The sequence below is a fragment of the Mustela lutreola genome, chromosome 4 (assembly GCF_030435805.1).
Source record: "Mustela lutreola isolate mMusLut2 chromosome 4, mMusLut2.pri, whole genome shotgun sequence".
Taxonomy (NCBI): Eukaryota; Metazoa; Chordata; class Mammalia; order Carnivora; family Mustelidae; genus Mustela; species Mustela lutreola.
In genome coordinates this window covers 201,221,500-202,334,787 of record NC_081293.1, presented here as the reverse complement: position 1 = coordinate 202,334,787, position 1,113,288 = coordinate 201,221,500, and the positions used below count along the sequence as shown (strand labels likewise).

Sequence of the window (1,113,288 nt, the reverse complement as noted above, 5' to 3'; positions counted from 1 at the left end):
AGGAGACAGAGGACTATGTCCCAAATGAATGAGCAAAACAAAATCATAGCAAGGAATCTAAATGAAATGGAGAGGAGTAATACATCTGGTAACGAGTTTAAAGCAATGCTCATAAAGGTACTCACTAGAATTGAGAAAGGAGTGTAGGACTTCCCTGATACCCTTCATAAAGGGATAGAAGACCTTAAAAAGAACCAATTAGAGAAAATGAACTCACTTAATGAAAATGAAAACAGACCACCTGGAATAAGTAACAAACAAGAGGAAGTAGAAGGATGGATCAGGAACCTGGAGGACAGTGTCACGGAAAGTGATCAAGGTGAGCAGATAAGGGGGCAGGGGATACACAGAATGAGAAGAGTGCCAGGGAACATAGCAACACAGTCAAGCATAACAGTTGCATCATAGGGATCCCAGAATGAGAAGAGCAAGGAAAGGTGGCAAAGGTTTATTTGAAGAAATAATAGCTGTGGGACACCTGGGTGGCTCAGTTGGTTAAGCAGATGCCTTTGGCTCAGGTCATGATCCCAGCGTCCTGGGATCGAGTCCCACATCGGGCTCCTTGCTCGGCAGGGAGCCTGCTTCTCCCTCTGCCTCTGCCTGCCATTCTGTCTGCCTGTGCTTGCTCTCTCTCCCTCTCTCTGACAAATAAATAAAATCTTTAAAAAAAAAAAAAGAAAGAAAGAAAGAATAGCTGAAAACTTCCTGAATCTGGGGAAGGAAAGAGAAATCCAGATACAGGAGGCACAGAGAGCCCCCAACAAAACCAATCCAAAGAGGTCTGCACCAAGATACAAAGTAAATAAGAATGGCCAAAAGCAGTGGTAAAGAGAATTTTAAAAGCAGCAAGAGAAAGGAAAACAGGTACATACATGGGAAACCCCATAAGACTATAAGTAGATTTTTCAGCAGAAACTTTACAGTCCAGAAGGGAGCAGCATGACATACTCAAAGTGCTAAAAGGAAAATATCTGCAACCAAGAACAATCTATCCAGCAAGGCTTTCATTTAGAATAGAAGGAGAGATAAAGTTTCCCAGAAGAACAAAAGTTAAAGGAATTCAAGACCAGGAGCAAAACCAGCCATGTTCCCATCACAATGATGCCATCAGCCTGTGAGTCTGAAATCTAGAGTCCAGCCTCCCTCCTCCCCAAGTCACATGCACAGCCTGCTCAATGCCAAATCAACATGCCTTCACCACAGATTGAGGACTGAAACTGACACCCTTCCCCTCAAATTGCAGCCCCTGTGCTAAAGTTTGTGCACAAAAGTGGACATAATTATAACTGCAGAATGAAGCAATCCAAATAGTGACACCAATTCTATGGACTATATCATGGATAAAAGGAGTGTGCTAGGCTAAGAATATCTCCAACATGCACATCAAAGATACACACAGCACAATTCTGGTTACTAAAAGAAACAAACCCGGCAAGAATAAAAGAAGATGAAATCACAGAGGGAGACAAACCATACGAGACTCTTGGGCATAGGAAACAAACTGAGGGTTGTTGAAGGGAAGGGGTTAACTGGTGAAGCCACAAAGGGGAGCACACGATGGGATGAGCACTGGACGTTCTATAAGACTGATGAATCCCTGAACTCTACCTCTGAAGCTAATAATACATTATATGTTAATTAATTAAATTTAAATTTTAAAAAAGAAACCCCAAAATATATGTAAGAGCAAGCTGAAAAAATTGCTTGATTTATAAAATGAACTGGAGAAGCAAAGCATTTGACTCTTAGTTCACCTGAATAAAGTTTCTGAGAATTCATCCAAGCCCCAGTCCCCTCTCCTTCCCTCTGGATGGGGCAAGGGTCCAGGCCCAGGAAGACATTCACTGCCCCCATTCCAGCATGTGGCCTCAGCATCAGGAGCTGTTGGTGCTGCCTTATGGAGGCACATTCTCTTGTGGGGTTGGGCACACCTATCCTACAGCTCCCTCTGTCCTTCCAACCCTTCCAGAAATGCCCTCAAGCAGTCTGTTTCAGCCAAATGAACCTTGCAGGATATGCACTCCAGAGAACAGGAGTCATTCTGAAGCAGAAAGGAAATGGTTTGACTGGGAGATCTGGGATTTTCTCAGGTGGGCTCCACGCACAGCTAATCCCTCAAATGAATGGGAATCTAATAGGTTCCTGAAGCCTAGTATCAGAGAAGCTCCAGAAGCCTCCCTGACTCTCAGCCCTCCCCAAGGTCCACCCCCCTCCAAAGGCAGCTGATCAGAGAGGGCCTTAATGACTTTCCAGCAGACACTATTGCTAGATGTCCCAGCAGTCCCCACAAGGGATGAACAGGCCCTACAAGTGTGCCCTGTGAGCAGACAGCTTGGGTCCAGAGCATCGAGATGTGAACCCCAAACCCCCTCCCAACTGCCAAACCTGTGAGCAGCTCGTGACTTCTGAGAAGATGGGCTTGTTAACTGCAGGAAGCTCTGGAATCAGGCCCAACCCTTAGTAAGGGCTAACTGAGGGTTAGCAGTTTCTCATTTCATAATTGAAGGGATGTCGATCTTCCCATGAGGAGCTTATAATTAAACAAAAAAGTCCAACACTTAGAAAACTGACTAACAGAAACAACACAGATAATCAAAGAACAAAAAATTATAAAAACAGTAATAAGGAAAAAGTTATACACCCCCATAAGTAAAATAAAAAACTGGATACCTTAATTTCCCAAAATGGCACTATTCAGTGATGATGATGCAAGGTTAGAATTATACTATGTAGTATAGTGTTATATATTTCATATTTGGGGGGTTTATTATCTATCATAGTTTTACCACAAGGCAATATACCTATTATACCATATAAGCATAGTATTATCCTATATTTATTTCCTCTATAAACATTAAACCTGTTAGAACTTTATCTTTTTTTTTTAAAGATATTTATTTATTTATTTATTTGACAGAGGCAGAACAAGAGAGGAAACGTAAGCAGGGAGAGTGGGAGAGGGAGAAGCAGGCTTCCCGCTGAGTAGGGAGCCGGATGCGGGGCTCAGTCCCAGGACCCTGAGATCTCGACCTCAGCCAAAGGCAGATGCTTAGCTACTGAACCATCCAGGTGCCCTATAAACCTGTTATAACTTTAAAATGTTCATTCCAGTTAGTATGTTTATCTCTAGGGGTTTTCCCTAATTAAATATTCAGAGTTGTGCACAATGATTCATGTACAAAAATGGTCATTATGATGTTATTTATAATATCGATGTCAGAGAACTGAAAACAATAAAAATGTTGGGTCACTTAAGGATGATTAAATAACCTGTGATTTAGACTACTGGATGAAGACTCTGACATGGAAGGTCCACACTGGGCAAGGGTACCATGAGGAAAGTGGGGCCATGTGCCAATCCATCTTTTGCAAAGTCACTGAGTCAGCCACATACAGGCTGAACATTCTCGAACAAGCTCAAAATTACAGGAAAGAGTCACCATAAGTAAGCAGGAGGAACAAGTCGCTGCCCTGTGTAATCTGAGAGGCATTTACTGCCTGAGACAGCTCTCTTGGGTGGTTCAACCGGAAACACTCACCATTGTGCCTCCCTGTAATGATTAACTCTACCAAGCAAACCATTAAGAGTGCAACGCAAATTATCTGATCCAAATGCTCACCTGCCAAGAATATTCAAGGATGAAATTTAGACAACCACCTTTGATCAAATGGACTGGAAAAGGAAAAGCCAGCTCATCTAACCCAGGGTCTCGATTACGACAAGGATGGAACCCATCTTCATACACAGCTCGGTGTCTCTTCCTGAGGTCCCAACTCATATCTCCACTTGTACATCAGATACCCTCCCTGATAGCTCATCCCACATTCAGCATCTTCTTCCCGTTTCACAATGATGAAGAGTTGATTTGTCAAGAAGATATAAACAACCCTAAATGTGCAGGCAGCTAATGACCATCAAGATGCACAAAGCAGAATGGACAACATTTTTTAAAAATAAAAAATAAAAAGAACAGGGACGCCTGGGTGGCTCAGTTGGTTGAGCAGCTGCCTTCGGCTCAGGTCATCATCCCGGCGTCATGGGAGCTTCTCCCTCTGACTCTGCCTGTGCTCACTCTCGCTCGCTCTCTCTCTGACAGATAAATAAATAAAATATTTTTTAAAAATAAATAAATAAATAAATTAAAATAAAATAAAATAAGAACAGACAAATCCACACACATAATGGAGATTTTAACCACTTCTCTAAAAATCAATAAGGATATAGAAAATTTGAACAGTATCAACCAACTTTGCCTAGTGAACACAGGCAGAGGACTTCACCCAACAACTGCAGAATGTGTGTCTTTCCAAGATCACACGGATACTTGACCATGTGTTAAGCCATGAAGCAAGTCTCAATAGATTTCAAATGAACAAAACCATACACAGTAGATTCTCTGATCACAATGGAATTAAACTAGAAATCAGTAACAAAAACAAGTAGAAAACACTGAACATGAAGTTAAGCAACACATCTGTCTAAATAAATGAAAGAAGAAATCACAAGGAAAGTTATAAAATATTTTGAACTGAATGAAAACAAAAATGCAATGTATCAAAATTTGTTGAATGCAACTAAAGAAATCCTCGATGGAAATTTTAAAACTTAAAATATAGATATAGTGAGTGCTGTGAAGTATAAACCTGGCGATTCACAGACTTCCTATACCCCTGGGGCTAATAATACATTACATGTGAATTTAAAAATTTAAAAATTTTTAAAATAAAAAAATATAGATATTAGCAAAGAAAATGAGAAAAATCAATGATCTTGCTTCCACTTCATGAGAAGAACAAATCAAGGGGCGCCTGGATGGCTCAGTGGGTTAAAGCCTCTGCCTCAGGCTCGGGTCATGATCCGAGGGTCCTGGGATGGAGCCCCGCATCGGGCTCTCTGCTCAGCAGGGAGCCTGCTTCCCTTCCTCTCTCTCTGCCTGCCTCTCTGCCTACTTGTGATCTCTCTCTCTCTCTGTCAAATAAATAAATAAAACCTTAAAAGAAGAAGAAGAAGAAGAAGAAGAAGAAGAAGAAGAAGAAGAAGAAGAAGAAGAAGAAGAAGAAGAAGAAGAAATCAACAGCTTCTTTCCCAGTCTGTTCTTTCTCTTGTTCTGTCGAGCCGGAAGCCTTGGAGGCACCCAAAATTCTTCCTCATCCAGCCGGTACACCCAAGGGTCTTGCCATCACTACCCCACCACTGTCTCCCTGTTGGCTCTTCAGTGTGGTTCCCCATTCCCCTCTTTGTAGCCTCACTATTTTGCAAGGGGCTAAACCAGCAGTCTCCTAAGTGGTCTCAGCCAAACTTGACCACCCCAGCCCTTCCCCAAATCAGCCACAGAAATTGCTGTCCAGCATGTCATTGACATCATGCTATCCCTCCAGCAACACGTACCTTGGAGTTCTTGTCACCTTCAGTAGCCCTCCACCACTATAAACGTGGGAGTCTTGCAAATGACTCACACGGGTCCTTGGCTCCCACCACCCCAACCAGCTGATGCTCCCCATGTCCTCACAGCTGGTGTGGCCCCCACCAGCACACCCTCCTCTGCCGGCTGCACAAGGAGATACCAGGTATTCCTTCCTGGGAAGTCTTTCTTCACATCTCCCGGCTTGGTAGCCCCATTCTGCGCCTCTCTTGTTCCTAATGTCCCCTGTGTACCTCCTTCATACTTAATGATAAGTTTCCCTGTGAATGTTCTAGTCTCCCTTTTCCCCTATACTCTTGAGTTCTTAAGACAGGAACGACATTTCGGTCACCTCTGCCTACCCACCCTGAGAAGCCACTGCAGAAAGCAAGTCCCTGCTAACTTGCCCCATCATGATTCGCAGGTGAGTGTTGAGGTCAGCGAGCGGGCTCCAGCAGGGTGCAGGGATCTGGCCCAAGTTGGAAGGTAGCGGCTGTCGGCCGCGCTCCCCTGGGAGCTTAAACTTACTTCAGAATACATAAAAACCGACTGCCTATGGGTCTCCGACTCTGTTCTTTCCGAGGAAGTGCAGTAGGGATGACACTTTCCTCTACTCAGAGAGAGAAAACCTTTACCTGGTAATAGGGTTCCTAAAGACTAACCCATGAGAGCTTTCCCGAGAATCCTTCCCAGTGAATTTTGAGCCAGTTCTTCAAGAATGTTTTGAGTCTCGGCGTGCACTGGTCCTGCTGGTCTGCACCTGCTCGTCTGGTGGTGAGCAGCGGATGCACCTGTCCCTGAAGGCGAGTCTGCCAAGCTGCCCCCAGGGCTGTGGGATGAGGTTCAGCACCTGCAACTCCACCGGCTGTGCCACTGCGCCTGGCAGAAGGACAGACGTCCTCCTCGGGAGCTCAGACTGTCGGAGAGGCCAGCAGCGCCCCTGTCCAAGCCCGGGGGGGGGGGGGGGGGGGGACCCGTGTCGCTAGCCATTCTTCCTCAAGGCAGCGAGGCGAACGAGCTGCAGAGCAAGGGCATGGCGACCTCCGGCCCCCGCTGCTCAGGAACGGTGACCGCAGTCAGTAACCTTCACATCCGCCCTTGGATCCCGAGGGGGTTACGGTCTCCAGGGAAGTGTCCCCTCCGGGCGGTTCCACCCCAGGCAGGCGCGGTCCAGCTCTTGATTAGGTCACGACTACGGGAGCCTGGGGCCTATTTTCTTGGAAATACGTTTGAAAATATTTAATTCTATGAAGGGAGAAAAGGCCCAATTTAAAATCCAGTGACTCATTCTCTTCAAGCGGGTCGCTTTGGCTCCTTCCCTCTGCCTCAGCGCAAGACACCCGTTGCCATAGCAACCTGCACAGAATGGAAAATGGTCCAGAAATTTCAGAGGAAGAGTTTCTGGGTTTGTTTTGATGGGACCATCCGGATCGTTCCGTTCTCGAAGCGCAGACGACGTGGTTCGCGCCGGGGCAGGCAGGGCGCACGCTGGGCCGCGCTGTCCGGCCAGAAGGTCCCTCTGCGGGGCTCGCTGGCCTCAGGGTCAGAGCCTCGGGGCCGCGCGCCGGCCGGTCCATCCCTGCAGACGACCCTCCCCGGGCGCGCGGCCCTGCTCCCGCCAGGCCCCTTCGTGCCTGCTGGAGCCCCGTCACGAGGCCATTCCCCAGGCAGGTGCGGATGCTCGTTTCACCAGGGGGCTCTTGCGGGCCCTTTCCGGGAAATCAAAATCAGAGTTCAGACTTCACTTTTAAAACCAAAAAGGAAAACTGAACATGGGCTAGAGCTTCACACTGTGGATAAATAGGAATCCCAGGTGGAGGAAAGGGTTAATGTGCTAAAAATGAAAACCAAAAAGTGCTAAAAGAATTTATAGGTGAATTTCTCCACCATTGGTTAAGAAAGTTCTTCCTAATATCAAAGAAAATTCCTGCATTTTACTGCACAAAAGTTCTTATGTTGTGCCACATTTTAAAGTTCTCCTTACCAAATAACACCAATGCACTGAATTAAAAGGCAAGTAATAATATAGAAAAATATTTGCAAGAGTTATGAAAAGGAGTCAATATTCCTAAGGCTCAGTCAGTAAGCAAACTGCCAAGACTCCATGAGTAAGTGGGCAAATCACTTAAAAAGCTAAGTCACAGAGTATAAATAAAAATACCTCATAAATACATGAAAATTGTTCAATGTCACAAAAAAGTAAAGTGATGCATTTTTATTTCCCAATACTTAAAATAATTTGTAAAGTTAAATAAGTAATGTTCCACAGAGACTGTTACTAATAGAACTAAACTGGTCCAAATTTTCACCAAAAAAAGCATTCCAGCAAATACAGCATTAACTTAAAAATATTTGTGAACTTCAATGAAATAATTTCACTTCTTATCCTAGGAAAACAAATCCGATTCTAGGCAAATATCTATGTATAAAGATGCACACAGAGCGAAAACTGGGAAAACAGGCCGGAACTGGGCAGAAAAGCTAGATCCCAGTGTGCCCGTTTACTGGGGTATCCTGTGACCAAGCACATCCATGAAATTTTAATGATAAAAAATAATGTTTAGGAAGCTAAGTGGAAAAGAAAACCAGCACTTAAATTGTATATAGAATCTTTCATTCATATAAAAACACACTAAAAATACTAAAAAACAAATACATAAGATATTAAGGTGGCTACTCTTGGAGACACTATGCATTCAGTTTCAGAAATTCATGCTTCCTTACTTTCAGCTAACACATGCACAGTGCCTTCTATTTACCGGGCAGAGTTCTTAGGGCACTGGGAGCTCAGATGTGTACAGAACAAAGCACCCACATTCCATTTGGGGAAGACAGCAGCCAAGAGGCAGGTCAGAACAGACCACAGCAGATACAGTCCACATCTGCTCTACAAATCAGGGGCACAAGAAGTTGAGGTCCCTTAGCACTGATACTGTGATGACAAGGCGAAAATACAATGAACACAATGGAAATAAAGCTTCTAAAATCTGGCTTACAGGCAATTCCTTATCGTGTAATGTACACACTGTCCAGAAGTGATTGTCCTTGCCATTTGCAATGGAATAATGTTGCCACGAATCACCACCTACCTCGTCTGGCATATGGCTTTGATGATTAGAGACAATGAATGTAAAATACTGAAGACAATTTATTAACCAAAATGTACGCTTGGTAAGTTACAGTCATCATCATACTTTTTTATTTTATTGTGTTATGTCAGTCACCACACAGTATGCACTAGTTTGGGATGCAGTGTTCCACGATTCATTGTTTGCATGTAAGACCCAGGGCTCCGTGCAATCTGTGCCATCATCAATTTTTAAGTGGAAATGAAATCTTTTCATTTCGTTCAAAATAATTTGTTTTGAAGTTACTCCCAACCAAAAGCCTAATTTCAGACATTTGCCTTCAAGTACAAGTGTATGCTTGCTCTCATGGCAATTCGTCTTTCCTTTCCTCTCCTGGAATGAGTGTCTACCAGGAGATGGCCGTCCATGTAGGACTCTGCTTGGCTTCTGGACACTCCCTTCCTCCCATCACAGAATGCGAGATCCACTCCTCGGCATGAAGGGAGCTACAGACAGTGAAGGATCACTGGGGAAGCAAAGGGCAAGCTCTTGCAGACTTTAGTAAGAAACAAATAAGGTATTTACTTTGGCTCTTTATTTATGTTTTCACATTAAATTTCATGTAATAATTTATGAACGTGGCTTTAAATAAAGAAAAAAGCTTCTTTAATTAAGTAATAATGGATATGAATATACTAATTTTGGAAAGAAAAAAAAACAAGTGCCAAATCTATAAATCATGTATTTTGTTATGATTAAATTTCCTTCATGCAATTCAGGCTACAACGATTGGATTTAGTGATAATTCAGAACAAAAGTATAGGGAAAGTATGTCCAGCGGTAGTAATTAGACTTCAAATTACTCCTCTAAACCCCCTGAATCTTTTTTTGAATTAAAAAAAAACTTATAAAAACATTGAAACAAATTACATATAAATGTTAAAAACCAAGCCACCCTCAAATTTCTTTGCAAAACTCTATGTCAGATTTATAACCAGCCAAAGCCTTTTCATATGTGAACTGGACAACATGAATATTCAGAAAATACAAACACGGATGTCACCTGGGGAATGTAACTTACTTTTTTACGAAGACACATGCCAAATATTGGACAAAGGAAGAAAATGGAAAATTTCAAGAATGAGAAAGTGACGGTGTTAAAAAAAAAAAAAACTGTCAGTAACCAATCATTTGAAATAGAGACGATCTAAATAATCACACTGTGCTTTTGAAGTTAAATGCAGATGTAAGAAAACCCTTAATATTGAATCGTATCACATAAGAGTCTATGAGACAGCACCAGTAATCATTGAAGCAGTAGATGTGACCACACATGCTGAGCTGTAGGCATAAAGACAGCACGTGCACCAAGATGAGAAAGAACGTTCTAAAATCACACCTTCTACAGAAGGGGATTCAAGACACCATTTCACTATTGACTCTACTATTTAGGAAATACAGGCTAAAGAAAGCCTTTAAAAACTAAAAGTAATCCCTGGTTAACATTGAATATAGTAAATATTGCTTCTAAGACAGAGGAATTAAAGGAAAGAACACATGATTCATACACTGAACGAAGGAAGCAGTGTGCAAGTCTTTGTTAAAATGATGGAACACTGTTTAAGTCAGATCTAATTCTGGATGATTTACAGGGTGATTTCTCTGTTGGAAGATAAAATTCAGATTGTACCTAAAACCAAATTCCAACCATCTGCTACTTTTAAAAGTTACACCTAAAATAAACAAATGACACTAAAAAATCTCCATATTTATATATTGGCAAAGAACACAGGCAAAAACAATGAAAAGTAATGCAGGGAGGATGACCAGTGGAAGCAGGAGGACGGCGGGCAGAGCAGGGAGGACAGTGGGCGGAGCGGGAGCAGGGTGGGTGGTGCAGGGAGACAGTTGGCAGAACAGGGAAGAAGGTGGGCAGAGTAGGGAGGAGAGTGGGTGGAGCAGGGAGGAGAGTGGGTGGAGCAGGGAGGAAGGTGGGCGGAGCAGGAAGGACGGTGGGCGGAGCAGGAGGGCAGCGGGCGGAGCAGAGAAGAAGGTGGGCGGAGCAGGAGGATGGGATTGGAAGCCAGAGGACGACTAACGTGATGGACAGCTAACCCGCGCGCTCTTATGCTAATGAGGCAACTTTCTGGTTGCCCGGCGGCTGGACTAAGAAGAGCCCATTTGTGACAAGACGAATCACTAATGCGGGACGTTGCAGCCCCTCCCACCAACCATGCAGGCCCTGCCCGGCGGGAGTCCAGGCCGGTCCAACACTCCCCTGGGCGGCAGAGGAAGACGAAGGCCAGAGCAGAAGCGAAGCAGACACGCAAAGATGCAGCCCTGCTGGGAGAACGGGGAGGAGGCAGGGTCAGGGTGAAGGAGCAGCCGGCAGGGAGGGAGGCGCTGGGAGTTCGCGCGAGGGGAGAGGACCGAACGCACAAGGACATTTGCTGGAGCCTTGGGCCCGGGAAGGAACTGGTCCTTCGGGGAAGAAGGCATTTACCCTGTTTCTGTGCCTGGCTGGAGGCACCTCTCAGACATGCCCCCCCCCCCCCGCACACTCCTGGATGTGAAGGGGCCTGGGGCTGAAGCAGGACTGACCTCTGAGCCTCTGAGGGAGTCCCCCACGGTGGGCGCCTGAGGGCCTCTTCCTTGCAGGCGCAAACTGGGGTTCCAGTGCCCCCTCCCCGTCCTCCCCAGCTCCAGCATCAAAAAGTCTTCGCAGAAGGGATGTCCAAGCACATTCCCCTTCTGTCCAGTGGTCCTAGGGGCCTCTCTCTCTTTCCCTGGGGAGTCACTCTCTCCCATGCCTTGTGAAGCAAATCTGAGGCTGGTGGTTAGGGGGACTGAGAACAGTAGAGGGGGTGGGTTGGCACCAGCAGCACCAAACTCTTTGGTTTTAGGCAGTGCCTGACCTACTTGTCTCCCGAGTGTGAGTGCGGCCAACTTCTCACCGATGGGAAAGGCTGGGAAAATATTTCTAAGTGGAGACTTAATTAATTGCTACTTGATTGTTCTATTTGAGCCTCTGCTTTTTTTTTTTTTTTTTTTTTTTAAGAGAAGGAGGCAGGGGACGCCTGGGTGGCTCAGTCGATGAAGCCACTGCCTTCAGCTCGGGTCATGCATGGTCCCAGGGTCCTGGGATCGAGCCCCACATCAGGCTCTCTGCTCAGCAGGGAGCCTGCTTCCTTCTCTCTCTCGGCCTGCCTCGGATCTCTGTCTGTCACATAAAAAAAGAGAGAGAGAGGGAGGGGGGGAGGGGCAGAGGAAGACAGAGAGGGAATCCCAAGCCGACTGCACTCTGAATACAGAGCCCAACACAGGGCTTGACCTTAGGACCCTGAGATCATGACCTGAGCCGGACTCAGGAGTCGGAGGCCCAGCCGACTAAGCCGCCCAGGCGCCCCAAGCATCTAAGGGTTATAAATCTTTGTTGAACAAATGTAAATTCTCTGTAGAGCAGGAGAGAGGATGGTTTTGGCTCCCGTGCCGCTTCCCCAGAAAGCGGAGAGCAGCAGGCAGAAGAGCGAGATGGTGCTGTGAGCGGCTGTGCCCAAGTCAGGCTCCAGGCGCTGCTCCAGGACGGACCCAGACAGAAGGAGTCAGTCCCACGCAGGGCTGGGGCTCCCCTGCTCTGAGCCGCTCCAGACTCTGCAATGGCAGCAGGAGCAGAAATCTGACTTTGAGGGCACTGTCGGTGCTGGAGGCCCGGCACCCACCGCGGCCGCTGGTGGCCGTCCGCACCAGTCTGTGCACCAAGACTTAAGCCTTTCTCCGGGAAACATAGCTCTGCTGGGGCTGCCTGAACCCGGGCTTTGTCTGCCTTGGTTTGTGTTTTCAAAGACCCCTCAAAACCGAACGAGGAGCGGGTCTTGAGGACGCAGGTCCCTCCAGATCACTCCAGAATGAAATGCAGCTCCTGAGTGTCTGGCCCACCACCAGCACCCCCGGTCCCCAGGGCCTGCTCCCTGGCCTGTTCCTTTCCCAGGACAGCGTGACCCCCTCCCTGGACTGGAGCGCGGCCACCAGAGTCCTGAAACTTTAAGACGATTCAAAAACTCCTCAGCTTTGGTGAAGAAATAGAGCTAGACAATGCTTTTTCAAGTTTCTTCATAGATTTCAAGGCGGATCCTCTCCCTTTCATCAGTTTCTAAAAGAAGAGAAGAGGAGAACGGGAATGAAAAAAGAAAGAAACAAGGAAAGAAGAAAGTCTGTCACCTTCATATAAAAAAAAACTTATTCTGGGGTGCCTGGGTGGCTCAGTGGGCTAAAGCCTCTGCCTTCAGCTCAGGTCATGATCTCAGGGTCCTGGGATCGAGCCCCGCATCGGGCTCTCTGCTCAGCAGGGAGCCTGCTTCCTCCTCTCTCTCTGCCTGTCTCTCTGCCTACTTGTGATCTCTCTGTCAAATAAATAAATAAAATCTTAAAAAAAAAAAAAACTTATTCATTACTTGGCTACTCATCAAATAATGGTGATTTTTTGGTAAAGCCACCCAAATCTGAGTTCCGTGAGAGCAGGGACTTGGTTCTTTACCCGGCATTTGTAAGAGAGCCGGACACGCAGTGGACACTCTGTTAGTATTTGTTGAACTAATTATACATTTAAATATTTGAAGCAAAAGAAACAGTTGAAGATTTGGGTGGAAAAGATTTTTCCCTAAGTTTCGAGAGTTCTTCCTGAGGAAGAAGAGAAATGATTTTTCTGAAGTTTCCTGATGTTCTCTCTGCCCTGCCTTCCCACGCACCCTTGCCCCCGCTCGGAAGGGATCACCACCCTTCGGATCCATGCTCCCTTTCTAAGGTCATGGGCAGGACGTTTCCAACAGATCCTGCCATTTGAAGACACAGAAATCCCTGAAGAAGACAAGGAAGGCACAACCCATGCGCGGCACCCCCGGAAAACGGATACGTAGGTGGGTACAGCTTAAGAGACGTGGATCCCCTAAAGCCCGTTCATGGAAACAAGGGTAGGAATCCACACCCCAGTGTAGTGACCTCCGAGCCGGCACCTTCAAACCCTGGGCCCCAGCGACGCCCGGACTGGCCCTGCCTTGGCTCATTTTCCTGAGTCTTCAGAATTTGACAGGCTGGCAGAGGCTGTATTTGGCAGGAGAGTTAGGAAGGTTTCTGCAGCAAACAGGGGCGATGCCTCCGGGCAGTTTTCAGAGGAAAGGCCCCAAACGATCCTATGTAAGGATGAGACGGCGTGATGGCCAAGACTGCACGGGTCAGCCCAGTCCGGGTTAACCTCCACCTACTGGCAGAGACACGACTCTTCTAAGCAGAATTTTAATGAATTTTAATGAAAATTTCAGAGGACGCATTGAGAAATACTGCTCAGATTCTATTATCTAAAAGTAAATACCTTTCCCTAACTTACTTTTCATTTTTAATTATTACATTCTCAGGCCAAAAACCATTTATCACTTACCAGTGTAAACCTGGGTATATCCACAGTAACGCCAACAGGGATACAGCAGCAAGAAAGCGATGTTCTGGGAGTAGAAAGGAGCTTACCTTGATTCTACCATGGAGGGTGCTGAGGGACATCAAGTGTACCCCTTACTCCCCCCGGAGATCTAGACAGAGAGGCTTGTCCACCAGCCTGAGGACTCACAGCAGAGCACAGCCCCCCTCTCACCTACTGAGTGCAGCCAGCGGAGGAGACAAGAGGCAGTGACCTGTGGCCTTAGCACACTCCACTGGTCCAGGCGGTCAGGCTGAGGTTCAGCGCGGGCCTCAGAGTTCCCAAAAGCTCCCCAGGGACTTCCGAGTGCTTCCAGGATTGGGAGCCTTGGTTGCAAGGGTGCCTTGCACACGGGTCATTAGGGTTACCTGCGAGCTTCCTCCCTGCCTGTGCCCTCTCCCCTGGGAGATGCAGACTCTTCCCGAGAGGGCATCTCAATGCCGATGTGCGTGGACCTTCTGGGAACCATACAAAGTCCAGAGGAAAGAGGTTAAGTTACTTTGTTGCTCACAATCTGGGGAACAGAGTCCACCCAACCCACCGCAATCTATCATCTCTCCGTGCAAACCCATATGCTTCTTATCTCAGGAAAGCTTGGCCCTAGAAGTAGGTGATTTCTATTCTGTTCAAGTATTATTTAAGTACTTTTCCTAGGATTGTGTGGTTTGATTTTAGGATTAGTGTGCCCTATTCTAATCATTATAAATCATTTTTTGATCACACAGAATTAACTAATTATAAAATAATTTGCTAAAGTGGGTTTTGGCCTGCACTGATAGTTATGAGATCACTCAACACAGGCCTTACAGAAGACTTTCTGGGACAGCTCGTTTCATAACGTTGATGCCAAAAGCCCGGCTCTTCCCCCACAGGTCTGACCTCTTTGGGTCCACAGAGGGCAGTTTACCAGAAAGGGCAGCCGGTCTTGCTTCCAAGGAGCGGTAGCTATTTCTACAGCCCTCAATGTGTGTCATTTTGCTCCATCCAAGGCCCCTTAAACACATGATGGGGGCTGGAGGCTCGGAGGTGGCCTCGCCTGAAGCGGAGTCTTGGGATTTCCAGGTGGATCACTATGGGAGGTGGCTCTGGGCCATTTAAATCAGGGCAAAACAATCAGAAACATGTGACTCTTCTGGTCGTAGCTGCAGAACACCAACCAGCCAGGAGAGAGAACCCTGTCCGTTTACTACCTACAGTGACAGCGGGAGGAGTTCAAGGAATCGGCTCATGCAACAACGGGACCCAAAACCCAAAACCCACAGGCCAGGCCGGCAGACAGCCCACACAATCAAGACATCTGTGCGACCGTCCGGAGGAAGATCTTCTTCAAGGAAACCTCAGTGTTTGCTTTTAGGTCTTTCCACGGACTGGAGGAGGCCCACCCACACTGCTGAGAATAATTTCCTTCTCATCTGCTGGTGGGACATGTTGAGCCAGTCTACAAAATACTCTCCTGAACCTGCCTCTTCCCGCCTACACCACGTGTGTGAAAACCGGGACCATCACATGTGGTGCATGGGGAACCGTGAAAACCTGACGGGGATTTGGCCCTGGTATCATTCAGTTGCTGAGCTAGGGGCCTGCGGTCACCTTCTCCCGGACTTCTTTCCATGTGGGTAAGGGCTCCTCCCTCGGTAAGGAAGCCAGCGCGATTCCAGGCATGAGAGCCTGTCCTTGGGGCCGAAGCATTTCTAAGAGATGCAGCGGCTCTGACGGAGAGACTCAGTCTGGTTCGGAGCTCGGAGTGACCTCAGTGTCAAGGAACAAACACCTACTCAGGGCCGAATTAGGAGGTTTGTTGAAAGGACAAGGAGGTTGAGGGCAAAAGCCACCTCGGCAGCCACCAGCCAGGTGCGACAGGAGCTCAAACCTGCCTCGTAGACCGTCCAGCCCCGAGGAGGGCCTGGGAGCCACAGCAGCCGTGGGGGCCGACAGGTAAGACCAGAACTCGGCCACGGTGCGGCCTCATCATCTCTGCTTCCCTTCCTCCCATTCAGTGCCTGCCCTGCGGCCGGACGGGCTGCTGCACTTCGTCTACGCAGTGGGCCACATCTACATCTTGCTCCCGGCTCGGCTCCGGCGCTCTGCTGCCTGCAGACTCCATGGGTGACGAGCTCCGTCGGGGTTGCCAGTCATCATCAGATACATTAGTATCGGTCAGAAGAAGAACCACTGCGGCCTGTGAGAGCACTGTGGGTTCCTGGGACCTATCCCAGAAGGACTTTATCACAGAGGAGGGACAGAGATGGGGTCTGCCTCACGAGCAGCCCACCCAAGGCTTCCTCGTGCCCTCAGGAGGAGCACACTGACTTCTAAGATGTGCCTGCCTTCTGCGGGATAGGCCAGAGGCCGCTGACCCGTGGCAGAGTCCTAAACCTCACCCAGAGACAAGGCTTCCCTCTGAGAGCCATAACCCACGTATCTGGTGGAATATTCCAAAATGGGGGAGATTCAGAACGGAGACGTGTTCTCATATTCTTAGATGAAGAAGTACCTAGGAGAAAGCAAAAGCTCTTTACAGAAGTGCAAAGGTTCAATATGGGAAGAGATGACAAAATAACCAAGAGGGCTTATTTACCCTTGAAATTTTCTTGTTTTCCCACAGCAACCGAATGAGTCATGGGATTTGCTAGCCGAGGGTTGGGGGATGGGGCGCTCGCATAAAGCTGAGAACCAAAGCTGCTAGGTTTCTAAATCAGTTTTTTAAATCTTCTCTCAGACTTTTGGTCATGAAATCCAAGGCTTCTATGGAAAGAGCAGGTTTCTTAAGAGAGAACAGCTTTCTTGAGCTGCGCAGAGAGACTAGATGATCTCAAGCTTTGGGCTTGTGCCATAAATCATAGTGTGAAGAAAAATAGAGAATGGCATGAAACAATTTTCCATCCCAAAACAAGATGAAAGTCTGTTGTGGGAAGAGGTAAGCTGCTGCTAGGGTCTCAGCACAGCCCTAGAAGACCTTAGTTCAGAAGCTGAGACCCAGAGCAGAAGCAAGGCCAGGGACCTAGCAAGCAACATTTGTACATAGAACCAGGGGCACGTCCACACTGCACCCCTCCCGGCGGCCGCAGGGCTCTCCCAGGCAAAGCCTGGGCATCCCCAGCTTGCCCGCCCTCTCTGGCGCTCTGTACTCCAGGAGAGCTCTGCAAACAGAAGGCTTCTGCGCGAAGTGGGGGGATGGGTAAGGGAACAAACCGCAGATCAGTAGCCCGTGGATTGTTCCTCCCTGGTCCTGGACGGTATGAAGCCCCAGGGCCTGCAGGCTCCTTGGGAATGGGAGCCACATGCACGCCAGCCACTATTCGCAGGGTTCCACTAGAATGACAACCTCAATAGTGACACTCACCAAGGGCATCTACACACCAGGAAAGACATCCATCATCCCGTCACTTGTGCTCTAGGTGCTGTTATTACCCCACTGTACAAAGCTCGGTGAGGGCAGGCAACTCACCCAAGAGCGTCCGGTCAGCAAGTGGCACTCCAGTCCCCGGAGTAGACACTGGCAAGCCTCGTCTGGGATCCTAGGGCTCCACGTTTCTGGGTGATGGTCTAATTTTTTTATCATGTTGTGTTAGTCACCATCAAATACATCATTAGTTTTTGATGCCATGTTCCAAGATTCATTGTCTGTGTACAACACCCACTGCTCCTTAAAATGGGCCTTCTTGGGCTTTCATACACCTCCTACTGCTGTTAAATCGTGACTTTAATGAAGGCGATCAGAGTCGATGCTCCAAGAATGCAATGGTCGTTACAGAGCTGAGCAGTTAGGGTTTGTCTCCAAGGCTGGTTGCCTTTCTCTCTGTTGCTCTGTCCACGCCTGTGTCTTAGTTCTCTCTGCAAACTCCACTACGCTGAGCATTCCAATAAGGCTGGGGGCTTTTTCTCCTCCCCAAGGTGCCCCTGCAGACCCTCCATGTCCTGGGACCTCCGAGGGCCATCAGGCCTGTCTCCAGGGCTGGATATTTCACATCTTCTTTCCTTTGGATTTTCTACCTTGTTTTCTTTGGTTACACCCTCAAGTGGCTTTCTCAAAAAGAATACATCACCTGAGACTGCGACCACGTAAAACTTCTGCTATTTTATCTTATCGGTGATTTGCCTTGGTTCCAGGTGGAAGCCATTCCTGCTAGAACTAGCAAAGCCTTGTCCCAGCGACATCCTGGGCTGAGAAGTCTGTTACAGACTCAGTTCTCACCTCCTTGGAGCTTTCCCGCCACCCTCCACTCCCTGGAACACGTTAGGGTCTTCTCTTGACTCTTGGAGCTCTGAAACATAATGATGCTGGATCTCTGCCTGGGTTGGGGGGTTTTTTGTTGTTTTGGTTTGGTTTTGCTTTGGATTTGGGGCTTGGGGCTCTCTTCATTCATTCAGAGAGCCCAGTTAATCTGGAGACCTGTGTCCTTTAACTCTGGGACATCATTCTTACGTTTCTTTGATATTTTTCCTCTTCATTTTCTCCATTCGTTTTTCCATAATCCCTACTAATCAGGTATTCTTCGTTTACGTGTCTTGTCATTTTGCTGTGCTTTCTGGCTGTCTCCTTACTTTATCTCCCGACACTTCTACTGAATTTTTCATTCTGTAAATCATGTTTCTGATTTCCAGGAGCCTTTCTTAATCCCCCGATGATTTTCCGTGCGGCGTGGCGTTCGTGTTTATCAGTACGCTCTTAAAACTTCTGAGCAATCGATCTGTTCTCAGACTTGTCTTTGCTTTCCAGAGGATCATTTTTAGTTGTTTTATTTCCGTCTATTTCCTATCAAAGACTTCAGTGTTTACCTACCTGTTTCCAGCACGCAGATACCTCCTTCTGTGGTTTTGTTTTCTCTAGGGAAGAACCCCCCGTGCTCCTGATGGAGGACAGAGACTGACAGATCTCACACAGAACATGGTGAGCTCCTGGGACAGTAGCTCCTAGACACCTAGCTCCTGAGTTGAGAAAAGCAGAAAGCTTTGGGGAGGAAGACAGCCTCTCAGCTTTCTGCAGTGATAAACTTATGGTTTGCCCTTCACGGCCCGCACTTCTGATCTAGAGGGAAGCTTGGATCCCAACCAGCCCTTCCTGTTTCTTTGCCCGGGGAGGAGGGGCCCCCTCTCCATGGCCACATGGCAGGCCAGCTGCCCAGCCCGGCCTGGCCTCGGTAGGACATTTAGATCACCCTGCTTCTCTAGGCTGTAGAGCCTTAACTTCGAAGGGTCTCCCCGTCTAGGCCACATGTACCCTCTCTCTCACTGGAGCTGCCGGGCTGGCTTCTCCCCCCGTCCACCCCCCGTCCACCTCGCCCTCATTCTGATCCTCTACCTTCGTGGCCTGTCCTCCCAAAGCCCGTCCTCTTCTGCCCAGACCCGGACTCCAGGGTCAGGGCGGGGTCAGCCTGATGCTGTCGTCAGGGGACGCCTGTCAACACGTCTCTTTGGCATATGACGGATCATGGTGCCTTGATCACTTCCAGGGCTTGGGGAAGAATCAGGGAAGAACTGACAAGTAAGCACCTGCCTCAACTCCAAAAGAGCATTAAATAAATGGGTCGTAAAATTTTACTTTGTCCACAGGAAACTCAAACGTACCACCTTTGCCATTGAAACCAGGCTGTGCCCCCTTGCAGAGCACACATCCCCAGCCCGAGAGGGTTCCACGTCGGCTTCCGGTTGCAGAGCAGGTGAGGCTGGGCAGGGGCACTGAGCGGTGCATCTTGTCCCTCATCTGCCTCCGAGCGCCAGTGAGGGAGTCATGGTCTGCCCTCTCCGTGTGGCCAGCGTGCGGCCCGCGGCCTGTTTACCGATGCTATCGCCGTTTGGATGCCTCATCTGTAAGCGTCCGGCCCAGAACCGCGGGACCGAGCGCGCTGCACACCTGCCGGTCACCTGCCGCCCTCCCCACCTCTTGCCGGTTCCCGCGGGGCGGGAGTTTGGGGTGAAGCTTCTCCTTAAGTTTCTAAAATGGAAGCGTCTCTAATTGAATCAAAAAGGCAGTTCTTCACTCAGCAGACGTGAGCACTAGAAATCCTGGAGCCGCAATTTGCAACTATAAAATCATTCCAAATAAAACCAAGGAAAACCGTCCTGGTGACATTTCAGACACAAGGGGCAGGAGGGGAGAAGTAGACTCTGCCGCTCTGCAGCTCTGCCGCCATGCTCAGAGGTTTCTGCCGGTCTCACAAGAGACCATGACACTCTCCACGTAAGAGGCAGGCCCTCCGGGACGGAAGTGCGGAGGCTTCGCTAAACCCAAGGACTCCTCACCGTCATCCCTGTGAGCTCCTCAGCAGGAGGGAGTGCTCGCAGGGGGAGGAGGGGGAGCCGAGCGAGTCACAGAGCCCAGAGAGAGGCCAGAACTGAAAGGGAATGTCCTCTTCCTCATCAGTTAGAAGGTGAAATAATGTCCCATCTGTGTGGCAGGAAGAGAGGCAGGTGGCCAGGAAGTCCCAGGAGAAACTGCCACTGTGACCACCCCGGGGAAGGGAGAGTGGGTACAAACCCCAAACCAACATCCCCGTTGGATCTTCTCAGAAAGACAGCCTGGCACCGCCGCCTGGTCACCCTGATGTGCCACTGTCCCCTCCACAGGAAGCTGAGGCCTCCCCGGGTTAGGCTCCCGCCTTGCACACTCTGGAGTGGGCCGGGAATGGGCTTGGCAGAACACAGGACTCTGACCGCTGTTGTCATTAAGGTGAGTCAGGAAAGTCATAACCAAGTGAGGTTTCATTCGTAAACACAACGAACTTTTTCAATAAGCAGAGAACAGGAAAACGTGTTTCCTTCAGACCAAGTTTCCCTCCTTTGGCTGGGAAACTCGGTCAGTACAGCTAAAGCTCTGGACTTGCCCTTGACCTCATGTGCGACCCCAGCAAATCATCGAAGCCTGGCCTGGCTTACCGACCCATTAAACAGGAACACTAGCAACTTCCCCATCCACCTGCTCAGACCGGAACACGCCAGCAGGCACTCTGAAGCACAGAAGGTTCTGCAAACCCAGCTTTTCGTCCGTGCGGTTCCCGACAGGGTAGCAAGGCACCGAATCAAGGGAATTACATCATTTTAACAGACGGCCACTTCTTGAGAGCCTCAGAGAGGCCTCCCGGGAGAGGGATCCCTGGTCTGCAGAGGGACTGGCTAAGGGCTTCTGAGCCCCAGGGGGCCAGGCCCGTTCTCAGCCCCGGAAGCACCAGGCAGGACCTGGTCGTGGGCCACCCCCCGCCCCGTCTCCACCCATCACCCTGGTCCTCCTCAGAGCCACAGTCCCTGGGCAGATGGAGGGCATGAGGTCATCATCCCTTAACATACTGTTTGGGTGAAGAAATTTGAAATGGAGCATTTTCAAGAGCTATTCTTTTTAAAATAAACCTTAAGGTCTTAAACTGGCTCAGCCTGTCAGACACCTTCTCTCAGAGCATGTTGGCCCCACAGGCATCTGGCCTTCCAGACGGGTCCACAAGGGTCCACGAACCTTCCAAGGGCTGCTCACCCCCCCCCAGGAGTTCGGGTTCCCACTGCCACCGACACCTTTCTGAGGCCTGCAGACTCTCTGAAGGACACTGGCATTGCCTCCTTCAGGCGCAGACTGGCCGTCTGCTTCCACCACTCCCACCGCGAGACGCTGGCAGTTGCGTGCTGTCTGCTGTCCCACCGAGTTTTTAGTCAGAAAGCTGGTGGGCAAAGGCTCAGTCAGCCCCGTAGGCAGCTCCTAAGCCTCCTGCTGCCATTGGAACAGGTAGACTGACACTCCAGACCCCGCGTCTGCATGTTCTGTGTGGTGGGCTCGGGCTTGGCTGCATGCGAACGGTCAACAGGTTTACTCAGGCAAACACACGGTGCTTGGCACAGATGTCCCCAGCCGCGTCTCGCTCTGAGGGACCCAGCTTGGGGACTGGACCGTGGAGGCCCGCCCTGGGCCTGGGTCCAGCCTACTAGTTCCAGACCTCGAGAGACATCCAAGCGCTGCCCATTTTAAATAGTGGCCAGTAAGGACTCAATATTGAAAGGACCATCTTTCATCATTAATATTTCAAAGGATTTAAAATTTAAAAAGTAAAGGACACTCTGTTAAAGACATTTCTGCTCATCAGTCAGAGCACGTCTGGTGAACCAGCTCCCCCGAGAGAAGCACTCCCGGGCAGAAACACAGACAAACGTCGCGTCAGAAGGTCTGCTCTGCCCACCCCAGAGGCAACACGGACAAGTCAGCCCCTACTGGGGCCACAGGACCAGACAAGCCTGCAGTGAGCCTGGTGCCGGCCCCCATTGTCTCAGCTGCTTGAAACCAGGGGGCACAGCGCAGTGAAAACGCCCTCACGGCTGTATCACACCCCCCAGGGTCCCTGGCTCACAGCCCCAGGTCCTGAGTCCACAAATCAAAGACCAATCTAGACAGTGGCAGCTGTGACCCAAAGCTGGTAGGCCTCTAAAATTGATCAGAAGTTGAGAGAGGCCTGTGTGGTACTACATCCTACAGACAGATGCAGACAGCAGAATGTTCTAGAATGGTCTTCATCACTGAGAATTTGGAAGCCCTTACCCTCGTAGAGAAGACATCCCAGTATGGGATCTCATCAATCATCGGGCGTCCCCTTTCCTCTCTCTGTCCACATTAGTCCCGGTGAATTCTCTTCCAGAACACGGAGGCCCCAGGAGCTTTAGTTATAGGCAGGAATGACTAATTCTGACCCCAAACCTCCTAGAGCCACGAGCCCAGAGGAGATCAGAGGCGGAGCCACAGGTGCCATCTGGATGCAGGTGACATGCGGTGGGGCCTGTGGACAGCGAGGCTTGCTCAGGGCACTCCGGCTGCCTTTGCGGGAGGACTAGGACTGTCCTCCGCCAGCATCTAACTGCGGGCGGCCTGAAGAACACAGTGTGGTCAGAGTCTTTCCCCTAAGCTCCGGCTACAAAGGAGAGACTTGGTCAACACGCGCTCCTGTCCTTCACCCATTGCGGGACGTGGTGGCAGCTCACGGACATGTAAACTCTCAGAAATCCAGAAGATTAGCTGTTCCGAGTCGAGTGTTGGGAAGATTGGGTCACGCAGGCAATGGTGCGGCCGTCGCGCTGCACACAGCGGTAGCCGCCAGCTGCTTCCCAGCGACGCTCCCCCGGTTAACGGGCCCGCCCCAGCAGCTGTGCGACGTAGTTTGAAATCTCGTGTGCAGTGCCTCCCACCGCGTTCTCCTTTCTCAAGGTTGTAGCTATTCGAGTCCTTCCTGGGTCCATGTGAAGTTTAGGAGTTTTTTTTCTATTTCTAATAAAGATGTTGGTTCCTAAGTATTTTATTATTTTGGATGCTAGCGTAAATGAGATTTCCTTAATCTCCTTGTCAGGTGGTTCTTTGCTGGTGCTGGTGCCCGACCACTGCACTGAATTCATGTACTCGTTCTGACAGCTTTTGGGGCTGTCCTCGGGGTTTTCTACGTATAGAATTATGTCATCTGCAAACAGAGACAAGTTTACTTTTCTTTTCCAGTTTGGACCCTCCTGTGTCTTTGCCATGAGTGCTTGTCCTGCTTGGGCTCCCAGCTCTGGAGCCGGCGGTGAGTGTGGGCGCCCGGCTCCCTCCAGGTCCTGATGCCCGAGCTTCAGTGTGGTCTTAGCTGTGGGCTTGCCATTGACGGTCTTTATTAGCCCAGTTTCTTCTACACCTAGTTCATTGATCATTCCTACCATGAAAGAATATTCTATCTGGTCAAATACTTTTTCTGGGAAACATTCCTGGCCTTTTGGGACTTCTTTCTTATGGTCCTATGAAGCCTCAGCTTTCCGGCAGAGGGAGGAAAGTCCTGAGGCATCTGGTGCACCGCACCGTGACGCACCTTCGCTGTCAGCTTTCAGAGCTGACATCTTCTGAGTTTGCCTGATTTCTGAAGACAGAGCAAAAACATGGACCCATCAAAGACTCTTGTCACCTGTGAACAAAACAGCAAACAGTGCAATCTTGGCCTGACTCTCTCGACGGGGACGCGGGATTTCAATCCGACCACGGAGGTGGTGACCGAGAAGAGGCCGCAGGGCAGAGACAGGAGCAGACGCCCTGGGAGACTCGCTCGGGGGCCTGAGGAAGAGAAGCCCCAAGGGGAGGACGAGGGGCAGGAAGCGCTCTGCCGTGGGAGGCCAGGAGGCCGAGCGGTCCTGTCCCCACGTCGGTCTCCAGCGAGCGCGGGGGCACAGCCAACTCCTTTTTCAAACCCGCAGATTCCATCACAGTGAGAAAACAATGTTCATTTTTTGAAGACATTAAACAAGTAGTTCACCACTAACTCACTCGCGGTTAACCGACCGCAGTCTAGAAGGAGGAACTCACTCGGACCATCTTGTGCTCACCCTTCACGCAGAGGGCCTGTCTCCCCGAAAACGACTGTTCCCTTCCCCGTGACCCACAGACTTTCCTTCGCCAGGTGGACTGCTCTCCTGCCAGAAGCTGCGACTGCGTGCCTGACCCTGCATCCTAAAATCCTCACAGGGCCCCTTGGTGAGCAGCCTGAGCCAGGCTTTGGCTCCAGAACGGCCATGCCCGCCCGCCCTTCCCAGTCCCCAGCCCTGCCTCCACCTCTCCACCCTTCGTGTCCCCAGAGGGGCGGTCCCTGCACGCATCCACACTGGGCATCTCAGTGATGCTTTCTGTGCTGCGGGGCCGGCCGCTGTGAGAGGGCGTGTCTCAAGAGTCAGAGATCAGTTCTGTAAATCCGAAGTGTCTGGGGATGGGGAGACAGCCGGGCCTTCTGAGCGCTCCTCCAGTCATACGCTCGTGGGTCTCTCTGCAGCTGGGGCAGAGCGAGCTCCTTCCCAGATGTCAGGCGGCAGGCGCCCACACTGGAGCATCTGCCATGTCCCAAAGCCTTCATCGTGCCCGTAATGTCACCTTCTCCTTTCCTCCAAGCCCTTCTCAGGGTCCCCGGAGGACTGTCTGTGTTGTCCTTCAGGCCCCTGCCCCCACGACCTGGGCATCTAGGAGACCCATGAAAAGCTACGTCAAGGCAGAAGCTGAGCAGCCAAAGCAGGAAGAAGAGGCACCATAAACCGAACGCATCCTGTGCTTCCGATGCACACGAAGCTCAGAGTTGGGTGGGCCCTTAGCGACCTCCCCAGTGGTTTCCATCTGGTGGGACGTTTTGGTCAATAAAATGGAATACAGAATCCCAATATATAAAATGGGTCTGTTGCTCTGGTTGATGGAGGCATGTGTAGCCCAGCAGCCCGTGAGCCAGAAGCCTGGACTGTCCCAGACCCTTCCAGCAGAGGGGCTCAAAAACAATTCAAAACGGAACACCTGTTCTCTGCCCTTTCTGCATCAGGGGCACAGCCCTGGGAGGGTAAGCAACCTGGAAAAGCCAGGCCCTGAGCCTAGGGAGGACCAGGTCAAGGCCTAGGGGCTACCGTCTCCCTAACGTGTGGGAGCCGCTGCGAAGACGGGAGTCCAGCTGGTCCGACCCAGCACAGGCGAGGAACCTGGTGTTGAGGAGCACGGCCCCCGGGGCTCTGGGGGTGACTCTGCAATCAGAAAGCTGCCGGCTTGCTCCACGGGAGAGCCACGCTGCCGATCAGTGGGAATACTGACGGCAATGCCAGGTTTTGAAAATACACTGGGAAGTACTTTCTTTAAGATTTATCGACTTACTTTAGGAGAGAAAGAGACAGAGCACAAGTGGAAGGGGCAGAGCTGAGGGAGCAAGAAGATCCAGCAGGACCCGCAGCAGAACGGAGCCTGACCCAGCGCTGGACCTCACGCCCTGAGATCATGACCTGAGCCAAAACCAGGAGTCAGATGCTCAGCTGACTGAGCCGCCCCGCCACCCCACATTGGAAATCACTTTTAAAAGGAGGATGAACAGTGTGCTTGCAAAAAACCGTAAGTAGAAACTCTTGACAGTATCAGGTTTCTAGCAAACAGAGTCACAGGTAAGAAGTCAGGAATTTATAAAATGTGCCCATTTTTAACTGTCACAGAAAACAGTCCTAGGTCTTCAGCTGCCGCCCTTCCTCAGAATCCGGCCCTAAGAGCACAGACCCAGATTCCACAGACACTCGGGCAAGACCCACTCCAGGGGCACAGTGTTCCAGGCTTGGAGCCACGTGACCAGCTCTGGCCAGTGGCTGTGGGCGCAGTGGCCTGTGTCCCACTCTGCCCACTCTCTTCCTTGCAAGCCACATGTTGCAGTGCAGTGTTTGGACATGGAGGACACCTGGAGCTCTGAGTCACTGCGAGGAGGGAGCCCTGCCGACCCAGGACATGGCGAGGGGAAGGACCACGCTGCCTGCTGGGGCTTCGAGTTTGGCTGATGAGTGCAACCCTGACTACAGCTATTCTTTTAGATACTTTGCTTAAAAGTACTTACAGAGCCTCTCCTCCAGATCCTAATTGCTGGGAACACGGGCACACACACACACACACACACATAACATATACAGAGCGTGTGAGTTCCTAGAATTCTGATCCATAGGACTATGCATTCTGCAATTTTATATCAACTTCAGAATTTAAGTTCTTTCAGGGTGAGTTGGGGTTTACTTCCTTCCCACTAAAATTATTAAGGGTTCATTTTCCTATTATAAATAATGGCTCAATAGGCTAATTAGGCTTGATATTAATATAAAAACTTCTAGAACATTAAGGGAACTTGGTTTCTGGGCCAAAAGCCAGTCCACAGAAATCTTACCATCTCCATCTGGGGCTCGAAGTTATGACCCGCCCCAGTGCATGTGGGCTGCTAGCTAAGGATGAAACTTTTGGAAGCTACCAGTCATGGGCTTGGACTCCCTCTCCAGGTAGTCATGTAACAGCTGTGCAGGTGTTGCCCCCATGCTTTACGAAGATCAACATGGCCCCATATCTAAGGGCCTTTGAAAGGTCGGTGAGAGCTCTGTGAGGGTTGCACCCCCCTGTCCTTTCTCTCTGCGGGTCTCACTTCTCCTCTCTTTCCCATCTTTCTCTCTTTGCAATAAAAAGACAGTCTCTTCGGTAAATGGTGCTGGGAAAACTGGACAGCTATAGGTAGAAGAATGAAACTCGACCATTCTCTTACACCGTACACAAAGATAAACTCAAAACGGGTAAAAGACCTCAATGTGAGGCAGGAATCTATCAAAGTCCTTGAGGAGAACATAGACAGTAACCTCTTCGACATCAGCCACAGCAACTTCTTTCAAGACATATCTCCAAAGGCAAAGAAAACAAAAGCAAAAATGAACTTCTGGGACTTCATCAAGATCAAAAACTTCTGCACAGCAAAGGAAGCAGTCAACAAAACAAAGAGGCAACCCACGGAATGGGAGAAGATATTCACAAATGACAATACAGACAAAGGGCTGATATCTGAGATCTATAAAGAACTCCTCAAACTCAACACACACAAAACAGATAATCACATCCAAAAATGTGCAGAAGACATGAACAGACACTTCTCCAAAGAAGACATACAAATAGCTAACAGACACATGAAAAAATGTTCATCATCACTAGCCATCAGGGAGATTCAAATCAAAACCACATTGAGATACCACCTTACACCAGTTAGAATGGCCAAAATCAACAAGACAGGAACCGTGTTTGGAGAGGATGTGGAGAAAGGGGAACCCTCTCGTGCTGTTGGTGGGAATGCAAGTTGGTGCAGCCACTTAGGAAAACAGTGTGGAGATTCCTTAAGAAATTAAAAATAGAGCTTCCTTATGCAATTGCACTACTGGGTACTTATCACAAAGATGCAGATGGAGTGAAAAGAAGGGCCATCTGTACCCCAATGTTCATAGCAGCAATGGCCACAGTCTGTGGAAACAACCAAGATGCCCTTCAGTGGACGAATGGATAAGGAAGATGTGGTCCATATACACTATGGAGTATGATGCCTCCATCAGAAAGGATGAACACCCATCTTTTGTAGCAACATGGATGGGACTGGAAGAGATTCTGCTGAGTGAAATAAGTCAAGCAGAGAGAGTCAATTATCATATGGTTTCACTTACTTATGGAGCATAAGGAATAACACAGAGGACATTGGGAGATGGAGAGGAGAAGGGATTTGGGAGAAATTGGGAGGGGGAGACGAACCATGAGAGATTGTGGACTCCGAGAAACAATCTGAGGGTTTTAGAGGGGAGGGGTGTTGAGGGGTTGGGAGGGCCTGGTGGTGGGTATTATGGAGGGCACGTATTGCGTGGAGCACTGGGTGTGGTACATAAACAATGAATTCTGGAACACTGAAAAGAAATTTTAAAAATAAAAATTTTTTAAAAAGAAAGCATAGTTTTTATTATTTATTCTATTTTCCAGAAAGAGCTTCCAGTGTTTCCAATTTTAAATACAAATAACATTTTTCTGGTTAAAATGTTTAAATTTCATTGTTTTTAGCTTACACCAACCACAGTTTATTTGCCTCTGTGGTCAGGGTCATTCCAAGCAATGCAGCCTCTCCTGTTGTAAACGAAGAGCCTACAGACAGAGTATGCACGGACCGGGCCCCTGTGCCCACCCCGAGCACCTGCTGAGTAGGCACCTGGGCAAGCCTGATGCGTGAGAGTCTGACCCAGACTCCCTCTGACCCAGACCCGCAGGCCCAGATATGCAAGCTTGAGGCTCCCTTGCACAATGTGTTTAACTCAGATTTCCCATTTCTCCCTAGAAAAACGAGGACAGAAATGATCGCTGCCAGCCTCCCCCCTTGTGAAGGACGGCTATCAGAGATTACTGTGATAACATTCAAGGACACCTTAAGAACTTGGAGCAGAAGCAGGCAGTACACAGAAAAATCCATAATCATATCTCAAAGTCTGGCTGGTAGATGGTGTCAGAGTCTACCTTTCGCAAATGCTAGCTTTCTTCATTACTGGCATTCAGGGACCAAATATGACTGTAATTGTTTGTTTGGGTTCAGCTGAGAAGGAGAATGCATACAGAGAAACGTGCAGCTCTCCCCTGACACGGGCCCTCCATGTCCCTCCACACAGATGTTTTCCACGGCCGAAGGGGACGGCTGGCAGACTTCTGTCCTTCACCTGCCCCCCAGGGAGCCAGCACAGACTCTTCCCCGAATCCTTGCTCTTGATACTAATTGTAGTTTTCAGAAGAGAACTGAGATATTTGAGATATTTGAGGACAGAAACAGAATCACCTGCAGGAACCTTCCCATTTAAAAGCCCAGATGGTCGCACTTAGCAAAACACAGGTGCCAGGACCAAGCAGCTCCAGCTTTGGCCGCATTGTCTCGTGGCCTCTTCCACAGCCTCGTGTGTCCTGAACCGCAGCCAGACCCTTTGCTTCCCCACAGGTGGCAACAACAAGAGACTTGCGTGGGCTCCCACAAACCCGCCGCACACAAGCGGTGAGAATGTCTTCGACTCAAGGCTCAGAGCCAGCTGGTCGATGGGCAACCCCATCTCCCACGGTGACGTGGCCTCAGGAGCTCCTGCTCCGGCATGAGTCCTTGCTCGGTTTCGCAGTTTCCTTGCAGCACATTTTTAATTCAAACCATATAAAAAAGACTTAAAATAGCAAGTTGAGTCCTTCCTGAGCCGTCCTCGGAGAGAAGCAAACGTCGTTACCAGCTGGTTCATACTCAGATACTCATGCCCAGGGTCGGGTATACTGCTGAGAGTTTAACAACAATTCCATTAATAGGCAGTTCTGAAAATTAATATTTTGAATAATTGCTAAACAGTCATATGGTAAAATGGACTTTTTGGTGTACCACTTGACAAATTTTAGCAAATCCTATTTTAATAAATGGAAAATCGAGAGCATTATTTCTGAAAAGCTGCCGTTTGCCTCACAGGGCTCAGACGGCCTGATTCTCGCCCAGGCCTCACGGATTCCCCGCCTGAATGTACCACCCCACTTAGTCAGATCTTTCTTCAGGACACTTCTGTCTGGCATCCTCAGAGCAAAGGCCGACACCCTCTTCTGTCTTTGCTCCTGGAAGGGTGAAAGGGAATTCATGCCCCAAGGTAACATGCAGACTGACTAAGTGCGAAGCTCTCTTCCAAACCTGGCATTCCATCCTTTAAACTCTCATTTCTTCCCAGGACCTAATAGAGCTTTATCTGGCCGTTCAAAAAAGTGCCACATAACTTATTGGACGATTTTGACTTCCTGTGACTACCGCCATTTGCAGCATATTCTATCTTGAACACAGACCTCAGTTCTGTAAAAATTCATCTCTTAAAACAGGGAAGCGATGCCTACAATCTCCACTACCAGTCAACATCTTGCTAGAGATATTACTCAATGCAATTAGATAAGAGAAATAAATTGGAGGCATAAAAATGAGTCAAGAAGCAAAGTTATTCCAAGATCCACAAGGAATCTTGGAACACTGAAAAAAAACTTAAATTAAGAAATTTTAAAAATCCAAAAAATGAAATAAAATAAAATAATGAACCCCCCCCCAAAAGAGAAGCAAAATTAGCCCTATTGGCTGAGGTAATGGTAAACCGGACTACATAGAAAGATAACCCCATTCTTGCATGGATGATTCAAAATTATAAATTTAATGCAGTTCCAACAAAAATACTGACTTACAGAATTGGACAAGTTGTTACTAAACAAGCATGTAAAAACAGCCAAGAAAACGCTGAGAGAGATACAGCTCTAAGTGAGAACCGGCCCGGCAGACGTTAAGACGTGCTTCAAAGAGCTACTGGAATGTAAACAGACAGATCAGGAGATGGACACAGAGAGATCCCAGAAACCACCCAAGCACACATGGAAATTCACCAAACGGCACGAGTGACCCCTGGGACAACGACTGCTCATAAAACGTGCTGGAACGGCTGCTTCGCCCATGTGGAAAACAAACTAGATCCAAACCTCACACCAGACACAAGAACAAACTCCTAATCGGACTGGAGACCAAACGCAAACAATGAAATCATACGAGGCCCAGAAGAAACGTCACTAAGTTCCTCTTCAACCATAGGAGAAGAATTTCTAATTGTGACTCAAAATCCAAAGGCAATGCAAAAAAAAGGATCTATAAATTTGACTACAAGAAAAAAATTTTTATTAAATGTTAAAAACACTATAAGCAAAATTAAAGGCAGCTGATACCCCAGGAGAAAATATTCACTGCACATACCACAGATAAAGGGCTGATGTACAACACATATAAAGAACTCTTAACCATAAGGGATCAGAGGACAAAAAGTCCAATAGAAACATGGGAAAGGGCAAGAAACAATTCAGGGGGAAAGACATAAAAATGGCTCTCAGGCATATATTTTGAAGTGACGACACATTCCTTGGGTGAGGCCGTGGGGAGACAGGCTCTCTCCTACGCTGCTGGCAGGAATGCACACCGGTACAACCCTCCGTGAGGAAGATAAGGCAATTCTCACAGAGCACATGCCCACTTCCCTTCGACCGACCCCGCAAACCCGCTTGTAGGAACCCACCCCAGAACATCTCACCCCCAATACAAAAGTGCCGCAACGTGGAGTGTCTGCGGAAGTGCTGTTTGCAGTTGCAGAATACTGGAAACCACCTGCAGACCCACAGGAACCACATAATCCACTCAATAGAGTCCCCGATGGGACGTCAAGAGACGGGGCCATCGCCTCTGTGACATTCTTCAAAGACGCCAAGTTAGACTAATCGTGGGGTGATGTCAGACACATCCGAATCGAAGGATGTTCTACGAGGCCTGGAGCAGCCCTTCAAAGAGCCTCGGGGCCCTTGAAGACAAGGGGGGTAAGGAGGGCCACAGCCTGAAGGAACGGGAAGCAGCAGGACGGCTGCGTGGTGGGGAGTCCTGGGTGAGACCCTCGCACGGCAGGGACCTCACTAACCAAACGGCCCAAGTCCAGAGAACATCAAGGCCCAGCCACCAGCACTGCACCGACAGGATGTCCTGCTTTGACAACTGTGTGATGTCAGTGCCAGATGTCGGCATCAGAGGAAGCTATGCGCAGATGACGCCGCATTTTGGGACAACTTTTCTGTAAATCTAGTATTATTTCAAACGTTTTTAAAACTCGCAACTCTATAGACACTGCCCCCCCCCCGCCATAAAGAACAACAACAAAAAAAAACACAGAAAAAGAGAAAGCCAGAGAGAGCCTGGTTTCTTTGGCTCGCCTGTGTCCGCTCAGTTTACCCTTATCAGCTGGTATTATTGGCCTTCGGGAGCTCCAGCCTCAAGGTCATCCCAAGCCTCTGATCCCCTGAGAGGTCCCCGTTTGGCAAGGGTGGGGAGAGCTTCCTGTATTTGCTTTAAACTTTGTTTAAAGATTCAAATCCCTTAAAAACAGGACGGGAGGTTTTTAAGTTCTAGAACTGATGCATATGAAGGGGACGGGTAAGTGAAGAGAACACCGGCGCCTCCCACCCACCCAGAATGCCGCCCCACCAAGCTCACCTCTGTGAACAGCAGGAGGGTGTTAATGTTTAAACACACGAGGTCGTGTTGTACTTCTGCAACTAACCTGCTGGTTCCCACTCAGCTCGTTCCTGGTAAGTGGTTCCCACTGGCTCCACCGCGCTGTTTCATGGTCATGATGAGCGCGGGACTGGTTTCCCTCCTGACAGACACCGCAGCTGCTGTCACACAGATGCCACCGGGAAGAGAGGTGTGTGTGTGTGTGTGTGCATTTGTGCAGCCCTGGAACCCAACCCAGCAGGGGAGTGGCACCTTGAAGCCAGGATGCCTTGTCCATTCAAGAGCAGGACCCGTCAGCCCCCTCCCCTGGCTTACTGGAGAGCTTGCTTCCCAGGGACGTTCCGGCACTGGGTTGAAGGAAGGCTTAGCATTTTTGCCAGTCAGATGGAGGAAAGCAGTACACAGTTGTCCTTTTGAAAACTTCCTTGAGTTACGAGCTACACTGTGAATTCGGTCCTGCTGACTGGTCATCAGATGGGTCCGCCCTAACCGTCTTTTCTGTGTCGGCTGACGTCAGACTGGGCTGTTATCTTTTCTTATACATCTGAGCTGTCTTTACATTTAAGGAAAATACACTTTTGTGCGTTGCAAAGGTTTTTCATGTTATACTTTGCCTTTTGGTTTTATTTGGCATTTGTGTTGTAGTTTTCTTCTTTCATCAAATTTATGTACTCCTCTCTTTCATGAGCTTCACAGATTTTGTCGTTCTTAGAAATGATTTTACTGCGTACAAAAAAATGTTTTCTCTAGTAATTGTTTGGTTTCACTTTTTATATTGAAATCTTTGGTCAACATTGAATTTATTTTGACCTACATATGGAGGTAAGACCATGTTTGAATTCAAATCACAAAACTCTAAGCAAGTCCACGGGAAATTGGTGCGTTGGCTCTAAGTCAGCGTATTAGGGCCTTTCTCAAACACTCAGGAGTAATGAAATGTGAACTTTCTGCTCTGGGACCCAGAACTGCGGACAGTAAGTACTGAAGTGGCGGGGATGCATGGACTGAATGTTTATGTCTCCCCCAGATTCATGTGTTGAAACCCTAATCCCAAGGTGATGGTGTAAGTGTCACAGGACTTTTTGTTCCCTCACGACCCGGGGTCCTCGGTCGCGCTGATGGAAGGATGCAGAGGTAGACCAGGCAGAGTGCTGGGCAGCCAAGCAGTGTTTATCAGGCGATCACACAAAGCCTCTGGAGAGGGAGGGGGCCGGAGAGAGCTGCCCTTCTGGAATTTAAATCCAGGGGGTTTATAAGTTCTTTTGTAGAACTGTGTTGAGCGTCCTGGCCACTGACTTGGGTCGGCTCTGGTCACGCACCCATCTACCCAAACGTGGTTGTTCACGTGTTGATGGTCTCTTGGGCTGACCTGTGTAGCCCAACTGCGTCCCCCTGTGATGGCGACCCCTGTTTCATGGTGGACTGTTCTGTTTCAGGACGTTTTGCAAAAGCGACTCCTGCCAGGGCTGCTGGACAGGATGCCCCGGTGCTCTGGTCTGGGCCGTCCGACACGGTGGGGGCCTGGTTTTGTCTCAGCGGCCCCAGCTCTCTTGCCTTCTTGTTGGGGACCCTGGCCCTGACCACCCAAGTGTCCAGTTAACTCCGACTACGGGGTGGTGCCCAGGACATGGGGGCCCCGTGGACGGGATCCGGGCCTGGGAGAAGGGCCCGACGGCCGGGCCGCTCCCCTTCCACCGGTGAGCGCCGGGCGCGCGGGCGGCTGTCTGCGGCGCGGACGCGGGGGGAGCCTCACTGCCCGGCGGCCTCCAGACCCGGGAGCCTCCAGGACCCGGAGCCGCGCACGTCCGTCGCCCACGAGCCCCCGGTGGCGGCGTCCCGCAACGGCCCCGCGCGCGTGTGGTGCCAGGACGGCCGCGCGGCCGCAGCGCCCAGGGGGGGCCGGGGCCGGGTTCCCGCCGACCTTCCGCGTGCGCCGGCCACGGGGGACGGGCCACGGGGGACGGGCCACGGACGCCTCCTTCCCTACACGCGCGGCCTCTGCCCGCGCCTGGCCTCGAGCCGCGTGAGGGACCCGCCGGGCGCTGTCCCCGCTGTCCCCGCCGGCCCCGCCCTAACCCGGCTCACGGCCCGGCGCCCCCGCAAGCTCGGAACAGGCTCTGCGCGTCCGCGGACCCCGACGCGCACGGGCCACGCGGGACCCAAGGGGGACCCGGGGAGGGGGCGGGGCCCGGACGGGGGCGGGGGCGGGGCCGGCAGGAAGGGCGCGGGGCAGGTGGCCCCTGCGCTCCAGCCGCAGAGGCGACAAGGAAACCGGCTTGGGCATTTGCCACCTCAGGCACGTGCCGTACGTGACGCGACCCCTAACGTCTGCTGCCTCCAGGCTCTCGGCGCGCTCGGTGATAATGGTTCCTGGGTCCCCCGCAGCCCAAGGCCACCCTGAGTCCCTTGATGCAAGCCCGAGCGCACCGGTGCTGCCCGTCCTAACCTCTGCTGGACTGCAGGGACCTCGGGGGAAACCGCGAGGACCACCTGCCCCTAAACTGCCTTCAAATGCAAAACGGCAGAGGGCGATTTCAGCTTCCAGACCCCGCATCACCTCCCAGACCCCGCATCACCTCCCTGCACGACTGTTTATGGCCGGAACTCCCCTTGTGCTGATTTTGCTCCAGATTTCTAAAGTTCCGTTCCTGACAAGAAGTACCCGTAGGCAGAAGCAGAAGATGCAACAACCAAAATCCACTTTGAAACACAGGCAGGGAGCGGTCAGCCCTTCCAACTCCATCCGTCCGCGCTGGAACAGGGAGCAGGCAGAAAAGCTCCCTGAGCAGGAGAGAGCCGGGCGGGACGCTGGGCTTTTCTTGAAGAGAAGACAGCTTCCTCAGCTCCCCGTGGTCTCTGCCGCCAGCTTGCTGGGAGTAGGGAAGCCGCGTTCAGCCCGCCTTCGTCCCCAGCGCCGTGAGCAGGAAACATGCCCACCACAGGGCCGCACTGAGAGGCCCTTCTCTGAAGACAGCTTGCAATCACCGATCAAGGACCGAAAGGTCCTGGGGGCTTTCTCCCCGCCCGCCGGGCCTCAAAGCAAGCAGGACTTGTCCCTATCTCTCGGGTGAATCTCGGGGTGCTGAGCGGCAGAAGCACAGTGCTACAGGGCAAGGAAAAGGGAGGACCTGAAGGGCAGGCTCTTTGCAGACTGCCCATGAGAAACCGTTCCTGCCACATCAGAAGGCATGCTGTTACTTTCCGGGTTCTGTTTTTGGTTTTGGAGCATTAGAATAACAGTCTACACATGGACCCACCACCTCCCCGGAGCCCTCACCTGCGGGGGAGGATTCCCAGGGATTTCCATGGATGCTCCCGGCCTGGGAAGGTCAGAGTGGGGCAGCTCCGCACTTCGGAGACAGGGCCCTGCTGTGCTCTCTCAGCCCTGTGCCGGGTGGCTCTTCTGGCAACTTCTTCCATCTCTAAAAACGGGCTCTCTCGGGAAGCTCTGTCCAGAAGATCTCGGGGAGCGAGCGGTCACGTGCACAGACCTTGCTACCAACTCTTGGCTGAGCCAGTGGCTTGAGTGAACGCACACGGCCCCTCGGAGAGAGTGTCTGGCCAGACAGATGCACTGGGAATCCCACTTTTCAGCTCCTGCCTGCGGGAGGGAATCAGGGCCCTCCTCCACGATGAAGAATCCATGTGGGTGACTGGTGTCAAATTCACGCCACTTTGGAGAATGAAGCAAGCCTGAAATAATGTACCCCGACTATCAGAGCAGACAGGGCCAGGGCTACGTTCTCTCCCTGCCCATGCTTCTGGCCCAAACACTCGAGCTCATCCTCAGAAAGGCAGAGTTCTGTCACCTGCATTCCCATGGAAGAGTTCCAGGGAAGACGCACCCAGAAGAGGGGCGTAGAGGAAAGTGCAGCCCTTTGCATGTCTGGCAGTTGTCATTTACACATGCAAAGTCTATACCCATTCCGTGCTAATACCCACCCGGGGACAACCCCATACGTTATCGTTACATACCGTTAAGTTATCAAAAATAGCTGGTTTGGGGTGCCTGCCTGTCTCAGGGCCGTGAGTTCAAGCCCCATGTTTGATGTAAAGATTACTGGGGAGAAAAAAAAGAAAGAAAGCTGGTTTAACTAATAATCTGTCTGATTTGGCAATTTCTGGAGGAAAGCTTACAATCTACACGCTAATTATAATCCTTAAATATCCATGGAAATCTTTGACTCATGGTGCCGTAGAGAAGGGAACTCTGAGTCAGAATTCAGAAGGTCAGCAGATGACATCATGGGGCCATCAACCACCTTCCCTGGAAATGATGTAGGATGTCCTGGCTCAGCCTCTCCTTGCAAGGGGGAGGGAGAGTGCCCCCACCACACAGGGACAGGGCCTCTTCCACAGGCTCCTCTACAGTGGGAGCAGGAGAGAGGCAGAGGGGCCCTGGGGTCACTATGCATGAAGTCACTTCAGTAAGCCAACCCCAGGATCTGTGCTCTGAGGACAGGGCATTACCTGGAGAAGTTAATTCTGATACTATTCCAGCCATCATGAAACGCCCAGGGGAAATGATGGGGAGAAACTACCTGTCAAGCCTCAAATGTGGGATGTGGTGTCCAGCAGGCCCTCGTAGAGACATCACTTCGATGTCTCCACGAGGAAGGCGTTATCAGTCACTGCCAGGCAGGCTAAGCCCAGAACAGACGGCACAAACACCTGTCATCATCATGCCAAAAATCTGCTCCAGAATGGAAAAGTGACATTTTCAGAGGTGGAGCAGTCGTGTTTGGAAAGAAGGGCAGTGCTCTGGCTTGGCTGTGAGAAGAGGCACAGCCTTTCCGAAGCAGGGGAGGAGGGTCTGAACGGGAAGCAGGACAGGGGGCTTTGATGAGTGCCCGACGTTCACGAGAGTTATGAAGACAGCATGTCCTCTGCTCTCAGAACAGGCCTGTGCGTGAGTGACCCTCTCGTACAGATTAGGATCCGCCGCAGCTCGGAGCAGCAGACCCAGAGATCTGAACCCAGCCCTTCCCCATCCGGGCTCAGAATTATGGGACCAGGGGAATCTGGGGGCTGTAGGGCACCCTAAAGCTTGGATCTTGTTTCTTTACATGAATGGCTAATAGAAAACTTCTAACAGCTTGTTTTTAATCTTTAACCTTTTGCACCAAATTATCTGGTAACACTTTGAAAGCAGCTCCCTGCATGTCCACTCTGAACCCAGTACCGCAACGATGTGAAAGATCAGAGGCCACGGGGGCCAAGCATCCCCCCGTGCTCCTTCACCCACACTGGTCACGCGACAGCCAACCACCCTGTGCAGCCAGTCTTAGAGAACGCATCTGCACCACACCCGCACCACTGAGGGCCTTGGCCTGGGGTCCGCAGGCTCAAAGAGCCCTTCCAGAGCCCTTTCTGAGAAGACCAAGCCACCGATGGGTGCCGTGACCCCCACTGTGTACTCGCGCCTCCAGGCATCAGGTGTTCCATCCTGCTACCCTATTTCCAAGACGGTGTCTAACGCAGTGTTGGTCACAAATATCTGTAAAACCGAAGGATAAAGAATATGAAGGGAAAGTCAGAAAACGGTGCCTCTAAAATCAGAAATCTAAACTCAAAAGAGTCCAGATCCGAGGTCAGCAAGCAGCAACCTCCCAAGGGTTGTGTCCTCTGGGGACCATTTGAAAATGTGACCCGTGGGGTGGCCAGGTAGAGGGAGGAACGTCTCTTCAGTGTTATCCAGTCCCCCGAAATAACCGGAAACCTGCACCCACGAGCCCACTTGGGGCTGCATCGGCCACGGGTGGTTTCAGGGGTCGGGAGAGCTGGCTAGACTAGAACTTGCCCGTCGCTGGTTTTCCGGCGTCATGGAAGCCAGTGCTTGTGATCCTGTTTGTCATCCTCCCGTCACCCCCACCTCGTGGTGAGGGGCACGGCAGTGCCAAAGACTTCCAAGGCAGGCTGTCTACGCTGGGGCAGGCATCCGGAGACCCACACGGATGAGACAGAGCCGGGCCCAAGCAGACACCAAGCAGCTCTCACACTTGACCTGCTGCCCACTGCCAGCGAGCTTACTTGCTCTGAGGATGTAAGTCAAGGGAAAGCTCCCTTTCCACATTTATATTTCTGAACAATTTCAGGTTAGCAAGCAGCAAGCAAGTTTGACTGTGCCTAAAAACACCTGGGGAATATATTCTTTCTGTTATTAGCAGAAAACCAAGTTTTAGGGCTTACATTTTTCAGGAGAACTCAAGAAAAATGTAAGGAAACAATGATCTCCGATGGTGAGGGAAACATGGACAGTCTTGCACATGAGGAGGCTCCAGCGGCCACAGGAGAGAGACTGACATCAAAGACCCAAGACAGGGCCCTACCGGACTGTCCCGGGCAGAGGGAGCTCGGTGCACACTACAGACGACAGGGAAGCTGTCAGATGCTGTAATTACATGGAGAAAATTCTAAGCACGTGGGTAAGCCTTGGGAAAACGTGGACCCTGGGTGAATAATCGCCTTCTTCTCTGATACCTCTCCCTGCAGGATGTTCTCCCTGAACAGAGCAAGACCCTGCGAAGACAGGCACGTAGACGCAGGTGAGTATACGGGTGAACAGCTCCCAAACTGAGAGCTTCTGATGGCATCTCATAGTCCAAGTTTACCCTCTGGCTTTGCCCTCCTTCCAGAGTTGCCAAATGAGATTCCCAAGAGACTTATATACACAAACTAGCTTGCCATGGAACTAATTCACGGTCAGAATGGGAGCAGAGCCGTGATACATTCTCTAGGCTAACCCGCAGGAAGGCAGACTGAGGTGGGACGGGGGATCCATAGCCAAGGACCTAAGCCAGGAGTCTGCAGGGAACTGGGGTGGCAAATGCCAGCAGAGCCCAGCCCTTTCCCGGGACATACTGGGTCCAAGAGCCAGGCACTGCCTTAGTGATCTCGGCCCCTCTCCACGGACAACACACTCCCTTCGGGCTCTTCTCTTTACATGGTTTTCTTAGTCACCATCTTTCCCCCTCTTTGGTTATACTCACCTTGAATCCAGTTCCACACAAATCTCTGCCTGGGACATTTTGTCTATAAGGTCACTCTACATCTCTTGGCTCTGATCCACACTAAGTTAATTCTCAGAAGGCCACCAAGTTCCCACTTGGGAGAAGATTTCAATGTGACATAATGAACCTGCAAAACCAATATTTCCCACGTATGTCCTGTGGGACATGGAGGTGCCTGTGGCTGCAGGAGACCAGAGGAACTGCAGGTGTGAGGGCGGAGGTCCTGGGCGACCTCCTGAGACGACTTGTAACACAAGAAGGGGCCGTCCAGAGGGAGGAAGTGGAGGAGGGTCCCACGAGCACTTGCAGGCTGATGTTGCAGGAGAAGATTTCAAGGCGTCCACAAAGGCTCGACCTCTAAACTACAATGACTTGAAGGGCAGTGACTGTCTCGTTCAGTCCTGTCCATTGTAGAGAACCTCACTTACAGCAGACGCTCAAAACTTACTCTCGAGTATTGAATGAATGGGTCATAGGAGGCATGCGGCAGATGGTGAAAAATGCAGCTATAACATATGCATAGGACACGTTCATGAGGCCACTTGCTTTACAAGCCAAGCAATCTGGATTTTAGGCTGAAAACCATCAGAGATTTTAAGCAAGGAAAGTAAAATCATCTGATGTTCCTATGGGAATCTGTAGGACCAATGAGAAGGGACCCAGGTGGGTTGGAGGAGAAGAGACAGATTCAAAGAGTGAGAAGGTGGAATCAGCAGGACTTGTGTGTAGGCTAACGGAAGAAGCCCGAGATGATTCCTTGATCTTGAGTTTGGACAGCTGGGTGGATAGGGTGTCGTTCATTGAGACAAGGGATTTTAGAGCAAGAATCCGTTACCGAGCAAGATAAAGGATTCAAACAGGAGAAAATGTAGGTATGGAGCTTAGGTGAGGAAACTGGGGAGGGGACGGTATGAATGGATAGATGAAAGATAGGTGATAGATTGATGGAATGATAGATCCAACGGAATGATAAGATCGACAGAATGATAGATCGATGGAATGATAGATCGATGCAATGATAGATCGATGGAATGATAGATCAATGGAATGATTGATAGATCGATGGAATGATTGATAGATCGATGGAATGATTGATAGATCGACGCAATGATATATCGACGGAATGATAGATCGATGCAATGATAGATCGATGGAATAATAGATCAATGGAATGATATATCGATGGAATGATTGATAGATCGATGGAATGATTGATAGATCGACGGAATGATAGATCGATGGAATGATTGATAGATCGATGGAATGATAGATCGATGCAATGATAGATCGATGGAATGATAGATCCGATGGAATGATAGATCGATGGAATGATTGATAGATCGATGGAATGATAGATTGATGGAATGATAGATCCAACAGAATGATAGATCGATGCAATGATAGATCGATGCAATGATAGATCGACAGAATGATAGATCGACAGAATGATAGATCGACGGAATGATAGATCGATGCAATGATAGATTGATGCAATGATAGATCGATGGAATAATAGATCAATGGAATGATATATCGATGGAATGATTGATAGATCGATGGAATGATAGATCGATGCAATGATAGATCCGACGGAATGATAGATCAATGGAATGATAGATCGACGGAATGATAGATCGATGGAATGATAGATCCGATGGAATGATAGATCGATGGAATGATAGATCGATGGAATGATAGATCCGATGGAATGATAGATCGATGCAATGATAGATTGATGCAATGATAGATCGATGCAATGATAGATCGATGGAATGATAGATCTGATGGAATGATAGATCGATGGAATGATAGATCCGATGGAATGATAGATCTATGGAATGATTGATAGATCGATGGAATGATAGATCGATGGAATGATAGATCCGATGGAATGATAGATCTATGGAATGATTGATAGATCGATGGAATGATAGATCGATGGAATGATAGATCCGACGGAATGATAGATCGATGGAATGATTGATAGATCGATGGAATGATAGATCGATGGAATGATAGATCCGACGGAATGATAGATCGATGGAATGATAGATCGATGGAATGATTGAAAGATGCAATGATAGATTGATGGAATGATAGATCGACGGAATGATTGATCGATGCAATGATAGATCAATGCAATGATAGATCGATGCAATGATAGATCCGACGGAATGATAGATCGATGGAATAATAGATCGATGGTATGATAGATCGATGGAATGATAGATCCGATGGAATGATAGATCGACGGAATGATAGATCGACGGAATGATAGATCGACGGCGCATGGATGACTGATGTGTAGTGATGGATGGACAGAGTAACCCTCCTCTTCCTCCCTCCACAAAAACCAACATGTACATTTTTAAGCTTCCTTTTGCACCAAAGGTAAAGTCTCTTTCCCAAATCACAATCCAAGTAATTACATAGAATATTTCTTGCAGTCAGTTCTGACCTGTCATCTACTGAACTTAAGCCTAGTTAAACCACTTAACAAAGACCATAATTCAAGTATCATTAGATTTCTTCTTGAGAAAACTCAATAAATATTGGCTTTGGATTTTTATTCCAATATATTGGATTTCAGAAAATGTCATTTCTGAAGCAACTAGAGCGGTTGGGTTCCCCACAGAAAAATGTTACACATGGCCCTAAACTCTGGGTCACTTGCTTTACATCTTCCAGAGAGAAAGTGAAGGTACCAGAGCAGGGAATTTTGAGCCATAAGTCCCTAAATGCTCCAGGAGATTTTCTAATTACATATTCATTATGAACATTCATTAATGAACACTACACTATGAACATTATGTAACAATTACATATTCATTATGAACATTATGTAATATGAATTACATATTCATTATGAACACTTGATGTTGTAACATCAATTTTTTAAAGACACACATTAAAGTTTCAGCTCCGTGGGCATGTGTGTGGACACAGTCCCTGAGTGACTGCAGTCTGGGCTGCAGTTATGACGACAGGCAATCTGAGCTCCGTCTTCACGGGATAGGGCAGCGCAATCCTGGGAGTGATGCCAGCTTGCAGGGAACCAAGAACCTTTCTAGAAGTATCTAGCCAGACCTGCTTTCTGCCCCGCACCTCAGGGATAGCTCCCAGTGGGCCGGCCCATTACCCTTCTCTAATGAGCCTGTCTTCTCTCTGGGGCTGACCTCTGTGCTCTTGCCTTCTGCTTCCAACATTAGCATCTTAATGAAATTGAGTTGCCATCAAAGAGCTGCCACACGGAGGAAAATACATTGCAGATGATGCCCAAGCAGTCCAGGGCAGGCATGGAGAGGGAAATGCTGTTGGTCATGCTGACCAGTGAGCCTGGGGGTGGGAGTGGGTGCAGAGAAGACATTGACTGCAGCCGAAGGCACACTGTATGCTCCAGCAGCCTGAACCCCTGGGGAGACCGGCAGATCTGGACCCTGCAGCCACGGGGCCCCGTGTGCTCTGAAGTGGGTGTGGGTCCGTTGTATGGCCTGGGAGCAGCTCAGATGCTAAAGGGACAAGCGTGGTGAGGAAACAATCTCTTCCCATGGGGACGTGCACTCCAGGTCCTTTCCTCTCCCTTCCAGCTTCTCCTGGCTCCCTCTAGGAGGGCAGTGATGGTTTGGGAACTGGGGCTAAGACACCTGGGTGGGGCTGCGGCCCAGCCCATGTCACCTGTTCCATTTGCCACTTCAAGCCGTGGGTTCTTGCAAAGATCTTCCACGCAGACTCCATCCCAGCATCATCTGGAGTAAGGAAGCGGTGTGGTGGCGCCCAGCGCCAGAAGGCCTCCGGTGCAGCTGGGGCCTGCCTCGAGGTGCCCAGTCTGGCTTTAGCACCCTCAGCTAGAAGAATCAGCAAGTGAGACCGAACCGCTGAACGGCCTCGGGCTGGCGGTCTGGGGTCAGGACTCTGCCGCGCCTTTTCTAATTAATTAGAAAATTAATTTTCCTCAAAATTTCCACAAAGTCTGGGGAACTTGTGGAAAAATCCACATTTCCTCATTTCTTTTTTTTTTTTTTTAATTTATCAGAGAGAGAGAGAGAGTGAGAGCGAGCACAGGCAGAGAGGCAGGCAGAGGCAGAGGGAGAAGCAGGCTCCCTGCCGAGCAAGGAGCCCGATGTGGGACTCGATCCCAGGACGCTGGGATCATGACCTGAGCCGAAGGCAGCTGCTTAACCCACTGAGCCACCCAGGCATCCCCACATTTCCTCATTTCTTAAGGAAAATTACTTTTCCTCAAAATTTCCACAGAATCTGGGTGCCTGGGTGGCTCAGTGGGTTGGGCTGCTGCCTTCGGCTCGGGTCATGATCTCGGGGTCCTGGGATCGAGTCCCGAGTCGGGCTCTCTGCTCAGTGGGGATCCTGCTTCCTCCTCTCTCTCTCTCTGCCTGCCTCTCCATCTATTTGTGATCTCTCTCTGTCAAATAAATAAATAAAATCTTTAAAAAAAAAAAAAAACTTCCACAAAATCTGGGGCTGATGGTCTGGGAAAGGGTTTTCGTGGATAGGGTGTATGCACCCTTAGATCTGCCAGACAGACTTTGCAGGGAATTTCTTGCAGAAAGTTCATGATCCAGTTGGCTGGCTCAGAACATCCACACACAGACTCCCTCTGAACAGAGGGCTCGCCCTTCAGGTCCTGAGGGCTGTCCCCGGGTCACCCTTCAGGTCCTGAGAGCAGTGGGACCACACAGAGCTTCGGCTGCATACCAAGAAGACCAGCCTGGTCGGGCAAACACAGAGCCAGCCCCTTCCCTCTAAATGCCAGCCGTGGCCCCATGACTTCCCCACAGAACCCAGACCCCAGGGCACAGCCAGCACAGCCAGACCCTCTTGTCAGGTGATCACTGGCATGCCAGCTGAGCATCTCCCCGTGTTGGTCTGGGGGCGGGGGGGCAGTAGATGGGGGACACAGGTGTCAGCCTACAGCTTTCTCCTCAGAGCAAACCTCACAACCTTCTCCCCAGGGCTTTCCACTGGGACGGGGTGGGCCTGGGCTGCGTCCACCTCTAGAAAGCTTGGGAAATCCTCATCTCCCACAGCCTCACCGTTAGCTACCCCTGAGGCTCCTGTCATCAGCGGGGTGACACCAGGCCCTCAGGCCTGCACACAGGTCCTCCTGTCTGCCCCTGCCCCCTCTCCTGTCCCCACAGCTCATGGTTCCTCACACTCCGGCTGTGGCTCACTCACCTGCCCTCATCCTGGGCACCGTCTCAGAAGTTCCCACCAGCAGGAACAGGCTCCTGACCCCAAGACAGAGCCCCCCACAGGCCCTCTGCACCCCCGTGCCCGAGACTGGCTTCCCCACGGCAGGATGGCAGCATCCGCACTTCCCGGAAGCGCGTCTCATCCTTGTGATGATAAAACCCGCAGAGTGAACGCCCCGGCTTAGGCATCGCAGTCTGAGGCTCCATAGGCCACCACCCCAGGACTTACCCGGACACCTGGGCCACCTGGTGGGAAAGCAGCTAATGCTTCTGGGGTCTGTGGCCAGGTGACCCGAAGAGAGCTTCAGGATCGGCCAACAGAGCACACAGCTTACTCCTTACAGGTTTCCGTCCTGCGGCCGGGGGCCTAGCACAGCGCCCGGCACACGTCCATACACCTTTGCTTGTAAAAGAACAGGATATTGTGTGGCAGGTCCGGTGGGTCCCCTGTCTCTGTGGGAATGGTCCCCTTTGAATCAGTCTTACAAACGCAGCACCGCAGTCTACTTCCAGGTCCCACCGCAGCCCCCCCCCCCCGTCTCCTCGGCAAGCCCACCTCACCCTCCCCAGCAGCCCTGCTGGGCCTGACTCTATGCCCCCCGCACACAGGGGCGGAGGGCCTGGATCTCCCTGTCACACGACGGGGACTCACTTGTTTCCCAGTTTGGTTCATGCTTGGTTCAGAATTGGGATGAGGAGGCTGCAAGGAAGGTCTTGGCAAAACACTTGCTTATAGTTTCTGTTTGGATTTTTAAAATTAATTTATTTATTTTCAGCATAACAGTATTCATTATTTTTGCACCACACCCAGTGCTCCATGCCCTCTCTAATACCCACCACCTGGTACCCCGACCTCTCACCCCCAACCCCTTCAAACCCCTCAGGTTGTTTCTCAGAGTCCATAGTCTCTCATGGTTCATCTCCCCTTCCAATTTCCCCCAACAACCTTCTCCTCTCCATCTCCCCTTGTCCTCCATGCTATTTGTTGTGCTCCACAAATAAGTGAAACCATATGATGATTGACTCTCTCTGCTTGACTTATTTCACTCAGCATCATCTCTTCCAGTCCCGTCCATGAATTTACACAAACCTCGGGTGCCTGGCTGGCTCAGTCAGTCAAGTGTCTGGCTATTGATCTCAGCTCAGGTCTTGATCTTGGGGTTGTGGAATCAAGCCCTGCACTGGGTTCCATGCTGGGTGCACAGCCTACTTAAAACAATGGTAATAATAATGCTAATAATTTACACAAACCTCTGTGGGTCATCCCAGGGCAGTGCTCAGACGAGAACGTTAGAGATATCGGACTAACTGTAAATGCACCTCTTGTCCTCGGGCATCCAGCAGCCATCTGTAGAAAACTCAGGCAAAGTTTGGTCTACAAGAACCTCAGGGTGGATCACAGGAAGAAAGTGACCAGGGAACCCTCCTCTCATAAGTGAATGTTTCAAAATCTTCAAGAACCACTCAAGGCTCAACAGGGGTGTTTCTGAATCACTATCTAGAGCCTCCTCCTCTGCCTCAGTCCTGGAGCATTTGATAAGCTCTTGAGAAGGGACATTGGCTCTGGCGTCTGACTGCACGATTTTGGCATCTGACTGCGCGATTTGCCCTCAGCGCCACACGGAACTTGATTTCCCCACCGATTTCAGGGCAGGTGGCCTCCTCCGTTCCCTCGGTGCTCTGGTGGTCTTTGCAAGCCCACTGTCCCCAGAGCGGGTCCAAACATCAGCCCCTTTGCTAGCACTGCCTTACTCTCCAGTAAACAGCTGTGGGTTTGGGGAGTATCAGCTGATCTTACTGTGAGTTTCTCCTGGTTTCTAGCAAACCTTCTTCTGATTTATCAAGTACACGATACAATGTTGCCATTTATGAACAATGTTGCCATTTACGAAGCTACTCCTCTGCACGTGCCTGGGATCCAGCCTTTGAGTAGTGACCTCTGCATATCCAGGGATCTCTCACTGTGCTCTAACACTTTACTCCAGGGTAAGGCCCTGGACACATGAAAGCCAGAGAGTACATTGGTTTTTTTTAACCTTCTGTTATAAAAAGAAAAATAAAATTTCTGTCATTTAAAAAGATGAACTCAGTTAATGACTCTAGAAACACTGGCCAAGTCATCAAATGGGGACATGCTTTACCCGTGCCAGTTACTATGACCAAATACAATGGTAGCATCTGGTCATACAGCACCCAACACTGAAATTACTGGACCATAAAAATAAGCTTTTGGGGCGCCCAGGTGGCTCAGCTGGTTAAGCATTAACCATTAAGTTAAGTTGAACTCTTGATTTCAGCTCAGGTCAGGATCTCAGGGCTGTGAGATAGAGCCCCGCATCGGAGTCTGGGCTCAGCAGAGTGTGCTTGTCCCTCTCCCTCTGACCCACCCCCACCCCCATTAGCTTGCTGTTGCTCTCTCTCATTCTCTGTCTCTAAAATAAATAAAATCTTTAAACAATAACAAGATTTCAACAATATATAAGGAACTCCTACAATTCAACAACAATTTTTATATGGCTTATTCTATAAGGAACTTCTCTAAACTTACAGTAACATAAGGATGGCCTGGAGAACGGGCAGGCACTAACCTCTCCCAGGTCCTCCATCTGCCCCTCCAGGCCTGCCCAGACCTCCCCACCTGCCCTCTGCTTGGGGCAACCAGTGTGAGCTCCTGGACCCCTGCCTGTGGTAAATTCAGGGGAGGGAAAGAGAGGCGGGGTGTCAGGTCCCGGCAAAACGGCCTTAGGCTGACTGTGCCCCTCACACAAGAGCCTCTGTACTCAGAAGTGACCCCTTCTCAAATGCCCCAGTGGAGGGTACCAACTGTCCCTGCTGGGAACCCAACCTGTTAAAGAATGTGACCCATTCACGTAAGGGTTGCATTTTATAAACAAATTACTAGGCATAGAATTACATGCATTAGCTAAGGGTTTGAGGAGAGACATTTAGAGAAGATACCATTTCCAGTGAAAGTCTCCTCAACACACCCTCCACACTCCCTGCAGCTGACGCATCTTCTTGAACTGTGATGCTGACCCTCTCTGTCCTACAGACCAGAGCCGAGAACATAAGAGCTGGGTGAGCCACAGTAGCTTCTCAGAGATTTGGGTGAGAGCCTGTGCACTGCTCCTAGAGGCTCCCTTTGCCTGCCAGTCAGACCTTGCCCCCCAAAGGACATGGGGACCAGAATGGAGGGCAGGGGGAAGGATGGAGGCGAGCCGGCACACGCCCAGTGCCCGCTGCCCCGCCTCATCTGGATCCTCACTGGGCCCCTATTCAGAATCTTCTCGTCTCCACAAAACTACCATTCACAGAAAACCACGACACGCAGCCCAGAAGTTTTTGGCAATTCCATAGGTGAGTTGGAGGCATTCAAGAGACCTGAGTCGTGGACACAGAAGAGTCATTTGGGGCCCAGTGGCCAAGGGTGGAGCAAAATGGGGGAGGACAGTCCCTCCTTTGCCTGCCACCAGGCCACACAGCTTTGGGTTACAGGCGTTTGCGGGGTTCTCAGCAGGGAGCTGAGCGAGGTGAAGCCTCAGTGGGAGTGGGGTGCGCGGTAGGCAGCCAGGCCCCCAAGCAGCTGGGAAGGTTAGGGAAACAGGGCATTCGGGTAAAACGGACAAAATCCGCGAGTGAATAGTAAATTGCTGTGGCAATCATGTGTGACCTAGAGCAAACCAGAGGCCAGGAAAAACGGTCTTATTCCCAAAATAAACTTCTCTTTTCCCCTCAAGGACTAAAACACGCAAGGGCCAGTCAGTAATCAAATGAGTGTCAGCGGCCGCTCCGGCCTGGGCTCCGGACGCAGGGCGGTCTCAGGTCACTGAACCTCCACTTCCAGAGGACTCGCATGCCCGGCTCAGAAGGCCTTAGGAAACTTCAAACTCCCGACTCCAGATCCCACGGTGTCCTTGGCGAGTGGCCCCTCAGACTCACCCGGCCACGCCTAATTTCCCATGAAGGGAGTTTTGAAGGACACAGACGTGAAGAGACACTTACATGAGGAAGATCACATTCCTCTGTAAAGGGTCGCTGGCATCCAGCCTCCCGGGACCGTCACCAGAAGCTCTAAATGGAGTGACTGGCCCTGCTCCGCAGGTCGCAGCCCTGTCCAGGGGCCAAGTCCACACCGCAGGCAAGGGGTGGGGGGCTGAGGCAACTGCCTTTGAGCTGTCCTGGGACCCCCACTAGGTGAGACAGCAGCAGGTGCTCACAGGGCGGGACGTTCCCTTGCTGGCCTCGCCGGGTGCCTGCTGCGGGCCTATGGGGACCGACTGGGGCAGACACCGTTCGCGTGGTGGGGGTTGCCGACCACACTGCCCCTGCCCTGCTCACCACCCTGTGCGGGGGAACCGGGGAGAAACTAAGCCTGAAGGGGCCAGGAGGGTAAGAGCCAGGAGGGTGGGCAAGGGAAGCCCCCAGAGCAGGTGACAGCCGAGAGCAGACACCGGGCCAGCAGAGGTGCACATGCAGGGGTCACATGCGTGTGTGCATGAGAACATGTGAGTGCTTGTGCATGTGTGTGTGTGCTTGTGCGTGTGTGTGCTTGTGCGTGTGCACAACACACCTGTGTGTGCTTGTGTGTGTGCACACACGGATGTGTGTGTGCTTGTGCGTATGTGTGTGCTTGTGTGTGTGTTTGTGCATGTGCACACACGGATGTGTGTGTGCTTGTGCATGTTTGTGCGTGTGCACACACGGATGTGTGTGTGCTTGTGCATGTGTTTGTGCGTGCGCACATACGGATGTGTGTGGAAGGGCGCTGCAGGCAGAGGGAGGGGACAGCACATGCGGGATGAGCTCGGGATGTCCCCGAAATGACAAGAACGAGCTTCCTCGAAGGCCCGGGAAGCGGGTCCCGACGAGGAAGCCTTGAGAACCGCAGAGGCTGAACACAGTCCCTCAGGACACGTCTGGGTCCCCATTGCCCCCACCCTGTGCTGACCCCAAGCACAGCTTCTCGGAGCCGTGTCCATGTAAGCAGGGAAGGCACAGGGTGCGGAGAGCCCATCTGAGGGCAGGAATGAACCCACAGTCCCCCTCTTGCCCTGGGACAGCCCCGTGCGTGCCCCCCCCCCACCGTTGCCCAGAATGGGTGCAGGTCAGCCTCCCGCCTCCATCAGTGCCGCGACCGCAGACCTGGCTTCACCAGAGACACGTCTCCAGAGGAGGCCACAGACAGATGGACCGCAGGAGGCCCCCCACCGCCTCGGGGGCACAGAGACTCATCGGCAGCAGCAGGGTCCAGGGGCCAGGGTGACAGCGGGGCAAGCCTCCCCACACCTGAGCAAAGCCGGCCTGCACTGCATGTTTGTCGGTACTGGGGCGGGGGGCCAGGTGGGCGCAGCCCCAAAGGACAAGCCTTCGGGCGGAGGCACCCTGGGCCAAAGGGGTCAGTCACCCCCAGCATCTCTGCCCTCTGCCCCTGGATGCCAGTGCTCTTAGGAGAGCTTGGCAAGGGGTTCCCTAAGGCAAAGGGTGTGAGTGCCTGGCACTTCGTGATCCCCAAGACAGGCTGCCACTGGGTGAGAAGCTGCAGAAAGCCCCTGGCCAGCCCCAAACCCAGCTGTGACCAAGCGCCTGCCGCGCGAACCCAGGGCAGGAGGAGAGCTTGGCAAGGGGTTCCCTAAGGCAAAGGGTGTGAGTGCCTGGCACTTCGTGATCCCCAAGACAGGCTGCCACTGGGTGAGAAGCTGCAGAAAGCCCCTGGCCAGCCCCAAACCCAGCTGTGACCAAGCGCCTGCCGCGCGAACCCAGGGCAGGAGGCCAGCACCCTCCTGGCGATTCCCCTCCACCGGGCCTGGCCGTCCTCCTGCCGTTCCCAATGTCTCCTTCCTGAACATTCCTTGAGTTCTCTGGAGTAGCACGGTCCCCGCTCTCTGCATCCGGCCCTGGGGTTCCCACGATAGCGGGAACCCGCTGCTGGGAGAGTGTCCACCGCGTGTGCTCCCTCCGGACAAGGACAGCAAATGTCCCCGAAGCAGGAGAAGGGGATGGAATGGACAAGCGGGAGAGCCCCATCCGCTGTCATGCTCACGCATGACGGATCCGCTCCACAGCACTTGGTCCCGTGACCCCGTGGCACCCCAGGCTCGCTGTGCCCCATGAAGACAGAATGGAGCTCACCCCAGGGCAGACAGACTCAGAGAGCCTCTGCCAGGAGACCCAGCGTCCCCGGGACTCAATGCCTGTCCCCCCTGTGCCAGCGGCTGGGCCAGGAGGAGGGTCAGCTTGCGAGGAGCGCCCTGCGGACCCCGGACACCCGGCAAGGGAGCAGCCCCTGCTCCCGGGGGCAGCACAGCACGCCCATCCTCGGCGGCGGCCTCCCGGCAGACCCCAGCCCTTTATTTACCGTGGCCCCTCCAGGTTCCCGGTGGAAACGGCCCCTCTCCATGCCGGGAAGCCCCTCCCTTGGCCTGCACCCTCCCTCCGCTCCACAGCGAGGCATGGGAAGGAAGCGTTTGGAGGCTCAGCGGCTCCCGGCCAACAGAGATGCTCCGCTCCTCGAGGTTCACCTGCAGGAAGGCGCGTGTGCGGCCGCCGGCCTCTGTGCCCGGGAGTCCGCAGACGCGAGCTGGGCTCCTCAGGTCAGGGAGCAGCCCCGAGCACCTCTCAGAGGAGAGTCTCAGAAACAGGTCCCAGAGAGCAGCGTCCTCTAACAGCTGCTGCCCAGCCGTCGCCGGGGCGCGCCTGGATAACGGGCATAACTGAAACCCTGACAGTCTGGGGGTTTCGAGCACGGCAGCAGCCCACCATTACCCTCGATGGAACCCCCGGGCCCTCCAGGGCAGAGGCCTGGCCCAGACCCCTGCCCTAGGCTCTCCCTTCTCCCCGAGACCACTCTCCTGAGGAGAGAGGAAGGGCCCCAAAGCCACTTCCAGCTGCTTCCCCGCCCCGTCTTACAACGCTTGCCTCTCGCCCTCGGCCCCAGCTGCCCCGGGGACTTTTCCTGTGAGCTGTCTAACGCCATTCCAGCCATGGCAGGGACCCAGGCCCCCAGGAATGCTGCCCAGCCCCCGCCCCCAGAGCCCTGCCTCCCAGATGCGAGGTTCCTTGTTTCAAATGTGTCTGCCCAACCCTTCCACAGAGAGGAGGCAGCCCCTCCCCTTTCCAAAGCTGAACATTTCATGGTTGAGAACGTGGTGGCAGACTTCGAGGTTCTAGCTGCTCTAACCCTCTTTCCTTCTTGTAGAAAGGAGGTAATAATCACTCTCTCCGGGTGCCTGGGTGGCTCAGTGGGTTAAGCCTCTGCTTTCAGCTCAGGTCATGATCTCAGGGTCCTGGGATCAAGCCCCATGTCGGGCTCTCTGCTCAGCGGGGAGCCTGCTTCCCTTCCTCTCTCTCTGTCTCTCTGCCTACCTGTGATCTCTGTCTGGCAAATGAAAAATGAAATCTTAAAAAAAATAATAATAATAATCACTCTCTCCCATGAGTTGTAGGGTCACAGGAGAGAATGCATGTAAATGGGAGAACGTAGCCTCAGACACAGTTCCCACTGCGTTTCACCGTTAACATCAGTTCCTCTGCCCCCCAAGCCTGCTCAGACCTCTGGCCTGCCAGCTTCCTGCCACCTCTGGCTGGCCTCTGCCATGACCATCTTGTGCGCGGCCGGGGGCTTGCCTGCCTGTCTCTGGACACCACCCCTCCCCCCACTAACCTTCTCATTGCTAAATGCAGCAACTGCCCTTCAGCACCCCCCCCCCAAGGCTTTCTAAGCTACTGGGATGGTGACTCCTTGTGTTCACAGGGCTGGTCCCAATACAGGGTCCAACACTATTCTGAAGGTGTTTTTTGGATGGGATTAACCTTTAAATCAGTGGACTTTGGGTCCACTGATTTAGGCAGATCGCCCTCCCTAATGTGAGCAGTCCTCCCCTGCAAGTCTAAGATCTTCATGAAGACAAACAGACTGAGGTCCCGGGAAGACAGGGTTCAGGCAGCTGATGGCCTTCGACCTCGGACTGCAGCACTGGCTCCCCGTTGGAATGCACACTGCCCGCTGCCCTGCTGCCTGGCAGATCTTCCGTAGTCCACAAATGACTGTCATGCAAGGAGCACATTCCCAGGAACACAGAGGGTGTCTAACTCCCCCAACAAGTGCTTGTGGAGGGCCCACCACGAACGGAGAGCTGTGAAGGCGTGAAGGCAGGCACTTTGCGGAGCTCAGGAGGGGAAAGCAGGGCCAGGAAGACGAGCTCTCAGCCACAGCCACAGAGCGGGGAGACAGAGGGGCCTGCAGAGCCCCCCCAAGAGGACCAGACTGCGCTGTGGTAGACCGAGAAGGAACTCTGAATCCAGACAGATCTAGACGGGAACCCTGGCCTGCGGCTCGTAGGACTTCTCACTCTGGGCACACGCTTCCCCTTCGGAGCTCCAGTGAAGGAGTGACCCTAGCCCGTAGGAACAGCAGGGATCAAGCAGAGGCACCCCTGCACGGCCTGTGGAGCCTGAGTACAGAGAAGATACAGAGGAAAAGACAAAGCTGCTTCAGTGATGAAAGTCCAGTTCCAGACTCGTGAGAGAACTATGACCATCTCCGTTAAACGTGTACAAAATGAATGTCTTGTGGCTTAAAGGAAATGATCAGCCTGTCTAGGACTGACCTGCAGATGTCCAAAATACCTAGAAACCCACCTGCCCCAGCCTCCTCGGGCGGCTGAGACAGAGCACCAAAGTGGTGGGCAGACACCAGAGGGGCTTGTGAACAACAGAAACATGTTTCCCACAGATCCGAGGCAGGAAGGCCCAGATCCAGGTGCTGGCGGACTGGGTGTCTGGTGAGAACCTGCCTCCTGGGTTCATGGACGGTACCTTCTTGCTGTGTCTGTACAAGGAGCGTGACGGGGCTCTCTGGGGCCTGTTTTATAAGGCACTAATTCCATCACAAGAGCTCCGCCTTCATGACCTGATCCGCTCCCAAGGGCTCCACCTCCTGCCTTGGGGGTCAGGGTGTCAGCATAAGCACATGAAGTTTTGGCAGGAGTACACAAGCATTCAGTCTGTAGCACCATCAGGCGTGTGGAGCCAGCCTGCGTGAACAGGGATCGTTTAAGCTGTGCCACTAAGTGTAGAGACACATCAGTACACGTCATGCACACTGAGTGTGACCCTCAGATGCCCAGGGCAACTGTAGAAACAGCCAGCGGCCAACCACACACCAAACTGTGGACACGAACACTGTCAGGAAGTCAGTCCAAGTGCAGCACGATCCCTTCTCAGCTGTTCTAAACCTCCCATATTTCATGACCCTGGACTATTTTATATGGAAGGACAAATAGTAAACCACTCAAAAACAAGTGGCAATTATAAAGAAAACAATCAAGGGAATAAAGAAGTCTCATTATATAATGAAATGGTGGGTTTCTCATCCCGGAGGGTTCAAGGGAGAGCGAGTTGGGGATTTTATAGAAGACATCCACCAGCCGGCTGGCAGGGTGCCTTCCAGTGCTAATATTCTGAAATTTTAATATACTTTATTTTCCACTTTCAGAAGAATCTTCAATGCTTAAAATAATACTACTGTCTGAATTAGAAATACCATTTGTGGGCCATGAAAAAATTAATTAGGGACATGGTTTTTAATATTATGTTGTTAAGGGCGCCTGGGTGGCTCAGTGGTTAAGCCGCTGCCTTCGGCTCAGGTCATGATCTCAGGGTCCTGGGATCGAGTCCCGCATCGGGCTCTCTGCTCAGCAGGGAGCCTGCTTCCTCCTCTCTCTCTCTCTGCCTGCCTCTCTACCTACTTGTGATTTCTCTCTGTCAAATAAATAAATAAAGTCTTTAAAAAAAAAATATTATGTTGTTAAGCTTCCATTAATATAAGAAATAAATGCCTGGGCGCCTGGGTGGCTCAGTGGGTTAAGCCGCTGCCTTCGGCTCAGGTCATGATCTCAGGGTCCTGGGATCGAGTCCCGCATCGGGCTCTCTGCTCAGCAGGGAGCCTGCTTCCTCCTCTCTCTCTCTCTGCCTGCCTCTCTACCTACCTGTGATCTCTCTCTGTCAAATGAATAAATAAAATCTTTAAAAAAATAAAAAAAAAATAATAATAAAAAAAAAAAAGAAATAAATGCCTTTACTTTGCAATATTTCTTCCAGAAGCTAATTTTACTTTCCTCCTACTGTGAAAGTAAGCATTTGCCTGTGGACAGAGCTTACATCTGTTACCAATGGACAAGAAAGACTTCATCTCAGAAATGTGATGAGCCCAAGATAACTTAAGAGTTTGGGTGCCATTTTTAAAAAAGAATTTTCAATTATTGTTAGCAGGAGAAAACACATTTAAAGACATTAGCCACAAAATTACCAGCCTTTTGCATTTCGTCTTTCGGGGCTGTACATTGTTGTCTTTGGTCTACACAGGCCGCTACCTCCCGCCCCAAACTCCCCTGTGTCGCTGTCCGGCTCTGTCTTCAGAATACGTGCTCCTGCCTTTCAGGCTGAAAGTGAAGAAATCGTGTAGGAGTTGGACTTGAGAAGAGGGACGTTAGATCCCAGCTGCCTGAACGAGGTTCCAGGAAACATCACCGTCTCTGATAGGTTCAAATTATGCTCCAACGAAACAGGGTGGTTCACCCCCAAGTCAGTGTCCCCAGCTCAACCTCCTGCTACGGGGAAGGACCACCCGCACCGCAGGACGCCCCACCCAGGGAAGCGGGGACGGTGGCGGGGAGTCACTGACACACGGCCACCTCCGGGTGGCGCTGTCACACGCACGGAGGCTTCCTGGCCACCCGGCGTCCTGTGCTCCAGGAACTGCGCAATTGTGCCCAAAATTAAACGGCAATTTTTGGCAGAGTCATTCCGCTAGGAATCTGAGACGAAGTCACCTAGAAACTCGAGCTTTCCTCTCAGAAATAACAGCTCCATTTTTAATCCCGAAGTATTTTGTTATTTTAACTTAGGGAAAAAATCTGGATTCCGTACAAAATGCTGATTCTTAGACCAGATGCGGACGTGCTTCCAGACGCCGGGAGAAGTTTGTTACAAAATGTCCGCTCACACGTCACACTGAGGTGACACGGCATCCTCTCCTTCCTAATTTTCCCTTCCGTTTTCTTCTCGTAACGCTTGGGGACAGGGTGTCTGAGGAAAGTCGCTGTCCGCTGGGCCTTGGAAGGACCTGTGCCACAGGCCAACAGCCAGCCCCACTGAGCTCTGGCCATTCGCTCACCGCACGCCTGTCCTGGGCCTGACCCTGTCCCAGGGGTGCGCGGAGCTGGACGAGACCCCGAGGACAGCCAGGCCGAGGCGGCCGGACGGGCACTCTGGGGCCGGGGAGGCTGCGTGAGGAGCGCTGGGGCGCCGAGGGACAGGCCGGCCGGCAGAGTGCACCGGGGGAACGGCCCGGGCTCCCTGCCCCAGCTCGAGGCGATCAGAGAGGCCTTTAAAGGACAACTTATTTCTGACTTTTCCCCTATTTCTGGGTCAGCGCTTGTTGTTCTGTTGCTGTAGAAACAGGGAAACTCTGGATTCCTTCCCCACTACTCAGTAGGTCCCGTCTGCATGACACGGGCAGGACACACTCACAGATTTGGTCTTTCATGTTTTCAAGCCGAACAGCCACGCTCGTCCGTAATTTAAGCATTTAACGCTGGCGCAGCACTGATGCAGAGGAAGGCTTACACTCAGCTCTGATCGTGCCCCAGGAATCGTCCAAACATGTCACAGGGCCATATTTCACTTAACCTGCACCCCGATTCCACGAGGGATGCCGGTTGCCAACAGGGACGCGGAGCTCGGGAGGCTGAGGCCTCGCCCACCCTGCACAGCCAGACTCAGGCAGAACGTGGCCGGAACAAGCCGTGCCTGACTGCAGACCACACTCTCATCCGCGTGCAGACTGGACGCTGTCCCGTGCCCTTCGTCTTCAGAGCAGGGATGCCGGAGCAAGAAAGAAGTCAGGCAGAAACTACGGACGCTCCCAAAGCCCTAAGTGCAGTTTCCCACACAGCATCCCACAGAAGCAAGTGTCAGTCACATCTGAGGAAGCATTTCATCCACGGACATCAGGAAGAAAGCAGCACGGTGGGTGGGGTGGGCTGGGCGCTCGCTGCAGACCCTGGGTGGGAGGCCCTGTGACAAGGAGCTCTTGGCAGGACCCACAACAAACCCCCAACCCTGGGCCCTTCCCGACAGGCAGCCTTGAGAAGGATGCACACACAGCGCCTGCCTGCGTCCGCCCATACAGGAGGATGCGGCACAGGTAGTTGAGCCTCGGCCTTTGGCTCAGGTCACGATCTCAGGGTCCTGGGATCGAGTCCCATGTGGGGCTTCCTGCTCAGCGTGGGGTCTGCCTCTCCCTCTGCTGCTGGTCCCTATGCTCGCTCTCTCTGTCTGGCAATGAATCAATAAATAAATCTGTATGAGGGGCGCCTGGGTGGCTCAGTGGGTGAAGCCTCTGCCTTCGGCTCAGGTCATGGTCTCAGGGTTCTGGGATCGAGTCCCACATCGGGCTCTCTGCTCAGCAGGGAGCCTGCTTCCTCCTCTCTCTCTGCCTGCCTCTCTGCCTGCTTGTGATCTCTGTCAAATAAATAAATAAATAAAATCTTTTAAATAAATAAATAAATAAATAAATCTGTATGAAAGCAGACCCCGGGCAGGCCGCCAGGACCAGGCAGGGTGCCCGTGCGCACAACCGTCGCTCCCCAGGGTGGGGCCAGCCAGACTGTGCGGGGCCATGGGCGCTGTGGGGCAGGTCTGGCCTGGGCGGGCCACATGGGATTGCCCAGAGGCCTGCAGATACCGGCTTCGCTGTTCCCTCGGGCAGCTCACAGTCGGATGCGAGGACACAGAGTGTCCAAGACATGAGACTTGGCCGGGAAAGGACTCGAGGGGCCGACTCGGCCAGACGCGTTCCCAGGGCTGAGTGCAAACGCGAGTCTCGCCCCTCCCGGCCCCTGTTCACTCCCCAAGTCCCAGCCGATCCTACTCTATTGTAAACAAACCTTCTCCTGGAGAAACTGCTCGTTTACCAGGACGAAGCCTGCCTGCCTTTATTTTAAGGCCCATCAGATACGCAGACACCGGCGTGCAGGCGGGCACCTGTCTGGTTGTTTAGCAGAAAAAGTGAACTGGGGAGAGCCAGTCCCGCAAGCCTTCCGCGAGGAAGCCATCAGGGCTGATGTCACAAAGACACAGTTCAGGTCTTTCCTGTGTGCTTTGGAGCCAAAACCCTGACGTAGGAATAGGGGAAAACCTCTCCTTTCCAGCTTTCACGCTCAGTCTAATCAGATAAGGTTGGGTGATCCTTTGAATGTGGTGTGAAGAAAAAGAGGGAACGGTCTATTTTTCTGAGCGGTCTCTGGCTGGTGACAGAAAGGATACGCCCCACGATAAAGGAACCCGGAGAAGCAGCAGCGTTTCCTTTAAAAACCGCAGCTGGAGCGCAGGAAGTCCGAAACCCGCCCCGCGCGCTCCCAGGGACCTGGCAGTGGGTTATAGCACAGAGATAAGGAGGGTGGGAAAGCGCGTCTGCTCCCAAGGGCAGGCAAGTTAACACCCCCACAGGTGGGAAGGAGCAGCCTAGCCACACCGCACCATGTGCACAGGAAAGGCCAGAGTCCAAGGTCTCGGCACTTGAGGACAGAATGCTCGCTTGTAACCTCTCATCCCTACAGAGACCGCCACGCAACCTCGCCCTTCGTGTCTGAAGGTCAGCTGTCCCCAGCTGCGAGGACCCAGAGGACCCCAGGTCTGGGACGTGCCCGCAGACCACACGTTGACCTTGCCATGAGGTCACACCCCTGCCCCCCACTTCCAACCCAAAAGGGAGGTCCTTGCACCAGAAGAGCCGGACAGACTCTAGCAGGGAGGCTCGTGGGGGTCATGTGGCCGGCCAGGAGAGGCGCAGGACAGAGGACAGTGGGAGACGGGAGATGGGGTCTTAGCCCTCACACTCAGCTCTGCCCGGCTGCTCTCAGGCTAGAGGAGGAAACCTGGAGCCCAGGCTGACCGCGTGACACACCACCAGCCAAGCCCACCGTGGGCAAACCCGAACTCTGGTGGAGGAGGAGCCTCTGCTGGGCAGGGAGACCACATGGAGACGGGTGGGGTGAGGGCACACGTCCGGCTCAGGGGACCGTGCACAGGAGCGTTCATGAAGGAGAGGGACAGAGATGCAGTGACCCAGCCTCCTTGGGACATGAGGGCACTGCTCGGGGAACAGAGCTCCCCAGATCTTTCCCAGCCTGGGTCCTGGAAGAACCAGAATCCCGGAAGAGGAGGACGGAAGAGAGGAAGGACAGATCCGCACCCACGTCCCCACCACAGACTCGCAGACCTGCGTGGGTCTGAGCTGGAGGAAACCAAGGGCTTGCCGTGGTTGGAGATGAAACCACTTGGCGATTCCACCAGACGACTCAGCCAGTCTGGAGCCTGGAGTCCCTGAAAGCCAGTAGGATCTGCCACAGGCATCTTCCAGGCTGGGGGCTGGGGGCCAGAAACACAAGGTGATTTCCCTTAAGGGACCTGCTGTCACAAGTGAGCCCTGGAACATTTCAGACTGTTTTGAAACTGCTTCCAGAGTCCATTTGTCTGTCTTCCAAGAATATGAGCCTCGTGGTTTGAAGTCCCATTGCCTGAAGGAAGACATGAATACCACGCCCGAAAACGCAGACTAGACGCCAGATGCACCGGACGAGCTTCAACGGCCGTGGAGCGGTGGAAAGGGTCGGTGCTGGAACCCAGGGGACAGGGGCTTCGGGGAACCCGCAGGCAGGAGGAAAGCAGGGAAGGCCATGTCAGCTCGCCTCCGTCCCCACACCTTCATTTCTGCAAATGAATTCTCCACGTCCGTCCCGCATGGGCATCTCCTCGTGGAGCCTTCTCCTTCCCAAATAACACAGGAGAAGCTGGTGGGGTCCTCCGTCCTCTCACACAGGACAACGGAGAGGGGCTGAGCTGAAAACAGATGGTCCCCACGGACCGTGTGGAGGACATGGGTTTGAAATCCCAGAGACGTCTTTAAGACGGTTACAGTAACAGCCCTTCATAAAGCCAGGATCATTTGCATATAAATGAATCACAATTAATTCCAAAGAAAGGAGGCTCTATCCGCAATAGGTTGTAAGAAAACCTAACCAGTTGAACCTCGAGCCATCCCGGTATTTGGTACTGGGCAGGCAGAATAAAAGAACGTTTTAAAAGACACAAAACAATGAGTCTGGCTCCTTGTTTAGGATCTGCAGTTCACGGCCCCCAGACACACACAGAACCGGAGAAGGTTGTCGGCCCGACGCCAGGAGCATCGTTCTTACGGTGGGCCTTCCACGCAGAGGCCGTCCGTGGAGCTCTGGGAATGGCCACTGCAGCCCTCCAAGGACCCACAACCCGGAGATCGATCCGGGCCTCAGTGAACTCCGCAGGGAAAAAGAGTCCATTTTCCTGGACGTTTTAGTACAAAATAGCTGGTGACGCCGAGAAATCACGACGACACACAGAGACGTCGGCCGATCGCCGACTCTCCTTGCTGGCTCCCAAACCCTCGCCATGTCCTTCCCACACTCCCGGAGCATCACGTTCAGGACCCGCGACTAGAGGTCCTTCTAGAGATCCCACTCGAATACGACCGCCAGCGCTGCCACACTGGCTGCTTTGCGGGACAAATAAAGTGGTGCCCCCTGCTCTGATGCTGGGGGCTGGGGCCGGTGTCCACCACGGATTCTTCTTGTGGCTCTTCTCCAGGCCCCCTTCTTCCTCTAGGCCGCAGCCGCCCAGGGTGACCCAGACAGGTGACCCCTGAGAAACGCCCTCACCCAGCAGAGCAGGCCCGTGGGGACCCCGCTCCTGCCGACCGGAGCCCCGCCTGGGAAAGCAGGAAGCGGCTCGGGCACCGAGGAGGCAGGTCCTGGCGGGAGTCCGCGTCAGTCACGTATGCACGAACGGGAAGACGGGTCCTGGCGACGCCAGCACAAGAGGGATGATCTTCCGGAGAGGGGGACTGCGGTCCGTCCTCAGTCGTCCGCTGGGGAAGCTGCAGAGAACACAGCGGTGCACCGGCCCCTCCCGGCTTGGCCTGCTGCGGGGTCAAAGCCCTGTAAGCCGCCAGAAGACGTGCAACCATCGCAGCGCTCTTATCCACGCGAACGGGTGGCCGGCAGAGGGTCTGTGAGTCTCTGACCTGCTCCGAGGCCTCACGTGCCTCTCATCGGGCACTTACTGAAGGTTGGGCCCAGGACCAAGGGCGCGGCTGCCCGTAGCACCCAGCAGGCTGGCACAGAGGCCCCGACCTCCAGCGCAATCAAGCCAAAGGAGTGGCCGGAATGGCGGCAAGAATCCAGTTCCAAGCAGGGTCACGGACGAGCTGTGTTTGCAAACATGTATGGGAGAGGCCAGGGCGTCCGGGGCCGAGTCAGAGCCCTCTCGGGCTGATCACCGCGGGTTTCAGCGCTGGTTGCCATGAGGTTAAGCCCACCTCTGGGTGCTGCTGAGGCTCCTGGGTACGTGAGGCCAAGACCCAGCGGGCGCAGAGCCGGTCGGAAGGCAAGGACAGACGCACTGGGGTCCCTGCTCCCGTGGATGCCGGCTGCCAGCCGAGGCACAGACCAGGCCTGGGGCCCAGGGGCCTCGGGGCCTGCCAACAGCCACCGTAGGAAAGCGTCTGGGATCCTGGCCAGGTGGTGGCTGGAAGCCAAGGGGTCAGGTGGAGTGAGACAGAGAGAGAAGCCAGAGACCCAGCAGGAGTTTGTGGACGTGCGAGCCGCGGCCTCACTGTGTTTCCAGCCCCGAGAGGCCGTGCGTGCCGATGCCAACACGAGTCCAGCAGGGCCGTGCCAGCACCCAGCTGCCCAGGACCCCTGGCCGCGGCCCGTTGGGGTGCTAGGACCCTTCGCACCTGTAGAATTGTAATTTCAGTATCAAGGCCTAGTCACAATTTTAAATAGTTTCAGAACATCTTGGTTCTGACGCAGGAAAATAAAAAGTGGCTGCATATGCAGCTGACGACCTGTCATGTGCAGACGATAATGCAAACAGAATATCTCAGAATATGTCACAAAATTTCCAAAATTCAGAGGGTTGCTGTGACAAATTCTTGTGACACAGAGACCACCTTCCAACCACTGAGCAGCTGTCAGAGCTCGTGGCTGACGTGGACTACAGCCGTTCAGTGGTCCACGGCGACGTGCGGGGCCACAGCAGAGACCGGCGGGGGTGCCCGGTGCTGAGCGACCCCTCCCAGCAGGAGGCCAGGGAGGCCGCAGAGGCCGCAGCTTTCAGGCTTTCAGGAGGGCGAGAGGAGCCAAGGGAGGTTCAGGGACACAAGAGCCAGTTGGGCTCCATCTTGGCAGGACCCCAAGAAGAGCATCCCCGAGGACTGTGCCTCAGTGCCCTCCTGGGGGGGACACTGGATTTGTCTAGAAGGAACACCTGCCTGCTGTCGCAGACCGTGCTGTCACAGACCCTGCTGGAGACCTCCACATCCTGGGCGGCACGGGGATTGGGGGATAGGCTGGGCGCAGTCCCTCCCAGGGGCCCCTCAGCAGACTGTGACGTCAGTAGAAGCACACAGGGCCTAATGTTGTGGGTTCAGGCGCAGCTGGGGTGAGAACCGTCTCTCGGCCAGCCTCCCCAGTACATGAAGGCACAGGGGTCTCGTGGACACCCGGGAACTGAGAGCAGTGGCCAGCAGCCCTGGGAGGAGGGGGTTGAGTCCAGCTGCTGAGAAGCCCGGAGCCAGGGAGGCATGCCTTGCAGCTGAGTTGGCACACACAGGCAGACAGACAGCAATGTCCACTAAAAAAGTGTACGCTGTGGGGTCTGGTTTCCTTTTTCCCCGGAGGAGCCAGCAGGAACGTGTTGTGAGCCTTACACACTGTAGGGGAACAGAGGGACTGTCAGCACCCAGGACTGCTGGGCAGTGAGACAAACCCAGGCGCCGGCACTTGCAATGACAGACTCAGGCCTGGGTCAGGGCCCGTCCGAGGCACGGAGATTACACAGGGGCCTCGGCTGCTGGGTTTGGAACCTGCTTGCCATGGAACATGCTTCAGCAGATACACAGATCAGGTGTGTGCTGGGCTGGCTGCAGGCCCTAGCGACAGCTGAGACAGTTGCCCACACCCACGGGAGGGTCCCCCAACACCAGGAGCTGCAGCCGCACACCAACCATCGAAGACGGAATCTAAAACCTTGTGTAACAGACGTTTGGCTGATGTGAGGAGGAGCATGGTGATACTACTCTCTGCGCCTGCTTCACAAAAGCACAGATTTAGACAAGATAGCCAAGTGTGCGGCAAAGATCAGGTCTGGGAGAGGCAGGTGCTCCAGGTCAGCCACGGGACAGCCAGCAGGACGTGAGGACACCGGCATCCACACTGCAATAAACAAGTAGCCTAGGGTCTGGACATGGACAGAGAACCCAGCACACGGAAGACGCCCCACTCCAGGAAGAGGCGGTCAGGTGAGCCTGTCCTGCCCCCTCCAACCCCAAGCAAGCTTGATCTTGGGCAGGAGTCGCGAGCCCCTGATTGAGCCCAGCCAGTCTCCAGTGCCAGCAGAATGAGGAACCGGGTAGCTACCCACCAACATACTCTGACCTTCACTCCCCCTGCAGGTCGTGCAGGGGGGGCCCCCACCTACGGTAGCTCCCGTTGGCCCACAGCAACCTGTAAGATGAGTGTCCCGAGTGGACAGAGACCACTGTCCCCGTTCCACAGGTGGGGAGGGGTTTGAAGGGAAGACAGGGAAGCTCCTGACTCCTGACCCACACACACAGGCATCACACACACTCGCACGCACACACACCTGCACACACGTGTCCCCCGACCACCCCAGGGCCTGTCCTGTCCCAGAAGCACCACACGGCCCGCCCAGAGCCACCCCTATAAGGAGGTCACTGGGACACTGGCTACAGCTCTGAGGGTAAAGAGCCAAGGCTGCCCCAGCACGTGACCCAGGGAAAGACACAGGAAGACGGACGCCCAGCCTTCACTTTGCCGAGCAGTGCAGCCAAACGTGGGGGAAGCAGAATGTTCAGAAAATCTAATATTCTTCTTAATTCAATCTCCCGGATGCCACAGAATTAAAGGGAGAATTAAATGTTTTTAAAGCTTTTAAAATAAATCAGAGGCCTTAAGAAATAATCCTTCAGGGGCGCCTGGGTGGCTCAGTGGGTTAAGCCTCTGCCTTATGCTCAGGTCATGATCTCAGGGTCCTGGGATCGAGCCCCACATCGGGCTCTCTGCTCATTAGGGAGCCTGCTTTCCCCTCTCTCTCTCTGCCTGCTTCTCTGTCTACTTGTGATCTCTGTCAAATAAATAACTAAAATCTTTAAAAAAAAAAAAAAAAGAAGAAGAAAGAAAGAAAAGAAAAGAAAGAAAGTAAAGAATCCTTCAAAAGCAGTTTGAGTTTCTACAATGAGCAAACAGTGGGGGGCGGAGGTAGGGGTGCTTCAAAGAGTAACACACCCCAGCCACGAGGGACTCACAGCCTAACAGGAGAGCCCCCCCACACAACTGGCTCCGTTTGGGCAGAATTAAGTAAACACCAGGCGGAAGGCTGGGGTGGTGGTGGCCTTGATGGGCCCCAGGGAAGGAGAGGAGCCTCACAAACAGAGAGCTGCCCTGGGGGGTCTGCAGCATGGGAGTACCTCGGCCCCCTCTCTGATGGGCCTTGGGGTCTAAAGGGTCCCGTCCCAAAGCTGCTCCTTCGCAGACCGGACGGGAAAGAAGGCAGGGCTCTACTCATCCACGATGCCCTTTAGAAATGACAACACGAGACTGCTTCTGTTACGTGGGAAAAATAGAAGGTTAAAGAATGACAGATCACGACTAGTTGGATATTGAAGCCAGACTGTGTGCAGGTGCCAGAGCCCGTTAAGTGAGCCCACGAGAAGGGATGAAGATGTCTGTGGGACTGTCAGGGAAGCAACACAGACTCACACGGACCGTTTAAAGGTCACCAGCAGTTCCTAGGAGCTCGTGCTGAGACCAAAACATAGGAATGTCTCAGATAGATCGATAGATGATTGGTAAGACATGCATAGACAAGACTGACAGGTGACTAATAGACGACAAATTGATAGATTATCGATGATAGATCAAAAGACAGATGGTGGTTCCCGGCCATGCTGCTAACTGGTACCCGGCGGACCCTGAAAACAATTCTGCCCAGAGACTCTGAGTCCAGCCGTCTGGGGGAAGCTTGTGTTTGCTCCCAGCCTGAGGCTGGACTCAAGCTCTAAGCATGCGTGTGACATTAATACACACACGTGTGTCCAATGTCTCATCCCTGAGGGTGTGTGTGGGTGAGTAGATCACAGTGTCTGATCTGAACGTCGCTGGGCCCCAGCTGGCTGGGACCCGTGTGCCTAGGGCATTAGAGGGAGCAGTGGACAGGCCATGCCCTCCTGTCCCCACGGCAGAGGCCCCTGTGAGCAGAGCGCATGCCTTCCGGCGCTCTCTGCTGGGCACGGGCGCCCACTCTGAGACACGCTGGTGTTGTCCAGGCATCTTCCCAATTCTGGGCACACGTGCCAGCAAGCCCAGGGGCCACAGTCAAAAGCCACACGTCTGGTGTGTTTTCACCCAGTCAAGTCCGAACATCAGCAGGGAAGGAAAGGGGTTTCTAGTCCCTAAAACAACTGTCAGGTGAACACGATGATTCCTTCCTATTTGACAGGAGGGTAGACTGAAGTAGGTGACGCCCGGGTCACACACTGTTTAGACTCAGACCTTGGCAACTGTCTGTCTGATGTGCCCTCACCGAACCACGTTTTACCAAGTGCCTGTCCGAGCTGGGCATCGAGGAAACCGTCTATTGGTCATGACCGCAGTCAGCTGTGTCAGGAAGAACGGAGCAGCCCGGTCTCTGGGGTGGGGGGCGCTCATCCTGTCCCTCCCAAACCCCCAGGCCTGGGTGGCCTTCCTCAAGCAGAAGTAGGTGCACAGCAACGTGCAAAACCCAGACACTCGGCCGTCCCTGGCGCCTGCCCCCCAGAGGCCACGTGTGTCTCCTCTGGTTTCACCCGACTCGGCAGAGTCCGGCTGTTCTGCTCAAATGGGTCCTGAGACGGGCCCCCGGACGGCAAGGACAGGACAGGCGGCCGGGCCACAGGCTCTCCCAGGGTCCCGGAAGGCCCCTGCTAGGACGCTCCGGACAACCCGCCCCTTTGCCGTGCAGCCTGCTGCCCTGTGGGGCGGAGCGGGAAGGGTGTACGCGGGGCCATCTTCCTGCCTCTGCACCCGGTTAGGGGTGCGCAGGCTCGAACCGTCCAGTGAAGAGATTTCCCGGCCGCACACAAGAACCACTGTACTGTCCTAGTCTGATCTGGGTTCAGCCTTGCGAGTTTGAGTGTAAAAGATAATGAACAAAAGTTAAAAAAAAAAAAAGATGCCATTAAAGTAGAAGCCTTGACTCTGTGATCACCAGATGGTGTATTCCAGTACTCGGGGGAGAATTTTGTTCTCACAGATTTATAAAGGTAATAATTACAGCTTGAAGCTGAACCATGGAAAGTCCAAACTCCCTCTGATGGCAGCTGTTCAGTTGCCCAGGGTTGTTTTCCTGTTCTTGTGGCATATTTCCACATAAACTCTGCACAGATGGCACCGATCCCCTCTGCAGGGCAGGACACCTGCTCCCCCAAGCCACACTCCCCCTCCTCACAGCTCCAAAGGAAGACCAGCAGTCTCTCCCCAGCTGCACCCCCTCAACACCACAGAATTACCTCTGCAGATGGTCCAAAGCTTTGGCTGCAGGGGCAGAACAGTCCTCGGGCTAGAAAGGAGGAATGGCCCATCGTGGCCAGAGAAAGGACGCTGCTGACTCAAAGAGGGTCTGTTTTGAGCAGCGCAGGTCACCCCGTGAGTGGTAGTTCTGACTGCAGAGCTGGCTCACTTTTTGAGGGAAAAGCCCCGGCAGAACCAAGGACTTCGGGGCCTGGGGTGGGGGGCAGCTGCACGTGCACGGTCAGGGCTCACCCTCCACCCACCCCGCTCGGAGGCCTCTGGGAGCATCTCCTGAGTCAGGGCGAGGGCCCAAGTGTGGTGGGAAAAGGTAAGAACTATAAGGACGGGGCTTCCCTGTAGAAAAGCTTTTACCTAACTGGGTTTTTTTTAAAGTATTTCGGATTAGTGCTTACCAAAAATAGATCTTCAAAAAATAAGTGATAATCCCCCTTGATAGCACCCTGAAAAGACTGGATTCTGGTGGATATTTTTTAAACAACATTTCTTAGAGGAAAGCTCTTAGCTGTTTGGAAGTCTGAATGCAAGCGCCTGGCCCAGAGAAGGGGAGAGGGATGGCTGGATGTCTGCTGCCCCCTATGGCTCACACTCTCACAGTTCATGTGCCTTTGCAAATCCTGGAGCCCAGAGCATCCTTGAGGGAGGGCAGCCTTGTTCCAGGGTGCACCAAGGGGCACCAATAAGCCCTGAGGATGCGTGAGCTGCGCCCTCAGCACATGCGGGGGAGCTACGGGCGCCGAAAGTTCCGAGCCAGCCATGGGCTGGGAGACCCAGGAGTGGACGGGGGAGGGTCAGTGACGGAGGCGGGGGGAACTCTCCCGCTTCTTCCTGACCCTGCCCCAGGCACTGTCAGAAGCATGGCCCTGAGAGCATCCTCCTGGTGCAAAGCCCCCACCTTGGGGCCAAGACCTTTTACCCTGTCTATTGACAGAACAAGGCTTACCTGTCAGAAGGCATGTTCGTTGTCAGAATGGCTAAAATCAACAACACGGGAAACAACAGATATTGGGAAAGACGTGGAGAAAGGGGAACCCTCGTGCACTGTTGGTGGGAATGCAAGCTGGTGCAGCCACTCTGGAAAACAGTGTGGAGGTTCCTCAGAATGTTAAAAATAGAGCTACCCTATGACTGAGCAATTATACAACTGGGTATCTATCCGAAGAGTACAAGAACACTAATTCAAAGGGCTACATATACTCCAATGTTGATAGCGGCATTAATAGCCAAATAATGGAAGCAGCCCAAGTGTCCATGGATTGATGAATAGGTAAAGAAGCTGTATGTATACATAATGCAATATTACTTGGCAATCAAAAAGAATGAACTCTTGCCATTTGCAACAACAAAGATTGAACTAGAGCATCTTATGTTAAGTGAAATAAGTCAGTCAAAGAAAGACAAATGCCATAGGATCTCACTCATATGTGGAATTTAAGAAAGAAAACAGATGAACATTCATGAAGGAGGAAATGAGAAAAGGAGAGAAGGAAACAAGCCTAAGAGACTCTTAATGACAGAGAACAAAGTGAGGGTTTCTGCAGGGAGGCAGCTGGGGGATGGGCTAGACGGCTGATGGAGATTAAGGAGGGCACCTGTTAGGACGAGCACTGGGTGTTATATGTAGGTGATCAATTACTGAGTTCTACTCCAGAAGCTAATATTGCATTGTATGTTAACTACCCAAAACTCAAAAAAAGGAAAAAGGTACACTCTTGTCAACCTTACAACATAAGTGATGACCATGTAGCTAGGAGGGAAAGAAAAAAACTGGGGTCCCTAGTGGGGACAGGGCAAAAACAGGTGCTAAGCTCAGGGCTTGGCCAAGAAAGCAGCAGGAACACCCCTGAGACATGGTGCTGGGGCCTGCTGAGACCAGGCTCCATCGAAACAGAAACCCAAAGTCCACTCCCCAGCAGGCCAATGAGAAATGCTGAGGGAGCCCCAAAACTGAGGAAGGAGCAGACAATGAAGATGAGCACCACGGCCGCCCCCCCACAAAGACCCAAAGGATCAGTGAGAGAAATCTGGAGCAACAGCAAATCTCAAACACACCCCAAGCCCTGATAGAGTGACTCAAGCCCTTCATGAAAGGCCTGGTAGGAGGCGGCCAGTCATTTCCAGGTCTGAGTCTCCACTGCCCTATACCAGATAAGCAACTTTCAACAAAAAACAAGAAGCCTACACAAAAGTAAGAAAAAATGCAACATACTCCTAAAAGATGAAACCACCATCAGAACCATGGATACCATAGCGAGGGGAGCCTCGGGGGCTCAGCTGGTTAAGCATTTGCCTTCAGCTCAGGTCATGATCACAGGATGCTGGGATGGAGCCTCTCATCAGGTTTTCTGCTCAGTGAGGAACCTGCTTCTTCCTCTCCCTCTGCCCCTCTTCTTTCAAATTTAAAAAAAAAAAAAAAAAACAAATAAATAAAAATAAAAAATCTTAAAAAAAAAAAAACATAGGACAGTGATGTTGAACTAACTGGATAATTTGCAGGGAACCTAAAATAATATGGTTAACACATTAAAGGGTATAGTGGAAGAGGCAGACAGCATACAGGATTAGGTGGGTAATTTCAGCAGAGAAATGAATACTATGAAGAATTAACTAAATGTAAATGCTAGAAAAGAAAAACATAATAGCAGAAAAAGAATGCCTTCAGTAGGCTCATCCTTAGATTCAACACAGGAAGGAAAGAATAAATGAACCTGAAGACAGGTCAAGAGAAATTACCCAAACTGAAACAGAAACAGAAAGAGGAAAGAAAGGCAGAACACATTATCCAGGAGCCTTGAGATAATATCAAACAGTCTAATGTACACATCACCGGACTCTGAAGGAAGCAGAGAATAGGGAAAGAAATACTTGAGGAAATAACGGCTGAGAATTTTCCAAAATTAATGACAGAAACCAACAGAAGATCCAAGAAGATCCAAGAAGTTCAGAGAACACCAAGTAAGATAACTTTTTTAAAGCAGGGGAGGGGAACAAGAAACCCACATATCATAATCAAATTGTTGGTAAAAAGTCCAAGAGAAAAGCCTAAATAAAACAAGCCAGGGAAGAGACATATATATTGTACACAGGGGCGAAGATGAAAATCTAGGCACCTTCTCTTCAGAAACCTGGCTGACAATGGAAGGACATCTTTGATGTGCTGAAGGAAAACTCTCAGCCCAGAATGCTATACTGAGTTAAGATGCATTTCTTAAGAGGAGAGGGGTGCCTGGGTGGTTCAATCGGTGCATTCAACTCTTGGTTTCCACTTGGGTAATGATTTCAGGGTCATGAGATTGAGCCCTGCATCCGGCTCCTCTGCTTGAGATGTTCACGCGCGCTCGCTCTCTCATGTGTGAACATCAGCACATGGGAAGAGACACACAAGCAGATGCACACAGGAGGAGAGGAGGGAGGGAAGTCCGTCAACTTACACCGTGCACGGGGGGTACGAGACCATCCGGAGACAGACTCTGGCTCAACGGAGACTTCTGCTGTCAGCCCCAGGGCAATCACCAACAACTTTTTGAAAGAGGTGTTTGAGTGCTAAGTCAGCAGACGTGAAATGGAATCATACAAAATGCTCAGTTAACTAGAGAGAAGGGAAAACAAGAGGAAAAACAGAAACGTTTACGTGACTCTGAAAGCACACTGACGTCTTAGGCAAAGCTCACCTTGTTGCGTCTGTGGACGGCCTCCCGGTGAGCCTTCCCACACGCACACCCGCTCTTTTATCGCCTCGGGAAGCTCTCCCACAACTGTCCGGGCTCCTCCTCTCCGTTGCTCATCCGTGGAAACACTGTGACCCCCACTTCGGACCGCCGGTGTTTCACTATTTTCATCAATTTTTCCCTCTGCATCCTGAGAAACCCCTCAAGTCTGGACATCGCTGACCCATTCTCCCTTACGGAAAAGACCCATTTGTCACCTTCAGTGTGGATTTTAACTCTTATTTTACACATTTTCTCTAGTATTTAATGTTGAACCTGTTTTCTCCTTGGCTTTCTATTCCTTTCCAGGGAAGCCATTTCTCATCATAGCCGACCGTTTTGTTGTTGTTTGCTGCTGCTGTTTTTCTTCCTCTGGCCAAGTGTCTCCAGATGTCTATTCCCTTTCTGGGTCCTCAGGATCATCTTTCATCTGCCAAATAATACATTTCATGGCACTACATTCATCACTCTTGGTCTACTCCTCCTTCAAAGAGCACCAATGTCCATACTCTGGTTGCCAATGAGCAGAGTTCAGTGAGACCTTCTCCTTCTAGACGCTGGGGTAAGAGCTGTGCACACCTCTAGCCCAAAGCAGACTCTTTCTGGTGCAGACCCCAGACTCAGATGGGAACTCCTCTTCTGTTCTTGGTGTCTGCTAGACACTCTAAACAAGCTCTTCAAAGAGCAAAACCCCCAAAATTGGCTTCCCCAGTAAGGACTGCCAGCAGGACCTTCTATTCCCCACATGTCCTCAAAGATAATTTTGGCAAAACTATATTTTGGCACTTCTCTCCCTCTTGGTATTTCCCGGTATTGGGGTCTTGAAGTGGATGGCAGGAAGGAGGTGCTGATGGTGGGCATGAGGGAGCTTTGTCTGAAAGCAGCAATGTCCACCGAAGGGAGAAGCAGTGCCCGCGGAGCATGGGGCAGTGGGGATTGCAGTCAAGTCTTGTGTCCAAGACACAGGTCCAGTGGGAGGACCTCAATCTCTAGGTATTACTGGCACTCTTCAGCAGAGTCCAACGATCTCACATCTAGAAGTTGCTCCTAATCAGTGGGTGAGATTTTGGTGGCCAGGCCTTGCTCCTCCTGTGTCTTCCTGAGCCTCTATGGGGTTTAGAAGAGCCAGTATGGCTGCTAGCTTGATGCCGTCTTATCCTGCACGTTGCTGGAGGTCACTCCCCTCAATTCCAGTTTAGGACAAACTTCACACCTAAGGGCTGGGGGCAGTAGATGAGGGGCCGAGGAGATTAGCCTGTTTCCAGAATTACAGTCCCCACAACCAGTCACGAAATGCAGCGTTCTGACAGGACCTGGCTCTGTGTTAGTGACAGCCACACAGCCAACTCACTCAGCGGCCACACATTCCTTTCTTCCTTCTTTCACCATTGGTTGAGCACCTACTGTGTGCGAGGCAGACACACAGCCCTCAGAGACGATGTTGAGAAAAGAGACACATCTCTGCCCACAGAGCTCCTGGTCCAGTGAAGGAGGCAGACACCAGCTGAACAAGTCAGACACACACAGTTCACACAGGTGACACGCTCCGGAATGTTCCTTTTTACCTTCCATGTAAAAGATGCTCTGCTTCTGCAGTGACATCTCCCTGTTGCTAAGTGTGGCCCAAGAGACCGAAGCTCCCCCAGGCCCTCGCTGACCATCCTCAGCCATCACTGTCCAGGGGACACGGAGCTGGCCAGAAGGCCATCCCGGGCTTTCTTGTTATAACTGAGTGCAAAACTCAAGAGCATTTATTTACTTGGGTTATTTTTATACAGACATTTTTAAATTCTAAAGCATAATGTAAAATGTGTCTGACATTCAAATAATGCCAAAAGAAGCCCAAGAAAGTTTTAAGAAAACAGTTGGCAGAGGTCATTTCAATGACATAACTCCATTTAATTTATGCCTGAGTATGTCCTTTCCTGCAGGACTAAGAAAATTGTTCATTAAAGAACATTTTCATGGTAGAGTGTTTAAAATACAAATGTGCTAATATTTTAAAGCTCTTCTAAAAAGTAGAAATATTCTCAGAGAAGAACATAACCGACTTGACCATTTCCAGTTCAGCATATACTCAAGTGTTTGTTGTTTCCATTCAGAAAATAGTGATTTATTTACTGGGAACACAGAGGTGACATTCGTGTAAATAAGTTACGTACAGAATACATGTCCTCTCTCTACATCAATGTACATACACACGGGAGTCACCGTGTCTCCCATGGGGGTCACACCCAGCCCTCGCCACTGCCCCCAGGACCACACCGCGCCCTCCTGCAGACCCCCTACAAGGCTTCCCGCAGGAGCAGCTGCAGCTTCCTCAGCTCGTCTGCCACGGGGGCTGCCCACGTCCTCTTCAGGTACTGGACGTCCACGCGGCCAGAGGCTCTGGCCAGCACCAGGGCCAGGAAGCAGCCGTTGGCTTTCTCGGCTTCACCCACGACTGTCATGGCCGCCAGCCTGAAAGGAAGAAGCACGTGCTGTGTGACCATGAGTCCCCGGATTATCTATCCTCCAAGGAACGAGGAAAGAGCATTTACTAAATGCTAAATTCTAAAAATTTCAGTAATAGTCAGAAGAAAGGTTAGGCCAGAAATAAACATAAAAGATCTATAGAAACCGCTTAGAAAATGCATTTCTACATTTCTGCAGACTGAGTGCTTACGAGGGTCACAGGTCGCAACGGTCCAGGCCCTGAGCGGAGACCCTCCCGGCCAGCCTGTTCCTCTTTTCCACAAGGCACTAAGGAAACAGTCTGCGGTGAGCTTTGGTACGACTCAGCCCCATCATGACTCACAGGAGGAGGAGGAAGGGTTTTAAAGGCAGACAATGTCAGACCATTCGGACAGGTAGGGTTACAAGGAGATAAACACGGTCTCATCAACTGAGGAGAGATCTGCTGCAGCAAACAGGGTGAGGGACATAGTTTGTGGGATGCAAGCCAGGAAAGCAAGTATCCTTAGACACTGAGAGGAGCCAGAAAGATCATGCGGCCTTTCTCCAAGTACACGGCCACCAAGTAGGAATGGTTGGTGACCAGACAGAAGGCTAAAAAAGGCTAAATTCTGTGTACCTGACAATTAGAATAAAGGATCAAAATTGAAGGCAGGCTATAACAATATCAAGAAATTCTTAAAAACAAAAGTGATTTGGAAGCATAAAACTTAGTTAATGCTACCCAATATCATGATGGATCAAGAACATTGTGGCTTCCTAAGTTGGAAAATGCCATATACCAAAATTTTAAATGGAACATAGTACTTTTTTCCAATCAATCCCATCTCTGAAAAACAAAGCAACACACACACACACACACACACACACACACACACACACACACACACGAAACAGGAAAAAAAGCAACTATTTTTCTCCAGGGAAAGGAAGAACATGGGCGTGGTTGGGAACGGCAGTAGTTACGTTGGGAGGACTTTAAGATAGACTTTGTATTTAAACTTGGTAAAAGAGGGGTGCCTGGGTGGCTCAGCCGTTAGACATCTGCTGTAAGCTCAGGTCAGGATCCCAGCGTCCTGGGATGGAGCCCCGCATCCGGCTCCCTGCTCAGCGGGAAGCCTGCTTCTCCCTCTCCCACTCCCCTGCTTGTGGTCCCTCTCTCGCGGTCTCTCTGTCAAATAAAATTTTTTTCTAATCTTAAAAAAATAATAAAATAAAAATAAACTTGGTAAAAGCCCATTAGCTGCCTAGAGGGACTAAGGAATAAATTTCCTTATTAGTAAGGAATAAATTTCCGGGATGCCAGTGGTCCCCGAGTACCCAGCAAGGAACCCAGAGCCAGCCCAACAGCCCCGACCTTGCCTCCCCAGTCCCTTCACTGACCAGTTTCTCTGACCGGGTCCGGCCTCTCACCTCTCCCTCACAGGCTGCTGCCAGATGCTCAGCAACATGCGGCCCACGTCTGCTCGCGGCCCACGCAGCTCCCGGCTCCCACGGCACCCGCAGGGCCAGCCTCTCGGGGGGGCCTCCTGTCTTCCTCTGTTCACTCCCACTTATCCTTTGAGACCTGCCTCAGTGGCGTCGCCTCCAGGGATCTCCCGCAGCCCGACTAGATCCCCTGACTATGCCTGGTTTGGTCAGGGGTCCCCAGCACCCTCAAAGTGCCTCTGGCACCCACTCATCCCACCTTTACTCACCAAGAAGGCTGATACACGCCTGCCTCATACCGACCTCAATGCTCCTGCCCCTCCTGTCTCCTCCAGGGCCACCAGCACCAGCCCCCACAGGGGCCACGATTCAGTGGGGTCCACGACAGACACAGGACGGGAGCACTGAGCCCCTCCAGGGGACGCCAGCAGTCGCAGGTGGCAGAGAAACCCCACAGTGGCCCCAGAGGGCCTGAGTGCCACCCTCCCATAAGCACACTGGATGCCCAGCTCCCAGGCCGCTGTGACACAAGCACAGCCACCCTGACAGGGACCAGACTGAGCCCCTGCGGCTAGTCAGTCTACACCCACCCACGTCCCACATGTTGGAGTGCCACGGCACCGCTCACGGCCCGCGAACCATGACAAATTACAGTCGTAGAGGAAGGCACAGCCTGAGAGACTCCAGGGAGCAGAGGGCTGCTGGAAGGGGGCATGGGGGGAGCTGGGCTCACCTGGGACGGGCGCGGCAGAGGGCACGGGACATGATGACCGCTGGCTGTTACACACCCCTGAGAAGCACTAATACTACACCGTGTGCTGACCCAGTACTCAGTGCTGCCCGGTGCTCCAACACTGCCGTTCCGTGACTAGCGTAAAACACAGCCCAAGCGGAGTTGCCACAAGCTTGGAAGCATGAGTAGCAGGTGACCAAGGCAGAGGCTTCCATGGCACAGCTACTGTGACTCCCGCAGGTGCCACACGGCATGCTCCGTGGGCCACCGCCAAGCTGGGGCTCCATGAAAAGCACGAGGACAGAGGTCAAAGCCCCAGTGCGTGTGGGACGGTGCAGGTACTATGTCTTGGGGATTGAGAGCCCGATGGAACCCAAGCTGAGGGCGGAGAAAAGGCCCCGTCCAGGCTCCGTGGGCAGCTGCCCCCACCTCCACGCTGGCCCAGAGCCCCTCCTGCTCCCCACACACGCGCCCCCCCGCCTGCTTCTGCTCCCAGACCACGAGCCTGCAGGTTCAAAATCCACCCAAAATGTGGCCAGTTCCTCCTTCTACCTCAACTCATGCCTTTTAGACTCTCTTAGTTTCTTGCTCTGTTGTTCTCTGCGGCCAGAGAAACACTGGGCCCTTTCTAGGAATACGACTCCTTCACCTAACACTGCCGCTACCCAGACGGGAGGCGTCGGGGAAGGAACGTTCCACGTCCTTCTCTGCTCTGCCTCGGCAGCTCCCCTGCCCTCTCCCGAGATCCGGACACGGGCACCGACGGCATGGGGCAGGAGCACTGTCCTCGGTAAGACCTTCCTTCCCTGCCCCACTGAAAATCCACACTCGAGCCCGCCCTGTTTACTTCTCCCGTCACAAGCTGTGGGACGGCTCGTTTATTTTGCTTACGACCCACCCGGCCTCGAGCCAGCAGCCGGTTCCCCGCCGCCCCACTGCACGCAGTGTGCCCGGCGCACGGCAGGTGCGCCCACGCACTTGTTTTATTCAGTAGCGGACAAGCTCTGGAGAGTAAACTGTGTGCATTCTGTGTTCCTATGTGAACCACAGTCTGGATTTTGAGGATATATTTTTTAATAATTGGAATAATGTAAGTGGGTCCATTTCTGGAGACTACTCTGTTCCCTCGGTCTGCTGTGTTTTTGTGCCAGGACCATGCTGCTTGGTGATCGCAGCTTTGTAACAGGGCTTGAAATCAGGCAACGTGAAGCCCCAGCTTTGGTTTTCTTGTTCAACCTTACCCTGGTGATTCGGGGTCTTTTCTGGTTCCATACAAATTTTAGGATTGTTTGTTCCAGCTCTGTCAAAAATGCCGTTGGTATTTTGATTGGGATGGCGTTCGAAGTATAGACTGCTCTGGGCAGTGTGGACATTTTAACAATGTTTATTCTTTCGATTCATGAGCAAGGAGTGTTTTCCATCTCTTTGTGTCTTCTTCGATTTCTTTCATGAGCGTTCTGTAGTTCCTCGAGTACAGGTCTTACCTCTCTGGTTAAGTTTATTCCCAGGTTCTTGTGATTTTTGGTGCTACTGTGAATGGAATCAATTCTCTAGTTTCTCTTTCTACAGTTACATGTTAGTGTATAAGAAAGCAACTGACCACTACCACTGTGTACTGATTTTGTATCCTGCCACATCGCTGAACTGCTGTATGATGTGGTCCCTATACACAACGGAGTAGCGCGCGGCCATCGGAAAGGATGAACACCCACCACGTGCATCGACACGGACGGGACGGGACGAGACGATGCTGAGTGCAGTAAGTCAGACAGGAAGAGGACTTTCATGTGGTCTCACTCCACGTGGAGCATAAGGATCGCTCGGACAACATCGGGAGAAGGGGAGGCAACTGGAGGGGGAGATGAACCATGAGAGACTGTGGATCCGGGGAACAAACGGGGGGTTTCAGAGGGGAGGGGGTGGGGGATGGGCTGGCCCGGTGGTGGGTACTCAGGAGGGCACGGACTGCACGGAGCTCTGGGTGTTATACGCAAACAATGAATCCTGGAACACGACATCAAACAGTAATGACGGACTATACGGTGACTAACGTAACAAAATAATAATTTTTAAAAAGGAATAATGTAAGTGAACCTAGTGCTTGCGGTAGATACATGCAGGTCTTAATTTTTTCAGGTATTTTTTTTCTTAGAAAGAGAGAGAGGTAGTGTGAGAGCACAAGCAGGGCAGAGGGAGAAGCAGACTCCACGCCGAGCAGGGAGCCCGATGTGGGCTCGATCCCAGGACCCTGGGATCATGACCTGAGCCGAAGGCAGAGGCTTAACCCACTGAGCCCCCCAGGCGCCCCTTTCCAGGTCTTACTGCTGTGTCCTCGTGGTCTGTCAAACCATACCCTGGTTTTGAGCACCGCTTGTCCTTCTCTTTCCTCTACAAAGGGGTGTGGGATACAGCTGAGTGGCCCCCGGCCCCCAAGGTCGCTGGGAGACTTCATTTCACAGCAGGAGAATGTACTGACAAGAAATAGAAAATCTCAAGAAAGAAAACAAGTAAAGAGAGAAAGCAGGGCCAAAGAGAGCCCTTCACAGTGAAAACTTGATACATATTTCAACTTTCAATTAAACAAAACAACAAAAACGGGATGATTGAAAGCACATCCACACGCGCATGAATGGGTTTCGCCACACTCAGTGCCGAGGCACATGGGGCTGGTTTGAAGGGACATCAGTTTGGGCAGAGGACTGACACTGCTGTGAAATGCTGTGAATCACTGACTCCCACGTGGCACCCTCTTTCAGAAACTAAAAGGAAGACTCTGCACATCACTCAGACAAATACTGAATTTAAAAGACTAGTAACGGAATGCGACTAAGGACCTCACAAAAAGCTTCTTTCATTTACAGGAAGATAATCATGGGAGGGGGGCGCCTGGGTGGCTCCGTCATGAAGCCTCTGCCTTCGGCTCAGGTCATGATCTCAGGGTCCTGGGATCGAGCCCCACAGCTTCTCCCTCCGCCTGCTGCTCCCCCGGCCGCCTGTGCGCTCTTTCTCGTTCTCACTCTATCTCAGATAAGTGCAAAAATGAATAAGAACGATAATCACAGGGAAAAGCACAGTGTGAACTCTTTAGTCCACAGAGTATTCTGGACTAAATATGAAATAGCATATTCCAAAGTGGTTTTCAAAATATTACTTATATATGTAAACATAAAAATGTTTAAATTTAAACATGAACCACCACAGTTTAAACTGTAGCAACCTTACCCGTAAGCCCCCAAGGACGCTTCTAGAAAGTAGTACCCATGAGGAGGCACCATCAGACTCACCTGTCTGGGGAGATGCGCTGTTTGGCTACAGGACCCAGGTCGCTTTCCAGCAGATCCCAGACATAAATACAGGACGTGTCATCCTGGGCCAGGAACACGGCAGGTCTGGTCAAGGACCAGTGGAGGCCTGTGACCGCGTGGCCATCGGTGCCGCAGTCCCACTGAAGGAGAGGGCGCTCGGAGGTCAGCTGGTGCAACCGGAGGCTTCCGTCTGAGCAGCCGGCCTGGGGACAGGGTGGACACTGCTGGTCTCCGTTCTGTCTTCCTTTCACTCAGTCTCACCAGAGAGGGACATCGTCAGAGCATTGGCTCTGTCCTCCCAAATCACCGAGCTGAGCATTCACCCTGGAGATCCTGATACACTTTGAACCCCCTTCCCCCTCCCCAAACGGCCAATAATAAATTCAGCAAATATATAAATCGAGGTTTATCCTTAACCAAATGGAATATTGCTAAGTCGACCACAGGCCGTGACGATCGGTTCCACAGAAATCAATAACCCACTTCCTTAGAAAGATTATATAAACCTGAACCAATAATACGGTTATATATCCCCCTTGAATTGAGATTTTTATAAAACAAAACTTGGCTGGCTTACTATTTATTTAGTAATTTATTTTATTTGACAGAGAGAAAGAGCACAGGCAGGCAGAGTGGCAGGCCCAGGCAGAGAGAGAACCAGACGCCCCACAGAGCAGGGAGCCCAGTGCAGGGCTCCATCCCAGGACCCTGGGTTCATGACCAAAGCCGAAGGCGGTCACCCAACTGAGCCACCCAGGCACCCTTGCCTGGTTTAGTAAAAGCCCCAATTTTTAGCTTAGAGAAGCCTAACTCCTTTCTAACTCGATATATGTGATCCTTCACATGGTTCCTCCAAAAGAGCAGAGGCCTGAGTTAGCACCACAAACACTCTGTGCACTCTGGGGTGAGCACAGAAGCGAACATCACGGGTCAGAGAAGCCAGGTCTCTTCCCGCCGGCAGGTGCAGGGAAGCAGGGTCACCCTGGCATGAAGGATGTGGGCCAGTACAGGGTTACGATAAGCAGACAGAGCTCAAAGTGGGGATCGAGGCTGTGTCCTGCCCAGCAAGCACTTCCCACTGCCCAGATCTTAGTTTCTCAGGACTCTTCTCCCGACTACAGCCGTGACTCCTTGGAGAAAAGGCTGATGCTGGAGTTTACTGTCCTAGGAAACAAAGAAGGGCCCGTGGAATGAGGCTGGAAAACCCCAGAGCCAGCCTGAAGGGTGACCCCAGGACAGGCTGAGCAGCAGAGGCAGTAAGGCAGCCCCAGAGGGTGTGACCCAATGAGGACAGTCAATGGCTATGTGTCCACTTGAGGTCCTAAATGCACAGACACACGCCTGCCCAGAAGCATGGACATCCGCAGACAGCCTGGGAGAGAGGATGGAGCCACGGAAGTAAGAGAAGAGACAGGCAGGTTCCTGTAACGTTCCTGTAAGCCAAAGTACGCGAAGATAAAGCCTTCCAGATCCATTCCACAGCGGCGTGGAACGCTCTGCAGGGGCTGTACACAGGACCTTCCCTGCAGGCAGCCCGCTGGCACTGAAGTGAGCTGGTAAGTGCCCCCACTTTAAAGGAATCCTCAAGGTCACTGCTGGTGTTTTGCTGCCCAAACAGAAATGGTGCTTTAACAACCAACTTTCTTACCAAGAATACTGGTTCTCCAAATGGTGAAAAATCAATCACATTCACTTTGACTGGTCTCATACCAGGTTGCTGGGGTTTGTACAATTTGGGAGATACTTTCAAATCTTGTCTGGTGCCATGACTTATAAGACCCTGGTAATAAGAAGACCAATGGTGATAAAAAGGATCAGGCATCAGGTTGGATTAAGCAGTTATTCTTGAAACAATTACACAGCATCATTAAAAAAAATAAGTTAATCTTTAATGAAGATATCTGCCAAGGAACCAGGAAAGGAGAATGAATTACAGAATTAGATTTAAACCCCTACTTACCACGTCTGTGCCAACAATGAAGTGACTAGGGTCTGAAGGAAGAAACTTCATGTTCAGGGTTTGCGTGGCCCCCCAGAATTCAAAGCACGTATGGGAAAGGCTGAAAGAAACCGTGAAGATGAATGGATGAGCTGTTTGACGCCATTGGGCTGACAGCACATCACACACTCCCCCTCGCCCGAGTCCCTGGACAGCAGAGCTCTTCGCTGCTTTATGCCCGTTTCTTCTCCTGTTCCCTAAGCTCTGGGCAGGCCTCCAGCTCTGGTCTCCTGTTCACTAACTCTTTCTTCAGCTACGTCTCATCTATCTAACCACCCACAGACTGTAAATTTGAAAGATGATAGTTTCTTTCCAGAAATGTCTTTTAGACTGTCCCATTATCCCAAGTTCTTGTTGTGCTGAACCCATTCGTTGTGCCGTGGTAGATGCTGCTTCAGGCTTGGAGTTTTTATCATTTTTCTTTCTGAACTGCTTCCCCTAAGAGTGCTGGGAGCCCATCTCGTGGGAGCATCCCCCCCACCCCCGTTGGAGTGCTGGCAATACTGACGCCATCTGGTGTGTGTCCTCTCTTGGAGAAACGTGTTTTGGGACCCTTGGGGAGTAATATACACACCTAAGAAAGGACCACTGAGGCCAGGATGGGGGAGGCTTGCTTTGGCCGTCCATCAATTTGTTAAAGACAACATAGGGGGGCCACTGCGTGGCTCAGTGGGTTAAGCTTCTGTCTTAGGCTCAGGTCATGGTCTCAGTGTCCTGGGATCGAGTCCCACATCAGACTCTCTGCTCAGCGGGGAGCCTGCTTCCCCCTCTCTGCCTGCTTGAGATCTCTGTCAAATAAATAAAATCTTTGGAAAAAAAAAGACAATGTAGGGTCTCCCCTTCCTGAGGCCCAGATGGCACCATGAGATCTACCTAGGGGTTAGCTTGCGGGAGGGGCCCACAAACCCTCAGACCTTACCACAAGGCCTCTCTGCACACCCCTCACTCTATAAAATCTGTGCACTGCAGTGTGAACCCTCAGGGACGAGCTGCACGACTCTGGTGGTCGCCTGCTCATCCCTCCCCGTCCGCAGGTTACCCTGAACAACATGCGAAGCAGAGTGGACGGAGTCGCCCGCTTGGCTTCCCAGCCTCACACCCCTTCGCCGCGGGAAGGATGGGCCTCCTCCAGCCTTGAGCACCGCCTAGCGGGAAACTGTCCTGGGGTCCACCAGTGGGCCGCCTCCTCAGCTTGGGGGTCCCCTGGGGTTCCAAGTCTCCTGTCCCCATGTCTCTCCTGGGTTGGGGTGGGGCTTCCTGGGTCTCTTCCTCACTGAAGCGGCCGTGAACTCAGGAACCCACACGGCGCTCTCATTTCGAGCCCTCAGCGTCCCGCAAGCCTGATGCGCGCTGGTCGCATGGCCTGAGCCCTGCACGGCCACACCGACAGCCGAGCCCCCACACGACGGAGGCCTGCGAGCTAACTGCAAGCTCTGCTCCCAGCAGGGGCTGTCCTCGTCTTTGCTGGGAAAACTGTTTAGTTTATGGTTAGTTTTTCTGTTATAAGCATATGTTACAAGTACAGGAAAGGGCCCACGGCTGCTCCTTCTGCCAGAAGCTGGGAATCTGGCCTCTCTACCTCATACCACATTCAGGACCACAAATGTCCCCGGTCAGCTGAGGACTCCCCAGTCTGAGATCCCTGCCATGGAGCTGGCGGCCTCCTGGTCATGGCCACACGCAGCACAGCCCAGCCCCCTCCCACCGGGCTCCCGGTCCTCACCTTGTGTGCGGGACAGCTGGCCGCGGAGCCGGACACCCGGGGCAGGGCAGCTCCCCGAGCTCCACCCTCTGAGGCCAACCCCTCCATAAGCAAGAGGGCCGCCGTGCTTCACACCACAGCCCTGTACCCACCCTGCAACAGCTCCTGTCTCCCTTCCTCCGTCCAGCCTCACAGTGGTGCCAAGTTGATCCTTTTACACCACAAATGAGACTTGCCACTCCCTGCCTTAAACTCCTGTCCTGGCTCCGTCCCTCCTGCAAGAGAGCCGTCTGCACCCTCCAGCACAGCGAACACTTGAGCCTGGCCAGTGACTTGCGCCCACCTCTCTCAACAGCAAACCTGCGGGCAGTATCCTAGGTGGGTCGGGGGCTCGTGCCCCTCCCTCTGGCTGAGCACACTCCTCGTCCACCTCCCATCAGCTGTCACCCCCCAACCCACGGGGAAATCCAGGGAGGGCCAGGGGTCACCTGCGGCTGGTTCTACAGTATAGCAGCTGACTTTTTCAAACATAAAAGAGTCCCTGTAGTAATTATATTTGAACCAACTAAAGCTGATTTACAATCTCAAAACAGGTACAAATTCATTACTATCACCCAGAGGCATTCTAAGAAGAATCACGCTAATATAAAAAACTTTTCCAGGGCAAATCGCATGCTGATAGCCCCCAACTACAATAAGTGACCAAGAAAAGATGTTTCAGGAATAAATTTACATATATAAGTCCCACAGACAATATTTGTGCATTTAATAAAGTCTTTATGTCACATTAAGTTATAGGAGTAAAAGCGGAAATTGAAGCTTCTAAATAACACTTTCATATCGGAGCTTCTGAACCTGAAATCCACTTAACTTCAGTTCTATTAAAACTGGTGGAAGAACAGTCAAAAAAATTTTTTAAAGATTTTATTCACCCATTTGACAGAGATCACAAGTAGGTGGAGAGAGAGGAGGAAGCAGGCTCCCCGCTGAGCAGAGAGCCTGACGCGGGGCTCGATCCCAGGACCCTGGGATCATGACCTGAGCCGAAGGCAGAGGCTTTAACCCACTGAGCCACCCCAGCGCCCCAAAACAGTCAAGTTTTTGTAGTGCCGATGTATAAGATAGAAATTATCGAGAAAGAGATGTTCGCTGTACACCTGGTAACTGCATTTATTACGCGAACTCATTAATACTAAACTAACTCGGCAAAACGCCAAGTTTGAGAAGTTGGATTTTCCCTGCACACCTGACCACGCACGTTCTGTATGCGCGACTCCCGGACGCTGGGAAAGGAGGGAAGGTTCTGACTCAGAGGGGCACAGACTTACCGGTCGCTCAGCCGAACCACAGCACTGTGCACCAGCTTTACCCTCCCTCCAGGGATCAAACCTGAAAACAGGGCAATCGTAAATAAATGCACCTCTTAATACGAGTTAAACCAAAATCCAATTACAGTTGCCCGAAATCATTTTTCATTGTCCAAAGAACTGTGTTACGAAATGACACCAAAACGTGGGCCCAGAGTGTTCCCTCCTTAATGCAGGCGAGGTTCCCGCAAACTGCCTTACGAGAAAAGGACTGTGGAACCAATCAAGAAGCCTTTACGTTTCTAGATTTGATAAAATAAAAAAATGGTGGTGCACTAAGCAAAACAAAAACAAAAACAAAAAAGAAACCTTAAGTTTCCAAGAGGAATACTTTGCCGTAAATGCCCACTGGTGGTCTTGCGTGCATCAGAAACCCCAGGACCTCTCTCCCCACATACGCGGAGGCATGCCTGGCGGTCACACGCTCGCCGCAGAGCGCACAGGTGCCCCCACTCCTCAGCGCTGGTACCCCCTTCCCTGGACCAAGAGCTGCTCCCTCCCTGGACTCCCAAAGCATTTATGGCCACAACCCTGACCCCTCAGCCATTCGCTGGCTTTGCCTCCTCGTCTGTTCCCGGTACCCTCCTTTTTCTGTAATTACTGCAAAGGAGGGAATTAAAAATGTATCTATACTGAAACCCAAATTCTGGGCAAGGTAAGCCTAGAACCTTGGGAGTGTGTCAGTGTAGCCACGTAGATAAAGTCGACTTGTGACAGGAAGGGTGACTGTAACTATGTGCCAGGCTCTGTCACAGTTACTGATGGGACCATGTTCGCTGTTGCTGTCACACACATGAAACTGCCCTCCGTTTTCCGCATGCACGGTCCTCCTGCAGGAGCTCCGGCACCGGCCATCTCGGCCGGACTGTTACGACCTCCCCTGGGAAGTCTTCCTGCCCCAGGTGCTCAACCTTTAATAAGCGCTTCTAACACAGCGGTCACAGCCGCGATGGCCACGGCTGGTGTGCCGGCCTCCCCCAAGACAGCACCCCAGGGGCACAGCCAGTGTCCCGTCACCATGCTCCCCGGGCACCGAGAGAGGGCCAGTCCTTTGCCGATGGCAAGTGGCCCCCGTCAGCGGTGACCTGCGTCAGCTTCTTGTGAGACACACACGCCTCGGACCCTCCCCAGGGCGCTTCGGACCCTCCCCAGGGCGCTTCGTGGCCAGAGCCCCTCCAGCACGGACTACGGGTAGGAAAGTCTTCCCTTCTTTTCCCAGAAGCAAAGCTGAAACAGGGCCAGAGCTTGGGTACAAGGTTCTACAGATAAAAGGAGTTTCTAGATAACGACCTCTAATGATGGGACACACCCTGCCCGGCCCTGACCCCGGGCGACGACATGCAACAGGACTTCACCTCCACAGGTGACTGTGAGCCGTGCGCAGAGACTGAGCCCTCGCCCCCATCCAAAATTCCGAAAACATGTCCTGGTCACGCTTCAGGTGAGGGACACAGGCAGCCTCACGGTGCGCTCGAAGGCTACAACCCCCATGGGCCTGGAGCCCCAGCCAGGGTGAGGGCAGGTCAGCCCCAGCCCGACTCCGAGTCTGGCCCCACCATCAGGCCACAGAGGAGGGGGTGAGCCCCTCGCAGACGCTGTCCTGCTCTGACGTCCGGGAGTCTCCGAGCCCCCCAGAGGCTCCACACAGACTCAGCATGACGACATGGCAGGAAGCAGAGAGGATGCTGCAGGAAAACAGTGAGAAAACGGCTACTCTGCCTCAAAAGTGTCTCTGAGTGAAATCCCTGAATGATTCAGCCTCGTTTCGTTGCAGTTCGAGCGCACACCGCCTCGGACGCAGGGCACCGAGCACCCCAGCTCTCGCGCGCTCGCTTCCACACGGCGGGCGTGCTCCTCGCTGGCGGGGGCAGGGCCAATCCCCAGAAGCTGAGCCACTGACCGAATGATGTGAGGACAGTCAGGGAGCGCCAGACCCGAGGGACAGACGCATGATCCTGTGCCCAAGCCTTGGGGGGCCAGAGAACTGGATGGCGCAGCGGCGGCGGTGGTAGCTCAGTGCCCCAGCTGACTCATGGCTGACACAGAGCAGGGAGGGGACCCCGGTCCCTCATCCAGGAACCCCTCAGCCACCACGGTCACCCAGTTCTCTGGCCCTGCTGGCAGGTGCCACTTGCTGCCAGAAACTAGGCCAGACTCCACAAGCCACAAGCTCTGAGCAAGGCCCCGGACCCAGTTTCTGACGGGCTCAGCCCCGCTCAGACACGCGCTGACCCAGCAGCACACGGCGGGGAGGCCAGGTCATGGGGACCAGCCGGAGCTCAGCACCGACCCTTCACCAGCTTCCCCTCGTTATGACACTAAACTCACACCCGGGCTGGGGGCTTACCACGCGAACCGGACACGCAGCCTAGGAAGGAGCACAAAGAACCAGGACCGCCAAGTGTGCGCCCAGAACACCCCTGCCCTGCCGTCCAGACGGCCCCCTCTCTCCCCGTCTGCTTAAAGTCTCGCCGACCCCTCCCGGGGAGCCAGCCGAGCCCCCTTCGCGGCGCCTCCCCCAGCGCTGGAGCTCGAGCCCCAGCAAAGCGTGGCCAGGAAGCCCCTTCGGGCCTCTTGCCAATCGCTACTGCCTGGGGAGCCCCGGGCCGCTCGGCGACGGTGAGGGGGCCCCACCGGGGGAGACAGACTCCTGAGTATGCGGGGGGAGCATAGAGAATGACGCACGGAAATGGAACGGGTCACCCTACCCAAGGTGGAAACACCGCCAGCCAGAAGGACATCAGCGGCTGGCTAGTGGCACCTGCTCCGCGGCCGGTTACGGCTCTGCACCACTCGGACCGCGGCCTCCAGATCGCCGGTGTCGTCTGCGACAGCCGCTTGCTTCAGAGCGGTTGTTGGTATCTTTAATCTCTATTCACTCTAGAAAACACTGACCAAAATTAATCTTTTTTATTGAATAGTTACCTAAGTCACTTACTGAGCCTGCAATGTCTGCCTTCGGTAATTCAACCACCACCTAAAAACAGAATATTGAAATGAGCGTTAATGCGTGTCAGGGCCGTACCAGGACACGATCTACGCGAAGCGCGTTCTCATTAGGACAGCACTGCACGCTCGGTACTAAAACCATAACTGCTCCAGAAGAAAGACCGATCGCTGACTTCAAAGCATTCCAAGTGTTATGAATCCCTTTCCTTGACCTCTTCTCAAACCCCTTCATTCTGACTGGCCAGTGGCCAGAGCCTCAGTGCGACCTCCAAGAGACCCCCCCGAAGGCACCCCAGCCCCACCCCCACCCCCCAGCAAGGCCTGCAGCAGCCTCTGGGTCAGGGCAGTCTCGCCCTCGCCGCTCCCGTCTTAGCCAAGGACGCCCTCGTCCGACTCTTAGCGGCGCCGGGACGACCGCGGACCCGGCAGGTCAGAGGGCCTGAGCTCCGAGTCAGCGCTGCCCCGTGTGTGAGCGCCTGGGCGTGTCCTACTCACCCACACATTGAGAATCCCACTTTCATCCAGGGAAGCGACGTGGAATGACAAACCTGACATCTCTAGTGGCAACAGAAACAGGAAAAGGCTTGTGAACAAGGAAACCCCGTTGGATAACTGGTTAGAAGGACCTGACAGAGGTGAGAGGTCACATACCTTCTTGAGTAGAAAAGGGAGAAAGCACGAAACTCTGTTTCCTGTAGACAGACGTGGAGACAGGTTCCACCGCCTGAACGGGACTGCAGTGGTTTACGGAAGTCAGGATGCCGTCTAGGGTTTAAAGCACACAGGACCACATGTGAAGGAGTCACAGAAGCGCAACCAATGTCATGTGGGTTCCAGGCCCCCCAAACACCAAAAACCAATATGGGCCTCAACTAAAATGAGGCATGATCACAGCTTCCAGCATTACCGTGACATAGAGACCGTGGACCTCAAAACACCTGTAAGGAGAGACGAGTTCTCACTCCCCAAGTGTACAAGGCACCGCGGGCAGGCGTGAGGGGAGGACACTTCACGCACAAGGGAGTGAAGGTGGAACAGAAACCAGGCAAAAGCGCCCTCAGAGAGCAAACCCAGCTTCCAGGGCAAGACCCGGGGGGCGGCTCACAGGGACAGACAGGCCGGAAAGTGAGGTGCAACAGAAGGGCAGGGCCCAGCGACGCACGGAGCAGACACCTGCCTGCACCCAGTAAAGAAACGACATCTCACAAACTAACAGAATAAAGCTCCTTTGACCTAGAACAGCCATCGACAAAAGGTCCAAGAGCAGAAAAAAAAGCAGACAAACTCCATACAAAACTGCTGTAAGAAGAAAAGACAAAATGCCAATCACAGCGCTTGAGAGGACAGTCCTGCCCAAACGAGCACTTCACAGACGCCCAGAACCACCCCACATCATTCAAAAAGCACTTGGAAGTGGACTTCGAGCAAGCAACCGCCCAAGAAATCAGGAACCCAGGACAGGTGTGGGGAGCAGGAGCCGACCCTGGGAAAGCCGGTGAAGAGCAGACAAGACTCCAGTTCCCGGGGCCCGAGGTACGAGCCCTCAGGGCAGCCCACATACGGGGCGGGGGGAGGGGGGCATCCTGGGAGGGGGCTGGGCAAGGATGGGGGAGAGCGGGTGCCGTGCACTGCAGGGGGGTTGCGAACGGGTGAGCCAACCTGGGGGGCACACAATGGGGGCCACACTGGGGGTGGCCTGCAGGGGGACAGCACTGGGGGGTCCACTGGAGGGGGCGCTGTAGGGGGGTGACACTGGTTGGGGGCTGTGCAGGGCCTGGGTCGGAAGCTCCCCAGCTCTCTCACCACTGGGAGCTTAGTGACCCGTGACTGGTCCCGGTGGCAACATTCATTTGGCAAAAGAAAATGAAGGAGATGTTTGAATGGAGTCACTTATCCGTATGTGCGGTTCAAAAACTTACTGTTCTAGTGTTTTGAACATGGTCATGAATTCGAATGTTAATTAGTACCTCTGGAGCAGTCAGAAAACGCACATATTTAAAAGCGGTCTTTGGGGAGGTGCCTGGGTGACTCAGGCGGTAAAGTGTCTGCCTTCTGCTCAGGTCAGGATCTCAGGGTCCCTGCCCAGCGGGGAGCCTGCTTCTCCCTCTCCCTCTGTGATCTCTCTCTTTCTCTCTCAAATAAATAAATAAAATCACTTTAAACAAACAAAAAAAAAGCTATCTTTTGTAATATACAGCATTAAACCCATAAGTTACCTATAAACTCTCACAGTCTCAACAGTAGCAACACTGCCCCCATGGAGGCAAAGGTCGTTTGCTAGGGGAGAAAAAAACCTTTGTTTATATGTTGTGAAAATTAATAAAGGGAAACCTCACTCCAGTGGAGTCGGGAGGCTAGCTTGGGGGCCCAGCCCTCAGTGCTGGTCACAAGAAGAACCGTCCGTGAGAGATGCCAACATCAGAACCCTCCACAAGAACAAAATCACTGGGAAAGATGTCCACTGCATCCCGTGCAGCTCAGCTGGTGAGAAATCCCATCACCCGGAACCCCTGCTTCCCACCAGGGACCCTCCTTCCTAACAACCCTCCCGACTTTGTCCTTCTCCAAGAAAGAACGTGCTTGTCCTGTGTTTCTCGCACTTGCCTGTAGATCTGCCATAGCACGCTGGTCTGGTTTACAGCCCTCCTCCGTGCCCAAATAAACCCATCTTTTGCTGGTAAAATAACTGGCAGCTTTACGGCTCCCGGTATAACACAGGGCCACACATACAGCACACAGACACGCACCATATGTGAGGTATCAGACTCTCGTGGAGGGAGACTGGGGACAGAAAGTTCAAACGGCCACCGGGTTAAGAAATTCTCGAGAAGATGAGTCACAGCCTGGGAGAAAATACTGGCAAAAAACACATTTGGTAAAGGACTGTCATCCAAAATAAAAAAATAACCTCTTATAACTCAACAAGGCGGCAACCAATCACTTGTAGAAATGTGCTGAAGACCTGAGCAGACGCCTCTGGGAAGAAGACACACAGCGACTAAAGCAAGCCCATGGGACGCGCGGGCGGAGCCGTCCATTGACCACCGACTCTTGGTTTCGGCTCGGGTCGTGATCCCAGCCGTGAGGTCGAGCCCAGCGTCAGGCTCCGCACTCAGCACCGAGTCTGCTTGACATCCTCTCTCCCACACCTCGTGCGTGCTCTCTCTCAAATAAATAAATAAATCTTTTGTTAAAAAGCTTCTGAAAAGGTTCTGCACATCCTATGTGGTCAGGAAATGCAGACTAAAACCACAGTGAGACACGAGTACACACCTATCAAAGTGGTTCAAAGGCCAGTGGTCCCAAGCGCTGGCAAGGAGCAGAGCAGCAGGAGCTCATGTTTGCTGCGGCTGAGACAGGCTCTCGTCTCAGCCGCCCACAGCACCGCTTAACCACATGCTCTCCGCCTGGCGGGCGGGTAACGAGACGGAGGACACAGAGCACACGGGGCACACGGGGCACACGGGGCACATGGGGCAGGCACGAGCTGCTGGTGCACGCACCCGCACAAAGACCCGTAAAGGCAAAATGTAAGTGAAAGAGGCCAGGCTCCAGGGTCCACATGCTGGAGGATCCCATTCACTGGACGTCAGGAGAAAAACAAACCGTGGACAGAAAACGGATTAGTGGCTGGGGCACTGATCAGACACAGGAAACCAGGAGATCCTGGGCAGGAACAGAGAGAAAGATTGAAGACGATGGGGTCTGCGCGCGGGCCCTGCCTCGACACCAGTGGGAGCAGAGACAAGCTTCTCCTCTCCCTGAGCTGGAGGGAAGGAGCCCAAGACAGGCATCAGACAACCTGCGTCTACACAGCACTGAGGACACCCCAGGACACGAGGGCCCACCAGCAAGGTGGGGGCTGTGGCCGCAGCTGTGGTTGTGTGGGTGTGGCTGCTGCGGTCTGTGTTTGCGTGGGTGCCGTGACTGTGGTTCCAGCGGCACGGCGGGAAGCTCCTGGCAGGCTCAGGTGGGCAGGGTCCCTTCACCTCCAGGAGGGGAGGCATTTTCTGTCTATTTCAAGCATCAGTGGGGTTAACTAAGCCGCGGAACGCACACGTACCAATATGCCTTGTGCTAACTTAAAACTAGAAGTTATTTCACTGAGGATTCGGAATCCAGAAATTTAACAAAAAAGAGCATTCTAATCATTGTTTGCCGTGAGCTGAGCCCTGCGGGTAGATTTTTGTTTTTGCTGTGCACCAAATGCTTCTTTTGCTCATAGGTCAGACCCCGTCCTCTGTGGTAATCTGAAGGAAGGCTGTTCCTCAACACTATCCTGACTTTTCTAGAAGATACCGGATGGGCAGGTGGGTGTCACTGACCAGTAGAAAACGTTGCCGTCCTGAACGTCCAGAAGCAATCACCCAGCTTCACATAACGATGTATTCTGGAATCTTCTCGTAGGTCCCACACGACCACCGAGCCGTGCACTGTCCCAGCAAACAGTAAAAAGGCTTTAAAAGGGCTAAAGCAGCAACAGGTGACCTGGAATGACACACAGGAAGCTGGAGACTAAAAATGTGAGGCCATGGTCAGGGGAGCGCCAACCCCCCCGCCACGTCCCACACTGTCCCCGGGAACCCCGACCCAGAGCTAAGCATGTGCAAGTCCGCGCCGGCAACGGTGAAAAGCAGGAGGATGAGCTCCCCTGAGGACTGGCGGTCACAGACATGGCGCCTCGCACACACCTGGGCACACAGAGTGTGCACCCCGACCCCTCCGTTCAACCCAAGTCACCGGGCCCAGAACGGCAACGCCGTGCTTTGTCATTTTATTGACATCCTGTAGAAGTTACTCTTCTCAACTACTTTGGTGAATATCGGTGACTCTGAGATCAAAGAGCACATGAACAGGAAAATACAAGTACGTGTTTCCCCAACACACACGGAAGCAACACAAACGTGTTTTCCCAACACAACATAAAAGGGCAGCTCTCCCGGCGTATCTGTTAACGAGGGGCTGGGAGGCGCGCGCAAGGGCTCTGCCTCCCGTCAGCCCACAAAGAAACTCCTGAAATACCCATGACTCAAATCCTGCGAGCCAAAAAGGACACTTCTGGGGGCCAGAGCCGTGCCGAGGGTGACCAACATCTTCACGAAGTCCGTAGCTACACTGGTACCTACTAATCCCAGTGGACCCACAAGGCTGTGATGACCCCACATTTCTTCAGTCTGAGTTGACCTATGAACTAAGAATTTCTAGCGTCAAAGCAGACACATGCCTGTGTCCCCTCACACCTGCACACAGCTGAGGACAGCCAGGGAGAGCAAGAAATGACCCCTGAGTCCCCGTGGGCCCATGCTGCCCTGCACCGGACACCACCCCCCCCTCCCACGGCCGGGCCTTCCTGTCCGTAAACCTACGACTCTCCCGGGGCCGTACCTTCGACTCGCATATCAGCACCTTCTGGGGCCCCGAAGGCTGCCAGATATCCCACACACACAGTACGTATCTGCTGTCCAGAGCAGGGGCGAACGGAGCTCCAGGAAGCCCGTGCACAGACACCACCGTCTGTCTCTGCCCCCGAGAGGCACATAAGCACAACACTGTCCGATCTGGGGGTAAAAATGAGAGAAGCGTGTCGGCACGTTGGTGTTTGCCGGAATCCACGTTAAATGAACACACAAGAATATCCAGATAAGGGCACCTGCGTGGCTCAGGCAGTTGAGCGTCTGCCTTCAGTTCGAGCCGTGACCCCAGAGTCCTGGGATCGAGGCCCACATCTGGCTCCCAGCTCAGTGGGGAGTCTCTTCCCTCTCCCTTCCCCCATTCATTCTCTCTCAAAGTAATACTTTGCAAAAGGAATATTCAAAGTTCCCCGGAATGAACAAAGCCCTTTCATAGCTGCCTGGGCCTGAGGTCTGGGTTTCGGCAAGCGGCCCCTGCTCTCCCTGAGAAAGGCCTGGTCGGCCTCAAGGTCTCCTGATACTCGGCGCAGGCCCCTTCATCCGCCAGCTCTCCCAGGGAACCAAGTCGCCTGCACATGATCTGGAGTCAGGCCGTGCAGGGGACCCATTCGTGCCTGGCTCAAGCCCCCTCAAAGGCTGTGGTTTTCACTCAGCGAGGCCTTCTCCCTCAGGACCCTAGAGCACCGGGCCTGTCACTTCCTGTCCTCAGAACTCACCCCTCAGGCACACGGCACATTCACCCCTCCAGTCACCTGGAGGCCAGGGTTCCTGCCCCCTGACCCAAAGAGACAGCAGCCAGCGTTGGCCGCATCATTCGGTGGGCCGTGTCTCAACAGCAAGGACGGGGCTGCCCAGATCCGTGAGAAGCTCGGGCTGGGGCGTACTGAGACCAAGTCCCAGGCTCACAGGTGAGACCCACTTCTCTGTTAGAAAACCTACCATCTAACTAACCTCTTTTTCCTTCCGTCACCTCAAAATTCATGTCACTGAAGGGGCACCAGGTGGCTCTCTGGGCTGAGCAGCCAACTTGGTTTTGGCTCAGGTGGTGATCTCGGGGCCTTGAGCTGGTGCCCCACGCTGGGCTCTGCACCGGGCGTGGAGTCTGCTTCAGGTTTTCTCTCTTCCTCTGCCCTCCCCAGCCACCCCGCACATTCTTTCTCTCTCTTTCTCAAAAAATACGTTCATGTTATGAAATACAAAACGAACAAGAGAAACCTGCACACCATTTGCTGGGGGAAGCCGTGGCCCACCACACCCAGGGCCCCGTCCTACGAGAACATACATGCGTCCCATGTCCCTCACAAAGGATCCTAGATGCGTGTGTCTGGCCCAAGCGCCCTCGGCTTTCGTGAACCACTGTCACCGTCCTGACCCGGACGAAGGCACATCTTCAACTCCCATGCCTTGGGGTGTGGTGGGGGTAGGAGTGTGACATGTGTTCTGAGCTCTACAGAGACAATGATCAACTATTTTTCTTATAGGGTAACTCTTACCTTTTTAAAAATGAAAAATTCTCACAGAACGTGAGATCTTTTAAACTAATATTGCCATTTTTGGACCTAGTTAATGCGCAGGAACACAAGAAAGTCTAAATCTCTAGACAGCGGACAGGCCAGAAGAAACGCCTCCAGCGAGCGGCACCAACGCCCGCTCCCCGGGGGCCCCGGACGCCAGGCGAGCAGGCCGCTGGGCACCCGGTAGGTCGTGGCAGCTGCAGAAGCTTGTCTTGCCGGCATCGCACTGTGCCTTTCCCGGCGCAACCCCAATACTGCCCGACCACGGGCTCTCCCTGCCGGCTCTCTCTGGCTTCGGGTAAAGCCTGAGGACATCCGTTCTCTCCCGACAGGCGCGCCATCTGTGCCCTCTGCGTGCAGCACGAGACACGAGTTACTGAGGAGACGCACACACTCCTCTGCCCTCCTTCAGAGCGCAGACCGGGACCAGGCTGCGGCCACGACCTCAGCGGCTGGGACGAGGCAGAGGTGACCGGCTCCAGCGACATCAGCTTGAGCACGTGAGCACGCTGGGCTCCGGGCAGCCGCAACAGTCACACGCACACGCAGCCACTCGGCCTGTGGCGCTCGGGCACTGCTCAGGGACCGCCGAGATCCGGGGACGGCCCCGCGGGAAGCCCCGAGCCGTCAGGGACAGCCCCTCGCGCGGCTCCCGGGGCTGCCCTGCAAGGGGCCCAGGGAAACCACAGAAGGGACTGGAAGAAACAGGATCTAACCCAAACCCACAGACCCTCAGCTCCCTGAGGAGGATCTCCCTGAGATCACAGCGCGCCCGGCTGTCCCGTCGGAGGCATGTTCACTTGACTCTAAGGCGGCTTCCTTTTTAGAAGGAGACCCACCTTGCCCTTCAGAGGGCCGCGGAGGCTGGGTTGGGTCGGGAAGCCCCGCGACAGGGACACGGGAGGCAACAGTAAAGAGTGCTCTGTCCGCACCAACGCACCCACAGAGCAGCCCTTACTCTGAAGGAACGGCAGGCCGGTGTTCAGCTGCGAGGACCTGTCACTGATGGGCAGGGTGCCGTCCTGCGTCCCAGGGCTCCAGCCGGGCTCGGGTCCCAAACGGTCTTCTTCAAGCAGAACCGCAATCACCTTTCAAAGACAGTGAGCGGTCCTTCGTAAGCAAACATATGCACTTTCGTAAGAACAACACAGAACGCACAAGTCATGACCTATGCATCTATCACATTTCCGAAAACAACTGCTTAAATTCCAGACATCACAGAAACGAACAGAACAAAATTACGTTGTTCTTTGTGCACAATAACAGAAACGAAGAGGTAAAGTGACATTAACATAAACCCCGCAGGAGAACCCTTACTTAAATGCTTTTGCTAAAAATAACAGGAGAAGGAAAACAGTGGACCACCCCAGCCTTCTTGACTAAAGAAGGGGCACAAACGTGGCACGGACACACCACCACCGTCTTTCTCATGGGGACGCGGCGAGGACAGAATGAGCCGTGCGTCTCTGGCATGGTTCTAACAGGGTCATGTCTAGTTAGGGTGATGACGGGGCAGGGGTACACGCGGCAGAGCCAGGAGACACGGGAGGCCGGGCTGCAGAAGGTGAAGGAGAGCCGGCAGGTCAGGGTCAGCCCCGACCCGACCTGGCCCGCTCTGGCCTCGTTCATTCCTGCTCCACCCCAACCTCCTCCACCTCACCCTGTACCCAAGGGCTCTCTCCTCGTAGATCCCCATTAATGGACCCTAGAAGAGAGGCCCATTAAATTTAAAATTACGTGAAAGTGTCATCTATCTGAGGAAGCACAGACCCTCTCCCTAACACACGCGGGGGGGAGAAGGGACCACATGTGTCCAGAACACAGATGGAGAAACAGGCTGGCTCCAAACCCACCGTCAGGGTCTGTGCTCACCACGCGTGCCGCTCCACAAAGACACAGGAGACAACGGAGGGCATGTGAGCGACTCGTCTCTTGATCGACTCAAGGAGTATTGCTAATGTTGAGCCTTCGGAGAGACTCATGCGGAAACGCGGAGGGGCCGAGTGTCTGCTCAGAAATAGCTGGGGGTGGGGGTGGGGGAGTGAGGGGCACGGATGAGCCCATCGGCCAGGAGTGGACAACCCGCAGTGTGCATGGGGTTCAACAGGCTGTTCCCATCATCTTTGGAGGCATTTTGTAAATTTCCACAATCAGTTAAAAGTCATGAATTTACTAATTTTGAAGACTGTAGTGAACAGCTGCCTTCACAACTGAGCAAGTCTGGCTTTCCGTCTCTATTTATGCTAAACCTAAGCCATCGGCATGCCAGTACGGAATCCCCACACACACACGCCTCGTGCTGACACAAGTCCCATGGGGGCGGTCGCACGCGTACCTGGCAGGCCGCCCGGAGGAAGCTGGACAGCCGCGGCGTGTCGACCTTCGGTGCGGTGGCCACATCACAGAGCTCTCCGCTCCCGCTCCCTAAGGAGAGCAGGCTGCGCTGAACCAACGAAGTCGACCCTAAACTTCACGTTTTACACACCTTAGGGCTCAAAGAGTTGTTACAAACTTTTCCCTGGAAGGAAAAGTCAGAGAATTTTACACTGTTCTCTAGATCCATCACGATTTTTTTCAAAAACAGCTGCACCTCGTTTTACAGAAAGTCTGTACACAGGACCCTACTGACATGCTTCGGGGAAATAGTTAAAGGCATCAGTTTATTCACTTTGTGTCAGGGTTGGGCATCTTCTTCTCTTAGTGGGGGCTTCCCTGAGAAAAGAGAGCAATAGGCCCCACACAGGCTACTTCCCGTGAGGAACAATCCATTAGGAAGGCCACCGGTGCAGAGCACGGCCCCAGGCGCTCCCCGGGCCCTCCCCCGGAGCAACAGTGTGTCTGGAAACAATCGCATCAGGAAGTTCTCTATTAGTGAGAACAGGCCCATCGGAAAGCACCTGTGTGAATGTGGCCTCCCTCTGCTTAGGAACCAAAGAGTCACCAGCCCCCGTCAAGGCCCACTGGGCCCCTAGCTCAGGGCTCATGTCAGTGAGTCCCAAGAGCTAGCTTGCTCTTGGGAAGAACAGAGTGTCTCCCTAGTCACACACTAACAACCACACCTGGAAAACAGCACAAGAAAGGACAGGAAAGGTCACAAACACCACATCGTGACACGACATCGCGACACCGCAGGCGGCACTCAAGAGCAAAGACCTCTCACCGCCTGACGCAGCGGCGCCCTCGGCAGGGTGCTGCGTCCACACCCCTCGGGTCTCTGTCTCCTCAGTCTGGATGTCTCTGTCCACAGCATCCTCGTTGTACTGGACGTAGGCCTTGAAAACGAGAGAGACGCTGGAATTAGTGCTCGGTGTCACCTTCCGAGCTCCTTCCCACCCCCCCAAAAAGGAAAAAACAAGTTTTAAAGTTAATCATGAGTCTTCCTGTTTTTGTCAAAGGTGTTGGTTGGAATAACAACCCTGCAGAGACCACTGGGTCTCACATGTTGATACATACAGGCCTAATTTTTGAAGGTGAAATAATCACATTCAACTGTTGAGTAAAAATTGGACCGAAGCAGAAGGAGCTCCCTGAGCCGGAGCCCCCAGTCCCAGAGCGACCGAGTCAGCAGCTCAGGGGACGGAAGCAGCTACACATCAAAAGCCTGAGGCTCAGCACCCCGACCTCGAGGCTTCCAAGACCTTGGGGCTGAGGACCCAGAGCGCCCGCCTCCACCTCTGCCGTAGGGCAAGCCCTGGGCTCCACAGGGCACACGTGCATCAAGGGTAGGACCCGACCCGACCCAACCCGAGGAGAAAGGCCCCCAGAAGGTTCCAGCAAAACCTCGCAGGGGCAAAAACTCCCCACCCAACCTGCAGGAGGAGGTTCCCCCAGGACGGAAGCACCTCCGTGAGACACAGCTCCTGCCAGCCCAGAGAGCCAAGAGCATCCAACCCCAAAACCAATGCCCCCCCCCCAGTTTCAGAGAGCACGTCCGCTTTACACACAGCTCACTGCTCTCCTTCTGGCCGTCTGTTCAAACACGGCCCCAAACTAGCGTTCTCATGGGGAGCCCAAAACCTCCGTTCACACAGCACAGACACTCCCTCATTCCGGACAAAACAAGTCAGCTTTGGTTTGACGATACTGCCGCCCAGCTCACCAACTTCCTGTCTTCTCAGAACATTCTCTGGCTTTGTAAAACCAAACGCAACTTGTTTTATTTTGCAAAGGCACATGCTTCAGTAAAGATCAATGTGTCGCGAATAGCTTTGAGGTGAGCAGGTCAACTGCTCAAGGACGGAGGGAGTCAGCCTCGAAGCCAAGACTGAGGTGGCAGCTCGCCGAGGTTTGCCCTGTGACCTTCTCTCTGTGGAAAGAGTCGTACAGATGGAGCAACCCCAAGTGCTTGCCGACCGCTGACAGCATCAGGGACAGAAGAAGAATGTAAGAGACGCTGCCCGACTTTACACCCTTGCTGGGAAGCTGGGCAGTCACAGAACTAACACCGAGAGTCCAGCAGGGGAGTACAGCGTGTGTCGCGCGGATGTGGCAAGTCTGGAAGAGGAGAGAGAATTCGGAGCAAGCCACGAGGGAGGGCTTCACCTGAAGGACGGACGTGCACTGGGGACTCGCCGGGGAGGGGAGGGAGGAAAGCAAGGGAACAGAGCGAGGCGGGCAGGGGCGGCGGGGCGGGCACTCTGAGACCCGGGGGAGAAGGCAGGCACGGGCAAGGGATCCAAACGCAACTCTCTGCTTGACTTTTAACAAAACATCTGCACGTCTGGGAGCGTACCCCATTCCACGCGGGCCATCCGTTCCCGCCTGGGAGCCCGTGGAGCCCGGGGGGACGTCTGCCCAATCTTCCCAGGTTCATGTGCACCACATGATGGAGGCGCTCCCTCTCCTCAGGCCTGCACCCTCACCAGTCCCAGGCCCTCATGTTCCGGAACGGCACACGGCACAGTACGAGAGTCCCTCATGGGGCTGCACTTGCATTCTGCCACTTAGTTAACACATCTTTGCTCACCTGCTTGGTATTTCTTTTCCCGAAGTTTCTGATATACATGTCATATTCATTCACTGGAGGCAGATCCAAGAGAGAGAAAGTGAAGGAAAAATCCAAGTCCAAGAGCCGAAGCAGCCTCGTACTGCGCATCCTTTAAAACAAATGGAGGCAAGAGAAGGTCAAATTGATGATGCACAAAGGGAATCACGGGGGAGCATGAGGAAGCTTATGATCAGATCAGGTCATTGCCGAGGACCCAATTTTCCTGTGTGTGTGAGTCTGAGGTACTCAACAGTTGTTAATAACAAGTCATGCACCAGCAATGCAAAGAGAGAATGAACCAAATTTTTGGTTCTGATTCCGTGCGCCAGACGTGAACACAAAATAAAGTTAGAATATGCGCTTGCCTAGAACTTCCACGGAAAGCAAGGACGTCACTTCATGAACTGATGCCTTGATCCGAAGGGTTACATCCTGTGAGGTCACCCGGGCTGTGGTCAGGTACACGCCATCCTTTAGGCCACCCTTCCGAGATGCTCAGACAGGAGGTGGCCAAGCAGCACACGACACCGCCCGTTGCCCCTCCTGCCCAAGGAGGCCGCCAGGTGCTTCCTGTTTGTGGGTTCCCCTGGCCTCACGCACTGTCCTTCTCCACTCACCTGAGCTGGTCTCTCTTTCCTGCTGGGCCCCTCCTGTGGCCTGCCCAGGACCAAGCCCTGAATTCACAGCTCATCAGCCACACTGGATACAAGCTCTGCCTGGCCGGAGCGTTTGTTTTCTCCCATTTACTAGGATTTCCACACGGCTGGTGCTCAGACTGCGTGTGGGGAATGGTCTCCACCACCGGGCAGCTTGCAAAAGAGATCCGCCCCGTCCCCCCTTACATGGCCGTCCTCAGACATCCCACTAACGGCCACCTTTCCATGACCTTACGCTCTGGCCACTGTCACACCTTCCCGAATTAGCACCTCCACAGTCCTCCATGTTCAGCGTCATTTCTGACCCGAAGTAATTCAAATAATACATACACTTATGTACCATAATACGGTAACATCCCAGGACCTGAAACCGTGGGATGACCTGTGCCCAGCAAGGGCCCCCCATTGCCTGCCACAACCAGTACACAGAACTTGCAACGATCATCTTCTTGCTTTGTAGAACGTAATTCCAGCTGACGTTTATCTATGCCCACACATGACACTGCGTGGTTCTGATTCTCTCCGAGTTTCTAAAAATTACACTAAACCACATGTAGTTTCCAAGACTTGAATGAGGTTAAAGCAAAAACAAAACCTAGCCATAGCGGCAAAAACTGATATTACTATTGTGAAGGCCCAAAATATAAGGACAACAAAAATGATATGAAAACTGATTCTTATTAATCATGATTTATTAGTTTATTAAGCAAAGTTCCCTAAGCACCCACTAAAGTCGCGCACGAGCTAGATGGAGTGATGAGTTTTAAACACGGTTTCCTAAAAACGTATCGTTTTTACGTTTACTCCTAAATCATACTGGAGCCTAATATGATAAACCCTTCACTTGAGACTATACACCTTGACTTTCATAAATTTCTAATTTTATGAATTCTTAAATTGTAAGCATGGGCTGTGCCATCTGGGGGCCCTGGGTTCCCCGCTCAGCTCCGCCGTCCAGACGCCGACCCTTAGCCTCATGTCCTCATCGGTAACGCGGAGCCGCAGGGCCGAGCGACATGGTTAGCACACGGCGGCACAGGGCTTGGGACAAAGAGGGGAGCTCGCGCCACGTGTCACCAAGCACTAGTACTACGGACCCTGACAACTCAGCCTCCCCGTCTGAGACAGGGACCTGGGAACACTGAGGCCACCAGCGTGTGGGCACTAGGTGGTGCCAGCTGCACCCCAAGGGGGAGCCCGGCGCCCACACAGGGGAGGGCCCAGCTCAGGCAGGTCAGGGAGTGCATGGGTGTGATCCCTTCAGCCAAGACAGGCTCCGACTCCCAGGGTGACTCCAGGATCTGGACGCTGGACACCGAGCGGAGGGGAGAGCGGGCCACACACAGACACTATTAACACGACAGCAGAACACAGAAAAGCGCGGCACAAATTTAAAAATGTACCTAACGTCTGCAGTGAAAATGAAAAGAAAAGCTCCATTTTTTTAAAGCATGTCGAAGTATATTAAAATCCCCTCACAAACTCCCAACACACCTACTTTTGCTTAAGGGCCTGAGTCCGACTCTTCTCACGGCGTGAGGCTGTGGCAAAATCAACGAAAATTCCACAAACTGGGGTTCTGGCGGGGGAACCGAGTGCACCTGCACAAAGAAAGAATGCTGCGTCGTGACACTGAAGCATCTCTCCCGTGGGACCACTCGCTGGCTCCCGAGACGCTGGTTCGCCAAAGCTCAGAGAACCTTCGGCGGGTCAGCACTCGCCAGCTCGGCTCGGCCCCCTCTGCGGCCGGCACAGAACACGAGGGGACTAGGGGCGCTTGGCCGGCTCGGTCAGAACAGGAGACTCTGGATCCCCGTCATGAGTCTGAGCCCACGTGGACTGCAGAAGTTACTTCAATACATAAAACTTAAAAAAAATGAGGATAGTAATCATTCTGCCTACGTGGGTTTGCATTGTTGTATCATATTAATTATTAACCACAGTTCGTTGTATTAACTGCTAATTGTTTGACCAGATAATTTAAAGTAGTATATCACCCGGCAATATTTTTAACATTGTCCTATTTGATTTGGTGCTATGTTCAACGCTAGTTTTTTATTAGAACGTCACAGCTTTCCCTTTAAGCGACTTGAAAATATTTAGTTCTCCTCTTACAAGTGACTTTATCATAGCACAGTGCCATTTCTAACTTTGTAGAGGAAACCCCCTGGAGAGAAGGGCTCCCTCAGGAGTGCTCGTCAGACACATCCGGCGGCCCAGGTTCCCGACCCCATCTCCTCACACCGGGCCTCAGCCCCGCGGCCGCCGCCCGCATAGGCTCTCATTGGCTCTGAGCCTCTCTCCGAACCTGGTCACTTTCCTGTGTGAAACTCAAAGGCGGTGGCATCCGAAAACAGGACGTGCTACATACGGGCCGACTGACACCACGGGAAAGGTGAACAGGGCCGCCCCAGGACTGGTGGCTCCTGCGTGAGCACCCCAGAGCGACCTGTGCTCACAGCCGCCCGCAGGCTGCAGGCCGCCCCCAGGGAGGCCACGCGCAGCTCTCCCCCTCGGACGGTCCCTGACGCACAGGACGAGTATCTTCTGAGTGTCCCACATGGCACCCTTGCGGGAGCACAGACACTCACACGTCTGCCACCTAATTAGAAGGATTCTGCCCCCAAGGACCGTGCGGGCGTGGGTGCCCGCTGTCCTGAGAGACGGACGCGTGTACCTGTCTTCGAGTCCCTCTCACCCTCCGGCGGACCCTGCTTCTGAGCCAGTCTGCAGGACAATTCGCTGACCCTTTCGTTCTCGGCATTAATGGCTTTCTGAACTTCTTGTATCTCCTTTTTTCGGGCCAGAGGAAGCTCTTCGATCTTCTCTCTTGCTTCCAGCTCCTCAGAGCTGTCATCTCCGTCACAAACCTCAAAGTCATCTTCATAGTCCTACAAACAAAAATCCCAGCTTTGGACCTTGGAAGACAACCTGACTTTAAAGAACACACATGGAATAAACGCACCGTCTAGAATTAAAATAGACAAAATGCTCATTACAGGTAAGAAAAATTTTTACAGTTAACGGATGTCAGTGTCACTGAGTTAAAAATCTGTATAAACTGCCGCCTTTTTCTCTGAAAATGAACCCCACTGTACAGATTTACATACACTGACACCTGTTAGTAACACTGACACCTGTTAGTAACACTGACGTGCTAACGTTCTGTGCTGAGAACGTGACGGGGTGTTGGGGGGGGTGTCCTCCGCACACACAGATGTTTGTTCCAATATGCGCACTCACATCTGGGTGCAGTGCACTTGATATGTGCAATTGTAAAATCATTGAATTACATCGGATTGGTAAGCATTGAAAGAAGTATAGCACTTTTTATTGGTAACAAGCCTAAATCACCCAGATATAGAGTATTAAGGGTAACGAAAAGAGAGAAATAAGGCTATTAAGTTAAGAAAGCAGATTTTAGGGCATCTGGGGGGCTCAGTTGGTTAAGCGACTGCCTTTGTCTCAGGTCATGATCCCGGAGTCCCGGAATCAAGTCCCGCATCAGGCTCCCAGCATCACAAGGAGTCTGCTTCTCCCTCTGACCATCTCCTCTCATGCTCTCCCCCACTGTCTCCCTCTCAAATAAATAAATAAAATATTTAAAAAAAAAAAAAAAAAGCAAGCATATTTTAGAACACATTATTTTTAAGCTACAAAAAATTTTAACTTTATACAAACTTCAAAATCATCCTCAAAACAAGCTGTATATTCATCTGCTCCAGCACTTTCTGAATCAAAGTCTTCCTTTTCCACTTCCTAGATGTAAAAACAAACACACAAAAAATTTAATCAATCACAAATTTGAATGTTGCAAATACATTGGGAAAATGTTTCCTAAGATATGATGTTGCTAATTTTAAAATGTATTTATAAAACTAACATAACCCAACAACAAATTCTCTAAGAAACACCTTGCTAATAGTAAATATGACCATAAAGAGAAAAAAGTTAAAGAACTTATCCTTTATGAGAAACCACTAAACTCTGATGAGACCAGTAGCACAAGGTACTTAGTGTGGCCCTCTCCTCACGGAGCAGCAGACAAGCTACACAAATCCTCGCGCCTCTGAATCAGAGCACACCTGGCCCGTGGCTCCCTCACTCCAGGCCGGAGAATAAACAGGGGAAGGACTAAGTCCCACAGTGGGAGGGGTGCTCTGTCAGGCTCTGCATGTGTAGGGAGACTGCACCTGTCACCCTAAAGCCATCTTGGTCCAGGTACCAGGAAAACCAAGTAGAAACACATTCCAGGTTTCCAGGATAAGACAGTAGCAGAAATGAAACAGATGTTTGGAAAACTTGTATCTTCCCTCCCAAAGCTGTTTCTCTTCTTATCCACATCTGCTCCTCCATGTCGCAGGAGCCCCTCAGGCCCCAACCCTCCCCCGCCATCATCCTCAGCCCAGCACCCCCATCCCTGCCAGGTCCCCGTCCTTCTCAGGAAAGACACGTGATGACACCACACCCGCTTTCACACCGGGTACTCCTCAGCCCCACTGCATGGGCCCACACACCAGACATGCCCCAGAAGGGCTCTGGTTCCTGTGCTGGAGGGAAACAAGCATACCAGCAAGGGGGCACCTCTGGCACATGGGCAGCACGGGCTCGGGGTGCAAAGGGTTAGGGGGACAGGGCCTGGCTTCAGAGGTAAGAAAGAAATGACCCCAATTTTCAGTGGTGAAACCTGGATGGATGTCAGCACCTCACCCAAAACAGACACAGAGGAGAGAGAGGGAGCCTACGGGAAGCGTGGCCAGACCATGGTGAGTGTGCACAGAAGACAGGGATGTGCAGGGGCGGACGGAGCTCGGGGAGCACCCAGGGACACGGTCGGCCAGCGGGGAGCGCGTCCGTCATCGCTAGAGCCCGGGCCAGCGCTGTGCAGTCAAGTACGGCCCAAACCGGTGCTCGATGCCATAGAGACATCCAGCTGCCCCGTGTCTGACTTTCCAAAGACGCACATTCTCGTACGCCCACAGGACTGAGAGGGTTATTAAGGGCACCTCATCGCCTGGGGGTGGGAGAGTTATCTTATGCAGAGATTTCGTAGGAAAAACTGTTCCCTAAAAGTGTTCCTTTTGGCACACCGGCACACAGGGTCACTGGACATTAGCGTGAACGACGCCCATCCCCTGTACTGCAGCAGTAGACGCGGCTCCTGCTAATCGATAATCAATGACAGAAACACACACACATGCTGAGCAGGAGCCTTAGGCAAAACTTGCAGCCTCGTGCTGCTGAACGCTGTTCCCGGGCACCGGAGCCCTGACACACACCCGCAGGGACTCCGTGACACACACTCACAGGGACTCTGCAACACTCCCAAGGCGATCCCGCCACTTGGCAAACACAGCACCCCAGGGCATGCCACGCGCTCTGCCAGGGGACCGCAGGGCCGACACGCCACCCCTCTGTAGAGCTCGAACCCGCTGAGAACCAGGTTCCACTAGCAGCTGCTCAAGCACCAACCGCCCCCCCGCCCCGGGACCCTGAGAGTACCCTCGCGCCATACGGACCAGTCTTGGGAAGAACTACTCGGTTATCCCTGACCTCCCCTGACCTCCCCTTATAAAAAGATGGTGCCAGGACACCTGGGTGCTGCAGTCCATTATCGGCTGCCTTCGGCTCAGGGCATGACCCCAGGCTTCTGGGATCGAGTCCCACACTGGCCTCCTTGCTCAGCGGGGAGCCTGCTTCTCCCTCTGCCTGCCGTTCCCCCTGCTTGTCCTCTCTCTCTCTCCCTCCCGCTCCCTCTCTCTCTGATAAATAAATACATAAAATCTTTATTAAAAAATTTAAAAATTAAGGAAAGAGTGCCATTTCCTTGATCTCCCTGGTTTGGCATTTATTTCTGAAAATTATTAGTTACCCTGACTCTGTCTCACTGATAATGAATTACATCTTCTGAGAGGTCTCTAGTTGGTTTCTTCAATTCCCCTCAACCCTCTTGCATTTAAATACAGAGCAATGATGACAAGGCTGACTCTTTACTTAGCTAGAACCTCTGCCCAGCCTGCTCTTTTCAAAACCTCCCCCATCCCGCAGAGGAAGGCTGTGGCGTCCGCGCACGCGCAGTGAGCCATACCTCTCCCAGCCCTGACACCGGGACGCCTTCAATGCAACCTGGCATCTCCAACAAGAGCAACAGAAATGCCGGCAGAAGTCTGTTCCTCCAGCTATATGCAGAAGAATGAAACCCGACCATTCTCTTACACCGTACACAAAGATAAACTCGAAATGGATAAAAGACCTCAATGTGAGACAGGAACCCACCAGAATCCTAGAGAAGAACACAGGCAGTAACCTCTTCAATATCAGCCACAGCAACTTCTTTCAAGACACGTCTCCAAAGGCAAAGAAAACAAAAGCGAAAATGAACTTTGGGGACTTCATCAAGATCAAAAGCTTCTGCACAGCAAAGGAAACAGTCAAGAAAACAAAGAGGCAACCCAAGGAATGGGAGAAGATATTTGCAAATGACAGTACAGACAAAAGGCTAATATCCAGGATCTATGAAGAACTCCTCAAACTCGACACACACAAAACAGATAATCATGTCAAAAAATGGGCAGAAGATATGAACAGAGACTTCTCCAATGAAGACATACAAATGGCTATCAGACACATGAAAAAATGTTCATCATCACGAGCCATCAGGGAGATTCAAATTAAAACCACATTGAGGGGCGCCTGGGTGGCTCAGTGGGTTAAGCCGCTGCCTTCAGCTCAGGTCATGATCTCAGGGTCCTGGGATCGAGTCCCGCATCGGGCTCTCTGCTCAGCAGGGAGCCTGCTTCCTCCTCTCTCTCTGCCTGCCTCTCTGCCTACTTGTGATCTCTCTCTGTCAAAAAAAAAAAAAAAAAAAAACACCACATTGAGATACCAGCTTACATCAGTTAGAATGGCCAAAATTAGCAAGACAGGAAAGAACGTGTGTTGGAGAGGATGTGGAGAAAGGGGAACCCTCTTACACTGTTGGTGGGAATGCAAGTTGGTGCAGCCTCTTTGGAGAACAGTGTGGAGATTCCTCAAGAAATTAAAAATAGAGCTTCCCTATAACCCTGCAATTGCACTCCTGGGTATTTACCCCAAAGATACAGATGTCATGAAAAGAAGGGCCATCTGTACCCCAATGTTTATAGCAGCAATGTCCACGGTCGCCAAACTGTGGAAAGAACCAAGATGCCCTTCAACGGACGAATGGACAAGGAAGATGTGGTCCATATACACTATGGAGTATGATGCCTCCATCAGAAAGGACGAATACCCAACTTTTGTAGCAACATGGACGGGACTGGAGGAGATTATGCTGAGTGAAATAAGTCAAGCAGAGAGAGTCAATTATCATATGGTCTCACTTATGTGTGGAGCATAACAAATAGCATGGAGGACAAGGGGAGATGGAGAGGAGAAGGGAATTGGGGGAAATTGGAAGGGGAGATGAACCATGAGAGACTGTGGACTCTGAAAAACAACCCGAGGGTTTTGAAGGGGTGGGGGTGGGCGGTTGGGGAGCCAGGTGGTGGGTATTATGGAGAGCACGGATTGCATGGAGCACTGGGTGTGGTGCATAACCAATGAATTCTGTTACACTGAAAAGAAAAAAAAAAAACAGAAGTCTGTTCCTCCCCTTCACACCCATGTTCTGCTGTCTAAAAGGAGTAATAATCACCCTAATAAAAAGGGGCTATGAAAGCAAAGGCGCACCATTTGCAATGACATGAGTGGAACCAGAGGGTATTATGCTGAGTGAAATACGTCCATCAGAGAAAGACAGTTACATACAATCTGACGGATATGAGGACTTTGAAGACAGGATCATAGGGGAAGGGAGGGAAAAATGAAAGAGGAAACCAGAGAGGGAGACAAACCATAAGAGACTCTTAGTCTCAGGAAACAAACTGAGAGTTGCTGGGCAGGGGGGGGCGCTGGGGGACGGACACCGGGGAGGGCACGTGCTGTGGTGAATGCTGTGGACTGTGTAAGACTGATAAGCCACAGCACCCCTGAAACAAGTAATACATTAGATGTTAATGTTTAAAAAAAAAGCAAACAGCCCCAAGTAAAAGCACATCTTCGGACGGGAGGACCGAATACGGAAGGACGGGCTCCCCTTACCGCCGTTTCTTCCCTCCCGTGCCTCGGCGCCAGCTTCCACACCAAGGCACCCTCTTCGCGGCTGTGCTGGAAGTCAGTGCCGAGGTCAGCCAACACGGAGAGAGTCTCCAGGACAGCCCCAGAGCCCACCCGGGCCCCCCAGGGAGGCTGCCCTCAGTGGCTGAGGACTGGGGTTCTGGCCCCAAGGTAAAAATACAAGATTACCCAGGGCGAATAAGCTCTGTGCCTTGGGTTTCTCCTCTGAGAAGTGGGGATAAGAACAGGACAGTGGCTCCCTGCTCCCGCAAGGATGCGTGCCAGCAATGCCTAAAATGTGGATGGTACCAAATCCTATACATACCATGTTTTCTCTTGTACATACATACCTACGACAAAGTTTGATTTAAGAGATGAACAGCGATAACTGAGAATAAAGTAGAACAATTATAACAAGACACCAATACACTGAGACCTCTCAGTGTATCTTACTGTCCTGCACCTGCCCTTCCCGTGAGAACGTGAGATGACGAAATACCCCGTGAAGACATGAAGGGAGAGCAGTGACACGGGTGTAGGACGCAGCATAGGGAGCTGACACGTCGGGGGAGGGCCATCTGCCCCCAGACCACTGTTGACCACGGGTATCTGAAACCATGCATAAGGGGGCAGCAGCAGACCCACCTCCTAGTAACTGGGACAGATAAAGTGACCCTGTGCCGGCAAGGGAAACACCGATTTCCACCCCTGCTGTGGTCACCAGCACGAGGAAGGCACAAGTCCTAGACATCACTACCCACAACTATTCGGTGCATAAGACTGCAGACAGAATGATGTGTTACCATGAAGAGAGTATGGAGCTTTCCATGTATCCAGAGAATTATTCTGGCACATTGTAGGCTTTTCATGAGGCTCAAGAATTAAAGAAAGATAAACTTGGTGTTAATGCTGTGAAACATATGACCTAATCATGGGCCAAAATGAGCTGTGAAATCCCTTCAAGAATCCTTCTGGAGGTCTACGGCCATACCAGCCTGAACGCGCCCGATCTCGTCTGATCTCGGAAGCTAAGCAGGGTCGGAAAAGATTGTAAAACATCTTATTGATAATTTTCACATTGATTACATGTTGAATAATAATATTCCAGAAGTAGTGGATTATATAGCATGTTCTTAAAATGAATTTTGTTTCTTTTTGTGTTTTAATGTGACTACCAGAGAATCTATTATTATAAATGCGGCTCACATTATACTCTGGTGAATAGTGCTGATCTACAGCTCCTTAGAAGAATTGGAAGATATAAGGAAAACACTATAAAATCTGTAAATTTTCATCTAACTCCAGTTTCAGAATTTATCCACAAAAAGTGTGAGGCAGAGCTGGTCACTAGAACAATGACTTGGTAAGAACAGGGCGCTGCGTGGGCGTGGGCGTGCGTGTGCAAGACAGAAAAAGGCAACCCTAACTCCCAAATACACACGTTCATGCACAAGGGTCAAAGCCTGTACAGCGAAAAGGTTACCTGGGAAGAAGTCGTTGAAAGGCTTTAGCTAGATGGTGAGTGACCCAACCACCCCCAAAACCAAATGAATAAAACACACCCGCATCAAAGTAACAAAAATTCCATGTGTTTCTGGGTATGCATATGGGATAAAGAGATACATAAAAATATGGCACAAGACATTAGAGATGATTATCTCAGGGTCGCTCAGGTTTCAGACAGCTACCAAGGAAAGTGACAGGAAAAATTTCCTTGGGATACGATACCCCCATCTGCTCACCACATCTCCTGCAACACCAACAACCGACTAGGAAAACAGCCGGACAGTAACGAGAACCCCAGCGCCCGCCACCTCACCGTCACTACAGCTTCACCATGAAGACGATTCTGATGGTAATCACAACGGTGGGAAGGAAGTAAAGACCGGGCATCGCCCTCCACGCACAGGGACAGTCACGCGAGGGCAGGACCACGGTGGTGTGCCCGTGAGGTCGTCGGAGCCTGGGCCTCCCTGCGGGAAGACTTCAACACTGAGGCGGTTTGCTCACTTACCAGACGTCTGCCCTCTGTGGGGACAGCATGGGGACTCCTGTCTCCAGGAGCTGTCCCTTCCCCTGCGGGGCCTAACATGCGGCCAGCCGGGAAATGCTGTCGCTCTGTGCCCTAGTGAAAGGAGGCGCCTGAGGCCCCATTCTCCTGGAACCCTCCACGTCTCCCTCTAATTCTGTATTTTGAGGCTCTCTTACCAAGGATGTGTTCGTTTACAACGGTGACATCTTCCTGCGAGCTCGTGATTCTGTCACTACAGAAGGTCCCCCCACAGGCACCAGGCTCGTCTCAGAGTCGGGCCCACTGCCCTGGGTGCAGCCTCTCTAGCTGTGACACAGGGCCACGTGGAGCAGCCTCTCTAGCTGCGACACGGGGCCACGTGGAGCTCCCTCTCTAGCTGCGACACGGGTCCACATGGAGCTCCCTCTCGTCCGTTTTCCTACTTCCGAGCTCTTCGTATCTTTTCATCTAAACACGTCCGCAGTGTCCTCCTGGAATTACCACTCAAACCCCCGTCTGCCGGCAAGGGCTGCCGCAGGCTCTGCGCTCCGAGCCAAACGCAGACTCGGGGCTACTCTTGCCGCATAATAAAGTCAACATTAATGTCTTACCTTCCCTCTCGAGTCTTTATCTTTTCCATTATTTCTTACTAAATTCTCTGCATACCTAGGAAATAAGGTCAAATTCAAAAATTAACTTTCAACAAAGACTTGAAACATAAAGCATTTTACATCTCAGCGAAGGCTCTTCTATCTGATCTAAGCTGCTAGGACGGGCAGACCTCCAGAGCCCGTCTCACTACAGCTGTGGGCACCAGGGTCTCCCTACATTGCTTGTAGGTCAGCAGCAAACCAAGAAAGAGCCTCAGCAGAGAGAAAAAACTACGTGTTTTAACAAAGTTGTGCATGTGTATGACTCTATCCCTACGAGAGTTCTAGAACACTCTGTAATTTTATTAGTCACTCCCAGAAAAAGCATGAGATCCTCCATCTGTAAGATCATGGACGGAGCAAGAGAATATTCTTCTAAGTGAAATAAGTCAGAGAAAGACAAACACCATATGACCTCACCCATATGTGGAATTTAAGAATCGAAAGAAATGAGCAAAGGGGGAAAAGGAGAAGCAAACCAAGAAACAGACTCTTCCCTCTGGAGAACACACGGCAGGTCCCCGGAGGGGAGGGCGGTGGGGAACAGGTGAAGAGGGAATGAGGCTAGCACCGGGCGGTGTGCAGACGGGCTCAATCACTGCACTGTACACGGACACTAACATTATACTGCACGGTAGCTACACTGGAATGTAAATAAAAACATTTAGAAAATCTAGAGCTTATGTACAAAATGAGAATGTACACACCAACTCTAACCTGCAACCTTCACCAAACCCACACAAAAGAGGTGCTGTTGTTAGACTGACCCACGAACCAACAGCTCTGGAGGGTCACTCAACAGGCCCCACAGACGCAGACGTGCCACCCCAGCAGGCTGCTGCCCGAGCCCTGGCTGTGGCCAGACAGTCTCTGCGCTCCGACTAACAAACACTGGTCGGGGGCCCTGGCAGTGCAGATGGGAGCCAGGAGCCTGCCCGCAGACACTCCACCCTCCCCAGGCTCCACAGGCTGCAGGCCAGGAGCCCGCCTGCACACCCTCACCCCCCAAAGTAAGTGCTCCTCTCCAAGTTCACAGGAGCACATATGGAAAAGGACAGAATCAAGGGGCGCATGGGTGGCTCCGTCATTAAGCGCCTGCCTTCAGCTCAGGTCATGATCCCAGAATCCTGGGATCGAGCCCCACACCAGGCACCCTGTGTGGCAAGGAGCTGCTTCTCCCTCTGCTCCTCCCCGGCTGATGCTCTTTATGACAAATAAATAAATAAAACCTGGGAGAAAAAAAAAAAAGGCAAAATGGAACTAGTAATTTATAACAAGCTCCAAGCTCTTCCAGTGCACCCAGACTGTAATTTGGAGGGGCTGCACCAGGGGAAGTGAAGTGCATCTATCGTTCACTCTCATTTACTGACTCTAATCAGGCCCCGTAAGAAACACGGTCTGCGGAAGCACAGCGCGCCCGACAGTCACCAGAGAGCGCACGGTCCTTCCCGGCTGCCGGTGGGATCTCGTCGTGAACTTGCGCCCCGACGTCGGTGCTCACTGCCCTAGGAAACAAAAATTCCACGACACTCATCAGCACAGCATAGTGAAGTCACCGTAACTGTACGTTCTGTACAACAAGCGTGAACTCCGGATTTAACAAAAGCATCTCCACCACCGGTCTCTCCTGAAAGACTGTTTCTACCCGCTGTCTTCAATCACATAATTAACGTAAGGAAGAGGAGTAAAGGTGTACTAAAAGATGATCATACACTACCTCAGTAAGTAAAAGACATTTTTACTCATCAATTTCACATTACTTTCAGATAAATCTGACTAGTTCCTTACACGACTTAAAATTATAAACTTTCAAACATGATGTGGCTATCACATGGATTCATCCACCTATAAAAAGAAAATGTGAACAACTGATCTATAAATTCTACTTCTGTAATTCTCTTGAATTAAGTGAATCTGTGAAAATGAAATTAAAACCATTAGATTGCAAGCCAACAAATCCAGATAGGTGCTTTAAAGAGAGAGGCACACATTGAAATGGCCCGGAGGGAGGGGTATGAGGCAGGAATGGGACAGGTAAAGACCCAGGGGACCAGGGCCAGGGCATCCCTGGGGCAGAGAAAGCTCACAGCCCTGGGGACCGACCCATGAAGTGTGCAGAGCAGCAGGAGGCAGGAATGAATCACCCACCAAGAAAGGCAGCCTGGAGTGCAGTACACAATGTATACAAAAGCCTTGAAAACAGTTAAAGATATTCAAACACTTTCTTGCATCTATAAATACTTCCAGGAAATTATTCCTAGAAAACAATTCCTAGAATACAAACATGTATTAAGGTTTTCAATCTATTCATCAATAATTTACGAAATAAAAAATAATTAGTAACCCGAATGTCCCACATTAGGTTGCCTGTGAAATAAGTAAGGTTATGGCCACATGAAAGCGTACACCCACCATAAAAGACTATTTCCCAGAATAAAGTGGAAAAATAGCAGGATTCCAACGTTGCCTTCATTTACATATAGGAAAAAGAATTATAAGTACATACATACTTATTACAAAATGGATTACCTCTTGAGTCTGGGATCATAGATAAATTTGGGGTTTTTTTATTCTTTCTGTAAAATTTTTTCCAAAATTAACTGGAGGAAAGTATAATTACATGTTTAACAGGAAGAGCAGTCTGGCATCAGTCTATTAAGTAGATTGGAATAGGAAAAAAAAAATGAAATCAGTCATGCCAGGTAGGAAAAAATATGACTTAATGGCTGTCTAGGTATAAAGAAGAAGAAGAAAAAGTAGCTATGAGCAGCTCAGTGCTTTGTTCCCAAGCCGTGTGGGTGTTCCCAGCTGGCGGAGTGCTGGGCTGGAAAAAGATGCCCACAAGGGCCTGGGCAGTCACTGCCCCAGAAGCAGAAAGGAGCAGGGTCCATATTCAGCAGCAGTAAGAGAGGCATAATCACGCTGGATTCTTCTAATAAACAACTCATTATTCTAATAAACAAATCATTATAGTTATTATGCTTAATCCGGACTTCTCCATCCCGAATGGGAGACCAGAGGAGGAGGCACCTGGCTGGCGCAGGCAGTAGAGCACTCCACCCCCAATCTCAGGGTTGTGAGCTTAAGCCCCACGCTGGGTACGAAACCAACTTAAAAAACAAACAAACAAAAAAACAAAACAAAAAAAAAAGCCAGAAAGAAAAGAGAAGAGAAAAGTAAAGAAATGAAACGAAACGAAACTGGAGGAGGTACACAATTAAAATAACGGATCAAAAATCATACAGGGGGCGCCTGGACAGCTCAGTCAGTTAAGTGTCTGCCTTCGGCTCAGGTCATGATCTCAGGGTCCTGGGATCAAACCCACATCAAGCTCTCTGCTCGGTGGGGCGCCTGCTTCCCCCTCTCTCTCTGCCTGTCACTCCCGCTGCCTGTGATCTCTCTCTGTCAAATAAATAAATAAAATATTTAAAAAACAAGAAAGAAAGAAATGGTACCTTGGACTCCCTTTTCTTAACATCTTCTCTCGACAGCCTCTCTTTCTTATCTGTGTTACTGGGGCGCCTCCCCTCGTCGAAATGAAAGCCTTCCTTGTGTCGCTTTTCCTTGTGTCTTTCTTCCCCTTCCTTGTCAGAGAAGGAACTAATCTTTTCTTTTGGATACTTTTCTCTTCTTTCCCTTGTGCTGCTTTTTTCTCCATGTTTCCTCTCTCGATCTGGCTCCTTCTGCTTCCTGGGTCTCCTTTCACCTTCCTCTTTATACAGCCAGTACTTCAGAGGATTGTCTTTGCTGTCGCCGTACTGCAGCTTTGAATGGGACAGATGGAAAACGCGTGAGCACACGAAACATGGGCTGCCAAGCTTCACACACGGGGTGGTAAAGGTGGCGAAGCCGCTTTGCCCTCACTCTTCCTTCCCAACTCTAGAAAGGAGCTTCTGGAAAGAAAAACCCAGCGCTGGTTACACAGCCCACAGGATAGTGGCGACACCACACTCCAGCCTTCACCCTGCTATGGAAAGCCACGTCCAAACCCCTCAGCACGGCAAGTACGCCCCCTCCTCCTCAGCTCCATCCTTGTCAGCCTTGCCACCTTCTCTCCGACTGTGAACGCACCTGACACTCCATCAACCCCAGTCCCTCCTGTCACTTCTGGGAGCAGAGCATCACACGCCCTGCCGACCTCTGTCCTTGGCAGTTCACATGTCTGCTCCCCAATAAGGGAGATTCTTAAAACTGGACACTACTAGGGGCGCCTGGGTGGCTCAGTGGGTTAAGCCGCTGCCTTCGGCTCGGGTCATGATCTCAGGGTCCTGGGATCGAGGCCCGCATCGGGCTCTCTGCTCAGCGGGGAGCCTGCTTCCTTCTCTCTCTCTCTCTGCCTGCCTCTCAGTGTACTTGTGATTTCTCTCTGTCAAATAAATAAATAAAATCTTTAAAAAAAAAAAAAAAAACTGGACACTACTGTTAAGTCATCACAGGTTCCCCAAGACCACCGTGGGTGCTCAGTGTAACTGCTGGCTTCTGTCACACGGCGACGCACAGCTCTGCGCAGAACACGCTGCCCAGCACGTCAGACCTCTGGCCCAGACTCCCAGTTTCGGAAGCGTCATCAGTGTCTCAGCTGGCTCCTCTCCTCAGCCCAACAGTGGGTCGCTGCTCACTCTCCAGCCACAGGGCGCTTACCCTCTTCTCGGCTCAGTCCCCGTGATCCCCGCTCCCGCCCCCCCTTCTAGGGCCACCCAGCAGCCTCCTGACCTCTCTCCTTCACCTGATTCCCACCAACTCCACCCGTCTCTGCCAGCACCACCTTCCTAAAGAAAAACATGCTGGCCAGCTCCACGAGCAGCTCCTTGGTCGGAAAGTCAGATTGCTACCACACATTTATCACCGAAATCAATCCTATGGGGATTAAAAGATTTAAGTGCTAAAAAAAATTATAAGGATCCAAAACAAAATACAGGCAACTACTTACATAATCCTGTGTGGGTGGAAAAGGCTCTGTGAGCCTTACATCAACAACCAACAATGAAAGACCCGATACTTCATAACTGTAAACTTACTCATAAAAACAAAGTCCCACAAACAAAATTCGAAACAGAAGCGGGAACAGAAGTAACTAGCAGGGAGTTCATCTTTAAAGTACTCTTAGAATAAAATGCCCCATTAGGAAATAAGTAAACATACACAGGGAATGACTAACAGCGGGGCAGTGAGCCCTCGCATAAAACGCTCAGGAGTGCTTCTCTGTTCTGAGTCAGATTAGCAAAGATTAAAAATTACGATCATGTCCAGTTGCTGCTTTGGACACGGGCAATTATACTCTGATGATATAAATAATTACAGCTTTTCTGTAGAGCAGTAAGTTTACATTTACTTTCATCTAGCAAGTTCATGTCCAAAATTCATCAGAGGAAAATAACTATGAATAAATGTAAAAACTTTACCTCATGGATGTCTTTATCATTAAAAAAAATTCAGAAGCAACCTAAGTGTCCAAAAAAACCCAGATCAATACAACTATGACATACCAATAGTATACTGAGCAGCCATTAATATTATAGAGAAACAGGACTCAGAAAAATGTTCAAGTGTATCCAGTTTAAGGTTTATAAAAGAGTAAAAATCCAATTTAAGAAAACAGATATATAGGCACATACATACGAATGCATATGTAAACCTACTCTGTTAGCGTGTATACTTAAATATTATCAGTAAGTATCTTGGGGTAGATTTGTTTTTATTTTCTTCTTATGGTTTATTTGAATTTTCTCAATTTTTCAAAAGCACCATTTATTTCTCTTGGAAAGAGAACAACACGTCTGTGCAAGGAAAGGTGAGACCTTCCTCAGACCTTGAATCCTGTGTGACAACCCTTTCCAAAAATGCTTCTAACAATGCGTGAACAGACTTGAGGGAGCCCTTCTGGGGGAGCCCGCATACCTTTCTTTCTCTGTAGCGTCTCTCTCTCTCTTCGTCCCCCCTCTCAGCGTCTTCGTCTCTCCTCTCCTTCTCCTCCGTCCTCACTTTGCTTACTACAAAACAGAGTGTGTTTTTAACATCCCCAAACATCAGCACGTAGGAATGACCTTCTAACATCTTGCTGCCCGCTCTACCATACGTACGTAGTGCACCACTGTGGAGTAGACGCTAACACATATGGAAACATATTCACCAATTAAAACACATCCTTCAATATCAAGCATGAAAAGTTCTAGAATCTAAACTTAAAATGGGCGAAAGAGGGAGATCACAACGGCAGCTGTCACTGAAGCAGCCTGGGAAAGATCAGACTGAGCCCTGGAAACTCGAGAGGGGCACCAGCCCACACACACATGCCAGCTGAGCACCTGGTCACTGACAGAGAGGCTCAGGAAGACAGAGCCCCATCCACTATGAAAAACTGGCCCAGTCACCAAGTGTTCGGAGGCCAAGAAAGAAATGCCTGCCTTGGGGGACAACAGGGGAACTGCACCAGCCCCACAGCCTCTAAGTGCCCACTGCTGAGGGCACCAGGCAGGGAGAAGGCCCTTGTGAGAAGCAGGCAGTCTGCAGCCCACCTGCCGGCAGCCTCCCCTACCCACAATGTGAGATCTCTCCCTGATAGTGGAATTAGAGATTCGCTTTTGAACATGCACAGACCAAAAAAAAAAAAAAGTCATAAGGTTTAAAATTAAGAGAATCAATAAATTAAGAGAGGAGGACAAAACTAAATAGAAATCACTGAAACAAAGCGCATTCATTCAAAAAGTGCTTGTGGAGCACAGTCAGTGGGAGCCTGGGATATGAGAGACCCCAAACAGCAGGGGAGACAGGAGCAGCGGGGAGCGAAGGGCCAGGCCCCGGGAGACTGCAGGAGAAAGACGGGGTCCAAGGGACTCCCAGGTCCTCTGACCAAAGGAAGGGAAGGATACAGCTGCCATCAACTGAAGTGGGGAAGGCCTTGGGGAAGCAGGATTTGCAGGGATTTCAGAAGCCCAGTTCAAGTTTGCAACATCTATCAGACATCAAAGGACAAGAGGGTATGCAAGCCTAGAGTTCAGAGATGAAACCCAGCTGGGAACCAAAACTTAGGAATCAAGAACAGATGACCAGGGTTTCTATCATGAGAAAGGACGCAGTCACTGACAGAGACAGAACAGCTACACTAGTCCAAAGACCACGGCCACACTTCACAGAAGGGAGGCTCAGACGACACAGGGCAGAGCCACATAAACGGCCAAAGAAAGGGGAAGGAAGGTCAAACTATTCATATCAATAACGCACTGAGAAGACAAGATCCGGTAGCAACCAAAAAAGATCTGAGAACAAAAATGATGTTATTAAAAATGCATACCAAGAACATAAAAAAAAAATCACCCTAAAAAGAGGCAACGGGAGTAAGAGAGTTGCTGGTAAACATGCTGAGTGGTGACCCCGTTAACTCATAGTCCCTCCACCAAGGACGCCTCACCTAACACAAATGCACGCCCACGCTCCGGAGTGCACGGCTGCTGGGCTCTGCAGACCCGGGCAGCGGCCCGGGGAGCAGAAAGCAACAGTACCTAACACAGAACATGAACGAGGGGACTCGGTTTCCGTCCGGTTCATAACTAGGACCTCAAGCCTTTCTGACGAGTCTAAGAATTACTGTGTAATCTCTAAACATATTCCTTTTTGGTTACGTTAGCCAGTTAGAAGTTTTTAGAAGAACATATACTATTTGTATAGTACAAAAATGACAATACTTACATGGGGAGGGCAGTATGCACATTTACCTTAGAATTCCTGGGAATCAGATAAAAGCATTTAAATCTTGTTCAGAATAAGACTGACAATTTTGAGGAATTCCTATTAAAGAGCACTATTTGTTTATTTACAATGTCGGCTGAACTTTAGGTAGGTAATCTAAAATGTGTTTCAATAGTAAACCTCTAGCAAGTAATGAGAACATTGTTACTCTTTTCACTCACTGAAATGAGTTTTAAAAATGCCAAAAAGAAAGTTGAAAAGTGTACACACACACACACACACCCCGAGGCCTGTACCTTCAAGGTCAAGCTAAGCCACTTCTGCAAACCATGAAAGAAACACAGGATGAGCAGCGCGGGGAAAGAGGGCAAGGACCTGAGCACGAAGCTACGAAGCTACGAAGCTACGAAGGTCCTTCAGCGAGACGGACAGGCTGCGGCCGTGGCTAAGCAGTGCCGCAGGAGGGACTCCAGAGCCGTGCAGCGGCCGCGGCTCCGCGCGGGGACACGCACCTGCTCCCATCCTGTGCTCTGCCCTGTCCAGGGGCTGCCGGCCCAGCAGGTCAGGGTGGGCCGCCGTCTGCCTGGGCTCCTCCCGTCTGGCTCTGCGGTCTCTGTCCTTGTCTCCCCTGTCTTTTCCTTTACTGTGAGGCTTCTCGGTGTCCCGTTCTCGGGGTTTCTCTTTATGCCTTTCCTTGTCCCGGTCTCTGGAGTCCTTTTTCCTCTCCCTTTGCTTTTCTCTGTCTCTGTCCCCATGAGGGTTGTCCCTGGAGGGGTGGCCGTCTCTCTCGCCAGGCCTCTCTCTGTACTTGGTGTCTCGGTCTGGGTCCCTGTGCTTGGGCTCTTTGTTTTCAGGGAGGTCCATTTCTGATTCCTTATGCAGCTTCTTTTCTCTGTGTTTCTTATCTTCCTTGGGAATACCTGATTGTGCAGCCTAAACCAGGAGAAAAAAAGCAAAATTTGGAATCTGGGTCACACTCAGTGAGAGGTCTTAACACTGGCTTCCACTGCTCTCCAGCCTAGCAAGTGGGGCCTGGAAGAAGGCTCTGAATCAGTCAGGGGAACAGACTGAGCTCGCCTACGACGGGCGACGGGTGCCCGTTTATTAGAGACATTCACGTTTGCTGGCAAGTCACAGCTGAGATACTACAGGGAACAGGAAGAAAAAGAACTGGACGTTGAGGCTTTGACTTACAGTCTCTGAGACACCACACTTGGGTCCAACTCAGAGAACAAGGACTGACCGCCACCCTCTTACAAAATTCTCAGGTCTTGATCTCAACCGGTTAACCTTAGAAATAAAGCTGCCAGTCACGCTACCAGCAGAAATGGGTTTCTTCGGGAACGGAGAGAACTGCATTCTGGGACAGTTAAGCTGTGGCAGAACCGTGGGGGATTCTGTGGAGCAAAGGAGAGGAGGCCCCTTCACAGAGGAGGGGGCGCCGGGCGGAGCGGCTGCTGTGAGCGCAAAGTCTGCCGGCGTGAACTGGGAGCTGGGACGTGGAATGGCTTCTCGTTGGCCGAGCTGGTGCCAGGCCAGGAGGAAACCGTCCCTCCTCCTGCCGGGACAGTAAAACAGCATCCACCGGGAGATGCCTCTCTTCCCGCCGGGTCTGCAGTGGATGCTGGAGGGCTGGAGCCCGCGCGCTGCCCCTGCCGGAGTCCCCACTCCGTTCCGGAGCAGGCTTGTTTGTACTCGCTTTCACAGCCCAAATCTCCCTCCACATAAACGACACAGAGACATATACCCACATACATGAACACAGGCACAAACACACATGCAAACGTGTCACACAGAGAAGCCACATGTCTGTGCACACACCACACACATGCATGTGCACACACACCGCACATGTGCCCTCAGTGCACACCACACACAGAGAGACACACACATACATGAACACAGGTACAAACACACAGACATGCAAACATGCCACATAGAAAAGCCAAGTGTGTGTGCACATACCACACATACACATGTACTTAATGTGCACCAGACACACACAGACACACATGCACATGTATTGCACAGAGAAACCATAAACGTGTGCACACATCATAGACATACATGTGTGTGCACACCACATGTACCCAGTGCACACCAAACACACACACACACACAGCCCAAGCCCTGACCCATAACAGAACCCGACGCAGCTACTGGGATGCCGGGCTGAATGGGGCAACCCTGTCCCACCAGATTCCAGACCTATTAACCATACGGCTTTATCTCTCGGTCAAAAACAGTTCTGAAATGAGCCACACAGAAGCCAGGTTGAGAAGCAGGTGAAACCGTCCAAGCTCCAAAAGGACCCCAACTCAAATCTTTCAGAGACAGTACCAAAAGATGCTTTCTGAGGTCATCTGCTTTCCAAGTATCATCTTTTGTTCTTCTCTAAAAAGAAAAGTATAAAGTTAGAATTTTTAAAGTTTAAAAAACTAATTTTTACACTCTAGTGAGCTGCTTTTTCATTAGGCCATTTAAGTCAATGGCAATGAGTCCTTCACATGCAACAAATTACTACCTACTAGAAGAAAAGGTAATAGTAATACACATTTTTAAAAATTATTCCCTAGTCTAAAATTACCTATAAACAATTACAGAATGTGTTCCTCTGGCTACTTTGTAAGTGCAGGTAAAACACCCCCCCCACCTTCCCCACGTCACCCAATGCCTGTCAATGCCCGGTCCCACTGTCCAGCAGTATTTCGGTCTGCCAACAGAGCAGATGCCCCTGGAGTGTCCCTGCCCACCAGGCAGCACCCCCTCCCACCCCCCAGGGACTGAGCATCCAGAACACGACCCCTCCATAAGCACACACACAGTTCACCTGCCACAGGGAAGACACACTTAGATAATGAAGGAATTCAATACATAAATTAATCAAGGATGTTTCCTACAGACAAAAAGGCAGATTTACCCAGATTATCTCATTTTTCCTTTGAGAAAATGTATTTTTTTACAGATTCATTGATTTAACAAAAGGTGTCCTTGGTAAGATATGGTGTAAGATGGTCAGCAACAATTAGCATAGCTGTGACCTGGAGTTCCTGAACCTTAAAACTCTTTCTGTCTCAAGTTCACTGCTCTGTGTAGAGGTTTAACATGGGCCCTTCTCCAAACAAATGGTCCAAACTCAACAGAGAGCTTGTGTGCCCCTGGGAGAGGACAAGGGCTAGAGACCCCGAGAGTGGAAGAGCGCCGGCCAGAGCCCGTGGACCGGACCCCCTCCTGGCAGTGATTACATGAGTTACGCTGATCGGCAAAAGCCCTGAGGGCAACAGCTCCCCACGATCTTCCTTCTGCCTCTTTTACCAGCCCAAGCTCAGGCACTTAAAAATCAGGCAAATGGTCTTGCTCACCCCTAAAGATTTTTCTTCCTTGTTTTCTCTTTTAAATGTCTTATGTTATGAAAAAAAAAAAATTAAAGGTCTATTTTATAAAATAACCCACGGTTCCTTCATGCCCTATCCCAGCCCCTACATGTCACACGTATTTTTAGGAACTCTGCGTAGTTATGTGAGGACAGAGTGCTTCAGACCAGGAGTCTTTTGTCTTTTTTACCCTCTACTCAGCCAAGGCCTCTTAAAGACCAAATCCACCAGCATTTCAGTCCCTGCCCAGTGGAACAGAGACACCAGTTAAACTCTGGTCTCTCCAAGTACAGAACAGGAAAGGCAGCGCTTTCCCCTACAATGGGAATAAACTCCACCCTGAAACCAAAACAAAAAGAAGGGAGCTGCCTACAGAGCAAACCCTTCAAGCTCCAGGATTACTCAGTCCAGACACAGGCAAACCTGAGAGTTCAACTCCATGAGGTCAATGTCCACGCCGGGTGACCCTGGGCTGTGGATCCACTGCACGTAAAACGAGCAGTGACTGCAGAAAGAGCCCCGTGTACCAACCAGCATCTCACCCGAACCCCACGGCAAACTGGCTGACTGATGCCCGTTTACCACGAGGCTCTCCGGAGCACTGTGCAGGGAGCGCCTCAGACAGCCCTCATGGTGCGGTCCGTCTGCCCCTGCTGTACAGCAGGACTTCTGCGGACTTCTCGGCGCTTCTCTTCCACCTCACGCTGACACCCCAGGAAACCCCAGAGGGAGTGGGAGCACGGGCACCTCACCTGCCATCCTTTCGGGACGCAGAGGCTGCAGAATATCTCCTCCTGGGTCACCTTCCTTTTCCCACAGCACACCATTTACTGTTTGCTCTCGAGCAAGACTCAGAGGCAGGAAAGCCAGAGTCTGCCTCTTGGGGTCACGCCCCAGGCCCATTACCTTCAGTCATCCCTCTACCCCACTTCCCTATTCCCAAAAAGCAGTTTCCCCAAAGCATACTGATGCCAGGACATTTCGCTCCTACTAAAGAGCTCAGCAACCTGGACCTGCCTCCAAACCCCTCAGGGGATATGATATAATTTCCACCAGTCACACCACGCAAGCCAGGGACTGCCAGGACGTCCTGGACTGGCAACGCCACCGCTGCGCAGCCACCCGATGTCTTCACAACCCAGCACCTTCTCAGCTGGGCAAACACTCACTTGCTTGCCAAACGTTAAAGCTAAATGTCAGTTGAACTGGTTAGCTGCATGTTAATAAAGGCTTAAAAGTCTTAGGTTGTCTTGTTTTCCACAAATTGTTTGAAATAAGTTCCTGCAGCTCCTGACACCTGGAGGCTAAGCACCCTTGCCCTCAGCATACTGGTTGTTGGTCACCGTGGCTGAGCTGCACACCAAGACTGGCCTCGTGGACAGGGCACCGACATTCCGTTCTCAGATGAGATGCAACCCATCATCGAGTCCTACTACTTTTTCTTGTAACATGTTTCCTAAAATGAAAGAAATCCACTCTTCCTACCCAGTTCAACTGCCCCAAACCCAGCCCAGCCTTTCATACTGTGGCAGTCACGTGGTCTGTATCTACAGCACCACTGGTCCAACCCAGGGGATCTAGTTCATAGCACCCAGGGACACTGGAGGCCACAGAAGGGTGGCCTATCAAGCCCACAGAGCAACAGACTAACTAGTGCATTTACCTAAAGATGCAAAGAGGGGAGGCTGGCTCATACACAGCTCTCAGACTCAGACATAATTTACCTTTAGCTGTCTTTTTAAAAATTACCCCTTAGGGGCGCCTGGGTGGCTCAGTGGGTTAAAGCCTCTGCCTTAGCTCAGGTCATGATCCCAGGGTCCTGGGATGGAGCCCCACATTGGGCTCTCTGCTCAGCAGGGAGCCTGCTTCCTCCTCTCTCTCTGCCTGCCTCTCTGCCTACTACTCTTTCAATAAATAAAATCTTTTTTTAAAAAATTACCCCTTAATGCTAGAAAATGTTTTATATTATTGAATTCGATTACTTAGAAACAAATTATTGGCTGCTGAAGTAATAAAGTGACCTGGATTACTGACTGCTCCTCTGCTCTGCCCTATAATCCCTCCTTGGTAGCACACCAACAGGCACACCGGCTGCCTGAGGCCGTGCCCCTACCCCACTCTGAGCACATGCTGTCTTTCTCTCTCAGATAAATGAATAAATCTTCAAAGTCCTGGAGAAATTAATTCTGATCCTAGAATTCTTTTTTTTTTTTTAGATTTTTATTTATTTATTGGACAGACAGAGATCAAAAGAAGGCAGAGAGGCAGGTAGAGAGAGAGAGGAGGAAGCAGGCTCCCCGCTGAGCAGGGAGCCCGATGTGGGACTCGATCCCAGGACCCTGGGATCATGACCTGAGCCGAAGGCAGAGGCTTTAACGCACTGAGCCACCCAGGCGCCCTGATCCTAGAATTCTGTGCTAAGCCAAAGTCTCAAACAAGTGTATCAATATAATAAACACTTTCTTAGAGTATAGCTTCCTTCCTATATAACCTTATTTAAAAAGGTACTTGAGGATTTACTCCAGAGAAAAAAGGGGGGATTTCAGGAATGCTGATGAGACTGGATTCAAAAAAACAGTAGATCCAACTCAGAAGTACAAAGAAGAGAAATTCCTGGATGATTGCTCTGAGGTTTGGGGGTAAACAAAACAAAACAAACAAACAAAAAACAAAGCAAAAAAACCTAGTCCTGATTAGAACAGAAAGTCTGCAAACTTGAAATAACTTTTTTAAAGTACATTTAGTAAACAGATATGACTGATTAATAGGTTAAAGTATCTTAAGTGATAAGGTTAGAAAAAAGGCATTTGTTTTGCCAAAGAGAAGGCAAACACAAAGCACAGGAAAATCAAAGGACCATTTCAGAAGAGCAGGGTCCGACTGTGACGCAAGGGCACAACTAACTGAAGGGACGAAAGCTTCGTCCAGACACAGTTCTTGAGCAGTACAAGTTGCGGGACTGCATTTTCTCTATCGGTGGCTCCGCTCTGCAGTGAACGCTGCTTGCAGAGCGTGCACTGGTTTCGACTTCAAAATTCCACCTATTTTTTTAAAATCACAGAAAACCCAAGTTAAAAATGACTTATGAAAACAGAATGGGGGCGCCTGGGGGGCTCAGTGGGTGAAGCCGCTGCCTTCAGCTCGGGTCATGATCTCAGGGCCCTGGGATCGAGCCCCGCATGGGGCTCTCTGCTCGGTTAGGAGCCTGCTTCCCCCTCCCTCTGCCTGCCTGCGATCTGTCTGTCAGAAAGGAAAGAAGGAAAGGAGGGAGGAAGAGAAGATGGAAGAGGAACCCTAAGGGCCGGCTACGGAAGCGGGCCGGGCGGGGCCGGGCGGGGCCGGGACGCTGGGGACCCGCGGCACCGCGGCACAGACTCACTCCCAAACCCGCCCGCGGGAAGGTGAGCGGAGCGTCCTGGAGCCCCGTAGCACGCCCGCAGCACGCCCCGCAGCACGCCCGCAGCACGCCCGCAGCACCCCCCGCAGCACCCCCCGCAGCACGCCCGCAGCACCCCCGCAGCACCCCCCGCAGCACCCCCCGCAGCACGCCCGCAGCACCCCCCGCAGCACGCCCGCAGCACGCCCCGCAGCACGCCCGCAGCACGCCCGCAGCACCCCCCGCAGCACCCCCCGCAGCACGCCCGCAGCACCCCCGCAGCACCCCCCGCAGCACCCCCCGCAGCACGCCCGCAGCACCCCCCGCAGCACGCCCGCAGCACCCCCCGCAGCACGCCCGCAGCACCCCCCGCAGCACGCCCGCAGCACGCCCGCAGCACCCCCCGCAGCACGCCCGCAGCACGCCCGCAGCACCCCCGCAGCACCCCCTGCAGCACGCCCGCAGCACCCCCCGCAGCACGCCCGCAGCACGCCCGCAGCACCCCCCGCAGCACGCCCGCAGCACCCCCCGCAGCACGCCCGCAGCACCCCCCGCAGCACGCCCGCAGCACCCCCCGCAGCACCCCCCGCAGCACGCCCGCAGCACGCCCGCAGCACCCCCCGCAGCACCCCCCGCAGCACCCCCCGCAGCACGCCCGCAGCACCCCCGCAGCACGCCCGCAGCACGCCCCGCAGCACCCCCGCAGCACGCCCGCGGCACCCCAGGAACAAAGGACGTTCTCGGACGCGTTACGAGTGAACGAGGCGAGAAAACACGAGAAGGCGGGAAGGAAAGTCGCGCCGACCGCGGCCCCCGCCCTCCGCGCGCACGAGCCGCCCGGGAAGCGACGGGGACGCCCGACGGTCGGGGACGCCGTCCTCACGCCCCTGGCGCCCGCACGCGACCCGGCCCCGGCCCCTCCGCGAGGCCCGAGCAGCGGCTCCCGCCCGGCTCGACGGCAGCAGCCGGCACAGCGCAGGCCCGTGTCCCCGACGCGCCGCGGGCCCCCGCAGAGGCCGCGATCCGGCCCCCACCGTGCTCACGCGGCCCGGACGGGGCGGAGGGGGCGGAGGGGGCGGAGGGGGCGGAGGGGGCGGCCCCGCCCGGCCACACCCGCCGTCGGGGGAGCCGCGGCCCGGCCGACCGCGACGCGCGCACCTGCCGCCCGCCTCCCGGGACGCACCGCGAGACCGCCCGGCGCGCGACCCGACCCGCCCCGACCACGGCGGGAGGGAGGGCGGCACGCCGGCAGCCGTGCGCTCCGGGCCCACGGGCGACCCCCAGACCGGCCCCGCGCGCCGCCCGCTCGCACCCACCTTCCCGGGCTCCATCGCGGCTCGCAGGCCCGACCGCCGGCGTCCCCGGCTCCTAGCAACGGGCAGGCGTGCGCAGCGGAGCGCCGAGCGACGCCGTCCCGGCATGCCGCGCGGCTGCCCTCCCTGCTCCAAGCAATGGGCGGGCAGGAGCCGAAGAGCGCCCAGCCCCGCGGTCCCAAGTGCGCCGCGGCCGTCCCCAGCGCGCCTGCGCTGCCGCGGCTCCTAGCAACCCGCAGGCAGCAGCAACGGAGCGCCGAGCGATCGCTGGGCCCGCTGAGCTGCACCGAGAAGCTGAGGCGTGCTCCGGAGCGACTTCTACTTAAGCAGCTAAACTCCAGCTCCTCGTGCCCGCATCCTCAGAGCCCACCGACCAGGGACTGGTCCTGAAGCATCTCATGCCCCCCTCTTAAAAGCAAGAAAATTAAGCATCCCCAAACTCGACTTAGCAAATATACAGTAGATTAGGAAAAGAGCTTTCCACCTGTGTACGGCTTTGCACCTTAGAAACTGCTTCCCTCTGTATGTACCGGATAGCACACACCCGGAGCGAGACTGGGAATAGGGGCGCCTGGGGTCTCAGTGGGTTCAGCCTCTGCCTTGGGCTTGCATCGTGATCCCAGGGTCCTGGGATGGAGCCCACGTGCCGCCCTCTGCTCAGCGGGGAGCCTGCTCCCTCCTCTCTCTGCCTGCTTGTGACACCTCTCTCTCTCCCCCTCTGAAATAAATAAAATCTTAAAAGAGAGACAGACTGTGAATAACGGGTTTGAAAATGTAATTGTTGAGGGACGCTTCGGTGGCTCAGTGGGTTAAAGCCTCTGCCTTCGGATCGGGTCGTGATCCACAGGTTCTGGGATCCAGCCCCGCGTCCCTCTCTGCTTGGCGGGGAGCCTGCTTCTCTCTCTCTGCCTACTTGTGATCTCTGTCAAATAAATAAAATATTTCCTAAAAAATGTAATTGTTGGAAGAATGATTTTTTATATAAGACAAAAGAGCTGAAACGCTAAGATATTCTGCATCTCAGATTTATCAGAATTATTTTATTTGAAGCTTAATATAGAAGTCCATCTTAAGCATGCCAGACTGAACAGGGCTGGTCCTAACCCAGTGATGCACATTATAATAACTAAATGTTTAGCTGTTTCCACAAATTCTTCTGCATGTTTAGTATGCAAATGTTACTAAGGAAAGATTCCCCTTAATATTTCATGCACACAAAAAGAGTAGACTCTCAAATCAGGTATTAGGGAGTACATCCGTGAGCATGTTATTAGTAGTCTGTGCTTTTGATAACATTTTCCTGGAAATACAAAATTTATTTAGCAGATGTCGTGTTTTTGAATCATATACGATTATGAACCAGTTTACAGTTTTACAGGATCTGTCTACTTTGTTTCAAAGGCCATTTACCTAGCTTCTTGCCTTAGAGAAATTAATAGATCTAAAAAGCCTTTTATATTTCATTGTACTCTGGTCCTGGGCATATCACTTTCTTTTCTCACTCATTAACCCTTTAGGAAGAGCTCATTAACGTCACTCATTAACCCTTTAGGAAGAACATAACAGAAAAGGAAAGGTAGTTTCAGTGAGAGCTGTGATATTTGAGGAATTGCTCTAAGTGAGGCACCAAACTCAAACCGGATCCATTGGGCCATTTGCTTCATTCCCATGGCATCCCTGTGAGGTAGACATGCTGTTTTCCAGATGAGGAGACTGAAGGCCAGAAAGGTTAATTCACTTGCCTAAACTCACAAAGTCAAGCTGGTGAATGGGCTGATGCCGGAGTCCATGCTTTTAAGCACTTTGTCAACCGAGAAAACAGCTGATTCTGGAAAAGCGTCGGACTCTGTTGACTATGAGGATAAAGTCATGCACACCATGTGACAGACATGGGTCTCAAGTGCAACCAGACGCCTTTCAAGATAATCGTGTGTGGACTCTGCCCCCTTAGTTCCACTGCAGCCCACTCCCTGCTTGCATCCTTCTTCAGCAAATGGCATGACTTCAAGCTCCTCAGATGCACCCTATTCACGGGCTTGGTGAAGGCAGTCTCCTCTTGCTCACTCTCCCCAGCACAGCTGCTGAATAAATGCCTATGGAGAGAGCATTTCTTTAACAGCGTTTCTCTCCTCAGACTTCTTAAAACAACTATTTTCTAAATAACTCATTTGATCAGCAGTTCCATTTTATCTTGTATTACTTCTTTTATTGTGTTCATTTACTCAGTAGATGCCTTCCGAAGTTCATCTGATGACCTGGGAAATGACAGAGGGCTAGAGACAGAAAGCTACATAAACACTCTTTGGACCTCTAGTAGCTCGTGATTGCTAGGACAGAGAAATAGGCAAACGCTGCTAAATAATGTGAACATGTAAGAGCAGTGAGTGAGGAGGTGACAGACAGCTGTCCAGAAAAAATAACTGAGTTTGGAAAGGACACATAATTTCTCAGAGAGGCTGGGAAAGAACATCTTGAGAGGAAAACAAATATGGGTACAAGCACACAGAGAGGAAGGCTTTGGAGGGTTCCAGAAAATATGATTGTTCCTTTAAGTGTGCTGTAGAAGAAAGCATATAGAAAAAAAATCCAAGCCACATAGGCCATTATTAATTATCTAGTAGCCACACCTTAAAAAGTAAAAAGAAACAGATGAAATCAAATTTAATAATGTAGCCACATATAAAATGTTATTTTATCATATTACATTTAATATGTTGAGTTATTTTACATTTTTCTTACACAATCTTCAAAATCCAGTGTGTATTTTATACTTACAGCACACCTGAGTTCAGACCAGCCACATTTCACGTGCTCAAAGCCCCATATGACAAGTGACCTCTGGAGCAGAGCAGGTGTCCAGCACATAGTACGTGAGTGAAGGTGGTGGGGGCATGGAGTGGCATGAGATGGTCAGAGAGGAAGCCGGAGAGAGGACATGGCCAGTTGGTGAAGGGCCTCAAAATGGCACGATGTGAAGCTTTAAAGCGTTGTTGGGCAATTGTAAGTCATTAAAACCAGAAAAGAATGCTGTGTTTGCAGGCTGAGGGACAGGGGTTCGAGACAAGAGGGAGCTAGCAGTGAGGGCTTCGGGGGCTTTGCTGCCATTGTGCAGCCTGCTTCTCGGCCCTTTCTCCCCCACCAGAGATTTAGCTGCAGCACCTCTGCACAGACCCTCCTCTGCTCACATCTGGTCCCACTGCTTTGTTAAAGTTCTCCTACATCCTCTTTTCTAGAATTTAAACACATCTATCCATCTCTGGACTCACTGGACTGTTAACCAGCTTATAATTCCAGGTTATGATAAAAACAGAAATGTTTTTCACAGTAACAAGCAAATTTGTCACGAAAATCAAGAACCTTCCTATCCCAGCCTCTTTCGTTTTCAAGGTCAGGTAATTTTGGTGTCACTGATGTCTGTGTACACGGATATGGTAGAAAACCTGCCTGTGGGTTAAACTAATGAACTAACATGCTAGTGAGACATTTGACCAGCCTCTCACTGGCTGTGTGAACCCAGGCACTTTGTCTTACTCCCTTGTGCCTCAGTTCGCTCTTCAGTAAAATGGAAATTACAAGGTACCTATTCTGTACAGCAGCTGTGAGGGTTAGATGAATAATTATGTAAAGTCCCCAGAACAGTGCCTACCGCAAACTACACACATAGTGAATTAACAAGTTTATTATTATTATTATTATAGATTAGCACCTAAGTTATAACCTAAGTTATAAACATCTACGGCAGATTAAAATAGGTGGAAAAACAAAATTAGAGCCTCCCTTTATCAATTTATGAGTTCTCTGCTACTGTATGAAACCACAATTGGAGCACTTCCATCAGTGAAGAGACTGTGGTCGGCAGAACTCTGGCCCAAAGAGTCCTGCCCCTGCCATCCACTCTTGTTTCACACTCTCTCCTTTAGTGTGAGCAAAACCTGTAAATGTGATGGGATCTACTCCCGTGGTCAGGTTACTAAGCAGTGGACTAAATTGGCCAAAAAGGAGATAATCCTGAGTGGGCCTGACTTTCAAAGGCAATACATCTGAGAGGCACTCCTGTCCTGGAAAACGATGAAGCAAACTGCCATGCCAGGAAAGGCCAAAGAAGGGGGCGCATGGAAGAACCAGACTGTGACCCCTGAATGCCATCCTGCAGAAATTAGGGATTTAAGCCCTACAGCTGCAGTGAACTGAATTCTGCCAACACCTTGACTGAACTTGGGAGGAGTCTCAGATGAAGGTCTCCAGGAGAGACCACAGCTCAGGCAACAAGGCAACACTTGGTTTCACCTAATGAGACCTGAGCAGAGGACTTAATGAACCCATACAAATATTGTATTCAATAACAATAAAAACTGGAATGGGGGCTTATAACTTGACAGATGGCTTCAGTTGGGTGCTCTAAAATGTACCATCTCATTCAGACTTTCCACCAAGAATATTAGGGCTCCCCCTCACATGCGCAGAGTTGCCTTGGGGCTCCTGAGAGCTGAGCTATATTCAGCAGATAAATGTAGTCATGGAGATAAGCATAAAGTATAGACAGCATTAACTCAAGGAAGGAAATCTCACAAAAGGCTTCGCAGAAGCATAGATATACAAATTGTTTTGGAAAGAAGAATAGGAGTTTTGCATAAGGATCAGGGAGAAGGGTAGTCCAGACACAGAGAACAGCAGGTGCAAAGGCACAGACAGGTAGCAGCAGAGTTTGGGAGGGATGAGCAGCAGTGCAGACCGTAGGTTGGGAAGTGAGGTGAGAAGTAGGATCAAATGTGGATAAGCTCTGTGTGTCACGCAGAGGAGCTGGAACTTCACATTAGAAGCAAACAGTATGTAAGCAGGGAAGAGATTCAATCAGATCTGCATTTTGAATTGGCCATTTGATAGAAATATGACTTTTAAAAATGACTTTTGGATTAACTTCAAACTTGGAAAATACGCAAGTACAAAGCATTCCCTGCCTCCATTGCCAAGATTCCCACCATGCACCTCCCAGCACACATGCTCCCCTCGTCTGTCATCTAGCGTTCATCTGTCTACACATATGCTTACCCATTATTATTAGACTTGTTCTGAGTCATTTGACAAAGAACTTCAGATAGGGTTACTCATCACTCCAAAATACTCGTGTTTGTTTTCCCAAAACAAGGACAGCCTCTGCCCCACAGCCTGACAGTCAGGAAGTCAACATGGTTCCAGGTCTGCTGTCCAAACCACGGACCCCCTTTTTCCACCAACTGTCCCCAAAACACTTCTTTTCCTTCACAGCTCAGATCCCACAGAGGAACACACGCTGGATATAGTTGTGTCTTTTCAGTCTTGTGACCTGGAATATTTAATTCCTAAGTAAGAACAGAGGGAGACCCTACATTACATTGCCCCAAGGCCACACTCGAGTCAAGTTTTCTCAAGCTCTCTGGCAGAATGCCCCAGGAATGCTGCTGTGCTCCTCTTTCTCTGTGTAATTGGTAAGTGTCTTGTAGTTAGTATTCCAGTGTTATTCCTCATCAAACTTCCACTTGCTGCCCTTAGCCTCCCTTGATAACTCACTCTTGCACTACAGGGACTGCTAAATGGTGAATTTTCCATCTGCGTGATTCCAACAGTCTATTTTCGGTGCACTCCTCACTCGCTCATTCAGCTACATCAGAATGGACTCATGGGTTCCTGTTTCACTCCCTGGTTTATAATCTGCCAATGTCATCCTTGATTCTGGGGCTCAGATTGTCCCAGACTTAATCAGCAGGACCCCTTCAAGTCATGTCAAGGACATGCCCCCCCATGTCCTTTGACAGCACATGATTCTCTAAGCATTTTCTTACCTCCTGGCACAACAAAATATTCCAGGCTCATCTTGTACTTTCACTGCTCCTGAAGTCAACTGTTTCTCCAGAGATCTCTGGTTCCATTTATTGGAAAAATGGTATCTAGACACCAAAATCTGGAAGTTACTTGTGCTTATTGGATGGGGGTACCATTGCTTCTGGAAACTCTCAGCAGACAGAAATACAAAATACGTAAAAATGACACAGACACACTAATACAGACGTAACTATTTTGGGTCTCTGTACATGTCAAAACGCATGAGTTCATACCTCCTCCAAGTCCAGTCCAACACAAGGGTTCTTTCTGGATTCTCCCTTTCCATGTTTGTAATATATTCCCCAACAGCAAGAAACCTGGCTTTCATTATCCTCAGTGTGCGTTTATTTGCTAATAGAACCAGGCTGGCAAGTCAGCCTTCCACCTCAGGCCGGCCTGCCACTGCCTCCTCTAGGGTGGGGAGGGATGGTCTCTGTGCCACTTTGAAAGAGCAGGATTAAAGGGTTACCAGTCAAGTCCGAGATTTCTGTAATGATCTGAGCAAGCAAGGAAGGAACAAGCCTTTTCTGAGTCTCTTGGTTGCATAGCACAGAAACCTCTCAGGTGGCTCAGGTAAAAACGTGGTTGGGTCACCAAAGGAGTATCTCAGAAAAGACAGGAGCCTTGGTGAGTTTGGGCAAAAAGAGTCTTGGTTATTCGTAGGAAAGGAAGAGAGGCAGACTGTGCTCCCATGGTAGAGGTGATAGGAAGAAGCTCGAACAAGAGGGAGAAGAGCTGGACAAGATAAAGGCCTAGACTTGGTGAGACGGGTCGTGAAACAAAGCAGAAGGGATTCACCTTAAACAGCAGGCGGCTCTTCTCTCTGAGACTTGGAATGCTACGGGCACGGTCCGGAACTTCAGAGCTATTTACTAGATCACTCACAATGATCTTCTTCCCTCTGAAAGCAGCGGCTTTCGTTAAGTGCCGGCACGCGAGCAAGGAGGTAACATGAAGGGCGTCCAGGAGACCGAGGAGTCTGAAAACACCGGAAAAGCCCAACTGAGCTGGGCCTGTTACTAGACTGTTCCGGATGAGATGTGCTCTGTCTTGCTGGTGTGATCAAGCACAGGGAAGTGGCCCGGAGTGTGAGGGCAGCGGAGGCCGGGAGGTTGACTGGTGTCGGGCAGGGACACTGCTCTTCGGTGTGTTTTCCGCGGTAGGCCGCTCAGGCTCTACACCTGCCCATGTACAGGGCGTCTTAGGCGGCTGGTGGTCATTCATAGACCCTTACAGGATCTGACTCTGGGGCTCCCCAGAGGAAAGTCCGCAGGACCGAAAGGCTCGTGCCCACTCCTGCGTTCACAAGTCAGTCCTTGTCTGGCACCTGTAGCGTGGTCTTGACGAGGACTTGGCATTAGCCCAGTGAGCTGTTGCTGAGGGAAAGGTCGGGACGGCCCTGCTACGTACTCACAACTAAATGTACCACGGGAAAGAGCCCGAAAAGGAAAACCTCTGCCCTCGCTTGGGGCTGAGGGTCCTTGCCCAAAACTGTGTTCTGGCCCCTCGAGCAACGCTTCTGAGACGCGTGGAGAAACCCCGTGCCATGCACACATACACGCAAACCCAACTGGGACAGACCCGAAGAGGAGCAGGGCGCCCTCGGCCATCCATTCGGCCCGGACGCGGCGACAAACAGGGACGGCCACTGCTCACGGGACAGAGCCGGCGGACCTACTGAGACGTGGGCGATGCGGTCAGCACCTGCTCCCGCCTCCCGCGCCCGGAGAACTCCTGGAGCGCCGCGTGCTCCACCTGTTCCGCGGCCGTCGCCGGCGGGGCTTCCCTCCGCGCGGCCAAGCAGCCTGCGCAGCGTCACGGTTTCGTCCTGACGACGCCGGTGCGCCATCCTAGTTAGCGGGTCGTCACTCCGGGACGCCCGCCGTGGGGGAGGAGCTCGTGGCAACAGGAGGTACCCCAGGAGGTCCCAACTGCGGGCGCGGGGAGCTCGGGGGACACGAGGCACACCGTGAGATGTCACTCGGGGGGCAAACTCGGGGGACACGAGGTGACAGCGCCGGTCAACGGCCGCCACCGCGCGCGCCCCCAGCCCCGCCCTTCGGAAGGACGGTGCTCAGGTCGCCGGGAACGAAGACCGGAGGAGGGGGGAGGGAGACCCGCTCGGCCGCCCGCCCGCGGCACGCAGCGTGGGCTCCACAGCGCTTCACCGGGGCCGGCCCTGACGGAGCGTCCGGACCGTGAGGTGACCACCGGCGGGGACCAGACACCGGAGCTCCTCACGCTCCCCGCGCGCTCCGCGGACCGACCGGTCTCCCCCGAAGGCCGAGAGACCCGCAGACACCGAGCGTCCTCCCGCCGCACCCGCCGCACCATCGCACCCACGCGGGGGTGCGCGGATCCGGCCGGAACGTCCCGGAGGCCGGCCAGCGGACACCCGCGCCGGAACGCGCACCGCCGGCCCCCCGCCGGCCGCAGCAGCCGGAGACCCCGCACAGGACCCCGCAGCCGGAGCCCGCCCCGCGCGCTGACGTCACACGCGGACGACCTCACGCGTCGCCCCCGCCCGCCCCCGCCCCCCCCCCGCCCCCGACGGCGGCCACCCGCCCTGCGGAAGCGTGGGGACGTCCGCTACGTGCGCTCGTCTCCGGCCGCGTCCGGCCGCCGCGGAGGCCCCGCCCCGCCTGCCCCACGTGACCACGCGCCCGACGGCCGGAACGGCCCCACCCACTCCTGTTTCCGCGGGCGCCCGCCCGCCCCCGCAGTGAGGGAGCCGCGCGGCCTCGCCCACCCGTCGTGAATACGTGGCGGGGGTCCAGGGCCGCGCTGGGCCGCCTCCGGGGCGCCCCACCCCGCGCGCTGACGTTCTGTCGACCCCGCGCTTACTCCGCCTCGCGTGGCGCGCGCACGGCGGCGTCCCCAGCCGTCCCCGCCCACCCCTCGCGGGCCCCGCGGCTCCGGGCCGCGCCCGGCCGCCGCCCCGCCCACCCTGCGTGCTGACGTCGCACGCCGCTCGCGGGCGGAAGCGCGGGCGGGAGGTGGCGCCGGCGCGGTCCCCGCGGAGGGGCGCTGGTGCGCGGGCAGAGGCTCGGCGTCCGGCTGCGGACGCGAACGCTGCGCCATGAGCGGCGCGGGGAGCCGCGGCGCCGAGGCCGGCGCTGCCCAGGCCGAGCCCGCGGGCGCGGCGCTGAGCGTGGACGTGGCGGGGCTGCTGGCGCAGCTGGCGCGCAGCTTCGCGCTGCTGCTGCCGGTGTACGCGCTCGGCTACCTGGGCCTGAGCTTCAGCTGGGTGCTGCTGGCGCTCGGGCTGCTCGTGTGGTGCCGGCGCAGCCGCGGCCTCAAGGCCACCCGCCTGTGCCGCGCCCTGGCGCTGCTGGAGGACGAGGAGCGCGCCGTGCGCCTGGGCGTGCGCGCCTGCGACCTGCCGGCCTGGGTGAGTGCGGCTCCGCGGGCCCGGGATCCGCCCCGCCGCCCCGGGACGCCGGGCCGCACGCGGGAGGGCGCGGGGCGGCGGCAGCGGCGCTGACTCGCGCCTCTGGAACGCGGGGCGGCGGCGGCTGGGCTCGCGGCACCGCCCGGAGCCGCCGCGCTGGCTGCGGGTCCCGGAGACCGGCGGCGCCCGCCCGTTCGCGGGGACGGCGGGGGCGGGGGCGGGGGCCGCTGTCCGGGCGGCTGTGGCGCCGCTCCGCGGGGTCGGGACGCGGGTTGTCCTCGGCCGGCCGGGGCTCCGGGCAGGCCTGGGCTGCAGGGCGCGTTCCGGGGGCCGGGCTGCGGGTGCGCTGACGGCGGGGTCCGCACCGCGAGCCGTCTGCGGGGTCGCGTCGCGTCGCACTGAGGCGGGGAGCGCCGTCGGGGCCGCCTCCTCGTGCGCTCCGACGCGGAGTCCCCGTCCCGCGTGCGGCAGGCGCTCTGCGACGACGGGCGTTCCCGCGGGCTCGCTGCGGGCTCGTGCGGACACGGCCGCAGGGAGGACCCGAGAGCGGTCGCGGCTTCCCGTGCCGAGACGCGTGCGGGGGGCACAGGGGCGGCGGGCAGAGGGCGGGGCGCGGGGCGCGGGTGGGCCGTCATCCCCGTGGCCGCGGTGCGGGACTTGGAGAACGCGCTGCTGCGGCGGTTGCGACCTCGGGGTGGGCCGTGCGGAGCAGGAGGTGCGTGTGCGCCTGCCGTCGCCGACGCGGGCGGGCTCAGCGCGGTGGGAGCGGCGGCCCGACGGGCTCGCGGCCTGCGGGAACCGGGCCTGCCCAGGACGCGGCCGCGTGAAGCCCCCGGCCCCGCTCGGGACGGAGGGGGACGCGCGCTCAGGCCGGCGGGTGGGGAAGGCCGTTCCCGGCGCGCCCGGTGCGTTCTGCGGACCCGGCCTGCGGCTTCTCGTACCCCGCACTGCCGTCGTCGCGGCTCGCCGTCCGGTGCACCGGGAAGACGCGGGCGGGTGGACGGGCGGCCTGGAGGGAGGCCGCGGGTGGAGGGACGTGCTGGACGAGGGTCCCGGAGAAGAGCGGGGCGGCGGCCGTCGCCGTCGGTGCCGGCGGGAAGCTCCGAACCGGGCGCGGCGACGTCGGCGCCGGCCCTGCCCGTGTGACCGCCAGGACACGTGGATTCCGCGCTGCGCGTCGGGGACCCCGCAGACTCGCGCTCGGGCCGCTGGTGTCGAGTCGGCCCCGCGCTCGGGGGGTCGGTGGTCGGGCCGGGGCCGCCGGCTGCCGCGGGGCTGTCCGCGCTCGGGCCGGGGAGCGCCGTCCCGCGCCGTCGCCGGAGGCGGGAACCGCAGGCGCGCGGGCAGAGAACCCGGCGCGCGAGACCCCAGACGGCGCCGGGGTCGCGAGCGGAGGAAGAGCGAGTGTCTGGCCGGCCTCCCGGGGCTCGTCCCCGGCGTGTCCCCAGCGGATCGGACCGCCGGCTCGCGTGTCCGCCGCGCCAGCGCGTGGGCCCTGGAGGGACCCCTCGGGCCGCGAAGGGGCTGCGGGCGCTGCCTGTGGTTGTGCGCAGAGCGGCGGACGCTGCAGGGCCCTGGCTTCGGCCGTCGGCACCAGGGCAGGTCGCTGGAGCCGGGGCAGTGAGGGCTGCGTCTCTTAGCCTGAATGGTGACCCCGGGTCGGGGTGTATGCGTCCGTCAGCTGACCCCGGGTTCTGAGCACGGCTGTCGTAGCTTAGTGTCCGTTGGGCTTGGCGTTCAGACCGGACACTGGAGACGAAGGCGTGAGCTGGAGCCGCAGTGCAGGGTTAGAATTAGGTCAGGTTAGGGTTACAGTGAACGTACAGTGCAGGGGCGCCTGGGGGCTCCGCGGGTCAAGCCTCTGCCTTCGGCTCCGCTCGTGATCTCAGGGTCCTGGGATCAAGCCCCACACCGGGCTCTCTGCTCGGCGGGGAGCCTGCTTCCCCCTCTCTCTCCCTCTCTCTCTGCCTGCCTCTCTGCCTGCTTGTGATCTCTGTCTGTCCAATAAATACATAAAAAATCTATACTGTAGCTTTCGATCCTGGAAGAACCGATTCTGAAAAACCGACTAGTAATGCTGCTTTTGTTGGACCTGGTGAATCTTTTCTGTAGGTTTTCATAATCTCTGCTGCTAACAGTTCACAACGTTTAACTTAGAATAATATCCCAGATACTGTGAATATGCTGAAAACCATTGACTTGTACATTTTAAATGAGCAAACTGCTATGTGCATTATATCTCAATGGTGCTATTTAAAGGTATATATATTGAATTTCTTTTAAAAAGAAATGAAAAGGTTACTTACAATACTTAGAAAACTGCATGACCTTGCTTCTGGAATTCCAGCTAAAACTCTTACAATTCTGGTTTTTTAAATTGTATTAAGCTTTTTATTTTAATTCCAGTATAGTTAATATATAGTGTTGTATTAGTATCAAGTGTACAAGATAGTGTGAAACTTCTACAACTTTTAAAAATTATTGTTTCAACTTAAATTCTAAGGCATTTACATTTCAGAGAATATTTAATGAAAAGTGTGGGCTTATGAATGAAAACTGACAAGGTAAATATTTTTACCTTGATCTTAATGTTACTATAAACATGGACACCATCATGGCTAAACAAATTCTAATAAATGAGGTAGAAATTATGCCTCAAAGATACAAATAGCTTACATGTGTTTTTCTGTGAGTTATTAGAAACTCTTTCTTTTGATTCAAAGTAGTAACACATAATTATGTATGTTAAGAAATTTAGGGTATAGATTGGTTTTATATTAGACTCATTGATCGTAGCATGATTTTTGAATGTATTGTGGTCTTTATGGTTTTTTAATCTTACTTAAATTCAGTTAACATATAGTATCATTAGTTTCAGATTGTTAATGGTCTTTGGATTTCATTAGGATTTGCTAAGTCATCAGTTTTGGTTTCCATGACACAATGCTGTCTCCGATGAATTTTCTTTCTCCATTTAGAGATCTGAGGATCTACTATATGCAGAAGTAGAAGCGGTCACCATGCCCTCATGGGTGTGCTGTCTTTCAGGTAGACACAAGGCAAGATGTGATGGCCCCAGTGCCATGGTGGTCAGAACAGAGGATGGGAGGTGGTTAGTGGCGAGGGGAAGCAGATAGACACGTTTATGGACATTGCAGAATAGAAGGACATGGCATTATACTCTATGGGGACAGTAGGATAAACATGCGGGAGCGGGAAATCAGGCAGAGTCCTTGGTGGGAACATCAAAGCACACCTGGACTGCTGTCCCAGCAGGAGGAAGCTGTGTGGAACGGGGTGAACTGAGGCTCAGGAGTGAGGAGTAGATGTGCTCCATGCAGCGTGGGCCCGGGTTCTCAGGCAGCTCTCCCAGTTCACAGGGACCTGAGCTGAGCATAAATATAAATACTACTCTTAAGACTCACAGTATTGGGGCACCTGGGTGGCTCGGCGGGTTAAGCCTCTGCTTTCGACTCGGGTCATGATCTCAAGGTTCTGGGATTGAGTCCGGCATGGGGTTCTCTGCTCATCCGGGAGCCTGCCTCCTGCTCTCTCTGTCTGCCTCTGCCTACTTGTGATCTCTGTCAAATAAATAAATAAAATATTTTTTAAAAAGACTCTTTTGGCAAGGGAGGAAGGGGAGATAGTGATGTATGTGAAATTAAGCTTCTGAAATCAGAAAGTGGAAGCGCCCGTGCAATGGAGCAGAGTTCTCTTCTTGCTTGGGCTGTCAGAAAACAAGCCAAGATTCTTGGGGATTGTTACTCTTTGTACTGTGGAGGTAGCTGAAGTACCCACCCACCTTCCCTCAAATAGACCAATCTCCCTCACCCTTAATAACCTTATTGTGGTGAAGTACTGAGTCACCTAGTGTTCTTCTGGAGTTGGGTGGGGCACAGTTCTTACATAAACAATATCAGTGGTTTCTTTTGTACAGTCATTTTTCCATTAAACATCTTTTATTTGAGTTTTCTTGTGATCTTTCTCTTTATCACTGGCTTTTCTTCATTTATTTTTCTTACCTGTTATGAAAGTCCTATTTTTTAAGGAAATCATTTAATTTTTCCTAGAGTAGATCCCATTTTTAAGGAGGTAGCTCAACTTACATGTAGGGATTAGAAATGCGCTTTTATGGATTCATTTATTTACTCCCACATTTATTATCATTGCTATGTCTCAGGTCTCCTGCTAGGTACTAGAGACGACTGTGGATAAGATAAGGCCTTAAACCTCAAGAATTTACCAGCTGCTAAGAGCACAGAGATCTATGTGTAAATCTTAGTTTAATCATAGTATGCATTTGCAGTCATTTTGTTTTGTTTTTGTTTTTGTTTTTAATAAAATAAGATTCACTTTTTTAATCCAGGGGAAAAAATGCATTAAAAACATCATTCATAGAGATGCCTGGGTGGCTTAGTCGGTTAAGCCGCTGCCTTTAGTTCAGGTCCTGATCCCAGGGTTCTGGGATTGAGTCCCACATCAGGCTCCTTGCTCAGAGGGAAGCCTGCTTCTCTCTGCCTCTGCCTGCCACTCTGCCTGCTTGTGTTCTCTCTCTCTCTCTCTCTGACAAACAAGTAAATAAAGTCTCGGGGTGGGGGGACATCATTCATCATTACAAACCACCCATGATAGTAGTTGGTGGAAAATTACAACCGTGAATGGGATTGTCATTGTGAATTTTTCTGTTTGTGATGAACCATACTAAAAATCATTTGTTCAGGAAAATGTGGTTTAAAATTTAGTTTTCTTGATGCTTAACTATGTATGGAGAAAGGAAAGGCAGATCTTTCTTAGGTCTTTCTGTTGGTGAAGTGGTATATGTTCATTTTCTTAAAAAAATATGCCATTTAGAACATTTCGTACATTTGTACCTTGTCGGTTCATCCAGATCCCCTCTTACATGAATAACCTTGAGAAGGAAAGCATTCCCCCCATGAGGAGTCACAACTTTTAAGTACTAAGGTAACATCTTAAGTCTTTAAATCGATCTGTTTGGAAACAAAAATTGTATTGATGAGGATTAAAACTTTATTCTAGGGTTTGTTGATCTAGCTATGCATAGAAGTCCAGTTTTATGCTCTTCTGTCCTTGCCTGCTTTGTGAAAGGCAGTTTCAGGGTTACTCATGGTGAACATCTCGGGGACGCCCAGTTCAGCACCTGTCAGATGACAGCAGGGTGTGCAGATGGAAGTACCAGCGCTGAAGAACCTCGTCTTGAGTGCGCTCCCGTGTCAGGAGTCGGGCTCTCCTGAGGAGCACGTGCAGGAGTTGGTGACAGCCACACCAGTAACCTGACAGTTCACACTGTGCTTTCCTTCTTACCATTTACAGAATTGTCATTGAAGTTGAGTTTGAAGTTCTTTTGTTTACGCACTTAGTGAAGTTCCTCTTAACCTATTTTTAAGGGACACGCAGTTGAGTTTTTCTTTATTTCCCAAAAACAGATAATCGTTCTAGTGTGAAAAGAATGCAGCCTTGCTGTGAGTCATTTCAAGCTTTGGAGAAGAGTAATGAGGAAAAAGTCACCTGCATTCTGCTAACTAGTTATGACCATGATTTTTTGATGATTTTCTGAATCTTTAATGCATATGGCTATACGTGTGTGTGTGTGTGTGTGTGTTGTATCCTCCATTAAGCATTATATTGTGAACATACATCATTATTCAGAAATACGACTTTGGTTATTGTAATATTATCTTTTATGGGGCTGCTGTGTTTTATTTAAATGATGTCTGATAGATTTCAAAAATAAGATTGTTAGATATTATGTGGTAAGAAAGATAAAACTAGAGTTTGAGATTTATTTAATATTCTGCTCTTTTCAAGTTATAAAGGTGATTTGTTTGAGCTATCTATCTGATCTGTTCCAGGATACATGAACTATTTTTGAACCTCCGAGAGTAGCATGATAATTTTATAGGCAAAAGTCTCACTTTGGAGGGCAGTGTTTCTTTTTGTGTGGTGTTAATGTTCAAATGCCCCGTCACCCAGATCCCTCTTTCTTAAGTAACCTTGAGAAGGAAAGCATTCCCCCCACGAGGAGTCACAGTTTTTAAGTAGCTTTCCTTCCTCTGCTGCGTTGGGATATTCAAGTTTGTTATCAGGAGGAATGTTCCAGTCTGAAGTTGTGGCTTCGTGTAGACAGTGTCGTAATGCTTCCTTAGAGATGGCTGAGAAGACTGGCTGGATGGTCACTGACTTTGTGTTCCTGCCATGTGACCAGTTCTGTCCTCGGGCAGCCCTCAGTCACTGCATGGTGTGTGGCCCGAGCGGATGAATGGCCTGCCCTCCTGCTCCCAGTCTCCCATGTGATGGCATCGCTGCTTTGGTGCACACTCAAGAAGCCGGCTCCAGACCTGGTAACTGTGCGTTCCCGCTCGAGTCCAGTCCCTTCCTAACTCTGTGCACTTGGGCACATCAGTCATACCCTTTAGACCCTCCGTTTCCTCATCATCAGGTAAGCATTAAAATGAGCCATGAAGTGAACATGGTGTGGTCATGAGGCCGGAATGAGGACAGGCCAGGGACGTGCCGGGCCTGGGAGGGAGCGGCTAGTGCTGCCCTCGAGTTCGCGATCAAGGTGGCTCATGCTCCCTTTCAGTTTCCTTGGTGTTGCTGCCCGAGTCATTTCTGTTCCCCCCTTACCTCTCCTCCCCACTTCGACCAAAAGACGGCAGATGAGACCTGGGGTTTCTCTCTGTTTCTGTTTCACTGTGGTTTATTTCGTTGCTAAGAGTTTATCTGCCTTAATGCTTTGTTATTGTTCACACTTAAAAGTACTACTAATAATTTCTCTCTCTTTTCTCTGTATATCCCTAAACTGATAGCCAAGGAACCTGCGTTATAAACCTTCATCCTCGCCGCTGCTACTCCCTTAAACGCTACCCTGGGGACGTGGTTAATTTTCCCTGTCCTGCTTGAAGCAGCTGGCCCCATGCAGTAGATAACCATAGTTACATTCCAACAATATCATGTTGTAAAATTTTTTCATTCATTTTCATTTGAAAATGCGCTCCTATTTCGGGGTCCATTGTAATAGTTTAACCTGTATTATCTGTGGAGGCATTTCCTTCTGTTGGCATCGAGGGCTGATACATTTTAGGTTCCCCCAGAATAAAGGTAGAACTATAGATGAATCCAGTGATGTGGGAAGAGAACCTTGTCCAGCTTGCTTCATGCGGCAAATACCACACTGGAGTACCTGTTCAAATTGGTACAGTTATTGATCTGAGCAATACTTTTTTTTTTTTTTTTTTTTGACAGGCAGAGATCACAAGGAGGCAGAGAGGCAGGCACGAGAGAGAGGAGGAAGCAGGCTCCCTGCTGAGCAGAGAGCCCGATGTGGGACTCGATCCCAGGACCCTGAGATCATGACCTGAGCCAAAGGCAGCGGCTTAACCCACTGAGCCACCCAGGCGCCCCTGAGCAATACTTTTATTTTCTGTTTTCTTACTGAACTCGGCTTGCATATTTGTTCAAGCATTTAGTCAAATCTGCTTTGTCCTGTACTTGTGTGTAGGACTAGGAGTTTGAAACAAGAACTTTTTTTTTAACATTCTTAGTTTATTAATCCTCGCCTGAAAAACCTGCACAGTCCCCACAGATGGAGCCACTGGAGTGTCTTTGCTCCTTCTGTCGTCCGGTCTCCAGCTCACTTCCTGCCGGCACCGGCGTTGGCTTCTGCAGCCCCGATGTCTTCATTGTGCTCTTGCGTTCTTTCCGCTGTTTTCTCGAGGTCGTTTCTTCTCATACAGACCGTGTCTTCAAGTCTATGTTTGGGTCATTTTTCTTTGCATAATCCAAGGAATCCTAAATCATGCCAAAGCCAGTTGTCCTGCCACCACCAAAATGGGTTCTGAACCCAAATACAAATATGACATCTGGTACAGTCTTGTACATTTTGGCTACTTTTCCCCAAATTTCTGTCTTCGGTACTGTTGCCTTTCTGGCGTGAAGGACATCAGTAACCATTTGTTTGTGCTGAAGTAGTCCGTTGGTCGTGAATTTCCTGGTCTGGAGAGTTACCATGTCGTTGATGATGGCGGCCGAGCTTCCAGCAGCCGGAGACGAAAAGAGACCCACTGTCCGCCGGCCAGTCATATCAGTGGAGTAAGGACTTTTAATATCCATTTTATCGGCTAGCAGAATGCACCTAAATAGTTTACTCGGTAGACCTCGTGAATTTTTGGAACAGTGAACTATGTACACCCCCTTGTTTTATTTGGACTTCCTACACCCAGTTTGTAAATTGTTATGTAATGCCCGTGTTGCCATTACTGTACATATTTGAGGTGCACTGTCTCTTGGGTTCACTAATTTATTTCATTCATGCTATAAATACTTAAATGCCTAGCAAGTGAATACACAAGATCTCTTAATACTTTCTAAGTTAATGTCTGAGTATTGGGTTACTGAAAGCAAAAGTCCAAATGTAATTCAAACCATAAATGAAATATAATTTCTACTTACTTTTTCACATGCATAAAGATCTTGAAATCTACCCAGTATCTAATACAAAGTGTTGCTTTTATGTAATAGCGAGCTAACTTGTGGTTCACATTGGTGGAAATAGAGGCTTGAACGTTGCTGTGCTCATGAAGTAGTTTAAAAGGAATGAGCAGGAAGGAAAGGTTACAGCTGATCTTTGCTTGCTGCCTGCCTGGGATCAGTGTAACAAAATACTGCAGACGTGGTGGTTTAAAACAACAGATTTACTTTTCATAAGTCTGAAGGCCAGAAGTCTAAAATCAGTTCCTGTGGGCTGAAACCAAGGGGGCCATCAGGTCTGTGCTCCCTCCGGAGGCTCTTCCCAGCTTCTCGAGTTCCATTCTGGAGTTCCTGGTGCCTCTCCGTCTTCAAAGCCTGTAGCTGTTTCCATCATCATGTTCCTTTCTCTTTTGTATTTCTCATATGTGTAGCCCCCTCCCATAGAGATGCTGTGATTGCATTATGGCCACGTGGTGTATCCGGGATCATCTCCCTAACTCAAGATTCCTAATTTGTCATATCTGAAAGCCCTTTTTTTGCAATGTAAGGTAACATTCACCAGATCTAGGGATTAGGACATAAACATCTTTTGGGGAGCCATTACTGTGCTGCCCTGTGTCTTGGAATACTTGGGAGCCAGGATGGCTGAACAGCGGTAGTTACGGTTCAGCCATATTTCATCAGTTCTGAAAGACACTCCCACCCCCCACCCCGCCCCTTTGTATCTGTGGACTCGATTCATCTCCCAGCCATGTGTCATGGTCGAGTTAGCAGGCTCTTCTGGTGGCACAGAAAGTCATGGTCTGTTTTAAATTGATCTCATCTTGTGGCTGCTCCCCTTTCCCTCTTTGACCCTAATGGGTGGTGTTGAAGAGATGAAATACACAGAAACCAATGGGAGAGAGAGGAGCTAAGCCTTTGGAAGATGGGCGGCTTACAGTCGGCAGCGTTTTTGCATTGTAGGTGAGGAGATGAGCACATGAAGCAGGGCCGTGCCCTGTGTAAGTGTAGGAGTTTGGGCTTGATCTGTTAGGTCAAGCATTAAGGGAGCATCGAAACATTTAAAATTAGAGTGGTATGTCTCACGTTTAAAAAGTCATAGTGGTGATGTATGCAAGTGTTGAGTTACTGTATTGTACTCCTGAAATTATAACACTGCATGTTAACTAATTAGAATTAAAACCTTTTAAAAAATAGGAAAAAACAAAAATTGAAAGGGCGTGTATAACAAGATAAATTTTGGAGTGCTATCGAGACAGACCAAGGGGACAAAGACTGTGGCCAGTCCGAGCAGAAGGAGGGAGTGCCTCGGTCTCCTGGAACCACCCTGGGAAGGACGGCAGAAGAAGAGGAGATGGAAAGGTAGACGATGACTCCGGGTTACTGGCCTGGGCTCCTGGGTGCAGAAGTGATGGTGCCGTAGACCGAGTGGGTACACAGGAGCCGCCGTAGGGATGGGGTTGCAGAAGCCTAGGGAGGTTCCGAGAAGTATTATCCAAATAGCAGCCAGTAACACACATCGGTGTGTGTTCAGTTCGGAGGCGATGGGTGGTTGAACTCACGCTTGGAATGGGAAGGGAGGAAGCGTGTGTCGATGGTGTCACAAGAGCCGGTGGCCTACGCAGACCCTTCGTGTTTCTGGAGGACATTGGGTTGGGAAAGGAAGGAAGATGGAGAGTGCGTCTCGTGCTTCTGTGTGCCGCTCACTCTCTACATCAAACTCGTGTAGACCCCACAGACATGTGACCCTCTGTTCACAGATGAACCATGCTAACTCGTGAAATGTTCTGTCATTTGCCTTTTGTCCCAGAATCAGAAGTGCCGGGCAGAATTTGAACTGGGAAGTTGTCTAGCTGTTGTGCCATTGTTTCTCTGCTCACCACCTTCTCCTGACGGTCGTGAAGAAGGAACTGGGCATTAGACATTGTTCTGTCTAGTCATTTTGATAATTGCCACTTTTCAGAGGAGGCAGGTAAAGCCCTAGGGCTTCAGCAGTTACCCACAGTCACACAAATACCGGAGGCGATGCTGGGTTGAGGTCCCGTGTCCCTGCCTGCCATGTTCTTGGCACTGCTTCTCAGTGCCTGGAGAACTGGGTCGGCCACGGCACCTGCAGGCGTGGAGGGGGTACACACTGACACAAACTCGTGGCCCATCCCCTCAGCCAGATAGCTCTTCAGTTCATACAGCGCTAGGAGTCTTAGTATGTTAGGGGTAACAACTGGACAGTGGCATAGATTTCAAATGTTTGTGATCTCTGTGAGTATTTGGGACAAGTAATAGAAATGTTCTTTCTTGGTTGTTTACTACTTATATTTCCAAGGTTTTGTATGGGATCATTTGCCTACTGCCTGAAGAATTCACTTTAATATTTCTTTCAGTGCAAGTCAGCCAGCAGTGAATTTTCTGTTTGTGTTTGTTTACAGAAAAAATGAGCAAATAATGCAGAATTCTTATATTCCAACCTAATATGACTTCTTATATTAACATACTGGATTGGTACGTCGCATGTGTCACAGTTATTGAAACAGTGTTGATTCATTTAGCTAAAAAGTCCCCAGTTTACATTAGGAGTCTCTCTCTCTCTTTTTTTTTTTTTTTTTAAGATTTGCTATTTATATATTTATTTTCATTTTGAGAGAGAGTGTGTGTGTGAGTGGGAAGGAGGAGAGAGAGGGACAGACAGACTCCTGCTGGGTGCAGGGTCAGATGCCAGGCTCAGTCCAGGATTCAGATCCCAACCCCAGCCGAAACCAAGAGTCGCTCACTCAACCTGCTCAGCCGCCCAGGCGCCCCAAGAGTCTCTCCTCATTTTGTGGGGTAGTATCACTGCCCTAAAAATCCTCTTCATCTCTCCCTCTCCCAAACCCCGGGGTTGTTACTGAGCTTTTTGTTGGCCATAGTTTTGCCTTCTTCAGAATGTCAAATACTTAGAATTATGTAGTATGTGACCTTTCATGTTGGCTTCTTTAACTGTAGCAGTATGTATGTACGGTTCCTCATTTTTCCTGGCTTGATAGTTCATATCTTTCTTTGATTTTTATTGCAGTAAAATTCAAATAACAAAGTAACTTTTTAGAAGTCATTTAGTTCCTTCACAGTGTTGTGCCGCTATAACCTCCAACTGGTTCCTAAACATTTTCATCACCCCAGAAGAAACCCTGCCCCTTGAGCAGTCCCTCCCCACTTCACTGTTCCCGGCTGGCACTAATGTGCTTTCTGTCTGTGATTTTCCTGAATATTTCCTGTAAATGGGATCATATAACATGTGAGCTTTTGTGTCTGGCTTGTTTCACTTTGCATGATATTTTCAAGATTTTACCCTGGGATAGACGCCGTTTCTTTTTATGGTGAATAATATTCTATTACATGGATATACCACAGTCTGTTTATCCGTTCATTTATCTTTCCGTCCATTGATGAACATTTTGGTTGTTTCTTTTGGATAATGTAAATAGTCCTGTGAATTTTGTGTACAGATTTTTATTTGAATACCCGTTTTCAATTTGAGGGGTTTATATACCTAGAAGTGGAACTGCTGGGCATAAGTTTTTAAGGAACTGCCGTATTATTCTCCACAATAATGGGACTTTTACATCCTCACCAACAATGTGAAAAAGTTCCAAATCCTCTACATGCCTGCCGACACTTTTTAATCTTTATTTAACTTTTAACCATCACCAGTGGGCACTAGCAAAGCTTTTTTTTTTTTTTTTTTTAAAGTAATCTCTGTGCCCAAGATGGGGCTCAATATCAAGATCCCAAGATCAAGAGTTGCTTGCTCTGCTGACTAAGCCAGCCAGACCCCCTGAACACTTGTTATTTGTTGTCTTCTTGATTATAGCCATCCTGGTAGATGTGAAGTGGCATCTCACTGTGGGTTTATTTGCATTTACATAGTAACTAATATCCCCTTCATAGGAAGATGTGTATTTCTTCCCAACTCCGCTTTTAGTTGAGTTTTGGTAGCTTCAATTTGGCTGTGGTGGGAATATTTGTGTCTCGGAGTTGGCAGTCTCAAAACTGGTTGTAAATGTGTACCAGCATCTCACTGCTCCGAATCACGTTCCCCTCCTGCACAGAGGGTTCACCCTGTCCTCTACGGCAGAATGAGAAAAGATCACCTTAATCTAGTGAGGTTCTGAGTTAGCACTAGAGCACGTTGCAGGGAAAAGCTCTGTCTAGTCTAGTCTCCCCCACTTTCAGGCACAGCCCTCCAAATGTAGCTGAAGACATGCGGTGATGACTAAATCCCCCTTCAGTCAACCTCAGGCACTGGGTTATGCTTTCTTGGTACAAGGAGCCTGTCAGAAGCTCTTTTTCTTGTTAGAGGCTACTTCCTGGTCCTGAGTAGCTTAAGAATTTGGCAGATACCTCAAGGGTAACACTGTAAGAGTAGGTTCACTTCTTTCCCCCAGGGATCTTGGACCCTGGAGTCCTGTTACTCAGCTGACCCCGACTCCCAGTGCTTTTCTCCCTGGTCTTGTGAGATTCCCCTTAATTCTGTGGCTTCTTTGCCTCCTAGCTACTTTCTCAACCTTTTCTACACATCCCTGGGAGGACAGCCTCAGAATGTCACCTCACCATTGTAGTGTCCTCTCCGGCCTTCATTCCTTGGCAGATTTCCGGCGTCTTCAAGTGTGTATATGCACATGTGAGAGTGTGAGCACGTGTGAATGAGCGTGTTTCGTCTGGCTTCTCTGGTTCTCTGCAGAATCGGTCTGTTGCAAGGTTCTCCTGTGCTTATAGCTTGAAGCCAATGTTATTTTTAGGGAAAAAATAGATTTGTGAACTCCTAGTATAGTGCCCTGTGGAAGTTAGAAGAAAAAGTTTTTTGTTGACTGTTGGATTTGGTAGGGGATGGGAATATAGGTTCAGGAGAAAGGGATTAGGTGTCAAGTTTTATTTGTGTAATTTTATTTCAAAATGTTTCCCTGAGTAAGTATTTTACATTATGTACTTCCTCCTCCAGGGTTTTGTTTAAATCCCAGTTAGGTAACATACAGCGTAATACTGGCGTCAGGTGCCCATCACCACCAGTACCCTCTTGCATCCCTGTCCCGTTTAACCCATGACCCCACCCACGTCCCCTCTGCTATTGTCAGTTTGTTCGCTGTAGTTAAGAGGCTGTTTCTTGGTTTTCCTCTCTTCACCCCGCCATGTTCATTTGTTTTGTTTCTTAAATTCCACATGAGTGAGATCATACAGCATTTGTCTTCCTCTAACTGATTTATTTCACTCAGCGTAATACTCTCTAGCCCCATCCACATCATTGCAAATGACAGGGTTTTGTCCTTTTTATGGCTGCGTAATATTAGTAGTTTATGTGCACCTTTCTCCATTCAGTCGATGGACACTTGGACTCTCTCCATAACTGGGCTGTTGTTGAGAATGCCGCTGTAAACATCGGGTGCAGGTATCCCTTTGAATTACTGTTTTTGTATACTTTGGGTAAATACCCAGTAGTGCAATTGCTGGGTAGCTCTATTCTTAACTTTGAGGAACCTCCATACTATCCACCAGAGTGTCTGCACCAGCTTGCATTCCCACCAACAGTGTAGGAGGGTTCCCCTTTCTCCACATCCTCGACAACATCTGTTTTCTCCTGTGTTGTTGATTTTAGTTATTCTGACAGGTGTGAGGTGATAGTTCGTTGTTGTTTTGATTTGTGTTTCCCTGATGATGTGATGTTGAGCATCTTTTCATGTGTCTGTTGGCCATCTGAATGTCTTCTTTGGAAAAATATCTATTCCTGTCTTCTGCCCATGTTTTAATTGGATTATATGGTTTTGGGGTGTTATATCAGATTTTTTTATTCTCTCCGCATTTCTCACGCTAGCCCTAGGCAACCACTGAGCCTTTTCCTGTCTCTGTAGACTTACCTGTCCTGGACAGCCTATGTAAATAGAGCCAGAGAGTGTGTGCTTTTTGTGACTTCGACTACCTGTGTGATATAGAGGTAGATAGATGATAGATAGATGATGAGAGGGGATAAGTCCTTGATAACGGGTGGACACCATAGCCACCTCCTAGGTTTGAGCGGGCATTGTAGTTATAAGACCCATTGCGGAAACCGGGCAAAGTGCACGTAGGGACTTTCAGTGCTTTTTGCAATGCATGTAATTACTTCAAAAGAAAAGATTAGAAATTCTTTTTAAATTTTTTTTAATTCTTTTTTTTTAAGATTTTATTTACTTGACAGAGAGATCATAAGTAGGCAGAAAGGCAGGCAGAGAGAGAGAGAGAGGGGAGGAAGCAGGCTCCCTGCAGAGCAGAGAGCCTGATGCGGGGCGCGATCCCTGGACCCTGGGATCATGACCCGAACCGAAGGCAGAGGCTTTAACCCACTGAGCCACCCAGGCGCCCCAAGATTAGAAATTCTTGAAGATGATCTTGGGATCTAGTTATTGTTTCTGTATTTAGTTATACATAAATAGTGAATAAACTAGTGATCTAATTGTCATCTCTGTATGTAGTGATGCACTTAGAGTAGATAAGCAAGTGGGTTTTCTGGGAAGAATTGGGGAGGGTCGAGGATTTGATCAAGAGATGTACAAAAACCTTTAAGATTTTATTTCCTTATTGGAGAGAGAGGGAAGGAGAGAGGGAGTGCAAGCAGGAAGGAGAGGGAGAGGCAGGCTCTCCGCTGAGCAAGGAGCCCAGTTCGGGGCTTGACTCCAGGACCCTGGGATCATGACCAGAGCCAAAGGCAGACATTTAACAACCGAGCCATCCAGACACTCCAGGAGATACATCCAAGTTTTTGTGACTTTTTTTTTCCCTGAGATTCCCTGTCCTTAAGTCTCGTATGGAAAAGAAAGGATGATAGAGGAGCCAGATCACTGGAACACCAGAACTGAGGGTTTGGATTTTTTGGTTTTTTATTTTAGGTATTTCTAGATTCCATGTTCACAGTTGATGACAAGCAAAGTGGGGGATTTATCAGACTCTTGGTTTCAAACATCCAGTAAAAACATTATATTTAGGAAAAAGTCCTAATGTTTTCAAGTGCCTGATTATCTGTTCTTCGTTGCCTACCATTAAAGGAATAAAAAGAGTAAACAGGTAGAGTGCGGCTTTGTAAATGTCTTTGACTTCATTCTCGTAATGCTTCGAATCTATACTGCCTGTGAAAGAGAGTAAAATTAAGCTCCTAGAAATATGTAAACTTATTTCTCGAAAATGAAAAACTCACAGTACAATTTCAAACGTGAAGTGACTTCTGAGTCCATGTAGATGTTTGCTGTTCCTCTCAGTTCTGTGCCTCGGGGGGATTTTGACCCTGACTCCGATGGTGGTTGCTGCTGCTGCCTTCAGCAGTAGAACAAAGCTGGATGGATTCCACATGGGGTGTAGAACACGTGTGTATAAGTCAGCGCTGCAATTACATATCTGTCTTCTGGTCCATTTCAGTCAAAACATAAGCATTTAAGTTAGAATAGTAGCATTTGATTTGAATTTAAGACCAGAAACAACCAGAATGTCTTTAATGTTTTAGCGAAAGAGATGAGAAGACATGTTTGCTATTCTTGGACTCATTTTAATTTGCAAGATTGATGTAATTTAAGCCAGAACCTCACCTCTAAATCAAGGTTTGTCACATAACATGTATGACTTCCCTTTAGCGGTTGCAGAAGGAATGTCTAAATGACTTTAGAATTCTTTTAAAATATGCTTTAAGTCTTTGAAAAATATCCATGGATTTGCTTTTATATGTAAAACATTAAATGAATCTCTTGACATCAGGGTTTTGATGAAGGGCTGTCTCATTGTTCTCCTGCGTAGAAGGTAGGAAGTAACCCTGCCCGGCCTCTGGCACTGAGATCAGCCCCAGCTTAAATTCTCCATCATTCCATGCGGGCGCTGGGACTTCAGCCTCCCTCCCCCTCCCAGAATAACCAGATCAACAAATGGCAGGTCTAGCGTGGCAGATACACTGTGGGACATTACGGAAGGTCTCATGGTAAAATGATTCAGACAACTTGGTTTGTTACAAAAGATGTGCTGGGATAATCCTAGCTTTTTAGTTTTTATTTACTCTTTCCTGGTGTGCAGAAATAGGTAATGGTCACTCATACAACAGGAGCAACGAATTATTGAAGGTGGACATGCTTTAAACATCTGTGAGCAGCGTCTGTAAACCCTCCCCTGCTGCTGCTGCTTGAGCCAGAGTCTCAAGACCATGGAGCTGGGGTCTGCCATGCATGTGGCTTTCCCGTCAGCAGCCAGTTCTTATTTCAAACTGTTAGAGTCTGAGACCACAGAAGAAAGCAGCAAATTTACCCTGTTAGGTCTGTGGTCAGCATATAAAGAAGTGATCGTGGTCACTACCTTTGGTCTAAGGTAAACACTGGAGGAATATTAGTGCTTCTCAAATTCCCAGGTGAAACTTCTTGTTAATGTAAAAAGCACTTATGAGAGAATTTTGAAAATGTTTCCCAGTAGAAGACCTTTAAACAGGTGGGTTGTCCAGCATTGTCATCGTATTTTAATGTCTTCGTGTTCTTTTTGGTCTATCACATCACACGGATATAAGTAGTCAAAGTCCACATGAAGCGGACACAAACTCCGTAGAATGGTACAGCTGTGTGGATTTTGAAGAAAGTTAATTACTTTATTTACTGCATGAATTAGTTGATTGCCTACTTTTGTGTAGCCTAAAAATAGGTAGACCCAGTTATTTTGTGCGATTTCTTTTTACCCTCCAAGTGACTAACCTCCCCACACTGTGAACATGGTATTAGAGGATTGGCGGGTTCTGAGAGAAACAGCTTTCTCTCATGTTTTCAACCTTGAATACTTCCTTTGTAAAAATAGCTTTTAGGAGAAAGCATTCCAGTATCTTAGAAGAAATTACTGTATTAAGATTTCTTGACTCCCATTTTTTCCAGTTGGCACACGTACTGGGCCTCTAGGGAGGGTGGGAGCAGGACCGACTGAAATTGGGCATTGTGAAGACAGACGGGTGGTTTACAGTAACCCTTCTGCGAAATAAATCAAAAAGTTTAAATATAGAAAGATTGGAGGGCAGAAATTTATGTTGCTACCAATTTTCATCTACATCATTTTCTCGCTGATATGTTCAACAGCCAACCTGTCGGAATGCCCAGAGCTCCTCACCGGTAGTTTACCAGGAGGTAACATACACTACAAGATACTGATGACTTAGGTAGAATCTTTCTAAACCCTTTCATTTGGAAGTTTGTCCAATGTCAGTATCTAATACTTCCCCTAATGCCTTTTTCCCGTCCTAATCACGTGGATGAAGAAATGTGATTTTTTTTTTCCTCCAGGTCCCCTCCACGTGATCTCAGCAGGCCGTACATACGTGGTTATCTTTGTCGGGATTGGAAAGCACGGGCATGGAGAATTTTAGGTGTCCGCTTGATCCAAGATCAGGGGAGAGAGAACAGTTTCTGACACGCGTGCACTGGTGTCCTACACTTCCACCGCAGTAGCGGTTCCAAATCCTGGGTTCTCCACAGTCCTTCTGTACACCGGAACCTTGGACTCCCTTTGGTTGATTTGTGAATTAACCAAAATTTTTCTGGGTAATTTTAACTTGCAAGTTTTTTTCCATTTGCATTGATTTTAAAATTAATCAGTATGCAGACAAGACAATATTAAACATTTGATTTTTAAAGATTTTAATTATTTATTTGACGGAGATCACAAGTAGGCAGAGAGGTAGGCAGAGAAAGGAGGGAAGCAGGCTGCCGGCTGAGCAGAGAGCCCGATGCGGGACTCGATCCCAGGACCCTGAGATCATGACCTGAGCTGAAGGCAGCGGCTTAACACACTGAGCCATCCAGGCGCCCCATCATTTATCTTTTTAATTTTACTTAAAAATATTACATCAGTCATGCTTCAGGTGCCATAGATTATGTTTCTTCGTGTTTTCCCAGGCAGTGATTACCGTATTCTAGATTTTTTTACAAAGATGCTGTGTCGTCTTCCTTGTTTATTTGACCGAGTGTGAGCGAGGGGACCTGTAGGGGGAGGGGCAGGCAGAAGGAGGAGGAGCAGACTCGCCACTGAGCAGGCCCCTGGGATCTTCATGACCTGAGCTGAGTGAGCCACCCAGGCGTCCCTTGTTTTTAGTTATTTTCTGTTGGTTTGTTTGTTTTTAAATAAAGGAAGGACGGCGCAGCCCAGTGCTGCTGCTGCGGTGGACTGGAAACGGGCTCCCCACACTCCGTGCACTCCTGTGGGTGGCGGGTGCTCCCTGGGGCCCGCACAAGTGCCGAGTGTTCACGTTGCCTTCAGGGGGTGCTGCTGGAAGGAGAAACACAGCTCTTTTATTTCACTTCAGTTTTAGCATTAGCCCATATTACTTTTAATGTTCAGAAATGGGGGAAATGATTAGAAAAGTTTGGCTGTGCTCCAACTTGCAGAACCCCTGCGTGTCAGCAGGTGTACGGGGGGTGGGGGGGCGTCGGAGCCCTCGGGTCTGCGCCGCCTCCCTCCAGCTTGCTCCCTCGTGTCCTTGCTCTGCGCGTCTGCTTCATGACCCGTCAGAGGGGGCCACTCGTCGTTCAAAGTGTTCTGAGGATTAAACAAGAGACTGTGTGTTCCCGGCATACAATTAATGTTCTGTCTTCGTGTATTTAGTTTAATTTTTTTTAAACAAAATAACTTCAATAATAATATCAACATCATATCAGAATCCGAAATATGCCTTTGTTCTTTCTTAAAGATAAGATTAAAAAAGAGATTTCTTGGGTAGTGTCGACTTTCAAATATAATGAAAATGTAAGTAATCATACAATGGTTCTTTTTAGTTGGTAGAGAAAATATAAATAATAAATATGAAAACTTGTTTTTTAATTGGACTTATAAAGAATATTTAAGTGGTTTTATGCTTTTTTTTTTTTTTTTTTTTAAGTTCAAAGATAAGATTTGAAACCAAATGATACGTGTTCGTGGACTCTTCTGTGATTTAGGAATGTGTTTTCTATTTTCTCTGTATATCCCAGTTTTTATGTTCGATGTTTTTGCTACTTTAAATTCTGTTTGGTGGAACATAAGCAAATGTTTATGAATATGTATTAGTGAGAAGCAGATTTTTTGACTTAGTAAACAGAATTAAAATTTGGTAACAGATTTCCTTCTTTGATTTTGATACATTTTTCTCTGGCACCTTGAAATAACCCCTTACACATCAGAACCCTTGGAACTGCTGAGTGCCGTGACGTTCTGCTGCGAGGACAAGGCTTGACCTTCAGCACCAGCCAGTTCACTGGTGTTGCCGGTCTATGGTGCAGAGGCGGTTTTTCCGCCTTCCTGTTTCTGGTTGTTTCAGAGTAGGTCGGGGGTACTGCGGAAGGTTTTCCCGGAGTGCTGATCTTCCGTCGTTTTTTAACCGAACACCCCAGCATTGGACCCGTTGCCTGTAGAATAAAGTCAGCGCTCCTTTGCATGGCGTAGAAGACACTTCAGGCTGGTCTTGACCTCATTTTTCCGTTTCAGCACTCACTGTTCCCCCAGATCCAGCCGGCATAGATTGCGCATGCCGTTAGTTCTGCTTGGAATAGTCTCTTCCTTGCATAGCAAACCCCAACTAATTTTTCCAAACCCATCTCACACACTGTGTTCTTCCCCAGTTTCTTACGGACTCTTCCAGGCAACATCAGATCCTCCCCAGGGTCCCCGGTCTTCCTTCATAGACCCGTGGTCACACCTTTCGCACAGTCCACTCCACCAGCTCTGATCGTCCCAAGGCGCGTGTCTGAGTCTGTGTCTGGGGACAGAGCCAGTGTCCGGGGACACTTGTTCACAAAATGGCTGCTTCGGTCTGTTCTTCCACAAGAACAATCTCCACCTGTGCAGTAGATTAAGGAGTAGCGCGGTGACAGAAATACAGTCACAAAACCAGAACTCACACCATTCAAACTGTGTTTCTGTTCTGCTGCATGACAGTGCATAGAGAAGCCTTAGTATTACATAAATGTAAATTCTGTAGGCGATTTGTGGGACTAGTATGTGTTTTGTAGGACAGAAACAATAGCTTTATAGGGTTTCTCTGTCTTTATGACAGGATGAGTAGGAATTTGCTAGCATACTGGCAGACCTAATTTGGAAAATACCAGGGAACTTGGAGAAACCAGATAAAGTTAGAGAAGGCACATGTTTTCATTTTGGAACATTTTTTTTTGCAGAATTCACTTTATTATATTTAATCAGTTAGTTAGAAATGGGATTGCTGGGTCACCAGGTGAATATATGTGGAATTTTATCATTACTACTTAAATATCATAGCCTTTTCCTGCATATGTTAAGTAAAACCAGTCTTCAAATTGCGTTCTTCTTAGTCTTGGGTGAAATGCTGGGTTTGGCAGTTGTGCTTTATTGTGAGTTGCTGTCATGCTTGCTGAATTTGCTATGAGCTGTTTCAGGACTTGTACTTTATTTGACCTCGAGTCTAGATAAATAGATCACCATTAAGTGCAAAATTTTCCACTTCTGACTTAGAGCTTCATATAATCGGAGGCGTATCACCTAAGTTGTGAACTTTACTCTCTCATGGGAGTCTGTCCTACTGAGAACTTGACGGGTTCCGTGGATCAGCTGTCTCCACAGCACTTCTCTCGTCCCTCAGTAGCAGAGTGGCCAACGGCAGGGGCAGACAAACCTGATTTTTCCTCCCCACTCTGTCACTTAGTAGCTATCCTGTAAATTCGGGACATTAATGGTTCCTGTTTGTAGATCTGTTGTTGAGAATTAGCTCAGATAGAGATTTAGAAGGAAGAGCTGACTAGGGTTGGGGAGTGAAGGAGAGGCGTGGTCCTGGTGTCTCTGAGATTTCGGGTTTGATCGAAAGGGTGGGTAGTTTGAAATAGTTCAGGTGTGGTGCAGGAGAGAAAATGAACGCAGGGTCCATATTTGTGACTTGGGAGATGGAAAGTTTCATGGCCTCACAGATAATTCCTTTCTGCTTTGAAGATGAAGATGAGGAGGAGGAAAAAATATGATTTACAAAGTTGTGTTGACATACGTGCACCTCTGCACCAAATGCCTGGGTACAGAGGGCGTGTGGGTCGTTGTCCTGGGGTGTGCACACTGTTGTCTCCCTTATTAAAAGTCAAGGTCTTTTATCCACACCAAGAAAGAAATGAGCTCAGATAATGTATGTTGATAGCTTACCACAGGACCTGCCACGCAGAAAGCGGGACATAATCCCACCCGGCAGTTACCAGTTACTTTTTTATGTCGACGGAGGTACCCGTGGGTTTGGAGACTCACTCACCTTTCAGGAACCCAGCTGCAGGGAGATTTGTTACCTGTTCCTCAGCCATCCAAGGACGGGGTCTTCAGCATCTGCCTTCCCTCACCTTCTGCTCCTCTGACTCTTTCGTATGAAAGGCTTTGAAAGGGACTCAGCCTTATCGATCACGTCATTATGTGATCTTAACCTTCTTGGTTTTGTGGACTTTGTGAAAAATCTGATGATTTGTCTCGGAGTTTGTATACATACAACTTTGTGTGTATGGACTCCCAGGGAGTATCCTAATCTTTGAGAAGGCCTTAAATTTGAAGTGGGTAGAAAATCTAGATTAGTCAAAGCTGTTTCTCTGTGAGGCACCATACTTAGGTTGCCTGGCTATGGCTTTTAAAATTTAGCAAAAATTCAGCTCTTCAAAGGAACTAAAGAATCTGGAGGAAAAAATAAGTGAAAACTGCTATCGACACATTTTACCCCTCAGTAGTAGAAGGAAAACCTTTTGCACATAAACTACAGAGAAGCACTTTCTCTGAAGTATTTGGTGTTAATAGATGACTCTCTACCAGTTATTGAAAGGGAACAGACCGCTTACCCCCTGCTCCCTGGAGAAGTACGCAGCCCTTCTGTCGGTCCCTGGGGAACGTGAGATAGCCGTCTGTAGCGGTGCTGGTGCCTGCCGGACCCCCCAGAGCCTACCATGTTCTCAGGAGGGCGGGCGTTCTGATGCCCGTGCGCCTCGTGTGAGGATTCGCGGTACCACAGACCGACAGCACAGCCAGTAAAGTCTTTGATTCCTCAGACGGCGCTGCAGTTGTTTGCTGGGGATAAGGGTTACATGAACATACACTGTCGCTTCGTAATATTTGGGAGCAAAGGAAAGATCTGAAAACAAGTTAAACTCATCTTGCTGGAATTTTATTAAAGGACACTTGGCATAAGGTTATTTCTTTTTGAAGCAGAGCAGCGGTTTAAGATTGCTAGAACTCAAGCCATGGGCCACCGGTGGGGGGCCCCTCTCGCTGACATCTGGCATCATTTGTGTGTTCTTGCTGTCGTCTGGAACCCCACGTGAGCCTAAGGATTATCTTGATGTGGGTAGTTGCTATTTTTATTCAGCGTGGAATGATACAGAATTTTCATCTAAGTCCAATACTGTATTAAGGTTTCACGCTTCACATGCCATCTTACATTGGAGTAGATCCCGAACAGTTCACGGTAATTGCAGTAATAGTCTAAGTAGTCACAAACCCAGGTGTCTCTGAGAAAGCGGAGCGCACGAAGGCTCGGGCATCCCGTTACGAGGCTGGGTGTTGAGCGTTCTGTCTGCTCCGAGTCGCGTGTCTTTAGAGCATGTCTCTAGGGACAGTTCATTCCGCCGCACAAGTGTGTAGTGCGCTGGGCGAGAGGGAGCCGCTGGGGAGCCTCAGCAGAGTGGTGTGTGACAGATGCAGGTTTCTGGAGAGAACCTGAGTGTGACAGCCGTGTGGCTGAGGAGGGACCGTCATGGCGGGAGGTTCGGGCAGTGGTGGTCTGTGGTGGAGGTGAGCTGACTGTAAGGGAGAACTGGCCGAGAGCGGAGGTTAAGAAAAAGGTAACCAGTAAGTCAAGACTGCATTTCTGTGCAAAGGAAACCATTATTTGGTTGAATTCCACAGGACCGTGGTAAAGACAAGATTTGGGGGTGGTGAGTCAGAGAAAATATGATTGAGGCAGGTCTTTGATCTCCCGTTTGAGACCCGCATAGGAGTTTATGGCCCTGAGTGAGGTAATGGAGTGTGGCTCCTGTGTCCTCGCGTTCTAGAGCTAGGGAGTGTCTGCGGTCATGGCATCAGCAGAAAAGGCAAGCCTGCGAGAGAGTCCTCGACCCCGTTGCTGACTCTGAAATGACAGCAGAGACACACCTACGGTGCCGTTCTGACTTGTCTCCAGATAGGTGCTCGTCTTGGGCTTTTGGTCCTTCCTTGGCCACCGGGGCTGGTCGGATACAGAGGGGCCCGGCAGCGGGGAGACAGCCTCACGATCACTTGCTGCCGGGAGCACAGCCGAGCCCCTGCTTTCGAAGACCTGGTACCCGGGGGCGGCCCCCGCCCCATTCCTGGAGGGACGTGGGGCACTGGCTGCTTCACTGCAGCGGGAAGGACCAGCAGGACCCGGGCCACAGGGCCGCTGCGCGCGCTTCGTTCCGCGACCTCGTCCGGCCAGTCTCACGGGCCCCAGATGTCTCGAGTTCTTGGCTGGAAGTCCAGTGCCAGTCGGGCCCAGCAGGCCTCTCCACAGCAGCAAGCCCTCTGAACTTCAGCGGTGTCTGCTAGCCGTTCTCGTCCCCAAGTCTGCCTTCTGGAGTAGTATCCTGCCCAGCTCTTACGCCTTTTCCTTAATTCTGGAAGGTTGCCGTCCCCTTGCTTTTGTCCAAGAATGCATCCGAGCCGGCTGACTCAGAAAACATTCCGGTTCCCTCCAGCCCACGCTCAGGGTTCAGGCATATCGCCCCGGTGATGTGAAGGGTGGGCCGGCCAGGTCACAGAGCGCAGGAGGGACCCGCGGCGGCCCCTGTCCTGGAGCGGTGGGACTGAGACAGGTTGCGGGGACAGGGCCTCCGGCCGGGAACCGACGGCTGCTGCCCGTGTGTTCCTCAGGGCCAAGCTTGAGAGGTGGACTTGGTTCTTAGTGAACCATCTTCTCGGGAGCTCCCCTGCGCCCCCGCCACCGTGATATCCCCCGACCAACTCCTCTCAGCCAGAACGTGGGGCCAGGGGCTTGTCTCTCACTGGCTGCTGTCCCTGTGTTACTGAGGAAAGTGGGGGTGGCAGTTCCGGAAATTAGAACAGTTCCCAGACCCCATCTCAGTCGCCCTTAAGAAGCTGACTGTGACCTGTTGTACATGTAAACCAAGAACGTGCTTTTCAGAACATCAGTGTGGCCGGCCGTTGAGGGAGTACCTAGCATTCCTCAGAGAACTCCCCACCCGAAACAGCTTTAGCCTTCCTCTCTCAAAAAGGAGGAGCTCACAGCGGAGTACTCTTCCCCAAATCCCCGATGCCAGCGAGCGTCCCTCCGGACCTGAGAGGTCCAGAGAAGGGACTGTCTTGTTGGTTGTCACTAGGCTTTCCTGCCTCAGAGTGTTGTTGGGACCTAAAGAGCCGGAGGGCACGTTTCAGTCTCCTCAGAAGCCCTCGTGCAAAGCTTCAGAGCCAGTGTTGTCAGGAAGCGTTTAGGGAAACAGTATGCGTACGATAGTGTATTAAACAGCCTGTGTGACATTTCGTGTACAGTTGCTGGGGGTCCGTCAGTCATGTGTATGTTTTTCTCTTAGGTTCATTTTCCAGACACTGAACGAGCAGAATGGCTAAATAAGGTAAGAGTAGAATATACTAAATACCACATTATCAGTGGGGATGAGGGAGCGAGATGCCATCTCTCCATTTTGGGGAATTTGCGTGTTGACAGTGTGTGAACTCATTTGGACTTAGTGGACTGGCTCCTGCTATCAAAAAAACAGTCATAACTGATCTGTTACTTTTCAGATAGTGAAAACTGTGTCTTTAACATGAAGAAATTAATGATATTTTCATAGTTGTGTATTTGGGCCTGTGTCTACTTCACTCATTGGCTAGTGCGCAAGTCTATTTTATAATTATAAGCAGAATTTTTGAAAATGTTAGGAAAAGGGAGATAATTCCCAAGAAACCTAGTACTAGGTGAATAATCCTTTTTAAGGTTATTTATTTTTTAAGATCATATACTTTAAGATCATATATTTTATATATCCTTATAGATTCATGATTGCCTTACAGCACCAGAAGTTAGTCCATCATTAAAGAAATCTCATTAATGTTTATTAAGATCTAGACAGTTTTAGGTTTTTAGAAACAAACTGAAACCACAGGGTTTTCTGATTTTTTTCCCCTAAGCAACTTTCAATGAGAGGACAGGCTTAAATGGAATGCTTAACCAGAATAATTTCTGCAGCATATTAGTTAATCTGTAGTATATTCTTGTAGCACATCCTTGAAATTCAGATCGTGTCATTCTGCATAACAAATGAGACACATGTCCCCCTTTAATTTTCCAAAATTCTGGTAGACTATAGAGGTGTGATGTTCCATGATGACCTAAGTACATTATGACATGTCGGTACATAGTACCTTACTGTGTATTAGAGCATTTTGTTTGACATGAGCTCTTTCTTCTTTACAGACTGTAAAACACATGTGGCCTTTCATTTGCCAGTTTATAGAGAAGTTGTTTCGAGAAACTATAGAGCCAGCTGTGCGGGGAGCAAACACCCACCTTAGCACTTTCAGTTTCACTAAAGTTGACGTGGGTCAACAGGTCAGTTTCTTCTTCAGCATCATTTGTGTACATGGTAAAATTGGAGTGAAGACTTTAAAAAATATATGAAACGACTTCACGTTACTTTCTAGAGAAAAAATTGCTGCTGGGGAAGGTCTAGCAGGCTGTCTCTGCAACTGGTCCCAGTTCTGCCTCCTGGGGCTCGCCCTCCCCTTGTCTGTCCCCTTGTGTGTTACACTCACTCTTCCCCTGGGGTCTTCGGCCCATTCGGTTTCTGGGTTGGTTTCTTTCAGTTCCCAGCCTGTCTTTCTACCCCTGCATCCTTCTGTCAGAATTTTCCTTTGTACAGTTTTTCACAGTCTGTCTAGTTGGGGTTTGATATGTGAGTTCATACTGAAAGTTTAATGACTGACAACAAGCTTAAAGGCATTTACCCTTAAGATGTGTAAATGCAGTAACTCAGGATTCCAGTGCTGGGCTTACAGAATTATATTAATTATGTAAATGAAGGGAAAGATAGATTTTGTTATTAGAATCATACACAAATACATCTAATTCCTAATATTCCTTCTAGTGAAAGCCTCAAGACAGCATGTAAATTAGTCGATCATGGCTAGCTTCTTTTTCTAAGTCCCTGTTTACAGTGATTAGCAACAGTTCGGGGTAACATTGTTTTTAATTGAGGTATAATTGGCATAGAACACTGTGTTACTTTCCAGGGTAACATTGTTTTGTCTGCCTAATGAAAATTAAGAATTCAGTAGTAAGTTAAATACACCTACACAGTTGACACACATTTTGTGCGCACGCACAGTAGGGCGACGCAGCACACCTTCACCAGCTGCTGCAGTTCACATGTCCTTGCCTCAGACCAGCAGGGTTTTCATAATGCGGCCACGGGGCGTCTGACTCGGTTTTCATAATGCGGCCACGGGGCGTCTGACTCAGTCGCTGTTGGGTTTGCGCCCGCAGGCTCATTCCCACCATGTGCTCCCAGAGCGCGCCATCTTACCTGCGGGGTCTCCACTGCAGGCACATATGTTGTACTTAGTCATTTTTCCTCTTGGCTGTGAGGTTTCCAGATACGTTAGGAGCCTGGGGTCTGATCATCCTGCTGTTCAAGCACATACAGGCCTGCACAGGACGCCTGGGTCCACTTTCCTTTCAGGTGTACTTGACCTTCTCTGACCTAAATGATAACAAATAGGAAAACACAATCACTAGGTAGAACGCTGTGTGAGCATGAAGCAGAGGTTAGAAAGTCAGGTGCTACATATTTCAGTCCTTGACAGCCCATAAAGTCTTTGAGGCTTATTCTTCTCTGCCCCACCCCCATTTCTTTTATAATCATTTAAAAATGTAAAAACCTTTCTTAGCCAAAGGCCAAGTTGAACCTGCAGGCCATGGTTTGTGGTCCCTGAATGTAAGGTGATATGCTTGTGTTTGTGGAGATTAGAATTCTAACCCCAGCTAGATTTGTTTTAGGGGGAATTATGTTCACTTGGTATTACACGCTCTTTAAGTTTGATACTAAGATTATCCTTGGAGAACAGGAAGAATATTAAGAGTAGTGCTGACTCGGTAAAGGTGGCTTGACATCATCAACTGCACTGCTGTCTTATAAGTACAGGCGATCTCGGGCTACCTGAGGAAGGAACAGCCTAGAAGGACATGCAGAGCCCCAAGCACAGTTCTTTGTACACACCTGATGTGCTGGCTGAGTCAGCCAGCTGAGTTCTCTTGCCTTTAAGTGTTTGTCCTGTGTTGGGTAAGGCTTAGTCACCTGGAGTGGGCTTGGCCTTGCTCCTTCTCCTAACATCAGAGGTCATGTTCAGTGGAGGAAGGGAATATTGTCTAATGCAGACATTTAAGCTAAAGGTCCTAAGCTACCTGTCTCCCATTTTCAGTCATCAACATAGTGATTTGAACTGTATTCTCTGTGATTCATAGTCTGGGCATGTCTGAGCCAGTAACATCAGGGAAAGCGCCGGGAACCTTATTTGTAAGAGAGAGCACAAGCAGGGGGAGCAGTAGGCAGAGGGAGAAGCAGGCTCCCTGCTGAGCAAGGAGCCAGGTAGGGCTGGATTCCAAGACCCCAGGATCATGACCTGACCTAAAAGCAGACACTTAACCAACTGAGCCACCCAGGCACGCCCCCCCGCCGCCACAAAGACTTAGAGTTTAATCCTACAGCCAGTTGAGGGGTAAGATGTTGGGGCACCTAAGATGTCACAGTAAGCTGTAGTACTCCAAAGGTCAGGAATCCCTTCCACTTGAGTGAGTGATGCTCAGAGGGGAGGTTGAGAACTTCCCTAGAAGCAGTCTCAAGGTGATAAAATGGGAGGTTTTGAAATAGTTAACAGCAGGGCCCTTGAGACATGACCGTTACTATGATCTGCCTGTTCTTTTTACAATCATGTCTCTGTCATGTATCAGGTTAAATTAAGATTAGATTAGAATTATACCTACAGCCAGTATTTTTCAATCACTGAAAAGCCCCATTTTTGTGAAAATTTTAAGAAATGAAAAGTTACAAGTCATGAAGGAAAAAAAAGGAAGTTGTGTTTCAAACCATGTAATGAGTTACGAGGGAAGGATCAAAGTAAATTGGAAGAAACAGGGCCACCGGGTTGGGCCTTGAAGCACTCTCTGCGCATCAGACATGCTCCTCCTGTCCTTTGATTTCATAGTAACCTCGTTAGATGGATGCTACTTAGTATCCACACTTCACAGATAGAGGACACTGGAGAGTGGAGGCCTACGGACTTGCCCAAAGCAAAACAGCTACTGCACTGAAAGCAGAAGTTTCGTTCCTGTAGCCTCGTGCTAGACTTGTTCTCATCTCTGTGCTGCATTGTAAGGGTGGGTTTTATTTTTTAAATAAGCATTTTAAAATAAGCTGCCTCTTGTTTCAGCCCCTCAGGATCAATGGTGTTAAGGTATACACTGAAAATGTGGACAAAAGGCAAATAATTTTAGACCTTCAGATTAGGTAAGTTTGTGTGTGTGTGTGTGTGTGTTGTATTTATGTCCTAGTTAATGGCCTATAATGTCATTCAGCTGTACCCATAAAGTGGAAGACAGAAGGAGCATACTTCTTACCTGATGTGTGGTAGAATTTGACTGAATTGTTGAAGACCTAAATTTATTGATTTTCTGTGTCTTATTTCCTGATAGCCTAGATAATTGCCAGTCATAAGCATGTAAAATTAAAAATACCGAAACCCTACAAGAAAACTGCAGACCCAGACCCTTTATGAACACTAATGCCAAACCCCTTATCAAAATAGTAGCAAACTGAATTCCGCAACATATTAAAAGAACTATACACCATGACCAAGTGCGATTTACTCCTAGAATGCAAGGATCCTTCAACATATACAAATGAATCCTCACCACGTTAACAGAACAGAAGGGGGAAAAAAACACATGATCATTTCAGTTGATGTAGAAAATGCATTTGTCAGAATTAATTATTTTTCCATGTTAAAAACCATCAACAAACTGGGAACAGAAGAAAACTACTTCAGCATAATAAAAGGCATATGTGAGGGCGCCTGGCGGGCTCAGAGGAGTGTGCGACTCTTGATCTCAGGGTCATGAGTTGAAGCCCCACATTGGGTGTAGTGATTACTTAAATAAATGAAAAAAATTAAAAGGTGTATGTGAGAAGCCCCCAGTAGACATCATACTCAGTGGTGCGAGACTAAGCTCTTGTTCCAAGATTAGGAGCAAGCATGTCCACGTTGACCATTTCCATTTAACATGGCATTGGAAGTCCTAGCCCGAGCCACTCAGTAGGAATAAAAAGATAAGGCATCCAGGTTGAAAGGAGGAGGTAGAATTGTCTGTTTACATGTGGTATGATTTTATATGTATAAAACCTTAAGGATTCCACAGAAAAACCTCATAGAACTAACAAGTTCGGCAAAGCCGCAGAATATAAAGTCAGCACCCACAAGATCAGTTATGTTCTATGCGCTAACTGTGCATATTCCAGAAATGAAATCAAGAAAATCTCATTTACAATAGAATCAGAAAGATTAAAACTCTTAGGAATTAGCCAAGAAGGTGAAAGACGTGTACAAAGAAACTATGAAACACTGCTGAGAGAAATGCAGGAGATGGAAGGCATCCCGTGTTCTTCATTTGGAAGACTTAATGTTACTGCATGTCAGCAATCCAGGTAATCTGTGGAAGCAGCTCAGTCTGTGTAATCACATGTCCAGCTAGCGCTTAATATCTGAAAGTGTAAGAAACCCCTAAAACTCAACAAGAACATACAGCCCAGTTCAGAAATCAACAAAAGGTCCTGAATAGACATTTTTCCAAAGAAGATGTGCAAATGTACAGCAAGCACACGAGAGGGTGCTCCCTCATTGATGCTCAGGGAGACGCAGATCACAACAGTGAGCTACCACCTGGCCCCAGGAGGATGGCTGCTGTCAGACAGTAGAAGGCAGCAGGTGTTGGCATGGACGTGGAGAAACTGGACCCTCGTGCACTGTTGATGAGAGTGTGCAACGGTGCGGTTGCTGGTGTTCCTCAAAAAATTAAACAACTAATAAAGACCCAGCAATTCCACTTCTGGGTCCATAACCAAAAGAACTGAAAATAAAGTTTCAAAGAGTTACCGTACACCTACACTCATAGCAGTTCACAGTAGCTGAAATGTGGAAGCAGCCCCGATGTTCGGCGGCAGAGAACGGGTAAGGAGAATGTGTCCCGGACATGCCGTGGAATGTTAGTCACCTTTAAAAAAAAAACAAAAAGGAAATTCTGACCCATGACACAACGTGGATAAACCATGAGGATGTTATGCGGAGGGAGGTGAGCCTGTCACAACACGACAAACACTGTGTGACCCCACTTACACGAGGTCCTTCGAGTGCTCAGACGCCTGGAGAAAGAAACTGGGATGCTGGGCTCCAGGGCCTGGGGGAGGGGAATGGTAAGTGGTTCCCTGGGGACAGAGTTTCAGCTTGGTAAGATGGACGAGTCCTGCAGATGGCGGTGGCGCTGGTCACACAAGGTGAATGTGCTTGAGGCTACCGAACTACACACTTAGAGATAAGCCAGATGGTCCACTTTTCGTTCTTTGTATTTTACCACAAGAAAACATAATTGGGAAAAAGATGAGCTGACGATCTGCCCGGTACCACACCTGGCAGATAAAGGTGGTTCTGTGAGCCTGCTCACGGCTTCCTGCGTCCCTGTGAGGCCTCGCCGCACAGCTGTGGAAGGGCAGCCGCTAACGTGCGTCCACTGACACCCAGTCCCTAGTTTTGTTTCTTACCTTGACGAAGGATCGTTGTGTTTTGGAGTGTTGTCTTTGAGTTTCTGAAGGGTGTGAATGTGGTCCTTGTGCAGGGTTGGCGCTGATCACCTTTACTTTCGAAAGAAGCATTGAGTGCCTCCGAGCATCTGCTGGGAAAAGCTGCGTCTCTAAAACACCAGGCCCGACTGTGAGCACTGTTGTCATCAGTGGGATAGAAGGAAGCCCGACTGTGTCTTCCTCAGCTGTACCCTGGGACGGTCCCCGGGTCTGATAACGAGCTTCCTGAGGGTAGAAACTGTGTTCTCTTGTTCCGGCACCGAGGGAGGAGTTCATACACATTCATTAAATAAACCTGTGAGTGAATCAGTTAACGGATGCCATGGTGAAGACGCAGTCTGGCTTTCAACAACCTACGCAGATTATGCTGCTCAGATATTTATGTCTCTAAAGAAAACCTGCATTCTCCTTTCTGTGTGCTCTAGACTGGGACTTTAGGTTATTGGTGGTAGAGACGAGGAAGGCAGATATTAGGAAATACAATCATCAGGTCTTAGGGTGAAGAAGAGGAAAGTTTTGAGATGGTTTTTTTTTTTTTTAAAGATTTTATTTATTTATTTGACAGACAGAGATCACAGGTAGGCAGAGAGGCAGGCAGAGAGAGGAGGAAGCAGGCTCCTTGCCGAGCAGAGAGCCCGATGCGGGGCTCGATCCCAGGACCCTGAGATCGTGACCTGAGCCGAAGGCAGTGGCTTAATCCACTGAGCCACCCAGGTGCCCCTTGAGATGGTTTTTTAAAAGGTGATTTTACCAGCTAGATCCAGCATTATGCACAGTGAGAAGAATCTACAGGTGCTGACTTAACACCAGGACATAAATATTGGAAGAATTTATCCCAGATGCCTTTCATTAGTGTCGTACTTGTGTGCTTTCCAGCATCCGTCACACCGGCCCCAGATGTGCTCAGGGTGGAGCATGACATGCTGCTTCCGAGGGTGGAAGTCGGATTGCAGAGATCCTGCACAGAACATAGATGATGCTTCAAGCTCACCTTTCGATGCAAGCCTGACGTTCCGCGTCGTACTAATTCTTATTTCCTTTGTTCGTTTCGTACTAATGATTGAAATGACTTAGTCACTGAGTAAAATTCGTGCCCCGAAGAGACGCTTCACTTCTAACCTTTGATGTCACAGAGCCCTGGAGAACTGCTGTTCGTTTTCTCATGACCGGAGCATGGGTGCGAAATTTACTTCTGGCGAGACATAATCTAAGCTTTTTTTTTTTTAAATGTTTTAAACAAACACAGTTGTTTGAGAAACAGATGAAAACTGTAGTCCAGCAGGAGACTGATCCAGAAGATGCAGGTTGGGAAGTGACCTGTGTAATTGGTGTGGCCGTGTCAACTCTACTAGCAGGGACATCTGTGATCTGGGCAGTAAACACTCAGACATGGGTCTCACGTTACAGTGCAGGCTGGTTTTCGTTGTTTTGCTGTCATTTTACTCAGATTATATGCCTTGCAGGTCTGTGGTGATTAAGAGACAGTAATACAGAACTTTGTCTGCTAGTTTTGTAGGGAACTGTGAGATTGACTTGGAGATCAAGCGGTATTTTTGTAGAGCTGGTGTGCAAAGTATACAGGTAAGGTTTTAAAAGTTTCATAGTCTTCTAAAATTCTCTATGCTCCATTCAAAAAAAAAGTCAAGTTTTTATTAACTCAGAATTTCTTTGAAGTTAAGTTTTCTGTTTGTAGGTTATACTTGAGAGAAACATGAAGTCATGCTGAGAAGTCACTAAGATGATCTTGCGTCAGTAAATGGCCTGTGGAATTGTCTTCTGTGACATGTTTTGGTTTCCCGTTTGAATTTAGATTCATGGTACAATGCGGGTGATCCTGGAACCGCTGATTGGAGACATGCCCCTAGTGGGAGCCTTGTCTATCTTCTTCCTTAGGAAACCAGTAAGTCAACATTAATCTCATGTTCTCATTAACTGACAAAGATAGGTAGAGAAGCGTCTTCCTCTCACAGTTCCCTTTTCTGATACATGAATCCTTGGAGTGTTTTTACACTTCTTTATGCTCTCAGCGGAGGGCTTTTTCTCTGATCTGTGCAAGTCACAGAACCAGTCAGTCAGGGAGCCCATGCTGACAAAGTTGCTGTCGTAAATCTCACAACCCCGCCAGCAAAGGTTGCCAGCGTTGACAAGCAGAGCCTTTCTGGCGTGGTATGTTTAATGAACTACACAGTAGATGATTTTTAAGGCATTAAGGTTTTTGGTTTGGTTTGGTTTGGATTGAACTATGGGTTTATTCGGGGATGTTTGTTTGTTTGTTTTTTCTTCACCAAATGCGGAACCCAGTGTGGGGCTCGACTCAAGACTGACTGCCCCACCCAGGCACACCTACTGACATTGGATAAACCGTAGTAATCATAGTAATCATCACTTCACGTTGTTGGCGTGTATACCCCACACGCACATATGTGGAAGAGATACATGTATATCCCACATTTTATTACAAGTAGCCAGTACTTACTAGTCATTATTAGCTTAAAATAAGACAGCAAAAATGTCGTTCCTGCCTAAGTGACCCCTCCCCTCAGCCCCTCCCCTCCCTTTGACTCTTCCTGAGGCTCCTTCCCTACAAGGATCCTCCTCATGTGGACTCCTGCAGCCTCTGACCGGCTTCCTGCCTTGGCTCTGTCATCAGTGCACTTGACCACCAGAGTCAGCTTCCCAAGGTGTGAACTGACCCACTCGGGAGCATCTCTCCCTGGCAGACAGTCCTCATGGTCTAGGTGGGGTCTCTCTCCAGCCTCGGTTCCTGGCACTGCCCCTGGGGAGCGTCCCCCTTTCCAGCCCCAGGGAGGAAGCATAACCCAGGGACGGTCCAGCCCCATCGTCTCGCCTCGCCTCTCTTTGTCGCTCCCTACTCCCAGAGCACTGTTTCCGTCCCATTGTGTAATCCCTTCCAAAGACCCAGGCCGTCCGCTTTCGCCCTTGTCCCCCTGCTGCCCTCCTGTCCTGTGCGCTCTGGCGCATTGCTCATGAGCTCCTTGAAAGCCACAGCCATGTCCGTCTCTGTACAGTTCGGTGAGTGTCCGACGGAGGAATTGACCGGTTTCTCGGTTACCTTTCCGTGATTCACCATTTTTATAACTTCGGTGAGTCTTTTCTGGAGTTGTCATTAACAGGATGTATCGTTCAAACAGGAATATTAATTTTTATAGTTTTGTAAAGAACTTAATGCAAACTATTATTGTTGGGTTTTTTTTTAAATATATGTTTATTTTAGACCAAAGTACAAATGGCATTTCTTCTGTGTAAAAACACAAGAATTTAAGTGTCCCCACTTCCTTACCACCAGAAGTACTACTGATTTGCTTCTTATTGCTTAAATAACAGGCTAATTTTGAATGTGTTTTGACTACATAATACACTAAAATTAAAGGAATTAAGGAATCTCTGTGTTAAAATTTAATTCATTAAAATTTTGAGAAATGAAGAGTTCCATAAATGATATAAAATTCAGGGATGCCTGGGTGGCTCAGTTGGTTAAGCCGCTGCCTTCAGCTCAGGTCATGATCCCAGCGTCCTGGGATCGAGTCCCACATCGGGCTCCTTGCTCCGCAGGGAGCCTGCTTCTCCCTCTGCCTCTGCCTGCCACTCTGTCTGCCTGTGCTTGCTCTGGCTTCTCTCTCTCTGACAAATAAATAAATAAAATATTAAAAAAAAAAAAAAAGATATAAAATTCAGGGGCGCCTGGGTGGCTCAGTGGGTTAAGCCTCTGCCTTCAGCTCCGGACATGATCCCGGGGTCCTGGGATCGAGCCCTGCATCGGGTTCCCTGCTCAGCGGAGAGCCTGCTTCCCCTCCTCTCTCTCTGCCTGCCTCTCCGCCTACTTGTGATCTCTGTCTGTCAAATAAATAAAATCTTAAAAAAAAAATCTTCTCTTTAAAAATAAAGATATAAAATCCATGTTTCTTTTTCCACATACCAACTGTTTAAAAGCCATCGTATGGTTAAGAAACTTCCTTCATTAATGAGTATAAAAAACTAATCTTTAGTAGATGGCTATGTATTTTTGATTTACAGGAATTTTTAACAACTAAAGACCTTTTTTCAGTTCAGAAAATAATGAAATCCAAATCTTTAAATCTCCGTCAGTACTTAGTAGAACTCTTCCTTAGGTTGGATCTTCCACAGGTATATTCACTTTAAAAATAATGGGCGCCTGGGTGACTCAGTTGGTAGGCATCTCCCTTCAGCTCAGGTCATGATCTCAGGGTCCTGGGATCAAGCCCCCGCATCACGCTCCCTGCCCAGTGGGAAACCTGCTTCTCCCTCTCCCCGCACCCTCCCCCCACTTGTGTTCCCTCTCTCGTGTCTCTGTCAAATAAATAAATAAAATCTTTTTTTTTTTTAAATTGTAATGTAACTTCCAAACAAAATCTTAGTGTCAGAAATGGATGAGGCTGTGAAAAGTTCAGCATCATTCATTTCCTTATATGGTGAGAAAAGTTGCCAAACATACACTTTGGAGAGAAGGGAATTTTTTTTTTCCCCAGTTATTTTTTGACTGGAAAATATGAGAACAGAACTCGCTTCTGGCTGCCAAGTAATTCTTCCTCACCCTAAGGAAAAGTACAGCTACAAAGATTTGGGGGGTTTGGCTATCCAGATGATTTAGGAGAATACTGCCAGAGACTCTTTTGAAACCTTTGCACATTTTTATTCTTGTTCGTTTGTTTCAGTTATTTTTGATAATGTGCTACTTGTTTAAAAAAACAACAACAACTAAGAATTTCTAAAGTGACAGACTTTCAGAGTATAGTGAAAGCGGTGTATATAATGGTTAAGTGACAGACTTGGGTTTTCCAGCCTGGTCTTCCACTCCTGGTTTTTCTCTTCTGACCGTATGCCTTGAACAGCTTGTTCAATCCTCCTAAGCCCAGGTCTCCCCATCTGTGACACGGGGACTACTGCCTCACAACAGTAAATGTCAATAGGTATGAAACGGTAGATTCCTAGTTCATGGTAAGTCCTCAGATTGTAAAGAAATTAAGTATTTTCCTGTACCTAGGTTTAGCATTCTGGTGGGTCTTAATACCAGAAGTCAAGTTTTGGTAAACACGAAAACTTGGGTGAAGGTTCTGGTAGGAGCCAGAAAAGACAGTGTCTCCCTTTGGCCATGTCACAGGGAACTGGCCGTTCACTTACGCTAACGTGACTGTTACTGAAACTGCCTCTGGCATGCACTCAGAGGTGTTTGAGAATCCCCAGTTCTTTGTTGGACGATTCCAAGAGCACAGATTAGCCTCAAATAAATCCATCTTCCAGAACTTACTCCGGAGATGATCTTGGGTGTGCCCACAGTCTGTTTATCCTAAGAGGGTCCTCCCAGCTAGCAGTCTTTGAACCACAGATTGCATTTTTACAGATGGAGAAAGGCAAGTATCTTCCTTTTACAGTGACTGAGAAGAGCTTGAGTCCTATTAGCTACAAGTCCAGCAACTGAGACACCTTAATCAAAGGAAGGGAAAAGGAAAGGCTTCAGCTAAATGCAAACAGCATGTATTGTTCTCTCATAAAACCACTGGAATGCAGAACTTGAAGCCTTTGTGACTGTCACCCATGCCTGATTGCTCCGTTCTGTGTTCCCTGTGAGACCAGCTTCCTCTGGTCGTCTAGTCCACATGCCAGAAACAGGGCTGCCAGTGCACTCCAGAGGCAGTGCGCCTTCCTGCTTTCCCTTCTTCCTGCAGTGTCGGATCCAGGCGCTTAGACCAGCAGGAGGGAGGAAGGTTGCCATGTTTGGATCGGGCTCCTGGGAGCCAATTCCTACAACCCTGTGTAGATGGCAGGAGCGAGGTGGAGAGGCTAGGCTGGGCAGACGGGTCCACCAGAGTCTACCGGACTGCAGAGGGTCCCAGACTTAAACGACACCTCAGGTCAACCCGGGAGCTTGGAGGGTATTTATCCTTCTAGGTGCCCTCAGAGTGTCCTGGATCTGTGGTTTGATATCTTTCATTCTTCTGGATCGTCTTGCCCTTCCCCCAGTAGTTGAAACAGGGGAGCTCCCTACTGCTCTGGCTTGTGCTGGGTTTCAGAGCTAGTGCCTTTTTTTTTTTTTTTAAGATGTTATTTAGCTATTTGACAGAGACAGGGAGAGAGGGGACTTGACAAGCAGGGGGAGTGGGAGAAGCAGGCTTCTAGCTGAGCAGGGAAGCCTGATTCGGGGCTCGATCCTAGGACCGTGGGATCATGACCTGAGCCGAAGGCAGACGCTTAACAACTGAGCTACCCAGGGTCCCCATGGTTAGCACCCTTTCTAGTGACCTTGCCTTCTCCTTGTGCTTGTGTTTTTGGTAGGTCTTAATGCAGGAGTTAGTCTGCACACTCCCTCCTGTAACTGCAGGATCTCTAACAGTCAGGGCTGGGATGGTGTCATACTCTCCCCAGACAGGGTATTTTCTTCTCTCCCCATCCGCAAGGAGCCTTACCTATATGTCCCTTTTCATAGTGGCTTCTCTTCCTTACTGTGGAAGGTGGAGTTTGGGTCTTTCTAGCGGCAGCTGCTCCGTCCCTCACCTCACCCTGCAGAAGGGTTTTCCCTTGTCTCTATAGCACACCCACACTCTTGAGCCCACGTAGCGGGTTGCAGATGGCCTGTGTCGGGATTTCAAAGGGCTTTCTCTGTCTCACCGGCTCCTGGCCTTTAGCAGTTAGGATTTAGCTGGAACCTGTCAGTTGCCCTGAGAGCTGCTCTGAGTAAGCGTTTCAGGCCGGTAGCCCTGTCACCTCAGCTCTTCCTCTGCATTGGTGATGCTCTTTCCAGTTTTCTGCATCCCAGGTGGAAGTTGGAAATCCTAAGAGTTTCTTGACGGCTACCACCAGGGAAAACTGACTAAATGAAAAACTCTGGAGAAGGGTGGGAGCCAAAGTAACTTTAGGTTAGTTTGTTGTTCTTTTGTTTTGTTTTGTTTTGTTTTAATTTTATTTATTTATTTGATAGAGAAAGAACAGAACCAGGCAGAGCAGCAAGCAGGAGGAGAGGGAGAAGCAGGTTCCCTGCTATGCAAGGAGCCCAACATGGGGCTTGATCCCAGGCCCCTGGGATCATGACCTGAGCCAAAGGCAGTCACCTACCCAACTGAGCCACCCAGGCGCCCCTCCACTGGTCTGTATTTTTACAGACCTCCCAGGTGACTCATGGTCTGTACTGTACAGTTCAGCGCACCCAGAACACCTGGCACGGAGTGAGCACTGAAGTAAACAGCTGAGCACACATTTCACTGCACCCATCAGACCGTGTGTTCATGGACCGGCAGAGAGAGGAGCAAGGCATGTCCGCGGTTTTCATGAAATACACAGATGCATGGTGTTCCAGTGGAAGTGGAACCACACTGCTGGTTCCATTTCTCCTAGGAGAGCTGCAGCAGCCCAGAGAGGGGTTGGGAAACGTCTGTCTCTTCAGTTTTTCCCAGAGATCTCAGTGGTCCCAGTGCATAGTGGGGGTGGTGACGGGACACTAATTTTAGTTGCTTTTCTCAAGCACTGCCTTGCTCCCAGCCCTCTTGTGGCTTCCCCCTCTGTGTGCTCACTTTCTAAGCCTCTCACAGGCGCTCGTTCTCACGTGTGCTTTCACACTCACAGTTGTTCCCAGGTGTACGCATTCTCACGTGTGCTGACACTCCACAGTCATTTTCCCGCGTTCATTCTCACATATCCTCCTCTTCCACACTCGTTTCCTGGTTCACTCATTCTCACACGTGCTCACTTTCTCACGCGTGCCCTCACACATACTGCCACACACACTGGTCCCCACATGGGTCTCTGTCCCTGTTCTCACCCCTCCGTGGCTCTGGACTCTTTCTGTTCCTGCCTCCCCTTGCTCAGGGACAGGCCAGGTCCTTCAGGGCTTCCAACACGTCCCTTCCCTGGGAGCTGCTTTTTTGCATTCACATCGCTTCTCAAACCCAGCTGAACCCTGGTCCTGCCTCCCTGGTGTTTGGTTTCTCTGAACTTGAGTAGCCTTTAACTGTGTCTCCTCACTTTGACCAGGGTCATGAGAATAAGCTGATCACCCCTAGTTCAAGTCCTTTCCGGGGGACCCACCTTGATAGGACCTCTCATTCATCTCCGTGTTTCCCAAGCTTTCTGACTCAGTAAGATCCCCCAGGCTATCTTAACAGTTTTTGCCCCAGTCCTGGAATATCTGTTTCTTGACAGTCCCTTGGAAGATGTGTTCAGAGATCATGGTCAGCATGCTGGCCGGCATTGGTTGCCCCAGATTGCCGTTGCTTCTACACCTGTTGGCCGGGGGGCTGGAGGGTGGGTTACAAGGGCACCAGTAGGAGTTTGTCCTGAGATTTGCAATAACCTTCTATTTCCTTTCTCTTTTTCTGAAAAATCTTAGTCTTTTAGGACTTCCTTAAAAAAATTTTTTTTCAGTTTTGGCCTATCCAAAAGAATCTTAACTTTCCAGTTTGTGTTTATTCATAACTATACACTTCCCAGGGGATTTGAGCAGTTTCATTCCTGCGACTGTGTGGGTGATTGAGATCATGCAGTCTCACGCGGCATTTCTTCTACAAATATAAAACACAGATAATTTTATTATGTATAGTATGCACTTTGACAAGAAAGCAGTTTTTCTAATCAAGCTTTTTTTTTTTTAACCTGTCTGCATCCACTAAATGGAATCTTTTATTAGCCAACTATGTAGGAATTATTCTAAGTAAATACCCAAATACCCACTAGAAAATTGAGCAAATAAAATACAGATGTTGACTGAGTAGATAGAACATGTTCCCCTGATGCCAGGAAAAGATACATTGAGACAGGGATAGAGTCCCATTTTTAACCTGCCAGACTGATTTTCACTCTGTGTTGCTGGGGAGAAGGTTAAAGGACATTTCATGTATTTAGGGTGGGACCGTATGTAAATCCGTGCAGGAGATGATTTTGGGGGCAGTTGGGTAGCATCTGTGAACATAAAAAATAAACATACAAGGGGTGCCTGGCTGGCTCCTTCAGTGGAGCATGCGACTCTTGATCTCATAGCTGTGGGTTCGAGCCCCATGTCGGGTGTAGAGATTACTTAAAAAAAATTAAAATCTTTAGGGGCACCTGGGTGGCTCAGTCAGTTTAACATCTTACTCTTGATTTCAGCTCAGGTCATAATATCAGGGTCGTGGGATCGGATTGAGCCCCACATTGGGCTCTGGGCTCAGCCCAGGGTCTGCTTTAGATTCATTCTCTCCCTCTCCCCCCTCACACACAGAGGCATGCACTCTCTCAAATAGATTAACTCTTTAAAAAATATTATAAAGAACTTTTTTTACTTTTAAAGGTTTTTATTTATTTGAGAGAGAGAGGAGCACCTGGGTAGCTCAAATGGTAAGGTGTCTACCTTTGGCTCGGGTCATGATCCCAGCGTCCTGGGATCGAGCCCCATGTCAGACTCCTGATTCAGCGGGGAGTCTGCTTTTCCCTCTGCCTCTGGGGCAGAGGGAGAGGGACAAGCAGACCAGCCACTGAGCAGGGACACCTCCCCCAGCCAACACAGGGTTTGGTCCCAGGACTCTGAGATCATGACCTGAGCCAAAGTAAGACACTCACCTGACTGAGCCACCCAGGCACCCCCAAAGTAAGAATCTGTGGGCGGGGGGGAGAAACATCTTTGACCAAAACTTTCACTTTTGAATGCTGCTTTGCATTCAGTTAATCTAAGTGTCCATCAATAGGAAAGGTATATAAATTATTTTATTTTACCAGAGGAAATGGATACTATCAAAAACAACACAAAAAAAGAGGTAGTTCCCCATTTATGAACAAAGGACAATGATTTTGATATTTTACAGTGAAAAGCAAGACAATATTATGAACAAATGCATTTTGCTTATAAAGAAATATGTATGATTTGATTTCATAATTGGAAATAGTTTGGAAACTTAATATTTTTGCCCTTTTTTTAAAACAGCTTATAGAAATTAACTGGACAGGACTGACTAATCTTCTCGATATCCCTGGATTAAAGTAAGTATGTTGCCATGTCCTGTGGTTAGCTTGTTGACGGTGGAGAGTGCATTTCTAGTGTCGTGGGAACAACTCAGAATGGGTAAGGCCAGTGTGTCCGGGTAGAATCCCTGCCTCAGCGGGCTCTCACCTGTAGCTCAGGTGGGGAGCCTGGCTGGGCTCCGTTTTCTTAACTGCATCTGAGATCCTGGGACCAAGTGAGCAGAAGTAGAGAGGGTGAGGGTATCAGGCGGGTCACTTACCCTTCATTTTACTTTTCATTCATCATGAAGCATTTTTCCAGCTTTGGTGTTTTCTTTCTAACTTTTTAATTTTTTTTTTTAAAGATTTTATTTATTTATTTGACAGAGAGAAATCACAAGTAGGCAGAGGCAGGCAGAGAGAGAGAGAGAGGAGGAAACAGGCTCCCCGCTGAGCAGAGAGCCCGATGCGGAACTCGATCCCAGGACCCTGAGATCATGACCTGAGCCGAAGGCAGCGGCTTAACCCACTGAGCCACCCAGGCGCCCCTTTAATTTTTTTTAATAGGCTTTTTTTTAAGTAGGCTCCATGCCCAGTGTGGTGCTTGAACTCATGACCCTGAAATCAAGAGTCACATGCTCTACCAATGAGCCAGTCAGTTGCCTCAAGCTTTGGTGTTTTAGAAAAGTAGCAGCCTTTCAATATTCTGCAAGTTAATTTTTAAGTTTGGTTTTTCTTATTTTCTCAGAAAAATTGAACTTTAAAAAATGAATATATATTTCAGAACTAGCCCTTTGGGGGCACCTGGGTGGCTCAGTGGGTTAAGCCTCTGCCTTCAGCTCAGGTCATGGTCCCAGGGTCCTGGGATCGAGCCCCGCATCGGGCTCTCTGCTCAGCGGGGAGCCTGCTTCCCCCTCCCCCTGCCTACTTGTGATCTCTATCAAATAAATAAAATCTTAAAAAAAAAAAAAAGTAAATGAGTAAGTAAGTACTATCTTTAAGACAATTTATTCATTTATCCAACAAATCAGTATAGTGCCTGCTATGAGCCAGCCCACCACTGTTCTTAGTGCCATGGCGTAGATGCGAGCCGAGCTCCCATTCCTGTGGCTCGTTCCCAGAGCCCTCTGGGGCACTGTCGGGGTGCAGTCAGGCCCAGGCAGGTGTTGGTGTTCAGTTGATGGCCTGAGGGCTCGCACTCTCACTCTAGATCCTACTTTTCCCTGTGTGCATTTGTTGTCAGGCCTGGCCCTGGCGTAGCAGCTTCCGTCTGAAAAGAACCTTCTTCTTCTTCTTCTTTTCTTGTTTTTTGAAAGAACCTTCTTCTGCTAGTTCCAGCCGAAGTTGCAGGGCTGGCTTCTGTTTGTCCACCCATCCGGGACGGTCCAGTGATCTCATGATCATGCTTGGATCTACTGCCCACCCCTAGAGGAGGAACCGGGGGGACCAGGACAGGGGTGTGGGAGAACCGAAGGAAGAACTTCCACCAGTTCGTCGGTCTGTGGGAGCAGATGCTGGTTAGCCGGCAGAACAACAGATTCCTGTTGCCATTTGGGGTAGAGAATGTGTGGGGGACACCTGGGTGGCTCAGTTAGGCGGCCGACTCTTGACTTCAGCTTGGGGCATGATCTTGGGGTCCTGGGATTGAGCCCTGCATCAGGCTCCGTGCTCAGTGGGGAGCCTGCTGGAGGACTCTCTCTCCCTCTCCCCGCCACAATCTCTAAAATAAATGAATCTTTTTTTTTTTTTAATGTGTTCTACTTTCCTCCTTTTATATAATGGGAGGACTAAAATAAACACAGGCTTGTCAAGCAGCTACCCTGTAAATAGTATTGCATTAGTTCCCTTACAGGGTGAGCCCAAGGGCATCTGCTGCCTTTGGCAAGCCTCCTGCTGGGGGAGTTGGTTGCAGATCATTCATTCAAAAGAGACATAAGGGGGGTGCCTGGGTGGCTCAGCCAGTAGAGCACGCAACTTTTGATCTAGGGTTGTTGTTTCAAGCCCCATGTTGGGCATAGAGCCTATTAAAAAATAAAAATACAAAAGATAGTAAAAGGGGAGTATACGTACTTACGTACACGTCTGTGCACACAGAGATCCGTAAAACTCTATTCTATCTAATGGTTAATGAGAATGACAGGTTCTTTTATATAGTAATAGCTCTAAGCTATTTTATATATAGATTTCTGTACATGCAGTATATAAGATACATTTAGTAGAGAATTAAATGTATCATTAAAAATACATACTCATGTATATTAGAAATACACACCCGTCGGAAACAAAGCTGTGGTGTAAAAGGCTTATATATAAACATCCCTTTTAAATAAAATTATATGTTTGTATAGGATATAAATAATTTATACAGAATTATGTAGAACTTATATAACATTTTATATGAATGTGAGTTTCATGTAATAAACTATATAATGTAAAACTTTAGCTGTGCTTTCCCACTCACAGACTTCTATCAGATCCCAGCTGTGGCAGGTCTTACCTTATAAAAGTGAGTGTTCAGTAACTGTGAACCTAGCAAGTCTTGCCTCAGGCATTACAAAGTGAACCTGTACGTGCTGTACCCACTGGGGAAGTGTGACGAAGTAACAGTAATACCCAGATTACTGCCCTTGACGTCCTGTTTCAGTGAAGAACCGTGACCTGAGTGGCGCAAGTACAAGAAGGGACAGGAATTATGGTAGAAACACAAGTACGGTGATAAGCAGGCAGTGCCAAAGGACAAAAAGGACTAGACCCAGGGCCATTTAGACCCTGGCAGCAGCCAGGGTTGCCCCAGGGAACGATTAGGGGCAGCACTGCAGCTCCGGTAACTCGGGGGGAGGCTGGGCATGGACACAGTAGGTTCGAAAGGTGAGCAGCGATGAGGCACCAGGGTGGGCCTTCTGCTGCTTTCCTGCGTGTCGCGCCTCTCCGTCTGCTTGGCTGGGTGGGTGGTGAGGTGGTCGGCCTACCAACACAGCAGGGAAGGAATTCTTGAAAGCATATCGTCACCAAAGTGCTTTCTGTTCCAGCAGATTTTTTTTGGTATAAACAAAACCAGTATTTGTGGGTGACGGGGAATGGCAGAGTGAGAATATGCTTGCTCTTAAAACCGAAGCACCAGCTCACGTCACTCTTCATGAACATTCTCTTCAGCGTCTGGCAGCTGGAACCCTCTCTGTCTCTAGAGTGTTAGTGTCCAAGTCACTGACATACTCATAAATAGGGCTTTATTGTTTGTGGGGTTGTGGGGTTTTGGGGTTTTGGGTGTTTTTTTCATCTTGGACTAGAAAGTCCTAAGGTAAGACCCCTTCTCTTGTCGTCACATTTGGGTACCCGGCTTAGAGTGAGTGTTCAGCTGTACTGAATGATGGTGACTTTTCACTCTGTCCTGGTGGGTATTTTTATACATAAAATTACTTTACATATATCTGTTCACAGTTTTAACATCTGAGAAATAACTGGCAAGAAGTAAGATTCTCTTAAAACTTCTCAGTTCCAGTTAAAACTGTTCTTCCACAGCAGTGAAATTTCATTTATGCCTTCAGAAATGTCCCATACATGTTACTTAGTTCTCACATTTACCTCACAGAACAGGCAAAAATGTATTAAAAGTACATTTGTGTCTTTATCCTCCACAATTTTATTCATATTACGGAGTTCTCTGTGAGTGCTACATAGAATTTCAGAATTATTACAGTATCGAGTACGTAAATACGATGTGAAGAGAGAATGAACTAAAATCTTCTACTCGACCGGAAGCTGTGCAAAAAATGAGAGAAATTTAATGTAAGAAACATGGAATGGGTGCTGGGCGTTTGTATAGTATTCTTTGCACTTTTGTGACTGTTTGAAGTATGCTAAAAGAGGAACATGTAACGTGTCTGGGTTGATACTAAGTCAGTGGTGAAGTCACACAGGAGCGTATGAAACGTTAGTTAGAATAGTGTTGAGATGTAACCCGAGTATTACCCTGTGTCTGCAGCTGCACACCGCAGCCCTCTCTGTATATCCCGCGTAATAGTCAGCACGGCCGTGTTGCCGCGCAGGCACTGAACTGCTGTTCTAGATACTGTCTGTGAGAAGACAGACACTTGTGGCCCTGTAAGTGGGGTGCTGTGTCATGTTTAGGGTAAGTTTGCTGTTAAAGCAGTAATGAGCGTTGATAGGCCTGATCATTGGTTTGTTCTTTTTCCTGCCCCCCTGACAGTGGTCTGTCGGATACAATCATCCTGGACATAATATCAAACTACCTGGTGCTTCCCAATCGGATCACCGTTCCTCTCGTCAGTGAAGTCCAGATAGCTCAGCTGCGGTTTCCTATACCAAAGGTAAGTGCGCCTGAGCACGTCGGCACTCAGATGCAGAGACGCGTCTCACGTCCTTGGATGTTGTGACTTCTCACGGTTCTCTGAACGGTGACCTCGCCACATGGATCTCGATGTGGTTGTTTGTCCTGTCACACTCCCTAGGACATTGGCCCGTGTGCATCACAGAGGCTTCGGGGCCGTTCTTAAAGCTCAGCCATGAGCGTCCAAGGTGCTTACAGCAGATCGGACTGCACGTCCTGAAGGACGACCGTGCCGGGGAGTTCTCTCAGGAGGCATGTGCTGCTCGCACGCCCAGAATGTAACAGCTGAGTCTAAGTGGCGGGCAGTTTGAGTCCTGACTGGCACAGGCTTCCTCTCAGCAGTGAGTGTGGTTACCTCTCGAGTCACGTCGTAAGCACCACGGCAGAAGCAGTACTGGTGTTAAACCTGCCGCGGACAGGATGGGAAGGGTAGGGCCTGGACCTCCGTCACAGCCCTGGAGTCCAACAACAGCTTTGCTTTGGGGCTATTTCTTGTCATTAGTGGACCTCAGTTTCTTCATCTGTAAATTGGGGATGATGCCTAGCACACAGAGTTAGGTCACAGATACTGGAGTCCCCTTCACTTGAGTAAACCATATACCGTCAACCAAAGACTGAGAATCTGCTGGGCAAGGATGTAGAACTGCCTCCACTGGTCAGAGAAGAGGTGCTTGGACTGGACGGGCCCTCACGGTTAGGGAGAGCTCTTAACCTTAAAACCCCCAGGAGTCCCTGGGTGGCTCAGTACATGAAGCGTCCGACTCTCAATTACACCTTAGGTCATGATCCTCCGGCTCGTGGGGTTGAAGCCCACGTACAGGCTCCTCACTGGGTGGGCAGCCGGCTTAAGAGTCTCCCCTCGGCCCCACCTACCTCCCTCTGTGTCTCTTCCCCTCACTCCTTCACTCCCTCCCTAGGAAAGTAAAAACATAAAGCTGCCAGTCACGCTACCAGCAGAAATGGGTTTCTTCGGGAACGGAGAGAATTGCATTCTGGGACAGTTAAGCTGTGGCAGAACCGTGGGGGATTCTGTGGAGCAAAGGAGAGGAGGCCCCTTCACAGAGGAGGGGGCGCCGGGCGGAGCGGCTGCTGTGAGCGCAAAGTCTGCCGGCGTGAACTGGGAGCTGGGACGTGGAGTGGCTTCTCGTTGGCCGAGCTGGTGCCAGGCCAGGAGGAAACCGTCCCTCCTCCTGCCGGGACAGTAAAACAGCATCCACCGGGAGATGCCTCTCTTCCCGCCGGGTCTGCAGTGGACGCTGGAGGGCTGGAGCCCGTGCGCTGCCCCTGCTGGAGTCCCCACTCCGTTCCGGAGCAGGCCTGCTTGTACTCGCTTTCACAGAGCTTTCCCCGGGTCCTTCCTCCCACTGAACCTGTGCTCTCGGGGGGTGGAGCAGCCACCCCGCAGTGTGGCATCTGCAAATGGGTGCAGGGCACAGCGGCCTTCACCAAGCGGAAGATGTTGAGTTGGTCCGGTCTCACTGGGCGTGGTGCAGGTGGTTCGCTGTAGTGAAGTAGACCGCTTTCCCTGAGGCTTGTTACTCGTCTGTGGTTGAGCTAGATCTCCGTGCACAAATCAAAGATGTCTGCACTTTCTTAAATTTTTTTAGAAGTACCAACACCCCGGCTAATTGACGCCCGAATTAGTTATATTGTTGGCATTCAGATTTAGTGGGACAGTGCGCATGAGAAAGGCATGTCTTTGCTCCTGAACTTAATGATTTTCATCTCTGAAAACACAAGAATTCTCTTCCACGTGGAAAACCTCATGCACCTTTGCCATGTGCACTTCTCACTCTCTGAGCGTGGGGAGCACGTGAGCCTGCCCAAATCCAACCTTCTTAACCTCGTGGGCTTTAAAAGCCAGCGCTCCTTAAATGTTGCCAGATTACCTAAACTTTAGACACATTTCCTGTAAACAGGAAATGCTCTATGTTTTTAAAGTGTTTATATCTGTAAAAATGCCTATCTTCCTAGCCAGTTGGGTCAAGACTATTGCCTAGTGATTTTTAAAGGGTTTGTAGAGCTGCTGCCCAGTGCTAACTTGAGCGCCATTGTTCACCTTAGAAGAAGTGTGAGTGAACTTTTTTTATTTTATCAGTTAAACAACATTTTAGGAGAAGGAAACTATGTTTAAAGTCTCTGAGTAGAACGTATTGCGAAGTTCCGGTTTCCTGTCCATAAAGTAAATTTAATGACACCACAGTTGACCACACACATTGGGCCGCCGACCCCTGTACGTTAGGAAATCTGCGTATTAGCTTTCGATTCCCCCAGAACTTCAGTACTGACAGCATACTGTTGACCAGATGCCACACCGGTGACGTAAACCAGTAACATATATTTTCGATGTTATGTGCTATAGTTTGTATTCTATAAGTTAGAGGGGGAAAAAATGTTACTGAGAACATTATAAGGAAGAGAAAATACATTTACAGTACTGTTCTGTATCGGAAAAAATCTGTATGTAAGTGGAGCCATGCCGTTCAAACCTGTTTTGTTCCAAGGTCACTCGTATTTCATAGGATTATTCTAGAAATTGGAGTAATGAGTGCCTGTCAAGGGCTTGTTGGTGACACGTCTGGACCATTCTGTAATGGTGGTCTCCCGTCCTGCCATACGGAACCGAGCCTCCTTAGGGTCCTGGAGCACACTGTCACTCTGGGCGTCACCCCTCACCCTCCTCCCGGGGGTGGTCTCCTGAGGAGGACTGTGGTGCTTGGACACGGTCGTCCTGCCCTGCTTTGGTTTGCCCTCTGCTCTGCTGCCAACAGTCCATGTTTACGTCCTTTCTTGCTGCACAAGAAGAGGGTCTCCCCTCCCTCTTGAGGTTGTTGTGTGTCCGCCCTGTTCTTAGGACAGTGAGCACAGCGCGTGGTTCCACGTGTGTCAGAGGAACCAGTGAACAGTCCGTGTGTGCTCCTTCTTTCCAGGGTGTCCTAAGGATACATTTTATTGAAGCTCAGGATCTTCAGGGGAAAGATACTTACCTTAAGGGACTCGTCAAGGGAAAATCTGACCCGTATGGAGTTATTCGAGTCGGCAACCAGATCTTCCAAAGCAAGGTCATCAAAGAGAGCCTGAGTCCGAAGTGGAATGAGGTGTACGAGGTAAGCTGTGTCCAGGGCGTCAGTTGGCTTCTCCTCAGATTCTCTTCCACTGCCGGGACACAGGTGCTCGTTGGGTTAGAGGGCCATGTGAGTCATTTTTCTTTAATTTTCCTTCTTTAAAAGTATTGTACCTTCGGTCCGTACCTCACAACTTCCTGTCATGCCGACACATGAAGAACACATAAATGTTAAACTTGAATTACGTGAAACTGTCACAGTAAATAATTGACAAAGTGATTTCTGTGGTTAACATACGTGAGTACTTACAGACATGAGATGAATTATGTGCTGTTTTATAAATTCTTGTTTAACGCGTCTAACATCGCTCTGTCCGTCCCCGTGGACCTGACTTGTACTTGCCGTTCACTGCTGAGAGGCCATCATTTCTTTACCCAGAGAGACACTGGCTGTTCGTTTCAGCGTTGGAACCGCTGCTGTTAACTGTGATGTGAATGTGTCTTTCTTCCCTTGATCCAGGTTTTCTCCAGACGAGCTCCTCGGGGTGGAATTGCCGCATCATAGATCCCGCTGGGAGGAATGATAGGTTTCTGCAGAACGGTCGTGCAGTTAAGCTGCGCTGGCGCCCCACCCTCCCATTCCGGCCTGTTGCCCGCTGGCTTCTCTCGGTGCTGGCGAATGGGTCACTTGTCCGTATCCCAGCGGTAGCACTTGGAGCCCCTTCAGGACTGGAAAGATGTCCCAAGCCTGTCCTAGTTTGTGGGAGCAGTGGGACTTGACCCAGCGAGTCTGCTCTCAGATAACTGGAAACACAGTAGACTGTCACCGTGAGGGCAGATGTTTCAGAATGGTCTGCCGTGGCGAAGCGTGTGGTTTGACAGTGACATGATGTACGTGCGTTCCGGCTCCTTGCCACGGGAGAGCAGGGGGCTGTTTGCTCCAGCCGCGTTCGGTAACCGTGTGAGATAACCACTCGTTGTTTTTTCAGGCTCTAGTCTATGAACATCCTGGACAGGAATTAGAGATTGAGCTCTTCGATGAAGACCCAGACAAGGATGACTTCCTAGGAAGGTAAACCTCCGGGGAAGGACAGCACTGGGTGCTCTCTATCTTTGGAGTAGTGACACTTAGAACTAATGTAGTTTCAAGAAATGGGCTGTGTATGTGTTACGTGTATTTTTAAGTGGCTCTTAGATACAATGTTTTTTTTTTTTTTTTTTTTTTTTAAAGATTTTATTTATTTATTTGACAGAGAGAGATCACAAGTAGGCAGAGAGGCAGGCAGAGAGAGAGAGGAGGAAGCAGGTTCCCTGCTGAGCAGAGAGCCCGATGCGGGACTCGATCCCAGGACCCTGAGATCATGACCTGAGCCGAAGGCAGCGGCTTAACCCACTGAGCCACCCAGGCGCCCTTAGATACAATGTTTAGTTCACCCTAGACTCAGTAAAAGTAGGTTTTATTCCTATAAAGTTTCACATTTAAGTACAAGAAGGAAAACTTCTAGATCTGTGTCTGTCCCAGCAGCCACTGGCCTCATGTAGCTATTTTAATTAATTGATTAAAACTAAACAGTTTTAAATTCACTTTGATAGTTGTACCTGCCCCCATGTAAGTGCTTGTCAGCTCCATGTGGACTGTGGCCCCAGAACGGGTGCCGCTGGCTGCTTTCCTACCAGGCAGGCTTTGCTCTAGATTGGGAAAAGGAGTTTTTAAGCTCTCTCGGTTTGTTTGTGTTATTTAGGGAGCAGGGAGGGTAGTAATTTACATTGTGCCTACACATCGGAAAACAAATATTGACTTGTTCACTTAAGTTGAACAACCACTACAGCCGAAAAACATGAGCTTTTTAAAAATACATCTAACCCTAGTCTTGATTATTTAATTGAATTTCTTGTGGCAAAAAAGATACAGGGATAAATTATGTTGGACAGATTTGGCCTCATGAAGAACGACTTGTGTATTAATGCTGTGACTTCAGAATCCATCCTGAATGGTTTCTTAACAAGGAGTGACCGAAGAATATAAGCAGGGCAGTGATGATCCGATCTGCGTTCCAGTAAAACCACTGTGTGGCTCAGAGTAGCGGAGACGGAGACTGGGGGCTGTGGTGATCGACCAGGAAGGAGCTGTGAGGGCCTCACCTGGAGCAGAGGCAGCCGCGAGGGAGAACGGAGTGCGGCCACCCGTTCTCGCTGTCCCTGGCGTCTGCGGGAGGGAATTCCGTGCTTTGCAGTAGGGCAGGATTTTTAGGGGGAAATGGAAGGGGCTGTCAGATAGCCAAAGCAGAAACGTCTGTGGGGGTGGTCCAGAGCTGTGGAGTGAGCACGGGAAGGGCACAACAATGACTGAGCTGTGGTGACGGGACGGCCGCGCTGAGGGGGAGCGTGTTGGACAAGAGGGCTGAGTATTTTCAGATGTTTTCAGCACTTTATAAATAGCTGCATTGTGGGGGAAAACCACATTTTTTACAACTTTGATCCTGGCTTTGCCAAAGAGAGCTCCTGACCTCCCAGAGACTCACTCCTGCTTGTTTCCTTACTTCCTTTCATAGTTTTGGGATAAGCCTGAGGAATGTTCTGGAAGAAGTCTGTTTCTTGATAAACTGTAGCATTTTGATACATTTCCAGAGTACTTTTTTGTAGACTAATGTTTAAGGTTATTTCAGTTGTAAGAAGTGTGTTTCTATGTTCTAAAGTTGTTGTGTTGTTATTTCTATAGTCTTATGATTGATCTTATTGAAGTTGAAAAGGAGCGCCTTTTAGATGAAGTAAGTTTTCTTTGAGTATTACTCTATTTCCTGAGCCCCGACACACCTACTGGTCCCCCCACATGACGTTCCGAAAACTCAGGCCTTTCAGTAATAGCAAAGTGAACAGGAATGAGTGTAACAGCCCGATCAGATAGTAGGTATTACGTGCCCACCGCATGCTAGAAATTCCTGAGAGTACGAACACAAACCCATTATTTCGGGCCGGTGTGCGGGGCACGCGCTCTCCTTCGGGAGTCCAGGCACAGGCCTGTGAGAAGCTCCCGAAAGGTGGACTCTTTAAAGACAAAGTCGATACCAGAGCCGGCACAGTGCGGTCGTTGGGAAGCTGTCACGTGAAGCCGCCTGTGTGCGCAGTGCGAGCTGACAGCAGACAGACACCGCTTCGAGCAGGGTATTGCTATTGGAGTGGAGAGTATTGAGAAAAGATTTTGAGGTGGCTTCTAAAAGATGGGTGTAATTGGGATAAGTAGGGCAGAAGTAACCAAGGAACTGCTGATCCCTTGCCTTCAAAGTAACACATTTTCCTTCTCACACACTCCTCTCAGGGCAGTGTCTTCACACTGTTTGGGGATGATCTTCGATGAATCGCTTTGTGGTTTTCAAGCTGAAACACCTGTATGCTGTTTTCTTAAGTAGTATGGAGTGGTGAATAAAGCCAAGCTTGTTAACTTTTTTGATAATGAAATTCAGTATTTAAGATCAATGTTCTATCATCTCCTGGCCCCTAAGTTCTGTGAAAGTCCATACACAGAACCCTGACAGTACTGGACAGTTCTGGAAGACATTCGAATCCTTGTGTGTAAGGTAGGGGTGAGGATGGAATTGACTCCACCGTGGTGGGGTCCACACGAGGGAAGCACTCCGCCGGCCCCTGTCGTGCTCTGCGGCTGTCCGCTCCTTGGAAGGGCGGAGCGAGACACGGCAGGACTCGGTCCTCCAGCATTAGTCAGGAGCTGTTGGTGCCTCACCGTGGGCAACTTGTGACATTTGGGGAAACTGCTTGACTGGAAAGGTTGGCTCAGGAGAACTTTTGTGAACATTCACATTCTCTCTTCAGTGGTTCACCCTGGACGAGGTCCCCAGAGGAAAGCTGCACTTGAAACTGGAGTGGCTCACGTTAATGCCAAATGCTTCAAACCTCGACAAGGTGCTGTGAAGTGTTTCCCGGGACGACAGCCACCCTCGTAACTAAGCAAGATTAGTGTCCTCAGGTTGCATTGCTACTTAGCTTAGAAAAAGGACAGCAGTAATTTTCATTCTTGTGCTGTAACTCACTGCAGTCACATCAGGGGTGAATTAAAGATAATGGAATTTTTTTAGAAGAAAGATTTACAGGTCATTCCCGCCTGTTTTATGAGCTCTTCATATTTTGTGTTCGATACAGTATGGGGCTTTGGGGAGCCACCAATCACCTATGCTTTATTTAATTGATTCATACCGATTCTTGTCATTAAAATCCATGTACTGTCTTCATTCTCTCTGTGTTGCACGTGTGGATGGATAATTTCCCCACTTTCCTTGTCGTGAGCATCACAGACCTAATCAGGTAGAGATAGTCTGAACTCTTGTGGAAATACACCTGCTGAGGCATTTTGTCCTGTCCTCACAGGTGCTAACAGATATCAGGGCTGACAGAGACGAAGCCAATGATGGTCTTTCTTCCTCGTTGCTGATCTTGTATTTGGATTCAGCAAGGAACCTTCCGGTAGGTAATGCCATGGGTGCTCCCTTAGGTGCTCCTTTCCTGGCAACAGATCTTGCTGCATTCAGCCACCCTGTCACCTGTTACCGTTCCTCTGTTTTCACTTCACTCGCACCAGGAGAGCAGCACAGGGGAGGGAGGGACCAGTGTGGATTTGCTTCATGACTACAGTTTGTATTTATACATCTTATGGGTTTATTCGGGGTGTTCAGAATTACTTTTACTCTGACCTGTTTTATGAAGTCTCCATTACATAGGAAAAGAATGTGCCTGGTAGTTAGGGAAGGGGATACTCAGTAGAAAATCACTAATTATTGAAGCAGAGTTACCTAAGATTGAAAGTACCTCTGTTTGGCGTGGAATAAAATGAAGCAGCTCTCCCGGCAAGCCCACAGTCCTTCCTGGCTGTAGCACGGCAGGACAGAAGGACAGCCTAGGAGAGCACCGCGGAGCGGAGCCTCCAGTGACCCCACCCGGGGTAATCAGTCACATCGGCTCCGACAGCCCGGAGCATGGGCTTCTCCACGGGCTTGCTCTTGGAAAAAAATGGAAGGACAGCTTTTATAGGTAACGACTCTGACTGTGGGGAGGAGAAATCGTGCTATTTCCTTTCACATGAAGCCTGATGTGACCTTCCACCACCATACTTTAAACCCACTGTAATGTGATCCTTAGAGACACACAGATTGTTTTGATCTCTTTTTTTCTTTTTTTCTTCTTTTTTTTTTTAGTGCCAGTTTACTTACCCAAGAGATGGCCATTCTTTATTTCATTTGGGGGAAGACTGACTAGAGATACAGGCTGTTTTCCTCCCAGAATTATAATAGATGCGCATCCATCCGAGTGCATTTGCGTGTGGTCTCCCTGTGTCCTCCCCTGTTGGCATCTGCCTGTTGGAGGCCCACAAGGAAGCCAAGTGTCCCTGCCCTTCACAGTTGGCATCTGAGTGTCTCACGTTGGACTGTGCCTAGCCGCGCCTCACCACAGCGAGACCGTTCCCTTTATCCCATGAAGTACACACCCTAGTTTGCCTAGTGCCTTTCAGGGTTTTGTAATGCTGCTTTATTGCACTTAGCGCAAAAGCAAATAAAGGTACTTTGTGCATCTCTATCATTTAAAGCCTTTAACAAAAGGGAATTGATCATTTTTTTAATGCTGGGAAGATAAAGTTGAACACTATGTTAAATTACATATAATTGAAAAGAAATCACATGTAATTGTGCTCTTTCTTTCAGTGAAGGTTTCTGGACTGACTTTAACTTCGTAAATTTTTATTTTTTCTTAAAGTGTTACCTTAACCTTTTGGCCAGTCTTCCAGTAAGAACTCTGTGACTTTTTCTGATAAAATTTCAACTTGGGGAAAGTTGTTCTGTTATTTAACCTTCCTACAGAATTTCTCATACAGTAGAATTTTTTTTTTCAGCCACAGTAATGTTTGTTATATAACAAGCCTTATATCATCCCTGATGGAAGTGAATTTGTTGTATATTTTAGGATCAAAGAATAGCATTAGTGAATTGGCCAGAAGGAACCGGGCCTCTTTCGTACTGTATATTTTGTCATGTTAAACTGAATTTAGATGACACCACATAAGCCAAACAAAAGCAGAAGTGAATTTCTCACTCTATTAAGACGGCACTTCGTGCGTGAAGTGTGCTCTGACTGTCAGAGGCAAAGGATCTTTGCAGAATCGCTGCTGGTTGGGGTTTATTGGAGACGGGAGCGCTTGCCCGCCAGCCCCCGTGGCTCTGAGGGGCGCTGGGACTCTGCCTCTGCGCCCTGTGTACTCGTGCTGCCCATTGACTGCAACCCGCCCTTCTCTGCTTTCTCCTCCTGTTTCCACTTTCCCAAGAGTATCTACGAGGGAAACTTTGGGTGTGGATACTTAAAAGAGAGGCGAGCGTCGGGACTAGTGTTTTGTGAAAATACTACCTCAGTCTATAGAGCACTATTTGTGAGTTCTCCGGTGTTCTTTCTTCTTATGTTTTAATGGAGACTGCTAGAATGTGGGCTGAACTTCTAATGCCATCGACTGGGTGGCATGGTGTGGCATGCGTGTTTAACTTTCTTGCATGATTTCAGTTACCGTGTGTGTGTTTCTTTTGTGCTTGTTTTGTAAAAGTCACACTGCTGTAACCACCTTTGGTGACTACATCTGATGATGAGATGAACAGACCTGGTGAGTCATGAAGAAGCCTTATGTTCCTAAGCTGCTTCCAGCCCGTAAAAAAATAAAGACAAAAATTCTTCTGAGGAAAAGATGAAGCCATAATGATTAAAACAGATTTTCTTGCAGTTCATCTCAATGTGAGATGTAAATACTTACTTGCAAGCTTTCAAAAAACTTCCTTGAATCTACTTTTTCCTCCTGACAAAACACAGAAGTGTTAGAACATGGCTTTCCTGGCGGTGCCAGCTGTGCCGTAGGGACGGTCAGTGAAGACAGTCCGCCTGTGACCCTGGAATCTTACTTCTTCCTCACATTTTCACCAGAGCTGCTAAGGGAGGAAAAAACAGATGGACTTTGTGATTCAGCTTCTGTTAAAGAACTTCAAGAATTTCCAGGCATGGATAATTGAGCATTTCTAACCCTTATTTGGGAAGTTGATTCTGATCTCATTATGTCTGTGTCCCAGGGTCTTGCTCTGGGGCCTTGATTCTTGGTGCTTTTAGCGGGTGATTTTTACCTGCTTTGAGGTCAGAGAAGGTCACCAGTGGCTTATTCATTTGTCTAGAAAGTTACTCTTTCTAGACTGATTTAATTCAGTAACTAGTGAGATCCTTAAAGTTCTTTGGCCTTTGAATCCAACGGTAGTGCTTTGCATTTTTGAAGAATTTCCATTTCTATTTCCACATACATTTTCAGATTATTCTTATTTAAAAAAGAAGAGTGGGGCAAAACTTGAAAAATATGTATTTTGTCCCATTTTATAGCTGAGGGAAATCAAGACCCTGAAGGGTTTGGTGAGCTATTGAGAGTCACGTAGTTAGGAAAGGGTAACCGTGGTCTCTATGGGTAACCATGGTGTTCCTGTTAAAGGCATTTTAAAAGTCAAAATGAGGTCAAAACGGTTGCCTATTAGCAACCATTCTCTGTCACTTTTTCATAAAATGATCTTCTGTTTGCAGTATTTCGTCGTGGTGGGCAGTACTGTAAGCCGCTGTCTGTAGACGGCAGTGTGCTTCTGCTGCTTAAACCCTGTTAGTGTACAGTAGCTTCCCTGAGTTACTTTTTCTCATTCTGTGACTGCTTTTTAAAGGAAATATTTCTGACCTCATGTCAGGATTTTTTAATTGCTTTGTAATATTTAGCTAAGACATTGCTGGGTTTTCAAAACCAGCTTTCTTCCCGCATTATCAAAATCACATACTAGTACTGCTTAATGATTCAAATACAGGCATCAACAAAATGTTTTATGAAATAAATGTGAACAGATTTGATTGCCTGTTTTCTTTTTTGAACCCATTGGTTTTCAGTATGAAGTTAAATGTGTTTTCAGTTTTCTTCAAAGTCTGAGACCACTGGTATTTCTAATAAGTGCCAGTCACCATAGTCTCTTAGCTTCTGCCTACTCAGAACACTGAATTTCCAACCCTGTGCGTGCATGACCACCAGTGAGGCCATCTGCAGACCCTAGCATTGCAGGACTCTCTCCCATACTAGAAAGGCTTGCACAACAGCATCCATGTGCTGAGTACCTTCCAAGGGCTCTACCTGGGTGCCTCATTTCGGTCTCAGGCTGTCAGGACCACTTTTCAGGTAAGGAGACCGAGACTGTGAAGGACGGAGGTTAGAGACCCAAGACCGCAGCTAGTCCGTAGTAGAGCTGGAATTTGAACTCAGCTGTCTAGTCCATCTTAGTTTAAAGTGAATTCGTTATCACTTCAAGTTTATAAGTTCATAGATCTCTCCGTGAAGTGTATCTGAGCTGAGTGTTCACACTGTCATCTACTTTATAGATAAAAATGCTAACTATATAATGTGAAGAGCAGTGGGTTTGATGCTGCTGGTGCCATGTCACTTTTTAAAAGTACAGGTGGCATCGCTTAGTTGGGAGTGCATTTGAGTGCTGGTCTCAGAACTGTGAGGTAAAGTCCCACACTGGGTGTGGAGACTACTGAGAAATAGAAGTCTCAAAAAAGCACAGGGAGCTGTCACTGCTTCCGGTCACAGTGGACAGACCCGGGGCTCACGGTGGGCTCCTGGTGCACCGCGTGACCTGGCCTGCATCTCCTCCTGGTACACCGCGTGACCTGGGCTGTGTCTCCTGCAAGCCCGGGCGGCTTCCCACGTCCCACGGTGCTTGTCTGGCACGCTGACCCTCCCCGCAGCCTCTCTCTCCATGTTGCTTTCACTGATGCATGTCAGAGTTATATGTGCACTTAGCCTAGATCACATCTATCCAAAGTGAGCTTCAGGAAGGCTTCTTACGACACCTGAAGATTATCAGGCCTCACACCTCAGGGCCGTGGTTCCCAGCCTCAGCTGTCCAGGCTCCTACTAGAGGCTGATCTGGTGGGTCCCGTGTTTGTAAAGCTCCACGGGCTGCCTCAATGATCTGACCTTTAGGTAACACTAATTCCTTTTGGCCAAACATTTTCATCTTCTCATGTGGCCCACCCTGCCATGACCACAGGAGCCAGGGAAGCTAGTTACCCATCTTTGTTCATTATGAATCTGCTGTTTAATGAAAACATAATAAAAAGCAGTTTGTCATATAAAGGTAATTACAACTAGCATGATAAAATCTTTACCCTTAAATGTTAGTCCTTGAAGGAGCTTGTGAAACAACTCCGTCTTGCCCTCTTGAAGGCAAGAAAGTAATGATTTTTTTTTTTAAATCAATAAAAGTAGGACATAAAACCCATAATAATAGAACTTTAAAGCCAGGACAGACTCTTGAAATGATGTGATCACTTCTGCATGGGGTGCTTGAGAGAGTAGGAGTAACGTGGAAAAGGCCCCCGTGCTCTGGTTTTGCACAGAAGGTGAATTCCAGACGAAAGTAAAGTAGCGTCTGCTTGGCTGGTGTGTGATCTTGATCGGAGAGCGATTTGGGCATGTACAGCCTATTCCTTTGTAGTTTAGATACAACCTGTAGTGTATTTATGGTTGATATTTGAGGGGGGGGGGGTTCGTTCAAGTAAAAGATAGCGAATACTTAAGGTGTCACTCCTGGGTCTTTCAAATCCCAAAGACAAGAGGGCTGGGAGTATAACAAGAACAGTACAGGATCGTAGTCATCACAGAAGAAATGTGTTTGGGTATTTATAAAGGCTTATTCTAAGGTAGAATCTTGGAAATAAAGAATTCTATGTGCTAAAAATGAGTTTTACTGGTTTTTTGTGTCATTCTTGTTGGTGGTTTTCATTTAAAGATTTTTTGTTGTTCTCATACATTTTTGGTCATTAACCTTACATAAACTCCTCGTTGCATGTTTTATTAACCCTTGGTATATTCATTTTCTTCTGACTTGAAAGAGTAACCCATTAGAATTTAACCCTGATGTCTTGAAGAAGTCTGCAGTTCAGAAAGCTTTAAAGGTAAACTAATAGCTTCCCTTTGAAAAGTTAATTGAAACATATTGAAAGAGATGATGCTTTTTAACTCTCATGAGTCTGTTGACAAATTGCCCCCCTACTAATGTAGTAATTAGTTGTCTAGTTAGAGCTTTTTTTGTTACCCAAGAATCAGTAGTTAGAAGAATATGTTAACTTTGAAGATAAAATTTATGAAGTACCAACATGATACATTAAGCCGTCTGTCCTGTTGGCCTTTGGCAGCAGTGTCTAAGATGGTTTTAAGTCATCTGCATTTTAATTGGACTTGAATTTGTGAACACAGTGAAATAGAAGATCTGTTTAAAAACTCGTGATTTCTACATATTCTTCCCTTGTGCACTGTGACTCTCCGTTTGGAAATCACCTCTTCCAATATGCTGAGTTAGGGCCGTTTCTGAGTCGGTGACCTCATGGCTTCTGGTGCTGCTGGGTTTGGGTGACAGGTCTTTCGAGAAGCTTTAAATTTCATCAAATGAGGTATATTGAAAACTAAGCTCCACTCCCTAAAACAACACGAATGTGTATTTTCTGGCTAAATTGTGAGCTTTTCGATGAGTTACAGTGTTCTATTATTTTTCCTCTGATTTCTTTGAACATTTAGGCTTAAATATTTGGGGGAGGGGGGTGGATTAAATGTAATTGTTTTAAGAAAACTCTATCCGAAGGAATCAGGAGTGGTTTTAATCCGCTTCATGTAGGAAAATAAGTTCAATTTTACAAGCGAGGAGGACAAAGCGTGTCTGCTTCCTGACTAGTAATTTAGCCCTTAACCTCCCCTGAGGTGAAGTGTAGCCTAGCGCGGAATTACTCTCTTGCAGTACTAGTTAGCACAGAAGTTGAAGTAACTACTCCCAGAACACTGGAAGGAACTAGATCAGCAGTCTCTCCTCACTGTTTCTGTGGTATCTAAGGGTCACTGACCAGCAAGACATCATGGCTAGAGTGAAGGCTCTAAGCCAGACTGTCTGGGTTTGAACTGCAACCTGGCCCAGCCTGGCCCACTCCCCAGTGTGACCTAGAGTGAGATGTTCAGTCCTCTGTTACTTACAGACTGGACGTGACAGGATCTTTTTTGGAGTATCGACTTAATAAGATCATGTGTGTAAAAGAGCTCAGTGTAACGATTAATTATTATGACATTTAACTTAAACCTAACAACAAGGCTTTTTGGTATCGTGTCCATTTTTTAGACATGAAAACCAAGGTTCAAATAGATGAAATTTGTAGGTCTCAGTAATCAGTTGCAAACAGCTGAAATTTAATTCAAGATAGTCTAACTTAAAAACTCCTATTCTGGGGGTGCCTGGCTGGCTTAGTCAGTAGAGCATGTGACTTAATCACAGGGTCCTGAGTTCGAGCCCCACGGGGCATGCAGCCTACTTAAAATATAAAAAAACTAAATGTTAAAAAAATTTTTTTAACTCATTATTTTCATTATACCTGTATATCTGACTTGTGCTCCTGCGTTTTGAATATTGCATCATGGTAGAAGACTTAGTGATTTTATCTTAATTTCATGAAATCTCAAACATCATTTATTTAAAAATAGACCATTATTTTATGTACTAAGAAAGAAAAAAGTTCCAATTAGGGCTTGATAGTGTTTGTGTTTATTGGAAGGATTTTTATGCTTAGGATAAATACAGATTTTTATTATATCACACACAACAAAAGGAAAATGGAAGCAAAATAAATCAGTTAAATAAAGAACAGCTGTCTTACCATTGGGACCTGCCTACAAACAGGTACATAAAGTTACCAAGTGTAAGTTTCATTCTGTTTCCAAGAGATGTTAGAAAGTTTAAAAAAAAAAAAAAAAAAAGTGTGTCTCAGAACTGATAAGGTATACAGTAACTTTAGGAATGAAAGCCTACTTTTCCAAGATGCAGTAAGCCCAGAAGCAGTTTCTGTATCAACGCAGTTGCTGTATCAGCAGCCGCTAGAGCTGAAGATAACTTTATTTCCCTGAAATGTAACGGAATCTTGGCCCATGGCACTGCGTGGCACTGTGAAGGGGGGACGCCCTTCCTTGAAGGCCAGACTATTACCCAGCCACACCCAACTGCATTGGAAGTTCAGAAATAGAATTTTCACGTACGTACAGAGGACTTGCGCTCAGCTGGAACTCCAGGCTTCCAGAGTGAAAGGAAGGATTTCGGGGAAAAGTTAGTATTCTCTGCCACAGTAGTCTATAGCCTTGGATATTTTTTTTAACAATATTTATTTCATTTTGCAGAATTTATTCTCATCAAAAAGATGAACCAGAAAATAAATTATCACAGTATGTTTGAGCTAGTAACATTTTATTCCAATAATCATAAATTTGATGCCTGTTTCTGTCATTGCTACGGTGTTGAGGATTGACTCTGAAATTGTTCAACTAAAAAACACTTTTGTGACCTTCTAATTAATTCCCACTAACATATATTTAACTGCATCTTCTTGTGGGGCTAAGTTATAAATAAACCTCATGTCCCATATATGTTGTGTTTTACTATGTTCTATCACCTGTCTGCTAAAGTATGCTTACCATTTTTTTTATTACTCCTGAATTTTTCTCATATTTATATCTGCTTAATTTAATGCAATTCTAGATTGATATTTGTTCTTCCAGTCAGAATTACTTAGGAGCTGGTAAGCAAGATTTGTTATCTGATAGCTACATGTTTGCACAGAAGATACTAAGTTAAAAATGAGAAGACTCTGATACTTTGTAGTATTTTTATTATTTCAGCCAGGGGGCTGTTTTCTGAATTGTACACTCCTACCTTTGCCTTCTTTGTGTTTTTGTTTCCATTGGCTGCACTTACTCATCTTCTTATACCAGTAAGATAAGTTTTAAGAGCTGGAATTAGTGTTAAAGATTTTTGGAAGATTCCATTTTTCCAAAGTAACTTGCTTTAAAAATAAAAGACCTTAGCATTTAAAAATCATAAGCAAACAGGAATTTTCTTAATTTATCTCATGGTAGTTAAAATTTTGCTTTGGGATATGCTCAGCAATTATTTTCCGATTAAATTTTTCCCAGATATTCCTTGTAACTGAAGTATCAGAAATAAGTAGAAATGACTATTGATATGAGCCAATAATCTCATTTTTAGTAAGCCCCATTTCAAGACGTATGCTTGCTTATTTTGTCTGTTTTTTGTTTTTGGATAGTCAGGGAAGAAAATAAACAGCAATCCAAACCCTCTTGTCCAGATGTCAGTTGGACACAAGGCCCAGGAGAGCAAGGTAAGATTCTGACTAGTTTCCTGTGATGTCACTGTTGCTGCTCTAAGATGAGAACTGGCAGCTGGCTAATGGTGTAGGCATGAGATCGTTGATTTCCATATCTTTCTCTTGTTTTCTCAAATCAGTCAACTCATAGATAACCATACTTCTTTATTGGGTAACAAATATATTGTTTGTTTCCTAAAATGGCATTAAAAAATTATAGTAGCCTTTGCTTGATTTCATGGATGAATGATGTGGGATAAAGTTCTAAGTTTTCTTTGAATGCTCTGTAAATATTTTGTTTGAAAGATAACCAACAGTCCTTAAAATTCAACAAACACAATTCTATTCAAGAATCAAGGGCAGTGCTGTTGCTATAATGTCTTCCACTTTCTACACTTTCTTAATGTAAGAAAAGCATTTCAGGAATTATTTAAAGCTATAGGCCATTGTTCGCTTTTAAAATGTTTACAGCAAATAAAATCTTAAATAATAAAATAAAATGTTCACAGTTTCAGAAGCTTCCTGAGTTACCAGCGTTATATAGAAGAAGAGGTAGAACAGAGCAGACGAGGTCTTGTCTTTGGGATGGGCACACAGTTGGGATTCCCTAACAGTTAACTTCCCCGACCCACTCTAAAAGCTTTGGACGATCTCTGTCTTTGAACACTTTTCACAATTAATACATAATAGCACATGCTCAGCAAATAAGTGCCTTGGAATTTAATTAAAGTCATCCTGAGCTTCCAAACACAGTAAATGAATGAACCCACAGTCTCGGCAGCCCTTTTCCACAGAAAGTATCACAGAGCTGATATTTGGTGATTTCTTTCAGATTCGGTACAAAACCAACGAACCTGTGTGGGAGGAAAACTTCACCTTCTTCATTCACAATCCCAAGCGCCAGGACCTCGAAGTCGAGGTATTTTATTTGCATTTTTTAGTAGAATTATAGAAATGCAACCAACGTACAAATCACTGCACGGATTTGAAGAGTACAGTTTATGGACCCATCGTAATCGGTATATTTTTGTCAGACTTAAAACGTCACACTTTTTGATATGTAATTTTTTTTCAATTTTCAACTTTGGATGCTTGTTTCTAGTATCTAGAAATGCGACTGACTTTTGTATGTTGATACATTATTGTACTTGGTTACTCTTCGCCGTTTATGGCTCTTTTAGGATTGCCTTCTATATGGCAGTCACATTTTCTGTTAATGATGTCACTTCTACTTCTGTGTTTACAGTCTGGGTGCCTTTTACTTCCTTTTCTTGCCTTGTTACCCTGCCGTGGCCCTCCCACTTCTGGACTGAGTAGACATCTCTGTCTCCTTCCCGATCTTGTGGGGAGAGAGGCTCGAGGTTTCACTGTTAAGTCTGATACTTTTTCAGAAGTTTCCTTCTCCAGCTGCTCACTAGTTTGCTCAGCGTTTTTTCATGAATGGATATTGAATTTTCTCAGAGGCTTTTCGACAACTATTGAGATGGCCATATGGTTTTTTCTTTTATGTTTGTAAATGTGGTAAAATACATTGTTGATTTTCAGATGTTAAACCTTGCGAACCTTTATTTGGGGATAAACGCCACGTGGTCGTGATGCAGTATCCTTTTTATGTATTCAGTTCAACTTTCTAAAATTTTGTGACGAATTTTTGTACCTTAGTCCTGAAGAATACTAATCTATAAGTTTGTGTTCTTATGACACTAGTTTTTGTATCAGGATAATGCTGTCCTCATAGAATGTGTTGGGGAGTGTTCTTTCCTGGCATTTTTCTAGAAGAGTTTATGTAGAATTGGGTTTTTTCCTTACATGCTTGGAGAATTCCACCAGTGAATCCATATTGACCTGTAGTTTTGTAAGAAGGAGCTTGAATACAAACTAATTTCCATTATAGATACAAATCTATCTAGGTTGTCTCTTTTTTCTTGATGATTTTTTATATTTATGCCTTTCAAGGAATTCATCCGTTTCATCTAAATTGTTGAATTTCTTGGCACAACATTATTCAGAATATCCCTTTAATGTCCTTTTAGTATCCTAGAAAGATGTTCCCTTTCTTGCTCCTGATACTGGTAATTTTCTTGTTCCCTCTCTTTTCTGGGATCAGTTTGGCAAGAGGTTTATCAGTTTTATCTTCTTCAAGGAGCATCTTGCACTGTTTCTATGTGAAAAGTCTGCTGCTGTTAAAGTTTAGAAAATTTTTGATCAGATCTTCACATTTTTCCCTGCCCGGGTGTCTCTGGTGTTGTCAGTCCCATCCTGTTTGTTTCCATCTCAGACATACTTTCCATCTTAGATTTTCCATTTACAAAACATTTGGATCTTTTTTTCTTCCATGTCTTTCTTGTACATTCTCATGTTTAGTGTGAGAGTTTTTGATGCCTTGTTACTCATTCTGTCATCTGTATAATTGTGGCGTCTGCTTCTGTGAGTTATTTTCCTTCATTATGGCTCATATATTCCTGCTGCTTCGGTTGCCTGGTCATTTTCGTTGTGAATTTTACATTCTTGAGTGCTGAGGTTTTGTGTTCCTTAAGTATTTTGGAACTTTGTTCTCATTTGCAAGTAAGTAACTTGGACACTGAGGCTGTCAAGGTTTGATTTAGTTCTGTTAGGCAGGCCCAACAGCCTTTTAATCTTGGGATCATGTGGCCTTGCTAATTGGATGCCCTGGTGTTGGGATTTCTCATCTCTGTTTGGAGTGGATACTGTCTGCAGCCCTCTGTGCTCTGGGAATTGCCCTGCGCCTCCTGGGGCATCTTTCCTGGCCTCGGGTAGTTTGCTCGCTCATGTGCTGATTGGCTGAAGATGAGGGATCTTCAGAGGCCTCTAGCTCTCTTGGAACCTCGTGCTCCCTGATTTCTTCACCCCTCCTCCTTCCGGGCAACGACTCACATCTCTCTGGCGTCCTCGGGCCGGAGTCAGGGCCTGGACACTGTCTAGGCGGGGCGTCGTTGTCAGGCTCACATCACTTAGTGTCCATGTTCTCAGGGCACTGCTGTGTCCAGTGTTCCATGTTGTGCAGCCCAGAACCCATCATCCCGCACGTTTTGTCTGGTTCTTAAGCTAACATGGGACGCTAAGTTTAGGTCTGGCTGCGCTGTCATGGCCAGAAGTACAAGTCCTCCGCGTGTTTGAACATACGTAATGTATAGAAGTAGATACTTGGGAGTGTCCGAGCTCCTGAGCGCACACCGGTTCCTCTCGGTAGTCGCGCGTTCTGTCCTTCGCTCATACTAGCTTAGCCGCCAGGGAAGTGCCAAGTGGATCACACAGCTCGTGTCACATTCCCATTGCTGACGTGCTAAACATGCCAGTCTAAAGAATCCTGGCTCCCTCTCTTTTTTTGGTTAGGTCCTATTTCCCAACATTCAGTCTTTGAGAAGTTTAAGGGTCTCCATTTTCTGTTTGGCTTGTAGAACTCTGACTTTGTTCCTCAGCCCCTGGAGGTCATGAGGTCTGAGAGGGGGCGTCTTGCAGTGGGTTAGCCCAGCTCCTGGACTGTCAGTCATGCCCAGCCTGGTCTGCTTTTCTGTGTTTGCTCTTTTATATTTCTGCTTTCTGTTTCATACAAAATGTGTATGCTTAGCTAATTGTTTATTTTGTATTTGTCTAGCTGATTTTTTCTTCATAAATTGTACTATTTTTCAAATAATCTGTACTTAAAGGATCTTTAATTTTTTTTTTTTTAATTTTATTTATTTAAGGGACACCTGGTGGCTCAGTTGGTTAAGTGTCTTGCCTTCAGCTCAGGTCACGATCTCAGGGTCCTAGGATGGAGCCCCATGGCAGGCTCCCTGCTCAGCTAGGGGGTCTGCTTGTTCCTCTATCCCTCCCCCTGCTTGTGAATGTGCACACCCACTCTCTCTCAAACAAATAAAATCTTTTTAAAAATGCTTTTATGATTACAATTTAAAAAGAAATAAGCAACCAGGCTTTTAAATGTTCACGTTTAGTTAGCATCTTTGACTACTTACTTTCATATAGCCCATGAAATCTCCAGAGTTCTTACTCTGTTTGGTTAAACTGTTCTGTATTACTGGGACGCCTGGATGGTTCAGTAGGTAGAGCATGGAGATCTTGATCTCAGGATCATGAGTTCAGGCCCCACTTTGGGCATGGGGCCCACTTTAAAAAAAGAATATATTTAAAAAACAAAGCTATTTTGTATTACAACACTCTAACAGGAATAACACCGGTTACAGAAGTAATGCTAAAGGCTCTTACTCAGGAGACAGAAATTGCCTTGCCCTTAAAGTGTATACCACAAATTTTCAGAACAACCAGGTAGATTTTAAATAGGAAGTGTTTAAAAGGCACTTAGAAGGGGCACTTGGGTGGCTCCGTCGGTTACATATTTGCCTTTGGCTCAGGTCATGATCCCAGGGTCCGGGGATCGAGTCCCGCATCGGGCTTCCTGCTCAGTGGGGAGCCTGCTTCTCCCTCTCCATCTGCTGCTCCCCCTACTTGTACTTTTTCTCAGTAAAATAAAATCTTTTTAAAAAATAAAAGACACTTGGGGCGCCTGGGTGGCTCAGTGGGTTAAGCCGCTGCCTTCGGCTCGGGTCATGATCTCGGAGTCCTGGGATCGAGTCCCATATCGAGCTCTCTGCTCAGCAGGGAGCCTGCTTCCCTCTCTCTCTGCCTGCCTCTCTGCCTACTTGTGATCTCTCTCTCTCTCTTTCTCTCTCTCTCTCTCTCAAATAAATAAATAAATAAATCTTTAGAAAAAAATAAATAAATAAAAAATAAAAGACACTTAGAAATGTTTTTCTCTGTAAACAAGTATCACCAGTAGAAACTTGATAAGACATATCACCATGAATGTGTGTTATCACTGTTTTCACAGAATTTAAGACATTTCTTCCTAATCTTCGGATTTGTGTAGACTGCTGCCTCTTTTTTTTTTTTATATGTTTTTTTTGTTTGTTTGTTTTTTAAAAAATTTTACTTATTTATTTGACAGAGAAATCACAAGTAGATGGAGAGGCAGGCAGAGAGAGAGGAGGAAGCAGGCTCCCCGCTGAGCAGAGAGCCTGATGCGGGACTCGATCCCAGGACCCTGAGATCATGACCTGAGCCAAAGGCAGCAGCTTAACCCACTGAGCCACCCAGGCGCCCCTAGACTGCTGCCTCTTAACTCACGGTTCTTACGGATTCTTGAAACACAGTGCTCCATCTGTGCTCGTTGTAACTGTGATGAGGAGGTGACCTGCACATGGGGCTTGGGCACAATGTAACCTCACTCATCACAGCATTCTGAGCGCATCCATTGTGTGAGTCATTTACGAGAGCCCTACCTTAGAGATGGCAGAAGTGTTTTTTAAAGACTGGATTTGGGACACTTCTATGCTTTCTGGTCTTTACCTTCCCAGCTGAGTGTGTTCTGTCATGTGTCCCTCAGGTCAAAGATGAACAGCATCAGTGTTCTCTGGGGCATCTGAAGATCCCTCTCAGTCAGCTGCTCACCAGTGACGACATGACCATGAACCAGCGCTTCCAGCTCAGTAATTCAGGGCCCAACAGCACTCTGAAGATGAAGATCGCCCTCAGGGTACTGTAGTCTTCGGCAGCATGTGGGAGAGTGCACGGGGTGGCGAGCAGCACTGCTCACGTTCATGGGCCCTGCTCCAGAGTAGGGCAGAGGGCCTGGGGCACTCATGTGCGGAGCAGAGACTACTGCTGACCGTTTCCAGATGCCCAAGGGAGAGAGAATTGAGGCTTGGACTCAGACATCTGCCCAAGTTGGTGTTTTTGATTGCTTGAAGCAGGCCAAGTTAAATTTTCAAAAGTCATTCAAGAGGGAAAAATTAATAAAATTCTACAAGGTGGTAGACATTACAAACAAAAAAGTTTGTGTCTAAAACAGATAGTGATCCTTAGGAGTGCCTAAGGAAATGTTCAAAATTAATGAAGTTGGCAAACAGATGAAAAATGCTATAACTCACTAATTTTTAAAATGCAAATTAAAAAGAACCCACTTTTTTAAAAAATTAGAGCAAACTTAGTGGAGGATGCAGCATACATGGGCTCTTTGCACTTGGTCCCGACTCTGGGGACCAGCATAGTTTCTGCAGGAAGGCCTGCGATGTCTCCCGGCCATGAACGATAGAGCCCCTTGAACCAAGAACGCTTTCCCTGCAAATCTTTCAGCAAGAAGGTAGAATGCAGAGAGACCTTGAACAGAAAGATGTTTGCTGCAGCTTTGTAACAGAGGCAGGGAAAGGCGGCGTCATCCCAGTGACCCCAGGTGCGGGGCTGTGAGCACAGGCTCTGCTCAGCAAAGTGCTGCACACCCGGCCACTACGGACGAATGCCAGCAAAGCACAGGGTCCACATCCTCACACGAGCTGAGGAGCGTGAGGCCTACCCCGCATCAATGCTGCTGTGTGTAGTGGCCGCTGGGCAGGGTCTCCTTGCTGCCCATCCCTTCTTGGGGGCATGCAGCCCGTGTTCACCCAGCAGTGAGGTCACCCGCAACTGTGTGGGAATGTGTGCAGATGGAAGAGGCTGAAGAGAAACACCCAGAAGTGACACTGACGGCACAGAAGTGATACTCTGATTTGTCAGGCTTTACTTTTTCTAAGCTGTCACATGGCATTACTCTAATAGTAGAGTGAGTGAACATATAGACTAGACTGCTCAGAAGGTTTTGTGCCAGCTTTTAAAGAAACGTTTGCAAATGACTGTATCTGAAGTCATTCAGGTATCAGGCTGTTCTAGTGTCACTGACTTTTTTTTTTAAGATTGTATTTTTTTATTTATTTACTTGACAGGAAGAGAGACACAGCGAGAGAGGGAACACAAGCAGGGGGAGTGGGAGACAGAGAAGCAGGCTTCCCGCTGAGCAGGGAGCCTGATGCAGGGCTCTGTCCCATGACCCTGATATAGTGACCCGAGCCGAAGGCAGATACTCAATGTTTGAGCCACCCAGGCGGCCCTAGTGTCACTGACTTTAATTTTATGTTTATTTTCACTTCTAGGTACTCCACCTCGAAAAGCAAGAAAGGTCTCCAGACCACCAACACTCAGCTCAAGTAAAGCGACCCTCTGTTGCTAAAGAGGGGAGGAAGATATCTGTGAGATCTCAGAAGTCTGCATCACCAGGCTCTGGTGACAGCAGCACAGCCCCGTGCACTCCAGTCATGGGGAGCAGCAGTAAGCCTGGCATGGAAGAGAGAACCCAGCCTGTGGAGGCCAGCCCCCAGGGGCCGCGAGACCTGGGCAGGAGCTCTTCCAGCCTCCAGACCGGTGCCACCTGCTCCCCCAGCCATGTCTCCGTTAAGGAGCCCACCCCAAGCATAGCCTCAGACATATCACTGCCCATCGCCACCCAGGAGCTTCGTCAGAGACTTCGGCAGCTGGAGAAGTAATTAGACACCTCCTTTGTTCTTTCCTGCTGCAGAGGGAACATCATCTTCAGTTAGTTAGAAGAACTCGAGGTGGCTTTGGCCTTTGGCTCACTGAGTCCTTGACTTTGAAAATAAGCCTCCTGTTTTCTTGGACCTAATATTTGGCTCATTTAAGGATCGGGAAGCAGTGGGTAGCAGGTTCCATGAATAGAAAAGGTCTGAAGTTGTGGTGTGCCTGTCCTCAGACCAGGAAGACGGGATCTAGAGCTGATGTGAGCTCTAAGCACGGCGACTGTGTCTGTGCTATAACAACAGGTCCTGTGTGCTTAGCGTTCTGACCTCTGGCTGTTGTTGTCTAGTGTTTGGATTCATAAATGTGCCCCTGCGTTCTTAAGAGGAGGCATACAGCTTCCAGTTATCACAAGCTTCAGACCTTAGCCTTTTCCTCTCAGCGGAAGGAATAAACTTGCCCTTTGAAGCCGTTCTTCCTGTGTGTCGTTCTCAGGGGTGCGTTGAGGAGTAGGAAGGGAGGCAGAGCTGAAGTGAGTGCTCCTGCGGGGAGAGGAGGGACGCAGGTCTGTGACCCCCACAGCACACTTCTCTCCGTCCTTTCGCACTTCCCCTGTTGTGGAAAAAAGAAACCAGTCCATTCCTCTCTTGCTTTAAAAGCAACACTAGAATTTTAAATAAGAAAGCACCTTCTCTCAGGAACCAAGTTTGGGGAGTAGCCGGCACGGTCTTGGGTGCGTCGCACCAGAGCCGCCGTCCGCGGTCTCGGGAGTCTGTGCCTTAGCCCTGAGTGAGAAAGCCAAGGGGTCCTCTTCTGTCCGAGAGTCTGCCGGACGGAGCACGCAACGCGTGTGGGGCCTTGAGCAAGCGTCTGTCGTTTGGGGAGTCACACAACCTCAGAGTCTCATTTTTACCATGCATCCTAACTGAACAAGCTAAGTTACGTGGAACCCTTACTTGAATTGTGAGTTCAGCTGGTTGGTTGAGAGTCCAAAGTTCAGATTTTGTTCCGTCCACGGGCAGTGTGGTTCCTTCCCGTGCCAGGGTCGGACGGCCTTCAGTTCTGAGGAGAGCGTTAACCTTCTGCTTTGCTTCCCCAGTGGGACGACCCTGGGCCAGTCGCCTCTGGGGCAGATCCAGCTGACCATCCGGCACAGCTCCCAGAGGAACAAACTTGTGGTGGTCGTGCACTCCTGCAGGTGAGCTGGGCCCCCGGGCAGCCGTTACATGGGGAGCAGAGCACTGAGTTCTGGCCTCACCAAGGTCACAAGATTGTACCCTAACCCTAGTATTCAATGTTATGTCCTTGCTTTGGTCTCGTCGCTATTTCGTAGGTGAATATCTTCTATTCAAAGCCATTTGGGCTGCTTTGTAATAGACTCTTCAGTTGTCATCCTGGATATTTAGTATTACATGTAACATGGTAACAAAAATATTTTTTTTTCAAATGTCTCTTTGGGGTTAAATTTCCAGGAGTAAGTTTATATCAATTCGAAAGATCCAGAAAAGTTTATGGGCTCATGATGGCATTGCCAGTCGTCTCTCAGGACTGTTTCTGTGGCATACCAGTTCACACTGGCACCTTGAGGGTACAGGTGTGCCTTCCCCCCGACCCCCAATCAGAAACAGTGTATCGTACAGTACACTAATGTAGTAAGTGTCACATGAGATGCCAGTGTTGCTATAATTTTATAATTTGATTAGTGATGACAGTGTGCAGCCAACTAATTATTTCCTTTTTAGGTAACTTGTCATACATTTACGATATAAATGTATGACATAAATATTTGGATCTTGCGAAAGACTTCTAGAAACATAGGAAGTTGAAATTAGTGACATTTAGAAAAACTGTAAGTGTAGGGTTCCGTTTGCGCCTGTTTGTTGAGCACCTTATGTACTCTCGCGGTGAGAGAATTCCCGTCTCCCAAATAATCGCCGGCTAGATCTTCAAGTTGATCAGTAAGCAAATAATTTGAAGTGGTTGCATGTAATGAAGTGCTGGACTGTGTCTGCTCTTAGGCCACTTGTCCTAAGAGCAGAGCAGCGAGGGCCGCACAGAGGAGGTGAAAGGTTCTGGTGAGCGAAGGGTGGAGAGGAGTGAGCCGCTGAGCCGGCCCCGAGGAGGGGATGGCCTCGCTGGGGTCTGCCAAGGGCTGCTGCCCCCAGCCGGAAGGAAGGCTTCTCCCTCCGTGGGAGAAGACACACGTTGTAAGTACGTTAAAGTACTTTAAAGTAGAGCAGGGTACCAGAATGTCCCCCAAATACTGGGCTCAGGAGATGGAGGCAGAAGTCGCCTCCGCCAGCGAGTGAGCACAGGGTGAAGACAGAAGTGCACTTTGTTCCGTCGTGCTTCTCAGTGTTTGAGTAAATGGGAAATCAGAACTGTGAACTTGAGCATGACGCTTACTGTCACTTTCCCGGATTCTAATATCTAGTGTTCTCTGGTTTGTGTCGTAAGAAATCTCATTGCCTTCTCTGAAGATGGCTCTGACCCCTATGTCCGCATGTATTTGTTGCCAGACAAGAGGAGATCAGGAAGGAGAAAAACACACGTGTCAAAGAAAACACTGAACCCCGTGTTTGACCAGAGGTATGACGCTTCCTCGGGGTGGGGTGGGGCACAGCCTCTTGATGCCTCAGATACGGAAGGCTTGATCAATACCTTTGAATGATTGGTGCATTCAGACCAACACCGTGTTGCAAAGTGTCTGTGAAGAACTCCACATTAGCGCCCACAGACTTGCCAGACTTATTGCATAAATAAACATGTTGAACTTCATCTAGAAGCACCATACCTAGGAAGTCCAAGTTGTGGACACTGTGGAAGAGAGACTCATGATTGAGGACCTTAAGAACTTTATTTTGTGGGGTTGTATCTTTTGGTTTTTAAGTTATAAATAAAAACTGAGAATTAAAAACTTTTTCCTTCACATTTTTATTTAAATTCTAATTAGTGAACATATAGTGTAATTACAGTTTCAGGAGTAGAATTGAGTAGTTCATCACTTACCTACAAGACCCAATGCTTGATTTTAAATTTTATTTTAAAAAACAATAGTAAACCTATAACATCGTAAAATGTTTTCTGAAAAACAACTAGTTTCCAAAGCAATAAAAAAAAATGTATATAAATAAATGTCATTATTGTTTAACATTTTTGCAGATCTCTTTAAAGGTTTGTCTTAATAAATGTCGTACTGCTTCTGCTGTCAGTCTGATGTGCTCATCTCCAGAGAGGGTCTGGGGAGGGGGGCCTCTAGGGTCCTCAGGCCACCTTTACGTAAACCTCAGTCTGTGCAGACTGGGTGTCACACGTTACAGCTCTGTAGCCAAAAATCCACCAGCGTTTTGGGAAATAAAGTCAGATGGTGTCAAAGTATCTGTCACTTCTGTTTACATTTATCTTTAAAGGCACTGGCCGTAGCTTCACGCCAACAACTCTGTTTAACCACGGTCGTAAACGGGCAGGTGCGCCAGATCCTGGTGCGGGCATGTTTTGACCGTGCTCTCACTTACCTCGAAGCATGTAAGGATTCTCTACCTGCAAGCCTGGGTTTCTGGCTGCTCCTGCCCCATGCAAAGGCCAGCTGCATTCCAACCACGGCCCTGCAGGGCCTCAGGCTCTCTGTCTTCTGCTTTACCAGAGACCCTGCCTCACAACAGCCAGGCGCCAGCCAGCTTTGAAGACTTAGTGCCCTGGAAGCATTTTAGTTCGTGGCACCTGACTTCAGCCATTAAACAGTGCACTGCAGATCTGTTCCCTTCCATGTGCGTGTCACTTAGTTCGCTCACCCAGCGGTGGTAGTTCGTGCTCTGTAGTCTTTAGGCCTGGATGATGAACTTGTGAGGACCCCCGATGTGTCCTGTAAACATCCCCAGTGTGCCCCGCCTCCCCACCACGTTGCTGTAACTATTACAAACACAGCATCCCTCCCTCACATGAGGGGGCCACAGGCACGAGGGCCTTTCCCCTACTTAACGCTGCAATAGTCCCCACATATGTTTGGAAAATAATGGGAAAAATTTGTTTTTGAGTTTTTAGGAAATGCCAGATCCAAACACTGAACAGAGCTCAATTGTGTAAATAAAAATCAACATAACATTTGGAACTGTCTCATCAGCAGAAATGTCATTTTTTAGTTATAATAAAATACCGTAAAGTTACTGGGGAAATTTAAGGAAGGTCCTCTCTTCTCCACGTCAGCTTTGATTTCAGTGTCTCGCTACCAGAAGTGCGGAGGAGAACACTGGACGTGGCGGTGAAGAACAGCGGCGGTTTCCTGTCCAAAGACAAAGGGCTTCTTGGCAAAGTAAGCACGGGAATAGCCTTGGTCAGTTCCTGTATTTTATGAACATTAAACTCTTACCCAGAATGCATGTTTTTAGACCATACTTAAATAAGTAGAAAAGGGTAAACTTCCTTTGTAATTATGCTTCTTTATAAAATAGTAGCCTGTGAAAGACCGTGCTGTTTAAAACCTGAGTACGCCCTGAAGGTTATTTGTACGTACTCATATAGTTAGCATATTACTCATCTAACAGATTAGTGGCTTTATTTTCTGAATTTATTCTAGTCTTTGTCTAAATTCACATGTAACTCCTGCATAAGATTATATGTTCTTTAATATTAAATACAGAGGTCAGGTTAGGGAAGAGGGAGTTTTCGGTTAGAGCTCCCGGTGACGGTGATCTGTACCGGCCGTGCTGCTGTTAGTGGCACATGCGCCGGATTTCTGTGACTCATCAGCACTGAGTCTTAGCAGAACTTTGAGACTGCTAGGTACAGGGTGGAGCTCTTGGATGTGACCCGCCGTATCATTCACAGGGGTCCTAGCGCCCAGAACACCGACCGGGAAAACCTCAAGCTAACAGAGAGAGGATTCCGTGCTGAGGCAGGGGCAGGCTGGGAGGATTTGGGGGCATGTGCGCAGGGGCTGCTCCTCCCACTGTGACCAGTGTCGTCCCGCCCACAGGTGTTGGTCGGTCTGGCGTCCGAAGAACTAGCCAGGGGTTGGACCCAGTGGTGAGTGTCCCACCACAGATGAGCCTGTGTGTTTCCTTCAGAGCGCTGTCCCCAGCTGACCTCAGGTCTGTCCTCCTCTCCCTGTGACCCCTAGGTACGACCTCACAGAAGATGGCACGAGACCACACGTGGTGACGTAGTCCATCTGGCGCGAGGAGCCCGCCCCGGTGTCCCCACCCACGCTGTGTGCTCAGAGCGCACCCTCCCGCTCCTGTACCAATACTGGTTTTATAATTTCACTGTATTTAGTTATATAAATCTTCATAGTTTTATAAACCATGTTGACATTGTAGGCATATTTGGCCAATATTATCATTAGCTTTTATATGTTTAATTTTCTCTAGTATTTCACCCGTTACAGTAGTGTGTAATAGGGTAGCAGTTAGTTACTGTGTCACATAAAGAGGTTTGTCCGTTTTCTGTGCCAGGAACCAGATGTATGTATGTGCTTTACTGTTGCCTTGTTTTGTACACACTGGGGTACACTATGCCGTGTAAATAGACTATTTTTTATAATCTCTACATGCTGGTTTGAATTCCGAAGAAGATGGATTAATGAAATATATTTTTTTTCTTCTAAAATGTATTAAATTCTTATGACAGATAATCACTTTGTCTTCGCAGGGTAAAGTTCTCAGTGACCAGTTTTATGGTGTTTCTTATTAAAAAGGCTGAAAGTTTAGATATTAGTATACTGCCCATCATGAATGATGAAAGTATTCAAAATACTACCAGTTTCTTAAAGATGTATCGTTGAGAGTTGAGTGCATATAAGGAAAAGTGTAGCTGAGCAACGCAGAATACGAAGAGGTTGCCATGATCCATGAATCATGGGGCGCTAGTTTGAAATTTCTTACGTAAAATGAAATGTCTTAAGTTTATTTTTAATTACTTGATACAAGTTATTCATGAAGTAGTACACAGATACACAGTTCCACTTCCTAAAATAGAACACAAGTTTTCAGTGTTTTCCCAGCCTGTGAAGACAGGCTCACGTGGTCACCATGAAGTGTGTGGGGTGGGTCTTAAGTAGGCGGGAAGTCGGTTTGAAAACCGACAGCTCATCCATCCGGCCATCGGTGCCACATCGTCCATCGGATTCCCTGCGTGAGGCCGCCGGCTGCTGGGCCGAGGACTCCGGCTTCGCGGCTGGTGATTGCAAATAACCATTTCCTGAGTCTCCTCACTTTATGCCATGACTGACCTCAGTACTGGGATATTGTTATACAGCTTTTGTTTGGGTTATTTGTTTCCTTTTGGGTTAGTATAGCATGTTCACATGCCCGAGGCTCTGCAGTCGTGTCGTTGGCTGAGCGCGTCTCTGAGAAGCGTCTGATGCAAAGGACTTCCTTCGCCATGAGAACATTCTGGAGTCGTGTACTTGGAGACCGAGGGAGTGGAACTTGGTGACCGGACCTGGAGAGCTCGTGGACTCACGGACTGCTCGTGTGACCAAAATACCAAAGTGCCTGTGGTGGGTGCTGGTGTGACTTCTGCACACTCCTGCCTCCCGGCGATTTCACGTTGGTTTTAACTGACGCGTGGAACCATGGGTTTGTTCATAATGGAGTCTGTAGTTCACGACACTTTTCACGTCATCATAAAGACTGCATAACCTCACCGTTTCCTAGTTAGTGAAACCTCACTGTCAGCCGTGTCCAATGTTCATGTACAGGAGGGAGTTTATTAATGTTTCAGTGCACACACCATCCAGGAGCACACAAATTAGCTGTGGTGATTTAGTAGCGTGGTGCAGGCAGGGAACTACTTACTAAATCTGGTTGCCTGTCCATGGTATTAGATTTGTTTTCTTCATTCAGTCTGTTGAAGGGCTTCTGGCATGATCTGTAAAAGAGAACTGCTCACTGAAATGCTTCATACCAATGCTTTTTACCAACACCCTAAACACTGGGGTTTTGCAGTCATGTGCTCACCTGTTTGGTACATATTCACCTTATGGATTTATTTTATTTAACAAAGGAGACAAAGTAAATACAATGAAAGGTGGAAAGCCAGTTAGCAGCATGACACAGGCTTGTGACCCAGGGGCTGGGGAGCCTGGACACCCTTCTGCAGGTTCCGAGGCCTCTGGCAGCAAACTGTTCTGTTCTGCTTGAAAGGAAAGGGACTATTCTAAAGACATAAAACGCTTCCCGAGGTGATTCCATCCTGTGGCAACGTGAGCATTTACCGAGAAGCTCTTCTGTCCTGTGGGGAGGGGCGAGAATGACCGTGGAGGCCAGACTCGGCACTCCAGGATCCTGGAGTGGAGAACACTGGAGTCCTCGAAATGTTCATCCCTGGTTCTTAATAATCAATTCGTCCAGGAAAAGGGAACGTTAACTTTTCTATATTGAGCCAAGCCAATGGGAGGAAAATTAAACGGATTTGAATTCTGTTAGTTTGTACATGTGGGTTGCTTATCCTGTGCCTTAAAGTATGGGAGTGTGGCAGTGGTGTTTTCAGGTTTCAGATCACAGCTGTACGCACCGCAAAGGACATTCGGCCCTAGGAGAGTTCGTGTCGCTGACACGCTTCAGCAGGAGGTCAGCCCTTCAGGAACCGTGCGACCAGCGTGTGTGTATTTACACTCTGGTCACTGCCCGCTGCGAGTGGGAAACAGAGGGGGTTTTTTAATTATTATTATAGAATGTCCTTTTTGATCAACTAATTTTACATGACAATGCATGTATTTATTCAATAAACTTTTATGTTACCTAACTTGTGATTTTTCTTTTGTCTTTTGAAGTTTTCAGTGTGGGATCAAATATTTTAAAAAGTAGGTACAGTACATTATTTATACGTTCTGTGTTTGAATTCTTTAATTTCCAAAAGAACATGAGGTCACCGATAGTAGGCCTCCTGTTCCATCTTCACTACCAAGGTGGGGCTCGACCCCACAACGCTGAGATCGAGAGTCAGAGGCGCCACCAGCCAGGCCGGCCAGGCACCCCTCTCTTGTTCCCATCTTTTGTTTTCTTTTTTCTTTTTTTAAGATTTTATTTATTTGCCAGAGACAGAGGGATCACAAATAGGCAGAGAGGCAGGCAGAGGGGGTGGGGGGAACAGGCTCCCTGCTGAACAGAGAACCCGACACGGGACTCGATCCCAGGACCCTGAGATCATGACCTGAGCCGAAGGCAGAGGCTTTAAACCCACGGAGCCCCCCAGGCGCCCATTTTGTTCCCATCTTAATTTGACTCTCCTCTGCCTGCCTTAGACTAGGGTTTTAAAAACAGCTCTTACGAAGGACAGTCACAAGTAGGAAAAATAGTCTTTGAGGGTCTTCTCAGAGCCCTTGCGAAGTGATGACACGGAGGCTGGCTGGACCAGGTGGGGAAGCACTAGGCCGGGCCCTGCCAGTGCCCGTGGCTGCTGACACCCGGCCCTTCCGTGCTGCCGGCCACTCATCAGGCACTTTTACCACAGACTGAGAATGTGGACAGGCACGGGTTTTAGGGCCAGTGCCTGTCTTAATATTTACCCTGCCTTCTGCTCGATACCGGTGACTCACCATAGTTTCCCAGTTTGTATGTGCAGTGCAGACTGCTGCTGGGCCAAGGCCCGGTGATCCAGCGTCTCTTCGTTAGCCCTCCACACCGAGAGGCCTCACGGTGTTTCTGCCCGTCTGCCGAGGAACTTGAGATGGAGACCTAGGCGGTCCCTCTGCTTCCGTCTGCCTTGCCCCCTCCCGTGCAGTCACAGGTCCCTTAGTTCTACCCTGGAATACATCTACTGCGCTGTTGTCTCGAGGCCAAGCCGCTGCCTGTCAGCTCCCTGTTGGTGCCTTGGCCTCCTGCCCCTGTCTTCTCTGAAACAGCCAAAGGGGTCTTGGAAAACACCTGTAACTCTCCTGCTGTGCGTGCTCCTAGAAGAGAAACCGAGAGCACACTAAGCTGGGAGACCCTTCCAAGCGAATTTCCTTCTACGGTGCCACTCATCCGTTCCGGAAACTTCCCCACCCCTCCTGCCCAACCCAGTGCCCCAACCTGCTCTTCGGCCGACACTGGACTGGCTACCCCCACTGCCCCTCGCTTCTCCACTTCCTCAGTGCACTTCCTCAGCCGCCCCAGACCAGTTCTCTCCCCATCGCCTCCCAGCTACACTGGAAGCTCCCGAGGGTAGAGACCACACAACTGTTCAGATCTCATTCCGCAGGCTCTGCACTGCTCTGGGCACGCGGTGAGCGGGTTGGTGCTGGCTGAGTTAGTCTCCAGCTGGACAGACCCTAGCGTTAACTTGTCTCAAGTTTCTGTCGGAGGAAAGGCACCTATCCACCGTTCTCTAAAAGAGAAAGGTACTAATGAGCATAACGAATGCCATTGCAACGAAAAGCCGACCGTGTAATTAAGAAACGTGGAGCGCAGATGTGGGAAAGGAGCCAGGAAGTCTGCCCTTTTTTGGTGTTATTCTGGAAACCCTGGGCAATACGATATGAAAAGAAAAACGGTAAGTTTTGTATGGGAGACGTCGGTTTCAAGATGTGAGATTGTCTACCTGTAAAACCTAAAGAAAGTGGGGCGCCTGGGGGGCTCCGTCGGTGAAACGTCCGCCTTTGGCTTGGGTCATGGTCCTGGGCTCCTGGGATCAAGTCCTGCATTGGGCTCTGCTCAGCGGAGGCCTGCTTCCCCCTCCCTCAGCCCCTCCCCCTGCTTGTGTGTGTGCTCGCTCGCTCCTCAAATCTTAAAAAAAAAAAAAAAAAAAAAACTAAGAAAGTAATCTGAAAACTTACTAACAAGTGTTTAACAAGGGGCCAGTTATAAAAACGTACAAATCTCTGTGTCTCATATACCGTTACTAGCTATTAGAAAACATAACGGGGGGCACCTGCCTTGCTCAGTTGGTAGAGTGTGCGACTCCTGATCTGGGGGTTGTGATTTCGAGCCCCACGTTGGGTGTGGAGATTAGGAAAGAGAAAATATACCGGGGAAGTCACTCGGTAGCCTTGCGACTCTGACAGCAGTGACAGCAGCTGAGCAGGAGAGCCTGCAGAATGGTTGTAGAGCTCCGCCAGAGGCCACATCATCAGGGAACCGTGCAACAGGAGAATCCTGTGCAACATGGCAGCTGCTTGGGCAGTGAGACCAGCCGGGGCCAAGGAGGCTGACCAAAAGGACTTGAAGGGAAGTCTGGGAAACCAGGTGCCCGTTGAGGCTGGCTTGCAGGGCAGAGCAGGCTGGGTGCTGATGACTGGCCATCCGCGTGCGAGGAAACCCGTCCAGCCCTTGGCTGGCTGGAACCGCCGGCCGGGCAGAGGCTTCAGAGGGAGCACGAGACAAAGAAGGCAGCTCCCAGAGAACAAGCCCGAGAAAGTCGCTAAACCAGAAACCGCACAATCAAGGGGCGAGGACTCGCAGTTGCCGTCTGTTATTTTCAGTGTCCAGTTCTCAACAAAAAGCCGTAAGACGTGCAGAGCAGCCGTGAAGGGGCTTCGCCGCGGGACGTGTCCCTGAGAAGACCCAGAGGCTGGACACACGTGCGCGAAGACCTCGAGTCTGCTGTTGCCACACATTCAGAGAAGTGAAGAGTCGAGGCGAGTGAGAAGAATAGAGCGCGTCCGTAGGAGAAACGGTGGAAAGGATGAACCAGCAGTTGAGTTCGTGATGAGTGAAATACAAGATCTCCCGAAGGCGTGCGACAGACCTGAGCTGCCAGAAGAAAGAACACCCTGGAGGCGGGTCAGTGCGATGTCAGGACCAGACACGGCCACGCTCACGTGACAGCGCCCCGGAGGGAGGCGGTGCAGGGCCCGAAGGACGGGACAGCCCAGCGCCTGCCAGGGAGGGACCGACCACACAGGGAGTCGGCCCCAGGCACATCGTGCTTGAGCTGGTAAGAGTCGAGGACCGTCCGAAAGCCGCCAGACAGACCGTCTCACCCGGGGCTCCTGGGTAAGGCAGCCGCTGCCTCTCCCCCGAAGCCGGAGGGTGACCGATTCAGACGCTGGAAGAAAGACTGTCAGCCAAACGTCCTGTGTCCAGCAAAAATGATGGAGAAACAGCCATTCCCAGATTAAAAAAAGAGACAAAACCTCACAAGCCCACCTACCTCCAAGAAACACTGAAGGAGTTAACGTCACTGCTCTGTGTTTGCTTTCGCTTCCTCACGATTTCTCGGCAATTTCATGTGTCTCTTGGTACGGGGGTGCTGCAGTCTGCGAGGGAGTGTGGCCAGGGATTAAGAGCGCGGCTCAGAGTCCGCCTGCCGTGTGCAGACCCCACGCCGGGGCCTGTGTGACCGAGAGCAAGTCGCAGACCGTCTCTGAGCCTCCGGCATCGGCTCCTTAGGACTCGGGTGCAGGGTGGTCTGGAAGAGAGCAGGAGACCGCAGGCGCCGAGCGCGCAGGCCAGCGCCGGGCAGGCCACCTGAGAAGCCGCCCCGAGCCCTACCCCCCTTCCAGCCAGGGCAGGGCGGCCCCTCCATGCGTCACCCCCAGGTCAGGCCTGCCCCAGCCTCGTGTGGCTCCTGCGCGCAGGACACCAACCGCGCACCTCCCAGGGCCCGGCTGCCCCCCGCCCTGCGCCACCCCGGCCTGCTGCTTCTGGCGTCTGTCGTGCGTCCGAGAGCGGGAGCCCACACCTTCCGCACGCCTTGGCCGTGGCCTCCGCAGCCCCGTGTCTGTCAGGCCTTCCCGTGAGGGCGGCTTCCAGCGGGCTCCTCCTGGCCGCGGCGAGGAGGTGCGGCCTCCTTTCTCCTCCACGGTGGGCTCGGTGTGCCGCCCCCTGCGTTCGCTGGGGTATCAACCACACGCAAACGTGTACAGACCCTAGCTGTTCCGCCCAGAATGTTCCCAGATGTTCCCAAGCGCCGCGTGCGACCAGCACTGGCGCAAAGAGTGAGCCCTCGAGCCGGCCCCGCACAGGGCTGCTCCCAGCCCGAAGCCCAGCGCGCTGACCGGCCTCAGCGACCCTGAGCTGGGCCGAGCCGAGTCCTCGCGCGGTGCGTGCTGGTGTCCCGCTTCTTCCACTTGGGGTTCTGTTGGCGAGGGGTGGGCCGGGAAGCCTTGGGGACCCGAGAACCACACACACACGGGGCGCCAGCCCGCGGTCAGCGGGGAGCCAGGCCACAGCCCGACACACAGGTGTCCTGAGGGTCCAGGCCCGTAGCACCGAGGGAGGCGCTTCTAGGACCAAGGAGGCCTCCGTCCGAGAGCCGGCGCGCTGCTCCCCAGAGCCCGCCCGGCTGCGCGGGAAAGGACTGTGTGAAGACGGACCGACGGACCAGCCCGGGGACACGGCGGCCCTCCCAGCCCACGCTCTCCTCCAACACGAGGACGGACGGGGTCGGCGGCAGGGCCACGCCTTGCAGGGGGCAGACCGCAGGCTGGCCTCGGTTTCCAGTCTTGTGAGGTCACGACACACAGCACACACTTTCCTAGAATGCACAGCCAACTGGATAAAACAGGGAAGGTCAAGCCTCCCGTGTTTTGGATCGCTTCACGGCCCCGATCTGCCGAAGTTGGATTCATCTCCGTAATGAAAGGCGAGCTGTGTTCGGCAGTTTTCTCACTAAAACGGTTCTAAAGCTGCAGCTCCCCGTTCCTTGTGTAACCTCACCTCCATGTGCTAGAGACTCGGTTCTCTCGTTGAATTCCCTTTTCCCTTTCTTACTAATATTTAATATCAAATCACCTCTCTGTCTCGGCCAAGAGGCCCTGTTACTTGCCTGTGGTTTTGCAAGCCGCCTCCTCTCACAGCTCCCACATCCGCAAAACAGAACACCAGAAGTTTCTTGGGTCTCTTTTTAATGCAACAGTTCTAACAGCACCTTGCCCAGAGAGAGAGGTGAAAGCCTCCGTCACGCGTCTCCTGCGTGTGAATGCTGGTGTCACAACCCAGCTCCACACACGGGAGAGAACAAGCAGGAAGACGCGTTCCTGCCAGGCTTTCGGGCTGCGGGCTGGAGCCCCCGCGGCTGCAGGAGGCGGGTTCAGCGCTGCTCAGACTTCGGGGTCTTTGCCTGGTGAACGCACCCAAGAGATGGTGTTTTCAGCAGACCCGTAGCCTCGTGGTCTTCGTTCTTACTTGTATCGGGGAAGCTGAGTCGGGGGGCGAGGAAGCCCAGACCTGGGGAGAACCGGCTGGTGCCTTCTGATTTCTGAGAAGAGCTGTGAAGTCCTATAAGGGGAAGTGTCCTTTCTGTGGGTGTGCTGACCATCTCCGTTTCGTCCCTGACGTGAGTGACCCCATTTTAGTTTGGTTCTACACCCTGAGCATGAGGGACTGGGCCTGGCAAAGCAGCTTTCAGGGCAGAACAGCTGGGAAGTCTGTTCATTCTTTCTGGTCAAGTGTACGACGTGGCTTTGGGGAATGTTTGTTACACACTCACATATTCCTCTTCTTTGAAAATGTAAACCTATGAAGCATCTCGTTGACTTTTTCAAAATACAAACTGAGAGCCGAAGCCTGGGAGTGCTCTGCATTCAGTGATGTTCAAACCACACACGTGCTGTGTACAAGTTAGGTGCAGGGGCGTGGGGGGGGGCAGCGTCTGTCTCCAGGGACCAAGTGTGTATGTATGTGTGTGCATGTGTGTGTGTGCACTAGTGTGTGTGTGCATATGCAAAGTGTGTGACACAGCTGTGCGTTGTGAACGCATGGCATGTGTGTTGTGTGTGCAAGTGTGTATAGTACTTGTACATGTGAGTGCACACATGTATGCCAACGTGTGTGCGTGTGAGTGCATCCACACGTGTGCAGGTGCATGAGTGTGTGTGTGTTGCGTAGGCACTTATGCACACAAGTGGCTGTACCTGTATGTGTGTGATTGTGAGTGAATGTGTGTGCATGCATGTGCAGTGCCGACATGGATGTTTGTGTGTGCTTGCTGTGTGCCTGTGTGTACATGTGTTTGCACATGTGTGTGGGTATGCGTGTGTGCGTATGTTCAGATCTTCCAGGATCATCTTCTCCAGGTGAGTCTGAGCTCAGGTTCCACTGAGAGCAGAGTCTGAGGCAAGGGTTACATGCATGTGATTTATTTGGGGAATACAGTCCTAGGGAGGGGATTGTTTTTCTTCTTTCATTCTCTGAAACAATTTGTATGAGATGGTGATCATCTGTTTCTTGAAAATCTGGTGGAACTTGCCTATAAAGTTTTCTGAGCCATTATCTTTGAATAGGGAGATCTCAATTACCCATTTGTTTTATTAAAATTTTGTATTTATGTGTCTTCAATTTCTCATCAATTTTGAAGGTTATCCATTTTATGTTTTCAAATTTATTGGGAAAATATTTCTTTTTTTTTAAGATTTTGTTTATTTATTTGACAGGGAGAAATCACAAGTAGGCAGAGGCAGGCAGAGAGAGGAAAAAGCAGACTCCCCGCTGAGCAGAGAGCCCGATGCGGGGCTCGATCCCAGGACCCTGAGATCACGACCTGAGCCGAAGGCAGAGACTTAACCCGCTGAGCTACCCAGGCGCCCGGCACCTCTATTTTTTAAGATTGTATTTACTTGAGACAGAGCGAGAGAGAGAGAGTGGGGGAGGAGAGGGTGAGGGACACACAGACTCTGTGCAGAGCAGGGAGCCCAATGCAGGCCTCGACTCATGTCCCCAGGATCATGACCTGAGCTAAAATCAAGAGCTGGACATTTGACCCTCTGAATCACCCGGGCACTTTTAATTTTTATTAAAATTTTATCAATTGTTTCTCATTTTTGTATTAATATCTGCTTGTTTCCTTTTACTCTGTTGCTCTTCTTCTAGCTTCTAGAGTTAGCATCAAACTTGTTTTCAATATTTCTTTTTTTTGTTACAGATTTTATTTACTCATTTGACACAGAGAGAGATCACAAGCAGGCAGAGAGAGGAGAGGAAGCAGGCTCCCTGCTGAGCAGAGAGCCCGCCGCCCCGGGGGGCTTGATCCCAGGATCCTGTGATCATGACCTGAACTGAAGGCAGAGACTTAACCCACTGAGCCCTCCAGACGCCCCCAATATTTCTTTTAAAAAACTAAAATGAGGGACGCCTGGGTGGCTCAGTTGGTTAAGCAGCTGCCTTGGGCTCAGGTCATGATCCCAGCGTCCTGGGATCGAGTCCCGCATCGGGCTCCTTGCTCGGCAGGGAGCCTGCTTCTCCCTCTGCCTCTGCTGCCATTCTGTCTGCCTGTGCTCGCTCTCTCTCCCTCTCTCTCTGATAAATAAATAAAATCTTTTTAAAAAATTAAAAAAAAAAACAAAAAACTAAAATGATTGGGGCACCAGGGTGTCTCAGGGGGTTAAGGGTCTGCCTTCAGCTTAGTCATAGCCCCAAGTTCCTGGGACGGAGCCCGCACCGGGCTCCCTGCTCCATGGAGAGCCTGCTTCCTCTCCCTCCGCCTCTGCCCCTGGCTTGAGCTCTCTCCCCACTCGCTCTCTCTCTCTCGCTTTGTATCTCCTCTCTTGGTCTCTCTCTCAAATATGTAAATAAAATCTTTAAAAGAAATTAAACTTATTCATGGCTACACATTTTATGCTACACTCTGTGTAGCTTTGCCTCGCAGGTTTGGGTAAGTGCTTCCATTGCCGCTCAGATCTAAGTATGTCCAAATCCACCCTGGCCTTACTCTACTCCATGGGTTACTCAGAACATTTTTCAGTGTCAAAGAATGTTTTGCCCTACATTTTCTTTTCTTTTTTTTTTTTTTAACTATATAATCCTGTCTCTCTCTGCCTGCCTCTCTGCCTACTTGTGATCTCTCTCTGTCAAATAAATAAATAAAATCTTTAAAAAAAAAAGAGAGAGAGAGAGAGAGAGAGTTGGACGGTTAATCAACTGAGCCACCGAGGAGCCAAGAACAGGTCTTAAAGGACACGAGACCCTTCTCCTTGGTGATATTGGAGATTTTTGGGACAATAGCTCCTACAACCAGGTGAGAAAGGACTTCACGCACTTGCCAGTCCTAAGGTTATGTCTTGGCAGTGGCTCCCTACAAACTGGGCCATGGGCACTGGGTTCACGAGTCTTCAGCTTGTTTTCCTGGGCACACAGTCCCTCTGACCTGTGGCAGCCAGCAGTGAGCGCGGACCTGGTTTCTGTTCTGGATGGAGCCTGCGCAGCCCTTCTGCATTCAGGACTCACTCACCTGCCCGTCCGCTGCCAGCAAACCACTGACCTCAGGACCTGCGCTCTGTGCTCCTGTTCTGTGGGGCACAGCCCGCGTGTTTTGTTTTCTCCGTTCAGTCTCACCTTTTACAGCCTTTCGGAGCAGAGGAAGTGAGTGGAACCATGCGTTCCCTACACACCATAACGTAAAGTGGCCTTTCCGTGTGTGTCTGCATGTGAGACAGCAGGTGGGCTGATGCCTTGTGCCCCCTCCGGGGCCTCGGCCCACCAGACGGCACTGTGGTCACTGCCACACACTTCAAGGACGCTTTAAAGGTTTGATGTCACACCGTTTCATGCGTCCTACAAATTTTGGAGTCGGTGGGACCTGCTAGCCATCTTAGCTCTATTTCTCGGGCCCATGAGAAGAGCTCCAGCCCTCGAATCAGGGATGTGCCCAAGGTCTCAGGGCTGGCCATGAGCCCAACGTGGCGAGAGTACAGGCAAGTCCCCACGTGCTCACAGATGCTGACGCAGGATGACGAAATCACGCAGGACGTTTCTACCCGCATGGCTATGTCGAAGTTCAGCAGAATAATTGCATTTAAACCATTCTTCTGAAGGGGCACGTCTGAGGCTTGGCTTCAGCTCAGGTCATGACCTAGGATCAAGCCCTGGTCAGCCTCTGCGTTTGGGTGGGGGAGGGGCAGAGTCTGCCCCTCCCCCCACAAGCGCACTCTCTTTCTATGAAATAATGGACAAATAAATCTTTCAAAGAAATAAATAAATCATTCTTATTAAGACGAAACGTGCTGACGACCCTTTCCTTCTGTTACTGTTTTACTAAACCGTCCGACGATCACGGGACTCTTTGGACCATCCTTTGAATTTAATTATTCAGGAACAGCCAGTAAGATAACAGTTTTGGTTTTTTTTAAAGATTTTATTTATTTATTTGACAGACAGAGAGCACAAGTCAGCAGAGAGAGGAGGAAGCAGGCTCCCCGCTGAGCAGAGAGCCCGATGTGGGACTTGATCCCAGGACCCTGAGATCATGACCTGAGCCAAAGGCAGAGGCTTAACCCACTGAGCCACCCAGGCGCCCCTACAGTTTCTTTTCTAGCTCACAAACGGACTTACAGGAAATTTTCCAAAAGAATCTGGGACAGAATATATGACATCAAGTGATTTAACAAACTAGCATTTATTTGGATAAAACCAGACTAATCTCTGAGCCTCACACAAGTGCTCTGAAAATTCGTGCTCTTGGAAAGGTGAGGAAAGGCAAGTCTCGCTGCGCGTCCAGAAAAGCAGTGACTCCTGACAGAGGGGCCAGGGCACGGCATGTTTAGTAGCCGTTGCTGGGAGATCAGACAAGCGTACATGGCAACCCCGGGACGCTCGCGGCAGCACCTTTCCCCCTGTGAACCGCACACCCTGCCTGTCTGCTTCCTCCTTCAGCCCCACAGGGACACTCACTAGGGTCATAGCTAAGCCCCGGGGACACTCATTCTTTTTTTTTTTTTTAATTTTATTTATTTATTTGACAGACAGAGATCACAAGTAGGCAGAGAGGCAGGCAGAGGGAGAGAAAGGGGAGGAAGCAGGCTCCCTGCCGAGCAGAGAGCCTGATGCGGGGCTCGATCCCAGGACCCTGAGATCATGACCTGCACCGAAGGCAGAGGCTTAACCCACTGAGCCACCCAGGTGCCCCGGGGACACTCATTCTTGATGCATTCAGTGAGTGCCTTCTGTGACTGCACGCTGTGGTGGACTCTTGTGTGGGCGCCAGCCCGGGCAGAGTTGCCCAACAATCAAACAGTACCATGGGCTCATCAATCATCAGGAATCTAATTAAAGTGCTTGATGGGATCCAGGGTGCTCTTGGTGGGGTGTGGGGGTGGGGGTGGGCAGGAGCTCTGTGTCTGGGGATCCAGCACCTGGACGGGACTTCTAAGGCAGCTCCGCAGGGTGGGGGAGGTGTATGTGCTGAGGCCGGAGGAAAGGGTTCAGGTAGGAGGAGCGAAGGGAGGGAGCTCAGACGAGTCAGAAGGGACGCAGCCCAGCCTGCGACTGGACGGGACTGGACGGGACTGGGCGCCATCCTGAGGCAAGGAGAGCTCCAAAAGCTGAGCAAAGTTTGGTGACGGTCAGGTTCTGCGGAGGAGCAAACCCTTCCAGGGACATCATTGAAAAGGAGAAGGAAGAGAGGAATTTATAGACATTTTATGGTTTTAGATTTAATGATGGTCTCTGATCCACTTTGAGTTAATTTTTCTGAATGGTGTGAGGTAGGGGTTCCTACTTTTTTCCCTTATGTGTACCCAGGAGACTCCAGCAGGTGCACATAGCAGCTGAGGTGTGGGCAGACAAAGCACAGTGCACCAGCTCTCCCCCTCCCAGGGCTTCCCGAGGCCTCACTCAGTCTGGGCGGCAGGTGTCCTGCGTGGCCCGTTGGCCCGGTTCTCAGAGGGTAGAGGGCAAGGGAGGGCCTTGAGCTTCCAATTACTTCTGCTTTTCCTTTAATTGTTCAAATACATCCACATCCCACATTCCCCAAGTTCCACTTTTACTTTTAGAGATGCTACAGTAAAAACCACAAAAAGGAAGGAAAGTGTCTGCAGCAGCCTCTTGATTAGTCATGGCCCCTCCCTCTTTCTCGGAACTGGTGACTCAGGCACTGGGTGGCGGCCTTGTCCCCTCGACCCCCAGCCCTGCACTCTGCCCCACCCTGTCCTGCAAAATGCTCCCAGCCCTCAGCACCATGTTAAAGCTCCCAGCCGGTGAGCTCCTCTTTTTAAACTAATTTTCCCAGTTTAAATATTATGATGAAAAGACAATTTTGTGTTTTCTTGTTAGAGAATATTTCTGGAAGGGTAGTCAGGAAACTGGGAACAGTGTTTTCCTTTGAATTTCAGCAACGTAACTTGTGTTATTTGCCCAACACAAAATACATTTTTAAAAAACCCGAGTCTTGCAGCTGGTCCTTTTTCAAAGACACTATTTTAGCGTCTCTTGTTTTAGCTGTCCCGAACCCCTCTGCCTTGTTAATACTGCCTGCCATGGGGTCCACTTTTAATTCTGTCAACCTTTTCTCATTACCCCATGGTAAGGTTCTAAGAAGAGAGGTCACCTCAAACCTCAAACCTCATTCATTCATTTCTTCAGAAAACATTTTCTTCAAGCATCTAACATGTTGCGGGGGGAGGGGGTTCCGGCTGGATCAGCAGAGCGTGAGACGCCTAGTCTTGGGGTGGTGAGTTCAATCCCCAGGTTGGGCATGGGCTTACGGTTTGGATAAGGGAGGGAGGGAAGCGTGCCAGACTTACAGGGAGGCTGTGGGGCTGGGTAGGGCACAGTGTTGACATGGAGGCACAGGTAGGGCTGAGGAGGGACGTGCTCAGAGGCTGCGTTGAAGACACACTGCACTTATACAGGATTTCGAGGAGGCCTGGGGGTCATTCTTGAGGGAAGCCTTGTTCTCGCCTGGAGGGCCTGGCTTCACTGGCTGGGAGAGTTCTGCCCGCGGGGCCGGGATGAGGAAGCTGAGATGCAGTCACTGCCTGGCCTGTCCCATGTCACACAGATGGCTGGCAAGTGGCAGAGCCCAACGCCCAGACAGTGCGGGTCCAGAACCCACTCTGTTTTGTCAGGAGGCGCAGAATGGTAACGGGGACAGAGTGAGGACAGGATAAGTGTTTGGAGGACGGGAGAGGCAGCTGGGTTTCTGCTCGGGAAGTGTGGGCGGGTAGCCGCGGCCCGTGCCCAGAGCTGGGAGAGGGCCCGGGATGGGGTCACAGCTCTCAGGAAGGAGTCCAGAGCGATGGAAGCCAAATGGGGTCCTGTCACGCAGTGGCAGCAGTGGGCAGAGGAGCTGGGGCCCCAGGGAGGTGGGTCCATGGAATTGTCCCAAGCTGTCACGGAGCCCCCTCGGCCTGCCTCTTGTAGCCACTACTTCCTAACACATCCGTGCCCTGCCCCCACAGGCTATAATTTTACCTTGCTTGCTGCAATGATAATGTTTTTGATTTACTGGGTTTAAAAAAGCACATGATTAAAATTCGCTTCACTATGTTTATTCTTTCTAGCGTGCAAACTAGAGGTCCGTGTGGCTCACGTGGGGTTTCTGCCTAACGGCACTGGGTCAGGATGGCGGCGACGCTCTGCCTCCAAGTGACTTCCAGCTGGCGTGGGAGCCATCAGGAGAGCAGAGTCCACTCTGGACCGTCAGGCAGGAAGGGCTGTGGCTGCAGGGGCCGTGTCCTCACTGTTGTGTGGACAGCAGGGGTGGCTGCCGCGACCTGAGCACAGTGGGAGGGTTTCCAGAGAGCAGGGGCCCTGGGAGAAGGGAAGAATGAGGGATGTGGCAGAGCCTGGTGGGGTCTGGAGCACAGAGATGAGCCGCGTATGCTGCCCGCATGAACAGGGCCCAGGCGCGCTGCCCGGACGGGGATGCGGGTTTCTGGGGCTCCCCAACCCCCGCATGAAGAAAGCCAGCGGGTGGTGAGACGGGCCCACAGCCTGGCGCGCTGGTTCCCGCGGGACTCCTCTGCCACAGCCTTTCCGGAGCCTGACTCCCGCAGCGGGGAAGGAGGAGCACGGACTGGGCTTTTGTTCTGAGGGGCCGCGGGTCCAGATCTCAGGAGAGCCGCGCACTACACACTCCTCCAGACGCTCGGACCACGCATCCTGGCTCGGCCGCCTGGTTTGGCCGCGAGGCCTGACTTACGTTTGGATGGTCTGGAAGACGCTTGCCATGTATTCACGGAGTAGAACCTGCAGCACCCCAAGGTGTGGGAAAAGCATGCAAATCCAGAGATAAACGCTTTTACTATTTTTCATTTAAAAAATATTTAATTTATTTATTGGAGAGAGAGAGAGAAAGAGCACAAGCCAGGGAGGGAGGGAGAGCGGGTCCTCGCTGAGCTGGGAGCCGGCTCCCCCGGCCGGCCGTAGCTCCGTCCCGGGACTCAGAGATCCTGACCCGAGCCAGAGGCTAACGCTTCACTGCCAAGCCATCGAGCTCCCCCAAACTTTTATTTTTATTAAAAAATGGCATAGACAAAAGTGCCTAAAATGAGAGTGAACAATGTACAGTAATTAATAGTAATCGGTGCCTCTGGACAGAGGGTTCGGTAAACTTCCGAGGGGCTGCGACAGCGAAAGACTGCAAGTGACCGGTACAAAACCTCAGTGAAACTCGGGGGTTTCCAACTTGCGCTTTGGGTAGCGACGGCAGGAACGTCAGTGCGGTTGTCGGGGGACACAGACTACGTGAACCGAACGGACGGCGAGCTCCGGGTCCGTGCCCAGGGCCGATCGGGCTGCGGGAGTGGACACTGGGGCACGCGGGAGGGAAGCGTCTTGGGTCCGGCGGGCGGTGGACAGGAGGGCGGACAGGGCGGCGACTGCGCGCGGCGCCGACCCCCGGGGCAGCTGCGGGCCGGCAGCGGACCGGACCCGCGTCGGCTACGGGGCAAGGAGGGGCGTGGACCTCCGGGACCCCCGGGACCCCCGCGCCTCCCCAGGGACCCCCGCTCCGGAGGAGGCCGCTGCGTCCTTCCGCAGGGACCCGCCGTCGGCGCGGGGGTCCGCAGGGCGCGTGTCTGCCTTCCGCTCCCGCGAGCGCCGACCCCGAGGGCAGGCGCGACCGCAGCACCGCGCAGGTCCAGCCCCGCCCGACGGGCCCGATGTCCCGGCGGCGACGACGCCCACCACGAGCCCACGACGCCCCGCGAGCCCGTCTCGGCAGCCACACCCGCGTCGCCCCCGCGCCGGCCGCCGGAAGCCCCGCACGACCGCACGGCGGCTCTGCGGGGCGTGGGAGGGGCGTGGCCGGCGGGGCCGGGGGGCGGGGCGCGGCCCGCGGGGCGGGGCCGGGGCTCAGAGCGCGGCGGAGGCGCGGGGCGGGGCGTGGAGCGCCTTCTCCGGCGGACCCCGCCCAGCGCGCTGGGCTCTCGCGAGAGCGGCGCGTGATGACGCCCTGGCGGCGGAGCGCGGCGCGGCGCGCGCGGGCGGGTTTGAATCTGCTGCGAGCGCGGGAAGCCGCGGGCTTGCGGGACGAGGTGAGCGCCGCGGTGCGGGGCGGCGGGGCGGCTCCGGCCGGGGGCGGCGGGCGGGGCGCGGCGGGGGCCGGGCGGGGGGCGCCCGCGGTCCCGCAGCGACGCCGGAGGCTCGGAGCCGCCCCGGGGCCTGAGCCGAGTCCGCGGCCCGACCGTGAGGGGCGCTCCCCGTCCGCGGCCCCCGGCGCCCGACCCGCGGCCCCGACCCGCGGACCGGCGCTGTCCCTCGCGGCGCTCGGCGTCCCGAGAACGCGGCCCCGGGGGCGCGGCCGCCCCGTCCGCAGGAGCTGCCCCGCGCCGGGCGTCCCCGCCAGCGCTCGCGGCCCCGTGTGCCCCGCGGACCCGCCCCGCGAGCTGACACGACGCCGCAGCCGGAGCCCCGCGTCGGGCGGGACGCCGAGGGCCGGGCGCCCGGAGTCGCAGACGGGCCGCGGGGCCAGGCCGGGGCGCGAGGCCGAGAGGCGGGGGCCCGGGTGGCGCGCGGGGAGGCCGTGCTCGGGCGGAGTCCGCGGGCGGGGCGGGGCGCGGGCGGCCGGGGGCGAGTTCCCGGACGCGCGTGGGAGGCGCGGGGTGCCGAGGGCTCCGGGCGCGGAGCGCGGGCGGAACCGGTCATCGCGCTCGCGGCGTCCCCTCCCTGCGCGCGGCCGGCCGGGGGTCGTGCGCCCGCAGCTCCGCAGAGCCCTGGGCCGTGAGTTCCCGCCGGGCCGGGGACGTTCCGCTGCGCTCCCTACGGGGACGGCGCGGGGGTCCGCGCGGGTCCGCGCTCCGCCCTCCGGCCGTGCCTCCGTCGGGGGCTGGACGGCTCCGCCCCGCCGGCCCCGGGCGCCGAGCGGGAGGCCCGGGCGCGGCGGGGGTTTGCGCGCGGTCCCCGAGCTCCGGCTCCCGCGGGGCTGGGTCGGAGCCGCGGCGGCGCCCCCGCACCTGCGCCCGCTAACGAGCTCCCGGGTGGCCCGAGCGCTGAAGCGCCGGCGAGGCCCCCGGGACCGTGGGGAGAGCGGAGCGGCCGCGGGGAAGGGCGGCCTGCGGGAGGCACCGCCGCGGTCAGCCTCTCCGCCCCTGTGGGCTTTTCTCTTTCAGCGCTTCCTGCGCCCTCCGAGCGCCGCCGAGACCCTGGCGCGCCGCGCTGGACCCGGCTTCCGTGGACGACTCCGCGCGGGCGCGGACCGGCCTGCAGGTGCGCCGCCGTCGGCGTTCTCCGTCCACCGCTGACCGCAGCACAGCTGGTCCTAAGGCTGTGCACGTCGGGACGGACCTGGTAAAGACGGTGCGCGCTCTCTGCGGATGTGCTCGCGGGTGGCTCTCGGCGAGTCCAGCAGTGTCTGCGGTTGGTCGTTTGCGGGCTGCAGTGCGGGGTGTTAGTTCCGAACGACATCTTGTAGGAAAAGGTATATTTGCAAATTCAAGTTGGAGGAAGACTGTTTTCTGCTAGGGTCACAGGATAAATGCCGTATGAAAACCACCTTCCTCTGCCATGGAGAAACGGGAGACCTTCGTGCAAGCCGTGTCCAAGGAGCTGGTTGGAGAATTTTTGCAGTTTGTTCAACTTGATGTAAGTTTTATATTCAGCGCTTGGTTACGGTTTGACCGTTAATTACTTCCGCAAACGGAATATACTTATCTGCGTGAATCTTCCAGACCAACGTTTATTAAAAAAAAAACCAAAAAACCTGTTCTCAAATACACCTGCTGATGGGCAACGATTCACAAATTGTATTTCCTGCTTCCCTTTACGGGAATGTTAGAGTGCGAAGTGATGTCACGCTGTGTGCTTCTAGTTACTTCGGGAGTTCCCGACCCCTTGTTTGTGCGTCACCTAGTGAGGAGGACGTGCGCTCTTGGTCCTCGGGTCGTTCCCAGTGCTGTGGTAGGTGCAGGTGTGAAAATCCACCGGAGTAAAAAGGCTAAGCTAGGGTATGGGAGGGGCCCAAATCCAGCCGTGGACTGTGTCCCGTCCCCATGGCAAGGGTGTGCAGGCTGTGATACAGAGAGGAGACCCGTCAGCCAGTCAGACATGGGTGTACGGAAGGACCTCTCCGAGTAGAGGGGATGGCTTTGAAGACCGGAGAAGGCAGATGCTGCTTGAACATGAGGACATGCGGTGGGGTTAGGGTGTAGAAATGCTGGGTCAGAAAGAGGCAGGGGCTGAGATTCAGATGACGTGAGTCCTTCCTGCCACTTGAGTGAGCTGAGACGTACTGCCGAGAGCCGTGGAGGCTGTACGTGCACACACTGAAGAGGGCAACTCGAGAACCCAGAGAGGCGTGAGCGGGCCGTGCCCTGCGTGACGGTGGCCGCATGAGTGGTTGGGCCTGGGAGATGTGGGTGCTTTTGTGAGCTGCCCGGTTGTGAGGTGTTGGTGCTGTTGACTGGACGCAGGCCGGGCACAGGGCGGAGGCAGGTTCCAGGGTCTGAGTTGTGGTGCCTTTCAGTGAGATCATGGACATGGGGGCATGGCAGGCTCAGTGTGGGGTGTTCTAGATGACTGCCAGGAGACGTACACAAACAACATTGTCCGCTGGGTGTGAGGATAGCTGTATCTGAGGCCCGGGAAAGAGGCCTGGGGAGAGACAGATTTGGGTGTCCTCAGGGGCACTGGGAAGCTCCAGTCATGGGAACGCCCGGGATCGGCTATAGTGCAGGAAGAGAAGTGAAGCCTAGGGCAGAACTCTGAGGAGCCCTGACTCTAAGGAGCCAGCTCGAAAGCACTGCGACTTTGGGGCAGGAGTCGGACACCTCGCTTGTTCTGCTCATGCACTGGAAATTAAATAGTAGTAATTAAGAGGTAGAGGGTATCCTAATAGGAAATTTGTTGCTAGAAACATTTATGAAGTCATTTTTCTTTTTAAGAGGAAATGAGCTTCTAGTACAATCTTGCATTGTAAAGTGGTTCTCTGTAAACTTGAAAATGACCGGCATGAACACACATCAGCCCGTCGCAGGAGCGTCTGTCGGAGCGGACTGTCTAGATGCTACCTGACGCCTGTTTTAGGGGTGTTGCTGATTCGCATTGTATTAGATGTGCGACGCACACGTGGTTTGCAGTCTGTAAGCTTGCCGTTGCACACTGGTGTCGCGGCGTCAGTACCACAGGCTGAACTGATGATGGTGAAGCGGAGGTGATATTAATTTAAATTCAGAAGACCAAAGCAGCGGCGTTTGGTTAGCACAGTCCTTGCAAGATGACACTGCTGCTGTGGTGACAGAGCGCCCTGTGAGGTGCTTGCCCCCGACTTCCCGGGTCACGTGCTCCAGAGCCTCCGACGGTTGCTCGGCAACGGATGTCTGGGGAGGATGCTGAGCTCGTCCTCATATTCTTGGGCATTCGTTTTAGTTCACGAGTGCCAAGCCTTATTAACACTTCGTAATTTAGTATCTCAATCACCGTGTAGCTCTCAATTAACATGAAAACGAGAAGATGTAGAATTGTGCAGCACTTGTTTTCTTTGAGTTGAAAGATATGAAATGACATTTTGTAGGTTTGGGTAGTCGAATAATGGCAGTTTTACGTGGTCAGCCAGATAATGGAGTCAGTTTAAGGCCTACTAAGTGGACCTGCCTACGTACAGTCAGTTCTGCTATAAGGCAGCATACACAATGCCGGAAATTGCCAAAAATCACTATACTCTGCAGAACAGCAGTGAAAACCAGGATTATGTGACAAGAGGTTAAGGGCATGACACTCAAACACCTCACCAGTGACACATTAAAAAAAGATGGTGACCTAATAAGAAGTAGTTTTATACAAGGTAACTCACTAAGGAGTTCATAAATACTGTAGTAAACATGACATTTTTTTTTTAAAAGATTTTATTTATTTGACAGAGACTCAGAGATCACAAGTAGGCAGAGAGAGGGGAGGAAGCAGGCTCCCTTCTGAGCAGAGAGCCCGATGCGGGGCTCGATCCCAGAACCGTGGGATCATGACCTGAGCCGAAGGCAGAGGCTTAACCCACTGAGCCACCCAGGCGCCCGGTCGACTAATGATTCTTGCCCGAATCAATTCTTACTATAATGGCTCTGAAATTGTGATTTTCTAACCACACGTTCCTTCCGTGTTTACTCGTCGGTGTTCTGTAGCATGGCGATGCTGTCTGTTATTTTTTTACTTACTGTCAGTATAGTTTCGCTGGTTCTTACTTTACTCGTTGGGTCATGAGACTGTTTTGTGTTCACATTAGCTGCCGGTGTTCCCTTTGTAATGGACCCTCTATCCTTTCGAGGGTTTCCGTTTGCTGTGTCAGAGTAAGTGAGGTCACCTGCTCAGAGTGAGAGGAAATGCTTGGGTCAGGGGTTGTAGGATAGTTGAGTGGGTCTGATGTAGTCTCGTAGGCTAATGGGAGAGAATGATGTCTAGGTACGACGAGTGAGAGGTGGGTGTTGGGGGCCCACTTTGGGCAGGAGATCAGAAGCTGCAAATACTCAGTTGGCTTTGCTGTGTTGGGGGCTGGAGCTAGACTGTGCCGGTTGTGTAGCTCCAGCACACTTTCGTGCCCTCATGACAGGCCTGGAGTTGGTAGACGTCTGGACAGACTGATTGTAGAGAAGGTCTTTTTAAGCAGGTGAAATTTTAAACTCCAAAGACCAGGTTACTATTGCTGATTCGGTAGAGGAGGGAACTGCTACTCTCTGTTTTATTATTTTATCTTAATCTTACTTTTAAAATTTATTTATTTGAGAGAGAGCACACAAGCTGGCAGAGGGGTCCGAGGGAGAAACAGACTCCCCGCTGAGTAGGGAGCCCAGTGTGGGTTGGAGCTCAGGGCCCCGGGATCACGACCTGAGCCGAAGGCAGACATGTAACCAATATAGCCACGCAGGCGTCCTGGAATCTGCTTTCTGTCTTGTAATTCCTGTACTTTTCCCTGTAGGAAAAGTATTTCAAAACTACAGCTCGGCTCTTGAGATGATAATTAACTTAGCACTTAGACTTTTGATGCCATTAAAAAAGGGATAGAATAAATTTTTGTATCTAAAATATAACAATTGCTATTTACTTTGCAGAAAGATGCTTCTGACCTTTTCAGCCTAAACGAATTACTAGATGAATTATCAAGGAAACAGAAAGAAGAGCTATGGCAGAGGCTCAAGAATTTGTTAACGGATGTGTTGTTAGAAAGCCCGGTGGCTGGGTGGCAGATGGTGGAAGTCCAGGGCGAAGACGATATGGAAACAGAGCATGATTCAAAAATGGTAGGAGTCGTGCTTCAGATGTGAAACTTGTTACCTTTTCTCTGTTAAAAATTAGTTAATGTGTAGAATTGAATTTCAAGTTAAGAAGAAACTTAAAGTTGGAAGTTAAGAATATTAGAAATCTCTTTATTTGAGTTTTACTTTTCCTAATCCTGCCATTATTAGTCTTCTGTTCAGTGTTGCTGTTCTTTGTGCACAAATGACCTGTATTCAAATTTTAATTCACTTTTTAGAATAAGCTAGAAGTGTGCCTTCATTTTTATAAATTTAGTAACATTCAGATTTCTTTTAAAAATTGTATTTTAAGTTGATCTTAAATCACTTGAACTTTGATTTTTTTTTTTTTCATTTGTAGAAAAAACACATAGAAATAATTCATGCAGTTACAGCTGTGGTTCTTGCTTCTGTACCTGTAATAAATGAGAGTGAGGACTATGAAGACTTACTGGAATGTGCGGTTATGTTGAATGGTGAGTTCAGTTCTGATGGCGTGACGAGTTCAGAAGTGGGCATCTAGCGATTCTCTGTCCAAGGAAACGGTCGTTCACATGGAAGTGGAGGTAGTAAGGCATGACTGTGCATATAAGCTCTTTTACTTCACCTAGAAAAGGAGCAAAGAAGTAGTCTTTTAAGAACAGTCCTGATGAGCTCATTTAATTTAAGCCATGTAGAACTGTTTCAGGTGCTGAAAATTGTGCATTTCTGAATAAGGACTGCTCGTTGTTTTCAGATTTTCCAGAATGTCTTATTTGACCTGCAGGACCCTGTAGCTCTTAAGTGGTAAGAGCTTATTAAGGGAACGTGGTCTGACCATGAACTCCTCAACTGGTGATTACAGCCAGAAAGGTTCAGCTCAACCAAGCATGTGTGACATTGCATTTTTTTTCTTGCAATGTGTTATGAACGTGACCTGAGGAATAATTATTGACTCTTAGGGGAGCTTTACTATTAAAATTTATCTCACCGTGCTTTTCAGGTTTTAACTAAACTGTGAAACTGTAGTTATTAATTGAGGAGGAACGCTATGAATTAGTGAGCATCTCTGATTATAAAATGTTTTCATAAAACGATTTTATAGGTAAAAAAGATGCAAAAGAAGTTTTAATGAGTTTTAAGAAAAATCATCTAAGTGTCTTCACCTTCACCTTATGAATTAATCAGCTCCGTGTGACGAACTCTTCCGTCAGACTTTTCATTCTTGGTGCCACTTCGATTTATGTATCTGTTTTATTCAGAATTCTTGTATTGAAATACAAAGTCCTATTAAGAAGTTATGTCTTATGCAGAAGTATGTCAGTAGTTCCGGTGCTTTGTGAACGTCTCTGCAGTTGGTTCTCACCATCTGCAGACACTGCTCTGTGAGATGATCAGCGCCAGCCTCCGTCGTTCCTTCTCGCCATCGGCTCGGGAACTTCACGGGCATGTAACGGCGACGGAAGTCTGTGCGCAACAGTTAGGAGCATATTACCAGTATTTTCATTTCATTTCTTGAGCTTTTCTGTTAATAAAAGCACTGTAGTTTTTGTACTCATTGCAATTACTGCTTTTACTGTTTGTCCCGGTGAGCCGGGACGTGAGGCCAGCCTGGGAAGGACAGGTGCAGGGCATTAGTGCCGCCCGCACCGGGCCGGTGGGGGTCCGTGGTACCGTGGGTGTACTTACAGCGGGCTAGTCTGAATCCCGGCCTCTCCTGAGTGAGGGGTTGGGGCAGTGTGAGCCCTCTGAGTCTTCCAGTCCTAAAATTCTGTCTTCTGTTGGGTCTGCTTTTATAACAATAGTTAATGGTTTTCTTTTTAAGGTACATCGTTTATATTCTATAAATAATGTATATAAATTTCTGGCAAGTTAAACATAAACTGATGTTTTTGCTTAGCAAACCTGTGTGAGTTGTAGTACTTTACACCATTAAATTTCAACTAATATTGGTTTACTTTACTAGCGGGACAATTACTGTGCTCTGTTTTAGGTATTTTATATGCATTACCTGAATCTGAAAGAAAGCTGCAGAGCTCCATTCAGGATTTATGTGTCCTATGGTGGGAGAAAGGCCTGCCTGCCAAGGAAGATATGGGGAAGACTGCTTTCATCATGCTCTTACGGAAGAGTCTGGAGACTAAAACAGTATGTGTGCTCTTTAAAATACGTCCCTTCCTATGATAGTGCGCCTGTTCATGCAGTTAGGAATTACGTTCGCTCGTAAGTGGCCTAACTGCAGCCGCTTCCCCAGTTAGGGTCTTTTGAACCCAAGATGTTGAGGGGTGGACAGCGGGTGCTAGCTCCACATTGCGGTCTTTTAATTTTTTTTTTTAAGATTTCATTTATTTGTCAGAGAGAGGGATACAGGAGGGCAGACAGAGAAACAGACGCCCCGCCGAGCAGGGAGCCCGATGCAGGACCACATCCCAGGACCCTGGGATCATAACCTGAGCCGAAGGCAGACACTTAACCGACTGAGCCCCCTAGCATCCTGTCCACACTGCAGTTGATGCGGGTTTTCTCCTCTGTCCTCCGAACTGTGTGGTCCTTGTCCTCCGTCTTGTCATTTCCTGGTACAAGGAGCGGCTCCCCCTTCCCTTGCGTGGAGTTCCAGGCAGGCAGCAGGTGCCAGGCCTCAGACGTTCTCCATGTGTATCTGTCATCCAGAACCGGGTCGCATGGCTGCATCTTTTTGCTGCAAATGCGGTTTTTAAAGGGATACATTGCCACTGTTAGCAAAAGTGGGTATTAGTGGTAAAGAAGGGATGGGCTCACGGGGCGGGTGAGTGGGAGTCGCTGCCTGGGTTAGTGTGGTCCTCTGAGAGGCAGACCCCACCTGGGCTGCACGGGAGTGGACATGCGCGGTCCAGGGAAAAGGGGCCGGAGTGGGGGGAAGGCCTCAGGCCCACATGCGGGGGCTGTCCCTGTAGGAGGTGTGGTTGTGTCAGACGGCAGTCTAGGCCTGATGAAGTTTTGGAGAGCAGATTTGAGGATTGGATTTAACTTGGTCCGTGGCTCAGCCTTTCATCTTTGGTGTCTAGTTAAGCATTTCAGAAAAAGGGGGCGCCTGGGGGCCTCAGTCATTAAGTGCCTGCCTTCGGCTCAGGTCGTGATCCCAGTGTCCTGGGATGGAGCCCCGCATCGGGCTCCCTGCTCAGCGGGAGGCCGTCTTTCCCTCTCCGAGCCCCCCTGCTTGTGTTCCTTCTCTCTGTCAAATAAACAAATAAAATCTTTAAAAAGAAAAAAAGAATTCCAAAAAAAGAACAGTTTGATCCTCTGATCAAGAGAACAACAGATACTTAGGTTCATCTTAGAAAATCGGGCAAATGGAGAGAAGGGAAAATGAGGAAGGTAGAAGCTCTCCGTAATCCCACGTCCTAAGGAGACCGCTCCCCATTTAGGGATGGTTAGGAATTTCTCTGTCTTCTCCCCTCACACCCTTACTTCCTTATGACGGATTCCTAGCAATGAACTTCCTAGGCCAGTGGGTTTGAGCTTGGTGCGCATTTGGAGCTCCTGATACACATTGCCAGAGCTTTCTAGCAGGCTTGGCCTTCAGCACGTGCCCACCGTCTGGGTCTGCCTCACCGTGGCCGCCAAGGGACCGGTGCTTTGATGACGGAAGAGACTGCTACTTCCTCACTCGCCCTGGGATTGTCAGGGTTTATCCTGAAGCCATTGTTTGTTCATCTTTTTAAACTCTGTTTAAAACAAATCCATGTTCTCTGCCTTTTTGTTTCGTTTTTAAATCCAGACTTTATTCAGTGTCTCTAGTGTTTTATACCCGTGCCTTCGGTGTACAGGCACCCCTTGCAGCATGGGGTATTTAAGTTTCACTTCTAGCGAAGACTACTGAGCGCGGGGTTCCTCATGCACGGGTCACGCTTCCGTGCTCTGTAGCCGGACGGGCTGGTGGCTGCCGCACTGGGCGGTGCAGGCTTGGGCTCCACATGTGGAAACCAGACCGTGGTGCCTGTGGGTGCTTCTGTGTGCCTTTGCCGTGGTTTCTTCCTTTTTGAGGAATGATCCAGAGTTTAATTATTTACTATATAAAACATTCTGATCGTAAATTTGAAATGTGACCTTAATCATTTATTAAAAAAACTAACATCTTTCCTTTTTGTGTCGTTCCCAGGGCGCAGACATATGTCGGCTCTGGCGTATTCACCAGGCTTTGTATTGCTTTGATTATGACTTAGAGGAAAGTAAAGACATTAAAGATATGCTGCTTGAGTGTTTCATAAGTGTGAAATACATCAAGAAAGAAGAGGTAACTAGGTTTTTCTGTTTTGGTATTTTTGTCTGCTGCTTTTTAATGGACGTTTTTTCTGAGTTACTATGGTCACTCTTGTGCTGCGCGCACACCGCTGTCAAGAGTTGTTACATTTATTGCACATTTTTGCCACGTAGCGGTATTCACACATTTTACAAATAGTGAATTTGCAAACGTATTTCATCATTAGATCAGACGGTAAGAGGTGGCTGTGAATCCGGGGCACCTGTGATTGCGCTTGGAGAACGATTGGGTGGGGGGTGGGCTACCTGGGGCGTGACGTTAAGGAGGGCATGTGATGTAATGAGCACGGGGTGTCCAGGTAAGTGACGGATCACGGCACTCTGCTCCAGAAACCAGTGGTACGCTGTATGTTCACTAACAAAATTAAAAAAAAAAATCATTTCTTCAATGAAAGGAAAAATAAGAATAATTAAGAATAAGGTTGAGAAAGCATTTCCTAGTAGATCAGACCTGACCCTCTGCCCTAATTTGAGGCTAAGTGGCATTTACTCAGAACCATCATCACGCAGTATTCTTGACTTCTTTTCCTGCGATCTAGTCAATGCAGAGAGAAGCTTCTGGGTACTGCTGCACTGTCCCATTTTGGGTGGTCATTCCCACATGTAGCTACGGAGCACATGGACTACGGCCAGTCGAGTTGTGGCCTTCAGCTAAATACATGGATTCAAAACTCACTGTGAAAAGAGCATGTAGAATGTTCACTAACAATTTTTATATACTTAATACATATTTCAATGATAATATTTTAGATATGTTGTTTTACATAAATATATTATTAAAGTTAACTTAATCTGTTTTACTTCTATTAATGTGGTTTTTAGAAAACAAAATACAGAGTAGCTTGCATAGTTCTCTTGGGCACGTCTGAATTGTTCTCGTGGGATTCTTACGCAGTCCTTTACTGAGCACGGACTGTATTCCCATGCTAGGGATGCAGAGACAGTCATTGTTTGTATTACAGAAAGAGCCTTTCTTTCTGATTGCTCGTGGCGTCACAGATCCACATGAGGCCAGAGGGGGCAGTCGTCACTCTTCCCCAAAGTAGATGGGGAAAGACTTCTCCGAGGAGGAGGAGGAGGAGGACTGGTTTGGAGGCTCATGAATGAGGTTTGTTCAGGGTCCTGTGGCTGGTCAGGGGCGAAGACGTGGTCATGCTTTGCCCACTCCCATGCACCATCTCCAACCAGCTAGCGTAAAGGGCCGCATATGGGTCCTGACCATGGTGACCAAAGCCTTCAGCTCCCAGGCCAGAAGGGCTGTTTTTAGATCTCTGTTTGTTCACTTACTGGGTGGTAGCTTTGATCAGACTACGTTGAACCTCATGTTTTCTTCTGTAAGATAGGAACCACAGTGCATCTTTCTTAGGACTCCCGAGGCGCGCGCGAAGTGACGTGTGTAGAATGTTGGGCCACAGTGCCTGGCAGGGACCGGGCACGTGGGACGCTCTCACTGCATCATCGTTGTGGGGAAAGAGGCCGCACCTGAGGCCTGTGCCCTCGGCGTCTCCAGGACTGTGGTTGAGTGTAAGGAGAGAAAAGTAGCCAAAGGGAATTCAGACAAGTCAGCTGTGTTTATAGTGACTTGTCCATAGGGCACGGTGACCTGCACATCACCGTGTAAGTGCTAGTCGTTGTAAAGTTGTAAATGTATGTCTGTGTTAACATCCCCCCGTTTTTTTTGGATTGGTGTCTTTTGATTTTATGGTATTTAAACTCAGTTTCCTAATGAGTCCTTACTTTCGTTAGTGCGGTTTCCTATTATTCTGGCAAAGGACAAACACCTTGTGCTGTAACGGCAAGTTACTTGCAATAAATACTCGTTTTGAACTTGCCTCTTGCCAGCCTGGTGCCCTGCTGTCTGTACCAGAGTGTGTTGCATTCCTGTGGATCGCAGAGACAGTAGTGCTGGACGGGTGAGCAGGGAGGAGATGATGGTGGTGCTGGTGAGGGACTGCGTGGTGGACGTGTTTTATGTGCTGTTTCGAGTGTCAGCAGGTAGTACTGCTTCTTAGGGTCATGTGTCATCTGCTGGCGCGCGTGAGGACTAACATGGGGAGTTTGTTTATTTGAACATTCTAGTGTGGCAGACGCAGAGTCTCTTCACAAATCCTGTTTTCTCATCTATGAAAGATGAAATCAAGGGATGTTTGGTTCCGTTCCACCCCAAAATGCTAAGTTTTAAGCATTCTTTGATTTTAGGTTATGTAGATAGAGCTGGAATGAAATGTTTGTGGACTGTTTAATTGAGCTGCTGGGCGGCATGGTACACGTCTGTGTATCCCTGCGGTTGAGCATGGTAGGAGATCAGGGGTGTCTGCTGCTGGGCCTCTACGGGGAGGGTCTTCTGGCCGATGCCCTGCTGCCCCGCTCTGCCACTCCAAGGCCCAGAAGGCCGTCCCGAGTTACAATTATGTATGCTTCCTTCACTGGGAATAACAGACTTTCGTGTTACTGAACATCCAAAGAATTGTTTGTTTTTTAGTTATCAGGAACTTTTTATTTGGTTGCAATTTCAACATATCTTTTTTTTTTTTTTTAATTTATAGGGAAGAAGATTTCTTAGTTCTCTCTTCAATTGGAATATAAATTTTATTAAAATGATCCATGAGACCATTAAAAACCAGTTACAGGGATTACAAAAGTAAGTATTAAAGGCAGTTAATATTTTGTGGTGTCTTAACTTGATTATGAAATATTCTATTTGACCTGACTTTTCAAAATTATATTAATCTGTTGGAAGCTTTAAAAATTCTCTCTTAAGATTATATTATTTGTTATGTACTGTTTATTGTGTGCTGTTGTTTTTACTGTGTATTTATCATGTACTGTTTAGTCGCTGGAGAGTGTTTTTCCCTGCTTTCGGAAATCATTCTTTCTCAGTAATGACACTGAAATTGAGATTGTTAATTTGTGATCATTCTTTAAATAGTCAAATTACTCACCAGTCAAACCTTAGCCTCGGTCGCTGTAAATTCCACGTCACCAGCACTTCCGATACTGTGTGACTATAACGTACACTTTCCAGTTCCCTGTGGACGGAGCGCTGTGGGGTGGTGGGAAGAGTCCCACAGGGCAGAAGTCCAGGGATGCACTCTCGGACTGAGCTCCCGGCCTTGGGAAGCCCCCGCGCCCAGTGAGTGCTGCTTATCAGGTGCAGCGGAGCCCTCTGCTCTGGAGGTGCGCTTGGTGGCAGAGTTTCTCTGTCCGGAGGCGGGCTCCGCTGTGCGGGCTCCGCTGTGCGTCCGTGCAGAGCCCTGCAGCCCCGAGCGCGGTTCCTAGTCCCCGCGGCACAGCCGCCCTGTTCGCTGGAGCGCTTCCTCCCCTTTCCTCACGGGCAGAGTATTTGGGTTGAAACAGTTGATTTCTAAACTGATTGAAAAATCAACTCTGGTATTTTAGGGAATCAATCATCTGGGAAGTAAAAAATGGACTCCCAAGTCAAAATTGTATTTATAAGATTAAACATGTTTTTTTTAACTGAAGAATCTGGCTCTCATTATGTTCTCAGAATTTCACAGAAAATATTAAAGTTCTGGGGAAACCTTGACTGAGAAGGGAGAAGACTGTTTGATATTTCAGTTTCCCTTCTCAAAATTCCTTCCTTTTTCTCCTTCCTGCTACAGGTAGATAACCTGTCTCTGTGGGTACTTGGCAGACAGCGAGTCTGTAATGGCATTTCTCCTTCTTTGGGGAAGGAGGGAGCCTGGACTGACATACACTGAGAGTATGATCACTTGGGGTCCCCAGCTGGCTCAGTTGGAAGAGTGTGCCCTCCTGATCTTGGGATCATGAGTCTGAGTCCCATCTTGGGTGCAGAGATTACTAAAAATATATAAACTTGAAAAAAAAGTCTAATGGTTTGAACTTGCATTGACTTTTCTCCCCCCATAGATCTTTGATGGTACACATCGCAGAAGTTTATTTCAGAGCTTGGAAAAAGGCCTCAGGGAAAATATTGGAGGTATTTTCTTTTCATTTTATTAAATGTTAATATTTATTTTTGTTGTATTCTAGTTACTAAGTAAGTCATCATGGATAGTCATTTAAAATCTGTGTTGAAGGGGCGCCCGGCTGGCTCAGTGGAAAGAGTGTGCGACTCTTGATCTCAGGGTTGTTTGGGCCCCCTGGTGGGTACAGGGATTACTTAAAGGAAAAAAGAAAACTTTAAAAAAATTTAAAAAATCTGTTGATGCTTTTTCTGAAAATAAAGCCAGATAATGAGACTTCATGGGACTGAGATTTCACTGTCATTCCCATGTATTTTCACGCTCAGTCACGGACCCAGTCATACTCCTTGAGATGTCCCTTGTCATTTGGGTAGCTTTATTAGACCTGTGCTGTCCGGCCGTGCCCTGGGAATGTGTCCAGTGTGCGCTGAAATGTGCTGTATGAGAAACACACCAGGTTATGAAGATACAGTAGAGAGAAGAATGTAAAATATCTATGAATGTGTTTTTAGAATACTGCTTGCATGTTGAAATGATAATGCTTTGGCTATATTGGGCTGAACACGATGTATTACTAAAGTAATTTTACCTATTTCTTATTTTTCTTAATGTTGCTACTAGAAAACTTAAAATTGCGATTGCGGTTAGGATTCTGTTTCTGTTGAGCTGCCTTGCTCTGGGACCTCAGACTACCCGTTACGTTTTAGTTACATTGTTTTTGAGACTGTAAAGACATTCCTCTTGAATATGGCTAATGTTGAATGGCCTGTAATGTCTGCCTTAGGAAGATGTGGCTGTGTAATTCACAGTTACAGTAAGACTTAGGCCTTTTCGGAAAAATATCAGAAGAAAGTTTTTTTGTCTAATATCCTTTATGTTTTTCTCATACTAAATTCTCAAACATATTTTCTTTCCAAGAGTAAAATTTTTACTCTAAGTCAAAAAGGAGTCTTCGCTCTTCAGGGAGCAGGTGCTGACCTGGCAGGTGGGAGAGGGCTTGCCTGCTGTCTGGAGCTCCCTTCCGTCCACTCTGCTCCTGTGCAGCTCCAGCTTGGTTTATCACTGACTTCCACTTCTAGAGAGAAAACTGATCGCTCGTATCCCTACTGACAGTATCTACGATCATTTTGCAGTGTGAAATATTGTCGAGGAAAGGGCAAAACCAGGACATTGCTGTACGTTTCTTCACTGTTTTATTGCTGCACGATACTTGTTTATGGGAAGAACATTTGTCCCCCTTTTCTCCAATAGAGGTTTTATTTATTTATTTATTTATTTATTTTAAGATTTTATTTATTTATTGGACAGACAGAGATCACAAGTAGGCAGAGAGGCAGGCAGAGAGAGGAGGAGGCAGGCTCCCCGCTGAGCAGAGAGCCCGATGTGTGGCTCGATCCCAGGACCCTGGGATCATGACCTGAGCCAAAGGCAGAGACTTTAACCCACTGAGCCAGCCAGGCGCCTTCCAATAGTGGTTTTAAAAATAGATATTTGTAGGGGTGCCTGGCTGGCTCTGTCGGTGGTGTGTACTTTTTTTTTTTTTTTTTTTAAAGATTTTATTTATTTATTTGACAGAGAGAAATCACAAGTAGATGGAGAGGCAGGCAGAGAGAGAGAGAGAGGGAAGCAGGCTCCCTGCTGAGCAGAGAGCCCGATGCGGGCCTCGATCCCAGGACCCTGAGATCATGACCTGAGCTGAAGGCAGCGGCTTAACCCACTGAGCCACCCAGGCGCCCTGGTGTGTACTTTTGATGTCTGCTGTTTGAGCCCCACTTAGGGTGTAGAAATCACTAGAAATGAATAAAGCTCAATATTTAAAAATAATGGGTGTTAGTCGTTAAAAACAACTGTTGGAGTCTGTACCGAATATGAAATTGCATATCTGTGTACTTCAGTCTGCGTCTCTAAGGAGTTTGGTTATCCAATGCCATTAACATACTTAACAAAATTAACAATTTCTGGGTATTTTTGAAAATATTTAAATTTCTCTGCTTTGTTTCAAAGGTGTCTTTTTTTGTTTTTTTTTTGGGTTTTTTTTGGCATCAGGATCCCATAAGTCTCCTATGGCGTTTGCTTGTTATGTCATTTAACTCTCTCAGAGCATTCCTCCCCCCTCGTGTTCTGTTTTTAAAACTTGTGCCATTCATGGGTATGTTGAAGTAACTGGGTCTGTTGTCCTGTAGAACGTCCGTATTCTGGGAGGTAACTCTAAAGGTTCGACTTCTGTGGCACAAACACTCAAGAGGTCGTGCCGCACACCCCGCTTCGTCACGAGTCAGCGTGGTTCCCTGTGTGTGGTGATTCTAAGGTTATTATTATCTTCGGGTGAAGGGAGTATTTCAGAGATGATGAAGGCGGCTGGTCGTAGTAGTAGGCTTTCCTTGTGTCCGTCCCTAAAGCCATGGGACCCCAGGAGTGGGGCAGAGTGTAGGGTAACAGGCCGGAAGGTCCACTGGGCTGCTCCCAGCGGTTGGCTCTGCCTCCTTGCCCAGCTCTGGAAGGATGTAGGTGTTGTGGTCTAACCGAAGAGCCACCCACATCCACCCCCCAGCCCTGCCCCTCCCCAGGGTGGCCCTGAAAGAGCTTGTTTCAGTCACTTGGAGTCCTGGCCTCCACCTTAAATGTAGTTCAGCATCAGCCCTGGGGAGGCTCTTGGACAGATCCAGTCTCTGAGGTCTTCTAGGTCAGCATGGCTTCCAGGAGAGGCCCTCAGGCCACACTGAGTCCCTGAGCGTCTGGCTTGAACAAGCCTCAAGGGGTAGGGGGAAGCTTGCCTGCTCTCTAGCACAGACTTGATGTTTCATCAAAGATAGAGGAAGCTAAAGGAGTATCAAACGTAAAGGGGTTCTAAGAGGGGTAGATTTAAAGCAGGAGAGCTCTGAGCAGCGGATTCTGGTGCTTTCCTCCTGGAACAGAGGATGAGCAGGGCCGACTCCAGCGGCGGCGCCGCCCGTCCCGTCCTCTGTCGGAGCTCACGCTGTGCTTGCCCTTGCAGACCATCGAGAACGACTGCATCCAGGACTTCATGCACCACGGCGTCCACCTTCCGCGCCGCTCTCCGGTGCACTCCCGAGTGCGCGAGGTGAGCACAGCCCTTGCCCCACCAGTCTTGTGTTTTTCAGATAACGTCTCATCTTCTCTGTTTTTAGATTATTGTGTATGTTAATTTAAAAAATTAATTTAGCCCCTCACAGGCATCAGCTTGAAAGGGCTTTCTTAGAATCTTGGTATTTGGCGGCTGGCAGTTTTAACTAGAAGTGTGTTGTTAAGAAAGTCAGAACTTCAAATAATCTTTAAATTCTTTGACATAAAAATATCCAGAATCATTACTAACTGCCACTACCAGTTTTTCAAAACAGAATATTGAAATTATTTTATTTTTATTTTTTTTTTAAGATTTTATTTATTTATTTGACAGAGATCACAGGTAGGCAGAGAGGCAGGCAGAGAGAGAGGAGGAAGCAGGCTCCCTGCCGAGCAGAGAGCCCGATGCGGGACTCGATCCCAGGACCCTGAGATCATGACCTAAGCCGAAGGCAGAGGCTTTAACCCACTGAGCCCCCCAGATGCCCCCAAACAACATTACCTTTCTTTTCTTCTCTTTGCTCTTAGGTGCTGAGTTATTTTCATCATCAAAAGAAAGTTCGTCAGGGAGTGGAAGAGATGCTTTACAGGTTGTACAAACCCATCCTCTGGAGAGGACTAAAGGTACAGCTATTCGACATCCGTCTGTTGAGAGCACGCTAACTGGGTTTTGGATTTTTGTGCTCTAATTCAGGATTGTGATAAGGCAGTGTAAATAAGACTGGAAGCTGGGGGCGTTGTGAAATTTGGGGATAAATGTCTTTTTCTTTTATTAAAAACATTTTTAGGCCTGTTAGACTGGGACTCTGAATTGGTTTCGGCTGACTCCACAGCCTAAACAGTGGGCAGGGGGTCTGTCATGCCACGCAAGCCAGTGGAAACGCTGGGGGTCTGCGTAGTTGAGGTGGGCCGTCCTGGCCCTCGGGACCTTCTGCTGACGACTGACACACAGGATGACAACCTTCCAGGGAGTGCCGGAGTGAACATGAGTGACTTTCACCATGGTAAATCTAGTGTTGGGAGAGAGAGAGTCACCGTTTCTTAGTGACAGAAGGTGGACTTTGAGGCGAGGAATTGGGTCTTTTTTTTTTTTAAGATTTATTTGTTTTAGAGGGAGAATATATGGGGGAAAAGTCAGGGGAGAGAATCTCAAGTGGACACCCCACTGACTGGGGAGCCCAGTGTGGGCTCATTCTCGTGACCCATGAGATCATGACCTCAGCGGAAAGCAAGAGTTGGAAGCTTAACCAACTGTGCCCTGCAGGTGCCCCCAAAACATATGGTTTGTACTCACTCTCTCTCGTTTTTAAGTAGGCTCCGTGTATGGAGCCCAGTGTGGGGCTTGAACTAAAGACCCCGAGATCCAGACCTGAGCTGAGATCAAGGGTCACATGCTAACCAGCTGAGCCACTCGGGTGCCCCTGGGTCTTGGAATATCTGTCATTACTGAGCCAAGAGTTTGGTTTAGTTCATGGAAGGTCTATGTTGGTCAGTTGAAAGACTGTGGTTGTCTTTAATTTGTAAGTCTGTATTGAGATACTTTAGAAGCATTATTTAGAAAATCTGTCTGGAAGCTTCTGAATGTTTGCTCCTTCGACCCTGAAACACTCTTTCCTTATTCTAGGCCCGAAACTCTGAAGTCCGGGCGAATGCTGCCCTGTTGTTCATTGAAGCATTTCCTGTTAGAGATCCAAGTTTCAGTGCTGTCGAAATGGACAGTGAAATTCAGAAACAGTTTGAAGAGCTCTATGTATGTATTGCATGTGGCTGGTCCCCTGTGATGTCCCCTCCCTCTGGGCCTGGGGTGGGTGCTGGCCTCCCCTGTAACTACCCTGTGTGCTGCCGTCAGACGGCAGGCTTTCTAGATCGTGACATTCTTCACAGAAATCCACGCCCCGCCGGTGCCTCCGGTGACCGCGTGGACCCAAGAGTGTTTTATTCTCTTTCTCTTTGTCACCTGTGGAACATCTCGTTATTTATTACTCTATATGGTTTTAAATGTTTATGCATATTCTTATCTCCCCAGCACAGGTCGGCAGTGTGACCTGTGGTTATAGTAGGTCCCATGCAGATTTGATTCCACTTCTTGATAGTTGTGTAACTTTGGGCAAGTCACTCACTTTTCTGGGTCTCTCTCTGCACTTCGATCATGTAGGTGTTGCCCGTGGAGCAGTGCGGATAGACACACTGTGGTGTCTTCAGGCGAGCCTGCGAGCGCCTGTCACAGTAACTTGTCAAATGAGACTTGAGAACGTTTGGGTGCCGCAGTTGCTCCCAAGGGTGCTGTGGGGTTCCCCCGGCTGGAAAGTGCTAGCCTCTGCTTGTTTTCTACGTTCCCTTACATTTTCGGGGCTTCCTAACACAAGCTAAAATACACTATTTATTGTTGTAATTAGTAGAATAAAATTTTAGGAAGTGATAACAAAAATGCCATGATAGAGTTGGTTATCCATGACATTCCTAACAGCACTTCCTTTTGTTTGTTTGTTTTAAGTTTCAGGTTTTTTTTTTTTTTTTTTAGAGAGAGAGCGCAGGGAAGCAGACTCCCTGCTGAGTGCGGAGCCCAGTGTGGGGCTCGGCTCCAGGACCCCGAGATCACGACCCAAGCCAAAGTCAGACACTTTACGGACTGAGCCACCCCGGTGCCCCTGTTTGTTTGTTTGTTGAATGAAAAATCTCACGCGCGCAGCAAGTTGAAATAATAGTGTAACTAGTGTGTGTAGACTGAGCCCTTTGCAGGTACATACATGTGTGCACACAGGTGTGCACAGCGCACCTACATACCCACACACCTGCCTATAGATGCACGTGCACCTAGAATGACAGCCATTCGTGTTTTGCTGTAAGTGCCTTAGTCACATGCATATTTACTTAGAATTCCCCTTGAGAATCATTAATGTTGTGGGGCTAGATTTTGATAGTTTTGAGCCAAAAAACGATGAAAAATGTTTCCTCTTTTTTTTAAATGAAGATTTTATTTATTTATTTGAGAGAGAGAGAGAGAGAGAGAGAGCCTGAGCTGGGGGAGGGGCAGAGGGAGAAGGAGAAGCAGACCCCCTTGCTGAGCAGGGAGCCTGACTTGGGGTTTGATCCCAGGACCCCTAGATTGCAACCTGATCCAAAGTCCGACACTTCACCGACTGAGCCACCCAAGTGCCCCAGCGTTTGCTTTTTAACCCAGGTGTCCAAATCCAAGACACTGACATTTTCAAAGGTCTAAGTGTCTGCCTGGGGTGTGGTGACGGAGTGTGTGCCGCCTGTCCAGCCGGCATGCGGGTCCTACATTGCACCTGCCGTTTCTCAGACTCCCAGGATGTGTGCGGAGGCCCTCCTGCCCGAGTGGAGCACATGAGCAGTCCTCCGTGGGCGTCCGGCCAGGGCTCCTGAGCCCTTGTGCTGGGCAGCAGCACACAGAGTGACTGAGAGAGCATGGGGTCGCACATCTTGTTTCGTAGCCGCTCCTCACCGTTTCTTCATTTTTAAATTTTTTTTATTTTTTAAAGATTTTATTTATTTACTTGACAGAGCTCACAAGTAGGCAGATGGGCAGAGAGAGAGAGAGAGGGAGAAGCAGGCTTCCCGCTGAGCAGAGAGCCTGACACGGGGCTTGATCCCAGGACCCTGAGATCATGACCTGAGCCGAAGGCAGACGCTTGACCTGCTGAGCCACCCAGGCATCCCCACAGTTTCTTCTTTATCTTTTTTTTTTTTTTTTTTTTTTAAGATTTTATTTATTTGACAGAGAGAAATCACAAGTAGACGGAGAGGCAGGCAGAGAGAGAGAGGGAAGCAGGCTCCCTGCTGAGCAAAGACCCCCGATGCGGGACTTGATCCCAGGACCCTGAGATCATGACCTGAGCTGAAGGCAGCGGCTTAACCCACTGAGCCACCCAGGCGCCCTCAGTTTCTTCTTTAAACCTGGAAATAATATTCTGTTGGATTGTGATAAGGTCTCAATGAAAAGTTAAATATAAAACATTTAGCTCAGTCCCTAACATTAAGATGACAGTGGTTACAGGCAAAGGGGGTTATGAATGCACTTGTCTTTGTAAGTACTGACTAATTGGGCACCTGGGTGGCTCAGTGGGTTGAGTGTCTACCTTTGGCTCAGGTCAGGTCATGATCCCAGGACCCTGGGATCGAGCCCCACATCAGGCTTCCTGTTCCACGGGGGCTGCTTGTCCCTCTTCCGCTCCCCCTGCTTGTGTTCCTCTCTCACTGTGTCTCTCTCTGTCAAATACATAAAATCTTAAAAAGAAAAAAAATAATTACTGAGTAATATGTAGAATTGTTGAATCACTATATTGTATACCTGAAGTAAATGCAACACTATGTTAACTACACTGGAATTAAAATAAAAAATACTGTGTACAAAAAATGACAGTGGTTATTACTGTCCATAGGAACATTAAAAATATGTAAGGTGATGCGATTATGTAACAGAATATTAGGAACATTTGGTGAATCCTGTGTCTCTTGTACTAGAAACCAGAATGAAGTTCTGGAGGGGAGTCTGATACTGATGTGGCAGACGAAAGGTGTGGAGGGAGCTGCTGGTCTCTCCGAGATGTAGATACTGTCAAATGCTTGGCAGTTTGGATACTAGAATATTGGCTAATGAATAGTGTGACTATATTTCTTTTTATTCTATTAAAAATCACTGGTATTGTAAATGGTGGAAATCTTACTATCAGGACATCACTTGGTAAAAGTATTGTACGAGTAAAAATGTTTCTGTGCTACGAAGCCTGATGTAATTTTAGCAAATGTGTAATATGTACATGTTAATTAGTTTAAGAGGCAGGACCTATTAATGTTTTACTGTGAAAAATAAAATGTGCATAGGAGTGGAAAATTCTTCTTAGAGAAAACACCTAAAAGAGATGCTGAGTCTTTGTTAGAGTCTAAGGAATAGACCATGTTAGGACTGGTAAGTGGCTTGTGGTTCTGCATAGGGGGACAGGGCTTCTCAGCAGATGGGGTTCCCCTCGGGTTCTGTGGCTGAGGGACAGGCAAGCCAGTGACCCCAAGGTGACCAGATAGGGAGGGGACTCCCCTCCTGGTGGCTTTCTCTCCTTTCTTCTTTCCTCTGTGGAGCTGTTTGAGTTATTGCTGGCTTTTCTAAGCTCCTCTGTTCCCCTCAGGCCTTTTTTGCGAGCTCTTCCCTGGCAGGTGGTTTACGGTGGGGGCCAATGCAGGGAGCTCTCAGGAGCCCTTGCACTGTCTGTGTTTATGACACCAGGTTTGGGCAAGTCTGAGCTCTGGAAGAGCGTAGGAATGTCTGGGTCACAACCGTTTCTGCTCTTCCTTCCATGAAATCTGTTTTTACCTTCCTTCCTGTAGAAATCCCTCATTGTAGGGGCGTCTGGGTGGGTCAGTGGGTTGAGCCTCTGTCTTCGTCGCGAGCATGATCTCGGTCCTGGGATTGAGCCCCATGTCAGGCTCTCTGCTCAGCGGGGAGTCCGCCTCGCACTCTCCCTCTCCCTCTCTCTCTTCAATAAATGAATAAAAAATATATATTTTAAAGATACTATTTATTTATTTAACAGACAGAGACCACAAGTAGACTGAGAGGCAGGCAGAGAGAGAGGAGGAAGCAGGCTCCCCGCTGAGCAGAGAGCCTGACGCGGGACTTGATCCCAGGACCCTGAGATCATGACCTGAGCCGAAGGCAGAGGCTTTAACCCACTGAGCCACCCAGGTGCCCCATAAATGAATAAAATACTAAAAAACAATCCCTCATTTCCAGTGTTGCTATTTCTACGACCTTGTCATTTTGGTCAGATTTTGGGGAGATGAAGTAAGTGCTTATCCTAACGTGAAGACTTTATTTCCCCTCATTACAGAGTACGAATTATTTGTGCTTTTAAACTTTTGTAATAGAAAAGTCTGTACATGATCACAGAGAGTCTAGTGTACTGAATGCCTGTGTACCCGCATGCAGGTTCAGTACTGACTGTCTCAGTGTCCGTGTTTACTGACCCGAGCTTTACCTATTTCTTCTGATTTCAAAGCAGATCTGAGGTGTCATCATTTTAACTCTTAAATGTTTCATAGGAGTCGCTAAAACATGGGGCTTTTTAAAAAAGCACAATTGGGGGCACCTGGGTGGCTCAGTGGGTTGAGCCGCTGCCTTCGGCTCAGGTCATGATCTCAGGGTCCTGGGATCGAGCCTCGCATCGGGCTCTCTGCTCAGCGGGGAGCCTGCTTCCCCCTCTCTTTCTCTGCCTGCCTCTCTGCCTACTTGTGATCTCTGTCAAATAAATAAATAAAATCTTTAAAAAAGAAAAGCATAATCGTACCATCATTACAACTAAAGAAAGATGAAAAATAATTCCTGAATGCTGTCAAATATTGGATGCTTATTTTTTTTAAACACACAAAAAATTTTAATTCTTATTTTAAGTAAATTCTACACCACATGGGGTTTGAACTCATGGCCCTGAGATCAAGAGTCACACGGTCCCCTGACTGAGCCAGCCAGGCATCCCTGTGTCATTGCTTTTGAGTGATACTTCAATGACACTTCTCCCTGTTTTGAGTCTGTGTCTAAGTAAGAACCGTGCAGGTGATCAGCCAGTATATTAATAAGACCCAGTACCGATAAGTCCAGTAGCCTCAATGTCTCTCTCTCTTTGCCTTACTATTTTTTTTGTTCAAGAAGCCAAATTATTATTTTGTTTCTTGCATTTAAAAAAAATATTTATCTCCTTAAGAGAGAGCATGAATGTGAGAGAAAGAGCAGGGGGCAGGGAGGCTGAGGGAGAAGCAGCTCCTCGCTGATCTGGGAGCCCGATGCGGGACTCGAGCCCAGGACTCCAGGATCATGACCTGAGCCAAAGGCAGAGGCTCACCTGACTGAGCCCCCCCAGTCGCCCCGCATTCGGGAACATATCCCTGTGGTGGTGGTATGATTTTCTTCTGCCTTTTGTCTTTCCTGAATGTCAGTAGCTTAGAGTTGATCAGTTATTTTTGTGGGGATTTTGTTGTGTCAGATTCTTCATGGAGCTGTTGTGTACTTCCATCCGAGATATACGCTTTCTTTTTTTTTTTCTTTAATATTTTATTTATTTGACAGACAGAGATCACAAGTAGGCAGAGAGGCAGGTAGAGAGGGGGAGGCAGGCTCCCCGCTGAGCAGAGAGCTTGACACGGGGCTCGATCCCAGGACCCCGGGACCACGACCTGAGCCGAAGGCAGAGGCTTTAACCCACTGAGCCACCCAGGTGCCCCGAGATCTATAGTATCTTGTTTCTTGTATTTTTAAAGAGGGTGGAAGGGGGGAGGAGGGGAGGCCCGTAGGGGAGGGTGGGCAGAGAGGATCTTAAGCCGGCTCTGCACTCAGTGTAGAGCCTGACATGGGGCTCGATCTCACAACCCTACGATCATGACCTGAGCTGAAATAAGAAACAGACACTTAATCGATCAAGCTACCCAGGTGCCCCCCCTTCTTTTTTTTTTTTTTAATAATTTAAAAAAGATTTTATTTATTTATTTGACAGAGAGAGGGAGAGATCACAAGTAGGCAGAGAGGTAGGCTGAGAGAGGAAGGGAAGCGGGCTCCCCGCCGACTAGAGAGCTGATGTGGGGCTCGATCCCAGAACCTTGAGATCACGACCTGAGCTGAAGGCAGAGCCCTAACCCACTGAACCCCCAAAGCTCCCATCTTTTTGTATTGTTAACAACCACTGGTCACCATTTCCTGGTTTAATTCATTAAGTGGATTTACCTTATTCTGGGCTTAGTGCATTACAGCATTTTTAGAAATTCAAGAAAGTGGTTTACATAGGCTGTGTCTGTAGGATCGTTGTCTATACCTCACTGAATGTGGGGATGGTATTTGAGACTCTGCTGTTGGCAAAGTCCTGTAGATGGAATTGACAGGTAAGATTCCACACATGTCTGGATTCTCCTCTTGAAGTGCTCAGCTATAGAGATGGTAAATAAGAGATATGTGAGTCTGACTAGGACCCGTGTTTCTGTGACTTGAAATGTCTGCTATATTGTAAATGCATAGAGTACTAATGTGCAGAGCAAATACTGATATAAAGGAGCTGATTTAAGATTTTTAAGTCTTTTCCCCCTCCAACTTACAGAGCCTGTTAGAAGATCCTTATCCAATGGTCCGTTCTACAGGGATCCTTGGTGTGTGTAAAATAACTTCCAAATACTGGGAAATGATGCCTCCAACCATTCTTATTGATCTCCTCAAGAAAGTAACTGGGGAGCTGGCGTTTGACACGAGCTCAGCTGACGTGCGCTGTTCCGTCTTTAAGGTAGTATTTAAAATTACATAGGCAGTATTTATTTATCCTAGAATAATTAGAAAATACAGAGAAAGAACGATTTTTAAATTACCCATGATTCTACTCTATAGGTATGCTACTATGGGCATTTTTGTTGTACATCCAAAGTAACAGTTTTTTAAAAACCAAACTGAAAGTGTGGGCTACGAAAAAGGCCTACTTGAAAAATACCGGCTTTTGGTGTATTGCCTGGGTGGGTGGTGCACAGTGTTTTGTTGTGTGTAGTACTTAAAATTTTTAAGTTATACACTAAAATTGACTGTTTAGGTATACCATATGTTCTTTTAACAAGAACCTACGGGACTGTCCTTTGTCCCATCATCTGGTGTCAGCGCTTATCAGGGACACATCTGGTCTGGCTTCGTCTTTAGCCAGTCTATTGTCTCCCACTGTTGATTACTTCGAAACTGTATCAGCTTGTCTATAAATAATTCAGTATGATGGTTAAAGTATAAGGTCTTGTCCTATTTAATGATAATATCATAGTAATGTTGTGTGGTGGTAGGTGGTGACGACACCGTCATGAACACAGCATGACGTGCAGAATTGTCGAGCCACCGTGCTGTGCATCTGAAATGAGTGTCACATTGTGTGTCCACTGTAATTCCTATAAAAAAGAAGTCTCTTTAAAAAATCCTTTTTCCTAATAAGTGGAAAGCAAAGGTGGAGTGTATCAGATCTTCCAGTTGGTGACTGGTCTGAGCACGGGCCGGTCACGCGACCACCTGTCTGAGGTGCATGTGGCTGTGTCCCCACGATAAGGGAGGCTCTGTGCCCTCTGACTTTCATGCAGGATGGAGTCAAGAAATAAGAGAATTCATGGGCCACCAAAAAAATGTGAAAGGATTGTTGGATCCGACACAAATTGGCTTTGGAGCCCTCTCCACCAGTAGTTGTTCTGTCTTTCATCTCTGAAACTCCCGTAACATGTGGCTAAGCGAAAGCATTGCAGGGTTATTTTGTAACTGCTTTAATTTTGTTTGGACAGAACAATGGGTAAACTGATTATCAGTGTTGAAACTTTACTAATTCTTTAAAAATATGTGAACCTTTTAGAAAAGTGTTACTTTCTGGGGTGCCTGGGTGACTCAGTGGATTGAGCCGCTGCCTTCGGCTCGGGTCATGGTCTCCGTGTCCTGGGATCGAGCCCCACATCGGGCTCTCTGCTCAGCGGGGAGCCTGCTTCCCCCTCTCTCTCTCTGCCTGCCTCTCTGCCTACTTGTGATCTCTGTCTGTCAGATAAATAAACAAAATCTTTAAAAAAAAAAAAGTGTTACTTTCTGTAGGTATATTTATTTGTTTCACTAATAGTTCACTAATAAGGATGAAACGGAATTATTTTAACTTTTTATTGTTTATGTTCTAAATTTGAATTGTTTATATTTCTCCTTTTTGGTAGTGTCTGCCGATAATTTTGGATAACAAATTAAGCCACCCGTTATTAGAGCAGCTTCTGCCGGCGCTGAAATACAGTCTGCACGACAACTCCGAGAAAGTGAGAGTGGCGTTTGTTGACATGCTGCTGAAAGTCAAGGCCGTGCGGGCTGCTAAGGTAGGACAGGCAGGACTTTATCACTGAAGACAAAGTAATTTTAATTCAAGAGTCTTAGTAATCACACTTAAACTAGTCGTTGTCTGGTCTCTTCTGCCAATTTATTATATCATAAAATTTTACTTTGTGATTTTCATTGAAGTTTCTGGAAATCTCATCAATGTGTGTTTTCTTTTTGAAAGACAATGTAAGCAGCCCCCACCTTAAATTATATTTTTATCATGTCCGTGAAAGCTTTTATTCAAATATACTTTTATATTTTATATTTTATTCAAATATACTTGGCACTCAGTAACTACTTAAATATTGCTGGGAGAACATCCTTTACCTTTTACAGAAGAAAGCAAGGAGATAATTGTGTTGTGATGGACATTTTAACATGGTGTAAACTTTTGAAGTGAGGTCTACTCTTTTAGCTTCAATCCTATCAGTTTTTGGCAAAAAACGTTAGTTAGAAGGTTTTTAACTTCACTTGATAACACTCTGTCTTTTCTTCTTCCATGCGGTATTTTTCTGAAATTTACTTTAAAAGGCTGGTTTGTTCCAGCATAGAATGTGGGAGCTACCTGACATGTCCATTAATGTAGGGTTGGCCACACAGACCTGTGGTCTGTTCATGCAATGGAAGAATGCTGTGTGGCCGTGAAAAGGAATTAGCTCACACGGAAATTCCACGGGGATAAGAGTAAAAGCAGGTGTAGATGTGTGTATAGTGGGCCACCACTACATGCATATGTATGTGCTCTGATGGTGTAAAATATTCCTAGAAGGAAATGAGAAATTAGTAACAGTTGCCTGAGGTGAGGGGGATGGAGAATGGGGGACAGGATATATATTTTTTGTTTTTTTATGGTTTTTATGAATTTTGAACTGTGAGTTTTTATTAAAAACTAAAAACTATTTTACATGACCTCCACAGCACACATGCCCCAAGTCACACCCAAGTGCCCATCCGTGGTCACTTTGTTGGAAGTCGTTGGACCGCGTGCGGTCTGTCTCTGGGTTTCGCTGTGGCCCTTCCACGTGTTTGTGGGTCCTCAGGCCCTGGGCTGCGCTGCTGCAGGCCCCCATGAGGTCCCGGAGCACGCGTGCCCCAGCAGCGCTGTTGGGCTGCCCTAGGTCTTCTGTGTCTCCTCATGTATTTTAGAATCAGCGTGTCCATTTTAACAAACAAGCCCACTGCAATTTTTTTCCCATTTGCTATTAACAGCTTATTAAAACTGAGTAGTTCTGAATCTGAGACGGGACTTTTGGCTTAGTGTGTTGTTTGCAGTGCAGGTTTGTTTGCAGAAGACTGTTGTGATGACTGACAAGGAACAGAGAGGAGCGTTTTCTCTTTACTTATGGGTCTACTCAAGACAGTTGGGGGAGACCAGGTAAGACAAGGACAGAAGTTCTTTGACCGGGAAGTTTGGATTGTAGGAGAGTAGCAAGAAAGAAAGCATAATGTTGTACTGGGGTGCTTCTTTCATCTTCAGTCTTACCTGTTCAAAAGCCAGGCCGAGAGTGATTCAGCTGTGAGATCTCGGAAGGGTCTAGAGGCAGCTAACTGGAAGTGGGAGTGGCTCATCGTCCACGGTGTCGGAATGACTGGGTCCCCTGCTGCGCCGTCAGACGCCGCTCATGTTTGTGTTAGTGACGCACACACAACATTGGAGCCAAAGACCAGCTACCGATTTGCTCTGGTTTTATCTGTCGGAGAAACCAACCTGCTGGTGATATGTTTGGGTAAAGTAAAACCTTGGGTAATTGAAACAAATAACAGAAATCTGCGCCAATCAGAATTGTTCTGCATTATTTAAGAAAAGTGAATCAAAGAAAAACAAGCTAATACGGGGAGTTTCTGGAAAGGAAGATGTGCACCAAATGTTAGTTGTAAGAATCAACCCGGAACCTTGGCATTTGGTAATAGTGCCGATGGCTAGTTCGCATTCGAGATGGTGTAGTCTCCATGAAGGCTCAGGAGTCGGCCATTTCACTATGACTGGGGACAGACCGTGGAGAGCCTCTCAGGCTGGCTCTGTGACTGGGGCTGTTGTGCTGGGACCTGGGATGTTTCTTGGTTCTCTCCTGCAGCCAGGTTGGAGCTCTGAGGTCTCAAGTCTTGAAGAGACTTGCTTCCCAGAGTTCTCAAGTGGAGGCTTTCCCTTTTCGCTGGGATGTTTCCTTCTTTGGCTGTGCATGTTCTGAAGTTGGCATTTACTAACGGCAGAACTGACCCGAGTCCTCGCGTGGAGACGGTGTGATGCTCCTGTCGAGGGCGCTGTCGGCCAGAGGGGCTCAGCACTCTGGAGCCGTCTGCTTCTGTTCTGTGTCAGCGCGTGGCTGCACACCGTTGTCACCCATCTTTCCGTGATGTTGCAGGCAGCCCCGCGCAGCAGGTGAATGGCGAGCCCATTCATTGGCCCTTTTGGTCTTGGGTTGAATCTGCTTTTGCAGGGGTTGTGAAATCTCACTGCAAAGCTAGGTGTGCTTGAGTGTTTTGGCAAGTGGTTTTTTTTTTTTTTTTTTCTAAAGATTTTATTTATTTGACAGACAGACATCACAGTAGGCAGAGAGGCAGGCAGAGAGAAAGGGAGGAAGCAGGCTCCCTGCCGAGCAGAGAGCCCATGCGGGGCTCGATCCCAGGACCTGAGATCATGACCCGAGCCGAAGGCAGAGGCTTAACCCACTGAGCCACCCAGGCGCCCCTTGGCAAGTGTTTTTTGCTGGCTTTGTTGTCAGCCACAGGTGTGGTGTTCAGGATTACACCTTAGGGCACTCACATCAACAGCCACACAACCAGTCGCCCATCAGCTGACACGCGGGCGGGAAGGGAGCAGGGGAGGTGAGGGGCGAGGGACGGCGCTCGATCTGCCGGCGGATCACTCTCAGCACTGCCCTCTCCTGAACCTTGCAAGTGCCACCTCTCACCCTTGAGTAGAAGTCTCCCGTCGCCTGCCTGCCAGCTCGCTTAGTTTTGTACTTAGCTGGCCGTGGGCTCTCTCCTCTGAAGCCTCCCGCCTCTGGTGGGGCAAGAGCTGAGAGCGGGCCTCCGTTCTGTCCTGTCTGCCTGACTCAAGGCCGGCAGCACGGGGGTGCCTTTGCCTCCCCAGTACCACTGGGAGTACAAGTGTTGGGTGTCTTTGCTCTGGTCACTTTTTCTGAAATACTAAGAGGTATCTAAGTGGAAGTGTCCCCGCCCTGTCAGATGCTCAGGGATTTCCTGCAAGGGGAGGTGTGAACGTGTTCTCCGGGATTTTCAGTAGAAGGTCATTATGACCTTGGCGTGAGCAAGTTCATTGGGGTGGGGCTGTAGGTGGCTGAGGAGGTGGAGGTGGGGGCAGAGACAGGCCTCGGGGCAGGAGGGAAGGTGAGCTTCGAGGAGACGACGGAAAACTCCAGCAGAGTTTTGTGGGGGAGGCTTTTGTTTTATGAGTTGGAGAGACTCGAAAATACTTAAGTGCTGATGGCAAACGTGCCGTAGACAATACTGGAAAGGGGACAGACTGTTAGAGCCAGGTCCTTGAGGAGAATGCACGTCTGCGGTATTTCCCTCATTGTGCAGAGGGGACTGCCGCGGGTCGGTGTTTGCACAGGATCGCCAGCGAAGGGCCGAGAACAGGATTGGAACACTTCACCACTGGAATCGGTTTTCTTTCTGCTACCACGTTTCTCTGGTCTGGAACATCTTGCTTGGAAGCCTGCAGCCGCTCTTCTGCAGGTGGTAGACCACTTTGAGGCTCTTGAGAAGAGGGGCTCTGGGACAGCTGTGGTCGCACAGCAGCTGTAAGGTGGGCAGGAGGAGGCCGGCGTGGTCGTCCAGGCAAGCTGGCCCCGGGGAGGGGAGGCAGCGATGCGCCCGAGGGGGCTGCCTGCTCTGGGCCTTGGGCCAGGTCAGGTGCCCCCAGGGTTCAGGAGTGATGTCTCTGTGTCTCTGACATAGGGAATGGTGTATCTGCGTTAGCTTTCTGTGTCAAAACTGTTGTCAATTTTTCTCTTGACTTTTCACATTAATGCACCAAAAGTTATGGTGTTTTAGGAAGTTTTTGAATTATGAGACTGGTAATCATAGTTATCATTTGAGAGTTTACACCAAGCATGATACTAATTAGTTGTAATTAACCCTCCCAATAGTGTTATACTTTGTTTCCTTATGTCAGTGCTTTTTAAAATATGGATTTATTCTAACTTCTCTACGGAAGAGTCACGGTTTCTGGTACAGTCTTTTAAAATGAGTTTTCTTGAGTATAAAGATTAGTTCCTTTTTGATTTTTCTCAGGAAATTTTGCTTAAAGTATTTGCAAGATTATAGAGGCAGTTGACTATTTCCTGTGTGTGTGCCGTACACAGTTTTGGAAAATATGCCCCATGGAGCACATTTTGGTTCGTCTGGAATCAGATTCCCGGCCTGTGTCTCGGCGCCTGGTGAGCCTCCTCTTCAACTCTTTCCTGCCCGTGAACCAGCCCGAGGAGGTGTGGTGTGAGCGCTGTGTCGCGCTGCTGCAGATGAACCACGCGGCCGCCAGGAAGTTCTACCAGCACGCCCACGAGCACACCGCGTGCGCCAACATAGGTGCGGGACGCCTGCGGCTCAGCACAGCACAGTCGCCTCCCCAGCGCGTAATTAATGTCGCGTGGCCTCCACGTGGCTCGTATTAATAAGCTTCACGCTTTTAGTGCATTTCTTAATGATTTCCTTTAAAATAATACTTCTAATTGTTTGGGATTCTGATTTTACTATTAAATATTTCTGTTGAAGAAACATGTATATTAATTACCGATTTGTTTTAACGTTTTAGCAAAGCTGATTCATGTGATTCGCCATTGCTTAAATGCCTGCATCCGGAGGGCTGTGCGCGAGGGCCACGAGGGCCACGAGGAGCGGGAGAAGGAGAACGTGAGTGTGGTCAGGCTTGGCCTGGCTGAGCTGCGCCTGCGGCCATGTTACCTCAAGGAAGAAAGGCCCCCGTGCCCCGTGGCTAGAGAGGGGCAGAGCACGGGCATTTCCATAGACTGTTACATTGGTAATATTTTGATTTCCCGTTTATTTCTTCAGTATTGATAGATAACTCAGTGGATTATTGTAGGGGATCATAAATAATGTTTTTGAAAGAATTGCTCTATATTCTTTGTAGTTCATTGTGGAGTTTGGGTAGGATTTAATACAGAGGAAAATTTATTGCTGGTAGCACCCTGTCCCAAATTTTCTCGGCCTTAGGCTTCTCTGTATATTTCAGTTCGGCCTGGGTGGAGCGTACACCTGGATTGGATTCTGGATGCTACCATACTTTGTAATTAATGGGTGTTAGTGTTAAGGATTTACTCATAGCCAGTGCTGTGAGATTCCACTAGAAATATCTGGGGGTTGAATTTCTGGGAATGAGGGTACTGAGAATTGGCTTTTCTCCCTCCCGCCTCCGTACTTCCTTCTTCCTTCCTTCTCTCCTGCGCTGTCAGAGAGAGCACAAGCAGGAGGAGAGGCAGGGGGAGTGTAGGGAGAGGCAGAAGCAGGGAGAAGCAGACTCCCTAGAGAGTATGGAGCCCGATGTGGGGCTGGATCCCAGGATCCCAGGATCGTGACCTGAGCGAAAGGCACTTACCCAACTGAGCCACCCAAATGCCCCTAGAATTGTCTCTTAAAAGGTAATTAAATTGGGGCACCTGGTGGCTCAGTGTGGTTGAGCCTCCAACTTCTGATTCTGGGTCAGGTGATGACCTTGGTCATGGGACGGAACGTGAGTCTGCTCTGCTCTCAGCTGGGAGGTCTGTTTGAGATTCTCTCTCTCCCTCTCCCACTGCCCCTTCCTCTGCCCGTGTGTGTACTTGCACATACACTCCCTCTCAAATAGATAAATCTTTTTAAAAAAATTGAAAATTTTTTTAAAAAGGAGTTAAAGGGACTGGTCAGCTGGTATTTCTTCAGAATCCAGAGTGACCACTTACAAGAAATTGAAGACTCAGACACATTATTTATAAGCAGTATCTTAAGTTTTTAAACAAGCTCTCACTCTCATGTACATCTAAACTAAAACTTGGGAGTAGTTTTGTAGTACACAAATAGATTAGGTAACTAGCCTTTCAAAGAAGTTGCAAGAGACAGTCTGTCCTTTTGCTGAGACCTAGTCCTGCATGTAGGCCCCAAGGTGAGGTCTTTCATCAGCCTGACCCTGCCTCAGTCCCAGCCTGCGTCCGCCGCCTCTGACACAGGCTTCTTCTAGGAGAGACCACCTGGTTGGCTCACATGTCTCACGCTGGCCTCATGACTCCTGCACACATCCCAGGGACACTTGTGCCCGTGGGCTCACAGCTGGAAGGCCACCACTCCACCAGCCTAGACCCTGTTAAAACAAGTGCTTGTCTCTAGCCCAGTCAGCGACACAGGTGTGGAATCAAGGAGCACAGAGCACAGAGAGAGAGAGTGGAACTGGGTTTCATCCTGACTGTGGACCTCGGCTAGTAGTTACCGCCACTCACAGACCTCAGCCTAGATTTGGAGAGCCTTCTACCCAGGGCATTTGGAGTTGGTTCTCCTTTTATTTTGGGTGAAATTTAAGTTCATCTCTTCAGGGTTTTCCCCTCAGTATGCAGATTGTACGGGCAGAGAATTTCAGGACGGTGACTGCATTGCCCTATATCGTCAGAAACCTCCGATGGAGAGGCCGGCATGGTGGCCTCACTCCATGGTTCTGGAGTGTCCAGTCTCGGTGTGGGAGACGGTGGGAGTGAAACACGGGAGCGAGCACCGCTTCTCTCAGGGTCACCACTGTGAGCTCAGAGTGACGGTGAGATCAGTTTTGCAGAAGAGCAGAGACGTAGTTTGTGATGTACTCATTGAGAGGCTGTTACATTTTGTAAATTTTGAAGGAACCCTCCACCCCATTATTAAAAACTTAGGTGTTATTGGGAATGCTTGCATCGTATAACACTTTGGGTCAGTTTCTGTACCATTTGAAAACACAAGAGTTTAGAAATATGTAGGTCCGTTATAGTTTATGCTAGATAAGAAATACACTTTGTCATGTGGACATTCTCCAATTCTCCAAAAGCAAAATTTTTAAAGTTGTTCTTTTACTTTTTCTAATTGCTAACTACTAAACATCAAAGATGTTCTCTGCTAAAATAAAAAGTTGGCTTCCAGCTTAGAAACTTAGCACATTTTTGTAAGGAAGTAGTGGTGGCTTTTTCATGAGACTTTCATGATAAGGCTACTGTGCTAAACATTGGAATGGGAGAAAGTGAAGTTAATTGCAGAATGGAATTTCATCAATCTGTTACTTATATTGTTCTTTCAGTAGTTTCTAAGCCTTTAGTAGTTTTAATTCTTTTTAAATTTGTCCATAGCTCGTTCAGAATATTAAGTGCATAATGAAAAATCTAGCTTTGGGGCGCCTGGGTGGCTCAGTGGGGTAAGCCTTTGGCTTACTTCTGCCTTCGGCTCAGGTCATGATCTCAGGGTCCTGGGATCGAGCCCCGCATCGGGCTCTCTGCTCAGCAGGGAGCCTGCTTCCCCTCTCTCTCTGCCTGCCTCTCTGCCTACTTGTGATCTGTCTCTGTCAAATAAATAAATAAAATCTTAAAAGGAAAAGTAAAATCTAGCTTTATGTATAAAATACCTTTGCTTTTTCTGTGTATTCCTTAAATTTCTTCTATTTTTTTAAAAATTTATTTATTTAGGTAAACTTTGCAGCCAATGTGGGGTTTGGACTCACAACCCCGAGATCACTACTCACATGCTTTACTGACAGCCATTTGGGAGCCCCAAGTTTGTTTTCTTTTAAACTATCTTTTTCCATTGTGTTTGAGTAGATAGCATAACAGTACCGGTGCCCGAAATGAATCTTCTTTTGCATTTTAACGTGGTCGATTTTTAGGAAATTGTCTGTAGTGGCTCTTTGCAGGCTCCAGACTGTCTTTGGTCCTGTCCTGTCGTAGGGTTGGCTAGCAGGCTCCCATCAGCATGTGTGTGAGCTGGTTGTGTTCTGTGCAGAAGACTTGCCCGAGTGCGTTTGTGGCTTCGCTGGAGCCCTCAGAACGCAGCAGCGAATATTGCTCACGGCCAGAAGCTCAGAAGATGTAACGATGTGTTATTTTAGAGCAAACTGAGGAAGCCAGTGATTGAGTGGGAGTCGGTCATCATCAGCCCTCACCAGGCCTGCAGGTGGAGAGGCTAGAAGACAGCCTGGGGTGGTGATGGGCCGAGTTTGTACTGAGTTTCAGTAGCGATCACATCTCGGGAAATCCCTCCCTCCTCACCCCCAGTGTGTTCACATCAAAGTTTATGGCACGAAGTGACATCTTGCCTGGCGAGGACGCGGAGAAAGGGGAGCCTCCTGCACTGTTGGTGGGAATGCGAGCTGGTGCAGCCGCTCTGGAAAACAGCAGGAGGTTCCTCAAAAAGTGGAAAATAGAGCTACCCTATGACCCAGCAGTCACACTACTGGGTATTTACCCTAAAGATACACATGTAGTGAACAGAAGGGGCATGTGCACCCGAATGTTTCTAGCAGCGATGTCCACAGTAGCCAAACTATGGAAAGAACCAGGATGTCCATCAACGGATGGATGGATAAAGAAGATGTGGTATGTGTATGTATATACACGTGTATATATACACATACCACATCTTCTCCATATATATATATATATATATATATATATATAAATATATATATAAATACTACACAGCCATCAAAGAGAACTCCCTAAAATCTTGCCATTTGCTATGATATGGATGGAACTAGAGGGTATTACTCTGAGCGAAAGAAGTCTATCAGTGAAAGAATTATCATACGATCTCCCTGACATGAGGAATTTGAGAGGCAGAGTGCGGGGTTGTGGGGGTAGGGAAGGGAAAAAATGAAACAAGATGGGATCGGCAGGGAGACGAACATGAAACTCTTAATCTCATGAAACAGACTGAGAGTTGCTGGGAGGTGTGGGGGGAGGGACAGGGTAGCTGGATTATGGACACTGGGGAGGGTGTGCGCTATGGTGAGTGCTGGGAGGTGTGTAAGTCTGATGATTCACAGACCAGTACCCCTGGGACTAATAATACATTATATGTTAATAAAAATAATTAATTAAAAAAAGTGACATCTTACAGCAATTCAGAAGATATAGTAGAAATATGCTCTTTACTTGCATATTGTGTCCCTAAAGACAATAGTTTATACATTTTGATCTTTAGACGGTTTTTAATTCATATAAAGTGTTGATTGAAAGGATATAGGGTTCATTTAGCATTTATTTCTGGAGTGGGCTTTTAAAGGCATTTACCTCTACTAGAGATTTTCAAATAGAAGATCAAATCATTCTCATGAAATGAAAGTAGACTTGATGCGCTTTACGTTTCTGCTGCAGGTTTGGAATTCTGAAATGCACTTTTATTTTTTATTTTTTTTTTTTTTTAAGATTTTATTTATTTATTTGACAGACAGAGATCACAAGTAGGCAGAGAGGCCGGTAGAAAGAGAGAGAGGAGGAAGCAGGCTCTCCGCAGAGCGGACAGCCCGATGCGGGGCTCGATCCCAGCGTCCTGGGATCATGACCTGAGCCAAAGGCAGAGGCTTTAACCCACTGAGCCACCCAGGCGCCCCTGAAATGCACTTTTAAAGTTAGAGTTGTTACAGTACTTGTTATGGCTTGATTCACAATCAGATTATTCATATCTTAGGTTCTGGATAAAACACTGTCTGTAAGTGACGTCGCATCCATGGCGGGTTTGTTAGAGATCGTCGTGATTCTCTGGAAGAGTATTCACAGAAGTATGGAGAAGAATCAGGAGGCCAGAGTCTACACCATGAACAAGTTCGCTTCCGTGCTCCCTGAGTACCTGAAAGTCTTCACGGTGAGACGCTCACCATCGCACGCCGCGTAAGATTGCTTTTGTGCAAAATTAGCCGAGGTGCCCCACACGCTCACCTAGCAGGACCTGCTTGGTCCTCTGGAAGGGGGGGATGCTAAGCCAGTGCTCACCTGGCAGGGCGGGTAGCCTCCAGCCTTTCCAGAGGGTGGAGACCATGTCTTCCCCCCTCATATCCCCAGCACTCAGGGAAATGTGTGGGTAAGTGCTCGGTTTTCCTGTCTTCAGTGGTCTGTGACACCATTTGAGAATTTAGTTTGATCAGCTGGAAATTGAGAAGGAAGAGTGGGCAAACACGATACCACAGCGGCTGGGTTTTGTGGACGCTCTGAGGCATTTGATGGCGCACCGCACGCACGTGGGTTTCTGAGGGGTGTGCGGTGTGTCTGCGGGCAGAACCATGCATGGAGCTTCTAACTGGGTGACGGAAACCTGTTTCTTGACTTTTTACTTTGGAGGGAAGTTCATTTTTCCAAAGCAAGTAGAAATAAGACTGAGCTAGAGATGAAAATGTACTCCCAACTACAGAGAAAGTGTGGTTTGAGTACAGATTGGTCATAGGTTTCGTGAACCGTCCTTCTCAATGAATTTTACTTCTGGGCTCTTCCAAAACCGCTTGTATGACCTCGATCCCTTAGCTGTTTGAGCCCCATTTCCGTGACTGTCAAGTCTCTGAGCTTCACTGTGTTCCTGAAACGCACCTGTTCAGGGAGGTAAATGATCTGACTTGCCAAAGTCGTTAGTACAGTGCAAAGCTCAAATAGTTGCACTGGACTGAGAAGCCAGCGTTATCTCAGAATTCTCAGACAACAACACAGAAGCCCACGGAATACTGGGTGAGAAGAGAGATGAGCAGCGCGGCCTGCAGGTGTCCGGGGACCCAAGGAAGGCAGTTAATTAATTCAGTTAATTTCAAACGATTCTGGCAAGAGAGCTGCTCTGTACTCAGTTGCTCCGAGAACATTGTGGTCTTCTCTGTAAATGAATGAACGGTCTGTAATCCAGACAGGGCGGAATTCGTGGTAATTATCAGTCTACTTTTGAAACAGTAAGAGCACAATTTTTGTGTTGGGAGTTGGGGGAGGGATGGGCCCACGCCGACTGAATGCAGAGAAAGTACAGATCAGATTTCAGTGTTGTCCCTGGTTCTGTCTCATGTATGGTTTGGGGGAAATTGTTAATTTTTTCTCTTAGGGTCCACCATCTCTTACTCTTCCAGTCAACCAAGGATATTTTCTACTAAGTGTTTTTGGTGGAGCCTGGTCTGCCGTTTGTGTTGTGGTGTGGCTCTGGCTCCTTCAGTGCCACCGTGGATGGGGTGCTGTCGTGTGCCTCATGCGGTCCTTCCAACGGTGCCCTCCCCTCTTGCAGAGGAGGAAACGGACCTCTGTCCTGCCTCCTTGCTCTCTGCTGGCCCAGCTGGTAAGACTGGAGTCTGGTTGGACCAAGATTTGGCTTGGTGGCTTCTAAGCCTGTACATTTTCCATAAACTGTATTGTCTTCCCAAAGATTTTCTTATTATTTTATGGAAAAGGTTTTCTCTATTTCATTCTCTTGACATTTATTTAGGATACCAAGTGTACAGAGTTAACTTTTTTCTCCTTTAATCAGTATTTTAAAAATTTTTTTTAAAAATATTTAATTTATTTATTTGTCAGAGAGAGCGAGCACACAAGCAGGGGGAGTGGCAGGCAGAGGGAGAGAGAGATGCAGGTTCCCTGCTCAGTAAGGAGCCCGATGTGGGACTCGATTCCAGGACCCTGGGACCACTGAGTCCCCCAGGCTCCCCTCAGTATTGTTTGTAAAATAGAAGTCAGTGCCTTGAAAGCCAAGAATTTCTTGTCCACTCTGCATACTGGTGCACCCTCAGGATCTAGCTGTGCAATTCATACACAGTAGGGGCTTAATAAATATTTGCATCAATTAATACATCGCACAAAGTGGTAAAATGTCATTTAAAATTTTGAAACTGCTTCTCAAACATAAGGCTTAGCAGTAGGTTCAACTGAACACTGAAAGGAGTGCTCTAGTTCCCACTGAGCAGCTCTGAAGATGGGTTATTAGGAAGTTGTGTGGACAGCCTTTCAAAATGTCATTGCGTTTAAATACTCTTTTTTCCCTCTTTTTGTGCTTTCAGGATGACCGCTGCAAGGTCCCTTTGTTCATGCTCATGTCCTTTATGCCAGCCTCTGCTGTGCCCACATTCAGGTATCTCCTCTCTCTCTCTCTCTCTCTCTCTCTCTCTCTCTCGGAGGGGTGGTGAGTGGGAACCCTGCCGTCGTCGTGCTCACTTATTAACGGGACATTCGGCAGACTGTCACGCTTCTGCTTTAAGGTCGCAGTGGTGGCGGGGACGAGCAGGATGCGGTTCCCAGTGGGCGCCGGAGTTGCTAAGGAATATAGGAAGAGCCTACGTGAGCTAAAATTTGTCCCTTTAAAATCTGGGGTGTTAAGGCCAGCATGAAGGGACTTCAGAAGCATGCTGCCTGCGTGTGCCTGGCACGGGGCCTCCTGGGCTGAGGCGTGCTGAGGTGCAGGGTGCCCTCGGAGGGTGCAGAGCAGGCGCGAGCCCGGCGTGGAGGGAGAGGCGTGAGGAGCTGGTGGTTTTCTGCTGTTCTGCCTGCAGACAACGCTTTGGGGACAATGGGTTGGATAAGACACAATATTGAAATTAATTGTACCTATTTTTCTTTCCTTTTTTAAAGGTAACTACTAGAAAATTTTAAATGACCTAAGTAGCTTGTTTTTGTGCTCATGTTGTATTTTTCACTGCATGGTGTTGTTCTAGAGTGTTGGTTATTATCTCAGTAAAAAAGTCTCATTTTTAATTCATATTTATGAAAAAAATTAATGTTTTGAGGTTAAGCAAAAATTATTTCCAAAAAGTGAGGCATCTTTGCTCTAGAGTCCGATGGAGATGACAGAGAACAGAAAAGCAGGGGGTTTACGGACCTGGCGTGTCCTTGGTAACTTAGTAACTCGTGTCAGGCTGCCGTGACTTCCGTGTTCTCAGGCCGCGGGCAGACTTACCGTTTTGGGTTGGAATTTACCCTGTGCGGTCATCGCGGGGACTGTGTTCCTGCGGCGGAGAGTGTCCAAGAGTTCCTACAATAAGAGGGCCTTATGTACCCTCAGTGTTTAGCTTCCTTATTTTTTTTTTCAACTTTTTGAGGAATGGGAAGCTGTTACTGAAATGATAGATCTCATTTTATGTATTTGACATTTTCAGTTGTGGTGTGATTTCCACATTAAGAAACCAAGAGGAAGGAGAAGCGGACAAGCGCTATAGTACTTTGCTGGACTGTCTCTGCTCCTGGGGACACGTGGGACACATTCTGGAACTCATCTGTGACTGGCTGCCGGAGGAACAGCCCCAGAGCAAGGTGCATTTCTGTCATGTTTCTTTAAAATTGCTGAATGATGATATATGTGTGTTAGAGATCGTATGCTTTCCTGAGAACATGTTGTTGTTGTTTTTTTAAGATTTTATTTATTCATTTGCAAGACCAAGAGAGAGTAAGTGGGGTGAAGGGCAGAGGGAGAAGCAGGCTCCCCACTGAGCAGGGACCCCCCCCCCCAACCCAACCCCCGATGCGGGGCTCGATCCTGGGACACCGGGATCACGACCTGAGCCGAAGGCAGACGCTCAATGACTGAGCCACCTGGGCGCCCAGAGCATGTGTTTTAATCGTCAATTTATGGCTCTGTTCTTTCAGAGTAACTCAGCATCTAAACGGAAAGTGCAAATCCATGACACACGCCCGGTAAAACCGGAGCTGGCCCTGGTTTACCTAGAGTATTTGCTGACGCACCCGAAGAACCGACAGTGCCTGCTCTCTGCTCCCCAGAAGAAGCTCAACCACCTTCTGAGAGCGCTCGAACTGTGCAAGGTAACTTTGTAGAGAGACACGGACACCACACAAGTGAGTCCGTGTAAGTAACGTGTGCGAGAGACAAAGTAAGATTTAAGTTTTTCATACTTGGAGTATAAAGTTTTTCCCGCTGGAAAGGAGTTTAGAGCCAAATAAGTCACTTCCTGTTTGCAGACCAGGACAGGACACGCAGGTGACTCACTGGCAGGGCGAGAGGGGCACCGGTTGCGGCTTCCGGGCCCGTGAGCAGCCCTCCTCAGAGCGCACCCACTCGTGTGTAGGATGACTTCTCCCCACGCTTCTCTCGCGTGGAGAAGGGAACACTAGCTTCCCCTCACAGTCCTTGGCAGGCATTTTTAGGAATCTTTGGAGGGTGTTTCCTGTGAATTCGGCATTTCCTTTTTCTTTCCTGGCTCTCTGGCTATCTCTAGGGCCAGCCCTCAGAGACCGCCTCTCTGACCGTCGCTGGGGTGGGTCACGCCAGGGCCAGAGCTGCCAGCGCTTCGCAGCTGGGTCAGGTCGGGAAGGGGAGGGGAAGGTCTGACGGAGGGGAAGGAGGCGCCGGCTGTCCAGGGGAGGAAGTGGGCCACGCCTGGCGGCCAGGCCTGGATAGGAGGTGCTGGGATTTTGCCCCTGGACTAACATGGGGCACTGGTTGTGCTGCTGTCCCACGTAGGGCTACCTGTGGGCTCTGGGAAAGATGGGCGGGTGCATTCCCCTTCCGACTTCCCGAGGAGGGGCGCAGACGATAGCCCCACCGACTAATGCTGATGGGACCTCCTCCTCTCCATGTGACAGCCAGACACAGGCTCCCAGCCGTTTCCCAGCACAAAGGGACTCCTTTTAGGGTATGGGGTTAGGGAGCTATGGGCAGGCTGGGGCTCTGGCCCTGCCTGGGTGTGAGAGCATTGTTATTGGGTGGACCTGCCTGCCTTGCTCTTTCCTGGGACCGTCTGTGCTCCTAGCCCCCTGGCTCGGAGCAGGTCACAGTTTGCTCCAGGGGTAAATGCTTGCGTTCTTAATCCTGATAGTTCCTTGAGCAGTAACTGTGGGGAGTTTTTTCGTTTTTGTTTTTGTTTTTGAAAGATTTTATTTATTTATTTGACAGACAGAGATCACACGTAGGCAGAGAGACAGGCAGAGAGAGGGGATAGCAGCTCCCCGCTGAGCAGAGAGCCCGATGTGGGGCTCGATCCCAGGACCCTGGGATCATGACCCGAGCCGAAGGCAGAGGCTTTAACCCACTGAGCCCCCCAGGCGCCCCTTGGGGAGTTTTTATCTTGTCCCTTAGAAGGGAGGATCTGCTCCTGAACAAATATTATGCTGTATGTTAGCTAACTAGAATTAAAATTAAAATTAAAATTAAATTTAAATTAAAAACTAAAAATAGTAAATTACATGAATAGCGTAGAACGGAGCATCTCTGGGGGAGAGCAGGGGAGAACTACGTTTCTCGGACGTTTTGTGGTGTCACTAAAGCCCCTCCGCCGTCCCAGCGTGACCTTCCAGCGGTCGCTGTGCACAGCCGCTACAGCTTGTGCTCACGGTGCGGCGGCCACACGTGGGTGGTGACTGAGAAGCTGGAACACGACCACAGACTTTTTGTACTTTGCAGACGGACCTGGAATCCATTTTACAGTTGCCAGGTGGGAAACATCCCAACTTCAGTGAAGCGGTGGCCCTGCGGGCCTTCAGCCTGCACTGCCGGCTCAGCATTCACCTGCAGCACCAGGTGAGTCTGGCCCTGCTGCACGATGACGTGGAGCCCCTTGGCAAAGCCGGTCCCGTTACTGATTTGTCGTCTTCTTGTTGGACAGTTCTGCTCAGAAGGGAAGGTTTACCTGTCCGTTTTGGAAGACACTGGGTTTTGGTTAGAAAACAAAGTTCTGTCTTTTATCCAAGATCAAGAAGAAGAATATCTCAAGCTTCACAGGGTCGTTTATCAGCAGATCATCCAGGTCAGAAGCCCTACAACATGGAACCCTTCTCTTCCCCAAGTGTGTGCTTCCACATTCTCTGTTTCAAAGCTGTGACTTTGGACTTGGTGTCGCTCTTCTGCGGGGTGGTATCCGTTCAACATCCAGAGTCTGTCCTTTCCCAGCACATACACCACCTAATTCTCACGGAGTTCTACAGCTTGCATGTAATAGGTTTTCATTAATGTTTGTGGAGTGACATAAAATGGGTTTTCATATTTCTTATGGAAATAAAAATGAGAACCAATGTAGCTTTATGATAATTCCCTTGTAAAACAGCTTTATAAATACTTGCTGTGGGAGCTAACTAGTAGTCCAGCCAGATGTTAGAAGCTTTACCAGACTGGATTTATTCCCCTTTTGTGGCTCTCAGTTTCTTGGTAAGTCACACCAGCGTGTCTGTGTCTCTTGCAGACCTACCTGACAGTCTGTAAGGATGTCGTGATGGTTGGCCTTGGTGATGATAAGTTTCAGATACAGCTTCTACAGTGGAGTCTCCGAATCATGCAAACAGGTACCCTGCCTCTATTAAAGGACTCGTTTAGAGCAACGGATGGTCAAACCACGTTGCTGATTGGGACTCTTGCATTCAGGTGGCAGATACGTAACACAAACTGGCTCACTCCGAAACAGGGATTTAGGGGCTGACGCAGCTGGGCAGTTCAGAGGTGGTTCTGGTGTCCGACGCGCCTGAGCCCACAGTTTCTTTCACGGATTCTCCCAGTGGTTTGCCTGGTTGTCAGGTGACTTTGCCGTGTGGTGGACTCGTGCCGTGGCAGCCCCGGGCCTGTCTGCTCACCACATGGGAAGTATAAGGAGGGTTGTTTAAACTCTCCTGAGGACTGCTGGGAAGGTGCTTTTATCCCGAGGACAGGGTGACAGTGGAACCCGCAGTAACCAAAACCGTGGGGTATGTGCTTGCTGCGTACTGGGTACTGTGTTCAGTGTGTTTAGTGAGTGAGCGCGAGGTCAGCCTCCTTCCAGGTGGTCTGGGGGAGAGCTGGGCTGCGCGATTACCTGGAGCGGCCTGACCACGGGACCCAGGGCCAGATTCTCACAGCCGTGACGGCGTGAGAAGTGGAGAAGTGATCCAGGCTTTCTCTGTTGCCTCTCCTGGCAGGTGCTGCTGGCCTGTGACCCCCTCCCCCTTGCCCACCACCCACTGGGTGCAGAACTGTTTCTGAACTGCTCCTGCTGTGTGTCCTGACGCTACATCTGGTTGTTTCCCCAAACTATATCAGAAACTTGAAAATTCAGTATTTAAATTTCTTTAAGCCTATATATCTGCCGGAAGACATTGAAAATGACTTTATCATTTGTAGATTCAATGTTAAGATTTGGACATAGAGTCAGGGAGTCCCTAGTTCAGTTTGCCGTTGGTCCCTGGTGGCACTGAACATTGTCGCGCAGGCCGACTCTGATCTGCCCGTGGGGTCAGAGTTCAGGGCTCAGGGCCAGCCACCCTGCTCTGCCTTTCCAGTGTGTGCTTCTTGAAAGTAACTTGTGCTATCCGTTAGGTTGTGTAGGAGTTGTTTTAAATACCCACAGTAACGACTGAATGTTGACTCGAATAAATACTATTTATTTCAGAATCTGGTTTTTTTTTTTTTGTTAAATCGTTTATCACTTTTACTTTCTGGAGTGAAAACATTTTTAACTTAAGTTTAATGATTGAAACAAGGAAAAATGACTTGCATTTTTTAAAACTTCATTTATCATTTAGGAATTTTTTCTCCTAAGAACCGACTGACTCTACAGTGAGTATGAAATTTACGTTTCCAAGGAGTTAACTGGAATTTTAGATCTCTGATGTCCCTAGTTTCATGACACGGAGGTATCTGTTCTCCAAAAATAAGGCCTTAAGCTGCTGACTTTACCTGAACAAAACTGAAATGATCTTTGCATTTATATATTCCAACAATTAGAGGCTCACAGGGGAGAATCAACTGTGGCCATATTTTATAATCCTGTCACAAATAGGATTGTACTTAGCAAGTTAGCAAGATATACCCAGAGTCTTTTGTTCACAGGGCTTTCTGCTCTACTTGAAAGAGTGCTAATAAAACTTTCTAATTATAAACGCAATCAGGGCACCTGGGTGGCTCAGTGGGCTAAAGCCTCTGCCTTCGGCTCAGGTCATGATCTTGGGGTCCTGGGATCGAGTCCCGCGTCGGGCTCTCTGCTCAGCGGGAAGCCTGCTTCCTTCTCTCTCTCTGCCTGCCTCTCTGCCTGCTTGTGATCTCTCTGTCAAATAAATAAATAAAATCTTAAAAAAATAATAAAATAAACGCAATCACATTTATGTTACTAATGTTATAATATGGCTTTCTCCATGCTGAGGTGCACATGCTACAGGAGGTCTCCGTGAGTAGAGCCGAGTCCCCACACGTAACCCAAATGTAGGGGCACCTGTGGGGCTCAGTGGGTTAAAGCCTCTGCCTTTAGCTCAGGTCATGATTTCAGGGTCCTGGGATCGAGCTCCACATCGGGCTCTCTGCTTAGTGGGGAGCCTGCTTCCCCCTCTCTTCCTGTTTCTCTGCCTGCTTGTGATCTATGTCTGTCAAATAAATAAATAAAATATATATTTTTAAATTACTTTAAAAAAACCCCCAAATATAAAAATCTAAGCTCACACAATTGCAGGTGTTTCAGCTATAATGCCGTATGTAAAAAAAAAAAAGACCATGTGTTCTGCAAAATCCGGGGCTAAAAAGTAACAGGGCCTGTGGGAAAAGATAGTCTGGGGCAGGTGGTTAAGATAGTGCTGTGTGCTGGACCACTAAGGAGATGGTGATCCTCCAAGAAGTCATTTAGAAAAGCAGGTTAACATTTCTAGTAAAGAAAGTGTGAGTACAGGGGTGCCTGGGTGGCTCAGGTTAGGCCTCTGCCTTCAGCTCGGGTCATGATGTCAGGGTCCTGGGATCAAGCCCTGCATCGGGCTCTCTGCTCAGCGGGGAGCCTGCTTCCCCCCTCTCTCTGCCTACTTGTGATTTCTGTCTGTCAAATAAATAAATAAAATCTTTAAAAATAAGAAAAACAGATAAAGAATGAGTACTGTTAAGCCTAGGGGTTTGTCTTATTTGGAAGGTGGATGGGCCACAGGCATAGGGCCTGGGAGAGCTGGGCCAGAGGGACTTCCAGGGAGGAACACATGCCAGGCTGAGCCAGAGCCAGAGGACAGGGTCCACGGACCGCCATGCTGTGTCTGCTGCGTGGGGTGGGGTAGCGTGCGTCTGCTTCTTCGACAGTGCCTTCAGTGGCAGACTGACGTCACTCCCAGCAGTCGCTTTGGACCAGTTCCCTCTAGAGAAGCAAGAACTTCCAAAGTCAGGGTCATCTGTTCTGTGGAGCTATGAATTCTGACTTCTCTTTAATAATGTGTTGTATTTTACTTAACCACTGTCTATGTATTTGGTTATAAGACACATACTGCTTGAATATAATGAAATAGCTTTGAATTAGTTTTTATAGCTTTTCTGGGTTTTGTCAGAATTAAAGATCCCATTTAAATGTGTGATTCCCCCATGCCCCTGTGACCTTGAGGATGGATGAAAAAGGGCAGCTCTCTCATTTGCTGGGTCTTTGCTCTTCAGAACATCGGCCTCCCCTCCGCTGTCCGTACTTGGTCTCAGAGCCTGGCTTTCTTTACCGTCCGTTCCAAGGAAGTGACTCGCATGTGTGAGAGCCTGTGTCCCTGTGCCTTGTAAATAAAAGAGACTCATTTGTTGAAAGTTTCTTTTATGTTTGCAGTGATTTTAGAAACTGTTGGTTCTGGTAGTGCCACAGGCCTCTTGAGGGGTAAGCGCAGCTGGCACATGACCAGTGATTCTGCTTACTCTGGCAGGCAAATTTGGGTTTGGGCTTTGCGTCTTATCTCTGTCTCAAGCTGAGCTTACTGTATCTTAGTAATTTGTTTTCTAAATGGAGGTTCCTTGCGGGCTATGCCCAGGTCCATGTCCTGTGGGAAGTCATGATTCCTAGGTAAAGTCAAAGAGGCCATACCTCTTTGTCACCTGGATAATAGTCTGATAATGAGAAACGTTATTTCCGTGCTTTCCCACATGACAAGTTTTAAAAATACAGGTGCACAGTTTATGTAGTTTATATACGTGTTTATGTATGTAGTATGTAGTTTGCATGTTTATGTAGCATATACTCGTTATGTAAACAAGAAAGAGTCGTGCAGCGTGACTCCAGCCCCGGGAGAGCACGTGGTGTAAACGGGGAGGTGCTCACGCACACGGACCTCAGAAAGGCCAGACAGGGAGTGTCAGGCGTCGTGAGGTCCAGAGAGAAGTGAGAAACAGGATGCTCGAGAAGCTTCCCAGGGGGTGAGACCCCTGGCTCTGGGGTTTTGGTTTGTTTTTGATTTGTTTTAAGAGTTATGTATTTATTTGAGGGAGAGAGTGTGTGAGCAGGGGGGAGGGGGTGGGGGGAAAGGAGAGGGAATCCCAAGCAGGCTTCACACCCTCAGCACGGAGCCTGACGTGGGCCTGGATCTCATGACACGGAGGTTATGACCTGAGCCTAAATTAAAAGTCGGATGCTACCCGACTGAGCCACCCAGGTGCCCCGCACATACTCACCCCTCCCCAGGTCTATTCTTACAACTCAACTTAAAATCCAGATAGGATAAAAACTGAAATGAAAATTCAAGATCTCTAGAATAAACTGTAGGATTAGGCTCACATGTAGAAAATGCTTTACCAAATTATTATTATTGTTTTTTAAAAGATTTTATTCATTTGAGACAGGAAGATACACAGAGCATGAGCAGGGGGAGAGGCAGGCAGAGGGAGAAGCGGACTCCTTGCAGAGCCAGGAGCCAAACGTGAGGCTGGATCTCAGGACCTGGAAATCATGACCTGAGCTGAAGGCAGATGCTCAACCATCCGAGCCCCTCAAGCGCCCCAGCACTTCACCAAATTAATGCAACACTGTAAAGGGAGTGAATCGGAAGAGAAAGACGGTGGCAAACTATAAAATGTTGGAAATTGAGCAGAGTTGGCCTGTGACATTTGTAAATCACATTTCGAAAGCTTTGGGGCCATCCTTCTCGGACTTGTGACAGTAGAGCTGGTGCTAATGTTGCCATCACATGAGAAAATGATACACGTTCTCTGATCAGCATATTCATGGTGTGTGTAGTGAGCCCAGTTCTCAGTGACCAAGTTAAATACACTGTTACTGTTGAAGCTCCTTGTGTTACATTTAAAAAGAGCAAGTTTTAAAATCTTATTTATTTTAAAACTTACGTGTGTTAAAATTTAGGTTAATCTCATCAACCTGGAATTGGCTTGCCAGTAACAATTTCTTTCCAGTTACCATAATATACATGTGTTGTGTGAAAAATGTAATAATTTCAGCTAAATTTTGTGGTTGGATAACTTTTTTCTAATATTCTTTCTAGTGAAGGGCTTCTTTTACGTGTCATTACTTCTGGGCATTCTGAAAGAGATAACGGGAAGTTCCTTGATGCAGAGACCAGACTCAGACGAAGAGGTTGCAACGCTGTTTGATATGGTCCAGAAAGTATTTCAGAAACTGCTGGAATGTATGGCCCGGAGCTTCAGGAAACAGCCAGAAGAAGGCCTGCGGGTACTCGCACCTTTCCGGGACGGGCTGTGGGGGCTGCAGACAGGGGCGCTTGGGGGTGGCATCACCTCACACGCAGGCTCAGCTTGTGCTCGCTTGTGCCCTTGGGTGGGGTGTACTTCCGTGTGGGGGACAGTTAGGTGCCGTCCTTCACGTCCTGCTCGCTGACCCTCAGAGCATGGGCGGGCAGAGAGGTGGTGCTGTCTGCAGCAGGGGCGGGGGGGCCGAGAGCCCACCCTTCACACTTAGCCTTGGAGCGGGTTCTAAGCAGCCCGGGTCAGCTGGCTGCAGCGGAGCCTTCCGCCCGCCAGGACCGGGAGCTCGTATCTGACGGTGGTGCCCGGTTGTTGTGTCGGACTTTCCACCGGGAGCACACTTCTGAGAGTGTGGGTTCTGATTATTTCTAGATGATAAGGGGAAGTAATAATTTCCACCCAAGGCTACCCTCTTGGCACATGTCAGCGTCCCTCCCCCCCCTCCCCCCCCCCCCCCCCCCCCGGCTGGGAGTGAGAGTCACAGAGCTGGAGGGGCTGTGGTTCCCCCGTTGGCAAAAGCTCTTGTGAAGTAGGACTTGGAGTAGCCAGTTGGTGTGCGAAGAACCCGTGGGCCGCACAGGCTTCGCTCCGAGAATCATACTGTCATCAGAGGGGGGCCGCTCTTTTTTTTTCTAGGTAGTGGTTTAAAAAATGCAAGTTAGCTGTGTTTTTTTTAAATAAAGCTTTAAAAAATGCTAAAGTGGGAGATGTTTATGAAACACTGAAGACTCGTTTTTTCCCTGTTCTTAGTTGATAGAAGGCAATCGAAGGCTGTTGGCTGTGCTTTCCCTAGCTCACTCCTTCATCTCAGAGTTCATCTGAAATGTTTCTGCTTTTGATGAGTTGGTTCCAGTGTGTGATCTGTTTGTATAATTCAGTTTGTGCCAGAATCTTCTATTTTCTCACCAAGTCTTTTAACATTGGCTGTGTGACTTCTTTCTTTCTTTCATTTTTCTTTTTTTAAATATTTTATTTATTTATTTGACAGAGATCACAAGTAGGCAGAGAAGCAGCCAGAGCGAGAGGGAGGAAGCAGGCTCCCTGCTGAGCAGAGAGCCAAACTCGGGGCTGGATCCCAGAACCCTGAGATCATGACCTGAGCTGAAGGCAGAGACTTTAACCCACTGAGCCACCCAGGCGCCCCTGTGTGAATTCTTTCAAAACTCACGGCCTCTTGGTCTTTTACTATCAGTGGTATTTCTTTGTCTTTTCTATATTTATAGTATCGAGACTGTCGTGAAAGTAGTTCCAGTGGACTTCGGTCCTGTCTGTCCTTTTGTAGCTGTGGTGCCTGAGAGACTGGAGTCAGCAGTGGGAAGGGAAGGGTCGGGCGCAGATAAGACTGGGATTCCTGATACCCTGGGGAGGACAGCAGGAATACTTCTCCCGTAACGTGACTTTTTATAACCACTAAAAAATGACTGTGTTTTCTTGTAGCTTCTGTATTCCATCCAGAGTTCTCTCCACGAACTGCTAATGACGGTTCAGTCTTGGCACCTGGACACGCCCGTGCACCGCGGCGTGCTCTCCACGGTCATCGCTGCGTCTGTGGTGGAGATCGGCCACCAGCTACGGAAGGTGAAGTGTGGCCCTCCCAAAACCACTGTGTCTGCTTTTGACTGTCCAACTCGCTCTTCTCCACTAGTATTTCGTTGTCATGTTTTCCCAAGTATTTTTTTAAGGACTCAGTTTAGTAGGTATCTGCTTCTCCAGCCACTGCCCCTCAGAGACGTAGGTGGCTGTGACTTGAGTCCTGACCACTGGCAGATTTCGTTACGGGTGTTGTCGTTTTGATTAAGGCCCAGCAAGTCCTTCCATCGTGAACTTTTTTTTCCTTCTTGCATCGTAGATATCTGCATGAGTTGATATTTTTCCTCTTCTGACGAGGCGAAAGCAGCTGTGGTCAGCGGGAAACAGGGTGCAGGTGCGGCAGGCTGTGCACCTGGGGATATTGGCGTCTGACGGCCTTGCTGGAGCCGCAGGCCTCATGTTTCTCTTGTGGGTCTAAGCATAAAGAATTTGACCTTCGGATACAGTTTAAACAGCGTATTCACTCCTACTCTGTAAAGGACATTCATAGTTTTTTTTTTTTTTTTTTTAAATGTTTTAATTTATTTATTTGACAGAGATCACAAGTAGGCAGAGAGGCGGGTGGGCAGGGGAGCAGTCTTCCCGCTGAGCAGAGAGCCTGATGCGGGGCTCGATCCCAGGACCCTGAGATCATAACCTGAACTGAAGGCAGAGGCTTTAACCCACTGAGCCACCCAGGTGCCCCAGTGCACAGTTTTTACAGTTTGCCTCCCTGGGTAAGGATGGACATAACCAGGGTGGTGATTCAGGTCTGAACAGAAAGCTATTTCTGCAGTGAGGTCCTTGAGACACGGAGGGAGGATACAGTCAGGAGCTGTGACTCAGAGGATAGAAAGATGCTGATTGGTTCTCTTGGGACGAAAATGTGGAGTCTGACAGTCAGTGGCATTGCGTCATATAGATTCTGTACTGTAAGACCAGCAGTACAGACACAGCCAACTAAACTCCTAAAACACTAACAGAATTTAAGGCCCTCCTTAAAGCTTAAGCTTGGGTTAGGAAACTAGCAACTAGATTGTACATAGAATAAGACCTAGAATTTACTCCAGTGAGCTTTGTAGCTAACAACTATAACTAGATCAGTTAGCGGCCTGTGTGGCAAACCAGACTCACGGTCTGTTTTTGTGAAGGAACTTCTGTTGGACATAGGCACACTGATCGTTCACACGCTCTCTGCGGCTGCAGAGTTGAGTCAACCTCACAGAGGCTGTTTTGCCCACAGAGTTGATATATTTTACTACTTTATACAACACGTTTGCTGACCTCTCTTCTGTCTCCTTACTGATTTGTCTGCTTGTTCCATTAATAAGAGTTGAGCGCCATGGTGGGCTTGTGTCTCTCCGTTGGTTTGCATGTGTGCAACTTCTGTTGTTAGGTCGTGCACTCAGGACTGCTGTGTCTTTCTGCAGCATTGGTTGTTCGATCGTCCAAGAGATGGATTTTACTTTCAACATGTTTTTCTAGGTGTTCAAAGTGTTTTTTATAATCACCACGTGGGCAGGCCTTTTTTGGTGGGGGAGAGTCTAGTCTTAGAGTCTCTGCCTTTTACCCGGGGTATTTAACCTATTGGATTTTAATGAAATCGTTGATATGTTTGGGTTTAATTTGACCATTTTGATGTTTGTTTTCTAATAGTCCCCCTATTTTTCTTCTCCTGCCATTTCTGGACGAATCAGGTGTTTGTACTGTTGCATTTTATCTTCTCCATTGACTTCATATTGTCCCCTGTGTGATCATTTAGTGGTTTCTCTGGAGACTTTAGTGTGTGTATTTAGCTCATCAGTCTCCCTAAGAAATCACCATGTGCCTGTGCATCCGAAGAGCCTTCAAACACACTCTTCTGATTCGCATTCCCCTACTCCGTGCTGCTCTGTATCTTCATTGCTACATATGCTGAAAATCTCAAGATGCATTTTTTATTTATTTATTTATTTATTTTTATTTTTATTTTTTTTAAAGATTTTATTTATTTGTCAGAGAGAGTGAGTGAGAGCGAGCACAGGCAGACAGAGTGGAAGGCAGAGTCAGACGGAGAAGCAGGCTCCCTGCGGAGCAAGGAGCCCGATATGGGACTCGATCCCAGGACGCTGGGATCATGACCTGAGCCAAAGGCAGCTGCTTAACTAACTGAGCCACCCAGGCGTCCCATCAAGATGCATTTTTTAAAAGATTTTTTATTCATTTGAGAGAGAGAGAATAAGCAGGGGGGAGGGAGAGAGAGAATCTGAAGCCGTCTCCTCCTGAGCTCAGAGCTGACGTGGGGCCGCATTGACGACCGTGAGGTCAGCACCTGAGCCGAAGCCAAGAGTCAGACCCTTAACTGACTGAGCCACCCAGGCGCCCCAAGATACATTATTATTTTAACCAGTCCATAATCATTTGTCTGTAGCAGAAATGCATTCACAACATTCAAGAGGTAAAGCACTTTAATGAGAAACAGCGCTATTTCAGACATAATGATGACTGGACTTGAACATCCACCTTAGTGTTATGAATCCTCCAGAGGGCATGTGGAAAGGCCGTCTGGAAGTACTGTGCGGTCGGGTCCCCTGACGGCCGAGAAGTAGGCGAGGCAGTGTGGGGTGTATGAAGGTGGGTTGGGGCGGGGAGGAGATGGGCCGTGAGATCAGGACAGAAAGTGATAACCTGCCCCGCCCCCCAGGCCCCGCCCCTTCCAGAGCAGGGTTCTGGGTTTAGACTTTCCAAGGAGCCATTTGCCTCGAATGGCTGACTGTAGCACTGCAAGGTCAGTGATGAGGGCGTAAATCCAGGCAGAGCCCCTTACGTGAGTGCAGACCAATGTTACTGCACTGTGGGTGGCTCTCCAGAGGACGCTGGCAGTGCTGGGGAGGGGGCGCTCCTGGGATCCGCTGGGTGGAGGCCAAGGGTGCTGCTAGCCACCCCGCAGTGCCGAGGATGGCCCACGGCAAGGAGTTACTCCGTCCCGGACGTTGGTCCTCCTGAGATTGAGAAAGCCCAGTCCTAGATGACCAGGAACAGCTGGCTGGATGGGCATAAAAACACGCTGTTTTCAGAAAGTGCTACCGTGGTAAAGGCGATCTGACAAAGGTTTGTTGAGTGTGTGTATCTTTTTACTTCTGTCTTCAATAATAATCATAATCGTAGACATTTCAGCAGCTAATAGGAACTATTCTTTTGAGTTTGTGGTTGAAAACCCGCAGTAGTATAAAACAAGTCATTAGCCCCATCTCAGTCTCCACTTAGGAAATACTGATTTGGAACTTCTTTTTAGGTGTCTAATACAGAAGAGCTCACTCCTCCCGAGGTTCTTGCAGACCTCCCACCGTTTTCAAGGTGTTTAGTAGGAATAATAATGAAGTCTCCGGATGTGACCAGGTAACTGTGTTCTCTTGACTCTCCTGACCTTCTCCTTGTGTCTGGAAGCTCACAGTAGATTCTGCTGTGTTCAGCTCTCAAAATTTCTCAAAAGTGCTTTTTTCCATGAGAAAAATGTTTCACAGAATTTGCTCTCATTAGCAATTAAAAATAGTTGCATTATTTTAAAATTTTGCATTATACTTCTACAAAGAGAAATCCTGACTTTCTGTCAGATACATCCCTGGTTATAACTAAAATCGAGCTAGAGGGAAACACTTAAAATGTCACTGTGTGGTGGGACACTTTTCACGAAGTCTACTCCCAACACCTGCCTGGGTTCAATGCCAGTGTGGTTTTTTGGGGCACGCTGCTGTCCCTTGTCCTTGGCTGAAGCCCAGGGTTTGTTGTGGCACAAGAGGACTGAGAGAGGAGAGAGGGAGAGGTTTCTCAGTTGTCTGATAACCTGAGGAGCCTCGGTAGCAGACACAGTTGATGAAGGCGTTAAAACCATCATATTTGGCAGCCTGAGTTATCTTTCAGTGATATGAAACCTTTTTTGTGTGCATTGTGGGTATGCAGAGTAGCTGTTCTTTCAATTACCAGAATGTCCCTGTCCTTCTAGCAGCGGCGTCTGGTGCTAATACCTCACTGACGTTCGTATGTGATTATTAGTTAGTTAGTATGACGTTAGTACGTGCTTACAGTGAAAGTGAGAAGAATTTAATCTGCTTCCCGTTACCCGAAAGCTAGAATTCACGGCGGTGGGTGATCTTGGTTACTTAGTCTTTCTGTAAAGTCTCAGGACATGCTCTGTAGAATAATGCCAGATGTTGGTTATTGTTTCTTGCAGGTCATTTTTAGATGAACTAAAGGCGTGTGTTACATCTGATGATATTGAAGGCATTGTGTGTCTCACAGCTGTTACGCATATTATTTTGGTTATTAATAAAGGTTGGTTAAACTTTCTCTTCTACGGTCTGGGACATTGCTGGGTGTGATCTCATGCAGAACTGTTGCGGGATGTTCGGGGACCCCGTTCCACGCTGTGGCTCCCCCAGTTCTCACAGCCGCTGTCCCGTTCTCTGAGCGCACGCCATCTGCTGGGCTTCCTCTGCCCTGCGGACCCTGCGCTGGCCCAGAAACCAGTCCTGTCCACCTGTCGCCTACCCCCACTGGACCCGTTATGTGTCCCTCTCTGGGCTTCAGAACTGAATTTCTATTGATTTGTCATGTGTTACTTGTGCTTAAAGATCTGAATTTATTTTTGCTAATGGTGGTATGTTTTTTGTTTTAATACTTAATATTATCTGCTTTTCTATTTAAGCTTATACTTGTGTGTTTTGAATATTCCAGCCAGTTGAAATAGTACTGGAAAAATAGTTGGAGAGATCTATAAAATGCTCACCTTGGTATAAAATGCAGTCATGTCCCTGCATATTACTGTTAAGTTTCTATGTTTTTAACTCAATTTCACAAGTGTTGAAATTGTTTTCTAAGATGTGATGTATTATAGACCAAGAGTGTGCCCGTACGCCCTGACGCGTGGCGTGTCTGCAGGTTTAGGGTAACACTTTGTGACTGGTGTTAGGGCGGACATCGGAAAAGACTTGTCTAAGGGATTGTCCCTGAGCGGAGGTGTGGAGAACGAGGGGTCAGGGTGAGAGGTCGGGAGCTGATGAGCTCCTGGCACTTAGCAGGGACCTCAGCTTGTGCCGTGTGGCGATGCCGCCGAGACGTGGCCGTTGTCACTTGTGACGGAGGGACAGCTGAGGAGCGGGTCTCTGACACAGACTCAGCTGGGACCGTGTCCAGAGCCGTCCCTTCGGGCTCATGAGGTGCTTCCGAAAACGTCTGCTTGATCTTGTCCCACCCGGTCAGGGCCCGGTTACGGCGGCACGGGTCAGTGGGTAGGTTGACCGGCAGGGTGAGGAGGCTCGGCCTTCCTGAACCTGAACCCGTGCTGGGAGCAGAGTATGCTTGCTTGAGCGCCGCAGTCGGGGTGAAATCTTTCCTCTTCTTCACTCACTCCACGCAGGCAAACACAGGAGCTCAAAAGTAAAGGAAGTCGCGGCCAGCGTTCACAGAAAACTGAAGACCTTCATGGAGATCACCCTGGACGAGGACAGCACGGAGAGGTAAGCGCTGGACGTGCTCTGCTTGGGCTTCGCTGCTCCGCAGGTACCCGTTAGAGCCCGTTCCCACCGCCGCCACACGCAGCCCGGTGGTGAGCACAGAGACGTCTCTGGTGGAAAACGCCTCGAGCATATGTTTAATTTACTCCCTAATTTGTCTTCAGAAACAAAAACAAGATTGTCATCTGGTAACTTCTACACCAGAAAAGTAAAGGCGTAAAAACTTATTTATATAGTTTTAAGACTAGGCAGGTTGTTCTGAGTGGTTTGCTGTTTTTGAAATCAGAGGCTTCAAATTTCTAAGACATACTTGCCCGGTCCCCAGGCGTCCACAACGAGGATGGGAGAGGTTCCTCCAAACCTCGGAAGAAACACCGGTCGTGTCTGGCTTCCTGGTGGCCGGTCGCCCCCACTGGGATGGCTCTGAGGAGGGCATTTGCTGGGCTCCAACCGAGCGCCTTTGTGGTTAGGTTTTGCGTGTCACACGCCGTGCCGCTTCCTGCAGACTGTCCGCTGTTTGATTCTCAGTCAAGAGCAAAACCTGTTTCTCTTGCTGTTTTGTGAACTTCGGAAGGCCGAGTGTTGCAGAGCTCGGAACTAGTGGCGGTTTCGTGTGCGCCTGGGAAAGTCGCTACTTTCTCCTTTGCAAAAAGGCCCTGCAAACCCCAAGTTGCTAATTTATGAACAAAGACTGTTCTCTTTCGTCCTGTTTACCTTTTTTTCCCCTTTCTCATTGCTTTAGCCGGGACTTGCGGTGCTGTGCTGACATCCTTGCCTTACTCCTGATCTTAGTGGGAAAATTCTAGTTTCTCACCATTAACGTGAGCTGCCTGTGTCTTGTGGAGGGTCGCGGGCAGTTGAAGGAGCCCCTTCTATTCCTCGTTTGCCGAGACTTTTATCATGAGTGGATGTTGGATTCAGTCGAAGACTTTCCCTCATCCACTGATGTGATCATACGCTGTTTCTCGTCCAGCCTGTTGGTGTGATGGGTTACACTGGTTTTGAGTGTCAAACCCAGGAAGAAACCTGGAAGAAACCCAGCCGCTCATGGTAGACATCTCGTGCACTGTTAGCAATTGCGGGCAGCCCGTGGATGGTGCTGTTGGGTCCAGCTGTGTTCTTAATGTTCCTCTGCCTGCTGGGTGCGTGCATTTCTGATAAGAGGGTCTGGCTGCATCTTTTGTGGCCTTGGTATCAGGTGCGTTTGAATTTAGGGTTCCTGTATCTTCTGGGTGAGTTGACCCTTTTATTTGTACAAAGGGTCTCTCTTTGTCTCTTGTAAGTCCACGTGTCGATATTAAGACAACTGTTCTGACCTCCTTCAGCAGGTGTTTCCTGGGTGTGCGTGGCATTCCGGTTAGGAGGCAGAAACCATGCAGTCACCAGGACAGGAAAATCACAGTGTCAGAAAGTTCTCGTCCGGGCGCTGGGGTAATGAGTGTCGGCCTGTGAGGGTTACAGCGGACTCCAGGAGAGCCTCCAGGCAGATGCGAGGAACAGCCCTGCCCCTCGGGAGAATGTGCGCCCCAGGGCTGAGACCGCTCTGTAGACAGAGCAGTCCTGAGGCCTTCTGACAGCATTGCTGGCTATCCAGTGTCCAGGGGGCAGGGGAGGTGCGGGGGGAGCTGCTGGAGCCCCCCCGCCAATCCTGTGAGCTTCCGCGTGCTGTTCTGGTCAGGGAGCTGCCGGCTGGACAGCCGCCCCGGCTTGGTGGGGACTGTGGCCTGAGGCGCTGCTTTTACTGTCGGCGGCTCCCAGAGAAGGCTGGGCTGGTGGGAACCTGCCCCACAAAGTCTGAGGTCTCTGCAGCGATCAGAACCGGGAGGGGAGAGCCCCCACGGACCAGGGCATCGACTCGGGTGCTGGAGTAGGTAGGGGTTTGTGTGACCGCGGCTGTGAGCAAAGGGAGTGCACTCGGTTACACACTTCAGCCTAGGAACGGTGGAGCGTTTACCAGGCGACTTTAATGAAGCTGGTTTTGCAGCTGTGCGTGTGACGGAGAAACCCGGCAGACTCTTGCGCTGTATGAGCTCGTTCACGTCTAGATGCTTGTGGGGAAGAGGGCGGTGATCGTCTGAGTTGGAGGAAATAGTGTTTGCAGTTCAGAAGGCACATGGCAGTGTACTTATTTCCACCAGGCACATCAGAGTTACCACCTGTACAAATAATATGTCATTTCACAAGATGTGACAACCTCACAAGTCCAGGCATTTAAAAAAATATTTTGTTTATTTATTTGTTTGTTTGCTTAGAGAGGGTGAGCTGGGGGAGGGGCAGAGGCAGATGGAAAATCCTGAGCAGACTCCATGCCCAGCCGGGAGCCCAAGGTGGGGCTTGATCCCGTGACCCTGAGACCATGACCCGAGCTGCCGTCAGGAGTCGGACGGAGCCAGACAGGTGCCCCAGAAGTTCAAGCGTTTTAACGGGATTTCTTTGTTCTTAGAAATAACATTTGCAAGGATAAGTTTTGGAGGCATAGAATGGCACGCATGTACTAATGTGAAGTTGTAAGGGAACGGGGACGTTGGCTCCTTCTTAGAAATTTCTTTTATTCCCATTTGCACAGAGTTTTAAGGTGAGTACTTGAATTGTGTTAGTTATATTGAGAGGGAAAAAAGGCCTTAGGAGTTCAAAACCAGGGGCCCCTGGGTGGAGACGTAGGTTAAGCGTTCGACTCTTGATTTTGGCTCAGGTCACAGTCTCAGGGTTGTGGGATCAAGCCCCGTTTCGGGCTCTGTGTGCTATTAATAGCTGATACACGGACGGCACAGAGTTCTTTCATTTAAGGAGGAAACATCTTAGGACCTAGGACTGGATCATGAAACTCACGCTCCCTAAATGTGCATGAAACACATTGTAGAAAACCGGCGCCTAAAACAAAATCAGCCTAATGGAAAGTAGACGAGATTTAAGACTAAATTAGAAAATAATACCGATTTGACATTGGGGTAGAGGCATTAAAGCAAGTTAATATCTTTAAGCCTCTGGGAACCTTTTAATCCAGTTAACATTTGGGCAGTGGGGCATTAATTCAGAAGCGAATGTTTTCTTAGCGAATACACTACTTTTCTGTCCAGCAGTGTTAGTATTCTGTTAGCTGGTCTGTTGGGTGCGAAATAAGAATGCTTCTCACTGCTCTTTTCCTCGCCTCCCTGGGACTGTAGATCGAAGCTGTTTTCCCAGGAGGAACGGCATACATTTGCCGGCACCCTAGTGCATTGAAATGCCAAGTATGTTATATTTGTTACTTTTATAAATAGTATGAAAATAGCAATAAATTCATAACGAGAAATTTTAGCAGTATAAATATTTCTTATAGTTGAGGTTATATCATGAATTGTTCCCACTGAGTAAGTGGATTCTAATCATAAGCAGGGTACTTGCCGATACTAATTATGCCTACGTGTAGACAACTTCGATGCCCCCAGCACTAACCTTGCTTTTAGACCTTGAAGGAAAGGACTTCTCCCTGACAGAATCACCTCTCTTTGGTTATCAAGCATGGACGAATAATACCATTTTATTCTGCTGCATGAAATTTTAGTCGTCTTTTTAAAATGATTTTGGGACTGGATGATTTTTGTAGCTCATTTGGAAGCTTGCTTCTATCATCATCAATGCCAGTGGACCTTGGTGTAGATGAATTAAAACTAGATGTAAATAAAAACAGGCATTGTTTATCTTATTAATGTTTTCCCCAGAAAATTGATTTTGTCTGCCCCTCCCGTGGCTGTGGGCACGTCGCACGGTCTTCAGCACGTGGGCACAGCCTGCTGGAGGCTTGGGCCCTGATGGTGGACGGGATGAACACTCAGCTTCTGACCATGATTTACAGGCTTTGAGAGCTCCGGTGGGTGAGCGCCTCACTTGGTTCAAACCAAGCCACACTCAAGAACCCTGGCCCAGAGAGGTCATCGGGCTGCGGCCTGGACCATCTCTTCCGGCTCGCTGCTGTGATGGTGGCCCCGACAGGCCTGTGCCTTCCGCCACTCACCGTCCCACCTCTGTCTGAAGGGCCCGTCGGGCACAGACACAAGAGCCATACACGTCGGGAGCCCGGCAGTTAGAGCAGAACAGCTGTTGCTCGAGTAACAGTGGTGGGCCAGTCAGATAATCAGTAATAAGTGTCTTCAAAGAAAAATCAGTTATGCCCCAAAAAGGTGATGTAGAATGAGAAACGCTAAATTAAAATGTCCGTGATGCACTGGAGAGATGTCAGTCTTGAGAGTCAGGTTCCAGGTGGTCTGAGAGGTCATGTTGGGGGAGGACCTCAGAGCCTATGTGACGAGGGCTCGCCAGGTACGGACAGATGGGAAATGGGCCCAGGAGAAGCAGTTGCCTGACACATAAGAGGAGAAAACTTCTCAGAACTGAAGAAATGCACAATTCTTTTTTTTTTTTTTTTAAGGTTTTATTTATTTATTTGACAGAGAGAGATCACAAGCAGGCAGAGAGGCAGGCGGAGAGAGAGGAGGAAGCAGGCTCCCCCGTGAGCAGAGAGCCCGATGCGGGGCTCGATCCCAGGATCCTGAGATCATGACCCGAGCCAAAGGCAGCGGCTTAACCCACTGAGCCACCCAGGTGCCCCAGAAATACGGAATTCTAAAGATTCTTTCTTTTGTTTCTTTCACTAAATTCTGAATGGAATTAATTGCAAAGAAATCACACCTAAGTAAGTTTGTGGATAAAATTATGGAATTCCAGGGGTAAAGAAAAAAATCTCCAGATCTTCCTGGCTCTGTCCTGGCCCTGTCCTGGCCCAGCAGTGGCCACTTTGTCTCATGTGGAAACTGAGCCCCTGAAACGTGGAGAGTCCGGCCGAGCTGCGCGCCGGGTCTGGGAGCGCGCGTGGAAGGGAAGTGCGGAAGAGAGCCTGCGGAGCACGCCAGGGCTCCCTCGAGGCCGGCCATGGGCAGACGTGGTTTGGGGACGCCGAGTAGAATAGAATGTATTGGGAAGAACTTCCCCTTGTTCCTGTCATCTTGTCTCTTTTAATGAGGCTGGTAGAGAGTTTACTTCCATGCCCGTTTGTCCTGATGCGAGACGGGCTGTTAGAGACTGCGCGGCGTGAGTCTCCACGAAGAGCGGGACACGGCCCGACACTCGCTGGCCCTCGCTGGGATGGAGACTGGTGTTTGAGTCTGGGGCCCGCAGCCCTCGGGGGCAGTGCTGGGGTGCAGGCGGGGACAGGAAGGGAGTGCACGCTTGTAGATGCGTGTGTGAGGATGGCCCCGGGACGGCTCCTCGCAGGTTTTGGGGGCACGTCTGGAGCAGCTCAGCTCGAACCTGGCTCCGTGGGGCAGGGAGGAGCAAGGCTGTCCTGGGACAGGTGCGTTGAGGGGGACGGAGGGAGGCGAAGTGAGTCCGGAAGTCACTGAAGTAAGTGTCATTGTAACAGTGTGTCTTGGGGTAAATAGTTTTCATTTATCTTGGGTTTTTGTGGAGAGAAATGAAGCCCAGGATTGTAAAACGTACTTGTCATGTTTGTGAGTCTGACCTGTGTCCGAGTCCTGGTTCAGATGCTGACAAATGAGAGTCCTTCTGAGCAAATACGGTCGCACCCGTAGGAGACCTGGCCTGCCGTTCTGCCTGTGTGGGGAGCGCGCTGGGGCCTCCGCGAAGCGCTGCTGGCCGCAGGGGCGGGACGACTGGCCGGTGCAAGCGCCGTCGCCCAGCGGTGGGGGGTTACTGATGACGTCAGCGTTCCGAGTGTGTGTTCAGCTGCACAGCAGGCCTCGGGCCATTTTGTGAAAATGGGCATCTGGGTGTTTGGTCACTGATTTCTGTTTTAATCATCTTTCTTCACGTTTCAGGTTTCTCTATGAATCGTCATCGAGGACTCTGGGAGCACTTCTGAATTCATGACTAAGCCGGCATCTTCGGTCACAAGACAGGAAAAGGACTCAGTGAAAGTGAAATGAATGTGTGTTTTCCTAGGGTTTTTAATGTTAATAACTGGTGTCACAGGGGTGGGATTTGTTTGGGGAGTTACAAGTAGGAAACTCAAAGGTTCTTAAGCTTTTGCCTGATGCCTGCATAAATACTATATTTACTGTAAAGGACTCTGGCTATCAGTGGTGCAAAGGAAAAAAAGACACTTTTCTAGCAAACGTGGTTGTTTTAAAAAGGAATTTATATATATGTACGTATATGTATAAAAGTGTTGCTTAAACTCTGAATAATAAAAGCGCTGCCGACATGTTTGTGTGAGTCTTCCCCTCGAGAGAGAAGGGTTGAATTCTGCCGAGTGGAAGGTGCTAAAGCCCAGGGAGGGGCCGCGTACGGGGTCCTGGTGTGGCCTCCTCTCCTGGTCCTGCTGCTGCTTGACTGGGTGTCCGGTTGGGTCTGGTGGCTCTAGTATGAGTGGCAGAGCTGAGTCCTTCAGCCGGAAGGCGTCTGTGATTTCATCTTTTCTTTCTGAGAGCTGACCTGGTGCCCGTGGAGCGCCAGCCCTGGGCTTCCTCGCCGTGTCGCCCAAGACCCCAGCCTGTCTGCTGTAGGTGACCAGGTCCGTGTGTCCCTGTCAGCCTCAGGCCCTGCGTCGTGGCAGAGTGGCCGCTTGTGACCGATGGGACACGCTCATTCTGACCTCTGACCCAGCAAAGCGGTAAAGAAACACCAATTTCACTGTTTCTCTAAGAAGGTACAGAAATGGACTGCTTACCACGGGGGCAGTTAGGGTAAAGTGTTTCTGAGATAGCTTCGAAATGGGAGGTGGGGGTTGTTATTTTAGCTAATTTTGAACGGGACCTTTTATTTTTATTTATTTATTTATTTTTTAAAAAGATTTATTTATTTATTTATTTGACAGAGAGAAATCACAAGTAGATGGAGAGGCAGGCAGAGAGAGAGAGAGAGGGAAGCAGGCTCCCTGCTGAGCAGAGAGCCCGATACGGGACTCGATCCCAGGACCCTGAGATCATGACCCGAGCCGAAGGCAGCGGCTTAACCCACTGAGCCACCCAGGCGCCCTTGAACGGGACCTTTTTAGACATCTTCGCCAAGATGTATTCCGTGTTGGCAAATGTAATTTTTCCTTTCTTTGTTTGTCCTTGCTGGTGTTAGTTTTAGTATTAAATGCACGGAGGGGCGTCTGGCAGCAGAGGCCAGGCAGCAAGAGGGAACAGAAGTGGCGGTGCCACGTTTTAGCCACCAACAGAAAGGCCCGTGCCGCCCATTTACACACAACGGGAGGGCTACGCACCACAGCCCGGGAGCGAAGCAGCCTCCGGGAGTGAGGCAGCAAACAACGGACCTGACCAGACGGTCAGTGAGCCCCCTCACCCGTCAGACACCCAGGACTAGCTTGGTGGCATGAAAACGAGCCTCGGGGCGGGGGCTCGCTCCCACTCCGTGAGGCCTGTGCCGCACCACCCAGTGGCCCTTATTATGGTCCCTCGTTGTGGGACTGGCTCTCGGCAGAGTAGTCAGGCCTTTGCTGACTGCAGATGTACGAGGAAAGGTGACTGTCCTCTAAAAACTGCCCTGACCCCACGTTTCCACTGCCTGCCGTCCCTAAGGTGAGAACGGTTTCTCGAGGTGCCCTCAGAACGGGAGAGCGCAAACTAGGAAGGTGGAGCTGTAGCGCCTCGCTGGTTTTGACATTATTCTACGTAAAATATAGTGATGCCACTCTTAGGACCACTGATGTCTAACTCTCGGGTCTCTGTCCTTTGAAAAAGAGCTGGTGACTGTGCGCGTGGCCCAGACCTGGACAGTGGGTCGTGCTGGGTGTCAGCGGGTAAAGGCCTCGTTCCCTGTGCTCCGGAGCAGAGCGCTGGGCTGAGCTCGCTGGCACAGGTGTCCACGGCACGGCGCTCGGAGGCTCGGTCGGTCGAGCGTACGAACCTTGATCTCAGCTTAGATCTCGATCTCAGGGCTGCGAGTTCAAGCCTTACGCTGGACTCTGTCCTGGACATGGAGGATGTGTTCAAGAAAGTGTCCGGGAGCACACGCTTCCTGACGGCTCCGTGGCCGTCCCGCTCAGGCCCACGTTCTCATGGGCATGCTGGCTCTTTCATAGCTAACTCGTGACTGAACCCCACTTTCTCTAAAATAAAGGACATTTCTGGAGGGTTAATTTCAGCAGAGATGTCTTATATGGCAGCCATTTCTTGGTGTTTTTTTTCCAGGAAGGGGAAATTTCCTGATCCACATTTCTCTAGATTCCTGGCACCAGCCTCCAGCAGGGGGTCCTGTGCCCCTCGGGGACATCTGTTCAGCCTCCGGCACTCATGGCATAAGCAGCTCCTCCCACTGGTGACAGCGAACAGAACAAATGTGAGTCAGCAGCCCGAGTGTTCCGGATGCTCACGGTGACCAGTCTCACAAGGGCTCTGGCTCGCGCACAGATGGACGGGAAAGCGTGTACCAAGGGCAGACGTGAGTCAGGCTGATAGATCAGCACAGTAGAATGGCTCTGGCACCGTGACCTCTCCATGCTCAGCTAAGACAGTCTGTACCCCAGCTCCACGGTTGCCCCCACTGGGTATCAGAGACCCCAGGGCGTGCTGACCCCCTGTGTGACGGCTGCCAGAAAGAGCCTCCATAACTCTCCCCTCTCCCCTCTGCCAGCCCTCCCCCTGCTTGGACGGGACCCACAGCATGAGGAGTTTCTTCTAGTTCCCAGTTTGGCCCCATCCTGAATCTGGCAGACGGTGTCTGGTCTCGTCTGGCTGTGGGTTGATGGTCGTGCACCAAACCCACTTACTGGCACAATAGCCCACGCTGACCACCTCCGTATGAGCTTACACGCAGGAGGTGGTAGGTCTGGCTTTCCTTGTCAGAAGAAGAGTTGTCAGGAGTAATAGCTCCCATTCAGGTACATCTCCTCTGTCTTGCGGGAAGACCGTTGTTGGTGAGTTTCTAGGGTAGACCGTCTTACGAAAGTAAAGTGCGCTTCCGGGATAAGCACAGCACGTGGGGTCACGCTCCCTGAGCGGCCCTGTGGTGGGGTCTGGGTAAGGGCTCCCAAAATTATCTGTTACAGTCCACAACCTGTCAGTGTTCCCTTACATGGCAAAGTAGACTTCGCAGATGTGATGAAGGCTATCCTGGTTTACCCAGCGGGCCCTGACCTCCTGGAGGTCCTCGTGGGGGAGCCTGGGCGACGTGTCCCATGCACAGACGGCACAGTGACCACAGCGGTGGCGACTAGAGGGATGTGGCCACAAGCCAAGAGCGGCAGGCAGCCCCAGAAGCTGGCAAAGGCACATGAAGCCTCCCACCGGGGCCTCAGAGGCAGCGCGGCCCCACAAGACCTGGATGCGGGCCCGTGAGACCGTGCACCGCTGGCCGCTGGGACTGTCAAAGCCGCCACAGGCAACTCTCACTGACCTCATCTCCCACCAAAGCTCCCACACGGGGAGGAAATTCAGATGTTGGGCAGCTCATCCCCAAAGGATCCCATGTCCATCCTGGTGCTCCGTGTTCTTGCCGTTTCTGTTCGGTAGGAGGGTCTCCTGGCCAACACGGGGAGGCGTCCTGCAGCCGAACTGCCATTTCCAGTGGGCAGACCCTCCTGGAGGGAGTTTCTGGTCCTCCGCTAGGCCTGCCTAGATGCCGTTGGTGATCCGCAGGCCCAGGGGCACTCATGTCGTTAAATAGCATAACCTGTGTCCAGTAGCAGGTGACGGAATGAGGAAGGTAAAATGCACACGACAGAGGCCGGAAAGGAGCGTGAGGGGAGGCGGCCTGGGACCACCACTCGGGGGCGGGGGCTCTGTGACACCCCGTCTTGCCGCCCATTCCACACTCTCCTGAAAGTCTGGCGAGGTCTCCTGCTGGGATGACCACGTGCTCATTTCTGAGGGCCCGCAGCAAGCCGAGATCTCTTCCTGCAGAGGAAAGTAGGGGCTCGAGTGCCTGTGGTGCTACGAACCCAGGAGCTCCGCTGCCGTTCTCTGTGGCGGCACACGGCCCGTCTGCACGGAAACCTGCTGCTTGGCTCAAGGCCAACGGCAAAGCAGTTTGCTCTGCTGTTGGAAAACCTTTCGATTGGGGTTTCGCAGAATTGGCAGCTTTTAGGTGTATCCAGGAAATGGTAAGAATGTGCACCTATCCATCTGGAGAGTTCTCGAGGACGGTTCTTCCTTAGTGGTGGGGCTGTGCTAGCTCCCCTGTGCCCACAGAGCTTGGCGCGCACACACAGCCCTCCCACGAGGTCGCGCTTGCCTGCTTCCCTGGCTGGCCACGTGCTGTCGTATGCAGCGGGAGTTGCCGAGTTCAAGCCCGGGCCTGGCGTCCTCTCGCGTTTTTGCTGGGGTCACGAGGACGTTCTCCGAGATTCCAAGATGCTTCTGCCTTCCCACGCAGGCTGTGCTGGGGCGAAAGTCGTGTGATGAGGGCCACCAGCTGGCGTCATTCAAACCTTTGACCCGAGTACAGATCTCTGGCCTTCAGAAATTGCCATTACTTTTTAAAAAACTGAAAACTTACACGTAAACCTCACCTGTCGTAAATTTACAGTTTGATGAGTTGTAAAAAGTATGTTCAAGCACATAACCGTGCCCCAGTCGAGACGAGGACATTCCCAGCACCCCGGAAAGCTCCCTCCTGCCCTCACCCCCGAGAAGCAGCCTCGGCTCCGATGGCCGTTGCCCCGGGGGTGTGGCCGGCTCTCGAGCTTCATGAGATGCTCGTCTACGTCGGACACCTCCCGTGTCTGCGTGTCCCTGCGGTTCATGCTCCGGTGGTGGTGGTGTCCGTCTTCCCAGTGCGCCCCATGGCGTGTCCGTGGTGCTGGTGTGAACACCCCGCGGGGGCGCTCAGACCCACTCTGCGCTCCCACATGTCGGCACCTCATTCCACAGCTGGGGGTACCCCGTAGCTCCCGCCGCTGAGGCTAACACCACGGGGGGACACTCAGTCCCAGGGGAATGGCAAGGGGTGTGTTGGGGGGCCCACGGGGGCAGGCCAGAGTGACATCCTGGCTTGTCAAGGGTGTGCATCAGCCCACCACCACTGCCCTGCGGTCCCCGGCCCAGCACCGGTGACAGCCACAGCTGTGCGAAGGAGGAGGGAGAGTTCAGAGCGCCCAAAGCTCCAGGCTTGGAGAGTCTGCTGATGCCCTGGGCCTGGGGGAGAGGCTTTGACATCATGGTGAAGTTCCAAGTCACCTTTTTTTGCTAGACTTAGAGGTATTTTGCTTAAATAAAGCAAGTCAGAATGTGGTCAGTTTGGTTTGTCTAGTTTGGCTCTAGCTTCCCAGGGATCACCTGGGAACCCCAAGGCCTGCGAGGATGTCCGGCTTCTGCAGACCGTCTCTGTGCATGTGGCTGCCGCGCAGGCGCTCTCTGGAGAAGGCACTGGAGCGCGGTGTGGCCGAGCGAGGCCAAGCGCCTTTCGCTTTCTCTGGGAGAGTGTGGAACCCTCCGGTGTGTGCGGTTCCTCCTGGTCCCGCGGTCCTGGCCAGAAGCTCACTCCCTCCTGCGAGGCGCGCACAGGGAGCTGGTCGCGGGGTTGGGGAGTGTGTGGGGGACACCTGTGGGCCATGTGCGGGGTCCCCACCTGCCCCAGGCCATAAGGCTATCTGCAGTCTTCTATGGCGGCGAGAGGGAAATGCATTCCGCACCCCTGCGGACGCTGGAGGTTCAGGCTCTCTCTGCCCCGACCCTGCAGGAGAAGTGAGGGACCCAGTAGGACTCTCTGGCCCTGAGAGGTGCTGCCTTGGGGGAGGCGGGACACAAAACCGTCTTCTCTCCCCCGGGCATCTGATCGCGGCTGAGAACAATCCTTGGTATTGCTCTTACCTCGTGCTCCGACGACACGCTGATGTCTCCCGGAGACCCCGGGCGTCCAAAAAGGCTGTCTCTCCTGTGGCTGATGTCAAGGCCGGTTCCTCCAGGGTTTGGCCCTGGAAAACTCTTCTTCTGCCATGTGGATGATGTCCTGCCCCATGGGTTGAAGTTTTTTACTTTGACTCCAGAGTAGTTGGCATCCTGTCGGTACACTGGTTTCCGGTGCGACCCAGTGAGTGACTGACTCAACAGTTGTGCCCTTGACCGAGTCCGTTTTAGTCCCCGGCCGCTGTGTCATGCATCCCCCTGCCCCACACTTCAGTCACCATCCGTGTGCTCTCCGTTCTATGTATGGCTGAGTAACGTCCCACGGTGCGTGCGACCCCATGGTCTCTATCCGTCCTCTCCCGACGGGCACTTGAGCCGCTGCCATCATCTGAGCACGGGGTGGGGGGGGGGGCGTCCTTCGGATCCCGCTTCCGCCGCGTTCCGGGGCAGCAGGCCATGGCGCGTCACTGGCTCTTAGAGCAGCTCGACGTTTCCCTTCCCGAGACCCCCCACGCTGTTGTCCACGGCGTCCGCCAGCTCGTCCCGCCAACAGCGCGCGAGGGAGCCTTTCTCCCTCGTCGTCCCAACACCTGCTGTTCTCGTGGGTCGATTTTAGCCGTTCCCACAGGTGTGAGGTGGTGCCTGGTTGTGGTTTTGATCCGCGTTTCGCTGATGATGCGATGCTGAAGGTCTTTTCATGTGTCTCTTGGCCATCGGATGTCTCCCTTGGAGATATGTCTGTTCCTACGTTCTGCCCATTTTTTACAAAGATTTATTTATTTATTTATTAGAGAGCATGTGCACAAATGGGGGGAGGGGCAGAGGGAGAGTCTTCAAGCAGACGCCCACCAAGCGGGGAGCCCGACGTGGGGCTCGGTCCTGGGGCCCTGGGATCGTGACCTGAGCCGAAGGCAGACGTGTAGCCGGCTGAGCCCGTGGGGGCCCTGGACATAGCCCTTTATCAGACACGTCATTTACAAATATCTTGCTAATTCTGAGGGTTGCCCTTTAGTTCTGTGGACTGCTGGCTGCACTCTGCAGAAGCACTTGATGAAGCCCCAGTGGTTCATTTTTTCTTTTGTTTCTCTCGCCTCAGGAGATATTTCTAGAAATATTTCTAGATTTCTAAATATTTCTATTTCTAGAAAAATGGTGCTAGGACCAATGTCAGAAGTCAGTGCTGGTCTCTCTTCTAGGACGTTCATGGTTTCAGGCCTCACGTTCAGGTCTGGAATCCATTTTGAGTTTATTCTCGTGCAGGGCGAGAGGAGGTGGGCCAGCGTCATTCTCCTGCACGTAGCTGTCCAGTTTTCCCAGCACCGTTTTTGAAGAGACGGTCTTTTTCCCATTTATTTCTTGCCTCCTTTGTCGAAGACTAATTGTGTAATTGGGGGTGTATTTCCGGCTTTTCAATTCTGTTCCTTTAATCTGTGTGTCTGTTTTTGTGCCAGTACCATATTGTTTTTATCACTACAGCTTTGCATTTTTTTTTTTTTGAAGTAACGTCCCACGTTACTTTTTTATTTGACAGAAGATTACAAGCAGGCAGAGAGGCAGGCAGAGAGAGGGGGCAGCAGGCTCCCCACCGAGCGGAGAGCCCGATGCGGGGCTCCATGCAGGGCTCAATCCCAGGACCCTGGGATCATGACCTGAGCCAAAGGCAGAGGCTTGACCCACGGAGCCCCCCAGGCGCCCCCCACACTGGGTAACCTAACTTGGAGTCAGAATTATGATCCTCCCTTCAGTTTCTTCTTTTTCAAGATTGCTTTAGCTACGCACGGTGTCTTGTGGTCCCCACACATCTTAGGATTGTTCCAGTTCTGTGAGAATGATGTCGGGGTTTGATGGTGGTTGCATGACATCTGTAGACTGTTCTGGGTGGTTGAGACACATTAACATTTGTTCTTCCAACCCATGAACATGGGATGTCTTTCCATCCGTGTCATCTTCAGTTTCCCTCGTCCGTGGTCTCTGGTTTTCAGGGTGCAGGTCTTTTGCCTCCTTGTTCCAGTGTATTCCTGGACATTTCTGTTATTTTTGATGCAATTGTACATGGGATTGCTTTTAAATCGATCTTTCTTCTGTTGTATTATTAGTGGTTGGAAACGCAACAGATTGCCGTGTGTTGATTTTGTATCTTGTGACTTTCAGAATTCACTTATCAGTCCTAGTAGGTTTTCTTGGTATTTCTTTCTTTCTTTCTTTTTTCTTTAAAGATTTTATTTATTTATTTGTCAGAGAGAGAGAGTGCGCCAGCAGGGAGGGTGGCAGGCAGGGGGAGAAGCAGGCTTCCTGCTCGGGGGGTGAGGGACTCGATCCCAGGACCCCGGCATCATGACCTGAGCTGGAGACAGATGCTTAATGACTGAGCCCCCCAGACGCCCCTATCTAGGATTTTCTAGTATAGTATCATGTCCTCTGCAAATAGTGAAAGTTTTACTTATTCCTTACTAATTTGGATGCCTTTTATTTCTTTTCGTTGTGTGATTGCTGTGGCCAGGGGCTCCAGTCCTGTGTTGAATAAAAGTGGGGAGAGTGGACCTCCTCGTCTTGTTCCTGACCGTAGGGGGATCATTCTCCGTTTTCCCCACCGAGGCTGACGTTGGCTCTGGGTTCGTCATGGATGGCCTGTGTGAAGCTGAGGTGTGTTCCCTCTGGACCTGCTCCATTAAGGGATTTTACCAGGAATAGATGTTGTACTTTGTCAAATGTTTGTTCTGCATCTATTTTAATGATCATATGGGGACACTTGGGGGGCTCAGTCGATTGAGTGTCTGCCTTCGGTTCAGGTCATGATCCCGGGGTCCAGGGATCGAGTTCTGCGTCGGGCCCCCTGCTTAGCAGGGAGCTTGGGTCTCCCTCTGCCTGCCACCCCCTGCTCGTGTGCTTTCTATTTCTCTCTTTCTCTTTCTCTCTAAATACAATCTTTTTTAAAAAATGATCACGTGACTTTTGTCCTTTCTCTTGTTGCTGTGGTGTTTCCACAGATTGATTAACGAGCATCGAATCTTCCTTGTATCTGGAGAGTAAACTCCAGTTGATTTTGGTGAATGATTTTTTTTTTTTTAACATTGCTGGATTTGGTTGGCTAGTATTTTGTTGAAGATTTTTGCATCTATGTTCCTCAGAGATACTGGCCTATAATTCTCTCTGTGGTGTCTTTATCGGGTTTTGTTACAGGATAATGCTCATCTCATAGAATGAATTTTTAAAGTTTCCATTCCTCTTATAATTTTTGGAATAGTCTGAGAAGAACAGATATCAATTCTTTCAATGTTGGGTAGAATTCTGGGGCACCTGGGTGGCTCAGTCAGTTGGGCGTCTGACTTCTGCTTGGGTCATGACCTTGGGGCCCTTGATTGACCCCATGTTAGGATTCCACTACGTGGCAAGTCTGCTTATCCCTCTCCCTCTACTCCTCCCTCTGCTTGTGCTCTGTCTCTCTCTCGGACGAGGAATAAATAAAACATCTGAAAAAATAAAAACAAATGTCTGATAGAATTTGCCCATGAAGCCATCAGGTCTTGGGCCTGTACTTGTTGGGAATTTTATGCTGATTGAATTTCATTGCTGGTAATCCTGTCTGTCCCAATTTTTATTTCTTCCTGCTTCAATTTTGGTAGGTTGTGTTTCTAGGGATTTATCCATTTCTCCTAGGTTGTTCAGTATGTCAGTGTGTAATTTTCTCGATAATCTTAACAGTGGTTGGTTTCTCTGCGGTGTTGGTTGTTATTTCTCCTTTTCCGTTTGTGATTTTGTTTACTTAAATTCTCTCTCTTTCTGTTTTGAGTCTGGCTAGGGGTTTATTAATTTTCTTCATCTTTTCAAAGGACCAGCTCTTGGTTTCACTGATGTGTTCTATTGTTTTGTAGTTTTGTATTTTGTTTATTTCTGCAGTCATCTTCATTATTTCTTCCCTTCTGCTGGTTTTGGTTTTCATTTATTCTTTCTGTAGCTCCTTCAGGTGTAAAGTTAGGTTGTTTACTTGAAATTTTTCTTGCTTCTTGAGGTGGGCCGGCGCTGCTCTACACTTTCTGCTTAGAAAGGCCTGGGCTGCATCGCGGAGATTTGGGACCGTTGTGTTTTCATTTGTCTCCATGTATATCTTCGTTTTCTACTTGATTTCTTGGTTGGCCCATTCACCGCTTAGTAGGTATTATTTAACCTCCACGGACTTGTGGTCTTTCCAGATTTTGTCTTGTGGTTGATCTCACTTTCATGGTGGTCTGGTCAGAAAAGATGCGTGGTAGGACTTTGGTCTTTTTGGATTTGTTGACACTTATTTTGTGGCCTAATATGTGGTCTGTTCTGGATGGGGTCCATGTGCACTTGGAAAGAATGTGTGTTCTGTGTTTGAGGCTGGAATGCTCTGAATGTATCTGTTAGACCCATCCTGTCCTGCCCCGCTTTTAGTTACCAACATTTGGTTATTGTTATCTTCATCCATTATTTCACTGGGAGTTGCAAAATGGTGATTTTCTAAATATGTCATTCCTTTGTACTGGTCACCTTGTTTTTCTGAAAAGAAGAATTTTACTCCAAAAATCATTTAGCTACTCTGAAACATTATTCATGCAGAGAAATCAGGCCAAATGCTTCGGTTTCTTTATTTTCCAATTTTTAGAAGAATGAGTTGGTGCCCTGGCAGCTCCTGAAGGTTATTAACACATTCTTGGTATCATTAGCAACAGTGCATTCCTGTAAGTCTGCTGAATTTGGCCGGCAGCAGCCTTTTACTAGCTTGTTGTGCCCTTTTGACAAGTTTCCACATGGTAGCATCTCAGTTCTGGATTTCCGTGAGACACCCTTTGGGCCATTCTGATATGGCTTTGAGATTAAATCTGGCTTTACATTTTGGATTAGCCTTTTATTATTTGTGAGGTTTGGGCAAGTTATGAAGCTCTCTGAGCCTCACTTTACCTCTATAATCTGGACGATGCCGCTCATCTCACATCAGTGAGGTATCAGACATGAAACGCTTCGGAAATATGTCCCCTTTCTTCTTTCAGAGTACGATTCTTGACAACCCTCCTGGGCGCTGCAGAGTCTGTAGCTGGAAATGAGGCTAACCCCCTGAGATTTACACAGGGTGAGGCCACTACGGCGGTGCCCGGGAGGGCATTGTTAACGTCTTCAAGTGTTGCGTGAGGGCATGGCGGTCACTGGGATTTCCTGTCTACCTCCTCCCCACAGCTACATGGTCTTCAGATGTTACCTGTTGGGAACTAGAGTCCGAATCTGATGGAAGGCTGTGTCGGTTTGGCTCTGCCAGTGAACCTCATTTGAATTCTGATTTGGGACTAACCCATCAGTCCATGCGGTCTTACCTCATCCCCGTCAGAGACTGCAGATTCATTAGTTGGGGCGTGTAGGGTCTTCTGTCGTCTTCAGGCTGAAACACACAGTGTAAATGAGGCGGCTCTCTCGTTGCAAGTGAACCAGTGGAATCTTGCTTTGTGGGAACCCGAGTTCTGAAATCCAAATGGCACCACTCAGAGTCACTCTAATTGAAAGTGGCCCGAGGACACTCAAGTGGGCACATTTAAGACATACCGGGTTGCAGACGCTTGGCTTCCAACCCGGCCTGGAGCGGAGCTGGCCAGAGAACTGACAGGACGCCCAGGCTGTCTGTGGCCCTGGTCTGAAGGACTTGGTTCTGGGCAGGTTAGACTTTCTCTTTGCCACAGTGGTCCCTGTGGGTCCAGGGGCCTGAATGCTGGCTGGTAGCCTGGGGAAAGCTGGTGGTGGGAGAAGGTGAGGCGGTGTCCAAGGCTGGCTTCATCTTCTCCTGCTTTACTAGGAGACTTTTTTTCCAGCCAGGTCCTTGTGTCACTTGTCCATCTAGAACACTCTGGGAAAGCACCATAGGCTAGGGACGTCTTCCAGAAATGGACTGATGAGCCAGCCTGTGGGGAGAATGTGACTTTCGACAAAGCTTAACTTTCGGTCAAGTTGGCTAAAGGCATGTTTTTCCTTCTGACTCGAAGTGGAAGAAACAACACTGACTTAAACATGGGGGCCCCTTGTGATGTCTCCGGCGGCACCACCACCCCACACAGCACCCAGTCCGTGTCCTGTGGGGCAGGCTGAACCCTCCTCTGGAGAGGCCCAGATGCTGTCACAAGGACTGGCTTCCAGAGCTTTCTCAGCAAACCGTCAGATGGTGAACCAGGCAGGGCTGAGGTGGGGTGTTGGACTACACGAGATTCATGGCTTTTAACTCTGATCGTGCTGCTTGACCTGGCTGTAGGATCTTGGGAAGATGGTTCACATCACCTCAGCTTGGTCCTGTACAGTGGGGGTGACCCCATCGGCCCCTGTCCTTGCCAGAGCTTTATAAAGTTGGACGTTTCTCTCGTTACTAACACTCGTGACTGCTTCTGAGTAATAAAGAACCTGAGGCCACAGTTGCAAGCCTGTGAGCAGAGCACCGGAGAGCCATGCAGCAAACCCGGCAAAGCCCAGGGATGCACAGGAGGCCAGGAGCCTGCAGAGCCAAGGAAGACAGATGCAGGCCAGGGGTGACCCAGGGCTTCAGGAACCAACACGCAGTCCCCAGAGGCCAGCTCTGAACACATCCGGCCTATGGCACTCTGATGACTCACAGTCCAGGACAGAGCATCTGCCTGGGCTTGTACAAGCCGAGGATACGCTGGTGCACATCTTGATGGACACGTGTTTGCTGGGAGGTCACGATGGCAGACGGGAGAGCTGCCGGCCACAGGGAAGCCTGCGGACACCACCAGCTCCCCCCATATGCAGGGTCAGCTGTACCTCCTGACCCTTTGGTCTCTGCTGACTGGCAAAAGGCCAATAACACAGCGTCCAACAGGCTCAGCCTGATTCTTCCGAGTTTGGGGGTCTAGGAGCAATATGGGGGCTGTAGCCTCCCTCTTCCTGCTGGGACTGTCCCTGTTTGGGGCCAGAGAGCTGTGCTGCGGACGTGAGAGGACGCAGGTGTCCTTGGAACAAGACCTCAGCAGGGGCAGGTGGCCTCTCGGTGACTGAAGGCTGCGGGTGCCTCATCGGCAGCAGTGGGGGCAGCCAGGGTTCACTGCCGGCCCACAGAGCCTCCTCTCGGGGGCCAGGCAGCTGCTCTCCCCCTCGGGGGCAAGCGGACCAGCGGATGACTCCCACCTGAGTAGACCCCCGGGCAGCGAGCTGTGTTTAAATGGCGACAACGAGCCGTTGAAAGTGGCCGCCCTGGCAGGTCTGACGTTTGAGTCAGTAATTCCATCACACCACACCACAGTAGGGTGCCGCTCAGCGAGGGCCACACTGTTTGTCTAGTAATTGGAGGACGCTCGTGACCACATATCCATGTGCCTTTGTTCACACAGAATGTGCAAAAGCTGTCTGTGCTCACCCTGAATCTCGCCGCAAATCTCTCCTCCCTGAGAACGCGATCCCTCATCGCGTGGGCACTGGTGGGCATGCCCAGCCTGGCCCACGGAACACCTGGCGTCCCCTGAAGGACGGGGCCAGACCAGGCAAGGGAGCTGCGAGCCCTGCGGACTGGTGACCGAGCCACGTCCTCTGGTGCTCGCCATCCCCTACTCCCCCACAGCAGGCCACCTCACCGGGGTACTTCCCGGTCCCAACAGGCGTCACAGCTCTTCTGCCACGTCAACTCTGATATTTCCCAGAGCATGGGCCAGTGCGTCGGAACTATCAGGTTGGTCGATAGTTTGATCTGTCACTGCTCGGTGACATTCAAGGCCATGCAGCTGACACGCGCTACGTCGGAACCGAGCCCTGTGTCCTCCCTGGGACTTCCACCCCACTCACCTCAGACTCATGGGAAGTTCTTGGAGAAAGACGAGGATGGAGAGCTGCGTCTGACCTTGAAAGTCTCCTTGGATGAGCTTGACCTATGAAGGCAAACATGTTCTTACATGAACTGTAAGACTGCTTCGTGTACAGAGCCCACCTTAGCACGTGAGGGACGCATGCCATTGAGAAGTGTGACAACAACTTACGTGATTTCATAGCAAAGCCACAGAGGGACACCCACCGTCTAAAGGACTCGGAGAAGCACATGTTGGAATGTTAGATGCTGTACCTGTGGCAGACGGGTGCATACAGGTGCCGTGTACAGCCTCCAGACCTACCCTCGCCCCACACACAGGCTCATGCACACACAGCATACACAAGTGCACGTGTCCACACACAGGCAATACACCCAAACACAAGGACACACACGTGCATGTCTCCTGGTGCGTCTGGGTCATGCCCTGGGGATTCCTCTCTGCCTGGCCCGACCTCCAGAAAGAGCCATGCACAGCCTTCTTAGACATCAGAAAGCTGAGTTACCTCACACTGAGCCCTGGAACCCGGCCCTGCTCTTGCTAAACCATACTTTGCTGCCTTCCTCCGTCCGTCCCGTGTGTCCGTCTTCTCTGCCTCTAGCGGCTCCCGCCATCGCAGCAGAGCCGAGATCTCGCGGTGCAGCAGAGTCCAGTGTGGTGATACCGTCCGCATCTTTGTGGGGTTTGTACTTCTTCCCAGTATTTCTACTTTTTAAAATTTTTTAAAAAAAATTTATGTGTTTTATAAGGAGAGCTTGGGTGTGTGCCTTGGGGGAGGGATGGGGAGAGAGACTCTGGAGGGTCTCTCCGCTGAGCATGGAGCCCCCCCTTGGGGCTGGATCTTGTGGCCCCGAGGTCATGAGCTGAGCCCAGATCAGAAGTCAGACACTAAACTAAGCCACCCAGGTCCCTCAGTATTGCTGGTACGGGGATTTCCGTTTCCCTTTTCTCAGGGCAGTTTTCCACTTCCCCTTTCTTGGGGCATTTTACCTCCAGTTTCCCTGTGACTCTGCCAGGGCCCTGAGGCTAGAGCCCTTGGGGTGAAGCAGGCCCAGACCCAGGAGCCACAGAACAAGAACAACCCATGCCCTTCCTGGGATCCCTGTCTCATAACCCAAAACGAAACAGTCCTCCGGGATGCCGGTCAGGAAGGGTTCAAAACTCCTGCAGGTCCTTCCTGAGGGACCTTGCCCACAGGGAGTGTCCCAGTGACCTCCACATCCTGTCCTCAGGCAGCCAGCTCCCTCGGCGGCCAGAGTGCAGTGACCCTCATCTACAACACAGAAATGGAGTTAGACGTCTGGTGACAGGTCCTTGGGCATCGCACAGGGACGTCCCTGACCAGTTACCTGTGATGCCCTCCTGCTTCTGGGCCACCTTGTGGGCCTGTCATGAACAAGCTTCACCTTCTCGCCCATCTAGATCCTGTTTCCTTGATTTATCTCCAGCTTTCTCTTCCTGGTGCAGCGGCCGCCCCGCTGGGAGCCCAGCCCGGGAGCAGTCTCGCTCTGGGAGTGTCAGGCCTGCACTTCCACAGGTAGACCGCTCACACCTGGGAGCCCAGGTTCGAGGTATGTCCTGCGTGCACCCTGGGCTTAGCAGGTGCTGTGACGGAGCTGAGGGACGAGTGTCCTCTAGCCTTCCCCGGAGCGTCGGTGAGTCTCTCACTGGTGAACTCACTGGTGGATTCTACTGGAGGAGGCTCGTTTGCTCTGAGGCGGGGGCACCGTGCTAGCCCAGAGACCTGACGTCCTAAGTGCTCAGCATACACCGAGAGCAAAGCCACCCCAGTCCACTGAAAAGCCCGCTCAGCATCGTTGTCCCCAACAGGTTGGCACTCCTGCTCTGTGGGATCGCAGGTTACAAAACACAGACTTGTGGGCAAACCTGGAGCAGGAGGACGATGGTTGCTGGACAGGTCCCTGGGCCTTTGAGCGACATCAGACAGAGACCGAGAAGGAGGAACTGCTTTCCTGGGCACAGGGACAGAGAACATTGAGCAGGACGGCGAGGGAGGGACCGGCGGGGAGGACAGGCGCCAGCAAGGAGGTGGACGCTGAGGCCTCAGGGCCCATATTTAGTCCCAGCTGTAGATGGGCTGGGTTGAGCCGTAACCCCCTCACCTGTGCACGGGAAGTCTGCACAGGCCAGCCTTACGGGGATGGTGACCGGCAAGGAGGGCGAGGACACGGGAAGGCCGGCTGATGAGGGCAGCAGAGAGAGGCCTCCAAGGTGACGCCGCAGGAAGGAGCGCTGACCTAGGCCACTGGACCCATATGGGCGGGGAGGGGGGTCCAGGCCACTGCCGGGTGCTGAAGGAAGCAGGCGGGGACTGGGGCACCCGGGCAGGGGCACCCGGGAGGACGGTGATGACGGAGGCGATCGGGCCGCCAAGGCGCGGGCACAGTACAGCCACCCCCCCCCCCCCAGGTCACTCACAGCTCACAGCGGACACCCCACCTCTCCGCACTCAGCACCGAGCACTCACGTTCTCTCTTCGCGCACACGGCCCCTCTGAGGCCTCCAGCGCGCCGCCCCCAGGACCCCTGAAGCCCTGCCGGGTCTCTGGGAAGCAGGGGTCTCCCCGGGAGGTCCGCAAAGTCGCCAGCGCCCCTCAAGGACCCCGGGACGTGCCAGGGAGGGACCCCATGCCAGGGAGGGACCCCCGGGACCGCGGCCCTGCCGTGGACCCTGATCTCGCCGAGCGGAGCCCCGAGCTCGGAGGGACGGATCCCCTGGCCCGAGGCCCACCGCCTCCTCCTGAGGTCGGGGACCCCACACCCCCGGACCCCGCTCCGGGCCGCTTTTCCGTGGGCCACGCACGGACCGCGGCGCGCGACAGCGCTCCGGTCGCCCGAGAAGCGGCGTCTGGCCCCGCGCCGCAGCCCCACGTCCAGGCCCCGCACCTGCCCACGGGCCGAGCCGAGAAGGGCTGGGCCTTCCCAACGCCGCCGCGCGTCCCGCACGGGTGGAGGTGGAGGGAGCAGGGCGCGCGGGGGGCGGGCGGGGGGAGCCTGCGCGGCCGCGGGCGGGGCGGGCCGAGCCGTGGGCGGGGCGCCGTGGGCGGGGCCGGCGGGCGCTCGGCGGCGGGGCGGGGCGGGGCCCGGGCGGGGCGGGGCCTGGCGGGGGCGGGGCCGGCGGCGCTGTCCGGTGCTGAAGCGGCGGCGGCGCGGGCTGCGCGGGGAGGAGCGGCGCTCGCGAGTCGGTCCCGCCGCCCCCGCCGCCCGCCAGGCCCTGAGCGCCGCCCGCCCGCCCGCCGACATGGGGCCGCTGCCCGCGCTCCTGCTGCTGCTGCTGCTGCTGCCGCCGCGCGCCGCGCCCGCGCCCCGCGCCCGGCCGCTTCCGGGGCTTCTCGGTGAGTGGGGGTGGGGGAGGGGGAGGGGGCGCGGGCGTCGGGGGTGAGCTGCGAAGGCGGGGAAGGGGCGTCTCGGCGAGGGAGGGGGTCTGGGAGTGGGGGAGGAGGCGCCTGAGGTGGGGGCGAGGGTGGGGGCTGCTCGGCGAGTCGCGGGGCCGGGGGGAGGGGGCTTGTCGGCGGGGGGTCGGGGGAGGGGCTTCTCGCGGGGGGTTCCGGGGAAAGGGTCCTGTCGGCGAGTGGGGGTGTCTGGGGAGGGGGCCTGGCGGTTGAGGAGGCGGGGGAGGGGGGCTGCTCGGCCAGCAAGGGGCGGGGGAAGGGGGCTTCTCGGCGAAGGAAGGGGTGGGGGAGGAGGTTCTCTAGTGAGTGAGGGGCGGGGTGGGGGCTTCTTAGCGGGGGAGGGAACGGGGGGGCTCCCTCGGCGGGGGGAGGGGGCTTCTCACTGGGGGAGGAGGAAGAGGAGGGGCGGGGGCGGGGAGGAGGTTCCTGGGCGCGCGGGGGCGGGGGGGTGGGGCGCCCGGTGCGCGAGGGGGCGGGGGTCGGGGCGCGGTGGGCGGCGCTCGCTGGGGCCGCGGGGGGCTTCGCGGGGTCTCTGCCCTGCCCGGGGCGCCGCCGCGACCTCGCCGCCGCGCCCTGCCTCAGTTTCCTCCCGGGCGCCCCTCCCCGCGAGGACTTCCGCCCGCGTCGGCCCCGGCGGCCTGGGGAGGGCGCGCCCCGCGCGTGCGTGTGGCCGCGGGGCAGGGTCCCGGGGGCGCTGGACCCGGTCGGCGGCGACGGGGGAAGCGGCGGCCGTGGCCCCCCCGCTCCGCGCCGCGGACTCCTGCCTGCGTGGCCCGCCGTGGCCTCCGCCTCCCCCGGCCTCGCCCGCAGACGGACATTTTCCTTCGGCGACTGAGGCGGAGGGACGCGGGGCCGAGCCGAACCCGCCCCCGAGCGGCCCGGCGGGTCGCGGGCGTTCTGCGGCGCTCGGCTCGGAGGCCGGAATTGCGGGGCAGACGCGTGAGAACGGTGCTGACCGCGGTGGAAAGTGAGGGCCGCGGGCGGCCCGGGTCGAGGAGAGGGGCGGCGCGTGGCCCCCGGCCGCCTCCCGGCCCGGCTGCCCCTGGGCTCCGTGGTCCCGAACAAAGAGACCGCGAGGCCAGCGGCGTCGTGCGGACCCGTCGCCCCGAATTCCTTCCTCGCATGTGCCTGCGGCCTGGTGGGCAGCGCGGCCGGGTTGGGGGACAGCTGGTGAGAGGCCCGCTGGGGGAGGGGTGCGGCCCCCCCACTCCGGGGCTGAGGGCCACGCATAGGTCGTCCTGGTCAGGGGAGCCTTGCTCGGCGCGGGCCGGGCCGGGGTCCCTGTGGGGTCTCTGGGGCCTCCCCGGACCGCCGAGAGCGACTGTGCGTCTGGCCTCGACGCCTCAGTGAGGGCCGCTCGCTCGTCGGCCCGAGGCGACCCCCCAGGTCAGGGAGACCCGGCGCTGCTGGCGGGGCTCTAGGGAGGGCAGTTCTACGGATGAGGTGGGACGTTGGTCCTTGGCTACTCTTTCCCCACTCGAATTCCCAGTTCCAGCGCCCGCTGTAATCCCGGACAGGCAGCAGGGCGCGAGCGGAGGAACGCCCCGAACTGGAGAGGTAGGACTCGCTACCCGACACAGCAGTGGTATTTTGGCTAGGGTTAGGGTTAAGGTGCATATTTCTCCTCTGCTTCCTGTGTGCCTCCGTGGAGTCTCCTGGGTACCATCTTTATGTGGGACACTGGGGGTCCAGACATCATTCACACTGTCTCAAGGACTCGGTTGGGAGGGTTAAGCTGCGCCATTCCCCACGTGATTGGAAATTGCGTGGCAGTGTATACAGACAACGCAATGTAAGTGTGGTCTTCTCATTTTGGAGTAGCGTGTGGCTTTGTCTACCTGTGAGGTCCCTCCATCTTGTCCACTCAGCCTTCTGTCCCCAGCGTCCTCACCAAGAATGCTGCTGCCAGGTTCTCAAAATTCATATCCCTGGTCTTCAGAAAGCTCGGGGAGAACCACAGTCACCTCTGAAAGGTATATGCGACCGTGTTTCTCTTTCTCTGCTGTCCGGATCTTGCTTGGTCATGGTCACACCAAGTACCGTGTTCCAAATAACGATGCAACGCACAGCGAAGATCCCCTGGAGACCTTAGTTGTGGCCCATCCTTGCCACTTGTTCTCTTTTTATTTGTATAATTCAGGTTGGCACCTAAAGGTCACACACAGCTCAAGGAAATCTGAGGTTTTGCTCCTTGCTAGCATCATAAAATTGTCGGGTAGAATGAGGAGTCTCCTTTTCCCAGTTAAGACCCAAGACCAGGTCTTTCTGTACAGGTTGCCTTGGCCTGAGTCACAGTTCTCTTCAGATTGAGACAGTGAAGGATTTGTTAATGAAAACCAGGGTCAACAAAGGTACTGGGATCTGCACGTATGCTCCTTGTTCCGAGCCACGTTCTGTGATGCTGCCATATTTCCACAGCAGCTATGGGCGGGATCCCCGTGGCAGTGGGTGTCTCACCTTTCCCTTTCTTCACCCGCACCCTCCCCATCGGTCACTTGAGCTTCATGCCCCGCTCCACCTTCGTGTCCGTGTCTTTTTGGTGCAAAAAGCTGTTTTATGGCACATAGTTTTTCATTATCTTTGACACTGTTATCAGAGCTGAACACGGTGGGAATTATGGCACCCCCATCCATGAGACGATTCAGCTTTGCTTCTAGTCAAAGTACCGTTAGTGCATCAGGCAGCCTTGTCCCAGGTAGCTGAGCGGTTTGGTTCTCTTCCATATGGCTCCATCTTTGGGTTCCTCCCTCTGCTTTTCTCTGTGATTTCAGGACCTCCTTTTGTTCAGGGGGTGCCACCAAGGTCTGCTGTGAGTGAAAGATGTTTGTCTTATGCCATTTTTTAGTTATAGAGAAGCCAGCTTGGGAACCTGCTCGAACAGCCCCCACATTTAAGAGCATTCCTATAAAAGGACCTTCTCTTGCTAAAGAGATGAAAATCTCATTTTCCAAAGCACACGGTCAGCCTCTCATGAAAATGTTCCTTGGAGAATCCAGAGTCAAAGCTAGCCTCTGCCTCTAGCTTTGAGATGGGTGAGTGTCTCTCCTTCTCCCTTGTCCCGTCTTCTGCTTCGCCTGCGCATACCCTTCATTCACCAGGGAGCCCGCTCGGAGCTGAGGAGAGAGCAGCTGGGGCAGGAGCCGGCTGCTTTGTCACCTCAGTAGCCTGATTGTTTATTTTTTAATCAAAGCATCCTTCCCGCCACGAAAGCACACATCCTTCTTCGCTCTTCTGTCCATAGCTCTTGGTTCTGTGGGGCGTGCGGTGGTGAGCAGCCTGCCTCTCCCCGACTGCACAAAGCCTGCTCCGTCCTTTCTTCCGGCTGAGGCTTTGCCAGTCTCCTCCCTCCGCCCCGGCTCCCCCAGCGTCCGGTGCCGATGGCCCCGTGCAGAAGGACGGGGCACGTGGAAGGCCGTGGGCTTCTGTGCAAGGGCGGGGACGGGCGGCGGGCTCACCCACGGAGCTGGATGCGTTGGGTGCAACTGTGATGCCGCCGTCTCTGGACACAGGAGATGTGTGTCAGACTCGGAAGGAGCGTGTGCGGAGTAAAAGGTTTTGAGACGGCTTCCTCTCGGGGCTAAGCTTCGCCGTGCGTCTCTGCGTCTCGCAGCTCTTCTTTTTAAAGACCGATCTGGTTTTGTACCTGGTGACCAAGATCGTCCTCGGTAGCGCCCACTCGTCGGTGTGGGAGGCGTGCTCCGTTTTCCGGACTCGGCTTTCTGCTTTGCTCCGTGGCATGCTGGGTCCCATCGTGGCCCGCGTGCAGGCATTTCTGTGGGCCCTGAAGTGCGCAGACGTGCAGAGTCCCTGGCTTTCCACGCAGAAGGCGAGAGCAGAGTGGGACATCCGCAGTTAGGTGGGGACGTGGGGCCAGGGGCTCACCCGGGGTGACGTTCTGGAGAGCTCTAGAGCAGTGATTTTCCCTTTTCCGTGATGATAACGGCTGCGCTCTGAGCTGGTGTCGCTCTTGGCCTCCCGCCCCAGGCAGGCGATGTTACCCAGTTTGTGAATGCGGTTACTCACCCTTCTTATTTTGGAAAGTGGGGAACATGGGCGAAGAGGAGAAGCTTGACAGAGGCCTGGCGTTAGCTGAGCCGTCCTCATACATGCTGTCGTCAGAAAGGGTTCTGTCACCACGATCTCTTGGAGACTTACCTTAGAACTTAAAAATTCCCTATGAAATGGTGTTTGTAGCTAAACGTAACTCAATGTGACTCACATGAAAAATAAGCCTTTGGCCGGGTGCCTGGGGGGCTCAGTGGGCCTCTGAAGGCTCTGCCTTCGGCTCAGGTCATGATTGCAGGGTCCTGGGATCGAGTCCCGCATCAGGCTCTCTGCTCGGCAGGGAGCCTGCTTCCTCCTCTCTCTCTGCCTGCCTCTCTGCCTGCTTGTGATCTCTGTCTGTCAAATAAATAAATAAAATCTTTAAAAAAAAAATAAGCCTTTGGCTTTGGGTGGCATGTATTTGAGATATGCCTGGCTATGTGTGACTACTGCTGCTCTAAGAGTCTTTATGTGTGAAGAGGCAGAAAACAAAACAAAACAAAAAACCTTAAGAAATGGGCAGAAAGAATTTGAATCCAGATGTGTTCCCGTAGACGCAGGCCCAGGGAGGCTCAGTGAACCAAGAGCCTGTCTTATCTCTACTGACAAGATGTTCCATTTCCTGAGAAAGCAAACAGCTGAATTCGCGGCAGATAACTCTCGGCTCCGCAGAAAAGCACCCGGCAGCTGTTTCTACATTACTCGAAACTGACCTTCATGAATGTGGGTCCGGCTGGACTTCGTTTTGATCTTGGTTGGTAGGAGGACAGAAAATGAAGAAGCAGAAACAATCCGTGCACTTTTCTGCCGGCTGGAAACAGTTTGTCGAAGGAAGAAGGAAGTTTTTTCTTTTAATTCTCGCTCTCTCCAACATGTCTGCCACAAGCACTATTTAAATATTTGGGCAGGAAGTGAAAAGGGGTGCGGTTCTCATGGAAACACTCCTGTTCACATGTTAAATGACTTTTTTGTTTGTTCTTGGCTTCTGCAGCTGGTAAGCAGGTGACTCCCCTGTAGGTGTGAGGCCCTGAGCTGTGGACGAGGCGCAGGTGTGTGAAACGTCAGGGTCAGTCTGTCTTTCCAGTGGTCTGTGTGTGTGTGGTGTGAAGAAATAAGGAAGCTGGTCAGGGTCTCGTGACGTTCACTTGCTGCTGGCTGTCCAGTGCGGGGGCGCCTGTTAACTGGGCGTTTTGTTTCTTTCATTTTCATCTGTTCGCTCGGTCCTATGATTATGGTTCAGAAAATGCAAGATTACTCCCTCTCTACATGGGACTAGTATTGGTTTCCACGTGGGCAGTTGAACGGGCAGGTGGGGAATGTTTATAAAACAGATCGGGGTGCTTTCTCTTTTCTAATTTAATGAAAAACGATTATACAGTGAAATGGAGTTTTTGTTTTGATGTATCAGTCTAGGTTTGGGTTCTGATGACAGCTCATAGAACAGTTCCTTCCCCCCAACACTGCCCTGTGCTCCCCCTTTGTACCGACAGCCTACTTTGAGCCCCTGGCAACCTCTGGAACCCTCTCCGTGCAGTTACATGTACTCCCTGGAAATCGCCGACTCCTTGGTAGGCAAGCCTTTGTACCTCCCATCTCACAGACGGAAAGACTGAGGCTTAGAGGGCTTAGGAAGAGTACGGTAAGATGCTTGGTGCTGGGATTGGGTCCTAGTTCTCTGACCTTCACGTTTCATTTTCTTTCCAGCGGGCGACCCCAGGATGAGGCCCCGGGGGTGGCTCCTTAGGATGTAGGTCCCAGCAGAAGGGATCTGCTGGGCAGACACCCAGAACAGGGGTATCTGCCTCTTATTTTGACGGGGACAGAGGGGATTTTCACTTGTCTGATTGTCTTTCCTAAGGAGCTTCCGAACCACTAGGCTTGAAGGGCCTGTTTGGGACAGAATTGGAAAATGCCCTTTGGTCTGGGGGTGTGGGGAGTGTTGGTTTTCTGCCCCGGGTTTTGTTCTGCGTGTCAGAGTCAATGATCTGGTTAGTCTCCCTGAGTGAATCTTCATGTATGGAAATGGATAACGTGTTTTTGGACACCTTGAGCCTTTCCTCATGGCAGGAATGCAAGTGACACTGTAGGGCTCACGGCTTACTGTGCCCCTAACCACGGTCCAGAATGCCCAGTGCTTACCCCAGCCTCTTTGAATGCGGTGCTGCAGACCTCGAGGACTAGCTCTCGTGGCGGCCGTGCCGGGAACACTGCTCCAGAGCAAGGGAGGACCAAGGAGGGTTATTCTCCTAAGAAGGTCTTCAGAGGAGATCCCATCTAGAGTTGATGTTTAGAACGGCGAACGAGCAAAGGGATGGCTCTTTTACTCTCCCGTTGTTTTCCGAGGCATCTGGTAGGGGAGACAATGAAACGTTCCCTCCCATGACAGGGCCGTTCTGTGTCGCTGTGTGTTCTGAAGGCCCATTTTGAGCTCTGATGCAATGTCCTACATAAAGTACAAAAGATATTTGGGAATGGTTTGTTTGGTGGAAGGAATTTTCAGGAGAAAAGCTGACCTGGCTTCCAAAGGGAAAAGGACTTTAATTAATGAGTTAATTAATTTAAAGGTTTTATTTATTTATTTGAGAGAGAGAGATAGAGCATGAACAAGCAGAGGGACAGAGGGAGAGGGAGAATCAGATGTCCTGCTGAGCAGGGAGCCTGACCTTGGGCTTGATTCTGGACCCTAAGATCATGACTTGACCCTTAACCGACTGAGGCCCCAGGCATCCCAGGAAAAGGACTTTATATTAATGGTGCAAGTTCTGATTCCAGCAGTGAAATATGGTCAATTTGTAAACGGACAGAGCAGCCAATCACACGGGCCATGGGAGGCGGATGCTTTTTCCATTTGGGCCCGTGGCTTTAATCCAGGTTAAAGCAGTAATTAACCTGTGGTGGGGCTCGAAGCCAATCAGGTGATTTGCACGTCCTCTGAAATCGCTGGTGTTTTAATGGCAGCAGGCGAGGCATACTAGCGAGAGCTCCCTTCTCCGTGGGGCTGGGCACGGGAAACGGAGTGAGGAAGCAGCTTGGGCCACCACCTGTCTGCCCGCCTTCTCACCTCAAGGCATGTCCTGTCCTACAAAGGCACATCTGCTTTTACCAAAATATCACTCAGGACTTCTTGAATCTCTTTCTCTGCTTTTGCCTGAAATAAGGTCTCGGTTCTGGTCCCTCGTCTTCCGTCCCATGTCAGTGTTGTGTGAGCAGCACCGCTGTGATGGTAAGCCCGCGTGGGGAATGGCGGCTTCCGTCCCAAGGGGTGGGGGTCCGTCCCCGTGACCGTCTCCCCAGGTTCTCAGCCTGCTTCACCAGCGTGTTCTGGTCCTTGATTCCACGAGATAATACACGAAAAGCCACGAATACTCCAAGTGATTTCTGACAGCGTGGTGGGGAATGGCAGGGTGTGGGTCCAGAGCACAAGTCAAATGACAAATGCAGCGTTTGGTGTCGCACGTTGACACGCAGAGACATGGCCGGCCGTCCCCATCTGGTGATCTTCGCGGTCGCACTTACATTAGAAGTCAGGGGGGAAAGTCAGAGGAAGCGACAGGACTTCACTTGTCATTTCTCTGAACTCATACCTCGAGCGAAGTACCAAATTCTTCTTGTTTTTGAGAGGATTATATGAGGTGGCGGAGAGTCCTTGGTACCAGCCGTCCGAGATGTCACTGTTCCTGGAAACTCCATTTTATTCCAGTTAATGTTGGAGTTTGGTGGCCAGAGAGCTTGTTATTGTCGAAAATACCAGTTCCTTGGTGAGTCCGGGTCTCAGCTGACTGACTACTGAGGGTGTGAAAGCATCACCAGTGCGTTTTATCTTTCAAAAAAGATTTATTTATTTATTTTAGAGAGAGAGCCTGTGTGTGCTTGCGCATGGGGCGAGGGGCGGGGAGAGGCGGAGGGACAGGGAGAAAATCTGGAGCCCCCCCCCCCCCCGCCCTGGACGCGGGGCTTGATCTCACACCCCCCGCGCAGACGTCGAGAGTGGGACGCTTAACCGACTGAGCCCTCGGGTGTCCCACCGTTGCATTTTAAATAGTAACGTCACTTACGTTTTTTGATAAACGTATTTAAAAATATAGTTACACACAGTTAGGATGGAAACCGAATTATGTCTTAGCGAGAATGACTAGTGGTGTTGAGCATCGTCTGAGTTTATTTCACATCAGCCCTTCAAAGAGTTTAAAGCCCTTGAATAAGAGAAATTGGGCTTAAGTAATAGTTATATACATTTCTTACATGTTTGAGTGGAAAGTATAAGAAAAATACATACTCTTTTCGGGTACACTAAACATTTTCTTTTAAAATATTATATAATGTTTGATGAATGCAAAAATCAGAACCCTTTTTAGTACATTTGACAAGTCTTGGCTGCGTTGTTCTTAGGTGTCTGCCATCCTCTCTTGTCACAGAGACATGACAGCTGTCCAGTGCTGGAGCCCGGAGGACGCACAGACTCTTGTAAGAGCAGCGAGGGTCCCACAGAGTGGGGGCTGCACCGAGAGTCCCACGGAGCCCTGCCCGCCTGCCTTCCACAGCCTCATGCGGGGACAGCACACCACAGTGAGGGCGTGACACAGGCAGCCTCCCTGCACCCTGAGGCCTCTATTTGAGCAGAGTGAGGGCTGAGCGAGTCTCCAACCCCTGAGTCCTCCACGTTGTGTGCCGCTTCCCCGAGGACTTTGGGTGTGAGGACATGCATGTGTGGTGCCACCGTGCTCTTTCAGCAAAGACTGCAGTGGCCACCAGGAGCGTCGGGGTGGGGGGTGGTCAGGAGGCCTGGCTCTGTGAGCATCTCTCTCGGAGGACACTGAGCTGAGACTTTCTGATCTGGGGCTCAGGGTGTGTGGGCCTGACAGACCAAGTCCCCCTCTGGAGGGGGGGCCCTGAGCTCTAGACCCTGCCTTGTTGGTGTCCAGCAGTCACCACAGTTTGTCCCTTTCGGCTTGTATGTGGGCCACTCGTGCGCTCTGCCAAAGCCTGGTCTCGCGCTCTGTGGCCTGCGTCTGAGTTGCAGCTGGACGGGGGCTTCTTGTGGGCCCGGCGTCCATCTGGCCTGGGGGCCTGGCAGGGAGAGATGGGCAGCCTGGCAGTTCGGGTGTGTCAGGTCGTGTGCCCTGCAGGGGGCTGGGTCAGGTTCCTTACGGAGGGGCAGTGGCTCCGGGCCTGGGCCCCGTCGTGTTGTCAGCCTCGCGGTGTCCTCTCTCTCCCCAGTAGCTGTCCCTCAGAGAAGACGGGACAGGTTCTCCCTTTGCTCTTCCGGAGGCCGTGGGGCTCCCTGGGTTCTGCAGGTGCCCCGACTGTTTGTGGGGTGGCGGGAGGGGTAGGAGCTGAGCCCCTTGCGCCTTCCACCTTGGCCCGACCCTGTGTCTGTCCTGACAGTCGGCTTCTATGCCCGTGCGTCAGGGATGGTGCCCTTGTGTTTGGTCCCTGGTGGTGAACTACCGTCGTGTGCGGCCGCGTCCATAGCACCTGACTCCCCTGAGAAAACCTCGCGGAGATGCCCGTGGGGTGAGGTGGGCAGAGGTGCTGGTGGGTGCCGTGTGGGGTGGCGCGTGGGGGCGAGGGGTCCCCACTTGAAGCCCTTGCGCTGTGGGGGGCATGCGTGGGGCTTGCCCGGCAAGGAGGCCCCCGTTCTGAGCCCCCGTGGCCGTCAGTATCTCTTCCTGTTCCTGCGGCCTCGAATGCGCCTGCACTAAGGCCCTGTGGCCGCGTCCGGCTGGGACAGAGACTCCGACGTCAGACGTGAGACTGGGCCGACGGTCATTTCTTGCCGAGCCAGGTCTGGGCGAAGGGCCTCTTCCGGCCGGAGCCAGGCCGTGTGCTCGGGCGCCATGGTGCTGTGCCCAGGCGGTGCCCAACCCGCCGGTTGCTCCACACGGTCGCTGGGCCGGTCTCCTTGGGAGCGGCCGCACCAGGCCGTGGGGTTTGCTTCCGTTTCGTCTGCGGCGAGAGGCAGGTGCTTCGAGAGGCCGCGTTAGGTGTGGGCGTTCCAGACCCAGAGAAAACGCGCATGAATTTTTAATTGCTGGGAGCCTAAGCATTTTGACGGTTGAATAAAGAAACCTTTTCATTTTTTTTTAAAGATTTATGTATTTTAGAGAGAGAGAAAGAGAGAGATTGCAGGCGCATGAGCGGGAGGAGCAGAGGCAGAGCAAGAGCCTCAGCTGATCTGCCGGAGTGAAGGGCCTGACTCGCTCCCATGAGCCCGAGATCACGACCTCGGCCCTGACCGAGTCAGGCCTCCCCCGACTGTGCCGCCCAGGCACGCCAAGAAATCATTTTATTCATTTATTTAAAAAAATTTTTTTAAAGATTTTATTTATTTGACAGAGATCACAAGCAGGCAGAGAGGCAGGCAGAGAGAGAGGGGGAAGCAGGCTCCCCGCTGAGCAGAGAGCCCAACGCGGGGCTCGATCCCAGGACCCTGAGACCATGACCCGAGCAAAAATCAGAGGCATAACCCTTGGAGCCATCCAGGCAACCCCCCCCCATGACAATTTCTGATAATCGCTTCTTCCTCACATACAGTGAGCCTTGGTTTTAATTTACTGCTGTCCCAGAGGATGGGCGCGTCCGTGCGGGTCAGGCAGCCTGACAGGTGGAAACTGCGGCGCTGGTCGCTGAAACCATCTTGTGAAACTCACACAAGGAAGGCCAGTGTCCGGCCAAGGCAACGTCAGAACAGTCTGGGGATGAGGAATGACTAGAGAAAAGCATTGGGGCACCTGGGGGCTCAGCAGGTTATACCTCTGCCTTCGGCTCAGGTCATGGTCTCCGGGTCCTGGGATCCAGCCCCACGTCAGGCTCTCTGCTCAGCCGGGAGCCTGCTTCCTCCTCTCTCTCTGCCTGCCTCTCTGCCTACTTGTGATCTCTGTCTGTCAAATAAATGAATAAATAAATCTTAAAAAAAAAAAAAAGAAAGAACAAAAAGAAAAGCATGAGCAGTTCCTGAGGGACAGAAAGACCACATGTTAGCGACGAAACGAGGTTTTGCTTGGTCGTGTGTATTTTGTCTCTTGGGGAAGTAAGATGTAGTTCTGAAAGAGCAGCTGATTTAGTGCTATTCTGAGAAGATAAAAATGTGCATCAAGCTGAAAATTTGGATATTTATATAGATACGCCTGTTCTTATTTTTCAAAGGTTTCGAGGGATTGAAATATAGATTTTAAACCCACTTTAGGATCATATCAGTTCATTAATGATAAAGTCTATTAGTGATGCTAAAAAGTTGATATTTTTGGTCTAAATGCTGTTAAAGAATATATAGCATTTGTTTAATGATTAAATGTTTTTCATAGGTATTCTGGAAAACACCGGATATCCAGGGTAAATTTAAAGTCAAGCACTATGGAAAAAAGAATGTTCCAGACTGTTAGAGGTGGTCTTACATAAAATAACACGTCTCACGAAGATTGTAATTAAATGGGTACTAACTAAAATCAAAACCTTGTTTTGAAAGATTCTACCAGGTCTGGATTTATTGTTACCGTGTTCCTCATGTAGTGTTTCCTCCGGAATATCGAAAGATGCCGCTTTGCTGTGTGGGATACACGAGCAGCGGAAGGAAGAACGCAGTCTCGTGGGACAGACAGTTGTTGGAACCTGCGGCCTGGAGAAGCGGGGGGTCGGGCCCTTCCTGGAACCCAGTGGCTCCCGCTGTGGTCTCCACGGTCTTCTGGTTCACCCAGCAGGGGTGGGAGGTATGTTCTGGGCCCTCCAGCGCGGACGCAGGGAGACTGCTGAGATGCCCCCAGCCCACAGAGCTGACGGCGGCCACGCCACGCGCGAAGGCCGGATGTGAAGGCAGATGGGCCGCGGCTGCTGGCCCCACGCTCCTGTGTGGCCCAGCGAGAGCTTGGCTAAAATGTGGCAGGACGAACTGTAGAACACGTCTTGCCTCCTCCAAGCCCTTCTCCAGTTCAGGCAGTGACCACCAGGAAGATCTGACCCTGTCGTTCTCCTGTTGGAAACCTCCCCAGACGCCCCGGAGGAGGCCCACGCCCCCCACTTCACACCCGTCCCCCAGGCCCACGCTCCTCGCCGCCGCCTCTCCCCAGGGATGCCCTCCAACCCGTCTGTGTCCCCACACACACTTGTTTACAAGTTATGCGTGTGCTGTGTTGAGCTAATGCTTGTTATAAGTCAAGTTAAAAAACAAATTTAAAAGAATGAGGGATTAATAATCATTGAAGTAATTATTGATTAGTCATTAAGACACAGTTTCAGGTATGAAAACTCCTCCATAGGGGTGTCTGGGCGGCTTAGTCCGTTAAGCATCTCTTTCCTGCTCTGCGTGGAATCCACATGAGGGTCCTCTCCCTCTGCCCTCCCCTGCTCGTACACACCCTCTCTCTCTCTCTCTCAAATGAATACATCTTGGGGGCCTGGGTAGCTCAGTGGGTTAAGCCTCTGCCTTCAGCTCAGGTCATGATCTCGGGGTCCTGGGATCAAGCCCCGCATTGGGCTCTCTGCTCGGCAGGGAGTCTGCTTCCTCCTCTCTCTCTGCCTGCCTCTCTGCCTGCTTGTGATCTCTCTTTGTCAAATAAATAAATAAAATCTTTAAAAATATCTTAAAAAGAGAGTATGACAAAATTAAAAAAACTTCCCCATACTCACCAAAATTACTATTGATAATGTTTCAGATGCTTAATTTTTTTTTTTAAGATTTTTTAAAAATTTATTTATTTGACAGACAGAGATCACAAGCAGGCAGAAAGGCAGGCAGGAGAGAGAGAGAGAGGAGGAAGCAGGCTCCCCGCTGAGCAGAGAGCCCGATGCGGGACCCGATCCCAGGACCCTGAGATCATGACCTGAGCCGAAGGCAGAGGCTTAACCCACTGAGCCCCCCAGGCGCCCCCTCAGATGCTTAATTTTTCAGTATCTTTGATTTTAATGTCTTTAAGCTGGTTGTCTACTATCTCAGGTCACAAGACGCAGTTAGAACAATGTCCACTTTTGATGATAATATATGTAAACCCATATTTGGATGAGTCTAAAGGATGAGTTATGGTCTTTTTAGCCACTTTCTTGTTGGGTCTGGTTAAATCGCTGTGCCTTTGACCTCAGAATGTGTCCAAAGGACAGTTCCCACTAAGAGAAGTGTAAGTACTCACCCCCATTTTCTGTGTTTTTGTGGTTGTTAACAAACATGATTCCTTTGCAAGACTCCCTTCAAGTCTCTGGCTCGTGCTATGTTGGTTAGAGCGGGTCTTCTGGTCCACAAGTCACATCACCAGGCGCAGTGCTTTCCCGGTGAGCTGCAGGGTGTCGAGAGAACCGTGGGAGGGTCATCCATGCTTCCTCCCCCAGAACCCAGTGGGCGGTTGGCCAGGGCCTCCTGAGGCTGCAGAATCAGCCCGTGTGTCAGATAGGCTTCATCGTGAATGGACATGGGGGCGTGTTCCAGCATACACACTCAGTGATTTTTGCTGAATAAATAAAAGAGTTACAGACTTACAGAGCTGGAAGAGTTTCCCTGGTCTGGTTGCAGCAGTGTATAAATATTAGGTGAGGAGCTTCAGATCTACGACGTTGAGGTTGCACGGCCTCCCAGAAGGACCCCGACAGGGAACCTGAGGAGGGCTGTGGGGCGGGCAGTGTCTCGGTCCGAAAGTCTTCAAGGGAGGAATGGGCATGAGAGTGTGGCGAGCCCTTCCTAGAGTCGGGGACGGCCGCTTATTCCTCCAGTCCCTTCTGTTTGCTTTAGGGCTAGACTGTTTTCGAAAGTGAATCTGAAAATTGACTGTGATCACAAGTAACAGAGTCTCATCCTGAAAATGTCTTAACTGGATCTGCCTTCATGAGAAGTAAAAGCTGATTTATTTTCTTTCTTTTTTAAAAAAGATGTTACTTATTTATTTGAGAGTGAGTGCATGAGTGGGAGGAAGAGAGAGAGGGACAGGCTGGCTCCCCGCTGAGCATGGAGCCCTGACATGGGCTCGATCCTGGGGCCCAGAGATCAGGACCTGAGCTGAAGTCAGGTGCTTCACCCACTGAGCCACTCAGGCTCCTGAAAGATGTTTTCTGTATTTCTAGAGCACAGATTCCCTGTCTCACCCCCTAGCCCATTTCTCTGGTTGTCAGTATGAAACGTTAATAAAGCACAAAGGAATGTTGGGGAGCAGTGGGGGTATCTGTACCAGGGACAGTGTTCGTTCCTACTGTGTGGTTTTATAGCAGTAAGGTGACGGCAGGAAGTGCATTTCTGCGCCATAATCCTCAGGTTTTCCTGCCACTGTTCATGGAGTGTCAGTCTAACCTCTAGAACAACCTTTAAAGTTCAGATTCCTCATCTGAGAATGTTTGCAAATGAGCTAATGAGAGTTCTTCAGCCCAGACAGTGTTGGGGTGAGATTTACTTACTCGGTTGGAATAAAATGTACATCATTCAGAAAATACAAAAATTCATATTTGAGAGCTTCCTGAAGCAGCCACGGCCAGGGAGCGGAAGAACACACACCATGCTCTCACTTTCACTTAGAAACTGCCATTTCGGTATCAGCTTCAGCTTTGCTGAAGGACAAGTTCTAAAGCCATATCAGTGCCAAAGATCCCGGATAAATGTTTGTGTCCAGGAGTGGGGGACCGAGTCGTTGGATTAACCCCCTGAGAACACAAGAGAGCCTGGACAAAAGCAGGAAGTACAAGAAGGACCAGAGTGAAGAGGTGGGGGTTTGAGACCCAAGAGTGTCCGCCGGTTCTGGGGAGGGGCTGCCAGGGACCCTGGTGTGCTTTCCAGCGAGTGGGGCCCCAGTGGGCTGCACGCTGGGAGAAGTGCTTCAGCAGAGACAGGACAGCTCTCCCGTGGGAATAGAGACCCAGCCATGAATCATCTCAGTTTCTGCTTAGACAAGGCTGTCAGGGTCTTTGGATCTTAAGCCACCAGACGGAAGCAGGATTCGGTCTTCTCTGGAAGAAGGTGGCATCATTCGAGTTTGAGGAAGCTTCACAGCCCCCCCCCCCCCCCCATTGATGTCAGGACCAAACAAAAATGACATCGGGAGGGAAATTCAGACACTTATCCTTTGCCGGTTCTTCATTTTCACTGTGAATAATGAGTGCTGGTTTCCCACTGACCTATAACGTCAGGCAGGCAGGGAAACCTCTGGTCAGTAGCGTGGATTGAGTCCCTCCTATGTACCGGGCACTGTGCTAGACACTGGATATGCAAACATGAACAAGACGCAGTTGCTGCCTTCCAGAACCTTCCCTGCCGTGTTTCCTCCCTCCAGCACTTTCTGTGCCTCCAGAAAAATTTCAGTCTTCTAGCATCTCCCTGCCCTCCAGAACATTTTTGTCTTCCAGAACATTCTCTGCCTTCCCAAACCTTCCCTGACTTCCAGAACCTTCCTTGCTCAGCATTTTCTCACAAGGCCGAGGCATGAAGCGGCAGGATAGGGGTTGGAAGTTGGACTGACCATGTGTCCTGCTGCTCGCGTCTCTAGATGCTCAGCAGAACGAGGGAGGAATGCAGGGTCCACGGTGGCGGTTCCAACCGCGGCATAGGGTAGCTCTGCTGTTGGTGAGCGAGGACAGTGGTGCCCTGAGAGGCTTTGGAAAAGGTGAGGAGCCCTGTCCGCTGTGTGTGCTGAGTGTGCGCGTCCCGCAGGGAGGGTGACAGATGGCTTTGCACTGCATGAGCCTTGACTGCTCCTCTGTCTCTGGGACACGGTGACGGACTGCATTTCTCCTTTCTGCCGTGAGCAGCCAGGCGGCGTCTTTGTGGGAAGCGGGGTTCGGTGGGCGTGCACAGTCCGAGCCCCCAGGCTGTGTCTGGCTCTGACCCAGCTCGCCGTGAGGAACGTCGCATCAGGTCCTCGAACGCAGGGAGCAGAGCACAGTGTGTCTGCAGTCACCCCGCGTGTCGTGGAGGCTTGATTTCCTTGTGGGACACTCAGCGGTGCTCTGGCTCTGGGTGTTCAAGGCACACTCCCTTGGAAAGCCAGATCTGGGCCCCGGAGGTCAGTGTAGCCCCTTTGGCCTGTGTGGCCGTGTGGGCTGTTGGCACGGAGCTGCCTGGAGGCCCAAACTTGGTCGTCCGGGGAGACGGGGGCAGGCGTGGTGGCCCTGATGCTGCAGGGCGGCCACCTTCCCAGAAGTTCCGATTTACCCACTTTCAGATACTTCCTAAAATTCTGGGATTTTACTTATTTATTAGTTTGTGATTGTTTTGTTTTTCTTTTTTAAAGACTTTAATTTTCAGTAATTTCTATACCCAGTGGAGGGCTTGAACACAGCCCCGAGGTCAGGAGTTGCGCGCTCTAGCGACTGAGCTGGCCAGGAGCCCCCATCAGTGACTGCTGATAGCAGGTGGTAGTGGTGTTTTTTTTTTTTTAAGTATTTTAAGTTGGAAACCTAAAGATTTGGCAACTTTCTGGAGGTTCCCCTGAGATTAAAAACAATCAAACAAACATGGTTACTTGTCTATGAAATAAAAAAAAAATAGAAACCATTACTTTATGGAATATTTTTTTTCTCTCAGTTTTATTGAGATGCAGTTAACATATAGTACTGGATAAGCAAAGCTCTTGTAGAGCGTAACGACTTAAAAACATTGTGAAGTGATGTTTAGTTAACATTGGTAATCTCGTCAGATACAAAAAAAGGAAGAAGAAAAATGAATGGTTTTTTCTCTTGTTGAGAACTTTTAGGATTTACTGTCTTAGCAGCTTTTCACTATATCATGCAGGGGAGGCCTGGGTAAATCAGTCAGTTCAGCATCTGCGTTTGGCTCATGTCATAATCCCAGGGTCCCGAGATCAAGTCCTACAGTGGGCTCCCTCAGTGGGGAGTCTGCTGCTCCCTCTGCCGCTCCCTTGGTTCATGGTCTCTCTCTCTCTCTCTTTTTTCTCATAAATAAGTAAAATCTTAAAAAAAAAAAAAAAAAGGTGGAGGTGGCGCCTGGGTGGCTCAGTGGGTTAAAGCCTCTGCCTTCGGCTCAGGTCATGATCTCAGGGTCCTGGGATCGAGCCCTGCATCGGGCTCTCTGCTCGGCAGAGACCTGCTTCCCTTCCTCTCTCTGCCTGCCTCTCTGCCTACTTGTGATCTCTGTCAAATAAGTAAATAAAATCTTAAAAAAAATCTTAAACAAAAGATCTTTTTCTCCGTCTCCCACCCCTTGTGCCCTGTGTACGTGCTGGCGCGTGCTCTCTCTCCAAAACCCACACGTTACACGTCAGTTTTAAGTGTAGTCCTCGTGTTTCTGTGACGTGTGACGGGTGCTGACCCCCCCTCCAGGAACATGTCTAGAGTATTTGTGGTAAATACCACAGTTTTGTGCAATATAAACCGGGTGTGTGACCAACACCAGTGTTTGAAGAACTTGTTTCCCTGCGCGTCTCCTCGGTGTGCTGGAAGAAGAAAATGCAGTTAAAAGTTGGTTTTTCTCCCAAATCAGCACCCCCAGATGGAATCATTCAATGTTTCCGCCTTCCCTGGGAGTAAATAAAGGTCATCATATTGTGAATGACCAGGTCATCTGCTGTCTGTGCACCTCCTCTCCTCCACCTACGGAATAAGGAGGCGGAACTAAATATACTGGTAAGTGTGCGGGTTATAAATACTAGCTGTTAATAAATGAGCGTCTCCTTTTTCCGTGCATGCCTTAGTAGCGGGAATGGACGTTGCTAGCAGCGGGCTGGTCATTTCTTCCTCCAGGATGAGCTGCCCCTCTGTCCTGCATCTCTGGGGTAGGGCACGGTGCCTGAGCCCTGGGCCAGGACACTGTCCAGAGTCTGTCTCCCCCGAGAGCACCTGACACTGCCCTGTTCCCCCCATTTCACTGCTTTCGGCATGATGTCCTGCCTCTTGCCCGTGTCCTGGTCACAGCACCCCACCTCTTGCCCTGTCCTGGAGGGCTATGGCCGTGTCTGAGGCCTCCTTCCTCTGGCATTTTCCATGGGTTGATGAACTTAGATGTTGGGTTGCTCCTTCGAGGGGGGGCCAGCTCACTCGTCACACGGCAGGAACGTGTGCGTTTGTCAGGTAATGAGGGAGCCTGCGGGTCTGGGGAGAGCCCGCTGAGTCTCAGCCTTGACATTTTCCAGCGCCATAATGAAAAGCCTTCCGAGAATAATGCTGCCTGCATAACGTCTAATGTATTCTGTGTGGAGGGTGCAGACTGCGATCGCAGGCACAGCCTGTTTGTCATGGTGACAGGACGGCCTGTCGTGAGCTCGGGAAATTTCTGGCCTAGAAAAGACTGGAATAAACACCATAAATATCCGGGGACGCTCTCTGCAAGATACATTTCCTGCACTCAGTTGGATGAGAGCCATTTAGCTTCCTTCAATTTTTTATCATTTCCGTGGTTTTACCATTTGCCATGGGACCTGCCGTGGTGACAAGATCGTCAGGCAACCTGTGCAATCGGGATAGTGGAATGGAGGAGGTGTGACACCCCCTGCAGGGCTATTCCCGCCCCTTCCCCCGGATGAAATGATGAAGACGATGAAAATCTTCTTTGTTGGAGACGCTGAAAGGAAGGGAGTGAGGCAGCCCAGACAGGAGCCTGCTGTCCGCAGTCCGGGCTGCCTCGCCCGGGGCGTCTGTCCGCAGTCCGGGCTGCCTCACCCGGGACATGGGCCATCAGGTCCCTTGGGGTCACTGTCCGAGCTCGCTCGCGTGCAGGGAGAGCAGGGCTGGGAGTCGTGCTGCTGGCCTGGAAAGGGGTCCGCAGTGACCCTCTGGCCGCAGCTCTCCGTGCTCCGGAGCTGAAAGGGGCTTCTGATGCTCGCGGACAGAGCAAATTGCTGATCCCCGGGGTCATCCAAACCCATCAGGATCCAGGGAGAGGTTTTCTAAGGGTGTGGGGGGCAGTGGCTGAGACGAAGGGGCTTGCTGGAGAGGACGGAGCTGTGGTCAGTGAGCGTCCAGAGTCTGGTGACGTGGGAAGCCCCTCAGGAGCTTCCTGTCACAGCCTCCTCCCGTGTGAGGGGGACCGCTGTCATGGGGCTGGAGTCAGAGCGTTTGGTTCATTATGTGAGGAGTGACGTGACGGGGGTGTCCGGGTCCTCAGTACCTGCATGTCCGCTCCCAGTGGGCTCCCATGTCTCCGGAGGCAGCGTTTCCTGCAGGCCAGTTTGGTGTCCACTGGGGCGTCCTCACCACCCTGGGATTCCAAGGAAAGCCGCACTTGTGCCATCGTGGCCGCCGAGTATGGGAACAGGTGGGGCCCAGTGGCCTGTGCTGTCGGGGCGGGGCGGCCCCTCGGGATGGGTCTTGGCCGTCGGTAACACTCCCGCCGCGTGGGGCTTATTGAAGGCTGCTTGCCGAGCTCCGTCCTGACAGGCGGCGGCAGGAGCCGCAGCGGTTGTCCTGTGTCCTGCGGCGTGTCCTGTGGCTCTGCCGCAAATGCAGCTGGATCCGGTGCTCAGACGCAGACGCACCGGGCTCTCTCCGGTCGTGGGGACCTCACGGTTTTATAAAGGAGAAACCTCTCGCTCGTTCATGCTGTCCGAGCCCCTCTCCCCACAACTCAGTGTTCCAAGCCACCTTGGCATTCTCGGAGCTGTGTGTGACCTGCAGGCGGGCGGCTGCGGGCAGGCGGGCGGCCGGCGGTCCCCGTGGTGGCTCACGGCGGGCCCCGCTCAGGACAAGGCCGTCCACACACGGCCACCTGCGGTGTGTGTGTGCCGCGGCCTTGTCCTTGGTGGGCACACGCCTCTCTTCGCCCTAGCAAGGCCTTCCCCCGCCTCCACGCTACTGACTGGTTCCTGCCGGAGCCTTTCCTAGGCCTGAAACTCCTTGTGGTGGAGCCAGGCTCCCCTCTAGGCCTTCATGTCCGTCGCCCGCCTGCCCTGTGAACAGACGCGGCTGGAGCTCCAGCAGGACGGGCCCAGACAGCTGGGGGCTCGGTGAGAGACGGAGTCGAGCAGGCGTTCCTGGGGGCACTCGGGGACCGCTGGGATCGGCGGGGATGGGAGACGGGCGGCCCCCACCCCCTGGCTCCCTGGGTGTTCATGGGTGGCCTCCAGGCCTCACAGAGCACAGGGGTGGAGGGCGAGGGCGTGGGGCAGCCTCACTCTCGTGTCCTCCTGGTGGCCGTGGAGTCCCCTCAGCCCCCAACGGGTGACTGATGGCTCTCGTCGCCGCGCGCTCCGCCGTCCGACCGGCAGGTCCACTTCCCGGAGTCTGTCCCGCGGCCTGCGTGCCTGTGCCGGTGCCGGGACGCCAGCGCTGCCGCTGCGGTCGTCAGCGAGGAGCCGTGTCGTTCCGAACGAGGCTGGGGAGGCGGGTCGTGCTCCTCCTGCAGAACTCGCAGAGATGTGCTCGGTCACACTTGCGGCGACGGGGCCCCCGTCCAGAGCCTGCTCTGTGCCCGGAACTCGCGTGGGCCCTTTGCTCGCTTTGCCCCCTTGAGCCCTCACGGGGCCTGTGACAGAGGAGCCCCTGTGGCGCGCATCTCAGACACGCTCTGACGGAGGAGCCCCTGTGGCGCGCATCTCAGACACGCTCAGGCGCTGGCCTCGCGGCCCGAGCTCTCCCTCTTCAGTTAGTGAGGGGGTCAGACGAAGGGGGGGGGGGATTGGGCCGCTGGAGCCCTGTCGCCTCCGGCACCACAGCGCTCACCTGGCCCAGACCTCGGGCCTCGCGGAGGTGTGGCCTGAGCCCACAGGGATGCCCAGATGTCGGGATCAGGAGCGTCCCTGGGGTTCTTAGTCGAGCTGCCGCGAGCTGCCGGATGCTGTGTCGTTAGCTCTGCCTGGGGAAGCGCTTGCTGGAGTCAGGCTGGGTTCCCGGGGCTCTGCGGCCCTCGTGTTCTCTTGGCTCACGCCGGCTGGGGTCGGCACAGCCTCACCCGGACCTCAGGTCATGGAGCATCCCGGTCGGTTTGTGAACTGCCGTGCGGTCGGACGTCGCGTTGTGTTTCGGCTCTTCCCGACCCCACTCGTGTCCGTTCCATTTTGGCCTTTCCTCTGTCTGGCATCAGGAAAGGCCGTTGGTGGGTTAGTCAGCGCTCGATGGTCAGTCACAGAGATTTCTGCTTTGGCCGCGAAGCCTTTCGAGGCAGGGTCCTCCCTCCCCTCCGGGGCTTTCGCGCGAGTTCGCAGTCCCCCTCTGGTGACAGGCCTTGCCCTGGAGGCCGGGTCCCTTCCAGCTGGGGGGCGCCTTCCTGCCCACGCAGGGCCACATGGGCTCTCTGTGCTCGTAGGTCTGGCCGGGGTGGGCCGTTGCTCTGCAGCCAGGAGGACCCCTCTTTTCCCTGCTCTTGATGTGGGCAAGACGGAGCTTCCAGCCTCTGCCGGCAGCGGGTGCCGGGAAGGATCAGGGAGTGTCTTTGTGGAGGACCCGTACTCAGTGCGAAGAAGGCTGCTGATGTCTCTCACTTGATGATGAGTTAATCCACTTCCATCCGCATTTGGGGTTTTAAACCGGAGCCATTCAGTCTCGGCTCGGACTCCAGGCAGTGCTCACCCGTCCCTGATCCCGAGTGGCTGCTGCGAGCCTTCCAGCTCCGCGGGCCCCGTGGGGTCGCCGGTATGACAGAAGACGCACGTCGTGAACTATCAAGGCCCGTGGCATGGTCTCGTGGTCTATGACTCGACACATCTTCTGCCTCCAGAGCAAGTGTGCCAGGCGTCTGCCTGAGGGTCTGCGGTGCTGCTTCTAAGGGCCGAATGGACTATTAATCAGGAGCTCTAACGTGTCGCTGACTTTATTCGTGGGGCACAGAGGGGGTCGAAGTGCGGACTGGCCCTGGGTGTCACCGCACCCACTTGCATCTCGTCTGCTGCTGTGGTCACTGCTGGTTTCACGGTCGCTTCTCAAGCAAAGGGACGGTGGATTGAGGGCTCTGCGCCCATCTCCCCAGCTCGGAAGACGCGTTCGTACTGGGGTTACGGAGTCTCTGAGGACACATGTCCTTCGACCTGTTTGGTTATCCACCTGGCACCAGGGAGAGGGAGAGCCGAGGTCCAGGCCTTGCCCCTGTGGGGACGTATCCAAACGGTGTTTGGTCTGTGAGCTCCCTTCAGGCTCCTCTCGTGTGGCCATGCTCCCCCGCGCATGGGGTTCAGCTGAGCCGCGGCGGGAGGGACACCCCTAATTTCAGGTGCATCTGTCCGCCTCTGAGAGTGCTTTGTCTTGCGCAGCGATTCTCAAGCGGAGAGGGATTGAGTTGGGGGCAGCATGTTAAAATGCAGCTTCTGATTTTTGTTTGGACCCTCAAGGCTGGCGTTTCTGGGGACACACTTAGAAAGTGAGGTCTGAGTCCGGGTCAGAACTGAGAAACAGCAATTAAACCGTTGCTATTTGGGAATCAGGAAGAAGTTTCAGCTTTAAGAGGAAAAATGAAATAACACTAAAACCTGCTGGTGTGTGTGTAAGACCTCTGGGGCTTTTCTTTAAAAAGTTGATCGTATGGGTTTTGGAGGCTGTCCACAGTCCTGCAGAAACATGTTTCCTGTGTTACAGAAGAAGGCTCCCCGGCTGCCGGGGACCAGATTCCCAGGCGGGTCTTTCTGTCTTAGACGTGAGGCCTTTGCTTTTCTATGGCAATAGGTGCTGTGGGTTTGTATTTGGAAGATACCCTGAAATGTTAATCAGAATGGCCGGGTTTGTAACTTTGAGAACTGTTCAGATATTCCAACTTCAAGGAACTACAGGAATTATTACACGCCGCATTCTCCAATCTTTCTGGATTTTGAGATTTATTGGCTTACCAAGTTTGCAAGGGTGGGGGAATTTAAAATTAGAACCCAGGCCTCCAGACTTCCAGACCCAGCGGAAAACAGAGCTTCTCTTTCTGGAATGCCTACTGTGTGCCCCGTCGGTGAGCCTTCTTGACGTGGAAGAGTTAATCAATCAAAGCCTGGTCACAGCTGAGAGAGCACAGGCGGCAAGATTTCTCCTGTAACGCAAGCCGACTTACTGTGGTGGTTGTTTGCCCCTTGGAAGGCAAATGTTAGGGCAGCCGACTTCTCGTAGGGACGTCGGTGCCGCGTTCGGTCATGCTTTGGCGAGCCGGATAGTTTTAGCTCTGCCTTCAGGGTTGACGTGGTTCATGCCCGTCAATTCCGTTCTCACAGGGTGACTGGTGGGTTCCCAGGAAGAGCTCTGTCCTCTCTGCTGCACGGGGTCGGTGTCCTCGCATGAAAGCCGGGCCGGGGGCCGGCGATGCCTGCATCAGAGGACTCTCGGAGGCTCGGATGAAATGTCCCTTCCCTAGCACGCTGCGAGCAGGGCCGGCCACGCTCGTCTGTTGAGCTGAGCTCCACTGTCTGGTGGTTCAGTTCCACTTTCATCTAACAATTAATTAGGGGGAAAAAACCACCTTTATTGTGTCCCCGGCTAGGTCACAACATTTACTTGTTACTCTGAGTGTCTCACACATCATCAGACACTGCACCGTGGAAAAGTCCATGTGTACCCACTCCTGGGTCTGTGCCCTGAGGAGCTGAAGGCAGAGTGTCCAGTGCCCGTACTCACGGCAGCCTCGTTCACACGGCTGAGGCGCGATGCAGCCACACATCCGTGGTGCAGGGACTGATAATTCCCTGCACGCGCGGAGTATCGCCCGCTGTAAAAGGGAAGGGGGTTCTCACGTTTGCTGTAACATCGATGAATCTTGAGGACATTCTTTTTTTTTTTTTAAAATATTTTATTTATTTATTTGACAGAGAGAGGGAGAGAGAGATCCCAAGTAGGCAGAGAGGCAGGCAGAGAGAGAGGGGGAAGCAGGCTGAGGACATTGTACTAAGCGAGGTAAACCAGCTCCAGAAGGATAAATATGAGATGATTCTACTTATTATGAGGTCGCCGGAATTGTCGGATTCATGGAGACACAGTAGAGGGTGGGCACCGGGAGGTAAGCGCGGGGGATGGGGCGTTGGTGTTTAATGGGGCCGAGTTTCCTGTCTGCAGGATGAAAACTGCGGGAGGTGTGTCACACAGCAACGTGCGTGTCGTGGTCACGGCCGAACGAGCTCTACACTTAAAAATGGCTAAGATGGAAAGTTTTACGTTTTTTGCTCTTTAACACAATAAAAAATCAAAACATGTAAGTGGAAAGAAAGCAGAAGGAGAATTTAGTTTTATGACGTATCTCCATCTTTACTTCCAGGCCTGTGGAGCTCTGGGGACCCAGCCTCCTAGCTGGGGGTTAGCCAGCTCGTCCAGACTCTCTGTTGGCGTTCCCAAGCGGAAGGAGGGCACAGGGGTGTGGCTGACCAGACCCTGCTGCGGGTGCTGAGGGAGGTCTTGGTGGCGCGGGTCTGACGGGGCGTGTCGCGAGGGGCCAGCGTTCCCCTAGTTCCCTACTGGCCCATATTCCTAAGATGATTTCCAGTAGGCGCGAAGCCCACAAGACTTTTCCTTTCCGTGCTATGCGCTGTGCAGTGGTTTGCTTCCCTTCGTATGCTAGAACGGTCCTCCTTTTCACTGGAAACGAATGTTCAGGAAGAGTCGGTACATAAGTGGAAATACCTACACCGTGGGGTCCTCTGTGGCCGTGGCACGGCCTGAGTGGTGGGATTATGTAATTCTGGAGAGGGAACACATCAGGCCTCAGAAAAATACTTCTGACCCAATTCTGGGCTAAAAAAATTATATACAGTCATGGTGTTAGATGTATCTGTACAGAGCGGGACTTGGGGGTGTGTTTTTTTTCTTTTTATTTCTTACTTTTTTTACTTATTCAAATTCTTTATTTATTTTAAGTAAACTCTACCCCCAGCGTAGGGTTCGAACTCGTGACCCTGAAATTAAGAGCTGCAGTGCTTTACCAACGGGGCCAGCCAGGGGCTCCCACTCATTATTTTAAGAAAACACTGTGTAATGAGAACAATAAAAATTAGTTTTTCAAAAAGAGTTTATTATCTATGTATTAGAGAGAGTGCACGCGCACGAGGCAGAGCGGCAGGCAGAGGGGAAGCAGGCTCCCCGCCGCACAGGAAGCCTGACGTGGGGCTCGATCCCAGGCCCCCGGGGTCAGGACCTAAGCAGATGCTTAGCCGACTATGCCACCCAGGCGCCTCTAAAAACTAGTTTTTAATGTAGAATGTATAACATTTCTTTGTAAATGGGTTAGTGGAGGACAAAGACACCGTGAGAGAAAAATCTTCTCTCAGAACTAGAGCTGCTCTCATAAATGGTTATAGGGGAGCCGGACCCTCGGCCCTCAGGGACCTCCGCCCTGCTGGGTGGCGTCGGGGCCCGGGGGGAGCTACCCTGGGCTGCTCCCATCTGTTGGCTGATCTCAGCACGAGCTTCCCCACGCGAAGACAGGGTGACGACTGGCGGGAGACGCCGGCTTATCAGAAGGTAGGCGAGCAGTGCGGGAGGGGGTGCCCTCATCCTTCTCCTGGGCCTGGTGTCTTTGCTTCTCTGAGACCCCGTCGTAGGTTTCCAGAATTGCTTTTTTCTCGTCTGGTCCCGGTGTGTCAGAGGGTGGAGAACCGCTCTGGACCCGCCCGGGGGAGGAGAGGGGCCTGCTCCTGTCTGCAGGACGTGGACAGGGCTCCCCCGGCCGCCAAGGCTTTTTTGGGCAGCTCTGCTTGGTCAGACCCTTGGTCAGACCCACCGACTTATTTTTGGTCCCTGACGTGGATGGCGGTTTGCTGCTCAGACGCGCTCTAGGGCAGTCCCCCGAGCAAAGGCTGCGGCTGGAAGGCTGTGCCCTTGGGCTTCAGCGTCTGCAGGTGAGGTGCCGGGCTGGGTGGCGTGTCTCGGTTCAGGGGATCACACATGCCAGCCCGGAGTCAGAAATGCGGCGTCAGCGCCGGCTGAGGGTGGCCGTCCCGTGGGAGTTAGTTCAGAGGGGTTGGCCAGGTGACGGTCGTGAGGCTGGGGTGGCGGTGGGGTGGGGGTGAGGTGGGCGATTAGTCCCTCAGCAAGAGGACAAACTGATGAGGTTCTCATCCGTGGAACGCGTGGGAAAAGCTGCCCAGCCCTGTTGTCTTCTTTGACGTGATTTGCCTGATGGGACAGCTTGCGGGCTCCCGGAACGCTCGCACCGGTCCACAGGGTGTGGTGGTCTCTGGGGCTCTCGGACCGAGTCGCTTCCCACAGAGCCAGAAGAGAACATGCGGAGGGAGAAGTAGGGCCAAAGGGTTCTGCTTTCCAGGGAAGGACTCGGTTTCGCCCCATCCTAAGTTCTTTGGGAGAGAATAAAAACAAGGAAAGGAAAACTGGAATTATCTTTGAACGACTCATGTCTGTGGACCCAGTCCTGCGCTCCGGGCTCGCTGGGCGTTCGGACAGCAAGAGCAGCAGAGGCAGCCCCTCCCCTCAAGAAGCCTGGTTTCCCTGCCCCTGCTGGATTTTATTGCTCCGCGTCTCGTCTGTCCTAAAGTCACCCCTCCCAGATTCGGGGGGTGGCCTCTGCTCACCAGGCTTTCCTGTTGTCTCTGGTTTCAGTTGCTCTGGAGTGAAGAGTTATTCCATTGACTTCTATCAAGCGCCCCCCCCCCCCAAGTTCTCTTTTACTTTATTCAACTTTTATTGAGGCGGATTCTGATTTCTGTGTCCTGAGGGCTCAGTGTGGGGGCGGGCAGGGCTCTCTGGCTGAGTCTGACTTTTCTTACTCTGCAGCATAATCGTGGATTACCTGGGATTTTATTTCCCTGGTAGAGGGGCTGTTTGCTAAAGTAAGGGGCAGGCTTCCCTTCAGGCTCAGAAACAGCCCATATTCAGAGATGCTGTGTCTGGTGTCCATCAGGAGCTCCCAGCAGGAGCGGCGCCCACTTGGAGTCCTCGGCACGCCGGGGTCTGGCTGGCTGCAGCGCCGAGGGCCTTGGGGACACAGGGGACCCCAGAGGAAGGCCTGGGAGTGGGAGGTGATCCTAGAACCCGCTGGCTCTCAGCCTTCTCCGTGGAGCTGGCGTGCCGGAGCTCCCGGAGTGAGGGCAGGCAGTGGAGGGAAGTCGCAGCCTTCTCCGTTGGGCAGGGAGGCCTTCCCTCTGGACCCGAGAGGGAAGGACCGCAGAGTGTTAGGTGCTCAGTTCGGGCTTGAATCAGCCCCCGTGACATCAGGTTAGAATTAAGAGAAAGGATTAAATCTCTCTCTCTCTCAAAGATCTATTTATTTACTTGAGAGAGAGAGTGTGTGTGCACGCGAGTAGGAGAGGGAGAGACTCTGAAATCTGTCCTGTGCTGACGCAGGACTTGATCTCATGACCCCAAACTTGCCGGGACCTGAGTTGGACCAAGCGTCAGGTGCTTACCTGGCTGTGCCATCCAGGGCCCCCCAAAGGGTTAAATCTCTTACAACAAGCACAGAGTCCAACCAACACAGCTACTTAGTTAAGGCAAGTTGTAGAAGTACTTTAAAATCCACACAATGATGGTGACTCATTGCAATCTTAAAAACTCCACAGGCATTTTCTTTTTTATTTTTCCAATAAACTCATTTTCACAGATGCGGGAACACACCAGCACAGCGGGGACTCAGTCCGGGTCTGCCAGGGCCCACGTCCGCGCCGATCCCACTCGCACCTCCCGCCGCCCGTGCAGCCTCAGCAGCGGGGCTGGGGGTCTGGGGGGCCTCTGGGGGTCTGTGGTGCGGAGTGGCAGGAGAAAGGAGTGTGATGACTCAGCCTCCTGGGGCTGAGGGGCACGAGCAGGAGCTGTATTTATGGATTTATTTTCAAAACTTATTAGAGAGAGCGTGGGCGCTTGCGCACAAGCAGCCGGGAATCTCAAGCAGATTCCGCTGAGCATGGGGCCCGACATGGGGCTCGATCTCACAACCCTGAGATCAGGGCCCTGAGATCACAGCCTGAGCCAGAACCAAGAGTGAGAAGCTCAACGGGCTGTCTCCCCAGCACCCCGTCCTGCTCACTTCTCCTCACAGCCTTATGCGCGTGCTCTCATCAGACGCTGTGATGGACGGGAGCTCCGAGGCGGTTTGGAGGCGTAGTAGCCGAACTTCTGGCCTGCGCAGCTGGCGCCCTGGGTCGGGGGCTTGACGGTGGGGACCAGAGCTGGAAGTGGCTGTCTAGGCCCCATTCCCAGTGGCCTGGTCCTTGTTGGTCTTAGATTTGGTTCAGTGCTGTCATTTCGCTGAGACCAGGCCCATGTTTTGTGCCTGAGTTTCCTTCCCTCGGAGTCTTACAGATCTGTTGGCCTTTCGTGAATCTACTGCCCTTGCATTATTTACAGAGGAACTGGATCTACAGAGAGAAATCTCCTGGAGGAGGAGGGGCAAGCGTTCCGTTTGTGTTTCTGCCTTCCTAGTGCACACGTGACTTAAGAATAGATTTTTCTAAAGGTTTTGTGTGTTTGACAGAGAGTGTGCACGAGGGAGAGAGAGTGCGCACGAGCTAGGGGAGTGGAGGTGGAGGGAGAAGCAGGCTCCCTGGGGGCTCGACCCCGGGACCCTGAGATCATGACCTGAGCCGAAGGCAGAGGCTTCACCCACTGAGCCCCCCAGGCGCCCCCAGAAATAAATTTTTATGCAGGGGCGAGAACACCCACTCCATAGGCCCCTCAGCAGGGCGGGGCCGGGCAGGGCGTCCGGGATCGGTGCCGGCTGCTGTTGCTGGATGCTGAGGACACGGAGGTGACACTAAAGCAGACACGGGTTGGCACAGCACCCTCCTTGGCTCTGTGCCAGCTGGGCACCGGATCGGGCTGCCCTCTCGGGCTGAATGGGACAGGTCTCCAGTTGACATCAGGGAGTTCAATTGCTGCCAAACTGTGGTGGGAGAAATCTCCCCGCTGTGACTCACTGTGGGAGGTTCATGTCAGCTTCGGTTCCAGAAATAAGGTTCTGTCTTTCATTAAAAAAAGCCTGAATCATTCATGCGAACAGTGTTTACCCAGTGCTCCCTTCTCTGCCGCGGTGTCCCAGGCCCTGCTCGCGCCTGCCTGTCCTTGCGAGGGACGAAGAGAACGTACAGGTCAGCCTCAGACTCCGTCCCAGGCCTCTGTCCTGGGCACCAGCTTCCTGGTGCACCTGCATCAGAGGTGGCTCGATGGCAGAGGGGGCTGGTCCTTCTCTGAGGGAAGGAGGCTTTGCTGCCTTGAGGAGGATCAGGACAGAGGGTCCTGCAAGGCTTTTCCTGGAAGATGCTCTTAGTCTAGACCTCAGGTGCTGGTGTTGGCGGAGTTTTGTCGTGCCCTGTACAGTCTCTCCACTTCTCGTCCTGGTTCCGCCCCTTCACTTCTGTTGCCTCCTAGGTGGTGGCCAGGGCAGCGACCACCTTCTCTTGGTCTGGGAGTTAGAGAGGCCTCCGCCTGGGGGCATTTGGGTTCCTGCCACCTCCTTGCTGGGCCTGTCTCCCTCTCCTGGGTACCCGGTGCTGTCGGTGGGTGGGGGTATGTTTTGGGTGGGCAAGGTCACGTCTAGGAGTCTTGGCTTTTCCAGGGGATTTTGCTGAGTCTTGTATAGTCCTTACAAAATGTCTACAGAATGCTGCGGGTGAAGCCGGGTGACGCACGGAGGCGGCTTCAGAAGCCACACGGTGAGTGTTGGCGCACAGCCGTGAACTCAACTTTCCTGGGAGTACACGTCATTAAAGGGTCTTTGTATCCCCAACACGAACCAGCTGTCTGCCTGGCCTACTAGAAGATTGCAGGAGTGATTCTAAGGGGTGCTGATCTCCGAGAAGAGTAAACAATAATTAATCAAGCAATAGAAAGGAAGTTGACTTCTCTGCACAGAACTAAGTATCATGGGATTGACTCCCATGCCAGTGTGTGGTGTATAAAAGGAAGAAACCTTTGGGGACGGCGACTGTGGGGTCTGCAGATGGGAAAGGCAAGCACGAGGGTAGCAACATGAATTTCTGGGGGCTGCTTAGCTGCGTGCCCTCCCACGCTTGCTCTGGATTCTGTCACCTGTGAAGTGAGGGCACTGGAGACACCTGGTCTACTTTCCTGCCCAGCCAGTAACCCACTGCAGACACCGCCCTGGGTCTGGTTGTGTCCTTGTGTCATGATGGTGACCCCAACCTTAGAAGACAGATGTGAGCCCTCCTGCCTGCTGGTGGCTGGCATAGAGGGCAGCTGGGCCTCCGGGTAGGGCCAATGGCTGGGGTTTCTATCCAGGGTCAGTATCCAGGCAGTCGCTTTCCTCTCTTGTTGGCCTTCTAAGTCCCTTGGTGATAATGCATTTATTATTACTCAGGGGGCGGAGGCTGGGTCTGTCCAGTGATCGCTGCTTGCAGAGAGTGGCACGTGGGAGGCAGCTGGAGTCACCTGCCGGGCATTTATGTGTTGCTGGCAATGGTTTATTACAGGGTCAGAGACCGAGTTCATGCTACAGGGACCTCCCATCTCTGGGCAGGTGGAAATCTCAGAAAGCCAGAAGTCTCACTCTGCGCCGAACTGAAGCCAGTCCTCCATACCTTTCACCGCAGAGGGTGAATTAGATGACCGTGACCCCTTCTTTCTTTCTCCCGGAGGGACACAGCCAGTGTCCAGGTCCTTCCTTGTCCGTGTGCTTCTTTGCCAGCTGAAAGCCGAAGAGCACGAGGCAGGTCGGGTGTCAGTCTCCAGCCCTGTTGCCGTCCACGGTTAGAGGGATTCTCCCAGGCTGGCGGTGAGCGGCTCTGGGTGTCGTGCCCTTGAGGTCTGCGGGGTGTTAGGGTAGGACCTGGAATCCCTCCTGGAGGCTGTGGTTCACATGCCCCCTTTTAAGGTGACTTTACGAGTCTCCGTTTACTTGGAAGGAGAGGGACTGCGGGGCCTGTCCGGCAGGGAAGAGTAGAGAAGTAACGGAGGGCAGGCTGCAGACGGGACCTAGTCCGTGACCCGAAGGACCGCTGTCAGCAGGCCGGTCGTCCGGAGCTCGGCTGCCGGCGGCTCACGGTTGCACGTTCTGGCCAAGGCCTGGAGTGTGGACGCTTCAGTGACAGCGGAAACGCTCTCCTGACGGTGGTGACACGGTGCGTCTTGATGTCTGATCTTCCTGGCAGCCGAAGCAAAAAACAAAAGCCCCACCTCAGCAGACCGCGTGGTTTGTGCGGGCTGATCCGAGGAAGCGTTGCGAAGGCACTGGACATGCACCGCTGTTTGGGCAAAGTCCCCGCCCCTGGACACGGGAATAACCTTTGAGATGGTAGGAAGAATTCGCTGACTCGGCCTCAGGTCAGAACTGAGCCCTACACGGCACCAGAAGGGTGAATGTTCCCCACAGTGCGGGCGTGGACGGCAAGGCCCAGCCTCAAAGTCCTGCTCCTTTGCCCGGCGGGTCCCAGCCCTCCTGGCTTGGGCGTCTGTGGGCTTCTCACCAAGTCTGGTCTGGAGCCCCTGCAGGAAGTTCCCGCTCAGTTACGTCCTGTGACATCGGACGGTCTGAAAGGAAAAAGGAGCGTAACCAGATGCCAGTGCCCCAGTGGCTCCCGAGCAGCAGAGGGTTCGCTGGTGGCTCCTCCCTCGTGGGCCTCTCCTCCCCCACTCAGGGCCTCCTGGAGCCGCAGCTCTGCGTTCCCTGGCACCGAGGGTCAGTAAGCAGGTCCACGGACGGTATTTTGGACGACCCCACAGGTGCCGGTCTGGGATGGAAGAGTCACCCTGTCCGTCCTGGGAAGGGTGTAGAGAAGAGAAAGAAATGACCCCGTGACGTTTTACTTGAACGAACGGTTTTGTAGGGGATGAGAAATCCTACTGGAGTTTACACGTGTTCCGACAAATTATTGGGGAGTAGATGAAGTGTTGGGTCAAAAGTGGACCTAGAATTAGCCAGTGGCTGTGCCTCCTCCTTGGACCAGCACCGGCTCCAGCTGAGTGTTGACTCAGTGGTGGGGGCGTGAGCTTGGATGGGGGAACCACACGTGTCACCTGCTTGTCATGCCCCTGGAAGGGTCCTCTTGGTGGTGTGCGTGTGATGTGATGGAAACCAGATGGAAGCAAGACGGCGGTTCCCCAGAAAGCCGGCCGACTTCATGTTTTTTTACGTTTTTACTTGTCTAACTGTCCTGTGGTGTTACTCAGCTGGACAGGGAGTTAAGTACTGAGATTTGGGAGGTTAAACTATCCCTGTTTAATTCTTTATTTTTAAAAAAATTTGTTTATTTATTTGACAGAGAGAGCTTGCACACACAAGTACGGGGAGGGGCAGAGGGAGAGGGAGAAGCAGGCCCCTCGCTGAGCAGGGAGCTCGGTGCAGGGCTCGATCCTAGGACCCTGAGATCCTGACCTGAGCCGAAGGCAGATGCTTAACCCACAGAGCCACCCCGTTGTCCCCTGTTTAATTCTTTAAAAGGATGGTGGTAAGACAAATTTAAAAAGATTAAGTAAAAGCTCGAAGTGCGGACCCATCACTGCCCAGCAGAGCTGACCGGAGAATGAGCGGCTCCTGGCTCCAGTGGCGTCTGGCAACGGCCCAGCGTTTGTGGAGGTGGGCTTTCTGACCAGGGGCAAAGCAGGCTTCACGGGAGACAAGGGAGACTCTGCGCATCCGGATGGGCTGCGGCGGCGGCAGTAGGGCGGCCCTCCTCCGGGCTTCCTATTCTGGGCAGGTTCTGGGGGAGTGGGGAGCTCCACGGTGAAATCTGTGCAGCTCGCTCTGTACACTCCGGGTTCATGGCAGACCCTCCGGTCTACCCTTGCCTGCATTTCCGCCTGAGGAAGACCGTGTGCCTGAGCCCCAGGCCCTTCCGCGGAGTCTGGGAACTCGGAGTTCCTCTGGGAAAGGCGCGCACCGAGTTGGGTACTCATGGGTTCTGGTGTGCAGCGATGGACACCGTGTGTGCGTGGAGGACTGCACTCCTCTTTTAGGGACATTCGGAGGCTGTCGGGGAGGGTCCAGATAAGTCAGCCCTGCCTGGGACAGTTGCACACTTGATTGTGCTTTTGGCGAAGGATGGGTAAGTTATTAGGTAGGCAGTAAAGCTGGCTCTTCAAGTTAAGGATTGGGTGAAGGACATCAAAGTCTTCCTCTGGGGGGTATCTCAGTGCTTTCCTCTGATGAACTCGCCGAGGTCACCTACAGAGCCAACACACGAAGGCTTTGTCCCTCCCTCTAACGTGCACTGGGCACCCTGCGTGGGGCTTGGTGCAGCCTGTGAGCAGGGCTCCGAGTATTTGTATTAAATACTTCCTGGCGCTCACGGCCTGTGCTCTCGGGCCTCGTGCACAGATAAAATGTGGTTCGGACAGCGCAGCCCTTGATGTAAGCTCGTGTTTACACCCGCATGTCTCATTTTCTCATTACATCTCAGGGTGTTTTCAAAGACCATAAACAGGGAAAAAGCAAACAAAAAAATTGTACCGTTTGTCGCGTGCCGGACCTTCTGGAGGGTGTTTTGTTATCCCACTGGTGATGTGCGTTTGAGCGGCGGCGGGGTGGGGGATGCTGCGCTGAGGACAGCCTTCCCCTCGCTCTGGCCGTCCGATTCCTTCACCCGCTTTCCCCAGCGGCCTCACGGACGTGGGGTGGGAGGCTTGTGCCTGGTGAGCACGGTCACCGAGGAAGCGTCGGTCGGGGGCCTCAGCTAGAAGGTAGACTAGAGCTAGACTCTGGGTCTCTCCCTTTCCTTGTTTGAAAAGTGCATGGATTGAACAGACCGCTTTAAAAAAAAATTTAAATTCAATTAATTAGCATGTGATGTATTATTGCTTTCCGAGGTAGAGGCCAGCGACTCATCCTTGTACGCGACACCCAGGGCTCATCAGTCATGTGCCCCCTCCATGCCCGTCCCCCCGTGACCCCAGCCCCCCGTGACCCCAGCCCCCAGCTCCCTCCCTTTCAGGAACCCTCAGCTTGTTTCCTGTGGTTGAGAGTCTCTCATGGGTTGTCTCCTCTGATTTCGTCTTGTTTGATCTTTGCCTTCCTTCCCTCTGGTCCTTTGTTCTGTTTCTTCAGTTCCACAGGAAGCAGAAGAACATCTTCTTCCTCCAAATGAGCAGTTTGAAAATGTGGCTTTATGGTGTTTCCTCCAGCCCACAGGGCTCCTAGTCGGGGGGAGGGGCACGGAGGGGAGGACCCCCTACCCACTGCGGTCTCCCCTGGGCAGTGCCCTGCAGACCTCAGGGATCGAGAAGCTTTGATTTCCTTTTTCTTTCTCTTTCTTCCTCTCCTCCCTTCTCTTCCTCCCCACGTCTCCCTCCCTCCCTGTTAATATTATTTTTTAAGATTTTATTTATCTGCTTGACACAGAGAGAAGGAGCACAAGTGGGGGGAGCAGCGGCAGAGGGAGAAGAGACCCCCCCTGAGCAGGGACCCCGAAGTGGGGCTCGATCCCAGGACCCTGGGACCATGACCCGAGCCGCAGGCAGTCACTTAACCCACTGAGCCACCCAGGTGTCCCTAAGTTTTAACTTTCAACAATGGTCTGGCTCTTCTTTCTGAGAGACTTCAGGAATCCCACAACAAAACCTTGATAAATGGAACAGGAGCCCTTCTCATGAATAGAACCGAAAAGCACAGATTTGATATCAGCATGTATTAAATTATGTAAAACTCAATTTTGAAGTTTTTCATTGTTAACACTTGACCATTCGAGAACAAAATTATTAGAAGAAGAGAAACAAGGTAGCAGGCTATCCCCCGGCCAGAGGTCGTCGGGCCGAGCACGGCACCGGGGCGCAGCGGGGTGAGCAGCCTTCCTGGTCAGCCAGAGGAGAGCAGCCGCCGGCATGTCCCTGCCTGGGCTTCGGTTCACCCTCAGCCACGGTGACACACGGCAGAGCCGTAAGACCACGTGCCCCGCTGGTGTGTGTGGAGCTCTGTGACGTCCCTGGATCAAAGCGAGACATTGATAAGAAATACAACGGGCGCTGCTTTGGGAAATGAGGAAAAATCTAGAAAATGTATTGTTTAATTTCGAAGAATGTAAGTAAAGCCAGAGCGACATCTTTTTGTGTTTTGGTCTCCTTTCTCGGAGCCTTATCTGCAGTACGTGTGGATGTCAGTCTTCAGCACGCGGGGCGGTGGCCTCCAGGCGGACTCTGGGACCAGAGCGTGTCCGTGAGCAGGGGTGGGCCAGACTGTTTGCTTCGTGGCAACCGGCGGCCCTGGGCGGTGTCGGGCCCCGTGTGTGGCGTCCGGCACAGGAGTGCGGCTTGGCAGTCGGGGAGTTCCCCGAAGCTGGAGGCCCGGCCGCCCTCGAGCGCTCTCCTGGGATGTGCACTGCGGCTTCCTTGGCGTCTCAGCGGCGGCGAGCTCCGGCGAGTAGTTTGATTCTCTTCAGCTCACTTAGCTAAGCCTTGAAAGAATCAACTACCGTTGGCGACGTGGTAGAATTATAGCCAGAATCGTCGAGAGCTGACGAGTGGCCACCGGATGGCCCCGGAGTCGGAGACTCACTCCTGGGAGCCGAAGCAGGTTTCCCGTTCACCTCGCCTGGGGGCCCAGCGCCCGTCCCTGGAAGCGCCCAGCGCCCCGGCCTGAGCGGTCCCGGAGAGAGGCCACGCTGGCCCCGGGGCTGCTGTGCTGTCGCGGGACTGGCCGCTGTCCGGCGGTGACTCAGTTCGCTGCCGTTTGGGATTTGGTACTAGACGACGAGGCATGTCTGTGGGGCTTCTGGGCAGGTTGGCCCCAAAGGGTCCCGCCGCGACCTGGAGTTCTCCGAGTAGCAGAGGCCGCACAGGCCCCACGCCCGCCGGAGAGCACGGGGTGAGAAGAAGCCAAATAGTGTTCCTGGGGCGTGCTTGACCCGAAAGTTACTCTTTGTCTTCGGAAGGAGAGGCCGGGAAGCTGATTTGTGAAGGACCCGAGTGCCACGTGCTGTGAGGGTCTCTTCCCTGAGGTGTTCTGTGGCCGCAGGTCCGCTCTTAGACCTGCGCGGGGACCCCAGCCCGCTGCCGGCTGTGCAGCCGCACACAGACCCTTCCCCGCCCATGACCTTGGCAGCCTCACCACACAGCGAGGTTTCTGTCTTGCAGGGGTCGTGAGGGTTACATAAGGTCATTCGTGGGACTGGGCGGTAATACTGGGTCAGGGTGCGTATTGTCACCAGATGTCAGGTGCCCAGAACTGAGGCCGTGACCCTAGAGGGAAGCACAGAACATGTGTTCAGTTCTTCCCGACTGCAGGGAAAGCTCCTGCGGTGTTGAGGGGGGACAAGGTGTCAGCGGTGGTGGGTGTGTGAGTGCCCCCTGTGTCCACCAGGAGGCAGGAGTGGCCGTGTCCCCGCCCTGAAGTCCGCCCTGAAGTCCCAGGGTTTGTGGGCTGCTTCGGTCCTGGTGAGGGGTGGTCACGACCCCCAGTGCCGCCAGTGCCCTGCTTGCCGGCCCCCCGCCGAGGGTGTGCATGGCGGGGCGTGGGGAGGAGGAACGCTCTTCTCAGAAGTCCTGCCTCACTGCTCCCTGTGGATGACGGAGGGTCCTGGGGGGGGGGGGGGGTTCAGTGCTGCCCCCGAGGCCCAGCTTGTAACCTGCGCGGCGACCCAGCAGCTGGGGAGCCGAGCTTGCCTGGAAGCAGCCGTGAGCCTAAGCCCTGCCCAGCCTGTCTTCTGTTGAAAGGGAAGGCCAGTGGTTGGGGGGCAGGAGGCCCTCCGCAGGGGGAGGGCGGAGACGCTGCACAGAGAGGCAGGGGGCAGCCCTGGGCAGGGGAGGTGGTTCCGGAGGAGGAGAGGCGGGGGCGGGCACCGGGCAGGGGCTGGAGGAGAAGGTGCAGCCCTGGCCCCTGAGGGTCACCAGGCTGAGAGGGGGGCCAGTGGCCGCAGAGCCACGGCTGTGCCTGGGCATGGTCCCAGCCGCAGACTGAGGTCTGGATGCTCTCCAAGCTGACGAGGGCTCAGCAGTGAGAGTCCCAGGTGTCTGGGGCCGAGGAGGCAGACAGAGGTGGGCTCTGAGCAGACACGTGGGGATTCTCCCGCGCAGAGACGGCGCTGTGCTCCCCGCGAGCTGTCCGTCTGCCGCCCTCACCCTCCGTGGAGGGTGCACCCGGAGATGCCTTCTTGCCTCTACTTGGAGGTGGACCACGGTCAGGGCACAGGCTGTAGGGCTCAAGGTGGGGTGGAGGCCGTGGGGAGACCGTGGGGGGACCGGATCGGGTGCCTGGCCGGGCTCCGTGCTCCAGCTGCTCCCCATTCCTTATCTGTGGGAATGAAGTGCTTCCTTTTGAAGGGTCAACCCCAAGGTTGTTTAAAAGGCACCAGCCCTGGCGATCTGCAGGGTGAATCTATGTTCGTTAAATGCACATAACAGATACTATTATTACTTGCAGTGAAAGGTACTTAAAATGTGCATAAGATAAATAGTAAATCCACACCTTGTGCATTTGAATGTAAATCTTAAAAGATTCTCTGGCTCATTTGAATCCATAGTCATATTTTTAGGTGAAATTTGGAGAAATGGTTTGTGGGAAGTGCACCCGTTGTTCACGACCAGTGTGGTTCTCGCCGTCTCTAACTGTGGGAGATCACAGCGGACGCGTAGAGCCTCGTTCTCCTTGGAACATTTTTGAATCTGTAGTTTAGTTGTGTCGAGAACTTTGAGAGAGAAGCAGTGATCATCCCCAAGCTGAGTCTGAGGACACTGACCTGCAGGCCCGAGGTTCCTTCCCCTCCAGCAGGTGACCAGACCCTGGCTTGGGAGTAAGACATCAGGGGTCGGGCCACTGGGCCGACCAGTGGTGTGAGTTGGCTGAGTTGCTTCAAATCTGTTTGCTCATCTGTAAAATGGGAGTAAGATGCCGAGTTCATGTGATCATTGTTTTGTTTATGAGCGAAGCTATTGAGCTCCGAGCGCAGGGCTCAGCACAAGGTCAGCATTCAGTAAACGTTAGCAGGCCCAGCTGGTACCTTTTCTCTCTGCAGCCTCCTTTCTGGACCATGCAGCGGACACAGGCATGTCGGGAAGGGTGCAGGACAGCAGCCGGCTAGGTGCGGCCTGTTGCGGAGGTAGGACGCCGGCCTCTGTCCTCCCTGCTTGGGGAGCGGTGAGGCATGTCTGCACCGCGGAGCCCATGACGCCGCCGCACGTGGGTCGATCCCGTCTGCTAACGGAAGCAGATACGGTGGGTTACGCTGGACACCGGGAGAGTATCGGAATCATGAAACACGGAGCATTGTTCTTCTCCGGAACCTCGCGGTTGCACCCGGGTTAGCGACGCGAGCGCAGGAGACAATCAGGCATGGGTCTGAGCTGGGCCATGAATGGGTTTCCGCAGAGCGGCCTGCGCACAGCAGCGGCTGCGAGGGAAGCTGAGGAAAATAAATGTTTGTGACTGTGCTCATCACTTCCTTGGTAAACAAAAGAAGAGTCTTGAAAAGTTTCAGAACGAGATGTTCTTCCCAGCCCCAGGTGTGTGCTTTGTGAGGCGTGGAAAGGAAGCAGCTCCCACGAGCTCCCTGGAAACCTGCTAGTGGTTCTGGCGCGGCCCGGGCTGTCGTGCGCAGCCTCGGTCCAAGTCCGCTTGCTCCCTGCGGCAGGAGCCGTGGAGTCGCCGGGGGTTTCACTCCTTCAGCCTGGGAAGCCAGAGATTTGCTTCCAAAGCTGGGAGAAATAAACCTGGAGCAAAGCCACTATTTTCTCTTGCTAGCTCTAAAATGACTTTTTCAGCATTGTGAGAAAGCTATTCTGCTGCTAGAACTTGAAGCCACGAAGTGTGCGAGGTCAAGGTGAGACTCACAGGTGCTACAAGGAAAGGAGCATTTGTAAGTAAGATCGAAGAGACAGTCACGCATCAGCTAAATAAGAAACAAGCTGACAGTTCCAGCAGGGAGACCAGTGAGACAGTCATACAGTCCAATAATTCAGATTTCTATGCGACAAACAGTCTGGCAGAAGAGCCCAGAGTCGCTGGCTGCTTCGTTGGTAGGTGGGACGTGGCCTCATGTCCTCCATCTGTCCCCCAGGGCACCGTCCGTCCTGCCTTGCTCTGCTCACGCTTGCAGCACTTCTCTGTGTCCTGTGGCCGCTGGCTTGTGGTCTGTGGCCGGGTCTGCTGGCCGTGGGAGCCCAGCAGGCACGAGGGGAGGAAGGAGGCCGGAGGCTTCTTCCTCTGGCTCCCTCCCAGTGGCGACATCCCCGGCAGACGCTGTCCTCCGGCTCCAGCTCAGTGCCCCCGTGGGGTCTCGTGCTGTGCTCATTCCTCCATCTTCGAGGGCCCCAGAAAAGCCCGTTTACCACCAGCCTGGAAGCCCCTGTGGTCTGTGTGGTTCCTAACACCCTCCACACCGCCTTGTAAGTGGTCCCTCTACTCAACACCTTCCAAATGGTCTTAACTTCACGGAGCCTCTGTCTTAGTACGTTTGGTCTATGTAGCAAAAATACCGCAGACTTGGAGGCTTAAACAGCAAACATTCATTTCTCACCATTCTGGGCACTGTGAGGTCCAGGATCAAGGTGGCCACGGACTGGGTGTCTGGTGAGTGTCTTCCCGACTTGTAGAAGCTGCCGCAGGGCCCGGTGTGCTCACTGGGCAGAGAGGGGGGTGGGCTCTGGTCTCGTGCTTTTACAAGGGCACTGATTCCATCATGGGCTTCCCCCCTCTTGGTCCAGCCCCCTCCCAGGTGCCCCACCTTCTGGGACCGTGACCTGGAACGTGGGTGCCGGGTCAGCAGAGGACTTTTGGGAGGACATGACATGCTGTCCACAGCACCGTCTGTCCCCGCCTGCGTTCCTGATGGCCTCAGTGCGCGCTTGTCTCTCTCTAGTTCCAGAGAGACTGACCGTGGACCTGGAGGTCCGTCACAAGGCGACTGCCTGGTGGTTTCCCGTGCCCCTGGGGCAGCACAGACGCGGCCACGCAGACTCACTCATTCACTTTTTCTCTTCTTTGCTCATTTTCTTGAAAACGACACTGACGTGATTCCAGTCAACGTCTCCAGTCCGAACTCCTGTATTTCATTCAGACATTTGGATTTACATTTTCATGTTGTCAAGATGATGATGATGATGACGGTTAATTTTAAGATTATAGTTGTAATCGACGAGGTCAGTTTAATTTGGGATCTTACATCAACAACCACCACCACAAAACTCGTCTGGGGGCTGGGTGTGTAGATGTTTCAGAACATCCTCATCGGGGCGTCTGCCTTGGCTCGGGTCATGGTCCTGCGTCTCAGGATCGAGTCCCCGTCAGGCTCCCTGCTCGGTGGGGAGTCGCTTCTCCCTCTCGGGCGGGCCCTCTCTTTCACTCTCAAATAAGTCAATCTTCAAGAAAAGAAGGTCCTGACCTTTTGGGTGTGAGCTAAATCTAATTTTACTTGTTCCTCTTACCTGGTGTGGAGCTACCCTTTGACATTATTCACGCGTGAAGTATTTTTCCTGATTTAAGATAACAGAGGCTCATGGTAGAAAACGTAGACATTCTCCAAAGGATGGAGAAGAGAAAACCAATACCAAGTGTCGCTGCTGTATCAAGGTTGACTGTATTTGTTTCCTGTCCTTTTTTTTAATGCATGGTTAAAAAAAATGGCACGGTTGAGGACACACTCTACGTACAATCTGTGTTCTGCTTTTCCCCTTTGCATTCTGTGAGCAGTTTATCAAGTGGTGGAAAACTTCATCGCCTCAGTGCTGGTGTTTGCCTAATGACTGTCTTCATCCGTCTTGAGTAACTAAGCCTGTGCCACGGAAAGAGCTGTCCCTGCCACGACCTGACCCCCCAGACGTCCGCGTCCCTCCTCTGGCTCTCTCGCTCTTCACGGCGCTCGGCGAGCGGTCCAGCCGCAGGAGGCTTCCGAGGCAGCCGAGCGCTGGGAGAAGGTCGGGAGCCTGTGGGAAAGCGGTGCCGGCTCCAGGCCCCGCGTTACTCGGCGCCGCAGGCCCTCCCAACGACCCTCCCGATCTGTTTTGCAGAAAGTGAAACAGGCTCAAGACCGAGGGCGTCACTGGCCCAGGGTCGTGCAGCTGGAAGGGGTGGCGCAGGGTCCCGGGCCGGCTGCACAGCCGTGGTTTCCCACCGCGCCTTTGCCGAGAGGATCAGAGACCGGTGCTGCTGTTTTCTCGGACGTGCCGTGGAAGGAGGGTGCGACGCGTCTGCCGCGGGGTAACTTGGAGCTGGAACGCGTCCTTAGGTTCCATGAGTAAGAGCCACGGGGAAGGCACCCGTGGGAACCTGACCCTGCCGTGTAGTGACATCGTTCGGGTGATCCCACAGGGACGTCGGGGCCTGGCCGGTCTCTCCGCGGGGCTGTGTTCCCGCTCGCTAACCATGCTCATGCGCCGGCCCTCGCGCGTGAGACCTGCAGTGTGTGCTGTCCCTCCCTGACCGTGGAGTCGGAGACGGAGGTGGTATCTCGGCCCCGCAGCGCATCTTTGTTGGTACGTGTCTGCGGTTGTGCAGCGTGTGAAGAACGTCTTGTCTTCAGAGAGCTTGGGGCACGTTGGACAGCGACCGTGACGTTGGGAAGGCAACCCGGGGTGTTAAGCAGTGACCCAGCTTTGGCTGGGGTGGGGAGGGTCAACTTGGCAGAGAGGCATGTCCTGAGAAGGGCTTGTGGGGGCCCGAGTGGCCCCTGTCCTGCAGGTCGGCTGGGTCAGCTCTCAGGAATGTGAGGGAGCAAGGCTGGGCAAGGCTGGGCAAGGCTGAGCAAGGCTGCCCTTCAAAAGCCCAGTGGTGAGTTCTGGCGCCCAGTCGGCGGGCAGTGTGACCCCACGCCAGGCACTGGACCCCTGAGGGATGGGCAGGACCTCTTGAGGCATCCCTGGGCGGCCTGTCCGTCCGCCAGGCTGTCAGCTGGACCGGAGAGTTCACCCAGGTTCCACACAGCCGGGGCTCCTTAGAGCTAGGATGTAGGCGGAGGGCTAGCGTTCCCCTGTTGCTTGTGTTTCTGGCGGGGGTCCTCAGTGTCCATATCCTGAGAATCTCTGCAGAGATTCTCATCAGGGGGCCTCATGGAGCCTGGAGCGTGTCTTGTGGGGGAGCAGCGGGGCTCCCGGGTCAGCTGGCTGCTGTGCTCCTCGTCATGCGTGTCCCTGCGAGCCCCGTGCTGTCCTCGCGGCCGCTCAGGGCGCTGGGACGGGGGCACCTCAGGAGGCATCCCTCGGGCCCTGCACGTCTTCTAGGAGCTCTCCCAAACGTGGGGTTCTAGTGTGGGGAGGAACTACGTTGTAGCTTTTAATGCCGTGTAAATGGGCTCTAAGACCGGAGTAAGCATGTTTCTGGGATCTGTGGAGGCACTCGGGCTCTTTGGCTTGTCTTTCCTGCTCCTGTAAGAGAATAACAACCTGGCACGTGGGCTTCTCAGGCCCATGGGTTTGTGAGGGTGAGTTCGAGCTTCTAGATGATTCTGGAAGAGGAGGGGCGGATGGCGCCGTTTGCCTCCGGCATTAGTTGCCAACACATGTGTGAGTCGGTGCATGATCGTATGCAAACGAGCTAAGACGTGCTCCTGCGGAAGCGTCACCTTTTCCGGTCTGAGGCCGGTGGGGCGGCTCTGTGGTGGGGTGGAGGCTGGTGTTGATGGTTGGTTTCATGTGATACAAATTTCTTTAGCTACTTTTCCTAAGATGATATGTTAACGGCTCATTGGCTTTGCATTTTCTTGAATTCTCCGAGGGCAGTGCGCCTCACGCCAGGACTGGTTTTCCCCACTGCTCTCCGGGAGGGAGTTGGTGACACGTAGGTTTCCGCTCACCCGCAGCAGCCCCACTGCCTTGGCAGGGTTTACCGACCTCGTACTCCATCCCTCTGTGAGTGTGAGGGCCGGGCCTGGCTCCCGGCTTTGAACGTGGCTCCCAGACTCGGGTCGGGGTGTGAGGGCTCTCTCCTGTCCTCATTACTGCTCCGGGGCAGCTGCCGCCAGCGGGCGTGGTGACACTGGTGAGAGTCGGGGGTGACTCGGTAGGACCGACGTCCGGAGGAGCACTCCCCAGGGTGTACTGAGATGGCCGCGGGACAGAGCGAAGTCACGGTGTGTGGCCCCGTGGCTACTCCCCCGAGCTCCCCATGTGAGGGCAGCATGTGGTTCTCTGCCACCCGCAAGCTTCTGGAGAGCCACCGGGCCGGCTGTGGCTGGGGACGTTAAATTCCGTGCAGACCTGAGCTTCACTGGCCACAGAACTGCTTAGGGTTTTTCGTTTCAAACAGTCTTGTTTTTGGTGTTTGTTGGTTGGTTGGTAGGCTTTTGGCACAAGCTATAATCAGTGTTTTGCCCGTTGATCCGCTCACACGCTTATCGGTGTGAGAGCCGCTGTGACAGGGAGGGCTGACTGTTCACTGCCATTCTTTGGGCAAAGAAGAGAGAAATGAGTTCCATTTGCAACTAAAAAGTTTCTTATTGTTTCATCGTTTAAAATCTTGGAGCATTGGAGCCGTCGAGCAGCTACAGCTTCTTTGACTTGCGGGTCCAGTTGTGTTGGTGGAGGAGGTCGCGCTGCTTGCTGTGAATAGCCGCGTGCACACAAGCTGGCTGTTCTCCGTGCTTTTCCTGCCCCCCAGCGAACGCTCTCCCACGTGTGCTCAGACACGTACGTTCTAAGGGGACTTGGCCACTTGGTTACCGCACAGCCACCATCAGACCTGAGCTGTTAAGAATGAACGTTGCCATTCAAAGGAACCACAGGACTCTGGATCTTTCTCCTTTTCCCCTGAGGAGGGGAACGATGGGGATCTGGGTGGTCGAGTCTGTCTCAGGAGCATGTGTCCTCCTGTCCCTGTGCTAGCAGCTCTGGGTGCTGATGCCAGCCGCGGTGCTCTCCTTCTCAGTCCGGCGGTCATCACATACCTTGTTCACACGCTGGTCTGCTTCCTCCTGGGGCCGGCCCAGGCGTGCCAGACAGCAGCCCCCTGCAGACTTCGGCTACGGAAGTCACGGCGTGTCTCTCTGTCGGGAACTCACACGTTCCAAGAAGCTGTGGTCTCCTCAGGAGCTCAGGGGCGGTTATTTCCACAAGGGGCCTTTGGGGAAGCCTGATGCGAGCGGGAGGCTTGAGCGGAGCCTGGGGTCCTCGGGCAGCCATGTAAGGAGGGGAGTTTGTTGGCCGGGCCCTGAGGAGCCTCGGCTTTCAAGCCGCAGAGATGTGGGTCCTACAGCTTCATACTCTGGGCACTGGGATGGTGGGTTTGGGTGATGTAGCCCACGCCGTCTCCAGGAGGCCTTCTGTGAGCCTGGCCCCTGGCTGTTGGACAGTGGGGATGGCTGGAGGCTGGAGCTCTGGGTTTGGGAGGGAGTGACCAGCAGAGGTGTCTGTGTAGGACTCGGAAGGAGAGGAAGGCCAGTCTGCCTCCCGAGTGGGGTGCTCTGGGCTAATCAGTACTCACTGTGCGTAAGAAGATCTTTAATTCCCCAGAATACATTTAATTATACTAAATAGTAATTAAGCATAGCATCTATTAATGTTCACATCCCCAAGAACTTACAGCTAAGGCTCCTCTCGGGGGGAAGGAGACTAGAACGTGTTGCTTCCTGGCCGCAGACAGCCGTGTGAGGACGCTGCGGAGGAGCGGCAGGAGGACACCGTTCCCGTCTCCGCAGAGACCTGCAGACGGCGGTGGGGCAAGAGGAAGGTGAGCTTGGCCTCGAGGGAGTTTAGTCTCTGTGTCTGAGCGGGGCCGGCAGGGCCAGCAGGCTGGGAGTCGGCCCGGCACTGGGCTCCTTGAATGCGTCCTGCAGGACTGAGTCTCTTGTCCCTGGTGCTGATTCCTGCTGCCACTGTGTCCCTGGGCTGGCCTCCTCCTTGGCGGGGACTCTTGGGTTTGCGATTTGGGGCTGTGCTGGACATTCTGACATTTTACTTTAAAGTCCTTGCTCATTGCGAGCCACGGTCCAGAGAGGGCTGTCCTTTAGGAGACCAGGTGACCGGCATCGGGCTTCCTTTGCAAGGCAGCTGGGTCCTTGCCTCAGTCCTGCAAATGTCTGTTTCCAGCTTGCTCAGCCTCTCACCTTCTCTGGCTCCTCCCTCGTGGCCCGCATCCTGCCTCTCTCTTCCCAGCTGGGGGCCGGTCCTCAGTCCCCTGTGGCCGCTGCTCTCCTTCTTGGTGGTGGAACTTGCTGGAAAGCTCTCTCCCTGTGACCTTGTGTCGGTTTCCAAGGCTGGAGCAACAGAGCCCCTCAGACTGAGTGGTTTGAACTGTGTCGCCTCCTAGCCTGGAGGCTGGAGGTCCGGGGTCAAGGTGTTGGCCAGCTCTCTCCCTCGGAGCCTCGGAGGGGTCTCTCCAGGCTCTCGCCTACCTTCTGGTGCTCGCGCTGATCTCGCCGGTCCTTGGCTCGTAGACATGTCACACCAAGTCTCCGCCTTCCTTTCCACGTGGCATTCTCCGTGTGTGTGTCCAAATTTCCCTTGTGTAAGAACACAGTCTCACTGGGGTGGTGACCCCTAGTGACCCCATTCACCCTAACAGATTACCTCTGGAGTGACCCAGTTTCCACATCAGGTCATGCTCTGAGCCATAGGGGGTTGGGACATCAACCTGTGAATTTTAGGAAACACAGTTCCGCCTGTGACACCCCAACTTTCCTCTTACTCCGCAGGGATGTGGTTTGAGTTCTCGCCTCTCCATGGACATTCGCATTGAAAGACTGTGGCTACGTCTCTGTGGCCAGCCTCTTAGTCTCCCTGCGGCCGTGTCCCTGGCCTTCTGCTGCCACCCCCTGCTCCCACCTCCTGCTTCTAACTCTGGACACCCCACTCGGCAGCTCTTGGAGTTGCCTGGTCTTTTCTCGTTTGATCTCACCTGCAGTGCCGCCTCCTGGCTCCCTCCATGCACACGTTGACCCTTCATTCTTGTCTCACTCTCCTGAGGCCTCATCCTTCAGCTTCTCAGATGCTGGAAAGTCCCAAATCTGAGTGTCGTCCTGTCCTCTCATCGAAGTCCTTGGATACTGGTGGTTTTCATGATCATCTCAAACCCAGCACATTCGAGGGGAGCCTGCCATTCACTCCCACTCAGCAGCATCTCCGCTCTCTTACTCTCCCTACCCACTGCTGTCTTTGCGAGGAAGGTCTTGAGTGACGTGCGTGTCACAGACGAGGAGCGTGCACATGCGCATGGTAAACCGGGAGGGACACTGGATTCTGCAGACAGAGCTAACCTGCTGGGGGCTCTGTTGGACCCGAGCCCCAGGCCAATTTGCCAGGGCCTGTCCCTCCCAGGCACCGCTCAGTCCACACAGCTCACGTCCACGACTGTATTACCCCTGGCTCGGCCCAGCTCATCAACGTGCTCTTGGTGACGGGGACTAGCGGAGAAAGCTCCATCCAGATGCAGCGGGGCGTGCACGCCCTCCCAGACAGCAGGGGACTCTGCTGCGGACCGTCTTTTCTAAGCTGTTGCCCATCACGGTCTTCTTGACAATTGTCTGCAGATTGATTTAGGGATGTTATTGCTTTGGTATTTTGCTGGGTACAAATAGGTTTCAGTGTTAGATTCAGAAGTGGAGAGGAAAACTGTTTAGTAGAAGTGAGTTGGCTGGCTAGAAGCAGGAGGCCTGATTCTATATCTGCCTTAGCCCCCAACTGTGGGGTCTTGGGCAAGTCACCCAACCACAGAATTGGTCCAGGTGTGTTCTCAGGACCTTTTGGGCAAGACAGTTGGACATTATTTATTATTAGTATAGTGGTCATGGCATCAGGCATGTTTTTGTTTTGGTCACAACCACAGTGGATTTAGTTAATTCCCAAGAATCTGTGCTTTCCAGGGTGAGGGCCTTGCCTGCCTTCTTCCCCAGTACCCTAGTACAGTGCTTGGGTCAGGGCAGATGCGCAGCAGAAACCTGCTGTAGGAAGAAATGAGGCAGATTTTTGTATTCCCTCTTTGAAGGAAACAGGGGAAAATGTTGATCTGTTTCTCCTGAGGTCAGCGTGGTGGAGTCCAACAGGACTCAGCACCACCGAGAGTGAGAAGCCTGTGGTTGCCCTTGCAGAGGGGCGCCCGTGGCGCGCGTGGCAAGAACTCCGTGCGCGGCTCGCGTGTCGCTGGAGCCTGCACCTGGACTTGAGGCCCAGCTCGTGTGGGCAGCCCCAGCATCTCTGGCCGTCCGCAGGAGGACAGAACCGGCAGCCTCCGGTTGGAAGGTGTGGAGCCGGTGGGGGGGTCGTGCTCTGCCCCAGAGAATCTTTGCCTGATGCTGATACTTCGCTCACATGGAGACTCCCACATGCTGGGCTGTGGAGGACACACGTCGGTTCAGGGCAGGTTTCGTCTGGGGTCGAGAGAGTCAGAAACCCGTGGAGTTTTGTAACTGGCTGTGCCGTCAGGAGTTCCGTACCGTTTGCAGGTGGGCAGTGACTCATTCAGTTCATGTAGTTGTAAGGAACCGCCGGGGTCAGAGCCGAGAGTCCGGGGGCACCGGCCACCCCCCACCCCCCATCTGTGCCTCCCAGTGGTGCCCACAGAGCGAGACCGTGGGATCGGGTCCCGGATGGGGCACCGGACGTCCGTTCCGGGAGGGACGAGAGCAGTGTGGTCGGGTGCTCCCTCTCTGTCAAGCTCGGTGCAGTCTTTGATGTCACCGTGGACTGTGTGGCAGCTTCTGGCTCCACTTGTCCAGGGAGAGTCTCGTCCGTTGCTCCGCAGCCTTCTCACACCGCCTCCCCCGGCGGGGAGACAGGAGAGCCCGGCAGGGCCTGGCTGGTCGGTGGCTGAGGAAGGGACCGGGAGTTTCTGACAGTGGGCCATGCTCTGCTTCTTTGTCTTTTTGTTTCTGTTGGTCACACATTTTTAGTTTTTTAAAATGATTTTATTTATTTGAGAGAGAGAGCAAGAGAGAGCATGAGAGGGGAGGGGTCAGCAGGAGAAACAGGCTCCCCGCTGAGCAGTGACCCCCGATGTGGGGCTCGATCCCAGGACCCCAGGATCATGACCTGAGCCGAAGGCAGTCACTTAACCCACTGCGCCATCCAGGCGCCCCAGTTACACATTTTTTAAAATAAGGAGCTATAGCTTTTCAGAAAGAAAAACAAAACAAAAAAACCCACAAAAAACAAACCATCAATGCTGCTCTCAGTGTTGTCTCCGTCACCCAGATCGACAAGGGGCTGTTCTCGGTTTGGGGCGGTGGGAAGTCAGGGCTAGAACTGCTGCTCCGGGCAGGGCCCTGTCCCTTCGGCCGGTGCCAGCGACTTCTGCCTGCGGGAGCCTCTGGCTGAAGGTCAGGAGCTGCTGCAGATGTCGGGGAGAGATGGCTTCGCAGTCGCCCGCCGGGAGCATGAGCACCAACTATTTCAAACTGCACCAGTAACACAGATGGAGAAAAAGTCCACCTGATCTGACACAAACAATATGTTTTGTGAAGGAGTAGATTGTTAGGTTCTTTAAAGATATTTCATGATGATTTGACCCACACTTCTCCCTGGCTGCCCTCTATCTCACCCCGTTCCATGAAGGGCTGGCTGGGTCTTGTCTAATGCCCAGACTGCACTTTCCTTAAGGAGCTGGAGTCCTTTGACCTCTGTACATCGTGTCCCCGTGGCGGGACAGGGGAAAGGTCAGCCACACAGCTGGAAATGTGTTCCCTTCTTGGCTGCGTTGTTTTGTAAGAAGAAGTGTCCCTGTGGGGCTGGGGGCAGCCCAGTCTGTTCCAGTGCCTTCCCAAGCACACATCCTGCCTGGGGCTTATGCGTCCCGCTGAGGGGCCGGGATGCCGGCGGGGGGCTCGTGCGTCCGGCGGAGGGGCCAGGAAGCTGGCGCAGAGCTGGATGCAGTCTAATGGGAAGCAGAGTTGGAAGACAGGGCAACGGCAGGTGGTTTAGTCTGAGGGTCACTACTACACTGGCCTTGCACGGAACTGGCAAGAGGAGGCCTGAAGGTGTCTTCTCCTCAGGCAAGTGACTTTCACACGTGGCAGCTGGGACCAGGAGGAGGTCCTCACGTTTACGGGGAAACACATCAGTAGCCTTGGGGAAGGAGCCCCCTCTTCTCCTTTGGGGACACTGTGTGGTCACTGGATTCTTGAATGCTTTTAGAACTAAGTTTCAGAATCATGCAGACCAGTTGAGGGACTGGTCCATCTAAGACCCTCAAAGTCACCCTCATAACACAAAGACAGTGCGTGGCACAGTGCAGTGGTGAGCGAAAGCCACGCTGGGAGCCGGCCCCAGGCTTGTCCACCTGGGTCTGGAGTCACCGTCCATGAGGCCAGCTCCTGACTCTCTCCTCGGGGCGACCAGAATCCACTGACGGTATCCAGCTTGAGAAGAGACAATCCTGTTTACATTTTATTTATTTATTTAAGGATTATTTATTGACGCATGAACGGGGGCGGGGGAGGTGCAGAGAGAGAGGGAGAAGCAGGCTCCCCGCTGAGCAGAGAGCCTAACGTGGGGCTCGATTTTCGATTCCAGGACTCTGAGATCATGACCTGAGCTGAAGGCAGAGGCTTAATTAACTGAGCCCCGCGGGCACCCCGACTTCTGCATTTTATAAAGATGATCCCGGCCGCTGAGTGGGCAGTGAGTGGAGTCGGGAATCAGAGCTACGAGGAGACGGGAGACGGTGGTGGAGAGGCAGAGAGCAAGGAGCGTTGAAGAGATACCCAGAAAAAGGAGGAGCTGGGACTTGGTGGTTGGAGGCAGTTAAGTGGAGAGTTGTCGTCTGGACTCTGCTGTGTGCGGCTGTGTTCTGCGAAGCAGGTGTTGCCGCCTGCTCTGTTTTCTCTGACTGTGGAGACTGCGCAGCACAAATCTAGGAGATAGGCAGGTAGAATTAATCGATGTTACCCGAAAAGCTGGGTGAGTGTGTGTGTATCGGCTCAAACGGGAGGTGCCGGCCGGGTTAGTCGGGTCCTGTTGGGCGACGTCTATGGGCCGTCTTGTGCAGGTCACGCTGCTGGTGGGCTTGTCCTTGTTGGTGCTGTGCAGGCCACCTTCGGGGGAGATGGCCAGTTCAGGGACCTGCTTTTATGGGGGTCACCGAGGACAGTGAGGTGCTGGGAAGTACAGAAGCCGTTCCTCTGGGAGAACCTGGCAGGGAATAGTGGGTGCGGGTCCCAGGAGGGGGAGCCAGACAGTGGAGAGAGAGGCGCATTCACAAGCTCAGAGACCACTGGGGCTCAGAGGGAAGAGCTGTTGTTTCTGACAACAGAACTACAAGACGCCCCAAGATCAAGGAGGGCAAGCATCCCAGGAATGAGAGCCTTTAAACTTCGAACCAGCTACCACCAAGAGGAAGTGTCCCTTTCACTGGAAATCTTAAACACAGGCCCGAGGGCTGCTGGCCAGGCCCTTCTGGAGGGCACGTGTGTGGCCTCCACCCATCACCCTCTCGTTCACACGTCTGTTCCCACACCACATACTTTCTCCTGGCCCTTGCTGTGTGCCATGCCCCGTGCTGGGGGCCTCCTGGTCCTTGGGAGTCTTCTGAACCGACGGGGGAGCCGCCTCACCCCATCGTCCCAGTGCGGTGTGATGCCTGCGTGGGCAGGAGCAGGTGGGAGAGTCGGTGGTATGGACACGGGAGTGGCTGCGTTTGGGAGCTAGGAGAGGGTTGGGGACATTTTGCACCCAGGACTGGGGTCCAGTGGGGCGGAGAGTGCTGCCGAGCCTGGGAATTCTGTGAGCCCAAGCTGGGGGTAGGCAGCTGTGCCCGCTGGAGAGCAGGGCAGGCTAGGGAAGAAGGTGGGAGTGGGTGGTGGCATCGGCGTCAAATGGAAGGGCCCTGTGGCGTTTCCAGAAGGGCCTGGTAGGGCTTCTGAGGGCTCTCTGCATGGGAGGCTGTTCATTTCATGTTGGAGAACGTTTTTGTGGCCCCAGAGAGAACAGCTGGCAGGGAAGGGGACAGGTTACAGCCCAGGACTGGTTAGGAGGCCGTGCAGGCATGAGCGTAGGGGTGGACGTGAGACCGAAGACAGGCTTTCCGAGGAGCCGCGGATGGGGGCAGAGCTGTGGCCGTGGGCAGGCGTGGACCGCTGGGGACGCACTCGCTCCGACTGGCCGGACTCTTGATCCAGCTGGAAATGCGTGTAGGGGTCATCAGAGATGAGGGCGGTGGGGGGAGAGAGAGGACGGGCGAGCAGGAGAGAATCCCCAGGACAGTCGGGTCGGTGCCGGCGCGTGCGCATGAACAAAGGCGGGAGGAAAGGGGTTGAGGACTGAGTGAGGGCGAGCGGAGGCGTCAGAGGTGGCGCCGAGTGGTCAGGCCAGCGGAGGATGGACGACAGCCGGGGCTGGCGTGCGGGCGGTGGGGGCGCCGACAGCTGCGGAGTCGCGTGCAAAGTGGTTCTTCCGGCGTCGGGCGGTCCCCGGGGAGCCCCGATTCCCCGGCGGGGCTAATGCTTCCCTGTGAAGTCGGAGTCGCCTTCTGCCCGCGCCCACTCACGCCTCCGGGACGCTCTGCGGTTTCCATGGTTCCTGGGCAGCTCTGCGCTCCTGTGTCCTCGTGCGGGCGCGACCCGCTACGGCAGATGCTGGGGTCCGCGCGGTCCGGCGCGATCCAGTATGATCTGATGCAGTCCGGCGAGGTCCAGTGCGATACACTATGATGCGGTGCAGTCCGGCGCGATCCAGTACAATCTGGTACGGTCTGGCACGGTCTGGCGTGATCCAGTGCGGTCCTGCGCGATCCAGTACGATCTGGTGCAGTCCGGCGCGGTCTGGCACGATCCGGCGCGATCCAGTGTGGTTGGGCGCGATCCAGTACGATCTGGTGCTGTCCAGCGCGGTCCAGTGTGATACAGTATGATGCGGCGCGGTCCGGTGAGGTCCAGTACAATCTGGTGCGGTCTGGCGCAGTCTGGCACGATCCAGTGCGGTCCTGCGCGATCCAGTACGATCTGGTGCTGTCCGGCATGGTCCCGTGCGATACACTATGATGTGGCGCGGTCTGGCGCGATCCAGTACAATCTGGTGCGGTCTGGCGCGATCCAGTGCGGTTCGGCGCGATCCAGTACGATCTGGCGCGGTCCAGCGCGCCGGGCCCTCTGAGCAGGTCGGGGTCCCCAGACCACAGGCGCGGGAGCAGCGCAGGCGGGGGAGGGGCGGTTTCTGCGGAGCGGCCGACCCGAGCGGTCATCTCTGCTCCTCCTTCCTTTCTCCTCATTCTCAAGGAAGAGTAAGTTTTGGGGCCGCCTGGGGGCTCCGGGGGGGAAGCCTCTGCCTTCGGCTCCGGTCTGGCCTCAGGGCGCCGGATCGAGCCCCGCGTCGGGCTCTCTGCGCCGCGGGGAGCCGCCCCCACTTGGGATCTGTCGGATACACGACAAAGATAAAATCGTTTAACAAGTGCGTTTCGAAGGTCAGTTTTTAGGGCGGCGAGTCTTTGCCAGCTTGAGAGTCTCCGGAAACTTGTATTTCGGTTCAGGGGAACCGCGGGGGCAGGTCCGGGCTTTTGTCCCGCGGTTCCAGGTCGTTTCCGCCGTCGGCCGCGAGGGGCGCGCGAGTGCGCGGAGCCACGGCCGGTCCCACTGGGCGGGGGCGGCTCTGCGGGGCGGGGCGGGGCCAAGCGGGGCGGGGCGGGGCGGGGCGGGGCGGGGCGGGGCGGGGCTGGGCTCTGCGGGGTTGCGCGGGGACGAGCCGACCTTGGCGGCGTCCTGGGCCCGCGGCAGAGCCCGGGGCCGCCCCGAACTCCGGGCTCGGGGTCGCGCGGGCTCCGGAAGCTCCTTGCCGGGACCGGCGCAAACCCAGGAACGGGGACGTGGAGCTCTTGGTGTTTCAGGTCCGGGAACTTGTTGGGGGAAAGTCCGACCCCGGACAAGCGACGAGAGTGACGCGCCCCTGTAGCCCCAGGGCCCTAGACGGCCGCCGGCAGGTGCTGGCTTTGACCCCGTGTTTGTAGAACACGCACTTGGGAGAGTGTCACAAATTCTGCCGTGTCCACACTATATACACAATCGTTTATTTCTTTTCTTTTTTTTTTTTTTAAGATTTTTATTTATTTATTTGATATAGAGAGATCACAAGCAGGCAGAGAGGCAGGCTCCCCGCTGAGCAGAGAGCCCGATGTGGGGCTCGATCCCAGGACCCTGAGATCATGACCTGAGCCGAAGGCAGAGGCTTAAACCACTGAGCCACCCAGGTGCCCCAATCGTTTATTTCTTTAGCAGCTTTTTGTTTGTTTGTTTCAAATTTATCTAAATTCTAGGTAGTTCACATACAATGTGGTATTAGTTTCAGGAGTGAGGTTTGTTGATTCAGCACTTTCGTAGGATGCCAGTCCTGGTCCCAACAGCGCCCTCCTGAACACCACCACCCGTCCGGCCCATCCCCACACCTCCCTCCATCACACCTTTCTTTCTTCTTTTTGTTTTTTTTCTAAAGATTTTATTTATTTATTTGACAGAGAGAGACCACAAGTGGGCAGAGAGGCAGGCAGAGAGAGAGGGGGAAGCAGGCTCCCCGCTGAGCAGAGAGCTGGACGCAGGACTGGATCCCAGACCCCAGGATCATGACCTGAGCCGAAGGCAGAGGCTTTAACCCACTGAGCCCCCCAGGCGCCCCACCACGAGACCCATGAGACCTAAGAACAGTTCAAGATTTACAAAAAAGAACAGTGAAGACTGTGTGGGATTCCTGAATACCCCACACCCCGTTTCCCTTCTTATTAAGATCTTACGTTGGCACCATTTATTTGTTATAATTAACGAAGCAATATTGATACATACCATGAGTTAAATTCTGTGTTTCATCCACATTTCCTTGGTTCTGACATAGTGTCTGTTCCTGCCCTGGGAGCCCGAGTAGGACGCTGTGTTCCGTCATGTTCCTTAGGGTCGTCTTCATCCTGACACTTCTCAGATTTTCCTTGTTTTTCGTAACCTTATAGTTTGAAGAGCGCTGGTCAGGGACTTTGCAGAACGTCCCACAATTTGCATTTGTCTGATTCTTTTCTCATGACTAGACCGGGTTTCGGGCTTTAGGGGGGAAGACCGCAAAAGTAACTACCCTTCTCATCATATCACATCAAGGTGACGTACTGCTAACCTGACTGCAGTCGTGCCACTCAGGGGAGAGTCTTTGCAGACCCCGTGCGGCCTCACGCACGGGACGGGAAGGCTTGTGGTGGGGGGCGCTGTGAGGCCGTCGCCGTGTCTTGGTTCTTCTCGTTGTCTCCACAGATCTGCTCACAGGTGCGTCCCGTGTCTCCTCGCTCACGGGGGAATGGTCTCTGGAAAGAATCCTGGCCCGTTCCGTCAGCGTGTGCTCGTGTCCTGACTGTGCTTTCTTCCCACATCTGATCTGCTCCTTCTGCCCCTTCTCCTTCCTGTTTTAGAGACCGGGTTTCTTTCTTGTTCATTCCGGGGTTCTGGTATGTGTCATCAAGTGGTAGAATTTCTGGTGCCTGCGAGATATTTGACCATCTCAGAACAAAACAAGAAGAACAAGAAGAAAACTGGTGGGCCAGTGTGAGTTCGAATGGACGGCAAGGACAGGAAGAACCATTTTTAATGGAATTTTGCAAAAAATAATACAGCCTTTTCCCGAATTTGTGAGAATCGGAGAGAAAGAGAGAGGAGGGAAGGAGCTTCGGGTGAATAAGGCTTTTACGGGGTGAGTTTGAGAACGTATCAGCTTACACGCGCGCACACTCTGTGGAGCGCCTGCCGTGGGCGGAGGAAGTGAAACAAAATTCCCTCAGAGCACCCCAGGCATCCTTCTTTGTCATCGGGCTGCAGGAAACCCTCGAGGAAAAGCTAAAAAGGCAGAGTTCGAAAACTGATAATACATCAGGTGTTCCCTCAGAGAACCAGGCCCAGAGATGTGTCCCCTAGCGCGCACAAAACAAGGCAAGTTTACCAGCATGTTCTTGAAATTTGGGAAATCAAGATATTGCCAGTAGGTTGTTGCTAATCTAAGTTTTCTCTCCGTGGGGACTTCTGGGAAATGACATACCGTGTTTCATCGTGTTTGTCTGTGAAGGACCGTGAGTAAATGCTTGCGAGTGGAAGTCCAATTTAAGGTGCATGTAATTGCCCGGAGCACCCCCAGGCGTGGAGCCAAGAGCGTGGCACGTCACCTGGGTTTCTCCCGGGCAAGCCTGTGGACGCCTCAGCTGGTGTGCCACCTTCGGGTCTCTGCTGGCTGGGGCCCTGGGGCCTCAGGCCAGCCTGCCACCCCCAGACCGAGGAAGGGGCTCATCACAGTGTCTTTGCCGCCTGCTGGGTACAGGCTGGAGTGTCCCCTCTTCCCGGAGGGTGTTGCCCGCACGACCCATGATACAGACGTGAACGGACCTGTGGAGGCTGGAAAGGGGGAGGTAAGTGTGTCAGAGTGTGGACATTCCCGCGGGCGTGCAGGCGTGTTCCTGCCCCCTGCGGCTGCACCGGACGCTGGCCCTGCCTCGGGGTTTGAACTCTGGTCAATAGAAAGGGGAAACGGGCTTGGATGTGACGTTCCACCCGAGCCTGAGGTGACTCGCAGAACCGACTCCCAGCCTTGTGGTTGTGCCTCCAGGGGTTGTGCAAGCTCCCATGGGAGAGTCGGGACGCACACGTGGCTCAGTCCTGTTTCTGCGCCTGGAGGAGGAGTCCGTGTGCCCGCATCCCAGGATCGAGCCACTCGGACAGGAAGGTCGTGACGGCTGCAGGCTTTCCCCCGGATCCCGGTAACCAGCCCTGGGCGAGCTCCCGGGAGGAAAGGCCGTCTCTGGCCCTTTGCTTGCGGCTTCTGTGGTGGGAGGTGCTTGGGACCGCCTGGCTGACCGTCACTCGCTCTCCCGGCCCCTGGCTCCCTGCTTCCCCTCCCCCTTCACCCACGCCCACCCCAGCCCCCGTTCTGGCCTCTCCCACCTCTCCTGGGGCTCACGTTTTCCCCGTGTCCTTGGCGTCGCCTCCTCAGTGACCTGGTCCTTCACCCCCCAGCGAACGGAGCCAGGCCCTCACCGCCTCCTCCTCTGGGCGCTCCTCTTTCCCTCCACCTCCTGCGTCGTCCTGTTGCTGAGTCAGAACCCCACCGTCACCTTGACCCCCAACGTCTTCCTCCTTCCTCGGGGCCCAGACCGGCCTCTCCTCTGCACCTCCTTCCCACGGCCCCGCGGCCCCGCCGCGCACCAGCCGAGTCTTCCCGGACGGCGAGGAGGCGCTTTCCCTCCCTCCAGAGCTTGGGAAAGGTGCTGCGGCCCCGGCTTCCTGCTTCTGCCCATTGTGGGTGTCGCCAGGAGGGTCCTGAGCCCCCCACATGCCCAACCGCTTCCCACAGAGTGCCGTCTGCCGTGTGGGGTCTCGCTGGAGCGCCCGTCCCTCTCCGGGGCTGGTCCCCACCTTCTCGCTGCCTCCCCATGCCTCCTCCTTCCAGGTCACTTCGTGGCGTCCCTCAGCCGGATACACTAGCGTTTTCTGCTCTGCCCGCCCGTGAGAGTGGGAGTCCCCGCGTCGGTCAGTGAGCCGTACGGAGCCCCCGAGACTTAACGCAGAGCCCTTCATTATTTCTTTGGGGTCTCAGCTGCTTTGTGTCTGCCTCGGGGGTCTGCCCACGTGTCACCCTCTCCGTCCCGGCACCCGCAGGCCGGAGCAGGCGTCCTTCCCGTGGTGATGGTGGGAAGAAGGCCTTCTGAGAGTGCGCAGGCCTTCTGTGGCCTGGACCCAGACGTGGCATTACCCCAGTCCACCCCGTTGTGGTGCCAAAGCAGGTCAGCTAGTGGGGCCTGTGGGCTGTGCGAGGGGTGTCAGGAGGTGTGCCTGGAAGCTGGTCACGAAGCAGGTCCTTCTCAGCGCCTGCTGCGGCCATTGTCCTCACTACCATCCTCGGGGCGTCCTGTCCCGCTTGTCACGTACAGGGTGAGCTCTTGCAGGGTGTCCAGCTTCCACAGAGTTCCAGAGTGGGGGGGAGGCAGCACGCCGGACGGAGTGCTGCCGTCGGACCCAGTAACCGCCGCGAAAGGGCACGGAGCTGGGTCAGGGACCCAACGGCCGTGACTTTCTTCTGGTCGGTGTTGACCTCATAGTTCCTTTATTTCTTTTTTTTTTAAACTTAAATTCTCCAGCTTATAGAGTATCGTTAGTTCCAGATGTAGTGCTCAGTCACGTATCCGCTCTGCATAGCGCCCAGTGCCCATCACAGCAGGGGTCCTCCTCCATGGCCGTCCCCAGTGACCTCAGCCCCCCGCAACCCTATTAGTTTCCCAGAGTCCAGAGTCTCTCGTGGTTCGACTCCCGCTCTGATTTCTTCCCTTTTAGTGTTCCCTTCCCCTAGGATCATCTGCTCCGTTTCTGACGGAGTGAAACCGTGTAACTGTCTTGCTCTGCCCAACTTCTTTCACTCGGCATAAACCCCTCCAGCCCCGTCCGTGTCAGTGTAAACGGTGGGTGTTCACCCTTTCTGATGGCTGCGTGTCATCCTGTTGTGTATATGAACCACATCGTCTCTATCCATGTGTCTTTTGAGGGACATCTCCTAACAGCCCATCTCTAACCCTGCTGGCCGTCTGCAGGCCCTGCCTGGCCCCTCGTCCCCGCGAGTGGGGATGCACCTGTTGCACCCGAGGCAGCATAGGACACATGGGACAGTTGGAGCTGCTGCTTCTTGGGTGCCGGCGTGTGCCAGTGTCTTTCGGCTCCACCGTTATGTCCCCGATGCCCCCGGACCCTGCTCTAGTTTGTCCACATTTACAGGTGAAATCACTGATGCCCGGAGGCTGGGGAGGGTTTCGGGGTCGCCGGGGGCACCCCCTGCTGTCCCTGCTTCTCCCTCCCTTTCCAGTCTGTTCTCTGGCTCTTCCTCATCTCACTGCCCAGCTTGGCAGCGACATGGTCCAAGCAGAGGCAGGTGCAGGAAGACGTGCTCTCAGGTGGAGAGTGCACGTCTGCTCTTCTGGGCTTTACCTCCTGATGGTTGTTGTGGCCTCATGAGACCAGCACCGCCTCTGTAGCAAGCAGGACGACTGGGACATCCCCGCAGTGTCCCCTGCAGATTGACAGGCATCAACGTTAGCCAGAGAACGTTAGGAACCAGTCAGCAGAGAGAATTCTGCAGAGTGCACAGGGCCAAGCCTTCAACCTGTCTCGGCAGTTCAGGATGTGCGTTAAGTTGGGTTAAGACCCTAGAACGTGCTTTCATTCTGCCCGGACTGCCTTTTGAGCTTATTTTCTATTATTTACATTTTTTGACTGCTGATGTTTCAGATTCATGCCCCCATGATGGAGGAGGGACAGAACAGGAGGGCAGTGTCCCAGAGGGCCGTGGGACTAACAGTCCTCCTGCATGCCTCCTTTTGTAAGATGTTTCAACCCCTGCTATGTCTCTGGGTTCTCCCAGCGTCCCTATGACATAAGGACGGGCGATATTTAACCCTTTCACAGACCCAGAAGCTGAGGTTCCAAGGCACATGCATGTTGGTGAGAGGCAATTTGTAAACACTTTCCTAAAATCTTAACACAGAACACCTGAAAAAATCTGGAGTCTTTTTTTTTTTTTTAGATTTTATTTTTAAGTAACCTCTACGCCCAGTGTGCGGCTTGAACCCACAACCCTGAGGTCAAGAGTCACGTGTTCTACCCATGGAGCCGGCCTGGTGCCCCTGGAGCTCACTTTGTAAGGATTTATCCTGGGACAGAACCGGAGATCTCTCTGAGGCCCGACACCCAGGATCGCTGATTGTAGCATGATTTGTAAAGGGGAAAGATTGGAAACCATGTAAGGTTACTTCAAGAGGGAATCGGTTAAATATCGATGGATGTTTGTAAAATTAATTATTTTGTAGTGATTGAAATTTACGATGGTGAGAAATGACAAGTCTGGAATTGTTTACAATACAGGGAAGTGACTGAGAGGCAGTCCTGAGAGGAAAATATATAGCGGGACAGCCTTTCTCAAGAAACAAGAAAGGTCTCAGGTACACAACCTAACCCTACACCTAAAAGAGCTGGAGAAAGAACAAGAAAGAAACCCTAAGCCCAGCAGGAGAAGAGAAATCATAAAGATCAGAGCAGAAATCAATGAAATAGAAACCAAAAAAACAATAGAGCAAATCAACGAAACTAGGAGCTGGTTCTTTGAAAGAATTAATAAGATTGATAAGCCCCTGGCCAGACTTATCAAAAAGAAAAGAGAAAGGACCCAAATAAATAAAATCATGAATGAAAGAGGAGAGATCACAACTAACACCAAAGAAATACAAACTATTATAAGAACATACTATGAGCAACTCTATGCCAACAAATTTGACAATCTGGAAGAAATGGATGCATTCCTAGAGACATACAAACTACCACAACTGAACCAGGAAGAAATAGAAAGCCTGAACAGACCATAACCAGTAAGGAGATTGAAACAGTCATTAAAAATCTCCAAACAAACAAAAGAGTCCAGGGCCAGACGGCTTCCCGGGGGAATTCTACCAAACATTTAAAGAAGAACTAATTCCTATTCTCCTGAAACTGTTCCAAAAAATAGAAATGGAAGGAAAACTTCCAAACTCATTTTATGAGGCCAGCATCACCTTGATCCCCAAACCAGACAAGGATCCCATCAAAAAAGAGAGCTATAGACCAATATCCTTGATGAATACAGATGCGAAAATTCTCACCAAAATACTAGCCAATAGGATTCAACAGTACATTAAAAGGATTATTCACCACGACCAAGTGGGATTTATTCCAGGGCTGCAAGGTTGGTTCAACATCCGCAAATCAGTCAATGTGATACAACACATCAATAAAAGAAAGAACAAGAATCATATGATACTCTCAATAGATGCTGAAAAAGCATTTGACAAAGTACAGCATCCCTTCCTGATCAAAACTCTTCAAAGTGTAGGGATAGAGGGCACATACCTCAATATCATCAAAGCCATCTATGAAAAACCCACCACAAATATCATTCTCAATGGAGAACAACTGAAAGCTTTTCTGCTAAGGTCAGGAACACGGCAGGGATGTCCATTATCACTACTGCTATTCAACATAGTACTAGAAGTCCTAGCCTCAGCAATCAGACAACAAAAGGAAATCAAAGGCATCCAAATCGGCAAAGAAGAAGTCAAATTATCACTCTTCGCAGATGATATGATACTATTTGTGGAAAACCCAAAAGACTCCACTCCAAAACTGCTAGAACTTGTACAGGAATTCAGTAAAGAGTCAGGATATAAAATCAATGCACAGAAATCAGTTGCATTTCTCTACACCAACAAGACAGAAGAAAGAGAAATTATGGAGTCAATCCCATTTACAATTGTACCCCAAACCATAAGATACCTAGGAATAAACCTAACCAAAGAGGCACAGAATCTATACTCAGAAAACTATAAAGTACTCATGAAAGAAATTGAGGAAGACACAAAGAAATGGAAAAATGTTCCATGCTCCTGGATTGGAAGAATAAATATTGTGAAAATGTCTATGCTACCTAAAGCAATCTACACATTTAATGCAATTCCTATCAAAGTACCATCCATCTTTTTCAAAGAAATGAAACAAATAATCCTAAAATTTATATGGAACCAGAAAAGACCTCAAATAGCCAAAGGAATATTGAAAAAGAAAGCCAAAGTTGGTGGCATCACAATTCCGGACTTCAAGCTCTATTACAAAGCTGTCATCATCAAGACAGCATGGTATTGGCACAAAAACAGACACATAGATCAATGGAACAGAATAGAAAGCCCAGAAATAGACCCTCAACTCTATGGTCAACTAATCTTCGACAAAGCAGGAAAGAATGTCCAATGGAAAAAAGACAGCCTCTTCAATAAATGGTGCTGGGAAAATTGGACAGCCACATGCAGAAAAATGAAATTGGACCATTTCCTTACACCACACACGAAAATAGATGGATGGATGAAGGACCTCAATGTGTGAAAGGAATCCATCAAAATCCTTGAGGAGAACACAAGCAGCAACCTCTTCGACCTCAGCCGCAGCAACATCTTCCTAGGAACATCGCCAAAGCAAGGGAAGCAAGGGCAAAAGTGAACTATTGGGATTTCATCAAGATCAAAAGCTTTTGCACAGAAAAGGAAACAGTTAACAAAATCAAAAGACAACTGACAGAATGGGAGAAGATATTTGCAAACGACATATCAGATAAAGGACTGGTGTCCAGAATCTATAAAGAACTTAGCAAACTCAACACCCAAAGAACAAATAATCCAATCAAGAAATGGGCAGAGGACATGAACAGACATTTCTGCAAAGAAGACATCCAGATGGCCAACAGACACATGAAAAAGTGCTCCATATCACTCGGCATCAGGGAAATACAAATCAAAACCACAATGAGATATCACCTCACACCAGTCAGAATGGCTAAAATTAACAAGTCAGGAAATGACAGATGCTGGCGAGGATGCGGAGAAAGGGGAACCCTCCTACACTGTTGGTGGGAATGCAAGCTGGTGCAGCCACTCTGGAAAACAGCATGGAGGTTCCTCAAAATGTTGAAAATAGAACTGCCCTATGACCCAGCAATTGCACTACTGGGTATTTACCCTAAAGATACAAACGTGATCCAAAGGGGCACGTGCACCCGACTGTTTATAGCAGCAATGTCCATGATAGCCAAACTGTGGAAAGAACCTAGATGTCCATCAACAGATGAATGGATCAAGAAGATGTGGTATATATACACAATGGAATACTATGCAGCCATCAAAAGAAATGAAATCTTGCCATTTGCGACAACGTGGATGGAACTAGAGCGTATCATGCTTAGTGAAATAAGTCAAGCAGAGAAAGACAACTATCATATGATCTCCCTGATATGAGGAAGTGGAGATGCAACATGGGGGGGGGTGGTTAAGGGGGTAGGAGAAGAATCAATGAAACAAGATGGGATTGGGAGGGAGACAAACCATAAGTGACTCTTAATGTCACAAAACAAACTGAGGGTTGCTGGGGGGAGGGGGTAGGGAGAGGGGGGTGGGTTTATGGACATTGGGGAGGGTATTGCTATGGTGAGTGCTGTGAAGTGTGTAAACCTGGCGATTCACAGACCTGTACCCCTGGGGATAAAAATATATGTTTATAAAAAATAAAAAAATTTAAAAAAAAAGTAAAAAAAATAGGGAAGTTAGCTTTGGATGAAGAGGTAACGAGTATTATTTTCTTCTTGTGATTTTCTGCATTTTCTTAATTTTCTAGGCATTTATGATGTGAGAAATTCCCAACCATAGTCTTGCTCCAAGTAAACCGGTGCAGAGAGAACGCGTGCTTTGTCCACGGGCACGTGACTGGCCTCTGTTCTGTTTCTGAGCGAGAGCTCTGCCAGCGCTTCAGGGTGGGTTTTGGGGTTCGGTGCCGTCATGTCTGTTTTCTTATCACCCCAGTGCCCTGCTCGCTCCTCTTCAGAGGAATGCAGGGAAGGGACGCTTCCGTTTAGGACAAGGCCGACGTGGTGGGGGCAGCGAGCTCTGTCCTGCACCCCCCCCTCCTCTCCAGACTTCCTTTTCTCCCTCTTCGCGCCGCTCTCAGCCAGCCTTGCTGCTCTCCAGCACCCTGCAGGGAGGTAGCCGCGACTCAGATGCAGACGGGAAGAGCTGGTTGTTGAATCTGCGCGGGCGGCACAGCTGGGACTCCAGAAACATGTAGGCTAGAAGTGGGTCAAGAGGAATGTGTGCCTGCAAGAGAACGAGGCAGAGTCCAGATCTTGGGGTCGGGCGGCTGGCGATGCAGTGGTCCAGGACGGTCCGGGCTGTGGGAGGAGGCTCCGCTGTGATCTGAGAAGAAACAGCTTGTGTTCTCCTGTGAAGTCAGAGCCCGTGGTGTGATGGGGCCCTGGAGAGGCTCAACACTCTTCAGGGGTGAAGCGCAGGTTTGGGGTGCGTGGCTGCCCCTGGAGCCCCGTGCTGTGGCCGAGGCCGGTCTCATGCTCCACTGACACTCTGAGCCAGAGCCGCGAGGACAGACTCAGGAGCATGGTGGTGGATGGTGGTGGACCTGGCGGCTGCCGAGCCACGGAAGGCAGCTGTGTCCTGGGGCTGTGGTGGTGGTGGCCCTTTTCTGGTGGGATCTTATTTTAGATCCTGCCCATTTCTCCAAGCCCAGTTTCTAACCCCCTCTTGTGCCTGTGAGCAACTGCTCTCCTCCTATCAAGCCGGGCAGCTGCGTTTTTCTATAAATAGACCGCGTTCTTCAGGCTCCTCCGCTCTGCGGTGGCAGGACAGAAGCCGCCGTACACGAGATGTACGCAGGTGGGTGGGCTGTGTTCCAGGAACTCTTCATTTACAAGGACGTAAGGCCATGGTTTGCGCACCAGAATCGGCTGGACTTGAGTCCTCTCGCTGACCTCCGGGCAGCCCGATGGACTCCGGCTCCCGTGGTACGAGGGAGAGTCCAGACAAGGGAGAAGAATGTCTGTCACGCAGGTGGCCGTGCCCCCCACCCCCGTTTAATTCTGCCATGTGCCTCCCATCTAAGTGCGGATCCGCAAGAGCCTGGTGGTGTTGAGAGCAGGGAGCTCAGACGGGCAGAGGGTCTGAAACCGTATCGTGGGAAAGAGCTGCGGCATTGAGGCAAAGAGCAAGTCTGAACGTTCGAGAGTCTGTCCTGCGGGAGGCGGGGACGGCGCAGGAGCAGGCGTTCACCGAGCGATCACGTGGGCTCATCGCTTTGTGGGGCAGTTTGTTGCCTCACTTCAAGAGGGAGAAGCTTTGCTCTATGAAATGCCAAGTACCGTAAGGGTCTGTGACGGGAGCTTCTAGGAGACAAACTTCTGCTCAGTGGACTAAAACCTCAGAATATTCAGAGCTGCCCCAACACGAGTTGCCTCCTTGGTCATGAGTGATGTTTCTGGCTGCGCCGGTGCGTCCACTGGTGGGTGGCTGACCACAGATGGGGTCCCTTTGGGAGGCAGGTGTAGCTTCTTCAGCCATGGAACCTTCTCCTTGGGCATCTGTCCAGAGCTCGCAGCTGTGCCGTGTCCCACAAACCAAGAGGGGCTGGTGTGCCCCTGCTGGAGGTAGAGGGGAACCCCACAGTTTGAAGCAAATCTGATCTCTTCCAGGACTCCTGCCTCCTAGACCTGGGATGTGGGAGACTTGAAAGAACAAAACCTTGACCTTGGGTTGTTTGGGGTTAGCAGCAGGGATACCAACGTTTTACTTCTAACTAGCAGTGCTGGGAATGGGGTCCAGCATTCCCAGAAACTTGTTAGCATTGAAGAGTGTCAGGCCTTACCCTGCGTCTACTAAGTCATAAACCAGGAGTGGGCCCAGCAGCCGCGTTAACAAGTCCTCTGGTGCTCGAGTCCGAGAATCCCTGAGGCAGGATGATTTCTACCTCTTTATTGTCATTCTGTGGTCTAGTTTCCTCTGTCCCACTGGGTACCGGGTGGTGAAGGGTTGCTTTGCAAGTACTTTGGCAGACATCACCTGTAGGACCTTCTTTTATTTATTTATTATTTTTAATTAACGTACAATGTATTATTTGTTTCAAGGGTACAGGTCTGTGATTCATCAGTCTTACACACTTCACAGCACTGGCCACAGCACATGCCCTCCCCAGTGTCCGTTCCCCAGCCACCCCATCCCTGCCTCCCCACAGTCCCCCCCAGCAACCCTCAGTTTGTTTCCTGAGACTAAGAGTCTCCTGTGGTTTGTCTCCCTTGCTGGGTTCATCTGGTTTCATTTTTCCCTCCCTTCCTCTATGCTCTTCTGTCTTCTCACCTTCCTCATATCAGGGAGATCATATGATAGTTGTCTTTCTCTGAATGACTTATTTTGCTCAACATGATACCCTCTAGTTCCATCCACGTTGTCGCAAATGGCAAGATTTCATTTCTTTTGATGGCTGCATAGTATTCCATTGTGTACATATGAACCACATCTTCTTTATCCATTCATCTGTTGATGGACATCTAGGTTCTTTCCATAGTTTGGCTACTGTGGACGTTGCTGCTATGAACATTCGGGTGCACGTGCCCCTTTGGATCACTACATTTGTATCTTTAGGATAAATACCCAGTAGTGCGATTTCTGGGTCATAGGGCAGCTCTAGTTTCAGCTTTTTGAGGAACCTCCATGCTGTTTTGCAGAGGGGCTGCACCAGCTTGCATTCCCACCAACAGTGCAGGAGGGTTCCCCTTTCTTAGAAGAGAGAACGACCTTTTGCAGCATTGAAGTTCTGAGAAGTCCTGCAGAGGAAAATCCTGTTAAATTTCAACTCACATTTTTTCCAAACGTGTCTGATGTCCCCCCGTTTCTGGACCATACTTGTCAACGCACTAGGGCGTGTGTCCTACAGGATATTATTGCCAGTTGGGTCGCTAATTGCTGAGGTGACTTTTACTATGACACAATTTTAAATCCCTTTCCTTGGTTCTGTCATTTAATCGTCATCCACAGTGTATATATAGTGAGATGCAGGAGCACATGGCACTGAAAGGTAACAAGTTAAAGACTACAAAAAAGGGTATGTTTGAATCACCTCAGATTTTTCCTAACACCAGTCTTTCTTATTCTCTGACAAAATTCTTATGCGGGACTTCCAGGGAAGGTGATGGAGTCGGAGGGCCCTAGGCTCACCTCACCTTGTCCCCACATATGATTAAATAACACCCACGCAGTGTAACCAACCCAGAAAATGACTGGCAGAACAGACTTCCGCTTTCCCCAGAGAAGAGGCCCCACTGAAGAGGGTAGGAAGGACGGCGTTGAGGTGGGAGCCAGACGGACCCTGGGCTGTGTGTGGAAGGGAGAAACCCTGTGGGCGCCGAGAGGGAGAGCAGGCGCTCGGCACCAGGCCCTCCAGGCATGGGCGCCCACACGAGAAGGACAAATCCCCGCAACATTTGGCTTTGAAAATCAGGCTGGACAGTCCACACCTGGAACTTTGAAAGCGAGCAGGCTCCACGCTGGGGGAGCAGGGCTAGAGGAAGCAGAGTTCCCGTCCCTAAGACCCCCACAAACAGCCCCGCTGAGATGCGACACAGAAGCGACAGTTTGCGCGACCCCCGGGCCTGCGGGAGGGAGATTGACTCTCCAGTCTCAGAGCATGTGTGGAGGGGTGGGGGTCTTTGGGAGGCTTCTCCAAGAACCAAAGGGCTGGTTCCCTTCCCCAGCCCCCAGCCCGGATGACACGGACACCAGCTGGAACCAGTACAGCACCAACGCTCTCCACTCAGCGGGCTGCCGGTGAGCCCCACTCCCACGTGCTGCTCTCAGAGTGCCCCCTCCGTCCTGGCCGGGGCCGGGGTTTTCTCAGGTGGCGGCAGATGTCCTCCCCACAGCGGACAGGTGCAGACCTCACTGTACCCCATGGCCTGCCCCTGCTCTCTCCCGCGGGCCTGCCCCTGCAGGACACTCTCATCCACAGTGGTCAGGACACTCTCATCCCACTGGTAGCATGTGGGCAGCCCCACTGGGGGCCAGCACTGCTCGGGAGTGAGTCCTGCCCCCCTCGGACGACCACACGCATGGGTCTGACTGCGGCCTCAGGGCTGGGCTGGGGCAGGCAGCGGGTCTGACTCTTCTCAGGGACCACACGGGGAAGTGCCACAGTTCGGTGCTACTGCATCTCTGGCAAATGCCAGGTCTGACCCAGCCCAAGCCCAAGACTAGCAGAGGGAGGGAAAGAACAAAGAGTAGAGGAGAAATAAATGGAATAGAAACCAAAAACCAATAGAACAGATCAATGAAACCAGGAGCTGGTTCTCTGAAAATTGATAAACCTCTAGCCAGACTCAGGTAAGTAAATAAATGAGCGAGGACTCAGAATCAGAAATGAGAGAGGAGTAGCGACAGATATCGCAGAGGCACAGAGGCTTGTAGGAGAATATTGGAAGAACGACACACCAACAAACTGCACAACCCGGAAGAAATGGGTAGATCCCCAGAATCATATAATCTACCAAAACTGAAGCAGGAGACATAAAAAATTTGGACAGACCAATTACCATCAATGAAATTGAATCAGTAATTAAAAACTCCTCCAAAATAAAAGTCCAAGACCAGATGGCCTCACAGGCGAATTCTGTTGAACAATTAAAGAAGAGGTAATACCTGTTCTTCCTAAATGATTCCAAAACTACAAGAGGAAGGAAAACTTCCAGAATCATTTTATGAAGCCAGCATTACCCTAATACCAAAACCAGATGAAGACACCACAAAAAAGCAAACTATAGGCCAGTATGTCTGACAAACATAAATGCAAAAATTCTCAATAAAATATTAGCAAACCCGATCTAGCAGTACAGTAATAGCATCATTCATCACGACCCGGTGGGGTCTGGTTCTGGGTTGCAGGGGAGGTTCTAATGCTTGCCAAACAGTCAACATGATACTTCCCGTCAGTAGGAAAAAGGATCAAAATCATATGATCATCTAAAATGTAAATGTAAATGTAAAATCAGTATAAAAAATGCACTGGACAAAGTACAACATCTATTCCTGGTAAAATCCCTTAATGAAGCAGGTTCAGAGGGAACACACCTCAGCATCACACAGGCCATCCATGACGAACCCAGAGCCAACGTCAGCCTCAGTAGGGAAAACGGAGAACGTTCCCCCTACGGTCAGGAACAAGACGAGGAGGTCCGCTCTCCCCACTTTTATTCAACACAGGACTGGAGCCCCTGGCCTCAGCCATCAGACATCAGGAAGACACAAAAGGCACCTGGATCGGTGAGGAAGGAGTAAAACTTCCAGCATTTGCAGATGACATGATACTACGAATAGAAAACCAAAGATTCCTCTGAGAAACCACTAGAACTCATAAGTGAATTCAGTAAGTCTTCAGAAACGAAATCGGTTGGTAGCTTTTCTAGACGCTGATAATTGAACAGCAGAAGGAGAAATTAAGGAGACCCAGCCACGGCGGAGCCTGGAGCCAACAGACTGAGGAGCGTTTGCTGCGTGCTCGGCTCTTGGTCGCTCCTGGGTGGCTGCCATGCGGCCCTCGTGCCCTGAGTAGCGCACACCAGTCTTGACAGCCGGGGCTCAGACACCCCTGTGCTCCCAGGGCTGTCTTCTTCCTCTTGCAGATGACTGGGGTCCTGCATTGCGGTTTCCGCCCTGCGAGAGCAGGGGTCACTGCTGCGGGTGGGGTTTCTGTCCCACTGGATGAACATGATGGGTAGGAGCCCTCCTGCTGGGAAAGCACAAACCTCCAGATGCTCTCCGTGCCCTTCTGGTGCCCTCTCTCCGCCCTCTCTTCTTCTCTTCCTCCTCTCTTTTGCCCTTTTGTCTGGGAAATCAGGATCACAGCTTTAACCCGGGATCTTGGCCCCGCCGGGCAGTTCATCCCCACAACTGCTGAGTGTGGGGAGCTGACCCCACTCGCGGAGGAGAGGACGGAGCCAAAGCGGGGCTTGGGCAAGGCTGTGCACCCTCCAGGAGGCGGAGCCAGGCCGCCACGTCCGCACTCTGGATGGACGCTAAGATGCAGCACTGGTCCGCCATCCTCGTCCGGGAAGAGCCAGGCAGCGGGAGGGGGATCCTCGGACAGGGAAGAGCAGGGCTTTCAGATTCGGCTTCAGTTTGGAGGGCCTTGTTTTGTCAGTGTGTCACTGTTCGGAGGTCTTTGATGCTGGTGTTGTTTATTCATTCTTTTCATTTCTGTACAGTTAACTAAAGAGCCTTTTCTAGCACCCGTGTCTGTAAAAAAATTTTTTTAAATAAAGTTCTTTTGTTGTAGCAAGAGAAAATGAAGGTGACTTTTTAAAAAATATCTCTTCAAAGCTCACACCTTCTGTTTCTTTGCTAATGCAGTGCCTGGAAGGAAATAATTTAATGTAATTCCCAAACCTCAGGTTTTTATAGCCCTTTGTGCTGTACACTAGGGGAGCCTGGTCAGCGGCTTTGCTGGCCGTCACTGTTTGGTAAACTCTGGCATTGGAGCTATGTTGATAAAAACTCGCCATTGGCTGTCGGGATCCGATGCGGGAGCTGGACCTGGGGCCTGTGGGCTGAGGCACAGGGGCTCTGTCTAAAGCGTGGACAAGCGGGGACAGAGCCAGTCAGTACCACGGACAGCAGAGCATGTGCCGTCGGCCTGGATGTGGGCAGGGGTGTCTAGGTTGTCCCGGGAAGGCTCCCGTGGAAGTCAGCAGGGCACGGCGGGGAAGGAAGGCTCCTATTATCTAACTTTGCTGTGTGTGCGTATTTTCTAAGTGAACCCCAAGCCTAATGCGGGGCCCGAGTGTGTGAGACCGAGTCGTGTGCCCCGCTGCCCGAGCCAGCCAGCCGGCTGCCATATGTTCTCTGATCTACGCAGCCCATGTAGGTCCCTCGCAGCAGGGTGGCATTGGGGCAGGAAGCCCCTGCAGAGGCAGCTGTGAGGACTGGAGTGTCCTTCCTGACCCGCTTCGCGCTCACGTGACTCTGGTTGTGGCTCTGCCCGCTGGGGTGTGGGTGGGGAGTCTGGGGACGGACGTTACTCCTGGTGCCTCGCTTGCTGCTGGCCCCAGTGATTAGCTGGTCACGGCAAGTGTGGGCTGTCACTGGCCAGCGGGCCTCAAGGTGGATGCGCGCTTGGTGGAGATGGCAGGAGACAGCCCGGGTGCACGTGTCCGGGTGACAGCTTTCTTGGACTTTGCCCAGCCCCGGCTGATAGTCTGGTTCCCTCCGTCACATGCCAGCTCAGGTCACCTGGGGCTTACAGGCCTCTGTCACATGGGTCTAGTGCCTCATTTAGAACTTCCTTCTGCTCCTATAGCTGGCAGGGGCAGGGGTGAGGTAGCCATCAGTTCACAGGGCCATGTGTTCTCCCTGCCCCGGCAGAGACGAGCCCAGCAGCTGCTCCTCTGGCACTGGAGGGGCTGCCCTCCTGAACCGGAGACCCCGGAGGTCGCGGTGGCAGGTCTGACCCAGAGACCCTGGAGGTCGCATTGCAGGAGGAAGAACATGCACCCGGCGGCCGCCCCTAGACCTCTGCCTACTTGCAGGAGGGCTTCTGCTGCTGCTTAGCATGTGGGCCAGGTCCACCAGGTTCCAGTCCGGTCAGGGCACGGGGCCTCCCTGCATACTCGCAGGGCGTTTTGCCCCACGGGAGGCGAGGCTTCACAGAATGAGGGTGAACATGTTGATGACCGATATCTTGTAGCCGTTAGCTGTTTTGATGTCACTTTTCCAGTGAAAGGAGTAGCTGAACCGAGAGAATGTGATTGCTGCGGTGTGGACCCTCACATTTGGGAGCTGGGGCCTCGGAGAGTTCTTACTCAGCTTCTTATCCCGACAAGCAGAGAAGGGATTCCTCGCACAGTACGTGCCCGGTGTACTGAGTGCCTCCTGTGCCGCAGGGACTCTTAGAGGAGCCGGGACATCCTGGCAGAGGAAGGACAGGCACGTGAAGGTGTGCGGAAACTGCGAAGGTTCACCTGGGAGTAGTTACATGGAGCTGACTGGGGTTTGTGCCCAGCTGCAGGCCTGCGCTGTTACTGGGGAGCCCTGCAAACCAGGAGCTGTCCTTGCTGGCTGGGCATCTGCCAGCTGTGTGGACCCGCCGCGGACGGCCCCCCAGGGCCTGTAGGTCTGCACCTGTGCGGGGGGTTGTGCTATGCTGAGCAGTCTGGTCCGCTCACTGCTTGTTCCTGATACTCATGACTGGGCTCCACCACGGGCCTTCAGAGTAAAGCCCTGCACACGTGCGCCCTCCTGAAGCTTCCAGGCTGTTGCTGTTCAGATGTCTGATCCAAGAGTCAGCTCCCAGGAGAAGAGAAGTGGTCTGGGTTAGCGGAGAACAAAGATTTTAGCAAATCAAGACCCAAATGAAAAACTAACAAGAAAATGATGTCTGCCTGCTCTGGGTCCCCTGTGGTGCAGCCAGCGGGGCCTTCCTGCCCCTCCTGGGCCTGTTTGCCATTGTTGGTTTCGTTTTCTCCACTGTCTGCTCCGAGATGTGCCTTGGGTCAGCTGTCCTGGGGTCTGCTCCTGGTTGCTGTCGGCGGGATGGGCCTTGGGGCAGAAATGCTCGGCCCAGGCCTTTAGTGCGTGCTTATGGCTGAAGCCACCCGAGTCCAGGCATCGCCAGCTGCCAGCTCTGCATGGCCCCCGTCTCTTCCTGCTGGGGTGGGGGCTGCTCTGTGAGGCCCCTGGGAGCTGAGGAAGGGCATGGAGGCCAGGAACAGAGCCACAGGCAGGCCAGGGCCCAGTGGTACTGTCTCAGCGGGAGTTTTGTGGTGAAGGGAGTAGCGGTGGGAGGGCACCTGGCCGGTGAGGTCCGTTAAGCATCTGCCTCTTGGTTTCAGCTCAGGTAGCAGTGTGCAGGGGTGGGGGCTCTCCTTCCCTCCAGGCGTGTGTGCCTGTGCAGTCGCTGGGTCTGTTCCAGGCCCCCAGAGGAGAGCGAGCTGTGGGCAGAGGTGGGTGGAAGGGCGGAGAGCTGCAGGCCGAGTGTCTGGACACGGAGCTCCACCATGTAAAGTCCTTGTGCTGGCCCGGCCATGCGGCCTCTGTCTGCCCGGGTGAACTCCTGTGTGGACACACAACGCCCTTCTTCCTGCGGCAGCTTGCGGTGGTGCAGAAGGTGTGTGTCGGGGGAGAGACAGACCGGCTTTGGGTCAAGCTGTGGGCACCTCCCTAGCCTCCTCACAGGTTTCCTCTTCTGCAACCTGGGAGCAGGCTGTGGGGGGTCGTTAGGCTGTGCTGTCGTTTACTTTTGGGGGTGCCCAGTGAGAAGAGGGGACGATGGAGGGCGCTGTTACTTGTGCGGAATTGCCTTTGGGAAAGATAAGCCACTCCTGATACACGTGCGTCTGGGTAGAATCCAAGAGCAAGTCGGACCCGTCATCGTGGTTTCTGGCTGCAAACTGAGCTGCTTTGGGGTTAGTAGCGTTTTCGCTCTCAATTTTAAGACCATTTCCGTAGAGTCCGTGGGTTCTGAGAATCCCCCACTGGCTGGACAGGAAGGACAGTCCCTGCTCCTGCTCCCGAGGCCGGCCTGGAGGGAACCCGTTTGATTACGGGAGAGAATTCACTTTGCTTCCGTCCTTCTCTCCCGCTATTCCGTCTCGGAACCTCTGGGGCCGTCTCGCTGCTTCTGCGGACGCTGCGGCCGGGAGCCGACCCCGGGGGGCGAGGAGTCCCCTGCGGTGGGGGGACAGCGGTGCCGGCGGTTGCTGGGCTGCGGCCCTTGAGGTTCAGACCACTCTCCCCTCTGCGCAGCGGCGCAGCCTCGGGGACACCCCGGGGGTGGGGGGGCTGTGGCGGGGCCGGTTCCGGTCGGCGGGGGGCAGGGGTCCCGCGCGCGCCGCCCGTTTCCACCGCAGAACCCCGACGCTTGCTGAGTGGCTGGGAGCGGTGGCGGCGGGAGCTGGTCGGGCTCCTGCGGGACTGCGGGTCCTCGTTCGCGTCGGGTGGGGCGAGAGGAGCGACGCGTCCAGACGGTGACGCCGGCTCCGTCGAATTCTGAGAACGCGGGGAGGGAGGGGACGCGTGTCTGCACGCGCGTGGCCGTCGGAGTGCGCGCGTGTGGCCGTCGGAGTGAGCGCGCGGCCGTCGGAGTGCGCGCGTGGCCGTCCGAGTGCACGTGTGGCCGTCCGAGCGCGCGCGGCCGTCGGGGTGAGCGCGCGGCCGTCCGAGTGCGCGCGCGGCCCTCCGAGTGCGCGCGGCCGTCGGGGTGAGCGCGCGGCCGTCCGAGTGCACGTGTGGCCCTCCGAGTGCGCGCGGCCGTCGGGGTGAGCGCGCGGCCGTCCGAGTGCGCGCGCGGCCGTCGGAGGGCGCGTGCGCTCTGAGGCCCGCGGCACGCGTGTGGCTGTGCGGAGCCCGGCGCTCCCGCCCCGCAGCCGCCCTCCGGGCGCTCAGTCAGGCGCAGGGTGAGCACGTGCAGGCGCGGCCCTGGTCTTCCCGGCCAGGGTGGATCGCGCCGTCCGAACGGAGGCTTCGCGGCTGCGAGCTCGGGGCCCCCGATGGGCCGCCTCACGGGCTCGCTCTGTGGAGGCCACCGCGCGGCGGCGGGGGCGGCGGGTCTGGAGGCCGAGGGGGGAGGGGCGTGAGACCGCGGGGGGAGGGGCCGACTCCGGCGCCGGCGGGGGGCGCGGAGCCCGGGCCGGGCCGGGCCGGGCCGAGTCTCGCACGCGCGTCTCGTTGTGTCCGTGACGCGGGGTCGCGAGCGGCGTCCCCCGCTCCGGAGCGAGCAGCACGCATTCGTCGGGTCGGCCGAGCGCGGGCGGCCGCCCCGGGGTCGGGGTGAGGCCCCGCCGCGCCGCACGTGTCGCTCCGCGTGTCCCGCCGCTGTGGTCCGGGCGCCGCTGTGGGGCTGCCCGGCCCGGTCCCCGGGGCAGCCGTCGTCCGCGGTGTCCGCGCGCCCTGGACACGCACGGGCGGAGGCCGGGGCTCGGGCTCCTCGCGCGGCGCCGGCCGTCCGCGTCTGGTCTCCCACCGGACACGGCCTCCCGGGCGGCCGCAGCGGAGCCCTGAGGGCCGGCCGGGTCCCCCGAGCGCTCAGGCCCATCCTGGCCTTTCCCGGGTCCCTGCTTCTGGCGACCGAGCGCGTTGCGGTCCCGCCCCCGGCCGCGCCCGCAGGGCTTCTGCGGGTTTCCTGCGGGTTTCCTGCGGCCGTCGCTGCGCTTCCGCCCCGCGCGCCTGCCTCGGGGCTGGGGGCGAAGGAGGCGAGCGCGCGGCTCTGGGAGCGGGGCTGGGGGCGCGGGCCGGGGTCGGGGGCGTGGGCCGGGGCCGGCCGCTGAGGGGAGCCGCGCGCGGGTGCTCCAGCCGGACCGAGCCGTTGCCCGAGTCTGCCGGGGGCGCCGCTCCGGGGACGGAGACCCTTTGAGGCCCGGGCGGTCCGCGGGAGCCGCTCCCCGGGTTCGCGCCCTGGGCCTGCCTTTAGGGCCTCTCCTGGGGGGCGTGGACCCGTCCCGGCCCGGCCCGCACCTGCCGTAGGGCAGGCCGCGCCGACGTGTCCCAGAGACTGGCGTGACGCCGGCCGGCTCTGCTGCCCGGGGTGCGCGACGACCCCCGTAGCCTCTGCGGGTCCGTCGTGTAATGTCTTCCTCCGGCCACGTCCGCGCCGGGGACGCTTCCCGCTCCACCGTTCAGCGCGGTCCCTAGTGCGCCTGGTCATCGGGGCCTTGACGGGGCGCTGGGGAGGATTCCTTCCTGATGAGCCGGTCCGAGCCCGTCCGAGCCCGTCCGAGCCCCCTGCGAGCCCGTCCGAGCCCGTCCGAGCGCCCTCGGAGCTGCCCCTGCCCTGCTGCTCCCGAGCCCCCGCTGGCGCCGCACCGGGCCACGGAGGGGAGACGCGGGATGGCGGTGGGCGCGTGTGGTTCCCGATCCCGATTGTCCTGTCAGGTTGTGCCCTGAAGGGGACAAGCGCGGCACATGTGGCGAGTCCGGCCGTGGGCGCCTGAGCAGTCCCAGCCTGCCATCTCGGGGTCCCGTGGGCGACTTTCGAGTGGGGTCTTGGTGGACGGACAGGCGTTTGTCCGTTGGGAACAGGACAAGAACATGCTCTCCGTGTGGCCGGAGGGCTCCTGTGTTAGTACATCAGGCTTTGGTGGCCGCTGGCCTTCTCTGTGGGGGGCGGGCTGCCCGTAGCATCAGGGAGCCTGGCGGGGAGCCGTCACCTGGGTCTCCATCTCCCCCTCCCTCGCAGTGCCGTCCGCTGACTGGCTCACCCTGTGGGAGGTGGACGTCTCTCTCCGTGTCCTTTGTCCACCTTCTCTGACCTCCCGCTGCTCCTCTGTGGAGGGTAACTGCGTCTGGGGTCACACCACTTCACATCCGGTCTGTGTCTCTTCTGGAGGACGAGATCTGCTTCCCTGCGCCTTCTTCCCGTGCTCCTGGCCGCACATGCGGGCCGTCTCTCCACTCTGGGGCTCGCGGCGTGGGTGTTAGACACGATGTGTGACGGAAGGACCCAGAGATCCTGGGTTAGTGGTGGTGCTGACAGAGCCCCGTGGGGCTAGGGAGGTGCCCACGGGGATGGCTCACCCCCACGCTCCCTCCGCTGCTCTGGAGGGTGTCCTTGGGCAGGCAGCCCTGCCCTGCTGCCGGAAGGGACGGGGTGTACTCGAGGGTCCTCCCGATGGGGAGCCAGTCCACACACACGTCCGTCCTCTCACTGACTCGAGCCAGGCTCGCAGGTTCAGCTGCTCTCGAAGATGCCGCGTCGCATGAGCCTGTTGGGGGGGGCGGCTGCCTCGTTTCTGGGACACCCAGGAGTCCGCAGGTGCCGCGGCCGTGGAGAGCTGCCCCGTGCTTCGTAGCACTGAGTCCTTTTTTCTCTCTTGTCTTCCTCCGCAGGCTGCCTGTTCGAGGATGGCCTCTGCAGACCGTCTGAGACCTGCGTCAACGGTAAGTGTGCGGCGCGGCCGACCCTGCAGCGGGGCTGGGCTTGCCGGGGCCGACGCCATGTGCTGGGTGCGCCTCACTCTCTCCAGCACCCTGCAGAGGGCCGAGGGGAGGAAACCCCCCAGGGCGGGAGTGAGAACTCAGTGGACACTGGGCACAGGCGGGACACGTCGTTCATATGCACGGCTTTGGTCCGTGTTTCTGTCTCGTCGTACCCCGGGACGGACAGGCACTCACGGCAGCTCTCTGACCCCGGGGCTGGACACGCGGCCCTGACCCCGGTGGGACCTTCCACCCCCCTCCGCGGGCTCTTGCTCCTTCGGCGGGCGACCGTTTGTCCTTCGGCCTGCCAGGTCTTCTCTCGTGGGGCCAAGGAGTGTCCAGTGGGGGCCGCCAGTGCCGAGGGTGCAGGGAGAAGCCCCACCGGACGGGGCGGGCGCAGCTGCCCGGCTTCTGAGGGATGCATCTCAGCAGAGACCCGGCATCCTGTTTGAGGGCAGCCGGTCGGGGGCAGCTGTGGCCCCTGGTAGTGGCCCTCCGGTGAGGAGGGCAGAGGGAGGGCGCAGTGCCAGCGTGGGGGGCTCGCCCGGCGTGGCTTCTGGAGGAAAGGCCTCACGTGGGGCATTGGGTCTGCGGGGGGTGCGGGTCGCTCCGGAAGACCGGACTGCGGGGCAGGGACCCGCCTGTTTCCCCAGGTCCGTGGGCAGAGTTAGGGGCGATGCTGACACGGGCATGTCGCTCCCCCAGTGCCCGGCGCCAGCAGGGGTGTGTGTGGAGGGGCTCCTTCTACAGAGGCTGTTGGGGAGGGAGAGGCGCCTTCTGCCCGAGGTTGCTGCGGCTCCGCTGGCCCTTGTGGGGGCAGCGTGGCCACCACGGGGCTCAGACAGAATCCAGGTGCTTGGTGCGTCCTGCCGAGACAGCGGCCCCGTGTCCCGGACCGGGGGCTTCGGGGCTGGGAACAGTGGTGCCCGTGTCCCTGGTGGCTCATGTGCCCTGGAGACAAACTGCCACAGCTCTGGGTCGCTCGGTTTTGTGGGTGCTCATCTGTCTTATTTTGGCCGTGGCAGGGGTTTGGGGAAAGCGTTGTGTGCAGCCTGAGGAAACCCTGACTGGGGTCGGAGGGACAGTCTGTTAGGACGCCCTTGCGGGGAGGATGTGGAGCTCAGGCTGCCCTCCCAGCCCGGGGTGTCTGCTGGCTCCTCCACACACGCAGGCCTGACCCTCGGCCTCCCCCCCGCAGGCCACTTGTGACTGTACCTTGTGTAGCTTCTATCGGGAGGCGGCTTTTAAAAAATAATCCTGTTTTAAAATCATGCCCCCTGCCCGCAGTGAAGTAGGGTTAGAGAGGAAACGTGTGTGTTTAATCAGCACAGTAACAACCAGCGTCCTTCCCTCTTCTTTGTCCTTGATGAAACCAGGCCTGAAGTCCGGGCCACTCTGGAGGTTTCCTTCCCCGGCCTCAGCTTGCCTCTCCGGCACACGCAGTCGCATCAGCGTTCTGTACGACAGAATAGTTCTTTGGAACAAGAAAGTTATTCATTCATTTATTTATTTATTTATTTTAAAAGATTTTATTTATTTATTTGACAGACAGAGATCACAAGCAGGCAGAGAGGCAGGCAGAGAGAGAGGGAAGCAGGCTCCCTGCCGAGCAGAGAGCCCGATGTGGGGCTCGATCCCAGGACCCTGGGATCATGACCTGAGCCGAAGGCAGAGGCTTTAACCCACTGAGCCACCCAGGTGCCCCCATGAAAGTCATTTAAATGTGAATATACGTGTGCAGGCTTTGACGTCTGGAGACACAATATTTCGTATTTTCCATACAGTTAAGGTGTAGGAAGCAGCAAAGCGGCACCATCCAGTCTCACAAAATCCTGTCCTGTGAGTAGCAGACAGAGAGTGACCAGGACAGTGTGCCTTGTGGGTCTGGCTCACCATGATGTCTTTCAGCCTGACAGCTGGCTGGGCAGGGAGGTGTGGCCCAGCAGCTTCGCAGGGACGCACAGGGCGAGCCGCCATGTGGAGTCCAGCACATTCTGTGGTCACACACAGGTTCCTTTTCTTCCCCTCCCACTCCCCTTCCTTTGCTTGGGGTACAGACGGAAATGTGCAAGCCTCTTAACCTTCTCCGTGTTCTCAAACTGCCCAACAGAACTTTTAAATCATAGTTAAAATTAAAATGTTTCCGTGAAACAAGATACTTCATAAAGAAAGTCAAAAGATAAACATATTTGCCAGCTCACATCTGTCAGGACGGCTACTGTAAAAAACGAAAACCGAAAACAGGAAGTGCTGGTGAGGATGTGGCGGGATCTGACCCCTCGCCCTGAGTTGGCGGGAGCGTAAGGCCGCACAGCCCCCTAGGAAAGGAGGGGGTGGGTCCGCAAAACACCGAATTAGCATGTCATCAGCATCCTCGAAACAGCGCCCGAGGCCTGGGAAGCTGGGACCCAGGCTGCTCTCGGCACCTGTGTCCACAGCAGCATCGTGCACGACAGCCAGGAGGGAGACACGACACGAACCTGCACTGACAGGTGAGTCGCAGGAAGGCGCACACATGGACCGTGGGGTACCGCCAGCCTCGGCAGGGAGGGATTTCCAACACCCGCCGCGCCATGCGTGAACCTGGAGGGCATCGTGCTCAGGGAGGTTAAATTGTCACGAAACGGCAGGTGCTCAGAGGTGCCATTCAGCGTCCGACTCCTGGATTCGACTCGGGCCGTGATCTCGATCGTGAGATCCAGCCCGGTGTGGGGCTCTGTGCCCGGCGGGGAGCCTGCGCCGTCTTCCTGCCTCCCATGCTTGCTCTCTCTGCCTCTCTCTCCAATAAAGAAAAATCGTAAAGAAAAGGGGGCGGGGCGTATGCTCTGGGATTTGACCTCTGAAGTCCCAGGAGCCATCAGATTCGTAGAGACCGGTGGGCACGGGGGCTGGGGCGGGGGACGGAGTTCATGTCTAGCAGGACAGAGTTTCAGCTTGGGAAGATAGCAGGTTCTGGGGACGACGGCGCTGGTGGTGCACGCGCTCAGTGCCGACGAACGGTACACCTGGGGATGCCTCAGACGCCACATGCACGTCAGGAACGCTGTCTGATTTAATGTCACACTTGAAAAGAGAGACGACACCCCGACTGGGAGGACCCGTAGCAACATGGTGGGCCAGAGCTGCTTCTGCAGTGCGGAGAGCTGCTGTGCCAGGTCAGAACGGCACTGACTAGGACACGGCGCAAAGACGTAAATAAATGGTCCCCGTGTTATATGAAAACACGTTTGTCCTTACTGCGAACCAGGGAAATGTAAACATAAACCATGCTCAGAAGATTGCCAAAAATTGAAGAGTAACAACACATCCGGTGCTGGCGGGAGCTCAGGGAGGCGGGCATAGACCTGCTCTGCGGGCAAGCGTGTGAGCCGGTCACAGTCTTTGGGAATGTAATCTGACATTGTCTGTTAAAGGACCAGTACACTGGTGATTTGATTGGTTTTGGGGACTCACATATATAAAAACAAAGGTCTGCAGCAGTATTTTTATTGGCAAAACCTGTAACACCTGTCAATCCGTGGACAGGGGAACGGCTCCAGAAATGACGGCGTATCCGTGGTATGGCGGTTACGCAGGGACGGACAATGACTCACATGTTTCCTGACCAGGAAAATGTCCCTTGTATGGTAAGTAGGAAAAGTAAGTTGCAGAGCAGTGGTTCTCATCTGATCCTAGTTTCTGGGAAAGCCTGTGTATATGACCCCACTCCCACGGCCAGCGGGTGACCAGGAGGGAGAATGTGACAAGCACCGCTTGTGTTTTGGGGGGAACTGGGCAGTGTGGAGAGGGAATAGATGGGGGGTAACGTGTGATCAAAGATCTGTTTATTAAAGGAGTCCTGTGTTACTCTGGTAGTAACACTTACCTAGTAAAGACATTTCGGAGTCTGCTGAACTTGGAAAGGCAGACCAACCGCGTTTAGGCCTGCTGACCCAGGAGCTGCTCCGTACCAGCCAGGACTCCAGCCATGCTCTCAGCACCCCCAGGGGTGGCCCTGAGGAGCCAGGAGACCCCTGTTCTGGATTCCGATGGAAGCTTTGTGGTGGAAATGTCTTCAGTGTCTCAGAGGGGTGGTCAGGCAGATAGCTGGTGCCTAGAAGGTGGTCTGCCGGGTGGGGTAGTGTTGAGCGGGGAGCTATACAAGAACCTGTGCACAGTGTGGCCCCAGAAGTCCAGGGATGGACGCTTGAGGGGGCCTTGAAGGCAGGGACTAGAGGCTGAGCTGGGGGAGGGGCAAAACCCTGTCCCTCCTGGACGGCCTTGCTCTCCAGGAAACAGCATTGGTCCATGAGGATGAGCCCTGGGGTCCGAGCTGTGGGGTGGGGGGTGCGGCCAGGGCTGCACCTGGACGGAGGGCCAGCTGGGGTCAGGTCTGAAGCCACGTCCTGCTGCCTCATTCTTGCGTTGGCCCTTTCTGGGGAGCTGCTGGCCCTCGGTTGGCACAGGCTCTGAGCGCGCAGACACGAAGGCACGTCCCTCCTCTCCCCCTTCTTCCTTCTGGTCCTTCCGAAGCCTTCTCGAGGTGGGAGCCGGCCAAATCAATGTTTTTGTTGGCCGTGCTCTGAGCAGTTTTTTACTTTCATTTTCGTGTTCAGTGATCACGGTGGGTCTTGTCAACGGCAGGTCGCGATCTGCTGGGGTACCCTGCGCACTGCGGGAAATTTGATAGAGCTCCTCTGTTGGATCGCTCTGAAAAAATAGAATGATACGCAGCTGTAATTTGACGCCTGGGGGACCATGAAAAAGTAGAGTTGGTCTGGAAAGAGATCAAGGAGTAGCAGTGAAACCTCAGCCGTATGAGTTGTGGCCACCTGGAGAGCCTGAGGAAGCCTGCGGGGTCTGGACAGGCCCAGGCCTCTCTGGCCTCTGCAGGGTCTGGACAGGCCCGGGCCCCTCTGGCCCCCGGGAGGTGGGCTCTGCTTCTCCAGGAAGCCAGGCTTGGTGTTCGGGACCAGCTAAGGCTCATTTCAGGGAGCTTAGCAGTGGGTTCCCACAGAACAGACTTTACAAATCAGCTTTATGGTGACCATTTTCAGTTCTTGTTTGGAAGGTGCTGCTGTTTGGACTGTGCTGTTCAGGGAGTGAAGCAGTTGTGGGATCGGTGATGGTCCGGTTCTGTCCTGATTTCTGGACGCCAGGGACGCAGAGTTCATAGTAGTTTTGTCTTGGTAAACCACAAGTTCATGGTGTCATAAATTCTGGATAAAGATGTTGAGGCAACATCTTCATTTTGTTTTATCTTTTTAAAAAAGATTTTATTTATTTATTTGATAGAGACACAGCGAGAGAGGGAACACAAGCAGAGGGAGTGGTAGAGGGAGAAGCAGGCTTCCCATTGAGCAGGGAGCCCGATGTGGGAATCTGTCACCGGACCCTGGGACCATGACCTGAGCCGAAGGCAGACGCTTAATGAACGAGTCAGCCACCCAGGCACCCTGAGGCAACATCATTTCATCAGCAAGTTGTAGAGGCCGAATCTGTGGGTTTGATCTTCACCAATGACGTCGTTCCCTTGGGCAGTTCCTGAAGCAAGCTTTTGGGAGCTAGCGTGAAATTGCATGCCAGCCCTAACGTTCAAGGCTATGGCAATGTCTCCTGCGAAGACCTCTGGACGCTGTGGAAATGATGACGAGTGGCCATTCGTTTTTTCTTTTATCCGGTCTCTCAGCCAGTACTTGTCCGTGGAAGGCCCGCCCTGAGCATGCTTTGGTAGGGGAATGCAATTGAGACTAATCTTGAGGCTTCAAGAAATTAGTAAGAGATTTAGGATTTGACTACTCTATAGTCCTTCACTTTTGGGGCAGCTCGCACGTTTTCAGTGATCTATGTTGCACTGGACCGCTGGGAAGCAGTTGTTTCCTTGACCAACTCCTGAGTCTTGGGAGGAAAGTGGTGTGGATTTAGTGTGTATCCAGATGGTGGGGCATTTGTAACCTGTGCTGGTTCTTTTTAAGTGTCCTGGGAGTCCATGTGCCTAGGGTCAGAGCAGTAATTTCTTTAAGGAATCATGGTTCCTTATTTCTGTGCTCATGTCTGAATGATGATCTGCCCCTTCCGTGGAGAAGAGACAGAGGGAAGATGGGGTGTCTGGGCCCCGGGGCGGGGGGAGCCCCGCTCCGTGGCCTTCTCTGGGGAGTGACCAGTAGTGCGGCCCCTCCCCGGCTAGCTGTTGCTTTTGCCACGAGCTGTGCTGTCCCAAGCGCTTCCTCTCACCAAGTCCCAGGGGAAGTCCCGGTCCCTTGCAGTGGACCTGCAGACCTGCAGAAAAGTCCCATGTCGGCCAGTCACTGTGCTTTCCTCACGGCGTGGCTTAGCCTTGAGCCAGCTGTCAGGAGAGCAGATGGGCAGAGCGGCTCCGCGCCGTTTCACCGTCTCTTGATATCTGCGTCCCTTCTCCACACAGAGGATGTGAACTTGCGCTTCTCAGCCCCCGTGGGCTCACGCTGGCTGCTGGGCTCCGGTCTGGACAGGCACGGTCTCCAGCGGCTCTCCTGAGGCTCACCACACACTTGTGTGCCTCTCCTGGACTTGGGTCCTCCTCTTCCTCCTTTCTGGCTTCGGTACCTCCTCTGACGTCTCATCTTTACGGCGATGTGCTCACAGTAGAAGCTTGGAGACGTGGAAAACAGCAGGGAAATCAAAGGTGCTACCCCGAGAGTCTCTGTTAACAGGTTAGCGCGGTGGCCTTTGCCGTCCCTTCTTTGTGCCCGTCTTCCTGTTACACTGCCGCGCTGGCTCGCGAGTTTTAGTTGGCTGTCTCCCAGCAGCTCCCCGATGCCGCGTCTCCCACCGGCATCCGCGGTGCTGGCAACGACGGTCTGCAAACTTCTCTTTGATTTCTGCCTCGGCCTTGAAGTGCGGTAGTAGAGCATAACCTTAAAAAGCACTTTCAATTCTTTAAATAGTGAAGGTGTGTTCACTAATGTTTACATTAATGTAAATATCATAGCAGAAAAGAGCTTTGTGCTTGAAGTTTTCTTTTGGTATTTTGGTCATTTTCTTGTCAGATGATCTTAGAAATCAGATTAGTGGATTGTGGGGGTTTTGAGGCACAGAACATGCTGGCAAACCGATTTCTACAGTTTGGGCTTAATTTGTGTCCCACGGCTTACGTGAAAACGAACATCTCACTTCCCAGCCCAAGCATGACCTTTAAAGAAATCTTTGCCGTTTTGCTTCCCTTTATTTCTGGATGCAGCAGGCGGTGACTATGCCTTTGGGATCTGTTTTTAGGACATAGCATCTGTTTTTGGTTGTTTCCCATGTAGGGTTAGGGGCCATGGGCTCAAATCCACTGAAAAAGGAACTTGGAAACCTGTTTTCCTAGTAGTTCGGTTCCTTGTACGACAGCACGGAAGCTTCTCCGTGACCTGGTCTGGACGGTCGTGATCATCTTTCTCCTAAGATGGCGCTTCGGGAGCTCTACGAGTTCTGTCTCTGGCGGCCGGAACTACTTGGGTTTGCTTCTGTAAGTTGTCCTTGTTTCTCTCCGGTCTTGGGGTCTCTCGCACACAGTAACCCCGGTTCCTGCCGGCCCTTCTCTACAGGGTCTTCTGTTCCTCTGGCTTGCGTCCGTGCGTTGTGCTCCCCTCCCGGCGGGCTGCTGCCGCACTGTCCTCTCGGCCCCTCTTGCCGTGCAGCGCTGCCTCTCCTGGTCCGAGGCCTTCGGCTGTCCCTGTTCCCATGGGGTTAGACTCCCGAGGCCAGTGTGAGCATTTGAGGTCGCGTACAGGTGGTTCCAACCTCAGGAGTACGTTAAGGTGACCTCCCTTTGGTCAATCTCTCTGTGGTCTCCACACTGTTCCGTTGCTGTCCGTTCTGCCCACGTCCCCTCCACTTGGGCCCCGGCCTTGCCTGCTCCACCAAGAACACGCACGGGCTCTAAGTGCTGACGTTGTAACTTCCCTTCCGGATCGAAGATTTTCGAGAAATCCTGAAGTATGCCTTCCTTCTGCTCGTAGTAATGTGCACGTGGGAAGCACTTCCTGATTCCCCGACAGTCTGCGTCCTGACCTGGAGGTGACAACCGACTGCGCGTCGTGAGACGGAGGTGACAACTGACCAGGAGCCCCTCCCTGCGGTTCCCTGGGCCTTTCCCTCTGTCAGGGCCGCGCATTCTCTTCAGGAAAGTGCCCTGAACGCGTGAGAGCATCGCTGGTGGAAGCGGGACCGTTGGTGGAATTGGTGCGCACCCCCTCCGCCCATTCCCCCTCCGCCCATCCCCCCTCTGCCCCTCCCCCTCCGCCCATCCCCTCCGCCCATCCCCCTCCGCCCATCCCCTCCGCCCATCCCCCCTCCGCCCTGCCTGCTACATTCGCTTCCTACCCTCGTGTGTCTCCTGCCGGTCACCTGCCTCGTCCCCTGGCCGCCTGGCCTCTCTCACTCTCTGTCTTCTGCCAAGGACTGGCACACGGCTGTGTTGTGAACCCTCACTCGCACTCCCCGCCTGTGGGTCGGGGCCGGGGGTGACCTGGCAGGACTTGGAATTGACTGCTTTTCTCAGAAGAGCATTTCTGTAACCAGCGGGGGGGCCCTCCCGACATCTTGAGACCGGACTGCCAGACGGGCGAGAGCGTGGCTTCTGACGGTTGCAGTGTGGGGGATCAGGGAGGGGGACGCCCGAGAAGTGTCACGACGGTGTGGTCACGTGCGGGGCGTGGGAGCAGCCTGTGAAGAGACAGAGAGGACTTGTCGTAACCTTGCGGGGTCAGCCGGTGGCTCCTGGCAGCCTTCCCACGGCCTGCTCCCGAGCGGGGGTCTGCTCTGCGCGTCCGGTGAGCCGTAAGGAGTGGAGGCAGAAGGAGGGGGGGCAGGGCTGCCTGGGCAAGCTCATGTGTTTTTCCTGGAGGGTTTTCATCTGGTGTGTGACCCAAAGGCCAGTCTTTGTGCAAAGCAGTTTCTGGGCAGCCACTGTGGTCCCATGGAGCCCTGGTTTCTGGGGGTCAAGGTGCTGCAGGTCTGGGCTCTGTGCGGGGTCCGACGGGCAGTGACACCGACTCTGCCCTCTCCTCCTCATGTACTTTCCGGGCTTGTTTGTGGGGACATTTGGGCCCTTCTCCGCAGCTCACAGAGCCAGAGCTGTTGGATCTGTCTAGATTTTGAGAAATGTATAGAAAGGACACATTACTGAGATTGCAAAGACTTTTGTTTTATTTTTATTTGTTTTTGTTTTATTTACTTTAATAGAGAATTTGGCACATTTAAAAAAAACAACAACTCAGATACTTCTGTGTGTTGGTTTGAAGCTGAAAGGCTGTTTGGAGAGTAGAAAATTAGGACCAAACGTTTTAGGAGCCACCACACCCGTATTGTCCATCAAGTGTAGAGCAGAATTCTCTCTCATAGTGGTGAGAGGTTTCCAGAACTTTCTAGTGCTCCAGTTCTCCAGAGACATGCCTGCCGGGTTGAATAACGCACTCGTGGGGGCTTGAGAAGGAGGTCGTGTTGTGAAGTTCATTTAAAAACAAAACTTCCTAGAAATAATGATGTGTCCTCTGTCATTTTGTGGTGACACATACCATTCCATGAACGTTACACTGGTGGCACCCAAGTCTCCTCCGTCAGAAGTCCTCCTGGTTGGGTTAGAATCTCCTCTCTTCTCAGAAGGCAGCCTGTGCTCCCGGGTGCTTGCCCACCCCTCACGGGCTCCTGAGTTTGGGGAATATCTTTGTATTCTGGGGGCTGGAATGTCACCTGATGTGCAGAAACCACCAACAGAGGCTGACAGAATGAAGGAGATTGTTAGAGATCGAGAAAGGAACAAGAAGGTGTAGTTTGGCTCTAAGCGATAGTGTATGAGTTCTCACTGCGTGTAGTCACATCTGTTAAATGGATTTTTAAAATAAAAAGTTTTATTTGCCTTTATATAGCGTAGAAAATCTGGAAATAAAGAGTAAGTGACACAAGGTGTTACCCCGCACGTAACCCTGTAGCTCATGCTGACGCTTCCACTCGAGCGCATCGTCTTTCTCGCTGTCACGTGTGTGCGCAGCGTTCGTCGTGCTCGGATAGCGCGTGTGAGCGCAGCCCGCGCACCCCTGAGGGCAGCACCGGGTGTGAGAGACAGACCCTGTCCGTTCCTCGAGCCGCTTGGGAGGTCTTTGGATGATAGAGGACGGCGGCAGCATCTTAGTAAAAAGATGTGTCGGTCCCGGGGGGCATCCCTTGCTCTTCTCTTCTAGGTTTGCCACGTGTTGCTTCGAAAATAAATCGTACAGTAGTGGATGGGCCTCGTCTTACGAAAATTGAACGCGGGCGACATGCAGTGTCGAAGGCAAAGAACTTCCTCCGTGTCCCTCCCACTGCCCCCCCCCCCCAGGAAGTGGTAGCTGCGTGGCTGCCAGACCTGTGTCCATGCCTAGTGCCCTACACTGTGCCAGGCAATTCCTCCTGAAAAAGACCAGCAACCAGTGCACTCACTGGTCTCGTGCCCTTTGACTCAGCAGTGGGTATTGTCTGGGCTGCCCTGTGGGCAGGATCACGCCCCTCGACCCCACAGAGGGGTGGCGGGCATCTTGCACGCAGGCCCAGAGCCCAGGGATGTGGGACTGTACCACCTGGCAGGGCTAGGAGGCTTGTTGCCCTCCCAAATTCCAATTAATCAAACTTAAAAGGAATGGAAGTTAATTACCGAGTGAAACAGCATGAAGCAAAGTTTAATTTGGCTTATTAACAGGAAAGATGCCGTTTTGAGCCTTTGCATTTGTGACTTGAGTTAAAATCGATTGCACTCCGTGTGTGCCCATGTGCACACTCGTGGGCCTGCACGAACACGGCACGCACACCCACTTACCGCACCCCTGATGCAGTCCTGACTTACGGGGGTCGCATGGGGCTGTCTTTGTAGCTAAGATAATCATCGATGGGGACGTAAAGTGAGTATCTGTCATTCCTGATCCACAGAGTAACGCAGACCCCGGTGCACGGTGAGCTCCGGAGCCCCGGTGCGCCGCCTGGAACCGTCCCTCAAGTTAAGGAGACGAGTGCTGGGGGACTGCATTTCTGCACGTGACGGTTCCAAGGACTCTGATCCCCAGACCTCTTCCCCATCAGATGCCTCCTGACCCTCACCTAGACCGTATCATGGTTCATGCTGCTGGAGCCACTCAGCAGGCCCTGCAGGGCACACTTGGAATGTCACCTGACCCGTGGAATGTCACCTGACCCGTGGACAGGCTCCTTGGCCCCGTTTCCCAGGGTGCAGAAGTGGCCCGCTGTGGTTCTGTGGGGCCCTTGTCACTGCCGGGCTGGGATCCCTGAGGACGCTGCTGTCCACAGGGTGCAGTTAGAGCGTCCCCCCAGGGGCCTTGGCCTCCCCTAGCCTCTCTCCAGGACTGTGCTCGGACAGGACACTTCCTTCAGCCAAGTGGCTTGTTTCCCCGGAGCCCGGGCAGCCTGCTTTCCCGGCCGTCCTCAGAGGTCATAGCCATCCTCAGGGGTCATCCTGCCCGGGGGGTTTGCCTTCGGCCCCTGCCTTGTGAAGGCCCAGCCCCCCTCCCCCCAACAGAGGAAGTGGAATCACCCCAATTCCCAGCTGCGTGGCTGACTTGGAGGACAGTGGACATGTGCATTTGTTAAGACATTCTTGAAATACTGGTTTTTCCTTTTATCTCCAGTTTCTCGAGTGATGTTATCACTCGTCGAATTAACTCCCAAGTGTCCAGGTTTGAAGTTGGGTTGGGACAGTCGTCCAGTAGAAGAGACTCATCTGTAAACATGTTTTCTGCAGCATGTCCCAACCCAGAGCCACTGGGAGCGCTTCTCGAGGGGACGCGAACCCAGCGCTGCAGTGACGGGGCCACGGCCTTCCCAGCGCTGCTCTGACGGTTTGATCTGCTTTCCAGTGAATGAGCAGGTTCCATGCACGGACCCTTCCAGCTGGCCCAGGGTTTGCCTGACGAGTGTTCCGCTGTCAGCGGGTGGCTCCGTCGGTGCTATGTGGACGGTGACTGTGGAGTGGGGCCCACTGCCCGCACCCACACTTCCCACACTTCTGGCTGGCCCTTCTGGCCCAAGTCATGGCTGATTAGTCTGTGCTGACGTCACTTTGGTGTTTCATGGTCTGATCTCAGTGTCTAAGAACACCACCAGCCCGGAAGGAGGGAGCTGTGCCGTCGTACGGGACCGTCCAGTGTTCCGGTGAGACAACCGAGCTGACTTGAGCATGTCAGAGACAAGAATTGTCGGTGGCTAGGATTAGGGTGCAGTAATTTTTGCATTGCAAATTTTTCCTTTTTCTTCCAAATGCTTCAGACTGTTTTTACGATACTGGCAGGCCAACCTGATTTGTAAAATTGGCGTTCGAAGGAACAGCTGATTCTTTCCCACACGGTCGCCGTCAGCTGTTAGAGGGGCGCTCAAAGCCGAGATGGCAGTTTCATCAGCACCTTTCAAGCTGCCCCAGGTTTTCTGGGTGGACGGCTGTGCTCTGCACGGGAACCCGTGTCTGGGGAAGGCACCGTGCAGTTTTTGAGCTTCCTTTTCCTCTTTCCCCAGAGTCCAGCTGCCATGGTGACGAGTGGGGGCGGGCCCCAGAGTCCAGCCTTTTCCCAGTCGGCAGCGGCCCGCCAGGGAGCAGAGGTGACAGGGGCACGTGCCTCTGTGTGGGACTGCGGGCCCCCGTGGGCTCTCCTGTGGGCCGGCCCAGGTCCAGGCTGCCATGCCAGCTGTGGGGACGCTTGCACACGAAGCCGCTTGTTCCGGGGACAGTTTATTTGGAGAGTGGACTTGGTTGGTAGCAGGAGTAGTTTGTTTTGGCATATTTTCATAGCTGTTCTTTCTCCCTTTCTAGGACTCCGAATCTAGAACCGCTGCTGCAGTAGGAGAATCTGTTAAATCCCGGTTAAGTTTTCTGGGAAGCACTGGAGGAGACAGAAGCAGGCACTGGGGGTCGGAAGCTGCTAGGGTGCCTGGGGCTCAGCCAGTGAGTGTCCGACTCTTGGTTTTGGCTCAGGTCAGGGTCTCGGGGTCGTGGGGTTGAGCTCCGTGTTCAGGGGAGTCTGCTTGAGATTCTCTCTCTCTCCCCTCCTGCTCCTGCTTCTGTCTTTTTCTCTCTCTCAAATAAATACATCTTAAAAAAAAAAAAAAAAGCTGTTGATATTTTTAGCTCAAGCCAAGAGGCTGGAGGGACAGTGTCTGTCAGGGGCTTTGCTGCTTTGAATAGCACAAAGACTATCATTAAAGCAAAATTTTATATGAACTTCGGTCCTAAAGATCACACTTAAAAAAAACTTTGGGGTGCCTGGGTGGCTCAGTGGGTTGAGTGTCTGCCTTTGGCTCAGGTCATATCTCAGGGTCCTGGGATGGAGCCCCGCATCGGGCTCCCTTCTCAGCAGGAAGCCTGCTTCTCTCTCAGACTCTGCCTGCCTCCCCTCTGCTCGCACATGCTCTCTCTCTCTCTGACAAATAAATAAATAAATGAATAAATAAAATCTTAAACAGGGGCGCCTGGGTGGCTCAGTGGTTTAAAGCCTCTGCCTTCGTCTCACGTCATGATCTCAGGGTCCTGGGATCGAGGCCCGCATCGGGCTCTCTGCTCTGCAGGGAGCCTGCTTCCTCCTCTCTCTCTGCCTCTCTACCTACTTGTGATCTCTCTCTGTCAAATAAGTAAATAAAATTAAATTAAAAAACATAAACAAACAAACCTTACGTTTTGCCGAGAGGGAGACTGTGAGGCCTCATTGCAGCGGCGGAGCCCACGGCAGGTGCTCAGAGGGCGCCGGGAGGCTGCGTGCGGCCCTCGGGAGGTGCGGCTTACCCTGCGGGGGTCCGTGGCAGCATCTGGAAGGGCGGGTGGCCCGCGGCCTCAGTGACGCTCGCGCAGGAGGTTCTCACCGCTGCGGGGCTCACTGGCACGGTTCGGGTGGTTTCGGAAGCCGCGGTGCTCGCTGCGGGCTCCGGCGGGGGAGCTGTTGTGCCGCGCGCACCCCAGGGCCCCTCCTGCGCCGGGCCGGGTGGTGAGCGGTCAGAGCGCGTCCGCGCGGCTTCTCTGTCGCGGCGGGTCTCACGTATGTCCTCTCCTTAGATTTCTGCAATGTCCCTGAGCCATTCGTTTCCTCCCTGAGGTACTTTTGTTCTCACTGAACAGATGGCAAACTCGGGCTCTTCAATGTTAAATCCAGAACGCGGGGACAGAGTACCCCTAGGGCCCATGGGGGACCCGGCCCACTTCTCTGACGGACTCACCCTTTGTGTCTCAAAGCTGCCTGGGGTCACGGTGGCTCACGGTCACCTAACTCCTCCGCGCACGTTCTAGGTTCGCCTTGAGGCTCTTGTGAAGTCTTCACCGCATCCAGACGCCTCTGCGGGACCGTGTCACCCCGTAGCCTCTGCAGGCTCGCTTGTAGCGAGTGTGTTTGCCTGGAAATGAGGCAGGCGTCTCGGGCATCCCTACGCCTGGGAGAAGTCCCGTGGCCAAGGTACCCGCCAGTTTAGGGAGCTTCTTGGTTCCTTTTACGTTAAGAAATAAAGAAAGGAAAACACTTGAGGGTCTCCTGCCCGTTCCTTCATTTGATCTGGAATCTGTGTTGTTAGTGGGGTTTTGTTCTCAGGATGGGAAGGAATCTCAGAGACTGGAGAGTGGGAGACCCTGTTGCGTTCGCATGGCTGGCAGAACCGGGGGCTTTGTGGCGGGGGCTGGGGAGCGACGGGGGCTCGGGGCGGCGCAGGCCTCCTGCACCGGCCAGGACAAGGCCCGCCCCACCGTCAGGCCTTCAGCAGTGTCTGTCGACGTGGGGAAGAGCTGTTCTGGGCTCCTCTCTAAGTTGCCCTGTGAGATGTGACGGGACAGTTTGCTTTCCTGTTCTTGCCTTTGTTTTGGGAAACAGACAAACTCTCAGATTTTTGCTTAGAATAAAGCTGATCTCCGGAAAGAAGAGGAGAGAGCGAGGTGGGAAGCGCTGTGGTCCGAGGGGCTCGCAGCGCGAGCAGCTCGTCGGGACAGACCGCTGCGCACCTGGCGGGCAGTCTGGTCGTGCTAGGGCCACGCGTTCAGTGCTGGAGCAGTGGGGCGTGATGAGGAGATTAGAGCTAGCACGAGACGAATGGAGGCGTTCAGAGAGGGATCCCTGAAAGCCATGGTCCCGACGAGCACTGGTCTTCTCAGAACTGAAGACAAGTGGGGGTTCAAGTCCTTCGGGGTTCATTCCAGCAGAGACGAACAAGGATGGGAGATGGGGATGCTCCGGTGCCGGGTCGGTCCTGCGGCCAGTGGTGTTCCACCCTGAAGAAGTCCCCGGGGGTGGGGCGGTACTTACCTGGGGAAGGAGCGGATGGTCCCTCGCCTCCTGTGACTCACGCCTTCTCTGCTGCCCCACCGAGACGCATCTCACCTCCTTCCTTGTATTCCCCAGGACGCACACTCACGGTCGTGTGTCTCCGTGTGCGCGGCAGGGCCGGGGTGCGGCCAGGGCAGGACAGGGCTCTCTGTCTCAGTGACCGGCGTCACCCTTTCCCGCGGGCTTCTCTTGCCTTTGTCTCCCGCTGCTTGTGCTGCTTTGTCTCCTCCTGTGGACTCGGTGCAGGAACGGGCTGGGTTGAGGGTGCCCCCGGGGTGTGGTTGTTGTAAGGAAGGCTGCTAGGAGCACCCCATGTGGGCGTTGGGGGACCTTGGTGACTCCCTCGTGCAGTGGACAGTGGGGTTTGTCTCGGGGACCCAGCTGGAAAGTTTCCTTCAGTACCTGGGAGTCTGGAAGGATGCAGAAATGCAAGAAATAAAAGTACATACGTAAAAAGTAGATTATCTCGTAAGCCACGAGAGAAACACGTAGTCGTCTTTCTAAGTGGTCTGGTCCCCTTGGTCAGACTTCGTATTCGGACGAAACAGAATGCATTCGCTTTGTTTTCCCAGTGGTTGAGTTAAATACTGTAACCGTATTTGACTTTAACCTATGTCCAAATTAGAACTGTTCCAGCTCTACTTGATTATTTTCCAGTAAGTCAGATTCCATTACGCTGTTGGAAAAATCACCATTCCCTGTGTTTTCCTTTGGCTAGGTTTCTCTCTCACTTGCTGTGTGGCACGAACAAATGTACTTTGGCTACACTGACGACCCAGCTAGGATTCTGTTTTTCTTATTTGTTTCAGGGAAGAGAAATTCCCTCCGGCCTTACTAAGACCCCTGGGACCACCGCGAGTGATGGGTGGGGGCGGGCCTCTTGCCTTCTCGCATGTGCAGCGCCCGAGTCATCGACGTCGTCCGATGGGCTCAGGCCAGTCTTCGGACTCAACCCACTGAGTCACGTGTTTCCTTCTGGCCCAGGAGAGTCCGCACTGGGGGCTCATGGGTTGCCCCCCCGCCCGTGTCAGAGCACTGCTGGGCTCCTCCTTATCACAAACAAACATGTATTAGCAGTGTGTATTTTATCTCTTTATTCTCCGAAAAGAAACACAAAACATGAGACCCAGACTTTATACACTTTTGAGTGGGTATATTGTGGGGTAGTGTTTTAATTTTCTTAATCTGAAAACCTGATGCCAGCGATTCATTGTAGTCGCGTGCGTGCCTGTGTGCGTGTGAACGCACATGTGTGTATGTGTACCTTTGTGTGTACACCGTGCTCAGGATCTCTGGTATAGACGTATTGGACCGGGAGTCAGGAAGCTGGGGCCAGCCTGGGACGCCAGCCCTTTTGCTCGGCCTTCTCTGTTCAAGCCGCTTCTCCACTGAAGGTGCCAATCTCTGGCCTGCGAGGTGAGTGGTTTGGCTGTGTGGGTGGCTGTCGAGCTCGGTCGGCCATTAGAAACACCTGGGAGCTCTCAGACGGTGCTGGTGCTCAGACATTGCCTGGCGGCCTTGACCCAGGCTCTCTGGGGAGTGGGGCGCTGGCGTCATCTTGCTTTGTTTTCCTCCTTCCTGATTTTTGTAAGCTCCCTGAAGTGACTCCGTTACGCAGTTGGACTTGAGAAGCACTGGGCCACGTGACCTTTAAGAACCCTTCCAGCCCTAAAATTTCCGTGATCTCTGCACTGAAATGCCAGCTGTGCTTTGTGCAATGAAGTCAAAGATATGGAGGGGGAGTTCAGTCTCCTCATTATTTCTGCGGGTTGTTAGCAGGAATGTCATTAGCGTAAACAGTAGCTCTCGGTGGGCACACAAATCAGTGCCGATGACTACCTCACTGTTCAACAACCTGCCGATGACAGTGCGGAACTGTCTCAGGTAAACGAATAGCCTGGTCCATTTGAGTGATCGTATTCTGATTTTAGTCATTAAGGATATTAGCCCGAGACCCAGGAAGACTGAGAAAGCTCGTGATTGCTGCTGATGCCTGCTTGGTGTTTGACGACTCACCGGAGGTCTCGTCTGTGCCGATTTGCCATAAAATTCCAGTTGCATCTTGGACCGGCTGCTCGATGCCCGCTGCTTGGTCAGCTAGAAGGAGAGGAGGCTCGTGGGGAAAGCAAGGGTGCAAACACTTGGTCACAACATGATCTCATACAGCACAACTGGAAGGCCCGATCTGGGGCTGACAGGGTTCTTGCCGGCAGCATTTCCTAAGTTCTGGAGGCCGGTGACTTAAACATATGCCAGGTGACATGAGGAGATGAGCTCTGGGCTTGCCGTGTGGGCATCTTTTCCATCACTGTCTGGACGCACCACGGACGGGAAGACCGCTGCGCTGCAAGGGAGAGGGTCCGACTGCGCATTTCCAGGCTGCGCGGCCGAGCACACGTGACCCGGGGCTCGCTATGCTGTACACTCCGGTGTCGGAGATCAGCCCGAGTCTGGCACCTGCCTGGCATGTAGCCAGCTCCTGAGCATGTTCTGGAGGCGGTTGGACACGTATGTTCAGGGTGTCTGGGACAGAGACTTGTCAGGGACGTGGTGATGAGCGTGTGCCGTGGGAGCGAGTGAAACAACCCTGAGAACGGAGCCTGCTGGGGCTCCCAAGCACCCAGTCTGTGTTTGCTTGTCTGCAGGGTGCAGTCGTGTCTTCTTCGTCTAAAAGCAAAGTGGGGTACTGCGGACAATGTGCCGGACCCTGGACGGTCAGTGGAGGGAAGGTCAGACTGTTGTGACAAGAGGCCTACAGTGGGGGTCCCTCTGACAGAGGGAGAAGCAGTGCACGAAGGACTCGTACGTGAGCTGGAGGGAGGGAAGCTACATGAGCGAAGGCCAAGAAGCGATACAGAGTAAGGACGGGGCGGCTGGAAATGGCGTCCGTGAGAGTCAAGACAGGCTCGGGGAAGAGGAGGACATTGTGAGGGCTGGAGAGAGGCCACCATTTCTCCTCATAAAAGGTTTTTAAGGTGGGCTCTTAGTGTCACCCCACGACAGGGGGGGAGGCCCGTAATCACAGTACTGATTGGGGCTGGAGTCAGGGTCTGTACCTGTCTGTGATCTGGGCTCTTCTACAGCCTTTCTGAGGGGCTGTGTTGTTCTACGCAAATTATTTGGCCTCTCAGAACTTCAGCTTCCTTAGATCGAAAATGGGGAATGATACTCTTTATCTGAAGGTTAAGGGTTGATGAACGTTAGCGGTCGAACAAAGAACCTAGCATGCAGGTGATATTTAATCAATGGCATAGTAACTCTGCTGCTGCTGGTGACAGTGGTGACGATGGTGATGGCCACGACGGTGACAGGGTTGTTGTTGATGATGATAAGGATGGTGTTGGTGATGGTGATGATGGTAGTGGCTGATGGTGACAGTGGTGATGACGGTGACAATGACGACAGTGAAGATGAATGATGGCCATGATGGTGACAGTGATGGTGATGACGATGATGGCCATGATGATGGTGACACTGTTGATGGCCATGATGACGGTGATGATGCTGATGACGGTGATGACGAAGATGGTGATGGCACGTGGCCTCTTGGACTTCTAGCTGTCTGCGTGTGGAGTGAGGGGCATGGTCTGGCAGTGCCTGTTGCGAGGTCTCGGGACAGGTTCTGGTCAAGAGCACTGGCTGCCCTGCGTGCAGGTCTGCATCACTTGTGACAGGCGAAAAAGAAGCTCATCCAAGTACCTTCAAAAACAGCCTAACAGTTTGCTTCGTGTGTGGAGGAATACGGGCAGGGGGTGTGTGTGGTTTAGGCCTGGGGGAAGGTGGTCCTGGTCAGGGCCTGCTCTGTGGAAAGGGGAGGAGCAAGGGGTGTGAACGAGGCAAGCAGGGAAGCACAGATGAATGACGTCCCTGAGCAGAAACGCACCTTGGAACGCTGGAGCTGTTCTACCAGGTTTGAAAGATTTTCACTCCGATGCGCGGTATTGTAGTAGCCAGACGGCTCATGCCGCTACGGAGAGAGTTGGTGGTCTTCTTGAAAGTCCTAGATATGCTACTACTTTTTAGACTCAGTGACTCAGATTGGAGTAATCCATTCAAATGTGGAGACGGGTGCTAATGTGTGGACGTGTAACAGCTTTCCTCAGAATGTGGAAAACCTGAAACCACTTACGTGACCAGGAGGAAAAGAGATTGGTCACACCCGCGTGGTGCCGGCAGCCTCCAAGGATGGTCCTGAGGAACTTTTAGCGGCCCAGGAGGAGTTCCCAGTGCAATGCCATGTCTGCTAGGAAAGGCCGGGGGGAGGGGACGGGGGCTACAGCGTGAGCTCAGCTCTGTCTAGAATTAAGTAATTATGCAGAGAAAAACATCAAAAGAAAATGCGTCTATAATGATTTTTTGTTCATGCTTCTCAGTGTATTCTAATTTTATGCCATAAGATTTTATCGTTCATATTACCAGGAAAAAAGTTACCAAAAACTGGGAATTTGGAAATTTGTGGTTTCCTCTATGCATTTTTACAAGGTGATCTTCTGACCGCAAGTGACGCTGCACGACCTGGGGTACACTTCTTGTGCGAAATACTGCTGTTGCTCGGCAGTGTGTCTGGCTGCGGGGAAGTCCGTGTGTGGCCTCCCAGGGAGTGTCCTCCTGGCTGGCACTGTGGGGGGCAGTGGGCTTGCTCTCCCCTCTCTGCTGGCCTCCCCGGGGAGCCTGCCCTCTCTCTGACGGGCTCTGAGGTCCTCTGCCCTCAGGAGTGCCGCAGGCGCTGCTGAGCTCTGTATCCATGACCAACCTTCGGGACCGGAGCGGGGGTCCCGAAGCACCACTCGGGAGGGAGCTGGAGCGGTGCCTTGACGTTCCAGGGACCTTCCAGGGCCAGCGCCCTCGGACCGCACGGCTCCTGTCCGTCCTGGCGAGCTCTCGTGTGTAGACGGGTGGGTGTGAGGACATCTTCTCATGCTCTTCTGTGAGGGGAAGGGCTCGGATTGGTGACCTAGGATGAGTCTGACCTGGTTTGTTAGGGGAGGCCCCAGGCCCCTGGAGTTCAGTTGCCTCTGGGTTTTCTATGAAGGAGCAGTGGTGGGAGACCCAGGACCACGGCAGGGACAGCCGCCGGGCAGCTGGTCTCCATTTACCGCAGGGGCCGTGGGGTCCCCAGCCATAGGGTTTCTGTGGGTCCCATGTGTGTGGACAGTGGGAGCAAGAGAAAGAGCCGTCTGTGGTCTTCGTGGGATTGTGTGGACCAGGCGGGTGGGGCCAGCTCAGAACCAGGCTCCCAGGGCTGCGGGGCTCCGGGTTCCCTCCTGTGTGCTGTGTGCCCACGGGCACCCAGGCAAGCCATCGCCCCTTGTCCAGTGTTCGCCCTGGAAGTTGGAGATGTTGGAAAGTGTGGTCTCCAGGGCCCTCATCACCTCACATGTGCAGGGTGTCCTGACCTGGGCAGCCAGGCAGAGGCCCTGGTGTCGCCGGGTGATGGCCTTGCTCTGTGGCCCCGGGGCTGGGAGTGCACAGATGGACAGACCTCTGGAGGCTTTGCTGGAAGGGTGGGCACCAAGGTTTGCTTCCTTCCGTGTTTAGAGCTAAACGCAAGTGCCTGGGAGAGGGTCAGCCTTCCCTCAGAGCCCGTTCACCCCTTGCCAGCCACTTCTTCGAACTCCCGATTTCTACAACTAAAGGCAAGATGTAAAATCCGTCCACACAGACCTGGAGGAGAATTGGAATATTTCCGAAGGGAAGAAATTTAGCCATAGATGGGCAGCTTTGACCTTGCTGAGAGAAGTCGGGATGTGAGTAATATCCTCCCCAGGATTTAAACTGTGATCATGTCTTCCTCATGCTTTCCGGGAAGCCCCGGAGTGGCTGTCTGTCCGGACATGCCAGCTGCCCTACTGCGTGTGGGCCATCTTTGTTTTTAGGGCCAGCGACATTTGTCTGGGCTGATGTGGGGGGGGGCTCTCCCGGAGGAGGGGTCCGGCAGGATCACGCGGCGGGGCTACATGACAGGGCTTCCTCTCGCTGGTGATTGCAGAGCTGCTGTGCCAGACAGATGTGGGAAGCAGAATTAGGAAGAAATGACAGAGCCTAGACTTTCTGCGGTCAGGTAAGGAGGGCTTTACGAGGTAAAGATTCTGAGGAAGGACTCAGAAAACTCCTCACCAACCGGCTACGCTTCCTCTGGCTCGCATGGATACGATGACTGTTACCGAGTCCTCCAGAATACAGAATGTACCGCCCGTGTTTGGTTCTTGAGTCGGATAGTTCAACCACAAGATGACCTTTTATTCTTTTAATCTTTCATAGTTTTTTTAACTTTTAAAAAGATTTTATTTATTTATATATACATAGAGAGAGTGTGCTCGTGCAGGTGAAGCAGGGAGGGGCAGAGGGTGAGAGAACCCAAGCGGACTCGCTGCCGGGTGCAGAACCTGAGGCTGGGCCACCGTCGCACGGCCTTGAGATCGCGACCTGAGCCGAAATCCAGAGTTGAACCCTTTACTCGCTAAGTCAACCAGCTGCCCCAAGATGACATTTAAAAAAGTCAGTTGGGGAAATTTTTAAAAAAAGATTTTATTTACTCATTTGAGAGAGAGAGACAGTGAGAGCACAAACGGGGAGAGGCAGAGGGCGAGGGAGAAGCAGACTCCCTGCTGTGCAGGGAGCTGGACACGGGGCTCGATCCCAGGACCCGAGATCGTGATCCAAGCTGAAGGCAGATGCTTAACCATCTGAGCCACCCAGGCGCCCCAAGTTTGGGAAAATTTAACAGTCATTGGGTAATAGAAATTTACGTGTAAGGAATTGTTTATTTTGCTGGATGTGATAGTAGGTTTGAGATTTTATCCTTTAAAAGTCCTCATCTGGGCGCCTGGGTGGCTCAGTGGGTGAAGCCGCTGCCTTCGGCTCAGGTCATGATCTCAGGATCCTGGGATCGAGCCCCGCATCGGGCTCTCTGCTCAGCGAGGAGCCTGCTTCCTTCCCTCTCTCTCTCTCTGCCTGCCTGCTTGTGATCTCTCTCTGTCAAATAAGTAAATAAAATCTTTAAAAAAAAATAAATAAAAGTCCTCATCTGGAGTGCCTGGGTGGCTCAGTCAGTTAAGTGTCTGCGTCTGGCTCAGGTCATGATCCCAGCGTCCTGGACTTCGAGCTCCACATCAGGGCCCCTGCTCTGCATGGAGACCTGCGTCTCCCTCTCCCTCCTCCTCTCCCCCTGCTTGTGTTCTCTCTCTCGCTGTCTGTCTCTGTCAAATAGATCAAATCTTAAAAAGAGCCCTCATCTGTTGGGTCACGTACAATACGGTGTGAAGCTTCTCTTTAATGTAGTCTGACTCCGCCCGGAAGCAGGGTAGGGGCAGGAGGAGGATTAGTGCACTTGGTCAGGGGATGCAGGAATAGTCCCCTCTACTTTGCGTGTGTAGGAGAATTTTCACAGTAAAAACTTAAAATTTGCTGTGCATGCCACGGTGCTGGTTGGCCTAGCCATAGTGGAGTGTGTTTTGTTTTTCCAGAATGTTGTGGATCTTTCCAAGCAGCTGCTTGGGGTGGCAGGGAGGGGGACCTAGAAGGGCATGGAGGTTAACAAGGCGTCTTCTGTGTTTTCCCAAAGTGGGCTCTGCACACAGCAGCTCCTAGAGGGAGTGGGACTCCTTGCCCTCTGCAGACAGGGCTAGGTTAGGGTGACACGATGAAATAGTGGAAGGGTTAGTCACCGTGTGGGATGGCCTCATGTAATCTATCCATGCACAGAGCAGCTATGCTTTTTTTTTTTTTTTTTTAAAGATTTTATTTATTTATTTGACAGAGAGAAATCACAAGTAGATGGAGAGGCAGGCAGAGAGAGAGAGGGAAGCAGGCTCCCTGCTGAGCAGAGAGCCCAATGCAGGGCTTGAACCCAGGACCCTGAGATCATGACCTGAGCTGAAGGCAGCGGCTTAACCCACTGAGCCACCCAGGCGCCCCTGCTTTTTGGTTTTTAATGCATCGACCGTATGGGGTCTGTTCATGCATTCGTTAGGATGATCGGACATCGCCGTTCTTCTCCTGTGGCTAAAGATAAAGAGAATTGTCATCTCTGATGTTCGATTCATTCATTTCCCCTGCTTATTTGCTACTCACTGAGAACTTTCTGAGCGAACAGTCGTCCAGGTGTAAATAAGAAGTAAGAAATAAGTACCGTGCCTGCTGTGCGTTGCTGGGGTAAGCGAGGGTGGCGGGGTGCCACAGGGTGGCCTCTGGAGTGGGCTGCCCTGGTCTGCAGGCCAGAGGATGGCCGTATTTAACAGTATTTGGTGGGGTGACTGGTTACACATTTACTGTAGAGATGAAGAGCTTTCCTGTGTACCAGCAACCACAGAAAATGCAATGAGGGATGCTTCAATCCTCCAGAAGCAATCTGAAGAAAGTGAAGGTCCTGTATGGGAACCCTCTCTAACTCTGCCGAGGGCTCTCTGCTTCTGAGTGTGGTGACCAGCTTGCAACAGACCAGTTTTACCCGAAAGCTTATAGAAAAACTGGGTAAACAGCAGAAAGTTACCTGTGGGATATACCAGAGGGACAGAGAGCCAAGGCTGCAGAAAGGGGAACCAGTTCAGGGGACCCAGCATCATTGCACTTGCCGATCAGTCATCACTGCCGGCAGGGGGAAGGGGAGAGAGAAAGTAGCTGTTGGGGTTTCAGAGTGGTCATTCAGGGCCTTTCAAGGAGTGAAAACTCTGGGGGACAGCCTAGGCTTTTAGTCAGGGCCTCTGGAAGGCTGGGACTAGCTATAGCAGGAGAAAGGATGGGTAAGAATAACCCCATGTCCAGCCTGGCCACAGCGGGCTCAGGTAATCTGCCCTGCACTGCTGACTGCCAGAAGTTGAAGAAAAACTCTTTATGGGGTGAGGTCTCAGCTTGAGCCTCTTCCATTTTTCACACGCAGTATCAGCATGTGGTCAAAATTGCCGTGTCTGTTAAGTGACAGGACCAAGAAGGCACAGGTGGACGGAGACAGATGTGCAGTGATTCAGGTATTGAAGTCATCAGGCTTTGGCTCTGAAATAATGGTGATTAATATGTTCAGAACAACAGCTGGTAAGTGGGGGATTTCGAAGGAGCATAATACATAGAAAAGAACCACATGGAAATTCTAGTCCTGAGAAAGGTACCACCTGGATCTAGGAGTGCAGCCCGTGGGTTTAGTAGCAGATCGGACAGAGGGGAGGGAATGTGAAGTAGGCCAGAAGACCACATCCTGTGAGAGGAAAGGATGGAAAAATACAGAGAGAGACATACAGACATTGTAAGGAGGAAGACAAATGGACATCGTAACCTTCTGTGGACTGAGGTTCGCAGGGGAGGAGACAGAGACTGGGGAGAAGCAAGTTTGAAGGCTAATTGATTTCTAAGATGTGTGAGAAACATAAAGCAAGAATTCAAGCATTATGGACCCTAAGAAGAACACACACACACACACACGGGAATGTTACAGAAAAATTGTGGAAAATGAAAATTTAAAAATAAGACCTGAAATCAGAAGTGGCACATAACTGCCTACTTGAGAAGACTGCGTGGGAGATTGCATTACTTCCCACACCTTCCTCTTCACCTGTACGCACGCCTATTGTCAAGTAGCCTTGTGCGACGATGCCGTTCCTTGCTCACTCTCTTGTTCTGGGCTCACCAGCTGGCTCGCCTGCGCCCGTCTGGTGAGGAGGGAATAACAGAGCTGCTGGCCTGACAGCAGGGACCTCTTTGGTTCATGGCGTGGCTGCTGGACATCATGGGGTTTGGGGGTGATTCTTCCTGCAGTTGAGTCCTGACTTCGACGGGTAGGGGCAGCCAGAAGATAATGGAATGGTGTCTTTCAAGAACTGAAAGAAAGTAACTGTCAACATAAAATACTATACCCAGAGAAACTATCTTTAAAAAGAAGGTGAAGTAAGTGGTAGCAAGTCTGCGTCCCTGGAGAAGGGGTGAAGAGCCACATGGAGGAGGTAGACTCATGAACAATTCCAGAATCTCCTCTGAGAAGCACAGGGACAGCTGGATAATCGGCAAGATGGTGTTTCTGGGTCAGAAGGGTTAATATTGTATCATGTCAGTCCTCTCTGAATTATTTTTATGTTTAAGCAATTATAATAAAACATTAAAAAAATTCTGTTGGAATTAAGCAAACTAGTTTTAAAGTTCATGTTGAGAGGTACATATGAGGCTGAACAGGAAGTGATGAAACAGCGAAGTTGTTTGTTGGGTGTGGACTGTCCGTCCCACTGTGCTGGGCTTTGTGATGCTGGGGTATTCAGACCTGAGTGGTTGTGGTTGCAGATAGGCAGACAGATTGAAGGAAGAGAATAGAAAGTCTAGAAATAGACCTGAATGCATATGGGTATTTAGTATATGATAATGATGACATTTTAAATCAGTGGGGGAAATGATGTATTATTCAGTAATGATTTGGGGACAACTGGCCAGACATTTGGAAAATACAGAGCTGAGTCCCTCCCAAACTTCTTACCCCGAAATAAAATCCAGATGGTTCCAAGATTTAAAGTATAATGGGATTTTATAAGTACTAGAAGAGAACCCGGGGGGATTTTTAATAATTTTGAGAAGGAATAAATCTTTTAAGCAAGGCAGAAAACCCATTATCCATGAAAATTTAAAATACACATACTTTTAATTCGCCAGCCCACTCCTGTGAAATTAATGATGAATGTGCGTGTGTGTGTGTGAAGAATCCAACGTAAAATGGTTCTCTGGAACATTCTAATAGGAGAACCATGAGTATCTTAAATATCCTTCAGATGATGGTTCAACCCAAAGGTGGAACTGTGTATGTGCTGATTCAGAAAGACCTCAAGATATTTTGAATGAAAAATGGAGATGCAGAACAGCTGGGATTCATATCAGAAAAATATGAAATTGGACCCGATTTCTTCTAGAAAAGTCAAGTCCTATACTCTTAAGTGCAAAAGGCAAAACAATAAAGATTTTTTGATGCAAATGCAATGATTTTGTGACCTCAGCAGATAAAGATTTTGAAATAGGACATTAAAAAAGCACTGACCAGAAAGGAAAGGATGGATAATTTCAAGTACGTTAAAATCAAGAACATCTCTTAATTAAAGAGACACTAAAAAGAGAGTTCGACAACAGGGAACAGAATGGGAGAAGACATTTTAAAAATTAATCAACTAATTGTTTTAGAGAGAAAGAGAGACAGAGCGGGGGTGGGGCAGAGGGGGAGGGAGAGAGAGAATCTGAAGCAGGTGCCTCCCTCAGCATGGAGTCCTACTGGGGCTCGATCTCACGACCCTGAGATCATGACCTGAGCTGAAATCAAGAGTTGGACCTTAACCCACTGAGCCACCCTGATGCCCCAGGAGAAGACATTTTTAACACTTATTACCAACAGAACGCTCATACTCAAAATATATAAAGAATCCGAACAAACCAGTAGAAAAGACAGAGACAAACCAGAAAACTTGGCATAATGGTTTCACAGGATAGTCTAAGGAGAAAATCCTGATGATTGAGAAATATACAAGACCGGGTTCTCCCTAATTATTAAATCGGAGAAATGAAATTAAAGCCACATGAAATATGGTAGATCAGCTACTCAACTGGCAAAAACTGAAGAGTTTACAAAGTTTGGATGTTGCTGCGAACCGGGAGCGTGAGAAATCTGGTCGGTGGTGGAATGACCAAGGAGCACGAAGCAGCAAGGTGAGCCCCCGCGTGTGACCAGCGCTTGTGGCCTTGTCGATCTTCTGCAGGACGCCAAGCACCAGCGGGCGGCGGTCTATAGATCGGGTGAGTGGCATAGGAGAAAAATTTGTATTTCATCATAAATTCTTTTTCTTTTTTTTGCCGTTTTTTCAGTGGGAAAAGGAGTCATCTTTCAGATGATTTTAGATGTAGATTTTAGACATCTACAATCCATGTTAAGACCATGTAATTTCGAATGTTTAAATGACGTGCAGCCTTCCCAGCACGTATCTCATGGGTACGGTGTTGTGTTTTGCCTTCCTGTACGGGGGTGAGGGAGTGGAGGGGACGTTTCTCCACGGCGAGGCAGGGTCTGCTTGGCGGGACAGTTCCGCAGCACCCTTAGGCGCGCTGCTGCGACTGAGCCCGGACAGGAAGCGTTCTGGACCCCCAGCCGAGCTTGCTCGTGGTGTCTCTCTTAGCAAGTGTCCTTTCCCAGGAAGTGCTCCACGAGTGTGACAAGACAGACACAGACCGGAGTGCGTGCTCGGGGTACCTGCACGTTCCTGCTCCGGACCGCAGCCCCTGCGTCCCGGGAGGGAGGAAGCTCCCGTCAGGTGTCTGCTTTCCGGGTTCGTCTCGGTGTTCGGCGCTGCTGAGTGCCTCCGTCTGCTCCCGGAGCTCTGCAGTGACCTCGAGGGGTCGCTTCTCCTTACCTTAAGCAAATGAAATGATTCATTGAATGAGCGAATTATTTCCTGCATGTTCAGCAGACCATAATGAATATTTTTACAACTAGGAAATAGTTTATACTTGTTTCCCTTTTAAGGGGGAAAAATAAAATTCAAAGATAAGCTTGTGATTTCGTCGTGAGTTCACACGGGAGCCGTATTTTCTTCTGCGGGTCAGACGCGGCACGACTGAGAACGTGGGTTCTCCGGAACCAGCCTCTCGCTTCCTTCCCGCCTCTCCGCAGCCTTCGGGGACGCGAGAGGACCGCCGCCGGTTCGCTGACGTGGCACGTGGCTGCTGCGCTCCTGTGGCCCCGGCGTTTCGTAGGCGCTTGAATTTTAATGTAAGCTGTGGGCTGGCCTCTCTCTGTCACCGCAGCCCTGGAAAGGAGCAGAGAAGAAGCACGGCACCCGTCTGTCTCCTGCCTCCTCCCCCACCGTCTGCAGTGCTTGGGCCGTGGCCGGAGGCCAGCTGCGTGCTCTGGAGTCCGGGCAGTGACCCAGGCACGGGCCGGCGGCCAGGGAGGTCCTCACAGCCAGAGTGACCGCTGTGCACACCACCGGGAGCAGCTGTCCCCAGCTGACTTTTCAACACGTTTCACTCCTGCGGTCGCCTCTCTCACCTCCAGCCGTCCTCTGAGTCACACGCACCTGAGTTTTCGTTGTAGAGAATTTTAAAGCTGGAGACCAGGGCATGGGAGGACCCACCATTTGGTCACGACGTTTTGGTCACTGCTGCAGTAAGACCTGTGGGTCCCCTGGGTGCTAGAGGGCTAAGCCGTGGCCGGGACATGACGCGGACCGGCCCGCGGGGCGCGCTCTTTCTCACGCAGGGCCCTCCCTGCTGCGGGACCAGGGCCTTCGCCAGGTCCGACTTGTAGCCTTTCAAAGCGAGCCGAGTGAGGATGGTCGGTGGGTGTGGGTGAGGGGAGAGAGGGCGGCGGATACAGCTGCCCGCGCCGGAAGGCTACTAGAAGCCGGGCCTTGCTGGTCGCATGTCTGGAGCGTACACGGGAGGGACGCGTGTGGCAGTCACAGCGAGTACTTTCCCTGCGCTGTCGTCACTTTCGTCTGTCTCCACCGACACAGGGTTTCAGGCTGGCCGAGCTCGGCCGTCTTCACTTTAATACCAACTGTAATACAACCTTGAAAACCTAGTAATTTGGGAACCAAAGGAGGTTTTAGTATTTCTCTTTGCTGGGAAGAATCACAAAATGAATAGTTTGTTTATTTACTGAGGCACGGAGCCTAATGCAGGGCTTGAACTCATGGCCCTAAGATCACGACTGAGCTGAGATCAACAGATGCTTACCTGATGGAGCCACCCACGTGTCCCCTGATCACAGACTCACAGGACCACCGGAGAGAGCGGGTCTCGCTAATAGTGTCCTGGAGGCGCTGCAGGTTCCGAATCGCTCAGTCTGCCAGCCTGCGGGGGGTCTCCGTCGTCACTGGTCCGCGTCCCCGCAGCACGCACAGGGCTGAGTTAGAGCCGGCCGAGCAAGCGGGAGTGTGGATGCCCTGATCCTGTAGGCGGAGAGCGAGCTGGTTCAGGTTCCTCTCGCTGCGTGGACTCAGGCCGAGCCCGCGCGTGTGTCTCTCTGCTCATGGGGACCAGCCCTGTGTCTCGTGGCCCTCTGTTCCCGCAGGGACGTGTGTAAGCCCAGGGACGGGGCAGAGTATGAAGGCGGTTTGTTTCCTGTACCCTGGGTGCTGGGACGTGCTGGGTGCCATTTTCTCCGGAGCTCTGTTCTTTCAGGAACCCAGACCCAGGATGCGGGGCTGTTCTGCGGCTGCCGTCAGAGTGCCACAGCTCCTCACGCCTCTGTTCTGGTGCGGGCGAGGGCGGGAGGTCACGCCACGGTGCTGTTCCCGGGGTGGGCGACGGGGAGGGCGGAGTCAGATGGCCGTGCTGTTCCCTTCTGGCCACTCCAGCAACTTCACAGGGGCGCCTTTTCCACCCAACTCGATTTTGGCATCACACGTTCGTTGTGAGCTAATTGAGTGTATCACGAGTTGGCATCTAGTCCTGTCGTGCACACTGAGCCCAGCCGGAAGCTCACCACTCATCTGGGAGATTCCTGAGAAGTGAGTGTGTGAGCTTAGCACATGCACCGCACAGCGGGGCTGGGTGGTCTCTTACTGGAAACATGCCCCACCCCAGTGACCTGGCGAAAACACGTGCACGCCTTTGTTGCCCTGCGGTGGTTAGTCGGGGGAAGAAAAGGCACAGAAATTGGTTTTGTTTTTCCTCTAGTTCATGGCACCTTGACATGCAGGCAGATGGTGGAACTCTGAGGGAAACCAGCCCGACTGGACGGTGTGGGCTGCTGTGAGACTGAGATCTTAGCCGGAGCGCAGAGGCCAGTGGTTGCCTTCTCTCGGGGCATCTCCCTCGATGCTCCGCAGCACCTGGGAAGCTCGGGTTAGCATGAGCTCAGACCTGCTTCTGGGCACCAGACCAGGGAAGGGGACTGAAGAGAGAAAGGGTCACCAGGGGGGAATGATCACCGGGGGGAGGGGTGGGTCCTGCGGGGTGGAGGGTCACCTGAGGGGTATGGGTCACCTGGGGGGGACGGGAGGGTCACGCACGGGGGTCGCTCCGAGGAGAGGGCTGTAGGTGAGGAGCTGGGAAGCAGGTCAGATCATACCTTCGTCCCTTTGTCTGGTCCCGCAGAAAAGACCCAGAAGCAGGGACCTTCTGAGACGTTCCGTTGGCAGGCACCCTGATTATCATGTGAGGTTGTTCGTCTTTCCATTTTAGGTTTTGCCTGGATCCGGACAGACACTGGTATTCTTACCTAAGCAGTTCTTACCAGGCAGGGTCTTGGCCTGGAAATCACACCTGCCTCAGAGGCTTGTACCCTCCCTGGGGCGGGAGGGCGGCCACCAGCACTCAGAAGACGACCGGGTTCAAGGGCGCTGGGCTTGCCGATGGGTGTCGGGTCAGGTTTCAGAGGAAAGGCAGATGTAGGCATCGGGTGGGTGCCTGTCCCCTGCAGGAAGGGCCTGGTCTAGTCGTTGAAGTACCGTCTGGGCTGGAGGCAGGGAGGTCAGTGACCAAGTGTCCACGCGCTTCTACCCCCACCGGCAGCTGGCTTGTCCTGCAAGGCCAGGGCAGAGTGGACAGAGGCTGCCGCTGGGTCCATCCCCATCTCAGGGTCCGGAGCCCGTGGGAGAAGGGTGGTGGCACTGCCGTTCCCAGCAGACCCCACTCTTGGCTGGCGGTGACCATGCCGGTGGGAGCGGGGTCTGTGTGCAGAGTGGGGCACTCTAAGAGTAATGTGGTGAGGTGCTCTGGGACGTCCCCCACCCAGGGGCGATTGTGGCCTCCACCTCCCCGTCAGCCGCCCAGGCTGCCCTCTGCCCAGTCACCTGGGCGGTGACCCGTGGTGGGTGGTGACCCGTGGGGCCTCACACCCGCAGGATGTTGTGCTGCAGTCCCAGAGTGATTTGGGACGAGTGGCGTCCTTCCTGCTGAGTTTTACTGTTAGGAAGGAACCTGGCAGGGGGGCTGCGGGGAGAGGACAGCTTGCCCAGGTGCGGGCCAGTGGCTACTGCTGCCCAGGGACGAAGGACTTGCCGGAGCATGGCCCTTCCACACTTGACACCTGCTTTCCTCTAGGGACCTCCTGGCAGCTCAGGTACATGATGAATTTTTACAGGCTCCCACAGGGGGGTTGACCCGTGGGCAGGGGCAAGTCCACAGATCCTAAAGATTTGTGGGAAAAATCTCTTTAATTCTCCCTCAGTTCATTTGCTCCTTTCCCAAGAAATGCAGTTGGTCTGTTTGCTACAAACCTGTCCCTGGATTTATGAGTAACGCAGGCAAGACAAGGTGACGGTGAAGCCATGTGCGCCCCGTGTGGTGATTTCGCTTTGCTGCCATCAGTGCAGATGTGGTGCTGGAGACGGGGCACTCGTGCTGCACCCATACCTACATGTCCTTGCTGGCAGGGACCCACTCACCCAGTGATCTGCATCGTCCAGTGGGAGACAGTGGTTTGTTAGACGCTTGTTGAGGAGGGTTGAACGGAACAACTCTCTCGCCATCCTCAAAGGGCTCTGTCCTGCTTTAGTACTTACGTTATAGATTTCTGGGCCAATCCCTTTGATACTTTGTGTTTTTTCTTTCTTCTTTTTTTTTTTAAAGCAGGCTCCATGCCCAGTGTGGAGCCCAGTATGGGGCTTGAACTCATGACTCTGAGATCAAGACCAGAGCTGAGATCAAGAGTTAGATGATTGACTGACTGAGCCCCCAGGTGCCTGGGGACACTTTGTATTTTTAGAAATTTCTTTTAACCGACCAGTGTGGGAAGTCTGTCTTCAGACACGGTCCTCTTCTTGTCTCCCCTAAGGTGAGAACAATGGAAGTAGATGAAATCTGTTTTAATTTTTTCAACAACGGGAATGTATTATTTTACTTTCAGATAAAAAAGGAAACACAGATTCGTTTCCTTCCATGCCTTTTCCATGTGCAGGTCTCTTGTAAGTAAAGCATTGTACCCAATAAAGAAAGGAACATGCTGAATGGGACTATCTGGGCAGTACAGAAGTGTATAAAGAATAAGATCAAAATCACCCACTTTCTCCTAAAACCCCAAAATAATCGTTTTGAAGGACATTTGAGTGAATACCCTTCCAGATGCTTATCTGGGAACAAAAATGGAATCCTAGAACTCTCCAGATTCTTCTCATCACTTGTAAAAGTGCAGACCCCTTTGCCATGTTTTGCTGAGTAGTGTTCCACGGGTGGGCACTGACAGGGCACATCATAAGGAAATACAGTTCTGTACTGAGCCAGTCCCCTAATGATGAAAACCAAGGTTTCAGGGTTTTTCCATTATACAGATCCTAGCCCTTAATGACAGTCTTTTCTAAGTCCTGTGTATTCGTGTGTGGAAAGGAAGCGTGGAGAACACTGTGGGCTTCAGTGTTCTGTTTCCGCCCCTTTAAGTGGCATATGACCAGGGTCTTCACTTATGCTTGGGGAAACCATCACTTTCAGGTTTTTAACTATGTCAGATGGTCAGAGAATGGTCTTCTGACCATCACTGTCAGTGCTGAGTACGTGCTGGTGCTGGGCTCGACCCTCATATACTTGTGTCAAGTCTGTGACCCTTCACAGACACCAAGGTCTCCAATTTGGGGCCTTTGTGGAAAGCATCTCGCTCTTGGGAGCAGGACCTGGAGGTGCTTGGTGCCTGACTGTCAAGCCCTTGGAACTTGTGTTTGAGGTGGTGTCTTCACCTACAAGAAGACAGTTTCCTGGTACGGTTCTCCAACTTTGTGGGCTGTGGCCACCCAAGCTGTCTTGGTGGGTTTAATACACGTTCTTTGTTCTTACAACGGAGTCTGGGGAGAAGGTCAGCGCAGAATTGAGATGTGTTTGAGTGAGGGCAGGAAGCTGCAGGACCCAGTAGGATCCGTGTGAGTTCATGGAAATAAAGCTCTTTCCTAAGTGATTTAGTGCATTATGTGTAGGAACCACAGAATCTGAAACTGCCTTTCCCATGATCAATCCTTGTCCCTCCCAAGACTCAGTATTTCCACTTTGCAAAACGGGCTCCAAAAGATCTAGCCTCCCTGGGAGGGTTGTAAGATATACCACTTCAGATAAGCCCAGAGGGCTTTGCATATTGGATAGTTCTGTGGTTAGTCTTGCAAAACACATCTTGCGATTAATATAAAATTATTTCTATATTCTATACTCTCTATATTTATTTAACAGATATTTAATATTTAGTATCTGTATCAATACACACCAAGAATTGATATTTAAAAGAATGAGAGATGGCCTAGAATGAGGGTGGGCGAATTTTCCTGTAAAGGGGCAGGTGATAAATATTTTTTACTTTGAAGGCCACATGAGGTCAGTGTCTCTTTTTCCTCCTCTTTCCCCCTTCTTCAACCCTTTGAAAAGGCCCTGTAAGAAGAGACCGAGGGCAGGTGTGGGTCTGAGGGCTGTAGTTTGCTGACCTGTGGTCAGAGTTCCTCCTACAGAGTTGCTGGCAGTAATTCTGCTGAGCCCTGTGTGTTGCAGCTGAACATCCAGCCTAACCAGCTTTTAAAGGGTGTTTTCACACAGTGTGATTCATATTTGGCAATTTCTAAGAACATTTATGGTCATAAGGATTGAACTACAGACTTCCTCTCTCTTGGCTATGATGGCCTAGTTTGCAGCAGAGCAGATTTCCTGCAAAGAACAACTAGAAAACCTGGATAGAAGACACGAGACGTATATTTGAAGGCATTGGGCAGCTGCTAACGCAACCGGGAGTGGCCCAGATCCAACAGAGATGGGGCAGTGGAGAGCTGGCATCTGCAAGCTGCTCTTTCCCTCTGGGCATTTGCAGTTCTTGGAATAAGAGGCCGAGAAACTGGGGAGGAGTTGCCGGAGAAAGGCAAGGAAAAGACAGAGAAAGCAGCGGTGCTCTTTGTCATCCCGCACAAATGTACAGTCCTCCAGATCCTGAAGAGACGTAGGCACAGGAGGAGGGTCCCACGCCTGTGGTTCTCCCCTGAGGCATTTGCCCGATTCTTGGGTTGCACAGCTAAAGGCTAATCTGAAGGATACAGAAAGGAAAGAAGAATTTTTGGTTTCATGATGCGAAAGAGACAGAACTGGAACTCCAGACTTTCTCAGAAAAAAGGGTCAGAGCCCAGGTGTTCGCTGAGAGACCTGACGAGTTACTCTCCAAAGTGTGTGGATAAACCAGAGGTAGAATTGTCCTTACAACAATGGTGAGGGTTAGGCCTTGATTGGATTAAGTGACCTGGCCCTACTCGCTGCCGAGCTGTGAGGAACGTAAGACGATCAGGCACCCAGGGCCTCTGCAGTTTCCTAGCTGATGTCTGGCATTCAGTTGTTGAGGCTGAGTGGCCAAGACCAAGACACAAAGACAGATAATGAAAAATGCTTATAATTATTGTACTTACCATACTTAAATTTTAAGATAACTGTGATTGCTATGTCAAAGCAAATAGATGACTAGATTATTTTATGAGGGAAATGTATTCTTATTTTAAAAATTTTTAGAGACAGAGCAAGCGAGTGAGCACGTGTTTGGGGGGGGGGTAGAGTGGAGGGGCAGCGGGAGAGGGTGAGAGGGAATCTTAAGCAGGTTCCATGCCCAGTGCAGAGCCCAAGGTGGGGCTTGATCTCACAACCCTGAGGTCATGACCTGAGCTGAAATCAACAGTCACTTAACCCACTGAGTCATCCAGGTGTCCCCAGGGAAATGGATTCTATGAATAAAATAATCAGATGAAAATACTAGCACCGAATTTAAAGACTTAGTGACTTTGGAAGAGTAGACATGGCAGAAGAGCAGATGAGTGAAGTGGAAGTAGGTCAATAGGAAATGAGCAGGCAGAACAGCAGAGCAGGAAGCCTGGCTGTCTCAGTCAGAGGAGCACATGGCTCGTGATCTCAGGCTTGAGTCTGAGCCCCACATTGGTGGAGAGATTATTCAAATGAATAAATAAAAACTTAAAAAAAGAATAACAGCACAAAGCTGATTAAAAACTCTTGAAAATAGTATATGAATGTGGGACATGCCATCTCGTCGGTGAGTCCTGGAACAGGAGAGAAGACAGTACAGAGGCAGTATTTGAGGAGATAACATCTGAGATTTCTTTTTAAAACTGAAGAAAGTTTACCAAACCTTGGATATTAAAAGATCTGCTAAGTAGCCATTTTGTAGCTGCATATTGGCAGTTTCATACGGTTCAACATTATAGAATGAATTCAAATCAACCCATGCCTCTGAGTATCATAGTAAAATCAGTAAAAACTGTAGTTGAAGAGAAAACCAGGAAAGTAACCAGAGAAAATACCCGTCAACCCAGAAATATAAGGCTCACTGAATTACTTTTCAAATGTAAAGATGAAATAAAGACATGCCGAGACAAAACTCGAGAGAGTCCAGCAAGAGGAGACCCTCACTGAAATATCCAGGGGAGTCCTTTGTCAGAAGGAGTCGTCCTAGGAGCGGGAGATGCAGGAGGACATGGAGAGCAGTGAGAGGGGCAAGCAGGTGGTGAACTCACCCGAGTACTGTGTGCGTGGGGGCACATGCGTCCTTCAGTTCCAGCACCACGCTGGGTGCAGTGACCAGGCTAATGCTGTGATGAGTCAGGGACCCTGTTAGGAGTTCTAGGACAGCCGCAGAGAGAACAGCTAGCAAGGGAGAAGCAACAAGGAGGTAATAAAAATAGTAAGGAAGAAGGCTAAGGGAGAGAAATGATAAGATGGTAGTTGGAAACCCCAATACACCAGCGACAGTGTTGAAAAGAAGTTGGTGGGGGACGCCTGCATGCCTGTGTAGGCTGAGCACCTTGATCTTGGCTCAGGTCCTGATCTCGGGGTTGTGAGATCGAGCCCTGTGTGGTGGGGTGTGCTTCTGGATTGAGGTCTGTGTTTCGGTGGGTGTGTGCACTCTGAGAATTCTTCAGGCTGGATCCCTCTCACAAAATACAATACCATAAACTTTGTGAGATGCAGCTAAAGCTATGGTTGGAAGAAAATAATGATTTTTAGTGCTTTGTCAGAGAAGAAGAGAAATTGAAAATAATCTGCATATCTACTGCAAGAATTTAGAAAAAGATAGGAAATGGAACTTGAAGAAAATAATAAAGAACAAAGAATAATGTAGCAGAAAACAAATGTACAGCAGAGAATGAACAAAGCCCATCACTGGCTCCTTAAAAAGATTTTTTAAAATATAAATTCACGACAAGATTGATTAATAAAAAAGAGAAGGACCCCTTACTAATACCACGGATGAAGCGTGGACATCACTATAGACCCTGTAGATGTTAACAAGACAATAAAGCAATATCGTGAACGATTCTGCCGTAAACTCAGATGTGATGGCAAACTTAGGAATACATACAGTTCTTACTGTGCGATTCAGCAGTTTCGCTCCTAGGTGTGTGTTCCGAACAGAAAGGCATGCTGAGGTGTACAAAGGGTGTGTGCACGAATGCTCCCGGCAGCTTCACCCCTGACGGCCCCAGACTGCAGCACTGTCTATCGTGTCTGTCGCGCGTGTACAGAGGCACGTGCACGTGAACGTGTTCATACGACGGAGTCCTACGGAGAAATGACAAAACACCAGCAGTGTCACGCAGACCGGTGCTGGTGAATTTCGCAAACACGACACTGAGAAAGGAGGCAGGTGGGAAAGTGCACACAGAGTGCGACTGTGTTTCTGGGAAGTTGTGGGAATCGGGGAGCAGCGCCGCTGCGGTCCCTGGGGGCGTGGGGGGCCGCGCGGGGCGGGCGTGCTTCTGGGTTGGGGTCTGTGTTTCGGTGGGTGTGTGCACTCTGAGAATTCTTCAGGCTGGATCCCTCTCACGTGTGCAGAAGGCATGTCGTATTTTACTAAAATGTCCGCGAAAATGTTTCTCTAGCCGTGGTAACTTTCGTAATTCTTTAAGCAGATGGCAGGGGCCATAACAAACATTTCCATCACCAGTCTCCCGGAGAACCTTTGCAGAGGGAGACCATGAGCTTGAAGGGGTCTTCTCCCTCCGGTCAGGGACGGGGCCTGAGCCGGATCTGGCACCCAGGGCCAACTCAGCATGTGCCGTGCACCCCTGCTCCCGTCTGCAGTGGCTTGCGTAGCTGGATCCGTGTAGATGCTCGTTGGCCGAACCCAAGTACGCTTTCTGCGCCCTGTCCCGCGTCATGGGTTGGGCCCCGTGCAGGCACGTCTACACGTCACGGCTTTTAGTCTACAGGATGCACACTGACCATCTACCTGGAGCGGACTCTTCTTCCCGTCGCGTGAATGTCACACGCGGTCTGGGGGATCTGGAGAACGCATCTCGGTCGAGTCAGGGAGAGCACTCGAAGGCCCTGACCTCAACAGCTGGGTCAGGAGAGGTCATGTGACCCATGCCAATCCGCTCAGAGTGATTCGTAGGACTTAGAGACTTCTGGGCAAAGATCCCTTTTCCTCCTCCGGTGGGCGGGAAGGCAGGGGACCCGTGGGAGGGGGCCAGCAGGTGACTTCCCAGACACAGCGGGTGCGGAGCCGTCCTGAGGCAGCCGAGCCCGTGTGGAGCCCTGCAGGGACGGACATGTCACGAGTGTTCTTGTGAGGTGGTTCTCGTTCTCACTTAAGCGCACGTTAAACAGATTCACACCATCGAGGCCCCGGGTGGTACAGATCCCTCTGCTCAGTAGCAAGGGCCAGGGGGCAGCCTTTGCTGTGTTCCTTCTGCGGTTCCCACTCAGTGTGATTCTCTTGTCTGCCGGACTCCTTACAAAGCATTTTAGTTTAAGCAGATCCCACGTTGTGCAAGAAAGCTTTGTTACCTCGTGTTGTCTTAGGGAGTTGTCTCGGTCTGGGGAGCGTCCTTATGCTTTTGGCCTCTGCAGATCCTTCCTATTCCACCCCCGGCTCGTTTCCCTCTAATGATTGCTTTTCTTCGGCGATCTGGGCTTGACATTTCAGACCCCATTTGTTCACGTCCACGCCGTATTACGGGAATCTGCTCCTGCGTCTGTTTAAATTCAAACTACATCTAAGTGGAAAGCCTGTGCATTTAGTGAAAAATCAGAAAACCAGCCTACTTCCATCATTCTGGACATTTGCAGGCTTTCAGTTCTGACTGGAGCATTTTCCACTAAGACAGGACTCTGCTGTTTGGAACGGCAGCCTGAGCACAGCTGAGCCCTGGGCAATCTGGGAAGAGGTAGCCAGGACAGGGCTGCAGGCGGGAATGGGGTGAGACCAGTGGGAGCCGAGGTGCCTCCGAAGTCTGTGGAAGTGGAGGGTCAGGACCGAGGGCCGGAGCTGATGGACAGCGACAGGAGGTGAAGCTCATTGTGGAGCTCAATAGCGAGGGGGAGCCTGAGGCCCGAAGCCAGGAGAGCAGGTGAGTGCTGGCTCGCGTCAGCCCTTGACCCCTGAGCAGCACCCGGACTGTGGCAGGAACAGCCCTAACGCAGGACTGCGCTCACTGGCCTCCCCTGAGGCTTCTGGTGCCCGGCCGTCTTCGTGGATCTGCTAGAATGAGCCGCTGGGTCTCATAGAAATCCGTTCTTTCTGGAGACACTGAGCAGCCTGTCCTGTTGAGAGACGAAACCGTGTTCCAGGATGTCTTGCCATTGGAAAGCCTGTCCTCAGGGCAGTCACTGCCCAGGGCACAGGGATGGCCGGTCACTGACTTGTCCTTCTCATGACCCATGTTACCCCCTGAAGAGCATCAGAAAGCGGATTCTTCAGTGGCACCAAGTGTATGACAGGACAGTGCGTTAATAACAGAAGGAGCCAGAACCTGGGGTTGGAGCCTTGGGGAAGTCCAGGCTTTGCGGCCACACAGTCCTGTCACCCAGAATGGTTCCCCGGATGGGGCTGGGCTTCTCCGCCCCCTCGCTCTTTCCTGTGGCACACGTGCTGGCTCTAGGCGGCAGAGCAAGGGTTTGGGGCGCGAGCGCGTAACGTTCCCGTCTCACTGTGGTCCTTTGATGGCTGTGAACTCCTACTGCTACGGAAGACGGTTGTTTTTATCCGAAAAGACGCTGAGAGAAGTGAGTGAAATGCTGACACAGACCGACTGAATCCCCCATGAAATCAGGAATGGAAGTTGTCACGGAGCCATGGCTCCCTTCCCTGTGGGTTCGGGCTTCCAGGCTCTCCAGACCTGCCACGGTCCACCTGGGTTCCTGACTGGAAGAGCCCCACCCTGGCAAGCCGCGAACAGGGCTGGATGCTGTGCACCATTATAAGGACTTTTGGGTCATTTTAAAAGTTCTGTTTAAGTTCCAGCTGCAGAACATCTGGTGCAGTGTTCGGTCTGGGTTTATGAAGCAGTCTCTGTAGTTTCCTAAGGACCGAAGGGGACTCTCACGAAATGACGTTAAGCGAGAAAGGGAGCTAAGTTACGGAAGTCACAGGATCCCAAGCAGGAAAGGAAAGAAGGAAAGCAGCCTGAATGTCAAGGCAGTTCCTCCGGTTGGCGGTTGGGAGCGTCGCTTCCTTCTCTGTTGGCCACGGGTCCAGACGCCCTCGGGGAACAGCCTTCGGGACTCTCGGGAAGGGCCTCTCGGGAAGGGCCTCTCGGAGGGTCTCCCCGTTGCGCTCTTCCTGCGTGTGGAGAGCAGACGCGCTCTTCCGGGCTCTGAATCACACCGTCCCGGGATATGTTCAGTGCCTCATGCTTCCCTACTTGAAAAATTACTTTAAATTTTTGCCTGAAGTAAAATGTTAAGTTTGCATGTCTGTCCTGTGGGAGCCAGGTTCCCACGGGGCTCCTGCTCACAGGTCCCCGTGGGGTTTTGGGTCCTCAACCCCCTGTTTATGCCGTGATTGGAGGAACCCCTGATTGGAAGAGCCCCTGAAACTTGGAAACCGAGCAGAATGTATCTGAAGTAGGCAGTTTAGATACTGAGGCATCAGCTCAGCCGTCAGCTGAGGAGTTGGATTTTAGCCCCTTTTCTGCTGGCAAATCAGACAGGACTTTCTCAGTGTGTAATTCTGGTCTCAGCTGCAGCCCATAGGCCCTCCCCGGTCTCTCCTTTGTCCGCAGTACCCGCTTCCCCAGCAGCCCATGCAGGACGGGAAGCTCTTGTCTTGTCCAGCCCAGCTAGCTTCCTTCTAACAGGGTCCAGCTCAGGCCCCGCTGCTGCCTCCGTGTGGGTCCGCACCGTCCCGACACATCTGCTTGGCCACCTGGTTCGGCCAGCCAGTGCGCCCGAGTGGGGCTGTCGGATCCGCCGTCCCAGATCCGTGCCGATGGAGCTCGGTGCCCCCCCTCTGTGCCCCCCGGTGTGCTTGATGGCCCTCTAGGTCAGCGTGGGTCTCCTGTGGCACTCTGTCGTAACAATGGATCTCTGCATCTGTCTCTCTACCACTGTGTCGGTCAGGGTTTCCAGAAACAGTCAGAGTCCAGGCGCTTCTGTGTGTCTGTGGAGAAGTTTATTTTAAGGAATTGGCTCATGTGACTGTAGGGGCGTGAGTCTAAAGTCTGCAGGGCACGTCTGCGTCTGCGAACTCAGGCAGGAGTCTGTGCTGTGGTCATGGGGCCGACTTCTTCCAGACACCCAGCCTCTGCTCTCCAGACCTTCCACTCATGGGATGGCGTCCCACATGATGGAGGTCACGCCCTTCAAGTCGGTGGAGGTGGCTGGCAGTCACACTTACAAGACAGCGTCACAGCTACATGCCTATGTCAGTGTTCATCTAAATAGCCAGGTGTGACCGCTTCGCCAAGCCCGCTTATGTGACTGACCAAGCAGGACCAGCTGGGGACCCCTCCAGCTGTATGTGCCTCAGACTCACTGAGGAGAACCCGAGAGGGTCAGGTCTGTAGTTCCCGTCTTTGTCTCCAGCAGTTAGGGCCCATCTCTCTGCCATTGCACGGAGCAAGGTGCCCTTGGGCAGTCAAAGCCCGTGTGCTCTTATTACAGACTTTCGCAGTGGGAAAGTGTTGCTGGGCAGAGTTTCTGAAAATCAGGTCCTTCTTTGCTCCTTGAGTGAATTCTATTATAGCTCAGCAGGAATCAGTGTGGCTTCTTGTTTTATCTGTGTGTTGCTTCCGCTCAGGTGGCAGCTTAATGAGGTCAAGCGGAGAATGGACTGCCCAGTGACCAGACCAGCGAGACCACTCAGCCCGCTGCCCGGGTCTCTTTCCACATGGGGACACGCTGCGTGAGGTGCTCCTGGGCCCTGCGTCCTCCTGTGAAAACCACTCGGCGGCTTTGGGGTGGGAGACCCTGGGCCGCCACGGTCAGACTGGAGTGGGCCTGGCAGGTGCTTCCCGGGGCAGGCATGCCATGTCGAAGCTCCCAGACTTTTCGCGTGCTCTCTATGCCCTCCAGTTTCGTGTTCTTCATCTGTAAAGTGCGAATAAGCAGTTACTGCTTCAGAGAGGAGTGTGAAGATTGAGTCAAATAAAACTATTGAGCACAGACACGCAGCCCGTCCTAGCTGCGTGTGTGACGGAGTTCTGGTGCCGTCTCGGTTCTCCGGGCCTAGCAGGGCTGTCACGTCTCTGCTCCCGGATCGCCTCCTGGCGCAGGAGGGAGCCAGACTCACCGCCAGGATCGCCTCCCGGAGGAGTGTCCGGGCCGAGCTGAGCGCTTGGGAAGAGACCGTCTGGGACTCGCTGTCGCACCGCGGAGGTCGCCTCCAGGAGGATCCAGGGAGAGCCTCACGGACTTCACCCCCCGCCGCTTGTGTTCCAGAGGACTCTCGGCTCACACACCCCTGCAGCCCTCGGGCAGGTGTGGCCCCCAGTGTCACCTGCTCCAGGTGCTGCCGAGGCCCCGCGCGCACAGCTGGCGCCCGGGAGATGTGGTTTCGCGCGTTCTCCCCCTCCTCCCCAGCGGGTCTCCTGTTGCTCCTCCCGGCTGACTCCCTGCACAGGCCGCTCCTTTGTTATCTTAAAAAGTGAAGTAAGTCAGAGAAAGACATTACCCTGTGACTTTCCTCACCTGTGGAAGTCCAGAAACAAGACAGAGGATCACAGGGGAAGGGAGAGAATAAAAATCAGAGAAGATTCGAGAGGAAGGGGCGCCTGGGTGGCTCAGTTAGTTGAGCCTCTGCCTTTAGCTCAGGTCATGGTCTCAGGGTCCTGGGATGGAGCCTGCATCGGGCTCTCTGCTCAGGGGGAGTCACTTCTCCCTCTCCCCCTGCCCCTTCCCCCGACTTGTGCTCTGTCTCTCAAATAAATAAATAAAATCTTTAAAAAAAAAAAAAAGAAGTGTTGGGGCCAATTCCACATTAAAACCTGTAGAACCTCTAGGGCCTACCTGAGCCTACTCAGCCATAGTGACTCCATGTTGCCTAGGTAGACATTTTGTTATTGAATAAATGCCTTAGCAGTTACTGATATCAATTCCAGGTAACTGTTGCTAAAACACACACCTAAAAGAAGGCCATTTTGTTTAATAAACGCCTCAACAGTTACTAATATCGGTTCCAGGTAACCGTTAATAAAACACACACCTAAAACAAGGCCAGACAGGTGGAAACATCCAGTCAGCCACGCCACGTATGTAGAGGTCTGCGGTTGTGCCCTCTAAAACTAGCCTGTAGGACCAAGGGATGGTCGCTCTCTTCGGAGGCGGCCCTGGCCGGTCAGTCTGACTTCTAATGCTTCGCATAGAGTAAGGCTTTGCATAACTTGCACTTTGTCTCAGCCTCGTTCCTTTGGTAATGGGCCCAACAGAAGAAAATCAGAGAGGCAGACGCGTGAGACTCCTACCTGCAGGGCCCAATCTGAGGGCTGCCGGAGGGGATGGGGGTGGGTAGGGTAACTGGGTGATGGGCATGAAGGGGGCATGTGATGTGCTGAGCACTGGGGGGCTTTATTTTTTTAAAGATTTTATTTATTTGACAGAAAGAGTGAGAGAGGGAACACAAGCAGGGAAATAGCAGAGGCAGAGGGAGAAGCGGGTTTCTTGGCTGAGCAGGGAGCCCCACAGGGGACTCGATCCCAGAACCCTGGGATCATGACCTGAGCTGAAGGCAGATGCCTGACCGACTGAGCCCCCCTGGGTGCCCCTGCGAGCACTGGGTGTTGTATGCAGTCATTGAATGGAATCATTCAATTCTAACCCTGAGACAGAAAAAGGAAAAAACAGTGATGGTGGTTGAGGTAAGCTTCCATGCAGCCGCTCTCCTCAGGTGTTCTTGCTTTGGGCAACCTCGCAGAGAACAAGGCCCCATTGTGTGGGACTGGAGTTCCCGTCCAGGAAGCTGGCCTGTGCCCCGCCGGCACCATCCCCCCTTGTCACTTTGTCTACGGAGAGCAGCCTGGAGCGCACAGGGCCTGTTAGTCGGGTCTTCTGGCCCCTCCCGTGCAGGTGACCTCCAGATACACCACCCCGAGCGTGGTCAGGCTGGCTGGGCTCGGCCGAGTCACCGGGACGGGGTCTGCCAGGCGGTCCCCAGGAAGCCTGTGCTTCTCCCCTCAGGCCGCGCTCGGTGCAGCAGGCCACGGGGTTTCAAGCGGCGTTTGCTGCTTCAGGTGGAGGAGCAGGTCTCTTCCTTGTCTTGTTTCTCATTTCCTCCTTTTATTTGACTCTCTGGGAGACACGCAGGAGTCTGGGTTTGCATCTGAAAGGAGGATCTGGCAGGTTTCAGAATCTTCCAGCTCCCGTCATGCCTGGATTGGTAATTTGAGACCTTGGACGGTGTTCTGGAGCCGCCCTCGAGGGGCTTTGCTGATGCCCCCCGTGGGCATGTTCCGGTTCTCCCAATCCAGAGCAGCCCGTGTCTCCCTCCCCGCCGTGTGGGTGTCGGCTTTGCAGATGGGAAGCCCACGTCGAGTCTGCGGTGCTGGGGGTCGCTCTCGGGTGCAGCGGAATTTCCTTGCGGGCCGGTGAGCACAGCGCTGGCGATCTCTGAGGCGGGGTTCCGCAGGCTGGTGAAATTAATGAATTCCAGCAGGATGGCATGTTTTAATGGCACGTTTTTGGTAGGTCCCCTTAGAATGGTGGATTTTGCTGGGGTGTTCCGGTGCTGAGTCTTGGTTTCTAGGGGGCCCCCCGACTGGCCTCTCGGTGCTCACCGGTCTCCAGTCTCAGCACCTGTGCCGCAGGCCCTTCTCGCCCTGGTGGTGAAGGAAGACCTGACCGCGATGGTGAAGACGGCTTCCCGGCTGTGCTCCAGACCTCACGGAGGGTAGAGATGCCTGTTTTCTGCACCGCTACTGACGAGCACGTGGCAGGGGGTGTTTGATCCCTGCTTCTGCGGGAGCCTTTAGATTTCGGTTCCACCCTGCTTGCATCCAACAGGACATACGGCTCTCAGGGCAGCACAGAACGTACTGGAGAGAAAAACCCAGCAATTGGCTGCACTATTCAGCTTCATCTTTTTTTTTTTTTTCCCACTTTCATGGAAACCATAAGATTGTTTTTGTGTTTCAGATCAAACATGTTTCTGAGCAAAGAGTACATTACCCAGCTGTCCTCAAAGCCATTACTTATCTCTGTTCAGACTTAATCCCAGCCATCTGTTCATTTCTTTCTTTCCATCTCTGTTTGGGCACGTCACAGGAAGGCTGCTTCTTGACATATCTCACTTGGAGAAACTACAAAAAGGAAAATATGTCAGAAACATTGGATAACATTTTGTCGGTGCATTCTGCATAAAGAATTAAAAGTTATATTCCACTTTGGATTCAGTAACTCTGCCCTTACCCCAACCTAAAACAAATCAGAAGACTCTAAGAAGCAAAATGAATCTTCTATTAATATTTCTTCCTGGGGGTGGTCTCAGTACTGGGTCCCAGGTAAAATTCTTCCTTTTAATTGTGGTTCAGTTGGAGGATTTATCTGAAGACCGAGACTAAATTACAGTACGCGGGGTATACACTACTGTATTACTAATTGCAGTGCACCTGATAAATGTGTATAACGGGCTTATTTTTATCCCGAGCCTGGATCAGAATGTGAGCCCCACAGGGTTGAGGCTGTAGGACAGTTGTCACTCCAGAAATGAACTGGAATTTGCTGAATTTTGTCAGAGAGGGACCTTGGCAGAATGGGGCATGTGGTTGCTTTCTGAAAGCTGCACAGGCTTTGGAAAGGTCAAGAAGATAACCGGTGGCATTTCTCCGCTGAGAAATTTTCTCTTGGAACCTCAGGTGCTTTATTCCTGAGGACTGTGGCCCCTTGGGGCATGACGCACCTGTGACGCGGCCGTGCTGGGACCGTGGACACATCTCTCTACAAAGAGTTGGGCTGAGGCTGCCTCGCACCGTCCGCAGACACCCTGTGGGACACGTTTCACACACGGACTGCAGGTGCAGGGAGACGGGAGTGGGCAGCTGGGGGGATTCTTCTGGAAGCCCATGTGGCTGAGAATGATGGTACTGTTTTCGTGATTCACGTTAGCCCCTGTCTCTGGGAAGGGAAAAGAACTCAGAAATCATGCCTCCATGTGTAAACTAATTAGCCGTAATATTCGAGAAGCCTTCCCTTCTCGGAAACGTCTCTTGAGTTGAAAGCACGAGACAGCTCTGCAGATAGGCTGATCTCGTTTGCATTTGGTGAAGAGGGAGGAGCACATGCCCACCCTCTGCGTAAAGCAGGCCCAGACGCCCCCATCCTCAAAAGACAAACCGAGATTTGGTTCTGAAAAGAGCCCCCAGGAGACCAAGCTGTGCAGGTCAAAGGGCACGTGTGGCGGGTGGGACCCATGACAGGAGGGTGATCTCCCTGCCAGAGGTCTGTCCCGAGCTTCTCTTTACTGACCGCCCCCCCCCCCCCCGCCCCGTGCCCCGGGCCAGGTACTTTTGGCTTTGGGAAGAAAGACAAACAGTGGCCGTTGGGGAGAGAGACTGTCTCTCCGTCCTGGCTCACTCACCGAAGTGCTCGTCCGCGCATCGGACAGAAAGCGATCATGATACGGCGCAACCCTACTTCCTTTTGGAGACTTTTTCCATAAAGTTTTTAAATGTTGATTCCAGTACAGTCAGCACAGTGTCGTCCGAGCTTCTGCGGTGGGATGTGGTGACTCAGCGGCTCTGCATGACTCTGTGCTCTCCTCCGCGTAAGGGTCCGCGTTGCTCCCGTCCCCGTCCCTCCGCCCCACCCTCCGGTCACCGTCCCTGTGCTCCGTAGGTAAGGTCCATTTCTGGTTTGTCCCTCTCTTTTCCCTTTGTGCCTTTGTTTCATTTCTTAAATGCCGCATACGAGTGAGCTCACCCGGCTTTGTCTCTCCGACTGGCCTCGCTCAGCGCAGCACTCTCCAGCTCCATCCCTGTGGCTGCAAACGGCAAGACTTCATCCTTTTCATGGCTGAGTAACGTCCCACGGTGCGTGCGACCCCATGGTCTCTATCCGTCCTCTCCCGACGGGCACTTGAGCCGCTGCCATCATCTGAGCACGGGGTGGGGGTGGGGGGCGTCCTTCGGATCCCGCTTCCGCCGCGTCCCGGGGCAGCAGGCCGTGGCGCGTCACTGGCTCTTAGAGCAGCTCGACGTTTCCCTTCCCGAGACCCCCCACGCTGTTGTCCACGGCGTCCGCCAGCTCGTCCCGCCAACAGCGCGCGAGGGAGCCTTTCTCCCTCGTCGTCCCAACACCTGCTGTTCTCGTGGGTCGATTTTAGCCGTTCCCACAGGTGTGAGGTGGTGCCTGGTTGTGGATTTGATCCGCGTTTCGCTGATGATGCGATGCTGAAGGTCTTTTCATGTGTCTCTTGGCCATCGGATGTCTTATTCTTTAGAGAAATGTCTGTTCATGTCTTCTGCACATTTTTATTTATTTATTTATTTTTATTTAAAACAAAATTTTTTATTTCTTTTCAGTGTAACAGAATTCATTGTTTTTGCACCACACCCAGTGCTCCATGCCATACGTGCCCTCCATAATACACACCACCTGGTACCCCAACCTCCCACCCCCAGCCCCTTCAGACCCCTCAGATTGTTTTCCAGAGTCCATAGTCTCTCATGGTTCACCTCCCCTTCCAATTTCCCTCAACTCCCTTCTCCCCATTTTAAAATTGGATTTTTTGTTTTTTTGGGTGTTGAGTTGTATTGGATTTTTTTTTTTTTAAAGATTTCATTTACTTATTTTTTTTTAAAGATTTTATTTATTTATTTGACAGACAGAGATCACAAGTAGGCAGAGAGGCAGGCAGAGAGAGAGGAGGAAGCAGGCTCCCTGCTGAGCAGAGAGCCCGATGCGGGACTCGATCCCAGGACTCTGGGATTGTGACCTGAGCCGAAGGCAGAGGCTTTAGGCCACAGAGCCACCCAGGCACCCCAGTTGTATCGGATTTTTTAAAAAAGATTTTATTTATCTATTTTGACAGAGAGAGAGAGCACAAACGGGGAGTGGCAGAAGGAGAGGGAGAAGCAGGCTCCCTGCTGGGCAGAGGGCCAAAAGCAGGGCTTGATCCAGGACCCTGGGATCACGACCTAAGCCGAAGGCAGTTGCCTAACTCACTGAGCCACCCGGGTACCCCAAGCTGTATCAGATTTTGTGTATTTTGGATATTAACCCTTTATCAGACACGTCATTTACAAATATTTCCTCTAATTCTGTAGGTCGTTTTTGGTTCTGCGGACTGTCACCTCCATGGCGCGGAAGCTTTGTTCCTTGATGATGTCCCAGAAGTTCATTTTTGCTTTTGTCTCCCTCGCCGCAGGAGACCTGTCTAGGAAAACGTTGCTCCAGCCGATGTCCGAGAAGTCAGTGCTGGTCTCTCTTCTAGGACGTTCATGGTTTCAGGCCTCACGTTCAGGTCTGGAATCCATTTTGAGTTTATTCTCGTGCAGGGCGAGAGGAGGTGGGCCAGCGTCATTCTCCTGCACGTAGCTGTCCAGTTTTCCCAGCACCGTTTTTGAAGAGACGGTCTTTTTCCCATTTATTTCTTGCCTCCTTTGTCGAAGACTAATTGACCGTGTGATTGTGGGTTTGTTCCTGGGCTCTCTACTCTGTTCCACTGATCTGTGTGTCTGTTTGTGCCAGAACCATGCTGTCTTGGTGACCATGGCTCTGCAGTGTCCGTACCTGTAATACCTCCAGGTTGGTTTTATTTTTTCAAGATTGCTTTAGCTACGCACGGTGTCTTGTGGTCCCCACACATCTTAGGTTTGTTCCAGTTCTGTGAGAATGATGTCGGGGTTTGATGGTGGTTGCATGACATCTGTAGACTGTTCTGGGTGGTTGAGACACATTAACATTTGTTCTTCCAACCCATGAACATGGGATGTCTTTCCATCCGTGTCATCTTCAGTTTCTCTCATCCGTGGTCTCTGGTTTTCAGGGTGCAGGTCTTTGCCTCCTTGTTCAAGTTTATTTCTGGATATTTTTATTATATTTGATGCAATTGTAGATGGGATTGTTTTCTTAATTTCTCTTTCTGTTACATTATTAGTGTATAGAAATGTAAGAGATTTCTGTACATTGATTTTGTATCTTTCAACCTTACTGAATTGATTTATCCGTTGTAGTGGACTTTTGGTGGAATCTTTAGGGTTTTCTAGGTATAGTATCATGTCATCTGCAAATAGTGAGAGTTTTACTTCTTCATTATCAATGTGGGTGCCTCTTAATTCTTTCTGTTGTCTGATTGCTGTGGCCAGGACTTTCAGTCCTGTGTTGAGTAAGAGTGATGAATGTGGATGTCCCTTTCTTGTTCCTGACTTTAGGGGAAAAGCTCTCAGTTTTCCCCACTAAGTATGAATGTTCACTGTGGGTTTTTCATAGATGACCTTTATTATGTTGAGGTATGTTCCCTCTAGACCTATTTTGTCGAAAGCTTTTATCATGAATGGTTTTTGTGCCTTGTCCAATGGTTCTCTGCGTTTATTTAAACGATCATATGGTTCTCATCCTTCCTCTTATTATGGCGTGTCACGCGGACTGATTTGATCGCCCCACCTTGCATGCTGGAAATAAAGCCCACTTGATCATGGTGAAAGATTTTAAAAAGTTCATAGTTGGATTTGGTTTGCTTCTATTTTGTTGAATATCTTTGCACCTATGTTTGTCAGAGATCGTGGCCTGTGGTTTTCATTTTTTTGGTGTCTTAATCTGGTTTCAGTGTCAGGATCATGCTGGTCTCATAGGATGAATTTGGAAGTTTTCCTTCCTCTTGTGATTTTTGGACTAGTTTGAGAAGAATAGGTATTACCTTTTCTTTAAGTGTTTGGTAGAATTTGCCCGTGAAGCCGTCTGGTCTGGGACGTTTGTTCGTGGGGAGTGTTTCCATTACTGATTCGATTTCACTGTTGGTTATCAGTCTGTCAAATTTTTTGTTTCTTCCTGCTTCAGGGTTGGTAGGTTGTGTTTCTGGGAATTTATCTATTTTTTCTAGGTTGTGCGATTTGTTGGCGTCTAATTTTTCATACTTGTTAGTTATTTGCATTTCTGTGGTTGTGCTGGTCATGATTTCTCCTTTTCCATCTGTGAGTTTGTTTATTTGAGTCCTTCATCTCTCTCTCCTCGCCATTGCTTTCGTTTGGTTTGTTGTTGTTGTTTTGAGTCTGGCTGGAGCTTCATCGATTTCCTGATCTTTCAGAGAACCAGCTCCTGCGTTCATTGATCTGTCCTACTGTTTTTTTGGTTTCCATTCCATTTATTCTGCTCTGCTCTTTATTATTTTCTTCCTTCTGTTGGGTTTTTTGTTTTTGTTTTGGGCTTTTTTTTTTTTTTTTTCCTAGCTCCTTCAGGTGTAAAGTTAGGTTGTTTACTTGAAATTTTTCTTGCTTCTTGAGGTGGGCCGGCGCTGCTCTACACTTTCTGCTTAGAACGGCCTGGGCTGCATCGCAGAGATTTGGGACCGTTGTGTTTTCATTTGTCTCCATGTATATCTTCGTTTTCTACTTGATTTCTTGGTTGGCCCATTCACCGCTTAGTAGGTATTATTTAACCTCCACGGACTTGTGGTCTTTCCAGATTTTGTCTTGTGGTTGATCTCACTTTCATGGTGGTCTGGTCAGAAAAGATGCGTGGTAGGACTTTGGTCTTTTTGGATTTGTTGACACTTGCTTTGTGGCCTAATATGCAGTCTGTTCTGGATGGGGTCCATGTGCACTTGGAAAGAATGTATGTTCTGTGTTTTAGGATGGAATGTTCTGAACGTCTGTGTTAAGTCCATCTGGTCCAGTGTGCCATTCAAAGGTACTGTCTCCTTGCCGATTTTCTGTTTGGATGATCGTTCCATTTATCTAAGTGAGGCATTAGACTTCTCTGCTCTTGTATTACTACGAATTGCTCCCTTTGTATCTGTTATTAACTGTTTATACATTGGAGGGCTCCCTGTTGGCTGCATAAATATTTATAATTGTTGTATCTTCTTGTTGGATTGTCCCCTTCATTGTGGTCTAGTGCCCTTCTTTGTGGAGAGCTTTTGGATGAAATCATGTGCTTGAGAGCATAACAATTAACAACGTACTAGGCTTCCAGTGAACGTCTGTGAGTAAATAACAGGTAGGAAAAGTCTGTACCTGAGGTCGATTTTCTGTCTGTCTGCACTGCTTGTAAAGGTTTTCTCTTTTGGGAGTAGGCTTTGAAACAGAGACACCCCTTGCTTCTAGATTGTAGATGGTAAAATAATGAAATGCTAAACTTCCAAAGACTTCAAAACATTATTTGCAGTCTTAGAAATCTCTTGTTGGTGATTACTGGCAAAGTAAAGTGATAGTAGGCTTGTTAATTGTGCTGTTTACTTGGAGCGCTCGAGGCACATACATCATTCTAATTCTGGTTGGCCACGATGCTGACTGTCCTCCTGGCACGAAGCGGAAGACGAAGGTCTGTGCGAATCAGTATCAATTCTTCAGGAGTAACGAGGGAAAGAAAGAGCTGACGCTCATTTGACTTTCCACTTTAACAATGTTTCTGTGAAACTGTGCATTTTTTCTGAGCCCTAAGGGCTCCCCAGTGCCCTTGATACAGACTTCCTGCATCTGTGATGCATAATTAAGGCAGAGAAGGGATGTGGGCTTGTTACAGTGTGCGTAATGTTTGCAAAACAGCCATTTCCTGAAATGGGCTTCACGTGGAGAAGGCTCCCCCGGCTTGCGCTGACCTCCCAGTAGTCTGTCCGAGCAGCGGAGGCTCACATAGATACTGTCGGTCGGTCACAGGAACCACACTGCCCAAGCCACATGCTTTTACTTCGGACCGTCTTTCCCTCAAAGTGCAGCCATGCTGTGGGTGTGCCTAGATGCATGTTCACACAGAATGCTGCACGGGATGGCCAGAGGAGCAGAGGCACTCCCAAGACCAGTTCCGGCCCTCCCCACTCTGCACGGAGATGTGGGACCTTAACAAGGACCAGCACGCTGACACTGGGCACAGTGGCTGCTGCTGGCCTGTGGGGGAAATTACAGTGACTCTGTGACATTTGCATTTTTCTGTAAAAACATAGACTCTCTCACTGCTGGTTATCCACGTATAGGGCAGTGAAACACACTAACATTGGGCTAGGACCGTGTAACTTGCAGCCTCAAAAACACGGAGAGTGAACGTGTCCCAAATCCGGTTTGAACTGCACTCGCTTTCTTGCATTCTAACTTAAAGATCTAAAGACAACGTCCTTCCTGGGACGTGATAAACCGCCACGCACCTTTCTAAGTTTGGATCAGCCTCCAGAGATTACCCCTGCATATTCAGGGCTCTGCGCTATGTCCGAGGGGCCCTCGAGTGTCTCCGGCTGGCTCCGCCTCTGTCCCTGCCTCCTTTCCCCAAAGCCACAGCCCATCCGTGCCGAGGAGCTGCCGTCCTTCGTTCCTGCGGCGGCACATCTGGAGGCTCCCAGACAAGGCTGTGTCCACATCCAGCAGCAGCTGCCTCCTCTGCAGTCCCGTCGGCATCGGATTCAAATCCCACGTCCTGCACCGCCGGCTCTCACTCCTTTTCTTCACGTTCCCCTTCCTTGGTCAGTTCCCTCTTTCCGAGTGTCCATTCCTGTGGTCTATCCCCCAAAGATGAGGAGCCGGCCCCTGAGGTGGCTTGCTGTCTGTGTGTGAGCAGCAGGACGCCCACACCGTGGCCTGTCCCCGACGACCTTTGGAAGACCTGCAGTGGCAGGTGTGTCACACGGCTGGTGCAGGCGCGGTGATGTGTTCACAGAGGACCTGGCAGTGAACTCTGTCCTGTAGGTGGTCTCCATGGCCGCTGTACCGTGAAGACTGAAGTGCGGACCCCACTGTTGGGTGCCGGGGCCCGGCACGACAAGCGGCCGAGTGAAGCCTCCTGCTCTCCCATCCCAGACGTGGTCCCAAGTCTGGCTGAGTGCCGCCAAGCTGTGTACGCGTGTAGACCGTCTCGGAGGTCAGCGGTCAGGTCGGGGAGACGTTCACGTGTAGGACTTACTGTTCCGGAAACCCCTGGCGAAGTCAACATGGGAGAGAAGAAAGCTGGGACTCCGTGGTCGCCACCAGCGGCGTCAGAGACGGAGATGACGGGGACGCTGGCGCCGGGGCCGGGACCCAGAGTTCCGCAGGTGCGGGGAGCTCCCGCACGCAAGGCTGCAGCATCGTGGTGGTGACCGCCTGCCCTGTGGGTCACGTTCTCTCCTTGAAGCTCCTTGTACACGCCATTTCATAAACTGCTCTGAAGTCTTGGTGACTTGCTAAGTCTAGGCTGAATCACCCGAATTAGTGTAATTTCCCTTTAGACCTTTCTCATTGATCAGGGAAGGAGCCTGGTTGAGGGTCTCTGATGCGGGGTCTCCTCCTGTGAGGGGTGCTGGTGAGTCACCGGAGGGCGGGGGAGGAGGTCGGTGGGAACTGGTGTGCAGGTTTGTGTTGGCAGAACGGCTGTGGTGTCCTCTGTCTTTACCACTTGTAGAGTCGCTCGGGGAGATTCTTACAAAGCCGACGCCGAGGCGGCCCCAGACCAGTCACACGAGCAGCTGTGGAGGGCTGGGACCCGGGCGTCGGCATCTTTCAGGGTCTCTGGGACTTCCGAGCGCAGCCCGGCTTGAGGGGCCAGAGGGCGGGGCCAGGGTGATCCCCAGACCCTGTGGCAAAGCCTCTGGTCTTAGCCCGGCCACAGCGGGCGGGTTTCTTGGGGTGATCTGCTGGAGACCTCGTTCATTGGGTTCCCAGCTACTTACCAAGCAGCTGTGAGCGGCGCGAGTGGTCATTAGAGAGAAAAGTGGATTTGGGGAGGTGCAGTTTAGGCCACACGGTCTGTCCGGAAAGCGAACCGAACTGCTCGGCTCCAGTAAACAGAATTGTGCCAGGAGCGGTCCCGCTCGTTTCAGTGCCCGTCTCCAGGCTGGCTGAGACGGTCGCTTTCTTGTACCTCAAACGCTGGGGGCTGCGAACGGGCTGCTCCGACACTGGTGGTCACCCCGCAGTGGGACGGCTGTGGAAGGCTGGAGAGTGCCCTGGAGAGCTGCTTCGGAGGACGCCCCTCCTTCTCCGCGCATCCTGCTTTCCACGGCCCTTCGGGTGTTAGCGGGAGCCCTGAAGGCCGAGCGGTGCTGCTGTGGACGGCGTGAGAGCAGTGCAGTGTGGACGAGCGTGCTGGTACTGGGGCCTCGGGTGATGGCGTTGCGGGTCTGAGGGAGCAGGCGGCCGTCCCGATGGGTTGCTTCCCGCTGAGCCCGAGGACGCCTCACTTCTTTGCCGTTGCCTCGCTCACGGACGCAGTTACCGTAGTGAAATTCGGTGCAGGAGGACGTGATGAGATTCTGTTTTAAGGCTCTTTCTTCTCTCTGTGGTGAAATTGTTCACGCCCTGCTCCGTCCTGGAGCATCCTGGGCTCGACCTGTCAGCCTGTTCACTCCCGAATGTCCCCCCCCGCAGAGCCCTCCGGGTCAGCTGCCTGGTGTCCCGCTTGGGGCTTCTGCCGTGCGGCAGATCCACTCCCTGCCCGGGGGCTGGTGGGGAGTTGTTCCGTTTGGCCTCGCTTGGGTCTGTGGAGTACGTGTCCCCGCTTCCCCGTCGCGTGAGAGCACCGTGGCCCTCCACGCCCTGTCAGGTGTGCGGGAACCGCGGCTCGCACCCCTGCTCGCACCTGGGTGGTGGTGGTGGTCGGGGGACCCTGACTGCACCGCGGGGAGCAGCGCGGCCGGGAAGGGGAGGCTGAGTCAGGAGCAGCAGGGCCTCACGGGCCTAGTGCATGGGCCGCGCCGCGCAGGTGAACTCCAGGTGCTCAGGCCACCCCGTCACTTGGGGCTCAGGGACCATTAGCGGGCTAGGAGCTCCTCTCTGACCCACGGAGGTCCCCCGGCAGTGCTTCTCCGGGAGAAAACCCGGCAGCTTGTTGCTGAGGTGAGCAGGGAGCCGTCCAGCCGTGGCTCTTGCTTTGGCTGGGCTCTAGGCGGGCAGGTTGGAAAACGCGCGGGGTGGGGTGTTACCCCTCTGTTAGCTTCCGGTCCGCAGCGGGCCGCGGGAAGAGGAGGCAGCGAACGGGGCGCACCTGCACAGTGTTTGCTGGAAGGTGTTTTGCTCCGTGTGGGTGTGGACTTCGTTCAGACGCGAGGTGAGCTGTGCAGAGACTCCCGGCTCCTAGCCCTTGGCTCCTCTTCCTTCGTCTCACACCCTGCAGCTTATTGCAGACAAGGTACGAGGACTGTTTCAATCCCGAGCCAAACCTGAGTCCAGACTTGGTCTCTTGCTGTAGCTTACCTACTAGGTCTTTAAGCAGCTCTTGCTCTGTTAGGCCGGAATAAGGAAACAAGGGTGTGCTCTATGGACAGTGGAGAAGGACTAGCCTTTGAGGGAAAGGCCTGGGCGGGGTTGCTGACTGGGGCTCCCCCAGGTCCAGACACACGGGAGCCCATGTCATGTGCACAGCACCGTCGGGGCGTGGGGGCCGCAGACTGCCTTACCTGGGTTACACAGATTCTATACCCAGACAGAACAGGGTGCTTACCTGGCTGGGTGCCGCCCAGGGTCTCTGCGCTGACCTCCAGGGCTGCAGGGGAATCTGTCCTCTGTGGGATGGGGGTTGGGTAGGCCCTGACCTGGGGGGGGGGACAGCTGGAACTCCAAGGGGGTCCTGACTTCTGTGCATGAGGCTGGAACTTTGGGGTGGCCCTGACCTCTAGAAGAGAACCCAACTTGCAAGGGAGCCCTGGCTCCAGAGCGCTCCTGACCTCTGGGGTAGCTTCTTGCCTTGGGCTCCTGAGGTGGGCAGCATAGGCCTGGGAGGTGGTTTTCCGATCCCCTTGACTGTAGAGGATTGACGGTTGGCTGAGTTTCCCAATGTGAAGTACAGAGTGCTTTCAGCAGGGAGAGTACATCCGTGTTGATCTCTGACAGCAGCCCTTGTTCCTGGCACGTGGGGGTCGGTGGGCAGGTGATCGCCTGTTGGGAATCAGAAGGGGCTTTCCTCAGGCACAGCTGGCCCTTTGCTTGGAATAGAATTGAGGGTGGTGGTGGGTCTCCAGGCGGCCTTGCTGCCCCGGTGAGAACAGTGAGTGCATTGGGTTGAAGCTGCCACGCCGCTGGGGACATCTGGGAGCTTTCCCTGGTCCCCGCGCTCTCGGCAGTCCGGAGATCTGCCTGCGGCGGGCAGAGCACGTCTCTAAGGTGTGGAGTGACCGCCACATCTTCTTTGTGATCTTACGGTGCTATGGTCCTCTAGAGGAGAACACCCAGCATCCGCCAGCCTTGCGCAATAAGCAGACTCTGTATTTTTAAAAATAACGAGCTTCCTGGTACTGGATAGGACATTTTATTAACAGACAATACACTAATGAGTGCTGGTCTCTTGGCCTGAAAATAGCTGTTTTCAGATGCTAATTAGAGTTGATTACAAACGTGAGGTTCCTAGCAGCTGCTAAGGCAGGACATCGCGTAGGTCCCTGAGATGACAAGTGTGAGCCCTCGTATTTGTAGCTGCCTTTGCAGACCCAGTGGCTGCAAACCGCCGTGGCTGTTGGTCCTTCCTCACAGCTCAGGTGAGCTTCCGAGACATCTCACGGGCGCAGATCCAGCAGGAAGCTGCCCTGCCACTGGCCTTGTGGTTCCAGGCCCTCAGCCTGGTCCCAGAGACACCCGGAGCTGGGCGTGGACGGTGAGGGGTCTGGGGAGCAAGTTCCTGAACTGCCTCCACCCAGCTCTGGATGAGACAGGAAGAAGGGGGACCTGTAAACCCAGCCTTTGAGCGATGACTTGGCCAGTTCGAAGTGGTTTCTGCAGGAGCCCAGGACTGGTGCCTCACTGGTGAGGTCTGACCCCAGGCCTGGCAGGCTGCTCGAGGGTGGCCCTGACCCCCTGAGCCGATTGGGGCAGGTGTGCCTTCTTCTTCTTTCCGTGCTGCTGGGGAGAGTGATGACAAGCGGGGCCTAGAAAGACATGGAAACCTCGCTGGGAAGAGCTCATGTGGAGGAAGGAGCCACGAGAGACCCGTAGCCAAGAGAAGCAGGGCTCTGATTTCAGGCTTACCCTGGAATTTCAGGGTAAAAACCTTGGGCCTTCATACATCCTCATGCAGGTATAGGAAAAAACACCCCCCACCACCAACAGAAAAAGCTCAAAGAAATGTGGGACACGAGAATAGAGTCAAGTTGTTATCGCGGTGTACATGCTGAGTTCGTTTGCTGGCTTACCCCCAAATCCGCAAATTACTGTTTGCTCTACAAGAAGATCATGCTGGATGCTGGGGAGATAACGGAGAACAATGGGGTCCTGGGGGAGCCTGCAGCAGTGCGGAGGAAATTGCCCAAAGAGAAAGGAGTCCCGTTTGTTTTAGGACAGCCCAGGCTGTCAAGTTGCTGAGGCAGAATGCCATGGAAGTGGCCTCTCACAGGGTGAGTTCCGTGTCTTCATGGGACGTTTGTCCCACACCGTCACATGGGGACCTAATGGCCTTGGGTGGTCATATGCCTTCTCTTCTGTGCTCTGTGTGTCTCTTCTTAGAAGGACACCAGTCCTTGCATTTTGGACCTGCCCTAAACCCAGGATGATTTTGTCTCAGGATGCTTGACTAATAACCCCTGCAAACACCCTGTTTACATGTAAGGTCACATTCTGAGGTTCTGATTGGACATAAATCTTGTGGGGACAGTGTTCAACCCATTGCAGAACCCTATTCCCAAAGGACTACAGAGCCACTGGTCTTGTTCTCACTTCAGGTGTGAGGAAACGATGCTTGGAGAGGTTGGTCTTGCTCAAAGCCTTTGGCCTGTTTGGGACGCTCTGGGAGGCTCTGCCATTTGTTGGCCACCGTGCTCCCCAGAGCCCTAGAGCCATAGCCGGAGGGATCCTAGAGCTGTAGCCGGAGGGATCCTAGAGCCGTAGCCAGAGGGGTCTGTAGCCTGGGGGATCCGTAGCCAGTACTGGGGTCCACATCTTCTCTACCACTCTCATTCTGTGGCAGTAGAGAGACTTGTCTGTGTACAGTTCCCTGGCAGGAGGCTGATGCCGTCTGGTGTCCTGGCCTCTGGGTCTCCTCCTCCTGCCCCTCCCACCCCAGGGGACAGCATACACGTTCTCATTATCTGCGGAGGTTGATGCTCTGATGGTGCGGAGAGGACGACGGAAGAGGATGGTGGACTTGGTGGGAGAGCCTGCCCAGCACGTGCCTGAGGGCGAGCGGCCGTCGGCGGAGGTGCTCAGAAGAGACCGTGTTTTTCTTAAATGGTGCCAGAGAGGGAAGGTGTTCAAAGACCCTGGTGGTCATCAGCCAACGCACTCAGGTTCATGTTTGCTGCCACTGGCGGAAGTCCTGGGCGAAATTCAGACCCTGGACCGAGTCAGAGCACAGCTCAGATGAGCGTCTGGAGTGGGTGACGCCACGTGGGCAGGCTCCCTATCCTCTGCGGTTTTCAGGAAACGTTGGAGAGCAAGTGCATGGCATCCACTCAGAGAGGCAACAGCTTTCTTTCTTCTTAAAACTGGATTTTTTGACAGGCGACGTCAACACATTTTTCTCAGCTCCTCACTTCATTTCTTAAAATATTTCTCAGATCCTGCGGGAAATGTTGGGAGGGTCTGCACATCTGCAAGGGCCCCTCTTCGTCCAGAGCTCTGGGTTTGCAGGAGCCCTGGGCTGGCCACTGGCCACACCCCCGTCCTTGGGCAGGTGAGGGAAAAAGCCAGCCAGATGTTTGCTGCTCTCCAGACCTCCAGGGGCGTTCTTGACCTTGAGAGGGTTACTTTGTGATGCCTCCTAAATTCCCGTGTGCAGCCCGGTCTTAGCAGCTTGCACCTCTGTTCTCTCTGGGCACTTCTGTCAGCGTGGAGATGGCAGCAGCAGCGGCTGCGGAAGAACCTGCCTGACTCTGGCTGGTGGCGGCAGCGGTTTTCACGCGACGTACTTAGTAATAAACATCATTTTGCAGAAATAAGTAACGAATACCTACTCTCTCCGGTTTCACTCCGAAGGAGTATGAGAGCTTCCTGTGGGATTCGAGCGAACAGTTTTCCCAGGAGAGAGGCCCGTGGGCTCGTGCCCTTGGGGACAGATCTTCTTCTTCCTAAAATTCCATTTGAAACGTTCTGCTGTGGAATGCCCACTGCAACATAAGCTGCTTTAACAAGCTTTGGCCTAGGAAGAAGAGAATCATGCTTTATTCTTTTGGTTTACTAAAATTAAAAATATGCTTAAATGTATTCTTATTAATTTTTTTATTATTTTATTAATATTTTCTGCTGCCTCTGGTGGTGTTTGGTTTCAATCCCAAAGAAACTGTGAAGACATGTTCTGATTACAGAACCAGGAGGCATTTCCTCTCTGACACAAAGACCACCAGATGTCAGTGTGACTTAATGAATAAAATTGCACCATGTTGGTGCCTTTGTCATTCTGTCTGCGCATGTCCCTTTCCTGTTGGACTTTGGAAATAGGGAAGAGCCTAACGGGGCCTGCACACTTGTCCTTCCAGGCCGCTGGTGGTAACCCTTGTGGGAGGCATCTTGCTTTCACGCTCTTGAAGGTTTGTTTGCAAATAAATGTGTTGCGAATTCATTCTCCATCCTACTCAGCAACATGACGTTTCAGGGTCAAGGTTTTGGAACCATGAGCACAGGCTTCCAGGTCAGGGTCATGGTGGCACTGTGCCGGGGCTCTCGGGGTTCTTTGGCCTTACGGTGGGCCCAGGACCCCAGGGCTGAGCTTGCCTAATGTCTGAGTTCCAGGGCGGGCGGCCAGGGAGGTTTCCTGCCACTCCTCCTTCCGGGGCCCCTTACTCTGCGGCGGGAGTGTCCCTGCTGGGGAAAGTACGAGCTGTGCAGCCGGCAGCTGCACAGTTCTAACTGCGGGCCAGGACCCGGGCTGTCCATTCTGTGCCTGCGGCATTTTCTTCACTGGACAGCTGAGGAAGCCACACGGTTTGCGTAAAGTCACTTGTCTGTGTGCTTCTGAAGCTTTGTTGTCCAGGCTGTTCGGTACCGGGTGAAGACCGCCAGCCGGAAAAGCAAGCAGCGACGGGAGGAACGAGGTTTGAGAGCAGGAGGCGCGCGTGCGGGGCCTGAGCTTAGCAAGCAGACGCTGTTGGTTCAGCAGCGACCTTTTAAAGGTGTGTGGACAGCGCAGCCCTGGAAGAGGGAACCCGTGTCCACAAGGTCACCGGAGCGGTCACACAGCCGGGGCGTCACGGAGCTGCCGTTGGGGTCGCCGCTGGAGGTAGTGGTCGCTCAGGGGTGCCCCAGCTATGTGCAGGCCTTCCTTCACGTGAAAAACGGGGCTCGGGTCCCATGTGACGGGGTGGGTGGTGTCCCATCATTTCTGCGCCTTGCACAGCGTTTCTGCCTCACAGTTGGGAAGGTTCCGGGTTTCCTGAGCAGAGCCTCTGCAGTCAGGTGGGTCTGGCTTTTTTTTGAAGATCGTGAAGAACACGAATTTGGTTCTGAGTACTTTCAGAAGCTAGCGGCTACTGTAAACCAGATAAACCCTGTTTTGCCACAGGGAGGGTTGTGTCGATACAACACCGTTTGTTGGAAAAATTCTTGAAAACCTGTTGTTTCTCCTGCCAGTTAGGGGTAGGCTCACAGCTCCATTTGGGTATCAGGGAGTCAGAATGTGGGAGAAGCCGTGTCCTTCAGAGGCCGGTTCTGTAGAGCTTTTCAGGTGTCCTTAATAAGGAGACCTCGTCCTCCAGGCCAAGCCCAGCTCGCAGTGTAAGGGAAGGATTTGGAGCGGGCTCTGAGGCCACGTCTAGCCTGAGCTCCCACATCTGCCTCGCGGGGAAGGGGATGTGGGATGCATGTGCCCCCAGCTGAGAGGGTCCACCGTGCCCTCTTCTGGGCAGAGAAAGGCCCCAGCACAGCTTCCTGGGGGTGGGAGTGCGGTGCCGACGGCTTGCTTGAGACCGGCCTCTGTGGATGTGTCTGCGCAGCAGCGGGCTGTCGAAGGCCCACACGGAAGCGCGAGTCAGGGAACGCAGACAAGCAGGTGTCCTTGCTGGGGTCCCCTGGGAGGGCCTGTCCTTGCGTGGGCTTGGAGATGTCTGCGTCCACACCTCAGGCCCATGTCCCGTTCCAGAGACAACTGGCCAAGGCACGCCGCATCCCTGCAGGGGCAGGAGGGGGCCCTCTTCCTCGTGAAACAAGGTGATGGGTTGTGACCTGTCCTCAGGCCTGCTGTTGGACGGTCGTCACGGTAATGGGCTGAGTTTCCTCTGCATGGCGACTCCTGCCGGTGCCTCTGGTCACCGCGCTCCTCGTCGGGAACCTGCTTCGCTGATTTGTCTGGCGCCGCCTCGTGTCGACTCCTGTTTTCTCTCTCGTGTTGTCACATGTCTGCTGCTCTTCTTGCCCTGGCATCGGGACATCACGCTGTAGCGAGAGAATCCACATTCAAAATCTTTGGGGGAAGTATACTCTAATTAAGTGGCTTTCGTAAAACTAATTTTTCTTACCGTCACGGCGGTGTCTGTCTGTTGTGGAGGATTTAGAGGACTCACAGCATCTGCAAGGGTTAGTCACGGTGGGCGCTCCACCCGAGTGTTGCGTTCCCGTTTTCACGTGTGTCTCGTCAGCTTTTCTCTTTTTGGGTGGATGCACGAGCATTCACACACGTGAAGTCCCAGAGAACTTGTGACTTTTCACCTGCCTTTCAAACTGTATTACACTGATTGGTTGAATTTTTATTTGATGTAAGAGGTGAGGCGGATGTGCCCGTGCTCCCGTTCAGTTGTCGTCGGTTTTTCCCAAAGTGCCTTGTCCGGGAGTCAGACCCGCGGAGCTCTGGGGAACGCGAAAGCCCTGTCGGTCCTGCGGCTTCCCTGGGTGTGACTCCCGAGCCACTCACATCGCCACTGCTCTCGCCCCAGTTCACCCTTCTAAGTGCATCTCTCCGTGGTGAAAAAATTCTCACTCTCAGGAGTCTGGGTTTAACAGGGGCGTCCTCTGGCCACAGGTACTCAAAACTGCTGCCCGGGAGAATGGAATCACTCTGCACGTGGCTGTCCAGGAAGGAGAGCCAGGAAGGAGTAGTACTGTTCTTGGTCCTATCCTAAAACTACTGTTCTTAAAATTTGTACATAAAAGGAAATTCCCCCACAGGCATTTTGGTGTAATTTGTGTCTTTAGCAGTGAAGGCTGCGTCATTTGCTTTGCTTGGGAGGCCCTGTCCAAGGTTCTGACGCGTGAAGCTTTGCTGTGGCAGGTCTGTCCCCGTTGCGCGCCTGGATGTGCATTTGGCCCCGCTTTGCCTCCCACATGCACATCAAGAAGGCGTCACAGGCTTTAATGGGAAAGGTGCTGAGCAGGGAGAGGTTTCTGAACAGAAACAGGCAGAAGGCCCATGCTGGCTGCCTTGGGAAGGGCTCATGTAGAGCATTCTGGGACATGGCAAACCTGTGGGGGGACAGGGTAGCAGGAAATCTTGAGGGCCCCGCATATTTGACGGAGATGCGTGATATCGGGAGTGGTGTGGACGGAACAAATGTGTAGTAAGGAACTTTGCTCTTCACCTTTTCTGAGTCATGCGCTATTGTGGGCTAAGTTGTGTCTCCCCCAAAGTTTACATATTAAAATCTTAATCCCCGGTACCTCAGAACATGACCTTATCTGGAAATAGGGTCGGTGCAAATGTCGCTGGTTGCAGTGAGGTCAATAGGTGGACCCTAACCCAAATCTGACTGACACCCTTCTGGAAGGGGAAGTTTGGACCCAGGCAGACACGGTGGGTAGTGACGCGAGGATACCCGTGGAGACGGGTGACTGTACAAGGAGCGGGGCCTCACCAGAAAGCAGCCCTGCCGACCCCTTGAGAAGTGGATGTGTGGGGTCCTCAGCCCTCGCACCTGGCACTTGCTGTGGCACCCAGCAGACGAACACAGGCCCCATCTCCTGAGCTAAGATCCAGCTCCTGGTTTCTTCTGGGAAGTCCGTGTACCTTCTGGCTTCTCCCCCAGCTGCCTTTGGATCTCTGACCTCCAACTCACACCTTTCCTCAGGCGCTCGCTCTTTGCCTTCCTGCCCTGCCCCAGAAAAGCTCAGCTTTCCGTTTGAGTGGGGAAAAGTGTTTCTGGAAGGCTCTGCCCTTACCCTTAAGGGACAGGAACAGGAAAAACCAGTGAAGTTCTCTGGGGAGCAGAATACTGTCCTGACCAGGTTGCCGCAGCCGCCCTGTTGTAGTGGGAGCTGATCTCTGAGAGCATTTTAAAGCAGACACACGCGGAGTCCTGTGCTCTGGAAGGAAAGAGAAGTTGCAGATGAGCCGGCTGGGCCAGGCCTGGAGTCTCCCTGGCACCCTTCGACACTGAATAGGAGTCCATGCGGGCCTTGGAAAGGTAGGAATGGGGAAGTCTGCCTTTTCTTTCAAGTCACAAGCTCTGTTCTGTCACCAGAAAGAGGCAGCAACCACTTGATCTTAACACACCCTCACATCTGGCTGGTGACGACTGAAGCCCCTGTTCTGGGACCCAGAGGGGAGAACCATGGATAATCCACTTACATGTTAGGTCTCGAGAAAACTCTCAAGTTCGTTTTTTATTTGGTACGGGACTCCCAGTTCTGTCTTCTCTTCAATTACTGCAAACCCTGAAATTCACCTAGACTCTGCAGCCATCAAGAGAAGGTACTAGTGACACACGGTTACTGGATGGAAAGGAACCTTTCCCCTTGCATACACTTTTACAAATGGAATGTGGACATGTCCTGTATTTCATCTCTCCAGCGGCCCATGCGTGATGCGTGTAACCTCTGGGTAACGTCCACATGTGTGCACGTCTGCTTGTTGGCAGAGATGTGGGGCGGAAAGGGTGAGTCCCCCTTTCCCTGCAGTTACCATTCTGCTTCAGATGGCACCTTGGCGCTTGTGCTGCACATGCTGAATGCACTTGGAGGGTCAAGGTGGATTGAAATGAAAAAGGCACCTGCTGTGGTAGCCTCCCGGGGCGCCCAATGGGACGGAGACCAGAGCAAGGTAACTGGGTTGCAGGAGGAGCGTCTGGTTTTCTGCCTGTCCGCCCTGGCTGTAAAGATGTCAGACGGGAAGGGAGTTTGGAGGTGGATAAACGGCCTGCACTCTGAATCACTCTCTCGATCATAACCTGGAATGCACAGGAGGCAGGATGGAGACTCTAACATGTCTGCCCCGTGCAAAGTCTGGGACACAAGCAGCCACACTGCGGGCTGACCGTCGGGCTGGAGTCGGGCCATCAATCCACTGTGCATGGAGCCTTAGAAAGGAATTGTATCTTTTGTTTTGCACAGTTTTCAGCCAACCTGAATTCGGCCATGGGGTAGGAAGATGTGTCCTAGGAAATGGCACTAATGGCAGACAGGCACCTGAGGGCCCTATTTCAGTTCTGTTGTGAAGGATAATTACTATTTCAGGGAAGACCCTGTACTGTAACTGTAACTACAAGATGTGAAAATTCCAACTAATTTTCCAACAGTCCTACTTGCAAAGTGTCGTTGCAGAGATGGCAGTACCTGGGAAGTTCAGGCCTGTTGGTATTCTCTGTTGGCCCCCGTAGCCCTGCAGAGGGAGTGGTAGTTCAGGCCAAATCAAGGGAGATTATAGTTATTTGCAAGAGTGACTAGGGATCACTTATGTCTGTCCACAAATGCAAAAATTGTCTAGTGCTATTGAGTAGTAACTCAAGTCTGAGAATCCTTGGAGGAGTCTAAGTTTCAGTTGAGGGGATAAGTTTTATTAAAAAAAAACAAAAACAGGAGGATTCTAGGAAGATGACAGAGCAGGAAGCATGAGGAAACTCTCCCACCTCGACAGTAGTTACACTGGTCATAATCCGTCTGAGTGACTATTTCAGAGCTCTGGAGTCTGTTGAAGGCTAAAACTTCCAGGGGAAGGCTTGGAGAGTAAATTGGGATTAATCTTGGTCAGTTTCAGCTAAATTTCAATTTAGCCCTGGAGCAGCTACCTGTCTCCTGCCTTCAGTCCCTGGCAGGCAGGGACATCCAGGGACTTTCCAGACTATGTTCTGGAAATATTTGCGTATGGCTTGTGCAGGCCAGCGTGGATAAAAACGGCCCTGTCTTTCAAATCCTGGGGCTATGAGTTCTAATGCCTGATTGCTTTTTCTGATTACAATCATACAGACAAATGGGTGGGTGGCCATTGATGTTGCACCTCCCCCTCTGGCTTAAGTGACTTACATGGGATTTAAAGGGTCAGTACCCTACCTTTACTCCCTTCATTTGTCACCTTTCACCTTTTGGGAGACAGGTATTAAAGACTAGAAAATTCAAAAACAACTAGTTATATGAGGAAAATATATTATACCTCAGGGTGATCCTTGGTGCAGAGACAGTCTACCACAGTTAAAAAAACCAAAAACTATAACCAAAAAAAATTACAAGACCCAGGAAATTAGGGGAAAGGAGAATATGATTTTTAGAATTACCACATTATTAGATTCATATGTCCAGTGTACAACAACAACAAAAATCACAAGACATACAAAGAAACAGGAGAGTATCGGCCATTCAAAGGAAAATAAGAAGATAAGTCAACAGAAAGAATCCTTGAAAAAGACCCAATGGTAGATCTATTAGCTAAAGAATTTAAAGCAACTTTCTTTAAAATGCTTAAAGAATTAAAGGAAGATGAGGAAAAAAGTCAGGAAAATGATGTGTGAACAAAGTGAAACTTTCAATAAAGAGAAAACTTAAAAAGAAATTCTGGAGCTGAAAAGTACAATAACTGCAACAAATAGTTTTACTATAGGGATTCAAAGGCAGATCTGAGCAGTCAAAAGAACAAATCAGTGAGCCTGAAGATAGGACAATGGAAATTATTGAATCTGAGGAACAGAAGGGAAAGCACTTGAGAAAGAGTGAACAGAGGCCAAGGGATGTGTAGGACACCATTAAGCAGACCAAAATACGCATTGTGGGAATCTCAGTAGAAGACAGAAAGGGGCAAAGAAAATATCTGAAGAAATAAATAATGGCTTAACACTCCCTAAATTTGATGAAAGACACAAAAATAAATATAAAAGAAGGCCAATAAAGTCCTAAGTAAGATGAACCTAAAGAATACACGTCAAGAAACACTATAATCTAACTTTCATAAGCCAAACCCAAAGAGTGAATCTTGAAAGCAGCAAGAAAGACGCAAATTGTTGCATGCAAGGGATCCCCAGTAAGAACATTAGCAGATTTCTCATCAGAAACTTTAGGGGCCAGAAGATCCTGGGTCCCTGTATTCAAAGTACTGAATGAAAACAACTGTCAACCAAGAATTCCATCTGCAAAATTGTTCTTCAAAAGTGAGGGAGAGATCAGGACATTCCCAGATAAACAAAGGCTGAGGGGTTCATAACCTGTAGCTGTGCTAAAGGGAACCCTACAAGGTAAAATGAGAGTAGACAGAAGACACTAGACAGTAACCCAAAGCTGTATGGAGAAGTAAAGATCTCAGAAAAGGTAACACATGGGCAATGTAAAAGCTAGTATTCTTGTAACAATGGTTTATAACCATACTTTTTGTTTTCTACTTTATATAGGAGACTAATACCTTTAAAGCAAAAACCCCAGTTACTAGTGTAAAAGCTAGTATTAGTAAAAAGCAGTCATTGGTATTACTATAACTTTGGTTTGTAACTCCAAATCTTCTTTTCTACTTAATTTAGGCAACTAATGCATTTAAAAATATTAATTTATTTTTTGGAGCATGTAATGTATAAAGATTTAATTTTGTGACATCAGCAACTGAAAGGGGTGGGAACAGAGCTATAAAGGAGCGGAGTTTTTATATGCTGCTGATACTAAGCTACTATAAATTTAATTAGAATGCTGTAATTTTAGGATGTTAAAAGTAATCTCCATGGTACCACAAAAAAAGCTATACAATATGCACAAAAGGAAATGGAGAAATTTAAGTTTTTCACTATAAAAAATCAACTAAATTGAAAAGAAGACAGGAATGTGAGAAATGAAAAAAAAGCTATAGGTCATATAGGAGACAAATAGCATAATGACAGAAGGATGTTCCTCCTTATCGGCAATTGCTTTAAAAGTAAATGTATTAAACTCTCCAATCGAAAGGCAGAGAATAGCAGAATGGATAAAACACATGTTCCGACTATATGATGTTTGCAAGAGACTCCCTTGAATCCAAAGATACAAACAGGTTGAAAGAGAAAAGGTGCAAAGTGATATTCCATGCATGTAGTAAACGAAAGAGAGTAAAGGTGCCTATGTTAGTTTCAGAAAAATAGCCTCTAAATAAAAAATTTACAAGAGACAAGGAAGAACATTGTATATTCATAAAAGGTTCAATAAAACAAGAAGATACAGCAATTATAAACATGCACCTCATGACAGACCATCAAAATACATGAAGCAAAGCCTGACAGAATTGAAGGGAGAAACGATTCAACAATAATTGTTGGAGACTTGAATACTGCACTCAAAATAATGGCTAGAACAACCACACAGAAGGTTAAGTAAGGAAACAGGGGACTTAAACACATTGTAAACCAACTAGCTCTAACAGACATTCACTGAACACTTAACAGCAGCACACACATTCTTCTTAAGTGTACCTGGGACGTTTTCCAGGATAGGCCATATGTTTGACCACGAGTTAAGTCTCAATAGATTTTAAAAGGTTGGGATTAGACAGAGTAGCTTCTCCAATGAAGCCAATCAATAGCAAAATCAGGAAAATTCACAATATTGTGGGAATTAAACAATACATTTTAAACAACCAATAGACCAAAGAACAAATCACAAGGGAAATCAGAAAATACTTAGAGATGAATGAAAACAAAACCGCAACTTACTAAAACTTATGGTACACAGTGAAAGTAGTGTAAAGGGGAAATTTGTAGCTATAAATTGCAACATTAAAAAAAGGGAAAAATCTCAAATCAACAAGCTAACTTTATAACTTAGGGAACTAGATAAAAGACAGCAAACTAAACTTAAAGCTAGCAGAAAAAAAGGAAATTGCAAAGATTTGAGCAGAGGTAAGTGAAACAGAATAGAAAAACAATAGAGAAGATCAGTGAAACCAAAAGTTTGTTGTTTAAAAAGATCATCAAAATTGACAGACCTCTTGCCAGATAGACCAAGGAAAGAGAGAAGACTCAAATTATCAGAGTCAGAAATGAAGATGAGTTTCTGATTCTTCAGAAGTGAAAAAAATCAAGACAATAATATGAAGAACTACATGCCAAGATACTGGGTAACCTAGATGAAATGGACAAATTCCTATAAACACAAAACATACCATGGTTAAATTTCAAAGAAATAGAAAATCTGAATAGACTTTTAAGTACTAAGGAGTTTGAATCAGTAAAAATCCCCCACTAAAGAAAAGCCCTCAACCTGACAACTTCAGTGGTAAGTCTGCCAAGAATTTAAAAAAACACTAATGCTAGTCCTTCTCAAACTTTCCCCCAAAAAATTGAAGAGGAGGGAATACTTCCTAACTTATTCTGTGAGGCCGTCATAATCCTAATACCAGAGCCAAACCTACTACAGGGAAAGAACGCTATAAACCAGTACCCCTTATGAACCCTGATGCAAAAATGCTCGACACAATGCTGGCAAACTGAGTTCTACAGCATGTACTGGGATCTACTCCTGGAAGGCAAGGATGGTTCAACATAGGAAACTGGAGCAGTGTGTCGTAGCTCATCAACAGAATGATGGGGAAAAAATCACAAGGTCATCTCAATTGATGCAGAAAAAGCATTTGACAAAATTCAACACCATTTCATGATAAAAACACTCAACAGAATACAGCTGACTCTTGAACAACACAGGTTTGAGCTGCCTGGGTCCACATATATGCAGGTATTTGGACAAGTACAGTATAATACTGTTAATGTAGTTCTCTTCCTTGTGATTTTCTTAATGACACTTTCTTTTCTCTAGCTTACTTCATTTTAAAAATACAGGGTGAAATATACAAGCTGTGTGTTGATTGACTGTTGATGTTATTAGTAAGGTTTTGGGTCAACAATAGGCCATTAGTGAAGTTTTTGGCTGAGTCAGTAGTTCTTAGATTTTCAGCTGTGGGGTTGGTGCCCCAGCCCCCATGTTTTTCAAGAGTCATCTGCCTATACACAATAATGAAGTGGAGAAGTCCACAGCAAACATGGTACTCAATGGTGAAAAGCTGAAAGATTTTCCTTTAAGATCAGGAGCAAGGCAGGGATGCCCATTTCTATCACTTCTGTCTGCTATCGCACTAGAGCAGTTAAGCAAAAAGGGAGATAAAATGCGTCCAAATTGAAAAAGAAGTTAAATTATCTGGTTTGCAGAGGATATGATCTTATCTGTAGCAGATCCCTCTCTCACACAATAAAAGGCTGTTAGATCTAATAAATGAGTTCAACAAAGTAGTTGGATATAAAAAACATACAAAATTTAGTTTCATTTCTATACATAAGCAATGAACAATCTGAAAAGGAAGTTTAAAAAGCAATCCCATTTACAGTAGCATCGGAAAGAAGGAATACTTAGGAATCAGCTTAATCAAGGAGGTGAAGACTTGTGCAATGAAAACTACAAAACATTGCTGCGCGAAATCAAAGGAGACTTGAATGAGCGCCCGCGTACCCACATTCCTGAATCGGAGACAGTATTAGAATGCCGGTTACCCAAAGTGATCTACAGATTCAGTCTAATTCCTATCAATCCCAATGATATTTTTTGCAGATATAGAAAAATTTAGCCTAAAATTCATATGAAATCTCAAGGTACTCTGAGTAACTAAACAGTCCTAAAGAAGAGGACTGAGACTTGAGGACTCCTGCTTGCTGATTTCAAACGTTTGCATTAATCGAGACAGTTGTAATATTGGCATAAAGATAGACGTATCACAGAGACCAATGGAACAGAGTAGGGAGCCCCAAAGTACACCTTCACATGTATGGTGAAATAATTTTGGACAAGGGTGCCGAGAACATTCAATAGGGGAAAGGGCAGACTTTTCAACAAATGAAATCTGACAACTCCCCACATGCAGAAGAATGGAGCCACAGCTTTATTTCGTGCCAAGCGAGAATCAGACTGACTGGTCACCAGGGCCGTCTCTTGCAAAGAGGCGACCCTTCCCGGCCTCAGGTAGTTTAGTGGGGCTCTACACAGGTGGCCAATGAGATTCGGTACACAGAGATTAAAAGATTTTATTCATTTATTTGACAGAGATCACAAGCAGGCAGGGAGGCAGGCAGAGACGGGGGGGGGGGGGAGGCAGGCTCCCCACCGAGCAGAAAACCCGATGCAGGGCTCAATCCCAGGACCCTGAGATCATGACCTGAGCCGAGGGCAGAGGCTTCACCCACTGAGTCCCCCAGGCGCGCCGACCATTTTGCAGTTTTGAAAGAAAATATATACTGTAACCTTATCTCAACACACTTTTGTTCTTTGTTAAGCTGCTTTTCTGAAAATGCTCAAAGTGCCTTCGCCACTGACGGTGGGAGAACCAGCGCGGTGGGGACCAGAGTCTTTCCCGCAGGACGGGCCCTCAGCCCTGTGGGCCCTGGTGACTTGCCACAAGTCCTGAAGCAGGACAGGGCTGTCCCTGGAGCGGTGCTCCCGGGCTGTCCCCAGGCTGTCTAGGCTCATCACTCAGCCTCCTATTCTGACTGAGAACTTGGGGGCCCTTTGGTCCCGTGTGTGGAGGTCACAGCCAGCCTGAGCGTGACGGGGGTCTGGGAGGGAGTTGCCTGCCATGGGGCTCACCTTGGACTTGCAGGAACCACCTGGGTAGCTTGAGACTGTCCCCTCCCAGGGCCTTCAGCAGAGGGTCTCTGCGGGTCTGGGAGGGCCAGGGATGGGCACCTTCCCTCCCGCTCATCACTCCCACCCCGCGCCCCGTGGAGGGCAAGAGAGGAGCTGCGTTCTTTTCGGCCTGTAGCCCTGTGGCTGGGCCCTGTGGTCCCACAACCTCTGTCCCTCCCCGCTCCCAGGGAGAGGGGACCCGTGGGAGTGGGCCCAAACCTGGGGTTTGGGGCAAAGGCCTCTCCATGGTGCCATCTTGTGGCAACTCTCTGGTATTGCGACCTCCGGCCAGTCGTGCCTCCCAGAGTGGTGGGGAGAACTAATTCTACCTGAGCTGTGGGACCACGGGGTAGAAATAGAAGGGGACAGGAGCTCCTGTGCTGGCTGAGGCGGGCAGGAGGGATGCTTCATGGCGGCAAAGGGGAGGCGCCGTGGGCCTGGTGGGGGTGGCTGGCAAACCCGGAGCAGCGGCCTGGGTGATGGGTTAGGGCAGCACCAGATCCTGCCTTGGAAGAAGGACGTGACTTAGGAAGCGTCCGTCCACGAGCAGGTCTGGCCGCTCGGAGCGGGTGGCCTGCGTGCCACGCTCAGCACGGTCGGTCAGCGGGCCTGCCGCACGGGCTGCTGTGCAGGCCTGTGCTGGATGCTGCGGCTTTAGGAGGTCTCGGCGAGAGCTGCCCGCAGCCTGCCCACCGCAGTGCCTGTGTGTCCTCTGCAGGCTGGGCTGCCCTTTCTGGGAAGTTAGAAGCTTGGACGCTTACTCTGCATTCCCCGTAGGAAAAGTTGCTCTCTTCCCCCTGCTCGGCCTGGGTCGTGTTCCTCCCTGCGCTGTGGTTGGGGGGCACGTGGGGGGCCTCGGCCGTGTGTGGGGGGAGGCCCGGCACGGTGGCTGCCGTGGGGTGGAGAGCCCAGGGTCGCTCACCCACCTGGGGGAGAGCCCGGCACGGCCTCTCTCACCTGCCTCGGGGTGGGGGTGACCGTCACACCTGGTGCCACCCTGCGCGCAGGGTTCGGTTCTGTCTGGAACAATGGGCCTTGTCTTCAGGTCCCCTCTGAAATGCTTCCTCCCTCAGAAACCCTCTCCCTCTTCTCTGGACTTGGGGGTCTTGTGTTCCCAGACTAAACTGGAGCTTGTGCCCGGTAGGCTGGGAACCCAGCAGGCGGCCAGGTCCAGGAGCCACTGGAGGGGCTGACAGTGGGGAAGGGCTTCAGAGGGAGATGGATGGGGAAGAGCACTCCCAGACCTGTCGGAACCCCTGGTTTGAACTGGGGTTCAGCGGGAGGGGCACTGTGAGCTGAGCCCACACTGCCTCACGCGGCTGGAGATGCCAGGAAACGGTGTCCTGCCACGAGGGGCCACAGCGTCCCGTCTCCGCACGGCTGTCAGGCTACGATTCCGGCTTCACAAGCTCCGAGTGACTGGGTATTATGAACACCGTTGTGGCAGTCATAGGGTTTGGAGGAATCACCCAGCAAGCCATGATGTTTGTTGCTTCGAGACACAAGAAACTGTATCTGATGAAAATTACACTTGAATTTTAGTTCCAAGGTCCTGATCCACCAGAGTGAGAAAAGCACAGCCTGCGTCTAACTCTTTGCAGGCACCCATACCAGGAGCTGGGGTGTTGGGGCCTCAGGGACATACCTCAGTGCCCCGGATTTTGTGACCCGTGTCCCCTGTTCTGCTGGGACCCGCTTCTGCCTCACTGTAGAGGAGGGTGGCTCCCCTGGGCAGCCCTGGGCGGTTCTGCTGGAGATGCTGGGCCAAGCTTTCTGGGAGTGCGTGGGGGAGAGGACAGCAGGTGCCCTGGGCCTTCCTCAGCTGATGGCCACAGCCTCTGGGCTCTGGGATGTCTGCGGGAGTTTCAGACTCCGGATTGGGGGCGGAAGGAGCCTCGGGGTGAGGGAGGGACTGAGAGCTGTGGGGGGTTTCTGAGCGGTCTCTGCTCCTCCGTCCAAACCAGGGGGCATAACCAGGGCTCCTCTTAGGGACACCATCGCCTGTCCTTCCCAGGGGCCCGGTGGGGGTGGGCAGACAGAAGTAGCATGGTTCGGTGGCTCTAGGTGACTTTCTCCTGCCTGGTGCCTGGCGGGGCAGGGTTTCTGTGCCATTACAGAGGGAGGACGGAAGGTAGAGACAGGTCGAGTGTTTAGCCCGAGGCCACACACCTGGGAAGTCACAGAAAGAGTGTCCAGATCTGTGCCCAGATCCCAGTCACTCTTTCTGCCTTAATGGAAAAAAGCCACTCTCTAAATTCCGCGCAGGGGGTCGCACTGGCTGGTGGGGCAGGGTGGAGAGAGAGACGGGTCCCGGGGCGTCTGAGGCGGCTTGGGAGCGTGGAGAGGAGGCGGGGCAGAGGTCCCTTTCGCAGGGTCCCTGGGCTGGAGGAGGGACTCGGGAAGCCCGTGGGACGGAGGCTGGTAAGGGAAGCACCGGCGGGTTCTCGGGCTCAGCTCCCTTCGTGGCAGTTTCCAGAGCGTATCAGTCTGTGTTTCTGTGGCGTCTCCCGTGATGGGGTCCGACTGAGCGGAGTCCCATCGGCCGCAGGACGGGTGCGCCTCGGCTGCCGGGTGGGTGCTGGGGCTGTTCTCGTCCCCACACGGGTGCTTCCTGGGACTCTACCGGGTGTGTGTCCCTGACCTGGCAGCAGCAGCAGGAGTGGTGTCGGTACAGCTGACCCTCCCCGCGCGGTGCCCGACACGTGGCGGCGCCGCGCTTCCCTCCCGTCCCGCGGGCTGACGTGCCGCCCGGCGAGTTGGCTTTGCCGTTTTCTTCAGCCGCGGATTCCAGGGTGAGGCTGGCCTTGTTTTGTGGAGCGTAGGTCCTCCTTCTGCTTCCCCTTCCCCAGCCCTCCGTGGTGCTGGGATGGGCCCTGAGGAGCTTGTGGCCCCCAGATGGCCCCCCCCGTGACCCCTCCAGGGTCTGCCTCCCCCTTCCCTCCCCGTGGGGTACCCCAGCCCCTTAGTCAAAGGTCAGCCTGGTCCGCACAGCCTCCCCTTCTAGGGTGTGGTCCCTGGCCGCCTGCCAGCCCGGTGTGGCATTGCTCCTGTGAGGCCTCCCCAGCCCTGCCCCGGCCCTGGTGGTCCCCGTTAGCCTCCGCGACGCCTGAGCGGCGGGCGTCTTTCTCCCCTGCCCGTCCCGCGGGGCTGTGAAGGGCGGGAGCCCTGCCCTGGGCCTGGCGCCTGAGTCCGCTCCTGCCCCCAGCCCATTCCTGGGGCCCGGCTCGGAGCGGCATTGGCCTCCGCAGTGTGTGTCCCAGTGGGAAGTGTCAGAAGGTCCCTTGTCCTTCGGCGGGATCGGCTGTGTATCCCCATTACAGTGATTTTAAGCTCGAGGAAGAGCTGGAGGGGGGTGTCCCGTGGGGCTCCCTTCCCAGAGCCAGACCACCTTCCCGCGGGGCCCCCACAGTCAGGGGCCCAGGAGAGCGAGGCCGGCCCAGAGATCAGAGCCAGGAGGGCTTTCCAGACCCGGATTTCAGGCCTGGCTGAAGCACGAGTTTGAGGATCAGCCAGAAGAGCGAGCGTTTCTCCAGAAACCGGAAGTGCGGCCGCAGGAGGGACGGGGCGGAGGGGCCCTGCCAGGAGCTGTTCTCCGCGGCCAGAAGTTAGGGTAGCAGCCGACGGATTGGGACACTTGGAATAAGTATTGTTTCTGCGTCTTTTGCCTTATAGTTGGCACTTTCCCGTCTGAGTTCGGGAGTGTGACAGCTGCGTGGAAACTCACAAGAGGAGGGAACAGCTCGTCCGTAGTTAGAAGAGGTTCGAACGCACCCGATGGGTGTTCCTCGAAGGGAGGGGGCAGGCCGATGGCACAGACGGGTGAGGGGACCGTGCATCGCGCCGGCAGTTTTCCAGCTGCCTTTCCTCCTCTCCTTTCTCCCCCTCCTTTGGCTGGGACGTTATCACACGCGCCTCGCATGTGGTCCTGGTGTCACATCTGGGGAGAACGTCTGTAACAGGGCCGGTGTCGGGCAGGGGCGGGGGTGAGGCGGATAGGCGAGGCCGGGGGCCCGTCCGCTCTCGTGTGTGTGGGCTGTCCCTGGGGAGAAGGGCAGGTCACCTGGCCTGTGGAAGCAGCGATGCGCCGAGACCTGGGGGTGTCCTCTGGGACCTGCAGGGGCCACTCCTCTTGGACGAGGGCTGCTGTGGGGCCTGGAGTGCCGTGGAGCCCCGGCTCCCAGTTTCGGGTGATTTAAGTCAAATCACAAGGCTGTGGTGAGGGGCTCCTCCCATCCCACTGTCCCCTCCACGTGCCCCCCCCCACCCCTGAGAGGTCAGTTTCCTTCGTGTCGACTTGGAAAGCTCGTGTGCTTCCACCAGGTAAGTCGGCGGGACCCGGCTCCTCCCCGGCTCACCACCTGGGAACACCTTCTCGGAGACGTTTCCAGCGGCTCGGGGCTGAGGACGCTTGGGGGCCACAGAGCTGACCTGCAGGCTCTGCCCGAGCGGGGCCGCCGGGGGGGGGGCGGGCAGAGCACGCTCACAGGCCTTGGCCGCCGGCCGGTCGGTGGGAGGGAGGCCCGGCTGGGACCAGGAGCAGCAGGGCTGAAGGAAGGTGGCTGAAAGCCGAGTGGCCTTGCCGAGTCTCGGTCCCGCGGGCTTCCGGCCCCTCACACAGGGATCGGGCACGCCTTTCCCAGAGGCCTTCCAGTGGGAGAGGCAGGAGGCCTGCCTCTGCGGGAGAAACGCCCGGCCCTCAGGAGGGGCCCCTTGTGGGCATCCCAGACACACCCAGTCCCTCCTCCCGTTGCGGATGTAACTGCAGGAATCCCAGTTCGCCGAAGATCGCTGGTTCCTAGGTGCGTTCCCTCCAGTGCCCCTCCCCCCCGTGAGAACTAAGAAGAGGTGGCGGGAGGGAACGTGGGAAGGCCTGGTTCTCCCCGAGCCCAGCCTCTCTCCATCTGGGAACTCTGAGGCCTGGTGCATCCAGACCACGGGCCGCACGCAAGTCATGGACGTGTCCTCCGCCGCGGCGGAGACGCAGATGCCCGGCCCTGGGAGCCAGAGCCAGAGCGGACGAGTGACCGCCTTCTCCCTATCGCGCGTTTATTTGTCGCTCTCCCAGAGACGGTTATTTTTAATGTGCTGTAGAAAAGGGCTGGGTGTTCTCATGACTCAGAGTGATCTGGGGTGGTTCACGTGGGCCCCGTACCGTGGAGGGGACCTGTGGGTTGGCGTTTGCCGTGGTTCAAAGACCAGAGCAGCAGCTGGGACACCGCCGCGAACAGGAGCCACAGACCGTCTCGCCTCTGCTGAGCCGCTTCAGGCCTCGGTCGCAGACGGGCGCACCCGGGGCCGGCTCGGGGCCGGCTCGGGGCCGGGTGCGCTTGACTTCACCGGGTCAGCAAATACGGAGCCCTCGGCTCTGTGTTCTCTGGCACGTGGGTCAACTCTGAGCATGACGCTACAAAACACGGGTGTGCTGCCTGTGACTTGTTCAGGGCCTACTCGGGCGGGAAAGCCTTGGCTGTCGGCGGGAGGTCCCTGTCCCCGCCTGCCCTTCAGTCACCCCGCGTCCCCGCGTCTCCTCTCTGAAAGCGTCGTGTCCCTCGGGCTGCCGGCCCATGGAGGGGAAGCTGACCTCATCACTGTTTCTTCCCCGTGTTGGGTTTAAGTCCACTCCTTGCCGGCGACAGTCACCCGTGCGGGGAGCCCGTTCCTTCAGATCCATCACGGTGGGCTCAGTGCCAAGGGCACAGGGTGAGACACGGTTAACGGGACCTGTGTGCAGCGCCATCAGAAGAAAGAGATTTGGTCTTTCTTTTTGAGGAACAGACTTCAGTGTTTCGAGCAGGTTTAGGTTCACGGCAAAACCAAACAGACGGTGCCCGGTTCTCAGTGCGCCTCCCACAACGCTCACCCGTGTGGACACACGTCACGAGGCATTTGTTGAAAACCCCAGAACGAACAAGCAGTGATCCGGATGTCGTCCCGGGGCTTGTGCCTTCGGTCTTTGTTCCAGCTCCTGGGATCCTGGGGATCTCTGAGGGTTCGGTGTCTCTTGCATGCCAGTGCGATGGCCTGGGGGGGTCAGATGGCTTCAGGATGGGGCTGTCCCCAGAGCGACCAGGGATGGTTAGAGGACAGGGGCTCCGAGCACCACCCTGGCCTGCAGGAAGGCGGGGGCCTGGAGGTTGAATCAATTACCAGTAGCTCATGACTGACTCATTCAGGCGGTTGTCAGTGGAGCCTCTGAAAACCCTTCAGGAACCCCTGAACGGGGGGTTCAGAGAGCTTTCAGGTGCAAGCTCACGGGGTGCCGGGAGGCTGGTGCACCTGGAGAGAGCACAGGAGTTCTGAGGGCACCCCCTTCCCTGGCTCTGTGCGTCTCCTCCCTCTGGGGTTCCTGAGGTGCAGCCTCTGTAGTAAACAGGTCATCGTGTAAGGAAACCGTGTCCCGGGCTCCCAGGAGCTGCTCCGGCACATCGCGGAACCGGAAGATGTGGTGGGAACCCCTGAGCTAGATAGAGCTGGTTGTCAGACGTGTGGGGGCCGTGGGCCTTGGGACCGGTGTCTGAAGTTGGGGGTGGGCTTGCGGGACTGAGCCTGTGAACTCTGACCCCAAGGCCTTCCCGGGCGCCCCACTTTAAAGCCTCTGATTGGAATATCCGAGTGTACGAGTGACAGCAGTTTCCGGGCTGGGTAAGGTCGAGGAGGCAGGCCAGGGAACGGCCTCAGAACGGAGCGCCCTGTTCACCCGGAGCCCTGGCGCTGCTTTGGAGGAGAGGGAGGGGGCGGCTGGTGGGAGAGCACGGGGTGGCCCACACCCGCTGAGTCTTCCGGACTCACGGGCGCACAGCCGAAGGGGGTTTGGCCGGGTGAAGGTGCTTTAGCGACGTTTCCCTGAGCCCTGGAGAAGGGGCTTTGCTCACGAGACCTGAGGAGCAGCGGCGAGACACTGCGTTCCCTGGAGGGAAAGCGGATGGCAGAGAGGCTTCCGCAGAGAAAGGATTTATTAAGTCCAGTAACGGCCCCCGGAAGGCGGGTGGGCTCTGGGCCTCCTCCTGGTCGACCCCTGCGAGATGCGCCCTCATGACGCCTGTGAGGTCTCGGTCCTTCTGGACTGGGGCTCGCGCGGCTGCTGGCAGCGTGTGCGGCGGGGCGAGCCCCAGCTGCGGCGGCGGCCGGAGGCGGAGGGGTGAGGGCAGAGGAGAAGGCGGCCGTGTCCTCGCGACGCACACGGAGTCTGGGTACGGCTGGCCGCTCTCAAGGGCACGTTCTTTACTTGTAGGAGTACTTCTCATCCCCTTTCCTTGGTTTGGGGAGTACTCCAGACAAGCGGGAAAACACGTTCCCGGCTTACAGCCGGTCTGCCATGGGTCTGCGCCAACTGCCAGCAAGAAGGGCAGGGTGGGGGCGGCCGGCGGTCCCGGAGAACCCTTCAGCCGGGCGTTGGTGAGAAGTCAGTAATAGGTGTTGCCAGAGGAAGGGAAACACTCGTACAACCGTAACGAGGCACCACCAACTGTGGAAGTAGGATCAGCTGAGAGGGCTCCGAGTCACGTGCGAGGGGTGCTTCGGGTCCCCCAAGTCTCATCTAATTACCCTGAAGTACTCCCACTCTAGAAACAGGAGGAACAAGGAAACACAACGGTAAGCAGTTGCTCGTGGGACAGTCTTTGTCCCAGACAGGAGCTGTGGCTGTGGACGTGGCGGTCGGCACGGAGAGGCAGGACCAGAGCAGGGCTGGCGCTCGTCTCTCCCCTCCCTGTGACCATCTTCAGGTTGTGAGTTTGCATTTGGGGGTGCGGTTGTTTCTCTTCGAGGTCAGCTGGGGGCTTGAGGGGTTGTTTAAATCAAGGGCCAGGGCGGGATTGCTTCTCCTAAGACCTCCCTGAGCAGGTTCTCGGGAGCCAATGCCTTCTGGAGCATCGGTCGGCCGTGGGTCTCTCAGAGGAGAAGGATGAGAGGAATGCAGGGCCGCCCCTACAAAACTGGGGGGTCACCATGTCCTGACGGAGCTCTGGGGAGGACCAGCCACCCCTCTGCCCCCATCCTCAGCCCAGCAGGTGCACACCAAAGGGAGAGATGGAAATTTGTCCATCACATTTGGAGGAGGAAATCCGTTTTATGGATACTTGGAAGCACACTTAATTTGGGGAGAAGACTTTGGTAAGAAATGGGAGATCTCAGTTTTTAGGAGAATGGCCTCAAGTTTCTATTCCCTTCAGGTGGTGCTTTCATTCTGGTCCGTCCCGTCCTACGTGTGTGCCGATGAAGTGGGGGACGGAGTTCTCTCGGGTCCGATGGTCCGAGGTCTCTGGGGCCTCAGGAGTGGGGGTGCCTCTAGACCCCACCACTAACCAGTATGGTAGGGTTCGTCACTTTGGGCCACTGTTAGCTGGAAAAGGTCATTTTCTGAAACTAGAAATTAAAGAAGGAATGATTTGGCCTTCTCATCACCGACTGTTAATGTTATCTTGACAGGAGCGACTCCGGTGTTTTGCTGGCGAGGGTGTTCTGTGCTTGGCTAGGCAGAGTAGGATTTTCCCTCGGATTACCCGCCAGCCGTGGTCTGTGGTTGCCGCACAAAGAGGTGTTGCCATGGAAATAAAAATAGAAGTTGACTCTGTTTTGATGGTTTTGTGTTTATTTTAGTGTTTTTACAAATCTCTGGAAAGCTGAAATTTCATCAGAGTAAATTTTCATGGGTGCAATTAAAACAACTTCTCTGTGATGCTTTGCTTTAGCCAATGGGGCAAAGCCTGGTCCCTGGAGCTGCCCCCAGGACTTTATATTAAAGCGACTTTTTGTTATTGTGGGACTCGGACAGCATTGGCCTACGTGCAGAAAGTTCAGGTTCTTCTTGTGACGTCAGAAGAGAACATATGGTCTAATCATCACCATTCAGCATTTTGGAGGCATTACGGGAGCAGGAACAGAAAACCCCGAATTGAGAAATCCCCATTCGAGAACATGAGTCCGGAGTGGGGCTGCTCCAGTGAACCCCACGATGTTAAAGACGTGGAGGTGATACGTTCGAGAAGCCAGACCCACCGGTGCTGAGGTTGCGACCATCCGCCGTGCTGGGCCGGGCTCGGACTCCTGAATGTGCCTTCTGGGCATTTGTCCACCAGGGTCCGCACTTTGGTTGCTTTTACAATGAAGGCAGATTCAAGACTTAAATACAATCGTTGGTGGTAGGTTAAAGTTCTTCAAACATACAGATGGGCCTTCCTTGTGAGTATAGAGCTTGTGATTTTTGGTAAAAGGAAGGTTCATTGTGTCCCACAAATAGGCCTCCGGCTGGCTCTTTCCTCCGAAGTGGGCTTTGCTCCCAGTGCTCCGCGTCCACTCAAGCTGTGCTTTCCGTGCGGCTTTTGTTCTGTGCTTTGCTTTGTGTTGTGGACATCCTGGTCAGGAGACCCTCTCCCTTCACTGTAGGGAACACGCCAGCTTTGACTCCTCTTGGTAGGAAAACCCCTTGGCCTGGGGATCATCACTTCTGTGGTCCTGAACTAATGGAAGTTACGGCCCGTGGTCCCAGCGACTTGGGTTCTTGCTCCCACTGCTGTTTGTCTCATGGCGCGGAGAGACCTGTGAGGGCTGGTCTCTAGTGGTCCCTCGTAGCTGCATCTTCCTCCGCTCCGAGCGTTTGGGACAGTGCAGACTCTTGGCCAGAACTTTGTCCTCCACGGTGACTTTCAAATGCGGGTGATGTCCGCAGATACACACATCAAGCAGCATCGGCTGCATACGGCAGAAGGCATGGCGGCAGGTGCGCCTAGCCTGGTATAGGTGGTGTGCACCGTCGGCGATAGAGAAGGGGGTCCTTGGAGTGGTTCCAGCAGAATTTAGCGTTTGCTGTGATCTCTTATCTGTAAAACCGCTTATGTTCTTAATTTAAAGTGTTCCTTATTCAGAAAATGTTTGGGGCCAGAGTTCTCAACAGAAGTGATGATGCATACTGGGGGCATTTCAGACCAAGGGTTTGGGTGGAGAGGACGCCCTCGGTGCACTCAGACTTCTGGATGACAGGAAGTCCTGCACATCAGGACTGAGAAATACTCCTGACCACTGCATGTTGGTGTGTGGGCGTCTCGTAGGGGCTCCCGCGGGACAGGAAAGAAGGTTTTCCTCGAGAGAGCGCCATGCTGCTACCGCCCACCCGGTCCACGTTGGTGACTTCGTAAATTCTTGTGCTCCTGGCGTGGATCAGCGATGCCTTTCTTCGTTCACCGTCTACAGTTCTTCCTGTCCCTTCTGTATTGACGACACCATGTAGAGCGTTGCCTTGACTCTTGAACTTCAAACTGAATTTTTGACACTGGCTGCTTCGCTTTCAAAAATCATTTCCGGGATTCCCCAAGGATGTTTAGCTTTCGATGCCGTGTAATTAATAAGAAACGAGGGTGTGCTGCCAAGAGCTGTGCCTCAAACGGGCCACCCCAGGGGCCCGTCTTCAGAATTTCAAGTACATGGTCCTTTCTGGGCCGATGGCAGCGATACTATTTACGTCATTGCCATGTCCTGAAGCAAATTCTGGCTCCGCAGATCAAATCAAAAAGATCCACTAACAGAGGGGCGCCTGGGTGGCTCAGTGGGTTAAGCCGCTGCCTTCGGCTCAGGTCATGATCTCAGGGTCCTAGGATCGAGTCCCACATCGGGCTCTCTGCTCAGCAGGGAGCCTGCTTCCCACTCTCTCTCTCTCTGCCTGCCTCTCCATCTACTTGTGATTTCTCGCTGTCAAATGAATAAATAAAATCTTTAAAAAAAACAAGATCCACTAACAGAAAAGAAATACCTTAATCCTTCTGGCACTTTGCCTGTGATCTCTTCTTTTGAATGAGTTACCACGGTAGTTCTTCAGAGCTGTTTAGTAAGAATTTGACGTTAGGTCTGTCTTTCAGCTGGATGTTGGGTCAGTGCGTGTGTCCTCCAGAGTGGCCTGATCTGGTCACAGGCATGTCACGGCTCCACCTAGTGCGTCTTGGTGAACACCGATACACGTGAGGACATTCACCGGAGCATGCACCATTGGTTACCGTACTGTAAGAGGACAGAACGAGAGAGAAAAAAGTTGTTCTCTAGGTAGAAAAGAAGGTGTAAGCATTTCTTCTCTTCCGTCGTGATCTCCTGGGGAGACAGGAAGAGAGTGGACTGGGTGCAGAAGACCAGCATTTGCAGAGACTCTGTGGCTCTCTGGGGTCCCATCAACTTGCTATTAACATTGGGTCCGGTGAGGAGGCTTGCCCAGGGCTCTGACTCCTGGGAGCAGGGGAGCTGGTTTTCACCCACGGGTGTCTGTGATCATAGCGGGGCACTATCAACCCTGGGGGACAATCCCGAGCCCTTGCCCTCCTCTGTGTGCCCCTCACGCCTGCTCTTAGTGGGGACTCTGGAGGCGTGAGGCCGTGTCCCACTGTCTACAAACGTTCCCTCCCAGGGGCCAGAGATTGGGCTCAGCCCACTGTTCCTCCTCTGGGGGCTCCGTAGGGCATCTTGTGAGGGGCAGAGTTGGCGTCCCTCAAAGTCAGCATCTGTCCCCACACGATCCATGTTCCCTGGTGACCCTGCTGTGAATATGTTAATTTTGTTACTGAAACCTGTGTTGGAAGCCATTTTTCTCTCCGGGCCATTTCTCGTGACTCCGTCCCCATTGTCGCAGTGGCTTTCAGTCTAGACCGGCTTTCCCTTTCGAAACATCAGCTTCTCTCAGAGGCTGCAGTGCACAAAGCTGCTGTTTCTCCTGGGTAAACCGCTCAGGGTGCTGTTGCTGTCACGTGGAGAGAGAGCCGGCTTCGGCGTGTCCCAGCGCAGCTCTGCCATTCGGTGTCCCCAGCAGTCCGGGGGAGAATACCGACTGCCGTAACCCCGCACACCGTACTGAGCTTTCTGTGCCACGCTGGCGGTCCTAGCAGTGTCCCGTGGCAGTGCTGGCTTTCTTGCGAGTAATGGCACTGACCGTCCTTTCTGGGGCTTATCGGTCTTCCCTGTCCCTTCTTTGGTGAAGGCCAAGGCATTTTAAATTTCACTATTTCCCTATGTTGCATTTGAGAACACGTGCCTGTTTTTAACACGGATGACCCTAATTGTTGTCGGATTCATGATACTTTTCTGAGGGAAAATTGTAGTTTTTAGTGGATTTGATGTTTGTGGGATTTAGGAACACAAGAGATTGTGTCTGATCCCTGATACTGTTGGGTCTGACTTCCCGCTGGTTTGTGCCTGGCTGCTGCCCACCTTCTGCTGGAATGTCTGCCGTGAGTGTGGAGACGGGGCCCACACTCACCTGCCTGCCTCCCAGATGCTCCGTACGAGTTGAGTGAAGGGACAAACCAGCAGAGTCCGTCCCAGGAGCAAGACCCCCGCTGGAATGCTGGCCCCCGAGGGCGCCTGCCGGGAGCAAGGGGGTCCTGAGGTGCCACCGCAGGGGCATCGTGGAAGCTGGTGTGGGTCTCGTGGGTCAGGAGGACAAGGGAGTCCCATGTCGCAACCCCTGGTGCCTCTCTGGGTGTCTGCTGCTTTTCTGACCTGTGTGCCTTGACTGTCGCATAGCCTCACTGCCGGAGGGATCTCACCGTACTCACCCGCTTCAGCCTGGAGGGCGAGTTCTTATGCAGCAGCGGGGCTCTGCTGGGAGCCTGGTCCGTCCACGCCACTGAGGTTTCCTGTCCTGCCGTTCTTGTGCGTCTGGGTGCTGCCAGGCACTGGCTGTTGGCACCCTCGTTTTTAAGCTGGAAGGGCAGACTCTTCTCCCTACCCTGTAGTTTATTATTTGTTGTTTACATTTTTCCAGTTAAAATTTTCACATAGTAGAATCCTACCACCTTCAGGCAGATAGTCCTGTGAATTTTTGCAAATACACGCACCACATTGTCCCCTCAACTATGAAGCCACAGAACACTTACATCATCTGGAAGATTCCTTGTCCCTCTTTCCTGTCAGCACCACAACCAGGCAACGGCTCCTCTGATCTGTTCTGCCGCACACTTAGTTGTGCCACTGCTACCACTGCTACCACATCCTGCAGGTCGCTTCTTCTGTGTGCACATTTCCAGCCCAGGGAGCTGTGCCGCCGTGTGCCGCCCTGGCCTGTTCACGGCTGAGTGGCACTGCATTGTGATTTAGGAACCCATTTTCCTGTTGGACATTTTCTTTTTTTCCGTTTGGCTCTTGTGGGTAAAGTTCCTCTGAAGGTTCTCACACCGTTCTCTTTGTGGACACGTTTCATTTCTCCCGGGCAGATATCTAGGAGTGGAATTGCTGGGTCACTGAGCAGGTGTATATGTCTGTGTTAGGAATGGCAGACCATTCCCCGGGGCGGGAGCTCTCTGCTTTTGTCAGGAATGCGTGTAGGTCAGCTGCTCCTCCCCACTGGCAAGCTCGTCTGTCTTCGTAGTTTTTGCCGCTCTGGCTGGTAGCAGTGGGATCACGCTGTGGTAGTCATTTCCATTCCCAATGGTCTGTTGCAGGTGTGGCCCCTTTTGTCAGCCAAGGAGCTTGGGAATCAGGTAGATCAGCCTTTGAAACCCAGACACCTGGGGCCTTGAGTGAATAGCTCAGGTTCAGCCTCCATTTTCCCCTCTGTGAGGCAGGGACAGGGATGGGGCCAGCTCCGAGATGGAAGGATGAGCGGCGGGCGTGGCCGTGTGCATGAATGTGGGTGTTGACCTCCCTCTCTCCTGGGGTGTAGCCAGCTGTGTACTGCTGGTTTGCTCAGTGTCCAGCTCTGCACCACGTTCTTGTTCTTCCTCGCTTGCTCCTGATGACTGCATGCCACCCGGGGCAAGACAGAAGGTCAGCTTGCTTGAGCCGTGAGCCCCAGAACGGTGGGTATGTTCCTCCCCATGCTCTGGATTCTGCGGGACCTGGCCTATACCTAGTAGGCAGGGCCAGCCGAGTCTCTGCTCCTCGGGTGTCTGGTCTGGGACGTGACTGTGTCCGAATCCTGTTTCTTCTGCTGCTCTCCTTTGCTGGAAGTTGGCTACACACAGTCTGCTTCTCTGTTTCCAAGATGGAGGAATCACATTAATTCAGGAGGAAATAACAATCTCCAAACCAAAAAACAACCAAGTATCTGGGCCATAAGAGAGAGACTTTGTTCGATGAGGGGGTGGCTGGTGTATTTTTTACTCTGAAGAGATTAAGGAACTCTCAGTGAATATGTGGTTGTTGCAGAAACAGTCTCGCAGCCTTCGGGTCAACTAGTTTACTAAAAAGAAATATATTTTTCTTTAAATCAATATAACTTTACTTGCTGAAGATAAATGTATTTAAGAATATGGCGGGTAATGCTGTGAAATTAATGTTATTCATACTCAGTTGGAATAGAAATGCCTTCAACCTTTTAGCAAAAGCAAGAGCAAATTATAGCAAAAATTTCATTTCAGAAGTCATCTTCATCTAGAATAGGCTGGGCCCCGAGGTCAAGTCATCAATTTCGGGATTCTGTTTCCATAATGCAGTTCTGCAGTGCACATGCCTCACGATGGAAGCCACATTTGCTTCCACATTAGCTTTATAAATGGCTGTGTTAATAGTCTCTTACAGACAAAGCTGCCTTTGGTTCACATCAGCAGAAGTTTCTCCTGCGTGAAAATACTTGCTTTAAGATGCCACTGGGTCTGACTCTTGGAGGCTCTGCCTTTGTCAAATGCTGGGCCCTGACTGCCCGCCTGTCTGTGGTCTTGGTCCAGCTCTTGCTTTGATTTCAGTGGGGCTGCCTGTACTGGCCATGGGTGTCCTGAGCCAACAGAAAGGTACTCAGACACCATCATGCTCAGGGACTTGGGGCAGCTCCCACCACCTGACCATTGACTGAGCACTTGAAGGGGTTATTTTTGGACACGTTGTGTCATAATTCAGCTGTTCCTGCATCTAAATAGTCGGCAAGTCTCCCAGATTGGTTCCTGTCTCTTCATCCTTTGTACACAGAGTTCTTGTCCTGAGATTATTGTTTCTCCAGGAACAACAGAGAGGACTGAGGGACCAAGCACCGGGAACAACCCCAGCCACTCAGTTTGGGTCGTGCGGCCTCTGGGGGAGGCTGAACCCTGTCTTCCTCCTCCTGGGGAAGCTGTGCCTCGCTGCTTCTCTGGGCTTAGCTCGCGGGACAGGCTTCCCGGCTCCCAGGGTTGCCATCCCTCTCGGGTCCTGAGCGAGGAAGGGGGAGTCAGGAGCCTTTCCAGGTGGTGCCTACCGCCTGACCTCTGCCTTGGACAGAATTTTGCCAACGTGACAATAATTACATGATAATTTATCAGCCCAAGGCATAATACTGGCAGGAATAACACGTTTTTCTCAAGAGGGTTTGAGACAAAACAAGAGCTGTGATGTTTCTAGTAAAAATCAAGATCTGCTCATTTAAAGTCCGCTCGTCAGTGGGTGCCGCCTGGGGAAGCTGCCGTGGCAGTTGAGGGCCCACGGTCTGTCTCCGCCAGAGACTGAGACGGTCTCAGAGACCGGGTATCAGGGAGGTCAGTGACGCCCCGGCCTCTTGAATCAACATCCCCACTGGAAGCGTGTCCCGTTACGATGACGGATACATTGTGTTCCCCAGACAAGGAGCAATCCTGACCGTGGGTTTTCCCACACCCGCGCCCGCCGACATCTGGCAGTCCTGTTTGCCCCTCGGTGCGCCGTCTTCGTGTCCGTTCCCCGGGGCACCCGTAGGAGGGAAAGTCTGACTAAGGCCTTCAGCTTCGGACGACGAGAAGACGGTCCTGAGTCAAGGTTCAGCCAGGTGGCCGTTTGGCTTGTGCTAATGCCGTGGTTGAAATTTTAATCGTTCTGGAGAAGTTGTTCATGGAACTGAGCCTTTTCCCGATGGATTCCAGCTGTGGGAAGCTGCATTTCCGGTGGGTACCCGAGTATCCAGAGGGCTCCTGCGTGGAAGGGAGCCTGTTCCGATCCCCATGAACGTGCTGATGAGGCTGTTTTCCACTCTCTGGACGAATCCTTCGTAGACTCCCCTCCGACTCTGTGGTGCTGTGGTCACGCAAACCGCGTTCCCCCGTCCTCACGCGGGGCAGCTGTGATGCCATGGTGGGCGCTGGGGCTGCCTGCCGAGGCCTCCGCAGAACGAGCTGACAAGCAAGCGTGCAGACCGCAAGTTTGAGGTCCTAACCCGTCAGCCTCTCGTTGTCGACAGTGTTGCTGCTGGGTGCCCCTGAAGGCCCCGGCGGCCTCCGCTTCTGGCCTTGGAGCCCCTGTGCAGGCCCAGCCCCGCGGATGCGCGGGGAGCGTCATCAGTGCAGCCATCGTTTTCTGAGTGTCTGGGGCTCGCCGGTGGCTGCCTGCGCAGCCACGCCTGGGCCTGGACCGGAGCCCTGACCCGGAGCCCTGACCCAGAGCCCTGACCCGGAGCCCTGACCCGGAGCCCTGACCCGCTTCTCGCGTCCTCGCCCCCTGTGTGTGCCCAGCTCAGCTGCCGGCATGTGCAGGCGGGGATTTGCCTGCGGTGTCAGCCCCGGAGCGCCAGGGCCGCCTTCCATGAGAGAAGTTGGATCTCGGTTCCCTGCTCCTGGCAGGAGCTCGTCTCCCTGACGCCCAGCGAGCTGGCCTCTCGTGGTGGCCTACCAGGACAGTCCCTTTTCCCTGAAGCTTTCGGAGCTGCCCTTTCCTGCCCTGAGTGGAGGAAGACAACATCCCAGCAGCGCTGTGCTCCCGGCTGGAGAGACCCCCACCAGACATCACTCGGGCCGCTTCCACTCTTCGCTCTCCTGTGACACTTCTGGTCACTGTGCAGGTTTACTCCCACTTGCAAAGCCCCTGGGAATGGGGTCTGCGGAAGGGCGACCAGCGGCTGAGAGGTGCAGCTGCATGAGCCGTGGCTGCAAACGATGACTGATTCTAAAGGGAAAGTGTCCTTGAGAGCAGTCCCCCCAAACGTGGCAGAAGAAACCCTCCGGGGTGGCGTGGCCTCCCGTCCATCACACCGCGTGTGGCGGGCAGTGGAGACGCTGCCCTGGCGCCGTGTGCGGAGAGACGAGCGAGCACTCGCTGCAGGGTCACCGTGGGTCTCCTCGTTGCTGCCACGTGGCCACGTCTCGCGTGAGTCTTGTCGCCTCCCCCGGCAGTGAGGGCGCGTGTGATGTGCACTGGGCAAGGCCACATGCGCTCCCACCTGTGCTTCGTTCGTCAAGGACATGGTCCGCACGTGCCGCCTGTGACGGCTGCTGGCCACAGGCGCTCCGCCGAGGCTGGCCGCAGCTGCCAGAGCGGGCGAGCTCCTGCCGTTGGCTGATCAGAACCCCGATCGGAGCCCCGGATGCCAGGGAGTAGAGCAACCGCGGTTCCTGACGTCAGAGACAGGGAAGGAGGGGAGGAGAGAAACGGGAAGTCGGGCTCTTTCGGTTAGAAGGAGCTTAAGACGTCTCACGTTTCAGGCATGCTGACTCTGTCTGCTTGTAGCTGGTTGGCCTCGTGGCGCCCTGACACATTCCCAGTGATGGTCCCGGCAGCGGGACACTTCTCCTTCTGGCCACGTGTCTCACGGTGCCACCAGTTGCTGTTCTGCACGGACATGCTCTCCAGTGCCTTCTCTTTGCTGCTACCTGACCTCAGACCTGCAGTGTGTAGGCGGTGTCACAGGACGGAGGAAGGGGCTCCTGGGAGGAGATCCCCCTGGGCTCCTGTTACTGTCTGATTCGTGCAGAGAAGCACGGGCTCCGCGATTCCTGTCCCGAACCTCAGCTGGGACTCCTTTCCTCTCCTTCATCGATGTCAGACCCGTGAATCTTCAGACAGGAGCTCGTGGCCACGGTGTGTGCCACTACATCTACCCACGTCGTGTGGCCTGTGTGTGTGGAAAACACAGACTGCGGGTGTTGGAGGCGGCCCGCGTATGTCACACAGCAAAGCTTGCGTGACTGGATGCCGGAGCAGAGAATTCTGCACGGTGAGCCTTACGCACCGGCTTTCGGTGTGAAGTTTGATGTTTAGTGGAACCTCTACCGCTTTAATATGAGCTTCTTCATCGGACTCACACGTGAGTCTCTGCCGCTTCACTTCTATTCTCAGATCTTGGGCAATATTTAAAAGTTGATTTACCACAACCCGGAAGAATGGATAAATTTCTAGAAACACGCAACCTTCTAAGAGTGAACTGTGAAGAAATAGAAAATCTGAATGGACTGATTGTAAGTAATGACATTGAAGCATTGATTTAAAAACTCCGCAAAATAAAAGTCCAGGACCAGAGTGAATTCTATCAAATGTTTAAAGAAATGTTAGTACCTTCTCGTCTCAAATTTTTCTGAAAAGCTGAAGGGGAAGGAAGACTTCCAAACTCATTGTTTGAGGCCAGCATTGCTCTAATTATGAAAGTAGACAAAGGTAACACGAAAATTGAGAAGCACAGGCCAATATCTCCGATGAACATCAGAGGTAAAAATCCTGAACAAAATATCACCAAACTGAACTCAACAATAAATCTCTTACACAATCAGTGGAATTTATTGCAAGAATGCAGGCATGGCTCAACGCCCATCAAGATGATGTGCCACGCTGGTAAAATGAAGGGTAAAAATCCTTTGATCATCTCAACAGACACAGAAAAAGCATGGACAAAATTCAATATCCATTAATGATTAAAAACTCTTAACAAAGAGGGTTTAAAGGAGCATATTTAAGTATAACAGAGTCCACATACGACCATCCACAGCTAACATCAAACTCGATGGAAAGCCCGTGGCTTCCCTGTAAGATCGGAGACAAGACAGGGATGCCCACTCTTGCCACTGTTATTCGACATAGCGTGGGAAGGCCCAGCCACAGCAATTAGGAAAGAAGAAGAAATCCAAGGCTTCCACATTGGAAAAGGAGAAGTAAAACCATCAGTCTTTGCAGACGGTGTGATTCTGTATACGCCCCACCAGAGAAAGGAAAAACAACTATTAGAATGAGTATGTGAATTCAGTAAAGTTGCAGGATACGAAATTAAGGCAGAGAAATTGGTTGTGTTTCTACACATGATAGTGAGCTATCAGAAAGAGGAATTAAGAAAACAGTCGCATTTATGATTGTACCAAGAATAGCAAAACACCCAGGAATGAGCGTCAGTGAGGAAGTGAAAGCCCCACATTCTGAGAACTGCGGGACGCTGAAGAAAGAAGACAGAAATAACGGGACGATACTCTGCTCTCACAGGTTGGAATAATTAACCTTAAGTCTCAAATCTTATATCATGACAGTAAAACTGAAATGAGTAACCACTACATAAAGAGATGCTCACCTTCATTAGTAGCCATCGCAAATCCATAGCCAGTGCAGATTAGAATGAGTTATCAGCTCACACACATCCGTTCGGAAGAAGGAGGACATCTGACCACAGGACGGCGGCAGGGACGTGGGAAGGGGAGTGTGTCCGGCTACTGCTGGGCGGAGCAGGTGCTCCCTCCCAGGCAGCACCCCAGCCGTGCTCGGGGGCTTTCTGAATGTGCTGGTGGTGCCGCAGCCGTCCTCCAGCAGGACACGCGCCTGAGAGCTTGTGCTCAAGGGGTACCAGCTCTTGGGGCTCTCTTAAGCCCTCGCTGTGCATAGGACGTGTTCTCACAGCACTGTGGTAGCGGAGAGAAGGGACAGTCCACAGCTCTTCTAATGAAGCATCAAGCCGGCCGGCCCCCGAGTGTGACGAGACCTGCCTCTCCTCTCCACCAGCCTTCCGAACAGCGCGCTCCCCGGCCCCGTCCACGCTGCAGCGTGCCTGCAACCCGGAGCACAGAGCGAAAACATTGCCTCACACTTGCAAGTGGGCATGATTTTCCTGCAGATTTAAAAGCGATTTTTCTTAAACAACTGGATACTTTCTACAAACCCAGACACTAAATATCTGTCTTTATATTATTATTTGGATGTGATAGCAATGTACTTTGAAACATTATTTAAGAAGTTTAGAATAATTTGTTCAAACCACAAACCTCAGCCTGTTATTGTAGCTCGATGTGATGACCGCAGGACGACAGGGAGCTTTCCCCTCGGCTGTATGTGTCCTTTGGGGACGGTTAACCACTGAACCCTGCCGTTGCCGCCTCACACTGCCCCGATACGTGAGTCACTGGCTCCCCAGACTCTGAGCACGTAAATGCCCTAAGTTCAACCAGGTAGGACGCTCTGCGAACTCGAAGCGCCTTCAAGAAAGGTTTGAATGTTGTAAAACTTTCTGGCAATGATGTGGACGTGGCTTTCAGAAGGGTGTGTCTCATCGGCACACCTTCCCACAGTAACTGTTCGGTTTTAAAGTGGACGAGCCTGTCGTGCTCACTACACAGCAGCTGCCCAGATCGTTGTCTGAGGTGCAAAATGCCGCGTTGCTCTGGTTGGCAGCTCTGTAGCGACAGACAGAGTCAGAGCGTCGCTCCCCGTGTGCAGACGCCGAGGCCTTTTCTCCGCGTGCGTACGGAGCAGCGTCACACCAGGAGCGTCTGCGGCAGGGGTCTTTGCCCCGTCTGTTTTCCAGTTCCGTGGAACACACTGGCGTTTAGGAAGGGCTGGGTGGCTCTCAGCGGCCTGGGCATCTGGGTGTCACTGGCAGGTCCATAGAGCTCCAGGCCACAGTGGGGCCCAGGAGAGGCTGCTCACGCTGGGCTGTGGCGTTCAGCCCTCTCCTGTCTGCAGCTGGACCATGCTTTGATCCGGAGCTTGGTGGTGTTGCAGACGAAGGGGGGCCCCCACACAGCGAGGAGGGAGGGGAACCGAACCCTGGTGAGAGGGGAGGAGCCCGAGCGTCCAGCCGTGACGTGCGGACAGAGCTGGGATCACTGGGAGGAGGTCGGGTGGGCTCGGCACAGGAGGGACGTGTTCTGTGTTGTTACACGGTGAGCACGGGACAGAGCCGGCTAGAGAGGCCCAGGAGGGCCTGAGCCTGTCCCTGACTCCGGCAGCAAACACAGAGCGACCTCCCCCATCTGAGGGAGCCACCTCCTGAAGGCCCTTGTGGGTCATCTTTGGGCTTGTGGGGACACCGGGTCCAGGTTCTTGGTGCCATGCCCTCCACATCTGCCTCTGGACCTGCCCGGAGGGCAGCCTGCTCCGACCGTCCTTGGGAGGGGTCGAGGTGGGGGGCGCTGTGTCTGCATGAACAAAAGGCGAGCTCCAGATTGGACCCGTCTCGCGAGAAGCTGCTCCTCCGTGTGGCTGCTTTGGTCCCAGAGTCTGAAATTAGACCCCAGACCTTGGAGAATCCTACTGGAGGCCTCCCTGGCATCCTGGCAATGAGCGAACACTTGGCACCCACATTGCCAGCTGTAGTTCATGGCCCCCGGGACAGGGACGCTTGGGGAGGGCTATGTTGGCGAGCCTCCCCGTGCACGGGGCTGCCCTCGGAGGCCCTGCTTCTGAGAGGATGTACCCATCCGTTAGCGAAGTCACTTTATGTTAAAGACTGTCAGAGAAGGGAAAACAATTCCTCCAGGCTCCTTTGGGTCACGAGAGCTGGTGGCGCATCAGGCACTTTCCTTAGACATCTGGGCTCCTCCACGGGCCGTCATTCTTAATCATATTTTAATTTTCAAATAAATTGCTTTCATTATCCTTCCATTTACGATGCTGTGTGTGCGTCATTGCTCGTTAATGTGTGTCAGCACTTGGCCGTGGCTGGTTTTCACACAGCCGTGACGGCGGAGTGGTAATTAAGGGCGATCCGTGTTGATTTACAGGAATTATTTTTCGTAGTCTTTGAGAAAACAACCTGAGAAGGTTGCTGAATTGGACCTTTCAATGGACACCCTTGAAGGCCGTGTGAGGACTAGGACTGTCCTTGACGGTGATCTGGAGAAGGTTCCCGTGGCCCAGCCGGCCCCTTTGTCAGAGTTCATCTGGCGCGTCTGACAGGGGCGGAAGGCGTCCTCTGCGTCCGGCTTGTTAGGCCGAAGATTTCTTTGCCAGCAGGAAACCAAATTGGGTTGTTCTCGTGGCCCATTATTCACTCATATGCCCCCAAGCGCTGATCTGTCCGGATTGGAAGCCAAGATGCTTTCAAAGTGAAGTGAAGAGCTCTTCGAACAGACATGCTCGTTTCTAATGACGTTTTGGGAATCGATAATGTATTTCAACCTGTGCTTGGGTCCCTTTGGCTTGTTGGGGTTCTGCAGCGCAGAGAGAACCTTCCTCTCACGCCCCCTGAAGTGGGGAACACGTCTCTTCCTTTCAGTTTCCCATTCATTCACTAATTTCTTTGTCATTTTAAAGAACTCCGATCAAGTGTACATAGTGCAGTTTACCCCCTAACCACTTCTGAGCACATGGTTCAGGGCACGACGCACATGCGCGTCCTCGCGTGGCCGTCACCGCCTCCGCGTCCTCGCGTGGCCGTCACCGCCTCTGCGTCCTCGCGTGGCCGTCACCGCCTCCGTCTCCGTCTCCGTCTCGTCCTTCCCCGCTGAGTCCCTCTCCCCGGATCCCGGGCACACCGTCTGCTCGCTGTCCCTGTGGATCTGACGGCTCCGGGGACCCCCGATGCTGGGCTCACGCGGCATTTGTCCTTCCGTGACGGGCTGCTTCCACGGAGCACGGTGTCCTCGGGGTTCAGCCAGGCCGTGGCCGGGGCAGGACTGCCCTCCTTTGCGAGGCCTAAGGACACTGTCGTACGTCTTGGCCACACGTCGCTTCTGCATCCGGCCGCTGACGGCCGCTTGCTTGTTTCCGGGCCGCTGTGAACGCCGCGGTGGTGAGCATGGGTTGTAAGCATTTCTTCCCACTCCTGCTTTTGATTTGGTGAGTTCCTGTTCAGTCATTTCCACTGGCCAGTCATTGTGGTGCGTGGGACCCACCCTTCCCTACGGGGGAGGACAGCTGGGTGATTCCAGGACGCAGGGCTCACCGGGCGCAGGGAGAGCAGGTGATGCTGAGGTCCGGTGACCGGAGAGTGAGTCTTGTGAGAGGGCCGTGCAGAGCCCACCGCGTTCCCGGCCGGCACAGACTGAGAGGGATGGCTCGGGGCCCCGGGTGTGGTGGTCATCCCAGGGGCAGCTGAAAACCACGTAGATGCCAGAGAGCGGTATCTTTCCCTCGTAGTTAAAATTTATTTTAAATGCAGAAATGTACTTTGTACAGAATGGACTTTCCTATTAAATAAGTTACTGTTTTGAATACTAAAACTTCTAACTTCCCACCTCTGGACGATCTCTCTGCGATTTCCATTTTCCCAACAAATAACCTTGTGACAGGGGAAGGAGAGCAGGGCTGCCTAGATGGCATCCCGGGGAAGGACAGCAGAAGTGCTGGCCATGGAGCTGGTGGGGACGTGGAGGAGGTTCAGGGGTGTGGTGGGGTCTTCCACACACCCGCTGCCCTCTCTGCCCCCGGGGGGTTCATGCGGCGCCGAGGAGATGGGGGAGCTCCAGGCCCCGCGTGTTAGTGGTCAGGGGAGTGCTCCCGCGTCTCCTGGACTCAGTGGGCTGTGTTTCCTTGGTGCTGGCAGGCACACAGGGGTCTCTGGGTCACAGAGGCCGTTCCAAGCATGTGTGGCGGCTGCTGACCCCTGAGAGCACGTGGCTCTCAGGCCACGATGGGTTTGGGGGGACAGGGGTGGCCCGCGCGTGCATCCCCGCCCTCTGACCAGCACTGGCAGAAGACCAGGCTCCCTGTGGGCCCGACGGCAGGTCTCTGATGCGGGGTTCAGGCCAGGGGCTGCTCCGTTGGGCAGGCTGGTGGCCGCCTCGGCCGTGTTGAGGGAAGAGGCACCTCTACTTTCCCCCAGGACCTGAGCTGCTTCTTGCACTTCACCAGCCCTCTCAGGCCCTGGGGCTTCTCTTCCTGCCAGCTTGAGAACAGAGCTGGGCATGAGGGGGCGGGAGGGTGTTGGGTTTGTTGACGAGCGGTTGGGGACATTCTTCAGAGGCTCATGCTGGGAGCAGGCCCTGCAGGTCACGGAGCCTCCCGGCTCTGGGTGTGCCCAGCCTGCTGTGGACTCCGCCGTGTCCGCCCTGGGCTGGGGTCGCAGGTTTGGATAATTCAGAAGGTGGGGCCTTCATTCCGAGGAGCCCCTCAAGCTTGTGGGGGTGGAGGGGCTGGGGCAGGGGCAGGGGCAGAGCAGAAGGGGGAGGACGGGTCCCGCACCGGCAGGCGGGCTGATGAGCAGGTGCCCCGGCTCTCTCTCTCCCGCCCGCCTCTCGTCCCCCCACCCGCCCCCCCCCCCCCGCGGCGGGACGTGGGCAGCAGCTCTCCAGTTGCCGGAGTAAGAATGGGTGCAGAGGCGCGTGATGGACAGCGGTTTGAGTAACTGTCACCGCCCAGATAAGACGAGGGCTAACACATTCCCTTTTTCCTCATCCCACATAATGTGCCATTTTCGTTCGGAGCTGCTTACGGCTCTCACTGCCAGGCCTTTCTGTTCTCGTCTGAATAGTCCGTGGAACGTTCCGGGCTGATAAGAGGAGCGGCCTCGGTTACTCGGCAACGGGCTGGAGCAGAGGCTGCTGATGGGGAGATTAGCTGCCGCAGATAAACCGCCTTTTCCCTTGCGCGCGGCTTATCTTTGGACCCACAGCAGGCCGCAGGAACACGACAGCCCTGGAGATTTGGGTGGGACCTGAGCTCTCGACAGTGAGGGCCGCCGAGCACCCTTGGGCCAGCCTCGGTGGGGTGGGGGTGGGGGGTCTCCCGCCCCAGCCAGGGCCCTGCCCGGGTGAGCCTGGACCTCCTGGGGACGCTCGGGTGTGGCTAGCACCTGGAGGTCAGGGCCGGCCATCCCTCCCCTGAATGGAGCAAGGAGCTCACTCAGCTCATTCACGGTGGCCGGGTCCCCCCCCCCCCCCCCCCCGGTCGCCTCCAGGAGAAGAACACGGCTGATGTTGTGGGAGCCGAGCTACTGTGTCCATCCAGCTTGGATCCCGGGCAGGAAACCAGAACGGGCTCTTGTTGCCACGGCAGAGTCACCCAAGTGGGAACACTGCCCGCTGGCAGCAAAGGCCTGCAAACGGGGTTCACCTCGGTGGTTTGGGGTTTGCTTTGTCCGTCTTTCCCCAAGTCCGGCTCTCAGTAAACACCCATTCGTGTCGATGAAACTCCTCACGGCCCCGCAGCTTGGGGAGTGCGTCTCCCTACCAGCTGGACGAGGTGTTCAGATCATTCCCGTCTGTTCTTTTCAGACATAAGCAAACAAAACAACGCCAACCCCCAAAGATCAGAGAGGCTCGGTCCAGGCTCCGGAAGGCACTCGGGGCTGTGGGAGTGAGCTCCGGAGTGACGGGCCCAGACGGTCTGCGCTGTGGCTGCAGCACGGTGCTGACCGCCGGCCCTGGGGAGCACAGCAGCTGCCTCTGCTTAGCTCTGCGTGGGCACGAGGGGACGGACAGGCACCGTGTAGGCAGCGGGGCCTTGCCTGGCATGAGGTGAACACTGGCCGTTGCTTTGGATCTGGCCAGTCCTGCTTGTGCCCGGCGTGTTTTCTACAGAGAGAGCATTTGAGCTAGAAGAAAGGATCTTAGAAAAGATCTCATTCGACTGCTGCCTTGGAGGGACCTGGGGCCAGGGAGAAAAGCAGTTCGCTGGAGGTGGCCCAGCAGACGGGTGACAAGGCCGGCCCGCCTCAGTGTCCCTGCTGTTACTCACGGTGCTCAGAGGGCCTCCGGGGACAGCGGGGCTAGTAGGTGCGGCAAGCATGTCCTCTAGGTAGAACCTGTGGTTCAGCTCGTACTCCACACGGGTAGGACGTCACCCATGTCTTCAAGACCGTTTGCACGGCCCAGCGTATGTGTTATCTTCCGACTCTGACCTTACATTTCCTTTATTTGAGTTTTCCTGCCGAAGGAAGACTGTGGCTGCTCAAGTGTCTGAGCAGGGCCAGGGTGAGGAGGGGGGCTGCTGGCGGAGTCTTGGGGGAGTGGAGGGACCGGGGTGACCCCTGGCAGCCCCCGTCCCTCAGGTCCTCCGTTTTCTTGTCCCTAAGGCACAAGGGCCTGACTAAAATACACACCTCCATTTTCGTCAGCTCTCAGCAAACCCCCTGCTTTTTTCTAAAATTGCGCAGCAAGATGTTGACCTGCTCTCGGGGGCTGTGGGATGAGTGCCGGGAGGGTCGGTCTGTTTAGGAGCAGAGCAGGCGACGGCAGAGCCGCGCTGGTCGCGCAGGTCGGCGGCTATTCCGGGACGTGTGCCTGCGCGCTCCTTCCTGCCGATGACGTTCCGGGGTGGGTTTTCTTTGCAGGAGGGCCGAGCCTCACAAGGCCGCATGGGACTCCTTTCTGCGGATCGGATCGACGTTGTGCTTGGCGTTACCAGCCCCATCCCGCCGCCACCCCTCCCTGGAGCGTTCTGAGGCCCAGAACTTTCTATTCCAGACCTTCCGGCCCTGCAGGGCCAGACCTCCTCTTCCGGGGTCAGAGGTCAGCGAGACGGGAACAGGCCGCGGTGCGGATGGCGGCGTGGCGTAGACCTCATCCTGTCCCGGTTTTCCGTAATCACCTGCGGGAGCAGAAGGTTCTGGGGCTGCGTAGGCGGCTCCGGAAGTCAGCACCGCGACGCCGGCTGTGGGGTCCGGGGAGACGCGCTCTGCCACACGGGTGCGGGGGGAGCAGCCCCGGGGGGAAGCCGCGCACCTGCTCTAACCCGCACGGGGCCTTCCGCCCGGGCCGTCCGCGGGCCTCCCGGGCCTGACTGTGAAGCGCTGGAAACGGACGTGGTTGGGTCGTGCGCGCCCCTCCCCGAGATCCACGTCGCTCTGGAAGCTGGTTCCCCGGTGACCTGGTGGTTCTCGGAGCGGTTTGCAGGACCACGTCCCGCCGTTCGCACCGGCGACAGGCACCGGCGGCCTCGTGGCCAGGAAGAGGCCGCAGGTAGACGCACCGTGTGGAGCTGAGAGAAGTCTGCGTCTGCCGTCGGCCTCCCTGCGTCCGGGCTGTCCCGGGAGCCGCACCGTTCTGGCACCGGCAGGGAGGCCCAGGACACCGGCTCCTTGGTGGACAGGGTCCGGGGCTTTCCCGTGACCTTCGGCAGCGGACGGGAGCGGGTGAGGCACAGCCCGCCCGAGGCCTGAGAGCTGAGCCCCCCGGCCTGGGAGACGGCGTGTCCCGTGGGCGCCTCGCGGCCGGCGTCTGGCTGCCCAGAGACGGCGAACGGAGAGGGCGCGCGGGGCACGAGCCCGGCGAGACCCTGGCACGGAGCGGGCCTGGGACGTCTGGTCAGAGGAGGCCGGGTCGCTGGCGTTTCACACTCTCCGGCCTTCCCGATGCCGCCGGCGTCTGCTCCGTGCGCGTCGCGGCCCTGAAGCTGCGGGAGGAGGGAGACGCCGCAGCCTCCGCCCCGCTCTGGGGGCCGGTCCCCCCGGGGCCTCTCCGGTCTTTACCTCGGCTTGTCCTGGAGCCACGCCGGTCCGGTTTCCCACGTGTGGATGCGCTTCTGGTCCTGGCGTGACCTTGCCACCAGCTCTCTGAGGAGCTTCTCGCCTCGGGTTGCACGTGTGTAATTCGTGCTCAGACCCCAGATGCAAAGCGTCGGCTCTTTGACAACGTGACGGGTGACCATTTTGACGAGGGAGGGCCTTGCCACAGGGTGCACAGGAAGCGGCCTTCCCTCACCGTGACTGGGGCCATGGCTCCCCTGCTGAGTTCCCAGTCCCTGTAGCCAAGCGGCACCCCCAGGCTCTCGGGGACTTGAGGCGTTCGGACGGTCTTGTGGCTGCCAGATGCCAGCCCCGTCCCGGCGGGAGGCGTCTCCCACGCCGTGCGGAGGAGCAGTCAGGAGATCAAGGCCTGTCCACCACCCCCGGGGGGCGGCAGTCCTCCAGCCCTCTGGCCTCGCCTCTTCCAGAAAGCCCTCCCTGATCGGCCCTGACTTTCCCCAGCAAACCAGGCCCGTCTCTGGACCTTGGCTTCCAGGCACGCAGGTCCTGGTGTCATCTCGAGGCTCACACGTGTCTCATCAGATGCGAGGGGCTGGTGTTTCTGAACTCAAAAGGCTGGACCTCGCTTCTGGACAAGGTAGGCGCCAAATGTGTGCTCGCCGGTCTGAGCTGATCAAAGTGTGAGCTCATCCTGGCGACTGGAAGTGCACGTGTGTCCGTGAAAACCTGTCGGCCGGCCCCGCTTGTGGCTGGGCCCACAGCCGCCGTGGCTGGTCCTGGACTGCACACGTCTCCTCGCCCGCTCCCAGCGGGGGTGGCCCTGGCGGCGGACACAGTGACGTCTATTAAGCACATGCTCCGTCCTCTCCAAGAGGAGGCTGCTTTGTTCTACTCTTTTATTCTGATTGGCTTTTTGTTAAATTTTTAAATTGTGCGGAAATACTTGTAACTTAAATTTACGACGTTACCCCTTTTTAAAGGCACGATTCTGCGTCGCTAAGGTCATTCCCACCACGTGTAGCCGTCACCCCCCTTCCTCGGCAGACCCCCTTCCCCCCACAAAGCTGACACTCGGTCCTCATTGAACACGAACCCCCTCCCCCTCCCCAGGTCTCTCCACTCTCCGTCTGTGAGTCTCACTCCTCCAGGCCCCTCGTGGCCGCGCTCACACAGCACCCCTCCTCTTGGGCCGGCCTGTCTCACCCCGCGCGACGCGCTCCACGCTCATGAGGAGCAGGTGCCAGGATTTCCTCCTCTCGCAGCCCGAGGAACAACACTCCCTTTTGTGGATGTACCACGTTTGGTTTTTCTTTCGTCTGTTGGTGGGACATTTGGGTTGTCTCCAGCTCTTGGCGGCTCTGAATCGTGCTGTGGTGGGAGGAACTCAGTCCCTGCTCTTACTTCTGAGCGTGAACTCGGTGGCGGAGCCGCCAGTTCGTGTGGTCGTTCTGGGTTTCTTCTGTTAGGAGCTGCTGTCCTTTCCCACCACAGTGCACAACAGACGCCGGTTCTTTAATGTTGTTTTTACTTTTATTTTTTTAAGATTCATTCATGTATTTTGGAGGGAAGACACACACGTGTGCGAGTTGGGGGAGGGGCAGAGGGAGAGGGTCCCACTGACTCTCCGCTGAGCAGGAGCCCGTAACCCACGAGATCATGACCCGACCCGAAACCAGGAGTCGGACGGTCAGCCGATGGGGCCACCCAGGCGCCCCGTGTTTGCTTTTTAAAGGAAAGTCACGTCTATCTGGGTATTTGGCCTAGATGGTTCGTTTCTTAAACTCTGGGGTCCCTCATAGCTCTTGGTTCTCACTGAGGGGTTAGGGTTAGGGTTAGGTTTGTGACGCGTGGCCGCCGTCCGGAGGGGATCTCACTGGGAAAGCTGAAGGCAGCGGAGCACGCAGAGTGCCCATCCCTCGCCTGTTCTCAGCCTGGAGCGCAGCTGGGCGTGTCCAGGCCGTGCATGGGTTGGCCCAGCTGTCTGAGCAAGCAGGCCCGGCCTGACTTCTGCAGGGCCGGCCCCCGTGTGGGCTGTGGGTCACCGTTTCATCAGGGGGCTCACAGCTGCCACAGCAGCTCGGGGTCTCCTGCTCATACCCAGCCCCGTCGTGCGTGTGGGCTCCAGGTGCCAGAAGGAGCTCTGGGGGGCACGTGGGCGCCAACCTCGGGCCCACTGCAGGGGTGGGATGATCTTGGGAAGGGCCCTGGCCCACCTGGTCACGGGTGACTTGTCGCGTGCAGAAGTCCACTCAAAACTGTTGCTGGTATCAGTTGGCTCAAGACAGCCACGTACTGGTCCTTCTCCTCCTCACGTCGTCCGTGGTTTATCTTTTCCTGATGTGGGCTTCGGTGATCAAGATGACGAGGTATCCTGTCTTGCTTCCCACCCTGGCCAGGAGCCGGCTGTCGCAGCAGCACCAGAGAGACGTCGTGTTAGCAATATTGAGTGTGCGCCAGCCTGCCTCCTATGTGTGCCCTTAGCCAGTCCCTCAGGCTCTCTGGGCCCTAGTGTTCCCAATGGGGAGAGGAGACCATGACCGTTCGGACCCCCAAGAATTGTGCCAGGCTCGACTGAGCCCACAGTGTCGGAATGGTGCGGGCGCGGGGTAGCTGTATGTAAACACATCGGCTCTTGTTCTGGGAGTGGACAGACACGAGGCCAAGGGGATTGTGTAATTGGTTTTGGAACAAGACATCCCCTTGCTGTGGCTTGACGAGGATGGCCACGTTTTCTGTGTCAAACGTGGGGACACGTGTTTGGAAAGGAAGGCTGATGCTCAGGGTGATCGTGGCCAGGGCTGAAGTGGACGGTTCCGGAAGGTCCTGGGCAGGGGTCCCGGGCATCTCCACACACGGTGGTGAGTTGGAGACCTTGGGCAAGCCCCTGACCCTCTCTGTGCCTCGGTTTCCGGGTGGTGTAAACGGGAAGGGGCTCTCCCTGCTAACAGCTTCGTGGGAGTGGGACATGGCTTAGAGTCAGTGTGTGGAGGAGACTTAGAGAAGTGGCCAGAGTGTGAGCCCTCAGTGAGCAAGGACGGACTTCCTGCCGCCTGCGCCTTTGCCCTGCATGGCAGCACCTGACGCCCACTCTCCAGCCTGATGCCTGGCCTGGGGCTTAGGAGCCACATTTACCTTCCCAGACCTCCTCGTGCCCCTTGGGGGATGGGAGACGTCGATCCCCAGTATCACACAAGGGGCGGCAGGACATCATTGACTCCTGAGCCCGAGGACCGAAGCGAACTTGCCGCTTCTGGACAGCTTGCATCTGTGCCGGCCCCTGGCCACGCTCTGCACAGAGGTGCCCCGGGGTCTCCTGAAGTGGGTCTTTCCTAGGTGGCCATAGTGTGCGAGGCCTTGTGGGTGCCCTGGGCAGCACAGTGGGGAAGGCAGCTTCCCCGCCGGAGAGGGGAGAAGGACCGGAGGAACAGCAGGACATTGGTGACGGGTCTTCCAGCTGGTCTGAAGCTGGCCTGCAGGTTGGGCTCGGGTGTCTGTCTGCAGATGAGGGGGTCCCTCGGCCTGGTGGCGAACCCTGCATGCGTGTACATAGATGGGAATAGGAGTGTGTGCACCTTGTGAGTGTGCAAGCACGTGAGCCTCTGTGGGTGTGTGCACGTGTGTGTACACACGTATGAGCTTGTGTGCACCCATGCACGTGTGCGTGTCCTGTACTCTGCCTGCCTCGCAGGGAGAACCACCAGCATCTCTCAGCTAGGGTCCAGCCAGCGCATGGGGCCACCCGGCTGGTCGGTGCTGTGTCTGGCCCGCCCGGCTTCCCTGGAGCCCTGGCCGCCTGTCCCCGAGGAGGATCCAGTGATGCAGGGAGGCGGCCACGAGGGGTCGCTGTTGCCCTCCAGCCTCGCGGCCGCTGAGGTTCCAAGCTGAATGTGGACGGGGTGGGGCCGCGAGTGCTTCCTGGAGGGCGGCTGACGCGAGCTCAGACCACAGGTGCAGCCACGGGGTCAAGTGATTCCTTTCTCTCAGCCCGTGTGCTGTTTCTGAGCCCGGAGTTAGATTCCTGGGATGTCCCCAGAGGCCCCGTGGGCAGACCCCTTCTTACTTCCCGGGCTGCCCCGTGCGCTCCCAGAGCTGTTTCCGACGGACGCTGTTCCTTTTGTCCCACGGGGTGGCTGGCCGCTTCCCCAGGGGAATGACTGCATCTGGTGTCTACGGGATGCAGGATTTTGAGAACTTTCATGCACGACGCAGGCCTTTGTTTCTGCGAAGCAAGGCCAGTCCCTGCATTAGGCCTCGCGAGAGGTCTTGTCTTTACTTCTGCAAGGAATTCTGCGGACGGGAGACGGGGGTTCCGTTTCTCTCCCCCCAGTCTCAGTTCTTTCCGGCAGCTGCACACCCAGCGTGGAGCCCAACAGGGGGCTTGACCGCAGGATCCTGAGGTAAGACCCGAGCGGAGACCAGGAGCCGGAAGCCACCCCGGCGCCCTTGCCCCGTAATTACTTGAAAACCATCCCTGGTTCACCCTCGTTTGCAAAGACTTTATGATCGTGACACCTTTTCTGCCTGTCCCTTCTTATTCCAAAATCCAGTCATCGTTCTGAAGGTTTCCAGAGAGCAAGTTAATACGTTTACAAGTTAATACGTTTATTGCTTGTTACTTACACGGATAAACTACGTCTGCACGTTATAGAACAGGTACCTACGCTGCAGTCATTTCTAAATGTGCCCTAAACTAATCATCCCGCCCCGAACACCTAAGTAGTGTGATTACATTGTGTTTGTGAATTACCTGGTCTCATTATTTCTTCCTGAAGAAACACTGAAGAAATGTATGAGAAATCGAAACCAACAGGCTCAGTGAGTTAAGCGTCTGCCTTTGGCTTGGGTTGTGATCCCAGGGTCCCTGGGTCGAGCCCAGCTTTGGGCTCCCTGCTCGGTGGGAGCTGCTTCTCCCTCCCTCTGCTGTGCCCCTGCTTGTGCTCTCTTGTTGTCTGTCAAATACATAAATAAAATCTTAAAAAAAAAAAAAAGCAAAGACATTAGAAAAAGAAGGAGAGAGAAGTAAAATGGGTGCAAAGAACGTGGTTAATTCCTTGAAAAAAATATCACCCGAGCCGCACAACAAAGATGCGTCGTGTGATGACGGCTGCCCCGTGACCCGCAGAGAGGGCGCTGGAAGGTAGAAGGTGGTCGGTCCTGGCCCCGGGGTCTGGGGGTCCCTCCCCTGGGTGGTCTTTTTGGGAGAGATGCTGATGACACTGCAGGGTGTTGCTCAGTAGGTGAACAGTTTGCCTCCATAGGCTTTTCCTTTCTTTTTTTTTGGAAACAACTGGGCCACCCAGGCCGTCCCCACCCCCCCACCCCCCCGCAAAGGATGTCCTTTAATGCAGGTCTGAGGCGAGTTGCATGAGGTAGACTGAACAGAAATGGTTTCTCCTGGAGAGACTTAAACCAACCTCTTAAGGCCCGTGGCTGCCTGGTAGTCTGACCCGCTGGTTCGGGCCGTCCCCCGGGAGGCCTGGCACTCAGCAGTCCCCGAAACAACAGCATCCCACGAAGGAAGGCTGGTGTCTCCGAGCACAGAGTCCCTTTCCCAGAGCAGGGGTCCACTCGGGCCTCTTCCTGCACGTGTGAGGCCGAGAGCGGCCCCTCCTTCGCCGGCCCTGCCACGAGCCCCGTGGGTTTGGTCTCGGCGATCCCTGGGCCTTCAGCGAGGTCGTTTGCTGGGAGTCGAAGACTTCCAAACCGTGTGATGCTAGCTAACGGTGTTAGAAGTTTCTGTGGGCATCACAGCTTTTCTTCAGGCAAATGGAAAAACGCCGGTGAGTCACAAGTATTTACTGAGCCACGATGGGTGCCGAGTGGGTGTCGACGTGGGGGTCTAAGAGGCGGAGCCGACACCTGCCGTCCAGGAGCCCGCGGGGCCCTGAGGTGAGAGGACCATGTCTGTGCCAGAGGGACGTGGAGAGGCGTGTGCGCTCACGTGTATGCCGCGCAGCCTGGGGCCACGCACGGCCCCACAGAGCTAGGGAGAAGGGGTCCAGGAGGAGGGCATTGCTGCTGGCCTCCAGCAGTCATGAAGGGACAGTGACGTTTATGAGTCAAAATGACTTCTGCCTGCGGGAGTAACGCTTCAGGGATCGCTGGTTACAGCCAACACACAGACAATAAACAGGCTCTTTCTCACGTTCTTCTGGAAATCCAGCAAAAAAAATTATCCAGGCTTCTCTTTCTAATGGAAGAAACCAGCTGCCGGCTAGTGGTGATTGCCCGGTGAGGCTCCGGTGGAGATCGTCTTTCTCAGGACCACAAACATCCCTCCGTTTTCTGTGTTTAAAGCCGTGTGCTCTCTGGTTTCCAGGAGCCATGGGGGCCCGGTCTTCTGCTCTGCTTCTGCAGTACCGATCCAGAAATTCGGGATTTGGGGACAGCCTAAGAATCCCACCGAGGTCAGCACACTTGGGAACGTACGGTCTGTGCCGTGATGCTGGGGTCGCTGGGGTCGCTGCCCGTGGATGCCTGCGAGGCGACCTCCCTGAGGAGGGCGCGGTCCCCCCCAGGGCCCTTGGGTCATCCTTTTCTCACCTCCCAGCCGGCGGCAAGGCGGCTGCGTCACTGCCTCGGAAAGCCACACGTTCTCTGGGCCATCTCTCTGAATATGCCCTCCAACCCCAGAACCTCTGTGTGCCGGGGGACTCCTGAGGGGCTCCTGGCACTGGGCAGCGGGGGCGTCCAGGGGTTCCCCTCTGGAAAGGCCGCAGACCCGTTCTGCTCTCGTTTCCAGGGTGGCCGTCCTTCCGGACCATCCTCCCCTGGACACGGAGCCCTTTCAGCTCGTGGCTCCTGGCCGGATGCAGAACAGCTGGTAAGGGCCTGGCGGCCCCTGGGAAGAAGGCTGACACCCCCTACACCCTTGGGTTTTGCCTGGCATGCTTCACGTCCTGGCACTCAGTCCCTAGGCCCCCGAGCTCTGGGGATGGGGTGCTTCCTGCCCTCCGCAGAGCCCGCTCCCCTGCCTGGATGTGCTTCTAGCCCCGTGTAGGCAGCCCCATTCGTACGTGTCGGAGCCCAAGTGGATGCCACTTTCCTGATGCATTTGTGGGCCGAGGCCGGTGCTCCTCCTTCCCGCCGCCCGTGGGGTGTCCCTCTGCGGCCCGCATCACAGCGCTGCGTGGTCAGTGAACGTGTCCTCCTGTGGCCCAGATGTGTGTCCTGTGGCTCTTCCATCTGTCCAGCCGGCGGGACCTAAGGGCAGGGCCATGCCTTTCCTGAGGTTGGGGTGCAAGGCAGAGCCCTGGGGGCAGGGATGGAGTCAGACACACAGCGGGTGTGGGACGGGAAGTAGTGAGCAGTGAGCTGTGAGCGCGCACACCGTCCTCCAGAGACACACAGAGAAAGCTCGAGCAGCTGACATGCAGCAGGAGTCCGGAAGTCGGGCTTCTGCGGTGCTGGTGCCGCGTGTTTCCTGGACGGATGCTCCACGTTGGAAGAGTGGTACCCTTGGGTTCTCGCATGAGTTTGGTGGTTAAACAGTGGTCGGGGCTGTCAGTGCGTGTCCACACACATGCAGACATGCACGTCACCTGTGCACAGCACAAACATGCTGCACTTATGTAGAGACACGTGTGCACACACCAGACACGTGGACACAAACACATGCATTTGTGAAAACGGTGCACACAGGCGCGCCTACACACGTGCGTCTGCACAGTCCTCTCCTGTAAAGAATCTGTGTGTAAAAGTGGACCCAGAGAGTTCCAGGACTTTCTGGAGAAGACACAGCTGTGGAGAACAGAGAGGGGCCGGTGGTCACAGGGTGGGGTACTCGGATGGATGGGGGAGCACAGAGGGTTTTCAGGACAGGGAAGCTGCTCTGCACGTCACCCTGCGGGCGGACACAGGCCCGGCCCCGAGCGGCTGCGGACTTCGGGCGACACGATGTACTGGCGTGGGCTTGACACTTGTGGCAAAGGTGCCCCCTGCGGGTCTGCGGGCCGTGGGGTGGGCCGTGGGGCGGGTCTGCGGGCCGTGGGGTGGGCCCTGGGGCGGGTCTGCATGTGGGAGGGTAAGCTCCGCACCCTCCCTCCAGTTTTGCTGTGAATCTAAAACTGCTTTAAAAAAGAAAAAAGTTGATTTGGGCACCGGGGGTCTCCATCGGTGGAGCGTCCGACTCCTGCTACTGGCTCAGGTTGTGATCTCAGGGTCATGAGTTCGAGGTCCACGTCAGGCTCCCTGTCCCTCTGCCCTCCCTGTGCTCACTCACGCACGCACTCTCTCTCTCTAATAAATTAATTAAAAAGTTTATTTAAAAATAAAGGTTAAAAGAGCTGGGGAAAGTATGTGGCACCTCATCGGCAAGGCGGTAGTCTGGGGGCGGAGAGAATCAGGGTAGTTTAGTCTCGACTTTCAAATCATTAAAACCAAGTTATCAACTAAAACTAATTTTAAAAGCACAAGTATTATGTTGTATATGTGTGTTTTAAATGCATGTTTAAGAGAGGGATTTCAAGAAAATGCCATAAATATTTTTCCGAAAGTGTATTCACGACAGTGTGCCCCATAAACCAGATTTGAAGAGGGACGCCGCTGCGCTTCAGGAGGGAAGAGCTCACTCGGGGTGTTCCAACGTACGTCGGCTGTTCTCTGGTGAGGGCTCCAGCGGGAGTCGGGAACCTGGCTTCTCCTCCTCCTGTGGCCTTGGTCTCGAAGCTCGTCCGTAAAATGTGGGGTCGGACCGACTTAATGCTCCTTCTAGTCCCTGCGTGGTGAGAGTTTGCTTTCGAGATACGCCATTTGTGAGGAGAGTGGACGTTCTAGGACACTCTAAAGAGTTCTCGGTTTTTCTCTTGGCCCCTCCCCCCGCCCCTGCCACAAAACACCCCGTGCACAGGCACGGAGTTCTTTGCACAAAATAAAAAGACCAGGGACGCTTACTGTCCGTGTTTGTGGAGCAGATTGCCTGTCTCCTGGCGGCAGGGGGACGGGCCCCTCCCTCCAGGAGCACTGCCGCCGGGAATCCCTCTGGACCAGTGTGGTGGAGGTGGCCTGCAGAGGGCTTGACTTCTCCCCATGGCCATTGTCTGCAGCACTGAGCAGCTGTGCAGGTCGCCTACCCGGGTTCTGGGACCTTTGCAGAGGCCCATACAAATTCACGGTGTGCTTTCGACACTTAAGATGATTTTCTGCTGATCACACAGCACCGTCCGTCTTAAGCCCATATGTAGTATCAGACCAGTAATTACTGAGTTAGCCTGGCATCGGGCAAATGTGTTTCTGCTAATTAAACTTGTTGCATTTGAATGGCTTTCTTCAGCGACACTTCGTGCGGTGAGACCGTCGTGGACAATGAAGAAGCGTCTCCCCTGATCCGGGCCTGAAACTGCAGATGGCCGCCCCGGGGACGACGCACTGGCCCTTGAATTAGTCTTTTGTGTGCACAAAAGACAGTAATTTGGGTGTTTGAACCCCCTACAGGAAGCTTATTTCAAAGTGAACAGTTTGCCAGATAAAGACTAATTGGGGCCTAAATTAATTAGAAGGTGTGGTTGAAAACATGAGCAGAGCCCATCATTTTAGACAAACGGGCAACAGAGCTGGACGACGGGCGCCCGCCACTGTCCCCCGCTCTGGGAACCCCTCTCCTCGGCCACGCTGCAGAAAGCTCCCCTCGAAACTGGCCGCGTCGCCGTCCCCGGGGCTGCCCGGTCCCCCCACACGGCACCCCTGCGGCAGACGCGGCCACTGTCCTCATGGCTTCTGCAAATTAGTATTTATATTTCCTGGGTGTTCTGTTTCTCATCTGGAAAACTGGCCCTGAACGATATTGATTTTTTGGTCACGGGACTGTCAGAAGCAAAGCTTCGCGTCAGAGGTGAAGGCCTGCGGCAGGAATCAGGAGAAGTGAGAGCCGGGGAGGGGAGGAAGGAGCGCGGGGCAGAGTAGAAAGTGCGAACGACTCTGCCTTCACGGCGCTTCTCCAGACCTTTGCAGCTGTGTTTTCCGTGATGTTCTTTGGTTTAAATAAACTGTGACTTTCCAACTGCTCTGAATTCTGAGAGCGTTGTGATGACTTTCTACAGCCGCGTTCCAAAGCCTCCGCGTGCGGCGTAGTTAGAGTGTCTCGCGAGGGTGGGTCTAATACCTTCTCCCTGAAAATGAACGTCCCATTCTCTCTCTTCCCTGTCCCCTCTTCTGCAGACGGAGTGTTTGGAAGGTGCCAGAAGGTTCCAGCGATGGACACACACCGCTACGAGGTGTCGCCAGGAGCTCTGCAGCACCTGACGGCCACCTTGCAGAAGCTGTCGCGGACAGGTAGGCTGTCGCGGACAGGTAGGCGGGCGCGGGCCCCACCGTGTCCTGGGCCTGGGCACACTTGTGGGGGCCGTGAGGCACGGAGTGCTGGGGCCTCGCAGGTCGTGAGGACGTAGCACAGGATGGCGTTTGCCAGGGTTGCCAGAGAGAGGAGCAGGCTGGGCACAGGCGGGCTAGCTTCTGGAAGGTCCTGGCGGGAGTCTCCTTCGTGCGTTGGACGTGGCCGTGGATTGCTGCTGCGTGTGCAGGAGCACAGCCACGTCCGGGCTTCAGGGAGTCCGGCAGGGTGCAGCGTGGCCGACGGGCCCCAGGCGGCTGTGGGGCCTGAGCACATGTAGCCCAGTGGCCGGTCAGCCTCCAGGCCATCAGCTGGCCTCCAGATACTGTCATTGTGCAAGTTCCTGTCCCATGGTTTGGCCACAGGAGTCGGTTGTAACCTGTTTACTTCACACGGTTGCTGAGATGATAACTAAAAATTACCATAATTTAGACATCATCATATATGGGATTCATCGTGTGTGTAGACATCATCATATATGGGATTCATCGTGTGTGTCTACTTTTTAAATGGAGGGGAAGCTTCCCGAGTGTTCATCTGGTTCATCCTGCCGGGGTGGGGGGGCTGCTTCCTGTGCTCGGAGCCTGGACTGAGGCCGATCCGCACACACGGTGCCCTGGTGTCGGGGAGGGTCGGGGTGATGTTCCTGGAGTGAACCTGCAGGCCTTGGGGTCAACACCTGAGTGGCCCCGCTGGGGGCCCAGCCCGGGAGGGAGGGGCCAGGAGAGCCCCGACATTCTTTCTCCATCAGATCCTACAGGGCTTCTCCGTGGTTCCGTAAGGAGCGTCTGTGGCCCTGTCAGTTTGGGAAACGCTTCTCGCTCTGTTCCTCCTTCAGAACGCTCATAGTGTGCACTGCTGCGCGGGACACCGGGAAGCTCTACAGGAAGGGGTTGGGCTGATTCAGGGGCATCTGGGGGCTCAGTTGGCTTCAGCTCAGGTCGTGGTCCTGGGGTCCTGGGGTCGAGCCCCGCATCGGGCTTCCTGCTCAGTGGGAAGCCTGCTTCTCCTCTGCACCCACACCCCGCCTGTGTTCCATCTCTGTCTTTCTCTGTCCCTCTCAAATAAAATGGTTTTAAAGACAGAATTAATTCACTCATTCACCTGCAGTCACTTGTGGTGGCACCCTTTCTCCCTGGGACTCCAGCCGTGCCAGGGTTCAGTCAGGGAAGCGGGGGGACTACGTACACGGTCCGTTGCAGGGGCTCGGCCGCGCACAGCTGGGGGAGATGACAGAGCGTCTCGGCCAGGCTGCTGCTCTCAGTCTGGGGCCTGGGTCTGCACGTGGGCCGTGGGGAGGGACTGTGGCTGTGAGGTAAGAGGTCAAGGACAGGGTTGGACAGGAGTCCGTGACTGTTCCTGTGGCCTTGACCTTGGTGATGAGGTGTCCTGCAGAAGGTGGCCCCTCACCAGGGAGCTGAACGCACAGTCCCCAGAGGCAGGGGAGGCTGGGCGGGGCCCCGGGGAGCAGGGCAGCTGCCGCAGAGGCAGTGAGTGGGCAGAGGGGCAGTGACGTGTGCTCTGCCACATGCCCGTGGCCCTCCGGCATCTGGCTCACAGCAGCCACGCCACGGGTACCTCGCAGGACCAGGGTTGGGGGCTGCGTTTTTCACTAAGGATTCATGGCCCAGAGCAGTTTCTTAAAAGGAGAGTCGTTACCTGCAGAGGATGTCACGTGTTTGCTCCAAGATCCCGAGGGTCTGCTTGCCCATTGGGGCCTTTGGGAGTCTGCAGCCGGCATCCGTGGCCGCCACTGACTGCCCTTGGTGTGCAAACGTCCTACTCATACATGTGGCTGGGCACGACGTCCTGCTCTTTGGGTCCAACAGGATGAGCACAGCGGGTCCCCTTCTGACGGGCGGGGCACAGTGAGGCTCCGGGTGCCCCGGTACTGGGGTCCGTCGTAGTCCGTGTTTGATAAGCCCTGGAGGAGTCCTCATTCCTTGTTCCCTGGCACACAGTCGCCCCAGCAGAGGCCGCAGGTCTGCGTGCGGACGGCCAGAAGAGAGAGTAACTGCGTAAATTTCTGGCTTCTGTGGCCTGCAGGGGACCTGCTGCCACCCTCTGCTTTTGTTCCTGGGGCTCTGCTGCATGAGGCAGGAACGGCCGAGTCTGGGGATGGTTTGCCGAGCTGTAACTCTGTTTTGGTGATTCAAGCCAGTCCTCAATTCGGTAGATCTCAAACTTCCCTGCGTACGCGGGTCCCTGAGACTCTGGGAGGCTTTCTGTGCAGCCCTGTGGGAGGGGCGCTCTGGGCATCTAATCACTAACCAAGTTCTCCGTGGCCAGAAGCTTCTGGTTTCTGCTTCCTGGTAACCACACCCACCAGGTGCCAAGACGTGAAGTGCCACGTCTTGGCCGCTGCTGCCCCAGACGCCGGCCTCTCCGCTGCACTTGGCGAGCAGGCTGGCGGCTGTGCTCCCTCTGTGGTTTCGGACCTGCCGGGGGCTTCCCCACCGAGCTCCTTTGGAATCCTGGGGCACTCTGGTGAGCTCACGTCTCACAGTCGAGGGGAAACACGTGTCGTCTGGACCCCCCTGAGGTCATTAGCAGGTCTCACATTTTGACCCGCTCCTGTGTCCCCGTCCCCTAAACCTTTGGACGCTTGTCTCTGTGACAGAGCGAGAAGTTCTGGCGTGTCCACCTCATTTCGTGGAGACGCCCTCTTCGGGAACCGGGTCATGTCAACTGCTGGTGGCACCGTCCATGCTCTTCCCAGCCCTTCGATGTAAGGCGTGGCTGGGAGCATCGGTGCTCCGTGGCCGCATCTGTGTCCAGCCTTGGTCATTTCCTTTCATTCCGGCTTGACCTCGTCTCCTTAAGAAGGGTTCCTGTGCGTGTTCCCCAAGTTTCTGGCCGGGTCCTGCTGCTCCTCGAGGGCGTTGCACTCTCTCTTTCTGTGTCTCCCCACCCCCGGGCCTGCTGGGACTTGAGTCCAGAAGCAGCTCGAGATGCAGTGAGAGGTGGCAAAGCGGGGGTGGTCCTAGAGGGTCCGCGGGGCCACGGAGGGCAACCGCCTGGTGGCCGTACATGCTTTTCAGACGGGGTTAGTCTCTTCAGCAAGGAAGGTTGTGAAATGTAGGGGTTCGGTGTCTCCTCCCTTTTAGGCAACGCATGAAGGACCCCGCGGAGCTTGGGACCTGGTGGGCGGCGCAGCTCAGTCACACGCGGGCTAGATGGTGGCTCTGGTGTGCTCACTGGGTGTGGGACACACAGACGGCACTTGGTGGAGGGGGTCCTACGTAAGGCCAATAAGGTTTTTAATTAATAGGTTTTGTTTCTTAGAGCAGTTTCAGATTCGCAGAAAGGCCGAGCGGCTGTGTGGCGTCAGAGTCTACTCCGTCACTCCCCATCTCTGCAGAGATGGCCCCGTCGCTGACCCTCCCGCTGACACGGTGATTCCGTCAGTGAGTTGGTGCTGCCGCCGTACCCTTGAGTGGGGTCTGTCGCTTACGTCAACGTCCGCTTTTGTTTCTAACCCTGCGTGTCTGCACAGACCCACATGGACACGGGTCCCTCACGAAAGGGTCACACGGAGGAGTTCCACTGCTCTGACAGGCCCCGGAGCCTCCCCTCACCCCTCCCGCAGGCCTCCGGCCCGGTCTTCTCACCGTCTGTGGTCCTGCTCTCCCCGAGCGTCGTAACGGGGTCCGGCAGCGGACGGCGGCTGCTCTCCCTGAGGCCGTCAAGACCCTCCGCATACCGCCCTGTCCGTGGCTTCAAGCGCATTTCTTTTTAGGACCGAACACTCTTCCAGGTCTGGGGCCACCCTCCGCGTCCACGTTCGCCGGCTGGACGGCGTCTTCTTGCTCCCGAGATCTGGCAGTTACGAGCAAAGCTGCGGCCAACATCTCAGTGACTGCTCCTGTTTTTAGCTCCTGTGGGTAAACACAAAGAGCACACTTGTGGTTCAGATGATAAGAGCAGCTTTACTTTCGTAAGAAACCTCCAAACCGTCTTCCAGAGATGGGTGTGGAGGGGAAGGGGTCACTACCATCTTTGAGACTCTATTTCTTCCTTCAGTAGATGTGGACAGACTTGGTCCCCCGGCCCCGCCAGTGACATCTGACTTGCCCTAGAACTTCAGCCTGCCCTTTCCCCAGTTCTAAGTTGACTCCCTCTCTCTGGTCCTGATGCAGACCACACGGGTCTCTTGGGAGCCCCCCGGCACGTCCCACAGAAGGTGGGAGATGTCTGGCGCGTGTGGGGTTCTGTCTCGGAGATGGTGGTTGCTTCTGCTGCTGTTGGCTGTTTGCTGCTTCGTTACCGATGGCACGTCACAGTGACGAATTAGCACTTGTGACGGCAAATTGCATTTCTTTCTTTCTGTTAGTGGCTCGGAAGTCACGCCCCAGGAAGGCTGGAGGTGGTAGGAAGTGGGTTTTATCGTCTAGTTTGACAAGAAACTTCCTGGGGAGAATTGTGCTTTTCTGAACAACACTGTTCTGAAGGTTTCTGCAAATGATTTTTGGACTTTCCCTCAGGCCCTCTCGATGGCTCGTGCCGGCCAGTTCCCCGCTGCTCGGCCTCCAGGCAGCCGAGGCTGGGGCGTCTCTGCTTCCCGCCTCCACCCGTCAGTGTGCTGGGGATGCATGGGCCACCGGGCTTAGGGGTGGACTCGCCTCCAGACATCCCACGGTCTGTGCAAGGGTCCAGTTCTTGGGGCCAGGCCTGCGGGCATTACACAGTCGCGTGCTTCTTCTCTGGGAAGTGATCTTCTGGCTCCAGAACGTGAAGTGTGGGCATCCGTCTGGCTCCTCGCGAGGGGCTGGGCCCTGCTCGGAGCGGGACAGGGCAGGGACTGTGGCCGTGCTTGCCCTCAGCCCTGCAGACGGACTCTCGCAGGGGCCTGCCACCCCCGCCCCACCCCTTACACCGAGTCCTGGTCTTTCTTTCAGGGGATCTGGGGGAGAGAGAAACAGAGGAAGAGTTTCCAGGTGGCAAAACAATGACTATTTTTGACTTTGATGTTGCCCCGTGCTGAGTCCCCTTCTGGGCCGTGTGCCCAGGCGTTCCTGGCTCCGTCTGGGCCCCATCCCGGCTGTGGCCGGACTCTGGAAGGACAAGGGCAGCAGCCCCGAGAGGCAGAGATGGCCCGTTCTCTGGACTGAGGTGCACCTCGCAGACCATCGGATCTTCCCGCTGGCTTCTAAACCTTGAGATTTGCTTTTGCCGCTCCTGTGTTTCTGGTGCTCTTGGAGCTGGGAAGTCCCCGTAGCCAAACGGTGTGCAGAGCTTCCCCTTGCTGAGTCCCCAGGCACCTGCCGGCTTTGGCTGAAGGGCTCTGTGCACCCCAGACGATGGGACACACGTGCCGTGGCTGCACAGCTCAGCCTTCTAGCTGGACTCTGCCCTTGGCCTGCATTCCCACTGCCATCTGCCTCCTGACGCGTTACCTCTCCTTCCTGGGGCCACAGGTTTCCTCAGATTGGGAGAACCCCGCCTGCAGCTTGGAAAATGCAGACCCATGGCCACCCTCGTGGCTCTGACAAGGGCCGTGGAGCAGGGCCTGGCGTCTGTGTCTTCAGTAAGCGTGGGAGACAACCCAGGCCTAGAGGGGCTGGTCCTCTTTGGCCCTCTGCGGTGTCCCTGCCCTCCTCCCCGTAAGTGTGTCCGAGGGCTCCCGCGGCTGGCCCGCGCCCGTGTGTGGGGAGAGTCTGGGTAGAAATCTGAAGGTGGGTGATTTTGATTCTGGACCGCCTCGCCCCGTGTTTGTCCTGCAGCAAGCCTTAGGGTGGATGCGTGTGACTGCCACTCACGTCCACTCCCATCAACACACGCACACCCCCATGCACACCTCCGTGTACACACACGTGGGCACACACAGACCCACACATCTGCGTGCACACACACCACACAGAACACCAGCATGTGCACGCTTGGCCACATACGTGTGCACACATGCACAACACGCGCACTCACGCATGGGCCTGCATCCCTTGGGAGTCCCTCATCTAACGCTTGTCTCCAACAGCGCCGTGTAATCCGCAGCTCTTCCTCTGATTTTTGTCCAATCGGTGCTATCTATCCTATTTCTCGAGTTTTGTTTGGGTGTGTTAGGTTTTTCCCTCTGGTCACGAAAAGCTCAGTACTGAAGAACACCCTGGAGGGTTGGGGAGTTTGTGTCTTACCCTAAGGAAGCAGCCCCTAACCCTGCTGTTTCCCTGGACTTGGTTGTCCTGATAGGAGATGGATTTTGGGAAGGGGGCTTATTCCGAATTCCTTAAAATCATCCCAGCTCGGTAGGCACACTGGGAGTGGAGTGGGTCGCGTGCGTATCCGTGAACACCGCCGTCTGGCTGTGCGGCTGCGGGCCTCACTGTCGGCTGCTTCACGGCCGTTGGGGAGCCTTCCTCATGAAGAAGGAAAGGAAAATGGGGTTTAATTGTGCAATTTTCTCTTTTGATGTAAATATATACATCAAGGAGAAAATATGTTCCGTTCTGTTCACCACTCTTGTGTCCTACAAGAAGAAGTCTTCTCATTGTTCGCTCATGGATTAAATGTTTTAAAAATACATTTCACTTCTTCTGACAAGCCATTAAATTCAGCATTTAAATGTCACTCGTTGGCACGTAATTTGCTGTCATGAAAACAACTATGGATTTGTTTCCTGGCAGGAATCTCCAGGATTGAGCTATATGTCAAAACCAAAAGGGAAAAAGGAAAATTAAAGAAAAAATCTAACAGTTTTATAATTCCTTAAAAGAGAAGGAAAAGAAATCATCTAATAGTCTGGAATACGGGGACCGCCAGGGTAGTCTCCAGGCACAATGGCCCGGAGAGGGGCCAGCTGCTGGCTAAGCGTTCTGGGCACATTTTGGCACGTTCTGGCACGTTCTGGCACATTCTGACACACTCTGGGCAGATTCTAGTACATTCTAGCACATTCTGGCACGTTCTACACGGAGTCGATTGGTATAGCAGGTTGGGCTGAGCTTCGGCCTTCTTCCTTTTCCTGCCGCTTCGGTCTCTCTGCTCGCATTCAGCCTCCGCCCACTAAGCTGCCCTCTCTTGTCCGCCATCCCGCGCTGTGCTGGGAAGCTGGAGTCATTCCTTTCTGAGGCCCCGCCGCGGCCCAGCCCCGAGGTGCAGGCAGACGCACGCTGGGGGTGGGGAGACGGGGGCGTGGGCGCGCAGAGCGCGGAGACTCAGAGTGGAGACTCGTCTTTGCAGGGATTTCATGACGGTGCGTCGGACACTCGCATGTGGTGGGAGCCAGTGGAGCGGGCTCTGAGAGTGAGCAATGTTGGGGGTGTGGAGAGGCTGTGAGGGGCCCGTGGGACCAGGTGGCTGCGGGGGCACGAGGCCCAGAACGGAGAGAGAACTCGTAGATCAGCAGAAATCAAGTCAGGAAAGTGGAAGTTAATACCGTAAGAGATTACTTCGTTAATGATAAGATGGCAAAACCGAAAGACTCTGACAATCGCACGTACTGGCTAGAACCTAGGGCGAGCTGGACATTCTCAGACACAGCGGATGCAGCCATTTTTGAAGCTGTTTTGGCGACAAACGTAATTAAGTGAACGTCGAACGTCGCAGCTCTGACTTCGAGGTCCGTCCTCCGGCTTCTCTGGGCTCCGGGCGTCCGAGCTCCGTCGGTAGCAGCCGTCGCCGCCTCTGCGGCCTTGGAAACCAGCGGGAATGACGTCCGCGTGTGTCGGGCAGGACGCAGGCGGCATTTGTGTCACCAGGGCTAGCTGACGGGCGGCGTGGGCCAGCGCGTCTGCCTCTTGCGCGTGTCGAGCAAACACGGTGAGGTCCCGGCGCGCGCGTGGGCTCTGAGGCCGGGAGGGGGCGACGGGACAGCAGCACCGCGGCTGCGGGGGAGCCCGCACAGTCCGCGTGGGGGGCGCGGGCGCGGCGTGAGGACACTGTGTCCTCTGGGCCGAGGCGGGGAGAGACGCGGCAGGAGCGTCCCCGAGGCCACCGTTTGCGTCTCCACACAGCGTGGCCGAGCGCGGTGTGGATGGGGCGGGTTCGTTCCCGTGTGCGGAGCACGTCCAGGCCTGGGAATGGAGGGAGGGCTGATGGCCCAGCGGGACTCACGGAGGAGCGAGGGGCAGACACGCAGGTAGAGACGAACGAAGACCGTGACGGAGCAGGAGGCCGGTCCCGGGGAGGCCCGTCGCGCAGGCCTGCTGCTGACCACGGCCGGAGGTGTGGCCGTGTGGCGGGGAAGGAGGCCCGCGGGCAGGTGAGCGCGTGGGCCGCTGCGCTGGGAGGAGCGCGGAAGGGTGACCGTGGGGCGTGTGGCGCACACAGGGGACTCCGGACGGTGCGGGCCACGCGGATGAGCCTCCTCACGTAACGAGTCATGTACCTGCGTTTCCAGAGATCGGCTTTGTGCATGCGGGGGCAGGCGTGACGTCCCAGCGGGGAGTCCCCGCTGTCCACACACTGGCCCCGAGACGCTGCCCTGGACAGGGAAGCAGCCCCCGAGCGGGTGAGTCACCGCCCTCCTCAGCCCTGCAAACGCACGGTCCTGGGGCGCCGGTTGCCTCCTGCGCTGGCGTGGCTGCTGCGTTTACACGGCCGCCCGACTCTGCAACGCCCGTGTGGCTCAGCGTTGACCATCGTCTCCTCTTTGGTAAGAACCTTCCGGAACCACACTTTCTTGCAAGTCCGTGTTTGCCTGCAACCCCGCCTGGCGCTCGAGCCCCCGCCTCCCTGAACGGTTCTGGCGTCGACGCGAAACGAGTCCCGGATTAAGTGAAAACCTCTCCCGCGACCAGCATTTCCTCAGAAGGGGTAGGAAGAGCATCCGCGGGGCTGCGGGCTGCAGGCTGCCCAGCCAAGGGCGCTGCCGTGTCTAGCCGCTGGCCTGGTGCCGTCCTCTCCTGCAGGGGCCACGCTGCCCCCTGAGGCGTCCTTCGGGCTCCCTTTGAACACCCGGTTCCCGGCACGGTTCGGAGCTGGTTTCCAGACGGTCGACAGCAGGACACATGGGGAAAGACGAAGTGTGAGCGGCTGCTGCTGACTGTTGGTCAGTCTTCGAGGAAGACACAACAGTCCTGCGGTTAGCGGAGTACATACGATCGATTCTTAAAGCTTAATTTTTCCTTAGCCCTTCAGGGCTGTGGTACCAGAAACTGCTGAGTTCGTGCCTGTCCCTCTAAGAGCTCGGTTCTGAGAGAACCCGTCTCCCTGCGGGCTGGAGCTCGCCGTCGCCTCTGAGGGGCACAGTAGCTAGGAAATACACGTCTTCGGGGTGAAGAGCTCCTATTTTCTGGGATTTTCCAGGACTTCTGGAACATTGCTCCTGGCCACACGCAAGGGCCCTCCTGCTGTCCCCCTGCCCATGCCTCCTGCTCAGTGTTGTGTCCAGGAAGCTGCCAGTCCTCTGTTCTGGTTCCTGAGCTGGCCACTTGTGTCATCTCGACACCAGAATATCTTCCCACGTAAGCGTTTATCTCAGCTTTACCCACATGGCCAGCGGGCCTTGGGACGTCGTCATCCTACACTGCCCAAAGCTTTTGTCTCTATTCCCTGAGATTTTGTGCTCTCTCAAAAGCCCCGTGTTGTAAACTCAAAGATTCTGCTTCACCCCGGATTTCAAACACAAAATGTACCTTTTTCCTCTTACTTTAGGCAAGCAAGTCACTTTTCCCAAGACATTAGAAAAAGATTCCTCTGGTTTTAGGATTATGTGCTTAGGATGGTGGGTGCGGATTTGTTTAGAAATATCAGAAAATGGATCCTAAAGCTTTCTTGGGGGGATGTCTGATTTCTTCTGTTTCACGCTCTGAACAATGATGGAGCCTGTCCTGAGGGCAGTTGGTTTGTTAATGGTGAGGACCCTAGCCACAGGCTCAACCAGACCTTACTCACAGCTTCTCAGGGAAGAATCCTGACGCCTCCCTAATCAAAGGCCAGAGCTACTTCTTAGAACGCAGCCCCCCCCCCTTAGCCTCATCCACAGAGGAAACCGTCACCCTAGACAGGTTTCTTACAAGAGGGGCGTTTGCACGAGGCCACAGAATCTGGGTGACGGGGGCTGGGTTTTGACCTGGGAGCGCCCGTGTCCCGTTCTCCTCCTAACAGGGATCAGGGCTGCCTGAGACCTTTAAAGTCCCAAGAGAAGTAGGGTTTATCTGGTTTTATATGTCACTGATTCAAAGTCTTTATGGAGAACCACCGTTGTCGGAGCCTCATCTGGGGACATGGCCCCCGACGGACACGCTGCCGGATGCAGGTCATTTTGGTGTCCGTGTTCTTCAGGGGCATGTGGTGGAATGAAGGGCCAGCCCTGCCAGGTCAGGGCTCCGTGAGGCCCTTCACTCCCCGGGCCCCCTCCCCAGTCTGGATCTGCTCCTTCCTCTGTCCAATCAGGAGAACTGAAAATCAAGCTTTCGTGGTTGCTGGGAGGGCTGTGGGAGTTGGGGCGCTGTTTCTGGTGCATGTGGCTCTGCCCCACCACCAGGATCCCGGTGGCTCCGTTCTCAGGGGAAGAGCCTCAGGCATGTTCTCCAGTCTTCCGCCCGGACGCCCGTGCTCAGGCGCGTGAACCACTAGCGGTCCGTGTGCTTCCGAAGCAGACACATGTCCACGCAAGACCGGAGGAGCACGTGTCCTTCCACTTGCGTGTGCCGGGCGCAGGGCAGCCCTCGGGGGTCGGGCAGGGACTCCCCGTGGGGCGGCCGGGACGGCGGCTAATCCCGGCTTGCGGTCTGCCCGCTTCCCCTCTCGCCCCCGGGAGAATTCTAGTTCTCTGCTTTGAACTCGGGAGTTAAACCTCTCTGCAAAGAACACGTCTTCCGTTGCTCAGCGTCTAGGGACGTCTGAGGTTTGATGAGATGGTCCTCGGGAAGGAAGAGGTTTGTGATTCTTCTCTTGTGCAGGGAACGACCCGGCTCGGGGAGTCGAGCGGGTGCAGAAAGCCAAGGCCCGGCTCCCCTCCGCCGCCGCCCGTGCCCCTCATCTCCTGCTTCCCTTCCCGTGCTCTTTGTTCTCGCCGAAAACCTGCTCTTTCTCCCTTTATCTCGATACCGTAGTGAAAGGCCTTCAGAGACCGAGTTTCAAAAAACATCCCCCAGAGAGGGCCAGTTACACACGTGGAGATGGTTTGTGTGCAAAGACTGGGTGTTCGGGGCGACGAGATTATCTTGAATTTCCAGGTGGAGGGCGGAAGCTGGGGCTGCCGCTCCCTCTTGCCCTCTCCTTCCTGTCTCGTGCCCAACCGCTTGTCAGCACGGGGAGGGCCCGTGGGGTCCCTACTCCACGTGAGGCAGGGACAGCGGTGCTCTTCAGCTGTCCCTCGGCAAACCGTGGGGTCGCACGGCCTCCCTGAGCTTGGGCGTCTGCGTGCGGGGTGCTCGGCCGCGGGCTGGGTCCCTGCGCCGGAAACGAATCCGTGCGGTTAGGGTTAAGGGTCTGTGGTGTCCGGCTGTGGAACGGCACGTGCATGTTCAGCAGAGAAGGGACCGGACAGCAGAGCCTTGCACACGTCTGGCTGTCAGGAATGGCCGGGGAGCAGCCAGGTTACACGCAGGTCTGCACAACGGGTGTGCTCGCAAGGTCCTGTTGGCCTGGCCGTGTGGCTCGGGAAGTGGGTGACAGGGGTTATTGGTCACACTGGTTATTTTTCGGGGCTGTGACTTGACCTTCACAGCCTCTCTTCAAGGGAGATCACCCTGTAGGAGGCAAGTGGTTCCTGCATTCAGTTTCCAGGTTTATTTGTGAGAAATGGCATTCTGGAAGGACACTCCCGTGTCCTGCTGGAATTGTCAGCTGGGGAGGTCAGAGGGCAGTTCCCTCCCAAGGCAGCACCACTGGGGAGAGGCTTCTGAGTCCGGCGCGCGTCTCTCTCCCGGGAACAGCCAGGATAAGACGCTGACCTCCTTTCAGTGTGCTGAGCCTTTACGGAAAGCACAAGAGCGAAACCTGTTCCCCTCACGCGGGGGATTCTCCCTCCGTGGGAACCTGTCCCGGGCCTGCTCTGTGCTGCAGGTCAGAGACTGGAGGGGAGGGGAGGTGACAGCACTTCTTTCCAGCCCGCTCCGCAGGGCACAGTCACGGTGCTCCTGGGACGTGCGTGCCCCTTGTTAGGGCCTGAACGGGATGCGTGGTGGCCGTGGACGGGCCTTTCCCCACAGGCCAGTGAGGAGAGGACGTATGGGTGCCAGGAAAGTCAAGACTTTGAGAAGGGGATGGAGGAGGGAACATTTTTTTCTTTTTTTCCAATTCGGCTTCAGAGACAGGACATTGGGACAGTTGGGGCTGTTGGAATACTGCATGGGGACAGGGCTGTTTGCCAGGGTGCCTCTGGCTTCGGTGCTGGCCATCTCCATCACGACAGGTGACCACAGGGCAGTGGTTTGACCCGTCCATGGGCCTGCTCTGTTGAGGTGGGACCCGGGACAGCCCATATCACATCCCTGTCACGCTCTCCCCCGCACTCCTCTTGCTGGTGTCCTGGGTGATATTTGCCAGAACGACCCCCTCAGATAGCGGGTGCACGGCCTGCAGATCCCAGACCCCCTCAGATAGCGGGTGCACGGCCTGCAGATCCCAGACCCCCTCAGATAGCGGGTGCACGGCCTGCAGATCCCAGACCCCCTCAGATAGCGGGTGCACGGCCTGCAGATCCCAGACCCCCTCAGATAGCGGGTGCACGGCCTGCAGATCCCGGACCCCCTCAGATAGCGGGTGCACGGCCTGCAGATTCCGGGTGCTCCTGGAGGACAGAATGCAAGTCCAGCCCAGCTGTGTCTCTCGACCCAGGACATGGTCACTGTGAGGTGTGAGAGCTCTGGCTTCTCACCGCTCCGGGCTCTCCCTGCACAGCTGAGGTCCCCAGGAGCCCAGTGGGGCCCCGAGGTGGGGAGTGGGGCACTTTTCCTCCTTGACACTTTGTCTTTAAAGTGAACAGATCAGATCACCGCGTGCAGAGATGCACCTTCCCCGTCCCCCAGTGCCTGTAGGGGGTTTCGGTTTGGGACCGGAGAGTGTCTTCCTGGGTCATGTGTGCGTCCACGAGGAGGAGGGAGCCAGCAGACGGGTCTGCATGGAGCCGGGCTTTGATACTCACTTGTGGGGACCCTGAAGGGTCGAGCTGGGCAGCAGGCAGGGGGAGGCTCCCAGTGCCAGTGCTCCACGCAGTCCCTGGTCTCGCGGAAAGACTCTGTGGCCAAGGGCATCTCAACTCCCAGACCAAAACATTTCATGCAGCAGGTCCCTGCAGCTCTGGATGTGGCCTTGTGGGGGACTCTGGAAGCTTCCCTGTGGCCAGAGGGGCCACGGCACTACGGAGGACAGGTCCTGGAATGGCTGTGCAGTTGCGGCCAGCATGGAAGGGACACGGGCCTCGGGCAGAGTCTCCTGGGGCCCGTCAGTCAGGGAGGCATTAGAGGGAGCTGTGCCTTCGAGGAAGCCGAGGGAAGGCAGAAAGCCCTGGATGGAGAGGGAAGAGGGGAGGTGCCTGGGGGACAGGCCATCGGCACCCACTGGACTTGGCCGAAGTGGCAGCAGGTACAGTGGGAGGAAGACGAGACCTGAAGGCGGTGCTAGGGTTAAAGGGAGGGAGGCTGGCGGCAGGGTAGGGTCTTCTGGATTTCACTGAAAACCCAGATTTACTCCTCTCTAGCAGCAGATGGACCTGCGCCCTGTGCCCTCTTCTGCATGGAAGGTCCTGTCTCTCAGGGCAGCGTGAGGCTGTCCCTCCACCTGCCGAGCCCAGGGCTGTCTCCTCTCCTGGGTGGTCTAGCCTGGAGGCTGTGCACAGGGCATGGCTGAGGCCTGGGACCAGCCCTGGCAAAGCAGCACCTTGCCTCTCACCAAAGAACCAAAATTACTCACAATTACATGCAATTAGCAATTTTAAATTATTAATGGTGGTGAAAGAATGTGTCTATTCAACAAGTAATTTGTCGTAATTTTTAGTAATTGAAAGTAATTTCTAGCAATTAAACCCTAATTTAGTGCATTTTCTGGGTGACGCCCTTATTCAAGGGGTGCCTCTGATCGACTCTCGGTGCTTTTCCTGGGCACTTTGTTCAGTAAAATTTGCGGGGTGGGGTATCGGGGGAGCAAAAGAGAATGCAGGGAGAAAGAGGAGCTGATCCAGGCTGACCCCACAGAGCTGGGATTCAGCCGAGGGGTGGGCGGCGCTGGCCTTCCCCGCAGAGACCCCTGGGCTCGCTCGGAGTCACATGCAGGAGCTGGTCTTGTGAGAGGCCGGCGTCCAGGAAGGGCGTCCGGCCGTGCCCCTGCGCTGGGTCGCTGGGTCGCAGGGTCGCAGTAGGCTGGCCGAGGTGGCAGGTGGCCCCCGCTGGCGGCCGGGCCTGGAGCGGCCGTGGGAGGGGTGGACAGTGGCTAGACAGCGGTGCTGTGGGGAGATCTGATTCTCCTCGGTGACTTCCTTCCTGAGCTTTCCGAAGCCCCTCCCCGGGGGAGGTGTGCGGGTGGCACGACGGAGGGGGACTCTGGAGGCTCTGAGGAGTTAACCTAATCACGGCGGATTTGCATGTGAAAAGCAGCCTGGAGCGGGTCTTTGTCTATGGAGGAGGGATCTCACCCCTGATGAAATCTGTCATCTCTTTTGTCAAGTAGCAAATAAATATTCTGACTAAATTCTTCAGAAATGAAATGACTTGGTATATCTGGGAATGTGCTTTATTCCCCTTGCAAATTAGTCATTTTGACTATGCATGACTTCCTCCTGGAGCCTGGGTAGTCGCAGAACTCGAGTGGTCCCTGCCTTTCCGTGGGTGTTTTCTGTGGCAACCGCGGATCCCAGCAGACCCAGAGGTGTCTGTGACGCAGAGACGAAGGGCTGGCCGTGGTTACACATGTTTCTGGCTTTCTTGGGGGGCCGATTCGGCAGCCCCCTTGTCTTTGTGGACGGGGTCTGAGCCCTGCCCTCCCAGTGGTGCAGGCCAGTGTGGGCGGAGTCTGGGCCCCTGGCGGTTGGTGTCCCGTGGATCTCAGGGCATCTTGCTCCATCGTCCTTCTGTTGCCTGATCCGAGGGTCCCACCTTGCCCCTCGGCCTGGGCTCTCCGAGGCTCAGGCCCACAGCTGCTTTGGTGTCGCTGACCCTGTCGCCTGGGCTCCTGCGGGGAGCCTCTACCTTCTCCGACCTTGGATCCTGTTCCAGGCAAACATTTAGTCATGCTTCCTCCTACGACACTAAGAACGTAATCCCCAACACGTGAGAATTTTAAACAAATGAATGTAGCGCTGTGATATACAGACAGACGGAGGAAAATGGATAAACCAGCATTTGTGGCATGTCCGTGCCCTGTCCAGGCTCAGCCGAGGGCCAGAGGAGCTGCCTGGAGTCGGATCTCAGGGAACCATGAAACCGAAGTCGGGACAGTTCCTCCACAAGCTGCGGGGCCCGGCACCATGTCCGAGTGGTGATATGTGCTCAGTAGATGATGGGAAGAAGGGGGGACTGCCTTCCGGAGGTTGCCCTTCTGCCCTGAGCCTCCAAACAAGGCCTGGGGCTCTGGAGTGCACGCTTCTTTGGGTCTGTTTGTGTCTTTCTGGGCCCCTGCGACGACCAGAGACAGGACAGCGTGACGCTTTATGCTTCCTTCTGCTCACTAGTCTAATGCCAGGAGCCCTTGCTTGGTTGACTTCTCCGGCTCCGGGCAGTGCTGGTGAGGCCACGAGGGCACAGGGAAGCTGGGCCTGGGTTTACAGAGCAGCTCCGTGTGGGCGGTGACACCAGCAAGCGGGTGCTCCCCTCACGGAGAAGCCGAGGTGCCGGCGCCCTTTCCCGGGTCGTGTGTTAAGGGCAGTTCTGCATGGCAGCCCGGGGGCTCTGGCGAGCTCTGACCTTTTCAGCGTATGTTGATCTGGTCTTTCTGAGCGGATACAGCAGTTGTACCTGCCGGCAGCTCTTCGGGCAGAATCGTTAGGAGGACGGGACGGAAGCCAAGGGCAGTGGGTCCCCTTCTTCAGATTTAACCAGAGAACGCAGAGGTAAAGCTTGAAGGTCGTGGACCCTCTGTGCTCCAAATGTGAAAAAGAAGAAAGAAGAGGTGAGTGAACCTTGGAAGAGCTCACGATTCCGTGACCAGCTCCACGAAGGCCACGCGGGCCGTTGGATCTCTCATTTTCCTAGGTCACGTTTACTCACTGCCACGGTGTGCCCGACTCCTGTCCCCAGCTTCTTGCAACGGGCCAGCGCTGACAGCGGGCTGAGGGAACGGGACCTCCTGATCACAGGGCGTCTGTTGGTCTGACCTGTGGCCTGGGCCGGAGCACGGGAAGCCCTCGCCTTGGCTGGCTGTGGGAGGTGCGCAGGAAGCTGGGGGAGCTGAGCTGGCACCGCGGGGACAGAGGCGTCGTGGGAGTCCCCTGACGCAGACGGACGGGCTTGGCGGAGACGTAAAGCTCTGCTGTGTTAGACCGCGGAAGTGCTGGGGTGACTTGGTTGCTGTAGGGCCCCCACAGCCTCCACAGTCTTGGGGAGGCCGATGCTGAACCAGACGTGTGGCTGCGGCAGGATGACTGGAACAGAAGCCTGGCATTCTTGGGGAGGTACAACTTTTGTGAATGCCAAAATTTATTAATTAATTCTAAAACAGCATGTAATCTGTTCCTTAAAATGGTTATAATATGACTTAAGGAGTTAAGGAGCGTTTGGGATGATTTGTCGATCCCGTACGAACAGGATGACGGAAGTTCATAAAGACACTGAAACACAGCTCACCGCTAAGACAGACTGCAGGGCTCCGGCCACATCGTCAGTGGAGCCGAGGGAGTGGTCGGCTACGCTGAGCCGGTGAAGGGGCTGTCCAGCTTGCTCCCCGGGTGAGGGCGGAGAAGAGACGACCTGACCTGCGCTGTGCCTGGCTCCGCCCGCAGCCCCAGGAGGCAGGGCAGCAGGCAGGGGGTGAGGAGCAGGCAGCAGAGGTGGGTCAGGAAGAGGCATCCTCTCCAGTTGCTTCCCCGTCTGAACCTGCGGGGCTTCTCCTGGGGGTGCTTCCCGACGGGGTGGGGCCGGGGGATCGGTACGTGATGCTGGTGGGGCGTGGGCTGTGGGGTCCCTCACAGTTCCTGCCCCTGCCGTCCGCCCCGCCGGCCCTCCTGCTGTCCCTCTGGCTGGCTCCTCATCCATGTGTCCCTCCCCAGGCACCGTGGGCCGAAGTCCCATTTTTATTCCATGAAGAAAACCCCACGAAAGTGGGATTCTCTGTCAAGGGCTCTCGGACCCACGGACCCCTCCATCCTGCACTCGGAGATTTTTACAGTTTGTCATGTTGGCTCAAGTCTAGACTCGGGTTGCGCTGGTGGTGTTACCGTGTCCGCTGCACGTGGGCCTGTGGCATCCCGGCGGTGGGACCACACGCCGGTGGAGAGTGAGAAGGAACCCAGTGGGAGTGGGGAACCACATCGGGACCTTAGAAGGCACAAATCACGGGTTTTCTGAGCAACTCTGTTCAGTGTCTTTGGTAAGCAAAGCCGAAAATCCGTGATTCTGACTCGAGGCATTTCTCTACTTGTGACCAAAGTCACTTACGAAATCAGTCTGAAGAATTGCACAGTGACCCGGCCACTGAGCATGGACCGGCCGTTCTTCCCAACCTTGATGCCACAGGGTTTGCAAAACGTGGAGTTTGCCCTTGTGTGAAGATGGCCAGGGCCAGAGAAGCGGCCCCAGAGACCCGGGCAGGCTCATTCCCGCGACAGTGACATCCTCAGGGCTCTGGCTGTGCTGACGACATGCCCGCCCGGCCGGAGTGGCACCTCAGCCCTGACGCCACCTCTCTCCGAGCTCCTCCAGCCCCCCACCCCGCTTACCTCGGGTTCCTTTATGCTCCGCCAGGACCCAGCAAATGGTGGAGTCGGTCGGATAGTCCATTCCTAAGGACCGGCTGTAGAAAACCGGGTGGACCACGCCGGGTGTCACGTGGGAACCGCAGCACAGCTGCCGGAGGTCGCAGTGTCGTGCTTCAGGCACATGAGAAGGCGGACGTGGAGAGACTCATCCCCAGAGCTCGAGTCGGCATCAGGGACACCTCTGAAGGGTGAGGAGGGGTAGCCGTGGCAGGTGTCGGTATTGGGTCAGACCTTCCACCGCAGTCTGTCTGGGGACAGTGAGGGGCTTCTGGGGCCGAGGCTGTGTCAAAGGTTCTCTTTCCCCTCCTGGCCTGCGTCTGGAAGCCACAGATGGGGCTGAGCAGAGCCCGTCGGACGGGAACCCGCGAGAGCGTTTGGAAAGAACATTCTGCGCTTGGGCTGTGACAGTCCACTCGGTGGATGTCAGGGTCGTGACCCGTGGAGAACTTCCGATGCCTCGTGGGGCGCGTCATCAGAACGGACTTGTTGGTCTGTCGGTGAGTTCCCACAGTCTAGGGAAGCTTGTGTGTCTGCAGAGGGGCCAGGCCTCCAGCTTGGCCGTGCCACAGGGTCCCCTGCCCCCCCCCCCCCCCCCCGCCAACCGCCCGCCGAGATGGCCGCCAAGGGACGTGGAGGAACCGTGGCCGCTCAGGTGTGGGGCCACATCCTTCCAGGCTTTTCAGGCTGCGTCTGTTCTCGTCACTGCCCGACTCTGTCGGTGCCGACCGCGGCTGCCGGTTGCTGGGGGCCAGCCGTGCTGGATGCGGAGGACCAGGCTGAGGCCAGAAGCGTGGTCTGCAGCTCCCAGTGCTTGTTCCCAGGCCTGGGCACTGCTGGCTCAGAGCAGACTCTCCTCCACTCACAGCACAGAGGACCACCTGCCGGCTGTCGTCTGTGAAGCTGAACTTCTCTCTCTCCACGACGTCCGTCCCCCGGGAGCTCTCCAGGATGCTGGGTGGCCTGGACACGTTAGCCCTTCTTCAGCCAATTATGGCCCAAACTTCCAGCGTCATTGCCCTCACCTGACTCGGTTTCCTCCAGCGTTCAGCCCGCCGAGTGGGGGTGCGCCTCGGTCAGGAGCACCCATGTCCCCACAGGGTGCAGCTGTGACCGCCGGCTCCGGGGAGTCCGGGGGTGGGGCTCTCCTCCGCCTCTCGCTCTGGGCCCTCTGCCTCCAGCCTGCGGGGTCTGCCCCTGCAGCACACAGGGCCGGCTGCCGGCGGCTTCCCATCACAGGTCCTTGCAAGACCCTCTCCCACGCGCTGGCCGGCGTCTTCTGCGTTGGCTCCGGCTCGCCCTCTCTGTGTCCTGGGAGTTCAGCGCCTTACCCTGCACTCATTCTCCCGGAGTGGGCTGCTCTGAGACCACCGGTCTCTGTCTGGGGCCGGACCAGCCGGGCTGACGGGCCCATCAGAGCACATGCAGGCCCGCAGGCCTTGGCACTGCTGCTCCGGGCTTCTATCTCACGTTAGAGCAGAGGAAGGGCCACAGCCTTGTCTCTGGGAGGCCCAGGTCCGCTCTCCAAACCTCCTGTTCTCTGAGCTTTCCTGCTTGAGATCTTCAAGTTCACTGTGTGTCTTTCCAAATAGTGCTTCATCTCTTCCAAGCTGAGAGCCTCGAACGCACCACCCAGGGGGCCGGTGTCCAGACTGACTTCCTTCTTCTCTGAAGTCCCGAGAAAGCGGGCGCGGGTTTCTCGCCGGCACGGCTGCTCCGACATGCCGCCGCTGCGTGGCATTCTCCCACAGAACGTTCTCTCCTTCCGGCATCCACTTCTCCCATTCCGTTCCACAGCGTTCTCCTCACAGAGCACCGTCGTGCTGGACGCCGTGCTAGCAGGGCCATCGTAGAGGAGTGTGCTGACACTTGGATTACGTTAAAGCCACAGCTCGTGTTCATCCAAAGATGCCGCTGAGAGAGAGAGAGAGACAAGTCACAGGCTGGGGGACGTGTGGCCATGCACACGTCCCATAAAGGACATGGGTGTTCCCAGCTCAGGAGGAAGAGGCGGACGCCTAACAGGGACGGACAGAGGACAGGCATTCGGAGGGGACGTGCGTCTGGCCGATGGGCGTGAGGAAGCGTCCGGTTAGTTACAGAGAAGCACGAGTCAGGTCCGCACGTGATGCTGCCCGGCGCCCCGTGAGCGCCCAGAGGGGACTGTGTCTGTGCTCCCCCCGCCCCCTCCGCCACTCACACTGTCACCGTGAGTTTTTCTCATGGAAAACAGCGGGGGCGGGCGCCACCATTAAGGTCCAGGTGGAGGACGGCAGCCTCCCGCTCTTTCCTGGCCGCAAGGAGGATCGGGGCGAAGATTCGCCTTGTCCAGCCTGCAGGGCCCTTCCTGCCCCTGCCGGGTGTGGGGCCTGAGGACTGGCCGGCTTGCCTGCTCCGTGAGGGCCCGCTGCTCTTGGCGGCTCCTCTCGTCGCCTGTGTCCCCGGGAACGGGCCTTCAGGGCATTGTGCCCAGAGAAGCACAGTGGGTGTGGGGGCGCAGATGGTCGGGGATGGTGACGATGCCCTGAGCGCTCCCCGATTCCACGGCTGAATGCTGGGAGGCCGCCACCATGACCTTCCTTGAGGACATCCTGGAGAGGCACAGAATGCACTTGGGAAGAGCGGCGCGTTTCAGGCCTGGCAACGCCGTCCGAAGTGGGGTCGCCGGGACTCTGCTCAGCCCCATGTGTCTGCAGGGGCAGCCCCATGCACTCGGGCCGGCTTGCATGGCTGAGCCCCGAAGCTTCCCTACGCAGCTGTCCCACCAGGGCCGTGGCTGCTGACCCATGGCCTGCTCCCAGACCCCTGCTGCCGACCCCTACCTGCTCCCGAGTCAAGAGTGCGGCACAGTGAAGGTGACACGGACCGTGGCCTGTGCGTCCCCAGAGGCCGCCAGTGGGCGAGCGTAAGACCTGTGTCACAGAGCGCCTGGTGATGTGCACAGGACTGGCCAGTGGGGGCCTCTGGCCGGCTTCCTCGAGGCTCCCGGGGCAGAACTGGGGCGGGGGCTGGTGTGGGGGCAGGAGGCACTGTTTCTAGCATCGTAGGCACAGCCCGTCGTGTAAAGAAATGCTCCAGGTCCTTGCAGTAAGGTGGCCCAAGGAGGACAGCTGTGGAGGCTGGTTGGTCTGTGGCCCGTGGTCTGTCCCTGGACCTGAGCCCGGGGGAGCGGGTGTGCCCCAAGCTCTTGAGAAGAGGGTTCTAAGGTGGATCTCCTCCCGTTCCAAAAGCAGGAGAGATGTGGAGCCCAGGGCTCAGACCTTGTCCAGAGACGGTCGTCAGGGACCTCCAGTCGAGCCCCGAGGTGCAGTCCCACGGCCACGGCCCATGGCTCACCGGCTCGGCCGCCCTCCGCAGGAGGGGCCCCAGGGGTGCGGCTCCCACGCATGCTCCGCCCAGAAGCCCCACAGCTCCGGGGTGGGGACCCCAGCGGGAGCCCGGCATGTGGCTCCGTGCTGCCCCCTCTGCCTTGGGCAGCAAAGAGAAGGGGGAGCAGCAGCGTGTCCGGGGTGCAGGGGAGCCGGCGTCCGGGCAGAGGCCTTGGTGCTCAGCGGGGATTCCGCGGCCGCCCTGCGTGTGCCTTGTGCCTTGTCAGCTCCCGCGTTAACAGACACTGTGGTAGCGTCGCCGCTCCTCCCACCGGCTGGCCTGTCGGTGGTTTTTCCCGTTTGGCGTATTTGAGTTCCATCTGGAAGCGGTCGGTCCTTAAACCGACTGAACTCAGTCCTCGAGTACCGGAGCCTCCCCGCCGTCCGAGGGAAACTGACCTGTGGGGCCGCCCCCACACCGAGGCCCCGCCGGCTGGGCCCCTCCTTCCAAACCTCTCCTTCCCGGGGTCGGGTTAGGCACGGCCAGATGCCACCTTGCAAGGGCGACTCTCCAGAGTCCTCGGGACGGGCCAGCCCTGGGCCCTGCCTCCCCCAGGCTGGCCGTTGATCCGACGGAATGTTCTGGCTCTTCCCCCAGCTCACCTCCTGCTCCCGCCCCGGGGTCTGGCTTGCGCCGCTCCCCTCAGAGGTGTGGGGGATGCTGGAGAGGCAGCGGGCCTGCTGCACAGGCCTCTGGGTCTGTTGCCACGGTGTCCAGGCCCCGGGAGAGCTGACTGGCCCTGGTGACCCCGGGGAGCCGCCCTGGCCTCTTGGTCGTGCCCTGTGACTCCCACACATGGAGCCGTGGCTGCTCCATGGACCGGAGGGCCCAGGACCTCCATGTCCTCATGGCAACTCCTTGCCGCTCGGAAAGGGCTGCAGTGTGGGAAGCCCGTTTCGCCATGTGGTCTCTGACTTCCAGAGTGTCCTGTAAAGCCAAAGACGAATTCAGTGTGGGGTGTTCCTGGATACCAAGAAAGGCCCCGTTTAAAGGAAGAGTTTCATCTAGCTGCTTATTTTCTTTCTTTATTTTTTAACTCATTTTGGCGTCTGAGGCTAAGTGCTGCCAGGGCTCCCCCAGAGGACCCGGCTCTCGGAGCCACTGTAGAGAAGAGTGGATGGGCTGTGTCCACGGGGCCGGGGAGGAGCGGGCGGGCCATGTCCGCGGGGCCGGGGCCTTCATCTGGGCAGTCGGCATCAGCACCCCCCCATGTCGGGCAGAGCTAACAGGAAGGGGCGTGGACGGCTCAGTCCCCCTGAGGGCGTCTCACACCCCTGTTCCACTCAGGACCCTGGGTCTGTGCGGTAGGACGTGGAGACGTGCTGTGCTGAGGGCACTGTGCCGCCTGGCCCGGCTGTCCGAACCGCACACTCTGCCCGGCCCTCTGACTCGGCCTCTCTGCAGGGGTCGGGAGCCCCAGGGGGGCGAGCCGCCTGCCTGCTCCCAGAGGCCAGCACCGCCGTGTGTCTCCCGTGGGAGCACCGAGCTGTGCGCGCTCTGGCTGGGGCCACAGGCTTGGCCGGGCCCACCTTGCACCTGCGCAGGACACTGCTGCCTGGTCCCGGGACGTGTCTCACCGTCCGCACCTTGCAGCAGGGGAGGCAGCAGGCAGGAGGGCGAGCTTTCCGCCATCTTCCCACCAGGACCATTTCCCGGGTCCCTACCAAGAGAGGCGACTGGCAGCAAGGGAACCTGTCTCACTCAGGCTCGGAAAGCACACGCAGCATCGGGAGAAGCTTCGCCCTCCAGCGGCTCACTGAGCCCTTGATTTTCCTCTTCCCAGACACGCCGGGGCTCTCAGGAGACGTCTGTCCTTTCTCGCTGGTGGTTGGAGCTTTCATGGCAAAGAGGCTCGGATCATTTGGAGAAGCCTAAGGAGACGGCCAAGCCTTCTGGGCTTCTGCCACCGTGGAAGGTGGTGCCATCAGACACCTGTTAGGGTTGAAGCCAGCAGCGCTTGGCTCTGAGCCTGTCTCTGGCTGGCAGCCTGAGGGACACCAGTGCTCGGAGGGTACCCTGGCCCGTGTCCCCGCATCCTCTCCGGGCCCTGCCAGGGCTCTGAATTTGAGCACCGTGTGCACTCACAGCAAGTTTAACAGTAAGAGGGCCCGCTCCCTGTCCTCAGAGCCCACCGAGGAGCAAGGAGCAGGGAAACACGCCTGCCTGCTGCTGTCTACTGTGGGGTCTTGGGTGGGTCCTGGGGAAGCAGCTTGAGGTCCCAGGAAGGATGGGCTGAAGTGCTTCAGAAAGCGCGAGAGTGGGGCAGACGTGCGGTATCGTCGGGTCCCCACCGAACCGGCCGTGAACACTGAAGGAACGCACTCGAGGGCCTGGCCTGGGCTCGGCGGGGGGGCGTCCTCAAAGGGTGGGCAGGCTGCGTGCTGTGTGTTCAGCCCGCGGGCGGGGTCCCCGCCCATCACTCTGTCCCCTGAATCTGCCCCTGGGGAGCGAAACCGGGGGAACAGGCCCCATAGGGCAGACTCCAGTTCTGGTTCTGTGGCGTGGGCTTCTGTCCCTGAAGGAGTGGGTCGCCCCTGCCGGAGACTTTCCGAGATGTGTGCGCGGCCCTCTTCCCGCCGGTCCCTTCCTTCCTTCCTTTCCAGCGGTGTCTGTGGACCACACGGCGCCGGGTTTGGCTTTCATGGGAAACGTGTGCCTCCGCGTGACCTCCGACTGCCAGGCCGCCTGCTTCAGGAGCACGTGTGAGGGGGTGACGAGAGCTCTGGGGTCCCCTCCGCCCACCACGGGGGAAGAAGGCCACCCCGGCGAGAGGATGCCCTGGCCCAAACCAGATCCCGTGCGGAAGGTGGTCTGGCAGAGGGAGCAGAGGGGAGGGGGCCCAGCTCTGCCAGCACAGACAGGACTCCGTGGGACCGGTGGCGCCGGCCCCCATGGCCTGAGGAGCTCATGGGGTTATGGGGGCGCCGGGCTTGGAGGAACGTCTCAGAGCCACATTGGGAAGTCCTCGCGACACACTGTGTGTGGGGTGTGCCTGGTGACGCCCTGTGCCACCCCTCCCCGTGAGACGTGGACGTGAGCAGCCACAGAGACGTCTTTAGCTCTGGTGTCCCGTCTCCTCTCCCGAATCAGCGGGCTTCACTGCAGCTCGACCCACTTAGGAGGTCCTGCCCACTCTCAACAGCTTGTTATCCGGGGCTCAGCTGCTGATTCTGGGGCTGTGATGCCCACGAGCTCCAGAAGCGGGAGACTTACACCCGAACCCCGTGGCCTCCTCCTGAACGGCCCTTGCCAGAGGGTGAAATGAGGTGTCCACATGTAAGAGGGGTCAGGCGGAGGCCTGACTGCCTTGGAGGGACGGCAGTTACTGGGGAGGTCCAGCCCTGGTCAGCAGAGCGTGTGAAGGCAGAGAGGCTGGTGACTCACCGGTCCGGATCGGCCGTCCTTTGGCTTTCCGGTCAGTTTCCACACGTCTTTGAACCTGGGCAGGAGAGGCTGTTCTCGCCTCATGCTCTTTGGGACCCCAGGGCACCTCAGCGACAAACACTCAGTGAAGCCCCGCTCGGCTTCCTGAAGTCCGGGCCTAGGACGGGGACGGGGACCCAGGGCCACCCACAGACCCGAGTCGGGACCCCACGGGGCACGAGTCTTTGCCTCCTAGCTGCCGGGGGACTGGAGCCCTTGGGAGCAGAGCCTGGCCGTGGCCCAGGGCCCTGCTCTCCGCTGGAGGCTGGGGGAGGCACAGACAGCCGCAGAGGAGAGCTTGACGGAGGGAGTGGGACCCGCAAGCCTGGGCCGCATGGTTTACTCAGAAGCTGTTCTGCTGGAGAGCAGGGTCCTTCATGACCGCAGCTCTGAGAGCCCAGGGCCACGGTCGTTCAGCTCAGAGGTGCAGGAGACCCACACTGTCTCGCCGGACGGCCTGCCTCCCCACCCAGAGGACGCACCGGCGGCCGCCGGACAGCCCTTCCCTCAGCCACAGGGGAGCAGGAGGGTGGGCAGAGGGCAGCGCTGTGCACATGTGCGTTTCTGTGTGAATAGACTCGTGGATCTGCGTGTCCGTGTGTGTAACAGTACATTTGCATGGGTGCATGAGTGTGTCACGCGTGTGCATCTGTGGTTTGTGTGTGTGCATGCCTCCCAGACCTCAGTGACCCCATGCCTTGGTGACCCCGTGTCTTGGTGACCCTGTGCCTCGGTGACCCTGTGCCTTGGTGATCTCGTGTCTCGGTGCCCCCGTGCCTCGGTGCCCCTGTGCCTCGGTGATCTCGTGTCTCAGTGATCCTGTGCCTCGGTGCCCCTGTGCCTCGGTGATCTCGTGTCTCAGTGATCCTGTGCCTCGGTGCCCCTGTGCCTCGGTGATCTCGTGTCTCGGTGACCCTGTGTCTCGGGGACCCTCATCCCAAACCTTCTCTGCACCCTCATCAGTCTCAGCTCAGTGCTGCTAGAATTTGGACAGGCTTCCCGCCAGCAACCACACAGGATGCTTCGAGGAAGGAGGAACCCCCACAATCTCACACACTGGGATTCTCTTCCAGGCAATCTTGTCTCAATTTCACGATGTCCCTGTCCTCGGTGCCCTCCCGGGAGGCCTCCTCTGCCTGTGGACCCACTCTCTGCTCGCTCACTAACCCTGCCTCTCCCACTCGCCCCCCCGCCATCCTGCTGGCCTGTGGTGTGCCTTGGGCATAGCCTTCCCACTGCCGCTGTGTCTTCTGGGCCGTTGGGGTCAGCACCTGACAGATGTCAGCAGTCCAAGTCGGGCTGCTGTCCACTCAGGTTGGGCAGCCAGGTTCCCTTTAGAATGGCAGCTTCTCAGAGCCACTGATGGTCCTGGTGCTCCCACAATAGGGGCTCTGGGGCGTGGAGCTGACCCTGGGCTGCGGTCTTCCTGTCGTGTTCCCTCTGCCGCCCTCCGGCTCTGCTGTCTCTTGGTCTCTCATGGCGGCAGTAGTGGGTGTCCTTGGCCTTCTGGTGGCCTGCCAGCGCTGCTGATTGGCTTTTGGGACTGGCTTAGTGTTGTAGGTTTTCCAGACTCGTCTTTTTACCGTGCTAAGGATGATAAGCCCTGTGGGCCAGTGCCCCGTTCTGGGAGGGGCTGAGTGGCCGCACCGGGCTTTCCCGCGGACGCGGTCCCCAGGCAGGTGGGGACATAGATCTCTCTGTGCTCGAACCCACAAAGCTCCCGTGGCCCAGCCAATATGTATTTGTTCGTGAGTGTGTGTTAGGTGTGCAAGGACTTTAACCTTATTGTATGTGCTTGAATGTCTGTGAGAGAGAACGCTACGCCCGTTGTTTTTGGAGACTGTGGGTGAACGCTCTTCAGTTTCATAGTCCTTCTGGGCTTTATTCCAACACACTGTTTTTCCAGGTTTTCAGGAAAAGTCGTACCTGCCAGATGCATGGCTCCCACCAACTGTGATTTATGAATGCTCACACGGCTCCGCGTTACAGACAGATTAGTGATAAAGCAAAGTGTCGTATGTAAGAGCTCATTTCCCCATGGAATTATTTAATAGAATTTGAGCCGGGTACCGAGAAGGCCGTCTTGCAGGAACTGGTAGGGAACTCGCGCCAAGCCGGCAGCCACCGCGGGAAGGCAGCTCACGGCAGCGCCTCGCCACGAGCCCTCCCTGCTGGGGATTCGCTCGGCGTTGCCATGCTTGAACGCCTGGTGACTGAGGTGCTTGGTGCCTCCAGAAGTCCCGTGGGCAGAAGAGAGGGCCTTTGTCGGTTAGACACGTAGACGTTCTCAGTCTCGTGTGTGAGGTACAGTCTCCTACACACGTGTGCCCGTGCACACTTGTACACACGCAAACACGAAGACACAAGACACAGGCATGCACACACTCGCACACCCACAAACACACACTCGCACACAAGCACACACAAAGACACACACATGCCCACGCTCATGCAGTGTGAACACACACGTGTGTGACACGTGAACGCTCACCTGTACTCACACACAGTCGTGCACACACACATGCAGACAACATGCACAGATGCACACAGAGGCTCACACAGGACCACAGGCATATGGCAGGGACACACACATGTACGCACGCACATACACACACAAAACAGGTGTGCACACACGTGTACAGATGCGCTCACACGCTCGGTTGCGTCTCCTCCCTGTGGACGTGGAGGGTGTTCGTCACTCTCGTCCCAGCCGGGGGGACGTGGGGGCCACAGGAAGGGGTTGCTCCTCCTCTTACAGACCCCATCAGGGCCTTTTCCAAGTGCAAGGTGTGCCCCGAGGCGCGGTTTTCAAGGTCGTAGACATAAGGGCTCCTGTCTCGCCCTTGGTGAGGTCAGCCTGAGACAGATGTTAGCTGTGGCTTTGGTTCTCCCTCTGGCCTCCGGTGGGGCCTCACGACCTTCACACCGGTCCTGTGGCAGGGGTGGGGGTGGGGAGGTGGGGGCTGCGGGAGCCGAGCCAGGGCACGGCTGAGCAGATGGCCCTTCTCCCCGCATCAACCCCACCTGCCTCGGTGGCGTGTCCGCGGGTGCCCTCGCCCTCCGCGTCCGCCTCGAGCAATCCTGGGCTCCGCACGCGGCTCTGGGAGGCTGCACCTGCCCGGCCGAGTTTGTGACTGTGGCAAGTGTCCTGCGTTGGAGGCAAGAGGCATGTGGGAGGGCCTTTCAGAGTGACGTGTGAGTGGCGCTGCTGCGTGGAGGTCTTCCGGGGGCCTCCCGACCCCGCCGTGTCCTGCTCACCACGTCGCAGTGGTTCACCCCACGTTGACCCGCTCCGCGCCGCCTCCTTTCCCGCCTTCTGTGCCCAAGCGGGTGGTCGCCATGGGCCCATCGGTGTCCCTGCAGAAAGTACCCTGGATGGCGGCTGTCTGGTGGCCAGTTGTCAGGGGCCACGACGCAGTGGACAGCAGAAGGCATAGCGAGCTCCCTGGAGGTGTGACCCCTGCTTCCTCTCTTGTGGCACCTGTCTGCACCCGTCTCCCAGCTCCCTGTCTGCACACGACCAGCAGGAGTGCGCCTCTCCCCCTGCCCACACTGCGTGCACGCTGTGTCCTGGATGCCGCTGAGCTCTAATCATGTCCTGCTCCTGTCTCTCGCCAAGAGCTGTGGCCGTGGTGCTTCATGCTGTCTCTGCCGACGTGTCTCCCCACTGGGCCGAGGTGTTCGACCTCCAGTGGGACACAGTGGGGGTGGAGCACGGCCAGGGGGTTAAGCGCTGTCGGATCAGGAGACGAGGCTCAGACCCTGACCCGGAGCACACGCAGCTTCCCAGGAGAGGCCGAAAGACGGAGGGATGAGCACGCGTGCTCACGTGTATGTGTGTGCACGTGTGTGCATATGTGCGTGGATACACATGGGTTTGTATGCCAGAAAGGGAGAGCAGCCTGTTCCTATGGCTGCTTGGGGTTTTGACCCATGTAAGGAAGGACGACTGGACCCCGTGACACGGGACGAGTGGCGGTGAGCTGTCCACGTGGGGACAGTTTTCCCCCGGAGAAGGAGGGAGGTGGGAGAGACGTCCCGGCGTGGGTGGAGAGGGCGCGGCTCACGTGCCACGGTCTCCGCAGGCAGCGCTTCCTGGGCCGGAGCAGGAGGGCAGCACGGGGCGGCGGGGGCGTGCGGTTCTGGTGCGCCTGTTTCTGTGGCAGGGACCGCGGTCCCGGGGAGGGCACGGGTCGGGGATGGCTGTGCGGAGCGGGACCCTGAGGCTGGAGGCGGCTGTGACGGCAAAGGGCGCGCAGGACGCGAGGGAGGCGGGGACACGCGGGACGTCGGCGTCAGGCTGTGACCCGAGCGTTTCCGGGCCGACGGGAAGGGGAGGATCGGCCCACATGCCGACATGCAGGCGGACGGGAGATTGCTGGTTGCTGGCTGTGACCCGGGGGGTCGTGGTTACCAGTCCTTCCGTTGAAATGTGGCCGGAAGGCTGGTGTCTCCCTTCAGGTTCTCCTATCCGGGCTCCTAGAGCTTCACGAGGTTGGTCACCCCGCTTTCCGTTGCGCCACCTCTGAGAGCCACACGCACCAGGAGGCCTGTGGGTCGAGGCGGCAGGCTGTCCGCGGAGACGGGTGCTCGCGGGTGAGGCTGCGGCCTCCCAGAGGCTCCGGGTGACGCCTGGTAATGGCTTTTGCCCCGTGGTCCCCAGGTCCACGGGGGGCATCTTGGGGCAGTGACACCAGCAAGAAGCGCTTCCCCACCTGTTTCAGAAACAAAAGCCCGGCGGGTCCTTCCTGCCTCCTTGCCTGCAGTGTGGGTGTGGGAGAAGCACCAGCACACGTGGGGACGTAGGCAGCCATGTTGCGAGAACTGGTCCTTTGGCTGCCGACGGCCGTGTGCAGGGAGTGATGTGTAGCCTCTGATGTCACGGAGAACAGATTTGTCGGAGACCCTGGGCCGCCGGGTGCGGCAGAGCAGAAGCTGTCATGGCAGTGTGACAGGGTAGGGTTAGGGCTGGGGTGGATGCGCCCCGCACATCCCAGCACAGGCCATGCGGATCCCCGGAGCTCAGCAAGGCTGTCCTCGAGGGTACCGTGTGGTGGAGACACTCATTTGTGGCAGCAGGTGCTGTGCCGCAGGCTTCCGGAAGCCGGTGCTCCTTTCTGTTGGACATTTCCTTTCTCCCACGTGGCCAGCAAAGCCAAGGTTGCGACCGAGGCAAGACCGCTGGGTTGTGGGCCAGTTATTTCAGTCTTATTGAGAGAGTCCTAGGGCATCTCGTAAGACAGGAGGACGCCGAGGTGCTCTGAGGTGAGGCGAGCTCCCAGACCAGAGCCCAGCCACGCTCTGGTGATGGGAGGCTGTCCTCGCCCCGAGCAGGGGACTGAGCGCAGGCTTGTGCAGACCCGCGCTCCTGCCGTGACCCTGCAGGGCTGCCGTGTGCGGTCTTTACTGAGCCGCGCGGGGGGAGGCAGGGACAGGGATGCTCAGCGACCTCGGGAAGCCGGACCGAGCGCGGCACTGGGGTCGCGAACCATCGGCCGTCATCAGAGGGAGGGCCTTGCCGTGGAGCGTGCTGCTGTCACACAGCAGACCTCACAGCCATGGCTCTGAGCCCTGGCTGTGCATCGAACCCACGGTTCCGTGGGTCGGTGGGTGACCTTTCTGCTCTGGGACTTGGCCAGTGGCCGTGTGAGCTGGCTTAGCCCACAGTCGAGGAGGGCAGTGGGGCCACTGTCCCCATCTTGCGGACTCACTGAGGCACTTGCATGACCGTCTCCAGGTTCCCCAAAGCAGCAGGAAGGCCAGTTCTAGGGCGTGATTCTTCATTAAACCTTTGCTTACATTACTTCTAAAGAGTCTCCTGCAAAACCGTGGTGCATTACGGGAACTGAGAGGCGGTTTGCATCCAGTCTTCTGGCTGCTGGGCGGCAGGGAGGGCCGTGTTCACTTGTCTCCGCACCGCCGGTCTTCCTTCGCAGCGTGGTTCTGTCCTGCGTCCCACAGACACAGAGTCCCCGTCCCCCGTGAACCCGAGCTGGGCTGTGGCGGACTTCGGCGCGTGGCACGGGCAGGAGTGACGTTGTCTGGGCTCTGGTCCGGCCTCCTTTGCCTCCTGCCCCTGGAGGAGCCTGTGGAGCCGGTGCAGGGCCAGAGCTCCGTGGGAGCAGCCAGGGTGTCTCCGCAACGCACGTGCAAGCTGCAGAGCCCGGACAGCGCGGACACCGGCTCTGGGACGGGGAGGGAAGAGCCCCATTGTTCACCGGGCAAAGGAGGTGCCGCGGGCGCTCGCCCACCGCAGAGTGCGAGCCCGCGAGCAGCGGCTGGGTTAGGGTGAGGGCCGGGATCTGGCCGTCTTGGACAAGAGTCGTGTCCTTGCCGCCAGCCGGGGCGGGGCCGGGCTCCTGCGGTGGAAGCCCGAGGGAGGAGGGAGCTGCGCGGGACCCGGAGAAACGACTTCAAAATAGAGATTTGCTGAAGCACTCGTGCGGCCATTTTGATTTTTCTTCAATTTTATGCCTTTTTTGGGGAAGCTTTTTATTTTACTTATTTTATTTTATCCTCTCACTGACTGACTGACTGCTTACGTTCGGGTGGCCAGCGTACGGTACACCATTAGTTTTTGACGTAGTGTTCAGTGATTCGTGGCTGTGTAGCTCCCAGTGCTCATCACACCCGTTCCTCCCTCGTGCCCGTCGCCCTGTTACCCCGCCCCCCCCTCTGAAACCCTGTTTGGTTCCCAGAGTCCAGACTCTCTCATGGTTTGTCCCCCCTGATTCCCCGCCCTGTCCCTGTGATCCTTCGTGCTGCTCCTTACGGTCCACGTGGGAGCGAGACTGCACGATGGCGTCCTTCTCTGTCCGACTGACGTCACTCAGCATAGCCCTCTCCAGGCCCGTCCGTGTCGATGCCGAAGGTGGGTGTCCGTCCTTCCTGACGGCCGCGCTACTGCACTGTATGTAGGACCACATCTTCGTGATCCCTTCGTCTGTTGAAGGGCATCTCGGCTCCCCCCACAGTTGGGCGATCGTGGACGTCGCTGCCAGGTTTTTAGAGCTCACACAGCACTTCAGCGACGTGGCAGGATACAAAATCAATGCCCAGAAATCAGTAGCTTTCTTATGCACTAACCGTGTTACTATGGAGAGAGAAATTAGGGAATCAGTTCCATTTACAATAGCTCCAAAAACCTTAAAATACCTAGCAATAAGCCTAACCAGAGGGGTAAAGGATCTGTACTCGAGGAACTACAGAACACTCATGAAAGAAATTGAGGAAAACACAAAGAAATGGAAAAACACTCCTTGCTCGTGGATCGGAAAAACAAATATCGTCATAATGGCTATGCTGCGCTTTCAGTGTCATCCCAATCGAAACACCACGGACAATTTTCATGGAATAAGAACTAAGAATCCTAAAATTTGTATGGAACCAGAAAAGACCCCGAATTGCCAGGGCTGAGGACATCACAGTGCCTAACTTCAAGCTGTATTATAAAGCCATAGTCATCAAGACAGCATGGCACTGGCACAAAAATGGACACGAGATCAGTGGAACAGAATAGAGAGCCCAGATATGGACCCTTAAGTCCATGGTCAGCGAATCTTCGACAAAGCAGGAAAGAATGTCCAATGGAAAAAAGACAGTCCCTTCAACAAATGGTGCTGGGAACATGGGACAGCCACATGCAGAAGAATGAAACGACCATTTCCTCACACCACACACGAAAATAGACTCAAAATGGATGAAGGACCTCAACGTGAGGCAGGAATCCGTCAGAATCCGTCAGAATCCGTCAGAATCCGTCAGAATCCTTGAGAAAAACACAGGCAGCAACCTCTTCGACCTCAGCCGCAGCAACATCTTCCTAGGAACAACGCCAAAGGCAAGGGAAGCAAGGGCGAAAATGAACTATTGGGACTTCATCAAGATCAAAAGCTTCTGCACAGCAAAGGAAACAGTCAACAAAACCAAAAAACAACCGACAGAATGGGAGAAGATATTTGCAAACGACATATAAGATAAAGAGCTAGTATCCAAAATCTATAAAGAATTTATCAAACTCAACACCTGAAAACCAAATAATCCAATCAAGAAAGGGGCAGAAGTCATGAACAGACACTTCCAAGAAGACATGGAAATGGCCAACTTTATGCTTTTACATGGTTTCACAAGCTCCCCAGGTGAAAGGCAGCATGAGCCTCTGAATTTGGGAAGGAGGTCACCATGGACCCTTCAGCTCCGGTGAGCCATCCGCTGGCCGAGGCCACATGAGGGGAGACCCAAGGGACGGACAGAACCACTTAGCTGCTGGCTCACCCAACAGTGACGAAGAGTGAACTGTGGTGTGTTAGCCCTCATGGCGGGGGTCGGTCACCGGGCATGAGGTCCGCGAGGCATTGTTGGAAGCAGGGCCGCGCCCTCTCTCTGGCAGACACGGGCTTCTCTCTGGTGTGGAATCCCAGGCCAGGTGGGCTCTTCCTAAGGCTGATGGTTTATACAATGAAACCCAAGACTTCTCCCTGAGAGAGAATCTGTGTTTTGGGGAACATTTAAAGGGCCGGTGTTACGGGGTAGTTGGCATCACCCGGTGACCTTGGTGGAACCCTTCTTGAGGCGCTGGTTCCTACTCGGGGCCCCGGTCCCTACTCAGGGCCCCAGCAGTGCTCACTGTGAAACAGTCTGTGCCCAGAAGCTGCTTCAAGCTGTTCTTTTGCATTTGGAAACTATATTCCAGGAAAATTGTTTTAGTTTCAGGTCCTGCATCGATCAGGAGCGTTCCTTCCTAGAAGCAGGGCCAGCATATGTGTCTGCTTCTCAGGACCTAGAGGTTTGGGTTGGTAAGATGGTGCCTCCCGGGAAGAGAGGCCACTGCCTGTCCTCATGCATCGAGGGAGGGTGTCACGTGTCCATCCAGCCTATCGGAAGGCGGAGCAGGTGACTTACAGTCCTGTCCAGAAAGCAGATGCCTTCGGGATCCCCCGCCCCGTTTTACCCTCTTGTAAACCGGGCTTTCCGCGCGGCCCATGGTGTCTGTGTGCACAGTCCCCAGGGGGGTGGGGAACAGGCTTCAGACACACGTGTCAGGGCCTCCGGGGACAGCAGCGTCTGTGGCTGTGGTCTTGGACGGGCTGTCGAGACTGTGGCTGTCCTCAACGAGAAGTCAGAAGCAGCTGCCAGTGGAAGGGGCTTTCACTAGAGGTGACCTCAGGGAGGGCTGTGTCCCGGGTTACCAGCAGCCCAGGGACTGCCGTGATGCTGCCGAAGGTGAGGACGGTGCCAGCAGGCAGGGGAGGGCACTGGCTGCTCTGAACACTGACTCCCCAGCCTGAGGCAGGCTTCTCTGGTGAGCGGGGCGAGTCCCCACGAGGGGACTGAGGCTGATCTGTGGGGGCTGGTTAGCAGCCCAGCTCACCTGTGTGCCGGGAAGTACCTGGGTACCTCCCAGGTAGGGTTTTGGCAGTATCTCCTGGGTTCTGCTGAGGTCTGACGTGTGTGGCCCGCCCTGCACCACACAGGACGCATTTGTCCCCTGGGTCCTGGCGACAGAGCTGAGCCCTGTGGGATGAGATTTCCGGGGCTGTTTCTCGTGGCTGGAGTCAGTAACAACGTAGAATCCCCGTGTTGTGGGCGTTCCTGTGGCCGGGGCGTGAGGACGCCTGTCTCAGGGCCTGGCTGTGCCGGCTCTTTTGCTTGTGTCTCTCCATCGTGTTCCCAGGTTGAGCTGGCAGGCGGCCGTGGGACAACCCTCTGGCATCAGTTTGGACCCGAGATCGTGGGAGCAGAGTGAACCCCTGATTCTCGGGATCAAGGAGCCCAGTGCCCTCCGGGAAGTACAGCCTCCTGGGTACGGGTTGCTGCCGCTGCTGCGGGTCTTCTCGGCGGTGGCTCCGGCAGCAAGAGCCGGCTTCGTGGGGTCACGGGTGCTGGTCACAGAGTTCAAGTGACCCTCTTTGGATCTGAAATGGCGCTTGCTGCTGGCCCACGACACACACACAGGGCTCCGCACCCCGGCTCTTGCTGCTGGGGCGTTGTCCCCGGCGCCGCCAACAAGATGCCTCGATTTCCTGCCTCCTAGCGTCTCCCACTGGAAAGCGAAGCTAGACCCTGGGGAGGGTTTTCAAGTTCCTGTTCTGTGAGCCCCTGAGCCACTGGACACACCGTGCTGCCCACGTGTGGCTCCCGTGAGCTCTCTTGCTGTGGTTTTCTGGATTGCTCTGTGACATCAGGCATGGACGATGATCTGTGAATGACTAGTGGCCTCACTCGGGGCATGTTATGAGAGTGATGGGGAGCGTGGGTGCCATCCTGTCCTGTCTGCTGGTGAAGCTACTGAGTGAAGGCTGCCAGTCCTTCCCTCGGTCAGTGTGTGTTAGACTCTGTCCCAAGAGGGCAGGTCGTTTGTCGAGGGGCGAGTTCGGTCGCCTGTGGGTGACCCATGAGGACGGTGGAGGCATCAGCATGGACCTGCCCTGCCGTGTCGTCTTTCCGTGGAGATCCTGAGCACTGGCGTCTGACCTAGAAACACTTCAGTCTGAGAAGAAACACCGCTGACCCACGCGGGGTCACGACGGCAGCCCCCGATGACGCCTGAGAAGGGAGTGGGCGTGGGTCTGACGTGCGTCTTAATCTGATGACTTAGTCGTGAGGCTGGAAGGTCCGAGAGTTGCCTGCTGGCGGGAGGCCGCCCTTGCCAGAGATGGTGAGGAGGTCGGCAGGGAAGGTGGCGAAGAGACAGGAAGGAAAGGGCGTCCTGACCGTAGGGTCTGCCCCTGGTGAGCGGAGCCACGACACAGGGGCACAGACACGAGCTGGGCTTTCCAGACGGAGAACCCGACACCCGGCTCCACGCATTCCCTCTGCTGCCCGCAGCCCAGCTCTGGCTCGGACCCCCGCGGCTGTGGCGCGAGACAAGTTCATCTTCGTTGCCAACAAGTCAGCTCTGCTGTGGCTTTTTGATGGGGAAAACTCACGGGAAGTGATCCACATGTCCCTGTGAGGGAGAAGGTGTCCCTTCTCCGAGGTCCCAGTGGGGTCTGCTCTTGAGGCTGCCCACCCAGCCCCGGGTGACCCCTTCTTCACGAGCTGGGCCTTGAGCGAGGCTGGCCGGGGCTCGCACAGACAGGCGTGGGAAGTCAGACCTGCACCCCCATCTCCCCGAATCTGCTCGAGTGAGACCCACTGTTGCTGTCCTTCTGTCGGCGGAACCTCGCGTTGAGCAGCTCCCGTCCGTCCGCGCGTGTCACGGCAGGCCCTGTCCCACCTGACGTCCCCCTGGAACTTGGTCATCCACAGCACCTGTCCTTAGGCCTCTTTGCTGTCTGGAGCCCACGTGTCCCGGAAGTGTCGCTGCGATGGAAAAGCTGGCTCTCCGGGAGCAGCCCGAGGACGGCAGTCCCTCCCTGTCCCGGGGGTGGGGTAAAGGTCACACCTCTCCTTCCCAAGTGTGGGGTCATCGGCAGTGATGCTGTCGTGAGGCGAGGCTCCTCGTGGCCGCCGAGGGATGCGTGGGGACTGCGCGGGTGTGGGTGACTGTGTGGGGCACGGCGTTGCTCTCCTGCCACTAGGTCTGCGGCTTCCGCAGCGTCACTTTCCAAGTTACTCCACCTTCTTTGAATGCTTTTTCTCAGTGTCTCCTCTTTTCTGGAGGTTTTCTTTCTTTCTTTTTCTTTTTCCTTTCATTTTAGAGTGAACGAGGTGAGGGGCTGAGAGAGAGGGAGACAGAGCATCTCCTGCGGACTCTGCACTGGGCAGGGAGCCCGACTGGGGTTCGACCTCAAGACCCCGAGACCATGATCTGCACTGACACCCAGAGTCTGTCGCTCACCTGACGCACCCTGAGGATCTCCTTTTTCAGAATTTTTTTTTAAGATTTTATTTATTTATTTGACAGACAGAGATCACAAGTAGGCAGAGAGGCAGGCAGAGAGAGAGGAGGAAGCAGGCTCCCTGCTGAGCAGAGAGCCCGATGCGGGGCTCGATCCCAGGACCCTGAGATCATGACCTGAGCCGAAGGCAGACTTAACCCTCTGAACCACCCAGGCACTTCTGAACTTTCCTGTTAAAGATTATTTTTTCCATAAGATTCTTTCTTTGGTTTTCTCATTCTGTGCAGATGCATATGTGTTGTGTGTGTGTATGCATGTGTGAACTCTGTGTGTGCGTGTGTGAGCTGCGTATCTGTGCATGTGTGAGCTGTTGTGTGCATGTGTGAGCTGCGTGTGTGCGAGCTGTGTGTGTGCGTGTGTGAGCTGCGTGTGTGCATGTGTGACCTGTGTGTGTGCATGTGGGAGCTGTGTGTGTGTGTGTGAGTAAGCTGCATGTGTGTGAGCTGTGTGTGTGTGCATGTGTGTGTATGTGAGCTGTATGTGTGCGTGCGTGAGCTGTGTGTGTGCGTGTGAACTATGTGTGTGAGCTGCATGTGTGTGTGCATGTGTGAGCTGCATGTGCCTGTGTATATGTGAGCTGTGTGTGTGCCTGTGGGAGCTGTGTGTGTGCGTGTGTGAGCTGCATGTGTGAGCTGCATGTGTGTGTGCGTGTGTGAGCTGCATGTGCCTGTGTATGTGAGCTGTATGTGTGCATGTGTGAGCTGTGTGTGTGCATGTGTGAGCTGTGTGTGTGCATGTGGGAGCTGCATGTGTGTGCATGTGTGAGCTGTGTGTGCGTAAGCTGCGTCTGTGTGTGCATGTGTGAGCTGTGTGTGTGTGCGTGAGTGAGCTGCATGTGTGTGAGCTGTGTGTGTGTGCATGTGTGTGTATGTGAGCTGTATGTGCGCGTGTGTGAGCTGTGTGTGTGCGTGTGAACTATGTGTGTGAACTGCATGTGTGTGTGCGTGTGTGAGCTGCATGTGCCTGTGTATGTGAGCTGTATGTGTGCGTGTGTGAGCTGTGTGTGTGCATGTGGGAGCTGCATGTGTGTGTGTGTGAGCTGCATGTGTGTGCGTGTGTGAGCTGTGTGTGTGCATGTGTGTGTGTGAGCTGTATGTGTGCGTGTGTGAGCTCTGTGGTGCGTGTGAGCTGTGTGTGTGCGTGTGTGAGCTGCATGTGTGTGAGCTGTGTGTGTGCGTGTGTGAGCTGCATGTGTGTGAGCTGTGTGTGTGCATGTGTGAGCTGCATGTGTGTGTGCGTATGTGAGCTGTATGTGTGCATGTGTGAGCTGTGTGTGTGCCTGTGGGAGCTGTGTGTGTGTGTGTGTGTGCCTGTGGGAGCTGCGTGTACAGGGAAAACGGAACCTTGACTCTAGGCTGAGAGCACACTGCGAGGGGCGGGGGAAGGCTGGTCCCCTCTTTCTGCTTGCTCAGAGTCCTGCATTGTTTTGGTTGGACGCGTGCATCATGATTTCAACTCCGGGAAATAAGGACAAATAATAAATGTTCATTAGAAAATACGGAGAAATGGAAATCCGAGCACGCCCACTTTCACCTCTCCCAGCCATAGAGACTGGGGTGCCTGGCCCTGCCTGTGCCTTGATGCAGAGGTGCGGCCACCTGTGTGGCCAGCTGTGGCTCTACGTCCCCTTGGACAGCGCGAGCATTTTCCTTGTGATTACAGTGTTTCATGACTCCCTTAATGGCTGCGAGGCCGTTGGAACGGACATCGCGTAATGGTGCATTGTCCAAGAAAAAATGTACTTTTATAAATCATATTCAGTGCGCACGTCAGGAGTAAGTGTAAGGAATGTGTGTGTGCACGCATATGCGTGTGTCACACACACACACACACACACACCTGGGTGGGTCGGTCTTGGCCCATCTTGTCAACTTACGGTAAAGCTGCTCACAGCTCGGTGACGAGTCACTGCTGACGATCGCACGTCGATTAGCCGCTGACCCGCTGCTTGGTCAGGGCATCCCAGAGGGCCCGCGACTGGCCGTGCTGTGGCCCCTTCCAACCCCGAGGAGGGACAGCTATGGTCCTAAAGCACAGCCAAACCGGCCAAAGAAAGCCCTCTTCCCATTTTGGGGTGTGGAGAAGTCACAAACTGGAGGCTGGCCAGCCGCCCCAAGTCACAGGCGGTGGTGTGCACGTACGTGTGTGAGCATGTGTGTGTGTGTGCATGTGTGTGTTTTGTCTTATTTTGTTCATTTTATCTCACATAGTGTTGTAAGATTTTGGATTCATTGCCAACACTTGAAAAGCAGCGTGCTAGTGGAGAGCTGTTCTGGGGAAGCTTCCAGAGCCTGTGCTCCTCCACAAGCGGGTGGCGTCCCCAGTCCGGCCCGTCCTCACCGCTGCTCGGTGACTTCCGTCTCTGAGGCACGTGCGTGTCGGCTCCCAGCTGTGGGGGAGCCCGTGGCCCTGCTCTTTTCTCAGAGAGCTAGGAAAGTGAACTGTGTCTTCAACCTTTGTTCTTCCTTAGCAAGACGGCTCGAGTCCCGAGACCACAGAAGGTGGGTGCACGTGTTGGGGGACGTGTAGTCAAGCCCACTTTTACGTGCAAACCGAGTGCCTCTGTCCGGGTGGAAGCGTGCGTCCTGCCCTGCGCTCCTCTGTGCCTGTTGGCTTCGCAGGCACTGGAATTGGGCTCTTGGTTCAGGGTTTTATCTTAAAAGCATGTTAAGGCATCGACCCTTTTCTCCCCTTGCAATGGAATCTCTAATTCCTTACCCTTTGGAATAATGTGTTGTCAGTTTATTAAGTAAAATGTTATTATTTCCCTGATACTGGTAATTGTGGTGGTAGAACTCTTTCTCTCGCCTTTACCCTGACCTCTGGGGCTGGGCTGGGCGTCTCAAGCAAGTGTCGTTAAGAACACAAACGTCAGAGCCGACCTGTTGGGCGACACCAGAGTTCTGCCAGTCCCGGCTGTGCGCCTTTGAGCAAGGTGCTTAGTGGGTGTGCGCCTTGGTTTTCCCGTCTGCGCAGCCCGTGTCCACCCACGTGAACTGCTGAGAGCGATGCCCAAGGGGAGTGAGGTGTTCAGACGTGTGTGAGCTGTCGGTGCCGGGCATCGTGCGCGGTTGGGACGCGCGTGTCCTGGGCCGTTGGGACGCGCGTGTCCTGGGCCGTTGGGACGCGTGTGTCCTGGGCCGTGGGCCAGTCTTCTGCCTTTCGCCTTTGGGCTTCCCTTGCATTTCCCTAGAGAGGCTTCCAGGGGTCCAGAGCGCCGTTCTCTACCGTTTCCTCCTGCCCCAGAGCCCTCCCCAGACATGCGGGGACACCTCCCTCCGGACCAGCCCACTTGTGCTTCTTCCCGACTCAGCCCCAAAGGCCAGCATTTGCCTCGGAGCCACCTGCGTGTTCCGGTGTTGCACTGCGGGTGTTTCTCTTCGTCGGTCACGTGCTCCCTGCACACTGAGGCAGGGGCGCGGTGTGGTGTCCGCACTGGTGACTGCAGGGAGATGCCCTCGCCGTGTCCTCGCACACCGGGCACCGTTGCCCGACCTTCCTTAAGCCGTGCCGCGGGCCTTCCTGGCTCGGGCATGGCCCTGACACTCAGTCCTCTTGTTCCTTCTCGGAGGTGACCCCTGCAGTCCCTGGAAGCATATGCCTTTTGGAACAGCCGTGTTAGATCTGTGGTTTCCTGCCATTTTATTAGGACCCACCCGCCCACGGGGTTGCCATGCCTGTTAGCTCTGTGGGGCTGAATTACTAACAACACATGGAATTTCGGTTGCCACTTTCCATGTAAGTCCTTCAAAAGATCAAAGGAAAAAAGCAAATGCTTCAGAATGTGGGTTGTACTTTGAAAAGTCTGGTGAACACGGTGACCCAAGGTGACCTGGGACGTGGTCACGCGTTCAAATTCAGCTTCTGAAACCCAGTGACCCCTACTGGCCCCTCCCAAAGGAGATGCCGTTTTCTTTGAGGGTCCGAGTTGGAAACAGCCTTAGCTGTCTTCCACATGTGTAGGTGGAGTCCTGGACCCTGAAGGGGAAAGGGCTTGCCCAGGGTCACACCGCGTGGTAACGGCAGCATCGCGGCTCCAAATCTTGAAGCTATCTATCTCAGTCCTCTTGGGCTGTGTGACAAAATACCACCGATTTACTTCTCACACGGGGGAGGCTGTGTGTGTGCATAACGGTCCGCAGCCTTGGTGTCTGGTCAGGGCCCCCGTGACACAGCTGTGTGCTCAGGAGAGAGAGAGGGCTCTGTCCCCAGCTTTTCTTGTAAGGGCACCTCTGCCACAGCAGGGCTCCGTCCTCATGGCCTCAACTGTACGTCGTCACTCTGCAAGGCCCCACCTCCCGACCCTCCCCCTAGCTGGCATTTAGCCTGTGGGTCTGGGGACACAGCATGCCGCCTGCCGTGTGTCTGGGGCACCAGGGGACCCCCCCAGCTTCACAGTGGCATTCTCATGACGACAGTGCCTCATCCCCTTCCTTTAAGGGCTGACTTTAACGTATGTGAAGTGTGTGTATTTTGGTGCACATCACCAGGAGCTTAGAGAAATGTGTATTTTAAATAAGTCTAATAAATCAGTCAGTCAACCGGCAAAGGCAGGCTAGCCTGGAGTGCCCATTTTTAATGAGTTTTGGTGCCGCGCTATTTTGTGTCTTTCCTGGAGGGTGACGTTGTGCAGTGGTCACTGCTGCAGGTGGACAGGGCCTGTCGGAGAATCTGACTGCTGCCAGTCATGCCCCGAGTGACGCCTGGCGAAATGGGGGATCTGTGACGCAGAGCCGAGGCTTCTCACGGTCTGAGACGGTGGGGATCTGGGCGGGTGCCATGCGGAGGGCTGTCGTGCTGCCCAGTGGGGGACGAGAAGGACAGAGCGCCGGGGACCCACTGTGCGTGACGCCACGCCCCTGGGCTCCTGTTCCGTCTTGTCGGTCCTCAGCAGCCAGCACGCGGCAGAGCGTGTGCGGGACGGCTCTCGTGGTCTGAGTCCGGGTGGGCAGAGTTCCATTGGTGTCCGCCCAGATTGGCCGGTCAGGAGTCTGACAGCCCCGTTGGCTGAGCAGGTGGGTTAGGCCCCGTCTTTCTGAGGAGGTTATGTTCTAGGTCAGGAGACCCTGATGTCTCTGCTGTGACTCACATGCCCTCGGACAGCGTGAGGAAGCGGCCTCTGGTGTCCAGTCGGGAAGACCCAGCAGAACCCGGGTTCCTGGTCAGATGAGTGCGGTTCAGTCCCATTTAACCAAGCTTGGGAGTGAGTACTCAGTACTCACCAGTGCTCTGTGCTAAGGCAGGACAGTGTCCTGGGAGGTACTTCTGACTCAGTACTGCTTAGTACGACGGGCTGCATGGGGGTGCTCAGTACTCAGAAGTGCTTCTCGTGGAGAACCAAGTGAGGGGACCGGCCTGTGGGGTGTTTGTACTCTCCACACGGCCCTCCTGGGTCTCCTCAGCAGAGACCCCAAGGCCTCCACAGCGGGGTATGGCCGGGGTGGTGTCCTGGGCCTGCAGAATGACCCTGAAACACGGGAAACGATCTCTGTACTGAGCTTTTCTTCTCTCGAAGCCAGAGAAATGCCTATAATTCTTTGTTCTCTCACTACTGTGGCTTTAAACCAGACTGTGCAGGTTTTGGACCCGTAAGGGAACCCTTTTTACAGAGATGAGCCAGAAAGCACGTTGAGATGGGCTCAGGTGAGCAGTGAGAACATTTGCCCTTCATGCTGTAATTTCGAGAAGGAGAAGACTATCTTTGCTGCTTCGAATCAGATCTGAAAGCCCAGAGCTTGGCTGATGTGCTCAGTTCTAATTAGAGGCCGGGTCCGGTTAGAGCTGTCCGTGGTTTGCAACCAGAACGTCTAGAACGTCCATCACTGGCCTCCTGGGCCAGCGTGTTTCGTTTCCTAGAAGGAGTTGAACTCTGCATTTCTCCCTTGCTCCTGGCCATTGCGCTGAGCATGTCAATGAGACTGTCACCTGCCGACTCTCCATTCCCGGTGTCTGGGTCTGTGATCGAGCCGGAGGGACCCTGGGCTGAGGGGGGTCAGTCTGTGCACTGGTGGACAGAGGCCGGGGCTCTGCGCAGCAGCTGGAAATCTGTGTGTGAAACAGATACGGAGCGAGGCCAGGAGAGGTAGGCAGGGCATCTGGGCAGAGGCTCTGTGGGCAGCCCTGCCCTTCACCGGCTGCATGGTTACAGGCCGGGGGATCCCCTAGGCTGGTCAGGAGCCATGAGGATGCGATCTTGGTCAAATCAGATTCAATGAAGATTTGCAAACAAACAGCAGCAAAAGCAGCTCTCTTCGCGAGAACGTGGATGTCGTGTGGAGGCCTCTGGTGCCAAACCCGGGCTGAGACACGTGAGGTTTCAGCATGGCTAGAGCTCCGCGGCCTCCTCTTTCTCAGCTCAATGTGCGCTTTTAGGAACCCTGAAGCCATATGCATTATTCCCTTGACTTTAAAAAAATGTCCCCCGTTATTTCCTGACTCAATAAGCTTTAGGGGAGGAGCTCGGCAGGGTGACGTGTCATCAGGAGAGCCACAGGCTGTGGGAGGTTAATTTAAAGTCAGTTGCAAGATTGGGGTAGGATGTGAGAGACGGAGGCGGACCAAAGCCAGAGGGAGTCCGCACGTCAGGAGGCGAGTTCGTTACGGCTGAGTGCGGGCGGGGTGATTTATACTCGGAAGTCTGTATCAGGGGAAGTGGAACATTTTAATTTAAAGGTAAAGTTTGGGGCGCCTGGGTGGCTCAGTGGGTTAAAGCCTCTGCCTTCGGCTCAGGTCATGATCTCAGGGTTCTGGGATCGAGCCCCGCATTCGGCTGTCTGCTCAGCGGGGAGCCTGCTTCCCCCTCTCTCTCTCTGCCTGCCTCTCTGCCGACTTGTGATCTCTGTCAAATGAATGAAAAAAAAAAAACTTAAAAAAAAATAAAGGTAAAGTGTATCAACAAATCCATTACGGGGAATTATGACTAAAGCTGGTTCTGGGGGGTAGACCCGGCCTTGGAAGGATTTAGACAAGGTCACAGTTGGGGAAGCTTTGAATGCTGTCCCGGGGCGCTTGCCGGTGCTCAGCCTGGAGGCCTGGGTCCCCTGGGGTCTCTGGGCACAAAGGGCGCCTGCTCTGAGGCTGTGCCCTGCCAGCAGCATGGTGTGCTTGGGTCCCAACGTGCTTCCTGGGGTCCGGCCAGGCCTCTGCCGGGACGCACGCCTCAGCCTGCCCTCCGCTCTCCCGATGACGAGCGTCGGAGAGTAAGGAGAAATGTCCGGAATTATGGGCTCTTTCTCCTTTGCTGTAGGATGGCTGTGCCCCTGGCTGGGTGGGCGCTGGCAGAGCAAGGACCCAGGGTGCAGAGTCGGAGGAGACGGGTGCCTGCCCTCGGTGGCGGCTGCTGTTCCCACGTGGTGGCCCTGTGCCTCTGCTTGGAGTCTGTTTAGTCACATTGAACCCCTTTCCTTTTCCCGCTTTCTCTCCTTATCCTCGTTAAAGGACCGATCCACTGGTGTTGTGTGCTTTCCCCCGTCTCTTATGTTCTGCAGCATCTGACCGTGGCCTGCGGCTAGGAGAGGCCGGCCTCCGCTGGAGACGGACACGGCCTTCTTACAACAGGATGACGCTGTTCTGGCCGCCAGAGGTCTGTGGCTCCTGTCGGGCCCTGTGTTTGCAGCGGGTGGTTTCTCTCTCGCCTTGAACCAGGAGCGATCGCCGTGCTTCCTTCTCGGGGCGCCGGGGACTGTGGCGGCCTCAGTGGCCCCGGGGCCCCCGACTCTGCCCACACCGCTCAGGGCCTGTCCCCGCCGCCTCGAGGCCCGCAGCCCCCGTGGCCGCAGCATCTATACGTGACTCTGACTGCACGGACAGCTCAGGCAGGGCTGCGCCGTCACTAGCAGAAGCGCGTGAAATGATGCGGACACCGTCGACGTGCCTCGAGCTCCGGAGATGGCGCTGGGAGACGGAGCGAGTGTGCGGCAGGCGACGGCAGCAGCCCCTGAAAGACGGTCATGCCCCGGTGTGGACCTGGGGCTGAGCTCGGGGCAGAAGGCCCATCGCACGCCCTCCGACCCGTCCTGACGGTGAAGGGAGGCGTCAGCGATGTGTGGCGCAGGTGTGAGGGCCGGGGTGCTGCTCTGTGAGGGGCTCCCGGCTTCTGGCCTGAAGTACAGCCCCGGGCACTGAGAGGGGGGAAGAGTCCCCCAGCTCCCGAGAGTTGGGAGAACAGGTCGCCCTGTGTCCTTCCAGGACAGCAGACTCGCCCACGCTTCTCTGGTCAGGCATCTGGCAAGTCCAGGGGGACTGGGCTGTGCGTTTTTCCATCAGGCCACAACGCAGGAGGACCCTCGCTTTGTGACAGAGCCTGGAGAAGGTCCTGAGTCCTGTGACACGGTGTCAGCGCGGACGGTGGCTCGGCGTGCGTAAGCGGAGCCCACCCAGGCCGACCGAGGCCTCGAGGGCTAGCCCAGCCTGGGACGTCAGCCTGGCACCCGTCCCTGCTCCCTCGAAGCCGCCCACGGTCTCTGAGCTCATGCGCACCTCCTGCCACCTCTCCTTCCGGAGAGACCCGTCAGCAGAAGGTGCTGCTTCTGGTGTCCCATCTGGCCCCTGACTTTGTCCTGCAGCCGTGGCCCTGGCTCCTGGATTCTGTCGCTCCTCAGACGACCTTCCTTACTAAGACCTGCATGTCCTCTTTCTGGACACGCCAGGCCCGCTGAGCCCACGCCTGTCACTAGACCGCGGGCTCAGCCTCCCTTGCTTCCACCTCGCAGTGGAGTCCTGGGCAGGTTCTCAGTTAGGAGCTGAAAGAAGAGGTCTTGGGGTGCTGACGAAGACCTGGGCTGTAAAATAAAACAGGTTCCGGCCAGCAGGCCTTCCTAGGGCGCAGAAACTGAGTGGGTCAGGCCAAGAGGGACAGGGCCTGGGGCAGAGAGAAAGCATGCCGGGTGGGTGGTCGGGGCGTGCGGGCTCCAGGGGCCGCGACCTTCTTACTGCGGCCGCATGCCGCCTCGCCTAGAAGATGCCCGAGGCCCCTCCCTGCCCGTCTCTCCGCTCCTGGGCCTGGGATCACCAGACCCTCTGCTGCTCAGCCCCAACCCTGGCAGCTGCCCGGGCTCTGGCTGCCGCTGGGTCTCCCTCCTCACGCTCACCACTGGTCCCCTGACTGCGGGGTCCAGCTTCTCCCAGCCCACCCCTGGTAGCAGCCACGTCTCTCACTGTCTCCTCCGGCCACCCCTGCTGACCTCCCTCCCCTCCATGGGTCCCGGAGTGTTGCCACAGGACCCACATTTCCAGCCTGAAAGGTCAACCCCTTCCCATGCACTAGGCCTGCCCCCGGCCCCCCTCTGCTTGAGTGCCTGGCCCGGCTCCCTTCTGCCTCGAAGCCCTGCCCGGGCTGCTCTCTCCCCTGCACACGTCCAGCCTTTCCTGCTCTTCTTCATGAGTCCTGTCCGCCGCATTTACCTGGCCGCCACGTTTCGCCCGTCCACCGCGCTCTCCTGTCCGCCGCACTCCTGTCTGCTGCTGCCCGTCTCTCTTCGCCATCACAGGTTTGCTTTCCTCACAGCACGTACCGCAGACCAGCGTTTGCTTACTTAATTGTGAATTCGTACTTACCGTGGCCCCATCTGCGGGAAGCAGGGCGTCCTGTGCCCTTAGCGGGAGCAGGAACACATCTTCCTCCCTCACGTCTTCACAGGTCGGGTCGCGGAACAGCAGGCGTGTTCCCGACTCCCACTTTATCGCTTTTTTCCCAAATATTCAGCGAATCCCGATCATACAGAGTTCTGTGTTTGTACACCCCGGGGGTGGCCACATCCCTCGCAGCAGAACGTGGTGCGTGGCAAGCGTAGAGTCTCCCTCGCACATGTGCGTGCAGGACACTCGCGCACAAGACGGAGCTGGGGTCAGAGGCTCTGTGCTCTGGCCCGGTTTTCCCTTGTTAGTGAAGCTTCTGCGCCAGCACCGGCTGGGACGCGGTCGGCATCTGCTCCACGGCCGGAAGGCAGCACCACGTTCTGCGTTGTTGGTGTTCTCTCTGCATCTTAAGCCAAGCGGCGGCCGGCGGAAGTGTTCCAGTGGCGTCCCCTCTGCAGTGACGAACGGGCTCCCTTTGTGCTCCATTAATGGTCAGGCTGGCGCAGGGTGAAGCGTCTGTAATCGGCAAGTCGCGCGTTGGGCGGGTCGGTGGCGACCTCCTGTCTGTGGCCGAGTCGACTCACTCCGGGTGTGGCCGCAGCTGTTGTGGTCTTGCTTTCTGCCAAGTGCACCTTAGAGCAGCGTGGGCACACAGGACATGGAATCCATCGATTAATTAATTTTTAAAAAGATTTTATTTATTAGTGAGCTATCACAAGTGGGGGGAGGGCAGAGCGAGAGGGACACGCAGAGCCCCTGCCGAGCAGGGACCTGAGCGAGGCTCGATCCCAGGACAGCGTGACCTGAGCTGAAGGCAGGCGCCCAACGTGCTTAGCCCACAGGCGGCCCCTCCCCGGACACTTTAAACAAACACACCAGCATGTGAAATGTATCCATGTAAAATACTTCACTTTCCGAAGAATTTGCCCCGGAAAGAGGCCTCTTCCTGCGGAGAACACTCACAGTCCTTCCTCGGGCTCTTCTCCCCGCGAGCGGGCGTCCGAGCGCTGCCGGTGCCGGGGTCCTTGGCCGGCAGGTCTGTGGGGGCGTAAAGTTACTCGGTGCCAAGTGGGACCAAAGTTGGTCACGACCAAGTCAGCAAATTAAGTTGACGGTCACACTGCTTTCAGCTGGAAAATCCCTGGGGAAATGTGCAAACTGGACTGATTGCTTGCACGGTTTGCAGACCGTCTCTGAGAAGGTTTCCCGGAGAGACAGAGAGAACCGTCCTGGACAGTGACACCGTCGTTGAAAGTCTTGGATGTAGAGGTTCCTGTGTGACTTTCAGACAGACTTCCTACCTCCTAGTGAGGTGCCTCAGGCTGTGAACACCCGAGTAGACCCGCCTCTGACCCAGCCTGGCACTGGCGCTCCCTGGTCTCACGCCAGGCTCACGGGCTGGACCGCACGGCCACCTTCCTGCTCGGGAGGCGCAGCCTGCTGACCGCCCCGGTCCCCACCTCACACCGTCCTGTTGCGAAGATGTTCTCTTTCTACCTGGGGTCCTCCTTGGTGCTGCTCACCGGGTCCCTCCTTGCCGGAGGTGAGAGAAGGCACTGGCTTACCGGTGTCGCTCTGTGATTTTAAGTCGTGTCTTCCCTGGACCCTGCAAACAGGTTAGGCCTGCATCTGCCCCATCTCGTCCTTCAACCTGGCCGCTCACACTCTGCTGATGGACCCCACGGCTGTGTCCGCATGAAATAAAACGCCAGCTGATTTCATCTCTGATTCCGGGCACTCTGATTTCTCTCTGGATGTTACCCAGTTTGAAACAACTCCTCTCCCTCATGCCTGGGGACCGTCTCCTCCTGGCTGTCTCCACCCTGCACGGCTTTCCTCCCCTGGCAGAGCCCTCGGGATCCTTCTCCCCAAACCGACAGAGGAACGTCCATGCCTCTTTCCTTGGGCGGATTCTCCCCTCTCCATCCCATTCCCTGCGGGCTGCTCTCCCAGACTCCCGTGTCTCTACATGCCACGCGCAGTGGGAGGGATACTTGGGGCGGCTGCCGCTGGGGCCGGCTTTCTGGCACTTGCTCAGGGCAGGGGACGCCTCCTGGAAGTTCTTAGCAGAACGGAGCAGAGCTACAAAAACCCTTCCAGAGGCGGCGTCCGCCCGCTCTGCTCCTCTGCTCCTCGGCCTGGCACGGTCCCTCCAAACAGGCCGGCCACTGGCGGGAGTATGTTTGGCCACGAGAGTCCGAGGGTGTCACGGGACGTCATCAGAAGTGGAGTGGCACAGAGGGAGAGGAAAAGGTGGGACAGGCCGCCTGTGGAGTGCGAGCATACGGCGGGGGTGAGTGCTATTTTGTCTCCCCGCCAGCTGCGTGCCTTCTCTGGACACAGCGGGGCCCAGGGACCGCAGGCGGCTGTCTTGCTTTCTCCTTGTATCTTGAACTTCCTTGTTTTGGACTTGGTTTGTTGTTGGCTGACTCATTGCTGGGAAGTAGGGTCTGCGGCGCCTTCTACCATCTCCTCCTCCACCTGCTGTGTTCCGGCTCCGCGCCCAGCCCCGTCTGTGCACCAGCCGCCTTCTCTGTGTCGGTTGCCCCCATCCCCAGACTCATCCTGTGGGAAAACACGGGCCCTGCCCCCCAGGCTGGTGTGCTCCCTGCGCCCCCCTCCTTTGGGATCGCCTGTTTCCAGCGGGCCGGCCAGTATACCTGGCTGCCAACCTTGACCATGACCCCTGCACCACGACCCCCCAGGAATTCCTGATAATCCTGCTTCCGGCCCCGCTTCTGAAAACTCGTGAGGCGTCCCATTACCAGCGTCTGCACTGTGGCCTCGATTCCCCTGGGTGGGCTGTGTGTACACCTGTCGCCTTCAGTCGGCTGCTCTCCGTTCGTGTTCACAGAGCAGGAGGATTGAAACAGGAAGCACTGAGAACAGCGCCTGGTCTGGCCCATGGTTAAGGCTCGGTAGGTAGATATTGTTAATTTTATAATTTTTGTTATGTTCATCTTGTTATTTTTGTCATATTTGCAAGACACAGTTGGATGTTTATGTTGAAAGCTTTTATGGCTCCACAGTGAATGCAAAACACCAGCCCTTCTGAGCTGGGATCCAGGGGGTCCTGGGACCGCGCGCTGTCCCCTGACTCCTCTCCTGCCCCTTCATGACTCACAAGCCTTCCCGGGCCGTGAACTGGCCTTGGGGGGCAGCACATGACTGCACCACCTTCAGGTCTTTCTCACTCTCTCCTGCCCTCTGTTAGACTCCTAGCTGTCCTTCCTGCCCTGGTTCAGAGACTTTTCCCTTCGAAGCTTTTCCTAGTTCTCCACCCCAAATGAACCTCTTACCTTCTCTATTCCTGTAACCGTTTGCTTATAACTTTATAATGTAGTCATCACACCCTGACTTGGATCTTAGCTGACTATGTGCCCATCCGGGTCAGCACCAGCCTGTGACTGGTAACGGTCATGGGTCGTGTCCGTTCTCAGGTGTCCCGTGCCTGACTGAGAACAGCAGAGTAGGTGATGTATGAGGGAAGTCGCGCGGCATGGGACCTCTTTGGACTGGCTCTTCTCACTCAGCGCAGTGTTCTGGGGATCCACCCGGGTTGTGGCGGCATCGGTAGCTCAGCCCTCGGTCTTGCTGCCAAGGACCCCTGCACAGGGGGCTGGGCCGTAGTCTGTTGGACAGGTGCCCCCAGAAGGACCTCTGGCCTTGCTTCTAACATTTGTGTGCAAGTGTTTCTGTGAACATTTCTCTGGGATAAATGGTGAACGGTCAGGTGTTGGTCTGTATGAAGCGTGTTTGTTTAGTTTTTAGGAAACTGCCCCGGTCTTCCAGAACGGCTGTGTCGTTTCAGTCGCCTGCAAATGCAGAAGTGAGCCAGATGCTCACGCGCTTGCCGGAACTCGGGGTTGTGGTGTTTCTCGCTTAGCGCTCCTGGGGGGTGGTGCGGCGTCTCCCTGCGGGTTTCGACTTGCGTTTCCCTGACGGCTGACCACGCTGGACAACCTTCCATGAGCTTGTTTGTCATCTGTACACCCTGTTTGAGGGAATGTCCCTCTGTCTTTGAGCCTTTCTCTAACTGGACGTTTTTAATCTTTACGTTTGAGAGTTCCACTTCCAGGCACTGGTCCCTTCTTGGCTGCGTGGCCTTTCCTTGTCTTCCCTGAGAGTGTCGGCGAGGTCCAGGCGGCCATCCCTCTGCGGGGTGTTTGGTGCTGAGTCCAAGGTGTTTTGCGTAGCCCTAGGTCCCATAGATTGTCTTTTGTTTTTGTTTCCAAAATGTTTGTTGTTTTGCATTTTACATTTAGATCCACGATCTACTTGGTTGTTTCTGCGTGTAGATCACGAGACGGACGGTGAAGGCTCTGGTTGTGCTTCTGGCTGTCCAGTACCTCCTGCACGTTTGGTGAAAGGCAGGTTTTCAGGCATTAAGCTGCTTCTGCACCTTTGTCAAAACCCACCGGGCACATTTGTATGGGTCTATTTCTGGGGTCTCTTCTGTTTTATTGACCTGTTTGCTCTGCAGATACTACGCAGTCTTGATTACGGTGCTCACGTCCTCAGACTCGGAATTCGTAGCCTGGTGTCTCCCGCTTTCTTCCTCTTTCCCCAGTCGTCCCAGCTCCTGCGACTCTACCGTGTGAACGCTTGTCTGTATCTGCACAGCATCTTGCCGGGATTCGGACAGGATTGTGTGGGACCCGTACACCCATCTTCACTGTGGCGTTCAGACCTCTGACACGAGAACGTGGCACGACCGTCGTTCTTTCGGACTTTGATTTCTCTCATCCACACTGTGTGGTTTTCAGCACGCAGGCCTGGCGCATGTCACATTTGCACCTGAGCATCTAATGTCTTGAGGGGCTGTAGATAGTCTTTCATTTTAAGACTATCAGTGTGTTCATAGCTGGCTTATAGAAAAACAACTTATTAATTCTAGAAGTATGTTGAAGATTCATCAGGGTTTTCCACGTAGAGATCACCTCACCTGGAAATAGAGAATTTTGTTTCTTCCTTTCTGATCTGCTTGCCTTTTCCCCTTCATCTTGTCCTATTGCACCGGATAGAGCTCCGAGCTCTGCTGTACAAGAGTGGCGAAGGGGCAGCATCCTTGCCTTTTCCAGATGGTAAATGGAAAGCCAGTTTCTCACCATTAGCTACGATGTCAAGTGTAGGCTTTCATGGATGTTCGCTATCAAGCTGATGAATTTCCCCTCAAGTCCCATTCTTCTCAGATGTTTTCATCATGAATGGGTGCTGAACGTTTTCAAATACTTTTTCTGTATTGATAAGATCATGTGATTTTTTTCTAGCTTATTACTGTGTTGGATAACATTGATTTATTTTGGAATTTTGAACCAGCTTTGCTTATCTGGAATAAACCCATGATTGTTTTTACGTATGGCTGGCTATTATGTACTGATATCTTTTCTTAAGAATTTTTATGTCTATATTCATGAGGGATATTATCCTATAGGTTTCTCTCTCTTTGGTCTTTGTTTTTGGTATTAATTAGGTTAATCTTAGCTGCATAAAATTAATTGGGAATATTTCCTCTTCCATATTCTGGAAGGGATTGCCTACAATTCATGCTAATTCTTCCTTAAATATTTGGTAAAATTCTCCAGTGACATCATCTGGATCTGTGCATTTCTTTTTGGGAAGGTATTAAATTATGAATTCAGTTTCCTTAATAGTGATAGGGCCGTGGAATGATCTATTTTATATTGGGTGAGATGTGGTAGTTTCTGTTTTTTGGGGACTTGGTCCAATTCATGGAAGTTGCCACGTTTATGCATGTAGACCTGTTTTTTCTCTTATGAGGTCTTGCAGGGTCTGTACTGATATCATCTGTTTTGCTGCCGATACTGGTAATTCGTGACTGCTTTCTTTTTTCCTGTGTCAGTCCTAGAAGTTCGTCAATTTTGCTGATCTTTTTGGGGAACTAGCTTTTGTTTTCACTGACTTCTGTTTTTCTTTTTCTGATTTCAGTGATACCGATTTCCAGTCTTTATTATTGCTTTCCTTCCACTTTCTTTTGAGTGTATTTTGCTCTCCTTTTTCTAGATTCTTGATATGTACATTTACATGATTGATTTGAGACTTAATAAAAAAATGTGAACATTTAGTGCAAAAACTTTCACTCTTAGCACAGCTTTAACTGTGTCTCACAAAATTTTCTTGTTGCATTTTCCTTTTCATTCAGTATTTTTCCCTTGGATTTTCTTTGACCCATGGATTATTGAGAAGCTTGTTTAATTTCTAAGTGTTTGGAGGTTTTCTTACTATAGATGCATTATTAGTTTCTAATTTGACTCCATTGTGACTGAAGAATTCACTTCAGATGATTCTGATTCTTTTAATTTTAGTGTGATTTGTTTCTTTGTCCAGGCTGTCATCTCAGTCCATGTTTGTGGGTGCTTGAGAACAGTGTGTGCTCTGCTCTTCTTGGGAGGAGTGTTCTATAAATGCTGATTAGAACTGCTGATGGATGACCGTTTTCTTCCCCAGCTTTGCTGATTTTCTCTTTATTTGTTCAGTTGCTAAAAAAGTGATGTTGAAGTCTCCGACTATAATGGTGGGTTTGTTTGTGTCTCCTTTCAGTTCTGCCAGTTTGTGCTTCACGTATTTGCAGCTCTGTTGTTTGGTGCATATATATTTAGGATTCCTAGGTCTTCTTGGGGATTTGCTCTTTTATCATTATACAGTATCTCTCTGTCCCTGGTAATTTTGTTTGTTTTAATGAGTAATTTATCTGTTATTGCTGTAACCACCCCTACTTCCTTTGATGCTTGCATGATAATCTCTTTCTGTAGCATTATATTTGAACTGAGTCTCGTATAAGCAACGTATAGTTGGATCATGCTCTTTTAATCCACTTAGTCAGTGTCTTTTCACTGAGATATTTGGCCCTTTTACATTTAATGTAATTATTGATATATTAATTTTACCATTTTACTATTTATTTTCTGATCTTTTTTCCCCCCTCTCTTCTTTTTTCTGCATTCCTTTAGGGTTATGTAAACAATTTTTTAGAAATCCCTATTAATTTGTCTTATAGGGTTTTGAGTGTATCTCTTTATAGTCTTTTTTAGTGGTTGGTCAAGATATCACATTACATTAGGTTAATCTTAGCTACATAAAATTAATTGGCTACATAAAATTAATGTGGTCGTTATTTTACCAGTTAGAGTAGGATGTAGACAACTTACCTCCCTTTATGGCTCTTCCCCTCTCTTTATTGTAATTATCTTGAATGTTTCCTCTACACACATTTAGAAGTACAACAGACAGTGTTGCCATGTCTGCCTCAACAGTCAAACATAATTGACAAGAGTCCAGAGAAGGAAAACTAGTCACCTTTACTTTCCACATTCTTTTCTCCTTCCTGATCTTTCAAAGTTCCTTCTTCCGTCTTTGCCTTCTGTTTAAATAAATTTGTTTAGCAATTGTTTTAGGGCACGTTTGCTGTAAGCAGTAGTCTCATTTTTCTGTTTTTGAAAATGTCCTAATTTCCCTGTCATTCTTGAAGGATTTTTTTTATTAAAGATTTTTATTTCTGTATTTGTCAGTGGGAATGCACAAGCAAGGGGAGTGGCAGGCAGAGGGAGAAACAGGCTTCTCGCTGAGCAAAGAACCCGATGTGGGACTCGATCCCAGGACCCTGGGATCATGACCTGAGCCAAAGGCAGATGCTTAACTGACTGAGCCCCCTAGGAGTCCCCTTGAAGGTTATTTTTGATGAGTATCTGGATTGGTAGATATTCAGGATTCAGGGCTGATTCAGGATGGTTCCTTTCTTCCAGCACTTGAAAAATGTTCTGTGATTTCCTTGGTTTCTGTTGGAAAATCCTTTGTCATTGGGTTGTGATTCCCTCATAGGTAAGGTGTCATTTTTCTCTGGCTGCTGTCAAGATTTTTTCTTTGCATTTAGTTTTAAGAAGTTTAAGTGTGAGTCTTGGAGGAGATTGGGTTTACCCTGTGCAGGTGCTCAGCTTTGTGAATCTTTAGGATTCTGTCTCTTGCCAAAGTTGAGTTTTCAGCCATCATGTTTCCAAATGCCCTTTCAGCCCTGCCTTCCTCGTCTCCCCTTCTGATGATATGGGTGTTAGATCTTTTATCATAGTCCCACACTCCCTGAGGCTCTGTCCATGCTTTCCCCCACCCCCCCCCCCCCAGACTGTTTTCTCTCTGATGTTGGAATTGGGTAATTTCTGTTTTTTTCCTGGTTTATGAGTTTTTCCATCCCTCATCCTCCCATTTAGTGTGGCTACTTGAGCTGCTTATTTTGGTTACGGTCTTTTTCATTTGTAGTATTTACATTTCGCTCTTTCTCTATTTATTTGCTGAGACTTCCTACTCCTTTGCTAAGCCTTCTAGTTTTTCATTTCTTTCAAGTATACTCATAGCCGTTCACTGAAACATTTTTATTCAGGCAGCCGTACAACCCTTGGCAGGCAATGCTGGCATCGTCCAGTCTTGGTGTTCATGGCTGTGGACCGAGATCGTCCCAGTTCTGGTGTGACAACTGATTTTCTGTTGAAACCTGAACATTTTAGCTTTCTATTCTGTGACTCTGGATCTCATTTAAGCCTTGTGGTTCACAGCTTTTTCGGACACTATACCAGCCACTCTGGCAGACTGGAGTTAGAACAAATTCTCGAGATGTGGTGGTGAACAGGTAGGCTGGCGGCCGAGTGGTGGGGAAATGTGTGTACGGGGGTGTCTCTCTTACTAACATGGAGGTGGAAATCCAGGTTCCCCACTAGATTTCTGCTGACATCTGAGGGAAGGGGTCTTGGCCAAATGCTGGGTAGAGTGGATGGGGGAGTTTGAACTCCCCATGTGTTCTCCATGTGGGGTCTGACATGGGGGGTGGGTGTGCCACCCCCTCCCTAGTTGACTGCTCCACTGACCCTCGCAGGGTCAGGGGAGGTCAGGGGCCTCATTCTGGCTTCATAAGAGAGGATTCAGGGTCCCCCTTGGTCTTTGTTAGCATGGGCATGGGTGGGCTCTGCTGTTTTTGGTGGCATTTGACGGGAGGAAAGCTGTTACTGCCTGAAATGTGCTGAGTCAGTCCTTTCCAGGACCTCTGGCTGGGGACAGGTGACCTCAGGGTTTCACCTGCCCTTGGTGCTCCCAGGTCCCTGCCTCCATTCCAGTGTGAGGTGCACAGGCCAGAGGACAGCCCCGGGAACCCCGCATGTGTGACTCCTCTGATTCCCTGGGAGTACAGCAGCCTGTGCCCTGTCCTCCCTTCACGGCCTCCCGTGCACGTCATCTCCAGGGTTTCCTTGTGCCTGGTGGGAAGGGCAGGGGAGAGCACCTCTTCTCCATCTTCCTGGAAGCACGTCTTCTCTTCCCGGGGCTTAGCTTCTCCGGGAGGCCTCTGAGAGGCATTCAGAGAGGACATCTGACCCCAAGTGTATGCGTTGCTTTGGTTTCTATATCCAAGAGCCCAGTTTCTTCCTATTCCCAGGAAACCTTCGAAGCCGGTCTAAGGGTTCAGGGCCCCTCCCAGATGGCCTGTATATGGCACCTTTGTCAGTTGGCCAACTGTTGTGACTGTGTCTTCACAGACCCCAGAATCGACAAAGCTCAGACTTTTCTGCTCTTTAGGGAAAAAATACCATTGATGTCTTATTATTTTAAATTTTATAGATGAAAGCTCTTTTTACTAGGAACTTCCTTTTGTGCTCTTGATTTTTCTGTTTCCTTATAGGTATTAAGACACCCCCCCCCCCCCCCCGCCTTCTGGAATGGCATGTTTAAACTGTGCTTATTTCCAAAATCCGCAGAGCTAGGTATTAGGCTAACACTGCGACTGTGCTTTTGGCTGAAAAGACTCCTGGGTCTTCAACCAGAGGTTGACACTCACACAAGCAAACACTTCATATGGGTGTTTTTTTTAGTTGCTTTTGGCAAATGGAAGATTTGTGCTGATTACGAGTACAGTTGATCCTAAGTGAGGGTAACAGTGACCGTAGTGACCGTGGGGCGCGCCTCCCTGCCGCGACCCATTCTCTAGATGTTATATTCAAGCAGAGCAGCTAGAACAAATTGCCGCGGGAGGCCAGCCTGTTTGGTGAGTTTTCCCGTCAGCTTCCCTTTGGGGTAGTGCCTTTCGAGTTTTAGAAATGTTCCAACTGTTTGAATTTTGCCATTTGTAAGTGTGAAAAAAAAAGTTAGATTTGCATTTGAAGAAAGAATTCACATGTGTTCACGAAGACAGCTTATATCAGCTGAGCTCTTCTTTAAATTCCCCAGAACATATGGTTCCCGCAGCAAGTTCTGGACCCCTCTCCCACACGCACACACGCACACAAACAGGCACGGAGCCGTCCTGATTTGAAGATTTTGGTAATGTGTTTTTGAACAGGGCATAAAAATATATCTCTGTAATTACATGATATTTAGTGATTAGATAATTATGGATAATTGCATGGGGTAGTTCTAAGTGCTAAAGTGTTACCATAAGATCTAAAATGTACAAATTGCATAATAATTATTCTTGGGAGTTATTTGGTAATTCTGAGCATAATTATCATGTGATCTGCAGTGCATGTAATTAATGCATAATCGCATGGATTTTGCCTTCATAACTACTTCGCTCTTGTTATAAAGCTCTTTGTCATAACATTTGAGGATAAATATAATGTAATTGGCTCCCAGATACAGCACATTAAGCCCTGTGATAATTGCCTTCACAGTAACAATACCCTTATTTCATTACAACTGTGTGGCTCTCCGGCAGGCTGTGGCTAGCGTGGATTCCCGAGACGTGGTGGGGTGCAGGCAGGCTGGGGCCCAGCGGTGGGGGAATGAGCACACACGTGGGTCAGGTGACCAGAGCCTTTCTGCGAGAACGTTTGCATCCCTCACGGGGACACCTCCCTCTTACGAGTGAAACGTGCCCCGGGCGACACCTCCTAGCGTCCGGCCACGGCACCCCGCGCCTCGTGCTTCTCATCTGGCAAATTGCCCCTCCTAGTTTTGGTCTTGTTTTCTCGGAAGACGGCGACTTGTGTAAAGAGAAACCTTAGTAACACCGCCGTGGTGGAGACGTGGGTGGCTGACGGCGTTGAGGGCAGACTTTGAAATGGCCGCAGTGTATCCTGAGACAGAAACACGGGCTTTAGCTCAGTTTCTGGGTTGATAATGCAGCTCTCGACCTCCCCCAGGCTTCACGTGGCAGGACGACTACACCCAGCGTGTGATGGCCCAGGAGCTCTCGGACCTGCCCCACGCCTACCCGCGACATCTGGATGCCTCCGACACAGCCAGGTAAGCAGACGGCTCTCTGGCCGCAGCCCGGACCCATCGAGCGGTGTCTGTCTGGACCTGTTGTCCTTGTGGCGTAGATGGTCCGGGGGGTGGGACAGTGCAGGAGGGGCGGGCGGTGCTGCCCCCTCCCCGGGCCTGGCCCAGGTGCACAAGACACACTGGCGGGACCCTCGAGCAGGGTGCGGTCCTCATGCCCGCCGCCTTCCCCTCCCTTTCCCAAGAGCACTGGGCAGCCCTGCCTCTTCAGAGCCTTGGCCGGAAGCAGAAAAGTCAAGACTTCTCATTTCCCAGTAAGAATTTATGTTCACTTTAGTGCAAAAATCAGAGTTCAGTTATGGCGGTTTTCCTGTTGCCAGTACATAGCAACCTGTACTGAGCTGCGACACCTCATTTCATCCCCACCGCGCCCTCTGAGGGGTCCCTGCTGCCTGTCCTGGCCTTGGAGGGAAGGGAATGGAGATGCAGGAAGGTAAAAACGTAGTCCGAAGACAGACCACGGGGAGCCCCAGGGTCGTGTGGCACCTCAGCCATGGTGCTAGATTCTTCAAGGTCGCAGACTGTGGAAAGGGCCTTCGGCAAAGGCTTCGGGAAGTTCGGAAGGTCTGGTTTCCCCCCGAGAGAGACTGTTCTGAAACTTGGGCTAGAAAAACCTCAGTAACACGAAAACGCGAGTATCTCCCTGAAGCCGGTGTTCCTCCACCAAGGGAAGCAGCTAAGCCACCGAGAGGCTCATTGCCAAGTGCAGGGCCAGCGAGTGACCCCACCCGAGGGATGTGGACACACTCAGAGCACAGTGTCCGCACCAAGTTTTCAGGGGGCCCGAGACGCGCTGCCGCTCCACACGCCCGGCCTGTCTCGGTCCGGGGCCTCCTGCGGCCGAGGACGTCCGTGCTAGCCGCGCGCGAGTGCGAGACTGTGAGGAGCGACGACCCAGACCAGAGTCCGGCCGCCTCGCATTTCCGCTTTGGCTCGCACGATTGCGCGCTCCTGGTACTGGTCTTTCCCCCCGGGCGTTTCCGGGCTGCCCGTGGCTCCCTCCGACTGAGGAAGATGTATCGTCACTGCCCGTGAGCCGGGGTGGGCACAGAACGGCTCCTCGTGTGGCCTGGAGGGGACACCGGAGCGTGGTGGCCCCCAGGACCAGCCTTTGCAGGCGAGGGCAGGCCGTTGAACAGACCCCCAGACCACTACCTTCTCACCAGCATCAATACTGTCATTTCTAAAAGTTGCCAGTTTTATTATGAAAAATGATACCTTATCTTTGCTGTTTTTTAAATAAGTGAGATTAAAAGTTTAAAAATATTTCTATTTTAGATTGGAATTTTCTTCATATTTTAGATATGAATTTTTTATGCATGATCTTTGTTCACGTGAAAAGTTTTTTTTGTATTTTTCTGTTTTATTTCAGTTTAGAGCCTTTATATTTAAGGCAAGTAAATTTTCATTTATCCCGTCTTGTAGAGAGGTTTTCCCGGTCTGTAGCATGGAAGACAGTTGCTGACGGAGACAGTTCTCATAGCCGTCTCTAGGCTGGAATTCTAATTCATGTCTTTGACAGGGTTGAGCCTAAGTAAACCAGCCATCCGAGCTCTGAAAGCAGAGCCCGTTTGGGGAAGACTTGCTGGGGTATCCCCAGATTCCTGTCCATCCTGCTCCTGGCTCTGCCCCTGAGGGACGGGTGTTCCTCAGCTGCATGAGTAGGTCCCTACTCATGAGTAGGTCGTAGGGTAGCTCAGCTTCAGGCTGAGGCTGGCGTTGTCCAGTGGGATTCACCCCACCTTAGAGGGCAGGGCGGAGGGGTTATGTTGGCAGTGGGACCTGGGCAGAGGGTCTGATCCCACAACCCCCTCTCTGCTCCGTCCTGTTGCTCTGGTGGCTCTCCACGGTTACCCCTGTCGCTCCTCTCAGTCCTGTGTGCCTCTGTCAATGGTGTCCTGTCCCATACTCAGACCTCCAGATTTCAGGTGTTTCCTGTTGGCACTCTGCCTGATGGACCATCTTGGCAGCCAGGACAGGGGCACTTGACCTTGCTGTCTTCCTGGCTTGTCCCTCCCTGCGGCTCTGGTCACGGTTACACTGTCATCATGGTACAGATAGTGGTTTTCCCTCTTTTCACAAAATTTCTGCAAAACCTTTAGCACTGAAATTATCTGTTTCCTGGTGTACGTATCTTCTATACTCCTCCTTTGAGACATGTCTCCTAACACTCTCATTGGTTCCAAGGCTGTTGGCAAAACGTTTTTACTGCGTGAAATGGAGGCATTTATTTTTGCAGAGGACGATCATCCTTTTCATAGGGATCTCCAAATTTATTGTCTTGGTATGACATTTAGAATTGTATTATAATTTAAAAAACCATTCAATGTACATATGTTTATCACCTTTGTCTTTTTTATTATTCTTTTTTATTAATTTTTTTTGCTTTTTAAAAAAATTTATTTTTATTAACATATAATGTATTATTATCCCCAGGGGTACAGGTCTGTGAATCGCCAGGTTTACACATTTCACAGCACTCACCATAGCAATACCCTCCCCAATGTCCATAACCCAACACCCTCTCCCTACACCCCTTCCCCCGGCAACCCTCAGTTTGTTTTGTGAGATTAGGAGTCTCTTATGTTTTGTTTCCCTCCTGATCCCATCTTGTTTGATTTATTCCTTTCCTGCCCCCCAGGACCCCTACCTCAACTTCCTCGTATCAGAGAGAGCATATGATAGTTGTCTTTCTCTGCTTGACTTATTTCGCTAAGCATGATACCCTCTAGTTCCATCCACATCATCGCAAATGTTAAGATTTCATTTCTTTTGATGGCTGCATAGTATTCCATTGTGTATATATACCACATCTTCTGTATCCATTCATCTGTTGATGGACATCTAGGTTCTTTCCATAGTTTGGCTATTGTGGACATTGCTGCTATAAACATTCGGGTGCACGTGCCCCTTCGGATCACTACGTTTGTATCTTTAGGGTAAATACCCAGTAGTGTGATTGCTGAGTCATAGGGTAGCTCTATTTTCAGCTTTTTGAGGAAATTCCATGCTGTTTTCCAGAGTGGCTGCACCAGCTTGCATTCCCACCACAGTATAGGAGGGTTCCCCTTTCTCCACATCCTCACCAGCATCTGTCATTTCCTGACTTGTTGATTTTAGCCATTCTGACTAGTGTGAGGTGATATCTCATTGTGGTTTTGATTTGTATTTCCCTGATGCCGAGTGATATGGAGCACTTTTTCATATGTCTGTTGGCCATCTGGATGTCTTCTCTGAGAAATGTCTGTCCATGTCTTCTGCCCATTTCTTGATTGGATTATTTGTTGTTTGGGTGTTGAGTTTACTAAGTTCTTTATAGATTTTGGATACTAGCCCTTCATCTTATATGTCATTTGCGAATATCTTCTCCCATTCTGTTGGTTGTCATTTGGTTTTGTTAACTGTTTCCTTTGCTGTGCAAAAGCTTTTGATGTCAATGAAGTCCCAATAGTTCATTTTTGCCCTTGCTTCCCTTGCCTTTGGTGATGCTTATAGGAAGAAGTTGCTGCGGCCGAGGTCAAAGAGGTTGCTGCCTGTGTTCTCCTCAAGGATTCTGATCGATTCCTGTCTCACACAGAGGTCTTGCACCCATTTTGAGTCTATTCTTGTGTGTGGTATAAGGAAGTGTTCCAGTTTTGTTCTTCTGCATGTGGCTGTCCCATGTTCCCAACACCATTTGTTGAAGAGACTGTCTTTTTTCCATTGAACATTCTTTCCTGCTTTGTTGAAGATCAGTTGACCGTGGAGTTGAGGGTGCATTTCTGGGCTCTCTATTCTGTTCTATTGATCTGTGTGTCTGTTTTTCTGCCAGTACCATACTGTCTTGATGATTACAGCTTTGTAGTAGAGGTTGAAGTCTGGAATTGTGATGGCACTAACTTTGGCTTTTGTTTTTCAACCTCCCCCTGGCAATTTCTGCTTCCATATAAATTTTAGGATTATTTGTTCCATTTCTTTGAAAAAATTCATGGTATTTTGATAGGAATTGCATTAAATGTGTAGATTGCTTTAGGTAGCATAGACATTTTCATGATATTTGTTCTTCCAATCCAAGAGCATGGGACAATTTTCCATTTCTTTGTGTCTTCCTCAATTTCTTTCATGAGTACTTTTTAGTTTTCTGAGTATAGATTCTTTGCCTCTTTGGTTAGGTTTATTCCTGGGTATCTTTATGGTTGTAGGTGCAATTATAAATGGGATTGACTCCTTAATTTCTCTTTCTTCTGTCTTGTTGTTGGTGTATAGAAATGTTACTGATTTCTGTGCATTGATTTTATATCCTGACACTTTACTGAATTCCTGTACAAGTTCTAGCAGATTTGGAGTGGAGTCTTTGGGTTTTCCACATAAAGTATCATATCATCTGCGAAGAGTGAGAGTTTGACTTCTTTGCAAATTTGGATGCCTTTAATTTACTTTTGTTTTCTGATTGCTGAGGCTAGGACTTCTAGTACTATGTTGAAAGCAGTGCTGATGGTGGACAGCCCTGCTGTCTTCCTGATCCCAGCGGAAAAGCTCTAGTTTTTCTCCATTGAGAATGATATTTGTGGTGGGTTTTTCATAGATGGCTTTGATGATATTGAGGTGTGTACCCACTATCCCTGCAATTTGAAGAGTTTTGATTAAGAAAGGATGCTGTACTTTGTCAAATGCTTTTTCAGCATCTATTGAGAGTATCATATGGTTCTTATTCTTTCTTTTATTAATGTGTCACATTGTCACATTGATTGATTTGCAGATGTTGAACCAACCTTGCAGCCCAGGTTTTGGGATCAAGGTAATGGTGGCTTCATAAAATGAGTTTGGAAGTTTTCTTTCCATTTCTATTTTTTGGAACAGTTTCAGGAGAATAGGGGTTAATTCTTTAAATGTTTAGTAGAATTCCTCTGGGAAGCCATCTGGTCCTGAGCTCTTGTTTTTTGGAAGGTTTCTGAGGACTGCTTCAATCTCCATATTGGTTATGGGTCTGTTCATGTTTTCTATTTCTTCCTGGTTCAGTTTTGGTAGTTTATGTGTCTCTAAGAATGCATCCATTTCTTCCAGATTGTCAAATTGGCTGGCGTATAGTTGCTCATAATATGTTCTTATAAGTGTTTGTATTTCTTTGGTGTTGGTCATGATCTCTCCTCTTTTGCTCATTATTTTATTTATTTGGGTCCTTTCTCTTTTCTTTTTGATAAGTCTGGCCAGGGGTTTATCAATCTTATTACTTCTTTCAAAGAACCTGCTCCTGGTTTTGTTGATTTGTTCTACTGTTCTTTTGGTTTCTATTTCATTGATTTCTGCTCTGATCTTTATGACTTCTCTTCTCCTGCTGGGTTTAGGCTTTATTGCTGTTCTTTCTCCAGCTCCTTTAGGTGTAGGGTTAGGTTGTGTACTTGAGACCTTTCTTGTTTCTTGAGAAAGGTTTGTATGGCTATATACTTTCCTCCCAGGACCGACTTTGCTGCGTTCCACAGATTTTGAACCATTGTTTTTTCCTTTTAATTTGTTTCCATGAATTTTTTCAATTTTTCTTTAATTTCCTGGTTGACCCATTCATTCTTTAGTAGGATGCTATTTAGCCTCCATGTATTTGAGTTCTTTCCAACTTTCCTCTTGTGATTGAGTTTTAGCTTCAGAGCATTGTGGTCTGAAAATATTCAGGGAATGATCCCAATCTTTTGGTACTGGTTGAGACCTGCTTTGTGACCCAGGATGTGATCTATTCTGGAGAATGTTCCATGGGCACTAGAGAAGAATGTGTATTCTGCTGCTTTGGGATGGAATGTTCTAAATGTATCTGTGATGTCCATCTGGTCCAGTGTGTCATTTAAGGCCTTTATTTTCTTGTTGATTTTTGCTTGGATGATCTGTCCATTTCAGTGAGGGGAGGGTTAAAGTCCCCTACTATTATTATATTATTGTCGATGTGTTTCTTGATTTTGTTATTAATTGGTTTATATAGTTGGCTGCTCACATGTTAGGGGCATAGATACTTAAAATTGTTAGATCTTGTTGGACAGACCCTTTGAGTCTTGACCCTTGAGTCCTTCCTCATCTCTTATTATAGTCTTTGGCTTAAAATCTAATTTGTCTGATATAAGGATTGCCACCCCTGCTTTCTTCTGATGTCCATTAGCGTGGTAAATTGTTTTCCACCCAGTCATTTTAAATCTGGAGGTGTCTTTAGGTCTAAAATGAGCTTCTTGTAGACAGCATATGGATAGGTTTTTTTTTTTTTTTTAATCCATTCTGATACCCTGTGTCTTTTGATTGGGGCATTTAGCCCATTTACATTCAGGGTAACTATTGAAAGATATGAATTTAGTGCCATTGTATTGCCTGTAAGGTGACTATTACTGTATATTGTCTCTGTTCCTTTCTGGTCTAGTACTTTCAGGCTCTCTCTTTGCTTAGAGGACCCCTTTCAATATTTCCTGTAGAGCTGGTTTGGTGTTTGCAAATTCTTTTAATTTTTGTTTGTCCTGGAAGCTTTTCATCTCTCCTTGAATTTTCAGTGATAGCGTATCTGGATATAGTATTCTTGGCTGCATATTTTTTTCATTTAGTGCTCTGAATATGTCATGCCAGTTCTTTCTGGCCTGCCAGGTCTCTGTGGATAGGTCTGCTGCCAGTCTAATATTTCTACCATTGTATGTTACAGACTAACTGCCCTGAACTGCTTTCAGGATTTTGTCTGTCACTAAGACTGGTAAGTTTTACTATTAGATGACAGGGTGTGGACCTATTTTTATTGATTTTAAGGGGGGGTTCTCTGTGCCTCCTGGATTTTGACACTTGTTCCCTTTGCCATACTAAGGAAATTCTCTATTATAATTTGCTTCAATATACCTTCTGCCTCTTTCTCTCTTTCTTCTTCTTCTGGAATCCAAATTATTTCAGTATTGTTTAGTCTTATGGTTTCACTTATCTCTCAATTCTCCCCTCATGGCCCAGTAGTTGTTTGTCTTTTGCTCAGCTTCTTTATTCTCCATCATTTGGACTTCTATATCACTGATTCTCTCTTCTGTCTCATTTATCCTAGCAGTAAGAGCCTCCATTCTTGATTGCACCTCATTTATACCTTTTTTGATTTCAGCTTGGTTAGATTTTAGTTCTTTTATTTCTCCAGGAAGGAATTTTATTTCTCCAGACAATGTTTCTTCAATATCTCCCATGCCTTTTTCAAGCCCAGCTAGCACCTTGAGAATCATCGTTCTAAACTCTAGATCTGACATATTACCAAAGTCTGTATTGATTAGATCCCTGGCCATTGGTACTGCCTCTTGTTCTTTTTGTGTGTGTGTGTGTGTGGTGAGTTTTTCCGCCTTGCCATCTTATCCAGATAAGAACATATGAACAACAATAAAATACTAAAATGGTGCAAAGACTCTTTGGGTGTATTTTAGTTTCTTAGAAGAAACTACCTCCCAAAATTTTAAAGAAAGAAAAATATATATCTAGAAAAATAAGGGTAAACACAAGAAAGGGATTGAATATGACTGCAAAAATGAAAATTAAGAAAAATTCCAAAAAAGAAATTGATAAGTTGGTTGGAAAAAGAAAGAATAAAAAAAAAAAAAAAAAAAAAAAAGAGGAGAGAATGTGCTCAGGCTGGATACCAGATCAAAGCTCTGTGCTAGATTTAGGGTATATTTTGATCTATTAGAAGAAATTCTATCCTAAAAAATTTTAGAAAAAAAAAACCCCTATATGAATACAAAAAAATAAGGTTAAATACAACGAAGGATAGAATATGACTATAATAATGATTGTTTAAGAAGATTTTTTTTAGAAAGGCATCGTTAAGATAAACTAGTTAAACGTTAAAAGAGGAAAGAGGACAAGTTAAAAAAATTAGAATAAAAGAAAATAAAATTAAAAAATTTAATTTAACTTTGCAAAATTAAAGGATCATAGGGGGAAAGCCATGAATTCCACGCATTGTTTTCCCTTGGCTCTGGAGTTCTGCAGTTCTCTTTGATCGGTGACTTGGTCTTGGCTGGATGTTCTTGATGATCTTCTGGGGGAGGGGCCTCCTGTGGTGATTTTCAGATGTCTTTGTCAGAGGTGGAACTCCATCGGGGTCGGGCTAAGCAATCTGCTCGGGTTAGCTCTGGGGGGTTTTTGTGCTCTCCGTAGAGCTGTTTCAGAAAGTGGTTGATTTTCGGTTCCCAGAGTTGCTGCTCTTCTCCCCGATCCCCTCCTGAGTTTGTAGGTGTTTTGAGCGGTTTGATAACTCGCTGACCTCCTGAGACCTGATGTCATCTCAGTCCGCTACTCCTCCGTTATCTTGCCTCTCTCCACCTTTGTCATTTCCAATGTCTGTATTTATTTTTAAGTGAGGCACTACTCACTTTTATTTTTAAGCTTTAAGTGGAATTTAGTGATTCATGAGTTGCACACAACCCCCAGGGCTCATTCCTCACGTGCCCTCGCTCATGCCCATCACCCAGTTTCCCCATCCCCCACCCAGCTTCCCTCCAGCGACCATCAGTTTGTGTCCCCTACTTTTACCATGATTTTTTAAATTAATTATCTTTGGACTTCTTACTTCTACTATCCTTATACCTGTTGTTTTTTAGTTTTTTTTAGACCAATTGTTTCTTTAAAGATTTCACGTATTTATTTGAGAGAGAAACACAGAGCATGCAGGAGGAGGGGGGAGGGGCAGAGGCAGATTCAGGCACCCCGCTGAGCAGGGAGTCCAATGCAGAACTCGGTCCCAGGTCCCCGAGATCATGACCTGAGCTGAAGGCAGACACTTCACGGACTGAGCCACCCAGCACCTTGGACCTGTTGTTTTTTAGATAAAGCTTGAACATTTTGTTCACCTTTTTATTTATTCATTTTTTATAATAATACATTTTGACTTACTGAAATTTCTCAGACAGAAACTGTTTCTGTAAATTTTCCTTTTGTTGTGAATATATTTTGCCTTAAACCCTTGAAGGCTCAGACATGGAGCATGTAAGTTTTGCTGGGCCACATCGTCCTTGGTTTCGGCTTTATCCATGGTCAGCTCCGGAGGGTGCCTTGGTTGCCTTAATGCTTTTTGTCTTGGATTCCATTTTTCTAAAATTAGTACTGCCATTCCCATTTTCTCTCTTAATTTTTTGCCTAATGAATCTGGTCATTCTTTACAATTTACTTCTTGGACTCTCTCTATTTTCTGTGCCGCTTTCCTGAGCCATGTCTACACAGCTTTCCTGAGTCATGTCTACACAGCTTTCCTGAGCAGGCCCAGGTCACTCAGTGAGGCCCGGGTGTCTCTGGCCCCTGGAATGTGACTGACGTTTTGACGCTTCTGCCTTCTGTCCCCCGGTGCTGGTCCAGGTGCTGCTTCTGGCCCGGAGAACGCCAGCACCTAGCACATGCCTTTCACGAGGTTGACATTGTGGAGTCAGTGAAGGAAGGACAGAATGAATGACCTGCTGTTGCTTTGAATTATTACATGGGCAGCCACACCAGCCGAGAACCGTTCCTTGGCTCTGTCAGTCCACAGGGAATGCATTCTGCATACTGGTCTCTAGAGCATTCTGTTCTTGATGGACTCGTGCTATCCCACACCTGGCCAGAGATACACTTGGCGTGCTTCACGCAGGACAGTTGACCTGTACAGAAATTACTGGCCCGGATGAGGTTAGGATTGTGCGGGATGCCCGGCCCCACTCTTCTCCTGACCAGAGTGAGCACCGTATGTGAAAGCAGCAGGGTGGCCCAGCACTAATCACAGATCCCAAATGTGAGGAACAGAGGGAAGCGGAAGGGGTCCCTGAGAGCCGAAGCCTGCCGTTTGCCGAGGCTCTGAGAACAGGAGGCCAGCAGTGTGTCGGGGGCTCCCGCCAGTTCACAGGGGACTGTGCCCGGGAGCATCGCATCAGGTGTCTTTGAAGGGTGTGTGTGAAGAGTCAACTGTTGTCCAGGGTGGTTCCTGTTCCTGGGAGAGGAGTGAGACCCGGTTCACTGTGCGCTCTCTAAAGATGGTCTTCCTCATCTGGGTTGTTTTCTTTAGCAAACTGAGGCCTCTCGTGTTGTGTGGAGCCAGAAGATCAGTCACGCAACTGAAAGAGGGAGCAGTGAAGTCTGACACGTAAAACAGTTTTGGTGTTTTTGAGGTGGAAAATACGTACTTACCAGGTTTTGACCTAGTTTAAGCAGAACTACAGGTGAAAGCCCATTTGCAAGTTACCTGGTCCAGGACCGCCCCGTGAAGTGAGAGCCGCGCCCTTCCCCCGACACCTTACAGCGTCGCAAACAGACCCTTCATACACCCACTGGGAAAGGAACGACAGTTCAGAGGCACTTTTATGAGCTTAGCAATTAGTCCTGAGAAAAGACAGACTACCAGAGTCCTAAACCGACCTCAGTGAAGATACACCCCAACCCCACACAGCACGGGGTTCCATCCATTCAGTGATGGTCCCGGAAACTCTAGCCGCGATTTGAGATCAAGGAACCGTGAAGCCCTTGTCATTGGCTCACGTGTGGGGTCCGATTCTGTACAGCCTGAAAAGCCGGGCAGCTTTATCCATGAGATGAACAAACACAAGAAGAAGATTTTCTGTAAGTCCCAGCTTTTATGAAACATGTTCAAACACCACACCTAACAGTAGTGATCCGTTCCTGAAATCAGACTTCCTACGTGCGGAAGCTAGTTGGGATCCTGGTCCCATTACTGTAATTGGGAAATCTGTGATGAGTTACAGACCCACCTAACCCTCAGGAATGTCCTGAAGGGGTCAGAACCACGCTAGAGACCCCCGTGTAAGCCACAAACTACCGTGCTTGTAGGAAGAACGGGATATACTGTTTCCTGGGCCCTAAAAGTGGAAATGGTTATTAGCAAATTGGGCATTTTATTTGCAGTACCACAACCTAACTCAGAGTATAAGACATGTACACAGACCAAACACAAATGCAGACACACACGCACAGACATACCCAGAAACACGCATACACATATGGACACGCACACACAGACAAGCAGACACTTATGTAGACACACACATGGGACTGTGAGTGGGGAAACTCCATGTCCCCACTCTTCCTGCATTTATGGCTTTTTTTAAGGCTTCCCGCTCTGCTTGGGGTACCGAGAGCCCTCCTGTCAGCACATCAAAACACCCTACTTCTAGAATTCTCATGAGACTTTATCATAGTTGGTATACTTATAAGTAAAAGTGAAAATCGAATGATTGCTTAAAAATAAAATCCCTCCAAATGCAAAGGTCAGGTCAGAAAGGACGGGAAGAGATGAAAACAGCAGATGCGCCCCCGACCCCTGTGTGCGCCGTTTTCCTAGATCTCATTCTGACATCGGGTGAGCCGTGCCATGTTTCTAACAGTCTGGGGTATTTTTGTTCAACGTCAAGGGCACTTCTGGCAGATAATTAAAAAAATAAAAATTTTGAAACTGAGTATTTACTTACATGAAGGTCAAATGCATTTAGTATGCGAAAAAAACCACTTACATATATTGCTATGTAAATGTCAGAGCTATAATCGCTACAATTATTTATTATTCAGAAATCAGCCGCCGCAGTGATGATCACCCACTCCGGAGAGCACCGTCCGAGGTTAGACAGAGTCGCTGTAGGAACACACGTCCCGTTCTCTCTGCACAAGCAGTATTTGTGGCTGTCACAGAGGCCAGACAGAGACGGGGAGAATCATGTTTTATATAACTTAAAAACTCATTTTCCTTTAAAAAAAAAAAAAAAGGGAAATAAGACATTTTTCTTTCAAATTAGGCCATAATTTGATCCCCCACCACACCACAATGATCAGTTTCGGACCCTGAATTCCCTTTCATGGGTAACAGCCCCAAACACTAGCGTTTCACATCACATGTGAAGTGACACTTAGAACCTGCATTAACTCGGGATGTCGTGGGTGTGCGAGTTCACTCTCTCAGCCCACACGTCTGCCTTCAGCGGCGGCTGGGCGTCCCGGGGCTGGCGCAGGGCAGAGGAACGGAGAGGAGCGTGAGCCCTTCCCTGGGGCGGCTTACGTGCCCCCGAGAGGAGAGCTGGCAACAGACGCGCGTGGTCAAGAAGGCGGTTTCTGGTCGGAGCGAGCGCTGGGGGCCCGCGTTCCGGGGCGCTCTAGTGAGCGGTGACGAGGGCCTACCCCCGGCCGGATGCTGGGGAAGCGTCCCTGAGCACGAGGTGACCGAACGGTCAGGGAAGTGGGACGTGACTGGAGCTGTTGCCCGAGAGTGATGGGGCCTGGGGCCTTTCCCCAGAGGCCCCCGTGGTTCCGAGCAGCAGAGGCGACAGGCAGAGGCTCAGGCTCCTGCCACCGCGGCTGCTCGGGCCTGACCGCATGCGCCCCAGACAAGCCGTGGTGCGGGGGAGACGTGGATGGGTGGGGGCGTAGTTCTGGGTCGGCCGGAGGGAGCGCATGGACGCGCGGCTGAGAAAAGACGGGACAGCGGCAAAGCCTGTGGTCTGCGGCCAGAGTGGCGTTGTCACCTGCCGAGATGGCTGGTCAGTGGGCATAGCAGGGCCAGCCGTGGGCAGCACAGTGAAGGAGAGAAACGAGACGGGGCGAAGAACTTGGGAGGAGATGGTCTGGGGAGCTGCCGGCCGCTCCGGATTGCACGGGTGTCAGGACCAGGAATTCGCTGTCAGGCTGCCCTTCTTGGGGACCCGAGGTCAGAGTGTGTGACAGAGGCTCTCTGCACAGAGCATCTACCTGTGTGGTTTCCTGCCCCATTTAGGATGCATTTTGGCCCTTGGGGACAGGTGACATGCACACAGCAGAAGTGTTCGTGGACAGGGATGCTCTGGCCACTGCGTCTGGGCTGCGAGAGGGGTGGCCCCAGAGGTCAGCTCTTCCCAGTCAGGGCCATGGGGGAGGGGAGCTGATAGGACAGGAGGCCGCTGAGGGGCAGTGTGAGTTCCCATGTCCGTGTCCTGGCACCTGTTCGGACCGGGGCCCTGCCCGTCTGCAGGTGGCAGGCCACCAGCTGCCCCGTCTGTGTCCCTAGTTAGGGCCAAACATGTGGCTTCAGAGTCACGTCCATCTCGCCACCATTTGAAAAGCAAACAGCAGGCATCCCGCGTGTCACCAGCCTCTGCCCGTCTGCCCAGCATGGCCCGTGTGCACACGTGGCTTTTTGGTGGCGACAGTTCCACAACCGGAAACATCTAGCCCCGCCTTTGTCTCCCGCTGTGACCCCGCACAGACTCAGCAGCGTCCGCGGCTCTGTGGGTCAGATGCTCTGCCGGGGTCCCAGTGAGCTGAAGCCCGGGCACGGCGGGGCCCTTCTCTCGGGCCAGGCTGGGTGTGTGTCCCCCTTCTGCGTTCTCTGTCTGGTGGCCCAGCCGCCCTCGGGCTGTTGTCTTCCTCCGCGACATCGCTCTGACACCACCTTCCACCTCCTCGCCCTCTTTTAAGGACCTGTGATCACGCTGGGCCCCGGGGGGACGTGGGGTCATCTCCCTGCCTTCGGTTCGGCTGAGTGTGGACCTCCTTCCCCCGCGGCCCCCGTGCCCAGGAACCCAGCACATTCACAAACCGTGAGGGTCAGGAGTAGCATCTCAGGGTCACTGTAAACCTCCCACAGGACTCTTTCTGCTTCCTTGTTCTGCTGCCTCTGGGCAGCTGTGCGTGTGCAGTGTCTAGAGGTTTTGGAATGTGGAGGGATGCGGGAGGGCCTGGTTTTCTTCTGCCTCCTGGGCACTGGGCCTCTGTGACCGGGAGACGTGCCCCTGCCCGGCTCAGTTCTGCAGCCTCCCATCTGTGCCCCGGCCGCGAGGTTCAGGGCGGGCCCGCCCTCGCTCAGACCTCACACCTGCTCTCAGCTCTTTGTTTCGCTTTTGTCTCCTCTGCTGTCCCCGACCCCTGCCCCAGCCAGTCCGCGTCCCTAGACCTCAGACCCCCTTTTGCGTAGACCCCCGGCCCCCGGGCCGCTGCATAGGTCGCTTTCTGCTTCTCAGGTGCTGGCGGACTTGCAGAAGGTGTGTCTGTCGCTGGTCTCCCGTCCCTGGGGCTCAGAGCGGCCAGGCTGCGAGCACACTCCAAGCCTGACCCTCTCCGGGTCACTTGTCAAGTCCCCACCTTGGCTCCAGGGTGCGTCAGAGCACCAGGCTCCGGGGGGCGCATGCGAGACTCAAGCCCGTGGCTGACGTGTGCTGGGGGCAGGACCTCACCGTCTGGCCACGAGGCCCGCGTCCTCGCTTGGCACCGAGGCTGTCCCGTGTGCGTTCGTCTCGTGTGAAGCAGATGCCTGGACGGCTAAGCCATGTGGACAAACGTGTGACTGGCTCATGGTTCTCTTGGCTTTTCAGGAGCTTGGAGCGGAGTGCAGAGAAGGAGCGGAGGTCCAGTCTGCAGGAGGCCGGTGCCCTGGCCAGGGCTGTCCAGCGCTACTTGCCATACCTAGAGGCCCTGTCACAGGCTGCAGCTCCAAACGCTCATCCCGTGACCAGGCTGGACAGACCAGCAGCTCAGGTGACCGCCATCACTCGCCCTGTGGCCGGGCACGTCTCCTACCTGCCACGGGCTGTTTTCTCTGTGTGCACACCAGGCCCGACCTCAAGTCCTGGGTGTTCACTGGTTTCTCTCCTGTACCGTGCGGGTCGGGGCACATGCAGAAAATGGCCCTGGACCCTATTACAGTCGCACACGCGTGCTCACGAGTCCAGCAGTGGCGGTCCACCCACCGTCTGCGCTGAGCCACTCAGTGGTCGGGGTCGCTTAGGGGTGAGGGTCTTTGGGGCGTCTTCCCTGGACGGGAGCCCTAGAAAGCTCAGCATCAAACACAGATGTGACATCTGGAGGCAGCAGAGAGCGTGTGGAAGGGCCCACCCTCACCCCCGGGACCCAGGACAGCAGTGGGCACACGCTGGGAAGGAGCACAAGGGGACCCCGAATTTGGCTGGAATTTGGTGGACACAGGGTGGCCGGCCATCCCGGTGGGCTGGGACGTGCTGGGGTCCTGCTGCTAGTCCCGCCTCTCAGGAAGCCTGTCTGTGCCGGGTGCACCTTCCCGGGCAGGCATCCCACATGCGCCGTGTCTGGGGAGGAGGTCATTTACACCAGCGCCGCCAGGGCCGTGCAGCGATCACAGGTTGTTCAAGAGAACGTTGTAGAGAAACAACTACAAATCTCCGTTAGCCTCTGAGACGGAAGAGAACGGCTGCTTGTTAAACGGGAGTTGCCAGGTTTCGACTCCCCTAAAAGGAGCAGGCCTAGTGACCGTCAGAGCCGCGGCCCTCACCATCCCAAGAACGGCGTTTGGACGAAGCGTTGAAGTCCAGGGTGACCGTGGGCGTGTTGGCTACTTGGCGGCGGGGGACACGCGTCTTTCTTAGTCGTGCCCCCTGGGATTGGCCGTAGGTTTCCCTCCACGACAGAGGCGAGGCTGACAGAGGTCCTCATGCCTGGAGCCCTGCTGGGGCTTCGTCGGAGGATGGCCGTGGCTCCGGAAGATGTAGGGGAAGCAACGCAGGTACCTTTTTGGATTATTTTCCTGTCGAGAAGCCGCTGAGGACCTTGAAGCCTGCTCTGGGCTGGGGGTCTGGTTGCGTCCCCCACGCTCCTTTGGAGGGCTCGCTGCTGGGGGTTCTCGGAGTGGCCTTCACCCAGGCCTGACCTCTGAGGAGGTGCAGAGCCAGGCATGTTCCCGGGTGCTGCGACCCTGTGCGGGAGGGGTGGTGAGGTTAGCGGGGCCGGGGAGCTCCCCACAAGCACGTGTCCGCCCTGGGTCATGGAATGTGTCTGCCTGGCTCGTGGTGTCCACCTGACGGCGCAGCTCTTCCTTCTGGCCTCACAGGACAGCCTGGCGGGAGGGAGTCTGGGCACGCCAGGAGGTCCCACACCACACGCTGCGCTCCGCCCAAGCCCGCTCTGGCCTGGACCCTTGGCCAGCTTCTCAGTGCGGACCCTGCCCGGGTGGAGCTGGGTCCGCTTCACACTAGTTTCTCCGTGTGAAGATGTTTTACTCACTCGCTGATTCTGACTGAGCACTTCCTACGAGCCAGACGCTCGGCGGGCCCCGCGGGGCCGGAGACGGGATTGGCGCGGAGGCTGGGGGGGGAGCTGGCAGTGGGCAGAGGTGGTGGGCGCGATGCTGGACACCCTGGAGCGGGTTCAGAACCCATCCCCTCAGTGCTGTGTGGCCTGGGGCAGATGCTCAGCTTCTTCGGCCCGGGCGCTGGCCAGGAAGGTGCGCATAATGGCCCTATGGCCATTGTGAGGCTCCGGGAAGGCAGTGCACGTCCAGCTTTCGGGGAAGGCCTCACTTAACAGTCGTCATTACTCCTCGTCACGAACAGTCTTCAGAAACGCAGCGAGAGTAGGTCAGGAGTCTGGAAACCAGCTGCTGGTCCTTGCTGGTGTCCCCGTCTCCTGAGCAGGACCGAGGACGCGGCTGTGCTGGACGACGTGGGTTCCATCCGACGGTTCCATCCGACGTGGGTTCCATCCGGTCCCACGGCTGTGCCTGCCGCCCAGCACACCAGAACACCAGCACCTCTCGCAGTCCTGAAGACGGGCGACTGACGCGCACGCAAGCCTAACCGCGTCGTGTCGTCTGCCTCCTTTGTCTGCTCGTGTGTCCTTATCACACAACGCTTCATGCGCAGCTTTGGCTTTGGCTGTGGGTTTTGGGGCATCTGTAGGGGAGACTGCCTCGTGACGCTGCGTGATGGACCCAGCGATGGTTGTGGAGGAGGGAGGGGCAAGAGAGTCGCTAAAAGTTCTGCAGACTTGGAAGACCCAGAAGATGCCCGAGGGAAGGAACCAGCTGAAATTTCTCGGTGGAGTGGCTCACCCCTAAGTCTGGGGTCTTCTCTGTGGGCTGCACAAACTGAAGGGAGATGGCGGGCTCCAGGGCTGCAGCTCGCCTCCATCCCACAGGCTGCTTGCGACCTTCGAGAGCCTGTGTCTGAGAGGTGGGGCCGCTGCCTCTGACTCCACGCTGCGGCCACTGGAGGCACAGGGAGAGGGGGCGTCCGTCCCTGCCTGCACTCCGTGCCAGCAGAGAGAGAGCGGGGCCGGTGCTGGTCTCACCGCGCAAGCCGTCCATCGACACGGCCAGGGTTGGCTTCTGTAGTCCTTAAACATCCGGCGGGAGGGCCATCCACCGCAGTCTGTCAGGGCACTTTTCCTCACAGATGTCCCCGTGCAGTCATGGACTCTGCGGTCATCCTGCCACATGGCCGTTTTAGCGCCACGTCACGAGGGTTATTCAGAAGATGAGCACGCGGAGGAGAGCAAGTGAGCACGTGGTGGCGCTTCTGGCTTAGGCGTTTTCTTCTGTGTTGAGACGGATGCTTTTCAGTGTTAAAAAATGCATGAAAACCTAGAACTTATTTTCTCTGTCCAGTGTCATCTCTCTGATGAACAAAGACTGGACAGAGCAGAAGTCCATGACCAGACGTTACCAAAGCCGCCCAGCATACTTCTTTGCCACAGAAGTACAGCCGGGCAGGGCTGGGAGCAGGGTTTTCTCATCTCCGGCCCCTCGAGTGATGAAAGTCTACATTGGAAATTTAAGCTTTATACATCCATGATCTTTCAAGGCGCAACCAATTTCCAGTGAATTATTTTATAAATAATCTTTTTCTATGTATCTTCAAAAATCTAACTCTAGCATAGGGTCAGAGAAACATTGTGAAGTTATTACCTTCCAAGGCTTTAATACGAATTATGTCCTAACCAAAGCCCGAGGGGGTCAGAGGGCACTGCTGTCCTCACACACCGTGCATTGTCGGGGCTGGAGGCAGCTCTGCTTGTGCTTACCTCGGCAGCACTGGCTGAGTGTCCTTGTCGTCCCTACGGAGGACACAGTCATTTTCAACTTACAGTACACTGTTGGGAACTTTAAAACCCAAATTCATCACTCGGAAATGCTGCGAACTAACTGATTTATTTTGGAAACATTGTCTCGGCACGAGCATTCTCATGTTTTACAGGCTGCGCTATGTGCCGGGTGAGACGGGGAAACCCTAGTCCTGCTCTGGGACCTCACAAGTACTCCCCGGGGGGAAGACGTGCGCACACAATCAGGGATAGAGCGGCTCTGTGGGGAAGGCTCCAAATAAAGGAGGCCTGTGAACCAGACGGCGAGTGGGCCCGTGAGGGCTCCGCGGGGTGGGTGCTGGGAGCAGCAAGAGATCAGCAGGTGGACTCAAGTGCAGAATGTTGGGAGACCACCCCAGTCCCATCCGAACAGTATGGACAGGCCAGGTGAGCTACCAGTCCTAGCTTTTAGAAAGCCCTTGGATTGCTGATGATACAAAGAAACTCAAATGGATAGAATTCCAAAAACGAATGAGGTCATTCTAGGGGAGAAGAGGCCCCACTCCTTTCACACGGGCTGCGGCAGCAGGAGAGGAGCCCGCTGTAGGAGGAAGGGAAGAGCGCGGCCCCAACCTTAAGGAACCGTGGACAGTGCATGGGGGCTGCTGTGGGGACAGGGGCCCCGGCCGCAGCGGCACAGAGCACCGAGTGTGTGAGAAGGCAGTATGCCATGGGGGGAGGCGGGGGCGCCCGACCCTCTGAGCACTCCTCAGCAGCCCTCCGGAGGCCTGGGACAAGGCAGAGCGGTGGGAGAAGTTCTACCCTGTGGGGAGCAGAGAAGTGGGGCCACACACTGGTCCTGGCTGTAAATCAGAGACAGCTCCCGGGCTCCGAGGAGTGGCAGCTGTCTGCAGAGCATGAAGCCATCCTCAGGGTCACACCAGGGCTTCGATCTTAGCACTGCTGAAGAAAAGACTTGATCCCACCCTCAATATCCCTATAGCGGGAGTTACTGACTCTGAGTCTGCAACAAAACCAAAGCCCATTTCCCGCAGAGCTCACAATAGCAGACTGACAGAGAAGGACTTGCCGTGTCCCAGGCATAAATATTACTTCCATCTCTACTGTTCTTCATGCAAAACCTAGTTCACCATCAAGAACCGGGAGACACGTGACGCACAAGAAGAGGTGACTCATGGTCGAGAGGAAAGAGGTAGTAGAAGAATAAGGATGCCCAGCTGTGCCTCCGGCGGTGTCACGATGAGGAAGGGACACGTTAAGCAGGAAATCCATTCAAGGGTCGGGTGGGACAGGTGAGACACACACGAACGAATAGAAAGCTGCAGCCAAGAGACAGAGACAATAAAGGAACACCAAACGGAAATACTAGAATTGAAAGCGGTAAGATCAGAAATAAAGCATCATTTGATGAGTTTGGTAACAGACCAGACACAGCAGAGGAAAGAGTCTGAATTTCAAGTCAGGTCAATAGGAATGATTAAAAAAATGAAGCCTAAAGAACATAAAAGAAGTACAAAAAATGAACAAAACGTCCGGGATACATGAGGCACTATCAAATGCTCCAAAATACGTGTAAATGTCATCCCAGAAGGGAATGTGAGAAAGAGATGGGGTAGAAGACGCATTTGAAGAAACAATGCCTGGGGTTTGCCCAGAATTGATAAAAGACATCAACACATAGATGCAAGAAGCTTAATGAACCACAAGGAGGATAAATAGAAAACAAAATCTAGGCATGTCATAATCAAACCAAGGAAAACCCAAGACAAAGAGAAAATCTTAGAGGTGTACTGAGGAGAAGAAAGACATCGTGTCTTGGGGAATAATTGTGAGAAGGAGTCTTACTTCTCATTAGGAGACTAGAAGACTGCAGGACATAGAGTACTGAGAGAAAAGAAAAAAAGCCCCTCAATTTAGAATTATGTGTTATTCAAAACTGTAGAAGAAACAGGGAAAAATCCGTGTCTGGAAGACCCCCCGCTACAGAAATCATAAACAAAGTGCTTTGGCTTAAAGAAAAATGACGCCATAGAGAAACCCATATCTAAAAACCAGAATGAAAATGACTGGGAGTGGTAAATTTGCAAGTAAATATAAAAGATACATACACTTAGGAGGTCTAAGATTTTGATGAAGACTATTGCATATTTAAAAGAAAAAAATAAAAATGTATTTTGGGGTTTGGGGCGTGTGGGTGGCTCAGTCGTTTAAGCATTTGCCTTTGGCACACGCAGGTTGTGACCCCGGGGTCCTGGGCTGGAGTCCGGCGTCGGGCTCCCTGCTGGCGGGGAGTGTGCTTGTCCCTCTCCCTCTGCTGCTCCTGGCTGCTTGTGTGTGCTCTGGCGCACATGCACTCTCTCAAATGTGTGAATAAAACCTTTTTTTAAACAGGGTATTGTGGGGGTTATAGCTTATGTGGAAGAAGAGTAACTGGCAACAGGAGCACAAGAGTGATTTTGATGTTTTGTAATATTACATGAAAGTGCACTGTAATAAATTAAATATAAACATTTTAACTTACACAGGATCCATCTTAATAGGTCAGCAAAAATAGGTATAACTAAAAGTCAATTCAGGGATAAAATGAAATGCTGAAAACGCATTATTTATCCATGTGAAGGAAAGAAAGCAGGAGGTCAGGGAGGAATAAAGACCTCGTGGGCTGAGTGTAAAACAGGCATCAAGAAAGCAGATGTCAGTCCTCCTGTGTGGGTGACTGTGTCATACAGATGGGCTGAGCCCTCCACCTGAAAAGCAGGGATGTTCAAGTTTAATAAAAGCAGAGAACAATTAACTATATTCTACTAAAGCCAAATCACATGAAATTAGAAAGACCTATGTCAGTTGAAAGTGGAAGTGTGGAAAATATGCACAAAGGAAACTGTGGATAGAGCCGCTGCGGCTCTGTTGTTGCTGAGGGGCACGTCAGGCCACGGCGCTGCGAGACACTTGCGTGTAAGAACCACCCAATGACCACTTCGTTACAGGACGCGGATCTGTTTTATGAACCTAATGTCAGCACTTCAAATACATAAACAAAAACTATGAGAATACTAAGAGAAACAAGTCCACAGTCATTTTTAGATATTTTAACTCTCCTTTCTCAAGAACTTCTTACACAAATAGATAAAATATCATTAAGGATATAGAAGATTTGAATAATACCATCAGAATCTTAATCTAATGGATATTAATAGAATGGTAATATCCATAAAAACTGCTGAATGCACATTATTTTTAAGTGTACACAGAGTATCTCCCAATATAGATCATGCCCTGGGCCATAAAATAAGCCAATAAATATCAGATGATTAAAATAATATAGGAAAAGAAAACTTCAGATCATTATCCCTCAGAATATAGAAGCAAAAATTGTAAATAAATTTTAGCAGATCAAATACAATTATGTAAAAAAGGATAATATGTGATGATACAGAGAAATTGTCTATATTTTAAAATAATTGAGTATAATTCACCACATTAACAAGAAAATGAAAAACTATACTATAGTCGTAAAAGATGTAAGAAAAAGTAGTTGACAAAAGTCATCAGCAATTCAGGATAGAAATCCACAACTAGCATAGAACTGAATGAAGACTGAATGTTTTCTGCTTGAAATCTGGAATTAGAGTAGGAGGGTTGCTCATGCCTCTGCTGCGCTGGAGCGTTTAGTCAGTGCAGTAAAGCAAGAGGAGAAATAAATGACATCCAGATTACATGACCAGCTTTGTGGAAAATTCGGTGGAATCTACAAAAAAACACTACTAAAACTAATAAGTGAGCATGGTACTGCCACAGAATGCCAAGTAAATGTGCAGAAATCAGTTATATTTCTATACACTAACTGCAAACAGAAGAAGTCATTTACAGTAGCATCAAGACTATGAAACAAGAAAAAGATAACAGAATGTGTAATGCTTTCTACACTGAGAATTAAAAGAAAAACCATGAGAGTGACTAGAGAAAGTGCAAATTAGTGGAGATACGATCACGTGTCACATGTCTTAGGTGTTGAGGTTCCCCAGACTGACGTACAAATGTGACAGCCAGTGAAGTCCAGGAGAGGAGAACGCGTAGGCTAGTTCTGTGAAAGGTCCTGATAAGAGAATGAAAAGACAAGTCACAGGCTGGGAAACAAAATTTGCAAATAATACACCTGAGAAAGTACTTTTCTCTATGTTGTATAAAGAGCTCTCAAAACTCATTAAAACAGAAAAAGATGAGTGAGTAAAGAATGGAGCACAGGGTCTGAAGACACTTCACCGAAGAAAGCAAATGGTAGCAAATAGTCAGGTGCGATGGTCTGTGTGGCTCGTCGGGGAAATAAAACGCATAGGCAGGGGCTGCCGTCTTGCGCCTACGAGCGCGGCTGAAACTTCAGAGACTGCCCACGTGTTGGCAAAGCGGTGGGGAACGACCTGTCCCCGCTGCGGGTGGGAACACGCCCACCGGTGATCCAGCTGGCACGCTCCTGTCTGCGACCCTGCAGACCTCAGTCCGCTCGAAGACTGTCCACGAATGTTCCTGGCAGCTGTCGTCATTCCCACCAAACCAGAAAAACTCCACGCCTGTCAACAATTGACGAGACAAGGGGCAGCTGCTCGGCGACAGAGCAATGGCTTCTTGACGCGCGCCGTATCTTGATGCCTTTCCACGTCATCATGCTGATGGACGGATGGACAGTGCGTGCCGATAGGGTTTTACTTACACGAAGTATGAGACAATACAAAGCTGTGCATGAGTGGCGGAGGGAAATGAGTGCTTGCCTGAGGGTGTGGGAGTGGGAAGCTGTGGCACGGGAGCGTTGAGGAGGACAGACAAGCACACTTTCGGGGTGAGAGTTCCATCCGCTGCTTTAACTCCAGCGATGCGGCTCATAGGTGCGCGGTTGTGTCAGAACAAGGGTGTGCTCTTTGTTGTGTGTCAAGTACACCTTAATAACGACGAACAGGAAAGACAGCTGAGTGAGCCGACACAAAACGTGTGAGCGGTTTGAACAGGCGCTTTATAAGGAAAAGAGCTATAAACAACCAATTGGGGCCTTAGAGGTGCCGAACATCATGATTCACCGGGGAGATGCGGCGTAGCTCCGCAAGGGACCAGTACTTCCCGTCCACCAGATCGACCAGAACAGAAATGAGGTGGCTGTGGTGCCGACTCGCTGCGGAGGGGCCAAGGACTTGGTGGGACCTAAACGTACAGCCGTGGGGCTGGCGGCTCCTTGTAGTCGACCCTTCATCTGTCTGCTGACACGCTCGAGACGGCACTGTGCGTCCACAAGAAGACCTCACTGGGTGGCCGTGGCGGCCGTCTCCTCACAGCCGCAGGCTGGAAACCAGCCGGGCGTCCTCCACTTCTGAAAAGGTGCTGCCTTAGGGAATCCAGTCTGGGGGCTCAGGGTTCTTTCTGGCCCCTACTTAGCGGCGCCGCTGGGAGGAGGGTGTGCCCAGGTGCGTCTGTGAGACCAGGGCCACGATGTGGTGTCTGAGCCACAGCCGTGACGGTCATTTGACTTAGATCTGCTTTCTCAGGCTGTTACTTCTACTGACCTGCAGGGGAAGCTGGGGTCTCGCGGTAGATCTGTTCTCGGGTTGTGTCTAATATGTAAGAAGGGATTAGTCGTAGTTACTCCAAGTACCGTCCCCCATTCCCTGGTCGGTCAAGTCCTCCCTGCAGAGGCAGGCCACCCCCTTCCAGAAAGCCCAAGGTTCCAGTCGGCTCGGAACAGAGCCCTGTGGGCAAACATTTACGTGTTCATCTGCTTCCCCCGCAGGTGGAGGGTCTGAGGTGTGACAGTCGTGGGGGCTGGGGGCAGTGTGTGACCTCACATGGTGGGGTCTCACATGCAGTATCTCTCCCAAGCCCTGCCCCTTCTCCTCCTGGCTCATGTTTCCACCTTCCTCCCGCTGCGCCCCGGTCCTGCGGCTGCAGAGCAAGGCGGCCGGCCCTGCTCTCCGACAGATGACTTGCTGGGGGGAGAGAGTGTGGAACAAACACACAGGAAGCCACAGAGAAGCTTTGTGAGAAGTCTTTATTTCTTGTTTTTTGTTTTTTAATTTAAATTCAATTAGCCAAGGGATCACACATCGTTGGTTTTTAATGTAATGTTCAGTGTAACACCCAGAGCTCATCACATCGCGTCTCGTGTTGGATCTGTGCAGGCAGACGACAGCCTCTGTTTCTGATCTAGCGTCTCACGTGTGAGCAGCTCCGTGGGGATTCCTCGACAGTTGGACACTTCTCCCTTTTGGACTCCTCCGAGCCGATCGGACAGGGAGAGAGAAAGCCACAGCCTTGTCCTTTCTGTGGCTTCCTGCTCTACAAGGACGGGAAGTTCCCCGAGACCGTCAGTGGTCTACGGAGAGGGACAGAGGCTGAGTAGGTGGAGTGAGGTGTCCGCTTTCGGACCGGGGACTCCGCCACCAGCTGAGTCAGAACCCTGAGTTCTTGTCCAGTGTCTTCATGTTTATTTTTTAAGCCAAAAACGAGGTCAGCAAGTTTCTGCCTCCGAACTGTGCCACTCTCCTCCAGACAGACCGCAGGGCGAGCCTGCTTCCTTCTGCAACGCAGCCTGAGGCCAGACGCGCAGGGCCTGGTCCTCACTTGCTGGTGGACGCCACAGTTGTGTCTACACCGTGGGGTTGTTGAAAGGGTCAGAAAGAATCAAACACAGAAACCCAAAGAAGAGCCTGTCACCAGCACTCAGAAAGCAGTTCCCATCTGAGGTGGGTGTCGTGGTCCCTGGCCTGCAGCTCCGAGCTTCGTGCTGATCCCAGGTGGGCGGAAGGCAGACTCTGCGGCGGTGGTTCCGTTGAACCGGTTCCCTGCTGAGTCTGAGGCTGTGGGTGCCGGTGCCGGGAAGGACGAGCTGCGGAGCAGGACAGCCGATGAAGCAGAAGTGGCAGGAGGGCGGGTCATGTGGGTGTGTAGAGAGGAGGAGCCGGGGCTGCTGGCTTCGCGCCGCAGGCCCTCCCTGGATCCATTCCCAGCGACCGTAAGGCAGCATCGTGTGGACATCCATCATGTAAAATCCACAGCGCGCATTACGGTCAGCTTTCTGAAAAATTCATTGATGCCGAGTTTCGAACTTAACATTTCTTCAACCATGTAGATTTTGTGAACTCTGTAAAAAGTGTTTGGAGACTCATTTTTCTAACCGAAAGCTGCCTCTGCTGCAGAGAAAGGCAGCCCAGTGTGAGGCTCCCCTAAAGGCGGATGTGTCTTTTGTCCTGGCAGCAGTGCTGTCGTAGGAACGACCCTTCCGACCCTCCCGGTGTGTTCCCTGCGCACGGGAGGGCTGGCTGCGCCGGGCCTGACCACCGTCGGCAGGGTGGCCTTCTCTCTGCATGGGAGGGAGTGCAGGAAGGTGGGGGAGAGTTCACAACGCGCCGGAGTCCTCCTCTGTGTCCTGAACTCAGAAAGGCACAGCAGAGACACCCCTGCTGCACATTAGTGACTTGCAGGTGGAGGCTTCCCGAGGCCCCGTACGGGGAGCCCAGTCTTGCCACGTCCAGCGGCACCACGGGGCCACTCGTCAGGAGGCCCGTGGACTGTGTGACTGCTGTGCAGCGTCTCCGACAGCCCGCGTGTCTGGAGCGACGTGCTTGTCCAGGTTGCCTTCAGGCCATGAGGCGAACAGGAGAAGATGTTCTGTGTTCAAAAGATGGCCTGGTGTGAGTCTCCTAATTTGTTTTGGGTCCCTGGCATCACAGGACACCTGAAGAGCTTTGGTGGCCCATGTGTAGACCTAGGTGTCACCACTCAGTGCTCGCAGGGCCCTCCCGGCAGCCTGATGTCCTAACCGCACCTGGGACTGGAGTGGGCGGATTCTCACGAGAGGAAGGAAACCTGACTTCAGCTCTGGGCCCCGGGTCGGGGTGAGGCCGGCGGGAAGGGGGGAGTCCTCGCCAGACTCGCGGTCGGGCGGACAGGCTGCGGCTCTAGGAGGGTGTCAGCCGGCTGCCGGCAGTGAGCTGACGGTCCCTTCCCTCCACATCAGTCACTGAACACTGTCCGTGTAAACACTTTCATGAAGAGTCCCGGGGGCCATGAGCTAACTCCTGGTTTCACCGGCGCTGTGCCGCAGCCTCGTGTCAGAGACCGTCTTCCCACAGAACGTCGGCCAGAGTGCGGCACGCCCGCCTCCAGCACGCGTGATGGTGCTGCGGCGCTCGCGGTGGTGAGGAAGCTGCTGGTGGTGGCTGGTGCTGCTGCTGGGGGGCGGTCAGCGCGGGTCATGGTCACAGAGGTGGTGATCATGCCCCCCGTTTATCCAACACCTCCTCTGAGCTGTGTGCTGTGTCTTGGAACCAATTTTTTCATTCTCTCCTGGCCTTACCCTTGTTAAGGAAAAAGGAGGCATTTTCCTAATTTTGAAGGCCATGAAGAGGGAAGCTCGACGTCCTTCAGGTGCCCCGGAGCTGCGCTGGCGGGATCAGGCCTGCCTCCCACAGAGCCGTCTTCCGCTGCTTTGTTCAACAGCGTGGACGGTGGGGGCTGGTGGGGTCCACTCCTTCGCATGTGGCCGCCTCGTGGGAAAGGACCTCAGCGTCAAGTTCAGCAACCTTTGGGGGCTGTTCCCAGACGTGCTGTACAAACTACCGTGTCAAGGATGTGCCAGCCAGAGTCCTCTGACGAACGGTGCAGAGAATGAGCGTGCCAGGCGCGGCCATGCCATGTGCGGGGAATTGGCTGGTTTGGGTACTCTCAGGTGTTAACCGTGGTTGCCCAGGTCGGTCCCAGCAGTCGTTCAGCGTTATTTTAGGGAACCTGACGTCATTGGTTTGTTGAATTCAGGCTTAAAACCTTCAGAGTGGGGAGTGGCTTCTGCGCAGTTCGTCTGGGGACGTCCCACCGCGTCGAGGACAGGGAGTGTCCAAGAAGGCCAAGTGAGTGACCGCCGTGGGAGCGGCGGGAGCCCCAGCCAGGAGTGCCCGTGCCAGCCTGCTCACCGTTCCCAGTGGACGGCTTAGAGGCTACACACCTCCTCAGTGCGACGCTCATGGGGACTGTGAGGTCGGAGTTTGGATTCAGACCCAGGCAGCCTTGCCCAGAATCCAGCCTTGTTGCGGCACCACAAACAGGAAGCCGCCGCTAGATCCGCGTGTCGCTGGTCTCCAGCGGCCTGGCTCTGAGTCGCTGGCTGGCCCTTTTCCCCAGTGAGCTCCCCGGAGGCCCCATCGTGCTGGCCGTCATTTACAGAGGACCTGGTGTGACTTGTCAAAAACGATGTTTTCTATTATTTCTCCATTTGCCTGCTGAAATGCTATTTTTCCCCCTTCACCTTGATTTGGTTCACAGGAGAAACAGACCCCAAAGAGACCGTTGATCGCCGTCCTCATGCAGGTGACATTCAGCGGGGATGTCCTGCGCGTGTGTTCAGCTGGGTTTGTCCCGGAGCTCTCCAGTTCAGCCGCAACTAAAGCCCGTTGAGGAGAAGCTCTGTTAGGCTGAATTCGTAGCCACGAGAGGAGAGATGCTGCTGGGCATGTGGCTGAGGCACGGGGACGCTCGCTGCCGCCTCTGCACTGGGACCTGACCGGGTGTTCGGGGACGGTCTTTCCGAGCCGGAGTTCAGGCTGAGCTTAACCTTGACCCTTTGGCCCAGTTTGTGGGAAACCACTGGGGGCTCTTTGCCGGTAGCATTGTATTTCTCTGCCCCTGTGTCTAATGAATCTTACTTTTTTCTAAAGGAGAAGCCGTTGATTTCAGCTAGTACTTGGACAGCATGACACAAGCATGATGACAGCTAAAATGACACCATTTTAGAAATAAAGGCAATCGTAGAGACAATGTCCCGTGTCCTCCTTTGACAGAAAATTGAGTCTCAAAACGCCAACAGATTTGCCCAAGTTCATGTGTGAGAACAATAACTAGAACCCATACTAGCCCCAGTTTTCTCACGTCTAACTCGCCACACCAAAGTCTATCCTGGAAGGCTGCACCCTCCAAGCTTGGGAGTCTGAGCCAGTCGTCTTCCGTTCAGGGACGCTCACATCTTACCTAGATCCCAAGGTCTGCTCCCCACTGAGTCAACACTGACCCCGTGCCCCAAGCGAGATGCATTTAGAAAACATGATGGGCAAGATTTGGAGAATCTACGGTCCACGCGCCCGTTCCATACCATGAAGGCAGCTCTGAATGAGCCTCCAGGACAGCTGAAGTTTTCTGGGCACCTCCATGTTGGAAATTTCCGTGGAAGTTTGATGGTTCCACAGTCAGGAGTAGAACATTGAACTTCTCAGCCTTTTTGTAACTGTTCCGGGTGGAGGACAGCTGGGCCTTGACTTGACCAGAGGCAGAACGGTCTGGTGAGAGCGCACGCTCCTGGGAACGTGGACCGAGAGAGTGCAGAGGACCCGCGGGAGGGGGCTCAGGGACCTGGTGCGACCTAGAAGGGTTAGAAGAGTGACCCCGGCAGCTCTGCTGTGGCAGAATGTTGCCGTTAGAGTAGGAGAGAAGGGGGGGGGTCTCCGCGGTCGGTAGAGGAGCCGCAGTGAAATGACCATGAGACGGGGCGGGAGGGGCTTCTGCTGGCCGGAGTGCGGAGGCCGCAGAGCGTTCTCGCGCGCCGATAAGCTCCAGTGCGGGTGACGGAGCGGAGAGACGGTTCTCCGCGTCGTTGACCTGCAGGGAAGTGCATGTTGTGGCCTCAGCGAGCGGCCGCAGGCCCGGTGGCTGGAGGGAAACAGCCGGCGAAGAGGAGGAAGAGATTCGGGGTCCTCTCCCCAGCGGGGGGCGCGTGAGCAGTGCGGCCGCGTCGGACAGCAAGTCCCGAGCGCGGGTCCCCACCCCTGGCGCTGTCCTGGACGGCGCCCGAGGGAACTGGAAACGCGGCCCCAAGAAACTTGCCCACGACTGTTCCTCACGGCGTAACGGCCCCACGAGGTCCACCGACCGACGAACCCAGTGTGGGCGCTCGTCAGGGCGAGGTGTTTGGCGGCGGGAGGGAAGCAGCCCTGGGGGTCCGTGGCCGAGCTCCTCGAGCACAGGGCGCTCTGGGCAGGAGGCACAAGGCCGTGTGCTCAACGAGTCCCCGATGGGACCCGTCCCAGACGGGCAACTCCGCAGAGAGGGGAGTGGACCTGCGGCGGCGAGGGCAGGGGGTGGGCTGAGTGCGAGCTTTGTTGTGGGGGGGACCCGGCGTGCTGGAAGGAAGGACCGTGGGGACGTTCACGTGGCTCTGGACGTGCGGGAACCGCGAGCTGGGTGTTCGGGCTGTGCGACTCCCATCCGGAAAGCGGCAGCTTGAGCGCGGGGCGCCCGCGGACCAAGTGTGGTCTGTCGGTGCCGGGAAATCTGGGCGCCTGTGGGATTTGGCGGGCGCTGCGGTCCTTGAGCGCTGGGAGCCGGTGCTCTTCCGAGGGGCTGACGTGGACGCTCACCTGCTGTGTTTGCTCCCGGCCCCTGCAGGGTGAGGACCCCCGCGCCGACGGCGTGTTGACCTTCACTGCGCAGACGGCCGCTCTGACCTATGCTCCTGGGCCCTGGGCCGAGCACCCCGGGAGCCGCCCTTTGGGGACCCGCGGCCGGCTGCAGCCTGACGAGCTCAGCCCCAAGGTGGATGGCGGTGCTGAAAGGCAGAGCCCGGTCGCCGCGCTGGTCACTGCTGTGGCTCGGAAGCCCCCTGCACTCCACAGAGAGGACGACCCAGGGCCTCGACACCGGCTGCGCGGACCTTGGAAAACAGCGCGGGTCCTCTCGGCCCCAGCAGCCCTCCGGAAATGGTCTCTGCCTCCAGGAGACCCCGAGGACCCCCCAGCCTTGGGCGATGGTAAGTCAGCACCCCCGACAGTCCCCTGGGGTCTTGTTGCTTCTTTCTGGCTCCTGCCCAGGGCCAACCCCTTGTACTCTGCCCATCCTGAGTGATTGGTGGCCGGTAGCGCTGCCCCAGGTCAAGGCTGCACGGTGCGGCATGAGGAACGGCCTCCAACACCCTCCTGGCCCCCGCCGCTGTGGGAGAGAAGCAGGTCATCGTCCGGCCCCGCAGCAAAGGGCTCTTCTGGGGGTGGTGAGAGCTGAGGGTGTGTGGGCCCTGTCCACAGCGTCTGTCATGTTATGTCACTGATGAAGGTGCTGAACCAGGCTGGGGACGTTAGCAGATCTGGCCCCAAACCGTGCTGGCCACAGAACATTTGGAAAATGGAACATGAAGTCTTTTGCTTTCAGTGTATGTCACCCCTCAGCACTCCAAACCCGGGGCCACCTCGTGGAGTTACGGTGGTTGGCCTCTCCCCCAAATCCCAGTGACACTAACGTCACACAGTGCCGAGAGGTGCCTGTGTGCCTCAAAGTGACCGGCTCTCACACTGCTCCTCCGGGGTCTCCCGCGGGTCGCGGCCCTGCTGAGGCCACCCCAGGGAGACGGGGTACGGACGGCCCCTCCTCTGCTGGGTGCAGGGGGCTCTGGGGTGTCTGTCTTCTAAGACATCGAATATCAAGGGAGACTGATAAAATGTGACTTCTTCTTTGAAGATATACAAATAATAAAATTGAGCAGACAGCGGGTTTCTACAAAAACGGAGCAGGAATCACATTAACATCACCGTCTTTCTGTGAGTGACGCCTTAATTGGATTTGCTCTGACATTCTTCTTTCCCTGGTGCTGCTGCTTTTCAGCTAAGTAGGTCTCTGTTCTCCCTCTCTCGGCCCACGAAGCCATCACGGCTCCTTCTAAATGGAAGGAAGAGACGTCGTAATTAGCGGGAGGCCCGGTGCTTTCTTCTCCGTCCTGGCGCGGAGGCAGGGCTGGGAGAGAGCAGACTGTGTACGTGCCCACGGACTGTTTGCCTGTAAATACAGCATTGTGCGGCGGCCCTCCCCACGAGCGCTACCGTGGCAGCAGCGCCGCGCCCTCCTCTGGGGGCCGCCTCTCCCCCTTCGGACCGCGCGGCGCTCTCAGACCCTCTTGCTGGCCCGTAATTGCAGACTCCGTCGGAGGCCTTTGTCTGCTGCTGGCACTTTCCCATCGTCCTTCCGCTCCCCGTCTCCCGTGGCTCCGTGTCCCCCACACCTGGGCAGGAAACGCACCGCAGACGGCCGCGCCCGCCATCCAGCCCCGGGGCAGGGCCTCTGCTCGCTCCGCCGGCCCCTCTCCGTGGCCCTGAGCGCCCACAGCGTGTGCTCCGGTCACGCCGTGGCCGGTGTCCCCGCTCTGTAACACGGCTGCCCTGCCGCTGTTCTCATCTCCCCCAACTTCAAAAATCCCGCCGGTCAACATCTGTCAACGGCTTCTGCCCTAGTCACTGGTCATAGGAAGCCCGTACCGGAGGGCCTTGACAGCCATCCGAGAGCCAGCGTTGTTCGCAGAACCTGACGCACTCGGGGGTCCGTTCCCGCTCGGAAGGGCTTCCCGCCTCCCTCTCCCCGGGGACCAGCCCTTCGTCCCGACACCCCAAGGTGCAGATGCCCGGGAACGTCCTCTTGGAAGAAGCTCTTCCGTCCCCAACGACCCTTATCAGCCGTGCACTCTGTCTGGCGTTTTCTCCTGGGCTAACTGCCATGTCGGTGGTTCTCACACACGCAGGCTTCCCAGCTGCACGGAACGCTTAAAAAGAAGCCCGTGAGACGTCAGCCACACAACAGACCAAGTGCCGTAGGGGACCTTTGTGCGCTGCGTCACGGGCTTCGGCGGAAGGCGGCTCCGGGTCTCCCGCTGCTTCCTGCACCTGCTCCTCCCGTCCTCGGAGAGGGGGGCTCACCCGTGGGAGGATTAATGTGATGTCTCGATACGGCGGTCGGATCAGCGTGCACCTCTCCTAGTGGTCGCAGACTTTCCTTACGGTTGCTTTTCCTTTAAGCAGGATCAAAGAAGAGCCCTTAAAGGGGCGGCTCTGTGTAAACTCGCACAGCGCTTTCCCTTCTTCTTCCGTTTCTCAGAACATTTTAGAAAACGAATTCACTTGTCATGGTTTTTGCTGATTGTGTCCCGAAGATAACATGTAACTTGTTCCTTTGCTTCGTACTTTCTGTAAACCTGGAGCTATAGGACCTGGATTAAGACTGGACTGTGCGGCTCATGCTCAGAAAGGAGGGTTCCGTCACCGAGACAGTTGGGTCACCCCACAGTCAGGTCAGTGAGGACAGAGTCGGGTCACCCCACAGTCAGGTCAGCAAGACAGTCGGGTCACCCCACAGTCAGGTCAGTGAGGACAGAGTCGGGTCACCCCACAGTCAGGTCAGCGAGACAGAGTCAGGTCACCCCACAGGTCAGGTCACTGAGAACAGAGTCAGGTCACCCCACAGTCAGGTCAGTGAGGCAGAGTCGGGTCACCCCACAGTCAGGTCAGCGAGACAGAGTCAGGTCACCCCACAGGTCAGGTCACTGAGAACAGAGTCGGGTCACCCCACAGTCAGGTCAGTGAGGCAGAGTCGGGTCACCCCACAGTCAGGTCAGCGAGACAGAGTCAGGTCACCCCACAGGTCAGGTCACTGAGAACAGAGTCGGGTCACCCCACAGGTCAGTAAGACAAAGACTGGTCACCCCACAGTCAGGTCAGTGAGACAGAGTCGGGTCACCCCACAGTCAGGTCACCAAGGACAGAGTCCGGTCAGCCCCACAGTCGGGTCACTGAGACAGTTTTTGGGTCACCGTAGCGTCAGGGCTGAAGACAGAGTGGGGGCTCCTGGAGGCACATGTATGACGTGTAGATGGGAGGGAACTTACTTCGTTCCTCTGGTGGCTCCTGGACTCGGAAGACTTGACAGTCTCTCAGCTGCAAAGTGTCGCTTTCTCTCTTCATTGTGTGCAGAAGTGCGTGCCCAGTCTCAAGGGCACAGAGCAGCCAAGGTCACTGGGGGGCAGGGGTGTCAGGCAGAGTAGAACGGGTAAAGATTTCTCTTCTTACATTTTAATAAAAAAGAATGAGACGGACGCCTGGGTGGCTCAGTGGGTTAAGCCGCTGCCTTCCGCTCAGGTCATGATCTCAGGGTCCTGGGATTGAGTCCCGCATCGGGCTCTCTGCTCAGCGGGGAGCCTGCTTCCTCCTCTCTCTCTGCCTGCCTCTCTGCCTACTTGTGATCTCTCTCTGTCAAATAAATAAATAAAATCTTTAAAAAAAAAAAAAAAGAATGACAGAAGACCAACTTTCCTCTAAATTTGCAGGCCGGGGCTTCCTGAAAATAACTTTTAGACTCTGCACTCCTGGGGTTCAATTAGAGCTTGTTAACCGCCGACACCAGGTGGGCCATTTCCAGCCCTGCCGGAGAGCTGCCCGTGGCATTGGCCTCGCCCCGCCGTCCTGTGAGACAGGTGCAGCGCGCCGTGAGCACGGAGTCTCTGGGCCGTGGTCCGCATAAACCAGGCTCATCATGGAGGCCACAGGACCCAAGCCCAGGGGAGGTGCCCGAAGTTTTCAGGGTGGTGCAGCCTGGACCCCAGGGATCTCGTGGGCCCGGTGCGCTGCTGCCGGGAAGGGGGCCCTGGGGTCCTGCAGAGCACCCGGGCCTCCTGTGTGACTCAGCGCGGGAGCTGCCCTTGTGCAGCACGGGCAAGTGCGAAGTGGACGCCGTGTTCCGGTTTCACGCACAACTGAGACTTGTGAGGAAGTCGACCTAACAGGTCCGGCAGGCGTGCATTTGGCGAAAACTGGTCATCGCAAAGAGCCCTTCTTCCGTTCTCACTGATCGACAGCGACTCCCTGCAGCGCGCTCTGAGGCCGTGTGTGAGGGCGGCTCGCAGGGAGGCCTGTGCTCGGCAGCCCGTTGGCGGGAAGTTCAAGCGTTGCCGTCCAGCTCTCCGGCTCAGGGACCGTGGCTGCTGGCTGCCCACGCAGGACCTCCTCTGGCAGCGGTCGCTCTGTACTTTCTGGCTTGGTCTGTGTGCTGTGGGAATCGGTCCGTGGACGATTGCTTTTTATCAGTTATGGGAAAAGCAATGGTCACTGCAAAGCTCGAACGTTAGGTGCGGAGAAAGAAGACCTAAGTCAGGTCGGGCTTCCGTCCTGAGCGACGCACGTGCGCGCCCTCTCGGCCCTGGAGGCCTCGGCCCACCAGGCCTCTGACGCTGTAGCGCTGCTTGTCCTTCAGTGCACTCGCCAGGCCTCGTGCTTCCTCTCGCCGGAGACCCGACCGCGGGCAAGTCCTGGGAGCGCTGGCGTTCTGCGTAATAGAGTTCCAGGTCTGCTTTTTACATTTAAATTTTTAGAAGTTGTGGTAAGATACGCATGACCCAAAACTGACCACCTTCAGCACTTGAAGAGCATGGTTCAGCGGCTTTAATTGACATTGTTGTACACTGTCACCACCCTCTGACCCCAGGACGTTTTCCTCACCCCAGACTGCGACTCTGTCCCCATGACACACGAGTCCCTGTGTCCCTCCCCCGCCGCGGCCTGCAGCCTCTCTTTTCTGTTTCTGTGGGATGGACGGCTCCAGGGACCTCTCAGGAGTGGAACCACACAGCACGTGTTCTCTGTGACCACCGTTTCTCGCTCGGCGTCATGTCGCCAGGTTCCTCTGTGCTGTAGCGGGCGTGAGCCTTGCCTCTGTTTTCAGGGCTGAGTGAAACGCTTTCGCACAGATAACACCACAGTTTTTCCGTCTGAGGACAGACGTTTCAGCTAGTGTGGATGCTGCTGCTATGATATATTTAAAAGTCTAAGCTAACTTTTGCATTATCCAGCTATGAAATGCATGTTTCAGAAAGATCTGAATAGTCAGCGTGTGCCAAGGGAAAGGCCAGCACTACTCCATCGGTGACGGCTGCGCGTGTGGATGTGAGCGGCCTCGCGTCCGTGTGTCCTTCAGATCTCCCGGCCACAACCAGTGATCCACACACCCAGACATCCTGTTCTCACAGATGGACCCGGGGTGCAAAGATGCTGGCGCTTTCCCGTTGAGCTTCGGGGAGTCTGGGGGTCCCTCTGTGTCCGTGCCTCTGCACCTGCGTCCTTGCTGGAAGACCCAGTGTCCTTCTCGCCACTGCCCCATCGTCCAGTTAATGAGCCTGGAGCTTGTCTCGTGGCGCATGTTGTTAGCCCTTTGCCGCGTCATTCAATGCATTTCCGTTACATTTTTGTGGGGGCGTGATCGTCTGTATCTGTGCGGACCGTTACACACTCGAGTCAGTTCTCTGCCTGTGCAGTAGATCAGTGTGGACACTTGGGTGCCAGCCCTCCGAGGGGCTGAAAATCCTTACATAACTTTTGACTCCCCAAAGCTTCACTGCTGCTAAGAGCTTTCTGTCGCCCAGAAGCCTTACTGCCAGCATAAACAGCTCACGTACTCTGTATGTTCTGTGCATCACATACTTATCTTTACAATCAAGTTTTTCCATTTTGCAGCAGGATAAAGGAAATGTGCTTAAAGAACACCGTGAGAGAAGACATATGCACAGCACCTGTGCTAGAAACAGCCCGCGGGCGGCGGTCTGCCCTGTCCCCAGCTGTGCGGGTCGCGGGTCGTCCGCGCGCCGGTTCAGTCTCCACTGCTCGCTCAGTGTTGCTCTTCCCAGACGACCGTGACTGACATCCTCATGCATGAATCTTTCCAGACCGTAGAACCTTGACCGTAGTTTTCCCCAGGCTCAGTGGCCACAGAGCTTTAACCACACCTAAAGTCACTCTTTCTTCTTCTTTTTTTTTTTTTTTTTTAAATAAACCAACTTTTAGAATGGTTTTAAACTCATAGGAAAATTAAGATGTGTAGAGATTTCCCAGATACTTTCTGCCCTCACGCGTGCAATGCCTCCCCCGTAAACAGCATCCCCACCGACGTGTCACGCTCGTTCCGGCTGAAGAGCCGGCCTTGGCACATCATTATCACCACAATTCAGGGTTTAGTTGGGGTTCATTCTTGGTGTTTTACGTTCTGTGGGTTTACACAGACATACACGGACTGTGTGTCTATCATGATAGGATTGCACAAAATAACTTCACTGCTCTGAAAGTCCTTCATGCTCCCCCGTTCATCCCTACCCCCCGACCCTCCAACCACCGATCTCCATGGTTTTGCCTTTTCCAGAATGTCTTAGAGTTGGAATCGCACAGTGTGTATTTTCATACTGGTCTCTTTCACTTAGCCGTATGCATTTAAGGTGCTTCCATGTCTTTTCATGGCTTGACAGCTCATTTCTTTTTTGCACTGAATAATGTTCCACACCTGCATGTACAAGAGTTTAATCTATCCATTCACCTGCTGAAGGACATCTTGGTTGCCTCTGAGTTTTGGCAGTTATGAATTAAGCTGCTAGAATATAAACATCCACATTCAAGGGTTTGTGTGGACATATGTCTTCAGCTCCTTTGGGTAAATGCAGAAGAGTGTGGTTGCTGCAATTAGGAGTTTGATGTTTGTGTTATACAGTCAGGCTTGTGATACATTTTGAGTTAATTTTTGTGAAGCATGAAGGTCTGTGTCTAGATTTACTTTTTTGCATGTGGATGTCCTGTTGTTCCAACATTTGCTGAAAAGACTGTCTTTGCTCTGTTCTATTGCTTTTCCACCTTTGCAAAAGGTCAGTCGACTATTCTTATGGTGGGTCCAGATCTATATGTCTGTCCGTTTACCGGTACCATACTGTCTTGATTTCTGTAGCTTTATAGTAATTCTTGAAATTGAGTAATGTCTGTCCTCCAAACTTTCTCTTCTCCTTCAATACTGGGTTGGCTCTTCTGGGTCTTTTTCTTCTCCATATAAACTTTAGAATCAGCTTGTCAATATCCACAGAATAACTTGCTGGGATTTTGATTGGGATTGTGTTCAGTTATAGATCTCAAGTTGGGAAGGAGTGATGTCTTAACAATACTGAGTTTTCCTATCCATGAACATGGACTATCTTTCCATTTATTTAGTTCTTTGATTTCTATTGTTAGAGTTTTATACTTTTCTTCATATAGATATTGTAAATATTTTGGCTAAAGTCATTCTTTAAAATCAAGTCTCAGTGATGACAAGTAAATCATATGGAAGCACCTGAGAGGATGGTCCCTCATGCACAGTTTTCTAAACGGTTACCCAGAACTAATGGCAAATAACCTGCAGTGTGTCCACCGGTAGAAGCTTCCAGTCTAATTCTTACTCACTGATAACACTCAAGACCAAACCAGACAGGAAACAAAACCTCTAACCAGTGTATTGGAACTCCTTTTTTATCATTTTGATTTCATACCTTGTGGAGTCTGGACTAGGAAGTAGGAGAACTTAATTCATATTATTGCTCTGCTAACTTTTGGCCTAGATATTCCATATGCCAGCTTCCCCACCACAACTTGTTGTTTTTCCTATTCAGATATCTTGCTATTTTATAGGTTGAATGGCCGAGGTGATGAGTGTTCTCCACACACCCGTCCCCCCACCCTGTACGAAAATGGATTCTGTTGTACTGATACGGAATGTTTCCTGGGGTGGGAGTCTAGGCACTTTCTTTACTAGCTGAGCCATTTTCTGTGTGACTCTTAGCAAGTTTACTCATGAATTCACTCATTTATAGAACACCTGCTGAGCACCAGCTTGTCGAGAGCCTTTCTTACTCTCTTTCCTCAATCAAGATAAGAGTGTCGTGATAAGTGTGTTTGGGGCCTCTTCCTGTTTGAACTTCCCGTGATTATGAAGTCCTGCCTTTGCCAACTGTGTTGTTTACTTTCCTATTTATATTGTGGTGGGAGTCCCAGCCTGGAAATTCATATGGAGCCAAGAGTATACCCTGCAACCCCAATCTCAGGAGGGCACCAAACCAGGACTTTTCATTGTCACAGTGGTAGATTTTAATATTGAAAAACCAGATTCAGATGCTTCTGTCATCCTGGAGAATATATGCCCACATTTGGGGGTCATATTCACTTGAAAGGAAGCACTTACTGCTTTTTTTGTTTTTGAAAATAATCCATTCACATTTGAGTGAAGGCCAGTGTTGCTCTAAACCCTTCGGTTAAACAAACAAACAGGACCAAATCGACCACGTAGTCACTGGAGTAAAGAGGCTCCCTCTCAGAGCTGGCCCCATGAGGAGCTGTCGATAAATTCTTCATCCTGACTTTATGCCCTTCCCTGGGTTTTATGAGCACCTTCTAGAACACAAGGAAGAAGGCAGCCATGTTATCAAAGTACCTCTTCTTTCAGTGAAATTTAGTCTCACATTTGATGTAAAATGCCTAAAACCTTTTATTGTAGCTCATCACATACTGTGGGGTCAGCAAGTAGTCTACTCTTTCCCAAGGTAGAGGAGAGGCAGGAGCCGGACACGGGAATCTCTGGGTATCAGTCTGTGACTTCACACAGCAGGAAGATGGCTCCTCTTGTCTTGCCTTCTGATCTTACCCCACCTGTCCAGCATCCTTGAAGTGGACACACCTGAGTGGGTTGCTCAGCTGTGCGGAGAGAGCAGCTATATGTGACCAGGATCCTGACTCTGCATTGCCCCAGTCCCATGCCTTCCTCCTTGCCTTAGAGATGGCTGTCCTTGGCTTCTGCACCAGCAAAAAGTCACTGATCAGATTTCAAAGGAACCTGCAGAGTCTTCCACTCTGCCCCCACATGACAAGTATGTTAATCGGCATCTTGGGCAGATGAACTTTCAGCCTTCCCTTAAGTACCTGTGACCTCATTGCTTCCCTGGGAAGTCCATTCCACAAGAAGCTTCATGTGTTTTCTAGAAAGTTCTTTATATATAGAGTAGTAATGAGTTGAAATCTGTCTCTTTTAGATGGATGGGTGGGTAGGGCACCTAAAGATAACTTACTGCGACCATCATTCCTGTCACTTTCCACCAGGAAGGTCTCCTGGAAGAACACAGAACAAGTGCACTCTCTTTGCCGCCTGCCACCCTCACATACAATGTCATCTTCCTGCCTGCCACGTTTCCAACCCCAAAACTCTGGGTTAATGGAGACCACTGAATCTGGTAATTTGTGTCTTCCAAAGGCATAGAGTGGGGTCTTGGGAAAGAGCTGAAGGGTCAGAGGCTCCTTTCCCTGTGAGATGTGAGGATGTCGGTGGCCCCCACACCATGGAGCTGGGATCTTGAGTCCCCAGGGCTCTGTGGGCAGTGATTGGTTTGCACGTGAGCTCTTAGCTGCAGCTAAGTATTAACCATGCACACCTGGTCCTCCACCAGATAGAACTTGGCTGCTAAGAGGGAGTTCAAAAGCTCTTGCCATTCAGAGAGGATTTCTATGACTGGGATCCAAATGCTCCACTGGTTTAGCCTATTTGGCTGATGTAGAAAAAAATTCAGTTAATACTCTTGGCCATTCCTGGAAAGTTTTATGTTCTAGGCTGGTATTTGCCCTCAAGCACATGCCCAGGCCACCTCCCCTTGCCACAAGTTGGTCAGTTAACATTATGAGTGTGAGGATTCATATTAATGGGAATTTCAATGAAACATCCTTTAGAAAGCAGTTTGTCAACCCTGCCACCAACTGAAGTGACAGAATTAATGCCAAACCTAACTTGACTTTTTTGTTGTTGTTCTTTGTCTCAGTGTTACATGTACTAGAGAGACTGGGTGAAGATGATGTGATGACAATGATGATGGTGATTGTGATGATAGTGGTGGTGGTGATGATGATGATGATGGTGGTGGTGGTGATGGTGATTGTGACAATGGTGATGGTAATGCTGGTGATGGTGATGATGGTGATTGTGATGATGGTGATGGTGATGGTGATGTGATGTGTGATGGTAATGATGGTGATGGTGATGATGGTTGTGGTCATGATGATGGTGTTGAGGTGATGATGGTGATGATATGTATTTCGACATGACTAAATTGTGTACTTTCATACACTCATGGTGATAAAGACATTTAAGAACAAGAGCTGTTACACGTGAACCACATCTTCCTTGTTAAAGCAGTTTCATAGTGAGGTTATCTGTACAACACTGCTTGTCCTCTAAAGCTTAGAACGTTTTGTCTGGGGGACCCTAGTAAGACATATAATTTTGGTCGGTCATTTGCAGCAGTCATGCTTGCGAGTTGATCTCCTACTCCAGGCCTTACATATTTGACGTCCTGACATTTGTGTAATTGCTCTGCTAGAGTCCACTTAGAGCACTGAAAGCTGCTTAAAATGTCATTATAAGCTGCCCGGGTCTCAGAATTATATGGTGCTGTTGATGGAACAAAAGAATGTTCCACTTTGATGCACGTGGTATTTGATTGTGCTCTGAGCTGTGGTCCCTCTTCAACCCACCAGGGCTAGCTGGGCTTTTTAAAAAGGATCTTTTGATTCATGTTCATCTTCACATGATTGACAGTGGGTGCCTTTGAGATAACTCGGTGTGGTTTACGGTGGTGGCATGGAAGATGATTTCTGACATGTGTTAATTGTTCTCATTGTCAGCGGGGCAGTCACTTTGAATCTGCCATTGCGTGCTGAAGGTTTGTTGTTGTGGTGGTGAGAATAATAATTTTTTTTTTTTTAGTTATTTTTTTACTAATGAAACCTGAAAAGTTTCTTTTTTGGATGAAAGGAGATAATTCTAGGAATCATATTTTATCATTCTGTTGTGAAGGTATTTCTCATTAGAGGCATTTTAAGAGACCCAAGGGAAGTCTCTCCTGATCTTTTTCTTAAAGGACTTGAGTTTTATCATGTGGTGATCTGCTCCTATTCTTCTCCAGATAATGAGAACAGACTGAAGGAAGCTGAAGAAAAAAGATATATGGTAACAATAAGAATTTAAATGTTGGAACAGATTATTGGAAGAGGGGCACAATTTTGCTCTCACTGTATTGATTATTAGAAATATGGTCGAACATCTGCACACTATTTTGTTATCATAGTAAACCCTTCAAGTGGGAATTATTGGGTTCCCACCTCCCCCATCTTCCATACCCTGGATTGTTTATCTGTCGCCCTATCAGCACCAGACATTCTATGTGTTTTCAGTCGCTTATTTTCTTTCTCTTCCGATACGGATGAATGCTTCCTGAAAGCCAGGGCTTTGTTAACGGCATTAGTGCTGCACCTGGAAAGTAACTATGCCTAGAAAGTGTGCAGGGAAGCAAGGAAAGAATGGCGGGAGGTGGGCGGGAGGCAAGGGGGCGTCTCCTGAACACTTCTGTTCAAGCTCAAGGGCCTCTGGGAGGCATGAATCACTCACTGATCGTCAGTCACCTTAATGAGACCTGGAATGAGTCTCCCATACTGTGAACAGCACAGAGAGGCTGCCTGAAGAGCAACCTGGGGGGCAGGGGTAATGTAGGGACCAAAGGGAGGGGGCATTTGGACATAGGGGGACGGGACTAAACCCCGGACTCCTACACAGAGGACAGCACAAGGGAGTGAGGGATACAAACATGCCGTACATGAGAATCTAGCCTGCCCCATAGCTTCATCCGAGGCCAATTTGCTGCGAACCAGGACCTGAATAACCACCGTGATAGTTCTTGTGGCCCCTTTGCATGGCTGTTCCAGCAAAATAATCCCATCGGGCTGCAGTCCTATATCTGGAGACAGTGGGAGGCTGGAGCCTGGGGCTCCAAGAGGAAACTTGCTGGTGGGGTAGGCAGTCAGCCTTGACTCAAGGGCTTAACTTACGATGAATGTCACAGGGGAGTAAGTGACATCCTCTGCCCACTGAGTGGTGTAGGGCAGGGACTCCAGCTTGTGAAGCCCGTTAGGATGGACGCCTCCGCTCTGCAAGACGGGCCTGGGTGCAAAGCCTTGGTGAGCCCAGGTGCTTAGGAATGCAGCGTTTCTGTCCAGAGATTTTTCTGGTGAAGTTTGCGTCCACCGGAAATACATTTTTGATTCAACACTCGTTAAACGTTTCTCATAAATGTCTCAATACACTCTCTGCCTTGGTGAATGTCTGGGGGCATCGTGACCCCCCAAAAGGACCATGCATTTAGGGTGCAGCACCGTGCTGTGACGGGCCTTGGCCAGCTGCAGCAGGACTTCGACTTTTAGGTGCCTTTTTCCACGTTCTGTGCCATCGTTGGAGTGATGCAGGACACTGAAGTGTGTGTGTTTATTTATACGGCTAGACATGAAAGACATGAGATGTATTTTATTGATTTTTCTATTTGAAATATATTCTTGAAATTTTTAATGAAAAATTTTGGTCAGGGTAATTCAGAACCCAGAATTACATGGTAAGATTTTTTGAAAGACATAATTTGGGTTTATCTTTCTAAAAAAATCAGTAAGGCCATAAATTAATTGGGTCGCCTTCATTAGAAATTATAAACAAGGAGAATTTTTAGATCATCTTTAGCAAAAGTTAAGCTTTATATTTTTATATTTTAAAAGTTTTATAAGTGACATTTGTCAGATCTAAGTTTGTCAATGTAATTGTTGATTTCTGAGGGTAGAATGTAGGGAGTAATTTACAAGTAGATTTTTTTTAATGGTATGAGTATCATTTATTTGCAAGTAGATTCAAATTTTGGAGGCTGGTTGAATTGCAGGAAAACATTTGCCTAAGATAGGGTAATAAGTGACAGTTTGAAAAGCATGTCAGCTCAAATACTTGCCTGTTTCTGGAAGAAAATGAAGTGGCTTCTTGAGTCATGCTGTCATTTGATGCTCTTGCAGGGTCTCTATGGTTGGTCTGTCCCAGATGTTGAGTTTGCTTAATATACTATCCAGTGGTCTCTGGCTTCTAAAACATTTTGATATGTTTGTATCAGTCCTGTTGTAGCTCTGCAGCCCCCATGCCGTCAATTCTGTATCCTTGTAGCAGCTAGTGAAGCGAACGGATGGACGGGTGAATGGGAGAGTGGACGGATGGATGGGTGGGTGGAAGCTTGGATGATTGACGGGTAGTGGGGGGAGGGGTGGATGGATGGATAGTGGGTGGGTAGGTGGGTGGGTGGCGTCCGAGGTCAGCCTTTAGTGACTGAGGTTAACGTTTTTTAAAATGAGCCTTAATACTTTGTCAAGGAACCATCTCAGAAAGCAAATGTTGAGCAAACTGGGAGGCAGTAGTCACCTTGAACCACCAAGCGTGCTGATGGGCAGGCGGCGTGTTCTCTACTCTTCGCTTACAAATTATGCGGAACCGTAGCCAGAGCTCACCATGGAAATGTAAGCCCGTGTATCTACGGGGGATTGTAAGGGATAAAAAACAAGGGAGGGTAAATGATTCGTGACCATCACCTCACCCTCGTGACAATAGGTACAGTTGTTAAGCCCTTCGTGTGCGCCCGCCACTGGACAAGTGATGCACATGCCTGTCTCCCTTGTCCCCATAACACAGGAGGGATTGAGCACCGGGGAGATTAAATGACTTGCCCAAGGCCACACGCAGGGAATACTAGCAGGGAGACGCGTCCATACCCCTGTGGCCCAGCTGTGTGCCTGCAGCCCCGTCGGCTCTCAGCTTCCTGAAGCGCATCTGGGAGGCGCCGTAGTGCGCTTTCTCCTCCGTGACAGCAGCGCACGCCCCACTGGGGAGAAGTCCATATTCCTTCATGGGAATTTGGCCTCACAGCTCAAGTGACATAGTGACTGATGAGAATTTTAAATGTGTCTTTGGAAACAAAAGTCTCAGCCACAGTTTTAGCCAGTAAAGGAGAAACCTCTCTGGATTCTAGAATTATGTGGCCTGAGAAAGTGGATGAGAAGCCACTGCCCACAGCCGTGGGGTTCGTGGCTGACGCCAGGCAGCTCCTGGGCTAACGGGTCCGCACAGAGAGCAGACACGGCCGGGCCCCGTCCTCCAGCTGCCTCAGCCGGCGAAGTCTCTGCTCGCTGTCTCCTCCCTTCTGGGCCAGCCGCTGTGCCCCTCGGTCCCACAGAACCCTCCCATGTGTTCCCCGTGTCCTTCTGTCCCTGTGTCCCCCGAAGGGTCAGGTCTGTGTGCCGTGAGTGAGTGGGTGTGAGTGACACCATTTCTGTTGGGATTGGTCCTCATGGTCACTGTGGTGAGGGAAGGTTGCTGGGGCGGGTTTGGTGAGTGTGGGTCCCTGCAGACCTTCTCCTTTGAGAAAGTTCGGAGCACTCGCTCCGCGTATGCTGCTGCAAGGGCAGGTGAGCCCTGCTTTATCGCCAGGCGGGAGGCTCTGCCTCTGCACGTTTCCTGTGCATCTTCTGGGTACAGCGGCCGCTCTGAACCCAACGCCCCCACGCCCATGGGGTCTGTTTCCAGCGCCAAGTGAGAGCTCTGTGGCCGGCGGGCGGGCCGTGGGAAGGGGTGGTGACGTGAGACTTGCTGAGATTCGGGCCAAAGAGAAGAGGGGCCTGGAGGGGAGGCACCGGCAGGAATCCAACCCGGAACGTCGTGCTCACGTGCTGCCTGCTGACCAGCTGCGGCTGGGGAGAGCCCCTGCCCATTCTGAAAGCTGCGGCGACGGTACGTTTGTTCAGGACAGCCGCGAGGGCCGGGCCGCGCGTGCACCTTCCATCCCGGGCGCAGCTCGGTCTTCCCCGTGGAACAGCACGCGCCTTACGTCCGCCGGCGTCTGATGCTGTTTGTGTGGGATCGCGCCGATCTCCAGCCTCCTGTCCCTTCTGCGTCCGGCAAGCCTTTCTGCATTCTTAGGTATGTTTTGTTTATGGGGAAGTGAAATCAGTGCAGGAAGTTACTTCTGAATCAAGCATTCAGTCGCTGACCATCTGGGACTGTGCGAGGCTCTGGGACGCAGGGGAGCAGGACGCCTTCTGTCTGCCTTCCCTTTGACCGCGAGCGGTTTCTGTTAGTCGGGTCAACGAGGCCGCAGACATCAGAGCATGAGGAACCTGTGGCTGATGCCGGAGCTGAGGCCGGGGAGGTGCAGAGATGTCCTGGCCTGTGTTCGTGCCGCCCTGCTTCTGTGTGGGCCTCACAGGGCCCCGCCCCTGCTGTGGGAGCAGTTAGTCTGGTCGCCGACTGCCAGGGTGGACAGCGTGCACGACGCGCTTAGTGCTCTCCCAATTTCAGGCCCCCATTCTGACTGCGGGGCCAACCGCGCCTGCAGCCCCATCTCAGAAACAATGACCGTGGAGACCGTAGCCCCGTCGACCCAGAAGGGATCCGAGGTGCCCAGGGAAGTCTGGAGTGGACATGGACAGAAAATGTCTTTGAAGAGCAAAACCAAAATGATGGCGGTGACGCTTGCCTGGCAAGAAGGAGACTGGGGGGGAACGTGGGGCGCCACACGGGACGTTCGGAAACAGTCGCTTCCTTAGGGCCATGGGGCAGGAGTCCCCTGGAAAAGCGAGGCTGGTTGGAGGTGAGCGCGACTGTACGTTTTCTCCCATGGTAGGCTCGACCTGCTTATCTGGAAAAGCCGGTGGTCTGGGGCTCGAGACCCTCCTATCATTCCTTTGTCATGGACAAGCTGGCTGGGACCGGGCGAGGCAGTCTCCTCCATTGGCACGACTCCGAGGTGGAACCCGGGGGGCGGCGGGGGCTGGCACAGCGTTCTGGGAGCTTCTGCACGCAGCTCAGACTTCACAACCACGGCTAGGTGGCCTGGATGTCAGCACCTCAGGCGAGTGGCGGGTTTGGTGGGGCTGCTGTGCAGCCGGGCTGGGGTGGTCTGCCTTCTCCTGCTGGCTCCTTGCTCATTGCACGGAGCAGCCGTGACCCACTCTCTCTGGACAGGCGCCAGCGCGAAGCACTGCCGGCTGGGCCTGCTGAGCCGTGGGTGCTGAGAACTTCTCGTGTCTGTTGGCGGGCAGGAGCTCTCAAAGGTGGATGCATTAAAAAACCTGAAAAGCCTCAATTTCTTAATTTACAAGAAGCAGAAAAGAGCCCACAGCCCACTCAGTTCAGAGCACGGCCTCCATGAGGCCATGGAGAGAGTGAACTCTCCCTGTGCCTGCGACCTCGGGGAGCAAAGCCACGACAATGACCGTCATGCCTAAACCTGCACTTGGGAACTGGACGCATCACCACTGGATACTCAAGAAGCAGCAGTCAGGGCTCCCCAGGTCAGAGGCAGGACTCCATCGGACGGTGCTGTTGCTGAGGGACACCTTGCCATCAGGCACTGGATGCCGAGCACCCAGACGAGCGAGAGTGGACGTGTGGCACCCGTGACAACCACGCCAGCAGCGCCCCTCACCCTGGGCAGGGACACGGCAGCAAGTGTGCTCACAGGGGTCAGCACAGCTCCAGGAAAATGCACGTAAAACATAGCAGCAACCCGTTCTGGTGACTCTGGGGTGCTGCGCGGTTGACCCCGACGTCCGTTAACGCGCTTACATCCCCCGTCAGCGGTCATGGCCCCGTAGTGCTGTTAAGAGGAGGACCAGGACCTTCGTCCCGGGACACCCACAGAGTTGCCCCTCGGAAGCTTTTCGGCGCTCCCACGGGCCTGCGTTTCCCGCCGCCGTCACTCGGGGGTATGTGTCTACAGTCTGTTGGCGGCCGGTGGGCTTAGCTCCTCGGGTGACCCGACATGTCTCTCCCTCACCCTCCGGCCTGGAGGGTCTTTCCACTGGACATAGACGTCTGAATGAAAGGTTTTTCTTTTAACTCTTCAGATACGTCATTGGATGTGTGTGATCAAATCTACAATTACCAGTTGAGTCAAAAACCTCATTGTCACCAGGCACGTGGTGTCACTCAGGTCCTCTTCTGCCTGAGGTCCGCCACGGCTGCATCCCGCCACGTCATGCCTCACGCGTGTCCTTGCCCGTGGCTGTGGCGAGGGGCCTCACCTTCTCTTCTCAAGAGGTGCCACTGTGGGGCTCTGTGTCCACTCTTCTTGGGGTCTGTTTGGTGTCTTGGCTTTCGAAGTTAATGCAGTCTGGGGGAATTGCTGGAGGTTTTTCCCGGTTAGTGTTTTGGTCCCTCTCCTCCTCGCTTCCACTTGGAGTCTCTTGTGCCTGAGGTGGTGCTGCAGGTTGCCCCGTTTCCACTCAGTCTTTCTCAATTCTTTTTTTAATTTTAAAATAAAAATTTCATTTATTTATTTGAGAGACAGAGCAAGAAGGTACGAGCAGAGGAGCAGCAGAGGGAGCAGACCCTGCCGAGCAGGGAGCCTGACGCGGGGCTCGGTCCCAGGACCCTGAGATCATGACCTCACCAGTCGGGACACCAGGCGCCCCCTTTTACCTGTCATTGAGAGGATAATAGTTTCTGTTACGTATCTGGAAATTCACTAACCCGTTGCTCTCCGTTGCCCAATCTGCGGCTCGACCTGTGACTTTGTAAATCGTGAGTGCTGTGCTCCCCACGCACCGAACTTCCGCTGCTCCTGTTCAATCCCAGGTCTCCGCTGAGCTTGCAGGGGCCCGCGCTGCCCCGTTGGGTCACTGCCACCTCGTTCTGGTGGTGACTGCCTCTCCTTGCGTCATCTGTGCTTGCCTTTGTGTGTGTCCCCCAGAAACACTCATCCGGAGCCTCTTGAAGGACCTGGGAAGGCAGCCGGCGCCGGCGGAGGGCCTGAGCCCCCTGGAGCTCAGCGAGATGGCCCACATGGTTGCTGCCGCCGTGCAGGGAGCAGGTGCCGACGGGGAGCTGCGAGGAGCCGAGAAAGGAGCTGCAGGAAAGCCGAGAGAGGCCAGCGTCCGCGAGCAGGCCGGGGACAGTGGGGCAGGTGAGCCTCCCCGCCCCGGGGCCACGGACGCCTGCGGGTTCGCGGCGCGACGAGGCTGCAGAGGCCCAGCTCGCCAGGCTGGTCAGCCTGCCTCTGCGGGGGAGACGCCGACTTGGAGGAACGGGTTTTATCTGTTTGAACTTTGCCTCTGAAAGCTTTCTGAGCAGCCTCAGCCTAGCCAAGCAATTGTGTGGAAAGGCAAATTGCTCTCAGTGCTGAGGCTCGGAGTTAGAAAAAACCAGGAGTGATAGTGTTTCTGTTTGGATTCTGCCCGTGAATAGAGTCAAATATTTGAATAACACAGTGAAAAGGCTTCATCCTGCTTGAGGCTCACATCCGCCCTCCCAGGCTGCTCCAGGGAGAGCCGAGAGCTCCCCCCGACTCTCCAGTGTGTGTGTGTGTGCATGCACACAGACACACATACAGACACACACACGGAAACAGACACACACACACAGACACATACAGACAGACACATACACGGATACACACAGATACACACACACATGCAGACACACAGACACACACACGGACACAGACACATACAGACAGACACACATACACACGGACAGACACACACAGATATACAGACACACATGGACACACACAGAAACAGACACATAGAGACACACACACAGACATACAGACACACATGGACACACAGACACACATATGGACACACACGGACACATACAGACACACACACAGAAACAGACACATAGAGACACACATAGACATACAGATACACACGGACACACACACACAGACACACATACAGGCATACACAGGCACAGACACACACACATACGCACACACATACAGACACACAGACATACAGCACACACACATGGACACAGACAGACACACACTGACACACACACACAGACGCACACATGGACACAGACACACACACACAGACACATACAGACAGACACATACACGGATACACACAGATACACACACAGATGCAGACACACACACGGACACAGACACACACACAGACACATACAGACAGACACACATACACACGGACAGACACACACAGACATACAGACACATATGGACACACACAGAAACAGACACATAGAGACACACACACAGACATACAGACACACATGGACACACATACAGACACACACAGACACATACAGACACACACACAGAAACAGACACATAGAGACACACACAGACATACAGACACACATGGACACACAGACACACATATGGACACACATACGGACACACACGGACACATACAGCCACACACACAGAAACAGACACATAGAGACACACATAGACATACAGACACACATGGACACACACACACAGACACACATACAGGCATACACAGACACAGAGACACAGACACACACAGAATACAGACACACAGATACACACAGACACACATACGGACACACACAGACACACACACACATACGCACACACATACAGACACACAGACATACACACACAGACACACACATGGACACAGACACACACACACAGACACGGGCACACACACGGACACACAGACACACACATATACACATAGTCACACATATGGACACGGAGACAGACATACACAGATACACACAGACACACACACACATACAGACACACGCGGTCACACACAGACACACACACAGACACACACACACAGCAGCTCCCCTGGTGACTGGACGTACCCGTATGTGCTTCTCAGGGTCACTGGAACCACACGGAAGCCTCTGATTCCATGCCTTGGACACAGCCGACACACAAAACACATGTGCCAGAAACACGCATAAGGAGATGGTGTCTCGTCTTCTGTGGGCTGGGACCCAGGCTGGCTCGGAAGCTGGCATCAGGGCGCCCAGAGCCAAGGGAACCGGTGCTCCGCGGGACAGGGTTCTGTGTTAGGCGGTTTTGAATAAGCAGTGGGTGCCTCTCGGCGGGGGGGCGGGGGTCTCGAAGAGGCCTGGGCACCAGGCTTCGTGAGTTCACGAGTTTGGGGCTTTTGGTAGGATGTTTAGGAAAGTCATGAGCTCTGGGGACAGCTTACTGTGAGGTGGTCGGCGTAGGCGCCTTCCTCTGCTTTTCTGTCGCTGGTAACTGCTTCTGGCACTGTGGGATCTTTTTGCTGTGCTAGACTCTGAGGATGACACACAGATCCCTGGGGCTGGGGACACAGTTCATGACCGAATTCACGCCCATCTCTTAGCTAACCCTTCCACGTTCCACGGAGCTTACGGAACACCGATACCATCCTCCGAACAGGAAAGGGTCACCTTCTAGGCGAAACCAGGCTGATGTCATCCTGCCTGACCCCCTGTGACGGACGCTCTGTGTCTGACGGGGTCCGGACGAGGGTTCTGATGATGCTTGTGTCTTCCACAGATGACCGCGGGCCGGACGGCGGAGGTGGAGCTGACGAGGAGGTACGGTGAGGCGTCTCTACCTGTTCGGTTCACCTTAGCTCTAGAGCTGCGCTGGGCGTCTTTCTGGTCATGGTTTGAGAACGCAGACAAAACACAAAGTTTTGTTGTTCTGTTTGTTAAAAGTCTGCTAATCCCAAAATTGGGAGAAAGTATAAAGAGGGCATAAAAAATTGTGGATATTTTGGTACATACTAATGCCTACTTTCAGATCATACAGTAACATTTTCCCATCGTAGAAATCTGGAAAATACGGTTAATACAAACTAAGGAATGAATATTCCTTAGAATTTTCCTACCTGGGGCTACGGACTGGATCCTTGCGGTCATCCCACGTGTGGTTCCCGGGCTTCATTCAGCGCGGACCCCCACAGGCCCTGGGCCTCAGCCCTGCCCGCCCGATACGGGAGCCGCTGGCCCGGTGTCCTTTACATTGAAGCTCGTTAAGCCGAAGCAGATCAAAATGCCGTCCCTCAGTTGCGCTGGCCCCAGCGCCCGTGTTCCATTGTGAACCGTGGGCCGGGTGGTTCGCAGAATGTGCGGGTCGTGGCTGGAGGGTCTCTCGACCGCGCGGGTGGGAAGGGCCGTCTGAGAAGGGCTCAGTCACGGGTGATGTGCCCTCACGGTGGTTTGCCGGCCTTTCCGGCTGAAGAACCTTCGCTCATTAGTGCAAGTCTTATGGATGCAGAAAATCAGTGTGGAAACCATGACAATGGCTTTAGGTGGTTCTACGGAACCCTTTTCTGTAGAGTGGAAAAAATCATTTTGGTTAGTACTTCTGTTTCCATTTTATTTTCGTGGCTTTTGGTTCAATGCCTGTTAGCAAGTAGCAAAAGAAAACATCCACAGTTCTCTTAAATGTCCGTCAGAAACGCGGTTGGCGGGGTGCGGGGAGTCGTGGCTCTAAGAATGCATCTTGTCAGTGGAGGGGCGTGGACAGGGGGACGAGTGCAGCCAGAGCCGGGCTGCGGGGTCCGGACCGTGCACACCTCAGCCCCTGTGGGTCCTCTCAAGACCCCAGTGTTCGCAGGCTCCTACCTTTCCTTCCTGATCAAGTCGAATTTTGATTCATTTCTCTGTTACTGGGGGTACATCTTCAAGCAATTTTTTATTTTCTTTTTTAAGATTTATTTGAGAGAGAGAGCACAGATGGAGAGGGGGAAGCGCAGGACTTGATCTTAGGACCACAGGATCATGATCTGAGTGGAAGGCAGACGCCCAAGGCCTGAGCCCCCCCAGCGCCCCTCAAGCAGTTTTTTTCCCAACAGGCATCTGAGTGTTGTGTTCTCTGAGCTCTCACTCGGAGCATCTTCTGTTTCCTCCTCTCACGGAGCGTAGTCCAGCTGAGAACACCATTCTTTTTCTTCCGAAAGCTGGGGGACAGGGCTCCAAGCCCTCCATGGTCACTGAAATGCTGTGTACTGTCACCATTCAGGATCCAAACTTGAGCAGATGTTTTTTAACAAAATACTATTTTTTGTAGCTATTTCAGAACACAAAGGAAAACTTCTATACAATTTCTAGTCAACATTGGAATAAGTATTTTCCTTTATAATTCTTGCTTAGTTTCCTGAAAAGCTTGAGTTTCATACATGTGAAGGAAACCCACTTTTTGTCCTGTCTGGTACAACGCTGGAGCTTTCACGGTGATTTCACAGGAAGCAGGAAATCCCTTGCCCGCCAGGAGGTGCCCTGGGGTGTGCCCTCCCTTCTTGGGCGCCAGCAGAAGCGCCAGGAGGGACCACCGGCTTCTGTGGGAAGCCGGACTGGGGTCCCAGAAGGCTGTGTGGCCCAGTGGCGGCATCTCCGACGCCAGCGGGAGCGACACTCAAATTCTGGACCAGCCAATCCCCGCCTTGCAGGCATCGGGCACGTGATTAACCTCTGTAAACCCCAGAGTCCACCGACCGGAGATGAAACTAGGGCCGCGCTCCCGGGTTGAGGTGGTGATGAGGGACAGCGTGCACCGAGACTGAGCACAGCGCCGGGCGCATACTCAGGGCTGAGCGTGTCAGATGACATCTGTCTGTCGGGACGGCACTTAAGTGGCTCTTGCTCAGGAAATGGGGTCAGGATGAGCACGCCTCGGCGCTGAGGACCCAGGGTCCCCCAGGAGCTTTGAGGCTGCGGGGCATGTCCCGATGAGGCTTGCGCCTGATGTCTCCTCTTCCCTGTGAAAGTGGGGCACGCGACACCCCTGCACTGGCATCGCGAGGACCCGGGAGTCCACGTGGGTCAGGGTCCGGGACAGGGATCAGTCAATGCAGCAGCACAGCCATCGCCAGGCGCCGACTGCTCCAGAGCAGGGGGGCTCAGAAACCCACGCGCGGTCGTGGAGGTTTTGTTTTTGTTTTGTTCGTTTTAAAGATGTTATTTATTTATCGGAGAGAGCGCGCACACGGGAGCGGCAGAGGGACTGAGAGAGCGTCTCCCGCTGACTCCCCCGAGCACAGAACCTGACACGACGCTCGTCTCACCACCCGGAGACCGTGACCTGAGCTGAAATCAAGAGTCAGGCTCCCAGCGGACGGAGCACCCCCGGTGCCCCCGATGTTGGCTCTTTTTAAAAAGACCCCAAACATGCACACTGATGCTGTAAAATCGGGCTCTTTAGGATGGTGTCTGTATGTGAGAGAGAGACCGACGGACAGGTGTGTGGCTGCGTGAGGCTGGTGGGTGAGGCCCTTGTCCTCCCCGGTCTGAACGTGTCCCATCTAGACGGGATCCTGAACGTGGCCAGGAGGGCGCCACTCCGTCCCCGCCTGGTCCTACCTGCTGGTTCTCCTGAATGTCATCTCACGGAGCCTTCTTTCCACCAGGTCAGTCATCTGGGCCTCAGACTTGGGGACCACCTCCAGCATCCTAGGCCCCAACTCTTTCCTGCCGCCCCCGTTCTCATGGAGCCCTTCAAAACGGAGATGAAGAAATCGGAGACCCCCAAGGTGCCCCTGACGTTGGAGGAGGAGAGTGCGGGGGTGGAGGACGTCAGGAGTCAGACCTACTCCAAGGACCGGCTGCACAGGCCGCGTCCCGCACAGCCCCAGGGGCGTGGCTCTGGCGAGCTCCAGGCCTGGGTGCCGGGGCCCTCGCAGGAAGATGCCGGCCTTGAAGCCAGAGCCCGGGGACGCCCCAGTGAGAGCCTGTGGCTGGCGGCCCGGCCTTCGCAGGAGGAAGAAGGCTACATTGTGACCGGGAATGAGTGAGTAGAGGCTCTGGTTTTTCCTCCTGGCGCCCAGCGCATGGGTGGAGGGGAGCACGTTCATTCTTGCCCATCTTTACTCAGAGGCACAGGAGGAGGTGGGCTTCCTGGTGTCACGGGGGCAGGAGGGCAGCTGGGAGCCTCCTCGTCCGTCACACGGTGCTGTGACCTGTGACCAAGGAGCCCGAGCTTCAGGGGGATTCTCCACAGAACAGAGCCCCTCCTGGCTCTTGGTTCCAGCCTCATACCTGCGGTGCAGCCCGTGGGGCCCATGGACGCAGCAGCCCCGGGGCATGGGGGGCTGGGGTCTGCCCGGGGTTGCCTCCCTGCTGGCTGAGACTCCAGCCATTTAAGGTATTGGGACCCGAGTCATCCTTCAGAGGGAGACATGTTCATGGTAACAGGACGCTCTTCTCGCTCTGATCTGCACGAGTCACGGGGCCTCGTTCCCACAGTGTGTGCCCAGCTGGTGATGGGGTCGGCTCCAAGCTCCGGTGCTCAGCCTAGTGACTCTGGCTTTGGACACGAGGCTGTAGATATGTTCTTTCCTCACAGTCTGTAAGCAGGGTTTCAGCGGGGAGAGCACAGCCAGCCAGCCGCATGTGTGTGTGCACGTGTGCAGGTGTGCAAGTGCACGTGCGTGTGCGGATGTGCATGTGCGCGCACAGGTGTGGATACGTGTGTGCATGGGCATGTGTGCAGCCATAGGTGTGTGCAGATGTGCATGTGTGAGTGCACGTGTGCGGATTGCGTGTGCGTAGGCGTGTGCGTGTGCAGAGGTGCGAGCGTGTGTGCGAGTGTGTGCAGCTGTGTGGACAGGCCCACACCAGGTTCCGCCGTCGCCGGCATGCTCGTGCTCCCCGTCTGGGCGGTCCCTCAGGTAGGTCAGAAGCTGCCTGGCTTTGCTGACGACACGCCGTGTGGGAGGGGCTGTGCCGTTTCTCACGCCGGGCGCGCTCGCCTTCTTCCTGCGCAGCCCCCGGGCTCATGCTCGGCCAGCGGGCCGTTGTCGCTGGTGCAGACGGCACGTCACCGCAGCCGGCAGCAGCCGGCACCACGGCGGGACAGGCGGCGTCGTGTTCTGAGCCCACGCGCTGACCGCCATTGGAGCCCGCTTGAGCGTAAGAGTCTCGCCACTGTTGGTGGTGTTTTCCCTCGTGCCTTTAGAGAAGTGTCAGTGCTGATGCTTCAAGCTCGCACGGAAACACCGACTCCGTCTGCTCAAGTGCTTCTCACTGAGCCGCGTCCTCCCGTGTCGGGCCTTTGCCCAGGTGCGGAGCTCCCAGACCCACCGGTGCCGTCAGGCTCCGGTTCTGAGGTTGGGGACCCCCCGGGTGAGTGTCTTCAGAGTCGTGCCCTACAGAGCAGTGCAAACGGGGGTGTGACAACACAGGTGCGGAGGGCACAGTTCTGCACCCTCGGGGCGAAGGCGGGACGCGGACTCCGCTGCTGCGGACGCGGCTGTTCCCACAGCGCTCCTCCTCCGAGTTGTCGAAAGCCTGTGTGTGGATTTTCACTGCCTTAGGAAATACGGCTGCGTCATGCATGCACACGTGTGCCTCTGTGTGTGCCCGTGTCCGTATGTGTTGTGTGCATGCATCTGTGTGTGGCACATGTGTATACATGCATGTACACGTGTGTGCACTGTGTATCCGTGTATGCACACTGCATGCATCTGTGTGGTGCTTGTGTGCACCTGTGTATGCGTGTGCACACATGTGTTCATGTGTCTGTGTGAATCATGTAAGCGTGCTCTCTGTTTGCACGTGTGCACATGTCTGCACACGTGTGCTCATGTGCATGTGTGTGCACACACATGTTCGTGTGTGCCCATGCGTGCATGTGCACACATGTACATGCACGTTTGCACATGTGTGTTGCTGCACAGCTGCTCTGGGAGCCTTCTTTCTTGCCACCAGGACGTCAACGGTGCACAGCCCCGACACACAAGGGCTCGTCCCCAGAGTGCGGGGAGGGTCCACTGTCGCTCTTCCTTCTGGGGTCCGGGGTCTCGGCAACAGCATGAGGCAGGGGGTGGGTGCCCCACAACAGGGCCGGGAAAGGGGTTCCCATTGTTTGAAAGGCTCTTCCAAGTAGCAGCTTTGCATCACCATGAACAATAGGGCATGGCGCCTTTAGAGCAGGACAGTCCATGGGACATCCTCCGCATTGGGGTGACTCTTGGAGGGGAATGACAAGGTTGTGGGAGAGGCCTGTCCTATCGGGCATTTCCGCTGACTTCCCGGGAGAAAGTGAGGCTCCTGTTGGGGTCGGACTTCTCTTCGCCTTCAGAGTTTATTTTCCTGTAGTGTTCTCCGGGGCCAGAGCTTTGGGACTCGAATATCTGCGACAAGCATGGGTCGGAGGAAAAAAATCATTACTGTGGCTCATTCCCCTTTCCTTCTGCTGCCTGAACTGGATGAATTTTACACGATACAGATGATAGGGCCTCGTGTCGGGAATTCTTATCTTTGTCGCCACGAGACGAGGCCTCCTTCCTCTTAGAGAGCCTGCTGTCAGATTCCGCGGGAACTTGGGATTCTCTAGGGCAAGTCTTCACCAGATCTCAGCTGCAGCCTTAGCAGATCAGCTATTGGCAAGAATTTGGTGCCATTCTTTAAAAAAACCATCTGGGTCCCTGCTTGTCCCCTAAGAAGGGGAAGCAGTGGGACCTGTGCCCTGTGTGGTCTGCTCGCTGACACACATCCTCCCCGTGGGGCTCAGCTTCGCACGCATCTGCCTCGTGCTGACGGACGGGGCGCTGCCTCGGGCTCCGTTTACGCTCTCCCGCTTTCAACCCCGTATGGACCCTCCGAGGCCGGCAGCAGGTCAGGACGGCCGTCCCTGTCCCCCAAGGGTGATTTTAGAAGTGTTTTGGGTTCAGGAGAGACAGCCCAGGAAGGGGAATTTGAATCCAAGGGAGCCGTTTGCATTTTGGCAAAGGAGAAACTGCATCTTACGTCTGACGAAGAAATGCGGAAGAGCCGGGGCTCTCCAGGCGCCTCCAACGGACGCTGTTGCGTTTGGGGTGTCTTCCTGGGGAAGGACGTGTGCATGATGAGAAGGGGCAGAAGAGCGGCTACCAGGCTGACGTGGGAGACGGGGAGGCCACTGTCCCCACGGGCCGTGGGCAGCTTGTGCGTAGGCCGTTGAGAGCTCCACCATCCCACACGGAGGCCCTGGAAGGCCAGCTTCTGTGCCAAAGCTTTGGTGCCCTGTGTTCTCGGCCCTAGAGGGGCAAAGGTGGCCGCGGCCCGGGCTGTCGGGGGCGGGATGCTGCACACCAGCGGCAGCAGGGAGGCTCACTCCCCTCTCAGGCGGCTCCCCCAAGGGCAGCGGAAGAGTGGCCCTGCGACAGAGCAGGTGGGGGTGACAGCCCGGGAGCTGTGAACGGAGCCGTGGAAACCGGGAATGGGAGTCAAGGGAGAAGCTTCCAGGGCTGGGGCACCGAGACCTCGCCGGGGCGGGGGGGACATGCGGCAAAGAGAGTGGGCCTCCCGCGGCCTCTGTGTTCTCAGACGGACAGGTTGGCCCTGAGTTTTCTCCAGTGTTTTCTTCCCGTAAAGCTCTTGCCTGGGACATGCCCACCAGTGATGTCACAGACGGGTCTCTGCTGACCGATGTGTCTCCTCTCTCACGGCCTAAGTCACGGGCAGCTCAGCGTGGCTGCCGCTCCCAGGCACGGCCCTCATGCGGACTCAGCCCGACGGCTGCCAAGGGGAGGGTCCCGCACGGCAGGCGTGGTCCTGCCGTCTCCTCACTGGCGAGCCGTTAGGGTTTAGGGAATCCAAGTCTGGAAGAAGTTTCTGCTGTCCGTCTTCTGAAGCTGCTCCGGCTCCCGGGGGTCGCGCGTGAGCAAAGGGAAGCCTCACGCGTGGACAGACGATTGTCCCTTCTGTCACACTCGTCTCTCCCAGTCAGTCTCCGAAGCGAGAACCAGGTGCTTTCAGAGCCGCCGGGGCGAGGAGACTGCTTTTCCCATCACGAACTTGAAAACGTACAAACCCACGTGCTCAGGAGTGACGTGCTGTTCCCCGGAGGTCAGCGTGCTGGGAGGGAAGCGTCACCGCTGAGCCACAGGGATAGTCCCGTCATCCTCCCCCACCTGCACACAGACCCCTGGCTGCCCGCAGAGCCCCTCAGAGCTGCGCCGGGGCCACGGGGCCCATGCTGGTCGCCAGGAAGACGGACAGGACGCGGGGCCGGAGCGGGGCCGGAGCGGGGCCCGAGTCATTGCCGGTTTTCCCTTCCTTGTGGGAGCAAAGGAATCGCAGCGGGCTCGCGGTCTGTGGTCGTGGCGTCTGCAGGTTTACTCTGGCTGACTCTCAGACCATGTCTGGGATGACGTGGTCGAACTTCCTGTCAGAAAGCGGAGCTGTGGTCTTCTGGGGGTCTTCCTGAATGCGACAAGTCGCTGCGACGTCACCACTCATCTCCTCCGTTTGGGTCAAGAGACACCGTGCGGTGTGCGGGTTCTTTGTCGTCTGAGAGTCAGGTGTGGGGCCACAGCCAGTGAGGAAAGAGTCACAACTGCTCATGTGGCCCAGAAGACGAAGGAAAACCACGTATTTCCAAATCTGAAGTCCTGCCCACAGAGCTGGGAGCTGTGGGGCTTGTCCGTGACGGGAATGGTGAACCGTGGCCCCAGCCGCCGCCAAGCTCTGGCCGGTCTGCGGGCGCCCCTGCCTGGGACCTCAGCTCGTACTCGCTAGGCCCTGCCCTGTGGCCCCCGAAGAAGGAAGATCCCAGACCCGCCCCGTGTGGTCCCCATGGAAGTCGCGCACGGTCAGTTTCACGTGCGCATTGTTTGCAGACGAGGGACACGCGGCTCGGCGCGCGGCCAGACTCCCGGAGCCGCAGGCCCTGCTCCGGCCGGAGGGAGCGCAAACAGCGTTAACCGAGTGGGTCTCCGAGCCCGTGAGCTCAGACTCTCAGAGCATCATGACCCGAACGAGGCTTTTCCTGTAAACGTCCCCTCCTGACTCCGCGCTCACTGCCTCCTCCTGGGAGCCACAAAATTCCATCCTCCCAGACTCGGCAGCTCCTGGCCACCCGCCCTCCCTCCCGGAGCTCTGCCCGGCGCTGCTCCACCTTCCCCGTCCAGCGGCTGCAGCGGTGGCCTGAGGCCACTCCGTTCTCCCAGGGCACTCCCAGGCGTCTGGTCCTCCACGACGCCGCCCTGCCTGCCCTCCGGGGCCACCTCCCCGCCGCCCATCACCTTGGGTATGGGAAGGAGGCCTGGAGCTCTGCCGGCGGCTTTGCCGTCTCCGGGGGCCCCAGGACCCCGCTTCCTCCTCCAGGGCTCATGCCCGGGGGCGTACCAGACCAGACCACCTTCCCCACCTCCTCCAGCTGGGAGCCCTCCCGACCTGGCCAGTCCTCACGGCTGCCCCCGTCCTGCTCGTGGCAGTCGACGGTGCGGGTAGCTGCTGGGACCTCTCTCGCCGGAGGCCCTGCACCCCTCCGCTCTTCCCCGGTCTGTTACGCATGCGGAACCCCAGCAGACTCCTCCGCCACCTCACTCTTCTCTGCAGACCTGGCGGTTTCATTGTCCTTGGGGTGGAGGCCCCAGCTGTGGGCTCTGCAGACTCGCCCTCTCCCTGCCCCCGCAGGCTGGTGCCCTGCCCCGCCTGCTCCTTCCGGCTCCTGCCACACGCGCGGGGCTGTCACGGCCTCGGGAGTGTTCATCCCACTCAGGAGTGCTGCCCCACACGCACTGGCAACTCCTCCTCCTCCCCGTCTGTGGGGAGCCCCCGCTGCCCCAGGCTGCGTCAGGGCCCCTCGAAAGTGCAGCCCTGCCCCTCCTTCCTAAGCCTTCTCTCTGGCCTCCGGGAAACCACTGAGGTCGCAGGGTCACACCCCCTCCCGCACGCAATGGACGCTCCTCACGGGAGGCCTGCTCGGGTCCTGGGCCCCCCACTTCCAGGGCTGCCAGAGGACGTCCAGGACCTGAGAGCAAGGGAGACGGGTTCTGGGACCGTCACGACATCAGCGAGTTGAAGGAGCGCCACGAAGCGGCTTTTGGTAAATTCTAAGAAACTGGATATGCTTGAAGTGAACGTTGTTCCCAGGCAGTTTTCAGAAGTTCTGACAACACGGCTCCTCCCACATCGGTGTCGGGGGCACCGTCACCCCCAGAAGGAAGCACCGGTATGAAGTCCTTCTGGCTCCCAGGCCCCTGTCCTGGGACCTGCCCCCCATGTCCCCGAGGCCTTGGGCTCACAGCCGGCTTATCCCCAGGTTCCTGGTCCAACGGGCTTCCCTGGTTGTTCTGTCTCATCTTCTCCGCGAGGCAGCGGCTGGTTTGCAGCAGGTACAAGGTAGTGGCCAGGCCCGGCCTTGCCCCCCCCCCACCTGCTCCCACCTCTCCTGCTGCTTTCGGAAGCCGCGCTGTCTCGGGACCGTGTTGTGAAATGCAAGGGTCCTCCTTTCTCACAGCACCCGAGCGGCACCAGGAGCCGAGCCTGCATCAGCTCCGCCATCGCACACCAGGGCTGCGTTCGCAGATGTCGTCTCGGGACCCACACAAGGCACACCCAGCGCTGGCTGCCGGCCTTCGATGCCTGACTCCGCAGGCCCCCTTCTGTCTCCTCGGTTGGGTTTCGAGTGAGGGGTTGGATTGTGATGTCTGTTACTGGCTGGGATTCATCTTGTCTGATCTCTGACTCTGGTGGTGGACAGCGTGGAAGACACCGTGGTAGAGCGGGGGTGTGGTCCTGCCGTCCTTCCGGGGCCTCCTTGACGAGCCGGCGTGGCCACGTCCAGCCAGTCGGCAGATGCCGGGAGAGATGATGCCAGGGAGGGGCTCTTCTGTGGTCCCGGACGGTGGTGAGCCCCTTGCCTGCATCTGATGCTCTCTGTTGTGACGAGGGTGAAATTGGTGGGGCCCAGGCAGGGAGGAAACGGGGATGTTGAACAGCCCCGCGCATCGGACCGAGGCCGGCGCCTGGGCTTCTAACACCGCCTGCCCCATGCGCGCTTGCCGTGCAGGTCGCTTCTGCGGCTCAGCCTGGACGCCTGAGATGCACGAGGGTCCCAGAAGGTTCTGACAGTGGTGGGACTCGGCAGGCCACAGCGACCTCTGAGGGCAGCCAGGGGTCACCATCCGTGCCCGTCTCTACGTCTGTGTCTACGCCTGCATCTCCCCATGCACACGTGCCTCTCCATATACACGGTCTACCATGTCTGTGCAGGCTCTGTCTCCATAAGCATCCGTGCGTCTACACCGGCCTCGACGTGTCTGCCTGTGCCTCTGCGGTGCATTTGCTCGTCTGCCGGGGTCTGTGTCCGCCTGCGTCGGTCGTAGCAGTGTTCACATATCTGTGCCGTGTCACCGCTGGGTCGGCACTGGTGCACCCGCATGTGCACCTCACCTGCTACGTGCTCGCTCACCACGCACGTCTGTCTACACGACATGCGCACGTGTCTCCACGTCCGCACCTGTGTCTGCCCTGATCCGCGCTCAGCCTTCACGCCTGTCTGTTGGTTTCTGCCGTGCGCTCTCTGTCTCCGTCTGTGCCCACGTGTCTGCTTCCTCACCTTCTGTGTCCCTCACGTCCATACATCTCCGTCGTCGTGGCTGCCAGCCCGGTTTGGTGTCGGACTTCTGTAGTTGTTGGGAAGCTTTGCTTTTCTTCTTCGGGAGAAAAGTCCAGAGCAGAGCTCTCCAGGGACCTCCAGAGCCTGCCCATGGCAACTGATTTTTGAAGAGTGTCATCTGCTTTGTAAGTCGATCTCCAATTAAATCTGTCTGAGTTAAGCCGTTTAAATATCACCGCTACATGCCAGGGAGGAGGAAGAACAAAGGAGAAACGTGTGAGAAGAAGAGCCTTGCTAGACTGTCAGCGCAGAAGTCAACTGTGGATGACGAGTGAAGGCAGAAGGAAAGGGAAGAATGGGGGAAGGTGGTGCCCTGACAGCGCAGCTGTGGAATACTGGGGACGGTGACATGGAAAAAAAGAAGGTCTTACTAGAAGAGCTGGCCACAGGCTACTCCAGCACAGCCTCCTGGATTCTGGTGATGCAGACGTCCCTTGTAAGCTTCAGATCAACTTTGCGGCCGTTACTTCGAGCTCTGAGTGGGCTGGTGGGTGGAAAGGAAATCACGTTCCAAAGAGAACCGCGTTTGCGCGGGGCCTTGCTCAGGAGGAGCACGGACATTTGAGAAGCTGAAATAAGGCCGGGGGAAGCTGGGGGCAGTCAGCGTGGGAGAGGCTGGTGAGGCCTCAGGGCCCAGCAAGCATCGGGGTCCTTGTCCCTAGCAGACATGGGACAGCATTAGGGGACAAGCCGGCACAAGTGGTGTGGCCGGAGTCCCACTCTCTGAGATCTCTCTGCTGTGGAGTGGAGGAGGGCTGATGGAAGGTGTGTACAGTGACGGGACGGACACCGGTCAGCAGGTGTGCCGGTCACTGAGGCATTTCCTCAGCTCTCTTACCCGCTTGCTGTCTCTGCCCTGTGAGGCTGACCTGCAGAATGTCATCTGGGCTATGAACTGGCCTGGACAGTCACTACAGTTCCGGACTGTTCTACCCATGGGCCTTCCGACAAGTTCCAGTGGGCTGCCCTGCCGTTCCCACTCTGCGTACTCTGTGGTCTTTTTATCATGAGTGGATGTTGAGCTTCATCATGTGCTTTTCCTGCCTCTGCTGGGGTGATCAAGGTTCTTATCGTGCGCCGTGTGAATGCGGCGCGGCGCACGGATCGATCCACGGATGCGGAACCGGCCTTGCAGCGTTGGGATAAATCCCACTTGATTGTGGTGTGTGATCCTCGGTGGGTGGGTGTTTCCAGGAACTTACTCTTCCTTCTCGGTAGTTGGTTTGACAGCGTGTAATTGCTCGTGGCTGTTTTTATGACCTGTTGTAGTTCTGCGACATCAGAAATACTTCATTTCCGATTTTATTTATTTGAGTTCTTCTTTTCCTTGGTAAGCCTAGCCAAAGGTTTATTTATTTTATTCATGTTTTCAAAAAAACAAACCAAAAAACACCAGTTCTTAGCTTCATTTATCTTTTCTATTGTCTTCTATTTCAGTCTCTGTTTCATCTGTTTCTGTTCTGATCTTTATTATTTCCTTCCTTCTGCTGACTTTGGCCTTCATTTATGCCTCTTTTTCTAGTTTCTTGAGCTGTAAAGTCAGACTGGTCATCAAGGTCTTTCCTCTTCCTCGCTGTGGGCAGCCATCACCGTGAGTCTTCCTCTTAGAGCTCTGCTCTGCATCCCACACACTTTGGTGTGTTACGTTGCCAGTTTCACTTGTCTCAGGTATTTTTTATTTCTTCTTTGACCCACTGGTTGTTCAGGAGTATATCATTTAATCTCCATATATCTGTGAATGTTCCAGTTTTCTTCTCGTAATTGATTTCTGGTTTCATACCATTGTGATCAGAAAAGATGCATGATATGACCTCAAACTTCTTATATTGGTTAAGACTTGCATGTGGCCTGTCATGTGGTCCATCCTGGAGAATGTTCCACGTGCACTTGAGAAAAACCTATGTCCTGCTGCTGCTGGGTGGGAAGTCCTTCACGTCCCTGTTGGGTCCTCCTGGTCCCTGCTATTACCGTACTGCCTCTCGTCCCCCTCAGACACTTGTTTATGTATTCAGGGGCTGCGACGTTGGATGCATAAACAGCTACAAATGTATCTTCTTGATGAACTGACTTCTTCATTATTGTATAATAATTTTTTTCTCTCATTAACAATCTTTGGCTTAAAGTCTACTTTGCCTAACGTAAGGTTTCTACCCTGCTCTCCTCTGGTTTCCCTTTTTATGGACTTTCTCCATCACTTCATTTCAAGTCTGTTGGTGTCCTCAGTGCTGAAGTGAGTCTCTGGTAGGCTTCATGGAGCTGGGCTTTGTTGGGGTTTTGTCCTATCCATTCAGCCGCCTGTGCCTTGTGATTGGAGATTTTAGTCCATTTATATTTAAAGTAGTTACTGGTAAGTATGGGCTGCATTTTCCCATTTAGTAAATCATTTTCTGGCCGTTTGGCAATTCCTTTGCTCCTTTCCCTTTCTTTCCTCCTCTGTGATGTGATGATTTTCCATCGTGGTGCGCCTACCTTCCTTTCTCTTTCACTTTTGTGTATGCATTATAGGTTTTTGCTTGGTGGTTACCGTTAGGCTTACGTGGGGTCCCATATGTTACCATATGTTTGGAACAGCCTGTTTCAAGCTGATAACTTTGAATGTGTACGAATGCTTTACATTTTTGTATTGTCTTCCTTATTTTATCTTTTTGATGTCAATACACTTTCCGTAAAACTAACGCTAAGACATTGTGTACTTAGATTTGTATTAAGCTGTTGGCAAATATTTTTTCCAAAATTTAGAGAAATAAATACACTTCCAGTGTGAAGTATAGTCTCACCTTGGGGTTGTTGGCATATAGCAGTTTTTCACCCATCGATTTCTTACCTGTGAAAAGTTGGTGGCTGTCAACAGCTTTAGTAGCCAGTGTAATTCAGGGTTGCTGGGAACTCCAGATGAGTTTGCATGGGCTCCAGAAGCCTGTGGCCTCGGCAGGCGGAAGAATCAGTTTGGTTGCACAAAGTACCATGAGCTCACTCTCCCGTTCTGCAGAAAACTGGGTTGTATTTCCATGCAGGAGAGAAAGGTGACTCTGAATCAAAGTTGGGATTTGAATCGTGGCAGCTCCTCTGTCCTTCCCCTCATCAGAAATGTCTTTTCTCTGCATTGGGGAGAGTCCCTGGGGTTAACGAAAGTATGACTCATTCATAAGATTATTTAAATAGAATAAGTGTCATTATTTGTTAAAAAACAGTATATGGGGACAGCTAGCATGATTGAGGAATCCCGTGAGAACCTCATTTTATTCATTGGTTTGAAATATCTCATCAAAAAAGTATGTATTAGATTTGACGGATACTGTTTTGCAATCCGTAAATCACTGAGTGCCTGACTTTTGGTGAATTTCTGAATGAATAACAAAATATCCAAAATCAGAAAATGAAACCGAAGAATCACAAATGGTCAGCTCTTGAACCTGGTGTCCTAGTCGTGGGTGTCTGGTCGACAGGACCACGTAGGCCCCTGAGGAAGCGACAGGAGCCCTGGAGGGGTGGTGGGCGCAGACACGCCTCCGCTTAGTTGGAGTAAAACCCAGGGCAGGACACAGCCGCGACCCAGTCTGGAAGCCTGGAAGCCTGCGTTACACTCTCACAGACGAGGAATGTTTAGGTTTTGGGACTTACTGAAGGCTTGTCCTGGGGCTTGAATATTTTCTCTAATCTCAGTTTCCAGTCCTTTAAAATGAGGTTCGCGACAGTACCTTGCTCCCAGATTCGTGGTGAGCATTCCGTGAGGCCGTCATGTGTGGGCTCAGCTCCTGGCGAGCTGAGGGAGCAAGGGGGAACTTCAAGGGCTTCCGCGGCCCCTAGCATTTCTCATGCGTGGCTTATTGCCACTCCTCCTTGGTCGGGGTGGCTCTCCACAGCTCCATCACCAGCTAACAACCGGTTTTCTACCTTTTCATCTCTGTCATTCCCATGAGGACTTCACGGCACCGTGAAAGCCCGCATGGCTGTGTGCAGCCTTGGAAAGCTGCACGTTGTGGAAAGCGGGTACGGTCGCTCGTCCTGTGAGCTTCCCGCCGAGCGAGTGTGTGAGTGCTTTGGACTTTCTCCAGTGGGTCCCGAGGGGCCCCTGACTTCACAGCGGTTCCACAGACGGAGTCACATTTTGCCGAGGCTCAGCGTGAAAACGCGTGAGAGCAGGTGGCCCAGAGCTTTGGCGAAGCCTCTTGGCCACTAGGTGTCGAGGCAGGCAGTGGGACCGAGCCACAGGCACACTTGTGTCCCTCCCGCCACGGCAGCACCAGGCGTGCAGGCAATCAAGGGGACAGCTGTCACAGCCCCACAGATGCAATTGCATGTGCCATATCCGTCCATTGATTTTTGAGATTAACTCCAACGGCTCTCTGAGGAAGTTCAGACCATGAAATGACAGATGATGGCCATGTGTTGTAGAATGAGATAGAAATGGCTGCGCGCTCATTTTGAGCACGATCGGTACCGTCTTACCAGTCTGACTGCTGACCGGACCTGCTGCTGTCGGGAGGCACCTCCGCTTCACGCTGCCGCCCGGACAGCCAGCTGTGGTGGCCGCGGGACGGGCTAGGGGGCTCGCCAGGCGGCTGGTGTGGTCAGGGCTCTCCTTGCGAGGGCAGGCGGGGTCACACACATATTCTGGGGATTCCATCGTTATCTTAAGGCCGTTATAAATAATGTCATTACGGATACAAGTGTTAATGGTGCGCGTTACAGGCTGAACGAATGCAGGGTCAGTCGACACTCCAGAGGCTCAGGTGGGGCTGGGACTAACGAGAAAGCCCCGAGGTCACCCTTTGGTCTAAAACAGGCTCAAGCACAGGATCTTGGAATCTGGAAGCAGACATGGTTGGGAAGCTGGTTTATGTTCAGCGCGGGGCAGTGGGCTCTGCAGGTACCAAGGGGAAGACGTGTTTGCGCCGTCGCTGAGTCTGCCGTGGAGCCTGGAATTGGGTTAAAACCTGTGAAGTAGTTAAGAGACCTTCTGTAACAGGGGGTGGCCTGAGGGCTTCTGCCTCAAAGCACAGGGAGTTTTAGGAAAAGGAGGGAGCCTCACGGGCCAGCTGGTGAGAATGGGTGAGGCCCGGCCTGTGGTCCGCACGACGGGAGGAAGTGCTTCCTGGCATCATGGCTGTGGGGTGTAGAACGGGGGTGGCTGGGCCGGCTGGAGCCGAGGGTCCCTGGGAGGAGGGGGCGTCACGGCGCAGGCAGGGCCCCATAGTGTCGGTCCAGGAGCGCATGTCACCGCCACAGCCATCACGGGTTCCTGGGCCTGTGCTCCTCTCAGTGCTTGTCCGCGCGGGAATGTGTGCCTGCTCTCTTCCCCCGAGCACACGCGGGTGTGTGCACGCCGGAGTGGGTGGTGCGTGTGCAGACCCGGGCAGCCCTCGGTGTCCCCGGAGTCTCCTCTCCCAGGCCACGTGCGGGCACCTCCAGGACTCCGGCTCCCGAGTCTCTTCCGGAGCACAGGCTTGGGAAGCAGGCCGTCAGTGTCGTGGCCCCACGGTCGCAGGAGGTCCCTGCGCGTCTCCCACTGGCAGCGTCCTCGCAGGACACAGACACATTTGCAGGCCAAGCAGGTCCTGAGTGACGACAGGCTCCGACCATCCAGCCTGGCCTGCCGACCCTCACGTGGGCGGCATGTCATGAGGGAGCAGGATGGCGAGCTGGCGGGGCCACGGGCGCCACTGTCACGGCAGGTGCTTCAGACCGAACTTCCTGTCTCCTCCTCTCCAAGTGCTGTCACCTGGTGGCCCATTTTCCTGGATTCAACCGTCACTGCACTCTGGGCTGCGGGGCTGCAGCCACCCTTGAAATGAAGCCCCTCTCCCGGCCACACGCGTGCACTCCTATCACCTGATCTAATTTCGGAGGGAGCGGGGTGCAGCGTTGAGGCCTGGTGGTCTGACCGTGCTCAGATGTGGAAAGGGGTCTTGCTTCACTTCCGTCCCGAGGATTTGCAGGGACGCTCTGGGGTCACACGGAGACGTTCAAGGCCGGGGTGGGAACGGGGTAAGTGGAGTGCAGGCAGTCACCTGTTGCCGGGGTCAGGACCCAAGTGCATTTCCAGAGTGTCTGCCCAGTGCCCTGGGACCCCCACGCAAGGACAGGCTCTCTCCGGGCGGCCCCTTGAGCTGCTCCATCAGGCGTGTTTGCTTGCTCAGCCCCGGGTGGACGCTGCCAGCTCCTCTCCTCACGGGAAAGCAGCCCAGTGGCTCTTGGCTTCCCCTCCGGGGGGGCTACTGTCTGGTGGGTTAGACGTGCACGCTCTGTCCCGCTCCCTGGGGTTCTTCTGGTCTGCGTCTGTGGCTCTGTGAGTCATATTCACCCCACGAGTCCTCCGACGGGGAGGAGGTGGCTTCCTTGGTCCCACCTTGGAGAGACCGGGTGTACCCGCTCGTCGTCTGCGTGGGCTGAGCCACTCCGGCTCTGGGCTCTCGCTGTGGGGTCCCCCCGGCTCCCGTGAGTGACCCGAGCACGGCCTCACGCATCTCTGTTGGTGACTGGGGGGTGGCACCCCAAATGCAGCACCTCAGGCCCTGTTCGCTCTCGGGCGCTCACCAAGGCAGCACCTGTGGGCCTTCCCTCGACGCTGCCTCTCGGGCCCCTGCCCTCCCCGGCGCCCACGGCAGGCTGCAGCCTGGGTGCGAAATAGGCCCCTTCTTGGGGAATAGGCGGTGGGAATGGGCGGGAAAGAAAGGCAGCAGGTCCTCCTGGTTCAAGGGCAAGAGAGTGTTTCTTGATCATGAACTCACACGGAAGACGGCCTTGAGAAGCCAGTGAACGGCGCACAGCTGGCCCCTCCCTTGAGAGAGGGGTGAAGACGGCGTGTTCTTGAGGGCTTGGGGAGGAGCCCAGAGCAGGTGCCCCGGCAGCCCCGGCCGGAGAGGTGCTGCCGACGGCGGGACTCAGGCTGGTAGTCGCACGGAGTCGGGGCTGGAGAGCCGGTTAGGTTTCGAGGCTTTTGTACCCACTCCCTTGATTTACACGGCGTCTCTTGTCAGCCAGGTGGGGCTCCTTCGGTAATGTACATTCCAGTGATTTCCAGCGTTTGACGTTTTGAAATTTTCCTGTGTTTTCGCACATTTGTGCCGCCAACCCTGCATCACACTGACTCGTGTCCAAGCGCAGGGAGGTGTCGTGCCGGGAATGCAGCCCAGACCCCACGCGCCGGGAGCCTGCCGCCTGGATGCTGTTGGCGCTGGCGGGGGCGGCCGGGCTCCCACGTCGGGGCCTCACGGGGCCGCATTCATCGGCCTGGCCTGGGAGGTCGGTAGGGAGGCACCGAGTGGGTGCCGTGGCGGTCGGTGGGCACAGGCGACGGGCTCCGCTGGCCCAAGGAGGCTGGGGTCTGGCCCGGGGTATGTGGGCTCCGTACGTCAGGGCGGCTCTGGTACGCTGTAGGCCTCATCACAGCTCATCATTCGCTTCTGCAGACGCTGGTGGTCCACCCGCCCTGCACTGGGTCTAGGGGAGCCTGGCTCCTGGAGCATTGGCCCTCCGGGAGTCACGGTGAGCAGGGGCACCAGAGCTGTGCCACGAGGGCCTCGCCAGCAGCCTCCAAGCACTGCCGTGAGGCTGGGGCCCACGTCACAGACCAGGGCTTGCTGCGGCTCTGGTTCTCTCTCCAGATCTGACGTGTCAGGAACACACCTTTCTGGCATCACTGCCTTCCTGTTCCTGAGTCTGCACACCCCACCGTGGCCTCTCCCCAGTGTGGCTCAAGGTCCCCACAGACTTTGTTTGCATGTAGGCTTCCTTGGGGCTCTGGGCCAGCCGAGGAAGGGCGGGCTGCAGCCTGCAGTTCTGAGTGGACAGGCAGGGAGAAATGATGAAGACACAAATGTTCCGGGTGGACCCCTTCCCCTGTCGGTGTCTGACCTCCTGGGCCCATGAGTGTGAACTCTGCATGATGGCCAGAGGGTTTCTAAGTTGGGTCAGAAGACATGGTCAAAGGGTATACTTCCACACCACGTGCCCATGCTCACCTGAAAGTATCCTCTCATGTTCCAATGTGATGTGGAAAGCCCCTGTGTTAGGAGGCTTGGAGGACTTGTCTGTCCTTCTTGGAAGGGTCCTGACCCTGGGGATCCTGCTCTTTCCTGGGAAGTGGATGGAGGGGCAGAGGCTCTGATCACAGACCTGCATCGGGTCTCTCCTTTCTCACTTAGGGCAGAACAGCACCCCGCGGGTTGGCAGGAGATCTAGAACAAGCCCATGGGGTGTGGGGAGCAGGTCGGGCTGCAGGTAAATAGCCTCCTGCAGAAACCAGCGTCCCCAGGCAGAAGTCCGGTCCTGTCCCCATTGAGAGAAGGCGGTGGGGGTGGCTTGGTGCTGGGGCTCATTACCAGCCTCTCCTTGGAGGACGGGAGTGTCCGTCCCGCTGTGGGGAGTGTCCCTCCCCACCGGAGGGTGGCAGGGCAGGCCAGCAGCTCCCGACCCCAGCCCATGTCTCCGTCTCTTCCTGGGGCCCCCAAGGGCCCTCGGCTCCTCCTTGAGGGCTCTGTCCCAGGGACTCCTACTGCGGCCGTCCCCTGCGGCCGCCCCCCAGCTCCTCCCAGCTCAGGTGCTCTGGCGGGCTCCGTCCGTTAGGGTGTGTCCACAGGAGAAGTCCCGACTTTTCCTTCCTGTGGCATCTCTGTCTCGTAGGCTCCCGGAGCACCTCCTGGGGCCATCACACACCCGTCACTTCTCCCAAGCCCACAGGCCCCGCCTGGTCGGCTCCTCGCACCCTGTACCCCAGTGGTTCTTGGAGCCGCAGTGACCCTGGACCCTTCCCAACTCACGCCGTGCGTGTCCTCCTCTGAGGACTCCGCGACACTGGATTAGGATCTCATCTCCCTCATGATCTCATCGTAGCATGATGGTCCACAGAGGCCTCTCTGCCCATGAGCTCACATTCTGAGTCTTAAACACGTGGCGCTTGGGCGACCCGGTTAAATCCACAGCCACATGTGGCTTTGCTGCCCGGGTACGGCTGGCGCGCAGGCCCAGGGAGGCCCGGTTTGCGGCTGCACCGAGCTCGTCCCCTCGCACGCCGGCCGAGAGCGGGAGGCCCGCTGGGAGGACGGTGGCGGCCGCGCCAGGTTGTCTATGACGACAAACCGGAATGTTCCCCGAAAAGGGAGGTATGGTGTACACAGCCGTGTGCTGCGACTTGAGACTTGTCCCTGGAACTCGGGTCTGCACAGAGACTGTGGGGCCGTCCCCCCCGCGGGCCTCGGGCTCGTCGCTCCTGAGCACCGCGGCCCTCCCAGGGGGTTGCTGCAGATCTGGGCTCCGCGCTGACCTTCTGACGTGTCCCGCTCACCTCTCTCACCCGGACGGCACTCATTTTAGAAACAAACCCATTTAAAAACCCTTTCCCTTTGTGCATTCGACGCCCATCCTGAAGCTCGATAGTCAGCATCTGCTTCCCCTCGGTCCCCATCTCCACCCCCCGCGGCCCTCCCCGCCCACCTCCTTATTCTGTTTTTTATTGAAGGCTGAGCCGAGCCGTCGCTGCATCACGGGCCCATTATGCTTCTAACAATTCCATTTGCACCGTATTGTTTGTCTCATTGCTGGGAAATTCAGGTGATTCATCATGCCCGAAGAAGCACCTGATCCCCGCTGCCCCGGGAGCCTGGTCACTATGTGACAGGAATGCCACAGGCGCCGTGGGGGGGCGCGGGGGGACGCGCGGCTTCTCAAGTGTTGATGAGTTCCATTTGGTAACGCTGCCCCCACCCCCACTCTCCTCAACAGCCCCCTGAGTCCAGAGAAGGGGAAGGAGCTGATGGAGAGCGTCGCGCGTCTCCTGGAGGTGCCGATGAGTGTCTTCGCGGAGATCGCGTGAGTGCCGGTGCGGGGTCTCGGGGTCGGCGTCTCTGCTCACATCAGGTTCCATGTCATAAATTGGTCTGCGAGGAACAGAACTGTGTGCCTGGGGTTCTCGTTAATTAGATCAGAGAAACCATTCAGGAGGGAACGGGAGAATTCCGGGTGGGCTTGGGGCGGTGTGGACGTGCGGATGAAACGGGGTGGAACTGTAAGAACCCTGATCTCCTGGAAGGACGGGGCCCGCTGCGGCCGCGGCGCTCAGCCCTGTGCACTCCAGAACCTTCTGGTGCCGGGGCCCCACCTGCCGCAGACGAGCGCGAGCCCGGGGACGGCGCGGGTCCGTGAGAAGTCAGCGCTTCCCTCACTGGTGACCCCAAGGCCCCTGCCACGCTCACGTCAGGCACCCAGCCCAGGGCCTGCGCCAACGTGACGACCCCCCCCCCCCCCCGCAGCCACGGCGAGGCGGTCCTCACCCCTCCGCCCACAAGCAGGAGACGCTGGATCTGGCCCCTGAGACTCAGCGGCTCGTGCCGCGGACACATCACTGCGGGGACAGTGGCTGAACGAGTCCCCCTTCCTTCACTAGAGGCGAGAGCATCCCGGAGTGACTGGAAGTAATAAGACTTTGCATTTCCGGGAGGTGCTGCAGGTGTGGCCGGGGTGGACTGAGTCTTTGGAGAACGTCACCACAGCTCAGGCCCCTTATCGAGAGCATCAGACAGCAGAGAAACCCCACGGACCGGCTTCGAGGAGAAACTGGGCCTGGCCCCACTGCAGCCTATGTTTATTGCGTGTTCATGATTTCCCTTTGAGCTCTGGTGAGTGTGCACCAGGCAGAAGGCAGAGGTCCCCGCCAGGGGGGAGACTGGGGCCCCCGCCCGTGCTTGCTGGTCGGGAGTGGAGGTGTGTGTGCCTCACGGGCTGGGCCCCAGCTGCCGAGAGAGCGCGGTCTGGGAAGAGGGCCGTCCTCAGGACAGGTGGGAGCTCGGGGGCTGGGAGCGTCAGCAGCAGCCGTGGCGCCTTCCGGCCGGAGGTGGCTCACATGGCTGTGACCCGGAGCCCGCTACCAAGGAGGGCAGCCGTTCTTGGGCCAGGCCGGAAGCCCCCCCCCCCCCCCCCCCCCGGGGCAGGCCCCGCAGACCAGCCTGCCAAACGCAGTGGGACTGAGCCGTCCACATGGCAGGTGACCGCCGAGCACCTGGCCACAGCTTTTCTAGCAGCGAGAGTGTGTCCTTCCTGCCGAAGGAAGGTGTTGCCCAGAGAGAACGTGAGCTGAGTGTCCAAGGTCAACACGCATGTCTGGCTGGTCCTCTGCCGTGCCCTTCCTGTGCTGCCCTCCTGGCACCTCCCTTTCTCCACAGCCTCAACCAGGCTCACAGGCCCCTAACAGAGTCTCAGGGCCCCGGCAGGAGGGCCAGAGGCCAGCGTGAGGCGTGACAAGCTTTGGGACTGAGGGGCTTCTGGTGCGGGCTGGGGGTGGGGATCTCAGGACTGCAGGGGCTTTTGGTCTGGGGTGGGTCCTCTTCTGGGGAGGGTGTCCAGTTGGGGGACATCTGGTGGGGGAGGGGTGTCCAGTGAAGGAGGTGTCCAGTGGGGGACATCTGGTGGGAGGTGTCCAGCGGGAGGGGAGCCTGTAGTATCTGAGGATAACTAGGGCACAGGGGTTTCCAGGGAGCACTTTCTGGCTGAGCTGTGGCCATACCAAAGCTTTTGTGAATGACTTTTGCCACAGTTTCTTCCCTGGTCAGAAAACTGGGGGCTTCCAATGTCCCGTGGAGCCAAACGTGACACCGCCACCGTGTCTTGAAGCCGGCAAGAGGCTGGTCCTCCCGTAGCACTCCTTGGGGCCCAGCACTCCAGAGGGTCCTCCTGGCTGCGGTGCCCGGCCGGAGGTGTCCCCAGTCTCCCCTACTCTGAGTATGGCTCCTGCTTCCAGTCTAAGGCTGGTCCTCCCGGTGCCACAGTTAGTGTCGGCCCCACACGTTGGGGTCCTTGGTTACTGCACGTGTGCCGGAGCGTGTGCTGCGTGTGCTGTGGTGTACACGGGTGCACTCGCTGTCGCTCCCAGGGCCCAGCATGATGCTGAGCTCAGGCACGCGCCGGACTGACAGACATGGGCAGTGGAGGCCGCAGCAGGGGGCGGCTGGGGAGCAGCTCCTGGCACCTAGGAGCACGTTCTCAGGGTTGCGCACTGTTGGAAGAGAGGAGGGAGGCGGCCGCACAGGCCGGAGCTGCCAGAAATTTTGTACTTAATATGTTTTGTTAATGGTTATGTAGCTGTCGAGTAAATTCCATTATTTCTTATTACATCATTAGAGACCATTAAAACAGCATTAGCATGCTGATGAATTACGGCAGCAGACACACCGCAGCCTGGTGAGGGCTTTGTAATCTAATCACGGCTGTTCACAGCAGCACTGACGGAGGTGCAGGCAGCTCCCTCCGGGGCCATCAGGGGCGCGGTGCTGCGGGGACCGTGGTCCGGTGGGGGCCGGTGTCCACGCTGCTCCCGAGGGCTGCGGTGGAGGCTTTCGCTCAGCCCCGAGGACGCCGCGGGAGGACAGCCTCGTTCTGTGATCAATCTCGCCGCCTTCTCCTGATGCAAGAGGCAGTTTAGTTTCCCATCTGTGTGATTCACGGAATTGATGAAAACACAGCGTTCTTGATTTTCGAAACGGGTGCTGAAGGTGCGGTGGTGGGAACTCGCAGCCCAGACACATCCCTTTAGGGTTTTCGTGCCGGGGCCCGGGGTGGTGGTGCCCAGCCCAGACAGTGCTTGAGTCCCAGGGATGGGACGCCCATGTCGGCCCCCTTCCCACGCCCCACACCCCCGCCCACCCCCGCCCCTCCCTTCACAGTGGAAGAGTCCATGGGAGTTTCTGTTTCCTAGGGCGGAACTGTGGTTATTTGGCTCCTGTCCTGTCTCTCTGATTCACGAGGACAGGAAAGAGGAGGTTGAAGAGGGACACAGGGTCGGAACCTGGTCATGACAAGCTGTGGATGATCTGGGGAACGTGCCAGGAGGTTGCAGATCAGTGGTGACAGACACTGTGCTGGGGACATACGGCATGACTCAGCCAGGAGCCCTCCACAGTGAGACCCGGAGCCTGTGAGGGCCCGGGAGATGGTGACTGTACCCCAGCCTGGGTGTCCTCGGCCCACGAGCTCTGGGGTTCACAGGCGGATGCCGTCCCGTTGCTGCACCTGGGCCCAGGATGCCTCCCTGAAGGACGGAGCAGGAAGGGGCCCCGTCCTCCTGTGGCCTGGGTACAGCTGCCAGGTTGCCGGCTCTCCCGGGGCGGAAGCACTGGCCGGGGCCTGGGTACAGCTGCCAGGTTGCCGGCTCCCCCGGGGCGGAAGCACTGGCCGGGGCCTGGGTACAGCTGCCAGGTTGCCGGCTCCCCCGGGGCGGAAGCACTGGCCGTGGCCTGGGTACAGCTGCCAGGTTGCCGGCTCCCCCGGGGCGGAAGCACTGGCCGTGGCCTGGGTACAGCTGCCAGGTTGCCGGCTCTCCCGGGGCGGAAGCACTGGCCGTGGCCTGGGTACAGCTGCCAGGTTGCCGGCTCCCCCGGGGTGGCTGGATACAGTGAACGGTGCCTTCAGGGAGACATCGCCATGTGACGACGGCCCCAGCCCTGCATTCAGACGGACGAGGAGCCCGCAGGGGGCACGCTGGGGGTGTGCTAGCGAGGGGCATTTCTGCGTGGGTGGCAGACGGCCCTTTCTCATTCGGGCAAGTCCCTGTGTGGTGGGTGAAGAGATTCATCCTTCAAGTACCGGCTTGGCCCCTCCCTACTGAGAAATGGCGTCAGAGCTTATGGGCAGAGTGAAAATAAAGCCTTTCTCGGCTTCAGTCTCCCCACCTGTAAAATGTGGGTGGTCGGGAGTGCTGTGGGCTGTGCCGCGGGATCCTGCTCTGAGGAGGCCCCACACATTGCGTAACTGGCCCCAAGGCTGAGGGGCTCTCCGTGAAGCTCCGTTGCCTGTGCACCGTGTCCGCATCCAGCCCGGCCAGCCTGTACCGCGAGGCCGTTACTTCTGTTGTCGCTAATCTGCTCTAGCACCGAACCACAGGTCAGTTCACAGTCAAGAGTGATGCACTCGGTTCCTCTGCCCAGGCTTGCATGGACCCTGTGAGTGCCGGGCGTTGGGGAGACTGTAGGACTGCGTGTTGGACTGGACGCCTCTGTATTTAGGGCTTCGTTGGAGAGTCTGGTTCCTGTACTGATTCTTTGATCGGGAAGAGCAGCGCCTTCCTCTCTCCCAGGAGACGACGCCCTCCTTGGCGGCAGAGCTCAGGCTTCTTTCCCCGTGATGTGTCTTAGTGCCTAGGACGGTGTCAGGCATGTGGCCAGAGCCTGGTGTGTGCTCAATGGCGGGGTGGGTGAGGGAGTGAGCGAATCGATCCACATGGCTTGGGTTTGTGGTGCCTTTTCGAGACCCTCAACGTCGGGCAGACTGCTGAAGCTCGCCTCGCCTCACCTGTGCACGCTCCGGTGGGCGTCCGGTACCAGTGCCAGAGACCTTGCAGGCGCCCAGTGCTAAGTGTGCAACTACTCAGCTCTCCGTGGGGTCCCTACGTGATATGCTATGAAAATACTAAAATGTTATGTAAAGTAAGAAATACCTAAACACGTGAATGAAGTCACACTGAACTAAAACTGCACGGGTGGGGAAGCACACGTCGTATCTCTCGCCCGTGAAGACCGCCGGTCTCTGCTCAGCGCCATCCTGATCCTCCCAGGAGAGCCGAGCAAGGCTCATTTCACTCTCCAGACACTCTCTGCGTCAGAGGCTGCGTGCGCTCACGTCCGCGGGACTGTGGTGTAGACAAGCCGGGACACCTCACCCAGGAGCCGTCCCTACGAGAAAGCTGGGAGCCCCGGAGGGAGGACGTCCCCCCTCGCACGTGGGCACTACAATCCGTAAGGAAGGGCAGGGGACGAATAACGTGGCCACAACAGAGGGTGCCGTGGAAACCAGCCCCCATGTGTCGTGGTGGCTCGTTGTGGGCTATGACACGCGGTGCTGTGATGTCCAGAGAAACCAAACGGAGTGAGCCTTTGCGTCAGGAGACTAAGGGCCAGGCTGGAGCGCAACCGGCGGGAAACTCAGCCGGGAGGCTCCTGTCAGCACTCCAGGCACTGAAAAGCCGTCGGCCTGGTTCTCTGAGGCTTCAGAACGGAGCCTTCGTCCAGAATTCCAGGGGCTGCTTTGTTTCTCTGTTTGTCACCAGCAACTCAGTCATTCCACTGTTGCGTTCCGGAGTCCTTCAGCCCTGTGGGAGGCCGGCTGCAGCGGCGGATGCGCCTCCGGTGGTCCCTCCGGGCAGCTCTGGTCCCTACGGTGGTCCCCATGGCCCCGTCTGCACCCCGGGCATCCCTGCTGGTGGGGCACAGGCCTCCTGTGACCAAACACATCATCTCTTGGTTCCAAATGGAAAACAGTAAGTTGTCACGGGAGCTCTTCACTAGCAGATGCTTTAAACGTGCAAAGTCAAGACATAAATACGGAATCACCGGTTTTCTTCCAAATGCTCCATGGAAGAGGAGGAAGGCATCCCCTAACGAGAGAGGAATTCCCGAACGGCACATGGCCACGTGGTAACCGCAAGAAAGAGACGATCCGTACAGTAGAGTAGTTGCCCAGCCCTTTACGAAAAGAGAGCATCGGGGCACCTGGGTGGCTCACAGGGTTAATCCTCTGCCTTTGGCTCAGGTCATGATCTCAGGGTCCTGGGATCGAGCCCCGCATCGGGCTCTCTGCTCCACGGGGAGCCTGCATCTCTGTCTCTCTCTCTGCTCCACTTGTGTTCCCTCTCTCGCTGTGTTTCTCTGTCAGATAAATAAATAAAATCTTAAAAAGAAAAAAAAAAAAAGAGGCGCATCGTCTATGTTGTGTCTCGGTGAAGGCTTCTGCTACCTCACCAGCTCGGCAAGCCTCTGTGTTCTCACCCAGAAGTGAAGTGACGCCTCCTCTCGGTCCTTCTCCTCGGCCGCCTCCGATCAGGTATTGTGGAACGTTGCGGCCTGACGCTTGGGAGGCAGGAATATACGTTTGCAGAAAACGTAGTAATGGAAAGTAAGCCTTAGGAAGGCGCGTGTGTGTGATTTTGCTGTTTCACGGAGTTCTAGGATTTGGTGATTTGACACAGACGGGATGGGGCACGCAGAGGTGCTTCTGTAGCACCCGGACTAGACTCGCTTCCCTGCGGCGTTCTCGTGGCGGCTTGGCTGAGTCCATTACCGAACTGCACGTGTCCCAGGGTGAGGGGCAGCTTAGGAAGACGGCCAGCAGGGAGCCGGGGGTCCTCAGAAACGGGGGGCGGGGGTCGCCATTCTCGGGAAAGACGGCATGCACATGTGGTCCGGGCCCCGTGGCCGGGCGGGGACGCCGATGGAAGCAGCCTGCGGGTGGCCTGCTTGTCGGTGGCGCTCTGCATGCTGTCCTGGAACGCCCCGGGGTCCCTTTTCCAGTCGCGGCCTCCTTATCAAAGCTGGACCTCTGGGGCTGGTCCTTAAAACTCCGCGGGTCTCTCCTATCCATCTGTGGAAGGCAGGCACTGCCAGAGGAGCAGCTGTGGCGTTCAGCTCTGCGCTAGCTCGCCGTCTGCGTCTGCGCTCCTGGGGCCGGCCGGGGCACGCGGGTGTCTGTCCAGTGCCTCAGCCAGGGGCCAGCTGGGCGGTCAGCTTCAAAAGCGAAGAAAAAAGTCTTGCTCTCACCTGGCCTCAGCGTGTTCAGACACAGCAAGTCTCCAGAACAGTGGATTTTGTTGGGCAACTTTGGGCCCATTATTAGCATTTTAGTTTTTTTTTAATTAATAATGAGTAAAGTACAGAACGAGCAGTTCACCAAATGCATAGCCCATAGGTGAGAAAAGTTAATGTAGAAAGATGCTTAAGCCGTAGTTAGGATTTTCATTTTTTTTTTTTTTAAAGATTTTTTCTTTATTTATCTGACAGAGATCACAAGTAGGCAGAGGCAGGCAGAGAGAGAGGAGGAAGCAGGCTACCTGCAGAGCAGAGAGCCCGATGTGGGGCTCGATCCCAGGACCCTGAGATCATGACCTGAGCCGAAGGCAGAGGCTTAACCCACTGAGCCACCCAGGTGCCCCCGTAGTTAGGATTTTGAGAAAAAGTCTTAGTGTTTGCATTGACACAGGCTCTTTCTGTACGACCCCCGTCACCTGTATGTCGTCCATTGTCTATGACGCATCGTCTCTGCGTCCCCCATCCTCCACTCTGTCCTTCCGTGGTGCGGGTTTTACCCCGATCCAGGATCAAAGAGACAGAGCGCAGGTCACCGCGTTAAGCCCAGACAAGCCCGTGCTAGTAGAAAACATTTGATTAAATATTCTATCAGAAGTATTTTATTTTAACTTTCTAAACAACTCTCGGGAGCGTGAGTCATTTGAAAGTGCAGTGTTCACGTCTGTGTTAGTTGTAAAAGCCCCAACACTAACTTTACAGCTGTCTGTTGCTGCCAAATGTGCTTGCTTTTTTTAAAAAAAAAAAGATTTTATTAGAGAGAGAGAGACAGCGACAGAGAGAGCAGGAGAGCACAAGCCGGGGCAGGGGAGCCTAGGGCGAGGGGGAAGCAGGCTCCCCAGAGAGCAGGGAGCCCGACGCGGGACTCGATCCAGGACTCTGGGATCCTGACCTGAGCCGAAGGCAGACACACAACGACTGAGCCACCCAGGTCCCCACTTTGTGATCTTATTATCCCCCAGAGTCGAGAGATCTAGTCCCTGAGGCTTGTATCTGTTTAAGGACAACGGGCTGCTTGGCCGGGGTTTATACAGAGAATCACAGTCGTGTCTGCTGTTTTCTCTGCGGGCTGTCCGGGCTGGCCCCATAGACGCACTCCTGTGTCTTGTGTGATCTCTTAGGAAGCAGGAGAGATGCCACCCAGATCATGTTGGCCAAGCGGCATGGTCCGTTGACTGGACTTTTCCTGTTCTGTGCTTTGGGCCCGGTGCTAGATGATAAGAGAGACAGGATCTAATGACGGAGTCTCTTCCTTCCTCATCCTTCCCGCGGGGCCGGGCTGAGCGGGCAGAGTTCCCTGTCTTGTAACGGGTGGAATTAGAGAGCCAGGCGAGGGCAGTTACCGAGCAGAAGGTCGCCTTGAGTCACGTGACAGTGTCACCGCCTCGTCTGTCCCTCCCCGATGTCACGGAGGCGGAACGACTTTCTCGAGGGACGTGGGCAGACATCTCGTCCCCAGCAGGTTAGGGACCGTGGGGCTGCGTTCCGCCAGCTGCAGGTGATGGGTGGGGAGAGTCCAGCAAACCAGCAAGATGTCGGCATAAATGCGAGAAGTTCCCTTTGTTCTCTGTTAGCCTGTCCTGGGACTGAAAAGGAACGAGGAATCGTCAGTAGAGTGAGTGATTATCACATATGTCATGAGCACATACGCGCTTGTTACTTTATAAATACACCGACATCACCTAGAATCAGATGGAACTAATAGTAATTGCCAAGTAGAAACATTTTACGGGGCCCAGGACCGCTTGGACTTGTCTTTAAAACGGAGACGACCCGGCTGGAACAGTGGTGCTGAGACACCCCGTCCATCTGTGGGCACACATACGGTTTGCTGCAAGGTCTCAGGGTAGCCTCTTTTTGTATTATTTCTGGCCCAATAGGGAATCGACCCCCAATGATGGTGTGTGGTTTCATTCTCCTAAGACGGTGTCCAGGAGGGGCCCCTGGAGCATTTCTCGTGGGACGGGTGTGCCCACGGGGCTTTCCCCGGCTGAGACCCTGGGGACAGTCTCTGCTGGAGTAGGAAGGGTTTGCCTCTGGGCCGGTGGGTTCCACCTAGTGGCCTTTCTTCCACCGCAGGCGGACTGGGCTGCCAGGAACACTGTGGTCCTCCAGGAACATTGAGTCACGTGACATCGGGCCTCTCAGAGCAGAGCGTCTCGCAGCAGGCAGGCTGTGGGGCTCTGGCCGGGTCTTCCCGGGACGACCCCTGCGTAGGCGATCGTGAGCTCGCCATCCTAGAGCCGTGCAGGCAGGACAGAAGCCGCCGGTCTTGCCCCTTGTATCCACCACGTTGTTGCAGACCGAGGACAGCGCCTCCGTGACGAGGCAGTGTGGCATGCAGAAGCCATGGGTGCCCACGGAGTCCTGGGAGTGTGGACCTCACGGCAGAGACCGGAGGGGCATCAGGCCGCTCTGGATGGATGGGGCAGAAGCCGATGGGATCCGTGTAGAGGACACCCACCCCTTCCCCGATCGCCATCATCATCCCCACTTCGCAGGCGCAGGAGCGTCGTGCGCTGAAAGCACACAGCTGGGAAGGACGGGCGCGCGCAGCACAAGCCCCTTCCACTCCGGGCCAGGCTCTCCCGACGGTTTTAGGTTCGAGAACGTGACAAAAGCAGTAAGGTCATCGATGTGTGTGAACATGCGTCCCACAGACTCTAGGAAATACAGTAGACTCTCACTGTATTTGCAAGTTCATTTGCAAGCCAGAAATGAGTCGGGCACCTCTGCGATCGCTTGAAGACCGATGCAGAGGGAGAAGAACAGTGTATCTCACGCTCGTGTTCCCAGCTGAGCCTGAGCAACACTCCAGCTGCGTTCTTCTCTCGGCCCCCACGTCAGCACGTGCTTGTCACTGTTTCTGGCTACGTTCTCCACGTCTTTGGGCTTTCGCTGTTGGAAACGGCCCCCACGCACACGTAGAGTCTGGTGTTCCCACGTGCAAGAAGTGAAGATGTGAGCGGAGGCTGGCAGAGCCCAGGCCTGCGCTCCCCCGGGAGCCAGCGTCCAGCGTCCCCGAATCCACAGGAGCATTGACCTTACATCAGTCGGCAAATAGCAAAAATGTACCGTAGCGTGTTTCCAACGATTACTGGTGGAATCTGGATGAGAACCTGAAAGCCAAAGAATAGAATTTTTCTGTCTCGTGGTGAAACACGGGTGTTCCCTTGTAATGCGAGGCTCCTCTGTGTCAGTTCCAGTGATTTTTTCCTAATCTAAACACTAGTCTTTGTATCGATGAAGTTGGAATGTTGGGCTCCGCACCAGAAACTCACGTTATTTATTCATGAGTGACTTGCACAGGACAGAGAAAGGCTTCTCCCGCCGCCCCGGATGGTAGATGTTGCGTCTGCGTCTCAGACTTTGCAGGGCCGCAGGCTTCTGTCCTCGCTTTTAGTTTCTGATGAACACAGAAACCCCTTTTCTGTGCCAGCCTCATGCCTAGGACGGTTCTCCCCACGCATTGGAAGACGCAGAGCGAACGGGACGGTCAGGACAGCCTAGGCCACATGGTCCAGGAGGAAGACGGTAGCGGCTCCAGGAACACCCCCCCCCGTCACCCGTTTGCGTCCTGCGTGGCCTGAGCTGTTAAGGCGCAGGGAGCGCCGCTGGCTGGGGGTGGACGGCGGGCATCCCCCCGCCCATGGCCGAAGTCCCAGCTGGGCCCAGGGCCAGCCTTGCACACAGGCTTTCTGTGATGGCTGTGGGCCCGCAGGGCTCCCCTATATGCCCAGGGCCTGGGGGGAAGACTTCGCCCCGAGGTAAGACTGAGACGCTGGTAAGTGAGATGAGACAGTCTCAGGAGGGTCATCTGGCCTCCTCCCCGTCCCGCTGTCCACACGGGAACGCAGTCCCGACTGAGCCCTGACAGACCCCAGGGAAGGGTCTAGAGCACCCCTTCCCAACGGAGGACGCGGGACAGCACGATGGTCCACAGCCCTGCAGGGAGCCCCAGCACAGAAGAGGCACAAGCGTGTCTGTGGCACTGACGTGTCACGGACAGAAGCCAGCAGGGAGCGAAGGTCTGGGGCGTTCCCTTAGGGGACCCGCAAGGAAGCTGGGCTGAGCCAGGCCGGGAGCACGGGAGCCACAGCAGCTCATCATGGCGTGGACCTGCACGTCCTTCCGAGGCCGTCTGGGAGCGGCGTGTGCTTGGGTGCTCGCAGGCGGGTGCAGGGGCCGCTGCTCCTGCTGGCTCCAGGCTCTCTGCTGGACACCGCACCCACTGGGTCTGTCCTGCTGGAGGGGCCCGGGGCCCACGCCGTCGCCAAGTGGCTGCTGCTGCTGACGGCAAGGTTCTGGGAGGCGGCCGTTTGCTTCGGAGTTCATCCTTTTTCTGTTTCTTTTTTAAGATTTTATTTATCAGAAAGAGACCGCTGGCAAGGGGGTGCTAGAGGGAGAAGCAGGCGCCCCACAGAGCAGAGAGCCCGATGCGGGACCTGATTCCACGACCCTGGGGATCACGGTCCGAGCGGGAAGTAGACGCCCAACTGACAGAGCCACCCAGGTGCCCGCAGAGTTCATCCTCCCCAGCACGCTCTAGGAGCTCGCACTGAAAACGCCACAGAACTCCTTCCCCAGGGAACCGGACTCAGTCCTTGAGGTGGCAGCGGCGGCATTCGGTACCTGTTCCCCGAAGCCACTCCCCGACTCACTGCAAGGCTGCGTCCATTCTGGGCTCCGGCCAGTCTCTTTGCTCTGCCGTCGTGGATCTCAGGCTTTGATTGTTACTTGAGCGTCTGCTGTGTGCGGGCCTGTGCCACGGGGTGGCCCGGGGCCAGACACTAGGCCGGCTTCAGGTGGCCGCTGCTCCCAGAATCCCTCCCCTGGCGTGTCAGGGAGGCGGCACCTGCCCCGCAGCTGCCCGCCCGCGGGATACGGGAAGCCTGAAAGCCCAGAGAGGAGCGTGCCAAGGGCCTCCCAGCGGGAGACGTGGGTCCAGACACCTCGACGCCCTCGTGCCTGCCCGCAGTGGTGAAGCGGGTACAGCCAGAACTATCGACCTCACCTTGTCGCTCTGCACGAAACATGTGTCTGGAAGGGAGTCTGTCTGTTGGTCTGTCTGCCCACCGCAGTGATGGTGGGTGGCAAGGCCTTCCTTCAGCCACCGGCCAGCAAGTCATTCCTGCACAGATCTGCGAAGGAGCTGATCCCTGTCCACAGCCGGAGAGACGGGACAGTTTGCTCTGTGTTGCTGTGTGGGGCTGAGAGCCAAGCGATGCGCATGGACAGCGGTAGCCGCAGTGCCCAGCAGGGAGCTTCGTCTGCAAACTCCTAGTGGTCTGCCGGCTGCGGACCGAGAGGGCACATTCTGCCCGGACGGCCTCCCCCGTGCTGGAGGAGGCCCCGCAGAGTGAGGGGAGCAGCCCGGGCACGTCCCAGTGCGGCGCTCAATGTACCCTCGTATCTAGCACTGCTAACACTTCCCGACACAGCAGCCTGTCAGCCTCCTCAGCCTCTGGCTCCCCTGGCCGCCAGCCCACGCGTCCCTGGAAGGGAGGAAGCCTCCGATGGCCAGAGCCCCCAGGGCTTAGATGAAGTCATTCGTGTCCACCCACGACTGGCAAACAGCCCCGGGCCGGAAGCACTACTGTTAGTGCAAGTAACCGCAAGAGGCTGGCGTGAGTTCTGAGGGTGACCAAGCAGGAAGGGGAGACGGGTTCTGGCATCCCCGAGGGACTGGCACTTGGAGGGGTTCCTGCGGGTTCCTTTGGGTGGTACTTTGGCTCCGGGCGACCTGCTGCCCGCGCAAACGTTTGTCCAAGAAATCCTGGTGCGGCTGGGGGCCTGGCGTATTCCGAGTGGAGGCCCAGGGCACACCGCAGCCCCCCGGGACCCAGCTGTGCTCGGTGGAGGAGCTTCTGGTTTTAGACGCCCCTGGTGGGAGCTCAGGGGGCTTCTGTGTGGTCCCGGTGTGTAGCCAGGCGCCCAGGGCCAGCAGGACACCCTGCGCCTCTGCCCGCCTGCCCGACCTTCCCTTCCTCGTGTCCCAGGACGCTGCCCAGAGCCCCTGGGCATTGGCTTCACACCACAGCTGCGGCGGGGACGGAAGTCAGAGCCTCGGCCAGCACAGGTCTCCCTACCGTCAGCCGTGAACGGAGTCCGGCAAGGCTGAAGGGTTAGCCGAGGGGACGACACATAGGGTCGCCGCTGCGAGGCCTGTGTGCGGATGTCCGTGTCGCACGTTAGGACAGGCGTCGGGGAAGAGCAGGTCCGAGTCCCTGTCGTGGCACTGGCTCGGGTGGCTGATCCTCTCTGACTCTGCTCTGTGGGTTGGTTTTCCTTCCTTCACGAGACTCTTGTGAGCCCAAGAGGTGACGGGCTGGGTGCCTGGGCCAGGACGGGGCAGCACTGTCCTCCGTGCCTTGTACAGTCTCCGTGATGGCGAAGCTGGCACTCAGGAGTGCTTCCTGTGTCCCAGGCGTGGCCTCAGGTCCGATGTGTCCCTGCTGGCTGGGCCAGGTCACGGGCGTGGTCCCAGGTCCGGCATGTCCCCTGCTGGCCGGGCTGGGTCACCAGCGCGTTCCCAGGTCAGATGTGTCCCCTGCTGGCCGGGCCGAGTCACACAGCATCTCTCACTGTCTCCACGGGGCACGGCGGCAGATGAGCTATGGTCTTCTCCATGACCCGGTGAGCAAAAACCAGGAAGGCCTGCAGCGTCCTTAGAGAAAACGCCGGGCACCTGAGGGCAGTGCCATCTGCCTGTGAGTTCTTGGATGTTTAGAGAAACGTTACAAAACCACACAGAGATCCAAAGTCCTAGTGCCCCTCCGACGGCAGGTGAAGCCTGTTGTGTTAACGAGGACCTCCTCTCGGCGTAGAGGACAGCGACATGCTATGTCACGAGTCTGTCCCAGCCGTGACTCTGCCGCCTGCCGCGTGTGTGCGGCGCTGGCCAACAGCCTACACGCCCTCCCCGAGCCAGCTGCCCTCGGGAAGCCGCGGACATCCTGCGGGAACATCAGCATGCTGAGTGCCGTGCGCTCCTGGCCCTGCCCACGGTCCGCTTGGGGGAGGGTCCACTGTGGTCAGAGCGCAAGTGGTGGGGTCAGCCCAAGAGGGACCCTGAGAGGCAGTAGAGCCGGGGGGACGGGCAGCAGGAAAACCAACCTGTGTGAGGTGAGGACAGCCATCGTTCTGGGGACAGAGCCTCCAGCAGGAGCAGAAGGGGGGCCGTCGGGCCGGCGGCATCACACACAGGCCTGCAGAGCCACGTGGGTCCCTTAGCCTTGGTGGGCAGGAGGGAGTGGGCAGGCCTGGAGGGCACCCCTGGGGACATGTCAGGCCAGGACGTGGCTCCGGCCACAGGCAGTGGGAACCCAGACAGAGGATGAACGTGGTGGCATTTTCAGGGAGTTTCAGCAGGACTTTAGGGCCGTGTGGACATTTTTTGTACAAAGAAATGGAACAGGAAGCCCCTGGGCCATGTGTGGCTGCTGCACAGAGCTGTGGGCGCAGGGCCAGGGACTGCCTGGAGGAGGTGTCCTTGGGCCGGAGGTGGTGCTGAGGCTTCCGCAGGAAACATCCAACAACGATGGTGGGGCCCCACAGCGGCCAAGGATCCAACCCAGCAGGGCCTCATGCAACAGCCAGCCCACGGGGAGGTGAGCCAGCGCTCCGGGAGCCCCCAACCAGAGTGGGGACCCCGGGTCCTATCTGAGCGCCCGAGAGGTCACAAGGCCCAGAGCAGGCCCGGCAGAGATCACAGGGCATCCGGGAGCCTCAGCTCGGCTCTGCGTGGACGACGGGGGGAAGGCGGGAGCAGGAGCGGGGATGTGGGGAGAGGCAGGGCAGTTCGCCCCGGCTGGGTTCTACCAGGTGTCGGGGGCCCCTCCGTCTCCACGTGGCTCCTGCTGACCATGGCCTGGCTCTTTGCTCGCCCTGGGCTTACGTACCGCTCCCGGCACCTTTCTCACTCTCGGCGTCTTTACGAATGGCTCTGGCGAGTGCTGAGACAGTGGGAGACTGGGTGGGAGACTGGCGCTTGGGTTGGGGCCGGGTCAGGACCGCGGGCAGCTGGCATCCTGTAGGGCAGGTAGGCAGCTTGATAGAGACCGGGCGGGTGGCCGTCCCTGGGAAGACTGTGGATGGCCCTGGTGTCCCGAGCTTCCTTGGCGCTGGAATGTAGCAGGTGCACTGGCTAGGCGGTGTCCCCGCCACACAGGAGTCCAGCAGGTGACGCACAGTGGTTCTGCTCCGGGCGTTGAATCCATGCATAGTGAAAGGGTCCTGGGCTGAAGGACTGTGGGACGCAGTGCCTGCTGCAGACAGCGGCGGGAGCCCGCAGTGACCGACGGGAAGGGCATCTGTCCGACCAGCGGCACCCAGTACCTCTGGGACCCAAGAGGCACAGCGGCGTCTGTGCGGGGGGGGCGAGGACACAGCCTTCCCTGCGAGCTGCATGGCCTTCTGTGCCCTCTGGGTGCCAGCTCCGGGCTGTGCACCTTCTTCGCGAGAGGGAGAAGCCGATGGAGGGTCGCACTTCCCTCGGGGAGTCCCGGCAACTGGAGCCGGAGCCCAGGCAGCTGGAGGACCAGCCCTGCCCTCGCCTGCTCCTCTTCCTGAATGAAACGATTTCAGACGGGACGTATTTTTTCAAACTTATACTTAACATAGTATTTAAAAAGCTTTGAAGATTTTAATCATTCCTGTCTGGCAATTCCCCGCTAGTTATTTTTATACTAAATCGTTCTTAGTGACTTTGGTAAGTTTTTAAGCGGGTCTTGTCAAGAGGTTTTGAAATACCGTCTCTGCTCTTTCTGCCTCTGATTCCTGGTGCTCCCATCGGAGCCCAGTGCTAAACTCCGTCACCGTGACAGCTCCCTTCGCGAGAACCTCTGCTCGTCCTTGTTGGGGGGTTGGGGTCGGTTGGACGTGTCACACGCACTGCGGCTCGGCTCCGAGAGCACAGCAGGACGGTGGGATGACCGAATGAGGGGCAGAGTCCGCCGTGGGCCGGAGGTCACCCCCACCGTGGTAGCGGCCTCACGCGCGTTCTGAGCGTGTGGGTGTTTTCCGTGTGGCCACAGAGAAGCCACGCGGGATGCTGGGGCGGTTCTGAGCTCTCTCTCGTCTCTTCCAGTGTTCTGGGACCAGCCGTGACCTTCAGAGTGAGCGCCAGTGTCCGGAACCTGACGGCGGCAGACGTGGCGCAGGCTACAGGTAAGGCCGTGTCGACACAGCCCCGCGTGGACATGCACACCGGGTGGAGGAAACGCACAGTCTCCCCGGCACCCCACCATCTAACGGGCAGACGGGCGGCCGGGGCGGCAGGCACGGCTGGGGCCTCGTGGTCGTCATGAGGCCCGCCCGCTGCCGGCGGAGGACGGGGGACCACACGGCTCCCTCGGAGACAGAGGCTCGTGCCTGGCGAGCAAGGGTCTCGGGCCTGCGGCAGCCCCCGGCCCCTGAGTGGACAAAATGACCACCTGTCGCTCCTGGCGTCCCCGGCGTCCTGGGCAGTGTGTGCTTCTGTCTGTCAGAGGCCAAGATGGTGCCAGAGGGAGCGTTGAACAGAAACAGGGATGGTCACAGCTCTGCTTCTAGAGCCCCGGGGACTCCTGCTGGCCTGGCTGGAGACCTGGAGCCTCTCCCTGCCAGCGCCGTTTGCCTGGGCTGGGGCGTGGCTCCCGTGCTCAGCCCGTGGGATGAGCCTCTGGTCTGCCATTTTCGTTGTTGCTAAGTGTTACCCGTGGGGTATCTTGGTGCCGATAGTAACTCTTCCTGGAAGTGCGGACTCCAGAGCCAGTAATTTTGGCTGCGGGTGAATCCCTTACAACATCGTACCTCCAGCAAGCTGACCGGTTCCTGCTCTGAGGAGACTCCCAGGCTTCATGCCAGTGCCTTGTGTCACGGTGAGGCCAGAGTGCCTGGTGTAACTGGGCAAAGCTGGGCCGTGTGTCCCCCAGCCCGGAGGCCCCAGCAGGGCCTACAGACTCGGTCACCGCGCTCTCCTCTGGAAACAGGACAGGACGGTGTCGGTGGCCCGGACCGCCCTCCTCCCCTCCCGTGCCCACTCTCCCATCCAGCTGCTCTGCACAAGGGGCAATCGGCCGTATTCCAGCCCCAGTCAGGTACAGCGTTTTCCAGGCGGAGCCGTCCCAGCTGTTCTCCAAGTGGCCATTCATCCCAGGGCTGGGAAGGAACATTTTCCAGGTGGGGTCTGCTGCGACGGAGGGCAGCTGCGTCTCGGGGACAGTCCGCAGCGCACACTCACCGACCGTGAGTCAGTGAAACAGAGAGACCTTCGCTTCTTTCCTTGCTCCCTCGGGAAAACGAGGTCCATCACCCCAAATCCAGCTTCTTGGGCATTTTAACGTGTTCGTGTTGTTACCAAAGTTCCGCATGCCAAGGGGGGGCCGCCGACAGGTGGACGTTTGGGTGTCCCGGCCCCCACCTTCTGGAGACCTGGCTTTGCGGCACAACAGCCTTGCGAGCTCAGAGCGGTACGAGCCGAGGGTGCCAACGGCGACACACGGGCACAGTTCCAGAAAATTAGTTCTTCTATGCTGTGAGTCGTTTCAGGCTATTCTGGATGCACTTGAGGCTGTGCAGGAAAAAGAGGACGAAAAATAACTTCGTGACTATTAGGGTTCAGCGGTCGCACGCTGCCCCGCTCCGCGTACGGGGCTGCGAGGGCGCTGGGGCCAGGAGGGACATGAAGTCACCGAGCGTGTTCAGGGAAAGGAACTCTTTGTGGTTTCCTGTTTCCCGGCGACATGGAGGCCTTGTCGCAAGCTACCGAGTGGTCCGATCCAGGAGGCCCTGCTCAAGGGTGGGGGTGCCGTGGGTGCCGGGCACCTGCTGGGGTCACTTCCTGCAGACCCCGTCACTGCGGTGCGCTCCCTCGGGGCCTGCTGGCACGTTCGAGGCCCTCGTGGGTTCCTGACTAGTGAAGGGGACACAGCCCACTGATGGGCTTCAAAGGGCTTTGCTCGCTGACCTCACGCACATGGTACAAAACCTCACGACCAGGCTTGCCGTGAACACCGCGTTGGTTCTAACTAGACGTCCGGTGTGCCCGTCGAGATGGCTGCGTGCCGCCCCTTCTCCTCTTTTGGAGCCACTTCCTCATGTCCCGTGATTCTTTCCTTGACGTCCTTCTGAATGCACGACCTCGCGTGGACACAAGGCACCAGTGAATGTGGGAAGTGAGCGGGCATGACAAGTAGGAGCTTTTGTGTCCCCGGGTGTGGAGAAGCCGCTGGCGGGATGTGTTACTGGTGAGCGTTCCCTGCCCGGGCTCACAGTCCTACCTGCACACGCGGCAGGGTGCCACGGCCGGACGTCTGGTTCCTGTCCGTCCTGCTGGCCGCGGCCTCTGATCGAATCGGGCAGGACGGAGAAATTCTTCCTACTTCACTTCCTTGGTATTCCTTGGTATATTCTTGAGTAGCATGTTTCTAGTCCATTTTTGCATTTCTCCTTTCGGAGAGCATACAGCAGCGTCATCTTTTAGAAAGCACGCTTGCCGTCCCCTGTGCAGCTGCCCCCACACCAAACCCCAAACCCTGGGCTCCCGCAACTCACTGCGGGGTGCGCCCTTGTATGTGGCCCTGCCCCCGAGATCACCTGTTCCCGCGTGGACCACCCTCTCCTGGTGCCCGAGCGCTGGGTTTTCGGGGCCGGGCTTCTGCCGGGTGGCGGCTCGACTCGCTCGCTGACCGTGTCGCTGCTGGCTGGCTGTATTGGCGGCGGTCTCCCTCTGGCCTTCGGGTCAGCCCGCTCACTCTTGTCCAAACAGAACCTCTAAGGCTTGCCCTTTGGGCACCATTCTTCCTGTCATCTTGCTGGGGAGGCAGCTCGTGCCATTTCAAACATCTCCTTATTCAAGGACGTGCTGACTTTCCCCGAGTCCTGTGGCTGCAGCCTGGCTCAGTACTCCTTTACCTGTCCAGCGTCTGTAGGAGTTGGCGCGTGTCCTCTCTGCTGTGTTGCTTCCTGCTTGTGGTTTACGCAGGGTCTGCACGCAGGAGAGCGAGGCTGTCCCTTCTGGACGCCGTCCTGGATGCCCACGCGGGGCTCATCCCTGGACCCCGAGGCCTCGAGGGCGGGTTTCGGGGGTTGGAACGCAGACTGCAGAGAGAGGTCGGCACAGCTGTGCTCCGTACACATGACGTTTGACCCCAGAGCCCCCGCGACAGGGCATGCTGCCCGGCCTCCTGGAGTCTGCGTCAAGCGGGCAGCCGTGTTCATTTCGGGAAGCATAACTGAGTCCAGCCGGGCTCTATGAGACGAGCCCGTCCGGGACACACACGTGGTCCAGCCGTCCGAGCTGCCGCTCTCGCATGAACGTCAGTGCTTCCGGCTTCCTCAGGTTCTCTGCCGGGCTCGGCACTGCGCAGGCCGTGGGCTGACGTCGGCACCGGGGGACAGCCGCCTGCCTGCGGAGCCTAGCCGGTCTTTCAGAGACATAACCCTGCGGGTCCCTCTCCAGATAAGTCTGTACAGAGTGGCTGGCCTTGGGTGGGTCTTAGGTGGGCTGGAAGGGGAGGGGAGGTTGGTCACAGGAGGGCCGGCAAGCAGAAAGGCCGAGGCACAGAGTCCCCGGGGACAGAGGGTCCTGGGGACAGAGGGTGGGCACGGGCTGGGTGCTGGAATCCAAAATCAGTCCCAAATCAGGCTTTGCGTGTGGGATTGTGTCTTCGGTGTCTGCACGGAGCTCTCAGGCTTGGCCTTCCTCTGGCTGAGGGAATCCGCTTGCCTTCCTGGGGTCCCCACAGCCACGCCTACGACAGGAATCTGAACCCTGGAGGCCTCCCGGTCTGGGCAGGGGGAGGGGAGACCCCGCTGCGGCACGAGTGGCACACTCCCACCGTGTCCGTCCACCTTGGGCCGCCCGCTGGGGGACACGCCTCTGGAGCCAGCAAGCGTCCAGGGGGCTGTGTGTGTGTGTGTGTCACGGCCACATGTGGCCCAGAACCTGCCTGTGGACACTGCTTTCTGACTCAGGGTGAGACAGCCTGGTGGACCCCGTGTGGAAAGAAGTTGTCCTTTTTGGGGGAAAAATAAGCAGGGTGCCCTGGATATGTTAGAAAGGGCCCACTTGGTAGGAAGTTTGTGTTCGTGTGTGGGGGAACGAGGCACCTGTGAGAAATGAATAGAGTAGCAGAGTCACGATGTCCCGCATACTTCCCTGAAATGTAGAGTCAGAGCGTCAGACGCAGGCCGGTGTCGCTCTTGGAGCTCTCACCACCCAGATGGGGAGGCTCCGGCCAGAGCAGCCAGTGGGCTGTGCGGTGAGGGGGCAGAGCTGGGTGCTCCCGGCGGGGCGGGGGCGCACTGACCCACCCACGGCAGGAGGGCGCGCACGGGCTCGGCGGTCATTTCCAGCCGAGCTGGCCGCCGCCTGCACACCAGCCTTGCTGAGGGTCCGGTGTGTGGCCCGGGTGCTGGTTCTGCTGTTGGCCCAGTGGCTTTGGACAGTGCCAGGTGGAGGGGTCACCAGGCGTGGCCAGCCTGTAGGGCCCCAGTGGATGGGCAAGGGCCTGCCCAAGAGGTCAGTAGGGAGCGTGCGGGCAGTGGATGGCACGGGAGGGCGAGGTGGCTGCCTCAGCATCCACCAGGCCTGTGGAACACCAGAACAAGGCCCGCGGGGAAGCTGCCCCGGGCAGGAGACAAAAGCATGGAAGCAAGAACGGAGGATACGGGTGTCCCGCGCGGGCCAGGGTGGCCGGTCGGAGGTCGGAGGCCGGAGACAGTGGGTTCAGCGTGAAGTGGAGCTCAGGACGGTCGCTGCGGCTTGTCCTCCAGTCCCACCACTCGGTGTCCTGCGCCCGTGATGGCTTGCGACGGGAGAGCTGAGCTTGTCTGACGGGACTGAGATGACACTTCAAAAGCAAAGGGTAGAAAGAGGCCTCGGACCCTTTGAACATCCTGAGAAACCTTCGTCCTGTGCAGACCAGAGACCACGAAATCATCCCCTTTGAGGCATCAGTGTGGTTAGCAGAGGCAGGCTCTGTCTCTAGAGCAGAATCAGCTCTGACACGCTTGGCTGTAACGTGCGTTTCTCACTCTGGGGACAAGAGGAGCTCTGTCCGGTCAGGGCCGCTGTCCTCGCTCCTGCCGGGCAGAAAGCCAGGGTGGGTTGGGAGGTGTCGTCCGGAGCTGCCCCAGCAGCCCAGCGGCGGGATGCACGGGGGGTACAAAGACACGGTTCCAGCAACTGAAGTAAACAAGTCTGCTGCCGGCCGGCACACACTGCCTTTGGGGGACATTCTGCATTGTGGAGACGTCAGGAACTTCGTGCCGGGAGGTTTGGGCACACGCTCCTCTCCGCACTGTGGCGGTGGTGACCTTCGCTTCTGCCCGTCGTCCTGCCGTCCGCGCTAAGCGGGGCGTGCAGCCTCCCTCCTGCCGCTGACAGCGTCCGTCACTCTGTGCTCCCCGGGACCCAGGGGTCTCGCGAGCCACTGTTCCTCAGGCTTCCAGGGGCTCGCCAGCTTCTGTCGGGGGCTGGAAGGGAACCAGAGCCCCACACCTTCCGCACCCACTGGAAGGGCCTCGACCACCAGCCTGCCAGGTGGTCCTCCCGTCTGCTCCTGCCGCGGGCAAGACGTATCTGGTGGGGGATTTCTGAGGCTGGAGGGTCGGCTGTGCCATGCAGGCCACGGGTCCCGAGCTGTCCGTCTCGCTCTGCTGCTGACCGAGCTGCTGACCACGGTGCCCAGTCCGGCCTTGGCCTTCGCACGGCAGGTGGAAGTCGTCTAGTTTCATCAGCACGCGGGCTGTATGTGCGCACCGGCGTCTTGTGAGGAACGCTGTGGTGGAATCAGTGCTTTCTCCCATCTCTACGACAGGACACAGACCCCTCCAGGTGGGCTGGACACGGGGCCAGAGAAGCTGCCTGTCGCCGGGAGTGGGGTCCTGAGGCACAGTGCCCTGGCCCAGGTGCGCTCGGTCGCCACCAGGCTGTGGGGACTTGGAGAGCCTTACCTTCCAGGTCCGTGTCCGTGAGACGGGGGCGGCACCGGCTTCAGTGGCTCTGACTGCTGACGGCTCCCGGCACGGCCCTCGGCTGCGGACGCCGCTTTCCCACCGTGGGTGTTGGAGCCCAGCAGCCGCTCCCAGGACGTGACCGACGTGTGTCATCGCACGTCGCGACTGCCCGCACACGAGCAGTTGATTGCGAGTCTGCCTCATGTGAGCTGTGTGCGGCCGGTCAGCTCTCCGAGCACAGCCCTCTCTTGACGACTGATGTCCCACCGTGTCCCTCACTGCCCACAGCTCTTTGTGTTCCCCCAAAGAAAATCCTCATCCAGATCAGCATCTGGGGGAGCCCGTGTCGGTGGGCCTTTACTTCAAGTGAGTGGAGAAGCGACCAGCATGGCATGACCGGACACACTGCACCATGTGTCGGCCACGGAGCCGGCCGGACCGGCTAGGGAAGGGAGGCCGCCGCCTCGGAGACGGCCGTGCGGGTCTGAGTGGTGTGAGGGGCACAGGTGCCTGGGTCCGCCCTCGGCCCACAGCTTTAATAGGCTCCACCGGCAGGAGACAGGGTGCAGGGCGAGGGAAACAGGAAAGGGGGCGGCCCGAGCACCTGGAAGCTGCTTCAGGGGTTGGGGAGGTGATTTGTGTGGGTCAAGGTGCCCCTGGAATGTGACGTGCAGCTCGGGGCTGCTGGGGGCTGGTCGCTGTCTGTTTAGGCATGCCCCGGCTAGAAGCTCAGGTTGCAGACAGGGCGGCGTGACAGCTCGGGTGGTGTCTCTCTTCTGGCCGTGTGAGTTTCTCACGTCTTTGCCTGAGACTGTTAGCTCGTGCCTACACAGGAGGTGTCTTGTTTGGAAAATGTGGCCATGGGGCTACAGGAGGCTTGTAAGGACGTTGTTCAAGACAGGCTCCCAGGTGAGGAGATGGGGAGGGGTCTGGGTGTTCCCCTGCCTGCGTGCAGGGAGCGGCTCGTGGGACCTGCCGTCCAGGCACAAGCATCCCAGCTCAGCTCCATCAGCCACTGCGCAGGCCTGGGCCTCCAGCAGGCCATCTCCAGCGCGTCAGAAGCTCCCAAACCGCAGTCCCCATGGCAACAGGGGACAGCGGAGCAGAGGTGGCTCTAGTTCAGGGTGGGCTGCCCGTCCACGCCTGGCCCCAGCACGCCTGCGCCCGATTCCCCACAAGTCCCCGGCGTGCCCGCATCGAGGCTTCGCAGCAGCTGGGTGTACGGCCTCCTCGTGGCCCCTCCGGGTCCAGTCTCTCCCTGCGCAGCCCTCAGTGCCTGTCCCTCAGTGACTCCCGGTGGGGCCCACCACAGGAGGACCTCTTGGTGCAGGTGGCCGTCCCCACCAGCACACAGGTGCACTCAGCCCATGGATTGCCCCTGTGTTTGCTTCAGGAGGCTCAGTGGTAGGTGTGTTTCCTGCACGGCGGGCGTGTGGCACACGGGCCCCTCCAGCTGCAGAACCCATCAGCACGTGCCTGCCATGCAGGGTGCTCGGGCTGGCAAACTGTCACCGGCCGGCCCCCGGCAGCTCCTACAGATGCCGGGACTCAGACTCGGGAGAGGACCTCTTGCTGGAAGTGCAGAGGGTCCGGAAGGTGTGAGAGCCCAGAGCTGCCTGGGGCGGGGGGGAACAGGCCCTGACATTTGGGACCAGCCTGAGTCTATTTGGCACTTGGGCGAGAAGTCCTTCTGCCCGAGATGTGTCCCCGACCGATGGTGCCGGCCAGCACCCCCACAGAGGCTGGCTCCGTGCCCGTGGGGCGTGTTCCCGTTCATCAGCCACCTCGTCTTCCTGCCTGGGACGCTCGCCTCTGAGGGCTCTTGCTTGAAAACGAACCCGGGAGTCGATACAGCAAGGCTGGCACCCACACGGGCCCTGGGACACCTCCCCCCAGGAAGACATGGTGACGTGTGGCAGGGCACCTTGCCCACCTGCTGTGACGGGCACGGAGGTTGTGGGCCATCAGCAGGTCAGCCATGGGGACAGAAAGGGCTCAGCTGGGGGACGTGGGACCCCTCCACGGTGGAGGTCTCCGGTGGAGCCGAGGGCGGTGCGGCTTCCTTACCTCAGCCTGGTGCGTCCGCGTGGGTGTTTGGCTGTAGGGGACCGTCAGGTGTGAGCCGGGGAGAGCCCGTTCCGGGGCCCTCAGCTCCGGCCGCTCTCCTGTGACGTGGCGGCTGGGAGGGAGGACCATGAGGGACGGGGACGTGGGTCCTGAGCCTGGGTCCCTGTCCCTGTTCGCTCCTGCTCCGAGACTTTGGGCGGTCGTTGGGTCTTGGCAAGCCCTGGGCTCCTTCTTGGTCAGGTACGGGGCCAGCAAGTACACGGCGAGGTTGCGGCAACAGCAAACGAGTTCGGACAGATTCGGTGGGAGACGCGATTCAAGCTGAAGGGCTTGTTAGTTGCTGTTGTCTTTGTGTGGCTGGACGCATAGAGGCCGAGACGTTGTGCCCGCAGGTGGTGACACAGCGTCATCCACGGGCGTTGTCCTTTTGGCCAGGGGCTGACAGCGGTGTCTCGTGGCGTGGGACGTCCACGGCATACGGTGTAAAGAAGGCGGCAGCGTGCTGACCGGGTCAGACGCCCCGGTGGTGTGCCAGAACATGCAACCGCAGCTCTTCCCGCCACGGGTGGGGGACGCGTGGGCCACCGTGGCTCCCTGGATGTCTACGTGAGGGCGGGGAGAAGGAAGGAAGCCTGGGCAGCCGACGGTCAGCAGCGGCTCGCGGCGTTCACATGGCAGAAGGGCAGCGTGGGAGGGAGGCCCACCTCGGCGCCGGCGCCTCCCCCTGCGTGGACATGTCTGTACGGTGATGCCGGCTGCACGTGACGCGGTTTGCGCTGGGTCGGCGCTGTCGTCCGAAGCCCAGGAGAGAAGCAGGAAAGCACAGGAGCCCGTCCTAAGCAGGTGCGTTGCTACGACCCCTCCTGGGCCCGGAGCGGCGGGTCGGGACGCCCCCCCGACCTCACAGCCACGCTGATGTCACCAGGGAACCCGCGTCCCGCCCAGCTGACGCATGCTGGAGGAGACCGTCTAGGATGAAGCTGGGCTCCACCCGGTTGGGCGGTGGTGACCGGAGCTGAGCCTTCACCGTCAAGAGTCCCCACATCCCGAGTTTCTTGACTTTTGGACCCTTTCCTCCTGGGCCCGGCCGTCGCCACCAGCAGACGCTTCCCTGCGGGGGTGGGGTTTCCCTTCTCTGGGCCAGAGAGGGGCAGCAGAGACGCCCTGTGCTGGGCTTCTGATGGTTGCGGGGACCTGGGCCGAGGGGCGGGCCCACATGGACAGCACCGGAGCAGCCCGTGTGCCCCCGCCCCACCAGGACCGCCGCCTTCCTGCTCTCTTGGACCCCAGCATTGCAGGGGAAGGCAGGGGAGCCAGAGCCCAGGGCCACTTGCTGCGCAGAGGCCTTCTGTCCAGCAAAGCCCTGCCGGCATCACCCCTGCCCACACCCCTGCACACCGGCTGCCTGCCCCGTCCTGCCCTCACACCTAAGCCCTGACCATCCTCCCTCGTCTGGGGACAGCTTACGGCGCTGATGCTCGTGGCTCTTCGGGGCTCCAGCCCTTGCCCAGTGCTGGCCTGTCCCTGCCCCGTGAGCCACGCCCTGCCTCACCCCTTTTCATGGGTGGCCAGCTGCGGCCCTCGGCCCCCCAGCCTCCTGGCCCTCGGCCACGTCATCTCCTCTGTGGTTGCCTCAGCTCTTGGCTGTGGCTTTTCCCAGAGAACATTTGCAGACTCCAGTTCTAGGACAGGGGTTCGTAGGGTCCCAGCTTGTTACCTACTAGTTCTGCATGCTCTGGAGCGGGGCCTAGCAGAGCTCGGGCCCTCCCGCCGGGCGGGGTTGACGTCTGCCATCCCCACCGCCGTGCACAGACACCCCCGGAGACAGACCCACGTCTCACACGTCATCAGACTTGCCGCCCAGCCTGGCTCTGCCCACGGCACGGAACACCATCCGTATTTGGGGTTGATGGGAGCAGTGACGTCGAGAGAAGAAAAACGTGCATTTGCACTGCGTTTCCCCGGTTTCGTGACTCCCCGAATGGAGGTCTTCATTGAAGAGCAAGTGATGGCATTTTCATCTGTGGAGATAAAAGCTCATCCTGACCCTTCCTGCCCCCGTAACACCGCCCAGACTTCTGACCCTGCCACTGCACCGGCAGCCACCCGCTTCTCTGTGGGCTGTGGGGAGAGGAGCTCCAGGACAGGGAAGGTGGCCTGACGCCCTCAAATTTGCGATTCTGGTCTGGCATGATGACTGCTCACCCCGTAATGCTCGAGGGCGTGGAGACCGAGAATGGGCTGGAAGTCAGCTCGGTCTCTGCTGCTTGCCCGCCAGCCTCGGGGCCCCAAAACTCTCCGTTTCAGGGCGGTGGGCCTGTGGTCGCCGGACTGCCCCAGGGGTCTGCTGGGTCCTGGAGCTACGCCCGGATGGGGCAGGACCTCCAGGAGGGCCGGTCACGTGAGGCTGGGACAGCTCAGGGAAACTGTTCCCAGGAGTAACCCTAACTTTGACATCTTTGTGAGGGAGAATCATTCTTGGTGTTGTCACCGCGTTTTGTGGACGTCCCACAATGCCCACCGACCACTGGCCTGCTGCTCACTGAAGGGTCGGGAGCTGTTCAGAGGTGCCTGCGGGGGCAGAAGCACCGTGTGCAGGTGCTCGGTGAGCCCCAGCGGGACGCCGGCCCTGCGTCGGGGACGTCTCTGCACCCCGGAGCCAGAGACTCGGCCGCATGCGGGGTAGACCCACAGCCCGCGGTCCCGGAGCGCGGCCCTCTGCGGCGGAGTCCGTCTGCAGCGGACCCTCCCGACCGCCGCCTGCTTGCGGACAGACGGATGGCTCTGCCCGGCGGTCCTTGGAGAAGATAAATGGAAGCACGAGTTGATGTCAGAAGGGGCTTTGAACGCAGAACGTTGCAGCCCTGTGGGGGAAATCGGGGCCTGCCTGGGGTTAGAGAGTGAGCGGGCTCCGTCCCAGATGGGTTACCCTACCAGCCCGGCTGCGCGTGCCCCCTCGTCTCTCTTGTAAGGAACCTGTTCAAGAACCAAAGGCCCATGTGACTTTCTTATTCTGAAAGAGTGCCGAGAGGGACAGGAACATTCTCGTGCTCCAGGGTGGTTTCCATTCTAAATATGCCACTTATCGTTTTTTAATAGAAGTCGCATTTCTTTTATCTGTAATTAAATCTAGAATGTGTAATTTTTTTTGAAGGCCCTCATGGATGTTTGACTTTATTCTAAAAACTGAATGAGTAAAAGAATTTCCAGCTTCCGTTTGGTGAATGGTGCCACTTACATCTCCCTGCCTTGAAAACACGAACTCCTGTATACCCATGACCCGGCTGTCGGGCTGTGTGGCTGCCACCGCGCTCCCTCCAGCCTGGCACAGCCCTGCCTGTCTCTCTGACCTCACTGGCCCCACGGCCCGCAGCCTCCGGGCCCCTGCTGTGCTGAGCATACACGTACCTTGCACCCAAGAGCTGTGGGCGCTGGAGGCCTGCGACCCCAGGGCTGGTTTGCGTCGTCATTCCTGCAGGCGGGCCCTCTGTAGACCTGGCGGGCTCTACCATGACCTTCCATCCTTGGTTCTGTGATGGAGAAATGCTTGTGGGAAAACACGCCTGCGGCTGATGAGGGCGATTCTCCTGGTCTTCCATCCAGAAGGCCCCATCCTGGCTCTTGGGGCTGGAAGCAGGATAGAGGCTGGTGCCCTGTGGAACCATGGACTCAGCCACTAGAGGGTAGGAATGGCCTACCTGCCGTGCATTCCTTTTCACCCAGGCTGCCAGGAGGCTCGTCTCTGCACTGTGGGCCCCTCAGGAGCATCTCTCCCCCAGGAGGATGTCTCCGGTGGTACCGTGTCCTCTGTCGCACCCTGTCCTATGCCTGTTGCATGGACCCTGTCATCCGTCACACCATGTTGTATCCTGCCCCAGCTCCCCTTCCCTTCCCATGCTTTCTTCTCTAGCCCCTGCTCTGCGTGAAGCGAAGTCTCTGTGTCACGTGTGAGTTCCTACGTGAGCTGCTCTGTGCCCCCGTCTCCACTCTGTGACCCTGTGTTCCCAGGGACGCCAGATAACCGGGTGGGTCTGTGACACATTCATGTGACGTGTACAGAGAGTGGACGGAAGTTCCCTTCCGGCACCGGCTGGGGACAGTGTGATTGAGCCAGTGGTCCGGCTGGTCATCGGAGCGCGGGCCTTTCTCTTCCAACCCCTACCAGCAGCAAATGTCCCAATGGCCCTCACAGATGAACTTCCAGAAGTGGCTCAAATCAAGAATTCCAGGTTGTGGAGAAGAAGACAGGACCCTGAAAAAGAGCAAGGGTTGTTCCTAGAAAGATGGAGCCATTGGCGCCCTCAAATGCAGCGTCTCTCTGTGTAGATGGTGCTGTCTGTGTGGACGGCTCCCTCTGTGTGGACGGTGCTCTCTGCGTGGACGGCTCTCTCTGTGTAGACAGCGAGCTCTCTGTGTGGACGGCTCCCTCTGTGTGGACGGTGCTCTCTGCGTGGACGGCTCTCTCTGTGTAGACAGCGAGCTCTCTGTGTGGACGGCTCTCTCTGTGTAGACGGTGCTCTCTGTGTGGACGGCTCTCTCTCAGATGCTTTACAGAGAGAAGCATGGTGGGCGTTCATCCTAGGACAGTCCTGGCAGTACCAGTCACCATGGGTCGGTGCCTTCCTGCTCCCTGGTCCTCCGGAAGGTGCTGTCTCCTCCCTCTCCTGGAGCACTAGGCCCGGACAGGCACACACAAGCCCACGTTAAGGCGGAAGCCCCCGCTCCTGTCCTTCCAGGTCTGCTGGGCTCTTGCCCTGCGGTTGGGGAGGGCCTGGGAGGGATGAGGAACCGGACCACTGGCAGGTGCTGGGCCCACACCGGCCCATTGGGTGCAGGTTGCGTGGTGGAGCTTGGTCGGGAGCACCCACTGCTTGTCCCCGTGAGTCCGGGGCAGAAGGAGGACGGAGCCCATTGCCTGTGGTCCCACCACTGCCCCCGGCCCGTGGCCTCAGCTTCTCAGCTTTCTTCCAGGAGCCTTGTCTGGTCACTGGGATGGCCCGGGCTCAGGTGCCCGGGCTCCGAGCTCTCATGTGTCTTCAGATTGGGTGTGAGGTGAGCCAGGTTAAACTGAACTTTCCTCATGCGTCTGTTTTCCACTGGACTGTGCAGAACTGACCCCCATGTTCTGCCTTCCTGTGCTGTGAGGGGGCTCACGCTCTGCTTGGAGGCAGGAGCCTGCCTGTGGCCGGCGTGCACACACATTTGCAATGCCACCGTCCCCGGAGACACTGCCCGTTGGTGGCCCCGGGAATGCAGAGCACAGGGGCTGAGATACGGGAGCTGCTCCCGAGGGCCCGGCGTGTGCGCCCAGAGCTGCGGGTGCAGCACGTCGGCTGCGGTGAACAGTGGCCCGCAGGGAATCCGCACAGATGGGGCACTCGTTTGCGGAGGGCGGCAGGTGGAGTGTGTTTTTGATTTGTACCTAACCCGCCCCAGAGGGCCTGCGGGGTCTTAGCCTGAGCAGCGGAGCTGAGTGTGCAGGTGTGCAGGTGTTTGTGCACATGTGTGTGGTGCCGGGACAGGTGTGCCGGCCTGTTTGATGTGTGCTTGTGCATGAGTGTACGTCCCGTGTGTGCACAGATGTATCTGTGATGTGTTTACTGTGTCTTGTGTGGACAGGTAAGCACATGTAGCATGTATGTGTTCAGTCCTGTGTCTGTGTGTGTGTGTGTGTGTGCTGGGTGTGTGTGTGCGTGTGCTGGGTGTGTGTGCGCGCAGGTGTGTGCTGCGCGTCTGAGGATGCAGATCGGCCGTTAGCTAACTAGGTGCTGAGGGACGTTGTGCTGACCCTGGGAGCAGCCCGGGTGCCCCCATCCCTGACAGGTCCTGATGGTGCCTGAGGAGGCAGCAGCCTCCGTCTGCGCGTCATGCTGCATCCCAGCCCCAAGGAGCCGGTGGCTGCGGCCCAGGCTGAGTCAGGCGGCAACTCTGATCCCTATTCTGGTTCTCCTAGAGTGTCTTTCGGGAACCCCACTTTCCCCATGCACAAGGTCAGGTCCGCACCCCTCCCTGGAAGGGTGAGGTCGCTGTGCCATTGCTCCGGGGCTGCTCTGGTGCTGGAAGCTGGTTCAGGGCCTGAATTTCCGCAGCTGGACCAGGCGCTCAGGCTCCATGGACTCTGGCTTTCTCGCTGAAGCACTGACGGTGTTCTGGTGTTTCTGAGTTCGTGGCTGCTGCACGAAGGGCCACATCCCTGGCTCTTTGGCACTTGCTGTGGTCCAGCAGTTGGACGCTTCCCGGGAGCAGACAGGTCTGCGCTGTTAGCTGCACTCAGAGTGGCTCAGGTGACAGTAACGTCAGTGTTTCAGTGGGAGAACTGCCTCTTTCGGACCCACTGCCGGGTCCTTCCACGCTGCACCGAGCGGCCCCAGGTCGTGGCTGGAGGTCACGGTGCTGGTGAGGAAGGAGCCCTTGGCCATAATGCCATGCACCGCTCTTCTAACCACATGCAGTGGCTCCGACCATGGAAACCTCCCCTCCACGGCCTCCTCTGGGTCCGCAGCCAAAACGTTCTCTGGAAACCCCGCGGACGGGGGCCTCTGAGCTCCCACTGTTGTGTGGCAGCCGTGGCACGGTTGCGTGGCAGCTGTGGCACGGTCTGCCCTCCCCTTGAAGCGGCTTCGGCCTGGAAAAGATGAGCTCCGTGGGCCGCTTCTGCAGAGGCTCATGCGTGGCAGCCCACTCCCACAGGACACGCGGTGGCCACGGTGAGCGTGTGGAGAGCCGCCCTTGGCTTTGTCCCGTGGTGACCCAGGTGCCCCTTGTTTCTCAGCGTCAGTCGCCTGTGCGTGCACCGCGGCAGAGGCAGGTGCACATCTCTAAGCGGAGCCGGGGGGCTGGTTCTGTCCTTTCACTTTGCGATGTGGCTGTAGTCGGGCCTGACTGAGGAGCGGGCACAGTGGCCTGTCCCGGCCCAAAAGTGAGCCCGTGGCAGCTCATGGCGCCCGGACGTGGGCTTTGTCCCCCAGTGACGTCAGGAACGTCAGGCCACAGAGGCCATGAGGCGGTGCAGTTTGGAAGCAGGAGGCCGGAGCTCAGGTCCCGGCGTTGCTCCACCACGAGGCTGACACGGCTTCTCCCCACGCCACTCACACGGATGTGACGACGATGCTCGGGCCGTGTCCGGCAGCTGGGCTCACGGGAGTGACGACTGGGGTTACCGCCCGTCGTGGGTGGAATGCTGTCCCCGAGCCACGTCCAGGTCCCAACCCCAGGCCCAGAGACGCAACCCTACTTGGAGAGAAGGACCCTGTAGATGTCGTCACATCGAGGTGGGTCGTGGGGGTCGGGTTGGGGCCTGGTCATGGAGAGGGAGCCGCCCCGTGAGGACAGAGACCCATGGGCTAAGCCGCATTACGGGGGGGCAGAGAAGGGGGAAGGCTGGTGGGCAGACGGCAGGAGCTAGCCGTTGGAGGAAGGTCCCCCCCGAGCTCCCGAGGGAGCGTGGCGGGAGTGTGTGTGTCCGGAGCCGCGTGGGCTGTGTGCTCACGGAGACCGTCCGCAGCAGCACCGGCTCCGGGATGAGCCCGGTCAGCCTGAAGCGGGGACGCGGAGCTGCCCGGCGCAGTGGGCTGTGGTCTCATCCCTGTAACCGGCTCCTGGGTGGTTATGGAGAAAACCCTGACATGCCGCCCTGTAGGTCTGTGAGACTGAAACTTTCTGCCGAGAAAGGCTCGTTGCTTAGTTGTGGACGAGGCCAGTGGGGCCCATGGGACCTCGGGGCATGTCCTGCCCACAAGGAGTGGGACCACAGCCCCTCCGTGGGCCGCCAGAGAGACGTCCATCTGCCCTGCCCGGCGCTGCTCCCATGTCAGCTGAGCTCGGCGTCGGGGTTTCCTGCCGTCGGTCACAGGGAGCGCTCACACGTGTGCTCGCTTGGCAGGGATGCTGTGTGGACAGAAGTCTTCCCGAGCTGCCCGGTCAGGGGTATCGAGCAGGGCGGGCCGAGTGTCCGTTCACAGGCAGCATGGCCGGGACGAGCCCCGGGCCCCACCCCTGCCTCGGGTCCCCTCTGCTCCGCCACGGCGACTGCCCTTGGCAGCTGCCTTTCTTGTCTGGCCTCTGTTTTCCCCACCACCGTTCCCGGAACCCCAGAGAGCGGGGAAGGGGAGATCCGCTGGCTCTGGCTGCGCTGCGTCAAGCCTGGAGCCTGGCCGCCGGCACCGTGTGGGGCAGGGAAACCCTCCCACTCACCTCTGTCTTCCTCGTGCTCCAGTTCCCGCACGGGCAGCAGGACAGCCCAGGTGCAGGAACCGTGACGCCACCGCAGGCCTGGCCTGGTCCATGCTGCTGTGTGGTCTTGGGCAAGCGACAGGCACTCTGGGCCGCAGCGTGAGTGAGAGGCCGGCCCCGGGACGCGGGAGTAGAGAGTGAATGAGGCGTCGGGGGCTCAGTGCCAGGCCCGGTGGCCGTGCGACGCGGAAACCGGCTACTGCGGTCACCCCAGCCTCGGCCACCCTGCCCCACCCCAGGCCCTGTCCGCCCCCTCAGCAGATGTTGACTGGGCCCCCACGTCGGAACAGACTTTGTATGAGCTGCAGGCAACCTGCCACCTGCCGCCCTGCCCTTCTGGGCTCGGGGTCTCGGGGATGTCCATGCACACACGTGTAAGGAGCAGAGGGGAGCAGGACAGGCCCGGGACCCAGTGGCAGGTGTGGAAACACACCCTTGACAGCACGAAGGCTGTGCCCAGAGGGAGGCGTGCGGGCACCGGGCACCTGTACTGTAGCCTGGGGGACGGACACGGCGGGTGGGTCCGTGACCGTTTCTTGTTCTTCACCTGAGTTAGGAGCTGGAGTGGCAAACGGGGGGTAGTGGCGGCAATTCCTGTGCCCACAGGCACCAACGGGAGCAGGTGGACCCTGGCCAGAGCCAGCCTCAAGATGGTGGGCACGGAGTGGGTCCCCGGGGAGGCAGCCGTCCCGTCGTGGCCACTGCGTCCATCTGTGGCTCGTCTTTGCTTGTGAGGTTTACGAACTATAAGGATACTCCGTGTCAGGTACGTGTGCCCCCCTGACTGTTGGGCTGGCACTTAGCAGAGGCCTGTGACCCCAGCATCTTTCCCAGAAGACTCTCCTGTCCCTGGCTCTGTGCACGTCAGGCAAGTGTCCTTCTCTTCACTTGAGCAAACACTGAGCAGTGAATAATTAGAGGGGAAGCTCCGTGATGATCCAGGCGTGTTAATGAAGTGACAGCCGTCCGCTGAACTCTTGGTTCGGTCACAGTCGGGCACATTGGAAGCCCCTGCAGATTAAAAATACAGCCGGCAGAGTCCAAGCGGGTTAGCAGGGTCACCGCAGAGTCAGGCGCGCAGGAGGCCCATGAGGCAGAACCTTCCCCATGAGGAGGTAGTTGTGTGAGAACTGACCTGAGATTCGGCCAGTAAAGGGTTAGTTGGAAATGTCCCCTAGCTGACCCCAGAGACCCTTAGAAGGGTTTAAAGGCGACCCAGCCCTGGGCACATGGCAAAAACTTGGTTCTGTTGAAAAGGAACATAAGAGTGGCTTACAAAGCAGTGGCTGGATGGTGGGCGGGCAGAGCACATGCTTCCCAGGACCCCTGGGCGCAGCTGAGGTCCTCTAACTGGCCGTGGGACGGGCATCGCGCCGTCACACACAGAAGTGGTGGTTGGTGGGGTGTGCCGTGTCTTGCAGAGCGTCTGTTAAGGAGACCTCCCAGGGTCTGGGGCCGTGACTGCCTTCGGGGCGGTGATGAGCAGGTGGAGGGAGCAAAGCCGTGCGGTGTGGGAGGGCGTTGCCGCCGAGGCAGGCAGGCCAGAGTGCGGCACTGGGGGCTGTTGGAAAGCTTGGCTGGCGGTGCCCATCCTCCGTGGGCAGCCAGAGGGCGGACGGGGTGGAGAAACCAGGGAGAATGAGCGCTGGGCTGTGGGGCTCGGAGCCTGGGCGCAGGCAGGAGGGACAGTGATGGGGTGGGGGGAGCACGGTGAGGGCAAAGTCGGGGAGGAGCGGCTGGCTCCGTCCACATGGAGACAAGGAAGCAGCGACGGACCCATGGGTGGGACGGGGCGGGGCCGTGGTGTCCGCCGCAGAGCCTGGTCTGGGGCAGACGGTGTGGAGCCCCGTGCCGCCCGCGGACACACCCGACGGTCCAGGAGGTGTGGGGCCACCCCATGGCCGGGCCTGCTCGGAGGCCGCGGAAGGCATCGGAAGCATTTGCTGGACGAATGCTGCATCGTGGGAGAGACGTGTGTTTGCCCTGGACTGCCCCCCCCCCGCGAATGCAGGTCCGGTGGGGTTTCCTCCTCCCTCACGACGTCCCCGACCCCCGCGGAGGTGACCCCAGGCCCTCTTGGCGTACCGAGTCCGACCCTCGGGGTACGGGTCCATGCTGGCTTCGTTTGTAGGAGGCAGGCCCACCCTGTCACGTGCCCAGGAAAGGTCCAGGGGGTGCCTGAGGGCAGCGCCATGTCGTCCCTCGTGGCCACCTCCATGTCACGTGTCCCCAGCAGCCGGATTCCGAAGGGAGGCGCACCGGCTTCCACGCCGGCTCTGGGGTGTCCCCAGATCTTCCTCAGCCGAAACACTACTCACACGACCGGAAGCTTACACTCAGCTTTCTGGAACTCGCTGTTACGTTTAAGCGCTTTTCTCTTACCACATAATCCGAGTGTCTTGAACGACTTACGACAAGACACACTAAGAGAGTTTGTTTCCTGCCATGTCCTCCTGCTCGTCCCGCACAGAGCTCCCGTGTGCGGCGGCCCCGAGCCCGCCCCGTCCCGCACTCTCCGCACACATCCCACAGCCAAGCTTCTGCACCGACGCCGCACCGCGAGGAGAGGCAGGGCCTCCCCGTCTCCTGAACTCGTCCAGCGGAGCCCCAGATGGAGCCACGGCAGCCGCTCTGAGCCCCGGGGCACCAATCAGACGGTTCCTCATGGGGCATCTGCCCCCGCCACGAGCTTTTCCAAACCGTCACTGGTGTGAAGCCCGTCCCTGTCTCGTACCTCCTGCTCTCTGAGATGCCCCACAAGCCACCACACCCCTCCCCAGCTACAAACCCCTTTCTGAGTCAGTTTATGGAAATCACTTCCACTGGCCTTGTTCATGGTTCAAAGAGTAACCTGCTCCCGAGTCGGCGATGGCAAAAAGACAGAGCTGTGTGTATGATGGGTGAGGCGCTCCGGGGGTGCTCAGAGGCAGGCGTGAGTGGGGCCAGATGGCACAAGGGGGCAGGGGTGTGAGTCAGGTGGACACAGGTGCATCTCAGGCCCTCTCGGCCCACACCCTGTGTCCTTGCTGGCAGCAGCCTGGGTACACATGGCCCCACGGGGACATGGTGGCTCGAGAGGGCAGCGTGGCTGGCCAACTGTGCTGCTGCGACAGGCTCCCCCAGAAGGCCCCCACGTGTGGCTGAGAAGGGACAGTGCCCACCCCTGGGATGACAAAGACCCAAGGCTGCCCCCAGGAAGCATTTCTGGCCGTGAATTTCTGAACCAAACGTCACCAAATTTGTTATTTAGAAAACTGTCCCCCAAATCAACCACAAAACCCGGGGTCGTTGCTTTTAGAGGACTTCAGGGAAGGCTTTTCGTCAACGCTCACGATCTCATTTTCATCCTTGGGGTTTTGCTCCGTCCTGAAAAGAATGCCAGAAGCCAAGGAACAAACGAACGACATCAAACGAGATCACTTACGATAAGAAAATGTTATGAATAATAAACATTAGCACGTGTTTAACAAAGAAATTTCCTCCAGTGGAAGTCATTCCCGTGTCAACTCAATCCTGCTAAGATCTCTTTGAAACAGTCTCAGCTTTAGTGCCCAGGGACCCTTCCCGGATCAGAGGCCGAATTTCCGTCCCCTGATGAGCTCATCGGATGGGACAGCCCCGGCGCGGACAGGGAGTCTCCCGTCAGGAGCTTCATCGGAGACAAAGAGGCGAACGTCTGTGCCCCCCCCACCCCCCGACGCAGGAGGTACACCAGCTCCTTCCCGGCCTCCGTGTCTGCCTGGTGATCCTCGCAGTTTCAGACGCGATCGCTTCCGTTCCGAGCCGGCCTGGCCTGCGAAGCTGCGTGCGGACGCCTGGCAGCCCGGTCGGTCTGTTTAAGTTCGGCGTGTTTTGACATGTAAATTTACATGAGGCATATTTAATCAGTCACAATGATATGCTAATTGGATTCATCTGTGAACTGAATAAAAAGCACATTTGGAGAAAATGAAGTGCACTTACTACCAGCTGAGGCACTTTGTGACCAGCGTGACGCACCACCGAAATGCCAGAGGACAAAGGGGCCAGGTACGCGGTGGGGCAGACGTGACGGCCCGCGCGCCACGGAGCTCTTCTAGCTGCGCGCCGCATGTGCGTGGCTGCTGCCACGGGCCTGTCTTCCTCTCTGGGCCGACCCTCGAGAGCTCTCGGGACTCCACACACCAGAGAAAGCGGTAGATCCATGATGAGTGTGTGAGTGTGCACGTGTGAGCACAGTGAGTGTGAGCGTGGACGTGTGTGAGGGTGTGGATGCGTGTGCGTGTGTGTGCAGAGGCACGTGTGTGAACACACCTGAGTGTACAAGCATGTGCGTCCACATGTGAGCCTGGTGTGTGCGCGAGTGTGTAGCTGTGCAGTGTGAGTGCAGGCGTGTGAACACAGCGTGGACGTGTGGAGGTAAGTAGAGGCGTATGCAAGTGTGGAGGCGTGTGTGAGTGTGCAAGCGTGTGTGAGCCTGCAGAGTGTGGGAGTGAGTGAGCCCCAGTGACCTGTGCGAGCTGCTATGTGAGTGCTCGTGGGTGTGAGTGTGTGTGTGTGCGGCGCGAGGTGGGGCTTTCTTCCGGCCGGCCCCGAGTCAGCCGCAGCCTAGGGCCTCCGTGGGGGTAGAACTCAGACCGGGCAGTCCGGCGCCCCTCCTGTGTGCTCTCCCGTGGGCACAGATGCCCGGGCTCCAGGATCTCCACCGGGCTCAGCCTCCAGGTAGGCTGGTGCAGGGCCGGAGTCTGGGGACTCCCTGCCCTCCCCGACACCCTCAATGCACATGGCGGCTGCCCTGGTTCTCTGGTTGGCACTCCTCACCTTCATGGCCTGGGGTCAGAAACCAGCAAAGGGAGGCAAAGCGCGAGCTCGTCTGGGTCTGTGGCCCCCGCGGCCCCACCAGCGTCTTAGGGGCCTTCAGCCCTTCTCATCACGTGTTTGCTCATTCATGCTCTGTGCGTGGCACGGGCAGAGTCTTCTTGTGCTCTTGTGGCTAGGGACGGACTTTGGAAGTCCAGCGGCCACTCCGCGTGAGGCCGTGGGCGTGAGTGGCCGGTCCAGTGCAGCTGCATGGGGACAGGGCTGGCCGCAGGCTCCGTGTCTCCGGTGTCCTCCTGTGTGAACGTGACGGGGCAGGGATGGATAGATTTTCCTCCTCAGGACACAGGCCTGTGGGGAGCCGGGGAAAAGGATCTTCAAGGCAGGGGTGGGGGAGGGTGGTGGATCCGCCCCAGCTCAGCCCTCAGGGGGAGGGTCCCGTCCTAGGACAGCCCCCTGGCATGGCAGTGCCACCTGTACCTGCAGAAGGCTGGGGACCGCACAGAGAGCCTGCGGCACGTGGCTCTCAGAGCCCTCAGGAGGGAGGAGTCAGGATTGTTGCTGGCACCCTCTGGGTTCTCTGTGAATTACTGGAGGACTTCCTGGAGGCGGCCGGGTTGAGCCCTGAGGTCACAGTCGCCATCAACTTGCTGCTGCTGGTTAGGCTGCAGGATGCTGAGCTCAGGAGTCGGTAACGGAAACAGTGTCCCCAAGTGCTCACGACCCTGACTCAGCAAATGGCGTATCCTGTGAATTACGGTGTTTTTGGTCCTAAGAGAATGGAGAAATCAAACACTCGTTGCTGTTAAAGCAGCCCACGAAAGTCTGCATCTATCGAACGGTTGTACTCTTTTCAACGTGATTCTGTCAACAGAGTTTTATGTGGAACCTGTCTGAGGCCGCGGAAGGAGTGCTTTGGCTTGGGCACATCTTTGCGAAACGCGCTCGTTTTACAAGTCGGGGTGCCGACCGCTCGGCTCTTTCTTTATTTTAGGGCTGACAAGAGGAGATGGTTAACGATGGGGGACGTGAGCCCGGGCACCCCCTCTTTAAGCCCTGCCGGCACAACGGTAGCCAAGCCATGATTACTGAGTAGCCGGCGTCTACCAGGCGGCATTCTTTGAGACGAGCCAAGGGTCAGCCTCCAGCTTGGTGTGGGAACCACGAAGTTGGCCGAGCTCCCTGGGGAGCTTCGGAGTCTGCAGAGGGTCCACGGGAGCGAGTCCTGGCTTCGGGCCTGCGGAGTCTAGAGGAGGGAGTAGGAGGCAGGGCAGGGGAAGGCAGCCCGGGAGCAGGACCCACCCAGAGTAGGCAGCGAGGGCAGGGATCCCCCACCACAGTGCCCGGGGTCGGCAGGGCCAGCGGCCGCGGATGGAGGGGCTTGGCGGAGGGCAGGGGGCGGGCAGAGCAGCTCCGTTCTCTGGAGGCGCGGAGTGATGTCGCCGGGAGGCAGTGGGACAAAAGGCTGCTGGAGGGGACGGTGCGATGCAGCAGCAGGTCTGGACGGCCGACGGGGTCCGTGGGGCTTTGCCTTCCGAGACCTGAGCCGGTGACCGTCTACTCCTCTCTGCGCACCCTTCCTCCCCCGGGAATGGTAGGAACGGTGGCCCCCAGGCACGGCGCCTGCCGTGCGACACCAGCTTGGACACGTCAGCTGCCCTATCTGCACAAGCAAAGACCTCATTCACGCGGTTCCCCAGAAATGGAGGAGCGACTGCCCAGTACCGTGCAGAGCGAAGCACAGAGGTTTCCATCCAGGGACCCAGCCTCAGAGGGCGGAGGCAAGGGTGCTGGTCTCGTCACTCCCCTGTGACTCCTGTGCCTACGAATGAACGTTCGAGGCTGCAGAGCCCTGGCATGCTGCCCTGCCACTACGAGAACGTGGGTCTGAGGAAACCAGGACAGGCAGGAGAGACCTGGGGACGTGCAGAGGGAGGGGCTGTTCTCCTGCAGGTCTGTGCGGCCGCAACAGAAGACCCCGCAAGGGTCCACAGCTGCAGCGCTCACACGTTACGGGTTGGACAGGCATGGTGGCCCCAGCATTCCGCTACGCGTCCAAACAAAGAAATCAAAGAACGGAGTCTAACCGTGTGTGCGTGTGTGTGCGTGTGTGTGTGTGCGTGCAGGTGTGTATGTGTGTGTACATGCCCACATACAGGGACCCGCACGCCTATGGGATTATTAGTTTTTACACGTGTGTTTTTAGGAGGAAAACGTCCTCGTGAGAGAGGTCTGTGTGCTACTCTGGCTGCCGTCCTCTCGGTCTGTGTGCTACTCTGGCTGCCGTCCACGTCTGCCCGTCCTTTCGGTCCCTGTTACTGCCCCGTCCTGCCACCCCGCTTCATACCCGACGAGTGTCTGCTCCACATGTGTCCCAATGCCAGGTCTCTGTGCACCGCCGCAGCCTGACTTTCCGAAGTGCCACTTGGGTCAGGAAACTCCAGGTCACCCCACTGCTGCGCCTTGGCCATCGGTCTGTCTGTCCAGTCCTTGGCACCAGCTGCACGCTGTTGGGTCTGTAGTTCTGTCACGGTGCCCACACCACTGTGCCCATAGATGGGGCCCTGCCAGCCCTTCCCTGTGTGTGTCCCTCCTTTTCTTCCTTGATCAAAGCCCACCTGTGGGAGGGAAAGGAAACGAACCACCGGCCTTGGCTCATCTTGTCAGTAGCTGCGGCGTGTGCTTGCCTGCTCGGGTCTGACTCCCGCGGCCGGAACTGTGCCACAGCTAAGCCGTGTCTCAGGGATGGCGTCCCTCTGTGTCCCCTGGAGAGGGTACCCACGTGTGTGAGGTACACTCTGTGTGGGGCGGGCACCCAGCTGACACTGGGGAGCAGGTGCCTTCTCGTGGGATGGTAGCCCGGAGGCTCCAGGCAGCAGGGCGAGAGCCGGCCTCCCCTGGGCGTCGGCAGCTCCCTTCCTTGTCACTGGTCTGCCTCCCGCCCCTCCGCTCTGATCTGGAAGGATTAAGGTTAAATTAAAAAGAAGCACGTGATGGATTTAGACGGACCTCTTGGCAAGCGTGTGGGGCTGGCACGGAGCTGGGGCACAGCCCGGGAGGGAGGAGGAGGTGTCTGAGGGATGGCGGCTAAGAAGGGCGATCCCCCGTCCCGAGATGGGGGTCCAGGAGATGGGGGTCCAGGAGAAGGGCGATCCCCCGTCCTGAGATGGGGGTCCAGGAGACATGCTGTAGGAGACCAGGCGCGTCTCCACACATCTTCCGTCTGTGCCAACGAGGTTGCTCTGGCAGCCCCTGCATGCCCTCCACCCTGGAGTGTCAGCTGCAACACTCTGCTGGGAGAATGTGCCGCAGGAGGACGTCACGGACCAGCACGAGGTCTCCAAGGGCAGCGCGCCAGGACAGGCAGTGCCAGGGCTCCAGGACCCAGCACTTCCTCCGGGGGGGGGGGGGTGGTGGTCACTGGCCAGCCGGCAGCTGCTCGTGAGCCCTTTGCTCTCCTGAGTACTCGGGCTCCCAACGATGCGACGGAAGATTTCACCGCGTCATCTCTGAAGTGTCTTCCCCTCAGCGGAGCCTGGGGAGCACCGGCCGGGCCCACAAGCCGCCTGCGCCTCCCCCAGCTTCCCTTCGGTCGTGTGCCCTGCTCCGTGTGTCTTCTCACCGCTGCGATCCCAGGAACGCAGCGCTGGCCAGCTGCCCGCGGAGCTGGGATGCTGCTAACAGCCTTGCCCTGGGAGCCACGGGCTTCACACAGGGAGTGAAGGGCTGCAAACCTCACAAGTGTAAACATCTTTCCAGTTCTCATTTTTATGATAAAAAGCATTTCACTCTCCGGCCTTTTGGAGCCTCCTGGCATAGGGACGAGCTAAACTTTCCTTTCTCACAACTGTCTCTGCCAGACACAATCGTAGCAACACTGCACGTGGCGGACATTCCCCCGAAGCCTGGCCTCTTCCGGCCGAAGCAGCCCCAGGTCTCCTCTGTGCATGGCCCTTGGGATTTGAGGCGTAAGCCCCCGGTCAGTGTGGGACACACACACACACACAGGGGTGAGCTCAGCGCCCGTTTGATGGGTAGAACCTAGTTTTGTACTTAAAAGTACAGGAAGTTATTTACAGAAACATAAGAGTGGCGAGCAGTCTGAATCCCAGCTCTGTCCAGGCAATTGCCTGTGTCCCGCTCCACGCGCTCGTGGCCACAGTTCGCTGCTCACGGTCATTCTGGCTCTGAACCGTCTCAGAGTGGCCTCTAGGCGCCCTTCTGGGGAGCTGTCATCCCTGAGGTACACCCCTCGGTGCTGCCTCGTGGTTAGGCTGAACGTCTTGGGGCTCGTGTGCCAGAGAGCACGTCTCATCCAAGCCGCCCCGACGCCCCTGCTGGGGACTCGTATGGTCGTCTCAGTGGTGGCTGCCGTCCCGGTGTCACGACCTCCTCCCCTGCTGCTGTCCCCGGCACACGGGCTCGCGGCTGGATTTGGTGTGCCGGCAGTGTCACCGGGACTTGGGGTCCGGAGCCCCGGCTCTGCCCACGGCTCTGAGCCATGTCTTTGCTCCTCCTGCCGCAGCTGCCCTGTCTGATCCCCTCACAGGGGCTCTTTCTTTGGGGGTGCGAGTAATTGAGAATGGGCCCTAGAGTAGTCCGTGTTTAGTAGGCACACGAAGGACGTGTGCGTCGGAATGCTGCCTTTTGTTAACCTCTGCGGAGGCGGAGAGTCTGAAGGGAGAGAAGGAGCAGGAGTCCGACGGGGTAGAGTAGCTGAGAAGCAGGCCCCGCTCTGTCCAAGCCTCCCGCCCCTCTGTCCCTCCCGCTGTCCCGTTCCCAGCCCCCGTCCCCCTGCGTCCCGCATTCGCTGCCCGTCCGTCCCCTTCCAGTCGGCCGCAGGCTGCTGGGCGCAGGGCAGACTCAGGAAACCGTGTGGTCAGGTCGGGTCGGCCTCAGCTTCCTGATGCTGGGGCCGACGGGGTCACTTGGGCGGATGTGGTGCCATGATGAACTATAAGACGTGAGCTCAGGCTTCGCTGACCGGTGCGTCACTGCCCGTGGCACTGCGACCATGTTCTTGCTCCTGCTGAGTCCGCCCCGGGGCCGTTCGGACTCGTCCGCAGCTGCAGGAGGGCGGGCTTGCTCTGGCGCCCGGGATTCAGGACAGAGCTTCGTGAGCGGGTCTGTAAACGTCACGTTTCGTTTCCTGGCCACCCTGCCCTGCTCAGAAATGGGTTTCCTCGCGGCTGACCTTCGAGGAGGGGCAGACCCTCTCCCCTGGGCGCCTTCCGCTGCCGACACCTGACTGCTCGCGTGGGGCATCTGTGTGGGGACACGGTTTTGCCTGTGAGCGTTTTTGTTGAAAAACTCAGCGTCCCTTTCCCGTCAGGCAACAGGAGTGAAGTCCTGCTGGTGTCCGTCGCCAGCCCAGCGGGTCCCACAGGGCTGGACACGGAATCAGCACGGAGAGTAGAGGCGACAGTCCTGTCCGCATGGGGTGTGGAGTCCTTGCGTTTCTTCCCGTCGACCTGAGGAGCGCTTTCCCTCGCGCCGTGTGTGCTCTCGCCAGCCTCGCCCTGCCGGGGCCTTGAAGGGAACATCCCTGCTGTCGTCCGCTTTCCTCCACGGCTGCAGAATGGCCGGACGATTCCCACACCTTCCAGAAATGTCACGAGTGTGTGTGTGTGTTTGGGGTTCGCCCATGAGGGCGCCGCGAGCTTTCCCTCCAGCAGGGCCACGCGGCGTAACATCGGATGCTCCCAGGCGCTTCCTTAGCGTCTGTTTTCCAGCCTGCGAGGGCCCCAGAGGCGCACGCCCGCGCTTTCTTCCCGGTGCGCGGGGCACGGGCGTCCCTGCCACAACCTGAGGCGTCAGCGAGGCCCTGACGGGGTTCCCGACCAGCTGCGTGTTGTCAGGCGCGGCCGTGTGCTCGGACCAGCAGCGTCCTTGTTCTCCACAGTTTTCACTGAGGAGCGAGGAACCCCGACAAGGACAAGTGAGCCGCGCACGTGCGACCGTGAGGGACGTGATGAAGACGCTGAGAGTAATGGGTGCAAACGGAGATGCTGTGTCCGCCACGTTCAGTGTTAGTCACGGCACATGGGTCTTTCATTTCTTTCCTGATTTGTCCTTCCTGCGAGTGGAAGGGCCTGAGCTCCGAGGCTGCTCGGAGAGTGCGGGCAGAGTCACGCCTCTGCTTTCCCCGCGCTCGCACGGCTCTTAGGGGCCTGCTGCTCTGCTCCGGTGGGACTTCTGGCCGACCGCGTCCTTAACCGGAACCGCCCTGCATCGTCCGTGTGCTGCGCTCCCCGAGCTAACCACGAGGCATCTGGTCTGTTCCCCAGCCTCGATGTTTCTGGCCCCTGGCTTCTCTGTGCTGTAAGTTTGGAAATTCACTCATTCATTCATCCGGATGCGAGGTCTACACGGGATTTAGGTGCTTTGGGGCGTGTACTCCCTGGTGTGTCCTGCTACCGGATGGAGAAATGTCCCAGCACGGCTCACAGGTGAAAGCGCGTGTCCTCCAGAATCTCTTGGCGTCTTTAATTACAACCTCTCTTAATACGGGACGTCTCTCTGTTGACATTGAGCTGCTTGAAGGCCTAATACAGGTAACACCTGTACCCAGAGAACTCAGAACCACGAGATTAGTACGTGCTTTGCCAAGTACAAGCATTAATAAAGGAGCTAGACGTGGCGTGAAGGGAGTCTGTCTTTTCAAACATAGACTTTGCAAGAGGCGAAGAAGTACAGGAAAGAGCCGCGTGACGGGTCGCCGTTAGCAGAGACTGACACGGACCTACAAGAACCAAACCCACATAAACTTAGTTCCTTTTTTCTGGACCTAAGTAAGTGTTCACGTGTTTCTTTGGCTGTAGGTTTCCCAAGAGGAAAAATATTGAGTATTTGTAGTTTTCAATTATTTCTTTATGTCAGTGGTCTTAAGAACTATTTGGGGAAAATTAAGTTTTTATACAATGTATTCTTATTCTTACTTTTAACTTCCTCTAATAGTGACTGTGTCTTTTTCAAGTGCTTCGGCTTTCCTCCTGTTCCTGCAACAGTCCCAGCAGACTTTCTCCCCTGCCCCAGGGCCTTTGCACTGCTCTTCCCAAAGCCTTAGATATTTGCATAGCTCTGTACATACATCTGATTCTCACCTACATTATTTTTCTTCTCACTGAAAGGTTTCTGTTAACATTTCTTTCAAGGCAGACCAACTGTTGATAGAATCCCTCAATTTTTGTTATCTGTAAAAGAATTTCTCCTTTATTTTCGAAGAATAATTTCACTAGATACAGGACTGCTGGGTCAGTGTGTGTTTTGTAACATCTTAGGTATTTAATTTCATTCTATTCTTGCTTGCGTGGTTTCTGAACAAAGCCAGTGTAAGTCACCTTTGCTTCTTGGCAGGTTAGGTGTTTTTTCTTTGGCTTATTCAAGATTTTCTCTTTGTCTTTGATTCTCTGCAGTTTGAATATAATATGCCAAAGCGTGGATGGGGTCGATTAGTAATGATAGGTGCTCTCTGAGCTTCCTGAATCTGCGGTTTACGATCTGTCATTAGTTTTGAAGTTTCTAAGCCATTATTATTTGAAATCTTTCTTCTGTTCCTTTCTTTCTTGTTCTTCTGATTGTCCCGTTACACAAGCAGTGAACCTCTTGTAATGTGTCCCACAGTTCATGGATATTCTGTCCCATCTTGTCATTTTTCTTCTCTTTGTGAGGCCGTTTTAGGGGTTTCTGTTGACATATCTTCAAGCTCGCTGGCTCTTCCATTGGCCCCGCGTAGGTTTACCCGTGAGCGCATCAAAGGTATTCACCGTTTCTATTACATGTTTTTTATTTCTAGCATTTTCTCAGATTTTCCATTTCTCTGCTTGCATGACTCACTGTTACTACACGTTGCCCACTTTTTCTGATGGAGCTCTTAGCCCATTAATCATGGATATTTAAATTTTTGGTCTGATGATTCCAAACTCTCTACGGTGTCAGAGTCTGATTCTGATGCTGGCTCTGTCTCTTCACACTGTCTTTGTGGTTTTGCCTTTTATCTTGCCTTGTAGTTTTTGTTTAAAGCCAGCCATGACCTACCAGACAAAAGGAATAAGCAAATGGGCCTTTGGTGTGGGGTTTATGTTTATCTGGCCATGAATGGGCTCTGTTGACTGTGTGCCGTGGCCGTAGGTGGCAGAGGCCAGAATTTCCTCTAGGGACTTTGTTTTGTTCCCTCCATTTTCTTTAGGTTTCCCTAGGTCTGAGCTGTGCAGTTCTCGTAGCTCTAATTCCTCAGACAGACACTGTCGGGGTGAGGGGTGGAGAGACGGGAAGTTCTAGTCCTATGATCGCGTCTCATAGCCTGAGTGGCCAGTGCCTGAGGCCATGACCTTCACACGCACCTCGCAGCCCTATTTCTCCCTGAGAGATATGGGTGGGAGGGAGGGGCTAGAATGGGCCCTTAGTCAACCGTCCTAGCATTTATAAGGTTATGAATGATAAAACATGATATTTGTATTTTTGAGGTGTTACAAATATTATATATTAATATACACTATATATTATAGGTAAACACTTTGTATTACATATGTTGTAAGATTTTATTACTTAATATGTAGTATTATATTGAGTACTAATCCTTTGTCAGTAAATTCTATATGCTACAAACATAATGATACTGCTTATCTTTTATCTTTCTATATGGTATCTTTTGCACAGAATCTTCTAGAAGTCAGGCTTATCAAATTGATCAGTACTTGCTTTATAGTTTGGGCTTTTTGGATCTCTGTTGTGGTGTCTTTCTTTATAGTGATGTCACAAAAATAATTGCTGGTATCCGCTTCCAGAATTTTAGACTTTAATCCATCTGGAATGTTTTGCTATTGTTGATAGAATTTTTTTAATTTTTAATTTTTTATTAACATATTATGTATTATTAGCCCCAGGGGTACAGGTCTGTGAATCACTAGGTTTACACACTTCACAGCACTCACCACAGCACACACCCTCCCCAATGTCCATAACCCCACCCCCCTCTCCCAACCCCCTCCCCCCAGCAACCCTCAGATTGTTTTGTGAGATTTAAGAGTTTCTTATGGTTTGTCTCCCTCCCAATCCCATCTTGTTTCACTTATTCTTTTCCTACCCCCTAAATCCTGCATGTTGGCTCTCCACTTCCTCATATCAGGGAGAGCATATGATAGTTGTCTTTCTCTGATTGACTTATCTCGCTAAGCATGATACGCTCTAGTTCCATCCACGTCATCGCAAATGCCAAGATTTCATTTCTTTTGATGGCTGCATAGTATTCCATTGTGTATATATACCACATCTTCTTGATCCATTCATCTGTTGATGGACATCTAGGTTCTTTCCACAGTTTGGCTACTGTGGACATTCCTGCTATAAACATTCGGGTGCACGTGCCCCTTCGGATCACTACATGTGTATCTTTAGGGTAAATACCCAGTTGTGCAAATGCTGGGTCATAGGGCAGCTCTATTTTCAACTTTTTGGGGAACCTCCATACTGTTTTCCAGAGTGGCTGCACCAGCTTGCATTCCCACCAACAGTGGAGGAGGGTTCCCCTTTCTCCGCATCCTGCTAGATAGAATTTTATCTCTGTCCCCTTAGTCAACTGTCCTAGTACCTTTTACTAGGTGGTTTAAATATCCTTTCTTCCTCTGACCGATGACATCACATCTGTTCTGTGACATCATATATGTTGCATACCCCAGTCCTGCGTGCAGATACTATCTTCCTGGCTTCTGAGGTGTGCTGTTGGTTGTATTCATTCATCTTTCCAAGATTGTGCTTATCAAGTGCCCGAGAAAGACTGATCAGATTTTTCAATCAGAGTTCTGTTTATCACATAGCTTAGTTTGGACAGAATTGGCACATATCCAATCTTGGGTCTTCATATCCATGTAACATGGTGGATTTAGGTTTTTATTATTATAATTTATTGAGTTATTCCTTTCTCGTATTAGTTTTCCTATTAAGTTCTTAAAATATTTTGTAAAGTTTTTTGAAGTTCTGTAACGTGAGTGGATTATTTTTAAATTAATTTCTAGTCATTTACAAATGTTTAATATTATGATGGTATAGCAATTATAGAAAGCAATATGAATGCTCTTCAAGATTTTAAAAATAGAGCTACCTTGGGATCCAGCAATTTCACTTCTGGGTATTTATTTTTTAAAAAACTCAAAAGAAAAATAAAATCACTATGTTGAAGAGATAGGTCCACTGCGTTCAGTGAAGTGTTATTTACAATAGCCAATATGTGGAAACAGACTATTGATGGATGAATGGATAAAGAAAATTTGGCGTGCACGCACACACACACACGTGCGCGTGTGCAATGGAATATTGCTCAGCCATAAAAAGGGAACTCTGCCATTGGCCACAACATACATGAAGTTTGAAGGCATTATGCTAAGTTAAATAAACCAGGTAGAGAAAGACAAATGCTATATGATCTCACTAATATGCAGAATCGAAAAAACCAACCTCATAAAACAGGAAAATTGTGGTTGCCAGGGGTGGGTAGGGGGAGGTTGGGAATGGAGAGATGTAGGTCAAAGGATACAAACTTGCAGTTACAAAATGAGTAAGTTCTGGGGATCTAATATCCAGCGTGGAGACTATGTTAATAGTTAATAATGCTGTTTTGTGTGCTTGGAAGTTGCAAAGGGAGTAGATATGACATGTTCTTCCAGCACAGAACAGTGACCAGGAGAGGGGGTGGATTTGTTCACCATCTTAGTGTGGCCGCATCTCAAGTGTACATTGTATCCAGTCCTCACTACGTGTGTCTTAAGTTTACAAAGTGTTACATTCCAGTCATATCTCCATAAAGGTAGAAAGGTAACACACAGTTTAACAGCTTAATATTTTAAAAAAGAAAAAGGTACAATTATTAATTTATGATCAGTTGCTGATGTAGAGACACTTGGTTTTCTGCTCTGACCTTGTGTCTTGCATCTTTGAGGAAACTTCGTGTTACTTTTACTTGCTTGATGGTAGATTCTATATGTAGGAAAATGTATCCCCAGCTTCAAATTGTTTTCTTCCCTTCAAATCCTGTGTATCATTTTTTTTTAAAGTTACCTAGGATTCTCTATATCCTGTTAAGTAGAAGGAGTGAGAGCAGGTGTCAGTGTTTGTGTCAGACTTGAAGAGAAGATTTTCCAGTAATCCATCCTGAAAAAGGATGATCTTTGCTGAAAGACTTGGGTAGATAACCGTTACTGGATTAAGGAAATTATATTCCCTGTTTCTTAAAATTTAAAAAAAAAATTTTTTTTTTGAATGGATGAAATGCTTATTCTTGAATCTCTGAAATGTAATTTGGGTTTTCCTCCCTTTAATCTCTCTGTTTCTAAAAAAAAAGAAAAGGTTTTATTTATTTGACAGAGAAAGAGAGAGTAGCCCAAGCAGGGGGAACAGCAGAGGGAAGGGAGAAGCAGGCTCCCCGCTGAGCAAGGAGTCTGACGTGGGGCTCAATCCTAGGACCTTGGAACCCTGACCTGAGCTGAAGGCAAATGTGTAACCAACTGAGCCACCCGGGTACCCCCCCACTTCCTTTAAACTCTTGATAAAGTGAATAACATACAGACTTTCTGATGCAGATTTTTGCCTTTTTGGGACAGACCCTTTTTGGTCATGAAGTTTTTTTCCCTTTGGGAGACACCTGCCCGAGGCAGGGAGGGGACGTTGCTCTGAGGCTGTCTAACACTGTGCCCACTGGCCCTGGGGTCCATAGCACCAGGCTATGAATAATGGCATCCTGTTTCACAGCTATGAGTATAGTCAATTTTCTTCCTTTCAATGCAATTTTGGCATTTTTGGTGTTTTTCTCCTAAAAATTACGCATTTCATTTCTGTTCCCAGTTACCGTTGTGTTGCTCCTGGCATTCTCAGTCTATTGATCCTTACCGTATTTGCTGTTATGTCCCTTCTTGGTTCCTGATGTTTCTTATTTCTACCTGTTTCCATGCATGAGCATCTCGGTAGCTGTTTCCCTGTTTTACTCATCTTTCCAAATAACAAGCTTTTATGTGTGTGTTTGTCCATGTTCTTTATCATTTCTGATTTCATTACTTTTTGGTGTTACAGTCTTTTTCAGGATACTACATCATCTCGATTTCTTATGGTGTTAATTCTTGTTTGTTTATCTTTTGAATTTCACTAAAACTTCATTTTGGGTTGTTTCTTATGTTGTTTATAATTTTTAACTGAAAAAAATTTTATCTTTTTCTTATGGGAATCAGGTAGAAGTCCCAAGAAACCTCCTTATCGGGACTGTTCTTTACTGTGGTTTCAGAGTGAGTCCAGCTGGAGTGTTAAGTATGTATTATCACGTTAGGGTGTGACACTCCTGGCCGTTGCAGACTCTAGCTTTCTCTTTCTCATGGGAGACACTTGATTCAACCCAGAGCCTGAAGCAGAGATGGTAGGGAGGGACAGATTCTTCTGACCTGACCCGCTTTCCTCTTGAGGCCATGGTTGGGAGTCTGCCTCTGAGCAGACGTCAGCTCTGGGCACAGAGGCGCTCGGCCTGGGGCAGACACCGCCTGCTCCCCAGCCTGTCTCTGCGCACACCTGTCCCCCTAGCCTTGCGTTCCTCTGCTTTGGGTGTGGGGGGACTTCCCTCCCTTCCTTTCCAGTTTAGTTGTGTGTCAGCATCTCTGTGGCATTATATTTGGTGTGTTTATGCATTTGACATCCGTGTTGTTTTCTCTGTTTGCTCCAATTTGGAGTCCCTCCTGACGCTATAGTTGTATAGTTCAGAGGCCTGTTTGTTACAGCACCAGAGTATTTCAGAGTGTGTGCCTTTGCCACGTGGAAGCTTACAAAGACAGCAACACGTGTCAGATTTTCAAGTCTGATCTCCAGCTTTTGGTTCTCCTGAGCTCAGACGTGTTAGGCCGTGTGCTCTGAGTCAGTCCAAAAGAAACGGTGATTAGTTTTAAGAAGAGTCACCAAATTGACTGCAGCTTTCCATTGTGGCATTTTATTTAACACAGACCACAGAGAAGCATTTCGTGTAGGATTTGGACCACGTGTCACTATGTAAACCAGTTCCCAGAGAGATGAGCATCCATGCGGCTGAGTACTGACTAGTCTCGTGTGGCCAAGCCAGCCTCTAGTGCCCAGGCCTCTGCTGTGACCCCAGACTCTGTTCAGCTTGTCATCGTTTGGGGGCGTGGAGGACTGGGGTGAGGAATCCAAGCAGCTACCCTACCCCCTAGTCCCTGGGCCCTGCCTCTTGACCTGGGGGTCCTCTCAGTTACTCTGTGCCCCAGACACCACACGCTGGGGGTGGGCAGTCTGGCCCTAGCTGCCTGGGGCGAGGCACAGGTGAGGGCACCAGCCCCCAAGACCACCCTCACCAGACATCAGCTGCAAGCATGGGGTTCCCTGGGCCACCCAAACTCCCTGACAGACTATAGAAATGTGGGGTTCCCGTGTCCCCCTTCAGGTCTGATAATTCGCTGGACTGACTCAGAACTCAGAAAAGCACGGTCTATGATCACAGTTTTGTTACCACACAAAAGGGTACAAACCAGGACCAGCTGAAAGAAGACACATAGGAGGTCCCTGGGTGGGTCTTGGCCTGACACTCCTTTGTTCTCTCCCTGTGGATCCCAGACGTACCGTTTTCCCAGCGTGTTGACCTGAGTGGGTTTGCGGGGTCCTGCCCACCAAGGAGGCTCCCCTGAACCTGACGTCCGGAGGCTTTACTGGGGTTCCAGTATGTTCCTGTGATTGAGGAACCCATGGCCAGGGGGTGAAAGCAGTGTCCAGCCCCCTCCCCAGAGGTTGGGCTGCCACCACGTGGCCTCCATCCCATGGTTGTCCCTCTGGTGTGGCAGTTCCCACCCTGAGCCACGTCAGGAACAGTGACCGTGAGGCTTAGGACCTGAGGCCAGGGGCCCACCAGGAGTAGCACGGACTCTGCTCGCACACAGGCATGCATATCTGGGGTTTGAGCGGCCCCTCCCCGCGGCTGGGACAGGACAGGACAGGTTGCAAACCGCACAAGAGAACCCGACTGCTTGTTGTTCCAGCCGTCCCCCTGGCTGGCATTTTCCGGCCTTTCCTGTCTCGCTTCTTCCTCCGTCCCCAGAGGGAAACGCAGGTCTCCAGGCCCCTGTGTGGGCTGCCAGGGGCTGTGGGCTGCCTGAAGGCAGTGCCCGAAGCCAGTGAGTCCTGTTTTCAGCTGAGGAACTGCTCACTGTAGACTCTGCACCATTCACCTGACACGGCTTTGCCTCCCCCAGACTCCGTTTTTGTGGGAGACGCGCACCCGCCCCGGACTCTGTTTCCATGGAGACGCGCACCTGCACAGGCAGGGACGTTCGGGGCGGCTGATGGCGTAGACGGACCGTGCATGCACGCGCTGGTTTGCTGCCCCAATTTGCTCGATGCTGCCGCGTCCCCCCGATAATGGAACTGGCAACTCTGTCACTGCTTTTTTTTATGGAAATAGCTATGGCTCCTCAAATTAAATTTGGGGTGACCCCCGGCCCTGGAGACCCAAGGCTGTTGAGGGAAATGCAGAGCCATGAACTTACCCTGTCTGAGGGACGTGGCCGGCCCTGCTGCTCCATGGTCCGGGAAGCTGGCCCAACGTCCACATGACAGTCTCAGAAGAAATGTTTTGGTGAAGACTTTTAGCCCTTGGCACGTACGGGGCCATGTTCAAAAGACACAGCATCGTATACTTTTGGTCAGCTGAGTCATAGAGCTGCATTTGATTATGAATGCGAATGAGTGTGTAAATGAGTAAGTGTGTGAATGAGTCGATTACAGAAGTTTGCTCACTTGCCCAGTGTTTCCTCCTCGGGAGCACAGACAACCTGCCCGTTACGTGGTCTCATCACTCCGTGTGTGCGCGACATGGGATTTCCTGCCTGAGCCTGGGCCATGTCCAGCGAGAGCCACTTTCCCATGAACGGGGGGTGTAGTTGTGTGCTGTGACCGCACAGAAGGAGCAGCACCAGGAGCTGTGGGTGACATCTGCCATGCTGTGTCCTGGGGTCCCTCTAGGCCCCCTGAGCCAAAGGAGGCTGTGCTTCCTGGGGGGGGTCACCCCCCCACTGTTCTGCTCTGAGCTACAAGAGCACAGCTGAGAGCAGCACCTTCTCCAGGAAGGATAGGGGATGCCTCCTCTGGGAAGGACGGGGGACACATCCTCCAGGAAGGATGGGTGATGGGGCCATCACTGAAGTGGTCCTGGAGGGACGCGTGGCTTTCTTCAGAGAGAGCCCATCCTTTTCTTCCAGACAGAGTCATGCTCATGCTCCCCAGTGGAGACAGGAGACTGACGGGGCACCAGTGCCCCTCGCTCGGCCGGAGCTGCGATGGGGAGCTGTTCCAGAGCCTGGCGGGAGCAGAAAGGTCCCTTCTGCATGGGGTCTGGATCTGGGGGTGGGCGGGAAGGCTCCGCACGGCCTGTTTCTCCAGAAACAGGAGATCTTCCTGCGCGTCCTCCCGCTGAAACAGCCAAAGGTCCCTTGAGAGTGATGCCCAGAAGCTCGGGGCGCCATCCTGAGTCAGGAGCGAGAAACGAAGGACGCGGACAGCCTTGGAGGTTCCTGGGCCTTCGGAGCGTCCGGCCGCAAAGCTCTCTCTCGTGTAGTTTGACTGTGGCGGTGATCAATACATCCTAAATACCACAGCAGGAGCGCCTCACCTGCGGATGGCTGTCCCTTCCCTCCTGCGCGACCCCCGACTTCCGTCCCCTCCGTCTGTGTGACCCCTGACTTCTGTCCATGTCCCTCCTGAGTGACTTCAGCCGCTTCCGGCTTTATTTGTCACTTTATTTAGTGGCGCCGGACCTTTGCCTTTCCTTTTTTTTTAGACAAACGAATAGTAACATAGTAACGCGCACTGAGGGTTAGAATTCCCTTTGGGGCTTCACGTGAGATGCAGTTCACAGAAAATGTCCTTGCTTGCCTTCATTTATTTACTTTTTCTCAAGTCAGAAAAAGCGTGAATTTCCCAGTTCTGGATGCGTCACGCTTCTGTTGGTCCAGTTCAAGGATAAGCAGCGGCCAAGGGGCTCCCTGGTGCCCGGACGGGGCTCTGTCCCCGGGTGGTGGCGGTGACGCAATCAACCGTCTTATCCAGGCCTTTGCCGCGGCTTCCCTGCTTGGGCTCGGCCGCTTGGCGAGAGCTGCCCTCGCTTGAGAATGAAGGAGACCCCGCGGGTCCCATGTGGGGACAAGGAGGTGCCGGGATGCTGGCACCACGTTTACTCCCCGCGCACCGACCTCTACAGGACCAAGGGGGTCTGTCACCGGGTAGAGTCTTCTAGAATAGACACTCGGTTCTGTGAGTGTCTTTCCATTTTGGGAAATGGAAACTTCCATTTGTGAAAGACAGCCGCATCCCCGTGCCCGAGCGGCGGTGACTCCACGGCCTCCATGCGGCCCGTTGAATCAGCGTGGTCCGCGGGGCTCGGCTCGGGCCGCGTGCCCCTGAACGTGAGCATGAACATGCCTCCACCTCGTCCACCTCCCAGCTCATGAGCACGGGAGGAGAAAGGCTTCCAGCGGGAGGACACAGGAGGTCATGGGGACGCCCCGGGGGGCTCGTTGCGGGCCCCTAGCGCTGCGGCTCCTGATGGCTTCGATCTGGGCTGGGCGGCTCAGGGGCCCCAGAGCACGGGGGCCTCATGTCGTGCTTGCAGAGCCCATGGGTGCTGGGTGAGGGTGTCAGTGGGGCCCAGGCGAGGAGGCCTCCTGCACCTCTCGGTGCTGCCACCACTTGGGTTCTTGGGAGCCACGTCCCCTCGGCCATCTCCCCCGTGGGCCCCTGTTCTCCGCCTTTACATGGACACCACTCACATCAGATTAGACCCACCCCAATGACCTCGTTTCTCCTGGATCCCCCCTGCAAGGATCCTGTTTCCAAATGGTCACACCGGCAAGAGCCACGTGCCTTCTTGGAGGGACACCGTTAGACCCCGAGTGGACGGCTTCAGCTTGGCGGTTACAGAAGGCTCAGGAGTGCTAGTCTGTCCCATTTCTGTGACCTACCTCTCTGGGGGGATTCGTTTCCATATTGCTCTGCCTTTAAAAAGTTGCTGGCCTCCATTGGAAGGTAAAATTTCACCGCGGAAGTTCCGTCTCTGAGCTAACCGTCATGGGCTTTTCGTGATCTTTCTTCCAACGGGAACCCCAGCTGGCCATTGCTTCTGTTCGGGAAAATGTTTCTTCCCGTCTGAGACGCTGTTTCATCCTTGTTCGTAGCTCTACGGGTCTGACAGTACTTGAAATCGGTCTGTTAATGCGGGTTGACATACACACATTCCCCCGATTTTGCTCAGATACTTTCACCTTTGTGGGGAGTGGGGCATTTCTAACGGCTGGACGGACGCAGGGCACCAGGGCTCCAGCCCCCTGGGATCTCTGCTCGCTCTCCGGGCCTCATCTGCTCGCGAGGGCGGCTGCAGAGAAGGGCACCTGTTCCCAGACGGCAGCCCACGTGCAGTCCCCTCTTCAGACCAGACCGGCCTGGCAGCATTTTGTCCACGTCCAAGGGACCCCGGTTCACTTCTGACCCTCACTACCTGGGGTTCACGCAGACCCCGTGGGTGAGGGGCTCCATCCCACAGGACCGTTCCCCACCTCAGATGCCAGCCACGGTCTGTGCTCCCCCCTTCGCCCAGCTGGCTGTGATTCGGCATTCTCGGGACCCTCTTCTCAGGGCCAGCGACGTGCCGGAGCAGCTCCAGGCTCTGGGTCACGGTTTCCTTACAAGATGGCCTGTTTACTACAGAGGCTGTACCTCAGGAACCCCAGTTGGAGGAGACACACAGAGCCAGGGATGGGGGTGCCCTCAGGGCTCCTGTGCTCTCTCCAGGTCACCAGCCTCCTGGCACCCCCCCCACGCTCGCCGACCTGGCAGCTCTCTGAACTGCCGTTCTGGGGTTAGAGAGAGAAGCAAGCGTGAACAGGAGGGGCAGAGAGCCTCCCCCAGACTCCACACTGAGCACTGGGCCTGCTGCAGGATTTGATCTCACGACCCTGAGATCATGGCCTGAGCTGAAACCAAGAGCCGGAGACTCCACTGACTCAGCCACCCAAAGGCCCCCCTCTGGGGTCTTTATGGAGGTTCTGTTCTGCTGGCGCAATTCAGTGCCTCATGGGCTGTTGGTAACTGATTCCGTCTCTTTCTCTCCCCAGTCCCACCCCAGCCCTGGAGCTGTGGGGGTTGCGACTGGACGTTCAAGGCTTCTGATCAGGGTTTGGTCTTCCTGGTGACCAGCTGTATCCTAAAGCCATGCAGGGGTCCCCAAGGTCACCTTATTAGAACTGAGATGCCCTTGTCACCCCTACACTCAGGGAATCTGAGGGTTTCGGGAGCTCCGTGTCTGGTAAGAGGGACAAAGATCCAGTATCTTCCCGTGACACCACGTGGCCTTCAGAGCTTGGAGTGCTGGTGTTGAGAACATGCATGTTTGCTTCGGGGTCCCATAGGAACCGTCTTCAGGAGGCGAACCCCATGACTGGCGCAGAGAAGGACAGTAGGCAGCAGAGGTTTCCCTGCTGAGAAGTGGTGTGGGGCTGGGAGGGGAGGCCGGGCACGTGCAGTCCGGCTTCTCCACCCCTCGCCGGAGCGCTCCTGATGTTCTTTTAAGGGCTGAGGACAGGCCAACGACTAGACTTAACGGCCCAGTGTTCCGGCCTGGATGTCAAGGTAGCTGTGTTCTCCAGGTGGACTGGTTTTCCACAGATGAGCTTTGCCGTGTCGGCCGGCCTGCTGCCCTCAGGCCTTTCGGAGGCCTCAGTCACCAAATGGGAGGGCGTGGCCTTCTTCCTCTGCTCCGTGTTCATGCGCCTTCTTGGGCTGGGATCCTCCCTTGAGGTGGTCACTCTAAGCTGGGGTCTGTGGCTGCCCACTGCCCCTCGCTCCGTGCAGGGCTGGCCCCCCGCCACCACAGACGATGTTCCTTGGGCAGGACACCCAGTTCTGGGGGAGGGACAGGCCATCGGTCAGTGTGTCACAGGTTTGGGGCTTTCCTCCTAAAGCAGCAAATGTTTGAAGCTATTTTTTCCTTCCAAAACGCCAGTCTTTTCTTCCCCTAATAAACATCAGTCACTCTAACTCACTCCTCTTTTTCTTGTTTTTAACTTTCACCCTATCCCTCACGGTCTCTTTTTGCTGTTGGGCTGTGCGGTTTCCCGTGTCCCCCGCGTCCTCGCCTGTTTCCCCCTCTCTCGTCTGACCGGCTTCTCCCAGCATCTGGGACAGGAAGGGGCTCGGGGGGTCCTGGAGCTGCTTCACCTTGAAGGTCCCTCTCCTTCACTTCTAACCTTTCAGCTTCTGAAGTCTTCTTCCTTTCTCCTACTTCTTTCTCTCTCGAACAAGTTTTCCACCTGATTCTATTCACGTGGGTTTTTCAAGATCTTCTCCTTCACAATAGTGTGCAACACAGCCTGATCCCACCGATTTCAGGGAAAATCAAGTAATGACATGTTTTCATGGGCTTTTTAGCCAGAGAAGCATTGAGAGAGTTTTAATCTGACCAGGAGCGAAGACAGCTGGGTGGGGAGAGCAGCCGGTACCCTGGGGACTCTAACACAGGGAGGGGTGAGCACTTGGTCCCGTGGGCTGGTGGGATGGATCTCGAACCCGGGGCGCAAGGAGGGATCTCTAGTTCACATGGACTCCTTCATTCAGCCGTATTTTTGTGACACACTAATTATTTCTCAAAGTGTTCTCTGCTAGAAGCTCAAATTGGATATGTTCCTTGTTTACACTTTCCAAATAGAAGTGAAGCGCAGAATCTTATGACTGTAGGACAGTTAGAGCTTTTTAATGCTGCTTTGAATATAACCACTCAGAAATGCTGCAGATCTCTTGTGTCTGAGTGAAAACACAACACCATGAGAGGTTTTCGTCCTGATCACGGCCACACCCACCTCCTCTTGGCTTCACGGGTGCTGTCATGTTGGACTGTTTTGACAAGTTACATATGTGCCAGACATCCCTAGGAGTTAGGACATCCCTAGGCTGTTAGGACAACCCTAGCGGTTAGTTCATCTTTAGTGGTTAGGACATCCGTGTGTGGTTAAGTTATCCTTGGTTGATTCGGATGTCCTAGCTTGTTGAGATATAACTTGGTGGTTAGGACACTCTGAATGGTTAGGACATCCCTGGTGGTTAGGACATTCATAGGGGGTTAGGACATCCCTAAGGGGGTTAGGACATCCCAAGTGGTTAGAACATCCCGGGTGGTGAGGACATCCTTGGTGGTTAGGACATCCCAGGCGGTTAGGACTCAGGGTAATTAGGACACCCCAGGTGGTTATCTTGGTATGGGATTTATTTTCTCTGTGAGAATGAAATTCGGGCTCTTGGACTGTGGGCTGTGATCACTTATGATGTTCCTATTGTTCACAGGAACAACATTATTTGTTTTATTGAAGAAATGCACCCCACAGGCTTGGCTTCAAAACGGTATTTTTTTTAAAGGTGTGGTTGGCTAACACATCTAAGAAGTTTTAGGGAAGCACCAGGACCACTGTGAAAACGTGGGGTTAACCGAAGCGGAGGCCACATGCACGATCATAGGCCGTGCCGCGGTTCAAGTGGCAGTGAGGGTTCTATGTGTCCGGATCACAACTTTCTCGCTCACGCTTCTGACCTCGTTTCCTCATCTCTGACACCCAGAGTCTGACCAGGAGCGGCAGCTCCCGTCGAGTCCTGGGAACCCCCGATGTCATTGCCCTGGGGCCGAAGTGGGACAGAGCCAGGCAGCCAGACTTTCTGCCTCTGCTCCTTCCTGCTCCTCTCACGGTGTAATGAACACCTGGCCTTCCCTGTTTTATTTGTTGAAACAGTGCCCCGGGAGGTCATTACCGAGCTCCTGCCTGTCGTTTTCAGTGGGACCAGCCGATGAGCCGGCACCTACGGGTCCTTCTACTTCTGCAAGCCTCCTCTCCTGCCCATGAGGGTGTGGGTCTCTGGACTGGCCTGGGAGCAGTTCTGGGAGCGTCTTGTGGTCCCGGGGGAGCCACCGGGCAGTGGCCGGCCCCCAGTAACTGGCTGCCCCGCCCACCAGCTCCGTGGTCACCTGTGGCCTGGCTCCTTCACCTTGGTGGGGCTGTTCCAGGACCTTGGACCTGGGTGCGTCTGGCTGAGGGAGGGGTGGCGGGAGAAATCCCCGCGCACCCAGGCACGGTGGTCTGCTGTCACCCACGTCGCCCCTCCTGAAAGCACCAGCACCCATGTGTGGGCCCTGCAAGCTCAGTGCTCAAGGCCCGATGACTGCGGTAGGCCACAGGGTGACCTCTGTCACAGGGTGGGAACCAGGCAGAGAAACGCGGTAGGTTGCAGAGAAGGAAGACACGCGGACTCGCTGACACAGCGGCAGCAGAGGTCCTGGGGGGCAGGGGGACTGCCTTTCTGGAAGGAGATACAGAGGGCACTCAGGAGGGGCTCACAGCTGAGAGGGTGCTGGACCGGTGGGAGCCCAGGCTTCTCCAGGCACTGGGGACTGGGATGCCAGCAGAGAGCCCACGTGTGCCGGCGAGTCCGGCCGTGCCGGGTTCCTGCCCGGGTCCCGGAAGGTGGGGCCTGACCCTGTGAGCGACTGGAGTGACCAGTAAGTTCTTTGCAGGGAACTCCATGAGCGTTCTGTTTCCAAAACCCTGTCTTCGGGGTGACGGGAAAGCACGGAGTTGGAGGAGGAGAGCTGTTGGGGGAGCCCCAGCGGGGCTCCAGGGACCCCAGGGGGCATAGCTGTGAGCCTGGGCCGGCCCTGCTCCAGAGCTGTGGACAGTTGGACGGGGGAGCATTTGTGGGTGAAAGTGGCCGGCTTCCAGGCCCGCTGGGACTGGGTAAGGACCGAGTTCCGTGCAGGCGTTGTTTGTCGCACAGCGCAACTTGGCCCATGCTCCTGGACGCAGGGGCTGGGTGGGGGCCCAGAACTGCCTACCACGTGCCCCGCCCCTCACACGGGCCCCACAGAGGACCAGCCCGTCTGGGTGGAAAACACCCCTGCTGTCGACCCAGGACTGCATCCACGCAGGGGGACCGGAGGTATGTCCCACCCAGCGCAGTGCGCGTCCAAGTCGGCCGTGCGTTCCAGGGCTGCGAGCGTTGGGGCAGAGCCCGAGGGAGGCAGGTTTATCAGCAGAGGTGGCAGCCCTCTGCGCGACTTCCTGTGGTCACTCCCCGGCCGGGCTTGTGTCCGCCATCCGCACGCCTGCTACCACGAAGAGCTTCTTGGTTGACTCTTTCCTGGTCGCTTTGTTCTCGCTCACTCGCATGTAAGAACTGTGGACATCAGGTCGCCTGTGTTTGTGAGCGTGCAGCAAGAGAGCGACGGAAGGAATTCAGGTCAGTGCTGAGATGCGGGCGAGGCTTCACCTTTAGTCGGGGGCCGTGCGTGACACCGTCCCGCCGCACCCCTTCCTGTAACTGCCCCTTCTCAGGGTGCTTCCTGTCGTCATGGGTCACAGACCCGTCTTCAGAGCGCGCTCATCAGACCGGCCGCTTCCCCTTAAAGCTGGTGACACGGGAGTTTACGATCCCTGACGTCTTACTCACAAGTTAGTATTTGGGGATACATCAATAGCAAGGACATGGATTCTGTAGTTATTCCTGAAAGGACACTGCTGTGTCCCCGTGCAGGGCTGTGCTGCACCTCGGCCCACTGGCTGTCATCCCTCAGGGTGTGCTGGCCGGCAGCTCTGCCTCTCCGGGGTGATGGGTCCTCTTCTGGGCTGCGGAAGCGCCGGGCCTGTGGGATGCCGAGCTGTGCCGGGCTGGACATGTCTTTCCTTCTGCTGGCACGGCAGACGCTCGCCTGCACCTGTGGGGCACAGTCACGGCAGACCCTGTTCCCCTAACTGTGGGAGGCGGACACGTAGCTACCAAGCCACTCAACCGCCGCCGGCTACGCGAGCAGCAGCCTGTGGTGCCCAGACCCCACCCACGCCTTGTTTCTTGCTCTGCTCCTGCTCTGTCTTTTGGGAGACCCTGTTGGTTATTGAGAACCTACTGTGTGTAACGTTTGTTGAAGGACATGGTGGAAAGCCACTAGATACTCAGAGGACCGTCAAGGCGCTGACCCTTCAGTCCCTCGGGACCTTCTCAGCCTGGGGCGCCAGCAAGGGGCCCCTCCCCAGCACGGTCTCCCATTAGCCATCTGTCACATTTGCCTTAGCCTCTGTGGAGCTCCCTGAGGCCAGGAACCATGTCCCGGTTCTCCTGCCATGCCAGGGCCCGAGATGGCGCGTCTGTCCTGGCTGCATGGAGACGCCGGTGCACGGCGGAGAGAGGAAGGCTGCCAGCCACGTGGGCTGTCTGTGCCGCTCAAAGGCTCCGTCCAGGTCACGTCAAGACACACTCTTCGAGTGCCGCTGGCCCTCTCTTGGCAGCTAAGAAGAACATGCGCGCGTCTCACTAGAAGTCCTCAAACCGCGGGGCGGCGAGCAGGTGCTTCCGCTGCGGGGACTGTCAGAGCTGCCGGCTGTCCTTCCCACTGATCCGCTTCTGGATGAGCTGACTTGTGGTTTGCCAGACCGGTCGGCGATGTCAGAGCTCCCCATCTAGGCTCCGTGGGCCGGAGTGTGTGAACGCCACATGGCAGCAGGAGGTCTCGAGTCCATCACCACCCGGTTTGGCGGGGGGTCACTTGGGCATTTGGCAGAGGATGAAAACAGCCCTTTGACCGCAAGGAGCAGGCAAACCCGCTGGGGCTGAGCAATCAGCCCTTCTCTTTCGAGCTGGGGGTTGCTCCTGCCAGATACAAAACCCCAGCACCTTGCTGTGCGTGAGCGTGCGTGTGTGTGCACGTGCGTCGTGAAATCGGGAAGCCAAGCTTCTTACTAACTCCAAGACAGGCTCATGTTAAGGACGCGCATACCCTCTGATCACAGGGAGAGAAACTCAGCGCTCACTCCTTTAGCCTTGGAAACACTCCGACCACTGGGGCAAACCCCAGGCCAGTGGGCTAGACCTTACGGAAGAGTGGCTCTGCTCTCCCCAGCGCGGGGGGTTGAGGGGTAGACAGAGTCTGTGCGTTGGAAAGGTTTTACATGAGTTAGGTCAAAGTACAGAAGTTTTTAAAAAATTGTAAAGAAATGTTAATCACCACAAAAATAAAAACAAAATTCCAAAAAACACACACGTCCCCAGCCACAGCGGCTCTAAGCTTTCCCATCCCTTATTAGGGGTGAGCATAGTGGAGAACAGTGAAGAGGGTGGGTCCCGGTTAGCGGGCGACACTCAGGGTTCATGGAGTCGGGTGCTCGGGGCTCTGGCTGTGGCTCCTGTGATCAGCTCTCTGCGCTGCCTGGCACTGCCCAGGCTGGGCTGGGAACGCGGCTCTCCGGCGTGGAGGCTCTCTCTCCCGCTGCCCAGCCACTGGGACCAGACCAGACGGTGGCGTGTGCACGGTGGGCCTTTGCTCCTCGTGTTCTGGAGGCTTGCAGTGGAGATCAGGGTGCAGCCGGGTCCGGCGGGGGTCACGGACACAGCAGTTTGGCAGCTGGGAGCGCCCCGGGTCTGTCATAAGGCACTGGCCCCCTGATGATAGCCGCCTCGCATAATCAAGTCACCACAAGGCCTTGCCTCCTGACCTTAGCCTTGAGGGTTAGGACAGCAGCATGCTTTGGGGGCCAACCTTCAGCCCACCCCTCAGGGCTAAGGCCACGGGTCATCTCTTTCTTCCTGTTTGGGATCGTATCCTGAGCAGTGCCCGTCGCAGTGCCCGTCGCAGTGCCCAGTAAGTCTGTCACAGTCGTCACTGTCCCCATGCTGCCAGAGCCAGGTGCCGCCTGGGACCAGACGCGCAGGCGCCAATCCTTAGAGACACGCGCTGATGGGCTTGACGGGTCTCCACTCACCATAGCCCCTCGGGGACGACAGAGCTGAGGGCCAAGGCTGTCGGGTTCACACCAGGCCCGGCGGAGGCTGGCCTCAGCCTTCTGTGCAGGGGGCGTGCCGTGGGGCTTCAAGGGTTCAGAGCCCCGGGGAGCGTGTCGTCCCACCACAGGGTGAGCCTGAGGTGAAGGAAGGCCTGCGCGGTCACACCGTGTGGGCTGGTGACGAGCTACACCGCCGTGCCGCGCATCTGCAGCCCCCGGACCAGTGAAAACCAAGACTGGCCCCCTGGGAGTCCCTCAGTCTGCCCTGAGCGACTGGAGCGACGCGGGTGTGCGTTCTAGGTCCACAGCCCGGGGCGGCCTCCTCCGTGCTTCAGTCTGCCTCCCTAGGGGCCGCGCGAGACCCCCTCACTTGAGTCTCACAACTGTCTCCAAAACAGAGGTTGGCAGATGCTGTCCCACGAAGTAGCCACCTGTTTCCGCAAATGAAGCTTTACTGGAAATAGGGTTACAAGACGGATTGGTTTCCAGCGCTGCCGTAACAGATGCCAGACCGGGCACCTCCACGGGAGGAATCCATTCTTCTCCAGTCCGGGGGCCGCAGGTCCAAAGTCAAGGTGTTGGCAGGCTGGGCCTCTCGTGAGGGTTCTTCCCCTGGTATGCACTTCTCTGTGCTCTCGCGGGGTCTTCCCTCTGTGGCCAAAGACCTTGTGTCTTCGCGTGTGTCCATACCTCGTCTTCTGCTGAGCACGGCAGCCGGACTGGGTGGGGGCCACCCTCCCCCGCCCTCCCCTTCCTCGCCCTGGAGACCCGTGTCCAAGTATAGTTGAGGCCTGGTGCGCTGGGACTTAGGGCTTCAGCATAGGAATTTTGGGTTGGGTGGGGACACAATTCAGCCCGAAACACCAGACTTAGCAAATAAAAACACAGGACACCAATTAAACTGAATTTCAGTTCAGATAAATAGCTAGTTATGCACAGAATTACTTACCTTAAAAAATTATTTGTTACTCATATGAAATTGTGATTTATCTGGAAATGCTGCTCTGTCTTACAGCCTCGATTGGAACATAGTCTATCCCTCATGCATCTTTTGCCTCTGCCTGTTTTTGTGCTGTAGTGGCCACGCCGAGTAGCAGAGGCTAACCCCAATCCCTCTGAAATCCACATGAAAAATTAGCACCCTGGCAAGCACAAATATGGGACTTCTGCTGACTTCCAGGGACCAGGGATCTAGCTCAGTACAGAACCTACCATTACACATCAGATGTTCAGAATCGAGTGTGCATTGACTTAAAGCATCCGGAGGCCCAACACTGTAGGCTTTGGCGTGGGGGTGGGGAATCTCACTCTCTCCGTGTGGAGTATATGTCCCCCTGTCCTTGTGCGTGTGTCCATCTTCTAATGTCTGCCCTTGGTGTTGAGCACCTTCATTAGTTGAGTTTCTCACTGTCCAGTTCCGGGTTAGGAAACGTTCTGTCCACTGGCAGCGATGGCGGTTTCTCTCCCCATCACATGCTGTTTCCCCCGAAGGCATCTGTTCAGGCTTGTTTTCTGTGACGATGACGGTGCTGTGGATTCTGGCCAGGCCCATCCAACACCTGCTGCGTCCTGACAAAGTAAATACAGGCATTTAAAACCTGAGAAGCCAAAGGGTGTCCAGAAATTGGAGGAAATTTAGAGAAGCCAAGGAATAGTGAGAAGCTGGAGGATGTATTTGCCAGAAAAGTGTAAATGAGCTGAGCGCATCCGCCTTGGCAAAGGGGTGACTCTGGTGGGGACAGCCACCGCCAAGAATTCTAAGTGTGGCAATCCCAAGGACAGAGAATTACTTTAGGGTTGCAGAGTGAATTTAATTACCATGAGAGAGAGGAGCGGAGTCCCCAGATGTCAGTGGAGGAAGCCTTCCGAGGGAAGCTGGGTCCCGCGGAGGGAAGAGAGGAGGCGAGACCCGCTCCTGCCTCCGCCGCAAGGTGCAGTGGGGAGCGGGGTTGGGAGCAAGAAGGCGGGCGACTGTCCTGCGGAGAGTAGGTCTACGCTCCAGCAGTCCTCAGCGCCTGCGGTGACTGTCTGGAGCTCTTTGGAGGCCGCCCTAGACTTGGAGAGAGTACCATCACCCACACCTGTCTCCATCCCTGGTCCCCGTCCAGAATCTCTTTCTGCCATAATCCCAAGGACACTGGCTGGGCAGGGTTTGGGAACCTTGTCAGGAACCTGAGAAGTCACGATGCCATGAGAGGTCATGGGGTCCACACCATCCCCCTGATGGCGGACTGTGTGCCCAGAGCAGACCCCGGCGGCGGGCACATCCCCCAACCAGGCCCACTAATTCTAGAAGAAGAAGAAGGGGCATGGGAATGGCTGGGGCAGGAGTGAAGGACACATGTCCCCCCCTGGTGCCTTGGCTCAACTGTTGGGAGGGTCAGGCAGCGCAGTGACCCTCATGCACAGAAGCCACCAGAGAGCCACACACACCAGGCTCTGCCCCACAGACGTGGCCCCAGTGAGACAGGTGTCTCAAGCAGCCGGCGATCCTGGAGTGCCAGGCGGAAGACAGACTTACTGAGACCTGATGGACAGATGCACGTGTGACGCGGTCCTGTGCGCAGTCCTGTGACGTGCGCAGCTGTGAGGAGACCCCCAGAACCTAGTCTACTGCACACCCATCACCTCAGAACCCCCAGTTGGGATCCCTCGAGGACACCTGCCTGGCTGAGGGACAGGCCACTGCTTGGCGCCAGCCCTTCATGCCCCTGCGGGCTGGTCTCGTGATTAGTGTTCATGTGGTTTAACATGAGCTTACACAGAACTGGAGCAGCTAATACAGAAATGAGAAAAAAAAAAAAAACCCGCAAACTGTTACGGGGCATTTTTAAAAGCAGACCTAACCCCCGATGTGACCACACCCCTCCCAGAACTCCTTCTGCTGGCTCAGACCCGGACGCCTTCACGACGGCGTTCGCGGGCAGCCCGGGTCTCTCTCCCAGCGCAGTGATGAGACGAGCCCCTGGGTGCCCGGAGCCAGTCCCCCCCACTCCACAGAGCCCTTGCCCATCCCCAACGTAGTCACCGGGGCGCTGAGTCGGCTGGACCCGGAGAACGTGTCTTGCCTCCCCTGACTAGAGAAGGGCCTCTTTGTTTGACATTCCTCCTTGGGAAGATCAGCCGTCCGCGACCAGCACGACCCTTTCCTTCTCCAACGAGCTACGCTTGTCAGAACGTGCCTGTGTTCATTCGCGAATGCATTCCTCATTGATTTTAAAGCTACGAATGCATTTCAAGAAGCACCGTCCTGCCCTTTAACATAGTGTTTGTGAACATTACTGATCTGATTCAAGAGAAAATCGTCCTTTATGTTGCTTCCCATATAGACATACTTATTTCCCTTGAAAACGGAAGGTTTTGCCAAATGCTGTTTTCCTTTCCCACAAAGACGCGTGGGGCTGTTGAATACGGAGTCGTGGAAGTGCCGGGCAGAGCGCCGTGGGTGGTGACACCCGGTCATCGTCTGTATGATTAGTCTCACCTTGTAGCTGCGTCTCCCAAAATGCAATTAACAGTTTCATAGTCAGCGTAGCCAGCTTTTATCCCGGTGCCTGCTGCGCAGCATTTGCATCATAAAAAAACTAATTGGTAAACACAGTCTTGCCAGCTTCTCTGCAATCCACCCAATTCTCTCCCTGTTAATTGGCTCAGCTCTGACACACACGGGGTAGAATTTCAAAGGACGCCGCTGTGGATGGGGAAGCCTCGGAGCACTTGTGTTTCTCCAAGTCGGCCGAGGAAAATATCTTAAATTAATGCCGAATGCAGGCGACGCTCTGTCCAGGCGTTGCCACGGAAACCATTTTGTCTGCTAATCTGATGAGGGTGTGTGTGTGTTCACTGGGATTTGTCCCTGATGACCTTCAGAGAGGAAATGGGCAGCAGGCATCCTTCTGCCCTGGGTGGAGGCCGAGTGACAGCCCCCCCGGAGCTCCCTTTGGGGTCCCCAGCCCCCGGTTTTGCTTCTCTGCCCCCTGCCGCCGCCGGGCGTATGGACGCATTCCCCACACGGGACCCCAGGGGAGCAGTGCCGTGAGGTCACACACAAATCTGTGCTGGGGACGTGGGGGGTCTGCCCCTTCTCCGTGCGGAAACGTCGTCGCCCCTCCCCCCACTCCGTGCCTTCCCGCCCAGCCTCCTCCTCTCCATCCTCCCTCCCGCAAACACTCAGAGCCGCGTCAGGGCCTTACAGAGAAGCCTCTTTCCTCTCTTTGAGAAAAATCACTGATCTTGGACCTGCTGGTTGTTGGCTTGGATGAAAAAGTCTTGGAAGCGGTTGTGATTCCTAGAGTGAAGGGGACTGGCTGCAGTCTGTGCACGGTGCCCGGGGAGGCTCAGCGTCCAGAAAGGCTGAGTCCGCGCTGCTCCGTCCAGCAGCCGTCCGGAGCCTGGGAGCACGGAGATGGAGCTTGTCCTGTGGGGCCAGGGAGGCTTCATTAGGCAAAGACGGTTTTTCTCTTTCTGCTCCGCCCCGGCCTGCAGTCTCTCCCTCCACACCCTTTCCTCCTCCTCGATCCTGGGCTCAGCACGTTTTTGTCTTAATTCCCAGCTTCTGCTGAACAGATATTTCTACCTTCATGTTTACTGTGACGGGGACTGTCAGACACATGTAATAGACAGACATCTTTGTGGTTTGTTTTGAGCTCCTATAAATAGACGTTTGCTTAAGTGCCACACACACACACACAAAACACCTCACAAGTTGTCTGCTATTGGCAAAAAAAAAAAAAAAAAAAAAAAAAAAAAAAAAAAAAACAGATCTTTTTAGTTAAAAATTAAGAGAATGAACCACTGGTAAGTCAAGAGAAGATGGCCCTGCGGTCTCTGAAGTCAGATTCCAGATGTGTCCGAGGGGAGCGAGGGAGGAGGTAGGGCCAGGAAGCAGGTGTGTGTCTGTGCCTGCCCTCAGCAGGTAAGAGCAAAACAGAGTGTGACATGGAGCCTGATCGTACTCGATCTCAATATGGAGCGGACAGACACCCGACTCGAGAGTGAACAGGTGCTTCTGGGCCCGGCTGCTCAAGGGCGTGCCCTGCCCCTCCTCCAGCCCTCCTGCTCAGGCCCGAGCCCCTGCTCCCATCAGGAGCCCGCCCTGTGCCACAAACCATCTGAAGGTACCTTGGGCTCATGTTATCAACAGGCTGGAAACGTGTCCATTTCGGAGTTTAGGTCACAAACAAGATGAACAAAGCACGCGGCAGGCGCGCAGACGGCGAAGCAGTTAGCCCAGCCCAGGACGGGACTGCGGCGCCCGGAGAAACCCCGCTTCCTGCTCGGGCTCCTTGGGCCTGTGGGCCCGGTTCCCCCTGCTCTGGGCAAACCTCCCTTGGTGAAAACCTACTTTTCTCTGTGGGATTTGCCAGATCAGAGGGAAGCGAAAATGGAAACAAGTGACGGGGGCGGGGGGGCTCCGAGTTTGTGTCCTGTAAACCAGGGCATGGAAGTCAGTCTTGAATTAAAGGAGTCTTTTGACACCTCCAATCCTGGTTCGGGCACCAAGGAGAAGCTGGAAGCAGAGGCCGTGGTGGTTGATGCGGGGGTGGCCCGCGGCCGCCGCTGGAGGGACGGAGGATGGCGGCGACTCGCCTCCTGTGCCAACGGGGTGAGGGGCTGCGGAGGGAGGGCGTGGGGCTGGGACTCGGAAGGAGCAGTCGGGGAACCAGGGTCTTCCTTCAAGGAGCTGTTGAGCGGGTGAGAGCCTCGAGGAGCTGCAGAAAACGGGCCCTAGGTATGAGGGCTAGTACTCATTGTTCCGCTTCCTGGCTCCGTGTTCGCCACAGGCTCGCTGCTGTCTGGTAGGGAGCTTCTCCGGGGGGACGGCAGACCCCGCGCTCCTTCCCGAGCATCGTGCCCTTGATCGGGGACTGAGCCGTGAGCACCCCAGAGGGGGCTTCCAATTCCTGCAGGCATGTGGCCCCTTCTGCATCCTGTGTGCGAGGACAGACGTCGGTACGCCCGGCACGGTCTCTGGGAGGGAAGCTGGGCACACAGACTGTTCTAGATCTCTGACTGCTTGGATCCAGGGCTTGCTGCTGAATCCCCAGTATTGAAATCCTAACTCCCGATGTGATGGTACTAGGAGACGGGGCCCTTAGGAGTCTGGATTAGTGTCCCAACGAAACAGGAGGAGACGCAAGGCCCTTCACTGTCCCCCACGTGAGGGGGCGATGAGAAGATGGCCGTCTGCCCACCAGGAAGGGGGCCTTTACGAAGACCCGGCTTCCCACGTTCACAGGAGCGGGATGAATCTGCTGTGCACCCTGTCGAGACTTTGGCCTCTGCTGTGGCTGGCGGCCAGGGAGGGAGCTAGCTGGGCCCGCACCGCACGTGGGGACAGGAGCCTGCTGGACCCACTCCAAGGTCACTATACTTGAGACACTTGAGAAAACTTCCTCTACTTTTATGAATCTTGGTAATTCATCCCCGTACGAGTGTTACCCATCTCTTTAAAATCTTCTACTATGGACTGGGAAACACTGTAGCTTTTCAGAACTGGAAACAGTGTTGCCTCCATCCGGCAAGCTTGCTGGAGTCCGCCGCCTGTCGCCTGTCGCATGGCTGCAAAATCAGCCTCACGTGGTTGGTCTGCGTGTGGAGGGAAATCTCTTCCTGCCGCCTCGCCGCGTGTCCTGTGACCGTGTTTCCTGACTCGTGGGTCCTCTCAGTTGTTCGTCACCCGCTTAGCAGAATCATCCAACGTCTGCTCGGCGGAAAGTGCGCGTGAAGCTCTGTGAACAGTACGTGAGTCAGTGAGCCGTGGGCCCTGCTCCCGTGTACCTACCATCTACCGCGGAAGGTTCTACAACAGTTGTCCAGTAATTATGCAAGAGGCGACCTTATGTGAGACGGACATAGGACTGACTTTCATTATAATCTTGAATTCATCCACAAGCCATAAAAAGCTTTTATTCTTTGTCCCAGATTTCGTCTGAAGTCCTTGGTAAGTCATTTCACTTAACAACATTATAGTCACCGAGTTAATGGGAGGATTTCCTTTTTTTTTTCTTAATATTTCATTTATTTATTTGACAGAGAGAGATCACAAGCAGGCAGAGAGGCAGGCAGAGAGAGAGAGAGGGGGAAGCAGGCTCCCCACTGAGCAGAGAGCCTGACACAGGGCTCGATCCCAGGACCCCGAGACCATGACCTGAGCCAAAGGCAGAGGCTTTAACCCCCTGAGCCACCCAGGTGCCCCAGGATTTCCTTTTTTATGGTTAAGCAATACTCTGTGTGTACAAAGGGCACATTTTCTTTATCTGTCGGTTCACAGACAGGCACTTAGCCCGTTTCCCACGTCGCCTGCCATGACCAGTGTTGCAGGGAACATGAGGACCAGACACCCCCTTGAGCGACCGATTTTGTCTCCTTCGGGTACATACCCGGAAGTGGGATTGCCTCCGTGCCATTTCCCATCCTGGTGTATCAATTTACATTTCCACCAACCGCGTGCAAGGTTCCTTTTCCTGCACATCCTCATCACAGTAAACCTGGGGAAACACCGTGACCCTCATCACAGTAAACCTGGGGAAACACCGTGATTCCTGCACACCCCTTCATTTTCTCTGAAGGCTCCGTGGAACTTCTCTGTGAGAAATCCCCGGGTAGATGATGGAGGACAGTGGCCCGTGCCCGCTGCTGGCCCCACACTGGCCAGTGGCACTGTCCTCTCTCTGAAGGTGAGGCCCATAAGCGACCAAGCAGACAGGCCGTGAAGGGTGGCTCCGGCCTCCGTTTTGCCGCGGCGCCGCGCCCTTTCGTTGCTGCCTTTGCTGCGTCTCCTCACGAACCCAGGCGCCGTTCTGCTCTTACCGAATTTGTGCACTTTTCCGTTGCTGAGCGCGGTTCCTCTGGCTTCGCTAACAATAGGATGGTTCCGAGTTTCTTTTAAACACGTGCTCCCTCTTCTGGTTGGTTGGGTGCTCCAGACGAGTGGCGCTGAGGAGGGAACATCTTTGACTTAGGACACTGGGATTTTAAGAACTATTCGCAATAAAGGGTTGCAGAGCAGAGACGGTGCAGAAGAGACGTCTCCTAGAGACTGTGGCCAGATTCTTTGAGGAACCTGCCTTCCTGTGCATCATGGAGAAGCAGAGGCCCACGTGGAAAATTGTTTACATCAGAGGCACATTGTTTCTGAGTGATGACGCGCACTGGGATTTTGTTTGGGGAAGACACCACAGGGACACCATAGCGATCACTGTTTGGTCATTTCCCAGAAGGCCATGACCGTCACACGCCATGAACTTGTCGGTGTTCGTAAATTGGTGCACCTCTTCAATTCTCTGTGTCTAGAAGTGATTTGTACTCAAAGCAGCGAAGTGTTTTTAAAGTGGGGACACCCTTTCCCTTCCACAGCCAGCTGGGGCCACGGGAACGGGGTGACAGCCCTTTCTGAGCAGCATCTAGGCCTTCAACGTGGACCAAAGAGCACCTCACCAATATCTGAAATGAGGAATATCCTCGCGTTCTTTCTACCACACTTAAGGCAGCAGAGAAATAAGCGATTAAGTGATACTTTTTGAAAACAGACTTCAGTTTAAAGTGTATAAACCTCTCAGATGGGCACCTGCGTAGGTGTGTTACGATATCCTAGAAATACATTGATTTGGAATGAGTTTTACCTAACTGATGCTAAATAAAAGAGGCACAATGTCCCTAAAGCTTGGATTTTCACTGTCTGTGATGCTCACAGTTTAAGTGATGCATGACGGTCGCTGTGACATGGGATCGATCAGCTCCTGGACCGGCGGGACGTAGCGTCATGGACTCGAGGGCTCGTCCGTGCAGGCTTGGCCCTGCGAACTGCTGGCCTTGGGACTCCTACTTGTTTGAGGACAGAAAAGGTGTTATGCGTGCAGCTGACGGGGAAACACGCGGTGCCATTAATTAGACTGCAGAGTGTTGTTGTTTTTGCGGACCCGGGCGGGGCTCCCCTGAACACAGGGTTGGGGCTGAGCTGCCGGGTGGGGCCGTGACACCATCCCCTGGTCTCGCGGGGAAGGCGGGCTTCCTTCTCACGCCCTGCGGAATCTTCACCGTGTGGCCTGCCGGGGATACCACGTGCACGAGGCACAAGGCATGAGATACACGCCGGGACCTCCCAGCGGCCACTGGGCTCAGAGACGAAGGGGCAAACAGGAGGTGCCTCATAGAGGAACGGGTTGTGGGACGTGGAGGGGCAGGGGAGGGCCTGGAGCCCACGGGCATTGAACATCTCAGAGGACAGGCAGGAGTTCGTGGGGTGGCCCAGAAGGGAGAGGGTGTCCCCTCGGCAGGACCAGCTGGGGCAGAAGGCAAGGACAGACCAGGGCCTGGCACGTTCTGGAAGTGGAGCCCGTAAGTAAAGAACGTGAGAGTCGCGGATGCGTCGGAGGGTGCCGAGCTTGTTCCTCTGACCCAACGCCGGGCGCCGCCCCCCCGTGGTCTTCATGTGCGGTTTGATGGGAGCTCTCTGGGCCTCTTGGTCAGCATAATGAGGGCCGTCCCTGGGCAGACGCTGGATGGGGACAGATAGGACTCCGGGGAGCATGGGGGCTGTGCCTCGGGGAGTGCTGGGGGCCGTGCCTCGGGGAGCGCTGGGGGCCGTGCCTCAGAGAGCGCTGGGGTCCTGAGCAAAAGGGCTTCCTGCCAGAAGTTAATAGTCTCCTGGCTTTCAGTGCGACGTGGGAAGACGGCTCATCTAAGGCCGGGGGGTGGGGGTGCGCATTGCTGACCATTCGTGATCATGGCCTCACCCTTGGACACTTTTTTATTTTCGATATTTTTAATGTGCCGTGACTTCAAGTCCACGTGCCAGCATCGCATATCATGCTGAACTGACCGTGTCTGCATTTGAAATAAATCGTGGCCTTCCCGTGGGTAACAGCATGTCATTGTCCCGGAGGATGGGGCCTGACCGGGCCCTGACTCGGGTGTGTGGTGGCCGTTCAGAGGGCAGACCATGTGCCCTGCGCCCCTGAGATGCTCTCCTCTAGGTTAGGTTGACGCAAAAATCAGTAATTAATGAAGGTGTTTTACGGTCCAGCCTGGAGGGAATGGTTCTAGTGTCTCCAGGGCCACACGGTATGTGAGTCCCTCTGGTAGGTTCACTGGGCGCTGGGAGAGAAGGCCGTGGGCCCCCTGCCTCCACGGGCTGCCTGGGCGGGCTGGCACAAGAGCCCCGTGGACGGCACGGGCAGGTCTGCAGACCCCAGGGAGACAGTCCACGTGCCCAGCTTTGGAAGAAGGTTGGAAGTGTCCGCCTGTGTGATCCTCCAGGAACATCACAAACGTGTACTGCTCACATTTATTCACTAGCGCATGTGCTAACCCGAAAAGTCAGCATACAGGGAGGGCCGCAGGGCGGGGAAGAGAACACGGAGAAAGTCCGCAGGAGCGTCGTCTGGACTCCAGACTTTGTGAGCTGCCGGCCACGTGCCGGGCTGTGTGCGAAGACAATTGAGAGAGGGGCTCTGGCTCCGAAGCTCTCGCGGCTCAGGGGGACGCAGACCGCTGCGGTGTGGAAAGAGGCGGGTTGTTTTCCTTCTTTTAAAATGGTTTCCTTTGTTGTTATGTGCATTTTGTAAAATACATAAAAATTCGTGGAAGGCAAAAGGAACTCCACACACCGGGGTGACCCGGACACGCGGAGCCCTGGGGGCCGGGTGTGTCTTCGGGGCGACGGCACATGCACCCAACGGGACGAGCGAGGCCTCCGAGGTCGGGCTTCCCGCGCTGCCTTCAGAGAGAAACCGGAGCCGTCCAGAGCGTCCCAGAGTGCGGCCGGCAGAAGTTATGGTCGGCGTCACCTAGACTCGCTGCTGTGTTCACTTCCTAGATACACCCGAGCCTCACGCGTGTGTGAGGCTCCGCCCACTCACCCGCACGACCGCACACGGAGCAGCTCTTGTCCCCAGCGCCCCTCCCAGGCCTCGCTGTGTCTGACGCTGGGATCTGTTCCTCCACCAGATGTGGGAGGCCTTCCTTGATCGGGGATAGGAGCAGATTCCAGTCATCGTGTGTGTTCTCGGACTTCCGGAAGCACCACACGGGTGTCCAAGCCGCCTGTCATCCTGCTCATTCCCGGCTGTGAGGCTGTCCTCCTCGCGTCCTCTAGCCTCGGTGTGGCCTCGGGGGCAGGCGTGGGCACAGGGGCAGCTGGAGAGGAGACGCAGCACAGGACATCTCCTGCCCTGCTGTGCCCTTCGTCCTTCTCTGGCCTCATTCCCCAGCCTCCCCTCCCCCAGGACCTGCCCCACCCCAGCATCCAGGGTCAGCACAGGTCATTCGACTCCCAGTGGATTCATCCTGTGACGGGCTGAATTGTGTGTCCCTGAATTCCTGTGTCCAAGTTCTAACTCCCGGGAGCTCAGGAGTGGATATATGCAGAGATGGAACCTTTGAAGGGGGGACCAGGTTAAAGTGAGCTCACGTGGGTGGCCCCAAACCAGGCTGACTCGTGTCCTCCTCCTAAGAAGAGGAAATTTGGTCACAGAGACACCAGGGACCAAGTGAAGATGCAGCGAGAGGTCCTCCATCTCCACGCCCAGGAGGCCGGCCTCAGGAGAAACGGCCCGGAACGGAGAGGAGTGTGCCGTGTAAGCACCCCAGTCCGCGGGCCTCTTTTCCTGGGGCCCGAGCTGCTGGTGCGCATCCCCGATGTCGGCACGGGAGCGGCCCAGGCGGGGAGCCGTCTGCGTGCCGCAGGTTTTCCTTGGACGTTCACCTGAGCGTAAAATCTCAGAATCGCGTGATGGTTCGAGGGCTCCCAGGCACGTGTCTTTGGGACTTAGGACTTCAGTGTTTCCTCTTGGGTGGGCAGTAACCCCAGGGCGAAACACAGTCAGGCGACATTTCTGCCCCAGAGCCTCCCTGGGCCCGAGGACACGCGTCCAGCCTTCCTCCTCTTGCCGAGGAGACCGGACGATGGGGACCAGCTCCCGCCACCCTCCGCTCCGCTCCAGAGCCGTGACTTCCCGGAGAGAGAGTCCGCGGACACACGACCAGGAAGGAGCGTCTAGAGAGGGAGCGGGGAGGGAAGCAGGTGCGTCCGACGGCGGGTGTTGGGGAGGCCGCGAGGCCATGACAGCCGGAGGAAGCGGTGTCTGGAGGTCAGGGCTGCGTTCTGGGTGCTGGAGGGAGCCGGCCAGTCTGACGGCCACGGGGTCAGTGCTCAGGCCACACCAAGCACGGGAGGACAGAGATTTGTGCTTTTCTTGGAGCAGTTTGTGAAAAGTGACACATTCCTTGTGATTTCCATTCATCCTGCCTAAGTGACCTGCAGGATGGGGTTTCTGGAAATGGTCGCCTCACATAAACCATAACATTGGTTCGTTTTCTTCTGGGCGTCCCGCAGACGGTGAGGCGCGCCCAGCTGGTGGCGGGGCTCGGAGGTGCCGGCGGAAGGTGGGCGCGGTGCCACAGGACGGCGTCTCAGCCGAGGCGCAGAGAGGGTCTGTGGGAGCTCCGAGCGGTGAGCAACTACCGTCCACCCTCGGAGAGGACCAGGAGCAGGATGCCCGAGAACGTCTGCCTGGGCTGCTGCCCCTGCGCCACCATCACGACCCTGCCTTCCGTCGAGTGTTTCAAGGAAGTTCAGATTCGAGCCCCACAGGAGACGGTCTCAGTCCCGAAGGGGTTCATTCATGTCTTTGTAGGCGGAGACGAGGGCCCAACTGTAGGGCCAGCTTGGCGCTGGGCGGGTTCTCACGACACACGCCTGAACCCACAGCGTGCTGGACCACGTGTGCCAAACACTGACCTTACGCGGCTCAGCGCACGCATCCCGCGCGTGAGGACAGCCTGGTCGCCGCTGCCACCCCCAAGCGGCTCCTTCCCGTCGGTCAGTGTTTCCAGGTTGGCCCAGTGGCCATGCTCCGGGAGCTTCCGTTTCTTCCTTGCTCCCCGCCCCCATATCTTTGAGCTCTCCAAAGGCAGCTTGAAAAGCAGAACGCCACTTCTAATCTCATTTTCTGCGTCTAACGTGGGTTTTATGAGCCCCCGTCTTTTTTATTTTAGTCAGTGTTGGATTAGTGAATTCCAAACTAGCTTAGGCACACTGCTTAGTGACCTTTCTCTTCTCTGCGTTTTTCAGAAGAAACCAACAAAAGACAACAATAGTAACCTTTCTATGTTCATTTCCATAAGCTGCACTGACCTTAAGAACCAGTCCGGCAGCCTCCGGTTCCCGCACCTCATGGCGGCCTGGACACCAGACACGTTTCCTCCCGTCGGAAATTCGGTGGCTCGTGGGGGGGAAGGGAAATCGCACACGCTCTTGTGTCTGCTCTGGCTCTGTGTGTAACTGGAGGCGGTCCGTGCGCCCAGGGCGCGTCCTCCACTCCCAGGGGCTCCGGCCCAGCCGTCACGTGCCTCCCCTGTGCTGCAGGAAGAAAGGGAGGAAGCGTCTCAGGGGGAAGTTTGGGGGAGTGGAGGCGAGCACTTCTCAGACCGTCTCTGCACATGAACTCGGGGTCATGGGGAAATTTACACTCACTGGCTTGAAGGACATGGTTTATGAAGTCTCTGGGAATCAGACATCGTCACGAGTTTTCTGATGATGAAAACAAATTTGGGGAGAGCAGAATGCAAGGGGATACGCATCTCGCCCATGAGCTTGTAGTATCGTGTGATTTTGGAAATTAAACTGTCAGTCAAGTGATAAGATTTGCCCGTTTCTGTTGTCTACGAGAAATATAACATAAAGGGGCAGCAAACTCGGTGAAAACGTGGTCGATGTTTTTAATTACCTTTCCCTGTGTTAATGGGGTGCTGTTCTGAGCAAGGAAATGCATGCAGGTCTCTACAGACATACAGATGTTGACTAACTTTGCACCTGCCGCTAAGAGAAACAGCCACCGGCCGCGGAGGCGAGGGCAGCTCACGGAAGGACAGAAACCTGGGTTCCATTATGTGCTATCCTCCGTGTGGCCCTCGTGACGTGAGGACTCTGTCCCACGGCTGGTCGGGGCGGATGGACCTTTCCACCCACCTCCCCCGGAGACACCCGGAGCAGGCCTGCAAGCCCACCCAAACCCCTGCAGGCTTCTCTGGCAGAGCCATTAGTAACAGGCTCCTTTTTCAGTGATAAAATCCATTCTTCACCCCCAAATTGGACACCGGAAGCATTAACAAAACAATTTCTTCTTTCGCACGGATCCAAGTCACAAGGCACTTCCGGCGAGAGGCTGAAGAGCCTTTCCCTGCAGACCCAGCTGGCTCCGCTGCATGTACATCTCCCGGAGCTGGGGGAGACGAGGCACCAGCCCGTCTTACGAGGCGCTGATGAGTCTCCGTGAGGATGTGACAGCAGCGAGCGATTTTGCAGTTTGTAGAATTGCAAATGGCGGTAGCTGATTAAGTCGGCAAGAGTGATGAAATTAGTAGATGCTCTCGAAGCAATCAGACAAGCAAGCTACTCTTACAAAAAAAGCGAGTGTGGAGAAGTTTTATTCCCTTTATTGATGACCTTAGAAGTCCTGCGGGGGCAGGGGAGGCTGATGAGCACAGAGGACTCGCGGCTCCCCCACCTGCCCTCAAGTGTGGCTCAGACCGCGTGGAGCCTCTTTCCTCCCTGCCTTTGTCTCCGGGGCTGCTGACAGGGTCCCCCGGACGGGGCTGCTTAACCACAGACGTCTGCTCCTCACATCCTGGAGGCCAGGAGGCCCGGATCCAGGCGTGGGCAGGGCCAGGTCCCCCCGGGGCTGCTCTCCCTGTGTCCTCACAAGGTCGTGCCTCTGCCTGTCCCTCCTCTTCTTCTCAGGACACCAGTCACCCTGGATCAGGGCCCACCCTCGTGACCTCACTGCACCTCATGACCTCTCCCGAGACCCTACCTCCAAGCACTGCCCCCTGGAAGTGAGGGCTTCAACCTAGACTTGAGAGAGGACACAGTCCAGCCCACAGCACGGCCTACACCCCCCCGGCCGCCCTTCCCTGTGTGGCTCCTCCTCAGCTGCGTTCTGCCCCCCGAGAGGGCCTGCGTGGGCTGGTAAAGCCCCCCGAAGGGAGTGCAGCCATGGGCCACCCGACGCCCTGGCCACGGCGGGACCCGCACCCTTCCCCGGGTGCCCCAGGACTGGGGGGGCAGACCAAGGGCTCACGGCTGAGCACCTCCTCAGGGAGGGTGGCAAAGGCCTGGGTCCTCAGCCTGGTTTGGGACTGTCTGCAAGGACCCTTCTGACTCTGGGGCTCCGTGGACTGGCGGAGGCCTTTGAGGGGCCCTGTCCCTCTTGGGCTTCTCCGGCTGCCTGTCCGGCTTCCCTCTTCGTCCTCCTGTGCCCCAGGCGTCCTCCGCGCGGCCCCGCCCAGCCCTCGTGTCCCAGAGACCCCTCCCCGAGCAAGCACCGGGCTCTCACCTGCCCCGTGGTCTTGTCCTTTGCGACTCAGTCTTCACTCACTAGCTTGGCCCTAAGCTCCGAGGAGGCGGACTGGGCGAGGAGCCTCTGGGGCTACTGCCTCCTCCGGATTTGGGTGACTCACGTGGTGATTCACCTGTTCGCACGTTTGCCGCCAGCCCCGGGTCACTGGGCTCCGTGGGCACCAGCCCCTGCGCTAGGAGCTCAGGACACAGGGTGACCAAGTGATTGCCCTGGGCGGGTTCGTGCCCACCGTGTCCCCTCGCCACCACCACGAGGCAAGCTCTTCAAGGCGAGGACCAGTCACGCGACTCCTCACGCTTCCCCCAGGCACTGCCTGCATCTCCTGTCCTTCCCCAGGTCGCCATTCGAGGCAGCCGCTGCTCCAGTGAGTAACCCGGGGACAAGGTCAGTGCTGCCTCTGTGATGGGAGGTCAGTCCAAGGGTGCTGGCCGAGCGGGCCTTGTCCCAGGACTCGCGCCCCAGGCTGATGGGCGCCGCCCGGCCTGTGGACCAGGGTCCCCGTGACAGGAAGTCAGTGAGGAGACGCGGCCCGCCCTGTGCTAACGAGCCGGCTGAGCCAGCGCTGGCCGTGGGCGCTGCCGCCGCCCAGCCCTGCGGCTCACTGTCTGGACGCGGGGAATGGCAGTAATGTTGTGTCTCAGAACGACTCTCCAAGCCTTCGTCTTCTCCCTCAACACCCAAGTCCCTGTGTTTGGATGGTTTCGCTCAAGGTGGAAGGAAGGTTCTCTGAGGTCCCGGTGGAGTGTCCCGATGTGCCGGTGGTCCCGTTCACCCCATGGCTACTCGCCAAAGACACTGCAGCTCTGGAGGCTGCACCTGTGGGGGGACCCCAAGGCTGTTCCCGCGGGGCATGGGGTCCGCGTGGCCTCAGGTGACGGTCTGGCCGTCGGCGGCCGTGTGACGAGCAGTCCCGTCGGGGGCAGCAGCCCTCCGGCCAGTGCCCACCCTCACCAGGAGGAGCTTGGAGGCCAGGGTGGACTGTGGCCCTGAGAGCCCCGACAGGGTCTTCGCAGGAGCACAAGTGGTTCAGTGGACACAGCCCGACGTCCCGGGGCCACCGGGACCTGACGCTCGACCGCTTTCCTGATCCTCTCCCGTCTTCTCTCTGAACATGTCATCGCTTCGAACTGAACCGGACCGACCGCACGGGGGCCACCTGAGGTAGACATGTGGGCCTTCCACCAGACGGGCCACGTTCCCAGCGCTTCGTGGCCACATGTGGAGAGACGGCCACGCGGGCCGGGCCAGCGCCGATGGGGAGACGTCGTGTCACCCCAGGAGGCCCCGTGGACAGCTCTCAGCGACACAGCGATGGGGCGTGTGGCCGCGTCCCAGACACAAAGCCCTGCCGTGGAGGAAGTCAGGCAATCATGCACGTGCGGTTCAGCGTTGTCAGGGCTGGGAGACAGGAAGCGGGCAGAAAACCCGGGGTGTACCGTCAGCGCGGAAGGAACGCTCGCCGTGAAGGCCAGAGAAGCCTCCCGGGCAGTGAAATCCCAGCAGGCCTCGTCTCGTCGGGTTCTTGTCGAGGACCTCACGTCCTCCCCCTTCCCAGCCCAGCCCAACCTGGAGCCCCCACAAGCCCTCATGATCCCCCACAAAGCGGCAGTTTGGCTTCCTCCTGCTGACCCTGACTGGGACCCTCAGGTTGGCCGTCTGAGTAGGTGTTTCCTGTCTGCCCCAGGTTCATTTCTTGGGGTTCACTGTCTGCAGGCATAGGATAGACAGCACAGGCTCTCAGAAGGACAGATGGATGGATGGGGGGCTCAGGAGCAGATGACCTCCAGGGTGCCCCACTAATCCTCATAATGAAAACAAAGCACATCACCCCTCGGGTTTGCACACAGGGAGTGCACGTGTCCCGCTGGGAGAGGTGACCTCTGTCTCTAGCTGGACGCTTCGCAGAGGGCCTTTCCCACACAGTCTGAACTGACTTGGCCTCACCTTCCTGTGGCAGAGGCACGTGTGGGGATGAGGGACGGCAAGGGGTGGGGGTCTCGGTGCTCTGGGAGGGAAGAGCAGAGGCGTGACCGGACCTCGAGGGTCTCTCGTCATGGTTTTCCCAGGACCAGCACAAAGCAGCGAGTAGGGTCCTTTCCAGAGGGAGGCTGAGGACCCACAGGAGCCCAGATGGGATCCGGGACACACCTGGGCCCGCGCTGCCCAGCTCCCAGAGGCAGAGGAGCAAGGGGCTGATCCTGGGCCAGGAGCACAGGGCCAGGCCCGGAAAGGAGGTCGTCCCTGTGCTGTGTGAGCCAATCGCATCATCCTGGCCTCCCCACAGGGCGCTTGGGAGCTTGGGCACGGGCCCAGCGTGGGGCCCGGCTGGTGGGTGCTGCTGGCTGGCTGGGCTGTGTGGCTTCTCGTAGTGTGGCCCTGGGAGAGAAGGAGCACCGGCGAAGGAGAAAACCACGTCTCCGTGGACAGAAGTCGGCATTACCGTGAGGGGACCCTTGTCACAGCACTCTCAGGTCCCACCATACGTTATTCCTGGCCATACTTGCAAAGGATCGTCTGTACTTTGTGGAGGTAGTTTTGCCTAAATGTCACTACACACCAGAGAAAGGGGGTTTTGTTGGGTGGATTATCTGGCTTGTCGGGTGTGAGCGTGTCCAGTCTGTCCTTGTGTCAGACAGTGTCACCGTGGGCCCAGCGGGGAGACCCGAGCCTGGAGCCCACGGGCCGCTGCGGCCTTCACAGGCTGAGAAGCCCCTGTGAGCCATGGGCACAGGCTTTCTGGGGGTCGGGAAGCCCGTGGGAGCTCTGATCCGGAAACTCTGGAGATGCGGCCCTGGGGGATTTGGGACCAGGGCTCCAACTGTCAGGGTGTGTTTAGAAGTGCGCATGGCATCGAGATGGGCACTTTTTACCTCCCAGATGTGGCCGGACTACTGAGACCACTGCCTGGGTGACGGGCGGGTCTTGAGGGGTCGGACGGGCGTCGGGCGGAGTGGAGCCGTTGGTCCAGACGCGTCTCGGAGGCAGGGCAGGCCCACGTGCCCTCTCGGGACGTCCCCGAGGCTCTGACGGCTGACGCTGCCCTCCAGGGAAGCCATGCCGGCTCTCCGTCAGCGTGTTGCTGTTTTGTCAATTTTAAGGCTGGAAACATTAGGAAGCTTCACTGTGCTGCTCATTGGAATAAATTGAAAAGGAAACCACGGTTGGTTGTAATCGCACCAATAAGGGAGCTCAGCCAGCGCAGGGCGGGCGTCTGCCCTTAAGCTGTGTAATTATTTTTCCCTCCAGAAGGAAAGATCACTGGTGGCCCATAGCAGAGTATTGCTGTGTCGGAAATATTTAAAGAGGCTGAAAACAACATTGATATATTAGGTCTGTTCTGCTGGTCTCAAAGAAATATCCAGCACACTGTTCAGTAATATTGCGAGCCCGGCGATGAATTATTAAGGCCGCGTGTCCTGCGTACCCGGTAGCACGCGCGTGACCTGGGGGCGGTGAGACCGCGTCAGTGCCCCTGGAGCTTGTGGCGTGTGCTCCCCGTGGAGTCCCGGCAAGGTGGCCAGGATGGGGGCCTGGCTTGCTGGCCGTGGGCGCTGGGGGTCTCTCCTCGGTGGAAACCCTTCCTGTTCACAGCCGCGCAGTGCAGTCCTGCTGTCTCCCCTCGGCCGCAGGAGCCCCTGCAGCCTTCCTCGCGGCTGGGGGCCTTGGGGTTCCCGGGTCTGGCAGGTGGTTCAGTGGGGTCTTGCCTGCACATGACCAGGGAGCCTCCCCAGGTTTCCTACCGGGCTTCTCTTCAAAGCTCCCTCGTCCTGCCCCGGCACGTCATGGAAACTACTTCTGTGACAGGGACGGCCAGGGACGCCCACCACGGCCTGTCGGCTCCGACCCACGCACGGCTGGGCTGGCCAGACTCCTCTCCGGGGACGCTGGTATCTGCTGAGACATGACCTTTCTGATTTCATCAAGTCCTCCCTCCTGGAAGAAAGAACTATTTCCTCTGCACCCTCGAGCTTCATCTGCATGTGGACGGGTACACCGATGTGGAGACCCGCTCTTCACAGAAAACTGGATCTGTTCTGTGTGATGGAAAGTCTCGTGAGCAGCCCCTCGTGAGCACAGACTGCGGTCTGAGCTCTCGGGAGACGGAAGCGGCTGAGCCTGGCCCAGTGAAGCCGCCGCCCGTCGTGAGCGTCCCGAGGGCCGAGAGTGCAGGATGAGCGGGAGGGTGGCCCGGGACCCAGGCGCCTGGAGCGGGGAGGGGGTCGCAAGGGTGCACCTGCCTACCTGCCCCCAAGGAGCCCTCCCGTGCGGCCCCTCCCCTGGGAAGGGGGCCACGTGGCTGGCACAGAGGATGCTTCCGAAACGAGGAAGGGGAAGGATCTTTTTATTTCGTGTTCGTTCCTAAGTTGAGGTGTTCGTGGAAATGAACCCCTGAGCTACCTGAAGAGACCGGGAACCTCCCAGAGGCGGATGCCCTTGCCCCGGGGCCCCCAGGCTTGGGGACTCCCTTGTTTTCTTCTTCCTCGTCCCTCGGCTTCAGGAAAGTCTGGGTGGGACACTCTGCTGGACGGTGGAAACACACTCTCGTGCTTTGCCCCGGTGAGACCCCGCGGCCGCCCCGTCCTGGGGGCGGTACATGGGGGCGCAGAACGCTGGGTCCTTAATCACGCGTTGAGACAGCACAGCTAGTCACAAGTTCCCTCCTTGGAAGACAGCAGTTTGGCGGGGAATGTTCCTGAGGAAACATTCAGATGGGGCTGGGCTGGGTGTACGCGCCCTCCAGGGCGGGTGGCTCTGCAGAGTCCTGCTGCTCAAGTCCGCGGCGCCCTGTGGGCGGCTCGGACCCTCCGGGGAGATACCAGAGAACAGACGAGGCTCCGTTCGGCAGCAGCTCCGTTTCCCCACGGCTGGGAGGAGGGAACCGTGACGCCGCCCCCTCTCTCGGCCCGCCGCACCCCTCTCCCCGCCTGCATGCACTGCCCGGCCTCCTGTCCATCTGCGTCCCCCATGCAGAAGGTGTGCGGGGGAGGGTGGACGTGATGCTCTCCGATCGCTGTCCTTGCACGAGTGTCTCTGCCATGAGGAGGAGGGTCAGCCCAGCTCCCAAGGGCTGGAGGGCGCGGGCCACAGAGCTGCCGTGTGGCCCCGACGAGCACCTTCCGAGGCCCCGTGGGGCCGGTGTCTGTGGCCCAGCCAGTCAGCAGCTCCACTTCACTGGACACCGTGCCGCCCGTGGCCGTGGGCCTGCGCCACCGTGGCTTACGGGAGCGCTCCCTCCTCTCGCCGCGGCAGCGTGCCGTTATCTGTCCGTGCGTCGCCCGCTTTCTCTCTGGTGCCCGTTAATGCGACGGCTAACAGCCTGCTCGTCACGGAGAACCTCTCTTCACCGAGGGCAGGAGGACGCGGTTCACTGAGAGATAGAGATTAGCTCTCATTTTCTCTAAGAAAGTGGTTTTCACTGTCAAAGAAGGGACACAAAGTAGGTCTGCATTTGACAGCCGGGAAAGTTGTCTCTCTGAGCTTGGGAGGAATGAGGCGGGGGCGGGGGGGGATTCCGGACCAGCTCTGCCAGCAGGAGCTCGGGTGCCGCAGCGCTGCAGGGGTGAGCTGAGATCACCTCGGGCCCCTTCCCCACCCACTGCCCTCCCGGACTTACCAGCCTCGACTTCCCCAAATCTAGGAACCGAGGAAGGGCGGGAATGGCTGGGTGACCTGCTCCCTGCCAGCCCCAGGGGGTGCCCCCCACCAACCCCTCTCCAGCTCCCTCTGCGACCCGCCCCCCAGACAGCGCACCCACGCAGCGCACCGGCCAAGCTGAGCCCCTGGTCACGGTGTCCTGCTCCCCTCGGGCCGGCAGGGTTTGCTGGGGGACAGCGGCCAAAGACCCTTACGGGGACAGAGTCTGGGACCAGGCACCTGCCACGGATCACAGCCCCTCTAACCGCCTGTGCCTCTGGCTCGCCAAGCCACCCTTATTAAAACCACTTCCAAAAAGTGAGCTATATTTGTCCTGCTGACGGCCGCATCCAGCTTTGGGGGGTTCAGTGTGTTAGCAGGAAGCACCGCCATCACTCTGGCCAGAATTCCAGTTTGGGGCATGTGTGTGTTGACGGGTAACGAAGGAAATATTTGTAGGCTGTGGGGAGGGAGGCCCTGGCTTCCCTCCGTGGCTTCAGACACAAATCCAGGAACCAGACGTGGCCCGAAGGAGTGCTGCACGCAGCGTGGGCACACAGAGGAGACGCGGGCAGGGTGCTGTCTTCCTGTGCCCGTTTTGGGGCCCAGGAAGTCAAACCACTTTTTGTAAATAACTTTTTTGGGGAAAACTTAGCATGTGTACAACTCAGGAGTTTTGGACGGTGACGGTCTCGGGCCCAAATCAAGTCGGTTTCTTGTCTACCTTGTCCCCACGTTACCCTCCTGACACACACCCTCTGGTGCCCTGGGGGCCGCGGACTGTGTCCTCAGTACCTTTTGCCGCCGTCCAACACGCTGTTGTCACCAATCATGGCCACAAGAGGTGCCCGAGTTAGTGCTTTCCTGGTGTCTGCCTCGGGGCACCTGTCTGGCGTTCGTCCAGGAGCAACACGCAGGCCGTCCCCGTCGTCCTGGGGGGACGTGCTCACAGCCGCAGTCGGAGGTCTGCTGTCGTCTGCCCCGGGGGGTAGCTCACCCGGGCCCGGCTGCCGGGTGGGGGCAGGGGCCTGTACCCTCCCGGGGGGGGGACGCGCTTGGTCTCGGTGTGCTTGGCAGGGTCTCTGCGGCTGCGGAGACGGTAGAGGGAGACGTCTCCAGACATTCTGTGTTGCGGGGTGAACACCGCGGTCAGGTTCCCCACACGCCCGCCGCCACAGAGGGCAGGCGGGGCACCGAGCACACGGGCGTCTGAGTGAGACGCGGCGCCCCGGACACCACGTTCCCGTGGGTCATTGCAGAGTCTCCATGGACGGCTGGGGCGTCTGTGGCCTTTATCTGACTGCCTGACCCGAGTTAGAGGCTGTGTGTACCCACGTGTATGGTCCAAACTGCCGGCCGCTGTGCAAGACGGCATCGCTGGCAAGCGAGTAGGGCCCTTCCTGCCCTCGGGAGCCGGGAGCCTCTCTGGAGAGAGACACTGAACCCTCCAAGGACTGTCGAATGCGCACTTTGAGCCGGGATGGGGGCAAGCTGGAGGCCAGCAGGAGCGCTCGTAGGCAGCAGGGCAGGGAGGCCCACGGCGGCCCCGAGGTCAGCATCCTGTCCCCGTGTGCCCAGCGCAGCCGGGGCTGTGACCGGCAAGAACAAGGTCTGGGTGGCGGCAGCTCCGGGGAAGGATGGTCCGGGGCAGAAGGAGCTGCGTGCTGGCCGGGGAGGGAACATGGAAGGGCCTCTCCAGGGTTCCAGGCCTGTCTGTCATTCCTGCTCTGGGACCGCCACGTGGGCCTCAGTCCCCACGTGCCCACAGCCTGGGCCTCGTGGCTCCTGGCCCCAGCACTCGCGAGTGGCCGCCGCTCGCCAGCCCCGTCGTGGCACTTCTGACAGACTGAACGGTAGAGCGTGCGGGCTGCCCTCGCGGCCCCCTTCCCGGCCCTCTCTGCGGAGCGGCCTGCACGCGGGACCCGAGCCCTAGGACCGGCCGTGCCTGCGTCCCCTCCACGAGGGGCGGCCGGTTTGAATTCTCCCTGGCACCGGGCCGCGTGCCACAAGCCGCGAGAAGGGGCCTGGCTCAGGGGCTTCCTGGCGGGGTCGGCGCGAGGCCGTGGGGGGCTGGCTGGGGCCGCGTTTCCTCGCGCTCGGGACTCCGCGGCCTACGCGTGCATCTCGGGGGTCGGCGTGTGGGACCCCCACTTGCTGCATGGCACGGAGAAGGAGACGTTACAGAGCCGGGCAGGAAGGGGCCTCAGAGGCCACAGTGATGGGCCTGAGGCGACCGGATGCGTGTTGCTGCCCGACCCAGGGCTCCGCTAGCAGGATGGCGCTCCTCGTCTGACCGCGGCTGCTACGCGTCAGGAACTCTGATTTCCTGCCCATTCTGAGTGACACGGTGTGACACGTCTAATGACAACTAGAACAAATGCTGGTGATGAGGTCACCTTGGGCCGTATTACTGTCTGCCTGCTGTTTTCCATAGAAATGGTCTGCGGAAGCATCCCACGTGCTCAGAATCACGTCCTCCCCGGGAGCGTGGGTGCCCGCGGGCGGCCTCGTTAGGACTTGCAAGATGCCGGTGGCGTGCGCTGGCCTCTCCGGTTAGACCCCGACCGGCCTCTGCTGGGGCAGCTTCTGCTCCACCGCCCGGAAAGCGACTGGTTGTGATTAAGTGATGTTGTTTCCTTCAGGTGCTTCTTATGCAGAACGTGTGGAAGTGTGTGCTATGGAAGGCAGTGGGGCCCCAAACATACCAACTTCGTACGAGTTTCTGGGGCACCAGCTGAGCCTCATCATTGTAGAGAGGATTCCTGCAGGAGAGGTTTTCGGTGGCGGCTCCTGGAGCTAAGGGGCCTTGTGGGGGCCTGGCCGGGTGGGCAGGACTTGGCAAAGGGAAGAGGCGTGTGGACGTCCCGCCAAGGAGCCGGGCTCAGGAGGGGCTGCAGCCCGGAAGGGGGTCGGAGGTGCTGGGCACAAGGGGCGTGAGACTGTGTCTCAGCAGAGAGAGGTCCAGGCCGCCAAGCAGGGGACTGGGGGCCGGCTGAGGTGCCGTGCCCGAGCCCCACATGTGCGCCTGGCGAACCTCGCACCCGCCTCCCTGCACCGTTAGGAGATCATGAGGGAGAACAGGGGACTGTGGCTGGAGATGCGCCCGCAGGAACACTGAGCTGGTGGGGCACTTCCAGGGGCCCCGGGACCACTGCTGAGGCGGACGTCAGATGCGCGGGAGCCGGCTGGGGGGTCAGAACCCGCAACGACGTGCTCCTGAAAAGCCCGTCATCACAGCGCCGGTCCCTCGGGGGTGACGGGGAGTCCAGGGCCCGAGTCTGGGTGGAGCTGATGGGGTGGAGGGAGGACTCTGGGGCTGGGCTGCTCTGCTGACAAGCTCATCGCCGGGTGGACACGGTCTTGTGAGTGGCGAGGAGGGACGGTGTGCGGTAAAGACACAGTGCCCGTGGTCCTCTGCACGGATGACCTCACGGTGCCTTCGTTTTCTTGTACTTGGGCCCACACGTGCATAGACGCAGCTGATTTCTAATCTCCTGGGGCCGCGCATGAGGCAGGAGCAAGAACTTGGCAGGTCACTAGTGCCCCCACGTCAAGCTGGGAGGGGCACCTTGTGCTGTGAACAGAGACAACACCAGAAACCCGTCTGTGCGGCACATATCTGCGCGGTTTGCACACGAGGCCGAGCCTGCACGTGCTGGGCTCATGGACATCGTCCTGGCCAGCTGCTGTCTGGACCACGCAGACGGTCAGGCACCAGCCGGTAATCACCGGAACAGTAGTCGGTACAGTGACCCGCTCGTGGTCTGTCTCAAGGCACACAAGTGGGTGGGTACGTGTGTGAACTCACACACACACACACAAACACACACACATGAACACCTTCCCTATGTGTCCAGGCTGGCTGTCCCCAAGCCTGCAGTCCTGGGACAGAGGCTCACGCCAGGGGCTGTACGGACAGGAGCGGCCGGAGGCCCATTGCTGTTTGAAGGTAACGGAACGGGAGAGCGAGCACGTCCTTTAGCAGAGTGGTTCCGAGCTTGAGCTGCGTCAGAAACTTCTGGAGGGTTTGTTAAAATTGGGACTGTACTCCCTTTCTGTTAGTGCTCCGTGGGTCCTGGTGGGGGCCCCATAGTTTGTATTTCCAACGGCTCCCGGGTGACACCTGGTCTAGGGGCACCCCGTGGAGAACCACTGTTTTCCAAGATCCCAAACTGCTTCATTTGGTGAGGAGCTGCGGTTACGTGAACTCGAGGCCTTCAAACCGCAGCTCGAGCCATCCTGAGCGTGGGTGAGCTAACACGGAGGCGGATCCCTCGCGACCCCAAAGACGGCTGTAGGGCAAGTCTCGCTTTGTGGTGGCTGCAGGTCTGACAAGGGAGGAGCTGACAGGGTTCCGCTGCGGCGAATCGTGACGTCATTTCTTCACCGACTTTGCTTCTAAGTTGGGAAACTGCATTATTAAAAAAAAAAAAAAAAAAAAAAACCACACAAGGAAATGGAACAGCTCTTTGGTTAAGTAAAGGGAAAACTGCATTTAAAACAGGAAAGAAATCACTGGTTTTAAAAAATCTCTTATTTCATCTATGGCTGGAGTCACATTTTTGGTAAGTTTTTAAAATGTATGGTCTTTGGGTGTCTGGGCAGCTCAGTTGACTCAACATCCGACTCTTGATTTCGGCTCAGGTCAAGATCTCAGGGTTGTGAGTTCAAGTCTGGAGCTGGGCTCTGCGCTGGGCAGGGAGCCTATTTAAAAATAAAGAAATAAATAGATAAATAAATAAATAGATGAATACTTTTAAAAATTTTAAGAGGGCACCTGGGTCACTCAGTCTGTTGAGCATCTGAGGTCTTGATCTCAGAGTCATGAGTTGGAGCCACACCTTGGGCTCTGCACTTTGCTTGGAGTTTACTTAAAAAATAAGTAAATAAAAAATACATTTTATTATTTGGTTATATTCCCATGAGCTTCATCTGTGCTGGAATGGAGCTCTTGGCACCGTCAGGAGGTTTCCCCACCCTCCAGACATTCCTCTCAGGGAGTCTCCCTTGATGCCACTGTCCTGCCTTTTCCTCTTCTGTATGAAGATCAGAGACACGCACGTTCTTTGAAGCTTTGAGATCACTCTTGGAGGAAGACCCTATTTATCCTCTAAGCTTTGGTGTAGGGAATGCTGATCCGAACTCTCAGTATCCGAACACAACACTACAGGAAGGCATGGTGGGGCCTCCGTGCCTCGCTGGGGTGTGGGTGCTTGGAGCCAGAGCTGCCCCAGCCTAATTCTTTGATACTTTGACCCCAGCACCTCGTTCTGCCTCTCAGACTAGCCGCGTTGCGGTGGTGGGGGTGGGGGTTCCTGCATTATTTGTATAAACTTAGAACCGACACTTCATGCAATTCTGTCCAACTTTAACCAAACAAGGGAGGGCCTGGTGCAGAGGATGCAGAAGGGCTCTGTGGAAGTGTGGACGTTGGCTGACGGCACACTGGCATCCCCGTCGGCACAGGGGGACTGTCACCCGTCCCACGTCACTGGAGACACGGTGCCAGTATCCTTTTGTGGTGTGAAGGAGCTGCTCCATCCTACAGGTCTCTCTCCCCTCCACAAAGATCCAGGGTTATCTCGTTTGGACTTTAAGAAAATTTGACAGCATTTCTAACATATCTGAAGACCATTCCTCCCTAGAAGTTAGCATAAAGAGAACAGATTGTTGAAGAACTTTCCTACCCAGAGGCAGAGATACTGGATAACTGTCAATGTCCAGCCGAACCCATTGGTTTAAGAGTCACAACTTGCATAAATGAATCCCACAGTGTTTCACCTTTGCAGAAAAATCTCAGTGACGTGAGGATGCTCTCACCATTTCCACCACTGCTGAATTTTTACCAGGTTATCAAAGTGCGGTGGTCACTGAACTTAAATGAAATTGAGATTATATCACACAGACGAAGAAGTACCCAGTGGTGATCTTCACAGAGCTCCCTGAAAGCTGTTTTCCTTCATTAAGAAAACATCCCACACTAGTTATCTAATACTATACAAGTTACCCCAATTTTGTCAGCTTGAAACTGGTGCATTTGTTGTCCCACAGCATTTCTGTGGGCCAGAAATCCAGGAGCTGCTCAGCTGGATGGTCCTAGCTCAGAGCAGCTCCTCAGCTTAGAGTCAAGCTGCAAGCAGAGGCTGACATCTCATCTGAAGTCTGGGAAGAAGGAGCCACTTCCAAGGGGGTGCCTCACACATCTGCTGGCTGAAGGCTCAGTTCTTCACCATGGAAGCCTCTCCAAAGGGGGCTCCATGACAGGACAGCTGGCCGCCCCCCCAACAAGTGATCTAAGAGAGAAGGAGGTTGGTAGGAAGCCCTAAGACCTTTTATGACCTTGTCTTTTCCATTTTATTCTATTCATTGGACATGAGTCCTTAAGTCCAGCCCACACTCCAGGAGGAGAATTTGACTTCACCTCTTGATGGGAGCAGTTGTAAGCATTTTGTCGACATCATGATACCACCCCACACACCAATGAAAAGGGAACTGAAAAGGTATGATTACTTTGTGGTCAGCAGTCTGGGCTAAGATGCCGGCTTTTTTACACAGTAACATAGGAACTCCAGACAAGTCACATCAGATTCCTCAGCTGTGAAATGCAGGTTTGAGAGTTCCCCTTTCATAGGATTTTTGATGAGTTAAGTGTGATGTAAGAACTTGGAGTAATGACTAGTACATAACGAACATTCAGCATAACAGTGTTGCTGCTAATATTGTCATCATTATCACTGTCATCATCAAAATCACCACCATCACCATCACCACCATCACCACCTCCACCAACACCATTATCACCATCAACACCACTATCGTTATCACTGTCATCACCAAAATCATCATCATCACCATCACCACCAACACCATCATCACCATCATCCACATGACCATTATCACCATCATCATCATCATCACCATCACCTCCACCATCACCATCATCATCATCATCATCACGTCGTTGCTAATCTGTTGTTTTTGCTGCTGCAACCTCAGCTATACAGAGTGGTTTTTTCAGATGTTTAAAGTTCTCAGTGGTAAATTTTCCAGAGAAAACCATGGAAGTGAAGGGAATATTTTCTAAACTGTACCTTATAGTTAACTTGTGTGTCTACTAGGAAGTTCCCGGTAGGAATTCCCACTACTGGGAGAAACACGTACTGACCCTGCAGGTAGGTGTCCTGCGGGACTCAGGAGGGAGTGGCCTGAAGCGAGCTTGGTCTGTGTTCCGACCGTACGAGTAGCTGGGTGCACGAACGTAGGCCAGCCAGAGTGCTGCTCTGACTGTCGGACCCCACTCTGTGTGACAGGGGCAAGGTGTCCGGCCTTACGGAGCGGTCGTGGAGACCAGAGTGTGTCACCGCGCACAGCGGGTATGCCTGGTGTTCTGTCTGACGGCCGTGCTACAGGAGGTGAGGCAGCCATTGGTCCTTCAGGGCAGCTCCTGAACGAGGCTTCAAGAAGTCAGGACGGACTTGCCTCATGCCCTGAGGGAGAAATGGGAGGAAAGGACAGAAGGGCCTGTTGTGAAGAAAGAAACAAAAAGCCCGTCCCTGAGGCTCCCTGGGGGAGGCTGAAGGACTCTCTCCTGTTCGATAAAGCATCAATCCCTGAAGATGTGTAAGGTGTGATCGCTTTCATCCTGCAGAAGCTTAGCTCTGGCTTCTACAGTTCCCCGGTTGTGTGGCTCAGAGGGGTTTGTTAAAGATGCCAAACTGAGGCCCTTTCTATTATTTTCACAAACGTGGTATCTTCAGGCAGGAGCGAGTGGTCCATCTTGCCCGAAACAGCACAAGGTGGTGCTCAAAACGTCCCGAGATGAGGAGACTCAAGTTCCCGCGAGCAGTTTGCTTAGTGGGTCCATGGTGCTTCTTTGCTTGGGAAGTCGGCGAAGTCAAAATATTTCTCTATTTGTTGTCTGTGAAGAGAGATTTGGTTCTTGAAGAGGAAAGTCAAGAAAGAATGTGATGAGTACAAGTTTTTGTATCGGTTTGATTCCGGAGAACTCCAGGAGCGCCCGCCCCCCGAGCGGTAGGAGCTGTGGGGAGGGAAACCATCAGGCCCAGTGCCACCGGCAGCCGCCCCCGGAGCCGCCCGCTCCACCCAAGCACGTCCCGGTGGCCCTTCTCGGCCTGGTCGGTGGTAGTCGTGGGTCCACCCGATCCACCACTGACCTTTACTTTTGTAAAACTTGTTTGGAATTTAACATCATAGGTTGTTCACATCAGGCCTTGGTGCCACAGGGAGCCCCAGATCATAATCAGGGCTTGCGGATGTCCCTGCTAAATCTTTACCACTTCCCGCCCTGAGGTAAAGCCCCAATCCTACACCACGATGAATCCTGCACTTCCCTTGACCTCACCCCTGCATCTGCTCGGGGACCAGGCCCTCAGCTCATGCCCACCCTGGGCTTAGACCCTGCAGAGCCCCCCCTCAGCAGGCCTTTCCTAGCTTCCAGACCCCACACAACCTCCAGCCCTACACCCCTACCATGTACACAATTCAGAGCCCCGTCACGATGTGAAATTATCCTGTTCAACTTACTGGTCTGCTTGCTTGGGGTCAGTATTGCTACAGACGAGGTGCTCTAGCAAGCTCTGTGAGGACAGGCACTCATCCCCGGGTCCAGGGCCTGAAGACCACCGGCTCTCCCAGGTCTGCGGACGGGCTTAAACGCTGAGCAGTTTGAGAATCAGTCCATGGATTCGTGAGGGGCACGGGCTCTTCATGTGGGTCATGTCGCCACATCTACTCTGTCTTCCGTATCTACCAATGGGTTTTGATGGACACTACTGTGTTGTTGCTCTGTGCATAATGGCACATGCCTTTGAAACCTGGTGAAATCTGTAACAATTCACAATGTATGTTACCTTCGTTAAAGACCTCTGATTTGTTTCCAGGAGCTTTTCCTGAACCTGGCTTTGATAATTCTGGGGATTTAACAAAGATCTTTCCCTGCTCTAATGGCTGTAAGATGCACCCCCCTGCTCACAGTTTAATCTAAACAAGACAAAATAGGCTTAGATGTAATTAAAAGCAAAATAGTACTTAGTTTTAATATCAACTACATCTTGAACATTTTATCCTCAACTGTCTGCTCTAAGGAGACACGGCTCAGCACAGACCTGCTAAGTGCATGAGAGCCTCGGAGAAGCCCTGTGGCCTGGGTCCCCCGCGGTCTGGGAGGGGCGAGGTCAGTGCGCCCTGGACAGCGCAGGAGGCAGACCTGGATGGACGGACAGAGACTGTGTGCTGGGCCCTGCAGGAAATGTGGCCACTGGGGAGGCCACGGGGCTGCAGTCGGTCAGCTGATGCTGAGGACGGACGCTCCAGCAGGAAGGACAGAAGGACAGAGATAGCAGCACGGCCTCTGTGGGGACAAGAAATGGCCCATGTGCGGGGAGGCAGGGCTCACAGGAGAGGCCTGGGGCAGGCCAGGCAGCTCGTGGATGGACAGCCGTGGTGGGCAGGCAGGGGCCCCTCAGTCAGGGAGGCATTGGGCTCCGAGCTCAGTCTGTGCGCCGCTCCAGCGGCTGAAGCAGAGCCGGTCCCCGACGGAGGGTCGGTGTGACCGCCGTCCCCTGGGCGCCCTGCTGGGGCTCTGCCTCAGACCAGCGAGGCCACGGGCGAGGAAGCTCCGATCTGTAAGGACCCCATGCCCGGGGGGGCCGTGAGGATCTGGACCAGCGCCCGGCTCGGCCAGGGTTTCCTCCTCCCTCCCCGCCCATCGGCCGTCGTGCCTCATCTGAGCCTGGAAGGGAGTCGGCGGAGGGCCCGATGCCTGCGAACTGTGTGTGGACAGCGCTGTAGGAAGAAAGGGAGGCCGGGCAGACCGCGGGGGCAGATGCCAGGGTCAGGGACCGAGGGCGGGGGGTGAGTGCGGAGGACGGGAGTGGGGCCGGACCGAAGGGCACCGGCAGGTCGAGTGGGAGAAGGCTGGGCGGGGCGACGCCCGAGCGCTGGTTCTCCGTAGGAGCAGCTCTGCTCCGGCTCGTCTCCAGCCCCGCCGGGAGGGTGCAGCTTCAGGAAGCTTTCAGACCACGGTTCTGTGCACCTGGGCTTTTTCCGCGGGTCCGTCAGTCTGTCCTGCCTCAGCGAGGAGCCCTCCCCAGGGGCCTACCGCTCCGCGGGGTTGAACGCCCACAGGGGAACAGAGGGACAAGTGGCGACTGCACTGCTGGGCTGGGGTGGGGCCAGCGCACCGGCCTCCCGGACACTCCTAGGCTCGGCTCTTGCCGGCGCTCTCCCGTCCTCCAGCGGCCGAGGCCCGGCCCGCCCGGACCTCCATCGTCCACCTGCCGGCACCGCTGCTCCCAGCCCGGCCCCCAGCGGCCCGATCTCACCCCCCACCCCGGGCCGTGCCCCACCAGCTCCGAGATCTCCCTCAACTAAGCCGAGGCTCTGAGGGCCGAGCGCAGGGACGTCCCTCTCGCAGGGCAGTGTCAAGCCGCTTGCTGACCGCGAGCCCCTGCGCTTCTCTCTGCTCATTAGGGCTCCACTGTCCCCGCTGCCCTCTGTCCTCTCGGCACAGATGCTTCAGACCCACGGTCGGCTGGCCGGGCCGTCGGAGTGCTTACTTCTCCAGACTGTCTGAGCGAATTGCAAGCAGATCCGAGACCTGCCGTCTGAACGCGGGGCTGTTCTCTGGGAGTCGAGGAGGCCTCATGGGACCGCCTTCTCGATCAGAACCCTGGTCTGGGCTCCTGGTCTGGGCTCCGTGTCAGCCCGCAGAGCCACCTGCCAGGGCGAAGCCTGCTGGTCAGGGACGTCTCACCGCACTGTCCATCCGCGGTCGTCCCACGGACGTCCACATGAACCCTCCAAAAGCTGCCTCTAGCAGGATCGCAACAGCCCAACCCCACTGTCTTCCCAAAAGGGATTACTTTATCTTTGGTTTTCTCCTTTGTTATTTTACAACGGCATCAAGAAAACAAGCTCCATACAGATTCCTTAAATCTGGCAATGACACTCGATGTCCTCTTACCAATGTGCACCTTGCCCAGAGCCCGAGAGCTGGGCTTTTGGCGTCCGAGGTGAGCACCCCGAGTCACGGCCCCTCGTTGCTGCTGCTCACCGCCACCCCTCCCAGGACACACCACACCCCGCCGCTGCGGAGTCTCCGACGTGGACCAGCTCGCGTGGCCCCGTGCACGTCTTCTCTGATTGTTTTGTGGAGTCGTTCTAGAGGATTGGGTGCATAAATGTTGAAAATCGACTCCCCTCTGATTAGGAAAATGATGGAGCAAGTCTGGAGACGCGTCCGGGTTTCACATTGTGTCCCCATGACACTGTGACTCCCACCATGACACTGTGACTCCTGCCATGACACTGTGACTCCCGCCATGACACTGTGACTCCCGCCATGACACTGTGACTCCCGCACTCTTCCTCCTTCAAATACTGTTACTTCACACGCGGAAGGTTTCATGGTTCTCTACATTTATCCTTTAAAACAGGGCTGTCCTCTCCGGACCTGCTCCCCCGTCTATGCCCCGTTGGGTGTGGGCGCCCTCCCCCAGGTCCCACGGCACTGGGCCTGGAGGCCTGGAGGTCTGGGGCTCTGGGGGCGTGGGGGCCCCGTGCGCCGTGACATTCTGCCCCTGACACAGCTGCTCTGCTCGCAGCTGTGAAATCCGGTGTTTCTCCCCAGAGGGACCACAGCCATCTTCCGTTGTTGGGGCGGAGTCAGCGTCCTCTTGTCCGGGCACTTGTCAGTCAGCCACAGAACGCGTCGCCGGTGCGCACCGGCCTCGGCCTCTGAGATGAGAGCGTTACCCGCTGCATCCCAGGTGTCTCCGCACGTGTCCGTCATCCCTGGAAAGATGCGCATTTGAACCCGCAGAGGAAAAAATAGCGTGATTGACGTGACTTTTGGCAGGATTTTTGTCACAACTCCGGCGTGCCGCTTGCTGGAGGACCGGTCCCAACGAACGCCTGTCGCACGGCGAGGGGAACCGTCTCGCGTAGGCTCCTCTTTCTCCCCCTCGATACCCAAATGTCAGTCATCGGGAGGGAATTACGCCACGGAGTGAGGCAGCAGGCAATTTACCCTCTGGAAATGGAGCATTTACCTTAAGTGGTAAAAAAGGTGTTTTCTATTCCTTGATAGAAGTTTGCATGGAAATCTCTGCCTTTGTGTTTCTAATTCGTGTAGACTGAGCGGTGTCTCTGCGGATTAGTCCTTCATTCGTGGCAGTGTTTAAAACACATTTTAAAATTGCTTTTGTACACACGCAGCTAATAAGTTAAAGTACAGAAGGAGGTATTTTCAGTTTACATCCTCCCCGGGGAGCGCCTTTCCTCTGCAGCTCAAGCGGCAGCTCGCAGAGCCCCGGCAGCGAGGGCCGCCTCTTCCCCGAGGCTTTCATTACTGCATTCCAATAAAGTGTTGTTTTTTTCTTTCCCACCTTTTTTCTTTATTGGCTTGGGATTTGTGTCTTAATCAAAGTGTGCAAGAAATGTACTTAATCGTCAGACACAGTGACGCTCTGACGTGGCACTCCAGCTAATTAATGCGGAAAGTTGCAGAACGCGTGATTTTCCATTTACATCAAATGAGTTTGCTGTGATTAATGTTATCGTAGGAAATACCAAAGGAATTAATAATGATTAGGCCATTACTTCCAAGTGACGCTGAAGACTCCGAGATCTTCGCTCATTACAAGAGCTTGAAGACAGCGCAGACGTTGGTGCGTGCCAGTTGTGGCGGCCTGGAGTGCGGCGGCCCCGAGACTCGCCGACGGACGTTCCCTTTCCCACCCGCTTTTCGTCCAGAGGTTTTCAAATAATTGGGTCCGTGATGGGTTAAAAAATATTTTTCAATCTTTTTTTTGAGGGATTAATGCTTCAAGACTTCACTTATTCCTTCCCAAAAATAGTCCAAATACGAGTCTGTATCTTGTGCGAAGCCTTGAATCACGTATTTGGGGGTGAGATGCCCAGATGAACTGAGATGGTCCCTTCCCTTGAAGAGCCAGTCAAGGAAGCACCGGCCGGGAAGCTGGATGAGCATCGGGGCTCCTTAATGCTGGACTGGATGTGCCCAGGGGCTCGGGCGGGCCCAGAGCTGGGGTAGGACCGTGTCACAGGGCTTCAGGGGGCCATGAACTTCAGCTCCTACCGCAAGTGAGGAGCTGGCCGGGTGGTTGAGAGCCGTGGGCCGTGTGCACATGGACGCACTGGGGCAGGTTGACTTGGCGTGTGTCTGCAGCGTGGGGACGGGTGTGACCAGGAAGAGCCATGGGTGTTCAAGGGCTGTGGGGGCAGCTGGGTGCTGCGCCCCTCCTTTGCTTGTGGCCGAAGCGCCAGTGCGGGTGCAGGGGTGCTTAAGCCACACGTGGCCCCTTCGCAGCCGGCCCCGCCGATACCGCGCCATCTGCCACGGTCCCCGAGGAAGCAGCGCCTCGTGCTGTCGCACTGCTGGCCTGGTGACACCTTCCTGAACAGACTCTGGAAACCCGTCAGTGGAGAGAAAGCTCGCCGCGGGCACGGTGGGCCTGCAGACGTTCCCTTCCGGTGGGTTTCTGGCCCCGTGGGCCAGATGACGCCGCAGGAGACCGTCAGCCTCCGTGGCCCTGACTCGGGGCTGCGCAGACGTCTGAGCGGCCTCACGCCTTTCTTGGGTGGGAGTTGAGCCCTTCGGGTCTCCTGGCCCTGTCTTCCCCCGTGTGTGGACTTTGCTGTGGGAGGGGGCGTGGTACCTTGAAACTGCCCCCAAACTGTGATTTCCACAGCCTGGCCCCCATGTTCTCTAAGGAACTGAGCTGGGCAGGCCTTCGCTGCGTGGAAAGTTGATTCGCGTCATTCCTGTGCCGTCCTGGTCCGGCCTGCCCCGTCCTGCAGTTCACCTCCTGGCGCCTGCACCTCCGGGGATGGGGTGGGAGCTCCTGCCGGCCTTGTGGCCCTGCCGTGGGTTCCTCCTCCGGTCCGCTTCCTTCCAGCCCCAAGGGCATCCCCCAGAGCCTTTTCCTGTCTCCCCAGGGAGCTCAGGGCTCTCCTTGCATCCGTGAAGACTCTCCAGGTCCGTCCCTCCCGACCGCCCCCCAGCCGCGAGCTCCAGACCGGTACGGACCTGTCTGTTGGGTTACCTCCCTGCCAGATGTGGCCGAGCTGGCCTGCACCCCAGGTGCCCATTTCCATCGACGACCAGAGCCCCAGGTCAGCCCTCCCTCACCTCCACACCCGCGATTCCCCCGTGCGCTCACCGGCTCTCTGGTCTGGTCCTGCTTCCACGTTGCCATGGTTACCGCCTGGTCCCTGGGGGCCTCCTCCGAGGGCCTGGTGAGCGCAGAGAGCCCCATGCTGGCCGGTCAGCTCTCCCGCCTGCCGTCCAGACCTTTCCGACTGCAGCTCATTGCAGTGGACGGACCCAGAGGGAAAGGCGGGGATTCTGACATGGTGGCGGAAGGGTGTTTTTACGGGGAGCTTCTCGGGCACTGCGGACTCGCAACGGGGCCTGGACCGGAAGCTTAGCACACACCGACTGAAAAGGCAATCTATTGTGACTCGTGGGCAGAGAGCTCTCTTGCTTTTTCTCCAGCTGCTTCCGTGGGCCACGGAAAGAGCCCATCTCCACAGGGTGACCCCGCAGAGTTCGGAGCGTGGAGACCCCCCTCCTGCTCATCCGAGCTCCCGGGTTAGGAAATCGGTTCCCACATGGCCAGGTCATGAGGTCCCACTGAGGTTTTCCTCTCCCTCTGCTTTTCCTTCTCCACCTTCTCTGCGTGTGGCAGTAAAGTGGCATCAGGAAGTCCCCTTCAAAAGCTCAGAACACCCTCTAGCCTGCGGCATGGGGTCGGAGGGCGTGCAGGCTGGCTGGCCCCTCGGCTTTGCTGACACCCTCGGAGATGCAGAGGCCGAGAGTGGGCTTTCGGGGGCCAGAAGGGACTGGCCCAGCCTCCGCCTGCGGGGAGTGGGGTCTGCGGGGGCTGGGGCCCACGGAGGGGAGCCGGGGCTGCGGATGCTGGACCAGCGGGTCTGCGGTGATCTCTGACGGTGGCCGTGGCAGGCCACCAGCCATTCAAACCCGTCCTTTTAGAACTCCGTCCTTTTACACAGTGATGCTGAGGAGGACGGTGGGGGGAGGGGGACAGGGAGGAGCTTCTCCTCCCCGGGACGGCAGTGAGCCCCGGATAAGGGCTGTGGCAGGAGGAGCTCCCCCCAGAGTAATTCCTGAGGGTGTCTCGGACCGCGAGGCGAGACTGCGGAGCGCGGCAGGTCGACGGTGCGGCTGGCGTGGGCACGGCCGCCTTCCCGCGACCCATGTGTGAACAGAGCCCCGTCTCTGGCCCCCGCGTGTGCGAAGCTGCGGGGCTGATGTCCTCCCTCGTGGCTCGGTGCAGCCTGGCTGCCAGGGTCCACCAAAGCGCTGGGCACACGGGAGGCGTCCGTGGTTCTGGGAGCATTCACGGTTAGCGGATGGTTTGGGAAACACACTTTTTAACGTTTTGGAGACTAGGGGCTCTTGTTGCTGCTGTTGAGTGCTTTGAGAGAGAAAGAGAGCGTGAACGGGGTGTGGAGGCGCAGAGGGAGAACCGTAAGGAGGCTCCACACCCGGCGGAGCCCGACGAGGGGCTCGATCCAGGACCCTGAGATCCTGACCTGAGTGGAAACCGGAGTCCAATGCTTCACCGATGGAGCCACCAGGTGTCCTGGGAAGGGGCAGGGGCGGGGGGTTCGGTTTTTAAGGCAACAGGATGTTCAGAAAGTTGGAAAAAGGCAGCGTAGTCTTTGGGCACTGGGATGCTGCGTGGGTGTGAGCAGAGATGTCAGGAATCTGGGAAGGAGCCGATGGAGAGGCCGGGACTTCTAACTGTGCCTGGCCGCCAGGTAGCCGGGGCTGGGGAGCTGAGCGTGTGCGGAAGTCCCCAGGGCCTTCTGTCAGCGCTGGCGCGAGTCCCAGCACCACCACTTTGGGCGCGTCACTGTGAGCGCGAGGAAGCCACAGACACTGTCGCGCGCTGAGTTCCTAACGGCCGCCGCTGTGAAGTGCTTGTCAGGGGCCAGTCTGCCTGGCCAAGCCACGATCAGCGCCGAGACTGACCGCTGCTCCATTTACCATCAAGAAAGGCATTTTGCTGCAATCGCCGTACGCAGCCTTGCATTGTTGTTCCGGAGACGCTAAGACCTGAAAAGCCGTGTGCCTTGGAGTTGATGAAAGGTGGGGACCCCCGTCTCCCATGTGAGGAAAAGTGAGTGTTTAGCATGGAGCAGGGACTCACAGAGGACCAGCACTTTCCCGCCTCCCCTGCACAAATCCATGCTCTCACCCTTGCTAAGATCCCTTCCATGGGTGGTTCTCTGCGGGTGACGTTTTCCAGTAAGTGCAGACGTGCCCCCCACAGACGGGTTGCCCAGGACGGCGCTGGCTGATGCTTGTGTCCACTCTCCAAGCTCTCCTCTTTGGAAGCCGCGCTGCACGTGAGCTGCCGGCAGAGGAGAAGATGAGCAGAGCAAGGCTCACGGCCCCAGTGCGGCTGGGCTTCTGGCAAGAAGGGGCCGGGCACCTGTGCTGGCCACAACTGCTAGCGGGGACTTGCCCCAGGAGCTCCTCGAGGACGAGGCGGAGGCTGGGGACCTGTGTGGCTGCAGGTCAGCCTTGGGCTGGGGCTGACAGCTACCACGTGTGCAGGAGGCAGTCGGCCCTGGACGCTGGCGCTGTGGGACATCCTCCACGGCTGCCGGTGCCCACAGTCTGCGCAGGGCTCCAGAATGGACCCGTCCACTCACTTAACTGGCCATTAGAGTGGAAAGCTTCAAGTTCAATCCGTTTAGATGCAAATTGATTAATTCCTCTCAAGCTCAAATTGTCCTCAATTTTTCTGTCTTGACTAATTCAAGCCACCCTTGTGTTTGCTCTGATGGCAGAGCCACCGAGTGCTGGGGCCAGAAACCATCTTCGTGTCTTAATAACCCCCAACCCAGAAGTGCTGTCTCTCGCTGCACTTAGGGACTATCTGGGGGGACTTCGTAATGCCGAGGTCCAGGCCTCACCCCCTGACTAATGACTCAGACTCCAGGCAGGAGGCCCAGCTCTGTGCACACACGGGAAGACCTATCAGGTCTGTCCTTCCCGCCAGGAGGGTGCAGAGGACCTGGGAGGTGGAGCGCGGGTACCAGGAGCCCCCGGAGTCCCCCACAGTGTGCAGGGTGGACACGGTTGAGTCCCACGGGAGACAGTGGGCCACAGATCATCCCTCAACAGCCTTTACAGGTCAGGAATAAGACCTAATAGGAATCCTCTTTATCTGAGAAAATGCATTATTTGAACTTAACCAGGGCACGTGACATGCAGGTAGGACTTAATGTAGACATTACGCCGCATCAGTGCAGCTGTTCCTGCTGTCACACTGGGAAGGTAACCGGAGCCTCTTAGTGACTAGAAGTAACACTGACCTGGCATCGGAGATGGGGACCGTGTGCTGGTGTACGTGAAGGTAGTTCTGAGCGGCCGTGAGCTGTCGGGGAGTCCTGGGAGTGAGGGCACGGTCACAGGATTTCTGCCCCACGCTGGCGCTGTTTTCAGCCAAGACTGCATGGGTGTCGGCAGGGGGCGATGGTGGTGTCCTTCCTTCCTGTGGGGCGCAGAGAACACAAGTAATTAAATCCAAGCTAACGGGCTCTTCACACCCGGGCCGATGTCTGCAGTGCCGGTCCCGTGTAATCCTCTCTGAGAGCTGAGCCTTAACCACAGCACGTTCTCTGCAGAAGGAGAAATAATAAAACTGAATCGGTTTGTCACTTCGCTCTCGCTGAGGAGATCCGCAGATCGCTGCAGCGCCTGTGTCTGCCGTCGGTCCTCACACTCTGCAGCTCACGTTCCCAGATGACAGAACCGTCTGCGCCTGTCCTGTGCGCGGCCCCTGGACCCCGCCGCGGGGACAGCGGCGCAAGGCCGCAGACGGCGAGGCGGGGAGTTCTTGGCGCGCCCTGAGCTCTGCACGGTGCCATGCGGTTGGTCCTCACTTCCTTGGTCCTGGGGCCGTCCCACCATGCCCGATGGCGGGCAACCGTAGAAGGGACAACATGCACAGGTCGGAGTCACCGAGCTAACAGCTCTGCTCCCACCGTTCAGGGGCCCAACACCCATTTGCCCAAGATTGTTCCGACCGTGGGACACGGGGCCGAGGGTGGGCTCGGTCCGTGTGAGTCCACAGTCCACACAGCGTGCAGGGCCCAGCCTGGATCCAGGCGAGTTCGCCCAACGCGAGGCCTGCAGGGTTCACCCTGTCCGCGCTGCTGGGCTGTGGCGGCCGTCGGTCCCGCTGCTTCACTCTGAACTTTCCCCACGACGTGCGTCCAAGAGCAGGCGTCCGGAGCCTTCCCTGCCCCAGAGGTCGGCGCCGAGACCCTTCCCGGGGGACCCTCGCTTCACTCCGCCGACACACGCTTCCTGAGCCCCGTGCGGGCCAGCGGCGCCGGACCCCAGACACGCGGACATCCGTCCAGGGAGCTTAGTCTCGACACCCATGGAATCACGCACGTACCAGACGGGGCCCTCACCGGCCAGTCTACCCACCTGGGCCTCAGGATTTCGTCAGTCTGCCCTCTGACCACAGAGGACAGAACTGGGCGTTGAAAATAAACCGGCTGCTGACGGAGCTTACAAATTCAGCCGCGACGCTGCACCCGAGCTTTGCTGCGTGGAGGTCAACGCCTCGGAGCTGGGAACTGGAGGGAACGGCTTCCCTGCGCGTGCCTAATTAGAACAATTAATACTCAGTACCGCGGGGCGTCAGCGTCAGCGCACAGGGACGCGCCGGTCCCCACACCACCGGGTCTCCCCGCCTCCGGCCCCTCCCCTCTGGGGACCCGCCGTGTGTCCTCACGGAAGAGTCTGTTTTCTGGTTTGCGTCTCCTTTTCTCTTGGTTCGTTTGTTTCCATCTCACATTCCACGTCTGAGTGAGATCGTCGCGTCCCACTGACGTTCTCTGACTGACTTACCAAATGCGTAGGTTTAAATTCAGATCTCGTCCCACATACACCACGATGCTCAGTCACAACTGGGAAACCCACCGATATTTTTGGTGGTTTATGCTGATCCACAAACGAATTTTAAAGCGTGTTGTTTCTCCCTGAAGTACCGAGGAAAATAGGAGACATTGTGATTTTTTTTTAAAGCAAATGATCTGCTCCTTTCTCCTTCCTTTATTTAAACATTTAACAAAACCCTGCTGCGCGTCGGGTGTCCCCTGGGGCAGGCTAAAGGGTCTGGACCCCCGGCACAGAGTGTCCATGCCCACAGGACACTGGGGGCCTGTTTGTCAGGAGTAAGGCAAGAGGGTGCGTCACAAGGGGCGCCTGTGGATTCGGTCATTCCTCGGGGCCCGGATTCCCCAGGTCTGTTTGCGCGTGGGCCGACCGGGCCTCGCTGTGGGCCGCCGTCCGTAAACCCGGCAGAGGAGAGTGTGTGGGGTGCAGGCTAGCGACCGCTCTGTGTGGAACCCTCCATGCCCGAGATTCCCCCACCCGGCCGGCTTAGCCAGAACCCCGGCCCCCGTGCTGCTTCTCCCCGATTTGCCGCACATTTCCTCCTGCCCCTGCCGTCAGCTGTAAACCCCGCTGTCTTGGCCGCACCGGGGTTGGCCTGGGCCTTCCTCCCCGGAGGCAGGGGTCTTATTTTTCATGTGGTGTAAGATACAGGCCCACATCTGTTCTTCCATTGGCGGACGTCCAGTGATCCCAGCACCAGCTGCTCAGAAGATGTCCTGTCCCCACTGAGTGGTCTTGGTGACCTTGTCAAAAGTCAGTCCACAGCGATGTGAGGGTTTATTTCCGAGCCCTGTTGTAGTCATTGTTCTGTTTGTCTGTCTTTATGCCAAAACCGCTCTGCTTTGATGGATGTTACTTTGTAGTACGTTTTGAAATCAGTAAGTATGATTTTGATTTTGTGTTTTCCAAGATTGTTTTGGCTTTACAGGATCCTTTGAGATTTTATGTGAATTTTAGGATGGATTTTCCCTCAGTGGGGCACTGCGAAAAGTGAGGGAACCGCAGATGTCATCGGGGGTTTGCTAGCGAGTGCGCCGAATCTGTCGGCCGCTTGGGCGGCATCGACATCTAACACTGTTGAGTGTCCAAGCCATGAAAGGGGGCGTCTTTCTGTTGGTTTGGACGTCTTTAATTCTTTTAGCAAGGTTGTAGTTTTCGGTGTTCGAGCAGTTCACTTCTTTGTCTATGTTTATTTGCTTAAATATTTTCTTCTTTGGATGCTATTGTAAGCGAAGTTCTCTTAATTTCCTTTTCAAATTGTTCGTTGTTCGTGTACAGAAACAATTCATTTTGTGTGTTAATTTTGTATACTACAAACTGGCTGAATTCATTCACGGGTTTTAATAGTCTTTTTGTGGAGTTTATGGGGTTTTTTAGATAGAAGATCATGTCATCCACAAACAGATAATTTTACTTCTTCCTTTCCAACTTAGATGACTTTTCCTATCTTTCTTACTTATTTGCTCTGGTAAGTACTTGTGATATAATGTCGGAGAGAAGTGGCACACACAGGCATTCGTATCTTTTTCCTGACCTCGGAGGGAAGTTCTCAGTGTTCCCCTGTGAAGTATAATGTCTGCTGTGGGTTTTGCTATGTGACCTTTATCATCGGTGACCTTTACTATGTGGTAGTCTCCCTCTCTTCCTAGCTTGTTGAGTTTTTTAAATCATAAAAGGTGTTGAATTTGTTGAATGCATTTTCTGCATTAATTGAAATGATTATATTGAGTTTTTTTGCTCTTTTCATTTTGTCAAAGTGATGTAGTCCGTTGGTCAATTTTAATATGTTGGCCATCCTTGAATGCCAAGAAGAAATCGCTCTTGGCCATAACGTATAGTTCTTTTAATAAACTGCTGAATCCTGCTTGCTGGTATTTCGTTGAGGGATTTCACATCAGTATTCATAAAGATTACGGATATATAGCTTTCCTTTCTTGTAGTATCTTTATCTGGCTTTGGCATCAAGACTGTTGGCCTCATGCAATGAGTTAGAAAGTGTTCCTCTTCCATTTTCTGGAAGAGTTTGGGAAGGATTGATATTAATTCTGCTTTAAATACTTGTAGAATTCACCTATGCAGCCATCTGATTCAGGGCTTTTGTTTGTTTGTTTATAAGTTTCTGATGACTGGTTCTATCTCCTTGCCAGTTCTCAGTCTGTCCAGATTTCCTGTCTCTTCGTGATTGGACCTGGGTAGGCTTGTGTTTCCAGGAGTTTGTGCATTTCATCTCGGCTCTGCAGCTCGTCGGCACGCGCTGGTTCACGGTGTTCTCCCGTAACACGGAGTACTTCTTTCCACGCCTCTGAAGGCTCAACTATGACTATGTTCAAGTATTACCTCATTAGTCTGATTATTTTTCATTGTTTATCTGTGTACATTATAAATATTTCCGTCTAGAGATGGTTTCACTGTAGTCTGATTTGTTCTTCATCCATAACTCTACTTCCCTTTAAACCTTTTATCTACTCACTGTCAGTCTTTAGTTTATGGGATTCATCCATGTGGATTGATGTTCAAGTCCCAGAGGTCAAATGTAAGCATTTCGTGAGCACGTGGTTAAGATGCATGGTTACGCCGTGGAGGGTGTATGGGAACTGGTTTGGGGACACGGCAGATGCTGGGCAGCGCGCATCAAAGGACTTGGTGGGATCTAAGTTTCCCTTGCATCGTTCTGGTCTCCTGCACGAGTGTTCAATGGGCTCAAAAGCGCGAGCCCCCCTCGCGACTTAGTAACTGCCCAGCTTCTCACTCTCCACGATGACGGTTCCAAACACACTTGTATTCTCTGAGGGGCTGTTTGCTTCTGTCGCGCTTGCATCAGGCAGGACATTCCCTGCTGCTCTTCACCCCGTCTCCTCCAGGAGACCGCTATGTGGAAACGGAACAAGCTCGAATGCAGGTCTTCACAGTGGGGTCAATCAGGTGTTCCAGCCACGTGCATTTTAAATTATCCCTTTGCTTTGTGGCAACTGAGACATTCATTTTGTGAATTCCTGACATGAATTAGTCACCCGAATTAATTCCAACTCACAGGCTCAGGAGCCAAAATAAATCAGGCTCTGTATGTAGAAATGTATGTTCTCAGAAAGTAAGATTCTTCTTAAACACTGCAACAATGACCCCTGACCCTGGGCAGTCACCCTTTAATCCTCGTGGCTGCCAACCGGACGGGCACCGGGGGAGGAGGGGCACCGCATCTGCACCCAGATGCCTTCCCAGCACTCGGCTCAGAGCTCGGCCCCTCTCACTGCTTGGGTGTGTTACACGCACGTGGGGGTGAGTGACCAGAAGCAGGTGGACAGCACACGGCTGGGCTCCCGAGGAGCTGCTGGAAAACCCTCTCACACCCTTGTTCCTTGTGCTTCGGTGCCTTGTTTTTTCGGTGTCCGAGGAGAGCCCGTGTGTCTCCAGCCGGAGCCCAGCCCCTCACGGCCCCAGAGCCCGACAACACCAGCTGAGGTAGAAGCCTCTCGGGAGACTCCGTACTGACTTGCCCCATGAACGCAGGTGCGGACAGGAGCTGGTCCAGCCCATCTATGACATGTCGTCCGTCTCCTGCTAGACCCACGCGTCAGTGAACACGGGTCTGCACCTTCTGATCCGACTCCTCCTGACGCCAGTGCCCTGAGCCCAGAACCTCCGAAGTGCTCCGAGCCCCACACCCCGCTGCCCTCCATTTCCCCCATTGCACAGCGGTCTGGAGAGCGTCCTGTCGGCCCATAGGAAGGGAAACAGGTCGTAGGAACCCAGAAGGCATGAACTGGTGTCAGAGGCTCACAAGTGGCCCAGGGTGACTGAACGGCCAACGTCACGATCAGAGAACACGTTTGTCAAAATTTGTATGTTTCTTTTATGGTCTCCTGGGTTTTCCTTGACCCTGAGGCTAAAACTCGTGCCGGTGTTTACCCTGGTGTTTGCAGTTTGGGAGTCCGCGTGTGCGAGCCTCCGGCCGGTCCCCACCTGTAGCTGAGGCACTGATCTTCCTGTCCCTTGACTTGCTTTCCACGTCACACAGAAGTGACTGGGGTTCTCCGAAGCAGCGCTGGGATCTCGAGGCCGAGTCTTTGGAGGCAAGCACAGCCCTGCTGTGTGCGGTGCGGAAGCAGAGGTGGGCGCGGGTCAGAGCGTTGCTTTTCTCCAGGGACCCGAGGTGGGCCCGTGGTGCTTTCCCAAGCTTTGCCTTTAGAGGCCGAATTGGCATAAACGTGCTGGTAGGGCCTCGGCATCCGCTGGCTGGAGGTGGACAAGCTCCCGCCGGAAAGACACAGCCTGCTTTGCGCCTCGTGCTGGGTGCCCGGCTGCAGGAACACTCCGGAAAAACAAAGCACTCCGTCTCCAGCTCTTGTCCTTAGAGCTGCTTTCTGCTACCAAACCGTATATGATCTGGTGTAGATTTAGGACATTTTTGACAAAAAGAGGTTGTTCTGTCAGCAGTGAAGCAATGTTCCTGGAGAGAAAATTCTGGAGTTTACCAAGTCGCACCAGCTCCTCCCGAGCCGCACGAAAGAGCGGGTTCACATGTCTGCGGCTCTTCAGCATGAGGGAGGCAGCGGTAAGTCAGTATTTCTGGAATCGACCACGGCGGGGCAGGGTCTTTTCGCTGAGAAAAAAGACGTATTTCCAGTGACCCTGCTGCGTGCCATCTCCTCCCGCAGCGGAGCATGAAGGCGAACCGAGAAGCAGGGCTTGGTAAGGCCAAGGAGAGGGCCCGAAATGCCCCAAGTTTTATATTTCATTTTACTGTGTTCGAGTATTCTTTGATTTAAATTCCATTAGCCAACATGTAGTCTATCCTTAGTTCCAGACGTAGCGTTCCGAGATTGCGTCAGCTCTGCACGACGCCAGCGCCCACCACGGCACGGGCCCCTCCGTGCTGTCCCCCCGCGACCCCAGCCCCCACCCGGCTCCCTCCAGCCGCCCTCGGTTTGTTTCCTGGAGTCAAGAGCCTCACGATTGTCTCCATCAATGATTTCTTCCCATTCGGCTTCCCCTCCCTGTCGTCCTCTGCACGATGCCCTCCGTCCCACGAGGGAGTGAGGCCGCGTGACCGTTCGCTCCCTCTCTGCGGCTGCCTTCTCTCAGCGTGACCCTCCAGCTCCGTCCATGTCCAAGTAATGCTGGGTACCCGTCCTTCCTGGTGGACATTCCAGTTCTTATATTTTAAATCTGATACTGGGATGTATTATTTTTACTTTATTTTAAACGGTAGTTTTGCAGAAATAAATCAAGATAATGACTGAAAACAGACGGGATCTTTAAACACATCATCCGACTTGGTTCCAAAGATGCCAGCAAGGACTTCAGTATTTCCCTGAACCCCCCCACACGCACACATGCACACACCCACACATGCACACGCACGCGCGCGCGTACACACATGCACACACACACGCACACACGCGCACACACACACTCCCTGAACCCCCCACATGCACACACACGCACGCACGCGCACGCACACGCTCCCTGAACCCCCCCCACATGCACACACGCTCCCCACGGCCTTTGCTCCACCGTGTCCCCCCGGACGGTCACACACCTGCTGGGATGGGGTCCCGGGCAGGACTGAGGGCCACTCCCTGTCCTCGGGGCTCTTTGTTGCTTCCTGTTGACGTCAGTCTCCACCCCCATCTACAGGTCCTTTAGGCAACTAAGAATAAAATGACAATTTAAGGTCTATCTACCTGTCCGCCATTGCTGGAACTTCCACTAATATGGCACTGAAAAAATAGTAACTCTTCGAACTGTCTTAAGAGCATTTTCTAGATGAAACAGTCACACACGCTGTGTCTTCAAAGGGTGCATGCGTCTGGGGGTCGGAAGCAGAAGGACCCCTACCCTGTGATCTCTGCTCCGGACCTCTCCCGCAGTGCCTTCCTCTGCTGCCCTCGGTGATGTCACGGCCCCTTGCAAGCCTCTCTCCTACCTTCCCCCTCACAGCACCTCCTGCCGGGCTGACCCCACTTCTGAACACAGCTGCCTCCAGCTACCCCGGGTCCCGGGCTGCGCTGTGCGTTCCTGACGGCACACCCGTGCTGGTGGGCCCAGGAGGCTGGAGGCCGGGGGCTCCCTTCTGAAGCCTGCATGTGGCCCAGAAAACAGAACTGAGCTGACAGGCAGAGCAGTCCCAGAGGTAGAGAGACCCACAAGGACCGTCTCGGGTGGTGAGGGACAGTCCTGGCCAGAGCTGTGCAGACAGAAAGGTCCATTGCCCCCAAAAGACCAGGGGCCCCCAGGGGCCTTCAAACAGAGCAGTGTCGCAGGAGAAAGGCTGGGTCAGGTGGGTAGGACGTGATTCTTTGTTCTGCTTCCACCTTGGGTCTGTGCTGCCCGTGGAGACAAGGGGCGTCTTAAAGAGTTTACGGAGCAGAGGTGACCGCCAGAGTCAGATGGGGACCCCAGGTCATAAACCTGGCAGGTAGAAAGACCCACAGTGGAGCCCAGACGCACAGAGCCGGGCAGGCCATCCGTGGGCGACCAGGCCATCAGTGAGGCTCCCGCGTGGGGTTTTGTGGATGTGCACGGCCCGCGCTCCTGCCAGCACACGCCCTCTCAGATTCCCTGTGGTCAGAGCAGTCGAGGGGACCCCGTCGCACTGCCCGGTCCTCCTCGCCATCACGTGCGGGACGGGGCACCAGCAGGGGCAGGTCACACCCGCCACCACGCAGGCTGCAGAGCCCGCTCACACGCCTCACGTCGGATCTGACTGCACCGCTGGCCCAGAGGACACAGCGACTCAACCCAGAAAGAAAATGAGCGTTTGCAGAGCAGGCGGGGACCGGGCTTTGGGATCCTTGATCACGAGCAGGAAATCGCAGCTTCTTGCCCGCGGTTGGTTTCAGGGCTGGTCTCGGCACCTCCCCCTCCCCCGCTCTCTCAATCTCTCCGTCTCCGCTCGTCTCTGGCACACACCCTCCAGGTCCCTCCTGCATCCGGCGCATGGTCAGTCTCTCCACGTCTGCGTGCCAGGCCGTCAACCCCCGAGTGCCTGCGCTGGATCTGCTGTGGGTGCGGAGTAGGGACTGGGTGGCAGACTTCCCTGAGGAGGCTTCATGGATGGGCTTTTGTGGGCGCCACGTGCAGCCGGCCCTGATACCCTGCCCGGACTTCGGGTTTTGTATCACGGCATGCCCCCAGCCTCCGTGCCAGGCGAGCCAAGGCTGTTGGAGAAGGAGGCTCACAGGCAAGTGCCCTCCGGCTCTCGAGCTTTGAAGAAACATGGCAGCAAATCACACGGCGAGACTCACTCTGGAGAATGTCACACGGGGCATCTGGAGGAGCATCATGAGCCCCGCAGATCCTCGGGGTGAAAGCAGCGTCGGGGACACGAGCCAGCCGGGACTCGTCAGCGAACTGGTTATGAGGATGTGGCCGGGGTCCGTCCGGCACCTCGCAAAGAACTGTGGGTCCAGCTGGGACAGGAGGACGAGCCTGTGAAGCCGAGAGAATCAGGCGAGAGCAGAGACGGGAGAGATGGCCAGACAGGAGAGCGCAGCCGGCGAACCTGGAGTCTGGCCCCCCTCACGTGGGATGGACCGAGCTCAGCCACGGGTCACGATGGCGCCTCAAGTGTCCCATGTGCAGACTCGGGGCCCTGGGAGTTCGCTCTTCGACTGAGCAAGAGTCATCAAATGATAGGGGGTTTCTGCCTTAATCCCGGGAGAGATGGTGTTGAAGTGTGTGCTTGCTGTCTGGCAAGAGAAGTAGGTCACAAGACGGTCGTCAAACCATACCAGAGTCCGCGTTCCGGGGGCGCCGCATGGGGCCTCGTCGGGACAGTTGGCCCCGCGGTGAAGGCTCCCCGGCTCAGCGCGGGGGGAAGGCACGCTGACCCTGGGCTGGAACCGGGACTTCTGGGCACTGATTTCGCAGAACCTCGGTCGCACTTAATGGTGCCGTTTCCTCTTCGTACCAGAGTGATTCTTTGCAAGGAGTGAAGTTCCTGCTTCCTGAACGTTTTCGTGAAAAGGGTTTGTGGGAGTGGTTTCAGGCAACAGACTACCCTCCCGAACTGTGAGTTTCGTCCCTGGGTTAGAGTTTGGAACATGGGGCTGGTTGGCCTGGGGAATGGGACCACAGGAAGGTCCTCTGTTGTCCAGCCCTTCTGTGACCCACACGCACCCTCCCCCGGGCTCAGATGGCGGCCACGGCACGAGGCACAGCCGCGCTGGGCAAGCGGGTCAGTGCAGCTCGGGCCTCCGGGTAACCTCCTCATGGAGAACGGGCAGAGAAGCGCAGAGACGGAGAGCGGGTGGTTTTTTTTTATATTTTATTTTATTGGTGATGAATGAGGACCCCCCCCCCCATCGGCAGGAAATGGTGACGGGCACAGAGGGGCTGCCTCGGAGGCATTGGCGGACAGTTGCTGCCCCGGACGTGTTGTGGGTGCTCGGACGTGTCTCCCTCCGGATTCCCAGGCCGCACGGTCGCCACATCGTCTCCGTCTTTTCTGGACCCCAGTCTGGAAAACAGTTCTGAGCGGAAGCAGGCCCGGTTTGCCTTCTGTAAAGCGGTTCTAGGGGAACGGCAGCTCCACCGACGGGAAGGCTGCGCACCAGCGGCAGTCGTCTGACCAGAAACCAAATCACCAACAACAGGAACATGAGGCATCTGGGGGGCTCAGCTGTTAAGCGTCTGCCTTCAGATCAGGTCCTGACCCCCGGGTCCTGGGATCGAGCCCCGCATCGGGCTCCCTGCTCCACGGGGAGCCGCTTCTCCCTCCGCCTCTGCCCCCACCCCCCGCTCTCGCTCACACTCACTGTCCCCGTCAAAATAATAAAACCTTAAAAAAATATTTTAAATGAATGACCCAAGCAGACAGGAATCTCAGAGAAGTGGGAAGTCGCAGAGGGAGGCTCCACCCTGCCTCCGTGACCGGACCTGAGCGTGAGCGCGCAGAGAGAGGGCCCGCCATGGAGCCCGGGCCGGTCCGGCATGCAGGCGCGCTCCCGCAGGAATGCGTGGGGCCGGAGACCCTGGATCTGGAGGTCATGGGCAGGGACGGTGGGACCCCTTCCCCACCGGGCCTCACCTTGCGGGGGAAGGCCACAAGCCAACACCGGTGACGCAGTGGGACATACACATGGCATAGCACTAAATACTTACTCTTTTCACTAAAATGTAAAAGCTTTGTAATCCAGACACTACAGAACAAGGACTGGTTCTAGCTTGATTGTTTAAAACTTTCTTTCCAATTTAAATTCGGTGAGGAAGCTGAAGGCAGGTGGGGTTTTGCAGGGGTCTGACTCCCCAGGCCATCTTGGTAACCCCAGGCTCCTGGAGCCTGGAAGGCCAGCTGTGGTGGGGAGGCATCTGGGAGCGTCCTTGGTCCCAGGGTCACGGACTTCAGGGGGCTGAGGGCTGGGAGCGTCCGGGCCAGCGGGCGGCAGACGTGAACAACACTGCTTTGTGTTGAAGGGCTCGGAGGGACCATGGGCTCCGAGGAGGGTGGCCCACATCGCCCCTGCGGGGCTGCAGAGGGCCCAGAGAGCTGGCCCTGGCCCTGGCCGGTCAGATGTATGTATCCCAGCACTGTGTCTCACAGCCAGGCCACCGCAGCCCCCGGGGTTGCCCGGGACTGACTGCTGGGGAACAGTCTGGCGAGCTGTGTTTCCCCGAAGCCGCCACGCACACAGCCGAGGCTGGGGAGCCGCGGGCCGCGGGCCTCCCACAGGGTTTGGCACGGTCAGGTGCCAGGTTCTATACCAGAAAGACCAGGTCGGCATCTCGGCGGAAGGGGTGGACAGCGGCGTCTTCAAACGAAACAATAAACAAGGATCGGCAGTCTTGCTGATGGGCAGAGGCGGGGACGGTGACGGGACAGGGGTCGGGGGTCGCGAAGGCTCGGGGATGGGGGCAGGCACGGGGACTGCGGGAGCCTCTCGGCGGCACACTCCAGCCCAGCGCCGGAAGGAGATCCCCGTCCACACTCCACGTGCAGAGAACCCCGACCTCCTCCTGTCCTAGTGCAGGACCCACAGGACTTGGTGACTTTAAGAGAGACTGGAAGGTCCCCCAAACCACGAATCAAAATGTCTCCTTGTTTTCTTGGAACTCCCAGAAATCCTTTGAGCAGAGAACAAAACCGTGTGCTCCTCGGCAGCAGATGAAAGGCTTAGAACACCAATGCCTCCTGGAAGCCTTGCCACGACTGACAGCCGTGGTCCCCAGAGTCGTCCTTGGATGGGAGGGGCCGGGACGCTGCCGGCGGAGAGCACGGAGGGTGGGGACATGGGGGCTTGGGGGTGGGCCCCGCATGAGCCCGCACTCTGCTACTCCGGGGAGGTCCCCCCGGGCCTGGCTGCCGCCCTTCCTGATGCACACAGCTGAGGGCCGCCGGCAGGTGTCACGGCTCAGGAGTGCGCTGTCTGGTCGAGGCCGAGGAGAGTGGGGCAGCCTTCCTGGCTGGCTTGCCTGCCCGGGCACCCCCAGCAAGCACAGGTGGGCCTGAGCCCACCTTGTTATAGGACGTTGTCCCCCACCCTGTGGGAGGCTGACCCGGCCCCGGATCAGGCAGCTGAGTTTCGGGACGTGTGGGTTCATTCACGTGGTTGGCCAGCCTCCACTCACCGTGACCGTGACCGTGACTATGTATGTTGGTGACCTCAGGGAAGGGTCCTGTTCAGGCAGCCGGTGACCGGGATTTCTTCTGCTGGGTTCACGCTGCTTCCAGTCCGCAGCACGGACTATGCTGTGGCATAGTCGTCTCTGTGTTCCCTTCCTGCTGCGTTCTGTCGGTGGTGCGTGGAAGTCAGCCCTTCGTTGATGGTGTTTTAAGAAAACTCTGATTTTCCAGAAGCCCTGGAAATTCACTTCAGTGCAGTGTGTCCTCGGGCCCCCTCTGCCTCTCTCCCGCCCCCTCCCAGGACACGGGGCCCCCCAGTGCCCTCAGAACGCCCGCTGAAAGCCCGCCCCAGGCCGGTGCTGCTCAGACGGGGAGCCGTCTTTCCAGACCCTTCCTCCCCACCCGTCCATCCCACCTGTGTGTGCCATGGACACATGTGGCACGCTGCAGCTACACCAAAACCTTGAGCCTCTCCAGCCCCCGGGGCTTCCTCTCTAAAACAGGGCGAGGCCACGGAGGAGAAGGGTTACCAGCTTCCTTTCCTCGCTCTGGCAGTTTCCACACTGAAGGCCTTTCTCTGCCCTGTGTGCCGGTGTGTAGATATGCGCGTGGTTCCTATCAAACCTAGACAGCCCCTCCGTGTGGCCCTCGGCAGGACCCCGATGCTCCCGTCTCCGGGGAAGAGGGACTGAGACTTGGCAGGAGGCGTGTGTGTCCCTGTGCCCCAGGAGTCCCGACGGTGGACACAGACACACCGACAGGCTGCCAGATGGACCCCAGACCCCCGGCCCCAAAAGCTAGCTCTCCCCCCTGTGTTTGTACCTGAAGTGAGGGCGCCCCTGGGACCAGAGCTCCTCATGTAGGCTCCAGTGGTCCTGTAATTGCACCATGATCTTGAGTTTTGAGTCCAAGATCCTCTGAAAAGCACACACAGCACATCCGATATGATGCGCACTTTTTCCTTGAGCTCTTGGTGTCATGTCCTCCCAGAAATGGGGGCTTCCCCGGTGGTCGCAGGACTTCTCAGCCCAGCCAGGGTGTGACTTCACTGATGCCAGGGAGTCCAGGCCTTGAGGTGTTTCGTACACGGCTTTCTTCACACGGCTGTGCTTAATGCCAGGCGGGCAGGCCGGGCTGCTCTCCCAGGCCGTGGCAGCAGACAGATGAGGAGCGTCAGGTCCCCCGCCGCGCCCCGGGGGCCTCCATCTGACTTGTGAGGTGACGTGACTCAGCCCTCTGCTCAGGACAAGACTATGTCTGTGCCTCAGCCTCCCCTCCCTGACTCAGTCTGTCTCTCCCCACCTGTCTCTTTGCTCCCTGGGTCAGTGTCCCTCTCTCCTTCTGTCTCTCCATCCTGTGTGCCCTGGAGCTCGACCAGCTGCTGACCCTTGAGTGGTGGAGCTGGGGTGGGTCCCGCTGGCCCCATGACCGAGCGTCCCATGTCTGCTCTCAGACACACCACAGAGCACCGATGGGAATGCAGGCCCGCTCCAGGAGACCCTGCAAAACCATGTCCTCAGCCAGAGCTGGATTAGACACCGTCCAGGATGGACCTGTCCACGTCCTCGTCTGTGGCCTGAAGAAGTCCAGAATGATTTGTCGGTCACTATGACACACAGAGACCCACACAGTGACCATCACAGCCGATGGGCAGCCTGGGGATGTGGCTTCACCATCAGCCAAAGTTTCCCAGGACAGAGTCCAAGCCACGTTCCTTACCATGATCAAAGCCCAGTGATGTGGCCACACTTCTCAGATCCCCCACAGCCTGTCCGGCCACACGGGTCCCCTCGATCTGGAAACATAGCCCAGATGTCATCCTTATATGCACCTGGTAGGGTCCTCCCCTGATGTCCAGGTGGCTCATGCCTCATCGTCTCAGCAAGGGCGCCCCTGGCCACCCTGCCCAGGAGGGCAGCAGCTCTCCCTACTCCATTTCCCACTCTGATAGTCTCCTTTATGTTCATCACCAATTTTTACTTAGTAAGTCTTCCTTCCTTGCTAAAATGTCATCTCTGTGAGAAAATATTTTGTCTATTTTGTTCACTACTGAAACCCGAGAGCCTCAAACTGTCCCCGGCACATGGACAGTGGTCAGTAAATCCGGAAAATAAAATGGTCAGCAAATCTTGTTCGGAAAACCTATCAAATATGTCAAATATTCTATTTTCTTTGGGTGCTTTGTTTCTACAGTGACCAGGCCAATCATTTTCTTATATTTTATTATAATATTAAGACTTAAAAGTCTGTGAATGAATCTTGGATATTTGTAAGGCAATATTTTTGGAAGAAAACCTGAGTGTTCTGAATATCATCTCCTTCCCAACCTCTCTGTGGCTTCCAGTAAAGCTGCTGTACTGACTCTGAGTGAAGGCAGTCTTATTGAATGAACATAATTTGTAGGAAAAGTGCACGATTTTTCTAGTTTCCAGAAAAGCACACTAGCCCTTCCCTTCCATGTGCCTCCTTGCGTGAACGTGCGTGGGAGTGTTTATGAGAAGGAAGGCCTGCCTGTCTTCCGGGTGTTTTCCAAATACTTGATCTTTTACAGTCCTGTTTACTACCAAAGATCGGTCAGCACAGCAGGAGAAATTCAGAATATCCCACGTCACGGAGAGAATGGAGTGAGGGTAGGCTGCCCAGCTCCGTCTGTTCCTTCACTCATTGCTGAGAGCTTGAGAGGCTTAGCCCTGTGCTTGGCCCTCTGAGCATGGCACAGTCAACCAAAGCCAGCAGGGCTCACAAACTCGTTAGATAGAGCATGAAAATGGGCATTCCAGAAGTTATCATGATTATGCCTCTCTCTCCATGCCGTGACTGGCAGAACCACACCTCGTGGGTGAGCTGGTACAGGGAAACAGGCGGAGAGGGGATGGGAGGTATATTGCAATACAGGCCTACCTCAAGAAGCAAGAAAAGTCTCAAACACACAATCTAACCTCACACCTAAAGGAGCTAGAAAAGGAACAGCAAATAAAGCCTAAAGCCAGTAGAAGAAGGGAAATAATAAAGATTGGAGTAGAAATAAACACTCTAGAAACAAACAGAATAGAGTGGATTATTAAAACTAAGAACTGGTCTTCAACAGAATTAATAAAATTGATAAAAACCCTCAGCAGACACGTCAAAAGGTAAAGAGAAAGGACCCAAATAAATAAAATCATTAAAGAGAGAGGAGAGATCACAACCAACAGCCCAGAAATATAATCAATTATAATCCTCATGCTATGAAAAATATATGCCAACAAACTGGGAAACCTGGAAGAAATGGACAAATTCCTAGAAACATACAAACTACCAAAACTGAAACAGGAAGAAATAGAAAATTTGAACATACCCATAATCAGCAATGAGATTGAATCGGTAATCAAAAATCTCCCAACAAACAAAAGTCCAGAGCCAGATGACTTCCCAGGGGATTTCTAACAGACACTGAAAGAAGAATTAATACCTATTCTCAAACTGTTCCAAAAAAATAGAAATGGAAGGAAAACTTCTAAACTCCTTCTGCAAATCTAGCATGACCTTGGCTCCAAAATCAAAGCCTCCACTAAAAAGAATTATAGGCCAATATCCCTAATGAACATGGATGCAAAAATTCTCAATAAAATACTCACAAATCAAATTCAACAGTACATGAAAAGAATTACTCACCACAATCAAGTGGGATTTATACCTCGGCTGCAGGGGGGGTGTTCAACATCTACAAGTCATTCAGTGTGACCCACCACATTAATAAAGGAAAGCGTAGAACCATATGATCCTGTCGGTAGATGCAGAAAACGCATTTGGTAAGACACAGCAGCCTTCCTAATGAAAATCCTTCACAAAGTAGACAGAGGGAACATACCTCAACATCACAAAGGCCATATACAAAAGACCCACAGTTAATATCATCCTCAATGGGAAAAAGCTGAGAGCCTTTCCCCTCGGAGATCAGGAGCAAGACAGGGACGTCCACTCTCATCATTACTATTGAACATGATACTGGAAGTCCTCGCCTCAGCAATCAGAACACAAAAACAAGAAATAAAAGGCATCTATATTGGCAAGGAAAAAGTTGAACTTCCACTGTTTGCAGACAAGATGATGTACTATGTACTCTATGTAGAAAACCTGATTCGTGAGCATGGAATGCTTTTCTATCTTTTTGTGCCTTCTTCAGTTTCTTTCATGAGTGTTTGGTAGTTCCTCGAGTACAGATCCTTTACCTCTTCGGTTAGGGTTATTCCAAGGTGTATTATGGTTCTTGGTGCTACAGTAAATGGAATTGATCCTCTGGTTTCCCTTTCTGTATTTTCATTGTTAGTGTGTAAGAAAGCAACTGGTTTCTGTACATTGATTTTGTATCCTGCCACATTACTGAATTGCTATGTGACTTCTAGTAGTTTGGGGTGGAATCTCTTGGGTTTTCCGTATAAAGTACCATGTCATCTGCAAAGAGAGAAAGTTTGAGCTCTTCTTTGCCAGTTTGATACCTTTTATTTCCTTTATTGTATGATTGCTGTTGCAATTGCACTACTGGGTTTTTACCCCAGAGATACAGATGCAGTGAACAGAAGGGTCGTATGTACCCCAATGTTCATAGCAGCTATGGCCACAGTCACCAAATTGTGGAAGGAGCCGAGATGTCTTTCAACAGATGAATGGGTAAAGAAGATGTGGTTCATATACACTACAGAGTATGATGCCTCCATCAGAAAGGACGAATACCCAACTTTTGTATCAACATGGATGGGACTGGAGGAGATTATGCTGAGTGAAATAGGTCAAGCAGAGAGAGTCAACTATCATATGGTTTCACTTACTTGTGGAGCTTAAGGAATAACACAGAGAACATTAGGAGAAGAAAAGGCAAAGTGAAGGGAAATCAGAGGGAGAGACAACCATGAGAGACTGTGGACTCTGAGAAACAAACTGAAGGTTTTGGTCGGGGGATGGGTGAGCCCGGTGGTGGGTATTAAGGAGGGTATGTATTGCATGGAGCACTGGGTGTGGTACATAATTAATGAATCTTGGAACACTGGAAAAATAAAATTAAATTTTAAAAAAAGAAAAGAAAATCTGAAAGTCTCCACCAAAAAATTGCTGGAACTGACACATGAATTCTGCAAATTCACAGGATATAAAATCAGTGTACAGAAATCGATTGCAGTCTTATACACTGACAAAAAAGCGGCAGAAAAAGAAATCTAAGAATTGAGCCCATTTGCAATTCCACCAAAAAACGATAAGACACCTGGGAATAAACCTAACCAAAGAGGTAAAAGATCTGTACCCTGAGAATTATAGAATGCTTATGAAAGAAATTGAAGAGGACACAAAGAAAAGCATTCCATGCTCATGGTTTGGAAGAACAAATATTGTTAAAATGTCTATATGACCCAAAGCAACCGCTATCAAAATACCACCAGCATTTTTCACAGAGCAAGAATAAACAATCCTAAAATTTGCGTGGAACCACAAGATACCCCAAATAGCCAAAACAATTCTGAAAAAGAAAAAACTGGAGGCATCATCATTCTGGATTTCTAGCTATATTACAAAGCTTTCGTTATCAAAAAGTATGGTACTGGTACAAGAGCAGACATAGATCAATAGAACAGAATAGAGGACCCAGAAATGGACCTTCAATTCTATGGCCAACTAATCTTCAACAAAGAAAGAAAGAATATCCAATAAAAAAAAGATAGTCTCTCCAACAAATGGTGTTGGAAAAATTGGATAGCCGCTTGCAGAAGGAGATTGGACCACTTTCTTATACCATACACAGAAATAAACTCAAAATAGATGAAAGACCTAAATGAGAGACAAGAATCCATCAAAATCCTAGAGGAAAACACAGGCAACCCCCTCTTTGACTTCAGTCATAGCTCCTTCTTCCTAGATATGTTGCCAGAGGCAATGGAAACAAAGCAAAAATGAACTACTAGGACTTCAACAAGGTAAAAAGCTTCTGCACAGTCAAGGAAGCAGTCAACAAAACTAAAGGCAATCTATGGAATGGAAGAAGATATTTTCAAATGACATCTGATAAAGGGCTAGTATCCAAAATATGTAAAGAACTTATCAAACTCAACACCCCAAAACCAAATAATACGGTTAAGGAATGACAGAATACATGAATAGACTTTTCCAAAGACACACCCAGATGGCCAGCAGACATGAGAAAGTGCCCCCACATCACTCGGTATCAGGGAAATACAACTCGAAACCACAATGAGATACCACCTCACACCAGTCAGAATGGCTACAATTAACAAGTCAGGAAATGACAGGTGTTGGCAAGGATGCAGAGAAAGGGGAACCCTCCTACACTGTTGGCGGGAAACAACATGGAGGTTCCTCAGAAAGTTGAAAATAGAGCTGCCCTGTGACCCAGCAATCACACTGCTGGGTATTTATCCAAAGGATATAAAAATATAGATTCAAAGGGATACATGCTCCCTGTTGGTTATAGCATCATTGTGAACAATAGCCAAACTATGGAGAGAGCCCAAATGTCCATCGACTAATGAACAGAGAAAGATGTGGTGTATACATACAGTGGACTATTACTTGGTCGTCAAAAATGAAATCTTGCCATTTGCAACAACATGGTTGGAACGAGAGGGTGCTAAATTAAGTGAAAGAAGCCAGTCAGAGAAAGACAAATACCATATGATCTCACTCATATGTGGACTTTAAGAAACAAAACAGATGAACATAGAGGAAGCAGGAAGGGGAAAAAGAGAGAGGGAAACATGCCATAAGAGACTCTTAACATCAAAGAACACACTGAGGGTTGCTGGGGGGAGGGGTGGAAATGGGCTACATGGGGATGGGGGTCCAGCAGGGCCCCTGTTAGGACAAGCACTGGGTGTCCTATGTAAGTGAGGAATCACTGAATTCTACTCCTGACACCAATATTGTACTGTATGTTCACTAAAAATTAAAAATTTAAAAAGTGGGCCTTAGCAGCAACGTGCAGTTAGATTATACTTAAAACGTCTTCTGCCAATTGGTGAGCTGAATCCTTTCCAAATTTCAGGCGAGGAGGCTACTTCCTCCATGCCACTGGAGTCTGTCTGTGTCACACTTGTCCTCTGTCTGCTCATCATTCCCTTCTCTGTACTTGCTAAAGTTATCTTCGTAGTGGATATCACAGGATTTCGAATTGGCAACCCATCATTGTAACGACATAGTTGGAATTAATACCAGTGTAGCTTCAGAGCCTGTAGAACTTGTGATCCTACACAGCTCTGTCCCCAACTTTATGTTGTTATTGTCATGCATCACCTCTTTCTAAGCTGTGTGCCCTTTAAAAAAAAACAAAAAACCCAAAAACTTATTTATTTGAGAGAGAGTGTGGAAGAGTGCAGGGTGAGGAGGAGGGAGAGGAAGAATCTCCAGCACGCTCTGCACTGAGCAGGGAGCCCAATGTGGGCCTCGATCCCATGACTCTGAGATCACAGCTTGAGCCCACACCGAGAGTCAGACATCTGACCCAGCCACCCAGACACCCCAGTTGCCCACCTTAACTTGGGTTCATAGTTGTTGTGTCCTGCATTTGTCTTTCAGACCGTGGAGCCTGAACCAAACACACACTCCACCGCTCTCCCTACCCCTTGGCCATCATTCTCCCTGGAGCTCTGTGCTTCTGTCCTCGGCCGAGCTGTAGACTCCATGATTTTGCTTCAGCTGGCATGACTCCCTGGAGTTTGTCCTGTAGAGCAAGTCTGCTAGCGACAAGTCCTTTCCATTTTTGTTTATCCTGGAGTGTCTTAACTTTACCCTCATTTTTGGAGGCTGGTTTTGCCAAACACAGAATTCTTGGGTGAGGTTCTTTGTTCCAGCACACGAAGTATGCCCTCCCACCACTTCTGGCCACGCAGCTTCTGGTGAAGAAGTGGCCGTTGATCTGGTTGGGCCCCTGTAGGTGTCAAGCCATTTGTCTCCTGATGCCTCCAGGAGTCTTTAGTCTTTGGCTTCTGACAGTTTGGTTATAATGATTCAGCGTGGATCTCTTTGAATTTATCCTATGTGACGTAGTTGAACTCTTTGGATATGCGTGTGTATGTCTGTCATCAGATCTGAGGCTTTATTGGCCATCCTTTCTGTGGTCAGCCAGTAACCCAAAAGAGGTTTCCTTAAGTGCTTGGAGCCAGGAGGGGGCAAGAACTCTCGCAGCCTCTGATGACTGGCTCTGGGCTCCTCACTCCTTCAACACCAGCCCTCACCTTCACTTCCTGTTGTTCGGAGCTCAAAGGTTGGCCTGACGTACAAGCCTAGGGTCCTCCCAGCTCTTCACTGAGGGCATATGGGACCTGGCCATGTGTGTCACACTCCAAAGTCCCTGGGGTGTGAAGCAGCCCTTCAGAACCTTTATCTTCCCCAAATCCTCCTCTCAGCCTCCTCCTTCCCCAGCCTCTGGGCCTCTCTGATGCTGGGTCTTCCACTGTCTCCGGCTCCAGGTAGAGCAGTGCTTTCAACAGACGCCTCCCGGAAAGCCAGTCCCACCCAAAGGATGCAAAACAAAGCTCACTGTCTGCACTGGCCCCTCGCAAAAGCACCCGACGCAAACACACAACCACTTTTCTTGAGAGCCCGTGAGTGTCACCCCCAGCACCAGCGAGTGCACACAACTGTCCTCAGGGCCACTGCTGAGCTGTGGAGGGGGAGGGGGATGATGGGTGGAAAGCAAAATGTGGCAACACTTTCTACTGAAATGTGACGCTCGCTTCCTTCTTGGACCATTCCCTTGGTCACTGTATGCTCTTTCCACGAGACCCCAGTATTCTGAAGAGTTGATTCTGTCCACTGTTGTCACCTAAATTGTGACTTCACTGGGGGGACAGGTCCTTGGAGCCACCCATTCCACCATGTCCGAGGTGCTGTTGAGTTGATGGAGCCTTTCAGCCCATCTGGGAAGAGCTCCCTAACAGACCCCTCAGCCCTGCCCACACCCCCAGTCCACCTGGCCCATCTGCACCTCTCCTGGGCAGATCCTGGCTTCTCTCTGGCCCAGCGAGGACATCTGGCCTGTGCACAAGGGTGGCCAGGGCTACTCAGACGTTAGCTTCCTCACAGCAGCCCTCAAGAATGCAGAACAGCCTGAGGCAGGTTCTGCAGCCCCGTGGGTGTGCATCAGGATGGCCTCATTACCTGCCGGGTGCTCACTCAGGCACCCTCATCAGCATCGCTTCCTGGCCTCACGGCCCCCAGCCCCAGCCAGGGTGTTCCTGGGAGCAAACCCTTGTGGCCATATCCTCATTTCGTGTGGGGCTCCAACTAAAGCAGCGTCTGCCTCCGTTCCTCTGTGTTGAATCCTCTATTGGCGACATCCCCACGCCCGTGGCTTACGAGGTCATCTTTCCCCAGCAGCCCTTAGGCCAGGAGGCCCCCGTGCAAATGGCCTGGGGCAGTTGCATCTGGGGCCTTGTGCCTGATTCTCAAGGTTGCAAACCCTTGGTTGCTGTCTGTGGGCTTTGGCATCTGGCTTATGTGTTAATAATTAGAAGGGTCTCATTTGTACACAGATATGTCAGAATCCTTGCCTGGGGACAAAAATAGGCACGTGTGAAATGGTGTGGAAACATAACTTGAAGTGCTCTTAGTCTTTGTGGCTTCACGCCGCACATAAGCAGTATTTTCCCTGCTGATAGAAGAACGCTTTTTCCCTAAGGTCTCCCTGGATCTTACTTTTTTTTTTTTTTTTTCTGAGTGTCTTCCTGGGAGAACAAGCTGTAAAATGTCCCATGAGGCCCAAGCCAGCTGGAGAGACTTCAGCCAACTGCTTTGGTTACTTTACGAGAACAGAAAAGTTGATTTTTCCACATCCCCTGAGTGAGTTCTGGAGGTTGGGAGTAGCTGCCCCTTCACCGTGTGACTCGAGAAGCGGCTGACTTCCGCCTTTCCTGCTATCTTCTGTCCTCTCACTGGGAGGGAGGGTTTTCCCTCTGCCCTGGGGGCTCCATGGCCTGCTCTGGGTCCCTGGCTCATCGACCCGGGAACAGGAAGCAGAGCGTAGAGCTGGCGCGGGGGGCGGGAAGGGGCATGGCAGGCGCCTGCAAGCAGACTGCGTGCTTCACCCGGGTCACCGGTGCCCACGGACAGCGCAGCTCAGGACCTGGGCGCGGGGCTGCCCAGAGCGGGACGCTCCGCAGCGGGGAGTCTGCGGCCCCCTCTCCCGGCCTGCTTTTCACTCCTGCGGACAGACACTGCTCTTCAGCAGCCCCCGCCTGGCCCCCGTGGTGGGAGCTGCTGCGGAGGCTCCCGGAAGCCAGTTCCGGCTGGTTGCTCTCCCGGTGGCTCCCGGCGGCCTGTGGCTCCGCTGATTTGACAGGAGTCGGCGTCTCAGTGATTCTTCTTCTTGACAGGAGCCTCCGAGAGCAGAAGGACGGTTGTGGAGCCAGGAGAGCTCCAGCGGAGCCCAGATGTTCGGGCAGCGAGGATCCTAGAACATGAGTGACGGGGGAAGCCAGGGGCACCTGCAGTTGTTTCTGTCCCCACGGAGACCAGCACCCCAGCTCTTGGCCCGCCCGAGGCCAGAGGCCAGGGTGGGGCATGGGGAGCTCCGAGGTCTGTGGCAACCAGAGGAAGCCGACTGGGAGCCTTACTCCGGGCAGATCCGCCGTGCGGGCCCTGGGCTGGCAGTCAGGCTGGGATGCATACCTGAAACGGACGCAGAACCTTCTGGAATGTAGCAAGGCTCTGCCTGTGTGTCCTGTGCTGCTCCGTGGGTGCTGCTGGCCTCTGCGGCCGCCTCCCACCATCACACCCACCACCCATCTAGGGTCCCAAGGGTGGGCCTGGCGCTGCCATGGCTCACAGAGGCTCTGGGGCCCAGAGATGCAGCAAGGGGAGCTCCCTGGACCTCGGTGCTCCCTGGATGCACGGGCAGAACCGGCTGGACCCTCAGGGAGCAAAGGAGTCTTTTTGTCCTTTCTCATCACTGTTCCCTGTGACGTGCTCTGCTGGTTTGATCTTAGCATGAAATCCCGGCAGAGCTTCCCCCTTCCCTGCTGGGCCTGCCCAATGGGGCCGCCTCCTCCAGAGCCCCCGCACAGCCCCTCTGGCCGCGGCCTATGGTTCTCACCTGAGTGTGCAAAGTGGGTGTAACAGCCAGGAAGTTGTGCTGCCAGCAGGGCCGTCTGCACAGCCCCCCCAGACCCCGGGTCCACTAACGGGGACCCCTCCGTGCCAGTGGGCGACCTCCCGATGCTGACGGACAGCAAGACACCACCACCTGCTGCCACCCGTGAGCTTGGTCCCTCAGCCAACGGCACCTGGGGGCTCAGGGCCCCGGTCTCCGGGTGCTACTGCTGGTCTCAGGGACCACAGGGTCCGGGGGACGTCTGGGAGACGCCCCCACGGTCACCCCCCCGAATCATGGGTGGGAGAGCAGATGAGGCCGCGCCGAGGGGCCTCTCGGGGGGTGACATGCTGGGGAAGGAAGCCTGGAGCGTCTAGTTCTCCGATGACCTGATGAGGAGTCGCGACACCAACCGCCTTGGGAGACTCAGATGTTTCTGTTTCTCTTCAACTTAGTGACACAAATGTTTTCTAGAAACAAAAGTTCTTTGGCTTCACAACTCTTTCAAGAGTGTGGGGGTTTGTGAGGCCGCAGAACGCGAGCATGCCCCACCCCGGGGGTCCCACTGCCCGTCACTGGCCTGGTGCGTGGCAAACCTTGTGGGCCACATGCACAGGGGGCACAGAGACGCTGGTGGCCCCCGTAGGCGGCTCTGACTTTGGGGGTGCGGGATGGACACTGAGGGCCACGTTAGGGTTGCAGTTACCCCGTAACTCCAGTGCAAAGAGAAAGGGAGTGTAGGGTCCTGGGTGTCCGAGAGGAAGCCCAGGGGACACCCGGCCACTGGAGGCGGGAGACAGTGGCTTATTCTCTCCCGCTTCTTTCTGAGGCTGGGGGACGGGTCCCCTGTCAGAACAGGCAACACTGCTTGGGGAGGAGCAGTGAGTTTGGGGTTGAGATGCTGAGCTGAGCGGGGACAGGGGGGTACACTCTGTTGACCTTGTAGCTGCTGGGGTCAGGGGCTGGGAAACCACAGCGGCCTCTCGTGGGAATGCAGGATCCTCGTGGACATGGTGCCATGTCGCTCAGTGTCTCTATTCGTGGGCACTGCTGGATTTGCGGTCCCCGGTCCCCTATCCCGACCAAGCCCAGATGGGCAGTTCCCCGGAGATGCTGTTCTGAGGGCCCGTGCCTCAGGACACACGCCGCCCGGCTGACCAGCCAGCCTGAGGCCAGCCATGGGCGAAGCCGGGGCCTTCTCTCGCGGTGATTCTGTGTCCACTGGGCCTGTGAGGACCCCTGAGAGAGTGGGGTCCCCGTTTGACAGCAGGGGCGTTCCCGAGTCACCGCATGATGGGGGACAGCGGAGCCTTACTCTGCTGGAGCATGCGCCGTGGGGCTCTGAGCCCCCGGGCCCTGGAGCCGGCGCTCCGGCCAAAGCTATGGGCTTGCCTGTAGTTCCACACCATTTCTGAGGACACTGTGTTCCTCAGCCACTGGCGGGTGACCCAGAAGCCAGCATGCACTTGGATCTCACCCAAATGTGATGAAGACCATCGGACCCTATGACCTGAACACCTGTTTGAAATGGTCTCGTGTGGCCCTTAACCCTACACTGAGGGAGCTCCTGTCCCATCCGTGAGAACGGGGCAGGGTTCCTCCGAAGTGTGGTGAAACTGCAGCATCCGCACTCCTGGAAACGGGACGCTGGCCTGACGCCTGGGGGTGCACGGTACGAGCCCGGCGTCCTGTCTGCGCCGGTTCCTGACAGCTGGGTCAGAACCAAGGTTTGACTAGAGGAGGGGCGCAGTGGCCCTCGCTTGGCAGCTAGGCCTTTCGCTCCTGTCTGCGGGGGACGGCAGCAACTGTCACAGGCTGTGTCCGTCTGAGAGCTGGGGACGCCACCTTGGGTGAGATCAGGCGTACCTGTGCCCTCAAGGACACTGCACCGGGGCTGAAAGACCCCACGGATGACCAGGGTTAGGGTTAGGAGAGGCCAGGATGGGTGACCAGGGAGCTGTTGGAGGGACCCTCAGGAGTCTCTGCCGATGACTGGGTGTGCGGAGCTGGGACAGCATGTGGCCAACAGGTTCCAGTTCCGGCAGTCGCGTGGATGGTGGTGATGCCCACAGAGCCCATAGTCTCGCGTGCTGGGTCCTCAACAAGACGGAGCTAAGCCCAGGGACTCTCAGCATGTTTTTAAGTGACCTGAGGCGGAAGAGCTTTCCTCTGCCCGTGGACCCGCACGCAGGAGGGTTGTCGGGGCTGTGGTAAAGCCCCTCGGTGACGAGAAGCTTCTCTTGTGGGAGATGTAGGGGCTTTGGCTCTGGAGATTACCTCCACATTCACTTGGTCTTGTTCATTGGCACTTACTTAGAAACAGGCTCCTTGTGGGTTATAAACCCACGTTACGGCCGTGTCGGCGCACATTGTAAGGGTAACTGAGCAACTCTAACGGTGCGTCCCGGTACTAATGGATATAGACCCTAATAGCCCCCAGTTGATCCTGATTTAGAAAGTAATTAGTAAGACGTAACTACATTCCTATGATGTTCCAATCAAAGTGTCCACCCTGCAAAAAACAAATGAACAGAAAAACCCGAAATGTGTGAAGGAGCGGGAAAATGTGATCCAGATTGAAAAAAAAGAGAAAGAAAAGGAAGTGGCCATTAGACACAGACCCTGGACTTTAACACGACTGCTGTGAGTACGCCTGAGAACGTCGGAGGAAAATGTGACCACGTGATTGGGCACACGGGGACCTGAGCAGAAAACCAGACACACAGAAGACCACAGGGAGGGCTCAGGAAAGAAACACACGTGTCAGGTGGAAAGTTCATGGCTTGGACTTGACGGCCAAGGAAAGGATTAGCAAACTGGACGTCAGACTGACACTGTCCAGCCTGAGGATCCAAGAAAATTATCAGGAAATGAAGAGAGCCTAAGTGAGCCAACGAGAGTTGAATGGACTCACGTGCACGTCACAGGATCTCGGGGACCAGAGAGAGAGGAACCTATAGGCAGCCCGCCCCCGGCGGGGAAGAGGAAGCCCCGCGAACCCCGAGCCAGACGACCACCAAGAGAGCAGTCTGAGACCATCCGAGTCAGGCTGCTGCTTCCCGCCCACCACGCTCGCCCAGGCCGTGCAGCCAGGCCTCTGCTCTCAGACGGTCGGTGTCGCTTGTGTTCTGCCTCTGGGGCTCCGCTTGAGAAGCACTGTGGTGGTGGGACTCCCAGAACCAGAGTTCCAGACACAAGTGGAGACGGCTGTCCCTCACCCACCGGCAGACAGGACGCACGAGCTCCAGGGCCGCCGGCAGAGAACATCCTTTCCAGGGGTGAGAAGCGGGAGAAGAGCCCTTGAAGTCAGGTGCGGGTGTTCAGTGGTGTTGAGGGCACATGACCCCAGCAGACCTGCCCCAAGGCAGCTCCTCAAGAGACCCCGTGACCGGAGCCAGGCCCGTAATAGGGGAAGGGGGATCAAATCGGGTGATTTCTCAAACCCCTTCCTGCTTTCAGTGTTTGTATCGAGGCATCACTGTCTCCCATGGTTTCCGTGTTTTCATGCTCTTCCGAGGTCCCTGGCACACGTGATCGATCAAGGTGGGTTTCTCCTCCTCAGCTGGGGCTGCGGTAGCAGAGAGTTGGTGGACAGAGGGACCGTAAGTCCCTGTAAGTACACAGACGCACAGATGATGTAAATCAGACCCGTTCATCAGTGCCAGCACATCCTCGCGAGCTCGAAGCCGTCCGTACCAGGGCACCCAGGGCCAGTGCGCGTCCCGGAGATCAGGACAAAACCCCAAAACAGTTTGCAGGAAAGTGGGACTCTCGCTCTGGGAGAAGAGGCTGAGGAACCAAGCCGAGAAAGAGCTCTGTGGACACCCCTGGTGCAGAACGCTGCCAGCGCCTGCCTGCTCCTCCCTGTTCCCTTTCCTCAGTATCGTCCCGTTTTCCCAGCTGTTCCAGGCCGTGCCAGCAGCGGCCGGCTTCTCTCTGACAGCTCTCTGGTGCTGGCCAGCAGCGCTGGCTTCTCCCAGGGAAGGTGCCAGAAACACAGGACCTCAGCGCCCCAGCCCCCGGGGTCAGAATCTGCGTTTTCACAAGGTCCCAGGCCATTCCTGTGTCCTTGGCAGTTGGAGAGACACCCCTCTCTCAACCACAAGGCACCTCCTGGTTTCTGCTCACCTCCCCCAGCCAGGCAGGGCTTGCCTCCAGCGACAGGGACCTGGGGCAGATCAGCCGCGGGAGAGCGTGGAGCCCGGCTGGCCGGGACCCGTCGTGGGCTGCTCCGACAGTGTAGGCACAGCACATGTGGGCATGCGGGCTCTGCAGGATTCTGGATTCTGGAGGAGATTTAAGCTACTGAGGCAAGGGGCTCACCACAGCTGCCTTCGCTCTACATTAACTCTCGCATCTGCCTTTTGGGACTCTGGCTGCAAGGCTTTGCCGCCTAAAAATGGAATGATACATGTTAATCACGCAGAGTGGGTGAGCTGGACATTGAGCCGGGGAGTGGCGAGTTCCTGCTCGAGCCCGCTGGGACAGATGGCCTCCTGCCTGGCGTCCCCGGAATAGGCCCAGGCGTCATCTTCTCTGTGAGCTCCGGATTGGGAGCCTCCATGCCGTAAGCAGGCAGCTGCCTGGGGTCCAGCTCTGCTACTGGCCCAAGCCTGGGGCCTCTGCAGATATCCTGGGATGTGTGGGTTCCAGGAGGTTCACAGTAGCCTTTGGGATCCCCTCTCGCTGGTTGGTGTGGACCAGCAGATCTGTCCGTCGGGCCCGTTTGCTCCGTGTTCCTGGCTGCTTATCTGCTGGGTGAAGGGATGGGCTGTGAGGCCTTGGAAGTCGGATGCCCGTTGACTTTGCCTCCAAAATGTGCAGGACCTTCAGAGGGCAGTTTCTGGCCCGTCTGGGACCGGCTAGTGCAGGCAGGAGGATGTGGATAACGTTCTCTGCCTTTTTTCCCATCAAGTGTGCTCAGGTGTCCCACACTCCACCTGTCGCAAAGGATCTTGGCTCTGCGTGGATGTCCTGTGGCCCGGGGAGGTCCAGCCCCAGGTTCGGAGGGTCCCTGAAATGCAGCCTTGTCCTGCCCAGACACACCCGGTCTGGGCAGCAGCGGAACTAGTGGCCCGCGCCTCCTGCTGCACCTGCGCTGGCTTGCAAGTGGATTCCCAGGACTCACCTGGTGGGGCTCCTCTGCGTGAGACGCCGTCCCCGGGGGAGCTGCTCTACCCCTGGGCCCTTGACAGCATTAGGGTCACACGAAAAGCCCAGAATGGTATATTTGTAGACCTGCATGGAAACACACACACAGTTTAGGCTAAATTTCACATTAGACCCTGGTCACTAATAAATGCGTTCGCCTAAGTAAACGGTCGCTGGGGTCTTTATTGGAAGGGGGGGGCTTGTTAAATGCCGGGGGAGGCAGCCACGGGGACAGCTGCTCCCAGAGCAAGTGTGGGATGCTGCCTTCGTTCGGAAGCACACGTTCGTTTTGCTCTGGAGCAGTGAATAGTTTTGTAAGCGGACCACCACGTGGCTTAGCCGTGTAGTCTGTGACTCAGTGAAGCAGTCCTGACGCCCTGAAGACGTTTTCCCAACTCGTGTGACTTCAGCGCACTGCCAAGGACGTGACGCGGCCCCTCCTGACAGGCCGCGGAGAGCCTCGCCTCGCATGGAAGGGGAAGAATGTAATCTCGGCACAAACGCGGCTCCCGCTCCCCCGGCAGAGAAAGCGCACGCTGGACAGTGGTCAGAGCAAACTCGCGCTTGCGGCTTTGTCCTCGGCAGTCTTGCCTAGACCGCTGCTCGGCAGGGACCCAGGCCTCCGTGTGGGGTTCCCGTCTGTACTTCCTGGGTAGCCCCATGCCGCGGGGTCAGGGTCCAACCCCCCACTGGGCTCTCAGAGCGCGCGCCTGCGGGCAGACCTCTTCTTTCCTCCTCGCTGCGCCTCGGGGTTGAGGTGTGGGCCTCGTGGGCAGCAGAGAGGGTAGCCGAGCCGTGCCCTTCGGTGGCTCACTCCTCCTCTGCCTGGTCTCCTGGTTTTTAAAAACCAAAACCCAGAACACCAGTCGGCTGAGTGGGGAAACAATCATCGCTCTTCTAATTCCCACTGACCGTTCCTCCGCAGTAGTAATCTTTGTGCCGTAGGGTCCCCTTTCCCTGAAGCTCGCCGGGCCTCTGGGCATCTGCCCAGAGGCCTCTGAACCTCAGACAGGAACAACTGAATCTTAACCCTTGATTTTTGTTTTTTAAATAGGAACAGGTTTGCCTATTATTTAAGTAGGCTTTATTTTTAGAGTAGCTTTGGGTTTGCAGAAACATCAAGTAGAAAGTAGGGAGTCCTCGCGCCGGCCCACAGCCCCCAGGGGTGGTTGTTTCGTGGCTGTGGGACATTTGTTGCACTTGTGAGCCAATGGTGACACGTAATTACTGACAAAAGTCCGTGGTCAGTGTGAGGGTCGGTCTCCGTGTTGTTCTGTGGGTTGTAAGAGCTGCTTCAAGACCTGCGTCCACCATTACAGTGGTCTGCCCTGCAGGTCCTCAAAGCTCTCCTGTCCACCCCGCCCTCCCCCGACCTCGGGGGACCCTGATTGTTCCAGTCTCCATAGTCTAGCCCTTTCCAGGGTATGAGCTGGAATCCCACAGCATGATGTCTTCACTTAGGAAGGTGCCGGAAGGTTCCTCCGTCTCTGGACGGCTCCGGCACTCGCTCTCTTTTCACCCCGAATAACGTCCGATCGTCCGGATGAAGCACAGTTTGCTCCTCCGTCTCCTGAAGGAGTCTCGGCTGCTTCCAAGTTCTGACAATTGCGAATAAACCATATGCACAACGGAGCAGCGCGCGGCCGTCACCAAGGACGGACACCCTCCGTTTGCATGGACACGGACGGGACTGGAGGGGACGATGCTGAGTGACGTAGTCAAGTGGAGAGAGTCGGTTATCACATGGTTTTACCTACTCGCGGATCGTAAGGAACAGCACGGACGACGTTAGAAGGAGCAGAAACGTGAGGTGGAGGAAATTTGAAGAGGGGGGGATGAACCATGAGAGACTGTGGACCCGGGGAACAAACTGGGGGTTTCAGAGGGAGGGAGTGGGGGATGGGTCGGCCCGGTGGTGGGTACTCAGGAGGGCACGGACTGCACGGAGCTCTGGGTGTTATACGCAAACAGCGAATCTCGGAACGCGCCGTCAAGCAGTGATGACGGACGGTGACGAACGTAACGCGGTAATAGTAATGCAGCTGCTCGGGGCACCCCATGCAGGCACCTGTGAGCGTGTCTGTTCTCAGCTCCTGTGAGCAAACACCAAGGAGGCAGCTGCTGGGACAGGCACACAAGCGTGTCTGGGTCTGTCAGAGCTCCAGTCTGGTTCCGTCCCCAGCAGCGACGTGAGACCGCCCCTGCTTCTCCATGTCCTCAGCAGCAATTGCGCTGGGTTTGGGCCGTTCCGACAGGCGTGCGCTTGTGCCGGGGGGCCGCAGCCGGCATACTGACCCAAGAATGGGCAGGTTCTGAGCTGCTGCGGGAGGGCACCGGCCACCAGCATGGGGGAGGCAGCTGGTTCCTTCAGCATCTGAGCCTCAACTTTGGGACATGAACCCATGGGGTCATTTTGATTGAAGATGCCATGTCAGTACCCCCACCCCAAGGGAGCTCAGTCAGCAGAGCTCTTACTATGCACAGATCCAGGACGGGGGTGCGGTGTGGGAGGGCGGGCGGCCTACCACCCCGCTCGCCAGTGCCAGGAGACCGCGTGCCAGGAGACCGCGCGCAGGCTGGCGAGCACTTCCCATCCGCAAGGTGGCTGCGGGGGTCACTCCTCTGTGGGCTCAGCTCCGAGTACTTACTTGGAAAAGGTCCAGGCAAAGCAGAGCAGGAACTCGGTCTTACCGAAGCGCCCTGACCCTGGCTGCGGGCAGGCTGCCACAGTAAGATGCACGGACGGCAGCTCAGAGCCACCGCCGCTCTTCTCATGCCAGTAGTGCTGTCTCCTTACATTTGCGTTTTGCTGATGATGCGTGCCGCCGAGCGGGCCCTCTGTGTGCCTTCGTTGGTGACGCATCTGTTCAGATCAGGAGCCCATTTTTACTTGCACATTTTGTATGATTTGTGTTTTGTGTACATGCAAGTCCTTTGTCTTGCTGTGTCCTCTGCAAACACCCCCCCGCCCCCGCTGCTCGTTTGCTTGACCATGTCTTCTGCACAGAGCAGTTCTTAACTGCTGCAAAATCCCACTTGTCAAGATTTTCTTTTACGAATCCCACTTTCAAACATCCCCCCACCCAGTCTCAGAGCATCGCATGCCACTTGTGGGTTCACCCATGGATGCGTTCTTGTGGAAACTGTGCAGTCCGCGTCCCGCTTTGTTCTCTGTGTGAGGACATCTAGTCGCTGCAGGACCGCCCTCTGGAAGATTGTCCTCCCGCCAGGACTCGTCTCGGCCTCTCTGTCCGAGCTATTCGTGTGACTGACTCAACTTCTGACTCAAACTAGATGGCGCAATGAAATGGGTATTTTGCTCGAGAGGCTTTGGAAGTTCCAAACCTTTTGGCTCCTGAATATTGAAAGGACAGAGGAAATGGGCAGGATCCCGAACCGCCCTCAGTCCACCATGGTCACGAGTGCTCCTGGCATGGACCTTTCACACCCTGTAGCTTGTTCCCTCGTCCAGGGGCCTGCATGTGCCCACGCGGTCACAGACCCCTCCGAGTTCTGGATGAACTCGGCACCGTCACGGTCAGACTCTTGCTTTTCCTGAAGGAGACTTGACTGTTTTTCCTTTTTCTTCATAGTTATCTACTCAGACTCTTTCTTCAGTCTTCGCTGATTGGTGATTTGTGTTTTCTTGGCTTATAGTCGAATTCCTCAAGAGTTCTGGACATTTATACATAAGTAATATTATTAGCTTGTAACTCTAAAGTTTTCACCATCCTTTGGTTGTGTTTTCTTTTTCATTATTAATTTTTGGTCACTTTAGGGTTGGAGGTGTCATATTTTTCTCTGTATTTGACTTCTAGTAAGAGTTCATGTGTTTTTTGTCTAAAATACTATTCTTGGATTTATTCACCAATCCTAGTCTTTTATAGTTTATTAATGATATTTTTACTTCTTATTTCTGTTCCTTCCCTCGAGTCCTGGCACCTTAATTTGAACTCCGAGTTTTGTCCCCTCGTTTCTTCAGTAACCGTGAGCTTTGCGCCCCACACCTACCATGCTGCCAGCTTCGGTTTCCTCCCACAGTTCAGATTGAAGCTTTCATATTATCATCTGCGAGTACTTTGAAATCATAGTTTTGATTTTTTCTTTAACCTAAGAGTCATTGAAGAATGTATTTTCATTCAACTGATTGGATGTTTATCTTCTGCAGTTACTAATTTTTAATTTTATTAGATCACTTACATAAGTTTGACCGTTTGGAACTCGCGAAGGTCTCCTCTGAGGCCCAACACCTGATTGTTGCATTCTAGTTTCTTCACCATGGAGTCTGAACAGTTGCAACTGAGCTGTGTTCGTGTGTCTCCCACATGGGCTGGGGAGACCAGGGTCAAGTCCATCTGCCACTTATTAGTTGTGTGACTTCAGGGAAGGTACTTCTGCCCTGAAGTAAGCTCAATCTTCCTCACTCGTGCACGTGTCTTCTGGGGCACTTCATGTAAGGCAGTGAACGTGCTGGTCACCGTCCTCAGAATGAGGGCAGCCTTGCGCATTGACTGCCATGGGGTTTTCTGTCTCTCAGACCATGGGAGGCACGTTGGTTCTTCTTTACTAATTTCAGCATTTTGTTTTATTTCTTGGCACACACACTGTATCTTACTTCTGGATTATTTTAAACATTAATTTTCCAATTACCTTACTTATTTCACTTAAAAATAACTTTATAATACTATATTGTCTTAATGTTAACATCATGGCACTTCTTTTATTTCTGCTTATGTTTATCATATTTTCCCTACTCCTTAAATCTGTAATATCTCTGACCTGATTTGTTTTAGATGTGTTTCTTATAGATAATACTTTTGACTTAAGTGAGAGACTTTGTCCTGGGAGTAAAATTTAACCTGTTTACATTTATTGTCATAACTACACGTTTTTAATTCATCATCTTGTTTCCTGCTCTGCACATTCTGTGTGTCCTTTCTGTTTCTTGTGGTGTCTGTCTTCAGCCATGTAGATCATGGAACGTGTACTTTCTCTTGTAAGCCCTACAGACGTTGCAAGTGTAGTTTGGATCTGTGTGTTCTAACTGCGAACTTCAGGAGGAAAGGAATTCTCTCATCTTAGATGGCACCTGAGGGTATCTGCCTCCTCCACTCTCTGTAATGTGGAGGTCGAGGTCAGCCTTGTGTGTGCCATAATCAAAGGGTGTCTTTACCAGAGTCTGTGCTCACAGGTCTGGGGAGAGGTCTAATGAAACTCAGAACCTGACACTACCACAGCACATTTGCAAACAAGACTCTTTGGGGGGCAGGTTCCAGACGTTGTGCCTGAAGAGTGTCAGAAAACATGTTAATGAGGGGATGTGGCTATTTATCCTGCTACCTTTTAATAATAATAATAATAATAATAATAATAATAAAACCTTCATCAGATTTCACTGAGATTTGCATTGGGAAAGCCAATTACACAGTGAAATTGGCGGAAAATCTTCTGACGATGAGCACCTAGCCTCAGCTCCACCTGCTTACTTTAATGTCTGGAGATAAATGAGAAGGAGAAAAATTTCCATGTTTGCAAACACCGTGGTCCTTCCCATGGTCCTTCCCATCCTCGTCATTTTTATTGAACATAGAAGTTCACCAGGACCCACGCACTGAACATTGCTGAAGATAAACATTGTATTTTAAATTACTGACGGCAACAGGCAGACTGGAAAAAGTCATTTGAACAAATTGAAAACTGAAATGTTGATATCAGATATTAAATTAATGTAAGTGAGATTGAAACAATATCTAATTAAAATAATGTGAAAAATGACTTGGAAATTGAAGCTGACATTAGCTTTTACCAGCCTGTCATTATTATTACCATGTGGCTAAGCTGCATTTTCACAGAAGCCCTGCCTGTTCCCGGGAGACTTTGCAAGAGACCGACAGAGGAAAGTCTCACTTATTTATTCTGCTACGGCTGGAACACAAGGGCTAAGGGAGCTTTCTTGGGGACCCGAGGCGTGGGGTTGGACAAATCGACCTTCCAGTTTCCAAGGAGAAAATGTATTCCAGACCCTCTGCTCTGCTGGGGACATTTGGGGCTGGAAAGGGTTCGGTGCCTTCAGTCTATATGGAGCATTAAAAGGAAAAGAAAACCCCAACTTTGGAATGGCAAAGAGATGGAGACAGAAACGTCCTTGCTGTGGTGGCCCCCAGCAGGTGGACAGATAGATGGTCACGGCTCCTGGGTCGGGTCAGCTCGGGGACGGGTGGGACATGTGGGCAAGTGGACAGCTGTGGTCGTGGGTCCCGGCTGAGAAGGATGATGACTCTCCCAAACCCACAGATTCAACAAAATTTTCACAAAAATCTCAGCAGATTTGGGTTTTTTTAAAAAAAAATTTTATATTGATTTGGCAACTTGATGAGCTGATTCTAATGTCCTTGCTAGGAGGTGTGCAGAGCGAGAGTGGCCAGGCGCCCGCGGAAGGAGTGAGGGTCGGCCTCCCTGGGAGGTTGCAGAGGCCGGGGGACAGCGGGCAGTGGGCGCCTGGGGACAGGGACACAGGACCCGGAGGGTATCCACCTTCCTGAGGATCTGATGGGGTTGGCCTTGCAAATCAGAGGGAAGGGTGACCTTTTCAGCAAATTATCCTGGGAAGACTGGGTGTTCAATCAGGGAAAAACCTTTCCTCTCGCACAAAGTCCGTTCCTGGACGGACGTGGGAAAGCAAAACGTTGATCTTTTAGAAGAACGTGAAGAATGACAACTTTACGATCTCGGGACAGAGGAGTTTTTGAATAAGGTACCCACAGTGCACACCTTAAAGAAAGTGATAAATCAGAGTGTATCAGAACTAGGATATTTATGGGGTGCCCGGGTGGCTCAGTCCGTTGGGCGTCTGCCCTCGGCTCCAGTTGGGATCCCAGGGTCCTAGGGTTGAGCCCCACATGGGGCTCCCTGCTTAGCAGGGAGCCTGCTTCTCCCTCTGCCTCTGTCCCTTCCCCAGCTCATGCTCCCTCTCTCTCTCAAATAAATAAATAAAACCTTCAAAGAAACTACTGGGAAATTTATAAAGCCAAACCACAAACCGAGATAAACTGGTGAGAACCCACGCAATTGACAAAGTATTAGCATGTGGGATATTTCAAGAAATCCTGCAAAGCAATAAGGAAAAGTCAATTAATCCAACAGAAAAATGGGCAAAAAGCACAAACACAAATTTTACGTGGGAGGAAGCATGAATGGTGTGTGACACCCGGGAAGACACTGACCAGAGGTCAAAGGAAAGCACCGGGAGGCAGGCGCTGATCCCCAGGCTGCTGGCGTAAGTCTGGCACATGGAGGGTGTCTGGAGCCACGCAGACCATTACAGCCTGAGCAAAGGAGTGGGAATGGATGCTGTCACCATGGGACGTCTGCGTTCCAGCCACTCCACCGAGAAAAGTCTGTCGTGTGCTGGACACGCGGGCGAGAATGCTCCCGGTGGCCCCAGGTGGGAGCTGGTGTGAAATGAGGAAGGAACTACAGGGTTGTCCGTTGGATCAGATGCTTCAGGGGACATAGAAGATGTTCCAGACGCTCGCAGTGCGGCCCCGTAGCACGGAGATCACACAGACCACACTGCCACGCGAAACCTCCCGGGACCCGGGACCGAGTTAGCAACCAAAGCCGGTCGGGGAGAACCTACGTGTTGTTACCCCCCCGGTGGCAAAAGTGAGCAACAGACACGTGTGGAAAAGCCTCTAGAAAAGGAAGCTCCAAACCCAGAATTCCAGGGAGGGAGGTCTGATGGGCAAGCTGGTCGGGGCACGAAGGCTGCGCTGGGCTCCCAGGCTCTGGCTCTCCCCCCAGGGTGTCGGTGTCACGGCCTTGGCTGTCATTGTGCCTACGAACCAACGTGTGTTTTATAAACATTCATTGATCTCTAATATTTAATGAAACATAAATAGAAAACATTGATATTTTTGAATTACAAATCAACAAGTAACATTTCCAGCTATCAGGAGGTCATCAAGGGGCGGCCGCGATATCCATGGCCTGGTCCGGTGGCGTGTTCAGCGACACGATGTCTGCTGCGCATGCGCAAGCGAATGTGCGTCTCCTTTCTCTGTGGAAACACGTCTGAGCAAGGCTCGGGCTGTTTGTGTGGAAACGAGCGTTGCTGCGTCGCTCCCACTGTCTGTGGTGGGCCGTGTTCACACGGAAGGGGGCGTAGTGGAAGAGTTGGCTCAGGGGCAGGGCTGTCGGGGGTCGGGCATCGGCCTTGGGCTGTCGGGGGTCGGGCATCGGCCTTGGGCTGTCGGGGGTCGGGCATCGGCCTTGGGCACAGTGACACAGACCCTGGCTGCCCCTTTCCTCTTCCTGGAACAGGCGACTCCCAGCTCCCTTTGCCCAGCGCCTCTGGACACCAGGGAGGCCGAGATAGGGCCCGTTTCCAGCCAAGGACAGGACAGGCAGTGCACACCCCCCTTCTGTTTTTCCCCTTAGAATTAAGCCTTAAGTGGTTTCTCTGTCGTAGGTAATTGCCAGGACAGTAGTTCTGTTCCACGGTCATTTTAGCTCTGCCTGACGGTTAGCAAAAATAAATATCCAAATATTGTGGCAACACATTACGTTCAGACGACTTGATTCGAAACAGGTAGCATCCAAGCATCTTCCCGTGTTTCACGTTATGGCCATTCCAGACTCCTGTGCTACCTGCCGGGCCGTCGGGAGGGTCAAAGCGAGTGTCCACGCCCACCAGCGTCCAGGAGCGCTGGATGGTTAGGCGCTCATTTGCTCTGACGCCAACAGCCCAGTTCTGTGTGGCCACGAGGAAGATGGGAGGGTGGCGGTCGAGTGGCGCACAGGGACGTCCACCTCTGGACTCGGGCCTGAGCCAGCACGGGACGGCAGGTCCCGCCCGTCAGATCTCCAGGAGGGTATCCCGGGGCCCTTCTTGGACTGACGCTTTGGTTCCAAAACTAGCGAGGCCAGTGCCAACAATACAGCGGTGACGTTCGGTCACGGTCACGGAGCACCACCCCCACCAGGGACGGCCCTCGCTGATTCAGGTCAGCAGTCACGTGACCGTTGGCAAGTCATCCCCGGTGTCCTCCTGTGTGCTCGCTGCTGTCCTGGGCACTGGGGCTATCCTGCCACGGCTCACATCCTAGTGGGCAAGGCAGGAAGAAGGGCTAAGTGGGCCGTCCAGGCGAGGCCACTGCTCTCACTGGACAGACCAAAACCCACCCATGAGGATGGTGAGTCCTGCGGGGCCTGGGCCCCCGGAGCAAGCAGCTCTTCAAAGGCCTAAAGCAGGCTTGTACCCCAGGGTGTTCAAGGACAGAAGGAGCCACAGTTGCCTGGGGTCAGGTTGGGAAAGCTTTGCACCTGCCACATGAACCCTGTGTTGTTGGGACCCCGAGGTAGGGCTTTGCAGAGGAGAGACAGAATGGCCTGCCTCCCCTCTGGGCACCGCGAGTTTTCTGTGCTGGCCGTCGAGGGACGGTTGCTGGAGGGCCCCAAACCGCCACACAGAGGCCCTAGGCCAGGGTTCTAGTATTTAAATATCTGCCTCAAGTTAACGAGCCATTAAAAAATCTGATCTTCGTACTTTGAATACATATATTCATAATGAAAAAAGTTTGTTTAAATATGCATAGAGCTATACTTGTACTTCTGAAAGCCAGCCAGGTAATACAAGTCGGCTGCACAGAATTCCGTCATGCATGTTTGGGGTTTCTTGTTGCACTGGCAGAGTTTGGTGAGTGATAACAACATGTGATTCTTGATTATCGCACATTTGTTTACAAATGTCTTTGCTTCCCCTTTTTTAGAAAATTGCTAATTATATTGTTTAATAAGATTTCATAAAGTCTGTGCGTTTAGATGGAAATGATCCAAGTGTAAGCACACAGAGTATAAAATGAGAGTGTGTTTTTATGAAAAATACAAAGCACATAAGAAACCAAACATTAAAATTATGTATGTATCTTCAAAAAGGGCAATTTTCTTTAGCAGCACCCAAAATGGACAATCAAAGGTAGATGACAAATGTAGTCATAGATACCGAAGCTTCAAATCAGAAATATTCGGAAGGAGGAGTTTGTAATTCTGTGTTTTGAAAACGTAATCCAGTTGTCGTCGTCGTCGTGAAGATTAACTCCCTCTGGCTTCGGGAGACGCCATGCGGCGCGACTCGCGCAGGTTCCATGGACACGGCAGCGAGCCCGGTGCCCCAGCCAGGGCGTCTCGTTTGTGCAGGAGAAGGACCCCCTTCTCGAGGATGGGGCTTGCTGTGTGGAGTGGATCTGAGCGCGCGAGGACATTCTTGCGGGGGCGAGGCCTGGCCTCCCGCTGCTGCTCCGTCGGAGCGACGCAGGACGCCCGATGAGCCACGGACACGTGATTAGCCCGAAGACTCCCTTCAAGGCCCAGTGTCAGGACACGGCCTGTTTGCAGAGCCTGGTGAGCAGGAAGGGCTCTCGAGGAAGGTCCCCTCACACCCACGAGAAGGTTTGCAGCTGTAAGACCAGGGCCTGGAGTCCACCCACGGAGCCCTGCAGGGCCTGTGCCTGTTCCTCCCTCCACGGCCTCCCCCGGCTCCATGGCCCCCGGCCGTACGCTCAGGCCCCTTCCCCCTACCACGGTGACGGTGACCGGCTTGCACGTGGCTACCTGTGGGGGCCATGGCCCTCCTCCCCATATTGACGGGGTTCCTCGGACCACCTGTCAGCCTCTGGCCGGGGCTCCCGGCCCGTCATGGGAGGCCGCAGCTCCGTCGCTCTGAGAGTCTTGTGCTCCTAGGGGTAAGGGGGACACGTGAGTGCCCCCGCAGGGATATCCTCACCAACCAGCCCCTCCCCACGGTCTGCGCTGTCCCCAGTCTGTCGGCGACACCCCCAGTGCCAGACGCCACCAGGCACACAGCATGTTAAAGGCTCTGAGAAGGCCAGCAGATGTGTGTATGTGTGTTTGGCTGTGTTTAGCTCTGTGTTTCCCAAACCCGTGAGCAGAGGCCTCCTTTCTCCCCAAATACCTGTTACCGTGTGGAGAGTGGCTTATGGAAATGGGCACTCGGTGGCACCCTGCAGCAGGAGAGGGGTTAGACCCACGGCTGCTGCCCCGGCCTCTGGCTGCTTCTTAGAAAAGGCCTGTGTGAGGAAAGTGTGAACAAGCAGGGACAGTTCCCATTTCTTTCTAATTCCTGCCAGAGAGGAAGCCCTGCCCTCAGCAGTCTGGGCGCAGTGTTATTTCTAGGGCGGGATTGGGGGGCTCAGGGGCTCCTGACCCCGTAACACTTCTCTGCCCCCACCAAGGAAAGGAGGGCATGGACAGGGCAGCAGGACCAGGGGCCATGGCACCTGCTGCACGGGACAGACCCGCTCCCCTCTCTCCCTGGCATGGGCTCCAGCCGGGCAGGTTCCAAGTAGAGAGTCACCCCAAAGCAAAGTGCACAGCGACTGCATAGCTGTGCTGCTTTGGGGGGCTGACCCCAGGTGAAGGGGCCCAGCAGGCCCACTCTGAGGTCCCCGAATGACCTGGAGGCTTCTCTCCCTCTCACGGACGCCCCCCTGGGTGTAACCGTGCAGCAGAGTGTGAGTGTGGGTAAGGTGCAGATCTGAGCCTCAGGAATAGTGGTTCCAGCTCTGCCAGCAGCCGGGCTCCTCCCACAGGGCGCGGGGCTTCCCAAACGGGGGGCGGTGTCCCCACCCGCGTCACCTGCCCCCTCCGCGTTCCCTCCCTGTGTTCCTGCTGGAGCTCGGCCACTCGCTGTCAGGCCCCCACTGAGATCACAGAAGGGATTGTGCACACCCTTCCAGTTAAAGTGACAGGGCCAGAGGGAGAGGCAGATTCACCCCACGGAAGCCTCGTGCTTAATTACAGGGAATCCTGCATAAATTGTCCAGTGCCAGGAATTATTCTGATAAATGAAAACACTAATTAAATAGGCTATTGTAGAATTTTGAGAACATCGTAGGGTTCTGCTTCTCCAGGTCATTTGCATATCTGCATCTAGTGAATTTAATTTTAAAGGACTTCTTTTTTGTGTTTGGAAACCCTTTTTGTCTCCAATGAAGATAAAAATGGGCTTTATACACCGTTCTCGGTGTTATTAAAGTGGCTTCTCCCAGGGTCTCTGCCTCCCAGCCCTGCCAGCTCCACATCCGCACTGGGCCGTCGAAATAGCCCACAGCCGACATTCAACAGAGAGCCCGGCAGGAGAAAAGCTTTTCTTTTTCTTTAAAATGTCTTTTACCCAAAGCCTGGAAAACATGGCAGCGTCAGCGCGGCATTCCCAGGAGGTGGTCTCCACGCAGACAGCGGTGTGGCGTGAACGGTGTGGCGGCCGGACAGACGGCCCGCGGGCCTGGGGGCAGCCATATGGGGGGCCGGGCGAGGCCGGGGATCTTCCTGGTGCCATTTGCCCCGAGGAGGGGATTCAGAAAGGAAGTGTCCGGGCCCCTGGAGCAGATCCTGGGAGCACACGCGCGCCCCAGGGTGGCGTGCAGGAGGGGCCAGGGTCCCGAAGACTGGCTCTGCCCTCACGCCGGGCCCGCGTGAGCAAAACAAAGCACGGAAGGGCCTTCGGCGGACTCGTGTGGGCGACGCGGGGCTCGGGTTCTCCATCGTCTCCACCAGTAACGACAACAAAACAGAGAGGATGTGACCCCAAGCCTGAGAAAGGACAGAAGAGCACAGGCCACAGGCGCCACGGCCCTCAGCTGCCACAGGGGCTGCGGACGGGGCAGGAAGCCCCCCATGAGGCTCCTCGAAGAGCCGCAGGTAGGGTTTCTGGGACGCAGCACTGCCGCAGGTCTCCGGCGAGTTCTCACGGGCAGGACACACGGCTCCGGGCTCGCTCTGAAGCACCGTGGCCACGGTGGCATTGAGGGGGACCCTGGAGCAGGGGTGGCATCAGCAAGACGCCGGCCGCTCTCACGGAAAACGAGGAAATGTGGGGGCGGAGCCCGTCTTCTTGAACGAGGGCGGCGGGAGCAGGTCGCGAGGGTCGATACCGCTTTGCAGCATGGGTCCAGCCACGGGGTTGTGCCTCCGTCCGTCCTCGCTGTGTGTGTGCACAGCCATGCGCGAGGAAGACGGTCGGAGGCCTGCGTCCGGGGCGGCCGACAGCCTGCCTCTGGCTGAAGGAGCCGGGGAGTGGAGGGACGGCCGGACGTCGCGAGTGAATTAACACCGGACAGACATGATGTCCTGAGGGGACAGCGGCGGGACACTTGCCTCTCTGGTCCGTCACGAGTACACGGCCGGTGCGGCACGCTCAGGGACCTCCCAGATGTTCCCAGGGTCCCCCTGTCGCCGTGATCCCGCTGGGCCACACCAGGAGCATCGCGGGCACATCCAGAGCCCCTCTCGATGGACCTGGGGCACGCGGGGCCGCATCCTGCCTCGTGGGAGGTCCCCAACAGTGTGTCCGCTCACCAGGGCTGCCCCGCTCGCCGGCCATCGTGTACCTGGCATGCCGCCCCGCCGCACGTGGAGAGCCCGGGGAGGATGGACAGACGGACGCGAACCCTCTCCTCGACGACCTTCAATCTGGCTGATCCTGAGAACGAGCTGGGGAGGGGGCGGGAGCAGGTTCTTAGGAAATGCGGACTTCCGGGTCCACCTGTGCGTTTTCTGATTGGAAGGTCGAGAGACCAGGAAGCAGCGGTTTTCCCTGCCGCTGAGGGACGTCGAGTCACACTGGGAGGCACCGTGGGCAGCGCGGAGGACCCGAGGGAAGCGGCAGAGGGCGGACGTCGTGCGGAGCGGACGGGCGTCGCGTGGCTCGCAGAGCAAATGAGGCTCAGTCCGGGGGTTTGTGGACACGGTGGCACCGACGCGGGAGCCAGACCCTGACCTGGTCACCAACACGTCGCTCGTGTTCGCCCCGAAACCAGCGGAAGCCGTGTCAGTCCACACAGCGTGATGGTTCCTGGGCGGGTGGTGAGCCCACACAGCGCTGCCGGAAGACGAGCAGGACGCCGGCGGGCGACCCTGGGAAGGGCTCCGTGCCTCGACGCCAACACTGCTTTCCGCGAGCTGGGTCAGCAGGGTGTTTCCGGCGCGGGGAAAGGGCCTGCCCGAGGGCCTGGGGCTCCGAGGCACCTGGCCCTGTAGGACGGGTCAGCTCAGCTGCTTGTGTCCCCCGGAGACACAAGGGAGAGCTTGTCTGCTCTGTGGGAGGGTCCAGCCTTCCCCTGCACACTGGGGAGTGAGCAGGCGTTTGGGCAAACGCCAGCATTCGGCCTCTGGCTCGTGCGGGGGACATGGGCCCACGGGTCCATCCCTGGCCATCTGCCTCGTGCAGGACGCTCTGCTGGCACAAACCGGGACGGTTTCCTTAAGGAGGGTCCCAGCAACCTCCTCACTGCTGGGCGGCAGGAGAGCCCCGGCTGCCCACCCCCCGCCCCCACGGGAGGTTGCAGACTCTGGGACTGCGCTGCCTGCGCCGCATAGCCGGGCTGTCTGGAGTGTCTGTCCTCGCTCGGGGGCAGTAAACGGAGAGCCTTCTAAATTCTGCCTTCGTGTGCTTCCTGTCCCTCAGCCCATCCGAGAGTTCGCTATTACGCCCCCAAAAGTAGCTCGCCATTCGGGAAGATGTTTCCTCTGTTTGCAGAAGGACATTGGAATCGATCATGTTGTATTCTGTCCCTTGAAGACTGTCCTCCTCCAGTCGGTGTTTCTGTTTGGGCCACCGCCTCGCACTGCCCTCCCCCTGCTCCCGCACGGCCCCGTCAGACTCAGAACCAGATGGGGCTCTGCGGGCCTCCGCCTCCCAGTGTGGGGATAACCACCTGCCTGTAAAAGGAACGTGCGTTTGTCCTAGGGGAAACTTCCGACGGGACGATGGATGGCCCCCAGGAGGGGCAGGCGGGCGTAACAGCATCTCACCCCACCCCTGCACCCGAGAGAGCCCCGTCACCAGGTTAACGGGGCGGACGCGACAAGGGGAAGTGATCGATCTCTTGTTCTCGTTGGCGTTAGCCGCGGTGGCCGGGCACTCTCCACGCTCCGGCTCTGCGGTCAAGTCTGTTTCTCCCGGTTTTTCATTTCCAAAATGACATGGGCTCTGACCAAAAGACCATTTCTATAGATTTGTAAGCCCAGACCAGTTGCTTTGTGACGCAAGGTCTTCCTGAAAAGGTTGGGGCCGGGGGCTTGCGGTGCCGGCATCGGAACTCCGGAGTGTTCACTTCCATCCACTGATTGTTTCCAGAGCTCGTGTCTCCTTATGTGGCGGGGCGGCTCGTCCTCCGCCCGTCTGTGTCATCGTAGGTCAGGAACAGGGAGGGCAGGACGGGGACAGCCGCCAGCCCAGCTGGGGGCTGTGCAAACGGCCAGTCGCGCCCTCCACGGTCCCCCTCGTGAGCTCGGGACGCCAGTTAGTGGAACGTGTTTCCCAGCGAGGAGCACCAGGTGACCAGCAGAGCACTCGAAAATGACCCTACGTCTGCGGAGACGTCTCGTGTGGTTTTCGTGACAGTTGTGTCGGGCTCCCGGCGTGACTGTCATAGAGGAAGCCGAAGGCCGCGGGAAGGCCGGGCCCGTGCGGCGCCCCTGGTGGACAGCGCGGGCTGGCACTCGGGGCCCAGCCACAGGCTGCTCACGGCCCGGCGCGGAACCAGGCCGGCCGCGCGCTGACTCGACTCGACGGGGCATCTCTCGGTGGAGGAGGCCAAGGGAGTCTGGAGAAGGGCGTGCTGACCCTGTGCTTCTCTTCCCCACAGCTGACGGCAAGGACAAGCTGGAACAAGCATCTGGACTGAAGATCGTGCGGGCCGGGAGCGGGTCGGTGAGTACCCGGGCGGCTGCCTCTGAGGCGTGCGTGGCTGGCGGGGGCAGGGCAGGCCCGCGGACGGGCCACGGGACGCGATGCCAGTGTGCACTGCCTCTGCAGTCGGAGTCCGGCGTGTCGCTGAGAACAGCCATCCTGGTTCGGGACACGAGCTTCCCTCCCCAGAGGTGACATAACTGCTGAGTGTGTGACACGAGCCCCCCCGGAGCGCTCTGTCCTTGGGGCGTCTCAGGATGCCATTTGGGTTGGCGCGCCAAGCATGTGGGGACGCTCTGTGCCGCAATCTCGTGAGGCGGCGGTGGTGCCCGCCCGTGGCGTGTCGGTGTCGAGAGAGGCATGTGACCAGGCCCTCCATGTGCCACTAAAGCTGGTGGTCGCCCCCGGTGCCTGCATGGCCCATCTTGGGGCAGTTTTGCAAACCGCAGGCAGAGCAGTGCACGTGACTCCGCGTGGCGGGGGTACGTGGCCACTTGAGGCCACACAGACCCCGACACCCCGCGCCGTGGTCGAGATTCAGTGTCACGGCCCTCGCCGTTCTGGATGATTAGCTGGTGCGGGACAGCTTTCTCGTGAGTCCTTCTCACTCCCAGAGGGACGCCCCCTGCAGAGCCCCTCAGGGCCAAGCCGCTGTCTCGGGGACACCCCCGGCAGCCGGGCGGCCTGGGTCATGAAGGAAGAGCGTGTCTAACTGCCTGTTCCCGCAGACGGGCTCCTTCGCTGCTCGCGCGGCCGGCGGGCAGGAGCAGCCTCGAGGGGAAGCGGCCCACGTCGTGCTCTTGTGTTCCAGGGACTGGTAGGCAGAGGGCAGGGGGCACTGGACAAAACCTGCCGCAAAGGCTCGCCAGGACCAAGACCCTCTCCCTGCCTGCAGGCCATGGCCAGGAGCACAGACCGTGCATCCGGTGAGGACGTCCCCCTCTCGGCCCTGCCGCGGACGGCAGTGGTCTCGGCAGGGAGTGAGCGGGGGTGGCCAGAGGCCGCTGAAGCCTGGGGAGGGAACAGTGGCCGGTGGCAGGAAGGGATAGAGGGTTGGGATCATGACGGAAGGTTCTGGATGTGCTGCCTGTCTCAGGGACAGTGAAGGCATGAAGCCCCCGTTCCTTTCCCACCACAGCCTTCCCCAGGAGGTGACCGGGGAGAGCGTCTGCACTGTGGCCAGCCGAGAAAGCTCCGGGGCTATGAGTCCTCTCCTCACGAGGGTCCGTGGGCTTCGTGGAGGCTGGTTGTGCTGCCCGGGGGAGGGGGGATGGCCGTGCGGGCCAGGGAGGCTCTGCTGTGGGGTCGGCCCACGGAGATCCCAGAGCGCCTCTTCCTGAGGGAAGCACGGCCTCCAGCAGTTTCTGGAGAGAGGGGACAGGCATGGACTGAGCCTACCGGCGGGCTGCTGGACAGCGTGAGAGCAAACACGGTCGTCAGTGAAGCCAGCGCTGTAGCTGTGGAGGAGGGGCTGCTCTGGCTCCGAGGGTCCTCACCCCCTCCCCCTCCCCCAGGCTCTTGGCCAAACCCCACTCCGTCGGTTGTTGGTCACCACCTCCCCTGGGCTGCCCGCCCGTCTGGTGGCTCCGCCTCCGTGACTTGCCTGTCTGTGAGGGCACCGAGGGCCTGGTCTTCCCGTGTGTCCTCCTGTCCGTCCTCGTGGTGCTGCTTCAGCCCCGGCAGGAGATGTCCTCCCCTCCCTGTAGGTCTCCTTCCGAGGTCTCCCCTCTGTTGCCAGACCAGGTGCCCACAGTCTCCACCTCGCTGGGTCGCCTGGAAGGTGGAGGGACGTGGGCCCACTGGTGGCCCTCACAGCCGTCTGGGGCGCCGTCCGGATGTCCACTCCCCGACGAGCCGCTATCCCGAGTTCTGCGCCCCCCACCAGCGGTGCACGTGGCCCTCGTGTGGACACAGGAGCCACGCCGCGCCTGCCCCACACCCGGGCTGTGTGAGGACACGGACTCTGAGAGCAGCCGCAGCAGCTCCCTCACGTCACGTCCTCATGTCTCTGTTGGTTTTGGAATCTGGAGATGACCCGTCCTTCCCTTTGGTCTTGGCGCTGTGTGGTGTGGTGTTGTGTGGTGTGGTGCTGTGTGGTGTGGTGTTGTGTGGTGCTGTGGTGCTGTGCCGTGTCCGGGGTCCATGTGCTACAGCGAGCGGCTCCCGCCCCGCTCCGTTCACCGCACCACGCGTCATCCTGCAGATCCGCACTGGCCCCTCCTGTGCACCAGGCTCTGTGGAAGGACCGCTCACAGCTGGGCCCGGGACAGGCAAACCTGCCTCATGGAACTCCCCTTTCCTTGGAAGCCGGGGTCCCCTGAGAGGCGAGGCTCACCGTCCCCTCTGAAGACAAAGCCTGCCGTCACCTCCGCTGGGCTTTGTCTGAGGGGAGCAAACCAGCTCCGTCCCGCGTGACGACTTCTCTCCTGGGTCTGGAGCACCTCACGCCCCCGTCCCCTCGTCCCCTCTCTGTCCCAGCCCCCTGCCCTCCCTGCTCTGGGGCTTTTGAGCTCGCCCACCTTGAGGTCCGCATCTCTCTTGAGCTACCGTGTGCTCACCCCCGCCTCTGTGAGCCTCTAGCAGAACCACCGCCTCTTCCGTTCATTCCGCCGTCCCGTCCGTCTACACACGGGGGCACGCGCGTGTTGTCAGGAACCTCATGCTTTAGTGCAAATGTCTGTCTGCTTCCGCGCGCACCCCCCACCCCGGTTCTGGGTCGCAGGCGTGTCTCCCGGGCTTTCCTGCCCCTGCTTGCTGACGGACCGCAAACTCACCACCGCAGACCACAGACGAGCACACGGCACCTCCAGACGGTCACGTCCAAGGACGCTCGCGTGCCTGGACCCGCCCAGGACACATCCTTCCAAATAATCCTCTCAACTTCCACCCACCGCCCTGTGGTCCTGACGCGCACGGCCTGGGGCAGAGCCCTGCGCCCTCCTGCGCCTGAACCGCAGCCGGAGGGAGCCGGTGGGACTTCCCGGCGTGGAGGGCGCCGTCCAGCCCTCGCTGCGTCCTGGCCCTTGCCCTCTGGCTCGTTACTGCCAGCAAATACACTGCGTGTTTCCCGGGTTGCCGACACCAGATAGGACCTCCGACCCCAGAGCTCTTTGCCGCCAAACCCACCAACCTCCATGCGCGTTTCCCGCCCTGGCACCTCACCGCGCTCCCGTCAACCCCATCAGGACGCAGAGGTTCTGCGCCGGTGCTGTCTGACCCGTGGCTGCTGCAGCCAGAGCCCGTTTCTGCACTGAGGCTCCTTGTCCTCTGGCCGGCCCAGCCTGGTTTGTGGAATCCTGGTGGTACGGAGGGCCCTCCTGTGACCCCGGGTCTCCAGCTGCCCCCACTGGGCACAGTCTTCTCATTCACCCTGTACTGCCTCGCGAGGGATCATCCAGACCCTGGCTTTGTCCTTCTTCATAGGATGGTGACCCCGAATTTAGATCTCCAGAGCGATGTGTTCACTGCCCTGCTCGCCCCACGTTTGTGCACTGGGAGGTCTGTGCAAAGTGAGCAGGACGCCTGACTTCCCTGCCGGCCCGTCGCTGCCCCCAGGCTCCCCGTCTTACTGACAGAAACCGTGTCCCTTTCGGCGTCACGCCATCTACATGCTGGATTGGGCCAACACACAGGAATTTGACTCGAACTTGGGCCATTTGTGAAGGGATCGCCCTCCGATTGTTCTGGATGTCCGTCCTTCTCACTCATGAGTGGGGATCTGCCCCGGCGGGGGAGCTCTGGTGACCCAGGGGGTGGGGAGGGGGGTCACGGGTTCGGGGGGGTGGGCCTGCGAGCCCTCCGCCACAGCACTGCCTCCTTTTCTCTGCCCACCTGAGGTGTTGCCCTTGGGTCCCCAATGGGAACCTGGCCATGGGGGCCCACCCACTGCACTCCAGGGGCCTAGAGACCCACACAGTGGTGCTCCCTCACGTTGAAGTTGGCTGAGGTCCATCCGGTGGGTTCTCTAGCCCGGGACCCCCATGTCCCCCCAGACTTCTCCCAAACCCATCTGCGTCCAGAAGCTGCCCCTGATGGAGGCGCGGTGCTAGTCGATCGGGGGCTGGTCTCGGGAAGTGAAAATGGGAACAAAGGGGCAAGTGCAGGTACTTTCTAAAAGCTGACGGCGTCTGTTTCTCTGACGTTCACCCCTCGTGCGGGGTTCGGCCTGATCTGATGGTTCCCGTCTCACAGCGTTCACTGTGAGCCCCATCGCGGCTTCCCGACCCTGGTACGCGGCGGAGGCTGGTTGCTAGAAGCTCGGCCATCTCTCTCCCAGGCACTGGGGACACGTGCATGGGCGACAGACGGCGGAGCTAAAACCCTTTAAGCCGCATGGAAACATCTCAAAACAAGACGTAAAGGAAATGAACAGCTTAAAGTAGGCGCACACGTTCCTAAGAGACTTGGGGCGTTTTGACCTATTTCAGGATCTGATTTGTGACATCTTGAAATTGTTCGCACTTTCTTCAAATTAATAAAGTCGTATTTTTTCCAAAAAATTATAACAAGACAAACTCAGGTACTTAGAAGGTAGGCGATGCGGGTGATGGTCACCAGATGGCAGACTCGTGAGTCCGGCTCCCCAAAGTGCGTCTGTGACAAGGACTGTGTGACCTCTCGATGTGCGCCGGACGTGCAGCTGGGGGTTAACCCGGCCAGCATCTCAGTGGGAGCAGAGGTGGCCTGCGAGGCTCGGCCTCATTTACCTGAGGCTCAGGAACCAGGCGAGGGCACGTGGGAGGCCCACGCTTCACCGCAACATGGTCTTGCTTTGGACTGAGTGCCCAGGGTCTGCCACAGAGGGGCCGCCCTGGGGGGGTCACAAGCCCCTGTCATCTAGAGAAGAGGGGTGGCCGTTCGTCCAGATACCAAAAAAAGAAATCTTTCCATCTAGTGCAGGGAGGGGACGTTTTCCCCAAGGGTCCGCGGCGGGGTCCGACGGTTACACTGACAAAGACAGACGAGCAGGAGAACAGCACACAGATGTACAGGTTGCACCTGACGTGGAGCGTAAGGAAATGAAAACCCAAAGAAACCGTTAGACCCCAGTATTTTATGCTGGATTCGATGCGCACTGCACCGTCACGGGGAGCACAGGTGCTTCAGGAGCGCGCGGTAAGGGCAGCCCGTGGGGAGACTGCGGGACTCTGCTCCGCTTTACTCCGTCTCGGAGCTACGGGCTCTCCCTTCCCTGCGTCCAGGGGGCCTGTCTCGTGAGGGTCTTGTGACCTGCCTCAGGGAGGGTGGGGTCGGGTCGTCAGAGAGAACTTCCTGCGCTGTCTCTGCCTCCTTCAGCGGGAAACACTTGTGTCCCGACACCATATGGGGGGGGGGGTGCCTTGAGCCCCATCCTCAGCACGGTGTGATGTTAGACATGCTTTTCCTCTTTTAAATTATTTTATTTCATTTTATTTTGAGAGAGAGAGAAGGAGCGGAGTGGGGTGGGGAGGAGCAGAGGGAGAGAGCTCTCGAGCAGACGCTGGTCGGAGCACAGAGCCTGACGCGGGGCTCCATCTCAGGACCCCGAGAACACAGCCTGAGCTGAAATCAAGAGTCAGATACTGAACCAGCTCAGCCCCGCAGGTGCTGTTTTCGTGTGCGGCTTCCGAGGGACCTGGGGTGTAAGCATCTTGCTTGAGTGAGGGCGGCGAGGTGACCCCACTCTCTGTGCCTCCGGTGTTTAGGTCGCTTCTCAGGCTCCTGGGCACAATTTCGTGCAAAGAAAGAGTTCTGTGGCCAAGGCCAGGTTGGTCCCAAAAGTTCCTAAAATGTCTGTGAATGGGCAGTTGGACTCCTACCCTAGATTTCGTGGACATTCTCTGCGTGGCAGTCGGTACCATGTGGCAGGACAGATGCTTGAGGTCTCACTGCGCTGTTGCCTGTCTGTGGACAGACGCCGCGTCCAGTCGTTCCAGGGACCTCTGGGAGGCACGTGCTCAGAGGCCCTGTTTAGGGGTCTGGCTGGTTCCAGGAGGTCACTTGACAGGGCGGGACCTTCACCCACAGAGTGGAGAGACCACGTGGCTGAACATCCCCATGTCAGAGGTGGGGGAGAAGCTCCACAGGGTCAGGGTGAGGGGAAGCTGTCACGTCCTCGGTGGCACAGGGACCTGCCTTCGTCATGCCTGCTGAAGACTCACAGGATGGTGGACGGGACTTTTGGCTCACAGGAGTGTGGCCGTGCCTCGGCTGGCGGGTGGCTGGGAACCCCGTGAACTCGGGCTCCACAGAGGGCCCCTCAGCCACCATCAGCCCCGTGCAGCGTGGGGAGGGGTGAGTCACAGGCGGCGTCTGACTGGTCTGGGGGTGCCGTCAGCTGTGGTGACAGAGGACCAACGTGCTAAGACTCACACTCACCCATAGAAGGCATCGTGACGTCTACACAGCAGGCGCCTGCGGCTTGAACGGCAGACTCCCTGCTGGGCAGTCACAGACCCGGGGCTCTCCTTCCAAGGACCTCTGCAAAAGGTCAAAACCGAATGAAGTATGAAACCATAGGAAGGAAACTAATCACATTGGAATAATCGAATGGAATTTGATGATTTCCTTAAATTCTCCTCACGTGAGGGGACCCTGCGCATGTGTACTTGGGTCCGTTGGTGGGCGGGGCTGGCAGGATTCCAAGCGAGTTCTCTCCTTTTCCAGAAGTTTCCTCAGTAGGTGTTTGTTTACTTTGAAATCGTTGTGGATCCGCAGGGGCTCAGAAGGACAGAACAGGGAAGCCGTGTTCACACTTACACACCTGTGAGGACACAGGAGGAAACGCAGCTGTGTGTGGACGCGCCGGGGCCCCAGCCGTCAGCTATAGAGAATGCCAAGAACGGCTCAAGTCGCCGCGTGTCTGTGGACATTTTCCGTGGCGCCCACAGGAAGGGTGTCGGGAGTCATTTAAAGTATGTCTGGTGTGGGGATCAAGGCACATACTTGGAAACCCAGGGGCAGAGCAGGGGTGTGGGTGCAGCGGGGGTCGCTGGGGCCGGTGCCGTCGGAGCAGGAGCTGCGGAGGGCAGCGGGCCGCGTGGCAGGAGACGGGCTCTCAGGGGTGTCTCGGGTGGAGACTGAGATGCTGGTCTTGTGTTTTCAAGGGTCTACGATATTCCTCAGCTGGCGTGGCCTCCCATGGCTCCCCCAGGCTCCTCTCTGCCCACCCTTGGGCTGCCACAGGGACACCGACCGTCACGGGCCTCCTGGGAGCCCAGGGCCAACTTTGCAGCCTCTCTCCAGAAGCATGCACAGGCCCCCAACACGCGCTAGCGTGGTCCCAGGGGATGCAAGGCGTCCCTGTCCAGTGCCCATCCGATGACCAGAGCCATGGCTGAGCATCCACTGGGGCTTGGGGGGGACGCTGGACAGACCTGGGCCCCCCACAGCTGTCCTTGGGTGCACAGGCCACCGGGGTCATTCCAATCTGCATTTCTGCACAGAGGAAATGGAACTTTTTCCTCCTAGAGGCAAAAAGTGCATTGGTCCTAGGAAAGCCTATTTGCTCGTGAACGTTCCAAGTTTGTGTTTGAGCTGGAAGCTCTGCGTGAAGTTGCGCGAGAACACGGGCAGGACCTGCCCAAATCTGCTCTGTCCTCGGCCGAGGGGCCCCCACGACCAGCAGATCTGAGGCTCAGTGGATGGGCCACTGCAGCTTCCGCGGCCCCACGCGGAGCCCTCGCTGCCACTGCTCACGCGGTGCTCGTCTTCCTCGAAAGTGAAGAAAATCACACAGAAGTGCGTTCGATATAACTCATGGCACTTGACATATCGAAAAATAGGAGTTTATTATAGAACAACATCCTTCCCTTCTGGAACGCTGTATAAAGTATCACGTCGCGTCGCCATGAATGTCTTTTCAATACTTTCTGTGATTTAGCGTCGAGAGCGGCGCCGAGCGAAGTGGCAGTTGCTATAGTGACAGATTCAATTTTTATTCAATGTCAGAGTAAACAGTCACGTAAAATGAAATAAGTAGCGTCTGCCTGTGGCTGCGGCCCACACCTCTGCCAGGCCCTGCCCTCCCTTCCTGCACCCCCTCCCCGCTCTCCCCCACAGCCCCTCCCCCACCAGCCCTTCCCCTCCCCCACCTTCTCGGCTACCTTCAGCTGCGTCTCCGTCTCCGAGGAAGCCGGCTTGGCCTGGGTCTCCTTGCGGGCTGCCGTCTGGGCCGGGACTGGACAGCGTCCCCGTAAGACACGGGGGTCCGTCTCAACAAAGCGTAAGATTGTCCTGTACCATCCTCTAAGGAACCCATTATTATAGCCTCGGAAGTTAATTTTCATTTAAAAATGAAACTCTGGACATAGTCCTGAGAGCTCTCAGAAGGTCCTAGTTCAGAAACCCTTGCTCAGGCTCAGCGGGTGAGGGCAGGAATTGCTGAGCGTGAGGAAGGCCGGAGGGAGTCCACCAGTCCAGACCCCGACCAGCTCCTCGCGGCACAGCCGCCCTGGCCGCCGGCCCCGTGGCTCACAGACGACCGAACGGAGAGAGGTCACAGGCCAGGGCGGTGTCAGGTCCCAGCCAGGCAGCCCCTCTCCCACGTGGCCCCACACCAGCCCGAAACCAGGGGGTGCTGGGTTCTGCCTTCTGGTGAAAGAGACCTCGTGGTTCCTGCCACGTGTCCCGCCTCCCTGCGTGCCCGTGTCCCCGCCTCCCCCGCAGGAGGGTTTCACGGCTTCGGGTCCCCACAGACAGACCAGGCCGAGGCCCCACCGTGGCGGGGCGCCAGCCCCTGCTTCTGCCCGGGTCTCGGTCGGACGTGGAAGGAGAGCCGTGCGTTTGGGGCTGGGGAGGCTGTGCCGCGAACGGGGGGCCTGGACGCAGGAAGCCAGGCTCACGGCTCTGGGGCCTGAAGTGCCGCTGCGGCTTTGGCTGCCCCCGCGGGGGTGAGAGCGGGTCCTGTCCAGGCTCCGTCCGCGGCCCGTGGACCACCGGCCCCACCTGCACCTGCTGCTTCCCCTGCACGTCCGCGTTCACATCCCGACGTCCCCTTCCCGCGGACACCCCTCATATTGGACACCCCTCTGTAATGACTCCGTGTCCCAATAGGTCCCTCTCCCACGTGCTGGGGGTTGGGACGCCAGCGTGCCATTTGGGGGAGACAGCTGGTCACCTCCCCTCCCCACTGCATTCGAGAGCTTGGGTTTTAGCAAGCTGTTTCCCCGTCGGGGGTCCCGAGGCCGGTGGGTGGAGAAGCCGCGCAGGCGGCAGACTCCCCGTCCCCGAGGCAGCCTGGGCGAGAGGCACACCGCCCCCTCCTGCCTGTCTCTCCGCGTGGCATCCGTCAGAGCGGACTGGAGCGACCTGACTTCGTGTTTGTGCCCATAACCGTGCACTCAGCAGGAGCTCCACGTGTGTCTCAGTCGTCCCCGGAGTCTCCAGAACTCTGCACGAGGCCTGGCCTACAGCAGAAACTCAATAAACATGCGTTGAAACGAATTGAATCGTGAAGCCTGGCTGAGGGTAGACGCCCCAGCCGCTCCCTTCTCCACGGGCCACCAGACGGCCTCTCCCGCGGCGCTGAAACCCCTGTGGGAAGGACGGAGTCCGTAATCGTGTTGCGTGCACGGTGTCCGATGTCCCTGAGATCGCAGAGGACTGTCTACACGGCTTCTGTCCCGCTCGGCCTGGCTTCATCTCCATGACAACTGACTGGAACACCTCCTCTGGGCTTCATCCAGGCCTTGGTGTTTTTCTTAAAGGCTCTTTTCATCGCATGAAATAATTAGTAATCAATATAACACAAAATAGAGTCCAATGCTAAATTTAAATTACTTCTGTGAAAGCAGGCAGTCGACACAATGGTTGTCAAGTCCGGCAGAGGTAGACGTGTCCTGAAGTTTCCTGTGTATCAACATGTGTGCCTGTCTGTCCTGTAGTGAAGAGGCGTCCGTCCTGCTGCCGTTTCCCTGAATACAGTGCCTGTGTCTGCAGTAAGAGCAGGAACCCGCATCCAAGGACGGTGACTGCCGGTGGGCCCCATGGCCGGGGCTGGCTGGGGAGCTGACAGGTCCCATTCCCTGGGCTGCTCATCCAAGATTCTCAAAAGTTAGTCCCCTTCGTTTCACCCCAAGGCACAAGAACGCTCGCCGTACTTTATGCCGTGAAACGCTTTTTGCCTGGAAGGTCGGTTGAGTGCGTGTATAAATGTTTCACCTGCAAAGTCCACAAGCTACAAGTGCAAGCCCCCGATTTTCCAATTCTGAGCATGCTGCCCCTCCTAGGGACCGGGGCAAGCCACTGGGTAGACCCCGGAAGTGCGGACGAGGGTTGGCAGGTAGAACCGGGCTTCGGGTTCCTCCGGGTATGTCTGTGTTGCCAGCTGGACCTTCTTCCACCCCAGCCTGGAACCCCTCTGTGGGGGCACCGTGCAGGGCCTGCTGTGCACGAACCGTGGGCGAGTAACGGGGGCCGGAGCTGCTCCCATAGGACCCCGCAGCGCCCTGGATGCTGGACATGTGGACACAGGCCCTGGCCCCGGCCCGAGGGAGGATGACACGCGTTCTCATCACGTGCTGGGGAGCCCTCAGGAGACCCGGTGCTCACACGGCCCTCCCTGCCTAGAGCACCAAGCTGCTCAGGAGGAGGGGGACGTAGAGGGCCCTGGGCAGCAGGACCCCAGCCAGCCTTCGTCCGTCCGCACGCCCCGAATTCACCTCTCATTTCTCTGCAACAAGAGACCTGGCTCCCAGGCTGATGAGGCTTCTGCACGCACAAACCCTTATATGGAATTATAGCTCTGTTTTTCTTAACGAGAGCGTGAAGCAGAAACATGTTTCTTAGGAAGTAACTTTCCTCCTTTGACAAGCACTTGGACCTAAGGCTGCCCTAAAAATATAAACGCCTTCATCTGCCCCTAACACGGACCCATGGTCTAATGTGTCTTGTTGGTGTCTGCTTCAACTGTGGGCTCCTTGGCATGTTAGCCCCAGAAGACCATGTTTAGACAAGCTAACATCTAAGAAACAAAAGTGCTCAGAGAGGAGACCACTGAGCCATTAAAGGTGAAACATTGTACCAGGCTTAAAGGTGAAACATTGTCCCAAGCCAAGGCGGACACGGCGAGAAGAGCGAGCATCCTTAGGAAGCTGAGGAGAGAGTTCGGGTTTGATCTGCCGTCCCGGCCACAGCAACTAGAGATGACCGCGTGTTCCAAGCAAATTAAGTCTGCACAGTGACGGTGGGAAGACCCCGCTGTCCCGGTCAGTGGGGGAGGCTTGGCCGCGTGTGACTGACCAGCCAGGACACCTTGTGGCAGTGCCCTCGACCCCTGTGAGGGGAAGACACGCCCTCCTAGTGTGGGGGTCCCTTGACATCGAAACAATGTAAACCGTGTTATAATTGTATTTCTTTGGCAAAAGGCCATCTGTTTCTTTGTGGCTTATTTACCGTCGGAAGCCTTGTCCTTTCGGTGTGCAGCAGGTAGAGTGATGAATTTATTCTAGAAATGTCAGTGATGTTTTATGACGCTCCCTTCGGCAGCAACATAAAAGGGACTGATTGTGAAACTGCTAATTTACAGATCTTCTCTAAGTGAATGCAAACAAATTCTGGTCCTCAAAGCCCTGCTAATATACAATGTTCAATTTTTAATTTCCAGTCCATCTTAGATTATGAGGATGAAAAACAATATTTAATCCCTCGTTAACACATGAATAAGCGGAAGCTGTCGTTTTCAACCAGACAATAACGGGATTATCTCAAGAACTGTCAGTTTACGTGAAAACATTATGTTGCCCAAATTTTCATAAAAATTAGCAGTGGATAATATTCAAGATCAGAGCCACGGAAAGAGGAAAGTCTGCATTCATGGTAATAAATATTCATATTTGTCTGCTCAGGAGATGAAAATCTAATCAAGGGGCTATTGATGCGCTGGCTTTTTTTTTTCAACCAAGACGTTTCATCTAAATTGGGTTTGATATGGAAATGAGTCTCGCTAGAGTCGTCCAGGCCGTGAGCACGCGGGATCACGGGGCGGGGTGCCCACGGGGTCGGGTGCCCACGGGGTCGGGTGCTGCTCTGACTGGCCAATGCGGGCCACCACCACCACCGGCGCTGGAGGCCAGCGTCTCGCTTCACTCAGGGTCCTGGGTGTTTAACGAGATGGAGTGTTCTGGACCCTCCCTCTCTTTTTTAAGAAAAACAACGTAATTTCATGCCAGTTAACTCCTAGCTACGACAGGGTTAAAATCATCTGTGTTTTTGCTTTTGTTGACAATTACCATAAATCAGAAGACACTCTGCGTGAAGCTTAATGAAAAATGTATGATTTTAAAAAGAAAAGATAGTAGCTGCAGGATGTTGGGGTGTGTGCCTGCGCGTTCCTGATACGTTCCTCAAGGCTCCTCTTTCCCTACACATCAACAAGCATTTGAAAACATTGAATTAAACAGGCATTCATTAGGAAACACGGTGCGCGTGGATCCCATCAAGAGATGTCGTTTCTGGCCCCATCACAGCGCGCTGTCTTGACCACGTCTGTGTTTCGGGCCACTAGGAAAGCCCCAGCACTCAGGGGGCTCCCTTAGGCCCCAGGCCCTGCGCCCACGGAAATTCCTAGAGAGCAAGAACAAGATGCGCTGTTTCCTCCCTAGCAAAGGGCCGAATCTAGCCATTCAGCATGCCCGCGCGATCGTCACGTGTCTTCACTGTGTATCACAATGTGTCCTACTTCCACAGACAGGATCTTCTTAGATTGCTGTGGTTACGCTAGAGAGCAGAATGCTCGCATCAATGTATATGTTACATACATCGTATATACGTGTGTTTTACAACGATGGCGCTGGCACGTCTTTCCCTTTCACTCCTACCCTCTCGCTCAAGTGGACCTGATCGGGACGGTCTGTTGATCTCGGAGAGCACATAGGAAATGTGGCTTCTCAGGATAGGGCTTTCTGGGTAGAGATCTGCACGGCTCCTTCCGTGCCGGGACAGGAAGGCCAGGAAGGACTCAGGAGACTTTCCTTCCACGCGTGTTGATCGGCGTGTGTGTGCGCCCCTCCCATCGAGGTCTAGCCCTCACAAGAGCTGTGTCTCATTTCCCTCCTGCCCTACCTTCTCCTGCCCCGCCAAGACCTCAGGTTTGCTGTGGGGTCTGGAGACCTTTCGTTCCTCCGTGAGTGTTGGGGTGGGGAGAGGGCGCACACTCTGGGCTTGTCCGTATCGCTTCCTACGTGCATAGGGAATTCACGAGGCTTTGTCAGGAACAATCATTCCTCCTAGGAGTCTGGTTCGGTGTGTTCTCTGCTGGCTGCTGTCGTCCTCCAGGGTCCCTAGAGTAGGCTCCACACTTACCTGTATAGATGCTGCGCCTCGGGTACTGGGCCAGACTCTCTTCCCAAGACGCTCCTGCGCCCTAGGACCCAGAATGTGGGCAGCAGGAGAGCCTGCTCCTTAGGGACCCCCCGTGTGCTCACCCACAGCCTCTCCTCACGCTGACCCGCCCGGTGCCAGCCGCGCCCTCACCGCGTGTGAGATGCACCCTTGTCTCCAGCCGCCGGATCCTGTGCTGGAATGTGCTGTCCCGTGTCAGTCACAGAAGGATTCGTTCATCCTCAGAGAAGCAGGACGGGCATGTGTGCATGGGCAGAGACCGAGGGGATGGGGAGGTGTGTGGCAAGCTGGCCCGCCGGTTCCGGATTCCAGCAAGTCCCAGCAGCCGCCGTCTGCACACTGCAGGCCTGGGGGCGCGAAGTCGCACCCAGGAGCGGGTGACCGGCCGGGAGAAGATGCACATCCCAGGGCCGGCAGAGAGCAAATTCTGCCTCCTCTTTCTCTGCTCTGCTCCGCTCAGATTCCTGGTTCGTTCAACCGCTCCTGGAGGGACAGTCTAGCCCCAGAAGGGACATCTCAGCAGCTACCCACACCCTCGGCCCCATTGCATTGACCGTCGCCACCTCCTTAAAGCTGCTTTTCCCACAGCCTGTCGCTGGAGAGTCTCTGCGTCTTCACGGACGGAGAGCGGCGGTTTTCAGTGTCGGGCTTGGACAGGAACTCCTGTCGTGAGTCAGGCCGTCCTTGTCGGTTAGGGTTCCAGCACCGTATGAGTGTGAGGGAACGTCCCCGTGAGGTCAGGGTGAGGGTGCTGGTCACCCGCAGATCCTGTGACATCCTTATCCACCTCCCCCGGCAGCAAACACCTGCTCATGAGGGCCGTAAACACCTCAGGGTCCGTGTCTCTGCGGCACTTAATGCGCCACCCGCAGCCCGACTTCCAGCCGCACTGGGCTGCGGGCACAGCTTGTCCCGAGCAGGAGGCTGAGGCCCAGGCCTGGGAAGCAGCGGGAGGGAGCGGGATGGGTGGGGCCTCGTAGCAGCGACCGGAGTGGACTCTCCAGAGGCCGTGGTCCAGTGGGGGGGATTTAAATAAATAAATAGTTACATTAAAGAACTGGGACTTTCTGCCGTGTACTTATACCAAGTCTGCTTCTTCAAGGAAGGGGATGATCAGCCACAGGAAAAAGCTGTTGGGTTTTAGACACACTCACGATGCCGCATGTGAATTCCGTGTCCTCGGTGCTGAGAGCTGATTTCCAGTGCCAGTGCTGCGCTCACCGTGGGCCCCACACAGCACGCTTGGAAGCCACGGCGGACAGGGCTCGCATGAGGGGTTTCCCACGGGACCGTCTCCAGCACTCACGTGGGCACTGGTCCATGCAGCCTGGCCCATCCGCGTGAGGCTACGGAAGCAGCAGGACCTGGAGGCAGGGCGAGCGTGGGTGGACGTGGACGGTAGTGATTCTCTCCAAAGGAAGGAGAAGGCAGGTGTGCCTGTGGCACTGCTGCACGGAGTTGAGTCTGGGCCCCCCCCCATGCCTTTGTCCCTCTAAGGAACATGGAGCACAGGTGGGCATGAAAGCCAGTCCTCCACTGCACTGTGGGTGTTAGTGGTCAGGACTCGGTCTGTTAGGTGGAATGTCATCGGTGCTTCCCCAGAGAGAGAGCCAGAAGAACTCACTTCCGTTTGCCATGGTTTGGACCCGGCCACACAGCCACCAGACCATTCCAGGAAGCTCTGGGAGTGGCACCATCCCTTCTTGGTGGGCCTCCCTTGACCACCCTGGGATGGCTGAGGTGGCTGGGGCATCGTGACCATGAGGGCCACACGTATATCCTCCTGCCCCACATTGGGGGTCCCGCATTAGCCGGCTGGACGTCCGCACGTTGGCAGGACTGACAGAGGGCACCATGGGAAGGACGTGCAGAGACAGAAGGAGCAGGCAAACCATCTCTGGGAAAGCCTGTTGGGGAGGACCCATGTTCCAGAACTCCTGGCTGCCGCTCTCGACTTCAGGTTCCCATCACCCCCACCAGAAGGATGGTGTCCAGCCTCGAACAAGGTTATCCGAAACTGCTGACACAGATCTTCCCATGTTCTGCTCCAAAAGCTCGAAACCGAAAGGAAGGAGCAGCAGCTCTCTCTGGCCCATGTAGCCTACAAATTCTCTGGTTTTCTCTCATTTTAGGAACTAGAGATTCCCCAGGGGCTCCTGGGACAGCCCGTCACCGGCCCCCCAAGGAACAAGCAATCAGCAAGCTCCCTCTCTCCCAGACCCTCACTTTGCAGGACCCCGCTCTTGGCAGGAGGGTTTCCTGCAGGTTTCTTCTACTCATCTGTGTGTGTGTGTGTGTGTGTGTGCATGTGATCCAGTGTGCATGTGTGAGCGTGTGTGCACAAGCCTGTGTGCATGTGTGTGAAAGCATGTGGGCATGCATGCCTGAGTATGAGTGTGTGGGCGTGTGCGCACAAGCCTATGTGCGTGTGTGTGAAAACATGTGGGCACGTGTGCTGGAGTGTGTTATGTGAGCCTTGAGTACATGTGCATGAGTGTGTACCTGACTGTGAGTATATGTGCATGAGCCTGTGAGCACGTGTGTGTGAATGAGTGTGCACGAGCGTTAGTATATGAGCATGTGCACGTGTGCCTGTGAGCCCATGTGAGCGTGTGTGCACGTGAGTGTGTGAGCGTGTGTGCACGAGCCTCAAGCATGTGAGAGTGTGTGCGTGTGTGCATTTCATGAGAGTGTATTAACTTCTGCAAGTGTACCCAGCGGCTGCTGGCCAGCTCCGACACCTCCACCTGCTCCACCTTCTCGCTGCCTCCCAGACCCCAGATGCGTCTGTGGTGAGTCAGGAAGCTTCCAGGCGAAGACGGGGTCTCCTGGAAGAAGAACTGTGACTGTTGCTGCAGGAAGGACACTGGGTTGAGGGACAGGCGCGCAGAAGCGTAGAGAGGAGTGGGTGCTAGGAGTGTGCCTGGCAGGGGTAGAGAACACGGCGGTGCCCAGAAAGCAGAAGGTGGTGGTCAGACTGAAGAGAAAGTCAAGTGCAGGACGTTGTCTGCTGACCTAAAGCCCACATGTGGTGGAAAGGTACTTGGGACTTTGCATTCAGGGTGAAGGCAGGTAGCGTGTTCGTGGCAGTGGGAGTCATGAGTCTTGCTGAAGACCAGGGAGGAGCGAGGTAGCCAGGAGACCGCTGGGGGCCGCTCCAGTGCCTTCCAAGGGGCCAGTGCGGCCTGAACCTGCGGACGCGGCCCTCACCCACCTGCCAGCTGTCAGATGGGGACGTGGTCTGAAGGCGAGGGATGGTTTCAAGGAGCGAATGCCTTAGTCCCCCATTGCCCTCCTCCGGTGCCTCTAGAAAGGGACTCAGGAGCTGAGGATCCATTTTATGGAGTGGGGGGGGTGCCCAGGGTAGCCAAGACCGAGAGGAACAAGAAACCTGTGATGGACTTGTCACCGTTCCAGCCGCCCCCGGCTCAGCACTTCTGACAGCCCCATCCCTGTCCGTTCGGTGCTCCTCTCGCACAGGCACCTGATGGATCTCTCCACTGACGTCATGCAGAGAGCTGAGCTCTCCCCTGACATCCCGAACCAGGGTCTTCATACGTCCAGAAGATGCCACGCCCGAGGGAGCTCTGCAAAGGAGCCTGTTTTCTCCAGGCCCCCTTACTGGAGGTAGAGCCTGCAAAAGCCCGAGGTGGTGCTCCCTTGTCTCCACTGGATCAAGCCTTGGGATTTTAAGGTGAAATGAGCAAAATAGGAGGGTATTTCCCTGTGCAGAGTAAGCCCCTAATGCATCAGGGTTGGTTGGTCTGTGTTTCCTTCGTGGTACATATGAGTTCATTCAACAAGCACTTGTTCGACACTTGCCATTAGGTAGAAATACAAGGAACTTACGTTTTTAGGTCAGAAATGGCGAAGCCTTGGCATTGCCATGTGGTTCAGCCTCCAGAACCATCGCTGGAATTGGGCCCCGGGGACATGACAGGCAGGCAGCTACCCTGAAGCAGCGCCAGCCCCGTCAGGGGAGGCAGACGGGGGACTCTGTGCTGGAGGTGAGTCATCAGATGCTTCCCCCAGGGAGCCGAGGGCCTGGGCGCACACAGAGGAGAGCCTGGGCCAGGAGGCTGGGCATGGGTACATGGACCCTCCTGACCCCACAAGTGGATCAGGCAGGATCCTGGATCCTGATGGACATTTGGTGAGTGTGGCTGCCCTGTCCCCTCCTGGGTGATCCGTCTACCGGAGGAAGACCTCTTACTCTTTGTTCCACGGGGGCTCTGATTTGGGACGACTGAGGAAAAGGCTAAGCATGTGCTCTTCCAGAAGTTCCCCATGGCTGTGCCTTGGGGCCCCACTTGAGAACCCCTGCTTGAAACATCTGGGTCTTGACTGGTGAGACAGGGGGAACGGGTGCCTCATTCAGAGGTGACTTTGGGGGCTGGGAAGCTGGGCTTCCTCCGAAGAGCACTTGTGGCCAGGGACGTCTGTGTGGAGGCAGGGGTACCGTGTGGCATTGAGAGATCAGCCCCCCATGTGCTCTGAAGGAGCCCCCAGGTACGGGACATTCTCAGGGCCCATGATGACCTGTCCCCAGTGGGCAGGCTCAGCTGAGCACAATGGCCCACCCACCTGCAGGGCCTCCCAGGTTGGCAAAGCGTTCCAAGAGGAGGTGACGGACTCCGGGGCTGCCATCCGCCGCCGCCCCGGGCTCTCCTGAGGGCACGGAGCACCACTCGGGGGAGGGAGGAGGGCGTGCGGGTGAGTGCAGGTGGTCCGCACAGCCTCCCGGGGGGCCTCAGCCTGGGGCCTTGGCCGGCTCACCCCATTTTCTCCGCTGGCATTCTTCTGAGTTTATCCAACGCTTGAAGCTGTTGTCTAGGTTTACAATGTGTTTGTCTCCTGAGGGAGAATGTAAAGTTCGTATTTTCTTTGTTACGTATGTCTGTTACGTAAGTATGGCCCCGGAATTCTACCAGATGAACTAGTTCTCAAGACTCTATATGTAGAAGAGACAAAGGAAGAGACGGGGGACCTGCTCCAGCAGAGGCTCCGAGGCCCTTCTCAGATCTCCTGTGCGTCAAGGAGGTACAGCAGGAACTAGGCACACACTTGGGGCCCCAGCAACGTGAAGCTGCGGGAAACATGTGTAGAACAACTGACTATTTCAATACAAAACCATCTTGGCATCAAGAGGAAAACCAGACATTTGACTTTTTTATACTAATTTTTAAAAATTTTTTTAAAGATTTTATTTATTTCTTTGACAGAGAGAGAGAGATCACAAGCAGGCAGAGAGGCAGGCAGAGAAAGAGAGGAGGAAGCAGGCTCCCCGCTGAGCAGCGAGCCCGATGCGGAACTCGATCCCAGGACCCTGAGATCATGACCTGAGCTGAAGGCAGAGGCTTAACCCACTGAGCCACCCAGGAGCCCCTTTACACTAATTTTAAAACTAAATACTGACATTTTGAATTATGTATGATAGGGTGCTTAGGGGACGTGGGAAAGCCTGTAAGCTCTATTTTGGAGGCTTCTATGACTCCTACATGGAGTCTGATCTAAAAATGGCTGCTGCGGTGGCAAGAATGTGGACAAGTTTTGGAAGACCTGGCTTCACCAGTAACTCCCTAGTCACTTTGAGCTGGTTGTTGACTCCTGCTAGTCTGCTTCTTCATGTCTGAGGTGTAAAAATTGGGCAGATGATCCTGAACACCTCTGGGTAGAATATTCACCAGAATTTATGCTCTGTGAATAAGAAACTCTACTTGTCTCATATGTCTTTGCATGTCCACCAACCCACAATGTGTGCTTCACAACAATCTCCACCAGTTTTTGTTGGATGCATGGATGGGTGATGTCTGATAGATGATGGATGGATAGATGGAAGGATGGATGGATGGACAGGTGGATGGATGGATGGATGGATGGGTTGGTGGGTGATGGCTGGATGGGCGGATGGTGACGGATGATGGATGAGTGGACGCTGGATAGTGGATGGGCTGTCGGAGGGAAGGATGACGTGGGTGGACGGTGAGTGGACGGCTAGACGAACGGATGATGCGTGGTTGGGTGGACGAGTTGAATGAAGAAACTGTTCATCTGGGTGACTCAGAGTTCTTTATCCGGAGCTGACCTTGGTCTTGAAATGAAATCTTTTTCTATGTGCCATATTTTTCTTCTTCTTAAAAGAATTCAGCCAGTTCTTAAATTACAGCAGAGAGAATATAGATACAGGATGAGTGCAGGTCTGAAATTCATGGGACTGATTCCTTTCAGTGTGGCTCTACTCTGAGGGAAGGGGCTTCCCTAGAGCCGAGGACCCCATGGAGTCTGGAGCCTTGATGCTTTGTCCTGCAAAGACGGGATTCCATCAGGGAAATATCACATCATGGAAACAAACAGGTGGGCTGTAACCCTGAAAAGGAACTTCTCTCTCAGCACACCCATCACCCAAGATGTCCTGGAGAAGTCACAGGTCAGAGGAACTGGCTTGTCCCACAATCCCCCATCACTTGGCCATGAATGGGTCAGAGATCCGGTCCCAGAGCCCTCATCTGATGGCATCTGGAGAGGAGCTGTTTCTGCTTGGATGCACTCAGATCACTGGGGTCTGGATCACTACGTACCTCAGTAAGCAAACCTTGCCTGGTTTGGCCATTTTGGGCGGCGATTGACAAGGCGTGGAGCGTCTGTTGCCTTCCGAGGCTCAGGGTACTGGGCATGTGCCCCACCATTCCTGAACCTCTGATGGTCACCCCAGAGACCCTAGTTAACTCGGAAAGGGCTGTTATTCCCGTTAGTGACCCCTGCGTCCCTCGGCCTGCTTCTGCAGACTTTGTAGTGTGTGCCCGTAGGACCTGGCCCCCAGCCATGCATCTGCTGCCCCCTCAGGGCCTCCAGCGGCCCTCCCGCACCAGACCAGCCCCTGAGCGTAAAGAGAGAGGCTGCCGGGACGAGACTCCTGCCCGGGAGCTAGCGCACGGGCTCCGCCTTTCCGTCTGCGTCATGCTCTTGAGATCATTCATGTTGACTTACGTGAGTCAGGTGCTTTCTTCTTACCCCAGGATCACGTCTCGATGTGAATGCAAGTCATGGCTTTTCAGTATTTTTGCCCACGAGGACCCTCCGGTTGTGCCCATGTGTTCTGAGCGGGCCTGAAAGCGTGTCCCCGGGCACAGGGATGTGAGGAGCTGATCCCGATTCGGTGCGGATCCTGACTCGCTCACCTCGTGGTGTGGCCACAGGGCGAAAGGAACCTTTATGAACGTGCGGCTGCTCAAGACGGGGAAGGTGCGCGAGGAGAGCAGGTCACGTGTGTACGTCTGTGTGTCTGTGCAAGCATGCTCTGTGTGCTGGTATGTTTGTGTATACGCACAGGTGTGTTGTGTGCATGTGTGTGACTACGTGGGGGTGCGGTGTGTGCTTGTGCTTGTGTGTGTGTGTGTGTGTGTGTGTGGTGTGTGCTTATCAGCTGTGCACCGGGTCTGCACGTGTGTCCTGTGTACATGGCGAGGCAGGCAGGGAGCGCATGTGTGTGCAGAGTGTAGCGGCTGTTCTCTGACCTGCGGTCTGCGAGCACAGCTCGGGCACAGCGGCAGCAGGTGAGGGAGGGAGGGGGGTCTTGGCTCAGAAGCACGCCTGCAGCTGGCGAGTGCCCTCCGGTCGTGACGCTGCCGACCCTGGAGCCATGCTCAGACAAGAGGAAGAGAAACAGAGCAGCAGGCAGTTAGCACCTGCTCTGGGGCGTCGGTGCAGGGAACGGGGAAGGTAGAGGCACGAGGTCTGCAGTCCTGTTGTCCAGCTGGCGCGCGGCCCAGCGGGAGGCAGCCCAGAGGCGCACAGCCCGTGCGGCGGGGGAGGACACCCTGCGCTCTGAGCTCCTGTCCTGTCCCGTCTCCCACGTCACTGCCGGATCTGGCAGGCCAGGCTGGTGATCATGGGCTCAGGGACAGGGGTGAGGCTCCATGGGGCGGTCCAGCGGGCTCTGAGCCCATGTGGGAGCTGGTGTGGCCGACAACCGTCTTACCCACCAGAAGAGCAGGGAGGTTGGGAGGAGCGACAGGTCCCCTCCAGGGTTCACTGGGCCATTCTGACACGCCTGCGCGTTACAGTCAAGCCTCACTCAGTCTTCACTTGACAAGCCTCTGGGCGGTGGGGCCGGTTCCCCCAGACTGTGCTGGACCCAAAATACGTTTCTTCGTAGAAGCCGAAGTGTGCCTCAGTGCCGGAGGCCTCAAGAGCCCTGTCTTGCCAGCTGCGGAGGAAGGAGGCCTGGGGGGGAGGTGAGGCCACAGGTCGGCAAGAACCGTGTTTAAACTATCAGAGTTTTAAACTATTTGTTTTCCTTTTGAAGAACTACTTCTTAGTATAAAGTTCTGTGGGGCTCCAACCGGATCCAGCTGAGCTCGGCCTCACCTGTTGGCTGGGACGTCAGACACGGGTCGGACCGGCGGGAATCACGACCTGCCCAGACGACGCGGGACAAGACTGTCCGGAGCCGTGCCCGCCGCGCCCACCCGTGTTCTCCAGAGCCCCCGTTCCGCAGAGCTCTTCTAGGCCCGAGGGTTCTGTGCTGTTACCAGGCTCACTTGTTAGGAAGGCGTGAGGACTTGGCAGGACGCCTCGGGGCCCCACCGTGCGGGCGCTAGCCTCTCCTCGGTGTGGGGAGACCGGCCCTGAGGTCCCTGAGCTCCGAGCTCCTCCCGCGTCAGAACCTGCAGCGCCCGCTTCGGGCGGAAGCCGTCGCTCCCACTTTCTCTGCCCGTGGCTCCCTCGAATGAGCCGTGGTCGTGGATCGGTCTCCAGCTTCTCGTTAACTTCTTTTCGACAACTGTGGCTGTACCGCCTGGTCAGTTCCCTGAAAAAGTAAAAATGAAAGCGAGCCCAGCCCGCCCGTTGCTGACGGAGTGGACCCGCTGGCGCGGGCAGATGACTGCCGCAGCCGCCCGGCGAGGACCGGCGTGGGTGCAGCCGGCTTGCACCTTGTTCACGGCGTGTGTGTTTATGTAACTGCTTGCCTCCTTCCGCCACCTAATTACCTCCACGCGGTTAGTGAGCGAGATATTAAAGCAGAAGATTAGATATTAAAAAGCATCATTACGGCACCGAAATGAGATTTGCATAGAGCGATATCTAATTCCAAGCCAGAAAGGCATCACACAGCACACAATTAGATACCGAGAACCCAGCCTTGAAATGTCTCTATAGGAAAACAAAGATAAAAACTCATTACTATGTCCAAAGATAGGAACTCTTCCATTTTTTTAAAAAAATGCAGTGTTGTGGCTCTCCAAGACTTGAGACTTAGATGGTACCTGACGTGGGATCCTTTTACAAAATAGCCCTGACCTCCGACAGAGAAGGAAGGCTGAGGCTGGGACTTCGCTCCGGGGCCGCGTCGGTGTCGTCCCGAGGGGCGGCCGTGGCCCACGGCCCTGGGCCCCTCGAGCCCAGCGGTACAACCAGACTGTGCGACCCGCTGGGTGCAGCCCCGCCGTGTGCGGCCCGCCTGCGTACAGCCTCCTGCCGCGGCCCACTCTCGCCCCACCAGGGATGGACGAGCACGCCGTGCCTTCTTCAAAGGCAGCTGCTCGGCGAGATGTTCAGACCTCCTTCCTCGCTGGCGTGGAGCAAACGGAAGGACGCGCGGCTTGGAAACAGACCACCCGCCTGTCCGCAAATACTCAGAAAGTGTGTGGGAGATACTGCGCACAACGTGAGGGAGCGAGTCTCAGACCCGCAGTTGGGGAGGTTTGCTGAATGACCGTGTGGATGCACAGGTGTTTCAGACCTTCCTCTGCTTATAAACTGTTTCGGTGTTGCGGTTCACTTACCATTTCCTCGGAGGAACAATGTAAAGCCCCGTGATGTCTCCATGGATGGGAGCCCGGAGAGGCGGCTCAGCGAGGCTGCAGCGGGGCAGGAAGGAGCAAGTGGGGTGAGGGGTGCGGTCGCAGAGTGGGCGGGGGTCCGGGGCCCTGCTGGCCGCGCGAGGACTCGGACTGGGTGGGGTAGAATCGGGGAACGCAGACCCCTGCTCACTGTGCGAGGACTTGGACTTTGCTGGAAGGTTCTAGAAAGCCGCTGGGGAGTTCAAGAGTTGCCTTCCCAGCATGATGGAGGGTGGAGCGGGGTGGGGTCTGGAGTTGGCAGGGTTTGCTGGAATAGTCCGGACCAGGGTTGAATCGGGCTCGGTCGTAGGTGCGCCCGCGAAACGGACTAATGATAATCAATCACAGCGTTCGTGGGGATCACAGGACGTGACGTGCGAGCCTCCGGCAGGGGCTGTCACCCAGGACGCCGTGCGTGGTTCTGCTCAGCAACCACGGGAAGGGCACAACCGAGGTCGCCTGCACTCGTTTCTGCCCGGTGCGTCCCTCCGCGTACTTTCATGTCATGAATGAATAAATGCTTGAAAAAGGAGTGAATGACTCCAGTAACAGCAGCACTCTGTGCGCAGAGTCCGTATTGTAAAGGCAGAAGCATCGGGGGGGTGACGTGTGTCACGGAAGAGAGGCTGGGAGAGCTCTGGGCTGAGGCACAGGGGCGCGTCCCGCGTGAAACCCCTTCTCTACGTGATTTTAAGTCTGTACACTTCATGTATTTTAATTTTTATGACTTATAAACAAGAACTTTCAATGTTAAATAAGCTTTATAATAGTTTACTAAAATCAGAGGAAAGCAGACACGCGTGTGTCACACAGAGGTTGGCGGGTTATCCGGAGCATTTTCGAGTTAATGGGCCACGGAGACCACGTCCCGGGCTGTGGACCTTTGAGGAAGGGCTGTTCTCTGGAGACCCGACCAAGCAAAATGCACGTCCCGAGTCAGGGCCGTTCGGAGCTGCTGGCCTGGCTGTGTGATGTGGTTTCAGGGGAGGGCTGTGCCCCCTACTGAATTGTTCATAGTTACGTTTCTGAATGACCTGGGGTTTTCAGGCTCAGCACCTTCGCAGATGATATGTTCAATGTGATTAGTACAGATTACAGTGAGAATGTCAGAAGTTCCAGTCCTTTCGAGAGACACTCACTGGGCATGGGGCGAGGGGAGACCCTTTCGCTCGGCCGGCCAAGAGGGGACAGACAGACACCACAGCTCAGGACACACGAACGGGTGAGCCTCACGGGCTTCCGAGATGCTCCGCAGCCCCCACGGCCGCCGCAGCCGGCTTCCGGGGACGCAGACCGCCGCGCCTCGAGGACAAACTAGCAGACCAGTCCCAACAAGAAGCACGGAGCAGGTGACCGTACGACTCTCGTGAAAATGGCGACAGTTGACGTGTGCGCGGAGCAGCCGTCTTCCGCACCATCACGTCATTACGTGTTGAAACGCTGCTCGCTCCGTCTTGTTCTCCTCCTGGAAGGCTTATTTCCTAGATGTTCTACAACCTGAACAATGTGTGCGGTGGCAGGCAGATGCATTATCAATAAATCCGTGAGTATTGGCAAGTGCTCCAAAGGGACAGGTAGAAAGCGTTTCAGAGCAGACCAGGGAGATGATTCCTCCTGATCTGAGGGCTGGGATTTTCTTCTTGTTCCTCTTTATATCACTGCTGCTTCTCGAGAACTACGGTCCTTTTTTGTCTCAAATGTCCCACTAGACAGCCGGAGGAGGCAGCGACAGACCTCCACTTTCCGTCCCTCTGGCCCCTCCCTGGGCACGACCATGGTCCCAGCGCCATGGGGTCCCCTCAGCTCAGCATTTGCGGGCGACGGCACAGTGATGCCCCTTTGCACCCTGCGGGAGTGGGTGGCATTGCCACGGCCATCCATGAGACACGTAGCTCTGGCACAGCTGCCTCCGAGGCGCGCAGCCCATGGTGCCCACTGCAGGCCGGCCAACACCCCCGGCAGCTTTGCCAGAGCCCGTGGGCACGCCTGTGCCGTGTGGCTCTCGGGCCCCCTTCCCACCAAGTCTAGCCCAGATGCCCGCGTCGGCCACCTGGCTTCTTCCTTCGGAGGCCCGCGCGCTGCCCTCTGTGCGTCCAGTCTCTGCGGTGGCAGCGGGTCTTAAAGACCCTGACTTTGCTGCTTGTACTAAAGTCTGGGGGCGGGGCGTCCCAGAGCGAGGTGTCACAGGGTTAGTTCCTCCCGAGGCCTCGCTCCCTGGGCTGTGGGCGGCATCTTCTCCCCGTGTCCCCGTGTGGTCATTCCCCCTGTGCGTGCCGGTGTCCTGGCCTCCTCCTCTTACAAGGACACGAGACTCGTGACATGAGGGTCACCTTGGTGAACTCACTGTCGCCTGCTTACCTCTCCACACAAGGTCACTGCTTGTCCTTGGGGTTGGGGCTCCAGCCCAGGTGTTGGGGGACGTGGCTCAGCCCCTAACAAACGAGGCAGGCGTTCCTGTGGCCGAGGACCCCAGCTGGCACGGCAGGAGCTCCCATGCGGAGCTCCGCCCGGCACTCTTCCTTCCGTCCGACCGTCCAGGCCTGTTACTGTAGAGACTCGCCCCGGGGCCAACTCGGCTGTGACAGACGCCACCCCTACCCGGTCAGGAAGGGACTGGGGTGTGGCCTCGGAGGATCCCCCACCCCAGCGTTTAAACAAAGGTCACACGCACAGACGACTGTGTCCTGAGATGTTTGGGGACGGAGAGGAGGCCAAACAGCAAATTCTCCTTTCCAGGGTCCCAGCCCAGCCCCTTGGCCGCGTAGTGACCGGCTTCTGTCCGGAGAGGGCTCCTTGTCAGCAGGCGGCCTCTCTGCAGGGCGCCGGCAGTCGGGCGGGGAGGCCACCCGTTCCCCTCTGGGGCAGAAGCCGTCTTCCTCGGGTGCCGCCTCGGCACTGGGTGGGCAGGAGCCGAGTCTCGCCTCCCTTGTCCTCTGCACGCGCACCCACCCTCAGACCGGCCGGGAGCTGCTGGCGGCTTCCAGTGTCCGTGCTCACGGGTCAGCAGGGGCAGCCGTCTGCAGTGGCGGGGGCCCGCGCCCCATTCTCTGCCGTTGCCTGCCGTGGGCTCTGAGCCCAGCCCTCCCCTCGCAGTGACGAGAAACAGCTTCAGTCCAAGTAGTGAGAGGAAAAGACGCCAGGGGAGCATCCCCCTTGCAAACCGGGCGATCAGCGTCCACTGCCCGCGAGCCTCACGCGATCAGTGGTGGATCTTCAGGCATCAACTGTCACCTGTGTCACTAGCGGTTTTCACGGTAATAGGGAACCCCCGAACCCCACCTGGATAGAAATGTTTTTTAAGATAAAGTTATTTAAACATTTAATTTAAGAGTAATTGGTGGGAAAGAAGGCTGAGTTCAGAAATTTCTTTTAAGATTTTATTTATTTATGTGACAGGGAGACCACAAGTAGGCAGAGAGGCAGCAGAGAGAGGAGGAAGCAAGCCTCCTACTGAGCAGAGAGCCCGATGCGGGACTTGATCCCAGGACCCCAAGACCACAACCTGAGCTGAAGGCAGAGGTTCAACCCACTGAGCCCCCCGGGCACCCCAGAAAATAAAGATTAAAATTTCCAGACCTCCCTCTGGGGCCCTGTTGTCCGAGGCTCGTGCCCGGAGCCCCTCACCGCAGCGGGCGTCATCCTGCTCTGAAGTGAGGGCCGCGTCGCCCTGCGACGTAGGGTCGCAGAGACGTAGAGTCACATTGTTTTCCAGAGACGTAGAGTCGCTTTCTGAAAATAAGTTGATGCTTTGGGCTGAAACCCTAAGTAATCGGATGAAGAACTTGCTAACGCTTGAGGATTGTCTTAAAATAACTTCTATGTAAGTAAGTAGGTCTGTTTGCTGTGAGATATTTTTAGCATATTTCAAAAATTTAGACACAATGATAGGCAGCACTCTAAGCAAAGGTGTGTCTAAAATCTGGAAACGTTAAGGTACGGTTTTCAGACAAAAAATTCAACACAGACGGCTCTGTTTGTTTACAAGCCATCGTGCATCACATCCGACGTGTAGCTCTGGTCACAAGTTCCTGCGGGTCTTTCGGGGGGTCCAGAGGGAGGCGGCTGTGCACCGGCTGCACGAGGAGGAAGCATCTGGCTCCGTTCCGAGCACGGGGCGCTGGGGCTCTGTGCCGAAGGCGAGAAGCTCTGAGCCGCAGGTGTCCTACTGCTTGTGCCCGTGGGAGCCGGGCGCCGCCGAGGCTACGGGAGAGAACACGGCCCCTCCGGGGACGGTCTCTGCACCACACGGCCTGGCCGCTTGCCGGGTGTGTCTGGTTGCAGCCACGTGGAGGAAAGCTAATGTGAAGGCACCTGCCGGAGGCGCCCCACGAACCGACCGGCCGCCTGCACCCCCAGCACCAGACGGCGCCACGCCGCAGCCGGCCGCCCCTGCCAGCAGGACCGGGTCATGGCTTGTGACCCAGCCGGGATTCGCCTTCCCCTACGGACAGTGAGGGCCACTTGGCTCCAGCAAATCCACGGCCGGGACAGGAGGACTGCCCTCCGTCGCTGAATCCGGGGGGGGGGGGGGGGGATGCCCATAAGGTGAGGTTTCCGGGGCTTTCTCTCCGCACAGGTTTTATTCATGAGCGGCGTTTGTGTGAATTTTCGGATACGTGCTATGATGATTTTGAGAAGTTAGGGATAATTTAGACTCTCGGCTGATGTTCTTTGTATTATTTAAATAATGCATGTGCTTCTGAAGATTAGCTATCACCCCGTGGAGGGGCCCCAAAATGGCCTCATTAAGAGAATGATGAAAAGCCTCCCTTTGGAGCCTTTTCCAGGGGCTGGTGATCACCACCGACATTCATTAGGCGAAAGGGAAGGGAGAGGCCTGCTGCTGTGTGGGGCCTGCGGGAGCCTGGGCCGGGCAAGGGGAGGAGCCTGCTAGGGGCCAGCATCGCTGTCCCCTGCTTTGCGGGCCCGCCCCTGGCCCTACAGGAACCCCTTACTGGGGCAAACCAAGGAAAGCAAAGAAAACCCTGACCCAGAAGACACACTCCAGAGGGGGCTGCTTTGTGCATGGGGCTCCCGTACGCCAGGTGGGCACACTTGGATCCCCGTCAGCCCATGGGGGCGGCCACCTGCTGCGGGGGGAAGGCCCCCTGAGCCCTGGGCTTGACCTGCCCCACCGGGTCCCCACACCCCTGCCATCCCATGGCATCCAGACTGTGTTGTCCCTCCAGAAACTGGGGGCCAGGGTCTCCTCATGGCCCCCGCCGTGGAGTCCCGTGGAAGCAATGGAAGGAAATCCATCCAGTGGCTTGGGCAGGGCACGTTCCAGATGCGGCACGATGACCGCATCCCCGCAGAGCACAGGTGAGGACACCCTCATGCTGCTCGCCCATCACGCCTCCGTGCAGGACAAGACCCTTCGCTGGACGAGGCCCGTGTGGAACGTGGCCTGGGGCCCCTCCGCGTCTCCCCAAACTCCCAGAGATACAGCTCGCAGAGAGAACGCACCGTCTTTAGGAATATTCCCTCCCCCTTTCCACACTTGAAAGCACATTCGATCCAGCAACTTATTGAAGCCACGAGCATCTGAACAGAAGGTCCTGTGAGCTGAAGCAGGAAGTTCAGTCTTGATCTGCAGGACAGTGCGGGGAAGCCTGGCCGCCCAGGGGCCTCACCGGGAAGCCCCACCAGCCCCCACGCTGTCCCGTCTCTGCCGTGTCCCTTGCTCCCTGGTGACAGAACCTGATCTTCCTCCCGGCCCAGGGCGCACACCCGGAGGAAAGGAGTGCCGCTGTGCCGGCGGGGCAGTGCGGGTGCGCCCGCTGAGCGGCACCTGCGGCCCGTGTCTGCAGGGTGGGCCGGTGGCTAGGACTCTGCAGGCCGTTGGAGACGTCCGTGGCCGAAGGCTGGAAAATAGGAGTGAAGTGTGGCGGGCGGAAGAAGAACGAGGCGCCCCTCCAGGTCTGTTTTCAGTGAGAGAAGCCGGGAGCCGGCGTTCTCAGAGCTGCGGAGGCCACCTGGACTGTGCTTCCTGCCGGCGCCAGACCCCAGGCTCACCCAGAGATGGGTGACGGACTCCCACAGCCGTGGAGCCATCCAGCAGCCACTGGGCTTGGGGTGCAGGTCTGGCCTTCTGGACCACTTAGCTCTGTGACCTTGAGCAGGAGCTCCGAGTGGCTCTGGGTCTGGCACGGGGCGGGCGGCCTCCTGTGCTCTCCCAACCTCACCCACGCCCTGCTTCAGTCAGCCTGCTGGGAACGAGGCTTTGCCCCGTGAAAGGACCCAGAGAGTCACCCATCACCCCAAGACCACTGTCCATCCAAGGACACAAAGTTGGGCTTCGCCACACAGAGTTCTGTAAACCAGCCACACTGGCGCTCGGCCCATCCGCTGACCTCTCCTCAAAGAACCACAGCCCGGTTAGGGTCTGCCCTGGGGCTTGGTGCTCCAGGGGCATCATGCCTGCCTCTGGCCTCTGTGCTGTGGACGCAGGTAGAGGCAGGGCACAGGGGGTGCCCCCAGGGTGCAGCAGGGTGACACTCCAGAGAGAAAGTTCACTGCTTTCTGCATGGGGGCCTGAGGGCTGCGACCCGCTCTGGGGCTCTCCTGGCTCTGGGGCCCGACTTTCTCCCTGTGACGGGCGGCCACGGGTCCCATGCACAAGGGCCGGACATGCGTCCAGTGCCGTGAAGGGAGCACCCTGTGAGCACATGCATGACACGGTGTGGATCACGGCGGCGGGGGACCGAGGCTGCTGTCCGCGCGGCTCACTGACCGGCCGGCTGGGATGCCTGTTCTTGCCACCACATGGGAGGAGCTCACCTCGCTCTCGTGTCCCTGCGAGGGGCGTCTCCCGCTTGCTGATGGGACAGTCGGCGTCCTCAGAGCACGTGTCGGCGGAGGCTGCCCGCATTGAGCCCCGTCCCCAGCCAGTGGCCCAGTGCCCCTCCGAGGCAGAGCCGGGCTGTTGTGGGGCAGGCGAGTGAAGATGGTCTCACTCCGCTCCCTGCCTTTCCAGGACACAGACCGAAGGCCCAGCCCTCCCACGGCCCACGGCCCCTGCCTCCTCTCTGTCGTCCGCACCTGCGGCAGCTCCCCTCTGAGTGTCCTCCCGTCGTCACCCAAGGACAAGGGGACAGCGGACACAGGTCACAGAGGCGGCCAGAACGTCCCTGGTCTGTGACACCCCCCACGCCGATTTCGAAGTGTTTCTGAGACACCGAAGAGGCACCTTTAACCCGGATACGCTGTACCCGCCTGCACTCTGGTTTCTGTGCCTCGGTTCCGAGGGACACTTGGCCGAGTCGCTCTGTTTCCTCGGACACATTCGCGACTCTGCTCTCACATCTGGGCTTTACTCTGTAAATTTTCAAGTATTAATTTTCAAGTATTTTGAGAAACCACAGTCTAATCTGATTTTCTTCGGTCGCATGTGGACCCCGAGTTGAGTGGTCCTTCCTCTCCCACTGGCCCCAAGGTCCCACCCCACCCCCCCGCAAGTTTCCGTGGACATGGAGGCTCTGTCTGGGGGTTCTGTTCCGTCTCTTGGGGCTCCTCGCCTCTCCTCACAAGGCCCTGCAGGGTCAGGACAGCATGCCCTTGCGTCCCTTGTCCCTGCTTGTCTGTCTGTTTGGGGCAGGCCACGGACCGTTGGGTGGACCAGAAAGTCAAGTGTCCAGGCTGCCCGTGGGACCACCAGTCAGACCACAGTGAGAACCCACAGAGGAAGAACAAACTGCAGGAACAGAGTAGCTAAAGCCTCGTGGAAACATGCGCCATCTTCACTGCCAGGATCTGGGGGTAACCGGAGCTCCCCGAGGATGCGTGGGCCCGGCCAGCACCACTGCTCACCCCCGCACAATGGTGGGCGCAGTGCTGGGAAGAGGAGCAGGACTGACCTCCAGGGTGCGGAGCCTCCTGCGACCAGGCCTGCCTCCCTCACCTGCCGGTGCTCACACTGGGGAAGGAATTCCCTCTCGTAAGAACTGCTTTGGGATCCCAGGCCCCTGCTGGCCGGGCTCATGCTGGCCCGTCCCTGCCCGCCCAGCACCCCGGCCTCCGGGCCTCAGCCTCAAACCCACGGTCCTCCACTCTGGGGTCTCTGCTGCACCTCCTGCTGGGGTGCCGAGCCCCGCGAGGGAGCCCCCCCCCCCCGTGTGGTCGCAGGCTGCCCTCGGGCGCCCCAGGCTCCTGTGGAGTGTCCCTCTGCGTGGCCTCCGCTCCCCGGCCAGCAGACCTTACTCCAGCCTCTCCTGCACACGGGAGGCCCAGAGTCTCCGCCCCTCGACCCTCTCTGTGGACCGCTCACCACATGGCCAGCTGGGAAGCCGTGGGGATGGCGTCCGCGGGGATCTGTTACAGCGGCTCTCTGGGAAGAAGGCGGCGACCGTCCCATCGCCCTCTTCATCAACAAATGAACCTCCCGTTAGCCCCCGCCCACGGTCGGTCATGTCCAAGTACAGGCTCCATTTCTCAGACTATGCCCACAAAACAAAGCACTTGTTTATTGGCTTGTTGTGCTGCATTTGGGGGAAAACCCCCAAAGGGGTCATGTCTGTGCGCACTCACTGCTTCTCCCCAACACCTGCGCCCCACGGCCGCTCCCGGCCTTGCCCTCCCCGAGGCCAAGGGGAGCCCTCCGTGTCCGGGGCAGCCCCAGCCCGTCGGACTCCCGGGGGGAGGAAGGTGAGGACGCAAAGCAAGGAGGCGGGTGCGGGAGTCGGAGAGCAGCCTGCAGACCCGCACCAGCCCCCGCGGGACGGGGAAGTCATGATGCCCCGCCACCACCGCACTGTTCTCTTGTAATTATACACACCTCAGACGCTTGCTTTTGAAGACATTAATTGCATGATTAGTTTTATGATTTCTTCTGATTACCAATTAAGTTACCTTCTTTTTGTATTTCATACATACCATTAGGGTTTATAGTGCAGCTTTTTAATTTCTCACCTAGCAGGGGTCCTCACACATCGGAAGGCTACATTATCCACTCAATAAACAGAGAGTTTAATTTTCTGTGTAAAGGGTTGGTGTGGACCCAGGAAGGTGATGTTTCAGATATTATGCTATCAAGAGTGACATTTAATTTTACAGGGAAAAATCTTTTTCACCGTCTTGACGACGTTCTCAGAGCGTGAGTTTAGGGAAGGGTGCTGACCAGATGCAGTGACCCCACGTCTGTGGGCTTGGGTGCAGATGTCACATCGCCTTCCCTGAGGAAGACGTAGGCACCCCCTCTGCCTGTCATCTCCTCACACCTGGCCTCTTCCCGAGCAGGAGCGTGAGCCCGCAGGTGTCCCTCTCCCCATGCCATCAGTGCCCGCCGCACCTGCGGGCAGAGGGAGGCTCTGCGCGCCACGGACAGCGGGGCCGAGACCCCGTGGGGCCCTATCCCTGCGTCGCCGCAGGCCGGGGCAGGAAGTAAAATGGCCAGCCTCCCGCCATGGCTCACGGAATGACGGCTGCCCCCGGCTGTCCCTTCACACTCCAAACTCCCTTCTCTTCCCCCAGGAAAAATAAGAGCAAATGGGTCTGTACCGAGCAGACGGCCAGGTGGACAAGACACCTGCTTGCTTCGCACTGAAATGACTCTGTAAACGGGCCGGGCGGGAGAAGGTGCAGCATCGTCACAGCATCGAGCCTCGGCTCTGTGCACAAAGGGGCCGGTGAATAATGCCGTTTGTAACATCGGGTGTGGGCTGGAGACCTTCACGTTGATTTAACATGTACGTGTGTTCCCAGCTCTCCGACAGCCAGGCCGCCCCGAAGGGCTAAGCGCTGGGAGGTCTGAGACACTTAATTGGATGCGGCTGGAGAGAGAGAAAGTTCCAGTTCTGAGGTTGATCCTTAAAGCACTGCCTTGTGAGGACGGTGGGGGCAGGAAGTGTCTACCCGGCGCGTCCCGGGCGCTGCTGAAGGTGTGCCCGTAACCGGCAGGGGAGCAGCCCGGCACCCTCACAGCTGCCAGTTTTCTCACCAACTGTGGGGAAAACGTTTTCTGGAGCTTCATTTGCTCCCGCTTCCGTGTCGAACCCCACTTCCTTTCTCCTGTGAAAACCCACTTCGTTCCTCGTCCACAGGCTGCTGAATAATAGACGAGCAGGGGCGCTCTCAGCCCCGGGGACACAAAGGTCCCCAAGCTAGGGGCCCGGTCCAGGGCCTCCGGGGAGCCCCCCCACCTGCGGCCCCGCAGTCGTTACCATTCCTAGAGCAGCTCCTGGGCCACAGATACGCGTGCACTGGTAAAGGCTGCAAACTGAGGATAGTTTTAGGAGAGCTTTGTCATTGGGGGGTGGAGCCCTTCACCTGAGTTTCGGCCGAAGCCCAAGTACAAAATTTTAAGTTTAGAGAAAAAACCACCACCACCCGCAGGAAAGAGGGCAGCCCTGTCGCGCAGCCGTGGGGTCCATCGGTGGGGGGGGGGGGGGTCGGCCTGCACATGGCGGTTTCTGCGGCTCGCGTCCCAGGCGGTCGCCGAGCGCAAAGGACCTGTTCTTGTCTCCTGTTCCAGACCCTCCTCCTGTCTCATCTCAGTGGATGTCAAAGTCCTGGCCTGCTCTCTGGGCGCTGGTGATGCACAGAGCGTTCCTGCGGGAGGACGGTGCTGGACCCGAAGCAGCCCGCGGCTAGACGGCTCCCCCGCACTGCTTGGAGCACACAGGGATGCGGGCGGCCTGCTCGCTCGGCGGGGCAGAAAGACAGAGCAAAGGGGCCCTGGAGGGTGGCGGTGGCACCCGTTGCGGATGTGGGCGTGGCGGCAGCTCCCCGGGGGAACCAGGCTGGGTCTGGCCGCCCACAACATCCGGCCTGCTGTCACCTTCCCCGAGGGACAGAGCAGGCCGACCTGGAGCCCTCACGCATCAGGAAAGGGACCAATTCTAATTGTGAGGAGTGGTCTGAGCCCACAACCCCATCTCATGGACTTGCCAGGGGCCACTGCTCTTTTGCTGGCCCAGAGCTGCTGGTGAGGCTTGCACCTCGTGTCTGCCTGGAACAGTGTTGCTGCTTCGGCTGGAACAGCCCTCACGCTCAGACCTGTCCTCTGACGACCTGAGGGCAGTCCCTCCCTGCTACCTGGTTGGACAGACACATGCCCACTATTGTCTGGACTGAAGTGAGTTCATGGCAAAGACACTGCACGATCTATGGCCAGAGTCGGCCCAACGCTGATCAACATGTGGACGCTTGTCCACGCGCTCCCACGGCCACGCTCAAATTAAATAGAGAACAACTAGGTGCTGATCCTCCTGTCAGTGGCTTCCCGAGAGGGTGTAGTCAGCAGAGGCAACTTCACGAAGACGTTATAGTTTCAGTGGCTGCTGCACGGAGGAGAGGGCGTGAGCAGACGTCATGGCGGAGGAGGCACATTTCAGGGAAGAGATGTGGCCGACACACATGTGTTCTGTGATAGGCAGGGGAGGGAGTATACAGCGTGCAGGACCAGCCCCCGTGTCAGAGCCCGAGGCAGCCGGGGACACAGACACGTCCCTGTGCTGCTGCGGAAGGTTGCTCTCCAAGGGGCGGGTGCAGCCTGCTCCCCGGCTGTCTGTGCTGGTGGTGGCACAAGCTCTGGGGCCAGCTCAGGCACAGGCAGAGAGACCAGCATGCAGCCTCATCCGGGGGCCGTGGGGGTGACCGAGGCACCTGGCGTGGGCTTTGTGCGGAGGCGAAGCTGACGGCCCTCGTCCAACTGGCTCCCTGGCCCTGGGCTCCAAGGCCCCCACTGCATCGCTCAGGCCCAGCTCTCCCGAGGGGCACCAGTGACTGCTTAGCCATCCGTCAGCCTAGTCCATAGCACATCTGAGAGGAGAAGGAGGGGGATGAGGGCCTGGGGGCGCAGGCAGGGGACTGGGAGGGCGAGAGATGAGGGTTGACCATGCAGACGCAGATTTGGAGGCACGACTGGAAAGTCTCTGGAAACAGAACGGTCGTGTCCAGCCAGCACAGGTCATCGCACCGACCACAGGCAGCCGTCTGCGTTTCTGGAGTCTGAAGTGCGTGTTTTTGTTAAAACACTTCTTTTGCTATATTGGATACTTGTGTAGAAAAGTTAGAAAATGCAGAATAATAAAATTTTAAAAAGTAAAACACCTATAATTCTGCCGCCCGGATTTACTTGCTACCTGGTATTTCTTACAGAATAATGTCTATGTATAGAAATACTAATGTATTTATAAAATATATATCAAAACGCACACCCCACAGAGAGTTCCGTCTGGCTCTTCACCTAGCACGTTTGGCGTGTCCAGGAGTTTAAGGTCCTGTTGGGGGAGCAGGGAGCGTAGAGTCCTCCGTGCAATGATCACGGTCGGGGGTCTCCTGTTACAAATCACTGTTGTGATTTGTTACAAATTTGTTACAATTCACACTGTTACAAATCTTGCCGCCGTTGAAACCCATGTACCTAGATGTGATCCATGAGGCTTGTTATGAAAGAGCCGCTTCTAGAAACGCAAGCACCAGCACCGTGCCGGAGCGCGCTGGCCCCTCTAAGTCTCTGGGTTCTGAGGGTCCAGTTACTTGCGCATTTTCCCTGACCACGGGCGCCCCTGCCCGTACCTTGCACGCCTGCCAGCACGCCCTCAGCAGCACGGGGGGCCAGAGCTTTGCCAAGGTTTCTGCCATCTTCAAGGCAAATCGTGGCATCTTGTCGTTGCTTGAATCTGTGGTTTCGATTTTGCGTAAACTTAGACATACCAGTTGTGCTGGGTCACGTCTTGTCCTGCTCCCGGGAGCGCTCTGCTCCTGCGCCTCTGCTGTCCGTCTTCCTCATGCTGGTTGCTTTCCGGCTCGCTCTTATGCCCTTGGGAGCTGCAGAGGGTGAGCTGGGCTGGCCGCGTGTCTGCCGTCTCCTCCTGGACTTCACCAATGGCTCCCGTGTCTGGAGGGTCCTCGCTCATCCTTGAGCAGAGAAATAGTTCCTTTTTTCATTTTCTGTTTTTAATAGTTCCCCTTACTCTTTTCACTCACCAGCATCATTTCCGTTGTCACCATCACCCATGGTGAAGTGAGGGGTCAGCGTGAGTCGTTTGTCAAGGGACCCAGCTCCCGCCGGTCCGCCGTGCTGCCCTGGCCCATCACGGATTTCTCCTAGACAAGCTCACGGTGCAGAGAGCATGCCGGATTGGTTGTGTAGAACCTTTGGATGTTCGTGCCCAGGTTTTCTCAGATGTGGAACGTCTTCAAGTAGGCGTTTGCTAGAGTTGCCGCCGCCGTTGGTTCTCTCCCCGGACGCCCGTCTCTCTTAGGAAGCGTGTCCCTGCATCGATGGACGTCTCTCTTAGGAAGCGTGTCCCTCCATCCATGGACGCCTCTCTTAGGAAGCGTGTCCCTGCATCCATGGACGCCTCTCTTAGGAAGCGTGTCCCTGCATCCATGGACACCTCTGCTGCCGGCCTTCACTCCTTGTGCGTGCTCTCGTTGCTCTGGAAGCTTCGCAAGCGCACGCCGGGCCATGCCGCAGCCGGCTATCCCTGATGTGAATGTGAACTCCACGCCTGTCGTTTTCGTTTCTTTGCCCCTGTCGTCCTGTCCGCAGTCTCTGTGACCTCTCTGTGCCTACGTCCCCACGGCTGTCCCCATGTGATGCCTGTTCTCATGTCGCCTGTCTTCTGGCCCCGTCCTGTTTGGAAGGCGCTCTCACAGAGGCTCTGGGCATGGGGCCCCTTCCTGTTCTAGAACATTCTCTCTGGGTTCCCATGTTGCCGGGTCCTCTCTGTGCTTGGGCTCATTCTCAAACAAAGACTAGTCTCTTCTGACAGAAGGAAGAGGTATGTGCCCCGCAGTCTGCTTGCTTGCTGGCTGCGTTCTTTCCCCAGACAGGCTGTGCTCGGGGTCTGGGGGCGCCTGGAGGGAGCCTGGGGCGGGCAGCTTACTCTTCGTAGCTCCCAGGAAAATGCCCGCATTCCCAAGTGGGTTTTAATCCATTTTGCTGAGGTGTCATTTACTCATGATAAAATCCACCAAATGAAGAGTCCCGACAAGTGTGTGCCGGTCAGGATCCAAACCACCACCGTCCCCCAACCCTCCCCTCCCCTACCCTCTCTGGCCGTGCAGGGTTGTGGTCTGTGGCGGGCCCCGCGTTGTCACTCGTTATGCCCTGTGGTTCCGCTCGACACCTGCGAAGCCTCCGGCCCACTCGGGGCTGTCCGCCGCTCTGAAGCGCTCGGCGTGGGAGACCCTGGGGCCCAGCACAGCTGCGTGGCCACAGCCGGGGCACAGGTGGGCTGCCCTCCGCCCTCAGCCCTCCACCCAGTGCCTTGGGGGTTGCGGCGCGTGCACAGATGCGGGAAGAGTGGGTTGAAAGCTCCTGCCGCCTCCCGTGGAGCACTCGGAGCCCGGATGAGAACACGGTGAGGAGGAGACCTTCCTCCGCACTGGGAACAGGCCACCCTCCGCCAGGGCGTGTGGCCCCAGGCTCCGCAGCAGGCTGTCTGTGCACCAGACGGCGGGCAGCCACGAGAGCTGCATGGACCCGGCAGGCACACACCTGTGTGCACCTGGTGCTCCTTCGGCAGCATTGGGGGACATGGGGGCACCTTATTTACAGAACGCTTGGGTCAGGGACAGGCCTGGCTTGTGTTCTGCGTGGCTCCTTCCTCCTGAGGTGGTTTTCAAGGTTGGTGCGGGCCCTGCCAGCCTATGAGCCCTGTTCCAGTCTTGTCTGTCGCCAACCCCCGTCCCTCCCCTCCGCTGAGACGGGTCACTCACGTGCCTTTCCGTCTGCTGCTACACTGACTTCTGGTGGGAAGCGGCTGCGCAGCGCTCCCTTGTCTCTGCCGGGGGATGGGCAGATGGACGGGGGGAGCCGGGGTCGCAGAAAAGGTTCGAAGGACCTCGGTGGAACCGGCCGAGGAGCAGGTGCAGGGGCGGTGTCAGCTCTGTGTCCCACAGACACCTCCAGACAGTTGGGAAGTACAAGGCGCTCCACAGACACAGTCAGCACGGGGCTGTGCTGCTGGTCTGCACCCTCTCTGCACTGGTCAGAGGCTGGCACAGTTTCCAGGAGGCTACTGACTTGTTGGTCTTAAAATTTCCACGTAAGAAGAAAACCAAAATATAAACTTATATCTGGAGGAAATCCCAAGAGTATTCGTTTAACATTCGTTAAATATTTGTTAAATATTCATTAAAAATTGTTAAAGACGGGGACACGAGAACACTTAGGAGACACTGGACCCCAAATGCAAGAGGCCACAGCGCTGTTCCCCGGGCTCATGGCCCATTAATGCCTGCGACCCAAGGACGGCATCCCTGCCCTCCTCAGGTACGTGTCGCTTCTCGTCCCTTAGAAGAACTTGGGCGCAAAGAAGGCTTTCCTGACTAGTTGTCCATGATTCCTGCTGGGGCAGGGCTGGTTACTTTTCTCCCTCCACAATCGGCCTGGGCCCCCAACCCAGCCGGGCCCTGGTGCTGGAGGGAAGAGAGTTGCAGAACTGTTCCCTGCTCAGTCTCCAGGCCAGTGTAGGCAGGAGACACAGGCTTCTGAAAACTGGGGCAGATCACATTTCTCCCTCCTCCCCCCATTATTCTTTTTTTCACGGCGATTTTTATGGGATCTCAGGACATCTGGGTTTAGGGCAGCTTGGATGCGTTCATCAGTCAGGATAAAACCGCCGTTGTGGGTGTATCTGTCCGCTCAGCTGAACTAGTGAACTTTCTTGCCGTCCGCCTGCTCCTCAAATTTATATTTAAAATAAAAACAAAGTATTCCGTCTCCCATTTACAAAAAGGCAGCCGTCCTTAACAGACCCACACGGATTAGCGTTCCTGCATCGGCAGAGCCCACTCTGCAAAGTGCGAAACAGTCGCAGCCCGAGGTAATTTGCAAAACGCGGTCGCCTCTGATCGGTCTGAAGTAATCCTCCTGCTCATGAGACAGAACAGGAGTCACAGCGCCGGGCCTGACGCCAATTACAGCGCTAACGCGGGCACGCCGTGGTGCGGCTGCCAAGCCCACGGCCAGCCAGGCTCCGTGGCAGGCTCGCTCTTCCCTCCCCGCCCCTTGGAGCTGTCTGGGTCCACCGGAGAAGAACGAACCCCGCGGTCGTGGGAGCAGTACCTGTCCGTGGGGGTTAGAGGCCGCAGACACCGTGGGCGCACACAGCCCCACCGACAGTCCTGCCGGGCCCCGGGCCACAGCCGTCCCTGACTCATGCACTTGCAGACAGGATCCGTCCTGTCGACAAGCCCAGCCCTGTGGGGTCGGGACACCCCCCGGCCCACTGTCGGAGGACTCCGCCGGGTCCAACCTTCCTGTCCTACTGGACTTCCCACTTGATTTCAGCTCCGCAGACGCTTCCCTGCGTGTGGTGGGACGGGCTTCGGTTCCACCACGGCAGGGTCCATCACAGGCCCGGGGCTCCACGGACGTCTGCCATCCCCCAGGGGCTGCCGGGTGCTTTCCCTGGTCACTGCTCTCCGCAGGGCGGGAGGACCTGCTGGGGAACCCGGTGCCGGCGGCTCGAGGACAGGGTTGATGGCTTCCGCTCTGACCGGGTGCAGACTGTCAGAGACAGCGTGGGCCCTCCCTGGCCCCCTGGTCACGGCTACTGTTCCTTCTCCGCCCCACCCAGTGCCACCGGGGGAGGATTGAGGGGGGCACCCGAGCTGCCCACCCCTCCCAAGTTCTCTGGCTCTTCCCTGGGCACGTCAGCCCCCACCAGCTAGATGCAGGGAAGAAATCCCAGCCAAGCCCAGAGAGAAGGGGTTCTAACCTTGTAGAAAGCCCAGACGTAGAGCTGTCACAGAGGGGTGTGCAAATTCCACACTTTGGAACCAGATGAAAGTCAGTAGAATAAACATCCAAATTCTTCATCTGGATTCACCAACTGTTTGCTTTCTACTCCACGTCCTCAAGCGCGTCACCCGTCTGTCTGTCTGGATGCAATGTTTGAAGTCTGTTCCCAACCTTCTAAAACTCTGCCATGGGCTTACTCACAAGTGTGTCTTCTAGGGTCCACGTCACCCCTCCAAGTACAGCACTTGTGCAGTGCACTGTGTGACCGACAGTTCAGGCCGGGCACCCACATTCTCATAATGCTGCTTGGGGCTGGCTTTTCACTTCTGTCCAGGTTCCAGTCAAGCATTTGGTGTCCTGTCTCCTGCTTCTCTTTATCCTCGAGTCCTCGTCCTGTCTTTTCATTTGGCTTTATTTTCGGCCCCCTCGTTCCGCAGCGTGCGGCGACACGGGGCCAGCTGTCCTGCAGTGCTGGGGCTTCATCCGGGTTTGTCTGTTCCCCGGGTGATTAGTTTCAGAGGAAAGATTTTGGCCGACAGGTGGGGTCTGTCGCAGGCTTCTAACTGTCATGTCAGGAGGGAGGCAGTGTCGTTCTTCCCAATTTGGACGACGCTAAGTATCGTTGGTGAAGGTCGTGGGCACTGCCTTACTCCTCTACAAAGACAGCTTCTTTCCTGGGTCATTAATGAATGGTCTGTGGGGCTTTGTGACCGAGAGACCATCCTGCGGACCCGTTCCCGTTCCCCATGCACCTGCTCCAGCAGCTGGGGAGGGGAGAGTGGGGAGGGCAGCCTAGGAGGGAAGTGGGGTGGGGAGCCCCTGGTTCCCACCTGCACAGGCCCCTGAGGTGCGGGTACTGAGAAGCCAGCTTCCGTGGCATCCAGGGCACTGAAAACCAGGAGGGCATTGCTCCCGGGGAGGGTGCTGCTGGGGGCATCGGGACGCCGTGTCTCTGGAGAAACTGGGGGATCAGGGTGCCCGGGAGAGTGGCGGGGAGAGGTGGTGGCTCCGCGGCCTGGGGGCCCCATCTGGCGCAGCCCTCTGACCCTGCGCAAGGCTGGGGTCAGCGCAGAGGGAGCTGGCAAAGAGAGCTGGCAGAGGGAGCTGCAGGGAAGTGTGGGCGACAGCCTTCGCGGTGTCGTCAGACGCTGTCGCTGACCGATTCGGGCCACTTCCTGCATTTAGTTTCTGTGGGTCCTCCGTACGAAAAGCTTCCCACCTTCCTGGTTCCTCTTGTTGGAACCTCTGGAAACAGAGCTCCCCTGGCGCGTCTCTTAACCTGCCCCAGTGACAACACTGAGTCCAGATCTGTGAACTCATCCGGTCATGCGTGTGGCCTTTTCCCCAGATCATGACCTGTTTGATGGGGGAAGCCTATGCATGTCATTTCCAAAGACATCCGCTCCCCAAGCAGCTTGGTGAACCAGCAGTCTGGTGACCGGGAGCCGCAGCCCGGACCGGTGCTGGGCGGGGACTGCGATGCTAAGTGGCTCCTTGGAGAACACACTTTATTACAGACGCTTTAAAATACTTTTCTAGGGAAACAAATTTAGTCGTCCTCGTTAAAAATGTATTACATGTTTTAAATTAAACTTGGGCTCATGAGCGTGCCGTGCCTGGTCGCGTCTAATGCCGGCGCCGGCACACGCAGCATGCAGGAAGCACTCGGAACACATTTGACATTAAAATCGTGTTTAGTTTCAAGACGAGGATGTGATCAGTTTCCCTTAGAAAGTAATAAAAACTGGAACGCATCAAGAGACGTCGCTTGAAGACATAGTGACATCATCTTTTTACTGAATTCGTGACTTCAAGCAACATACTCCAGGGATCATCCCTCGTAACGGGGCCCACCGACGAGACCGGGACCTGCCAGTCCACTTCCCTTCCTTCCGAGGCCGCGTTCCAGCCCACGCGGGGAGGTCGTAGCTGTGACCTGGACAGGCTCCTGTAACTTGACGCCTGTCCGCAGGAGATCGGAAGCCGGCCTGTCCGCAGGAGATCGGAAGCCGGCCTGTCTGCAGGAGATCGGAAGCCGGCCTTTGGTTGATGTCTGCCTGGCCTTTACTTTCTCGTAAGTGGATCTTCGATTGAGTTCCTCATGTCGGCAACAAGCGGGACCTCCGTCAGAGTCTCCGGGAGCTCCTCCGACACGCTGGCTGTGTGCCACCCCAGTGCCAACCACATGGACGCCTGCAGTGGCGGGCAGGCCGGGAGCTCGTGGCCGGCAGGAAGTGCCCACCCGCGCCCCCATCGGCACCCCATCTGGCAGAGACACCCTCTGGGGCGCAGACGCGCTAAAAGCGGAACGCTATCCGGGAACGGTTCTAGGAAGCCTCAGTCCACCCGAGACGACTGTGGGTCAGGAAACTTGCGCAGAGCGTGTGTCCGTGCTCACCAGGCGCCCGGCCGTGGGGTGCTGCCCTCACCACGGCTGGCCTGAGCCCCCACGAGCCTGAGCTCCTCTGGCCTGGACTCCGCTCTGTCCCCACGTGGCCTGCATGAGTGACCCACCCGGAGTGAGGGGTTCCTGTGAGAAGGGCAGGAGGGCCAGCTGGAGGGAGGCAGGTACAGATGGGCTGTGGGGTATGCGCTGTGCAGCCCAGTTGCCAGGAGAGACCGGCAGGCCCCCTGTGCCCGTGGAGCTCTCTCCGCCTGTCGACTGCTTCCCCCTAGTCCCGGCCACGGGTCCACTTTGCGGCTCCAGAAACCGGCTGAGATCCTGTGGGGCAGGCAGCTGGCCCTGACCTTGGCCTCTGCATCTCTGCAATGAAGATTCCGTGGGGGACGCTCGTGGGGGTCCTGGTTTCGAGCTGTGCTCCACCAGCCTCGGTGGCACCCTATGCACCTGCGGCAGTGCCCCCTTCACCCTCTGGGGGCTCTCACCCCAGGATTCCACTCACACTGTCCCACAGGAGGCCTCCCAACGAGGCTGTGACGTCATGCCCCCTTCTTGGAGGCTGTGCATGTGCCCCGGGGCACCCAGGGGAGGGGTGCGTCCATGGCCATCACGGATCTTCACCCTGGGCGGTTCTCATGCCACAGAAGCAGAGGAGATCTGCGTTCCTTTGGCGAGAAACTTGCTGGAGCTGGCGTCCTCCTGTCCCGTCAGCCCTGAGCCTGCCGCACACACAGGAGCACCCAGAGCCCTGCTCCTCGTGCAAGACGCTGGGAGAGCAGGTGCCGAGTCTTCTTTCCAAGCAGAACTTCAGATCCTACCCCGTATCGGAACATGGGAAAGATGACCCAAGGACGCGGGGCTTGTGTAACGCAGAGGGTGAGCAGCGTGCTGTGTTTACACTTTCATTTCCCGGTGGGTCTTCTCCTTCTGCTGTGGGAATGACCCGTGCACCGGCCTGCAGGGCCCTGGGGCTCCCACAGACTCGGGAGTAGTATGAGGCGGTGAGGCAGTGGAAGGCACGGGGCTGACAGGCACAGAGCCAGCGTGCTGGGCCCTCCTAGCCTGCTGGAGGGACTCCCAGCCCGAGGGCCTCCTCTGGGACCTCCCAGGGCCTCCGTGCTCCTGCCCACACCTTCACTGTCCTTCCCTCAGGCCTTCTGTCCGTTGCCTTTCCAGAAAAGTCCATGTGCAATGATCAGGCTTGACTGTGTTTTCGGGTTTGGTTTAAGGAAAATAAAGGACTTGTGCCTAGTAAGACCCTGTATAAAGTCCTTGATTATTAGTTTTAAAGAGCTTTTGTATGTAAAGCCCAGTGAAAACACACCTGGATTTCAGACAGGCCAGGTGCTGTTGCTGGAGGAGACACTGTGGCCGGGGCGGTGACTCTCCTCGCGAGGCACCTTTGCCCCACAAGGAGGGGGAGGACAGGTCCCTTCATGGTTGTGAACGGGATTAGGACGTCCAGAGGGCAGGTGGGCAGCTCGGGTAGATTCCAGAACGCTCGTCCGCACACACGTGTGGCTGCGGCCCTGCAGCACTGGACAAAGTCCCAGAACAGAACTTCTCAGCTTGGACCAGGAGAGACCCAGTGAGACCCCAGTCCTCAGAGCCCCGACAGTGTGGCCTAGCCAGCCCCGCCCAGGACGGGGGCCTCCAAAGGGAGGCCGAGGGGACCAGACCTGCTGTGCAACTGGCCACACCTCTCCAGCAAGGGCGGGTGTGTGCAGGGCCAGTGGGCCGCTCTGTTGTGAGCCACTTTCCGCGGCGTAGACCCTAACCCCACACTCAGGCTCGGGCCATTGACTCCGGCAGCCGGGTCACAGACTGCGTATTTCTGCGCGGGCCCCGTGGGGTGCAGCCAGGCCCCAGCACCGGGACGGCAAACAACGGTGTCAGTCCCGTGGAGCTCCGAGCTGTGTGTGCACTGCTGCGTGTCCTGTGGGCCGTCTCACTGCACACTCGCCCCCCACCCCAGGCCACTCCTGCTCCGCGTTTCAGAGACAGCAGAGCTGCGTGCAGGGAGGGATGGTGAATGCCGGGGGCGGGCACGGCGGGGGCACGGCGGGGGCACGGCGGCAGTGGGATTCCAGCGCCGGGAGCTCTGAGCCCCGCCCGCAGGAGCTCGGCCGCAGGCGTCCCTCTGCCTGTGCGGAGCTGCTGGGAGCCGAGTCCGCGCTCCCCGGTCTGCGGGTTCTTCCCTGGCGTCTTCCGGCCCCCGTAGGGTGTTCTGGAAAAGCTCCCTCCTCGTTCCTCTGCCCCTCTTGCTGAATGAGGGCGAGGTTCCCTGTGGCGCCGGGGTTCTGGGACGCAGCATTTCTGGCCCTGGAGCTGCGCTCGTCTACAGGGCAGGATGTGTCCAGGCCACGCATGGGACGGAGCTTGCAGGCCGACACCCCAGGTGCCCAGTCTCAGCCTCTCCAGGGATCTCTGTACGTTCGGTGGAGCCACGTTCCACAGTGGGGTGAACTGAGGCATGGGGACACCTCACCCCCCATCCAAAGCGGCTCCCTCCGGCCACTGGCTTTGCTGTGAGCGTGATCGGCTGCTCTGGGGCTGTCCGGCCTCGCCTGCGAGTCCTGCGTGCGGCTTTTCCTTTCACACTGTATACACGGGTCTCAAGCCGGCAGTGGACCCCAGAGGAACCTCGCTGGCAGCTGGGGTTGGGGTCTGTCTGCCCACCCATGAGGCATTTCTTTAAGCTTTTTCAGAAAAGAGAACAAAAACGCCTGTCCAGAGAGGCCGCCCACCCTGAAAAACCAGTGAGAAATCTGCAGCCCCAAACAGGGGTGCGGGGGGCGGGCCGGGGAGGGCAGGGCCCGCGGGCCCCCAGGTCACACTTTCCGGAACGCCAGGGCGGGCCCCTGGGAAAGGAGCCCCGGCCGTCCTCCTCCTGTGACGCCCCCGTTGCCACCTGTGATCCGGGAGCATCCGCAGGACAGGCTGAGTCCCGGGGCTGTGGCTCTCCGCGGAGAGGGGCGCAAAACCCTGCCACGGCCCAGATCCGGGCCCGTTCTTGGCGCCGAGGGGCACCGGCCCGGCTTTGCCACCAGGCAGCCCCGAGGCCCGGCGTGTGTGGGTCTGTGTCTGCCCCATGCGTCCGTGGCGTCCCCCTGGGAGTCCGCCGGAAGAGCGTGCGAGGGGCTGTGGGAGGACCGTGAGGAGACGGCGAGCCCAGACAACCGCGGACGCTCCAGCCCTACCCGACGGGAGCGATCCTGTCGGCTCCGGAAGGATTTTACGGGTTTACTTGAGAGCGAGGGAGCACGAGCAGGGTGGAGGCACGGGGGTCGGGGGACGCTGACTCCCCAAGACGGCGCCTGGAGCGAGACAGGGCGGCGGAGAAGGGAAGCAGGAAGGGGCGGCCAGCCCGGCTCCTTGCCCACGAAGCCCCCTACGAAGCCCAGAGGGGCCGCGGCTTGGCCCCCATCGCAGAGAGCCCCGAGCTGCCTGCCAGCGTCCGCCCCCGCGGCGAACTGAGCCCCGGGCGGCGAGGGGCCGGGCTGTCGCCTCCCACTCTGGACAGGGCAGCCTTCCGCTCACAGGGGCGGTTTGGAAGCGGACTTGGCATTTCGACGTATTCGAGAGGATAATCCGTTTCCTGGCAGACAGACGTGATTCAGTCAGGATTAGTGTGACTGAGTGTGACAGAAAATCCAAAGTAATAGTGGCTTCAACAACTGGAGATTTGTTTTCCTTTCTTGGGGGGAAGGAAGGCGGGAGCGTCGCCCCTGGCTGAGACGCGGGACGGGCAGGACTCGCTGGCGCCGCCCGCAGGCCCGAGTCCGTGGCACGTCTGCCGAGACCGTGGCGGGGACATGCGTGTTCGGGGCTCATGGACCCGCTGAAGACAAGGGCGAGGCGGGAGGGCTGCTCCTCCCTAACCCTGGTCCCTGGGGTGTGGCACTCCACGGCCCTGGGTCTGCCCTGTACCTGCGGCAGGGGTGCGGCCCGCGGTAGAGGCGCATCTCGGGAACAGCTACGCTGTGCAGGTCTCTGTGTCTGGCCTGGCCGTGGAGGCCCGGGTCCCAGCGGGTCTGGCGAGCCTTCCTCGCTTCCCAGCGGGGTCAGCCCTCGATCGACGGCACTTGCCTGGGCATCCCTTTCCTCACAAAGAGGGAATTACGGGTTTTGCCTAAATAAAGCGTCCAGACACACAGACATGAGGTCAGAGAGGCAGACACACCTGTGCCGGGGAAGGGGCAGGTGGACAGCCGGGACATCGACATCCTGAACCCACCCATGGCACCTCTCTGCACGTGGGACCCCAGTGGCCCCCTCCGCTGCCGGCCATGTCTCGGCCTCTCTCACAAGCGCGTGCCCAGCACAGGCCTTCCAGCCGCCCCAGCTTCCTGCACGCGGCCGGCTCCAGGCGGCGGTCTGTCCCGGGGGCATCCGAGCGCGGCGGGAACAGCAGGTGTGGGCAGAGCACACATGGGTACATGTGGGGGACTTAGAGCAGCGCACCTAGTGCCTGTGGACTGGACACAGGAAGTCCAACCCAGCATCTCTGAACCCGGTAGCATTTCCTGTCACAGACGGACAGACAGAGTCCTGAGGTCACAGCTTCGGAGCTTTTACAGCAAAAATGTGCAAATTTGCCTACGATTTAGACTGTTCTAGAAGGAGCTAATCCTGCTCTGGGACAGCGTAAGCCCGTTATATTTGTCAAGCAAACTTTCGTTTCAGGAGCTGTACCCCTCAGAGCAGAAGGCGTTCTGACGGACAGTCGCGGTGGCGGTCAGCCCAGGCCCGCGGGACGCACTCTGGCTCTCTGGCCTCCCGCCCTGGCTCTGAGGGTCTCCGGCTCCCACCTGCGGGTGTTTGCAGGCGGCGGGGATCAGACATCTGTGTAGACGCGGGCATCGGTCACTTTCTCTAAGTCTCAGCGGCAAGAGGACCTTCACCCGACAGGTGAGTGGCAGTGGGAAATCCCGTGTGCAGACCGCTCCATGGCCTCGGGGACGGTGGGGAACGAGCCGGGAGCTGAGCGGCCTGAGCTGTGTGATGGGAAGATGTTTGCTTGGCTTGAAGAGCCTCGAGTTCTGTGCGCCGTGAGCATGAGGCTCGCTTACGTTTCTGCCTCAGGGGCGCAAGGCAGGCAGAAGGACGGTCGCTGGGAGTCGCCCCCATTGTAGGGTCTTAGCGGTGCAGGAGGTGGGGAGGGGCTCTCCTTGCTCCCAGGCTTCCCCTGCTCCGGCCTCCCTGTGGAGCAGCTCCGGCCGCGGGTCTGCAGAAAGCACCTCCAGATGTCAGATCGCCCCCACAGCGGGCAGGGGCTTTCACGGAAGGCCAGGCGCTGGGCACGCGCGGCACCAGCACAACCTCCACGTGCTCCCACCGGCTCAGAGAAGGTGGGGCACGCGGTGCCCCAGACAAGGCCATGAGGTGTGTGCTGGGTTTCAACCCCGTCTTCTGACTTCCCAGCCCGGTTTCAGCACCTCCGGCTCAGCCTCTGGCCTTCTGTGGAAGATTGTCCTGAGACGGTTGTTTTGATGCTGGCTGAGATTTTCCTTTGAGAAATGAAGGGATCTGTGCCTCAGAAATGCTGTGCCAGACGCACTCGACTGTCCCCTTCCAGGAGGCCCAGCCACCAGGGCCGCGGTGGAGAAGCCCACAGCCAGCCGAGAAGGCGCTGGCCTATGCCCAGGAGAGGTCTGCTCTGCTCTTGCTGTGGCCGCTGGCGTCAGTGCCGTCCGAAGAGAAAGGAGCATGAGCCCCTCCTAGGACTTCTGGAACCCTGCAGAGCCCTGGGAAGGTCATTTAGGCCGCCTGGGACCTTGTCCCTGAGTGGCATGGGGTGGCCTTGTGTCCTGGGGCATTTTCCCTTCATCGTTTTGCTACGCAATTGAATTTTTCTCATCTATAAAAGTGGGATCACCAGATTTTGTACACTGAGCGTTAAGATCTGATACATTGCTCAAATTTCCCCGGCTGCCGAAGGGCTTTCTATTCACGACTGCCCAGCACGCTGTTACGTGGGCCTGAGCACAGTCTGCGTCCGTCCTCAGAGGGACCGCGCCGTCTCCCTCCTCGGTCTCATGCCCTGCCCCCTCCTGGCGCTGAGGCCAGTGTGGCAGACAGGCCCCGAGGTCCCCTTCTCAGCAGCCCGCACGGTCACCGCCTGCTCCGAGATGACTCACGCTACAGCGGTGCCCGAGGGGCGCGTGCGTCCCGGCTTCAGATGGACACATAACCACAGGCATGTGGCTGTGCCCCGTGGACGCTGCTGCCCCTTCCCGTCAGGGCCCTCCGCCACCGGCCTGGCCCCCTTTAGGGTTACAGTCCGTTCAGAGGCGGGGGCCCCCTGGCACTGCCCGCGGGAGGGGGAGGGGGCGGGAACGTGTGACTTCCAAGCACGATGAGGCCGGCTAGATCCGGAGGAGGACCGGGTCTCCGCAGCGTTGGTTCCACGGGGAGACTTCAACCACAGACGGCGCGACAGTGAAGACCTGGCTTCCTTTTCCTCGAGCTCCGTCTGTTTCCATGGACCCCTGCTTCCTTCCCGGCGGAAGGCAGACGGATTAAATTAAGCCTCCTTGCCATGAGCAACCTGGGACGGGTCTCCCTGCTGGTTCCCGTGTGGAGACGCTCGAGCAGAGAGAGAAGCGGAGCGGCCCACGAGCCTTCGTCCACCCTCTGCTCGAGCCTCCCAGCCAACGCGTCGGCCCCCGCTGGCTCGGGCAAGCGCTCTGTCCTCACAGTAAGGAAAGCTCCAAAGAGCGCCCGTCAGCCTCGCATGAGCGCCGTGCGCGGGGCGCGTGGAGGGCGTCCTTCTTCCTCACGGAGGCTCGCGGAGTCTCTGGAACTCAGACTCTGGTCTCGCTGGCCATCCTGCCCTTGGCGGGGCTGTCCTTGCCGGGTGACATGACCCAGTGCGGAGTGCAGTGCTGCCCTCTCCCAGGAGCCGAGGGGAGGGTCCCAGGGGCCTTTCTCCACTCCTTGAGATGCCTGGCTTGGGGGCTGACGCTCAAGCTAACAGAGGCCCCGTCTGTCTGCGGTGGAAATAGCGGGAAGGTTCAGCGAGGAGCCGAGAAGCGAGGGGAGGGAATTCACGCCGTGGGCCGAGCAGCGAGGGAACACGCTGTGGGCCTAAAACCACGGCATGAGTCCGCATCCTGTGGGCCTGGGCACCCAGGGCGGGCTGGCTGGATGGAGGCGTCTGCCCCCGACTTGGGACGCCCCCAGAATCCTTTCTGGAGCACCTGAACTCCGCGTGGGTCCGGCCTGGCCAGGTGCTGCCCGCCCAAGGGCTCCCTCGGCCCCTGTGGGTTCTGAGGGACACTGTAGCCCTTAGGCCAGTGTTGAAAATATCCGCACGCTTGGGGAGGTAGAAAAGCAGGCCCTGGGGGACATGGCCTCTGCCACTCAGGACGAGAGGCTGGCTACGTGTTCCTGCTGGGCCTCCAGGAGCCCTGCTTTCTGCTTGATCCGGTAGTGTCCAGCAAAAGCTGCGCAGAGGCTGAGGACAGGCCACTGTTAGAGCTGCGGAGGACAGGGGGACCTCAGGGGACCTTCCAAGAAAGTTAAGGGAGACGGGGGACCGTTGGGCAGGAGCTAAGGCTTGGACGCGTTAGCTCGGGGTGTGGGTCAACACCCGAGAGGACATGGGGCCGAGGGACAGTCCCGCTGGTGCACTGGGAGCAGCTCGCTAGGGGCCAGGGTAGCAGACCAAGGGGAGGAGGCCCATTGTCCGGGGGGCGCAGGAGGGGGTCTGAGACCTGGAGTCCTGGGGTTTGCTGCTGGACTGTGATGCCAGGCAGGGAGGGCACGCGAACGCCTTTGCTGATGACTCACCACCTTGGGTCAGGGGTGAGTCTCCGGGCTCCTGATGGGCCAGGAACGTGGTCTGTGGTTTGCTGGTGAGCAGAGAACCTGCGAGCGCCAGTCTGTGCTTACGGGGTCCTGAACGCTGGGGCAGCGGGTCTGATCTTCCTGCTACTGCGGTAGGCCCAGAGCCCGGCCGTCAGTCACACCAGCTCCCCGGGGCTGGCACAGCACTTTCTGGGCTCCCTGCCTTTCCAGGCTCCTCCAAACCCTGCCGGCTGGACCCCCTCTGTGGATGGAGAGCACTGAGGTGTTTGTCCTCCTGGGTGGGCCTGCGAGCCCGCAGACGGCACGGCCAGTTAGCCCAGCAGCGGAAACCAGGACGTTTGGAGCGTTTCTGAACCGCTGAGAATGCTGGGTGAGGCAGGGACCACGACTGTCCCAGATGGTGTCTGGGACACAGGGTCATAAAGAGGCCTCTGTCCCTGGCGTGTGAACCGCCCTCTCCCGTCCGGCTGCGCACGTGTGCTCTGACCTGTTCTCCATGTGAGATCCTGGCGACCTGCTGACCTCGCTTTACCCTGATCACCTGTTAAGGCCCCGTCTCCAAACAAGGTCACACCCTGAGGTGCCGGGACTCAGGGCTTTGACAGAGGAATTTGGGCGACAGAGTTCTGCCCATAGCTCCCCCAGAAACCTGACTCACTCCCTGGGGTGGGTGTTTCAGCGTGTGTTCACACTGTCCCCTTGGCCAGCAGCCCCTGAGGCCACCCGGGGTTCCCTCCGCTGCAGCAGCGAGGCCGCGAGGGCAAGGACCACGCGTTCGAGGCCTGCAGTGAGCCCGGGCTCGCGAGCCCCGTTTGAGTCGGTGCAAGTGTAAGTCCCCGCTTCGAAGCTGCGTGACTCGGGGCACGTCTGTTAACCTTCCCTAACAGAGGGGCTGTACTTTGTCAGTATTTTAGAAAATGAGAGTCGTGGTCGTGATTTAGCAGGACTGACCGCAGTGACCCATTAGGGACGAGCACGGCGCCTGAGAGACGCCCCTGTCCCCTCAGCTTCCGCCGCCCTCCGTGCTCCCCAAGCCCATCCCCCCAAGCCCAGCGCCGCACACTTGAGCTTGTCTGGGAAAGGAGGAGACGGGGAGGCAGCTTCCCCGGTACAGGCCGCTGCCGTGGACGGGCCTCAGGGCCTCCCACCCACCGACAGGGCCCGCGGGCCCCGGGCACTTCGGGCGGCGGTGAGCGCTCCGGTGGCCAGAGAGAAGCCGGCGACTGTGCACCCAGCAGCCCCAGGCCCCGGCGGGGTGGTCGGTGCCTTACGTGGGGACTGAATCCAGACTTAACCTCCCACGAGGGGAGAAATGGGGATCGGAAGGGGCACCCAGGCCCCGTGATGGGGTTCTGTGCCACGACCTGCCCTCGGACACTGTCCTGACAGACTGCTGGCCGGAAGCCAGGATCACCCATTGTTTTCCTCTGTGGTCAAGGCCGTTTCTGAGCCCGTGAAGTGCTGGTTTGCAGCGGGGCTCCGTGAAGTCGGCGGGAATGAGCGTTTCTCACCGAATGCCTCCCCACACGATGCCTGGGCGGCCACTCTGCAGCCCTGGGGACTCGGGGCCCAGCCCGGGGCTGACCTGCTAAAGAACCACAGAGGATGGAAACCTCGATTTGACATGGAAACTTGGGGCAAATTATTTCAATACTAAAGCACCTTGAGATGTATGAAAACAGAGTCCGAGAGGCTTCGGAGACACAGCTACCTGCAGGCAGGCCCCCGGGGCAGCCGCCGGGGCAGGAAGGCCACAGGAGGGACGGGGCTGGGCAGTCTCCGCAGGGAGAGCCCCAGCAGCCAGGGCCCTGCGTCTGTCAGAGGGCAGGCGTCCGGCTGCTGGCGCGTCTGCTGGGACCACTTGAGGTCCTCCAACTGGGACTCGCAGGCACCGGGCATCACGGCCGGACTGGGGCCGAGCAGGCTCCCTGGACAGAAGACTTTCAGTGTCAAAAATGGGTGTTTTTACATGCACGCACATGTGTGTACACTTACACACACGTGCACACATCTGTACGCATGCACATGCACACATGCGCGTGCATGGACATGCCGACAACTTTCCTTGCACGCACGCACGAGTGTGGTTACACACACGTCTGTGCACACACGGAGGCACAGCCGGTGTGAGCGCACACGTGCACGGACGATAGCATCCCATATTCTGCTTGCCGACGTGCATAGGGTTTTCTGCTGCTCCTCCGGTGGGGACTTGAGCAGGTCTTCCTGGGCACTGAGTCGGCATCAGGAATGGGCGCAAGGCACACGGGCCTCACTGTCTGCCTGGGCCGGGCCCCAGAGCCGGTCTGTGTGGGGACACACTCCGTTACAGCTGAGCCCTCAAAACCCCAGGAAGCCCCTGTGTCCTCACAGAATGGCCGATCTGGGCGGAGCACACCAGGTGCACCGGGCCCTCCCCACCTCTTGAACAAAGCCAGGCCCCCCAGATCCTCTGTGTGCCGTCACCCGGAGTGGGACAGCCCTGGGTCTCTCACTTGGCTCTGTCTTTCCCCGTTGAGTTCTTCTGCCTGCTCTGCCAAATGCGGTCCTTTCCCTGTGGTCACACTGTGGGGCTGATCCAGAGCTGTGTCTTGCTGGCGTGCTAACCAAATCCTGCTCCCATGCACCTGGAGACTGAACAAGGCCAGGAGACCGTCCACTGGCACCGGGCGACTTGTAGTGCACCGACATGCCAAGGGTCATGTGCTGCGTGTCCTGTGCGTCCAATTCCTCCTCATTGAATTTAAATTCTTCGTGTGTTTTAAAACCTTATTTCTACCTTTCCCATTTTCCTGAATTTTACTCGGGCCCAATTTGTGAGAAAAATGTGCTTTGAACTAAGCTTCTGCAGGGTCAGCTACCTTTCATTCCTGACGAGCTCACATCCGTCTCCTTTTCTTCCACCTTGAGTTCTCGTTATTTTTTTTTCCTTTTCTTCTTAAAGAAACAACAAGGTCTACAAAAGACCTTCCAGAGGCATACTATGGAAATCACTGTAGGGGAGGGATTCATCATTCTGTCACTAGAGAAAGAAAGATGTTTTTTTCTTACTGGAATTTGCAATTTTTTGGTTTTAGTGGAAACCGTATCTGAGAGCATTGGTTTGGCTGTGGGCTGTTCCGTGTGGCTTTTGTGGCTGTTTCCAAGAGCTGGAGCAAGGGGTCTAGGTGGCTGGCACTTCAAACCCGCTCCTTGCTGGGAAACTTTGGCCTGAAGGAGCCTCTGGTCTCTGTGAGAGCCCAGGATGGTGGAAGCCAACGTGACCTCGGGGAGCGTGACTCACAGTAACATCTCTCGGGGGGATCAGCCAGGCCTCACCTTTGGGGAGAATAATGAGTCCTCACCTCCGGGCAGGCGCAGACCTGGGTGTTGGGGGTGAGACTGTGGGCAGGGGCAGGAGAAATGCAACATCAGACCTGTCTGCAAAGCACACCACTGTAAGGAGTCAGAAAGTCTCCACGTTCTGACCGACTGTGGGCTGTTGGTCTCTACCATCGCCCTCGGGCCCCTGATGGGGTAAGAGGAGCGTGAGGGCAGGTGTGTGTGTGTGTGTGTGTGTGTGTGTGTGTGTGTGCACGCGCACAGGCATGTGGGCCCCTGAGCACTCACCCACTACAGCATGGCCGCATAGAGGGCTCCTTAGCTAGGAACTCAGGATTCTCTCCAGGGGCCATGTCCAGCTTTGTGAAATGGTTTTGTGAATTGGGATGTTCGGTGTTCTTGGGCACACTGCCAAGCTGTGAGATGGAAGCACCATCCGTCCAGGCCAGTGTCCGCATGGAGAAGGCTCACGCCTGTGTCCCAGCAGATCCCAGTCTGCGCCGTCCCCCGTCTCCGTCAGTGCGACCTTGTGTCAGGACGCCCTCGCTACGCACTCTGCCCACGCTTACACCAAGGATTTCAGCAGTTTCTCTCAAGGGGCTTTAGGAAATGTTATTTTACTGTCTAAGGAAAATGTGAGTTGGCAAGAAAGAAATTACACCAAAAGAAAAAGTTGACATGTTTTTCTGTCCCGAGCAACCTGGCCAGAATCCCAGTTCCTCACACAACACCTCCTGCTTTCAGAACATCGAGCAAAGCTACAGCAAGTGAAACAACACGGCGCTTGGGTAACTGCAGGCGCGCGGACCAATGGGACCCAACAGGGAGCCGGGAAAGAATGCACGCGTGGACGGTCAGCTCCTCTTCTCTAAGGGAGCCAGGAGGGCTCGGTGGGGAAGGGTGGTGTCCTCCGTTAACAGTGGGAAACTGGACAGCCCCCGTGCAGAGGAACGAAACTGGACCTTGTCTTACACCCTACATGAAAACCAACCCGAAGTCGGTCAGAATCTAGAAATAAGACCTGAAACTAAAACTCCTAGAAGCAAAACACGGAAGAGGATTGCTGGGATGTGACACGTGACAGCCCAAGCTAGGCGACACCGCGGGCGAGCAGTGACCCGCGGCCAGCGGAGAGGCTTCTGCACAGCCACGCGGGCGCCCTGCGGAGCAAAGAACGGCCTGCGGACGCGACCCTCGCCCAGGGGAATGGCACGACTCAGCTCCAGTCCTCGCCCAGGATCACGGGTCCCAGAGGCCAGAGCGCGGCGAGCAGGCAGGACACTGCACCTGCGGACAAGCCCGGGGCCCCCGTCCGGCAGGCGCAGGGTTCTCGGGACCGAGATGACCCACTGATAACTTACCAGAACTGTTTCCCCAGCCGCACCCCGTCATCTGAAGGCCCGCACTGGTCCCGCGCGACTACCGCGCCGGCCCCGAGACCGAGGAGCTTCTGCTTCGTGACCGCGTCTGCAGGGAGATGTGCTCTGGGGCTGATTTTAGGTTCTGCGCATTGGCTCCCTCGGTGTCACGCGTTTAATTTAATCAAAGAGTTCCCTGATCCTGCATATCACACAGAACCCGGAGAATGGGACATTCTTTGTGGGCTTTTTCTTGTTTTGTTGTTATGAATCCGCAATGGTCCAGCCATGGGCAGGGCTGAAGGTAGGATGTGGTGCTGCTTACAGCCCGAGCCGCCGGCCAGGCAGCAGCCCCGTACGGGCCCCTCGCAGGCTGCGTCCTGTCGCTGACCTGTGTTATTTATCGGGGCTGTAGTCAGAGCATACCCCGATCACTTCCTGCTCCGCGGGATCGTTTCAGTCTCGTTGCTTCCCCCTGCACACGGGTTTCACTGGTTTCGGGGTGTGACCTGCGATCAGCCCTTCTGCAGCCGGCTTATGCCACCACAGCAAGGGCCCTTCATCCCCGTCCCGCCGTGTCCCCTTCTCTCACGCCCGCCCCTTAGGCGACCACCTGCGTATCCGCTCGAGGTCAGAGTCTGGTTTTGCCTCTTTTGTTTCTCCATTTTTTATTCAAAGTTTTGTCTCAAAGTCCACATACGAGGGAGAGCACGTGGCGTCTGTTCTTCTCTGGCTTATTTCGTTTAGCATATTACTCTCTAGATCCATCCAGGTTGCCAATGGCAAGATTTCATTCTTGATGGCTGCGTAGTATTCCATGATGTGTGCACGCGTGTGTGCGTGTGTGTGCACGTGTGTGTGCATGTGTGTCTCTCCCATATCTTCTTTCTCCACCCATCTGTTGACGGACACTGGAGCTGCTTCCATACTGTGGCTACTGTTGATAACGCTGCTTTAGACATAGGAGAGCGTGTATTTTTTTTGAATTAGTATTTTCATTTTCTTTTTTTTTTTTAAGATTTTATTTATTTATTTGACAGAGAGATCACAAGTAGGCAGAGAGGCAGGCAGAGAGAGAGGGAAGCAGGCTCCCTGCTGAGCAGAGAGCCCGATGCGGGACTCGATTCCAGGACCCTGAGATCATGACCTGAGCCGAAGGCAGAGGCTTAACCCACTGAGCCACCCAGGCGCCCAGTATTTTCATTTTCTTTGGGTAAATAGCCAGTACTGCAATTTCTGGGTCGTAGGGCAGCTCTATTTTCAGCTTTTTGAGGAACCTCCATGCTGTTTTCCAGAGTGGCTGCACCAGCTCACATTCCCACCAACAGTGTAGGAGGTTCCCCTTTCTCCACATCCTCGCCAGCATCTGTCATTTCCTGACTTGTTAATTTTAGCCATTCTGACCAGTGTGAGGTGGGATCTCACTGTGGTTTTGATTTGTATTTCCCTGATGCCAAGTATGTCGAGCCCGTTTCCACGTGTCCGTTGACCATCTGGGCGTCTTCTCTGGAGAAATGTGTGCTCGCGCATATACTTTTGAGAGCAAGAGTATCTCTGAGTCTTCTGTGCTTTCCCAGGGCCAAGGGCAGTGACTTCCCCTCTGGTGTGTGATGAACCACACAGCTGACTCCCCGTGGGACCCCCGTGCTCCCTGCTGGGGGAGCAGGGCCCTGTGTCACAGGCATACGTGTGTCCCGGCTGTTGCTCTACGAGTGATGTTTCCGTGGGTGCGGTGCGTGAGCCGCCAGCGAGGAAGGGAGGAGCGTGCTCAGAGAGCGCGTTGATAGCAAAGTCCATGGGGAAGGGGAGAGCCATCGCACTTGCGTACAGAAGATAGCCTCATGACCCAGGCTCCGTCCTGAATCTGACAGGGATGTTGATGTCGTTTAGATAGAAAATTGATGGTATTTGCCAGTCCCCTTGGGTTTTGCCGAAAACTTTATTCCCAGGCCTGGAATGTCTGCATTTATCTGCTTTTTCACTGGGTCATGCACTTTTCTGCCACTGGGCCAGGTAGGGGCACATGGTGGTGTGGCTCCTCCTGGGTCTGTCCCCCCCACGGCAGTCTGCCCTCGGCCCTGTCCCCAGGTTGACTCCCCGTGGCAGCCCCTCCAGGGTGCAGCTGCTCTGTTCCCTTCAAAGCCACCATGCTGCCGGGGACTCCTCTACACAACGCCGGAGGTTTCCAGAAGGCAAAGAGGCAAGAGACCTTCACCAAGAGGCTGGCCTTCACCTGCAGCTCTGCCTCTTGGCTTTATGAAGTCATCAGGGACTCCACTGAGAGCCACAGGCCCTTTGCCCTTTGCCCTGGGCAGGTGAGTCACCCTGAGTCTCACTGGAGTCATGTCTCACTGAGATCACAGCAACAACTCCACGGGCCTCTTACCTGTGACTGGGAGGTGGTGATAGCTCTAGCCCCTCAACCTGGTCACCACCTGAGGCAGGTCAGGCCTATCTGAGCCATTCTCCCCAGCAGATCACCAGATCCCCCCATCCGGAAGCCTCACCGATTCCTTAGGGATCGGGGAGCCTGATACTGGCTGTCTGCCCATGTGCATGCTGGTCAGAAGGAGGGAGCAAGTCAAGACTGGGGACCAGCTCCCAGCTGTGGCAGGAGGCCCTGGAGGAGATCTAGGATGGCTGCTTCCACCTAAGGAAAAACTGTGATTGGTCTCCAGCAACTTGTGCCTCCAGAAGCAGAGCCCTGGGGCTTGGGGCAGCAGACACTGAGTTCAGAATCGAATGGTTCTGAGCCTTAATTTGGGAGAAGAGAGGCCATAGAGCCCTTGCGTAGACGAAGGCTGTAGTCTCTTATAGGAAAATGCACAAACAGGATTCGGTATGCAGTATCAGATGTTGCAGAAACCTCCCTACGTCGTTTGGGTGCCCGTGACAGCCTCCCAGTCCCTGGATGAGGTCCGTCTGTCCCAGAGTGTGACGTGGATTCAGTTTTGTCCCTGATTCCTACTCAACACACAGTGAAGCGGCCACTCTGGTTTACCCACTGGCTTCCAAGTGGTGGAGACACAGAGGCAGGCCTGGGGGCCCCGAGCAGAGCCCTGCACCATGTGGCACAGGCAGCCAGCCTCCGGGCAGCAGCTGGGGTGGACGTGAGCAGAGGCAGACTGGCCAGGCGTCCCCGTGTAGAGCCTGCATGGAAGGAAACCCCACAGGGCAGCGGAGCTGACACCTCTTCCAGCCACGCGGGAGGCCAGCAGTGAGAAGGGAGGAACTCCCGGCAGTCCTGCGGGGCCTCGCGCGCTCCATCGCCGGCACTATCCTGGGATCCAGACGGGACCCCTTTCCCTTTTCCTCTTTCTCTGTGGCCCAGAGTGCCCTCATGTGCCCCTCTCACCTAGCAGACAGCCCTTGAAATCTCTGTGTCAGGCATTGTAGGGGAGGGGCACGTGTAAGTCCCACTCTGGCTCATGGGTCTTGGGAGACTGGGAAGGTGGCGGGATAGGAAGGTCGGCCTCCCTGTCCCGGGCACCAGCCTGGATGAGGCTTGTGTGTGCATCGGCTCCTCCTTACGAGGTGTGAGGGACACAGGTTCCCATGGATGGGCGAGCTAGGTGCTGCGTCCACGGGCCAGGGCTGGAGAGGCCACGGATGGGCGAGCTAGGTGCTGCGTCCACGGGCCAGGGCTGGAGAGGCCACGGATGGGCGAGCTGGGTGCTGCGTCCACGGGCCAGGGCTGGAGAGGCCACAGCCTCCTTCCCATCTCTCCTCCTTGCCCGGCATAGGAGCTCCCGTGGAAGGTCCCCAGTGGCATTTCCCCTGAAAGACCCGCGGTGGAAATCCAGATCCTAGAAGGGAGGTGTTGCTTTGTCATTCCTAGTATCTTGAAAATCACATGGAACCAGGTTCCCTGAATAAATGTGAGGTCACCTTCCGTGACTGGCCAGAGGAACTCGTTCGAGGGAACCTGGATTGGGGCCGAGGGCAGCGACAGGAGCTCCGGGAGAGATGAAGAGTTCAGAGCAGCAGCTGTCCCTGGGCTGTGGTGAGACCCACCTGGAGAGGGTAGGGACGGGCCAGCCTGGCCCCAGAGGTGGCAGCCTCACTGCTCTGGCCCGGATGCTAGGCTGGCTGCGTGAGCCCAGACGCAGGCCTCGGGCCCCACAGCTCGGACCAGACAGACACACTGGTGTGGACAGACATGCCAGCATGGACAGACACACTAGTGTGGACAGACATGCCGGCATGGACAGACATGTTAGCCAGGACCTCTTCTGCAGGAAGATGCAGTGGGGGGGAGGAGGGGGGAGTGTTTGTGACAGTATTTCAGGGAGGTTTCCCCCTGGAAAAGGTCACAGAGAAAGAAAGGTAACGTGACCCTTGCTGGGGAGGCAGGCGCAGGTGCCACAACCGAGCCCCTGCATTTCCAGGCAGAGTGTCTGCAGGCTTCTCAGGCTGCTTCAGAGTACATGACATGGTAAAGAACAAAAAACACATCGGGCATTGGTTTTCCCTTTTATGCTTTTACTGTGTGTTCCTATAAGTCACAAAGACATGAGGCCCGAACTGCACAGAGCAGAGAGACAGCTGGGGCCCTGGCCCTGGCCCGCGATGGCCGCCTTTCGTGCAGAGAGGGAGAACCCAGTTTCACACGTCGCTGAAGAAGTGACTCCTCAGAGAACGGGACAGGGCCCAGCGGACTTCTCGGGCGGAGAGAGCCCACAGCCACATGGCTGTACTTTGTCCACAGGGCCACCCAGGAGGCTGCTGGGCAGAGCAGCCTGGACCCCGTGTAGGAGCAGCTGGGGAAGGAGTGGGCAGAGGAGGAGGGACTCATGAGCAGGGAGGGCTGAGCTCCTGTGATTAGGAATGTTCTAGACCCCAGCAGACTCGCCCCTGTCCCCCCAACAGTGCCACAGGCTTGTGGCTCCATCGCCCTGCCTGCATCCTGTGTGTCAGGAGAGCCTGAGGCTCCGATGTGGGGGCTCTGCTCCTGATCCCCCACAAAGGGAAGAGGGTCGGAGCCTTCACCAGTGGTGCAGTTGTCCTCCAGTGGGTGTTGCCAACCCCATTTTCAGAGGGAAACCGAGGCCCAGAGAGACTGGGGGAGTCGCTGCAGCTGGAGCAGCCCAGAGTGATGGCACCAGGGCCTGAGCCAACATGGTTCACCCCCCCCGCATCCGGCCACCACCTGGCCTGTGGTCCTCAGGGGGCCTGGGGGACTGAGTTGTCCGTGGAACACTGGCCTCCAGAGCTCAGTGCAGGGCACAAATGAGAAGTTACTGTGCCTCATTTGTACCTCTGGCCCCAGCACATGGCTCTGGAACAAATGACAGGTTGTTCCCCAATACGGGGAGGCCACTACTCACAGGGCAGGTGCTTTCTCAGAAGCTGCACCACTGGCAGGTTCAGGCTCTGTGTGCACACACATGTCACCAAAGGGGAGCAGGCACCATTGCCTTGGTGTGGGAAGAAGAGTGCTGTCCCACACGGGCCAGCACCAGGACACAGACCCACAGTGCTGGTGTTTCTGTGGGGCTCAGGGCTGCACTGAGGATCCTGAAGACCCCACAGAAGCCATCCTTCTGCCTCCAAAAGAGACTGGGGTCTGTCGTCTGATCTGCTGGGAGGGGTGCTCCCGAGAGAGTGGCCTGCAGTGCAGCCGTGGCTGGGCTGACTTTCAGATCCTATCCGGCCCCCAAATGTCCGTGACTCTGATTCCCACACATTTGAATGATCTCGAGTGAATCCCCCCTCCAGAAACACAGGTGTTTGCTGGGTTGCCTGCTGAGCCCCCCCCCCAAAATAACAGCACCACCTTCATCCTTGACATGAAGTAAGTGTCCACAATCTCACCTAAAGTATTAACTGAACTTTCTAGAAAACCTGGAAGTTGTTATTCACTGGCGACATTCACTTTCAGTGAAAACAGTGTGTTTGCTGTTTCCAAATCCCAAAGACTTAGAGCTAGCTGCTGACCCAGCGCCCTGCCCCGCAGAGAGCCGGACACACACAACACTTCACCCCAGCCAGCACACCACAGAAAGGGTCCACTGACTTGGAGGGAAACCCTACAAGATATATAGAATATTTATCTCATCACTGTTGATTAATCCTAAACTGAGGTTCCTAGCCTCAGCTTTGGGAAAGAGATGGGTTTTGAAAATGCATCCATGGCTGTGTGAGTGCAGCCAAGAAACTGACCTGCCCCATGGGAGCTTGGAGTTAGAACTGAGCATTCATTGATTTCTTTTGTAGATCACCAGCCCTGCTTGAAAATGGAAAGTCCATGCATAAGAAGTGCCAAGCATGTGCTGTCTCTGCAAAGCACTAGTTCCTCTGTCCCCAGGACCCTGTGGCTCTCCTTGGTGGGCAGTCGTACCCTCTGTGCTGGTAGAGAGCACTTTGCCAAGGGGGCCATGGGGCCTCGGGGGACACTGCACCCCCAATGTGGGACAAAGAGGTCTCCCTGCAGCGTGGCTGCCGGGACAGCATGCTTATCCACCCATTGAAACACCACTTGGTAGGAACTTAGGGTCCCCAAGGTCCTGCCTGAGCTAGCAGTGAGGGTGGGGCTGGACCCCCAGAGAGGGTAGTCTGCTCCTGGTCCAGAGGCAGCAGCACCCTGGCCCCTCACCCCAGTGCATCTCCACCTCCATACAGTCCAGAGGAAGGGGGACATCACTGATCCCTGGGTAGGTAAAGGTCACGGGGGGCCATACCCTAGATCTGGTCCCATGCAGGGTACCTCTGAGTCCCTTCTCAGCTGGTGGCCCTCTGGGGTCTCAGTGCCATGCTCCAGGCCCTCCAGAAAACAGGTGAGGAGCCTTTTCCAAGAGCCACTCCATTGCAGGGGAGGGGGGAGGGAGGAAGAGGCCTCAAGGCCAGAGGGAGGGACCTCTGGTGGAGGGACCCTTGGAGGCCAGGCCTCCTTTAAAAAAGCAGATTCCAGAGAAGGATGCCCAACCATAGAAAATGCCTGGAATAGTCCTTGTGTCTTCTGCGTGACAAAAGCAAGAGTTGTTCAAGTTCTGAGCAAGGTTATACCTAAAACTCTTTCTGTTACCAAATTAATATAAAGGCCAAGAGGAAGCTCTTGGTTAAAAGGACAATTCTAGCAAAATAAATAAAGCCTGAGTGGCTGACTTTATTTTGCCCATGTGAGCTGGGGGTAGGTGTTTGGAGAGTAGTCCTGAGCTGTGGGAACCCTGGGTCCCCACAGAGACCGGCTTCGGTGGACAAAGCCAAGCGTGCCTCATAGAGAAGCACGAGGCAAGCTCACACACTGGGTGCCACGGCCAGGCACTGGCCTCCCCGTCCCTCAGGACCCACACCCACACCACTCCTTGGGGGTCAGCATCTCCCTTCCCCAGACTAGGCAAGCAAGTGTGCTTTTCGCTCAAAAACTCTAGAAAAGCACAAACAGGAAGAGAAGACAGCATAGCACTCAGCACGGCCACACTCAGACAAGACAGTGCTGAGGGTCCTCCCTACTGACGCCGCCCCAGCCCCACACCCGCCTGGGAATCTGGGCTCCCCACACCAATTCCAAGCATAAAAGGCTCACGTGTGACATGCGTGGGATTGGAATGTTATTTCTTGTTGGATGTTATTTTGGTTTCAAACGGAAATCGGCAGTGGGCTGTTCCATGATTTGCTTCAGACAGTTCATAAGAAGCAATAGAATAGGGGCGTCTCCTCCGATCAGAACCTTGGACAGCTCTCCCTGAATGGGTGGGGGTGTGTCCCCCGTCCCTCCGATCAGAACCTTGGACAGCTCTCCCTGACTAGGTGCGGCGTCTCTGATCAGAACCTTGGACAGCGCTCCCCGCCCCGGACACCAGACCTTTGGGCATTCTCAGGGGGCTCGGGGCTGATCTGTTGGTGGCTGCAGGCCGGCTGCTGCTATCCCTGCGCAGGTGTGCGCTCCCACCGTAAACTTCGTGAATTAGAGGAAAAGGAGTGGGGCTTTTGCTCAGACTGTGCATTCTTATTGCCAGGTCACCCTCCAGCAGTACCGATTTATACGCGTGATAGCGCTTTGTGAGAAAAAGAGGCCCTTGGGCTTCTTTACTTTGCCAAGGTGACAGGCAAAATATTGCTTCATTTTTATTTTTTAATTATTACAAAGTTACACATCTCTTTATATACTCACTTCTGTCCTCCTGTCTTCTCCTGTGACTTATCGAACCATAGTCTGTGCTCATTTTTCCTTTCTTTTTCCCCACTGATGTGTAGGAGTCCTTCATACATCAGATATATTAATGTTTCAAGACTCCTGGTTTTTTAAAAAAACTGCTTAGGTGTTGTGATAATCTAGTCCCAAGATAAGCAAGTGTTTTGTATTTTCTTCTAATCATTTCATAGCTCACTATTTTTTGCATTTAGGTTTTGATCTGCTTGTCTTATGTGATCTGTGCTAGGGATCACACTATTTTCACTTTCCCAGCTTTATTTATCAGGTAGTTCACTCTTTACTCATCGGTGCAAAATGCCACCTTTGTCACTAAAGCCCTTTGTGCACTCAGGCCTGTTTCTGGACCGTCTGTTCTACTCCACGGATCTGCGTGTGTATTCTCACGTCCCGATGATGCCAGCTTCATACCTCACCATATATTTTAGTCTCTGCAGAGGATTCCTCCTTCTGTTTTCCTCCAATTTCTTGGCCAATCATAAATGCTCATTCTTTCCAGGACCTGGACCCAAATGATATTCAGAAATAAATTATCAGGTCACACATTCACTCCCTAGGATTCTTGCTAGAAATGTATTTTAGGGGCACCTGGGAGCGCTCAGTCATCAAGCGTCTGCCTTCAGCTCAGGTCATGATCCTGGGGTCCTGGGCTGGAGTCCTGCATCGGGCTATCTGCCCGGTGGGGAGTCTGCTGCTCCCTCTGCCTGCTGCTCCCCCTGCTGTATTTGCTCTCTCTCTCTCTCTCTCTCTCTCTCTCTCTCTCTGTGTGTGTGTCAAATGAATCAATAAAATACATTTTTTTAAAAGTTTCTGTATAATGGGCTGGCTTTTCACAACTGGAAGTCTTTTGACCCAGAAGTGTGATTAATTTTCCCATTTACAAATGACTTCTTCTGTGTTTTGGCAAAGCCTGATGCCACTTTCTGTGGACATAGTCACCTATCCCGGGAAGGGGGTTCACTGTAAAGCACTGGCTCCTGCAGCTGCGGGAGCGGCAAGTCTGAAGTCTGGGGAGCGGGCCAGCAGACTGAACAGCCCCCGAAAGAGCGTGCACTGCAGCTTGGGTCCAAAGGCTGCCTGGAGACAGAGCCCCCTCTTCTTCGGACGAGTCAGTCTGTTCTTCCTTCAGGCCTTCACTTGATCTGATGAGGCGAACCCACAGTGTGGAAGGCAGCCTACTCTACCCTAGGTTCACTGATCTCAGGGTTAATCTCATCTCAGAAATACATTGGTGGCAATATATCAGCTGGGGCTTACCATGTGTCTGGGTATTAGCCATGTCTGCACATAAAATGTGCAGCCTTTCAGCGTCAGTCACCTTCCTTGCTGGGGACACAGCGCTGCTGCCCAGGAACGATGCTGCAGCATCAGTGAGCTCTTGAGCAGAAGGGTGTCAGTCCCGGTGGCCTTAATGCCAGGGGTGTCTGGCTCCCAGCCGCAGCGAGATGGGCCCGGGAGCCTGTCTGCTCAACAGACACCATCCTGACCCCAGGCTCTTGGCCCCTCCTGGGGAAGGGCTGCCACACCTATCCCGTCTCTAACAATCCAGCCGGAAGAACAGGCCATGGGGCACAGATGGAAGAACCCCCCCCCCCTAGCGCCGACCTAGCACCAGAGGTTAGACAGCACGTACCCCTGGGGTTCGTGCAGCACCAGAGTGTGGGGCTACAGTGTTCCCTGAAGAAAGCCATTTGCAAGATCCAGGCCCACCGTAGTTTCTCTCCAGGATGTGGTGGAGCAGCTGGGGTCGGCCTTCCTTACCCCTGCAGTTTCCCCTGCACAGCGGGAGGATGGCCCCGGGGCGGGCAGCAGCGCACACTTACACACAGTGCACACCTCCATCGCCTGCACCCAGGGCTCCGAAAGGCACAGGCTCCGACTGCTGCTGCACCCCCCCTCCAGAGCTCACAGCTTGCTGTAGAGACAGGATCTGGTGTAGCATGGTCTAAACAGGGGGCCTGGAGCAGGGGTGGTCAGGGCAGGCCTTCGAGGGAGCTGTGCCTGAGCTGGCAGGTGGACACAGGCAGAGGCAGGGGGCCGGGAGCCTCCTTGGGTTGGAGGTAGAGCAGGGAGCAGGAGGAGAGGAGGGGCCGTCCAAGTCCACTCGGGAATTTGGACTTTTGCTCAAGCTCCTAAAACTGTCGGTGGAAGGTAGACGTGGTATAGTCATGCGCGTGCTCAGGGAGTCTCCTTCCAGTGGCCGTGGGAAGACCGAAGGGGGCAGTTGGGTCATTGTGACTGGTGTGCAGCATAAGCATGGGTGCTGGCAGACGGAGGAGGGCCCGCTGCACTTGTGCTCCATGTGGGGCCTGATGGTGGAGGGTTTGCGTGGTCCTTGCCGTCCAGCGTGAGGCGGGATGGTGCATCTCCTTGCTGTCCACTGGGACAGCCAGGGCCACTGAGCCTCAGTCCATGAAGCCAGGCTGTACCCACCATCAGTGCGGGCAGCTAACCTCCTCGAACCTTGGTTCCTGACTTAACTTATCTTGTCGGCTTCCGTGTTTTGAGTTCAGTATTTCGTTCCAAACGGCGTCCTGCCATCCATGCCCTCACGGTCTGGAGGACAGGAAGGGTCTGAAATACAGAAAGGCCCTGGTCCAGCCTCCTTGGGGCAAGGTCAGCGTCCCAGGCTCAGGGACATACAAGTTGTGTCTCCTTGTCCTCGAGCTCCTTCCGGTAACCCCTCTACCCCCGCCAGCAGAGCCGAGGGTCCTGGCGGCCCCAGGCCTGCTCCGGGGAAGCCCGTCCTCCACAGCTCAGCTTCCAGAGATGTCTGCAAGACCTGGCCGGGCCAGTTCCGTTCCACTATTTTTAAATAACTGACAGGAGGTCAGTCCCGGGACCTCCTGGCTTCATGGTGTCACCGAGGGGGATGACAGAGGATGGTGAACTTGCTCCCCGTCCGATGCAGGCATTACCTAGAAGTCGCCGATCTCCTGGTTTCTGCTAAGCCGCCAGGTTCCCCCCAGTACGCGGATCCACAGTTTTCACAAGTCACACATGGGAGAAGGGCCCCAGTTCGTGTGTGTGTGTGTGTGTGTGTGTGCACGCACATGCGCAGATGTGGGGGTGTGGGAGGGGAGTGTGTGCGCGTGTGCACTGCTGTACCTGTGTGCACCTGTGTGTGTACAGGTACAGCATGTGTACCTCTGTGTGTGCACGGGCGTGTGTACCTGTGTTGTATGTACGCCAGCAGCGTGTATCCAAGTGTGCATCTGCATGGGAGTGTGTATCCACTGAGCAGCCCTCTGAGGGGGAGACTTTGCAGCGGGCACCGTCTCCATGAGCAGTTCCTTGAGGACCCACGGCAAGCACCCCCAAGTCGTTCGGATGCTTGCGAGTGAGCACCACTGCACGGTGCCCCCAGAGCTGGAGGCCTGGGTCCAGGCCTGATGCTGAAAGGGTTACTGTAGCTTTCTTCCCAAGAGAGGCTTAGATTTGAGACCGAGGCATGACAGGGAAGAGGGCGTCCGGGTGCCGTCCTCCAGGTCCCTGCCGGGAGCCCAGGGAACTCCACAACTGTGTCCGCAGCCTCCCCTAACTCAGGGACCCTCCAGCGAACGAGGGGCTGCCACCTGCACTCGCTGAGCCCTGGAGGAGTGGGGGGGGTACCCCTGGGGCTGGGAGACGCAGAGCTCCTACCCCAGGCCTGAGCGTGAACCCCGACCCTCCTCTCCCCTGCCCTGTGACAACTGCAGCCACAGGAGTGTGAGTAAATCGTTTCCCCAAGAGGAGGCTGGTGTGGGGCCCTGGACCCAGGAGCTGGCGGGGTGGGGGCTCCTCGTGCGGGGAAGACGGCCAGGGGAGGAGCCTTGTTTCTGTCTCCTCCTCCGGATCCTGGCTGCAGTCTGCTGGCTTCCTCTGTGGGGTCCCCCTGCACCTGCCCACTCTGAGTGCGTGCTGGGGTCCCTCTCAGCTGCGATGCTGAGGAATAGCCCGCCGTTGGCCAAGGAGGCTATACTAACCAGGAAATCAGTGCGGAGAAGGGCACGTTGGACACGCCCCCGACTCCATCCCCTTTGGCACCAGATCGTCCGGCGTCCCACGCCGACGCCCTCTGTGACTCCTCTCAAGGCAAGAACCACGGACAGGATGTGCCGCCTTCGCTCCCTGTGTGCATGCCCTGTCGTTCCTGAGCGAGGCCCAGCCCTGGGGGCGCCACCGGCACAGGGGTTGTAAATAGTGCCAAGGTGGGTTCCCACACCCGCCGCACAGAAGAGGCCGATTCCGAGCAGTGGCCCCAACCCCTGCTGATTCAGGCTCAGCACTTGGCTCTTAACCCAGCAAGCAACCCTGTGGCGGGCTGGCCCCGTGGCAGGATGTCCCTGTGGCGGGCTGGCCCCATGGTGGGATGTCCTGTATGTCCTGGTGGTGGGCTGTCCCCATGGCGGGCTGTCCCCATGGCAGGCTCCGCGTGCTTGGTCAATAGAGAAGCCCATCAGCCGCCTGTGCCGGCCCCGGTCGAGCGGATCCCGGTGAGCAGAGACGGTGTGGGACTCACATTCGGTGCTGCTCAGCAGCTCCTGTGTGTGCAGCGTGAGGACTAGCGGTTGGGCTTAGGTCCCAGGACCTTGGGGATTTGGGGCGCAGTCATTTCTATTCTAAAGGTGCTTCTGCTGCCTGAGTGCATATTTCCAAATATCTTGAAGTGTGGGGGCCAATTTTGTGCTTGAAACAGTGGGCCGTGGCCCTCGCATAAGGCCTCTTTCATGGCTCCCAGGAGTCAGGACGTGCCCGTTCCTGGGGGGCCGGGACAGTCCCCATCTCTGCTCCTGACATGACAACCACCCCGTGCCTGACCGGGGACACACGGCCCTTGTCGGCCCGGGGACTGAGCCCAGAGGCACCATAAGTAATTCTCACTGTTAAACTTCACCGTCCTCAAACTTTATACCAAGTTAGGCATTTGGCAGCTTTTCAAACGCATGTTGACTTCAGTAAGACCTACCTGGGCCGACACAGGGGAGGAGTCAGCAAACAGGTCCAGGAAGTGCGGCAGCTGGGACCCGAGTGGCGGGAGGCGGGAGGCGGGAGGCATTCGCCCGGCGGATGATAACGCGCTCCCCCAGGCCTGCTGTGCCCACGAGCGGGGAACGAGGTGTCCGCCGGACGCATCCCGAGCCCTCCGCAGGCCCACGGGAGACAGAAGAGGCGGAGATGGAGAGTGCAGAGCCGCTGGGGCTCACAGAACCCCTCCCGCTGGCTCCGTGCCCCAAGGGGCCCCTGGACAGAGCCAGCAGAATCCAAATCAAATCCCAAGGTCAAGGCCATGATTGCGGACTCTGTGAAAACTGGAAGGTGGGGGAGGAAGGAGCAGCCGTGTTCACACAGGCTGCGACACAGCAGACGTCCAGCAACAGCACTACTCCAACGGCAGCAGGACGGGCTGCGCCAGGGCTGGACATGGGACCTCTGGAAGCGGAGACCATGCCGCTACAGGACTTCAGTAGATAATGTTGGACTCTGACGTGCTCGGAAAGGCTGCTTGACAGGCGTGTTGTTTGGAAACCCGTGTCCAGGGGGAGCAGAGTGGGGTGCAGGGTGAAAGCCCGAGGCCGTGGGGGACACGCAGTGCCCCCTCCATGGTGCCCACTCCCACCTGCCAGGCTGGGGTGTCTGCCAGGCCTGGAGGCTGTGTTTTGTCACCTCACCAGCCCCAAGGCCTGGACTCACAGCCAAGGGACAGAAGCCAGGCCTGACGAGTTAGTGGCACTAGATGCCTGTCCCCACCCCCCACCCTGGGTCAGACTCAGTGACCTCCCCGTGGCCAGCATCTCCAGGACTGGGTCTCTGAACCTTCCCGCTGCCAGGCTGGCCCTTGCCCGCGCGTCCCCGTGTTCCAGAGTGGCTCCTCGGTCGGCGGGGTTCAGACCGCCCCTCAGTATGTCGTCTAGCATGCAGGTGTGCAAGGGCTGCTCTGGTCTCGGGAAGCTTCCACGCCACCTTCTGCCAGCCGCCAGCTGTGTGCAAGGGGCTAGGATGTGCAAGGGAGCCCAGGGACAGTGTGAGGCGCAGGGAACTGCGAGGGGCAGCTCACAGGTGCGAATGGGCACCCAGCAGGTCGGGGCTTCAGGGGCGCTTCTGCGGACACAGAACTCCAAACGAGGCAGCACGCGGAGCAGCTGTTAACTTCACACAACAGACCTCTCGTTCCTGCCACTGTTCCCACCACTTCTCTGATGTTTGTGCAACACTTGCTGGCGCCGTGTCAAGCTTCTACACACATACGGGTTTATTCCATGCAGCGAGCACGTTCTAGGAGAGCTATTACGGCAGCTTGGTTGTAACAGGGAGGTGGAAACATGAAGAGATCAGGTGGCCAAGACCGTGCCGTCCGTTCCGGCAGATGCGGACATGTCTGTCCATGCCAAGCCCCGGTGCGCGCTCGCAGCCAGGGGCACGGGGTGCCGTCAGGAACACAAACAGGTGCCACAGCATGGGCTCAGCTGTCGACCCCACAGTGTGTTCCCTCGGCTGCCCCACGACCCCCGGCACCCCAGCAAGCCTGTCTGTGGGGACAGAGTTCCCCAAGCCCCCCACCACCGAAATGTGTGCACACCCGACTGGGACCACCTGCCCTGGAGAGTGCGCTGGACGCTGGAGGGGCCGGCAGGCTCTGGAGCCACACACGAAGGTTGTGTTCCCTGGGCAACGTGGGTGCGTACACACGTGTGGTGACCCTACCCTCTGCCTATGAACACACACGCACACTCACACACACACAGGAGGGCCCTTCAGTGCTATCCTTGTCCTGACCAGCCACGGTCAAGGCCGTCTCCCATCCCCCAGCCCGCCCCCCAGGTCAGATGGCATTTACGCGGTCTGCCCCTTCCAGGCACCCCTCCCCGAGCCCCGCCGTCTGCTGACGTCTCTGCACCAGCCCGGCTGACTGGTTTGGAGTCAGAGATGAGCGTGTCCTCTGACAAAACAGTTGCCTCTCGATTTGATGGACTCTCAAAACTATCCCGACCCCATTACTGGTCGGGCCACTTTGCAACCCGAGCCCACAGCCAGGAGGTTTGTCGACATCCACTGGCCGCGTTCTCTCTCTGCAGCCGAGACAGGCCTGGCAGGCTTGCTTGGACACCCCGAGCCGTCCTCTGCACGGGGCCTGCCCAGCCCATGCACTTCCTCCCTGCGCTGGGACCCGGCGTGTGGCCCCAGACACTGGGGACCCTGTGGGTCTGTGTCAGCACACGGAGGCCGCTCCCACGTGGTCAGGGGCCTCCGTTCGGTAAGTGCACTGTCCATGGGGCGAGGCAGGGCTTCTCCTGCTGTTCAGAGAGGCCAGAGACGGACACTGCAATAAGCAGAGGCGTTCTCCTCAGTCGTGATGGCGGGTGGGGCCGTGGTGGGAGTTTGGAGGCCGCAGGCCGGCCGCGTCTCTGACGTCCCAGGGTCCCCACGTCACCAGGGGCGGCTTCTCAGGACACAGGGTGGACTTTCTGGGGCTTCAGGCTCGGGTAAGATTCAGCACGGTCACAGCTCAGTCCATGCTCGGCCCCATCCCTGTGGGTTTCTGTGGCACATCCTGACCCGAGACACCGTCACTGTGGCTGTCACGGCCTGCAGGAGTCCACGGCATGATGAGGCGTGGGGCACGGGGGGCTCGGCACATCTCGCAGTCTTGGGCCTTGGGGTACAGGCATGGTGTCTGCGCTCGCAGCTACCGCACCCCGGGCCCCCACTGGGACAGCCTGCCCCCGGTTGTCCCTCCGACTGGACCCCTCAGGGGCCCATCTGGAGCCACATCTGTCCACGGGCTGCCTCAGTGCCTCGCGGGTGGGGCCTGGGGACGACAGCCCTTCCCGAGAAGTTCATCTTGGGGGTGGACTCGTGCTCCTCGTGCTGCTTTAAGTGCTGGTGGGGGGATTGGTGGGTGTGAGGAAGACAAGGTCTGCCCGAGGAAGGTCCCCAGGGGACAGGGGCCCCACGCACGAGAAGTAAGGTAGCCGGACAGAACATGCAGGCTCTCCCACCGCCTCTCCATGCGTGCTGTGGAGCGGTCAGAAGTCAGCGGCCGCAGGCACCCGGAGAGGCTCGTGGCTGTCCGCCAGTCAGCACCTCCGCATGGGACAGTGACCCCATCCACCGAGCACGGACCGGTCCTGGAAGGCCACTTCTAGACACACAGCAATCATTTTAACTAATATGAATTTCAACAGACCTGCCCCTCACCTGAAACCCAGCATCCCCGCTGTTCTCCTGGGGCATCCGTCTGAGGAAAGTTTCCGGAACCGGCATCTGATTCCGTCCCTCAGCCCCGCCCCACCGCGCCCCGGGCCCACGTCCTCCCTGCCGAGGCTGGGGTTTGTCTCTCAGCTTCTGGGACTCCTGGAGTAAAACTAAGAAGCAAAGCGTGGGTTGTGGGAGAAAGCAAGCTCACGCGACAGTCTGTTGCCGCCTCCTCCTAGGCCTGATGGGAACAAAGCAGACCCGGCTGGGAGGGGCCGCTTCGCGTGGGTCCCTCTGCCCCAGCGGGATGCACACGTGGGCCCAGTGAGTGGGGCGAAGAGCAGGCCCCCCGCAAATCCGGTCCTTCTCCATCTGGGCCGACGAGAAACACGCCTCTGTGAGCACGTGTGACGGGCACGTGTGCTTTGTGTCCGGCCGCACCCGACGGAAGCCAGGCTTGAGGGCTCGCCTGTCCCTTACGAACATCAGCTCTACTCCCCGTGCGGCGCTGGCTCTCACACTCGACGCACGTCCTGGCCGGGCTGGGTCCACAGTTTCACATTTGAGGCCTGCCTCCCGGCCACCAAGAAAAGGAAGGTTTGCTTCTAAGTGGTTTCAGCCGGAGGACCCGAGACCCCAGGGAGGGATGGCCTGGGACAGCTGACAGGCTGACGGCACGCTGTCCGAGTCCATTCCCACCAGGAAGCAGGAGTTGGGGCACCTGCGGGGAGACTGGGTCGCGGCCCTCATGTTGTGTTTGTAGATGTCGGTCCACAGACGAGCCGCGCTGGCCGCAGGGGCAGAAACGTGGAGTCGCTCCTTTCAGCAGGGACCGCGACGCCCTCGTGCCGAGCGGGAGTGTTAGCTCGTCATCTGCGCCAGACAGACTGGCGGAGGCCCGGGTCCGCCGGTCCCCGTCACCTGGGACTCGCTGCTCTGCTGCCCTGGAGCTTCCGTTCTGTGGCTTTTCCTTCCCGCGGTGGCTCTTGTCTGAGCTTATTTTATTCGTTTGATCTGAATTGAGGCATTTTGTCCTGCGCCGTAAAGATTCTGCTAAAGGTAACTTAATGCCGTAAAAGCCAACTGTATCAATATTATCGAGTGAAACCTTTTCCCTGGCCACGGTCGGAGGAGCTGACTCCCCGGTGGACCGTTGATTCCGCACATCTGCTGCGTCTCTACAACGCGCCGCGCAATTAGCGAGGCCGAGGGAACAGCGGCCAATGAGCGTTCGTTTGTGCTCCGAGACCTGGTGGTCGGCGTCGCACCTGCGTCAGTTATCAAAGACCGTGGCCCATTGGTGAGCGGAGCTGCGTCCACACGGGGCGACGGGGGACCCTGGGAGAGAGCCCGGCGCGGGGTGCGGACGCCGCCTGCAGCTCCGACGCGGTGCGCTGCTTGTGCGACGGGCCTGGCGGGGTCTGCTGGTCTCCTGCTGCGGCGTTTGGGGGCGTGACTCCCTCTTCCGGGGGCGCCCGCCCCTCCTGTGGCTTGGACCGCATCTGGCAAGAGCGGAAAACATTGAGGAGAAAACGCTAGAAGAGAGGAGGGAGGGGAAGCAGAGGGAGCGGCTGCGGTAGAGCGGGCGCGGGGACCCGTCCCGCCTCCACGGTCCATGTCGGGAAGGCCAGCGCTGCTGGCTGCCCGCGGCTGGCCCGTCAGGCCCGGATTCCTCCCCGGAGACGAGGCGGGACGGCAAGGCCTCCTCTTCGTCCCGGACGAGCTTCCGTCGTGGGTTCCTCCCTGCGTCGTCTCGGGACCTGAGCCTTCCAGCAGGACCCCAACCGCATTGGGTCCGGGGTCGGGGCGCCCCTGTGACGCAGGGGCGGAGCCGTGGAGCAGGAGCTCCGCACAGGGGACGCCGTGTGACATTCTCGCTGGAACAGCTCCCGGAACCCCGGAAGGAGACCGCAGGTGGCCCCACACCGCTGTCCTCGCCCGTCTGAGGCGCTCCCTGAGCGTGTCCGGGGCCGTGGGGCCACACCCCGCCGTCGCTTCCCTCCCCCGGCAGGAGGCGGCCGGCCGGAGCCGGACATGCACGCTGAGGAGCCTCACACCGAGGTCACGCAGCGGCGGCACCTTCCTTGTGCTCAGGGAAGCGCCCTGGGAGCCGGAGCGCGGCGTGGGTGTGCGCAGAGGGAACTAGCAGGGAGCCGCCCACGCCGTTTACAAGTCACGCGTGTTGTCCTGCCTGCTGCTGCTTGGTGGGGTTTCTTCACTCTAACTTTCTGAAGGAGAAGCAGTCACTCGCATTGAAGGCACCTTTGCTCAGCATGTCTGACGGTGCAGGTGCCAAGAGCCTGGGGCCAGTCGAGAGCCCTCCCGGGGACAGGGGCGGCCGGACCGTGGCCTCTGCAACCCTGGGCCTCGGGTAGGTTCCTCGGTGGTTCCCCCGGGGAGGGGCAGGGGCAGCCCCTTCCTCACTGTTCTCGAGACCCGACTCTTCTCCGAGTCAGTACGTTTTCCCGAGTCTCCTCAGAGGGACTTCTATTCTCACTGTCTCTCTCGGTCTCTGTCTCTCTCTCTCTCTCGGTCTCTTTATCTCTGTCTCCCTCTGTCTCTCTGTCTCTGTTTCTCTGTCTCTGTCTCCCTCTGTCTCTGTCTATCTCTGTCTCTCTAAGTGTCTGTGTCTCTCTGCCTCTATCTCTTTCTCTGTCTCTCTCTGTCTCTGTCTCTATATCTCTGTCTCTCTCTCTACCTCTTTCTCTTTATTTTTTTTTAAAGGTTTTATTTATTTATTTGACAGAGATCACAAGTAGGCAGAGAAGCAGACAGAGAGAGAGGAGGAAGCAGGCTCCCCACAGAGCAGAGAGCCCGATGCGGGGCTCGATCCCAGGACCCTGAGATCATGACCTGAGCTGAAGGCAGAGGCTTTAACCCACTGAGCTACCCAGGTGCCCCTCTTTCTCTGTCTGTCTCTTTCTCTTTGTCTCTTTTTCTGTCTCCCTGTCTCTGTCTCTCCCTGTATCTCTGTCTCTGTCTCTCTCTCTGTCTCTCCGTCTCTGCCCTGTCTTATATTAGCACTACGGGACCTTGTGCTGTGTCTTCCCCACTCAGCTGTGAGCTCTTCGAGACCCGCGTCTTGCTCATCTGTAAGGCCCCCATCCCGCACTTGGACGTGGGACTCGTAGGTGCTGCTGCGCGGAGCTGGGATGCCCCAGGAGGGCTGGCCCTGCCGCGGGACGGTGGGTGTTAGTGTGGAGGAGGAGCCGGGGGAGCTAGAGGCCAGCGTCCCATAAGGCGCATCGCAGGTCGTCCCGGAGCTCGGAGCTGATGTCGTCACTGTGTTGCTCACAGATGGGACATTTTCACAGGGACCGTGGAGCCGGGGCCGGGGGCTCACCGGCAGGATGGCCCATCTACACGGCTGGCCAGTGGGGCCAGCTCTGGGCTGGGCTCTCTCCTGGGGCAGTGGGAGTGTCCTGCAGCAGGTGTCCAAGGTCCACCCCAGGGCCTCTTGAGGCCCAGAACTTGCTGGCACAGTGCCGGGGTGACCGGAGGCCGCTCAGGGAGGATAGAGGTCCGGCTCAAGCAGGCACGTCGGGATGAGACGCCTCTGCCTTCCCCCGGCGACGCGTCGCAGCTGGGCCCGGGGCTCTCCTCATGCATGTCTGATCGGCGGGGTGGCTCTGGGCCGACGTGCTGGAAGGCCAGGAGGACGGGTTCCCGAGAGCCCCCTCTCCCTCTGCCCCGCTACCCGAAGCACCCCTGACCCAGGGCTTTGCAACTCTGTGACGAAGGCGTCTCCCAGAGCAGAGTCCCGCCTTCGGGTTCGCGGTACCAGAAAGAAAATGAGAAGAAATCAGCTTCACGCGTCGGCGGCTCCCCCGTTCCTCGGAAGTGGAGCCCGGCCGTGGCGGAGCAGCTCGGCGCCCTCAGGAGAGCGAGAGGAAAGCCGCTAAGACCTTCAGCACGGAACACGCTTAATTGAAAATCTGGTTTCTCTCCGTGTTGCTGTGAGGAATACGTAATTAGCATCATCACGAAGCCGCAGTGGTGCGTTGTGCTGACATTACGCATCCTGGGACGGATACGTTGAAGCCCCGGAAGCCTCCCGCTCTCTCTCCTACTCAGAAGCCAAGCACGGCTCCGGCACGTTTCTGGAATTCCGCTCGCCGGATCGGACGGAGAATCAAGGGTGTCGGGGTTCCGCAGGCAAATCCCATATTGTGTGGGGCTGAAAGACCCTTTCCCCGAAATAACCACGAGCTCTGCCACGTTCGCCGGGTGCCCCTCGTGGGTCCCCTGGTGCGGGGAGTGTCCGCGTGGGTCAGGCCGCCGCGCCCCGCCCCCACCCCCGGTCAGACCCGCTCCCACGGCCACCGCAGGTCCCCGACTCCAGCCCCACGGAGCCTGCCTCTGCCCTTGTCGTGGGGCTCGCTGGGGACATGCACGGTCGGATCGCAGCTGCCTGACGCCGTCCGTCTCACAGAGCCCGTGACTCGCACGGGACGGCTTCCCGCTTTCTCCGGAAGCTCAGACGACACTCGGCTCGGTTTCGGCAGCTCGATGGGACGGGCTTGCTGCCCACACGGCCCCCTGGACTTTTTCTTTCGTATTTTTATCAATCTTTCCCCCAGACCTGATTTTTTATTTATCTGCTTTTCCCTTTTATTATTTGTATTCTTGAAGGTGGTGTTTTAGCATGAGAAGAGATCTAAAGAAATCTCGGTTCACAGATAAACGGACAAGTCGGTCAGCATCCCGACTGCTGGCGTCCGCTGTAGGAGGAGCTGGGGACATCAGGCCCACGCCGCACCCTCCGTGTTTTCTGACAAGGACATTTCAGGAAGGCCGTGACAGGAGCCTTCCTGGTGTTTACTCACTCCAGAAACAACTACAGGCGCTGCCACGCCAGGCCCTGGGGACGACCGGCCTGGTCCGGGTGCAGCGTTTGCCGGGAAGGATGGTCTTCGGGACTGAGCGTCCCGGACTGAGGCTGGACGAGAGGACGCTGAGACCACGTGACAGGGAGCTGGTGTGAGGCTGCGAGGCTGCGTTCCAGAAGAGAAGGCCCAGGCGATGGTGGAGGCCCTCGAAGCTCTGCCCGGAAATCATGGAACACGGCGAGTGCTGGGCCCCGGGAGTCTTTGTAGGCCCAAGTGTGGTCTTCCTGGGCCGTGTTGGGAGTTGGGGGTCTTCATCCTACAATAGCAGTGGGACCGACACAACCCGGAATGTGCCGACAAGCCCCCCAGCTGGTCCCGGGAAGAACAAATTGTCCCGGGCGAGAAGGGCGGACGGAGGGAGCCCCGCTGGGGGTGTCCGTGCGGCCAGAGAGAGAGGCAGCTTGATGAGCCAGGGTGGCCTCGGCGCCCAGGACCCAGACGGCCGGACGAGGTCCCCAGCCGGGCAGAGTCCGGCCGTGGGTGTGTCTATGCAGACCCCGGGGGGCTGAGCGCGTGTGTTAGCCGTGCTTCTGTCTCGCATCTGCTGGCAGTGTCCTGTGTGTCCTTCGTGGCCCCTCGTGGGGTCACGGGAGCCTGCACTCTGCGTTCACTCAACATCGTGACTCTGCAGCCTTCCCGTCTCCGCCGCTGCTTCGTCGTCCGTCACCCCAGGGGTCAACACGAAGCTCCTCCTGGAGCCAGGACGGAGCTGTGGGGGGTGGGGCCGTGCCAGCAGCAGGTCTCTGGGGACCCGGCGGGCGAGCGGCGCGGCTGGTTCTCTATTGCTGACGGCTCATTAGCACAGCCCCCCTCCAGATTAGCAGTAATTAAACTGTGAAATCAGACCAGTGCCTTCGCCCAGACGTCGTAGCGGCTGTCAAGGGGAATCGCGGGGGATAGATCACCGGCCCGTGCACGGCGTCTCCCTCTTGGCACAGGCAGGGCAGGCGGGAGGCAGAATAATGAGGACATTCAGCCGCTCCTCTCGGTGGACACTGGGCAGGCGAGCTTTCGAGGCGTTGTCATGACGATGACGGGGCACAGGCAAACCCTCCCGCGAGCTGTGGTTAATGAAGACGGTCGTGAAAAATTATGCCAACATTACGGCCGTTTCTGGTGTGCTGCCTGGCACACGTGACCTCCCGCCCCGCGGCCCACGCGGAGCTGACAGTAATTGTTGGTTGACGGATGGGGCAGAGATGCCGGGAGACGCCTGACTCGGGGCCGTGCGCGTCCGGCAGCTGAGGGATCCCCTCCAGGAGCCCTGGCGTGTTCCGTGACCCCTTGGTAGGTGGCTTCAGACTGTGGGTGCCGGGAAGCGTCTCCAGCCACTTCTGTCGTTTCCCAGAGAAGGGACCGCTGCGGAGGCAGACGGACCCCGAAGGAGCATGCGCACGAGCAGACGGATGTAACTGTTTTTAAATGGCTACGGAAATCGGTACTTAACATTCCAGGTGACTTTTCTTGTGGGGTGGTGGTTTCAGGTGTTTTAGTGGCTTTTCCCTTGACAGAAACAGAGACGCAGCTGGGGCCGGGATGGGGGGGCTGTCCTCCGTGACGTTGGCCACCTCGGGACCCCTGAGCCTGAGGGAGCACCGTTGGTGTGTGTCGCCACACCCGGGAAGACGAGCACGGCGACACCGCCAGGCGCGCACACCACGGGGCCGGGAACAGCGGGTGTCCAGGCCAGAACGGCGCTGTCGCTGTGCTGGGGCCACTCGGGGGCTCCTGATGAAGACGAGGCGTGTGCGGTCTGCCCACGGGGCCGGGCTCGAGTGGACGCACCAAGAGACACAAGTCGACGCAAACGAGCTGCTCGGAGGAGCAGATGAGGATTGATTTACTGTGGGATGAGCGTGCCAGGCTCTCCTCTTCACGTCCCCCGGGGCCAGCAGGAAGTTCCAGCGACTCCGAGAGGTCGTTGGAGTCACCGATGGGGGCAGTAGCCCGCGGACACGCAGGCGCTCCCCGTTTACCTCGACGCCTCGCGGCCGCTGAGACACAGACGCAGCCCAGGCGCGTGAGAGGGGACAGCGGCGTGGACGCCCGAGGAAGAGTGCCCGGCCGCGCGGAGACGAGGCCTCGCCGTTCGCAACAGCGCGGTTGGGGGGGATTACGCTCAGCGGAGTACGTCGGAGAAGGACACGCGTGAGCTCCTCACATGGAGTTTAAGGAACAAAACAATGGGCAAGGGGGACACGAGACAGAGGGAGAGAGTCCCCAGCTACGGAGAGCGCTGCCGGGGACCAGATGGGACGAAGCGGGGGACTAGTGTCGAGCACCCGGGGAGCAGGGATGGGCTGAGTCACGACGTCCACACCGGATCCTAACACAGCGTCTGTGGACGAAGGAAACTTAAATAAAATTTGTTTTAAGTGTAGACGGTAGCCCAAAGGGTGACATCTTCGGTCACTGGTCTTGTTAAATGAAGGCACGTGCATCGCCGCACTTTGAGGCCCTGTCGGCTTTTCCCGTCATGCTCCTGTTTTACGAGGGCAGGACGGCCGCCGTAGTGACATGCGTGGCTCCCAGCAGGGACGGCGGGCACATCACTCCCCCGTCTTCCAGTCCTGAATGCCGAGCTCCCTCGGGAAGTCCATTCCCACCTACAGAACGTCCACCAGCAACGGACACCTCGCTGGAAGCTGCTGCTTGGGCGTGGGGTCACCCCCGCTCCCGGCAGGGCCGTGTCACCACCCCGCCCCTGCCCCACCGTCCTCCTGAATGGAAAGGGAGTGTGCCAGGGTGATGAGCTGCTCGGTGGCCTCGCCGGCCCAGACCTGGTTTGCACCACGCAGAGCCGAGCAGAGCGCTGACGTGTGATCGTGGAAGGGACGCTTGTCCTGACTCTGAGGAGCTGGCAGAGCCCGGCTCAGTCACCCATGCGGGGGCCCCGGTCTTCCTAGGCAGGGAGACGGCACCGACCACGATTTGTCACGCGCCTCCCGTGAGCTGCTGCTGTTGACGTCTCCGTCGTGACGGGCAGAAGTGCTCGAGCAGCGGCGTGAAGCGTGTGCGCCGTGGCAAGGAAGCCGTGTGGACGGCCAGCCTCGGGCTCACAAAGAAGGCGATGGAGACAGCAGAAGCCCGTCCTGCTCACGTCGGCGCTCCCGTCCTGTGTGACTGTGGCACTGTCCCCGGCGCACGGAGTTGCCGTGGTGTTGCCGGAGCCGCGTGGGGCAGAGCCATGCGCCCTCTCTCCGCACGTGAGCGAGGCCTTGTTGCTGGGTGGGGCCCCTCTTCTGCTGGATTCAAGCGCGCTGCGCCAAGCCCTGGCCACTTACCAAGGGGAAAGCCGGAGAGCCAGCGCCCGGTGTCCCCTTCCAGTATTGCTGGGTTCCGGGGAGACAGGTGCTACCCGCCAGGGGGCAGACAGGGCCGCCCCGCGCATGGGGCTCCTTCCAGCGTGGGGAAACGCAGAAACAGCTCCCGGTACAGGGCCCCCGCGAGCCCATGAGCAAGGGCCTGCTCCGTGTGTCACGTCGGCCGCCGGGGCTCCCCGGTGGCACGCCTGCGAAAGCTGGGGGGAGGCTGGGGGACGGGGAGGGTCAGAGGCAGAATGTCACGAGTCACGGAGCTTCTGTGGGCTCGGCTTCCTGACCTCATAGAACCGCGTCTCAGCCGAATCCGAGGGATCTCGTGGGGCGGGGTGGGGGGGCGCTGTGCCCGTGCTCCGTCCCACTTCGCAGCAGGCATTTGGGGAACAGACAGATGCTCTGTAGGTGACGGCAGGTCTTCCTGCAGTGGAAGTTCCTGGAAGACCTGGGGCTTTGTCCCCCTGCGTGTGTGCTGTGCACGTGCCCGCAGACCGCTGGTGGCTAATGTATGGGTTACAAGTGGCCACCCCCTGTCTGGAGCCCATGACCCATGATGAGTGGCCTCTCTCCTTCTTGGCCCCACTGGGGGCTTTTCGAGGGTGCTGGGACGTCCTCCATCCGCCACTACCCGTCCCGGGTCCAGAACAACTCACCCTCACCCAGCGGCTCACCAGCAGCCGGGGAGCCTCCCAGGACCTGCCTCACCCCTCCGTGAGATCGGGCCACCTGAGCCCTTCCTGAGAGTCGCTCCAGGACAGATGCTCCTGGGTGCCCGCGTTCCTACGGTGTCGAGGCCAGACCCCCCGCTGGCGACCTCCAGGGCGCGAGATGCCTGAGCCGGGACGCGGGGCCGGGGACCCTCCCCTCCACACTCTTGCGGCCCCGAGATGTGGGGACGTGAGAGCCGTATTTCCCCGAGGGGCCGTGGCCTCCCATTCCCGTGGCTGGGGCCTGGCTGGGGTGCGGGGAGGGGTCAGGTCAGGGAAGACGCGAAGCTCACACAGCTGGATTCCGCAAACCCCTCGCAGGGAGGGGGTCGACACAACCCCCCGTTTGTGGATCACAGTGAGGAAAAGCTTGCTGAGTGGCAGCCGCCTTGCTTTGCTACGAACGCTTCTGCACGTGGGCTCTGTGGCGAGCGTGTGGACTGCTGATGTCAGCCCCTCCCAGCGGGTCTGACCGGATGCCCTGGGGCAGCCTCCGGGGGCTCTTAACCTGGGGAGAGCCCTCCCCTGGGGCACCGACAACCGAGCTCCCAGCCCCTTTGCCTCGTTGGCCAACGGCGTCTCCTGTTCCTTCTTTATCGTGGTAAATTCTAACCATGGTGCTGGGTAAACCACAGTGATGTCAACCGTTTCTGAGGCCACAGCTCAGCCGCATCGGGTGTGTCCACATGGTGGTGCTGCCACTGCTGTTGTCTCCAGAATGTTCCATCGCTCCCAGCTGAAGACGCTGACTCCCCCTCCCCCAGCTCAGCCTCCCCACCCTCCACTCTGCCGGCCCCAGGCCCTCGTCGACGTGGACACACACAGCACCTGCCGCCCCATCGCCGGCTCCTCTCACTTCCATAACCTCGAGGCTCAGCCACCTGCCACCTGTCGCAGGCATCAGGGCTCCGTGCGGGGGACTCGGTGGCACTGTGCTGGGCCCGGGCCGTATTCCGGGCGCGCACACGCCTGCCTGAGTCCCTGCCTTCCGCTCCTTGGGCTCGATCCCCCGACGCGGAACTCCTGGGTCGCAGAGTGACTCTCGGCTGCGTTTCCGAGGCTCCTCCGGGCTGTCGTGCCGACCGGCTGCCCCGGCTTGCTCTGCTGCCGGCTGCTCGGGGGTCTGGTTTCCCCACATCCTCGCCGACAGCTGTTTCCCATTTTCGTTTCTCAGTTACTGTCTTCCTGGCAGGTGTCTGCTCCTTCGTGTCTCATGGTCGCAGCTAAAGTCACGCTGTGCCTGGGGACACGAAGGTCAGCAAAGCATGAGGGAGCAGGGGGCAAGGTCACGGGTTAGGTTAAGTGGGTGTCGTGGTTTTTCTGAGCCGCGGGGCTGTGCCACGGGTAGCCCTCCCTCCGTAAGCACGGCCGGGGGCCCGAGGGGGCCCGAGAATGTCGGGGCCACGCCCACCGTGGCCTTCCAGGTCCCGCAGCAGGTGCCCCCACGCCCGCAGCCTCACAGGCGGCCCCTTTCCTGCCCAGGGAGGCCGGCAGGGTCGGGGCTGCGTGGCTCCGTGGCAGCGCCCTCAGGAAAGGCCGCTGCCCTCCTGCCCTCGGCCCACTCCTGTGTCTGGCTCCGGGTGGGAGGAACGAGAACGTGCCCCAGCCCCCACCGCCCACGTGCAGCGTTAGTCCCCAGTGAAGGAGAAGCCACCAAGGAAGCCCGCGAGGACTTCAAGCCCGTTTTAATCTGCGGGCAGAGAGCCGTCTTGGGCGGTCGCCGCACCGACCTCCTGGGTGGGTGATGGGGGCCACTGTCCCAGCCCGGGGCGGAGCTGAAATTTCAGGAGGAGCCTTGGCACCTGAGGGCATGAGCCCCCTCCCAACCTGCTGAGGACCTGTGCTCTGGGGCGGCCCGTGGCACGCACTAGGACCCGACCACGGCCACAGTCGCGGGGCCCAGCAGCCGCTGTCTCCCCCCCGGTGCTGGGCCTGTTCAGCTGCGACCCGCCTAGCTCAGCACACAGCACGTGCTCTCTCGTCGGAAAACAGGAGGGCGGCGGGAATGGCAAAGGCGCGTCCCCTCGGGCCACAGAGCGCCACACAGAACAGGGTGAGGCCGTGGGCTCCGCAGCGTCACACCCCAGGCGGGCGAGGGGCCGCTTCCACACAGATGCTTCACACGCCCGCTCCGGGGCGGACCCTCCTTTGCAGGCCACCGCGTTGGCTCTGAACAGTTTCCCCAAGTTCCAGATGCCTTCCTAAATGGCCCGTCGCCCAGGCGGCCCAGGGGGACTGACCGCTGACTGAAAGGGCAGCAGGGTGAGACCAGGAGAGCGCTGAGGGACCTGGAGAGCACAGGGCAGGAGGAGCCATAGTTGTTTTTCTCCTTCACAGCTTCATCCGAGTCCACCCCTGGCCAGACGCTGGTCGGCTCAAGGGCAGACTCGTGGTGTCGCTCACGCTGTGAGTACTCGGGCGGTTCAGGGTCACACGTGTTGAGTGGAACGTACGGCCCCCGGGGACGCAGAAGGCACGCCAGTGTTGTCTCTCTCTAAAAGCGTGAGTAACGTCCTCACGGCCGTGCTCCACGTGGGGGACAGGCCCAGAAAGACCCCCTCTGCCCCGCATCAGTAGACAATGCCAGGCAAGTGGGGCTGACCACTATCTGCGGGGCGGGCATGGGAGTCGGGTGGACAGTATAGGGGCTCCTAGAACAGAAGGTGGCAGGTGTCCCCATGGCCACCATGGTTTCTGGAGGCCGGACTCGTGCTTCCCCAGTCCACCAGTGCACAGCCCCTAATGCCTGCCCAACGAGGCCGGTGGAGACTGTCTGGGCAGGGACTGCTCTCTGGTCTCCTAGAGGGTGAAGCTTTTGGGACCTCGACGCACGTCACTCACACGGGGCTGCCTGGCCGCTGTGCACAGGCCCTGAGGGGTGTGGATCAGGACGGAGGCTCCCTGGGATCGAAGGACATTCTACAGGACACCGTGACCATCACCTTTGGCTGCCCAAAGTGGCTGCCTAGGTGCCCATCTCGACACACACGTTAGACCGTTTTTTTAAGCCTTTGAGTCTCGAGCCCAGCATGTGCGGATCTGAGCGCGGACATCACGGGCCAATGAAGCGCGGCGTTGAGATGGAAGAGCCGGCCCGGCCCCACCCCCACGGGGAGCTGCGCCGTCCCCACCTCCAGCCCCCCCCCCCCGGGGAGCTGCATCGCCGCTGCTGCTCTCTGAAGGAGGCGATGGGGAGCCGCTCACCGTTTGGAGGTCTGGCTCTCGGGACAGCAGTCGGAAGTGACCTGTCCTCCTCCTGCGGGAGCTGCGGACGCGGCAGGAGACCATCTGCGAAGAGCAGGCCCCCCGGGGAGGGTCAGTCCCATCTGGGGCAGGAGCCAGGGGCCCCAGGGTGGGAGCCAGGCCCCCAGCATGTGGGACTCAGCCAAGAACTAAGAGAGAAGTCAAACTGCAAGACGAGAACGAGTCAGTTGAAGAAAGCTCCTCAGGCCCCACGGAGTGAACCCCTCGGCCTCCGTGGTTAGGGCACTGGCTCCCGAGGGGCTGAGGCCCCAGGACCTTGGGACGGGAGCCCCTCTGCACCAGGATGACCAGTGTGGTGTGGGGGATGCCATGTGGCCGCTCTTAGTGGCTTTGGGCTTTGCTGAAACAGCTTTTAACTTACAAATATTTATAAATAATCTGGCCAAATCATATGTAGTCGTGCATCTTTACGTGCAGGAGAAGTGAAGAGCAAGCAGACCTTCCTGTTGGCCGTTTGATGTCAAATACGCACGTGAAGACCAGCCATCGGAAGATCCAGATTTGGGCTCCCCGAGAGCCAAGTTCAGGTTTTGTCCAGACTTCCGAGTTTCCATTCAGACGGCAGACACTCGCCACGCATGGTTTCAGCCATCGCTGTGAGTCGGGGCGAAGGAACTGGCGTCCGGGTGACCTGAGACCCCAAGGACGGCAGCTCCTCCCACGGGCCCGTCTGCACATGGCCAGGCAGGGGTTCTGGATGCTGGATGCTGCTCGAAGGCAGGCTGAGACAGGGCCAGGTTGAGGTCTGACTCGCTCCCTTTAATTAAAGAAATATGTGTCCTCGTACTCGTGCTAAATTCAATCTTTTGACAGTTTTCTCTAGGAAATCAATGTAGAACAACAACGTACCGCCACGGACACAGGGACCCACAGGGCCGCAGGGGACAGCGAGGCCACGGGGCAGCGAGGCCGCGGCTCCTCTCGCAGGGGCTGTCAGGACCGAGCAGAGAGCACACGGTTTAGGTCAAACCGCACCCACAAGGCTGCACCCCGGCCGCAGGAGGGGGCATGAGGGAGCCCCAAGTTGGTCTGGAGGCTTGGTGCCACCTGGTTTTTCAGACCGAAGGAGAAAGAGGAACACAGATGCTTGCCTTTTCCCCGAGGTGTCAAATGAGCCGAAGTGACTCGTATAAAGGAAGTTCCGAGTATGAAGACAGAAGAAGGACGTCATTCCCTGAACCCTACAGGGACCCGATGTCCAAGTGACATGCTGCTGGCAGGGGCCCGGGGCCACGTTCGGGGCTGAGTCCCGGTAGCAGTGGGGGTTCCCTCGGGCAGCCAGACCGCTGGGCGCAAGAGGACACCGTGGTTTCCATGGGGATTTGCGGTCCTGGGAACTTGAAAGGTCCTCTGGGCTGCGGGGAGCCGAGAAGCTGTTGTCTGTGCGTCCGGTGGTGGGTCCCACGTCGCTGCAGGTCAGCAGGGCGGGCGGCCAGAAGACAGAGGACAGAACGCTGGACACGAAGCTGGAACGGGCCTGGCCCGTGTCTTCCTTTGCCGGACCCGATGACGTGGGGTGCACAGAGGCAGAGCCCCAGACATCTGCCCAGGACTCGGGGGTAGGGGCCGTGCTGGGGGACCCAGAGAGCTGGGCCCACCGGCGGGGACACCTGGGCACTCTGGCCCTCCCAGATGAGGGCTGCCGGCCAGGCTGCCTCCGCTGCCCCCTCAGATGTGTACACTGTCCCAGGTGGGCCCCAGACCCAGGAGCACAGAGGGAGAGTGGTTCTGGGCCGCGTGGACCGTGCTCAGCTTGGTGGACCGGTGTGTGCCCCTGGGCAGACCCTCCCGCCCTCCCTGCGCCTGACCTGTGGGGTGGGGGCAGTCTGGGGGGCTCTGCTCAGGCTGCGTGAACGCAGAGTCCATGTAGACAAAGGCTCTCAGACGGACAGAAAGCAGCAGACAGACGCAAACCGCTGGCTGTGTTACTCTCTGGGTTCCTGCTCCGCTCCTGTTAACATTCAGCAGGGTCTTGGCCTGGAGCTGTGTGCAGCCTGCGGACCCGCTCAGGGACTGTGTTCCAGCCCCATCAGCCCCATCTCAGAGCAGTTCCTCTCCTCCCTCGAGGGCGTCCTGCCCCCGGGGCCCCTGCTGAGTTCCAGGGCCTGAGGGGAGGCCATGCCTCAGCCCTACCTGGTGCTCCCCGGACAGGAGCCTGCTGGGCTCGCACCTCCTGGGTCCTGGGGGTCAGGCAGTGCCCAGCTCGCTGGGGGAACCCTGTTTTGTAGGCCTAGATGTGTTTATTATAGTAGTGGTGGGTGCGGTTCTTAGAAAAACCTTTATTTAGAAAACAGTCTGATGCATGGGAGTGAGACCGTCCACCTCCGTGGCTTCTTCCTGGCTCACGGACGCGGAGTCGCATGCCCCGAGGCCACCATGTCTCCTAACCGTCAGCTGCCCTACGTGCTGTGCGCCTGACTCCTGCCCGACCGTCCCCCGTTTGCAGGGTAGCCCGGGACTGGTCCAGAGCTCAGCCTTGCCGGCACCGGCCTGGACCTTCCTGGTGCCGTGGGTCACCTGGGGACACCGACAGCCTTTGCATCGGCTGTGGGATCCCTCCCTCCGCACCTGCTGTGCCCTGAGGCCCCTGGGGGGGAGGCGCTGTCCCATCGGGAGGCTGCTTTAGCTGTGGGTGATTTAGCTGGAGGGTGCTTTAGCTGAGGGTCCCTCCTGGAGGCCTTGTCAGTCTCGCTCACACCCGCGGTGCCCTCTGGGTCTCCGTCTCCTCTGCTAGATGTCCCCCATTTCCTGCCAGGAGTCTTGGCCCGCCTGTCTGCTGGACCCTTGCCCCACGTCCCTGACCTCTGAACCGCGATGGATTTCTTCCATTGACCCGTCCACAAAGCCCAGCTGTGTCCACGGGGAGACCCCCTCCTCCCGCTGGGTTGTTGACCTGCCCCCTCAGTCCCCCGGCGTTGGCTCTAGAACAACGGGGGGAAGCGAGTCTCACTCACGGCATCTCGTCCATCAGCGAGAGGGTGATCTTCTTGCATGTTTTGCTTCCCTGCACCGGCCAAGCCTCGCCGTGCCTCCTGCAAAGGTCAGGCCTGTGGGTCGGTGTGCGGATGCCGTCTGTCCATCTGCCCGCTGACCCCCCGCTGCTGTGTGCCCACCTTGCGGTGGCGATAGTAGGAGATCACGGTGACCGCTTCCCGCTCGGAACAGGACAGCGCAGGGACCCTGGCCCCGATTTACCGATGGCTTCCAGAGTCTCACTGTGGAAGCACCTTGTGGTAATACCACTGTTCCGGAGAATTCCGCTCTAGAAACACGCACAAAACTGTTCCGTCCGCAGACGTATCTTCCTTCCCACTCCCTCGCGGCCCGTTTTGTACGTGTGGATCTTTGCTTCGCACTCGTCTTGTGTGGTCGCACAAGTCCTGCCCGCAGACGGCAGACCCGTGGGCTCCGCCGCGGGCCAGGGGGGGCTGCCCACGAGTGGAGGACGCACCCGCTCTCCTGCCGGTCGGGCGGGCAGGCTTCAGCGTTTTCAGGGCCCACCCAGGAAGTGGCCGCGGGGCGTGTGCCCCGAGGTTCCACAGGCCTCCCAGAGGGTCTCCAGGACGCACTCCGCTGGCCCAGCACCCCGCAGCCGGAGAATAACAGAACCGACCGAGGTCAGCGCTTCCCGATCCGGCTTCTCTAGTTTCCTCCTCAGCAGGGACGTCCCGGCTCCCCGTCACTGTCTTGCCAGCGCGTGTCCCCTCCCATTTCAGTGTTTGTGTTTTCTGAGAAGAATCACTTCACGGTGAGACTCAGTGGTTCTAGGCTGTGGGTCCACGCAGGGTCCTTCGCAGACCCTGGCTGTCTGCGACTCCCGCGGCTAACCCGGCTTTCATCTTGGCTCAGTGTCACGCCGTGTGCACCTCATGAAGCGGTTTTGGGTCCCGGAGGAGGCCCGGAAGCCTCATGTCCGGGACTGGCCAACCTCCTGGGACCGGTGTTCCTTGAACTCCCATCTGGGGAGCAGGACTGTCGCCGATCGTGTCCTCACGCACAGGGGATCCTTGCTGTGTGGCCCAATTCTCCGGACCCCTCCCGTCACTCTGCCATTGAGGGGCGCAGCAGACGTGGGGCTGGAGCGGCCAAGGCTTTCCAAGGACACGGTCGAGGCGTTGGCCGGAGGGCGGGCGGGCAGCGGGGCCGCGAGCGTGGCCAGCGCGGACGAGAGGCACAGTGTTCTCGACAGAGATGTGCTGGCCTCCTGACGGGAGTGGTGACCGGCGACAGCGCGCCACAGATGTCAGCAGTGACTGAGCAGAGAGCGGGGGGACCACACGAGGCCGGAGATGCCCTGGAGGACAGGGAATGTGGGGGGCGGGAGCAGCGAGCCAGAAGGCCGAGGAGGCCCGCGTGCGGGGCTGTCGTCCGAGGGCGGAGACGAGGCTTCGCGGGGGAGCAGCAGGCTCAGGGCAGTGAGGCCTGGAACGGCCCTGGTGCCGGCGAAGGGGCAGTTGCTCGGTCCTGTCTGCACCGGGCCTTTGTCTAGAGCCATATACCGCCGGCACCAGGGGAACCTCCTGCCAGAAAAATAAACTGCTCTGCGGTTAGTGGCTTGTATTTGTGCGTCACTGTCCCGGCCTGCTCGAGGCATTTTCTGTCTGTGCGGGGCCACTTAGCGCTCACTCCTTCCTTTCTGGAGGGTCAGCCATGCCCTCCACGTGACAGGCTCGAGCTCTGCGGGCAATGCATGTCTGTGCAGGCCTGGAAGGGGCGTCCCTGAGGTGGCGGCCGGCCCTGCCCCAGAGGGCCACAGAGTCCACCCCTCCTATCTGTCCCCACTGCGGCTGGCCCGGGGAAGCCACCAGGGGACTGAGTGCGTTGTCACCCCTCCGCTGTGCGCCCGTGCCAGGAGCTGAGGACGCGGGAGCCCAGTCGAGCTCCTGGGGCGTCTGGGTGATGACCCGGCCCCGTCTGGCTACCCTCAGTCCTGCAGACAGAACGGCCTCTGGTGACCACGGTTCCCCGGGCCGGCAGCTCGCGGCCTTCATGAACTTTCATCCTAAAGCATGGCAGAACTGGAGCCGGAAGTCGGGCGGGTCAGAGGGCAGATTAGAACAGAAGGCAGGAGCATGGCTGAGGGGGGCTGTCTTGTGGGGGGGCCGGTCTGAACCGCTGGGAACTGAACGTGGGGGGCGGGCGGGAAAGCAGACAGGGAAGCCCGGGGGCCCCGAGGGGACCTCTGGGCCTCGAAGGACCACGCTGCCCTGTGCTCCCCAAGTAGGCCCCAGAGCTGGGTTCAGGGGAGCCTCCACCGTGCCCCCCGCGCCGTGACACCAGCCCCGTGCTGGGGTGTGTCTGCCCTGGAAGCAGGCCGTGGCTGTGGAAGGTCCCTGGTCAAGGGCTGGGCAGGGGTGGGGGCGCGGATGGAGGGTGTGAGTCTGTGGACAAGCCTCCCGGAGCCTGGGAGCTGGACTTGTCAGAAGGCTTCACAACGGGAAGGGAAACCCGCGAGGCTAGGTGTCCCAGCAGGACTCCGAGCCGCACGCATCCCCGCACCGCCGCCTCGGACCCGTGCGCCTGCGCCCGCAGCCCCTCTCCTCCCAGAAGCACGCGGGAAGAGCGTCCCACAGAGCGTCCCCCTCCGTTCACGGATGTTGGAGACAAAGGGCCGGAGGCTGCTGTGCTGCACCCGCTCCGAGCGAGGGCGGGCTTCCTGGCCGGCCGCTGCTACAGGGGCTCGGCACGGCACCGGGTTCTCACCTCCGCAGACGCCCTCCTGGGCAGTGGACGCAGAGCTCTCCTGCCGAGCCGGGCCGGGTGGCGGGCGTGCAGGGGTGCAGCGGGGAGCCACTGCGGAGGACGGCCCCGTGAGGCCTCCGTGCTAAATTGTATCTGACGTTTAATTTAAATGCACGGCGCCTTCCTCAGAGCCTCCGCTGCGGTGACCTCGGGGGGCTCCCTGTGGGGATTTTCCCCTCCGCCCACTCTCCCGGGGGCAGCCCACCTCTCCTCGACCAGCACACGCAGATGGGGCTTCACCGTCTCTTTACGCTGGATGTCACCCCTGCGCCCCTGTCCCCGGGCTTCCCTCTGCATGTCACGATGTCTCCATCTGCAATTTGTAGCCAAGAGAGAAATCAATTCCCCAGGACCACGGCTGCACGGAAGCCCCCAAGCCCATTAATGGGCGTCTGGAACTCCGGCTCCTCTCCACGCCGCGTAATCAGCGAAGCCGGCGGCCCAGACACAGGCGGGGGTGCGCTGCCGGGGGTGGGAGCTTGCCGGGGAGTGATGGCTTCAGGGAGCCTCGGGTCAAGTAACCCGTTCCATCCAGACGTAAGACGTGGCCCCGAACATTCCGCTGCCGACGGTGGGCCCCGTCCTGTGCAGCAGGACAAGAGGTGGCCTTGTGCCCAGCCCCCAGGCTCTGCAGGCCCAGGCAGCGGCCACTTTCTGTGTTCCCAGCGCGTGGCATCCCTGCGAGTCAGATCCCGGCTGGTCCCGTCGTCTGAGACCTCCAGAGCCCAGGGTCCGGCTGATTCTCAACTGAGGACATCGCCACCCTGGTGCGCATCAGGCGGCCTCTGGGCAGCCTGCTGGATACCGGGCCTCAGGGCTGAGGGGAGGGGACAGACCAGAAGGAGCTGGACACGGAACAATTTTTGCTGCCAAAATCTGTTTTCAAAAGAAATGGAAACAGGGGCGCCTGGGTGGCTCAGGGGGTTAAGCCTCTGCCTCCAGCTCAGGTGATGATCCCGCGGTCCTGGGATGGAGCCCGCGTTGGGTGCTCTGCTCAGCTGGGAGCCTGCTTCCCCCCCTGCTCCTCCCCTCTGCTTGTGTGCTCCGTCTCTCTGACAAATAAAATCATTACATCAGATTAAATGGAGAGTTCTCCAGCGGACGGGGGAGGTAAGGGTCCAGGGTCCCCAGCAGCCGCCCCTCTGCCCTGCCCCCTTGCTGTGCCTGGTGGGGACCAGCCGTGAGGGAGCCAAGGGACCTCCTCCATGTGCAGGGGTCATTCGTTCAGACTTGGGAGCTGGCCTCCCGAAGCAGGGTCACTCACTTCCCTCCTCGTGACCCTAGAGGCCCCATCTACAAGTTGGGAGAAACCTGTGGCTTTGGCGTCAGAAGCCCTTCTCCTTGTCCTGGAGCTCTGTGCTTGGCAGGACCCGGGGCACTTGGCGTCTGACTGAAAACACTGGGGCCACCCACCGTGGGACGCCAGGGTCCCAAGCACCTCAGAGACGCCCCGGGTGGCTGCTTGGGCCGAGACGACACGAGCTGTGACGGAGGAACCCGGGCGGGGCCGTCCGGGAAGGCTGTATACAGGGCAGGCAGAGAGAGGGTCCCTGCGGGCTGCTAGCCTGGTCTGCTAACCTGGTGCTGAGGAGGTCGGGGGCCGGCTGGTTCTGCGTGGGGTCCAGTGGCTGCCGGCTCCCTGTGCGGTCCCGCGGCGTCTCCTGGCCGAGGCCCACCGCGCGTTGGGGAAGGCGAACGTGTGCAGCCGTGCGCAGAGCTGGTGGTGACTGCGGAAAGGAGCAGAGGATGCGTGTCCCTCCCCCAGGGGCCTCCCCCGAGCACGACACTGACCCTGGGAACTCAGGATGAAGGGTGCCCCATGAAGCCCGTGGGTGCTGTCGGAGCCCCCGGCCACTACCACACACATCCTCCCTGTCCCGGGGCCCCGGTACTGGGCAGGTCAGGTCAGACGAGAAGGCGTGCGGTAGGTACGGCAGATCTGAGGGCCTCTGCCTGGCTGCCGGCCCTCCTTCCTGCTGCCCGTTGCTCCACGAGGGCTGTCCACCCCACACACGTGTGCAGAGCGGGCGGCCAGGGCCCAGGGCTGCTGGAGTCACGGGCGGGGGGATGCCCCACGAAGCAGGTGTGTAGACTGAGACAACCTGCGGTGTGAAGGGACATAAGCAGGAGGGTCGGGGGCTGGAAGCCGCGCATTCTGGCTCTGCACGGGATCTGCTCCACCCCTGGGAGCCTGCACACCCCCGTGCCCCCACGTCTTCCTCTGCGAGGTGCTGCGGCTGTGTCCCTAGGGTGCTGTCCTGTCTGGCTCTCAGAGCCCCCCAGGATGGTCATGCTCAGGGATGGACCCAGAGGCCCCACGAGAAAGGCCCCAGTGGGCTCACACCACACTCACACCAAAAGGACGTCTCTGAAAGCTCGGGGGGCCGGAGCGGGGTGGGCAACACACTTGGGCCCCAGGCAGAGACCCCGGCCGCCTGTCAGCCTGTGAGCTGTTCCATTTCTCTGTTCCGTTTGTCTTGCCGGCACTTAGCCGAGTGACGAGGACACGGGAAGAGCTTGTCCTGCCCTCGGCCTGACACGGCATGAACCCGGCAGACGCGCTTCCTGCCGCGGGTCTGTGCCCCCGTCCCCCGAGAGGTGCGCATGTAAATGCGGAAGAAGCAGACTTGTGTGACTTCTGAGAAACAGACCCAATCTCGTGTCTTAAATGGAGACTATGGGCGGCTACAATATTAAAAGTCTACTTGTGTCTTAAATAAGAAATTAACTTCCATTTTTTTAATATGAAAATAGGATTCTGGGCATGTTGACAGAGGAGCCATTCATTATTTCTAGAATGGAGTCTCTGGCTCCCCCAGAATGGAGTACATGGTAGGCAGGTAGGGCTGGGGGTCTGTGGTTTGGGTCTCAAGCCCCCTACGTTTAGGTGGGAGTTCCGGTATCTTCCATTACTGGAGTGTCAAACCCTTTGACTTAGCTCAGTGTCTCGGAATGCTTCTGCGCCCTCCGTCGGCCGGGTGCTGCCCCGTCCTCTGCCCGGCACCTTCCGTGTGTCCTCCCCAGTGGGCTGCCTCGGGCTCAGTGGCCTGGGCTCTGTCTCCCCCTTCGGACTTGCTGGCACAGGCCCGCTCAACACATAGTAGCTGCTCAGTGAAGATGTGCGAAATTCAGAACTTTGCACAAAAACAGAAAACATAGAAATTACCAGACAGTATCAAATATTGGCTCTCCCAAGGGCCGTCAGGGTCTTTCATGGGACAGGCAGGTGGGACAGGTGCCTCGCTTGTCCCTGAGCTGCCTCAGTGTCTCTGGAGAGACACACGACGTGGCAAGGCCACATCATCTCCGCTTCGGTAGGTGCAGGGAGACCCATCAGCGCCCCTCCAGCGTCCTTGCTAGATCCTCGCCAAGAACCTAATTCATCAACCAGAACGTATGTACCTCCTTTAAGCAGAAAAAAGGCAGATCCCGAAAATAGAATAGAGACCCCTTGCCGATGCCCCAGGATGGTGGGAGGTCCGTTCCCCAGAGACAGCCCCTTGCCCAGCACACAGCACCCCAGGCCATCCGCATTTGCCTGGGACCTTCGGGCCCCCAGTGCTGGCTCTGTGGGGCCAAGGAGCTCCCCAGCAGTGGACAAGGAGGGAACCTTCTGGAGTCCCAGAGGAAGGATGGTCCAGTGGCCGGTCTGTCGCTACATCACGAATGACGACCGGCAGGTTTGTGTCTTGCTCACCGTAAGAACCTCTTGTCTCAGAAAACGTTAAATGAAATAGTGTAAGTCATGACTGTCTACTTGCAAGGAAAGGAGTTAAAGTCGGTCACAATTTTTTAAAAGCGCGTGTGTGTGCAGTGTGGCTCCGCTGAAGTGATCGGAGTCATGCGGGTTCAGGGAGGCCGGTCCGCCTAATCAGTAAAAAAGGCAGACGGAAAATACGTGTTTAAGCAAGTGTAAATATAAAAAATCAGTTACAAAAACTTTCAAATGTGCGACGTGTGGCAGCCGGCGTATCCACCGACGTGGAAGCCCAGAGATCTGACCTTCCTGCACAACTCATGATGGCGACTCTGGGGCTTCAGACACCACATACCAGATTCTCATTGAAAAGAACAAGGCGTGGGGGCCTGAGCGTGAGCCGGGTCCCTGGGGGTGCAGCGTCGGAAGCACCAGGGCAGACCCGAGCCGCCGCAGCTCAGCCCGGAAGCCTGCCGGCTCCTCCTTCCTGAACGAGGCCGCCGTCCGAGGGAGAAGGGTTTTCTCTGGTGGGGGCTCCACCAGTGGGTACCCACCCTGCTGCTGGGGGCCACATCCGATGGGTAGGTAGAGACTGGGTGTGCACGTGCGCGAGGAATCGTCACTCTGTGAGGCATCCTCCAGTTCTCTGCTCTAGATACCCAAAGTGCAACCATTTTTGGTTTTCCCACAAAAACCAATATGGCGGCACTGGGGGTGTGTTTGCACAGAGACTGAAACGAGCGTCTTCAGTCCTCAGTGTTTGATCCAGTAACCTTGTGGGGTCAGCACTTGGGAAGAAAGAGATCAGCGCCCCAGGGCTCAGGGCGTCAAGTCAGCCCCTGGGCTCGAGGGGCTGAGGGGTTCCTGTGTCCACTGCATTTCCAGAACTTGGGGAGGGTTACTGTCCCCGCACCCCCAAAGGCCACCCTCGGTTTCCTGCTGGTGTTTCAGCTCTGCCACCAGAGACCCTGTCTCCACCCCTCAGGAGAGAACGGGGTGGAACGCAGGAGGTAGCAGGGCGGCCTGCCGTCCTAGGTACACAGGGCTCACAACCCAGCCCTCTCCGAGGGCGTGTGGGGCTCTGGAAGCCAGTGTCAGAGGTGAGGAGCCCTGGCACAGGCTGTGCCGCTGGCGCAAACAGTGCACATCCTGTAAACGTCCCTGGGCTGCCCGGGCAGGGCCCCCAGCTGCTGTGTCAGGCGTCCGCCTGGAGCTGCTGTTACCCAGGCAAGGTGGAGACGCGGGACCCGAGACCGCCGCGAGCCCCGAGAGCCATGGTCCCCTGTGTGGCCTGGGCCAGGCTCTCGTTCTCACCCCTGAAACGCTTTACGGTAGAACACGTCCCGGGGCACAGAGACCTGGTTGGACGGACAGACGATCTGATTAGGACAGACCTGCGAAGCACGAGCCAATGCGAAGTGGAGCCGCGTGTTCTGGCTGGGGCGGAGCCTTCCCTTCCCTCGGCCCCCCTGCTCCTGACGCCTCCCGCCACCTCCTCGCCGCGGCCTTCCAGCGGGGCCGGGCGGCCGCCGAACCCTCAAGTTTTGACTTGTGAACCTCTGGAGGATCTGGTCCCACGCCCCTTCCTGAAACTGACAACGACATGCACAAAACCACAGAACACAAGTCCAGACGACGACCCCCAGGGCTGACGTTGATGCCTAAAACACCGAACGCCACATTATTTCGTTTAAAACAGCAAAGCGTGGGTCCCTGAGCTTGAGCTGGGCTCCTGTGGGGTGCGGCGTCCGCTGCCCCAGCGGCCAACTGCCTGTGACATCCACAAAATCCCACAGTGCTCCGCAGCCCCCACCGGCCTGTGGCCCTTCCGTGGCTCTGCCGGCCAGCTTCCTGCCGCACCTGCCACGCCCTGCTCACCGGCGCCCGTGGCTCGTTTCTGACGCTAGAAACTCCAGAAGCCCGACGCGATGAGGACCCGCGCCGGGTCGCAAGCGGTCCATGCAGAGTGTGTGCTGTTCCCGCGGGTTCCCAGTTTGCTGGCTGTGACAGCCTCGTGCTAACTGATGCAATAAACAATCAATAAATAGATTTTTTTAATGTGATGCAGTACTAGGAGGGCTTGGGTTGTTGAAAAGTGAAAGCTTTTATGGTGCAACCCGAAGAACAGTGAGGCCCTTAGGGGCGTCAGACGCACAGGCCAGGCCCAGGCCTCCAGCAGCCGGCTCCCCCAGACAGCACATGTGCGCAGGGTCCCAACGGAGGCCCAAGCCCCGGGGTGAGAAGCCTCCTCCGTCATCACGTGAGCTACGCCCCCTGAGGCGGCTGGCCTCGCTGGGCCCTGAGGCACAGGTGTCCCAGCCTCTCAGAGCCCCTGTCACCGGCCTCAGACGGCTCTGCCCGGAGCCGGGGTGTTATTTGTCCGTCAGTACATGGTGTCCTTGGTGCTCAGCAGTTTGCTGCCCCAGGCACCCCGAGGAGCCCGAGTGGGACTCGGAATGCATCTCTGCCCTGGACATCGCGGCCGGTCCTCCAGCCAGGACACGGGAAACTCGAAATGCACCAAGAGACGAATGGGAATGCCCTGTTTCTGCCCCGCCCAAGCCCTGCTACAGGACAGAACAGGCTCCTCTCCGGCCTGCTTTCAGTGGGGCCGCGGAATCAGCACGGAGGCGCCTGCCGGTGGTATCTTTGCTTCCGAGGAGCGAAGCGCCGCTGGCCTCCCGGCCCCGGAGCCCTGCCAGGCCTGATGCTAGGCACAGCCCTGAGATGCAGCTGATGCCCACAGCGCCCTCCCTCGTGCAGGCCCAGCCCCCCACGCCTGGTGAGGACGGGGGGACTCGCCTGGCTCGCACTTCCACGGGGCAGGATTGCGAGTTTCGTCGGGCCAGCAAGCGAAGGGGAAAGTGCACAAAGATAGCTTCAGGCCGGACTCAACGTGGGTCCTGAGGCCGCATGAAAGACGGTCAGATTAACAACTACAGCAGTTGTGTGGGATCCCTGCCGTGGGAAGCAGGAGGTGGCCCGTGTTTGTCGCGGGTGCCTGGCGTGGCAGCTCGCCAAGGGGCCGGCTGCCCGGGAGCATGTCTGTGGCCTCCACAAGGCCAGCAGCCGCTGCCGCCAGCACGCTCCCCCCTTTAGAAATGCCAGCCCTGCCTCCCCGGAGCAGAGAGGAGCTCTCGTTCGTGGAGGGAAGCCGCTACCCCTCGGCTCCGGAGCCCGTGTGTGTCCAGGATGCCACCGGCGAAATCATATCCTCTCGTGCTCTTGCCTCCAGAATCGCGGAGACCTTCGCAAGCGCAGACGACCGGCACAGCTGCACGAGGAACGGGGGCGGGCAGCTTCGGGAACCGAGCCTCTGACAGCCCCAAGGACAAATCGCTGTGCGCCCCTTGATGCTGCACACAGGTCCCCAAATGCAGAAGACCGACACCCTGGCTCGCAGTCCCCTGGGGCAGCCACAGATCAAAACCACAGACCCCTGTTTCCTCAGAGTCCAGACAAGGGTGCGGCTGGCGTGGTCCTTCCTGCGGACGGCCACCCTCTCCCCGTGCCCTCCTGTGGTCGTTCCCCTGTGCCAGCGTCCCCGGCGGCCCCTCCTCTTACAAGCACATGCCCCTGTCACACTGAGGCCCACCCAGTGACCTCACTGACCCTTAATTCTCTCGTTAAGGCTTAGAGCTTCCGCGAAAGGATTTGGGGGACACAGGTCAGTCTGCATCACCTCTTCTAAAACCGCAAGGCCGGGCGAGCACGGGAGGAAGCCTTCCCCTGGTGAGCGGCAGCCACGGGGGCCGGGCTAGGACAGGGAAGGGCGGCGCCTGCCTGCCAGGGTCGTGGGACTCACCCCCCAGCCAGAGATCCTGGTGACAGGGCAGCGAGGCTCTCGACAGTCATGCTGGGACCACGGGACGTAGCCTGGCCTCCCGGACGTGCCGCGCCGGCTGCAGGATTCCAGACGGGGACTTGTGGGGACCAGCAGCTCTCACCGTCCTTGGGGCCATCGGCCCACATCCTGCTCTGAAGCCTGGATGAGCTCAAAACCGTCTTGTCACGAGACTTGCTGATGCTTATTGGGTCATTATTGACACGGTCCCGGGTGCAGACGTCTCCCCAGAGTCCGTGTGGCCCCTGTGTCTGTCGGGGGCTCAGTGGCAGAGGCTTCCAGACCACATGTGAACAGAGGACCCGTGGGAAGACGTCCAGAGCCACGCACGCAGCCCACGCCGCTCACCCGGAGCCGTGAGAACCGGCCCAGGAGCCGAATCCCGTTCCATCATCTCAAGCGTTTCGATGCCGTTTGATCTCATCATGCTTTTCAAAAATATTTTTTAAAATAGGCTCTTCTTTATTTCCACGCCGTCTGCTCCTGTTAAGCTCACTTTGTTTTTTACCCTAATCATTTCTGAGGGGCAGATGCAAAACCTTTGCAAACCCAGCTGGTTTGCCTGTGCTTGCCTTGGGCTGCTGCCGCGACCAGAGCACCCAGACGGCACGCGGATTGCCAGGACGGCATCTTCACGCTGGGCCAGTGACTCTGAGCTAGTGACGGGGCAGCCCACGGAGGTGGCCACGGCCAGGAACTGTGTTGATCCAGTTGACTCGCCAGGCCAATGGCAAGTTTGATGCATTTCTAGCCAAATGCGGCCATGGTGGCTCAACTTGTCCTTCTGGCCCCCACAGCTGATTTGGCTATGAGTGTTCACGGACTGGCAGTGCTGGGGCCACGGGAGCAGTGCTGGGGCCACGGGGAGCAGTGGCCAGCAGGAGGTGGTTTGATGTGGGTAAGAGGCAGGCCTGTGTCCACCAAAGCTGTCTTAAAGTGACACATACATGTGGTGTTGGAGGTGGGGTCAGCATCAGTGGAGGCCGTGGTGTCAGGCATGGCCCAGTCCCCACAGTGTGCCAAGGTAGACACCCCCAAGGCACTAAGTCAGCACATCCGTCCAGGGCACTGTCGGTACCAGGACGGAAGCTTCCTTGGAGAGATGACTCTTTCATGGGCCCATGCATGGCTTGTTTGGTGGCCCGAAATGTGTGTGTCTCCTAGATAGCCACGTGGCTGGTTCCCATGCCAACATCAGTGCGGGAACCGCTGGTCAGGGAGGGACGCAGCTCAGAGTCAAACCGCGTCCTCCCCGGGGTTTGCCTGTGGCCGGCTGACCTCCTGGCCCTGTGCTCTGCCTTCCCCCGTGGTCGCCGGCGGCCCACACAGTTCTAGGTCACAACAGCGTCATGGTCTGGTTTTAACGCCAAGTGAAAATGGCTGTTTCCAGTGTAACTACAGCCTGTGACATGTTAGTAAGACAGGAGCAGAGTTAAGAATAGAAAAGTGTGCATCCGGGGAGTGTTGGCTGAGTCACCGTTTAGTCACTGGGATGTTGTTAAAATATTTGTACGTGTCTGGGACGAGAAGATGTTGAAATGGTGCCTTCGTCTCCCTCCCCGTCTCCGCCACAGACCCAACAGCTGCCGTTACTCGGAAGCGACACTAGTCTTCGTAAAGTAGGCAAGTTGCTAAAGCAGGTTAGAAACTGATTTTAAAGATTAAGTTGTCTCTTCCTGGAAAAAACAAACACTTACGGAGCATTCTCTGTCCACGACTGTGCTAAACGCCAGAGATACAGAGAAGAGTGACCTAGAGTCCCTGTCCCTGAGGAGACCCCGTTAATTAACTTCCTCGTTCCTTCGGCCAAGTCTCACTGAGCACACGTTGTGTGCGGACCCGGTGCCGGCGGCTGCCGAGCTCACGCTGCCGACTCGCCGCCGCCCGTTGGGGCAGGCCTGCGGGACGAGCGCTCTCCCGAGGTCTGGAAATGGCAGGGAGCGGCCGTGGGGGACCGGACCCGGGCAGACTTCGAGGAGGAGCCGCCCTGCGGGTGGGGGTCCAGGGCTCAGAGCGGCGGACGAGTCGCTGGCCGGAGCTCTGTAGGCACGCGCTGCCCCAGGACGACCCCAGCACAGAGCCGTCCACCATCAGCGCACGCCGGGGACGGGCCCCGCCGGAGCCCGCTTTGAGGGGAGCGTGAATTTGGAGGCGGCCCGACTGAGACAAGCTGGCCAGGGACCCGGCCAGAGAACACTCAGGCGGGGTCGTGGACGTCACAGCCACATCGGGGAGTTCAGACGTGTCCCCCAGGGAGGTTCTGTTCAAAAGTAACACAGACAGACTACTCGCATCTTGGGGAACATCTTGGGAACGAGCTCAAGACGAAGGAGGCGCACTCGGGGAGGCCAGTGGGCTGCGGCTCTAACCGGCCTGGAGCACCGCGGCTGCCGGAGGAGGACGCAGCGGGGGGAGCGCGACGGCGAGCCCGTCTCACCCCGACAGCGAGCTTCGGCCCCGCGGGGGAGAGCTTGGCGCAGCGGGAAGGGGAGGGGTGGGTGCGGGAGAGGCACGTCGTGCCCGCTGAGAGCCCCAGCTCTGCGTCCAACGTGAGGAGGCAAACAGGAGGACAGCGTGGGCCGAACAACGCGGCTGACCGGCCGGGCCTCCTGGTTGTCGCGTGCAGCCCGGAGCCCCGTGGACAGGACCCAGATCCTTCCCAAGGGAGCTAGTCTCGGGAACGGTTCCCAGTGCGCGGGCACCTCGCATGGTGCTCCTAGAAGGACAGCTGGGCTTCTGAGCTCGGGTCCTCTGCCGTTGGATGGCTTCCAGGGCTTGCCGGGGCGAGACCGATGGGTCACGGGGCTTGGACGTGCTCACTTCATTTTGTGTTAAGCCAACGCCTTTGTATGTGGTGAGTCGAAGGCCGGGGCAGAGGGTCTGGAAATCCAGACATGTGGGGAGGGGGCTGCCCACGGGAGTGCAGAGCTCAGAGGGAGCCATGGGGGTGCAGGATGGAGCCCACCGTCTTGGCCGGAAGCGGAGTGGGGTTGGGGAGCCAGGACGAGGTCGCTGTGAGGAAGGAGGGGCTCCGGGTAGGTGGGAGGTCTTGGGGAAGCCCTGGGGGAGACAGGCTCCAGGAGGAGTACCGGCTGGCGGGCAGCAAGTGCAGAGATCAGCCCCTCTAGCAGTGCAGCCATGCCCAGGGCTCGGCCTCGAAGCAGGACTCAGACGGCCAACCCCGGCCCCCAGACAGGTGAGAGCCCTGTTTCCAAGCACCCCTGTGGGTCCTCCTGGACCTCATTCCGCTTTGGGCAACCCCATGGCCCACTAGGAGAGACGGCCTGCAGCACGTCCCAGAGGGTGAGGGATTTCCTAGTCCTTGGGAAGAGCGTCACTACAGAAGGCAGGAGAGCAGCCTGTGGTTCTAGGGGTGCTCTGGGCCCTCAGACCCCAGGAAGGGGCTCGGGGGCACGCTGTGCCCTGGACCCACACTCATGAACTCGACCACGTCCGGCTCCCCATCCCCAGTCTCCCAAACGGGAGGCTTCCCAGGCGCTTGTCACAGGTCACAGGGACTCCCCTGCAGAGCATGGAGCCCACGGGCTCGGCACACCCCACACCGTGGGGTCTGCGCATTCCGGGGTGGGCACACAGGTCACCACGGGGTCCGCACAGACGTCGTCAACCTAGAACCCACAGCAGCCAGACTTGCCCTGCGGGTGATGACCTGTGTGCCTGGGACGAAAAGTAATTTCTTCAAATCTCGGCCCTCCGGAAGGTCGACACGTCCCCTGGTGGCCTCGATGTCTTTGCAAGACAGAAGTGTACCCGACAGTTAACACACGCGGTTTGTTTTCTCCCAAAACAGAGACCGGGAGGGAGGGAGAGACGAGGTCTTCCTGGCCTGGGGGCTCCCGTGGCCGCAGAGGGCCCTTCCCTCGGGGGACTGACCTAGGTCACGGAGGGGCGAGTCTCTTCCACACTTGGGTTTTCCGAATCAACCCTTCCAGCTCTGGCAGGGGTCTCACAGTTCTAGCGGCAGGAACCTTGCCTCAAAGCGAAGCTTTCCAGGACTTCAAGGCACACAGGTTAAAGGTGGGGGCCGGTCCCCCCCACCTTGGGCTGATGCCCTCACTCCAGAAATGAGTGTGTGGGGCTCCTGTCTTGCTCCTGAACACACTCAACCTAGATCAGTGCCTGAAATTTCTTCCTCCTTTAAACAGGTGGAAATTCACAGGTGTGTTGTATTTAGTGAAGTTTCTGGCTCAAGAAGATGCGTGCGTCAGGGTGAGGCCGGCCTTCTCACCGTTCCCGTGCTGCTCCGTCTGTTCCCGCCTTGTAGGTTTTTACCTGGGTTCAAAGGGCCGCGTAGACACCCCGAACCCGTGCTCTGCACTCTGGGGCCGCCTCTCTGGGGACTGACAGGGTCGCAGCTGTGCATGGCGTCGGGCCAGGCCGAGCCTGCGGGGAGAGTCGTGTAGAACCGCCGGCTCCCTGGACCGTGTCTGAAGGCCCTCTCCGAGCGGGGCTGGGGGCTCCCCAAAGTTTGTTCTGGGGCCTTGAGGTCTGCACTGGGCTGGGGATTCATTCCTGTTTGTCCTGATTTCATTAACCTCCTGTAAGAAGCAGGTGAAAGCAATTTATGCAAATCCTCTTTTCAATAGTCTAAGACTTTTACCTTTGGATAACAGGCGGCCAGCCGAGGGAGCCCGCAGACGGCAAGTTTTGAGGGCCCAGTGTAAAATGTGAGCTCCCTTTTCTTCCCTACTTTTTCACAAGCTTTTCTGAGGATAAGATAAGAGTGTAATCCCTAGTTTGGGTACAGATGTTTTAAGACTTTGTGTTTCTAAAATCCAATTTGAATTAGCCTTGAACTTTAAAGCTGTTCTGTCTCCTGACCAAAGATACCACGTGACGCCATAGTAGGGAGCGCCACCTTCCTCCTCCCAACCCCCGACCCGCACAGGCCAGCAGAAGCCTCCTGAGGCCCATGTCACAGCTGCAGAAGGCGGCAAAGCTTGTCTCTTTTCCGCAAGGTTCTCTGAGCGTCTCTCGCCACAGACGGGAGGGTCTACAGCTCATCAGCTGGCCGCTTGGTCAGGCACCTCTGGACGACCTTGGCCTTGTGAGGGAGACTCTTGGGGGACACATGAGCTGATCCCACACGGGCCTCGGTGCAGGGGTGCGGGGCAGAGGGCCCACTCACTGGACACAGCCCCCCTCCCTGAAGGGCCTGCCTGAGGCTCCATCCCGTCCATGGGGCCAGCCGGGTGGGGCGAGGGCCCGTGGGATCCCCGGGGCAGTGCCGGCCGCGGGAGGAGGAGGGATGGCGTGCTGGGAGCCGGACACAGCAGGGACACAGGCTGCATCCCACGGGCCTTGCGGATCCCACCCGGGTGCTGGCGGGAGGGTGGGGCGCGGGCTGGCTCAGCGGGGGCCTCCCTGAGCCCTGCCGGCGCCGTCAGTCCTCGCCGTCTGCTTTCCCACCTCAAACGCCCTCTCGGAGGTGCCTAACCCCGGGAAGCCCCGTACTGGGTGTTTTCTCAGTATTCTCTCTTTTCTTTTTTACCTTTATTGCGGTAAAGTTGTGCACGACCTAAATTCTCCCGCTGCGGCCGTTTCTCAGTGTCAGGTTCAGGGCACGACGCACATCCGCGTCCTCGCGTGGCCGTCACCGCCTCCGCGTCCTCGCGTGGCCGTCATCGCCTCCGTCTCCGTCTCCGTCTCGTCCTTCCCCGCTGAGTCCCTCTCCCCGGATCCCGGGCACACCGTCTGCTCGCTGTCCCTGTGGATCTGACGGCTCCGGGGACCCCCCGATGCTGGGCTCACGCGGCATTTGTCCTTCCGTGACGGGCTGCTTCCACGGAGCACGGTGTCCTCGGGGTTCAGCCAGGCCGTGGTCCTTTGCGAGGCCTAAGGACACTGTCGTACGTCTTCGCCACACGTCGCTTCTGCATCCGGCCGGTCTGAGCGCCGAGGCTGTGAGCGCGGGCGTCCTAGTCCCTGTCCACTTACCTGTTCTCAGACATTTTCAGTGTGCACTGAGAGGCGGACATGCTGGACACGGTCGTTCCCCGCTGAATTTTCGGAAGGATCCCCACAGGGGTGGCTCCTCTCGCTTCTGCCCCGGAGATGCCCAGTCCCTCCGCGCACCACCCCAAAGCGTGTTGTTTTCTGTTTTCGTTCAGAGAAGCCGTGCCCCTCGGGTGAGCGGTGTCTCTTGGTGACCTGCACTCCCTAACAACCGTCCCCGCTGGGGCATCTTCTGCGCCTCCTGCCGTCTTCCTTGAGAAGCGTCTGTTTCGTCCTCTGCCTGTTCCCGAGCGGGGTTGTCTGGGGTAAGAGTTCCTCCCGTGTTCTCGATGCTAACCCCACCGCAGGGTGTGACTCATAACCACTGTCACCGGCTCTGCCGCTCACCATGGCGTCCTTCGATGCAGAGAAGCTTCTACGTTCGATGACATCCAATCTGTCTATTTTTTTCTTTCACTTCCTATAGTTTTGGTGCCATATTCAAGAAATCATGACCAGATCCAATGTTATAAAGATTTTCCCTGCCTGTGTTTTCGTCAAAGATTTTTATAGGTTTTCCTCCACGTTTAGGTATTTGATTTTTTTTGAGTTGAGTTTTGTCTCTGGTGTGAGATAGGGTCCAGCTTCGCTCTGACTCACGCGGACCTCCGGCTCTCCCAGCACCGTGTGTAGAGAAGACTGTTCTCCCCCTCAACGGTTTCTTTCAAAGTCAGTTTTTTTGTGTGTAGTATAGGGAAAAAACAAGTAATTTTTAAGTAAAAGTTTTACTTCAGACTGTGTATTTTTTAAAGCTGTAAATTCGTTTTCTAAGATCTGTAAAATATTGATAATCTATAAAACCACATATTGACTTTGCCCCATTGAACACGTGATGAGTCCTTTCTAATTTGTTTCAAATGAGGAATATGGGGGAAGCATAATTCATGAAAAGGAAACTCAATAATGTGTCCTGTTTGGGGGCTACACGCGCACTACAATGTAAACTGAAACTCGGGCATTACGGCTCCAATAATAGACAAAAGATACTTTGGTGACCTGAGGCCTGAAAATACTTTTTCAAATAGGAAATTGTTTATTTTTGTAATTGTGTTTTAACTATGCGTTATAAGATAAAATGAGAAGTTTTAGCGGCTCCTCGAAGCAAGCCTCTGCGAATACACACATTTTGGTCACAGGTAATCTAAGTCCTGCGTGAATTAGAAGCCGTGGGATCCCCTCGCCCTCGCCTCCTCAGTTGTGGGCACTGGTTTCCGCTAGCGGTCGCCCGGCTCTCCGGGTGCTGCCGTTTTCCCGTGCCCTGCATGGGGTCCGTGCTGCTTACGGGAGCGGATGTCGCCCCGTAACCCTGAGCATAGGAGCTGGAAGTCGAGAGCCCGTCGTGCATAACCTTAGCACCGACATGAACCATCCAGGCCTGGGGGACCGGGGAGCAGGCAGCCCGGCGCTCAAGCCAGGAGACACGGAGGCCCGAGCTCGTGGCAGCAGGAATGGAGGCCGGAAAAGCTGTCTGGGGACAGAAAGCTGCCGGCTGTGTGACCGCTGGACGTCGGAAGGAGGGCAAAGGTCAGGACCTCCTAGGGCTGTTTGGGGAGCAGCGCCGCCCCGTGAGTGGCTGGGTCAGGGCGACAGCGCCACGAGCTCGGGGGGGGGCACCGGGGGAGGCACGTGGCCCGCGACACACAGGGAGCCCGAGGACCGGGACGGAGCAGGGAGCCGCTGTCTGCTCGCTGGGACCCCCGTGTCCTGGCACAGCCCCGCGTCCCCGAAGCCCGCTTTCCCGCTTGACTGAGGGAGCCCTTCTCTACAGAGCGTTTCCGCACGACCCTCGGTCCAACTTTGAACTTCCAGCAAATCTCCCCTCGTTAACCGGAGCGGGGTGGCCGTCTGAATCAGAGAAAGCTCGGTTTCCGGAGACCCTCGAGGCGCACCGTGTGTGCAGCCGGTGGAAGCGTGTCTGGGAAGCGTGTTGTAGGCGCAGGAAAGGTTCGCGTGTGGAGCAGAGCCGTGACTCGGGGCTGTCTACCCAGCAGCCGGCCAGGGCCTGTCAAGCCCGAAAAGGGCATCTGCCCCCCCCGCCGGGCGGGTCCCAGAGGGGCGCTCCCTCCCCGCGGCCCGTCACAGCTCCCGCCGCACCCCTGTCCCGTGAGCACAAGCCTCACTGTCCCGTCCGCGCGGCTCAGACTCCGGCTCCTCCACGTCTTCCCCGGTGCCGGCCGCCTTGCACAGCCGGGGCCGCTCCCTGCCGGACACGGGCGACCCCACGCTCCCCTCCCTTGGGCACGCAGGCGCGTGCGGCTGACGCGGACACACACGTTTCCCGACCTGCCGTCCTGCCTCATGGCTTAGCGCCCGCACCCACCCACCCCAGAGACCCCGTCTTGTCCCGTGGGGCCTGGCCGGTCCTCCTCCTGCTCACGTTGGCTCTCGACGCTCAGAGACCTGCACCGCAGCAGTGCCCCCCCCCCCCGGCTCGTCCCCTTCCCCTTCTTGGTGCCACAGCGTCCGTACCATTCTCCAAGTCCCAGCGGGCTCCAGGCGGGCCCTCCTCGTGGGGGCACCCCCCTGCCCTCAGAGGGCTGCGTTCCTGGCCCACAGATGGGAAGGAGGTGTCCAGAGGGAAGCCACAAAGGTCAGGTGAGGAAGGGCGGGTGGATCCCTGCTTCCCCGAGCCTGCAGCCTCCGTGGATGGCTGTGCTCTGCCCCTCTGCCCCTCAGCCCCGTCTGCTCTTCCAGAAGCAGGTGGGCGTGTGTGCTGCGGGAACAGGAAGGGGCGGCCTGGGGCGCCAGGCGGCAGGCCTGGGGTGAGGGGACTGTGGTGGCAGAAGGTTTCCTAGCTACTCCCCGGCCAACCCCTGAGCATGAGCCCGGGGAGAGAAGCAGCCTCACGGTCACAGTCTTGGTCACGTGTGCACCCTGCTCCCCACACCCCCGCTGGGGCTCCCTCCTGGAGCAGACAGGGCTCTCTCTCGGGGCCTCTACCTGAGACGCTTGAGAAATGCCTCCCAGCCACGGGCCGCACACCGGCCTGCCCACCGCTCCAGGCGCAGGCATGTCCCCAGCGAGACCCGAAGTCCATGTCTCAGCTCTGCAGGGACGGTGGGTGACAGGGTTGGCTTTCCCGCTTCTCCGTCATCTAATTTCTACTACAAAAGGAGAGAACTCCCACCATTTTCTGGTGTCCTTAGTTTTGTCCCCACAAAGGGACCTGAAGGGCATGGGACCTGCTCCAGGAGCAGGTGGCCGGTCCCGTGGGGCCGCAGTGCGTGCTCACGGGCATGTGGGGTTCCGGGCCGCGAGGACTTGGGTGCACCGGTGCCGTACGTAGGCAAGACGGCGGGCGGGCGGCGAGGCCACGCAGCAGGGGCCACGCGGGACCATGTCCGGACAGGCTGCTGGTGGGGGAGGGCCACGCGGCTTCAGAATCCGGAGCACAGTCCTGGCCACGGCTCTCCCGTGCCCCGGGATCTACGTTTCCGTCCAGGGCCAGGACAGCCGCTGCCCTGGGATGTAGTAGGACAGCTCTGTCTCCACGTGACAGCATCAGGCCGCGAGGCTTCGGGGAAGGGTCCCTGGCGCAGGGAAACACAGAGGCTACCTTGCCGAACTTGGCCCTTGGGAAGCAGCCGCCACGTGAGCCTGGGACGTGGGCAGAATGTGGTCAAGACTGCGGGCAGCTTCTCTGGGGGCAACAGAGCTCACGCCAGCGTCCCGTGGTAGCTCCTCGCTCTGGGCGCGGAGAGCGTGGGGGTGGCCTGCAGTGCCAGCCGCGGGGGTCTCTGAAGACCTGCCTCCAAAGCTCCTGCTTCAGGCCCGGAGCCTGTCAGGGTGGCAGCCCAGGGGTGGGGGGCCCTGAGTGGAACCCCCGCGTCCGCGGGCCCAGCTAAGGCATGAGAAGCCGACGCGGTGCAGCCACAGGAGCGTGCCCAGCCGTGGCGGAGAGCGTTCAAGCCGGAGCCCCTGCTTCCTTGCAGACGCGCGCGTCTCCGGCCGGGCCACGGGAGGGCCGGGAGGGGCTGGCCCGCGCGGGGCGGAGCCGCAGGCAGCCAGGGTGCAGGCGTCCCCCCACCCAGCGTGCTCACCATTTTCAAAGCCCGCTGCAACCCACACGGAGCTCTGCCGGCAGAATCGTGGCTCTAGTTCACTTTTCTTGGCCAAAACTGAGTCAGTGTTCTAAAAAACAGAATATTTCCTTTTTTTTTTTTGAGGATTCTTTCTTCACTTTTCTCCCGTGAGCTTTTCAAACCAGAGAAATTTCTTGGCAGGGGGCACGCTTCCCTCAGCCTCTCATTTTCAGTTAGGACTCCCGGCACCGAGCCGTGCGTGAACTCCCGCTGACTCTTCCTCCGGATTCTCTGCCGACGGCGAGCGCGCACGTCGCGAAATCACTTCACGGGTGGGCGCGTCCTGAGCTGCCCTGTGCCTGCTCCAGGCTCCTGGGGCTGCCGCGGCCGCCACTGCCGACCCGGCGGGTAAAGACAGACACGCACACACACACACGCGCATGCGTGTGGCACACACAGAGACGTGTTCACACACGCATTCGCAAACACACGCGTGTGTGCACACACAAATGTACATGTGCAAACATATGTTCACACAAACACAAACACAAACATGTCCATACACACACACGTGCGCACACAGTCTCTCACGGTCCGCACGCTGGAAGTCTGAAGTCAGGGGCTCAGCAAGGCCATGCTCTCCTTCAAGTTCTAGATGATCCTTTGCGGTTTTTTGCTTTTGCGTCAAGATCATCTAAGATTTGCCCTCTTAGCGACTTCGGAGTCTCTAATGGCGTACTGTGAACGGCCGTCACCGGTGTACGTGACTCCCGGGACTTGCTCAACAAGGACTTTCATGCCCTCTGACCGACATCTCCCCAGTCCCAACCTCTCCCGCCAGCCCCCGGCAACCGCCATTCTACCGCTTCTCTGAGTACGACTTCTTTTAGATTCCACATACAAGAGAGATCCCACAGTGTTGGTCTTTCTCTCCGACTTACTTCACTGAGCGTAACGCTCTCGAGGTCCGTCCGTGTCACTGCAGATGGCAAGGTTTCCTTCCTCTTGATGGCTGAGTGATAGCCCTCTGGACTGGCACACAGCCCGCCCTCCTGTCCACTCACCGTCGGTGGACACTGGTTGTCTCCGCGTCCTCGCTGTTGAGAGTAGGCAGCGAAGGACGGGGTGCAGGTCTGTCTTCCCGATTCCCGTTTCCGCTCCTGTGGGCAACCGCCCAGGGGCGGGATGGCCTGGTAGCGCGGCAGCTCTATCTTGGCCGTTCGGAGGGGTCTCCGCACGGCTCTCCAGAGTGGCGGCTCCAGGTCGCCCTCCCACCGGCAGTGCCCGAGGGGTCCCCTTTTGGCACATCCTCGCCAACGCCTGCTGTCTCCTGTGCTTTTGAGGACAGCCATTCTGACGGGAGTGAGGCGGCATCTCCGTGTGGTTCCGGTTGGCGTTTCCCTGAGACGATGGGTGACGTCAAGCCCCTTTTCGTGTCTCCTTGGGGAAGACAGACCCACTCCTTTCCTGTGTCTGTGGGGAAGGACCCTCCCTGTGTGTGTCCCGGCTGTGGGTGGGCGGCCGTCCCTGGCGCTCCTTGGCCGTCCCTGGCTGCAGCCCTGCGCTCCCGGCCCGGTCCTCGCGGGGCCCCCCGGCCCCCTCTGTCTTCACAGGGCTGTGCTTTTGTGAGGACATGCGTCACGTCCTCCGGATCAGGAGCCTGTCCTGTGACCCGATCTTCACTGGTTACATCGGCAGCAACCTTACTCCAGATGAGGTCACATCCTAAGGGGCTGGGGAGTCTCAGTCTGTTTGGGCACAGGCTGGGGGCTTCAACGACAAACATTTACTTCTCACAGTTCCGGAGGCTGGAAGTCCAAGCCCAAGGCACCAAGAGATGTGGCGTCTGGTGAGAGCCCACTTTCTGGTTCGGAGTTCACACTTCCGGCTGTGTTCCCAGCCGGTGGCACGTGTCTCTCTTAGAAGGACACTGGTTCCCTGCACGAGCTCCACCTCCTGACCTCATCAGTCCCCGAAGGACCCACCTCCCCGCACCGCCACCCTGGGGGTAAGGGTGTCCATCCATGAACCTTGGGGGGACACGAACTCAGGGCATCACACAGGACTTGGACCTTCAACCTGCATCTTCGCTTGGAGGAGGTGCATCTCGCCCTGTAACAGCAACTCGGGGTGTGTCTGCTTTTGTCGGCGGAGAGATGTTCACAAGTGTATTCTGCATCTCCGCTCGATCTCCGAACGGACAGGGAGGGAGCGCCCAGCACTGGACCGAGGACGGCACAAGGACGCACACGGGAGCCTGACCTGCTCGCCCCCGGGACTGTCCAGGGGTGGCCCCGGCAGCACCACGAGGCTGGAAAGAGATTGTTGTATGAAGGACTGTCTGTCCTCCGAGACGAGGGGTAACTCTTTGCTCAAAGTTCCTAAGGAATGTGGCTGCTCAGAGCATCTCCTACAACTTCCCGTCCGTCGGGGTCGCTGACCGTGACAGCCCCACGCCCGCCTCCCTGGGTGGACGCCCGTGTCGCATCTTTCCGGGCCCCACAGGGCTGGCACAGCGCCTCACGCCTCATCAATAAGGAATTGGTAAGATGCATGAGTTGATGGGCTCCCTTCTGGGGGGTGCCGGCGAGGTGCCACTCCATCCGGTCAGACTGAGGAATGAGGGAAGCAGGTGGCGACTTCCAGAAGGCAAGACACTGAGGACGGTTTCCTGGGGAAACGTGTACCCGACGGGCCTTCAGGGGACGTGAGCCATCAGGCAAGAGTGAGGCACCCAGATGGGTGTGACTGGGGAGTCCCCTCTGTGGAGCTGCGGGGAGGAGCTACAGGGCCACGAGGCCCAGAGCCGCGCCCCACGGGCCGGACGCCGGGACAGGAAGGTGGACGACTGGACACAGGCCTTCCCACTGGAGGACGCGGGAGCCGTGCGTCGGACAGGCCCGCCAGAGACCACTGGCCAGACTCAAAGCGGCCAGACAGCTTGCCGCTGTCACCAGACGGTAGTTGAGAAGAATCCGGGGGCCGTCGAGGCCGACTCCGGGAGCTGTGGGAGAAACCGCTCCGTGTGTTCCGCACGCACCTGTGGGGCCACCTTGAACAACCTTTTAGCTTCTCGCTGGTCCGTGCGTTCTGAGAAAGTGAGCGTGCAAAGAATGCTTTTGTTAACCTCTTGTTTTACGGAGCGTACGTGAAAGCAGAGAAAATGAGTTGTTTCTAAAATGGTCTCTATAAGTGATTATCAGCAGAATTAGCTGATCGTTGAAAAACTCTATTTATTTGCCAGGCTCATTCAGATTCGTCTGATTCTATCGCCCTCCCCAAATCCCACGTTCACGGCAGATTTGTTCTTTGCTGCTCCCCCTCGCTCTGCGTAGGGCCTGGGAGAGATTACACAGGGACTTGGTAAGCAGTGACAAAGGCGAAGTTGCCCACAGAGAAGTCTGGGCAGCGCGGCCCTGCCGGGCAGGGGGAACAGCCTGTGGCCGCCGGCGTGGACAGAAATGAAGTGCCGGCATGCGCCCCACAGTCTCTTGGAGGAACAGTGACAAACGGCTTCATATTAACACCCTTAAGTCACGCAGTGGCAGCGAGCGATTAATCGTCTTCTGTAGTGAAAAGTCTGGCCGCCACAGTGGTGATGAATACCTGCCCTGCGCTCCAGAAGGGTCCGTGGCAGGGGTGAGGGGGTGAGGGGTGCAGCGGGAAGCACGTGGACACGTTCAAGCTCAGTGATGCTTACCCGGTCCTTCTCAGGAAAGAGACCCCAGGCCTCGAGCAGCCGTGGCCAGAGGCCTTCCCACCATCCATGGAAGGCACTGGCCCCACACGCGGGTCTGAGCTTGACCCCACGGTCCCGCGTCACCTGGGCCTGGAGCCAGCCAGTGGGTCCTCTGAGCCCACGCGCCCCTGGGAGCCTGTGATGGTCGACTGTGGCCCGGGCTGCTGGGGGTCTCCATGCCCACATTCAGGCCAAGCCCGGGACAGCCAACCCCCACGGCCACGGAGACTGCCCGCACACCGGCTCAGAGCCAGGAGCAGGCTCTCTTCCTGCCCCCGAGCCCTCCGGTGGTGCCAGCATGTGGCAGGCATCAAACGACCGGAGTGTTTTTACAGATGCAGACACGGGTGTGTTCATCTGTCTACATGTCTCCATGCTGATGGCGCTCTGGACCACAGCTCTGATTTCTGGGTGTTTCTGTGCAGGGGTTGTGGGTCCGTGTGTCCCCAGCAGGAGACCTCTCTCCCCCCAGCTGCCACACACACACACCCCCGCCCCCACCCGGAGCAGCCTTTGCCAAGGCCGGAGGCCACAGGGCTGTCTGTTTAGTCCACGCAGGCTCCTGGGGTTTTGTTTTTCATTCCCAGGTTTGGGGGAAGTTTGCATCTCAGATTGGTTTAGGTTGGAAAGAAAGAAAAAAACAAGATAAGAAAAGAAAAGAAAATCTGATTGTTTAACCCCCGAGCGCATGAAGACCGCTCTCTGGGCGCCGCTGAGTTTCCACTCCTGATTTCAGCACCCCGGGGTCCCTGGCCTTCCTGGAGTGTCCCCGCTCGTTTCCCGCCAGGACGTGATCACGCCGCAGCTGAGACGGGAGGCCTGCGTCCGGTCCCCTTGGCACCGTCAAGGAGAAACGTTCCCAAGCACTTGGGCCCCCGGTCTGCAGAGGCCCCCTTCTCCTGGGCAGCCCTGGCTCTGGCGCATCTGCAGGGGTCGCCCAGCAGCCCTCTGCTGAGCGCGGGCGGCCTGGTCCCAGAGCGGCCGAGGTTCAGGGTGGTCAGGCCAGCAGATCCTTTCCAGACTCGTGCCCTGGGATGTCTGCAGAAAGGTCACGAGTTAGGGTCAAACCCATGGCCCGCAGAGCTGAGAGTGCACAGGGCCCTGCAGGGGGGTGGGGAGGGGGCCTGCGGCAGCCTCACCCCTGGTTCCCCCCAGACCCGCCCGCCCCACCTCCCTCCCCCTCCCCAGGGCCTCATGCCTCCCGTGGCTGGGCTACCTGGGGTTTCCAGGGGACCCCCCCCACCACCACCAGGACCCTTCTGTGGGACCCCGCACGGCTCACACGTCCCGCGTAGCCCGTGTCACTGGCCGCCACCCTGGCTTTTCCCACGTGTGTCTCTCCCCACCTCCCTGCATGTGAGGCTCTTCTTGAGAAAGATCATCTTAAGCAAAATGAAACTTCATTCATTCGGGATGAAGGTGACACAGAAGACACCAGAGAGTATCACTGGAAAGCTGGACAGAATATTTTGAGGAGAAACGCGCCGGGCTTGGTGATGTGTTTCCATGGGAAACTGGCTCCCAGGGCGCGCTCGCCGTTTGTCTGTGGGCGCTCCTCTCAGGGCTGACGCTGGTTTTCTCGAGGTTGTAGGATATTGATTTTCCGAGGAAGAAAATAGTTTGAAGTTGTACTCAATAGCAATTATGTACCACAATTTCTAAATTCATGAGTCTTTCTATTTCTAAGCCTCGCCGGCTGTCCTTCTCCTAGTCCCCAGGCAAGGGGACACGTGTCTCTCAGGACTGCCGGCTCAGCTCCCAGAGCCGCCTGTGGTCACAGCCCAACCCTGTGGGACGGGGGGCCGCGTGGCTGGCGGGCCTATCCCCGGGCCAGCCTGGGGCCAGGAGGGAATGCGATTCGAGTGTGCATGACGGACAGCACTGTCCTGCTTGTGAAGATGGCCACCCCGAGTCCAGAGCATCTCAGTCAAAATCCATCATGAACACAGGTTTCTCAACATATCACTCTCCACATTTACATTTCATAGCCTTTATGAAAGACTCAGAAATAAAGACAGGAGGTTGCTGGCTCCCCTGGGGACGGCCACCGTCCGTGCGCCAGGAGCAAGGTCAGAGGAATGCTTTGATGCCTTCTTGGACTTACACACCCCAAAAATGTGGAGTTTGATCTTCTCAGTTCTTTCCTCTAAGACGTAGGAGGCCGCCACTGCCTCCTTCGTGAAGGGCAGTCACCCCCGGAAGGCCAGGAGGGCCGTGGTGCCGCAGGCCGGTGAGACCACGTCTGAGTCTGGCCGGTGCCCGCACCTCGGGGTCACCAGGAGAGCAGGCCCAGGCACGCGGTCACAAAGGGTCAGGGCGGTTCTGGGGACCCACCCCAGCGTGCGCACTCTGATCCCTGCTCAAAGCAGCTCGGTGTTTCCAAAGTTGAGAAATTTTACGTAAATAACCCAGAGGCCTGACTTTTACTTGAAACAAAACAGGAAGTTCTGAGCGCCCACAGGCCACCTCCCCTCCTGGCGTACGTGGGGAGCAGCGGGGGTACCCGGCGGGCAGGCCCCCGTGCGCCCTGCCTCGTTCTGCGGCCGCACCTCTGGGGCCGGCTGGGCCTCGGGAGCTGGGCACTCACGGACCTGATCTCCACCCTGCTCTGGCCAGGAAGGATTTAAGGCCTCTCTTAAAAGAGTTAGGTGAACCAAAGTGAGGATAAAATGGTAAAAGTAGGAGAGAACTGTGCCCTGGGGCGTCCTGAGCGTGCCATCTGCCAGGCCTGTGGCGTGCAGCCGACGGAGGTCACGGCCGGGGACTCGGGCGACCTGGCCCCCGTGGGATTGCCCGCAGCTCTAGGCTTTGCCATCACATGGCAGCCCAAAGCCGGAGGAACAGACGAGAGGGCCTGCCCAGGGCAATGTGGGCCCGAGGGGAGACAGAGGAGGTAGGGGTGGGATTAGTGGTCTCACGGCATCAAGCGGCCCGTCCTGGCAAAGGGAATGGCCTCCTGCTGGCTCCAGCGGGCAGAAGGATTGCAAGGAGCCCAAATAAAAAAGCCTTATTTCAGGGCCATAAATACCTGCTCTCTAGTGTTTGGGGCTTTCCAGGAATAACCCAAGTGCCTCGCTGGACGGGGTCTGCCAAGGGACTGGGGTGCCGCGGCGAGTGCACAGACGGGGGTGTAGACAGATGATGGTGCGCTTCCGAAAAGGTGAGATCCAGCAGCCCATGAGGCCGTGGGAGGGAACAGAGGCCTGGAGACCTGAAGCTCTGTGGGCAGGACGGCCCCGCAGCCCTGGCCGCACACGGCCCCCAGGTCCCAGTTTCCTGATCCCCCGCACTCTGCCTTGACGGCAGCGCTCCGGGGGCTGAGCAGGTGTCCGTGGGGACACCCTGGGCCCTGTGGGGTGTAAGCAGCACCCTCCCCCCCGGACACCAGCAGCACCTCCCTCCAGCCGCAAATGCCCCAGGGAGGGGGCACAGGCTGACTGCCACACACACTCACACGCTCACACGCGCCACGTGCACAGGAACCCCTGCGTTGCCCCCACGTAGCGGAGGAAGGACCCGACACTCCCACCTGCGTCGAGCCCCAGCTCTGGATAGGTGGCCTCAGGAAACGTGGTGTCAGATGGCCCGGGTTTGGGTCCCAACCCCTCTAGGTCTCTGTACGGCACACCTAGCCCCCCCCCCCGCCCCCACATACCTGTAATTCACGTGCAAAGTGGAAGCAGGAGGAGGGGTGGGAAGTGTGAACTCTGTTGCTGAAAACAGCGTTACATTGTTGCAGACAACTGGACATTTCTCTTACCCACGAGAGATCGTGGACAAAATGTCAACAAACGGCTGACGATCGAGTCAAATAGAATAAAAGTACTCTTGGCTTCCTGTTTCGGGGGATGTGGTTACCAGCGCTGACTAGTCTCAGAGAAGTGCTGGTAAGAGGGAGTTTAATCCGGTCAATCCGGGAGTGAGGCTGGAAGTGGGAGTCTTGTTTCTCACCCCCGTTTGGCAGTTCGCCCACAGAACACTGGCCGCGTCCCCGGAGACAGGCCGAAGGGCATCTTCTTTCCTCCAGGATCTTCGCTTCCCGGTGGGCTTGGGCGTGGGCTTACGGGTTCCTCCAGCAGCCTGACTGGACTCCTCCCCGAGGTCTCCGCCAGGACTCAGGCCCCCACCCTGTGGCCTCGGGAGAGTGCCGTACGTCTGTGCCAAGGTCTGGGACCCGGCAGTGGTGCAGGCCAGCCCTGGCCGCCAGCGGAGCCTTTGGGGAGGCAGAGGTCTTTGGCAGGCCACGGCCTCCTCGTCCCGGCCCCCAGAGCCGGCTCCCAGCGGAGGGCGAGTAAGGGACCGCTCGGACACAGGCTCAGGGCCTGGGAATGCCGCTCCCTCCCACACGCGGGTGGCGGTGCTGAAGCTGGGGCGCCCAGTGGGACGTCAGGGGGCCCGTTTGCGGTGACCTGCCGCACTGGGCTTCCAGGTCCGTCCCTGAAGTCTAGCTTTTCAGAACATCCCAGGCCACTGAGAGGCGGCGGTGTCCTGCCCTGGGGGACGCCCAAAGTCCCTGCACATCAGGGTGAATCCGAGCAGCATGGGGGCCCCGGGCTCTCGGAGCAGGTGTGTTAAACCCTGGGCTCCTGGCGCACGTGGCTGCCGGCAGGGAGGAACCCGCTTGAAGCTCCGTGTCCCTGCAGCTCCAGGACGGCTGACGGATCTAGCCACGGCGTCCACTGCGGGCCCCTTCCCAGTCTGCACGCTTCCTCGCGGGGCCCAGGCTTTCCTTACTTTGGGTGGGGGCGGGGGGTGCGGAATGAGGGTCAGAGGCCGAAGCCTTGTTTGCGGTTTTCTGGGAAACAGAAGTAAGCGGCTCCTTGCGGACAGCGCTCCCGTATTCTGCACGGAAGGTGTACGCGGCGGTGTCCCACTCACCGGAAGGCCGAGCTCGCCGCCTCCTGCAAGCCGAGGCCGCGGGACGGTCACGTGTAGCTGGAAGCAGCCCGAGCAGCGCCAGACTGCATGTCCCCGGGGCACACGGCGCCGCCCACCAGGGGAGTGGGGGCCACAGTTGCTCTGACAGTCTCGCACCTGCTGGGGAGGGACAGGATGGCGGCCTCTGGGCCCAGGTGGACTCCCCCTGCCCGGGAAGGGTGTCGCCAGCAGGGGACAGTCTCCGTCAGACGAGGCGGGAGCGCCGGATGCCGGCAGAGCAAACTGAGTGCGAGAATGTTTCGAGCTCCTGGGGTACTTGCATTGAGCCCTACCCGGTGTGTTCCTAAGTGTCGACCGTGGCCCGTCTTCTGCCTGATACGCAGGATAAAGAAAGGGTGTCTGTGGGTGATTATATTGCATTCTTCGGTTTATGCGCTGGGAAGTCCCACAGAGAGAATTACAGTCACGAGCCACCTTCCTGGTTCCGTTAAACGCAGAGACCGAATGGCTGTAAGACGTGTGCAGGCAGAGCGCTCCCTTGGGGCACGTGTGCGGTTTCACACCACCCCGAGCGCATGTGGGGCCCGCCCGGGCTGTGGCCACTCAAGGGGGGAACTGAAGGTGATGAGCCTCCCCGTCTCAGGGACTCCCAGCTCCCAGCTCGGCCGAAAGCCGGCCCGGGAGGGCTCTGTCATCTGCCCACCATCTGCCAGGGCCGCGGCTCTGTCCTTGTGGTTGGTGACCGCTGCCTGCACCATGGGAGCTCTGGGCTGGTCTCCGTGGTGGGTGGAGGAAGGCCGGGCCCCTCCCTAGCCCGCTCCGAAGAGCAAAGAAGAGGAGCGTCGGGTGACGGGGAGACACGCCTTTCCCCACAAGGAACCACATCTGCGGTGGGAGCGTGCGGGGAGGACCGGTTCTCAGGGGGAGCCCGTCTCCCGTGGCCTTCTCCCCAGAAGCCCGGCTGTTGGTGACCCGCCACTTCCCTCGTGGTTTCTTAGGGAGTGTAGGTGGTCCCACCACCTTTTGGGTGACATTTGCTGAAACTGGGTAACCACAGGGTTTTCTTTTGAGGATAAAAATCAAAGGCGTCAGATCTCTCGACGCTCGTTTCGGGAGGCAGAGGGTCTCCCTCTGATGCTGTTCAAGGAGGCGTTGTGCGTGGCTGGGGGTGCTGTGCGCGAGACCGAGCACGGCTGCTGTCACACGGTTGGGCACAGCTGTTTCTAATCGCCGCAGCCCATCGCCGTCGGGTGAGCACGGCCCCCCATGAGTCCATAAGGCTGATCGGCCCTGTGTCAGCGGAGGCGAGACAGGGTCCCAGGGAACGCCGGGCAGCTCGGGGCGCCACGCTGAAGACGCGGAGGCCCCACGTCTGGACGTGAGGAGGCACGAGAGCTGTCTGGTTCCCCCGCGCCTGGTCGGACACACGCCCGATGGGGAGGCCGGCGGTGTGAGCCCTCACCGCGTGCTGGTGCTGTGTCCCCGCTGCACACGCGGGGAGAGACTCCCGACTCACCACGGTCGCTGCAGGGGCTTCCCCGGCGGGAGCGCTGTTCCTCCACCGCTGGCACAGGGGTGGGGCGTGGGGGCTGTACTCCAGGAGTTGCGTGTCTCAATTCCAAACCAACACGACTCTGCTCTGGGAAGCGCAGCAGGGACAGAGTGGGCCCCGTAGCCGCAGAAATCTCCAAGTGTCCCCAGCGCGCCAGACGCCAGGTCCCACAGGGTCCTGCGCTCTCCCGGGAGGTCTGCGTGTGGCTTGTCCTTCTCGCTGGGCAGGCGCCCCGTCCCCCGACGAGGTGCTGGACCCGCAGGTGAAGAGAGCCCCCCGCAGGGGCCCCCCAGCCCCCGCCGAGCAGGGGTCGGACCCTCCTCGAGACCGGCGGACTCGGATCCTCAACAGGAATGTGTGCATGCGTGCTCCCTGTAACGGGGAAAACCTTTTCCCTCGTATGTTGATTATGGAACTGTGTGTGTTAAAGGACAGCGTCAGGGTTTGTCTGGAAACAGAATTCCCGTGCGCTTCCGTGGGAAGAACGCCGGAGCACACAAGGCAAGGATAGTCGGTAACAGACAGCACGAGGCCGGCTTCCCGCCGGGAGAGCTCTGGGACGGAATCCTGGGAGGGACCTCTGTCACCGGGCGTCTTCCGTCCGCGGGACCCACCGCCCGGTCCAGCCCGCTCAGGCCCACCTACCGCCCCATCCGCTGCGACCCGCACCTCCAGATGAGCCCAGTCGCTCTGCCACAAGCCGAACTTAGGACTATTTGGGGTTCCCCCATTTTCCAGACTTTCTGTGATAGATTCGGAATGTAAAAGCTATTATATTCTTTTCCTTAATTTTCGTTTAAAGCACAAAGTTCCATCACCAGCCGTCCCTCAGGACCATCTTATTACAAAATAACAGCTCGAGAGGTGCCTGGGGGCTCCGTCGGAGAAGCGTCTGCCTCCAGCTCAGGTCATGTCTTGGGTCCTGGGAGCGAGTCCCGCGTCGGGCTCCGTGCTCAGCGGGGAGCCTGCGTCTCCCTCTGCCTGGTGCCCCTCCGCTTGTGCTGTCTCTCTCTGACAAGTAATAAAATCTTTAAAAAAATAAAAATAAAAACAGAATAGCAGCTCGAGGTGTAAGGGCTCCTCGGATTTCCTCTGGACACCCCGTCCTCATCTCGTGGACCAGCACCCCCTCCCAGAGATGGGGCTCCAGCAGTGGCCACTCCGCAGGCTGGCTCGGCAGGGCAGGGGCACGAGGCGTTGGTGACGTGGAGTGGACAGCACAAGTGTGTTTCCTGGGTGGTACCTACAGTTGCATTCATTCGACAGAGATCGGTTCTTAAAACCACATACGTGTAGAACCGATACAGAGAATAAAAGCCAGGTGTCTTTTTGCCAACACAATTATTATTACTAAGTTGTTACCCGAGTAAGAAGAGCTGCTGCTATTTTGGGGGGACGCTTGGAGGGTCTCAACAGGACGCAAGGGCACAGCCTGTCCCGGAGCTGCTCACGGCTTCCCTGGTGCTCCCGCAAGGCCGAGGCAGAAACCGATTCTCTTCCAGACTGTGTGTGTGTGGCTGTCAAGGTCCCGGCACCCACTGGCCTGGGGCTCAGCCTGGTTCTGTCGTCTGCAAAGCCGGGAATGAGTGTGCACGAGCCGTGAGGTGTTCGTGCGAGTTTCTCTGGACCGGGCACAGAAACGTGGCAAATGGGGCCCACGGCACAGCAGCCACAGTCAGGAAACTCGTTCTCGTCTCCACACGTGCAAAAGTTCGCACATGTGTGTCCCATGTGCCTGAGAGGTGTGTGTGAGCTGATGGGCACAAAGGTATGTGCTGTGTGTGCTGTGTGTGGACATTCTGTGTTGACAGTGTGTGTGTGCGTGATGGTCTGTGCTCACGTGTGAGACGGCATGTGTGCCTGAGCGTGACGTGGCTCGTGTGCGAGGTCGTGCTCACATGCAGGTCGACGGCAGGTGCCGTGGGACAACGCGGGGGCCACAGGACACGGTACACGTGCGTTGGGGGAGAATGCCACGGTGGGGTCTGTGCATGAGAGAGGGAACGGCTCACTTGTGTGCAGGTGGTGCGTGCGCCGGGGTCAAGGTGCGTGTGCACATTGGGAGAGGACGAGCCTGGAACATTCGAATACTCTGAAGGCAAGGGATGAGGTGTTCGGTTTCGGGTGAGGGAAAGACTCTGAGCCAGGAAGCCCAAGGGCTCGGCTTTCCCTGCATGAGAGCCGAGGGTGGCCCCACAGCGGCCGGCCGGCCGGGGCTCCCAGGGTAGGACGCCGAGGAGCAGGGGTGCTCTAGAAGCGGGCTCGGGTGCGGCGCTGGCGGGAGAAAGGGGAGCCCGCCTCCGGGTGACCTGAGGAAGGCTTGGTGGGGTTGGTAGTGAGAGCAAGGCGCTCGGTCCAGTGGATCGGGATGGGGACTCCGAGGAGACCAGGATGGCCCCCAGGCAAGCCAGCATGGACGGGGGGACCACGAGTACGGGCAGACCGGTCGTGGCCCCGGAGCAACAGGAACTGACCAGTGGGGGCGAAGGGCAGGGAAGGTTCCAGCGCGGCCACAAAGGAGGGGACACTCAGGTTCCAGCGCGGCCACAAAGGAGGGGACACTCAGGTTCCAGCGCGGCCACAAAGGAGGGGACACTCAGGTTCCAGCGCGGCCACAAAGGAGGGGACATTCAGGTTCCAGCGCGGCCACAAAGGAGGGGACATTCAGGTCTGAGAAGGCCGAGACGAAGGGTACCGGGGATCGTCTGCTCACGGCGAGACCACAGGAAGTGTCGCGCCCGCCAGCCTCCTGGAGAGGCTGCCCCCTTCTTCCCGCCAGGCCGTCGTGGCTTGCTGCATGTGGGCCATCACTCCTGCGAAATGGCCTCTCAGGAAATATTCTTACTGGTAGGAAGTGATCTTTCTTTAAAGCCTTATTTTATTTTATTTTTTTAATTCTCAAGAGGGGCGCCTGGGTGTCTCAGGCTGTTGAGTGTCCGACTCTCAATTTCTGCTCAGGTCCTGATCTCGGAGTCGGGCCATCGAGCCCCGTGTCGGGCTCTGTGTCAGCGGGGGGTCTGCTGGAGATCCCCCCCTCGCTCCTCCTCTCCCCGTCCCCCGCCGGCCTGCGTGCCGCTCGCTCGCTCTCTGAGAAGAAATAAAAATAAAATACTCAAGAGCCATCGGAGATAAGAATGATGAAATGGAGTGATCAGGTTAAGTAACAGAGTTTGGAGGGGCGAGAAGTAAAACATCATTAGAAAATGTAAGACTAGATTTCCAGTTTCGTTTGGGCGGATTCCAGATACGTCTAACTGGGAATTTTAGATACGATGGAAGAAGGCTGGAGTGAGCATAGAGTAAGCTTCTAAAGTGTTTGAATTGAAAGACAGCAGGATACACGGATCAGATAGGTTTATAAGAAATTTAAAGTCAGACTGAAGATTACCTGCTAATTCCGGACCACACTAGCTGCAGTGCCATGCATCTATAGAGAGGACAGGACTAGTTTTCATTCAGTTGGCTATTTTGTAGCCAGGGCTGAATTCATATGGAATTCCGAAGTTCCCTTACCGAGTTTTTTGGAGCCTGATGGGCCAACCTTGAACCTTCGGGGATTGGTCCACGTTATGTCAAGAAGGAAAAGCAACCAGCTGCTTCTAGCCCTCGTGTCCCTGTGAGAGCTAAACGCATGCACACATAGTTGTAATCCGAAATCAGGAAACACCGACCCTCTACAGTGACCCTCTTCTAGAGACTCCAGACACCAAGGCAAGTGCTGTCAGGCTGGGCTGCTCCGTCATTTAACCCGAGCCCAACTCCACACAGAAAAACAGACCTCGGAGTTTTTCTTCAAAGTATATGCAAACGGCGCAAAGCTGGATGATATAAATGTGCAGTAAACATTGCTTGAACTGTTGTTCTACTTTTAATTCCAAAGTAATTCAAGGAAAAATGGTTTCCAATTATATGGACCAGTAGCATGCAACTGACAGAATTTATGGAACAGTTTTTGGCTGAAAAACAGAGTAAAGCTGGGTATTCTCCACAACAGCATTTTGTTTCTGTCATCAGAGATGATGGCAAACAGGTTAGGTTCTTGTTCACAAAATGAGTCTTTCCTACAAACATGCACTCTAAGGAATTTTAGCTGAATTTTGTGAAGAATAAACTCTCATCACGAACATCCTGTGCATAGACCAAGTCCGCGAGCGCCGACCGGTAAACCTGTGTTTTATGGTGGTGTTGTCCAAAGAACCGAGGTTCGATCTTTCCAAGGAAGTAGACTGAAAGTGATACACTTTCTAGATTCTAGAACCTGGAGGATAAACACCAGATTAACCTGCAGGGAGGCTGTCTGTCTGCAAATACCTGTCCCTGGGAGCAGCCGGGCTGCCAGATCCCTCAAGGAGAACCTCCTTAAGTCTGGGGGGGGGGGGGGTTCTTCTTCTTATGGGGCTGTCATCTCAAAGTTGGGAAGAGGAAGTCTGAAACTCCCTACGTATTTGTTAACCAGCCCTTCAGGAACAAATTTCTTTGACTAAAATACATTTTTTTGTTCTTCGTAAAATAGTTTCCTATCAGGCCACTGGAGAGGGTACCAACTCTATTTCGTAAAAGTATTCCTATTTTTGGATTTTGAAGTTTCTAAGTCAATGTGAGCCAGCATGAGAACTGATAACAAAAGCTGACTAATTTGGTAATTATTTTTCAACCCCCCCCAAAAAGACTGTATTTTTCTGTTTAGAGTACATGAATTCACATTTTTTTCTTGAAAGAAGGTAAAATATTTGAACCAATAATTTTACTATTTCTCAGTGCCTCTCAATTTTAAAGTGAGGGCAACAACTTTATAGGAATTTCTTCAAGCTGGTAACAAAACCTTCTCTAAAAGACTCTCCCAGTTGCTGCATTCGCTTGTCCTGGCCTCTAGCATGGGGGGGAGGGGTCACACGGTCGCACCCAGGGTTTCTCTCCCCAGAGCATGTGTCTTCTTTCATGACAAATAAGGACTTATCAGTAGTGTCTAAAGCTTTACAGATATGGCCCTTGAAAATAGCTGTTTACTGACAATTAATTTCAATCTGGAATCTTACCTATGCAAGTATCTTCTTTTTTAAATTACCGCAAGGCCAATCACTATGTTTCACAAGGCAGTTGACCAATCAAAACATCTTGCTTTTCAAAATTCACTCATTGATATTTTTGAAATTTATGTCAACATTCTACTATGTATGAAAATACCATATGCACATAATGATAATATTCAAAGAGACCTAGTACCATTTTTATAATTTAAAGTCACTTTTATAAATGGATTTACAAATCAGAAGTATTTTAAATATAGTTTGTATACCATTATTACAAATACCATTATTACAAATTATTGTTTTATTTTCAAAACAAAATTGGTTTAGATTTTCTGAAATTAAACAGGTATCCCAGAAGGTGTATTTTTTTTTTATCATTTTCTATCCATATTTTTTTAAATTCCTGAACTAGGTATTGTTTTACTTTATAATAATCCTGTTTCCCATGACAGTCTTTCTCTATTTTGTTTAAAAATACATTTTCTTTTATAATTTCATACATTGGAAATTTATCCTAATCACTTCAATATGTGGTATGCAATAGTTCAATAGCTTGGTGTCCTAAATTGAAAATGAGGTTTTTTTTTTTTTTTTTTATCACAGAACATTACATTTTACACATAACAAATGTGAACTGATCTTTTAAAGAAGTCTTTGCAGAATCACAAATCATTTCAAAGTATTTATATTGTGTAGATATTTGGTAGATCTTGGAGAATTTTACATATCCCATATTTTTTATTCATCAGCCAAACAACCCTAACTTCTGTCTGAATAAGGTGCTCATTTTTCATGTATAAATGACTGCCATGAATGTGACTCTCAAAAACATCCTTCATCACGTTTAAGTTTTCTCTGTAAATGTCCCTGAAACCAAAAATTGAAATTTATTATTAAATGAGATCTAAGCTCTCATGACCAAAAAAAAAAACAAAAACAAAAACAAAAACACCTAACATCATACTCGCTGACTCTAGTCTCACATTACTGAAAAGACACTTTCCCAAAGCATTTTCAGGAATTAAAAGATACATTTTTCCTGCCTGTCCTGGAAATAAGAAAGGATTTTAAAATAAGGAAAAGGGAATGAAAATCTGGTGGGTTAATTGATCAGTTTCTGAAACACTAGACTAAAAGGACCAGCTCCTCACACTCACACACACACACACTCACACACTCACACTCACACTCTCTCTCTCTCTCTCTCTCTCTCTCTGGCCCCGAGCTCCTGGGCCGTCAGCTCCGCCAGCGGGTTAAACAGCCGAGCTCGAAGTCGGCGAACCCTGGGGGAGGGGCGGCGGGGGGAGGGGCGGCGGAGCCGGACCCCGAAAGAGCGCCCTGCCCTGTGTGCGCGCGGCCAGGCGTCCGGGAGGAAACCCGCGGCCCCGCTCGGCCCCCGCGTCCGGGGCTCCAGGCCCATCTAACCATCTACCGAGTGGCCGGAGGGGCTGGGGTCGTACCCGGGCCCCTCGTGCTTCCGAGAGACAGGTGGGTCATTACATTCAGATTAAATCGGGACTGTGGTGCTTCGATGTTGGAAGTGCAGCCTCGGGGACAAGGGAGCAAGTAGCCACGGAAAATAAATGCATCTGTACTTACTGACCATGTCATGTCATGTGTGTAAGCGACAGCCTGGCTGGCTTGGAGCTGCGCCCCGGCCCGGCTCCAGCTTGCCCTGGGGTCGCCCACACTCCGGCCCCCCTAGGGCCCCTGCGGGACGCAGCCGGGCACCTGCCCTCGCCACAGCAGAGCCGGGGTGGCCGCCTGGGGCGCCGGCCACCTCGGCGACCGAGGGGCTGGACGCCCCGGGACCCCCCACTCGGGCTCGTGGCTCCCGGCGCTGGCGGGGAGGAAGGCGAGGGGGCGTGTCCGCCCGGGGCGGCCGGCGTGGGGGGTGGCGGCGGCCGCATCCTCGGGGCCCGCCCGGCCTGCGGCGCGCGTGGCCGGGCCAGCGGCGGGTTCCCGGAGCCTCCGTGCGCCTGGCGGCGGACCGGGAGCCGGCGCGGGTTCCCCTCCCGCCCCAGCGAGCCCGGCCGGGCGCTCCCCCAGCCTGCGCGCGGGTCCCGGCGGCTGCCCGGGCTCCTGCGGGCCTAGGACGCGGGCGCAGCCGCCACGGTCTCCCGGCGCGAGTCCTCCCCGCCGCGCTCTGAGTCTCCGGTAGGCGCGTCGTCAGCGTCACTCTGCCGAGGTCCCGGGGCCCGGAGCCCGCCGCGGGCCGGCCCCGGCGACGAAGGCCGAGCGCCCTGGAGCCGCTCCGCCAAGCGCCGGGCCTGAGAGCTTCCCCGCCACCCCGCGCCCCGCCCGGTGCCCCGCGCGGCGACCCCGGCACCTTGGAGGCCGGCGTCTGTCCCGGAGGGGCCTTCCCTGCCGTCCGCCCCCCCTTCTGAGACCCCCACCCAGGACTGGGGAGGCGCAGGAACTCTGCACACGCGCGCGCGCGCGCACACACACACACACACACACAGGCGTGCGCGCGCAAGCCGTTGCCATGGAGAGGCCGGTTACCAGAGAGGCTGAGGGCGACAGGTCCCCTCCTCCAGGCCTCCCTTCCCTGCCGGCGCTCCCTCTCCGCCGACCTCCCCTCTCGCCCCGCCGGAGCTTCCGGGCCCCTCCCGCCGCCGCCTCGGCCCCAGCCTGCAACCCTCCGCTCCTCTTTCCCTCCCCGCGCCGGGCCAGGGGTCGCCGCAGAGGCTGGAGCAGGAGGCGGAGGCCGGGGCTCCCGGGTGGGCCCACGCCCCGAGGGGGACAGCGAGGAGGGACAGGACCCCCACCGCTCAGGTCTTTGCCCGAGGAGGACCCGCAGAGTGAACCAAGGCGCGGCGCGGGGCTCAGGGCTCTAGGCCTGGACTAGCCCATGCCCAGCGGGGCAGGCGGAGGGAAGGGCCAACCGCTGGGCCCCCTCGAGTTGGCTGGGCGGGGAGCAGTTTGCAGGCCCCACCGGGTGATTTACCGCCTCCCGACCTACTGGGTGTATGGAGGCTCGGGGTACACGGCGGGGTGGGTAACTGGAGAGAAGCCCAAGTCTCCCCCTTGGGCCTCCGCCGGACCTCCTTGTCCCCCGGCGCTTCTTGAAGGTCCCACGCCCTGGCCCGCGCGGAGCTCCGCCACCTGGGCCTGCGGGAGCGGTTGATGGAGGCGTCACCTCTTTGCTCTGGGGCTCCTGGCTACTGCAAATACCAAATCAAAGCAGAATTCGGGGTAGGCCTTGGTCATTGGAAGCGAGTCCTTAGAACACTTTTAGAGGCAAGCAGGCGCTCGACTCACGTCTGTGGACGACCCCTTCCCCTGAGCCCCGGCCCAGGGGGCTCCCCGAGAGAAGAGTGAGGGCCGGGCAGGTCTTGGGGGCAGCGCCTGAGCGGAGGCGTGGAGAGGGGCCGCGGTGCAAGCTCCTCCCGGGCAGGCCGGCAGGGACTGGGGGTGGGGGGTGCGGTTTGCCCTGGAGGGGCCGGAGTGGGGGCGCCGGCTGTGGGGTGGGAGGGGCCTCGGGTTAGAAGGGGCCGCCCTGCTCCGCTTGCGCCGCCGTCTCCAGCTGTCCCGAGCGCAGGAACAATGGTGAGGCAGTGGGAGAGGGGTCTGGGAGGAGGGCGCCGGGGTTTCCAGAAAAGGAGAAACTAAAGAGCCCCTCGCAGACCGTCATCTGCATGTGACAAGGTCTCCCCGCTCCTTTCTTTCTTCCTCTTGTCTCTGCAGCTGTGGGCCTCGGAGGTCGCATTGTACGCACAGATGTTGGGTTTCAGCTCCCGGTTCTCTGCTGCTCGCCTGGGGCGGAGTGCACCGGGTGCCCCAACCTGTAGCTGGGGGGGGGGGGGGCAGGGCTCCGAGAGAAAAACGTGCGGGATGAGGAGAAGGGCCGAGAGGCTGCGGGAGGCCAATCACAGGGCCCAGCAGGCCTGGTCGCGCCCCAGACTCCAGCAGGGTCAGGGAGCTCCGGGAGAGCCGGCCACTGGAGTGCAGCCCTGCGACGCCCCTACCCCCTACGCTCCATTTGCCTCCGAGGCGGTGGTCCGGGCCGAGCCTTTGACCCGGGGAGGCAAGAAGGCAGATGGACTCCACGGTGTCACTGCCGCCTCAGGCCAGCTTCAGGTCTGGAGACCTGCAGCTCGCCTGGGTGAAGTGGTGCCTGGGTTCTCAGTCCTTCCCGCGCCGGGCAATGCGCTTTGTACGCGAGCTGGAGACCAAACGCTCGAGAATCAAAGGGGGTCAGCGAGGCATTTACTGGCTTGTTGTGCCAGCGTAACTGGTCTGCTCCGATGAGGAGCAAAAGCAAAAGCCCCCCCCCCCATCGCAAAAGTGGGAAAACTAACTCAGAAGAACAATTTGCCATAAATTTTCCTCTTGCAGAGTTTTGACACACCCCCACCCTTCCCATAGCAGAGGTCGCAGTAAGGCCACGCGGGTCGCCGTCCCTGCCGCGGCCCTCTCCGCTGGGCGCTCCCCTGAACTTGCCGGGTTGGAAGCGCACTCGGCGGTGGAAGGGAGGCGGCTGTGGAGAAAGAGCTGCGAGGGCCCGCGCGCTGGACCCATGACTGACAGAGCCGATGTCCATTCATAGTCTCGGGCGGGAGAGGGTGTTCGGAGAGCCGCGGCCCCTTAGCCAATTGCTGTCAGCAACATGTGGGGGGGGGACATCGCTATAGCAACCGGTGGCTGGGCCGCGAGCCGCGCCGCCGCCGGCCGGGTGCGCGCCGGGCCGGATATAAGGCGGGGCGCGGCGGCCGCGCTGGATGGAGCTGCGCGCGCGGCCGGTGGCCCTGCGGGGACTGTCCCGCGTCGGCCCCGCGCCCGTCCTCGCCGCGCCCCGGCCCCGAGCGCCTCGCCTCGGGGGCCGGGCCAGAGCGGCGCGCTCCCAGCCCGGCGGAGCGACCGCGCAGAGCTGCCGGCGCCCGCGGGCTCCGAGCCGGTGCCGCAGCCGCCGCTGGAGCCACAGCGCACGGCACCTTTGTCTACGCCGGCCTCCCGAGAAGTTTGTGGTCAGAAGCGGGATGGACCCGCTCGTCTGTGGCTCAGGCGCAGGCAAACGACGAGCGGTGGTGATGGCGCCGCGGCTGCCCGCGGCCGCCGCGCCCCGAAGCTGTTCGGCCCGGCGCACGCCGCCCCCCTCTCCGGCTTGGGCGCTGGGCACCGGCCCCTCCGCAGGTAACCGGGAGCTCGGGGCCGGGGCGCGGGCACCGGTACGGTTGCAGGAGAAAGGAGAGGGACTGGGGTGGGGGAGGGAGGAAGCAGGAGGGATCCACCGAGGGCACCGCCGGGCGGGTAGGTGGCAGGGCGCGGAACCAGAGCTTGGGGAGGGGGGAGGGTGCGCGTGGGGGCTTGGAGGGGCAACCTGGACGTCGGAAAGCCCCGTGCAGGGGCCGACTCAGACTCGAAGCAGGACACCTGTCAAAGCCTCTGGCTGGCGGGAGAGGTCTGAGGTCATCCCCCCCAGTGGGTTTGGGTTGGACATCCCAGGGTGACCCGGCTGGTGGTGATTGAGAGGGGTGGCAGATGTCCCACCACCCCCCGGGGCCCTCTGGACACCAGCAGGGCTGGGCTGGGGCCCTCGCTCTTGGACTTTCCGCAGGCACCCGGGCAGTTCAGACCGTGGAGAGAGAGGGGCGTGGGGGGGTGGGGCGCACGCTGATGGGCAGAGGTGTGGGGAAAGGAGCGGAAGCTGCGGATGAGCAGCCAGAATGGAGGGGAGCCAGCGCGGGGATGTTTTCCTCCTGCCCATTTTGGGGCGCTCTTGACTGCCTTCTCTCGGTCCGGGAGCGCGCCTTCGCCTTCGGGGTGTTTCGGGAAAGGGGCTGGGGATGGATGCGCGGGGAGGAGCCAGCGAGGGGCAGGTGGGGCCGCGGGTGAGATCGCAGGATCTTTCGAGCACCCCCCGCCCCGGCCCGTTGGAGAAGCGCCTCGGAGCGGCCGTCTCCCCTCCCCCAGACGGAACCTGCGCTTTCTCTGCCCCCCCCCCCCCCCCAGGCGAGGCGGCCGCGCGCTCTCGGAGAGAAACTTCGGAAGGAGGGACTTGGTTTCCTGCCTGCCTTCGCTACCTGTGCGGCTCCGAACCGTGGCCTCCTTCCGGGCTCTAGAGAAGTCCCACTCGAGGCGGTCAGGCGGACCCCAAAAGGAGGGGTTGAGACCACCGCAGAATTGGCCTGGGGGCCGGAAAGAGTCTCCCGCCCTTTTGTGTCCCCAGTGCGCTGGCCTGGCCGCGCTGCACGCTGGACGGTTGGGGGCTTCTCCGTCACAGTCGCCAAGGCCTCGAAACGCAGCGCGGCGTCTCAGCCTCCTCGAGGGCAGCGAGCACCGTCCCCGCGCAGGTCCCCGCGGGCTGGCCCCGCCGCTCCGGCCTTGCCGCCGGCCCCCTGCCCCTGCGCGCGCTCCCGCTCTGCGTTCCCGGTCCCCAGCCGAATCCGCAGACCGCGGTCCCTGTTCGGCCGCCGGAGCCTCTCCGCCTGGGGTCTCGGGCGCAGCGTGTCCACGTGGTCTCTGCCCAGTCCGCGCTCCCCGAATTTAGAGGCGAGGGAAAGTGCGGGGAGGTTAGGGTTTGTGTGCGGGAGGGGGAGGGAAGCTCGCTCCTTTTTATCAACCCGAGAGGAAACGCCCCCCACCCAGCCAAGCACACCCATTTGGCTCCCGAGAAGGGGGTGGCCGTGGCGGGGGGAGCACCGCAGAGACGTGCGCGGGCAGCCTTGCGGTCCCGGGTGGATGGAGGCGGGCGTCGTTGGGGACCTCAGCCGGTGCCCGCGGACCACGCGCTTTGCTGCGGGGAGGCTGGGCCATGGCATTGTCCCCTCGGGGAAGGGGGCCGGGACCTCTTGGAAACCGCTCAGTGCTGTGAGTACTGGGGGCCCCAGGAGCCCTTGCCCCGGGCGCTGCGGCCTGTCCCGCGCTCCGGCCCGACCTCTCGGACACCCGCGGGCTCCTGCAAGCGAGGGAGCCGGGGACCCGGCCGGGGAGGTGAGAAAGCCCGCGGCCGGTCCAGCCAGGCGGGAGCCCCGAAACAGACCTGCGCCCCAAGGAGCGAGCGCCACGGCGGGGTCCTGACCGCGAGCCGGGCGAGCGCAGGATGGAGCCTCTCCGCCTCGGCGGAGGAGGAGGAGGGCGGGGGGCTCCGGTCCTGGAGAGGGTTTGGCTCTGGCGGGGAGAGCTCCTTCTTCCAGACCTCGGCGTCCGGGAAAACACCTGACCTGACCAGGAGGCGCGGGAGTGCGCGCGTCAGAGCAGGCCTCGGGGACCGATTTGCACGCAGAAAACACGGTCGGGAGCGGGCGCATCAAGTGTGTTGGCCGAGTGTGAGTCCGTCTGCAGTGAGGGCGCAGGTGGAGACTCTGAACGGAGGCTGTGGCAGGATTTCTCTGGGGGGCCGGTCCTGCCCGGTCTGCTCTCAGCTGCCGGGCCTCTGTTCTCCCCGAGACAGTTTGCGATGGACCCAGCTCTGCCAAAAATCAGTTCACACGGGGTAGCCTTCTCCCTTTAAACGTAAATGCCGTAAATCTTCCACGACATCTTAAAGCAGAGGAGTTCCCCAAAACGGATGTTCTAGGAGCACTTAAAGCTGGTAAATAGATAATTTATTATCTTTCGCATATTTATTTCTGTGTCTATGCCAGAAAAAAATAAACAAGTGGCTTATTTTCAAACAGGATATCCCCACTTATTTTCATTTAAGAATAATTATTTCTTGGACATTCTTTTCTCTAGCCTATATAGGCTTTTTTTTTTTCTTTTTCTTTTTTTTTTTTTTTTTTTTTTTGGCTACTTGAATGGCAGATTTGCAAGTACAATTTCATCTGTGCTACGAACAATGGCTTTCACTTGCACAAAGGATTTCTTCCACCCTGGATTCAGACCGAAATGCCTCTTGCTCTGATAATAGCTTCTGAAAAGATTTTGTAATGCAGAGAATTAATACATGATTATTTCCGCCTGACTTCTCTCATTTATGAGAATTCTGTGGCAAATTCCAAATTAAAAATAGTTCAGTTAACAGCTTTAAAAAAATACTTTTAAAATATTTTAAGACACTGCCCTCCCCCCCATATTTTTAAGTTTGGTCATTCCCATAGCCTGAAAACTATGAACAATTTTGAGCGGCTTTACATAGTTACCACATTTTAGTAAGTCCATTTTAGTAAATCGAGCACAAAATTTCCAAATAATTCTAAAATTTTTCATCTGGGAAAGCAAAGACAGATTCATTAAAGCAACTCATTAATAGCTTCTAAAATCGAATTCTAAATTTTACAGGCAAAGGGATGGGGGCAGTCCCAGGTCAAGGGGCACAAGGTGAAGCTCGGTTTGCAAAACCAAGTCCTTGGAAGGAAACAGATGAAAACATGCACAGATGAGAAGTTTCCCAGTAATGAAATGAAATGCCTGGGACCATAAGTTTTGGAGGCAAGTGTGTTTTCAAATTGAAGTCAGTGGCTTGGGCCTGGGGTGCTGCTGTTAACGGTTCACAGGCTTGGAAAACGCACACTGTTGCTACTGGTCCCCAAATATTTGTTACCATGAAGTTTTGTGTTTGTGTGGCCGCCTTAGTTCTCAAAACCAAGTCCGGGCATAAAATGTTCTCTTTTCTCTCTCTCTCTTTTCTTTTAAGCTTACCACATGGACAGCTAAAGAAAAAAAGTTTTGAAGATATTTTGCCATAAATGGCTCAGAAGACAATGTAAAGAAAGCCCCATGCACCGTCACTTATGAGCACAGATCAAAATACTTTAAATAGGTCAGGACAACGTCTGTAGTTTCTAATTCCTAAGAGCAACTCCGCAAATTGTCTCTGTGGTCACATTTATCTTAAGTCACAGCTTCCGCAGTATTTTACATCCTAAATTCAAGGAGTTGCAGGTGGCAGTGGTTGAGTGGAAGTAGCATGCAATGTTGTGCCGCAGGGTACTGTCAGGATCATCTAACCTGATATAAAGTTGACTTAATGATTCCTGATTATTTTTGAAAACTGTACTTTTCCTGCGTCTGGAACTTGGCATTAAGTGCTTGTGTGTGTGTCTCCTACCTCCTGGGGTGCACAGCTACCAGCGTGCCTGGGTGACCTCTCTGCCACCGTACAGTTCCGCTTTTACAAGACGCCCGACTGTAAATGTCAAAGTCATAAATATTTCAGCATTATTTTCTTTCAATTCCAAGTCAAGACTGACAGGATGCCTCTAATTAGTCGAGGGCTCTCTGCAGGGCCCAGCCCCAGGACGAAATTTGGGGAAAGCACATGTAGTTCCAGTTGCTCAGCCTTGGGGTGCAGGGACCAGAAGTGGAGGGGGTTGAGGCCCCCCCACCCAGGTCGCACCTGGAGCATGTGGCAGCGCAGACGCCCTCTCCAGCGGATATCAATCGGGCTCATTCTTTTCTCTTAAAGCTGGTGGTTAACGGGGCTTAGAAGTTTTGTTTTCTTCATTCCACAAAAAGGAAAGGAAAGAAGCATAATGTTATTTTAAATCGATCGCTATGCCAACGAGGGGAGTTCACTTTCTTTACTTTTTTTTTTTTTTTTTTGAGTATTTTCTATGAAATTTCGTTTCTTCCGGGATTCTAACACCTGACTAGCAACCAGCAACAGTTTTTCCTCGCGCTGGACCCCTCCTTTCAGCGCAGGGTCGGACACGGGGGAGCAGCGGGAGTGGGCCAGGAAGAGTAACCTTTCCGGTCTCAGCCCAGCAGCCCTGGGGCCGGCCCAGGATCCTGCGGGGCCAACGTCACAAGCCAGGCGGGTCTGTCTGCCCCACAAACGCCTTCTGGCTCAGACCCCCTGATTCCCCGCCGGTGCGGCGCCCTCCCCCCTACAAACCCTCGCACCCACGTTCCCGCCTGCGACCTGCGAGCCCCCGCTGTCCCGGCTCTCCCACCCGCCGTCCTCAGCCACGGACCCTTCCCCTGGCTGCACGAAGGGCCTCCTTTCGGGTATGCTGCCGGAGGCTAACCTGGGGGCCTTCCTCCTGGCCTGGGACTAGAGGACACCGTAGAAGATGGGACTCAGCGGGCAGGGGGTCCTCCATGGGCATGGAGGCTCTGGGCAGCTGGGAGGAGGGAGAGCGGATCGGGGAGGAGGGACCCAAGGTCTGGGGCGGTCACTCTCGACATTCTTCTTTGACCTGTGAGTTAGCTCTGCCAAGGGGGCGGCGGTTAAGCCCTGTTTCTCCACCCGCGCTTGCCCCCGCATCGTGGGTCCCGGTGACCGTCGGTGTCCCGGCTGGCCACGACACGGCCTGGGAAGAGCTTCGGTGCGGCCTCCCTCCTGAGTGTTCAGCCTGGAGTCTCTCCTTCGCCCCAGACCTGGGCCAGGTTGAGTGTGGTCATTGCCACCTGTCTCCTGGCCTCCGGCCTGGAATCAGGTGACAACCGGGCCTCCTCTGTGTCCCTTACACGGTGCGCCCGGCGGCCACCCTGCTCAGCAGGACCCCTTGTGCCCGACTGCCCGGCACCCTCAGCCCCGGCCTTGGTCCCTGGCGCGCGTGCGGCCGACTGTCGGGGCGCGCTGTGCGTCCTCTGCGAGCCAGGCCGGCCACCGCACGCGTGTGCGCTCACGTCGCCGGGCGGGAAGGTTCGGGAAGTCCCTGTTCCCGGGCGCCGTCTACCACGTGGGCGCGAGGGGTCCTCCCGACGCCTGGGCGGGATCCCCGGCGCTGGCGCTTGGCCTAAGCGGGGACGCGGGCACCTCCCGTGGCCTGTCCCGGGGCGGGGTGGGGGGGACGCGTAGTGACGGCCAGGAGGACCCGGCCCGGGCAGGGGGACAGCCGACGCCCCTCCCTCGGCCGCGCCGCCTCCTTTGTTGTCCCGGCAAGGTTTGCCCAGGCGAGGCTGTCCCGCGGGGGGCGCGGGCAGGGCGAACCGTCCTCCTGGAAACGCCCCCCACCCAGGTGTCGATTCGGCCGCGGGACGCAGACCCCTGGCGGCGGCGGAGACCCCGGGCCTCGAGCCTCGCGGGCGCCCTGGGGCTCGCCGCGGCCCGAGGAGCGAGAAGCAGCGCAGCGCGCGGGGCCGGGGAGCCGGGGCGGCCGCGCTCCCTCCCGCCCTGCCGGGCCTCGCTGCGCCGGGTGGGGTCCCGGCGGCTTATTCACGCCGCTCCGGCAGGGGTGCGGCGGGAACGCGGGCGGCGCGGCGGGGTGGTCCGCGGCTCCGCCAGCTTTCACCTTCCCGCGGGCGCGGAGGGGGCCGAGCCGGACGGGGCAGGGGAGGAGTCGGCGCCGGGGGCGGCCGCGGGACCGGCCACACAGGCCTTGGGCAGCCCCGCGCGCCCCTCCCGCGCCCCCGCCGCCGCCCCCACCCGGGGCCCTGCCTCTCCGGCCTCCGCCCTGCCGGATCCCTCCCCGCGCGGTCCCACCCGCCCCGGCCCTCCCCTCGCCCCGGCCCCGGCCCTCCCCCCCACCCCCCCACCCCCCGCCCTCCGCGGGCCTCCCGCCGTTGGCCGGCCTCGTCGTCGTCCTCGGAGCCGCGCATCCAGGCAAGGAAATCCAGCGTCTTTTTTCTCATTTAACCCGCGTTTCCATCAACTCAGCCCCGGCACCAGCTAATCCGCGGCACCGAAGGCAAAAGGAGGCTAATTAATGACCAGCTTTTCCAGTCAAGACCGGCGATAATTGCTTTGGTGGCCTTTATGATTACAAGATAAAAATGGCCCGGCCTGACATGAGGCCCTGTGTACACTCGGAGACGAGGAGGTGGGAGTCTGGGTACGGAGCAGAAAATTGCTAATAGGAGAGACATAATGAATAGGCCGGCCAGGCATTCATGGGGAAAAAATCCATTTTGTTACCACGCGAAATTAGGTGGTGGAAAGGAGTTTGCTAATTGTTCTCCTCTTGTAGCAACCGGGGCGAGGCGGGGGCGCGCGTCTCCGTTCACTCCCCAGCCGGGGCGGGGGGCGTCGCGGCCGGAGCCGCGCACCGGCCCGTCTTCCCCGGCGCTGGTGCCTGCGGCTCACGCACCTGCGGCCGAAGCTGAGGGCGAGCACCGCGCGCCTTTTGCCCGCGGAGACCAGCGAAGTGCACCCAAAGGATCCCCTCACCCGCCCCCAGAACAATGAGAATCTGACGGTGTGTCTCCCTGACACTCCGCACCGCGGAGGGGGGCCCTCGTGGACCTGCAGATCCTTCCAGGGAAACGCGCGGAGGTGCGCGGGCGCTGGGCTGTGTCCCGCGGCCGCGCGGGCCGAGGGGTCGGGTGGGTGCCAGCCCGGGGAAAGGTTGCTGCGCAGGGCCGCCCTCCTGCGGTCTCCCAGGCTGCGGGCCTGCCCCGGCTCCGGCTGTGTGCTGTAGAGTTCTCTGACCTCCCTGTGCCCCAGAACATTTGTGGGGCACGCTCGGGACACACTGGGGCATTTTCCTCACGCCTGTTCAGAAGAAGGGACGTGCGCTTTTACTTAAAGCAGCAAATCAGCTGCCAAGACTATGTCTTTGTGGTTGGAAAGATGGTGGCCTTCAGGAAACCAAGTAAGGCCTCCAAGTTTCCTTTTGAAACTGTTGCCGTCTGTGGCACGCTAGTTAGAGATGCCTTCTCCATGGTTTGAGGGCTGCTGTTTGGATGGCCCTCCTGTGGCTGCGTTAATGCCAGCACAGCTCTGGGCTGAGCCTGAGTTTGCAGGGCAGAAGGGTAGTTTCTAGGAGGTCATAGTCTGTTCGGCTCACAGGGCTCCTTCTCTCCTGTTCTGCAGAAAAGCAAACTCAGGGTTCTGCCACACGGAGCTGAGCAAGAGGACTCGACCCCGTTCATCGTGCTGACCCTGGTCTCTGTCATCGCCATGGTTGGAGTCCTCCTGGCCTCTGCGGTCATCTACTGCCTGCGCCACGCCTCCCACTCCCGGCTGCAGGAGAAGCTCTCGGGGCTCGGGGAGCACCCTGGCCCGGATGCCACCGCCGCCTACCAGGTAGGGGTTCAGATGGGTTCCGTTCATCAGTGCACGGCCTGCGGCCCCTCCCTGGTCCCAGCGCTCTGTGTAGTCATGGTTCCGGTTCTTTGGGGAAAACGGTTTGAAACTGTCCATCCGAATTCACAGAAATGCCTCGGAACCACAGTTTTGTTGCCATGTATTAATCTTACCCTGTTCTCAGCTGGTCTGTTAGAGTGATAGCAGGTTGCTCATTAGAAATGTGGAAAAAATATGAAACATGAATTATGTATTATCTGTTATCTTTCTTAGTTTGGCCACTGTTCATGAAAAATGCCAAAGTTGCAAGATAAATGGGTTGCATAGACGTTTGAAGATGTCTCTTAAATCATCGACTTCCTCCGGGTCTCCTATGAAAAGATCCTTTGCCCCGATCTATCGCTACCCCCTGCCAGTCCCTGGATAAAGTGTAATCTAACGCTGATAAGTGCGAAGTGAGCCCAGGGCGTCTCGGTGAGAGCAGCGGTGGCTGCCGGGTGCCGGAGCACACCTGGACGCAGTCCGCAGCCACTGAGAGTGGGAGGAAGGCAGGACAGGAAAAGGTTTCTGGACGCTCTGTAGCACCTGCTTCCGCCTTAGTGACGTCCTGGGGTGACACTGAGCCCCGGGTCTGACAGCAACGCCAGCCCACCGCGGAGGCAGGTCAGGGCACAACTCTCAGTGTCCTCCCCTTTGGGAAGGTAGAATACTTCATCATCGCTTTAGAAATCCAATCAATATGTATTTCTGAAACATTTTCTCCCCTTGGAGGAGATTCCTCGCTTCCTCTACTCACATGATGATGATGGTGATAGGTCTGTCTTGTAAACAATGCATCGTATTTTACAATAATACGTAAGTTGAAGAGTCCGCCATCACAGTTACATGGGGAGGAGGTCTCAAGCTTTTTCTGGAACTGCCCCTCCCTCCACACTGCCCTGCAAGGTGCCTCCCAGGAGCACGCGGAGCTCGCTGCGTTTGCTCTGTGGGCCACCCTGACACTGGCCCACAGGAGGAGCTGGGATGAATTTATAAAATCACCGTGTTTAAGAGGAACCAAGAGATCGCTTTCTCCCGCAATTAGAAAATTCTTGGTATTGTCGCCCAAGAGAGAAAAGCACTGGATTTTGGAGGAGGCCACAGGCTGGTCAGTGTGATCTTCTCTTATAAAGAAATGGCACCTTCAAACGTGTGGGAGGTGGTGCTTCAGCCCCAGCGCACGGCTGTGCTTCAAAGCAAGAGAAAAATCACGTTTGAAGAAGAAGCCCTGAAAAAAAATGTCACATAAACTAGTAAGAATTTATCCAGAAATTCTATTGAGCGAGACCATCGGTGTGGGCTGCTGGGCCACATCTGTGCCAGGACATAAATAAATTATCACACCAGTTCTGTTCTGTGTGCCGGAGACGGAGATCACACAGGGCTGGGTTTTTAGAAAGCATGGCATCCTTTGATACACTTTGAAATTCAAATATAAAATATTGATAGAATGGGAAGGTTGGACTTGCACAAATGACTCAGTTTGGCAAAAATGCAGGTGGAAATTGCACACTTAGAACTGAGTTTGTGATAATTAACAGAAAAAAACCTTCCCAGTGACAGCTCTAATTAATAGTATCTGTAATTAAAATCATGCCCTTCCAGCAGGAAAATTGTTTGAATTTCTTGGAGTGACCTTTTTGCTGTTCCTCCTGGGGGCATGGTGGTTAAGTTGATATTGATTTTATAATGAGCTCTGGTTTGTTTAATAAGAATCTGTAATCCAGACAATAAATGAAATGTGTGCTTTCCTTGAATCCAGATTAATAAAAAGGGGAGGAAAGGTACAGGAACAAACTTCTCTTTAGAAAATACGATCTAGGAAAACTTGGAAATGAAATGAACTTATTATTTCTGATGGGCTTAGTTCTGAAATCACCATGCAATACCTTTCAGGGAGCTGCTCTGATCAAATGCAGACATCTGACCCACAGCGGGCAGTCTCCTGGCCGGAAGATGCCAGCCAGCGGGGTTGGGATTTTGGCACTGTCACCTCTGGGTTCCGCTGAGTCGTGCATGAAGGGCTCTTGTCCCTGCGCTACAGATAGCGGATGTTTACGTTTGTAAACGAAGCAGGTGTGAATTTCCAGCCGCGACCACACTGAACTTGGCTTTTCCGGAGCGACACCTGAGACCCCCCTTCCAGCTTCAAGTCTGTCTGAGAAGTTGTTCCGAGTTTTGCAAACATAAAAAGCGTTTCAGGAAAAGTTGCCTGGATGCTATACTTTTTTTAAACCGTTGAACTTCTGCAATTCGCTGATGCTCTGATACAAGTGACGTTTGGCTGAACCTGCTCCAATTCCCAGCACCGGGTGACGAGGAAAACAGAGCGATCTTACACCGTCCCTCAGTTCATACGCCGTCATTTGTACAAACTCTCCAAAAGAGACGAAGGTCGTTGTGCACGGAGGTTAGAAGTAGCTGCCTGCTATGAGGAGTGCTGGGCGGCAAGGTAACAAGTTTTACTGACGTCAGAATGTGAACTTGCCCTTTATGGAGGAACTAACTGCTCTCGGACGGAGGCTTTGGGTCCGCAGGTAGGACGGGGAGCTCAGGGCTGCACAGGAGAGACGGGGCCCTCTGGAGTGGGAGCTCTTCTTCCCAGAGAGCCAAAAGAGACGGTCCGTCTGTGTGCAGGTAAACTGCAGGGCAGTGGCCTCATTGCGCAGGGCAGACCCCCGCAGCAGCAGCCCTGTGTGAGCCCTGGCCCGCGTCGGCCCCGACAACACACGCCTTCCAGCATCTGCCCTCCCAGGCCCTGGCGGCCAGTGCAGAGCCCCCGTGTGCTCATAATTCACGGTCTGCAGCTTTGGGGAAGCTACAGTGCGTTTGTGGAGTGTTCTAGAATCATCTGTGGGCTTGTCTTACAATTGTTTCAAAACAGTGAGTAGTCTGCAGTATTCGGTCCCAACACAAACACGTTGAAACCTTTTCTCTTCTTCCTCGGGACAGAACTATTTCGTAGACAGAGTCGGCGTCTTAAAGCGTAGTTTGTGTGTGTGTGTGTGTGTGTGTGTGAGATATTTTGGTTTGCTTTACCTGTTGGAAAATCAAATATTTCCCGATAGACTCTTACACGTTCGCACTTAACCAAGAGATCAGTCTTACGAGATAATCCATCAAGGTTAATTTCTTCAAACTTGGAAGAACAGGGGGTGTTAACTAGGAGAATAATTGAAATCCATCTGGAAAGGCCATTTTTTTTAATGGCCTCCAAACTCGTCCCCGGTGTTACTGAACGTCATTTTTTTTTCTTCTAAATCTATAAAACATAACGTATTTGGGTTAAATTGGTACTTCGTCACCTAAAAAGATAGTTTCTTTACTTTTACTCTCTTCTCTCCCCCGAAATTGGCACGTCAGCGCACAGCATCTATGTCACGTGTGTGCGTGCGCCCACGTCGGTCTGCTTGCCGCTGGCGTGTGCGGTTGGTGTGCAAGGAGGGAGCTGCCGGGCCCAGCGCAGGACAGGCATCTCCTGGCTCAGGAGCCCTGCAGAGGGCTCTGCGGAGGGCCGTGATTAGGTGGTCGGAACAATCCCGACCTCTCTCTGCGAGTCTCTGCGTGTGTCGCCTCCTTTCCCTGCGGCATTGGTCACCGTGGAGCAGGAGTCCGGTGCTCGCTGTGCCACTCCCCCGAACCTACACGAGGGCACAGACTCCACAGAATTTCCAGAAGCCTCTTGCGATGGGTTATTTCCCCACGCCCGCACACTCCCTGAGGGAACCAGACCCCGAGGGGAGCACGCCCCTGGGCGCGGTGGGCATCCCACACACGGCCATGATCAGCGAGGGACCCCACGTTAGATGCCAGGTGGCTGCTCTCCGTGGGGCTCCCTCCACTCCGGCCGGCAGCTATGGCCCAGCTTCTCCCCACCAGGCCACGGGGGACCCCGCCCCTCGCAGAGGAGGGCGTCTGTCGCGAGCTTGTTCTCCGGGGCCTCAAGTTCAGGGACCCTCTTTCTCGAAGGCAGTTTGATCTTTTGTAACTGGTACACTCGTTAGAGAAGCGTTTTCCGTTCTAGGTGGAAAACAGGGGGTCTCCTGAGGTTTCCCTGACCCCACCTCGAGCTCCTAGAATAGCCTGTTTCCGACAGCTAGGTATCAGTCAGAGACAACGGGCTTTCTTGGCTTTACACCTAAAGCTTCAGGTCAAAGTAACTTTGGTGTGACGCCCCAGCAAGTGAAATCTACCCTGCTTCATAGAAGGAAAACCTCCCTCGAGCATTCCTGAAGAACTTGGGTTTTTCTCCCAACCCAGTCAAGCCTGAGAATGGGGATTTTGCTAATTTTGCCTTTCAGGAAGTCGCAGCTGGCACCTGAAGCCTTTCGACACTGAGCTGATGTCTCATCCGGTCGAGGGGCGGCCTTGTCCTGGGGTCCTGAGCTCCACGACCCCAGAAGAAGGCCCAGGCCTCGCTGTGAATTAAGTCAATGCTTCTCCGCGCAGCTGCCTGAGACCCGGAGGCGAGCTTGCAGACTTCGTCCTGCCGCGAGGAACGCGTCCGCCCCGCGCATTCCGAGAACCTGTGTGTGTGGGCGTGTGCCTGCAGGTTCCAGGGATCGATGTTAGGGCCGCGAGCGCCGCTGAATCTTCCGGATTCCTTTCCACCCTGGGTCTGAGTGCCGTCCTGTGAAGTGTGAATCTGTAGTGTGTTTTTCTCATAAATCTTACATTTTCCAGCCTGCAGGTTCCCGCTGCCGTGGCTGTGTGCCCACTCTCCAGTTTCTGTGCAACACAGCTCCTCCAAAATAGCTCCTAAGATTTGGAAATAAATGGAGAGGAGGCGGAAGGCTGGAAAGATTGCCAAAAACATATCTAAACACAAAACTGAGACATGTCGTTGTCCCAATATAGCAAGCCATCTCCCCTGATCAAACGATAATAATCAGATTAGGCTTAATTAGAAATAGCCGAGCGCTCACTGAGCTACGGGGAAGACAAAAGCTTGGAGGGGCTGGTGCGAGGGGTCCCGGCGCCGGGAGGCTGGGTCTTGTCTGTGTGTCTCTGTTGCTGGGTTTCTATCGGACATTCGGTGGGTCTGGAGTTCACTGGAATAAGTGTTTGTTAAGGAAAGACGGGAGGGAGAGGGTGCCGGCTTCACCTCTCCTGTGTCAGGCCACTTGCCGCCGAGGGGGTCCCGTTGTCCATGAGGGCCAACAGAAGAGGAGGCACCCCCGAGGGGACGGTGCATGTCCTGGCGGGGCTGCCGCGGAAGGGCCCGCCTCGGGGGTGGTTCGCGCAAGTGGGAGATTCTGTTTCAGTCCAGGTGTGTTCAGGTGGCAGAGGCCAAGGGAGGGCCCTGCACACGCAGGAGGCTCTCTGGGTCCCGTCTTCCGCTCCCAGGCCAGCCCCCCTCCGGTGCCCGCCAGGGCCCCAGGGGCACTCTGCAAGCCACACTGGACCCCAGCTTACCCCATGCGGCCACGTGGGGAAAGTGAGCATCAGGTCAGCCTGACTTGTCCCAGTCCCAGGGCGGGCGCAGAGCTGAGTTAGGGCGACTTAGCGGCATTTAGGCCCCTCCAGTGCGCTCTTCCCGACGCACAGAGGAAGCCAGAGGGCCCAGAGCACCCACACACAGGACAGGGGACCTCCTTGGAGCCCCAGACCTGGTGGAGCCCCTCTGCCTTTCTCTTTGCGGTGTAAGGTGCCGTGGCGGCGTCGGGGTTGGTCAGATTCACTTCTCTGCTCCGTTTCTGACTTCTTGAACACAAGGAGTTTGCATGAAACCACAGGAAGCCTCAGTAAGCAACACAAGACCACACGTGAGGCCGCTGAGGGAGGGCGCCTCGACGGGCTCACGACGGACAGGCCCGGGGGTCCTCTCACGGGGGTGAGAGCCCCCACGAGGACAGGCCCGCGGAGCAGGAGAGGACAGGCGGGGACATCCTCCGTGTGCACACTGGAGGCAGGGGCCGACTCCCGGGCACAGACAGGGCCCCCAAGCCAAGAGGTCCTGCTGGGGACTAGGTCATTCCTCCCCCGGCAACTCCCCTGTGCTGAGGGCAGCGGCGGGGGAGCCGCGGGCACGCCTGTCCTCCGGCTCTTCCCACTCATGGTGCGCTTCTCAGTTTCAACATTTCTTTCCCAACACTGACACTCGGGGGACAAGGAGACTGTGATACCTCCCTCCCGTCTGGGCCTCGTGCCTCCCTGTGCCCGCCACACAACGGGGATGGAAAGAACTGTGTGCCCTTCACGGGGCTGCTGAAGGTCAGAAAAGGTCACGGAAGTGTAAATGCATCTCAGTTCTAAATCCCATGTGCGACCGTCATTTGTGGCGATCGTGGGGGCTGGTGGGCCTCGAGTCGTCAGAACTGCTTGGTTCTTGCTGCTCCCCTGCCCGCCGCAGTCCGGTGTGTCGCTGGCACGGCTGCTCCCCCCCACAGGCCCCGATTCAGAGAGGGGCACGTCTTGTAAACCAGAACTCGAGACGGACCACCTGTACAGGAAGCACGTAAGTCCAGGGACATCCAGACTTCTGGAAAGTTCAGCACCTCCTCGGGAGGACCACTAGGGTGGGCGCAGGTGTGGAGGGAGCGCCGGGCTTCTGTGGGTGCTGCCAGAGAGCAACAAAGCCGCCCCTCACATCGTCCCCGGAGGGAGGGGGACGCGGATGAAACTGGGGCCCACCTCACGCCCCACACACCGGCCTTGGGGACTTAGTGGAGGGGAGTCATCCCACAGCTGTGTGCCCGGAGACAGGCTGCCCCCCGAGTCTCAGAGGGGCTGTCGAGCTACTCTGAATGAGGGGTGCTGGTGGGAGAGGCTTATGGCGTGAAGGGAAACATGCAGAATGGACTTGGCAGGCGTTAGACCAAAATGGCAGGAGGAGGAAAGGCCCTCGGGGGGTCCCCTCAGGCGCGGGGGCCGGGACCGGGTGCAGGGTCGTTGCACCACGATATACCGACGTACGGCAGGCCCAGAGCTCAGGCTTCCGGCTAGGACAGGCTTCCGCACCGGCTTCCCCCGCTCCCCGTCGGGGAACACAGCCTGCACGTGCCGGGGGAGAGGCCGGGGGGACCCTGTGAGGTCAGGCTCGCCACACGCGGGGATGACACACTCAGCAAGGCCCGGGGTCTGCCTCGGGGTCGGCCTCGTGCATGTCCGCGCTGAGCAGGGCCTGGCAGGTGCGCCCGGGGTGCCGGAGCCCAGGGGGACCCTCCAGTCCGACTCGAGCCCTCGGGGGGCCTTAGGGAGCACGGCCTGAGCTGAACGGCACAGAGGAAGATAGGCAGGACACAAGGGATCAGGGCGGGGAGCAGTAGCCTGAACCTCAGAGCCGCAGAGGACGTGTGTTTGCGAGCCGGGAGGGCTTCGCAAGGAGCAAGTGCACGCTCGGGCTCCAGGGACTCGGGTGTGACAGGGTCCAAGTGTCGAAGGGGGAGCGTTCAAGGTCATGAGAGGAAGAGCCACTTGGCCAGGAGGCCCCCTGCCCCGGAGGCACAAGTCCCGCTGGTTCGGCCGTCTGTCCTGTCCGGGGACAGACTGCATGTCAGCGTCACTCCCGTCCAAGGCCCGAGGTCCCCACTCCCTCCTCCACCCTGGTGCCGCGTGTGGATCCCATGTCCGTGGAGAGTCGCCCTGCAGCTCAGAAGTGGCCAGTGGGCAGCTTTCCAGAAAGCTGATTTCTTCTAATGAAAGAATCATGTTTTCTGTAACAATAAGGATGGCAAAGACCGTTCGTTCACTCACAGCTTCCCCGTAGGACCAGTGTACACCAGTGTGGAGACGGTGCTTGAGACAAACAGGGCCGTGGTGGTCCACAGAGAGCTTAGGGTGACCCAGGAGGGCTTCCTGGAGTAGGTGAGCAAGAGACGCACTCAGGACATGATGTGGTCTGTTGAGTGTCGCAGTCGCGTCTTAGGCAGGGAACAGAAAGGACTTTTCCTCTTGGGTTAGAGAAGCGACCTGATTGGGTTTCTCTTCTCCATCTAATTAGTCATCCCTAAACCCTGTTCCTCAAAATATTTCCATCTCCAGTGGGGTTCTCTGCTTTGGGAGGATTGCTGATAATTAAGGATGGAAACTTGGTAGGTCATTTCTCTATTAGCAAGTACAAGATGTTCACAGTCTCCAGTTAGGAAGGTGACTTGTGAAAAAGATTCACTCCGGATGTTCAAATAAATAGCCAGGATGTGAGGGTACTCGGGCCGCGACACCGGCCACCCTGGTGATCACCAGGGTCGACCCGGCACATGGGGCTACCGAGGCAGGCGTCTGCTTCCTCCCTTTCCGCGCCACATGTGCCCCCGCCAAAGCTGCGCTGGTCGAACAGGACCCCCCCATTCCCGCAGAAGAGGGCCCGGGCCCCAGGCACGCGCGTGCCCGCGCTCAGGGGCCGCCAGACCAGCTCCACACATCACATACGCGAGGACGCCAGGCAGTCAGGCCCAGGACTCCAGACATGCCCAGACGCTGCTGGGCCGTCTGCCTTCCTTAACGAAAGTTTAAGGATTCTTAAACCCGAAGTTTAAAAATAAAGCAAGCAGCAGAATTACGTGTCTGGGTCTACGTTTGTGTGTGTCTCTGCGTATGGTTATTTGGAAAACGGGAAAGGGAAGATTCAGAGATGCTTCCGTGAGCCAGTAAGGCCCAATGCCTTAAGATGCTAATCCCACATCCCACAGGGTGTTTGGAGAACGCGATCGCGACGTACAGCTCTAAGCTGGGGCGGACTCTGGCGTTCGTCGTAGGTCAGCTGAGGAGTTTGGGTGATAAGCATTAGGATTGCTAATGGCAAGGAAATCAGCACCCACGTGCGGCTAGGCTTCGATTCTCTAATGAAACTTCAAAAAAGTCTGGATTTGTTCCATGAAGGAGCGTTTTATCACTTTCGTTTCTTGTGAAGACAACAGAGCAGAAGAGTAACCAGGGAGGCAACACGTGTTCCTGGAAGCGCACCTCTCGTGACCCCGTGCGGAGACCGGGAGTGGGGGACGCGCAGTACGGGCTTGTTTGTAAAACTCAGTGCTCGCTCAGAAGGGACGTTCCGTGCAGTTCTGTGTTTGGGGACTGGGTCCTCCGCCCTGGCGTGCCCGTCCTCTGCCACATTCACGGAGAATGAAAATCCTGAGTCCGGTGGCCCCACACTCTGAAACTGAAACACGAGGGAGACCAGGACCAAACCTCCGACTGTCCTTGGCCGCACGGAGCTGTCGGTCTCCTGACCCCGCACGGCGGCCTCCCTGCCTCTGCATGCGTGGGGCTTCCTGGGCACGCCTTGAGTCTGCAGGGCTCCGATCGACTCCAGGCCGGGAAACCCAGCGAGCCTGGCAGCACCCCAGGCCCCCGCGCCTCAAACCCTCCCAACGTCTCACTTCCCACGGCGCTGGCCCGAGTCACAGGACGGCACCCGGGCTGGACTGAGGCCATTGGAAGCGCAGACTTCCTCCGAAGGTCAACACTGTGCCCTTCCTGGACACGACAGACTCTCAGATACTCTGACGGGGCCTCGAGGCCAGAGCCCTTCACCCTTTCCCGGCAGATGAAAGCCACTGCACCGGAGCTCCTCGGAGCACTCTTGTGGCCTCGGGCCGCTGGGTCGCCGTGCGGGGCAGCTTCAGAGGGAATAATCGGGTGGACCACGTGCAGCCCCCACGCAGAGAGGCAGCTGCGAGGGGCCCTGGCCTGTCCCCACCCCCAGGCCCTGCCCTCTGGCTTAATTAGGTGCCGCCGCAGAGTGGAAGGACCTGAATGCATCTGTGCCCCGGCCGGCCCCTCGCAGCGCTGGGGATGTCCCCTGTGCTAGTCTGCCGCTGAACCTTTGTGCAGACCGCTCGCCCCCACTCGGCTTTATCCTTGCAGATCATTCCCATCTGTCAGCCTGCGCGGACCCCACAGCCTCACCGAGCCTTCCCGCCGAGCCCGGGGGGCCTGAGCTGCCGCCCACACCAGCACCCTTGCATCTGGACGCTCGGTTTTTGCCCTGACGCGGCCCTGCGCGTCCGTGGTCTCCATCACTCGCCATCTCGCTGGGCTTCCTTCCCTGCCGTGGCGCACTGAGACAGGCCTGGTCCCTTCCCTGCCGTGTCCTTCCGTGAACGTGAGGCCCACCCTGGGTCCCCGAAACGCCCGATCTGCTTGATAAACGCGCGGCCCCGGGGCAGGGGACCTTCTGGTGCTCGATGGGTGCACGACACTAAGACATGGGCGTGAGCGGCGCTGGTGAGGGGAGGGTGTACACCGCACCCCAGACCGTCCCCGCTGCCAGCCGGCTCGCGTGCTGCCCCGACGTGATGGCGCCGTGATGACAAACAATCAGAAGGCATTACCTTTTGAGCAAGAGGGAAGTTAGGACCAGGACAGAAGTTTCCTACAGAACACCGCCCTCCCGCTCAGCCTGTGTCAGGCCCGGGTTGCTCTGAAGTTTATTTTTGACGGACTCGGTGACTTTGACTCGTCCGAGTTTGAACCGTGTGTGTGGGGCCGCCCTAGGCCGGCTGCGCTCACAGAGGCGGAGTCCACGGGGCCGGAGCCGCGAACTCGGAAGGCATCGGGGACTTCTCAGGATCGCTTGCGACCACGGCGGGAGGGTGACGGCTGCAGGACCCCGCACGCCTGGGGTTGGTGTCTGTCGTCAGACCTGCCGCGCAGATGCGGACCGGCCCGGCAGCTTGGGGCCCCAACGGCTGCGTGTCCATCCGAGGGGCCTCGTCCACAGCACAGCCCGCTCCGGGTTCCCGTGTGGGCCGTGGTTCCGGAAGCCCACGCCGAGTGCGGGCTGTCGGAGAAGGACGCTTACTGACACGATGTGCTTTCCCTCCTCTGACGAGTTAGATTTGTGTCGGGAGCGGAGCAGAAGGCGAGGGCACCTTTGGTCTTAAAGGAGAGGCAGCCTCAAAGAAGAGTGGGTTTCAGGCACATCACACGCGTGTGGACAGAGTCGCGCGTACTCACTCATGGCCTTCAGAGCCGCCCCTGGGGGGCGTGTGCCACCTGCGGGGGTCCTGAGACGGTAGGAAGCCTCCGGACTCGACAACGGTCTCGAGCTGCCTCCTGCGGCTAGACAGTCCCCAGGCAGAAGGATGACAGATGGAAATGACCTCTGTCCTCGAGTTCGGGAGGCGAGACGTAGTTCTTGTCCTGATGACGGGAGGACAGCACCGGATGGCCGTGCCGTAGCGCCCGCTGTGGGGTTGCGCCAGCGTGCGGGGCAGGGAGAGGGCCAGCAGTTCATTTCTTTCTGACCAGGGGCGACTCGAAGACCCTTCTAGATTCAAAGACTCCGGAAAAGCATTTTCACTTCTATAAGTTAAAATGTGTTTTCGAATTTTATTTTGAGAAAACATCGTGCAAAATGGGGTAAAATTACTCAATATTTCTTGGCAAACGGTGTTTATCATGGAGCTGTTTTGGTCAGGTGATGACTGCTGTGGAACCCAGCACTTACGTAACCCAGCTGCACCCTGGACCAGAGGACATGGTGTGCCGCCCCAGCGGTTATGAGGGTGGCGATGGTGGGGGACGCCGCCAGCGCCCAGGGAATGGGCCAAGCAAGAGCCGTCCTGCCCGGGTTCTGGAGCTTGGGTTGGGATTTGCCCCGGAGAAACGTCCCTTCCGTGTGGCATGGTGTGCTGTGTTGTCCCACGGTCCAAATCACCGAGAAGTCTGGTGGAGGTGGGGAGGGGGTGTCCCGAGATGGGCAGCGGTGGCCACACGTCAGAAGGCTGGTCACGTAGCATAGCTGTGAACTGGGCCCTCCATCCAGGGAGCAGGTGCGGCTCTGACCCAGACGAGGGATGAGCCGCCCAGGGTGCCTGCTATGGCTCTGACCCCCGTGGGAGGAGCAGGGAGGATCCTGTTTGTCTCCCAGACTGGCCATGGCCCTGTGTCCCCACAGTGTCTCCCACATGTCTCCAGTGTCCCCCAGTGTCCCCTAGTGGTCCCTAATGTCCCCAGGTCCCCCTGTGTCCCCCTAGTGTCCGCCCATGCCCTGCAGTGTCACCCAGTGCCCTCTGGTGTCCTCCTATTGTCCCCCAAGTGTCCCTTGGTGTCCCCATGTGTCCTCCAGTGCCGCCCAGTGTCCCCCTCTGTCTGCCTGTGTCTTCCCTGGTGTCCTCTGGTGCCTCCCAGCAGATCGTGTCCCCCCAGTGTCCTCCCCGTGTCCCCCTCTGCCCCCCACTGTCACCCCAGTACTCCACAGGGTCCCTCTTCTGCCTGCCAGTGCCCCATGTCCCCCAGTGTCTCCCAGTGCTCCCTGGTGTCCCCATATCCCCCGTGTCTCCCCATGTCCCCCAGTGTCACCACAGTGTCCCCCCAAGGTCCCCCAGTGGTGCTTCAGTGGCTCCCCCGTGTCCCCTATGTGTCTGCTTGGTGCCCCTGAGCATATCCCTCGGTGTCGCCCTCAGTGTCCCCCGTGCATCCCAGTGTCCCCCTGGGGTCCTCTAGTGCTCCCCGGCATCCCCCGTGTCCTGTGATGTTGGGGAGAGTCCTTCTAGCACTCACCGAGCTCAGAGCTCGTTTTCTTCCCACAGTGGTCGTCCTCAGATGGGCTATTTACGGTAAGAGACTTTACGCAAGCTGCGTCCCCGTAAACCTGTCTCCGCGCCCCCGCCTCCCCGGCCCGCCACGTGCAGCAGCCCCTCGCAGGCCCGCTCAGGTCCCCGGGGAGCCTGCCTGGGAACCCCACTGTGGACGGGAGAGGGGAGCAGACACACCATCCTTTCTTGATGCGCCTTTTCTTTTAACGGGACAGTGGAGCCAGGCTGACAGCCTGGGATGTGTTCTCTGCCCTTGTCCCCACACGAGTTCTAAACACTTCACTTAGTCTTAATCCTACTGAGTGAGAGATTTCATCCATCCTGAACACCCCTCATTTTGGTGTTCCTTATCACAAAAGTCACACAGGCTTGATTTAGAGAAAAAAAAAAAATGAGCAAAATAAAAAAGTAAATAAACCGCCTGTCTTCCCGGCCGCGGGCAGAGGGTCTCCGTTAGGATCTCCGGGTGCCCTCCCGGGTCCCCCTGGGCTTGCTTCTGCGTCGGGGGCCCTGCGAGAAGGACCTCCCTGCACCGGGAGCTCCGGGCGGCCCGGGCGCCAGGCGCGCCGCCCGCCAGCCGTCCCGGGGGCCGCCCTCCGGGGGCTTTGTGCTCCATTGTTCGCTCTATCTGTGGGATCGCGCGGTGCCCCGTGAGCCGAGCGGGGTCCCTCCCCGGAGAGGGCCGGCTCCTTTTCAGCCCGCTCAGTGCTTTCTGCGGCCTGGAAAGTAATTGGCTGTGTCCTCCCTCGCAGCCTACCCTAACGAGCCGTCCCCCCGCCCGGCGGCTTTGTGCCCTCCTCTTCAGTTCTGCCCTGTTACCGCAAATCACGCTCTCCAAACAGCCCTAAAACTCCAGCCGCCCTTTGTGGACACACTTGGGCAGCGAGCTGCTTTGTTCCGATTGTTCCTTGAAAGGTACAAAGCGGTTTTTCTTAAGCCTTTGTCGTCTTGGTCTTTCTTTTGGCAGAATTTGGGAATGACAGGTCTTTTCTATCAGAGCGATTCCCACTCTCTGCAATTTTCCCCCATCAGATAAAGATTGGAGAAGTGAGACATTTGCATTATTATGTGTGTGGAGGGATTTCTGCCCCCAGAATCCTATTCAGCTTATTTTCTGCAAATTGTGTTACAAAGAAGTATGGGACCCTCCGGGGCTCTGTGGAGACACCCCAGGGCCTCGGCTTCCAGTAGCAGAGGGCCGGCGGCCTCTCGGGCGGTGGGGGCTGTGGGGTCGGGAGGCGGCAGCGGGCCTGCATCCTGAGAACGTGGGGCTCTCTGGGCTGACCCTGCTCAGAAGGGTCCCGCCCGGGGGCTGGGGAAGGGGGCCAGGGGGGCCCGCATGTGGGGGGCTCTGGACACACTGGAGACAGCCCCGCGCCGCGCAGGGGCTGAGGCTTTGAGTTTCCTTGGAGAGCTGAGGACACCTGGGTGCAGGCACTCGTGCTTCCGCCTTTCCTGACAAACAAAGGCCCCCTCGGGCATCTCAGATCGTGTGACCCAAGCTTCACGGGTCTACTTTGCGTCTACTTTGTGATCAAACCCTTAAATGTCGGGGCCTGAAAACACTGTTGTTTTCCTGTGTAGAAATCCCGTTCTCTGGTTGCTGCGGGAAGGGCGGGGAGAGGCCCCTTCTGAAGACCGTGGTCCAGCGCCACCCTGGCTTCCATGTGGCCGGTGCTGCTGTGGTCCGGCAGGGCCGGCATCCCAGCGCTGGGGCCTGGCCTGGTGTCCTGACTCCGTCCGCCGGCCGTGGAACCGCCCTGCCCGCCCCCGTGCCCGGGCCTGAGGGAGCCCGAAGCCCGGCAGCAGGGACAGGCCAGGGTGGTGCTGGGGGCCTCAGCAGCAGCCGCTTCTAGAACCTGCCTCGCCAGCTCTGCGCGGTCAGGAAATGGAGACCCGGGATGGGTCGAGCCTCTCATCCCATATCATGCAGCTGGCAAGGAGCGGAGCGGGATCCCGACTCCCCGGGCCAGGCCCGCAGCCTTGCTGTCACCTGCCTCCGTCCTGGTCACGTCTGCACGTGGGTCTCTACACAGCCTGGGGGCTGTCTCCTGCCTGCGTTCTCCATCTCCAATGGATTTCTCTTTCCGCTGCAGGATTTTCCCTAAAACGCTAGTGATCTGACCGTGGATGGCTGCTGTGGGAAGGTCTCCCACGAAACTGCGTCACCTTCTCATTGTGCACACACGGTCTCCTCGGGAACGTGAAATGGTCTGCATCTGTTTTCTTCTTCTTTTTAAATAAGAGTGACTTACCACTTATTACATGGCAGGGACAATATTTTCTTTTCTTTTTTTTAAGATTTTATTTATTTGACAGACAGAGATCACAAGTAGGCAGAGGCCGGCAGAGGGTGGGGAAGCAGGCTCCCCGCTGAGCAGAGAGCCCGATGTGGGGCTCGATCCCAGGACCCTGAGATCATGACCTGAGGCTTTAACCCGCTGAGCCACCCAGGCGCGCCTGCATCTGTTTTCTCAAGAACTTTTTTTGCACCGTGGCAGGTGGGGGCACAGCAAGAGGGGACAGAGCAGAGATGCGCAGATGGGTGGACCCCCCAGAAAGACCTGGAACCCATCTCCAGAGCTGGATAGCCTGGAACTATGGAGCAGCACATTCCCAAAATAAGTGACTGACCCTTTCGCTCTCTGGAAAACCATTCTCTCATTCACGCCCGCACTGGCGTTTTCTTCCTCATTTGATGAGCAAAGAAAAGCGATTTGGTGAAGCTCCCAGGGGAGGTGAGTCGTGAGCCCGTCGTGAGCTCTCTGTCCCGCAGCAGGTGCGCGTGGGACACGGTCCCGAGTAGGTGTGGCTCTCGGGTGCTCGGCACCTTGCGGCAGCATGACTGGGCCCAGGGCGGCCGACTGGGAGCCGTCTGAAGGGGGTCGCGTGACTTGCTGGCTGACCCCACGCGTGGGTCTGTGACTCGGAGCCGTTTGACGAGACCTGTCTTTCTCCTCCTTCATAATTAACTGCTTCTCGGTGGTTGAATCCCATGAGTCACGACACGAAGATGGTAATTGTCTTATAAACTCGAAGCGGTCAAGCCGAATGCCATTTTCATTAACGTGGTGCTACCCTGACCATGATTTAAAAACTGAAGTGGATTTAGTCTGGGTTTTAAACGTGGGAAGATTGTTGGTGTTTCACGAGGGGCTGGGAGGCTCGGCACTTCCTTTTCCAGCCAAGGGAAGTACATTTGGGAAAAGTCTGCGGTGCTCAGCACACGGTGTGCCCTGCACAGGCCGTGCCGGGGTCCCCGCGGAGCGCTGGCCTGGAGGGCGAGGGCTGTCGTGATCTTCCCGGTTCCCGCCCTGGGGGCGAACACCCACGATGGGCCTGCCTCTCCTTTCACGGCATCCATAGCCCAACCGCAGGGACCTGCCTCACGGGTATTGGGGATCCCCGTTGTGCTTGCTGCCGGGATGACAAATCAGAGGCACTCGGGTGGCCCTGGGCCAGCCTCCAGGTTTCTTCCGGAGCTTGTCTGCGTTCTCTGTTGAGCGGTGCCCGTCCTCTCTTGCTCAAGTGAAACCGCCCTGTGGATGGCCATGGCCCTGTATGTCAGACTGTCGCTTGGTGACGCGGCGCTTGTCGCGGCCGACCGAGTCTCTGCTCTGTCCTACACGGGCCCCCCGCAAGCCTGACGGTAAATGCGGGGCAGGGAGAGCGGGGAGCGCTGGGGCCCGATAGCATTTCTGGGTAACGGAAACTAATGCTGCAAACTTCAAATTACATTTTAAATAATGTTTATGCCCAACCCATCGCTGCCCCATCACAGCCTGTGGGTCCGAGAAGTCACCCCTCCACGTGTCTCTGTGTGACCTGCAGCTGCCTCTCCAGGTGCCGATGAGACTTTGACGGGAAGAGTGTGGCGTTGCCTACAGGCCAGTGGAACTTTCTGGTCTGAAGGGAGGGCAGAACCTCTCCCTCTCCCCAGGCAGCTCTGCTGAGAGAATCGCATTTGCACAGTGCAGGACCCTATGCCTGACCCCGACCTGACCCTGACCCTGCACCAGACTCAACCCTGCACCTGAGCCTGTGCCTGACCCTGGCCTGACCCTGACCCTGCACCAGACCCTGACTTACACCTGACCCAGCACCTGATCCTGAGCCTGAACCAGACCCTGTGCCTGAGCCTGACAGAGAGCCTGGCCCTGCCCTAGACCCTGGGCCTGGGCCTGGCTCTGACCCTGACCCTGACCCTGAGTCTGCACTTGAGCCTGACCCTGCACCAGACCCAACCCTACACCTCATCCTGAGCCTGACCTTGACCTGACCCTGTGCCTGACCCTGACCCTCACCTTGACCCTGCTCCTGAGTCTGCACCTGACCCTGCTCTTGACCCTGAGCCTGTGCCTGACTCTGACCCTGACCTTGACCCTGACCTGACTCAACTGAGTCAGGCTCCGGTCTGCATTTTGTCTTTTAAAAAGAAATTCGATTATCTTCAGGAAACTTTAATTTTTTAATGTAATAGTACAGAGACTGGTCAGAATACAGAATTTCTACTGTTCCTTTACAAACTGTAATCAACCAAAAGCAGTAACTAAGGGGCCTCTGGTGATTCCCTCAGAGAGGGCAGCGGGCAGAGAGGCGGGTGCTGTCTCCACCACCAGGGTGCGGGTGCTGTCTCCACCACCAGGGTCCCCCAGAGGCAGCGGGCCTGGCATGTGTCCCCTCCTGGCGGACGTTTCCGCGAGGAGCCTCTGGCTTTGTCCCAGATGGACGGGCATGGCCTTGTTGTGTCAGCCCGGAGGGACACCCCAGAGGCCGGGGCTTGCCCCCAACAGTCCGCGGAGCGGGGCAGGCACTCGCAGCGCACTCTCTCACTGCGCGCAGGTGGTGGTGATGAGGCCCTGCAGCAGCCCTGGAATGCAGGGACCGGCCGCTGCTCCTCGCCTCGCCTCGGATTCTGAGGACAAGGCGGCAGAAGGCCCACGGTCAGAGGAGGGCTGCTCCTCCTTCGCCGGGCAGAGCTCAGACCCCAGCCTCACAGGAGCGGAGATGGCGGCTGGTCCTGTAGGAACCTCTGTCGCCAGAGCTCGCGCCTCGGCAAGGGCCGGGCTGCCAGGAGACCCAAACAGCGGGTGGAATTCTCTTCAGACACGTGGGAAGCCTGTGGGACCGGGCGGGCTGTGCACCTCAGCTTCCCTCGGGGCCTCGGCTGTGCAGAAAGCCACACCACTGGCCGCACGGCCGAACAGACAGACAGACCCGCTCGCTCTTCTCCGCGTGCTCCCTGGAGAGCCGACAGCAGCCGGAGAGTGATGGTACCAGGCGCCGCATAGTTTGAAACGTGCACCGACAAGGGCCGATCTTCTCCATCGCTCCTGCCGCTAACGCCGTCCACCTGCAAGCTTTAGCCTCTCCGGACGACCCTGGCGGACCTGTAGGGCCTCATCCCGGAAGCCCCCGCCCACCAGCCCCCTTCCCTAAAACACCTGACAGACCTCATGGGCGCTCTGGGCTGGGCCACACGTGCGGGGAGCTCAGGGCCTGCTGGTCCTACTCCGCGGACCTGGCTGGCACCTGGGAATGGTATGCGCGCACAGCGAGAGCTGAGTAAGTTAATCGTCGCTGATCACAGGCCAGGTCGTGCTGAAGGTGAGCACGTGATTGTACTTAGTCCCCCAGAACCACGGGCTTGCTTGCACGGAGGAGGAACCCGGGACTCAGACAGGCTGGGGGTTTGCCCGAGGTCACACAGCCGTAGGTGCTGAAGCCAGGACCGGAATCGGAGTTAGGCATTGTCACTCAGGTGCCCCAAACAGGGGACTGACTACCTGGAAGCCAGGGAGAAGGGTCAAAGGCAGAGCTGTTCCGGCATCGGTCTCCTGAGCCCCGGGTTCTGGGTGAGTCTCTGTTGGGACAGCAGAGCTGTGCACGTCTCCCTCCGTCCGGCCCCTCCCGGCCCTTGGAAAGCCCAGCACAGCATGCCGGCTGGGAAGGCCAGGGGGCACAGCTGCCGGCGGCCACCCACGTGGGGTCGGGGGGCTCACAGGCCTCCAGGGCACAGCGACCTCAAACCCAAGAACCCACTTCCACCCCAGCCCTCTGGTCAGGAGCCCGTCATTACCTCGACACTCCCTGTCTCAGCGGCTCCTGCGTTCATCATGCAGGAACAGGACAGCAGTCCGTCCGACGGCAAGACGGCCCGAGCAGGTGACCCCCGCTTTACCTGCACGTAAGGACATGACGGAAGAGGCCTCCTCGGTGCGGGAATGCTCCAGCTCTCCCCTCTGGGCCACACCAGGGCGACTGCCACACTTTAGGGGGCCGCTCTCCAAACAGGGTGTCCAGTGGGGGCAGGAGGGCTGCACTGCCATTGCAAGCAGGCTGGAGAGCGTTTCTGCTCGGAAGCTTCCTTCTGCTTTTAAGAATTTTGTTCTTTAAAGACCTGCAAAGAGCGCCAGCCCTGAGTAATACTGCGGAGTGCTCGGCCCGCGGTCGCAGCCCCATGGGACCGTGTGGGACGCCCAGTGCCCAAAGTCACCGGTCAGACCGGCAGGCCTGTGGGGACGACCTGCTGCCTCTTGAGCTCCAAAATTCTGCACTTTCTTCAGAAATACCTTGGAACTTGCCGAGCCCCTGAGCGTTTGTTTCAGCTTAGAGAATTGTTTTGATTTTGGGGGCTAACATCTACTGATGGATGTCCGAAGACTTTCTCTGCAGCGGGCACCACACGGCGTCCTCTGGCAACGAGGCCGGCGCCTTTTTCCATTTTTCAAGTGGAAACACTGGGGCTCCGAGACCTCGCGTGAGGGAGGAACAGGAATCGGGGGCTGGGCCTCCTCCGTCTCCCCGCATGGTTGCAGGGTGGTCACCTAGCTGGTGTGACCCTACCTGGTGTGACGTTGGCTTCTCAGTGACCAAATCTCAGCCCTCCCGAACCTTCCTCACCAAGGGCACTCCTTCCGGAAGGGCACATCTGAACCCCTGGGCCGACCCTGGGTCGTGTTTGTGCTTCGGGTGGAGCTGGTGAATCTTGCAGCTGGACAGGTGAAACCATAGCATTTACCGAAGAAACGCCATTGGTATGATTTCTGCAAAATCAAGTAACATCCCGCGAGCAGCCGGGGCGAAGATGTGGTCCTGGTACCACCTTCCTGTTGGAGTGGCCCACTGTGTCTGGGTTGCTTGGTTTGTGTGTGTGTGTTTGTTTTTAAGGTTCTGAGGGAACCTGGCTTGGTTTTTTAAACAAACTCATCGTGTGAACACCAGGCATGAGCCGGCAAACCCTGAGGGCAGAGGGGGCCCAGGGGAAGTGCGCTTTCCTTCCTGGCTCTTCCGTTCCGGGGCACGGCGGCCCTTGGTGTGAAGGTCACCCGTCCCTTCGGGGTGCCCACAGCCCTGCTCCGTAAGACCCACTGCTCTGGCGGGCGGAGGGGTCCCTCCACGTACCTGTGCCGGGTGGCACGCACCATGTGGCTCCGGGCGCCCAAGCCGTGCCTCCCAGGGGAGCTGCGCTGGGCAGGCGGGGGCTCTCTTCGCTGTGGTGGCTGTGGCCACGGGAAGGTCTTGAACGGCAAGGGCATGAAGCCCGCGTGAGGGATAAGGAACAAGTGTAGGGGTTCTGGGGGCTTTAGCCAGGCCCTGGGGCACATTGAGCTCGTGGGGGCAGCAGGGTGCGACCCCCCACCGGGCGCCACCACGGGAAGGGAGAAGCACCCCGGAGCCGTGCGGCTGTCCAGCGCCGTGCCCCGTGAGTGCATTTGTAACTCCTCTCTCGGCTCAGATTCTCTTACAGAGTTTCTCTTGATATCATTTTAGTTCGGTGGCTCAGGTTACCGTGGTCGTTTCGGGGGCAAAAGGCTGGGATTCATCTGACAAGATGCAGGTATTTTGCTAGTGAGATGTTGGGGGGGGGGGTCCTGGCCGGCTCCCTGGTGACAGCCAGGAGCTAGTGTGCGCGCCCCCCCCAGAGTCCCCTGCTTCTGAGAGCCGTCCCCAGCTGTGTGTTCAGACCCCGCCCTGCCTGGGGTCACCTGGGACCCCGTGGGGACCTGACAGCAGCTCTCTTCAGCCGTCATACCCAGGTTCTCCTTTTAATTTGGAGACTTGGTTTTTGCAGGTCTGGGCAGAGAAGCAAACCTCTTCCATTAAACCACAAACTTTCCTTTTTACATGTGTTTTTTTTTTAATTATTTTTATTAACATATAATGTATTATTAGCCCCGGGGGCACAGGTCTGTGAATCATCAGGTTTACACACTTCACAGCACACACCCTCCCCGATGTCCATCCCCCGCCTTCCTCTGTCATTCCAAGATAACCCATCACCACAGCAGGCCCAGTGTCCTCTTGTCTGCCTGTACGTGTGTGTGTCTGTGTACATGGGTATCTGTGTGTGTCTGTGTGTGTTCGAGATCCGTATAGGTGTGGGAGATCTGTTGTATTGCGTATGTGTGTATACACACGTGTGCATCTCTGTGTGTGGCCGGGTGTACATCCGTGCACCTGTGTGATATCTGCATGTGTATGTGTGTCGTGTGTCCTTCTATGTGTGGGATATCTGTATGTGTGTGCATCCGTGTGCACATGCATGGCCACAGGGCAGACCCCCGTCTGCCCGTGGGCTCTCGGGTCGGGCAGGGCTGGGGGTGAGACCGCGGGCCATGAGGGCACCCTTAACCCACCGTCGCTGTCTCCTAGGAGCTGTGTCGGCAGCGCATGGCCGTGCGCACGTCAGAGCGCCCAGAGGCCCCGCATGCGTCCCGCGTCAACAGCGTCTCCTCGCAGTTCAGCGACGGGCCGATGCCCAGCCCGTCCGCACGGAGCAGCACGTCGTCCTGGTCTGAGGAGCCCGTGCAGTCCAACATGGACATCTCCACCGGCCACATGGTCCTGGTAAGGCTCGCGGCCCTCGCCGTCTGGAATCGCCATTCAGACCATGTGGTCTGGGGCAGGGGGAGAAGGTGCAGGGCAGGAATGGGGAGCTCACGGTGCCGCTCCTGCCACATACACGTCCCCTGCTTCCTGCCATACACCGAGCCTACATACAGTGCGCTGGCCACCGCGGTGAGCCGGTCAGACAGCCGGGAGGTTGGTTAAAAGCCCAGGGTGTCAGGGCACCCCTGACTCCGTCCCCCGCTTTAAGTGCAGTGAGTGTGGGCACACACACACAGGCCAGATCATGCGTGGGATTCGGCCCTGGGCGCTGTTCTCAGTGGAGGAATGCACATCCGTGAGCGCCTACTGTATGCACTGCTGTCGCTGAGCCTCCGACCAAGAGACGATCGTGGAGTCCTCCCCTCCTTGCGGCTCGCCAGGCGGGGTTTGGGGAGACAACTGTCCCTCACTTGCTGCTGCTACTTAACAGTGGCCGGGCGCAGTGGGGGGCCAGAGCCCTTGTGTGGGGGCCGTGCTGTCCATATTCCTCCTGCCCGTCTGGCTCCCTGTCCTGTCCCTCCCCAAACCCTCAGAGGGCCACGCATGGAGAGGCAGATGCTGCCCGCGAAGGGGGCTTGATGTCTGACCGTCACCTAGAGAGACATTCACAATTCTGCTGGCTTTACCGACTCTCCTGAGGCAGAACACCACGCTCCCGGACCCTCAGGCCTCTCGTGCCCCCGTCTCGTGCCTGCAGAGCTGCCGCAGCAGGCCGTTGGCCGTAACACTCCTCCCAGAGACCAAACATTCAGGGACAGCTGGCACAGCCGTCTCATGGCCCGTGATGCGGTGGCAACACTCCGGACCAGGCAGACCGTCTTTGCGGTCCAGTGCGTCCCAAGCATCCAGACGGGCCCTGAACATCATGTTTGTGATCTTTAAACATGTATTATTTGTGGTAAGTTTCCTTATATGTTTCTGTACCAACGACATATGCTGGCGACCTTGGACCACAGCCCCGGCGGCCTGGTCCAGTTAGAACGCGGCCACTGCGAACTGGGGCTTCACAGCAGACTCGGGCTTCCCCGGCCCTGGAAGTCGAGGAGCCGCAGCGTGGCTGTCTGCTGAGGCCCCTTCCCTGTTCCGAGCTCGCACCATCTCGCCACGTCCGCCGGCCCCGTCCCCCGTTCCCGCGCCACCGCCGCCAGGGGCCTCCATCTCGCCCTGCCCCCACCTCTGCTCTAGCAGCCCCAGCCTGTGGGGGGACACGGTCCGCGCACAGTCGGCCCGCGTGGCGTGGCCAAGGGAAGATGACCGGCAGGGAAGATGACGGCCGGGTGACCACTCGCCCGACCCTCCCCGAGGAAACGTTCGTGTTTGTCCGACAGCTACGTTGTGATCTCCCGGAACTACACGCCACAGACTCGGAGACCGTCAGGTGAATTCCGCCGGGGCCCGACCGATCCCCGGCACCGGCTGCTCCACGGGTGTCCCGCAGATGTGACCTTGCAACTCACGGTGTGACGGAACCCACGGCTGTTCACCTCTGGACGACAGGGTGGGAGCAGGCGGCACCCCACGGAGTCGGGAGGGAGTTGGCCGAGTTTCCCGGGAACCATACTCGTCGCTAAACCCCGGGGCCGGCGTGCGAGATGGGAACGCCGTCTCTGGCCGAGGACGGAGAGCGTGTTTGGAGCAAACAGTGGCCTGGGAAGTTAAAGCGCCAAATGTGGACCCCTCGGGCCAGAGCCCTGTCAGCAGCCGCCCACCCAGCGGTGGGGCTGACCCTGAGAGGAGCAGACCTGGGGACGGGGCTCCCGGAGAAGCGGGTTGACCTAGGGCCAGGCTCCCTTAGGGAAGGGGCCCTCACACCCCAGCGTCTCGGGTCTGGTCACTTCCTGCTGTAGAATCCAGGCTGCCTGGGCAAGGTGCAGTGATCTCCTGCCTGGACGCCGCAGGAATAGAATTCTGGGGTTTAACACTGCATCCAGCGAGCAAAAGGACCCTCAGAGAGGAGACTGCTGGCCGCGGGCTCTGCATGGAAGCACGGAGGTCAAGGGCTGACGGGTCGGGAGACGGGTCGCAGCCACTACTCCGTGATGACAGCACTGAGGGCACTACCTGCTCATCCCTGGGCAGCTGTCATGGCGTAGAAGCTGAGCCCCATGTGCCCGACGGGAAGGACTAACACCCCTGGCCAAGGGGTCCGGGGTGGGTGGGTGACCCGCCGAGAAGTGAGTCAGGGAGCATGCGTTGATCGAGGCCTGGAGACTCCACGGGGTTGAGACGGGAGAGGAGGGGCTGGGGCAGGGAATGGCGAAGGAATTCTCTGGTCCCTCTCGGGAGCTGGTTTCCTGTGCAAGCCCGGGGCCTTGGAGCCGCCCTGCTGGGGCACCAGAGGTTGCTCGAGAATGGGGTCCCGGCAGGCCAGGTTCATGGACCCCAGCCTTCGGCGAGTGGAGGGGGCGGCAGTGGATCTGGTCTGGACGTAGTCTTGGGGCCATGGGGGGCGCAGGGTCCAGTGGAGGGGGACGCCGTGCGTTTGCAGGAGGCAGGGACAGCTGGGAATGGGGCCGTGAGGCAGGAGGCCCCTGGCAGGTCTCTGAAGAACTGTCTGCAAGGGAGCGTGGAGCACTGAGTCGGGGCTGAGAGCAGAGCGCCGGAGAACACAGCCCCGTGAAGCCGACCTTACGAAGCCTTTACAAACGTCCCACCTTGAGTACGTGAGGGACAAGATCAAGAACCCCCTTTGCGTGTCGTTTTTAAGACGTCTGTCCCATAGCCCGTCTGTCCTCAGAAGTGGAGCCTGGCTGGTCTGTAGATGCCGAGAGCCGGAGCCCGCCCTGAGAGTCATCGAGGGCCAGGAGCCTGCCCCGAGGCCGGTGTGCAAGCGCGGCACACGGACGAGCCGTGAACAGCCGCGAGGGCGCGTCCGCCGTGTCCGCAGTACGGACCCTCCCTTCTCCCCTGACGAGAAGCCGGGGTGCCGGGGCACAGCCGGCTTCATGCTTTCTGCGTTGTGGAGTAAGGGAGAGGGAAGCTGGCTGAGGAAACAGCGCTGAGCCCCGTCAAAGGCAAGGACTGTGAGGCTTGCACCCCCGTTACCCTCGGAGACAAGAGGCCGCTTGCGTAACGGCCACTGCCCGGAAGCCATGCAGGGGCAAGTGATGCGTGCCCGTGTCACAGATGGAGACCACAGGACCGAGTGCTGCTACGTGGAAGTGAATCTCCCAACATCGGGAAGGACGAAAGGCTTCACGTCATCAAGAACGGGAGAACCAGCTGCAGCAGGAGGTTTGGCGACCGAGGGCTGCAGAAAGCCTACGAGGGGTGCAGAACATCGTGTCCACCGTGGGGATGGCCCAGGGGCTGGCAGAGCTCCTCCGCGCCCTCCTTGCCACCAGTAACCCCGTCCTGCGTGCCCCACATTTGTTCCGGAGCCTCGATGGCCAACATTTACACCTTGAGTGGTAGCTCCTCTGGCCATTCCTGTCTGACCGGCCTCCGCAGCTTCACACTCCTTCGTGTTGTCGATGGCGCAAGTCACTGCTCACCTAGGAAGGCCAGCTGGAGATGCTCGGGTGCTGGACTGGGTGGCAGAGTGGGGCCCATGTGGATGCTGGCCGGCCTTGGGCACCTTCATCCTTAAAACCAGTACATTGTAGTCTTTCTAAAAGGACGTGCTTCTGCGGTGCCCCTTCCCTGGCCCTGCTCTCTAGGCCAGAGCGAGTGCCCACAGCACCCTGGAAGCCATCCTCATGGTGAGGGACGGGCCCCTTCCCCAAAGCCAGCTGGAGACCTTTTGTGACAAATAAGTAACAGCCACTCAGCACCGAACACCGTCCTGCACATGTCCCGGCGTCTGAGAGACGGCTCCACGGGGCACTCGCGGCCGACTCTGCTCGTCTTCGCAAAGCCATGATCTCCTGTTATCCCACGTACAAAAACTTATTTATTTTATACTGCTGAGGGTGATTCAGGCAGTTTTCAAAGTTTGCACTTCAAACAAACAGCACGGTGAGAAGCACTGCAGGCTGCATTCCTAGAAGACCGTAGGTCATGGAAGAGGCCTCTTGTTTATTTGGAGACGCATCAGCAAACTTCCTGTCAAAACACGTGACTCGCGGACAGTCCCACCAGCTCTGTAGAGAAGGGTGCCTGTGTCCCCTACCCTGCCGCCCTGGGTACTGGCCACCCTTCGTTTTTGCTCTGGGATGTAGAAAAGGCTGCTATTATAAGGCAGTTTTAATCTGCATTTCTCTCACTGTGCATGAGATTGGGGAACGTTTCCTGCATTTGGGAACTATTTATTGGTCCTTGCAAGAATGGCCTCAGAAGTGTCCCTCAAGGCCTGCAGGGCTGCCGGCCTCCGAAGCCCACTGAGGACGCGGTCTGCAGGTTTGCATAGCGCGAGCCGTGGATGCCCACGGGAGTGACTGCCCTCGAAACCAGGTTACTCTTGTCTCTCCTCTGTGTGGCCAATGTGACCCCCCGTGAGAGAGACTCTGCTGGCAGCTGACTTGGTCAGAGTTTCAGTAAGAGCAACAGCGAAGAGCCCTCTGCAAGGTCACCCTGGGACCGAGGTCGGCACCAGCAAGTCGGAAGGCAGGCAGGCTCCGCGCCTTAGGACGCGCGTCTCCTGTGCGCGGGAACGGGCCCAGTGCTGTCAGCCGGGCAAGGTGCGCCATTTCAGTTTCCAAAAATAACTTGTCCGGTGACATCAGTGAGAAGAGTGCCCCTGAAAGGCACGGGTGGCTGGCTGCTGTGGGGTCTTTGGGCCTCGGAGGACCCGTTCTGGGGGCGGACAGGGCAGAGATGTAGTTCCTCACCTCCTGGAGGCTGGGGATCTAGGATCCAGGTGTGGGCAGGGCCGGTTCTGCCGAGAGCCGCTGTCGCGGCGTGTGGATGGCCGTCTTCTCCCCGTGTCCACCCACGCTCGTCTCTCTCTGTGTGTCCGTGTCCTGATGTCCCCCCCCTTACCAGGACACCCGTCACATCAGGCCTGGGCCATCCTGGGGGCACCTCACTTCACCTTCACTACTGCCTTGAGGCACCTTCTGCAAGTACGGTCACGCCCTAAGGCCTGGGGGACGGGCTTCTGTGCTAGGAGGAGGCGGGCGCCACAACGAGCCCAGACACGTGCTGCTGCTTGAACTACCCTGTGTCTTCTGCAGCTTGAAGCAGGTGACAGGCCCCAGTCTTTCCCGTCACCGTCGTGTCCCCCGTGCTCTGCAGGGGCTCAACCATCAAGAACGTGCTCGTGCCGGGCTCTGCCTCCCGAGAGCTGTGCCAGGACCAGAAGGAGAGGCTGCCAAACCACTCACGGCTGCTCCTTCCAGGCACGGCTCTGGTTTCCCTTTCTGAGCCGAGCCTCCGGCCCGCCGCTGCCCCTCCGGGAGAAGGCAGCTCTGCAGGCCGCCCGAGGCTCCTTACACAGCTGGGAAGTTGGCGACGCTCATTAGCTTGGTTTTGACACAAGGCAAAGAGTGTTGCTGCTGTTGTTCAGTCTTTGGGGGGGGCACGGATTTACTATATTTTTGGTGGGGAGGTGTGATTTGCTGTGCTATTTTTAAAAATCTGCTTTACTGTTCGGAATGCTAGGGTGATACTAGCACGTGTCCCCCGCCGGTTAGATCTTCTCGTAGTGAGTAAACTGGGGAAAGCAGAGTGAGTCAAGTCAGGGGCCCAGGTGCATCTGTCGAACTAAATCAAGTATCAAACACTAAGCTCGGCAGTTAGTAGGTCTACACGTTAACATTTATGAGGGGAAGAAATCGAAACCGATGCCCCAAACCGGGCCTGGAGTGCGTTCCCTCGCATCCACGTGAACGGGAAGCACTTCCTGCGGGCCCAGCGGCCTCACACCCACCTGACAGGGTGAGCCAAGAAGGGCTGCGCGTCCCTCTGGCCTATTCAGCGCCCCCAGACCTCCGAGGTCGGCAGGCAGTGCGAGGAGGGGCCGGCAGAGCGTCAGTCCACGCCCGGTGGAGCGACGGACTGTGCATGCCCAAGTTACCGTGGAAGATGAACGCTCTCTAAGAAGGAGTTTGGGGCATGGCCCAAAGCCTGTGGTTCCACAGATAACCCGCGCGCAGACAAGCGTCCATTAAGTTCACTCATCTCGTGTCCTTAGCGTTACGTGCGGCTTGTGGACATCACAGGGTCGGACGGAGATTGTCTGAGCCCACGTGAAGCACATGATTGGTGTTTACAATCTCTCTGCAGTGAAGAGGGGCGAACGTCTAGGAAGCACTGAATACGGCCAACTGCCAGATCGTGCTCTGTTGCTGGAAGACGTCCGTCGTGGAAATGTGGGGTGGCGGGGAGACTGAGGAGGGGAGTCGGCCCTGAGGGGTACCAGGCGCAGTGTTAGCCAGGGAGGAGCCGCTGTTTGGGGTGGGCGGCAGACGGAGTGGGCACCGGCACGGCTCCTCGGAGCCCCGAGTCTGGCCCCGGGGCTGGAGTCTGTGGCGGACGAAACAGGGAGTCCGTGTGTAAACCTGGACCACATCCCAGCCAGAGGGAGCCCCCGCATGCGGGCCTGGGCTTGGTCCTGACATGACTGCTGTGGTTTCCTGAAAACAGGAGAAGTGACATTCACTGGTTCACTCCACTTGTGTTCATTGGCTAGGAGGTGAGAGCGACCATGACAAACGGGCCAGGAATGTTCTTTCTCACTCCTCACGCTGGCATCACAGATCTGCCAACGGGCAAAGTCTCGCTGACATTCCTTCGTTCCTTCAAAAGTCCTGCTGTCTTTGATGCCGTAGCTGTTGAGAAGATTGTTTGTGACCAGCCCCGTGGCTGCCTTTGTGGGTCTCCCCACGTTCTTCCTGAACCCTGCACCTCTGTCGTCCCAGATTCTTCCTGCGCCCGCTCTGGGTGCAGACCTACTTTTTTTTCCTTTGGCCCCAGCTTTACTGTACTCCGCCCTCGGAGAATCCCTGCTGTGCATGGGTCCCCAGGAAGGACAGTCACTCACAACTGACGTGGGACGGTCTGTGCTCTCTGCTCTTGGGGAAGCATCCGTCGTGGTGCTCCCATGGCCCTCACGTCTCTTCCACGTGTCTTCACAGGTCTCTTGTCACCCCTCCACCCCCGTTCCAGGGCACTCCCTCGGGTGTGCTGTCCAGTTTGCCTGTTTCTCTTCCGCAGCGTCTAATCGATATGTGACCACCCATCGCACGGGTAACTCCAAGGGGCGTCTTCTTCATTTGTGGTTGATGTCTTTATTCGTTCTTGAATCTGCCTGCCATACTGTTCTCGCCTCTTCAGTCCCCACTGCAGTATCTTCAGTCATTGTAAATCCAGGATTTGATGGTTTCTGTCTAATGCTTCTGTCATCCAGGTTCTTCTGAAGCTGATCCTGATCTTGATGTGTTTGCTGAGTTGTTTAGGGGGCGAGTTTGCTGTCTGCTGTGTTCCATCACGTCCAGCTTTCAGAACTTGGAGGGTGTTTAACTCGAGAGAGGTCCTGGGTCACTTTGCCGCACAGTCTAGGTTCCCATTAAACCAGGACCATCTTTGTATCAGTTCCTCATCTGGAGATTTACAGGCCGCCCACGTACTGTCTAATGTGAGCCTCCGTCTCGTTGAGGCCTGTGGTCCAAAGCCTTCCCATTCTGGATCCATGTGGAAAGAGACATGGTTTCTTGTGGCGTGAGCAAGCCCTTTCCCTGGGAATGAGTTCCTCCCAGGGTCCTGGGACGACGGATGCTTCCCCAAGAGCAGAGAGCACAGACCGTCCCACGTCAGTTGTGAGTGACTGACCTCCTCACCTTCCACCTGGCAGGGTTTCCCCAAGACCCCTCTTGGACAGCAAGAGCAAGACACCCTGGGTCTGAGGGGCTGGAAACTACACGCCCCGCCGTCTCGCAAGGGCTTGAGGGCCTGCAGGTCATGAGCTAACCAGTCCATTCACCACCTCATTCTGGATCTCCGAGGACGTCCCTTCATCTTATGGGGAGCTGACTGTGCCGTTTATGCAGCACTTCTACGTGCTCACGGGGAAGGCTCCTCGGGACACCTCACTCCTCATGCCTCTGGGAACATGAGACTTAAAGCAGGTTAAACGTAGGGAACACAGGGAAAACGCGCAGCCCCGTTTGATTTCGCACCGCCTTGACGGTAGCATCTGAGAGCCAACTTCATGTTCTGCATTATGAGGAAGACATGATGGCAAGCTCTTGTCAAAGAAAGCCTGACGGTGGCCTCATTCGGACTGGTTCCCACGCTTCCCCCACCATCTGCAGGCAAAGGGGTTACGTGCTTCCGGAAGTGTTCCCACACCCGTGCATCCAAACTAAGCCGTCCGTGGGTGTGCACTGCCCAGAGTCTTGAACCCTTGATGCCAACGGATGGTGGCCCTGGAGGTGTTCCAGATGGTACCTTGTTGCGGTGACAATAAAGACAGCTGTGGGCAGGGGTGGCTCCAGGTTCCATGGCTGCACTAACGGGGCCAGGAGAGCGGGTGGTGCGATGTCTGACAGCGCATTCTCACTTCACGCATCAAACCCAAGAACTCATGGGCGTGGGATGCGGGCTGTCCACTGTCGGATCGGCAGTTGAGCTGGAAGATTAAAAATATATTTGATAGTCTTACCTCTAACTTCTCAGCCTAAAAGTGAAGATATTTTCTGATAGATCAACTCACTTCTCTTTGCTACTTTGAGCTCCTTGTTTCAAAGACATCGACGGAAGACTGAAGCCCATCAGCTCCCAGCTGTGGTGGCCGACTGATTGCTGCTGTTCCGTGCTCCACACTGTGTGTCAGCTGTCCTGCTGCCGCCAGGACGCTGTGGGAAAGTCAGGGACACTCGGGCCTCTTCCAGGGGAAAACAAATGCGGGGTCTTCTGTGAGCTGCTGGCATCTGCGCCGTGGGCTGGTCCCCATTCCTGTTTATTGCCCGTAGCACGTAGCCTGTTGGTTCTAGGACAGCAAAGCTCCAGAAAACGCTCTGGACCCAAGGAGCGCTCTCAGAATTCCTGCAAGCGTGTCTCGACAACGCGCTGTGGCAGGAGCCAGCATTGCCCGTCCACGCCTGGGAGGGAAGTTCTGTGTCTGTGTGGCAAGCCGACGTCACCTCACTGCCTCACTGCGACTTTCTGTTCTCCCTGAGCGCTCCCTCAGGAGGTCACAGCAAGGACGTCGTCATCAGTGTGGGGTGCCCAAGTGCTGCCCAGGGAGGACCTGCCACCTGGGGGTGGCGGGGCAACCAGCCCCTCCCCCTCGCTCCAGGGCTCTGTCCTCAGACCGCTGTTGCCGTGCTCGTGTCACACCACTGAGGCCGCGTGAATTTTGTAGCTGACGCTCCACTTGGGGACGGTAGGTGGACAGCCATTCAGTGCGTGAATCTGCTGGCCCACCGCATGGAGACACCGCTCTTCAAAACCTGCTTCTGAAGAGCTCTAGGAACCAGTGCCGCCTGAGTCACGGACGCCAGTGTAGACAGAGTGGATGGGTGATCTGATTCCTCGATCTCACCTCCTCTCGCTGAGTAGCAGCCATCGGCGACCAGGTGCCCGCACTGCCGCGTAGACGCAGCAGTGGCCATCAGGTACCCCCAGGTCCAGAGATGGCAGTGGGTTCCCCTGGTTTTGGAGACCCTGTTTTTCTACGAGAATTTGTTAACAGAGGCCTTTTCAGGGTTTGGTTGTCCTAGGACTGCATTTTCGTGACATGTTTCCTCTTGTGTCCCTGTCTTTGTGTTTCCTGTCAACTCTTTGGAACCCAGCGTTGGTTTCCTGCTGGATTTTGTACATGAATGGAGTCTCTACATAACTTGCGTCTTTAGGTATTTTTTGTATGTCGAAGGGACATGGTTACAGCTGAAATCAAATTCTCATGTTCTCATTTAATAAAGAGCATATTAATTTATATCAACAGGGACTTGTTGTAAAACTCTTTGCAAACACATTCTTTCACATCACTGAAGTAATCTTAGAAATAAGTAGAAATGTGGCTTTGTCGGGCGGCTTTCTTCTCCAGTTAAAGTGTTCTGATTTCTTTCTACATCAGAGTCCGAGAAACGTGAACTTCCTTTGTAAAAGTTAACATCAGTGTCTGCGCAAAACCGTAGTCAAACTTCGATCTTCCAGATGGAGTGATTTACTTAATGTGACACACAGAGACTTGGCATGGGGGAGGAGAGAAGGGGACCGTCGGGTCCCGGCGTCTCTGCGGAGTCCCCTGACTCCCGGCCCGTCATCGGTAGAAGCCGGACGCCGTCGCAAGAGTGCTCTTGCTTAAGAAAGAGTTGTCTCAAGAGTTCAACATGCCGTGGGCAGACGTTTTAAACTCTTAAAAAGCAGAAATCAGCAGAAATATCATAAAGCCGAACTACTTTTTCTTTAGACGTGTGAGGACTGAGGGAGCTGCCAACAGCAGATGGGTGTTTAAAATCGCGACGCCGTCAGTGGAGGGCTTGCGGGGCCCGGTGCTGGCTGTCGTTATTGTCTGCACAGCAACGTCACGAAAAGAAGAGAAGCGCACAAAAGATATTTGGTAAAGGCAGGTGGTCTGGATGAATAATGTTCCTTTCATTAACATAGTTCCCTTATTAACTGTATAATTAATTGTGCATAGCCCAGGGAGGCTGTGGAAATTGCATTTTGAGATGTATCAAAGCGGACTTACGCTTCAAACTTGCATGCAATTTACCGTTAATGCAGCCAGAGATGGAAGCCTCAAATCTATAATTATTACTTACTATTTGAATGACAAGCAAAGAATTTTATCAGCAGAGTTTTAAATGAAAGAGGATTAGCCGCTAATGTTGAAACTGTTAATCTTTCTTATGAAAATAATTTCGAAGAAAATGTTTTAGTGGAAAGAAAGGTTTGAAGAAAGCACGTGCCGTTAAAACAGCTGCTTTCTGCGACCCCGGGTGCATTTGTCCCCATTGACGGCGGGGTGCAAATATTTTTAAAAGTGAATGAATATTTTATAGGGCCCAGAGCTGCTCGTGCATTCAGGGAACAGATTATGCAATATTCCCAAATATCCCAGCAAAGGTGAGAGGGTCCGTCAGCCAGCCAGAGGAAGGAGCCAGAGCTGAAAAACTTAAAACATATGAGAATATGTTAAAAGCAATGGAAATCTGCTTAATAGTCTAGAAATCTGCCTTTCCTCACTTCTGAATGCTCCTGTGAGTTGAGATCGTAAATGGTAAATATTGTTCAAAGAAAACCGTTAGACGGAGCACTGGGACCCATCTGTCCAGGAAGATTTCATCGGTGACACTGCCGAGACTCTTGCCGTGGACGCAGGTGTCCCCCACACGGGCCCTGCTTCCGACCACCGACGCCCCGGGTTGGCGACACGGACACGTCCCGCAGTCTCGGGAGGGGAGTCCTACAGCAAATATTTGTTGACGGCCGAGGCTGTGCCAGCCTTCCTGCTGGTAGTGGAGAGACTGAAGGGGGTAAAATAATTGGCCTGTTGGGAGCACCTAAAATGTGGCTCACATTTATTTTTTTGTCCTGCTTTTCCCCACTGAGTTGAGGACGTGGACTAAAATACTAAATTTATAGCACCATCGGGTGAGCGCCTGGTGTTGCCACCAACAGGGGAAGGCTGTGTTTGGGTTTCTAGAAGCCCAGGAAGCGTGGCGTGGGAGGGCAGGTTCCCTTTTAGGGCCCGTGGCAACTCCACGTGTGTTCTGGGCTTCAGGCCACGCTAGAGCCACGCACGGACGGCGGACTCGTGGGACGTGGGGCTCTGTGGCAGTTCCTCGGAAACTCTGGGCTGCCCCCCGCGTGGTGCCCAAAGAGCACAGGCAGGGGGTGTTCCAGGGAGCAGAGGGGTTCTCTTTCCATGCCCTCAGAAGTCTCATGTTCTCCCTTCTTGGTTTCAGTCTTTAAAAGATTAAAAAAAAAAAAATACACTTTAATGCACGGATCCCTCATTCTGCTCCTATCCATGGACCTCTCATGGAATCGTTCGGTGTCACGTGGAAGCAGCTCTGGGGACGGCGGCGGGGGCGTCCCGGCGGGGGACACGGGTCGGCAGGAGCCAGCACCGCGTCTCCCCTGCCCAGCGCGCGGCCCCTGCCCTCCCCGGCCCCGGGCCCGGCCACACTCGCACACCTGAGTCCACCTGGGGAACCGCCGTCCGCGCGTCTGCGTGCATCAGGCGCTTGGGGCTGTGTGGCTGTAGGATTGTACGTTTGAACCAGGAGCCGAGCTGTTGATTCTCTGCGGCTCTTCGGACACACGTGGTGACGTTGACAACCGTGTAGGGCAGCGGCCATCCGCACATTCGTCCACGCTGGGGAAGCATGCAGGGTGCTGGACATGCCAGGAATGCGGACAGAACGTGTCGGACTTTACCCCGACGTTTGACTTGGGTTAGATGAAGGCTGTGACCCTGTTTCTCCGACCAGCTCGGCGGGACCTTGCCCTGCCGCGGCTGGGCATCCGGCGAAGGCATGGCCTGGCTGCAGGACATCGTACAAGGTGCAGGTCCCGGAAGCCGAGGAGCGGCGGACGGAGCAGCGGGGGAAGCAGACGCGCAGTCTCTGTCGGACTCGGGTCCCCTGCTTGCCCGTGAGTGAACCCCGGCACTCGGCTCCCAGAATACAGGACGCCTCCGCCCCTTCCTCCGTGCCCTCCGCCGCCACCGTTGTCCCCAGATGTCAGCCCCCGCGCCTCGTGTGCGGACAGTCCCTCTTGTGCGCTCGGTCTCCACCTGGGGTGAGCGTGACCTTTTAAAAGCATCTTTCCCATTATGTGCCTCCTTTGTTTAAAACACCCCAGCGGGTTCCCGCCGCTCTCACTGCAGACCTCAGGCTCCCCGGCGGCCGGCGGGCTCCCCTGGGGTCGGGGCACAGGCTCCCCCGAGGCCGGCGGCCGGCAGGCTCCCCTGGGGTCGGGGTACAGGCCGTCGCCCCGCCTCGCTCCCTTCTTTCCCGCCGCGCTGGCCTTCTCTCTGTGGCTGGACTACACCAGACCCGTCCCCACCCCGGGCTCTCACTCTGGCTGCTCTGTCTCCCTATGATACCCCTCATTTCGGAGACAAGGAGACCTTCCCGCCCGGCAGGAGACCCTCAGAAATCTGCTCATCAGAGGGGCCTCCCCTCCTGGGGTCCGAGCCCCTGCCTCCCGCACCCACCCCTCGCCTAATCTCTGCCGCACGTTCTTACCGCTCTGTGAAGTCGCCATTGTAACCGTGTTCGTGTATCCATCTGCGGCCTGTCCCCTGCCTGAAGAAACCAGCCGCACACGGACTGAGTCTCTGCGGGTCCCCGGACCACATACACACACACGTGCACACACACACACCCCCGTCTCGTCCGACGTGCTCACAACAACGCGAATAATGAATAAATAAGTCACTAAGCCAGCCGTCCCGGGCAGGAGTCTAGACCAGGAATGCAGCTCGGGGCTCGCTCCCCCATTACAGGAGACGTTCCGCGTGCACTCACACCATCAAGGAAGCGCTTTGCCTGACGTTCAGACATCAGCACCTGTGCATGGACGGGAGGTACGGAGTGATTCTCTTCATTATTTTCCTTCGCTCCTAACTTTCATCTTTGTATTTTAACCTGTTCGTAGAACCTTAATTTCTGAGATGCTGTATAAGATAATAAGACTTATAAAATTGTTTATTTAAGCCCATCCAGCTCCTCGAGGAGTGATGGCCTGAAACACGGGGCAGCGTGACCGCCACCAGCACGCGCCCCCCCCCCCCCCGTCGCCTCCCTGCAGAGCCCGAGTCGCTCCCGCTGCCCCCACGCGCACACAGAACCCCCGTCATGTTGCAGGACGGACCTTCCCCCTTCCTCCTGTTTAGTAAGAGTAGGTGGTAAGGACAGATCTGCTGCTTTCTTGAAGTTTATTAAGTAGAACCTTTTGGGGACAGAAGGTATTCATTGTTACCTATTCCCATCGAGGTTTTAATTGGGAGTTTTCATCGAGCTGTGGTTTTCTTCCTCTGCCAGTCTGTGGGGTTAATGGCAGTCACGCACGTTCTTGATGAGTGTGTGCTCAGTCCGGCAGAGTGGCCTGCTGCGCGCTTGCGGCACCCCCTGAAGACCACCCCGTGGCCAGGGTAGTTATTGACGGATTCCAGGAAATGACCCACAGGCTCATCCGCCGCTGTTCAAGGCCTCTCTTTTGTCAATACGATCTCTAGCCATTCTGGACCTTGTTCTAGACGCAGGGTACCAAGACCCCAAATTATAATAACGTTCCCAATTAGTTTGGTTCTTCATAACAAGATGTAATGACTTTCAAGTCCCCTCTGTGGTCGCTTTGCGAGGAGGCCCCTGTGTTCTCCCCGAGCCTCCGGAAGCGCAGGGGACGCGGACGCCGTCTCTGCGCCTGCCTCGGAGACTCCTGCCCAGGGGGCCTCCCAGACATTCTTTGAAAAACATGATGTTTTCTTTAGAGGTTTTGTTTATTTTCCTAGTTCTTGCATATGTTTTATTTTTCAGTTACAAAAGGGATTTTAAATAAAACAGAGAACTCAGTGTTCACAGGCTCAAACCCAGCGTGTTCCTCTGTACTTGGTCGTGTCGCCGTGTTCACCCGCTCCGTGCCTCGCCTGCCTGCGAGCTGGGGACTCTCTCTTAAAGGCTCTCCACTTGGCAGCCTTTGAACTCTTCCCCGCCGTTTTAACCCTTTCACACTTCTGTCACTGCCATCGGCTTGGCGATGACATAACGCGAGAGCGTGCGTTTCTAAGTCACGCAGAGACAGCCCTGACACCCCTCCGCAGGGATTCCGCTGGGCCTCCAGAGCTCCCGGAGGGAGGGTTTGGGGGAAGTGACGAGGGGTCACACTTGCCGGTGACCTGCTGGTCGTTCCTGCTGGTCAGCCTCACCAGGATGAACCAGGCTCACTGCAAAGATGTGTGGAAACGTTCCCTTCCCAGAACGAATTTCCATGGCAGCGATTTTTAAAACGTGATCAGAAGGATTAGATCCCCACGTCTTCCCCCTGTTGCTCACACATACATCTTTAGGCTTTTTGTACACACGACCCAGAGGCTGAAGGCCAAACTGTGTTTGCTTTTCCCAGGTAAAGTCCGTTTTGACAACACAGGAACATGGTTTGAGTTGGACTTTCCCGGGTCTGTGGCTTTTTTGCCATTTTTAAGGGTAACGTGTGTCTATCCGCCAGAGGAACGCGTGTTTGAGCCACCCAGGGAGACCAGCAGTCCCGCGGCAGGTAGGAGGAGGAGCGGGGCTTGGGTGCGTGGTCGGGACCCGCTGGGCCGGCAGGCGACGGTCTCCGTGCAGGGCCCCACTCCGCGGCTTCCTTGTGGTAGAGTCGGGCGGCGATCTGAACACCATCTGGGCGCACGTTTCCTGTTTCCAGCAAGTCTTTCCTAAGCTGAGAAATAACAAGGCTACGCTCTGATCGTTTTACCAGATCTGTACTTCTGGGGACTTGAATGTACTGTGTCAGATCTCATCTGAATCTTGGGGATCTTCACGTGCCCGCTCAGGGTGCTCCAGAGCGACGTGGCCGTGGGCCTGGAGTGGTTCCGTGCGGGTGGCAGAGCCTCTCCCCTTGCCGAGCCAGCAGCCGGCGCCGTGAGCCCCCCGAGTCAGGATGACGAACCCCCCGAACTTCTCTGTTCATCTTTTCATACTTTCTGCTTGGAACCCAGACCTCTCGCTGCAGGAAATCAAACATTTAACATCAGCATTTGCCTTTCACGTATTAGCGAAGATAGGTGGCAACGTTAATTTTTAAAGAGGAAAAGGGTCCTCCCTTTGCCCAAACGGCAGCAGAAGCAGCTTACTCCTGCCTTTACAGACGTTCGTCTACTGCTCCCGACCTCAGAGCACAAGACAAGGTCTCACGAGGAAGGGAATGTAAACGAGCTGCGTTCTTCACTCGGACGAGAGGTGTGATTGTCGCAGAGGAAAGTAACGCGCTCACAGGCACCAAGGAAAGAAAGGAATAGAAACAAAGCTTCCCCCATAAAAACCGGGTCTCCCGAAGCCCAGCTTGCTTCAGCACACCTTGGCCACGGCGGGCAGGCGCTGGTGTCCGGCAGCACCGCTGTCGAATGATGCGCCTCCGGGTGGTTCTCTGCGTGTTTCCTGTGTGAGGACCCACGGCGCAGGTGTCCGGATGCTGCGAGGGCAGTCGGGCGCGGACGTCCATGGTTTCTGCGTACGCTGGCTGAGGGCACGTGAGTGGAGGTGTTTCACTTCTTCGTCCGTGGGCCTCCTTCCCCGTGAGCGCCGGCGTTCCGTGAGAGGGAGCTGCTCCCACTGTTCTCCAAGGTGACGACGAGCCCACTGGCCGGCATCGCACCCCTTCATCGCCGGTGGTGGAAGATGCTGGAGTGACACAGAACCTGCCCCACGTTTCACAGAACTAATAACCTTTGCTGTCCCTCCGTGCTGCCCTGCGCTGGGCCCAGACGACCCCCGACAACACTGCGCCCCGGCACCCGACGTTCAGAGGTGGGCGGAGCCCTGCCACCTGGCATCGAAGCGTGGACGTGCGCCTGTCGCGTGTGGGGAAACAGAGTAATTCTACTAAGTGGCATTATTTCCTTCGTGACCCGGGAACCGGTCCCGACGTTGACACTACACATAAGACGACGCCCGGGAAACAGTCCCCCAGCAGGACACGGGCCGGGGGCACGGAGTGCGAACAGCCACGGGGCATCAGCACCTGCTCTCCACACTGGAAAACGTCTCATTAGCAGCTGAGTTCACACCTTCTCTCCTACTGGCGTTTTCCGGTGACTCGAGCCTGGCCACCAATACCTCCCTCCCGGGGCAGCGAGCCACAGACGGGAGCGAGAGGAAGGGATGAGTTCCGGAACCATCCCCGATGGCGCGGTCGGCCGGCTGTGAACCCGGCGCGGCGGTCCGAGCCCGAGTTGGCTCCATCCGCAGGAGGTGGAGGCTGAGTGAGGAGGCCGCTGTCCTGGGGACCAGGCCAGGACTCGGAAGCCAGGACTGCTTGCTTGCTGGCGCCGCTTCTTTCCTCTCCAGCGGTAGTTACGGTGGTGTCGCTGCACTCAGGGCGACGGGGCGGCTGCACCCGCGGCGACGGCCCGTGCCCCGTGGCAGTGTCCCCACAGCAGCCCTGGGATTCTGTGTTCAGGCTGCACCAGTGGCTGCTGTTTCTGGAGACTCGTGTCGTATGTCATTATCTCAGGGACAATGTCCCCAGGACGTGCCGTAAAGTCACAGAATGCAGATACCAACTCAAGAGAGTCCCTCTGTTTCCAAAGAAAAGCGGAGACCCGCCGCGATCACTGTCATCTCCGCGGGCACATTTCATATTCCCGAAGCGACTTCACAGAGTGACCAGTCATCCCTCAGAACCACCTTGAGAAATCCGTGTTCTGATCCCCATTTTACATAGCGGTGAATTAAGGGCCAGTGAGAGCAGAGGATAACCAGAGAGTCTATGTGGGGACCAGCCCTTGCTGTGTCCTACACTGTTAAGAAGCCCCATCCGGCGCCTGCCCCAGTCCACTGTGTCCCAGCTGAGTGGGGGCTCCCGGGGCGTTCCTGAAGGCCTGGGGACAGAAGCTGTGATCAGCTCCCAAAGACACACAGTGCTCTGGCGATCATTAGTAAAACCCCATCATGTGCCAGAGCATCCCAAATGCTCCATGTTTCTAGAAATCACTCTTGAGGTCACGGTGTTGACAATTCCATCAGAAAGCTCACTGCAGAAAACATTTGAGCTATCTTGACAAATGGTGGACGTGTCTCCAAGCAATAACCTTTTCATCCCAAAGGTTGGGATTCTGTGTAAAATGATCCCATTCAACGTGGAGGCCCGTCAGTTTGTTTGACACACAGACGCTGTGTCATCTGGTGGCCCATAGTCCTTGTGACCCAGAAAGGGTCTTTAGTCTTCCTACCAGTGTTCTAATAGTCTGAGCCAGAAAAGGAGACACAAGGTGGGGATCTGGAACTCGTACGAGGAAGATTAAATGGGAGAAGCTCTGATTGGGTTAATAGCTCATAATGTGCGGCTCACAATAGCTGGTGTCGTTCTCGCTGGGCAGAGGACTCCGAAGTGCTGGCTCATCTTCCACCTGCCCTAATTACGGATGCCACAGAGCCCGAGACCGGTGTCAGCCGGTGTGTCCTGGTTACTGACTCGGAAAACCCACGCTCTGGAAACCGCGGGCTTTTCCCCCACAAACCCTTTATCTGGGGATTATCTTTTCTGCAAGCCCATTAAGTTTAGTCCCAGGAAACCTATCAGAATTCAAGACGATTTAGACAGCTCCCCGCTCAGCACTCATCCAAAACCCCTGTCACCCCAAGTATTAAGGGCACAGTGAGCCCCTCTCAAAGCTCGGGGTCCTGCTTCCCACTCTTCAAGGACCAGCAGTAGCTGTCAAGATTGACTTGCCGATGCCCCTCAGATGGAACCGACTATGGCTCAGCCCCAACTCCTCACCTCTCTTACATTTCCAGAGTGCACGTCACAGCGGGGTCCCACCAGCTCAGGCTGCTTTGTTTCTAGTACTATTAACTAGTACTATTAACTAGTACTATTAACTAGTACTTTGTGTACCCCAGGGCCTGTCTCTTGGAGTTTCAATTCAGAGATACTCCAGAGCCATAACAGGAGCTGTGTAAAGTGATGTGGCTGAGGCGGGTACCTAACCAGCAGATGCTCACAGCTCTGCGACAACAGGTTCTAGAAACATCCCTCATGGCATCCATGGCAGCACGTATCACGTCCTGAATGGGAGGCACTGGCCAAGGACATGGGTTCACTCAATGACAGAGAACTGGGGGAAACAACCGCTGGACTCAGAGGGCCACGGAGGAGGGTTGGGGGAAGAGCTCTCTGAACTGCTGTGGTGCCTCCACGTTCCTAAGGCTGCCATTACATCCAGGTGGCCACGGGACCATTAGAAAGTGGCAGAACCCGCTCGGCGTGGATGTTGGAGGGGCTGCATAACCCACAAAGGAGGAAGGAGGTGAGGAAATAGATAATGAAACATTCCAAAGTCTGTGCGCTACTTGTCAGGGCATTTCTTCCAACTTCAGAAGATCCTAAGGCAGTTTTTTTGGATGCCATCGTTGATATAAACTGTTTATCCGCAGTACAGATTACTTCTAGAAACTTCCATGTTGTGAGCACCCATCCAACAAATATTGACCGTGTGCCTAAAGCATGTGCCAAGTGAATGAGACGTTGGCCCCATTCTCAACAATCTTGATCTCATGAGGGACAGAATGTCCGGACGCCCCGAAGCCAGAGCACGACGCAGAGAGCGGTGATTGTCAGAAGACGGAGCTTTTAAAATAGTAAGTGTCCAACGAAGAGTGTGGGTTTGTAGGAAATGAGAACCCGACACACCCCAGACTCCCAAAGGACACGATCGTGTTTGCACCAACCTCAGAGTCGGGACAGATCCGCTACCGAAGAATTGCACGAACAAAGTGTAAAGAATGATGGTGCTGTGGGGTGGGGGTGGTCGAAACACGGGGGAGTCATCTTGGGGAGACAGAAAGGAGCAGACTGGTCAAACGAAGTTTGGACAAAGGCTAGTGCTGGCCTCGGCTGCGTTGGTGGTTTCTGAAACTGGTGGTATCCGGGGCCAGGCGTGGCGATCCTGTCGCTCTGTGCGTGGACTGGGAAGTGGGCGTGAAGGGAGGGGTGCGGGAGGAGGTTGCAGCCCGGAGCCAAGACACAGCAGCCGTGTCCCAGGTGGCAGACCCAAGCTCCAGTGCTGCTGGTGGCTGCGGGGGCTTTGGGGTAAGGGTTTAAGGAGTCTAGGCCTTGGCTTCTCCGAAAATAAGACGAACGCTTCATCTCAGCTTCTTTCCGTCTTGGACAAGGAAGTCCTGTAACGCGGGAGCCGTGAGCGGCCGTGCACGTGCCGGGGAGAGCCCGACGGTCAGCTCTGCGCGGCGGAGTCATGAGGGGCTTTCGCTTTTGTTCCACTTACCTTCATTTTTGTTCTTTATTATGCGTGCTACTGTGTCATAGACGTGTGCGGTTTAAACCCTGCAGCCTCCCGCCATTGCCACCGCCGTCACACTCGCTGCCGCACGCACACGCGCATGCACACGCGCATGCACACACTGAGCTCGCTCTGGGGGAAGAGCCCGAGCAGAGCTCCTCCACGTGCTGACGCGCCCCATTGTTCCAGAGGTGACCGCGTCTCAGGAGGGTGACTACCTGTTCTGATCCGCACGCCTCACACCCTTGAGACAGGACCTCCCAGAATTAAGTTATTCTGCCAGTTTGGTTTTGGTTTTGGTTAAAACACATTATTTTATGACGAAGACCTTGCTTCCCCACAGACACCATGAAAATATACTCTCGTGTCACAGATGAAAAGCAAGAATCTTGGGACACCTGGCTTGGTCAGTTAAGCCTCTGCCTTTGACTCGGGTCATGGTCTCAGGGTCCTGGGATCGAGCCCCGCATCGGGCTCCCTGCTCAGCGGGGAGCCTGCTTCCCCCTCTCTGCCTGCCTCCCCCCTGCTTACGTTCTGTCTCTCTCTCTCTCTCTGACAAATAAATAAAATCTTCAAAAAAGAAAGAAAAGAAAAGAAAAAATCTTATCTACAAACATGAAAGAGGAAATTCTCCAAAACCATGAATGGGGAAATGACATCCGTTTTGTATCATAAATGATGTCTCGTGAAAACATTACAGAACAGATCGAATGGACCAGAGCGTGACAGACACAGGCTACCGGAGCCGCACACGCCAAGACAATGAAAAAGTGCCCTCAGTTCTGATCTAATCGAGTGCATCTTCATGCGATTTGTCCTCCATGGGAAACAGCCGCATCTGCTCTTTCCTGCCCCTCCTCCCTCCGGCCGTGCGTCCTACAGTCCCGGCTGGTGTTTCTTGCTGTGAATTGAGAAATCCCAGCGAGCCCGTGGCGTGGTTTCGCTTCCGTCGAGGTGAACCTGCACACACCCGTGTTTGCAGGAATCCAGGGGGCGTCCGGCACCCATTTCGCAGATGGCGTCTTGAGGGCAGCGACCCCAGAAACACAGAGCTCCTGCTTCAGCCAGAACTGTCCCTCCCCAGCTCCCTCACCCCGTATAGCAGCCGGTAAACATCTCACGGAATGTCAATGTCATCCCACGCAAAACTGTCCTTACCAGGGTCACCCCGTCTTCAGGATTCCAGGAAGATGTCCCCAAAGGAAAGAACCAGGCAGTTGACATCTTCCGGATTGGGCCACTTGAGTGCACTTAAATCCACCGCCTGCCCTTGCCAAGAACCGGAGGGGCTGTCTGGGCGGAGGTCACGGTGCAGGGCCCTGGCGGGGAGGGGTGAGCAGGCGCGGCACCCTGGGCTCCGGTCCTGGGGAGGCCGTGCCTCGGAGGGTCGCGGGGAGGTCACCGCGTGGCTCGTGTGGCTCGGTGTCATGTGCACAAAAGGCCGTCGGTCCATTCCCCGCGTGACAGTGACAACCCAGATGCTGGTCACAGCCACTGCTGGCCCTCCCGCTGGGCCAGGCGGCCCCGAGGGCGGTGCCTTGTCTCCTACGGCGCTTTCCGTGGTTTGTGGACCGCTGTGGATAAGCTGCTGTTTGTTGAGTGAATAACACAAACCAATCCGAGTCAGCTCTAGTCCAACAGGTGGTGCCCCCGAGCCCAGTGCGGCTGGCTGGGGGGCAGGCGTGGGGCAGTCCTGTCCTGGCCTGCGTGGGGGTGGGACACGCATGCTTCCCCACGGTTAGAGGATGGCAGGGGCTGGCAGGGGGTTGGGGCCAACCCTCCCTGGGCATGGGGGTGCCTACACCAGGGACCCGGACTCGTGTGCATGTGTCTCATCTTGTATGTGGACATAGCCGAAGACTTGTGTCCACACATGACACCAAAGACCCACAAACACGGCGTCCCAGGGTGGGCTTTATTGGGCACAATAAAGCCGCTGGGGTTTGGTCCTTTGAAATGATTTTCCTTAAAGCCACGGTCGTTTCTCAGCTACACACATTGGTGAGAATGCTCGGACAGGGCTGCCTTTGTGGGAGGGAATGTTCCGGAAGCATTTCCTCATCCACTTCCGGCCATCGCCACCGAGAGACAAGTGCCCGGAAAGACTAAGATCTGAGCAGCCGAGGGTCAGGACATCGGTGCCGTTGTTCTGGGTTTTGGTTTTGTTTTGTCTTTTGTGGCCACCCCACGCTGGTTAACGCCGGGCACATGTCAGAGCAGCCCGTGTCTTCGGTGCCTCACACCCACTTGATTCAGAAGAGTAGGTCAGCTGTAAGGGAAACGGCACCGTGTGGACACGCTGTCTACACCGCTTCGGGTCGGTTGATCAGATCGGGTCTGTGGCGCATCCTTCTCTTTGCCCGTCGGTTGGTAATAGCTGACGGGGCCACGCCATGCCCGGCTGTTCCTGATGCCGGGCTCTGCCCTGCAACACACACGCCGCGAACACCCGGGAACCAACCAGCGAAACAGGTAAAGGGCCCGCCGTGCCCTGGGCGTCCGGCGGGCCTGTGCGTTCCCGGGTCTGGGGGAACCGCTTCCTCACGCATGCACGCAGGGACGTGTGGGCTGCGCCCTGTGTCCTACGTCATGCCAAGGACCCGCCGCCCGCGGCCACCCCTGAGTCTCCGTTTTCCGTTGCAGGCCTACATGGAGGACCACCTGAAGAACAAGAACCGGCTGGAGAAGGAGTGGGAGGCGCTCTGTGTCTACCAGGCCGAGCCCAACAGCTCGCTCGTGGCCCAGAGGGAGGAGAACGTGCCCAAGAACCGCTCTCCGGCGGTGCTGACCTGTACGTACCGGGCCCTGCTCTGGGCAGGGGAGGGGAACTCGGGCCGGGCGGGGCCCGCCGCGCCGTCCCCTGCTTGCCTGGGTTTCTGCGGGTGCTCGTGGCTGGGGAGCCGTCCCCAGCTGGGAGACAGAGTCGGTGGATTCTTTTGTGGTCCTGGGGCACGGTCCTGTTTGAGGGCGTCTGAGCCCCAGTGAACACTTGCCGTCTGCCCTGCTGCTGTGCGGTTGGAGACTCGTTTCTTAGCCTCGTGGAGCCTCCCCTTCATCTGACTACGATCCTCCTGTCATCCTGGAAAGCTCTGAGCCCTGAGGACAGTCGGTGCTGTGGGCCCGGGGTGGGGGAGGGTCCGCAGATGCCCACCAGCCTCCCGCGTGCCGAGACCGCGTCACGGAGAGCCCGCTCTCTGCGCAGATCGGCACCAGGAAGCGGACACAGAGAGAGACCAGCGCTTTAATCAACTTGCATCCAGTAGGAGACAGTCTTAGATTACGTGTTGTACGTGGTGTGACTCGGACGGACAGACAGGCCCACGCAGAGGCCGGAAACAGACCGGCCTGGTCTCCCCCTGCCTGGCTGCCAGGACCCTTTCTTAGCCACTTGGCCAAGAAACGCAGCAAGCCTGTGTTCCGGCAGGTTTCAGGCCAGGCTCGCAGCCTGATGAAGGTAGGGACCCTCTGCAGAGAGGACAGGCGTGCGAGGTGCGCTTGGGACCCAAGTGGCTGCCAGAAACAGACGCTCTGGGAAGGCTGCCCGCGTGTGCGGCCGACGTGTGCGCAAGTGACCCGGGCCCCGTCCCAGGACCCACGGGCGAGAACCGTCGAGCACACTTCAAACATAGGAAAATGTTCTTGGTCAGCTGACGTTGTGGAGGACACAGCAAAGCCACACTCTGCGTCCCACACGCTGTGTCCCAGCGCTCCGGAAGCCAGCACTGCTGCCTGCACGGCCCCCCCCCGACACGCTCCGGATGGTCCCCCTCACCTGGCCTGGCACTGGCCGAGGGACGTGTGCTGTTGGTAAATGGCAAAAGTCCCACCGGGCTCACAGGTCAGAGTATTAAAAGCTGACCCCTTGCACTGCCTTCGACACTGACCGGGGCACCACAGACCCTTGACATCTGAAGGCCCTTCCGGGAGTGATTTTTTCTACAGTTCCCTGGGGGCTCAGACCAGGCCCTCCATTTCCATGAGGTCTGAGGGGTTTTCCGTGATGGGCTTTACACACCCCTGGGAGGCTCGGCCAGGGAAGCGTCTGCCTCCGGCTCAGGTCAAGATCTCAGGGTCGCAGGATGGAGCCCCGCATCGGGCTCCCGGCTCCGTGGGAAGCTGCTTCCTCCTCTCTCTGCTTGTGTTCCCTCTCTCCCTATTCTCTCTCCCTCTGCCCCTCCTCATCTCTTGCTCTCTCTCAAGTAAATGAGTAAATAAAATCTTTTAAAAAATTTTTAAAAGCAACATAAAAATAGGAGCTTCTATATTTAGAAGGTAAGCAACAAAGAACCCCCAACTGACTAACATATTTATTAGGCACCTACTGTGTGCAGGGGCCGCAGATAGGCTGGGAGGTGTGAGGCCCTAGCTAGGCCGCTGGGCTCAAAGAGGACCTGGCCAGGGATGGGGGGGAGGCTGCCACCCGAGCCTCGGGCGCACAGCGGTTGGGGCACACGGACGCCCAGCAGGCTTACCCAGAACAGCCTCGGGGTCTGCTTGTTTACTGGGACTAACGGGTCCCGAACGGTAAATACTAAAACTCCAAGCCTCTTCTTCCTCCAGCGCCCCTCCCACAGTGGAAACCCAGACCACGGCAGCTGCCCACGGGCCCTTGTGCTCACAGGACCTTAGTGACAGTGGAGTGTCCTGTCCCAAGGCCGTGGGGCCCGGACACCTGCCCTGTGACAGGCGCCTCTTGCTCGTGGCGCAGGGGAACGCGGCTGGTGTCCTGCAGCCTGGCCGGGCTCCTCGCTGTCCGGGTCCTGAAGGCGCAGCTGTGCCGGTCTGGGAAGTCGGGGCAGGGACCGCCCGCTGTTGATCTCAGCCTGCGCCCCTTCCTGAGCGGGGGGGGGGGGGGGGGGGGGGGGGGCGTGGACCATCTTGGTCTTGCCAGACTGTACCGGAGATAACTGCCTCCTGTTTCGGAAACCCTGCTTCCTGTGGCCCGGCACGCACACTCCCCATGGCACAGAATCGGCTCCCCATGCCTCCGGCCTCTGCCGGCCAGTGCGGGGCCCATGGGCAGGGGCTGGGGCCGTCAGCGCAGAACCCACCCCTCCCGGCACCCACAGGGCGGGAGGGAGCCGGGGCCGGCTTTCCCAGCACCCACTTCCTGTGCCATGACCCGCCCTGCCCCTTCCCCCGAGCTCCCTGGTTGCTGGGTTTGACGGATCCTTGGATACTCCGGGCAGGACCCCCGCAGTCAGGGCCTCCTGTCCTCCTGCCTCCGCACCTGTCCACGCAAGGAAGCCCTTCAGCGGTTCCTCCACCCAGGAGGCCGGAGCGGACGGCCTGACTGCCCCAGCACGGGCCGGCCGGCATCTGTGGACTCCCACAGCTGGACCCCGTGGCTCCCCGGAGCCCGGACAGCCTGCACAGCCCCCGAGCCTTCCACCTGCCTTCGCTCCTTCTGCGTCCGGGCCCATCTGAGGCACCTCTTCCGCCTCCCAGAGCTGAGGAAAACGCCCCGGCAGACGTTCCGGCCGCGTGAGGCAGACGCCGTCCCGGGCAGCCGTGCCGCTTGGGGCAGAGGGCTGGATTTTGTTTCGAAGGGAAGCCGGGTAGAGGCAAAAACAACGTTTCAGGAAACAAGGCCATGTCCTGAGGCGGCCCTAGGAGTGCTGTCCTTGGCCCCTGTGCCTCCGGGACCGGGGCGGTCAGGTCAGGAGCTGCAGTGACTGTCGGCTCGGCTCGACCAGTCGCAGCTCGGATTTTATATTCCCTTCCTCCTTTGCTCCGAGCCAGGTCGCAGGCTCAGGGGCTGTGTGGGGCCCGGCTGCCTCTGCTCCCTGCGCTCCCCGCCGCTGCTGTGAACAGACTGACCTCGGGGGTGTGAGGTCTGGGGCCGCGACGCTGCCTGCCAGCAGCCCAGGCCACCCTCTCCGGCCAGGCCCCGGCTCCCTTGCCCAGACGGGGTACGCTCCTCCCTGCTCCGTCCACAGCCGCCTTGCCATACGCACACCACGAGCCATGAGGCCGGCTCGTCTCCTCTGCTACCCGGACGTGCCCGTGCCTGCCCGTCCCCAGCCCGTGCCCCCGACCCCGTCCCTGCCCGTCCACAGCCGTCCTCAGCGAGGTGCCGCTGAGACACTTTGCTCTCCGCTCCGTCCGCGGATCCTTGCTCACCACCAACAAGAGCACAATTTCTGGTTCCACACTCCCCCCTCTCCCGTCAGCTTTCTGCCATTTGCATGTTGGACAGACGTGATTTATGTGTCTCCATCTATAACAATACATCCGACGGGGTCAGTATGGGCTCTGCCTTACCCAGGCCCCCCACGCGGACCCAGGTCTGGGCCGGGACATTCGGTGGCCCGTGGAGAGCAAGGGCTTCACGTCCAGCCCTGCTAGGCCTTCCCGGGGAGGTCAAGATGCTCACCCAGTACTTGCATGTAGACACGGGGCTGGAAGCCGCAGACATGGACCCGGGAGGCTCCCGTCCTCTGTCCCCCATTGTCCGTAGAAGAGCCAGAGGTTAAGAAGGGGAAGCAAGTGACCCCAGGCTGCCAGCAGCGAGACCTGACCAGGAGGGATTCCCATGCCCAGGAGCCCTGGCAAAGAAACGTCACCGGCGGCACGCCTTTCCTCCACAAGTTTTATTGGAGAAGCTTTAAAACAGTCAAGTAGAAATGACCACTGGGCGGTGGCCTGCAAACCCACCACCCAGCTCCCGGCAAGTCTTATGCCGATTTTCCTCGTCATGTTCGTGCTTTACCCATTTTTTGGCTGAACTCTTGCAAAGTGAGCTTTAGGCATCGTGACATTCACGTAAATACTTCAGCCTGTGCCTCCTAAAAATAAGGATGTTCCATTCTCCTACGTTCCTACAGCCCTGTCGCTACAGCTAGAAGCTGAGTCTCTCGTTCTGTCCATCGCCAGCACCGCGGGCACCTGCGGATGGCGGTGCGTGACCACGACGTAATCAGGTGGAGCTTCCCTCCTGTGCGTCTTGTGAAAACAGCCCCTTTTGTTTTCTGACGTGACTCGTCCCTAATGAAGCCACTCTCCCACGGACCACGTGCCCATTCCGGCGTCGCTAACGGCCCGGCCGGGAGTCTGACCGACCCAACGGGTCCGCGGGGCGCTCACCTGCTGCCCCCCCACGCTGGCCCCATCCCGTTCGGGTCTCGCAGCCAAGCCCCAGGGCCCAGTGCGCCGTGGGCCTGAGAGCGGCCGCGCCAGTCTCCATAGCTCCAGTGGCCGCCGTGAACATGAGCTGCGAGCGTGCTTCTGTGGCCTCCGGAAGACTCGTGAACGCCTGAGCCCGATCACCGGACTGGAGTGAGCAGTTCCGCCGACCATCCCTCAACCCCGTCTCTGCCCTTCCGGGATTGGAAAGAGATGGTCCAGGCAGAGCCGTAATGGATACCTTTTCTCCAAATCGCCTGTTAACATGGCTTCCTCTGCACCAGAGGCTTTGTACCTGGTGAGCTCTTTAGGTCTAAGCGAACGCAGCTGAAACGGCGGTCGGTCATCGTCCTCTGTGTTTTCCACCATCAGCCCACGGAGGGCGTCAGCCTTCCCTGCGCTGCTCCTATGAGGTCTGCGCCCTCGCGTGACCCCTTCCTTGGATGGACGACCGCACGTGGCCTTCGAAATCCCGCACGTCCTGCGCTCTGGGCGTCTGTCCCTTCGTTACCCGGGATATTTGCAGCCATGCCCTCGGGGCCCGGACGCCCGAGCGATCCCGGCTGGGCTCCCTTCTAGGATCTCTGGAACCCAGTTCTCTCCCCCAGCCAGCGTTTTCTTTCTGGCACCCTGACACTCTAGGATGAACTGGCCACGTTCCCCTCAAGGTTGCCGTGAGTTCAGCGATGCTTTCCTCATTAGAAGTCAGTGCGGGTGAGTAGCAACGCTCCGCCGTGGGCTCCCGGGACCTCGGGAAATCAGGATTCGAAGCGGCACTTCCCATCCCCAGCCCCACGCTTCCCCCCCTCCCCCCACGCTTCCCCCCCCCCGCCCCCCCGCTGCTTCCCACCCTCTCCTCGTCCACTTCAGCCCCGTTTCCATGGAGAGCGCTCACATCGTCGCACGGGGAAAGGTCCAGGAGACGCTGACGGACGGCCTTCCCTCAGCAGGAACGCTGACCTCGCCTGCGTGGCACCCTCTGACCCGGGGGAGGTGCTGGCCGCTCGGGCCCAGTCGCAGGGTCGGAGGAAGCCAGAAGCTGCTCCCACGTCCGTTCGTGGTCCACCGTCCCTAGGGCCACACCCCTTCCCCCCGTGGAAAGGGCTAGTTCTGTGGGGTGTCTGGGAGCTGCTCCCCAGCTCTGATACGTTAATCAGCAAGTTTCCTGCCGTGCTCTCTTCTGTTACTTTTCCAGAAGCATCCGAGTGTGCAAGGCCTGGGGGTAATAATGTTGTCTCAGCGTCGCCAATAGTCAGGGGACACTCTGTCCACCTGGGTCCCCTTCAGATGTCAGGACCATCCTCAAAGACAATGGCTTGGGCCCACCGTCCACCCCCGAGGGGCTCTGGTCCCCCCCGGTCAGCATGGGTGCAGGTGGGACTATGCTCTGGGGGCAGCTGTGCTCCCCACAAACCCAGCTCTGTTGTTCGAATGTGTGTGTCTGCCAGCCCCGGGGCTGCGGGAGCCGCGCCCTCCGCCACCTGCGGCCGTGCATCCCCTCATCCTGGCCACGTGTGTGCCGTGGTTCCGCACACGAGCAGAGGGGCATCCGTGGATGCCAGCTGCAAGACTCAGCAGAATCGTGCAGATGACATGGCTGTGCTCGCGTGGCGTCTGCTCTCGTCACGGGTGTGCGTGCGGCCCTGTTCCCACGAGATGCCAGCCGCACTGCCTCCCTCGGCTCTGCCCTCCGCATCGGATGTGGCGCCCTGCAAGTGTGCTCGGCAGCCAGGGCCCCGACACCAGCGTGGGAAGAGCGCTCCTGCCACCCGCCGCGGCGGGCCACCCGCACGTCCCGGCAGGGCCAGTGCCCGCTCCCCAACTCGGCCAGGGCTCCAGGTGCGACCCCACGTCCTTCTGCCGAGCGCTCTCGGAGAATCCGGATTCTCTCCCGCTGCCAGCACCCCTTCCTGATGGTCTTGCTGCGAGAGACGGGGAAAGTGCGTTAGAGAACACGCAACAAGCCTGGCAAGGGGAAGGCCAGTCAGTTGTGCGGAAGCTGTAGCGGGACGGAGACCCAGCTCCCCGTGTGCGGCCCGGGGCGCCCCAGACCACAGGCCACAGCAGCGACAGCAGGCGGCAGTTCTCGGCCCCGGGGCCGACGTCGGAGGCTCTCAGGGAGCCCCTGCTCCAGGCTTGGCTCTGCGTCTCCCACATTGTCTTCCTTCTGCGACCGCCTCTCCGTGTAAGGACACCAGACACTCCACGTGGGGCCCGAGCGCCCTGGGGTGGGGACGCCAGCAGACAAGGGTCAGTCGGGTCAACACTTGACCCCACAGGGGCCGGGTGGTCAGTGCAAGGCCCCAGACACCGGGAACCCCTGGGTCGGTTCCTGCTTGTGCCGTGCTCTGCACACACGCCGTGCACACAGGTGCTTGTCCCCGGGCTGTGCGGTGGCGGGTGAGGCCCGTGCACAGCTGTCCTGCCATGGACCGGCCCTCGTCCTCTGCGCTGTCATTCCCCTGGAGAGCAAGCTGCCCATCCGATATGGGGATTGGTTTCTGAGAGACCAGTGGCAATGTGGCCGCCACAAGGCCGACCAGGCCGTCCTGGGGCTCCGAGACCTCCCCTGGCTGCATCCAGAGCCGGAGGCCGACACGAGGCTCTGTGCTGGGTGACGGGCAGGGGGGAAGGATGGGCCGCGTTCCCTCTCCAGCTCTGGATGCGGGAGGGCGCCCTGACTGGGGTCCCACCACAGAGACCACCCAGACGCAGCATCGTGTGCGGACCCGAGGGGCGCTGAGCGGAACCCTGTTGCTTTCTTCTGGAGGTTTGGAGACCTTTAGAGTTTGAGCTGAGGGTTTCCAGCACGCTTACCGAGAGCAGAGCGCCTGCTTACTTACTGAGGAAGGGAAGGCCACGGGAAGATGCTTGAACCAGCCTTTCTGGGGGACTCACGCTTGAGAGCAGCCCTGTTTCCTGACCTCACTGTGGTCTTCCACTTCCCGGGTCTGCAAAGAAGCACACTGTAGCTTGTAGCTTGTAGCTACTCAGTCTCGAAACCAGTCTGCAGACGTTTATAGCTTTGCTCAACAATGCCAAGTCCAAATCAGCAAGGACATTGCCATGCAGAACTGGCCGGGATCGCTAGACCAGCTTCAGCGGCTGGGAGCTGGCGGCAGCACAGCGCTGTAGGCAGTGTTCCCAGTGCGCCAGACGGTCCACGGACCCGCGAAATCTGAGGAGAAACTGGGGGCCGTGGACGCCGCTGAGCTTCCCTGGATAACGGGTCTCCGTAAAGACTCAGAGCCCCGACTCCACAGCACACGGCACTGGGGGTCACCGGACATACCGCATTTCTGCCAGCCACACCGCCGAAGTTCAGGGAACAGCAGCCAGCAGGGGAGAAAGTCATGAACCAGTGGGAGGCCCCACGGGGACGTGGGCAGAGCACTCGGCGAAGACTTCCCTCACGCGGTGCCAGTGTCCACCAGGACCCCACACGTGCCTCCTCTGAAGGCAGTCAGTGTCCAGGAACACGTCTGCTCGTGCTGTGAAGGTGATCGACCACGTGGATCAGCTCACTTGGCACGAATGACGTAAGCAGGAGCCTAAAGAAACAGGACCCTAGTGCCGCAGGACAGGTTAAGGAAGCCTCCCCACGCCGTCCTTGAACAGCTCACGTGGACACGTCCCTGATGACGGCGAGAGCGGGGCGTGCCCACTTGCGGCTCGGCCACAGGCCTCCAGATGTGCCCTGGGCTGCCTTCACATGCTCTTTGTCCCACTCATAATCAAGAAGAACTTCTAGAACTTGTTTCTTCTGTTGGCATTTACGAAAATCAGTTCAACCTAAAATGGGGACAAAGACCCTCTGCTATCCGTGGCACCGCATTCCCGGAAGAAGAAAGGTGTGTGTGTGTGTGTGTGTGTGTGTGTGTGTGTGCGCGTGTGTGTGTGTGTGAGAAACTACTCTTGAGCAGAGAGCGCGGAAGACGCTTGAGCAAGGAGTTGAGCAAAGAAACGTGCCCTACACGTGTAGGTACCAAGTTTCCTCTTGGTAGGTGTCTTTCTCCTCCCCTCCCTGACAAAGCTCACTATTGTGGCCCTCATGAGAGAAAACAGCTCCATCTTCGGGCCTAATACAGACAGGAGGACGCTGAGTTCCCATTTCCTGGCTCCCGAGCGGGGTCTGCGAGAACCAGAGAACACATGGCCTTCTCAGTCAAAGGGCAGATCCCCAGGTGGCTACGCGACCTCGCTCCGCGGTTGGGGCCCCCATGTCTACTCCCGGGGCAGGGGTGCGTGTTCCCACGGGCCGTGCTCAGTCAGGGGAGTACAGGCAAGGGCGAGGGAGCCTGTCCCGCGCCTCCGGCGTGCTCAAGTGGCCTCAAGGGACCCTGCGATCCTGCCGGGCCACACAGACTGGAGGCAGCCAGACTCCGCTCGATGGCAGCTTGACGTCCTAGCGCTCACTGACCCCCATGTCAGCCGTTTTAAAAAGACGAAGAGGAAAAAGCAAACCACAAGATAGTTGAGATTTGCCCAACCCATCGAAGCCCCCCGGCAACGGCAGCGTCCCTCTGCTGGGCTCCAACCCTTCCGGGGCAGCTCCGGCTGCTTCAGAGGGAGGTTCGGATGGCCTGATCTTATTTTTAAAGATGTTATTATTAACTTATTTGAGAGAGAGTCAGTGAGGGAAAAAGAGAGTATGAGGGGAGGGAGGAGCTGGGAGCCCGACATGGAACTCGATCCCGGGACCCCGGGCTCATGACCTGGGCCGAAGGCAGACGCTCGACCTATGAGCCACCCGGCGCCCCCGCATTAAAAACAAAACCAGATCACCGTTATCCTTGAAATGAGCGTGTTGCTGCCAAAGTCAGGTGTGTGGTGGAGGCAGCGGAACTCTGAGGCGGTCGCGGTCCTTGTCCCAGACTCAAAGGCGGCTCGGAAAGCGCGGCCCAGAGGAAGCAAGCACGGCTGAAACCGCGCTTCCCGGGGCCGCTCGGAGCGCAGCCCGTCCTCTCCGCCGGGCTCGGGCGCGCCAAACGGCCTGTCTCCTCAGCCGTCCGCATGGAGGGTGCAGCCCGACGTGAAGGGCACCCAGCGGCCCCCAGGCCTGCACCTGTCCGGCTGGGTAATGTCTGGGGCCTTCACAGCGTGCCCCCTGAGGCCAGAAATCGGGGGCTGCGGTTCTTCCTGCCTAGACCCCTCCCTAGGCCCCTTCACCCGTGGCCCTGATCTTTGTAAAAGGTTCTCGGACCATCGGGAGGGATCCCACTGCTGCGATCAACGGCGCCAGAGGTTGGCTGTGACAAACCTGTTTCCAACATGGCAGGGCCCCCAGAAGGCTCTCTGGAACCCTTTAGAAGCAGCCAAAAGTGCCGCTTTTTAAAAAGTCCAGAATCCTGTGTAGGCTGCAGCGGGAGACCCAGAGTGTCCTGCAGAAACTGCGCCCGTGTCTGAGCAGCACAGCACGGTCTCTAGCCTGACGTGTGCATGAGGCACCGCCCTGCGTCCCCTGGGCTTGCGGAACCTTCATGGGCGTAATGTAACGGGGGCCAGGCTCAGTCTGCTGGCCGCGCAACAGGCCAGTAAGCCGAGAGGCAAGGTGGTGAGGGAAGGAAAGCGACTTCATCCAGAAACCCAGCAGACCAAGATGGCAGCCTGTCATCCTAAAGAACCAAATGGCCTCGCACAAACACAGGCTTCTTTCATGTTGGGACAAGGGGATGCCAACCAGTGCGGCCACTCTGGAAAACCGTGTGGAGGTTCCTCAAAAAGTTAAAAATAGAGCTTCCCTATGACCCAGCAGGTGCACTCCTGGGTATTTAACCCAAAGATACAGACGTCGTGAAAAGAAGGGCCATCTGTACCCCAATGTTCATAGCAGCAATGGCCACGGTCACCAAACTGTGGAAAGAACCAAGAGTCCCTTCAACGGACGAATGGATCACGAAGATGTGGTCCGTACACACAATGAGTATTACTCAGCCACCAGAAAGGATGAACACCCAACTTTCGCACCGACATGGACGGGACTGGAGGAGATGGTGCTGCGTGAAGTAAGTCAAGCAGAGAGAGTCAGTGATCACATGGTTTCGCTCATACGTGGAACGTAAAGACTAGTGCGGAGGATCATGGGGGGCGGAGAGACAACAGGTGGGAAGAAGTCAGAGACGGAGACAAGCCATGAGAGACCCTTGACTCTGGGAAACAGGGTTTCAGGGGGGAGGAGGGTGGGGGAGGGGCCCGCGGGGGTCGGGCACGAAGGACGGCACGTGTTGTGACCGGCAGTGGGAGTTACGCGCCACTGGTGAACCACTGAACGCTACGCCTGAAATAACGATGTTCTACATGTTGGCTAATTGAGTCGAAATAAAATAAGGAGACAGAAGAGGAAGGGGAGGGGGCTGGAGTTCGAAGGTGACTGACGGCTGCCGGCATCCCAGGGCCAGAAGGGGTCGGGGCGGGGGACGCTGAAGCTTCTCTGTCCCGGTGGCTGGATCTGTGCGGCGAGGCACCGGCCGTGAGTGTCCTGTAACCCTTGGACACAGCGACTTCCGCACACACTTCGTATGTCCTTGGGGGCGAGTGGGTTTCGGGGCGGTTTGCCTGAGTCTCAGCCGTCAGCCAGCTTCCTTCAGTGACTGCGCGAGCGCGCAGGGCTGAGCAGAAGCTTCCGAGCTGCGGGTCTCAGCTGCGGGAGAGGCGGGAGCAACACGGGGCCGGCGCCCTGCGTTTAGCCTGCACAGGAGGGTTTGCGGCGTATGTAGGTGTCAGAGTTGACCGAATTTTCTGGTCAATTTTATTTCAATTTCCTGCCACGGCCAATTTTCACTGTCTCAAGAGTAAGTGTGTGCAGGATCCCGAGGCGTTGAGCACCTGGGGTTTTTGTATCATTACTCACGCCGTAGGGGCCGCCCCCGCAGCTGCCGTCATAAACGCCTTCCGAGCACCTCTGGGTAGAGACCTTACGCGGACGTCAGCCTGTCACGCAGCGCGTCGCCCGTCCTCATCTCTCGACGTTCCTCATCTATCTCATCTTTACTGGAAAACAGCTAACGTCAGGATCTCAGGAGAACCGACGGGATGACGTCCCGTGCAGCGGACTCGCCAAGTTTCCAAGCCCCAGAGTTGTTGACAAAAAAAATTTTTTAAGTAAAACCTTCTAGAGAAATGAAAGACGTCTAAACCGCGGCACGGTCTGCAGGCTTCCCTGCCGACTGCCCGAGCGGCTCTCCGGGTTGGGGGCCCGGAACGGACACTCTGTGGGGTGCGGGGCTGAGGTCAGACACTCACAGTCCCTGGCTTCCAAGGCACCAGCCAGCTTGTCTTTCGTTTCTCAGAAGAAGGTGGGGCTGTGTGTGGCGCCCGGAGGCACTGACTGGAGCCCAGAGAACAGGCTTGAGCCGCCAGGTCTGGGGCCTTCAGTTCTCAGCTGCGCCTCGCGGAGGACGGAGAAGGAGGCCGCAATCCGGGGGAGGCAGGAGGAGGAGGGGGTGTCGTGGGTGTCCCTCCCCTGAGCCTGTTACAGTCCCAGCAGGCACCACCCTGCTGCCCGCCACCCCTCCTCCGCGTCCCGCTGTGGGTGCAGCTCGGGAAGTTCCCGGAAATAGGCAAAGAGGGATGTCACTGTGCGCAGGCGGGTGGTTATTCCAGAATCAGGATGAAGACTAATTCATGGGCCCAACGCACTAAGCGGTGGCGATCCCGCGGCGCTGATCCCGGGAGGCGTCTGGTTGCCACGTCCGTCAGGTGCCCGCGTGCTTGAGGCCTTCCCTGCACAACCCCTCTTCCGTCTTCAGCCACATTTTCTATTTCTTCTGTTCTTTCTTTAAAAGAAAACTGTGGGGGCACCTGGGTGGCTCAGTGGGTTAAGCCTCTGCCTTCGGCTCAGGTCGTGATCTCAGGGTCCTGGGATCGAGCCCCACGTCGGGCTCTCTGCTCAGCGGGGAGCCTGCTTCCTCCTCTCTCTCTGCCTGCCTCTCTGCCTGCTTGTGATCTCTCTCTGTCAAATAAATAAAATCTTTAAAGAAAAGAAAAGAAAACTGTCGTCTCCAGAGCGGAACAGTTTCCAGACCACAAAATTGTATACAGAGGACAGTTGCCTGATTCCTGGGTATTCACGTGGAAACGTGTCTGCTGTGTGCGGCCGCATGCGTCTGCTGGCTGAAGGGAGACCCCAGAGAAAATCCTGCAGCGGAACCCCTGACCGCGGTGTCGGACTCTAAGAAAAACCCGGAAGACCGCGTTCTGCCGGACGAACCGCAGTGTCCCCGCCACACCCCCTGCTGCTCCACCCCGAGGCTGAAGGAGCGTGAATGGAGGACGGGGCAGGGGATGTGACCCATAGTGGCCTCCGCAGAGCCCCAGGGAGGGACAGCAGCATGGCAGCTGGCAGCCCTCGAAGGGCATTCGGTGTCTGCTGTCCCCTTAGGTGGCCCCTGGGGACACCGGCCTGTGCGCTCCTCTAACTTCCTGTCTTTGCTTGCAGACGATCACTCCAGGATCCTGCTGAAATCCGAGAACAGCCACAGCAACTCGGACTACATCAACGCCAGCCCCATCGTGAGTACCTGCCCCGGGGGCCCCACCCATCTTCAGTCACGAGCCTCCATGGTGTCAGCCGGGTGACTAGTCAGCTAGTGGTTTGTCTTGACCGGGTGACCTGCCTCAGCCGGTGACTAGGGAGCCAGGTAGTCTCAGCCAGGCACCGGGCTCAACCAATGACTGGTGAACCAGGTCATTAGTATTTGCCAGCCAGCTAGGCTCCACCTGGCCGTTAATCCTAACCAGGTGAGTCCTCTCAACCAGCCGGCCTGGGCCGGGGCCTCCCCAGGCAAGAGCAGTCCTGGGCCCCCTGGCTTAGGGGCCCAGCAAGAGCGGCCGCTGGTTTTCTGACGGGAACCCACGGCTTTCAGGAAAATCTGGGGCGTTTCTCCCTTCCAGACCCACTTGTTCCCTGTGTGTTCCGGGGCAGCAGAGACAATCAGCCCCCAGCCCCACCCTCATGGAAAGGCTGGCGGCACCAAGGCAGACGCACGGGCTGGTCCCTGCGGCTGTTTCCGGGTGCAGCCCCCAGGACAAGCAGCGAGCCGTGCGCGGGGTGGTGCCTCCCAGGCCAGGCATCCTACGAACAGAACCCCTGGGGACCCCCGTGACCCACAGCACCCAGAGGATCCCGCGCAGCCCACGCCAGCGTGAGCCCCCGGGAGAGCGGTGGGAGGGGGGGTCGGAGCAGCCGGAGGGGACGGGTCAGAGGCCTGCACGGTGCGCAGCTGGCTTCTCAAGGTGAAGTCCGAGTGATCCAAGTGGGAGGCTGGTGACACGCGCCTCCGCGGCTGAGTGTTGGGCAGCGTGGCTGATGGCAGGGACTGGGAGTGAGCAGGGATTTCGGGGGGACACTGGGTGTGTCCCTCCCTGCCCCTCCCCCCATAAACGGTGGCATCGACGTTTGTCACCAGGGAGGCGTCGGGACGTCTCAGGAAAGCCTCAGATTGCGTTCAGGGGAGCACTGCGAGGAGCGTCCCAGCTCGGGGGGCTTGCCGGTGACCTGGGGGGGCCGAGGGAGGTGGTGACGCGTCTGGGTTGGGGACACACCCTGCGGCATCCTGACAAAACCTTGCGTTCTGGCAGTAGCAGGCTTTCCCTGAGGACGTTCACCCTGTGATTTCAGAACCTTCTAGTAGCTGCTGGTTCCGTGTGTCTCCGGCCCGCCCGGCATATAAGCGTACTCCTAGGAGCCCAGGGTGCCGTGGGTCAGAGACCGTCCCCTGGCCGTCATGGTGCACAGCGGGAGCACAGCGTAGCGTCCTCACCGTGAGAAAGCGGGTTAAGGGCTGGTCCATTGCTCGGTCTCCTCCCTCTGAGCCCAGACCTCAGCTCCCGCGGTTGCTGGTAAGGAGTGGCTGTCCCCACCGGTGCAGGGAGACCGCAAGGACTGGCCGCACCCGTGTCTTCCAGGTTCCCATCCTGAGCCAGTCTCTCAAAAAATGCCCCGCTGGGCTCAGTAGTTTCTGTCAGTGCTAATTCAGAACCAAGTCAAAGCCTCACGGGTGTGCAGCCTCTCCTACGGGTAGAGCGGGGTTTCTGGGAGGCCGCGGTGAGGGCCCGGACGTGGTCCCCCGCGGCAGGCCACAGTGCCGGCAGCATAGATCTGCCTGGAGCACCGTGTCCCCCTGCTGGGCTCCTCGTCCCGGCCGTGAGGCATGTGACTGGGCCGGGAAGAGAGCCGAGCTGTTATTTTCAAGCTAAAAGGTGAGCGTTCAGAGTTGGGGCGCGTCCAGCCTCCCCACACTGCCCCGCCTATTTGACGGGTTCCAACGTCCCACTGTCCCACCGCCGGTGATCTCCAGCTGAAGAGAAGTGTCTGTGCGGAAGCCGTGTCCTCCTCGGACACGCCTGGCGCTCCCATGGGGCCCGAGCTGCTCCCACACCCTGCACCTCCGTTGTGGGAAACACAGGATGACACCCCCAACCCTGACCCCACGGGGCGGGGCTTGGGGCGGGAGGCGAGGCCAGGAGAGAGAGGGGACTTGGGCCATCTTTCATGTTTCCCCTTCGTTTCACGCCACAACTCTCCTTCTCCGCATTTGGGTCGTAAGAATGAACCGGGGCACCTTTCTGAAATGACCGGGGGGAAGCGATGACCACCTTCCCAGCTGCGCTTGGACGGGGACGACCCTGGCTGTGCCACGACATCCGTCGTGTTTGTCCGTCGTCCTCACTGAAGTCATCCACGCGCCAGCCATGGGGGGCGTGGCTTTGAGAGCAGGTTCTGGAAGTAAACGGGATTTACGTGCTCCCGCCCAGCGGGGGGGGCGCGGGGGGCGCCCGGCTTTTCCCAAGGATGAGCACTGAGGTGGGTCGTTAACACACCCGCCGCGCCATGAGCTCGAAACACCACACGCTGTGACCAGGGACGGGTCTGAAACTGCCCCCACTTGAAAATAAACTTCCTCTTCCTTCCGCTGTGTACGGAGGGAGATAAAGTTGTTGAATGTTTTAATTCAGAGCACATTTAACTAACGTGACGGGCGCACCTGGACCCCTCTGGAAAGGGTGACCGGTGCAGTGTCGTGAGTATCATAGAAACGGGCCAAATACGGGAGCCGACTCTCTGGTTCTCGGAAAACACTTACACACAAGCAGCTCTGTGTGTGTTTTACTTTATAATTTACTTGAATCCCAACTCAGAAGAAAAAACTATGAAAACAGCTTCAGTGCCTAAATCAGCCTCTCTCACATCAACCACGGGAACGACCGTTTCTCCGCGAATTGCCCTACAAAGACTGGGTATCTAGAAAATGGACTTGAAAACTCTGGCTTCACACTCACTTGTTTTGAAGAAAATGGCCTGTGAAGTCTGCTCTAAAGTTTAGAGAAAACAGATGCAGGGGCAGCCGGATAGGAACAGATAAGGAATATGTGCGCGTTTGCGCTCTGAGAGCTCGGGGTGAGAGGCCTGGCCCTGCTCCCCGGGTTGTGGTCAAGACGAGCATTGTGCCGGACGGAGCTGGCTGTCCCCGCAGGACGCAGCAGCAGGCAGCCCGCCAGCTTCTCCCCCGAGCTCTCCAGGCTTCAGGACGTGGGTCCCTGGTCTTGGCACACTCAGTGCTTGAGGTTAAAAGTCTGTTTTGTTCGTACGACGGGGGACACTGCTGCGGAGTCTGTAACGCAGGTTAGAGCTTCTGAAAGCCACTCGCACCCTTTACTAACTGGCATTGCACAGCCTGGAGCGGTTGGCTAGGACGGCTTTGCGGGGCCTGTGCATTTAGAAATTCGAGGGAACACACGTCTCTGTGTGCCAGCCACATGGGCAGTGGATTCAACACAGTCCGTGAGAGCTACATGGTGGTGTGAGTCGTACTTGGGACCCGGCACCCCATGGCCCTCACCTGCTATGCAGTCACTGGGCATAAGTCGTGTCTGATTTGGGGGGCCATTCTGTCTCTCACAATCCACGGGGGAGAAGGCCACCTGAGGGCGTGGTGCGAAGCGCACAGGCTTTGACCGGTAGCCTCAAGGTTACCGGCAACACCCGCCCACGGCATGCACAGGGGAGTCCGCACGGGAGGCACGTGGCTTCCCAGAGCCGACGGGCCGCGGGCTCATGTGTGCAGCCTCCCCTCCACCCTGCCCCGCCTCACGGCCCTGACCGCGGGGCCCAGACAGAGCCGCTGACTTCCAGATACGTGTGAACAGACGTGCACACGAGTGACGTGCTCCCTGCCAAGAACAGGGGAGCACCTCCTGCCTTGGAAATCTTAAATATACGCTCCTGTTCACTTAGTCAAGTATCTGCTTTACTCTTTTTGGGTTAAAGATTGCACAGAACTGTGAGAAGGCCTTCTGTTGCCTGATACTTGCTGCACACACAAAGCACTTCTGCCCAGAGTTATTTTCTCTTCAACAGAATGTGCACAGCGTGAAATCCTAATCGTCTGTGAGTTACTGCTAAACGGTGGGTGACACATTCCCACTCTGTGATCGTTACCCTGTCCGCTGTCTCCCAAGTGGCAGTCGCGTGGCCGTGGCCCGGGGCACTGGGAGACCATGGGCCTTGTCCACGCCACCCTGCCACAGCGGACCACGGACGCCAGCCACAGTGGGTCGCCTGTTGACCCTCCTGAAGCCCTGCTCGGGTTGTTACTGTTGATCACAGATTTCCCAGTTTGAAAGCAGCTACGGGTGCAGGTTGAACACACTGACCATTTTTAAATGTGGTGCTCTCGAAATTGCTTTGGGCAAAAACCCACATTTGAAAAGGAGGCGGGGTTTGACTTCTCACGCAGAATCGTTTGCTGGAAAGAGACGGGGGGTTTGTACATGGCTGTCGCCCCCACAAATGCGCGTTCTGAAAACGAGGTCCGGTCTTAATCGGGACTCACAGACCGGAGGCAGAAAAAGCATTTTCCCGCCCAGCCCCCGCCGGCGTCCCACGGTTGTTCCGTGGGACTGACCCGCCTCCGCTCTTCCAGGGGCCGCGCAATCCGAGGTGGGCCCCGTGCCACGTGTGCTGACGGCCGTTGTCTCTGCGAGGACGCCCCAATGCCGAGCCGGCGCCTCCGCAGCAGTGTCAACCCCAGGGCGGGGCCGGGCCTTCCCGCGGCTGTGGGGTGGACAGCCGACACCCCCGTGGGCTGCCACACAACCACATGTGGTTGAAAACGCCTCCTGTCTTCATTGTACTGGGAAATGTCTTCTTACGGTCTTTAAGCACAGAGGACTGTGAATCTCTCCTTAAACCCTGGTATCTGGAGAGTTTAGCTCCAGACGGGACAGAATCAGGGGCGGACCTGGAGTGGACGCCTGGCGCCGAGGTGAGGCTCCAGCGCGAGGCCCAGTCCGCTCCCCATGTGCCGTCCGTTCGGGGTGCACAGGGGGCCAGGAAGTCCCGGGAGGGAAGGGGCTGTCCGTTCGACCCTCAGACGGCAGCTCCCCCCAGTTTCCTTCTCCAGGCTTTGTTCCTTGGGTCCCTTTCTCCCTGCGCTCTCCTGCTTAGACGTCTTTGAATTAAATGTCCTAAGGAAGGTACTTGAAGCCAGACGCCCTCTATCGCAACCAGCAGGCTGTGCTTGGACAGACCACCCCGCCAGAACGCCCACCACGGCGTATTCTGCTGTTTGTTTGTCTTCAGCCCCGTGCCTGGCCCTGTAGGACTGGAATGGGAAATGCGCGGCCGGAAGGCTGGGCTCATCGGTGGCGGAGGGCTCGCACCCCACTCTCGCAGGCCCCCAGTCTGACCCAGGTGCCGGCACCCCTTTCCGGGTAATGGGAACCAGCGTCCGTGTGAGAGGAGCTAACTTTTTGTGGGAGGCAGGATGCACGCGTCCATTCATTCTTCCGGGACCCTGAAGGGGGTCCCATGGGTCTGGCCCCCGGCTTCACCTCTCCCAGCCCCACACCTGCGGCTCCCACAGGTGCTTTTTGGCCACACCCCTGCATGTGGCCTGGGGTACCGGTGCGGGCAGCTCACACGGCAGGTGGCCGGGGCCGAGGCTCCTGGCCAGGGTGGAGGCCACGCATGCTGGCCCATGGCTGGGTGGTCTAGAACCCTGGCATCCCGGCACACGGCGCCGTGTGAGCGCCCCACCTGTCTTCGCCCAGGGCCACAGGGCTCCGCCGAGGTCCAAGCACTGTCGCAATCAGGAGGGACAGCAAGGAAGCCCGGCCTGCTCTTCTCACTCTGCGACCCCAGGGCCGGCATCCGGCCCGGGACATGCCGCCTTCACCTCCTGAGGCGTGTTCTCTTTCCTGGTTGTTTCCTAGGCTTTCGGCTCATCTTTGTTCCCCTAATCTCGTCTCTGCAGATGGATCACGACCCCAGGAATCCTGCCTACATCGCCACCCAGGGACCGCTGCCTGCCACCGTGGCCGACTTCTGGCAGGTGAGTCTGCGGGAGTCAGAACTTCTCTGACGATGAGACCTTGACAGACGGGCCGCGAGGGATGGCTTGGACCCGATTCGGTAAATGTCAGCGTGTTTCTAGAGGCATTCGCCCAATGCTACTGATTTATGTGGGTCCTTCAATGGTTTGTTCTCGATCTTCCTGTTTTTCAAGACTTGAGAGAGTGAATGCTTTAAAGAGCCTAACTTTTCTAAGCACTTTAAAATTTTGTTTCATGAAATAGAAGGAAATGGAATTAATAAGTGTTTAAATTACTGCATTCTGTCCGAATATGTCCCTTGTCCATGGTTCTCTCCCTCTGGAGGTAAACAGCGGTGTCAGATTACAGCTTCTCGTCCTCATAGACTCTGTGTCCTGCATTTTAAGGGCCCGGCTAGTCTGTTCCGTCCAGCAGAGTCCTGGGCGCCCAGACGGAGGCTCAGCCGCTGAGTCAGCATGAGCGCCGGCCCCAGAGGCCAAGGGGCCTCCCCTCCTTCCCTCCCCGCGTCCTGCTCCGGCCTCTGCCGGGCCACAGAGCTAAGGGGGAAGGGGCTCTGCACGGAGGCCTGGTCACGCCAACTCCCCTGTGCGTCAGGCACACCGCTGTCCCCAGCCCTCGCGGGGACATCCAACCAACCGCCCAGCCGAGCCCGTGCAGGACAGAGGTGAGGGGTGAGCAGACGGAGCGCTGGGTGGGCGGCAAGCCCCACCCCTGGCAGCGTGGCCGCGCGCTCAGACGGGGTTAACTCGGACCCCCGCTGGTGACGCCGGCGTCCAGCGTGGCAGTTCTAAGAGCAAAGGCCTTCCGGGCTGACGGGCTCCACACTTCTGTTCCCCAGAGTCTCTCGTTCTGCTCCCCAACAGGCCGTCGGTCCCCTGCAGCCTCCGCACCTACAACAGGGCACGGACCCGGGGCGGGGGGCTCTGGAGAACTTGAAGGAGGGTCCGGGACGCGCCCCCTGCCTTCTCAGCCTATTGATCCCGGGGACCCTAGCTCACTGCGGCCGCCACGTAGAACCAAGATCAGAGCGTGTCCGTGCAGCCCGGGCTATGCCTCGCAGCCGTCACACTGCTGAAGAAAATGAACCAACGGAGCCTCAGGGTTCTGTTGTCCAAACCTGTAACCGCGGCGAGGAGCCGCTAAACTCGCGTTAGGGCCGTGGGAGGACCAGCGGGTCCCGAGCCACGAGATGCCGACGTTCACCCACGTCACACCCAGAGAGGCCATGCGGCCAGCGTGGGGTGCCTCCCTGCTCGGGGAGCTCGGCACCCATGGGCCACCTGCTCCGGGGGACCTTCGGCAGAGGCTCAGCTGAGGTTCACGGGAGCCCACGACCATCGCTCTGCTCGGAGAACATCCCCGATGCGCCACTGCCGTCCAGCTCCAGCCGCCTCCCCGGCTTCCGATGCTCAGGAGGGGGGCAGAGAACATTCCAAGTTGTGTGCTGGAGGACGGAGTCCTCAACCTAGACCCGCCATCCGCTTCTAACAACCCTGAGGGGCCAGCCGTTGCTTCCCACGTGCGAGTCTTCTGGAAGGCACAAGGGCACTTGCCAGCAGTAACAGCCGGCACATCCACAGCCACTTACCGTGGACCAGGTCCCACCCAGAGGGTAGCGTGTGTGTGGAAACCATCTTTGCCGTCATAAAACGACGAGGCCTCCACTTTGCCCAGGTCGTGTGGCTTGTGGACGCGAGCACCGCGGTGTGTCTCTTGCCCCTTGTTCCAGACAGACGTGGTTGTTGGGGCGACCCTCGTCATGTCACCGGGTCTGCAGGGCGTGGGTCGCTCTCCAGAGTGCCTGGAGGGCTGACATTCAGGAACAGAAGGAGCCGTCTTAGATGCAGCAACGGGAGAATCCGGACCACGGGCGGGATCACAGCCCTAGTCAGGCTGCTCAGAACACGCCAAACGTAGCATGTGTCCCAGGACAAGAAGGCTCTGTGGGTGACCGGCGCACACTCCAGGGTTATTGTACACGACGGCACGCAGGAGCCGCTGAGAAGTCTGTCGTAAAGAAACTGTTCGACTCCAGACACCCTGGGGCTAGACACCACGTCACGGGGAAGGCGGGGCACAGCGGCTCCAAGGCTGCCGTGACTGAACAAAGTAGCCCAGAGAAGCCCTGACACCAGGCACGGGCAGGACCGGTTCCACCCGGAGCCTCTGCGGGGGGACCTCCTCATGTCTCTGTCTCCAGCTTCTGCTCGTGGCCAGCATGGCGGGGCGTGCCCTGGCCCGTGGACACATCGCTCCCCCTGCCTCCATCCACGGGGTGAGCCCCCACAGGGTATCTGTGTTTCTGGCTCAAATTCTGCTCCTCTTCCAAGGTCGCTGGTCATTAGACTAAGGGTCCATTCTGGCCAGTGTGCCTCGCCTTGAACGCACCTGCAGAGGCCTTATTTCCAAAGAAGGTCGTGTCCGCAGGTTCCAGGTGTGCGTGACCTTTGGGGGACACTATTCCGCGCATTACTGAGAGAAGAGCACTGACTGAGACCGAACACTGCTGCTAAGACAGACGCGTGGCCACCGCAGGAATCCAGAGAGAGGCTGCCGGGCAGCGGGGCAGCGGTTGTCAGCGAGGGGGCCCAAGCCAGGCCCAGGATGTCCAGAACGCGCAAGTCCCCAGGACTGCTCAGTGAACTTGCAGGGGCGAGCGGACAGTCCCGCAGCCTGGGACGGCCCACAGGCCCTGGGAAGCTCGGGCGCCGACGAGCCGTGGGGGGAGGGGAACGTGGGGACGGGCGGGCAGAGGGGAAGGAGGAGAGGCCGGCCGGCCGTGGGCTCGAGCGCTGAGGCGGGAACACACGTCCGGAGCTGGGAGGGGGTCCGCCGCCGTGAGGTGCGGCCCGCGTGGCTCCTTCAAGAGAAAGACGTATGCACAGGGGCCTCCGGAGTCCAAGGGAGAGGAAGGAAGGAGCAGGAAGAGGGAAACCCGCCGCAGACTCACCGCGTGCCTGACCCTGGGCGGGCAGCCACCTTCGCCAGCGCCCCTGACGACCGAGGGGGAAGCTGAGACCCGGGGGGCCCCATACGAGGGCGCGGGGAGTCCGATCCAGGGAGACAGGAAGCAGAGGGGGGGTGCCAGGGGAGCGGGATGGAGCTGGTGTTTAACGGGGACAGTTTGGGTTCGGGAAGACAGACGTTCTGGGATGGATGGTGGCCACGGGAGTTCTTAATGCTGCGTAAGTCTGCTTGTGGGAATGGCGGAGAAGGTACGTCCTAGGTTTATTCGACTGCAGTGGGAGAAGATCGTGGTCCCTGTTCTACCAGAAGGCTGGTGCCGGGGGCTAACGACTTCCCCGAGTCCACACAGCCAGCTAGAGGCAGGGCACGACTCAGACCCGGGTCTCCAGAACTCGGGCTTCTTGCTGCCCACACTTCACAGGGAAGACGGCGCCGTGCTGGGGGAGGCGCTGCTCCCGGGCCCGTCCCCTCGCAGAAACGCACGGCAGGCAGCCTCCCCACGGAGACGGTGGGCGTTCGCACAGTTAACATGTTGCTGTCGACAAAGGCGCCGCGTCGCTGGCTCTCGAGGCCCAGAGCAGGTCAGAGCTGCCGGCAGTGAGCTCCGGCCCCCCGAGGCGTCCTGGGGCCCGTGGACGGAGCTCCACGCCCGCTGTCTCCGGAGGAGCGTGAGGACAGCTTTCGCCCAGAGGAGACATCGCTGTGAGACGGGGATGCGGGCAGCCTGGGCAGCGGGAGGAGGGGCCGTCCCGGGGACTTGGCCGGGGGCTATTCCTGCCACGGGCCCCCCTCTTCCCACGGCCACAGTGGAGCTCCCGGCAGACCTGCACACACTCTGTCTCTCCCCACCCAGTCCCGAGGGAAGCCTGATCGGAGGAGCAGGCGACTGCCTCCCTCCTCTCGTATTACAGGGGAAGCTGCCCGAACCGAGTGCTTTCCACGGTGGCCGCGCTGATGCGTCGCCACAGAAAGTCAGGCCACCCCGTTCACCGAGCTCGGATACGAGGGGACGACTTGCAGGTGGGAGCGGTCGAGCGGGGCAGCGGCAGCCCCCGGCCCCGGGACCTGCGACATTCTCCACCGGATGCGGACGGCTGTCTCCCGCATTCACCACAGGGCGGCGCAGCCCAGGGGACACCGGCCCGGCCCGCCAGACAGAGGAGCTCTTTCAGGAGGCACCGGCGGCCAACAAGCATGGATGGGGCGCAGAGTCCACAGCCCAGGGCAGAGGGCCCGCCCCGTGGACGGGGGTCCCGCTGGTGCGCAGCGGGCGCAGACACGGACGCTGTAAGCTACATGTCTCCGAGAAGAAAGCCCTCCCGTCGAGTCCTGTCCCCACGTTCCGAAGGTGCTCCGCTACGAAGCCTTCACGGGGGCTCGCTCTCTTTCCCAAGAGGGATGGGCTGGGTTTCAATAGAGGCCGTCATTGATCGCAGTTCTTGCCGTGGTCCCGTGGGAGCCCAAGACGGCAGACGTTCCCTGTCCCGAACACTCTCCACGGGAGGTCGGGCAGGGGAGGCGAGAAGGGGACTGGGGAGGAAGAGTCACACAAAGCCCGGGTGAGCAGCCTGCATGCACACGGCAGGTCCCCAGAGCCCGGACATGGCCCGGGACCGAGTCTGTGCATCTGCCCTGCCCTCGCGGCCCCGGGCCCGCGCCTGGTGGAGAGCAGAGGGAGGGAGGTGGCTGGTGCCTGGGCAGTCCACTCTGGCCACACACAGCCCTGTCGGAGGCATCACCGTCCAAGCCCACAGGAGCCAAGCCAGTGTCCAGAGAAGCCCCAGCCTGGTCCCCAGGGCCAGCCCCAGCCTCCCCCAGCCCCAGGGCCGCCCCCGCCTCCTCATCCCTCTTCCTCAAGGGAGCACATCACACCAGGGCTCAGGTGAGACGTCGGGCTCCTGGCCGTCCTGAGAGGCCCCACCCGAGAGCCTGAGCTTGTCCCCAAAGCCCCGTCGCCATGTGACGCTCGTGAAGTGCTGTCATCGGTCTTCCCCCCGACACCCTCGGGTCTCCTGCTTCTGGGGCAGCGCGGAGCTGTGGAAGCGGACATTGGCTCCAGAGCCCCATTAGCGTAGGGACTGGCTGGTTTTCAAGCACATTGTTGGGCTAAATTAAAGGAAATACAGGAACTGAGGAGAGTTAATTTCTTGGGAAAACCCCTTCAGTCCCACGCCCGGGACGCGCCAGGACGTTTTACCGCTAATAGGTCATCTCGCCGGACTCCCTGCACACAAGCTCACCACGTCCCCTCCACGTGGGGCTGGAAACCCCTGATCTGCCGAGCGCTCGTGACTCTGCTTACGGAACGCACAGCGGACCCTCGCAGCCTTCGGGCCTCGGCGAGAGACAGATACCCTGAGCGCTTTCTCCCCTTTTTAAAAAAAGATTCATTTATTTGAGAGAGAACAAGATAGCATGAGCAAGACGCAGAGGGAGAGTGAGCAGCCGGCTCCCCGCGGAGCAGAGAGCCCTACGGACACGGGGCTCCATCCCAGGACCCTGAGCTCACGACCTGAGCCGAAGGCAGACGCTTCGCCGATGGAGCCCCCCAGGCACCCCCAGGGCCGCCTGAGTTCCTTTTTCGGCTGGTATTCCAGATCACAGCTGCAAACATCCCGGCTGTTCCGTTTTTAAGTGCGTTCCTGGTTCCCTGTCCCTCCCTCTGTGCCCTCCTCACCCACCTCCACCCGCTTCTCTCCCTCCTCCTCCGGGAGGAAGACAGCAGCAGCCCGAGCCGGCACGCGCATCTAAGCGGACGACAGACGTCGCTCACGGAGGTGAGCAAGGCCAAAGGACAGCGGATGACTCCAAGTGGCGGCGCGCCCTCGGGTCCAGGGAGCGTCCCAGACGTCCGAACACTGACGAGAGCCCGTAAGGACTGCACGGGACTGGATGAAGCGGGCGTGCCGGGAAGCGAGTGCCCTGGCTCTGGGAACCCCTGCGTGACCAGGGTTTGCACCCAGCAGCCTCCAGCTAAGTGTGCCGCGCCGTCTTCCCTAGAGAACGTGTGCCCCGTTCCAGGGACACGGCAGGGATTTCTGACTGAGATGCCTTCTTACGCCTGGTGGGAGGGGTTTCAGAGGTCGAGACTGCCGTGGACGGCCTGTGGGACAGTGGCCACGTGACCAGCTTGGGCGCAGGGTGTCGGCACCCGACATCACGCCGCCAGCGTGGACCGCGTCGTCATCGCCGAGGGAGGCCCACGCGGACGTCTCGTGCGCCAAACAGCGGGTTGGGTGGGTGCGTTCTGAGCTGTGCGCAGAAGACACGACAGAGGTCTCCCCGCCTGTCCCCAGAGTGCCTTGATGCAGAGCCCGTGACCGCAGGAAGCCTGGCGCAGTGCAGGGACGTGGCGTTCGGGGGTCTCGACTGCAGAAAGTGTCCCAGACACTTGTTTTTCCCTTGTGGGTGTGTTTCAGACCATGGTAGAGCCAACGGACGCCAGTGAGCCCGTGAGGAGGAAAACGCAAGCATTACTAAACCTTGTTAACGGACTCCTAAAATGTGAGTCCACTTTCTCTTGGCCAGACTTCAGATATCTCTGCTCAACCTGTAAAAGTAAGTCCAGCACAGAAATGAGCTGCACGGTCAGGCCCGTGGAGGCTACAGCACCCACGAGAAGAGCTGTCCGCCTCACGTGCCCACGGCTCCAACTCCCGTGCACATGGTTCCCGTGCTAAGAAAATGAAAAAAAAAGCCTTTCTGGCGTTGAGCAGGTCCTGGGAGAACTCCTTCCAGGCCTGCCTTAGACAGGATTTTATCTGTCTCCTTTTACAGAAATATTCAAGGGGTCTCTTCTAAACATATGTGTTCTTTTCAGCCAAGCATCCGCTAGAGCTAGGCATGGTCCTGGCTGCTGGGGAGCGTGGAAATGGCGCCCAGACCAGCCTCTGGGCTTCTCAGAGACGCTGGGCCGGTGGGAGAAAGACATGAGCACAGAACAAGGATGACAAAGGTAGAGAGAGACACATCACAAGAGATCTAAGTACAGAGAGCAGTTTTATGCCTTGAGGGAGCGGGCGCCTGGCGGAGAACGTGACCTGGGCGTCCTGCGATTTCGGATGGGTCAGCTTTCCTTTAACCAGGTCTCCGTGGGGCTTTCAAAGAGTTTGGTTTGCTGAATAGTTAGTTTTCAAGACAAACTTTGGACGAAGAGACACTGCGGTTTCTTTCCATCTGCTTTAATTAGGCTTGTCTTTGCCCCTGGAGCTGCGGGCACGCTCATCTGCTGCGTCATCCCGGAGACACAGCCCGGGGCGGGCTCCTAGGGACTGGCGGCCAGTGGTGGCACAGGACATCGGGACCGCTCCCAGCCCTGCAGCGCACCATTGCCGAAGAAGAGTGCGGCCGGGACCAGATACACCAGAGGTCGCCCATGCCACCGCCTCGGGGCGTGAAGCCGCGCCACGAAGGCGTCCCGGGTCTGAGCGGCGGTCCCGAAGCATCTGAGCAGAGGCTCTCCAGCAAGTGGGACCTGGTTCCTCCGAGCACAGCCCTGTTTATACTCAGGGTTCAGCCCTGAAGGCTCATGTTCCATCCACGTTGGTGGCCTCATCTGGATCCGAGGACGGAAGCAGCTGCTTCCCATTTGGGAAAAGTCACCAGACGGAGGGAGCTGCGGGCAGGACGGCAGAGCCCTGGGGCGCACCGCAGGGCGCTGTGCTCACCCGGCTCTCGGCGGTGACTTCAGTTACCTCACAGCCTTCTGACCTGCTGGGTGTCTGGTGAAGGTGCCCAGTAGACTAGGCAGTGACTGGGCGTGTTGCGCTGATACTGGACCGGAAAGTGCTAGAAATCACCATTTCTGGCATCCGCACATCTAGCTCACTCACTCGGCACACGGAGATCCTCGGGGTAGACCACTGCTTCCCGGGAGAGAATGAGGAGGGTGCCCCAGAGAGGGCCCCACAGCCGGGTACCGCCCGAGGCCCGGGGAAGCCGCAGAAGCGGAAGCAGAGAAACCAGTCCCTGTTTCTGGTCCCTCCGGCGTCCTGGATCCCACCGGAGCCCATAATAGCCGTGCAGGTCAGCGGCTGGTGCGACGGGAGAACAGGGCCGGCGGCCCACGCGCGGACTCCCGCCGCCAGCCGGTGGACACACGGAGCCGCCTGATGGCGTGATTTACTCAGTCCTCTTTCTGCCCACAGGCTCGGCGACCTAGAAAGCAATATGATCCCCGAGAGTGCCTCCAGGATTGTTTGCTCAAATTGTTTCATTTGGATTTCATCCCAGCCAGGTCTTCGGAGAGCCAACGGGCTCCTGAACGGAGACGCTCGGTGCGGGCCAGTGAGCAGGGCTGCCCGGCCTGGAGGACCCGTCCTCAAACGAGGGGCTTCCTAACGTCACACTTGGGTGGCAGGAGCCGGATGTTCGATGACTGGTTTACGGTCTAGATCATTGTATTTTTATGACACTCATAAAATCTGTGTTTCTCCTCATTTTCATAATGGCTTCAATGAGCTTCTCCGCCTTCTAAAGACACATTAAACGGTTCTGTGCGGGAGGGACCAATTTAGTGGGGCGGCGACGCCTGAGAGCCGGGAGGGAGACGCACGCCCAGAATTCTCCCCCGCGGCAGGCCGTGCGCCGAGGAGAAGGAAGCCATGTAGCTCTGGGCGAAATTCATATTTATTTCTGGGCTTTTTCATAAACACCGGCAGCTTCCATGAAACTCCAGGGTTAATGAGGCGCTGGGCCGTGCGGGAAAGGCGCCGACCGTTGCCGTCACGGGGAAATATAAATCAGTACTCAAAAAGGGAAACACCGTGGGCTCGTTCCTTATAAAATATCACGTAAAGGGTTAGTGACGTGAACTAGGGAGGAAAAGCGTTTTCTATCTGAGCCATGTGGATTTTTTATGTAATGAGGGGATTCTCGTGGGATCATTCTATCTGTATTTAAAAGAAATACACGCTCTCTTGATACTGAATTTACGTCTAAATGCAGTTGCTTGTGAATATTTCTGTGAAGTCCCCGTAACCCACCGCGGGCAAAGCAGACTCGTCTGGGCTCTGTAATTCAGCAGGCCGACGCGCTCCGCAGCGCCGCCTCTGCGTGGCCCACGGAACCCGCGGTCTCCGTGACGACGCTGCAGTGTTCACACGCGGGGTCACTGCCACTGGGCTGGGAGCTGCAGACGAAGACCTGCGGAGGACCCGGGTGTCTGTCCCCCTCATTTGGGTGTGTGTCCGTCTGTCCGCTGTGGCTTGTAACGTGGCTACTGTGAATTGTGTTCGTGGCCTAGCGTGGCCATATTCCCTGGAGGTGAAAGAAACCCCAGCCACGGCTCTCTGTAAGCAGTCTGCTTCCCATAGGACGGCAGCCTCACAAAGCAAAACGCTTTTCTAGTCATGCAGAACAATGACAATGACCGGAAAACAGGTTCCATCCGCAGCGCCTGCGGGAGCAGACGTGCCCCTCGTGGCATCGCGGGGACAGCGTCAGAGGCCACCCTGCCTGATGGTACCGTGTGGTAGGTTCCCTCCACAGATCCAAAGCCAAGAGGCCAGATGGCTGAGCATGGGTCTCAAGAGGTTCTAAACGGTGTGGAATGAGCCACTGGTGGTGTTTCATGTTTTGTGGAGCGTGGAAGCTATAGGGCATACTCAGCGGCAGGAAGCCAGCCACGGAGGAGGCGTGGCCAAGGAGAGGGCAGTGCTCGTGCGCGAGCCCCCGTGGCCCGCGTCACGGAGCACAGGGATTGCACGCGTCCCGCGGGACCCGGCAGTCATGTGGTGGCCGTGGCCTGTCTCTGTCTGCAGATGGTGTGGGAGAGTGGCTGTGTGGTCATCGTCATGCTGACGCCCCTCTCGGAGAACGGCGTCCGGCAGTGCTACCACTACTGGCCCGACGAAGGCTCCAACCTCTACCACGTCTACGAGGTACACCCCAGAGGACCGGAGCCGCCCCGCTGGAGCAGGGCCCCTCCTCGGGAAGGCGGGCAGGCAGGCGTCCCCAGGCCCCCGCAGTCCATGGACCTCCAGACCTTCCAAACTGCCGTGCGATGGCACCCCGGGCTCTGGCATAAATTGTAAAGCTTTAGGGCTCCAAATTCAGACAGAAGGAACCAAAAAACATTTATGCCCCGAGGAGGCCCCTGGAGCCAGGCCCCGAGCAACAGACCCTCCTGGGCTGTTGTAGCAAGAGTCTGCCTGCACCATGGCCTCCTGCGGCAGCCAAGGCTGTGGAGACACAGATTCGAGGCTCCTTCCCTTGCCGGACCCTCTGCCCACATCGACGATAAATGGTGCCAACTTGAGCAGCTCAGCACGAACCCGCATGAGCCCATTCAGCATTAAACATCAGTCAGAAGGCAGGGTCCCGTGGGGTGGGGGTGTGAGGACCAGCCCTAGCTCAGAGTCCTGGCTTTTAGGCCACTGAGCATGGCCTTGACCCCGAGAGGCACCCAGTCCCACTGCTGCAGGAACCCCGGTCTCCTCTCCGCCTTGGGGAGCAGCCGCCTGCTGTGAGATTCAAGGTGCAGTGGAACCTGCTGTTGTTTCTGTTCCAAAGCATAGATTTTTTGCAGGTTTGGATGGCTTAGAAATACAAAGGATGAAAGCTAGAATCACTTTGGATTGTAACATAATTTTATAACTATTTGGCTAATGCACCTGGGCAATATTAAAAACCCACAGTTAGCGTTTGCATAAACCCGGTTAAAACGGAGACGGTAGGAGGGGCCGTCCAGCCTCTGCCGACCTGTGGGCCATCCCCACAGTGCTGGCCCGTCACTGCTCCGAGTAGCCACGGTGCTCAGACAACACATCACGTTCCCGATGTCCCCCTTCCTCCCGTCCAGGTGAACCTTGTCTCCGAGCACATCTGGTGCGAGGATTTCCTCGTCAGGAGCTTCTACCTGAAGAACCTGCAAACCAACGAGACGCGCACCGTGACCCAGTTCCACTTCCTGAGCTGGTATGACCAGGGAGTGCCTTCCTCCGCGAGGTCCCTCCTGGATTTCCGCAGGTAGGACAAACAGCCCTGCAAGCAGGGTAGCGCGGCTGGAGTGCGGGCGTGAGAGGAGGGAGCGCGGTCCGACCCGGGTTCCTGCGTCTAAGGGGTCATTGGCTGTACGACACGCTCTGTCTGTAGTTACAGATCATAAACGTGCAGTCGACCCTTGAACAGCACGGGCTTGGGGCACCAGCCCCCGACACGGTGGAAAATACACGTTTGACTTTTGGCTCCCCCAAAACTTAACAGAAACTTAATAAGCCTCTGTTGACTGGAAGCCTTACCGGTGACACAAGAAGTCAGTCCGCACATCCTGGTGTGCTAGGTGTATTGGACCCTGAGGTCCTACAGTACAGCACGCCGGAGAAAAGAAAACACAAGGAAGAGAAAATACATTTTCAGTGCCGTCCTGTGTTTATTGAAAAAAAAAAATTCGGGTGTGAGCGGACCGGCACAGCTCAGAGCCACGCTGTTCCAGGGTCGGTGGTATCTTCTGTACGATACGAGGCAGAGGGTGGGGGAGGGGTTCCGTGACGGCGCACGGAACCTGCAAGGTGTTTTCTGGTTTTACAGGAGTTAAAACGGGGGGACATAGCCACGTTAGAATTATGGAAATGTGGTCATTGTTTCGGATAAGATTCTCCAAGTGGTGGAGTCCCAAAGTTCCTGCTTCACAGGATATTGATGAGGAAAAGCAGGTTTTTAGTCTGGATACTCTCTGGTCGGACAGGATAATGAGACATAACAGACGTGGGCCCGGATCTGGCCTGGGGGACCTTAGACCTTGGGGGAGAGCATGGATGGAATCAGCGCACAACTGTGTGTTCTAGTGCAGTCTGGAAGCCGACAGTCTGGAAACATCCAGTCTTTGCTCACGCCCCACCAGCCGGCTGCCCAGGGGGCTGTCTGGCCGAGAGGGTGTTTACTGAGCCGTTGAGATCAATGCTGGACTCCGTCGTCCAGGCAGCGATGGGCAAGGCAGAAAAAGGGGGACTTCAGGACAGAAGCTGGGCTTGTCCCTTGGACTCGGTGGCGACGGGGGCCGGCACTAGCTGTTGCCTGTGGCGGTCAAGAACGGGCAGTCGCCCGGCGAGGCAGGTGCTGAACGGCACGGAGCCCGAGCTCCGGCTCTGCGGAGCCCTCTCACGCCTAACCAGTGGGAAACGCCCCTCCTCGCAAAAGCAGGCAGACATCCAGAACAACGGACTAGGAAATAAAATGCACCTTGGTCCAGCGTGGCTCCCCCCCGGGGGGATGCGGGTCCGAGCGGTTCCCATCCTTGAGTCCGTGGCGACGTCACGCGAGACAGTGGGGTTTCAGGCTGACCGCTGCGTTTCTTGAATTGGTGTGTTAGACTTCTTAAGTTTATCGTGATACTCTTTCTTTTGCCTTTAGTCTACTTTGAAAAGCAAAACAAAATCTTTATTTGAATAGTTCTTTGGATCAAATAGCGTGGGAAAGAGCTCCCGGAGAGATGGGCTCGTGGTGTCCCAGCCGTGGCACACGTTTGGTGACCCCGCCCAGAGATACCGAGCGTGCACGGTACAGAAAGGCCTGAACGCACCCCAAAGCCCTGACTGCACGGTTCCCTCAGTCCATCCCTGCGATCTGGCTAGCAGATAACTCTCCTTAAAGCACATTTCTTTCTAAAGGCAGGCTGCCTGAGAATCTGACCTAGAGCGAGCGCATTTCCTGAGATAGCGTCTTGGGAAGCAGTCGTTCATTACTGGCCAAAGGACGTGGCTACAAAGAGAGACCAGCTTTGTCTTTATGCTCACCCAGTGTGTTTGCACATATATGCTATGGGCGGATGTGGAAATCCATATCCCTCTGTGGAACGGAACAATACATGACCAGCCCTCGGTGCGTACAACCTGCCCCGAGAAACACGGATGCCCCAAGTTCCCTCTCCCCAGAGGCTCAGGAGTTGAGGCTCCAGGAGGTTTTTGTTCCGGTGACATGTGCCGGTCTATTAGAATCAAAAGCCTTGGGGTTTTCTGGGTAGAAGAACCTCCCAAAAGTCAGCAATCGGAAAGGGGCATCGGCTTCCAGAGACACTGGTCACCTTATGCACAGGTCCCCCCGCCAACCCCTGTCCCCGACCATGCGCCCCGCCTTCCCCCGCTCCGGCCAGGGTGCGTCAGGCGCTGAGACGTGTGATTACTTCGGGAGCCCAGAGGGAGCCCATTTCCACTTTAAAGAGGAGCTGCTCAAGCCAGGAGATAATCAGCATCACATGTGAGGGCTTTGCTTTTAAAAATTCTCTCTCTGCGTCTGTGTCTCTGAGCCCTCGGTCCTGCTGTACGCAACGGCACTCACATCGTGACCCTGTAGAAATGGACAGACCCTTACTTTGCCAGCTCGTGAGCGGTGGCCAGTGTCATTTTTGTGATGTTGCAGCTAGTAATATGAGCCCAGTTGCATAGTCACAAAAGTGATCATTGGAGGCTGTGACTCTGCTGCAAGGCAGTGTGGGAAGCCCCTTTTCTGAGCCTCTAGCGACCTCTGACCTTGGCTTGCTGTTGGTTGCGTGACAGTTCCTCCTCACTCAGGGACCCACGGGTCGGTTTGTATTACTAATCGTTCTTTCTCAGTGAAGTCCTCCTGCTGAAATACATATAATATCCATTTTTCTGAACGTTTGCAACCTTTCGCCGACTGCTGATTTGTTCTAATCGAGTCAAACAAGACAGCTGTGTATGGCTTATCTGCACGAACGCCCCGCGCCTCTGTCTGGGGTCGACCAGGTGAACGCTTCTGTTGACTATGTGATGCTGTTACTTTTCTATTTGTGATGTTTTTCCTTGTAACAATACAAGCTTCTGATTCTTTGTAAATAAAACTCTCCACCGTATGCACGCTGGGCTTCTGGCTGTTTGTAAACAGGTTCAGTCGGGGCAGGGCCAGCGTGGACAGTTAGACCGCAGTGAGCCCTCCCTGGCCCCAGTCGAGGCGGCTGGTCACCGCCGCCGGAGGAAGCTGCTCTGTTCTGTCACGTAAGAGCAGGGACCGCAGGGCACTTACCGGGGCACTCTGTCCTCTCTAAGAGCAGTTACCCTCAGTGCGCTCTGCCAGAAACGGGGCTGACCAGCTGCTGCTCTCCTGGCCCCTTACGGTGACGGTTTTCTGAAACCGGTACAGTCTGAATAAGGGGATCTGGGGGTGGTTTCTTTTTCTTTTTCTTTTTCTTTTTTTTTAACGTACTACTTCCGTGCTCGGCCCCCTGAGAAAAAATGCCCCAAACCTGGAGACTGAGCCGTGTGCGAGCAGGCGAACGGGGAGAGCCTTGCCAACCCAGCCTGGACCGCCACGTAGGAAATGGCCAGACTGTTCTCCAGTGACCAAGAGATTGCTAGGAAAACCTCGTGTTTGAAACTAAAAGGCCTGTAGGAACGAACCTTCCCCAAATTGAGTCTGAGCCAGGCTTGCTTGATTGGCACACGTACGCACCGTGCACGCACATGCAGGCCCACACCGGGCCCACGGGCGTGTGCGCAGCCTGGGTGGGGCCAGCCGGCCTCTCGTAGTTCACGTCTGAGGTTCGTCCTGAGGGTCTGGCGTCCATTTCGTCAGACCTAAAGCTCATGTTGCCTTTACAACCTGAGTTAAGAATGGGAGTTTAAAGATTTTTTTCCTTAATTTTTAAGTAATCTGTACACCCCACCTGGGACTTGAACTCCTGGCCCCGAGAGTCGCACACTCCACCAACTGAGCTGGCCAGGGGACTCAAAGAGTGGGAGGCTTTGGAAGGAGAAATCAAGAGATTTATTTTCCAATCCGTTTGATTCTCAAAGGTCCAACCTTCTGGGCATCCGGGCCCGCCGCTGATTTTAATGAGCTCACTCATACCTTCTCGCCTTCCCACTAAACCCTCACACTGCGATGACCTCGAAAGTGAGAAAAAGCTCCAGCAGAAGTAGCGACGTGGCCACAGGGACCCTGAGTACTTGTTCCTCCACGTTTCTGGGTCTTCTCATTTTTAAGATGGTTTTGGGTGGTCTGCACGTTCCACACGGTACGGGAGGCAGCCCTTGATCAAGGGCTACCCCAGTGTCCTTGGGCGTGGCCCATCTTTGGGGCACGTTGTACCCAGGCTCCTCCCTTGTTGTTCAGGGGCCGTGTGGACCTCACTCTGTTCAGCCTGTACAGGAACTAGGAGCAGCCAGCTCTGCTCTGGGGGCAGACTTGGAAACACCTGCTGGGTGCCTGGGCGGGCTGCCAGCTCCTTCTGCACACACCCCCCACCTCCCAACCCCTCAGCTCTGGGTGTTTGGGACAAGGCCACCGACTGACAGAACATGAGCTTCCAGCAGACCCTGTGCTGGGCAGGCAAGCCTTTGCAAAGAACAGTGACGCTTTCCCATGTCTGGTGCAAGGAAAAAGATCTTGGTTTTCTGCACTGTCATTCGTTTTCAATTTTGCTTCATGTCATACACTGTAGAAACTCATAGGGAGCATTTTAGAACACAGCCCCACACACGTTTTTCCACTGACTTTTCTCTGTGCAGAAATATTTTATTGAGCATTCCGATGCACTCTGTAAACACGCTGAGTTGCTTCATGTTTCACTGACTTCCGACAAACTTGGAGCTATACAGTGCATTTGAAATCGGTGCTTCGTCTTGATTTAGGGCTGGGTGACCAAAAAACCTATGCTTGTTGATTCTTCTAAACTGTGGTGTAAAATCTGCACAGCAGAGTTGCTTGTAAACACACACATTCATACAAAGGAAGGACTTGTCTCCACTGCAGTTTCTCGGCGGTGTAGCGCTCCCGCCGACGGACAGAGCCAAGAGGCCCTGTGAACGCTGGAGACGGTAGTCGTGTTACGTTCCAGTATGGTATCTATGGTGTAAGAAACTTGGGGCATAAATGGCAGAACTCAAACATTTTAGCAAGGAATCTAGGTTCTCCCGTCACCACCAGGCAGCCCAGGTGACTGGGGCCTTCGACGGGGCCGTGGGACAGGCTGGTGACAGGCTGCGGCGCCTGCTGGGAAAGGGAAGTAAGTCTGGCGATGTCAGAACTGGTTTTAAAGCTCTGTTTAATCCCTTGGTATTGAACAGAAAAATAAATCTTTGAAAATATGTGTGTAATTTTGATGCTCTTTGTCAAAAGAGGCTACAGTCGCAAAACGATGTCACAGACACGGTCTGTTGGTTGGGGCTTAGGCGTTCGTCTGCAAAACCGGACAGGAGTCATAGTGCATAACCATGATTTCTGTCTCTTTTTATTTCAGAAAAGTAAACAAGAGCTACAGGGGCCGTTCTTGTCCAATAATTGTTCACTGCAGGCAAGTACCACTGCTCCCGCGCGCTACCCCGGCTCGCTACCTGAGAAGGAGCCACAGTTACCTTCCCACGCGAGCGTTCTCGCCGCCTCACACGCGCCGCTAACGGCCCTGCTGCAGGAGACCAGGCTGCGGACGGGAGGTCCAGGCTGCGCGGCTGCGTGTGCCCCGCTGGGCTGGTCCCGCCGGGGCCGCCGCCCGCTTGTTCTCAGGCCCACACGCTGCCCGCACACAAACACCGCGCGATGGTGTTTTTCACCCGTGGCCTTGTCTCAGCCGCCAGCTCACTCAGCTGAGGTTTGGAACCGAGAGGCTGGGACACGCTCGGGGCCCATCAGGAGCAGGGGCAGAGTCAGGAGTTAGCCCAGGGTTGGCCTCACCCAGCTTAGGATGCGAGTCTGGCCACGGAGTAAAATCCAGGGGCTCCTGAAGCCCGTTGCACCCGCACAGACAAGCAGAGGTCCCACCAGAAGCTCCGTGTCACGGGGCCCTCTTGTCCGGGCTTCACACCCACCTCGTTGGGTCAGAGAACCGTGCTCCGATTTGTGGAAGTGTCTTACAGCACGTTCCCTTCTGCTGGGAGAGAAAGCAGCTCTCCAAGGATCAGACACCCAGTCTGTGCAGTTAAGAAGTGTACGTGTATGTGCCTAAGCATGCCTGTCAGGTGTGTGTGTGTCTGTCGGGTGTGTGCCTGTGAGTGTGTGTTTGTGTGTGTGTGTGGAGGGAGTGTGTGTCAGGTGCGTGCCTCCATGTGTCTGTGCCAGTGCATGTGGTGTGTCCCCGCGTGTGTCCGTGTGCTGGAGGCAGAAGTGCCCCGCGGCGGCCGCAGTGGCCGGTGTGTGCGGGTGTCCGAGCCGCCGTGGGAGGGAGGGAGGCCCGTCCAAACCAGGACAGCTAGGTGTCACCTGGGGAGCAGCGGGGACAGGGTGATGAGCGAGCTCCCCATACGCACAGACCCTGTGGGTCCCCACAGCTTTTCCAGCCACGGGTCTGAGGGTCTGGTAAAGCCAGAGCCCGTGAGCCCTTCCCACAAAGGCCCCCCGAGGCCCCGCCAGCTCTCCTGGGAACGTGGTCACGTAATTCCTGATCCTGAAGTGGGCACGACTGCCTCTGCTCAGAGGACGCATGGGACAGTCCCCATCTAGCAGCTGCTTCGGGGGTGGGGACTCACGGCCTCTCTGGGGCGAGGGGAGAGGCGGGCTCACTCGGGCCTCACAAAGCAGCCGCCTTCCCCAGAAAAGGCCTCCCTGCCCTCCGAGGGCTGCTGCCCTCTCCCAGGGACGCTGCAGTCACGGCTGGGGTGACCTTGCTCACCGCCAGTGCAGACGCCCTCGGCAAGGACACGGCCAGACTCGTGTGTTGTTTATTCCGACGAAACCCACCACGTCTTTGGCCAGAGAGGGAGAAGGGGAGACAGGAGCAGATCTGTGCGGCACGAGCTCATCCTGTGCCTCGGATGCTGAGCTCCCGCCGGCCTTCCGCCCCTCCCTCTCCCCCCTCCCCCTCTCTGCCCCCTCCCCCTCCCCCCATCCCGTCACTCTTCCTCACCCGACTTTCTTCCCCTTTCTCTCCAAGTCAAGCCTCCCTCTCCCCTCGTGAGCCTCACTCCGACGCCGAGGGAAACGCTGGCCCTGGCTTCGGCGGGCGTGGGGGTCCCGTGGCCGGGGCTGTTCTCACATCTCCCCTTCCGTTGGCAGCGACGGCGCGGGCAGGAGCGGCACCTACGTCCTGATCGACATGGTTCTCAACAAGATGGCCAAAGGTGAGGCGGGCAGTGCAGCTGCTTTGTGGCGGCTGAGCCGGGACCGCGTTGCCATGGCAACCTGGGGGGCCCCTCTCCCCGGCCTGGGTCCCCTCCCTGAGTCACGTGAGGCCCGTCCGCGCGCGAGCAGGGTGTTTCTCGGGGCCAGTGCCTGTGGCCAGGGCGGCGCTCGGCCCCGCACGGGGTGTGGGTAAGCAGCAGCCACCGCCTGGGGCCCGGGGAGCCTCCCCGCAGAGGCCGAGCCAGCCAGTGTCGGCCACATCCTCTGTGCCGGCCCCCCGTTGCCACACCTGGGCGAGCAGGCTGCCGTGGCCTTTCCCGCGGCCCCTGGCACTCTGGTCCGCGCACTTCACCGCTGCAGCAGCCGACCCCGGGAGGAGGAGACGCGGGTCCGGCACAGGCGGCACAGGCAGCCCACCCGGCCGCGAGCGGCTCGGCAAGGGCAGAGCTTGGTCCCCTGCCCACTGGGCCCCCCAGATGTGTGGACGCTGAGCTGCTCTGGTCGCTGGGACGTGCTCTCCAGACCGAAGCCGGGGCCGTCTCTTCAGAGCCCAGGGAGCACACCCCGCAGCCACTGTTGGGGAAGGACACACAGGGGCCCCAGCTCTTGGAGAGTCCTGGCGAGTTCCCACGGCGACTCGGGCAACGCTGCTCTCCCCATCATGCCCGTCCGCGTCCCACGGGACCTGGAAGGAAGCCCGCCGCGGTGGGGACCCCGCCATCCCTCACCTGAGAACAGAACATCCCCTTGGTCTGTACACACGCGTGCACACGCCTGCGTGTTCTCAGCGACAGGCCCCAGCCTTCCAGGACACTGTCCTCCATGTTTGTCCAGAGCAGGAGCAGGTGCTGATTACAGAGATCGTTTCTGGCGCGTTCCCGCAGATGCCGGCGAGCCCAAGCTAAGCACTTCCCTTACCCCACTTCCTTCTGGTGAAGAGGGAGGAGAAAAGCGGACGCCAGGCCAAGAATGCGGTCGGGAGCCCTGCTCTTCACGTAAGGACCAGCACACCTGAGTGACGGACGCGCAGAACCGGTGCCCGGGCGGTCCGCAGCAGATCCGGGCTGGGCACCCCAGCCCTCCGTGTCGGCAGCCCCCGGCCCAGCCACCGCGGAGAGCAGGAAACGGGCTTTGCACCATCAGATCTTATTTTAAGCACCCAAATGAGGGAAGTGTCGGCGACGTGCGAAGACAGGAGCCGGAGCAGACAGACAGACAGTCTGGTGCCAGTTTTAATGACGTATTTCCGGTTTGGGTCCTAACACAGCCCTAACTTCTTTAGTTAAAAGTTGCCTGACCCTCCATGGCACTCTGGCTTCCGAGGACATCTTTTCATGTGCAAATCTGCAAGTCCTGGGAGCCCAGAGCTCTCCAGAGAATTGATCTTTCCCCCTTACGCCCGCCCTCTTTCTCTGCCTGTCGCAAAAGTGCTACTTCCCTGCGCCTGAACCAGGTTCCCTCCGAAGGCCGCGCACGGTTGTTGCTGTTTGACGTGACGCCGTGTGGGTGAATCAAGGCGACAAGGGAAACACGGGGCCCGTTTGCATCCGACGGGAGCCCAGCTCACCCACAGAGTGTGGACGGACGCCCCTGCTCTCTTGGCCGTGGGTCAGGGAGGTGGCCTAGATTTTCAGAGGCGCAGGCCGGCTTCACCAGCGGCTGAAGAAGGTCGCAGCCCCGGGAGCCGGCCGGGGCGGGGCGGACTTCATTGTCCGAGCTCGGCCTGTCTGAGGGCCTGTCTGAGGGTCTCCGCAGGGCATGGACCCGCCCCCGGGGCCTCCACCGCGGCATGGCCCGCAGCATCCCCTCCAGCGCTCGAGCCTTCAACAATGCAGCCCAGCAGCGCAGAACGGGCCAGCCTAGGAGGGCCGCCTTCGGGCCCTTCTGTTCTTCACCTGCTCCTTCTGCTGGGGTGTGAGGTGCGTGTGTGCGGAGTGAAATCCTCTGACCTGGGGCCCAGGACTGGGTCTCAGGAGAGATCAAAGGGCAGGGAGGCCCCCTGGGGTTTTGTTCTAGGCTCCCGGCTCTTGGGGCGGTGCGGCCTGGGCTGCCTTTGTCTGGCCTGGGAAGCTGCAGGCGGAGCCGCAGACCTTGCGGTCAGCGGAAGATCAAAGGCCCCGAGGCTGGACACGAAACCTTTCCGTTTCCTTTTCTTAGAAGGAATGAATCGCATGAGGACCAAAAAAAGCCCTCGCGACGCACCCCCACGGCCTCCAGCGCCCCAGGCCCACGTGGGGCACCCACACCCGCGCCCACGGACTCGGGCTCCCACGGATTAGGGCCCGTGTCCTACTCGGGGCCTCGGAGAACACACGAGGCATCCTTGGGGCTCTTTCTCCACCGCCGGCTCAGTAGCAGGCCGACGACCGGGCAGCCGGAAAGCAAAGCTCTCTGCACCGCGGTTGAAGCCTCTGCACGTTCCTCCGCACGTTCCTCTGCGGCCCCGACCGTGCTGGTCGCTCGTCATCGTCCCTAGCCTGGTCGGGGCGCCTTTCCGGAGCGCGGAGCGCGGGGCTCCTCTGGGTGCGGGGCTCAGGGGGCTGGGACGCACTTGCCACCGACGTGTTTCCCTAAGTTGCGCCTTGTGCGTGTGCCCATGCCGTCTCTTCGGCCAGGCGGACCGGTGGAGGGTCACCCCGAGGCGGCGGCTGCTGGCTGGCCACGTCACTTCGGGGGGCCGCTGTGGACACCGGCCCGCCGTACCCCACTGGGCTGTCCCGGGGGCGCAGCACGGCCCCCCGGCCTCCAGACGGCGACTCGTGTCCAGAAAGCCCCTCCAAAGGGCAGGGAGGCCCAGGTTGCCACACTGCGCGGCCCCCTGGGGTTTTGTTGTCTGCCGAGGGAGGTTCCGGGGACCGCACTGCACGTGCACATCACGTGCCCGCAGGCCTGTGGGGGCGCAGACGGGCTGCAGAAGTGACCACGCCGCAGGGACGTGCGCAGGTCTCTGTGCCCACGGGGTCCGGCCCCTCCTTCTGTGTCAGCGGCCTGGCCTGCTTCCTGTTTTCTGTCACACGGTGCCCCTCAGGCGACGGCCGCCTGTAGGAAGGAACATGTTCTCCATCCTGCTCGCTGTCCCGAAATCTCACGGAGCCGGGGGCGTCTTGCCTGGGACCACACGGCATGTGTCCTCCTGTGACAGGATTTACTCACTTGGCATCCCCCGGGCTCACCCGCAGCGGTTCCACAGGGAGTCGGCGTCAGCACGGCCTCCAAGCCGGACGCCTCCTCCCCAGCTCCATGCAGTCCAGGTGACGTGTCAGGACACTGGGGGCCTCTCGGGCGCAGCAGGCAGGGTGTGTGGACGCCTTCCCCCGCCCAACGGGATCCGCATTCCCACGACGAGCTGCCCGGTGGTTCACAGCAGGGCCGGGCGCACGGGGTCAGACGGGGCAGCAGTGCTGGGAGCACTGGGAGCCGTGTGCGCCCACAGCCGGCTGTGGCCTGGACTTGGGGGAGGGTCCCGGAGCCATATCCGTGGGCCAGGACCCCGGCTGGGCCACACCGCGGGCGCTGCTTACCGGAGACAGGGACACGATGGGCCACTTACCCCACGGACGCAGCACGAGCACCACGTGTTTGGGTAATTTTGTGAACCGCGATCCCAGGTTCACCTCCTAAACGGTCCCTGCCCCGTGGAGCGGGCCACTGCGATGAGCAGCACGGGCGGGCGACGGCTCTGGGTGCTCAGACCAGCCAGTGGGGGGACGCGGGTCCCCATGAGGCCGCCGCAGAGCAACAGCTCTCCCTCCCACACCTCCCAGGTCGGATCTGCTCACACGGCCTCCTGGCGCTCCTCCCTGTCTGACGAGTCCGTGGCGACCCACAGACACGCAGCCCGAGACACCAAGAAACCTGGGTCAACCCGCCTGACTTGGCTGGTGTTTGGGCCGTCCCTCCTGTGAGTTGGCCTCCTTCTGCTGGTTCCTGGGCCACCAGCCTGTCCATCCACTTGTCCCCTTCCCCATGAGCAGCGTCACCATCTGTCCTGCTCCCCAGGCAGGCCCGATGGCTGGGCCCTGCCCCACACGCCCAGTGGCTTTGCTGCGGCGCTCCCCAGCAGAGCTCGGCCCACTGCCGGGCCGCCAAGGCCACTCCGTCTGCCACCGTGACCCTCTCCCTGGGGACCCCAGAGGCCTGCCCGGGCCCTGCTCCGCCGCAGTTCCCACCTCGTGCCCGTTTCCTCCCCGCACAGCAAGGGCATGTCCCGGCTCCTGCGGAGACCGCCCCCCCCCCCCCGGTCCATTCCTGGTGACAGGAAGTCCCCACGCGCAGCCATCTTGGTCACTTTGCAGTGACAGTTCACAGGCTGTGTCAAGTAGGAGTCTGAGGTTTTAGTGAGAAAGGTGCCATCTGGCCGGGGCAGTGGTATAGGGATGTGTCTCTGCCCCCTGAATTAGTGGCTCGTTCATGAGGGCCCTGGAGTCGCTCGGGCTTCCGCAGGACAGAACCCACGGAGCTACATGTTAACGGTCCCGTGCTGTGCCCCCAGCCTCTGGGCTTCCTCCCGATGCCTCCCCGGACATCTGCTCCTCCTTTCCATGAGGCCGGGAGGCATCCACGGAGGAGGGCCCAGTGCTTCACGGGCGGCACCAACAGAGCCTGGAGTCACAGCGGTGCTCCACACCGTGCCCTGCCAGGCCTCGACTCCGACTTCCGCGTCAGAAGCAGAGCGGAGGACTGAGGGAGGAGGGGCCAGCGGAGCCCGTGGTGCCACTTTGGTGACCAGAGGATGGAGGGCTGGTCACGCTGAAGGCCTTGTTTCTCTGACCAGGAGCGGCCCGTGCAGCCCGGCCCGGCTGGCTTCTGCGTCCCCACCGCCTGGGCATTTGGGCAAAGCTGCTTCGAGCCACAGACTCCCCGACCAGGAGCCCATGGCGTTCCCGGGTGCTTGGCAGCTGTCCTGCAGGCCCCTTTCCCGCAGCCAGGATGCGCTCCAGGACACACCTGAGCGCGTTCATGAGTCAGGCCCTTCCCTGGGCTACGTGGACCCTCGTAGGCAGGAGGCCTGACCACACTGCGGCTTCCGCAACCCCACAGCCTCTGCATCTCCTTCCTGCCCTGAGAGCACCGCACCTGCTGCGCGGGTGGTGGGAGAGGCAGCCGCACCCGTGCATGGTGGCGTGCTCCCCGAGGGCCGGGCGTCTCCCTCATCCGTCCCTTTGCACACCCAGCGGCCAGCTCACTCACTCACACCTGGGCGCCGGGCCCAAATGCTCACGTCCGTGGGTGCCCCACGGTGTGCAGACACCCTGGCTGGAGGACCGGCGGCCAGCGGCCGGCGCCCAGCAGCCCCACACGCTGCAGTCCGCCGTGAGCACCACCTGCAGGCCGGCTCCTGCCTGACTTTGTGGCTTACCTACAGACTGGGAAGCATCGTAGCTTCTCCTGAAAAGTGATCCAGAACTTGTTTTTTATGTAAAAAATGGAAAGTATTTTGGGTTCAGGTCCTGGTATACTTGATTTCCAAGGGAAGAGGGTGCAAATCTGTCCCCTTCGATCCGGAGACAAAAGAGTGCGGCTCATCTCCGAGGCCGGCAGAAACCCCCGGCTGCTGCAGGTGCGGCCCGGAAGGCTCTGGACATTGGGGCGCGGGCATGAGCCTGCGCCAGGCATGTGCGTGTGTGTGTGCGCGTGTGCAGTGCGCACACCTGCGGGACAGTGCCCAAGCCCACCGGGTCTTGTCCGAGGCGGAGCTGGGGCCGTGTGCGGCGGGCGTGGCTCTCCCCGGCCAGAGCACAGCCCCCACTCGGCGCCTCCTGACGGCAGAAGCCAGACCACCGGCTCGTGCAAACCGAAGGCTTTCCCTCTTGCACACTTGACACACCTTGTCTTTCTACCTTGAAGAAGAGAGTGCATGGGAGCCCTGCTTGTGCACACCTTGTGGGGAGAAGCCGACGAAACGGGTTTGTGTGTCGGGCATCACCACGGAGGCTGTGCGAGGGTGCGCACCTGCCAGGAGGCCTGCTGGCCACGGTGGGCGGACTGTCCGCACGAGCCGGCGGCCGGGAACCAACACCAGGAAAGCTCAAAGCCCACCCCATCAAGACCCTGGTTTTCTTAAATTTCAAGAACATCCTTTCAATGTAAAAGGAACTTTTTTTTCTTTTAAGGTTTTATTTATGTGACAGAGACAGCGAGAGAGGGGACACAAGCAGGGGGCGCGGGAGCAGGAGACGCAGACTCCCCACTGCGTAAGAAGCCTGATGCAGGGCTCCGTCCCAGGACCCTGGGTCATGGCCTGAGCCGAAAGCAGACACTTGACCGACTGAAACAACCAGACGCCCCGGCTCCAAAAAAAGTTTTAATATTTTAATCATACTACTATTCTTGAGGTGTTCATTGTTTCATGATTAATACTTTTTATCTAGGGGTTAAAAACCTCTCCAGGCTTAAAAATGTATGTAGCGGGTACGTAAACTTGGAAGCCAACGTTCCTGAAATTTAAGGAGAGACGGAGAGTGTTGGCAGCGCCGCCCTGGGTGGGCCCCCGTGTGCGCGAGCCAACCCTGGGGGCCGCGGTGAAGACCTCGGGGTGGGCGGGGCAGCCGAGTCCCCTGAGCGCTCTGCTGTTGGGATGGCGACGCTTCTCAGACGGGGACGCCGGGCAGCTCCCCCGTCTCTCACGCCCGTCGGGTCTTCCCACGGGCATCTTCCCGCACGTCCTGCTTCTTTGACGACTTACTGGCTCTCCCACTGAGCACCGCACCGGGTCCGTCCACCTCCAGTTTCACGTGTCGTCACAAAACGGGATTTTTAAAGAGGGGATTCCACTGGAGGGAGCTTCCTGGAATCGGGGGCGTTTAAATAAATCCCTTCATAGAACAAGGAGGGACACACCCCCGCCCCGCTCTACACACGTCTGCTTTACAAATGCGGGATCTGTGTCCTGCTCCGTGAGGCCCCTGCCCTCGGGGGCGCCGAGCGCCGGGCAGCGCCTTCTCCCACCGCCCTTCCCAGGTGACCCCAGCGCACACGACGGACCACAGACTGAGTTCCGTGAACGTCTCTCTCCGCACTCACTGCAAGTAACTTCTCTTTTCTAAGGTTTTTATTTGAGAGAGAGAGAGAGCGAGCATGGGCGGAGGGGAGGTGCAGAGAGAGAAGCAGGCGCCCCACGGAGCAAGGAGCCCCACGTGGGACTCCATCCCAGGACCCCAGGATCGCTCCCCAAGCCGAAGACAATTAACTGACTGAGCCACCCAGGTGTCCCTGCAAATAACTTACTGCCGCAGTCCTGACAAGCAAGGGGACATTAGCCACCCGCACCCCACAACAGACTTCACTTCGTCAACCCATCAGTTCCCCGAATTTTGGTCTGGAGGTTTTTCAGTGTCGGTTTGACCTCCTCAAGTGTCCGACTGGCTGCAGGAAAAGCGGGATTCTTGCTGGCTCTGCTGGTGCCTTAAACGCCTTGTTTAAGGACCACCTGATCACCCTCCCCTCCTGCCATCCTGCTCCCCAGACAGTGGTCCAGAGGGACATCAGCAAGTGATAAAACAAGAGAGGTTCCTTGTAGGGTTTTATCCAAGGATCCTGCCGACTTGGGACAGCCGCCCACGAGGGAGTGCTACATGTGTCCCCAGCCCGGGCCGTGGCCTCCAGCAGGGACGGCCTCCGTACGGTCCCAGCATACAGAGCAGCCCCTCGGAATAAAGAGCTGCTGGAAGAGGTGTTAAGCAGCTTCAAGGACTCGAAGTGTGTGTCCCGAACGGCCTTAGAAAGAAAGGGTTCTCCCTAAGTCCAGACCCCACGTGAAGCCGTGGCTTTCCTTCCGGAAGGTCTGGGGCTCCTCTCCGTTGCACCAGGCTCTGCCCCACACCTGATGCTCCCGAATCTGGGCCTCGCGGTCGTGGGAGGAAGTCGCCGTGGCCCGGCTGGCCGCCAGCGTGGCCAGAACCGAGCAGGTGAATTCTCTGGAAGCTGCGAGCGCCTAGTGCGCTGTCAGGGCTGTGAATCATGGCCACACCGTGTCGCCCCGTGTCAGACCCTTGGCGCTCCGTGCCCGCTGAGACCACACCCGAGCATGAGCCTCAGACTGGGGCAGGGCAGCGCCATGAGCTCCTGGCACCGGGCGGCAGGCGCGGGGAGCACAGTCCCGCAGGCACCTTTGCGGCCGCCCTCGCCCACTGGAGAGCAGCGCCGCGCGTGTGTGGAACGAATCCCTCTGCCCCTCGCTCCCTGTGCGAGGAGCCTTTGACCCCCTAAGGCCGGTGTCTTAAAGCGTTTCTGGGCGCTTATCCCTGTAACTCGCACGGGGGCCCTGAGGGCCCGGCCTACCCTGGGAAGACGAGGCAGCAGATCCTCAGGCCGTGGCCGCCGCGGGGGGCGCCCCACACTGTGGCCTCCCGCTCCGGCCGCTGGGCTCCTCTCTTGTCTGACTCCCCGTTTAGCAGCAGGCAAACTCCTGTTTGTTTCAGATTCTCAGACTCGGCGGTTCCCTTTATTTCTACTCACTGTTTCTGATCCATTGAGCTTTATTTTTCGTACTTGAAGATTCGTGAACACACAGTGTTGGTTTCTGGAGGAGAATTCAGAGGTTCGTCACTCACACGCCCAGTGCTCACCCCCCGCCCCAAGCGCCCCCTTCCTGCCCGCACCCGCGCCGCCCAGCCGCAGCCCCGCTGTGGTCTCTGTCTTCAGGCGTGTCCTGCGGTCCCGCTCCCGCTCTCCCTCTCCTCCCCCTGCCGCTGCGGTCGTCTGTTTTTTACAGACATCGTTAAAATGTCTACACTACCCAAAGCGTCTACACGTTTCATGTAATCCCTAGCAAAATACCACCAGCATCATTCACAGAACTAGACAAATCCTTAAATGTGTACAGAGCCACAACAGGCTCCAAACACCCAAAGCAACCTTGAAAAAGAAAACCAGGGGCGCCTGGGGGCTCAGTCAGTTAAGCGTCTGCCTTGGGCTCAGGTCCTGGGATCAAGCCCGTGTCGAGCTCCCTTCTCAACGGGAAGCCTGCGTCTCCCTCTGCCCCTCCCCCTGCTTGTGCTCTCTCTCTCTCTCTCTCTGTCAAATAAATAAATAAAATGTTTTTCAAAAAGAAGAAAAGAAAAAGAAAACCAAAGCCAGCGGCATCACAATCCGGACTTCGAGCTCTTGTTACAAAGCTGGGATCGCCAAGCCAGCCTGGTACCGGCACAAAAATAGACACACAGATCCACAGGACAGGACAGAGGGTCGTGGGTTCCCTTAAAACAAATTTATTGTGGCCTCGTCACACCCGAGGAGACGCACGTCCAGAACTCGACCCCTGTCCTTTCCTTGGATGAGTTTCTCAGCGACGCCAGCTGCCGAGCACCCTGGGGGACCGTCTGGCTGTTCCAATGGGGGATTTCTTCTCCTTGCTATGAAAGCCCTGATGGAACGCCTGGGGAAACTCAGGGTGTCCCCGTTCCTGCTAGGACAGTGCCCCGTGTCTGGAAGGACTGCCAGCCTAGTTCCCGTAAGGCCAGCACTTCCGCTGCAGGCCCCGGCGTGCTGAGTGCCCCCATCCTGTCTGCTCCAGGACCGGCGGGGAGAGGGAGGTGCGGGGGCGGCAGCCACAGCGCCCACCTCGCCCCCCGCTCTGCCCAGCTCAACCCGCTGTGCTTGGGAAACATCACGGGCTGCTTGGGTTCCGGCCAAATAAGCCCCAGAACTTGAAAAACTACCTTTGAAACGTCCAAGTTGGCGGTTCTGGTTCTGTGCCGAGAGGAGCGACGTGCTCATGTAGGTTGTGCAGAGAGAGAGGGGCCCGTCAGGACCTGGTGCACCCTGCCCGGTGCGGGCTGACGACAACCACGGCCACGGGCCGCGTGACCAGGGACAGGCTGTTTCACCGGGACGAGCCTCGGTCTCCCGCGCGGGGTGGGGTGGTGGCTCCCACGCCCTGTGCTCTGGTGCCGAGCGGAGGTGGCACCTGGAACATGACACCTTGTCTGGGTCCTTCTGCCTCGGAGGCGACCGCGCTCTCCCAGGTCCCACAGTTTGCATCTGCACGGTGGCCGACGCGCCCCAGCACCTTAACTGTGAGACGCTTGTGGGCGTGGACCCCGCGCCGTTCCTTGTCTACTAACACACGGAAACAAGAACTCACGTGGAATTAAGGACAAGGTCAAAGTTTCAAACCCAAATGGTATTTCTGTAAGCCGGGGTCCCCTGCCCTGAGCCTGACGCTGCCTGTGGGGAGGGGTCTCTCAGGAAAACTGCCGCGGACGCACACAAGGGCATCTCCACCTTATCTTACTGTCTGAGACCCTCACCGGGAGCTCTACCTTTCGATGTAAGACGGAAAGGGTTTCTTAGTCTAATTTCTCATTCCGTGACATTTTTTAAAAACCTACACAACTGAAATTAAAACTTATATGCTTCTATTTCTGAAACATTCTGTTAAGGCCGCGCACACACACACGGGGCGTCAGGCCGTCTCTGACAGCGATGACTCTGGTGAGGACCAAGCAGGCGTCCGGCAGCCGAGCCCCAGCCCGCGCCCCCACGTGAACCCGCAGAAACCAGCACGCCGCGTCTTTCCAGACGAATGTGGCCGTGGCGGCTGCCCGCCTGGCCCGTGAGCAGCGAGTGTCACGGGGCCCCGGCCGGAAGGGAGCCTGTGCGGGTGAGGACAGCGGGCGCGGGCGCCAGGTCTGAGCTCACCTGTGTGTGTCGTTGCAGGCGCCAAGGAGATCGACATCGCCGCGACCCTAGAGCACCTGAGGGACCAGAGACCAGGCATGGTCCAGACGAAGGTACTGTCGGCCAGTCCTCGGGGACGGGGGCAGGGGGGGTCTTCCTGCAGGTGTTTCTGAGCAAGGAGAGAGGAGAAGGGGACCGAGCGTCGCCCACAGAGGTCCCAGGTGGGACTCAGAGGCCCCTCCCCAGAGGCTGGCCCGCGGTTCCGGTGGCCACCCGCGTTGCAGCGTAAAGACACGGTGGGATCTCCAGGCTTTGGAGCCCTCCCCCACCAGATTCGGGGACGGGGGAGAGCACCACATTTTTATACTAAGAGCTCCGTGATGTGGACGCCTGGGGGGCCCAGGCAGTTGAGCATCTGACCCCTAGTTTCCACTCAAGTCATGACATCAGGGTCCTGGGATCGCGCTCCGTCGGGCTCCACGCTCAGTGGGGCTCTGCTCCGGATTCTCCCTCTCCCTCTGCCCGTCCCCACGGTCTGCTCTCTCTCATTCCCTAAAATAAATCTTAAAAAGGTCAGTGATAACCCCAGCACCCTTGCAGGGGAATGTTCTAGATTCACCAAACATCCTGCCAGACTCCCCCGTTTCCGGCCCTCAGAACCACAGCTCTGCTGCGTGGCCATCGAGCGGCCCCGGGCTGGACGCAGGCGCCCGACACCTCACCATACCTGATTTGCCGACTGAAACGGCCACACTCGCTACCGGAGTGAGCGCAAGCTGCCTGGTTGGCGTAGGCTTAAGCGGAGCTAGAAGTGGGCTCGATGTGATGTTCCTTTAGCATTCGGAGGTATCTGGGTCCGAGGGGCATGGACGCTCCCACACGTCAGTCCCGTCATGGTCCCGAGGTCATGAAATGCAGAATGTTGCCCTTCTCGAGGTGGTCCCAACCCCGATGCCGCCAGCACCTGCACGGAGGCCACGGGCACCGAAGGACGCCCTTGCGGAAGGACTTCCTGACGCCCAGGAGGACCGCAGTCGTAAAAAGCACTCGTGTGGAGTGGGTCTGCCCCAAGCACCCTGCCCTTCACCGTGTCCCACTGGGGGCCATGCGCGGCCTGACCTGACCGTCACAGTTGATTCAAGTGAAAGGATTTCATCCGTCATGACACACTTTGTTTTCCTGGAGCTTTTCTTTAATTTGAGATTTTGAAATTATTCCAGACCTGCAAAACCCCTGCAGAAACAATCCAGATCCTTCTCCTGTGCCCTCACTAGGATCCCACTGCTAGCACCTTATGCAACCCCATGTCCAGGGACCAGCGCCGGTCTGAGCCCTTTACTCGGGTGCAGACCTGGTCCAGCTCCTCCGTGTCCCCGGCGACCTCCCCCTGGAGCAGGACCCCTCACTGCACTCCATCACCCCACCTCCCACATCTCCCCTAGTGGGACAGCTCGGTGGCCCGGAGAGGTCCTCCAAAGGGAACTGGCAGGTGTGACTCCGTCTGTCTGCCCTGTGACGGGTTCCAGCTGGGCCCCTCAGGCAGGACCATCTCAGAAGGAGGTGAGCTTTGGCCACTCGACTCAGGGTGTCCACCAGGCTACTCTCCTTGGTAATGCGCAGTGTCCTGGGGGAGAGCCTTGGCGTGGTTCATGGGTCTCTGTTGCCGTGCTCTGTCACATCAGCAGTGACAAGTGCCTGCAGGTTTGTGCCCGGGAAAGGTCCGTCCCACGAGCCCTTGCCACTTGGCGGTGGCCTCATAGTGCCCGCTCGGGAGGGTCGGTGCACTGTCCCTGGAAGGTCTGGCCCCACCAGGCCACCAGCAGCCATGGAGGAGGCTGGGTGGGGGGTGGCGAGGGGTGCTGAGAACCGGGGCCTGGTGAGCAAGGACACTTCATAACCGGGAACGAGAAATGGATTCTCTCTCGCCTGAATCTCGATGCCGCATGGATGACCTGCAGGAAATCATCAGTTCGAGGCCCCCTCTGCTCTCTGCACCTGGGTACCTCCCGGGCAGGCTTCCTCCACCCCAGACGGATCAAGGACGCCCAAAACACTCCAGAGTGGATCGGGCAAAACCGTGGGGACGGTGCCTAATACACCCCAAAACCCATCGGCCCTCTTGTCTGTGCCCTGTTTGCCAGAATGGACCTCGTGGCACCAGGTCCTGAGGCCCAGGAGGTGGCCCCCAGGCCTTGTGGGAAAGGGCGATGAAACAGGCAGCAGAGAATCGGCCTCACGTAGCTTCCCGTCAGGACTCGACCCTCTTCCTTCGGGTCGGCGTTCAAGAGTTGTCTCGAAGTGTGCCGTGCGTGCGATTCCCGGAACTCGAAGTGTGCCGTGCGTGCGATTCCTGGAACCTCAGGTGAAGACAATAGGCGCACCCAGACTTCCGTCCGCCTTAACTCATGACAGCTTTGCCCAGCCCTACTCCGTGAGACGGAGCTTCCCCTCAAGTTCAATTTAACAAAAGGGAAATTTCTGTGGGAAAAAATAGTGTCGTGTAATGTGAATACTCTTCTGTTGAAGCCAAGAGAAGGTTGCCTGTGGGCGGTTCACGCAAACGCGTGTGGTCGGACTATGCCAAGGGAGCCGAAAACACGGAACAGGGGCTGGCGGGCGCCTCGCCACCAGGGCTGGACACCCGGTGTCCCCCAGCGGTGATGGTGACCGGACACCCGGCCCCAGCGCACAGCCTGACTGCACAACTCTATCTTCATGTTCAAAAAACCGGACAGCCGCTTCTCTACCCGAAAACAAAGCCTCAGTCCAGCAGGGCCCAGAGGCAGGCCGCGTGTCAGCCCGGGACAGGAACTGGCCACGGAGCTGGCGTCGGCCGTGGGCACGTCCTGTGCAGCGGGGTCACAGCCCGTGAGACCCGAGCCCCTCACCACACGTTTGTCAGGAGTGCACTAGGACCCGCATTCCTAGGAAGGGAGATGCAGTCGCGGATGCAGTGGAAACAGCACAGTCCCGGGGCGGGCGATGTCCCGTCTACGCCTGCTGTGGACAGAGCCTCTCCCATGCCCTCATCTCTGAAGGTGGCACCTCCTTCACTGAGGCCTGAATGCTCTCTGATGACACTGTCTCTCCGACGTTCAGTTTCAAAAAGAAAAGCGGACTGACTCGGCGTCCCCAGGAAGGATTGACGTCGCTAGGCCCCGGGTGGGTGGGCGCGGGGTACACGTGGGCTGCCCACACCTCCGCCTGCCCCTGCATTCGGGTTTCGCCCAGTCCGTGATCTGCTCCACAAGCCCGTCCCCGACCTTGCTCAGGGCCGGGGGTGACAAGGACTGATTAGGTGTGATCCAGGCCACAGCCCTGCCTCCCCACCGTGTCCTGCTCTGCGCGAACCTGGAGAGGGTTCCCCTCAGGTGCTGTGTCTCTGTCCCCCTCACACATGCATGTGCGAACCTGTGTGTGAGCATGTATGACCGTGGACGTGCCCGTACGCACACGTGGGCACCCCTGTGAGCACGCATGTGTGCACTGGTGTGTGTGAACCGCCTTGCACGCACATGACCGTGCACAGACGCCCACGTGTGCGTGCTTCGGCATGCCTGTGGACGCATGCTGTCTGCGCACACGTGGCTGTGCACATGCACACGTGTGCGCCTGTGCATACCTGTGTGTGCGCCATATGGACACGCACATGTACACTCGAGCATTGCGTGCCTGCAAGTGTGCGCACATACACACGTGTGCACAGTGGTGACGCACACCTGCGTGCACTCAGTGTACAGGGAGCACACGTTCGTACCCGTGTGTACACAGGCACACACAGGAGCACATACACTCTCGTGTGTACACGCACACGCGCACCTGCGCACACAGACACACACACATGCACACGGACACGCACGCACCCGGTCCCTTGTCTGCTCTGACATCAGACGGCAAGGATGCAGCCAGGGCTGGGCTGTGAGGACCGGCTGAGCCGAGGGCACAGAGCGCGTCCCGCCCCGCCCCCACCTTGGGGGAGACGCAGGAAAGCGCTGCCCGGCGGGGGGGCCGTGGGCGCTGCATGCAGGGGGCAGCCCCGGGAGGCATCCGCGGTGACCCCCTTCAGAATCAGTAATGATGACGGTCCTGGGGCCATGGTGTGTGTCCTCCAAGCCCTCGTGTGAGCCACAGGGATGGCAAGCACGAATCCGAGTGTGACGATGAATGCGCACCACAGATGAGCACGCACACATGCAGCCGCCCCGAACGCCTCCGCCGACCCTTGCAGTCTCCACAGCACAAGGGCGTCACAGGCTGGGTCTGCCCAGCTTGTCGGCTCCCAGGCTCCGGAGGGGCCGACGCAGGCCTCTCAGCAGAGGTGACACCGCTGAGATGCGGGTGTGCCCTCCGTGCACACCGGTGGCCGGAGACCAGAGGGTCGCGGCTGCTTCTCCAGGAAGGTGCAGGGTGGCTGACGAGCCCCGTGTCCTCGCCAACTGGCCCCGGGCGCAGCGCACAGCCTCTGCCAAGGGTCCTGGTCCCAGGAAGCCCCCCTCCTGCTCCCGGTGTGCCCAGAGCGACTCCTGTGGTGGGACCCAGGGCTGCGCCGCCCCCACCATGTCCCGCAGGCCCTCCCGCTCCCGGGGCCGCCCGAACCACCCAGTAAGGATCTGACTGTAGACGTGTCACGCGTGCTGCAATGCTGCCAACGTGGACTGTCTGATGAGGGCAGTCGAGGCACGGGGTCACATATGCTGTCTGCTTTTGTCACGGACCCTGTAGCACGTGTTACCCTGACCGGGTCCTCCTGACGGCCGCGGAGGCTTCCCAATGTGAACTTGCCGCCTTCCCCATCAATGCTGTGTCCCGGGATGGGTTTTCAGGGTGTCCGAAGCCGTTGCAGGCACATGATCCCGGACGTGAGTGTTCCAGAGTCTCCGTTCGTCTTTGCACGTTTCAAGCTGGCGATTGGGGAAGAAATGGTCTGGTGTCTGTTTGTGCATCCTAAACTGCGTCCTCCCGAAGACGTGTCCCCCTGAACAGGCTGTTACCCGGAGAGACAGTGACAGCAGACAGCTTCCTGTCCCCGGTGACGGCCAGAGGCCACTCCCCCGGGATCTTCGAGCGTGAGGAGGGACGCCGGGTGCACAGGGCCTGCCTCCTGACGCCACTGCTGCTCCGCGGCAAACTCGACGGGGCACCCCTGTGACGGCAGCGTCCAAATGTGCGTCAGGAGGCTGCGTGCCCACCAGCAAGGTCACCGTGCGGGTCCACACGGGTCAGTCCTTCAGCGCCAGTGCGAAGAGAACACCCGGCGACAGTCTTTGGTCCCAGAGTGAGCGCTGGAGCACCCCACCGTTCTGCCGTTCTGCCACTTAGCGGCATTCGGTCAGTGTTAGCCGTGATTTCTGGATCTGCGGCCGCCTCCCCTTGAGTTCTCGCGCACTGAGACCCTCCCCGGGGCTTTCCTTCACCAGAAGCTCTCCGGAGGCCTCGCCTGTGCCACTTACTACCCCTGTGACCTCCGGGATGACCGCGAGTCTCCCGTGCGGCGGCGGGCGCGTCGTGTGACGCGTGCTGGGGGGTGGCCTGTGAGCCGCGGGGAAGGGTGCTTGCTTCCGGCTGCCAAGCCCCCCCCAGAGAACAGCCTGACACCGCCCTCGCTGCCGCCTCCTGGTCTTGGCAGGTCTGCGTGTGAGACGGCGTGCCCCCCCCCGCGTGTGCCTGTGACCGGGAGCAGGCGTGTGCTCACCCACGTCTGCAGCTGGACGAGCCGCGATGAGGTGGGGCTTCCCGGCAGGTGCAGCAGGCGGGGCCGGCCGGACGCTAGGTCGATGGCCATGACGGCGAGGACACGACCTCTGCCTTTCCCAGGGGAGGCCGTGTGGCCGGCCCCGCGACAGCCGGCGTGGGGTCTGGAGCTCGGAGCGGCCAGGGTCTGCGTCTGCCCTGGGCCTCAGGGGCTGGGCACTCTGCCGTCCCTGAGCAATCAGAAGGGACCGGGCGGGGGCCCCTCCGTGACCAAAGATGAGCGAGAAACCCTAGTCGCCATGAACACGGGGTCTCGTCGTACAAACCGTCCGTCCTCTCCTTTCGAGGGACATAGGTGGCCTTTCTTTCCTTTCGTGGACCGTTTTTCTGCAGAACAGCGAGCGGAAGGCCGCCGTCGAGGGAACGCGGCCCCTCACTCCGCCTCCCTTTCTCGTCCCTCCAGGAGCAGTTTGAGTTTGCGCTGACGGCCGTGGCGGAGGAGGTGAACGCCATCCTCCGGGCCCTCCCGCAGTGACCCCCGAGGCTGGGAGCGGCCCGCACCCGTGACCGTTGCTGCGAATCGCGATGCCGCTCCGCTGTGCGTCTCCAGTGTCCCTCCCTCGTCCGCACGGTCCCCGGCTCCAATGTGCATTCGTGTTCACCCAGATCATGCTAAGGGGAGACGTGTGAGGTCATCCGGTCCCAGGGACAGTCACCGTATCTGCTGTCACTTCCGCCCCACACTCTTCCCCGCAGTGTCGCAGCAGTGTCGCAGCAGTGACCCACGTCTCCCCGCACAGAGCTGGCTCGTGGCTGCAGCTTGGAGGGATGGGCCAGCTGGGCGGGGGCAGGTCGCAGAGAAAGCCGGCGGCACGCGGAGTGCGTGAAGACCGCCGAGCGCAGGAGGGACACTTGGCGTTTGTCTGGAGGGGGCGGATGGCCGGGAGGGCCCGGCTCCTGTTACCCTCACCGGCTGCCGCTTCAGGGAAGCGAGGACAACACGGTCCCGGCCTCTCCCCTCTGCTCCGGTGCAGGCGACACCGCCCCCGCACTGTTGACAGCCCATCTCCACCCCCTGCCCCCCAAAGGGCAGGATCTCTGGGCACACAAGCCCCAGGCCAGCCGCCCCGGGGGAGGCCTCACATCGCCCACCCGTCTAGAGCCGCATTTTTAACTTTAAATCCAGATCTGCACATTGCCAAAGCAGCTCCTGCTAATCCACTCTTTCCTTGGGGATGACGGGAACTGGGGGAGCTGGCCAGGCAGGTCGTGAGCTCCGGGGTCCCCGGGGAGCCCCCTGGCCCCAGCAGGCACCTGTGCTCCCCTCTCGGGGGATGTCCTGGGCCCTGCCGGCGTCGAGAGCAGCCCCTGGGCTCCCCGCTCGCAGAAGGAGATGCAGGGGGACGGGCTTTACTGGGTGTGAGGTCCCCGCAGCACGGAGAAGAGTGGAAACCGCAGCATTTTCTGGGCCTCGCCCGGGTCAGCTGGGTCAGACACGGGTGTGACCTGAGTGTCTTGAGGCGATTTGAATTTGCCACCCACCCCACCCCCCCCCGAGAGAGAGGAACTCGTGTCGTTGGAATGCTGGCTTCTAAGAAGGCAGACAGACGGCTGCAGCTTTCGTGATAGGACTCGGCGCGGGGACACCCTCGGTAGCCTTCCTCGCCTGCCGACCCCACACATTCTTCCCGCCCTGAACAGAGTCTGCTTCCCGGGGCCCAGCAGCGTCCGCGGCCTGTGCTGGGGAGGAAGAGGCCAGAACACCGTCTGCGTCTTGAAGCGACACTCATGCCATCTGCTCTCATAGACCCATGACTGTTTGCCAGAGTTGTCTCTCCCTGTCTGGAATCGAAATAATGAATAGAAACAAATTTATCTGAATATAGGAAGCATATACCTACTTGTGATTTCTAACTTCTGATGTTTCAAACAATCCTCCAGTGTGAGATATATGAATATATTTAGTTGTGTCAGATTAAACTTTTGACTTCACATTCGAGCGGTCTTTATCTGGGGAGGACAGAACACCTTTCCCCGCCCGGCCTTTGCCCCTAGAGGTCGGGGAGCAGGTGGAGCCTGTCCGAGAGGTCTGCCTGAGCAGGGTCAGCCGCGGGCCAAGGCTAGAGCATCCCAGGGACAGGTCGCAGGATCTCCGCGACCAGCCGGGGCCGTGCTCCGTGCAGTGTCCCACACCTCCTTCCCATGCCCCCCTGCAGGCTGTGAGCTCAGGGGCAGTGGCCGGTGAGCCTTCCTTCCTGGACCTCAGGGTCCCGCCCCTCCTGGCCAACGGCCCCTCCCCACACATCCAAGTGGCCGCCCCGAGAGGACGTGCTCACTCCGGAGTCTCACCCGACAAGGACGGGCAGCACAGGGTGGGGCGCTGTGGCTGGTCCCACACCGCCTCGGGGACCGCAGCGGCATGGGCGGTGTGTGGCGTCAGCGGTCACGGAATCAGGTCCCGTCGGCTTGAGGGCCTCAGTGTCCCCCACGCGTAGGTGTGCACTTCTCGGGAGATCAGCCCGCCTGGCCTCACGGGGTGGACCCCAGTCACATCTGTCTCTCAGAGCCCCCTCCAGAGTCGGCCTCCTGGTCCAACCCAGCCCGGGCTTTAGCGGCGGTGCCGTGAGTCACTGACACTGCGGTCGCTGGTCCCGCACACGCTGCGCTCATCACAAGGGAGGCCCCTCATGATAAGCCCACGTCCGAATCACCCCCGGCCAGCCCCAGGGCCACGGTTATCCCCAAGGAAAGGTGCCCTCCCACCGTGAATACAGGAACGCCGGACAAGATGTGCTGGAAACACGTGGCACATGCCAGCTCTGAGAAAGGACAAGAAGGAAGCCACCATCCGCGTGGGCGAGTGTGGACGCCAAGCCGCACGAGGCTGGGGGCCGGCTCTGAGCCCCGGCTCTGACCCCACACGGGGGGCCCCGGGAGGCGCTGTGCTGGAGGGTGGCCAGAGCCGGCTCTCCGCGACCGTGCACACGCAGACGCGCTGAGCCCATCCCAGGACGCCCACTCGGCCAGTCCACGGTCGTGCCGCAGCCCATCCTCCTCATCATCCGGGCCACGGAGCCAAGGGCTCCCCACGCCTGTCTTCCGCGTTCGCCGGCATCAGTAATGCCCTCCGGTCCCCTGCTGATTCCCCAGATGCAAATACCCCCACGAGGAGTGACTTCAAGGAGGGTCGGGTGGTGAGGGACCAGGACGGGACCAGGAAGAACGCAGCTGCTGGGTGGGAACAGGGACTCAAAGGAACTAGCAAGTGGCCGCCTGTGTGTTAACAGGAAGTTTCGGTTCGTACAGGGCACGTTCTATTAGTGACCGTATCTGACAACCAGCTCACAAAATCCACGCCGTCCCACGCCGTCCGCGACACATCCCCGCCCGGAACCGGGCCACCACGGCCCGAGTCTGGAGTCTGGAGACCGGCCAGCCGGCCCCACGGTCCCGCTGGAGAAGAAAGGCGTCAGGTGGGGGCCGGCCCACCCTGCCCACGTGGCACAGGAAACCCGAACCAAACCAGCAGGTTCAAAGGTGACGTGAGCCCGGCGGACCCCCGGGGCGTGGAGCCTCAGTGAAGGCAAAACCACTCGGGCAGGCCAGCAGCGTCCACAGAGGAACGCGCCCCAAAGGACTGGACTAGCTCCCCATAAACAACCGCAAAGCTCGGGGGGAGGGACCGCGGCAGGGCAGGGACCTCGGAGTCGCACGTGACACGATGCAGAAGGCAAGGAGTTGGAGCACACCAAGCGTCCCGTCGGAACAGGGTGGGGAGGAAGCCGATTCGAAAAAGAACCCAACGCAACTTCTTTTCTTTTTCTTAAAGATTTATTTATTTATTTATTTATTGGGGTGGGGGAGGGTCAGAGGGCAAGAAAGAGAAGCCTCACGGACTCCCCCGACGCCGCGCCGATGTCAGGACCTGAGCAGAAACCAAGAGTGGAACATGGAACCGACTGAGGCCCCCAAGCCCCCCGACACAGCTTGGGGGAGGGAAATCCAAAGGGAACGGTTATCTAGACCCCGGGACGACATGCGCTCGCGAGACAAGCTGTGCTTAAGGTCTCGGGTCCAGCCTCAGGCCGGGAGCCGCTGAGGCACCCGCCGCGACCCGTCCGCAGGGCTGAGGACCACCTGGAAGAAGGCGAGCGCCAGGCGTTCTGAGACAGCGCGGAGCCGGCAGGACTGGGGCCAGGCCCCCTGCAGAGCCTTCGCCCCACAGCTCAGGGCACTCCCCACCCCGGGGCCCTGCAGACCCGCTCCGACCCCAGGTGCCCCCACTCCAGCGGCCGCGGACACCTGCTGGAGGTCCTGGGTACTGGGATGGCACTTCCTTCTGGACTGACCTGGGATGCGCGTCTCCCAGCCACAGGAGGGCTTTCTTCCCCGACAATACCCAGCATGCAGTGTGCACCAAGTGTTTACTCTGACAGAGGGGCTGTCACTGCCGGTCCGGAGGGGCTTCAAGATCGCATGGAACACGGGGACAGTTGGGGGGCTCAGGGGGACAATACGTGCGCTCCTCTAGACCCTCACCAGGGGGCCGCGAGCCCGACGCGGAGAGGGGTCGGTCACCCACCTTACAGGAGGCTCTGAATTCATCGGACACGCGCAGCAACGCCGGACGCCCGCCCCTTCCCCAGTCGCCCCCAGAGACCGAGTCTGCTGTGGCTCTAACTGTCCCCTTCCAACAACGCAGGCTTCACCCGGGATGCGGGAAATTGTTGCTTGAGACTGTTCTTTTTTTTAACAAAAACTGTTAGATGTGCTCTTACAGGAAGAAAACGGAAGAGCTGTGCCCTGCACTTCCGTAACCCCAGGAACTCGAGAATCACACAATGCCTCTCTTCACAGTGAGCCCCTAAGTCCGTGTTCAGGTTTTGCAACTGGGGTCACCACAGATCCTTGGAAAAACGCCTGCGTGTGCTCATATGCGCACCTGCTGGTCGCTCAAGTCCTGGGAGCGCGAGGGGGCTGGGGTCACTGCCTGGCCCACTTGTGGCACAGCAGCTCGGCTCCACCACGGCCCTCACCCCTGCCTCCCGCCAGCAGCCGCAACCCATCCTTCCCGGCCAGACCCGCTCCGCACCTTCTCACCGGAGGCCGGGGCTGGTCAGGACCTCGCAGTTTTCCAACCTCTGCTAAAAGCCCGTGGTCATGGGGGCTGGCACAGCCCTGTCCGCTGACACGGAGTCCACTTGTCGCCACGCCCTGCCGCCGGGGGTGGGCGTCCTCGCGCCCGGTGTCCGCACCATGTCTTCACCGCTGTCTCCATGGCGGCAGGACCATCATCCACTTCTCCAGTGTGTCCGACGAGGGCGGCAGGTCACGGTACCCCTCCCCGAGCCGGGCCCACCTTGCACCAGGGGCGGGCCCAGGGTCTCCCCCAGCTGGGGCCCCGTGGGTGCAGGAGGCTGCGCGTGTCTTGGAAAATCACCTTCAGACTTGGGAAGAGCCCACCGCGTGCTGTCAGCTGTCTCTGTCCGGGTGCTCTCCGTGCCCTCCGGGGAAGGACAGTAACGTTTCGGGAGACGTGCTGAGAGCTTCAGGAGTCCAAGGAGAACACTAAGGAAGCCTTCACCATTAGTGGGACAGGCGTTCATTCTAAGGTGTTTACTGGGTAGAAAGTTAGAATCTGATTACACCTTTGTCCCTACACAGCGGCCGGTTGGCTTCTGTTCAGGGCGTGGGGGAACCGGCCGTAGCTGCTCGGTGGACACGGCGCGGCCGGGGAGGGTCGCGGGCGCCGGCGGGGGTAGCTGTCCTCCTGGACCCGAGCAGCGCCCCCTGCTCCCAGCACTCGTCCCGGGGCCGGCGGTGACCGGGGGGCGTGGGCCCCGCTGCCCCGGGCCGGACACGCTGGAAAGTGCAGCCACACTCAGGCCTGGCCCCTCCAGGGGACCCCGCCCGGGGCCGCTGCGGGTTTGGAGAACAGCCGCCCAGCCGGCTGGACACGCCCGCAGCCGCTCCCCGGATCTGTGGACACCCCGGCCCCGTGGACGCTCCCGGAGTCCACCCCGCACTAGCGGGAGGGCGGGATCTGGGGGTGGAGGACACGGCGGAAGGAGCCCGCGCTCTGGCCACGGCGCGGGGCGTGGGAACGCGACCTCGGAGCCCTGCGGGGCTGCCCTCGCTCTCTCGCGCCTCCGCACCAGCGCACCAGCCGGCACCTGCCCGCACCTGCGCGCACCTGCCCGCACCTGCCCCGCCCATCGCGCCCCCGGCCCCGCCCACACCACCCGCCCGCCGCGCCCTCCGCGTCCTCCTGGGCGCCGGGTCTCTCCCTCTCGAGGACGCGCGTGCTCGTGGGCTGCGCGGAGCGTGCGCGCCTCCTGCCGCGGCTGCGCCTCCCGCGCCCTCGGCTGCTGTCCCTGGTCCCCCTTGAACCCGCAGAGTCAGTCCCCGAGCAACCGCCCAGCAGGCGCCGCAGTTACCGCCCCGCGCTGCAGCGCCCTCCCGGCTGGCGGGGGGCGGGGGGCGGGGGGCGGGGCCTGCTGGGGCGCCCGCTGCGACGCCCGATGGGTGGGCACAGGGTGGGGACAGGGCGGGGGACCCCTGCCGGGCACCCGCAGCGACCGCCCAGAGGAGGACGCGCTGAGGCTGGGGCCTGTGGGGAGAGGCCGCAGGGGCTGCGACCTCTGCGGGGCCGGACCTCTGCGGGGCCGGACCGTGTCCCCAGACCCGGGGGTCGTGTTAAGGAGGCACCTGAGCCAACGGCTCTTCTCCCAGCGGAGGCGTCTGCGCTGCAGGCGGCGAACCTCCCGGTCCGTCGCTCAGGCTGCAGGACACAGCGCGAGGCCTCGGGTGGGACGTCCTGGCCGCGCGGGGGACGGCTCTGGCTGGGGGACAGGGCCTCCCCTGCACGCGGTGCCCGCGCCCTCATCACCCCCAGGCTGGTCCCCACCGGCCCGTGCCCAGCAGCTTCGGGGCCGCCCCACTCTGGTCTCCCACGGCCTGGGCATCTGGGGCCCGGGTGCCCCACTCACCCTCACGGGCCCTCAGCACCGCAGCAGACACCTTGCTTGACAGTGTGTCTCCTGGGTTCAAATGTGGGTTATTGTCAGAAAACAGTATCGCTGGGGTGCCTGGGGGGCGCAGGGGGTTAAAGCCTCTGCCATGGGCTGAGGTCATGATCTCAGGGTCCTGGGATCGAGCCCAGCGTTGGGCTCTCTGCTCAGCAGGGAGCCTGCTTCCCCCCCCCCACTCTCTCTGCCTCTCCGCCTACTTGTGATCTCTGTCAAATAAGTAAATTTTTAAAAAATCTCTTAAAAAAAAAAAAAAACCTGTATCACTGAGAAACAAAATTTCAGGATTACTGAGTGAGAAACAAGGCTGTTTTGATAAACTCCCAGATTCCAAGATCAAGATTTATGATGATTCCCAGATTCTCATATCAAATACGACACAGTCGAAGGCAAGGGGAGCCTAAGCCTCTGTGGCTCCTGGGGTTCAGCAACCCGGTCTGAGATGCCCGGGGCTGAGGGCTATATGGTGCCTGCAATGCTGCGTGCCCATCCCGCAGGGCCGCCGGAAGAGTGGAGAGACTCCAGGGCAGAGGCTGAGGTCACAGGGGATGGGGGAGCTTGGAGAGGACAGCGCAGAAGCAGGAGGGAGGTGGACACAGCAGGGCAGCAGGAGAACAGGGGCAGAACCGTCCCAGAACAAGGCCCTGGGGCCAGCAGGCAGGGAGGGTGGAGGGGGAGGACCCTCCCTCTGACTGGCCTGGGACAATCAGAACATCGCCGCTAACTGTGCTTGAGGCTGACTCGCCCATGGTGCTCAAAGTCCTCAGCCGCTCCAGGAGGAGTCCTCTGAGGTCTGCAGCTACAAACACCAGGGCTGGGGCGCCTGGGTGGCTCAGTGGGTCAAGGCTCTGCCTTCAGCTCAGGTCATGATCCCAGGGTCCTGGGATCGAGCCCCACATCGGGCTCTCTGCTCAGCAAGGGGCCTGCTTCCCCCTCTGCCTGCCTCTCTGCCTGCTTGTGATCTCTGTCTGTCAAATAAATAAAATCTTAAAAAAAAAGAACACCAGGATCTCTCTGCTACCAGCAGCTGAGAACCCAGCAGCCTCCTGCGTGTGGCCCACAAGGCCAGAGCTGCATTTCAGTCCCAGTTCATCCCCTCAGCAAGGGGTCCTTGTGCAGTGCACAACATGTACAACTGGACTCAGGTGGAAGGAACTGAGGGTCCCTGGCCTGAAGATGAAGTCAAGCAGCTCTGGATGGGCACAAGAATGTGCCTGGAAGACGATCGCACAACGCTCAGCACCTGGCCAGGCCTGGGACCACCAGGGCCCTGTCCAGCTGTAAGGTCACAGCGGAGTTTGGGTTCAAGGCCTACTGAGTCAGGGTTTCCATCCGGGAGTGGGGAATCTGGGCTTTTAACGAGGGTCAGCAGTTCAGAGCAAACACACGACAGGTTCTGAGAGCGCAAGCAGGAGGGGCCGATCCGGCACGCGCCCTTCACTCTGTCCGCTTATTCTTCTTCCCCGATTCCCTGCATTTTGTTCATTTTTGTCAAGTGTTTCAAAGCGCTTGTCTTGCAACAAGATTAAAGACAGAAATAACGCTTTGAAGCACCAGCCCGGGCCAGGAAGAATGTGGGCTCAGAGACCATCGGACCCCCAGGGGCCTCTCGATTGTGCAAATGTGACATCCTGGTCCGGGCTCCGCCTCTGTCTCCAAACCAGAGGAACGGACGGGAGATGTCCGACAGGTGACAGGTGTGGCCTGGAGCCACCATAGCCCGTGCCAGCCGGCCCCTCCCCTAGCCCCTCCCCTGGCTCCGCTAGGTCTCCGGACAGCAAACTGCCCCCCAGAAGCCAGCTGCCTCCCCAGGGCCTCAGACTCCCCGAGGCCACCACCAGCCTCCACGGAGCCTCCCTCTACCCTTCTGCAGATGCCACCGCAGCCTCGTGGGGTCTTCCTCTCTGTCCCAAACTAAAATGCTGCTGGCTCTAGTGTGGCCACCCCCCTGAAGCCCAGGCCCCCAGCCCCCCACAGCTCCTGCGCAAATTCAAGCCACCACATCCCTGGGCAACTGTGAGGACTTCTCTCTCTGCTCCCGCCTTGGACCCCGAGGGTCTGCGCCCCACGCGGCAGCCAGGGTGGTCCTATAAAACTGTCATCTCTTCCCTGCCCTTTCCTTCCAGAGGGGGAAGGCGGGGTGGGGAGCCCAGGGAGGTGGGGACGGAGACCGCAGGCGAGGGGAAGCCCAACTAAGGGTATCAGGGCCTGAGTGAACCTGCGAGTCCCACGCATTCCCCAAGGGCCGGAAGTACTAAGGAGCAAGGTCCCAGGCCTGACTGGGGCCCGGCCACCCGCATCCCCGCAGCCCCCGGGCTCTGACGTGGGGCACAAGGGGACTGAGACCCAAGGATGGTCTGTCTCCCTCTGAGCAAGCGGACACCGGTCGCGCAGGATTTCACATAGCTTTTTTTCTTAAGATTTTGTTTGTAAGTCATCTCCACCCCGACCGTGGGGCTCGAACTCCCGACCCCGGATCCAGAGCCGCCCGCTCCACCAACCGAGCCAGCCGGGCGTCCCCTGTGCATTTCTCTCAAACCGGCACCAGTCCTCATTGCAGACAGAAAAAGAAAGAATCTGCTCCTAAATAAAACTAATAAGATGATATAAATTTTTACGAGTTTGTTCATAATAAATTGCACGAACATGGGATTTTCGTTTCCTCGTATGCGCACGCAAGTTCCTGGGACACGCGGAAGGCTTGCACACCGCGGCCGCTGCCCCAGAGAAGCTGTGCGCAGAAGCACGTCCACTAGCCCCAGGCAGCCCGGCCGCCCCAAGGGGAAGAGCGGGAGGACCGAGCTGGAGCCTCCCCGCCCCGCCCCCGCCCCCAGCAGCGCCCGCTGTCCACGCCCCCCGTGGGTGGTTCTCCTGACGCCGGCCTGACCGGACCCAACTCTGGGGATCCCTGGGGTCCCACGGGGCAGTGCGGGAAGGTCCAAGATGGGCTCGCGTGCCTGTCCAGGGCTGGTCAGGGGCGGCTGGCCCGCCCTGCTGTGTCTCTCACTGTCCCCCGGCCACTAGCTCGAGGGTCTGTGCCCCACACATCTGGCCCCAACAGAGGGAATTCCTGAAGGAAAGAAGAAAAGCCACGGGCTCAGAGACCTGAGTGTCCCTCCCGCCACGGCCTACTGGCCAGAGCAGAGGGCACTTCCCAGTTCCAGGGGCCCGGACGCGAGCCCCGTGTCTCCAGGCCTGTGCCTCCTGGGCGAGGGGCCACAGGCTCCTCCCCACTGCCCAGCCAGCCCCGGCTTCGCCAAGGAGGCTCATGGGCACGGGCAGGCCCACAGGGGGCTGTCCGCGTAAACCGACGCGCCTGTCTCAGCAAGGAAGGCCAGCTCACAGCAGCCCTGTTCCTTCGGGTGCCCTGCACCCCCCGGGCGGAAGAGTTCGGGGGAGGGAAGCAGACAAGCGGCAGGGGGTGTCACACGGAGACCCCCGGAGCCAGATCCTACTGGAATCCCCCCCGGAGCTCCTGGGCTGGTTGGACCCACGGCGACCCCAACCCCACCACTAGAGACCAGGCTCACCCCGTGGCTCCCTGGGTTGGGAGGGGACGGAACATCTGCTTCCCCCAGACTGGCCCCAACCCTGGCAGATCGTCCGCGCGGGATCGGCCGGGGGACTGTCTCCCCCCTGCGCAGGCCAGGTGGCTCTGCCTTCCCAGGCTGCCCTCCGGGGCCTTCCGCTCCTCCCCGATGTCCCCACTCAGCCCCAACCCCAAGTCCTCCCGGGAGGCCTCTTCTCACGAGGCAGGACAGTGACGACCCCACTCCAACCCGCACCTGAATGGAGCTCTGCCCCCGCTGCCTCTCCACAGCGCTCTGAGCCCACCGTGCGCGGCCTCTGTCCCTGCCCCTGCCGTGGGGGCTCCTGGGATGCGAGGCACGGCCGCCCCTGCCCATTGGGTCCTGTGGGGAGTCCCAGGCCTGAGCCTTCGAGCGCAGTGATCTCCGCAGACCTGGTGCTGGAGGCCCAAGTCAGGGGCACCCCTGACACCTGGAGGCTCCCGCAGCCAGCACAGGCCTCCGGGGCAGCGGCAAAGCTCACGTGCCCGTCCCCAGCAGCCGTCTCCTGGCCCGTCTAGCTACAGCATTTGATGCTTCCCTCTCTCTGTCTCGGTCTCGGTCTCTCGCTGTGTCTGTCTCCGTCTCACACACATCCCTAGTTTCGTCCTTACAGCCCGGCAGGTGCGGGACGCCCGGGCCTTGCTGAGGGGCTGTCCGGCGGGGACAAGGGGAGGAGCGTTGACTTTCCAGTGAGGAGGTGGTCCGCGCCGACGTCATCACTCCTGGAGCAAGTTCTCTTTTTATCCAAAAGAGGGAGGGTGTCCTTTTGGTTTGGGAACAAAAGTTGCCTTTCATAAGTGCTTGATTTAGAATCGTTTGCTAAAATTAAGCCTTTGTTCATCAGACATTTTTAGACTGAGTAATTTTCAACCCATGCCATATGATAAGTAATCTGTTTTATTAGCAAAAAAAATAAAATTCTTGTCATATTTGTGCATGGATTAAATTAGACTTCCCGCGGTGTGTTGTTGGCTCTCCTGTGCGTGGGGGCCAGCAGAGCCTGAGTGTGGACACAGCCCCAAAGCCTGGGGGCCCGGGGCCGGGGGCCAGCTGCGCGGACACGAGGACCCACCTCTGCCCTCCGAGCCCAGCAGGAGGAGGCACCTGCAGGGAACAGACAGCGAGGGGTCTGGGGTCTACTTCAATGTGCCCCTCCCAGGCCCTGTGCAAACACCCCCCGACAGACCCCTGCAGAGACGGTGTTTGGGCTCCTACTTTCTAGTCTGGTCCATCTGGGGTGATTCCGTCTGCGGCAACAGGAAACCAACAGAGAACCTCGGGACCCAGCGGGACCAGAGCGCGCAGTCGAAGCCTCGTGGGTCTGGAGTCCCAGAAAAAAGAGGAGAGAAGGAACAAGGCAAAAATAACTGAAGAAACAATAATCACCCAAGTCCCGCATTCAGTGAAAGACAGAATTTTATAGTCTGAGGAAGCTCAGCACAGCCTGAGCAGGAAACACATGATGGAAACCACGCTTCAGCACAGTCCAAACTGCCAGAAAATCCTGACCAGCCTCTAGAGAAAGTGGCCCATTTTGCAGAGGCAGGCAAGCACGCCGGCACGGCCGCCGCCGGGGCCACCGGGCAGGGAGAGCTAGGGAGCTGGGACGCTCGCTCGGAGGGCCAGGCCAGGGGCAGCCGACAGGGCTCTGTCTCTCTCTAGAAGCCAGAGGCCATTGTGCGTCCCGCCAACCCCCAGGCGAGGCAGGGGCCCTGGTGGTCAGTCTGGGCATCCTGGTCTCCGCCCCGTCCTCTCGAAGGTGGCGCTGCCTGTGCGGGTGTCGTATGCGGCCTGTGCTAGTGGCGGTGTGTTCGCTCTGTGCCTGCTTTGTTGAGACTTTCTTCATAAAGGGACGTCGGGTCTTACCAGATTTTCTTCCGCTTCGGCGGAGACGGCGGCAGGACTCCCCCTTCCCCTGGTTAAGGCGGCGCCACGCTGGATGGCGTGTGGCTGTTGAGCCGTCCCGGCATCCCTGGAGTGAAGCCCGCTTGATGGCAGTGAACGACCACGTTACTGTGTTGCTGGGCCTGGTCTGCAAATATTTTGTCGAAGATTTTTCTCCATGTTCATAAGGATATTGGCTTGTAAGCGCCGTCTGCATTTTAGTTCTTTGGAAACTTGTACTCCACGAAGCATAAATGTAAGAAGTTGCAATGACCCAAAATGTACATTTAACTAAAGCAACAAGTTTCCTGACCACATCACTCAGGGGACGTGACTGTTGCAAAAGGCTCTGTCCCTTCAAGGCTCCGGAGAAGTGTGCGTCCGGGGACCGGGCCGGGCGGCAGTTCGGAGCACACGGGCAACCCCCGGGCGCACCTGCCCCTCCCGAGTCCCGGCCCGCCCGAAGCACACTGGCGAAACAGGGACTGGTGCCCCGGGAGCGGTGAGGAGCTGTAGGGCACTGTTGCAATGGGAGGACGCTCGTAACAAGGACAAGTGCGCGATGTTACCCCAGGTCGGCCTGGGCGGGCACAGGCTGCACGGCCATCCTCCAGAGCAGCGCGAAGGCTGTGGCAGCATCTTGACAAGAAGCACGAGGGGCAGGCTCGGACCCCAGACCCCGCCCGGCCTCCCGCATCAGGTCCCTCCGGGCGGACGCTGCGACCCCGGCGCGGCCCTGGACTCTGCGGGTCACCTGCAGCCGAGGCCACGCCCGGGCCGTCGCCAACTCGCTCATGGTCTGCCCCGCGGGCGGGGGACGCGGGGCGGCATCAGGGCCGGGGTCCCCGTGGCCGCCCACCTAACTCCGTCCTGCGGCCCGACAGCGGGGCGGGCGCACGTGGCCCCGCAGGCAGGGGCGGGGCGGCCGCCGGGCGGGACGAGGCGCCCGCTGGTCCCCGCGGTGAGGCGCTCCGGGGCGCAGGTGCCGCGGGCCCAGCTGGCCGCCCCCTTCACGGAGCCGGGCCGGGGGGGGGGGGGGGGGGCACACCGCGCCCCCCACCCCCGCAGCCGGGCTGGGCCTTGCGCCTGCGCGCTGGGGCCCCAGGGTGTCCCCGCAGGATCGCGCGCGGCCGGGGGCGGGTCTTCCCCTCCGCGCCCACCCCGCGCCCCCAAGTGTCACACACGCGCCGTCGAAGAAGAGGGTGGACGGCGCCCGGCCCCTCAGCAAGGCCGAAATGCCTGCGTCTGTCCGGCTCTCGTGCCGCTTCTCCGGGCGACCCCGAGCTGCGTGCGCACAGTTTGCGCCCCTGAGGCCGGCTCCCCGGTGCGGCGTCCGGGGGAATCCAACCGTTGGTGGCCCCGCGGGCTCCAGCAGCGCAGGCGGCGGAAGGGCAGCCTGGACCTTGCTAGGGAAGGAGGCTTGGGAGTCAGGCCAGAGCCTTGGGGAGTTCTCCTGGGGGCCGCGGGGGGGGGGGGGGGGCGGCTCCGTGAAAGGGTCACCGCTGCCACAATAAAGTGGCCTGACTCGGGAGGGGGGTGGTCCTGGCAAAGGAGAGGCCACGGGGTGCTGGTGTGTTCGTCCTGGGAGCCTCGTGGGAGCCGCTGGCCCAGGCCCCCTGGGCTCTCCCTGCCTGGGGCCCTGCGACGGGCCTCTGTGCCACCAAAGCCCTGCACCTGCCCTGCCCGCCCTGCGCCCCCCAAGCCACGTGACTGCACAGATTCTCTCTTCCCTGCTTTAAGGTGGTTACAGACGGGGCCTGAGTTATTTCATTCCCTGACAAGCGCGGCCTCCCAGTGGCGGCCGGGAGTGGACCGGTAAGCTAGGGCTGCAGGGAAGGGGAGCCCTCCGTTTCCCCAGAAGTTAAAATTCCCGGGAACTACAGACCCTTGGTTTGTGAAGGGGGCACAGAAAGTCTGCGACAGTGGAGGCCTCCGGAAGACGGCAGGCCCTGGGTGGTGGGACTCACTCTCCGGCTCTGGCACGGAAGCCCACGGAGCTCAGCTGTGGCTCGGAAGAGCAGAGGGTCCGGCAGGCGAGCCACCAGCGCGGGGCACCGGGTGACGGGTGTGCGGTACCCCAACCACAGGTGAAACAGCCAGGAGGGAACAACGGGAAGCCCAGTGCAAACGGAGAGTGTCACCCAAGTACCCATCGCTCAGACGGCCAGCACCGCCCAGGGCACCGTCTCCTCAAACCCCCCAGCCCAGAGCCACATGTCTCCCCACCCCCGCTGCACCGTGACTGTCTGTGGAGGGATGGCCGTCTTGGTGGTGATACCCCAGCCTTGCCCGTAGCAGGCGGCCAGCCAGTGTCCAAGGGTGGGAAGCCACGTCCCTCCTGCGTGGCACTGGCATCCACCGTCTTAAAAACTATTGTTTCTGTCCTGCCTGTTCCAGAAGGATCTGAGGCAACTTTGATCGCAACTTCACAAAGACTGATTTCCCAGGAGTCCTGGATTAGCGGAGAGCCAGAGGCTTAAAATTATCCATTCACTCATTCAATCAATCAGCAAATATTTATTCAGCTCTGACTGCCGGGACCATGTTCAGTCCACGCAAGCCACGAGCTTCCACGTCCCGCTTCACCCAAGACTCCTCGGGACCCCGGCTCTGCCCGCCGACCTCGGGGCTGGGTTGTGAGCAAAGGCACTTGCCCGTGGTCCCAGGAGGAAGGCAGGGGTGGCCACTATCTTCCTCTGAGAATGCATGTCCCCCCACCGCCCCACCTCTAACCCCGAGGACTCTCTTCAAAGGAGCCATTCCAGGGGTAGTCGCAAACCTATACCTTGGCCCGCCAGGAGCTCAGGTAGTCGCAAACCTGTAGCTGGCCCGCCAGGAGGCCCTGGCTGCCACCCTGCCCTAGGACCCCGGGAGAGGCGGTCAGCTTCTCCAGGAGCCACACCTGTCACGTAAAGAGGAGGTGGAACTGGACGCCCCCGAGGAGCGCCCCAGCGCTGGAATGCTGGGGTCCTGGCGCTCTGGTGCGCACGAGAGGACAGAGGAAAGCCACTCGTGGAAGGCAAGCACATTTCCAAGCTTCTCATCTTAAAGAAAACCGCCCAAAGTGATGGGCTTGGGACCCAGCCCAGTGAGCCCCCCCGCCAGGGTGCACAGGACCCCCGCAGGAGGCCGCGGGCAGAAAGGCAGCATCGCTGGGGCGAGACGCGGTCCGGACGGAGGGGCGGCGTCACAATCAGGGAGATGCCTGCCCTAGCACATCTGAGCACCAGGAGACCACAGTCCTTCACGAGGCCAGGCCGTGGCGGGGCTGTGGGGGAATGAGGCAGCGGGAGGAGGCGGGGGCTGAAGGCTGCAGGGTTCGAGTTTCTGGTCCAGGAGACAAGGGTGCACCGAGCTCTCGCAGCCGCCACCGAGCCGTGTGCGTGACATGCGGGAACCACGTGTCTGTGTTAGAGCCTAGCAGAGCGATTTCTTAACGTTAGAGGCGAACTTCTCACTGGTTGGAAGGCACCCAAACCGGCCCACTGGGCCAATGCACCCGTTCCCCAGGGCTGCCGTGACAGGTACCACAGCCAGGTGCCGGAATACGCCTCCACTGTCCAGAGCCCCAAGTCCGAGATCGGGTGTCAGCAGGGCTGAGCCCCCTAGGCTTTAGTGCAGGGTCGCACCTTACCCCCAGCCTCTGGTGGCCCTCGGCTCGTAAGCATGTCACCCCAGCCTATGCCTCCATTGTGACCGAATGTCCCCTGTGGGTCTATATCCTTCCTCTTCCAAGGACGTGAGTTGCAGGACCTCGGTAGGACCTCATCTAGTAGGACCGAGGACACCTGCAAAGGTCCTGTTCCCAAATAAATTTAATCCACACATACGGAGGTTAAGTTCAACCCCCACAGGCTGCAAGAATTCGCCTTTAGGACGCATTTCATGCAATTCACCTTCTCCGGCTGGGGAAGCAGGGGTGGGAACTGGTGGCTTGTGTCTCCTCCCAGGGTCCCGCTGACCTACTGACTTCTGTCCCTGCGTGTTTCCGGTACTCCTGGCTTTGTTTTCATTGATTTACTTCGTGTTTAGTTTTTTAGGGTTTGGGGTTTTTTGCATTCGATTTTCAGTCTATAAACACGGAGCATTAGAACCACTAAAAGGGACATTTCCTTTCTTTGTCATCACGGCTTCCACCGGGAACTTGTCCCAGGCAGGATGATTGAAACGGTAAGTCCCTCCCCATCGTGGAGGGAAGACCGGGTTCCCACACCCGGGGCTGGGCCGTGGACATCACTTCCCAGGCCCACTTGCACCTGCACAGTCAGAATGAGTGGGGGACCCCCGGGCCAGCCTACCCCAAACGCTGCACAGTCTCGAGCTCCTCTACCCCAGGGGTCTTTGCGCAGAGCAGCCCCCACCCCGGACACCGGTTTCATTGCCTTAATTTGCTTGCCTGTCTGCTCCCCTTGAGGAAGGGAAGCTGCCCCATTCATTCTCACATTTCCTGCCAGGAGTAACCGCCTAGATGCCCCAACAAACGGCTCACAGGGGGCTCCTCCACCCCAGATGTGTGGACCCTCACTCCGCGCTCATCCGGAACCCAGCCTCAGCCCTCCCTGTGTCCGAGTGGCCTGTGCCGGGCCTTGGGCTGCCCTTGATTCAAAACGATCCATGCTGGCCCCGACACCTGCTCTCGGACCCACGGGCTCCCTGAGCAGATCCAGAATGCACCCCCCACCAACCGTGTGAGGGGGCACGGCGGCTGGGCCACGGGGTCCGGCCCTGCAAGCGGCTGGGAACCATGAGCTCCCAGAAGGCCAAACCCAGCCTGGGCCTCTGCCTCCCACCCAGGGACACGGTGGGCAGGCGGGAAAGGGACCCAGGGGTTCCAGCGTCCGCCCCCCTCAGCGCGGTGAAGGACTGCGGGGCCCACACCACTTAGAAGGTGGAGGGTCATCAGTGTCTGTCGGCACAGAGCACTGGGAACCTCCAAGCCCCGGCATCTGTGAGCATGGAGAGCGATCACACTTCAATCACCAGGAAGACCTCTGCTCATTGCGCACAATCATTTTCAGTCATTAGCAGACGCCGCTAGACACTGACATCTCGCACGTTTCCTCCACGGCGCGCCGGGGACACTTCTGGCGTTGGGTTTATCATTTGCATCGGTGTCTTCCGCGGACCGACCGCCCGACCCCAACATCTCACACTGTCACTCATCATAAGTGAATTTATCAACATGCACGTAATCAGAATACACAGGAGGGTTTTAACTGTTTGCATACGAAATTACTTCATTCTTCACGCTTCAAAAAAATTCAATTTTGCATAATAAATGATGATAAGGTCCAGTTGACAATGACACAGGTGGGAACTGTACGAGGAGATGCCTGGAATTTCAATGGGCTGGGAGCCTGTCTGGAGGTTCCTGAAGCAATCAGCCGCGAGCCCGCTCCCCCCGGGGCTGGGGGTCAGCGCACAGCTCCCAGCCCCCACCAGAGGCTCCTCCGGCTCCTGTCTGTGCCCCCTCCTGAGAGACCGCCTCCAGCTGCCTTAGACGCACAGCCGGGCGGGTATGAAAATGAATGAGGCCATTACTGCAAATACAAACAGCAGCTTGTCTCAAAGAATCACACAGGGACGTGCCCCCCATAAACAAATGTCATGACCAGCCTTGCCCTGCAAGGAAGACCGCCCGGGGTGCTCGGGGTGACTTGGGGCGCAGACGCATCACACCCAAGAAGAAAGGAGAGCAGAGTGTGTGCGGGCTCGGCCAAGGACAGCTGGTCTCAGGACACACGACAAGGCTCTGCTCCAGGCAGAACCGTGATGTTATGTCTGGTTACGATGGTTTAGGGACAAGCACAGCAATTTGGTTCATTACTGAGATGCGTCCCTCCTGTTCTATCCCAGATAGTGCATCCGTGGGAGGGGCCACGAAAATCAGACCGTCCCTGTGCCGCTGGGTACGCCCTCCCTAACACCGCGGCCATGGGCATGCAAACACGCGCACACACGCACACACACAGAGGGTCTGACGCCGCCACCAGAGGTTCTGAGGGTGACCGCGGCCCCTCAGCCCCGCACCCCCGCAGCCCCCCAGCTCCCAGCCCCCAGCCCCGCAGCCCTGCAGCCCCGGCACTACAGCTGCTCCCACCGCTGGGACTGCTATGGCTCCTGCTGCTGCTACAAAGCACAGTGGTCCCAGGGCTTTAGGAAAACTGTCTCCACTCATGTTAAAACACGAGTCCGGGGACAAATGGGGACGTCAGCCGGTTGGGCGGCTGCCTTCGGCTCAGGCCATGAGCCCGGGTCCTGGGATCGAGCCCCACTTCGGACTCCCTGCTCACGGGAGCCTGCTTCCCCCTCTCTTTCTCCGCCTGCTTGTGCGCTTTCTCTCTCTTTAAAGAAAAAACCCCACAAACCTATATACATCTACATAATCCCAAACACCCTTTCCCATTGACTGTCTGCAAAAGGGACCAGTACGTAGTCACTTTAACAAGTTCCTGTGGGGGGCGCCTGGGGGGCACAGCGGGGAGCCTGCCTCCCCCCCTCTCGCTGCCTGCCTCTCCATCTACTTGTGATTTCTCTCCGTCAAATAAATAAATAAATAATCTTTAAAAAAAAAAAAAAAAAGTTCCTGTGGTTTTGCACAGCTGTGTCCGCCTGTCGCAGCCCCTGGAGCCGGGCGGCCCTCCCCGACCCCGCGGTCGGAGGCTCCTCTGTGCTGTCTCGGGGGCCCCAGGCTGGGCGTCCATGCTGGAGCCCCAACTCACTGAGGCCACCGCAAGCCTGTGTGGAGCGCTGGCCACTGTCACTGCCCGTGGATGGAGGTGAGGGCCGAGGGTTCTCGGAGAAGAGCCCCCAGCAAGCGGCCCCTGACGGCGGCGATGCCGGAGTCTGCCCAGGACCACCTGCTCCCACCTGTGCTGGAGACGGTCCGGCCAAGGGCCTGCCTGCGAAGGCTTCAAGTGACCCTGGGTTAAACGGGGCAAATCTGGCTCGTCCCCTGCATTTCCACAGTGTGCGCCGGAGTCGATGTCACCAGAGTCGCCGGAGCCAGAGCTCTGCGGGGAGAAGGGGAGGGAGCACCTGCCTTCAGAGTCTGCCCCCGGACGGAAAAGATGTTGCATTTAACCTTACGGAACCAGATGAAGTTCGGGGGAACTGGGCTGTTGGCGCCAGGAACACATGTGACAGAAAGACGGGGTCCCCCGACACACACCCAGCGTCTCAAGCACTGGGTCTGATCAGTGCACGAGGGCACGTCCGCAGGCGTGGGTCACCACAGGGCTCACCTGTGGTCGCTCTCTGGCTCCAGCCTGCTCTCTGGAGCCTGGACCTGGTGCCAAGTCCCGGGAAGTGTCACTTCTTGCTTATGGGGACATGGCACATGCAGAAATGCCAGCTTGCACAGTGACGTCCTCCCTGTGACGCTCGCCCTGTGGTGACGCCCCCACTGTGACACCCCTCGTGTGACACCTGCACCCCCATTGCGACATTCCTACCGTGCCACCCTCACCGTGATGCCCCGTGTTGCCCTCACACACAAGTCTGGTCTAGCGCAGTGTCTCCAAGATGAAGCCACTGTCCAGCTCCCCTGAGCGTTGGTCTGCAAGCCACCGAGGTCCCCTGTCCCTCAGCGCCTGGACCCACAGCCTCCAAACCCACGGCACTCAAGATCCCCTGGGGTGGATCCTGGGGAAACAGGGTGAATCGGGCACAGGTGTTCGGTTCCACCCCAAACCCCACTGAGCTCCACGAGGACTGTCCTGCGGGTTCCAGCACAGACACAGGAGGTTACAGTGGCGCGTGCGGGGTGCCGTGCTGCGGTGGGGGGTGATGGGTGTGCTGGGGTACAGGAGGGTGCACAGAAGTGTAACGGGGTCCGTGGGGAGTAGTGGGCTGTGCTGCGTACAGTAGTGTAACGGTGCCGCGAGTGCGGGATGTCGTCACTGGCCGTCTGGGACTCTGAGACGAGGATGGACCCCTGGCTGGGTCCCGCGGAGCCGACTCTGAGGTGGAGATGAGGTGGCCAGACAGGACAGGGGGACCGCAGGATCAGAAACTCTAGAAGGGCAAGGGGCTGGCTGCGGTGCGGTCCCCAGAGCCCCCGCCAGCCTAGCAGACAGGTGAGAGGCCCAGAAGCACCTGGAGAGCTGACCCAGTTGGGACAAGAGGACAGGCGGCCCCAGGAGCGAGGCTGTGGCCCCGAGGCAGCTCTCCCCGCTGAGACAGTGCTGACAAGCCTGAGACGGGGACCACCATGGACCCCCAGGCCACAGGACCACGACGCCACCCTCCTGCCCAGCTGGAGACAGGCTCGCCCTTGGGAGGGCTCCAGGGTCTCTGGGCTCAGGGATGCCAGGAACAGCCGAGGGCAGGGGACGGCTTTGCTAAAAGGGGACCGTCCTCAAAAGCCTGCACACCGCGTTACGAACCCCTGGACCTTCAGCTCACACACCAGACAAGACCGGCGGGCTCCTCGACACACCCAGGGAGAAGAGCTGCAGACACGGAGACCCCGCAGTGGGACGGACGCCACCGGGCATCCCCCCAGCCCCGCCCTGGGCCAGCTTTGGAGAGCCTGACCCCTAAAATCCAAGTACGTCCAAAGATGCCCAAGCTCTGGAAGGAGTTGTTTAGCTCTTTACGTACAGAAAGCGTCACAGTAAATATAACGAGGGTGTTCAGAGAGACAAGAGCAACACCGCAGCCACGGGACAGAGGATGCGATTCAGAACAGAAAGAACAAGAAAGTATTCCAAGAACAAGAAGGAATTCCCACGACAATAAAAGCAGAATTTTTAATAGCATGGAAGGAAAAGCTGAGCAATCTCCCCGGGGGGACGAAGAACTCCAGCAGGACAAAACGGTAAGAAAAGTGGATTCGGCCTGGGGCGTCTCGCAGCAAGTGGGCGCTCCAGAACAGAGGGCAGGGCTGTCCCGCACCCGCGTCCCAGGGAGAGCGAGAGCGAGTGGGCGGCACCCGGGAGCACCGCCAATCTCGCACCGCCACCAGCAAAGACTCCAGCAGCTCTTGGGACGAGGGCAGGAACGCAGGCGACCTGGACCCCCCCCCCCCCCGTGCCATCCAGGAAGCTCGGAGCACGCAGGGACAGCCTCTGGCACTCGAAGGGAAAGTCTCGTCCGACTGAAACATGTTCGCGGGCGAAAACCCGTCAAGAAAGACAAGAGGACGCAGGTATTTTTAGACAAGCAGGTTCTCAAAATACTCATCTCCCACACAGCCGCTCTCGGAAACGTCAGATGTTGCTCCATCAGCGGGAGGGGCGGGTGTGTGGCGCGGGGGAGGCTCGGGAAGGGCGCCGCAGGGGTCGGCGGGGGTGCCGATCCCCAGCACGGGTCAGGGTCTCCTGCGGAGCTGCCGTCCGGACAAAGCCAGACACATTAAAAGAACAAAGCTGGGGCGCCTGGGTGGCTCAGTGGGTTAAAGCCTCTGCTTTGGGCTCAGGTCATGGTCCCAGGGTCCTGGGATGGAGCCCCACATGGGCTCATCGGGCTCTCTGCTCAGCGGGGAGCCTGCTTCCCCCGCCCCCGCCTGCCTCTCTGCCTGTCAAATAAATAAATGAAATCTTAAAGAAAGAAAGAACAAAGTTGTTTCTTTTAAAAGAGAGAGCAGTCAGTGACTCCGTGAAAAAACAAAATTTAATGCGAGAAATGAAGAGGAGGAGAGAGAGACGCGTCACGGTGGAAGCCGACCAGGAGAGAAGGTCTCACACGGGAAAACCAGCAACGTCCGCTTGTTGCTTACAGATGCGACATACACCGGAGACAGACGCGCCGCCGCCTCCTACACGGAGTTCCCGTCGTAAACCGGGTCTCTGCGTCATGTCGATTCAAGAGTGAGTGGTACGGGTCACGCAACACCTGGAGAGATTCTCGGGCTGCAGGGGTGGGGGGGCTGAGGTCGTCCATCGTCTGGGCACGGGAGCTGCTGGGGCCGCCACCGCCATGTGCCCTCCCTGCGAGGAGCCGGGTGACCCAGTGAGCACCTGAATGGGGTCACCCCGCCATTGAGTCCCAAAGGGAGGCGTGGAACGTCGGGGATGACATCACTGCGGTGTCTCTGCCCCAGACGTGGGACTTCGGGGACTTCAGGAGACGGAAACCGGAAGCTGTTCACTGATGGGATCTTCGCTGACTGGGCCAGCAGCCAAGGACCGGCTCCCAGGGCTCCCGGGGTCTCCCGTCTGCGGCGGCAGCAGTGTGGGGGAGGGACCGTCGTGGCTGCGCCCCGGGAGGGAGAGGCGAGGCTGGACTTGGCCTGCAGGACTCCTGCCATCCGCCCTCGTGGGCACGAGGTCACAGGCAGTTGCAGCTGCTGTCGCTCACGCTGCTCCAGACACGCTGGCCTTCCTTTCGCTCGGGAAGGAGGGGGGCTGGAGTGTGGGGTCTGGCTCCGGGGGGCCGGGAGCAGCCGCACACACCGGGCACACACGTGTCCCCGGGCTGCGTTCTGGAGAAGGAGACTGCTGGCCTCGGACGCTCCGTGTGCCCCTCCGGACCCGAGCCCTGCCCGAGCCCCACGCGGACGGCCTGAGTCTCTCACACACACATTGTCAGCGGCGGCCCGGCACAGCGACCCCAAAACCCACGCTCGCGAGACTGGCACCCCCAGGCCCCAGAGGAAGTCCCGCACGGCCTGGCCCACGAACTCATGGGGCTGCAGCTCGACCTGCCGGCAGGACGGGCCCTGGGAGTGCAGGGAACGCAGCAGCGAGGGCAGCGCTTCTCCCAGAGACCGCGGCGGCAGGTACCGGCGGCTCAGCGCGGGGTCCGTGGCAGCCGCGCGCGGCCCCGAGACCAGGGCGACACCGGCCCGTCTCCCTGTCAAGCGTGGCCGTGAGCAGGTGCAGCCCATGGGGAGCTCACAGTGGGGAGAGCTGCGCTGACTCGCACGCCAGCCCTGGGAGGTCACGGTCATATCGGCCTGCATGGGACCGGCTGGCCTCCGCCTTTCTCTGAGAAACACTTGCTCACCAAATCAAGAAGAGGTAACATCTGCAGAGGTTAATTTTGCCTAATTTAATTAAAAAAATTTAAATACCTTAAGAAATTAAAGTAACGGACACGACTCAGAGCATCCAGATGGGTCCCCAGAGCACCTTTACCTGGTGTCCTGTCACCCGCAGAACTGATGTGACCCCGTGAAGGGCACAGCCGGTGTGCACGGGGACGGCGGTGGTCGGGAAACCAAGGTGCCGTCTCGAGCCCACACACAGCACGGCCCTGAGCTCGGAGGCGGTGACAGAAAGCCCCCCGGACCCACACAGAGGTCTGCACACAGAGGGGCTCTCCCACCTCCCCTCTGCCCGGCTGCTTCCCAATCCTGTCCCGTGTCACAAGCTAGAACCCCAAGAACCCACCACCAGCCAGCGGCCTGTACACAGCAAGCACTCAGTAGATGCGTAAAGGGCCGAGGGACACACACAGAGGGACCGCCACGCAGGAACCCACGGGAACACACCAGGGAGAGGGGCCTCAGCAGACACCAGGGCTCCATGGCCATCCAGGTGTGGTCAGCCCTGGGCCCAGCAGCTGAGAAGCCACAGCCCCTCCCGGTCGAGCTGAGGGCTGTGATCGTGCCCAGGGCTCACTCACACACGTGCTCCCAGCCACTGACCGGGGAGGGAGGGCTTTGTCTGAATTCGCCCAGAGGTGCCAGCGCTTGGGGAACAATGGTTGAATGGATGGATGGATGGATGCACGGACAGACGGACAGACGGACAGACAGACGGGGCTAGCAAACCAGACGACACAGAGAAAAGTCTCTGCCATGTTGCCCGCAGCCCACACGCCGGCCCCACCACCCTCACGGGGCAGGGGACGGAGGCGGATCCCCCAGGGGCTGGGCACGGGACAGCCAGGGCGGCCGGCTCCCTTGGCTCTGGCAGGCACGCGCTCTGGGAGGCACCGCTGGGAAGCGGGCGGCACGCTGCGGCCATAGCTAGAGATGGCACCTCGGTGGGCACAGGCTGGGCACGGCCTGGGTGCTTCCAGCTGGTCCCGGGAGTGGGCCGGGCCGGACCGCGGTGGGGGAGCGCCCGGTGTGGCCACGGGAGACACGGGGCCCGGCTGTGAGGCCAAACCCCTACCTGGACGTCCCAAAACGTCCCCACCCCACAGGCAGGAAAACAGTCTGGGGGCTCTTCGGAAGGAAGGAACCGGAGGAGACGGCAGTACGGCCGTTCAGTGGATCTTTGGTTTTAAACATTTCAACAGTTTAGGATATTTAAAAAAACTTTAAAGAATAAAACATAAAAAATGTTAAATTATTCAAAATAATTCCTGCGGGAGGTCAGTAAACATGTGAATACCTTCTTCTCTTTCAGCGTCGCTTTGGTTCCAGTCCGGTTAAAGACAGCGTCCTGATAGTCTCAGGTGGGAACTGCCTCCTCGCTTAGGAGATGCGGACGGGACCCCCGGGGTGGGTCGGCCCTGGACGACTGAGGAGAAAGCTGTCCAGCGCACACACCCCCTCCCAACAACGCACCTCGTATGCCTGGCCCCGATCCCAAACGGAATTCTGCTCCCACAGGGGACACAACCAGGGGAGCAAGGGCGCGGACTCCCGCTGCAGGAAGCTGCCCAGCAGGAGAGGTGCGAGGGGTCTGCAGACGGGGTTCAGGTGGCCTGGGCATCTGCTCAAGCCCACACAGAAACCACCGGGATTGGGATGCGAACTGACCCCCGGAGCTAAAGCCGCGTGGCTCTCCTCTGCCTGACACACACCCCCTGAGCTGGTGGGTCACCCCTCCGGGTGCAGAAGAGCTGCACTCAGAGGCCAGGTGAACTGTCCCTGACCTTCGTTTGTGTCCTTGTTCTCACGAACAGAAACTACAGGCACGAAGCTGATTTCTTCCAACATCATTTTCCCACAGGCCGTCTGTGTTAGATGCTCCGAACCCACACGACCCCGCACATCCAACACGTGAGCCCTTGAGCCAGAGCAGTCGCCCGGGAACCCCAGGACTGCCCCCAAATCCCCCCCAGCCCTGCACTGCCCCCACTCCCAGGCCCGCCCCTGCCCCAGAGTGGTGGCCTGCTGGGAGCCTGGTCTGCAGGGCAGGGGAGGCAGACAGGTGCCGTAGGAAACAGAGTCGCCCCCACCATCCCCCCTCCCTGGGGTTCGCCTGCCTCCCCCAGCGAACCCCCGTCTTACACCACCCACAAGGGACAGACACAGGGAAGCCCAGCCCTCTGGGCTTTTCTCTCTGGCTGCCTTTAAATTCCATGACAGTCGACAGTCGACAGTGCTCTTACCAATTACCGCCTCTGGGCAGGGCCCTGAACAGAACAGGTGGGCACTTTCATTCTCACTAAAACAAGTGCCTGCACCGAGCCGGGCTCCCCCGTGTCGAGCAGTGGGGAGCCTGCTGCTCCCTCCCCTGCTTGTGTGCAAGTTCTCTCTCACATGAGTGAATGAAATCTTTAAAATAAATAAATACATAAACAAATTAGCGCCCAAGAGTCCGGAACCACCACATCCATGCGTTCCCGCAAGAGGAAGAGAGGACGGACGGGCGCCGCACCCACGCGCGGCCTGGAAGGACTCTGGGTGATCGGCCCATTGATCGATTCTCTGAGTCTTCGGGATGCCTGGGTCCGACCAGCCACGGCTCAATAAACATTCATATTGGGGCAACAAATGTAACTGTCACCCCAACTGCTTTTTCATCATTCTGGAATAAACGCATCGCCTCTTGGAAGGAAAGTTCCTTCTCCCCACCCTCTCCGTGGCCGCAGGCCTCTGGTGGCCATGTGGCCGAGGCGGGAAGCAACGGGAAGCCGGGCTCGGGCTTCTCCACAACACGGGCTCGGTGCTCGGCTCAGTGGCCTTCAGGATCCCGAACTGCCCCATTCTGCCTCGGCCCTCCGGGAAGGCAGCGTCACTGCGCTGCTCTGGGCTCTGAGGAAGATGGGGGCTGGGGGGCCGGCGTTCTCCCGCTTCCCAGGCCCAGGTCCTCCGCTGAGGCTGTGGGACGGCCCCTCGGACCCGCCGGCACCCTCCTGCGGGGAGAGGGCCAGAGAGGGAGAGCTCGGGCTGCCTCTGTGCCAAGGGGGAGGCAGCACAGACCCCTCCCGGCCACCACCTGTGGGTCAGGCCAGCAGGTGACTCAGCCCCCGAGGGCTCGGTGACAGGGTTACCCCAAGACAGGGAGCATGAAGTCCCCTCCGGCTGCGGGGCACTGGCGGGGAGGACTGTGCAGACCAGAGGCCCCGGTGTTCTCAGGCCAGGCCATTCTTTGCCCCTGGGGGCGCAGGTAGGGTAGGGAGGTGCCGGGGAGGCAGAGAGAGGGTCCTATGGAGCACCCCCCAAGCCTGGCACCGCAAGCCGGAGGAAATGTGCCCAGGGTTCAGAAAATGCCTGCTCAGTGTTCCTCTCCGGGTTTGTCTCTGATCCCACACAAACAAGAATGCCCCCAAAGGGTCACTGAGTTCAGTGAAAATCCTACAAGCTTTTCCAGAACAAATAACAGACACTGACCTCTGGCCCCTCTTTGCATGAGAATTAACATCAGCGGGCCCAGCCGGGTAGCGGCAACCCGGGCTCCGTAAATGCCGGCTTCTGATTTAAAACTCTGATTTTTTTCTTCTTAAGAAGGCAGAAGAAAAGGGGGAACTTGGAGCTCATCTGCATTACAGATCAGGCCTCTTGGAGAAAATCAGCCATCCATAATTCATGACGTGTTCCCGCAGGGGCTGCAGAGAGCCCAGATCCTAGCAACAGAGTCCTGGCAACGCGGGCGCAGCCAATCCGGGCCGGCCCCCTCCCGCTCCACCGGCGGTCGGAGGGGGGTGCACCCACACATCTGCCTCCCGCTCCGCCGGCTGGGGGGGCTCCCACACATCTGCACGGGGGCTCGTTATGAACGGTTCCCTGGCTGGGCACCGGGACGGGAGGCAGGAGCCACAGGCTCGGGCCGAGGGGGTTGTCTGTGTCTGTGGGGCAGGAGCCGCAGTCCGGGGCGGGTTCCCCCAGGTCGGGAGGCAGAAGCATGTCGGTTTTCCCAGCCGGGAGGCCCCCGCAGCCAAAGCTCCTGGCCTCCAGGGACTGCCAGTGAAGCCAGCGCCTCGCTCTGCGCGCCTCGGGTCGCTTGTAGGGCTCTGCCCAGAGCCTCCCAGATGCGCCCCATCCCCGTGCCCACCCCCCACGCCCCGGGAACCGTCCCTTGGGACGCTCTATCGGGGGTGCGAAGCAACACAAGGGAAGTATGCCCTCCTTCCCCCCAGCTCTGCCACCGCAGAGGACGCACAGGCGGGAGTCCCGTGTGCCCCCAGGACCACACGGGCGGCCCACGGACGAGAGGGAGGGAGTCGTGCTCTCAACATCCGGGTTCATGGTCTTGTAGACAGATGCCTTCACGACAAGCGTCCCGACTCCAGCTTCATCGTGGCGTCACAGCAGCTCAACTTGCACCCGGAAGCCACACGGCCCGCAGGGAGCCGGAGGCCTTCCAGCCAGCGCACGGCCACCAACAGGCCCAGCCGCCAGCCGCCGCAGCCCTGCCCACGGCCGCGTCCGGCTGTCCGGCCCGCACCTCACATCACACTCGGGGAACACGCGGGCAGCACCCTTTTCTGCGTTCCCTCAAAAGCACTGGGATGACCTCCCGTCTGCTGTGGCCAGGGCCCTTAGCGGGGCCATCCCGCTGAAGATTTCCTCGCCACACACGGGGCAACTCACGCTCGCGCTTCCCCGACGTGCACCAGGGTGCCGGGACAGGCTCGCCGACGGCCACCTCAGTCTCCTGAAGGCATGAGGAGCTCATGAGTCTGCCCCGGGCCCCCGGGCCTCCGGGCCCATGAGCGGCAGGCAGCGGCCTCCACCTGAAGCCCTCTGTGTCCCGTTCACTCACCGGCCGTGAGAGCCAAGATAACCACATGCCTCATGGACACACCAACCTGTATTTTGGGACCCATTGCCCTATTTTGAACTGTACTGAATTTAAATTAGCAAGAGCCTGGGCAAGCTGCCAAGAGCTAGAAGGAAAATGCAATATCCTACGGGTCTGCCTCCCGCCCCAAACACCCTCCCAGAGGTGGTGGGGCTCCGCTTCGGAACCTCCCGGAAAGCAGATTTCATGAGAGATGATTCCCTCACGCAGACTCAGACTGCTGGGTCTTCTAATCCTACTGGAAAAATCATCTCATCTCGGGAAAAGTGGGGTTTTTTTCCTGGATTGAAATGGGTGCCTTCCCCTTGAGTCACATGAAAATGTCACCTGCGTGATGATTTAGATCTAAAACCACGCTTGGATTTCCGCAGAGTCCAAACGGACCCCACAAAGCTCACCATGCCTTGGAGAAGAGACGCACAGACACCAGCACGGCCCGCAGGCCGGCCAGCGATGGGCCTGGGACAAGCTCCGGGGGGTCCGTCAGGCCAGGATGGGGCTTTGGGCCCCGCCATGCACCACAAGGGGAGGGTTTCGCAAAGCAGATCTGACTTTGTGATAAATAACCCCTCCGGTCTTTGGGGCCAAAGCAGCACATGGCCTTGGTGGGGAGGGTGTGGTCAGGGCCTCGCCGGCTCTGGCTCCCGCTTGACATAGCCACAAACGCACCCCTGGTCTCCAGGGTCACAACAGTCACAACATTTCATGCGTTTCTTTTCTACTCATATTGATAAAAAGTTATAGTGGGAACCCAAAGATACCCGCCTTTTAAAAAATATTTTAAATAAAATATTTAAATATTTTAAATATTGAGAAAGCAAGTGAGTGAGAGAGAGAGAAAGCACAGGCAGGGGAGCAGCAGGCAGAGGCAGAGGGAGAAGGAGGCTCCCGCTGAGCAGGGAGCCTGACGCGGGGCTCAACCCCGGAACCCCGGGATCCTGACCTGAGCCAAAGGCAGAGGCTTTAACCCACTGAGCCACCCACGCGCCCCCCCAAGATATCTGCTTTCTTAAGTAACTGTGCATTTCTTGTTATCACGATATGTGTTCCCTTAAAAGAAGACCAAAACCCCCGAAACACAGGCAGGAACACAATTCCACGCAGCGACCGTGCACACCACCTGGTGAAGAGAGTTTAGACAAACTGAGTCCACGATCAAGTGTGTGGATGGGCACGCTGACAGGGGAAGGCTGTGGCCCTCCGGGAAAGGTGATCCACGGGCCCAGGAACCTTCTCCGCCGAAGTACCCTGGCCCTTTCCACCCGGGAGAGAGAGCAGCCAGAACCCGCCTCAGAACCCACCACAGCAGGTGTGGTGTAGACACACCTGCTGCCCAGCCCACGCGGGACCTCAATCCCGAACGGAGCCCGGTCCCCAAGGAGCCACTTCCAAGGGCTTCCTGTGACTGACTCCGCGCCGGTCAGCAGTTCTGGGACCCCCACCAAGCACGGAATCCATCCAGCCAGGGCAGCCCAGCCAGAGAAGCCCGTCAAGGACTTCCGTGTCTCCACCGCACGCCTGTGTGCGATCTCCTACACACACGCACACATGAGGGTCCGTCCCCTGTCGTCTGGCTTTGCCGTGCACAGAGAGTGTCCTTCCTCCGGGCTTGCGGGGGGACATGCAGGCCACATATCCCGCAGCTCACAGCCCACAGGGAGAACTCCGAGGAGCAGGATCTCCATGGAGGCTGAGGACGGAAGATGTCTGCTGTGCGCACTTCCAAGTGGGAGGCCGCCTCCAGTCTGTGCAGGGCTCCACGTTTGTGCGTGCTGAGCTTGTACGCACACGATACGCCCGCCGGTCGGAGGGCGGGAAGAACGTTCTGGTTCGTTCACCACGAAGCTCTCTGGCTGGTGGGGTTACCAGTGGTGCTCACAGCTTCTTTCGACTTCCCTGTTTCCCAGTTTTCCTTAAATGAGCATCTGCATTATCAAGGAAAGTGCCATAACAAGGGTAAGATGCTCGCTTTCCTTCAGAAAGTTCTAGAATGAGCACTAAGGCAGAGGCTGATGGAAGTTTGCAGAGGAACTGGGAACCTCACACACAGTGTACAAGGCGTGCGGCAGAAGAGTGCCTGGTCCCGGGGGCAGGTGGCTCGCGGGCCGTGCAAACCCACAGGCCTTGCTCTGCCGTCTCGGGGTGTGCGTTCTACGGAGAAGCCCGCTGGAGAACGGCTGGGCACAGGGCGCCGGTCGCCGGTCGGACGTCCTCCCAGAGCCGGAGGGAGGAGGGGTCTGACCACAGCGCCTCGCCCTCGCGGGAGGGCCGCCTGCCACGGGGCCCCCACACACCGTCGACACTAACTGGCTCCGTTCCCGCGTGCGACCATGGGGCCACTGATGCAGACGCTGACGTGGCTTCCTCCCGAGGCCCAGGGCGCGACGTGCTGTCCCAGAGCGGCCCCGGCTCTCCCTCCTCCCACTCTTCCCCGCACCCCTCCCTCCTCCGCGGGAGCCTGGCTGCCATCAGGCCCTGCAGGCCCGGAAGACAGACCCGAGGACTCCGGAAGTGGCTTCAGACAGCGGGGCCCACCGCCCACATGCCGCTGTCTGTCTGTCTGAGGAGGAGGGCAGAGCTGGAGGAGGGACAGCTGAGAAAATGACCCTTAACCCCGGGCTCGGCAGGGGCCCGGGGGTCAGGAGGGGTCAAGAAGAATGGCCTCGGGAGCCCCATCAAGAGAGATTTCAGTCCCTTTGCTCGCAGCCCCCCGGCCCCAGGGAAGCGCGCAGCGGACAACAGGGCCCAGCCCCTGGGGAGCGACGCGAGACCCAGAAATCAGGCAGGGAAGTGGAGAAATTAAGTCAGACAAATCAGGATGAGGCACGGGTCAGGGGCGCCCGCCGGAGGGATGTGATCCAGACTCTGAGCCAGAGATCGGACGGGCTCTGATTAAAGAACAAATGGCGGACGCTCCGCTGGAGTAGCTCTCGGGCACTCTCCGGCGCCGCGATTCCTCCGGGGGCAGCTCGAGGTGCCGGAGCAAGGGAGGGTGACAGGTGACAAGAAAAGCCGGGGGCAGCGGCCGCCACCATCCCCCTCCCTGGAAGCAAACACAAAGCTGTCTGGACCCCACGGTTCCGGTGGGCTCGGGCTGCAGGAGGGACACTGCCCGCAGGGCAGGTCCGGGCCTCATGAGCCGCGCCGCAGCTTGTGCCGTGAGCGCGACCACGGACGGGGCGAGCCACCGTGCAGTCAACGTGTGGGCATCCGTCGGGACACACAGGACACGGCCTGCACAGACTCGGACGAACAGGGCCGGCAGCTTCGGGAGAGCGGTGGGCCCGGGGCAGGCGGAGGCCCACGGTAGGGAGGCCACAGGATGACACACAGAAGCTGGTCCGGGCCACCTTCAGGACTGCTTCCACCTTTAGGGACAGCACAAAACCCAACACAGGCCTGTGTGCCCGCAGGCCGCGGGGACTCCTGCCCTGTGCTGACACTGAAACACGCAGGGCAGAGAGGGCCTGGCCCCAAGGAGCAAACTCCACCCACGGCGCCACATCCCCAGCAAGGGCAGCACCGGTGGCCGGACGGAGGGAAAGGCCATCCACGCACACCCGGTGAGATAACACTCGCAGCACAAGGACCACAGCTCACGGCCGCAAGGGCAGGCGGCGCGGGGGGCACGTCTGCGGTGGAGGGCAGCGGACCCGCAGGGGACCTCGACCACAGGGGGAGCGCCTCCCTACGAGGCCGCCTCCTCTGGGAGCCGTGGGTTTCAGTGTCACCCGTGGCCCATGAGAGCCGCTGAAGAAGTCCCAGCTGGGGGCTGAGGGGAACCTCTGACCCCACAGACCACCATCAGGAGGCCGGGCAGTGGAGAAGAGTGGTGTCCCGGGTGGGCGTGCCGGGAGCAGGGTCGGCCCCTGCCATCCCTGGACACAGGTGAGAAGAGTCACCCGCCTTGCCCGGACACACAACACCGGGAGAAGATCCCAAGGCCCCGCGGGAGCCCCACTCCCTCCCCAGCCGCCCCGGCTTCACTGGGTCCTCCGTGGGTTGGCGCTTACCCGAACCACGTCCCTCACAAGCCCTGCGCTGGGCTGAGACACAGCAGGTCATGTGGCAGAGTTCCGGCCCGATCCCCCAGCCTCGGTGAATTCAGTGGGACTTGAGGACTGGACTGACCCCACAGCAGGAGGTCCGATTAAACTGAAAGGTTCAGACCTTTCCAGAAAAAAACAAAATGTATATATTCATTACACCAAATGCCTGGATACAGTAGGGCAAGGGAGGGAGAGTTTAACCTCCAGGGAGAGGCCCTCTGAGAGGCAGGATCTGGGCTTCCTCATCTGTCAGACCGGACACCAGCCAAGCCCCCTTGGCACGTGCGGGAGCTTAGACACCACCCAGCTGCGTCCCAAAGCCAGCACTGGTGGCCCAGGCCTCCAGCAGGGAGGGTACACACGGCCTCCTGCCCGCCGGCAGACTGTGCTCCCTTCACCAGACGGGGGACAGCGCAGGCTGGGCACAGGCGCGCCCCCACAGTCAGCCCCTGCCGCGTAGGGCAGCAGCTGGGCCCATGGGGCCACCGAGGACTCAGCGGGGCCGTGAACGCCTGCTGGATTTCTCCGGAGGAACTGGCAGCTGGAGACCCAGCCAGGTGTCCCCAGGAGGCACAGCCTCTCCCCAGAGGGTCGCCCTGCTTCTCCGTGGCCCCACCGGCTCAGACACGCCTCTCAGCCTCAAGCCGCACACCCGGGGCTCACGTGACCCACTGCCTCACGGAGGGCCCTAGCCTGGGTCTGGGGGCTGGAAGCTGGAACCAGTAGGGCAGGGGCCCCCCCAGGCCACGGCCCTGCCTCCAAGAGGGTGGCCTGCCCTCTGTGCACGGTCAGGAGGAGGCTAACCCCGGGGTGAAGGGAGGCCCACGCTGTGACCCCAGTCACCTCAGTGACCCCCAGAGGCCTACCTCCCACACCGTCAGCACAGGAGTTGGGGGGACACAGCTCCGTCCGGCACCCCCTCTCCGGGGCATGAGGTCGGCTTCACCTACGCTTTCCCAAGCGGCTCTCCAGGCCCCAGCTCTCCCCACAGAACCCCCTCTGCGGCTCTGACGGCCTCAATAAGCCCCCAATCACCTTCCCCTGAGATTCTGAATGGCCCCAGGGTGCCCCCAGAAGGAGGAACACGGGCTGTGAACGCTGTTCATGCTCCTCGCCACAAGGAACACGACACCCCTAGATTTCTCTGTGTGGGACGAGCTACGTGCCCACAGCCCGCTGCAGCCGGACTTGGACGCCGACTGCCTGCAGAGCGCGGTGACGTCCCTCCTGCCTGCGGCCTCCTTGGAGCAGCCACACGCAGGGGCGAGGAAAGATGTGAGGCTTCCAGGGCATTCTAAGGGGCGGCAGTGAGCTGCGCCAGGCCCTAGAACGACCCATGACCTCCCGTCATCTGGACAACGAAGCTCCGACTTCTCAGGCCTCTCCTGTCCCTCTACACCCGCCCCCCCAGTGCTGGCAGCACCCGTCCCCTCGGACACCTGTTCCCCCGAAGGCTCTCCGCACAGGAATCGGACCCTCATGCCAGCTCCCCAAACCCCAAGCCCCCAGCCCTCACCTCTGGCGCCTCCAACAGCTTCTGACTGCAGCTTGCCTGCTTTGCCCAGCGGGGCGGGGACCAGTGGGGCTCCCTTAGAGACCCCAGCTCCTGGGGGCGCGGGGACAGGGACGGACATGCTCTACGTGCCCATGGGACCTCACCCGTTTACTGAGGGATCAAAGCCACGTCCTTCTGGGCCCGAGCCAGGCTCGCCCACACTGCCATGGAGGCCACAGATGGCAGGACCGAGGCTCTCGCTAACACACACACACACACACACGCACACGCACGCGCACATGCACACGCACACACACACACACACACACACGGCACACTACTTATCTTCCCAGACCGACTGACCTCTGGGTCTGAGGCTGTGACCCCAAGTCACCCCAATCACCCCGGGAAGAGAAGGTGCCCGCCAAAGTCCCGAGCATGAACTTGCACCGGTCCAGGTGAGGGGTGCGGCCGGCTTGAGTCCACTTGGCCCGTAGCAGGGTCTGGCCGCGTTCACACGTCCCATCTCCTCTCGTGGCCCCAGCACAGGGGGTGGCCCCAGCGGGGCTGTGTCACCACGAGCAAGGCCACTGGGGCTGGGAGGGAGGGTGCGTTGGACAGCCAGACCCCGGGTGGACAAGTCTTCGCACCCTGAGCCGCCAGACAGACCAACGCCAGGATCCATGGAGGGAAAACGAAGTAGAGATTCGCGCCAGGAAGGACGCCCATGGAAGGGCCCCAGGCACTCGCTGCCCCATTCGTGCACTCCGCTCCCAGCCCCCCAGCATCGGCTGGCACGGATCCCACCCCAAACCCCGCTGGGGGCAAGGCGGTTCCACGCGTCCTGGGGAACCAGGGCTGGAGGACGGGCGGCTGTAGCCGCGGTGGGGGATGTTGACACCGTCTGCAAGCAGCAGCACCCACGTCCCACCGGCTCAGCCGCCCCCAGATGGACATCGGGCTTCGGGGAGGGGTTCGAGGCCACACTGAGCACCGCCTCCTGGAACCCCGGGGCTGGGGTGGGGCGGGGGGACACGTCTGCCACAGCCCAGCCCTGGGAAAGCGCCGTGGCGGGCAAACAGCAACCCGGAGATGCCCTCGCCCTGCCTGGGCCCTGCTTAGACCCCGAGCAAAGGCGGGGTCACCACTGGGAGCAGGGGCCAGCCCACAAGATGGGGAAGCGCTCCCGCACTGTCTGGGAGAACCTGATCCCATTGGGTAACATCCCGGAGCCTTGAAAGCCTGGACAGGAGGTTCCTGGCTACGGGGGCAGAGATGCAGCCAAAGGAGAAGTAGGGGCGTCCAAGCCACTGCTGCTGGAGAAGCCACTGAGAAAGCACAGAATCAGAACCAGGCCCTCACCCCCACCCCCGGCCCAGCCAGTCAGGCCCGAGAGGATCAGAACTCGGCCCCCGGCCCTGGGACCTGCAGAACCTGTGAGGCGGGGCACCCCTGAGGCAGGAAGCCAGAGAAAGCTTAGTGCCTAGAGATGGTCGGCAGGGCCCGGCAGCAGGGGCAGATCTCACAGCCGGTGAACCACGGACATCACACCGGGCATGCCCCACGGAGACGATGAAGGGACGCGAACACACCTGTCGCCAGAGTGGTGCACGCGCCGGGCTGCACGTCTGCTCCGGGCCTGGGTGCTGGCTGCACGCTTCCCTATGGGGACTTTCTGGGCTGGGTATTATACGTCCACAGGTGGTTTTTAGAAGGCTCTAGCCAGGGCCCTCTCTGAGGCCCGCTGCCTCGGGCCCTGGCGTGCACAGCCACCTGCCGATCACCGCCACCCAGGGCCCGTGGCGCCCCTCGCATGGTTCTCCCGACTTGATGGCTCCTGGAGGCCACAGCCACTGGAGCGGCCACTCCTGGGGACTCAGCCCAGTGTTGCCCCCTTTGCCAAGACTACAGTAGCAGACACCAGGGACGTGCAGAGTCCCCAGTGTCCCCATGAGACAGAGAGGGAGCCGAAAAAAAGGGGAAGAATGAGTGAACTGTTCAACGGGCGAATTCCCTACTGAACGCAACCTCTGAAGCTCAAGTTATTCCCAAATGGGACAACGGTGCCTTTACGATAGGCCGGGCCCGTCACGGAGCCGACCAGCGGTGGCCCCCGACCCGAGCCCTCCCCAGGGACGCCAGCACTGAGGTCTTGCTGAGTCTCAGCAAGAAGAAAGGACCCCAGGCCCTGGGGGGAGGGGGTGCCCCTGACCTGCCCCAGCTCTTCCACTGTTTGCCTGGTTCCTGCCACCTTCTCTCTGGGACCAAGGGCTCCATCCCACGAAGGCCCCCCCAACCTCCCCACCTCGCTTCCACTGTGTAGCTGCCTAGTGACCTAAGGTCCATTGTTCCATGACTTTTCCTATAAGAACATGTTAAGGGACGCCTGCGTGGCTCAGTCGGGTGGCGGCCAGATCGAGGTCATGATCTCAAGGGCGTGGGATTGAGCCCCGGGTTAGGCTCTGTGCTCAGGGGGGCGTCCGCTTCTCTCTTTCCTCCCCCTCTGCCCCTTACCCCAGGTGCACTCTCTCTATATAAATAAATAGATAATCTTTAAGAAAATATAAGTTAGAACCAAAGAAGAAAATCATCCAGTTCAACTTTTCACCTCGACTCAAACGCTGTGACAGTCCGTTTCAACGACGCACAGAAAGCGCGTTCTCGCATTTCTTGACGGCTGCACCTGGTCGTTCTGAAAATCCGTCTCAGGCCGAAATTAAGTCTGAGTCGTCCGAGTAGCTCTGAAGGCCGGTGTTCCATCCCACGCCCAGCCACGCACCCCCGAGACGACACCGGGGCCCTGGAGCCAGTGAGGACTGCGCAGGCCCCGTGGGCAGCCCATCACCTGCCTGGCCGGGCCCCACACCAGCCCTGGTCCTGTCGGCTGTGGCCTCAAGTCTGAATGCACAACCCCACTCCCGTCTGCCTCTGCCCTCCATCTAGTACGTTCTCCAGGGTGTGGGCTGAGCAGGAGAGAAAAACGCTCACAAGGGTGTGAGCGGCGCAGGAAAAGCTGTGACAAAACCGCCCAAGCCGCTCAGTGAGCAGAGCCAAGAAAGGGAGGGACACGCTGCCCACGGACGCACCAGCTGAGACGGCGCCTCTGGAGGCCGGCCCTGCGCCCTGAGCCCTGAGCCCTTCATTCCGGGCCCTGAACCTTCCGTCCTGAGCCCAGCCCCATACCTGCCACGGGATCACCCCACTTTCTTGTTGCTCCAGGACTCCAGGGAGAGAGGCCACGAGTCCGTGTCGCAGCCCCACGCCAGACCACGTGGGCCGCCGCAGCCCAGCACCACAGACTGGGCCTGGAAACAGCGGCAGGAGTGTCCCCCTCAGCCCGGAGGCCGGCAGTCTACGACGCTCAGAGGCTGCAGCAGAGGCCCTTCCCACCTCCCGGCTCCCGGCGGAGCCGCCAATGCCCACCTTGAGGCCATGTCATTCTGGCCTCTGCTTCCACGGTTGTGCGGCCTTTTTATAAGCGCACCAGCCACGGGATTTGGGGCTGGCCGGCTCCAGTGACCCCCCGCCCGGCTTCCTCACCCCTGCTTTTTCACAGCTCGTGTTCACAGACTCCGGGTTCTAGGACTTCACCCGATCTTTCTGGAGGACGCGACACAGCCCCCAACAATCCCACTCCCGACGGCAGAGGCCCCGGAGGGTCAGCGCCCCCCGACTGGGGCCCGGGAGAGGGTCTGTTAGACCCTCACCACCACCAACTGTGCAGACGCAGACTCTTCTGTCCTCACGCTTCCCGGGGGCCGGCCACGGCCACTATCGCTCTGCTTGCCAGACGGGTCCCCAGGCAGTCTCTGGCAGCCGCGACACTGCAGGCCCTCTCACAAGGGACACAGAGCGGTCCTCCCGACACCCGCGCTCGGCTCATCCCCGGGTAAGCACGTGCCCTTCGCCTCGAGGCGTGTGTGTGTGTGTGTGTGTGTGTGTGTGCAGCACTTGGAGCGCACACAGACGAGTATGCCGGGACTCGCACTGCCCCATGGCGCCCCTTCGCTCGCCCCTGCGGGGACAGGAGGTCCTGGGAGGACACGACGTCACCCTCTGCACGAGGGAGCAATGTCCGGCGGCCGCGGGCTGTGGGAGTTCTGTGCCGTGACAGCCGGGGTCCGCCCCACGTGTCCTAACAGCCTGCCTTGTGCCGACGGCCTGCCGGGCTCCGGGCCAACACCCGAGCACGAGAAGACGCTGTGCGGCCTGCGTGCATCCACGACACGGAGTCCACGGGACCAACGACATGGCAGGCGGGCGCAGACACGCTCCTCTCCCATCGGGAGGGCGGTTTCTGGATGTCCGTGTCGTCGGTGCACCCGCGACGAGGCCCCGGTCACCCACAGACGACACACGCGACCGCGTCTGACTGACCGCCGGCCCGGTGGCGCCCTGCGCAGACCTGCTTGTGCTGGTGGCCCGAGGCGTCCCAACTAGCAGGTCACCTTCGAGACGCGGGCTGCTCGCCCCACCTTCCACACTGAAAAGAAAAGGTTTTGCACAAAAACAAGAACAAACAGGGCGCCTGGGTGGCTCAGTGGGTTAAGCCGCTGCCTTCGGCTCAGGTCATGATCTCAGGGTCCTGGGATCGAGCCCCGCATCGGGCTCCCTGCTCAGCAGGGAGCCTGCTTCCCTCTCTCTGTCTCTGCCTGCCTCTCTGTCTACTTGTGATTTCTCTCTGTCAAATAAATAAATAAAATCTTTAAAAAAAAAAAAAAAAAAAACAAGAACAAACATGGGGGCGACCACACATGCTCCCCACTCCGCCACCGCAGCCCATCGCTGCACATACCAGTGCGTCGAGACGACACCGGTTCTGCGCCACCACCTCCAAGGCAGAACAGGAGGCCAGAGTCCCAGTTTGGGGCAGTTTCTGGAACATGCGGAGCCATCCTCCCCCGAGTGTCCACAGACGGCTGCCATGGGGGTTGCTGCGCCGGCGGCCCAGGCCAGGCCACACCACGCGGCTCCTCACTCCACACGGGATTCCTGCCGCTTCAGACCCTTCCGCGCGATCACGCTGAGCTCGCAGTGAACCGCTTTGAAAATTCAAAGTGCAAGTGACAGGCACTGACCCGGTGCTCACCGTCCCCGGGCCTGGGCTTCCGTGGTCCTGCCCCAGGCCTCTGCCCCGCGGGTCCTCGCGGCGGCTGGAGTCCACCACTATCCACGCCGAATGTCAAACGTTCAGTTCATCTCGTCCCCAGAAGCGGCAACAAATGTATGTATTTCAGAACTGCCACCTCGGTGGTAATAACCAAGGATCTTATCCAGGAAACGCTGGCCTGTGAAGGCCCACGTCCACCATCCGTGGCATCCTCAAGGAGTGGACTGTGAGGCGCTCCCAAGCTAGTCCAACTCTCTCTGCCCTGGCCGGGACCACCGCCAGCCGCCCTCAGGCCACAGTCGCGCTGACCAGCCTGGATTCCGGGAGATTCCCGTCAGCCTGCTGCTGCGCACGGGGGCTCCTGCTCCCCTCCTGACTAGAGACGGGCCTCCCGGCTGGCCCTCATGCTCGCACCGGGTGCGTTTAGCCAACCGATGTCACTGGCGCGGACATCCCCCTGGGACACCTGGTCCCCACGGCTCTCGTCAACGCGGCTAACCGGGAAAGGAAAGCAGATGCAAGAGCCCATAGACGAGACGGGGTGGCAAGTGGATTTCTTTCTAGCCCGGGCTCTGATTTTCCGGTGCCCAGTTCTGGACGACCCGGTGCAGGGCGACCACTGCGGCCTGTGCGTCCGGAGCGTCGGGCCAGGCCGGGCACGTGCACACCAGCCAGTCTGCCCGCGCCCAGCTCACCGCCCAGCACATCGGCCAGCACGTCGGCGCCCCGCCAGGCCTCACGCATTCCAACCTGCTCTTCCAACGGTTTTTAGGTCAAACACTTAAGTTAACAAAGCTGAAACCAGTCCTAATGGGAAGAATGTGTTCCTCTGGAGGGTTCAGTGACAACGGGGGGTTTCCTCGGGGGTCAGTCACCATCGTAGCTAAGGCAGGACCTTTTGTTCGAGTGAAAGAGGCGGCAGCAGCCTCAAAGCGCGCTCACCGCATCCTCTGCAGGAAATGGGGGTGGGGGAGGCTTTCCCGTGACTGGGACTGGGCCTGGGACTGGGGCGGCTTGGCTCTGGACCTGTCTGTCCCTCTTTCTTTCCTCCATGAGCTGCGGTTTGGGCTTTGGTTGCAGTAACGATCTGGCAGGAAATGAAGGACGGGGCACGCGGGAAGTCACCTGTCCGACGCTACAAAGCTCAGGACAGGAGCACACTGCGCGCCCAGCGAGGGGACACCCCCGCTCCTCCCCGGGAACCACTGATGGTGGACGTCTGGGCTAACGGACCAGCTACACTTAACACCAACGGCCGCCAAACAATTCCAGGACGGGGCTCGTCAAGCACAAAGATGAGAGGCCTCGTCCGTCTGCTCCCGGCGAGTGCGGGCCCCAGGTCACACCCGCTAGATTCGACATCTCCTCCTACCGCCACTTAGTGGGGGCGGGGGCGGAGTTCCGTGGGCGCCAGAAACATTGATGATAGATTTTCTCTATTAGCCCAGGAAACCACGAATTACCACTTGTCAGATGTCACTGGAGTGAAAAATGTGGAAATATTCTTGGCATGTGGGTGTAGAACAAAAAAATCCCAAACTTTTGGTACAACCTAATTTCATCTCCTCAGATCGTGTTCTTGTGAGTCCTTTGACGCGTTACTGAGAAGGTGATGAGACTAGATGGTGAATGTGCGCCGAGAAAAACCCCCACTGTCCACAGGAACCACTCCAGGGAGGTCCCTCCCCTCAACCCATTTTAGTCTTGATTAATTTGACCATTCAAGTCCAAGAATAATGTACTCTGCTGCGTGTTCACCTGTATGTGCGTGCGTGTGAGCATGTGTGCGCGCGTGAGCGTGTCTGTGCATGTATGAGCGTGTACGCGTGCACGTGTGTGCACGTGTCTCCGTGTGCATGTGCGTGAGCGTGTATGTGGGCGTGCACAGGTGTGTGAGCGTGTGTGCCTGTGGGCCCGTGGGCGTGCACGCGTGAGCGTGTGTGCGAGCGTGTGTGCGAGCGTGTGTGCGTGCACGCGCAGGCGTGTGGCTCGGGGTGGAGGCTCTGCTGCCCGGTCCCGGTTTCCGTTGTGGCGGCGCCCTCGTGTGGCCACGGGAGATCCTGCACCTTATAAACACTTCCCGACACTGACAGGCCGTCTACACGGCCGCTGCTCGACCAGAGGACATTCGCTAAAGAAAAATTCCCACTAACCTACGTCAAAATACGGAAATGTCTCAGAAAATATCCGACTTGGGGTCTGAAAGTCGGGATGCTCAAGTATGAAGCCACGGAATCCACATTCCAAGGCGAATTTCTGAGAGCAGCTTCCGCAGGCCAGAGGGGTCGACGGGTCAGCGTCGGGGGTGGCCCCCCCAGATCGCCACGCACGGAGCACTCCCAGCACCGAAGCTCGCCCTGCCATCCCCGAAGCAGGTCCGGAGCCCAGAGGACTGAGATCCACAATCCCCGCGGAGACCCCCTTTCCTGACGCTTCTGGAGCCTTGAGCCCCGGGCATCTGGTCACCCACTCTCAGCCTCAGCCTCCGCGTGGTCTCCTCCCACCTGTGTCTGTGTCTCAAGTTTCCCTCTCCTTCTCCTTAGGACACCCGTCCATGGCTTCGGGACCACCTTAATCCCGAGGCTCTCGGGATCCTTGGCTGGATCCTGCCTGTGAAGTCCCGGTCTCCGCACCAGGGGGCGGTCACAGGTCCTGGGTTAGGATGCCAATGTACGTTTCTGAGGCCCCCGTCAACTCCTGCAGATGACACAGAGGCCTCAGTCGCTGCAGCAAACGGGGGGGGGGGGGGACAGTACTCGGCTCCCCGAGGTCCTCTGCCCAGGGAGCGATCAATGTCCCTCAGACCGCTCTGCCCTCGGGGCGCTCCTCTGCAGAGCAGACCCTCCTTCAGGCTGCCTCCGTCAAGATTCCAGGCCTGCTCAGGGGGGACCCCAGGTGGACAGTACGGGGCTTGCCTAAAGCAGCGAGAACAGACTGCCTTCCGTGGTGATCAGCAAGGGGCTATCCCATGCCACAGGCTGATGGCTCCGGCCTGGCCCCTCATTGGCTGTTCCCTAAGGCACGGTCTGGGGGGGGGGGGGGGGGTGACGGACAGAAGAAAGGACTCAGGACTCCCAGAGCCAAGGGTGAGAGTCATCATGTAAGAGAACATGTGCTGAGTGACAGATGACCACTGCTCAGCATGCACGCAGTCATCAGGCCAGGCCCATCACTGGCCCAGCCCCCACTGCTCATTCAGCGGGGCCCAGGGACCAGGCAGGGGGGTCGCAGCCCCCGTACTCTCCTTGGAACCGTCTGTGTCCAGGCCAGGCTGGTGACGCTGGGCTCGGGTGATGCCGTGTGCTCTGCGTTCAGCACCAAGTCCAAGGTCCAGCTGTCGCTGCAGGCTGCGTCCCTCTGGCCCATCCCCCTGCCAGCCTCACCTCCTTCTGCTCCACCCAAAATCCTCCCCTTCTCTGGGCTCACCTCCCTCCCTCCGGCCTGCATCCCATGCCTTGGCTTAGCCCATTCTCCTTGCCTGGACACCTGCCTGGCTGCCCTCTTGCCTTCCAAGGCCTAACTGTTAAGCTCCTACCCACCAGCATGTGCCCCTCTGAATTCCTCCGTATGTCTGAGCCCATGGCAGGGGGCATAACAAGAGCAGGGCTGCGGGGGATTTATCCTGCCTGTGGACCTCACCTCTTGTCCCCTCTGCTGGGTGGGGCTGCAGCTCATATAACTATGTCTCTGCTGTGCTGGACACATGTTGGACATAGTGTGCATTAGATGGATGGACAATGGGTGGGTGTATGGATGGGCAGTTGGATTGGTGGATGGACAGACGAATGCATGGATGGATGGACGGACAGGTGAGCTGAGAAATGGGTGGGTGGATGCATGGATGGGTGGACGGACGGATGGATGGACGGATAGGTGGATGGATGGAGAGATGGATGGACGGATGGATGGACGGTTGGATGGACAGACAGGTGGATGGATGGATGGATGGACAGATGGGTAGACGGATGGGTGGATAGACAGACAGATAGGTAGATGGATGGACGGACGGATGGACGGACAGATGGATAGGTAGATGGACGGACGGATGGATGGGTGGGCGGATAGATGGATGGACGGACGGATAGGTGGATGGATGGACAGATGGATGGACGGGTGGACGGACGGGTGCATAAATGGATGGATGGATGGGTGGGTAGGTGGATGGATGGACGGTTGGATGGACAGACAGGTGGATGGGTGGACGGATGAATGGATGCATTGGTGGGTGGGTGGATGCAGAGAAGGATGGACAGACGGATGGACGGATGGATGGACAGACAATTGGATGGGTGGATAGGTAGGTGGGTGGGTGGGTGAGTGGACGGATGCACAGGTGGACAGACGGGTGGACTGATACACTGTTGGTGGCCCCCCTCCATGAGATCATCGGCAGTGGGGGAAAGATCTGGTGGCAACAGCTGGCCCAGGAAGAGAGAAGGGTGTCCCGGTTTTCCAGCCTTTGTTGGTCATCCAGAAATCAGGCCTGCAATTCTTTGGGCCTGCGTCACCCTGGGAAACGAGAATATGGGAACTGTGCTGACTTTTGACTACCTCTGTATAGCTCCTGAGTTTTTCCCAAAGGATTTTAATGTATCTGATCCCTGAAACCAAGCTGACCTCCCTCCCCTGGCACATTCTGTTGTCACAGGTGGGCCCACCGTGCCCTCCTGTGCAATGGGGCATGCCCAGACCAGAGCTTTCTGCTGAGCCTCTGTCATACAGGCACACCAGGCCCAGACCAGCACCCAGAATTACTCTGAGTCCTGGAATAGCCCATTAAATACACACATTTCTCATAATCACCAGCGTTGTCATTCCTCCAGACCGATAAGGCTGAGATTCAGGGGCGCCTGGAGGGCTCAGACTGTGAAGTGTCTGCCTTCGGCTCAGGTCATGATTGTAGTAGGATCCTGGGACGGAGCCCCGCACCACGCACGCTGCGCAGCGGGAGCCTGCTGCTCCTCCCACTCCCCCTGCTTGTGTTCCTCGCTCACTGTGTCTGTCAAATAAATAAAATCTTTAAAAAAAAAAAAAAAAAAAAAGTTGTGCGTTTCAGTGTCCTGGGATGGGGCTCCAATGGCTGGAACACGAGAAAGATCTTAGAATCTCTAAGTTCATTAGGGGACTGGAAAGAGATCGCATTTGACCACTGTGCTGTCCTCGGAGGGAGCGAGCGCGCAAAGTGGGTATTGGAGGAGCCCCTGCATTCCTCAGGCTTTTGTGTTCAAAGTTCACTTTGCAGACACAGAGCAGACCCGGGAAAAAATCGTCTTTCCAGCATCCCAGCCCAGAAAGCAGACAGAGAGCACAACGGAGATGCAGCCTACAATGTCTGGGGTCTACTCGGTGAGAGCAGGACAGCCAGATCCCACATGGCCCAGCTCTGTGGATGCTGAGAAATGCACATGACCTCCTGGAATCTGGGCTCTCCTTTGTAAAGGGACAGGATAAAGCCGGGCAGCTTCGGGGCTCCCTAACCATAAGCCTCCCTGAGAAACCACACAGCTTCCCAGGAGGAGAAGCGCCACCCTCTCCAGGCCGCCCAGGCTGCTGCTCTGCGATCAGGGGCAAGAACGGGAACACGGGAGGTGGCACCCCCAGGGGCAGGCGGGGACCGGAGGGACACCCCCCACCCCAACCTGGGCTCCATCAGGCTGAGGAGAAATGTCCCCAAACCAGGCCGTGGACAGGAAGAAGTCCCGGCTCTCTGTAAGCCCAGCCCCAGACGGCTGACCGCTACCCCATCGATCACACTCACTCTCAGCAACGGGCAAGATTCATTGTCCCGTGTCAACTGGGGCCACCCCGGGTCACCATGTAATGGCTAGTTGGTCAAAGAAACAATAGTTTTCATGCCATAAAAACTGAACTCCATTTGTTCACTAAGAGTGAATGCTGTTGATCAAGCGAAACCTATAAAAACCCCAGAGACAAAGGCAAAGAATTAAGGCTGACAGGCCGCGATTAGCCTGTCCACAGCCGGGTGAGGGCGCAGCAGGTGACGCGAGGGCCAGGTGGTGGGGCCAGAGCCAGAAAAACCGCCTGTCCCTCCTGACAGCCGCTGTCTGGGTGGCGTCTCGGAGAGGACCCACTGCTGCCTCGGGGCCCCCAGAAGAACGGTCCCCGGTGGGTCTGGGACAGAACGTGTCTGGGACAGGATGCCCTGACGTGTGACACGAGGCTGGAGCCGACTGTGGGGTGGACAGCGACGGTGCGAGACTCTCTCGGAGAAGCCGTGATCGGGGCACAGTCAAGCGGATGGCCCTCTGCGAAGGGTGCCGAGTTGAGCTGCGGTGAAACCCGGACCCGGGACAAGGAGAGCAGGGCAGCTGCCTTAGCGTCCAGCCACGCCGAGGTCAGCCCGCACGCCGCCCCCGCAGGGCGTCTTCGGCAGGCACAGCGCTGGGAGGCGGCTCCTGGCAGCCGCCCCCTAACATTCAGCTGAGAATCGCGTGGGGCACACGCGGGGAAGGACGAGCAGAGAAGGTGGGGCCCAGCTGGCGCCCCAGATGCAGGCAAGAAGAGGGCACTTGGGGGGGACCCAGAGGGCAGGGTCGGTAGGAGCCGGAGGGACACACAGGAAACAGATCCAAACCATGGGAACCCGGGACGGGGCCACGAGCCTGGCATTGCTGCAGGGCCCAGACGGCCCATCGTGGTGCCTACAGGAGCACCCAGCATCGGCAGCTCCTTGCATGACCGACCGTCTGAGCCCAGCCTCACTCTCACCCGGCAAGACGGGAACCGGGCACAGGAAGCAGGTGCCCAGTGGGTGCGGGGGGCCAGGGGACCCTCGGAGCAGCAAGCAGACAGAAGGTTCTGCACCTGAGCCTCCGTCGTGCTCGGCGGGAAGAGGCCATGTCAGGAGTCCTGGGCATGTGATTATTAACGTCGTGCCCCCCCCCCAGATTGTACCGTGTCACACTCCTGGCTCCGTCACTGCCCTACTGCTCTGGGGACCGGGTGCCACCATGCAGGACCCCCGGGCGCCGTCATAAAATATCCTGCAAATGCACAAGGGTCTCAGAACCATGTGTGGAAGCATCTGTTCAGTGCAAGCTCTGCGCCCTCTCCTCCTAACGCTGGGTCGAGCTGGTGTGGCACTTGGCCCTAGGTGTGTAAGGGGAAGTTCCTCGTGGCACACCACCCCCCAAACCAGTCCCACAAGCTGTTCCCAAAAAGCGGGCCCCTCAGCGTGAGGACACTGCGGGTGGAGGCGGGGGGTGTCCTGCCCTCTGCCACCCTCGATGTCTGCTGAGCGCCTGGGAAGCCCCTCCAAGAGGCCACCAGGCATCAGAGCCCTACGAGAGCTGTCCGCTGAGAACTGGCCCCAGGACCCCAGGCCTCTGCACAGTAGCCCACCTGGAGCAGGGGTGTGAGCTCACGTGCTCTTCCGTACAAGCCACGGGACCTCAGTGAGCCATCTGCCCAGCACCAGGCCTGAGGGCTGCCCGCCTGCGGGGCCTGTGAGGCCCAGGGGCCCCCGAGCTGGACGGAAGTCAGTTCCAGGTGTGGCTCGAAGACACCGTCCCACAGATGTCATGTCCCGACATGACTGGCCTCAGAGCACGGTGACGGACCAAGGCTATAAACCTTGCCTCACACCCTCCCCAGGTGCCAACGGCAGATCCCCATGGGCGAGCACCTTACGAACAGCCACAGGCCACACGTCCCCTTGTGAGAGGCTCTAGGTCCTTGGTGGGCCTTTTTATCCCAGAATCGTGTGGTTCACAGCGTAGCCCTCGTCACACCGCGCCCGTGGCCCAGACGGGCAAAACAGCACTCGTCCCCCAAGTCCTCTGCTGCCCCTCCCTGCCAGCCAGCCTCGGGCTCACCCGAGGTCAGCTCAGCGGGAGTGCAGTCCTCACACAAGCCCTCCCCCTACAGTCGTCCCGGACCCGGCCACTCGCCCCAACCCGCACTGGATCGCTCCCGACTGCAGGCTTGAGAGACCAGAACGGTCTTCACCGTTAACGGCTGGTAACGGGGCGCTGTGCAGGCACCAGGAAGGACGTCACGGAGCAGCAGCGCGGTGCGTTTACGTTTTATTTCTGTAGGTAGCACTGAAAACACAGGACACCTCCATGGGCAGGTTTCCCCATAAGCAGTGACCGCCAGTCCACACCTCCGCCCCACAAAGCCAAAGCAAGCCAACCTGCCTGTAACAGTCGTCTTAAATTCAAAGGCTGCACCCGCTGGCGGCCCTCGCAACCATGACGCGAGTGCCCGGCCTCCTCGCTCCCACGCAAGCACGAGGTGAACACGCCCTCGGGCTGAGGAGGGGCGGCCCGGGCAGGGCGCATTGCAGGGAAGGTGAGGGCGGGGCAGGGTCTGGTCGGGAGCAGAGGGTTAAGCAGCAGCTGATCATGCAAAGACAGAAGCTCAGGAAACCGCACAGAATCTTGCCAGGAAAAATGTTTGCAAAGGAATCAATGTTTACAGGCGGACACACTCTGTTCAGCCTCCCTGTCCGTACCGGCACGTGAGAGAGAGAGAGAGAGAGTGAGTGTGTGTGTGTGTGTGTGTGTGTGTGTGTGTGTGTGTGTGTGTCAACACCTCGTCCGTCCTTCCCCAGCATCACTTAAACTAAGACCCAGAGATGACATTTACCCAACAAAATTCTGTAGGATCCTGTGCATATGCTAAGAATTAAGGGTCCAAGAAAAAAAAAAAAAGAAGGGTTTTAGCAAAACTTAAACGGTCTCTGAAGTTAAGTTCAGGCTAGAGACTAAAACTACAGTAAACGGAAGGAATGACTTTATATCTAAAGTGAGTCACCCCAAGGCCCCCATGGGCCAGGCCAGGCCGGCTGCTGAGCTGCTGGAAGGTCTAGCACCCCCCGCCCCCGTCTGAAGGACAGAGCACCGTGTGGCGGTCACCCGATGCACCAGACCGCTCCGCCACCCTGCCCTTCCCTGGCGCTAGCTCCCAGGAATCTGCGGCCAGGAAGGAAGGAAGCCATTCCACGAACACACACTCCGTTCTCTGCCTGTCACACCTCGAGAGCTCTAAGTAGCCCGGCAGCTGGTGGCTGAAAGGCTGGAAAGAAGGAGCTGGGTCCCGAGCCACTCCGGGAAGACACGATCGGATTTAGTGCTGGGAGAAGCGAGGGCAGTCCGGGCAGGCTCCACACTTGGGCCACCGCCACCCACTACCGTCACTGCCGGCTCCTCCGCGTCCCCGAGCTGAGGAGGTGTGGTCTTGGGACAGAGGCAAAGCAGGTGGCGCTAGCGCGTGCCGCGACCACACAGAGCCGGCCGGGGCACCAGCTCGGGCAGCGAGTGTGGCCGCGAGTCCGTCTAGTGGTGGCCTTTGGTCGACTTCTTCTTCTTGGACTCCTCTCTCTGCTTCTGCTTCTTCCTCTTGCCACCTTCTTTAGATCCTAAGGAAACACGGCTCGTGAAACACTGTGCAGAACAACGGCTGCCTCCCCACTAAGAGGCCGACATGTTTCCAAACACTCCCTCGCGTTTAGGGAAAAAAACCCACACAGGAAAGCCAGTCTCTTGCTTCTGTCCAGGCCACACCTGGACCTCAGCAGAAGCCCCGGCTGCCTCGCTCCACCCCACAGCGAGCCCTATGACATGGTTCCAAGAGCGTCCCAGCCACGCAGGGGGCGGGCATGCAGCCCACGCTCCCCTCTGCTACCCTCCAACCCCACCCCGCACCCGCGCGAGACCCCGCACCCCAACCAATTCGGGCAGACACGGCCTGGGGGACGGGCTCCCTGTAGCCTCGGCCAGGCCGGAGTCCCATCCACGGGGCAGCCCGGCTGTGGGCGGGGCTCCTTTCCCTGGCTCTGGGCCACCCATTCCCTCGCTTTCTCTGAGGAGAACCTTCGGTCTCCCGCAGGCCATGGCTCCACGTACTACGTGGAGGCAGAGGAGCGACAGGCGAGCCCTCACCTCCTCACCCCCTGGAGAGCCCCAGCTCTGGTTCTGCGGAAGTGACTCAAGACCTTGAGCGGATGGGTCTGAACAACACGGTGGCAGAACAGCACAGATGAGCCAGCCCACGAGCTGATGCTGGTTTCGGGGAACAACGCTAGATTTCAATGGGCCGGCACCGTGGGCCTGGGCCTCAACGCCCTCAGCCCTGAACCTGCCAGAAGACCCCCTGAAGGCACTCTCGGGATTTTCAAGGACATGGCCACACTGTGGGGCCCCCTCTCCCGTCTGGGACTCAGACGCGGCCTGTCAGCAGACACCACGGGGCACAACACTCGTCCTTCCGCAGAACCGCAACCCCTGGCACGTGGGTCCTCTGTCCGTGAGACGGGGTCCGACAGCCAACGCACGAAGAGCCCCCCCCCCCCCCGGACACCTGCCTCCTGCACGCCGAGCGTGGCCTCGGGGTTTTCCACAGGAGGGAGAAGACAGAGCGGCAGGGCACGGGAGAGGGGAGTCCGGGGAGCGGACCAAACAGCCACGATCGGGGCGAGGGGACGGACAGCCACCGTGAGGCGTCACACAGGGAGGCAGAGCCAGTCCGGGGACACGTCTGTGGGTCCGTTAAAAGACGAGATTACACAAAGGAGGAGCAACAGGGGACACCAGGGTGGCCCGTCCAGTCCCAGGTGGGTCTCCTGTGGAGAAACCTCCGACAGAATCGTTCCCCCGGGGGGCTCGCAGGCCAGCCGTGAGCGGTGCACCCAACGGCCCGTGGCCCCGAAGGCACACACTGGGAGTGGGGTTCAGAGGCCTCACGAGTGACTGGAGGCTCGACCAAGTGGGGGACGGGGCCCCTGGCTTCGGACTCCCTGCAGGCATCATTTCGCAGAGGGGAGGACAGCCTCCTCTCCCCCAGCAGACTCGACCACATGGACAGTAACCCAAGAAGAAGAAACGCCGGCTGCGCTGTCCCCGCAGGCCGGAAGCTCGGGACGCCCGTCGGAGGGAGGCGAGGAGTCTGTCCCCATCCGCGCGCCCCGTGCCGCCTGGGCGTGCTCTACCGGGCTGTCGCTTCCACAACCCAGGACGAGGGAGGCGGCCCCGGAGGAACATGGTGGGGCCGTGGAGCTGGCAGCTGGGGCCCCCGACCCCCACACCAGTCATAAAGTCCTAACACCTGACCCAGAAGGGACCCTGAAGCCCCGGGGCACACGCCGGGCAGGGCTGGGCTCGGTGCTGCCATGTTCCAGCCGCAGCCCCCAGTGGGCACTGGCTACCACTGCACAGACAGGCCCACGTGGGACAGCGACACCTTGCTCCAAGTCCCTATTAACATGCCCCTCACAAGGCATTTTTAATTGTAGAGCGCTATCAGAAGAATAATGTGGAACCAACTAAAGGAATTTCAGCACAGATGACAAGATTCTGGGCCTGTGACCCCACGGACCTGTCCCACCCGGGAGGTGCCTGTCCCGTGCGTCTGGGACCCATGAGGGACACTGGCCAGCCCGAGCCTACGGACAGGCCCAGGGCCTCACGGGCATAAGACCCTGCTCAGGCACTGCCTGCAACCACTCCTTCAAAGACGGTGGCCAGCAGAGCCTCAAGGAGCCCGGGGCTCCCCAGTCACTAGACGCAAGTGCGCAGAGCGGACGAGAACAAGCAGTCCAGCGCACCCGGAGCCGCCTTTGTCTGCAGCAGGTGCTGGGAGCCAAGGGCCTGGGGCTCGGAGAGGGCTCGAGGCAGAGGCTCCACAGGGACTAGCTACGGTCCCACTCCCCGGTCCCCACCCCCGACCCCCGACCCCACTCCAAGCCCGCACCTGTGGCCCAACCTCAAGCGGCAACCGAGCCAAGCCCAAACCGTCTGCTCTGAACCCTGCAGGGCAGCCACAAAGCAGCTTTCACCAGCCCCGTCCCCAGGACAAAGCGGCAGCGTGATCATAGGATAGAGACACCCTTCGGATGTTAAGGATCTGAAACTGCAGGACAACGGGACCGCAGCGCAGAGCCTGGACAGCAGGGCCCTGGGACTTCGAGGTCGACGCCAAGGCCAGACAGGTGAGGCAGGTACCGCCGAGCTCCGCGGTAAAGCAGAATCACTAGGGTAGTTCCTTCGAGCATCTGTGTCTGGGGACAATGAGTCCGAGAGAAGGGGCCCTCCCGCCACCCGGCACAGTTGGTCCGTCCACAGAATCCACAGAATGGCCACTCGGATGCCCAGCACGAGTGCCACCCGGCACCCAGGGTCCCACCTGGGGAACCATGTCAAAAGACTGCCACGTGTCTGATGCACCAGTGTCACTGCAGACTCCGACCTCAGACCTCAAAGCCCAGCCGACGACGCAGCCTCTGGGGAGGGAGGCCCGGCAGCCAAGCCCCAGGCAAGGCCCCGCCCCCGGCGGCCTGGCTCATGCACTTCCCTCCAACCCCCATGCAGGAAACAAAACAAAGTTCAGGACTCAATTCTAGACTTTTGTTCGTGAATTTTCTTCATGTTGAGTAACTTTAATTTTCCTTCTGAACAATTCCGTGTCCCTGGCTCATGCATTCCAAGCGGGGTCCACACAGGAAAAGCATGACTCCTTCCTCAACACGGGACTCGGACCGTGTCCAGGTGACACGCAGCATGCAACGCTGACAAGCCTCTGTCCCCGGAGGGAAGCTGGCGGACAGGACAGGAGGCTGGGTGTGCAGAGCAACGGCCCAGGGACAGCCACGACAGCTGGGCAAGACCGCGCCACCAGCCACCACCCCGCTGCACCATGGTCGCCACCCCGGCCTGCCCTGCGCAGACATGGCAGCTCGCTGCGCGGCAGCCCTCGGCCTGCCACCCCGTGGGAACCCCTCCCAGAAGCAACGAATGCAGCGTCCTCAGCAGAGGCAGGCGAGAGTGCGCCTCCAGCCCAGCAGCATCCCTCCCAGAGCTGCCAGGCCCCCCACGCCCCACGGCCTCCGGCGGGCTCCCCGGGCCCCTCTGTCCGGGAGCTGTTCCTGCACCGAGGCGCCCCGGGAACAAGTTCCTGACTGGGTGCTCACCCTGAAGAAGAAATCACCCAAGGCTTGGGAACGTGGCACAAAGCCGCCATGGGATGCGCTAGGCCACACCAGAGCACACAGGCTGTACCACCTGGGGCTGGCGTCCAGGTGTCCCGAGCCCAGGGCTCGTGCGGAGCTCCGGGGCGTCTGCCCCCAGGAGGGGCCCCAGCACCCCTTCACTGCTGGCCGACACCCGCATCTGCAACATGGGACCCCGAGCTGCAGGTCTGTGCAGGGAAGCAAAGCCTCCTGCCGGCAGCAAGGAGCCCGGCGGAGGGGACAGTCGGACTACTCCGCACAGCCTTCGCCAGCTCTGTGCCCGATTGCGATTTTGTGTCACATCCTTTTCTCCGTCTGTGGACCCTTCTTTGGGGACAGCTTAGAAGACAATCTAAGCATCTGGCATGAGCGCACCGTACAATCTGTATGGGGCTCGAGGCTGTAATTTCTTGTGACTTAACCCGACAATCTTTTCAAGACCCCATTACTCATGGTGATTCAACAGCATCAGAAACCACCCTGCCCCCGGAAGGTGCTCTGGCCACCGCCACCCCACCAGGGAGGGGTTACACTCTGGGAATACAAGGCAAGCCACCAGGTCTCTCCACAGCCCAGGAGAAGGGACTCGACACGACAGGAGTCCATCCCTGGCCTCGTGGGTCTAAGACTTGTGCCAGGGCTAAATCAGTGCTTAGAGGGGGCCTGATGGTACAAATTGACAAAACCATTAGATTTCAGGGAGAAGAATAAAAAACCCTACGATCCCAGGACTCTCCAAGAAGCTCATTCCTTCTGCACTCGGCAGATGAAGTCTCGGTTCTAGAGCAAACAAGCAGTGTCGCCGGGAAGCATGGGCCTCGTTCTGAACTCAGGAGGTGCCCCTTGGGCCGGCTCTGCTGGGGACAGCACAGCCCCGGTCCTGCCGCGGGAGCCTGGCTATGTGGCGAGGAAGACTACCAGGGGGCCCATCTCTGCACACCTTATTCTTGGGAACGGGGCTAGGCTTATGGCATCCTTCCAACCAGACAGACAGGGCTCCCTAAATCACCGTCTTAACAGTGACTTGTTCAGGCAAACAGAATCGACAAGCCTGCCCCCTGCCCAAAGACTACCGGTCCCAGGAGCTGACAATCGATCCCGGGAAAATGTCCACACGCCTGTTCAAGGCAGAATGAACTCTTTCTGAATTCATACAGCCCTTCCGACTCCCTCCAGTTGTCATTCAATTACACAGGGAAAGGCTAATGTCTCCATTAGGGGCCATCGGTTTGTGTCAGCCCCGCCCCGGGCGGAGCTGGGAGCCACATGTGTCCCGTGTACACTCCCACTGCGGTTCGAAGCCCCAGGACACCCACAGTCAAGCGGGTGGCGCCTTCCTTCCGTCCTCCACAAAACCCTGAGGAGGACCAGGAGGGGCTGCGAGGCGCCACCTGTCCGACAAAGTTCTGGGGCAGGAAGGGGACAGCTGCGACGGTGTGCTCTGCTGAGGCCCGCACTGAGCCTCGCACGTACCCTCACGTCACCCTAACACAGGGGACCGAGGACGCAGGTCTTCCCTACCACACAGCACACGACGGCCACCGTGCTGCCCCCGTGGCGGCAACAAAGATGGGCACGAATGCGTCACACTGACCAAGAATTCAGACCCCCTGACCCAGGACTTCAGAACACAGGTCAAAGCCACAGCACAGCCGTCCTCTCAGAAATAACCCGGGACCTTCTATGGGAGCTCACTTCAAAGCCCCACTAGGGCTCTATGAGAAATTACAAGCCGAGAAGCCAGAGGAAGGCAGAGCCGGGCTCTGGGGACACAGGTCGTGAACGCCCAGCGCGTCCAGGGCGGGACCGAGACGCTCCAGCTTCCCCCGGGGAGGCGGGGTGACAGGAGGGCCAGCCAGGGGCTCTGCTGTCTCTGTAACCGAGCGCAGGGGGAGGACGGGGTGAGGAAGCAAATGCAAGACGTTTGCCGAAGGGTGCCCGCAGGATGCGTGAGCAGCTCGAGCTCAAGCCTAAGCGCAGAGTGACAAAAAGGGACATTTAAGGTAAAAGCAGCACCTGTCATCCTCTGCCCAAGACAACACACTCCATAGCACCGTGGAAGACGGGCACCCCGATTTAATTGGGGGATCTCACAGGAGGGGAGCTGAGCGCAAGGGGTCTCCTCCCACCACTGTGCTCTGAGCGGCCGCTGGCGCGCCCCCGCCCAGCCTCACCACGCTCAGGTCAGGACACAACAGCACAGGAGCGATTTCGGTCCTCTCTGGTCTCGGGAGGGAGGGGCAGCGTCCCCGCGGGGAAGCTCCACTTTGGTTTCCCTTTGCACACCTGCAGAGAGCACGGAGGGGTCCCAGGGGCTGCCGGCGGCCCGCTGACTGCCTGGCTCGTCCTCCTCTTCGTGCACGTGCTCAGACTCGGGTTTGGGCAGGGAGGCCGGCCTGTGAGACCTCGACGACGGGCCGCTGGTGCTGGCGGGCTGGGCGGGCAGCGCGCTCTGGCCTCTGCGCCGGCACTCCTCCAGGAGCGCGTTCTCATCGGCCACACCTGCAAGCACAGGACGGGGCGGGCATCAGCTCACGGCTCCTCTCTGCACCTGTCCTGGGGCCCCCACGCTTCTGCAGAAGAGAGATGCTGAGTCCACCACCTAGGCTATCCGGGCCTGACCTTAAGCTGGGGCGGGGTGGATGGGCAGGCTCAGGGCACACCAGCAACTTCACACGTTGTCAGGAGAGCACACGGCCTACTAAAAGCCAGCGGGGGCCAGACTTTCCACAAAGATCAACCCAATGGTTAGCACCCTGCTAGGAAAAGGCTCCAGATGCAGCCTCCCGTCCCGTTGCCGGGCAGCCTGGATTCTAGAACCTGTCCCTCTAAGGGGAGGAGAGGTCCGCTGGCCGGGAGGTGGGACCTCACGGCCTGTTTCCCTGCCCGCAGAGAGCCGAGGCCGGGACTGCACAGATCGTCTGTCACCCCAGAGACACGTCCGAGGTGGGACCGTCCTCACTGCTTGGAAAGGTGTGTGTCTACTTGTTGTAGAAACAGAAAGCGGTTTCGCACGTTAGACACGATAAGTAAAATCAGAAAACAAGCTATAATGACCACTGAAATCTCGGACTTCGTTCTCTAAAGGCTCTCAATGGCCAGACGCGCAGCTTAGAGGAAGGTGTCCTTTGAGTATGCAGACGACGCCGTCACTCGCCTCCATCCCCGGGAACAAGCCCGGGGAGGCCAGGCCGCTCCCTGAGCCTTGCAGTTGCTCTGCCCCGTACAGGGAGGGGGGCATCTACCACGAGGGATGCAAGCATCACCGGATGGCCAGACAGCCCACGCGTAGAACCAGAGCCCCACGGAAAGGCCACCGTCTTCCTGGTGCAAACTCCAAGCGCACAGGTCTCGGCACGCTAGGCCCGTCAGAGCAGCACTGGCTCCACTTCCCAAGACACAGTGCGTCGGGCCGTCCGCACGTTTCCCGTGCCAGGTGCGGGCACATGCTCATTCACAGCAGGGCCCCAGCTCGGCACTGCAAAGAGCGCGCCCGCCTCCGTTCCTCCAGAGCCCGCAGAAGCCCTTCTCCCGGATCAGCTTCGGAGCCTCCAGCTCCGGCCCCCGAGCCCTGGTATGACCTTTGCCCTCACACGGGAGCACCGGCCACTGCAGTCATGGCCGCGCTGGAGGCGGCGAACCCACACCAGGAAGAGAAATTATTAGAGAAACAGGAAGTCTTGGGGCAGCCCGCAACACGCAGCTGGCATGGCGGGTTTCCCAGCGGGAATCTGAAAATCCCCCCAGCTCTGGACGCAACACAGGCGCTCCCCGTGTTCTGGCCTTCGGACCCCTGGCCCCGCAGTGAGGCCTGGCCACGAGCCCCCATCCAGTTCTGCCCCGCATCTGCCCACACGCCCCACCTGCCAGCCGAGATCATGTGTCAGCTCTGGGGTCGTTTACGCAGGCGGACCTTCACGGAGGGAGGGAATGCCCGGCAGCCCGCGAGGGGCCCGGGCAGACGTCTCTGGGGAGGGCCTCTGACCACTGAGTCTCAGACTCAAACCTGAGCTGGTGATTGAGTCAGAGAACTAAGAGGACAGGGCCGCCCGGACCTGGCAGTCACGTCACTCTGGGGTGGGCGCCTCAGCCAAGGGCCACCCTGCATCTGCAGCAGGAAGGCAGTCAGCAGGGACCCTAGAACGGAGCCAAGATCGAGGCTGGGGGAGCACTCGGGGAGCCCACCGCTTCAGGGGTCTGTGGTCTGCTACGAGGCATCGTGTTGTTTGGGGCAAGTACAACAGAAGTATGGCTCCCAGATACATGGCAAAGGCCCCAGGGAGTGGGTGACAGGGGTCCCTGCTGGCCGGGGACGTGACTTCAAAGCCTGAATTTGCAGTGGCGGGGGGTGAGGGCGAGGAGCCAGGACCTCAGTGGCCACGGGCGCCCTGCTGCCAGCCACACACAGGGAGGGGCCTGTGGCCGGGGCACCAGAGCACTGGCCGGCGGGGTGGCCCAGACACCAGGACCAGCTCTGCGCCCTGAGCGTTCCAAGGGCCCTGCTCAGCCTGCTCTCCACCTGGGAAGGAAGCTGGCCCCAGAAGGAAAACGGGCCGCCCCTCCCAGTCCCCCAGTGTCACACCTTGGGATCAACCGTGGGACTGAAGAACACGTCAGCCCAAGTTCAGAACATGGTCCAGACCTCCCCATAAGTGCCTGGGCTCGTAGGCAGCCGGCCCGGACGTGGCAAGGGCACCGGGACCGGGGCACATGGGAGGCGTCACGCCCACCCCCGCTTACTTACCGCACCTAGGGGTCCTCGGATCCGAGGCGCTCCCTGCCCACCACTCCAGCGCCTGTCAGAGAAGAGGTGCCTCCCTGTCGCCTCCACAGCACCTGCAGCCACGGCCGCCCAGGACCCCCCCCACGGAGGCGGCGGTGGCGGATCAGGGCGCAGACCGCCGGCCTTGCTTTCGTCGTCCGAGGTGGAAGGCCGCCACAGGGCCGCACAAGCAGCGCCAGGCCTGGGCCGTCCCGCCTGCACACAGGCCTGGGCCGTCCCGCCTGCACACAGGCCTGGGCCGTCCCGCCTGCACACAGGCCTCTCTGCGCTAAACCCACTGCGCTCCCCAGGCCCAGACAGGCACGCATCACGTTCTGGGTTTGCTGTGTGGTTAGAATCCCGAAGTCTCTAAGACGTTAAGCTCGAGGACGAGTCTGGGACGCTCGGAATACGGAGAGACAGACAACACGTGCACGCTGCAGGCTTCCAGGCCCTCCACAAACGTGGGGGAAGGAGCCACGTCTCCCACGTCTCTTGGATCCGGACATGCACAGGAGGCAAGCACGTCACTGACTGCAGGAGGGCACGGGAAGCTGGGGTCCCGCGGGGCGACCCGGGCATGAGGTTCCTGTCCCAAGTGCCCAAGCCCAGCCACCAGCTCCGGACAGAGGTCGGCGTCTATCTCCCGTGCTCCCCAGCAAATCCTAGTGCCGCTGCACTCAGGCCTCACGCCCACGAGGCTCCTTCCCTCGAGCCCCACTGCGCGGGCCCTGCAGCGGCCATCAGCGCGTGATCGGGGTGGGCGGCCAGGGCCGAGAGCTCGGCTGTCGGGTCCACAGCGACCCGGTCACGAACAGTGCTCAGACGTGCAGCTTAAGCACCTACTGTCCCACACGTCACTGTCTTCCTGGCCCCACAGTCAACCCTTACAGAGGACTCCCCCAGGCCCATCACTTCACCAAGAGCTCCTGAGGTCTTCGGGTCTGGAGCAAGGACCATCATGTCACTGACCCCACAAAACTCCCACAAAACTGGACAGTGTCTCAAACACCAGAAAAAATGACTTCGAGAAAAGAGATGAAGGGAATGAGAAGCAAAGATTAGATCGTGATCTTGCCCCAACTCCTCGCTCGAAACCACCTGCAAGGGCTCAGTCCACGGACCCGATCAAGCACTCACTGGGCCCACTCCGAGCGCACCAAGCTCACAGGCCCGACAGGTCTGTGAAACCAGGAGGCCACCATCTCCCGGTCGGGGGCATGTACACCTTGAGACTGAGGAAGGGGACACAAGTGCTGGTCTGAAGAACGACGGTGCTCCCCGGACCGGACCCTTCGGAGCCCTGCACGGTGCCTCCCTCCCGCCGCAGAGCCCACAGCACCGGCAGGGGCCCTGGTCCCTGCAGAGGGGCGGGAAGTCCCCCAGGCTGAGTGCCCCTCACCGCGGCAGACCCAGAGGCACGGGGACGGGGGACGGAGAGGGAGGAGCGTCTAGAAGGACATCCCGTGCCCCGTACCAGAATGGACTGGTTACAAAGGGGCAGGTCAGGCCCCCACTGCTCCCTATGCGTTGTAGCAACGCATAGGGAGCTTCTGAGGGTCCGTGCTGCAGCGACAGACCCGGCTTCACCTCTGCTGAGCTTCGAGGCAGTCCCGTTCACCGTCCCAAGCACCGACCCGCCTGGGCCACCACGCCTGGGCCAGAGCACGCCCGCCCCCCATCCCCCCTTCAGAGCGTCTGTTCCGGCCTCGGTTCTGACGGAAGCCCAGGGACACAGGAGAGCAGGCCTGATTCCCTGCTGGGCGCTCGGGGGGCGGCGGGCAGCACGCGCCTGGGCAAGCCCACCCGCGGGCAACTTGCGAACGCACGGAGGCCCCGGTGGCATGGACGACTTTCTGAACAAAAGCCAGCCCGACAACATCCTCCGTGCGTCATCCCCAGACCCAAAGCCACACTTGCGGAAAGCCACGTTTTATTTCTTTGCTTCAATGGGTTTCTCCAGATGTTCTGTCCTCCGTGAAGTACCAGAACTCCCCTCCTGTGGCGCGCAGCACGCGGCAGCCACGTTCCGTGGACTGGTTTGTACCGGACGACGCACACACCAAGTACCTGGAGAACATAAGCCGCACTGAGCTCCGTGACCCACACGCAATGGACTATGTCGCTGTGATTTCTGCGGCCTCTTTTCGTGCGCATGAATAAGCTTCCTGCTGCTGACGAGAGTCCGAGCACCGTTTTCATTTGAAAAACTAAAGACGCCTGAACTGGTCCTGCCCCCAGCACCAAGTTACAAGATTTAAAAACAGACGTGCTCTGCCAGGCTCCCGAGCCAAAGCGCACTGAAGTCACCAGGAAGCTATGACAGGAATGCTCCGCGGTGGCCCGGCCCCGGCCCCGGCCCCCTCTGGCACCTCGCTGTTCTCCCCAAACGGAGCCCAGACACAGTCCGGCTTGATGACATGCAAATGAAAACAATCCTCCAGAAATAACAGGATCACTGTTCCCCAAATAAGTACAATCCAAAAGGCCTCGGTCGTGACTGCTTTTCCACGGCAGGGGCACGGGCAAGGCAGGGCTACACTCCCTGAGACCAGGCGCACTCCCACCCAGAGGGAGTGGGCACAAACATCATCCAAAAACGCACCCCGGCCCATCGGAAGATTCAGTCAAACCTCAGGGCCTGGCCTGTGCTGCTGCAGGAGACCAGTGTGGGACGCACGCGGACCGGACACGGCACCACCACGAGGTCAGTGCCACCCACGTCAGGCTCGGCCAGGACACGGCACCGAGGACCAACAGCTAGTGGGGCAAGAAGGGAGGGAAAGCAGTACAGGGAGCGGCACAGACCGGGGCCGGCCTGGGACGGAGGACACACTGGCCACGGGCCGGCCTGGGACAGGAACAGGGACACAGACGCGTCACAGAGCCTCAGATGTCTCCTCAACCGAGGGGGTCCGAGCACGCGTCTCAACAAGGACTCAGTCCCGGCCAGCAAATGGTGGACACGGGACACCGGGACACACAAGCGGGACCGGGCAGGCAGACCGGCGCGCCTGCTCCCTAGGGAGGCAAGGACTAGTTCTCCGAGTAATCAGACACCCAGAAAGCACACCACGGCCAATCACCTGAAGGGAAACCAAGTCACAGCAGGGCCCAGGCCCCAGCAGGGAGGGGCTGTAGGGCTGGGAGCAGAACATGGAACCCAGATCTGGGGTGAAGGCCAGGGAGAGCACAAAGTTTGCCACCTGGGCCGCGGGGCACGTGACCCACACGAGGGGCCAGGACGGAGCAGTCTGCAAGGAAGCTGCACCCCGAGGCCCAGCGCTGCCGGCTCCCCCCAGTACTTCGGCTGAAGCCAAGGCCAGAAGGCGCCGCACCGCACCTCCTCAGTGTGGCCGCCCCACACGACCACCTGCCCCACAGCCGGGCCTGGCCCACGGCGCCTCTCCCGTGGCTAGCGGGCAGGCGTGGGTCCTCGACAGGCCTCTGTTAAGACCTCAAAGCTCCCGTGTGGCGTCGACTGTGTGGTGTTCGAGGCCGCACAGCGGGCAGACGCCTGAAAAATGCGGGGACGGCCAGATGCTTCCCGAAAGCACAAGAGCCTCCCAGGGAGACCCCACACGCACAGCTTCTGGGACAAACCCTGCGGAGCGGCTGGGGGCAGGGGCAGGGGTGGGACGGGGCTGGATCCCACTTACCCCACAGCCCCGGCAGAATGTGTCACAGCAGCACTGAAGCCAGCAGGACCGGGAACACCGAGCCCTCTGCTGGGATTATCCTGCACCTTGTGGCAGCCACCGGCTGGCTGGAGGACGATCCTGAGCCGGAAACCGAAGACAGCAGAGGATCGCGAGCTAGGGCTTCACACATTCGTCTGTGGCTGGCCTTCCTGGATCCATCCAGAATCACTGGGCCTCCCTCCACAGAGCTGGGCCCATCCTGGGACAAGGGGTCACGTTTGAAGCCCTTACCGTAGGACGCTGCCGACCCCTGCGTCCAACCCAATGGTAGAAGACGGAGGACCATGCCAGGAAGAGAACGGTACAGGAAGGAGGCGGCCACCTGCGAGCCGCCCTCCACCCCCCAGGACCCTGCAGCGATCCTGCCGGAGGTCTCAGGGTCCTACAGCCCTATTCCTGCTGCAGCAGAGCCACGGGAGGACAGGACCAGCGTGGGCATGGCAGGCGGGGGTGTCCCCTGAACTGGGAAAGGAGCCCTTGGGCCCCAAGCGTGCTGCTGGGCCTGCTTGCTGGCCCTACAGTCCTCAGTAAGCACCGCTCTGAAGCAGGACCTCCCGGAGACGGGACAGGTGATATAACTGGCACTGACTGAAACAAACCTTGACCAGGCTCATCATAAAGCAGGATAAACATTCTATTTCTGCAGGTTCACATACTCACATAATGTGATTTCTCCAGTCTCTTCTCAGTTACTCCACCCTCTGTGAAATCCTGGTATCCGTTAAATCTTTCAGAAATCTGTTTTAGATGGAGATATGTGCCCAGGAACTGCTACAGCTGTTTTACTCAGCAAGACACACCGGGGGTGACCCGGGGACTGTACCCCCGCCCGAGGAAAGGGCGCACAGCGCCAGGAGGTGCCTCCCGTGCGCCATGGCTGCGCCAGGGGGCCCGACGAGACCCAGGCCTGCGTCTCCTCAATGCCAGCGGTGAACACGACCCGTCAGCAACACTGCCCTGACCCTCTCTTTAAAAGGAAATTTAAATAAACAAAACCAGGGGACATCTTCATGTTAAAACGCGGTGACACAGAGAACCACAATGGACATTAGAGCCTCTGTCAGCGCGCACAGCACGTGAAGGTGCTTCTGCCCTGCCCGAGTCAGCCCCAGACCAGCTGCTCAGGAAGCGGAGCGCTTCGACTCCACGTCCAACCCCAGTGTGGCCAGTGGGAAGGCACCAGCTGGTCGACGGAGTGCTCTAGCGAGGTAAGGGCCAAGGAACTCTTTCTTTAAAAGTCTGTCCTTGGGTGCCTGGGTGGCTCAGTCCGTTAAGCATCAGCCTTCGGCTCAGGTCATGATCCCAGGGTCCTAGGATCGAGCCCCACGTTGGGCTCCCGGCTCAGGAGGGATAAAAAACCTTTGAAAAAAATAAAAGATTGATACTATTTAAAAAAGAGTAAGCCAAGGGGCGCCTAGGTGGTTCAGGCAAGATCAAGTGTCTGCCTTCGGCTCTGGTCGTGATCTCAGGGTCCTGGGATGGAGCCCCACACTGGGCTCCCTGCTCGGTGGGGAATCTGGTCTCCCCCTGCCCCTCCTCCATGCTCCTGCTCTCTCACTAATAAAAATCTTAAAAAAAAAAAAAACTTCTCTCCCTCCTTCTGCCCTCCCCACTGCATCTAAAAAGAAACAGCAACAGTGAACCAAGAATGCACTGAAGCCACTGGACAAGACGGCGATATGCAACTTCCGTTCTCACTCACGTGAGACAATAAAGGAAAATCAATGAAGGAAATCGGGCAGGGGCGGGCACCTGAGCAGACTGTGCCGTTCGCTTCCAAGCCCTTAGGAGCACCCAGACAGGGTTGGGAACAAGGTGCCCTTTCCAGCAACCACTGCAGCCCACACAAGGTGACCCGGCATAAAGTAAGGCCAAAAGAAGAGGCGTCCCAGAACAGCTGTGCGTCTACCAGGCACGCACACGAGGAACTGGAGGCCTCTGGGAGAAAGCGGCTGTCCGCAGAAACGCTCCACGGAAGTTAGAGAGACAAAGACCTAAACTAAACAGCGGTGTGAGAGAAAACTCGTCTGAGGAAGATGTAAGCTATCAAACCGAAGCCGCCTTTCGGGACAAGGTATGAAGACGCGCACACAGGACGCCTGGTGTGGACCCTCCCGACAGTCCGCAGGCCGTGGCTCAGGGGAAGATGAGGGGAGACGGTGGGCGAGACCCATGGAGCCCAGGTTCGCCTCCTCCAGCTCCAGGTCGCAGGTGTGCGTCCTGGCACCCTACCAGGCACCCCGCAGGCTCAGGCAGGAGGTCATCCGCTCTGGCTGCGGGCTGGTCAGCAGCACATTCCTACCATCGGGGACAGGCAGAGCGGCCCGCAGCCTGGCTTCGTGAGGCCCTCGGCACACCCCCCACGCCAGCTCGGGGCCAAAGGGGGCGAGCTCGCCGAGGCGGCAGCTGAGGGAGAAGGCAACGGAACACCCGTGTTCTGCCGGCCCGACTCTGCGAGGACCTCTGCTCCCGTGCGCGTGAGTGTGTGGTGCACAGGGTATCGGGTGTTCCCAACACGACGGCACACACACCATCAGTGCCGGGAAACACTGGTCCTTAATGTCCTCTTAGGGGACAGGCTGGGAAGTGACGGAGAGAAGTGTTCAGGGCGCCGGCGCCCGCAGCGCAGACAGAGCTTTAGCGCGGACCCCGCCAGGGACAGCGTGAGAATTCGTCCACTGTTCCAGTTTGACGGACACAGAAAGGAAGGCGAAGTGCGACAAGCAGAGACGACCGACATAAGAGAACCTGAAGTCCTGGGAACGCACTGAGGGCTGCGGGCCCGGAGGGGGTGGCGGATGGGGTAGCCGGGTGGTAAAGCAGGGCCCGGCAGGTGAGGAGAACTGGCTATTAATTAAATAGGACTCGAGTCCCTAAACTCTACCCCTAAAGCCAGTAATATATATGTTCACTAACGGAATTTAAATAAAGAATTTAAAAATGAAAACACTGTTCGGGAAAGAAACACAACCGATGACTCGGTACGTACGTGAAGAGTTCTCTATGACCAGGAAGGCTGGCATACGTCTACTCCGAAACAATCATTGACTCTATTACGTAAGAAACAAAACGGGGGAAACGCCTGAGAAACAAGCCCCCCACAGGCACCAGACTCCACAACCGCAGTGTCGCCGAGTGCCTGCAGGAGGGCAGAGCGACGGTGCCAGGAGCCACGCTCCTGCGCGGGCCGCCCTTCCCAGCAGCACGTCGGGCTGCCTCTGGCAAAGACCGTGTCCACCCAACACGCTACGATCCACTGCCCCCGCCGCACCAGCTCTGGGGCGAGGGCCTGCGTGGGGCACAGGGTCACCCGCCGTAACATGGTCTTCCCCAAGCAGCAGAACAAAGGAGCCGTCCCAACCTTGGCGGCATCTCAGCTCCGAGCTCCCTCGGCGAGGCTCCCTGCCACTCACGCACAAAGGCCTATGTCCGGGGTCTTCCTGTCCACGTGTGGAACACTTTCAGCATCGGGATGCTGTCCCCGGCGGTCAGCAAGGGGGGCGGGGGGCTGGGGCATGACGGCAGGTCACTTCTCCCTCACACACCTCAATCCCGTACAGAATACACTGCCGTTTCCTAGACTCTGAAACTGACCCTTTACGGCTCAGGGGTCCACACAGCAGAGAAATGTTCAACCAAGACGGAGCCCCAAGCCTGCCACACCACACCTCGAGATTACTTGGCATGAAGGAGCGCAGAACGGTGCTGTCCCAGACGAACAACGGCGGCCAGAGAGGGACAGCCCCCGCCATGCCGGGCTGCTTCCTCAAGCACCAATGCCAGCAGCGGTGCCACCCAAAGGGCCTCTAGTCCTGGACGCGTGCACTCGGAAGAGAGTCCTCCGTTTTCTAAATGCTCAGATACGAGGGCAAAGACTAATCGTCCCCTGGGGGCTCCCCCATGAACGATTCATCCACCCAGGGAGTCTGAGATTGCCTGACCACAGAGACAAGAAAAAGTATGTGCCACCCAAGGGCAAACCGCGAGCTCATGGGCCTCTTGGTGCCCACGTCCGCCTCTGCCCCAGCGAGTGAGACTCTGAAGTCCCAGTTAGTCCTGGTCTCTGCACATCAGGGCCCACTATGACCAACGTTTCTGATACGGTTAGAACTGTTCTACCTTCCCTCCTCGACCCTCTCGATGTCAAGATGTAGGAACTAATTTAGCCAAAAGGAAAAGCATCTGGCCTCTCCCCATCCCAACTGTGAACCATCCTTACAACCGAGGTCTACATCTAATTAGCGCAGCCCGCTACAGCTCAAGGAACCACGGCATCCTCACAGCTGTCCAAGCAACAACAGAAAGGTCCCCGTATGACCACACTGGGAAATGTATCTAAAATCAAAACAGAGGGGCGCCCGGGGGGCTCAGTGGGTTAAGCCTCTGCCTTTGGCTCAGGTCATGATCCCAGGGTCCTGGGATCAGCCCGGCATGGGGGTCTCTGCTAGGCAGGGCGCCTGCTTCCTCCTCTCTGCCTGCCTCTCTGCCTGCTTGTGATCTCTGTCAAATAAACAAATAAAATAAAATCAAAGCAGAAGCACTGCACAGCCCATACAGACAGGAGATGGGGGTGAAGAAAAAGGAAGGTCTACGTTTCCCGAAGGCCTCGCATCGTTGACCTGCCCGACACACAAGTTACTGACCAGAGACACACACGAGATGGTTATCAGAATCCCCCTTTTTTTTTTTTAATAAAATGTAAGCCACTGGGTCATATAGGTCAACCCCTCCTGACCACACAGCATCAAGTGTTCAATTTACTAAGAAATTCTTGCCTGAAAACCACCAGAGAAGGTAGCCAGTACCTCCAGGCCATACCGAACATGCTGAAGGCTGCTGGGTTCTCCGAAAATACAAATACTTTCAGTAACTATGTACTGCTTCGAAAGAAACGGAGGCCAGCAGTCCCTGAAGCGGGCATGACAGCGAGGAGCCACGTAACCAAGGAGAAAGTTTAAACCTCTAGGAGACCCTTAACAGAAATGACAAATGACTGGAAAGATGCTGTCTCATCTCCCCTGGAGCTTGGCCACTCTGTAAGGATCAGACTTCCGGGGTGCCCGGGTGGCTCAGTCCAGCACCTGCCCGGGACTGAGCCCTGTGTTGGGCTCCTGCTCCGTGGAGAGCCTACTTCTCCCTCTGTGTGCTTCTCTCCTGCCTGTGTGCTTTCTTTCCAATACATGGATAGAATTTTTTTTTTAAGGGGAGGGTGGGCAGACTTCAGCAGACTAGGTACACAGATTCTAGTAACTTCAATAAACCTAAAGCTAACTGCACGGACTTCTACAATTTGCCCTTCAAGGAAAGTCAAAAGGGGGAAAAAGACAAATGACCATTCACGCAGCCACGAGCCTCGTCATCGTCCTCGTCATAATTACTGAGTTTCCAAACTCGCCTCTGGATCCTCTGAGCGGCGAAGGACAGCGAGGGGAAGCCAAGTCCATCGGAGCTCGATCGGACCGACGGAGGGAGCGCCACAGGTACCGGGAGAAGAGCAGCACGACACGCATCAGGACCGCGCCGTCCCGTCGCCCGTGACTGTAAAGACTTCCGCCCGAAACAGAGCTACGCAGCACCAAGCGGGCAGGACCAGCGGTGCACACGGTGCACTCGGGGCACAGGTACGTCAGTGCAGGTGCCCCATGGCCTGTTCCCAAAGGTCCCCGAAGCTACAGAAACACCGAAGCGCGTGGGGACCGACCAGCAGATGGAGCCCGCATTACAAGCTTGGCGGGCACGTCTTCTGGCACGTCCTCGCGTGAGCACCACTGCCGTGTGCGCAGGGCCGCGGGGCGTCTTCCCAGGCTCGAAGAGACGACTTCACGTCCTCAGTGACACGAAGTTGCCCACCCCACTCCCGGATTCACAAAATGAACCTCGCTCTCCGCGCCACCAGTGCAGAACCAACGCTGTGCTCCCCACTGCCGATGAACAGCACTGCCCAGCTCGGCAGGAAGGCCCTGCAAGTCCGAGACCTCCTGCCTGTGCCATGCATGGTGGGGAGAGCTGACTGCAGGAGGTGCACCCAACAGTCTCGGCCACCCTCAAAGGTCCGCAGACATGAAGCCACGGCTGGAGTGCGATACGCCCCCCCAGGAAGCTCTAATAGATTAGCCAGGACGTCTCGTCAGGAGCCCGATGTCCCCACGAGCCCCTCACCCCACCCACCTCTAACGACAACTGTCAGTGCCACGTCTGTTCGGTTCCAGGTACTGGCTACAGTATCTCCCAACAGAGAAACCATCCACCCTAACAGCCAACCAAAATGGGCTCTCTGGTGTCACAATTTCAGTCTGTGAACTCACAAGCGTCCTCTCGGTGTGACACACCTCCGTGCCTCTCTTCTCCAGACGTTTCGGCACTTCCCATGGCTTCCTTCAGTTCAGCTGTCTGTAAGAACTGACACTAAGGGACGCCTGGGTGCCTCAGTCAATTAAGCAGCCGCCATCAGCTCAGGTCATGCTCCCAGGGTCCTGGGATCGAGTCCTGCGCCGGGCTTCCTGTTTAGTGGGGGGGGGGGGGGGGACCCTGCTTTCCCCCTCCCTCTGCCTGCTGCTTCCCCTTGCTGGTACTCATCTCTGTCAAACAAAAATCTTTAAAAAAAATAAAGTAAGAATTTACACTACATTTTGCCCTTTTTAAAATATTTTCTGTGGGATTTTCTACAATACTGTTTTCAACAAACACAGGTTTGATTCTGTAAAGACTCTAGGATATTTGGGCAATTCCCAGATGCCTTCCAACTGGGCCTACACAGACTGAACCTTGTGTGTCATGAAGGAACTTACCCCCGTGGTCCTCCTGTCTTTCCGGCAAAACCCTATGCTTACCCCAACGAAGCTGAGTGGGGGGCATTCAAACGCAAGCATGTCCAGTTAACATCCCTGTGGCTGGGATCCCAGTCGTCACTGCTGACCAGGGCAGCTCTGACACGTCCAAGAACAAAGACGACCTTCGGTTTTGTCCACGTTCACGTCTCTGTCACCCCATGACCTTGCCAGGCACGTCATGTCTTTACGGGGTCGGCATGAAGCGTACGCTAGAGAACTAAAACCTACTTGGAAAGAATGAGAAAGCTGCAGTGCTGTTCCTTCCTTCCCCATAAAAACGTCACCACAGGAGAGGCTTCAGGGAACGGCTTGTCCTTACAGGAGACACAGAGGACAATCCCCACCCCCGACAACACGGAGAAGACGAGCGCAGGTCACGTGCACCTGCGTCCGCAGCGAGGAACAGAACTGCGGAGGATGAAGGACGCCGGAGGCCCAGGCACGAAAATCATACACGGACACAAGAAGGCTACAGGCCCCACTCAGGAAAGAATGCACCAAACACATTTGCATTTATTTTTTTTTTTTAAAGCAAATGACAAAGACCCAGTTTACCAGCTTTACTTTAACCTAAGCTTAACGTTACATGTTTAAACAATTGTCAAATCTTACTAGGCTGCCAGCATTCATGCACAACTAGAAAAACATCCTCAATTTATTGTTAAACGAGAAATGTATCACCATTAATGCATTAATATCTCTCACTACTAAATACTGAGAAGAACTGAAATTATTTTTGTGGAAGATTCATCCTGGCAATGTTAACTTCACAGCAGGCTGACTCTAGCGGCTCACATTTCAAACACAATGGGATGCAGGTCCGTGCTGGTGTTAGTGTACGAAAGAGTCACGGCCGCCTTGGGTTACGTTTAATAAAAAAGCAAAGTGCATACAGAGATTTACAACAATTTTAAAGACAAGAAAACAAAATAAAAACAAAACGAAACAGAACCAAAAACAAAACAGAAAAAAAAAACAAAAAAACCACCAAAAACAGAAACCCCCAAACAATGGTCCTATTATGTGGTCCCAACAAGAAACTCAAAGGTCTAGGACAAACAGGGCTCCGGCGAGCTGTGTATAAATACTTTAGACTAGGTACATTATACTGAAAGTGGAGTTCGTTTGAAATCTTCCCAAAAAAGCGCTCGTGCCGGTCCTCGGCGGCGCCGGTACCGCTCGCGCTCCGGCCACGCGCGGGCCCGGTTACTTGTTATCCAAGCGCAGCAGCTGCTCCTTACCATTTATCGTTAAGGACTTTAACTGGCCGTTCTCTTCAACTTCTACTCTCTCTTCACCGTTCTCCACAATTCTGAAAGATAAAATGCACCGCAGACCTCTTTTTAGACTCCATACATGGAACGTTACCTATTTTAAAACGGTGGCATTCCCACCGGCACACAGGAAACCGCTCCTGCTGCAGGCTAAGAACCCAGGGAGAGCAACCTACTGACGACGGTTCTTCCCTAAAGTGCACTCCGCCCGACAGACAGAGCTGCGTCCCCAGCACGGCCCGGCCGCCCATGGCCCGGGTGCCCGTGCCCTCTGCAAGTACGGACGGCCTGCGGCTTTCGCCCTCCAACTGTGCTCTCCAGCTGCGCGGTCACTACGCTGCCACACGCTCTGAACGTGGCTCCACACAGAGGCCACCTCCACTGGAGAAACACTAAGCAGCCGTGCAGAGGGAAAGCTCGGACTCAGACACAGGAGGCCCCTGGTGTCAGCGTTAACCGCACTGCACGCTCCAAGCGCCCGCCGAAGACACGCGGTGCCACTTTAGAGGCACATATAAGCACCTTACCTCTTTGTAGTGATTTTCCTGCCGTTGACCATTTTTGTAGAAGTCGATATGGACTTGAAGTTGCCCATCCCACTACCGCCAAATGCCGCAGACGAGAATGAAGTGAGGCCCCCGTGACCCGGGGACGCGAAGGAAGTAAACCCTGCGGGAAAACGGAAGATCAGGACCGGCCTGTCCAGCTCCGGTGCAAGGCAAGTGTGAGTAACAGGAAAACCAGGAGAACAGATCAAACCAAGGAGCGCTGCCTGCACAGAGCGTTCCCAGAACCACGAGGACCAGGAGGGCAGCCATGTGCAACTCTGGAGGCCGGGGGGCCCAACAGGCGCCCCCCTTCTCCCACGCGGTCTCCTCTCCCCTCTCCCCACCAGCGCTCTGCTGCGCGCTTTGGCGGCTCACTCTGGTGACAGCCGGCCGGCCACCACCACGACCACGCTGGAGCAGGAGGCCAGGGGCCTGGGGAGGCCGCAGGAGCAGAGCGGCTTCGCCAGCGCAGGACGCCACAGCCAACCTGCTTACCTTCTCCTCGCAGAGTGACCGCGAAGGGGTGAACCTCTGAGTTTAAAGAGCACAATTTTAGCTGCGAACACTTACTGGGAAAGTACGGACCCACATAATTCACTTGTGCACAACGTTCTCAATCACGGCAATCACAGCAGAGGCCAGAAAGCCCTGACCTCCTCAAGTCCCACAAGAGCAAACCAATCTCTGAAGCAGACCACCGTGTTTCCGGAGCTTATTTCCACTTGTCCGTCTTGAAGACGTTCACGCCAAGGCAAGTCCCCAGCCCCCTGCACAGGAGACTCTGCAGGGCTGCTACAGGGTCTGCATCCACACGTGGCAGAAACACACATTTCTTCAGTGAAGCACCGTTTGGTTGACAGATTCAACGGGTTTTCTCGGACTCTCCCTCGAGTCTCAGCAAACTCACCGGCAGTGCACTGCGTGGTCCCGCAGGCAAGGGTGTGCGGCAGCCCTAAACGTCCATATGCCATTGAACCCGCGTTCGCCTGCGCGGTGCTGGCAGCATGTGGGACAGGAAGGAGGCCCAGCGGCAGGCTGCAGGGCGGCGCCCCCAACAAGCATGGCCAACGCCTACCACGCAGCAATTCACACAGAAGTCTGAGCACCCGGAGATACAAGAGCTCCTCTGTTAAGGGGAGCTATACGAACTTCAAAGAAAAGATCCTAATTTTTCAGGTAAAATATGTAACTACATCAGGCCACATGCACAGTACTCCGGTTGATGAGCTGCCCTTTTTTTATAAAAGATTTTATTATTTTCGAGGATCTCCACATGCAGCATGGGGCTCACACTCAAGAGTCACAGGCGTGCCACCGAGCTGCCGGCCGCTGTAGGGCAAGGCCGCAGTTACCCCCTCGGGCTGCACTCTGCGTGGCCAAGGACGCTTGCACAGGGCCAGAGCCCCCTTCTCGTCTCCTCAGCCTGGACCCTCCCAGAAGACTCTTGTTCTTACAGCAACCGAGGAGCTCAGACAAAAAAGGTTTCAGGGAGATTGTCTACATGTAGGATTTTTCACAATTATTTACCCCAAATCAAGGGACTTCTTTTAACCAGGAATTTCATGAAATGTTGACCTTTGGTAGTAAGAGGAGAAGTGGATTTTCAAGTAAAACACTCTCGGGAAGCGGAGAGAGGAAAACGCAGGTTACTCGGTACAGACGTGGTACACAGGAAACCACCGCAAACATACACGGCTACGCGAACCAGGACAGACGCTCCTTCCAAAACTGAACGGCGCACACGCTGGCCACAGACCAGACATCAGATCGAAGGGTTTCATACCTGAATCAAAAGCCGGAAACCCTCCTCCGAAAGACGGAAATCCACTGAAGGCAGAGAAAAATGACCCTGTGCTCCGGTTCCTGCTTCCACGGGGGCCTCTACGACTGCCAAAAAATTCCTCGAATGGGTCTTCTAGAAACAAACAAAGGTAGTTTTAGTTCAGCTTATTTTGCATGGCAGAGCTGCAATGGAGGGAAACAGGCCACGCCTCACAGCACATGACTCCATCAGAAGAGACGCGTCAGGACGCTGGACCAAAGCTGGTCCGCAGAACCACCAAGTCCATCGAATAACCAGCAGCTTTACTTGCTCGTTTAATTCAACCACAGCTAGAATGTACTAAGGAAAAAATAACCAGACTGTTGATATAATCACTCCACGGAACCAACGTGAAAACCGGCATCACCCATGTGCACTCCAAACTCACACAAGAAGCCGGGGTTTCCTCCTCTTTCTCGCATCAAGATTTTACTTAAATTCAAGTTAGCACATACACATGTACCGTTAAGGCTCAGAGAACTCATCACCTGCACAGGACGCCCAGGCTCAACCCATCACGCGTCCTCCTTAATGTCCATGTCCCAGTCGGAACATCCCCCGAACTTGTTTGTGACCCAGAGTTGAGAGTTTCTTAGGGGAGTTTGTTTTTCCTTTTAAGATTTTACTTATTTGAGAGTGAGTGCGCCTGCGAGCATTTGTGGTGCAAGGGGCAGAGGGAGGGGCGGCAGCACACTCGCTGCTGAGCAAGGAGCCCAGCATCACGATGGAAGCCCATGGCAGTCCCGTAACTGACCCCAGCTGCCCAGGGGCTCTCAGGAGCGGTTTCGGTGCGGCCTGGGAGTCCGACCCGGCGCTGTCCCTGCTGCCGCCACTGCAAAGACTAACTTCGCACTCGGGGAACTGGTTTTCCATGGGACCTGGGTTACCTTCCCCAACGTGATTAAAAAATAACAAAAATGGATTATTTTATTTTTTAATGTTACTTTTTTTTTTTTAAAGATTTTATTTATTCGACAGAGATCACAAGTAGGCAGAGAGGCAGGCAGAGAGAGAGGAGGAAGCAGGCTCCCTGCTTGCTGAGCAGAGAGCCCAATGCGAGGCTCCATCCCAGGACCCTGGGATCATGACCCGAGCCGAAGGCAGAGCCACCAACCCACCAAGCCATCCAGGCGCCCCAAAAAATGGATTATTTTAATATTAATTTACATGACAGAACATAGCAAGTGAGGCAAAATTTAGTAGCTGCTGATTCTGGGCCACGGGGTTTAAGAATTTCATCTACTTTTCTGTAAACTTGACATCTCAAAAAAAAATTTATAAAAGATTAGTCAAAGTCCAATCTGAATAAATGTTAATTGGCAGACATGAACGATGTGCTCTGCTTTAACAGAAAGTTACGAATACAGATGGGCACAGTATTCCCGTTAGACACACCAAATGCTCCTGAAAATAAAAATAAGATTAGCCCTGATATTTTCTTGGTTATCCATCAATGGGCACCTATTAAAAACGTAAGAATTACAGAGACTTTTTAAAAGTGCACTGTGGTTCTGTGAATTAATCAGTGTTCTTTTTTTTTTTTTTTTCAGGGAAATTGAGGGGCTCTGCATGAAATCAAACAAGGAATCCTGAAGAACACTAAGAAAAAAACGCATGCCAGAGAACCAGGAACACGCTCCACACCCGCACAGAAATTACCGAACCAGCATCTGTTTTCTGGACCCGCTGGACGAGCGGGCCAGAGTGACCACGCAGGGAGCACCGGCCCCACGCAGAAATGGAGTTCACCATGCAACCGAAGTGCACGGATATACGTGACCTTCGCGGTGAACTCGGCCCTGACTCGCAGACATGCACAGAGCGCCCCAAGTGAGAACAGAGGGCTAGGCAAGGCTGAAGCGCAGCTTCAAGAAGCTCAAAATAGGGCCAAGGAAAGAGCACAGGAACAGTCTTGGCCTCTCAGAGCGGTTCTCAGCGAAAATCGTCTGCTCTGCTTTATCTAATGCCACGAGCAGGAAGGTGACCTTGAAGGACACGTTCAGAGGGACTGATTACTGGGGCCCTCCTCGAAAATCAGAAGGAGAAGGTGCCGGAGGAGGAGGAAGGCCTCTGTGCAATCCCAGGGTGGAGACGTGGCTCACCGGCCCCCGAGGAACCCACGTAGAGTCACAGCGGGCACCGGGTGACTGCCGGTGCGGCAACTCTACTCCCGCACTGCACAGTAAATGCTGCCCTCCACAAAATCGTTTTCCGGAAAATCCTTTATTACGTACTCGTCATAAACGGGGCTGGGATTACAGCCCACTGTAACAAAGTATGAACGAAGTCCATCACAAATGTGACAAAAAGGTAGTTAACACTTTGTGAATTTCCCCAGAGACTCACCCTGTTCAATTAAAACCACAGCCAAATGCAGTACCCAATTCTGCCAGAGCTACCCTGACCTCCACCACCCACGTGAAGCAACAAACATTACGAATGCAATTTAAACACACTGTGCAATTTCTGACTCTCCTCTAAGAAATGGACTTCGGGGACGCCTGGGTGGCTCAGTGGGTTAAGCCTCTGCCTTCGGCTCAGGTCACGATCTCAGGGTCCTGGGATCGAGTCCTGCCCGCATCAGGCTCTCTGCTCGGCAGGGAACCTGCTTCCCTTCCTCTCTCTGCCTGCTTGTGACCTGTCAAATGAATAAATAAAATCTTTAAAAAAAAAAAAAAAAGAAGAAGAAAAAGAAGAAGTAGGAGTAAGGCCAGTGGATTTTAAGTTCATTTTCTGGTAATTTTCTTTATTATTTTTTTTTAACCACACAGTCTAAATGTTTTTTGACAATTCAGGTAGTTGTTTTACTCATCAAACTTGACATAATTTCAAATATTCAAGTTATAAAACTTTAAGCCGGAAAATGAAAAGTCTTCGTTACAACAGCCATGGTGATTTGAAGAAACACGTTCTTTTTTAATTTCATGCCTATGTTGTTAAAAGCCGCCACTGTGAGACTCGACACACCTTTACGAGGAGCTTATCACGGGCCGTTACTAGTCTGTGCCCTTCCAGAAGGCAGTAAAGGAGTATGTCCCGTGACCTTGCAAAATCTTCAGCCCCAAACTACAAACAATCAATTTTTAAAAACTTTTCAACCCAGCAGTTCTATTTCAAGGAAATCATTCATCTCAAAGATGAAACTATTTCACTGCACTAAGAGAATTCAAACCATTGATTATATATTGAAAACTGAAAATAACCAGACTTTCCAAAAGTGGAAGTGGTAAACAGCTTTTTCAACGTTCATATTTAAATGGCCATTAGGTTCAGGCTTTAGACAAGGCAGAAGAGAACACTTAGGTAACACACACAACCACAGCACGGGACAACTGTGAACCGTGGACTCTTCTCTGGTAGCAAGACAAATGCTGCTAGCTCCCCCTTACCCCATTTGTACTTCCCAAGTCTTGAGCATGCATCCGCTTTAAGAAGGGTAAATATGTTTGGTTTTAGAAATAAAGCTGTAACAAGACAACACAACGCGACCCACCACGCTACCAAGTGCTCCTCCCAACCCAGCGCGCACACGAACCGCAGCCGCCGGAGCCGGCGCAGGAGGGACGGACCCTGAGCGACGCGGGGCGAGGGGCCACCCCCACCCCCAGCAGAGCCCGGGTTCATCAGAAGCTGAGCTGCGCGTGGCCGGCTGCCGACAAGCTCACCGCGCGCCCGGGGGATCCGCGTGTCCCGTACTGCACGTTCTCGGTGACGTGCGTGAGAGAAAACGGAACATGCGGAACCGTGGGAAGATACATCCACGATGCCACCGTCAGAAACGGAGCCCGCGTCAAACCCGTGTTAGCGACGCCCCCGAACTCCCGGTCATCGGCCGCGACCACATGTGACTGCACAAGGCCCTCGGCGAGGGCCCTTCCCGCTGGGTCGGGGAGCCCCGAGCGCACACTGGGCCGCACCAGCAAGCGGCTGCCCACCCCGCACCGCGGCGCCGCAGACACACGCCGCTTCCACGGTGTTTCAGGACCTCACGAGGGAGGAAGGTGAGCGTTTCCGGGCACGCACAGCACAGCCATTGTCCTGTTAAGAAAATGGTGAAATGACGTCGTCACCGGAGGACAGGAGTGCGGGTCCGGAGCGGACGGGGGAGCCTGTGGAGCGAGTTTCACGGGGAAACTGGAAGGGGCGCCGGCGCGCTGCGACACTGGGCCCGCTGGTCTCCTGGGTGCGTCTCTGCGTGAGACCAGCACTGCCGTCGGCAGACGGAACGGCACCTGTTGGGCTCCCCGGGACCGGTGTGCCTCGTCCAATCCACAGAAGGGCTGAAGAGAACAAAAGGCCACCCTCCCCCCAGTGAAAGAATTCTCCAGCCTGATGGGTTCTCAGCTGGACCCTGGCTCCTCCAGCCTGAGGGTCTCTGGACTCCACCCCAGAGCGCAGCTCTCCGACTCGGAACCGGTCCGTCTCCACAGCGAGTGAGCCGACTCCTTACAGCGAAACTTCCTCAGAGAGGGATATACGGTCAGAAACAGAAACACAGGCCCTGTTGCTCCTCTATGGAGAAACGTAACAGACTTCAGAAAGTAAGACCTGAATGCTCGATCACTGATTTTACAAGGACATTTAAGTGGGGAGATACCAAGGCGACCCGAAACAGGCGCAGGTCTGGGCCGTGAGCCAACATGGTCACAGGAGCCCCGGCTGTGTACCAAGCACACCTTCTGTACCTCAGAGATCTGCTAGTCTCCCCGAAACAGGAAATCCCTGAAGGGGGTCAGTCTTATCAGCAAGATCCTCACCAACAGCCACGTAACAAGGTCACACTTAGGACAAAAAGTACATTTAACTGAACGCTGTGGAATAATTTAGCACAAGTGCACACTACAGATACACACGTGCACGTACACGTGCCAATAGCCTTATGGAAAAAAGTTTACATTTTGAGAGTGTTCAAAGCCATACACGTTCTTAAGGTTTACCAAGATTCAGTATCTGGCAGATAAACACAGAACAAGTTTGGAGAAACAGGTCGATCACCTCCCTTAACGCACACCAAACAAGCACAGGAACCAAACTCAGTCCCCCCGGCTGCCACGGCTCCCAGCCCACTGCCCAGAAGCCCTCCCGTGAATCAGGAGGCGCAAACCCCAGGCACCGGGCAGGAGACTCTGACAGTGCGCGGTGCCAGCGGCTCCCCCCCCCACCCCCCGCAGGCCTCACAGTATCAACTCCCGCCTGGGCCACAAGAAAAACGTGGGGGTGGGGACAGGACAGAACCTCCTACGCAGCAGGGGCATTTCGAAGAAAGAGGGTCGGCGGCCCCCATTCAACTGCCCTACGCTCTCCCACAGCTGCGGCCACAGAACCTGTCCTCCAAGTTCCCAGGAAGTGTTTCCTTCAACTACACGGACCAAAATTCCACGTGGAAGACACAGGGAGCCAACCCTACAAGAGAGTCCGGAAACGGACCCAAGCGAGGCTACAAACTACACGAACACCGCAGCAGCGACAGGCGTCCAGGCGCTGCCGCCCTGGAAAGTGAGACCGCACGGAGGGCCTGGCAGCCAGACCCCGCCCGCGGGCTTGCACACCCGCCATGGGTCGGCTCCGCTGTTCTCCCGGCCGGGAAGAGAGTTCTCAGAACCACCCTGTCGGGCAGCCAGCCTCTCCTCTCCCCGCGGGCGTGCGGTGGGGACCACACGCGGCGGGGACTGGAGGGCACCACAGGCACATCTCGGAATCACTCCCAAGCACGGGCTCGAGGATGAAGAGCCGAGGCGCCCGCACTGGCCAGCATTAACTTCAAACGAAAAGGAGCTGCTTCCACACGCCAGCTCCACACCAAGGGCAAGCGCTCCCAAGGCAGCACAGGGACGTGCGGCCACGTTCTTCAGGAAAATGTGACCCAAAGAGCCAGTCCCTCCCAAGAGGAGCAGCGGGGAAGCCAGAGGGGCAGCAAGAGGCAGCACGACGCTGGAAACCAGCCGGACACGTTACGTGTCCACGTGGACTGTCAAGTCTTACGCTTCACCTTCTTTCGCAGGACATGTGCGTGGACACACGAGTGTGGCACTTCATCCCTGAGGAGTGGGGAGGCACCCGCGCCTCTCACCTCTGCCTTCTCTACCTTCTTCCAGCACATCTCGCTCCGAAGGCCTCCCCCTCTCTCCCCTTCCAAAAGGGGCTGCTTCTAGAGTATACAGACAACTCTCCGGGGAAAGCTACTTTACAGGATGGACTGTGGCCCTCCAAAATGGTGTGGAATCCCAAAGCCCCAAGCCCTTGAGTGTGACCTTTTCCAGAAGGAAACAGGGTCTTTGCTGATGATGAGGTTAAGACGAGCTCAGTAGGGTGGGTCTGAATCCAGGAGTGCCGCGTCCCTAGGAGGGGGACATCTGGACAGGGACACTCTCGCCAAGGGGGCCAGTGTGCAGACATGGACGGACCATCTGAGGGGGCTGGAAGAGCTGCTCCCTTCCAGGACCTGGTTCCACACTCCTGGCCTCCAAAGACCAGGAGGCACCATTTCCTCTTGTCGGCCCCCAAGCCTGGGGGACTGAGGCTGCCCGAGGCCACCCAGCGGGCCTGGAAGCACAAGGCTTCTCGCTCAAGGTGCGCGTGGGCCTGCGGGAGCCCCCGCCTCTCCTCCCGGGGCCCCAGCCCTTCTCCACTCCCCGCTCCCTCCAGGACCGCTCCGCTGTGCTGTCTGAGCAAGGACGGTCTCAGGCACTGGTTCGTAACGCACAAACGTTTTATTCCGCTCATGGGCCCGCAGGCAGCCCCTCCGGCTCCGGCCCGCTGTCCTCGCTCAGCAGCTCCGCACACTCCTCGCTGAGCTCCTCCACGTCCCCCGCACTCGCCTCCTCCTCGCTGGACACAAACTCCAGCTCCTCACTGAGCAGCTCGCCCCGGCCCCGGCTACAGCCTTCGCTGGGCTCATCTTCGCTACAGACATCCAGCTCCTCGCTGGAGATCACATCCAAAACCTCGCTGTCCTCCTCGCTCGCCGCGTCTTCGGCCGAGTCCTCCGACCCGGGCTCCAAGTCCTCACTCGCCACCTCCTCGAAGCCTGGGAGAGCAAAATGACGGGCTCACTACGTCAAACGGACGTCTGGGTCAGAACAGTCTGCTACGACCCTCCTGGCGGGAACACCACTTCCCTCCAAAAGCCCGCTGGCCCCGCGCGACAGGCCTGTCCCTTCGCGGCTACGGCCGGTGCGCAGACAGGGCTTCCAGGACTGAGACCGCGTATGAAGGGAAAATGGGCTGAACAGAATGGGCCCTCAGGAAACAGCTTTAGGTGTTGAAGCTTGGCTCTTACTAACGTGAGAACAGAAGTAAATAAAAATACTCAGTATACCGAGACATTCTTACAAACGACAGTCCTGCTGGGGCTTCTAATGACTGTAAGACATTAGTGTTCTCTGACCTTCTCCGAACTCGGAGTCACTGGGTCCGGTAAAAGCAAACAGTGACCCGGACTCAAATGAACGCAATCCCTTCCACTGCACGCTTGGACGAGAGCTCATTCTGGTGTGCCTGGGAACGGATTCTGTGTGTGGGAACGGATTCCAACAAGATCAGCTGCCCGCAAAGGTAGGACCCGCACCCTCAATCTGCAGGCCAGGGCTCTGTGCGGGTTTGGGAACCCAGGTCAACTGCCTCTCCGGGCGGCTGTGGTCATCGGGGTACCGGCATCAGCCAGGCCCCAGGCCCAAGGGCTCTACCTCCCCAGCAGTTCTCCCTGGGGCGTTCTGAGGCCCGGCCCTGTGTACAGTCGCCCAGAGCCCCTCACTTCTCTGTCCTTGCCACTGGCTCGCTCGTGAGTTCTTCCAAGTTCTGTCCATCTTCATTTGGAGTCAGACATGGGATTTTATATTCTGATACTCACGAAATACAGTTCAGAGCGTCTCCCGTTTTGACCTACTCATCTCAGAGGAGAAGAGCAGAGGGAGGGAGGAAGGGTGAAAGCGAGGACTGAAGTTCTGCACCGCTACGAACGGACCTCACAGCAGGGCTGAGGGGAAACAGCGCCGACGCTGGTGGCCCACTGCGAAACCATGGCCGGGGCGGCCAGCCCCAGCCCCGCGTGAAGACCCGACTACACGTACCCCCAGCAGGCTGAACCGTTACTTCGTACATGTAGTAGCCGTGCAGCAGCTTCTTTTCCTGTGTGCAAATCCTTAGAGCCTGAAAATGGAAGTCCCCTAGAACACCTACAAGAATGGATTGAAGAAGTGTCACTCTCGCACCTGGCATGGGGAACACAGAGGAAACGCCCAGTCTTAAAATCTGAGCAGCTCTGCCTCTAAAACCAAGGGCCCGGAGTCTACAATGACAGCAGGATTAGTTATCGACTGAACAGGACTCCGAGTCCAAAAGAAGAAATTTCTGCCCAAGTGTGCACATGTCCACATGTCCACAATGCCCGTGAGCTACACGTGCACATCAAGATTTCTGTACACACACACCCCTCACAACCTAGAACATGTCAAGCCCGGAGACTCAAGCAGCTTGTAGCGGGTACAACACTCTTCACATCCTCTCCTACACCCAATTACAATCGCTACACCTCCTTCTCTCTAGAGTAAGTGCTCAATGAAAACCATTCCCGACTCTTTTCCCAAGGAAAACAAAATCTGGCTACAATTCAACCACTAAGGACTCCTTCCCAAAACAAACCATGAAGCAGTAAGTCAGCTTGGCCTGAGGCGCGGGGATGAGCCTGCTCACTGCTCCCCCACCCCATGTGCGCCAGGAACCCAAACCCTTGGGGGCAGAGGACCCTCGCCTGGCCACCAGGAGAGTCCCCAACACTGCGCTGCTCCCGCCAACACAACACATGCGAGTTCGCGAAAGGTTGTAATGAGACACAGTAGTTTTAGCACAGGAAAAGACCATGAATTCTTTGTCTTCTTACGTTAAGATCTGTTAGGTACATGAAAGCCAATTAACCAAGAACAAACAGATGCACCTCCCATGTTAACAGGGGCCTTCCCAGTCCATGCTCTGCGGCAGCAGGATAAAGCTTCGAAGACCACGCTCCTCTTCACCCCTAACTGAGCCTCACTGTGACACCTGTGGGTGAGAACACTAATCCACACTTGTCCACTACACGGCTATTCCACAAGTACCCCCCTCCCTCCGTCAGCAACTCTCCCCAAGTCAGGCCACACCACAGTTTAAAAAAAATATATAGCTCTGAACCCTCATCTGAAGTAAACTCCAGGGCCACAGCATCTCACAGGCCCCAATACCTACCGGACATGGCGGCGAATTACTCTTCTTCATGCCCAGGATGGGCAAGGGTCCACTGGTTTCTCCCCCGTTATGTGCAGCAGAACCTCTCTTCTGGCTTCCCTCGTGGAGGGACGCAGGTGATGCTCAGGCTCTCCAGCCAGGCTCCAGGCCACAAAGGATGGAAGCACAGACTGGGGACCCCCAGTGAGCCAACACAGAAATGGCTGTGGCTGGACCTGGCGCGCTCCAGCCTCCGAGCTCCCCGGCACCCCGGGGCCGCTCTGGCAGCCGCGGACAGGGAGCTCTCAACAGGCGGCGCGCACCTGTGCCCCCCCACAACTTGCGTCAGAGACACACACGGGAACCTGGCATCAGGCATCACTGCTAGGAAGTGAGGTTGGCGGGAAAATCCGTTCTGGAAGACACGGCAGTTGAACGAGCAAAGACTACTCTCCGCCACGAGACCGGCCTTACTCCAGAAACATCCTTTCTTTTCACCGACTGTGACCTCAACAGTCACAGTGCGCCACAGTTAGAAAAACAAACCGGGTTTACAGAGCCAATATCCTCTGAACAAGTCTGCTTACAAGGCCCAGTGTCTACCCAGAACAACTCGGGGCAAATGCACGTAGAACTCCGCGCTCAACAGCCAGCAGCACCTCCACTCCCCCAGCACCTGCATCCTCACCACTGTCTAACTGAGAGACAAAAGGGAGGTCAATGAGAGCCGGACATGTAAGAAAACAACTACACTCACGCCTTTACTGTTTTCACATACGAGGCATGCATTCAGAAACCTCTGCCAGAGTAGACAAACGGGTTTTAGAACCCCTACACTGCGTAAACAAAGCTGAACCACGGGGCGCCATGGTGATGAACAGAAAAGGAATCATGGACATGCCCACAGAACAATGAACTTACCAAAGAAGTCAAATGAAAATGGGTCCCTTCCACCAAAAAATTCCCTGAAGACGTCATCTGGGTTACGGAATGTGAAGCCGAACTCAAACTGATTGTCGAAATGAATCCCTCCTGCAAGATGAAACAGAGCTTTCAGTCTGTGAATCCTTGGTTTTGCGGCTACTTCCTTATCCACAGAACATCCTGTAAATCGGGCTCATACACCATGGGTGCCTCATGGCCTGCAGCTGGTGGGGACACGCGAGCGTGGCCTTTGCGCTCTGGAAGGGCACAGCGTGGCCACCAGCCTGTCTCACCGTCTCTGCACCTGCCATCCACACCCAGGAGGCAGTTTCTCTTCTGTGGTGAAGCATCCTGTACAAGGGCGGAAACATTCACTCGTGCTCGTCAACCCGGTCTGTGCTCAGGCTGCGGCCTTCAGTCAACGCCCGCCGTCACGGGTCGTCTCATCAAACACAAGCACCCGTGTGAGGCCACCACCACAGGCCGTCAGGGGTGTGCATACCATCTGTTCTCTAAGCCCTGTGGGTATCCCGACCCAGTATCACGTACTGATCCGGGAGCACGGATGGCAGAGCAGGGCCCCCCCAGACTCCGCATCTACAAAGTGCTTTGCTCAGTACAAAACCAAGAGAAAAATCAACATTTACGTACCTCCACCTCCATTTAACCCTTCTTTGCCGTATCTGTCGTAGATGTCCCGTTTTTTGGCTATAATTAAAAAGGAGAGTCATTAAAGACCAAGTTCCTTTCCCCTCGATTCACCAAAGCATTTCCAGATTGTAAACCAAAGAACCAATGCAGCTTTCAAGGTTTCAGTTCAAGAGTCAGACCTCTCTTACTTCAAAAAGGGAAAGCGGGAAAATCCAAGTACATCTCCTTAAAAACAAAAAATTTTTTTTAGTAGTAGAGAGCTTAAAATGTGATTATAGGGATGCCTGGCGGTGGGGGGGGGGGGGGGGAGAGAGCCTCAGTCATTAAGCCGCGGCCTTCGGCTCGGGTCATGATCCCGGAGTCCTGGGATCGGGCCCCACATCGGGCTCCTTGCTCAGCGGGGAGCCTGCTTCTCTCTTTCTTGCTCTGCGCCACCCCACCTGCCTGTACACGTGAGCGCGCTCGCTCTCCCGCTCTCTCTGACAAATAAATCTAAAAAAAAGTTATAAAAAAATCTAAAATGTGGTTATACATACTAAAGTATTTCTTTCAGCCTCCTGTGCACAGAGCGTGCAGCTCACACATATATTAAAATCACACTGCACGTTATAAAAACTACTCCAATTCCAGACGTGTGCCTTCTTATTACCAGGTCCAATTGGGGGGATAAGATCTGGGGCGTGGAAACAGGATGGGGCCTCGATGGGGCAAGAAATCGATGTACTAAAAGCCAGACAAGAAGCTAACTCTAACCCCACAGGCTTCATCCCCTTGGAAGAGCAACAGTCCAAGCAAGCCTTGGTGAGGGTCTGCTGTCCTATTTACCTTCTAGAACGAACAGCAGCACTGCAGCCCTGGATGGACAGGCGCCTTCTTTTAATGCCATGTGTTTACCCCAAAACATCAGGTTCTACCAAATTGTGAGGTAAAACAACAGGAGTTACGGGGAAACCGTGCGCACAAGCAAACCACCAAAAGCCAGCTTCTGGCAGCCAGAGCTCTAGTAAGAACGGGACCCACCGCTGGGAAGGGAAGCCCCGGGCCGCCGGCTGCAGAAGACCACAAGACCATCGCTCGCCCTCCGAGGAGAAGGGGCAGAGAAGAGCAACGCTGTCATCTTGATGAGAAGGGCAAGGTTCCCTTCCTGACAAAGATCAAGTCTGAATTCCATTTTTTGCTTTTGTAAAACCACGTGACTAAAATGAGAAATAATTTGGGATCAGTCCCCGATTTCTCCCACGTCCCGCAAGTGCTGGTTCGGCACAAACAGGGACCGGACAGCAAGAGACGGCGCGGAGGGCCGCGGGGCCGCCTGTCGGTCCGGTCCAGGAAGCCGCTGGCACGGGCGCCGGGGGCTCAGCGGTTCGCAGCCCCCGCCTGCAGCTCAGGTTGCAGTCTCGGGGTCCAGGGCTCGAGTCCTGCCGCAGGCGCCCTGCTCGGCGGGGAACCTGCTTCTCCCTCACCCCACTCCTGCTCTTGAGCTTTCTCTCAAATAAAATTTAGGGGAAAAAAAAAAAAAACTAAAGTTTCTCATTTTAAGACCTTAATGCTATATTTTTTAAAAATTACAATTATCGGGCGCCTGGGTGGCTCAGTGGGTTAAGCCGCTGCCTTCGGCTCAGGTCATGATCTCAGAGTCCTGGGATCGAGTCCCGCATCGGGCTCTCTACTCAGCAGGGAGCCTGCTTCCGCCCCCCTCTCTCTCTGCCTGCCTCTCCATCTACTTGTGATTTCTCTCTGTCAAATAAATTTAAAAAAAAAAAAAAAAATTACAATTATCAATGTTTACGTGTTTTCTACTAACAGTTACTACTGAAATAAAACATCTGGGACTTCCTTTAAAGTAAAAAAGATGTATTAACAGACAAAACAGGGATGCTCACGTGTTGTTAGTAGTAAGGAGGAGCGTGGTTGCATGGAGTTCTCTCCAAAATCAAAAATGCCTTTCACGGGACGCCTGGGTGGCTCAGTCACTTAAGTGCTGCCCTCGGCTCAGTCTTGATCCCAAGGTTCTGGGATCAAGGTCCACGTCCGTTTCCATGCTCAGCGGGACAGCTGATTCTCCCTCTCCTCCCCATGTGTATTCTCTATTTTTGTCACTATCTTTCTCTCAAGCACATTTAAAAAAAAAAAAGCCTTTCTCTAGTAACCCTGAGCACATGAGGACACACTTGGGGCAGGGCCCAGGCCCGGCAGCCAGCGAGGACTCCTCCATCCTGGGTACCTGGGAGCTGACTCACACCAGCTCATTCCGTGCAGCTTCCTGGCGAGGCGGCGTCAGCAGATTCCCGGTTTCTAACAAAGCTCCACGCCGCTCTCCCAAGCCCAGGTCCCTCTCACACTCTTCTCCACCACGAACCTGCAGACTGCATCAAGCTCACCTTCCGCCTGACTAAGGAGACCAGGCTAACAGATGGGGACTCTCAAAAGCCTGTGCTTTCCAACACCGACGCTCTGGAGCTGGGGCAGGGAACAGACACCTCAAATTTTGGAAGTCTACAGCTCAGCCAGACATTCCCAGAAACAAAGGAAGTCCTTGCGCACAGTGAAAACCATCAACAGGCCCGCCACGTGAGGTGAGTGGGGCAGAGAGCACCGCACCACCATCAGATCATGACCACTGCCACCACGTGGTGACCGAGATGGATTCCTATGCCCTGATCTGTCCCGTCCGTCCTCAGAACAGGCTGCCATCCTGTTTAAAACAGCCATCACAAAAGAACGTGCGAGAAGCCAGGGTGCTCACAGCACTCACGGGTAACGGTGTCGAGTATCTGCCAGGAACAAGACTCAAAGCTTCACAAGGAAAAGAAGGAATGTCTTTTCTCAGGGCCCGAAACCTCAGCCAGACACATCCACCGGCCCTGGGGAGAGTCCGAGCTCTGGGCAGATTAACTCACCATCTGATAACACCTCGTACGCCTCAGCTACTTGTTTGAATTTTCTCTCTGCCTCTTCTTTATTCTCCGGGTTTTTATCTGGATGCCACTTCAGTGCCAGTTTCCGGTACCTTGAAGAGAGTCAAAGGACAGTGGTCACACCCACGTGCAGAAACCCAACGGCCATGGAACTTTACGGGGCTGAGGAATGGATACGGAGCGCGAACTCGCGAGATGCATACCGATTTCCGCAGTGGAACCTCCCTCGCCCACTGCAAAAGAAACCGGCTCTCCCATCCACCTCACAGGCGCAAAGCAATTGCTCGACACACAGGCCCGTGGACACACGCGAGGGCCAATGCGCACAGGGTGCGTGGACCACGCAGCAGCAGGAGCACAGCAGAGAGGCCAGGAGCTCGGAGCAGGCCCACCTGCCACCCCGCTCATGCCCCGGGCGCCATCCAGAGAGAGCCCTGCTCCGCATCCAGGTCTCACTGGAGACTCCAGAACAGTCCCGGTGACAGGCACGCACACACACACATACACACTGCTCCCTTCGACTAAGCTCAACATCAACACCACCTCCGGGGTGGGGACTGGACGAACAGAGAAGAGGCGCGCCCCTCAGAATCCAGATGAGACCGCGGAACAAGGCAGGCCTCCTGACATCTGACAAGGGGACACAAAGCTGCTGTGGCTCAAATTAACCACAGCATTTTCATCAACAACCTCCGGCTGGCCCTCTTAAAATCTGGTTAACGCTGGACTCTCTACAACACCAAGAGACTTTATTTTTCTACCACTATGGACCCCAATAAGCCGTAAGCAGACCACAAGCCCTAAAGCATCACGAATCTTCACAGTAAGAACGGAGAGTGCACGGACAAGACAGAGTGTCCGTTTGCACTAGCTGCTGCTGTGCAACAAGGTTCCACAGGAGGATGCAGGTGCGTGCTGTCTGTCCAGGTTTTGTGAGAGACCGCTCAGCTCTTCCAGGCTCAAGGCATGCGGCATGGACCGTAAAGCACCCCCCCTCCCCGTGGGCCTGGAGGCCGCAGCCGGACTCACACCAGAATGAGCACCACGACCCGCAGGCCACATCACTTGGAGTGGGGGAAGAAGCACACGGCCGTGACTCAGACCAGACCGGACTGGAGGTTTCTCAGAAGACACGGGAGGGAGAGCACCACACAGTCACTCCTCCAACTCAGGTTTTCCTGATCGCTGCGCACGCAAAGCCTAGAGTCCACAAAATGGACCGGGAACATGCACCACCACACAGCTTTGCTCATTAAAAATAAAAAGCTAGGACGGCTGGGTGGCTCGTTCTGTTAAGCGTCTGCCCTCGGCCGGGATGGTCGAGTCCCACGTCAGGCTCCCTGTTCAGCAGGGAGTCTGCTTCCCTGCTTGGACTCACGCTCGTTGTCAAATAAACATCTTAAAAAATAAAATGAAATAGGGCACCTGAGTGGCTCAGTCGTTAAGCATCTGCCTTTGGCTCAGGTCACGATCCCAGGGTCCTGGGACTGAGCCCCGCGTCAGACACCCTGCTCCCCCCTCTGTCTCTCATGAATAAGTAAGATCTTCAAAAAAAAAAAAAAAGGGTGTTCTGTTCCATGGCCCTGATTTCAATAGATTAAAAAGTGACAATATCCAAGGACCAGCACGAAGCCAAGATTTATTATTAAATAAATACAGTTACTTACGCCTTTTTAATGTCCTCGGCTGAGGCATGTCTCTGCACGCCTAGAACCTCATAGTAATCCACCATGTTTTAACAGGCTGCTGGAGTTGAGTCCTGCAATGAGAAATCCATGGTCAGTGACAGGACGGCCAAGGTCTGGTTCTCTGTGAAAAAGAACACAGCGGCGGGGGTGGGGAAGGGGTCACCTCTCCAGAGCACTAATCCCCAGCCAGTCAGGCTGGGCCCTTGTCTGGAACAGATTCCAAGACTTGTGCCCTAAGACTCCGCTCTGTGTGGGAGGATGAGCTCTGAAAAGCAGCCTGAGCTAAGTAAGGCCGGGGTGGGGGGGGGGGGGAGACGGACTGGGGGACCGGGGTGGACACCCGACCACCCGCTGACGGGCTGGCGCGCCAATGCGGTTTTCCAACACGGGCAGTGCTAAAGGAGCTCTGGCCACCTCCTCCTCTCAGTGCGTTCCTGGGCCAGGCATTGGGCAGGACTGCACAGCCACCAGGATGAACACACCGTCCCTGCAACGTGCGAACCACACAAAGAACAGTGAGGAAGTGACGCACCCCCCCCCCCAAGTCCCTGGGGAAGCAGCAGGAAAGGTCTGATTAGACACCTATGAGAGCACCTTCACCCTCTGGCTTAAAGTCCCATCCAGCCACGAAACAATCATGGCCCTGCCGTTGACACCAACTGCAGAGCGCCCCGAGAGCCCACGCCGGCGACCTGCCTCACCCAGGTCCGTGTCACTTCACGGGCAAGACGGTCAGACTCCGTTCGCTTCGGCCACCTCTAACAGGAGGGCCTTGGGTCCCACACACCAGGGATACATTTCCCTCTATGAGAATCTAACACATTCCCCTCATCCAACCACTGACGAGACTCCCTAGGAGCAGGCCTAGCCTGCAACGTTGCAGGCGGACTGCAGCAGGGGAGCAGGGCCCGAGGCAGCCTGATCTGCCCACACCTGAAGCTGGGCTTTCCGCCGAGTCCCCAGAAACTCAACTATCAGACCCAAGAGACAGTCTTCCCGAGGCCACCATGCCAAGGCTCAGTGAGGTCTAAGGTTAATAATGCCACGATTACCAATTTCCCACTGCTCCAAACAAGACGCAAACACAGCTGTTGCCAACGTTTGGAGACCAACCCACAGGGGACAAAATCCAGTAGGACGTCATGACTCAGCATCTACACGTACCACAGCCGAGCATTTATATACAGAAACCCCGTATTTAGAAGGGGGTGCCTCAACGGCTCGATCAGATGGGCAGCAGGCTTTGGTCTTGGCTCAGGTCAGGATCTCAGGGTCATAGGACTGAGCCCCACACCGACTTCCTGCTCAGCCAGGAATCCGCTTGGCCCTCCTCCCTCTGCCCCTCCCCCCCATCCATGCTCTCCCAAATAATCTAAAAAGTAGTAATAAAGGGTCAGAAGAAGCACATGAATTCGGGGCACCTGGGGGGCACAGTCAGGTGAGCATTCTTCTGCTCAGGCGATGGTCCCAGAGGCCCAGGATGGCGTCCTGCGACTGAGTCCCGCTTCAGGCTCTCTGCTCCTCCTTCTGACCCTCCCCTCTCACGCTCTCTCTCATTCTCTTACTCTCAAATAAATCAGTAAAATCTTTTTTTTTTTTTTTTAAGATTTTTTTTTTATTATTTATTTATTTGACAGAGAGAGAGATCACAAGCAGGCAGAGAGGCAGGCAGAGAGAGAGAGGGAAGCAGGCTCCCTGCCGAGCAGAGAGCCGGACGCGGGACTCGATCCCAGGACCCTGAGACCACGACCCGAGCCAAAGGCAGCTGCTCAACCCACTGAGTCACCCAGGCGCCCTAAGAAAGAGAAAAAGAAAAGAAAAGAAACCCACTTGCTACTAGTCCACAAGCTCAACACAAGAAAACCAAAACCACCAGGGGATGGTCTATGACAGACCCACCACCCTGAGATACCTAGAAACATCGAGTGCAACCCACGCGTCTGAAGAAGCGGAGCTGTCAGAGAGAGGCTCCCGTGCCAGGAGCCAGCAGGGAGGGGACCCAGAGGTGGCCCTGCTGTGCCGTGAAAGGGGTCCTGTGTTATCAGGACTGGAGTTGCTTTTGGCCGCACTGAAGACCCACATGACGCCCCCGACCACTGTGGCTCCCGAAGGGCTGTAATTAGGGGAAGGGGGGGAGAGACCCTCCCCGGCCCGCTGCGGGGAGAAGGGCGAGGCCCCCCGCTGCACTGGGGTCTCCTTGCCTTCGTCGTCCTGCAGTGCTCCCCACTGCACAGCGACCAAAGCCAGCCGGGGCCGGGAGGCCAATGCAGGTGTCCCTGAGCCCCGAGTGGCCCTCCAAGCCAGGTCACATGGTTCCTGCAGGGAACACAGTCCCCGCTCTAGAGGAGCTGGCAAGCTCCATGAAGAGGAGCCTCGGGAGTGAGACCACCACTGAGAATCGGAAACAAAAACCTTGAAAGGGATCATACTTTGCATTTAAAAAAGGCATTCAGGGCGCCTGGGTGGCTCAGTGGGTTAAGCCGCTGCCTTCAGCTCCGGTCATGATCTCAGGGTCCTGGGATCAAGCCCTGCATCAAGCCCCGCATAGGGCTCTCTGCTCAGCGGGGAGCCTGCTTCCCTCTCTCTCTGCCTGCTTGTGATCTCTGTCAAATAAATAAATAAAATCTTTTAAAATAAACAAATAAAATAAAATAAAAAAAGCATTCAGGGGCACCTGGGTGGCTCAGTCCGTGAAGGGTCTGCCTCCTGCTCAGGTCATGATCCAGAGGCTGGCATCGGGTCCCCTGGGGCTCCCCACTCGGTGGGGGGGGGTCTGCTTCTTCCTCTGACCCTCTCCCCTCTTATGCTCTCTCTCAACTCTCTCCCTGCCTTTCAAATAAATGTGTGGAAGTATCTTGTCTAATCATCCTCAGAAAATCAGTTAATTAAGTTAGCATTCGTAAAATAACCACGACAGCCACCCGTTCCGCACATGGTTGTCATCAGTCTGGCCATTTAAGACCGGTGAAACAGAGCTGGAGGGAGCTGCTGCTGCTGCTCAAGTGAGACCCAGGAAGCGGTCCAGGACCGTGCAGGCGCCGCAGGGGGTCAGGAGGCCCAATCCCAATCGGAGGAGAGGCCGGGAGCAGTGGGGAGATGGGGGCCCAGAGCCACATGGCTCAGCTCCAGAACAGAGAGAACCACGGCCCGGTCAGCTCCTCCTGTCCCCGGCTGGACCGCAGCACGACAAAGCCGCTGAGGGTGTACAAGAGGAGGCTGTGATCACGTCCACACTGTAAACCGACCACCGCGAAGGGGAAGCTCCATCACCGGAGACACGTCCCGTTTCTTTCGAAGGCGAGAACATGCTCTCTCTTAGCAAATTCCACGTATCGGGCACATGTGTAAGCGGCGGTCAGTGTGCTGCACCGCAGGTCCCCAGACCTCACTCGGAGCTGGACGTCTGCACCTGCAACAGACGCCCTCCCACTTCCCTCCCCAGCCCCGCGGCCAGCCCTCCACGCACGCGCCGTGTCTACGGAGTTCGACTCCCTTGGATCCCACACACGAGGTCCCGCAGGATTTATGTCTGGCTTATTTCCTGATGTCACTCCTCCAGGTTCATCCACGCTGTCACCACCACCACGGTTTCCTTCCTTCTAAAGGACAACTAGTACTTGGTTCCCCAGGGTCCTGTGGTTATGTATGGGGCGCGCAGAGTCGCGAGCTGTCCCGCCGGCACGGAGGGGACGCCGACAGGCCACCTGCGGGGGTATGGAAGGCACACAGAGAGGGACACACACCAGAGAAGGTGGGTCGTAGCTGCAACGTTAAGACCCGAGCTCACAGCAACGGGACCGGGTGCCGGGAGAACTGGGGCTGCGCTGCCCAGAGGCACAGCCGTGCTGCGACGCTCCTGTCCTGGCGGGTCGTGCCGTCAGCACGGTGGTGAAGGCTTCGGCCACTAGAAAAGCCGACCTACAGCATGTTCTCCCCCCAGGAACGACAATGTGGCCAAGGGAAGGCGGGGCACCCGGGGAGGACAGTGCAATCCAGAAACGTCTCCAGTCAACCCCGTCTCAACAGGCGCAATCCTTAGTGTTCCCCAGACAAGAGCACATTTAACTCAAACACCTCAGTAAACACAAGAACTGTAACTAAATGAAGACTAAAGATATGCTAAAAGTCAGTTTTGTTTTTCCAGTCTGACATACAACCAAACCTAGCGCTGTACGAGTTTAAGGAACACACTGTGCATAGTAATTCCACTCAATTCTTTTAAAAGCGCCACTGTTTCCAAGCGATAGAAAAACACTCCAAGGACATGAGAGAGGCTCAAGGCAAACACCAGGGAAGTTTCCAAGAACCGCGATCGGGAACCAGGCACAGCCACAGAACAGAACCGCGATCGGGAACCAAGCCTTCCTTCAGAGAAGAAAAGGGCAACGACACGGCCTCAGAACCTCCAACCGAGAACAGCATCACAAGCCAAACACCACCTTCAGGACGCCAGAAGCTGCGGGGTAGGCACCAGCGGGAACCGGGTACCGAGTTCCGGGGCAGGAGGGGAGACAGCCGTCGCCGCAGACGCTGCAGAACCACGCAGAGAAAAATGCTTCTCAAGACGCACTTCAGATCACGCAAAACATAATTATTAAGACTTACAAATAGGGACGCCTGGGGACGCCTGGGTGGCTCAGTTGGTTAAGCGGCTGCCTTCGGCTCAGGTCATGATCCCAGCGTCCTGGGATCGAGTCCCACATCGGGCTCCTTGCTTGGCAGGGAGCCTGCTTCTCCCTCTGCCTCTAGCCTGCCACTCTGTCTGCCTGTGCTTGCGCTCTGTATCTCTCTCTCTCTCTAACAAATAAATAAAAAAAAAAAAAAAAAAATCTACAAATAGGGACGCCTGGGTGGCTCAGTTGGTTAAGAGCTACCTTCGGCTCGGGTCATGATCCCAGCGTCCTGGGATCGAGTCCCACATCGGGCTCCTTGCTCAGCGGGGAGCCTGCTTCTGCCTCTGTCTCTGCCTGCCTCTCTGTCTGCCTGTGCTCGCTCTCTCTCTGACAAATAAATAAAATCTTTAAAAAAAAAAGAAAAACTCGGGGCGCCTGGGTGGCTCAGTGGGTTGGGCCGCTGCCTTCGGCTCAGGTCATGATCTCAGGGTCCTGGGATCGAGTCCCGTATCGGGCTCTCTGCTCAGCAGGTAGCCTGCTTCTCTCTCTCTCTCTGCCTGCCTCTCCATCTGCTTGTGATCTCTCTCTGTCAAATAAATAAATAAAATCTTTAAAAAAAAAAAAAGAAAAAAGAAAAACTAAAGAGGTGCCTGGGGGGCTCAGTCAGTGAAAGCATCTGCCTTCAGTTCAGGTCATGATCCGGGGGTCCTGGGATCGAGCCCCGCACTGAGTCCCCATCAGGCTCCCTGCTCCGCGGGGGGCCCACTTCTCCCTTTCCCCACCCCCTAGCTTGTGTTCCCTCTCTCACAGAATGTCAAATAAATAAAATCTTTTTTTTACATCAAAAAAATAGAAGATACATCCACAGTCACGTCATTTAAATGAACCTCCTGTCACGGACATAAACTAGGGCCCTGCAGCTAACAATCAGAAAATCCCAGCTCCTGGGGCCCCTGGCTGGCTCCGTCAGCAGGGCAGGGGACTCTTGTCGTCAGGGTTGGGAGTCTGAGTCCCACACTGGGACCTTAAAGTAAGATCCTTACAAAGGAGAAGGGGAGGAAAGGAAGGGAACAGGGAAAGAGAGAAAACTCATGTTCTTACCAAACAGGCCGATTTGGCCAAGCAAAACTTGCAAACGTCTAAGCTCTGGAACGCTTATGAAAACAACGGAATAGAAACAGAAAACAGTATCACAAAACCAGAACCGAATGACAGGAAACAAACCTCGTTTTCAGAAAGCCCTCGGATGGAAGATCTCCTGAAGGAAATCAAGTTATATTTAGGTGAAATGCATCCATTTGATCACCTGATGGAGAAATTTAAAAAAGAAAGTATAACCTCAAATACAGCAATGTAAGTTCTAGACGCTGGAAAGTTAAGAACTCCGAACAGATCTCAGTAAGACTTGCCATCTAAGGGGCACCTGGGTGGCTCAGCCGTTAAGCATCTGCCTTGGCTCAGGTCATGATCCCAGGACCCTGGGATCAAGCCCTGCATCAGGCTCCCTGCTCCCCCGGAAGCCTGCTTGTCCCTCTCCCACTCTGCCTGCTTATGTCCCCTCTTATGCTGTGTGTCTATCAAATAAATAAATAAAATCTTAAAAAAAAAAAAAAAAAAAAGACCTGCCACTTAATGACATAGAAATAGGGGCTTCTGGGCAGCTCAGTCGACGTCTGCCCTCAGCTCAGGTCGAGATGCCAGGGTCCTAGGATGGAGCCCCCATCAGGCTCCCTGCTCAGCAGAGAGCCTGCTTCTCCCTCCCCCTGCTGCTCTACCTACTTGTGCTCTCTATTTCTGTTAAATAAACAAATAAATAAAATCTTAAACAAAAAACATCAAAATATGTACTCTTCTCAAAGAGATTCCCAGAATATTTTATTTATTTGAGAGAGTCATGAGAGGGGAAAGCAGACTCCCTGCTCAGCAGAGAACCTGATGCAGAACTCAATCCCGGGACTCAAGGATCACAACCTGAGCCAAAGGCAGTCCTTTAACCAACTGGGCCCCCCAGACCCCCCGGAATTTTTTTAAATTACAAATTAGGAAGAGAAAACTATATGGTGACTATTTTCTTGGAATTCCTGAGACTTAACACCAAATCCAATTAGCTGTGACAGACAGGTAAGAAAGGGAATGCTGGTGGGGAGGAAGACATCCCCCTGCCCCGCGGTCCTTCCAGCGGGACTCAGAGCCACGTCCACATCGACAGGAGAAAACACACTGTAATAGGCATGAACAGAAAATCCTGACGACAGAAAGGCAGCGGGAAGCTTCGAGGAGCTCAGGAGAGGGGAGGGTCTGAGGACAGGAAGTGGAAGAAGACCATCAGCGAGGACAGAGGGGAGTCGCGGAAACAAGGCTGCCCCGGACGGCGCTCTTCCTGGAGCAGGCTCTCCTTCCCAGCCTAAGCGGAGGCAGCTGAGGGGGACACAGAGGACCCTTCCCCCATGTGCTGGGTTTTGGTTGCTTCTAATCTGCTATAATCTTTATGCAGAAGTGGCCCGTCCTGGGGCAGCCATGAGCTCCCACAGTATGGAAAGGATGACGCACCCACGAGAAAATGGTGGTTCACAATACGGTTTGGCAGTTCTGTTTGCGTACATACAACACACGATACTAACAATACTACAGTATTTGCTTGCAATGCAATCAGTTAACAATAGAGAAGTGAGCACCCAATCTTAAAAGGCTTCCTCGCTGGTCAGCCAGTGACAGCAGCCAAGTTCAGTCTCAAAATTACTAGCCACCGAAGAGGTCACCAATTCTCGTGACACAGAAGCCTAGCAAGTTTTATCAACAGGAAAACCTCAGCACTACCCACAACACAGCAAGGGCAGCCAGAAACAGCAGAAAAGTCAGCATCCTGGCACGCTACTTCAAAGGGCTGATAATTAACTACGCCAGATGATGGCCCTCGTGAGTGCCAGCCGCTGCGGCACGCATCTGTGGGGTGTCTCGGGGGCGCCCGGCGGTGACCGGACACATCAGGCCATGATCACCAGTGTGGAACAAAGGGGAACTCTCAGGACTAGGCTCTCACTGCGAAGCAGCCGAACCATCCCCTGAGCAATGTGCATCCCAGGCCACTAAGACGTCCTTGGTACCACTTCCCAGGCTGGCATTCCAGCCCCAGCGCTTTCTCTTTATTTGCGAGGCTGTGCCTACCTCTGTACAGATGAGGATGGTAGTGTGGCAAGACCCTCGAGGCAGTCGTGCAGAAGTGGGTGGAAAGGTGGCTTTGACGCCAGGTGGTAAATGTCTAGTTACCTGACCATCTGCAACAGCCCCGAGGGCGTGGGGGGAGGACAAGCACCATCAATTAACAGAGCCTGGGGAGCAAACACCGCCTGAATGATGGCTACTGGTCAGTCTTTCTAGAAGGCTGCCACGTGAAGGAAATGCAAATGAACTGGAAAAGCCCAGTCATCTGGGATTACCTCCCACCCCACCAGCACAAGTCAGCACAAGGCCGAGGCTCTCCGTTCCCACAGGCCTTCCGGGGCTCCTGCACCCATCCCTGTCTAACTCCCCCCAGCACCAGTACCACCACCTCACAAAGGTCAAGAGGAAAACCCTGTGCAGTTTGACTCCCCAAAGCGCTCAGCACATGGGGCCTTTCCCGTCCCCTGCCCCGGCCCCGAGTCTGCTCTCCCAACGAGACCTGCGAGCACAGGGTCGGGAAGCCAGGGCTCCGAACCCTCTTCTGAAGCCACACTTGTGTGTGCTCATCCACTCCCATTACGCAAGCCGTACCACCTGTTCCGCAGTGACTCCCAAATTTAAGCTCCAGTTCTAGGTCTCTCTTGGGCACTTCAGACGTGAGCAGACAGATGACCGCTTGCCACAGCTGCCTGGCCGTGTGACAGCCCTCCCGAAGAGAACAGGACCAACTTTCACCAGCCGCTCCCTACCGCACTCACCATCTTTCTCTAGCAAATTCTGCTTCTGCTTCCAGGCTTCTACCTGGGAACTTCCACCCTCACCGACACTGCTACCGACCCCCAACACACATGGGAACCCACCGTTCCCGCGGCTGCGTCTGCCAGGGATCTCAAACCCCACGACCCTCACCCCTCCCAGCGCATCACACCCTCCTCCCTCACAGTCACGGCCGGGGCAGCTACAAAGGCCGTCCTAGCAGATACGACCCGGAGCGCACAGCGGACCCACGGGCAACAAAGGACACGGTCAGCTCCGCTGGGGATCCCACGGTGTGAGACCAAGGCCAGCCCTGGGCAGGAACAGTCGAGATGGGCTCAGGACATGCCCCCTAGCACTCCGGGAAAGTTACAGGCCTGGCCCAAAACCCACCAGAGCAGAACCAGAACGGCTCGGGGTGACCCAGAACAAACAGCAGCTGAGCGCCACCCGCGGCGCTCGGGACGGGCCCGTTCGGCCGACGCGGGGCCCGTTCGCGGTCCGCACCGCCGCAGCGCGGCTGACCCCGGTCTGCGGGACCCGCGGCGGCCACACGGACGACCGCGGGAAGCGGGGCGAGGCGGGCGGCAGAGGCCCGCACTGGGCCGGGACGGAAATCCACTGAGTCTGAAGCTCAAAAAAAGCCGGAAGAGCAAGTGCGGTCGGCCCGGGCGGCCGCGAGCTCCCACACGCAGCGCAGCCCCGGCCCGACGGCCCCGACGGCCCCGCAGAGCCGCGGCGCACGCGGAGAGAGGCCGGAAGCCGACGGCCGCTCCGAGAAGAACCGGGCCGCGGCGGCAGCAGGTACCCGCGGAGGAAAAGGACCTTCCCAGTAACCGTGTCGCTCCGCCTCGCCGAGGTCCCGCTGCAGGAGCCTCCGCTCCGCCCGCCCTTCCCCCACGCGACCCGACCCGGCTCCAGGGGGCGGGACGGGACGGGGCGGGGCGGCCGCTGGGGTCCTCACTCGGCCCGGGGTCCGCGGCACGGCCCCGCCGGGGTCTCCCGCGCACGGGCGTCCCCCGGTGTCCCGGGGCTTCATCCCCAGCAGGTCTTCGCGCGGCCGCCGCGGCGTCCGTTCCCAGGCGGCGCGGCCCAAGAGCACCGCGGGGTCCCCGCCCGGAGCAGCCCCGCGACGCGACGCAGCGACCACGCTCCCGCCTCGAGTCACCGACGGACGCCGAGCTCCGCGCCGCGCGGCTCCAGGGGCGCTGCCGCCTCCCTCGCCGCCCCACGCACGCGCCCCACGCACGCGCCCCGCAGCCCGGCCGCGCCAGCCAGGACGCCGCGACCCCCACGGTGCCGTCAGCCGCCGCCACGCGACCCCGAGCGAACGCGACCCCGAGCGAACGCGACCCCGAGCGAACGCGACCCCGAGCGAACGCGACCCCGAGCGAACGCGCACGCCGGCCTCGGGAACCGGCTCCGGGCCCAGCAGCCAGTCACGGGCCGCGAACGAGGACCCCAAGAGCGTGGGGCGCACGGCCGAGGCAGGCGCGGAAGCACCGCCACCTGCTGCAGCCCGGGAAGCAGGCTCCCCCGCGCACACCCGCACCCGCAGCCCCATGCGCACCCGCAGGTCCGCGCCGACGGGAGGGAGACGCGCACCGACCGCACCGCCAGCGCCCGCGGGCCGCGAGAAGCAAGGAGCGCGGCGCCTGGGGGCTCCGTCAGCCCCGCGTGGGCTCCGGCTGGGCTCATGGCCCCAGCGTCCCGGGGTCCCGGGGTCCCGGCCCGCGAAGCGCTCCCTGATCGGCGGGGAGCCACTCCTCCGTCCGCGGCTGCCCGCTCGTGCCCGCTCGTGCCCCATGGACTCTTCAAAGCGGAGAGAGGGACAGAAAGAGAACCTACTCGCGGGGCAGGACGGCGGCACCGAACCTGTCTGGGAGGCTGCGGGACACACAAGCCAAGGGCCATCCTAGACCCGTCCCGCCGCGAGCTGGACCAGCTGCACGGAGGACAACCACCTGGGACCTTGTCCACCTGGGACCGAGACCGCGGCAGGGCAGCGCCGCGCGAGAGGGCGAGCAGCCTCCGGCGAGCAGGGAGCCCGAGGCGGGGCTCCACCGCGGGACTCGGGGACCACGAGCTGGGCTGCAGGCGGACGCTGCACCGACGGCGCCCCCAGACGCCCGCTTTCCGCAGCTGTCAAACGGGAAAGGTCAAACTAGAAAGGCGGTGCTGGAGGCTCGGGAAGGTCCCTCGGCGGCTCCGCGCTCGGACTTGGACTCGGGAAGCGAACCCACGGCGCTCCTCGGGGCCGGAGGCTGTGGCGGCGACTGGATCTGAACTCGCACGGCCGCTAGGAGACAGGGAGCGCCTTCTCTGGAACAGGCCATGACTAAACTGAACGTTAAACCACTAGTACAAACACGGTATCATGTGGATGAAAAAGTTTATTTTAATCCTGTTTTCAGCAGAAACTGGGGCACCTCGGTGGCTCAGTCATTAAGCATCTGCCCTCAGCTCAGGTCGTGGTCTCGGAGTCCTGGGATCCAGCCCCACATCAGGCTCCCCTGCTCGGAGGAAATCCTGTTTCTCCCTCACCCTCCCCTGCCTACTTGTGTTCTATCAGTCTGTCAAATAAATAAATGAAATCTTAAAAAAAAAAAAAAAAAGAAGAAGAAGAAGAAGAAAAGAAAAACTACCAATTCGGGGTGCCTGGGTGGCTCAGTGGGTTGGAGCCTCTGCCTCCGGTTCAGGTTCAGATCGAGCTCCGCGTTGGGCTCTCTGCTCAGTGGAGAGCCTGCTTTCCACTCTCTCTCTCTCTCTCTCTGCCTGCCTGTCTACTTGTGATCTCTGTCAGATAAAAATTTTAAAAAAACAAAAAAGAATACTACCCAATTCCAGAACAACTTTAAGTAAACTGCTGCTCAACGAGATGTGCAGATAAAATGCCCGTTTTATATAGACTCTTTCCTTAGCACAGATAAACTAATTAGAATCTTTAATCCAATTTTCCTAAAGCCATCAAATACATCCATTTATTCTCAAGAAAAACACACCACGTGGGGGGACAATACTTACCACCTCCTCGGATCAGCCACCCATCCTCACTCCTCAGCGACACCCGCGAGGGAATCTGAGGGGCTGTGATCACCTAGGAGGAGCAACACACAAGCCAGAGTCCTACATTCCCCATCAGGTCTCCCAGGGCCAACTGCCGTTACAGGGGCAGCCAATACCAGAAAAATCGGAGCACTCAGGGGAGCTGAGACATCCCCCCACGTGCTGTCTCTTCTCAGGTGTCCCCAGGGCACCTTCCCCTCTGCGCAGACACTGCCAGGAGACCAGGGCTTCTCTCCCTGCATCCAAGTGCCAAAAAGGAAGCAGGAATTATGTCAGAGAGCCGACCACATAAACCACGTAAACTAAAAGCACAGGTGCCCACAGGCCTCAGACAGGGGGAAACCGCACCTGGCACACATGTGAACCCACACTGCCTCACTGCGTGAACGGGTCCCAACAGGCGGCCATGAACCCTGAAGTCATTACAGTGAAGGAGAATGGAAAAGCTCAGTCCCCTGGCCCCACAGCCACAAAAGGCTACTGACCTCCTCTCTGGAAAGCAGAGAACAGAGCTTGCAAGGCATGGGGAGAGTCTAAAACACCCCAAGAGCCATCAGTTCAAGGTTAAAGGGACGAGAGCTCTCTCACTACATCATCTTTTCTAGCAGATATTCTACAACTTCTCTCACTTCCCACTAACAGGACCTAAAACTGTATTTTAAGGAAGCAACAGAAAACCAACACTTTCTCTTCTTTCAGTTAAGAACAAATGCTGTTGGGGCATCTGCCTGGCTCTGTCAAAAGAGCATGTGACACTTACCTCGGGGTTCTGAGTTCGAGCCCCTTGTTGGGCAGAGACTACTTAAATGAATAAACACTTAAAAAAAAAAAAAAAAAGACACAAACAAATGCTTCTTAGGGCAACCAGTTTATTAATCCATGAAATTTCTAACAAAATGTACTTGGCCAAGGGAAAAAAATTAACTCCATCTGTCTGATAAACCCACTAACCAAATCCCCATTAACTAAAAGAACTACACCTCCTCCAATAAACTCAGTAACCCACCACGTCAGGACTTTCAGAAAGCATGTCACATAAGTCATCGTCCCTGAACACAAGTGAGTACCATGTCTCGCCCTCTGTGCTCTTTTAAGCTTTTACTTACCTGACAGTATGTGCACCAGGGGGAGCAATAGACACCCCCAGAGTGTGAATCCTAACAGGGGACTAGACTCCAGGACCCTGGGATCATGGTCTGAGCTGAAGACTGACACTTAACCCACTGAGCCCCCCAGGCGCCCCTGTGTGTGCGTGCCGGCGCTGGCACTCTTCGTGCTGTCTCTCAAATAAACAAATAAGTCTTTAAATAAATAAGAGAAATACCAAAGCATTCGGTTCTTCTCCAGGTCTGCACTCAGGGGAAACTGTTTTACAAGAGCCCAATCTTCCTGGGGGCAGGGAAAAACCAACCCCAGTCCCCTCCAGCCCCAACCAGCCCACCCGAGGGAGGAGAACGGGAGCACACCGGAGACGTAGACCACAGGGTGGAAACCTTCCCCTCTCCCAACCTGGCCTCCACATCACTGAAGGCCTGTGGGCAGTAGCTGCTTTTGGTTGGTCCATCACATCCACCTTGAAAAAAAAAAAAACATTACAAGGCACACTAGAAGGCAAGACAGAGTCTGACAAGCCTCGGCAAGCATCGGGACAAGGCAGAAACAGCGGAAATGCTGCACTCACCAAACCAAGAACTTGGTAAAAGTAGAATTAATATGCCAAGAGCTTAACTGCAAAACGTAGACACCGTGCTAGAACAGGTGAGTAATGCAAGCGGAGGTGAAAATTCTAGGAGTCAGAAAGAAATGCCTGGGACCAAAAGCCCCAGCAGAAACGCAGAATGCCTTTGATGAGCTTATTCATGAACTGGGCATGGCAGAGGAATCCCGAAGAACCATGAAAGCTCCCAACAGGACAAGGGGAAAAGCAGACTGCGGATGGCACGCCAACAAGCTGCAGGACAGGAGGCAGGACCAGGCAGGAGTTAGGAGAGGAAAGAGTGCTCAAAAGCATCAGTCAGCTCTGAAGCCATGAATAACTGAGAATCGCGTATCAGGCACGAAACCGCACATCAAGAGGTTCAGGGAACACCCTGTGGGATAAACACTGAAAAACCTATGCCTCAGCATTATCATGCTCCAACTTCAGAAAATCAAAGACAAAAAAAATCTTCGGGGCGCATGGGCGGCTCGGTGAGTTAAGCCTCTGCCTTAGACTCGGGTCATGGTATCAGGGTCCTGGGACTGAGCCCTGCATCAGGCTCTCTGCTCGACGGGAAGCCTGCTTTCCACCCCCCTCCCCACTTCTCTGCCTGCCTCTCTCTGCCTGCTTACGATCTCTGTCCAATAAATAGATAAAATCTTTAAAAACAAAAAAAAAGGAGCCAAGGGGAAAAAACACCTTACCTTTAAGGAAACTTAAGTAAGAACTGCAACCATGCAAGAAAGAAAGAAATGAAATATTTTTACAGGGAAGGGGAGGGTACCAACCAACTTCCAACCTGCAGCCTTCAAAATTATCCTTCAAAAGTGAATTAAAGACTTTCTCTGGCCAATTAAGAATTGAGGGAATTTGTCGCCAGTAGATCTGCCTTGCAAGAAATACTAAAAGTCCTTCAAAGACCAGAAGAATAGGACAAAAACTAGATCACCATAAGGAGCATCAGAGAAAGGTTAAATGGATAGAAAATAAACTCTCCCTTATTCTTAAGTCATCCAAAAGAGAACGGTTCCAATTACCAGCAACAATGTACTCCTGTGCAGGCCTGAGTTCAGGCGAAGGGGACATGAACAGGACTCCACTGGGCAGGAGGAAGAATGAGGAGGGGCTGTCCTCGGGCACCTGCACTCCCATGCAGCATGTGTCACCTGATTACTCCCTGTGGACTGGAGGGCAACCAGTAAAGAAGGTAAAAAGGAAAGAAAATGGAATCACATAAAAAGTTCAATTAAACTACAAAAAGCAGGGAGGCCTGTGTGGCTCAGTCAGTTAAGCGGCTGCCTCCGGCTCGGGTCATGATCCCAGCGTCCTGGGATCGAGTCCCACATCGGGCTCCTTCCTCGGTGGGGAGCCTGCTTCCCCCTCTGCCTCTGCCTGCTCTCGAGTGCGCACTCTCCCTCTCTGAGAAATAAATAAAAATAAAATACTTAAAAAAAAAAAAAAAAACTACGGGGCGCCTGGGTGGCTCTCAGTGGGTTAAGCCGCGGCCTTCGGCTCAGGTCATGATCTCAGGGTCCTGGGATCGAGTCCCGCATCGGGCTCTCTGCTCAGCAAGGAGCCTGCTTCCCTCTCTCTCTGCCTGCCTCTGCCTACTTGTGATCTCTCTCTGTCAAATAAATAAATAAAATCTTAAAAAAAAAAAACTACAAAAAGCAGAAAACATGTGGAAGACAAAAGCAGCAAAAAATCACGAAGGCAGGAAAAAAAAATCACTAACATTAACAATTTGTCAGATGTTAATGCAACTGACAAGAACCTTTTTCAGACTCTCTGGAGGCCTCACTACCTACCTGCCCGAGGGTCAATTCTCCTGCCAACATCAGAAACACACTAAACTATTTTTCCCCAATCAACCACACAACACTGCAGGTGACCTGAGTGCACCTGCTGCCTACAAGGCTAAACCCAGGCAGTGAAAGTCATTTAGATTAGCATCTAATTAAACTTTTCATACTAGCAGCCAAAGTTTAATTCAGCAAGTAAAAAATACATGGGAATGGGGCGCCTGGGTGGCTCAGTGGGTTAAGCCTCTGCCTTCGGCTCAGGTCACTATCTCAGAGTCCTGGGATGGAGCCCCGCATTGGGCTCTCTGCTCTGTGGGGAGCCTGCTTCCTCTCTCTGCCTGCCTCTCTGCCTACTTGTGATCTCTGTGAAATAAATAAAATCTTTAAAAAAAAAAATACATGGGAAGCATGAAAACGCACGAAGACAATGTGACTTGATGAAGGGTCAGCTGCACAGCAGACGTTAATGCAACTGACAAGAACCTTGTATAAAACTGCAACACACAGATGTCTAAAACCAACATGCACACCGCAAACATACAGTGTTATATGCCAATTTTATCTCAAAAAAGTAAAAGTATTTCAGGATTCAATCACCAGAATCAGAAAACACACAAACACGAGAACAAACCCATGCGAAACAGAGGTCAGAGAGCAGAGTCCGCCGTCCACGGCAGGCAGCCGGTAGGCTGGCACACTCAGCCCATGCTGGCAAGCGCTTGGCGGCTCAGATGCGGGCAGGGCAGTTTCCCTGGTTCCCCGAAGACGGTCCCCTGGGGCGGCAGGCACTAGGACAAGTGACCACCCAGACACAGCCGACACAGGAGTCCACCCTGTGGCAAGCACTAGCACAGACACCAGAAGGGCAGGACTGAAACCTGAGGTCCTGAACTGGTCCCTGTCCAGGGTGCAGCAGGGCACACCACAGTGCTGGTGCCCCGGGAGCCCAAATCAGACCCAGGCCCTCCTCGCATGGGCCTCCCTCCGCGCCCCCAGTGTCGCATACGATCTCACAAGGTGCTTGCAGGACTTTCTGCGACAAAAACGTGGAAGATGCTGCCCGTCTGCCTTCCACCGAGGCGGCACCACTGTACGTACATCCAGCCGGGCTCAGCAGCCTGCGTTCTCCCAGCCTCCGAAGCAGCGCTGGCCTGAATGAACCCCGTCCCCGCTGGACTCTGCACCCACCAAGAGAAGGAGCGCCCGACGTGCTCCCACGAACCACTGGTCTGCGTCCCTTGTCCGTTGCCCACCTAAGTGCGGGACTTTGTGACTTTTTTTTTAACCAAATCACGCAAAGGGCACTAGAAGCCGAGCTTTAACTATTCGTCAGCTGGCACTGCCCACTGCTAGGGCTGCACACAAGCGGCCGATGGATCCAGAGTGCTCCTACCCACGGAAGACCCAGCCCAACTCAGACCGCAGGGGTCCGGGGAAGCACAGGGCAGGCCTTGAACCGGCAGCACGGGGCCTCCAGTGCGCGGAGCCCGGGCAAAGAGAAACCCACAAAGCCAGTCTGCCGCGGAGAGTCACCCAGCGCACTCAGGGAAGGAGTAAAGCTTCTCTAACTGAGGACTCCTAGGCCCGAGCAAAAGGTTGCCGCCTCACCTAATATGGGGTCAGCCTGTGAATCTGTGTTGTGAACGAGCACATCAGGTGACCAACACACACTCTTGTAGAATACAAACCCAAGGCTGCCAGTCTACTTATCAGAATGAATTCTAACCCAACTAGCGCAATATGAAAGCGCTCCTGTACACCCAGGATAGGCCGCTGTCCTGCACCTCATCTCATCTTCTCGAGGAGTTGCCTGCACCCACTACACTGTGCCCAAAACACCATGGCTAGCTTCTCCCTACGAAGATGAACTCCTACTTCATTCAGACTGCGTTTCAACAGTCCTGTCAACGCAGAGATGAATCCCGTGGTCTAAAGCTTTGGCTCATGCGAGGAGGTGGCTGCTGGAGTGAAGCGATTAGTCCTTACAACACACCGGCCGCCCACCCAGTGTGAATGCCTTCTCCTTCCCCGACAACCCTTGGATTAAGAGTCTCTTCTGTCTAACTCCTAAGGGATTAACCCTGTCCATTAAGATTCTCCATTTCTCGGGACACCTTGGGGGCTCAGGGGTTTCAAGCCTCTGCCTTTGGCTCAGGTCATGATCTCAGGGTCCTGGGATTGAGCCCTGCAGCAGGCTCTCTGCTCGGTGGGGAGCCTGCTTCCCTCTCTCTCTCTGCCTACTTGTGATCTCTCTGTCAAATAAATATATAAAATCTTTAAAAATTAAAAAAAAAAAAAAATTTAAGGTTCTCGATTTCTCCAAATAGATGTTACAATTATAGAAAATAACCTGGGGTATAAACACAATACCGAAGATACTCCCTCAGAGTGAAGGCTGGTAATTCAAGCATCATTTCCCTCCCGCTGCTTGCTACTTTAACCCATGTACCATGACCTGGATACCAAAACACCAAGCTCGGATTCCCAAAGCAAAGTCAGCTACCATCTCCTACAATTACTCTACAAGCAAATTAGGCCATTATGATTTACATTTATAAATTTTATTAATAGAGAATTTTTGTTGGTAGAATTCTGGGTGAAGTAACTCTGGTCTTTTTTTCTAAGTATCTGAGACATTCCCTTTGCAATCAAGACAAATAAGTGTGGGGCGCCTGGGTGGCTCTGCCTTCGGCTCGGGTCATGATCCCAAGGGTCCTGGGATCGAGCCCCGCATCGGGCTCTTTGTTCGGTGGGGAGCCTTCTTCCTCCTCTCTCTCTCTGCCTACTTGTGATCTCTGTCAAATAAAACAAATAAAATCTTAAAAAAAAAAAAAAAAAGAGAGAGAGAGAGAGAGAGAAATAAGTGCATAGACTTACCACCCAAACTACCTTTACTAATTTCTATTCCTGTGTAACACTGAAAAAGTACCAGAAAGGCACTCTAGGGGCTCCCAAACCTCTTGGTTACCTTCAAAAACTCACCTTATTCACTTTAAAACTTCCTCTGACCAACCTAACCATCTCATTTTTCTCTAAATACATGGATAATCTCTAATACAGACCCTTGAATCAAATACTCCTCTCCAGCTGCCAGCAGCAGTCTGCAAAAAAAGAAAAGCCCCAGCCACAAAGGGAACAGACGCTCCTGCCCCAAAATAAAGATCTAAGTTAAATGTAACAAAATATCCGCACCGCTAAACTAGTACAAATTTACTACCCCTCCACCAAATACCTGCCCCGACCCCTGCCCCAGAAACAGGCTGCGGACAGAAATTATCTCTACCGGGAGAGGCAAAGATGAGGGCGCGGTGAGAAGGCTGGTCTCAGGGAACACATGGGACCGGACCCGCTCCTAACAGTCCCTTCACCGAGAGCACCTTATGGGATTCAGGAGGCCCAGCTTGGCTTCTGAGTGCTCTCACCCTTGGAACTTCTCTATCAGCTCTGACTATAAATACATCAGTGTGACCTGATGAGCTACGTGAGGTGCTGCAGGACGAGTTAGCTCTCCAAAGCCACGTTCTCTGCACAGCTGAGTTGGCCCCCTTCCGCTACGCAGCCTTGCTTTTACGGTTTCTGAAGGCGAAGGAAGCCTAGGAATCGACATGGGCCCGGCGGGACGGCTGCAAGTACATCATCCTTCGACATCCACAGACCGTCCCGGAGTCGAGGGCCAGTGCGGTACAGGACTTAGACACCTCCACGCTCTGAGGTGTTACTCTACAGCCCAAAGGTTGGCCACCCACCCAGCAAAACCTTAGTGGACAGAAATGACGCTCTTTCCACAAGACCTTTCTCATAGACCTCTCTACCTAACACCTAACAAACCTCGCTCTGCTTGCAAAAGAAAAAAAACACAGAAACCTCCTTTGTTCTGCGCGATCTGTGAAGACGGAACGTCGGGAAAGGGAGGAGAAAAGCCTCCTCCTCGCACAATGCCTTCTCTTCTCCCCACCCGGACTGCCGCTCCGGGAGCGGACGTCACCTTAACAGAATTCCAGCGAAAGGTCATATAACCATTGAACACATTCCCAATCTTTAGCCTAAAAATCCAGCAAATCAATATACTCGTTACTTCTATTAACTCAGAAAAGGGATAACTGTAAAGAAAACTTTATTTTTAAGATTTTATTTTTAACTCATCTCTACACCCAACATGGAGTTTGAACTTACACCAACCCAAGATCAAGAGTCACACAGTCCAAAAACATAATAACAATAATTCACATGCCACCAACTAAGCCACCTAGGTGCCCCAAGAAACCATTTTGTTAAGTGTTTAATTCTTCTGTAGCATCAGCTAATTTAGTGGAATGCCGTTTGCTTGATGGAAATGAAAGCACCCAGGACATTTAACGAGAAATCAGTACATCTGGGGGCATCTGGGTGGCTCAGTCAGTTAAGCATCTGCCTTCGGGGTCCTGAAATGGAGCCCGACATTGGGCTCCCTGCTCAGAGTCTGCATCTCCCTCGCCCTCTGCTGCTTCCCCAGCTTGTATTTTCTTTAAATCTTTAAAAAGGGAGGGAAGGAGGAAGAGAGAGAGAGAGAGAAGAAACTAAAGTAGATCGGGAGAAGTTACCTATGTATCATTTCATTACCTGAGAATTCTCATGGGGGGGCCGGGGACAGACACACAGAAGGGAACCGTCAACCTTCCCACAAACCATCTACTTACATAGTTGTTACCCAATATGCCTCAAGTGCCTCAAGGATTCCTGAAACAAACAAGGAAGCTACTTCCCCTGAACTCAAGATCTGAGACCAATGATTGCCAAACCAGTAATTATCGACTATCAGACACTTACAGGCACGACTAACTTCCTTTCATTAAAATAAAATAGATAATACGGCAAGTACCCAGTCCTGGTTTGTGAATTCAAAGTGGGTATTCCGAAGGTCTGGATTCCATTATTAATCACAGAAGGGTCATGAGGACAAAAAACAACCAGGAAGGTTCCAATCCAAACAAGGTTTTCTCAGCACGGTGCGTCCGGGGCGACGCCTCAGGCACACAGGGAGCACTGCAGTGAGGATTCCAGGCCCTCCCAGAGAACACACATAGTAGTAGGTAGGTCCTGGAATCCTGCGTTGGTGAAAAGGAGAACGAGAATTTTCAAGGGCACAAATCCCACACCACCCTTCCAAATACAACTGATCCTTGCGACTGAACTGAAGAATCCTAAAATAACTGAAGTATTTTTATAAACAAATACACACAAAAAGAGAAACCCCACCAACTCACAACCAACTCACAACCCACGCAGTTCTACTGCCTCAGAGCACTCCCGGCAGCTATGTTTCTTAGGATGGTCGAAACTCCCCACAAATGTTAAGAAAGGATCAAAGTTTTCAGAGAAAACCCAGCTATGCCCAAATAAGGAATAGCTTTTGAAATAAAGAATTAGAGGTGTAGATAAAATACTCTCCTCCCCACTTTGACATATAATGCAACCCTGGGGAACTTAACTGCCTTTATAATTATTTCAAGATTTTCAGTCCTCTCTACGTCCACCAGAGCTTCCACTTACACCCCGAAACCAAGAGTCGCACGCCGCAAACAGAGCCAGCCAGGAGCTCCTACCTTTGTATTTTTTTGCCAGAAATTAATTTTCCCCACCTTAAAAGTGAAGTATTTAAATAAACAGTACAAAGAATAGTAAGTATCTTCTAAACTTACTTTCTTAGGCAGGATATCAAAACAAAAAGGGTGAACAGTGATTCTGCATGCTACCATTAAAGGTCAAAATTTGGAAAAAAACCTGTAGTTGATATATAATAAAAGCATCAAAGTTCTCCAAGCCGAGTTACCCATTAACTCATTTCCTTTAATTAGGTTTTAGATAGTCTTTCCAGGGCACCTGGCTGACTCAGTTGGTACAATATGTGACGCATATCTTGGCGCTGGGAGTTCAAGCCCGCGCTGGTGGTAGAGATTACAGCCACGTGCCCTTCCACTTCTGTTACTCCTGTCACTATGCTTATCTTCAACCTTGCTGTTCTTCTCATCTACCTCCTCAATTTATTTTTTTATTTTTAAGATTTTATTTATTTATTGAACAGAGAGACCACAAGCAGGCAGAGAGGCAGGCCGAGAGAGGGGGAAGCAGGCTCCCCGCTGAGCAGAGAGCCCGATGCGGGGCTCGATCCCAGCACCCTGAGATCATGACCTGAGCTGAAGGCAGAGGCTTAACCCACTGAGCCACCCAGGCGCCACCCTGAATTTATTTTTTTGAAGACTTTATGTGTTTGTTTATGTGACGGACAGAGATCACAAGGAGGCAGAGAGGCAGGCAGAGAGAGGGGGAAGCCGGCTCCCCGCCTCCTGAATTTCAAGTTCTCACAAATCCTATCAAAGAGAAAGGACAGCATTTGTAAGTTCTCTGCCACTGTCCCCATCCTAGTTCCCCAATAAACCTGCAATTACGCCCATTTCACCACTGGGGGGTGTCCTGGGCAAAAAAAAAAAAGCAACCCAGATTTCCAACACAGACCACCCCCTACCCTAAATCAGACTCGTTTCCAGGATTTCAACAAAAAAAAGTTTTTATCTATTCCGTTCAAAGATCACCTTACCCAGAGAGGCCGCCTCCACTCACTTGGTCCTCACCAAGAGACCTCAGAAAAAGGCGTGTCATCAGCCTTACCCGGGAGCGAGCGGCTGACCTTCAATGGGCGGACCCACCGGTGGAAGGTACAGGCGCACCACCGAGGTGACAGTCAGCATTACACAGCAACCCTGAAACGCTGCACTTAAAATAACTCCCTGAGGGTGAGGGCACCGGGGGGCTCAGTCGGTTAAGCATCTGCCTTGTGCTCAGGTCGTGAACCCGCGGTCCTGGGACGGAGTGCCCGGTCTGCGCAGGGGTCTGCTTCTGCTCCTCTCCGGCGCGCGCTCAGTCGGGAAAACCTTTAACCGAGGACTCCCTGAGCTTTAGAACTGAAAAGTGCGCAGACCCCGCCACCGCGAAGCTGGATCTGGCGTGTGCGGGTCGCGCGGTCCGGGACCTGGAACAACCGCGTTTACGGCCGCGCCCACACCAGGGAAACACCAGGGAAACCGGGGCCACTGGAATTCTTCCACCGACGAAAGCTCGGCAGAGACACTGCGGCCCGCACGGAGCTGCGAGCCGCGTGGCCCCCGCCCGCGACCCGGCCTGCAGCGCGCTCGGCGCGAGTCCCCACCCGCGCTCCAGAGCCGTCGGTCCCGCCGCCAGGGACACCCTCAGACCACCCGTGTCGAACCAAGAAAGTAAAATCCAAAACACCGACGACCTCGTGTCAGGGACGCTCCGACGCCCCACCGGACCGGACCGCCTCCCACAGCAACAGGTCGAGTCCGTGCCGGCCGCCCCCGGGCCGACTCGCGCCCGCACCGGACCGGCAGGACCGCGACGTTCCGCGGCTCCCCGGAGCGCGCCGAGCCCGGAGCGGCAAGTCCGGCGGCGTTTCCAGAGACCGCGGCCGGGGCGGCCCGGGAGGGGCGCACAGACACCGACCGCTTCGCCCAATTCGCGGAAGCGACGACGAGCCCGAAAGCCGACGGCCAGAAGCCCGGACCGCGGTCCCCGCCCGTCGTCGGACCCGACGCCCCCCCCGCCCCGAGCCCCGTCTTCCAGGACGCCGGCCGGGGCAGGGCGCGGAGGAGCGCGGCGCCGGGCCCTCGCGGGGTGACCTTGCCGCGCGGCCGGACCCCGGGCTCGCGCGAGCAGGCGACAGCCACGACGCGCTCGGGGACCTTCGGGGCCCACACGCGGCCCCTTCCCTTACTCGGGCAGCAGCTGCGGGAGCCCAGCGCACCGCGGCGCCCTCCGGCCGCAGCGAACTTCCGAGGAGCCCCGAAGTTCCGGGCGCGCGGCTCGGCGGCTCCGGGGCCGCTTCCCCGCCGGCTCCGGGCTCCGGGCCCGTCCACGCGGGACTCGCGGGCACAAACAGGGGCTCGCGCCGCACGGCCCCGCCGCCGCCGAGCCCGGGCCCAACCGCCGGCTGGGGCCGGCCAGGGGCGAAGGCCGCCCCCGACTCGCGGGACCCGGACCCCAGCCCGCCCCGGGCCCCCCTGCGCCCGGCCAGACCGCCGGGCCCGCCGTCCACCCCCGACCCCCGACGTCCGCCCGCGGCCGCAGCCCGCGCCCCGCGCCCGACGCCCACCCCGGCCCGACCCCGGGACCCCGGCCCCGCCCCGCGGCTCCGGCCCCCCGCGGACCCCCCCGCCAGACGGCCCAGCCCCGAACCCCGACCCCACAGCAGGCCGCAGGTCCCGACCCCCGGCCCAACCTCCTCCCCGGCCCCACACCGGCCCGGCGCCCGACCCCCGCCCGCGGGCGACCCTCACCGAGGACAGGGAGCCGGCGGCGAGCAGGAGGCGCGGCGGGGCGGCGGCCCGGGTCCCCTCGGCTCCGGCACAGCAGCGCGGGCGGCGGTGGCGGCGGCGGCACCTCGCGCTTTCCTTTCTCTCCTTTCTCCGACAACAAACAGGAAGTGCGTCACGCGGCGGCGGCGCGGCGACGAGCACTTCCGCCCGGCTCTGACGCCGCGCATGCGCCCCGCCCCGCCCGCCTTCCCGAAGCTTCGCGGAGGCCGGACTGGGGGTGGGGGTGGGGCCGCAGGGGAGGAGCTCCCGCGAGTGTTGCTCGGCGTCCGCGGATGCGCGCGGCGAGGGCGGGCGAGGAGGCCGGGCCCGCGGCCGTCGGCCTCCCCTGGTGTCCGGCCCGCCGCGGCCGCCCGGGACAGGCCTCTCTGACGCGGGCTAGCGTGGGCGGTCACGTTTAAGGACCTGCAGGCCCAGTGTCGGCCTGAGCCGCAGCGGCCCCTTTGTACGCGGGCGCGTCGGTGCAGAGGGGCCGTCGGGCGCGAGCGTGTCTCCCGCAGGGGCCGGGAGAGACTGACCGCGTCTCCGGGGAGCGAGACCCGCTGCCGGCTGGGCCTCTCCCGCACCCGCCCGGAACCGACCCCCCACCCCACCCCACCCCACCCCACCCCACCCCTGCCTGCTGTCCTCTTCTCCTCCCTTCCTGGAACCGACCCCCCACCCCCACCCCCACCCCAGCCCCCCTCCTGGAGCTGACTCCCCCCCCACCCCAGCCTCCTCTGGCTTCCGCTCCAGGACGGTGTTCAAGGCGGGGTCTTACACCGTTTCGGGGGCTCGTCGGTTTTCCCGGATGTCCCCTAGGTATGCACGCGGTGCACACATGGTTAGGCTTCTGTTTGCTCGCCTCCTCTTACTTGGTTTTAGGTCAGTTTAATTAGTAGAGGGGCAACTTCCCCCCACCCCCCCCCAACTGATCTAAGCCCTTGAGAGCCTTTAGTAGAAGATAACTTTCAACGCTCTTTATTTATAACATCTGATTAATAAGCTTCACTCTAGGCCCTGGGAAGGCTTAAGTAGCCCTGCCTCTAGTTTGTCCTATTCTGGGGGACAGACTGCCCCAAGGTGGGCCACTCTGGCATGAAGATTATTTTGAGCTGATGGCAAAGGAGACCTTGTGGGCTCAACAGAATTTTGTGCCCCTCCCTTAATTACATGGAAGAATCTAAATTGGGAGTCTTCCCAAGAACATTGGTTACTAGCAGAGATAAATTTTATGTGAGTGACCCATCCTATGGCAGGACAAACATCCAATTAGCGAACATTTGCTCTTTTTCTTACTGCCCTGTGAATTACATTCCTTCCCTTCAAAGCCCCAGACCCTTACCTTTTTCTTAATTTAGGATGATGTATACAAATCTTGTCTGTCTCGGAATTTCCTGCCTCTGTGGATGCCCTATGTGTAAACTATTATATTTGATTTTTTCCTGCTAATCTACCTCATGTTAATTTGAAGAGCATGAAGAGGAATTCATGCTCCCTGACACTACTTAAAAAAACAAAAGATAGGTTTATATTGTGTATATTCTTTTCTTGTGTTTTTTAAACGTTCACTGTATTAACATCATAGTTTTTAGTAAGTGACCTATTAGCAAAAGAAAACAAAAAACATGTCTTTATCTGAGTCAGTTCCCTCTTCTTTCTTTTAGTAGATCATATAAATGCTCAAAAGGAAGGAATAAGACAGTATTTGCTTTTGGTATGGATACCTCATGATAAAACCCAAGATAATCTCAGCAGAGACTAGAATTTCATTCAGGTATATCCACAGTTTGCCACTGTCATTTGTAACGGTATATACCAGCCGGCTGATGGAATTTCAGGTCCCTTCCAGTGTTGACAGTCCTATCATGTGACATTTCACATTGAAATAAGTCCCTACAGCAAGTGTGAGCTAATCTTGAAATGCAGACAGGACAGAAACATGAATTTTAAATAGTAAGTGGCAGGCTACCCACAAATAACTTGTTCAACCTCCCTCCCCCCCCAAAAAAAAAAATTAAATCACCTGTCAGTGCAGCAGACTGTATTATCAGAAAACCAAGTAGGAAAAGAAAAGAAAAACCAAGTAGGACAAAACAAGGCTCTCCCCATCCCCCACACCCCCACCCCCACCCACTGGGATTCACGTGGTATGCTGGGTGGACTGGGATAAACATTAAGTGACATTAAATGACATGGCAATATTTAATTGACTCTTAAAACAAAAAGAAAAGAAACTCTTTTAAGTAAACAACAGGAAGGATCTTTCAAAATAAGATTGAGGGGCGCCTGGGTGGCTCAGTGCGTTAAAACCTCTGCCTTTGGCTCAGATCATGATTGCAGGGTCCTGGGATCGAGCCCCACATCGGGCTCTCTGCTCCGTGGGGAGCCTGCTTTCTCCTCTCTCTCTCTCTGCCTGCCTCTCTGCCTACTTGTGATCTCCGTCAAATAAATATTTTTTTAAAAAAAGATTGAGGGGGCGCCTGGGTGGCTCAGTGGGTTAAAGCCTCTGCCTTCGGCTCAGGTCATGATCCCAGGGTCCTGGGATCGAGCCCCGCATCGGGCTCTCTGCTCAGCAGGGAGCCTGCTTCCTCCTCTCTCTCTGCCTGCCTCTCTCCCTACTTGTGATCTCTGTCAAATAAATAAATAAAATCTTTGAGAAAAAAAAAAAAAAAAAGATTGAGGATTTATCCCCAAATTAATTTTAGCCCAGATGGTGATGCTCCTTGAAACTCCAGAGTACAATCAACTCAAAACAGAGCAGCAAGGATTTAAACTGGGGTGAGTGAAGCCCATTTCAGGCAGAATGAGGAGGCGGAGGGCCAGCGGAGAAGGAAGGTGGCTTCGGGAACTGTGTGCCTGTCAGCTTGCCGGGTACAGAGACTTCCAGCCCCGAGGACGGGAAATAATTACTTGTGTGGACAGCAAGGACTTCACTCCTTATCTGGTGGGAAAGGGAGGCCCGGCACAGACACACCTGGGGGTTCCAGGATGGGTGGGAAAGTGGGAGCTTCTGTGACTTGGTGGCCGCATCTGTAAAATGGAGATAATAGGCTTGTGGGAAGGGTTGGTCCCATGCACTCCTCTCAGCCTGGCAGCGAGTAACAGCAAACAGCGGCTCCTCTGTGTCACGGCCTCTTTGAGAAACCAAGGAAAGGTACAAACTTCCCAGAAACATTTGCCCATGACAGGAAGGCGTGGGCAGACATCAGCACGCCCTGCACGCGCATCCTGCCGAGTGCATCCCGGAGTCCAGGAGCACCTGCTGAAGGTCCAGAATGACAGTGGCAATTTTTATCACACTGTGAAATTTATGTTTGATTCAAGAACATTTGTAGCAATTTCCCAAAGGCAATAAACACAGGAAACAAGGAGAAAAAAGGTACAAGATTTGCAGACCACCAGCTCCTCCTCCTTATCAGGAAATACCAGGCCAGCCATAAAGATGATAATGACATTCTTTTTTCCTTTTTAAGATTATTTGTTTTAAAGAAAGAATGATTGAGAGAGTACAGAAACAGAGGCAGAGGAAGTGTGAGAAGCAGGCTCCCCATTGAGCAGGGACCCTGCCTGATGTGGGGCTCAATCCCAGGACCCTGGGATCATGACCTGAGCCGAAGGCAGATGCTTAACTGACTCAGCCACCCAGGCACCCCAGGGCTGCTCTATTTCTCGACACCAAACACATCCAAGACACATTAAGAGGGTGCACATAATGTGAAACCATCTTTATAAAATTATATTCGTGTGTGTGTGTGTGTTTAGGTCAAAGTGGTCTCAGCTGCCTCCATTTTGACCTCCAACTTTACAGTGGGTTTTTCTTTTCAGGTGGTCCCTTGGCGCAGGCAGAAGACCCCAAGACAAAGCATCCCGCGGTGGGAGCAGAAACTCTGTCCTGGAGGGTAAGGACCACCCTCCCCTGCGGGACTGACTCCAAGACAGTGACCCATTTGACCTTCAGTGCTGGCCTTCACGGACCCACCCTCCTTCGCCCCACTTTTCCCTATATAAACCCAGAAGTCAGGGGCGCCTGGGGGGCTCAGTGGGTTAAAGGCTCTGCCTTCGGCCTAGGCCGGGATCTCAGGGTCCTGGGATGCTCAGCAGGGAGCCTGCTTCCCGCCCCCCCACTCTGCCTGCCTCTCTGCCTACTTGTGTTCTCTGTCTGTCAAATAAATAAATGAAATCTTTTTTTAAAAAATAAAATAAAATACAAAATAAACCCAGAAGTCGGTCCAGCATTCTGCGGCGTCCTTGAGGTCCAAGCCCGCTGTCCTCCAGAGCCGGCCTCACTGCAGTAACTTCTTGCTTCTTTCACGGCCACACGTCTCTGTACCTTTGGACTTGTCAACGGCGCGTGGCTAACCCGGTGTGTTTGGGATCCCCGGAACCAGGTGCTCACGCACCCCTGCGACCCGGCTCCGGGCGAGAGGCTTCTCTGAGACGGGTCTCCGTGCAGAAGCTCACGAGCTTCCCCAATGACAGCGGGCAGCCAAGGACCGAGGTACCCGCAGAATCTGGTCCTCGCCCAGGTTGGCAAAGGGCTGCTTTGCTGGGACCTAGGTGGGGGCGGCAGCACTGGTCCAGGAACGGACTGAGGAAGAAAGCCAGTAGCTGGAGGATGAAGGTTGGGATTTCTCGGTCGTGTTTTGTTTGCTTATGTCTGGCCATTGCCGCAAAGGCCCTCCAGCACCTTTCCAATCAAAGCTGCTGGGACAGCAGAACAGCAGAGAAAAGCAATCGGGAGAGGAGTTCCTCCTCGGAGGAGGTCGGGAGGTTCGGGACAGGCGTGAAGGAACGGATCTCCCCTTGGGAAGGAGGGATTTACAGCTGTTCCTTCAAAACGCGGGAAGAAGAGGCGGAGACAGGTGGGACTCCGTGAAGGAGCCAGCGGGCGGGCAACGGGAGGCAGACCGGGGTGATCGGAGGGAATGCAGGGTTGGGGGGGCCTGGGGAGGGTCGCAAGACACGGTGCAGGGGCGTGAGCGCTGAGCACCGGAGAGTTCCCCGATCTTCTGAAAGGAAACACAAATGGCTTGCGAGCAACTCGTTCAATCTTGAAGCTCCCGCGCTGCCATCTCTGGGACAGCTGGGTTTTTAGGGGAACAGGGAAAGAGTGGAGGACTAACCCAGAGGCCAGTAAACCAGCTGCTTTTAAGTACTGGCCACACTGGTGTGACGCCGGAATTCAACCTTGTACCCAGCGTCCCCTGAACGCGCAGTGAAGCGCCAGCATCACTGACGCTGTGACTTTAACCAGGCCACGAGCCTCGGTGTCCCTGTCTGTACAGCACCTAGGGGCCGCTCCCACACCTCTCCAGGGATGTTGGAGTAGTTCTTGGAGATCCCCAGATAAAAGGAATCATGAAAACATGAGGTATTCTACGAGAAGGGGCTATTTCACATACATATTTAACAAAAACACCCCCTCGGAAGCCTCAAGGAGACACATGTCAGTCAAAAATCTCAGAGGCCCAGCCCGGCGAGGCTCGGTGGTGAAGTGTCTGCCTTCGGCCCAGGGCCCTGGGATCAAGCCCCGCATGGGTTTCCCTGCTCTGCGAGAAGCCTGCTTCTCCCTCTCTCAGTCCCCCTGCTTGTGTTCTCTCTCTCGCTGTCTCTCTCTCTCCATCAAATAAATACAATATTAAAAAAAAGAAAAAAACTCAAAGGCCACCCAAGACTTCATCACCCACAAAGAAGCTGACATATACAAGTGATTAACGTTTTAGATTTCCTGCCTTCAAAACATGTTGTCCACAGTTTGTGTCGGAAACAGCTGCTTGAAGGCACCTGGGGGACTCAGTGGTGAAGCGTCTGCCTTCAGCTCAGGTTGTGATCTCAGGGTCCTGGGATCGAGCTCCCTGCTCAGTGAGGAGTCCGCTTCTCTCTGCCTGTTCCCCTGCTTGTCCTCTCTCTCTTCCTCCCTCTGTCTCTCTCTCAAATAAAATAAAATCTTAAAAAAAAAAAAAAATAAGAAACAGAAAGAAGGGGGCGCCTGGGTGGCTCAGTGGGTTAAGCCTCTGCCTTCTGTTCAGGTCATAATCCCAGGATCCTGGGATCGAGCCCCGCATCGGGCTCTCTGCTCGGCGGGGAGCCTGCTTCCTGCTCTCTCTCTGCCTGCCTCTCTGCCTGCTTGTGATCTCTGTCTGTCAGATAAATAAATAATATCTTAAAACAAACAAACAAACAAACAAACCAGAAAGAAATAGCAGCTTAACCCTCGCTCAGACACTTGAAACAGAGTCGGCCACACACTCCGGGGGCCCCTGAGACCCTCCTACACAGACGTTCCTAGAAACCACGTGATTGTAACACCAAGACCTATTGCCAACCGATGAATGCCCAAGTGTGCCCTGCTGCCTTCCGTGCGAAAAGAAACACAACTGCAGTGGCTTAGGGGGCTCTGAGGTCAAACCCCAAATGCTGGTGCGGGGGTGGGGGGCCCTGAAAGGACAGGATGAAAGTGAGACTTGTTCCGGAGCGGTATTCTAGACAGTTAAACTGGTGAATATATCAGCTACTGAAACTTTTCCAAAACCATTTTAAAAATAAAACATTAACGCGACAGATCTGTATGTGACCACTGGAGCTCCAGCACACAGTGCCGAGCTCAGAACAGAATGTGCCGTGTGACCCCAGTGAGCTCGGAAAGTCTGTGGGGCGGCCGGGGCGCGGCCCACGGGGGGTCATACTTGGGCCCTGTTGCAGTTCTCCATGTGTCTTTTTGTTGAAAGGGTTAAAAAGGAGAACCCAGTACCTTTACTGTGCATTTCTCCGCCGTTCCTTAGACATGACTGGTGATGTGCCGGCTACAGTTCTGGAGAAATGAAGGGCAGCGTCCTTGACTTTGGGTGCCACGTGTTGGAGGGGAAGTGCTGGGACTTCTGTGAAGTGTCTGCTTTAAAGAGCACAGACCATGCACGTCCTACAAAAACACACGTGTGCCCACTCACTGGAAGCCTCGGACGGGAGGCCCATGTACGAATACGTAAAGAGAGAAAATGGGGCAAAGTGTTAATAATCGATGCACCCAAGTGCAAAATATGAGTTGTTCACTATTCCATAGCTCTAGTATTTTTCAAAAGAGTCACGGGTCATGGGAGGGTACACAGGGGCAGAACAGGGTGGGAGCCTCGAGCCTGGGCGGCAGAGTATATGTGGGGGAAGCTGGGAACGGGGCCCCCGGTGCTTCCTGCTTGAACCCCTTGCCCTGAGGACGTATCCACATGTAGAATCAACAGGCCCAGGGAAAGGGCTGTCGTCCAAACCCCTGTGACACCCCCCCCCACCACAACGCTCGTGGGCATTTCCTGATTCAGGTAAGAAGTGAGCCGCGTCTGTCTGCCCTGGGAAAGGGGTCAGCCAGGCTTCAGCTGATGGGCGCTATGAAGCTTCTGACTTGCTCACGACACGTCACGGAGGCTGTCACACTCTTCCCATCAAATGAACTGAAAAGCTGTAGGTGACACGCGCAGAGGACGAGCTCCGGCAAACCCAGCGAGCGGCTCCACGGTCAAACTCGGCGGCCAGCCGCGGCGCCCCTGCGCCTGGGACTGTCGGAGCTCCGGACCGCACGGGGCCCCTCAGGGCGTTCTGCTCCGCTCAGACACCTGCTCGTCATGAGACACAGGGTAACACGAACTATGGGTCATAGCGATGGCGTCACGAACCAGTCCCGTATATTCGACATTTCCATAAAACGGACGGAGAGGGGCGCCTGGGTGGCTCAGTGGGTTAAGCCTCTGCCTTCGGCTCAGGTCATGATCTCAGGGTCCTGGGATCGAGCCCCACATCGGGCTCTCTGCTCAGCGGGGAGGAGCCTGCTTCCTCCTCTCTCTCTGCCTGCCTCTCTGCCTGCTTGTGATCTCTGTCTGTCAAATAAATAAATTAAATCTTTAAAAAAAATTTAAAAAAAAACAAAAACAAAAAATGGACGGAGAAAGAAAGCAGGCACCGACCCCGCAGAAACAAAGGAAGAGCACAGGGCTGACCTTCCCTGCAGGTTCTTGTGAATTCCGACTGCTTTTCTCTGATCTCTGTGTGGCTGACAAGTGCCATGGCCGTCACATCCTCAAACCGTGTGTTCAAGGAATTTCAGTGGCGGAAATATCCATAAAATGACTCTTTGGCTCACCTTGCCAAGCGGCTGACCTGTGCACGGCGTGTGACCACAGGGACATGCTCAGCAGGTAGCAGCCTCAAATACGGCCATGGACACGTCCTGGGGCTCCTGAGCCTCGAGTACCTCGGAGACCCAAATGAGAATTTAAAACCATAAAACTACTAGAAGATACAAGTGAAAATCCATGAGCCTTCCATCGGCAGAGATTGTGCGGGACACTAAAAGCATTTGTCATAAAAGACAACATCGGTATTTTGGACTTCATTAAAATTAAAAAATTTTGTTCAAACAACTGTTATAGGAGCACCTGGGTGGCTCAGTCGTTAGGCCTCTGCCTTCGGCTCAGGTCATGATCTCAGGATCCTGAGATCGAGCCTTGCGTCGGGCTCCCTGCTCGGCGGGGAGCCTGCTCCTGCGCGTGCTCTCTCTCTCTCTCTCTCTCTGTCAAATAAATAAAATCTTAAAAGCAAAAAAGCAAAAACCAAGCCAGAAAGGGAGTGTTGGCAAAACTGGGGCCATTGGACCCCGTGCCCTGTGGGTAGGAAGGGGAATGAGAGTAGCTGCTGGAAAAGTGTTCTCACTCCTCAAAAAATTAAAAATAGAATTACCAGATGACCCAGCAATTCCACTTGTGGGTGTAGACCCAGAGAAGGGAAAGCAGGCGCCCAAGGAGCTCTGGGCACGCCCGTGTTCACACAGCACCATTCACAGGAACCGAGGCTGCAGGCAACCCAAGCGTCTGCGGGCAGACGGCAGACAAGCGAATGCGATCCCGCATGCGACAGACAAGGACACAGCCTCAAAAATGAAGAGAATCGGGACGCCTGGCTGGGTGGTCAAACTTGCAGGAAAGTTGAAAAACGAGTCCAATGAACCCACAGAAGTCCTTCCCGCCCCCCATTTTCCCAATGCTCCCCCTCGCTTCCCGTTTGTTGTTGGTGGGACCGTCCGAGAGTAGGTTGTGGCTACTATGACGCTCGACCCTGAATTCTTCTGTGCGTGGCCCCCAAGAGGAAGGGAAGCCCCCCTCGCCACCATCACCGTGAGAAGACAGACACCGGTTCCCTGTGAGCAGCAGACACGTCGACCAGGGGAGCAGCACGGCCCTCCCCACATGTGCCGTCTTGCCGTGTGGACTGTTTTAAGTTTGTAGGATGTCCCGCACTCAGGGCACTGGACTGAGTACTCCCTCGCCGTGAGATTCAGGTGATATTGTTTAGAAGAGCAGCTTGTAGACGTGCAGTGGGCCTACTGGGCGCCATCAGGCACTTCTGCCGCGGAGGGCCCAGTCTGACCCCTTGGTGGGAAGGTGGTGACCCGCAGACACTTCGGATTGCAAAGGCACAAGTGTGTCCTTGTACGTGACCCATCATCTGTGAGGGGGCCTGCTGAAATGACAGCACAGCACGTGGGGTGCCTGGCCGCCTCCGTTCACAGAGCCACAACTCTCAATCTCAGGGTCATGGGTTCAAGCCCCGCACTGGGTGTGGAGATGACCTTCAGGGAAAAGGAAAGAAAAGGAAAGGAAGGGACAGGGGACAGCAGGGGCATCTCAAGCCCACACTAGCAGGACTATTGAGGAAAAAAGGCAGCCCACCCAATTTTGCATCTACAATCTGCATATTCAAACAGAGGGGCTTAGGGAGGGGTCAAGGATTGACCACCCCTGCTTCTGTGGGCAGGGTGCACAGGGCGTGGGACTTTGACCCTCCTGTCGGCTGTTTGGTGTTTCCTACATCTTCCGCAATGGACACGTATTGCCCCCGGGTCCTGCAGCGGAGGGCGGGGGTGCGCTGGAGGGTGTTCACTCCGGGCTGTCCCTCAGGCTAGACCTATGGCGGTGGGCCCTGTGCCTGCTCCCGGAGCTGCCTTGCCCCTCCGGCCCCTCGTACATAAACCCTCCTGGGCTTCTCCTCAGCGGCCGGAGCCTTTCCTCTTGGGACACTGATGGAATTTCCCCCTCCTTGTCGCCCGCCCAAACCTTGCTCAGGGCTTGCTGCTCCTCTGGCTGGAGACACCCCACGTCCTGAAATGCCAAGTGAATATTACCCCCACCTTAAAAGACCACCCGAGGGCGCCTGGGTGGCTCAGTGGGTTAAGCCGCTGCCTTCGGCTCAGGTCATGATCTCAGGGTGCTGGGATCGAGTCCCGCATCGGGCTCTCTGCTCAGCAGGGAGCCTGCTTCCCTCTCTCACTCTCTCTGCCTCTCTGTCTACTTGTGATTTCTCTCTGTCAAATAAATAAATAAAATCTTTAAAAAAAAAAAAAAAAAAAGACCACCCAAGACGTGAGTCAAAGCCAAGCAGCAAGGGTCGTTTATTGCAGGTTCGAACCTGGACCTCTGCGCGGCTCGTTGCCGATAATGCCGGGAGGTCCGGAGCTGGGTCGGTGCAGGGTTTTTATAGACAGGTACAAACGAGTTTCGGGTGGGGCTGAGCTGATTGATTGACAGTTTGAACAGGCGTACTTGGCGTCCGTGGATTGGGTCAGGGGACCCGCGCGAAAGCAGACAAAGCAATCTTACAGAAGCAGAACTGGCCGGTGAGCCCACGCATGCGAAAAAAGCACTACCAGGATATTGAAGGCCTGGTTACTATCAAGTAAAGACAACTGAGAGTCTCCTGGTGGAATGTCACATTCCTGCTATCAAGCATCCTTGTTAATGAGATTTAGGTTTAGAAGAAATTTAACTTGATTTACTTTTCCTTCTACCTCCGCCTCCTTCGGTTTTTTATGGAGGGGAGGGTGACGTTAGGGCTTGAGGAACTGAGTTCTGTGTCTTTGGAAATTGGGCTATTGATAAGGCAACTTCTTTGTTGTAAATCTCAAGGACATTTGCAAACCAAGGGGGGCTCCTACCTTGCAGGACTGTGATCTCTGCAAGTTAACTATTTATCGTTTTATGGCAGTCAGGGGTGCCTGAGGAATGCTACACATATGGAGGGGAGCGGGTGAAGGGGGGGTGCGAGGCGCCTCAGCCAGCCTCCCGCTCCTTCAGTCCACTCAGGCCCCTGGGAGCCCCGGGGCGGCCACAGCCTGACACATGGTGTGTGCACGTCTATAGACTCAGCGGGTAGAGATGTGGATGAACACCGTCCTGGACAGCCTGAGAGCACGTTTGGTCCAAGAGTGCCAGAGGGGCAGGGGGCTCCTTACAGTCTGAGAGACACTGACAGCCAGCACGGGGCCTAGAGGGCCCCCAAGGGGATGGGCCTGTGCAACATGGTGATGGGTAGGGGCCAGGCCCCGGGCCGGCAGGGTCCCCAGCCACACTGGCCCTCAGCGCAGCCCCCGGGGGCGTGCAGGACCCAGTAGCGTCCTCCCAGGCCAGATGGCGTCTCCATCCTCCGATGTCCTGCTCTTGGACGCAGGGGAGTGTGTCCCAGCAAGTGGCCCTGCCCCCCCCCCCCCACCCCGCGGCGCTCCTCTCCCTCTTGGAAGATTTTTTCAGACTCAAGACCCAGTGCGGCCGGGGAAGGAGCAGGTAGACGAGTCACTCTCTGTTGTTTAAGGATGTGTAGAGATGGGCCTCCTCTGCCCGGGCTTCGCCCACCGGGCCCCGAGAGCCTGCCGGAGAGAAGGCCAACGTGAGCACGCGCCACGCGATGCTGGCGTCCCGGCCTGCAGGCTTCCAGCACTCACGGTCACCCGCCGAAAGTCACCAGCGTGAGCCATCGGCATGGGCCCTGCTGTTTGTGGAAATGGCAAGGAGCTAGGGAAGGCCCACGTCCGTCCGCCCCGTCACCTACAACGTCATCGGACTCCAAACAGGCTTTGTCTGCGAAGGTCACGGATGGTTCACCAGACGTGGGACGTGGGGAAAGCCGACAGCGTTGAACAATCAGGACCTGCGATTCAGGACACCCGCGCTCGCAGGGAAAACTCGTTTTCTTCATCTGGTATTTTCCTCCCGAGGAAAGATGGTTTCAAAGCCAGGAAGTCATGGCAACTAAGCTGCTCCCTCGTGAGATGTGAAATCGTAATATTCTCATTGTCACTTTGCCGAGGGGCTGAGCGGCGTCCGCTCCGCCCGGGTCAGGGGCGGCTGCGCGGAGTGGCCCGACCAGGCAGGGGACGGACGCGGTCCCACGTGGGGGCGCTCACTGGGCCCAGCCACCCACGGCGACCGCCAGACACACCCCAGGTCCCTTGCCTTGCTTCTCCTCCGCCGCGTTTGCCCGAGGCTCTGGCCGCCGACAGCTGCCCCGTGCTCATCTCCCCACAGCGCCCCCGGCCCACTAGGCAGATGTCCGTGGTGTTAGCAGGGCTCCAGGGTGAGGACAGCAAAGTTAGAGGAGAAAAGCCAGTCGGATGACGTGTAAATAATTCAGCAGTTGGGCTGCAGTCAAGGCCGTGAAGGCCGTGGGCCGCGGCCTTTGTGGGCAGCTGGGGCTGGCCTCTCCGGACAGCGACAGCAGGCAGAACCCCAACCGCCTCCCCCCGGGCACCCCACGGCAGGTGGGCCGCTCCTGCGTCCTGACCGGGGGTCTCTCGGGCCACTAGGAAGCCCAGGGCACTGGGCTGGAGACCTCAGCCCCCAGGGATGGGGTCAAAACTGTTTCCAGAGTGGATCGGTTTGGGACTGCTCGTGTCCCCCAGCGACCACTTCCCCTTTGGGTCATAGAATGAAACCCTCCAGTTCTAGGTTCCAGGGATAATGAAGCCTGCAGCCCGGCGGCCACGAGGACGAGGGTCCGGACTGTCTTTACAAGGCAGACAAGGGCAGGAGCGCAGAGAGGCCCGGGGCGGCAGTAGCTCCCAGGCTGGAGGGAGCCCAGAGTGGGGAGGGGGTGCCAAGACGACCGCAAAGGAGCCCTCGCCGGGTGCCCAGGACAGGCACGTGGCCCAGAGAGGGCAGGTTCATGGCACCACAGTCTGTCCTCACCCCGAACTCCACAAGGGCGCCAAGGTCACAAACCCGCCTTCCATCAGGCTCTTTGCATGTGGCCCAGTGAGTGGAGACCCTGCAGGTCTCACTGTCGACGTCCGACTGTCTCTGACGGGGCGTCGGGGCGTCGCCCTCCACGCCAGCTCTCTTCAGCCACCGCAACTGGGCTCTGGGGCGCCGCAGCTTAGTCCTTCCCCGTCTGCGGAGCTGAACCCGCGGAAGCGGATGGTTGAAAGAAGAGGGAGCCGGGCCGCTCAGTCCGTGGCCTGCGACTCGCGGCTGTGTTTGAGCTCCCTGTTGGGCCTAGAGATCACCTAGAAATAGACAAATAAAACATCTTTGGGGTTTTTTTGTTGTTTTTTTGAGTCCCGGGATTGAGTCCCGCATCAGGGTCCCTGCTTGGCGCGGAGTCTGCTTCTCCCTCTGACCCTCCCCCTGCTCATGTGCTCTTTCTCTCATTCTCTCTCTCTCAAATAAATAAATAAAATCTTAAAAAAAAAAAATCTTTAAGGGCACCTGGGTGGCTCAGTGGGTTAAAGCCTCTGCCTTCGGCTCGGGTCATGATCCCAGGGTCTTGGGATCGAGCCCCACATCGGGCTCTCTGCTCAGCGGGGAGCCTGCTTCTCCCTCTCTCTCTGCCTGCCTCTCTGCCTGCTTGTGATCTCTCTGTCAAATAAATTTTAAAAATCTTTAAAATAAATCTTTAAAATATGGGGAGCACTTTATGGAAGGGCAGGTCTGAAGGGCCATGTATGCATCAGTAGATGCCCCCAGAGACGCGTTGGGTCCGACTTGGAATTGTTCTGTCCGATTCAGCTCAGCCAAGTCTGTGCATGGTCAGGAGACTGTCTTGTGGTTAGGTGGCACGGAGGTGCCCTGGGACCAGGGGCAGCCGTGGATGGGGGCATGGGGGACGCAGTGGGGCAGGGGAGACGGGGGACAGGAAGGGGGCAGTTGTTGAAAGGGACAGCAGGGCTGTCTGTGGTTCCCAGGACCATCAGTGACGTTCATGGTCACAGGGAGAGCCAGCCTCGCCTGGCCAAGGTTGCCCATGTAGCCTGTGACCCGCGCCGCATGGAGCAGGGGAGCAGCTTCCTGGTACAGATTCAGGGGAGGTGACGGCAGCAGGGACACAGCCACCAAGAGCTCCTGCACGGTCCCGGGGGGCGGTGGGGGGAACCTCAGCGGCGCAGCACCTTGAGAACAAGCCCCTGCAGACGCAGCGGGTTACGATGACGATGCCATCGGGCCGAAGTCGGTGAGCGCAGGCCCACGGCAGGGGTCCTTGAAGAAGAGAGACTCAGGAAGATGGCCCGGTGACGGCC

The 1,113,288-nt window shown here is 55.5% G+C and overlaps 5 protein-coding genes and 1 long non-coding RNA gene across 23 annotated transcripts; 3 read left to right on the top strand and 3 right to left on the bottom strand.

The window, feature by feature from the left end:
* Positions 1-71,987: 71,987 nt before the first annotated feature.
* On the bottom strand, positions 71,988-125,049 carry DYNC2I1 (dynein 2 intermediate chain 1). 9 transcript variants are annotated; one of them, XM_059172412.1, is made up of 24 exons: positions 124,958-125,047; positions 119,232-119,285; positions 117,404-117,824; positions 115,104-115,195; positions 112,661-112,969; positions 110,634-110,710; positions 109,167-109,221; positions 102,090-102,167; positions 101,086-101,299; positions 99,907-100,009; positions 97,732-97,861; positions 95,926-96,037; positions 95,101-95,189; positions 93,706-93,853; positions 91,226-91,398; positions 90,166-90,328; positions 86,492-86,605; positions 86,336-86,397; positions 85,817-85,868; positions 82,853-82,913; positions 79,784-79,883; positions 79,472-79,603; positions 77,803-78,026; positions 71,988-72,363 (listed from the first exon to the last, which is right to left on the bottom strand). In XM_059172412.1, the coding sequence occupies exons 1-24, from the start codon at positions 124,970-124,972 to the stop codon at positions 72,189-72,191; spliced, it is 3,153 nt and encodes a 1,050-aa protein (XP_059028395.1). In that variant the 5' UTR covers positions 124,973-125,047; the 3' UTR covers positions 71,988-72,188. The 9 variants fall into 9 exon arrangements, with proteins under 9 accessions (XP_059028395.1, XP_059028396.1, XP_059028401.1 ...); XM_059172413.1 differs by having other exon boundaries at positions 93,724-93,853; XM_059172418.1 differs by having other exon boundaries at positions 119,100-119,285; positions 124,958-125,028.
* An 8,756-nt stretch (positions 125,050-133,805) lies between these two features.
* On the top strand, positions 133,806-211,254 carry ESYT2 (extended synaptotagmin 2). Of its 4 annotated transcripts, XM_059172409.1 has the most exons (24): positions 133,809-134,204; positions 159,227-159,268; positions 160,111-160,245; positions 163,122-163,198; positions 167,050-167,122; positions 167,352-167,441; positions 175,467-175,522; positions 179,691-179,811; positions 182,762-182,938; positions 183,885-183,967; positions 185,615-185,663; positions 186,724-186,813; positions 187,276-187,371; positions 189,221-189,322; positions 192,850-192,912; positions 196,090-196,164; positions 196,982-197,068; positions 201,554-201,703; positions 203,133-203,518; positions 204,611-204,709; positions 205,969-206,100; positions 207,715-207,820; positions 208,484-208,533; positions 208,628-211,254. In XM_059172409.1, the coding sequence occupies exons 1-24, from the start codon at positions 133,893-133,895 to the stop codon at positions 208,671-208,673; spliced, it is 2,697 nt and encodes an 898-aa protein (XP_059028392.1). In that variant the 5' UTR covers positions 133,809-133,892; the 3' UTR covers positions 208,674-211,254. The 4 variants fall into 4 exon arrangements, 3 of the variants coding, with proteins under 3 accessions (XP_059028392.1, XP_059028393.1, XP_059028394.1); XR_009353061.1 differs by lacking the exon at positions 208,628-211,254 and having other exon boundaries at positions 133,806-134,204; positions 206,031-206,100; positions 208,484-208,516; XM_059172410.1 differs by lacking the exon at positions 189,221-189,322.
* Positions 211,255-226,744: 15,490 nt separating this feature from the next.
* NCAPG2 (non-SMC condensin II complex subunit G2) lies at positions 226,745-286,552 on the top strand. Of its 2 annotated transcripts, none has more exons than XM_059172407.1 (28): positions 226,745-226,874; positions 227,049-227,168; positions 230,621-230,809; positions 231,165-231,279; positions 232,776-232,930; positions 234,921-235,055; positions 237,628-237,722; positions 238,973-239,042; positions 242,024-242,110; positions 242,641-242,736; positions 243,737-243,862; positions 250,209-250,388; positions 251,818-251,970; positions 256,303-256,525; positions 256,752-256,849; positions 261,626-261,799; positions 263,952-264,022; positions 265,044-265,197; positions 265,531-265,704; positions 267,302-267,418; positions 267,504-267,644; positions 268,077-268,176; positions 273,073-273,260; positions 274,730-274,870; positions 278,136-278,239; positions 279,072-279,172; positions 280,257-280,356; positions 286,167-286,552. In XM_059172407.1, the coding sequence occupies exons 2-28, from the start codon at positions 227,091-227,093 to the stop codon at positions 286,216-286,218; spliced, it is 3,417 nt and encodes a 1,138-aa protein (XP_059028390.1). In that variant the 5' UTR covers positions 226,745-226,874; positions 227,049-227,090; the 3' UTR covers positions 286,219-286,552. The 2 variants fall into 2 exon arrangements, with proteins under 2 accessions (XP_059028390.1, XP_059028391.1); XM_059172408.1 differs by having other exon boundaries at positions 226,799-226,883.
* A 16,536-nt stretch (positions 286,553-303,088) lies between these two features.
* PTPRN2 (protein tyrosine phosphatase receptor type N2) lies at positions 303,089-991,218 on the top strand. Of its 3 annotated transcripts, none has more exons than XM_059172404.1 (23): positions 303,089-303,302; positions 378,166-378,216; positions 485,826-485,939; positions 543,135-543,237; positions 557,553-557,715; positions 572,443-572,803; positions 590,231-590,443; positions 592,844-592,860; positions 595,677-596,056; positions 613,379-613,465; positions 629,309-629,388; positions 757,540-757,604; positions 892,000-892,212; positions 913,389-913,583; positions 936,124-936,271; positions 949,043-949,116; positions 954,861-954,938; positions 964,668-964,787; positions 965,708-965,874; positions 971,102-971,155; positions 972,850-972,914; positions 983,575-983,648; positions 989,690-991,218. In XM_059172404.1, exons 1-23 carry the CDS (start codon positions 303,209-303,211, stop codon positions 989,759-989,761), a joined length of 2,988 nt encoding a protein of 995 aa, XP_059028387.1. In that variant the 5' UTR covers positions 303,089-303,208; the 3' UTR covers positions 989,762-991,218. The 3 variants fall into 3 exon arrangements, with proteins under 3 accessions (XP_059028387.1, XP_059028386.1, XP_059028388.1); XM_059172403.1 differs by having other exon boundaries at positions 592,820-592,860; XM_059172405.1 differs by lacking the exon at positions 613,379-613,465 and having other exon boundaries at positions 592,820-592,860.
* On the bottom strand, positions 978,539-985,850 carry LOC131830002 (uncharacterized). Its single transcript, XR_009353060.1, has 4 exons — positions 983,557-985,850; positions 981,196-982,822; positions 979,601-979,702; positions 978,539-979,352 (listed from the first exon to the last, which is right to left on the bottom strand). It is a non-coding gene; the product is annotated as an uncharacterized LOC131830002 (long non-coding RNA).
* Positions 991,219-1,036,857: 45,639 nt separating the features above from the next.
* Positions 1,036,858-1,099,094, bottom strand: DNAJB6 (DnaJ heat shock protein family (Hsp40) member B6). Of its 4 annotated transcripts, none has more exons than XM_059172399.1 (10): positions 1,098,942-1,099,094; positions 1,075,493-1,075,584; positions 1,073,808-1,073,917; positions 1,070,908-1,070,964; positions 1,070,254-1,070,364; positions 1,060,096-1,060,227; positions 1,058,292-1,058,433; positions 1,057,732-1,057,802; positions 1,043,372-1,043,699; positions 1,036,858-1,037,612 (listed from the first exon to the last, which is right to left on the bottom strand). In XM_059172399.1, exons 2-9 carry the CDS (start codon positions 1,075,555-1,075,557, stop codon positions 1,043,377-1,043,379), a joined length of 1,011 nt encoding a protein of 336 aa, XP_059028382.1. In that variant the 5' UTR covers positions 1,075,558-1,075,584; positions 1,098,942-1,099,094; the 3' UTR covers positions 1,036,858-1,037,612; positions 1,043,372-1,043,376. The 4 variants fall into 4 exon arrangements, with proteins under 4 accessions (XP_059028382.1, XP_059028383.1, XP_059028384.1 ...); XM_059172400.1 differs by having other exon boundaries at positions 1,060,096-1,060,224; XM_059172401.1 differs by having other exon boundaries at positions 1,043,484-1,043,699; positions 1,098,942-1,099,093.
* Between the last annotated feature and the right edge of the window lie 14,194 nt (positions 1,099,095-1,113,288).

What these genes read in the sequence shown, in the direction of transcription:
- ESYT2 (XM_059172409.1), top strand. Translation starts at nt 133,893, where the DNA reads ATGAGCGGCGCGGGGAGCCGCGGCGCCGAGGCCGGCGCTGCCCAGGCC. An exon ending in ATTCAGCAAGGAACCTTCCG is followed by an intron (nt 187,372 to 189,220) that starts GTAGGTAATGCC and finishes CACTTTCCCAAG; the next exon opens with AGTATCTACGAGGGAAACTT. An exon ending in CAGTCTATAGAGCACTATTT is followed by an intron (nt 189,323 to 192,849) that starts GTGAGTTCTCCG and finishes CTGACTTGAAAG; the next exon opens with AGTAACCCATTAGAATTTAA.
- DNAJB6 (XM_059172399.1), bottom strand. Translation starts at nt 1,075,557, where the DNA reads ATGGTGGATTACTATGAGGTTCTAGGCGTGCAGAGACATGCCTCAGCC. An exon ending in GTACGAGGTGTTATCAGATG is followed by an intron (nt 1,070,965 to 1,073,807) that starts GTGAGTTAATCT and finishes TTTTAATTATAG; the next exon opens with CCAAAAAACGGGACATCTAC. An exon ending in AAAGTCCTTAACGATAAATG is followed by an intron (nt 1,043,700 to 1,057,731) that starts GTAAGGAGCAGC and finishes CTGTGCTTGCAG; the next exon opens with GTGTGGCCGATGAGAACGCG.
- PTPRN2 (XM_059172403.1), top strand. Translation starts at nt 303,209, where the DNA reads ATGGGGCCGCTGCCCGCGCTCCTGCTGCTGCTGCTGCTGCTGCCGCCG. An exon ending in GTCTGAGACCTGCGTCAACG is followed by an intron (nt 378,217 to 485,825) that starts GTAAGTGTGCGG and finishes CCTCTTCTGCAG; the next exon opens with ACGGAGTGTTTGGAAGGTGC. An exon ending in GATGCCTCCGACACAGCCAG is followed by an intron (nt 543,238 to 557,552) that starts GTAAGCAGACGG and finishes TTGGCTTTTCAG; the next exon opens with GAGCTTGGAGCGGAGTGCAG.
- NCAPG2 (XM_059172407.1), top strand. Translation starts at nt 227,091, where the DNA reads ATGGAGAAACGGGAGACCTTCGTGCAAGCCGTGTCCAAGGAGCTGGTT. An exon ending in AGGCCGTGCGGGCTGCTAAG is followed by an intron (nt 251,971 to 256,302) that starts GTAGGACAGGCA and finishes TGCCGTACACAG; the next exon opens with TTTTGGAAAATATGCCCCAT. An exon ending in TCGGCCACCAGCTACGGAAG is followed by an intron (nt 274,871 to 278,135) that starts GTGAAGTGTGGC and finishes ACTTCTTTTTAG; the next exon opens with GTGTCTAATACAGAAGAGCT.
- DYNC2I1 (XM_059172414.1), bottom strand. Translation starts at nt 121,092, where the DNA reads ATGGTGTGCTGTGGGAAAAGGAAGGTGACCCAGGAGGAGATATTCTGC. An exon ending in ACCTCAGAAAGCATCTTTTG is followed by an intron (nt 117,825 to 119,231) that starts GTACTGTCTCTG and finishes CTCCTGGTTTAG; the next exon opens with GCTGCACAATCAGGTATTCC. An exon ending in TTAAGAAAAGGGAGTCCAAG is followed by an intron (nt 110,711 to 112,660) that starts GTACCATTTCTT and finishes TTTGTTTCCTAG; the next exon opens with GGCAGTGAGCACCGACGTCG.